This window comes from Xiphophorus hellerii, chromosome 21, assembly GCF_003331165.1.
Source record: "Xiphophorus hellerii strain 12219 chromosome 21, Xiphophorus_hellerii-4.1, whole genome shotgun sequence".
NCBI lineage: Eukaryota > Metazoa > Chordata > Actinopteri > Cyprinodontiformes > Poeciliidae > Xiphophorus > Xiphophorus hellerii.
This window is the reverse complement of record NC_045692.1, coordinates 22,394,159-23,547,591: the sequence shown is the minus strand read 5'-3', so window position 1 is coordinate 23,547,591 and position 1,153,433 is coordinate 22,394,159. Positions and strand designations below refer to the sequence as shown.

Below are 1,153,433 nucleotides of genomic sequence, written 5' to 3'. Positions count from 1 at the left end.
ACTACAAACAGGTTTTCAGAAACAAGACTTTGGTTCAAACCCGGACCAAACCAGGGGGATCAGCTGATTAGCATGTGGCTAAGAAACAACAACTGCTTTGTTTCTATCATCGTTTATTAAATAAACTTGAACTGAACTAAAGTGTTTCGATCAATCAGGGATTAAAATTTGCTTTGCAAAAAGCAGTTTGCTAACACTGCTAACATGCTAAGTACTGTGCTAAATAGCTTAGCATGCTAACTACGCTAAGTACCATAAATATTATGAGCAAATCAAATATTTTGTGTAAAAGTTTAAAGTATGGAACCAGGTAAAATAGAGGCAACATTTAAAACCTTTTATTTGCATTTATTTATGTGTATTCTGTTTAATATACATAAATAAATGCTTTTATGTATATTATATTATAGAATATACTTTATTGATCCCCTAGGGAAAACTGCTTGCTCTAATATTCTATATCAATAATAGAATTATAACAATAAGAGATCAAATTTATAATATTTGTGCCTAAAAGTGATGTAAGTAATTCAATATGACTAAAAAAAGTAAATAAATAAATAAGCAGGCACATGCAAATATGTTAATCTATAAATAACTTCAGAAAACATTTATTTAAGTTACTCAGACTTGAGCATTGTAAAGCTTTAAAGTTTTATGCTTGTAAAAATAAATATATCTTAAGATAAAAATGCCTGTAAATATGTTTTACCCAAATTCACTAAAGGAACGCTATAATTGTGTTTTATGCAATAAAATGTTAATTTTCTTATTTAAACAAGGAATTGAATTTGTTTATTTGATTTAATATATTTCTAATATTTTTAACTATAAGCTTAAGAATGAATGTGAATGACAAATGTGTAGATTGTGCCAATTTAATCGATTAATCAATAGAATAATTGACTATTAAAATAACAGTATACAGCATATTGTTTAATAAACTGACAGGCGGAGCGTCTTCCTGATCCCTCACCTGTCAGAAACATGTCTGTAAAGTTTCTTTCACAAATGAAAACAATCTGTGTGAATATTTTCTCCTTCTGGAATCTTGCGGCCCAGAAAATCAATTTCTTTTGGGCCTCAACATCTGTGTCGGCGCTGGGAAAAAAGCAACACAAACCAGAACCGACACATGTGGGGAGTCCGGGATAAATGAGAGAAACTATCTGGAATGACGCTGAATGTCGTGAGACTTTTTTATTTATGTTGGGAAACGGTTCTCTCCAGAGCAGCTGATTAGAAAATAACTTTTTCAGGTTTAACTTTTTTTTGTTTTACGGGTAAATAATGAGAAACGTTTCTCCGTTGAGCTTATTCTTTGAGAGAATGTAATTTTTCTCAAGCTTTTAATGAACTCCAGGTCTCTGGACGTCACAAAGCAGCGCGTGCTCACTGTCTGGCTCCACATTAGTCATCGGTTTTGACTGATCGAAGTCAGGGGACGCAGCGCTTTGGCTCGTTCTGATGTGAATCATCACAAACTAAAGACGTGAAATGTTCAGGACAAGCCGGCTTTTTGTCTGACAGGCAGGAGGTTTGGACCAATTATTACCAACATCAGCGTTTTATTTAAGACTTAAATGTTTCTTCAGATCCATCTCAGCAGGCGGTGAGTCACCAAAAAACAGATTAATGGTCCACTATTATGCTAGGATAGATGAAAGCTCAGTTCTGCTTGTTTTGAGCTCATTAAGGAATGAGCTGTACAATTACATTATGCAAATGAGCTGCTGCAGCCACGCCCCCTAACTCTGTGTTTACATTATTAGCACCTTGACATGTGAAAATGGCTCCAAATAGAAACACAGAGGGACAAACAAAGAAGAAGTGGAGCCTCCTGACCAACCATCAAACCTTTAACCTCTGAAGGATTAAACAGATCTGATGCACATTTATATCGTCATTAATTAAACTCTGAGGATTCACTTCAGCGCAGTGCGCCATGATGTGAAGACAAGAAGCTGAAATCAGCACAATAATTTGGTAAAAAGAAAAAATTTTCTGCAAATGCAACCTTTTCTTAAAATATGTATTTGAGAGGTTAGAGAACAAACACTTGTCTCAATACGCAAAAATAAACTTCCATTTTGAGCAAGTATTGTGAGTAACGTAGCATCACAGGGTTTCCCTCTGAGTATTATAAGCCTGGCGGGCCACCAGGCTTTCCTTCAGCCCCCACCAGGCTAAGATTGTTTGTTTATATAATTTAGATTTTTTCAAATGTAAGAATTTATAGTTAGTGTTTAGGAATTGTTAATAATGTCTTCCAATAACACAAAAAACCTAGTAATATTTTCAAATTTCCCGTCAACTACAAGCATTTCTTAAAGCAATTTTCCTGGGAGAAAACTTGCATCAGACACAGCGTTAGCAGAGACTAACATTCAGCGTTAGCTTATGCTAACTGATAAATCATGTTGATGCTGAACAACAACAGAAAACACATCATCATGTACTTACATCACCATCATTTGCAGTTTAGAGACAAACAGTAGGAACAAACCCTTCCTTTAGTCCAAGTCTTTTGATAAGTCCTGCCATGTACAGCTAGTAGTTTTCAGAGGAATCCTTCCTAAACTGATCAGCGTAAACTACAAACTACTGCAATGTTTCTTTGGCAACATTGCAGAAACTTTGCAAGTAGAAATAAACTGAAGCCACGCAGCTCTGTTCTCCACGCCTGGAAGTAAATGCATCAACACATACTGTGTACTGCAGCTGATAAGAAAATAATTTCCTTTTCCAGGAGCTATTGAAGAGCGGGAGCTTGTAATGAAGTGGGTGGAGCTCCAAAATCGAAGTACAGAACCATGAAAAAGTGAATTTTGCATGATAGTGGGACCTTTAAGAAGCAGCTGATGCGTGAAATGCAGCGGTACTGCTGCCAAATTAAAAAAGAGGAGTTCACCTTTTTGTAGACGTACTGCAGCAGGGGTTTCCCCCGATCCTCCGCCTCCTCGCCGTTCTCCTCCAGGGAGTGGGTGTGCCTGAAGTACGTCTGGGCGTAGACGTAGTAGAGGCCAGGCTGCGACACCACCAGCTCCCCATCCAGCAGCTGGACGTCCTGCAGGAAGGCCAGGCCCTTCTGACCCTCCCACCAAGAAATCTTCTGGCCCTGAACGCGTCGCCCTGCAGGAACTGCATCTGAAACCAGAAAAAAGTTTCATTTTAAACATGGGGTTGAGAAAAAAATCTGGAATACATTGTCTCTGAACAAATGTGAAATTAAAGCATTAGCATAGCAGGTTTTGTGGTGGCTAAAACTTTTAGCAACTCAACGTTCATTTTACTAAAAGAAAGCAAATAAAAAACATTTTATAACCATTGCAACAATGACATAAATGGAAAATTTTAAAAATTAAATCCACACCTATGCTTCCTGTTACATAGAAGCTAGCATTGCAGTACAGCTAGTTTCTACAGGAATTCAGAAAAACACCACTTTACAATTTGCTTTTTTTGAAATTACGTAAGCTGTTAGCAAGAGTGTGCAATAGAGGAAGACAAAATAAAAACCAGAGCTGAATTCAAATCTAAGCATACTGCTCCTGTTTACATAGAAGCTAGTATTAGCACTGCAGCACAGCAAACCAATACAGAAAGTCAGAAGAGTAGAATTTGAAAATGACCATAAACTATTGCTTTTTTAAAAAACAAGAAACAGACTTTTTTGTCAGATTAATTTAGAAGCTAGCATGAGCGATGAAGCATTGCTCGCTGCTTTTGGAAGCTACACCTGCTTGTATTCACACGGTCACATATCATTAATGTAGTTATTACTATCTCATAATGTAGGCCTGATATAATCAATGTATTTCTTCATTTACACTGATGTATTTATTATCGCAAGCTTTGTTTATGTTGGACGCTTTATCTTCAAGCATTTAGTTTTGTTTGTAAAACTGATTCAGGTCCAATGAAAATACATTTAAAACAGGATTCTTTCTATCAAATTTAGTCAGTAAAGGTTCTCTCACCTCCTCCGTCTCGCTCCAGTTTGGGCACAAAACTTCCCGTGACATGAGCGGCAACTTTGGGGCGAGGTGAAGCCCTGTCCTCCATCACTAGTGAGGGCAAAACACGGGACACTTCATCTGTTACGAAGAGAAAAGATAAGGACAAAACACAGATAAGACATCTCTTTAAATGTTAAATTTCCAATATATTAAGAATCTTCAGGACCTCACTACGTTTTGAAATAAGATAAATAAAACAATCTTTTGTTTTTGTTCATCCCACTACCACACATTGATTCATTTCTTTAGCTCTAGCGGTTTTGTTGCTATTTTTGGGATGATTGTCCTGTTGATGATCCAATTTGGTCAAATATTTATCCAAAACGACTTTACATTTTACTCTGAAATACTTCAAGCAGAGCTGACTGCACATTTCCTCTGGCCATCCTGGTCATCAGTTAGTTAAGGTATTATTTGTTCTTTCCAAACAGGCTTTCAGAGTCTCACATAATCTTGTTTTTTATTCCTGAAATGATTGACAGTTATTGATTATAGTTGATTAGCAGAAACAATACTTTCTCTAAGGTCATTGCTGATGTCTGTCCACCCTGGCATCATGTTAGCAAACACTAAGGATGCAGCTAACGATTTTTTTATAATTAATTATTTGGACAATTAATCGATTAATCATATTTTTAAAAATGACACATTCTGCAGGTTTTCATTTAACCACTTAAGCTCATTTTATGCAATATTAGAAATACCTTTAAAAAAATGCAAATAAAGAAATAATTAAATTCAGTTTAATAAGAAAATAAACAGCCTAAAATGCAATAATTTAGCATTACTTCAGTAAATCTCGATGAGGTGAAGCTAAAAATAGATGTCAAATGCAAAATATATATTTTTTTGTACAGATATTTTTGGTTTCTGTATTCTAATTAACAATTAATTAATTGCTAAATTATCTGACAATTATTTAAATAATTGATTAATCATGATTAATCCCAATTAATCGTTTCAGTCCTACTGTTATATATTCAATCTGCAGCAGTTGACACAATTTTCACTCACTTTGTAATTTAGCTTTGTGTGTAATTTAGATCTTTATTTATGTTATGCTTTTGGGATTATTTAATCTCTTTTAAAACCTCCTAGAGACCAGATTATTTTTCTGTTTTTTCTTGATTTTGCTGTTTTTTATTTTCCCCACCTCTCACGGCTGATGAAATCCGCCTCTGGTAGCGCTGAGACAGAGACTGCAGGAAGAACAGATGCAAACAATTATTCGGAGTCACACAGATGTGTGTTCGGTGCTTTCCTGGTTATTTCAGCACCTTCCCAAACTCAACAGACTTTTCTCTGACACATCTCACTTTAACAAGCCCTGAGGCAACCCATCGTGTTACTCATTGCAGAACAACAACATGAGCTGCAACTTTACGCCTTATCTGCAGCGAAGAACAGTCGGCTCTGCCTGACAGGCGGCTGTTTGACCCTGGAAATGTGCTGACACCACGACCAGGAAGTTTCTTTCGCGGAATAACAAGGAGCTTTCGTGTTCAGACGGGCAAGGAGCTTTCGTGTTCCTGTAAACCGATCGCTCGCTGCTTCCTCGTGTTATACGTTCCTTTGCTCAGCTTATCAGCAGCTGCAACCAAACTGATGAAAAACGAAACTGAATTTAGAAAAAAACGCAAGATTAAATTTAATATTTGAGCTTTTTTGGTCTTGTTTCAATCAATTAAAGTCTTTTATTACATTTTAACATTCTGATATGCATGACTTTATTTGGCGGTATTAATGTAATTTGGGGTTTAATACGAATAAATATAGCAATTAATTCTGTAAAAGCATGTTTGCAAGCATAAAATTGGACTCATTTGGAGAAAAATCTCTGGACAGATTACAAAGAATCAGTCTGAAAAATTAAAATAAAAATCCATCCATCATAACATTTAGAAAAGAAACAGGTTCTTTGTCCCAGAAATGGACGTGTTTTATTGCAAAATGTGTGAATAAAACCCAAAACAGAAGTGAAAAACTTTTTGAAAACACTGGCTGAAGCGCCGCTCAGAAAGGAAGAAGCCATCACTCCAAAAGTGACATAAAAAACTGATCTGCACTTTGCAAAAAGCCAAGTTTGAAAATGTGAAAAAGACCTAAAACATGTAACTAGTACCATCCAACAGTCAATCGAATTTTGAGCAAATTTTTTTAATATTGCAAAAAAAAAAAGAAAAAACAGAGAATTATGATTTATGTTTTGGAGCGAATCAACCGGCAACACAGAGCTTAATTATGTCAGATATCGATGTTAAAATGTAGAGATTGTCAAGTAGAATGGACCACACATCTCAGAGAAATGGGGCGAGTTGGAAGTTTGGACTTTCCTGCCTCTGGTAAGGCACAGACCCAACAATGGATGAGAACATTTTGTAAACATTATTTAAAATTTTCCTATATACTTTAAAAAACTTTTAAAAAGTATTTTATTTTTTTACATATTAGTGTAGATGGTCTCTATGTTGTGACAGTTTGGTATGAAACAGATAATCTGTGAAAAAATCGAGTTTTTCTGCTTTCTCTCAGTGCTAACTAGTAACAACCAATCGGTCTTAGCGCTGCGAATCACAATCTTGTGTGGCGCTGCTCTTTCCCCCCACTCTTTGCTCTTTGCCACTGCTAGCTTTTCTTGTCATGAATGCTAGGCTAGTTAGCATAGCCACCAACAACAGCAGATAAACAGTTTTTCTGTAACGTTTGATTATTTTTCCGCCTTTAGTACATTTAACATGAAATACATGAAAATGATTGACAGCATTAAGACCCTCCTCTTGGCTCTGATTGGTTGTTTTCAGATTATCTGTCTCATATTTAACAAGTATGTAAAAAAACCCACTTTTTTATATAAAAGTACTGCAGCTTCAATGCAATACTTCAAGAAATTTAAACGTGGAAACACGGATCGTGTTGGATTTGTTTTAAGCCTTGGAACACCATCCTTGTATTAGAGTTTTAACTGTGAGTTTTTAGCATTTTTGCAGGATTTCTCGTGAGGAACTGTAATTTTAAGGAATTCTCAATACTTGTAGCTCAAAGTGTCTCAGTACTACGACTGTTTTCTATCATTTATTCAAACTACAACTGATAAAACAACCAACTTAAGTCATTAAAGAAAGCAGCAAAGCCTGAGAAGGAGGAAAATGTACAAATATGAACAGTGAAATGAAGAAACTCAGTGTGTGTGTGTGTGTGTGTGTCGGAGCAGAGCAGGTGAATGCATTCCTGCGCTGATTAGACCGCAGAGGATCACATCACATCTATGAAGGAGCTCATTGTGCGACTGACAGAGATTTGGATCATTTCGGCATTTTTTCTGCCGCCTCTGTTCACAGGAAGCCACTGATAATCATATTAATAAGGATAACTACCTGTTCTCTGCTCTGTTAAAGGAGCTTTCATTGTTCTCAGCTTATCCAAAACCTAAAGAATGAACCAAATTATTGCAACAGTTGGAGTTTGGTTTTTTTTTCATATCAAAAGGTTGACATGAAAGAAGAAATAGCAATGTCGGATAAAAGTAGCTTCTTGGAATCGTAACTTTCAGGGCAGTTTTGAGTTTTGAGTGTGTGGGAAGTTTTGATGCAGAGCAGAGGAGGAAAAATTAACTTGTTGAACCTCAGCAGTTTGCCAAAAAGTGTCAGCATATTCAAACTAATCAGCAGAGGAGGGTTGCAGCTACATTCACTGCAGCAACGTTTTGGAAAAAGTTGTTTTGGGAGTAGTTTTACTACACCGTATTTTTTTACGTTTACTTTAGTAATATTTTTAACTAGGCCTGTCACGATTGTTTAACAATAAAGTGTCCCAGAAGTTATTGCGATAAACAATAATATTGGTGTTTGGAGACCATTTTCAAGCAATATAATGGTAATAAAGGAATAATAATGTAAGAATACATTCTCAATAAACTTCTAATTCTGATAAACTTTTACACACTGCAACTGGAAGGTATTTTAAATATCCAAAACAAAACAAACAGAAACAAAAAAGAAAATGAATTTAAAAATCTCTGTAAACAAAATTGTCTTGCAAAAAAGACTAGTTGAGTCCAAATCTTCAAACTGAAGAGTTTCGTCATCCAGTTTTTTGTAAAAAAAATAGAAAAACAATAAATCATGCAAATGGAAATTATTGAGCTCACCTTAATTTATAATTTAATTTGTTTATTTATTTTGGATATTTAAAATGTCTTCCTGTTCTTGCATTATTATTATTATTATGCCATTATCATTAAATTACATTAAAATATTCTCAAAACAACAATATTATAATTTATCGCAATAACTTCTGGGACAATTTATCAGTCAGAAAAATTCATGGTGACAAACATTCATACATGACATATTTTAACGTATACATCTATTAGTTTTATTCTGGAAAATTTGACTTGAAAAATGTTTCTTCTGCTCAGATTTGTTATTGTGTTTTTGGTTTATTTTTTCAATTTCATCTTTAAAGTGATGAAATTTGTCAATTTTTCGGTCTATCTAATATAAAATGTTATTATCAGTTACTCAGAAGTTTAAAGCATTTCTAAGGAGTACATTTTTACTTTTACTTGAGTAAAAACATGTTGAAGTAATGCTACTCTCACTTGAGAACAATCTGTGGGTAATTTGCTGATCAACAAGCATTGCTGTGTTGCTGCGTTGCCAGATAAGAGCCAGGTGTGATACCTTTTCGATGAGCAGGTGAAGCTGCTGGGTCACCTGCCAGCATGGATCTCCTCGTACAGCAGTGATGCTCTGCAGGTCGGAGCCTGTTAGACAGGAAACGCTGCTCCTGGCGAATGTCTCTTTCATCTGTGCAGACAAAAATAAAAAAGTTTCAAAGCCATTTTCCTGATAATCCACCTCATTCATTGTTTTAAAAGGAGGCAATCTCTGTTTTCCTAAAAGCCTGAGTCATCATAAAATTTTCCTGGCAGGTGTCCCGTTCTTTGCTTCTTATCTGTTTATGTTTCATTTCCCACTTATTGCTGCTCCATTTTATGAGAGTTAATGATTAATTGCTGTAAACACAGACCAGGAGTCTCTCTGGAATAAATCCAGTTTAGCAGGAGAAGCACGCAAGCTCTGCAGAAACCCATAAAAACTGCTGAAGTCTACCTCCAAACTTTCCTGTCACCTCTGCGCATGTGTTTGCAGATTTAACGTGAACATGCATGGTTTAAAACGTCAATCTTATAAAAATAGAAACGTTTGTAGGAAAAAAGTGTAGTTTTTTTATCAGATATCTTGCAAGAGTTTGTAGAAAACGCAGAATTTGTTGCACCAGCATCAGTATGACGCACAACGCGCGCTGTGCGCAAACAAAAACCATCAGCCCGTTTCCTCACCGAGTTTAGAGCCGAGGTGAAGTGCAGCACCGTGATGGTGACGACCACCGTCTGCAGCAGAACCGCCACAAGCAGCAGGACGCCCAGCTTCGGACCGGAGCCCGTCATAACGACAGACCGCCGTCCGGTACCAGCAGCGCAGCAGCCGCTTCCCGACCCGTCTCCAGAGCTCCAGAACTAGAACAATGGCTCAGAGGTGGACTCTTTTTAACTTCTTGCCCTCCCCATTCCTGCACACAGGAGGAAGAGGAGGAGGAGGAGGCGGAGGCGGGACCGGAGAGTAAAAAGCTGCTCCCTGTTTGAGTTTCTCCTGCAAGGAGAGATTATTGTTTCATTTCTGCGCTGAGAAAACACAGATGACTTTCTATAGTTTATTGTGAGGTTCATATCTACACATCTACAAAAAACAACTCCGACACAATAAAACCCAGAAGAATGGCACCTGCATAACTTCTATTTTAACGCCAAATATTTAAGCCCACGGATCACAAGTATAGAATCAGGAGAGGAGAACTTTCTGGGTTCAGCTGGCTACATGAGGCGGGAAATGTCGACCGAAAAACAAAGAAGTGTAACTTTACACAAATACTCACAAAAATATGTAGACTTTCTTTTAGAAAGGTTAAAGTTAAAGAAAAGTTTCGACAAATTATTTTAATAGTGTATTTGCGGTTGCCGTTTACGTAAAAGCTAGCATTAGCATTACTAGCTAGCTGTGCTATGCTAGTGTTAGCTGTGCTGCACAAAATCCAATATGGCAACCGCAACTACGCAGTTAAGTAGTTCAGTTGACCTTTTCATAGTTCTTGGTCACTTACTGAGTTTTTTACAACTTCTGTTAATGAACGTATTCCTTCAGGATTCAAATGAAGTGTAGAAAACTGTCCACGATGATTTAGGTTAAAAAAAAAGAAAGAAAATTTTTTTAGCAAAAAAAATGACAACATTATTTTTGGAAGGTGACAATAAAATATTCAAAAGAAAAATGTCACAGATACAATGCTACATGATTAGCAGCCAATCCTGGCGCTCCATTTTGTTTCCTTATCTCTGATTGGCTGTAGCCTCAAGAGATAAGGAAGGCAGGATGTTAGCTTCTGCAGTAGTGTGCCGCAATGTAAATTAAGTTTTATTTGCTGTTTGACCTGTTAAAATGGGCAGCTGTAAATGGTTTTAGAAAGGGTCGCATCTCATGAATACAATATTACATAATTACATTATTTGCTTGTGTTGCTAGTGCTAGTTAGCCTGGTCACTGAGCAAAAATAATTACCAAATCTATGTTGGTGTGAGGTGTTTCCTGAATAAACTGTAGTTCTGGCTTGAAAAATTGTCATATTTGGTTGCAGCGTCTATAAAAAACTACCAATATCTCCACTAGTAAGCTGTTTATTATTTTGATTGAAATAGAACGCAACGACTTGCCAAGACTGTTTTCAGCATGTGTTGCTAATAATAATTAGCAAAACAAGAAGCAAATCCCAGTACTTTTCAGAGTTAAAACTGGAAAACGGTTCCAAACAAAGTCCTGATTTCAAAGTCCAATACGCCTGCCATGCTTGTAAAATCTGTTTATTTGAACTTCTCATAGTTTGGGTTTCTTAAATTCATCACAAATTTAGTTCTTTACAACATTTTAATGAATGTGATAAATGTGTGTTTAAATGGCAAAAATAAATGAATCCCTCAAGTTTTCAGATTTGAAACTTTGCAGATAAAATCTGAACTAACAACTTCACAACAGTAAAACTTAGCTGTCCAACCTGGAGTGATTTCAGCTTTTCAACACTTTAAATACTGAAACTGCACTGATTTAAGGGAAGACACTGTTTTTCTCTCTGACCTCTTGAAGCAGGGAGTTCCCCAACCCGAGGGGCCCGGACCACATGGGTCACCTTTAAGGCCTGTCGAAGATTTAGAACCACATTAGTGGGGCTCTACCAGATGATCTAGAGCAGTCAGCACTGTGAGTCAGAATATTACAGATACAGGCTGGAGCCAAAACAAAATATACACCATGTGCTAACACTGTTTGAAGGCCAACAGGGGCAGGAATGATGTGCCATCTTTTCAGAGTTTGTCCCATCAGAAAGTCTGGGAGAAAATGGAAACATGGGTGACTTCACTGTATCAAACAGAGCAGACATACTTCCTCGGCCTCTTGAAGACAAACAGAAAACACAGGGTCAGGTTCTGGAATGAAAATAAAAGTTGGGGAAATCCATTAACTCAGTTTATTGAACTGAAACCACAAAAAAACAAACTCAAGTGTTGTTTTCAGGACAGACAGAAGTCAACAAAATACCATGTGCAAAACAAGCTCATCGACAAACAGCAGAGGATTATTAGCACCATCTGGAGTGTCTCCATAATCTAACTAAAGATTTTTTTTTTCCAGAAATCTGCTTCCCTTTGATTCACGTTTAGGAGTTTGTTATTTCTAAAAACTGTTCAAACTGAGTCATTTAATTGTTCCTTACACAGTTTATCACTTATCTAATAGTATCTTGACCTTTCTCTGTACTTTCCCATTTTCATCGTTATTGTTGTCTGCCATATCGGTAGTATTAATATCAGAGAGTTATACTAACCCAAACTTTCACATTGGTGCACCTACCATAATTACTACAATAAATTAAAAACCGTTGTGATTGCTTAAAGGTTGTTGGGGCTCATTTTTTTCATTACTGTTTAGTTTTATTTCGTTGTGATTTTTTTGTTTGTCTAATTCAGTAAGTTTTAGTTTTTAGAGTGCTTTTCTAGTTTTTCTTAGTTATTATTCGTCAGATATTGTTTAGTTAGTCAGTTTAGTGTTCATAATTTCAAAAGGTCAAAGTACTGTGATTATGCATACATCACTTTGGTGATTAATACTCAACAGAAGATGCTATTTTTTTAAAAATAGATTCAAATTGTTGAACAACCAACTGATGCTGATGCAATCTTGTTGTAGCCGCAATTTGCAGACAGCTAAAGTAAACTGCTAACCTATTTCACATCAGTTCAAAAGGCTAATAAATAAATTCATAAACACAAAAATAAAGGATATTATATCCAGAATTTTAGTATAGTTCCAGTTAATTATAGGTTTTCTTAATTAATCAGTGTTTTTATTTATTTAAGCTAACAAAAATGTTTTCTGAATTCCAGTTTTTGTTATTTTGTTAGTTTTAGTTAACTACAATAACCAGAATCCCAAGTCTCTGCTGTTATTTAATGGGTGAGAAAATATCAACTTTGGAACAAACTGTTTTAAACCACATTTGAGTGCAGTAAAACCCCAAAGGCTGCAAATATTTCAGAAATGAGTACAGGCTGTACTGTAAATCCATCCCTCACGTTACGTTTGGCACCCAGAGAAGCTCTGGTTGTTGTTATCAATATATTGTTTTGCAGCAAAGCGGCCTGAGCCTATAAATGGATCGCGGTCCCGCTGGCTGGCTCCTGCGTCTGCAACATCTGGCCTCAATCTGGCTCGTGCGCCCAGCCGTCCCGGGGGAAAGCAGCTCACCACTTAGGTTTCACTCCGCTCCACCCGCAGGGCCTGCTGGGGGTAACGCAGAGAGAAACACAAAGAGCATCATCTCAGAGGCGCTTTGTGTCCCACTTTCAAATAGCCCAAGCATAAGTAATGCAGTTTGGACAGTTTTTGTCCCCGCATTTATATTAATAAAAGCTGAAAAGCAGAGTCAGAGTTGCTGAAAGGCGGCCAAGTTGTGTTGAGGGAGAGCTGACTCCCTCCTACCTCTGTCGCCTCACAAACTCTGCTTCATTCTTTCTTTGTCTGCCGTAACGTTTTTGAATTATCTCTCCATCCCAGGCTGAATTTTTTTCCTGAAATCCTCAGTCTTACTGTCATTGAGCACATTTCAAACCATTTATCACCGGCCCATGCAGTTTATTATGACTTCATTGCTTTTATTGTCCTCCAATTGTGATTTAATAGAGATAAAAATGTATGCCCAGTCTTGTTCAAATGTTGTTGTCAGTTTGGGTCAGGTCATAGAAGGAGTTTCTGTGGTCAGGCACATCTGGACTAAAGACTGCACGTCTTGTTTTTATTTCCTCACAGTTTTAGCAATTATTCAGGAAACAGAAAACCTGATTGCATTTCGTTTGAAGCAATGCAACCAATCAATCAATCAATCAAGTTTATTTTTTTTAAACAAATGTTTTACCCTCCTGTTAATCTAGATTAAAGGTATGTTTTATATTTATGGGAGAGGTGGTGAAGTAATCACAAACAGAAGTCAAACTCTCCGTAGCAGATATAAACGTAATCTTAGTTTAAAGAATTTCAGAGGCATGCTAATGCAAGCAGATTAGCTAACAGCTACAAATGCTAACAGCTAATTATGTTAAAATTCAACTGAGCTAAAAGCTACCAAAGTTAACATCTAATTGAGCTAATAACTACAGACACTAGTAACTTCTCACAGCTAATTGACAGCTAACAGTAATAACTACAGTGGTTATAGCTAATTGGGTAGCTTTTAACTCAGGCAGCTGTTAGCTTTAGTATCAGTTACTTTAATACATGGTTAGGATGACATGCTTAGCTTTAGCATAAGTTAGCTCAACTAGCTATAATATCAAGTAGTTCTTAACTCAAGTAGCTTTGAGCGCCAGTAGCTGTTAACTGGCAGTTAGCTCAATTTTCTGTTAAGTAGCTGTTAGCTTTTATAGCTCTTACCTTGCGATGATGTTCATATCAAAAGCTGTTAATTTAAGTGGCTGTCTTAAAGCAGATGAAACTCAAAATGTCAGCTGTTTGAATAAATATTTTTGCTCAAACAACTGACTCTAATAATACTACTACGCTAATTGCTTGTTCAGTGACTCTAAAAGCCGCTAATGCTAATAGTTCCTCAATCCAATAGCAGAACTACAGTTAAGAATGACTTTGATCGACTAAAACAACTCAAGTTATCTGACACAGTGCAGCATGTAGTGTTGTAACTCCAGCCCCATGTTTTATTAAAAATAATGAGCAAAACTTTTTATGCAGACTTACTTGCACAGTCCACCCTGTATGTTTATCTCACATTAACTATTCTGAAGTGACAGCATAGTAAATACATAAAGTTTGTGAAATGCATAATATTTCTGCAAATTACTTATGAGTGCCTTTGGACTCATTTGCTTTTCACATTATAATACTGGCCACCAAAAAAACATTACGTAAGAGAACATGCCAGAGTTTTGGCAGTTAAATATCACTAAAGACAATCATTTGGCATAATAATGAGTTTCAACAATACCACAAAAATCTAAACCGTTAAAGCTATAATTTAACCCTTTTCAACCTTCAATCACAAACATAAGTCAGAGAAACACCCTATAACCATTAAAATTAAATTTATGTGTGTGAACCTAATTCCAGTGTTTGTTGGTGTAGATTATTAATCTAAACAGGCACATCATTTGTAAAAACAATGACTAAGAGCAGTAAAATTTGCCAAGTTTCCCTCCTTCTCTGTGTCTGAGTGTCTGCCAAGGAAAACACCCTCCCAACACGCACACACGTTTAGGAAAACACACTCTGCTCATTTTGTCCATGCCAGCAGAGCACAGCTCCGAGTGCGGAACAATATTACTGATTTGTGGCTCCAAACACTCCCTCACACGCCTCAGCATTCGAGAGGTGGGAGAACCGAAGCCGCCAATCCTCTTGATGGAAAACCCAAAGTTAGACCAATAAGCACACAGGAAAAAGTTAGGGGACTTTTTCCAAAGTTTCCAAAATTATTCTGGCTCTGTCGTTGTTTTCTCAAGGATTTGTTCTGGTTTCTGTGTTGTAATTTAAGACGTAGAATCTCCATTTCTTTCTGCTTGTGTTTTTAAAATTTAGGTTGTGATGACGTATTACAGGGAGTCGTAACTCAAGGATGGCGGGATATTGAAAACAGTCAAATTTGACTATATTTTTGGGGGTTTTGTAGGTCAGGTCAAAAATCTGAAGGCAACCAACCTCATTTCCCTCCAAATACAAAATTCTATTACAAACTTGAGCCCTATCTTAATAATAACAGCTCATAAACTTCTACATTCATGTTCATATTATTAGTTTTATTGCTGTTTATTCAGCACAAAGAACAACACAAAAAACACACATAGAAGAAAGAAAACAAGCAATTTCTGGGGGCTATGCAGTGTTTATGAACAGTCAGTATCTTACCATAAACAGTAGACAATTTTAGTTGGAAAAATTAGGTAAACATGCTTGCAGTTAGATCAACTTAAGCTAATCAAGCTAAAAACAATTCAGAAAAGATAACTCCTTTTTTAAATAATATTTGGAACTAAAAGTTGCTCATGTTACCTGCTAACTTAGCTAAAAACTTGAATATTAGAATATTTTCTTGCTCAGTCTAATATCTTGCAGCTAACTGCTTCACAAGCTAACAAACATTCAGGCTAATTGCTACTTAAGCTAGGTAATGGTGAACTGTCTACTAGCTCAGCATGTTAATTCAACGCTTATTGTTTTTTTATATATTTGTTGTAATTTCAGAGTGAAAAATACTAAGATGATGCAAATAATAATAGTAATAATAATGTTTTTCTCATAATTATTGTATAAAAATAAAATGTTTGACACAATGGAGGGAACAAAAACAAAAGTGCAAGTTCTTACTTAATTAAAACCTCAAAGGAGAAAAGCTTGACAGCAGTTACTTTACTGTTATTTTTTATTAGTTGTGATTAATTCTTCAGAACTGCAGATAAATTATGACATAACCTTTCGTTTGATTTGTGACCCAAATCATTTCTGAGAGGCACCAGAGGACATATTTTAACTCGGCGTTGACAGCTTCAGTTCTCATTTGATTAAATGTATAAATAGAGTTTTAGTGACATGATTAATATATAACAAGATTTATTTTCTTCTCCTTTTATCGTTAAATAAACACGTCGACAGCAGCTGAGGGTGAACGTATGTTCGGCTTTGTTTGCTCACTTTTAAATTGGGAGAAAAAAAGCGACGATCTCTGTAGCCAGCTCCTAAAATTCCCATGAAATATCTGGGAGAAAGTTATTTCTGCTTTGCATATCTACATGTTTCCTAAAAAAGACTGAAGTAAAAAAGCAGCTCAGTTCAGTCCAATCAGAAAGCATCCGTCATTCAGCAGCTTCTCTGCCAAAACTCAGAGCAAAAACTGGAGTGTTTAAAGTTTTTCAGTAATTTTCCTTAAAAAGCAAATGACTAAAGAATGATTTATAATAGTTTTGTCAGAAAAATAGTGTAACAAAACTGCTAAAAGAGGGGAAAGCCATAACACAAAGAGACGATATTGCTCAACATAAAGGGCTATAAAACTTGTTGCTCAATACAGATTTCTTTTTATTTTGCATATTTTAGCACATAAATGCTTCAGGGAGAACATTTTGTTCTTGTTTAAGTTGTTGAGTTTTTGTCTTAGAAGTTGGAAACACATTGTGATTAACGTCTTTGATTTTTTTTTCCAAATAAACAGAAATATCTTTGTAGTCCTTTTCAGACTGTTAGACGTCAATTAAAAGTGTTGTTTATTAAATATCTTTTATACTACTTCATTTTGTCTCCAGAATTTTCTTTACAGCTGAAACGATTAATCGTGATTGATTATTAAAATAATTGTCAACTAGTTTAGTCATTTAATCATTAATTGGAGTTTGCAGACTCAGAAAAAGGAATATATGCTGAAAGATTAACACATTCAGAGTAATTAAGCTAAAGTTGTACAGTCTGTATACATTTTGAATTTAAGATTTTTTGCCTGTAAATATGTTTTCCTCCACAGTGTCAGTTTTACCTTCGCTTGGTTTTTATTCTATGTTATTGTATTTTTGACAAGAAAATGTTTATATTATTATTTAAGAGAGGAATTGAGTATAAAATGTAATAATTGAATGTAGAAAAATGCCTGAGGTTAAATACAAAATCTGTAGAATGTGCCATTTTTTAACCGACTGATCGATTAATCGTTAGAATAATCGATAAGTTTATATAAGCCTGGTTTTCTTTAAGTTTCAGGTCTGGGTGTGGATAGTGAAGTGAAAATAATTGAAAATGATCACTTTTAAATATAAACAGATTGCACCAATTTTTCACAATAACAAATTTTTTTGCGATAAACGATAATATCGTTAGACCATTTTCAAGTAACATAATGGCAATAATGGCATAATAATGCAAGAAAGATAAATAAACTTTAAATTCTAGTGAATATTTAACACTGGAACCAGAAGATATTTTAAATATCCAAAATAAAAACAACAGAAACCACAAATAAAATGAACTATGAAACACCAGACTAAGAACTTTTGTCATCAAGTTTTTGGTAGAAAGAGAGAAGAAAAACGATTAATCATGCAAATCGAAATTACTGAGCTTGCTTTAATTTATAATGCAAAGAAGACTTTTTGAAAACTTTCATTTTAAGCCTAAATCTGATTTAATTTAAATGGGAGCAAAAAAAGAGTAAAAACCAACTAAAGGTGGTATTTTTGTGTCACCATGCTTCTTGCTTTGTAAACTGAACATGAGCGTTTCTCCTCCTCCCTCCAATCTCTCTCTGTCCTCCCTCTTTCCTTTCCTCCGCCTGTCAGGAAGAGGTGAACAATATGACCTTTAGTCACAGCGATAACATTCCCCCTGGTGAATTCTCCGCCGCCGCGGCTTTCCTTTCACATTCTCTTTGGTTTGTTTTCACTCGCAGCAGCTCTGTTTTCCTTAGAAATGATCTTCTGGGCACCTGTGATTAACGAGCCGTTGGGCCTCTGCAGGGTCCAACACACACATGCGTGAAAAATACACTTCCTGTTAAGTTTTCACCTCTCACGTGTCACGGTCTGATTTGTGATACTTTTTTAAATTAGTGTGAACAGTGGAAAGCTGCATGAAATTCATTAAAACCCCTTTTTGCAATGCCCGCATGTGTTGAAACCGGAAATGAGGGTAAATTAGAGCCAAAATGAGGCCCCTGGGTAAATCACGTGTTGGAGGCTCCATCCCTCCAGACCCCCCAAGTGTTCAGACGGTCGTTTTACAGAACAGAATACACAGCGGAGTGCGCAGAAAGCTTTGTATGGAGCTAAACTGGGGCCATAACGTCTATTTAAAGTAAAATTATGTAGAAACTGAAAAAAAGATTTGAAACAGAAAAATTATTTTGAAACTGAAAAAATAACACTAGTATGATGTAAGCTAACTATTGTTAATGATAACAGATATGTTAAAAACACAACCAAACACACAAAAAGCTTCGTATGGAACTAAATTGGGGCCATAAAGTTTGTTCAAAAGCTAAAAAAAAAACTGAAAATGAAATTTGAAACTGAAAAAACATAACACTGGTACGATGTAAGCTAAATTATGCTAACGATAGCATATGTGTTAAAGATATAGAGTAGCCTACAACGTACACAACCTAGTATACAAAAAGCTTTATATGGAACTAAGTTAGGGCCATAAAATTTGTTCAAAAGTAAAAAATTGAAACTGAAACATTATTTTGAAACTAAAAAAAAGAAACTTTTTTTCAGCAACCTTTTTTGGTACACTTAAATAACTGCATTTGAAAATCCAAACATTATTTTTTAGTTTGCTACTCTTGTAAATTTAAAATCAGTGGCAACAATAACACTGGTACGATGTAAGCTAATTGATGCTAATGATAGCAGGTATGCTAAAAACTAGAGCAGCTTCTGGTGTTGACATGTTGGTATGGGGGTCCCAAGTGAAAATCTGCTAGGGCCAGTGAATTATTTATAGAAATCTTACTTTGTTTTTTATTTTTTTAATTTGTGGTATTTCGTGACCTCGTTGGTGGAACTTATACTCACATTTACAATCCAGTACCATTCAAATACTGAACAATGGGGTTCAGTCTGTAGGTTTGGGTAAACAAAACAATAGAAGAAAAGTCAACATTTATATATTTTTTAGTTGTTTGAAATCAAGATGTTGCAACATTACAGCGCTGGGTCTTACAACGTTAAATCCTCTGAGATGTTTCCTCAGAGAAACTGACATTTCCATCACACACACATACATAGCTCCGTTAAGCATCCAGAGTCTCTGCCTGGTGTGTCTGGAAAACCTCCAGAGAAGGAAAAGGAATCCTGATCAGCAGCATGTCGACTGAACCAAACATGGAGAAGCAGCATTCAGCTTCTATCCTCCACAAATTTGCAACAAACTTCCAGAAAACTGCAAAACAGCCAAAACACTGAGTTCCTTTAACTCAAAGCTAAAAACCCACATGAGTAGAGTTGCTTTTGAACAATAATATGGGGAACACAGACCAACACATTTGATGTGTATTCATGATTTTGATGATTATGTTGCTGGTTTTCTTATTTGCTTTTTATGACTTTGTATTTTTGTGTTTTTATGATCTAAAGCCCTTTGAACTGCCTTGTTGCTGAAATGCGCAATAAAAATAAACTTGAACTATGTAAGAGTGAGTAGAGCCATTTTCCTACCGATTTGATCTTTAAACGTTGCAAAAACCAACAAAGAAGATGTAGCGGCTAAAATCCTATATTTTAGGCTACTGGTTGTTGTGCTTGAATGCGTTGTTCTTACGTGCGTTCAGTAGAGATTTACCATGTCGATCTTTAGTTTGATTTATAAAAGGGTCATTTATTGTACAGAACAATGTCCATTGTTTGCTACTTCAATGTAGTTACACGTAAATTCGACATCAAAACCTAAACCAAACACAGTGGAAAACTGTTGCCTCTTCCCACTAACAACACCTGAACAGAATCACCATTGACCTTAAATACCCATCCCCCATCAGACACACAGAACTCAAAATGAAATTCGCCCCCTGGTGGCAATAAACACAGAAAAGGATAAATGGCTCCTACAGAAGATGTACAGTGTTGATTGACTTGGTAACTGTAACCAGAGTTTATATATTTGCATTATTTTACACCTTGGCAGTGGGTTTGTTATCTATGATGTTGTGTTTTATTGGTAATAAATGTTTGGTCCACAAAACGAAAGTGGTGTAATTTGAATTTCCTTGATTGCACTGTGTGGAAATTGTAAGTCAAACTGAGACTACTGCTGCTATATAAATTAAAAAGAGCCGAGAAAAACAAAATTAAGTGATTGTCGCACTAATTTAAGACAGTTAAGTTGGAAAGTATTGTTTGATAAAATATATCGTTTTTTTGTATAGTTGTTAAGACTGTCACCATGTTGTGAGATCATGACAGATAATCTGTGAAAATTTCAGTCTCCTCCATCTCCTCCCTGAGCTGCTGTTGCTGTCTGAAGAAACCACCTAAAACAACCAATCAGAGCTAGGAGGAGGTTCTTAGAGCTGTCAATCAAGCTCATAAACGTGCTGCTAGATATGCTAATAGGAGGTAGACAACTCATCATTACAGTAAAACCATTTATCTGCCTCTGTCTAACTAGCCTTAGCATTCGGGACAAGTATTGCTGTAATGGGAGGGTGAACAGCACACAAATGGCCATGATGGACAGCACTAAGACCCTCCTTCAAGCTCTGATTGGTTGTTATATTTAGCACTGGAAAACGGTAGAAGAGCTTGATTTGTTGCAGATTATCTGTCTTAAAGCAAACTGTCACCGCATTGTGAGCATGCCTGTCGCAATGAGGCGACAATTATCAATTATTGTCGCCTCATTGCAACAATTGAGGTATCAATTATACGATTAATTGATCGTATAGATTATAGCGAGCTCAATATATTTATCAGTTTTCTCTTTTATTTCTTTCTACCAAAAAGTCTTCAGTCTGGTGTTTTGTTATAATTTAGCTCTTTTTCAGAGAAACTAAATAATTCATTTTACTTGTTGTTCCTGTTTGTTTATTTTAGATATTTAACATTTCTTCCAGTTCCAGTGTTAAAAGTCCATTAGAAGTTAAAGTTTATTGATTCCTGATGTGTTTGCTGCATTATTATGCCGTGATAACTTGAAAATGGTTTCGAAACAACATTAATAACTTCTGGAACTATTTATCTTCCAGCAAAATTTATTATTGTGACAAACCTAATGGTGACAGCTTCAACAAATATGTGATGATTTTTGTTTTTTTTTTAATAATAATGAAATAAAAATAAAAGTTACATAACTTTATGGTCGTATTGCGAAAACCACGGATATGTCTCTCGCTTGGTGGGACATTTCTGCAGGTTTTCTGCAGGTTCACTCACAAGTCAGCACTCAGCCATTATAAGAACGGTTTGTTTTGACTAACATTTCTAAACTGATTAATCAGAAGGGTAAAATACAAAGTCATTTATTACAATTGTCTTGTAATAAAACTTTACAAGACAATTTTACTTAAATGTGACATAAAAAAGACAAACTACTTGGTTGAATAAAAAATATTTAAAATATTAAAGTTTATCTCTGTAACTTTAAAGAAATAAAACCTTTCATTCCGAAATGAAGGTTTAATATATGAAAATGAATAGAAAAAAGCTATCAGCTCAAATTAAAGACGGAAACAAAAATAATGTACATATGTATAAACCATTTCCACATTTTTAATTTCTTAAAGAAAAATAATCCTGAATGTACAATATTCATCATTCCTCCTGTAATCACGGGCATAGTGGATGCACATTAAGGCATCCACTGGTTCGCCGGGGTTCTGTTCAGATCAGAACCAGGACGGTTCGGCTGGTTAGATCCTGTTTTTTAGATTATAAAACATTTGGTAGCTGAACCTCCACATTTGCTGGACTTCCTCATAAAGCTGCCGGTTCCATAAAGAGGCTTTAAGGCAGGGGTGTCAAACTCAATTTCACCGAGGGCCACTTCAGCATATTGGCCACCCTCAATGGGCCACATTGACGGTATAAATCAGGAATGCCCAAGTGCAGTCCTCCAGACTGCAACTTTTAGATGCGTCCCTGCTAAAACATACCCCAGACAAAAAGTTGACTTCCCTCATTAGCAGCAACTCAGTTCTGTAGAGGCCTATGAATGAGTCAATGATCCAGGTGTGTTAGAGAAAGAACGCATCTAAAGTTGCAGAGTGATGGGTCTGGAAAACTAGACTTGGGCAACACTAGCATAAATGTATGAAAATACAATGTTAAAAATAAATTAAACAACACCTCATATTGTTAAATAACTGATTTTATGTATTCAATTTTAAATATTACATTTGAGTTTGCATGGATGTAAAATTACTGCTCAGTTTAAAAATACTGAGCATATTTTTAAACTGCTCAGCTAAACTTCGCTCTTTAGCTTGTTAGCTTGTCGATGTCTCAGTTTTATTTGCTGGGAAAATTAATCTTTGTCTGCTTTAAAGATACGCAGACAAAGAATAAAAACAAGTTTTGATCTTAACTCTCAACTTCATTCACAAAACTTTTTCGTTATTTATTACGCAACGAACATGTATTTCACATAAGAACAAAACAATTAGGTGACGTTGCCTGTCCTTGAACACAAAGCTGATCCTCTTCACCCTGTCACCAACTCACACATCCTCATTGTGTTGTGTTCTGTAAATAAACAAAACACAAGCAAAATCAATAAACTATATGCATATTCCAGTATACTGAGTTTTGGTTTTACATTCATTCTATTTAAATGTAGTTTGTTTGTGCTTACCAATGTTTTCTGGCCGGATGTCAGGCACCGTTTTCCCCTGGTCAGTTCGTCCATGTCTGGTTTTAGTTCTATTCTGTGGCAATCCGCAAAATGGCGTGCAGGTTTTCGTCAGTAATGCGCGATCTGTGCTTGGTCTTGTTTAAAGTCATTATTGAAAACATCTGTTCGCACAGATAGGTGCTTCCAAACGTGGACAAAACACGAGCTGCATGGAGTCGAAGCTGTGGCATCAAATCAGGGCGCAGGAGACGGTAAAAGTCCTGGATTGAAACATCACGGGACTTCGCTCTTTAGCTTGTTAGCTGGTCGATGTTTCAGTTTTATTCGCTAGGAAAATTAATAATCAGCTTGAGGTGACTCTGCTGCACTCTAGTGGCGAGAAGCCGTAATGTTAGCTAGTAAGAATCGGAAGGCATTATGGGATATGTAGTTTGTAGTCAATTCGTGCTCAAAACCTATTTTAAGTCAATCAATGGGGCTGTAAAACGGTGGTGGGGGGGAGAGGGCCACATAAAATGACGCGGGCTTTGAGTTTGACACATGTGCTTTAAGGTGTTTACTAGGCCTGTCGCGATAAACGATAAAGCAATTAATCGTACGATAAATTAAAACTATCGACGTCATTTTAATTATCGCCATTATCGTCTCTTCCGACCTTTTTCTCTTTCAGCTAATGAGACTGAATGAAAAAAAAGGCTCAACTCCGGTGCTCTCCACTGATCCTCCCTTCCTCATTTCCTTAGTGTAAAGCCCAGCGCACACTACACATCTTAGATCTGTCGGCCGATTGTCGGCCCATTTTCAAAACCTGACAGACCACACATTACCCGACAGAAATCCTAGGTATAACGGTTCGATCGGGTTCGTTCCTGCCGTGTGGTGTCCAACAATGGGCACAAAATAATGGCTACAAGTTCAGTGAACTAATTTTAAAACCAGGCATTAATCAATGCTTTACTACAATCTACCTGCAATGCATGTGGCTAGTGTCAGTGTAAAGTCCTGACGGAATGAAAATCATTATAACCTATTTACGTCACGTTAACGAAGAACAGCTGAAAAGTTACCGGGTTTATCAACTGCGGTAGCAATTTCGCTCCAACTCCTCCTCTTGTCATTTCTATATTCTTTGCATGTTGAATAAACATTAATGTTGTTTCCACATATTATCTCCGATGTCTGCTGGACTTCGGGTTGCGCCTTGTCAGCTGTTTGGGATTCCCCGAGGTAATTTCCCCTCAGAAAACATGGAGGAGAATCTGCGCTTTCTGATTGGCTACCTGTCACATTCAACAGGCTGCGTTAAGCTCCCAGTCGGGGAAAATCCCTGATTTAGATCGGAGGACTATCTACCGTAACACACCACACAATCTTAGAAAGACCAACGATCTAAGATTGTTGTAAGGGGAAAAATAGGAGCAAAAATCATGTAGTGTGAACTATTGCATCAGGTCAGGGGCGCAACTCCATATTTTTGAGGTGGATGCGAACATACCTTCGGCGCCCCCCCCCCCCCCCCCCCCCCCCCCCCCGCAACCACTCCGGGGGGGGGGGGGGGGGGGCTGAGAAACCCGTTTCTCAGGTTTCCTCCCTTAGTCATGCACTTAGAACATACATTTTCGCATATTATATCAGGTGAATTTTTCAATCATAAGCAAATAAGAAGTTTATTAGAGTACAAATATTTAACAGCAATTTAACAGCAAGGGCACTCAGTGCTCAACATTTTGTGTTTTGGAAACATGAAATCTTAACAGCCTGAACTCTATGTCAGAGTTTTAACATTTATTAAAGTCACATTCCGTGACTTTGCACTTGCCCATTTGTCAATTATAGCATCAAATGAAATAGACCGTGCCACATTGTTTTCGATAGAGATCACTGCTAACTGGGACAAGCGATCATTGCTCATATTTGAACGGAGGTATGTTTTGATGAGCTTCAGCTTGCTAAATGATCTCTCTGCAGATGCAACTGTGAGAGGCATGGTTAAAAATATTCTAAGGGCTACTGTCAAATTTGGGAATACCAAATCAAGGTTTTCTTGAATAAGGAAATTTAACTTTTCTAGAGCCTTGTAACCCTTCAGTAGACGGCTTGCTGGGTATATTTCTTGAATGATATCTCTGGAAACATCACAGGTGGTCAGGGCATATGTGGTCACTGATTCCTCCAGGTCAGCTTTTGTCATTTGTTCCATTTTAGTGATGAATTTAAATTTCTCAGACACAAGTTGAAAATTGGAAAACCTCTCAGAAAGCTCTTGCAGGAGTGTGTCAACAATAACATTGAAAACCATGCACCTGAAGTGCCTTGTGGGTTCCTTTTCATGATGACCAGGGCATGAATTGTCATCTGGGAACTTCTTTTGCTTCCTAAGTCGTTTCTCTTTGAACTCAGGAGAAGCATCCATTTCAATGGCTATCTTGCCTGCAATGTCGAGTGACTTCTGAAAGCCCTCTTCTCTATACTTGAGCAAAAACTCTTTTAGAGACTCGATTAGCCTAATGGCTGTGTCCATTGACACATCTGCTGCTTGTAGTGCCTTGCTTGCAAAGTTGATCTCACATAATAAGTCATACCAAACTATGAGGCACACAAGGAACTCCATACTAACAATCTCATTAGATAGTGACTTTGCCTCTGACACAATTTTGCTGTCTCCTACCACTTCTTCAAGCTTTTGAAGTGCATCTAAAATTCCCCCCATCTGGAAACGTATAGCTTTGACAGAGTCTATCTTTGCTTCCCACCGGGTGTCACTCAGAGGCTTCAATGTGATGTCGACAAACTCTGTGAGAATGTCCCACCTCTTCACAGAAGATGAAAATATTGTGTACAATCTTTGAACAGTGCCAAAGAAAGTTAGACACTCTCTGCTAGATGAGGCTGCATCACATAACAAAAGGTTCAGGCTGTGGCTACAGCAGGGGATGAATAGGGCCTCTGGACATCTCTGTTGTATTAAAGCTTGAACACCCTTGTTTATTCCCCTCATATTGGAGCCATTGTCGTAACTTTGCCCTCTACAATTAGCCAAATCCAACCCCAGACTCTCCAGTACTTCTGTTAGTGTATGTGTGAGGCCTTTCCCAGTTGTGTCCTTCACAGCAGTGAACCCCACAAAAGACTCTGCAATAGTGACTTTTTTCTTCTCATCTGTATCAATATATCGAATGATGACTGAGGCCTGCTCTTGCTTTGAAATATCAGGTGTGCAGTCCAGTTCCACTGCAAAGTACTTGGAGGACTTGATCTTGGCAGATATTTTACTCAAAACACACTCTGATATTGAATCTAAAAATTCATTCTGAGTGCACCATGTCGGATATCCAGTGGTTTGTTTGGAGGCAGCCTTTCTAAGATGCTCTGCCAGTGTTACATCATATCGCGCTATGAGCTCAAGGATTCCCAGAAAATTTCCATTTTTAGGATTTCCTAACTGAGAATTTTTCCCCCTTAGTGGCAAGTTTCTCTCTGCAAGGAAAAGTATGCAGTCGATAACTCTAGTCAACACACTTCTCCAGTGTGCTTTTTCAGCTGCCATGGTTTTCTGCAGTTCACTATCAATAGTTTTACCTAGGCGTAAGCGAGATGCCATTTCTTTCCACGTCAGATAAGCATTTATGTGAGAACTACTGGTTTCATGGTGCTTCAGTGTTTTTGAAAGACATCGCCAGTTATTATACCCCTCCACAAGGCATGTGTCAAGAACTTTAGCTTCACCAAAAAGCTTACATGCAAAACAATAGACTCTGTTAGTATTTTTAGAATACAGTAACCAATCTCGTTCAACTTTCTCTCCATTAGACAGTAAACGAAAACAGTATGCTTTGGAAAAACACCTCTTATTCTTCTCTGATCTTGGATATGGACCATCAGAAACTTTCTGTGGGCCATTTACAACCATGTACTGCCTAAATGTGTCCCCCATTTTGTGTGGTAAAGGCCATTCAGATGGTTCTTCTGAATAAAGCCTTGTCTCGGCTCTCTCCTCCGCAGCTCTGTGCTTCTCTCTCTCTTCATCATCTAGTCCTCTCTGCTCTTCCTCTCCCTCATCTGCACCTTTCTGTTTCTCATTCTCCTTTCTCGTGGTTGACTCACCATGACTGCCTGCACTAATTTTCCCAAAAAAAGAACACAATCAAAGATGGTCATCAGAAACTCAAACCATCATGGTATATAGGTTTTTGTTGCTTTCCTAATGCCTACCTGATCTCATCACTTGTCTCCTCTATCACTGACCTCATGTCTGTCTCCTTCATCCCTTGTCTGTGGTGTTCTCCACTAAGTCATGTGGTCAAAAAAAGCATTATTAGTTGTAAAAATTACAGATCTTACCATTTTTAAAAAATAATGTTTAAAAATTTGTGCTTGAGATGGACTAGTTGCTCCCTCACTTCCACCTGCATTAGACCAACCTGTTGCCTTCCCCTGTCTGTCCTGATTCTTCCTCTTTCATCATCTTCTCTTCTTTCTCTCCACCACCACAGCTGAATGACATAAATTTTGTGTTAAATAGGCTTAAAAAATACAGCAGTCAAACTACAATAGAAATTAAACTTTAATTTAAATCATCTCCTTGTTGGATAACAGTTACTGATTGGACATTACATCTGATCTGACTTATCAGATACATCACAATACCACTGTAGTGGTATTGAATAAGACATTTAAACTCAAGTGTCTCCCTGCCAAAAAGGTTGGTAAAATAGGTCACCAACCTTTTTGAGTTTAAGGGCTTTAGTGACTCTGATGACTAATTTGTCTGATACACACATGAACTTGAACAACTCATCTTTAATTAAAGAATCCATAATATATATGAGTGAAAAAATGCACCCAGGAGGGCTAAGTGTTGGACCATAGCTGGGCACTGCCGCCACAGCAGCTTTAGCTTTCCTGTGTTAATATTTCCTGAGTTTTATTTCGGTCATTCTTACTTAGTGCGCGGTTATGTGTCTGTGACAGGTTTATGTATCAGATATTCATAGAAATACAAAAACAAATCGCGTCCCTTAATGGTTTAATAGGGGAGGCAACTTTTAACAGCCAAATATGGGACGATTCCGTATTAGGCTAGCTGCTAGCTTTAGCTAACTTGATTATTTACAACCCTCCTGTCCTGCTAACACTGACGGTACTTACCTACTATCTTTCAACCACATTGAAAGGCTTTTTTTCATCCCGCCAACATCTTTATCCTTCTCCCTTTTCCTTTTTCTGTTTTGCGCCCCGGACAGCTTTTTTTTCTGCCGCTCCATTTTGTCAAGTGCACTATGAGTGGTAGTCTAAAATTAAAAAAAAAAAAAACGCGCCTGCGTACTCTTAGGGGCGCGTGCACAGCCACCTGCATGGGAAGGGAGAGCGACAGGAGGGGAGGTGAAGGAGCAGAGGGGCGCCTAATCAGTGCTGTTCCCCTGTTATTGATCATTTCATTCTGTTAATTATAGAAAATGCCAACAAGAAAAAAACATTTTTCGAGATGGGGTTTTGGCGCCCCCTCTAGTGCAGCGCCCCTATGCGTTGCATACCCTGCATACCCACTTTTTGCGCCACTGCATCAGGTAGTCGATGTGCCCATCTTCTCTATTTAAATCTAATTATTACTGAAGGGCAACATAATATACAGACTTCATAATCTGCAGTCTTTTGGTTGAATGCAGTATTTATTTCCACTTTGGCTTTATGCCGTTTAGTTTTTTTTTTCAAGTGTGTTTTTTGTTAATGGACACTGAGAATCCAATTTATTTTTGTTTTTGGTTGTTTTGTTTATTTTGTTTATCAGTTCCAGTGTTAAGTGTTCTTTTGAAAAATAAAGTGTATCTATCTTTGGCAAGAAATTGCATGCATTATTACGTCATTTCCATTAAATTAGTGTAAAAACGTCTTCAAACAATATTATCGTTTATCGCAATAATTTTTGAGACAATTAATCGCTCAGCAAAATTTGCTATCGTGACAGGCCTAGTGTTTACTGCGAATCGTCCACATGCGCAGAATGACGTCACAGCGTCACATGACTTATTACGTGAGATCATCAGACAAGAAAAAAAAACAAAAAAAAAACACGATCACCAGACTGTTGTGCGGGAGGGTTTGATGCCTATGACGTATGAACGGACGTCATACGTCAGGTTGGGTATTTGCTCGTTCTTTTTCTCTAAACGTCACTTTGCACTTGTTTGTTGAAGAACCAGGATCACTCCTAGCGAAAAACTTGAAGATTCGATACATCTAGAGCTATTATGGCAAATAAGATTATTTATAAATCTGAAGAAACCCAGGCTGCCACCTTCAGTACCCTGAGGATGAAGATTAGGGGATTTTTCAACAGGTTCTCTAGGCATTCATCCAAGGTTACGCCAATGAAGACACCGGACAAGCAGGAAACGTCTTCCACGGAGAAGAGCTTTCCTGCTCTGAAGCCTTTCACTTCTCCAGACGTATCGGACATCATACATCTGGAAAACATTGAACTGGAAATCAGGCCAAAAGATTTTCAGATACCGGAATTGGAGTCAACAACATTTATACCAATGGTAACCTTCATTCCTGCAGAGATCCTGTCAACGGAGGCTCTGCAGGAAGAAGAATCAGAAGGAGAGGAAAGGTTTGATGAAACCACTGCAGTGGAGCCCTTCATTCCTCCAGATGAAGAATCTGATATCGAAGCTCTGGAAACCACTGTACCTGAGATCCAGTCCACCAGGGATTTACAGGTACAGGTGTTCGAAAGGAAGACAAAGTTTGGGGTGGGCTTTGTCCTTCCAGGACAGGTATCAGATTTGGAGGTGGAGGAATTAGAGCTGGAGGAAGGGCTCTATATTGTGGCACATCCAGGGGCACAGGAGATTAAAGTGCATCCAGCATACAATAAATCCTCATCTCCACTGACTTCTACAGAGCAGTCTTCTGATTCTTCTGAGGGAGAAACTCCGTCAGACAGAAGGATGTCATCTTCCTCGGAGGAGAAATTGAAATACGCGTCACATTTACAAGGCCAAAAAGATTTGTTGTCTTTGTTGATTCACTTTTTGATTGCCCAGGCCATTCAAACTTCATCCTTTCACTGCTCTCTTCGGGTCTTTCGTACAACTCATAATCGCCTCCTAGAGAAAGTTTGGGCTGAAGTTCAGGGGGAAGAAATCGACCATGACCCAATTACAATCTCAGTTCACAGCCAGAAGATATTTGAAGCTATTTGTAAAACTTTCAGGGGATCCAGCCTGGTTGTATGTAGTTTAATGATGTCAGACAACGCAGCATTGGACAAAATAGTTGTGACATCAGTTATAAAATATCTTAGAAGACCTCGAGAGAAATTATCCATAGTTGAGCGTTTTTTTAAAGTCCTGGGTGAAGCCTTCTGCTATCCCTATATGTAAACTTAGTCCACCCCACCTGTACAGAGTCCAGTCAGCCAAGACGACTTGAAGAGACGACTCCCACTGAGGCTGAATCAGAAGAACGTCTTCCAGAGTCCGGCAGCAAACAGGAGGAAAACCAGGGAGCGACTGAAGAAGAAAAATGGCCGTGAGAATCCTTGTCAGGGATCTGATCAGGAGGACTATTGAAAGATCAGGACTGAGCTACCCTGCAGAAAAATGTCATCTGTGATTGTCAGTTGGAGAAATTGACTCTACATTGAAGGTAGAGTCCTCAGCATGAGCCCAGAGAAGATCACTGGCCAGGGCACGGCCATTTTCAAGGACGTGATGAAGAAGTGGAATAAGGCAGAGAATATTCTCATACTCCTGGATTTAGGGCAGCCAATATCTGAAGAAATTATCCAGTCAATTATCGGAAAGTGTCTTCAGATTCCATCGAAGACGTTGAGTTTGGTTAAAGATGCTTTCAAGGAAAACCTCAGAGACAACCCACACAGGCTTTACATTTGGCTTTAAATGAATTACAGACTCTGCTGTCCTTTAAAAATGCCACAAACTAAGTGAGCTGCAGTCTCATCATCTGGACCTTTGTTTGGGTTTCAGTGTTCTGCTAAGTTATCTACTGGTGAGTGATGAGTGTGTTGTTAGTTTTCTCTCTGGGTTTTTCACAAAAACAAACTACAGTAAAATGACTTCCCACTTGTTCTACGGGTTTTCTCTGGGCACTCCAGTTTCCCCACAAAAAAAAAAGTCCTTTGAACCCACCGTTCATTTTGGGTTTGGTCCCGTCATCTGGACCTTTGTTTGGGTTTCAGTGTTCCGCTAAAATGAATACAGTATCTTTGTAAGGTACTAATACCTTACAACATTTATAATAATTGTGTGTAAGTTTCCTTTGTTTTGTACTTATTGACATTTGAATAGTTACTTCATTTTAAACTTGTTTGTTTAACCAAATTACAGCCCTGCTTCTCTTGAATTTTTTTTATTATGACTTCTGTGTTTGTAGCTTCATTTGGCAGTAATCCGACAGAAATGGGGGAAGAAGTAATTCCTGTCGGATTACAGCCAAATGAAGTCACAAACAACAAGCCACTTGGGCCCCAAGGCGTTCCCAGGTCAGCGGGCCGGGGCCTTCTCCCGGTGGGACCTGCCCTTATCACCTCAACAGGGAGGCGTCCAGGTGGCATCCTGACCAGATGCCTGAGCCACATCAACTGGTTCCTCTCGATGTGAAGCAGCAGTGGCTCTACTCTGAGTCCCTCCAGGATGACTTAAAAAAACATTTCAGATGTACACACCCTTGAACTACCAATCAGTACTTTATATGGCAGATAGCATGTTCAGCCTTGTAGGATAAGTACAGGAAGCTATAAACCATATAAGGCGCACCGGATTATAAGGCGCACTGTCGGCTTTTGAGAAAATTGAAGGTTTTTAGTTGCGCCTTATAGTGCGGAAAATACGGTAATATGATGGGAATGGTACAATAATAATAATAATAATAATAATAATAATAATGCAACAACACATTCTCAAAGATCAATAAACTTTAAATTGTAACGAACATTTAACACTGGAACAGGAGGACATTTTAAACAATCAAAATAAATAAACAAAACAGAAATTGCTAAATGAATAACGGAGTCTCTAAAGAAAATTGTCCATCAATAAAAGGGCTAGTTGAGACCAAGTCACCAAACTGAGGACATTTGTCCTCACATGGGACAAATCATAGCACTTCCACTTTAGTTTTGCTTGCTGCTAAATTGGTAAAGTTTGTTCACAGGCAAGCGAGTTTTAAATGTTAAAATTTAAACATGAGTTTCAGTTATAGATCTTCAAGCCATACCAATACTGATGTTTGACTACGCGTGCTAATTAATATAGTTAGCAACAAGCTTTGTTTTAAAGTTTTCGACTTGACAGAAGAAACTAAAAAGGTTTATTTACCAAATATTTTTGGTTTAATTTCTAGAGAAAATATCTCAGTACACTTGAAATAAAACTAATTTATAGATAACATTTCCGCAAAATATAGGAACTTTTTTTACGTAAATAATTCCTTAACATCAATGAAAAAGTACAAGTTCCTTTGGCAAATTATTTTATTCGTGACTTGGGAAAAATATCTTTTTTAACTCGACAGTTAAGTCACATTCCACGGGCACTGCGGTGTTACCTAGCAACCCAAGCCCCGTTACCTAGCAACCTAAGCTGAGTCCCACTTGAAACAAAACAAAACTAACTCACGAGTAGTTACTCATGACACAGGAGCTTGTTTTAAGTAAATAATTCCTGAATTTTGAGAGCTAAATTCATATATCACATGGTAAAAATGTCATGTTATCAGTGAATTTATCTGCTAATGGAACAAGAATTTTAAATTTCATTTTGTTATCATTTAGCTCTTTTTCAGAGAAACTAAATAATTCATTTTACTTGTTGTTGCTGTTGTTTGTTTATTTTAGATATTTAACATTTCTTCCAGTTCCAGTGTTAAAAGTCCATTAGAAGTTAAAGTTTATTGGTTCCTGATGTGTTTGCTGCATTATTATGCCGTGATAACTTGAAAATGGTTTCGAAACAACATTAATAACTTCTGGAACTATTTATCTTCCAGCAAAATTTATTATTGTGACAAACCTAATGGTGACAGCTTCAACAAATATGTGATGGGTTTTTTTTTAAAATAATAATTAAATAAATAAAAGTTACATAACTTTATGGTCGTATTGCGAAAACCACGGATATGTCTCTCGCTTGGTGGGACATTTCTGCAGGTTTTCTGCAGGTTTTCTGCAGGTTCACTCACAAGTCAGCGCTCAGCCATTATAAGAACGGTTTGTTTTGACTAACATTTCTAAACTGATTAATCAGAAGGGTATTAACAAAACATTACAAAACAATTTTACTTAAATGTGACATAAAAAAGACAAACTACTTGGTTGAACAAAAAATATTTAAAATATTAAAGTTTATCTCTGTAACATTTTCAACTTTTTTTAATCCAGGATTTCATCTTAAATTCGGGATTTTAAAAAACCTGTAAATGTTTTATTGTTGGACTGAATCGGGATTTTTTTCACTTCCAGACTTTAAAGAAATAAAACCTTTCTTTCTGAAATGAAGGTTTAATATATGAAAATGAATAGAAAAAAGCTATCAGCGCAAATTAAACACGGAAACAAAAATAATGTACATATGTATAAACCATTTCCACATTTTTAATTTCTTAAAGAAAAATAATCCTAAATGTACAATATTCATCATTCCTCCTGTAATCACGGGCATAGTGGATGCACATTAAAGCATCCACCGGTTCGCCGGGGTTCTGTTCAGATCAGAACCAGGACGGTTCGGCTGGTTAGATCCTGTTTTTTAGATTATAAAACATTTGGTAGCTGAACCTCCACATTTGCTGGACTTCCTCATAAAGCTGTCAGTTCCATAAAGAGATGTTTAAGGTGTTTACTGCGAATCATCCACATGCGCAGAATGACGTCACAGCGTCACATGACTTATTACGTGAGATCATCAGACAAGAAAAAAAAACAAAAAAAAAAACGATCACCAGACTGTTGTGCGGGAGGGTTTGATGCCTATGACGTATGAACGGACGTCATACGTCAGGTTGGGTATTTGCTCGTTCTTTTTCTCTAAACGTCACTTTGCACTTGTTTGTCGAAGAACCGGGATCACTCCTAGCGAAAAACTTGAAGATTCGATACATCTAGAGCTATTATGGCAAATAAGATTATTTATAAATCTGAAGAAACCCAGGCTGCCACCTTCAGTACCCTGAGGATGAAGATTAGGGGATTTTTCAACAGGTTCTCTAGGCATTCATCCAAGGTTACGCCAATGAAGACACCGGACAAGCAGGAAACGTCTTCCACGGAGAAGAGCTTTCCTGCTCTGAAGCCGTTAATTTCTCCAGACGTATCGGACATCATACATCTGGAAAACATTGAACTGGAAATCAGGCCAAGAGATTTTCAGATACCGGAATTGGAGTCAACAACATTTATACCAATGGTAACCTTCATTCCTGCAGAGATCCTGTCAACGGAGGCTCTGCAGGAAGAAGAATCAGAAGGAGAGGAAAGGTTTGATGAAACCACTGCAGTGGAGCCCTTCATTCCTCCAGATGAAGAATCTGATATCGAAGCTCTGGAAACCACTGTACCTGAGATCCAGTCCACCAGGGATTTACAGGTACAGGTGTTCGAAAGGAAGACAAAGTTTGGGGTGGGCTTTGTCCTTCCAGGACAGGTATCAGATTTGGAGGTGGAGGAATTAGAGCTGGAGGAAGGGCTCTATATTGTGGCACATCCAGGGGCACAGGAGATTAAAGTGCATCCAGCATACAATAAATCCTCATCTCCACTGACTTCTACAGAGCAGTCTTCTGATTCTTCTGAGGGAGAAACTCCGTCAGACAGAAGGATGTCATCTTCCTCGGAGGAGAAATTGAAATACGCGTCACATTTACAAGGCCAAAAAAATTTGTTGTCTTTGTTGATTCACTTTTTGATTGCCCAGGCCATTCAAACTTCATCCTTTCACTGCTCTCTTCGGGTCTTTTGTACAACTCATAATCGCCTCCTAGAGAAAGTTTGGGCTGAAGTTCAGGGGGAAGAAATCGACCATGACCCAATTACAATCTCAGTTCACAGCCAGAAGATATTTGAAGCTATTTGTAAAACTTTCAGGGGATCCAGCCTGGTTGTATGTAGTTTAATGATGTCAGACAACGCAGCATTGGACAAAATAGTTGTGACATCAGTTATAAAATATCTTAGAAGACCTCGAGAGAAATTATCCATAGTTGAGCGTTTTTTTAAAGTCCTGGGTGAAGCATTCTGCTATCCCTATTGTTACGCTTGGGTTGTATTTAAGGGAGGAGAGGAGGCGGCAGCCTCGTCAGGACGGTCAAAAACTCACAACCACACTGGTACTGGGAATTTCCACGGTGTTGTCCTTTAATTAATACGCTCTTCACCAACCTTACAAAGCCGGTTGAACGGCTGCTATAATATCAGACATGTAGATGAGCAGCGTCCAAACAACCCGTAACATTACTAAAGAAAGCTAACATGTCCGTCTAGCACGTTTCTCCCACGCTCTCTACAGAGAAGCCGTGGCGCATACTTGTGACGTCATTAGCAATACTAAAGTATCTTAAAGAGACACTACACAATTACGGCTGTTACACTATATGTAAACTTAGTCCACCCCATCTGTACAGAGTCCAGTCAGCCAAGACGACTTGAAGAGACGACTCCCACTGAGGCTGAATCAGTCTTCCAGAGTCCGGCAGCAAACAGGAGGAAAACCAAATGGCCGTGAGAATCCTTGTCAGGGATCTGATCAGGAGGACTATTGAAAGATCAGGACTGAGCTAAAAAAACATTTCAGATGTACACACCCTTGAACTACCAATCAGTACTTTATATGGCAGATAGCATGTTCAGCCTTGTAGGATAAGTACAGGAAGCTACAATCGGAAGCTAACTTCAGCTTCGTTCCAGATGCAACTCAAAAAAGGGCATTTGGAGCATCATGGGGTTAAGGGCTCAAGCCCTTCCACCTCCCTGTGCACATACCTGCTTCGGAGATCCGACTTCTGATGGGCACCAATCCAACTTCATGGGATTCAGGTAAACAAACTCTGAGATGCCCTCCTCCTTGGGCGGGTCTGGTTAAGCTTTTTGACTGCAGGTGTGCTTGCATTCAGACGAAGACCTGCCTTTTAGCAGCCGGGTTCTAACCGGCAGGTCGCCTCACCTCACTGCCAACTTTCCGTCACGCGATCTGAAATCCCGTTTCCATCCGCCTGACAGCTTTCTGTTTCTCTGCAGGCCTCAACTTGAAGAACAAGTTGCAGAAGAGCGTCTTAGAAACCAATGAAAGGACAAAAAGTCCCTTTTCAACAAACCCCTGATCTGCACAGTGGTTTTATTAGCCTCCATTATTTCTGGCAATATAACTTACAAATAAAAAACACAACTGTGTTCATGAATTTCCAAATAAAAGTGTAAATAAAAGACACATGAGTGGTAAGTTAAGTCTGCGCAACCAGAATTTTAACTGTTGCTCAATAACATCCAGAGAGCGATCTGGCGCCATCGTCTGTTAACTGAAATCAGAATCTGCTTTATTCAGAATGTTATGATTCAAAAATATCAGCAAACTAGGAATAAGAATATTGCTGGTAGAAGAAAAAAAGGAGGAGTAAAGTTACCGAGAAAAAATCTTTCTGAAATTAATCTAAAAATTTCAGATTTTTTTTTTTAGCTATTTTTCAATTTTTTAATCTAAAAAAAATGCAAGTTTTTTTTTTATTTCTGAGATTTATCTCTAAATTTCTGAGTTTTTCTAGAAGTTTTCAACTTTTCAAAATCAGAAATTTCCATGTTTTTTTATAGAAAATGTCTGAAATTAATCTTAAAAGATATCTGAGGTTTTTAGTAGAAATTCACTCCTATTTTTTTCCTCCTTCAGTTCATTGTTCAAACTGGTTATCTTAAGATATGAAGGAATTATTTACATAAAACCAGCTCCTATTTCTTACAGAAAAGTTGCTTGTGAGTTAGTTTAGTCTTATTTCAAATGTACTACAAAATTTGCACTAGAAACCAGACAAAAATACTTGGTTAGACATTGCTTTTTTTGTTTTTGCAATGATTGGTTTTTGATTATCATCAAATACAATAAAAGTTACAATATGTATAAAATGTGCTGTTCAAATAAACTTGACTGTCTGGAATCACTTCTTCCCTCAGAAAAGAAACTCCCATCTCGCTTATTCCTCAAAAACTGGAGAAGTAACGACCACAATCAGGTCATCGTTTCTGCTTCTGGCTGACAGCCAGAGCCGTGTCTGTCAGGCGCTAGCCGACGTCATTTATTTTATTCGTTTTTCGGACAGCAGTGGAGGAGAAAGGAAACATGATAGCCCACCGGGGATCTGCTCTCTCATGGCGGTACAGAAGTCTACTAATAGATTTCACAGCCATCATCTTGGCCCTGCAGTGCAGCGATCTCCACGTTACCGAGTGAGAGGGACACACACACTATTGCACAATGCTGAGTATACACAGCTGTGAACTCTGGCATACTTTTACTACAACACACAGACATAACTCACGCTGACTTCTAGTTACATGTGTCAGCAAACCTCTGCAGTCTCTTAGGGCATTGTTAAGGACTGGGTCGAAGTTCTTCAAACTAGAAGCAGCTTTATTCAAAGTGTAAAGCTTTACTTTTACAAAGTGCATCATCTTCAATCTGCAGACCATTTTTAAACAGTGGAATAATAATTAAAAAGGAAAGCAATGTTCCTTTATTTCAGTATGAATTATTACATTTTGCTTTGGCAAAAAGTCAAATCATGATGTATTCTTTTAAAAAATGCTTTCTGGCTTATTGAACAAAATGAAAGGAATGTCATATTTTATTATGTAAACATTACTTTTTAGTCTTGGAGTTGTTGCCTCATTAAATTTAAAAATATGGTTTTAAGTGTGAGATATACTGAAAATACAGTTTCCAAAGCAACACAGACGAGAAAACAGTGACAAACATAAACAAATGTTTCATATAAAATCAGTAAAGAGTAAAAAAATCAAAAATAAATATAGCCTTATCTTAATCTAGGAGTAGAGTTTGAGTTCTTTCAAATGATGAACTTTTAAACGTTGCTAGGCTTTTAGCATTAATAGCTGTTAGCTTGAGTCACCATCAGCTTAATCAGTCATTATCTTGAACAATTGTTTTCCAGCTGTTAGTTTAAAAATCTGACAGCTTGAGTAGATGCTAATTAGCAGTTAGCCTAAGAAGTAGCTAGCCTAAACAACACCAAGCTTAAGTAGCTCTGAGTAGACGTTAGCTTGAGCAGAATAGCTTAAGTAGATATTAGCTTGAATCACTGTAAGCTTAAGCAGCTAAAAATTTAAGTAACCGTTAGCATTAATACTTTCAAGAATGAGTAGTTATTAGCTTGGGTAGCTATTAATTTATCAACTGTTAGTTTGAGTTGCTATTAGCCTAAATTGCTGCTAGCTAAAATGAAAAGATTGTCCAACAAAGTCCAACTTTGGGGGGCTTTCAAGTTTATTTTTCCAACTCGGAAGTTGAAATTTCCAACTTCCGATGGATCACAGCATTAGCTTCACTACATTTTAGTTTGTTTAGCTGTTAGCTTACCTATCTGTAACCCTGACTAGCAATTCAATTAGTTAGGTATCAGTTTGTGTAGCTTTTAATTAAAATAATATTTAGATGAGTAGTCATTAGCCCAATACGTTACTCCCATGAGTTGTCATTAGCTTTAGTAGTTGTTGGATTATTTAGCTGCAAGCTAAAATAAATGTTAACCTTTAGTTAACATAGCTGATCACTTCAGGGACTTTTACACTGCAAGAAGCGTTAGCTTGGTTACAAGTTAGCTAAAATAGCTAATTGGTATTAGCTATTTGTTTGAGTAGCCTTTGCTTGAATAAGTGTTTACTTGGTTTTACCATAACCATTTTGTTTCTGAACTTTCATTACTTTACCGTCTGGTAAAAGTTTAACAGTAATGATGCGTAAATCCGAACGTTTAAAGTAAAACGTTTTGTTTGAAGTGAACTCTGAACGGTACAAGGCAGCTTAGAAAATGTTTTGTACCATCTTCTAAGCTGGGAGGTGAGATTATAACTCACCTCCCAATTGAGTTATAAATAACAAAAAAATCATGATAAACATGTTTTGTACTTCAATGTTTATGGATTTCAGGAGCCAAAAAGTGGCCATATTTACTGCATTAAATTATATAATTAATTTATGTGTTTGTCTCACATGTAACAAATTTAATTAATTGCAAAAAGTACTTTGAATAAGCTCAGGTGTTGCAAACAGCTGCTTTGTGGCCTGTACGGCACCTTGTTGTGTCCAACTAAAATGTCAATTAATCAAAAACACTAACCCTTTAAATAAAATACATAAATAAATCATAAACATAAATGACCTAATTAACAAATACATCAAATAAAATGTGCCAAAGTACAAATTTATAAATTGTGCAGACTCTAAAGTAAAACACTGATCCATTATGCGTTTTGTCCAGTGGCTGACTTTCTTTTTTATTAAGTATGTGTGAATTCATTTTCTTTTAATCCAGTGTAAAATTAGCTTACATAAAAAAGTGTTCTTTTTCTTTTTTTCTTTTTTTTTTTTTTAAATTTCAAGAAATAAATAAGCCATAAATATATTTCCCCCCCTCAGAATGTTCCCCCATAATAATATTTGCTTTTCATAAATATCTTTTTTTTCTCTATTTTCAATAAAATATTCAGATCCAGTGAGTTTTTTTTAAAGCATTTCTGAAGCAGTAAATCAGATCATCATGTCTGTTTACACTGCAAAAACACAAAATCTGACCAAGTATTTTTGGTCTCGTTTCTAGTTAAATACATTAGTTCACTTAACAAGACAAAACTAAGCTAAAGATAACCTTCCAGGAAGATATAAATATTGTTGAAAAGGTTCTAGTTCTAATATTTCACTTTATCTGCCAATGAAACAAGGACTTTTTCAAGGAATTATTGATTTAAACCAGCTCCTATTTCCTGATGAAAAGTTACTCTCAAGTTAGTGTTATCTTAATTAGTGTGCAATAAGAAATTTGCACTAGAAACTCGACCAAAAATACTTGATAATTGTTTTTTTGCAGTGTAAAGATGTTTACACTGCTGCTTTTGTTTTGGGTTTTCTTTACAACAATTTTTAAAAATTCAACTAAGAGCTCCCATATGTGTGGAGTCCTGCTCATAGGTTCTGGTCCAGCCAGCGAATGTAGTTCCTCATACTTCTCTGTCCAACACTCGACATCATTGGCAGGTTCGCAAACACCATGCAGCCATGGAAACCGTCCTCGTAGTGGTCACTCGTCACCTCAACGCCAGCGTCCCGCAGCCGCCTGCCGTACATCAGTCCGTCGTCCCGCAAAACGTCAAACTCGCACGTCATCACATATGCTTTGGGCGTTTTACCCAGAACCTCCTGCTCCGCCAGCAGTGGCGCCGCCCTCACGTCTATCAGCCCCGGCACCGCGCCCACCACGCCTGGCGATCCCTTCTCCTTAACGACCGGCTTGAAGTTCTTCTTGCGCTCGGCCGGCAGCAGAGCGGTCCAGTTCAGCTTGGAGCGGGTGGCGGCGCTGATGGCCCGCTCGTCCAGAGCGCTGTGGTTGTTCACCAGTAGGACGGGCTCCAGGGAGGAGTCGGCGCCCAGGTACTGCAGCCAGAAGCGGGCCATGTAAGGCCTGTAGAGGATGGGCACGGCCTGGTTCTGCTGGTACGACGGCGTGTGGAAGTCGAGAGCCTGCAGCACTGGGTAGATCAGCGCCTGGGCTTTGAATTTCACCTGCAGAGAGTTATCCAGGCTGAGCTGCAGGGACAAAATTAAATGTACAAGTTTAGAGGAAGATTCCTGACCCAAACTGAAACGGGCCGGTCGCGGTAACAAATGTCACCCAGAAGTTATTGCGATTGTTGTTTGGAGACAATTTCCAAGTAATATGATGGGAATGGTACAATAATAATAATAATAATAATAATGCAACAACACATTCTCAAAGATCAATAAACTTTAAATTATAACCAACATTTAACACTGGAACAGGACATTTTAAATAATCAAAATAAATAAACAAAACAGAAATTGCTAAATGAATAACAGAGTCTCTAAAGAAAATTGTCCATCAATAAAAGGGCTAGTTGAGACCAAGTCACCAAACTGAGGACATTTGTCCTCACATGGGACAAATCATAGCACTTCCACTTTAGTTTTGCTTGCTGCTAAATTGGTCAAGTTTGTTCACCGGCAAGCAAGTGAGTTTTAAATGTTAAAATTTAAACATGAGTTTCAGTTATACATCTTCAAGCCATACCAATACTGATGTTTGACTACGCGTGCTAATTAATATAGTTAGCAACAAGCTTTGTTTTAAAGTTTTTGACTTGACAGAAGAAACTAAAAAGGTTTACTTACCAAATATTTTTGGTTTAATTTCTAGAGAAAATATCTCAGTACACTTGAAATAAAACTAATTTATAGATAACATTTCCGCAAAATACAGGAACTGTTTTTACGTAAATAATTCCTTAACATCAACATCAATGAAAAAGTACAAGTTCCATTGGCAAATTATTTTATTCGTGACATGGGAAAAATATATTTTTTAACTCGACAGTTAAGTCACATTCCACGGGCACTGCGCTGTTACCTAGCAACCCAAGCCCCGTTACCTAGCAACCTAAGCTGAGTCCCACTTGAAACAAAACAAAACTAATTCACGAGTAACTTTTCAGCAAAACACAGGAGCTTATTTTAAGTAAATAATTCCTTAATTTTGAGAGCTAAATTCACATATCACATGGTAAAAATGTCATGTTATCAGTGAATTTATCTGCTAATGGAACAAGAATTTTTAAATCGATATTAAGGAATCAATGACTTAAAACAAGCTCCTATTTCTTGCTGAAACATTACTTGTAAGTTAGTTTTGTCTTATTTCAAGTGTACTAAGAAATTTTCACAAGAAACTAGACAAAAATATTTGTCTAGACATTGTTTATTTGCAGCATTAGTGGAAAGACGGGGTGTAGGACCTTCAGTTATTTCTATTATGAATTAATAAAGAGATAAATTAAAATGTGGATGTGCCTCTTTGTAATATTTGTGGGGTTTTTTACCTCCTGCGCCACAGCAGCAGCCAGGTTTCCTCCAGCGCTGTCTCCAGACACGCAGAGCCGCTCCGGATCGATGCCGTACTGCTGCAAGAGTTCAGCGGACAGGAAGACCCGCGACGCTGCCACGGCGTCGTGGTACTGATCCGGAAACACGGCCTCGGGAGCAAGGCGGTAACTATGACAGGATAAACACAACATGGCAGCATTTAAAGTCTAAATTATATAAATATATAATATTTATATAAATATTCCAGTTTCTGGGCAGAAATCATCTCACTGGTCTCATCAGTTCAACCGTGTCCATGACAACTGAACGAACCCTCTGTTTGTCGGACAGGACACAAACCTACCGTGAAGTTTACATAAAAAACCTCCTGTTTCATGAAAGCCACAGCAGCACTGCCGTTAGCAAGAAAAAGAAAATAAACTGGGTAGGTTTGCTGATTTAACTCCCGACACTCACTCCACAGACATTATGACGGCGTCCAGATCCTCCGCCATTTTCCGACAGAGGAGGTCATAGGAGCGCATCTCTGCAAAACAAAGACGGTAAAATTCATAAATAAGGAACATTGTGGTGTAAATGACAGATGTACTAAGTGCTTTCTATAATAATTTGACATTTCCTGGCATGTAAAGGAACAGCTGATGGATAAAAACAGAAAAATGAGGTAATTTATCAACACTGAGGGAATATTTCATGGAAAATAAGAGTATAAACATCTCTACTTTGTTCCAGAAGAATCATGGAAAAACTACAGCATGTTGTTTCCTACAATGACTATGACTGATCCAAAAGCAATAAATCAAGTAATAAATTAAAACAAGCTCAATAATTTCCATTTGCATAATTTATCTTTTTCTCTTTTCTCTCTTTGTACCAAAACCTGGATGATAAAACTCTTCAGTCTGAAGTTTTGGTCTCAACTGGATCCTTTTTAAGGACTATTCACTTTATTTATTTGTTGTTTTGTTTATTTATTTTGGATATTTCAAATGTCTTCCATCCCTTGTAAAATATTCATTAAACTTTAAAGTTTATTGATCTATGACAATGAGTTCTTGCATTATTATCACCATCATATTACTTGAATATGATCTCAAAACAACAATACTATAATTTATCGCAACAACTTCTGGGACCATTTATCGTCCAACAGAATTTGTTATCATGACAGACATAAAGATGACCACTCTTTAGTTTATTTTAGACAACAAAATAAAAAATAATACGGAGCCCTCTAGGGGACATGGGGATTTTTTTTCTTTTGCGTTCCCTCGCAAAACTGTACTGGTCAGTTATGCAGCATAATTGAATACTGTAAGCCTTTCTTACGGTGGGCGCCGTATTTTATGCTTTAATATAAGGTTATGTAAGGTTTTTCCATGAATGTTAATCTTTTTGTGAAATATCTGAAGTTTTATATCTTTCTTTAGGATAGAAAGGCGCCACAAACCTACGATATAAACAGAAACTTTCCGTAAGTAGGAAAGAAATAAAAACACATTATAATTTGGACTATTTCTGAGTTATTATCGCGGGTAATAAGTCATCTGACAGTTTTGATTGTGTCTCTGTTGTGTTCTAGTCTGAATGGTTTAAAGAGCTGCTTTCAGCTCCATCTTAGCCTTAACAGACATAAACGTGCAGTAAAAAATAAATCGATTTTCAATCAGTGTTTTGCACCAAACAGTTTTTATTATTAAGTTTTTATTATTAAAAACACGACAAACTAATGATGGTAAAGGGCCGCACTGGGTTAACTCTGGAATCTCATCTGTCTGTGTATCAATCAACTCCAAACCTTTTCTTTGTTCTGTCACAATTATTGATTTATTCCATTTTGATGATCAGGCTCCAAACTTTGCCAGGACTGACCGCCCCGCTCACCGCTTCCTAAAACACACAAAGCCAGTATCCTTCCCATTCATACCTGGTGACGTCACTCCCACGTCGACACACCTAAGTGTCAAAGCCTCCTGCTCCTGTCATATCAATAATTACTTATTTCATTCATATGGCTCCTACAGAGCCTCAGTGAAAACTTGTTTATTATTATTAACTGTTTGGTGCAAACAGTCGATTTATTTTTTCCTGCATGTTTATGTCTGTTAAGGCTGAGATGGAGCGGCACTGAAAGCAGCTCTTTAAACCATTCAGACTAGAACAACAGAGACACAATCAAAACTGTCAGATGATTTATTACCCGCGATAATAACTCAGAAATAGTCCAAATTATAATGTATTTTTATTTCTTTCCTACTTACGGAAAGTTTCTGTTTATATCGTAGGTTTGTGGCGCCTTTCTATCCTAAAGAAATATATAAAACTTCAGATATTTCACAAAAAGATACTAACATTCATGGAAAAACCTCACATAACCTTATATTAAAGCATAAAATACGGCGCCCACCGTAAGAAAGGCTTACAGTGTTCAATTATGCTGCATAACTGACCAGTAAAGTTTTGCGAGGGAACGCAAAAGAAAAAAATCCCCCATGTCCTCTAGGGGGCTCCGTAAAATAAAACTCTTTTTTGCCTCAGAATTAAGAAAATAATGTGAGGAAACATGAATTTACATATTGGTCAGCAAGATAACAGAAGGTTGGCATCCGGAAATGTCTTGTATCCTTTATTCTTTTATAGAATCAGATATATTTTTAGACTAATCTAAGATGTTTAGGTCTAAACTTTTAATAAACCATAAAATCTTGAGATGTTTTGTTTTTAAGTGTTATATAAACTGGAGGTATTCCTAAATTAGAGTGAAAATATACTGTAACAAAAACATTAAATCTAGGATTAAACCTACTGCCACTAGCGAGCGCCCAGCCTCCTCCATGGAAATAGATGACTCCTCTTCTCAGCCTGCTTTCTCCGTTTGGCTGAAACACGCGGGTGGGGACGCCTCCCAGGGTGGAGTCAGTCACGTTGACGGTGGGACTGGAGCGAGCCTCGATCACCTCCACCCAGGACACCACCCGGTTCAGCAGGTGAACACGGTGGCACACGCCCAGGGTGTGGGCCGCGTCGCTCTGAAATGCACAAACAACCCGTGTTCACAACAGATCAATGCTAGAGAGTCTGGATTCAATTATATACACTGAAAGTTGAGTGGAAGGAAAAACGGTGGCACAAATAACACCCATTTAAGAGTGGGGAGCTTCAAACTCCGGACTGCAGAGAATAGACTAAACCCCATAAACAGCGTTTTTGTTGTTTTTTAAAGCGTATTCTTAAGTATGGCATTAGATAAAGTTGATGGGAAAATTTCTCAATTTCTTAAAAAAAAATTTCAGCTTTTCCAAAAAAGAGTTGATGCCCAAATGGGGGTATTTGCTGAAGAAGTTCTGACGTAGCCAATTCCACTAGTTAGTCTGTGCCTTACCAGAGGCACAAAACTTGTACAAATGTCTACATTTTTAATTATTCTTTTATTTTTACAGCCAAAATCTGACAAAATTATGCTTTCGATAGCCTGGTTGATTCACTTCAAACCAGAAAATGGTAAAAAAACAAAAAAACAAAAAAAAAAACGCCTAATTTGTTTGGGGGTTTTTTTTTGCGACATTTTAAAAATTGGTTAGAAATATAGCTCCAGATAATCCCAAATAATCACCCTGTTAGAAACAAATCCACAAGTTTCACTTTTTACATTAAATCACTAAAACAAACTAATTTATAACTTAATTAAAACTAAATAAACTTTCAGCGACATTTTAATTTATAGAAACACAATGGATGTGAAACCTGCGTGAAAACGTTCAACCCTCTGTTGAGTAACAGGGTGAAATCACTGAGCAGGCTGCCAAACCTGTCCTCTGAACGCAGGAAAACCTTGTTGCTCTTTGCTTACAAAGGTCTAGACGCAGCATCGTCTGCTGAAGGCCATTAGATTGCCGTCTGTGGAGGCAGGTTACCATCAGTAATGCGGTCAAAGGAGTTTTTCACATTATTGCAGCATTCTGTGCTTTCTGTTTGGACCTCATGGGAATTTTCCCCAATAATACAATAAATCGACAAACATAAAAATGAATAATTATCTGATGCATTAACAACGATTTGAATTGGAGGTTCTTATTTATCATTTTTATTAGGATGCATCACTCAGTTTCTCTTTGACCAGCAGTTTAAACAGTGTGAAATTTGGCTTTTTTGATTATCATGAAATGCATTTAAAGTAAATATTTGCATCTCTGTCAGTTTGTAAAATGCATAATCAGCCAGTCATTTCATGCACTTTCTTATCAACTCAGTAAAAAACGGATTCAGATTAGAGACAGAATTGAAAATTAAGATGATCACAATGTTTCTGTTGGACTCAAGAATCCACAAGCCCACATGTGTTGCATTTAATAAATAGATTTCCACATGGTTCAGTGTTTAAAACACTAAAAGCATTTCTGCAAGATCTAAAAAATTTCAATTCAATCATCTTAATTAAAAATTTACATTTTTCACACGAGAAACTACAAATACCATAATTCTCTAACAACAACACCAGTTGTAACTGTAAAATTAACGGAAATGAAACGTACAGGTGTTTAAGTTTGGTAACCTTAGTGTTGAAATACACGAGTCACTTTTCCACACCGGAAAAAACACCAACCAAAGTAGTATTGAAACACATAAACGGGCCAGAAAAACCAGAGATCCCCATAAGCTTTAATAAGGACAATTTGTGCACAAATATGAAACAACCTCCCCAATTTATGTACTATTTTAGCTGAGGTTTTTTTTGTTGCTCTTATTTTGTATTTTCCGATGCGATTCTATTTTAATCTCTCCAAAACTTGATTTAGACAGCTCAACTTAGTAAAAATCGCATTAGTGATTTATTATTTAAACCCACAAGCAGGTGTTTACTTGACCTGCGCGGCTTTAACCTGTAAAACTTGATCCCGGCTGCGGCGGATCGCTACCTGTGCGCCGGTGTTGCACCGCATTCAGCGCATCTCTCCGCCACTCACCGCCCGCATGAAGCTCCGGAACAGCGCGTCCAGCAGCATCAGCTTCCACGGCTCGCTCACGCCGCTCGGTAGCGGCAGGTACACGTAGTAGGCGGCCGCCGCCAGCAGCACGGCCCCGGCCAAACGGAGCCTCATCGCGCAGAAGACGAAGGAGGAGTGAACCTGCCCGGGAGAATCATACGGCACTGCCCGCTGTCAGGTCGCCAACGGTCGGGGAGGAGGGAGCGGAGCGGGTGGGAGATTCGTCAGGGATCGACGAAACCCGGAGGAATGACCCCGGTTTTAAAATAAAAGCACAAAGTGGCACCGAGAGCGAGATTTTTCACGGAGAGAACGTCTCTAAGTTTTATTTTGAAATGCTCATGTCGGAAGTCGTGTAAGCCTTGCGTAAGGATTTTTGCTCATGGGAGTTGTAGTTCTTCGTGGAAAACGGCCGTTAGTTTAGTCTGTGACTAAGCTAGCTGCAAAAACGAACCACCAAGCTAAGACACAATTCAATCCGATTGGAATGTTTTTAATCATTTAAACAGTCCTGCGTTTGTGACTGATTTAAGCAACCAGAAATTAAAATGTCTGTACCAACAAAAAGTCTCTCAGAATAATATACATGGCACAGTAAAAACAAAAATGTGAATTTCTGCTTGTATGTAATTAAAAACCAGTTGTAACAACCTGGGTTGTTCTTCTGTGAACCTAATTCATTTGTTTATTATTGACTTTTGCTCAATTAAATGTCTTATGTATACATTGCAAATGGTATTTTTATTCTAGTTGATCATGTTTTTTTCATGTTTTTTTATGTCTCCTTATTTCTTTTGTTCCTCCTATAACTGATGGAGATATATAGATATTATTTCTAATTTATAAAAGTATTGTTTATGTCATTTAATTAGCTCTACGTTCATAAGGAAATGAAAAAATATGGTGTTTTATAAGATAATGTATCTTATACGGTGCCAGAAATGGCACCGTATAAGATACGGTAGCACCTGAAATGGCACCTGAATACCACTTTGTGGTATTCAGTTACATTTAGTAATGTAATTAGATTAGTTGTGTTACCACCTCCACGCCACTAGAGGCAGTAGCAGGCCCGAAAAGACGCGACTAAGGAGCAGATTTAGAAGTACACCGAAAGCTACAGAATTTGTTAAAAACTGTGAGCTGCGCTGAAATAAATAAAAGAGAGAAGTTTAAATACATGCTGAGAGTGAAACTCCTTCCTAAAGATGAAGATATATCACAGATTTCAAAAGAAAATAAAAACGGGAGGCCGCGGATAATATAGGAAATAGAGCCCCCTTCACTTCCGGAGTGCAATGGTCCCATTTCCAAATAAGGTATGAGACTGACAGTGGTCCGTCACCGCCCCTTTCTGTTTGCTGCAGCGAGGTCCTTCTCCTCAATACTGACCCCTGGTGGACACTACAAGTAGTGCCCAACCGTTTCAAACAACCTTTTCTTATCCTCACACATTGTTGGCTGTTGATCAAATAAGCTTTGATTGAAACCAGAAATCAGTTATCCCGTGTATTACCAATTTCTGAAGCTATAGATTGGTATTAAATCTTAATATATATATTTTGTTTAGCCATTAAAATCTGTGATTCTGTCCATTGACCCCACAGATGGTGATCTTGATTTAAATCTGTGTAGTCTCTCATTTATATTTCACAATAAATGTATTATGTATGTTAAAGTGACTCTCTAGTGTTCTGGAAAAAAAAATAGACAAATTTCCTGAACCTTTTTTCCACCAAAAAGTCCCTGTATGGTTTCCCCATGCAGGAAACACAAGGCTTGTAAGATGCTTGTAAGATAATTGGCCACACCAGCCTTCAACTACTGACACCTGTTTCCATTTACCAAAACAGAATTGGAGGGAGAGGTATAAAAATTAAGCAGCAGCAGTACACAAGTTACTGCTTCCTGTCAACTTAGGTTGACATTATGGCTTTTCTGTTCAGGTATGTCAAACTGTAGAGTAAGTTGAATGTTTTTGTTCCACATTAAACAGTTTTTTATTATTATTATTTATTCCTAGGCTGGTGGTGGTCTCCTTACTGGCATTGGAGACATGTAAAGTAAAAGGTAAGGTTGACTTGTGTAACTTTCAGTATATATTGAAACAAAGACTTAACTTGAATCTGCTTTTTAACAGCTTCATATGTTCCTTCAATGCCTGTGTCTGGCATTCTAACTTCGGGTCCAAACAAACCACACAAATTGCCAGATGTGCAACGCTATGCCCCATGGTTTCCAAGGAGTTTCCATGGTTTCTTTGCCCCTCAGCAGGAACCGGGCAGTAGTAAACCTCAGTTACCTACTGAGCCGAAGTTCCCAATAGGAGGTCCAGTCCCTCTGTTTAACCCACCACAGTTTCCTAGAAAGCCTCTTTGTCCAGCAGGTTCTTGCAAGTTGCCAATATTCCCTGTTGAGCCAAAGTACCCAATAGGCCATCCAGGCCTGCTGTTCAACCCATTATTGCTTCCTATAGCCCCAGAGTACCCAACAGGACTTCCAAACCCTCCCTTTAACCCACCAATTCTTCCTGTTGAGTCCAAGTACCCAATTGGCAGTCCAGTCCCTCCATCCAACCCACCAGTACTTCCTGTTGAGCCCAAGTACCCATTAGGAGGTACAGTCCCTTCAGTCAAGCCACCACAGTTTCCTAGAAAGCCTCTTTGTTCAAGTGGAAGACAATCAGGTTCTTGCTGGCCACCAGCTTTCCCCATTGAACCCAAGTATCCAATAGGAGGTCCAGTCCTTCCGTCCCACCCACCAGCGCTTCCTGTTGAACCAAAGTACCCAATAAGAGGTCCAGTTCTTCCGAACCACCCACCAGAGCTTCCTGTTGAACCAAAGTACCCAATAAGAGGTCCAGTCCTTCCGTCCCACCCACCAGCGCGTCCTGTTGAACCAAAGTACCCAATAGGAGGTCCAGTTCTTCCGAACCACCCACCAGCACGTCCTGTTGGACCCAAGTACCCAATAGGAGCTCCAGTCCCTCCATCCAACCCACTAATGCTTCCTATTGTGCCAGAGTACTCAATAGGCCATCCAGGCCTGCTGTTCAATCCATTACTGCTTCCTATAGCCCCAGAGTACCCAATAGGATTTCCAATCCCTTCCTTCAACCCACCAGTGCTTCCTGTTGAGCCCAAGTACCCATTTGGAGGGCCAGTCCCTCTGTTTAACCCACCAGTACTTCCTGGTGAACCAATGTATCCAATAGGAGGTCCAGTACCTCAGGTCCAACCACCACAGCTTCCTAGTAAGCCTCCTTGTTCAGTGGCGAGTCCCTTTAGTGTTTGTAGGCCACAAACATTCCCTGTTAAGCCCAAGCACCCTCTAGAGGTTCCAGTCAGCCATGGCCTAATGCCTCTTTTCCAAACTTTGGAGTCTGGCAAGGTTCCTACAGAGCGCTTGAATCATGGATATCCAGGATGCTATAGCAAATGGCCATTTCTGCAATCAAAGCCCTGCTACTAGAGAGCTTCAGAAGGTTAGTAATTTTATGAAGAGAAACTTTGACTTTCTACAGTCTTAACTTATCTATATTTTTCCTTCTAGGTCCAGAAGCAATGAGACTAAATCATTCACCTCTTGCAATAAAGAACTCATTACAACATTTGTGTTTTTGTTTTTTCATAAAGTGGCTCTAATCTTTTCTTTTTTTTTAAATTTAATAAAAGGAAACCTGCCTGCAAAACTCTAAACTCATTTTTAACTAAGCTTTACTGTGCTGAACTGGTTTTAACTTGACTGGAACTTTGCATGTTCCAGGTGTTTCTACAATGTTAAGGGTAAAATGGAGACTACACAACACCAACTTAAGACTATGGAGTTGGTTGTAAACTTGAGTTTGAAACTGGCTGTACTTGCAAGTTCATGCAATGCAGTCCAAACACTTAGATTTTACCCAAGGAGTGAAATGTACCAAAGCAGAAGTATGTTGTCTGTGGCCCAAGAACCTGAGGTGCCCAAACAGCCTCATATCCGAGCTACCCAACATGGCAGCCCAGTATATCAAAACAAGATCAAAGAATCCCCAGCAGACTGGCTAGTGAGGCAGCAGTGAGGGGGAAATAAATTGGCTCCAGAAACACTAGTTCCATCAGTTGACCAAGTCCACAACTAAACAAGATTGTATTGTTGATGCAAATGTAAACATTTGGAGAGTGTTTTAAGTTGCCAAATTTTTTGTGAATTTTTTTTTAATCCCAAGAACAGCGCTGTGAAATAAACTTTACTTCCTGTCCCAAGTTCATGGAAAAATGGCTCGTTGAAATCCAACTCGCTGGTGAGAGGATGAGTGCCCTACTTGAAACAGTTGGTTTCACATTACAGAAAGCAAATATTCTAATGGAGACATTAGAACATTTAAGCATTTTCATTCCCCAAACTTAGGTTTTATGAGGCAAGTTGTAAATAGATTTGGCCATTTGAAAATTGTCTAGAATGTCAACTGGAACATCTAAACATTGAAATTATAACCAGATAGTCTACAGCTCTTCCAAATGTTTATTAATTGAACTGAATTGACTAATTAATTAAAACAATGGAGTCAGTTTTTTGATAAACCTCTGAACCTATAAATGAAACATTTTACTTTGCTGATTTGGTCTAACAAACACAGCTGTGGTGGTGAAACTAACCACCACCACACAAGGAATGTTTACAAAGTTGAGTTTTTAATTTGAAATTACTTTTATTCCTCACAGAGCTTTCTTGTTACTCTTATTTGTGTCTTAATTATTATTTTGTGAGTGACTTGAGAATCAGAAAGAATCGACTTTTAGCCTTCTGTATCTCAGCATCCACATCAGCAAGGCAGCAATCAAGCCCAGGGACCTGAAGGGTCTTGGCACCATCCTGGCTACCTGCAGCAGGTCCCAACTGTCCTGAAGCATCGTGGTTACCCGACCAAGATGCCACAATAATATGGCCTCCTTCCCCAGGATCCTAAGAAGACAACGGGGCAGTATCCCTACTATGGCTACCCTCTGCAGGGTCCAGGCGTGCCGAAGCCTCCCCAGGGTCACAATGTACCAAACCCCTCACAGAAGCTCTACTTGGCTAGGCAGCGTGGTGATTTGGTCAAATGGGGACAGAAACTTTATATCCCAATCAACCGACCAAAGCTGTCCCAGAAGCACCACTAAAGCAGAACCAGTCCTGCAGATGAGTTGCACAATAAAACTAGTTAACTATGCATTGAGTTTTATTTATTTTAATATAAACAAAGAGGTTCACATAAGGGTAGTTTTTCAAATGGCAGTAGTATTTGGATTAACCCTGTCAATCTACCTGAAATTCATGTTTCAAAATTAAGTAGAAACTGTTTTAAAACTATCACTTGCAGTACATGCTAGAAAATGGAGTACATCCAGTGATAAGTTTCATGACTTGTAGGTGTCATTTTTGGTTAAAAATCAGTAGGTTGAGTATCCAGAGATTTTACTGGAGTGTAATGCTCTTTATTTCAGCAAAACATTTTTCTAGATGCTCAAATGTAATTTTTTTTTAATGAGCATTTTTGTTTACAAGTACAGAGAAACAGAACACAATATATTATAAAATGTAACTACATTTCACTTTTGTCAAAGTGCATCCTCCGCTCCGTTAGGGGGCGCACGCTGCTGTGATGTGTAAACATGCTCTTAAAAAGGAGAACGGAGAAGCACGGTTCTACACCAATCATATTACGGAATCTCGGCTCTAAACCAATCGGAACAATGCACATGACTTCAGTGGGCGGGACCAGTGACTGCCGTTAGACGTCATTCATTCGCCAGTTTGTTAGCTAATAGACAGACCTCTGGGTTTTGTAAGTAATTTAACTGGTTTTAAACTGTTGAAGGTGTTGATCGTGTGTCCCGCAGCTCTAGTGAGACTAACTTGGAGGTAGACTAGTTCAGCGGATCGGTTTAGCTTGTATGCTAACCACAGGCCCTAACAGGGCAATTATCCGGCTGTCAAACGCAGCCGAACCGGGACGTTTCTGGGTCTGTTTCTAGGTAAATATGGCGCCGTTCATAAGGAAAGTGTTTGTTGCTGTTCTCCTCCGGTGTTTCAACGTCTCTCTGTCCGCCCTGCACCTCCGTAGCGGGTCACCATGGGCGAGGTGGAGCTCTCCTGTCGGGCTTATGTGAAGATGTACCTGCACTCCTGCCTGTTCCCCCGCTGCAGCATCAATGGACTGCTGCTGTCCTCAAGCTCGGCAGGTGGCGCTGTTTGCGTGACGGACTGCGTGCCGCTGCTTCACTCTCACCTGCCCCTGGCTCCCATCACGCAACTGGCCCTCACGCAGGTGTGGAGTTTGCTGTCGTGGCCCGGTTCTCAAAAAGGTCCAGGATGTGATGTAGATCCAAAATAAGAGAAGTTTTTCAGTAAAAATGAGAATAAAGTTAAAAATGTAATTTCTTTCAGCAATATAAAAACTCCAAATTCAGATGGACATAAAATTGGATTTACGTTGCTACATTTCCTGATTTTTTCCCCCCTCCATCCCCACTTTCAAATTTTATAATTCTCTATTTTTTTTTTAGTTTGGAGTATTAAAAAAATATCTGCTATATATACATGACAGAGTATTTGAAGATGAAAATAATAGTAATGTGGTTAGGAAGGAGTAGATTCCACCAAAAACTTATGATTTAATTTCACTTGTTTATAAGAAAACACTTGGATGTTCTCTGAGGTTAAAAGTCATATTAGAAAAATAAATCAAATTCCCCATAAAGACATACAGTAGCTTGTGGTTAAATGAAAAATCTGCAGAATGTATTTTTATCTGATGAATCGATTTATCATCAAAATAATAAATAACTAAAATAATAGTTGCATGCTTACAAAACCCACTGAAGTTTTCAATAAAGTGTTTATTTTTGTAAACAATCTGCTGATTTAAATAGTTAAATATGTCCTGCAACACGTTTATGAGGCGTTTTCAGCTTTAAAATCCTCCTGAAGCTGAACTTAAATCAGCTAATTTACTCAGAAGTTGTTCAGACATGTTGTCTAAAAGGACTAAACCAGCAGTTTTCTCTCTTCTCTCCTCCCAGGTGGATGTTTGGTGCGCTCAGACTCAGCAGAGGATAGTTGGATATTACCAGGCCAACGCCTGCGCATCAGACTGCAGGTGAGTTTCCTGAAGGGAGAAACTTCTCCGGGACCGAAGCCGATCCAGAAACGGTTTCAGTGGTCTGGTGTCTGTTTGCAGCCCGACGCCGTGCGCTCTGAAGATAGCCGACAAGATCGCCGAGCAGTTTGAGAGTGCCGTCTTATTAATGGTGAGGATGACAGAAAACAAAGGTTTAAAGAAGAGATTAAATGTTTTCTATGTTTATGGGACGGGAGAGTTTGTGGGTTTAATGCAGTCGGTTTGTTTCTGTTTCTTCCTGAAGCTCGACGGCAGCAAGATGTCTCCAGATGATCGGGTTCCTCCGATCGTCATGTACGAGCGCAGAGACTCCAAATGGATTCTGAAGGACAAACACACGTAAGAACCGAGGGGGATGGGAAGTTATAAAGGATAAAACAAGTCAGTTTGGTTTAAATACCAACTTTTTAACTTAGGAAGTCCTGTGGGAAGAGTTTCAATCAACACAGCTTTGAGCCCAGACATCCGTCCAGCCAGTTCATCCTTTATCTATCAAGAAAAAGATGCAGATTCCTTTCAATCATATCTGGAGGATTTTGGAGAAACTGAAATGTAAAATAAAAATCATTTTAAGTGGCTTGAATCTCCAGGAAGCTGCAGAATGTTTTAAATTACATTAACTCATTGTTCCAATTTAGTTCACGATTGGTTCACATGAAACCAGTGAAGGGAGAGAAAATAATCCAGCTTGCAAAGAACTGAAACACCTAGAATGGCCAGCAGAGGGCGCAGGTGAGGTCAGGGATTCCATCCATCCATTTTCCTAGTGGGGTCAGCAGGGGTGCTGGGTTAGGGTTATCTCCAGCGAACGTTTTGGGCGAGAGGTCTGGACAGGTCACCAGTCTGTCTCAGGGCAACCATGCACACTCACACCTAGGGAGAATTTAACCTGACAGTCGTGTTTTTGGACTGTGGGAGGAACCCGGAGAGAACCCACCATTCGCAGGGAGAACATGCAAACTCCATGCAGAAAGACCCCGGGCCGGGAATCAAACCCAGGACCTTCTTGCTGCAAGGCAGCAGTGCTGCCAACTGCACCACTGTGCAGCCTGTCAGGGATTCCTCAGGTAGAAAGGTCAGATCAAGGTCAGCAGAGGCAGACATGGATGTTATTTATGGCAGATCTGAAACTTAAAAGGGATTTTGTATGACAAATAAGAATCTCATCTGAAACAATTTATCAAGTTTCCATTAATAAATGTATAAAATGGCTGATTTAGTTTGGATTTAGACTCCATTGTTTTGAGTAGCAGCAGCTTCCTGTTCGTCAGCCTAACGGACTCGTGTCACTTCCTGTCCAGGATCATGCTGCGGCAGTGGGAGGAGACGCAGGCCATCGCCAGCCAGATGCTGGAGTCGGGCGACCACGCCCTCCTGGTGGACTTCGACGGCCACCTGGATGACATCACCAAGGACTGGACCAATCAGACGCTCAACTCCAAGATCGCCGAGCTTTCCTCGCCGGCCAACGGAAACATCTGACGGCGACCCGGTTCCCCCGACACAAACGCACACCCAGCAGAGTCCTCGGAAACGTTTTATCGACAGAACAAAGACAAACGCGCTTAAATGACAGATTTACATCTCGTGCCAACCCCTAAAAAAACGGATCATTTTTTAACAACTAATCATACTTAATGATTTAAATCATACTTTAAATCATTAAAGTATGATTTAACTCCACCAATCGACTTCCTGGTTTTATTTCTAAACGCTTTTTTTCTTTTTCTTGTGTCACAAAATGTTCATCCAAGTCGGGATGATGGTAGTTTGTTTAAAAGATATCTGTTTTATTTGGTTGATTTCCTCATAATTGCTGCATAGAAATGTTTAATTTGAAAGGATGTACTTTATTATTATTATTATTATACTGATTAATTACATTGGTAACAAGTTTTCAACTTCTACAAACCTTAAATGTTCCAGTTTCAAATATTGGATATAAACTGAGCTCAAAGCTCGTTGTGGTCCAAGAATAAATTTCCTCCTTTAGTTCTGCAGTGTTTTCTTTCCTTGAATTAAATAAAATCAACTTAAAATCGATACTAACTAAATGCTCTAAACTTCAGTACAGTATTCCCATATTTATATTTTACACCAACATCAGATGAGAAAATTTCAGATTCAAATTCAAGAAATTCTCAGATTTAAAAAAAAATTCTGAGAATTTTTTGAATATTATTTACATTTCAGTGTTTGTTATTTTCCGTTTCACAATTCCGGATTTTTCCCCACAATCCAGTTATATAATTCCTTTGTTTTTCTGTCAGTTTAAGTCTTAAAAAAATATAAATAAACATAAATAGTTGGTATAAATATGACAGAGTATCAGGGTTATTATAGATGGAAAAAATAAAAATAATGACGTCACAGAGGAGTTGATTGTCACCAAAATCCTCAGAAATTTATTAATTATTTTCACTCATTTACAAGAAAAAAACTTCTCTGATGTTGAAAAGCTGTAAAATGACAACTTTCCAAAATAAAAGGCATAAATTTACAATATTAAAACTATTATTTGATGTATAAAGTCAGAAATTTGTAAGAAAACTCAAATTTGTCAGGAATTTTCTAAAAAGTTGTACATTTGTGACAAAATGAGACAGAAACGCTCCAGGGTTGAGGCGCTACGTCTACGAGATTCACACCTGGATGCTTCCCAGACTTTAAGGATGAGGTCTGAGCTTTTTTCTGGACCAGAACCGGGTCGTTCTGGTCCAGGAAAACAACCCGGATCTTCCCTTTAACTCTAGAAAACATCCAGATGTTCGTCTCCTAAATTTACCGCCTCAATCTTAGATGACTTCTGCCATTTTCTGTTACAAATGTCCAATTTTTAAACAAAAAATTGATACATTTGAGCGCTTTCTTACAAATTCCTGACATTATAATAAATTTGTTTTAATACTGTAAATTTAAGCCTTTAATCATATTTTGAAAAATTTCAACGGCAGAAAATATCCAAGCTTTCTTCTTGTAAAAATGTGAAATTACTCAAAATCTTTGGGTTTTTCCGCTGAAACTTTCTCCTCCATGGCCTCATTTTTATTTATTTTTTTAATCATTACAGCTATTTTTAAACTTTTATCATCTAAACTGAACAAAAACTAACTTGATACTGCAATCCTTTTTTGAGAAATTATTAAAATAAAAACTTTTAAAACTATTTTTTTCTTTAACAGATGCCCTGAATGTGGCATCATAACACACCCTCCAGCCAGAAATAATCAAATAAAATAAAATCTGAGTGGAGCTTCTTAAACCAGCCTTTAAATAATAATCTACTAAAGTTAGAACTTCCTTAAAATGAAATAAAAATCTGCATGTTTCAGGCTGAAACAGTAGTTTTACCTAAGAAAACAAGAGGGAGAAAAATGGTTGTTATTGTGCTTTACTCCTTAGCGATGGATAATTTAATCCAGTGAATGAGGGAAGATTTAGGAATGGTGAAAAGGAAAATCTGTTGGATGTGATATCTGCTGTAATAATAAAGTTCACAGTGAAAAGTCTTTTATTATTTAATAAAACGAGTGTTTTAAACTAAAACTCAGCTTTAAGACTGTTTCATAATCAGTCTGGAAGATAACATGTAGCTAAAACTATTAATCTATGCTATGATTGGAGTACAGTACGACAAACATGTCTGCTTTTAACTTTATGGCCCCTTTAAAAGAGTGTCTGGGTTCTAAGCACCAACAGAACAATAAAAACTGATTTATGGAGAAACTATTTTTAAATTTCTCTAAAACACACAACCTCTCTTTGTTGGTTTTTCCTGTAGTGTTTCCAACGCACCGATCCCCGCAGGAAATGAAGAAAATCCATTTCTTTAACCCCAAACGTCGCCGTTTCAGCTCCAGGGTTCAACAGATTTTTCTTTTAAGTGCTCCAAAGTCTCCAAAGTGTGCAGAGAAAGTGGAGGCTCTTATTTTGAAAGCTGGGAATGTTTCAGAGTTTGCTCAGTTGGTCTGACAGGCGTCCAGCTCGGAGGACGGCGACGGCACCGTGACGAGGTTCAGCGTGATTTCTCCCAGCGGAGACTGGCTGGCCAAGGTCCGGAAGACCGACAGGGTGTTGAAGACGGAGAGAGCGTTCTCCACCTGCTGCTCCGCCCACGGGAGGGAAACCTGCAGACAGGAGGTACAGGCCACCTTACAAAGGAACAACCTCAACTTTTATGCTTCACAGCAGAAAAACTGGACATAAAAATGTATTTTTTTTAGATTGTAGTTGCTTTATTTTATGAAATCTGATGCTAAACCATCAGAACTGAACTTAATATTAGATTACTGGAGCAAACACAGCAGGAAGTATGAATCAGAAACACAAAATTTAGTTTTAAATACAGATTTTACAAAAGTGATTCTTTAGATTTCAAATTTATTCTTTTAAACTTCAAGGAATAACTTAAAATGTATTCCTTAAATACGATGCTGCATTTGGGCAATACAGGGGTCATTCCAGATGTTAGAAATGGTGTCAGAACAGTAAATTTCCTCCAACATCACTAATACTTTGAGATTAATTTGACATATTTAGGAAATAGATTTTCTCTGATATAGAGAAACTGGGAATTTGTGAGAAAATAATTACATTTACCTTCATCTTAGATGATTTCTGGCACTTTTTTCTCACTAATTTCCAACTTGATATTGTATATTTAATATCTGAAATCTATATTTTCTTCTGCAAATTATCAATTTTCCAAATTGTTTTCTTGAAAATATGTAGCATTAAAACCTCCATGTCCGATTATTTTATCTACGCTGACGGTTCGGAGGGTTTACCTGAGCGATGATCAGTTTTCGAGACGGATCTTCGGTGTTGCTGAACTCTTCTCCAAAACACAGAGTAAAGCTGCACTGAGGAGGCTCGCCGCCGTTGGTTCGGAAAAGGTCCAGTTCTGAGGAAACACCAGACCAGAACCGGGTTGAGTTTTCATTTTTACCTACTAATGAAGTTTTCCAGGTCAGTTTCAGGAAATGGGTAAAAGCAGAGCCTGAAATATTCTTTAAGCGACGCTCCATCTCATGTTTGATATCACCAGAGCTTCTGCAGGTTTCACCAACTCAAATTTAAGACTTTTTAAGACTATAATGGATTAATTTCTTTTAGAATTAATTTAGAACAGAATTAATTTATTATCATATGGGTTTCAGCAAAAGTTATTCAATGGCAGAAACAAACGCTGTCCAACCAAATGGTGATAAATTTCCACTTAAACCATGATAGATGCAAAAAAGGGAGCTAGCTAGTTTATCTTTTAGCTAGCTAGTTTTACTTTTAGCTAGCTAGTTTTTCTTTTAGCTAGCTGGTTTTTCTCCTCCCTCTGTTTCCACTGCAGGTACCAGAACCAATGATTCCTGCTAACATACCTGTTAATATACTTGTGCTAGCTAGCAAGGATATGTTAGCAGCTAGTTAGCAGTAGCTTCAACTGCATCAAGTCACAGAACGGAATGAAGAAGCTCGACAGAAAAAAGACTACATAGAATTTTTTTTTTCTCCGCAAAATTTAAAGGGGACCTGCTATGCAAAATTCATATTTTGAACGTTTTTCTTTTTGTACTTCCATTTGTGTTTCTGCTGCTTCTACAAACAGACCTAGCTCTTAAAAAGACTGCAGTCGGTTTTTGGCAATAAGTTCATGTTTTTTGGTGTCTGGAAAATGAGCCTCTGGAATGTAACGCCACAAATCAGCCGGCACTGAGCCCGTTACCTAGCAACCCAAGTGGAGCTCCAGCACGCTTAGTCAGCTGGTTTTACCTCTGTATGTCTGTACAATGGCTGCTGGAAAAGACAAGTGTTTTGTTGTTGACTTAACGTCCAGAAACCACTTGGCGCTCTCTAGCTGCCGTGCTTTTCAAACAGGTGTGGTTGTTATATTGTCAGCCATTTTGACGTTTGAGTGTTTGACATTTGGGGGCGTGGCCAGCAGCAGCTCATATGGATTTAAAGTGACAGAGGCCCTAAAACATTTCATTCTGAAAGGAGTTTGAATTGATCAGAATGAATTCTCATTATCTAAGAATAATTTTGTGCAAAAAGTGTAATGTTTTTTTGTACACCCAACAGACTTATCCCAAACTGTTCAAGGAAGCATAATAGGTTGCCTTTATAACATGACATTAATGAATTTAAAACCAATTTACAGTTGTTTTTTAAATGAATTTAAGACTTTTTAAGGATGCAGCTAGCTACAACCTGATCATGATTTTAGCCAAACTCGTCGTACCCGGCAGCTCAATGGACTGGAAATAAAAGCCAGACGTTTAGACTCACGTTGCTTGAAGATGTCTTTGCTGAACAGCAACACCGACTCCATGTTCCTCTCCATCCGGTGGAGGCCCGGCGTGGTCGTGTGCGGTCCCGTCCAGAAGATCCGGCCCTGGCAGAACCTCCTGCCGTACACCCCCTGTGCCGTGGATGTCAGCGCGATGCCCTTCGCCATAAAGGGCAGCAGGGTGAACAGCGCCTGCAGCTCCTCGCTCGCCGGCAACGCGGACGGCGGCTCCGGTAGCAGGATGCGAGGGAAGCGGCTCAGGGCAGCAGGAGTCGGGGGGATGGACGAGGAGGGCAGGTACACGATGCGGACATCGGGGCCGCTGATCTGACGTTTGAGAACCTCCTGGCCAAGATAATGAACCGTCACGCTGAAAGAGTCTTGGTCTGTTGGAAACAGAGGAGGCGGAGTTAACCAAGGGGGCGGAGTTAAAGCTGCAGGGTTATGATGGAGACAGCAGCTTTTCTCCTGCTGTAAATGTTTGTTACCTCCTGTGTTGGCGGGGACGCTCTCCTCGATCCGAACGTCCAGCCTGATCTCATCCAGAGCTGCAGAGAGGAAGATGAGAAACAAACCAGTTGCTAAGCAGAAAAAACTCATAATGAGGCTTAAAGGTTATTCTGAAATACTGCAGAGACAAAGCAACAGCTTGATAACAACCTTACTGTGGTTTTTACAAAAAAATGTTCCTTCTGGATAATATTACTTAAAAAATGCATCAAAACAAACAAAAATATTTAGTAAATGAATCTCTGGCATCAGAGTTTAGAAGAAATTAGACCTTCCTCTATAAAGCCCTGTGCTAGTTATTGAGCATGGCGGTGGCAGCATCATGCTGTGGGTCTGATAATAAACCCTCTGGACTCACTGGTGCACTGGACGGGTTCGTCTGACTGGACCGGCTGGCTGTCCTGCTGCTGGTCCTCTTCATGCTGTGAATCAAAGACAGAAGGTTAGTTGTCCACCTGACATCAGCAGGACGGAACCTTGACCTTTGACCTGAGCGTCAGCCTCACCAGCTGAGAGGTGACCTCTTCAGTTTTGATCTTTTTGACCTGGCAGTCCGAGCTGCTGCTCTTTCTCTTCAGCTTCTTGCTGCTCCTCTCTTTGACCTTCGGCTCAGGTAGCAGCACACCTGGAAACCCGGAGGAGGAAGATTAATCTGACGTCCAACAGCGCTAATCCAAGGGATTATATTCCGACTGCCAGCAGCCGAAACTTCTGAGAGATGTCATCTTTTATTAAGCGCAAACTACACAACATGCTGTCATGATCAGGTGGTTGAAGCAAACGACAGAAAAACCTTCAGAAAGGCTAAAGAACAAAAAGGAAGAACGATTCAAGACTTTTGCACAAGACGACACAACACACAGCTCCGTTTCACCTGTAGGTAGCTAGGAAGGAAGGAAGGAAGGAAGGAAGGAAGGAAGGAAGGAGGCAGAAAGGATAAAGAGAAAAAATGATACAGGGAATGAAGGAATGAAACACAAGAAGGAAAGGGAGGGAAAAAGGACACTAGGAAGGAAGGAAAGAAAGATGGAAGGGGAGGCAGAGAGGAAAGACATCAGGAGGAGATTGAGAAAGAAGGACACTAAAGGAAGGTAAAGGTAACTAGGAAGGAGAGACGTAAAAAGGAACGTAAGGCAGAGGACACTAGGAAGGAAGGAAAAAGGAGACATAAGAAGGAAACAGGAAAAACGACACTGGGAAGAAACAAAAAATAATGAAACAAGAGGAAAAGGGAGGAAGGACACTAGGAAATAAGGAAGGGAACACGAAGGAAAGGAAGGGAAGAAGGACTCTAGGAAGGAAAACGAGAAAAAAAGGAACTAGAAAAGGCACAAAGAAAAAATAACTCTGGAAATTAAGTTTTAGATGATAAGAAGTAAAATAAAGGAAATATTTTTCCACTTTTCATTTGATCCAGACGTGAAATTACTTGAATCAAAAGTCAGACTTTCCCAGAGTGCATAGCAACCCTGGATATCGTCACTTTTTCTAATTTAAAATAAAAAAAAACATTTAAAAATCTGCATAAAATCAAAGAATACCTCAAAGTTAAGAACAAAAATGTAATCACACGATCCTTCAAAGTCTGACCTTCCTGGTCAGAAGTGAATCAGAAAGCAGCTGACATGTAAATATTCAAGTTCTGGTTCCCATAATAAAACATAAACAAACTGGAAACTCATTAGCATGAATGATCCCAGACAGAGCAGTTTTATAGAGGAGAGGTAAACGTTTATGTAAATATGGATTGATGATGTTTTCCTGCTTTACAGCCGACATGATAAACATCATAACTTTATTACTGATGAAATATTAACGTTGGATGCGACTCCTGAGGTTAGATCCCAGTTAAGCTCTTCGTTTTACACCGCTGCTGTCATCATCATGTTTAACTGCTTCATACTTCCTCTTTCTAAGGTGGCCTTTGACTAGTTCTCTGTGCAGAACAAAGCTTCTCGAAAGCTCAAATAACACCTGAACCATGACTTAATCTTTTCAGCTTAGAGTTGCAGGGGCTTCATGTAAAATTGATTTTAGACGCACTTCTACTGCTGCTGCTGCGAGGAGCGGCCATATTGGATGTTGATTTTTCCCGACTCAGAAGCCGGAGTTTCCGAGTTGCAAAATGGAACGCAGCATTAAAGAGGAGCGGCAAAAGCAAATGAGGTGGATTAGCAGAGTTAGTTAACAACTGATGGTGTCATGACGGCGATAAAGCAACAGTCTTCAGTCAGAGGCTTCTACAGATTGGAATACTGACTGCTACTGGAGATCCTTCCTACACAAAACATCACTATGATTCTGTTGTTGAATGTTTCTGTTTGTAGCTTTTTTATTGTGACTCCTGACTGGTATTTGAATGAACAGTGGCTTCCTGTCGGGAAAATAGGAAGTAAGTTTGAAATTAAAAGTTTCCAGATATTGAAATCAGGGTAACGTGGAGCATCAGCTCCGTTTCCTCTTGAATCTTCATGCCAGCCGTCGTCTAAACACCCGAAGCCACTTCATCCGCCAACAAATCGCAGTGAAAACCTCAGAGCAATCACGCTCGGTTTCCTGGTTCCTGCTCTAAATAAAACCCGTGCTCTGTCTGCTGAATGTGTGTGAAGGTTCACCGGTGTCATCTGAAGAATCAGCAGCTGGAGTTTTATCTGGACCAGAACCAGAACCAGCTGCTGGACAAACACCAATCGTTCCTGTCAGAGATGAACCGCTGCAGAAACGCTTCCGCTCTAAAAATAGATTGGTTTGTGCAACGTGTTGCTCAATGTTTTCACCAAACCGAGACAGACAGAAAACCTGGACCGGGTCAGAACCGGCGTGCGGGTCTTACCCTGCTCGCTGATGGGGACGAGGCGGTACACCTTGTACGGCTCTGAGATGTCCAGCTGGGCGCGCTCCATCACCTCCTTGAACTCGGGGCTCTTGTTGAGAGCGCAGCGAAGACGCGTCTTCCACGCCGCAGGATTCTTCTCTCCGTTCGCCAGCTTCCCTTTGAACTCGGCCCAGGCCTGCAGAACCAGAGGAACCAACGTTACCATGGACAGAGGGATGGATGGATGGATGAAAAATAGATACATGTTGGATGGATGGACGGACAGATAGATGAAAAAGCTGACAGACGATGGGTGGATGAATAAATGGATGAACAGTATGGATGGATGAATGATTGGATGTTGGGTGGATGGATAGATAGATAACTGGATGGATGAACAGATAGATTGTCTATCCGAGTGGATGAACGGATAGACAGATGGATGAGTGGACGAATGTTGAATGATGTTGGTTGGTTGGTTGGTTGGTTGGTTGGTTGGTTGGTTGGTTGGTTGGTTGGTTGGTTGGTTGGTTGGTTGGATGGTTGGATGGATGGATGGATGGATGGATGTCAGACTTTAAATTCAATCTGAAAACAGAAATATTTTCCAGACTTGGTCCAGTCTGGTCACCGGGTTCTGATCCGGTCCTGCTCATCCTGTAAACTAAAAAGCCACAAAGCATCAGGCGACCTCTGACCTTGAAGAGCGCTGCGTCCTCGTCCTCACGGAAGTCGTGTTTCCCTGCATGTTTCCATGGGATCCTGAACATCGTTTTGGCCTCGTCATCCCACATCACGCCCGGATACTTCCCGCTGCTCACCTGTCACACGACAAACACCAACGTTTGGTTTCCAGCAACGTTCCAACACCAATGTTTGGTTTCCAGCAACGTTCCAACACCAACGTTTGGTTTCCAGCAACGTTCCAACACCAATGTTTGGTTTCCAGCAACAATTAAACACCAACAGGAAGTTCCTCCATTTGGCGAAACCAAACCGCTGCCCAGCGCTAACCCCTGCTAACGGTTCGACAGACGGCAGATCTCCAGCTCAGTCCGGACCAAACAGAATCTGAGCGTCACAATAAACAGAGCTGGAGTTACTCCATCACTGCAATATGTTTTTTTAATATAATAACTAAATATTTCCTGGATTAGACTAAGATTTGGAGGTAAGTCTGTTAATGTTTGAACTGGAATGAGCTTCCAGTTAGCTAGTTTATCCGTTAGACCAGATTTGAAATGTGTTTCAGATCATAATCCTGTTGGAACTGCCCAACAGTTTCAGTTGCATCAACCAATTTAATTTCTCTGGGCTTTTTTAATGCAATTATTTTACAAATTTATCCGATTTTTATCTTGCAGTTTGACAAAACAAAACAAAAAAAAAGTAGCAGGAAGTTTGTTAAACTGGAATAAATTTCTGTCAAAAACTTGGAAATTTTTAGATTAATTTCACGTTTATGGAAAAAAATCCAACAAGAAAAAATTATTAAGAGAATAAATTTATGATATCAGAGCAAATATTTTCTCTGACATTGAAAGTCACAAATTTGCATAAAACAAAATAAAAATAAAAAATGCCAGAATACAACAGAGCATTATAGCTGCGCTAAGAACATTTAAAAAAATAAATACAATTATGAGATTAATAAAATCACAAGAATAAAATTGCAGTATTACAAGATTGAAGTCACAATATTACGACTTCATTCTTGTAATATCAACTTTATTCTCTTATTATTTCAAGTTTATTTTCTTATGACTTTATTGTCATCTTATTTTGACTTTTGTAATGTTATGATTTTATTCTCATAATTTAATTTTTTTAAAAATATTTTTTAGTTTTACCAGAAAACCTCTAACATTGAGGTGGTGAATTAGGAGCATCTGGATGTTTTTCTAAAGGATAGATTGTAAATATTATGTCAAATTATAATGTTTTTCTTGTAAATTTATGACTTTTTGACAGCAGCCATGGAGTCTGAGCTTTTTCTCATAAATTTGTGGAAATAATCTGGAATCTATTTTTGGGTGGAAATTTACAATGAAGTCGCACAAGTTTTGTTTATTTTTTTTGTCTCCTGCAAGAGAAAAATCGTCTAGACTTGTTAAAACAATCCACAGGTATTCATAGATGTCTAATCTGTCTAATCTGGGTCACACAACTTGTTTACAATAACAAATAAACCGACTATACCTCAAACCTAGTTTCTGAGACAGATTTCTGGTTCTAAAAAACAGATTTAGGTCACATAAAAGAATCTCATTAAAGTTTCAGCAGGTGGTATTTTAGTTTAAATCAGTTTTAATAACTTAAGAAGAGAACCAACTTCTGAAAATTAGACTTCCGGTTGATATTTATATGACCTCAGAACCGGGACAGTTATTAGGACTCTATTTGCCCCCCTCCCCCCCCCTTTTGCCCTCTTTATCTCACACACACAGACACACACACACACACACCTGGTCCACTATCCAGGAGCGAAGTCTGCGGGTGGATCTCATCCTTCCTGCTGCCATGATTCCCTTTTAAAGCGACTGAAATACATAAACAACATAAAATAATAAGTGACACATTCATGACATGAGCTAATATCGCTCTACAGGCGCATTTTAATAAATAACTGACTGAAAAAATAAATAAAAGACGAAAACATTTGATTTATGACACAGAAATTAGCCGTGTTAACAACTGATAGTTGTTTTTCTTTTTAAAAATCGGATAACTTTCAAACAGAGCCGAGTTTTGCTGATATAAAATATCAGAAGCGAGAACTCCGCTGCGGTTCTGAGGACTTTATAAAGTCAGAAATAGAAGCTAAAGTGTCAAAATGAAGGAAGTAGGTTTAAGTTTCGTTTACCTCGGTTGTGTTTCCTCAGCGGCGCCTTGCAGACTGAGTGACGGCGCAGCGGAGCAGCGCTGCTCTCAGCCCAGCTGCCAGTTTCCTCGAAATCACGTGACTTTGCAGAAACACGCCGCGTCTCCACCGCCAGGGGGCGACAGAGAACACCGCTCAGTTTGCAGATTACGTAACAAAAACGGAGCCAAACCTTTGATTTTTTTAATCCTAAATGAAACTGCAGCTTGTTTTAATATATATTCGTGCTTTAGTTCAAGTTATGACTAAATAATTAGATTTAATTATCCACACTGCAACACTTTATTCTACATTTCTGAGACTTTTTGTTAGCTAATACAGTTATTTGAGTAGGATACTGTACATCTCCATGCTTGATCCTGCTGTTTTTATCCGACATGAATATTTACATGTTCAGTAAATTCAAATATGCCCCCCAATGAGACTTCGTTGTCATAAAATCTAAACATTTCTGTGTTAAAAAGGTTTATTTTATTAGTCTGCTGTAATTCTCTAATCGTAAAAATGAAAAATAATCATAATAAGCAGCAATAGAAGCTTGAAAACATCAGTTTGTATGTAAATAATCTATTGGATAAACTGTTTAATGTACTGTTTAAAATGATTTCAGCTTCACTTGAGCTCATGTGACTCCACCTAAATGAAGTTATCTCATTCTCTTTCCAATAATCCACACTAATCTGAAATAGTTTTATCAAATGTATCCTATAGGAGCTGTAAGATTTGTGTTCTGGGTCGTTTTGGTCACTTCCTTTGATGGAGAACGCCCAAATGTTTGCAACATGCACAGATCTTCACCAGAACTGCTGCATCATCTGGCAGAAATGCAGGGGGCGGGGAGCCTGTTTACTCATGACTGTACTGTGGTCTGGCTGCACAGCGTTAAGCCTCAGTTACTTTACAGCTTTATTCAGTTAAATACGCCGTTACAGAGCCCAGCATAAAATGACATGTTTCATTTTTATTCACATTTCTGCCCCCCAATAGCAAAGAAAGGAGCAGTAAATAAAAATGAGAATTTCTTCAACTTTTCCATTTTGAACCATTTATTTAAATCTGATGTTATCATGTGAACACCAAAGCAGAAGAAAAATTTAACATCTGCACCAAAATCTAATCAATATAACAATGTTTTCATTTGTTTCCCCACATTTAGCTTCGTTATTCGAGTGTAAGAAATAAAACTGTCAGATTCCTGCAAAACACAGTGAATTACTTCAACTTTTTAATAAAATCCAATTAAAAAGCACAAAGCAAGAGAAAATGTGCAGAAATTTTTAAAATAGATTGTGCTTCAACAAAAAAAAAACAAATATATGGTTCAGTGATTTCTATGGAATAATCAATCAGATTTCAACACTGCAAAAATACAAAATCCCACCAAGTATTTTTATTCTAGTTTCCAGAGCAAATATCTGAGTAATAAGACAAAACTGACTTATAGATAACTAATCAGCAAAATGCAGCAGCTTGTTTTAGGTTAATAATTCCTTAATACTGATAAAAACAAATTCTAGTTCTATATAAGTTATAGGAAAATATTTTGTTATAGGTGAATTGAACCTTTTCATCAATATTAATGAATTCCTGACTGAAAACAGGCTCCTACATGTTAATTTTCTCTGCCACAGAAACCAGATAAAGATTCTTGGTAAGAGCTTTTGCCGGGTAAGGATTTCTTCAGTTTATTTGCTTCGAGGAACTTTTTCTCCAAGAGGAACCTCCATCAGTTTCTGCAAAGCGGAACCAGAACAGTTGGATTAGCAGCGTCTCCGGGTTTATTAGAGCAGATGAGTTTAATCCTGCCTGTCCTCACCTTCAGCAGGCGGGTGCTGAAAGCGTTGTCGTCCTCTCCGTCTCCTTTCTTGAGGTCCCCCAGGTACCTCTGGCAGGCCACAACCAGCTCCTGGGCCTCGTAGAGAACCGCCGGGTCCAGAGAGTGGTCGTTTATCAGGCTCACCAGGTACTCCCTGTAGTGTTTCCTGCAGAAAAAACAACCTGAGACTCAGAGAGTTTCTGTCAGAGCTGCTTCAGCGCTTTAGTGACACCTGGAGAAGATTTATGTGAAAATAAAAACATAATCAATGAGAATGGAAAAAAAAAGATGACATTAATTTAAAACTTTAAAACACTGCAGGTCTCTGATTATAGGATGGGAGGGAGGGAGGGAGGGATGGTTAGTTGGATGTTTTAAACTAACCGGGCCCCATCGGACCGTCAGTTGTTCTTTTTCTTTTTTCGGATTTCTCCGTTTTCTTTCTCCTAAGCATTTTTAGTAAATAACTAAAAAACAAAATCAGTGTCAGGAGGAAGAGCAGCTTCACTTCGCTGCAGAACCTCTGGGCTCGACCCGACAAGCAGGAACCGTCCGGAGGTTCTGTCCGGTTCTGATGACTCACATGCAGAGCCCCGCCTGGCCCGGCTGGGTCTGCAGGCCGCACGGCGAGTCGGCCGGCTGGCCGCCTTCGTCCTTCTGCTCCATCACGCCGCAGAAATCTGCGGCACAGAGACCGGACCGTTAAGACGGGAAAGTCCAGAAGGTCCCAATTATTTCCACAGCAGAACCGGGCGGCACTCACCGGTTTGGGTTTCATTGGAAGGATCCGTGTTGAAGGCCACACCGCTCCTCTGGTGGGAAACAAGACAGGAAATTAATTTACGCCTTAAATTAAACTGAACTGCTTTTAAATCAACTCCTGATGTGAAAAATTTTCTGTTTCGGCTAAAAAATAAAACAGCAGAGAAATAAAGAAAATAAGAAAAAGGAAGAAAAGTTAAAATAAAATGGAAATGAAAAGAAAACAAAGATGAAAAGGAGAACAGGAAAAGTAAAAAGATAAAATATGAAAGGAAAGACGACGACGGTATAAAAAGAGATGCTAAACTGGGATTAGCATCTCCCAGTTTAGCATCTCCATGAACTCGGAGAGGAACTCTGCTTCAAATGTTCAATCTCACATGAACAGTCTAGACGTGTTCTGGAGGAAAGGGTTCTGGTTCCCCTTTCCTCCCAGTTCAGAGCTGGAGAACCAGTTACCTGCAGCAGAGCCTGCAGTCGGTCTGAGTCCCAGTCCCGAAGGTAGAACAGGCAGTCTCTGGGGTGGTGGGCGTGCAGGCCAGGGAATTTACACTGAGGAATCTTACACTCCATCTGCAGGAGGAACAAACACCAGCATAAGAAACATCTACTGGGAACACTGGGACCAGACGCAGCTCAGCAGGGAGCAGAAAGTTTTCTGGAAGGACGAAAACTAAACAAAGAAAACAACTGAAAATTATAAACAAGGAGGAAAGGTCCTACTCAAAACATCCTGGAAGGAAGGAAGAGAGGGAGGCAGGAAGGAAGAGAGATAGGAAGGAATGAAGGAAAGGAGGGAGAGAGGGAGGAAAGAAGGAAGGAAGAGAGAGAGAAGGAGGGAGGAAGGAAGGAAAGAAAGAAAGAAGGAAGGAAGGAAGAAAGGGAGGGAGGGAGGAAGGGAGGAAGGAAGGAAAAGAGGGAGAGAGAGAGGGAGGAAAGAAGGAAGGAAGAGAGAGAGAAGGAGGGAGGAAGGAAGGAAGGAAGGGAGAGAGGAAGGAAGGGGTCAGACGAGCGCCACGCCGCGTTGCTAACTCCACCCAGGCTGCTGCGTCGTCATGGGAACCCACCTTGTAGTACGGGTTGTTGCAGCCGCTGCAGAACTGGTGGCGGCACTGGGAGCAGGTAAAGTGCATGCAGCCGCCTTTGGTCAGCGCGTACTGGAACTTACACTCCGGGCAGGCTGCAAGAAAAACACACACTGGTCAGATCAGAAGGAGAAATGCTTTAACTGGGAACACTGGAAAAACAAAATATCACCAACTAGTTCTGGTTTAGCTGCTAGTTTAAATATCTTAGTTAACTTTAAATAAGACAAAACTAACTTGTTTTTATGGAGCCCTTTGGAGACATGGGGAAATGTTATTCTTAGCTCCTTTGCTAAAGAAGCTGGTTATTCAGAGTACTGTAACCAAGTATATTCCCAGAAAGTTGAGTGGAAGAAAAAGGTATTGGAGGAAAATTTACACTTTTTAAATCCTGGCATTTCTGTTTAAAATACTTTTTTATTGATCTTATGCAATACTCAAATTTTCCGAGGTACACATAATGAGAAAGAAAGAAAATATTTCCCTCCAGGTGAAATAAATCTCTAAAATATGAGTTTTGTGATATTTAAGATTTTTGAGCTGCACCTTTAGATTGAGTTGGTGATTTTCTTGTGACAGCATCATGGGGAAGACACAAAAAATAATTGCTAAAGAAGCTAGTTATTCACAGAGTACAGTATCTATGTATATTCCCAGAAAATTGAGTGGAAGGAAAAAAATTACATTTCTGTAAATCTTTGTTATATGTGAGTTTCGTGATATTTGAAGTTTTTAAGTTGTACCTGTAGACTGAATGAATGTTTTTCTCAGAGATAATTGCTACTTTCTTGCTTACTGATGCCGTTGTCCCTCAGGTAGCCGGCCAGGCCCTGCCTCTGGTACTCCGGGTCGTTCTCCCGCTTCCACAGCTGGAACTGCTCACAGGAAACGTCCTGGTGCTGAGGCTCCCACTGGAACGGAGGCACAGCAGCTGAGCGGGGGCGCTTCCTCAGATATTTATCTGGCTGAAGGAAGACGAGCGACTCCCACACACATTCCTGCAGAGGTCAGACTCACCGGTTTCTTGCACTGAGCGCAGAAACTCTTGCGGCAGGACGGGCAGGTGACCTTCAGCTGGTTCCCATCGTTGATGAAGCCGGAGGTGCACTGAGGGGGAGAAAAATGTTTGGCCTGTCTTCTAGTTTTTCTTTGATTTTATTGTAAGTTTGTTAAAACTGCATCCTGTTTGCTATTTCATTTAGTTTTAGTAACAGAAAACGTCCTTGAACAGGTTAAGAAAGGTCTATGGCCTATACAAAACATGCTCAACACAGTTTTTGCACAAAATGATGAGTTTTTAGTCTGTTCAGTTCTGCCTATTTTGTTTTTATGGCATCTTATCACTTTAAATCCAAATAAGCTGCTGCTGACCACATCTCCCAACTCATCGTTTACACTCGCACTTGAAAATGGATGCGCAACTACACAACCGTACATCTTTGAAAAGCAGAAGTGGAGCCTCATGTGCAACCAACAAGAATGCAGCAAGTGGTTCCTGGATGGTAAGTCAACAACAAAACTCTTGTCTTTTCCAGCAGCCATTGTACAGCACATACAGCAGTAAAATCAGCTGACCAAACGTGCTGACGCTCATATTGGTTGCTAGGTAATGGATGGAATTCCGCTGGGGTTGCTAGGTAACGCCAGTGCCTGCTGATTTCTGATGTTACGTTCCAGAGGCTTTTTAATCGGCTCATTGTCCAGAAACTAAAAACATTAACTTACTATCAAAATAACCGCTGGGTGGTTTGTGTTTTTTAAGCGCAGACTGTAACAAAGGAAGCGGATTACGGCGCAAAGGAATTCTGGGTAAATGCAATCAAACGACGTGCTGCCCTAGCGCTAACGGGAGAAATGTCTTGTGGTCTACTACTAAAGACTAAAGTGAAATCCTCCAGCCACTAAAATATGTTGCCTCTCCTTTTGTTTACATTTCATAAAACAGGAAGCTGCGCTCAGTGTCTTCTTCAGAGGTTTTTGTGTTGTTTCCTTTAGTGCAGCGCCCCCTTAGGTGAGGAGGGGAACAATTTGCTCAAAAGATTTGTTTGGTTTCACTCAGTGCAGTCAGAAAGTGAACTGCAGCAGCCGGAAATGTAATAAATGTTGCAGTTTTAGTCCCAAATCAAACAGAATCTACTGTACTATCACTGTGCTCTTTGTTTTATTACTGATAGTGGACCTAATTACCTCACTTCAAAAACAAAAAACAAAATCTTACTAAGTAATTTTGGTCTAGTTTTTAGTGCAAATATCTGAGTACACTTGAAATAAGACTAACTAGTAACTTTTCAGCATGATATAGAGGCCTGTTTTAAGTAAATAATTTCTTAATATTGATGAAAAAGTTCTAGTTTCATTGGCAGATAAATTATTACACGGGAAAAATGTCTTATTAAAAGTTAAATAATCTGCCAATGGAACTAGAACTAGTAAGATTTTGTGTTTTTCCCCCCTTTCTCTTCATAGAAGGTCATATATATGCTACTTCTGAGTATGTAAATGTAAACTGGAACTAATTAACCTCTGACCTGAACACTTCAGCCCCACACCTGGTATGGACTTTCTTCCCATACCGTTTTCTATATGTTTGTTCCCAGAGTTACATCAGGTCAGGGTAATTTAATTATGCTTATGAAAGGCTGTGAGTTTTATTCATTTTAATTACTTCTGATAATGGTTTTGATCTCAGTAAGGTTAAAGGTCATTATTCAGCATATTACAGAATATTTGGTGTCTGAACTATTAAAATGATCAGCTATGAGCATTTTGGATTCATCATGGATATAAACTATTTGCAGGCGGCTCTGCATAAAGTTTCAACCTGATCTTCCCCTGATTGATAAAGATATTGAAAATGTGATCGTGTAAAAACCATAAAATACATTAGCTGATTAACTGGTATTTTAAAGTCTAACTTTTTATAAAATTTTGTGCACATTGTGAAACGTCATGTCAACGTACAGAAATTATGCAAAAAATGAAAACAAAAAAAAACCAAATGTGAACAGTAGGAAGTTATTCTATGCATCTCAATCAGCAATCTTATTAAAAATGGACAAAATATGCAATTGAACATGAACTTGTTTCGTAACAGGAGGATCCAAGTAGATTTTTATAAAATATTTGTACTGTTTCACCTCCTCGGGGCAAGATGGACCTGCTCTAGCCACACAGTACCACAGCGCCCCCTGGCTTTCACTTTTAGCACCAAGACTGTGTGACAGTTAAGCTAAATTAAGCTAAACTATAATCTCACTGTTGTTTAGTAAACGGGAAGGAATTAGCAACTTTATTTACTCGTGTCAACAAATATGACACGAGTAAATAAAGAAAGCTACACAAACCAACGTAATAAATAAAATAATTTGTTTCTAGAGAAAATATCCTCGTTCACCTGAAATGAGACGAAACTAATGAAGAGATAGGAGCTTGTTTTAATCAGTAATTTCTTAATATTGATAAAAATGTATTGACAGATTATTAATGATAGACATTTTTCTCATGCTATATGTGGAAAAATCTACCAATGGAACAAACATTTTTTTGTCAATATTAAGGAATTATTTACTTAAAACAACTTTATTTTGCTGAAATGTTACTTATGAGTTTGTTTCTCCTTATTTTAAGAGGGCTGAGATATTTGCACAGTGAACTAGACCAAAAATATGTGGTAAGATTTTTTGTTTTTGCCAGACATAATAATTTTTTTTGTATTTTGGAAAATAATTTAAAATAACTTTAAACAAACTGCAGCTGAACAATGTTCATGAACATCAGTAATCTGCAGGGGGAGGAGCAGATCTCAGACCGATAAACACAGAGAGGAAAGATTTGAGCTCTGAATGTTTCTGAACGACTCACATGACAGCACCAGAGGAATTTTGGGTCCTTCATGAGCGCGTGCTCCGTCAGCTTCTTGTGGAACAGCTCGTACACTTCATGCTCCAGGCAGTCGCGCAGCTGCAGAACAAAACCAAAACAATTCAGTTCTCATGTTTCGGTTAAATAAGACTCAGTTACACTCAACCCTGGTTCATTAACCTCTGACCTGTTGACCTGGAGATCGCCAGGTTTTCCTTCCAGAACATTTTCAGAAACATTGTGTTTTCTTTAGACATAATTATGTCGGCATACAGGTGCAGAAAACAGCAAGATGTGATACAAACACGTGAATGATGCAAACTCCAAAACACACCAACACAAAAACTAGTGGTGGAACCAGATTAAAGTTTTTCATCAAGTTAATTAAAGGGTCTGTAATTAATTAATCACAAACTGTATGTCAATAGCATTTCGTCTGATGTTCTGCAGCATTTCGTCTGCCGTTCTGCAGCATTTCGTCTGCCGTTCTGCAGCATTTCGTCTGCCGTTCTGCAGCATTTCGTCTGCCGTTCTGCAGCATTTCGTCTGCCGTTCTGCAGCATTTCGTCTGATGTTCTGCAGCATTTCGTCTGCCGTTCTGCAGCATTTCGTCTGATGTTCTGCAGCATTTCGTCTGCCGTTCTGCAGCATTTTGTCTGCCGTTCTGCAGCACTTCGTCTGATGTTCTGCAGCATTTCGTCTGCCGTTCTGCAGCATTTCGTCTGCCGTTCTGCAGCATTTTGACCCTGATTGAAGCATTTTTCTTTTGCAATGTTTTTCTGTTGGATTTGTTTTTTCTTTGTTGGCCATAATTAAGCTGCTGTAATGATCATATTGTCTGTAAATCTGTGTAAATTAACAGTTACTACTTACTTTGAATCTTTCTCAGGTAAAAACTACCTTAAAAGGTGAAACTAAACCACAGGTTTTTAGTGTGATTGTGTCTCGTTATGCTTCCTTTTCTTCAGATTTTATTTTAGTAATTTTATTGAAAAAGTGAAACCATTAAGACACAGATTGATTATAAACAAATTTTCCTCTCGTTCCCAGTTTACCTGGATGTCCAGGGTGGAGAAGTAGCTGTCCAGCTGCTCAGGGTCGTTGATGTCCGGCTCGCTGCAGGCGGGACACACCATGTCCCGGATGTGTTTGTCTCTGACGGCGATGGTGAAGTGCTGCCGGAAACACTCGTGGCAGACGGAGCACTGGCAGGACGTCAGAGACTGCATCTGCAGCAGCGACATGGAAAAACAAAAAATAAACAAGCTTTAAATGCTGCTGTAGCACACTAATCCCACAGTGAAATTCAAGCACCTTTCACGGTAAGTTCTCAAACTTTTCCAGCGTCACACTTTAGAGATTAAAAAAAATACAAAGAAACTAAAAAAGACAGTTTCAATTTATGATTCTATGATTTATTACTGTTATTAATAAAGTCTTGTGACTGTATTCTACATTTTACAGCAGAGACAAGTTAAACTAAAATATAACATTTTGTTTTGAAATGTCTCTCACACAGACACCCAGTTAGAGGTGGTAAAATACCCAATAGATAGATTTTATTACAGACTCAGAGTCCAAATTACATAGAAAAGAAAACAAAGACGATAAAAGAATAAAAAGTGCAATAAAAAAAAAAAAACAAGAGTTGAACTACGTGAACATATATTCCCTCAAGTAAAGATCAATAGTCCAAGAAAGTAAAAAACGTATTTAGTAAAAAGTCTACTGAAGAAATTTAGGACTTTTAAGGACCAAAATGAAAATATTTCTTTTAAATAACAAAATCAGGCAAAAGAAAAACATTAATGTTGTTCTAAAAATTTGTTTTGAGCCCCACCAAGGTGGCGTTATATCTGAGCGCATAGTGAGACTGATCTCAGCGCATATATCTATGTGAAGGACCAGTTATTGCCGTTCCGACTCCCTGCGACTGACCTTGCTGCGGGGGAAGATGCTCAGACAGACGGGACACTCGGTGTTCAGCAGACGCCGGATGAACTCCCGGTCCTGAGACTCCTTCACGGCCTGCACCACGTCCTCTAGGGAGTAGTTCACGTCCGGCTCCTGGAGCAGCGACAGCGCGAGCTCGCAGCGCCCCCAGCTGGGCAGGTCGTACAGCGCCAGCAGGCGCCTGCACATCCTCTGAAAAGCAGCAGCAGACATCCGGCGGGACGTGAGGGAGGAACGCAAACCTTCCAGAGCAACAAACGTCCCAGGAGACAGACAGTCGCCTGACCTGCTTGTCCGGGTGTTTGGGGTTGATCGGCGGCTCGGGCTGGTCCAGCCAGATGCGCTGGTGGAACGGCTCCATTAGGGGGCGCTGCAGCAGAGACAGAGCGCCCTTGATGTCCCCTCCGCTCTGCCGTAGAGCCTCTTCGCACTGCGACATGTCCTGGAAGCCCAGGGAGTGAAGTTCCCTCATCTGCACACGAAACAGGAAGAGATCTCAAACACAGCTAATCATTATTTCAGTAATCGATTAATCGATTATTCTTACGATTAATCAGATAGAAAATGGCACATTCTACAGTTGTTTCATTTAATCTCAAGCTTTTTTAAAATATAAAATAATAGAATTACATTAGCAAATAAACATTTTATTCTCTCAAAGCAATAATATAAAATTCCTTCAGTGAATGTGAACCGGATCAATCTACAACAGTTGTACATATTTACAGACAAATGTGGTTTTTTTTATCTTAATTGCAAAATCTGCATATATTTTCCAACGTTTTGGATTAATTACGGCTCTGAGTATGTTTTTTTTCAGCATGTTGCCTCTAGTTAGCGATTAATCGATGACTAAATTAGTTGACGATTATTTCCGTAATCGATTAATTGAATTTAATCCAATTAATCGTTTCAGCCCTAGAATCGACTTTTCCTAAACTGAGCTAAACAAGAACTGCCCAGTGGTTCCTGCAGGTCATCTCCATAGCAACCGTTGTCAGGGTCCTACCTTGACCTGTCTGTCCCTCAGCAGCTGTCTCACAGCCTTGTCCTTGTTTCCGCCGGCTGCCAGCCAGGCCAGCTTGGCCTCGGCTCTGGACAGCTTCACGCCGCCGGGCGCGGTGTTCTGCTCCGGCCCGTCCCTCTCCATCGGAAGCGCCGAGCCGCCGTTGCCCGGCCTGCAGGTGAGCTGGACGGAGGCCGCCATGGCGCAGATCTCGTCCAGCAGGTGCGGCAGCTCAGAGGTCAGCCAATCACAGGGGTTGATGCTGCTGCCGCCGCACATGCTCAGAGCGGCGTAGACCTCCTCGGGGCTGACGCCGCGCTTCTCCGCTTCCTGAAGACCAAACAGGATCAGAGTTCAGAAGGACGAAAAGAGGGAGTGAAGGAAGGAAGGAAGGAAGGAAGGAAGGAAGGAAGGAAGGAAGGAAGGAGTGTGTGTCTTACTCTGATCTGGTGGATGAGTACAAGTCCGTCCTCCCTCATCGTTTTCTGCCTCTTCAGATCCAGGTTGACTCGGGGCCTCGGCTGCGGCTTCGCGCCCAAGTCAGGCTGCTCCTTGGTGAAGGAGGGCGGCTGCTGCAACGGTTGCTGCAGTGGCTGCTGCAACGGTTGCTGTAGCGGCTGCGGCGCAGAAACGCCAGACGCGTCTTTGGACGGCAGACTGCACATCTCACACACCACCGAGGGCTTGGAGTTCACGAAGGTGCAGAACTGGCAGGTCCACTGAAAAAACACAAATATATAAAATATAAGAGGAAGTAAACCACCAGGGGGCGCTCCAACAGGAAGCTAGACACAAGATGAGGGACAAAAAGCAAAAATAAAAAAATTGAATCCCATAATTTTGTAAACTTCCATGCTATAAACATTACATTTCCCACAGAGTGGAAAGTGACATTTAAACAGCACCAGGTCTCATAATTATCCATAAAACGTTTAAACACAGAAATATGACATCGTCAGCAGAGACCTTTGACCCAGACTCTGGAGCTGGAGGGACAGGCGGGCGAGTGGCCAGGCGGGGGCGCTCACACACTTCACAGAGGATGCTGCTGCCTTGGTTCACCACCGTGCAGCTCTTGCACTGCCACTCTGAGGGAAAACAAACAAAAATAAATAAAAACGACAAACTCCATAATGAGAACAGATCTTCTCTTGGAGGAATGCTCAAATATATGCAATTCAACTGGAAACCAATTAAATCTGTTTAGTGGGACAGAAAAAAGTCAGAAAAATAAAGAGTCCGGCTGATAAACTAAAAAAATGCTTACATAATTTTTTTTTTATAACTTTCTTCCAACATTTTCTGTTTTTGTTCAGTCAAATTGGATAAACGTCTCAATATTTATGTAAGTAGTGTGTCTACACCAGAGGGGACGAGAGTTTTAGCTGTGAACACAGGTGAACAATTTTTTCCCCATTTCCTTTAGATCGACAAACTTTACAGACAAAATCTTAAAATTACAAGAAAAAAAAAGTTTCTTATTCATTGTCCAGGTTTTTGAACTTGTAATTTTGTAGAACCACAAACATCCAGCAACACTTATTCAGACTTTGGGTCAGAAAAATGTAGAAATTAAACTACATGTTTTGCATTTAAATTTTTTTTAAATCTTACATGTCTTAGTTTATTAAGATTAAATAATGTCAGATTTTTTTACATTTAATAGAAAGTAAAAAAAGAGGCCTGCACTGTAAAAACACAAAATCTTACCAAGTATTTTTGTCTAGTTTCTGGTGTAAATATCTTTGTAAAACTTGAAAGACAAAACTAACTCAAAAGTGGCTTTTTAGCCAGATAAATAAGTTTAAGTAAAAACGTCTTGAATATCAAATTATTTCACCTATAACATGAGAAAAATGTCTTATAATAATCTGCCAGTGGAACTAGAACTTTTTCAACAATATTAAGGAATTATTGACTTAAAACAAGGTCCTATTTCTTGCAGAAAAGTTACTTGTAAATTAGTTTTGTCTTGTTTTGAAGTGTGCTAAGACATTTGCTTGTTGGTAAGACTTTGTGTTTTTGCAGTGTACAGGTGCTTTTAACTTTTTTTGAGGACAAAACGTTTGGACACCACAGAAAGCCTCTGTCCAGTTCGTGACACCTATTGTTTTGGTGCGTTGGAGGTTCGTGTGTGCGAGGCCCACCGGTGTTCTGTGAGGTCGGACCGGAACCCTCCTGGCCAGCGATCGCAGGAGTGGCGAGTCGAGGGCGGTCGCAGGTCGTGCAGAGGACGGCTCGCATCTCGTTCACGGTGGTGCAGTGAGCGCACTCCCAGGTAGACAGAGACGGACTGGGGGAACGAGAGCAACACTTAGCACTGGTTTCCCTTCCAGCGATGGCGTCGAGGCGCGTTCTACTCACCTTGAGGTGCTGGCAGCGGCGGCCAGGTTGGTCCTGCTGTGACCTCTGCGGTCCGGATGGGAGTGGAAGAGCCGGTCGCAGTTCAAACACAGCCTCTGGATGCAGGTGGAGCACTGGATGCTTACAGAAGAAATGCCACAGATGCTGCAATTCTCTGCAAAACAAGACAAAATTCAGAAATCTAAAATCCAAAAGAAGCAATTCTGCATCAGTTCTGTGGAGCAGCGTGACGCACCCGGTTGGGTTTTCTGTATTTTGTCTCGCTTGTGATTGGCTCTGGAGGGGTGGCGGTGATACAGGTCGTCACATGCGTCGCAGAAAGGCTTGTCTTCACAGGACGGACAGACGAGTGTGGACGCTCCGCCGCAGAGATTACACTGACCGACTGCAGGGGGCGCTGAAGACAGCAGAGACAGAATAAGAATAGAGCAGGACAAAAACCTGGACAATGAATGAGAAACTTTTTATTGTGCCAAACGTTTTTGTAAAGAGATTAAGGTTGTTTTACTCTTCTAAATTTAATTTGACCAAGACACCAAGATATAAGGCTTTTAAATTGCAGTAGCAGGTTTTTTTTATCTCAATTTCTTGAGTTTATTTTGCTACAATAATGTTAATTGTCACTATTTTATGTTATTCTAAGCGTGTATCATTTGAAAATAATGTTAAAAATGATCTAAATTTTAAGCTGAATCTGTGTTGTTAACAGCTGTCAGTATCTCCTGGTGTTGTTGCAGTAACTGCAGGAAGATAAAAACACATAAATACAGTTTTATCAGAAGATAATAAAAAATGGGAATTCCAGGGAATTAAAACCAGTAAACAAATGTTTTTTTACGCTTATTTTTGACTTTGCAGACGATAAAAGCTCATTTCAGGCTTTTGAAGCTGCAAAACTTCAACTGAGACGTGAATATTTTCTAATATACTTGATACTCTCCAGAAGAAGCCTCCTTTCATTTTATTCATTGTGCAACACAGACTCACCTGCTGGTGGTTTTGGAGCTTGAGTCTGTCTGGGTAAAGGAGTCGGTTTAACTAAAAGGGGCGGAGCTTGAGGTTTTTCTCCTTGTCCGTCGTCTCCAGGCAGATTTGAGTCGTCAGTCTGCTCCTTCTGCAGAGGAAAGGCAGAACATTTAGGATGTTTCCTGAAGTCTAGCTGACTGGGTTGTGTTTTTCTCCTGACCTGCAGGGTGAGACCCGGGATGATGTCTTTGAAGCATTCTGGGTGAGGATGGACGCCCTGGAGGTTCAAACAACAAAACAAAGTTGTTGGGTTTCTCATCCAGAACAGAAAGAGAAACAAAGAGCGGGTTTCCCCAGGAGCCGGCACTGACTTTCAGAAGCATGTCCACTTCGGTGCGCAGCGTCATCACCTCCAGCGTCACCGCGGCAACAACGTCACAGTCCGGCTCGGTGACTTCGTCGGGGAAGCTGAGGCCGTCGATCTGCTGGTTGGTGTATCCGTACAGAAACAGGACTCTCCGGCCGCCCTGTTGAGCAAAACCAAATACGACGCAGAGGAAACATTTCTCTGATGTTGGTAGAAACTAAAGTCCAGGCAACTAACAATTATTTTAATAATTAATCTGATTTAAAAAAAAACAAAACACAGGCGCATTCTGCAGAATTTTCATGTGACAACTTAAGCTTATTTTATAAAATGTTAGAAATAGATTAAAATGCAAATAAATAATCCTATTCCTTCATAAAATGCAAAAACAGGTGCATCTGCACTTAGTCCTTTCTGCTTGACTTAGCATCAATACAGTGTCGGGTTAATCTGCTGATTAGTTATTGGACTCACCAATTAATAATTTGATATAAAAAAGGTTCTTAATAGGAGATTTTATTTTTGCAGAATTTGAACTGGGTGAAGCTAAACCAGCAACTTGAGGAGTTCTGGGTAGAACATATTTAAAGAGTAATAAGGTTTTTTTCCCCATCTTGAATGCAAAATGTTTTTATTTTTGTAAAGTTTTTGCTTAATTACTGCTCTGAATATGTTTTTCTTGCAGCAAATTGCCTTTTATGACTCCAGTTAATTATTAATGGATTACTAAAGTAGTTTACGATTATTTCAATCATCGATTTATTACAATTAATCAATTCAACCCTCCTCAGGTCTTTATTATTTTTTATAGATTATTTACACACACTTGTTGTAAGTAGTTTTTGATGCACATGTAAATGTTTTTAATTATTCTACTCAGTTACATATTGTTTTGGATTAAAGGACACCATTTTTAATAATTGTACAGTATTTTATGTTGTAATTTTGCCCTTACTGTACAGTTTGTTGCTCTTAATTCAGTTTTTATATGTATTATATTTTTATCTCAGACATCAAAATATATTTCTCTTCTACTTTATTGAGTTGCAGCACTGCCAGAACACGTAATGAGCGAATGTGACATATAAACGCACAAAAGTCTCACTGCAAACCTCTAAAAGTGAAACAATAATTCAGCCTTTATAGAGTTCAGAGTATCAACTATTATATCAACCCGAACTCGCTATCACTGTTACTATAAAAAAGCTATTTAGAATAAATAAACAAACGCCTGGCAGCGCAGCATGATTGTGTTAGTCTGGGGGAAACGTCTGTGGATTTTTCTCACCTTGATGGCGTCCACGGTGGTCCTGAAGACGGGGTTGTTGTGTTTGACGCTCCTCCAGTATCTGGGCCTGGTGGGACTCGTCAGGTTGCAGCCGTATTTCTCCAGGATGCTCAAAGCTTTGACGAGTCGACTCAACGACTCCGACGCCTGGTGAGGAGAAAAGAACCAAAGGAAAAAATATTAACATGATAATCCGTTTACATTCATTCTGTTGACGTTCAACTGCAAACCAGAGGTGGGTAGTAACTAGTTACATTTACTCAATTACATTTACTTGGGAAACTTTTTTTTTTTTAATTTACTTTTACGAGTATTTTTACAATGTTGTACTTTGTACTTTTACTTGAGTAATTTTATTATGACGTATTTCTACTCTTACTTGAGTAAAATTACTGAATTTTCTACCCACTGAATGAAAAACAAACATGTTTTAACCAAAAATCCACCAGACTCAGAAACACAACTGTAGTTTCTGTTAAAGTTTCAGATGTTTTTTTCTCTTACTTGAGGCTTTACTTCAGTAAAACTATGCTGATGTAGTGCTATTCTTACTTGAGTATAATTTCTGGGTTCTCCACCCACCTGTGCTGTAAACTGATAAGAACTACTTAAATGACACACATTTTTCCTAATATTGTGGATCACAAAGCTAAAAATTAACAAGACAAATGCACTGCTGCATAAGGAACAACAGAAATCATCAGCCGCGTTGCAGGAAGAAGTAGGAACAGAAGAGAAACCTCGAGGTTGTTGCGACCGGCCGTGTTTTCCTTCAGCATCTCCTCTGCTGTCAGATGGCGGTACTTTTCTGAAACAGGCAGAGAGATGCTGGCCAGCGTCAGGACTTCGGCCTTCACATCCTGGGCTAAACCCGACGATGACAGCAGGGACTGGGCTCTCTGCCGGACCTCCTCCATCTGGACCGACTCGGCGCTGCCGCTCATCGCTGCCGGGGGAAAAAGATACCAGTTTGATAAACTGTTACAGCTTTCTAAAGGCACAGATAAGTTGTTTTTTGCTGAACATAATTGCACGATTTCACATTTCGAAAAAAAATTCTTACTGGAAACATTTCAATTTAAAGAAACTTGTTTTGTGATTAAATGTGTCGCTGCTAGGATGATTTAGCCGTATCGAATTTGGTTTATTTCAAAAAAACAAAAGAAAACACTTTTCTCACATCTGATGAGTCACATGATCAACAACCGGATGTTAGCCACTGGCAAAAACTACAAAGAAGACGACGAAGAAGTAGCTGGAGAATCATGGGCAGCATGTTTTTTACTGACTTACTGCGTAAACAAACTTATTGACGTATCATTTTAATTTTTTCTTATTTAAAGGAAACACTAATAGCAATTTTTTTATTACATTTTTCGCATAATATCCACAAAGTTTTGCACACATCTGTGATGGAAACGCAGCTAATGTCACTGCTTTCCTCTGACTCCATGTTTGCAGAAACTATAGCTGCAGTTTTATTTGCTAAAAAATTGAAAGTTTGTTCTTTGTCTTCATATTAATTCATACTTACATGAATTATGGTCCTTTTTACAAACTTTCCGTCCTGAATTACTCAAGCATTATTACTGATTACAATTCTACTACAACCTTTAATTTAAATTCATTTTTGTTTAACTCTGTACATGACATAATGGGAAACTCCTACCCGGGCTAACATTAGTTACAGAAATAAACAGCTGAGAAAAGCGAAAGGATCAGTTTCAGTTATGCTTATTTAAACTAAATGAGACATTCTATAACTGTGTTATAACGCTGTTAGATAGATTACAAGTTAAGAAAGCAATGTTAGTTCAGCTGAAAGTGAAACCTGAAATCAAAGTCAACAACAAGCTAGCTGTTTTGCTCGTTTACTCACCGCTGTCGCTCTTTCTACTGATTTTGACAGGTTTTTTTTCCCGCTTCCGCTTAAATGTAGAGTTTTTAATTCTTTATTTTGTCCCAAAAATGTCTTTAACACACCCCATCTTACTCGGACACTTCTGTCCGTGTGTGACCAACTGTTCATGCGGAAATACAAATTTGAGGACTGCAGACTAAAATCTACTTCCGGTTTGGGTTTTATTTTGTTTTTCAAAGTAAAAGCGGATTGTCCGTCTTGCCTTGTTTCCACCTCCCAAAAGCCAATTTAAGTCGGTTTTAAAGTAAAAACGGGAAAATTTTGTGTTTCTATTAACGATAACTACATTTAAAATGGCATAAATACGTTTCCCTGTAGTTTGCTACGTAGTGTTTGTTGATTTTCTTTCCTTTAAATCACCTTTAGGCACTGGGTTTAAGCACTTTGAACTGCCTTCCTGTTGGAAATGTGAAATATTTCCAACACGAAATAAACAAATCTCATATACTTGTAGTTTAGTTTCAGATCATTTTTGTTACGCTAATGGAGGCATATTGACTTCCTGTTTCTACTGCGCATGCTCAATAATAGCCTTCTCAGTGCAGGTCTTTTGGGGACTACTTTCAGCAGAGGAGGGACACAGGCGGTGGGAGGTGCGAGGTTTAATCGAAAGTAAACTGAATGAGGAAATAAAATACCTCACACACGGACGAGACAAGAAGTCCTGAGCTGCAGCCGCGTAGAAAATATATATTTAAAATCCATTCTGTGGGTTTATTTATTTTACATCTTATTGTTTTAAGAGCGGTAAAGTTTCATCATGTCAAAGGCAGCAACCCTGAAAATTAGCAGAGACTACGCAGTCAAGGTGAGTCGATCTGCTCCGATCGGGGCAGGATTTAAAGAGTTGGACTGAAACTTGTTTTTTAAATGAAACTCGGTTTTTGTGCAGGTTTTGTAAATGTCGGCTGTAATTAAATGTAAAAGGAAGTTGTTTTTGAGCGTAAAAGCAGCGGAAAATCCCGTTTCTCAGAGGAAAGCGAAAGTAAACCCAAAAAGCTTTCTGCAAACGTGACTCAGCAGGTCTATTTTCCTTTTTCTCTCTTAACACAGGTGGAAAACTTCCGCCAGTCCATCTATCATGAGGTTTGTGTCCCTCGATTGTCCAGAAAATTGAAATAATCCCCATTTTAATCCTCCTGGGTTTGTTTTGTGATTTTAGGCTGAAAATCTGTTTTCCAGTTTTATACCTGTGAAGATAATTAAGCTGGATGCTCTCCTCAGGGTTCAGTATACAAACTATTTCTGATTTTTTTAATCCATCCCCCCCCCCTGTGGTGACTATTTTAATAAAATTTCTCTTTTTGTTTTTCCCAGGATGATGCTCTCAGCATCACAGACATGTCCTCACTCCAGGCTCCTCTGGATATCCCCGTCCCAGATCCTCCTGCTCCAGAAGACGAGGTGATCCCTTCATTCCTTTGTTCTAGTCATAAATACTTTGAATTAATTTCTATACAGCAAAATGAAACTTCATCCAGATCTAATCATGAATTACTGAGGTATAAAGGGCAATTAAATCAATAATTGTCACATGTTCTTTGCTTCTTTAGTAAAAACTAAGTATATTTTGATTCTTGCAGTTATCTTATGAATTAGTATGCTGGTTTGAGTCACTGAAAACACAATTTCAAGCATTTTAGCTAAAGAAAGAAAATGTTGATTCCAACCCAACAGCTTCTTTAAATTCATATCCAAATTAAAATATAAGCTACTTTATGTCCAATGTGGACAGAACTGTTATATTGTGCAAAAAGGGCGTAGAAAAATTGCTGACATAAAGAGTTAATAACGGCTTCCTCACTTCTCTATTACTGCATATTTTCCAACTGGTTTGTTTAGTTTCTATTTTTCCTTCTAAGCTTCATTCATTGGCATCATTATAAAAACATTTAACCTGTAATTTGTATATTTATTCGGTAGGAACTAATAATCCAGTGGTGAGAAATACTTTATTCCAAAAGAACAGGTGCCTGAATTATTGGCACCCTCTATAATTACTGTGCAATAAATATGTACTAGATGTTCTGCTTTTCTTTATAAGCTGATCTGTGTTTTATTAGTAATACATTCCCAAGCAACAGCTGCGGAAAAGGACGACCCGGTTTCACAAAAACCCAAAAGTCTGAAATTTCTGACGTTTATCTTCCAGGAAATGGAAACAGACAAGAACGAGGAGGAAGAGAAGAAGAAGAAGAAAGGTAAAGCATCCTGGATGATTCTGTTTGTGAAGGTAATATTTCTGTATAGTAGAAGAAAAATCCCTTCAGCTGTTGTTTCTGTGTCCTTCAGCTCCAAAATGTGGCTTCATCAAAGGAAACGAGAAAATCATGTTGCTTCTGGACAGAGTGAAGCCGGAGATCATGGATCTCAGAGAAACCATCCTGGCGGTAAATAAACAGCCAAAAGATTATCAGTGGTTTGGATTTTACTGTAATTACTGTTAATGCTCAGATTTATTTATCTGTTTTACTTCTGCAAAGAAATTATTGCTCAAAATTGTGGGCAAAACCAAGGAATTTCTTTTTAGTTTTTTACTTTAGGCATAAACATATACGGTTTAGAATAAATAATCAAAAAAGCATATCTAGTTCTAACAGCATATAAATTTATAATAATATCTAACTCTTATAACAATTATAGTAGTACAGAATACATTAAGCCCTTTAGATGCCCTGTTTTATTTGCTTTCTGTTAAACTAATTTATGTTTTATTTTCTGTAACCTCTGTTTGTCCTTTTCTGTTTATTTATTTACTTTTGATCCATTTTATTGCAATAGTATTTGCTTTGTTTTATCTTTGTTTTGTTTTTTGTCATTTGCAGTTTTTTGGTTTATTTTTCTAATTACTGTTTCAAGTCTTTACTTGAATGTCTCTATATTGTGTTTCTTGTTAAAAATCAGAAATAAATCATACTTAAAAAATAAATAAATAAAGGAACAGTACGTACATCTATTGGCAGCAGCAACAAGTCTGAACAGTTCATGTCCAGCATATGTGTGGTCTGCATAGATGTTAGCTGCCCTTTTCCTGACCCTCGACCTGGATGATGAAAAAGTCGGCTTCGTCTCTGCAAACCTAAATTTTATCTTAGTAAAGTTTAAATGTATTTCTACCATACTTGAATAAATTTGTATTTAATATCAATAGTTAAAATAAAAAACAACAAAGAAGATTATTAAAATGTTTCCTAAAATGTAAAAAGAAAAAAAAAAGTCCTCTGATAGATGAATGGATGAAAAACCATTGATGTTTCCATTTGATGTCTGCAGGTTTCCTGCTGGATCCAGCACCTCATTCCAAAAATAGAGGATGGAAATGACTTTGGCGTCGCCATCCAGGTACGTCAGTTCTTCTGCGTCGCGTTGATTTTACGAGGTTGGGCTGTTCCTGCAATCTTCCATCTTAACTTGAAATCTCTAATTGAACCACAGGAAAAGATCTTGGAGAGAATCGCTGCAGTTAAGACCAAAGTTGATGGTTTTCAGACCAACATCAACAAGTAAGACGAGGATGAGGTTTTTCTGTAAAGCATGCTGGTAGCTTATGTATTAGCGCTCAGCTGTGGTTGTTTCTGTTTGAACAGGTACTTTTCAGAGAGGGGGGACGCCGTCGCTAAAGCCTCCAAAGATACTCATGTGGTACGAAACTGTTTAATTTGGATAAACATATGGGAATTTATGTAAAATGTTTTCGTCAGTGTGCTAAAATATTAGCTTCTTTCTGCCGTCAGATGGACTACCGCTCACTTGTTCATGAGAAGGACGAAGCAATCTTCTCCGAGATCAGAGTGATCGTCCTGGACATCCGTGGATTTTATGTAAGTAAATAGAAAAAACTTATTAGAATATAAGGAAACTCATAAATAAGCTGTAATGTTGTAGTTTCTTTGCTTAGCTGTGAAACACACATAAGAACTAAACATCTAAATGTCCTAATGATTGTTTCAAGCATCCAGCATGCCGATGTGAGTGAATCCTTTTCAGCGCAAAGGCATGAAATAGCTTGAGATTAAATGTTGTTGTTGCATCATTGCTTTGACACTTGGGCGCAGTTGCGTCAAATATAAAGCAGCAGTACCCACATGATGCATTCCATTTACATGGGAAATCGTAACTGGGAAGTTGGAGGGACGTAATTTCCCACTTTTCCGCGTTCCAGTTATGTTTCCAACTGTTCCCTGCTACAGATGGCCAACACTATTATGGCAATAAATAAAACGTGTGGGTGGGTGTTCCGGTTGAGTTTATTTTTTTTTTCCAACTTGGAAGTCGGACTTTCTGAGTTTTGACTCTAAATAGAAAGTCGATATGGCAGAATTTTGCAATGTGTCCAGAAAATCTGTGGCAACCTGGCTAAGCTGGTGACCAAATTATGTTAATTTTTAAAAATATATACAAAAAACACTTACAGCATGAAGCATAATGTCAAAACTTGTGCTTTACATATTAAAGGGAATGGGTAGAAGTATATACTTATCAATATAACCCTCCTTATACATTTATTAGCTGTATAATCCATACGTATATGTGACAACTAAACCTAAGTAGTTAATATAGTACTTATTTAATTGTAATTATAGTGGATGAACAATCACTATAATTAAAGTTAAATAAATATGATAATGTGCTATATGTATGTATTACAGGGCAATGTTCCACTATTATTAATCTGTTCCATTTTGGTACTTGAAGCAAATGCAGTGTATCATTTATTGTCAAAAATTCTTATTTAATTGTGGATTTATTTGTGATTTATTGCAGCAACAATAACAATGTTTAAAAATCCCCAAAAACTTAGAATATTGTTGCAATTGTTACTGTTACATTGACACATCTAAAACTATTATTATAAATACGTTATTTTATGCTGTTTAGCAGTAAAGATTGCATTTCTTAAATGCAAATGATGTCCTGAAGTCGTCGGTTTCATAATGTATTTATATTTTAACAGCAGTGTTTGGGTTTACTTGGCAAAATTATACAAAGGATTTGTTTATACTTTTTTCTTACCCTTATTTCTGTCATCATGGCAACAAATCCCACAAAACATGATGATTAAAAAATGTATGGAAGCTCCATGCTACAATAATAACACAAAATATAGCAGACGTGTTTAAGTTTAAAATGATACAGAAACCCTCCCAGCCATAACCTGTTCTCCCTGTTTATGCTGCCTGTCAGGAAACTCACAAAACCAATTCACAGCAGTTTTTCCCTCACTGCTGATCCTGGTTTAGAGAGAAACGGTTTGTTGGACCTCATATTAAATTACACCAAATTGAATTTCTGATTTTAATATTTTGAAAAAGTGGCTTTTATTTCAGTCAAACCTTCTGAGAGTTGCATACCGGAGTAAGGCCAAGCTACTAGAATTTTTGTTTAGTTATCATAATGAAGATGCAATTTTACCAGAATATTACCAGAAAAAAAAATTCTTTTAATTAAAAAACAGCTAATTTATCAAGATCTGATGTGAGTGTATAGAGTGTGCTTTTTCAAAATATACAATTGTTTGCACAATTGTTTCAAAGTCCTGATACGGATAATAAATTGATGTTGATGTTTTAAAAGATAAAGTATTTCTACTAAATATAATCTGTCAAATTTATACCAAAGTATAACTTAAGATGCTCAACATTCCTTAAACTATTAATACTTTTTTTTTTTTAATATTACAACTTTGTTTTATTAATATTGCCACTTTATTTTCCTAATTTTACTAACTTAATCTGGTAATATTAGGACTTTTTTCACCTAACATAACTTTGTGGTAATATTATAAATTTATTCTGATAATATTACAACTTTATTATTCTGGCTATATTATGACTTTACTTTCCTAATATTACAAATTAATAATGTTAATGACTTTATTTTCCTAATTTTAAATTTTTCAAGTAATGACTTTTATTAACTTTTTTATTGTAATATTGTGACTTAATATTAATATTCTGTCGTGGAGTTGACCTGAATTCAAAGTCCAAATACAGAGAAGTTGTAAAACAAGATGGCCGCCCTGGGCATGCTGACATCACTGATTTATGGGGAAAACGATCCAGATTCTCCTAAATTTAAACCTCCAAAATCCAAACATTTTATTAACTGAAAATAAATTTATCATCCAGCTTAAATATTCCTCTAAGTAAGAGTAAAAAAGCAGCTTAAATCCATTGAAAAGCCTAAAAAGTGAATTGTGATTTCTCTCATCCGTTTTCCTCAGGCTGAGCTCTATGACATCATCACCAAGAACCTGGAGAAGGTGACCAATCCGAAGGGAGAGGAGAAGTCGTCGATGTACTGATTGTCAACAAATCAATCCATGCTGTGCGACTGAATCCAGTCTGACCGGAGTTTCCTAATTTTCCCTCTACAGTCCTAAAATAATTACCTGGATGTTGGTTTCATTACTTCATTACTTTGCTGCAACACTTCATTTCTGATCCAACATTTGCACTAAATTGAACTTGTCAATAAATAAAGAACTTTTTTTTTATTCCAAGCTGTTGGAAATTCTCTTTTATTTGAAACGAAAACAATCTGACATGATGCATCTTTTATTTACCAAACACACAAAAAAAAGACTCTTAGCAAAAAGCATTTTCCTTTTACAAAATCAGAGAGTATTAGAAAGTGAGGAGCGAACGCAGGCAGCTGGGCGGTCACACCTCGGGTCCTTCTCCTCCGGGGATGAGCTGCAGAGGGGGAAACAGAGTGAATCACTCAGAGAAATGGAACGCAGCCCGACAGAAGGCAAGCAGCGGCCATGTTTGTTACCATGGTGATGTTGTTCCCATTCAGGAGGATCTGATCCAGTTTGGTTATCCTCCTTCCCTCTGGAGTAATCTCACTGCAACGGACCAGAACCAAACCATGAGCAGAACATCCATATAAAGTGAAGAATGGATGAATAGGAATCTGGGCGGATGGATTATGGATAAATGGATGGATGGATGAATACAGATTGAATGGATGAATGATGAATGTATGAATAAATACATTCATATGGATTTGGGTGGTTGGATGAATGGAAGGATGGAAAAATTAATCCATCATCCATTCATATTCATCCTTATTTTTGGATGGATGATGGATAAATGGATGGATGGATGGATGAGTGAATCCATTTATATGGAGCTGGGTGGTTGGATGAACGGATAAATGGATGGGTGGATGATTGAATGAATCCATCCATATATATGGATACATGAATGAATAAATGAATGGATGGTTGAATAGATGGATGATGAATATCAATGGATAAATGGTTGGATGTCAATAGAGGATGGACGATAATTAAATGGATGAACAAACGGATAAATAGGATGGATGAACAGATGGATGGATGGATGGATGGATGTGTAAACATAACTTACAATTCTGTGACATCCTCCAGCACCATGTCTGAAAGTCAAGAGTTAAGGAGCAGAACTGAGGGTTCCCAGGTAAGGGGCGTAGCTACAGGTGTAGCTGCACAGTCCTGTCATCCAGCCCTCACCTACCAAACACCTGGTGGTTTCAGACCAGAACCCATGCGTGAGTCTCAGAAAGGATACTGACGAAGTCGTCGAAGCCGAGCAGCGTGCCGACGATTTCTTTGTCTGTTTTCATCACTATGTGTATCCTGGAGCCGATACATTTATCCACAAGCTCTGTAAAACCGAGTAAAATACGTTACATCTGTTGGAATGCCATTTGCATTTTTTTAAAAACCAAATTGAAGGAGGAGCAGCAAAAGTGCAGGAAGTGGATTAGCAGTGCTAGCTAACACCTGATAGTGTCACCCAGCACCATATTACTGTGAAATATTATCTCTACTGCCTGGATACTGAGCTGCTAGCATATCATGAAAGTCATTTAGCAACAGTCTTTAGTCAGAGGCCTCTTCTGATTCGTTGCAGGACTGACTGCTACTGGAGCAACCATTTTGACAGAAACACAGGTGTCTAATTAGTTAAAGCGACGTTCATCTTAGAAAATTTCTACTTCTATGAATGTACTTTTAGAAATGTAATGCAGCCCAAAACCTTGTATTGTCTAATTTCGTCTTATTTTCAAAACGTGTGTTTGATAAATGGCAGCTTTGCTCTGTTTCATCACATCTGTCCCTCCAACATGAAGCTCGTCGTGGCTGCGCCACATTAAATTTAAAATAAACACATCGCAGACTTTACTATTTCACGGTTTCTGACCTACATCCGGAGGTTCTACTACCTGAATCAGAAAAACACAGAAATTAAGATTATTACGAACCGAGTGGGAGCAACTGTGAAGGATTCGTTGCTGGTGTAGCCGCCATCTTGAATCGAAAGCAGTCAAAAACAATCGACCGAAGATTCAAATTTGAATCAGGCAAAAGCAATCGGACATGCCACAATCAATTGTATAGTGGCTTATATATTTTTGTCTATCAAATATTATGCGCTTAATTAAAAAAAGGGAAACAAAACTCGCATAGTTTTTTAATATATAAAAACATTTTCATTGGGAGATGATACCAGACTCCACATGATGGCGCTGGTTGACACAGTTGATGTATGACGACATTTTCAAAGAGAATGTATCAGAAAGTCAAGATAGTTCTCTACCGAGTCAGGGAAACAAAATGTAGCATTTTATCTTCGTAGCATTTGCGTTTATTTAGTTTTTAGCATTTATTTAGTTTGAGGAGAAAGGCCCATGTAGAAAAAATAAAATGTCTCAATTCAAATAGAGTCGAAGAGAATGAACTTCATTTGCATTTACACAAATACATTGGTGAACAAGTGGTTTGAATCCCTGCATTTTACTCTTTGCAAAAATAAAACATAAACAAAAGTAAAATAGATTAGACACCCTACACCTGCAATGTTACACTATTATAACCAACAGTAACAAAGGGTATATTTACTCTAGGGATGCACTGATTTCTGGCAGATAAATTTGTTCACCCCTAATTTAAAAAACAAACAAACAAAAAAACTTAACCCGAGTTAAGTTCATCGACATCTACACACAAACAATATCACACTTTAACAAAGTTCAAAGAACATTTTTGAACTGAGAGAAATTCCAGTTGGATACTTTCAGTCCAGTTAAGAGATTTAAAACTTTGTCGCTTGAGATTTTCTCTAATTTCTCTAGAACGTTCATCAAGCAATAATAATAACAAATGAATTGACTTGAAATAAACCTATGTAGCTTGGTAGCCCCAATTAGCATATGGGAATCTTAAAACAATTTAGAAGTATTTATCATTATTATACATTTATATTTAGCTACAAGACTTCAAATAAAAACAATCTTAAAGTTTATCAAGATATAGTTACATTAATCGATATATTTTAAAAACAATTTCAAATAAATGTGTCTTAAAAGCTAAAGCTAACTTCGTGCTAACGCTCTTAAAAGGCTTTTAGCGGCAAAGCGAGGGCGGAAGTACGCTGCAGGGAACCCTCTCGTTGATTCCCGCTGTGAGTCGAGCCAGCTCAGGTTTGTGGCTGTTGTTGCTGCTTGTGTGTGACAGATTCGGGGCTAAAACTCGGCTCTGTCTGCTGTTTACACCGGACTCCCGAGGGGAAACCGAACCTGGACTGCCAGAACTGAACACTAACGGTAGAAATGGAGTCTCAGGGCAGAGACGAAATGAAGGGGCCAGTGCTGCACATCGTGGTGGTTGGATTTCACCATAAGAAGGGCTGTCAGGTAGCTACTCAAACCTCCTGCTTCATGCTAACTCCGGCTAACTATCTGTCATTTAAAGTCGCCCTCCTACTAAAATTACCCCCGACGTGTGTAGGAATAATACTCTCACTATGGATACATCTAGATAATATATTGTAAATAATAAGCATGATTTTGGAGTCTTTCATTGGTATGGAGATGAATAATCAGCTGTTTGCTCTTGGATTCACTTACTTTCTATTTCCAACTGAAATATTTTTACAGTTCAGTGTTTCCACCTGATTCCCCCATCCGGTTTACTTTAATCATTTTAAGATTAATTGATTGATTAGCAAGGTGATTGGCTGCCCAGTCTGTTTTTGTTGCAGTGGTTTCAGTTGCATGTTTATCAAAACTGTGACTGTGAAATACTTCCTGAAAAACAAGATTAGTTCCTTTTTGATTTTATGTCTACTGAAACACACATATCTGCACGTTTAATTAAAAACATTGTAGCAATAACACAATCTTAATGAAATTCTCCTAATGGTTTGTTGCTTTGTTGTGTTCAGACTTGGACTTCCACAGCATAATAACTGAATAAAAACACCTCATTATCAATGTTTTGAACAAAGATAAATGCATAATTTGATGCAATTTATTCACTGCATTTAAGAAACAGTAATAAATTGCAGATATTTTGTAACTGAAATATCAGTGTGTGCGTGCAATATGAATTGTTAAATTCCAGGAGTCACAAACTATTGCATTGCATGCAAATAATATATGTTATAGAGTTCCAGGATTATAGGACAAATAAACATTTTATTATTTAATTTTGAGAAAACAATATAAACCGCAAAAAAGCCACATTTCTCACTTCTTTACTATCATCATGGTGATTCTCCTTGAGCATTATCACCTTTGTGACTAAGATCTTTATCAGGTAAAAGTCACTGAAAGACACTGCGACTAATTTTTTATTATGGATTCAAGAAGTTTGAATGTTTGGGACCAGAAATATAATATCCTTATAGCTACTGCGTTAATGTTGTTGTTACACAGTGTGTTCAAAGCTCTTTCTAAAAACACCTAACTCCCTTTAGTAAGCACCCCATGTGAGATTAGGTGCAATTTGGAGGCGTATGCACAGTTTGCAAAGTTGAGATCAGAAACTAACCTAATTACCAAATTCACAGTTATAAAGCATGTGTGTTATATAAATGTCCTCTTGCTTTTTAACTTTGTGGGTCAGAAGCTGAAAACTTCGGAAAGCGCTGCTCCAGAGCGCTTTCTGATGGTGGAAGTTACGGCATTTCCTACCTGACTTTCTTCCTTGTGCTGGTGAAGTCTCTGTAGGTCAACCACCATGTTGCATTAGTTGCTGCCAACTTTAGCAGCACAAGTTGCACAGAGTTTGCACATGGGTGGAAATTAAAACAAGGTCAATAATGTCTATTTGCATAGTTTATTGTTTTTCTCGTTCTACCAAAAACTGGATGACAAAGTCTTCAGTCTGGCTCATTGGTCTCAACTAGGACAATTTTCATAATTCATCTTATTTTTTGTTTCTGTTGTTTTTGTTTGTTTGTTTTGGATACTTAAAATCTCTTCCAGTTCCAGAGTTAAATGTTCATTAAAATTTAGAGTTTGTGTTCTAAGGCCATTACCATTATATTACTTGAAAAATTGTGTCAAAACAACAATACTATCATTTATCACAATAACGTCTGGGAAAATTTATCAACCAGAAAATTTGTCATTGTGACAGGTCAAGGCGGGGTGCAATTTGGAGGTGTGTGCACCCATTTTAGATGGGTTTAAGTTGCTTTTATCTACCCGTTAAATTGTAGTTTTGTGTCAAATTCTGTGACGTAAGGCAACACTTTTCATGGTTCTAAACAGCAGGAATGGGATTGATTTGATCATGTTGGCTACTTTTATAGAGAATTAAGAGTATTTTCTTGAATGTTTCTCAACTGGGAGATTGATTTGGGAATGAGCTAGAAAACTTTTGGCTTCTCTGCTTAACATTCTTCTTAGTAATCCACAAAAGAGCAATCAAAAAGTCAAATATTTCTGAAACTAGACATGACAAAAACCATTTCCTGGATGGCTTTTAGCATAAAGTGCAACACAACCAGCCTTTTAAAAATAAATTCAATGAATGAAACAACTAACATCATGTTTTTGAGCCACATTTTCAGATTAAATTAATTTCTCAGCCCAGACGTTGTGTGTAAAGACATGTTGTGTCTCCTCCGTCTGCTAATCAGTGAAAGTGGACATGCTGAACATGAGGTATCCGTCCTCTAGTTCCCTATTTAAAATGCATGACATGGTGAACGGACGGCCATAAACCAAACAGCTTGCCTCTGTGTTGTCTCCGCTCTCCATCTGTCTGCATCATGTCGCTCTGCAGCCTCAGGAGCAGCTGCTCTTCACCTTGAAAGATTAAAAAAGAGAGAGAGAGAGAGTTTTTATTGCTCACGTAAAGTTGAGAGCGAGGACAAACTGCTCTGGGGTTATCTGATCAGGGTCAGCGGCCTCCTGCTGGGCATCAGACATTTGGGTTTGTGGCCTTCTCTCTCACTGGGTTTGCAGCTAGTGATTATTTTAGTAATCGATTAGTCTGGTGATTAATCAATTAATTGGATAGAAAAAAACAGGCACGTTATGCATATTTTTAATTTAACCACACAAGCATTTTTACAATAATTTTGTAAAACATAAAAAAATATAAATGAACAAATAATATAGTTACTTTTCTTTTTTTGCCTAAAATGCAATAACATAGCATTAATTTAGTGAACACTTGATTATTTGTAGCAAAGGATTTATCTGCAATAAACATTTGTTGATTTTTTTTTTTATTAATAATTGGACAGCAAAAGGTGCTTAAAAGGAAATTTCTTTTACAGAATATCAACCAGGTGAAGCTAACAATGCCACTTGATGAGTTCAGAATATAACAGATTTACAGATAAATAAGGTTTTTCCTTTTAAATGCAAAATTTGCGTATACTTTGTACAGTTTTGGCTTAATTGCTGCTCTGAATTTCTTGGTTCTTTCAGCAAATATCCATTTTTAGAGTCGATATACTCAGTTAACGATTAACCAACTACTAAATTAGTTGATGATTAATTAATGGATTAATCACAATTAATTTGATTAATCGATCAAATTAATTTATTTGCTATTTACTTGATACATTGTCTCTGAAATTATTGCGATGAATGATAGTTTTGTCATTTTGAGACCATTTTCAACCAACATTTGAATAATGGCATTAATGCAAGATTAGCCTTTCAAGGCTCAAAAAAAGACATTTAACACTGTAACTGGAAAATATTTTTAAAAAAGCTAAAATAAATGAACAGAACAACAATAATTATAATGGATTATGAAATCTCTGGAAACAAAATTTAAAAAAACGATTAATTATTCTTCTTTAGACAGGGAAAACAGGCAAAAGGGCCAGGAAAGACTCAAGTAAAAAAAAACATTAAATGCAGAAACTAACTACTTCTTACTGGGAGTCAAATGTTTGCAGCATTTTTCAAAATGCCGGCTTTTCAACAATATTATAGGAAAGCATTTCTTCACAGATTGTTGTCCAAATGAAAATTACCCAGCTCTTTTTAATTTATTATCAAGTGATTAATTGATTTATTGCGTATCGGTCAGGCTCGCGACACCTCAGCCTGGAGGAGTCGCTCCCTGTTTTTCCTGCAGAACTGAGTCATTGTTTGTGGGTGTGTGCTGTGTTCAGGAGCAACAGGTTTTAATTCAGCGCTGCAGCTGCAGAGTGAGAGTTTTCTTTGAGCTCAATGGAAACCAAACAAGTTTTGTGAAACACGAGACGTTTTAAAGAAGAGGTTTAAGCAGCTAAATCATCTCTGTAGCAGGACTTTAGCATACTGGTAGGACTGAAACGATTAATCGATTATTTAAATAATCGTTAACTAACTTGGTAGTTGATTAATCGTTAACTGAAGTATGCAGACTCAAAAAGGGCATTTGCTGAAAAAAAAAAACTGCTCACAGTCGTAATTAAGCCAAGACTATACAAAAATTATATACATTTTGCACTCATGCTTTATCCAAATATGTTTGAGCCAAACTTTGAAAGTTTTAGTTTACTAAAGGAATGTTGTATTATTGCATTTTAGGTAATAAAATGTTTGTTTTCTTATTTAAATAATGAATTTATTTGTATCTTTTAATATATTTGGTTAAATAGAAAATCTGTAGAATATCAAATGGTGATTTAAAAAACCGATTAATCATCAAAATAATTGACTAATCGTCAAAATAATCGATTAATTGTCAGAATAGTCGTAAGTAATCAGCAGAGAGCGGAGCAATTGTTGCTGCCCATCAATCTGGGAAGGGTTAAAAGGTCAGAAAGATGATGTCTATATTTGCTCTCGTACAAACCAATATCATCTGGCTGGATTCAACAAAATGATCTGAAAACTGAAGAAATTAAAACTTTCTTCTTGAATGACTGGAAGTAACCAACTTTTGCTTCCTGTGCGTCCCCAGGTTGAGTTCTCGTACCCCCCGCTGATGCCAAACGAGGGTCATGACAGCAGCTTGCTGCCGGAGGAGTGGAAGTACCTCCCTTTCCTGGCTCTGCCAGATGGAGCCCACAACTACCAGGAAGGTACGGCGCCGCCAGATCCACAGAGATCTCACACAGGCAGTGAAAAAGCATTCAAATATTGGCTTTCTGAATCATTCTCAGTATTTATGGTTGTTTTTAGTGGAGAATTTAGTTTACGGATACTTCATAATTAATTTTATTTGATGTTATTTGTGTTGTTTTGTTTTTTGTTTGTGTTAAATCTTCATCTGAATTTAAAGTTTATTGATCTTTGAGAATATTGCATCATTGTGCCATTATTGCCATTATATTACTTGAAAATTGTATCAAAGCAACAATATTATAATTTATTGCAATAATTTCTGGGACAGTTTATCATCCAGCAAAATTTATTGTGACGGGTCACAACAAAGGCAGGGTGCGATTTGGAGGCGTGTGTGCTCATTTTCGATGAGTTTAAATTGCTTTTATTTACACTTTAAAGTGGAGTTTTGTGCAAAAACTTCACACAGATCAACATAAACACTTAGCATTGTTAGAAATGTATTTTATCCTGCTGGCTGCTTTTTTTAGAGATTCTCTGGAATGGTTCTTAACTGGGAGATTGGGTTGGGATTGAGCTAGAAAAGGTTTGGCTTCTCTGCTTAAGAAAAAGAGCAGTCAAAATTAATTTGATTACTTTACAACTAGATGTGACAAAAACCAAGTTTATTGATTTTTGAGAATGTGTTCTTGTATTATTACGTCATTATATTACTTGAAAATGGCGTCAAGCAACAATATTATCGTTTATAGCAATAATGTCTGGGAAAATATTAGTTTTTCTTGAAAACCTTTTATTTTTAAACCTTTGTCAAAGCTGGCAGAGTGGCTGTCACTTCCAGCTTTTCCTGCCTGTGAAGGCAAACAGCAGGATCTGAGCCAAAGTTAATATTCAGGCTGGAAAACTTCATGGCTTCATCTACCCGAAACCAAACTTCCTGTCTAATATTTAACTCTTATCTCGACATCTTTCTGGATTCTTATCAGCTGGTTTTTCACAGCATAATAAATCTTTTATGCTTGAGCCGCTCATAAACCAGCCGCGTCTCAGGGAGGCTGCTGGTTTTTGGTTACACAGGACAATGGCTGCTGTGAAGAGACAGAAAACTGACGCTGGTCAACCAGTGATCGCCATGGCAACATAGGCTTAAAAAAAATTAATTTGGAATCCTCCATCTTGTTTTCCAAAGGTTTTAAGGTCTGAAAGTTTAGTTCCTGCTTCAAGATCCCAGGTGATCCAGTTCATCCATCCATCCATCCATCCATCCATCCATCCATCCATCCATCCATCCATCCATCCATCCATCCATCCATCCATCCATCCATCCATCCATCCATCCATCCATCCATCCATCCATCCATCCATCCATTATCATCCATCCAACGGGTGAAAATGTACATTTATAAATTTTTTAAGAAATTCAGAGATTTTTTCTCTCCTTTTGCTGCAGATCTTCCTGTTGGTTAAATCTCGTGTTTCTGAGTCTTTCTTCTTCTTCTCCTGAGGATTATTCGTCATTTTGCAGAATCCTGTTTTCTTTAAGAGCAGCGATGTTGCCGCTGGCGCCTCTTCTCTGAAATCTTTAATCTGTGTTGATCAACCTTTAAGACGCTCTGCTGTCGCTCTGAGCCACAGAAAATCTCCACAGAGCTCAGAAACGCTCAGATGGAAATGAGGCTGAACTTTGTGACATTTTGTTTACCAGAGAAGATCTAATGGAAATGTCTTCAGGCAGAACAGGACTCCAAAACCAGTTTATGTTTTTGTTTACAATGTTTACTCCTTATTGATTTACAGTTAAAACCTGATTTGTTCTTAGTTTATAAGGAGAAAATGTTATAAAAAACATAAACTGTGTCATTTTATTAGATTCAAGGTTGAATAAAGACGCTATGGCTGAAAAACATACCACAACATAAGAGTTTCATATCAGTCGATATTAGTAATTGTTGATTAGTTTTTTGTTTTAAATATCTGAAATAGTATCAAACTGTATTGTTTTGTTATTATTATTTTTAATCAGTTATGAAGCACAGTGGCGAAACCTTAAACTGCTGCTGTGTCAGTTACGGCAGGTCGTTGCTAGGTAACCAAAGTTGGGCGGAACTTTCAAACTCCTTCCAGCAGTTTGTTGCTAGGCAACCAAAGAGTGAGTGAGTGAGTTAGTGTTGAGTCCACCAACCTAGCCTACATCTCCCACAATGCTGTGCAGTTCACTGAATAATCTGTGTATTGAATATTTTATTAAATGTTTTATTTATTGATTATGAGCTTGTGCCTATCGTGATATATCCTTTATTGATTTATTGTCCAGTCCTATTATGGCTCTACACCAGGACAATATGGTCTTGGGGCAGCAAAGGCGTTTGAGGTCGGGGGAAATATACAGTTTTGTTTTCACCATGAATAATTTCTCTATTACTTGTTTGCATGTCCAATGAATGGGGAGTGAATGATTCTCCAGTGTTAATTTAAACGTCCATTTACTCATCTTGTCTCGTCAAAAAAAAGACCAAATATGAAAAATATCAAAATATTTAGTAAATTTTATTTATTTTTTTGGCAGACTGAGCTGTGTTCATCGTTTGAAGGAGTCCACCTTAGCTGCTGTTTGCTGCTTTTACTCTCAAACATGATTTTATATCTTCTTACTATTATTGGTTGTCAAATTTTTTACTTTTTTTAAAAAACTAGATTAAGTGGTTTAAAAAAAGTGAATATTGCTGTTATGGTCGATAAGCAATATTTACTGATGCTATTCAAGACCTAACTGTGTCGCTTTGACTGTCATGTGACCAAACAAATACCACATTACCAACCCACTTCCCTCCTAATATACAACAAGATGAAAATAAACTGTGGTTATTAATATCGAACCAGTTTTGCTTATCGAGCTGATATAGTTAAAAAAAAGACTAAAATCAGTCTTTACTTATGTTATTGGTTTCCCAAAAGCAGGAAGTGGACTAAAGAATTCTGGGTAAATACAAGCCAAACAAACGCGCTAGTTTAGCACTAGTGGGAGAAATGGCTAATCGTCAAAATACAAATCCTACAACCTCTAAAATTTGACACTGCCTCATTTTTTGTCTACACTTTGTGAAATAGAAAGTTCTGCTCAGTGCTTTCTTCAGAGGTTTTTGTGTCTTTTCCTTCAGTGGTTCTTGGTGCAGCGCCCCCACAGGCAAGGAGGGGAACAGGTTTTTCAAAGTTTTTGGTTTGTTTGACTCAGTGCAGGAGCTGAAAATGCAACTCTGTTTTAGTTTTTGTCCCCAATCGAACCGTGTTTACCTGACCGTCAGGTGTGAAAACACAGCTTGATTTATTTTCTTCCTGTTTTGCAGACACTGTGTATTTTCACCTGCCGCCTTTCAGTGGAGACATGAAGTGCGTCTATGGAGTGTCCTGTTATCGCCAAATAGAAGCAAAGGTTAGTGAAACTCATTTAAATAAAATACTGTAGAGGATTCTTCAGGCTGAACTTTGACCTCATTTATCTAAATGTTGCATGTTGATGGAAACTGTTGGGTTACCTGCTTGTTTTCTTCTTCATGCCGTTCTTCGATGTGGATGTGATTTCAGGCCCTGAAGGTCCGACAGGCGGACGTTACCAGGGAGACGGTCCAGAAGAGCGTCTGTGTCCTCAGTCGAGTGGTGAGTCGCCGTCAGCTTCAGGTTCAGCTCAACAAACCGCGACTTCGCATCGAATCAGACTGAATTAATCTGTTCAGCAAACCTGATCTGGGGGAATGGACAGAGGAAAACAGGGGTCAGAGGTCATACCAGGTTTGGAACAGAAAAAGATAAATTAATAAGATTAACGGGATTTATTTTTCCGACTTGTCTAAATTAATAAATGAGTTAAAAACTGCATTTCTAAAACAACAAGTTGGACCAACCAGGAAGAGTTTTACTTTAAAGATACATCCATCCATTTAAACATCCAACCGTTCATTTAAACATCCAACCGTTCATTTAAACATCCATCCATCCATTTAAACATCCAACCGTTCATTTAAACATCCAACTGTTCATTTAAACATCCAACCGTTCATTTAAACATCCATCCATCCATTTAAACATCCAACCTTTCATTTAAACATCTATCCTCCTCATCCATCCATCCATCCATCCATCCATCCATCCATTCATTCATTCATTTATTCCTTAGTTATTTTTTGTGGACCTTTAATTAATTTTTTAAAATAAAACAAAAAAAGCAACAATCCTTTGTCAGACTTTTTTTTTACCCTGAACCTGTGGGAATTTTATTGCGTTTATTTTAACTCCTCTGCTGTTCAGGAATAAATCTGGTTTGAATAAAGTCATTTTTTTTCTCTCTGGTTATTCACAGTTTAGCGACGGTTTACTGGCAGCTGCTGCTGATCAGCTGATTACCATCAGTAGATCTCATTAGTCAGCAGGAACCTCAGTGATTTATGGATCTTTGTCCGGGTCGGGGGAAAATCCTCCTCCATGTTTGGGTCATGATGTTTCTGAATCGCTGCTGCCTCTCTCTCTCCAGCCTCTCTACGGTTTGCTCCAAGCTAAGCTGCAGCTCATCACACACGCCTACTTCGAGGAGAAAGATTTCTCCCAGATCTCCATCCTGAAGGTGAATTTAAGATACTATATGAGATTCACTTCCTGTTTCCTGTTGTAACCACCCCTGGCTTCCTGTTTAGGATCTGTATGAGCACATGAACGGCTCCCTGAGGGGCTCCGCTCTGGAGGGGTCACAGGTTTATCTCGGTACGCAGACTCCGACCTCCAGAAACGCTTCAGATTATCCTGGAAAACTCCTCATTCATTTGTTTTTTTTCTCCTCAGGTTTATCACCAAGAGATCTCATCCTGCACTTTCATCACAAGGTTGTAACAAAAACATTCACAAGATGCTAAAATCTAAACTTTTTCTAACATTTTTCATCATTTTGCAGGTTCTCATCCTCTTCAAACTCATTCTGTTGGAGAAGAAGGTGAGAGAAGTAAAATCTTATTCTGTTGTTTTGGTTCTCCACTTGTGATCAAACAGAACTGTCTGTCTGTCTGTCTGCAGGTCCTGTTCTATGTTTCTCCTGTAAACAGGCTGGTTGGAGCGCTGATGACGGTTCTGTCACTTTTTCCGGGTCAGTAACTCCCAGAGGACATCCGAGCCGTTTTCACTCCCTCAGTCCAGATAAATAAAACTCGTTTAGAACCATTAATGTTAAAAAACACAAATTATTCATATTCATGAATATCTACTGAAAGAAATTTGTTCTAATGTTTAAAGAGCCATCATTTTATTCCTATCTATAGGATGTAAAACAGAAGAAAACACGTTTTCTTTTATGGAACCTTAAAAAACAAAAATTATACATTTTCATAAAAATCTACTTTATTTTTATGAAAGAGCATCAATCACAAAAGCCATGGCGTATGTCGCAAGACCTGTGGCAGATGTCTCAGAAGTTGTGGCACCTGCCAGAAAAGCTGCTGCGTCTTTAACAAAAGGTGCAACATTTGTCGCAAAAGCCAGTTCCCACCGAAGCCGGAAGCTGCTGCTACTAAGCTGTAGCAGTTCCTGGCAGGTGTGGCAGCTGACCCCTGCCACGATGTGAGCTTACTGTCTCTCCGTCGATGTTTCTGCAGGTATGATCGAACACGGCCTGGTGGATTCGTCGCACTACAAACCAAAGAGCAGCGTGTCAGACGACCTGAGTCTGGTGGAGTGCGGCTTGGGAGCCGAGGAGTTCGTCTCCGTGTCCGTCACCGACATCGCCCACGCCAACATGGAGGCCACCCAGCCGGCTGCAGAGTCCCTGTCGTCGGGGAACAGCGCGGAGGGCGAAAGCAACCACCTCAAAGCGCCGTCACGCACCTCTCCAGAGTCTTCAGAGAGCGACTGGGAGACGCTGGACCCCAGCGTGTTGGGAGAACCCAAAGAACCTGCAGCTGGCAGCAGCGGGTCGGATATGCTGGACGCCTTCGACTCCAAACCAGGAACTCCGATCACGGTGCAGCCGCTGGGGGTCAGCGGTCAGGGAGGGGTCATCCAGGGTTTGGTGTCGGGTCTGGAGGAGGATCAGTACGGCCTGCCGCTCCCCATCTTCACTAAGGTAAATAAAACCACCTGTCCTGGTTCTAGAGGGACATATTGTGGTTCCGTATGGCAGGAGTGTCCAAAACCAGCAAATTTAAGCCAATGGCAGGCCACAAAATTTATTCAATTAAAAATTAAAAAATAAAATATTTTTGGTTTGAGATTAACCTGCTAAACAAAAAAAAAGCATTTTTATTCAATGTCTTTATAGATCCAAAACATAAAAGTCGGTTCAGACTTCAGCCTCATTACAGAAAAACAGATAATTTCCAATTTTTTCTATTTTGTTGTCCAACTTTCTAGCGTTCTTGACTCGTGATTTGGAGCTGAACAACATAATCCCGAGGATCACAAATTGCCCTCAGGCCACATTTTGATGAGCCCTGGTCTACGGGCTACAAAACATGTCAATTACAGCTTTTTGCATAAAATTATTCATCGATAATGAGATTTCAGTTGGGTCGGTTCATTTCAGAATGAGCTGTTTTAGGGACTACTGTCACTTTAAATCCAAATAAGCCCACCAAACTCAACGTTTACACTCACACGTAAAAATGGCTGCAAACAGATGCGCAACAACTGTTCATCTCTGATAAGCAGAAGTGGAGCCTCCTGCACAACCAACAAGAATGCAGCGTGTGGCTTCTGGAGGGTAATTCAACAACAAAACACTTTTTACGGCGATAAGACCAGCTGACCAAACGGGGTGGGGCTCTGCTTGGGTTGCTAGGTAACCGAATGCGACTTTTCAGACACGAAAAAACATTAACTTGTTGCCAAAACACCCTTGGGTGGGGTATAAAAGCAGTTGAGAGCAAAATGGAAGTTCAAAAACAAACAAAATGGGAATTTTTAATAATAGGTTACTTGCTTTGCGGTTTATTTTCTTTTTGCTTGTGTCGTTGCCAGGGTTACCTGTGCCTGCCTTATATGGCTCTGCAGCAGCATCACCTCTTGTCGGACGTCACAGTTCGAGGCTTCGTTGCCGGGGCGACCAACATCCTTTTCCGCCAGCAGAGGCACCTCAGTGACGCCATCGTTGAAGTGAATCCTGCTCATTTATGCCGCCTCTGTTTAATCAGAAAAGCAGGCGCATTAATCTGAGCGTCTTTGCTTCTGCAGGTGGAGGAAGCTCGGATCCAGATCCAGGACCCAGAACTACGAAAGATCCTGAGCCTGACGACGGCTGACCTGCGCTTCGCAGATTACCTGGTGAAACACGTGACGGAGAACAGAGACGACGTGTTCCTGGACGGGACGGGCTGGGAGGGAGGAGACGAGTGGATCAGAGCCCAGTTCACCCTCTACCTGCACTCCTTACTCTCCTCTGCGCTGCAGCAAGGTGGGAAATCTGGAGAACATCCTGTGATGTCATGATTTCATCCCAGCCTGACTCCTTCTCCTCTTTCTATCAGATAATGAGAGGCTGCTGGCCGATTATGGGGTGCCGTTCATTGGAGCGTGGAAAAACACCCACAACTTCCGGGTTTGGTTCAGTAACAAACATCCCGGCATGACGGCGATCACTCCAGGGTAGGTGGACCGACCCGGCGACCTCATATTGCACCGCAGGAAGAGAAATAAAGATGTTTTAACTAATTGCAAATATGTTTTATAAATTATGGAGGTGCAAATGGAGGGAATTGCTAACTAAGATGTTATTTGTGCTAACCCCAAAGCATGTGCAATAAACGCTAGTTCTGCTAATGCTAAAGTGCTAATAATATACATAGTTTCTGCTAATGCTATTGCACTATCGGTAAACATTTGTTTGGCTAACACTAAAGTTAGCAGAATGAATATTTAGCAGAAGCTAATACTAAAGGAAGTGTTGTGTAAACAATCATTTCAAAATAAGAGCATGAATATAAACATCTAACTACATTATCAATAATTGAAACTTCATCACAGATGCTGAATTTTATTAAACTAAAAGTTTAAAACTCAGCCTTTATTTATCCAAATGAAAAAAAACCCTCAATGGAAGCTAAGTGCGCTAACATCAGTGTTAGCAAAAGCACTAAATGAAAAGTTAGATATGCTATTAGCCAATTAGCAGTAGCCTGTCCACTACTGGAGACATTAAAAGAAACTGAACTGGAATCCTGGAAAACAAGAAAAATCTTTTGGTGTTTTTATTAGAATTATTAGGAAAAAAACATTGACTTGCTGTTATTTTTAATACTAGTTTGATTAAAAATTTAAAAATGTAAATTTTTAGAATATTGCTTCTTGCATTAAAATGATTTTTATTAGATTAGATTATTAATCCCTCAGGAACGTTTCTCTAGTAAATTCAGTTCACCTGCAGTAGCAGCAACAAAAAAACAAGGAACAACTTTGTAGGAAATCTAGGATATGGGAACTTAAATAAAGTACATATATTAGATAAATATAGTATTTCTAAAGTTACTCTCAACGTGTTGCGGTAAGGATGAGGCAGGATGAAGTTAACTGGATGTCGTTCTGTTGCAGCCACCCGTTCCAGGGCCAGTACAGCGTAGGAGACGTGAAACTGCGGCTCTCACAGTGAGTTTAATTTTATTCTCCTGCTTTCAGCGTCTAATGTGGCAAATCTTTAAATTAGACTTTACAAACCCAGCTGTAGATCTGTCTCTAATCTTCAAAAACATTAACTCAAAACTAGGAATCTGCTGCCCTCTAGTGGCCAAAAGAAGAAACAATTCACTGATCCCTCACATCAAGAGGAAGTTTTACATCACGGATCATTTTCAGAAGTTTCTCTGTAACTTTTGCTGCTTCTTTTAACATCAGTGACAACTTGAGGTGATATCTTTGGTGGATGAGGCTCTTTATTTCATGAAAGAGGGAAGCACAATCATTTTTATTGACAGAAAGCCTTTAGTTTCTGTTAATTCTTGGTCCATCCTGCATGAACTATACATTTAACATTTGCCCAAAGTGGCTCAATAATGACGAGATCAGAAGACGGATGATTGGATTTTATTTTCTGTATTTTCTGATAACTTGCTGCATTCACTTTGCGATCACTTTTGACCAACTTTCTTAGTAGCTAAGATATCTCCAAATTAGGTCTGAAATGATTAATTAGATTAATTTAGTAATTGATTAATCATTAACTGGAGCACACAGACTTAAAAGTGTTTAAAATGTATATACAGAAATATTTCTGTAAAAATTTTCCACCCAGAACTCCTCATGTGGCAGTTTTAGCTTCATCTGGTTCAAATTCTGAAATAAAAAACATTCAGCACTTTTTCCTGTACAATTATTAATCGCTCAATCAAATATAATAATTTTTGATTGTTATCATCTCTATGCTGTATAGATAAGCCTGCAAACAATTTATTATTGCATTTTAGACAGCAACATTTAAATTGTTGTTTTCAATATAGCATAATTAAGGCTTAAGTGGTTAAACAAAAAATCTGCAGAATGTAGCACATTTTTTATCTGACTAATCAATTAATCGACAGAATAATCCAGTACTAAAATAATTGTTGGCTACAACAATTATTAAGCTTAAAATGTGTAAAGCATGTCAGTAGATATAAGCAAAACAAAACCAAAAGTCTCCAGTCTCTCCCACCTCCCAGTTTGATTTTCCTTCAACCATTTCTGCCCGTTTGGAAATGGAGATCCAACTCTGTGAAGCTCTTTTAGTTTTATGTGATCGTATAAGGAGTTAAAAACAGAATAAATCAGAAACAGTGAACCTGACGCTGTGAACGCTTGATGAATACTGCATGCAGCCTAATGTCTGTGCAGGTCGGGGGCCGGAGTCATTAATAATGAGCCAGCTTCATTCTGAAAAAACGAGCCGGAGCCTCCGACTCCTTCGGCCCTCGGCTCTGCTTTCATTCCAGGAAGCGTGGCGCGCCGCAGGTAGAGTTACCCTCCAAACGAGGAGGAGCAAGTCAGACTCGACTCGCTGACCGCGGCTCTCGCCTTACCTGCAGGTGTTCGGTGTCACAGCGGCTGTGAAATCTCTCGTAAAGCTTCAGTAAACAAACAAGCTGCAGCGGGTCGGCTCGGCTCACAGCGTCCAGTTAAAGCATCAAGTAAAATAAAACCATGTTTAGGTGCATACAGTCAGAAATACACTGCAAAAACACAAAATCTTACCAACTGTCTGGTTTCTAGTGCAAACATCTTAGTTCACTTGAAGTAATAAAAAGTCCTCAAATGTAGGAGCTTGTTTTAAGTCAATAATTCCTTAATATTGAAGAAAAATTACTGATTTCACTTGCAGAATATTTCACCTATTAGTGGAACTTTAGTTTAATTAATGTTTTTTTATATTAAGAAATTATTTACTTAAAACAAGTTAAAATTATTTACTTAAAATAAATAAGTAAATATTTACTTACATGTATACTTACAATATTACTAACATATTGCCGAAGTTGCAAATTTATTTTGTCTTATTTCAAGTGTCCTAAGATATTTTCACTAGAAACTATATAAAAATACTTGGTGAGACTTTGTGTTTTTGCACTGTAGTGTGTTTCACTTGAGTTTAATGTGATGGACCAAAGTAGTGGGATCAGTAGATTTTATTATCTGAAAATAAATGGTGACATTTTTCAGATTTTCTATTTAAAAATAAACACATTTCCACTTCCTTCTGCTTTGTGTCAGTCGATCAAAATCCTGATAAAGTAGACCGAAGTTTGATGTTGTTGCATGATTTCATTTATGGGAAAAAAACAAATTTAAAGTGTGAATTCATTTGCAAGACGTTGCACTGAAACGAAAAAGGGCTGGAGAACACATCCCTGAGGAACGCCACAGCATGGTTTATATGCAATATGGTAATACTCAATGATGTAAAGTGATTAATTTGTTATTTTTGTATCTAAATGAATATTTCATTCTCTGCTTCCATCAAATATTATTAATTTCCAGTTCCTGTTTTTGAATATTTTCCACACTCGTCCTTTTTCCCTGCCTCAGTAAACGCAGAGTTATTTTCCTGATACCTGAACCTGGATGACAGACGAAGGGGGGAATCGGGGTCGGGGTGATGAATCCCACTGTCAGGAAAGTTAAAAACGCCCGGCGCGTCGCTGGATCTAAAAACTAAAAAATGAGAAAGGAGGCAGAAAGTGGGAAGCTACGGTTGACTTGATGATGGTGTGGAAGCCCTGAGGGCAAAAACAAAGCTTGTTCCTGGACAAAGAGCAGCTGGTGGCAGAGACGTTTTAGGAGGCGAGTCACGTGACGAGCCAAAGTGCTGCCGGCCAATCGCATCTTTCTTTATTGCAGCACATAAGATGTTTATCTGGGTCAGCCCAGGAGACAGAAAGTGGACACAAAAGCATCCTATTTTTCTCCAGAAACACACTTTAGGGCTAAAGGTCGGAATTATGACATCATCCTGCAGTAAAGGAGTTGAGGTGCCGCGTTTAGCCGAAGGTTTGGCTGAGATCAGCTCGCATTTTCAAAAGTGAATCTGTTTCATTGATTTAATTCAAAAAGTCAACATTATTTCACTCAGAGTGAAAGGTGAAGCAGAAAATGTCAATGCTGCCTTTTCAGAGTTCAAGCATATTAATGGAAAGTTGAGTGGAAGGAAGAAGCGTGCTCCTGTTCATTTTAATTCGCTTACTGTTAACAAAAGCACAAAATTCAATTACTCATAACAATTGTAATAATCAAGATAAAAAAACTCTTTTTTTTTAGAATAAGCATTTTAATGGAAGGTTTAGTGGAAGGAAAAAGTATGGCAGATGCATTGCACTTGTTAATTTTAATGATGCTTACAGTTAATGAAAGGTCAAAATTCTACTTCTCTGAAAATGAGAAAAGCAAAAAAAATTTTTTATTAATATAAAGTTGAGTGGAAGGAAAAAGTGTGCTGGTAGGTTACAGCTAATAAAAAATCACACAATTCTGTTTTTCAGAAAATTTGAATATTTCACAACACCAATAAAACTTTTTTTTTAATTAATGTTATTAAAAGAAAGTTTTATGGAAGAAAAAAGTGTGATGCATTTGCAATTGTTAACTTTAATGGTGGCTTACAGCTAATGAAAGCACAAAATCCTGTTTGAATATTTTAGAATACCAATTAAACATTTTTTAATGATCATATTAATGGAAAGCTTAGTGGAAGGAAAAAGTGTGTTTGATGTGTTTGCTTTGGTTCATTTTAATTATGGCTTACAGCTAATGACAGCAGAAGATTTTGTTATTCAGAAACTCTGAATATTCCACAAAACCATTAATTTTTTTAGTTTTATTTACTAATGTAAAGTTAAGCGGAAGGAAAAAGTTCCAAATCTTCAACAGAATAAAGCAGTATTCAGTAGCTGCATTTCTGTCTAGTTTGCTTGGGAAACATGGAAACGTCTCGTCATCCTGAAGACGACAAACTTTTTTGTTTTCTAATTTCTGCTTCTGTTTTTTTCTTTCTGCAGTTCGGTGCAGAACAGCGAGCGAGGGAAAAAAATCGGAAACGCCATGATGACGACCAGCCGCAGCGTCGTCCAAACCGGGAAGGCAGTGGGTAGGAAAACCTCCAAACGTCTCACAAGAAGCTCCACTGAAAGAAAAGCGTTTCTGATGGAATTATTTTTTTTTTATCAGGTCAGTCGGTGGGCGGAGCCTTAACGAGCGCCAAGTCTGCGATGTCGTCCTGGTTCTCCACGCTGGCTCAGCCTTCACCTTTGACCCCATCCTCAGGTCCGGAACCGGCCTCCGAGGTGAAGCCATGACAGTTAGCATCCAAACGTCCCGCAGCGACTCTTTCCGTCTCCTAGCAACGACAGCGAACAAGGCCGCCATGGATAGAAAAAACGAGTAAATCTCCACCAAATTTTTCAGAAATTTTGAGATTAATCTCAGAAATTCTGTAGAAAGAGAAGTGACTTTCAATGGTCAAAAATTTACTAGAAATAAATGTGAAATTTTTAGATTGATATCAGAAATATCTAGTAAAAAGTTTGAAAAGTTTAAACTTTTTTAGAAAACTTAAAATTTGAAATTAATTTCTGAAAAGTTCTAAAAAAAAACAAGAATATTTCTGAGCTCCTAAAGCAAAAGGAAATTGCTGGGGGGAAAAAATCACAAATTTTGAGATTAATCTCAGAATTTTTCTGGAAAGAACTTGAAAATTTCTTTGTTTAAATAAAAGTCAAAAATCTTTTAGAAAAAAAATTCACAACTTTCAGAAATTTCCTAGAAAAATTTCTGGGTTTGAAAAGAAAAGCATTTCCTAGAAAAAACTCAAATTTTGAGATTAATTTCAGAAATGTCCTAGAAAAAACTTGGAAGTTTGAGTTTAAAAAGTGGAAAATTTCTAAGAAAAATATGACATTTTGATACTAATCCCCGAAATGTTCAAAAACAAGGAAATTTCTTAGCTCCAAAAGCAAAAAGGATAGTAGAAAAAAACAGGATATTTCTTTGTTTATAAAGTCAAAAATCTTCTAAAAAAAATTCTTAAAAATTGACATTAGTTTCACAAATTTCCTAGAGAAACTTTTGAAATTTCTGGCTTTCAAAAGAAAAACATTTTCAAGAAAAAATTAAAATTTTGAGATTAGTCTTGAAAATTTCTGAGCTTCAAAAGTAAAAAAATTGCTAGGAAAGATCAAATTTTTAGCTATCTGAGAAATTCTGTAGAAAAAGAATTACATTTCTGCATTTCAAAAGTTAAAAATGTTCTAGAAAAAATTTACATTTTGACATTATTAGAAATTTTTTGGGAAAAACTTTGATATTTATGAGTTTGGAAAATCTAAAATTTCCAAGAGAAAATCACAATTTTTAGATTAATCACAAAGGTTTCTTGAAAATTTCAAAAGTAAAAAATGTTTAACTTTTGGAGCTCAGGAAATTAATCATTTTTTCTAGAAAATTTCTGAGATTAATCAAAAGAATTTCAGGATTTTTTTGGGTGAAAATTCACTCCTTTTTTCTGCCTGCAATGGCCCTGATGCACCGTCTGTGAAGACTTGGCATCAGTGGACGGATTACGGATGTGAGCATAAAAACAATCACTTTTCCTCAAATTCAAATGGGAATCTAAAGGATAAACCTGGATTCTGGGCTTCCTGCAGCCCAGGCGTCAGCTGGATGCGCCTGCAGGCGGTAAATTTACTCTGCAGCCCAAAATCACTGTGAGGTGGAACCTGCTTTCATAAAAACCTGATCATCTAAGAGGCTTTTTGGAGTTTAACAGTCTCAGTGCTGCAGTCCGTGTTGCTGTGTTCACTCTTCGTACTTTACAGTTTGTCAACATTTTGCTGGAAAAGTTATTTAAAATGCCTTGGTCTTGGGATTTTACTCAGTAGCTTGAGCAACTCTTACAAAATTGGAAAAATTCAATTTGAAATTGATTTTTGTTTCATCAATGACTTTGTTGTGACACTGTGGTTGTTTTAATTATGTGAAATTTAATCAACTTTCAGTCACTGAAGTGCAACAGAAACTTGTGTGTTTACAATAAATTGATTATTTTTACTAAATTGGAAGAAAAAGGACAAAAATTCAGGTTTATCAATGGTATGTCAGTAGATTCAAAAAATAAAATGCTTATTTGAACACTAAGATCAGGGTTTATTTTTTGTTTGTTTGATCGTTTGTATAACATAATTAACGAAGGGATTAAACAATTTTTAGCTGTTATGTTGTGTTTAGATTTATACATAATTGCACATATTTACAAAAGAATTACCTCAATTTACTCAGAAACCAGTTCTAATCAGAATTTAACTGGTAAATTCAATGATGTTGATGTTCCTAAAATCATTAGGTCGTAGATTTTGCTAGCATTAGATGCTAGCTAAACTGCTAACTGCTTTAGTATTTTATTATATATTTTTTTTATGTAATAGATTCTCATTATAAACTTCTTAAAAGGGTCTTATTTGCTCAAAATTTATTTTAGCTAACTTGCGGTAAATTTCTACCAAATTTCAGCTCTTTATTTTTTAAACTTTGAAATCAATTATGAAAAAAATTGCACATCAAATACATTTATAAGTGTATTTGTTTCATTAATAAAATTATTAGCTACACATTTGTTTGTAGGTAGTAAAAGCTGTCAGCAAAGCTAACAGTTTTGGTAGGATAAGTAGCTTTATAGATTCTAACTGAACAAACATTTGATTCTTAAAGTATAAAAAATATGCAAAAATGTAAAAGTTGATACTTTTTAGCAATTTAAGCTAATTCAGTTAGGATTAGTCTGCCAGCTAAAATGCTAAATGTCTTAGCTACCTTAACAAAACATTTGAAACATGTGGTAAGTAACTTTCAAACTTTCCACATAATTAGAGCCTAAAAACTTTAATGACAGTCAGTCTAACTCAGAAACTGGTCCTACAGCCAGAGGATCTTTTATTTTATTTTATTTTATTTTATAACACAAAGTTTGTGTTGATGACGATTTGTTTGGCTTTTGGTACTTTATACACACTACACTGTTATCAGCACTACTAATAAGGAAGTGGTTGAAAATAGCTACCATTTATGTTTTAGGGAAGCCTTATGATAAATTTGCTAATTATTATTTTGTAGATTTTTATATTTTCTGTTTTGTTTTTGTTTTTTTTACCTACAATTCCTTTATATATATATTTTTTAGCCAGACTCTTGTATTTAAAGTTGCATTTATATATTTTTGAAACTAAAATATTTTGCAGTTTACAAAGTTTAACCAGTCAGCAGGTCAATAATTTAAACCATATTACCACTCAATAAAATCAAAAACAGTTTAAAACCATGCTAAAATTAAACCTCAGCATTTTTGAGTGTTTCTTGGCATCACAAGCGGATTAAAGGGATTATTTTTATAAATTATGCTGCGTTAATGAGTTAAATAGACTTATTTACAGTGAACATTGATGCTGAAACAACCGCAGTGCTGCTACAGAAATCATTGAGAAAAAAAACATCCTCTGTTGGTAACATTTCCCAGACCCTTTTCTACTTTTAAATGAATATATATTTGGAGAACTATATTTACTAAGACCTAACATAGCCTGAAGACTTATTTATTGATGTGTAGCGTGTTATATCAAAAAGAAATATATCCATTTTGTGTCATTATAACACTGGAACAAGTGGACCACTGTGTTTATTTGCACAAAGCAGCCATTATTCTCTGTCTGTGGATCTTTACCTTGTAACTGTAGGTTTTGAGGTGCGTTCAGGATCGTTTCCCTCCATGCTGCAAACTGTCGTCCAGTGAGCATGATCGACCAGTACGTTGTTTTTCCACATAGTTGTTTGATTTTAAATGTTTTCGATTATTTGTGCTGTTTTTCTTTTTTTAATCTGATATCTTTTCATTTTGTATTTAAACTGAATGAATGTATTGTAAGCTGAAATATTTTTCTGGAAGAGAAGGAAGTGACGAACCATGTTGCTGTATTAAAAATAAATAAAAGTTGCATTTTTATTTTCCTGGCCTTTTGGTCTTGAAATATTAGTCAATAACCTGGTTCATATAGTTAACTAAAACCAACAAAATAATTAAAACTTAAATTGAGAAAACATTATTAAAATCTGTAATTAATGGGAAAAAACTATAATTAACTGGAACTGCAAGGTGAGTTTATAAAACTAAAACATACTGAAATTCTAGATTTAATATCCTTTGTTTTTGTGTTTATAAATCTATTTTTTAGCCTTTTGAACGGATCTCGTTTTATTTTGTTTTCACACACAAGCAGTTTGTCAGCGATCAGCAAATTACAGCACTATATAATCCTGCTGGCAGATATTTTTTAGAAAATTATTTGTATTAATTAAATTATTTTTTTATTTATTTTTAAAATTAATCTATTTGTAGATTCATTTTTTAAAAATTAATCTATAATTAAATTCAAATTTGAGCATTTTTATCACTATAATTTATGAAAATACCTTGTATGTAAGGTATACGAGTTTAAATATGTGGGTCTGAAATGGTTAAAATGTTAAAAATTGAAGCATGAACAAACCAAACACCAGAGGCCATTTGCAGAACGTTTTTGGTATATTTTTTAATAAATTAACGTTCATCCAAAATACAGTGCCAAAGGAAAAATGATGCAGCCAAACATGCTAGTAAGGTTTGTCATGAAGCACCTGTGCTCATGTTTTAAAGATGTTTTAGAAGGAAGACCCCCACCCACCATTTTACCCAGCTCTCTCCTCTCTCAGCCAATCAGCAGCAAGATTTCTCAGTACTCATCCAGAAAAAATGTAATCTGATAAGAAGATGAAGATCTACAGACAATCACACTACAGTAATGTCAGGTATTAAATAATAATAAAAAAGAAAGACACTAATACAAAATAGACCTGGTTATGCCCACCTGTCCCTTTCACACTAAAACAGCCGTTTTAAACATATGAAAAATATAGTTTTTATACATTTATATAATTCAGCAGCTTAGAAATAAAAAAAATGCATGAGCCCAGAACCTGTTTGTTTTTTTTTTTTACTGCGAGTGGAGTTTTGTTTGTTGCAGAGAAAGAAACAGAGACTGAGGTGTGAACTGCTGGTTGTGTGGAAGACCTGTGTGCAGCAGACGTGACGCAATAAGGGGGCGGGGTCAGTTGGAGGGAGAGGGCGGAGCCTCAAGCGGCGGAGGCGGGGCTACGAGTGGCTGTACCTGCAGCCACCCCGTCTTTAATCAAACTTCTTCCACCTGCCGCTCGGTTTTCCCGCTCGGTCCTCCGGAAACGACCCGCTCCGTCTGCGAGGCCTTTTAAGAAAATGCATGATCCCATTTATTTTTAAAGGAATACTCCGCTAAAAATCAAAGTTCAAACATTGAGGGAAGCTTCCAAAAAAGTGAGTTTTCTACGTACATTTTCTTTACTAATTTTTGTTATTCTGTGCTGTTTCCGGCCAAATAAATAATAAAAAAAGGAGGATGATTTATGACTATGCATGAGTTTGTTAGTCTACTGTAGGCAAATGTGGTATTATGACTCCAGTAACTAATACTACCAAAGGCAATTAGCTTATTTTAGCGAATTCAGGCATGTTTACATATGTAGTCAATATGGTTTAATCAGGGTTTATTCATGACACCAAACCAAAGAAAGTGAAAAATTAATCTACGAATAAATGAAATTTTGGGATCTGAGCATGTTTATGAATATAATTAATAAAAAACAAACCTCATATATAAACTAATATGCAATGGTTTAAGGTCGTGGGTATGAAATGGTTGAAAACAGAAGCATGAATGGACAAAATGGCGACGGTTGTTCCTTCAACGACATTTTTCAGGAGTTTTGTTTCGACTTCGGTTCAGTTCGCCGCTATATGGAAAGCTGACGGTTTAAAGTATTTATTTTAAATCCTAGTTTGCTCTATTTTTGCTTTGACCTGTTGTCAAATGACCCAACGACGACGGTTTACTGGTTAGCTTAAGCTAATATTAGCCAAAGGGTTCAAACTGACGTCACCAAAATGAAACAAATTAAATACAGTCTGCAAAACATAAACTAAATTAAATTTTACATCAGATGTGAGTATTCTGGTGACTTTTCTTCACATTTCAAACCGCATTTTGTTGGGATATTTTAGATTTTACGTGTTTAGAGGTTAGAGAAACTGAAATTGCAGCCTGGTTGGTGAAAACTGCGTTGAAGATATCACCTTTTATTAGCACCAGCTACTTTTATAATACAAAATAATCATCAAATGTGGAAACAAACGGCAGTGAAAGTCTATCCAATATTGCATGAAAGCAGTTTTTTTGCAATTCAGTATATTTCGGCTTCCTTCTGGGGATGAATAAAGTTTCCATCTTTATTTAATGTTTAAAACATGAATTGCAAAAAAGGGAATAACTGAAATGAAAAAGGTAAACGTGTGAAATTGTTTCTTTATGAGCACGAAATGAAAGCCGGAGGTTTGATGCATAAATGGGGAATATCTGTTAATTCCTTCCTTTAAAGATGGATCATAAACTATGTTTATAGAAAACCCTGCAGCACATTTTCCTCCTTTATGTGTTCCAGTTCTTAGGGGGAAAAAATTAAACAAATGAGAAGGCAACACGAGGACACGATCCGGCCCAGAGCTGAAATACCACCCAGTTTATTCCCTTTGAGCCCAGATGCTTCACTTTTATCGCTTTCCGAACTTTATTTTATTACAGCTGCATAAATATTTATCAAAACTCAAGTCTTCCAACAAGAAGGCGCTGAAATATCTTCAAATTCAACGTCCAGTTGCAGTGATCTTTGATTTTCTGTGGAGTATTTCTTTAGCAGAAAGAAGAGATTTTGGTACAGTTTCCGTTAACCAGAAGGTTTACCAGTTAAGTGCATCATCATCATCATCATCACAAAATTAGTTTGAGATTATCACATTGTAGAAACAGTATGACCGACATAATATCTAACAGATGTCACCACTGACAAAATAAAACAGAACCAAAAGGAGAATGGGTTTATATTCGAGGGGAATCGAGTCCGGTGGACCCTTCGCACTTTTCACGCTAACGCTACAGAGCCCCCCCCTTCCTCAATGTTCCTCCACTATGTCATGGAGGGGGGGAGGTAGAAGCTATACGTGGGGGAGGGTCACCAGCTCTCCGTCCACCTCGAACTCCTCACCGCCGTCGGGGGAGAAGAGGTACGTCGGCGGTTTCCATGGAGACTCCTCCAAACAGGAAGGGTAAAGTTTCCCTACGGCGCAGCGGAAGTCCTTCCCCAGATCCCAGAGGACGCGTTCGGACACAGGCTGCCGCAGGTACCAGCGGTCCAGCTCCATGTCGTACTGGTAGATGGCGTACTTGGCGCGCTCGTTCATGTGGGTCTCCCTCATGAAGATGCAGAGCGAGTTGAGCAGCACCACGGCGCGCACGCATGGGTCCGAGTAGCGCTTGGCCGGGATGTTGGCGGCCAGGCGCCACTCGTTCTTGTTGACGTCGTAGATCTCCACGGTGACCGAGGAGCCGTCGATGGTGCTGGTCGGCATGCGGATGCCGGAGTTGCTGACCACGTGGAGGCCGCCGATGTAAAAGATGAGGTCGCCGAAGGCGGCGGCAGAGGCGAAGCAGCGGCTGGTTTTGCGCATGGCCATCTCCACCCAGGCGTCGGCGCGGGGGAAGTAGCAGTACATCAGGTCGTGCGTCATCACATAGATGCAATCGTGAGCCACCACCGAGGTGCTCCAGTTCCAGGCGAAGGGCAGCGGGCTCATCATAGTCCACTCGTCCTTCTCGCAGTCGTAGCGCTCCACCGTGCGCTTGTTCAGCTCCCCGCCCACGTTGTCGCCGCCGATTGCATAAATGTAGCCGTCGCAGTAGACCAGCGACGGCTTGATGCGGGCGCACAGCATGGGGGTCTTCGGCACCCAGGCGTTCTGCTGCGCATCCAACCAGAAGAAGCTGTCGACCGAGCGGAACACGGCCTGTAGCTTCCCGCTCCTGCCATGGTTGGCTATTGAGTTTTTGAGGGGGATCTGACCGCCGGCGATGTAGACGTCGTTGTCGGGGGTAACAAGGGTCCCGACTTTCTGCAGGTCTCCCGGCGGGTTACACAGCTTGTACACCTTCTCCGCCTGCGGGCTGTAACACACTATCGTCGTAGGCGCGGACGTCGACGTGACGTAGCTCTCGCCTTGCGTCTCCGACATGGCCTCCATAAAGATCAGCATCTCCTCCTTGGTCATGCCCAGACGAGGCTTGAAGAACTTGGGCATGGACTTGTAGAGGCCCTGCACCACCACCGACTTATCGTTGGGCGGCAGACCCTGGAACCAGGCGCGCTGGGTCACCTCCGACAGCGCGTCGATGCGGATCTGGCTCAGCACGGAGGACAGGTGCTGCGAGCGTGCCTCCATGTTGAACTCTAACCACAACATGGCCGCCTCGCGCACCGTCTCCTCTTTCTCCACGTTGAGGTTGTCACTGCTCAAGATGTCGATGAGCAGCTCATGGGAGAGCTGCAGGAAGGCCTCCTGTCGGTAAACTCTGGGGAACTTGTGCTCCACCATGCGCTTGGCGCTCTGCTTTAGCTCGCTGCAGCTGAAGAGGTCGCCGATGCTCAGCATGCGGACGCAGTTCTCAGCATTGATCTTCTTCACCAGGTAGTCTCTGCACTGCAGCAAGACGTCTTCCACCTGAACGAGACAAACGCATCACAAATCTGTTCAATAAGGTTACATTACACACCCACTGCAAAAACACAAAATCTTACTGAGTATTGTTGGTTTAGTTTCTTGTGTAAATATTTTGAAATAAGATAAAACTAACATACAGATAACCTTTCAGCAGGAGTTTGTTTTATGTCAGTAATTCCTTAATATTGATGAGAAAGAACTAGTACCATTGACAGATTATTTCACTTAAAACATGGGAAAAATGTCTTGTTAAAGTGAAATAATTTGCCCATGGAACTAGTACTTCATTAATATCGGTAAGATACTGTTTTTTGCAGTGCAAGATATTTAATACAAAAAACAATAATTATCACTATATTAAACACTGAAACGTGGTAAGTTTTTTTTCAGCCATATCGTTCAGTCTACAAACCAGGTAAAAGTAAAACGACACATAGCTAGAAATAGCTAGCTAGAAATCTGGACAGTTTCTTCTTAATTCGTCTTCCTCAAGCGCCATAAGACTTAAAGTAGAACATTGATGAACATTAACATCCAGAACTAAACTGGATTTAGCTCTGGATTTTCTCTTGATTGGTAACGTTTATGAAAAATTCCCTCTGGGGTTCCTCAAGGTTGAGTAATCAGTCCCTCGTTGATTATTTTGTTACATGACAGCCAAATTATGGAGTGTTCAAGTTTGTGTTTGTACCTCAACAAAATACTAAGATACTTCAGCGAGGGACTGTGAGACGTACCTGTAGGAAGCAGGCGGTCTCGTAGAGCGGCTCCACCGTGCTGTCGCTGATGGCCAGGTGGCCCGTGTAGGCGTAGGCGATGATGATCTTCAGCGTGGCGGGGTCCACGTTCCTCAGGTGGACGTGGGTCTGCTTGCTCTCGCTGAGGCCGCTCATGAACATCGCTCTGCAGTGGAAACACCAGCAGTGAGCAGTGGTGGGCAACATGGACTTATTATTATAATAGCATCACAAAATATTATAATGTAACAATAAAAGTGACAGTAAGAACCATTTCTTTCTTCTTTTTTAGGTAACTGTATAACTGAGTGCAAGGCACACAAATGCTGCTCTTGAAAAACAATCTCATTTGCAATACATTTCTTCAGGACACAAGTCACAAAAAAGTGTGATTTGTTTTACTAAACTGCACAAAATCACTAAAAACCCAGACATGTCCAGGGAAAAAATACAGCCTGTCCAAAAGAACAAAAAACATAAGACCTGAGTAGACAGGTGGTTGAGGATGCACCTCTTTCGATGAAACAATAAGTTGTGCTAATAGCACTTAGCATTCGTTGAGACTCATTGGTGGAATTGAGAGTGTAGCGCAACTCAAATAATTATCCGTCTGGTACCCAGTGCGCTAAATAGTGCAGCACAATTTAACAAAGCTTCAAGGCAGGTAATTCACCTCTAGGAATTTTAATAATAGAAGGACTAGAATCAGCCACATTTCTACACAACTGCATCAAATTTTACCTGAAGATTTTTCTAATCTTTACTGCCCTCTCTTGGTCATTTTTCTCATATATGTCAAATTAAGTCACAATAAAGTGCAAGAAAATGAGAGACTGGACCAAGTCAGAACAGATGTTTCTGTTTGGGTCTACAAACTGGGTCATTTGGCTGTTTCACAACCCAACGTTGTTCTTTTAAAAACACACAGAGCCTCTTAATGACGTCTGGAAGCTCGCCAACGCTCCCAGCCGGAGCCTGAGTACCTGGAAGTGGCCGCTGCTGGAGTCCAAACACCGCCGCGCTGCCCGTGTTATTCTACACCAGCGTCCACACGGCGAGTTACGTAACCCTAACAACCAGGAAACTACTGAGCCTCGACAGTTTAAAGAAAAACAGCACCTTTCCCAACTACTGGGATGTTTTTGAAGCGAAAGATTCAGCTCTATAACCACTGAAATAATTATTTAGAATTATAAAGGAATGTCGGGATTCACCATCTCCTTTAACATTTCTCAGAAAACAGAAGCATTTTCTGATTTTAGGGGATTCCTGATGCAACTGGTGCACTAACCAAAGCATCTGTGATCAGGTCAAAGAAGAAAATCTATTCCTGATCAGCTATTTTTACCTCAGCTGTGATGTAATCTGGCAACTTTAGCATGTCTGAAACCTATAAATTAGCAAGTTAGCTTCTTCATTTTTATTTTTTGTTGATTTCACAAGTTGCTTTTACCAAAGGAATCCGTCAGAAGCTAGATTAAAACCCAGAATGAGGGATGGACTGGTCGCCATAGAGACAGCTGACGATGTGAGAGATTAAAGGACAAAAGAATGGACAGACTGAGGGACAGATGGAAGGACGAACAGACTGGATGACAAATGGATGGATGGACAGATGGAGACAGATGGATTGATGGTTGAACTTCAACGGATGGATGGACGGACAGTTGGATAAAATGATGAATGAATGGATAAACAGCAGGATGAAGCATTTCCTCCATGTTGAAAGTGAATCCAGCTGTAAATCCGGAATCAAAAATCATTTTCCAGACTTCCTGACCAGAATGCCGCCATATTGAAACCCCAGCAGCCAATCAAAAGGCTCCCGCTGCTCCTCGTCCTCCTCAGGATGAAGAGCAGATAGACCTGCTGTTGGGTTAAAACCATCCGCTTTCTGGTGGGAAGCATGATGTCAACCAGCTGCTGCATGATTGTTCATTTCATTCAGAGAACAGACTCATCTGGAAAACATTTCTGCCTCCAAACTGAACATTTAAGGTTCACCTTTACCAACAGATTAAATAATAATCCAGAAAAACATCAACACACAACTCAAATTATCAGGGATTTCATCGCTTTTTGTTACCAAAATGTAAAAAGAAGAAGAAGAAATGTGCTTTTTGAACAATACAGTGGAGGGTTTTTTTTGGGCGTGTTGGCCTCAGCAGGGGCTAAACCTGCCAGGCTGTATTACGCAACCCTGCGGAATTACCCCTTTTACCCCCTCCATCTCTTAACAAGAGCTACGTGACCAGACTCTCCCTCCCTCCGCCTCCGCTCTGCGGTCCGGCTGCTCCCCCTGAAGCCAGGCGTGGAGGATGGAGAGGAAGCAGGAGGAGTTTGGCGGAAACGCAGCGACACCTCCGCACCCCGAGGGGGAAACACTCTGTTCGCACCAGACAGGCAGCGCGTGGTGGAGGGGGCATGATGCAGCAGATTTCCAGACGAAACGTACAGACTGCTGCATCTCATTATGCAGCAGCATTGCATTATGCAACGCTAAGCGCATGAAAGAGGGAAACGTCTGGTAGCAATTACTTCATTTTTTTCCCTGAATCTACCAGGAACTGGTTGGAGAACAAGAGCTGGAACTCTGGTTCTGCAGCCAAAGCGCGGCCTGGGGGCTCATTGGTGGACCTTGACATGATTTTGTTCGGCCCAGGAGCTCAAGTCGACAGTAGCTGTGTTTCCAATTTACCCAGAACTTTGTTGATATTCATATAAAGTTGAAAACCGCCCCACAATTTAGAAACTGCTGTCTTTCCATTAAAGTGGCAGTATTTTGTGTTTTCCAGGCACAAAGCGCCATTTTATTGCATAAAGTAACTGTGAACTTCAGTTGTTCAGCTGATTTAACGCCTTGAAATTGGGCATCTGTCTCTTTAAAAACTCCTGCTCTTTCTAAACCTCACGCTTCAGGAAGTCATCACAACATGGATCCATTATTAACCTTTTAACAAAGCTTTTACAATGAGCTACCAGGTGTTTGCTAATTGCAGCTGGCTAGTCTGAAGGAGCTGAGTGGGGGAGGGCTGCTGTGTGAGGTGGAAATTTGTCAGCTTGGAAACTCCAGCTTAGAGGAGGAGCTGCGGCTCGAAGGCGGAGCTAGGTCCACCCAGGCGTTTTGCACAGCTGCATGGATGCCATATTGTAACATTCCTGTAGTAAAGTATCCAATCTGTATGATAATGCTCAATGTTGTTTTGAGAAACTGTTTTTTGTTGTTATTTTGGTTTATTCAACTTTTTTGTTTGTTTTTCATTTCTCCAACTTTGAATAGTTGTAGCCCCTAAACTGAGCTTATAGTTTTATGTTGCGGTCATGTAAAAATTATAAATAAACTTTTCCAGATTGATTTTCAAAGTGGATAATCTCCATAAAAATATTGTGATTTCCCCCAGAAATCTGGCTAAGCGCTGTGGTAGGGCAGTGGGGCAGTTCATCATTTGCCCCACTGTGTTTTAGTGTTAAAAAATGTCAAGTTGACAGAAAATTTTGTAAATAAAACATCAACAACAAAGAAAATACAGAAGTGGACAAAATAAAACTACTGTTTCTGTAGGCCTGCCACAGAAACAAACTTTTCTGCATGATAAATTGTCCCAGAACTTATTGCGATAAATGATAAATATTTTTCTTTTCAACTAATATTATGGTAATGGCATAATAACACAAAATCGCATTCTGAAAGATCAACAAACTTTAAATTACAAAGAATATGTAACACTGGATCTGGAAGACATTTTAAATATTAAAAATAAATAAAGAAAACAACAGGAAAAAAGGTCCAGTTTCAAAACGCTTAGCCTGGCAGGAGCAAGTAAAGCCTGGTGGCCCACCAGGCTGATAATACTCTGGAGGAAACCCTGGTAACAGTTAAACAAAGCAGCCTGCTCACCTGAAATAGGAGCTACACGTGGCCAGAACCATCTTGTGACACGGGAACTCCGCGTCCTCCACCAGCAACACCACATCCGTCAGAAGCTTCTGCTCGTAGAAGAACTTGAGCTGCTCCAGCAGCGAGATGGCGTAGTCCGTGTTGACCGGCCTGCGCTCACTCAGACCCGACATGGTTGCATCCCAGGAATCGCGCCCCAGCTTTAAAAACTCGCGTGGCCGGCAGAACCGGACTCAAACCAACCAGGAGAAATTTGAAAAGGGGAAATTTATTCTCTGGTCCTCCACACCTCCACTGGGAACAGGTGGAGGTGTCAGACGGTGGCGGCGGTGCGGGGTGGGGCGGTATCAGGAGTCCACAGGAAGTGGGGGATGCAGGGTGAGGATGGGGTTTCCCCTCCGAGGGTCAGCGGTCATCGGAGGTCATGCGGCGAGGCACGGAGGGCGATCGGAGGTAGAGAGGGCAACTCTGCCGCGGCGCCGTCACATCAAGGGCAACTGGAAAACAACAGTGTTTTTTTATTTTGATCAGGAATTTTTATTATTAAAATTAATACACTGTAAAAACACAAAATCTTACCAAGTACGCTTGGTCTATTTTCTAGTGCAAATATCCCACTACATTTAAAATAAGACAAAGTAACTTATAAGTAACTTTTCAGCAAGATATAGAAGCTCATTGTAAGTCAATAATTTCTTAAAATTTATGAAAAACTGCTTGTTCCACTGGTTTCATTTACATTTCATTCATAACATGACATGGAAAAAATGACTGATTATAAATAAAATAATCTGCCAATGGAACAAGTACAATTTTAAGGACGTACTGACTTAAAACCAGCTCCTTTGTCTTGGACTACACTGGACTCTTTTCTTCCTTTGCACATTTTGTTTTGTTTATGTTCACCTAATCCTAACACTTGCATTTGATTTATTTATATCACAATAAAAAAAAAAGAATAAAAAGGAGGCATGCAAGCAAAAATATACAACTTCCGCTTGTACACTGAAATAAAAGGTAAGGTAATTTTATTTATGTAGCACATTTTCAGCAAAGGCAATTCAAAGTTCTTAAAGAGGAAGTTAGCAGGTCTTTTTTACACCAGGTGGGAAGATGGAGTCGTCCAATACCAAACATTTTGTCCTGGCGATATTCCTTCTAAATAAAATCTCGGACATGATTTTATTCCTTTGATTTCTTGGCTTTAAAAAAATTAAATCAGATATTTTCATACCAGATCCTATTTCTCCCCCACTTTCTTTTCTAGACAGAAATTACAAATGACAGAAAATAGTTTCAAAACGTGACTTCTCTCAATCATCCCTTTTGTGAGTTATACAATGAAATATTAGAGCCAGGCTACAAAATTATTTGTTTAATTACAAGAATATAGTCACAATAATAGCAAAATAAAAACAATTTTACCAGAAAAATGTCTTAAAATTATGAGGGAAAAGTCTTGGATAATTATTTTTTGTGTTGAGTTCTCATAAAATGACCTAATAAAGAAAATAAGTTAATAAATCCCAGAAAACTGTGAAATTGGTATTGGCCAGAAAAAGCATGATTGGTGCAACTCCATGTGTTTTCCATAGTTTATATTCTTTTTTGCGGTTTTAAAAACTATTGTTGGGCTTCAGTTTGAAAATTGCAGTTCATAAATCAAACATAAAATGATGTCAAAAGCAGCATAAACATTTTATATTTAATACAAATCAATTTTGCCCAAATTTGAACAAATTTCTAACTATTCTGGTTTTCATCCTAATCTCTAATATGGAATCACATAAAGAATATTGTTCTCACAAATTACAAAGAGTGTTTTCAAGAATCTGGCTTTAATATTACACAACTTAATGCAGGTTTTGCTAATCTAATTATTACAGGTTTTTAAGCAATCCTATCCAAGTTTATTTCAAACAAAACATCATGCTCTAATACCATTCCTAAGCAAAATCAAGGTTTCATATTATAATCTTCATTAAAATTGTTCGAAATGATGCAGCTGCCAAGGTCAGCGTCACTCCCAGCTAACTAGCCGGTTTATTTTGATCTAGAGGCTGACATTTTGCGAATCTGTCCCGTTAACATGTTCTATTAGCCCAAAGCTAATTAGCTACATTAGCACGTTATCGCCATAGGAACAACCCGTTTGAGAGGCTTCATTCTGGCCTGAACAAAACAAAAAGACGTGATCAGATTGGCCCTCGCTTTATAGCGGAGTTTCTGGTTATCTGAGAGGAAAATAAAACAATCAGAACTGAACCAGCGGCTCTAGCCTGATTCACAGCATGTTAGCTTTAGCATGGTAGCTTTAGCTTTCCCCACTCTGCACAGTTCCGGCCCAGTTTAACGGGGCACCCGCTGGGGCACGCTGTTAGCGAGGAAGGAGTCAGATACCACCACCCAGCTCTGCTGTTGTGACAGAAGATTCTGGTGTCAAAAAACATGAAAGGGAAATCAGACAGCATCAGCTAAGCTAATAACGGCCAGAGCTACACATCGCCTCTTCCGTAATACATCTCCGACAAGGAAAAGAATACTACATGCCTTACTTTGATCGTCGGCGAGCGCCACTCACTGAACCGTCCTGATGTTTTTCCGTCGGTATGAAGAGTAAACTGGAACCTTGAGGCCGAACTGAGACGATAAAGACTGTTATGAGTCGGCGCCGAGCAGCGGACAAACCTCTTAGTGCATCAAAGGCGCCTCTACAGAGCAGAGGCCAACTGAGGATACTGCACTCAAACCCAGTGACCTGCCCTGTTGGAAGGAGAAATAGCGCCCTCTGCTGGACAGATAATAACATAACAACGGTAGAATGGAGACATGGCGCCCTCTGCTGGATAGATTGTGATACCACAGTAGTGAAAGAGTCAAAAGCTCTTCATGACAAAGAAATTGTTTTTTTAAGCTGGACTTCTTCTACAACAAACAATTTGAATTTTAAAAATAAATCTTTAGTGTACAAAAATACACTTTGCGTCATAATTATACGCATAGAAAATAATTTAAGTAGATAAATATTGAAAATCTATTTCCCTCTGTTAAAATTGACTCAAAAAACGAAGCATTAACATCTATTAAAAATTCATCAAATTTAAGGTAGATCAAGTACACACAAAAAAAGTATTATTATTGACAATTAAAAACTAACATAATGTTTTAAGGTGGTGGAAATTTTTAAGAAAAAATAGAAAAATAGAAGGTTCATTAAAATATTTTGAATAGCCTTCCAAAGTTCAACAAACCAAGTATCTGCATTAAATAAATTTTAATTTAGTGTTTTTATTATATATTTACGCAACAATTTCATATATTAACTTACTTATTTTAACATAAGGCTCCCGGTTGACCCCGAAGGCAACGTTCCTGACGGGTCGCAAGCTGTTTGCTATATAACTAATTGGCTGCAGCAGTTCGGCTTTTACTCAGTAGAAATGACGCTTGGGCTTCATAGAGCGACACTTTTCTACTTCTGTTCAAACAGAAATCGTTAAAGTAACTTATTTATTTTTCTGAAACTTGGGGATGTTTATTAATTTTTCATTCCTGGGTGTTTTATTTCCGACAGTCAGCGAGATCGTGAACGAAAATGGAAGGTAAGTCGTTTTTATTTTCAACTTTAAAATTAAGTTCAACTAATGTGTGGTTTGAAGCTATTTGAATCCGTCCTGTAGATCCAAGCAAACAGCCTCCCCCCTTTGGCAGTGGAGCTCAGAGAAGTTCCCATCCCAGACCTTTCTTCTTCGTCCAGCCACCTTCTCAGCCGTATTGTCTCTACCCTCCCTGGCAGCTTACCAACCCATACAGCCACTTCGGACTGCCTGCAGGTATTCAGCCATTCACACATGTAGCTCATGCATTTACATGGTAAATCTCAGAGCATTTTTCTCAAAATCTGTTTATAGGTTTTAACTATGGCCGCCCCAGCCTGCATCCTTACCCCTATATGCCTTACCCTGGCTTTGTTTTACCACATGCCCCGTTATATCCTGTAGATTACAGGCGGATGTTTGAACCTAGATTCCAAGCACCAGCTTGGGGAGATATACCTCGTCAACAGTACCATCCACAACCTCCGGGGCGTCGTGAGACCGCTTGTTCTGGGGCTCAAACCGACCCTAGCGATGCCATAAACAAGATAATCGAGTGCTTGGATAAAATCCGAGCCACAGAGCTTCAGAGCACCAACCGAGAGCTGGACTCTGGCGTTGGTTCTCAATCCTCAGGTATCTTTTCTCCTGTAGAAGAAAAAGCTGAAAAGCAGGGTTGCCCACTGCTGTCAGAGCCAAATCATGGCTCTTTAGAGTCTCCCGGTGTGACTTCAAGTGATTCCACTGTTTATGATGGTGAGTCCAGTCAAGTTATTTTGGACCATTTGAGCCCAGAGGGAGGCTGGACAGGAAGACTGGAGGAGGAGCTGCCTATTGACAGCTCTTCAGTTCATGAAGAACGTCTCCATCAGTTGGCACCAGACAAACACTTTGTCTCACATGAGACGGAGGTCCCAGATATTCAATCAAATATCTCGGTGACTGACTCAAGTGTTCCAATTTGTGATGCTGAGAAGGACCACAAATCTTCACTTCCCTCCAGTCCGCTGGTCTTAACAGAGGCTAAAGTCTCAAAGGTAGAAGATTCAATGACTTCCTGCGATCAAACCAAACCTGATGAAGGCTACCAGATCATCAAGCTACCGTTTGATGGTGTTTTTGCTCCTGGAGCTGTGCAGCTCTCATCCCCAGCTGCGCCTTACTATTACAACTACCTCCCCATGCAGACTACACATGAGCGCATGAGTGTCCTCAGTCCATCTTTGGATGAACTGTCTTCCAGAGATGAAATGTTCTCTACAGATCTGGACGACACGGATCTCTTCCCAAAGCACATGTACGCCGGGAGGAGACTTTCTGCAGTCATTGGAGGATCTCCTCCAGCGGCAGACGATGAAGAGGACGCATGGTCGCCAAAGTCGAAGAGTGTTGTGTGTGCTTGTTGTGGGAAAAACTTGGAAAAGGGAACAAGCAGGAGCAAAATCCATAGCTCCAAAGTGTATCATGATGAAGCTGGAGACTCTGAAGAGGAGGGTGCATACAGGAGAGGGTGCGAGCAGCCAATTAGTGTGGTTGTCAGGAAGCATTCTGCACCAAGGAAAACTCAAACTGTCCAGAGACATTCAGCTAAACCTTGGTATAAGAAAGGCCAGTACAAAGAGCTGCCAGACGCCATGAAACAGGTGGAGAGTCATGAGGCCTGTCAGCAGGAGGTTGCTGAAGCAGAAACCGAGGAGTTAGACAGCAGGGAGCTGCAGTGTAGAACATGTCTGGGTAAGTCCAGAATTGTTTTTTTTTTTTTTTTTTTAACATTCAGGAGAAACGGCTGTGACCCATAAATCTGTTCACAGATGGACTCTGCAGAGCGGATGTGACCACAGCAGGCCAAGGCCGATGGCCGGCTGGAGAAGCAATTCCCCGTAGAAGACATGCCACCCCTCTGCAACGACAAGGTAACGTTTAGCACATCCAAGTTGTCAGTTTCTTTAGTTTTTTTTCAACTAAACAGTCTTTGCCTGACCAATGGTTTAATTTCCTTTTTCATGTTGACGTCCTTCATGCTGGTTTCATTAGAGAACTTGAGGTTTATGTTGAATCTGAAAGAACTGTCATGTTTAAAAGTAAGATGCATGGGACTGAGCACACATTCCTGAGGGACTGATTTACTCAGTTTGATGGGATGTATTTACTTTGTATTTTGTAGGTATTTTAGTCAGTTTTTTTTAGCGGTAATAAGGACCTTCTTAATTCTCTGTTGAATTTTCTCTTAACCCAACTATGTAGAAATGAGCCCTCAGTGGAAAGTGATGTATCACAGGCCTAGAGATGATGATCATGAAGGTGAAGAAGAGGTGCTTCCATTAAGTTGGCAAAGAGGTATTTTTATTTGAGCAGGGGTTTATCTTTTGGTCATTATGTGAAAGTAAAATGTTAATTTGTTTTTCAGGCTCCACAGTGAGAGGAGAACCAAGATGTTGACGTTTTCCTTGACTGAGTTTTGAACAAAACGCATTGAACTGTAGGTGGCAATCATTCCAAATGAACAATAGTCTTAACATCTATTTACATGTTTACCACTTTTTGTTTTTACAGGTCCCCCCTAAAGGTGTAAAGGTTGAGGGATAATGGAGCACCAGGTGTAATGCACTGCACAAGAAGCATAGTTGTAAAAAAGGACAAAAAAAAAAATCTGCAGTGATGCTGCCTTTCACCAAAGATAACATGATCTCACAAATGGGCTAAAAGGTTGTTGAAGATGCCACTGTTTGGGGTCAGTCCAATAAAATATAAATATCTAAACTTGTTCTAAACCAGCCACCATGGCTTGCTCTTTTTAAATGTGAAATCCTAAAGGAGTAGAACTATTAACAACCTGAAATGGATTTGTTTCTCCACATGGGTAGCTTGAATTTTGTAGTTATAATGTGAAAAAGTGTTATTGGTGTGAACCGATTACTTCATTTCCAAAAGTAATCAGTTGCCCAATGGATGCAGTAAGGAAAACTTCTAATAAACAGGCTATTTTTAGTATAATTTGATCAAGTGGGATTTTTCTATTACTAGCCATCCTGACGGTGTATATGCTAGCAGCTATGCTATGCTAGCAGCAACTCCAAAACTCATCTCTGCAAATATATAGATGAAAATATTTGTTCTTCAAACTAAGACAGTTTTGACTATTTGAAGTTCTGCTCCTGAAAACAGCAATTTTTATGCACCTGGTTCTTAGTTTGGGCATCAGCGCAGCACAGCAGGGGGGTTATCAACCTGTGGTTCTGTTGAGGGGTTGAGGAAGTCCAGGTTGCTTTGATAGCTGCCTTCAGGTCACCTTATTGGTCCTGGTGCCATCTTCCTCTTGACAATACTCCATTGATTCTCTGGTTCTGGTCAGACCAGCATGCTGGTGAATCACCCACAGTACCACGGTGGTCACTGGACCAGCTTTTGGTACCTTTGGCTCTGTGGGTTGGTACCAAGTTCTCCTGGCAAATGAATCGGCATTTCCATAAAGCTTGTGGGCAGAAGTAACACAGAAATACTCTAAATGTCCTGGTAGATGGTGGCATTGACTGGACTTCAGAAAACCCAGTGGACCAGAACCAGCAGATGACATGGAGAAACCAATCATTGGAGACTACGCTCTGGACTTCAAGCAACATGGATTCTGTATTTCTCTACTCTTCCACTAGACTCTGAGACCTTCACTTCCAAATAAAACACTAACTTTACCTTTAGCTGAAAACTTTGGACCATAGAGTAATAGTCCAGTTCTGGTTCTCCTGTAGCACAGTGGTTCTTAATGCCTCAGTCTACTCTTTGAAGTGATTCTCTGTTGTTGTTGCACCATTTTCCAGCATATGTTTTCCTTCCAATCAACTTTCTATGACTATGGCTGTGAACATCCAGCTTCTTCAGGATGTCTACAATATGTTACGCTTCAGAGAAATCCTGAATTTGAGTTTTTTTTATTATCTGTAAGTCATAACCAAAAGTACAGGAAATCTATACAATATATGGGTTTCTCTTTCTGAAGTAATTAAAAATTATTTAACTGGACACTCACCAACATATTCTAAATATAGAACACAATTTATTTACATCTTCCAACATTTGAGATGCTGAGTATATTTGTGGTTAAATGTGTTATTTTAGATCTTCTAGTCAGAGAAAATATCTGAGTTTTGAAAGTTGTATTACTAAAACCAACAGTTTGAACATCCTCCCCTGTCTAAATCTGAATCTTTGAGCTAACAGATGCAGAGGAAAAGGTTATCATAATGATACAGATCCCATTTTGATTGATTCGACAAGTTTTTAGTCATACCACAGAAGAAGAATAGCATCATTAGGAGGATTTTCATCATCTAGAAGAGTAACCAAGAGTTTTCACAGAAAATTAAAGAATTGAATATGTTGATTCTTAAAGAACAATTCTTCAATTTCTTGGAAAAATGTTCCTAATCTGCAATTGAGTTTTAAAACAAGTTGTTTTATTCTACAAAGTTTAGGATTAAACAGAAAAATTCCATATAACATTACAAACTGTTTTTTAAATAATTATTATATGCAGAGTTGGGTAGTAACTAGTTACCTTTTTTATTTACTTTTTGGAGTATTTTTGTTAGCATTGCTAATCTTAAGTAAAATTTTTGGATTTTCTTCCCACTGAATGACAAATAATCACGTTTTAACTAAAAAACTCACCAGACACAGACACACCTGCAGTTTTTATTAAAGTTTTATAAGTTTTTTTATTGAAAGAAACTGTTCTGGAACAAAATTTGTCTTGCCTCATTTTATTTATTTCTGTTACTTATATATATTGTCATTTTGCTCCTCAAAATACCAACATTTCCACTTAACTTTATATTTTAGTCTGTCTGATGATGTAATTTTAAAATATTAAATAATTGATAATTTCATCACTTGAGTAATTTCTTGTATGGCTACTTTTAACTTTTACCTGAATAATGTTAATAGTGCTACTTTTATTTGTGTACAATTTTGGGGTATTTTACTCACCTCTGATTGTCCAAAGAGAAACAGATTCTATCAGAGATGTTTAAAAATCAAAAGGATTTGTAAGGCTTTGTGTGTCATTAGACTCAATCGGATTCTTAATTTGGATCACAGCTGTGTTTTCCGGTTCCACACCCACCTCTTCGGAATAAGGCTCTGTGATTGGTTCACACAGCAGCTCATTAAGCTCTAATTGGACGAACATCACCTGGAGCGGAAGGTTCTTTGCAGCTTGTGTGTTTGGTTTCCACTTGATAGCATAAAGGAAAGCTCACCCGGTTTCTCTGCGGATGTTTTCTTCTCCTTTGCATGTAGGTGCAACTTTATCCCCAGGAAATAATCTTAACTCCTAAGTGATACGTGTCTCTCTTTGTTCAGATATGGAAGCAGCCACGCCTAACTTGCAGCATTCCTTCGGGCTGGGCCCTAGAGGTCCAAACTTGAACCCGAAGCTGGGCCCAGAGCCGGCCGCTCCTGGTCCGCCTCGTCCGGAGGAGCAGCACCATAAGCCGTTCTTCTACATCCAGCCTTCGCAGCAGTACCTGCCGATGCAGAGTCTGCAGTGGCCGATAGCCATGCCTATGCCCTACACCCCGTACTACGGCTACCCTGGCTTAGGTGAGTGAGATTCTCTGACTCGGGCTAATGGATTATTAACATTTTTGTCGCAAAAAGTGGGTTTGTACTTTCAGAGACACCTAGGGGCGCTCCGGTACAGGGGGCGCCAAAGAGATGGCAGAAAAAATAAATTCTAGTCGGCATTTTCTGTATTCAACATTCAGAGTTGGGTAGTAACTAGTTACATTTTCTTGAGTAACTTTTTTGAGAAGGTACTTTTAGGTGTATCTTTACTACAATGTACTTTTTATTTTTACTTGAGAGTAATTTTATGAAGTATTTCTTCACTTGAGTAAAATTTACAGATTTTTCTACCCACTGAATGGAGAAAAAAACGTGTTTTAACCAAAAACTCTGCAGAAACAGTGAGTTTCTGGAGTTAAACACCTGCAAGTGTTAACAAAAACAGCTTTTGTTAGTTTCCTAAGTTTAAAAAAAATTTGTTTAAAATAAACTGATTTGGAAAAAATGCTTTTCCCTGATTTTATTTTTGTTACAAATGTGAATTGTCATTTTTGTCCTTTAAAATACCAAAATTTCCACTTGACTTTATATTTTGGTTAGTCTGATGTAATTGTTAAATATTAAATAATTGATCATTTGATCAGTTAGTCAGTACCCTAGTAGACTTTTAACATATATTTTTACTCGTACTTGAGTAATTTCTTGGATGGCTACATTTTACTTTCACTTGAGTAAAAATATGTTTAAGTAGTGCAATTTCTGAGCCCTCTGCCCATCTCTGTCAACACCTGTGCCCATAACTTGTCCGTATTCACCTCAGAAAGTAACTAGTCGCTACCCAGTTTTCATATGTCGACCTGCTTTCACTGATAGTTTGTTTGAGGTCCATTTACCTTAATAGAAAACAAGGAAAGGTAGGTAAAAACAAATGTATCAAATTAAATAATTTAATTTAAATAACAAACAATGCATAAATGAATTGACATTTTGAGAGACTTGGCATAAAACTAGCTCAAAATGTTAACTTTAGTCCAGTATTGCAAGATTTTCTCAACTTCTATGGAAATTTTCCATGCTTGTCACCACGTCACTGCCCTCTGGTGGCCAAAATATGCAGTGCAGGCCAGGAAATACTGGTGTCTAGTTTGAGGTGCTGGGCAGGTACTGGTGTTACTTGGAAATTGTTAATCTCTTCAAAAGTTTTCTTTTCCATCTTCAGAGATGTCAAATTAAAGACTTCATGGTTGAAAATGTGAATAAAAAATCTCAGATAAAGCTGTAAAACTTAGGTTTTGCACCATTGCGTCGTTTCAAATGTACAGTTGTACTACTGTTGGTACTATAGCTTTCTAGTCTTCCCTCCCCAGCCTTGGTTTTGTGTTTAGATGCCCAGAGTGCCACATGTATTATAATCTGTCATTATTCTCTACAAATTTGACTAGCAGGATGATATATTTTCCTTTTTACCAAAGTTAAATATCTCTGTTTTGTTGTGGTCAAGGGCTTGGCCTGCCAATGATGCCCCACTATCAGCCGAACCCCTACATGGAGCCACCTGGCTTTGTTGTTCCCCACACCCACCTCCATCTGATGGACTACAGACGCATGCTGAACCCCCAGTACTACCACACCATGGCCCATCACGCCCGCAGGTTTCGCTACCAACACAACTCTGCGTCGAAAGAAATGACCAGCTCTGAGGTTCAAACTGAGCCGCTTCTCTCAGTTCATAGGACCAGGACCCCAAGGTCCAGCGGCAACTCCACCGACAACGCCACTACTGATCAGCTCCAGTCACCGTCTTTCACTGTACAAACAGAGGAATCCCCTTCAGAGCGCCAAGAGAAGGCGCCCTCTTCCACCACGGGGATACCATCAAACAGCACCTTCGTGATTCAGACTGAGGAGGTGACTATTGAATGTTGCGCCACACCAGTGGGACTCCAACTGCTCCACGCTCAAGAGGCTGCGGAAATGTCCCACAGCTTTCCCCAGGATCTGGTTCAGTGTAGTTCTCCTACCCAGAGTGCTATCCTGCAGGATGAGGGTCTCGACCTGCAAGCAGACCGGTCTGAGCAGGAGCTCAATGTTTGTCCAGACATCCTGTTGGTTGGAAAGCCAAACACTGGGGAGAAGAGCCTTTCTCTAGAGGATCCCATGAACCAAATGGATCCTGTGTCTGTAAACGAATCTGAAGAGACTTCAACTGATGAAGACTTGAGTGTGACCTCAAAAAGCTTTCACCTCAAAGTTGTTCAGGTGCCATTTGATCCAACGTATTTGGATGAACTGAGGAAGATTGAGTCCACAGTCTGGTCAGCTGAGGAATCGTTCATGACTTCCCCTGTCCAAAACGCCTTCATGAAGGCTTCCAATAAAACACTGAATGCTTCAACTGAGGAGTTGGTAATGTCGACACAGGAGGTTCCTACTGAGGAAATCACTGAAACAGAGATGCCTGCACTAGCAAAGGTTGAACTAGAGGAAACTGTCCCCACTGTAGAGATGTCTGAAGCAAATATCTACCCTGTTACAGATGCTTCTCCACTGCCTGAGCTAACAAACACAGCAGAGGAACCTCTTTCAACCAATATCCTTCTACCAGATAATTCCCCTCTGGAATCGGACAGAGAACATCACCAGCTTGAAACTACGATTGACCAGGATCATCAGGACACCTCCTTTGAATCTCTGCCTGTGTACCTTCCCTCTACCAGCTGGATTTCAGACTTTAATCATAGCCATCACTGCAATAATATCCCACTAGCTCCTATGAAGCAGAACAGACCAAGGAATCTCCATAGTCTGGATGTGTCTAAAAGGAGAAGAAAGCTTAACATGGATTACAAAGAACAACCTAATGTTCGGAAACCAAAAGAGAGGTACAAACCCAAAGGCAAGGTGGATCGACAAAGTCTTTCTGACCATGAATGTTGCCTCAGCAGAAATTTCAACGAGAACATGTTGAGCTCTCGCTGGTCCAACAATGAGCGACTCTGTACCAGATGTACGGCAAAACGTAGGATCACAACATCTCCAAGTTCGGTGTGTGAAGGCCGAAGCTTGAAAAGGAAAGCGGTTCCTTTCCAGCAATGGAACGATGTCCTATTACCGACATGTGAAGCCTGCAAATCTCACACAAAGAAGCAACTCATGAGAAAAGATTCCAGTCCGGATCTTTGTTCTCCCCATTATGGTCACAACACAGAGTGTGACTCTTCTGGGAACAGTTCATGTCGGACGGGACAGGACTTCAAGAGGCCGCTGGCACTGAGGCAGATGGCAACTGAAAGTCCTATGACAATCCACACAAGGCTGAGACAGAGCAACTGCTCGCATGACGATCTGCAGGATCAGTCGGTCGGCTGGGAAAGACTCCACCGATGTCCGCATGGGAACACGATCCAAGAGATTGATGAGAACTGTGACGCACCAGTTTCCCACAAGGAAAAATGGAGTAACCTGGACCAGATGTACCTGATGCACAGACGGCAAACTGGTAAGCCAACAACTAACAAATCATAGGGCTACATTTATTTTATGAGTGTCATTGGTCATGGTGACTCAGAGTTTTAAACTAGTATCAGTTGAAGATTTTGCTATCTCCTTTCATGGAGCCATTTGTTTCAGTTCAGTGTTTAAAGCAGTTTTAAGAAGAACAGCAGCGGCTAACGTCTGACCTCACTGTTTTCCAGACGAGAGGTCGTGGAGAGATGCAACGCTCAACACTTACAATGGCCGCTTCTTGAAGGAAGCCACCTCACAACACTTTATTAATCACAAGAAAACACAACAACCACAATCACAAGGTTTGCTTTTGATGTTTCACTTTATCGTTTAAAAAAACAAACCATAGTCTCTATACCCTTAAAGTCAGGCGTATTAGACTTGGAAAGCTGTATAGAACTAAAACAAACACAGATGTTAATGGAAAAGGTGTAAAGGCTAAAATCAAGCAGTTGTCACAATTGGTTTTTCCACTGTCTAGTTTGATCAATATCTATATGAAGCTAATTGGTAAAAATCTGAACTGGCAACAAAAAGCTTCTTGATCAGGTCAAGATTTAAAAGCTGATTGTCAAAACTTGAAGCCATGTTCTTTTAGTTGTATATCTTTGTTTGTAAACTTGGCATAAAAGAAAAAGGAGCTGTTGCATTACTTTTCATCTAAGAATAGGAGAAAAAAAGCAGCTAAAAATGGATTTAACTTGGATTAGATGCATCTCCAGACTCATTTATAGATTATTCTTTTATATATGTGTTTTATATCTAGTCATATTTAAATTATTTGCAATAATGTTCTTATGCATATATATATAATACATTTTATATTGTGGTTATATTTGTATTAATGTTTACACATTAATGATTGTGGTAGCTTTTCAACTACCATAAAGTATATTTTACTCTATTTAAAGCGTTTACTTTGAAAAAGGACACTTGTTCAAGTAATGCAGTCCAGCTAATTTATTTCCTTATTTGTGAGAAGCATATGGTCTAAGTTTTATTGTCTCAATTTTAACATTTTGTCCCGTCTTTTCTTCAGGAATCTGCACCAAAGAAACGAGATGCTGATTTGCACCAGAGCACAACTTAAAGTACAGCCACTGTTTGTTTTAATGATCAGCACTTAAATTAAGTCTTTTACACTTTATTTGGATATGTAAATGATCACAATGTTCACTATTTATTCATATTGAAATAAACACAAATTTAATAGTTTTTGCAAACATCTTGAGTTTTTGTTCCTGAATTTGTCCACCAGAGGGAGCTGTTCCCATGAAAACCATGAATCCCTTAATCGGATGAATAAAAGTCTCTATTTCACTGATTTTTAGAAGCACTAGGAAAACTAGAAAGCATAATTTGTCAGCTGTGAATTTCTTTTTAGTTTAAACCTCTGCAGAAGTGGGCAGAGTTGACAAAAATTGCATTTGAGGAAGAGAAGTGCTCTAAACAAAGTTTGGTGTTGTGAAAGTACAAGCATATTACTTAAATAGTTAAGTCTAAGTAATTACTACCCACCTCTGACACATTTACTCCAGATGTTTAAACGAAAGGTCTTCTGTCGATGCCATTCTGTGAATTCCTGATGTCCTCTTGTGGTCAAACCTACAACATTTTGACAACTTCAGCATTTTGGATCAACTGCAATGGTTTTTCTGTTTTGCCCTAAAGGCAGAAGCTGTGAAGACAGTTGCAGTGTTCAATGCAACTACATATAAAAGCATGGATGAGTTTCTCTAGATCTTACTAAAGCATTAGTCCTTTTAATCCTGGAAATGCTCTGCAGGCGATGAAAGGCCGACTTTAGAACTATCTCTATGTGGCTCTGAAGGTTCAGGTTTGAGTCGATCACACCCAGATGTTGGTTGGGCCTGCTTGTTTTTCTTGTGGATTTTCATTTTTTAATTTAATTGTTCACATTAAGTGCCACATTAAAAGGAAAATGTTTTGAAATTAGTTTTAAGTTTATTAATGTTTCTGAATGTTTTCTTCCATTATTATGCAACTTACTTGAAAATGGTCTCAAGGCAATATAACAGTTTATATTTATCGCAGTAACTTCTGGGACAATTTGTTCAGAAGAAATGCCGTTGTGACTGATCTTGATTTTGGAGATGTCTTACAAATTCTGTCCAAAGTAAAAGTTTAGAAACCAGTTATGTTTTTCTGTTTTAGAGTAAATTTGGGTAAAAGTCTGTACTTCAGATACTCCCACTGGTTGTTTTATCTTTATCACCACATTTTCTACTCAGTCAGCTTTCTAATTTGATTTTTCAGTACTATAACCTTTTCAAACCTCTTACCTAAAATGAGACTAATATTAGACAGATGTGGTCCCACCTTTACTCAGACCTTAAATGACAAGTTGCTAAAATAAACATATTGTTGCCCTTTTAATGATTAGCTCAGCAAAAATGACGAGAACACAAGTTTTTAATGACGTTTGGGGCAAAGGCTTTTTGCCTCTGGGCTGAATTAGTTAAACAAAAAAGAAATAATTATACCAGCAATTTTTCTTATGAAGCTGCTAAAGTGGCTGTGGTGCATGTTATTGATAAAGCACAAAGCGCTTCTCCCCGTGAGCTTAAATACACATTTATTGAATAAACAGTAAATCTCTCCGGAGCAGAACATTGGAGGTTGTGTAGCGCTGCACAACGCTGCGAGACGTTCAGGTAATGAAACCAGCTGTAGCGACGTTGTTCTGGATGAAGCATGTAATGTGTTATAATGGCTTCCTTCTGCAGGGGAGGTGAAACCAGAAGCCATGTTTCTCTCTGTTGGCTTGTGTTGGGAGGTGATGTGACTTTCAGGGCCTTGGACTAGGCCACCACTTACTCGGCTCACTCAATACATCCAGAGTGGGTAGTAACTAGTTACGTTTACCTGAGTAACCTTTTGATTTTTATTAGATTTTTACAAGTATTTGCTCTTTTTACTGTTCAGTAATTTTAATATGAAGTATTTCTACTTTTGAGTAACATTTCTGGATTCTCTACCCACTGAATGAAAAACAAACATGTTTTAACCACAAATTCCTGAAAGAATCTGATTTGGAAACATTTTTCTTTTGCCTGATTTTATTTATTTTTTATATTATGGTCATTTTCATCCTTAAAATACCAAAAAAAATTTCCTTGCAATTATCTAATTTTTAAATATTGTTCAGTCACTCAGAACTTGAGACAAATACTCTTTTACTCAGGAGTAATTTCTTAGATATCTAATATTTGAGTAATTTTATGAAATTTTGACGGCAGAAAAAATTATTTCTAATTGGCATTTTCTGTATTTAACCTCCAGAGTTCAGTAGTAACTAGTTACATTTACTTGAGTATCTTTTTTTGAGAAAACGTACGTTTAGGAGTATTTTTACTACGCTGTACTTGTTACTTTTACTTGAGTAATTTTATTATGAAGTATTTCTACTCTGGAGTAGAAATTTTGGGATTTTCTGCCCACTGAATGAAAAACAAAAATGTTTTAACCAAAAATTCACCAGACACACACCTGCAGTTTCTGTTAAAGTTTCAGAAGCTATTTTTATAGAAAATAAAAAAAAATAAAAAAAATTTCTTTTAATATTTTATTTGAATTATTGTCATTTTTGTCCTTAAAATACTAAAATTTCCACTTAATTTGATATCTTATGATGTATTTTTTTAATATTAAATGGTTGGTTATTTAATCAGTCACTCTGAACTTGAGTAGACTTTTCATCAAACACTTCTTTATTCTTGAGTAATTTCTTTGATGTCTTTTTATTTCTACTTGAGTAAAAGTACCTTGAAGTAGTGCTACTCTTACTTGAGTACAATCTTTGGCTACTTCACCCACCTCTACTTTACTTTCTTCTCTGTGTGCTTTGTTTGAAGCGGAGACAGTGGAGAGGTTTTGGATTTTACAGAAAGCTGCTCTTTAGTGGTTTGCGGTTATCAGCGAGGAATGGTTCTTGGAAGCCAGACGGGATTAGAAAAGCTGGACCGGTGGAGCGCATCGAATGATTTCCCTCCAGATCTGCCCGTTTCAGGGATCGGATCTAAAGCCCAGAGTGGATGGTCTCACAGCTCATATCTCAGACTTGTTTCATTTCGCTGCTCCATCTTTATGACGTCTGCATTATGGGTAAATGTGACGGACTGATTGGCTCTCAGGGGATTTACAGTAGGATGTGATGGCGGCGGGTGAGGTTGTGTTATGAAGCTTAAAAGGGCCCAGGATTAGCATTTTGTACTATAAAATGCAGATTTAAAAACTCAAGTACTCCAAAATATTTGATTCATTCAAAAAATACATAATTAATTCACAATGGAGCAGTTGGTAGCACTGTTGCCTTGCAGCAAGAAGGTTCTGGGTTCGATTCCCGGGGTCTTTCTGCATGGAGTTTGCATGTTCTCCCTGTGCCTGGTGGGATCCATCCGGGTTCTCTGGTCCAAAAACATGACTGTTAGGTTAATTGGTCTCTCTAAATTCTCCCTAGGTGTGTGTGTGTGAGTGTGTGTGTGCATGGTTGTGTGTCCTGTCTGTCTCTGTGTTGCCCTGCGACCGACTGGCGACCCGTCCAGGTGACCCCGCCTCTCGCCCAGAACGTTAGCTGGAGAGGCAGCAGCACTTCCCGACCCCATTGGGGACAAGGGTGTTAGAAGATGGATGAATGGATAATTACAAAATGGCTAACAACCTAAGTTAGCAAAATAAATATCTCAAGCGCATCTAAAAAACTTTGCTTCTAATGTTTATTCTTTACACATCTCAATCTAAAATCCAGTTAAAATGCTTCCAAATATTTCTGCAGCACCATCAACCCGAACATTGAAATTGATCAGACTGATTAGTTTAGCTCAATTCTGTGAGCCTGAAGAATCATTTCTCCTGTTAGCGCTAGACTTTTGTGTTTGTTTTGTTTGTATTTACCCAGGATGCCCTGTCCTGTAGTCCACTTCCTGTATTTGGAGTGTTATGCGGTCCACTTGGCATTCACATATTCATTCAAACACCAGAGTTGATTTTGATCCAGTCTGAGGTTTGTAGGATGCCCAGAGTTCACTTTTTTTGGTTCAGTTAGCGTTCACACCTCCTCAAACAAACCCGACTTTCTGGGTCAACAGACTCGTTTGATTAGAGCTGCAGTATCTAACTATTATAAAAAAATATATTTTTTAACATATTTGTTCAAATTGTTTTTATTTTGTGACGACCAGCTAGAGCCAGGAAGCACAGTTTAGCTTCTCCCTGTCAGCATAGCCTGTCTTGAATGCTAAAGCTACTTAGCATGGCCACCAATGATGATGGAAAAACGGATTTCTGTGTTTCTTCTTGATTAGCACATTTTGCAGCACATTCAGCACAAGGCGGGTCTTGTGCTGATTGACAGCGCTAAGACCCGCCTCCTGGCTCTGATTGGTTATTTTTGGTGCATTTCTTCAGACGGCAACAGTAGCTCAGGGAGAAGGTGGAGGAAATCGATCTTTTTACAGGTAATCTGTCTCATAACAAACTGTCATGACATGGTGAGTGTTAACAAATATATAAAAACATGTCTTTATAAAAGTTACGTACTGCAACTTTAAAGAGCGCTAAACAAGGCTGATGTGAATGCAGCAGCAGCAAATGAGGTGGATTAGCAGAGCTGGAACTTGAGGTGTCTAATTATGTTCAGCGTACAACTGAACAAAATCACTTGAGGTGCTTAAATTAGTGAATATCCAACATCATTTAATGTTTTTAACATTAAAAAATACCTCAAAACTGATATTCTCTGCAGAGAATTGCATTTATTGAATCTGAAAATCCAAATCTTGTTCTACCACGTCAAGCTCTATAAGCTGAAGGTTAAACTGTACTGAGGAAACGCAGCTACTGCTTGGTGTAGGCATCAGGCGAACACGACGCCGGTGTTCAGCTCGGCGTAAGGTCGTGCCTCAGATGCCTGTCGGAGCTGCGGGAGGTTAAGAGCATCCATCGTTTCTCCTTAACTGTTTGCAGGATTCTGTCAAGCTGTCAAGTCGGTTCCACGGTTCAGGCGTTTTGAAATCCTCATCACTAATGCTGCACAGAACACGCGCTTACGCCGAGGACAGTTTCACTTCAAGGGCTCTGCCGTCTTTTACAGTTAAATAGAAAACGATGTAACCCTGAGGGATTATTATCACTTTGGTAAACGCAGCCTGACCACTGGCTGCTGAAAGCTTCATGTACATTTAATGTGAAAAAATAAACCATGAAATATTTGCTGAACGTTTTAATTTCCCTGATTCCTTCCTGGTCACTTATAGAATCAAGATATTTTATTTAAAGTTTAACATAACATCACAAAACCGGAAAAACTTCCCGTAGTGTAGAAAGACAGTAAAATTAAAACTTTGGGCCAATAATGATTGGCTCTGCACTGCAAAAATGGAAAACACCACCAGGTATTGTCTGATTTCTAGAGCCGATATCTTGAAATAAAACAAGACTAACTTAAATTTACTTTTTGCTGCAAGATATAGGAGCTTGTTCCAACTTATTAATAACTTAATGTTGATGAAAAGTTATACTTCAAGATTATTTCATTTTTAACAACATTTTTCCATGTTTTGAGTTAAATAATCTGCAAGGGAAACTAGAACTTTTTAATCTACATTAAAGAATTATTGACTTAAAACAAGCTCTTCCATCTTGCAGAAAAGTTTCTTGTCTTATTTCAAGAGTGCTAAGATATTTTTTACTAGAAACAAGACCAAAATTATTTGGTAAAATTGTGTTTTTTCAGTGTGTCCTTGCTAAAGTTAAGCACTAACTTGTGTGAGAGCTAAAGGTTAGGAATGCAGAGCATTATCGTCATTTCAGCAACGGGTAATTCCTTTAACACAAGTTAAACAAGCAGTTTTGCATAAGACATGGAAGTAAACCTAAAGTGCTTGAACTTGACTATATGTAGACTGCATTACGTTCCAATAAACTGTGCAAATTCAGTTTGTTTTTTGTACATAAATTACAGTCGATTCCTGTTATTTGCGGTTCACTTTTAGCAGATTTTTCTGAGGAAAGTATCTCAACATTATTTGCAAAACATCTGCCTATTTTCACATTTTTGTCACAGTGCATATCCAAAATATTTTAAAGAAAATGGAGCTTGTGAAACTGAGAATCTTATATTTGATGTTTGAACTGATTAAATAGACAGCTATAAGCGTTTCATTAGAGGGGGTTTCAAGTATTCGGATTTTAGCTATTTGCTAAATTCCCATGAATATCAGGCTTCCACTGTATTTAAAAAAATTACAGTACCATTATTTACACTAGTGTTGAGTTATAATTGCATTTTTTAGGGAAATGTAGGCAATTTTATATATTTTTCATAGTGGTGGAACTTGAATCAATTTTTAATTGAAATGCAGGGTTTATAATTAAAATAATCAAACTAAATAAGCAACTTTTTATATTCTACGCCCATTTTCCCTAATAAATCACAGAAAAAATAGACATATAAGCTCACCAACATAGATATTTAGTGTTTTTAATGTTATTCAGGTTCTTCAACCAACACAGAACTTAGACACGTGGACTGTGGATGCTGACATTAGCGTTAGCATTGAGATGCAAATTTAGCTTCGCTTCGCTAATAGGCTAACTCCTTTCAGCACAAAACAATAATAGTATTTTCCAGCATCCAGGTCGTTTTTTAAAGCAGAAATTAATTCCCAGTGGGCCGAGAGAAGCAGCTTTTGTCGACCATCGCTGTTGTTTGTGGATGTGCGTCAGATTTACGTGCGTACCGGAAACGCGCGAATACAAAGGTTCCGGTCGCAATTAATTGCGTTAAAACATTTAAGGAGTTGAAATATATATAAATAAGTAATCAAAATTAACAAGTTAAAGTGCAAATACTAATTAAATTTTTTAAAAAACAATATAACAGAAACTGTATTTATACAAACTAAATAAAAAGCTGATTTTTTCTTTTAAATGAAGAGAAACACTGGAGTCCATCCTGGCTGCCTCCTCCACTGAAGACAAAGCCGTCTGGTCCCTAACCGACATGATGGATCCCTCGTTGAAAGATCCCTTCTGTCATCCAGACTCCCAATTAGAGCGCCTTGCTACGGCTGGCCGGTCCACACCCAGAGGCAGGAGGCCGGCATCAGTCACTCGGCAGACCGCTGTGACTTTTCTGGTGGTTTGATCCATCAGTCATCTGACGCGGCAGCAGCAGCGGCGGCTTGGTGCAGGATGCCGACCTCTCTCAGGTGAGACGCGCCGAGACAGACTGAAACATTTCCTCTTCTCTGAGCTTTTTGGAGAGCTGGAAGTTAAACACTCCCACCCAACTGAACCCTGAGTGTGAGACCGCATATTATGGCCATTATAGTGAAAAAATTAATGACGCCAACACCGCAGATGTTACAAGGAATTTTCTCAGCATAAAAACAAGGACGTTTCTGAGCTCAAGGTCAAACATTTGCACACACAGAACAAACTCAGAAACTTTGAGAGTAATCTAAAAATTGTTTTAGAAAAAAACATGGACATTTTCTTAAACTTTTTTCTAGAAAAACTCTGAGATTAATCTCAGTTTTTTGTGCAAATGTTTGACTTTTGGAGATCAGAAATATTGTTTTATTTTTAGATTGATCTAAAATATTCTGATTTGTTTTCTAGCAAATGTCCAAAGTTTGAAAAATGATTTGAATTTTCCAGAAAAAAAAAAAAAAATTGTGTGTGTGATGATGATTCTATAAAATTCCAGTTTTCTGGACATTTCTGAGTTTAAAAAGTAAAACATTTTTGACCTAACCCTAACCCTCTGAGATTTATCTCAAAGTTAATATATTTTTAACAAATTTTCAGCTCAGACATTTCCACGTTTTTCTAGAAATTTGAGTTTTTTGGCAGACATTTCCTTTTCTACCTGCAGTGGCGTTTGTATGAGTGTGCTGTTTTTGTGTGTGTGCTGGGTATTTTTTACAGTGTAGCCGTGGCTCCATCATCGCCTCCTTGTTTGAGGGTTTGATTTCCGCCGGGGTTTCCGACATTCTGCTCGGTTGAGCAGGAACGCCGTGAAGGTCGTTGATGTTGGCAGCAGAGAGGAAATGTAGCAGTGAAACAAAACACCGACTGGCTTATTGCTTCCACACAACATTTACGGAAGGCAAACATGATTAAATGTGAGTTTGTTTTGTTGTGTGACTGTTTATTTAACCAATAAGAAGGAGTATATCTTAAAAGGAAAAATAATTCAGTGTAAGAATAAGAAATATTTGCATCTTTTAATGTATTTCTACTATTGTATAAAAAAATCTGCTCGGTTTTTTAAAAACTGATTAATCGATTAATCGCTAGTTGCAGACAACAAGAGCGATAAAGTGCTGCCTGGCTGCATATTGACTCAGCGCAGAGTGAAAATGGACATGCTGTAAGGTCATAAGGCGCCGCGTTGAGCCGGAGGGGAGCAGCAGATTTCAGCGGATTCCGCTTGTTTCCTGCAGGGAGGAACAGGTTCATCACGCCGCCGCGGCGCCTCAGATTTCTGAGCTGACGGCAGATAGATCAGCCGCCATGTTAACACCTGGGGCTGGTGCACTTTAACGCCCCTCAGCTGAAAAATGACCTGTGCTTATGAAGTGCGCCTCGTCGGACCGGGTTCAGGTTTTGTTTTTTTGGCAAACGAGAAGGTCAGACTGCAATGAGAAGCATCAATTGGCTCCAAATATTTTAACCAATCAGCTAATTTGAGCTCTACGGAGCCCCCTAGAGGACATGAGGGGAAAATGTTCTTTTGCATTAAACCACAATAAATGGTCTTTTTTTGTACGCATAGAGCAGATCAATTTAAATTTGCACATTTATACACATTTAAAGAGTCTCAGTGAAAACGTGTTTCTACATTCTGGAAGAAAACTGACTGAAAATCGATCTATAACTGCGTGTTTATGTTTATTTATGTACGGTTATGGGACTGCGCGTGAAAACGGCCCTTTATTAACCATTCACACTACTGAAAAAGACACAATCAGATGAGTTTACTACACCAGGAAAACAACTCTAAAATAATCCAAATAGCTTTGTTTCTTTTTACAAAAAGTGTTTGATTATTAGGAGGGATGGAAAGAGATGGGAAGCTGATTTTTGACCTGTTTTCCTTTTGCATTTTTCACACAGGTTTGTGGTGCATTTTATCCTAAAGTCAAAAATAAGTAAAATTTCAGATATCACAAACGAGATATTAACTTCATACAACAAATCTCAAGTAAAAGTAAAAATATGCCTGAAAGTAACTTTTTCCAAAAAGTTATTCAAGTAAATAACTTGAAAAACTTTTCAAATTATTCATTAGCTAATGAATAGATTCATAAAAACAAAAACTACTACATCTTTAATTTCATTATGTTTCAGTTTTATGAGTTATAGTTTTTCCCAATTAATTATGTATTTCACTTAACAAAAATGTTTTCTCTATTTTCAGTTTTAGCTAACTGCTAAAATGACATGAACATTGGACATTGGCAGTAGCCCAGGGCCGTGAGTTTTGGGGCGGCCTAAAAAAATATTCTTATTTTTTTGTGTGTGTGTCGATACTGTGCATGTTTTCCAAACATTACTCTTCTTCTTGAAGGCTTGGGCTCGTTTTGCGTGTAGTAGGAGCTGCAGTGCGAACTGTACCTGCCTCCAGACATGAATATTCAGCAACAGTAATTGGATGAAGTGACAGTTCAGCTGCTGAAAAGGTGCTCAGCAGATTCAGCCTGGCTTTGCCGTGGGAATAATTATCTACATGATTACCATCATAATATTTACTCGTTCAACACATCAGCTCAGGTTCAAACGCTGCAAATAAGCGAGCTCAGTTCCTGGCGGTTGCTGCTGCCACACCCAGAGGTAATCAGCGCCGCGTTCTGGGCGAACGTTTTACCCAAACAAACTCAGCAGGGGGCAATGCCAATTCAGGAAGAGGGAAATTGCAAACATGTGTAGCAAGCAGTCTGCAGAGACCTCAGAGCAATGACTTGTTCCTCTTCCAGAACAATCTAATTGACAGAAACACGTAGCAGATGTGGCGACCAGAGAGTGTTTGCAAGAAATGATTGCAGGAAGTAAACAAAAACGGGCAGGATGGAGGAATGAGCTAATTCTCGTTATGTAACCGAATGGGGCCCAAAGAGGAACCGCCGCAGCTTTACTCTTAGTAGATACAGAATCCACCAGAGACGAACAGAAACTGCTGTCAGAAACTCAGCAGCACAATCAGCTAGCTGGGTTAGCAAGCTAACTAAATACTTAGTAATATTTAGCTTAGCAAACAAATATTAGAGCTAAATATTAACTTGTAAGCGAAATATTTAACTTATTAACTATAAGTAAGTATATTTACTATAAGTAAATATTTGGGTAGTGCTAAATATTTAGCTTACAAGCTAACTATTTTTGTCCAATTAAATATTTAGTTAGCAAGCTAAATTGGTCTCTAGGTAAATATTTAGCCTCATACTAAGTATTTAGCTTGATAACTAAATATTTATGTGGGGAGAAATATTTAGTTTGGTAACTAAATGTTTAGTTTGTAAACCAACTATTTACTTTAAAGATTAAATATTTAGTTAACCCCAAAATATTTGGTTGGAGATAAGTGTTTAACTTGCTAATTAAATATTTAGTTTGCAAGCTAGGTATTTTGCTTGCTAACTACACATTTAGTTTTCAAACTAAACATTCACCTTGTTTACTAAATATTTAGTTTGAAGGCTAAATATTTAAGTTGCTAACTAAATAAGTATCTAGAGCTGAACATTTCATTTGTAAGCTAAATATTTAGCTTGTAAACCAAATATTTAGTGCTAAATATTTTGTTTGTAAGCTAAATATTTTTGCACCAAACTAAATATTGCTTGCAAGCTAAATATTTAGTTAGCTATATCATCTCTGCTGCCTTGATATTGAGTTTTTAGCATGTCAAGACAAAGATGAGACAGCGACAGCCTTCAGTCAGAGGGATCTTCAGACTTGTTGCAGCACTGACTGCTACCAGACTTCCTTCCTGCCCACCAACAACTATCTATAACATCCTTATCGATATTCAGATGAACTGATAATCATTAATGAGTATCTTTGATTGGAACCCGTCAGACAGAAAATGAGCAAAGACTCTGGAATCTGTTCCGACCCAAACAGCAGCTTAAATCACAGAGTTCTGACAGACACCCAAACGCCTCTTCTAGCTGCGCTGCATTTGTGCGTCTCCAGCGATAAGCCGTGTTGCTTTTTCCTCCAGAGACGGAGAAACTGAGGCACAGACGGGATGAAAGCGAGGACCACGCGGTTTACTAACCGAGCTGAAGTTTCTTCTGTGAACTGACAGCTAAAAACGGGAAACAATCGGAGTAGAACAACACAGTCGCTTTTCTTGACCTAATTAAATCTGTGATACAGAAATCCTGAATGATTTACGAAGCACACAAACTAGTTTATCCCTTTAACTGTGATGAATAAACCTTGAGATTTGATCCCCCGCCTGCTTCTCTGGGCCTGTGAAGACAAGATACAGAGTTTTTATTTGAATGTTTAACTTTCTGGAGGCAGGCTGGGATAATCCCTCATGTAGAGGGAAATATCTGACCCAGCCAATGATTTCCGGAGACCCCGCTGTGCCTCCATCATGAATTAGAGGCGCTGAATTGAAATCAAAGGTGGGGAGAAAAGATGCAGCCGATGTGTGGAGGAACCGACCAGGTGTGAAGCCAAGCACGTCTCCTCTAATGGTTTGGTTCATCTCAAAATGCATGAAATGTCATCCCCAGGTATTTCGTCCTAATGAGGTCATTAGATCCGCGGATGCAGCTGGAGCAGAAAAAGTGACCGCTTCTGTACACAAAATCTAAAATATAAATAATATATCCACCCATCTGCTCTTAGAATCAGACCTGAAGGTCAGCTTTCTGAAATAAGAAGCACTCGGCCTCAAAATTCAATTTCTGCTTCATTTCCAGGCTGCGTCACAGACATTAATACAGCCTCCGATTTATTCTGCACACCAGCAGCCGCTGATGTGGAACCAATAAAGACCGTAGCAACGTTTTTAAAGGCTTTTTCAGCGTCTTTGTGGACAAAGTCATTCTGACTCTCGTTGTTTTGCAAGTCTTGGTTTCATATGTGTTCATGTTGCAGCTTCGTTTTGTTCATTTTGAAGAATTATTCATATTTTCTGACTCATTCTCATTTCACTTTGCCAAGATTAGCAGCAAAATCGTGGCAAAGTGAAGTTATTGGAGCCATTTTCACATTTTTATGTGAAAATGGCTCCAAACAGATGCGCAATTATACAACCGTACATCTTTGAAAAGCAGACGTGGAGCTTCCTGCACAATCAACAAGAACGCAGGAAGTGGTTTCTGAATAGCAAGTTAACAACAAAGCAATTGTCTTTTCCAGCAGCCATTGTACAGCGTATATTGGTGATCAAAACGCCGACAATTACAAATCACAACTGAATATATCAAAACCCTATTAAAATCCAGTGTAAATCACTGGTGTCAAATTCAAGGCTCGGAGGCAAAATGTGGCCCCTGTGGCTCTTTCTGTGGCCCTTTAAACTCCAGACTCCAAATTACATCAATCAGTCCCCCCAGTTTTTCACAATTGTGAAAATTCACATAAAATCTACAGATACCCGCATTTATTCGTTGTAATACTTGATTATGAGTTTATTGGATATTTTCCAGTCAAAAACGTCGGGTTTAAGTGATGCTAACTGGTATTATTTTGTACTTTTACGACACTTCTGCCTCAGCTTTACTTGATTTCAAAGTACAGTCCATGATGGATGTGGCTATTAACAAAAAGTCATGTTTAATGTCACACATGAGCATAAGTATTGCTCTTAATCTGTGCCAAAAAAAAATCGCAAAAACAGCCACGACATTCTGGATGGAGTGATCAATATTGTTTATTGTTAGCAAGAACTAATTGTATGCAGAGACAGATGCTTATTAATATTTTATTAATAGTGTGTTAATGGGTTTTAGTGATACATTCTGGCACAACCGGCCCTTTAAGAACATGATTTTCATTTGACCTAAAATGGAAAAGGAAGAAAAATAACAGCTTTAGCTTCCTGAAAACTATTTTTTATTTGTTCTTTTGTTCTTAACATTTTTGTTGTTTTTTCTTATTTCATTAACTCTGAGCTGTTACAGTGTTGAGTCTTTCCTAACGACTTATGGAGTTGGTGCAGTAACCTCTAAAGTCCCCTGCAGGACTGGACGCAGTTTAGCTTCCTGCCTTCTGCGCATTCATCCATCTCCACTTAGGATTGGAAGTGAAGGTCAGCGCTCTGAAATACGAAGCGGTCGAGCTCAAAATTTAATTTCTGCCTCATTTCCAGGCCGCAACACAGATGTTAATAGAGTCTGTTCGTTTTACACACCGCGACCGCTGACATGTAACCGCCGCCCAGAGTCACACGCCGCGTCCAAGGGGAGCTGTACGATCCTCCAAGTAAATTAGTGAGAGATCATTGATCACCCACAGCCTGAGAAAGAGGAGAGAATTAATTGGACAGATCAGAGAGTGAGGAAAGAAAAATGCGAGAAATATTTTGGCTGAGGACTCGCAGCTTTTTAAAAGACGCCCACAGTCGGGCTCTTCGTCGCGTCGCTCCTGCTGCCAGAGGAGCCGACTGAGATCAGCCACTTGTGATCTGCTGTCTGGAGACTCTTACAGAGATTTGAGTTTAATCAGAACTTGTCTTTTATTTAAAGTTGTGTAACATGTAAAGGGCAGAATGTGGATTTTATGAACGGTGACCTTGTGCTTCATTAGGTTATGTCTATATTCAATGCAAAACATGTTTGTTAATGTTTTTTACACAAAACCATCCTTAGATGATTTATCAAACTGGTGGTTCACAAGGTACTGCATGTAAACAACTATTTATTTGCGGTAATATGAGGTCAAAGTTCATGCTTACCAAAAGAAAAACTGAATATGATCGGAGAAATTGGTGTCTGCAGGAATATTTTTCATTTTCTCAGAGTGAATTGCGGAGCTTTTGTTTCTATTACGATAGCAAGAGACTAATATTTTAATTTCAGGTTGTACATATTAAGATTTTGTGTTTTTACAGGAGTAATTTTATGTTAGATGCTTGTTAAATGGGTTAAATAGTCTCCAGCCTGAATAAGTTTGAGAACAAACTGCTTTAAATCCAAATAAGCTGCTGCTGCCCCCGGCCCCCCAACTCAACGTTTACATTTTCACATGAAAATGGCTGCAAACTGATGCGCAATTATACAACTGTACATCTTTGAAAAGCAGAAGTGGAGCTTCCTGCACAATCGACAAGAATGCAGGAAGTGGTCTCTGAATAGCAAGTTAGCAACAAAGCACTTGTTTTTTCCAGCAGCCATTGTGCAGTGCATACCGCTGATCAAACGTACTGGAGTTCTGCTTGGGTTGCTAGGTAACACCGCACTGCCCTCTGTGATTTAACAATCAGGAAGTTATTGAAACGACTCATTTTGCAGACACCAGAAAAATCAAGTTATTGCCAAAAACCGGCAGGGTGTTTTGTTTTTGTTTTTAAGATGATTTTAGAAGTAGTTGAGACTTAAATGAAAGTACAAAATTATGCACAATATGAATTTTGCATAAAACATCCTACTCTACTGTGGTCTTTATCTAATGACTGAATGAATAATCTCATTATTGTGAAATATTTTTCATTCTCTTTTAAAAAATAAAACCTAATTTTATTGTGAATTTTTCCCCACGCAATAATATCAAATATTGTTGTCATTTTTATATAATTCCAGCTGTTTTTATTTCCAAACTCTTGTAGCTATTCATTCAGTTATTTCACAATTATATATTTACCTGTGGTTTATTTGTGTGCATACTCATTATTTTTGTATTAAGTTAATTTTGAGCATTTTGGCATTCCGTAGAATCTTCCAAAAATGTCTTACTGCCATTATTTTGGTGTTTCACGCTGAAACAGAGCAGCTTTACCTGTAAACAATTCCTTCACAGGGGCGAAGGTTAGATGAAGTGGACCTCTGCTGCGTGTTTACCCCTCAGTGGGTTAGCCACCGCAGCTGCAGGTTAAACCGATTGTTATTTTAGAGGCAAGAGGAGCAGCGGCCCCGTCTCTGCCTCTGTAAAGTGATTACCCTCATTCACAACCATCCGTCTCCGAGCAGAACGGATCTCTCCGATGCTTTTTCTCCTTTTTTCTAACCTGGGATAAACTCAATCTCGCATCCGAGTGTATCCAATTATACAGCCCCGGCAGGCTCATTCAGAACCAGGTCACCTTAACTCCTATCTCCTCCTCATCGAGGGGCGACTGAAAGGGGAATTTGATTGGAAGATTTCGTTTTAAGGTGGGTGGAGGAGGAAAAGGCTGGAGGAGAAACCCCAGTCACAAGGTGAAGTCAAAGGCAGCAGATGTTCTGCCACTTTTCACTCACTTTGGGACAATATTTGCAAGCATTTTTCATATTATGCAAAACATAAAGCTGGTTTATTTGTATCCCTGTGCACGCCCTCTTTCAAACTAAGATAATTTAGTCTTCATTAGGTTCTAAAATTGTTAACGTTTTTCTTCAGGTGAAGAAAAATACATTATTTAAATTGAACCTGAAGCCAAAAAGTCCAACTCTACTTTCCAAAACTACATAAGCACAAAATCTTACCAAGAATTTTTGATTTAGTTTCTAGTACAAATATCTTAGTGTACTTGAAATAAAACTAAACTAGTTTACAAGAAACTTTTAGTAAGAAATATGAGTTTGTTTACAGTAAATAATTCCTTAATACTGATTTTATAAAAGGGACTAGTTCCACTGGTTGTTATTTTACACATAACAACACATTTCCCCATGTTTTAAGTTAAATAATCTTCCAGATTTCTTTTTTAAAGAAAATTATTTTAAGGAATTATTGCCCTAAAACAAGTTCCTGTATCTTGCTGAAAAGTTATTTGTAAGTTAGTTTTGTCTTATTTTAAGTGTAATAAAATATTTGTTCTAGAAACAAAACAAAATATGTGATATGTAAAAGTAACTTTTCAGCTTGTTTTAAGTGAATAATTCTTTAATATTGATGAAAAATTAAGATTGTCTCACAGAACCTAAAGAGGAACGAGCTGTGAGCTAACCAGAGCTTATTTCAGCTGGAAACTAGAGATCAGGCTGAAATCTGGGTAATAACAGACTCAGACCCGAACCTTCAGAGACACATAAAGACAGTTACAAAGTCGGCCTTCTATCACCTGAATGAATTAATGACATTTCTGGGACGCCATCTTAAATATTTATCAGTAAATCATCTTTCTGTCTGTTGAAAGAGTTTAGATATTTTGTTTCTTTAAGGTTATTTTCTGATGTTTTTCCAGATTGGTATTGTGTTAAAATACATCTTAAATTTGCAGAAGGAAGTCACTTTTTTTTAATCTCTAATCTTCCATAAATCTGATGATAACAGCATCACTTTGAACAATAAGCTAGTTAGTGTGTTCAGTAAACTCAGCAACATATTCCATTGTGTTAGCACTTTGCTCCAAGGCTGATGCAAACTGTAGGAAATGCATGTTGCAACAAAAAAAACCCTGTTTGCCTCTCCTGGTTCCTGATAAGAGAACACAGCATGAATGTTCCCAGAAGGAACGGTGAAACAAAGAGGACAAGGTCGGCCTCCACACGCTGCCCTGCTAACCATAAATCACTGAAAGTGCCAGACAAATGTTTGCAATCAAGCGTCGTCATTATGGCGGCAGGTCTGCAGGGACGAAACGGATCCCGCGGATGAGACACTCACAGAGTTTTACTGGTTACACAAATATAACAGATGAGTTTTCTATTAGCTTAGCGGGAAAGCTGAGCTTCCAGAGTGAAATAAATCAGTCTTGAGTTTTTTGTTTTTAGGTTTTTACCGCTGAACTTCTCATCAGAGCCACAGTAAAAACGGCTTCTTTTTAAAAATAAAAAATAAAATAAAACATTTAGTTGAGCTAATTTTTTATCAGCTGCATTGAAACAACACATGCTCATAGCAGCAACATGTTGGAGCAGCTCTGTTACTTTAGTTTTGATTTGACATTTAATCATAATTTTTGGTAGTTTGTGCAGCTGGAAAGATTTTTGCTTTCACTTCATTCACTGCAAAAACACAAAAAATAACCAATATTTCTCATGCAAATGTCATATTATACTTGAAATAGGACAAAATTAACTTTCAAGTAACTTTTTGGGAAAATATCAGAGCTTTTTTTTGAAGTTATTAAATCCTTAAAATTGATGGAAAAAGTTTTAATTCCACTGGCAGATTATTTCACTTCTAACATGGGAAAAATGTCTTGCTATATGTGAAATAATCTGCCAGTAGAACAAATAGTTTCTCCATCAATTTTAAGAAATTATTGATTTAAAATAATCTCCTGTATCTTGAAAGTTAGTTTTGTCTTATTTGAAGTCTAGAAACTAGAAGCTAGATCAAAAGTAGTTGGTGAGAGTTTGTGTTTTTGCAGAGTTTACATCTGGACAGTTATTATAATTATAACGAGGCGTTGCGTTTACGACCAGGAGCAGCTAATTATCGCCTCAAAAGCTCAAGTAATACCTGACCTTTGACCCTCAAATCCCAGAGGAGTTGAGAAGAGAGAAGGATCTGTTCCATCCATCATAAAGGCTTGTATCCCCTACTCCAACATCTTTCTAACCTTACAGTCAGACAGAGATTTAAAGAGGAGCGGCAAAAGCAAAGGACCTGGATTAGCAGCGCTAGCTAGCAACTGATGGTGTTATCCAGGACATGTTGATGTGAAATATTCTTTCTGTTGGCTTGATTTTGAGATGCTAGCAAATCATGACAGTCTTCAGTCAGAGGGATTTTCAGCTGCAAGATTGACTGCTGCCAGAAATATTTGTTTTTGAATTAAATTTACCAAGCCAGACTCCGTTTGCTAAATAAGTGGATTTTATTTAAGAATATTATGATATTTATTCAAAAATATCAAAATTAATGTTAATTTTCACAATTTTTTACTAGATTGTGTTCAAATATAACATAAAATCCTAATGAAATGTGTTGAAGTTTGCAATTTTACCTGAACAAAATGTGAAAAAGGGTCAAAGAGTGTGAATACTTTTGCATTATGTGCATTATGTGAGTTCATGCCATGTAATTTCCAGGTAGCAGCAGCAATGATCCCTTGTTTCTATAAGACTCTGTGAGAAAACATGATAAGGTCACCAAACAAGAGGTCATCATGTGAAACCAGTGGGCCAGGAAATTATCCACATGGACTGTGAAAGAAAAGCTCGACCCGGTTTATAAACACGGCCTGATTCCTCTGATTCCATTTCATTTCTGCCGCGGTTCGGACCTGAATATAATGAGACTATTTAATAAAGCCGCGCACCATTTGGAAGACGAAGAGCGGCAGAGAACCGGAGGAGATTTAATGACATCCTATAAAATCTAAAACAACCTATTAGGGATTTTGCAGATAAAAAAACCCCAAAAAAGTAAAAGTCTGCCAAAAAACATACATTTTGAGATTAATCTCAGAAATTTTCTAGTAAAAGCAAGAAAGCAAATTGTTTGAAAAGTCAACAATTTGCTAGAAAAAAACTATTTTTAGATTAATCTCAAAATAAAAAAAACAGGAAAATTTCTGAGCTTGAAAAGTCAAAGATTTGCTAAACATTTTTTTAAAGATTAATCTCAGAATTTTCAAAAACCAACAAATTTTCTGAACTTGAAAAGTTAAAACATTTGCTAGAAAACAAACTCTGAAATTGATCTCAGAAGTTTATTGGAAAAATCCTGGGAATTTCCGAGCTTGAAAAGTTTATTTTCAGACTTGGAAATTTACAAGTTTTTCTAGAAAATTTCTGAGATAAATCTCAAACTTTCTGAAATTTAGAAAAGAAAACTCTGATATTCTTTTTAGAAAAAACATGGGAATATAAAAAAAAAGTTTGAAAATTTTATTTTTTCCCCAGCAAATTTTCAACTCTTCAAACTCAGAAATTTTCTTTTTTCGTTTTTCCAAGAAAAAAATCTGATGTTTTTTGGTGGAAATATATGTATAATTTTTGCTGTCTAAAATGGCCGTTATACGCCGTCGTAGAAATCATTTGGAAAACTTTATTTACAGTTGAAACCAGATATTTTCTTACACTTAATAAAAAGACCAACACATTTCTTTCTCACCGTCTAAATTTAAATATTCTCATCTTTATTTACTCAACATGAATTTAAAAAAGATAACATTTTATGCATAACATTGAGCTTGTGCATAAAGTATGCAAGTACTTTTTGTGCACAAATCACTTTTGTACTTTATGCACAAGTACAGCTTGTGCATAAATTATACACAAGCTTTACTTGTGTATAATTTATGCTGTGTGTAACTTTAAACCTCTGGATTAGAGAAATACCACAAAAAATCCAACTTTGAGTGATAAATGCTTGGATACAAGCGATTTATTTAACCATCCAGCCTGCAGAAATAACTTGCGTTGTAGCCTCAAACAGAAAATAATCACATTCAAAGATTAGTGAATCAAGAAACTGCAGCTCCTATTATCTATTTTACAGTCGGTCTGAATTATTGCTGAATTGTTTCTCTGAGAATAAAACGGCGCCTCCCACGTGATTTTTCCTTCCCAGTTTCCAACTGAAAGAAACGAGAAGATGACTCACCGTCTCTGGAAAGGGGGGCAAAAAGCTTTAAACAAACTTCCCTGAATGGCAGAACAGCAACTTTTCTTGCTCCTGAAGTTGTCTTGGGAACGAGACGTGCACACACACTTCCCACTTGACGTCCATGAGACTAACACTTGACACGCACTTTACATAACAAGAAGGAATAAGGAAGGTGGCGGTGGGTGGGTCTGAGTGGGAGCAAAACCAACCAAAAGCTCACTATTCTGGAAATTGTCACAACAAATCACTCGGATCATCGAGCTGAAAGCACAATAGGCAATTTGAAGTTTATGGAGGAAGAGGAGCAGCCTTTGAAGCTACTGAAGCCGACTTGTGAATGTAATTATCAGGCACGCTCCGACTCTGATAACTCAAACTGTGTCGAGGAGAAACTCCCACTTCACCCTCATTCAGTCGCTTTGTTTCACCTGAAACGGTGGCAGGTGGCTGACGCTTCATGATGTAAAAATCTGGAAAGAGGAGAGCTGCAGAAGTGTGCCAGCTTTGATCTCAGCCCTCGTCCCATTTCTACTGAGGCTGACCTGATTTCTGGGATCTGTGCAAAGAAAACGTGTTGTGATCACTCAGTTAAACGAGCAAAGAAAGAGAGGAAACTGACTAGATTTAAGGTGCATTAACACCAGCCATCTTTGATTCGCTTTAATTAAACTCTAGTTCAAAGTTTGGTTTGTTTGGAGAATGTGAATGAGCATCTAAGGCTGTTTTCTGGACTGAGGCTTGTAGGCAGACCAGAGTTCACACCTCCCCAAACGAACTGGACTTTCTAAACAAACGGACCTGAGTTGGATAGAACCGGGCTGGTCGGAATGAAGCCTACAAACCTCGGTCTCAGTTTGATTAAGATGAACTCTGATGCAGTTCAAATACATATGTGAACGCCAAGTGGACCAGAGACCTCTCAAAAGCAAGAATTGCACCCAAAAGCAGGGCATTCTGGGTAAGTACACCCAAAACAAACGTGCTAAGCTAGCACTAGTTGGAGAAATAACTTGTGGTCTTTTACCAAAGACAAAAGAGTAATCCTACAACCACTAAAAATCTGGCGCCACTCCATTTTGTTCAGGAAACTGAGCTCAGTGTCTTCTTCAGAAGTTTTCATGTTGTTTCCTTTGGTGGTTCTTGGTGCAGCGCCCCCACAGGTGAGGAGGGGAACAGGTTTCTCAAATTTGTTTGGATCATTTGACAGAGTGCAGTGTGAAAGAGAACCGCAGCAGCTAAACATGTAACCAATGTTGCAATTTTGGTCCCCAAATCTCACCAACTCTTTGAAAGGGCTAAATATTACTGATTGCACAAAAATTACTGTTCTGGCTGGACAGAGATTCCCAGAATGCATTGCACCGTCAACAACATTGTAATGTCCTTGGCACAATATTTTATTTAAATTTAGAAAAAGTAAACAGCCAACAGTATTTTTTTACCATCTGTCTAAGTCTATTGGTACAGCTAACTGTGGATTCATTTAAATTAAACAAGCTGTGACCGGTGTCGCCCTCTGATTGGTGGTGTTATAAAAAATGACCTAAAACCTGCGATAACGCTAAAAAAACCTTGCACTCAAGAATTACCTCCTTTATCCCCTGATAACGTCTCCATTAGTTAAGCCATTTATTTCAGTTATTTAAGCTAAAACTTCCTGTCGCCACAACAACACAGATTAGAGAAAAATAATCATCAGATGAACTTTAACAGAGTTATTGACTGAGACAGATGAAGTCAGAAGTTTGCATTCTGCCTGCTGATTCAGTGATCAGGCAGAAGCAGTCTGTCCTCCAAACGCCAATTAAGTCGTTGATGGTCAGATCATTGACATGCTGTGCTGATGACTGACAGGCTCTGCATGTTCTCTCCTTAATTAATTGCCAGCAGCGCGGCCACACGTGAATACGGAGGAGGATTAGGGCCAACAAGAAAAAAAGATTACAATAAATTCCGACTTTAAACTCTGAATTCTAATTCTGTGTGAATCTATGTCAAAATTCTAATCAATAACCAAACATTCAGAGGTGTACGCCAATTATGTTGTTAGTGTGAAAATAATCAAGTTTTTTTTTCCTTCTTGTATGATTTGTAAACCTGCACTTTAGCTTGTCCCAAATTTATTTAGTGAATTTAACGTCTTAAGGCTAGATCTGCTTGATGGGGAATACACAATGTAAACAATTTTGTTTAAAAAAAAAAAAAATCTAAATTCTGAGATTGAAATCAGAATTCTGAGATTAGAATCTGTATTCCGAAAAATGTCAGAATTCTGAGAAAAAAGTTAGAATTTAGAATCAGAATTTAGGAAAAAAGTCAGAATTCTGAAAAAAAAAAAAGAAAGTCAAAATTGAGTTTAATCGGAATTCTGAAAAAATGTCAGGAAAAAAAATTCTGAAAAAAGAAATCAAATTCTGAGATTAAACTCTTAATTCTGAAAAATTCTGGGAAAAAAATTCAGAACGCAGTGATGAAGTCAAAAGTCAGAAACAAAATTCTGAGAAAAAATTTCAGAATTCTGAAATGGTCAAAAATCTGAAAGAAGTCAAAATTTAAGGTTAACCAGAATTCTGAAAAAATGTCAGAATTCTTAGGAAAAAAAAACAGATTTCTGAAATAAAATGTCAGAATTTTCAAGAAAAGCATCAGAATTCTGGAAAAATGTAAAAAAAATTGAGAAAAGTCAGAATTCTGAAAAAAGCAATAATTTGTATAAAATGTCAGAATTTTGAGAAGAAATGTCAGATTTTTTTAAGTAGCACTAATCCGTTTTCGAACATGTAGGGTTTGATCACGCTCAGCTTAAACACAAAAAAATCGATGAAGGACAGAGAGAAACTTGAAAATGACCTCTAGATGCAACTTGTTGGCTCCTGTAAATCAATTTGTCTCTGAATGATTCAGAAAAATCATGTCTGTAAGGTAGAGGCGATAAATCTTTCTAACAAACAGCGTGACGTTCTCTGAAGCAGGTTCCCAGGAGCAGCCGCCACATTTAGGCACCAAAAGTCAACATTAGCATTTCAGAGGCTTATCTATTTTCATTAACTCACTCTTGGAGAAGATTTCCCAAAGTGTCCTGCAGCCTGAAGCAATATCAGACATTTGTCGACTCCTGGGAAAGGCTGCCATATTTGAAGCTTGATGCATGAGAAATTTAAATCCATTATCCTCCTTAATTAAAGCTAATATTTCAAAGAGTGCTTTCGTTGCTACGATATAGTCGGTGAACTCAGGTAGCCTCTAAAACATTAAAGCGCATTGATTTGTACTCACTAGTTCCTGCATGTGTTGTTGCTATTAAGCATAATTGCTTCTGTTTTTAATTACTTTTCAATCACAACATGTAATTCTATTGTTTAATGTGATGATGGTGAAATGGAGCAAATCCAAACCTCCTGCAGTAGCACTGCAGAGGAACACAACGCCGACTGTTATAGTCTTAATCTCCTTGGAGGGATTTCACAATTATAATAATTTCCATACCAAGACTTATTCTTTTTGATATTAAAAGTTAATTTAAAGAGCAGCGGAGTGAAAATACATTACAGAAACTTTTAATATTTCAAATTAAATTAGATTTGCCAACAAAACAAAAAGATAATTTAGCTTCTTATGCTGCAACATTACAGGAAATAAACTATTAAACAGAATTGACTTGTTTCTTAAGCTTTACTTATAATTTAATTTGTTGGATTTTTTAAGTTTCATTCTGTGTTAGTGTCTCGGACACCTGGTTCTAGTTTTTGAATTACCACACCTTCTTTTTGTCAGTTTATTTTTAAGGTAAACACTACCTCAGTTTTCCTTAAAATATATTATTTTCTTACACTAACAGGTTGTTAATAAAGTATTTACACCTTTGCACTGAAGAAATTGTAATCTGTCTGTATTTTTATGTTTTTTAACAAACTGCATTTGTTTATTTCAAAAATCTACATCAAATATGACTGTAATTTAACGCCTTGAAATTGGGCCTCTGTCTCTTTAAGAAGCTCCTGCTCTTTCTGAAACTCTGCCTTCAGGAAGTCATCCCAACATGGCTCCTCCACTGAGCAGCAGCTCCTATAATGAGCTCAGCAGTTCCACCCGGTGTTTGCTAATTGCTCCTGGCTAGTCTGAAGGAGCTGAGCGGGGGAGGAGCTTAATCTTGAAGGCGGGGCTTGGCCCACCCAGATGAATGGTTGCCGTGGAGATTAAAGGATTTCTCAAACATGCATGAAATAATCAAATCAACACTCCAGGAATGTTGTTTGTGAGGGAAGAACATTAGAAAATGATGTAAATTGAAAAAAAGAGTCAATTTTAAATAAAATTTCCCTTTAATTTCACTTGTTTTTGTCTACAAATTTAAAAAAATTAAATATTTCAGTGTATAAAAGATGTACAGTATATGAGCGTCCGGTTTTGGATTGAGCGATCTTTTTGATTATATTGTAATTTGTTTGAATGCACCTGAATCAGTGCTGAAACCAGGTCATTATTCATGGCTGTTTTCAGATGTAAACCTTACATTTGAGCAGCCGGTGGGCAGCGAGACCCGCTCTGAAACATGCAGTACCACAACGCCCCATCAGGATGGACATTTCTTCCTTTTTCATCCAGCCTGCCAGCCTCCGGAGCGCAGCGGTGCAGCAGGGGTCCAGGCTGCCCGCCGGATCCGCTCTCGGCTCCGCCCGCTTCCTGTCTCCGTCCGCAGACGCGTTTTAGCGCATTAAACCCGGCGGCACAAACAGGAGGAGTGGAAGCAGTGGGAGGGCTCTCTGCTGTGTTGTTGTGATTTTTTTCTCCCCTATCCTCTCCTTGTGGGTGGAAAACACTGGTGAGGAGCCACGCCGCCCACTAAACAAGCCCAGACGCGCACCAACTGTTTCCCAACCCGGAGCGGAGCCCCGACACACGGCCGGCTGGACGGACCAGAGGACGGTGAGTGCCCTTGCGTTCACATTTTATCCTTTAATCTCAACAAACAAGTTGTCTCTGCGTTGTTTTGCACCCAACCTGACATTTAGTGGCTTCGCCTGCAGACTTTCGCATGTGCATCCTGTTTATTTGCTGTCACGCAGCGCGATGGTTACACTCCAGATATTAAGATGCATTGAGACGCAGTTTTAATCTCTTTGTTTCGTTGCGCTGTCACCTCCGGGTTGCTGTTTTCAGGTTCCTCATTCTCCTTTGACCACATTTCCACCCTGATTGTGGCTCTGTTAAGCTTCATCTCTCTTCCGCCACTTTGCAGCCGCATTCCACTTCTAAAACAATCAGCTTTTTGTTGTAAAATTGATTTAGATAGGTTATTTCTAATAAGTTTAAGGTTCACGGAATATCTGCGATGCTTATCTTAAGATATAAAAGGTTATTTAATGTAAAATCAGTTCATATCTTGGTTTCTGGATCTTCTTCCTGATGTCCCTTTGACCCCTTTAACAGCTGCCGGACTCCATCCAATATTTAAGACACTTTATTTCTCAGTCAGAGTAATTGGCTGCAGGATTAGTGTGTTCGGATGAGAGTTTGAGCCCATTTCGGTCCTTGTTCTACAAGCTGTAAACCTTTACTGCTTGTAGCGTCCCGGTTGAATAAGATGGTCTCTTAAACTGATGGTTCACAGTCCTTTATTGAACAGCCTTTTATTGTGAACTCACCTTAAGAGCTACAAAATATACAAATAAAATAACATTAGTACTCAAACAGTGTTGTTCTGACCTTAACATATAAATCTTTTACCTTCTATGCTAAAATTATGTTTTACAATAGATGTATTTATTAAAATCCAAAATCCCTGTCACGAAATAAAATGCAACGTATTTCAACTGTTGACGGTTGACCATAGTAAATCAGCACCATCTAGTGGCAAAACACAACCGTCACACCCAATAGAGAAATACACGTTCCGCAGGAAAAATAAACATATATACATGACAACACACTCACCTTGTTCCCTCATCAACCAAGCGCCAACCAACCGATTGTCACCCTGAATCACACCCCAACTATCTCCCCTTCACTCCGACTCGTTCATGTCAACTTTCTCTGCCCCAACGGCCGCGCTACTTCTACCGTTTTGCGTCAGTCACCTTACCGTTCCAAGCCCCTTTCAAAATAAAAGCATCGACTATCATGTCAACAAATACATGACATGAGGAGACACAAAATATTAGAAAAGTCATTTACACTCCCACCAAATCATTAGAGCTTAACTAAACAAATAGAGCGATAATGATTTCCTTCAGAAAAAATGACCTGTAACCTTTAACCTCTATGAAAACACGAGACATAAGAAAGAATGCAACTTAAACTTAAGACTATAGTTAAACAGTTTCTAATAATAGAATCAGTTTCTGCACTGGGCGTTCCACTATAGAAAGTTTACGGGAACTCTGCCCATTCTCCATCTTCCGTTCTCCAAAACGAATCTTTACTTTTCTTACAAGTCCATCTTTATCTGTTACTACGTCCATTACGCGTGCTAATCTCCATTCATTGCGAGGTAAATCATCCATCTTCTCCATGACAACATCTCCAATCTTCAGATTTCTCTTCGGAGTATGCCATTTCTGCCTTGTTGCGATGTTAGATAGATACTCCCTTTTCCAACGTGACCAAAACTGCTCTGATAGGTACTGCACTTGCCGCCATCTTTTCCGTGCATAAATGTCTTCCTTGATGAAGTTACCTGGAGGGGGCAGGGCTGCCTTTGATTTCATGGTGAGTAGATGATTTGGGGTCAATGGCTCTGGGCTGTTTGGATCACTGAGGTTATCCACTGTAAGAGGTCTGCTGTTCACGATCGACATTGCCTCATAAAAGAATGTCCTTAAAGATGAGTCATCCATCCTGCCTGACGAAAGTGAAGCCGTCGAGCGCAGGATGTTTCGAACCGTCCTGATTTGCCTTTCCCACACACCTCCTGTATGGCTTGAATGAGGCGTGTGCATGTTGAAGTCACACTGCTTCTCAGCCAGAAATGTGATAATGCGGTTAGTGTCCACTTGTTGTAAAGCTTCCTGCAGCTCATTTTTAGCTCCGACAAAGTTGCTTCCTTGATCACACTTTATCTCGCTGACTGCTCCTCTTATGGCTATAAAACAACGGAGCGCATTGATAAATGCGTCTGTAGTCATATCATCTAACATTTCTATGTGCACTGCTCTGCAACAAAGACAAGTGAAAAGAAGTCCATAACGCTTGTGCACCTTTCGAGCTTGTTTGGTTAGAAAGGGACCAAAACAGTCCATTCCACAAAATGTGAATGGTGGCAATGGCTCTAAGCGCACCTTTGGTAGATCAGACATTCTTTGTTCCTCTGTTCCTCTTCTGAGTCTGCGACACTTTACACATTGGTGTATAAATTTTGTTACAGCTCTGTTGATGCCAGGAATCCAAATTCCATTTGACCTGATCTCATTGATTGTCATTCCTTTCCCTTGGTGTTGCACCTTACTGTGGAAATGAGCAATTAATAGCTGAGTGACATGGTGACCCTTTGGAACTAATACTGGATGTTTCAGTGAGGAAGAGAAAGAAGCATCCTTTAGCCTTCCTCCCACCTTAAGGAGTCCATCACTATCAAGAAAAGTGTCCATCTGAAACAGCTTGCTTTTGTGAGGAAGTGCCTTTCCATGTTTAAGCATCTTTATCTCCTCTGGATATTCATTTGCTTGAACATCTTTTAGAATAACACATTCAGCGTTTCGTCTTTCTTGTGCTGTGCTGTGACCTGTTGTTTTATCTCTCTTGGCACAGCGAATCAGTCGAGCAACAGCTTGAGTGGATTTGTACCAAGAAGAAAACTTTAACTTGTCTGCCAAACCTTTCTTCTCTGTTTTGAAAGTGTTCAGCGCATGTGCCCTTTTTACTTCTGGATCTCCAAGTGGTAAGTCCATGTTGATCTTTGCAGCTGGAGGGATTTCTTTGTCCCACAGAAACTGTGGCCCTTTGAACCAGTCTGATGAGATGAGTTCACCTGCGCTTGAACCTCTGGAGGCAATATCTGCTGGATTTTGCTCAGAGGAAATGTATCTCCACTGCTGAGGGGTGCTGTTGAGCCTTATTTTTTGAACTCGATTGGAGACAAATGTGTGAAAACGGCGCGCTTCATTATTAATGTAGCCTAAAACTACCTTAGAGTCCGTCCAGAAATACTCATCAATCTGTGTCAACCCAAGCTCATCCTTTAACATGTTGCTTACAATAATGGAAACAACAGCGGCTGTTAGTTCAAGTCTTGGTATTGTTGTTACCTTAATAGGAGCAACTCTGGTCTTTGCTGTAACTAAAGCACAATACACCTTATCATCTTTGTTTACATATCTTAAATACGAACACTGACCATAACCATATGAACTTGCATCAGAAAAATGATGAAGCTCGGTTTTTACTATTTGGCCAAAGTCTTTAGGAACATAACAGCGTGACATTGTAATTTTCTCCAAGTTCTTCAAGTCATCTTTCCAGTTATCCCATACTGGCTTTAGTTCACTGGGAAGGGGATCATCCCAGCCTGTGCCTTGTTTGCATGTCTCTTGAAGCACTCTTTTGCCTGTGAGTACAAAGGGGGAGATGAATCCCAATGGGTCGTACAAAGATGCAACCATAGATAGAATGCCACGCCTTGTAGCAGGTTGGTCATTGGATTGAAAGCGAAACCTCAGTGTGTCTGAGTCAATGTGCCAGTGAATGCCTAGCGCTCTTTCAAGTTTGGAGTCATTAAATGCTAGGTCACATGCTTGCAGTGGAGAGGCACGTTCAGATGATGGAATGCTTTCTAACACTGTTTTGTCATTACTTACAAACTTGTGTAGTCTGAGGCCACCTGAAGCACAAAGTGTTTGAGCCTCCTGGGCGAGCTGAATAGCTTCCTTGACGCTTGCAGTACTTGTTACACCATCGTCGACATAGAAATCCTTCATTATGAACTGAGATGCAAGGGGAAACTGTGTCTCGTTTTCTGTTGCAAGATGTTTTAATCCATAATTGGCACATCCTGGTGAGGATGTGGCACCGAAAAGATGGACTTTCATTCGAAACTCTTGAGGCTCAGTATTCAGGTTGCCATTTTTCCACCACAAAAATCTTAAATAGTCTCTATCTGCTTCATACACATGAAATTGATGGAACATTTTTTCAATGTCACATAATAATGCAACTTGATGCCGTCTGAATCTGATTAGAACACCATTTAGATTGTTCAGCAAATCTGGGCCTGACAGCAAGTGATCATTCAGACTGTTACCTTTATATTTTGCTGAGGCGTCAAAGACTACTCTGAGTTTGTCTGGTTTTTGGGGATGATATATTCCGTGGTGGGGAATATACCACCTTTCTCCTTCTTTTGCTTCGTTTTGAACTTCCTCTGCATCACCCTTCTCTATGACTTCGCCCATAAACTTTACATATTGCTCCTTGTACCTTTGGTCCTTTGACAGTTTGTTTTTGAGGCTTTGAAGTCGCACAGTGGCCATTTGCTTATTGTCTGGTAACAGAGGTCTCTCCTTAAAAGGCAGTGGCATTTCATAATGTCCTTCATTGTTTTTATAAATTCCTTCCTTAAGTGTATTCAGAAAGAGAATGTCATCTTGAGACACTGATTTGTTATCCTTGCTATCATCCTTAAAGTCAGACTCGAGAATCTTGAGTGCATCAGTGGGAGTCATTAAAGGGAGTTCTTTGACTGTAACTCTGTGGCACACAGTAGATATGCTGAAAGAGTCATTGTGAGATGATGTGGGGCCTACAATACTCCAGCCCAATGCTGTGCAGACAGCATAGGGTTCACCTTCTCCTCCTAAGATGACCTGCCTTGGTGCTAATGCCTTGGAACAGTTGTAGCCAATTAAAAGCCCAACTTCACATTCTAGCTGTGGTGGAATCTCATTCACTATTACCTTTAGATGATCCCATTGCCTTGCCGTTTCACAGGAAGGAATGTGAGAGCGGTTGACTGGTATACAGTCTTTAGTGTAAGCAGGAGGGAGTTCTATTATTTCTGAGGAGTTGTAGCCTCTCACTTTGAGACCTGAGACACGCTCGCTTGGCACAACTGCATTTTTACCAAGCATTGTGGTGAGTCTTAATCTTATTGGGGTTGACTTAGCTTTGAGACTGTTAGATACTTCTTGGTTAATGAATACTGTATCACTTTGGGTGTCCAAGAGTGCATAAACAAGCCTTTCTTCATCTGGTTGTTGCTCTGAAGAAACCCATACTGGTACAATCATAGAAGTGCTTACACATTGTTCATTGGTTTCTGCATTGAGAGACAGGGTTGTTGCAGCCTGTTCTGTATTCGTTTGAATTTGGTTTGTCTGTGATTTGTTGCTGTCATAGTTAAAATCGTGCAGACAGGTAGGGTGTTTTTTCTTGCACATTTCACATGCAAGTCGGTAATGACAGTCCTTTGCGCTGTGTCCGGGTTTGAGACAACCGTAACAAAGTCTTTTATCTTTTATGCATTTTCTTCGTTCCTCAAGTGATTTGCCTTTGAACTGAGGACAACTGTGAAGCTTGTGTCCGTTGTCTTGACAGAGCATGCATGGTGGTTTAATATTTGACCTTTGTTTTGTGCTTTCCGTTTCTGTTACCACTTGCGTATGGAGAACACTGGAGGTGGGCCTTTTTTCTTTCTGGTAAACTTTACTGGTGGTTTTGGTGACGTCTGTTGAGTGGAGAGCCTGAAATGACGTGATGGGATTGCACACAATCTCAGCTTCAGAAGACATGAACTCAGTAAAGTGCCTTAAACTTGGAAACTTCCCATTTTCTTTCATGTACTGAGTGGCCTGACGATTCCACCTTGCAGCTGCCCAGTTAGGTAATTTTTGAACAAGTTTTTGGTTCTCCTCACAATCATTGAGAATGCTTAAACCTTCTATGTGTGGCATAGCTTCATGACATGTTTGAATGAAGTCAGCAAATGCTCTAAATCCTGCAGAGTCATTTGTTTGTATCTTTGGCCATTTTGCCAGTCTTTCTCTGTACGCTTTTTGTACAATAAATGGATGTCCATACCTTTGGTTGAGGCGTTCCCATGCATCCTGGTAAGCATCACTGTCATTTCTGTAGAAGATGCCATCAAGTGTTTGTCGAGCTGAACCCCCTACATATTTCTTTAAGTAGTACAGCTTGTCTGCAGGTGATATGTTCCTTTTATCAATGAGTGCAGCAAATGAAGCTTTCCACTCGATGAACTCTATTGGGTCACCTGTGAAAGTGGAAGGCTCGGGCATTGGCAGTCTGTTCATGGTAACACTGTCCTGTAATGCTTGGGCTAAATAAAGAACATCTGCTTGTGGAGGTGAGGTGGACACAATGTTGCTTTTAGGGACTTGAATGGGAGCAGAAACTATGGAAGCCTTCTGAGCTGCTCTGGTACTGTCAACATGAACACTGCTCTCACTCTTTATCTCATGGTCATAAGTTATTAATCTAGCTCGAGCAGCCTTTAACTCTTTTTCAGCTTTTAATCTCTCTAATTCACGTTTTTGAGATTCTAGCTCCTTTCTCTGTCTTTCCTCCAAAAGTTGAATCCTTTCTCTTTGTTTTTCTTCTTCTAATAACACTTCATACTCTGCCTCCTTGGCTGCCAACTCAGCTGCAGCCTCTGCTCTCTTTACAGCTACTACTGACCTTGCAGAGTTTGAATTACTGGCGTCTGAGCGTTTACTTAAGTATGTGATAGAAGAACTGTAAATGGATTGAGCATAGTCTGGATTAAGAAGTTCACGTAGACGAGCCTTCACTTTCCCACTGTCATAGTCATCTATGCCTGAGAGTCTTTCATATGCAACTCTGATAATGTCATTGGTGACTGCTTCGCATGCATCTATAAGTCGCCTTGTGTCACTACAGGGAGTAATGATTTCCCTTATTTCTGTATATAAGTTTATGACGCCATCTCTTTCTTTTTCTAAGATGTCCATGAGTGAAGCAATTTGACTGTTTGTTATGTCTCCTTTTAATTGCTCTCGTGACATACGTACTTGCCTTTTCCATTGATCATAAACTTTGATTAGACGTTTTTCCTTTTTGTGGGCCTCCTCCTCCTGATATGCTCGCATTTTTTCTGTGGGCTTCTTTTGACGAACAGAGCATGGAGGATCCTCTTCCTCGTTGACAGGTAGGTCCTCTGTGTACTCTGTTTCCTTTTCAGATGCTTCCATGCTGAGGACAGGGCTATACCGTTGACCATCAAATCCCAGAAGACCTTACTTGGAGCCGTGAAGCTGGAACCTTAATGTGGCTTTCACTGGGACCTTGGTGCTGAGAATGATTGAACTTCTTCTTAGCTCGGGGTGAAGCTCTTCTCAGCTTGGGTCAAGCTCTTACTGTAGCGTCCCGGTTGAATAAGATGGTCTCTTAAACTGATGGTTCACAGTCCTTTATTGAACAGCCTTTTATTGTGAACTCACCTTAAGAGCTACAAAATATACAAATAAAATAACATTAGTACTCAAACAGTGTTGTTCTGACCTTAACATATAAATCTTTTACCTTCTATGCTAAAATTATGTTTTACAATAGATGTATTTATTAAAATCCAAAATCCCTGTCACGAAATAAAATGCAACGTATTTCAACTGTTGACGGTTGACCATAGTAAATCAGCACCATCTAGTGGCAAAACACAACCGTCACACCCAATAGAGAAATACACGTTCCGCAGGAAAAATAAACATATATACATGACAACACACTCACCTTGTTCCCTCATCAACCAAGCGCCAACCAACCGATTGTCACCCTGAATCACACCCCAACTATCTCCCCTTCACTCCGACTCGTTCATGTCAACTTTCTCTGCCCCAACGGCCGCGCTACTTCTACCGTTTTGCGTCAGTCACCTTACCGTTCCAAGCCCCTTTCAAAATAAAAGCATCGACTATCATGTCAACAAATACATGACATGAGGAGACACAAAATATTAGAAAAGTCATTTACACTGCTTGGTGAGCACTTTTCCTCTTCCCTGGGTTTTCTTTGTGTCCCTCTGTGGAGGCGACAGTCAGCAGGTTGCTCTCTGTCAGATGGAGTAGTTGCTCGGTTGTTTGGACAAGATGTGCTGTTTAAAGATTGAGGTCAGTGGCGCAAAAAGTGCGGATGCGCTATATGAGACGAATAAGGGCGCTATGCTAGAGGGGGCGCCAAAATATAGCAGAATAATTAGTTCTAGTTGGCATTTTCTGTATTTGTTCAATCCAGATAAATAATTTGGCTTCAGATTTACAAATATCTCTTTATCCCTTCAACAGTGGGAATATTATACTTACCTCTTTGGCTTTTATGCCTTTTTTCATAAGTTTGTCTCAAATTTCAAGCTTTGCACAACCACAGAATTGAAGCTGAAGCAAATGTTTCTGCAAAATAGTTAAAATTTAATCAGGTTAGTTGGAGAGCATCTTCCAACAAGATTCTTTAAGTTTTGCCACAGAATTTCCTATTGAATTTTGGTTTATACTTTGACTAGGACATCTAACACATGAATATAATTTGATATGAACCATCTGTTCATCTGCTGTACCTCTGGCTGCATGTTTACTGTGTGTGTGTTGCTGGAAGGTGAATCTCCACCCCAATTTTAAGTCTTCTGCAGCCTGTTAGGGTTAATTCATACGAGGCTGGTTTAGTTTACTTTGCCCAAACTCCAGGCTGTTTTTCTAGAAAGTCCGGTTTGTTTGTGAAGGTGTGAACTCTGGTCCGCCTACAACCGTAGGTCTCGATCTGGTTGTTGTGAACTCTGATGTGGTTTGAATGCATTTGTGAATGCCAGGCGGACCGGATTCTGTTTCAAAAGCAGGAAGTGGACTACAGTGCAGGGCATTCTGGGTAAATACAATCAAAACAAATGCTAGAGTCTAGCCCTAGGAGCAGAAATGGCTTGTGGTTTTTTACCAAACACAAAAGAAGAAATCCTCCAACCACTAAAATCTAGCTCTACTCCATTTTTGTTTACATTTTGTTAAGAAGGAAGATGCACTCAGTGTCTTCTGTAGAGGTTTTCATGTTGTTTCCTTCAGTGGTTCTTGTTGCAGTGCCCCCACAGGCCAGGAGGGGAACAGGTTTTTCAGAGGGTGTTTTTGATTTGACTCAGTGCAGTGAGAAAACAAACTGCAGCATCTGAAATGTAACAAATGTTGCAACTTTGGTCCCAAATCAAACTTAATCTAATTGGCTCCCAGGTGGAAAAAAAAATATTCTTACAGGATATTTTATCTTATCTCAATGTGGGTGTGGTGTATTCAAATTGAGTGGCTGTATTAGTTTTATATGCAGGCTGCAAATTTTCATTCTGGTCTCGTCTGAGCAGACAACGTTTGTTTGCTGTGGCAAATCTTCAATCAGAATTTCATCTGCATTGTGTCTAAGATTAATTTACAAACTTGATTAATTGTCAGAATAATCGATTAATTGTTAGTCATAAGGTGTTTTTGTAAAGAAATGCAACATTTGAGCTCCAACATCAGGCTAATAAAGAAGCTATGTACTGAATTTTCTTTTAAAGTCTTTTGTTGTCTGGCTCTTTGCTGCGTTTCTCTCAGTTGGATCTAATGGATTCCGCGTCACATCAACACCATTTACCTGCTTCAGTACTCTGTTATCGACAATCAATAATCTATAGGAGAAATCTGCTGCTACACACAGAGTCTTTGTTTCCAAATGAACTTCCTAATTTTTCTTAACATCATGATTCTGCTAGAAAACACAAGCAACATGCAGTAGATGTATGTAGATTTTTGCAAACCTCATCCAGGCTCTTCCTTTATTTTTATGTCAGTCTTGGAAACGCTCCTGATTATGCAGATCTATAGGATTCTGAACCCTCCGGAGGAATATGTCACTTAATATCGCCCACACTTAAAGGTATTTGCTTTATCTCACTGCTGCCTGACTTGTGTGAGGAGCCAGAGGATATAAAGGCAAAAATTGCCTTTAAATTTTATTAAGGAGCCGAGTTGAAGATGCATTCGCTGCTTTAAATTTCTCCCACTGAGGTTAACCTGTCCTGGCATCTCACCCACCTGTGTTTCTGTTTTTGTTAGTTTTCTGTCTCTGTTGGATAATGAGGAAGATTCAGTTTTACTGTGGTAGAAAAAAAAACAAGATTTTGGCTTCAGAAATTGTATTACACTGAAAAATATATTACTGTTTAATCAGATTAATCGTCACTAATCGATTATTCAAATAATCGTCAACTAACGATTAATCGCTAACTGAAGTGTTCAGACTCAAAAAATGCTATTTGTTCAACAAACAACATATTCAGAGCAACAGTTAAGCCAAAAATGTACAAAAATACATACATTTAGAGATAAAAAATCATTCTTTGTATGTGAATCTGTTCACATTTAACAAGATAAATAAAAAAATAAGCAGAATGTTGCAATTTTTTACCAGGATTCATCGATTACTCTGACGATTAATTGATTAACGATTAGAATAATAAATTACTAAAATAATCTAAAATAAGCAGCTCTTTTACTGTTTTGTTTTTCATTTTAAGCCCATTTACAATCCATTTGAAGTTGAAGTTTAATGTAATGTTATGAAAATGGTTAGCGTGTAAAGCTAATAACAGTGAATTATTGTTGAAACAGGGATGCATCAGTACAATCCACACAGAAATGACAACAGGCATGTCAGCAAACGTTTTTATCTAACGTTTAGGCCGTCCGTTCACGCGGATGTGGCGTCTTGGGAGACCAGAAGTTATACGTATTAATTGCCATTGAAGATTGAAAAATAAAGGAGCAAATTTCCACCAAAAAAGTCTCAGAAATGTTGTAGAAAAAACTGAACTATTTTGAGCTCGTAAAGTCAAAACATTTTCAACTTTTGGAAATTTGGAACAAAAGCTGCAGGAAGGTTTTCTGATGTCTGATTTCCAGTTGAATTTGTCCGGATTTAGTTTCTGCTGCTTGTTGTGTTAACCTTTCTGGGTCCTTCAGTCCGCTCCTCCTTGCTCGCCATACATCATTTCCTGCTTTATTCTCTCCCTGTTTTACAGAAGTAAAACAGGGACTCCTCCTCCTCCTCCTCCTCCTCCTCCTCCTCCTCCTCCTCCTCCTCCTCCTCCTCCTCCTCCTCCTCCTCCTCCTCCTCCTCCTCCTCCTCCTCCTCCTCCTCCTCCTCCTCCTCCTCCTCCTCCTCCTCCTCCTCCTCCTTCTCCTCCTCAGTCTCCTTCATTAATTTCTCCTCTCCCAGGATGCTGGCAGGTCCACTTCCACCTTCCTCTGGTGATTCATTTGCATCTCAGCTCCACACGGCTGCCCAAGTGTTTTCTGGGAGTCAGGTGACTAATTGGTTCCCATCTGTTGGGAGAAAACGGCCTTTACGGTTTCTTGGGTGATTTCTGTCAAGAGTTTTTAGCATATTGATTGAGTTTGTTTCCTCTCTACCCAGATTTAATCCCAATTCTCCCTGGAGTGTTTATCTTTTTTCCTGTTTCAGTTAAAGGTCTGAACATCTTACACTCTTGTCCCTAGTGGGGTCGGGAAAGGTTTGGACATTTCTTGGCTATTTTACAGCATCTTAAGTCTTTGTTTCTCTTATCTAAGTTGTACTTGTGTGTTTTTATGGTTGTTATGAGCTTACAAAAGCATAAAAGACACGTACCTTCCCTCCGCTGTGTTTAATAATTTCACAATCCTTATCTGCGCTGTGAGTTTCGTTCTGTGTGAAGATAAGGTTGAGAGAAGGAAGTTGTTGAGTCTCGCTCAAACCCAGCAGACCAAAACAGGAAGTGACAGGAAACCCTGAGTCGGTGCATGTGCAGCAGACAGCCAGTCAGACTGACTAGAGACAAATTCTCACGACGGATGTTATATGAGAAAGTCAATATTTACAGTGTTGACTCTTAGCTTTGCAGAACAATTCATGCTTGTTGAAATTTTTATATTTTGCCATGTCACAACATTAACTGTCGGTGTGTGCTATATGCTAGAGTGGTGGAGGATCAATTATTCTGATGATTAATCGATTAATCGGATGAAAAATTGGCCTTTTTAAAAACAATATTAGAAATACATAAAAGTATGCTAATAAACAAATGATTTAATTCTGTATTTAAATAACTTTATTGCCTAAAATGCAATCATGTAGCACTCATTTAGTAAATCTGAACAAGGTGAAGCTTTAACTGCTTTGCAAGGAGATTTGGGTGAAACATATTTACAGACAAAAGTGTTTTTATCTTAAATGTAAAATGTAAATGCTTTCAAATTCTCCCACTGAGGTTAACCTGTCCTGGCATCTCACCCACCTGTGTTTCTGTTTTTGTTAGTTTTCTGTCTCTATTGGATTATGAGGAAGATTCAGTCTTATTGTGGTAGAAGAAAACAAGATTTTGACTTAATCAGATTAATCGTGATTAATAGATTGTTGACGTAATCGTCAACTAATTTAGCTACTGATTAATCGTTAACTGGGATACCCAGACTCAAAAAAGGCAATTTTCTAAAAGACCAACATATTGAAAGCAGTAATTTAGCCAAAATTGCATCAAAATTACAGACATAAAATAAAAATCATTTCTTTGTCTGTAAATCTGTTCTACCCAGAACTCATAAGGCAGGGGTGTCAAACTCCAGTCCTCAAGGGCCGCTGTCCTGCAACTTTTAGATTTGCCTCTGCTGCACCACACCTGAATAGAATAATTAGGTCATTAGCAAGGCTCTGGAGAACTTATCCGCACAAGGAGGAGGTAATTAAGCCATTTCATTTCAGTGTTTTGTACCTGTGGCACATCTAAAAACTGCAGGACAGCGGCCCTTGAGGACTGGAGTTTGACACCTGTGTCATAAGGTGACAGTTTTAGCTTCACCTGGTTCAAATTCTGTAAATGCAAAATGTTTATTTTTCTTTAGAGTTTTGGCTACTGCTCTGACTATGTTGTTTTTTCAGAGTCTGTTAACAATTAATCGATTACTAAATTAGTTGACGATTAATCGTTTCAGTCGTTTCTGCAGGCAGCTTTGCTCACTACCATTCAGCTGGCTTTTAATAACTTTGGTTAAAAAGTTTGGTTTTTTTGTTGCAGTTTTCCAGTTTTTATGGAATAATTGTATTAATTTTCCACAACAGAAGATCTGATAGGAAAAACTGTTTACTTTGTCGTTCAGATTGAAAAAGCAAATTTTTAAATCTGTGTTTAAAATAATAAACACAATAATAATGGAAGAACACATTCTAAAAGATCAATAAATGTTACATTTTAATGAATGTTTAGCCCTGGAACTGGACGATATTTTAAATATCTAGAATAAATAAACAGAGCAAACTAATAAAACTAATAAAATGAATTATAAAGTCTCTGCAAATGAAACTGTTTTGCCTAAAAAAGGCTAGTTGAGACCAAAACACCAGACTGAAGAGTTTTATCATCCAGCTTTTGATTGGGAAAAGAAAAACGATAAATCACACAAATAGAAATGATTGAGTTTGTTTTAATTTATCATTCAATTAATCAATTAATTGATTTATTGTGACAGGCTGAACTGAAACAGACAAAATCAAACTAACAAACCTTACAAATGGAAAGAAAGTGCAATTAGGAATTTTAAATATAATGTAAAACAAATAATAAAACATAGAATCAGACTGTCAATATCAGGACCGATACAGATATTGATTTGATTTTGGATCGGTTCATTTCTAAATTCAAGACATTTGTACTAGAAACTCAAATTACTTAAGATTTTGTGCTTTTGCAGTGTAACGTCTTTGTTCAGCTTTACATTCCCAGCTTCTCTCCTCTAACGGATTGTGAAAGCAAGGTAAATGATTTGCCTCCGACAATACGCCACGCATTAGCCCTCACCATTCGTCACTGTTTACAATCCACCCAGCAAGCGGAAAATAACGGCATCCATCATCAGCAGAGACGCTTCCCTCTAAACAACAGGGCCACCGGGAGCGACGGTGATGGATTCAGATTGGATCCTTTTCAGGAATTCCTCGTCGCAGGTTCCCTGCGTTCATCAGAAACAGAGTCATTAAGGCCCGATAAATGGGGCTCTGCATATTCGCGCGGGACATTTAGGATTACGGAGGCTGGATGGAGAGACGGAGAGCAGTAACGAGAAAACAGCAGCAACAAATCCCCCGTATGAAGACACTGGAAGTGGTAACTGCCTTTCAGAGGCTGTTAGGTGGAGTTTTACAGAAAGTGTCTCAGTTTTTGAGAGTTTTTTTCTGCCACTATAAACCTCGTCTTTACCTTATTGTTCCGCGTTTCTGTCTTTCTCTCTTGGGGAATTAAATTCATCCAAGTAGTAATGCAGCGCTGAGTTTCAGTCTCTCTGTGTGGACCACAGAAGGTCAGCTGGACAGCACAAATATTTCACTTTTTTTTGGCAAATAAAAACCTGAAAAGTGTGGCATGCATTTGAACGAATACTTTGTGGAATCACCTTTCACTGTAGTTGTAACTGCCAGATTTTCGGTGATTTTTAAAAAATCTTACTTTGTTTTTCTATGCAAAAACAGAAAATATTAAATATATATATATATATATATATATATATATATCTAGTGCAAATATCTTCATACTCTTGAAATAAGACAAAACTAACTTACAAGTAACTTTTCAGAAAGATGTAGGAGCTTGTTTTTAGTAAATTATTTCTTAATATTGATACAAAAAATGCTAGTTCCATTGGCAGATTATTTAATGTATGACAATAAATTTCCCCATGTTCTAAGTGAAATAATCTGCCAGTTTAAATCATTTTAAAGGAATTATTTACTTAAGCAAAGAAGGCGATTCTGTTTGCGGTTACCATGGAGTGATTTAATAAGGCATTCATAAACGTTTCCCAAAATGTCTGAGCGAAGGCGGCGCTTCCAGAGTTACAGTCTAATGATCTGGGGATGATTGACGATCGGTTTGAAGGTGTGTGTCGCTAAGCAGCGGGATCAGGTGATGATCCATGGGATTTATATCTGAGCCAGGTCTGAACTCTGATTGATGTTTGGTATTTCAGACTGCGTTAGAAAACCTGTGAAGGTTTTTATCATACAACATGGCCCTGCAGTCGTTCACTTGACCTCTTAACCTTTAATGGTCTGCAGTCAAACACTCACTCAGCTTTGCTTTATAGGTCTCAGCAAATTCTGACCATCTGTTTCATGGTTTAGAGAAAAGTTCATCTTCCTCCTCATGTCGCAGTTTGATCGGGCATCAACTAGACACCTGACCCACTTATCTTTTATTCCAACATCTGGAGCTGTCTGCCTCGCCTCAGCAGCGCACACAGGCCTTCATTATTTATCACGACTTCCCACAGTCGGTTACAGCTGCTCTTCATGAAATCATCAGAGAAAATGACTGCCGCCGCCGTCTCCGCCGCCGCAGCAGCAGCAGCACGTCACGGCTTTTATGGAAGCGTTCAAACACTTTTTCATAATCGTTTGATCCGTATTGGATGATGGCATATTAGGGCCGCTGTAGACGGAAAACAAAACGATGGGGTAAATTTCCATTTAAAAAAATCTTACATTTGAGATTAATCCCAGAGATGTTCAGGAAAAACGTGGAAATTTCAGAGTCTAAAAAATCGGAATTTCCCAAGAAGAAAAAAACCTCAAATTTTGAAATTATCAGTAATTTTCTAGAAAAAACAGGGAAATTCCTGAGAACAAAGTTGGAAATTTGCAAAAACAAATCCTAAATTTAAGGCTTAATCTCAGAAATTTTCTAGAAAAACGTTCTAAGAAAAGATTGGAAGCTGGTTTCGGGGAGAAAATGATTGGATTTGGGTTGCACTTCCCTGTTGTAGCCCAAGTTACATAATCTGACCCATAACTAACAGATCGGATTATTTTGGCGAAAACGGCTCTGGAGTTTCATTCTTGATGCTAGCTAGCTGGCGGCGCTGGAGCTCTCCATTATCCACTCACTATATTAAAAACTTTACTCCTAACAGTGTGTTGCCTGAAAAAACTCTCTTTATGGTTAAAGTTTAGAAAACGGGCTAAAAATACACTCTTTCACATATAGTTTTATTTGATAGATATTACCAATTCTTCCATACCCGTTTGGCTGTTAGCCTGTGAATCCATTACAAAATTGATCCATTTATTTCCAGCAAAAACATGCAACTGCAAATCCCTGTAATGACCTCAGCATTGCAGCATGATAACAATGGTGATCTAGAACAATCCCAACTCTATTAACAACACCGACTTATTTTTTTACGGAACCAATTCCTCTTCTCCTACTCAAAACTGAACATTATGTCCCAGTAAGGAGATTTGCATTAAATTGTGGTTATGTCACAGTGGAAAGAGTGGTGGAAATCATTGGTATATATTTCAGGATGACCTCAGCTTTTCTGAGAGGACGTTTTGTAGAAAAGTATGAGTCACAACACACCTGCTGTCACAGCCGCTGCTTCATTTCCAGCGTTAGAGAGCAGGAACCCAGAGGGGTGTGGTGTGACGGAGGCGAGCAGCAGCAAGGTGGAAGTGAGGATGAGTAATCAGGAAAAGTTTAGACGAAGGGCAGATGAAAGGCAGACAAGCTCTTTGACTTTTATTTATATTTATTTGAAGCACAGCATAAAATCTGAATATCTGGATGCCTTAAAATTTAAAAACATGTCAAGTTTTCTGATGGTTTTGAGATGGTCATCTTTGGTATTTGGAAATGTTATTCTTTGTACAGAATTCTCTATTTTTGCTTTTTTACTTTTGTATTTTGGTTCAATCTGGTCAATAATGTATATATTTTATGTTTGAATATCAGTTATTTTTGTTTTGTATATGTTTTTTATTTGCTAAAAATATTTGGAATATTATGTTTTTGTGTATTTGCTATAAAGCTAGCTAGCTTTATAGCAACTAGCTATAAAGGAACGAATGCCTTGTTTCTATCTAGATAGCTAGTTTGTTACTAGGTAGCTAGCTAGCTGGCTTTGTTGCTAGCTAGATAACTAGTTTTGTTGCTCCGTAGATAGCTAGCTAGTCTTGTTGCTAATTTTGTTGCTAGCTGGATTACTAGATAGCTTTGTTACTAGCTAGCTAGTTTGCTTTGTTTCTGTCTAGATAGCTAGTTTTGCTCCTAGGTAGACAGCTGGGCATGTTGCTAGTTTGTTACTAACTAGATTACTAGTTTTGTTGCTAGCTAACCGGCTAAAAGTAATAGTTCAGATTATTTCACGTATTACAAAATATTTTTCCCATGTTATGAGTGAAATGATCGGCCAGTGGAACTAGTATTTTTTCATCAATATTATGGAATTATTGACTTGAAACAAACTGAATGGCTACTTTTAAGTTAGTTTTTCTTATCTAATATATTTTCACTAGAAACTAGAACAAAAATAGTTTTTTGAAATCTATGTTTTTGTTTTTAACTTTTCTTGTTTGGTATTTTTGTGTTTCTGGTACATCTGTAAATCTGACGCATAAACTACAACCGCTAAGATCAATGGACGACAAAACCACTTTGGCCCTTTGGGGGTTAATTTTTGCTTCAAAAAAGATGTGATTGGATTGGATGCTGGAAAAGACTATTGTTGTGTTCAAGTTGTGCTAAAAGGAGTTAGCTTATCAGGAAAGCTAGTCAAGCCTAAAATAGCATCTCAATGCTACCATGCAGCATCAGCACATACAATATATCTATTTATTCAATAATTTAGTAGGAGAAAGTCTTTTAGAATTGAAAATGTTGCTTATTTTGTCAACATTGTCACAAAATGTGTGATTACTTATAGACACTATTCTTATATTAATGTTTATCAGTGCCATTGTTCTCTTCCCTTTTACCACTTATCTTTTATTTCACCACTTCATATTTCCATCCGGATCTTTGTGAGCTTCGTCCATTTGCACCATAATAAAGACGTAGTGTCTCTGGATTTACTGCCGCTCAGCGCTGCCAGTGATTCTGTCAGATTTATACACTTGGCATTCGTTCCACAGATCATTGCTGGACATAAAACAAGCGATGGGTACCGAGGACGTAAGAGGAGAAGGTGTTAAGATGAATAATTTTTCTTTTTTCTTTTACATTTTCATCCTGTACTTGATTGCTGCATGTATAGCAGATTTAAAAAGCAGTTTTTCCTTCAGTTGTGTGTCTTTTTCAGCACTGATGAGGGTTTTCTGACTTTACCTTTGTTATTTTTGCTCTACTTGGTATTTGGTCTGAATCAGCACACCACCAGGATGACAAACTGGGCCGTGCTGCGTCCCCTTCTGCTACATTAGGCGCTGTCTCGCCAAGCACCTTGCTGGCGGGGAGGTTGAGGGCAGCATGTGGCACCAGTTGACCTCTTTGAGACGCTTTAATTAACCCACACACAAAGAGAAACACACAGATTCAGCTACATGTGGACTGCAGAAAACAAGGATGCGCTGACATGAAAAACTGGGCCGATATCCGATATTCTTTTATTGAGTATTGTAGGGCTGAGCAACATATTGATTTCATAGTTCAGAGTGATGTCAGCGTGACCAGGGAATTCTGATTTTTTTTTTCCAGAAATTTATTCTCAGAATTGAGATTTTTCAGAATTCTGTCTCTTTTCTCAGAATTTTGAGAAAAAAGTCAAAATTCTTTATTTTTTGACCCGAACCCATTCCCATGCATAAAGCTACAATAGTAGAGTAACATGAGAATAAAGGCGTAATATCAGGAGAATGAAGTAGTAATGTTCTGAAAATTTGAACATAAAAAAATTAAAGACTGTTTTAGTTAAAATGACTTTTTTTTCTTGTAATTTTAAGACGTTCTTTTTATGTGTTTCTCTTGATTGAAGTGAACCAACAACTAATCGGATAAAATGTACAGCTAATGTTGACATTCATCAACATTTCCATCTGTTTTTCCACATCCAGACGTCACCGTTTGGTGTTTATCTTCGGTATTTGATGTTCCGCCCCTCCTCGTTCCTGTTTGCAGCTTTTCTCAAACCCCCCCGTTTGTTTGAAGGACTTTTCAGCTGTTTTCTGAGCTCTAATGAATCCATGCAGAGCATAATCCTCAGATCTGGATCTGAGGCACATTTCACATCCACATCAAACCCAGTTGTCTAAGTTAAAGCGCTAAACTTTTCATTGATGTCTCGTAGTGTGCTGTAAACGCCGTCCTGTCCGTCTCTTTGGGAGTTCCTCCACTTCCTCGTTCGTCTTTGTCTTAATGGGACAGCTGATTGTTTTCCTCCTTGTGAGCATGTTTCCACACAATTTGAATTAATTGGATTGTAAATTGATCCCACTTTGGAGCTCAGACCCTGGAAGCCGGAGCATCGGCTGCATACAGCAGTTTAATCTGAATGCTAAATGTTATTAAAAGCCTCCACTGCTTCCTCTGTGTAGGACAATGTGTACCTGGTAATGAGAAAAGAGCCCCACGGGCCTGTTGCACTCATTGTGCGCCAGCATGGTATAATTCAGTAATTAATTGCTTTAGTGCCTGGATGGCGCTGTAATGGTTGGGAGATAAATAACACGACCTGCTGGTTCTGGGTCCATACGAAGATTTCCGAACCTAAAAGGAAAGAAGCGGGACGAGGAGTCAGACTGTAATGTTTTCATAATGAGAAGAAAACCTGCAGGCCAGTGACGCACAAATTCAGTTTGAAATAAATCACTGTCTGAATTTAAGTTCAAAGATTATTTGCGTTGTTGATCAGTTTTTTCTTTTGCCTGAAATCCTTTCGTGCCAACTGGAGAGAAAACCCGGAAAAGAAGAATTGGTAAACACACATATGACGACTCAGCGAAAAATTGGCAATATCTCTATTACAACTGAAACGATTAATCTGATTAATTATGATTAATCGATTATTTAAATAATTGTAAACTACTTTAGTAATCAATTAATTATCAGAATAGTCAATTAAAGACTAAACCAACTTAAAAGTAACATTTTAGCAAGATATAGGAGTTTTTTTAGGTTAATAATTCCTTAATATTGATAAAAAGTTCTAGTTCCACTGGCTGATTATTTCATTGATTAAATGGGAAAAATGTCTTATAAGTAGAAATAGTCTGCCAGTGTTTTTCATCAATATTAAGACATTATTGACTTAAAACAAGCTGATATTTTTTGCTAAAAAGTTGCTTGTAAGTTAGTTGTCTTATTCCAAGTGTACTAAGATATTTGCACTAAACCGAACCAAAGTATTTGGTCAGATTTTGTGTTTTTGCAGTGAAGTGGTAGTGAGTTTCCACCTTCGCTCTCCCAATACGTTGCCTGAGAAAAACAAACAAAGCCAGGAAAGTGAGTCATGACGCCCCTACAGACCGGCCATTCTATCGGACAAAACAACGACCCGTCTTCGGTCATAACAGGATGCAATGATGGCCGACTCCTGTCAGGCCCCAAACCTGGACAGTCTGTGCCAAGAACTCCTGGAAACCTGTTGCTATTGTTCTGCTTCCCAGGCTGATGGATGTCAGTAACTTTTCTCATTTGTTCTACAGAAATGATCAGTTGGGGCTTTTTTAGATCTTTTAACCTGCTTCGTGTTGTCAGACAGGTTCTGTTTGAGGGTTTTCTTGATTTTCCAGATCTGGCACTGGGCTATGGGTGCTGAAATTGAATCAAAAACAGTGTTGAGTACTATTTTTCTACTCACTCGGGTTATCTTTGACTAACGTTAGGGTTTTTTTTTTTTTTAAAAGGGGACCTATTATTTAAAATGTATATTTTGCACATTTTTGTACTTCCCTTGGAGTTTCTATTGTTTCTAAAAATAGCTCAAATACTTAAAAAACGTTTTTTTTGACAAAACTTTTATGCTTTTTGCTGCCATTATCTAGTTACTTCTGCACCGTTACCTAGCAACACCAGCCAAGGACTGCCCTGTTACCTAGCAACCAGAGTTCCAGCACGTTTGGTCAGCTGGTTTTATGTGCTGTGCAATGGCCACTGGAAGAGAAAAGTGTTTCGCTGAAGACTTGGCACCCAGAAACCACTTGCTGCATTTTTGTTGGTTGTGCAGCAGGTTCCACTTCTGCTTTTCAAAGATGTAGGGTTGTATAATTGCGCATCTATTTGCAGCTGTTTTCATGCATAAGTGTAAACATTAAGTTCATTCTGAAATCAACTGACTGAAATCTTATCTAAGGATGACTTTATGCAAATAATGTAAGACATGTTTTGTATAGACCATAGACCAATCCTAAACTGGTCAAGGAAGCACAATAGGTCGCAATTAAATCTAAGACAGTTATCAGCTGGAGTGCGCAGGTGATGTTTTGAATTATTTGCAGGTGTTTCGTTTTTTCTTCTTTCTTTTTTTGTTGCTACTTTGCCGTTTCTCTTTGAGACTCCTGATAACCCTTTAATTTTGTCGCACTGGTACATTTTCAGGTCCGCGCCGTGTCTGAATTTGCTCTGACAGAATTTTAAATGTCACCCATCTGAATCCTGCTCTCCCATTGTGCATCTCTATTCTTCCCCGCCCGCCTGCCGTGCTTCCACAGAGGCGGCTCTGCGGAGCGGCGGACGCTCCTCACAATGGAGATGACAGGATAAAAAGAGAAAGAGAGGGGCGAAGAATGAGTGAAGAGGCAGAGGAGAATGGGAGGAGATGTGAAAAGGCCATGGAAGGAGGATAAGCCGCCGTGTCTCTGTTGTCTTGACATTTCTCTCTGTCTCCCCTGAGAATGAAAACCCAGATATAAATGTTCCAGACTGATGATGGAGTAGGGGAGGAGGAAGAGGCAGAAAGGTGGGACTGCATCAGTTTTAGTTGAAGTTGTCGCTGCACGATCCGTTTTAATACGTAGTTCTCATGTGACGTCACACTTCCAGGAACTTTGTAGCTGACAGCCATCTTGGTAGGTATCTGTAACTGTCATGACAGTTGCTAAGGGGTTGCTATGACAACAATAAATAAGCCACATCCTGGTCTGATAGTTTTGTTGATATAACTTTCTCTTGCACTTCGGTCAAGAGTTTCAATATCAGTTAAATTTTTTTGGTCCCGAAGTCAAGGTTCATCTGCGCTTGCCTACCAAGATGGCGGTTCAACAGTGTGGATCACTTCCTATTAAGACAAAGAATTGAAATACTTCCAGGGAGGGCTATTTTTTTTTATTTTGTGTGTCGTTATTGCAAAAAATAGTGTATGAAAAAGAATAACAAGAAAAAAAGATTAAAACGGTTTTAATGCATTTTGCTAGACTGCTAAATATTTAGATTGTAAACAAAGTATTTAATTTTGAGCTTAATATTTGGTCTCAAACTAGACATTTATATCTAAATGTTCAGATTTCTAACAACATATTTTTATTTGAAGTTAAATATTTAACTCTAAATTAGATATTTATTTTGCTAACTAGATATTTAGTTCCTAACATCAAAATTTCAAACTAAATATTTATTTTACAAAGAATTCAATACAAAAACTAAATATGTAGCTTTCTAACTAAATATTTCATTTTGAAGTAAAATATTTAGTTTACAAACTAAATCTTTAGCTCTAATTTAGATATTTCATTTCCTAGCTTTAGTTCCGAACTAAATGTTAATTTTTGCAAATTAACATTACATTTTCAAACTAAATATTTAGCAATCAAACTAAATATATAGCTTTCTAACTAAATATTTAATTTGAAAGCGAAATATTTCAAATATTTTGCTCCAAATTAAATATTTAGTTTGAAACTGGCATGTATAAATATATGAATAAGATTTTAAAAATATGACTTTAAAAAATAAACACCCACTGTTTTTATGACGGACTGTTTAAAGCAAGTTATTGCTACAAATTGTTTTTTTTTCTGTTTACCTTTATGAACATTATACTTCTGGAGAAGGTCAAGCAGTGACTCAAAAACATGAATATTGAATTATTGAATATTATATTCATGTCTAGCAGTGAAAGATGTAATTAAAGGGTTACGGCGTCAGCGGTTTGCACCGGACTAATTTGTTTAGGAAGCGCTGTATCCGCCGCTGACGTCGTGACTCTGTTGTGGCGGCAGCTGTTGCCGGTCGCCATGGCAACAGGAGGGTCCCACAGGTGTCCGCGTTAATATCCGAGCGCTCCCGGAGCGAACCGCATTTATATTCAGCAGTTTGCAGCAGGTGCTGTTTATCCACACAGCGGAGCGGGACGCTCACCTGCTGGATGGCGCAGGAAGTCGGGCGGCCGTCCGCAGCAGGTGACTTCCTGCTTCGTTTTAAATTACCGCTCTGCTGATGAAGGATGGGGCTGACCTTTACCGCCCGCGGTCCGCCGGGACACAAGTTACTCCGCCTTTTTGTTTTATTTAAAGCTGTGGCCGCGTTTTGAAGAGTTCTTGCGTTCCGGAAAAGTCTGGAAGAAAATTAAAGTTCTGCTCAGGTCGGGATGGGAAGAAGAAAGCAACGAGAGAAAGAAAAATGTTTAGATTTTAACATCCATCCATCCATCCATCCATCCATCCATCCGTCCATCCGTCCATCCATCCATCCATCTATCCGTCCATCCATCCATCCATCCATTCGTCCTCCATCTTTAAATCCATCCTTCCATCTGTCCAGTTATCCGTCCATCCATCTGTCTGTCCATCCATCTTTAAATCCATCCATCCATCCATCCATCCATCCATCCATCCATCCATCCATCCATCCATCCATTCGTCCATCTTTAAATCCCTCCGTCCGTCCATCCCTCTGTCCGTCCATCCCTCCATCCATCCATCCATCCATCCGTCCGTCCGTCCATCTTTAAATCCATCCGTCTATCCATCCATCCATTCGTCCTCCATCTTTAAATCTGTCCATCCATCTTTAAATCGCTCCGTCCGTCCATCCGTCCGTCCGTCCATCCATCCATCCATCCATCCATCCATCCATCCATCCATCCATCCATCCGTCCGTCCATCCATCCATCCATCCATCTTTAAATCCATCCATCCTGATGTTTTATCATTTCTATGTTGAAGACATTCATTTCTCCTCTTCTTTCCATTCAGCTGAATATTGTGAGTTTTCCTCGTTGATGAACTGTTTCGGTGGGTTGAATTAATGTTCCTCTGATTTCAGTCTGAACTGTCGTCCTAACAGCTGAAGCCTTTTGACCTAATTTAGGTTGTAACAGTTTTTTCCTCTTCCTGCCTTTTCAAGCAGCAGATTTATCTTCTTTGCCTTCTTTCTGTCCTAATGTGTGGATTTAAAGTGGACCTAAATGCAGCAGGCAGACGTGTTTTTGTGGATTTTAATAAAAGAATGAAAAATAAATTCATGGAGGTCACAGGGAGCCAGAGCAGAGCAAAACAATCACAGGAAGCAGGGCATTGGGAGCATATACAGCGTAGGGTACTAACTAATTACATTTATGCAACTTTTTTGAAAAAAATTACTTTTAGATGTACAAACATTTTATTTTACCTGATTTTATTTTTTCCCTACTTATATGAATTATTGTAATTTTTGTCCTTAAAATTCCAAAATTTCTACTTAACTGTATATTTTGGTCCATCTGATGATGTAATTTTTAAATCTTAAGTATTTGATCAGTTGCTCAGTAACTGAGTAGACTTTTTACCAAATATATTTTTACTCTTACGGCTAATTTTTGCTTTTACTTGAGTAAAACTTTTAGGTTCTCTGCCCACCTCTGGAATCCAACATTAGAGAATAACTATGGATCATAATTAAACTAGAGGAACAAAAAATAACTAGACACAAGAAATAAACATAATTAAAGCTGCAAGCAGCCTCGGGCGGCCCTCGCAGCAAGCGCCGCTCCGGCCTATTGGCCACCGCGGGGGTTCCAGCCACCGCAGAAGCTCTCGCGCGATTTCCAGAGCCGCAGCCCGCTCCCCACCGCAGAAGCTCTGCCGCAGTTTCCAGCACCGCCGCCCGCTAGCTGCCGCAGAAGCTGTCGTGCATTTTCCCCGCCCGTCCACCGGGCGACACGCGTGAATGCGTTCGGCAGCGCTCCCCGACGACTGTCAAAAAATCTGGTGCAGATCGGTCGATGCGTCGAGGAGATATAGCCGATGTATTAACTTAGGGGGCGCAGTGGAGTCAAATTACATTTCAACCTAGTTGGGCTCTTTAGAGGTGAACAAAGGTCATACATATCCAGTTTGGAGCCAATCGGATGATCCATGCTTGAATTAGAGCCAAACGTATGAATATGGCGAGGGACTGATATTCGCCATTTGGCCACGCCCACACGGTTCAGCCAGCAGCGAGCAATGACAGAGCTCATCATCCGAATCATCTTGATTAGGTCAAGAGAGCCATAAACGGAGCTTTCCAAGGAAAAAAACGACACTTCCGGTTCCGAGGGGGCGGGGCTTAGATGACGTCACCATGTGATGACGTAGGATCGACGGGCAAGCCTCCAGGATCACTCAGGCCAAGTTTGATGCAGCTCGGTCAAAATATGTGGAATGTAGAGGCAAACGTATACGAACGGCGTTGCCGCCATTGAAAACTCTTGGCACTTTAAAGCAAGCGAGACCAACTTCCTATCTGTCATGCAACACAGAATCACCTTGATTAGGTCAAGAGAGCCATAAACAGAGCTTTCCAAGGAAAAAAACGGCACTTCCGGTTCCGAGGGGGCGGGGCTTAGATGACGTCATAATGTGATGACGTAGGATTGACGGGCAAGCCTCCAGGATCACTCAGGCCAAGTTTGATGCAGCTCGGTCAAAATATGTGGAATGTAGAGGCAAACGTATACGAACGGCGTTGCCGCCATTGAAAACTCTTGGCACTTTAAAGCAAGCGAGACCAACTTCCTATCTGTCATCCAACACAGAATCACCTTGATTAGGTCAAGAGAGCCATAGATGAAAGTTTCCAAGGAAAAAAATAGCACTTCCTGTTCTGAGGGGGCGGGGCTTAGATGACGTCATAATCTGATGACATAGAATTTTCAGGTATCACACCAGCATCACTCAAGCCAAATTTGGTGCAGCTCGGTCGAAACATGTGGAATCTAGAAGCAAACGTATGGCATCGGCGTTACAGGTCACTTCGCCATGCCGCCGCACCCAGCTGCTTCATCGCAGCCGGTCAGGGTTGGAAACCTCAACACACCACCATGTCTTCTGTCTCTGGACACAGGTTCATGTTGATTAGGTCAAAGGGCTAAGAGAGCGACCGTTCACAGTAAAACATGACACTTCCTGTTCTCAGGGGGCGTGGCCTACGTGATGTCATCATTTGACCATATGGTATTGTAGGACACCTGATGACGATCAATCACTGAAAGTTTGGAGTCTCTGTGAGTTTTTGTGTTAGAAATACCAATTTTTCATTTTTTCCTGTGTATTACAAAATCGAAGAATTTCATCTGCAGGGCAATGCTGCCCTCTGGTGTCGAATTACTGAAATAATGAAACTATTTCAGTGGCCAGCAGAGGGCAGCATTGCCCTACAAACGACGAACATGTACTGTTTATTATGTAATTACACAGAAGATCTTTCTAATTCATTCTGAGGGGGCGGGGCTTAGATGACGTCATAATATGATGACATAGCATTGTCAGGCATCACAACAGCATCACTGAGGCCAAGTTTGGTGCAGCTCGGTCGAAACATGTGGAATCTAGAAGCAAACGTATGGCATCGGCGTTACAGGTCACTTCGCCACGCCGCCACACCCAGCTGCTTCATCGCAGCCGGTCAGGGCTTGAATCCACAACACACCAACATGTCTTCTGTCTCTGGACACAGTTTCATGTTGATTAGGTCAAAGGGCTAAGATAGCGACCGTTCACAGTAAAACATGACACTTCCTGTTCTCAGGGGGCGTGGCCTAAGCGATGTCATAATTTCACCACAGGGTATTTTAGGACACCTATTGTTGATCAATAACTGAAAATTTGGTGTCTCTGTGAGTTTCTGTGCAGGATATATAAGAGTTTCGTGTTTCATGGCGAGTAGGTGAACTTTGACCCCTGGTAACCCCCCTTCAGCAAGCTCATACAGTCACCAATTTGATAACTTTGAATCAGACATGCCTTATGATCAGACTGACCGAGTTTGAAGCCGATCAATCGAAATCCCTAGGAGGAGTTCGATCAAATACGAATGCTGTGAACGTCAAAATCGAGGTCAAATGAAATTCAATCTAAAATGGCCGACTTCCTGTTGGGTTTAGAGCATGGCTCTAAGAGACTTTTTTGTACGTCCCGACAAGATACACATGTGTACCAAGTTTCGTAATTCTAGGTTTAAGCATGGCTTGGGGCTGTTCATTTAAAATACTCTAGGGGTCGCTATAGAGAAATTAGGCCACGCCCACCAAATTTTGTTATGAATTCTTGTCGGGGGGTGGATAAGGATCCATCCTAGTGAGTTTGGAGCAGCTGGGCCCGAAATTGTGGAATTCAGAGCCAAACGTATGGCAACGGCGTTACAGGTCACTTCGCCACGCCGCCACGCCCACCTGCTATGTCAAAGCCAGTCAGGGTTGGAATCCTCAACACACCAACATGTCTTCTGTCTCTGGACACAGTTTCATGTTGATTAGGTCAAAGGGCTAAGAGAGCGACCGCTCACAGTAAAACATGACACTTCCTGTTCTCAGGGGGCGTGGCTTAAGTGATGTCATCATTTCACCACAGGGTATTTTAGGACATCCGATGCCGATCAATCACTGAAAGTTTGGTCCCTCTATGTGTTTTTTTATAGGAAATATAAGAGTTTCGTGTTTCATGGCGAGTAGGTGAACTTTGACCCCTGCTAACCCCCCTTCAACATACTCCAAAACTCACCAATTTGATAACTTTAAATCAAACATGCCTTATGATCAGACTGACCGAGTTTGAAGTCGATCAATCGAAATCCCTAGGAGGAGTTCGATCAAATACGAAGGCTGTAAACGTCAAAATCGAGGAAAAAAATGGACGTTCAATACAAAATGGCCGACTTCCTGTGATAGTTGGCTAATAACATTAAATGTAAGTTCTGAGTCTTTTGGTGAGCTCTACAAGTGTACCAAATTTCATGTCTCTACGATGAAGTACGTTCATACCATTGTGTCAACAGAAAATTGCTAGTTGCCGCCGTTGAGCAATTTTTTTTGCGATTTTTGCGACAACCTTAAAATTCAAAATTTTGAATTTTTCTAGTCGCGACCGCCAAGTTTGGTGAGTTTTTGAATATGATAAAGCCCCCAAAAAGGCAATTCATTTGGGTGGAAGAATAATAAGAATAATAATTAAAGCTGCGAGCAGCCTCGGGCGGCCCTCGCAGCAAGCGCCGCTCCGGCCTATTGGCCACCGCGGGGGTTCCAGCCACCGCAGAAGCTCTCGCACGATTTCCAGAGCCGCAGCCAACTCCCCACCGCAGAAGCTCTGCCGCAGTTTCCAGCACCGCCGCCCGCCCGCCAGCCGCCGCAGAAGCTGTCGCGCATTTTCCACGCCCGTCCACCGGGCGACACGCGTGAATGCGTTCGGCGGCGCTCCCCGACGACTGTCAAAAAATCTGGTGCAGATCGGTCGATGCGTCGAGGAGATACAGCCGATGTATTAACTTAGGGGGCGCAGTGGAGCCAAATTACATCTCAATCCCGTTGGGCTCTTTAGAGGTGAACAAAGGTCATACATATCCAGTTTGGAGCCAATCGGATGATCCATGCTTGAATTAGAGCCAAACGTATGAATATGGCGAGGGACTGATATTCGCCGTTTGGCCACGCCCACACGGTTCAGCCAGCAGCGAGCAATGACAGAGCTCATCATCCGAATCATCTTGATTAGGTCAAGAGAGCCATAAACGGAGCTTTCCAAGGAAAAAAATGGCACTTCCGGTTCCGAGGGGGCGGGGCTTAGATGACATCATAATGTGATGACGTAGGATCGACGGGCAAGCCTCCAGGATCACTCAGGCCAAGTTTGATGCAGCTCGGTCAAAATATGTGGAATGTAGAGGCAAACGTATACGAACGGCGTTGCCGCCATTGAAAACTCTTGGCACTTTAAAGCAAGCGAGACCAACTTCCTATCTGTCATCCAACACAGAATCACCTTGATTAGGTCAAGAGAGCCATAAACAGAGCTTTCCAAGGAAAAAAACGGCACTTCCGGTTCCGAGGGGGCGGGGCTTAGATGACGTCATAATCTGATGACATAGAATTTTCAGACATCACACCAGCATCACTCAAGCCAAGTTTGGTGCAGCTCGGTCGAAACATGTGGAATCTAGAAGCAAAAGTATGGCATCGGCGTTACAGGTCACTTCACCACGCCGCCACGCCCAGCTGCTATCTCAAAGCCGGTCGGGGTTGGAATGCTCAACACACCAACATGTCTTCTGTCTCTGGACACAGGTTCATGTTGATTAGGTCAAAGGGCTAAGAGAGCGACCGTTCACAGTAAAACATGACACTTCCTGTTCTCAGGGGGCGTGGCCTACGTGATGTCATCATTTGACCATATGGTATTGTAGGCCACCTGATGACGATCAATCACTGAAAGTTTGGAGTCTCTGTGAGTTTTTGTGTTAGAAATACCAATTTTTCATTTTTTCCTGTGTATTACAAAATCGAAGAATTTCATCTGCAGGGCAATGCTGCCCTCTGGTGTCGAATTACTGAAATAATGAAACTATTTCAGTGGCCAGCAGAGGGCAGCATTGCCCTACAAACGACGAACATGTACTGTTTATTATGTAATTACACAGAAGATCTCTCTAATTCATTCTGAGGGGGCGGGGCTTAGATGACGTCATAATATGATGACATAGCATTGTCAGGCATCACAACAGCATCACTGAGGCCAAGTTTGGTGCAGCTCGGTCGAAACATGTGGAATCTAGAAGCAAACGTATGGCATCGGCGTTACAGGTCACTTCGCCACGCCGCCACACCCAGCTGCTTCATCGCAGCCGGTCAGGGCTTGAATCCACAACACACCAACATGTCTTCTGTCTCTGGACACAGTTTCATGTTGATTAGGTCAAAGGGCTAAGATAGCGACCGTTCACAGTAAAACATGACACTTCCTGTTCTCAGGGGGCGTGGCCTAAGCGATGTCATAATTTCACCACAGGGTATTTTAGGACACCTATTGTTGATCAATAACTGAAAATTTGGTGTCTCTGTGAGTTTCTGTGCAGGATATATAAGAGTTTCGTGTTTCATGGCGAGTAGGTGAACTTTGACCCCTGGTAACCCCCCTTCAGCAAGCTCATACAGTCACCAATTTGATAACTTTAAATCAGACATGCCTTATGATCAGACTGACCGAGTTTGAAGCCGATCAATCGAAATCCCTAGGAGGAGTTCGATCAAATACGAATGCTGTAAACGTCAAAATCGAGGTCAAATGAAATTCAATCTAAAATGGCCGACTTCCTGTTGGGTTTAGAGCATGGCTCTAAGAGACTTTTTTGTACGTCCCGACAAGATACACATGTGTACCAAGTTTCGTAATTCTAGGTTTAAGCATGGCTTGGGGCTGTTCATTTAAAATACTCTAGGGGTCGCTATAGAGAAATTAGGCCACGCCCACCAAATTTTGTTATGAATTCCTGTCGGTGGGTGGATAAGGATCCATCCTAGTGAGTTTGGAGCAGCTGGGCCCGAAATTGTGGAATTCAGAGCCAAACGTATGGCAACGGCGTTACAGGTCACTTCGCCACGCCGCCACGCCCACCTGCTATGTCAAAGCCGGTCAGGGTTGGAATCCTCAACACACCAACATGTCTTCTGTCTCTGGACACAGTTTCATGTTGATTAGGTGAAAGGGCTAAGATAGCGACCGTTCACAGTAAAACATGACACTTCCTGTTCTCAGGGGGCGTGGCCTAAGTGATGTCATCATTTGACCACAGGGTATTTTAGGACACCCGATGACGATCAATCAATGAAAGTTTGGTCCCTCTATGTGTTTTTTTATAGGAAATATAAGAGTTTCGTGTTTCATGGCGAGTAGGTGAACTTTGACCCCTGCTAACCCCCCTTCAACATACTCCAAAACTCACCAATTTGATAACTTTAAATCAAACATGCCTTATGATCAGACTGACCGAGTTTGAAGTCGATCAATCGAAATCCCTAGGAGGAGTTCGATCAAATACGAAGGCTGTAAACGTCAAAATCGAGGTAAAAAATGGACGTTCAAGACAAAATGGCCGACTTCCTGTGATAGTTGGCTAATAACATTAAATGTAAGTTCTGAGTCTTTTGGGGAGCTCTACAAGCGTACCAAATTTCATGTCTCTACGATGAAATACGTTCATACCATTGTGTCAACAGAAAATTGCTAGTTGCTGCCGTTCAGCAATTTTTTTTGCGATTTTTGCGACAACCTTAAAATTCAAAATTTTTAAATTTTCTAGTTGCGACCGCCAAGTTTGGTGAGTTTTTGAATATGATAAAGCCCCCAAAAAGGCACACGAAGAGGTGGGAAGAATCGTAATAATAATAAACAGTACAGATACAATAGGCCTTCGCAGCGCTTTGCTGCTCGGGCCTAATAATAAACAGCACAGATACAATAGGCCTTCGCAGCGCTTTGCTGCTCGGGCCTAATAAACTAGAATCACTGCAAAGTAAGAAAATAAACACAGGAGTACTAAATGGACAAACCTCCAACCAACTCCAGAACCGAACACTTTAAGATTTTACTGAAGGTTATCAAACCTCTTTCCAGATCAGTCTAAAAGAAATCTGTCCAATTTACTAAGTGGAAAAACTTCCATTCCTCCCTCTTATTATTTAGCCTCTTTGCAGCGTTTAGCGCAGCAGCTGCGCTGTGTCAGACTGCTGCTTTTGGGATTGGTTTTCTCTGCGTGGCGCTCAATAAGCAGTACAGCTTTATCTGCATCCAGAGGCCAAACCTCAGCGTGTTTTGGGACCGGTCCTGCAGCTCTGCCTCCACCCGGACGGCCGCTGATAATCTCCACTCCTCAGGTGGCCCGGCTGAAGCTGCCGGATCAAAACAAGCCCCCCTCCTCGCTTCCATTCTCACTTTGCTTGCCGAATAAACGATGTTCCGCTTTGATGCTTTAAAAAAGAAACTCCAGATGGTGAGCAGTCGATAACCAGGGAAGGTGGCCACGGATTTTACAATCAATCTATAAATTGTTTTGATCATTTTCCTCAGATTTTTTTTCAGGGTTTTTCAGGGTTTCCAGCCCTGTCGCAATAAATCAGTTAATCACATGATAAATTAAAACAAGCTCAATAATTATTTAAAGGTGACCTGTTATGCTATACAAAACACGTTCAGCACATTTTTTGCACAAAATCATTCATAGATAATGAGATTTTAGTCTATTTTTATCTCCTGTCAGAATTAGCTGTTTTAGAGTCTTAAAAGTGAAAACAAATAAATAAAGTGGATTTAAAGTGACAGTAGTCACTGGCCACACCCACTAACTCGATGTTTACACTCGCATGTGAAAATGGCTGCAAACAGATACGCAATTATACAACCGTACATCTTTGAAAAGCAGAACTGGAACCTCCAAGCAGCAAATGATTTCTTAACTCTTATCTTTTCCAGCAGCCATCGTACAGCGGTAAAACTAGCTGACCAAACATTCTGAAACTCTGCTGGGGTTGCTAGGTAATGGGCGGAACTCTGCTGGGGTTGCTAGGTAACAGGCGGAACTCTCCTGGGGTTGCTTGATAACAGGGAAGTGCCTGCTGATTTGTGACGTAACATTCCGGAGGTTTTAGAAACATCTCGTTTTCCAGACACCAAAAAAACATTTTCTTATTGCCAACTGGGTGTTTTTGGTTGTTGTTTTTTTCAGGGGTTTTTTAAATTCATGGACTGTTTTTAGAAGCAGTAGAGATCAAAATGGAAGTATAAAATGTGCAAAATGTGAATTTTGTATAATGTGTCCCATTTGACTGCTATTATTTTGTTGAAATAAGTTTTAACTTTGAAATAAAAGTGCTTAAAAAAATTTATTTTGAAATTCCCAGTTTCCTCAATCATGATTGATTTCTAAAAGTAATAAAAAGGCTAAATCATCCGATATTGGTGAATACTTTTTACAGGAACAATTTTTAACGAACAGGAGTCTGCTGGTAAACAGTCTCTGGTTTTTATTTTAGCTCTACAGAGCATAAAGTAAATGTGGTTGTGTGTGTCTCCATGTGTTTGCTCCACCTAAAAGCTTGATCCATGTTTTGATGCTGTCGGCTTTATCGCCGCCCTGGTGACTGAAAGCATCTGCTGTCCTGACACTCGATGCCAAGCAGCTGATTTATGACCTCTGTAGCACCGACTCCCCCATCTGTTTGTATTCGAGGAGTTTTTTTTTTACGTGCTCGGATGATTTGCAGGTTTTCGGATCAACCCCAGTAAAACAGCTGATTTCCTGAAGGCGGTTCGCCGCTTGCTTCCCTCCGTGTGCCAGGCGCTCTTCTTCCTTTATCTCTTCCTGGCATTGATTAACTCTGCGGGCGTCTTCGGAGCTTGTTAGTCTGTCAATTTTCTCACCAACTGCTGGAGTCATTAGCATTTAGGGTTACTGTGCAAAAATGCCTCAGCAGGTGTTACTGCTGCTCATTCCTCTCTGCACACCTGTGCTGCTGTCAGATATGGAAGTGTGACGGAAAGATGCAAGAAAAACAAAACAAACCTGGAGCCGGTGCAGCTGCTGGTAGTAAACTCCTAACTTTAAAGTTATGATGGGTAAATAGTTTCCACATCAAGGATGGATAATATGGACTTAAAGTTTTATCACAATATTTTGTGTGAATACTTAACTTGTTTATATACTTGTTTGTATTTCCTTTTAATTCCTGTAAAGCTTTACAGGAATTAAAAGACTCAGCAACAAGGTAACGCTTTGCCTTGTTGCTGAAAATGTGCTATATAAATAAAATTACCTTTACCTTTACTATTATGCCGTTTTTAGGTAACTGTATGGTTCTGACTGCAGTAAACAGAAATAATAGTCATACAAATATAGATACTATGCTGGAAAAAACATTCCTGTTGTTGGTATTTGTTTATTTATGGATACTTTCATTGAAAAAACTGTGGAGAAAATGGTAAAATCTAACAATCCAGACAACATGGACAGATTAGGGGGGTTAATTAAATCATCATTTTAAAAATTTATTGTGACAAAGATAAACATAAAATCTTATCAAGTATTTTTGTCTACTTTCTAGTGCAAATATCTTCATGCACTTGAAATAAGAGAAAACTAACTTACTAGCAAGTTTTCCCCAATACATAGGAGTTTGTTTTCAGTAAATAATTTCTAAGCTGCTTCCCCCGCGACCCGACCCCGGATAAGCGGAAAAAAACGGATGGATGGAATTTCTAAGTAATTGGTTATATTTGTGTTGGTAATATATGTAAACAGTGACTAAATGATGAGTTTGGTTTCCGTGAACCACAAAGTGAATAAAACTCGGTAAAATCTTCCCGTTGTGTGTTCATGTTGCCTGGTGTCTGCGGGCTGCAGGGCGAAGCGTCGTGTTTCCGCTGCAGCTCTGACGCCTCTCAGGGAAGCTTCCTGCAGCGACGCAGCGGCTGGCAGGCTATTGTGAGGCGGTTCCATTAGAGATACCTTGAAAGCATGCGAGCAAATGTAGTGTTTGGCCTCCAGAGACGTTTCTGAAGGTCAGACATGTCACCTGCGTTTGCTCAGTGTTTGTGTGTTTAATGTTTGACATTTCTTTCTTTGTCTGGCTCTCTCGGCGGCGCAGCTCTTGTCTCGTGTGCAAAGAGCTTCAAAGAGAGATGATGCTGCAGGCGGATAATCCCAGGTTCGTCTGGGACGCCGTGCCTCTGGTGTTTGCTCAGGTGGAAGTGGAGGAAGAGAGAGAAACCGGCATACAGCACAAAGATTAGCCAATTAGAAGTCTGGTTTTATGCAATTGATCTTTTTTCACACTACAAATACAAAGTATTTTTGTTAGTTTCTATTGCAAATATCTTAATGCACTTGAAATAAGACAAAACTAACTTAGAAGTAACTTTTCAGAAGGAAATATGAGCTTGTTATAAGTCAGTTATTCCTTAATATTAATGAAAAAGTTCTAGTTCCACTGACAGATTATTTCACCGTATAAAAAAACATTTTTCCTATTATAAGTTAAATAATCTGCCAGGGGAGCTGGAATTTTTTCTTCAACATTTACAATTACTAAATTAGTCGACAATGATTTTAGTAAACATTCAATCACAATTAATCTGATTGTTTCAGCCCTAAAATATATTCACCAGAAAATAAGCAAAGCATCAAGCAGGAAGTGACTGATTTTCACCTTCTGAATCACGATTGATTTCTCTCTTTGAAACTGATGATTAATGCGTTGGGTTCAGCTGCGCTCTGAAGCCATCAGTTACATTTAACTCTAATTAAACGGGTCGTTAGGGAAACTGACAGCGTGAGTAGCTGAGCTTTATTCAGTTTGAAACGTCTCAGGACGTTTCTGTTGTCTTACAGCTCAGGATGTGGAGATGTTGGTGGAAATCAATTGGAAATAACTGATAATTTGGAGGTTTAAGCTCTAAAAGCTGGTCGTTCAATCCTGCCAATTATTCTGAGGATTAGGGCCACAAAAAAAACCTAAATAATAATTCTGACATTAATCTCAGAATTTTGACTTTAACTGCACAATTCTGATGTCAAAATCAAGATTCTGACTTTATTCGCAGAATTTGTACTTTTTTCTCAGAATTCTTACTTTAATTGCGCAATTCTGATCCAAACTCAGATTTCTGTCTTGAATTGCAGAATTCAGACTTTTTTCTGGAATTCTAACTTCTTTGTCCTCAGAATTCGCTCTAATCTCACAACTTTGACTCTTTTTTTTTCAGAAATCAGACATTTTTAGAATTTTAACTTTCTTCAGAATTCTAACTTTTTTCCCCACGATTCTGACTTTTTAGAATTCTGACTTTAATCTCAGAATTCAAAGTTTTTTTTTTAGAATTTTGACTTTTTTCATGGAAGATTAAAGCCAGATTTCAGATAATAAAGTCAAAAATATATCTTAATTTAGGGTCCCTAACCCCCTTCCATGGTTTCCCGTCATAATTCCTAAGTGAAAAGACTCAGACTGCATCCTGTCCTTCTTGGCTTAAGGTGGGATTAAGCGCAGCAGATGTCCTGGACACGCTGACAGAACCAAACGGCCGCCACCCGCAGTAATGAGCAACACCTGATGGTGCGGCATCAGCTCGCCGTCCGGCTTTAATCCTGACAAATCGCCGCCACGGCTCCTCCGCTCAATCCCTCCTTATCTGCCTCACCTGCAGATTCTGCAATCCATATCCTCCGCGGCAGGGCTCATTATCTGAAGCAAGCGTTGATGGGGTGTGCTTGATTTCCCCTCTGCGTGAGCTGGCGGGAGGCGGGCGGGGCGGTTTCTGTGTGACCCGGGTCCCGGAGGTGAGCGGCTTCTGCTTCAGGTGTTCATGCACGTAAGAAAGAGCAGCATGAACACCTGGATGACTGTCAACACAGACAGACCATCAGCAGGAGAGAAAGTATGCAGAAATATGAAAGATGGTCACCATGGCAACGTGTGAGGAACAACAAGCGTTGGTCTAAAAAATGAGACTTTCAGGTTAAAATTATCTTCAGTTTATTCTAAACTTTAGAAAAGATTTATAAGGTTTTAATAAATCCATCCATTTCTGCGTCTTTTCTTCTTTCCCTCCTTCTCTCCTTCCTTCCTTCCTTTCCTAACCAAAATATAACACTAAAACTACCGTTATAAATAATATAAACGAAACATTTAATTAGTAATAAATAATAATAAAAACTGGCAAACACTGTAAAATCTAATTAAAACTGAATTAGACAGACAAAAAGTCACAATGAAATAAAACTTAACTATAATGAAAACACCAAACTAGTATAAACTCTGATATTTATTTGTGTTTTTGTTGGTTTCATCCATGAATGAACGACTGATGTTATTTTAGTTTCCGGTCTGCGGTGAGTCCCGATGGATTCGTCGTGAGTCGGAGCTTCATGCCGATCAGTTTATCGACCCAAATCCGCCTCATCTGTCCCAGTGAAATATTCCTCTGTTTGGGCGACGCTCCCATCTTTGGAGCTGTCGCTCACGCTAACAGAGATAAACGGGGGAAGAGTGATGGCGTGAAAACAGCTGACAGAGAACATGGCAGCCATTTTGTCTGAGTCCGATCTGCACAGGAAGTCCTGAACTCACATAGTTTCCTTCACTTTACTCTGACAAGTTTTCCAGAAGCTTGACGTTCGTTTTAAAACATATTTTATGGATCATTTGACCAGAGTTGGTTCCTTCAGCTGTTTCTGGGTAATTTCTGCTGCTGCTCCGTTCACAAGAAAATTATTTAATTTGTTTAAACTCAAAGCATTTAGGATTGTAAACAAGAGTTGGTCTGAAAAACGAGACTTATTACTGAGAATTTACCTCAGTAATAAGATCAATTTATTCTGAACTGTAGGAAAGTTAGAAAAGATGTTATAAAGCATTAAATACATCCATCATTTATCCATCCATCTGTCTATTCATCCAACCATCCATCATCCAACTGTTGAGTCAGTATCCATCCAACATTAATCCTTTTTATTAGTCCATCATTTTTTTTTCCATCATTCAACCAACCAAAGAAACAAACAACCAACCAACATTCCTCCTAACCAACCAACCATCATTTATTCTGCCTACTAAATCTAATTTAATGCCAAAATATGATTTGTCTATATTTATCCCTTTACTTTGCAGAAAGCCAAGTGAAGAGATATATGTGGATTTGATCAAATAAGAACATTTACTTTACTGATTGGAGGTGTGTGTACTTTATGTGGATGTTTCGTTGAGAAATAAAGATGTAGTAGTTACAGTAATCAACAAGCAATTCATATTTTTTGTAACTGTTGGGTCAAACTATTGAATTTTCAGGCGGAAGTCTTGACAGTTTAATAATCCGTGAGTTTCCAGGTGTCAGACGAATGTTTCTTTACTCCTATAGATTTCTTTTAATCAATTTCCTTCGCACATGACTCTTGGAAACAATGCAGCTTCTGTTTGAAACTACAATTGATTTAAAAGGGAAGACAGAGATGATGGCGGCAGTCACAAAGGGGACGCAAAGACAGGGAGGGAAATTATGAAAAACACAAAAGACGTCGTTGTTAAAGATTGAAAGACGCTTCAGAGACGGAGGAGCGTTACTGTGATCCTGAATAATCACAAAATCAATCAACAGGGCGTAATCTAGAACAACATGACCATGAAATGATTCAGTGACCCCAGAGGGAAAACAGGACAATCAGAGAGACGAAGAGAAAACACAACTTGGCTTGAAATGGATCAAAAACAAAGAAAAAGTTATAAAAAGATTTTTTAAAAAGCGACAAAGGATGAGATGCAAAATCTACATCCATCTATCTAGCCTCTTATCCATCCAACCAACCATTGACCCTTTTATCCATCATTCTTTCTTTTTTACATCATCCATTCATCCTTCTATCAACCATTTTATCTGTCTGTCCATCCAACATCCAATCCTCAACCAATCTGTCAAACTGTTGAGTCAGCATCCATCCATCCTTCTAACCAATCACCATCCATCCATCCAACCATCCTTTTTGTCAGTCCATCATCCTTTTATCCATCCAATCATCCATCCATTGACTGTCTGTCCATCCATCCATTTATCTTTATTCTATCCCTCCATCCGACCATTCTTCTTATCAGTTCATTGTTCTTGTATTCATCCATACAACCATCCAGTCCTCATCCATCCATTTTTCCTTTTTTTCTATCCATCCAACCATCCATCCATCATTTTATTCATCCATCTATCTGTCATTCATCATCCTTCCATTTTTCCTTTTATCCTTTTATCCATCCATCCATATATATACAGTATATACATATATATATATATGAGTTAGACCTTTGGAAGAAAGTAGAAAATATAAAACTGAGACTAAATTGTTATCCCTCTGGTTCCTGTGTTAAGCATTTCTTCTTCTTGACCGAATTTGTGTTTTGTTACTGGTTTCTCTGGTTGTTTTGCTGTTACTGGTTTATCTGGTTGTTTTGCTGTTACTGGTCTCACTGGTTGTTTTTCTGTTACTGGTTTATCTCCAGGTTTCACCAACAGGAAGTGAACTGTTTTGTCAGTATTGGTGATCCTGCAGCGATGCTGACTGTCACTGCGTCTGCTGGTCAATATCTAAACTGTTCCTTCATTGGACTCAGTGTTACCAGGCAACAGCTCACATCCTTGTTGTGGTTCTTGACTCTCCTTGAATCCATTCATGTCATTTTGGAGTAATGTAGTTCTGCTTAATTGGCATTTTAGGTGTTGCATTAAATAGAAAATAGCTGTTCTCCATTAGATTTAGTGGGACTTCAGCAGGATCACGGCTAACGGCAGCGAAACTTATCTCACATTAACTTACAGCAGAGAGGAAATTAATGCATGAAGGTTAAAGTGGTTGTTGAATTATACAGAAGCTGCCAAGGACTTCTTATGCAGTGTAGGGTTGGGACTACATTGTAAGATGCGTAGTCTGAACTTATGTAAAGATTGTTTTTCTGACAGTTTTTTTTATATATTACTTTTTTTGTTGTTTTTTTGCAGAGGGACAAGTGTAAAGTGTAAGCATATTGTCAGAAAATGCTTTTTTGTGCCTGTATCTTATTTTATTAGTGTGACTTGCTGAATTATCCATTTATTTGGTTGTTTATGAGGTTCATTTAATCAGTATTTGGACTGAATTTAATTGTTTTTCTGCTCAAATACAGTTTTCTAGTCCTAAATCATCCTTGATGGAAAAAATCTTTACATAAAATTTTTTTTGGACAAATTTCAACCAAGTTCTGCTTATTTGTCCATCACAGGTTGATAACATGACAACTGTTATGGATTAAGGCACTTTCCAAAACATACAGGCCAAATCTGTATTTAATTGTACAGAATCCAACTGGATCCAGATTAAATTAATTCAATCCAATCAGATTCAGATCGAGGTAAACAGTCACCAAACAATAATACTGTTAAATTTCATACAACACCATGCAAACGCTCTGTCTGCGCTGATGAAGCTTCATTCACTTGGATTGTTGGATGCTTGGAGTTGACAACATGACCTACTTTATGATTGGGTGGGTGAATAATTATGACCTTTTTGTAGGGCTGGGCGACTAACAAATTTTACAAGTAACTTTTCATCAAGAAATAAGAACTTGTTAAATAATTTTTAATATTGTTGAAAATGTTCTATCCTACCTGTCTGTCTATCTATAAAAAAGGAGAAGATTTCTTCCAAAAAAACTCAGAAAGTTTGAGATAAATTCAGAAATTTTGCAGATTTATTTTTTGTAAATTTCTGAGTTTGAGAAGTTGACAATTTGCTAGAAAAAAAACACATTTTTAAATTAATTTGAAGACATTTCTAGAAAAAACTGAAATTACTGAGTTTCCAAAGTCAAATATTGTCAACTTTTGGAAATGTTATGAGTTTCAAGTCAAACGTTTTTAACTTTCAGAGCTCAGATATTTCCTTGTTTTTCTAGAAAATTTTGACTTTTCAAACTCAGAAATTTCTGAGATTTATTCAAGAAAAATCTGAGTTTTGTGTCACAAACTTGCTTCTTACTCTTATTTAATTTAGATTAATCTCAAAATTTAGATTTTTTTTTCTAGCAAATTTTTCAACTTTTGAAACTCATAAATTTACAAGTTTTTCAGCAGAATCTACTCTTTTTTTTTTTTTTTCTATCTACAACACGCTGTCGTACCTGAAACAGTTTGAAGACAGTTCTATAAATGTGCCTTCACCTCAGGGATTTTTCCAACCACTCTGGGTCAAATCTTTGACAAAGGAGCGGCGATGCGCCAGCCTCCGTCCCCCGGCAGCTGGCCTGACGTTCTGTATGCGCGCTTCAAGGTGGAGGTTAAGCAGAAGCCGATACATGTGATGAATATCCAATAAAGTGCGTTAGTTATTTATTTATCTCAACCTGGAACGCTTCCCTGCTGAGTTTCATTTTAAGCTTCTGCAGAGGGAGTGAACACTCACAGCTTGTCTATGAGGGGCCGTTTAGGACAAAATTTACGTTTTGTCTCTCACACACTACCAAAAAGTCTCGCATACTCCAAAAAAGTAGCCACGCACACTCCAAAAAATTACGTTTTGTCTCTCACACACTACCAAAAACTCTCACATACTCCAAAAAAGTAGCCACGCACACTCCAAAAAATTACGTTTTGTCTCTCACACACTACCAAAAAGTCTCGCATACTCCAAAAAAATAGCCTCGCACACTCCAAAAAATTACGTTTTGTCCCTCACACACTACCAAAAACTCACGCATACTCCAAAAAAAATAGCCTCGCATACTCAAAAAAATTACGTTTTGTCTCTCACACACTACCAAAAACTCTCGCATACTCAAAAAAATTACATTTTGTCTCTCACACACTACCAAAAACTCACGCATACTCAAAAAAATAGCCACGCATACTCAAAAATTACTCACGCACATTCAAAAAATACTCAAATTGCGTATACACACACTACTAAAATGTCACACACACACACACAAACGTTAACTTTCTCGCTCACATACACTACTATCAGCTCGCTCACATACACTGTACTAACAGCTCGCACATTCACAAACGTTAACTTTCTCGCTCACATACACTGCTAACAGCTCGCGCACACACACCCAAACGTTAACTTTCTCGCTCACATACACTGCTAACAGCTCGCACACACACAGACGTTTATCTCTCACATACACAAGACTAAAGTTGAACACACACACAGTACTAAGACTCGTTTTATGTATGTGTGAGAGCGAGACTTTTTATGAATGTGTGAGAGCGTCACTCTTTATGAATGTGTGAGAGCGAGACTCTTTTTGAATGTGTGAGAGCGACACTCTTTTTGAATGTGTGAGAGTTGTCACGGAAGAGGCGGGGCATAATTTTTGGATCAAACTGCGCATGCGTAGATCCTAAACTATAAGCTTCGATTGTTGACTCACTGTATGTTCTATTACTTAGTATATTTGTGCTTTTAAATATATATAGAACGTTTAACTTTCTTGTAGATTAAATGTGCTATAGAAATAAATGAATCTGATTGATTGATTAAAAATAGCAAAATTGCTGTAGTACAATCTGTCCACTGGGTGCCAGTATTACAGGAATTATTAACCGGCGCCAACTAGTGCCGAAGAAGAAAGAGTTTGCTATACCGAACATGGCTAACTCTAATTCGAAACGAGAGAGAATTGGTCAGGCAGCTGCCATTTTAAACACCATTCTATCTTCTCCGGAGGCAACCAGCACTTTGACAGGCGCATTAAACGATTCAACGACTGCCCGCAGTGCTACAATCTGGCACCCAGTGGACAGATTGTACTACAGCAATTTTGCTATTTTTAATCAATCAATCAGATTCATTTATTTCTATAGCACATTTAATCTACAAGAAAGTTAAACGTTCTATATATATTTAAAAGCACAAATATACTAAGTAATAGAACATACAGTGAGTCAACAATCGAAACTTATAGTTTAGGATCTACGCATGCGCAGTTTGATCCAAAAATTATGCCCCGCCTCTTCCGTGACAACTCTCACACATTCAAAAAGAGTGTCGCTCTCACACATTCAAAAAGATTCTCGCTCTCACACATTCATAAAAAGTCTCGCTCTCACACATACATAAAACGAGTCTTAGTACTGTGTGTGTGTTCAACTTTAGTCTTGTGTATGTGAGAGATAAACGTCTGTGTGTGTGCGAGCTGTTAGCAGTGTATGTGAGCGAGAAAGTTAACGTTTGTGTGTATGTGCGCGAGCTGGTAATAGTGTATGTGAGCGAGAAAGTTAACGTTTGTGTGTATGTGCGCGAGCTGGTAATAGTGTATGTGAGCGAGAAAGTTAACGTTTGTGAATGTGCGAGCTGTTAGTAGTGTGTATGTGAGCGAGCTGATAGTAGTGTATGTGAGCGAGAAAGTTAACGTTTGTGTGTGTGTGTGTGTGTGACATTTTAGTAGTGTGTGTATACGCAATTTGAGTATTTTTTGAATGTGCGTGAGTAATTTTTGAGTGTGCGTGGCTATTTTTTTGAGTATGCGTGAGTTTTTGGTAGTGTGTGAGAGACAAAATGTAATTTTTTTGAGTATGCGAGAGTTTTTGGTAGTGTGTGAGAGACAAAACGTAATTTTTTTGAGTATGCGAGGCTATTTTTTTGGAGTATGCGTGAGTTTTTGGTAGTGTGTGAGGGACAAAACGTAATTTTTTGGAGTGTGCGAGGCTATTTTTTTGGAGTATGCGTGAGTTTTTGGTAGTGTGTGAGGGACAAAACGTAATTTTTTTGAGTATGCGAGACTTTTTGGTAGTGTGTGAGAGACAAAACGTAAATTTTGTCCTAAACGGCCCCTCATACTTGTCCTGCTGTGCATCTTGATGATGTGGAAAATATTCCCATAGTCACAGGAAGTGAGGTCGTGATGCATTTACTGCCTTCGCAAAAAAATAAATAAAAAAAAGCAGCATTGGGTTTGATTGAAGAGTTTAGTTTCCGACGTGCTGAAGTGTTGGCGCTGCCTGGGAATTTATATAGTTCTCATTTCTGTGGTTGGGTTATGACAGAGTATTAGGGCGATTCCAGATAGAACAGAAAAGGAGTAAATTTGAAAAATCAAACATTTGCTCAAAAAAACATGGAAATTTTGATGTTAATCTCAGAAGTTAAAAAAAACAACTAGGAAATTTCAGAGTTTCAAAGGTCAACAAATTTTTACTTTTTTAAGTTTTTTTCTAGAAAATTTCACATTTTTTTACTTTTGAAACTCAGTTCTCTCTAAAGAAATTCCTAAAATTAATCTCAAAATTTCTGAGTTTTTTTCTAGCAAACGTTTGACTCGACTAAAATATAGAAATTTCCTTTTTTTCCAGGAAATTCTGAAACTAATCTCAAAATTTTTGTTTTTGTTCTATTATTATTATTTTTTTTTTTACTTTTTTAACTGAGAAACTTTTTCTTCTTCAAAATTTTTTTGTTCTGGTAATCTTTTGACTTTTTGAATTCCGAATGTTGTTTTTCTTGGATATTTTTAAGATTAATTTAGAAGTTTCTGACTTTTTTCCTGCAAATTTTTGACTTTTTAAAACTCCAAAAAATTACTTGTGTTTCTAAAAAAAAAAAAAAAAAACCTGCTGGGATTAATCTCAAAATGTTTGAGTTTTTGGCATACGTTTTTTCCTATCTGAATTGACCATCATAATTACTTTACACAGCGTGTTTCGGAAGTGTTCAGATATTGCCATCCCTGCTGGTTAGTCATGTGGACTCCATTAAATCTTCAGCTCTTTATTAAGGGATTTTCACGTGTTGATGTGTAATCTCATCTTCTTCTTCTCTCATAAAGTTACGGCTGTAAGTTTTGTCATTTTGAAACGTTGTAAGAAACAAACCCAAGATGGCCGTCCAGTGTGTTTCTAAGGCGATGAGGCTGAATGCATTTCTGCATTAAGAGGTAGATTTTTGCTCATCGCCGCCACAGCGACGCATCCTGTGTTGGTGTGTCAGAACCGCAGATGGAGCCGCAGAATGAGGCCTGTGCAGCCGACCACTGCAGGACACATTATGGCAATTTCCAGCTTGACAAGCCAACGAGTGTCAGCCCTGACACGATGCGCCTCTCCCCGGTTTCCACCTCCCATGGTGCAACAGGAAACTACATCAACTCCTGGAATACGCGTCTCTTGGCGTGCTTTTCTTACTTCCTACTTGATAAATCAAATATTTGGCAACAAAAAACGTTTTGGGCTTCCAAAGCAAACCATCTCCAACTGGTTTGATTCCAGTTCGTAATATAAATACCTTTTCATTGATGAAAATTGATATTTACTATGACTGCAACAAAACAATTATTTTTATAATTGTAATCTAGTAAAACATTGTGCCAATAAATAAAGATGATTTTGAGGGTGATTGTGAGTTAATGGAGCCAAATTGCAGCATTAATTTAAGACAATTTCTGCATGAACGTCCCTCTGTTTATGCCTTTTATACATTTAGTTCTTTTCATCTTTTATTTTTCTCTTCAAAAATCAGCCTAGGAGCTTACTGTTTTGCTATGTTTTATAAATGGGTCTAATGTGAGAAAATCACATTTTTTTGTTAATTCAGTCAGTAAAATGTTATATTTTTTCTAAGCACAAGTTTTTAATAAGAAATTAAATGTTAGATCAGTCAACTTTAAATTAACTCATTAATTGATATAAACCATGAAATGCAACATTTCTGAAGAACAGTTTGATCTTTTTCCGTGAAACATCCAGTTGATCCGGTTTTATTTTAGGTTCTGCATGGCTGCTTCAGCTGTTAGACACTTTAAAGGAGTTTTATCTCCAGTCCAGATGGAGATATCTGGGTGAGGAGGTCACCACGCCATCTTTGTGCCTCTGTGGAGGAAGCTGTGTTTTGGTTTCCTGACCTATTTATCTTCATGCAAAAATCCCACCAGCTCAACCAAGTCAGGCGGAGACGGGAGAATAAAAGGAAATAAAAGCAAACGGAGATGAATCGCTCACTAAAACCAACTCTTACAGCAGTCAGAATCCATTTATCTGTCATGTGAGCATGAGCTGCTGTAAATCACTTTCAGCTGCTGAGGTTTACGATTCCATTTTGTGAAATATTATTGTGTTTCCTCCGCCGCGGATCAGGTGAGAATAAAGGACGACGGAGGTGAAAAGGAGAAGTGAGCGCTTCTGTCTGTGAATGCAAATCTGGACTCAGTGCAGATAAATCAGCTGGTCAGATAATGTAGAACTGGATGAAATCGGCTTATCGCGGCTGGCATTTATCAATATTTATGCTGGCAGGAGGGTCGCGGCAAGGACAACGTACCGTTTTCTTAGAGAGAAGAGAAAATATACTTTATTCTCTCAGCTTCTGACCTCCAGAAAACTCTCTGGGGATTGTTTGTGCAGGAGTAAAACATTAAATTTCAGTCATAAAATGTGTTTTTTATTGGCAACCCAGTACAAAATCAATCAAGAATAATCTTCTTCTAAAAACTTTAAAAAATCAATTTTATCCAGAGAGACAAAAAATCTCCCTCGCCGACCGATGTGGCGCAAAAAAATTCAAATTTTTTTTTCATACAAGATAAGATTTTTCTCACTTTCTTTAAACGACAAATAGAGGAAATATTTTCCAAAAAGTGGCTTTTATTTCAATCACTCCTTCTATGAGTTGCACTACAGATTTTTATCGAATAGAGTCATAGTGTAAGCAGAAAAACATCTAAAATGATGAGACGAAAGCTTGGTTATCGGGATCTGACATGAGACATAGACTAGTTTAAAAGTCCTGCTACTGATAATAATTTGATGCTGACGTGTTAAGATCAAGTTCATCAAAAAATTCCTTAGTTTTCTAGCAAATTTCAAACTTTTAAAACTCAGAAATGTTCTTGTTTCTAAAAAAAAGTTGAAAGATTAATTTCAAAATTTCTGTTTTTTTTATAGAAAATTTTGGACTTCTCAAACTCAAAGTTTTTTGCTGAAAATGCATGAGATTAATTTTTAAACTTCTAAGGGCTTCTTGCAAACTTTTGGTTTTTGAAACTCAATTGAAAAGTAGAAAATATGCTAGGAATAACAAAAACAATGTTTTTTAGATTATGCAAAGAAATATTCCTGAAAAAACGTTTCTAGTTTCTAAAGTGAGAATTTTTCCACTTTTGGAAGTCTTTTTCTAGAAATTCTGGAGAGTAATCTCAACATTTCAAATATTTTTAGAAGATTTTTTATGTTACTCTCAAAATTTGTGTTTTTTTCTAACAATTATTTGGCTTTTCAAACTCAGAAATGTCCTTGTTTTTGTTTTATGGCAGAAATGTACTCCTCCTTATTTTTCCTACCTATAATGGCCATGATACGCCGTCGTAAGACACACATCCATAACGAAGTTGCACATGTGAAGCTGCATCCCTCTGTGCGTCACCGCCGCTCTGACATTTCACCGGTTCAAACCACCCGAGGGTTCCCGCATGAAAACAATCTTCTGCTTCGTGCTGCTTCCAGCTATGTTATTATGTCAGCCGTGTGGAGTTGGATGTGCGGTTATTTTTACCTCCTGTCCGTGTCCTCAGGTGTGCGGCGCTTCCCGGTGGATCAGACGCGTTACGGCTGCTGCTCGGTCACTCTTCGTCCTCTAGCTACAAAAGCAGAAGCTTTCACACAAACTGCTTGAAAGACTGGAAAACTTTCCCTCAGACGTTTGTTTCTCTGGATATTTCTGTGTTTGTGTCTACAGTTGGTGGGTGTGAGAGAAAGTGGGTCAGCCAGCTCGCCCTGGTTACTGCTCAGTTGAACCGATAAATCATATCATTATGCTGCAGATGGAGTTGGTCCTCGCTGTTGTTTTACGACCTCGGAAATGTTTCTAAAAAAACTAGAAAAAGGAAAAAGGTTTTTCTCCATTTATCTGAACGACGACGTGTAAAAACTGTTGCTAAAATGACCAAATACAGCTAAAACCAACAGAAGATGCTCAAGCCTTGTAGCTTGAGCAGCTTTGTAACCTTGTATTGATTTTTTTTTTACAGAAACTCAGTTCATGAAAAACGTTTTTTAACTAAATTATTTGTAATAGTGGAATTGAATTATTTTCCATTTAATAGTTTAAATGGACAGTTTAATAGTTAGGGGAACTATTGTGCCAAATTCACATTCTTCATCCATCCATTCATTTTCTAACACCCTTGTCCCTAATGGGGTCAGGAGGAGCTGCTGCCTCTCCAGCTAACGTTCCGGGCGAGAGGCGGGGTCACCTGGACAGGTCGCCAGTCTGTCGCAGGGCAACACAGAGACAGACAGAACACACAACCACACACTTGCACCTAGGGAGAATTTAGAAAGACCAATTAACCTAACAGTCATGTTTTTGGACCGTGGAGGAATCCGGAGAACCCAGAGAGAACCCACCATGGACAGGAAGAACATGCAAACTCCATGGACAAACTCCGGGAATCGAACCCAGGACCTTCTTGCTGCAAGGCAACAGTGCTACCAACTGCACCACTATGCAGCCCATTCACCTTCTTCATGTTTTATTATTCCATTTGGGTCTCGGCAACAACACCCAAACGTTTTTAGTAATAACTTAATGTTTTTTGTTGTCTGGAAAATGAGCTGTTTTAAAAACCTCTGGCTTGTTAAGGCACATTCAAAGGGCACAGCCGTTACCCAGCAACCTAAACAGAGTTCCGCCCATTACCTAGCAACCTAAACAGAGTTCCGCCCGTTACCTAGCAACCTAAACAGAGTTCCGCCCGTTACCTAGCAACTCAAGGAGCTCCTGCATCTTTGGTCAGCTGGTTTTACCGCTGTATGTGCCATACAATGGCTTCTGGAGAGGACAAGTGTAGAAACCACTTGCTGCATTCTTGTTGGTTATGCAGGTGGCTCCACTAATGCTTTTCAAAGATATATGGTTGCATAATTACACATTTATTTAAGCTATTATCTACTAAATTTACCTTTGGGATCAATAATCATTAGAGTTTGTTTATTTTTGAATTTATATTTAATCTGTTTTCAGCCATTTTTACCTGGTTGAGTTGGGGGCGTGGCTTATTTGGATTTAAAGTGACAAGATGCCCTTTTAAAGCGTATTCCGAAAGGAGCAGACTAAATTCTCATTATCTAAGAATGATTTTGTGCAAAACTTTGTAATGAACATGTTTTGTATAGACCATAAACCTATCCTGACCTGTTCAGAGAAGCATATGTCATTTTTAACATAATTTACCTCATATTGTTGGTATTGGCGTTCATAAATCAGGTATTTTAGCTTCTGTTTTATCTTTAACGTGTAGAAAACGTGTGGCTGAGGCAGAAAAAGGAAGTAAGTCACTTGAAAAATTATAAGTGTGAAGATTTTGTGTAGAGGAAGAAAGGATTCTTAGTCAAAACGGAGCAGCAGAGTGTATGGGAATACTGGGCCACAAAGCTTTTTAGTCAGATCAAAGCTAATCCATATCTGTGGGGAGAGGACTTGGTAAAACCCTCAACTGTCAGTGGGAATCCTCTGCCTTCCTCTCCATCTGTCCCATCTTCCTCAGTGCTCCGTGAAACCGGACTTTTCAGCACCTTTTCTCTACTTTGAGCCGGTGTGGAGAAACTAGGTCAGCCATGGAGGAAGAAGTGAGCGGTCTGGCCTCCAGACTCGGTTAAGGAGGGAGTGTTTTGCCTCCAGGGAGGCAGAGGATGGAGAGGCTTGAGCAGCTGGAGTCGATGACACTCACGAGGTATTGACCTGGCAAACCTAACGAGGATCCGCTCAACACTTGGTGCTGAAGTAAAGTCTTTACTGGCTGCAGGCATCATGGCTCCTATTTAACACAGAGGTTCATTCCCACCAGCCGTCTTTAGTCCACTTTAATCCGACTCTAGAAGGTCCGGTTTGTTTGTTGAGGTGTGAATGTGCAATCATACCAAAAGATTGAACTCTGGTCTGCCTACGAACTTCATCTTAGTTTGTTTAATGTGAACTCTGGTGCGGTTCGAATGCATATCTGAACGCCAAGCAGACCGGATACCGCTCCAAAAACAGGAAGTGGATTACAGCGCAGGGCATTCTGGGTAAATACGACCAAAACAAACTAGTCTAGCTTTAGCTGGAGAAAAAGACAAACGAGAAATCCTACAAAATCTGAAGTTGCACTCATGTTGGCTTTGGAGGTTTTTGTGTTGTTTCCTTTGGTGGTTCTTGGTACAGCGCCCCCACAGGCAAGGAGGGGAACAGGTTTTTCAAAGGGTTTGGTTTACTGAGCCAGTGTGGGAAAGAAAACCACAGCAGATGAAAATGTAACAAATGGTGCTATTTGTTTTCACCAATGGAACAGAATCTAGGTTTGAAAACACCCTAAAACTGAATCATAAAGTCAAAACTCTCTTTATTTGTCAGCTATATGTCTCAATTTTGGAGCAATATTTAAAAAATATGTTTTCAGAAAACCCAAAAAAGTACATTAAAAGCTACTATGTTATAACATTTAAACACATTGTGAACTACTTCTCAGTTCTTTGCTCCTAAAACAGTTGTAAATGGCATAAGGAGGAGCATTGTTGTGATTACTTCCTAGACGTTTCACACAGAACAGGAGCTTCTTAAAGAGACAAAAACTAATCATGTTTAATTTTTACAGTATTTTTATAATGACTGAAGGTGAAATAGTTACTAGATTGTGATATAAAGTGACCCTCTGTGTCTGGAAAATACATAATGTCGCCCCTTTAAGAGAGAGAGAGACTTAACTAATCTGAAGCAATGTTGGAAAGAAAAGCGGGCTAAAATTCATTATGTCTTCTTGTATCCATGCACAGCTTTTCCATTTTGCTCTTATGTTTGTCTAATAAATTATTATGAAATGTGAGATGGTATACTTTCTTTCTATACTGAAATTCTTTATATTCAGAGAGGATTTGAGTAGATATTTGATGTTTTTTTCTGGTCCTGTTATGTTTTTCCATCCAAGGTCGAGTTTGATCTGCACTTTAATGAACCTCGCCAGCAGGACTGAATGATCTGCTCTGAACATGTTTGATGTGAAACCTCTTCTTATCTCTCTCCTGCTGCATCGGTGTCCCTACGGGGCGCCACGAGAGCTGTAATTACCTGAGATCTTGTTTCTGATAAGGGACACCGACGCTCAGTATTGCGAGACAATCAGTGGTCACCTTTTTCTATTTCTATCATCGTTTCTCTCCATCTCACTTCGTCCTCTCCCGCTTTTTACGCCTGAAGGGACAGCGTCTCTGTCGTGATGGCAGCGTAGAAAAAAAAGAGAGAGGAAAATCTACTCGTTTTCCTTCCTTTTTTTCCTCCTCAGCAGTTTTCATACTTGAAAATTTGGGCAAAGAAACAAAACGTAAAGGCGGCTTGGCCCTGTTTGGTATTCAATGTTTCTACGGTGGTATTTTGACAGGGCTTAATCATCTGTAAAAACAAACTATGGCCGCTTCCGTATGAATTAACGCTGAGGACGTGATTATGCAAGAAGAGTCGGATGTGGACGGAGGGGTTCCTGGAGTGTGTGGCCTAAAGGAGAAAAAGGAAACAGCCACAGTCGAGACAAATACCGAAGGATCGTATGAGTACACTGCTGCTGCAGTCACCTGCTGGATGATACATACAGTACATTGTCTGCATCATTCACAAGAATGCCAGTTGTTTCTCATATCTAAATATAGGGCTGCAACTAACAGTTATTTTAGAAAATAGCTTTTCTATCAATTATTCTAGCGATTAATCGGATACAAATCTGCCATGTTTTTGTGTCTTGGATTAACCAATTAATTGGGTATCAGGAAAGTTCTTAATATGAAATTTCTTTTTACATAATTTGAACCGGGTGAAGCCAAGACTGAAACTTGAGGAGTTTTGTGTAGAACAGATGTACAGGCTTTTTTCTTTCTCTTTTTTTTATTTTTATTTAAATGCAAATTGTATTTATTGTTCAGTTTTGGATTCATTGCTGCTCTAATTGTGTGGTTCTTTCTGCAAATCTTTTACATCTTTTAATCTGCAACTAACAATTATTTTAGTAGTTGATTTTTCTGCCAATTATTTTGGCAATTAATCTATTAATCGGTTATTCTGACAATTAATTGATTAATCGGATACCAATTTGGCACTTTCTGCACATTTTTTGCCTGTTTTATACAATATTAGAAATACATGAGGAGATGCAAAAAAACAAGTAATTGAATTTCTTTTTTAAATGAGAAAATAAACATTTTATTCCATAAATTGCAATAACATTGCATTCTTTTAGCAAACTCTGGATTATTTGTCACAGAAAAATTCATCTGCAGCTAAAAAAACGGTCAAGCATCAGAACAAAAAGCTCAGCCCTTTTTGCTTGACTTAACGGCAGTACAGCGTAGGACTGATCTGTTAATTGTTTTAGATTAACTGGTGTATAATTAAATTGCAGTAAGTGCTTAATAGGAGTTTTTTTTGGGGGGGGGAGGGGGGGTTAAACATAATTTGAAGTTAATTTTAAGGTAAAATTGCCACTTGTAGAGTTTTGAATAGAGCCGATTTACAAAGATTTTTTAAAATCTTAAATTCAAAATGCAAAAACAATAAATCATTCAAATGAAAATTATTGAACTAATTTTAATTCATCATGCGATTAATTGATTTCTTTCTTATTACAACAGGTCTTGTCTTGTGATTGAGAAAGGCTTTCATTTTACATGCAGTTTCTAAAGACTGGTCTTTCTTCTTCTGTTGCAGATGGAACATTTCGCCAACTGAAGGGTTTTGACGACAGTGAAGTTGAGGACAGTGTTGGATTGCAAAACATCACAACCTGCTCTGCATTGAGACTAACCAAGCTACTGGCTGCTGGATGCACCTTTCCAACATGGAGACTCTTTCCCAGGACTCCATTCTGGAATGCCAGATCTGCTTTAACTACTACAGCCCCCGGCGGCGGCCCAAACTCCTGGACTGCAGGCACACCTGCTGCTCCGTGTGCCTGACCCAGATGCGCAGCACCCAGAAGGAGATCCGCTGCCCTTGGTGCCGCGGCGTCACCAAGCTTCCCCCCGGCCTGTCCGTCTCCCAGCTGCCAGACGACCCGGACATCATCACTGTCATCGCTATACCTCATGCCTCGGAGCATACGCCTGTCTTCATCCGCCTCCCTAGCAATGGTTGCTACATGTTGCCGTTGCCGGTCACCAAGGAGCGGGCGCTCGGCCTGCCGGGAGACCTGGGTTGCCGCTTTCTTCCTGGCGGCCAGCAGAAGGGCGTGACGGTGGTGACCGTGGCCGAACAGCAGCCTCTGGGCCTGGCGATGGGCCTGGAGAGCGTCGGGCTGGACGGCAGCGAAGGTGAGAGGAGAGTTCCCGGCCCTGTTGGAGGAGGAAAGGGTTCCACATGGTCCGGCGTTTGCACGGTTATTTTGGTGGCGTGTGTGCTGCTGTTCCTGTTGGGAATCGTGCTGCACAACATGTCCTGCATCTCCAAACGCTTCACTGTTATCTCCTGCGGCTGAGGGAGGTCGATTTCACCTCCTGCGGACCTCCGCCCCTTCCTCAGTGGCCCAAACTCTTCTGAGGAGTGGAGACATTGCTTAACATCACAGGAAAACCCGGCAACGACGGAGCAAAGGGGAGTAGTACTGATGAGGGAACAACGAAAAGGAGATTTACAAACAGTCTGTCAGCATTGTTTTTTGTTTTCAATTATGAAAACTGAAAATGGATATTTTCCACCAGCTGTGTGTTGGTTCTAAAAACTGCTACATCTTTGTGTTTTCTTCAAGAACGTTCTGAAAGTCACCGTGGATCTGTTTTTAGACAGCTGATTGTGTTTTCCTAGAGTGACGTAGACATCCATTACACTCGAAGTGACTGGAACGCCTGTTTGCTCTGTGGTTTGTAAAAGTTCATCAGTTATCTGTGTTTTTATTAGCCATATTGAGGCTTTGAGCGCTGTGTCTTAAAGGTGACCTATAATGCTTGCTTGAACAGGTTAGGATAGGTCTATGGTCTGTACAAAATATGTTTGTTACTTTTGTTTGCACAAAGTCATTCTTAGATGATGAGATTTTAGTCTATTTTGAGCTCCTTTCATAATGAGCTGTTTTAGGGCATCTTGTCACTTTAAATCCAAATAAGCTCCTGCTGGCCACGCCCCCCAACTCAACATTTACAGTCACACAAGAAAATGGCTGCAAACAGATGCGCAATTATACAACCGTACATATTTGAAAAGCAAAAGTGGAGCCTCCTGCACAACCAATAATAATGCAGCAAGTGGTTTCTGGTTGGCAAGTCAACAACTAAACATTGCCTTTTCCAACAGCCATTGTACTGATACAGTGATAAAACCAGCTGACCAAACATCCTGGAGCCCAGCTTGGTTTGTGACGTTAAACATTTCAAAATGGTTAATTTTCCAAACACCAAAAAACATCAACTTGGGATTTTTTAAGCACTTGTGCTGTTTTAGAAGCAATTGAGACCCACATAAAAGAGAAAAGCATGCAAAATGGAAATTTTGCTTAATGGGTCCCCTTTAAACTCCAGAACCTGGACTGTTCTCTGATTCGGTGGGAATCAACATCCACACCTTCCCATTTGATTTTCTTTTTTTTTCCTGTTAAAGACCCTGTATAGGCTGAATTGTTGAGCAGTATATTGTACAGCTGAACTATACACAGCTAGCTCTGACATGCTTTAGGATTGTAAAAGTGTGAAATTTTGTTTAAATCAGCAAATAGAAGTTTTTTATTGCTTTACTTATATTTTAATTAAAAACATTTGTTTGTTCAAGCCTCATAAATCTCAATGTTTTTTGTGTGTATTGAGTTTTGGCTTTTAGGTTGCACCAAACAAGCAGTTTAATCCTTGAGAGCTACTATCCTTCAACCTTTGGATTCTTCTTATCTGTAAAACCTTGCATTCTCTGGCATCAGTCAATTATTTCCAGTTTTTATCTAACAGAAATCCTATTTTTCACAGCTGACTGAACTTAATAACTCACTCCTTTTCTTTGTTTATCCTCAAGAATCTCTTTTTCCTTCAAATCTTTATGGATTTATTGTCACGGAGGTAATTAACATTCCTCAGGGCCAATTGCAGCCAGCTTTTCTGCAGCATGCCACTTCGGTTAACTACAGCCAGCAGCAGCAGCGCTTGTTAATGAAGAGCTCCACATGCTTGGTGTTTATTTCTTTACTCTAAGGATCATTGAAGGGTTTTGTTTATCTCCAAGTGCCTAAAGACTGGACAAAATTTCTAAGATTTTCACTTTGCCTTTCATTTTCATTGTAGATGAATACTTACATCACACTGAAATTATCAAGCAGCTTTTAGTTCTACTTTATAGCCCATTGAGCTAATTTAATGAAAAGTTATAGTTTTTGTTTTACACAAATGTAAAAACTCACACCATCCAAAATGAAGGAGAAATCAGAAAATAATTTATGAAAACAAACTAGCTCACATTCACACTGACAAAAGTTACCGCCTCCAGCTGGTGCTAATCACCGCTAAGCTGGATGTGAAAGCACTGGTTGCCAGACTTAACATTTAAATATGTAAATCTGCATTTTCAGAATGTTGATGGAGGAGTTCCTGGAGTTTCCTGTTGCTTTGGTTTAAGTGACATTATTGATTTTTAGGTTTTTGTTTTTTTTACAGCTGATGTTTGAAAAATCATTTGTGAAAAATGTGAACAGCAAAACAAAGTTGTAGCTTACTTTCATGCTTTACAAGAAGGCAACAAATTCTTTTAGTGTAGGCCATCATTTTGGATGGTATTAGAAACTAAGCCAAATTTAGAGAACAAAGTCATTTGAATATACAGTACACACACAGTATACACACAGTTGTGTCCAAACGTTTGGTCTGTACTGTAGTTGAAACCAGAAGTTTACATACACCAGGGGTTCCCAAACTTCTGCAGGCCATGGCCCAAACAGCATTAGCTTCTGGCCGGGGAACCTCTTACAAGACCCACAAATGCTGCAAAATATGTAAAGAAACAATTTTTTCTCGCTTTTATTCACTATTTTAATCATTTTTGCATTTGTTTAGCATGAATGCTGCCTCATACCGTCTGATTTTAATTGGATATGAGGTCTTTTCCTCACCCATGTTGCACTTGTCCTAGCTTGAGGAGCAAAGTAGCTTAGCAGCCAATCAGAAACATGAGCATGCTAAAAAACATTTAAAGAAATTATTTTAACTTACATTTTGTAATAATAATTGAAGAACAGATTAGAGTTTATGATTTAATTTAATTCAGTTTATCTTTATAGCACCAATACTGAACCAGCTGCTACAAAAAGGCTGGAAGAGAGTCTGGAGGTAATTTTACTTTCTAATATTCTGATTTATTTTCTACCATCCCATCCTCAGAGTCAAATGTAGCTCGCTGCAGTTTCCCAGACCTCACTTTCACTGTAGATCATTTGCATTTCTCCCATATTAGAGCTATAAAATTCTTTTTTTTCCCCCATATCTCTGACACACAGCATTACTGTAAATGCTTTTCAGAGGAGCTGTTTTCCTGTGTCACTGTTATATGAGCTCTGCTGAGGATGTATCCTGGATTTTCCACATAAGCTGAGCAGAGGTTGTCATCCCGTTAAGCCCGGCAGAAGATCAGACTGCTTCCTCGTGCTGCGGAAGGGGAAGAGAGTTAAAAACAGTGATGGTTCCTATTTGTAGGAGGCAGTGTGCAACTGAGTGAATAAATAGGTATATCAATTTTTCAGTGAACAGCCGCACAGTGTTTCTGACAACTTAAAACCTAAATATTTGAAAAGATTAGAGGGAAGCGTTGTGTGTTAACTAGAACTGTGATGTGTCAGGACAGGGAACCTATTTCAAAACTGTTTCAAAGGAGTCTGAACTCGTGACTTAAGCTGCTTTAACAAGAACATTGTGTTTATTAAAGGTTAGTTTCCAGACTCAGGCTAGAGAGTTTCTTTCAAGCCAGGTATATGAGTTTTAAAGGGTATTTGTGAACCTTATTCTGAAAGTACAAGTTAAAAGTTCTTTCGGATGTGTATTAATTCTGAGTACTGCAAAATTATTCTCAGTTACAAGGCAACTATGAAGGAATAACATATAAAAGAATGAAATCAATGCCATAAAGACCACAAATACAGAAAATGTTGAACCACTTGTTGCTTTGGTGATTCCACTATGTTGAGAAGAACAAACAAAACAGACACAAATCAATGTCTCAAACAAACAGTTGCTGTTTGAAAACCAAAAATCATTTTTAAAAAAATCTCAGGCTGTTGTGTGCCGGACCCTCTGGTTGCCATATACAGTCATTTTTACATTTCTTTACCATTTTATAGGTAAACGAAGAATGCTCAATTCCACCTTTGAAAGAAAAATTTTGTGCTGATATGATGGGAGTGAATTGTAGTTTGTGTTAGAGATCTCTGCACTCTGGTGGGATTTGAAAGAAAACAGAATCTGTTAAACCAGAGAGATGTGCACTGGGTGAAAACAGAGAGAAATGCTTACGTTTTGATATGTAAATTGTCTCTGTGGAGGAGAAACTGTGAACATGAAAGTGGTTTAATCAAAAAGGTTTCTGGATATTTCACAGGGTTGAAAACTAGTGTGACAACATCAACTTCTGAGAGAAAAAAAGACAGAAAACCTACAGTGGGATTGTGTAAAAGCAATAAAAGTTATTTAAATACTAGTTTATTCTAGTAAAGTCCAACTTTCTATAACTTTCTAAAACTTTAAATGGTGTTTCCACTTCAAAGTGTGGCTGAGCTATGGATCTTCAAAGAGGGCTGTGTTTTTTTGTCTGCTATTACTAAAAACCCTTTGCAATACATGGGCTAATTCACGTTTATGTTTTAAAATTTCATAAACAATGCAGAATGGATCAATAATGCACATTACAGAGCACCATTTCCTATCGAGCAACATGTTCTGATGGGTTTTGTTGTTTGTTCTCCATTGTTATGAAGAGAAGCAAACCAACAATCAGCATCTAGACGAGGAGTTTGAATTATAAAAATGCCAAAAAGCATCCAAAATAGCTTTTCTGTTGGCCACAGAAATAATTATTTTTCTGTGTTTGTGCAACCATTTCTGTTTCACAAACTGAATGCAATCAAACTGAAAAATTGCAACTTCAGAAAAATGACCCCCAATCTCTGCAGCTGCTAAATGTGAAAGATGTGGAAAAAGCAATTTTGGTGCTTCAGGTGTGGATATAATGACAGGTTAATTAGTCTGCGTGTGTGAGGTTCTTGTATTTGTTCACCTGCAACCCTCAGTAACTGATGGTTGGGGTTGTGGGGTTGGCAGAGTATGAAGGAGCTCGTTTCCATCCTGACAGCATGCCAATCTCTGTTTATGAGAGGTTTGCATGTTCAAAAATTTCCATCAGACCAGAGGAAATTAGAAAATCTTTCCTCCATAACTTGAAGGAAAAATGACAGAAATTTGTTTGGAATAGGTTGAACTGTAGCCTGAACAGTAACACAAAAGCTGTAAGTTATTTCAGCACCTAGCTGGATACTCTCGTGGATTTTAATGTTTTATTTATGGACCCTTGCTAAAGAGGTGTTTAAAAGTCCACACTGCTAAAATGGCAACAGTTTCAAGCATTTATTCAAACACTATTGGGAGCAAGATGACCATTTCTTGAAAAGACATTTCTCCAACTAACCATTCTTTCAGACAACCTACCAACCAACCAACCAATTAGCCAACCAAAACCTAACTAACCTTCTAGACGACCTACTAGCAACTTACCAACCAACCAAATAAAAACCAACCAATCATCTTTCCAGACAACCTACTAACCAACCAACCATCATTCCGCCAACGAATCTTCTTTCTAATCAACCAACTATCAAATGAACCTTCCTTCCAACCATCCTTCAAACCAACCAATCAACTATCCTATAAGCCACCCACCCATACAATCAATTAGCCTTTCAGACAATCAGCCAACCATTCTTCCAACAGACCAACCAACCATCCTTTCTCCCAACCAGCTCAGTTTTAGAATCACCCAACAACTTCTCTGAATCATTTAAAGGCCTTACTGGCAATGTTGACACAGGACGTTCAATGTGTCTTCCACAGTTTAGAGCTGCAAGGTGTAAATCTTTTATGGTGATTTGATTTGCCAAGAGGCTGCCTTGAACCCTTAAACATTTAGAGAATTTTTATATGGAGGAGTGGGTTGACATCCCTGCTGAGATAAGTGCAAAACTGGTAAACAGCTGCAAGAAATGCCTAAAGTTTCTCCACCAAGTTCATTTATTCCACTCAATGAGATGCAAACAGTTTTAAACTCTCATGTAATTTAGTCCATTGAACTCAAACTGTTAATTTCTTTTAGTAAAAGGCCAAACATCCCTCTGCTGTTTGTCAGAAAACATTTGTTTTATCATCTTCCAGAAGCAACAATCACCAATATTCTGTCTCACTTCTTCTGCCCATTGTGGAAACCAACCTGAAAACCAAGTTCGTACACAATATGTACAATATGCTCCAAGACATTTGCCACAACTAATCTTCAGTTTTCTCCATTTCACTGCATAACTTTAGTCCAAAACTCTCTGTGACTTCTGTTAAGTCACTGCAGACCTCACAGGGAGGAAAGCTCAGGCTCTCATCAGGGGATGTTAAATGAATAAAAACCAGGGCTTTTAAATTCGAAAGCACTCATCAGCTCCTGTGCTTTTGTCTCATTTTCTTCACAGAGGATGCCCATGAGGTAACGCCAGGGTGTAAACAACAGATGGTTCAGTATATCAGCAGTAAGCCCTCGCCTCTTCAACTTAAGTCCTTTACTGGAGTATTGTTTAGAGTAAAAGGAGCACAAACTCCTTACAGCCTCCACCTTCTGCTTCGGAAATCTGGATGACACAGCTTGACTTTTTAAACCCTGATTTTTCATAACTCATCAACTGAATTCAGTTTTTTGTGCATCTGTTTCTTCCTATCATTAAGAGGACAAGGGATGGCAATGATATCTATCATACAGACTGGCCCAAGGCTGATTAGGGCCCCCACACCACCAGGGCTCTAAAAAAAGTAAAATTAGTAGTTCAGTTCAGACAGTGAGAGTGTTGCGTATCAAAGATGTAGCGTTTCTCTTTCAGGCCAACTCAAACATTGACTGTATAACGTAGTTATTTCCCGATACATAAACATTAACACAAGTAGTCAACATATGTCGGCTAAAGAACCTCTGAATGACAGATTTTGCTTTAAAATGCTAAAATCAAACATGTAAAAATGATCATCAAACTAATTTTCATATCAAAGCTAACCTTCGCAAACTATAAATTGTAGCCTAATTTTTCAAGAGCGAATACACAGCAAGTTGATTAAGTATATGTCTGCTTCAAATGGCTGCCTTTATATGGTTAAAGTTTGAATTCCTCCTTCTGTCTCTGCTCTCTGTATTTATGAAACTCCTCTGGGATTTGCGATCATATTTGAGGTATTATTTGAGCTTTTGAGGTACTAATTAGATGCTCCCAGTTGTAAAAGCAGTTCCTTGTTGCCATGGGTATGCATTATAACAATTGCCTGAAAGTGAAAAAGTAAGAGCAGGAATTTTTCCTGCTACATAACATCCAAACCAAAGGGAAAAATGGTCCAAACATGCAATACAACTCAACCAAAAACATTTTGAGTAAAAGTAAAATAACAAACTTTTTTCAGTTGGCTTACATATTTTCTTACTTTTTTCTTATAACATGTCACAAAAAGTTGGAATTCTATCAGATGTTTTATGTTGTTTATTTTTTTAATTTGACCTAATTCTCTTCCGTACAAAAACTTTCAGAAGTGATTTAGATATCTAGCGTTGTAAAGTAATTCAAACAACAGGAAGTTTGATCAACCAATCACACCTCGAGTTTCAGCCAATGGGCGTTTCCCGCCGCTGCAGAGAATTCTGGAACGTTCCATTAGCGGTGAAGGGGAGGAGAAGCTAACTCACGTTCAGTAGCTTCCAGGAAGGTTGAAAATATCAACAATTAGATTAAATATCGTTTTTGGGGATTCCACTGTTGGACATTTTGGGCAATTATCTAATAAAAACAATGTCAGTATTTAAAGAGGACGTCCTCCAGCCGAACTTATTGAGTCCAGGCATGGTTTAAGTTGCTAGCTAATTTCAGGTTAGCAGTAGGAGGAATGAGCAGTTGTGTGTAGCGACTGTATGTTTTCGGACACTTGTGGGATTATTTGGCAGTTTAAAGGGAGAAGAAACGTTGTAAATGGATCGGAGTGGTAAATACGCTCAGGACAGTCTGTTCGTCTTTGACCATGGGACGCCTTTCTACTTTACCCAAGACGCCACTCCCACACACATGGCTTTTTAATTTTAGCTACAGAAACTAAAATGCAGCGAACCTATTCTGAAGACCCAAGGACTGGATGTGGAGGAATTTCAACTGCAGTGGTGAGTCAACCCGATTTCTAACCCCCAATTATTTTTGGCTGGTTTTGCAGCAAAACAAGTGCAGCATATGTTACAATACTAACATATTGTATGCGCTTCATTTTAAATATATGGAGCTAAATTGGAGTCATCAAGTTTGATGAAAAAAAATTAAATAAATCAAATTGAAGAATAATTTTCAAGCTGAACAAAAGTTTTTGAAACTGGAAAAACAATTTTAAGATTTTTGTTTTAGTTTTGGATTTATTTTTTCTTTGTTTTTAACTTCCATTGAGACCAGTGTCATGTGCTGAGATAATTTGCTTATATCATTGAGGCATGTTGTTTTAAATAAATGTATAATATGAATGACAATTTCAAGACATTTCCAGTTCACGTGGTTCCTGAGAGCAACAACAGGGAATATTTTGACCAGGTGCTGTGTTGAGTTGTCAGTCATGGTTTTACAACCCCCATCATCTGAGGTCCAACACCACAAAAAAGAGCCAGAACTTTTAATTTTGAAACTGAGAAAAAAAAAACTTATTTCAATTTCAAATCCTTTTTTTTTTTTTTTTTTAGCATCTAACAAATTCCAAATACATCACTTACGGATTTGTTTTCAGATTTTATCCATCCAGCTACATTTTTCTCCACAAATTGGAGCAGGAGCTGGAGCTGGAAACAGTATCAAGTCTCTGATCTCAATGAAAATGTTCTGTTGTCTATTAAGTTTAGCCTAAATCAGATCAGATTTTTTGACAGCTAGCTGTGACACAAGAAGACTTAATGCAGTTGTGACAGGAGCGGGTAGAAATTAATATTTTTTTATACCAGGAAACAGTTTTTTTTTTACCATTACCATTTTACCATTATCGTAAAGTGTTTTAAACAACGTAAAGAAGCAATCTAGTGGAGATGCAAAGCTCCCTTATATTTAGTATCCCTTACATTTTGAAGAGTTGGGTGATGTTTTCCCCTTTGTCTTCCAATTTATTTACGCCCATATTGATTGCGATGGTTCCTAGCGATGCGTGGCCGCAGACAAATGATTGGCCCATACTGGAATATCGACTGTAGAAACCTTTATTGTGCTATCATCACACAAGCCTGCAAGCCGTTTTCTGCAGGCGCTGCATATTTTATGCTCACAATCATAAAAGCAGACAAGCAGAATTATGCACCAACACACACAAACACACACCTGCATCCCTCCATCCTCTGACACACACTCCACACTTGTTTCCTTCGCCCCCTGTTGAAATGAAGCGTTGAGTGAGACTGGCTCTGTGAGAAACGTGCTGCTTTCCCGCACACAGCCTTTGCTTCGGCTTGTCTAATCCATCAGATGTGGTAAAAACGCTGGGCCAGCCGTTTCCACTAAATCCCCTTCCATCAAAGTCATCAGATGAGCGCTGCATCTGTCCCACCAACATTTACTCAGCTCCGGTTTTCTCACCTTTTACAGGCGATGCCTTGGATTATTTAAAAGCAAATCTTTCCCTCCTGCAGGTGAGAATTTCCCAAAGATCTGTCAAATATTACTGACCCAGTTTGGGTGTTTGGACCTGAAAATGCAGATGCCATCAGTAGAAATATATAGACAAGTTTCTCGCTGTTTAGAACTACCATTAGTTTTAGCTGTCAACTTGTCAACATAACATGCTAAATCTTAAATGTGCGTATGATGTATACAAGAAAAAGGATTGAAGTGCTTTGCTAGTCATGTATAGTCTGTCATGTGACGTCAGAATTCTGGGAACTTTGTAGGTGACAGCCATCTTGGTAGGTGCCGTAGCTAACTGTCATGACAGTTGCTATGAAGTTGCTATGACAACAATAAACAAGCCACAAGCTTAGAACTGACTCTTGTCTCATTCCTGTCTAATTTAAAAACAATTTAAGTACATTATAACTATTATTTGAGTACAATGTTTGAGCATTCTACCCACCTCTGTGTAATACTAAGATAAAAAAATATTTACTTTTGCACTTACTTCTGAACTAGCAAAATTAGGTTAGCGGATGTAGCTTTTATCTGCTAGCTAAGACGGCTATGTAGCCTTGTTAGTACATGTACTTACTCAGCCAGTCAGAACCCTGTTATTCACACAAGGAGTTTGTAGTCCTTTACAAAGCTGTTTAAACGTTGATTATATGCATCAGTGGATTTCAGACCTTGAAGCTCCTCCATGGTGTGCGCACTCTTCGTGTTCACTAAGTAGTGAACTATTTCATTGTATGAGGTTGAAGGCAGCTTGTCCACATTCTTAAACATTTTTTCAATATCTGTCTCATACGGGCGATCCTGACAGCCATTTTGTTGATCTATCTTTATTTTGAACATTGGTCAAGAGTGTCAATATACTTTCTTTTTGTTGGTCTCTTAGTCATGGTTCATCTATGCTTTGTGCTTCTTAAATTAATAATACAAACATCTCCAGGCTTTATTTTAACGAGATTGTAAAAAATCGTCTTTTCGTCCTGCAGCATTGTGCACATGCGCAAAACTTCCGGATGTGTCAATGTGTCTGTATGATATCCCTTTGCAGTCCCTCTGTTTGATAATGTTTCTTTTCCAAATTGTTTTCACTTGTTGTTTTCCAAAACTATTGTGGGGACTCCACATTTTTGCAGCTATTAGCATTGTTGCCTGTCTGGACTTCGAATTTCAGTATGGTACCGTAGATTCCTTGCACTGTTGGAAGCAATTTTTCCTTACTCTTTAAATTTTTTCCAAGTGGCTAATAGAATAAATGTCAGTGTCAGGAAATCTTGCATTGGTGACATTAGCTGCCTATTTTCCTCTTTTCTCCGTTTGTCATCTGCTTCCATCACTCTGTGACCTTTAGCAGTTTGGGTAACGTCATTAGTGTCTGGTGTGAACATCTGCCATGAGACTCTGTCCAACTAGCTAAATATTACATTAGCATAAAAATGCAAGTTTTTAACATTTAGAATATGTTAGCTAGCTATTATTTTTGTTCTCCAAAAAGTCTTTGCACCCACTGATTGTGCAGCCTTAATTTAATCACATTTACTTATGTTAAAATGTTATTTTCTATAGAAGTTAGTTTATTGAGCTCTGAAAATATGTTCTTGCATTATTATGCCATTACAGTGATATTACTTGAAAATGGTATCAAAACAGCAATGTTATTAGGCCTGTCGCGATAAACGATAAATCAATAAATCGTACGATAAATTAAAACTATCGACGTCATTTTAATTATCGGCATTATCGTCTCTTCCGGCCTTTTTCTCTTTCTGTTGATGACATGGAATGAAAAAAGGCTCAACTCCGGTGCTCTCCACTGACCCTCCCTTCCTTATATTCTTAGTGTAAAGCCCAGTGCACACGACACGATCTTAGAGCTGTCGGATTGTCGGCCCATTTTCAAAACCTGAGACCACACATTAGCCCACAGAAATCCTAGGTATAACGGTTCGATCGGGTTCGTTCCTGCCCTGTGGTGTCCAACAATGGGCACAAAATAATGGCTTGTAGTCCAGTTAACTAATTTTAAAACCAGGCATTAATCAATGCTTTACTACAATCTACCTGCAATGCATGTGGCTAGTGTCAGTCCTGATTGAATGAAAATCATTATAACCTATTTATGTCGCGTTAACGAAGAACAGCTGAAAAGTTACCGGGTTTATCAACTGCTGTAGCAATTTTGCTCCAACTCCTCCCCTTGTCATTTTTGTATTCTTTGCACAAAATGTTGAATAAACATTAATGTTGTTTCCACATATCCTCTCCAATGTTGCTGGACTTTGAGTTGTCAGCTGTTTGGGATTCCCCTCAGAAAGCACGAGGAGAATCCACGCTTTCTGATTGGCTACCTGTCACATTCAACAGGCTGCTTTAAGGCTCCCAGTCGGGGAAAACCCCTGATTTAGATCGGAGCGGATGATCGGTTATGAAATCGCAAGCGACAATCTTAGAACGTCGGCCGTTCTAAGATTGTCCTAAGGGGAAAATCGGGGCAAAAAAACCCATGTAGTGTGAACTATTGCATCAGGTAGTCGATGTGCCCATTTTCTCTACTTAAATCCAGTTATTCCTGAAGGGCAACATAATATACAGACTTCATAATCTGCACTCTTTTGGTTGTATGCAGTATTTATTTCCACTTTGGCTTTATGTTGTTTAGTTTTTATTCAAGTACATTTTTTGTTAATGGAGACTGAGAATCCATTTTTATTTTAGTTTTTGGTTGTTTTGTTTATTTTGTTTATCAGTTCCAGTGTTTAGTGTTCTTTTGAAAATAAAGTGTATCTATCTTTGGCAGGAAATCGCATGGATTATTACGTCATTTCCATTAAATCAGTGTAAATAGGTCTTCAAATAATATTATTGTTTATCGCAATAATTTTTGAGACAATTAATCGCTCAGCAAAATTTGTTATCGTGACAGGCCTAAATGTTATTGTTTATAGCAATAACTTCTGGGACAATTCATCATTAAGAAAGATTTGTCGTGACAGACCCAGTTGTAGCACATTTATGTTTTATAAATCTCCAAAACTTTACCTTTAAACAAAATGCAGACTTTCTTGTCCTAACCAAAGTGAACTTATATTAAAATGTAAAATTCCCAGAACTAGGAATTGCGATTCCCCAACGAATATATTATTTTTTTCTGCACCTTTTGTCATTAGTATACCCTTGAGCTCAATGTAGCTCATGATGTAAAACGTTCCTACTGGTGCTACAGTATCTCAGCAGTACTGTCAGTAACACCTGATTCACATTTTTGTAGAAGCTGCTACTGCTAGCATCTGAGCCTCCATCTCTGCCTCCCAGAGAGCCATTGATCTGTTTACGCCTGTCCGTCTTAATAAATGCACCATGGAGGCTGGATGGGTGGCGTGGCAGATTAAAGGATGCTACGCTCACAACAAAAATGTGTAATTCTCAGAGCAGGTGTCATGCAGCTCTCTGTTTAGATAAGCAATTTCTGACCCCAAATCCGGCTTTATCCGGACTTCAGTGGATGGACTTATCCATCAGATAGACCTGCATGTTTATCCAGCTGTTACAACTGCTGCTCTGTCTCAGTAGATCCTAGGATGGGAAAGCTGCAAAAGCATAACATTTAGATCAGTTGTTGAGAAGAATAGGGAAGACAAAAAAGATTGTGAGTTATTTTTAATAATTGTAGCTTTTTAGACTGGTTTTCTAAAAAAAAAAAAAAAAGGTCATTTAACAATATTTTATTTTCTTGACATGTTTCAGTTTATCCTTTTGAAGACAAATATCTTTGTTGTTTAGGAATCTTTTGAAACTGAATCTTACCTAACTACTCGTAGAGGTAACAAGAAAAAAATCAGGACATTCAGAGTTAGTCTATTCTAATAAAAAAAATAGCCATATTGCCAGAAAATGTCATATGTAAAATGGGATATTATTGTTATTGTAAATAGAAAAAAGGAGTAAATTTCTATCAAAAAAATCTGAAATTTTTAGATTAATATCAGAAAATTTTCTAGACAAAAACGTGGAACGTTCTCAGCTCCAAAAGTTGAAAATTTTGAGTTTTGAAACTCAGAAAATTAAAGATTCATTACAATTAAAAATTTCTTGATCTCTGAAAATGTGTTCTTGCATTATTATGCCATTATTACCATTAAACTAGTTGAAAATGGTCTCAAAACAACAATATGAAAGTTTATCGCAGTAATATCGCCGACAATTTGTCCAGGAAATTTATCTTAGCAGACCCAGTTGTGTCCCAACATTGAGATTTAATTTCCTAAAGGTCATTGCTTTACCGATCAATTTGGATTCACACTGGAATAAATAATCGGTAAAACTCCACTTTCTGAATGAGGTGAATCAGAAGATAAAGACTTATCTTGGAGAGCAGCTTCATGCAGCTGCTGGTTTTCTGTGAAGTGCTTGGAGGATGCAGAGTGACGTCTGCTGGCAGCTCCCCTGTGAAATCCTGTAATCCCAGACCGATGATGACAGCTCCTGCTCTTCATCCTCCTGTTTGATGGCGTAGCCTGAGGCGAATCCTCCGCCCTCTCCTTCACCCGGCGATGGCGACTGACCTCTGAAGCACTTTATCAGGACTTCTCGCCCCTTAAAGCCTCCTCAGACCTGGCCGCTGCTGACTGCTGAAATGTTTTTCAGTGGAACTAATAGAATTAAGTTCTCATGTAATGAAAGGAAATGGGATTTTAATTTGTGTGAAATAACTGCAGGGCACTGCCTTAGCAGAATATATTCATATTTTCCCCAAACTAAAACACAGGAGTTCAGAGTTTTACAAAAAGGTGCTGGTGCTGCTCAGACATTTATTTCTGTCTCAATATCCTGCTCAGATCAGATGAAGGACAGAGCAGACACGTCAAGGACAAACTCTGAAGAGACTGAAGCCGTTTATAGGAAATCTATATTTGGTTATCTACAGAAGTCAGAGGACTGAAACGGCTGAAATAAAGAAATGTTTCTGTCTATATCTTGACCTGCAACTAACAATATTAGGAAAAACCAAAACCAAAAAGTAAACGAAAAGTATATATATACATATTATTTTTAATTCATAAACTAATCTCAAATACAGCATATTTATATCTCTATAAATATATCGATAGTAAACGTTATTTAAATCTTTTAGTGAGGACCGAAAATGTGTCAGACTATATTTTGAGCTTCCACTGACATTATTTATGGGAAAAAACAAAAGACCTAAGAAACAGAAATCAAACAAACCAAGAAAAAATGACATGTATTTAATTCATTAATTAAATATAATTACAGAATATTTATGTCTCTACAAAGTCACTAATAGTCATAAAGTTGGGCATTTTGGGAGAATACAACCAAAACAAACATGCAAGTTTAGTGCTAGCGGAGGAAAGCCCAAATGGTCTTTTGCCAGAAACAAAGGTGAAATCCTCCAATGACTAAAATCTGATGCCGCTCCATTTTTGTTTACATTTTGTGAAGAAGGAACTTGCAGTCAGTGTCTTCTTCAGAGGTTTTTGTGTTGTTTTCTTAAGTGGTTCTTGATGCAGCGACCCACAGAGGCAAGGAGAGGAACAGCTTTTTCAGTTAGTTTGGTTGGTTTGACTCAGTGCAGTGTGGAAGAGAACTGTTTGGTCCCCCAATTGAACCAAGTCTGTTGGTGAGAAAACATCTCAAGTTGCCTTTGTCCCATGAATACATAATCAGCTCAAATCATCAACTCTCCACCGGCATATTTGACAGTTTGTGTGAGATGTGTGAACTAATACACTGTTTGCTAGAAGGAAGAGAATATTTGGAGGACATGACTGGGTCTTCAAATGTACGTTTCACTCTTCATGTGTCAGATTGGCTTGACCTGCTCTTCTCTCCAGAGCCTGGGAGTTTTCTTTCCATGCCCTAATTTCCAGCAGGGCGAAGTGTTTTTCTATTCGGCATTAGGGGATGATTCAGTGGGTTTGCCGCGGTTTACCCTCAGTAGGATAAGAGCTGCAAGGCTTCTTATTATCGTGAAGCGTTTGAGCTCCATTGTCTGTTAGGGAGAGCAGTGGAGCTTAAGACAAAATTAGCCCCACAGAGCCTTTCGGTGGCAAAGCTCTTTCTTAAAAATGGCCGTGGGAGGCGTCGACAACGGGGCAAACGTGAAGGAGAGGATGCTGTGGTGTTGCATCTGGATGTAAGGGATTAATTTATACTGCTGGATGGTGCAGAGCAGGGCAGTGAGGAGGAAAGAGGCTCTGGGTTGTGAGCTGTATGTGCTGAAAAATGACAAGAGATGTGTGCTGAAGAGATGAGAATACAGTAGAAGGGAGTGCAGATTCTCCTTCTCGTCTTTGACAGTTTGGGAAACTACAAAATGACATTCAAAGAATATGAAACAGTTCAACTTTCTTTTCCACATATTGTCATTGGGGTACAGTAGCAAAAACAAGGAAATTACATCAAAATCCAGACATGTCAGACGTTTAAAGATCAGACCTACTCTGAAAGCATCTCTTGACTAGTACAAAACCAACCAAGTTTTTGGTTACCTCTTAACCCTAATAGGCATTCACACTAGCCCTGTTTGGTCCGCTTTAATCCAACTCCATTGCATTTTATTAAAATGTCTTGTTTGTTTGGGGAAGTCTGAATACGTAATCAACCAAAAAAGCAATCTCTGATCTGCCTACGAACATAGGTTTATGTTTAGTTGAAGTGAATTCTGGTGCAGTTCGGATGCTTATGTGAACGCCAAACAGACTGGAGACCACTCCTAAAGCAGGAAATGAACTACAGCGCTGGGAATTCTGGGTAGATACATCCAAAACAAATGTAAGAGTCTAGCACTAACGGGAAAAATATCTCGTGTTCTTTTACCAACAACAAAAGATAAATCCTACAACCGCTAAAATCTGACGCCACTCCATTTTTGTTTTCATTTCGTGCAGACCACTCATTCATAACAAGGCAAAAGAGTGCTAACCATAAGTCAAGAACTTTTCAAGGAATAATAATTCATACCTCTTTGTTTGTTTGCATAATTAAAGTATTTTTGGACTGGGTACATTTTGAATATCAAATAATTGCCCAGTTGCCCCCTAACACCACTGCTGTTGTCTTTGCTCGTGGTGTGTTTATGGAGGTGCTCACTCTAAACTTTGGCTTAATTATTGTTCAACAACAAACATTTTTTAGAAAAGCTTTTATTAACGAGAATACAAAAAATATCTACATTCACATACCACTTAGTGTAGTATGACTCACCATATTGAATTCAAGTAAATCTGCCCAATTCAATAATGAAAAAGCACTTTTTACATCTTTCTCAGTTTCTAAAATCCTTTTTTCATATTTTGGTGTTTCCGTCTCTCTTGGATTCTTTTTTTTCCTTAAAAGTCTTTTTTGTTCTTTATACATTTGGCACTTATTGCAGGTTGATCAGTGTCCCTGCAGCCCAAACGGTTGGAGGGTTCCACCAGAGAAAAGCAACGTGACGGTTGGAGCCTCTCCGCTGTCGGACTCCGTTTGGCACGGCGGTGGGATCGGAAACGAAAGGCTACTTGGTCGTGTGCTCGTTCAGATTTCTGTCGAGATAAACCTCCACCCGGCCTCATGGCAACATCTTTATGCTTTCAAGAAAACTGGGAATTAATACAAAAGGGTGAAAAATGACAGACAATATCACAATAGACACATCAAAGACCCTTATGAGAATACAGCGTTACCATCGATGTATATTACTGGATTGGACATAATTTATTAGCCGGAATAGGTAGTGTTGCCATTTCTATGCACTGAGTCATGTCCACAAGCCGTACCAGCTGCGTTTCCATTGACCACATAAGTCAAATTACAAAGATAAATTTGGTTAATGGCAATTAACCAAATAAGGCATGGGTTTTGCCATGGCAATTTTGGAAAAAAGAAATACTTTTTTTAAGACGTTTTTGCGTTAGCATCAAGTGAATCTTTTTGTCTGTATTAAAATTAGTTTATTTTGCAAAACTGCAATGGAAACACTTTTTTGCATCACAGGAATCACATGATCAACAATCGGATGTTACTACTGGCAGAAATAAACAAGAAAGAAGTAGTAGGAGTATGATGGCATGGCATATTTTTTCAGGACTTCTCCTGTGAACAAAGTTAGTCATGTGTGATTTTAATTGTGTTAATTGTGTTCGCATTTAATGGAAACACCGCAGCTGCAAAATTGTGGGTTTTTTGACATTAGCAGAACGTTTAGCCCACATTTGAAATGGAAACGGCCTTATTTCTTATCTGATTTTTATGAATGTCTTAATTTAAAGCTGAAAATGTTTTAATATGTACTAGGCCTGTCGCGATAAACGGTAAATCAATTAATCGTACGATAAATTAAAACTATCGACGTCATTTTAATTATCGGCATTATCGTCTCTTCCGGCCTTTTTCTCTTTCTGTTGATGACATGGAATGAAAAAAGGCTCAACTCCGGTGCTCTCCACTGACTCCCCCTTCCTCATTTTACTTAGTGTAAAGCCCAGCGCACACTACACGATCTTATAGCTGTCGGCCGATTGTCGGCCCATTTTCAAACCCTGACAGACCACACATTACCCGACAGAAATCCTAGGTATAACGGTTCGATCGGGTTCGTTCCTGCCGTGTGGTGTCCAACAATGGGCACAAAATAATGGCCACAAGTTCAGTTAACTAATTTTAAAACCAGGCATTAATCAATGCTTTACTACAGTCTACCTGCAATTGATGTTGCTAGTGTCAGCATAAAGTCCTGACTGAATGAAAATCATTATAACCTATTTACGTCATGTTAACGAAGAACAGCTGAAAAGTTACCGGGTTTATCAACTGCGGTAGCAATTTCGCTCCAACTCCTCCTCTTGTCATTTCTATATTCTTTGCATGTTGAATAAACATTAATGTTGTTTCCACATATCATCTCCAATGTCTGCTGGACTTCGGGTTGCGCCTTGTCAGCTGTTTGGGATTCCCTCCGTAATTTCCCCTCAGAGAGCGCGGAGGAGAATCCGCGCTTTCTGATTGGCTACCTGTCACATTCAACAGGCTGCTTTAACGCTCCCAGTCGGGGAAAAACCCTGATTTAGATCGGAGTGGCCACGACGATCTACCGTAACACACCACACAATCTTAGAAAGACCAACGTTCTAATATTGTTGTAAGGGGAAAAATAGCAGCAAAAAATCGTGTAGTGTGAACTATTGCATCAGGTAGTCGATGTGCCCATCTTCTCTATTTAAATCTAATTATTACTGAAGGGCAACATAATATACAGACTTCATAATCTGCACTCTTTTGGTTGAATGCAGTATTTATTTCCACTTTGGCTTTATGTTGTTTAGTTTTTTTATTCAAGTACATTTTTTGTTAATGGAGACTGAGAATCCATTTTATTTTAGTTTTTGGTTGTTTTGTTTATTTTGTTTATCAGCTCCAGTGTTTAGTGTTCTTTTGAAAATAAAGTGTATCTATCTTTGGCAGGAAATCGCATGGATTATTACGTCATTTCCATTAAATCAGTGTAAAAAGGTCTTCAAACAATATTATCGTTTATCGCAATAATTTTTGAGACAATTAATCGTTGAGCAAAATTTGCTATCGTGACAGGCCTAATATGTACAGTATGTATTCTCCCTAGATATACATTTGTAAACAGTTTGGTTTCTCTCTGTTCAGTCAAGATGCAAGAGAGGACTAAACAAATTTCTCCTTTATCTTGGACAATAGTTTAATTTTACATAATTGCTGCTTTACTTTATGAAATATTTAATCCATTTTGATGATTGTTATGAATATTGCGACATTCTACAAACAAACAAGGCATCTAGCTCAGCTTCTGTCGTTTATTGAACTTTTAGAAATTACAGCAGCTGCAGTGCACCAGTGCAGATAACACTGATAAACAACTCTAAATCACTCGTTTTCTTCGTTTCACACCTGCTCTACTGATAATCTGTCAGAATGGTGTGTGGGTTGCCTTATTTTAGCGATAATTGAACCGAAACACATTGGAATGTTACGGTTAACAAAGTCAAGCTAGAATAACTGACCTACTTCCTTCTTTTTAGTGTTGACAATTAATATCAAAACATGGTGTTCTTTTTAAAAATTCTTTGTGATCATGTCATTTTCCCAACTGATATTCGCGACTCATTGCATACAAATTTCACTGACATGATAGTGACGCAATGTCCAGTCCAGTAATTTATACCAAATGGTAATTTATACCAATGAGTGTGACTTTTAGAAGCATTGAAAGCTCCTTTCTAGCAAACCGAAGGTGTCTACTGTCACAACATATGTGATGTTTTTAAAGTTTACGCACAGTGCTAGTTGAAGAACCCAAATAAATTAAAACATAAATACAAAAGTTGAAACAAAGGAGTAAATTAGGACCAAAAACACATCAAAACACTGATTTTCTCTCAGAAGAAAACATCTCTGTGGTGTAGGGAGTTTTTATCTCCAGCTCAAACACTTTGAACCAAAGGGGCGCTGTCTGGGTGTTTCAGACCCGAGAAGGGGGTTAACGTGTGCTTTGAAGCTGTTCCTCTACTGGGCCCCATGAGGCCCAAAAATCCAGCCCATCTTTGAAGAAGATTTAAACCCAGCTCAGACTGCCTCTGCAGGCGTGAAGGCCTTCAAGGCTGCTGATAATCCAGCCTTCGGATGTAGAATACGGGCGTCCCAGCTTTGTCTTCTCATTTGTGTTTTGCCTTTCTTCTCCTTCTACCACATGGGAGGCGTGTTTGTCTCCAGCACTCCGTACATCTCTGCCAGTTTTTTAAAGCGTGGCCCCCAGTCGTTCAGGTAGTCGTACTCATGGTCGGCGTTCGACGTTCCCGACTGCAGCGAGCTGAGCGACTCGGCCACCGAGCCTTCGCCTTCATACGCGTACGTCTGCAGGGAGTCATACGGCGGCGCGCACGGGTCCAGGTCGGCCTCCAGGAGCTTCGCCAGCACATAGCCTTGGACGTTGCTGTCTTCGCCACTGCCCACACCGATCACGCACGGCTGAGGGACATAGCGCGACAGGCTCTCAATCTCCGGCATCATGTCTTGCCGTATCTTGCCTAGAGGATGGTGCACTTCCCTGGGGTTCCACATGGCGGCGATGTCGAAGGCCTCGGTGTCCTCCTCACCGCCGCCTTCGTCGTCATAGCGTACGATGTTCTCGTGCACGTTCTCCTCCTCATCGCAGAGGTAGGGCTTTTTACGATGTGTCCGCAGGGAAAGCATGAGGAGAATCATCACTGGTGAAAAGAAAAAAAAAAATTGGAAATCAGTACAAAACCTTACAAGAATATTTATGTAAAATTTTTTACATTTTTGTACTATACATTTTTTATATTTTTAACAGTTGTACTACCACCTTAGACAGGAATTACAGCTGTCATCCCTTACAAAACTAAAATCTACTGTAGTACAATGGGAAATATTCAAAATTTTGGTGTTTAAAGATTTAATTTTTGAAAATCTGGATTTTTTCAAATTAAATCGTCAAATATGAATAATTGTTGAAATCAATTAATTGCTCAACGTTAATATCTGTATATAAATGTAAAACTGGTTCCTTTTAATATTTAGCTAAGTTATTAAGAGCCATTGGAGAAGGTTTAAGGAGCCACTGGTGACTTTATTCAAGGAAAACCACAAGAAACGACTTGTTCTGGAAGGTTTTTTAGCACAAGTTGCAGCACCAGCTGCTCACTCACCCAGCAGGACGAAGATGCAGGCCAGAATAGCAATGAGCGCTCCTTTGCTGAGACTGGCAGGCAGGCTGTAGGCCTCGGCGTTGCACGACATGACATTTCCCTCCTGGTCGCAGCTGCACACCCGGATGGTCAGAGTACTGGTGCTGGTCTGCATCGGCTGCTCGCCATCGGACACGAAGATGGGCAGGTAGAAGACGGTCTGGTCCTGCTGGGACCAGCCGCCGCGGCGCGTCAGGATCCACGCCGTGTTGTCTGGAGACAGCAGAGATAAGGTTCAGCTCTGACAGCTGACTGTAGGAAAGGTGAAAGTCTTAGTCCATTCGGTGGACATTTTTAAAGTCGTCTTTATCAATAGATCTCTTCTTACTGGAGACCTTCTGAGTTGGATAATTTCTGCACAGTAATGTAGCATAAGAAGCTCAAGAGGCACTGTGAATCTGTTAGGGATGAAACGATTAATCGTGACTAATCAATTATTGAAATCATCGTTGACTAATTTCCCAATCGACAAGACTCAAAAAAAAAAGGCCATTTGCTGTAAAAACAACACAGTTAAAGCAATCATTGAACCAAAACTGTACAATTAATACATACAGTATTCATTTAAGATAAAATAAACCTTTTTATCTGAAAATATGTATCAGATAAAACTTATTTATCTGAAACAGTTCTGGCAGATTCAGATTTAGCTTCACCAGGTTCGAATTACGTAAAAAAAAAAAAATTATTAAGCAGCTTTTGCTTTCAATCAGTCAACCAACTTTATTTGTATAGCACATTTCAGCAACAACGCAGTTTAAAGAGCTTTACATCATAGAAACCATAATAAATGAAATATTGACCAACATATTTGTTGTGCATGAATTTGAGTGATGGAACTCATCAAAATGTAATGTTTGTTCAATTGTTGACTGTATGGTGTTTTCTTTATCACTTTGTAATTTTCTGTTTTCATTATGTACAGTACCTTGAACCACCTTGCTGCTGAAATGTGTTATACAAATAAACTTGATTGATTGATAAAAACACAAAGTTATGAAAGACAACACATTACACACACAGTAAACATTACATTTTATCAAAGGCCATCGTTACGCATCAAACTTTTGGTCAATGTTTCATTTATTATGGTTCTGTCCAATTATTAATCGGTTAATAGATTACAACAAGAAATTACAACTATAATATTGTTGTTTTGAGACCATTTGTAATTAACTTGCATAATAATGCAAGTTTTCCCTCTCAAAGATCAATAAACTTGAATTAATAACACTTAACACGGGGACTATTTAAAAAAAAAGAAAAACAAACAAGACGACCAATTACAACAATTAAAACCAGAAATAAACACAATCAATACAATAAATGAAATAGATTATATCTGTAGATAAAATTGCTGTAAAATATTAATCATTAGGATGGAAATGGTCAAGTTCATTTTTATTTATCATGCAATTAATTTATTTCTTGTTGGACATGGGAAAAATTTCTTGTTATAAGTGAAATAATCTGCCAGTGGAACTAACTTTGTTTTTTTTTTTATTTTAGCAATATTAAGGAATTATTTATTTAAAACAAATTCCTATACCTAATGAAAAGTTAGTTATAAGTTAGTTTTGTCTTATTTCTAATGTACTAAGATATTTGCACTAGAAACTGGACCAAAACTACTTGGTAATATTTTGTTTTTTGCAGTTGCCTTCATACAGTAGACAGTAGGGAGTTCAGGCAGAGCTGCCTGAGCTGCTGCTCCATGTGGGAGCTTCGTTTGTCCTGGCAGCGGCAGGGACAGTTGGGATCGGCTCCGTGCAGCTAACGCCGCCACACTCAGTGTTTCAGATCATCTACCTTGGTTGTCTCTCAGCGTGAAGTTGGGGTTGTTGGCGGCCTCCGGAGCCAAGCTGTAGTAGAAGCGTTGGCCCCCCAGAGGTTCGTCTGGATCCACCGCCGTCACGGTCTGGATCAGCTGGAACACAGCGACAGGTGTGACTACTGCTCTGAACTGCAGAGTTTCACTGGATTTTACTGGATAATTATGGAATAACAGAACATTCTCCAGTAATATAATAGTAACAGTAGCATATTCTAAAAGATCAATAAACTTTAAATTCTAATGGAACTGGAAGACATTTTAAATATCCAAAATAAACAAAAGACAGGACAACAAATAACATGAATTATGAAGTCTCTGTAAACAAAACTTTCCTTAAAAAAAAGCACCAGATTGAAGACTTTTACCATCCAGTTTTTGGCAGAAAGAGAAAGAAAAGAGAAAAACGATAAATCATGCACATGGAAATTATTGAGCTTGTTTTATGATTTGATTTATTGCTTACTGCCTATTAGTGACTAGTGACTTATTATGGACCGTTATAGGTAATGTTAATTTTTAATCTACTCTACTTTTAAATGTAACCAGGACCGCACAGCTTGTTTAAGATCCACTAAAGTGTAAAAAAATTGGTGATTTTATTTTATTGTTTCACTTTTTTTGGACTTCAGCTGATGTCGTCAATAATATCTTCCAATAACACATAATTACAAAGTCATATTTTAAAATTTTCTGTCAACCTTTAACACCAAAAACCTGTTGAGCAGCTGGTGGAAATAGCAAGACTCCTTTCAAACGGCATCCACTGATGTTTTAAGAATCGCATGATGCCGCCCATTCAACACAATTCTCACTTGTGTAAGTGTGAATGAACCAAACCGTTAGATTTCTAACTTTGGTCTCCGTACCTGTCCTGCTTTGGCGTTTTCACACACAAACGTCTCCAAGTAATGCGACAGTGACGGTGGATTGTCGTTGACGTCCAGCACCCTCACAGCCACAGACACGCTCGCGATCTGCTTGGGGTTATCTGCAAAAAACACAAAGATGCTGTAAGGTGTTGAGCTCCCGGTGGGACTTGCTTAATCTTCCCCTCATTTACTACCAACCCGCAGCACATTACCGCTTCTCACGCTCCCATCACAATTCTATTACTCTTCATTACAGTCAGCGATTTGCATACCTTAACCAACTGTGTAATGGGCTATAAAAATACAATTAGAGGGCGGTAACTACTTTCTCAGGTTTTATCACATGATCGCTCAGTCAGCAATGTGACTTTGATTCTGGAGGTCAAAGCTCCACAGGGTCTAATAATGTCCGACCTACAGAGTGGGATTGCTCCGCCCACTTTAAATGTCAACATTTCTTTTATTTACTGATGTCTTCTCAAAGGAAAAAAATCAAGTTGGTTGTCATTTTTTAAATTTTGCTGCTGATACAATTAGATTTTTTTTCTTTTGACTAAAATGCATCTTACATTGGTTTGAAAAAGTATTTTTAAACTTTTCTATACTTTTGTCTTTATAGCTTCAACCTTCAATGTACTTATTTGGGATTTTATGTGATGGACAAACTCAAAGAGGTGCATAACAGTTGGGTCACTGTAAAGGAAAATAATAGATGATTTGAAGTGTTTTGCTTTGTAGCATATTTAAAATCAGCCCCATTTATCAGTATTTTACACCTTTTTTGGATTTTCACCAACTTAGCTCAAGCTCAGTCAGACTGGATTCTCAGTCGAAATGGTCTAGTCAAAGCCCAGAACTAAATCTAACACATTAATATACGTAAAGTTTTTGGTCTATTATATAAATGAAAGCATCCTACCCACCCACCCACCGCATTGTGAGCAAAAAGCGACAGAAGCATTGAGAGTAAAACTGGAGGAAGCGTGTAACTTTATTTTGCCTGTTCTCTAAATCAATCGGCTTCCCTTTGTTCTCCCTGTTGATTCTTGTTCTGCCTTGTCATTGTTTCCTCCTTCCCGCCATGCTCTGCATCACCAGGTCTTCCTACTGTTGCCCTCAACGTCTCATTTTCAATTAGCCGCCACGCGAGAACTTATTTAATCAGCCGGTGAATCCATTACTGCCTCCTTTAAGGTGTGTCGAGCAAACAAAGACTCTTCCAGACAAACAAAGCCAATGGATGAAGGATGAAGGTGACTTGGTACTTCCTTTGGTCATATAAGTAATCCTGGGGTTGTTTTCTTTCTACCAATATCTTCAGTTTTCCCTACTTTTACTTAGTCATTCTTACTTTTAAACACAATCTTTTGCAAGCTAGCTGTGGCATCGGTCTTTGAGCTGACGTCACAACAAATAAACGGTGGTTTATATGCAGTACCTTGCAGACCACTAGGTGGCCACAGTTTTAGAAATACTGTTCCAGATCTTTAGGAAGTATTTCTGCTACAAATTGAGTCACATTCTGATTTTGGTGGAGTTACTTTAGCTTATTTTCTACTCACTCATCTCCATGGCCAGGACTGTGATGTTGTGCCATCCCACCTCCTCTCTGTCCAGCGAACGCACCGTCATCAGCGTCCCGGAAGTGATTTCAATGTAGAAGAATTTTTTGGGGTCGCTGCTCCTGTCGATGGAGTACCTGTAAACCAAAAAATGACACCTCAATCAATGGGTACACTGCAAATAAACTGTCTTATGAAGAGTTTTTAGTCTAGTGCTCATTTCAAGTCAATAACTCATTAATATTGATGAAAAAGTACTTGTTCCATTGGCAGAAAAATTCACTTAATATTGTTTTGTTTTGGGTAGTAACTAGTTACATTTACTGAATTGCATTAACTTTTTTGAAAAAATGTAATGTTAGGAGTATTTTTACTCTGCTGTACTTTTTACTTTTACTTGAGTAATTTTATTATGAATTTTGTTCTATGTCAAGTGTGCTAGGATATTTTTACTAGAAACTAGAAGAAAAATACTTGATAAGATTTGGATTTTGCACAGATATCAACACATCAGCACTGTATAAAGTGCACTTCTGCGTGTTTTATTTTTTTGGTGGTGCTGTAATCCTGTCTGAGGGCCGCCGTGCGTTTGTATCCGATGCTGCGTGTGCATGTGTGTGTGCGGCGGGGAGATAAGGCGTCTGGCAGCTTCTGCAGGCGCAGCGAGGAGACGGCGTTCCTGATCGGAGGCTTAATCAGAGTATCTGCTCCCCGTGCCAAACAGGCGGCAGGAAAACACAAACCTGCAGAGAGCTGCTTTGGCTCATCTTCTGTCACTGTGGGCCGATTTCCAACAACAGCTCCTCTGAGTGAGCCGAGCTCAAGCAAGATACCCAGAGGAAGGAGCAGGTTGCTGACAACTGAATATGACAGATTCTCAAAGTGAGATCATTTCTACAAAGACAAATTTCACTAACTCTTTCCTGTGGAGAATTTTTAAGTATGTACTGTACAAGGGATCCACTTTTTCAATTCCGACATCGTTAACATTATCTGAGGTTTAGTATCGTCCGATACGATCCAATATCAAAAAACAGCGCTGAATTGACTTAAGATGTTTCTCTTTAAACACAGACATAAATCTATTGAATTACAAATGAATTTGATAACTTTGCGCTACTACTGCACACTTAAATGCACAAGGATGCACCGATCCACTTTTTTCACTTTTGATAGCGATACAGATATCTGAGGTTTAATATCGTCCGATACAGAAAAACTGTGCTGAATTTTTTCCTTTTTTCAGCAAACTGACATGAAGAAGCCATGATTAAAGAAGAAAACTTTCTTAATTTAGTCACAAACCTTCAGAAATTATGAAACTGGTGTAATGCTTTTTTAATGTTTAAAAAATTATGGTCCTGTCAATCAGTGATGGAGATTATTGTTAGTATTTCTTTTCTAAAGTTTAAGAGCAAACATTTACAATGTATGTATTAAATTATCAGTGCATCTTTTTAAACTAAATTAAAAGAATCCACAAAGATCAAAAAACTCTAATGCGTTTTAATGTGGCACTAATTTGACATTCCTTAGTAGATGTTTAGATATTTTTTCATTAAGAGCATTGGAAAATTATAAAAATCTTTTTTAAAAGATATTAAATCAACATAACACAAAATACTAGCGCGTGAATTACATAAACTCCATTTTTTGAACAAAAAAAATGTTAGTATATGAACAATAGCTAAAAATCGTTAGTTAAAAAAAATAAATAAAAAAATTTGACTAAAATACTAACCCATTAATTACATTTGGACATAAACATGTTCATGTTACTATACGAACAATAATTAAAAATTGCTACCTTTTCCTCTCTTTAATTAAAACGACGGCAAGTGATGCAAAATGACAGATTTAGGAAAAAAATGTATGATAAATAATTTCATTTAGTTAATCTTAAAGCTAATTGAAGTTTTATAGGGGAGCTGAGATTCCTTCCTATCACTATTAACCTAATTAAGAGATTTATGTCTAATCAGTTTATGAATGGTTCAATCTGAACACCAACATCTGTTTTTACAAAACACAAAAAGTACTGGTTAGGTTTCAAACTGGTCAAACTGGTTATTTTTATCTACTAAAAGCTCATATTGGTCAGTAGTTTTTTCTTTATGGGGCTTCATCTGTGATCAGCTTTAATGTGTGTTATAATTCTGCCCTCTGCTGGTGCAAAGGTAACATTACATATCATTTAAGCACTTGGATACTTTGAAACTGATTGAAAGACTTAGTCTGGTAAATTTGCTTAATTTATAGAGAGATTTAATTCTGACCTTAAAAAAATACTTGTTAGTTTCAATATTTTTCTGTTTTTAAATAGAAATCAGTTGCAATAAGTTTGAAACCGCTTTGTTTATATCTTGTTTTTTCCCCCCTGACATTTGCATTTGAATGCACCTTGAGTGTTTTCTTTATTTGTATTTGCCAAACATAAGAGAATTAAAGATTTTCTTTGGAAAAAACGACCTTTTCTTTTTATTCATATGTTGAGATGAAGTGAAATTACATTTGTTTTAAACTTTATCTGAAAAAAAACCTAAATGAATCCAAAAAACTTTTGTAGTCTTGGGAAACTGACGTAGATCAACCTGAGAAAAATACTGCCTGAAATAATCACAAACAAAAACTGTGAATTTGTAAAAGGAGAAAATAAAAAACTGTTTAGTGTGAATGTGTTTTTTCTTCTTCTTCTCACCTCACTGTGTTGTTGGCAGCGTCAGGATCTCGCGCCGACACCGTCTTCACCACTGTCCCGATCTCGGCGTCTTCCAGAAGCTCGATGTAGTACGACGGCGAGCCGAACAGCGGGGGCTCGTCCACGTCCTCCACGCTCACGTGAACGATGGTGACGTCCTTGAAGGGGCCGCGGTGCCGGAAGGTCGGGTCCAGGTGGGTGTTGGCTCCCTCCACCTTCAGGGTGTAGCTTGGCTTGTTCTCGAAGTTTAACGGCTTGAACAGAGAAGCAGATAATCTGGATTATGGGGCTTGAGTTACATGGAAAGCAAAATGGCCGCATTTCATTCATGCCACTAACTGAGGCGGAAATTAGTTTAAGCCCTTAAGTGGGTCAATAACTTAAAAAGTTATTTTTTATTAAAGGCAAGTATGTTTATTTTTATTATTTATACTGTGTATATTAACTTTTTGGAAAATAATTGAATAATATTTCTTGTTAAACTTATGTTATATTGCTGTTGTTATGTGAATCCTTTTACATTTTTATAAATTAATGGCATGCATAATTCTATAAATTACATACATTTTTCATTAATATTTTCATTAATTTGTCCTAATATATCACTCATATACATATCTAACTAAAAGCTGCAATTTAATATTTTTTAAAAGCTTTATTAGTTAAATAAAAGGTGAAAATACATATAAATGTAGAAACAAAATTAAATTTAAATTGTGACATGTCATGTATATTTTATTTATTTTTACTGGTTTAAATTGTAAAAAATAACTTGTATAAATGCTTCATTTCATGTTATAATAAATAACAATAATTTGTATTAATTATTGCGATTATTAAAGATAATATTAGAAACCTTTAAATACTATATTTTGCTATTAACAATAATATGTCTGTTTATAATTATTCTGCAAAGCAAAAATGTGCTTTTGAATTGGTATTTTACTGAATATACACTGCTCAAAAAAATAAAGGGAACACTTAAACAACACAATATAACTCCAAGTAAATCAAACTTCTGTGAAATCAAACTGTCCACTTAGGAAGCAACACTGATTGACAATCAATTTCACCTGCTGTTGTGCAAATGGAATAGACAACAGGTGGAAATTATTGGCAATTAGCAAGACACACTCAATAAAGGAGTGGTTCTGCAGTTGGGACCACAGACCACTTCTCAGTACCTATGCTGTCTGGCTGATGTTCTGGTCAGTTTTGAATGTTGGTGGTGCTTTCACACTCGTGGTAGCATGAGACGGACTCCACAACCCACACAAGTGGCTCAGGTAGTGCAGCTCATCCAGGATGGCACATCAATGCGAGCTGTGGCAAGAAGGTTTGCTGTGTCTGTCAGCGTAGTGTCCAGAGGCTGGAGGCGCTACCAGGAGACAGGCCAGTACACCAGGAGACGTGGAGGAGGCCGTAGGAGGGCAACAACCCAGCAGCAGGACCGCTACCTCCGCCTTTGTGCAAGAAGGAACAGGAGGAGCACTGCCAGAGCCCTGCAAAATGACCTCCAGCAGGCCACAAATGTGCATGTGTCTGCACAAACGGTTAGAAACCGACTCCACGAGGATGGTATGAGGGCCCGACGTCCACAGATGGGGGTTGTGCTCACAGCCCAACACCGTGCAGGACGCATGGCATTTGCCAGAGAACACCAGGATTGGCAAATTCGCCACTGGCGCCTTGTGCTCTTCACAGATGAAAGCAGGTTCACACTGAGCACATGTGACAGACGTGACAGAGTCTGGAGACGCCTTGGAGAGCGGTCTGCTGCCTGCAACATCCTTCAGCATGACCGGTTTGGCAGTGGGTCAGTAATGGTGTGGGGTGGCATTTCTTTGGAGGGCCGCACAGCCCTCCATGTGCTCACCAGAGGTAGCCTGACTGCCATTAGGTACCGAGATGAGATCCTCAGACCCCTTGTGAGACCATATGCTGGTGCGGTTGGCCCTGGGTTCCTCCTAATGCAGGACAATGCTAGACCTCATGTGGCTGGAGTGTGTCAGCAGTTCCTGCAAGATGAAGGCATTGAAGCTATGGACTGGCCAGCCCGTTCCCCAGACCTGAATCCGATTGAGCACATCTGGGACATCATGTCTCGCTCCATCCACCAACGTCACGTTGCACCACAGACTGTCCAGGAGTTGGCGGATGCTTTAGTCCAGATCTGGGAGGAGATCCTTCAGGAGACCATCCGCCACCTCATCAGGAGCATGCCCAGGCGTTGTAGGGAGGTCATACAGGCACGTGGAGGCCACACACAATACTGAGCCTCATTTTGACTTGTTTTAAGGACATTACATTAAAGTTGGATCGGCGTGTAGTGTTATTTCACTTTAATTTTGTGTGTGGCTCCAAATCCAGGCCTCCATTGGTTAATAAATTTGATTTCCATTGATGATTTTTGTGTGATTTTGTTGTCAGCACATTCAACTTTGTACAGAACAAAGTATTCAATGAGAATATTTCTTTCATTCAGATCTAGGATGTGTTATTTGAGTGTTCCCTTTATTTTTTTGAGCAGTGTATATATATATATGTATATATGTAATAATATTTAAAATATGCAGTAAATTGTGGCACCAATGGCTACCTCTCAGGATTATATATGATTTAGAAATTAGCAAAATAAAAAACACTTTATTTAATCAAATCAATCAATATCTGCGCTGAAACATTTACCTTTTTTACGGTGATGATGCCAAAGAGGTTGGTGGCATCAGTGCTGATGTCAAACGTGTCCCTCCCGTCTCCGTCGATGATGCTGTATTTCATCTCAGCGTTGACGCCAATGTCCCTGTCCTTGGCCCAGATCCGGCCCACCACCGAGCCCACAGGGGCCGACTCCAGCACGCTCATCTGATACAACCCTGACAACACAAACCAGCCACGTTTCACTCATTTGTCCTCTAGAGGGAGCCAGACACCTTCCTTGTATTGGAACTGCAGCTTGACTCCACACCAGAGAAACATAAATGGCTCCATAAACTCCTGATACGCCGCCTTATGGGCCGGCGAGGGCTTCATCTACCGCCTAATGTCAAAGAAAAGGTGACAGCTGCCCAGAGTGGTGTGATCAGGCAGCCGATCAAGCCTATACAAGTGACAGTGCTAATTGGTCAGAGCTAATTAGTTATGATGGAGGTGGAAGTGGGTGGTGAGTTTTTTTTTCTCTTGGGGACTGAAGCCATGAGTCAGCCATCTGAACATGACCAAAGAGAGAGAGACAACCCCGGATTGTAAAGGGGAGTTATCATGAGTTAAACATGGAGCTGGACTGAAGGTCTCACCACCTGGATGCTTTTTGGGAAGGAAATGCATCACTGAATGAAGAATAAAAACACAATCTATTCAGAACATTAGCAGTGAATCATAGGATGTTTTCCCACGACATAATCTGGTAGGCTTGGTTCAATTGTGGACCGAAGTTGCAACATTCGTTACATTTTCAGTTGTTGTTCTCTTTCACACTGCATTGTCAATTAAACCAAGCTAATTCAAAAACCTGTTGCCCTCCTTGCCTGTGGGGGCGCTCCACCAAGAACTAACGAAGGAAATGACACAAAAACCTCTGAAGAAGACACTGAGCTCAACTTCCTTCTTCACTAAATGGAAACAAAAGCGGAGTAGCGTGACATTTTGGCGGTTGTAGTATTTCTCTTTGGTCTTCAGTAAACGACCACAAGCCATTTCTCCTGCTAACGCTAAACTTGTGGGTTTGTTTTGGTAGTATTTACCCAGAATTCCCTGCACCATAGTCTGCTTCCTGTTTTTGGATCGGTCTCTGGTCGGCTTAGCGTTCAAATATACATTCAAGAGTACACTTAAAGAGTACACTTTGCTTTTTTAGTCCAATTGCACATTCACACCTTCCCAAACAAACTGGACTTTCTCGACAAAAAACTGGAGTTGGATTAACACTGGGATGGCTAGGTTTTCGATTTCTCCCCAGACTGGCTGAAACAGGGCCAAAAGACCCTGTCCAAACTGACGACTGATGGCTCAAATTAGCCTCCATTCATCCATTTTTCTATGCTTCTATTCTTCAATTGTAAATGTGGTCGTTGACCGTCAGGCCAGAAGGTAGGAGTCTGAATAGTCCATGTTGGGGATGGGTATCTATGATACCAACAGGAGATCAGATCTCCTGTAGGTAATGCTCTTCAGTCTAGTTTTGAAGCATACATGAAGTGTTGAAATAAAGCTAAGAGGGTATAAAATGACAGTTTAGAAATAAACTAACCAAATTAATTGTGTTGATCCACCTCAAAAAAATCATGCAAAAAGTGTAAGCAAAAGAAATCTGGGAGACTTTGCACATGCAAATTTGCATGCAGCCTTTTGTGCTGTGGAGGATAAATAGGTGACTGCTTCACCTATTTAGTTCACAAGAACTAATGGCATTTATTTCAGTCATAATCTTGTGGGGGGTGACCAAGGTTCTATCACTATGTGACTTCTATTTTACTGTCAGTCCTGCACTTTATATTTTATATTTAGATTTATATTCATATTTTATACTGTATTTTATTTTACTCACAACATTGGAACCTCAAACATTGTCCTGAGCCGTATGCAACGAAATTTCGTTCTGTATACACCCTGTGCATTGAAAATGACAACAAAGTCAGTCTAAGTCGAAGTCGAAGTCTAAGGAACAATTGTGCAACTGTGAGATGCGTTGAGGCCATTACCAGGGTACTTAAGGGTACTTAAGGGTACTTAGGCCATTTGGCCATCTCTAGCCGGAATAGGAGTGTTGTCCACATGGACTACCTTCGGTAGTTCTAGTTCTAGCGGATTAAGCAGGACTGTTGGGATTCCAGCTTTAGATCCTTCTCTTATTTACACATTTCAAGATAAAAAACTTGAAATGTTCACATCTATGCTGATGATACACAGTTTATTATTGTAATTTCTCCTGATGACATGTTGCCAGTTGATGTCTGTTAATCTGGATTGAGGTAGGCAGAAAATAAATCGGATTTCATTGCGCTCACACGCTCCATTTTTTTCTCTGGAAGAAAAGCAGCTAAATAAATCAAAACTGAGGGGTTTGTGAACTCTAAGCGTAATAAGAACTGCCGCTTTCTGCACTTCAGGGAGAATTTGTGATTTTCGTAGAGTGGGGTAAAAGCAAGCAGTGATTATGTTTAACACTCTGCTGTATTCGGCATGATAACACCAATTTCTTCCAATTTTAAGCACTTTTTGACAACTTCTTGCCATTTTTATCATCAAGTTAAAATATTATTTTGTTGTTTTTCCCCCTCATTTCTTGGGTGAATACTTTTATTTTAACAGTCTGCTAGAGTAAGTGGAATGTAAATTATGTGTTTATATTATGGCTCATTTTTGGCTTGCATCTCTTTAAGGCTCAGTCTACTCTGGTCAACAATTTGCAAATCTTGTTTTTTTTTTAACTTGAACTGTTTTTATCTTCTTGAAAATGTTCAACACTTTGTTTGAAGTTATTAATAATAACTATTTATAAAACACTTTCAAAGTGCCACAACCCACTATACAATCATCATGATGTGAATAAGTTGAGGAGTGATGCCAGGAAAAAAAACTGGGCTAAAATTGAGACGTTTTATGTAGTTCTGGATCCTAGGAATATTTTCTAATCGGTCTGAACAGAAAGGAGTGAAGCACATCCCAGATAGAGGTTATTATGTCCCCTTAAAGTGGCAGTATTGTGTATTTTCCAGGAATATAATTCCATTTTATAGCACAATAAAATCACTGTTACTTTTAGTTCTACAAATGCTTTCTATATATATCAAATATGACTTAAAGTTTGACGTACTGTAATTGCTTGAAGTTGGGCCCCTGTCTCTTTAAAAACTCCTGCCCTTCCTGAAACTGCGACTTCAGGAAGTCATCCCAATATGGCTCCTCTATAAACCCTTTAACAATGTTTTTACCAGTGTTTCACTGAAAAGTAGCTCCTATAATGAGCTCAGCAGACGTGCAGTTTCACCGAGTGTTTGCTAATTGCTGCTGGCTAGTCTGAAGGAGCTGAGTCGGGGAGGAGCTATGTTTCGAAGGCGAAGTTAGGTCCACCCAGTCATTTTGCGCAGCTGAATGGTTTCCATGGAGATTATAGGATTTCTTAAACATGAATGAAAGAATCAAAGAAACACTCCAGGAATGTTTTTGGTGAGGGGATAACATTACATCATGATGGAAAGCTGGGAAAATTCAGTTTTACAAAGTACTGCCCCTCTAAACACAATATCTATAAAATAAAATTATTTAAGAATGAGCTTTGTTTTATGTTTTGTAGCACACTCGAAGCATATCTCTCTGTAAAAACAAAGGTTTGTTGCAGCAGCTGCAGATATTCGAAGCTGCAGGCTGTGCATGCAGCCATTTGCTTACAGTAAATGAGCTGTTAAAAACTCGAGGAGAGGTAATAAAGTGTGTCATGGTGGTGAAGATGCATCGTAAACAGACTCTGTGTTTTGCTTACGCTGGTCAAACACGGGCGGGTTGTCGTTGACGTCGCTCAGCGTGATGTTGACGGTGGTGGTCCCCGCCAGCCCCCCCAGCTGTCCGCCCATGTCTTTAGCCTGGATCAGGATGGTGTAGTTCTCTCTGGTCTCTCGATCCATGTCTGCTAAGGACACCCGGACCACACCTGGGAGCAGAAACCAAAGGTCACGGGGTCAATTAAAGCTCATAGAAGGAGAGTTGCTCCAGAGTGTGTCCATGAAATATAGTTCACTTTCATCTTGAAGAATAGATTTTTAAAAATTTTCTGGTTACATTTTTTCCCCATCAGTTAATGACTGAATGTAGTAATGGCACATAAATGGATGTTTGGTGATCCATGTTCATGAATTTTATAGACTTTCACTAGGCAAGGCAACTTTACTTGTACAGCACCTTTCAGCCAGAGACGATTCAAAGTGCTTGTACAAAAAAGATTAAAAACAACATACAACAAGAAGATAAAAAAAAAACAAAGTAAGAAAACCAGAACTTGGACTAAAACAGAAAAAAATTTAACACATGAAAAACCTTAAAAAGAATTTAATCTCCATTGACATTTTCACATTTTGCCAACCAAACCCTGCAATCTTATTTATTGCTATTTTATGAAATAAATCAAAACAAAGTATTTGGCAATAAAAAATTATTAAAACCATAGGATGCGTTTACATTTATCACCACTGATTCTTAGGACCATTCTTGATTTTAATTATCTACAAGCTCTGCACCTCTACAGATTAAAGTTGGCCTTTTTGTCATCAATTTTCAATTAAATTGTCTGAACTTTAACTAGGCCATTCTAACACATTGATATCATTTGATCTATGCTACTTTGTAGCTCTGGTTGCCAGTTTATCTCCATCAACTGACCGCCATACCTGTCCTGTGGGAAGAATAGCATTCTCACAGCATGATTCTGCCACCTCTGTGTTTCACCATGAGGATAGTGTTTTCTGTGTTAGATTCCCTCTAAAAGCAGATTATTGCATGTTTAACTCCAGAGTTACTGTGGTTTTCTGCTTAACTCTGATTAATCCGAAACTTCCTCCCCAACCTTTTCTGTTCACTGCAAAAACACAAGATCTAACCAAGTATTTTGGTCTAGTTTCTAGTGAAAATATTGTGGTAGACTTTAAATAAAACAACAAACTTATTGATAACATTTCATTAAGAAATAGGTTGTTTTCAGCAAATAATTCCTTAATATTGATGAAAAAGGACTGGTTCCATTAGCATAATACTTTGTGTAAATATAACCATGTAACATGGGAAAAATTTCTTGTTATAAGCGAATTTATCTGCCAATGGAATGAGTACTTTATCAATATTAAAAAGTTACTGACTTAAACAAGCTTCTGTTTTTTGCTGAAAAGTTACTTGTAAGTTAGTTTAGTCTTATTTCAAGTGTACTGAGAAATTTTCACTAGAAACTAGACAAAAACTCTTGATAAAATATAGTTTTTGCAGTGCTTTGGTATCTTATTAATGCTAATTGTTCTGTAATGTTCTTTGAAAAAATCCTTTAGGTCTTCACAGAGCAACTGAGATTAAATTCATAATAAAAAAATTACATGAAATAGCAATAAAATATATAAAAGTTGATGGTTGTAACCTTCAAATAGGTGTGGATGCTTTGGCAGAGATCTGTGCTGTTTGTGTGGGATGTATTTGTGAAGTCTCAGGTTTTACAGTAGAAGCAGTTCAGTGCATGTGGCTGGCCTTCACCCTGTGACTCGACACACTTAATTCACCAGTGTAGTCTTCATAAAAACCAACAGCTACGCAGAAAACAAGACGTCTGGGTGAGCTGATGATGTTTTCAGCTCCAGTTTTGAGTTTTATACTGTGTTGACATGAGTAAAAGCCTTAAAGGCAGCACTTACAGTGGAACCCAGGAAGCTGATTCATTGCTCAAGAGCCATGCTGAGTTTTTATTGACAGGGGAGCTGTCGGATGAAATAAAACAGGAAAACTAAAAGGTTTTTGTATGCCAGCATTAAATCATGAAGGTCGTTAAAAGAACAGTTAGTTTTTCAACAAGATGTCTCAGTATGAGTGTTTCCTGAAGATCTGTTGCACAATTTTAGGAATTGGGTTTGTTTGCCAAATTTATGATCGTTTCGAATTTGGCAACAACATGAATTGCATGTTTGGATAATTGTTCCCCCTGGTTCTGGATGATGTGCAACTGGAAGGATTTTTGCTCTTACTTTTTTAAAATTTATTTTAGAAAAGTTGTTGTGCTGCGTAACCATGGCAACAAGGTCAAAAGCTCAAATAACACCTAAACTTTGACCCCAAATCCCAGATGGGTTGAAAAGGAGGAAGTTCAAACTCTGTCTTCCGTTGATCATGATGGGCAATGATTACATCCCGCACTATGGGTGGGCGATAAGGACTTTAGGTTTTATCACAATATTTTGAGGTACTATTGTGGAACTTATGGTACTATCAGAACACCAGTCACTTAAAGAGATGCGATTTGTATCACTAAACTGCACACTGTAACGGCATTTAATCATAATTTGAAATTTATTGGTGTTTATTGATGCACATTGCACAAATAGTGGAGAAAATAGTAAAAATAATCCTGACATCACAGATGGTTTTGGTTTTTTAAAACATAATTAGGAATTTATCATGGCAATGTTAAGTCAAATCTTTTTGAAATTTATCACGATAAATGATACAATAAATGCCCATGAGCTTTAGTATCCTTTGCTCAAAGGTTCTTATTTAATCGATTCAAACAAATTTTTGTCAGGGATTAAAATAAATCTTGCACTCTTGATTAATCGAGTTTGAGAGTCACAATCAAAAGAAAGATTTTATCCCCCACTTATCCTAATTTTAACAGTGTGCATTCATTTAATTTCTTTATTCAATCACGTAATTATCAAATACATAAGCAATTCTACCAATGAAATGGCAGCAACTCGATGCCTTTTGCATCTAGAAGTGTTGAAGAGCTGCTGAAGTTCAAAGCGAGCATCAGAATGGAGAAGAAAAGAGATTTATGAGACTTTGAACTTGGCGTGGTTGTTGCAGCCAGATGGACTGGTGCTCCTAAAGAGAGAAAATATCCAGTGTGTGGATGAAAAGCGGCTTATTGACGTCAGAGGAGAATAGAAAGTAGACACAGGAGCTCAAATATCTACTCGTTTACAAGCAAGATGTGTTGAAAAGCATCTCTGGACACACAACAGGTTGAACATTGATTAAGGTTGTACTGTAGGTGCCTCTTCTGTTAGCTTAACAACAGGAAGCTAAAAACATTGATAAAAACATTGTTTTTATCAATGTTTTTAATGCATATTTACAAGTCCGGCATTAGAAAAGGTTGATGGCAACAGTAAATCCTTTAAAACTACTTTACTCATGAAAATTTTTTTTTTCTGTTAAAATTGTCACCATGTCATGGCAGTTTGGAACGAGACACATAGTCTGTGAAAAAAATCAAACTCCTCCAACTCCTGCCTGTGCTACTGAACCTAGTGGCAAAAATGCGCCGGTTCAAAAACAACCAATCAGAACCAGGAAGTAGGTCTTGGAGCTGTCAGTTCACCCCGTGTACGCGCTGCTCAGTGTTCTAGAGAAACAACTTACGGTTACAGGAAAACTATCCACTGCCATCAGTGGCTATGCTAACTAGCCTGAGGTTTAATAACAGGCTCTGCTGTTAGGAGAAGCTGTAGTGTAGCAGAGAGAAAGGGGGAGGAGGTGAGTAGCACATACACAGTGGTGATTGACAGTGCTAAGACCCTCCTCCTCGCTCTGATTGGTTATTTCTGACCTAGTTGTGCATGAATGTAGTACTGGGAGCACTGGAAGAAGACAGATTTTTTTTAATATAGATTATCAGTCTTATACTATACTGACAATACAAAGTGATGGTTTTAACTAATTTATAAAAAGAATATATTTTTATAAAAGTTAAGTCGCCTGGTTGATTCACTCCAAACCAGTAAATAGAAACACACCTAACTCACATTTCTTTCTCTTTTCGGCAACATTTTGAAAGCTTGCTCATAAATTACATGACAAAAACATTCCTTGTTTGATTAGCCTTGATTCCAGCCACAGCCTTCATTTTGCAGACATTTTTTATGATAATCTGAGCCTCGTTTAAAGGCAGTCAACCTGAGTTTTGTTGTTGACCTTGTCTGTTCCTGGAGACAGGGCAGTTCTGTTGGGAAAAGTGGATCCAACCCAGTATCACCAAGGTGGTAAACTGGAATGTAGATTCACTGGTGAATGACAAGTTTTCTCTTCACCACAGCAAACCAGAACAGCCTTGAGCTTACTGTTAATTGTTGTATTTCCACTTGAGATGCTTCAGCTTCTGTAAGCATTCCCATCTAAAGAGTTTTTAATAACTAATCCAAGGCTGCTGCCCAAAGACTTTATTACTATTTTTCTTTTGTGATATTTTTCCAAGCGCTTGTTTGTTTTGGTCAGATTTCCTCCAATCTTCTATTCTGCAGGTATAATGCGGGTCTGGAGTAAGATTTTTTCTTTGCTTAATATCTTTTCCTCCTGTTTTCTAGTTATTTTGGCAGCCTTTGAGAGTTCTTGGTGAGTCACTGAAAAACAGAGATGTTGTTTTTGCTTTCTTTTGAATCGATCTACGTGTGGATACCTGAAAATAAAACTCACTTTTTTCTGTAAAAAATACCAACAATAATTTGTTTTACATTTGGAAAGATTCACTCTAGATGAAAATACAGTTTCATAAAAATGATCAGATTGACCCTGCAGTAACCAAGACTACAGAATAAGAGCCAAATAACTGAAATCAAACCAATGCAGCTTGGTTAAAAAAAACACATCTAAGAGGCTAGATTTCAATTATAAGCTGAAAGTTTTTTCAAGTAAGCCTCTTTCCACACTACAGACTGCCTTCTGTCCTCATTATCAACAGGAAAGTCGCACTTTTAAGCTTAACACGTCTTCTTTGTCAGCTGCCATGAGCGAGTTTTTATATGTAGCAACAAAAGAAACACGTTGGGTAGTTTCGTAGCAACAACCAGAGCCATGCTGAGCTCCCCACATTTTGAGCTGGTTGGTTTACACAGGGGGCATAAAGCGAGCACTGAAATCACTGCAGCTACATCTTAGAACGGTGACAGAGAGGAGGAAAAAACAGCAGCCACAGGAAGGTTTTTACTTTACCAGTGGCTCCAAAACGTTGACAAACCTGTAAAAATTTAAATGCAAAAGTTATTTTTAAATGATTTTCCCTGTACTGTGGCACATGTTTTGTAAAATCTCCCAAAAAACAGATTCAGGAGTATCAGTCAGGAAACGGGTACAAAACATTTCCACCTTAATGTAAATGTACAAAGTTTAAACAGTCACCAATAAAAGGAAACATGGGACAAGAAGGACATCACAAAAACTGGAAAGTTCTGCAAAACGGATGAAAAGATAAGATGGAAACTGTTCTACCAAGAGGCAAACAGATTACTGAATGACCTGCAGGAATTTCCAGAGTGACAACAATCTCCTCTGTTCTCCATATAGCTCTGCTTTGGGTTACAAGACAGAAAGGACACATGCAGTCCTGGAAAAAATGCGTTGTTCTTCTGCCGGTCGCTTTGGAGTCATAGACCGCGGCCACATTTAATTAGTATGAACGACCATGCAAAAAATAAATAAATAAAAATCTGGTTTCAGCAAAGGATGCTGTGTGAACGTAGTTTTATATGCATCAGTGGTTAAGCTTCTCTTCAGTGGTGTAGCTTAGATTGAAATGAGGCAGGTTGAATAAAGGAAAATATGAAGCTGAATAATTGCTCACTTCTTGGTTTAAATTGAATTTGGATTGATGGTTGAGGTGAAATAAGTAAGGTTTGTTTAAATGAAGCACCTGATGAGCAGGAAATGACTTGATTATCTGCCATCTGACTGGAAAGTTTGATTTAAATCATCACTGTCAAATCATTTCAAGGTGTAAAGATACAGATTGAATGCCTAATTTTAATCTGGGAGTTGGAACATGTCTGGATAGGATTGTTCAAAAAGTTTTCTGATTGGCTTTTAAATAGATACTTAAGATAAAATTATGTATTCTATGCATTTCTTTCATTATTTCAAGTTTTAAATTGAGAAATGATTTTTCTGTACACAAATTTTGCTTTTAATACATAGAAACTTAAATCCTCCAGATCTATTTCTTTAAGTTTGTAGGAAAGCTACACTTGTAACTTTAAATCATATGTAAACATAATTTAAATCATGTGCATATAGGCCTGTCGCAATAAGCAATAAATCAGTTAATTGCATGATAAATTAAAATGATCTCAGTCATTTCAATTTGCATGATTTATTGTTTTTCTCTTTTCTGTTTCTACCAAAAACTGGATAAAGGATAATTCATTTTAGTAGTTCTGTTTTGTACATTTATTTTGGATATTTAAAATGTCTTCCAGTTCCAGTGTTAGATGTTCATTAGAATTTAAAGTTTATTAATCTTTGAGAATGTGTTCTTGAATTATTATGCTATTGCCATTATATTACTTGAAAATGGTCTGAAAAGAACTATATGATCAATTATCGCAATAAGAATCAATAACTTCTGGGACAATTTGCAACCATAATTTACGCATGTAGAAACTTAAATGCTCCAAATTTTTTTCTTTAACTTTGTAGAAAAGCTACATTCCTAACTTTGTAACATATGTAAACCAGAATCTGCAAAAAAAAAAAAAACCCTCCCCAAAAACAACTTCCGTGATGCTGAAAGTCAAACAGGAAGGTGTGCAGCATGTCTGCAGTCGTACCGGTTTTTGCGTCCACAGAGAAGTATGGCTGCCCCTCCAGAATACTGTAGACGACACGAGCGCTGTTTCCATACGTGGGGTCGTCGGCGTCTGTGGCAGTGAGCTGGATCACAGACGTTCCTGAGCAAATTGGAAGAAGAGATGGTTTAATGAGGATTTTTGTTGGTGATACAACTCAAGCTGCCATGATTTTTCCCTTCTGCTTACCTATTCTGGACATTTCTGGAACGGTGGCCTGGTAGGGACCATCCAGGAACTTTGGCTCGTTGTCATTGATGTCCTGGATCTTGACGATGAACTCTGATTCAGGCTCCAGAGGTCGGTCTGTGAGGCGGTTTCGGGCCTGGGCCCGGAGAATGTACTGCGACTTCACTTCCCTGTCCAACCTCTGGATGGCGTGGATGTCCCCTGTGCTATCGTCAATGGTGAAGGTGGTACCTGCCCCCTCACCCGTCAGAATGTACTTGATGGAACCATCGCCTTTGTCCATGTCCGAGTGGAGCTGCAGGAAAACAACACTTTAAGACAATGAAACTCTTCTTATGACCAATCTGATCCCAACAGTCTGCAAGTGAATGCTTCTAAATTCAGCCACAAGCTCAGTATTTTGGGTGGCAATGTGTTTTTTGAGGGCATTCAAATGGGTCACATCTCCCAGTTTTACAACAATAAAGCTGCCTTGCTCTGCTAAACATGAAGATAAGACAACCAAATCACTTTCCAGGCCAAATCAGCCTTATGATCTCTGTCCAAGTTAGCATGTTCCTCAATCCCTGAAGAACAGACCGATTGGAGGAAAAAAATGCCTGCAGAGATCAACATGAGCTGATTTAAACAGAAAATAATCAGCAGTTATTTGTGGAAATGTGGGCTTAACAATATTATCAGCACAAGCTTTCAAATTACAGCTGGCGCTGGACCAGATTGGATGATTGCATGTAGATAAATTCAGATTCAAACTTCATGAAGTTAGTTTCTGGGAAAGTTGTATGAAATCTAACATCCAAGTAAATAATAACTAGCTTGGAAAGAATGTTTGTAAAGACATCACAATGCTATGGAAGGTTTTCATGTTTAGCAAAATTCTCTGATCAGGCAAGACAGCAGAAACTATAAATAACCAGTAGGTGGCGATAAACTCAGATTAATGACAGGTGTGAACAGAAATCAAGAAGTTGGTTGATTATACTAATTTATGCATCAACACTTACAATATGTGCCTAAATTTCATCTGCTTATGACTGAATTTAAAGTTTACAACATATGCAGGTGACCTCCAACTGTTCTTTTAAGGGATATAAATGCATAAAAAATACAGACCAAAGACATTGAACTGTTTCCTTCTGGAGTTCTCGTATAATTTAATTAGCTGCTCATCAGATACCAGAACTGACACTTCATTAACAATTTTAAGAGATAGGAAGCAGGCACCACTGTCAGCCATTTTCACTTTCATGCATTCAGAAAATTCTTTGCTCTCATTCTTTGATACATATACCTACCAGCCAGCTACACTTGTTGGTTAACAAAAGTATTGAATTTTCTAATCACATGATGTTAGACTCATTCAGGATTCTAGCTGTGGTGACGATAACTTGGTGAAGTTCAAAGTGAGCACCAGAACAGGAAAGAAAGTGGATTTCAGCGACTTTCATGTGCTGGTCTGAGTGTTTCAGAAACTGCTGCTCTACTAATATTGTCTAGCACAAAAAAATCTGTTTTACAAAAAGTAGTCCTAGAAAGAGAAAATAACCAGTGGGCGGCAGGTATGTGGTTGAAAAGGTCTTGTTGATGTTAGAGGATAAATGAGCAGACAAAGTAGAAAAAGGAGCTCAAACATCCACTTGCTTACTTGTAAGGTGCGCTGAATAACACATCTGGACACAAAACAGGTTGAGCCTTGAAGCAGAAAATCAAACTGGGTCCCACACCTGTCAGCCAATAACAGGAATCTGAGGCTACAATTCACACAGCCTGCCCAACATTGGGGATAAGTCTCAATTTTAGCTTCAACAGTTCAACAACTCAGTCAGAACTTGGTGTAAACAACAGGAAAACATTGACCCATCCTGTTATCATTAGTTTAGGCTGGTGGTGATATAATGGCATGCTTTAGGCATTTATCATGCCATATAGGATTAAGAAAAAACATTTGGTATAATTGTTTTTCTTGCAAATACGTTATTAAAGCTATTTGAAATTCATTCTTCAGAAGTATCTCCAATATATTTTTCTGTAAAGTGTGCCATGTGAACATAACTACAACTCCTTTAATAAAATAAAACCCAGAGATGTAGGTATTATTTAGTGCAGTTCACCACAGGAAAGAGAAAAAAACGCAGAAAAACGGTTTAACAACTCAAAACCATATGTATTCTAATTTTTTCTCGCTCTCTGTGTCGGTTATGCTATACTCACACTTGTTGCCATAGCAACTGACTGACTACAATGCCACTAATGTATCAGGATGCAACACCAAAAAATATGCAAACATTTCCCACACATAGAACAAAACATTCAGTCCGTTACAGTTTTATGTTTTCAGGTTTGGTGTTTGTTTTGCGATTATTAATCACTGTGTTAGATTAGCCGTGCCTGTGGTAGCTAATTAGCAGCACATTAGCAATGTGGTATCAGATTAGCAGATTAGAAATTTAAACGCCTGCTCTACTGCCGAGCTGTTGGAGTTGCAGTGTGGGGCAAACTGAACTGCACAGCGCATCTACATGTTAAGGTTGTCAAAGTCAAGCTAGCATAACTGGCCTACTTCCGTATCCCTCACTATTTTGATTAAAACCTTTTCCTGACCTTATCTAGTTGTCGTAGTTTTGAGAATTCGTATCGACTCACTGCATCCATTTTTCTTTTATATTATCATGCGTACATTTAAGATTTGATGTTATGTTGACAACTTGACAGCTAAAACCAATGGTAGTCATCGTCTGTCAGACGTTTTTGAATGTGTGAGGTCATTCTGCAACATGTCTGTTGAATCCAAAACTGACAGGTCCTGTGCATGTCCAGTTTGGAAATGAAGATGAGTTAACTAGACCAGAGGGGTGATGTGTGGTCACATGCATAACTTTAATCTGTTAACAGGCAGCAGACCTGTAATCACGGCTCGCTCCCTGTTTGTTGCTATGGACCCAGCGGCGCAATCAGCAGCCTTTTGTGGCCTCTAAGTGCAAATGCCAGCCTGTTGATGTGCAATCAGCCTTTACTTTGTACTAAGAGGGCCTCTCTGTATGATGACGAGTACTTACTGCCATCACGTTGGCAGAGTGAAATTCAATGCCTCCATTGGTATCTGCGCTGTATACAATCAACAGGCGAGCACACATGCTCAGCACTCTATCTGAAAACACACTGCTTTCAAGATGCTGGCTCTGGCCTTTCATCATCTGTGGCCTCTGAAAGAAGAGACCCAGACAGGGTTGTAAAACAGCTCCTTGTTGTTATGCCGCTGATGCTTCACCAGCTCTCTTTGCAACACCTATCATTCCCGTGCGGCGGACAATGCAGTGTTCTCTTTCTGTTTCTGGACCTCATGCTCACCTGCACTCCAACCTGCAAACTCATCAGGCTCAGGCAGAATTTTTAAATCAACAGTGTTGTTGCTTTTAGACTTCTTCTTTATGTTGATGCATCGTAGGCCAAAGCTTTTCCTTCACCTGCACTAATCCCTTTTTACCTCCAAGGGCTTTGAAAACTTAGGGTATTAGTTACCTGCTTCATCTCCCAACCTAAAGGCTTTTAACAATAGCTCAGAGGAGCTTTGAATCGAGGTGAAATATGCTAAAAGATGACACTATGCCATATATTTTTCATGTTTTATACTCCCTCTGTTGGTAACTGATCTGTTTGAACCACTGTTGTCATCCAGATATGAAATATTACTCGGTAAAGCACTGTAAGTGAAATTAAAAAGCTCAGATCAAGATAAAAAATTTACCTGTATAGCAAATGCAACAATAAAATGTTAAAGTGACTAAGTAAATTAAAAAGCGTTTAACACGTAAATCAATCCATGTTAAACACCATTGGAGTTTCTGTCCATTGGTTTTAAAAAGTCATAATTTTCTAGAATATTTTCAAATGAAATTGATCAGGAATAGAAATTTGACAGGTTTTTATAATTCCCATATAAAAGCCATGTTAGCGTTGAAATTTTTTCAAAGCAAAATAATTTTAAGGCTGTACAGTTTAAAATACCAAGATTATTTTAAGAATGTGTCTTTCTCAGTTAATTAGAACATTATTAAAAATTTTAAGCAATTCAATGTAAAAAGAGTAGAAGTGAGTATAGAAAATATTATGTAGGAAAGGAGAAAAACACACGGATTGTTAAATTTCTTTAGGTCAGTTTATCTTACGTGATAATGAAACGTTGCATGTTTAGAAAAAAGCATTGCGTGATTGGAATAGAGCGCTACGTGATAACGAAATGTTATGTGGTTAGAACGGAGCGTTACGTGATCAGAACGGAGCGTTACGTGGCTAGGACAGAATGCTATATAGTTAGAAAGCAGCAGTGCATGATTATGACGAAACATTGCATGATTACAACAGAGGGTTGTGTGATTATAACGAAGCGTTGCACGATTGTAACAGTGTTATGTGGTTAGAACGGAGCAATGTAGTTCCAAGTGGGATGAACAATGAAAACCCCTAAATTGCAACCAGTAAGTCTTTCCTAAAGTTTCACACAGTCTGCTAAAACTTCCCGTTTTACCTGTTTATCCCATCTCAGGTCAAATGAAACCAGATCAGACAATAATCCCCTCACCGTTTCTATTTTGAGCATGTTATTTGCCTGTTTCTTTGGTCGGGGGTATGTCAAAGCTCCAACGACAGCACTGCTGAGGGCCTGAAGACCTCAGGATTAAATCTGGATTTTTTTTTATACCTTTGAAGCCGCCCTTTGCCTCTCGTCTGATCATCCCTCCTCCTTCAGGCTGCTGAGCTCTCTGGAAGATCTGTTACTCTGCTCTGGTTGAAAGTTTGGAAACTTAGCTACTCCTACACTGAGCTTCTCTTCACACCAGCAACACTGACTGAAAAGGTCACACTGAAAAGTTGTTCACCTCGCATTTCCTCAGGTTGTACCTTTATGTTGCCATATATGTATATAAATATATATATACTGTGTGTGTGAGTGTGTGTGTGCAGTCAGCACCGACCTTTCCAATGTAAAGCGGCTCCAGTCCGGTGTACTCCTCCAAGACGAAAAATTGATTCCACACCCATCCTCTTTTCACCCTCTGCAGAAGCGCAGAGCTTCTGGTATTTTCCTCGTCTCCTGATTTACCCAGGATGCCTTGAGCCAGAAGGGTCAAAATGCAAAGGGTCACAGGTAGCAAAAAGCTGCCTACAGTGGCTGGAAGATGCACTTGGACCCCCATTGTGAAACGCAGCGATGCTGAACAGACTTGTGCTGTTCACGTGTTATTTCCTCTTATTTTCTGATTCCTGCAGCAGACTTTCTGAGAAAAGAAAATAAAAGAAAAGGAGAGGACAGATGAGTGTCTCCATCATTTTTATTTTTGGAAACCTGTGGATAAAGCAGCCGTCCTTTTATTCAGCATCAAGATTACTTCTCCACTGCTGAGGTTTTGTTGGGTTGCCTGTGTGTGTTTGAATAGGAAGGGATCCTGTTGAGCCCAGTAAAGTCACACAGAATGGAGGAGAGAACACAAAGAGTCCAGAGCGTTCACCTGCTGCTAGCCAGGAGCCGGCTGATTGGTGTTCACAAAGTTCTACTTCAGGTACGAGAAGGAAAAACGTCAAAAATACAAGTTTATATCAGGACATACATTCATCTATTGATCGATCAGCCATCCATTCAATCATTCAATCATCCATCATCTATTCATCTACCATCCATCCATTGATTATATTTATTTATCCATCCTTCTTTCCATCATCCTCTATTTACTCATCCATCTGTTTGTCTATTCAGTCATTTATTTATCTGCCCATGTATTTATCCATCTGAATTTCTATCCATCTGTCCATTCATTTATTTATCCATCCATCCTCTATTTACTCATTTGTCAGTTTGTTCTTCCATCCATCCATCCAGCCACCCATCCATCCTTTCTTTCTTTCTTGTAAGAACTCGGTAACCTTTCCAGGCAACGTGAAACAAACTTTGACGTTAGAAAAACCGCCACCAGATTTCGTCCATTCTGTGATCAGAAGGTTTTATTTTATCTGAGTTGATCTACGGGAGTGGCAACGTTTGCACGAACAGCAGGGGGGAACGGGCTCCAGTCGGCCTTCAGGACTGTTTTCACCAAACCTTTGACTCTAACATGGCTGCTTGCTTAATTTTTAAATCCTCCCAGTGTTCCTGTTCAAAATTTAAAACAGTTTGCCCAAATTCTTAATGACGCGTACATTAACAGCCGGAGAAATCCCGCCAAGCTGCTGCCGCTTCCCTCCAGCTCTGGACAGTAAGTCTTCACAAGGAGCCACACTCCTTTCCTCCTTCCTCCCCTTCCTGTCATCGGCAGAGGTGCGCTCCTTCACACCTCGTGTAATTGGCCCGGGGTGTGATGTTCTGAGATTGCAGTGTTTCTGTCAACACTCCTGTTCAGCTACACTCGCACCATGTTCTACAAGCTCCCTTCAGTGCTGCACGCTGCTCATTACAAGAATGCTACTTTTTTCTCAAATTTTCCCTCTGTATCTCAGCTGTAAAAAACCCCTATGACTCTGCTTGAGATTTCATGCCTCTGAACGCCATCTCATCCACATTTCTCCTCAAATCAAAGGATTATTTAAGACCAGTGATGTCATCTCCATGGTTTTCTTCCAGAACTTATTGATTGGTACTTTCTCGCTAGAGCTGAAACAATTAATCAGATTAATCACGATTAATTGATAAATCAGATAATCGCCAACATTATACTGACCACATCATTGCACAATTTGATGTTTCGAAAATATATTTGCTTAATGGAAACATGTCATGTTATTGCATTTTGGGCATTAAAGTGTTTGTTTTCTCATTTAAAAGTATAAATAATCCAAATCTTAAGTGGTAAAATGAAAAATCTGTGCAATATGCCATTAAAAAAAATGTGATTAATTGATTAATCATCAGAACAATTGATTAATCGTCCGTATAATCGATTAATCGGGCACTAAAATGATTGGTTGCATCCTGACTTTGTACATTTCCATATGCTTCTTGTTTATATGTATAAGAAGGCAGCCTGCTTCTTGATTTAATGAATTTGAGGGGAAAAATAGATGAATGAAAAAACAGAACAAGGGGCGTGAAAAGGCAGCGAGCGGGGGGCAGAACGGAAAGTTTGGTGCTCCAAAGGAAAGGAATGAAAAGCAGACTGTTTGACTCATGGACCGACTCCATTATGTGTTGTAAAAGAGAGCATTGTGCTTCTGTAGACTCTCTGAATCACCAAACCCAGTTAATCATTGTGGTAGAGGCACAAAAGGCAGCGAATGGTGGGAGGCTTGGCTGCATTGTGAGCGGGCGCCTGGCCAATGTGTGTGTGCGTTGGTGTGTGTTTGTTAAAGAAAACTCAGCTTAGCAGGACGACTGACCCTTGACCCGGCTGCTCCCTTCGTTTTCAGCCCATTCATGCCGCCTGGTCTCCATTATGAAGTCCCCGCTCCTAGCCACGCCCAGTGAAAGATCACGACCTTCACCCAGGCCGTTTTGCTCCGTTTTGTTAAGCTTAATGAGGCGACGTGCAAAGTAAAACATTTCACAGTCCTTTCTCCTGGTAATGTGATGGTATCTCGCTTGTTTAAGGAAGCAGCTGGTTCACAAGCCGCTGACGGATGACAGAAGGGATAAATAGGGTTCCTACGAAGGGCGCATGATGCTAGGAAAACATGCAACACGCTATCAGTTTGGTTAAAGTTGACATCACTTGAGATAAATGAGTAGTTACCTTATTACACTGCAAAAACAGAAAATCCTACCAAGTAATTTTGGTATAGTTTGTAGTGCAAATATCTTAGTACACTTTAAATAAGACAAAACTAGCTTTCAAGTAACTTTTCAGCAAGAAATAGACATTTTCTTTCCATATAACTACCTTTTCATGTCCTTTTCCTCTTACTTCCTTATTTGCTTCTTTCCTTCATTCCTCACTTCCTTCCTTATGATTTCCTAGTTGATGTCATCCCTTTGATCCTTCTTTTTTCCTTCTTTCCTCCCTCCTTCCTTCCTGATGACATCCTTTTTCATATCCTTCCTTCTTCCCTTCTGTCCTATCTTCATTCCTTCCTTTGTTCCTTTATTTCTCACTTCCTTCCGCATGACTTCCTTATCCTTCCTTCCTTATGTCCTTCCTTCTTTCCTCCCTCCTTATGACTTTCTTGCTCATGCCCTCCAGTCTTTCTGTCCTTCCTTCCTTGTGTCCTTTCTCCAGTCCTTCCTTCCTTCTTTCCTCCGTCCCTCATGTCTTTCCATCCTTTTTCATGTCCTTTACCCCTTCTTTCCTTGTAGTCTTAATTTTGTTTACTTCTTGTGTCCTACCTCTGTTTTTCTTCTCTTCCTTTTATCTCTCCTTCTCCCTTCCTTCCTTAACTCCTTTCAGTGTTCCTTTTAAAGTGAACATGAGGAACTGGGAACTCTGGAAGTTGAATCTGGAAAAGTCTTGAACCTCTTCATGTGCAGGAATCCCTGGACAGTCGGTCATATGAAAAAGTTTACAACTAAGAGGAGTTTTTCCCCTCCTGCCTTCTGCATTCTCAAGAAAAAATAACCCAATCTCAAGTTGTTATCTAGAAAATGCTGTAAGAAAAGCCACCGTAGCAAAGGAGGCGCAGAGCCATCCAATTTGTCGTGCGTTTGTTTTGAAATATGAGAAAGCCCTGAAAGGCAGAGGTGTTTATCGAGACGGAGGAAGAGTTTGAGTGACGGTGGAGGAGGCTGTGATTGTCAGGGGGGGAGCAGCTGGCGTGAGAAAATGACGGGCCATATTGTTGTATCATCGTACTCCGAGTCCACCTGCTGCTCCATTAACTGCGATCTGTCAACAGCAGACTACATCAAACCGCTGCGACACCAGGGAGAAAGGTGAGTTCTGCTACTGAGGGAGAAAAACAAACGGCGAGCGAGCGGCACGGTTCAGCTGGATGTGACCCGCTCCACCTGTTGGGAATAATGAGCCGAAACCGGCGCCATCCCTGCGGTTGCACACATGAAACTCGGGTTGATCAGAAATCAAACATTGGCAACGTGAGAGGTCGCCACGACGACCGCTTAGGGATCAGAAGCTCAGATTGTTTTGAATAATTCATGTTTTTCCAACAGAATTATAAAAATAAGGAAGTAGAGATGCGTTTGCAGATTCTGCACTGTAAAAACACAAAAGCTCACCAAGTATTTTTGGTCTAGTTTCTAGTGCAAGTATGTTAGTACACTTGAAATAAGACAAAATTAACTCTGATAACCTTTCAGCAAGATATAGGAGCTTGCTTTAAGTCAGTTTCTTTGGCAGTTTTTCTGTTTTGTTTGTATTTATTTTTAAAACATGTAAAATATGTCAACAAAAACACAAGAAAGCAAACTAGTTAAGTTTCAGAAAGATGAGCAAGGTTAAGATATAAAGTCTTCTTTAAAAATATATGATAAGGTAAAGTTTTGATATTTTAATGGGGAAATCTTTGAAGTTTAATATGTTTTCACATTTAATTTTGTTGGGTTAGTTTAAATGTGAAATAATTAGCTGATTCAAAGTTTAGTGAAGCCTTCAAACTTTGATCTGCCGATCTAGAGGAGCCTCTGTGTGTGGTGCAGGTCTGTTTGGGTCAGTCTGCAGCGTGATGGAGTGTTGATTTCACACCGGCCATGTCTACTTTAACTTAACCTCAGCTTTTAAAGAGAGGCCTCCCAGGGTGGAGAAAAGTGCCCTAAAAAGTGGGCAGGTCCATAAAAACTGGACCCGCCCATCATGGTGGGGTGAGACGTCACGGCCAATTTGTTAACCACAATTGATTTTGCACGGGGGTCAGTGCAGAGACAGCTATACATCTAAAACTAAATGCACAAATTCCCCTTTTTTAAAAATAAATTTAGCTGTTTTGACCATATTTATTAAACCAAATAATATGTAATTATGGTGTGAATGAAAGAAAACTAGAGGTCAACGTTTCCTGTTATAACTGCTGTGATTTAACAGAAAAATGGCTTAATAAGGTGTTAAAGTGTTTCCACTTCGTGTTTTGGAAGAACTCAAGCATTTTGTGCAAAACTAAGGATCTCTAAAAAAAAAAAATGTTTTAGAGTTGAACTTGACACCAAAATAATTACCACATGGAGAAAATGAAAACTATTGAAAGTAAAAGCTTGTTCACACGTCCATAATGATCAGGATCATTGTTTATCTCTGCTGAAGTATTACTTTACCAAAAGTTTGCTTCCTTTTTTTCTTCAACTCTCACTTCTAGTGATTTACTTAAATGTTCAAGAGTTAGCAGACGTAACCAGCTGTGGCTAGCTAGCAGCTAGCTGGCTAGTTTCCTTATGTTTTTGAGGGCCGTCGTATCTTTGCACCTCCAATCAACTGTTTACTTATAAAATGTACGCAAAAGTTTTATCCCGTTTCATAGAACTTTGTGTCACTGAATTTTGCGCTAAGATTCGAGTTACTTATTAATTTTTTGGTGAAGCCGTTGGTGTTTCAGAGAGTTTTTTGCCATGGCTGACCTAAGACATTTTCTAGAAAAAAACTGCCATACAAATGTTGACAGTTCTTTATTTCTGACCAGCAGTGGCTCTCAAAAGTGTGGAAATCCCTGGTTTAAAGCGGAGAAAGTAAAAGATTTTTGACTTGTCAAAGTCAGAAATTTCTTAAATCTGAAATGGCCACAATATGCAATTTGGATTTTAGGTAATTTTGTGAAATTCTGTGTTTTGCTGTGAACTCCTGTTTGTTTTTTTATTTCCGTGATTCCGTCCGATGTTTGTTCTCCATGCAGAAGCATTTCAGCTTTCTAACTGAAACATAAGTAAAGTTTGATTGTGCAGTTGCTTTTCCAGCTTTTAATGAGCAGCACAGCTTGTGGATTAGTCTGGGTAAAGTCATGCAGGTTCTGTGGTTTTTAAAATGAAATGTCCAACCCATCGGCGCCTTGAGGAAGGACCCAGTTTCTTATCTGGCTCTCAGGGCGGGAATGCAGCCTTCAAAGGCAGAGAGCATCCTGACCAGACTCTCCCAACATCACACGCTTGTTTGTGTTGGTCTGAATCAGAGTTCAGAACTTGCCTCGCTCTGTGTGTCGGCCTTCTTATCCTTGCCCCCCCAGGACCGAGGCGCTGGCTTTGAACCGGTCTCTCTTAATTGTGGGGAGCTCCCGGGGTTTTGGGGTCGTGCAGCTGTGCACGCCGCAGCCTCCGTCCCCCTCCCTGTGGTTCGTTTACTGCAAGGTGTTTCTAATTACTCGGCACTCCCTCCTCTTCTCATCTACCCCTTTTCTAATATTTGTGCGCCAGTTGGGTTTCTGAACCGCAAACCTGATGCACATTTTGCCCAATTAAACATCTGTGTTGCTGTTTAAAACATCTGTTTCCTCCTTTCCCTCCTCTTTAGGGTACATTTCCAGTCGATCTAAAATGGGAGACCATGATAAACATTTCTGGAAAGTGTCCTTCAACTTCAGTGAGATATTTAAAGCTACACACCTTAAATTAATACTTTGTAGAATAATCTTTTGGTTGGGTTTAGCCTCCTAAAAGGAACACAAGAAACTGGAGAAATGTCTGTCTGTCTATCTTCCTTTCTATTTCTCTCCATCTCTCTGTCTGTATATATTGATTTGACTCTGTCTAGCTCTCTCTCTCTAGTTATTTATATCTCTCTTTAGCTATCTCTCTCTCTCAAGCTTTATCTATGTATCTGTCTCTCAAGCTATCCGTCTATGTCTACCTCTATGTCTTTCAAGTTATCTCTCTCTCTTGTTATCTCTCTCTCAAGCTATCTATATCTATCTATCTATCTATCTATCTATCTATCTATCTATCTATCTATCTATCTATCTATCTATCTATCTATCTATCTATCTATCTATCTATCTATCTATCTATCTATCTATCTATCTATCTATCTATCTCTATTTCAAGCTATCTCACTCTGCCCAGCGATCAATCTCTCTCTCTCAATCTCAAGTTATCTCTACCTTTATCTATCTCTCTCCCTGCCTTTCTCTCTCTTGTCCTGACTGGTACCTTTGTGCAGTGTAATCCTTTATTATCAATTTAATTTCTAATTAATCAGAACATCTGTAGATAATGAAATCCTCTAGAAAAGTTAAAATTAAACCAAAATCTGTTTTGATGAAGTCTTATGATGTTTTCCCACTTGATAGTCCACTAGAGTCGGTTTGATTAGGGACCAAAGTTGCTACATTTTCAGCTGCTGTGGTTCATTTTCAAACTGCACGGTGTCAAATTAGCCAAACTAATTCAAAAACCTGTTCCTTTCCTCGCCTGTGGGGGCGCTGCACTAAGAACCACTGAAGGAAAAGATACAAAAACCTCTGAAGAAGACTGAGCACAACTACTGTTTTTATAAAATGTAAATAAAAATGGAGTGGATTCATATTTTAGCGGTTGTAGCTATTTCTCCTGCTAGCACTAGCGCATTTATTTTGGTTGTATTTACCCACAATGCCCTGCGCTGTAGTCCACTTCCTGCTTTTGGAGCGGCCTCCAGACCATTCAAACCATACCAGAGTTCACTGCAACTCAGTCGAGACCAATATTTTTAGGGGGACCAGAGCTTGTTTCTTTTGGTCTGATTGTGCATTCACACCTTCCCAAACGAACCGGACTTTCTAGACTAACGGACTGGAATTGGATTCATTAGACTGAACAGAGCTGGTGTGAATGCACCGTTAGTTTTATTGTGCACTCATTTATGTAACTAGGTAGTTGCAGTTTCTAGTTTTCAGCAGTTCAAATATCCATATTAAAGATGGAAAAGTTTATCAATGTTTTATTTTCTGCATTAAACTCTCTTTAAAAGAGGAGTGTCCACAGTTTATAGAGCCTCTGTAGTTCAGAAATAACAAACTGTCATCATTTGTGTATAAATTAAATCACACAAACTGGCATTCATCCCAGCCACTGGTGCATGGAAGTGATGTCACCGTTTATAAGTGTCATCTGGAAAAGTTTGCAATCTGTGTCACTAATTAAACAGCATTACGTTGGATCTCCTTAGAAAGAAAAAGGTCCATGTCCTCTTAAAGCTCTTTGTCAGACGCTGCAAATGTCAGTGAAGATATCTCAACCCGAAGCCCGTCTTTACCGCCTTCCCCTGATATAATATCAAAGAAACGTCTCCATGCTCTGGCTGGGGTACACATGCCAATCTCGTACCTTATTTTCTTCCTTACAAGACAGGCTGTACTTTAATGGGTTTGACAGTAAAATGGAAAAAAAGAGAGTCCTCATTTTGGGAGAGTAGAACCTTGGCTCAGACTGAGGAATGAGGTCTGAATGCCAAACGACGCTCCGTAAAAGGCAGATACCGTCGCTTGTTTGAAGACTCAAAAGTGCAGACGTGTTCAGAATTAAAGCCTCAAACTTTCCAAAGTGCATGCAAACCTCTTACTTATCTGCAGATAGTTAATATCATATAAAGCAAATTCATCAGCATCTGTGAAAAATAAAAAAATGAACACAAAACTCAAATAAGTCAGTGCCTTACCTTTTTTAAAATTTATTTCTGCCTTGTTTGCTTCTCCTCTGCTAATTTTTCTTTCCTCTTCCTTTGCCTGAAGTTTTTCTTAAAGGTATGAAATCTCTCTTAAAGTCACCTTGAGTGCGTGCTCTCCCTTGTTAGCCTCTCGGTAAAGTTTCCCCTCTTCTCCATCTACATATAAATAAACGTGCATTTTCTCATGCTGCCTCTATAGCGGCTTCCTGTGCACTCTCATCTCGGGTGTTGCCAACCTGGGGACCCAATCAGACTAAAGGACCTATTGTCCCTCTCTTTTACAATCAGCGCGACAACCTCTCCCCCTACTCCGGCGTAATCCACCAATCTCCCACCACGAGCAGCGAAAAGAGGAGAGGAGGAGAAAGTAGATGGAGCGGAGGAAGGGGAGTGGGACTGACAGCAGGGCAGAGGTGAAATTACAGAGAGAGGGGAGGGGTGGGGTGAAAAATCAGACGAGGATGGGACGGAGGAATGAGAGGAAAGAAGCTCTAGGTGGTACTCAGGGTTATGATAGTTTCGGGTTTTCATTATAGTTCATTTTTGTTTCTTTATGACTTCTTCTTTGTCTAATCTTGTTTGTTCTTAGCATGTTTAAGGCTGGACAAAAAATCAATAACAATAAATATCAGTAATAAATAATAAATCTGATAATAAATTTCTCATTTCTCTCTCACTCTTCGGTTACCTAGCAACTCACTCTCTCTTTGGTTACCTAGCAACGACCTGTTGAGTAACTTGCGCAGCAGCAGTTTCAAGTTTTGCCATTGTGGGTCATAACTGCTTAAAAATAAAAGAAATAAATAAAAAATGGTGTGGAGTGAAAACTGTGCAAAAGGTCACACCACCAGTTTGTAATTCAGATATTTAAAACCAAAAACAATTCAATTATTATCGGCAGTTATTGATATCGACTGATATGAAATGATTATATCGTGATATGTTTTTCAACCATATTGTCCAGCTCTACCGATGATTGAGATTTGGTTTTGGATTGGGAATTCTTGCCAGTTTGTGTCAAATCATCTGCATAGAACTTTATTTCTAGGGGATATTTGATAACTGTTGCATACAAATGTTGTAGTTTTTTGAAAGTGTGAAATGTCTTCCAGAAAGAACTATGTTCTCGGTTTTGCTTATTGAAGTAAGAAATTAAAAATTCTCTAACCTTTCGGAAACTCTGTTGTCTTCTAGTTTGTTTACTTCTGTTACTGTTAGCTTCAGAGTTTATTAGCTTGAGTATCTTCATGCTTTATACCTGTTGGGTTGGTAACTGTTAGCCTAGGTAGCAGTTAGCTTGAGTAGACATTAGTTTGAATACCTGCTTAATTTAGCTAGTACCTTTTAGCTTGGGTAACTTGAGTTTGAGTTGCATTTAGCTTGAATAGCAATCAACTTCTCTACCTTTGCGTAACTGTTAGCTGAGTTGAAATTACCTTGAATAGCTTCAAGCTTTTATAAGTGTTAGGTTGTGTACCTGTTAGCAATAGTGGTTAGCTTCAATAGTCTTTAATTTGAATACTTGGTATCTTGTGTATCTGTTTCCGGTTTAGATTTTGGCTTGATTAGTTGTTAGCTTAAGTAAGGTTTAGCTTGTGTAAACAATAGTTTGAGTTGCATTTAGTTGAATAGCCATTAACTTCACTAATTGTGATCTTGCATAACAGTTAGCTGGAGTAGAAGTTAGCTTGAATAACATTTATCTTTAGCAATTGTTAGTTTGCATGATTGTTACGTTAAATAACCCTTAAAGGTCATGTTAGCTTGTGTAAGTGTTAGGTTTTAGCAGTAAATTTAAGTGTTTGGTTTAGTTACATTTAACCTGAATACCTATTAGCCGTCTAAATGCTAGTAGCTTAAGTTAATATTAAAATTATTTTTAGATCAGACTTTTCTTCAGATTTTTCCAAGGCTAGAAGAAAAGCTTATATGCTACTTTTAAGTCATGTCTGAATTTGAGAGTAGTTTTTACCTGCATTATTTTTGGCCACTTCACTACTGAAAAAAGCATAATTAGTTTTCCAAATCTGCAGAAAAAGCCTCAAATATTAGGTTCAGACCAGAACACAATACCCACACTGGGAGATTAGTCATGGAGATCTGATTCTTGTTTAGCTCAGAGGGAGAAAATAGCATTTCTGCTTTAAAGTAATCATGGAATTAATGCAGCAAAAAACGGGTTTTCAGAGTCATGTCCTTTGCAAATTTCTCCACAGGAGGAAAAGGATGATGAAATTGAAATCATTTTGGAGATGTACTCAACCATGTTTAAACATAAATGAGATTTTTATTCCACAATTTGTTTCTCAGGCTTCTGTTTTTTTAATTTTTCAGAATTATTTCCTTGACGCCATAAAGTTGCTGCAGACACAAACATGCAAAGTTTCCACACTGGGATGACTTTGCCCTGTTTTTCCACTCGACAGCCCATTGACTCTCCTTAATCTTTCTGACAGAGTAATTTGGTGTGTTGTACAGCTCTAAAAATACAGATGAAGGCTGTTGTCACCCACTGAGGCAGATGGTCAAAAGGTTGAGCTTCTCCATCGGTTCAATATGTTTTTCCTTTCTCCCACTCTGTCCCTTTCAATAAGTCCTCTTTCTCATTTGGCAGGTCATTCTTCTTCACAATCGCCCCACCCTCCCATCATTGCGGCCCACCCTGTTGCCTTTGTCTATTTGAAGACCTGACTGGTTACCAATCTGTTTGTGAATGCTTGACTGGACCTCCCTTTAAAAAAAAAAGAGAAAATAAAGGCAGGGGGCTCCCTCTTTGTCTGGACCGTCCATGCAAAGAGTGGCATTGAAGCTCATTGAACGACACCTCCCATTACTGCGGCGGAGAAGCTGGTAATGATTAGCAGAACAAATTGAACCCATTGGACTCATGGAAGCGCCTCTCTCAGTTAAGTCTTTTATAGTTGCAGGCGTTTGGAAAACAAGTCCCTTCAGGCCTCGGCACAAAAGCTTGGATATGGCGTAGAAATAGATTGGATACACTTGTGTTCTGCATGTTTCTGGACTTTGGTTTGGCAGGATGTTTTAGGGATCCAAATACGCCTCTTCTTAAGTCGGTTTATAAAGGCCAAACTTGTTTCGACACCTACAAGAAGATTTTATCGCAACTCCCGACAATCGAGTGAAAAGCACATTACATGCCTGTTAGACCTACATAGAGGTAATGATTGGTTTACAAGAAGTATTTCATGACATTTGCCTCCACTTTCTCTTATGTATGACATTAGAATAATACTTTATGCACACTGCAAAAACACAAAGACCTACCAAGTATAACTTAGTATACTTCAAGTAAGACAAAACTGACTTTTCTACAAGATATAGGAGCTTGTTTTAAGAAAATAACTTATTTTTGATATAGAAAATTCTAATTCCACTGACAGATGTTTTTCACTTGTTACAAGACGTTTGCCAATTGAACAAGTACTTTTTCATCAATATTGACTTAAAACATGCTCCTGTACATAACTGGACATTGGCTCACTGTGTAGTTTCAAAACTTTAGAAATATATAATCCATTCTGGAGTGATGGATGTCACTAGCTGCATTCCCACCGACAAACTTGACATTTCAAAAATCAGCTGCTTTTCACCAATTCTGAAAAAAAAAAAACACTTGTTCTTCGTTTGTTAAAAAGTTTTGTCGCTAGGATGAGGTGGGTTTTTTTTTGGTTTATTTTGGAAAACTTCAATGGAAACACTTCTTTTTGCATCACACGAGTCACATGATCAACAACCGGATGTTGCCACTGGTGCAAGCCACGAAGAAGAAAACAGGAAGTTGCAAACAAATGTACTTGCGTGTGATTTAATTGCGTGTCTTCTTTAATGGAAACATAGCAATTGCAAATTTTTATTTTTTTTAGGCGTCAATGGAATATTGACAAAAGTTTTGCACAAATTAGTAATGGAAAATAAGCTTTACTTCTCATCTATTTTGGGATATATATCAGGTTTTGAGATATTTTAGCCTGTTTTATGAAGTTATCAAGGTTTTCTTTAAGTGATTTTCTTTGTTGTGCAGTAAGTTGTTCATCAAAATGGGGCAGTTATTTTTTAACATAAGACCAGGTTGTTTTGAGTGATTTTTTTTCCCTCTTAATGAATAAATAGATTATTAGAAAACTGTATTTTCCATTTCTACGTAAAACTGTTGGGTAATCTGAAACATTTCTATGTGACAGAAAGCGAAGACAAAGTAGTCTGTGGATAAAAATCTTTTCACAGCACTATAAAACCTCCCTTTATTGCCAGGACCTGCATAAATTTTTAACATTTCAGAGATGTGGAATAAGGAGCAGTAATTTATTTTCCAAATCATAACTTCTCTTTTCCTGCTGAATAAGCTTCCACCGGCCCTGGGCAATAAAAGAAGAGCTAAGAGTATCAACAGGAGTTAGCAATCACACAATTTACCACAGAAAGGCAACACCCGGCCTCTTCACACCCTGTATCATGTAACAGACTTCAGATGGAATAAGCTAAACAAAAGTTAGCCAGTCTCATTCGCTGTATCTCTTTGCCACCAAACCACCAAGAGGGAAGAGCATAAAAGAGGGTTAGGTTTCAGAAGAGCAAGACGAGAGAGCCCCAGAGAGAGGGAGCAAAGCCTCCATGTCATCTAAGATAAGAGCAGCAGCTCTCTTCCCTTCTGCCCAAGATTAAAAATGGCATGCAGCAGAACAAGCTGGGGTACAAAGAGCTACTCTGTGTCTTTGGGATCCACAGTTCAGGCTTTTTATGTCTGTGTTTTTGGCTGAGAGTCGCAACAAAGGAAAATTAGATTGGGAAGTCATTGCATCTTTGTTGATGGAAAAGCCCAGAAGAAAACAAGTAAAGTTTCCGTAACCTTTACAGTAATTGGTGAAAAGATAAATATAACATGGTTGGCCTTAATTGTGAAACACCAGCAGTGCCACAGGGCACGCATGCTATTGTTTTTTTTTTTTAATTCTCAAGCAATTGAGAGACGCAAACGCATTTGTAATCAGATTGGAGCACTAATGTAAAACAATGCATATAAGCATTGTCTCATTAAAGGTGGGGTTGATGAGATATTTCATCTCCAAAGGTAAAATAAAACTTCAGCATCAGACGATTTGTCAAGAATTTATGTTTCTTCCATGGGGGTAATAACCTTTAAAAACAAATCGGTTGCATCCAAAGGGCAGCCTCATCAACACTGTGCTCTTTATCTGACCATACCTTTAAACAAAAGAAAATGGTTTCATATCATTACAAATAAAAATAAAGTTGTGCTGCTGTTGAATCAGTGCAATAGTTCAGTTTTCTGTTGCAAGAATTGCATTATATGCTGTTAGTTTTTGTTAAAGAAATAAGTATAAAACATACAAATTGCTTCATCTAACTACAAGTGGTTTACTGAGAGAGTTGTTTTAAGTATTTTAACCATCATTACTTTCTTATAAAACTGTTATCTGTGCCATAAAGTTGAACTATATCTGTTGTTCTGGATTGCTGAGCATATACTGCTACCTCTTGGCTATGACTCATTCTGGGCTTGATATAATCTCAAAATATATTTTTCTTGTGTGCAGACAAAGAACCTTCGATTAGAAAAATTGGACAATTTACTTTCGGGCAGCACAATATGTTGCAAATCTGTGGTTAAAGCAGTGGTTATTTCTGGGAGGACTGCCTGGACTGCAGTAAGAGTTGGCTAAGGATGTAAGTAGCATGACTTCAGGTTCTCTGGTTGTGGTGTATTTGGGTACAATTGTTGTTAAATGCAGCGTAAAACAATTTAAAAAGTGGTGATAAGGTGGTCAAGTCATGTGTATTAGTCTGTCAACTTTTAGTGTTAGCAACAGTTAGCTTGAGTAACAATTAGCCGAGGTAGATGTGATTCTGTCAACTCTTAGCATCAGCAACTGTTAGCCTGAGTAACAAGTACATCAAATAGACATTAGCCTGTCGATTTTTTGCGTTAGCAACTGTTAGGTTGAGTAACAACTTCAACTAGAATTTAAATCTTTTAATATATATTTTTTATTAGCTATTGTAGTACTGTTTGTGAGCTTTGTATTTCCTTTATGAATAAATGAATGAGTGAAAGTAGATATTAACCAGTCAATTTTTAGCATTAGCAGCTGTTAGCGTAAGAAACGATAAGTCCAAGTAAATGTAAATCCTGCCAGCTTTCAGCATAAGCAACTGTCAGCTTGAGTAACAATTAGCTTAAATAGATGTTAGCTTGTTAACTTTTAGCTTGAATAACGATGAGGTTGCTCAGTTGTTCACCTAAATCACAGATGGAGTTTAAGTGGAAATTAGCTTCAGTAACAATTAGTTTAGGGAATAGTTAGCTAATTGTATATTTGAGTAGCAGTTAGCTAGTTTTTGACTTAGCCTATGTAGTGGCAAGGAGCGGTTTGCTTAAGTTGTTACTTATTAGCTTAACTCTTTCATACAGAGTTCATCATTTGAACTGAAGTCAGTCTGTTTTCTACAGGAGGTAAGATCCTGGCATGCTGTCACTGAAAATTAATATATAGTTTATGGTTCTTGATCAAATTTGGCTTGTGAGATCTTGGCAACTCTGAGTCAAAGTCCTTTTTATCACAACCCCAAGTTGTGGTGTTTGTTTTTTTTTGTCTTAAAAGAGTGACCTTGGACATTAGCTTGGCTTGGCTTCGTCTGACCCGCCCCCCCAGTTGTGCTTCTGTCTTTGTCAACCTTCAGGATATCATTTACCCTGCCGACCTTTTCACCGTTTCCCCTCTCATGTCTGAGCTCCGCCACCTCAGCAGGGTTATTGACTTTCTCTCCGCTGCGTTAAACTCCGCCATCCGCGTGCGACTGGTGGAGGAGCCGGCGCCGTGACACGAGGCGGCGTTCTGTTTAGGATAAAAGGCTCCCCGGGCTGTTTGATGCGGTATTCCAGCAGGGATCGGCTGGGATGTGGCCTTGATGAGCTGACAGGAGCAGAGGAGACGTGGTGCCTTGAAGCGGCAGGACCACAAACCTAAGGAGCAGCACATCTTGCTCTGATATTTACCCCTCCCTGCTCTGTCGTTTCTTATAACCGCTGCTCCGCTCTGTTCCTGTGACCCCCATCTCTGCAGCTGAATCCCAAATGAAAGACGGGAGTTAACTTCTGAAGCAGCGCAAATGTTGTGACTGATGCAAGCAAGAAACACAGATTAACACGAAACATGTTTGAATTATTAAACTCTTCCGTCTGGTAAATTATGCCCCGTTTCATTATTTAAACGCAACTAACAAAAACAACTAAAGTCTCTGACAATGAAAGCTATCATCCCAAGATGACAGAGCAAAAACTCTACTTTTTCTTCCATTTCATCATTAAAATAAAAGGAAAAAATGATTTTATATTCATAAATAACATAAAAGTAAAAAAAAATGAAAGAAAATAAATGAAATATGAAATAAAAAATAAGCTATAAAATGCTTATAGATCATTTTTTCCTCTTTGCATGCTAGCACTAAATAATTAAACTTTATTTCAAATTGTCTTATTTTTTTCTGGTTTTACTTTTCGTTGTCTCAAAAAAGAAAAAGTTAATAGATCATAAGTCCTGATGACCACTGGGTTGGACATTCAACTTTGAAACAAATCCTATAATTTAGTGATGGAAAATATTTTTAAAATAGCTTCAAATACTGTCTGGAAATATTTAAAATGACAAGAGCAATTTATTATTAGGCTACCAATGAACTTTAATTTATATTTTTGATGGAAAATGGACACTTACGCTTGTCTCTTGTTGGATGACAATGAACTATGTCATTGGTCAATGAGAAACTAATCAATAAAAATAATTCAAATGACAAAATCCCCACTTTTTTTATTGGCGTAAGCCCAGAAATACCAATGTTCCAGTGGATGTGGCATCTGAAAGGGTTAAATCGGCCTTTGATTCGATTATTTTCAAATGCAGAGTCATTTTTCCATCTTGTATTTCTCAGCGAGATGGCTTTTGTTCAGCAGTACGTGCACGTGTCCCATATCATCAGGTCTGACTGAGTCCCTACCCCCACTTCCCTGATTCAATAGAATAACAATTAGGGGGAGTGTTCCCGCTGCGTTGCATGTTTGGTATGCGGTTGGGGTACACGCATCGGCTGCCAGAGTTAACCAGAAACAAACACACCAAGAATAAATGTCTCCTTTGTTTGGTAGTTCAATTCTGATCCGGCGATCAGACGGGGAACTACACGTCCAAATCCAAAACAAGCCTGTCTTATCAGAACCGAGGATTCATTTAGAAGCTGCACGCATGAAAACTTCTCTCTCCAAAACCCTGAATCCAAGCAGCCATTATATTCTTCCTGTGAAACATGTGCTGCACTGGAGATGGAGCTGTCGCCCACAATCTTGGCCAGCTCCTCGTTAACCAGCGGAGCATGAAAAAATCAATTAGGACAGTTATGAGGTCGTCCTTCCACCTGCGGGTCTGCGGCAGCGCGTTCGGTCTGAGAATCATTTTACTCCTCTGTCACCTGGCAACTAAAAGCTTCACAGGACCTGCTCACCTCCAAAGTTCCTGCATTCACAGATCCTGAAAAGTGTGGCTTGACTCACACAACCCGGAGGTAAAACTTATGCAGTGAACCCTTTTACCAAAGAACATGACTTTCTCATTGTTGCACTTTATCTGAAAGGCTACCCTGGTGTTTCCTTTGACAAGGTGCTGCTGATGAATAGAGGGTAGGTGTTTTTGTTTTTCTCAGGTTGTTTCCTGTTTTGGGAGCAATAAGTTAGACACCTTGAATGATAACTGAGAGACGGAGGCAGAAGAAAAGATTGTTTTCCTAAAATGAAGCTCAACACCAAAACACATAACTGCATCCCACCGTGTTGGTTTACACCTGCTACTTGGAACAGAAAACTGTTTAATGTCCTAAAAGAAACATAAAAACTCTGTAATCAATACAATACTGCATTAGACTTCTGTTTTATTGAATTTTGCATGTTTTCTTTACTTTCCGTTGGGTCTCAACTGCTTCTAAAAACAAAGTACTTAAAAGAAACCACTTAACTGGTTTTTGGCAAAAAATTAATGTTTTTGGTGTCTAGAAAATGAGCATTTTCAAAATCATCCAGATTGTTGAGTCACAGCCCGTTACCTAGCAACCCCAGCAGAGTTCGGCCTGTTACCTAGCAACTCAAGGGGAGCCCTAGCCTGTTTGGCCAGCTGGTTTTACAGCTGTGTGCACTGTACAATGGCTGCTGGAAAATACAAGAGTTTTGTTGTTGACTTGCCATCCAGAAACCACTTGCTGCAATTCTTGTTGATTGTGAAGGAGGCTCTACTAATGCTTTTGCCAAAATATTTGGCTGTATAATTGCGCATCTGTTTGCAGCCATTTTCACTTGTGAGTGTAAACGTTGAGTTGAGGTTGTTACCAGCAGCAGCTTATTTGAATTTAAAGTGGCAGGAGGCCCTAAAACAGCTCATTATGACTAAAATCTCATTATCTAAGAATGGTTTTGCACAAATAAAATGTAATGAACATGGTTTGTGTAGCCACAGACAATTATCATACTTGAATAAAGGACCTTCTCATGGATGTGATCACTGATTGCCTCCTGGATAAAATGTCACGTGCTCCATCGTCCACATAAAACATTTTAAATTTATTTACAGAAATGAATTAACTTTTGATGATTTTGTTAATTACTAAGCTGTACGCACAAGATTTTTATTACTACTTGAAAATGAATTAACATAAAAATGAGTCAGGTGTGAAACAAAAGCCCCGATGCAGAACGAGCAAACTTACGAGTAAACTACACGGTTATCCAACAAGCTGGGAGGAGTAACTTTACAAAAACAAGAAATACCAATAAATGTCTTAAAACATGCTTAGCACAATAACAAAGCACGCTGAAACACTTTGAGATTGTGACATTTTCTGAGTAATCCAAGCTCACAAAAAAGCCTGTTCCCGTTCAATAATTTGGATGCTTGTTCAGAAATCATTTAAATTGTTCCATCAGGATGTAACGTATCATTTTCAGCTAACTCTGATTCTCTGTTTCTCCCTTTTTTTTTATCTCAGGAACAAAGTTCAGAAAAGTTATAAAGATAAAGCCTTTATGTTTAAATTACACCTCAGGATGAAAAGGTTTGTTTTCTTTCCACATGTATTGAAGTGCAAACCTTTTATCTCGCATCTCAGTAAATGATAAAATTTTCTTTTTCAAGTGCTGGTAGGGTTTTAACTATGAGAGGAAAAAATATTTGTAAAATTGGAAGAGTGGGATGAAACAAAGGTTTAAGTGGCAGCTTGATTCCCAGTAAAATCTGGCACCTGTTTCTCGCGCTGATTTAATAATGTCCCCATTAATGCAACACTGGGGCGGCATCGCGGGAGCCACTGACAGATTGATCTGAAATCATCTCCCCAACTGCTCTAATGACTCCGCCGCTGCGCTCGGCTCCACGGCAAGGCGGGATTCGAGGCTGCAGAATCCGGAGGCGTTGTTCCCTCAGACGCTGCCACTGCTCGTTTCCAAACGGAGAGCCTTACTTTATTACGCTGGATAGACGGCTTCAGAGAGAAAAGAGGAATTTTAATACCTCATTTAAGAAAGTGACAAAGACTACCCCAACACTCTTGGAAGTGTTTTTGGTAGCGACGAACGCTGAAGAAAGCGGGCTGAAGACGCCTGAAGTTGGGAGTAATTGCCAAAGTGTTTGAAGATGTGACACTTCTGGGACCGATGTGGGCATTATCCGCGGGAAAATTAATCCAGAATCCATCCTCTATGCAGAACCTGGGAATAAGTGACACATCCACATTCACCGAAGTGACATTTGCAAATATAGTAGAGATGCTACAGCCAGAGTGTCGGTTTGGCATTATGTATTAGGAGCAGAATGTGACAGTTTTAAACATCATAATTGGAAGAACTGACCAGGAGGGATATTTTTTACCTGAAGGAGTATTTTTATGCAAAGTGAACCGGATGTTCTCCACCATGGAGTTGGGACTCCAAGACCTGGATTAGTTTGGACAACTTATCTGATGAATTCTTTCTCCTAATTGAAAGAAAATCTTGGAGACAAGCAAGAACCTTAACCTACCGGCGCGTTTGGCGCCTTTAAGCCAATAAAGGCTTAAAGTCAACTGGTGTGGTTGACAGTTAGCATCCTTTAAGTTGCAGTATGCTAGTTTTATAAAACATGTTTTTTAGATATTTGTTAAAACTATCAGCATGTGGAGACCTTTTTGATCAGCTATTACTGCTGTCTGAAGAAATGCAACAAAAACAACCAATCAGAATCTGGAGGTTTCCTTAGCGCTGTCAATCATCCTCGTAAACCTTGTGCTAAATGTGCTAACGGCAGAGAAACAAGTTACAGTTACATGAAAACCGTTTATCCTCCGTGACCATGACACCTAGCCTTAGCATTCATGACAAGCTCTTCTGGGCATGATTGACAGCGCTAAGATCCGCCTACTGGATACAACAAATATGTAAAATGTTGTTTTCACTGGAGTTTTAAAGAGTCTCAACGAAATCTTTAATTCCTGTATCTAAAGTTAAGGCCTTAACATATCTTAAATTCATATGAAAAGTAAGTTGCCATTAAATATGTCTTAAGTTTTGCTGTGGCAGGATTATTTAATCTCGTATATTCTAGGTATTTTTTTCTCACTGGACTTTTCTGACAGACAAATTTTTGAGTCACACTCAAACGACAGTATGTCTGTGCAGAGATGAAACATCTTCATTGTGTTCACTGATTCGAAACGGTTGAGGCTACCGCTCAGTTGTTGCTATTATATATTTACTTGCTAGCTAGCTTTTTGTGTCCATCATGGATAAAAGTAAAATTATCGCCAACTGGTCTTCTGGTTCTGGTTCATGGAGAAGCAGCATTCAGCTTCTATGCACCACAAATCTGGAACAAACTTCCAGAAAACTGCTGAAATATTGAGTTAATTTAAATCAAGACTAGAAACCTACCTGTTCAGAATTATATTTAACCACAACATTGTAAAAAAACAAAATCTCAAAGTATTTTTGGTCCAGTTTGTAATGCAAATTTCTTAGCTTTGTGTTGTTTTAAGTGTACTAACTTACAAGTACATTTTCAGCAAGAAATAGGCGCTCGTTTTAAGTCAGTAGTTCCGGGTTATTGATGAAAAAGTACTTGTTGCATTGCCAGATAAACTCACTTATAACAAGACATTTTTCCAGTGTTATCAGTGAAATGACTTGCCAGCAAACTAGAACGTTTTCATCAATATTAAGGAATTATTGACTTAAAACGAGCTCCTATTTCTTGCTGAAAAGTTATCTATAAGTTAAGTCAAGTGTATGAATATATTTGCACTAGAGACTGGACCAAATACTTAGTAAGACTTTGTGTTTTGAGATTGCAGCATATTTGGTGTATTTTGATGATGGCACTTGACAAAATATGTTTTTTTCTGGTTTCTCAATTGGTGGCTGTACGATGTTTTTATGACTTTATTTTTGTGTTTTTATGAGAAAAAGCACTTTGAATTGCCTTGTTGCAGAAATGTGCTACACAGATAAACTTGATTACTGTGGGGAAGACCATTGGATTGGGTTTGAAACAGCACTGCTAATAACCAGAGAATGAGCAAAATTATAGAGATATGGCTGCAGAAATTCAACATTCTTTACTATTTGAAGCTTCGACGTTGCAGTAATGTTGTTATTCTCCAGCAAACAGTAAAAAAAAAGTCTCCAAACTTTGTAAATGGTATGAAATGTGATCCATCTCAGCTCTCTTTTTGGCTGACCTTTCCCTTCATTGATGAGATTATCTCCCCCTCTGCATCAGCTCTCCCTTTTAAAGAACTCTGCTCACAGGTTGGATTCACGTCCATCAACTGCCACATGTGCTCCAGCAGTGTCCTTGAATAAGAAACTAAATTTCCTCCTGCTCAGTCAGGCGGCATAAATCACTACGAGCTACGAAGGAATTCATTTTCTGCTCCCGTGATATTATTATGAAGCTTAAAACAGAAGAACAGTGCTGTGACTGGAGAGCTTTGTTGCATCAAAAAGATGCTAACTCATATGTAACCTTTCAGGAAGATATAAGAGCCTGTTTTAAGTCAATAATTCCTTAATATTGATAATAAAAAAATGTCTTGTTCCACTGCTAGATTATTTCACTTACAACATGGAAAAAATGTATTTTATAAGTGAATTTATCTGCCAGTGGAACAAGAACATTTTCACCAATATTAAGGAATTACTGACTTACAACAAGCTCCTATTTCTTGCTGAAAAGACGAAACTAACTTACGAGGAACTTTTTTCAAGTGTGCTAAATATTTGAACTAGAAACTAGACAAAAACATTTGTGAAGATATTGTTTCTTTTGCAGCGTTGCTGTTATACTCCTAATTAAATTTATTTTTTACATGTTTGACCAAGAAGCTTGTTACTCAAGCTACTGGTGTATTTAAGTATGTTGTACTGGTGCAGAGTTATCAAATTTGTAATTTAGTACATTTATGAAACATTGCAAGTTAATTAAGCATTGACATTCTGTATCAGTCGATACTAAACCTCAAATATCGGTATTGGCATCGGAAGTGAAAAAAGTGGATCAGTGCATCCCTATTGTCATTATCCGATATTAAAGTTTGCTTGGTGATCTAAAACGTTTACATGTAATAAAACAGCAACGAAGGAAGAAATCTGTAGAGGAACAAATACTAACGTAAGGTTGCTAACTAAGAGTTAGTTTTGTCCTATTTTAAGTGAACTAAGATATTTACACTAGAAACTGGACAAAAATACTTGGTAAGATTTTGTTTTTTGTCCAAACCTAAAATAAATAATAAACTGAAACTGACTAAAACAATGACTTGACTACCTTTGACCTGTAAAAATGAACAACAAAACCCCTTTTTTTAAATGGTTCAGAAAGCGCAATTAATTCTGGATATAATGTAAAATAAATGATAAAGCACAACATCACTCAGAGCACAAAGCATAGAATTACACTGAATAGATCTGCCCTTATGGATCAGGAACATTCGTCAACTGTTTACGACAACTGGCAGTGAGTTTCTATGATCACTGTGACCCACGTTTCCTATATTGTTGAATACCTCAGGACTTTCACACCTCTTTAAAATCATATTAAAGCATCTCTGTTGGATTTAAACATATACTTTGACTGGGCCACTCAGAGAATTAATTTAGATTTTTTCTGAGCTTAATATGAATTTGAGCTTAACATCATTTTTTTCTTTTTTTTTTAGAAAAGAAAGTAGGATTCAAGTTTCCCACACCATCAGTGTTTGAGTGAAGTTTGAGTTTCTGAACAAAAAATATGTGTTTAATTACATATAATTAATGACTTAGCAAGAGGACGATTACTTTTTCATTTAGTATCAAGATTTTTGAATGTTCTCAATTTGTTTGATCCAAACATTCAGCTGCTGAAAACAAAGAACAGAAGAAATACTTTTTCCCAGTTTTGTCAAGCTTCTGATGGCGCTTTTGTTACATTTCTAATTAGCAGCATTGTGTTTGTTTTGTTCAGATGAGCGACCTTCCTTGGGTTTCTGCTCTTGTTTATATTCAAAGTCTGACCTAAACAGCAGAGTCATTCTTCTTAATTAAAAAAGATGTTTATCTTTATGCACTTAAAAAAAAAGTAATTTAAAACAGAATTAAAGGCCAGCAAATTGAATTTAAGGTAGTAAAATGGCCGAATGCTGACCGCTCTCTTCCGTGCGGTTGTGCCTGCCACCAGCAGGTACGGAAACACTGCGGCGGCGGCTGCCACTGAGGTCAGTGTCTCTCAAAGGAGATGATACACGGCTAATATGTGGCCGTCTAATCCTATTATATATAACGGCACGGCTATGATGCTGCATCCCAGGAGATGCACTCCTCCATCTTTGAACCCGGTTTCTACATATGAACTTGACATCAAGCTACAGAGAAATTCAGATTTCTCCTTTAAAGCTGCAGTATGTAATATGTTTTTTTAACATATTTATTAAAACTGTTGCCATGTCACAATATGAGAAAGATAATCTATTTAAAAATAACATCCTCCACTTCCTCCCTGAGCTACTATTGCTGTCGTAATAAATGCACCAAAACAACCAATCAGAGCCAGGAGTCGGGTCTTAGCGCTGTCAATCAACCTTGTGAACACGCAGCTAAATGTGCTAATGGCAGAGAAACAACTCTTTGTTATTGATGGCCATGCTAACTAGCCTTAGCATTCACAACTGGCTATGCTGTTGTGGAAAAAGCTGTATTGTAGCAGAAAGGAAGGGGGAGAGGGTGAACCAGGATGATTGGCAGCGCTAAGATCCGCCTCCTGGCTCTGATTGGTTGTCTCAGCTTGATTTTCTGTCCCATACTGTCATGATAGTTTCACCAAATATGTAGAAAAAATATTTTGTATGAAAGTTACCTACTGTACCTTCAAGGTGAGTCAGTTTACCTAAATTAGGTGGTTTGTATATTTTCATTGCTGCCGTTAATATCAATAATATAGGGTTAATTTAGTGATTAGCACTAATTCTGACCTAATCTTCTTAGAGTATAGTACAAATAATTGAAGGATTATGCATCATAGTGCTTAAAAAGTTGCAATAAGAAGTATTTTAAGATGCAGTATCTTTTTTTAGAGATAAATTATAGGACTATGATTGTATGTGCTTATGTAAAAAGCCTCACAAACACAAATGCAGACCCTAAAATCAAATCTCAAAAACAAGGCACTTTTATATCAAACATTACACAAAAACTGCATTAAAGAACACAAAAATCACCTTTTTTAAAAATAACTACAAAGTGAACATATGAAAGCTTAAACCTGCTTTGAAGACACATCTCCGCATCATGATACTGCCTCCACCTTGTCTCGCCCAATTCTAAACGTTTACCATAAAGAAACTTCTGAACTCTCTTTCAACATCTTTCTTTTTTCCTCTCTTCCATGACGGTCAGGTTTGTTGAGTTAAACCAAAAACTTTCCATTTTCACCTCTATAAAATATCCAAACCTTGAGATATTGTTTTGCTCTTCAAAGACAAACATGCAGCTGTCTAATCTTACTGCATGTAGTGGCAGGCATAGCAAAAGAACCTCTCCATGTTTTAGGTTTGTGTTTATTTATATACAAGGACTTGACAGCAAATGGAGATTTAGTTTTTACCTGGAATATATTAATGAGATGTTGAGTCCATCGACTGTAAACTTGTCAAGATAATGAAAGGTTATTTATTTCAGTGGTTAGCTCATTTAGCTCCCAGGCGGTTGACATGAAACTCTAAAGTTCATAAAATAAGCTACAAATAGATTAAAGATGACATGGTCTGCATGCTCTACAGTTAAAACGATTGGTCTTCAATCACAACTCAAAATTCAGATGGACTTTTTGTTCAAAGACATAAAACTTAAAAAGAGCATAATCAACCAAAACAGATTTAATCTTCCAGAGTGTAAGTGAGCCGCATTGCTTCATTTTATCTCCACATCCCTTTCATTAATGTGATTTTTTGTTGAGAAAACATGTAGAAACTAATATATAATGTCTTGCTATATTAATATTTAGGTTTTTTTTCACTTTGAAATGAGTCTGATTTTTTTTGTGTATTACAAAAGTATCAGAAACACCTGAGACTGAAGCAGAGAGGTAATAGTGTCATGGTTTGGTTTCTTATTGGATATCAGGCTTTTGGGGGAAAAATTGTCAGCTGTAACTGAAAAGGTTGCATGTGGGTCATGTAAAATGGAAACTTTTCCAGTTTTGTTGTCACATAATGAGCCTTTATATTTACGATCAGAAGAAGTCACATAAAAGGCCAGCATTATGTGTTTTCCAGGCACATAGAGCCATTTTATAGCACATTAAAGCAACTATGGTCCTGTCAGTTGTTATGAAAATGACATACATATCGAGTGTGACTTAAAAGAAATGTGATTCTGAGTTAACTCATTGAAATTAGATTTCTGTCTCCTTAAAAACTCCTGCTCTTTCTGAAGCTCCGCCTCTAGGACGTCATCCCAACATGGCTCCTCTATTAACACTGTAACAGCATTTTTACCAGCGTTGCTCTGAGAAGTAGCTCCTATTATAGATGCGCAGTTCCACTAGGTGATTGCTAATTGCTGCTGGCTAGTCTGAAGGAGCTGAGTGGGGGAGGAGCTGCGCCTCGAAGGCGGGGCTAGGTCCATCCAGTTGAATGGTTGCCATGGAGATTAAAGGATTTCTCAAACATTCATGAAAGAATCAAGGAAAATCAAGGGAATAACATTACAACACAATGTAAAACTCATAAAAAGTCAATTTTACACAAAGTCAGACATTAAATTTAAGAGGCAATACTTTGTTTCAAAACTCCAAACTTAAGATGAAAACATGAGTAAACATGTTTTTCTGTTTGTGATCTTTTCTCTCCTTTTCGTCCGTCTATTTGGGTCACCCTTCGTTACGCTGCCTTTCCACTGAGCCGCTTTTAAACCCGAATACGTACAAAGAGCCATCATCAGAAGCCCGTGTAACGCTCTCATCCTTCCTGATGGAGCTGCGTGGAGATCTTGTTACTGAAGTTGTGACCCGTTCTAAACAACCTGTCCTCTGATGTGCCGCTCAGGTAGATTTTCTGCTGCCGCTGACAGATTACTTCTTTTCTTCCTTTGAACACCGAGCTTGCCGCATACTGAGCCTCCAGCCAGGGAGTGTCGCCACACAACAGAGTGTGATGTCGGGGTTCAGGACACGTCTTTAAAGAGAAGCTCTCCAATTTACTGTGCTTCTAAAGGAGCGACATATCAGTGGTGACCCAACTTTTGTTTTATAGAAATCAGCAAGTCAAAGTGCTGAAAACTTTAATTGTGAATATTTTTGCCAGCTCAACAACAAAATAATCTTTCAGATTATTAATTTTACAAATAATGTCAGATTTTTGTGACAGTTCTTTATTTTATGCGCGGCTTGATTGGAGTTAAGAGGAGTCTATTTTAATCAAAACACAAAATCTTACCTTGTTTTCAGTAAATAATTCATTAATTTTGATTAGAAAGTATAATAGTATTGCAGATTATTTAACTTGCAACATGGGGAAAAATGTCTTGTTATAAGTGAAATAATCTGCCAAAGGAAATAGAAAATTTTCATCAATATTAAGGAATTATTGACTTAAAACAAACTCATATTTCTTTCTGAAAAGTTAGCTGTAAGTTAGTTTTGTCTTTTCAGCAAGAAATAGGAACTTGTTTTAAGTCAATAATTTCCTTAATATTGGTGAAAAGGTTCTAGTTCCACTGGCAAATAAATTAACTTATAACAAAACATTTATTCAGTGTTCTAGGTGAAATAATCTACCAGTGGAACTAGAACCTTTTTAACAATACTAAGGAATTATATACTTAAAACAAGTTCCTGTATCTTGCTGAAAGGTTATCTATAAGTTAGTTTTATCTTATTTCAAGTGTACTAGGATATTTCCACTTGACGCTAGACCAAAAACACTTGGCAAGATTTTGTGATTTTATGCAATTTATCATGGTAATAATACTGAATCATGAAAAGAAAAATTTCATGATAAATCTCACAATTTTTACAGTAATAAATGCAACTAAAGATAAACGAATGGATTCGCTTCTCAAGATTTGGTTGGGACATTAATCCTGGAAATGTTCTTCAGGTGATAAAAGGCCGACTTTGTGACCATTTTATGTGACTCTGAATGTTGCAGTCTGAGTCCATCACTACACTGCAAAACCACAATCTTACCAAGTATTTTTGTTCATTTCATGGTCAAATATCTTGGTACACTCCAAATAAGACAAAGCTGAACTGCAAGTAACATTTCAGCAAGATATAAAATGTATAACATTTATAACATTTATAAGCAAAATGTCTAAAATAATCTGCCAGTGGAAGTCATATATATATATATATATATATATATATATATATATATATATAATCAATTGTAAGACTTTTGGAGAATCAAGCAAACAAAAACAATGTCCAAATGTAATTTATCTGCTGTAAATATGTGTGAATTGTGTAAGAGCCACATATAACCAGCGAATGGGAATAAAATGTCCCAGTTTTATTTCCAGGGAACTTTGCCACATCAACGCCAGTTGCTCCTTCTGCCTTTGAAAAGACTGAAACTCTTCCCTTTGCAGATCAGACTTTTTGTTCTTTTACTTACCAACATCACAATGAAGCACATTTGCATAATGTCTGCCTAATGGCTAACTTGGCACACTTCAATCAAATAAACAAGCAGCTGCCTGCACTCCATCACTTTAAGGTAGTAAGAGCAGACCAGGGACTGAGGGAGGAGGGCAAGAACAAAACCCCATCTGGAGGCGCTGCAACACATTTGTTTTACTTAGCACAACAACCCTCTTTTATGGTTCCCCAAAAATATATTAATCAACAAAATGAGCAAATATTGATTCTTCCAACAGTTGGAGGTAATGAAACGGTTTGAGACGGAGTATTTTAAGTCTCAAATATGTTAATAATCATTGACACTTTTAAATTCAGAAATGTTCTTCAGCCTGAATGTTCAATGTTTAGTTTTTCTTTTATGCAGGAGAATAACAAGAAAGCACTTTTTGAGATTCGGATGTAAAATAAAAAAGTGTGAAGTTTCTTCCACGTCGTACATCTTTAATTTCATCACTACATTCACTTTGGGATGCATTTATTATAATCAAAACACTTTATGACTGCTTTTATTTTTTCTGTTCACTCTGAGCTTGACGCGTGACGTATGACAGCATATTAGATAGTAGGTAGAAAAAAAAAAGTAAATTTCGGCCAAAAAATTCAGACATTTTTGAGATTATTCTCAAAAATGTTCTAGAAAAAAAACTTGGCGATATCTGAGTTTAAAAAGTCAAAAATTTGATAGAAAACAACTCAAAAATTTGGTTTGACTTTTGAGACTCAGAAATGTTCTTAAAACTACTTTAAAATTTTCTGAGAATTATCACAAAATTTCTGAATTGTTTGGTGGAAATTTACCAATTTTTCCTTCTATTGATAACAGTCCTAATGCACCATGGTAGTGATACAATATTTAGTTAATTTTAGTTTAGTTTAGGAAAAAGTTTATGCTAAAAAGGAAGTGCGTAAAAAATCTGAGCATTCTCCAGACTGAAAGAAGGAGAAACTTTATTTACCTCTGGTTCAAGCCATAAAGGAAGGTTAAATGATCACTTTTTGCAAACATTTAGCTAGAATGATGTTGATTTCAGTTCCCAACCTTGACACCTTTGCTAGATATTGTCCCAATTCTCTTTCTGATTTTGTTCATCATATTTCAAGCAACAGTTCCCACAAACAAGAAGCATGGAGGATTGCACTAAATCACCATGTTGGACATATTATTATTAAAAGCAATGTAAACCAGAACGTTTTAAAACCAGGAAAACCGTCTTCACTCCAGAGTTTAATCAGAAATCAAACGTGAAAAAGAAACCTTGCAGTTGAAACAAGGTTAAAATGTTGGTTGGAAAAAGAAACTGGACAGTAAAGAGTCGATAAACTTTGCTTTCCCTACTGTACATCATCCAAGTGTCTTACTTTTGTTCCACTTCTCTATATTTAGATTGGATAAAATCACATTTTCACTACCAAGACAGGAAGGAAGTTGAATAGCCGAAGTACAAAAAAAAAAAGCTCCAGCAGAAACAAGAGGCAGTCTTGTATTTAACTAAAGGCTGTTGGATATTTTCTAATTCGTTGGCTTTACTATAATTTAATGTGAGCTCTGAGAGTCATAAGCAATTACTGCGTTTTTTAATTTGTAATTCTTTTTTTCATCCTCCAGACTCGGAGACAGAACTAATCTGCGCTCAACAGCCAAGGCGGGAAATAATGAAATTAATTATGAGCATTAAAGCAACGCAACTGCCGGAGAAAGGTGGTAAAGTAATTATCCACATTTAAACAGAAACCTGCGCTCTTCTCCCCGACTCCACAATATTTCTCACTGCTTGCTTTTATTTTCTTCCAGAGCAAAAATCAGCAGCTGCTGCACAGAAACAGAGCTGAGCTGTATCTCAGGGAAAATCTGTTATTATGAATATTGTTTTTACCATCTAATCTCATTTACGCTCATTAAATAGATTTTAGACACTAAAAAATATTGGATACTCTTAGACTAGATGGATGACAAAAAATTGCAATACATTGCAGCATATTGTATTGAACTGATGCCAAGTCGCATCATTTTTCACTTTAAGATAATGTTAGATGGTAAAAGGAAAACTAAAATCTTGCTCCTTTTTTAATTTCCACTCAATATTGAATGTATTTGTTCATTTGAAGCTTAGATTTGAATCACCTAATCTAATGTGGTCACATTAAATGGCTTTCACTGTTAAATATATTTGATTCTTCAGAACCTTCCACTGATTTCTTTGATTCATTGAAACTTTCTTAAAATCCTTGTTTCCTACCATTTTTCCTACCATTTTTCCTTCCTTCCTTCCTTCCTTCCTTCCTTCCTTCCTTCCTTCCTTCCTTCCTTCCTTCCTTCCTTCCTTCCTTCCTTCCTTCCTTCCTTCCTTCCTTCCTTCCTTCCTTCCTTCCTTCCTTCCTTCCTTCCTTCCTTCCTTCCTCGCCTCGCCTCGCCTCGCCTCGCCTCGCCTCGCCTCGCCTCGCCTCTATTGTGGCCCAAAGCTGCGTTCCCGGTTTTAAATACACCTGATTGTAATGCAATAAGCTTCTCCAACCATCTTCTATATTTACAGTTTTTTGGGTCTTAAATTACATTTGATGCCATTAAAAATGTCTTTAAAAGTCTTAAATTTGAACCTGCAGTTTGACCCTTCAGAGCCCCTGTAGTCACCACTCTGGTTGTTGCAGTAATTTGCTGGATTCTCTGGTGACAGTGATCCACTGGTTACTCTGGGAAGGACAAACCGTTTCCTGTAACACCAGCCGCTCCCTGGAGCGCAACGCCCGGTTGTTATGGGAGACGGAAACACGACTCCGCTCTCGGTAGCCATTGTTCTCATTCCTCACACCGTGCTCCGGTGGGAAACGAGCAGACTTTCAGCGGCGCTCCAGTTCTCAGGGATATACTTCCTTCCACAAATGAGCATGGAGTCTCTCGCTCCAGCGCCTTTTTACCTCCCGTTCTCAAATCACACACTCCTCTGATCTCCGCGCATCGACTTCACAGACAAACAGCTAATTTTTCCCGCCCATATTTCACACCTGCCTGACGAGGAGAAGCCTGATGTTGGCTCGTATTTAGAGTCGGTACATCCTCACTTTGCACTTTCTCCCAGCGTCAAACTCTCTTTCTGCTTGGTTCTGGACATGCTCAGATTTGGAGAAAAAATGGCCGCCGCGGCGTGGATTAACGGTAGAGAAGGCGCACCATAAATATGGCGGCAGCCGTCAGCGGTTCAGTTTCCAAAATGTTTCCATTTCTCTCGTCGTCCTGTTTTTCTTTGACTCCATTCTGCATCTTTGATTGTTATTTTTTTCAATCTTTTTCAATCTTTCCTTCCGCCAATCAAGCCTTTGACCTAGAACAAATGGTCTATCCTTTCTTCCTTCACTCATTTTCTATCCTTCCTTCTTTCCTTCCTTCTTTCTCTTCTTTAGTCATTTTTTTCCCCTTCCTTCCTGCCTGTGTTTTTACAATTCGTCCTTTTTTGGCTCCTTTTCCCAATCTTTCCTTTTTCCTCACTTCTTTCCTTCCCCTTTTCCTTCCTTTTTTATTCCTACTTTCTTTCCTTTCCTCCTTCCTTTCCTTTCTTCCTCCCTGCCTTTCTTCTTTCCTTCCTTCCTTCCTTCCTTCCTTCCTTCCTTCCTTCCTTCCTTCCTTCCTTCCTTCCTTCCTTCCTTCCTTCCTTCCTTCCTTCCTTCCTTCCTTCCTTCCTTCCTTCCTTCCTTCCTTCCTTCCTTCCTTCCTAGGTTCTCTCCTACCTCCCTTCCTTCTTTCCTTCCTTCATTCAATCTATCTTTCTATTCTAACCTTCTTCTTTCCTTCCTTTCTACCTTTCATCCTTTCTTCTTTCCTTCATTCTATCTTTTTTCTTCCTTCCTTCCACTCTTCTTTGTTTCCTTAATTCTGTCTTTCTATTCTTCCTAAGTTTTTTTCCTTCCTTCCTTGTTTTGCTTCCATGGACTCTCGTGGATGTAACTTTGGTTTCTTGGTTGTTAAATTGATTGATTGATCGATATATTGATTGGTTGTTGATGGTCTCTCTCTGAAGCCAGCGGCTGTCCTTTCTCTCTCTCTCCAGTTGTTCATCTCTCCTCCTCTTAATGGCGGCGGCGTCTCAACATGTGGCTCTCCATGACCAGGGCCGGTGCGTTGCGCCTGGCGGCCCTGTTACCTACCGGCCCTTTAATGGCTCCGATCCCCATTGTGATCCCATAGAATCAGACAAGCAGCTGATAAATAACGAGGAAAGGCTTAGAAAGAGAGTGAGCGTCTCTTCCCATTAACTCCCATGTGTGAATGCGTCCGTGCAGGAAGCGCCTCGGTGTGTGGGTGATTGAATTAATTATGTTTTATCACCTTTTAGCTGATTGAAGTCTACTTTACTCCCCTCAGACTGAATGTGTTTGTGTCTTCGCCCGCCAAGCCAAATGGATGAAGCTCCTCACCCGTCGTCGACGCCGTCTCTCTTCTCACACTCGTCTTTCTGCTTTCTCTTTTTTATTATTTTGCTTTTTCTTTTTGCGGCACCCCATTTCTCTTTCTTCTTCTAATTCATCTCCATCAAGACAGAAGCAGAGTGCGGGGCGTGCTGTTTCATTACTCACATAATGATTTGTGGCGACAATTTGAGGTTTTCTATAGCCGCGTACGTCTGTCAGGAGAGCGGCGCTCCACCTGCCATTGTTGCCAGAATTAGATTTCTTTCATTACAGAAACACAACAGGCCTCATGATTACTGCTGCAAATGATGCAGAGTTTCCCCCCAGAAAACCTGCTAAGCCCCGAGTTACGGCATCCAGCACCCTGACATGTTTCAGTCAAAAAATGTAAAAGGTTTTATAGCAAATTTAAAAATATCACTTGATAATTGGAAGACATTATTCACAATACCTAAACACCAACTATAAAGTTTTTACAAAAGACAAATATGTATATAAAAATGCTGAAATTATTAAACAGACAATGCTAATCCCGGAGGGGAGGCAAGTAAAGCCTGGCAGCCCACCAGGCTGATGAAACACTATGATGCTGATTTTCTTTAACTCCTTAAACTTCTGGGTTTTTTCTGAATTATAAATGAGAATTATACAGATTTTACAATATAGTGCATGATGAAAGATGCTTCTGTGTCACATTCAGTGACAATAGTTTATTTTGAACTGATATAAATTAAATTTATTTTAAACATACAGTAACTGAATAAATAAATCTAATGGACTAATTTAAAGTTTTAGCAACAGTTTGTAATGTCATTGCATTGCATATGTAGGGATCATTTCTCCATTCCTTTCCTCCTTTATTAAGTCAATAATTCCCTAAAATTGATGAAATAGGGAGTGTTAAGTAAAAATGTGCCAATATAAAAATTTGGGCCAATACCAATATCCAATATTAATATTGTTTTTATGGCTGATGAGTGATATGTACCTTTATTATATATATTTTACCACTATTTCAACACTTTGAGGAAAGAAGTACCAGAATTAAACAGCAATGAGTTGAAAAGAAATATTGGTTGTTCATTTTTACATCGATACCGATGTTGGTGCCGATAAATCGTGCGACCCCAGTTTTAAGTGAAATAATCAGCCAGTGGAACTAGTTTTTTTTTAATCAATATTAAAGAATTGTTGATTTAAAGAAGCTTATATTTTTTGTAAGTAAGTTTTTCTTATTTTAAGTGTACTAAGGTATTTATACTAGAATTTAGACCAGAAATAGTTGGTGAGATTTTGTTTTTGCAGTTAGTGATGTTGATAGTCATTAGCTTGGTTTCGGTGTTTACACTGTAAAAACACAAAATAGTACCAAGTATTTTTGGTGTATTTTCAAGTGCAAATACTTTCATGCACTTGAAATAAGACAAAATTAACTGAAAGGAAAGAAATAGGAGCTTTTTTTAAGTCAATAATTCCTTAATATTGATTTATAATTTGTCAGTGGAAGCTGTACTTTTTTAAAATCAATATTAAGGAATTATTGACTTAAAACAAGTACAGGTGATAATGCAGTTGTGCAGTTTAAAAAGTATTATTCTATCGAACGCCAATAATTAATTCAGAAAGCAATGTAATTAGAATTGAGAGACAATCTTTGGCTGGAGATGGACTCTTTTTGTTTTATTTTCCAGTCTCTGACCTCAACTCATATTTGTCTGGTAAATTCTCTGCTTACATTTATTATGTGCTGCGGGATTAAAGCACATAAAAGCTGCTATTTGCCTAAGTTCAATGTGCCACAACAAGCAGGCAAATCCTGCGAGTCGCATGCAAAGAGACAAAATGTTCCCGGGTTGTGCAGCGCGCAGACAGCTTCCAGCAGCACTTTGTAAACAATATGTTCCAGAAACCCTGCAAGTCAAACTTCATCCTGCACACAAACTGACAGGCGCTCCGAGGAACGCTCTCGTTCGGGGCCTGCAAAGCGTCATCCTGAGTTACAGATATGCCGTCTCAGAGGGTGGCTTCCTGCTTCGCCTTCACCGTTCACTACACCCGATGCATCTCTGCGGCGTTTCTCTTCCTCCAGCTTCGCCACCGCCCGGCGTCACATTCCCTTAACGAGGACCCGTTCCCGCTCGTAGATCAATCCCCTACCTGTTTAGCTAATTGTCGGCGAGTAATTCATCCCCGGGTGTGATCCATCAGCGGATCGATCGTATTGATGCGTCTCCGCGTCCTGACACGTGTTTATCACGGCACAACGAAGAACACATGCAGAGGAAGCATGATTGATGTTCTTCATTTGATGAATATGAAACTGAGCAGCGAAGCAAAGCAGAAGTCAGCATGACTGTAACTAACAGCATTGCCAACACTGCAGAAACAAAATATTACCAAGTATTTTTGGTCTAGATTCTAGCGCACGTTGTTTAGTGTACTTGAAATAAGACTAAACTAACTTACAAGTAATGTTTCAGACTGAGTAAATAAGTAAACAATTCCTTAATATAGATTTAAAAAGTTTTAGTTTCATTGGTAGATTATTTCACTCATAACAAGGCATTTTTCCTATATTATAAATAAAAAACATTGCCAGTGGAACTATTACTTTATCTATATTAAGGAATATTTAACTTAAAACAAGCTTCTATATCTTGCTGAAATGTAACTTGGAGTTTTGCCTAATTTCAAGTGATACTTCCACTCTAAGCTAGATCAGAAATATTTGGTAATATTTTTGTTTTTTTCAGTATTTCCTCCTGTTTGTGCTCTCAGATCTTTTCATTATGCACTCAGGAACTCGTCACCGCTGTGTAAAAGTCAACCGCCCCCTGAGGTTGTACTTCGCGCCGATTATTTGGCCGCATCAACGCGGTGCTCATATTCGCAGCATAGCCAGCTCTCCCAGGTGTTATTATGAAGATGACATTTGCCAAAAGAAGGGCATGCAATCACAATAGATGTTTCTGTTGCCGTAAAAATGATTTATAGCGACTCTGGCGGACATGATGATCCAGAGAGGGCATGTTACAACTATAACGAAGGAGAATGATGGCATTCGAGTGAGCTGCTTCTCGTGGAAAGCCTTGACTGGCTCGCAAACCCGACTCTCTCTGATGAAGGAGACTCTTGGCCTTCACAAACTGTGTTTCTCCCACAGATAAATGCTGCCATAAATAAGACCACAAAGCCCATCACCTCTGTGTTTAAAGACGTATACCATCCCACACATGAAACGGTTGTTTGATCTCATCTTGTTTGGCCGACTCTGCCCAGGCTGTGGCTGGTTTTGGCCTGGTGAGGAGTTTCTCTGTTGTTAACCAGATGGCCACCAACCTTGTGTTGATCTTGGAGCACTATGCTGCCAAGACCGAGCCTCTCATAGTGGAGTAGGAAGAGCCGAGATGTTAAACACGCTCTTCACTCCAGGCTTCTGGCTTCCTAATAACAGTGAGGAAATATCTCTGAATCTGCCTGGCCAGAACTGGCACTAGCCAAACCAAAGTTTAACCTCAAGGTTTTTTCCTTTTTTCTTAATCTTCATTCAAAATCCTTTGACTAAATCTTAATCATACATTGAACAACTTAAAGTTTAAAGATGTGTAGGTTCAACACTATTTTTGGTACATTTGTCAGGAAGTTACTTGAGATTAATGTTGCATTCTTCAGCCCTTTATGGGGCTGAAATTATTAATCAGGTTAATCCTGAAGAGTTGATTACTCAGATTAACGATTAATCGTCATTAATTGAGAATAATTAAGTAATAGATTAATTGTTAACTAGAGTATCGAGACTCTATTGTGAATTAAAGTTTACTCAAACTTTAATGGAGTAAACTTTGGTAAACTTGAGTAAAGTTTAGTCAAGTTTGAATTAAAGTTTATTTAAACTTAAATTCAAAACTTCATTCACAATCTTTTAGTAAATCTTAAGCATACATTGAAAATTTCAAAGTTTAAAGATTCATGGGTTCATCAGTAATTTTAGTTCATTTGTTAGAAAGTTAATGGGGGACTGAAATGATTGATTTGATTAATCTGTTTAACGATTAATCAGATTAATCGGGATTAATTGATTATTGAAAGTAAAATAAATAGCTACTCAGCATTACAGCTTAAAATTACATAATCTGGCGTCTTTTTAAGATGCCAGCTAGCAAGCTACGAGGGCATTAAGCTAACAGCTATTAAAGCTAACAGATATACTGTATACACTTTACCCAAGCTAACATCTATTTAAACTTATTAGGCTCTGACTTTCTGAACTTTTCAGTCTAACATTTGTCCAGGAAAATATAACAAACTACTTAAGCTAACAGTGATCAAAGCAAACTGCTATAAAAGCTAAGCTTCCTCTGCTAGCATTTTAAGTAGTATTTTATTCCAAAAAGCTCTTAGCTTGAATTTACTCATCGTTAACTGAAGTAAGATTTTGACATAAGATTTTTTATATATAAATATATCTTTTAACAGTGGGATATTGATATAGTCATTGTGTTTATTTATTGGGTCAGTACAGTTCCAATTAAACTGTCTAAACCTTTTTTTAGGGTGAAATTAGGCAGTTGTTCCAGTTTAGTATTTGAATCCTTCAATCTGCACAATAAAGAAGAAAGAAAACACCTTAGATAATTGTAAGTAAGTTGTGTTTTTGTCCTGTAAAGTTGTGTATATATAAAAAGAAACATCCTTATGTCCTCATATGCAGTCCTGTCACTGAGCAAGTTGGTAAACTGACAAGAAGTAAACAAAAAACGTGGCTGAAGTGTTTTGCAGCTGTTCTGTCATCTGCCTCTTCAGCTCCTCCACAGCTGTCGAACCATGATTACATCTTCACTCACGTAGACCTCTGTCCACTCGACCATGCAACAACTGTTGTCTCCACAGGAAAAACTCAACTCTTTTATGTAAAAACTTTGGATTTTGCACACCATTATACTTATTTACTTTTAGTTTTGATCTTTGACCCTAATGTCCTGAGGTTCTCATCCCTAATTTTGAGTAATTCCACATCTGCTGCTTTCAGACCCACTCTAACGATGACCTGTGCCCCTTCTTGCCACGTTTTTCTGATTCCTGAGAGGCTTGTTGTGTCCCTCAGTTGTGGCTATCTATGCTATCTGGTAATTTAAAGTCCATTCTGTTACACAGACTGAATCTTCCATCTCCTAACAGGGCTCTCTACATTTAGACAGCAACGTTAGGAGGTTTGGAATATTGGGACTCAATTCCTCCTGAGCATGACTGAAATTGGGTAAAGCGAAGGGATGTGAATGAGTAAAACCACTAGATCACTAACAGAAAGGACTTGTTTGACATTTTAAAGGAAAAATCCTGCAGTTATGTTAGAAATGTTAATAATATTAATGAAATAAACAGTTTTAATAACAGTTACATTAAGAGATTTAATTGGTTTATGCTAACATAATTTAATCTTTAATGCTTGGTTTAATTGTTAATCATTTCATTTTATTGATGGGTATTAAAATAATTACAGTCAATCAACTGAATACATTACTATAAATAAGATGATAATCCCACATTTTTCATGCCCCTTTCATAGTTTTGGCTTTTTAATTTATTTGACTAAAATTGTCTCAGATCTCCAATAATTCCCTTCACAATTTAGTAGGACTGAAACGATTAATCGTGATTAATTGATTATTGTAATGATCATTAACTAATTTAGTAATTGATTCATCGTTAACTGGCGTATACAAACTCAAAAAATGTCCATTTGCTGAAAGAACAACACACTCAGCAGTAATAAAGTGGAAACTGTACAAAAATAGAAACATTTTAATTTAAAATAAAAAAACAAGAATATATTTAAACCAGAACTAGTTTTAGTATCACCTGGTTCAAATTCTGTAAAAACAAAAGCGCCTTTTGCTGTTTGATTATTAGTCACTAATGCAAAATAAAATCAATGAATCTACAACGATCAGTTGTTCAATAATGGATTTCTGTATTTCTGCATTTTAGGCAATAAAATGTTTTTCTTGTCTGAAGATGGAATCGAATCGTTTATTTGTGTATTTCTAATTTTACATGAAAATGCGTAAATAACTAAATGAAAAATCAGCAGGATGTGCCACTTTTTAAAAATCTGATTAATCGTTAATTGTCCAAATTTTTTTTTTTTAATCACCTATTCATGGTTCAGTATTTGCAGATTTTTCTGAAGAAATGTAACTCTAAATTATTTGCGGAAAAAATCACATAGATTGTTTTGTAGATCATTTCTAAAATATTTGGAACAAAATTGCAGTTTTTAAGCTGAAATGCGAAGTTGACACACGACAGAATGGTGTTTTCAAAGCAGCCAATCCAGGAGCGCCATTCAGTTTCCTTGTTGCTGATTGGCTGAACCACCAAGAGTGAAGAAGAGACTTTAAATTTTAGTCTCTGTGGTACTGTTAAGACAGTTTCCATTGCATGGATTAGTGTATATTAAAGTATATTTGATGTTTACACCATTAAAATATTATACCAGAGTTCCACCGCAGTTGGCAATTGGAGTTATTTTCCATCTGCAATATTTTCCAAACAAAACAAGCGCTTCTTTTGAGATATTTTCAATTTCTCTGCACCTAAACTACCCACCATTCACTGCTGCTGCACACCCTGATGTATGTGAACACCTGCACAGCGTTTCAAGCGCTTGTATTTCTGCTTGTCTTCTGTCAAAGAAAATGATGAAGGGGAGGCAGAGCAGATGTCAGGAGTGATAGTGAGCTTATCCCAACATCATTGATTTTCCAGACATTCCTACTGAGACCAGCATGGGTTTGTTTCCTCATCGAATGCTGAAGCTTTTGACAGAGGAGTCGGGAAGCTTGTCAGGATTGTTAAAGCTGAAATCAAACCCAAATAAATAAAAAGTTGTCCACCTACACCTCTGCAACTTACTAACACACATTCCTGCTCACTTCAGCATGTTTTCAGAAGCTTTTAACAAGAGATGCTCACTTTCTACTTGGATAAAGAACTCATCAGAGTGTTGGATCATGTGAGAAAGATGGAGGGAAAGAGACGGACATGGAGCGGAGAAACGAAATAATTGGCCACACTTGTCGCATGTGCAGCTTTAAACTCAGATACGATGAGACTGCCGCTTCTGTTAAGAGTTAGGACCTCTCCGACCACCAAAGAGGCCCCATCTAGGTACACGAACGCCCACTGAACCGTGACAGCCCTGAGAGAGGGCCTGTTATACAGGAGAGGGGTATGATAACAGAGGAGAGCTGCAAAGGAAACGGTTCAATCCAGCAGTGCTGTGTTCAAACTTTTCTGGAAACGGGAGATAATCCGACACTTGGAGGAAATCTGAACAGCACTTTATGGTTTGAGGATGAAGAAAAGCTGAAAGATGTCATCAATTGGTAGAAAACAACTCACAGTTCTCTCTCTAACGCATGTTTGTCTTGTCTGGTGTAAATATTTAGCGTGGAAATATTTTCAATTCAGTTCATTAATATAGTGCCAATTCACAACACGTCATCTTAAGTCACTTTACAAAAGGAGTCAAAGTTTATATCCAAACTAAAAAATAAATACCAGTAACAGGATCATTAGGTCTGAAGCAAAAAGCAATAAATCAATCAATCCCAAGATAATTTAAAACAAACTCAATAATTTCCATTTGCATGATTTATCATTTTTCTCTTTTCTTTTTACCAAAAACCAGGTGATAAAAGTATTCAGTCTGGTTCTTTGGTCTCAATTATTCCTTTTTGAAAAGAACAATTTTATTTGTCGTTTCTGTTGTTTTATGTATCTTGGATATTTAAAATGTCTTCTAGTTCCAGTGTTAAGTGTTTAATTTAAAGATTATTAATCTTTGAGAATGTGTTATTGCATTATTATGCCATTACCATTAAATTACTCAAAAATAGTTTCAAAACAACAATATTATTGTTTATCACAATAATGTCTGTTGTGACATTATTACAGTTGGGTATATGATATTTCACACCAACATGTTTCTTCTGACTGGAAGTGATATTTTGGAGCAGCTTGTCCTCCTTATGAATGTACTTCAAGTTTTAAATATGCCAAAGATTTTTTTAATTAAAAGTATTATCACTTACATTTTATGGCAAGTCAAAAAAACACTTGACTTTTCCAGCAGCCGTTTAACAGCGCATACATAAAACCAAATGTGCTGGAACTCTGTTTGGGTTGCTAAGTAACGGGCTGAGCTTCCATGTGGTTGCTAGGTAATGGGCTGGGCTTCGGTGGGGTTGCTAGGCAACCGGGCAGTGCCTACTGATTTATGTCGTTACATTTGTACCGTTTTTGAAATGGCTCCTTTTCCAAACAATAAAAACTTATTGCCAAAAACCAGATGTTTTTTAAGCATTTGGGTTGTTTTTAGTAGCAGGAGAAACCCAAATAGAAGTACACAGATTAAAAGAACTTCTAGTTCTGTTTCCCATTTTTCATTTATAAAATGGGAAAAATCTATTTTTACACGTGAAAAGAAATCTGCAAGTGGGATTAGTACTATTGATCAAGATGAAAAAATTGACTTAAAACAAACTCCTATATCTTGCTGAAAATGTGTAAAGTGTATGAAGATATTTGCTCTAGAAACTAGAAAAAATACTTGGTAAGGTTGTGTGTTTTTCACCATGTAGCTAAAACTAAAGTTTTCAATTTGTTGTCCAGAATGGATCAAAAACACTTTTAAACCAGTTAACATTTGGAAAATTAGTTCTCTTATTTGTTACATTTTGAGCAGTTTCATACAAATTTGAGTTGAGACTTGCTTTTCACAGAGTACATAAAGCTTTAAGTTAATGATCCAGAGGATCATTAATGGCTCTTGAGGGATTCTCTATGCTTTGATGCGTTTAGATTAGGCAGACTGGTGCACAGAGTCAATCAGCAGTCATCTGATTCTGCTCTGTTTGGGAAAACCATCAAACCGACCCAGTAACTCATCTGGATAAACCGTCTCCGACCTGTCAGGAGATTTATCAGACGTTGAATTCTGCTGCCGTTGAGACGAGTGCTCCAAGAGAAATGTCAGGGATTGCCGCTGCCGCCTGTTGTGTTTACACTATTCCCATTCTGCGGTTCCAGACGGTTCGTCCGTGCTGCCTCCAGGCGGGAAGGATTTCCGTCTGCCCCCCTGTGACATGTCCCATCTTTAAAGAGCAGCTTTGATGGCGCTTGTTTCCTACAACCTCAGGCAAAAGCATATCTGTCTCTGTACACATTTGTCTGTGTCTGCATGTATAAATGTCTCTACTTTAAAAAAGTGGAATTGTATTTCAGTATTTAGCTGTATTGGAAACACTGCAGGGTGGTTGTTCAAAAATATATGTTGAAATTCAATTTGATTTCAAGTGAAGCTAATTAGCTTCATATCTTTTGTGAATGCAGCCATAGGGGTTTTAAGTATAACAAATGTTCATTTAAACCAGGGGTGTCGAACTCCAGTCCTCAAGGGCCACTGTCCTGCAGTTTTTAGATGTGTCACAGGTACAAAACACTGGAACAAAATGGCTTAATTACCTCCTCCTTGTGTAGATCAATTCTCCAGAGCCTTAATGACCTAATTATTCTATTCAGGTGTGGTGCAGCAGAGGCACAACTAAAAGTTGCAGGACTGCGGCCCTTGAGGACTGGTAGTTTGACACCTGTGATTTAAACACATAGTAAGGATATTATTAGAAGTGCTTTGATACCTACTGTATCTTGTGGCCAAAGTGTGAACTAAAGGATGTTTATCTAAGTGGAAGCGTGCAATTTGCAGATGGATTTTTGCTGATAATCTCTGTAAATAATCATAACTAAGCTGGGTTGTGCAATAAGATAATATATTTCTAAGTACTAATGTCTTCTTGACCACATATGATCAAAATTCTTAAATTATTTTCTAATTTTGGGTCTGAAGCTTTTCAGCGACACTAGGCAGCTAAGGAATGGAAACGAGTAATACTAGTAATAAGAAACATTATGTATAATTATAGAAATAATAGTCATTTGACTTTACAACTTTGAATCAAAGGATTACTGCAGTTTATCAAATATAAATATAGATGATTCAATCATTATTTACATAAGTATATAAGTACCGAAATACAATATTTTTTATAGTGAAATGGGATAAAGCTTCTACGATAGTATAGTAACAAGACTTTTCAGTATTTAGCTGCATTCAAAACACTAATGATGAAAAAGTAATAGTTGTTACAAACATAATATTTTGACTTAATTTTAAAGTTTATTTAACCATTAGTAGCATTCATAAAACAGTCAGCAAACTGAGATTGAGCAGCCTGTTTCATTCCTTCAGTGCCTACTGAATCTAATTAGCATCACACCGTAAATTACACAGGGGGTAGGTGCAATGTTCAAAAATATGTTGAAATTCAATTTGATTTCATATTTAAAATGGGGCTTAGAAGCTTGCGGATGTGTTGCAAATTAATTCTACAGTGTTCGGCTGCATTTAAAACACTGTAAAACTTTGAAAATGTAATAGTTGCAACGAAACATAACATTTTCACTGAATTCATAACGTAGTCAACAGACGGTCGGCATCATTCCTTAAGTGCCTCGTGGATCTAATTAGCATCAAACCATAATTTACTCTAGTGGTGGGTGAAATGTGCAAATTTTCCGATTGTCACCAGAAACACAAGTTATACATTTTTTTGTACAATTGGATGTAAATTCAAGCAAGAAGGAATAGATGTGGTTTTGCATTTTTTAGTTCTTAAATAGTGGAAATAAGGATGGATATTTTATTCTATTATTATATTATATTGATTTGCTCCCTGCTTTATTTGACCAAAAGCTATTTTTATTTGCTTGTCTCCAAATTAGGAGATAAAGGTTTCATTTTTCTGCATCCACTTATTTATTTTCCAAAGATTCAAGTGTTTGTTTCTCTCAAACCTGGAGTAGGCTTGAGCTTCAACCCCAACACAGTGGAAACAAGGGATTTCTTGGAAGAAAAACCTTAAAGTCACATGTTTTCCTCACAAAATTCCCCTCCAAAAAGCACCCAGGACTTGAAATCCATTAGCAGCTATCATCCCCATCTCAGAAAGCAAAGGAGGAGTTAAGCGTTTGAGCAGCTGGGGACACGTAGACGGCTACTTGGGTAAATTTTCTTCTCGCGCTCCACAGAGAAAATCACTCAGCTGCATTGTGGGTACTAAATCAGAACCCAACGCTGCCGCCTCATCTATCTCTGTGAGCTGGCAGCGGCGCTGCTGTTACTCCTGAGACAGATTTAGAAGTGGCCGTTTATACATTTGGCTGCTGTTTTATTATCTGTGGAAGTTAAAGGTCTCAGCAGAAATATCCAGGATGTCTTGATTTGTTTGTTTTCATTCAATCCAAGGACATTTTATTCTGGATTTCCTAAAATTCACGCCGTCATCAAAACTTCAAATTGCTTAAAGGAATTAATTTCTGGGACTAATCTGAGTTTATTAATCTGCTTGCAGAGTTTTGTTGGAACAAAATTCTCTTCCAGTGATTTGGTGCCTGGGTTTAGACAACCTTATTGGATCAAAGGGAACATTTGTTTTACTAAAAACAAGGATCCCAGAACGGCTTCTCGACAGAAAAGCAACAGATTCACCCCAAAATCGAGGAGATACACTTTTGTTTGTGCAAAATAAGAATGACATCATTACTGGGTTTTTTGGTAAAACTTGGTTACAACCAGATGGTTCTAGGAAATGTTGGTGTGCGTTTCCTAGATGCGCACCAACATTGTGGTTGTGGATTAAAAGAGACAGAAACTACAAACTACAATAAATAAAAGCAAATGCAATAAACAATAAGGGGTATTGACGTGTTTGGACTATGTATAATATTATAAATATGTAATTTTATCATCTAAAACCTACCTGTAGCTTTGACTAATTAATGCAACACTTCAAATAAAACAGAACTAACATACAAGTAAATTTTCAACAAAAGTAGAAGTCAATAATTCCTCAATATTTATTAAAAAAATTCGTTTTTTAGTTGCACTAATAGATTATTTCACTTATAATACGACATTTTTATTGTGTTGTAGGTGAAATAGTTTGACACTAGATATTTTTCATCAACATTAAGGAATGATTGACTTAAATCGAGCTCCTACATCTTGCTGAAAATGTACTTATAAGCTAGTTTTATAGTCTTATTTGAATATACCTTGATATCAAATACCTTGGTAATAAAATATTTGCAGTAGAATCTAGACCAGAAATTCTTGGTAAGATTAAGTTTTTGCAGTATTGTCATGCTGAAATCTGCTTTACGTTGTTGCTTACACTGAAAAAACACAAATTTTTACTTGTATATTTGGTTCAGTTTATAGTGCAAATTTCTGATTACTCTCGAAATAAAACAAAACTAACTTTTCAGCTCATAGGAGCTTGTTCTAAATGAATAATTCCTTAATATTGATAAAGTGCTAAGATATTTTCCCACGGTATAAGTGAAATAAATTGGCAGTGGAATTAGTACTTTTCATGAATAGAATTTTTTTTTAATTCTTATAAATTACTGAAACTTTACTTCTCAGTTAGTTTCGTCTTATTTTAAGTGTACTAAGATATTTGCACCAAAAACTAGACCAAATATATTTGGTTAGACTTTGTGTTTTTACAGTGTTGACTCTCATTTCTCACTTCCTGCATCTTACATTGGCTGTTGGAACCTTTTATGTTTTGGAAAGTTTCCCCGGTTGTTCACCTCTATAATCTGCACAGTATTTTATCCTGCTCATAAAAGTCAAATTAATCAAGTAGCACCGGTGTTAGTGAGCTGTACAAGATGATTGGGACAATAACTGGTGCGTATCTTTTGAGAGAAACATGTCATCTAACTCACGTTCCCACCCATTAAACCTTATAGCGCTCTACCTCCATTAGAAGTGTGGATATTATTCATATCAGACTCCCGAACTGCGCCGAGAGCTTCATTCAGCCGTGTGTCAGACTCACATCTCTGATAATTGCCAAGCGGGTCATATATGAAAAAGAGGAGGAAAAATTGCTTCCTCAAAACATGGCAGATTTAATTTGTCAGCTTGGATGAAAATTGGCTTGCGAGGAAAACAAACGACGGTTACAAGGGCCGATGGTAGCAATTCGTCAGGGGAAGATTGAGGAGCTGGTCTAGAGATAGCTCACATCTCCATAAATCATGTTGACAACTGACTTGAACTGCATGAGGAGGAGGTCTCCCATAAAGCCAACCCAAAGAGGCGAAGATATAGGACGTCTCTCTGCTACTGCCCAGAAATAGAAACGACAGCTTGATGCATTGAGGATGACCTGTAATGGCCGACTGAAACACTCGCTGCACGCTCATTTAAAGCAGTAAACTGTGAAATATTTTTCATGCCATCACTTGTTTTGACAAATACTGTTTCTGTTCACAAACTACTCCAAATAATTAATAACAGGTTTCCTCTGAAGTTCTTGTGTTCCCCATTAACTCAGTTTTATCCTCATAGATTTAAAAAATGAGAATATGACAGCTTGAACATCTGCTACAACAATAGTTGTGACAAGATGTCTCTGCACTGTAAATATAAATCTAATTAGTGGGATTTACTCTTTGTTTGTAGCATCTGGTTGCAAATAATCTCCCAGATAGAAAGTGGGTTTGACTTGAGGGCCTTTGTCTCTAATGGATAATAATAAAAGTGGTAAATATGATCAATGATGATTTCTGACATAAAAATCTGTAGATATCTACACTGCAAAAACGCAACATCTAAACAACTGTTTTTTTATCTAGTATTGAGTGCAAATAACTTACACTTCAAATAAGAAAACTAAGATAAAAGTAACTTTTCAGCAAGATATAGGAGGTTGTTTTAAGTCAATAATTCCTTAACATGGCAATAAAACCTACATGTTCTACTTTTAAAATGGAAAAAACTTCTTGTTATAATTCTCTGCCAGTGGAACTTGTATTTTTAGAAAATCAATTTTAAGGAATTTTTGACTTAAAAGAAGCTCCTATATCGTGCGGAGAAGTTACTTGTGAGTTTTATCTTCTTTCAAGTATAATACGATATTTGCACAGGAAACAAAACCAAAACTACTTGGTAAGATTTTGTGTTTTTGCAGTGCAAGTACATCATATCTGGGAAAGTCTATGTTTTTATGTTTTTAAGTTTATTTTAGCTGCACACTGCAAAAACACAAAATCTTGGTATCATCCACATAATAGTCAAAACATAATTTTTTGACTCAATTTTAAAGTTCTTTTGATTATTTGTGGCATTTATGAAATAGTCAGCAGACTGAGATTGAACAGTCTGTTTCGTTCCTTTAGCGTCTAGTGGTTCTAATTAGCATCATACCATAATTTACACTGGTGGTAAGTGAAATGTTGAAATTATTAATCTTTAATTTATAGCTAAAGATTATTCATCTTTAACACATCAATCAGATGTCTGAAACATCTTATTTCTTATTTTGTCTGCTCTTTTTTTCTGTATATCCAAGTGTTTGTTTCTCTCAAAACTTTACCAATTTTGCACCAAGGAGGCTTGAGTTTCAACTCCAAAACATTGGAAACAACTGAAAGTTTATACACAAGCATGAGCCAAGAGCAAGATAAAGATAATTTGGTTTCATTTAAGACTTCCTGAAGCTTTGCAAATGTTTCAAATGTCCATTAACCCAATAAGCAAAGTTAACTCTGATCATAAGGCTGTCGTCTTCCTGATGTACACCAGGAAACGTAAACGAATGAGACCCCAATAGGTATGATCTTCCATGCTTATTTACAATGCTGAGCGCGTAATCCGAGTCATGACCTGTTGATAGGATCAGTAAATGCAGCGTAATGCTAAAAGTTGAACTTTAATATCCAGCATTACTCCATTACAGGAAACATTAATGTGATTACAGCGAGGCACCGGCTCCGTAATGCATTTCTCCCAGCAGAACAGCCGCAATGTGCTGAAAATACATCACCGACGGGGCCGTGTGTGTTGTTCTCCGTCGGCTCCTTACAACTGTGACGCCCAGCTGAGTGTGTAAGCTTCTCACTCGCCCTCGCTGCCTCGCCGTCGGAGGCTCGGGAAGCTGCGTGTTCGCGACTTCACCAGATGTTGATTCAAACGCTGAGCAGATGACAGACTTAGCCAGCAGCTGAAGGGAGAGAAATCCACAGTCCAACACTCAGCAGGCCTTCATCTCACTTTCTCTCCACTTGCTTTGTTTACTTATGTCTGTCTCACTTCTTTCTTTCTCTGCAGAATCTTAAAGATTTGACGGGTTTTGTCTCCAGCCTGTTTAGCAAGTTCACAAGGATTCTGGGTGCAATTACAGTGCTTACTCTGCAAAAATACAAGATATTACCAAGTATTTCTGATCTAGTTTCTAATGCAAATATCATAGTACACTTGAAATAAGAGAAAACTAACATAAGTGAAATAATCTGCCAGGTCTTTTTAAAATCAATTTTGAAGAATTAATTAAGTGAAACAAGCTCTTATGTTGCTGAAGTTACTTGTGAGTTTTGTCTAATTTCAAGTGTACTTGTGGTCAAGTCGATCTAGATCATAAATGCTTGGTAACATTTTGTGTTTTTGCAGTGCAAGTACTTTATCTCTGGGAAAGTTTATATCTTTTAGTTTATTTTAGCTGTACACTGCAAAAACACAAACTCTTAGTGGCTTCAACAGACTAAGATTTAACAGTCTGTTTGTTCCTTAAGTGCCTAGTGGATTTAATTAGCATCATACCATAATTTACACTAGCAGTAGATGTTATGTTCAAAAATATATGTTGAAATTCAGTTGGATTAAGGATTTATTGACTTAGGTTACTTGTAAGTGAGTTTTGTTTTATTTCAAGTCTACTAATAAATTTGCACTAGAAACTAGACCAAAAATACTTGGTGAGATTCTATTTTTTTCAGTGTAAAATATATAATTAAGAAAAGCACCACTCTGACTGCTGTGGCATAATGTGGTAGTGATTGTCTTGAGGTAATTTATTTATGTAATAAACATCAAATTGCCAAGTGTGTAAATCTTTGGATCTGATAAAATGTAACTCTAAAACGTTTTGAGTTGCCTTTAAAATTATGTGTGCATACAATTTTAATTAGAAAACCAACACAGAAGGAAAGGAAAGGTAATTGTTGCTTTTCCCCCGTTTTATTGGCTCAGAAACAAGATACTAAAGGGAGGTACCATCATGCCAACTCTCTCAGCAAATGTTTATAGGATAGCATCTAACTTTTTATTTGCTGAAAATTATTTGATACAAGTTAAATTAAACTGTCCGCTCAGAATGAATTTCAGTGTTAATCTCTCTCTGAAGACCAAATAGAAGTGGCAATCCTCTGAAAATTTATAAAACACTGCAAAAACACAAAATCCTGTCAAGTATTTTGGTCACTGACTCCGTAATGCTGGTGACCAAGTTCAAATGTCTTAGTTCAGTTGAAGCAAAACAAAACAAATTTACAAGTAATTTTTCAGCAAGATAGGAGTTTATTTTAAGTTGATAGTTTCTAGTTCACTGGCAGATTATTTCACATATAACATGGGGAAAATGTCTTGTTATAAGTGAAATGATCAGTTATTTCATCAGTGTAAAGGCATAGACCAAACATAAGATGATTCTTTGCTCAAAAGTTACTTTTAAATATTTGTCTGTCTAATTTGCCTGTTGACATTAAATTCACACCAGAAGTTGGCACCTGCTTCACAAAGAGTTGGTTGTTACCAACATGGCGCGGAATATATTTAGTGAGAAAAGGCTTTTTGAGGTGTTTAATACTTATTCCCTCTTGTGTTCTGGCGTTATCTAAAATGTCTCAAACTAATACATAAGCATGGAGGAACTGAATGTGTGTATAAAAACCATAAACCTGGAATTATCTCCTCCAAACTTATCATTAGATCTGGACCTTGCAATCTTTGCTCAGATGGAAAAATATTGAAAATCACATAACATTCTTTTTGTTTACAGTAAGGAAACTGTGTTTTCTCTCTATGCTTATCTGCCTTGAAATCATTTATAGAAAGAACCAGGTGCATTTAGAGTCATCGGACTCTTATTCACCTAAATATGATTTGCAGGCGTCTCGTCTCTTTGCTCCTAATTCATGCCCGGATCTTCAAATACTTCATGCTGGAACTTCACTGACGTGACGGCAAACACTTGAATAGATAAGAGACGTTGTTGAACCAGACAGTTTTGACATGAAGGAACCTTTTTTCTAATCATTTTATAATATTACTGCACTTAATTTTAGATTAACCAAAGAATAAATTAGGAGGGATGTTGGTGATTACCTGCCACTTCATATAAACTGAACTCATGTTGACTTTACCATCAAATGAAGAAGAACCAATAATTCACATTTCTGCTTTATTTCCTGCTAGCTTAGAACCGCTACCTGTTAGCACAAGGTGACTGTTTGTTGTTTTTTTTCATTTTCGGGTTAATATCTGTGTTTTAATCTGAAATTTGTTGATGCAGCTCAACAAATTTCATACATAAAACAAAAACCAAATCAACCTGAATTAGCAAATCAAACTTTAGCTAATTAGTCATTATTTGGTAAAAACCCAGAAAATGCTGGAACCTCCATTTTATTAAATTATTCAATTCACTAAGGGCCGAACACATGGGCATGTTTTCTTGTATCTTTTCTGTGGAGTGAAGCTTCTTCTCCGCGTCACGTTGGGTTATAAAACTAACAAACTACAAGATGAACATGTGATTCACCATTGTTGTTATGTATGAAATATTTGTGTTTAGAGGTGTTTTCGCTGTCCAAAAGTGTTAAAAAAAATTAAACTTTTAGGGTCTAATTGTTTATTTAAGCTAACAGCATAATCCTGTATTGTGAGACAAAAAGTAAAAGATCAGAGAACTTAAATGTAATTTAAATACTCTATGTTCACACAGCAGAAACATGTGATTCGAATCCATTTTGTTTTTTTTACCCATATTCGCAGTTTGAACGAACCAATTCCAATTTTTTCACCCCCAAAAATCTAATTGTGCTACATTATGTGTTTCTAAGTTGGATCGGTATCCGATGGTTTTCAAAATGTTGGTAGTCAGAGCGGGAATGTCATATTTTATCCGCCTTGCGTCATAATTCTGCAGCAAAACAAACCAGATGTGGTACATTTTCTTGATCTGTTTATGTTTGACAATACTGTCGGCTCCTGTTGCTCAAAAACTTTAAAATTGATCAATAATTGGTTCCATCCATTATTACTTTGGTAACGTCTTTACAGTGTAACGTCTTTCTTTTCTGTTTTGTGGTTGTAAACTGTTCACACAAAAGTCTAATTGTGGTTGCATTAGCGACCACTTCAGAAAAAAATCTAATTTTAACAAAAAAAATGTTTTAACTGAGCATAAAAACCTGCCGTGTTAATGTAGCCTTTGTTGATTTCAAATATTTAAATATTAGTCTTTTTTTGATTTTCTTTACCTGTATGTCGAATTTACCTGTATCTACATGTTTTATTTGTTTTAAATTTAAATGTCAATCATTTCTTTGGTTAGTACTTTGGTCTTTGCTGCTTCGAAAGAGCTTGGCTGTTAAGATAATTAGCGTTTTAGTAGCTTAGCTTTTTGGGAGCGCTAATGTGCTAATCTTGAATTTGAGAAGACGATAAGCTTGGAGTAAAGTAGAAAGAGCATGATTGATGATACAGATAATTCTGTTATCTTGTTTTTCAGAGGCGCTGCATCATCTACTGGTTTCCAGTTTTCAAAATTGGCGGTGAAACTTGAGGATTAGGAAGTGGAGTCAACAAACCAGTTGACGTTATGGACCGTGTTCGTCTTCTTTACAAAGTCTGTCTGTAAGTACCCCAAAACTCGATTAGCACACTATTAGCTGAAATCCAACCAATAATTTGATGAAACCCAAGGACGTCTACTTTAAAACCAATTTAATCCATTAAAATCTCAAACAACTGTGGGAATTTTTAACGACAAGACTTGAAAACTGTTAAGAAGCTCTCCCACCAGTTTGGATAAACCTTCACAGGAGACATTCGATAGTTCAGGGAGAATAACTGATCCGCCCTACCGATTGTAGAGGCAATAACAAACGCCGTAGTTCCTTTTCTACATTTTCTATTCTGTCTCATCTGCTGCTGCAGACTCTTGAGCTCACAGAAAGGACACAGGTAATGTTATTTCAAAGGAGAGAATCGGCTACGGAGAGCGGGGAGGGGGGAGCAGAGACTATGGCTGATGTCTTTTGAACCCTGGGATCAAACGGCTCATCCATGTTAGTGTGTGGAAGTGGGGAGGTGCTCGGCCCCGACGCTCCCACCTATTGCTGCAACAAGGCGCCAGGGATGTCGGCTGCATCAAACAGCAGGAACTCTGATGAATTTGAAGCTGTGTGTACTCTCAAGAGCTCAGCAAAACAAACAACATTTGTAGAGTATTTGTTTGGAAATAGAGCACGGGTTATGTTTAGAGCATCTCTCTTTTAACTGCAGTTATGTGGTTCTGAGTGCTTTACATATACATAGAAAGTAGAGCTGCAACTAACTGTTTTATTAAACGATTAATCAATTATGTTGACGATTAATCGCTTAAGAAAATGTAACATTTCACATTCTTTTAACCACTTAAACCTTTTTATACAGTACTAGAAATACATTAAAATGTGCAAATAAACAAATAATTCAATCTATTTTTGTACATAATAAAATAAACATTTTATTCTCTAAAATGTTTCCTTTAGCATCCCTTTAGTAAATCTGAAATGGGTGAAGCTAAAACTATTTTGCTTGAGGAGTTTTGGATAAGACTTGATTACAGCTGAAGGTGTTTTTATTTTAAGTGGCCTTTTTTTAAAGTCTGTTGCATTTTCTAGTTAAGAATTAATCAATTACTAAATTAGTTGACTTCATTTCAATAATTGGTTAATCATTGCAGATCTAATCTCATTAGTTCAATAGCAAGATTAGCATCTAATCTAATCAGTCATATTTAAAATACGCATTACCTCTGTCTATAATTTATGACTGTATTAAATATTATTTTAATATGTTTTTAGCCGGGGAAGAAGTTTATAAAAATTGATTGTCAAAATTGACATGTTGATGTAGTTTTTGAATTACCACAAGGTGGCGATAATTCACCATTTTGTTTGGCTAGCTATAAGACACTTCTAAGAATGGGAACAACAAAAATCATTGAAAAATGTATAAAAAATTATTATTTTTTTCTCTTTCCTTCCTGCGTTTCCTGTCACAGTAACACATTTTGCAGAACGATGAATTGATCCAGAAACTATTGCGATAATATATTGATAATGGCATGTTAATGCAAATTTGCCATCTTAAAGACTAATAAACTTGCATTATGGAAGGAACATCAAACACTGGAACTCAAAGATGTTTTATGTATCCAAACTAAAACACAACAACCAAAAACAATGAATAAAATGCACATAATAAAAAAACACACACAACCATAAATACAAAGAATTTCAGTGTCTCTATAAGCAAACAAACCCTTTGAAAAATCGTCATAATGGAAACTATTTAATTCATTTTAATTTATCATAGGATTAGTTCATTGTTTAGTTTTTTAATTTGACAGGTTTTAGTAAAGGTCAGCTAACTCTAAAATCTGAAATTGGCTAAATTAAGCCCATAAAATAAACATGAAGAAGCTCTGAGCAGGACTGGAGGTGAGTAAACAATATTTATCTGAACCATATGGACGAACTTTCACAACATTAAACAGGCATTAGCCCAAAGCCATAAAGCCACATCCAGATTTAACACGTTTACATTCACAAATTCAACCTTCTTAGATCTGTCTGGAGCTAGAATCACGTTATAATGACGCATTTTGTGTTTTTTAAACAAATATCAAGGAGTAAATACGTTATGGGTGGCCACTTGTTCTTGTACGGTGCAGTGTGAATATTTCTTAGTTTCGGAAACACCTTTTAGAAACATGGAAATTGATATTCTTCAGATTGTTTTTGAAGATGCCGATGCCACAGAGACCATTTTAATGTATAATTTCCACAGTTATAGGCCAGTTTGTTTACTTTACCACATTAAATCCCAGTAGAATATATTGAAGTTTGCAGTCCTTAGTGGATTTTTCTGTTTTTATGTAAAAAATAGTGATAATAATGAACAAGCGAACGTCTTTGCAGTCCATGAGGGGGCTGTGCAACAAGCTGTTAACAGTACTGGCATTTTTGCAGCTTATTAAATTGAACGTGTCGGCATACAGCTGCTCAACAACACATCTAGCACACAGTTGTGTTTCTGACCATCTGCTCGCTGTTGTTTCTTCTTTTTATCTTTGTTTTCCTTCTCCACCAAGTTCACAGGAAGGCTCTCGCTCTACAAAATGTTCGTTTTACACTCATCATTTAGTTGTTTTCATATCATCCACTGGTACAGGTACAGTTTCAGAATGTACAGCAGGTACAAAGGATGGTAATTTGTGAAAACTGAGGTTGAAAGCATCTTCGTGAGGCAACAACTAAATCCAGTGTTTTATTGCTTCACCTCTTCGCTGTCTCACATAAACAGTATGAGACTTTCTTTGTTTCTGTTTGCTATCGATCGAACGCCTCTGGGTATGAAAGAAAAACGATGACAGGAACCCAGATAGACGTCTTCACACGTTCTTTAAAAAGAGATTCACTTCCTTCGCAGCTGCCGATGAGCCCGGCGATAGCTGCATTATGAGGCCCGCGCTTTCTGCAAACTCTCAAGGTGGATACGCGAGTGTGTTGGTGTGTGCACAGACCCGGATCTTCTCTTTCATCCCCGCATCTGTGGCAGGCTGCCACGGGCCCGTATCATCTACCACAATACACCTGTTGGGGCGAATTTGATATCTGAAGATAATGGATTGGAGTTCAAAGAGGAGAATGTGGACAGGAAACTTTTCCAGAGGTCGCATTTCATGAGCAATCTGCGCTGATGCAAGCACACACACGCAACGGAAAAACGCCCCGACACACACATGTGCTCACAAGTTACGAACACAGACACACACACCAGCAAAGCTGCGCTGTAGAAGCGAGCTTTGCATCAAGTTTTGTTTCTTTTTCTTGCAAATCTGACCAAATAGACCTAAAATCATTTTTCTTTTTCATGTTTAAAATGGCAGTATTTTGTAAGATCAACATTTATAGCTTTACATCATCTTATCATGATATTCCTTCTACACAAGCCTATCTTCTAATCCTTTAATCTCCATGGCAACCTTTCAGATGTGAAAAACTCCTGGGTGGACCTAGCCCCGCCTTCAAGGTGCAACTCCTCCCCCACTCAACTCCTTCAGACTAGCCAGCAGCAATCAGCAAACACCTGCTGTAACTGCACATCAACTGTAGCAGCTACTTCTCAGTACAACACTGGTAAAGCCGTTGTTAAAGGGACAATATAGGAGCCATGTTGTATTGACTACCTAGAGGCGGAGCTTCAGAAAGATGGAGCTTTCTTAAAGAGGCACAGGCCCAATTTCAAGGGGTTAAATTAAAAAGTAAATTTATTTTAAGTCATATTTGACATTTGTAGCATTTTCATAACAATTAAAGGTAACAGTCACTTGATTATGCTCTAAAATAACATAATACTGCCCCTTTAAGAACTAAAACAAGGTTGGGCGAGTCTCTACATGTCACTCATTGGTATGCAGCCCGTAAATCTGCCAGGTGCAGAAAAAAAATGCAGGTACATTAAATTTGTTCTCTGAGGTTACAAACTATATGCACCGGGTTGCAGAACCATCCAAAACAAGCCTGGCATGCAGGCGCGTACACACCCTGTTGGACCATGATTACAGCAGTAGCATGGCAAGTTGGTGTTTGCATTTAATATAATGCAGAATAAATAATAAAACAAGACGTCGCTCAGAGCACAAAACGTAGAATTAGACTGAATAGATCTGCCCTTATGGATCGGGCACATTGTCTCCGAAACCCGATCTACATCTTTTGTTGTTCAGCTGGTTTTCTCGTTGTATGCTCTGTAAAATGGCTGCTGGAAAAGACATTAAAAGAAGTATTTTGTGCAAAAAATGTGCTAAACATGTTTCCTATGGCCCATAGACCGTACAGCTGACAGATGGAGAAATGTGTGCCAGTGAAAAGAAAAATGGCGGAGAATTCTTTTGAATTTCAGGACCAATACAGATATTGATATTGGATCAGCGCATCTCTAATTTTGACCGTTAAAATAAGCGTTAATCATTAACACACAGGAAGCAGTAAACTGTGGCTCTGGCTCACCAGCTGAGAGTCACAAGGATGATTGATAAACTCTGTTGGTACCCAGATGGAAACGGCGGTGTTTCTCCAGCGTTGTGCTGTAACTCAGAAGCTGCTGATGAATGTGCAGGACTCACTGCGTTAGTTATGTTGTTGGATTCAACAAGTGAAATGTTTAATTTGCAGATTGTTTGCATGCTCTCCTCGTCATCAGACTACAGTATAATCAGTGTTTAAATGCACATTGTGCTGCTTCTGATGTTGCGTTCTGTCTCTTTAGTCATTTAAAGCGCTGCCATTTAGAGCTGGAGCCGCTTTTGGATTGAATCTGACTGACTGTCCTTGGATCCTCTTCAGTTTGGGTCATTTCTCTCGGAGAGCAAATTTATGCACAGATTGAAACCAAAACACTTCTCCAAACAGTTAATTAGCTAAACTGGCACACGCAAACACGTTATACGCGGTTAAAAAAACAGCACATTAAAATAAATGGAGAGAGGGACGTCATGCTGAGAGCTGGAGAGTATAGAAACCTAATGGATGTGTGGGTCAGATTTATGGCAGCTCATCCTCTGCTCTGCTATAGGATAGAAAAAAGTTAACTGGAGCACGCCAGCTCCAGACGCTATAACTCATTCCCCGTCTCGCTCCATTTTATCCGCAGGAGTACATTGGTGAGTATTTGGCTCATTTTGGTTGGGAGGAGCAATAAAACATAATCAGTGTCTGCCAGCACCAAGGTCGACCTGTTTTCCTTATTCATGGTGATGATCGTTTTGGCCTCCGCTGAAGGTTGATGAGCTGTTTATTTTTAGCCTGGTCTCAGATAATGGATGAGTTTGGGGAAGTTTAATTTTGAGTTAATTGCGGTTCAAAGATCAGATGAATATTTTATGTGTTTTTTCCTGATGTTTTAATCGACGGAGCGGATGAAGGTTTGAGCAGATCGATGGTGATTTGGGTTGTGGGTGTTTGGGTCGGGACTGTAACTTTCCACTGAAAGGACTTGCATGGTATATGTAGCTGTTTTGTTGTCTGTTACAGTACCAAATTTATTAGGTTTCTCACTCACAAAATACATAAAACAGAGACAAATGGCCATTATAGATTTACGCAAACCTATAACCCAAGAAAATTTTGTCAATTCAAACAGCCAGACAATTCAATTTACCATAGAAAGTAAAATTTTGTTTCAATATTGAGATATTAAGGGTAAATTAACACCAGCCGTGTTTGGTCCGCTTGTGTAGACAGTCCGGTTTGTTTGGTGAGGTGTGAATGTGCCTGAAAACCTTGGCCTCGGTTCGATTGACGTGAACTCGAATGCATATATGAACACGAAGCAGACCAAGATCACTGCACTGTGTGCAGGGCATTCTGGGTAAATACAACCAAAACAAATATGCTAGTCTAGCGCTAGCAGGAGATAAGAGTAGTGATGTTTTACCAAAGACAAAACACAAATTCTACAACCGCTAATATCTGACGTCACTCCATTTTTGTTTTCATTTCGTAAAGACAGAAGTCGCGCTGAGTGTCTTCTACTGCGGCTTTCATGTTGTTACCTTCAGTGGTTCTTGGTGCAGCGCCTCCACAGGCGAGGAAGGGAACAGGTTTTTCAAAGGACTTGATTCGTTTGACACAGTGCAGAGTTAGAGAACTACAGCAGGTGAAAACATAACAAATGTTGCAATTTTGTTCCTAAATCAAGCAGAGTCTACCAGACTATCGGCACCCAAAAACACAGCCTTCCTTTATTCTCATATCCAATTGTATATTGTATTTTGTGCTCCTCCAAACATGGTGTGTGTTGACATTCAGAGAGTTGAGTTTTGGTCTCAAAAATTCCCTGTGTTTCCCTGGCTTGTCCCAATCTTCTGCAGCAAATTTTAAACAAGCTCGAACATGCTTTTTCTTCAGCCGTGGAGTCTTGTGCAGTGAATGTGTGTGAATTCATTCCAGTTGATCACATTACGGGTGGGAAATCTCCCTAAGATGAGACTCTGTAACCAGCGGCAAACGGGTTCCCACTCTTGGGAACAATCTAAAGGTGTCAAAGCTCGCCTTTATTAAAGATGCTAAAGATTAGCTTCAGAAATTGGCAGTGGAGAGGATGGAATAAGTTTCTTGTTCTTATTCCTGAATCTGTGTGCATTTATAATTGATAATATTTAAGTTTTGGGTAGAACGGCCAACACATTTGAGGCTCCTGGATGTCAGCTAGTAGTTTCTATCTACGCAGATTAACAAAATAACTGATTTTTAACCGTGTTTGCTTCTTTGTTGGGTCCCCAGCAGCATTTATAGACCTGTCTCCAATATTTTCTGCTTTTAATTCAGCAGGCTGCCGCAGTTTATTATGAGCAGTATGTATTTTACGAGCCACGCTCGTCATTATCTGCAGTGTTTGGATCTGCTTCACTAATAATCAAATGGATAATAAAGCGCGGCTCCCCAGCAGTTCATTAAAAACCAACAGGCTTACAGTATGTTTCCACGCAGCGCTGTGAAGGACTGCCGAGGGAGAAGGTTCACATGTCAGATCAGCTCAATTTAAAAAAATATATTATTATTATTATTTAATTTTTTTCAAAACATGGCCTCGAATGTTTGGAAGTTGGAAAATAATAAATCCTGTCAGGTAGGAAAGCAGAAAAATATGAATTTGTTTAATTTGTAGAGCCGACGTGTTCCTGTCCGTCTCCCTCTAATAGATCCGTCATCTCTGAGTGCATTTTTCAAACTGGAGTAATTTAATAAGTTAATCAAATGAAAACCTGCATCTTCTTATGTGGGATCAGTTTGGGGATTTAAGAACTTGTTCTCCCACTTCATGCACAGTTTTTACCTTTACTGCAGTGTATTTAGGCTGCAGCAGAAGCCCAGGGGAACCAACTTATTACTTGGAGTTGTATTAGTTGTGTTGGTACTGACAGCTTAAATTAGAGCTGTACTTTCAGCTGTCTCGGTACATTTGTCCACCGGGGCTAAATGGATGCTTCTGGGTTTCAAACTGTGCCTCCAGTGAAGACGTTTATTGTCCAAAACTTCTATAAAAACAAAGCAATTACAGAGACGGTAGCTTCTGTTTATGATAAAGTCTGAGTGTGTCTTCTGTCGCAATATCAGAAGCGAGATGTGAGCCTCGTGTGTAAAGATTTCTTGCTACTTTTTCAATGGGTTTTTCTTTGATTTCAACCAAATGTGACCCAAAGAGCTGAAGAAATCTGGATTCTTTACTATATTCCCCAAACTGTGTAAGTGTTCAGTGCCTTGCAAAAGTATTTTTGCTCCCTGGACTCTTTCACGTTTGATTTAGCCTCAAATCTCAAACCATTTATTTCTTTTTTTTATGAGATCAGCAAACAGAAGTTATGAATAACTATGAAAAGGAAAGAATATTTCACCTGCAACATTTAGAGCATCTATGAAGCTCAATATTCAAGTCTTTATTTTTCGGCTTAACCTTTGGTTGGGGTCCCCCATTGCAAACCTAAAGACAAAGCTAGAAAATATGTAAAGAAACATTAACGTTTAGAATATTTTTTATTCACTATTCAATAATTATTACATTCATTTAGCATAAATGCTTCCATATACCATCAGATTTTAGATTGCCATGAGTTACGAGGCGGAACATTTTATTATCAGATAATATATTATGACTTTATTACCAGAGAATACAATTTCTCAACACAATCCTCTGTTTTGATTATAAAAATATGTAATATTTTATATTAATTCTATCGAATTTTGTTTAATTTCCACAGTTTTTGCAGTAGAGTCCTTTGGTCTTTCTTGTCAGAAACGTTTCCATTTTGTCCTAGCTTGAAGAGCAAAGCAGCTTGGTGAATTTGACTGGCAGCCAATCAGAAAATGAGCATCAGAAATGGCATTTAAGTAAATTATTTTAACCTATATTTTTTAAAATGATTGATAAAATAAAAAATTATGATGAAAAAAAAAATTTGCCGGCATCTTTCCTCCCAACTTTCTGAGGCCCTCACAGCGCCCCCTGGCGTCACCCCAGGTGTCTGCGGCCCCCAATTTGAAAAACACTGGTTGAGGCCATTTTTACATGTGAACATGCTTTACTATAAAATATTCCACTGTGTCCCTGGCTGTATGTTTGGAGTCATTGTACTTCGGGAAGGTGAACTTTCACCCCGGCATTCTTCTAGTCACATACACAGTAGTGTCCAAAGTACCGTTGCCATGACGACAAAGAGCAACATCCTGTATATTTGCGCCGCTAACGCAGGTTGTTTTTACTGACGAGTTGAAATCTTCCTAAAATGGAATAAGAGGAAGGATTTATCTTTTATTAATGATGTTTGTTGATTATTAAAATCAGTACAAATGACCAAAAATATCAGCAACTTTCATAAAATTTGTCTAAAATGATTCTTTTTAAAAAGAAATTCCCAGACTATTTTCATTCTAAATGAAATTTAAAACACATTCGACGACTCTATAAACTGTAGGAAAACCTACAAAACCCTTTGTGTTGGATCTACAATAACTTTAAACTAATTAAAATTCTTGCTTTCAAACTGTTTAAACGTATTGATTTTGGACAGTTTGGACTCCACTTTTTAACATGATTTCTCCCAGGATTGTCCAGTTTCTCAACAACTCAGACCAGCTTCCCTGTTTTAACCTAAAACAACGTAAAGCAAGTTTATATGTTTAGCACATTCCATCGTCAAAGCAGTTCAAAGTGCTTCATTTGATGAAAACATAAAAAACAAACAAGCAAAACACTGAAGTGCCAACATACAGGGAAGTGATGACAGTTAAAACCAGACTTCAGTGAATCAGCGTTCCATTTATTATTAATCAAAAGCAACTCAGAACAAATTACTTCTTCCTTTTAGTATCTATGTAAAGAAACTCTGTTTCTTCCAGAAAATGCTGCTTCTCCATGCTTGAATCTGGTTCTGGGGGTGCAGAGCAGATCAGAACCAGAAATTGATACAACAGCAGCAGATCTGTAATGTTTTGTGGTGCTTTATAAACTCACAGAAGTATTTTAAGGCTATTCTTCCAGTGTAAGTACTTCATACATTCTTTACATATTCTATTTAATGTAAAAGCATGGATGAGTTTCTCTAGATTTTCCAGAGACATTAGTCCTTTAATCCTGGAAATGCTCTTCAGGTGATAGAAGGCCGAGTTTATAACTGTCTTTATGTGGCTCCAGATGTTCAGGTCGGAGTCCATCACCACACTGCAAAAACACAAAATTTTGCCAAGTGTTTTTGTCCAGTTTCTAGTGCAAATATCTTAATGCAGTTGAAATTCAACAAAACTAACTTACAAGTATATTTTCAGCAAGAAATAAGAACTTGATTTAAGTCAGTAATTCCTTAATATTGATTAATATTAAGGAGATTTCCAGATTATTTCATTTCTAACTTGGGAAATAATTTGTCAGTGGAACTTTTTGGTTGGCTTTTCACATAATAGCCCCATAAAATACACTAAGGCTGTAATATGTCACTTTTATAAAAATATTTTTCCACAAAAATATTGAAACTGTCACTATGTTGTGACAGTATTGTATGAGACGAATAATCTGAAAAATCAAGCTCTTCTGTCTAACGAGAAGCAACCAGTCAGAACAAGGAGGCGGGTCTCAGCGCTGTCAATCATGCTCACCTCTCAGTTTTTCTCTGGTATACTACAGCTTCTTCATATGACAGCTGATAAATGGTTTTCCTGTAACGGTGAGTTGTTTCTCTGCCGTTAGCTCACTTGGCATCCCGTTCTCAAAAGTGACTGACAGCGCTCAGACCCGCCGCTGTGCTCTGATTGGTTGTTTTTGACTGGGAGCGGTTTATTTCTTCACAAGGCAATAGCAACTCAGGGTAGAGGTTGAGATCGATCTTTTCACAGATTATCTGTCTCAGACATGAAAACAGTTCCAACAAACATTTAAAAAACATATTTTATAAGGGTTATATTCAGCTTTAAAGCTTACATAAAAGGTATGAGTGCTTTTCTTAGCCACAGTTAACAAGCAGAAGGGTGTTAATATTTTTGTAGTGTTTTGCTGTGAGGCAAATTGCTAATAGTTTGAAATAACTGAAAACATTTTTGTGCTAAAAATCTTCTTAACTCCCTCTCCAAGCAGAAGCACACCGAGAGACGCCACACAGCCATAACATCACATCATTGGATAACTCTTTTCCAATACAGTGTTTAATTCCTCTCTCTGCTGTATTCTGGATCATTGTGGAGGACCATCAGTGCAGGGAGAAAGATTATCTTCACAGATTACAGTGTTTGTCTCATTTTCCCTGCAAATCGATGTCTTAATATCTCCAGTCTGCGTTTAGAGGCTGAAGCAAGCAGCTGTCTCTTTCTGTGAATGCTCATTGCAGTGTGGAAAGTGTCAGATAGCGATATTCTGACATAATAGATGAACAACAGCCATGAATGTGGATTCAGACTTAATTCAGTGAACAGCTTTGGTTTGAGAGGCTCTGCCTGGCGAAACAATAAAAACAAGAGAAACAATGAGCTCATGTTCTGAGCAGCTTCAGTTGTTACAGCTAGAACCTGGAGATCAGGCTGAAATGTGACCTGAACCTTCAGAGCCACATAAAGACAGTTACAAAGTTGGCCTTCTATAACCTGAAGGACATTTCCTGGATTACAGGATTAATGTCACAGCAAGATTTTAACTTTAGTCCTTCCACTGGCTCCCTGTAGCTCAGAGAATAGACTTTAAAATATTTCTGTTAATTTATAAATCACTTAAACGGTTTAGCACCAAAATATATTAAAGATCTGCTGTTGTATCAAATTTTTAGACTCACTCAGGATCTTCTGGTTCGGCTCTGCATCCTCAGAATCAGAACCAAACATGCAGAAGCAGCATTCAGCTTCTATGCACCACAAATCTGGAACAAACTTCCAGAAAACTACAAACAGCCAGTTAGAGTTGCTTTAGAACCATAATAAATAAAACATTGATGGTTTTCACAATTGTTGACTGTGTGATTTATCATGTTTTTATGTTTTCCTAAATAATTTAACTGCATTGCGCAGCCGGTTCAATCATTGTTGAAGATGGTTGCATAATCATTTCACAATGGAAAAATAACATAAATCTACACAGTAAACTTCTCACCCAAAGTCTATAATGATAGTTTATGGTCTGGTAAAGCCATGTCAAAATAAAATGAAAGGTTAATGCCGCAAAACACAAAATACCCACCAAATATTTTGGTGTAGTTTCAAGTGCAAGCACTTGAAATAAGATGAAACAGACTTATGGATACCATTTCAGAAAGATATAGTTGTTTTAAATCAATAATTCTTTAGTATTAATGAAAAAGCACTGAAAAAATTTCTTATGTGAATTTGTCAGCCAGTGAAACTATAGCTTTTTTTAATCAATATTAAGAAATTACTGACTTAAAACAAGCTCCTATTTCTTGCTGGAAAGTTACTTGTTGGTTAGTTTTTCTTATTTCAAGTGTACTAAGATATTTGCACTAGAAATCAGACCAAAGATACAAAAGATATTGTTTTTTTGTAGTGAACTTGTGAGTTTATTGTCCTGTAAGTTTTGTCATTTGGTATCTGATCAGATATTAGTGGAAATATTAGATTTTTCCTGAGGTTTAGAGGAACATTTATATGATACTCATAAACATCACCCCTTCCATTGTCTACTTCCCAACAAAGTAACAGGAGAGATGGTGTATTGTTCGAAAAGGTGTGACATTTCAAACATTTCCACAAACAACATATTGCTGTCTTTTCCTTGTGTTGAAGCAGCAGCAGCATAAGCCCTGAGGTCAGTCACTTCATCAGTAGCTCAGACAGATGACTTACAGCTCAAACAAAAGGATTTGCTCCAATGCACAGTACCGGCGAACGTAGAACAAGTCTCATCGTGTTCCTGCGCTTAAACCCCGAAGCTCCCGCTCCATCTTTCTGACACCTACGACCCGCCTCACAGGTGTCCTCTCTGCTTTATGGTGCCCGGGTTCAGCAGGAAGAAAAGCTAATTGTCAGTAACGTGATCCCCTCTTCGTCTCGTGAAGCATATCTTGGCAGGTGTGCGAACGCTAACGCTACTGTCGCCTGCCACGCAGTCGCTGATTGACGCGCCGTTGTTTCCCAGACCACAACAACGCCAGCAGGGTGCTTGATGCTCTCCGCGCGCTCAAAGGCGCCTTCTGGTAGCCCATAAAGCCCCGTCAGGCTCTGAGCCCTGCAGTCATTCAATTAGGAATTTACTGGGCTATTGATTTCACCACGAGGGTGGTGTCTCACATCTTGGAAACAATAAGGAGCCCATAAAAGCCTGTACCAGTCTTTTTACCTAAAGGGGTGATGACTCCGGCTTTACTGTGAAGAGAGGCATGAAAAGAGTGATGTGTAAAACGAAAACACATAAAGTCCTTTTGAATTCAGCCTTTTCACTGACCTTCACAGTCGTTGCTACCTCTTTAAAAATGTGTTGGCCAGAAGAAAAGGTTCCAATTTATTTGGTTAGAGTCGGTTATGATCTGGAACAAACTTTCTAAATTTCAGCCAAAACGCTGCTGAAATCTCAAAACAGTTTATGTCCAGTTACTATGAAAGTTAAGTAGGGTTGGACAGTATGCCTGAAAAATTTACCATGGTATAAGCGTTTCATATCACTCAATATCCATAAATATTGACTAGTTTTTTGTTTTAAATATCTGGCCTGTCTTACCCACAGTTTTTACTCCACACCGTTTTTTATTTGTTGCTAGGTAACCAAAGAGTGAGTGAGTTAGTTGATACCATCTTGTTTAGAGCGGTTAAAGTGTTTTCTCTGCCTACATCTCCCAGAATGCTGTGTGATTCTAACTTTGGTGAAGTTATTGAACTTATTTCGGACGTAATATCTATTGATACTGATCATGTGTCAATCGTGATGTTCATATTGTTACTGATTTATTGCACAGCTGTAAGTCTAAGGCAGTAAAACAAATGGACATCACCGGTAGTGTTTGCAAGACCAAAGAGATTTAACGCAGACATCATTAGTAACCAGAAAAACACACAGCACAGTCTCAGATTTTTTACATTTGTGAACATGTAAAACAAATCTTTAGCTTCTGTTATGCTATAAAGGTTTCCCTAAAGAGGCTGAATTCCAACTTTCATAAAAAATACATAAGCTAGGAGAGTGTAATAGCATAAAACAACTTGTGCCAACAAATCCAGAATAATTGTGCAATCATTTTAAACAAATTTTGTGAATTAGCTTAGAGCCACCACACCGCCGAGCTAGTGCTATATGCCACTATTGCCGATTGATGCACATTCAACACATACCAATAGTTGTATTGGTAGCTGTCAGACTTATAACCAAATCATGCCTATTTTGCTAAGTTGCATACCAGACAGATACACATCACAATCAGTGATTGTGTAAAATTGCTAACCTAAACAAAGTCCACGCATCTGAGAACCAATCACTTCTCAATAACCACTCAATAGACACTCTGTACGAAGATAAGTGTAGAACAAGAGGCTGGTTTTACCAGGCTAGATTATCAGAGTCCTTAATATTTATTAATGCAGTAATTTGCAGGTCTTACTTTTGTTGACATAATCAATCTTGACAGTTTACACTAATGTAGCCATGCAGTGAGTGTCCCCACCTCTGCATGTTGTTTGGCCAAAAACAGCCAATTCAAATAATGATATACAGTCAGAAAGCAGCTGTAATCAAACACGCTCTCCTTCATTTGACTCAGACACAGTGGAAAGAAAATAAGCTGGTGCTGCTGCTAATTAGCTTGGGTAAACATTATTTATCAAGAGATTCACTTAACAGATACAAAACACTGATATAACAACAACAATCTTGGTAAAACGACACATTTTCAGTGGTCTGGCTGTCGACTTCCTACTTAAATCCATCAGTTTTGCTTGCCCTGTTCTCCCCTTCCTGGTTTGGCTTGTTTATCCCATTGAAGACCCAAGAATTCAATTGTTTTAATGTGTTTTCAAAAAGAAACTGTTTTAAACCCTTTTCAACCAATTTTTCTGCCTAAATCAAACCTGCTTGAATGAACAAAATAAATCATGTTAGTTCTGATTCAGAAACCTATGACTTGTACTATCCAGGGTGTTTTGTTTTTTATTTGGGCCACAAGAGGGCACCTAAAAACGACCTACAAGCATAAAACCGGCATTCACCTTGATTCCTCCAATGTACAGTGAACATATTTGCTCATTTGTAGAAATTCAGGCCAGCTGGAGACAAAACTGTATTCAGTCCAACTGATTCTGCCGTTCTCTTTATTGCTGCAATTTCTGTAGAAAATGGGTGCTTATAAATGAAAACCAAGAAAAAATTTAAAAGAATCGGTTGCGGTTTAAGATTAATTGGAAGAAAAACTTAAACAATTGGATAAGAACCCCTTAAGGGAAGTCAATATTAACAATAAACAATGCAAAATGATTGATTTTTAAACCACAGCTGTACAGCCTTTTGGAAAATACTTCTTAGGTTCTGCATATTTCCCCCCACATTTACTGCTGTATTTGTCCTTAGCCAGCAGGATGTCACTGGAATCCAATTCCCAGAAGCGGCAGCAAACTGGCCAAGTTGCTATAACATAAATTTCCAGTAAGCGGTCATTTGCATTTACAGCGACCCCATGTGGTGTCCTGAGAGTTTCACTGATAAACTTTTTTCGGGGGTAGACACCGTCCCTCCAGGAGCTCTCAGTTGGGTTTTTTCCCGCAGAGCATGGAGAAACTCAACTGTTGCTGCAGCACGGGGTGAACTGACTACGGGGCAAATAGAGAGGTTGGGGGTAGTTAGAGGGGGGAGCTAGGGGTAGATGCTTAATGAATTCGGTCACGGCGGCGCACAATGAAATCTTTATCCGTCGGGGATGAGGCAGGGGACTTGGCAGCGCCCGAACGCATCGCGGCGAGGGTGAAAAATAGAAATCCCAGTGTCCCCTGTTGGCTCTGTCTCGTCTCAGCTGCCTTGGTTACAGAGTCGGCTGCCAGCCGCCTCTCTGTCCCCCAACTCCTCCATCACTCACAGCAACTCTCCTCTCACCGCCAACCGGTGCACCAACTAAACTCCTCAACATTTCCCCTCCAACTTCTTCACCTCCCAATGCCAAAGTCATGACAGACACAGAGCTCACTTACCTCCTCGCAGCTTGTAAATAAGTAAATGAAATCCTACCTCTGAAGAGGAAACCCAGAACTACTTCTTCTTCTTCTTCTCCTCTCGTTGCACTTTTTTCTCCCCAGTCGGGACTCCGATGGCAGCGGTTTCTGTAAGAGAAGTCCGATCGACTCGCCTCTCTGCAGCGCTCTGGGTGAGCAAAGTGTGAGACAAAGTAATCTTCAGGTGAAAAGGCAGACCCTCCTCTCTCCGCCTCTTCCCTGCGCTCGCAGCCAAGTGGACGAGCTCGCTCAGCTGCTCTCCCTCTCTGCTGCTCTCTCCCTCCCATCCCTGCGCCGCGCATCAATGCTCAGCCACAGCGATTGTAGACGAATTAACTCTACAAATCCAACGATTCTTCACTGCATATGTAGCACCCCCACTCTTCCCCTTTACTGATAGTCTATTAACTTTGTGCTCTGCATTGCAAAAACACTCAATCTTATTAAACCTTACTAATTTCTAATGCAAATATTTTAACACACTTTAATGGGACAAAACTCTCTTACAAGCAACTTTTCAGCAAGACCATTTAAGTCAATAATTCCTTAATATCAACAAAAAGGGCTAATTCCACTTGCAGATTATTTTACTGATAATATGAGAAAAATATCTAGTTATAAATGAAATAATCTGCCAGAAGAACTAGCAATATATATTTTAGCAATATTAAAGAGTTATTGACTTAGAACAAGCTCCTATGTCTTGCTGAAAAGCTTGTTTTATCTTAAGATAGTTCTACCAAAAATAATAGGTAAGATTTTCTGTTTTCGCAGTGTACAGCTAAAATATACAAAAAAACAACAACAAAAAAAAACAACACAGGCTTTCCTTGTGAGAAAGTACTTGCACTGTAAAAACACATAATCTTATTGCGTAATTTTGGTCTCGTTACTTGTGCAAATACATTTGTTTTGTCTTATCTCAAGTGTATTAACTTGCAAGTAACTTTTCAACAAAACTAAATGTTACCAAGTATTTACTTAGTTTCTCATGCAGATATCTTTACCCTAAACAAGCTCCTATAATTGCTGAAAATATATTTGTTCAATTTATAAGTTAGTTTTGTCTTATTTCAAATTTACTAAGATATTTTCATTTGAAACTAGAACAAAATACTTGGTAAGATTTTGTGTTTTTGCAGTGCAGGTTGAAGGACTTTCCCTTTATTATTGTGCATTCTTCACACGTGAGCACACACTATAGGAAAATTGGTTTATAAATTAATCATGGCTAAAAGCAATGTGTAAGATTAATGAGTAAATATTTACTGCCCCATTCCCTGGCTTAGTTAATAATTAAATGGTCTTAATTAAAACACTCAGGAGTGTTTCAGACGAGTTAACATGTCACATAGTCTCTTTCTTTAGCCGTTTTATTGGTTATTTTAGAAGTGGCAGGATAGGATAGACACAGGTTGAACAGGAGGTAATGTAGTAAAAAATAATGTTTTGGTATTTTATTCTGAATTTTATTGGGATTTTAAGTAACCTGTGGCTCTTTGGATCTTTAGCGCCTCTTAATAATTTTGCTAAAAAACAGCAAAACCAACAAGTTTTTAAAATATTGATATAACAAAATGCAGATCTTAGCATTTTTTTGCATGAATAAATCTTGTATAAAATTTTCATAACATGACATGTATGACAAGTATCAGTATTTTTCTTCTCATCATTACGTTGAATTGAACTCTGGTGCTGTTCGAATCAGACCGCTCCAAAAGCAGGAAGTGAACTACAACGCAGGGCATTCTGGGTGAAATACAACCAAAACAAACATGCTAGTTTAGCACTGGCTAAAGAGAAATCCTACTACCGATAAAATCTGACGCCACTCCATTTTTGTTTACATTTTGTGAAGAAGAAAGTTGCGCCAATGACTTCGTCAGAGGTTTTTGTGTTGTTTCCATTAGTGATTCTTGGTGCAGCGCCCCCACAGGTGAGGAGGGGAACAGGTTTTTCAAAGGGTTTGATTTATTTGACAGTGTGAAAGTGAGCCACAGCCACTGAAAATGTAACAAATGTTCAAATTTTGGTCCCCAATTGAACTGAATCTGTATGACAATGTACTTTTCTTTGTCTACATCATTTTCCACAAGCATCAGCATCCAATAGATGAAAAATATTTAGTAAATGTTCAATATTTTTCTTTGTTTTAAAACCTAAAGACAAAAATAAGAGAGTGACACTTTAAAAATGACCACATATTTCCTATAGACAATATTTATTAAACATTTTTCAGTTTTTTTCCCCACAAATGTTTATTTAACAAAAACGGCTCTAAACCAACATTTATAAACGTTGCATAACCTTTTTCTATACCTAGAGTGGAAATAAATAGATTTATGGTTTATCAAATATATGGGGAAAAGAAATCACCTTTTCTTTATGTCAACATAAACATGTAACTAGAACTATGTCTCAGACCTAAATCCACCTGGGAAGACCTGAAAATTGGCAAATATTCCAGTCCTTAGATATACAAAGCATATGTAACTCGAGGTAACTCTACAAAGAATTATTTTTTTTCATCCAATTCTTATATATAATAATTTGTGTTGGTGGTAAAATCCCAAGAAGATGCCATGAGGTTTGAGGCGACATGAGGAACAGCTCAAATACTTTTGCGAGTACAGATGTGTAAAAATGCAGCAATAAAAATAGATTAGAGAAACTCGACCTTTAATTCGAGGGCATTAATGCAACTGGTTAACAGCTCCTATAAATTAATCATAATGAAAACCTTTTTTAGTTTTATGCTCTTTTTATTAAATCGATCTGATTTAATAAAAAATCAGATTGCTTTTTGATTCCCTGAGAACGAATATGACACAACACAGAGATATAAATTTAAATAAATCCTCACAGAAAACAAACAAAAAACACACCAAAGATTGTTTTATGAGACATCTGCGTTTCTGCCCTGAAAACCAAAGACAAAACTCTCTTGTCATTTACCTAAGTTATGTGCGCCAGTTTCGCTGCCTCTGTTGCAGCTTGTGTTGCTAAACATCCCAACTCTCTCCCTCTAATTTATATATCAAACATGTTTTTGTTCGTGAGAAAAGAAATTAAAATAATTAAACTTGTAAAGGGAGAAATATTCTTTTTTTTCTAGTTGCTCATCCTTGACTTGTAATATCTGCAATAATCCTGTAGAAATAGTAACATGGTTAAAGCTGTGCAGATTTCCTTTGTGAGGCTTTTTATGGTCTCTTAACAGCAGTTTAATTCAGTTGCAGTTTTTTTTGGGAGATTTCTATCTGGTTTCCTCCTCAGCCAGTACGTAAACACGTCTGGAGATCGACTCAGCCGCTCTGAAACTTTCCACTCCGTTCGCTTGTTTTGGCAGGAACTCTGTGATTCGGTCATTTTCCTGCCACAAAACTCTGGCTCCAAATAATCACAACTATAGCTCTTGAAAACTGGAAATAAAACTTAAAAATATGCTGATCTCTGCTGTCGTTTTCATTCCGTAAGTCCGTATTCAGAAACTGGGTTCATTGGTTTTGTAAATGTCCTAAAATCTGGTTTCCATGCCACAATATGGCAACTACAACCAGATACGCAGGACAAACCTACAATTTTAGTTTTAGCATGAATTAAAGAGATAAACTGCTCAAAAGAGACATATTATTTTATTTTGTGTGTATTTCTTTCAGGTATTTAATGCTACCCTGATTCTCTATTATGATTCTAGCTCTAATGTGGTTAATTTCAGTGAAATTTATGAGGGATTAAGTCTATTTTCTTTTGTTTGTTTTGTTTTTCAAACATATTTTAGAAGGGAAATTATTTTGAAAATATATACAGTATATTCTATGGATAGTGAATGATGCCAAATATGAACAATAATAAAATAATCATTTTGATATGTCAGAGAAAAAAAATTCAAACTGGAAATAAATACAGCATCAACTTATTAAATATAAAAGTATTAATACATAACTTAGTAAAATGCATGGATATCATATTTCAGAGCAGACTAGAGTTTGCATTAAATTAAAACAATTGGTTATTTCTGATACTTTTATTGAAAATATTGACACAAATATCTTACTTTTCAGTTTATTTAATTTAAAACAAGACATTTTTCCGATGTTTTAAATGAAATAATCTGCTAGTGGAAATTGTACTTTTTCATAAATATTAACAAAATATTGATTTAAAACGAGCTGAAAAATTACTTGTAAGTTAGTTTTGTTTTATTTAGTGTATTAAGATATTTGCACTAGAATTTAGACCAAAAATACTTTGTAACATTTTTTTATTTTTGCAGTTTCTGAATACCTATTTGTTTGGTCTTGATCTTATTGCAGCCATGGCAGATGCAAATTGTAATTAAAAAAGAACATTATTTTTAAGAAAAATGATAAAATAGATCCAATAATCCAGGCAGTGTGTGTGTGGGGGGAAATCTAATCAATTGTTTGGGATCAATACAAGCGCAGGTCTGCAGTCGCTTTGTTGTATTTTGCACTGTTTTCTCTAACGATGTTGATTTCCAATAAAAAAACGGATCTTTGAAACAAAGTGACATCAGATGTTTGTGGAAATTATCTGCTCAGCTTTGTGGAAACGTCTCGTCCTCTTGAGGGCTAACACCATTATGCTAACTATGCGGCCATTTGCATTTTGGCATTCATCAGCATTACTGCAGGACAAGACGGCAATCGTCAGTATTTTTCTCATGAATCCTACATTTTAGAGATTTAATTGAGTGTTTAAGAAGAAGAAAAACAGTCTGGTTCATCAGTTTGAAGAGAGAAAACAGCGACCGGCTGGGAGGTTGTGATTGATTTCTGAGGTTTCTCCCTGAGAGATGAGACAATCTGCATGTCTCACTCCGTAAACCGATAAACGGCATCGATCTGCTGGGATAATAAGGCCGTGCCAATACGTCCCCGGAGAGTGAGATGAAGAAACAATTAGAACAGCCTGGCAGAGGCAGAGGCGGAAATGAAGATCTACACAAATAGGTCTATAAAATGTGAGAAACAGTTTCTTTAGGGTTTTAAATCTGTTTTAAATACCAGTTGTTCATATTGGCTTGGTTTCATTTATCTGGCCAATATCGATATGTTAATAAAAATGACTAATACCATCCGATACCGATGTTAGTGCCAATATATTACGCATTTTTAGAAATAAAGCTTGGATCTGAAGGAAAACAAACACAAAACTGCACAAATGTGTAATCATTTTATTATTAAAATTTAATAAATTATTCTAAAATTTGGATTAAGAATGGATCAACACTGAAAGGAAAATTACAAAAATTGGCAAAAGAGTGCATATATTATGAAAATATGTCCAAATTGATATAAAAAAAATTCATTTTAGGAAAACATCTTACTTACCAAATAGGAAAAAAAAAATATATATATATATATATATATATATATACACATATATACAGTGCTGCTCGAAAGTTTGTGAATCACCCAAACATGGTCATTGTTTTCTAAAGAAAAATTATAATATTCATGTGAAATGAACATCCAAATCTCAAATTGTAAAGCAAACCTTCCAAATATTTACAAAGAAAAAAAGATACATATTTTCATTATTTATTCAACAAAAGTATTTTGTCAAAACTGAAAATGCAAAAGTATGTGAACTCTTTCAGTTAGTACCTTGTGTCATCTCCTTTTCAGCCGTTACTTCAACCAAACGTCTTCTGTTGTCACAAACGATTGTCTCACATCTGCTTTTTGGGATTTTGTCCAGAACTCCACCAGTTGAGGGGTTGGAGGGACATCTGGTATGTACCTGTACTGCCCGTTTCAGATCTTGCCACAGCATTTCTATGGGATTGAGATCCAGACTTTGATCTTCCTTCTAGCAACTCTCCCATAAATCCCACGTCTATGGATATTTCGCCTGATTGCAGACACGTACATTTATCCCAGATGCTGACAGAGAGGTCTGCAACTCTCTGGAGGTGATGTGTGGGTTGGACTTTACCTGCATTCTTATTTTTCTGACTCTTCGTTGTGTACGTTTTGACTGCGGTACGTTTTGACGTTTTGCCGTCAAAACGTACCGCAACTTCTGGGCAGAGTTGCGGTGATGCCTAGCGTCCTCCCTTTGTAAATGATTAGTCTTACAGTGGATGGATGAAGCTGTAATCTTTTTGTGATGGTCTTGTAGCTTTCCCCAGCCTGATGGGCGGTCACTACCTTCTTCCTGATGTCCTCAGATGTCTCCTTTCCTCTCGACATTGTTGATCTGTTCTTTATGCCTTGACACAACAGTGGTTCGGTTGGTTTCCTCTCCCTTTAACCAGTGTGCCTCAAAACCTTTCTCAATTATGTCTCAGTTGATTACTTGAGCACTCACAGGTGTTTCACCTGAGTCTTTTACCTAGTTGACTGTAGTGTAGCTTTTGCAGATGCTCTGATTCCATGTTTCATGTAGTCTGCTTGCAACTCACACATTTCCCTCAAAGCAAGTAAATGGAATCGATGAACATAAACCTGACATTTCATTACAAGAACTGGTAATGAGAAAGTAAGAAAATGGAAAGTAACTTACTTTCATATATACAGTATATATGTACTGTATATATCTTTTTTCCAAATGACTTTTTTGTTTTTCATTAATTTGGTGGTGTGTGGTCTGGATTCTGGCTTCCCCCGCCGTTGTCAGAGTTAGTGTGAGGCGGCAGCGATGGAGTCCATGTTTCCAGGCGCGGCGCTCTGCCTCCTCAGGCGTTTTCACCGCTGCTCCTCTGGAAGCCTCCTTCGGCTCCGTTACTTCCCGGCTCTGGGCCAGCTTTGGGGTTTGCAGTGAGGTCATTAAAAACTGCCCACAGGCAAAGCTTCTGCCTCCATCCAGGATCCCATTATGATGAATACATTATTGCTTATCCATATGAAACCCACACACTGCGCCCCGGTGATTAGCCATGCATGGCCGCTGCTCGACTTCTCGCTAAACTGGGATTTTGCAGGCACAGTGACAGACCTGTTTTCCTGGAAAACAAGTTTTAACATTTATGTCATAGTATGTTTTACTTTTTTACTTAAACAGATTCTCGTATTGCATTCAACTCGAGCTCAAGACTTCTTGTTCTCATTTTATTGTGTGACACAGAAGCTGTGTGCCGCTGATTAACATCATATTCACTACGGCGCAGCAGGTGGTAGCACTGCTGCTTTGCAATAAGAAGGTTATGAGTTCAAATCCCAACTTGTATTTGTCTATGGGGGCTTGTTATTTACGAGATGCGGAAAATGTTGAAGTAATGGTGGAATTTAATAAGCAAAACGGAGTCTACGCGATTAACTGATATCTGTCACGGCGTATTAACGCCATTGTAGATAGAAAAGAAAAAGGAGGAGCACATTTCCACCCAAAAAACTTGACATTTTTGGAGTTCCAAAAGTAAAAAATTTGTGAGGAGAAAACAAGAAAAGTGGGTTATCAATTTCAGAAATTGTGTAGAAGAAATGTGAAAAGTTTGCATTTACAAAAGTTGAACATTTGTGAGAAAGAAAAATCAGGAATGTTCTCGTTAAAAGGAGACAAGTTCACAGGATAGGAAATTGTTTTTTTTTTAATTTCAGAAAATTAAGAGAAAAACATAGAAATTTCTGAGCTCACAAATGTTTGACCTTTGGAACTCAGAAACTTCCAAGCTTTTTCTAGAAAGTATGCAAAGTTGATCTCAACTGTTTTGTTTTTGTTTGTTTTTGCAAATTTTTGACTTTTGGAATTTCCATGTTTTTGTAGAAATTTACTCCTTTTTTATTGTGAATTTATTGAGGACTGAAACGTGTTTTGAAAGTCTTTTTGTAACTTTTGAAACTAACATTTCTAGTTTATTTTGAGAAAATATGTCAAATTAAACTAAAAATAAATCTTTTAAATGTTTTTGAGGTTTCTTTTTTTTGAAGTTTTGAACTCTGTAATTTAAAATTTTTTTCTAAAAAATTTGAGGATTTTTTTCCTTGCAAATCTTTCCTAGAAAAACGCTCAACGTTCACGGTTGACAGGTGGCTAAAAGTTTCTGTTAAGCATCAACCGGAGGTAAATAAAGACAGAACAACTGGTTGAAGTCATGCTGGCTGTTTCTGGGGCCGCTGCTCAACATCGCATGTGAGCAATTTGTTGGGGAAAGATGTCGACAGCTTCCTAATTGTCAGGTTTGGTCGTGACAGCAGCCGGTTTTAGCTGGATGTTTGTCCCTGACTTTCGGGCTGCAGCACAGCCGACTGCCATTTGCGATCAGCATTTGCAGTGGCTGCTGGTCCTGTCTGCTGGATTAATGATTTAGGTTCCTGTTACAGTAAAATCCCTCTGCAAGGACAGGACTGAGTGTCCTCTCCGGCGTATTAGGCTTCTAATATAAAGAAATAAAAAGTACAAGTTGTAAAAGTGCATTAATTTTATTAAAAAATGGCAATTACATTGGAAAAAGTTTCAAATTAGAAAGCAATTTGTTGCATGTTTTATAGAAATGCAGCAGAGAACCAGAGCCACATCATTACGTCATCTAAAACGTCTCTTCCAGTAAATGTTTGATTCTCCCTCAAAAGGGATTTGTCTTGTTATTCCAGGAAACAGATGTTGATAAAATCACTGTTTCAAGCAACAGTTTGTGTTTGTGGATGATCTTTACACAGAAATCAAAACAAAAACATGTTTGTTTGTTTTTTGCCACATTTGGAGCATATAAAATTAGCATTGATGGAAAAGTGATAAGAAATAAAGTTTTTCAGTTTAAAAAGCAGTTCCTGCTGATTAATAAATCACATTTATTCCTTCTTAAGCTGTCTGAAATTACATCAGTGTTAGAATATAATTACACAGAATTTTGAAGGGGATTTTTACATGTTTAAACCCTAAAAATAGTGTTTTGTGTCCTTACATTGAAGTGGGTCAAATTGAGGGATTCAAAGTTATGAAAAAAATAAAATGTAAACCAGGATGATGTTAAAAAAAAGTTTGCAACTCCAGAACAACTGAAAAAATATTTAGCTTTGGTTCCCAGTTATTTAGTTGAGGTAAATATTTAGCTTACTTTCTAAATGTTTAGCTACAAGCTAAAAACTGAACTAGCAACTTAAATATTTAGTGAACAAGTTAAGAACCACAATCCATTTCTCCCACTAACCCGATAGTAGTGCGCTTGTTTTGGTTGTATCTACCCAGAATTCCCTGCACTGTAGTCCGCTTCCTAGTTTTGCAACAAACAACCCGTGATGTTGTTGTCACAAACTTTTCAAGTATTTTCACACTAAATCTGACCAAAAACATAAATCATTTGAAGTAAACAAAAAGATGGAGCCATCAAGAGGGCCTTTTCAGCCAATCAGAATTTTTTATTATTATTATTATTAACATTTTCTATAAACTGTAGAGATGAGTAGGAAAATATACGATAACTGTGAATGAAATACTATCTCATCTCAAGGTTTCCAACACTGAATTAGTTCCCTTAATAAAAAGTAAAACCATCTTCAGATGAATTGACAATTTTTATGTAAAGTTAACCAAGCAGCAGTGATTAGAGCAACATAGGATCATTTTACTAAGAAACCGTTTTACATCTATTCACTGGCATTTAGACGAGAGCTTAATGTTTCAGGGTCATAATAACAGTAATGTATTCTAAATATTCAGGGACGCCATCAATGGGATAAGAGCTTATTTTCACTGATCAACGTCCAGGATGTTTTCAAGGTGCAAGTTTTCAAAGTTATTACTACATAATATTATGAGCCTCTGTATCAAAAGCTTTACATATCTAAAAGGGCTACAGAGGGAAACAGAAAAGAAGGCAATTAAAAGATATTAAACCCAAATGATTTAGTTGCTTGGTTAAGTTTTTGCTGCATTTTCTTGTTCATCACACACACACACACACACACACACCCGCACACCCACACACACACACACGTTTCAGATCATTAAACTAGTTTTAATATCAGTTAAAGAGAGCCAGAACGCATCGCTTAGAATTAAAAATAAGGCTTTTTCTTGCAGAATTAGTTTTTCTAGCAAAAACTCCTACAGTCCTACCAATGTTGGGTATGTTGAGAGGAAAAGAACCAATGATAAAATAACAAAAAGTTACATGAGCTACAACTCAGAGTTTATATGGAGGTCAGCAAACCCAGCTTTTATTTTGATATTCTACTTCTGCTAGTTTTCATATTAGTTAAATATTTAGCTTGGACCTAAATATTTTGTTAGCTAGCTAAGTTTTTAGCTCGCTTATTAGTTATTTAATCAAAAACTAAATATTTAGGTTGCTAGCTTAATATTTATCTAGCAACCTAAATATTTAGCTTCCCGACTAAATGATTAACAAGTAAGCAAAATAATTACCCAAATATTTAGCTTGCTTGTTAATTATTTAGCTAGGAAGCTACATATGTTGGTTATGAGCAACATATTTAGCTAGCAACCTAAATATTTAGCAAACATAAGATTTAGCTTGCTTTATAATTTTTTTGATTAGGAAGCTAAATATTTAACTTTCTAAATAAATAAATGAGGAAGCAAGTTAAATATTTAGATCACTTTCTCAATATTTAGTTAGGAAAATACATATTTACTTTGGAGATTATATTTATTTTCCAAACTATATATTTCATTAGAAGTTAAATATTTAGTTAATTAGCCATGCACTTGGCTTTATAAGTCTATATTATTTTTGAAGTATATTTTACTTTTAGTTTGGATTCTTTATAAACCAGACCTGGAGCGTAAAAACACAAAGTGAAGAAAGAACCGAACCGTTACAGGCTGTGCCTTGGTTTGTTTATATTAAATAATGGAACCAGATCGTTTTATTTAGCTAATTTGTTATTAATAAATGACAAAACCAACAGAAAAACCTAAAAAAATAGTTACTTGGGGCATCTAGGAGGGAAGGGGCAGGTGGTCAAGTACTTTCTGCCCCCCCTACTCTGCACCTGCCTTCCTGAACCGGATCAATATTTCACTGCAAACACAACTGTCACATAAAGTTTGTCACTGACTGAAACAGACCGCGGAGGGAGAAACCACAGCCGCTGTAAATTGTTGATGAGATGCGGCTACAAAACAGCAGCGGCACAAATTATTCAAATGATAAACCAAATCTGCCTGAAAAAGGCTGCGAATGCCGTCAACAGCGAATGCAAGATTGATGCTTTTCTTCTCGTTCGCAGCGTTGCGGACCAGCGGGGTACTTGGGGCAAAGAAAGGACTCAACCGGTTTTCTTTTCTTTGACGGTTAGTCGCCGTTCTCCCAGCTTCCAGCTTGCTGTGTACCTGTGTGCTGCTGGCATGATGAATAATTATGACGGACAGCAGCTGAGGTCCGCCGATGACGGCTCGGCGGACTCGGAGGGTCCCGCTTGACGTGATACGAACTGAAGTTGGGTTTTGATCACAACACGACTCTCCATTTTCTCACCTGATGTTCAGCTGTCAGCCTCACAAACCTGGTGTGCAGTAACCTGTCAGTCAGCAACAAATCAAATAAAAAATATGGATTGCCTTTTTTTTTTTTCTTCCTGAGCCATATACTGTCAGTCTGCTCCGAGGTTCTCAGCACGGTTCTGAGCGGATGTGTGTTTGTGAGTATTTATTTATACCACGCTGGTGTGCGGACTGGTGGAAGAAGCTGCTGCCTCTCACTGCGGGGACCGTCTCGCTCCTCCGCAGACGTGAAATGTGTGAAATGCCACGCTTCACACAGAAAAAATGCAAATGAAATCCAGCATCTGAGACTCAGACACATAAAGACTAGCAGCAGAAACGTCAAACATTTACGTCGTCTGTCTAATTTACACATTTGAAACGTAGAGTTGTTGTGCAAGTACACGTTTTTTTTCTCCACTTTGGGACTTTACAGTCGATTATTAGCTGTAATCATTGGATCTCAAGCTAAGAGGCACAGAGATAAACCCAACAGACGGCCTGCAGTTAGCAGGATTACATGCTTAACAAAGTAACTTCAGGTTCACTGGACGTCTAACCTGGACCAATGCAGAGCAGAACTTCCAAGTTCAGTGAGATAAGTCAGCAAATTTCCTTCCATTTAAAGTCAGTAAGATCAAAACTTTACCCATAATTAGGCCTACCACAAAAACAAGCTTAGCTGAATGCTAAATTGTCCTAGAAATGATTGCAATCACTCCAAAGACACAAAATTTTACCAAATATTTTTTTAGGTTCTATTGCAAATATCTTAAATTAAGACTAAATCAATGTACAAGTAACTTTTCAGTAAGATATATGAGGTTGCTTTTAAGTAAATAATTTCTTCACTTTGATAAAAACAAAAGTAGTAGTTCCTTTGGCAGATTATTTAACTTCTAACAATATTTTTCCCCATGTTATGATGCTATGCTATTATAACATAGGGCAACAGGTAGACCTGTAGAGTAAAGCAGACACAAAGAGCAAGAAAAACAGAAGAAGATCGGAGTTGTTCTTTAATATTTTTTCTGTCTTTTTTTTTTTTTTTGATGCAGCGCTCTGCACTAAATTAATAATACTTACATCTCCAGGTTTTATTTAGTTAACAGAAACTTTCTATAGCAGCAGCACAGCTATGGATAGCATGTAAAAGAGTCGTCTTTTTGCCCCCCAGCACTGTGCGCATACGCAAAATGTAAACAGCAACATGCAATAAAAGCACAGTGGAAACTACATCGGATAAGGCAGTGGTTCCCAAAGATTTTCAGGATTACAATAAAATCCCCCCCAACAAAGAAAAACAAATCAACTGGGCACACACATCGTTCAACCAGACATAAACCTATACACATATTTTGTTTTCAAACTCCACTGAAGTTTATTTCACACTTCAAGTTGCAACAAACTAAACTACAAACCGTCTTTACAGTGAAACACTTTTGTGTAACTTTTTTTAGGCAGAGGAAATACTGTAGTTCCTCAATCTCTCAAGACTAGCAAAGCAATGTTGGTGGCTTTGACTGAACTCACTCATTCTTTTGTTACCTAGCAACTCGCTCACTCTTTGGTTACCTAGCAACTCGCTCATTCTTTGGTTACCTAGCAACGACATGCTGAGTAACTTGTGCAGCAGCAGTTTCAGTTTTTGCCAGTGTAGCTGCTTAAAAAAAAAAAAAAAAACGACATGTAAAGAAAATTGTGGATAAAACAGAAAAGATCACACAATATTTTAGATATATAAAGCAAAAACATAAATCAATAATTATCAATATTGACTGATATGAAATGTTAATATCGTGATGTACTTTTTCAGCCGTATTACAACGTGGTTGTAAAGCTTTTCACTTCACATTTAGAGTTTATTAGTTATAAACCAATTCTGATGTCCAGTTAAAACAAGCCCCAGTTCATTCCCAGTCCTCTTCTTCCTCCCACTGTGTTTCGAACTGGTGAGAGCAGATGTTGACCTTTTTAGCAGAACGGTAAAGTTGGGGGAAGAGGCGCCGTCGGTCCTCTCCATCAGTTCACAGATCGTTTCTGGATATTAAGCATAAATAATTTAGAAGCGCAGAACATCTCCTCTGCAGTTATTCATAAAGAACGAATTGAATCCTGCAGTTTTTCCTCATGCCTGGAGGTTAATATGAGCTGTAAGAAGGATTTTATTCCAATCAAGTAAAACTATAATAATTAGTGATTTTTAATTTCAGTCATGCCTCAGCTTTCCGGAAATCTTGCGATAAGTTGACAGTTTAATTGGAAGCGGTCAGTTAGATTCATCAAGAACTGGAAGACTATTTAAGTTTCATTTTAGTGTATTTTATTAACATTTAATCTACGTGCTGCAAAGTTTGGTCAGGATAAGTTTGATTTAACAGAAAAAGAGCTCTGCTGATGATGATTTATTCACATCTCTGTTTGTTTTACAGCCTCTTCTGGCGTCCATGTTTCAAGGCAAACCTCGCAGCATGATTAGTTGCTTTATGGGATTAGTCTGTAAGTGATTGTTGTACTTCCAGGATGCTTCAAGTGATAGAAGAAAATGTCTCGGTTGATTCTGTTTTCACTTGTTTTTTCCACGGCTGATTAGTGTTAGCTGCTAACTGTGTGTGACTTCCTGCTGGTTCCAGGAGGAAATGTGAAGAGTTGGGAGTTTTGGTTCTGCGTTTTCGTCCTAAATGTCATGGAAAACCGTTGCGTCCACCAGGATGAGAACAGAAAACAACAAAACAAGCAAACGGACGCCTTCACCTGATCCGGCTGAGCGGATGTTCTGTGGATTTTCAGACCCAAGAGCCAGTGCTAAACTTGAGCTCCCTTGGGATTGCTCCAGCTTGGCTTTTTTGGCGCAGCATGAAAGGGAAGCCTGCAGAGCTTTGGGGCTGTAGATGTGCTGGGGAGGGCAATAGAGGTTTTATACAGCTGCCACCGTCTCCCAAGGGGGGAAAAGGCCAGAAAGGTTAGCCTAGTTTCAACTTCACCACCTCGCTACAGGAGTCAGGAATTTAATTCTCCTCGGAGGGGAAGGACTAGTTCATGTAATAATCTGATTATTGATTGTTTCTTTTAAGGTATTAGATCCAATCTATGATCCAATCAAGTTTCAACCTTTAACCAATTTTCACCAGTAGCTGCGATTTCATTGACCATATAGCTGCACAATTTGAGATTTCAATCAGTCAAGTTTATTTGTATATCATATTTTAGTAAAAAGTTCCTTGATGCTCATCTTACAGTCAACACATTGTGAAAAACATTAAATTTTGTCTAGTTCCATTGTTGAAATCGCCATTAAACATCAACATGTTGGTCAGTTAATTATGGTTCTAATTTAACTCTCAACATGTAGGGATTTTACCACTAATTTAAAGGAACTAAGTGTTTCGGCAGTTTTTTCGTTTTCTGGAAGTTTGTTCCAGATTTGTGGTCCATAGAAGCTGAATGCTGCTTCTCCGTGTTTGGTTCTGGTTCTGGGGATGCAGACCAGACTAAAACCAGAACCAGAATACTTGAGAGGTATGGAAGGTTGATACAACAATAGCAGATCTTTTTTTTTTTTTAAATCAGATACAAGTTAAAATATTTTATTTAAATGTTATTTCCGATGCTCGTTCTCTGATTAGTCGAATTCATCAAGCTAGCATAACTAATAAATGGAAAAGTTTCTGACAAGAAAAGACCAGAGGAACCATTCAGCAGCAAAAAACCATAAGAACAGTGGGAATAAAGTAAAATTTGATATGATTAATATAAAATATTCCATATTTTCTTATAATCAAAAGATGGGAATTTGATGAAAATCTGTATTATCTGGAATTAAAGTCATAATACATGATCTGATAGTAAAAGAACTCATGGCCATGTAAAACCAGATGGTGTGAGGCAGCATTTATGCTAAATGAATGTAGTAATTACTAAACACTGAATGTAAAACATTATAAAACTTTTTTTCTAAATATTCTGTAGCATTTTTACAAAGTGCGTCCCATACCAAAGATAGATGCTGTTAAATTCAAACATTTAGCCAATTGTCACCAGTAATGGGTGTGCCGTGGTGGCGTAGCGGTTAGCGCGACCCGTATTTGGAGGCCCTGAGTCCTCGATGCGGCCGTCGCGGGTTCGACTCCCGGACCCGATGTCATTTGCCGCATGTCTTCCCCCCTCTCCTTCCCTGTTTACTGTCACATAAGGGACACTAGAGCCCACAAAAGACCCCCTGGAGGGGTAAAAAAAAAAAAAAATTTTCACCAGTAATTCATTAAGAACAGTTTGGACAATTGTACTGTTAATCACTGCTACTAGCTGCGTATTTTGGAAATAAATCTGCTTAATGGAAACATGCCAATTATGAAAAAAACTCTTGTTTTTAGCTTTAAAGGTTTTGGCGCTAGGATGAGGTGGTTCATTGGCTTTGTCAAAATTGGTTCAGTTCGCAAAACTGCAAAGGGAACGTTTTTTTGCATCATGAGTCACATGGTCAACAACAGGATGTTGCTACTAGCAGAAACCACAAAGAAGAACCACAGGAAGTAGTTGGAGGAATGTTTTTAATGACTTAAAGTGTGAACAATTGTGTTTGTTCAACATTGGCCAGATATCAACAAAGTTTTATTAGTTTAATGAAGAGTATTTGGACTAAAATTTGTCCTGGCTGTTGACCAGCCAAGCCAACAGTCTGATATTCCTCGGCTGATTGTTTCCCACTGTTCTCATTTCTGATCCGTAGTGGCAGAAATAAGTTTTAATTTTATTCTATTTGCTGTACAATACTCACTCTCACTTGCTGTGAGGAGTTTTCAGTTTCTTCCAAAGCATCTAGTCTGCAGGTAAGCAGCAGGAGTCTCTCCTTTGCTGTTTTGTGACTGAAGCACCTTTCATTGTAGCTGACGTATTTTCAAACTACAATTGCTGTTCTCTCTGAAGGACAGAACCACCAATCTGTTCAGCCTTTAAAACCTAGAAGAATTTCTGTACCATTTATTTTTGTAGTGCTGAGTGCATTACATTGTCAAGCATGAAACGTCTACTTAACCCTCGAGTGATGGCAGGTCGTTTTGACCTGTTTGTAGCACTGACTGAAAGAAAAATGGCACCAAAGGTGTTTTCTTGGCTCTTGGTCCGTGAAGGACATATTTTCTTTGATTGCTCTGTAAGATGTTTGATGTCTGAGGTCAATTTGACCAGTGAAAGTATGAAAAGACAATTAACTATTTGATTAGTACCTTTATGTGGCACTACGTCTTGATACTCTACCACTCAAAATGTTGTTTACCCACTCATTCACAAAGCTCTTCTCTACAAGCTGCACAGGCTTTTTGCTCTGTAACACACACACACACACGCTCATACACTTCAATAAAATGTGAAAAATTGGAGCAGCTCAAGCAATAAATTTGAGTTTCACACAATTTTTCTCTGTATTTCCTCAAATATAGAAAGAAATACACATTTAGCCGACCAACTGTTGGCTCAAATCTGGACAAAACGCCAATGTTGGGGACCTCTAGCTAAAACAATTATCGTAAACATGCTATTTCTAAAGTGTTAGCAGAAGCTAATGGTAAATTGCTAACTTCAGTTCATTATATCTGCACTTTAAAGGGACAGTATTACGTAAAACTGACTTTCTTGAGCTTTACATCATGTTCTAATGTCATTCCCTCATAAAAAAAACAAACCTGGAGTGTTGCTTTGATTCTTTTAAACATATTTGAGAAATCCTTTAAGCTCCATGGCAACCATTCAGCTGTGCAAAACACCTGGATGGACATAGCTCCGCCTTCGAGGCACAGCTCCTCCTCCACTGAGCTCCTTCAGACTAGCCAGCAGCAATTAGCAAATACCTGGTGGATCTACTGAGCTCCATATATGAGCTTCTTCATTGTGAAACACCGATAAAAACATTGTGAAAGGGTTATTAGCGGAGCCATATTGTGATGACTTCCTGAAGGTGACATTTTAGAAAGAGCAGGAGCTTCTTAAAGAGACAGAGGCCTAATTTCAAGACGTCAAATTACGTAGTAAAATTTCTTTTAAGTCATATCTGATACATGTATAATTTTTACAACTAATTGTAATATAGTTAGTTGGTTATGCTATAAAAATGGTGCTATGTGCCTGAAAAACACAATACTGACATATTTTGACATAAATTACAAATTCTATGTTGCCTTAGATATTGAATTCATGTTTATATCTTGTTCTTTACTGTTTATGTTTTTTCCATTTTGTTCCTTGATGTTTCTTGGTTTTTGGGGGAAAAAAGAGAAATAACATTTGGAGAGAAAATGAAACTCCTGCGTAAACAGCCTACAATCACTTCAAAATAAGAGCATGAATATAAATTTTTTTATTTACATCTGAGTACAAAAATTTTAACGCAGATGTTGAACTTTATTCAACTTTATTCAGTTTACCAAACAGCCAAGCCCTATTCCTAGTTAGCAAAAAAATATCTTTGCTGTTTGAATAAAACAATGATTTCATTTTTTGATACATTTACATAATGATTACAGAGTAAAATGTACTAAAAACAACATTGAATTTAAAACTAAAAGCAAACTGTAATCAGTGTTGCTTACTGTAATTTTAGCAGGATCTAAAGAGCGGCATATGTTTAGTTGTCCGTATATAAATAATGCATAAGGACAACAAATACATCTAAATTCAACCATCTTCCTGCTGGGTTTATGGTTAAACAATAAAATAAATGTTTTAATGAATGAATAGTCATATGTGGAGCAGGAAAACTCTTCTTCACCTCCATTTACCAGGAAAATAGACGTGTATGAACACGGTACGTAAGGGAGAAAGTTCCTGCCTGAAGGCGCCCTGCAGCACAGAGGGACAGAGGTAAAACCGATTAGCATATAAGCAGAATAATACCAGCTTTTCTGGGGATGACATTCACCTTTTCTGATGATCTCTAACCAGGACCCTCGAGGGAATAAACCCAATTAAGAGTCCAGTTTTCCAGGAACCATTTTCTACCTTACATCTGGTTTGTTACTGATTGAGTATTCAAACCTCACTATTTTTTTAGTAATTTGTGTCGTAAACAGGGCAGAGAGAATTTGACCAGCTTTTTGTTTAATTTTCTCAAGGCTCAGAGTTTTAATACCTGCAGCCTGTTGAGATTGCAGCTTCGCTACTGGAGTTCATGTTTCCTGAAAACAGGCAGCAGTTTAAACGGACTCATTGTAGCAACATAAAAAGGCGTTTAGCTGAGACCGTTAAAAAGAAACTCTCTTCTTTACAGAGAACAAAAACGGCATTAATATTTTTCCCCAAATACAGATTCAGAACTATGTTGAATTTAATCTATTTGATTAGAACAGTGCACATTAATCAACATTACCACCATTCATGGCAGTGTAAATATGCAGGAATTAGCACAGCAGCTAAATTTAATCCTATTTCCTAAGAGAAGTAAAAAAAAAAAAAAATCTAAGTACACATATTCATGTTAAAACAAGCAATAGACACAAAAATGTTTCAGTTTCTTTTTAAAAAGTTGTCATTTTTCTCTGACATATGCTGGTAGTTTGTTCCATGAATGTTTGCCTCTAATCGATTTTAATCATTTTTTTGTTTTTAATTTTTGCCGATTTTCTTTTCTAAGGAAATAAATTACAGGAAATATTTTCACAAAGTGAAATTTCAATCATCCCTTCTGTGAGTTGTACGACGAATCCCTAAGGTCAGGCTATGAGTATGTTTGTTGAATTAAAAGAATATATTATTATTAGCAAATAAAATTTTCCCAGAAGAAATGTCTTAAACTATGAGAATAAGTTGTTTTAACGAGTTTGTCAAGATTTATCTTTGAAATAAACACAGTAGTTTGCACAAATTACTGATAATGATTTTCAAATATACCAAAGTATAATTTCACAAGATGTTTAACATTTCTAACTTTAAAGATTTATATTTTTTGTGTTCGAGTTCATAACATTATGGCTTTATTCTCCTAATATTCCAACTTTATTCTGGTAATATTCTGACTTTATTCTCGTATTTACAAATAAACTCTTAGTCTGGTCCTAATTTTCCGCCGTAGAGTTGATCTGAATTAAAATCTGTAAAACAAGATGGCCGCCCACTGCACTATTTAAACCCAAGTAGTGCATTGGTAAAAATTTAAATTTAAATCCAGATTTTCCTAAAGTTAAATCTTCAAAAACCCAAAAGTTTGGTGAATCAATAAAAAAATATTTATCTCCCAGCTGTAATAATATTTGATGTTTTTGAATTAGGCGTCCATTTGCATTTCAACCTGCAAAGTCGCTGCAATGAGATGAATCACTTCTGGAAAGTGTTGCTCCATGTATTCCCACATTTACCATCGTTGTTGCATGCCTTTCATTTAAAAATGGGCAAATAACCGACTTTAGCTCATGATGTGGTTGTTAATTTAGTTTATTTTTGGTTAAACTGGACCAATAAATTCTACTTTCAGTCTGTAAAGAGTTAGAATATAACATGCAGTTTCCATCATAGGCACCTCACTTCTTCTTCTTCTTCTGTTTCTGTTTTGATTTTGCATCAGTTGTCCCGGCGTTTGCAATTATTGTTGCACACATAAATGAAACTCCAGATCTTTCTTGTGAGACGCATAACTTCGTGGCGTGAGGAAAGGTTTGGGCACGCTGGAGGCTGAACATAATCCAAACAGAACAATATACCAACCACTGCTATTTTACTGCACTCTGAGGACGCTTGGTAACGGCTTCGACTTATTCATAATAAAGCGGGGAAATCAGCGTAGAGGCCTGCAGGTAGAAGCCATAAACATTAACGTAGCGCCTTCCTGGGTTCTGATGGGCCATTTGGACTTTTATATACAGTTAGAGTGAGCCATCAGAAACATCCACGCAGAAATTACCACAATATGGTTATTAGAAAAATACTAACACAAGAGAACTATGCAAACTTTAGAAAAACTGTTTATTACTTTTGTCAAACAGTTTTGATAAAATAATGGAAGAAAAGAGAGAGTTTGAAGTATAAAAGCATAATAAAAAGGATTTGGTCGCTACAATGTTCTAAATCTTCTAGATCTTTCACTCTTGTTGTTTTTGATAGATTTTTTTAAAAAGCAGCAGGAAATTCATCTGTAAAACCTCAGTACAAGCTGCGGTTGCTGTTCATCAATCAGAGTTATAGCATCAATTATTTTTTGGTTTCATCTTTATTTAACCGGAAAAGCCTGATGGTGACTCACAATGTCTTTTAAAAACCGTCCTGGTTAATAATCGTCACCCTACTGTTGTCAACTTAGCAAATTTGTCACTACTTTTCAAACAAAACAAAAAAAATCGCCATGGCCCAAATTTTTTAAAATATTTATTTGTTTATTTTATTCATTTACACCTTAAAATGAACATGTAACATGTTGGAAAAACTTACATAGTTTACCTTTTTTCTCAAAAGTAAATTTCCTATACCATAAGCAACTAAAAATCAATAAACACAAAACAGCCAATGTGTATAAATAAAGACAATAACAAAATTTCTATTTGCATTTATAATTTGATCCTCACAAATTATAAATGGTGTCTCTTTCAATCAATCTTTATATTAACAAATGTTCTTGTAAGATACTATTATGTATTTTAAACACAACTTGCAGAAAATATCAGGGAAAGACCAGAAAACTGCAGTCGGTACTTCCATAACTACAAGGCGTCTTTTGACAGGAAATCATATTTACTATTGATTTCTGTGATGCGAACAAAATCTTTTCCACTGATTAAAGCGATCGTTGTTTTACAGCGATAGCCTACGACTTGGCTGAATACACCAATTAAATATTTTATGTGTTGAACTTTTATCTGCAGCTGCTGCTTTTCTGTCTGCAGTGTTTTCATCAGGTTGCATCAAGCACGTATTTATGGTGGCCCTGAAGTGCAAACCACTTCAAGAAATCGCTAAACACAACTACAAACTGAAGAACACAACATTAACTTAGAACAACTGCAAATTAAGAAAACGCAACATTATTGCCCGTTGCCCAAACTGTAAAAAGAATGAAGTTGAAGTTTGTTCCAACTCTAAATATTCTTGGAAAGTACTGGTAATATTCATATTTCTACAAATTAAAGCCAATTCAAATCGTCCAATCAGCGCTTTCTCAGGTTTCCTGCTGTTTTCTTAATGTTGTATTTTTTTAATTTGTAGTTCTTGATGATTTATTGATGTGGTTTGCAGTTCATGGCCGCCGTACAGAGTTTTAGGTTTTTGGTTTTTACCAGCAGTGATTAATGTGATTCCAACACGAATGTGATCCATCCAACATCGAGGCTGCTGTGTTTTCACAAGCAGAGAAGTTCCTTTAAGATATTTTAATGAACTTGAAATACAAAACGGCATGTTTAAGGCTCTTATTGTGAAGGTTTGAAGTTGTGGGAGTGAAGGAACTCAACCACAGTTTTAGTTCATCCTCAGCTGCTTTTTCAAGATTTTAACTGAGCGAAAACGTGAAGGAAGGCCGAGAAATTGAAATCAAAATCTTTTATGGTCGCACTTGAATTCTGCAGTCAAGGATGATGTTGCAGCTCTTGAGAAAAACTCCCAACTCTAAACAAATGAAGCGACGTAAAGAAGACCAGGCTGAACGTTGTTCGTTACAAAAAGAGAAACCAGTGAAGTCAGAGTTATTTCTGCTTAAATCTATCGATTCATCAGTTTTTCACTCACAGCGTTTTCTTTTTGTCTTTGGTTAATAAATAATGACACTGTGGAATCTTTTGTGTTTGTACATTTGAGACTTAAATAATTTATTATAATTTTTCATACAATATTGGAAAGATCAATATGGAAATCCTTAGAAGTCATGATGAGAAGCAAACACTGGACCAGAAACAGAAACACAAGCACTTAAAAGTTCATTAATGAAACACTAACAAGAATTAATTCAGAAAAACTTCCTGAAGTATCGGGATTTTATGGGCATCAGGTGCGAGTGCAGCAAATTTCACCAGAATAACTGCGCTGTGTCAATAATACTCTGTTTAATTACTCCCTGTGAGGAATAAGTGTGTATCTCTTCCGAGGCAGAAAGGGGAAAAATTAATGTTTTTCTTTCAGTGATTATTTATAACCTCCCTCTTGCTTCTCTGTTATATTGTAGAAGACTGACAGGAAAAATAAAGAGTCTGTTATTTGCAATGCCCCACAAAATATTCAGGCAAACTCTGAATCTTTAGCAATTAGGAGGAATATGAGCCGGGGAGGCAAAGGCGGGAGGGAAAAAAGTAGCTAATTGAAAACATGAAAAGATTCTTCAATTATTTCTGGAAGAAAGTGCATGAAACAGGTTGCGAAAGGAAAGGCGTTTTAATAATTTGCATCATTAGGCAAGGGGAAAATTCACGCTGCGCTGTGTTCACTGTCACGGGGTTGCAGCGTAAATCTGCATGACGCTCAGCAGGGAGCTGCGGGAAACACCAATGTATGTTTTGATTTTTCACCGTATCATTGCCTCACTTTTTCTGTAAAGACTTGTACAGCTGGAAGTTAAAGGCTCTCAATGAGGCAAAAGGTGCACAAATAAATAAAATAAAGCACAATTTAAGAAGCTCTACAAAAACAGTAAACAAAAGAGATATGTTTTTATCACACCTACATGTTTCAACTCAAATATAACCCGAGTAGATGAAAAAGGTTGTTTACAAATGTTTTCATTTATAAATACAAAAATAAATAAACTAGGTGAATAAAAAAGGTGAATAAATTTCAACCAGGGCAAGTTACTGTCTGAGCTGTAGTATTAAGAAATCATTTAAATTTAATTCAGGTCAAAAATACGTAATATACAGTATCCCACCCCAAAAAGCTGTTTGCTAACAATAATTAGCCTTAAACTTAGCTGTTAAGTTGTCAATATAGCGTGCTAAATCTTAAATGTATATGTGATGTTTAATGAAGCAGTGAGGCAGTGCTTTTCTACTAATTGTCAACACGACAACAACTAGGTAACAAGGTGAGGGAAAAGTTTTAATTTATAAAAAATTCGCGAAGGAAAGAGAAGCTTGACTTATGTCAGTTATGCTAGCTTGACTATGACAACTTTAACATGTATATGTGCTGTGGGATTCTCTCGTTTGGTTTAGTTAAAAAATAAAAAACCAAAACATAAACACCAACTCTGACAGATCATCAGTACAGCAGGTGTTTAAATTAGCTAATCTGCCACCACAGGATTATTTTAGCTAATAGCAGCGATAGCTAATCAACGACTGCGGTGTTAGCTTAGCTAATAGCAGCGGTAGCTAATCTACCACAGTGATCATTTATTAACAATTGCAAAATAAACATCAAGCCTAAAACCATAAAACTAACAAACTGAATGTTCTGTTCTTTGTGTGGGAAATGTTTGGGTGTTTTTTTATATTGAATCTTGAAACAAAGTGGCGTTGTCAGTTGCTACGGGTCTACATAGCGTAGCCGACACAGAGAGGGAAAAAAAAATCACGAGTGGTTTTGAGTTATTCAACAGTTTTTCTGTGTTATTTTTCCCTTTGCTGTGGTTTCAAAAACTTCCGGAACGTAACTTGACAAATCAGGTGACGCTGCCCCGTTACCTAGCAACACAAACTGAACTCCAGCACAATTGGTCAGCTTGTTTTATCGCAGGGGTGTCAAACTCCAGTCCTCCAGCCGCTGTCCTGCAGGTTTTAGATGTGTCACAGGTACAAAACACTGGAATGAAATGACTTAATTGCCTCCTCCTGCTGTAGATCAGTTCTCCAGAACCTTAATGATCTAATTATTCTATTCAGGTGTGGTGCAGCAGAGGCACATCTAAAAGTTGCAGAACACCGGCCCTTGAGGACTGGAGTTTGACACCTGTGTTTTATCGCCACATGCGCTGTACAATGGCTGCTGGAAAAGACAACTGTTTTCTTGCTGACTTGCCATATAGAAACCACTTGCTGTATTCTTGTTGGTTGTGCAGGAGGCTCCACTTCTGCTTTTCGAAGATGTAAGGTTGTATAATTGCGCATCTGTTTGCACTCATTTACTCTCATGTGTGTAAACGTTGGGATGGGGGTTGTGGCCAGGAGCAGCTTATTTGGATTAAAGTGACAAGATGTCCTAAAACAGCTCACTCTGAAGTGAATTGACCAGACTAAAATTATGATTTGGTGTAAAAAATGTATTGAACATGTTAATAAACTTATCCTAACCTGTTCAGGGAAGCATAATAGGTCACTTTTAAGCTTTTGAGATGCTAATTAGCTGCTCTGAGTTGTAAAATCAACAGGATTAAAGCAAAGTTGATTTCTGGTGTCTTCTGGAAACTTTCTTTTTATAAAATATTTAAAATAATAACATAAACAAAAAAATTTGCAGCACAGACGTTTGACACCAATTTTGTTTAATTTGAAAGTCATTCAGGTGACTGATCACCTGTGGAATCAAAAATAAAGACCATCTGCAGTGTTACGATTTGATCTGAGTGGATGGAAACAGGATTAACTGCATGACTGACACAAAACATTTATATGTTCCTGCAGAAATAATTTCTCTGTATTTTTAGCCCTTCACACAACGTTTCAGAAAAGAACATCATGCCTCCAGTCAAACATGGTGGTGATAATGTCTGACTGCCTTTTTACTGCTGTGAACATTTAGTTTTCTACCATATTATCACCTCTGTTTACCCACAGCGCTGCGTACAGCCTTATTTTAAAGTCACACAATGAGGTAAAACATCTCCAACATGTTTATTCTTAGTGCCGAGCGTCGCCGCCTGCCTGAGGTAAACAAACCTCCCCGGCCGCTCAGAACGCGCTCCATAGAAAGCAGTCTTTATGCACTTTTTCCGTGAGTGTTAGGAGCAAAGCAGTCACCTGTGAAAGAGCACAAAACGACTGCATGTGCACAATCAGCCCGATGGAGACACGAGATTACGAAACGGCGAACAGACAGACTCAACAAAAAGTCCTGAGATGAGCTGCAGCTGCCGGTGAGTGACACAGAGTTTATCAGACCAGAGATTTTATAAACAAATGAAAAACTCTGAGGTCTTTCTTCTGAGCCGGAGCAGAGATGCAGACGAGCAGCTTAGGTTTGGCCGAGCACACCTCATATGTTGCACAAATTTATCTCACATTTCCTAAAACAGTGTCACAGGTGACCTTTCACAGAAAAGAATAATCGGCTTGGTTTTACTTTTGGATTCGGCTGACATTTCCTTATATCAGTCAGATAACTTTTGACAGTAAGCCAGAGGAACATCTGCAGGGACCTTTTCTGGCGTTATACAGAATAAAAATGAATAATAATAAGGAGGGGAAACAGCAAGGCTTTTTAATGTGCAAATGCAAGGAGAGCTGTGACCTGTCTTTGGCGCGTGTTCCCAATTCACAGCAGATACATCATAAAAGCACAAAAACGAAGACACAAGCACACTCGTCTTACTTATTAACACACACACACACACACATCATGTCGCAGCAGCGAGTGGGAAATGAGCAAAAACAACAAACAAATGTTTGTTTTAGCGGCTTGTGGATCTGGGTGAAAGACTTTGTCTCTTTATGTTGTGTGAAACACGGTGAGTAAGCGAGGGAGGGAGGGTTTTCCCAGAGATGGGAGCAGAATGAGAAGTAAAGCAGGGCGACAGAGACAGAAGGCGGTAAAACGCGGTCTGGGTGATTTTTACTGTCCAACAAACAGCAACTGAAAAAAATTCAACAAATGTACATGTGGCTTTTTATTTATCTGGGGCTTGTAAAGCCAAAATAAAGACAATAAATCCCTAAACAAACAGATATGTATCATGAATTGATTGAAATCAGTTATCTTTTTTACCAAGTTCTAAAAGTATTTAATTTTTACATGAACTGTCATTTGTTGCTTAAAGACAAAGCTACTGTGGAAAAACTGTGTGTGAGAAAGTAAGTACACCCTTACTGTGTCCAGAAGATTTCAAAAGAAAAGCAGCTGCCTGGTGCAGCAAATTAAAATACTTGATCAACTGATCGTCGTCATTGTTTTGGTAGCTTGCTGTCAATCGGTGATGATTGGCATTGTGTCTTAATTAGCGATGGGCTCATAGAAGCAAATATTGTCTGCACTTTTAGGGATGACACGTCTGTCTACCTACCTAGCTACCTTACCTAGCTACCTGTCGACATACACACCTACCCAAATGCCATCTTATCTACCTGGCAGCCTAACTACCTCGCTGCCTACTTGCAAACTTACCTACTGACCTGCCAACCTAACTATCGTGCTACCTTCCTACCATCCGAACTACCTACCCAACCTACCTACCTACCAAACAGTGACGTGCGTTGAGGTTCATAGCTGGTGAGGCACTGACTTTATCATAATGAAATTTACAAATATAGACCCCTGCATGTTATTATTTACATGAGGAAATTTCGCGCATGCGGACAACAGCGGAGGGCAAAAAGACAATTCTTTTACATGTCATCCATAGCCGCACTGCTGCCGTAGAATAACTCCGTGAACTCAATCAAACTTGGACAAGTAGATATTATTAATTTCGTGCTGTTCTCCACAGCAAAGGGAAAAAACGTTAAGAAGTCAAAACCACTTCTTTTTCGCTCTCTGCATCAGCGCAGCTACGCGCAGACTCGTTGCCATAGCAACTGACAACAACAGCACAAAAAAACACTCGGATATTTCCCACACAAAGAGCAGAATATTCAGTCTGTTGCAGTTTTATGCTTTTAGGCTTAATGTTTATTTTGTGACTTTTAATACGTGATTGCTGTGGTAAGAGGAGAAAACTAAATATATCGTACTTGACTTTACTGTATGGCTAGCTCCATGGCTAGCTCGCTGTTTCTGTCTCTTACTCTGCAGTTGTGGAGTCACAATGTCTGGGATCATTAGCGCCCCCTGCCATGAGGCCAGAGAACTGCCTGCCTCACCTCGAATCTGTTCTCTGCCGTTTCTGATCGCTCCTCAGCACACGAAACACGTTACACACACAGTTGGTGACAAAAAACACCGTACATTATATACATAAGCTAAATTATGGAAAATCAGTTCATATATTTAATGTTTTTTAACCATTTTATTGACGACGTGCAGACAGGAGGAGCATGCTCTCATGGAATGGCAGCCAGTGCAGTTAGTGAGAGGTTGATCAATCCCAGGTGAGGCTCAGCTCGATGCTGCCTCACCTGCTGCGCTCCCGAGCATTTGAATGGGAAAATGCGGAAATTCAGCGATTTTAAAGAATAAATAATCAGAATTGGTTAAGATAAATGAAAAACAGGTACTTTATAATAGAAACTACAGGGTGAAAAAGCAATATAAATTATTTTATCATTATATATTATTTTTCCATGCCTCTCCTGACCGCACGTCACTGATACCAAACTATCTACCTCCTTACCTATCTACCCACCTACCTACCAAATTACCTTCTTACCTACCTATTTACCTGCCAACCTTCCCACCTACCCACTTTACTGCCTGCCTAACAATATACCTGCTTACCTATTTACATATATCACATGTGTATATTATTAATGGTAATAATTATTTCCATTAATCTTCTACAGAGAGGAAGATTGTTCACAAAGCTGACAATCTTTCCATGAGTGAACAATTGTTTTAATTTGAAACACCTGACACCTGTGTGGGTTTTGTTTAGACTTGCAGATTGCTGGTTATGTTCCCCTGTGCCTGTCTAGCTTTGGTCAGCTGTTCTTTCATCAGGTCATGATTTATTTGGTTTCAATCTTCAGGTTTTATTACAGCAACAGCTCCAGGATTGCATGATTTGCTCTTGTTCTGGGTCCTGCAGTTATTTTCACTGCGATGGATTTGAAACATGACAAATGAGCGAAGATGTTCCACTTAATCATCTCAGACAATGCACTGCAGGGATATTCTCAGAACAAGATCAATAACAGTTTATGATTGAATACAACATAACAAGTGTAACTTTGATCAAGAGTTTGACAGCCAAGGAGATTTATTCATTGTAAGCCACCCTCATCAAATAAGATCATTCTTTTGGCTTCAACTTTGACAGAACAATTTTCCAGACTAGAAGCTGTTTTCTCTAATTACTGGATGCAGAGTGCCGGAGGGTGAGATAAATTGTTGTTTTTATTGTTTTTTAGCTTTTATTTGACAGTTTCTTCAATTTACCAATGCTAAATTACTTACTCACACTTTTTTCTTTTTGATTTTGTTCAGTAAAAACAAGAGGATCCAAAGTCAACATTGTATTTATTTTAACTGTTAGGTTTAAATGAGGAACAGTACACCTTATTTATTGTACTTTTTCATTGTGTTTTTTTTTTTTCATTTTACTGTGACATGTTATCGCAAACTAAAGTATAGATCACATTAAAATTAAAATATAAAGCGAACCTTGAATGCTTGAGCTGGACCAATCAAATTATTTGACGGTTTATCAGTCGGTTTCTAAAAACAATTGATGCTATTTTTTTTAAATTTTGTAACCTAATCTTTTCTATAATGTTTGCTATAAAAGTGCTTGACTTAGCAACACAAAAATATTTCTTTTTCCTGAATCCACATATTACTTCATATTTACAAAGATTTAGTTGACAATATAGCCTACATATAAAGTTCTAAATTGATTATTATTAGCATTTTCTCTCATTTATAATGCTGATAGTCTCTGAATGCAGCCTTCAAATAACTAGTAGCATAGAAGTTAGCTTAGCACCACAAATGTTCTTGGTTTTATCGATGTTACAGACACATATTAAATTATCAACAGGAAAATTATTCACTGTTAAGTTACAGATCAAGATTTGGATTGTTTATTTTTTGTTGCCCTGTCTGTTGTTAACAGCCCCCTTTAGTTGCCTCCAGCTAACCGTTAGCATAGCGGTTAGCTTAGCAACAGATGTTCCTGGTTTTATTGTTATTAAATCATTAACCGAGTAATTCTTCACTTCATATTAGGATTCATATTAGTTTTTGGTGTTGTTGCCATGTAGGATGTTAATAATTGATATTACAAATACATTTTAAAAAAATTATTCTCAGAACTAACCAAACTATTAGTTAGTTTGGTTAGTTCTGACCAAACTATTGAGAAATTTCAATCTTTAACATACCTTAATGGAAAATTTTAAAACTTATTCAGAAATACTACAATTTGTAAAGAACTGTTTTGTTTCTTATTATGTTTCTATCTAATGTAGATGTTTATTTTTTTTTTAATTATAGTTTCTTTATAACATTTAGTTTGTTGAACTTTTCATTTTAAACTTATGCTTAGTCGTGTGGAGGAGTGATGTTGACACAATCTGGTAACCTTGAGTAAAGTTTCACTGTATTTACATAAATAAACATGGTCTAAATGTTTTAACTTAGAACCAAAAACCAACAATTATTCCTAATAATACTAAAAAAGCTTAACTAATTATGTAATATTACTGAAACTGGGTAAAACTATTGAAAAACACACATATTAGCTTCCCAAGTTAAGTGTTAAAATGATGCTCCCTTAAAAGTGACAGTTGATATATCTCTGCTTGTTTTCAAACCAAAACTGTCCATATTTTTTACAACCAGACATATATATATATATATATGTATATATATACATATATTCAGTTTTCTTTCTTATTTGGAAACAAGAAATAAAATATAGTAGCCAACTTTCAGACTAAGTAGTAAATAGGTGACAATGAAGAGATTTAACCTCTTGCATTTTTTATGTCTTTTTATTTAAAGAAATGTAAATTGTTAGAGCACTGTAAAGGGAGTTTTTGAAAGTGTTTTGTTTTAAAACAGTCGTACACCTCGATGCTGGAAATTAGCCTGTTCCAGGTTGTATATTTTGCCGTATTCAGTAACTAAACAGATGTAAACAACTTTTGTTTAAAATATAGCCAGTCAGTAACATAGATAAATCTTTTACCTGCAGAGGGATTTATTTTTTTCACTTTCACTTTGCAAAATGCTTATTGCGCCGTTTTTTACAGCCAACGGTAAATAACCGTAAATCAACTTTATTTACGGTGTAAAAAAACGTGACTCATGCCCCTGCTGTAAATTGAGGAGCCCTTGAAATGGCGAGTGAAGAGATAACGTGAGAGAAGGATCTCGGGAGCGATATCACCTGTTCTGAAGCGATGTGCGTGTCTAACTGACTGATTCAGAGGAGGTGCAGCGTTCGCCTGCAGCTCTGACTCTGCTGATGAAAACTCGCCACATTTGAAGCCGGATTCCCGGAGACTGCAGGCTGGTTGGACACACGCACATCTTTGTGTCTGTGCAGGAGGCCTAATTTGAGACGACGCGATGCCTGCGTGAGAGCAGAGGGGGGGACTGGTGGTATGCACTGTCTGTTTGGTGTTTGGCTCTGTCAGCTTTCTAGGATACCATGTAGAGAACATCCTGCAAGAACCGGCGTTGCACTGATCGGCTTTGACGTCTCCACCTGCTAATAAACCCTGAAGAAGGTAGACTTTGACTGCAGTTGTGAATACGTTGGTTACAAGTAGGGCTGAAACATATAATGAGATTAATCAGTTATTTAAATAATTGTCAGATACTTTAACTGGAGCAGACTCAAAACAGGTCATTTCTGTAAAACTTAGTGATAGCAGTAATTAAGCCAAAACTAGGCAAAATACACATACATTTTGCATTTAAAATAAAATCTGTAAATATTTTCTACCCAGAACTCATCATAGTTTAACTTCACTTGGTTTAAATTCTTCTTTTTATGACTGTGAAGAACCACTTCGAAGGACAACCTTTGGACTCTATTAGCAGTCGTAAACTATGGAGCTCATTACCATCTGATTTTAAGACTGTAACTGACATTAAAATATTATTTTCAAGGCTTAAAAATTGGCTGAAGATGAACCAGAATTGTACTCATTTTTAAATATCAAAATAGTTTTGAATCAGTAGATTTTCTATCTCTTTTTTATAATTTTATTGCATCTAAAGGTCCTTCTGGGGACGAGTGTTCGAATTAACTATGATCTCTCCCTTTCAAATGAAGGGAAAATTAAAAAGTAAATTAACCCTATTAAAGGCAATGTTATGTAAAATTAACTTTTTTGAGATTTGCATCATGTTATATTGTTATTCCCTCATCAAAAACATACCTGACATTTTCCTTTGATTCTTTCATGCTTGTTTGAGAAATCCTTTAGTCTCCGTGGCAACCATTCAAGTGTCCAAAACGTCCAGTTGGACATAGCCCCGCCTTCAAGGTGCAGCTCCTCCCCCACTCGGCTCCTTCAGACTAGTCAACAGCAATTAGCAAACACCTGGTGGAGCTGATGAGCTCATTATAGGAGCTACTACTAAGTGAAACGCTGGTAAAAACGGTGCTAAAGGGTTAAAAGAGGAGCCATGTTGTGATCACATCCTGGAGGCGGAGCTTCAGAAGGAGCAGGAGCTTCTTAAAGAGACATTAAATCAGGAAGTCAATTTTTAAGTGATATTTCATATTTATAGCATTTTTATGAAAACTGATGTAAAGGTACTCACTTGATTATACAGTAAAAAGTCAATTTTGCCCCTTTAAGCATCTTTTGCTATCCCTAATTAGTTTCTAACTGGAATGTTTGCTGCCCTGCACCATGGATCTTAAACTTACTCGTAATATCAACATTTCATTCACTTTTTGATCAAAATCTGAACAGAATGGAGCTCTGTAGAGATTCTGTGCACTTAGAGACAGACAGATGTTACACATATACTTTATTCACACCCCTTCACCTGTGATCCATTTCATCCGGTAGAGACTGGTGCAACACGTCTCTCATCAATATTACAGTCCGTCTGCATCTCTTCTCATGCTTTGAATTCATAATTAATGAAGAAATCTTCTCTAAATTAGGTTTTATATCAGAAACTCAAACCGTTATCTGCAGATGGAGCCCATAATTCAGTGGAAAAGTCTCCATTTAAGACATCAGGTGACCCAAGATGCAGCTTCTCCTCCTCTTTACAGTCAGTCTGACCGCAGCACATTTTCATTAGTTTGCTGCCCTGCCAAAATGCAGATAATTTTCCTTAATTGCGCACAAAGAAAGCTTTGGATCAGCTCAGATTGCTCTCGTCAGTCTAATGACCCCCTCAGTGCAACTCCTCCGTTTACCGGCGGGGTGTTGAGAGGACTGTCACAACCTCTAAGGAGCGAAGAGCATGTGTTGCTCCTCCTGTTTCAGTTTTCTCCAACAAAAGCAAGAATAAAGGCCATCAGACTTGGGTTAAAGTGAAATTTGGCAGAGATGTAATTAAATTATGATGCGACAATATTCAAATTCCTCTTGAAGTTTGTCTGCCAGGAGAGAGTTCTTTCATTTCCCCCGCTTTGAAACCGTAAGCTGGAGCCAGCAACAGCAAATAATTCTGAAAATAAACACTTTTTTTATCCATTCAGTGCAAAAATAGAGCATGTCCAGGAAAGCAAAGAGCAGCGGCTGAGTGTTTCTGTGATTGCCTTGAAGACCCGCCGTGGAGGAATTTGCATACTGAGTGGAGTCCTATTATAAAATCCAATATGTTTCTGATGCTTTGTAGTCACAACATAAGCATAACTAAACAAATTTGACTTTTTTCCCCCCGTTGTGTTACCAAACGCCAGCAGAACTAAACGGGAAGCAAACGCTTTCAAAAGGGGTTTAAGTGTCTTTTAAAGGTGAATCTGGATCAAACATGGCTGCAACTCGGCCACCACAGAAGAAGAAGGAATATTCAAGAACAGGAAGAAGAGGCGTAGATTTGATTAAAATGTCAATAATACTGAGAGAAAGTAGAGTTTATGAATAAGCTAACTAATCAAATCAATTAGAAAATTGACAGCAATGACATTTTTAAATAGATAAAAATATAAAACAAAGATTAAAACAGGTATTTATAATATAGCACGTTTCTGGAAGATTGATTCCAGAGTTACATTTACTAGAGTAAAAATAATAATTTTATTTTTCCCAAATTAACAATTTGGGAAAAATAATTACTTTTAAAGGTATTTTTACTATACTGTATTTATTTTGCTTTTACTTGAGTCATTTTATTATGACAGACACACAGAACTACAAGGTTTTTTTTTAAAGTTTTATATTGAAAAAAAATTTATTTGGAAATGTTTTTATTTTTCCTGATTTTGTTATTTTGTAGTTTATATAAATTTTATTTATTTTGATCTTTAAAATACCAAAATTTCCACTTAACTTTATATTTGGTCCAACTGATTATGTAATTTTTACTACTCAAATGATCAATCATTTAATAAATAAAAACTACATAGTCATAAAATATAAAGTTAAGTGGAAATGTTGGTATCTTAAAGACAAAATGACAATAATTCATTTAAGTAGCAAAAAATGACAAAATCAGGAAAAAGAAAAAAGTTCCAAATCTGTTTTCTTTCCATGAAAAATGTATGAAACTTTAATAAAAACAGCAGGTGTGTGTCTGAGTCTGGTGGATTTTTGGTTAAAACATGTTTGGTTCTCATTCAGTGGGTAGAAAATCCAGACATTTTATTTAAGTAAGAGTAGAAATGCTCTTATGTTACTCAAGTATATGTTTTGAAAAAAGTTACTCAAGTAAATGTAATTGTGTAAATGTAGCTAGTTGCTATCCAACTCTGGTTGTAAGTTAGTTTTGCCTTATTTCTAAGATATTTGTCCTATAAAGTAAGATTTTGTGTTTTTGCGGTTCTCATTTGTAGTTTTTCTTTGTGTACTCTGACTTTCTTCCACTTGAGGTTAATTTGTGTTTCTAAATTTCCTTTAGATCTGAGTGTGTTTGCATTACTTTACCTTGAGATGAACTGGTGACGTTTTTCCATCCATAACTTAAGGTTTCTGGTTGCTCATCATACTTTTCCAGTACTTGTCATGTTTACATCAAAATGATTAACTCTGAGATGCTAAATTACAAATGCAAGAGAACAAAAATAATAATAAAAACATGACAGTAATTCTGGACTGACAGACGGGCTAATTTGGAGTTTGATTAGTGTTTCAAAGGAAGAAATGTTTACCTAATTAGTGCTGTAAGAATGGTGTGTTTGGAATAAAGTCTGCATAAAGCAAACCTGTGACTTCAGTTAGGACGGAGCCTGCAGAAGTGTGATGTTTCTCAGATGCACTGTAGCCAATTTATTGTGAGATAAGTGTTAGCTCGCCATATTATTACTCTATAGGATGTGTTCTTGTGACATGATGTGAGAGCAATTCGCTGCTCCTCATTACTGTCACAAAACAATAAACAAACCAGAAGAATTTCACAATATTCCATCTGCAAATATTAAATTATGAAACCACCGCATAGATTCCACATCTATGCGGAAACAAGTTGTTTTTCTATCACTTTATGATGCTTTACTTTTAGTTTTTTCGACACAAACTTGTCAGCATGAAAAGGAGGAAGTGTTCAAACCAGCAGCACAGTTGATACGTTGTAATGTAAGGGGATAATTCCTCTTTTTGGCTGGTATTGCAACATAACGCTTTGCTTCTCGTGTTTCTGAAGTTACAAGTAATAAAGCTTCTTTTAAGGATTTGTGTAATATCTAAACAATTATGTGTTTTTCCTGTAGATGGTATTACATTTTCTACATAAAGGGATCAAAAGTGCAGTGAAAAAGACTAAATTCAACGTCTTCAATTGTCAGGCTACTTTGCACCGATCCACTTTTTTCACTTCCAATACCAGTACCAATATCTGATGTTTAGTATCGGCCTATCCGATACAGAAAAACAATAATAAATTCACTTGAAATGTTTATTTTTTTAAATATAGACATAAATGTACTGAATTACAAATTTATTTGATAAGTTTGCACCTGTACAGCACATTTTGTTTGGTCAAAAAAGTAAAAAAAAAACATTAATTTGTTCAGTCACTGCAACTAGGAGTTTAACAACCAATAAAAATAAATAATAAAGAAACTGACAAAAACTTTCTGAAAGTCTAAATATAATAATAAATAATAAAGGTTGTTCATAGCACAAAGCCTAGAATTGCATTGAATAGATCTGCCCTTGTGGATCAGCCACATTCTCACTAGAATTTGTTTAAATATCGGACCGATACAGATATTAATATCGGATTGATGCGTCTACAACCTGATTGGTTTGGATGCACTGCAAAACTCAAAATCTTACCAAGTGTTTTTGACCTTGTTTCTTCTACAAACATCTTATTATAGCTTAAATGAAATTAAAAAACAGCTATACAATAAGAAATTGTTTTAAGTAATTAATACCTTGATATTGATGAAAATGTTCTAGTATTAAGTTAAATAACTTTCCAGTTGAACTAGAACTTTTTCATCAATATTAAGGAATAATTTACTTAAAACAAGCTTCTATATCTGTTGCTGAAAGGTTATTTGTAAATTAGTTTTTTCTGATTTCAAACGTGTTAAGATATTTTCACTAGAAACTAAACTAAAAATACTTGGTAAGATTGTGTTTTTTTTTTTAGGTGTGGATGTTTTCTGATAATTATTGAAATCAACATCAGATTATCTTTGACCAAATAAAAAAAGTTTAATTTGAAACTTTAAAGTTTGGGCTAAATAAACAAAGAAAAAATCCTTGTCGTTATACACATTTGCTTGTAAGTCGGGGAAAAGCTGCTGATTAATTAGCTGATTAACTGATTCCCCTTTTTAGCTGCTGCTTTCATATTGGACCCAACTTGCAGACTACATGAGTGCTAATTGTCTGGAGACTAATGGCTCTCACCGAATCGATCCTTTTTCTTCCTCACTGCTTATTTAATCCTGATGGCTGCTTGTTGTTTATCTGAGCATCGACAAACATTTTCATTTAATGAACTGAAAATCTGCATGTATTCCCCTCATTTGAATATGTGAAGGGCTGCAGGCCTTTTCTATGATCCCTATTGTCTCCTAGTTGGCGCTCACCTCTCTAAGAGTATCGTTTTAATGAGGTGAGCGTATTCTCCGTGTCGCTGCGTCTCCTCTTGTATATCTGTGGGGCACGCTGCAAAGAAGCTTAACAAAAATATGCCACTGCAACCAGAGCCACCTCTGGAGTCTCTTTCTCTTCCCTCTCCGCCCCTCCTCCTATGTGTTTTTAAATCTGTTTTTGTGCATCTGAGGCCATTATGAACACAATGGTGGTGCTCAGAACTGGAACAGCGAGAAGCGGGTGAGGAGGAGGAGGAGATGAAGCGCAGCATTAGAAAGGGTGAAATCTGAAGAAAAGGGCAGCAAAGCGGCCCACTTCTGGGTGCCTTTGCCAGATCTAATGCTTCTTTCTTTTGTTTCCAACCAGAAAGAATCCAAGAATTGAGTCTGTTTATTTTTATTTGCAGTTACAGATTTTGGGTTTGGAGATCTTTAACAAGACTATACGGTGCTGCTGAGTTGGTTCCACTGAAAACACATGCAAGCAGTTTGATGTAAACAGTTTTCTTTTTCAGATTGTAAATCTGAAAACATTAAGGATTCATTCACACCAGCCCTGTTTGGTCCACTTTAATCAAACTCCAGTTTGTATAGAAAGTCCAGTTTGGTTGAGGGAAGTGTGAAACTAATCGGACCAAAGTAGGCAGACAGGAGGCAGACAGAAAGGAGGGTGAGGAGAGGGGGAAGACATGCGGCAAAGGTCGTCGGGACCGGGAGTCGAACCCGCGACATCCGCGTCGAGGACTAAGGCCTCCAAACGTGGGGCCACCACAGCATGCCCGAGAACAGGTTTTTTAATTAGTTTGGATTTTTTGACACGGTGCAGTGTGAAAGCGAACTGCAGCGGCTTAAAATGTAGATTGAAAAAGACTTGAAAGATTCAAGTAATGACCATAAACATCCAGCCAGAGCTCACATCAAGGCTTATGCATTTGTTTTAATGGCCCAGTTAAAGTCCAAAATCTGTGCCAAGACGAGAAAAACTGGTGTTCACAGATGGTCTCCATCAAATTTTGCAAAGAATGATAAAACATCTCCGTCTCTAGGTGTAAGACTCTGGCAGAGAAATTCCCGCTTCATAATTATGCACCACTTTTGTCGCTCTGTCACACAAATACTCAGTAATGAAGTTTATGGTTGTAATAAATATGAAAAGTTCAAGGGTTAAAGATTCCTCTACAAAGTACTCGCTATATTTCTGCATTTCTGCAGCTGGATAAACAGCTGCACTTCTGTGCTTATGGCCTGTGGCTCTTTTTACCACATTTTCTTTAATCATCTTGTTTTGTCTGAGCTGCACACTTCATAATAAACACCAGATGGTTGGGAGAACTGCAAAAATGCACTAATACCCCAATTAAAAGAGCTTGTTGGTTAATAAACACCTATGTTTTATAGAATCCTTTTGCAGCTATATAACCGTACCTCTAGTTGGCAAACAAAAAATGCATATTGGAATGCTACAAATTAATTTAAAGGTTATAAAATTAGTCATAAACATCCATTTGTTTGTTTTTTTCTGTCAGGGTGAACAGGGAGTGGTGAAGGATCTGCTCCACACAGAAAACGGCCATGCAGTCCCTTAGCAGCAACTTGTAGGCCTCGTCACAAGAAATATAAAAACAGCAATCACAAGAGTGTTGTTATGGAGCTCAGACTGAATGTAATTACTTTCATTCATGAACTAAAGAGCTTAACCCACCGCCTTCGCTTCAGCTGCTCCAGGGCCCTCAAGGTTTTTCCTCCAACAGCGCAATATAACCTAGAAACATCAGTCCTCCAGACGCCGCTGCTGTAGGCTTTCTGGGGTTTAGCAGCCGCACATAGCATTTGGTCCTTGACATGAAAAATCATTTCTGGCTGACTTTATGTTTACACTGACCAACAACTATACTCTATAGCTATACTAACAACAAGCTGAAAGAACTGTAACATAACGAAACCATTTCAAAGCCAGCTGCCTCGGATAATAATAAGTGGAGAATTTGTAAAACAGCTGAACAGTGCAACAATAACAATGAATTTTAAGAGAAAGCTTGATAATTACTATTTTTTTAAGAGATTTAGTTGTATGATCTATTCATTCAAAAAGATATAAGTGGAGAGAATAGCAATGATTTTTAGCTGATAGCTGAAGCTAATAAGCTACACAAGCTAATTTTATTCAAGCTAAATTTCCACTGACTCAATTAAAAAGTGGTACATTGACAACAAAGATAGCATCAACAGTCAGTATGTTATTTAGCTAATACTTGATTAGCGGCTATTCTAGCTAACTGGTACACAGAAGACAGCCAATAGTGAGTGATTTTTGCAAAATAAAGCTAGTTAGTAGATATCAGTGATATGTATATGATTCATTAGTATCTTAACTGAAGTAGACTCTATTCAGAAAGATATAAGATGTAAATTACTCCCGTTACCCGTTGATTTCATTTGAAATATAGTAGAGGAAAATCAAAGTGATCACTGACGAGTAGGCAAACCTTTTGTGGTGAAAAGAGAGAATATCTGTTCATGACATTTGTGTCGTTTCCTTCAACGGTTCTTGGTGCAGCGCCCCCACAGGTGAGGAGGGGAACAGGTTTTTCAAAGGGTTTGGTTTGTTTGACAGTGCAGTACGAAAGACAACCACAGCAGCTGAAAATGTAACAAATGTTGCAGCTTTGGTTCCCAAATTGTCCCAAAAAGTCCGAAATGAATACAGATTTTTGCTCTGTATAAAAATATTTAATCTTCACTTGAAATTTAGACATGAAACTCACACCAGTATGTTTGACATAAGTTATAGGAAATGCTTAACTCAAAAATAAAGGCTAATGCTAGGGCTAGCATTAGCCATGTCTTAGGTCTTTTACCCAAGACAAAAGAGAAATCCTCCAACCACTAAAGTCTGATGCCTCTCCACTTTAGTTTACATTTTGTGTCTTCTTCAGAGGTTTTTGTTGTTTCCTTCAGTGGTTGTTGGTGCAGCGCCCCCAAAGGAAAGGAGGGGAACAGATTTTTCAAAGGGTTTGCAGATAAATGTAACAAATGTTACAATTTTGGTCTCCGATCTACTGGAAAACAACCTAAAAATATATATGTTTAAAGTTTAAAATTATGCTCAACTTTATGATGGTGTTTCAAATAAAATCCCTAGAAAGTTCAGTGCAAAGAAGTATGTTTTTGTAAAGAGATAAAAGACCAAACAGATTAAGTATATACGTTTTGAAGGTCCTGTTGGAGTTGGGGCTATTGGGTCATTCAAAATATGGGTGTATGGAAACGGGCTGAGCCCAAGGTCTCTATGCACATGTTGCCCTGCATACAGTCAGAATTACATGAGCCTGTTTGGCAGGTTTTTTCACTTTGATGAGACATGGAGGTCTGGCCCTGTGATAATCCCAGTCCAAATGTCTCTCTTTTATGCTAACAAATCCCACCAATAGGGCCAATTCAGAGCCTTATGAAGAACCACAGGCAGCAGATTTCTCTGAGTAAACCCTTATGTGAAGGAGAGGACTGGAGGGACATGAAAGTGTTGGCTGCCATCCTCATTTGGCTTTTCTTCCCTTCGCCTCATCTTTTCCTATTTGCCCCCTCCCGATTTGCAGCCAAATATCATCCAACATTTGGCTGTTTTGTGACCAGTTTCCATTTGCTTAGAAATGCCCCCACAAATGTACATTTAAAAGAAATCTTCTACCTTTAGCAAAACATGTTGGTAAATATCAAACTGCATCTCATCAATCAAAACGCTTGTTTTGAAGCCTTTGTCTGCCTAAATATTCTTGATTTGCCAGTCATGATTGTAATGGGATTCAAAGATTATTTTGTTTGATTTTTACATTCATTCAGGGAAATCTAATTTGCATTCTACAACTGATGATGACTCTCCAGAGAAAATACAACCTCTGAAAAATGGCTCTGATTATGTTAAAAAATGGCAAACTGAGATACAAAATCATTAAACATGTTCCTGTTGACCTTTGTCTGCGTGATCGAGGACAAAAACGCTGTTTTCACAATTTCTTTTAACTATTAATTATTGGTTTGTTTCCAAGGAGTCACGTTTTACTGCTGCAGGTCGACACGAGAAACAGCTCCAATTAGCTACAAATTCATGACCCTTTTATTAAAATGTCACCATGGAAAGTAGATAATGTGGTCTTGGATCAAGAATGAATTTTAATCTGGAGATGAAATGCAGGGTTTTTGTTTGTTTCTTCATCCTGGGTTCTTCTACTGCCAAGTTACCATAATAAAACCCCAGCAGAATAAAAAAATATGAATTTCCAAAGCAAGATTTCACCAAAATATATTTTAAATAGCAGAGCAAGAGGCTAAAATGAGTCTTCAGAAAGCATAAACCGTCACTATTTGACCTTTGGAAGAATGAAATTACATCCCTGTGCTATCGCAACAAATATTTTATGTTCTCTATGGAAAACACGCAGGCCAGGAGTTTTCGAATAATGTTTTCTGGACAGATCAGACATTTGGTGCAAAGTTTCAGTAGGGGATTTAAAAAGTAACCCATCAGTCTGAACAACAAGCTGCAAAAGTTGCTTCATTTCCATTTTTAATAATAAAAATAGACTTTTAAGCAACTGTGCTGTGCTAAAGGTTAGCATTGTGTCAGATCAGCATACTGACGGTAGACAGTGTAGGAGGCACAGCTGTAAGCAGAAATTATACCGACTGTAAAGTCTGGTCTTGTTGCTGTGAGTTTTGTTTTTATTAACCAAACCCACCATGTTGCTCTCGTGTCTGCGGTTTGGTCCTGTTCCAACTTCATCAAACATGACAAGATGATAAACTCTGGAGGATTTTTTGTCACCCAGATTAGCAACTCAGCTGAGATTAGGTTGATTTTGTTTCTCTCTATGCCCCTCTGCAGGCGGATGAGAATAAAGTTGTGATATTATGAGTACTCCAACATGACAAAGCAGGCTTACAACTGCGATAAAATGAAGAATTTGAGCATCTTATGAAGTTATATTGCTTTTACAAATAAGTAAATGCTTAATCTGTTAATACATCAGATTATAAGTAGCAGGCTGTATCCTTATACTGATAATAATCTTTGCACTAGTAATATCATGACTTTATTTTCATAATATTTTTACTTTTTTCTTGTGTTATTTTGGCTTTATTTGCATATTTTTACTACAACTTTATTCCCGAAATATAATAACTTTATTGATATATTACTACTATGGCTTTTTTCTGGTAACATTATGACTACTCTTGAAATATTATGACTTTATTCTTGTATTGTTTTGTTATATTTTGTGTTATTTATGTTATTCTTGCATTACTTCTGTGATTTTATTCTTGTACAACTACAGTATGTTCTCATAATATTTAGACTTTGTTCACGTAATAATACGAGTTTAATCTCAATTTAATTTTCTTATATCAATTTTTTTTTACTTGACCCTAATACTCTGTCATAGCTTTTCTACCACAATTGTTGCCTTGCTTAAGGGCCTTAGATGTTTCTGTGGTTCCATGATGAACCAGCAGCCGTCCTGCTCTCACCTCTAAGCAGTCGCCTGTAATCTGCTGCCTCGCCTGGAGTGTCGAGTCGATTGTGGTTGACGCTGAAAAGTAATTGCGAGGCATCGACTTCTGCAAACAGCCTGGCGGTCTGCTGAGACTGCATCCTCAACGAGCGCTATCGTCTTTCTTTCACTTCTGTGTTCTTAGGTGAAGCTACAAAGCAAAGCCCTCTTGATAATTACAGTCTCTCATTTGTTTGTTGGGCCTCTTGTGATTTATATCCTGAATGCTTTTGATTCATCATCGCTCCGAAACATTAGATTAATTCCCTGCTTTGGCAAGCAGCCTGCCAATTACTTTTAGGGTCAACCGTAATCAGCACGACACTCTTGTGCTTCTGTGTAGATTAGATGAGAAGCATATCATTAAAAACAACAATGGAGACATTTGTTCAATGACCAAATCAGGACAGCTCCCCTCCGGTTAATTGGTTTTGATAAACAGAAGTTGAAATCTGAAAAGCTTCTGCAAGCTGACGAGGTTTCCATGTGTCACTGGATGTTTCATAACTGGAGGAAGGGTTTACCGTAAATCCAGAGCAGCTGAAGTCCAACGACGGTTTTTGTTTGTTTTTTGACAAGCCCATTCTGTCTGGGCTCATGCAGAGTGAGACGGGCCAAGGCTCACAAAGTTCCCAAAGTTTGTTGGGGAAGAAAAGGGGATGAGAGGAAATAGCTGGAAGGAAAGTCAAGAAAGTTTCTAAAGCCGGTTGAGTTGTGAAAGAGTTTTTGGAAATTTCTCTGTTGTCACAGTTTAGTGTCTCAAAAAATAATAAAACCCTGCTAATTTGAGGAATAAAGCTTCCAAGCAAACCCTGAGCAGGAAGATAATTCAACACTGAACAAATAACTGGTTCAATCAATCAATTAATCAATTAATCAATCAAAGTTTATTGTACAGCACATTTCAGCAACAAGGCAGTTCCAAAACTTTCAGGAATTGATGTTAGAGTTTAGCTTCCATTACAAATGTTTGTTCGCAAACCTTCGTCAGTATTCCGACAATGTCGAAAAACCACAATTATGCAACTGCCGTGTTTCCATTAAATGAGAAATGCAATTAAAATCAGACGTGAACAAGTTTCCTCACGTAACAACTGAATAAAAAGCTTGCAGCACCATCATCCTCTTAACACTTTTTGTCGTCGTCTTCGTTGTTTTCGCCAGTAGAAACATTCGGTTGGTGATCTTGTGACTCGTGTGATACAAAAAAAAGGATTTCATTTTCATTTATAATTTTGAGAAATAAACAAATTTCAATTTCATGTTTATTGAAAACATGCTGCAGCCGCTAGTCTGGAGTGTTTAGGCACCCCTGAAATTCATATCAAACCAACATAAGTTTGTTTTGGATGTAAGAATAATAATACAACACGATGTAAAGCTCAAAAAAGTCGATTTGACATAATACTGCCCCTTTAAAGAACCAAAACGTCAAAATTTAGGCTCTAATCAATTCTCAGTGGTTTAATAAACAGATACTGATTTTCAGCCACTGAATGTCGAGTTTTGCAGAGTTTGTTCCCAGTTCTAATGGACACACATCATATAAACAGCACAGTAGTGGTAAAACAGTCGGGAAATCCAAGTGTAGAAATCTCATAATGTGTCCCGTTTTGCTTCCAGTACTAAACCTCCCTGAACTTTATTTTTTATATTTCCCTCACCCCTCGCGCTCATCAGTCTGTGTGTTTTTGCACAGCTTCTGGAGGCTTTTGCATCCAGTCAGAAACAAATCAATGCAGGACTCTGCTGTTCGGATCGGCCGGGTTTCACCTCTCATCAGTATTCCATAATCATCCGGCGAGTCTAGAAGAGAGCATGGGCTGTTTTTAATTGTCCCTCTGCAGGCTAGAGCCTTAAAAGAAGAAAAGCGGCGCATCCACGGAGCTGTCAGGGAAAAGATGAGAGCAGAAGCAGCCAGCCGTCTCACCGTCTCCTCACACACCCCATTATTTATCCGCCTTGCTTCTTTCCAAACTGAACAAAGTCCTGATCCGGTTGGGGTATTTACCGTCAGAACATGCTAACCCGGAGCGGTTCTGGCCAACCCGTCGCCCCCGGTGCTGTAATCAGGGTGTCAGTGGTGCCAGGCAGCTGGTGCCAGAACTGGTCCTTCATCTTGACACACTCAGCATTTGAATACACGGCCTAAGCAAACATCTATCCAGCGCCGTTTTGAAATTCAAATGCAGGAAAACACCTGGTCTTTGGCAGTTGTCAATTATTACCCAGCCAAAGGCTCATTAATAAAATTAGCTCTCTAAAAAGAGATGAAAGAAAATTTTCATAATAAAGCTGTCAGACACATGGTTAGCAGAGCATATCCAACCTGTGTTGAATACTAAGAATAAGCCGCACCAATGGGATGATGCAAGTTGATCTTTTCACAGGAGGTGTGTAAAGCAAATATCTGGTCATCAATGTTGACACTGAGCTTGGAGAGAGTCAAAGTCTTAACGAAGTTTAGCTAATCGAAGGTTTGAACGTGATAAAATAAAAAAAAATTCTGGATGATAAATTGCCTCAGAAGTTATTGCGATAAACGATGATATTCTTCTTTTGAGACCATCTTTGAGAAAACATTTAAGACTAGAACTGGGAGACATTTTAAATGCCCCAAATAAATAAACATAACTACAGAAACAACATATAAAATGAATTGTGGAGTCCCTGTAAACAACATTATCCTTTAAAAAATAGCTTGCTTTAATTTATCATGCAATTAATTGATTTAATGCTTATTGTTAAATGTATGTAACTTTTATAAAAAATCTTTTTTTTACGTTTTTGTTGAAAATGTAATTGTCGTGACAATTTACAAGACAATTACTCTGTGAAAAAAATCAAGCACCTCTGTTTTCTCCCAGTGGTATCGAGAAACAACCAATCAGAGCCAAGAGGCGGGTCTTAGCGCTGCCAATCACCCTCTTGCTGCAGCTAGCATATCCTGTCATGAAGGCCAAGGCTAGCTAGCATGACGGTGTATATACGGTTTTTCTGTCACAGTAACTTGTTTCTCAGCCTTTAGGACATGTAGCAGCACATTCACAAGGGTGATTGACAACGCTAAGACCCGCCTCCTGACTCTTATTGGTTGTTTTTGATGCATTTCTTCAGACGGCGATAACAGCTCAGGGAGGAGTTGAAATCAATCTTTTCATAGATTTTTTGTCTCATAAACTGTCGCATGGTGACAATTCTAACAAATGTAAAAAACATATTTTTTAAATAAAAGTTACATACTGCACCTTTAATTACACTTCCATATTAAACTATTCAAAAGAAATTATGATAATAAAGAAAGACATGAGGGGAATTATGGCGGACATTTCAAAATCTTTTATATATTTTTATTATCTCTGGCATCTTCCTCTCCTTAAACGGTTCCTACTGGAGGTCACCAGAGATTGTTTGTTTTTCTAATTTCATAGGAATAATGTTTGGGTCACTGTTTGTATGGAAAGGTATTTAAATGAAAATTAAATTCTGCATTTCAAGGAAATGACTGGAGTTTAATTGCATTTTTCATTCTCACTTTGCTGAGACCGTCTTTAAAACATTTCTACTACCTATTTTATTCATTTAATCACCAAATATGCATCAGGAAACCATATTAGCACAAAAGCTAACATTCAAGGTCTTCCTTATCTTAGAATAGCCAATCAGTGCCAGTGAAAATGAATGACCTTTCTGGATTGGCTGCTTTGGAAACTCCAACCAGTCGCGTGTCAGCTGTTGGCTGACATCTTATTCTCAGTTTCCAAGGTGAATATTTTAGATATGCTACATGAAAATCCCACAAATAGGATAATTTTTAGTCAGATTCCACTGAAAAAGCCACAAATTAGGTTAAACTGCAAGTTATTGAATTAATTTATTAATACAGCAAAACTCCTATAATATCTACGTTTTAAATTCCCAAACTTTCTTAGACGATGTTTTGAACATATGAGTCAGTTTATCCCACAAACTAGCGGTGAAGGTATATTCAGCACTGAGGTAAAGAGACATTTCAGTGTTTGTTAGGAAACTGAACAAATTTAAACCCATTATGATCTTTAGCTGCGATTCCATTAACCATAAGATTGTGCAAATTAAAATTACAAACATAAATTTGATTAATAGAAATTTTGAAATTAATTTTTTTGCATCACACGGGTCACATGATCAATCTTACTACTGGCGGAAACGACGAAGAAGACGACAGAAAGTAGTAGGAGGAAGATTTTTTTTATTTTTTATAAATTATTAATATATCAAAAATTTGTTTTTTATTTTTTAAATCAGTTGCACATTCCTTGGATCAGAGTATGTTGAGTTGCACAATATTTCAATATAGTCTTTATCTTATTGAACGGTACTTTATTCTTAATTATAGTTTTTATATATTTATATACTTTTATCTTTATGTGAACCTGTTTGCTCTATATTGTCTGTCAATTTACTGTTCAGTAAAGGCCACTTGTGCCAAAAAATCCTTAAAAAATTGTTCTTTAGTGTAGTAGACTGATTTATTTGTTAATAACATAAAAGCTAAAATCATTTAAACCAAAGCTAAACCAAAAATATCTAACTTTAATTCAATCTAAAATGCTTCTTATTCTTTATATATAACATAATGAAGTCTGGAAATTCAAACTTTTTCCATATTATTATTTTTCCCAGTTATCCAGACCTGGAAAATGTCCAAACTGCGTAGAAACTCTGATCCACACGAACTGGAAGAATAGAAATTCACAGCAGATAACAAATCCACCAGAGTCTCCAGGGTGAGGCTTTGCAGCCTGAAGGCTCAGGTTTGTTCAAAGTTTACAGCCCAAGAGGTAATTTATTTCTTTTTGGTGAACCGAAAGAAGAAGCAGAAAAAAAAAGCCAAATAATTAACTGTGAATCTCGCTCTGGAGATGGAGAGAATAAAAGTTTACAGCAGCCGACTGAACACAAATTTACTGTATCTTCATGTTCAGGCCTTGAGGTGGGTCCAGTTTGATCATAAAACACATCAGAACCGGCCTGTTTCTTACTGAAAACTACGTATATAAACTGAGTTATGTGTCATGAATATTCACCAGAAGAGAACAAATTCAGTGCAGCTTCCAGGTTAATGATTAAGAACCTAAAGGCTCGAGTTTGCAGAACAAAAAGGCGATTTTTGTAATGTAATTCCTGGAACTATGTGAGGAATGGCTCTGCATCATTTATCAGTGGGAGAGAAAAGTGTCGGTTCCGAAATTCAAGGGAATATATTCCACCAGCACCAAGAAAACTGTTTGAGAGAACAGTGTGGATTCTGGCCAGGACATGTTATACTTCACAATACAGTTGAGTGCAGGACTCCTCAGTGAGAGAAGAAATTTTAATAACATTTTCACTTCACCAAATTAACCGTGAACACTTCAAATCACCGAACAATCAAATTGGACTTGTAAAACAATTTTAAGCAGGAAAATTCTAATTTTCTATTTTTTTTATTATTAAAATGCAGAGAATTTAGCCAAATTATTAGAAAAGAGAAACAAAAATAAAAATTCACAAAACATGCACTGCACAAACACAAATTGTTGTGATTATTTTCTTGAGGAAAGATTTTAGTACAGCTATAAAAACATTTTTCATGTTTTAATTGAAAGACTTCAACTATTACTTTTTCTTCAATATTAAAGAATCATTGACTTAGAACAAGCACTTATAATTTGCTGAAAGTTACTTCTAAGTTAATTTTGTCTCTTTTCAAGTGCGCTGATGTATTTGCACTAGAAACTAGACCAAAATTACTTGGTAAGGTTTTGTGTTTTTGCAGTGTAAGTCGACCCAGATTCTCTTGAGTGTTCAGGCAGGGATTTGAGAACATGAAAGTTTCAGTTTCTTCCTGATTTAAAGCAGAAATATTACATTTATTTCATATTTACAGCTGAATTGAAAGTGAAAAGTGAAAATTAGTTTAAGTTTAAACAGTTCATGTCCAGCATATGAGGGATCTGCAGGGATGTTAGTAGCCTTTACAACTTAATTGCAAATAACAATAAGATGTTTTATTTTTACCTCTACTCTTTAGAAATAAAAACGTAACCATTTTTTTCAGGTTTTTTTTTTTACGGGACTATCGACAGATTGCTAAAATAGCTAAAACAAAGCAGAGTAGCCAGTTTAGAGGTAGCAGGTGAAACTTGGAACACTATGGGACACATTTGCTCACTTCAACACTCAGACTTTTGTTCTCCTCGTCTCAACTCGAGGAGAAACGAGCCTTTCTGGAATGTGAGAAGAAGACAAGGGGTAATTAGCAAAGATGGAGGAAGGCCCTCCAGGGACAAACATTTCTCGCTGAGCCAATGAAGATCAAACATAACATCTTAGGTGAGCTGGGTGGGATTCTCAGCAAGAGGCTTGATGTCTAATTGGAGCTGAGAGGGTCACACAGCTCCACTGCTGCGATGGAAAGTACTTATGAAAATCTGGATGGTTTTACTCCTTATATCCCCTCTGAGGGAAGAAGAGCTGTCAGGCATAATGCCGCTTCTTCCTTCAGTTCTTTTTACTTTATGTATTTCAGGAGATAATAGTTTTCTACAACTTATATGTTATGCTGATTGATGTGAGCTTCATGTTTTAACCTACAGTCAAGGTTTTCACAACGAGCATAAAAATGTATTAAATTAGACTATTTTTAAAGGTAGTTGATTATAATGGATGTATTATGTAAAATTTAGTTTTTTGCATTTTTTTGTACTTTCATTTCTAGAAACAGTCAAAGCACTAAAAAACATCCAGCTATTTCCTGGCAAACATTTAGGATGCTTTCCCACCTGATAGTGCTGCAGACTCAGTTTGATTAGGGACCAAAATGTAAAATTTTTTTACATTTTCAGCTGCTATGGTTCGCTTTCTCACTGCACTGTGTTGTTTCTCTGTCATTAGCACATTTAGCAGTGCTTTCATGAGTTTGATTGACAGCGCTAAGCCCCTCCTCGTGGCTCTGATTGGTTGTGTTTGGTGCATTTCTTCAAACAGCAATAGTAGCTCAGGGTGGAGGTGGAGAAGATCGATCTTTTCACAGATTATCTCTCTCGTATTAAACTCTCAGGACTGATGGTTTTAACAAATTTTTTTGTAAAAGTTACAAACTGCAGCTTTAAATGTAGTTAATTCTCAACTACGTGTGTTTTATAGAATTGGCCATTTTTCTTGGCGCCCATTTCCCGTTGTGACACTCCTGTTAGTCCTTTCACCCCTGAACAAGAGGAGGAAAAATAAATCATTCCCCCTTCATAATGTGGCATTTTTTCCAGCCCTAAGACGAATATTTCTTAAATTTATTGCAGTGCAAAAACAAGAACTTAACAACTATTTTTGGTTTAGTTTCCAGCCTCGTAGTCTAGTAACTTTTGCTTTAAGTCAATAATTCCCAAATATTAAAGAAAATGTTCTAGCTCCACTGGCAGATTAATTTACTTATGACGAGATTTTTCCCCATGTTATAAGGGAAATAATCTGCCAATGGAACTACAACTTTTTCATCAATATTTGGCAATTATTGACTTAAAACAATCTCCTTTATCTTGCTGAAATGTTATCTATTAGTAAGTTTAGTCTTATTTTAAGTGTTCTAAGATAATTGCACTAGAAACTAGACCAAAAATGCTAGATTTGTTTTTGCAATGTGGCACAGAATAATTTCATAAAACTAACAACATGCAATAACACAGTTATTGTAAAGAAAATGACCAAATTTAACTAGTCCATGTTGTTTAGAACACATTTTCAAGGTGCTGAGATTCATTTTCCTGCAACTACAAACTTACAATCTGTAAACTGATAGTAAGCATAAGCAGGTCTGATGACACTTTTCTTAACAGAGTATAAATGCAAATCATCAGAATGATGTTTTCTGTCCTGCAAGCCAGTCTCCGATTGAACCTCTTCTTCTTCCTTTGAGATAAACTTGTCTCCATCTAAGAAAGTCTGTGATTTTGAGTCCCTTCAGTGCAATTTCAGGCAAAATGGAGCATATTTTCCTGCATGATAATTTTGCTACTTGGCGTCAGAAAGTATTTATGGTGAATATGCTCCAAGGTATTCATTTTGATTCGTGTTTAGATTTGCAGAAATAAAGCACTCCTCCTCCTCCTCCTTTTTCAAATCCAGCATTCGCCGCCATCTCTAAAAAAAAAACATGCTCACTGTGACATTTGACAGAAGGAAAAACACGACTGTCACGCCTTAATTTGTTTTTCATCTCCTAACTCTTTGCTTCTCTGGTTGATTTGCAGATGGGTATAAAGTGAAGTCAGATTATTTTTTGCTAAATGAGGGACTTGGAAAAGAATCAGGTCTTCAATTTGTTCAACATCCCTTTGGTCGCGTCTAATCAGAAGCCAGAACAGAAAATAGTTTTTTACTCTACAAACAAACAGAGAATAAAAAGGGGAAAGTTGAAGGATTTGTTTGCTGTTGAACTTGGGTCATCTTTTAAATCCACTGGTGATATAAAAACACAGAGATGAGAAAAATAAGTCAGCATCCTTGACTCTGAAGACCGGGACCATGGGAAAATGTTTGCACAGCTCTCAAAAGTCCAATTAAAAATGAAAGAAGGTAGTTTGAAATGTTGCTGTTGTCACATTCCTTCACAATGTAGTTATGCAGTGAAAATATAAGTGTTTATAAATCCTCTAGAGAATTTGTCCCTGATTGAAATCAACTGAAATCCTGTTTACAGCAAAACACAAAATATCAACAAGTGTTTTTGTAAAGTTTCTACTGCAAATGTCTTAGTATGCTTGAAATAAGACAAACGTAACTTGTAGATAATCTTTCAGCAAGACATAGAAACTTATTTCAAGTCATTAATTTCTTAATATTGATTAAAAATGTTTTATTTTAAGTGAATTTATCTGTCTGTGGAGCTAGCGCTGAATTTTAAGAAACTATTGACTTAAAATAAGCTCCTAATTCCTTGGTTCATATCTTTATATGTGCTGGGAAATTAAAGATCCATTCCTGCTTTGTTGTAATTAACACTGTGGACAAAAATGCAGCATGAAATTACTGTTTTAGAACAGCTTTATGATTTATTGATGTCATATTCAGATGATGATGACGGTGATCTTATGGAGCACATTTTCAGTTCATAATTTAATTCCCAGCAGACCATGTAATAAAACGGTTAGATTTATTTGTGTAACAATCTCATCTGGCCACAAATAAATGCAATTTGACTGTAAGCTTGAGGCGACCCTTAAAGAAATTAAAATAATGAAACGTCAGTCCTTCCTGCCCTAAATTTCCATTATCAATTTATCTGACGGTCTAAATGGCTTTAGTGCATGTGGAGGGGAAACATTATGAAAAAAACATTAGAATAAACATTTGATTCCTGTTTGTGATTTACAAACATGTTAAATGTTCATTTTTGCTCAAACTTTCCCGAGTTGAACTTTTACCTGTATGTAAATCTCATTTAATTCTTGAATTTTGCACAGCAGTGGTCTGACCTGGAGATGTCCCACTCATCAGGGAGTCTCCGGCTTTTGGAGGAACCTAATTGGCACTAATTCATCTTTTGAATTTAGTCACAGCTAGTTATCGCTCTCATTACCGTTACACTGCGGGTGAAAACATTTCATTATTCACAGAGATGCACATTTCAGCCTAAATGCAATAAAAAAAAATAACGTTGCTATTTTCGTCACCGTCCACACAGACCGAGCGACAAAACATGGTTATATCACATTTTAATATAACTCAAAGTGTCAGAGTAATGATTAAATTCACAGAGAAGGAAATAGTGACATCAACATTAATTTATTTTAGATCGCCTTTGGTGAAGTTTGAAGGTATCACACTCCTTTTTAAATGTCTGTTTTCTGCAGATTACCAGTAGGAAATGGCCAGTAGTTGCAGAAGCCATCTTTATTCATTTCATACAGTAAGTCTCAAGTCTCAGAGCTCAAGTCCAAGTTTTTACGGCAAAGTTGAGGCTGAATGAATCTATCTCTGCCTCATTCATTTAACTTTGCCGGCGCGTTTTAGAGTTGATTTTCCCCTCCGAGCTTCTTCAACCGTACTTGGGTTTATTTTTTATGTTTCAATCACACCAGTCCTGTTTAGTTACCTTTAATCCAACTAAAGTCCGTTTATCTACACAGTCCGGTTCGTTTGTGTGTTGTGTGAATACTTAATAAAACTCTGAAAATCCTAACTCTTGGTCTCGGTTCGATTAAAGTGAACTCTGGTGCTGTTTGAATTCATATGTGAACACCAAGCGGACCAGATGCAGCTCCAAAAGCAGGAAGTGGACTACAGCGTAGGGCATTCTGGGTAAATACAACCAAAACAAACACACTATACCAGCGCTAGCAGGAGAAATGACTCATTGTTTGGTACCAATGACAAAAGAGAAATCGTCCAACCACTAAAATCTGACTCTACTCCAATTTTGTTTACATTTCATTACAAAGGAAGTTGCAATCAGTGTCTTTTTCAGGGCTTTTTGTGTCATTTTGTCTAGTGGTTCTTAGTGCAGCGCCCCCACTGGTGAGGAGGGGTACAAGTTCTTTAAGGTGTTTAGTTTGGTTTAACTCAGTCCAGTGTGAAAGTGAACCGCAGCAGGTGAAAATGTAACAAATGTTGCAACTTTTGTTCCCCATCCAACCGAGCCTACCGGACTATCAGGTGTGAAAATAACCAACTTACTTTTTAGCTTTTAATTCCAGTAAGAATTATTTTGACCTAGTTTGTTTTTTCAGGTGTCATGGTGGTTTTCCTTTGTCGTTTCATGCTACGTTTGTAGCTTGAGGCCTAGTGCAGCACTTTGTTTCATCTGTGGCTGTTTTAAAGATCTTAAATTGGATTGGATTTGTCAAGAAGATTTATTTTTAAACAAAACATAAAAAGGGGGAAAAAAGTTAACGGAAATGGCCTGAAAATATCTTTACCATGTGGATCTTTCACCTGGAGTAACAGACAAAATTAGCTTTATTTTGAAAATGCAACACAGTAAAAAAGTGGAGTCTCTTCCTCTTTCTTCAGCTGCCATCACCTGTCATCTGCACTTTGAAATGCCTTGCTGCTGAAATGTGCTATACAAATAAAATGTGATTGATTGATCTGGACTAAGGATTAATCTGTTTTTACCTCTGCAGTCGTCATGTCAACGCCTCGCCGCTCCGCCGTTTCCCTGCCTCTCGTCAGCCGTGGTGAAAACACACTCATATGATTCACAGAGCAGGTCGATCAAAGTTTCCTCTAATGGCTTTCACTATGCTTCTGTAGGTCACTCTGTCTAGATTACATACTTCTGAGAGAGGCTGGTGGTGTGTTCACGAAACGAGCCACAGTTTCACAAATTACCGTCCTTATGTTGAGTTTAATTCTTATAATTGTCCACACATAATAATGCAGCGCAGCAGTCCCGGGCTTACAATAGAAGATAACAAGGCCTTAATGCCAGATTATGACATTAGAGGAAATTTATGCTTTCAGCGCCACTTATTGTACATGTTGATTACCCTGCAGCTGAATAAAAGCTAATAACAGGTAATGTATAAAATGAGGTTTCTGATGCTTAATGTCCATCATTTGTGCAAAGAATGAGCTTCAAAGTACCTGCTGGAAAAGTATCAGATTTCTTCTGGGTTTTTTTAAATTTTATTTATTACATTTAAATATTTCAGATCATCAAACATCTGTTTTCAGGTGATAGTTGCATTTAATTAGCGGAAAATCCTGCGCCAATATGAAAGAGTCATTTTTTATTTAACGACAACTAGCAGTGTTTCTTGTAGATCACTGTGACTTGAATTGACAGGCTGTTTAGGATAATGCCAACACATTTATTTTAGATTTAAGCCCAGACTTTGACTAGGCCACCCTAAAACTTGAATGTAATTCCTTCTTTAAGCAGTTGCACTGCAAAAAACTGAATCTTACCAAGTATTTTTGGTCTAGTTTCTAGTGTAAATATCTTAGTATACTTGAAATAAGACAAAACTAACTGAAAAGTAACTTTTCTCCAAGAAATAAGAGCTTTTTAAGAGTCAGTAAGAGTTCTAGTTTTGTTGGCTGATAACTTCACTTGTACCAAGATATTTTTCCATGTTATAAGGGAAATAATCTGCCAGTTGAACTAGATCTTTTTCATCAATATTAAGGAATTATTGACTTAAACACACTCTAATATATTGCTGAAAAGTTAGTTTTGTCTTATTTTAAGTGTACTAAGATATTTACTCATTTTGAATTGTTGTTTTTGCTGGATAGCCCAAGTATTTGTGAGCTATTGGTTACCAATTCATGCATTCATGTTCTCCACTCAGGAATTTGTGTTAGAGAGCTGAATTACATCAGATATAACTTTCCACCCACTAAATTTAAAACGTTTAACTTCTGTGACATCATTCCACAGAATATTTTTCCAAAATTCTCGAGCAACATCAAGATGCTGCAACATTAACAGAAAGGACAACACAATTATTTCTTCTGTTCCCCAAAGTATATTCAGTCTACAATTTGGTAAATAAAAAATAAATATAACCTAAAAATACTATGCAGTTATTAGAAATGGGAATATTGGATTCATAAAACTGAGTAGAAAGACGTTTTAAATCCTTTCCAGACTATTAGTTTAACTTTGTTTCTCTCCTTAGGTCAGGTGTTGTTTTTTAGATCTGTTGGTTTACTTCATGATGTCTCACGGGTTCTGTTTAAGTAATTTATTGACTACAAAGATTAGGCAGTAAATAGGCAGAAATGTGTCTAATCACAGTGAATTCATGAATTCACAGGGTGTGTGATTTTTTTTATATCGGCCTACGTCCGTTTGGATAAAAACAAACAACTTTTTATGTTTACTCAGGCCATCTTTGGCTGAAATGAAAAAAAAATATTGGATGATCTGAAACGTTAAAGGGTGACAGAAGTTAAAAAACCCCAGCATGATCTTTCATTCTGCTGTAAACTGGTCAAAAATCAACATTTTTCTCTGGGAAAAATCTTTTTACCATAACCATACAGTCATCACAGGTATGTGGGTTTGTATAAATATTCAAAACTAAAGTAATATATATGCAATTTACTGAAAACTGAAAGCACTTCTCCTCTTTTGAATCCACTTTGTAGGAAGCCATAATAAACATCAGTATGATTTGTCTGCAGGCTGTAACACCTGACTGTTGCAGGTAGCGTGTCAGCCGGAGACGCATGCTTTATTTCACACAGAGTCTTGCTTTACTGCATGTGGATCTGGAGTTGTTGTGGGCGGTTGATGCTGTTTCTCTTTGTCCTGGAGCAAAAGACAAGCATTTTTCCCCCACAGTGACACTCAACAAAGTGGAAAAACTGCATTTTAAACCCGGGTTGTTATGATGTGGAGTATTGTGGAACCATTTTTTTTATTTTTTATTTCTTACATCTTGATGAAAGCTTCCAAATTCTGGAGGAAAATACAAAAACTAACCCAATTTTGGTCATAAATTCTGAGAAACTGCAGAGGCGATAAAATGTTTTGCATAAATCACCATTTTACAGAGAATAATAATTATTAAAAAAATGTTTTACAACCTTTCTCATACAGCACCTTTCTAAAGTATTGATATATATTCATTTTTTAACGATTTGTCACATAATAAACAACAAATTTCATTTTATTAGGATTGTATGTTTTACATTAACACAGAACAATAATAGTAATAATAATAATTTATGTGCAGCACGTTTCTAAGCACTTAAAGATGCTTCGCAATATTCTAAAATTAATGTAGCATAATAGAAAAAAAAGTTAAATTTCAAATTGTTAACATCCACCAAGCACCTGGAGATGATTCCCATAAAGTTTTTATTATCAGTCTAACAATATTTAAACTGATAATTATTACCTCAATATTTTGAGTTGATAACTGTTAGCATTTGGGGCTAGCATGCTAGTTTCCCGCTAGCTAGCAGCTAACTACTAATGTATTTTGGGCTGGTACACAACACATCACCTTATGGCACTTTACAAAATAATGACACATTTTGTCTAATCAAACATACATTTAATTGATCCTAGTTATCAATTTAGTAATTTTTTAATGGCAGTAGTAGCTCGTTTAGAAAAACGGCTAAAACAATTGAACTTTATTTCAACAGCGTTCCTCTTACTGCTTACCTCAATAAAACAATGTTTGATTGTATCTTAGTAACTTATGAAGTATATGAACATTAATCTTCTTACTTTGTAAAAAGCCAGTCTTCATGGTTGACGGCTGCTATCTGTTGCCATCTGCTTTCCTCAGTAAAATGTTTACAATAAAATTATAAGTTTGGTTTGCATCTTTGTCTGTTTTTGCAGCTGACCCTGTGATCATTTTGACAGTGAAATCAACCAAATAAAAGCAAAATAAAGCTACCAACTGTCTGTTTTTTGCTAGCTTTACTAGAGTTTTCACGTCCACCAGGATGGAGTGCGACACTTTCTGAAGAGTGTGACGTCACCTGCAGAGGGTCAGTCTGTTGTTTAAGATTAAAATATAATTCAGCGGTTACACACTGCCATGTTTTTGAGTTTTTCTACTTCAGTACACCTGAATCAGATAAATGACTCATTACCAGCTCCCCGTAGAACCTGCTAACATGTTGAGGAGTTAATAAAGCCATTTGGTTCAGGTGTTGGATCTGATCGGGGAACCCCTCAGTTTTAACTGTAGTACTGAAGATTACTTTCACCCAGGCGTTGTTGGGAAAACAAGCTGTGATGGAGAAAATCCAGAGAAAAGAAATGACTCCTGGGGACACATTTTCACCCGGCTAACAGCCCCTCCTGAGCCAATAACGGGATAATAGGTTGTGTCTGGTTGAGCGCGGTTCTTAGTTAAAAGAAATGGCGCCTCAGTGGGATGTGTTGATTTAGAACAACGTTTTGTGCAGAAGCTGCAGGATGATGAAGTTTGAGTTGATTGTTGCATGGCTGTAATATTTATTTGATTTCTGCACCGCTTAGTCCAACAAGGTCCGCTTCAAAGAGACCATATCATGAAACAGAGGTGTCCAAACTGAGGTCTGAGGGCCGTTTGTGGCCCCTGAACAGACGTTGTGTAATGATGCATAAAAAGATGGAGACTTTTTTTCCAATTAGGACAAAACTATATCCCACACATTAAAATCTCCTCACAGAAATGTCAGAAACAACACAAAGTATTTATCTTTTAATAATTACGTTTTTGAGATCGGAAACGATTTGGACACTAAGGCAGACTTTGATCCACCCAAATCCGCTTCTAATTACATTATTAAAACTTTTTCAAATCATGTTTTTATTCTTGAGAATGGACAAAATTTTTTTTTGTTTTCTATAACCAAGACCAAACTAAATTAGTTAAGTAGTTGCCTTTCTTTCAATATCAGAAAAATGCGAAACTATTCTAAAATGTTGGATCTACAATGATTAACACATTCCTTTACTACAAAAGAAATGATTAAAATATTTCATGCTTAAGTTTGTTGTTGAGCAGGAAAAACAAATTTTCTGTAAATCTTTTTGTGAATTTAGTATTCAAAAAATTTTTTATTTTTCAGACAGTGAGTATTCTTCAGTTAACAATTTTACAAAATGTTTGGACAACTTAATGTCTGTAAACATTTAGTAATATTTTTAAAACGGTAACATTGCAAACAAAAATTTTGATGTTGATATAATTGATTTAAATTATTATTTTTTTAATTTGTCAAGGTTTTATGTATGTTGTTTTTAAAACATCAGCTGACAAAAGCAAGTCACAATAATCACAACATCATTAGTAGAAAAATGATAAAACAAAAAATAAAATTAGGTTTGTGAAAAATAATAATAGACAATTCAAAAATTGGTTGAAAAATCACCAAAAATTAACATGAATAAAAATCAAGACATCCTTAATTTCAGCTGAATCAATTTATTACTAATTTCCCTCTTTTTTTTATTTATATTGCTACATTTTTTAGCACAGTTGATTGACACAAAATGTGTTTGCTTGTTGACCTTTGATGACCTCTGGAAACATTAACTGACATTTTTAAAAACCATAGCGACACAAACAAAAATCTTTGCTCCACAAAACAACATAAACTGAATTTAATTTGAAGAAGCAACATGAAACCAGCTCAACTTTTATCTAATTTATCTCCTTAGATCCTATTTAAATAAAGTAGTTTGTGGTTTCAGTGTGACAGAAAAGCGTCGTTGTTTTATCGGGGTGCGATTAGTTTTGCCTGGCACTGCGCAGGCTGTCATTACTGCTAACAACTAGCCTCCTCTCCTCCAGAATTGCAGCTTTGATGCTAAGTGATTTGCAGAAAACATCCGCCATGCCGTCTCTGTGCAGAACAAACCCGTTTATCCGCCTTGTTCACCTCGGGGTTTGTCCCTCTCTTCCGCCTCATTAGTGATGTCATAGTGTGGATATCACTGTGATTATTCCCGCCTGGCATATCCTAAATGACTCCTGATTGCTGGGATTTAGCCTGAAGGGAACTAAAAGCACATTTCCTGGGTGTGTTTTTTTTTTTTTTTTTATGATTATCATCATGTCAGAGAAGGAAGAGAGCGTCTGATGATCAGGGTCATTCAGACAAAGCATATTTAACCACAAAAAATGGGAGAAAGCAGCCGGGCGAGTAAGGACAGGCTGAAAATTTCTCCTGCCTTGACAGACTTAAGTAGCCTATTACATGATGGTGAGGCTTTCATCTATTACTTCAAGGAGGTAGAGAAGATAATCACCACTGTTATTCTCCATCTGATGCGCCCACAGCCACCTATTACCCTGTGGCCTGCGGCGTCCGGCGCTGCATACAGAAAGCCACCTTCACCTCCCATCCACCTGGATTTCTGTTCACTCGGTTAACGAGAACAGTCGCCGCCGCTGCCATCGCCATCGCCATCGCCGCCCCCCATAAGCCCCTGCAGCATCATCCCAAAGACAGAGATATGAGAGAGGGGATCGCTTCCCGGGTCGTTAGTTCTGCTAATCAGCTCTCTAATCACAGGCCATTACAGCTGGGCGTCTGACGTGGATCCTCTCCGCAGGACGCTGGACATGATGCACTCTGACACGCCTGCTGCCGCCCTGCAGGCTGAATATCAAAGGCGCTCACCTCTGGATGAGGTCTGTTTTTAGACAAATTAATAACAGCGTGCGTCCGCATCAAGCGCGTCTGGAGTGGGCTCCGCTGTTGTTATAGCAGAAACGGATTGCCGCCTTGATTAGGAGCAGGAATAATCAAATGTAGACATTGTGAAAGTCTTACTTCTTGCTTTGGGGAGTTGATTGGAGAAAATACCTTCAGGTATGGAGACGCTAGTCAGAGCAAAAACCAAGGATTTTAATGTTTAGATGAGTTTCAAGGTGTTTTCACACCTGATAGTCCAGAAGATTCTGTTTGAATTGGGACCAAAGTTGCAACATTTGTTACATTTTCAGCTGCTGTGGCTTGTGGTGTCAAACGACTCTTGAAAAGGCCGTTCCCCTCCTCGCCTATGGGGGCGCTGCACCAAGAACCACTGAAGAATTTGGATTGATTTTGAATTTTTTGGAGGGGTTTTACTGACTGCAATTTTAAATGGTGGAGTTGAATTTTTATTTTTTTTAATTGCTTCCAGAAACAATCCCAATGCTAGAAACATGTTTCTGACAATCATTTAGATTTAGGATGTTTCTCCACCTGATAGTCCAGAAGATTCTGTTCGATTCGGGACCAAAGCTGCAACATTTGTTACATTTTCATCTGCGTCACACAACTCTTCAAAATCCTGTTTCCCTCCTGATCACTGAACAATTTGGATTAATTTTCAAATCTTTGTTTTCCTTTCTGACTGTACTTTTTAAGAATGGAGCTGGTTATACAGTATGCATTTTTAAAAAGGGAGACATTATGAAAATTCTACATTTTTTGCACGTTTTTTTTTACTTTGTTTGGGTCTTCTCAACTTCTAGAAGCGATCCAAGTGCTAAAAATAATCCAGCCATTTTCTGGTTATCATTTAGGATGTTTCTCCACTTGATAGTCGGGTAGATTTGGTTCGATTTGATTCGATTTGCCCAGTCGAACCAAATCTAGTCGGGTAGATTTGGTTCGATTTGCAACATTTGTTACATTTTCAGCTGCTGCTCTTTGAAAAACCTGTTCCCCTCCTCGCCTGTGGGGGCGCTCCACCAAGAACCACTGAAGGAAGCAACATGAAAACCTTTAAAGAAAAAACTGAGTGCAACTTCCTTCTTCACAACATAAAAAAACATATATAAAGATGATAAAAAGACATCTTATCATCTCAGGTTTATATTGGAAAAAGAAACTTTCCAAACCATAAAATTTAGTCAACCAAATTTTTCTGTTGCAGAATTTTATAGATTTGATGCATTTTTTGCCCTTTTTCAGTTAAAAACCCAACATCTGACTGTCTCAGGTAAAATCAGTGTAAGAAAATGAGACGTCAGGATTTTTTATCATGTTTTCAAATTACAGTTCATTAATCCTCACATTCAAATCTTTCAAGTGATTTGCAATGAAACTGTGATTACTAAAGAGTCTCTTGTGCCAGCTCATGCAGAGATCTGCAGATTTTTGAGTTTTGAACTTTCAAAGTTTTGTTAAAGAGTTTGTAAAGATCCATCATGCTTACCTGCAGAATAAATGAATCAAATTAATCGGATTCCTGTCGGATACCCCCTGCTGGTAAAACCATCATCACAGAGACCTTTAAACCTCTAAGTTTGTATAAAGTCTGCCTCCGAACTTCTGAGTCAGGTTTTAGTTTTATTGAAACTTTTTGTGGCGAAATTGTCAAGCCAGAAGTAGCTAGATTATTTTTAAACTCAACTGTAAACAAAAGATAAAATTATTAGATTTTTCTGTTGGGGAAACATTTAACTCGTAATGTTTGCAATAATTTCTGACCTTGATGGAAAAACAGAGGAAAAAATGTTGTAAATTTTTAGCAACAAGAGTAAAAGTAAATGGATAGATGAGCTTTTTCTGGTATAAAATAACAGAAAAAGGAAAAAAAATAAGTATTAATATACGAATACTATGTTTGATACTGTTGTTGCGCAACACCCCCCCCCTCCTTTCTGTCTCTACTGTCTCACTCTCTGCTTCCTCTTCTGAGAGGGGAGATGTGCTACCAGCTCTCCTTCTAACGGGTTAATTGAGTTTCCTAAATCTGCCGGGATTTACCCTGTCCAGAACTGAAGTAAACTCTGTTTAAGCTGGTTTTGAGAAACGATTCGCCTGGTTTTCTGACGGCCTACATCCAGGTGTCCCACCCTTCTTCCCCCTGTGAATTAGCCAGACTGAGCAGCCTACAGCCAACTAGTTTCACAGAGCACACCTGTTAACGGTCGCTCGTTCTCTATTTTACAACTTGCATTTGTTATTGAACCAGGTAGGTTTTAGTGACTCAGTGAGTCCCAAGGATGACGTTTTAAATTTGGGCTACCAGCAACCTAAAAACATTTTAAACTTTTTCCTCTCCAGAATCAAACATCACAGCTATTTTACAACCATCAAAGAACTTTAAGGCGACTCATTAACTGAATGTCCACAACATCTTTTAGATTTTCTTTATGCTAAATATTTTATTAGTAAGGCATTTTTGCAAGGGTCAGTACAGCTTAATTCAGTAGCAGAAATAATCAAATAAGTAAAATCAATCATCTAGTCTATCTTTCCCTACTGCTGATACTGAGAACTTAAAAAGGGAACCTTTGAGAGAGACGGACGGAGTTTGACGTTTCGAACCCCAGACCTGGCTTGATGATGAAGAAGGTGCTGCAGCAGGAGGAAGACGCCGATCGATGAAGGCAGGGATCTCTGTAGGTCTGATGATGAAGAAGGTGTTGCAGCAGGAGGAGGAAGCTGATCAGCGAAGGCAGGGATCTCTATAGGTCTGATGAGCCTCCTCTCCGCATGGATGCTGAGGTCACACAGGACTTGGTGCTGGCAGGAAAAAAGGCACCAGTTCTTCTTCTTTGTCTTTGCCTTTGTCTTTGTCTTCATCTTTGTCTTTGGGGTCTGAACCCAGCCGATGAGAGAAGTGCGATTCGAAGCCACAGGTTGTGGGCCTGACGGGTTGGTCCTCATGGCAGGACAGTCTTCGGCTCCGTGGCCCCGGCTCTTCTTCAGCTGCAGAGTTCTTTGTCCATCTCTTGGCTCGAAGCTGCCCGGAGGATCCAACAAAAGGTTCCTCTTTTGCACTCACCTTTTATAGGGTTTCTTTGGCTAGCACTGTTGCTGGGCTTGTTTCATTGGCTGTCTGCTTAGACAGATGATCTCATATCCATCACTGTCTTACAGACATTATGTCCTGATGTCTGTGCTAATGTCTCAGAGTTGCTCAACCTCCTATGTCCGTTGCCTGCACAACCTTTTACCTAAATAAGGCGTTGATCATCTCTGCTCTCCTGTTAGTTCCCCTTTTTCCCTTCCTTTCACCTTTCACCTACCATCTACCTCCAACATATCAGTGATGTTTAATTGCAGTTACACCATTTCAAGTTCAATGTCAAAATCACATTTATATCACATTTATTTTCTTTAGCTTCTCTGATTTATCATTCATTTATGATTTTATAACCATAACTTATTAATTATCCTTATTATAATCCTAATGTGAGTTATTACAGATGTTTTTCTGAAAAGAAACCAAAAGAATAATCCATGATTCTAATTATTTACTACTAAAGTTACAGTTACTTGTTTTCCTTGTAAGTGTTCCCACAAATATAAGTGTAAGTATTATTACAAGTAAACCAATATTAATATAAGTATTTTACTTTGAATCTTATCAAATTACCAAAATGTTTAGATTTAATTCTTTAAACTTTCATGCTTTAAAATAAGAAATAGTCTCAGCTATTTTTATAAATCTGCAGGCTGGAACTTACTTCCTCTTTTTCCAGGAAACCTGCTTTTCCTGTTTAATGACTCTCTCTGACTGACTATGATTTCTTATGATTAGATAGAAAAAAGTAGAATTAAAGCAAAGTTTGCTTTAGACAAAAACAACACACACAACCAGATTTATTTTATTGACACTTAAGTCTACTGCTGGGCCTTGATGTCACTTGAGTGATTCATTTTAAAGATAACTTTATTTATTATTACTGTTAAACTAACTTTATTGACACTTAAGTCTACTGCTGGGCCCTGATGTCACTTGAGTGATTCATTTTAAAGATAACTTTATTTATTATTACTGTTAAACTAAAATCTCCAATTACTAGAACTTCCAATGATTCACTTCCTGCTAAAGAGCCCCCTGGTGGTTGAAGAAAAATCCACAGAAAAGCCGCACCGGTCTTGAAGCCGCATGGTTCAAAGTGTGGGGAAAAAGTAGCGGCTTATAGTCCGAAAAATACGATATTAATCCAGTCATTCATCTATTTAACATCCATCTAACCATCCGTTCGTCCAGCCATTTGTCCAACCATCTAAGTTCTTCATGTCTGTAGATGAACAGACTAGAAAATAACAAGGTTTAAATCAACGCGAGTTCAGAAATCATCCAATCAATGAAAGAGATGTTGATGGTTTTATACTGAATATTTTGTTTAAAAACTTGGCCAAACCAAGACTCAATGTTTGAAAAAAAAAAACATAATTATCTTTACAATAACTGATTCATACTTCACACTTCAGTCAACTCAATCATTAACTGACATTTCAAAAAAGAGCCAAACTTCAGGATTTCACATCCAAATTAGTTTTTCTTTTTTACCGTAAGGAAAATGTTCAAACTCACAATTCAGAAACCAGAAAGTTTTAATTTTAAATTGCATTTTATTCCTAATTTAACTCATCAGACAAGCTGAAAACACTCGGTTACCCCTCATGTTACAGAGAGCAGAAACATAAGCATTACACTGCAAAAACACAAAATATTTCCACTATTTTTGGTCTAATTTTAACTGAAAATATCTTAGTTCACTCAAATGAAGACAAAACGGTTTGCAAATTATTTCAGTTTTAAAAGCGAAAAAGTGTCTTGTTATAAGTGAAATAATATTTGTCATCAATATTAAGGAATTATTGATTTAAAACAAACTTTTATATGTTGCTTAAAAGTCACTTAGTTCTGATCACTCAATATTATTGGATAAATTGAATAAATAAGAAGTTACCCGAAGGACAGATAAAAAGTTCAAAGAAGTTAAAACTTAAACAATCTTTATAGTGAGAATCTAAATCGTCTTTTGCATTTAAAACAATTGAAAATCTTTATGGTGAAGCAATTAATGTTTTATATCCTTTATTTTGTGTGTATTTGAAATGTATCTATGGTAGTATGACGGCATATGAGGAGTGTTGTGGGTAGAAAAAAATGAAGTTGATTTCCGCCAAACAATCAGAGATTATGAACATAATCTCAAAGATTTTCTAGAAAAAAATTTAAATTTTGGATTTTTTAAAGCTGAAAATTAGTTTGAAAAATCAGAAATTTTTAGATTAATCTGAAAAACATGGAAAATTTCTATTCAAATCTTCTCAGTTTTTTCAAGCAAATTTTTTATTTCCCAAACTTTTTTCTTTTTTTTTTCTAGAAAATTTCTGAGATTAATCTCAAAAAATCTGAATTTTTGGTTGAATTTTTGTGGCCATTTTACGTCTTCTGAGCTGATTTTCTTTTTATATGAATATTGGTAGAATATTATAAGTCTATACTTCTTTCTCCTCCTTTTCACTGATGATTCTTTAGTTGTTAATTTAACTATTCTTATTCATGCTTGAGTAAATGACATAAAAATGTAAATGAAATGAAATTTTTGTAGTATTTTAAGTGTTTTGAGATATTTGAGATAGAAACTAGACCAGAAATACTTGGTCGGCTGTTGTGTTTTTGCATATTTAAAACAAAATGAACTGTGGTGCTTGGCTATTAGTCTCCAACAAACACAACAAGGTCACTGGAGTTTCTTTCATTTGTTATTCTAAACAGGCTGTCATGTGGCTGTTTCCAGCCATGATGATGAATAATGAGTTTTTGGATTTTGGTCACAGCTGGAGTGAAGCGAATAAAGAGGCTAATTAAAGAGGACAATAACAGTTAAAGTTTAGATTTTTGGGGGTTGAAAACACTTGAAGGTATTCCCTGGATAAATCCAGCTGAATGTCGCGGCTTTGTCTCCCCACTTAGCCGCGTTTAAACGTCTTCCTGCTGCAGGTGAAGCCCAGATTTTCTGCTTCAGTATTCAGCCGGACTTGGAGCTTTGCAGGAAGCGTTCGATCTCAATCCCGTCTCCTGTCTCTGGTTGATAGGCCCGGTCGGTGCAGTGCGGCGGCGGCGGCTTACCTGGGCGCTGCACTCTGGACCGCCGCCTAATCATCTGGCCTCAAGTCAGGCAGGACAGCTGGGCCCTCAAAGGACCCAGCGCATCTGCACCGCTGCAGGAAGACGAAGAGGAGGATGAAGGAGCAGGAACTAATCGCTCTCCTCGTCTGATGGGATGTGCATAACGATCCGGCATCCTGCTCTGGCAAGGTGAGTGGAGAGCTGAGCGCCACCGGGACGCTCACTTAGAAACAAAGACGGCTTCTCCTCATTTACAAACAAGGTGCAGTTAATGACCGGAGGGACGGAGCGGACTCAGCTCAGGAGAACTTTTAACTCCTGGATTAGGAGTTTAAAGAACAGGAACATTAAAACTATTCATCAGGCCCTAAATGGACCTGATGAATAGTGAGCTGCTATCGCCATGTGAAGAACCAAAACCAACCAATCAGAGCCAGGAGGTGGGGCTTAGCGCTGCCAATCAGTACCCATAGATTATAAATTAACAATCTGGAAGTTTTTGAAACGGCTCATTTTCCAGAAACCAAAAAACATGAAGTTATTGTCAAAAACCAGCTGGATGTTTTCCTTTAAACACATGGCTTGATTTATAAATATTAGACGCAAATGAAAGTAAAAAATTAGCAAAATATTAACTTTTCATAGTAAGTTTCCTTTAAATTCTGGAAATGTACTCTCTAAGTTTTGGGAAAATATCCTAAAAGTTTTGCAACGATACTCTGTAAGCTTTTGATACAAAACACACGAGTTCCAGTTCGCAGCATGATTCAGGAATATATGGTATAAAATTGGTTAAGAAATATTGCTACCCAAGTTTCTTTTCTTTCTCTTATGACATATTTTGCATCTCTGTAGTAAATGTAATTTTTTTTTGTAATTTCTTCTATCTTTGCAGCATCAGACCCAGGTTTAGTTTGGAAAGGCTTCGTAGTGCAGCAGCTTTATCTCTCTGCAGACGGATGCAGCTGCTGCTTCTCTGCTGCTCAGTGGGAGTTTCTGCAGGAAGCGGCTCGGCGGGGGGTCGGGTCGGGCCGAGCGATTAGCTCCGGCACATCCACGGATCCTCCGTGTTCTGAGGATCATTTGCCTTCCCAGATAGTTGATGCTGATGTGCGCCTGGCGAGGCGACGCCTCCTCTGATGGTCACATGGTTTCAGAGCCGCTAATGCTCTGATCAGTCACCAGAAATCCAGCAATCACACTTTAAAGAACATGCAGAGAGAGCGCCTGCGTCTGTTCTCCCATCACTTTCAAATAATAGCTGTGATTTGCATATATTAGCTTTTTTTTATTTTCTAAGCCTGCTCACACATCTGCTCAGAATTAGTCATTATCGTTTTCTCTGTAATTTGGCAGGGGGGCGCCACAAGTTACTCCAAGTGCTCTCCTTAGAAACCAAACAGAACTTCATCTCTGGGAAAATCTGTTTATTTTAGCTCCACACGGCAAAATCACAAAATCTTACCAAGTATTTTTGTTTAGTTTTTGGAAAAATCACTTTTCAGCAAGGTATAGGAGCTTATTTTAAGTCAGTAATTCCTTAATATTGATTTTAAAAAGCATTAGTTCCACTGGCACATTTCGCTAAATGTTTCTTTTTTAATAAGTGAAATAATCTGCCAGTGGAACTAGTACTTTTAAAAATCAATATTAAGGAATTATTGACTGAAAATAAGCTCTTATACCTTGCTGAAAAGTTACTTGCATGAAGGTATTTGCAGGAGAAACTAGACAGAACATGGGGAATGTTTTGTGTTTTTGCAGTGCAGGTACTTTATCTCTGGGAAAGTCTCTGATTATTTTAGTTTCTTTTCGCTGCAGGAGCGGCGGCGATGTTCTGCAGGATTAGAAACGTTGATGTCTGATCGGTAGTGATGACGGCGATGACAACCTGGCGCACGGCGGCGACGCGGGAGAGCAGATGATTCTCACAGATGGTGGAGAAACTTAAAGGTTGGGCTGTTTGTCGTCGTGTTTGTTCTGCTCTCCTCCTGGACCAATCGCGCGGCTCCGGAGCCCCTCTGAGTTGATTAACCGCGCCGGCTTGCCAGCAGCTTCCCTGATTGTGATTACCTTCTGTGTTTTCTAATTTGGACCCGGCTTGAAGTGTTTCTAAGTCTGAGTGCTTGACATTCCCTCGAACGGGCCACAAAATCCGTCATTAGCCGCTGCATGTGCGCGGCTCCTGCTCCTATTGTCTTTGTCTCATTTAATGCTTGTCTCGTGTGAAATGAACTATCAGGCCACCAAGAGCACTTATGATAAAAGATGATGGTGGGAATCCTGAAATATGGAGCTTTATGGGAGCCACAGCCTACTTCTACAAGGTTAATGAACTCTCACTAACTTTAATAGTCTGTTTTCCGACTCATGCATCTTCATAAAAGCGCCCTTCCCCAAAGTCTGCAGGCGAGAGGTGCCATTTCAAACAGCTGTGCCAGGCGAGCCAAATGAAAGGAACCTCATGATGAATCGCATCCTCCTTCCTTCCATTTCTGCGCCGTTCACCTCACCTGGCAAACTGTCGGAGGATTACCTTCATTCCCCCTTGATGCCGAGATGTACGCGAACGAAGAGGATGGGAGGGGGAGCGGCGTTAAGTTCCTAATCACCTGGACCGGATGAGGGCGCGGAGGGGGAGGCGTTGTCCCAGGGGTGGCATTAAAGCGCGAGCAGCCGGGGTTGGAGCTCCAGGCTCGCTCGCAGGTCTGCAGACACACAAAGGCTCACATTTTATCTGCTGTCTTTGTGTGTGGAGGCAGGTTAAAGCTGTGGACCCCCCTGATACAAACATGTAAAACATGAAGTTTGTTCACTTTGTGGTTATTTTTATTCCCTCGTTTGTGTTTAAAAGTTTGATTTTATCTGAAACAGCAGCAGGTAAAATGAGCTATATATCCTAAATGTGACTTAACCAAATACCGTCCTGAAGTAAAAGTACAAACAACCAAACAAAAATGTACTCTAGCAAAAGTACTTGCTTTTAAAAATCCTTAAAGTACTTGTTGAATGTATTCCAGTATAATTAAGTGTGTTTTTCCACCTGATAGTCCGGTAGATTAGTTATTTGGGACCAAAGTTGCAACATTTGTTACATTTCCAGCTGCTATGGGGTTTTTTCACACTGCACTGGGTCAAACCAAGCAAACGCTTTAAAAAGTCTGTTTCCCTCCTCGCCTGTGGGGGCGCTGCACCAAGAACCACTGAAGGAAACAACATGAAAACCTCTGAAGAAGACCCTGAAGTCAATAATTCACAAAACGTAAACGAAAATGGAGTAGCGTCAGATTTTAGCGGTTGTTGGATTTCTGTTTTGTCTTTATTTCTCCTGCTAGCGCTAGCCTCTCATGTTTGTTTTGGTTGTATTTACCCAGAACACCCTGCTGTAGTCCACTTCCTGCTTTGGAGCGGTCTCCAGTCCACTTGGCGTTCACATATGCATTTGCACCAGGGTTCACTTGAACTGAACCGAGACAGAGGATTATACGTAGGCCAGAGTTCACACCTCCCCAAAAGAACCCGACTAACATGCTGGAGTTGGATTGAAGCGAACTAAACAGGGCCGGTATGAATGCACTCTAAGTGTGCTTACCCTCCGTATATTTTCTTTAATACGTCATAATGAACAATGCTCCATTTTTATTTTTCTAACTCTGTGACAGGTTACACTTGGACTTCTGATTCAGCACTGAAAAAAAAAATCTTTTTTTGTATTTTAAGTATTTTGGTCTAGTTTCTGGTGCAAATATCTTAATACTCTCAAAATAAGACAAAACTCACTTACAAGTGATTTTTTCAGCAGGATAGTGGGATCAATAATTCCAATAATAGATGAAAATGTTCTAGTTCAATTGGTAGATTATTTCATTATTACAAAATGTTTTTCCCATTTTGTAAGTGAAATAATCTGCCAGTGAAATTTGTTATTTTCATCAATATTAAGGAATTATTGGCAAGTTTCCTGAACTTTATAATGAAAGAAACTGATTTGGATATTTTTTTATTTAGTCTGATTTTATTTTGTAATTATGTTATTTATTTATTTTAATTCTGGTCTTTAAAATACCCCACATTTAAAAATTTTTTGGTGTAGCTACTTTTTACTTAACTTGAGTAAAAATATGTTCTTGGGAACTTTACCAACCTCTATGTGTAAAAACTCCTCCAAACAAACTACTTATTGAAACATTCAATGTTTGACACATTGCCAAATATGCTTCAGGAAAAATGTAATTATATTGTTTTTGTTTTTTGCAGGTTTGCAGTTTGTTCATTAGGCCTTCGTTATGTTACAAGAAACACAAACACATCCCAGACACAAACCTGCAAAATAAAATATGAAACATTTGAAACCCATACGTCGCCCGGGAGGCGAGGCAGAGATTAATCAGTTTATTTTGGGCGCCGATGTAGAGTTTTATTTATATAGATATATATATATGTAGAATGTGTTTGGTGCTGGCAGCTTGTTCTTATTTTGCCAGGTGCTTTTCTTGCCTGTAGCTCAATGAAGCCATGACATCAGGTGACATTTAAAATATTTGTGACAGCAATAACATTTCAAATATTGCGGTAAAGGCATCTTTGCTGTCAGGAGAGATGAAAGCAGGAGGTGAAGGCGATATGATCGGTTTATATTTTTGGAGCTGATAAACAAAGTCTCAGGAGTCTGTAGGTGGGTTTTGGTTTGGTTGGATGTTTTCCTTTGTTCTGGATCTGGAGGGGAATGAGGTTATTTAAAGTGTCGCTGTGTGTTTGGAGCGGTTTCCTGATGAACACCTACACACAGGTAGGCCATAGCCATGCCAAAAATGACTAACTTAATTGTAGACTAATGTCTGCGTCGCCGCGGTGACGGGAAGGGGGTTAAATGCTCGTGTTGTTTTAGAGCTTTGTGGATAAAAGCAGGACAGTCTTTAAGGGAGAAGAGATTCAGTCCCACAGAGCTGAGTGTGTGTAACACACTGCTGATTTACTTTATTAATAATTTATTATTATTATTATTATCATTATTATTATCAAATGAATGGATGTGAGGATTTCATCTTTGACACAAGCAACTGAAAAAGAGACTGAAACTCACTTTATGTAATTATTTTTTTAAACTTTACACTGAACCATCCAACCAACCAGTCATCCATCCAATAATTCGTCCATTTATCCACCCATCCAATCTTCCATTCATTTGTTCATCCATCCATCCAACCTTAAATCCAACAATTCAATTCATCCTTCCATCCAACTACCGTATTTTCTGGACTATTAGCCGCTGGTATCTCCACCGCTTTGGGTTTTCCACTAGATCGCAGCAGAGGGCGCTATTTAACTTAATAAATCTGCTATTAAGGACGCAGCCCTGCGTCTCCAAAGCCGAACCATAGAAATAGAGCCGAATCAGCGGCTCTATTTCCCTCCTGTACTATTAACCAGACTGATAGCTTTGAACTTAAAAGCTGCATCATATGAACTTCTTTGTGTTGTTTCCATGATGAGGGGGTAAGAGTTTGAAAACATTTCTCCGTTGTGCCTGCTGCTAGCATTGTGCTTGTTTTAAATAAAAATCATCACTTTCTTCTTTGATTTCCAATTTTGACTTCCAATGATTCACTTCCTGCTAAAGAGCCCCCTGGTGGTTGAAGAAAAATCCACAGAAAAGCCGCACCGGGCTTGAAGCCGCATGGTTCAAAGCGTGGGGGGAAAGTAGCGGCTTATAGTCTGAAAAATACGGTAATAATCCAGTCATTCATCTATTTAACCTTACATCCAGCTAACCATCCATTCATCCAACTATCCATCCAACTAACAAAGTTTTCTCCTCTTTTATCAGCTCCTGCAAACTAAAACCTGAACTGGAATATTATCGATTCATTTCCGGTTCATTAAAACTCTGGGTTTCGTTTCAATTTGTGGTGAAAATACACATCAGTGGTCCTGATTTATTTCTGTTCTCCAGCTCTCTTTGGGTTCCAGTTGAACCTGACAGTGAGACGTTTTGTACTGAAGAACTGCGGTGAGCCTTTAATCACTTAGCGTTGGTCACTCCAGCACACCTGCCCTCCTTCCAGTCGCTCTCCCTCCAAACTCTGCCCACAAATAACTGCTGTGGGTTTGGAGACGTGAAGGTCAGCCTCCTGCCCAACACGGCACAGCGAGTTTCACGCTCAGACTCTATTTCTTCGCCGTCTCCATCTCCTTTCCCGTCTCTCCAGTTACCACCTTCCTTAACTCCCATTATGGACTCCGTCTCTTTATTTTCGCTCACCGCCTCTCAATCTCCGCCTCTCTGCTTCTCTTCGCTAGCCCAGGCTTAACATGTCATTGGGAAACCTTGAGGATAAATGAGGTCTTCAGCGAGAGGCAACCATCAACTCAGCATTACAATAGAGTTAGAAACGTTATAACTCACTGAATCTGCTGCAGGATGACAGCACTGTTTGCTTTGGAAAGCCCATAAAGCCTGATGCAATAATCCTTGCAGGAGGAAAGGCAGAAGTTGTCATAAAATCAAACATATGCTCTGCAAGGGCGCTGAAATTGAATAATCTGTGACAGCGCTGTCCCAAAAAACTAATTTGAATCTCCTCTTTCTTGCTTCATAGGTTCCATTTAAATGCACTCAGTGGAAAGTAAGGAAAGAAAACAGCATTTAGGTTGGGGTGAAATATGCTCCTCGTTAGAGTTGTCAGTGGGGAAAGCAGAGACGTTGAAGCTTTAATCGCCTCCCTTTCATGCGCGCAGTAATGGGACTTACAACATCTGTGTCTCAGAGGGTAAGATGGAGGGAGGAAGGGAAGCGGACTGCGTCTTGTGGTCGAGTATCGCAGAGACCCTCTGGAAACGTTCAAGTCGCCACAAAGTGAAAAGTGGATTATTTTAATTCAAGTGGGTTTTAAGGGGGTTGAAGTGGGAGAGAAGAGGCTGCTCCCCTCTGAAGGTTTAAAAATAAATGTCAGCCCTTCTCCCTCCACCCCTGGGTTTTATCTCTGGAGACCCCAAGCAGCCGCTCACTTCTTCATTTCTTTAAGGTTGTAGCTGCAGGTCTGTGGCAGAGCAGCTTTTCCAGCTTAAATTAGCCCCAGTGATCCCAGAGAACGCACAGACTAGTAATAATGAATATAATAAATTTAGTTGCATTTCCTTTAGCGATAAAATTGTGCAAATTGAAATTATGAAAATAAATCCGCTTAATGGAAACAACTCACGCTTTTTGATTTAAAAAAAAGTTTTAGAACTAGGACGAGATGGTTTTAATTTTCACAAAACCATTTCATCAAAGGGTAATGCAAAAAATACTTTTCTTTCATTACATGAGTCATGTGATGAACAGGATGTTACTACTGACAAAAACGACAAAGAAGAAGACAACAGGAAGTGGTTCTGCATGTTTTTTAGTGACGTATAGCATGAACAAACTTCATCATGCATGATTTTAATTGCATTTCTTATTTTATGGAAACACAGCAATCTGTTTGTTTAGACATCAGCAGGATAAAAGTGCAAATTTGTAATGATTTTATTTTTTGTAAAACCGCAGTGGAAACACTTCCATCGCACACAAGTCATGTGATCAACAACAGGATGTTACTACTGATGGAACCGACAAAGAAGATGACAGGAAGTAGCTGGAGGACGAGAGCGCTGCATGTTTTTTTAATGACTTATCATGAGCACAAACTAATTCACATGTAATTTTAATTGCATTTCTCATTTCATGGAAACACCACAAATGGAAAATTGTGTTTTTTCAATGTTAGCAGAATATCAAAAAGTTTTGCGTACATTTATAATGAAAAGTGATCCTAGAGAATGCAAAACTTTCTAGTAATGGACATATTTTATCATATTAAATATGGCCACATCTTATCAACTGATTGAAGTGGCTTGTTTTAGGTAAATAATTCTTTAATATAGATAAATATATATATATATACTAGTTCCACTGGCAGATTATTTCACTTATAACCTGACATTTTTTCCCTTATTATCAGTGAAATAATCTGCCAGTGTAATCAGTACTTTTTCATTCATATTCAGGATTTATTGAGCTAAAATAAGCTCTTCAATGTTGCTAAAAAGTTACTTGTAATATTAAAATATTTGCACTAGAAGCTGCACAAGAACAATAAGTAATATTTTCTGTTTTGAATCAGTTAAAATCCATAAACAGAAATGTTTCCTTTAGTCAGAACCTCAACAAAAATCTAATAATTATTTCCTATAAACTAGTCAGAACTCTTCTTTTTTTATTATTTCAGATTAAAATAAAGCCATTTTTGTATCTTTTTCTCTTAGTATCCACTGAAACACATGCATACATCACTAATCCATCCAGAAATCTTCTCAGCTTGATGTTGTTGTGCAGCAGGTTTGGCTGCAGAGTTACCTCTGCTGTGTGTTTGCATTCCCCGGACCAGCTCTGCTCACCTGAAACAGTAGCAATACTACTGATGTAAAAAGAGAATTTTTTTGTGTTGCTGTGATTTCAAACTTCACCCATCATATTCTGAAACTCAAGTGAATAACTCACAGTTGTCTTTCATCTCTTTTTTTTGGGGGGAGGTGAGGGAATTCATCACGTAAGCACTGCATTGATGTTGCTTCTTGAGAAGTCACAGGACTCTTGTGAAAAAACTGCAGAAGGCTGCAGGGGATGTTGGTAAGAGAAGCCTCCTTCATTGAAACTGTATTATCATTATCCCAAACATGACCAGAGGATGTGTTCGCAGAGACCTTGTGACAGAGAGCTTTTGAAGCTGCTTAAACTCGACAAATCATCGTGTAATCGCTTTGCAACGTGCAAAATCAGGGATTTTACTTCCAGAATGAAAGTTCTAGGAAGAAAACTGGTCATAAGATGATAGGACATTCTACAGCAGGCCTTTGTTGTATGCATACAAAAAATAGAATATGTTATTCATTGCACAGAGTATTGCATACTTTACTCATGTAATGAATGAAAAGTATTCCAAGCTTTTATTTTTTGATGATTAAAAAAATTAAGACTTAAACACTGCAAAAACACAAAATATTACCAAATATTTTTGGTCTAGCTTCTAGTGCAAATATTTTAGTACACTTGAATTAAGACAAAGTAATTAAGTAACTTTTCAACAAGTAGATAATTTATTAATACTAATAAAATATATAGACTTGCTCCTCTGGCTGATTATTTCACTTATAACAAGATATTTTCCATGTAATAAGTGAAATAACTTGATACTTTTTGTCAATATTAAGGAATTATTAACTTAAAACAAGCTCCTGTTTCTTGCTGAAAACTTACTTGTAAGTTAGTTTTCTTATTTTGACATTCTGATGTTTATTCTTTGTTCTTTTTACAATTCAAACCAGATATTTATATATTTTCCAAATAAAATGACAATTTTTTCCTCTTTGTCTGAATTATACTTTTCTTGCTTTAGATCAGTTATAGTTACCAAAATAAATTAAATTTACTAAATGCCAGAAAACTTAGTGAGAATATTTTTTAGTGATTATTTTGTAGCAAATATTAGATAAATACATGAACTTTGTATGGATGAATCATCCACATCTGGTTGAAAATATTATTTAAAAATGCAACAAACATTTTTTAAATGCTTGCCTCATCCAATTTGTTGATTTTAATTATTTTTGTTTATTTATAGTTGTTTGGGGAAAATATGACAGTTTTCTTCCAGATGAACACAAACAGTGGAAAATGTTTGTTTTGTCAGATATTTCTGTTAGTTTTGGACGGTTTTGCAGTCAGAGGAACATCTTACTGCGGCGCTGGAAATTAGTAAACTGAAGAGCCTCTTAATGATGAAAGACTTGAGTGATTAAACGACTAATTCTCCACTTATATCCAAACAAACATTTGACCTTGGGGTCAAGAAGGAAGCCCTCTATCATCATTTCTAAACCCCGCCAGGTTTTATCGCCTCCAGTCACCTCACTGATTTCTACTTGGATCTAAAAGCAAAAAGATTAATTACGATTCAGAATATGTTTGACTTTTTGGGATGAAATAAAAAGCACAATTATTGTGTCTTCAGTGATTTTAAATGAAATTCATCAGCGTCTGTCTAATCCGGAACTCCATTAATGGAGGACGCTGCTCTTCATATTAACGTTCCTCATGCTGTTTGGGATATGAAGCCTCGTTTCACGACCTCCAGGGGAAAAAAGACATTTACTGCCGTTTATTCTTCAGGAATGTGACAAACCAAGTTGGACAGATGAAGATAATCCATAACAGTGACTGAGAATCACTAATTTGTTTGGAAGTTTTCTGTTTGATCATTATTTCATTGTGCCCCAGTTCAGTGTTTTGGTATAACTTGCTTACATGCTCGCTGTCAATCACCTGATGCCCCCTGGAAGAAAGCAGAGAGCCTGCTGGGAAATATTCCCTCAAATTTAAATTGATTTGCAAACTAAACCGTCACATTTTCAACAGCATGGCCTCGTTTTCTGCTGCGCTGATTTAAGACACTTGATTGAAAGAGTTCATTTTATAAAATGCATCTTATATAATTATTCACAAATCAATACAAAACTTTTTGTGTACACTGTGAAAACTACATCTTACTGAGTATTTTTGTCTAATTTCTAGTGCAAATATCTTCAAATAAGACAGAACTAACTTACATGTAACTTTTCATCAAGATATTGGAGCTTGATTTCAATAAATAATTCCTTAATATTGATCAAAAACTACAAGTTCTACCGGCAGATTATTACACTGAAAACATGGGAAAATGTCCTTTTATAAGTAAAACTTCATTAAGCTAGTACTTTTTAAAATCAATATTAGGGTATTATTGACTTACACAAGCTCCTATTTTTGCTGAAACATTACTTATAAGTTAGTTCTGTCTTATTTTAAGTGTACTCACATATTTGCACTACAAACTAAACCAAAGTTCTTGGTCAGATTTTATGTTTTTGCAGTGTACAAGCAGCAAGTTAAACATAAATACAAACATTCACTGAATTTTATTTGATTATGTTATTACATATTATTACATTTTAACATAAGAAAAATATTACTGAATGGTTAAATAAAAATAAAATATTCAGATTAAAAGGAACTAAGTGGGATAATAATAAAAATGAATGCGATATGCGTTATGTGTTATTGTGGATACTGAGCTGCAACAGAGGAAGGATCTATGATGACCCTCCTTTGTGCACCTAGGATGCACAAATTCCACAATTAAATAATAATTTCTTTATTTTGACTAAGAAATCTACTAGTTCCACTTGCAGATTATTGAACTTATAACAACTTGCACTTTTTCATCAATATTGAGGAATTATTGGTGTCCAAACTTTTTCCCACGAAGGCCAAAACAGACAGGCCACAAAAATCATCAGATAAAAATGAAAAATTAGTTTATTGTGATTATTTATTTTTCTATTTGGGTTCATGAATTGTTTTCTCCTTTGTTGGCCAAATTTTCTACTATTCTTGATTTGTGGTCAGCGGCCGAATAAAATCATTACAAGGCCCACAAATGGCCCCCGGGCCACACTTTGAACACCTCTGACTTAAACGAGCTCCATATCTTGCTGAAAGGTTACTCAAATTAATTTTGTCTTATTTCAAGAGCAGAAATATTTGCATTGGAAACTAGATTTTGTGTTTTTGCAGTGAAATAGAAACCACTCATATTTGCGGACCTTGAAGTATCCGAGTCGCTCAGAGAAAGCAGAGCTCTCGTTTTGTCTCATGGACTGTGTTGTCTGCAGATTTGTTGCTGCATGACTTCGTCTCGACCCGTACTGCTGCCACAACTTCCACCATTCCACTCCAGCTGCTTTTGAAGCCCTAATTATTTTGTCTAATGAGCCGCTTACATTACACGGATCAAAAGAACTGGAAAGCTTATAGTACTTTATTGTTTGCTGCAGCATCTAAGAACAATTTCTGAGTCAGACGTTGGTTGAGTCACAAGGTGATGTTTTAATAGAAACTGAGTCATGATCAGACGCTGAAGTAAGATCGATAAAAGGCCCCTTTGATGCAGGGAAATCAAAGAAATTAGCATTTCACTCTGGGGTCTCAGAGATGTGTGCAACATGTTGATTTATGGATTCAAACAGCCTGGAAGTGAAGAGTGTTGAATTTGAACAGCTGAAATAATACATTTCTATCAAGTAAAAAAAAAAAATTAAGTTAAAACAAGGGTCTAATTGTGCAATTTCACATTTTGAAAATAAATTTGCTTAATAGACACAGGCCAATTTACAGAAAACTCATGTTTTTCAAAAGCAAAATTTTTGGCGGTAGGATGCGGTGTTCTTTTTTGAAATTGTTTGGTTTTTCTTTTAGCAAAACTGCAATTGGTTAATTTTTTTCACGTCACACGAGTCATGATTAACCGCAGGATCTTACTACTGGTGGAAACCACTAAGAAGACGACAGGAAGTAGTTGGAGGATGATGGTGCTACATGTTTTTTAGCAACTTAACGTGTGAACAAACTTATTCAACTCGTAATTTTTAAATTGCGCATCTTATTCAATGAAAACAGCAATTGAAAATGTATGTTTTTTCAACATTAGCGGAATATTGACAAAGTTTTGCAGAAATTTGTGATGGAAAAATAGCTAGTGGCTCCAGGTAATTTCTCTAAAAGTAGATATAACAAGTGCAGGTTTGTGATTTTTCTTTCAGTTTCTGATGGAATAATTGCGGTAAATTTCCACAATACTGTAAAACAATCAGTAATTTTTTTATGGTTTAAATTTCTGACTATTTTATTTGTTGGAACAATTTTACATTTTCAGAATCCAACCTTACAGAGCAACATTGTGTTCTCAAACAAAAGTTTTTATTTGGATTTCAAGAGTTCACAGCGTAGAAATATAAAGTATACAGTAAATATAGACTTTAGAGGTAATATAATACAGATTTTTTTGTTGCATTTTCCACAAATAGCATCCCATAGAAAAAGATTTATTGCAAAAATGTTGACTGTCTTAATTTTATAATCTAAAAATGATGGTAAGAACAAATTAAAGCAAAAACACAAAATCTTACCAAGTAATTTTGCTTACTTTCTAATTCAAATATCTTAGTACACTTTAAAAAAGACTAAACTAAACTCCGAAAAACTTTTCAGCAAGATGTTGAAGTAGTTTCTTTTAAGTCAATAATTTCTTACTATTGATTAAAAATACGGGCAGATTATTTAACTTATTAAAAGAAATTTTTCCCCATTTCATAATAATCTGCCAGCACTAAAGAAGCTCCTGTATTTGGCTGAAAAGTTACTTATGAGTTTGTTTTTTCCTGTTTCAGGTGCACTTAGATATTTTCTTTAGAAACTAAAATTCTTGGAAATATTTTGTGCTTTTGAACTGCAGTCTGTTTTCAACAGACCTTGTAACATTTGCAACTATAAACAAGTTTTATTTAGCTGGACTGAGGGCAAAATGGTTCTTTCAATTATAATGGTTGCAGAACATTGTAGAAACATCTGCCTGGGAATAAATTGGGCTGATTCTAAAGTTTGGTCAACTTTTGGAAACATTGTTTTGCAAAATTTTGCGAGTATATTAAGCATTCCACATATCATGTTTTTTTATGCCTAACATCGACCAGTCCAGCCCATTATTCCCCAGATTCCTTTCTGGTTTTCAACACTAACGGCAGCTTTTCTAGCAGCTTCTGTGACGGGGGAATTAGGTTTATCCCTCCATGTATGCAAATGAGGTCCTTCTGCTCTGGGTTGTCAAAGTAGATGGAGAATTGCTGTAAATGCATAAACAAGGGTGAACTAACCTCTTTGAAAACAAAGTGGAAAACTGGCAACTCTGAAGTGGTGCATAAAATTTGCGTTGAAGTGCCAGCAGTGAGGGTTTGGCGGAGGCCTTGGAGGAGCACTTGGACGAGACTCGCTGCAGCTGGTGGGGTCTGAGGTCACCAACAGATGTCCTTCACAGACTCCAGCAGCGGCCTGTTCCTCTTTTTATCCCAGTTTTCATTTTAATCATCCAGAACTCACTCAAATGTAACTCATTTACTCACTGAAAAAGAAGGAAAAACATCCAGAGAGGAAGTGCTTTCTGCGTTTTTTTTTCATATCGCAAACCAACAGTTCATGTTAAGAAATCCAAAACAAATCAGCTGCCTCGTTTCTCACTACTTGTATCTCCCTGTTTTCTTTTCTTATCCCAAACTGTAAAAACGTTGCAACCCCTGGCAAAAGAAGAATGCCTATAATAAACTGATTTCATCAATTAATTTAATTTTCTGATTTTGAAGATTGAATTTTGGAAAAGGCTCGTGTACGCGCTGCTCAATATTGCCGGTTTACTTCAGCTGTAATAGTGGTGTAGAATCAACTTATAATTACAGAAAAACTGTTTATCCGCTGATGAACGGTGGCTATGCTAAAAGCTTCAGCATTCATGCTAGACACGGCTGTGGGGAACGGCCAGTGTGTACACAAGCTTGATTGACAGCACTAAGACCCTCCTCCTGGCTCTGACTGGAAGTGGCATATTTCTACAGATGGTAATAGTACTACCAGGATGAGAAAGAGGAGCTTGATTTTTTAAAAAGATTATCTGTCTCATATTGTACTGTCAGGACACAGTGACCGTTGTAACAGATATGTAAAAAACATTTTATTAAAAATTACCTTTCATGCTGAAGTACATTCTTGGTTAAATTCTCATTCTTGCTTTCAGACACGCGTCTTGTAGCCAAAACCAACAGCCGTGTGAAAAACCATTCGAAGACAGTAGCTGAATTAAAACACAAATTTACCATTTTAAAACCTCCAAAACTGCTTTTCAGAGCATGGGATTATTTCTTTATGGCTTCAACTGATATAGTTTGCAAAAAAAAAAAATTTTTCTTCTTATTCTCTTCTCTTGGCAACTTGTTCCTACTTTTTCCGTGGCCCATAAATATCTAAATATATATATATATATATATATATATATATATATATATATATATATATATATATATATATATATATATATATATATATAAATTTTCATCATATGACTTGTGCTGGTAAAGTTATAGCAAAAACACACATTTATTTATTTTTATCTGATTTTGGAAACTTAGATGTTTTATTTGTACCTCAAACTATTTGTACGTTGTCTAATTGCACAAATGCTGCTGTAGCATGTAGAGTTTAGCTACTTAGCGTGACATAGTGAGCATAATATAGCAGCTAACCAGCTTATTTCCTTGATGTTACTATCATCTTCATTCCAAAATCTAGTAAAAGCATACATTTATAAAATTATATTGTTAGTAGGTAAATGAAGGTTAATGATTTTTCAGAGCTTGAATGGCACTCATAGCTACTTGTGTGTTTTAGTTTTGTAGCTTTGTAAGAAGCTAATTATCCCATTTGCTCTTTATGACATTATCATCTGCCTATAGCAGCTAACTAGCTAACTTTCTTTGCATATTTTTTTTAAATAGAAAGGAAAAGAACCCAAATCAAACAAAAAGCTAAATATTAGCTGCCATAAATATGTTGTTAATGTAAATAGTGTTTGCAAAAGACAAATGCTACAGCAGCCTATAGCTTTAGCTTGTTAATCCTAATGCAGCTGCTAATTCCTTCACTTTGCTTAAAGTAAAGGGTTAGTACAGAACAATTAGCATTAGCAGTGTCTCAAAGTAACAATACATGGTACCAAATTAGTATTGGTGGTATAAACAAATACCTAAATGGCCTAAATAAACATGAACATTTGATATAATGATGGTGGATTTTCATTCAAATAGTCAAAGCCCGAATCTTATTTCTTGACCCTGAACTGCCACCAATTATGAAGAAACTGCTTTTGAAAACCAATTTCCAGTTGTGAATGAGACGGCTGGCAAATCTGACCACGTTTCTCTTTTATTAAAGCCGCCGTGTTCAGACGCACTGCAGCAGCCTGCTATAAAGTGGTCACATTACAGCACCAGTTTATTAAACTCCTTAATAATTCATGCATTACCCCTACTGTTGATATTCTCACATTGATTTATTGCAAGGTTGATAATCAGCTTATCCAGATAAAGGCATAATAATGGCTGAACTTCTGTTCTTGAAGCACATAATCAAGTAGAAAGTCTCCACCATGACCTTATATTGTTATCCCTTGTTCCTAATTGGTGTTTCCTATGATGATGTTTAGAAATTAATTACTTTTATGAGCGGTCCTGCTTCGTTACGTGGCAAAGTGCCCTCTGTGTTTTACAACCATGAGGCAAACCGAACGGTGGCACCGCTGTCAGTCTGATTGATTACCTCTGCAAATGTCTTAAGGTTGAGCCTCTCACCTCTCGACATTTCACTAGTTTCCTTTTCCTTAACTTTGACTCCAAAGTTGACAAAACGAATAACAAGAGCAGGGAAATACCAAACAGTGAAATCAGCCGTAAAAAGGAATAAATGTCAGGGAAAGATTTAGCAGGAAAAAAGGAGCTTTAAATGAGACAGAATTCACATTTTTCACATTTTTGGGTCTCAGCTGCTTCTAAAGTGTTTAAAATAAACATCCTATCGCTTTTTGGGAGCGAGTTAAAGCAGTGTCTGGAAAATGAGTCATTTCAAAAACCTCCCAATTTTTGAGTCACATTTGATGGGCACTGGTTCCCTAGCAACCCAAGTGGAACTCCAGCACGTTTGGTCAGCTGGATTTACTGCTGTATGCGCTGCACAATGGCTGCTGGAAAAGATGAGTGTTTTGTTTTGTACTTACCATGCAGAAACCACTTGCTGCATCCTTGTTGGTTGTGCAGGACGTTCCACTTCTGCCTTTCAAAGCTGTACAGTTTTATAATTGCACATCTGTGAATTTAGGTGACACACTGGGGACTTTTGTGGAATTTAGGGAGTTGTTTTTGAGATATTTTTCTGAAATAGACAAGTTACTTTCCATGAACTTGAAGGGTCCTCTTTCTAAATTCTTGAAATGTACATTCCCCAAAATTAGAGAGCACTTTACTGAAATTTCCAAGTTAATTTCCTGGGAGTAACAGGTTAAGTTCTTGGATCATGAAAGTTTAAGCGTTATATTCCCAGAATTTAAAGGACACATTGATCAAACTTACAGATTCCTTTCCTGAAAACATTTCCTGTTTTTTTTTTTTTTGGTTATGTAGTAGGCTCCAGTTCTGCTTTTCAAACATGTACGGTTGTACAATTGCTCATCTGATGAGTGTAAGTGTTGAGTTGGGGGCGTGGCCAGCAGCAGCCTATTTGGATTTAAAGTAAAAGAGAACCTAAACAAATTAATTCTGACTAAAAACTTATTATCTAAGAAATATTTTGTGCAAAAAATTTAATGAAAATGTTTTGTTTAGACCATAGACCCATTCTAACCAGTTTGAAGAAGCATAGCAGGTCAACTTTAATGTTGATGTTGCAAGATGGCGACAGTGCGCTTCCTGAGATTAGTCCTTCTGTTTTCTTCTAATTTTACCCGCTTTAAGGAGCAAGGCGGTTCTTTTATTCTTTCCAAAAAGGCTTTTAAATTTATTTTCAATACCAAGATTGTTGTTGCATTTTAAATAATTCATAACAATTTATTTTTAATGTACTTACAAGTCTTGGCTTTCCGCATCTGAGGACTGGACTAGCATAAATGTATATATATCCCCGAGCTTCAATGTCGTAATTCATTTGTTGGGGATGGAAGAAGCACAGAGTGGAGGGTATACGTCTTCCTGCTCAGCACAGCCCACTCACCTCCAGCCCGGCGTTTTCCCAGCAGTAAATGTCATGCTCCAGCCGTGGAACAATAACTCTGTGCTGCCTACATGCTGCCTACTATTCAATGTGGATAAGTGATTTGCCTTGCAGCTGTGTTGACCTGTAAAGTATACTCACCAGGCCTTTTGTTATTATGAGCTCTGACAGCGGTTCAGAGGATCTGGAAGCCTAACCTAACCGGAGGATTTTCATATCAACAATTAATGGGTTTTGTTTAAGAATAGCACAATAACACTTTTGTTTTTACAGCTTAAAATGGAAATATCAGTAACAATGTCCTGGTTTTATTAGGTTTATCTCCCAAGCACTGAAATGGGTGGAGCAGGGACATTTAATTATATTAATCACTAGTTCCTATAGTGATTGTTTCACTTATAACAAGATATTTTCCCCATGTTTTAGTGAAATAATCAGCTAGTAATTTTTCAGCACTATTAAGGAATTATTGACTTAAAACAAACTCCTATATCTAAAGTTAATAACTGACCTAATTCAGCAGAGGTCCAACCAATTGGTGCTTGTCGTCTCACAATGAAAGGAATGGAGATTCCATAAAAAATCACAAAATCTAACCAAGTAGTTTTGCTTAGTTTCTAGTACAAGTATTTTAATACACTTGAAATATGACAAACTAACTTAAAAGTAACTTTTCAGCAAGAAACATCTTCCAGCAGAACCAATGCTTTTTCATCAGTATTAACATTAAACAAGCTCTTTTATCATTCTGAAAAGTTACTTGTAAATTAGTTTAGTCTTATTTTAAGTGTACTAAGATATCTGCAGTAGAAATTAAACCAAAATTACTTGGTGAGGTTTGTGTTTTTTAAAGTTTGTTCTAAACACTCATCATGTTGCATCCAATCATCTTTATTTTAAGATTTTTCTTGACTGAGTGATGGTTTGTTTATGCACCAGTGTGGTGTGGAAAAACTTACTTTTTAAAATTCAAGTTGCATTGCTGCAGAATTTCTCAACAAACCTGGAGTCACAAAACAAAAAAATAAAATAAAAAATCTTGATAAACTAGCAGGAGAACAGAAACCCTGCCAAGGCAGAAATCTATGTAATATTTAGCACCAATAATATTGTAATTTCAAATTTTAATTAAAAATTGAGAGCTTTTTTTTTGCAAATGCTCCATATTACTATTAATCTAGGTATTTTGAAAGGATGTCATATTAGCACGCTCCGCTGGAGGTCTAAGAGGAAGCGTTGGTCTCGCAGCAACTGAAACGGTTTTTGGTTTTTGGGGAGCAGAAAAAGCGAGGAAAGCTCTGAAAGATGCTTTGTGTTTCATGCTGCTGGGCTCCCTGCTGTGCTGCTCTTTCATGGGAACAGACTTTCATTTTCATACTTTCAAGAGCATTACTAGAGGAGCTGCAGCAGGTTGACTTTCTGCCTTTCGTCAGTTATTATTAACCGAGTTGGGAGATGAATCCGGTTCCATTTCAGTAAATTAATCTGTGCAAAAAGCAACATTTGATGAGAGATTGGTTTAATTAATTTTCTGGCTTTGAATCAGGATGCTGTGGCTTTCATTTGCGAGGTGGAGGCTTTTCTAAGGGCAGCAGTTATTTATACTTAAGGGTTTTAAGGTTGATTAAAAAGAAAAAAATGAGAAAACCCCGAGGCGGATTCCTGACTCAGTTGAAGAAATTCAGATATACATCTAAAAAAAAACAAAAAACTTCACTCTCCTCATTTCTAATGGCTTAGAGTCGCAGTAATTTGGGAAACAGTAGTTCTCATACAGTCACGTCCAAATCTGAGAGGATTTTCTCCAAAATGGAGGGTGAGCCTTCATCAGCTAAAGGAAGAGTGACTGACACGAAGCAATCCATTTGTGAATGTTTAATAAGTGAATGGAGAGGCAATCTGCACTCCAGAAATTGGAACTGTGCAAATGATTGAGTTTTATTAGATCAATGATTTTATTCTGAAATGTAATAAATGAACTCAGGACAGAGTCTAATAAACTTGTTTCTGAGACGTTGATTTTATTCTGATTGGTGCTAATTTTAGCAAATTACTGGTTGTTGTGATTATATATTAGTAAAATATATTAAAAAGAACACTTGCTTTTAAATATGTACGTTTTTGGCCATAACTTCTCGTATGTTAAAAAACAGCAGATTTTTAACAGCATTAAAGCTGTTCTGATAGCATTAAGATAACTTTAAAACTGTAAATCTATTACATTACAGTGAAATAAATATTCAGCAATTCACAGTTTTTCAAAATAAACATGTTTCTAAAGGTACTTTTGATATGAAATTATTCCCAGGTGTTCATAACAATCTACGGTGGAGTGTTAGAAAAAACATAATTATGATTTTCTCGTAAGTCACACAAGAATAAAATTGGCATAATATGAGATTAAAGTCAAGATTTTGAAAATTGTAACATTATGAAAATAAAGTCATAATTTTTCAAGAATGAGATAATAAAGTAATTTTATGAGAATAGTCATAGTATGACCCTGATCATGACAAATTTACTTTTTTCTTGTATTTTATTATTTTATTCTTATATTATATCGACTTTATTCATGTAATTTTATTTTTTTACTTAGTATTGCCTTAATACTCCTTCATAATTTTGTAATTATGTTCTATATATGAGTTATTTTCATTTTGATCTTCAAGATACCAAAATTTGACATGCGAATCAACACGCTGAGCAGCCAGCCGACGACTTCCAGATGAGCTTTTTGAGGAAAATCCAAAGGTTTCTGACTGTTTTTAGAAATCAGATCATGTCTGGGTGTTTTGGCTTCACCTGGGTGCAACACATCACGTCTATCTGTCCACAGCTTTTCCTCAACATGGTTCACAGCTTGAAGCCACAGGAACATCTTTATTCAGTTTTGACAGATTTAATAAGACTGATTTACCATACCATACCATACCAACTTTATTTATAAAGCACTTTAAAACAACCACAGCTGATACAAAGTGCTGTACATCAAAGCACAACATAACAATAAAAACTTACAGTTTAAAAACAAAAACATACAATTTAAAACTAGATCCCGCTAGAGTTGAAAGCCAAATAAAATAGATGGGTTTTAAGACGAGCTTTAAAAGTGGACAGTAAAGGGGCCTCCCTGACCTGCAAAGGCAAGTTGTTCCATAATTTGGGGCCCATGACAGAGAAAGCCCTGTCCCCTCTGAGCTTCCTTCTTGATCTCGGTACCTCCAAAAGCAGCTGATCTACGGACCTAAGAGACCGATATGGTATGTATGGGTGAAGAAGCTCAGAGAGGTAAGCCGGGGCCAGATTATGTAGTGATTTAAAAACAAACATAAGAATTTTAAAATGAATCCTAAAATATACCGGCAGCCAGTGAAGTGAGGCCAGGACAGGGGTCACGTGTTCCCTCTTTCGAGTTCCTGTCAGCAGTCGTGCAGCAGCATTCTGTACTAGCTGCAGACGTGAGAGCAGCGACTGACTAACTCCCAGATAAAGTGTGTTACAGTAATCCAATCGAGTTGAAATAAAAGCATGGATCACTGTTTCAAAATGCTGCCTGGAAAGAAAAGATTTCACTGACGCCAATCGCCTTAAATGATAAAAGCTGGACTTAACCACGGCTCTGATTTGGCTATCCAATTTAAAATCACTGTCCACCTTAAAACCAAGATCTGTAATAACAGGTTTAAAATAAACCTCCAAGGGTCCCAGGTCAACAGAGGAGGACTCACAGGAGCCACTGGGTCCAAACACCATCACCTCTGTTTTGTTTTCATTAAAATTTAAAAAGTTCAAGGCCAACCAAGCTTTAATATCACCTAGACATGCCAGGAGATGTTTGATAGAATGTACATCCTTTTGCTTCAGGGGCAAATAAATCTGACAATCATCAGCGTAACAATGAAACGAAATCCCATGTTTTCTGAGGACAGAACCCAGAGGCAGTAAATAAAGAGAGAAGCGCAGTGGGCCCAGAATTGAGCCCTGTGGGACGCCATAAGGCATTGAAGCAGCAGATGATTCAGAGTCACCAATCTTGACCGAGATTGTTCTCTCCTCCAGGTAAGACCTGAACCATTTAAGAACAGCTTGAAGATTCAGATGGTAAATATTTAAAGCCTGTCGACTTTTCTGACAGGAATTCACTTGGTCTTATGAATTCCTAGATGACCCAAATCATCGTAGATTAAAAAACAGGGGTACATTTCTGCCAAAGAACTCAGAAATGTAAGATTAATATGAGAAATAAAATAAAAAATTCTGAACTCCAAAAGTTGAAAATTTTTGTGAGAAAAAATTCTAAAGTTTTGGGATTAATCTCAGAAATTTTCTAGAAAAGAAAAAAGTTTGAGATTAAACATGGAAATATTCAAGGAAAAAACAAGAAAATTTCTGAGCTCCAAAAGTTGAACATTTGCAATAAAAAGATCCTAGAAAGTTTTAGGTTAATCTCAGAAATTTCTCACCTTGTTAAGTCAAAAATTTGTGGGGGGAAAAAGGAAGAAAATTTGAGATTTAATCTCAGAAATATTCTTGAAAAAAAACCTGGAAATAGTTGAACATTTGTAAAATAAATAAATAAATACAACTAAGGAATTTTGACATTTAATCTCAAAAATTTTCTAGAAAAAACTTGAAAGTCGAAAATATCAAGTTTCAAAAGTCAAAAATGATCAACTTTGCATCTCATAAATTTCCAAGTTATTTTCTTGAAAATTTCCGAGATTGAGCTCAAATTTTTTTTTCTTGAAAACTTGCAACTTTAGTAGCTCAGAAATTTCCTTGTTTTTTCTTTTGAAGATTAACCTAAAAATTTCTGAAATTTTTGTTGGAAATGTATCTTTCATCTTAGAAGTTCTTTCATTTTCCCTTTCGGAGCAGCGCCGTTCAGACTGACATCTCTTTGGGAGCGGTTTCATCCAGACTTTGACCATACGATAATCTCATTAATCAATAATGTCTCAGCCTCGGCTCACAACATGAAAGCTATTACAATAAGTCACATTCTCTTAATTAAATCCGCCCTGAAGCTTCGACGCGAACATCCACGTTAGAGCCGAAGGCGTGTTGAGGCGTGGAGGGAAACTCCAAAGCTTCTCCCCGGTGTCTCTGCATCAGCAGAGCAATTAAAGCTAGGCGAGTCAACGAGAGACGCAGGAAAACAAAAACACGATGAGCGTGTCGCCGCCCAACTGATGGGTTGGAAGCGTGTTTACGCCGAGCGCAGGCCTTCCGAGGGGCCGCCGCCTCCCAGCCTCCAGCTGCTCATCATAAGACCTAAATCCTTCTAACAAACTTTCCCTCTCAATGTCCCATTTGGTCCGTCAGCGCCGGAGGTCTTTTGATCAGGAAAGGTTTTATCCTGACGGTTGTGTCATCATGTCTACATATCATAAAATCAGCAAATAAGTTGAGTTACTTCAGCAATTCAGTTCTAAAAGTGAAACTCGTTACACTGTTATGCTTTTATTGACAGATTAAGAGTTTTGTCCAAATTAAATTCAAACAGACTTTATTTATCTCAAAGGGATTGTATCTCCAACCAAAGGTGGGCAGTGCCCAAAAATCCCATGTTAGAAGTGAAATAATCTGCCAGTGGAACTAGAATTTATTCATCAGTATAAAAGAATTATTGACTTATTTCTTGCTGAAAAAATAGTTATGTTGGTTTTCTCTTATTTCAAGTGTAGTAAAATATTTGCAGCAGAAACTAGACCAAAAATACTTGCTAGGATATCAAGACATGCTAACACTTCCTGGATGACACCAAGCTCTGCTGATCCACCTCATTTGCTTTTGCTGCTCCTCTTTAAATCTCCATCTGGTTAGAGAGATGTTGGAGTAGGGGATACGATGGATGGAAGAGACGGTGTGAACTTCCTCCTTCTTCTTTCCTTTTCAACTCCTCTGGGATTCTAGGGGTCAAAGTTCAAGCGTTATTCAGGCCGCTGAACTAATCAGCTCCTAGCAGTTGTGAGACCGACACCTTGTTGCCATGGTTACGCTTCATGACAACTCTCTGAAATTGGAAACCGATGAGCTGCACGGCATTAAAAACCAGCGCAACAGAGCCGCTCCAGCTTGTGCTATTTTACAATTTTATCAATTATGGAATTAAAAATGTGTTGGGATGATGTCGTCTTTGAGTGACTTTTTGAAAATCTAGCAAATTGTGTGTGTTCTGGTGTAATGAAGCCTGAGTCGAATTGTTTTCTGAGTGTTGCTGGTCTGTCACGAAGCTGACAGCCGTGTCTGTTCCTCGTCCTGTGAGGACAGCCATGTTCACTGGTTCAGCCCATGTGGCACAAATGAGATTTTTGACATCTTCACTGATTTATTTTGGGATGTTTTCCTGTCTTAAAAACTCAGTTTTGACAGCTAACATGTAATGATGGAGGATTTGCCAGATTTCATAGAAAATGACGCTCGCTGTTGCTGGCAACAAAGGGAGGCCAAAAGTTTCCAGATGATTTATGTGCAAATTAGTACGTTTCTAATAAATAAACAATAAATTAAGAAGTATTAAATTTAGCAGTCGATGACAAATTAATAAATGTGTATTGAAACCTTTTTCAGTCTCAAATCTGTCTATAATCAATAATATTTATTATCAGTCCTCTATTGCATAGTTTATATAAACTGAGCTTTATTCGTAATAAAATATTCTTCACTTATCAATAATAAACCTATTAGATCACTAATATGTATTCAAACTATCATGGTTTTATGAATAAATCAGTAAAGAAAAGAAACATAACACAAAAAAAACATGAATACCAATAACTTTTTAAGAAGACGTTTGAAGGAAATTCAGAATAAATATTTGGAGTTTTATTAAATATCATGTCAGATTTCAAAATTGAGCGTATTGACCGATTTTTGATGTTTGTCATGACAAATTCCTTAATTTCGTACATTTTCAGCATCGTCAAAAATCTAGGAGGAAGACGTCGTTTGTCTTTTAGTTTTAATTCTCTGAAAGTTCCCTCTATTCCCTCGTTGAAGTATGGGAATATAAATAACTTTTTATATTTTCTAATCTGTAAGTAAAGTTGGTGACATTAACTCATTCACTCACTCTTTGGTTGCCTAGCAATACTTTGGTTGCTAGGTAACCATACAAAGTAGCAGTTTCAAGTTGCTCCAACATTCTCAGGCGTACTTCACTCCTTGGAGGTCATATATAGAAGAAAAAAGAGGGTTAAATTTCCGCCAAATTTTTTTTAGATTAATTTCAGAAAATTCCTAGAAAAAAATGTGAAAATTTCTGAGCTCAAAATTTTTTTAATTTGTTAGAAAAATCTCAAATTTTGAGATTAATCTCACATATGCTGTCATAGATAATGCCTAATAACTGCTGAAAAACAAAAAAGACTGAGGAGGCGTGAAAGGAGAAAATGAGTCCAACAGCTCAAAGGGAAAAGAGGAAAGGTCACATCACGTTTAGCAGTATTTTGGATATTTAAAACAAAAAACGGATCAATTATCAATAAATTTGCTGGAACTCTAAAAATTAAAATTATCAAAGTGTTATTTGTTTTTCAGTTCTCTTTTATTCCACACATTTTTTTGCGGGAAATGCACCAGTTTCTCCTGCTGCAAACCCCTTCCGCAGCATGATGCTGCCACCTCCATACTTGACAACTGGTATTGTGTCCTCAGGCTTGAAACCTTTTTCCTCCAAATGAAACGCTGACATTATGGTCGAACAGTCCAACATTAGCTTCATCGACCAACACATGTCTCCAGTAATGAAACTTTTTGTCCCTTCAGGGATTTGCAAACCGTCTTCTGACTTCTGCCGATGCTTTCAGAGTACTGGCTTCTTCACAGAGGGATTTATAAATCATGCAGAAGACTGCTGACCTGACAGTTGTCCAGTTGACAATCATTGACTAGGAGATTAAGCCACTATGTCACTACTGAAGAAGTAGAGTGATCCTTTGTCAATCTGCAGTGTCAAATGGCAACACTCACTGCTGAAGGCAGTTCAGAGACACCAGTTAACCCAGTCTCCATGTGTTACCTTCATACAGGATTTAAACCCAAGGCTGCAAGGAAACATTGCCTACAACTGGACCAACATGTAGCCAAACAAATTCATGGAAAGATGAGTTAAAAGGAAAGGTTTTGTAGAACAAGGTGTAATGGTGCGTTCAAACTAAACGTCTGTGAGGATTAGAGTTTTTCTGTGTTTATTTAGGTTTCTGTGTCAGTTGAGTTTCCGTGTTGTCCTGTTTACCCCTTGATTGTCTCCAGCTGTCACTTGTTTCTCCTGATTGTCTTCCTGTGTATATAAACCCACCTTTGTTCCTTGTCGCATCAGTCTTGTCTATCTGTCCATCTGTCTAGCTGTTTTGCTCATGTCTCATGTTTTGATCAGTTGCTACCAGAATCGAACCTCATCTGTGCTGCCTGAATTTTGGACTTTGGACTTTTGCATTTCTGGATTGATCATTAAATTCACCTTTATTCATCCCACTCTGGGTCCTCAGCGTCTGCCTCACCACCTCACACCGCATTTCATGAAGGCGTCTAAAATGCGTCAAGTTCTGCGCTCTGAATGTAGACGCTTGACATTTTGCTCTACACCTGGCGTTTCAGGCGACTGGTTTATATTCAAAGTCTGCATGGAAGCGCGTCGAGGACACGTCAGACCCGTCGAAATCACTCTAGCACAGGGGTGTCAAACTCAAATGCACAGTGGGCCAAAATTTTAAATTGAACAAAGCCGCGGGCCAAGGTTGAACAAATATGACCCAAACAAATTTTGATTTAACAATAAATATTGAACAAGCAAGGCTTATATAACTTAAAAGTGCAGGCGTGCATAATTGAGTTGCTAAAAATAATAAAACATATAAATGGCATATTAAATAAAATTTAAATAAAAATTGAATGCCTCCTTTCTGAGGTAAATGTCAAAATTTTCTTCGTACACAGGCTAATAAATTTGAAAATAAAATAACATAACAACTATGAATAAATCATTAAATAAACTATGAATAAACCATTCAGGCCTTGGAGTAACAAGAAAAGGTGCATAGAAAACTTATTTATTGCTCATTTTGCGACACACTGATCTACTGTGATGCGGCCAAGTCATCTGCCGATCTTTTCTTGGATGCCAGTTCATCAATGTCGGGGCTCAGAGTTTGAGCTGAGGAAACCTTCATTATCGAACAAAGGTGTTCGTCAGTCAGGCGTCTCCTGTGAGACGTTTACGTCATCTTCACTGAGGAGAAAAGTTGCTCACATACATATGTAAACAGATATTCTGTCTCCCACCTGTCCAGAAAAGTTCTATTTTCTGTCTTTCTTTTTGCCATTTTTTGGTAGGGTAACACAGTGACAGCTGTAGTTTGAGGTCGCAGTGCGGTTTGGGGGAGAGGCACGGGGAGGCGGGGTGCGCCGGGGCTTTCACCCCAAGGAGTGCGCAAGAAGACGGATCACCAACGGATCACCATCCATGTCCGCTACCATAAGTGCTACTGATACAGAGGAGGAGGCGTGTCTGCCTCTGTCCTGATTGACCGTCAAAAAACAGCAGAGCATTATGGGATTTGTAGTATAAGCAGTGAATGGGGCGTCACAGCGTTGCCACCGTATAATACCGGCAAGCCAGCTCTAATATTAATTTGAAATTGCCTCGCGGGCCAAATATAATTACACTGCGGGCCAAATTTGGCCCGCGGGCCAGAGTTTGACACCTATGCTCTAGCGCAGGGGTGGCGAACACGCGGCTCTCGAGCCGCATGCGGCTCTCGACCAATAAGAATGCGGCTCTTTGCCTGTTACCATATTTTCTATATACTGTGGCTCTTTCCTCGTTTCATGTTTCTTTTCTTCTTCTTTTTTTATATCTTAAACACACTTAAATCCATCAGGGGTTATTAAAAACAAATAATAATATTTTAAAATTAATAAATTAATTTGACAGATTGGGTGTTTTTTACGAGACGTAAGACGTAAGAGACGTAAGTGACCGCCAATCATATGCGCGGATTACGTCTCATGCCGGGAAATTAGGTAAACATTTTATATGCATGCAGACCGCAGACTTACCTTCTTTGTAAAAATGGCAAAATGCAAAGCTAAACGAAAATATGACGATGAACACAGGACATTTCTGGAAGAATGGGAAGATGCTTACTTTTTTATTGAACGGAATGGCAAATCGCTCTGTTTATTATGCGATACCACGATATCACATTACAAGGCTTCAAACCTTCAGCGTCATTTTAGCACACTCCATGCTAATATTGACAAGGATTTCCCCAAAGGTACTGAACTACGGAAGCAAAAATTGAGCACATTGAAAAGCCAGGTAAAAAGACAGTCTCAAATGTTTCAGCAATTGACCAAGCGTGGAGAAGCTGTGACACTTGCATCCTATAAAGTGGCATGGAATATTGCCCGTGCTAAAAAACCATACAACGAAGGCGAGTTTTTAAAACAGTGTTTTGTAGATTTAATTGACATTTTGGCTCCAGATAACAAACAACTCAAAGATTCCATCACTGATCTCCAGATGTCACGACACACAGTTGAAACCAGAATATCAGACATAAATAATGCGCTTGAATCTGATCTACATGCAGACCTGAACGCATGTGCTTATTTTAGTGTAGCATTAGACGAGTCATGCGACATACAGGACAAGCCACAGTTGGCAATATTTGTACGAATGATTTCTGAGGACTGCGTGGTGAAAGAAGAGCTTCTCGATATTGTCCCATTAAAAGACAGAACTCGCGGCACTGACGTAAAAGAAGCAATGATGGAAGTATTCAAAACAGCGAATATGTCTTTAGAAAAACTCACCGCAATAGCCACGGATGGAGCGCCATCGATGATTGGTTCTGTGAACGGCCTTGTGGGCCTTTGTAAGGGTGATGACCTCTTCCCCGATTTTTGGAATTTTCACTGCATCATCCACCGGGAGCAACTCGTGTCTAAAACACTGAATTTAGACCACGTCATGAAACCTATGATGGAGATTGTGAACTACATCCGCACGCATGCCCTTACTCACCGACAGTTCAAAAATCTCATTGCTGACCTAGACGGAGACTTGCCAGGTGACTTGCCACTGCACTGCGCTGTAAGATGGCTCTCAAGAGGTAAAGTGGTTTCACGCTTTTTGGAGCTTTTGGAACCAGTAAAATTGTTTATGGCAGAAAAGAACAAAAGTTACCCTCAGCTCTCAGACCCCAAATGGCTTATGGATTTGGCTTTCTTAGTGGACATGCTTTCACACTTGGACAAACTAAACCTGGACCTGCAGGGGAAATTAAAAACTCTTCCTGATCTGACACAAAGTGTATTCTCCTTTGTTAACAAGGTGAAGCTGTTCAAAGTGCACATTCAAAATGGCAATCTGTCCCATTTTCCTTCATTGCGCAGCGCCCAGCAGAAGGCTGGCATTAGAATGAATATGGGTCAGTACGTGAAAATGCTTGCGCAACTGTACGGGAGCATTACTTCGCGTTTTGAGGACCTGCAGCAGAAAAGACCACAGATCGCTCTTCTCATCGACCCTTTTAATGCAGAGGCAGACTGCCTCAAATCCCCGCTTGTCACTGATGAGGCAGCGAGTGAACTGGAGATGATTGAGCTACGTGAGGATGACAGACTGAAATCTCTTTTGAAAGAAGGCCCTGTTGCGTTTTGGAGAGTTGTGCCAACTGAAAAATACCCGTGTGTAAAAAGAGCCGCCCTCAAACTGCTGTCGATGTTCTCCTCAACATATGTCTGCGAATCCCTGTTTTCTACCTTGAAACACGTGAAGTCCAAGCATCGGTCCGTTCTGACTGACACTCACGTAAAGGAACTGCTCCGAGTGGCTACAACTGAATACCAACCTGATTTGCAGAGGATTACTAGAAACAAGAGATGCCAGAAATCCCACTGAGATTATCACCCCATCACCTCCAGCAAGGTAAGAAACTCTGTGATGTAGTTTGAAAAAAATACAATCTGACTAAACATGCCTGTGTGAATATTTCAATATTGATCAATTTACATTATACAGGCCCTATCTATGTATCTGAAGTGTGTTCATTAGTTGCGTGTGTCAGAGCGAGGGATAGAGAGAGCAGTGCCTGTGTGTGTGTGGAGAGGGGGGTGTCTGACCTCCAGGGTAGTTGCTGTATTACCTCTGGCTAAGCTGCATTTGATGTGTGTGTTGAGGGTGGACACTTGAGGGTTATGTTGTAAGAAGAGGAGTGTGTTATTAGAAAAATATATGGTTTTAATTATGTGTGTTTGGGTGCGCATGTGTGTGTGTCTGTCTTGGCAGGTCAGCGCGTGGTGTGGCTCTTGGACTTTCACAGTTAAAGATTTCGGCTCTTTGTGTCTAACTTGTTCGCCACCCCTGATCTAGCGGTTGTTTTCCGTTGCCAGCCTATTTTTGTCGGACGTGTCGGAGGCTCCTAACGGTTCAAATCACGCTGCGCCTGAGATTGTGATATCTAAGTGAAATATATTGAGGTTTCTGGTTGTGGTCATTTGTTGTACTAAGAATAAAGATTTTAGCTCTTGAAATGCAAATCTTTTTACAATCTGGCAAAAGAAACTTCTTCAACATTGGATAGAAACTGTAAAAAACAACAGCTATCTATTTAGAGTAAAATATGAACCGAAACAACTTTTTCAGTTAAAAACAGTGATTTTACAGAATAAGTAAGGAGGATTTTAAATATGTTAGGTAATGTGCAGCTTTTTGACTTTAAGTTAAGAAAAATCTCAGTTTTAAAGAGTTTTTATCTCCTTTCAGATCTTAGATTTAGTCTGATCTCTCGGCGCTTTGGTTCCTCGCAGCCTGAACAACGTATTTACGCTCATCTGAATTTCACTTTGTCCCTCTGCAGGGTGTGTGATTTGATGAGAAACCGCCGTCCTCCTTTGTGGTGAAATCAGAATAATGTTGGACTTCACCAGGCAGAGACAAACCAAATGCAATGCTGCACTGGTTGGTTGGTGTGTGTCTGAAGGCGGGCGTGTGTGTGCGTGTGCGTGTGTGTGTGTGTGTAATGAATACTGAATTACCCTCGGGAGCTGGAAACACTCACACCACTCAGAACCAGAACATGCTTTGTGGGCTCCTAATGGTGGAACAAATACGAGCTCAGATATTTAATTTAAACCGACCGACAGTGACTTGTGTGTGCAGAAGTTTTATAATTTCTTGCTAATAAATTGCACTAAACACATTTTTCTTTTTAATTTGTGTTGATATTAGCAGGTTGCGACTTCAGTAGATTCTCATTTTTCTTGATGGAACGGCTGTTTCGCACTTTATTAGCCCAAACTTATTGGAAATCTTTCTGCTAACCAACCATGTCTGCAGAGAAAAACAGATTCTCTTCTGCCCTCTAGTGGCAGCAGACTGGTAGCGCTGTTAAAAACAAAGGTTTCTTCTATTTTTGCTTTTTATTCCAGGAAATCAAACTAATCTTAATTCCAGACAACAATAAATACAAAAAGCAATGATAAATCTATTATTTCATGTTTATTTATGTACTTCTAACTGCTACTGGTGACAACTGGGAATACATTTTTCCATTGTTGGGAATTTTCAAACTGATAGATGCCACAGTCCAAAAAATTATTTTAGTCTAGTTTCCAGTATGAATATCTTAATATACTTGAATAAGACAAAATGTATTTACAAGTAACTTTTCAGCAAGATATGTGAGCTTTTTTCAAGTCAATAATTCCTTAATATTGATGAAAAAGAACAAGTTGCATTGTGTTTCTGTGTTTGATATGATGTAAAGCACTTTGAAATGCCTTCCTGCTGAAATGTGCAACAATCAATCAAATAAAATTTGATTGATTTGCACTATAAACTAGACAAAAATACTTGCCAAGATTTTGTGTTTTTGCAGTGCAGTAATCGGTTTCTCACCTGTTGTTTGGGGCGTGATGCGGTGGTTTTTCAGGTTCTATTTAGATAACTTTCTTGACTGAATAACATCTGGGTGTTGCTGCTTTTCCAAAAAACGTAGCAAGTTGTAGTTAATTCATAATTTAAGAAAGTAATTTAGATACCATTCCTGTCGTTGTACTTGAAAACAGCTCTTTTTATTTACCCAAGTTACGATGAACTGAGAAAAACATCTGTTTCTGTCACTTTCAGTCTGTTGTGGAAATCTCCTACAGTCTTGTAATTTCCATAAGTGCTTTTCCTACTTAAGATTGATGCGCACGCATGTAGACAGCATGAAACATAGACATGTTCGTTGTTGACAAGATGCAGGACAAGAGAAGGTGATTTCCTTTTCATGTCTACAGCAGGCATGAATCCTGCATGAGGCGCTTTACGGAGTGAGAGCAGAAGAAGACGTAAAAACGTGGCGCTGATCTCAGATTCACTTTGGTGAGTTTCTGATATCGCAGATGGATGTTTTGATTCATCTGCCTGCTGTAGATACAGTAGAAACAGCACAGCTCTACTCTTTTTAGGCTGTTTAGGAATAATAAAGCAGCAGATGCTAAAGTAGTTCCTCCTGAGTGCCATCTTGTTGGAGGAAAAGCAATAAGTGCGGAAGCAGCCCACTCCACTCAATGCCACCTGAATAAGTGATGCTGCAGAAGGACTCTGAAGTGGAAACAGACAGGAAGCTGCCATTCTGTCACCGAAAACAAGCCAGTGAACTCATCATCAATAAGTTGGTGGAAAAACTCTGCTTTTTCACATTTCAGCTGCTCCAGTATGAAATATTTCCAGGAAAGACACTGAGTCAGGGCAAACAGTACCAGATTTATTCTTTTTATTAAAATTGTATAGCTTTTCTGTCCCACACTGCAAAAACACAAAATCTCACCAAGTACTTTTTGATAGTTTCTACTGCAAATATCTCAATACACTTGAAATAAGACAAACTAACTTTTAGATCAACTTTCAACAAGATAAAGGTTCTTAATTTAAGTCAATCATTTATTAATATGGACAAAAAATTGCTAGTTGCATTGGCAGATTGTTTTACTTATAACACATGAAAATTATCTTGTTAGAAATAAATTTATCTGCCAATGGAACTAGAGCAATATTTAAAATCCTGCCAATGTCAACAACACAAAGTGTAAACTTAAAAAAGTGTGGTGGAAGAATGAAAACAGCTCAATCTTTCTTGTATATTTTTTTTAAAACGTGTCTCAAATTAATTAACACAACCTCAATATGCTTCATGTTTAAAAAAGAAACTACATTTACTTGTAAAAGTTGGTTTATTTACAGAAACGGAGCTGTGCAGTTCTGATCTCATCCACCAGATGGAGCTCTATTTCCACATTTGAGTACAGTTTCATCTGAGACCATAACAGATTAACATTTTCACAAATGTTTGACAGAAATCAAATGGAAAGAAGTGAAGAAATGTTTTATTTTCTGTTAAATGTTAAACAAGAATTCAATTAAATTAAAACATTTTACTTTTAGCAACTCAGAGGAAATAGCATTTTACCTTTAAATAGAAAATAGAATTTTTTCTTTGATTGTTTACCTTGAAATATTCATAACTGGTATACTTGAGTGGTGAATAGATTTATTAGGTGAGCTGGGAGAGTTTTTAGCTTCTTATTTCTTTAAAAACCAAGACGTAGATGTTGTGATGATGCCTTCAGAAGCATCCTACGCGCCGCCCGCCCACACGCTGACCGCTGTGGCGTTAACCTGACACACCTCAGGACGGGCTGACGATGGGTTCAGGGACCTCTGCTGTTTGGGATCAGCTCATTAGGCTGCGGGGTTCCTGATTAGTCTTACGGTGTTGTGCTGTTGAAAGGCCTCGTTTTTAACCCTGAAGAATGAGCTGGACTGTAATTAACCTTCTGCTAAATGTCACTGTGGGCGTTTTAAAGCTTTAGGAGGGAAAGTGGCAGCTTTCAGGTAGTCCAGTGAAGAAATGGAGTCTTTCGCTAAGTCCACTTAAATTTATTAAAGGAGACCTGTGACTCAAAATTTACATTTTGCTCGTTTTGTTCTTCCATTTGTGTTTCTGTTGCTTCTAAAAACAAACAAGGCACTTAAAAAACCTACCCAGCTGTTTTTTGCCAATAAGTTCATGTCTTTTGGTGCCTTGAAAATGAGCCAATTTAAAACCTCACAATTTTTAAGACACACTCAATTGGCACTGCCGTTGCCTAGCAACCCCAGTAAAGCCCAGCCACTTTAACTCGGCTTGGGTTGCTAGCTAAAGAATGTTTTGTCAGCTGCACAATGGCTGCTGGAAATGACAAATGTTTTGTTGTTTACTTACCATCCAGAAACCACTTCTTGTTGGTTGTGCAGGAGGCTCCCCGTCTGCTTTTCAAAGATATACTATTGCATAATTACGCATCTGTTTTCAGCCATTTTCACGTGAGTGTAAATGTTACGTTTACACTTACACCAACTCATTGACTATGTGTTCTGTCTGCTTTCAATAAGTCCTTAAAATTAAATAATTTTGAACATATTTCCACATTAATCAGACCTTCCATGATTTCAGGATTGATTTTGTAATGTTTTTCACAATCCATGTCACAAATTTAGAAATATTTGCAAACAATTTAGCAATATTTGTACTTTTGCATGATGGCAAATGTTATTTTTGTAACTCTTCATGTCGATTACAGACGATAACTTGACTTCAAGTACAGCAGTGTAGTAGAAGTAGGAAATACTGCCACCATTTTTGAGGAAGATTTGCACAAAAATTGTAAGAATCTGTTCATTTGAGGTGAATTTCTGCGATTGTGGAATTACAGAAAACTTGACAGACTAATGAGGCAGCAATGTAGTAGAAGTAGGAAATACTGCCACTTGCAGGTGGGAAGCAGCGGAGTTAGCATCACTTAAACTTTACATTTTTGACCATTTTTGTGGAATATTTGCAGGAAAAAATGCGCCGATCTCCTGATTTAACATAAATTTCCTGGATTCATTAAAAACTGGAGGGACTTATAGATGTAACTTGACAGTAAACAAGTAAAATCTGATTTTATTTGATTGATAAAATAATATTAGAGCACACAACTGGGCCACATTAAAAGCTGCGGTGGACCGGATTTGGCCCCTGGGCCTTGAGTTTGACACATATTTAAAGACTGTTGCTATATGACAGCCTCATGACCATCATCGCATGCTAACAGTTCAATATTCGGGTAGCAGATGCAATATTTCACAGTAACATGTCCTGGAAAGCATCATCGGTTGTTGGCAAGCGCTGCTAATCCGCCTCTTTTGCTTTTGCTTTAGCTCTATGTCGATGTTTCAACTTCCTCCTTTTCTCTCCATTCAACTCTGATTTGAGTTCACAGTTAAGGTTTTTTCTAGCTTTTGAGATAATAAACAGCTGCTCCCAGTTTTACAAAAAAAATACGTTGTTACCACGGTTAAACATCATCCAGCACCTGATCTGTCTAAAAGGAAAAATAGAAAAAGGGAAGAACTGCCCAAGCAATTTGAAGAAAAATCTAGAAAACAAATGAATAAGAGTTGCTAAAGTTTGAAATACAAATACTCAAGTAAAATTACAATTTCATAGACTTTTTTTATTTAAAAAATAATAATTTTTCTGTTGCTCCTGCCTCCTTTTTACCATGAATGTCTGTTTTTCTTGGCAATTTAAATGCTCTTTTTTCTCTGTCTCTTTAAAACAAATCGCCTGAGATTTGTAACGTTTGTGATTGTGAACGCACATTTTCTTGGATTTTACTCGACCTTGTGGGGGGAAAAAGTCTTCAGAAAATCTGGCCGTTCGTTCCCGTGGAGGACGCGCCGTGACAACAGCGTCTCGCTGAATTACCCTGGTACCTTGACTGGCTCCTCACGTCGGGTTTCCATGGCAACCCAGGTTGAAGAGTTGATTGAGAACGGGCAGAAGAGAAGCAGATGATGTCTGTCTTCATTGAGTCACTCACCTCAAATTAGAAAATGCCGCATGAGATGGGAAACGTTCTGAGGAGATGAAGATGTTTATGAATGCGACTCAGATTGATGAGACTTTGATTGGACGTTTGTTATGCAGCAAACCGTCCTGCAGCTTCCCCTCCTCCTGCAGCTTCTCACCACTTCCACCTCCCTGCACAAGAAACCAAAGTGGGGGCCGACCTGCCCGAAAACCCTGAAAGTAAAGCCGATAATTCAAAAATAGTCTGGATGTTTATTCTGTCTTTAACTGGGTTAGCTGAGCTGAGCTCTCACATCCCTGTGATTAAAGGATTTGATTTAAAGCGTTGAATAAAAGGAAACAGTTTCATAAGAAGCCAAATTAAACTGAAAAGATGTAAAGATGTTTCTGGATTGTCAAAAGCAGCGATCCACTAAAGATAAAGTTTGTTCATGCTTAGCCTGAATATCAAGATTCCCTTTTCCCTGCTGCTTCACAGAGCCTCAGTGATGATCATGGATTTTATACATCATAATGTTCTGTCTTCGCTGCATGGTGCCAAAGATGTACTAGGGGCATTTTAGAGTGAAAATAGGAGTACATTTCCACCAAAAAGTCTGAAATTTTGAGATTCTCAAAAAATTCAGAGAAAAAAATGTGGAAATTTTGGAGTTTGAAAAGTCAGATTATGCTAAAAAGAAACTCAGATCTCAAAAGTTTCTTTTTAGCATAATCTGACTTTTCAAACTCCAAAATTTCCACATTTTTTTCTCTGAATTTTTTGAGAATCTCAAAATTTCAGACTTTTTGGTGGAAATGTACTCCTATTTTTTACTTTTTTTCTTAAAAAGTAAAACATTTTTAAGAAAAGAAATACTCCGAAATTTTTAGATTACTCTCAGAAATTTTCTAGAAAAGAAACAAAAGAAATTTTGGGGTTTGAAAAGTCAAAAATCGGTAAGAAAAAACTCAGAAATTTTCTACATAAAACATGGTAATTTCTGAGTTTTAAAACAGTCAGAGCTTTAAGAGTCAAGTCTTGAAAATCAAAATATTTTTCTTTTTTTACATTTCTAAATATTTGTCTGGAATTTTATTTTTTTTTTCAAACTCAGAAATTTACTTAAATAATATTACGAGCACTCCAATACAAAACAGCATCTTATGAAATGATATTACAAATATTTGAATACTTAATCTGTGAACACATCATCATCGGATTTCAGTTTTTAAAACCAAACAGGAAGTGCTTGGGAAACCGTTAATTGGTGCATTTCAGTAATAAATACATTCAAATTAAATTTTAATTAAATTAAAGATGATTTTTTTGAACCACTTGGTTCCAAGGAACTGGAAGAACACTCTGCATCACTTTTGCTCTTCTTCTTTCTGAAATCTGGTTTTTAAAAGACGTCGCCAACCACAGAATCAAAGTAAAAGCCGAGTTAGTTTGAATAAAGATCCATTAATGGTTCTTTTTTTTTTTAAAGCACTCTCTGTAAAAGCGTCTCTCAAACATTTCATCAAAATCTGAATCACAAGTGACTGAAGGAGTTTCTTCTAATCTCATGTTGTTCTCATACCGACCCAAAAGACATCCAGGAGTTCTGCTTCTTTTCTTTACGTGTGTGCGTGTGTGTGTGTGTGCGGGTGTGCGTGTGGGTGTGTGTGTGGGTGTGCGGGTGCGTGTGGGTGGGTGTGCGTGTGGGTGTGTGTGGGGGTGTACTGGCGTGTGTGCGCCGGGGTGTGTGTGTGTATGTGCAAATAGAATACCTTGTAAAGAGCTTTTGCTCTTTACATTTAGATTCCTGATATTTCAGGACTTCTGACCTTTTTCGAATGCAAACCGTTGTCACGGCAACCCACCGAGCTGAAAGGTTCGGCTGCACTGGCCACCGTCATGATAAATAAAGCTAAATAAAGCTTTAAACCGTCATAGTTAAGCAGTCACAATATCTGACAATGCAGGAGACTAAAGAAAGGAAATAAAATGTTAAAAATTTCTCAATCTTTTCCTCCTTTGGGCTGCAAACTACAGGCTCTTATTCATATTCCATAAAGATGGAAATTATCAGATAAAACGCATGTTTATGTTTATTGAAATCAAGTTATTGTTTTAGACTAATAGAGCAAAAACATTGTTCCACTTAGACCTTGAATTAAAGTGAACATAAAAGCGAAATTTATTAAGAGCAAAGTCTTTATTTCAGTTGAACATTTTAACAACTTTGTTTGGTAAAACTACTTAAAAAAAAAAAAAGTTGCCTTTTTATTATTTTAAATGACGCATCCTCGATAAAATGGGCGGAGCAAGAACACATCCTGGTACTTTGAGCGTTCTTGCCTGGATGCGTACTTCGAATTGGATCAGTACTTGGGCTGCTGTCGCTGATCTTCCACAAGAACACAAGTACAGACAAGAAGGCATATTGAGAAACGGCCCAGATTGTCCCCCTTTGGACGTCCTTGTGGAAATAACAATGGAATTCTATGCAAAGAAAGTTGTTTTTTAAATTCAGAGTACATATAAATCTGTATAAAAAGGTAACAAACATGAAGTTGAGTCATCTTGTGTTCTTATTTCTCTGCATCGTTGCCAAACAAGGTCAGGTCTTATTAAGGAATATTACCAGCTAATGGCATCCATAGAGTCCAGGATGGAGAAATTATCATTGCAGACACATTTTTCTCATCCAACAGATTACCGACTTATATGGTGAGGAAGGTTCTAATGAGAGACCAGCATGGAGGCAAAGACACGTTCAGTTAATAGCCGGTGCATGTTTCCGTGTTATTTGGTCACTTTGTCCCTCAAATACCAGTTTACCCTGAGCACAAAAATTCAAAAATAATTTATTTGTTCTCAGATGTTGTTGCCTTTAGTTTGTTTTCTGAAGAATATGACCTGATAGGCTGACCAGCAACAAAATATCAGATTGATTTTTAATAATGGACAAAGTAATTGTCATGGTCTGTGCTTTTCCTTGTTTATTTAGAGTGTTCTGTGTCCCTAAGTCTCTTCGTTGTCCTGTCCTCCCCTTGATTGTTCCCAGGTGTGTCTCGTTTCTATGATTACCCTCCCGTGTATTTAACTCCACCTGTGTTCCTTGTTCCTCGTCGGGTCCTCGTCAATGTCTAGTCTATTCGTTGTCAGTGTGTCCTTGTGCCTGCTGCTCGTTGTTTGGACTGTGCTTCGTCATTAAAACCATCATTATTCATCATACCTGGGTCCGCTGCGTCTGCCTCACCATCCCTCACCTCACCTATTCATGACAGTAATATAATACCAGAAAACGCAGAAACAGCAATATTAGCACCATGCAACAAAGTAAAAAACTGCTAGAAGAATTCAGTTTTCCTGTATCCTGAAGTGGCATAGAAAGATCTACAGCGGCCTATCAGGGTTATTGTAGTTCTGTGTTTCTAACATAACGTGTGCAGTTATTTTTATTTTATTCCCTAGTAAAACCAGGAGGCTGAATGTGGAGGCGTTCCCAGTCCAGCCAGGAGACATCCAGCGTGTCCTGGGCCTCCTCCCAGTGGGACGTGCCCAGAACACCTCGCTAAGAACTGAAATTTTCTTGTTTTTTCTTGAAAATTTCTGAGATTCATCTAAAAATTCCTGAGTTTTCTTGGCAGAAATGTTCTTTTCTTTTTTCTACCTACTACAGCTGCTCCACTTCCTGCTTTTGGAGCGGTCTCAGGTCCGCTTGGCGTTCACATATGCATTTGAAGCGCCCCAAAGTTCCCTACAACCGAATCGAGACCGAGGTTTGTTGATCTTTACCTCCTCAACTGAACTGAACTTTCTACACAAACAAATTAGAGTTCAGTTAAACATTTCTGAGTTTGAAAAGTGAAAGATTTTTAAGAAAAGAAACTCAGAAATGTTTAGATTACTCTCAGAAATTTTCTAATAAAACGGAAAGGAAAAGAAAATTAAAACATGGAAATTTCGGAGTTTGAAAAGTAAAAAATCCAGCCTAGAAAACAATTTAGAATAAGATCAGAGAAGGCCATTCCTTCAGTTTGTGTTACTGATGTTTCTTGAGTTTGTATTTTTGTTAGAAAAATGTAAGCTCCTATTTTTTAACCGAGAAAGTTCATGTTTCCAGCACCTCCAGAGCAAACCGTTGTTCCAGGTAGTTTAAGAACCGAACAAACGGTTCAAACGTCTTACAGAACCAACAGCTTTTATCAGTGACTCAACCAATCGCACTGATTGGTGTAACGACTTATAAACCTGAAACTGATGGAAGTTGGTCTAAAAGGTGAAGCAGGAAAACAAACTTATTTCTTCCTTTTAAGTCCATTTCAGACTATTTTTAATAAAATGTAACACAGGAGACTCTCATAACATTCCTTTAAATCAACACCAAAAAGAAACTTCCTTAAAAGCTGTGAACTGCCTTTAATTCCTTCCTTTAGAGCGATAATGTGATCATCTTCTCCACCATTAAAGATTGTTTCTCCAAGCAGCACTCACTGTATCATTACACTGCCGCAGATTGTTGACCTGTCATTGTTCAGGCTTTTTATCCACAATCTGTGAACTGGAGTTACGTAACGACCAAAATGACACCATGAATTTTCTCTTTACCGCTTCGTATGATGAAATAACACCGTCCTGACTCCGTGTTTATTATCTTCACTTTTACATTTACATTCATTCCAGAAGTTTAATTTGGTATTATAGTACTTTTCTTCAGACTTTTCTTTTTCCACTGACGAATGTCTGGTTTGACAAACCACCGCAAAGATCTTCAAAAACAAGAAGTGTGTGCACAACTCTGAGTTTAATTTATCAATAATGTTAAAAATGTCTCACACAGGCTCAAAATTTACTTTTCAAAAACCCTCTAACATGATTTTTTCTGCTACTCTTTCAGGGTTCATACATTTTCCCAATTCAAGCACTTTTCAAGCATTTTCAAGGTAAGTTTTCAAACTTTTCCAACACCATTTTGATAAAAACGAAGTGGTGCTGAACTAAAAAAAGACAGTTTCAATTTACTATTATATAATTTATTGCTGTGATTAATAATGTCTAATAATGGTACAACTAAAACACTAATTTAACAAAAAAGGGAAAAACTATTTCAGTAACTTTATTTAATGTTTAAAATATAAGCAAACTTTTCTTTCAAATACAAAATCAATAAGTCATTTAGGCATGAGTAATAATAACTATTAATTATACTGAATCAACCCAAACAAATATTGTTAAATGCTAAACAGTTTGCAAAAAATGTTACAAAAAATAAAAAATTCTCGCTAAGTTTTCTCACTGCTAAATCATAAAATCCTGCCAAGTATTTTGGTCGAGTTTCAAGTGCAGATTTCTTTGTACAATAAAAACAAAACAAAACTAACTTATAATAAATAGGAGTTTGTGTTAAGTGAATAATTTGCTAGTATTAATATGAAAGTACAAGTTTCTGTGGCAGATTATTTCACTTATAGCGAGATTTTTTTCCTTATAAATAATCTGCCATTGGAACTAGAACTTTCTCATAAATATTAAGTAATTATTGACTTAAAACAAACTCACATTCTACTGGAAGTTACTTTTAAGTTAGTTTTGTGTTTTGCTGGCATTTAGCAACTAGAAATAATTTTGGTGATTTTAATTGACCTAAAACACAGAAAGTGATTTAACTTTAGACAGGAGGAGAAAATGTGTCTGTGTCTTTTACCTGGTTTTAGTCATAAATAATGTTTTCCACATTCCAACTTTTAATCAAACTGTTGATTGCACTTTATTACAAACTTTTGCAGTTTGAATATTAAGCACTTTGTACAGAAATCAAGCTACTTAATTTAAATTCAGCCGTACGAACCCTGCTCTTTAAACATGTGTCTGCATAACTTGCCGTGTTTTTTGCCGTTCCCGCTCTGTGATTCACGCGCAAATTTCTTTGAGGCGGACTGTTGCTAACGGTGGGAATCAAAGCGACAATGGCACAGAATAACCTCTGAAAAATAAAAGAAATTGGCCTCTATTAAAGCTAATTATGGAGCTGAAGCAGCATTGACGTCTGCCTGTGCCATTTGCAGCTTTTATCTCTCTATGAGATGCCATTAACTTTGCAGAAGCTGCACGGAAAGCAGGACATGTTTGGAGTTTGTTTGTGAGCTGAAAGTCAGTAAGTTCTGCCTCGTCAGAGTGCCGACTGTTTGTGTGTGATGTTACTCAGATGTGTTGATTATCGTTTTGTTCCAGTAGTTTTAAGCAGCACCAGCCCTCAGAGTTGGTCCTGTCACATTTATGACACTCCAAAAAAGTAATGGCATCAATCAACCAAAAATAAGTCGGATTAGTCACCTAAACGTGGATCAATTTTCACTGAAAAGTCTCCAATAATTATAATTTTAGCTCATTTTGGACCATTTTCTTTCCCCGTACGTGGTCCTGCGGTGAATAATTTGGGTGATTTTATGAAATTTAAGGCAGCAGCAGAGATGGCGGGATGATTTTTTGAAAGTAGAACCAGAACAAAAGAACAGATCCAACCATTTACCCTTCAACCTTCCACCTGAATTACTTTTTTAAGTGCTTTTCATGCAAAATGTCAGAGGCCATCAGTTTTATCCTCTGACCACAGGAATATTTTAATCAGACACATTCAGACTTTAAAAGTGGAGACATTTCTTCAGATAGATTCTTCTGAACCTCAAACTGTACTCACATAAAAGTAGCACTACTTCAACTTTTGTTTACTCGAGTGAAATTAAAAAGTATTTAATCTGATTAAATGTTTTAATTGAATTATAGATGAAGTTGTTTTGTGTTACCACACTTGGATTTTGTGCTTAAACTCTTAGTTGTAGTGCGTCTTTACTTTTTATTTTGTGTTTTTAAAGGAAATGCAATCAAAACTGTGTCTGTGTTTTGAAATTAATAATAAATGAATGATAAAAATGGATATTAATGAAGGCAGTTCATTATTTCTGGTCTGTTGAAACAAAATCTACCAAAACTTTTTCTCTTTAGAGTTTGAACAGCTTTGCAAGTGTAGACAAGTTTAAAAAAAAAAAAAAAGTTTCTCCAGTAATTTAAAGCTCCATCAATCTGTTAAAGTCATAAAACATTAGCAAACCTATCGGTGTATTTACATGTTAAACATCAGGAGATGCAGCAGAGACTAGAACCTGTTAATGAAATCTCTGAGCTGATTGTTTCCATCCACGTCCTTCAGTGGATCAACGCAGCAGATTAAGGAGTGCAGCTCCAGGGATAATGGAGATCTCTGCAGCCTGTAAGCGTCCATGAACAGCTGCTTGGTTCATTCTCAAATAATCAATTCAGAGTTATTCTCTGGCGGCTCACAAGATGCAGCATCGCCTCCTCGTTTACAGGCTGCTGGAGGAAATGAGTTTCCTGCTCAACGGGAGACGGAATAACGTCCAGCAGCAGGAACAAATAATACAGAATATTTACATGAATATTTATTTAGCGTCTAAAATGACTAAAACTGCTGGATCTTTGATGAAAATATTCATCATCATGTCTGGAAAATATGGACTTCTGGTTATTTTTAAGATCTGATAGAATATGGAAAAATATTTTAATTACTGGAGTTGATCGTCTTTTCTGTTGTATAAAAATTATATCTATTCAATTAAACATGACCTATTTATCAATTAGTTCATCCGTCCATTTATCAGTTCATCCATCCATCCATCCATCCATCCATCCATCCATCCATCCATCCATCCAACCGTCCATCCATCCATCCATCCAACCATCCAACCGTCCGTCCGTCCGTCCGTCCGTCCGTCCGTCTATCTATCCAATCATCCGTTCATCTGTTCAGTTAGTTAAAAGTTTTCACATAATTCAGCAGATTTTAAAGCTTCTGTTCAATAATGTGAACAAAAGTCAAACACCAGATTTATTTTTATGTGACCAAAATCCAAAATTGTATCATCATAATTGGGTTAAACTGAAAACAATAGTCATAACATGAACACAAATTAGTTTTTTCCCTAATTGAAATAAAAAAGCACAATATTGACTTAGAAACACGGTGTAGCAGACTGTTTGTGTTGCCGCAGTGGGGAATCCTTCCTGCCTTTCGCCTGATTTCAGGATGAATTTCTGCTCCTCATCCTCACTCATCTCACAAACGAGAAAACCGGCAAACTCCTGAGTCACTCAGCTCCAAATGAGGAGTCACAAACTAAACTGATAACGAGTCCAAGGTAATTACTTAGAAATGTAATTATTGATGCTTTGTCTCGGCACTAATTGTGTTTTAGCCTTGTTAGAATACTAATGATGCTGCAGTTACACACAAATAATGACAGTCTATCAATCAGGAACACCTTTGATTTCCTGCATGTTGGAAATCAAAAGGTTTAATTATATCCCTGAGTAACAGCCTCTCTTAATATCTACAGAGGAAGATGCTTTAGTTTTAAACAAATGGAACAATATGAGCCCAGTGTTTCCAGGTAGCAGATGTTCAGAAACATAATTTCTTCTGCAGTGTGTTTGTGAGGTCGAAATGACCAGACTCGATTTGCGTTGGTCAGTTTGTTTTTGCAGTCTCGGTTTGAACAACGTCTTCATCAGCGAGACCCGACGTCCTGCTGCTGAGTCAAAGCCGAGTTTAGCTGCAGGAAAAACAAAACAGGAAGGACGAGATCCACTCAGACGGCACCACACTGCTGGAACAATTCAAACGCAGGAAGCAGAAAAGCCTCTAAAAGTTGATCTAAATGCGTTTCCCAGCTGTTTTCTGAAATACTCCGGATTCTGTCTCTTTATCCTCCTCCACAAGGAAAAAATCAAATTTGCTTCAACTTCTAGTTGGTTATGTTTGTTGTTTTATGTCTAGAAAAATTAGGTTTGCTCATTCAAATGTAAAACCTAAATTATTACTTTTGTGACAAACCTTTTTAAAAATAAAGCGTTTTGAAGTAGTTTTTCCAACTATATATTTTTCTTATTTTTATTTATGAAATTGTATTAATGTTCATATCTTGTTTCTTACAAATTAAATTCAATTGTTCTAACGATTAATCAATTAACCTTACGATAAAAGCCTTTTTACGTTAGAAATACGCTAAAAGATGCAAATAAAAGCTAATTTAATACATTTTTTAATAAAAAAAATTTACATTTTACTGTCTAAAATGCAATAACACAACATTAGCTGTGCTTCTTGCAGAGTTTTGGCTAAAACGTATTGATTTTAAAACAAGCTACAATCAAAGACAAATACAAAGGTCAGTTTTAAGAGTCAGTAAATTGTAATTTTGTGTTACACATTAACAAAACTCTTCATCTTGAACATTTTACTTATAAAATGATTTCATTTTCACGGGTTGCTTTGACTTTATTGCTTCAGAATCAGTAGAAAAAAACCCTTATTTCCCTCTATTCCTCTGAATGTTTTTGTTATTTCCGAATCCATTTACTGGTCTAAACAGCGGATGTTGTTTCTCTAACTTTGTCAGTTCAGAGAAACGACGTTTCAATTTGTGTTTCACTCAGCTTGTTTCCTGAGATCGTAGATCAGCAGCCAGCAGCGTAGCGATGATTTCTGACCCGACCTTTCAGGAAGAAGTCGGCGAGGTTTCGCTCTCTGTAATCAGGAGACACTCAGAAACCAAGTGCTGCTTTCTCTCCACCAGCCTGGGAAAGGTCAACGATGTTTCCTTTATTAGGAAATAAAAACATCATCCCTGAATCTACAAGAATGTTTCCTCATATCTCTGCAGCTCCAGTGAAGTGTAATCATTTAGCAAACGTTCAAATTGCTTCTCCTATCAAATTCCACTTGGAATGGTTTCTTTTTTTTCCTGGGGATTTTTTTTATTTTTTTATTGCATTTTGCTGGAAACCTTCATAAATCACAGAGAGGATATTTGAAGAAGCAGAGGGATTAAATCACTAACTTCATTTCATTGTTCTGCTTCTGTTTTGCAAGACAAAGATTAACAGCTTTCATAAACTTAATCTCTTCAAAATCTAAATTAAAATCCGTCAGCATGCTTCGTTATTCAGAACATATTTTACTGCTAAACCTCTATAGCTGGAAAAAAATATTTATATAGTTTATAAATTAACTGTTTTTACTAAATAATCTTCCTTTAGTCATCCCAAATAAGTATATTTAGAAATATTTGCTAACACAACAGGATCGACAAGAGAGCAGATGGAAAATGATCGATTAATTATTTAATCTAAAGTTAATTGATTTGTAGATCTTATTAAGTGGCCATTTTCTTACAAAATTTGAGTTCTCTATTGCTAAATGTTTCGATTATTTTGTCAGCTGTATTAAATACTGACTGAATAAACAGAAAATTTTGGTTTTCTCACATAATTAGACGCATTTATAAAATATAATACAGGATCCTCGCAGGTTGCTCAATTGAAAATTAAAGATTTATACAGAAGTTTTGTCTGGTTGAAGGAATGTTAATACATTAACTCACAATATCTCTCAAATACACTTTGCTTATTGCCATCATGTTTGGAATATCTGCTTCCTTGCAAAGGTAGAAATTGGAGTCTTTCTACGCGACAAATATTTTAATCCCAAATTCCTGTGTTTAAAAGGCAACAATCTGAGGTTGATATTCAGGTGTCAACAATGAATTCAAGGTTTTATTTTCTGCATTTTTTTGCAGGTTTGCCATGGAAACAGATTTAAAAAGGCCTTGCATTAAAACAGAAATAGCCTTGGTTTGGTGCTTGGCTTTTTTGTTTTCAGAAATCATCGTCTATGTTTGGGAATCTGTGAATGGATGAACGTTTGAGCTTCAACCAAATGTAAAGTTCCTTAGTATTTAGTATGTAGTGAGCGATTAAATGACTTTTTTAATTCTGTAACTCTTTCTTTGTAAAATGTAGCTGTGAGTGAATCAGAGTGCTGGAGTTTTTAGCTTCTTTTAAAAGTTTTAAAGTTTTTTTCAATCTCCACAGAACAGGCTTTGAGGGTCTTTTAGATATAAATGGTGTTTGTGAGGATTTTAGAGAATCAGGGTAGTGGTAACCAACTTGAAAGTTGTTTTCAGTATAAATCCCACTTATCAAAATCAACATTATTGGCCAGGATTTTGTGCATAAATTGCATTTTTTCTACACAATCAGCAGCTTATATACATTAAGTATAAATAACCAAGTTTTAGGAGAATTAAAATAAAACATGGAGGGAAAGTCAGTTCTGATAATCAGCAGGATGGATGAGCCAAACCACACAGTAACTGCGTTTCGATTACAAATGTGTGAAAATCTTTTTCTATATTCTAGCGTAAAAAGCACAATTTTGCAATTGTAGAGTGTCCATTACATAAGAAAAATAAATTAAATCACATGTGAATAAAGTCGTTCACGCGATAAGTTATTAAAAATCATGGCAGCGACGAATGTAAACAGTTATATGACATATATTCATCATCCTACTACTTCCTGTCGTCTTCTTCTGCATTTCCAGCAGTAGTAACATCCTGCTGTTGATCATGTGACTCGTCTGATGTGAAAAAACTGTTTTCATTGCAATTTTGCGAAATAAAAATATTTTGAGATGGCCAAAAAGCTTATAAACTTTTTAGCAGAACATTTTAGTTTCCATTAAACAGATTCATTTTTATAATTTTAATGTGCAAAACTCCATTAACTAATGGACCAACACAGACCAGTCTCAGTAATTCAAATTAAATTTAACTTTAAACTACTTTAATGTAAATTAAATGTTATTGTAACTCTTAGTAATTCAAATTCTACAAAGAGTTACTGTAGTTATTGTAACGGCCATGCAGAAGATTATCAGTAGCTGTGGATGAAAGTCTCGTCTTCCTCTTTGCTTTTTGTACATTTAAAATAATTATAATAAAAAACCAAAAGCCACACACTCATGTGTTTAAAAGATACATACAGGAGGAACTGAGAAACTACATAAAAGAAAACACAACAATGCTGTTTTGTTCCAGTTTAAAAGACGTACATCCCAATATGATCAGGATAAAGAAACCAGCAGATGTTTTGAGTTTGTGAAGTGGTTTGTTCTCTCTTTGGAAAAACAGCAGCAGCTAAAAGCCTGAGCAGCTTTAGCAGCTGTTTTGCTTTGATGCATTTATTCTCTTCTCCCGTCTTTGATGATCTGAGTTGTTTCTGAGCAGCAACCCGAGTGTCTTGCAGAGTGGAGGGAGAGCGCTCTGAAACAGGAGCACCACCGGCTGCTGCAGGCCTGACCAGTCGGAAAAATCACATCACAAATGGATCTTCAGTTAGAAGTCATGAACAATATGATCAGTCCAGCATGGTGGGAACGCCCAATCTAAACGTCAGAGTTAAGGTTTATTTGATGAATGTAGCATTCTGTAGGTCCAACAGTACCAGTAGCACACAGTTACACAGAAATATGAGTTGCAGCGCATACAGAGGCTTGTTTTGTCTCCATGGTAACACCTTCACCTTAACAGGGAGATATGATTGATTATGGCAGCGACTTATTGTATTCAGGCATCTAGACCCGCTGAAGACTCAAAATTAGAAAGAGAATTTTAATTACTTTGAATGTATTAAGGTTGTTGTTGCCAGACAGCTTTGTCTGAGTGTTTTAGAAACTTCCTATCAAACTTTCTGTTCCCACTTCTCCTCTTACTTCTGGTGTTCCTCAGAGCTTAGTCCTTGGGCAGCTTGGTTTCATCTTTTGCCATTTCAACCTTCAGTTCCTCTGCTATGCAAATGACATCCTGCTCTAAATAAATCTGCAAACAAGAGTCATCAAAGAGGAATTTAAACACAATGGTGTTTTTTTATCTAGATGGATATTTTTGAACGACACCCAGCTAACCGAATCCATGGAGATATTTTATAATCTCCAGCTATTTGCAAATAAATTTTCCAAATACTTATATTTAAATACATAGATCTGGGAACTTTGTAGTTCACAGCTACCTTGGTAGTTACCATAATTAACTGTCATGGCAGTTGCTATGACAACAATAAATAAGCTACAGGCTTAGAGCTAGCTCTCGGCTCATTCTTATTAACTTATGAACAATATAAGTATGTTACAACTATTACTCAATTACAGTATGTGAGTTCTGTACCCACCTCTGTGTAATACTGAGATAATTATCAGTGATATTTGTACTTAGTAGCAAAATTAGCTTAGCTAATGTAGCTTTTATCTGCTAGCTAAGACGGACATGTAGTCTGTTTGTTACTACATGTACTCTGCCAGTCACCAGAACCTTGTCGTTCACCAGAACCTTGTTGTTACATCCTTTATAAATCCGTTTAAATACTGATCGTTTGCATCCATGGATTTATGTGAAGCTCCTCCATGGTATAAACACTCTTCATGTTCATTAAATAGTGAACTATGTCATAGCAGGAGATCAGAGGCAGATTGTCCACATCGTCTGACATGTTTCCATTCTCTGCCTCATGCGGGTCGATACCAACAGCAGCCATTTTGTTGATATGTCTTTTTCTTGCACATTGGTTAAGAGTCCCCATAAACCTTCTTTTTGTTGGTCTTGAGGCCATGGTTCATCTATACTTTCCACTGACCTTGCCTACCAAGATGGCGCCATTTAGACTTGTAGGAACTATGTATAGTTTTCTACACATAGAAAACGACTTTAATTGTTTCATTGTTGCCAGCTATGATTAGCAGCACTTGCTAATATTGTTTCTCTCTTGCATTTTGAGCACACAAGCATTATGCAAATAGAGGTTATGAGATATTATGTATTACAAGTTTAATTTGAAAAGAACTAGAAGAAAAAAGCATTTACTAGTCTTTATGTGTAAGACTGCCATGTTGGATTTCGAAGTACATTTATGGGCATCTGTTCCCTCCTTTCCTTTCTTTTTTCTTTTTACTTTTTGAAATATAATCAACAATCTTAAAGCAATATTTTGCTATTTGGTTTTGTATTTTTGTGACCAAACAATCAGTTTCCTATTTATTTGCATCAAGATAAACTAAAACCTTCAGGTATTTTAAGCAGGTAAGATAAACTTGAGACATTTTTCTAAATTCAAAGAAAAAAAAAACATCCAGTTTATTATTTGTTCCCTTGTGTAAAATGAGTAACACAGAAACAGGCACATTTTTTGGGAGCTAAATATATTAGGGAACATGTGGTGAATCACAGAGATCTGATTTAGGCAGAAAATAAATGAGATGCCCAGAAGATGAAAAACAAGCTGACATGTCATCAGTGTGCGTCATTGTTCAGTGAAGATGTAAAAAAACAAGTTTTTAAAAAAAATAAATAAAAGTATATTAAGTTGGAGAGAGACGGCTGTGGTTAGGAAAGCAATGAGTATATTTTATTTTTATTCAGAACTAAGAAAATTGCGCTGATTACATGAAGTAATAATAATAAAAATATATCTCAAAATGTTTATTTTATTAATATGACTACAGTAAAATATAGCTTCATATTGAAGATTTTTAATGTTAACTTAGACATTTGATTATCAATTTAAAGTTATTGGGCTTCAAGGCTTCAATTTAGATTTTTTGAAACTATTTGGTAGATTTTATTATTGATACCTGTTGGCATGACTTCCTCCAAAAACCTCATTTTCTCTGGAGCTTTTTAAGCTGGTTTAATTCTGTATTGCACAAAGGCTGACATTTTCCGAGCATTAAAGGCTGGCGCGATCCGGCAGGTTGTTAGTAAAAGCCTTGTCTTTCCAGGAAACCTGTTGCTTTTCACTGCAGTCTGACAGTTTTCTAATTGCTCCTCCAATCTATATACCTTGAGAACATTCAACAGATTTCTTTAGTGTTTTTAAAACACACACACTCATAACACGGCTCTCTGTAGAGCAGATCTTCAATACAAACAGCAGTAAACATAATGAGATCTGATGGAGTTCATCCGCTTTGAGCTAGCTGTCACAACAATCGCAGTCAGGAGAGGATAGCTGTCGGGAAATAAAGCTCCAAAATGATCAATAGTTCATATTTTTTATTTAATCTTGTAAAGGAGCTCAGTAAAAGGAGTAACCTGTGATCCTGTTGTTACCTTTCAGGTAACTCAGTTTGACAAGAGTCAGTTTTTACTGCTGTTCTCCAGACAAAATGGCTGCCTGGAGAAATTATAGTTGTTGGGATTTTCAGCATATAGAATAAAATAAAGAAAAGGAATTTGTGTTGATCTCAGTTCTTGATTCTTCCTCCAACAAAGCATATGTGGGGTCAGACACTAATGTGGGACAAGAAGACCTGGCTAACTAATTGTTTCTGCCAAAATTAGTCTCTGATGTGTCAGGTTGTGGAAACCACTCACAAATGCTTAATTTGTGAATTGTTCCCAGTGTAACAAGTGGAAGAGGAAGTGCTTCCCCACAAAGGACGTAGTTTTAATTAGCTCTTTAAACCTGAATAAGGTTGATTTTGTGATGCTATAAATAAAGAAAAATGCTATTTTGTTGTTACGTTGACTACTCTGTTGAGGGTAAACAGACCGTTGAAATTGAACAAGTTGCTGACCACTTAGCATTAGCTGCTAAGAATCTAGTAGCAGCTGAAATAGAAATCTGTACAGCTGTATTTATTAATAGGTTCTCTTTGTTGCTTTGAAATTAATTCGATATACAGTACAGACCAAAAGTTTGGACACACCTTTTAATTCAATGAGTTTCCTTTATTTTCATGACTATTGACATTGTAGATTCACACTGAAGGCATCAAAACTATGAATAACACATGTGGAAATATGCACTAAACAAAAAAGTGTAAAACAACTGAAAATACCCCTTATATTCTAGTTTCTTCAAAGTAGCAACTGTTGAGAAGTTTACTTCAGACACACACCGTACATGCACGCACACACAACTAAGGATACAAAGATTCTACACAAAAGCCTTTTGTTTCATATGGAAACTTACTGTAGAAACGAAACTTAACTTTAGCTCATCGTCTGACCACTAGGAGGACCTTTAGTTACGTAACACATCTGCAGACCAGGAGGCGGACTTTAGGATATAAGCAATGTGTCTTCCGTGTTTGAGCAGATGCTGTATAATTTCAGTTATATTCACTCCACAACAAATTAGCCTGTGAGGGCAAGCATCTCTCTTTTCTAGCGCTAAAAAAGAATAAAATAAGTAAAGTCTGATTATTTGTGTCGGCTGATTTCCCGCATGTGTGGTCACATGGTTCCGGTCCATCAGTAGACTGTTAAGACAACACAACCTTTTGCTGTGATTACTGCTTTGCACACACTCTGCATTTTCTTGATGAGCTTCAAGAGGTAGTCACCTGAAATGGTTTTCACTTCATAGGTGCCCTGTCAGGTTAATAAGTGGGATTTATTGCCTTTTAAATAGTCATGAAAATAAAGAAAGCCCATTTTAATTAGAAGGTGTGTCCAAACTTTTGGTCTGTACTGTATATCCGAAATTATTCCACAGATCGTTGGATATGGGTCGGATTTATCTGCTGTGAAACATAACCTTTGTTGAGACTCTTCACTGCAAAAACAGAAAGTCTTACCAAGAATTTTTTTAATCTAGTTTCTAGTGCAAATATCTTGGTACACTTGAAATAAGACAAAATTAACTTACATATAGCTTTTAAGTAAGATGTAGGCACTTATTTTTTAGTCAAATATTCCTTAATATCCTTAATATTCCATTGGGAAATTATTTCACTTATAAAATGGAAAAAAGTCTCTTGTTATAAGTGAAATAATCTGCAGATGGAACTAGAACTTTTTCATCAATATTAAGGAATTACTGACTTAAAACAAACTCCTATATTGCTGAAAAGGTACTTGTAAGTTAGTTTTGTCTTATTTCAAGAGTGCTAAGTAATTTGCATTGGCCATACAGTAATGCATGTTAGTGTCTATTTTTTGCTAAGATTAAATTAATAATTCAGATGTATTCACAGAACATAACCCAAGTTTATTCCTCCTGTTAGAACTGATTTTATAATAAGTATAATAAGTGATATAGTAATTAAAAGCAGTGTTGGTTTCTGCACATCACTAATTGAAAATAAGAACAAGCTTCTTCTATAATAATCATCCAGCAGCTGAATGATTATTATTTATTTATTCATAAACCAAATAAAATAAAATAATAGTTTTACTCTCTTCAGTCCGGAAAAGTTTCAAACATTGCAACAAATTCGTTTCAATGACAAAACCTTGAGTAATGCGTCAGCCTAAACTTTGCTCCTCCTACACCTCCCACTTTATCTGTGAGGGTGGGATGGGCTGAGGGTGTGCGTGTGTGTGCGTGTGTGTGTGTGTGGTACATAAGCAGAGGGAGAGAAAGTGAGACCAGGATAAGACCACAGTGGCTGAGAAGTGATGATCGGTCACACAGCCAGCCGCTGCGCTCTGCTGCTCTGGATCCGGCTGATTATTTTTCACCCTTTCACCGTTTCTCCTCCACTTTTCTTCCTCACATCATTTCACTGAAACCAGAGCAACAGGATTGTTTTTGGTGCTTGAGGAGGAGCTGAAAGATGAAAATGGGAAAAAGAAACAGCTGAGATAATCCTGGACCGCTCCAAACATTCCCAAACTGAATCGTTTCCTGCTGCTTTTCATCGGCTTCGTCAGTTTCCTCCTCAGCTTCTTCATGGACAGAGTTTTTATGCGCATGAAGCTGCCAGGATACATCATGGGCTAAGAACATGGACAACAGAAATTTACCAAACAGAATCATAGAATCAGTTATAAATAAAGGTGACACTTATCAAAATCTTAACCCATTCAGGACTTGCTGTAACAAAGAGAAGAAGTAAAGATGAACTCCACGGCTCAGCAAGGCTTGATCCCATGCTACCTGAACCGGACCCTGTGCCTGGGAACTCTGCCAGAGAAAGACGTTTCCGGAGAGGAGAAGGATTCCTCTGCTGGCTGCTACGAGCAGCTGCTGATTTCCACCGAGGTCTTTCTCACTTTGGGCATCATCAGTCTGCTGGAGAACATCCTGGTGGTCGCTGCCATCATCAAGAACAAGAACCTCCATTCCCCGATGTACTTCTTCATCTGTAGCCTGGCGGTCGCCGACATGTTGGTCAGCGTCTCCAACGCCTCGGAGACGATCGTCATAGCGCTGATCAACGGCGGCAGCCTCACCATCCCCGTCACGTTCATCAAAAGCATGGACAACGTGTTCGACTCCATGATCTGCAGCTCTCTGCTCGCCTCCATCTGCAGCTTGCTCGCCATCGCCATCGACCGCTACATCACCATCTTCTACGCCCTGCGGTACCACAACATCGTCACCATCCGGCGGGCGTTGCTGGTCATCGCCGGCATCTGGACGTGCTGCACCGTCTCTGGCATCCTGTTCATCATCTACTCGGAGAGCACCATGGTGCTCATCTGCCTCATCACCATGTTCTTCACCATGCTGGTCCTCATGGCGTCGCTCTACGTTCACATGTTCCTGCTGGCGCGCCTGCACATGAAGCGCATCGCCGCCCTGCCGGGCAACGCGCCCATCCAGCAGCGCGCCAACATGAAGGGCGCCATCACCCTCACCATCCTGCTGGGGGTGTTTGTGGTGTGCTGGGCGCCCTTCTTTCTGCACCTCATCCTGATGATCACCTGCCCCAGGAACCCCTACTGCACCTGCTTCATGTCGCACTTCAACATGTACCTCATCCTCATCATGTGCAACTCCGTCATCGATCCCATCATCTACGCTTTCCGCAGCCAGGAGATGAGGAAGACCTTTAAGGAGATCTTCTGCTGCTCACAGGCTCTCTGGTGTATTAGCTTTCTGTGAGACGCTCCAGGTAGTTCATCTGTAATCAGTGTGCAGTGCAAAGCTGCAGGTCTGCAGGATAAGTGGGGTTGATTAGACGGTTGGCTAACACAGAGGATTTGTCTGCAGTCCACAATGTTGTGAATCTAAAAGGATGAAGAGCCTGAAATGTCAGTTTTGCAGCTGCACAGATTGAAAATGCTTCAGCATATGATGTTTTTAAAGCACATTAGACAGCTAAGAATGAGATAAGAGACTAACTTTGTTACAACTGAGATTACTTTATGTCTCCATTGGTTTTTGAACATGGAACCATTGGGGTAGGACTTTATAGCATCGCCACATAAGGTGATATGACATTACTCTTAACTGTAATCATAATATTTACTTATAAGGTGATCATACCTTATAAGGCAACCACAGTATTGCATTATAAAGCGATCATTACATTATAATTATAACTTACCCTTATAAGGTAATCCTGCAATCACAACTTTGTCTTATAAGGTGAGTTTTTCTCTTTAAATTAATCACACCATTGATTTCTGAGGTAACCATAACTTTGCCTTATGATGTAATCAAGGATAAAAATAATGCCTTAAAAGGTAATCATACCATTGTTTACTGAGGCAACCATGACATTGCCATAAAAGGAGGCCTATTGCTTCATAAGGTTATCATAGCATTACTGTACATAGCTGTCAAAGATATTTTTATTCAATGATAACATTAATGTATATGTCAATGATGAGGCTAAAGAAAGAAAGAGGATTGTAATTCTGTTTACCAAAGGGGTGAATCTGTGTGATGAAGTCTTGCTGCTTTCCAGATGTTTTTGAATAAATTTAAACTCTACAACATTATTCATGAAGTTCATCTTAGAGCTAAACCAACATGGGAGCTAATTCTGAAGCGCTAAAGCTAAAAACAATAAAATACTGCAGAATTACTCAATGCTATATTTAGCGTTTTATCACTGAGTCGACCAATCGCGGATTGTCACATGACACATTGTAAGCCAATAGCGTCCCTTCATCGTCGACCAATCACGCCCTCTCCTGTAATCGCTTTTTTTTTTTTCATTTTTGGTCACCTTTATTGAACTGAAAGTTTACAAAACAGCCAAATAAATTAGTGTTTTAAAACTTAATTCAGTTAAAGGAAGCTAGGTGTGCTAAATGTTTGCAAGTTTAGCAAAGGCGCTAAACGAAGCATTAGCTCTGCTATTTATAGCAGAGCTAATTATAATGTGATTGTGCTAATTGCAATGCGCTAATTAGCACATTAGCAGGTTAGCGGAAGTGTACCCACCGCTTTGATTTCATCACAGCACAAATTTCAAGAACAATATTGGTCTCTTTCCAGCACAAATCAGCTAAACTTTATTATAAAACTATTTTCTTTTATAGCAAACTTTCAGTACAAAATAAGAATTGTTTACTTCAAACCCTCAGGCAAAAAAGTAATGTCATTAAGTTAAAAGTTGTCAAAGAAAATTCAACATTGGACAATGTTGAGCTAAAAAAATAATCTGAAATATTTGATGGCACCATTCACAGGTTCAAACAGGGTAAAAAAAAAATCTGCTTGTTTCTCATCTACGCTCTTGTAAGTTTGTGTAAGTATTTGTGTAAATTTGCACATTTGAGTTATTCACACTGGCACTTTAAGCATGTGGTTATAAGTAAGTCTATTTTTCAGTGTGTTTGTGTGAAAGGGAGGAGTATAATTAATGTAGGTTTTCTCTGTGTGTCTGACCTGCTGCTTTTTTAAATCTTTGCCTTAATGGTGTTGCACTGTGATATAAAAAGAAACCGTATTCTGTATGAAAGTGTCTCAGAAAAAAAAGATTATGTACAGTTTTGATGTTTTAAGTGTTGCCTTTTTAATGTGCACCTCTGTAAACTTGAATTGCATTCAAACGCTCACAAAACGCACAAGAGAACAGATGTAAACAGGGTGTCTTATCAGCTCCGCCTGACATGTGACTCATGCAACTGAAAAACATGTTTTGTATTTTTTTTCCCATCAGTGCGTACTGTGAATCACTGCTGCTGTGACTTGAATAAATCATAATGCAACCTGAGCCGCAGATCTGTATGTAACTTTACTCTGATTTTGCACGAAACTGAGATAAAACTCAACGTTTCCTTCAGTTTGGGAGGAAATCCAACCTTCAGATCGCAAACCGTTAAATTATGGCTTCCAGAAATCCCTGCAGGTGATGAATAATCACTTCGTCTTCAGGAGGATTTTATATACTGCAGCTATTCAATCTGATAAAGGCAATTAATTTGGCTTTATCTTTCTATACAGCCTTGAATGGCACCTGAAAAACCTTCAGTGACGCTTTTAAAGCAGTGGCAGAAGCAAGAAATTGAATTCTTTCCCATGTCAAGACAATTTCAAATTAGTTTTGGTTGATAGGAAATTAAGAATGCAACAGTTTTCTTAGTAGATCAAGAAAAAGAGATTGCAAAAGTCACCCAGAACTGGAAAAGGTTAATAGAATAAAGTCGGGAAAACTGACTTTGTTATATTTCTTTTTCAGCAATAATATAGATGCTAACTAGCTAGCGAGGGTAATGTTTCAGCTAGTCATCAGTACATAATACAGATGTCTGCGTACGACTCAAACTTATGCCTGACAGAAAAGGCATGTGAGGGAAAAAAACATAGATTACGCATGATTACACAATTCTGGCAAAAATGTAATACCTGTGATTATCGTAATCGTATTTAAGGCCAAACTACATTTTTTACCTGGATTTAAGGCATTTTAAGGCCTTAATTTTAGATACTTGAATTTAAGGCTTTTATAAGGTGCTATTGCAGGTCAGGCTGCAAATGACAGCTTTAGCTCCTCTTCCTCATCCCTCTTCCCCAGAAAAGCACTGCTTGGTTAGAAACAACCAATCAGGGCCAGGATGTCTGTCATTGCTCTAGCTGCCAGCATAACCTATCATAAATGCTAGGTCCTATTAGCATGTAGACCAATGACCGCAAATAAACAGTTTAAGTCGTTTCGCTGACACAATCACATTTAACAGCGAGTATGTAAGGTTGATTGGCAGCACTAAGACCCGCCTCCTGGCTCTGATTGGTTGCTTTTGGTGCATTTCTCCAGACGACAATAATACCTCAGGGAAGAGGTGGAGGACATCGATCTTTTCACAGATTAACTGTCTCATAACAAACTGTCACAACAGAGTGACAGTTTTAAGAAATATGTTAAAAACATTATTTTATTCTGATTGTTTTGACAACAACTATAAAGTTTATTTTGTGTGAGATTCATCTGAATTATTTATTTTGATGTATTTTATGTTGAAAATCTTTTGTTAAAAGAGTGTTACATTTATCAAAATATTTTCTACATCCTGTAAATTCCTCCTTCATTTTGATTTTAAGTTTAAATCCCCACAGTAATCTACAATATGGGGGATTTGGAGCAGGAAAGCTTTTATCCATATTAATATATTTTAATAGCTGGATAAGTCGTCTGAAAGCTTTTACTGGTGGGAGGTGTTTTCTCTTTTCTTTGTTAGCTAAGCTGTTTGCATCTGAGGGTCTCTGCTGGGTCACCCAGAACGAAACAAATCCATCAGGAAGACTCCTGGAACATTAGCTGAAAGAAAATACAAAACTTTGCCCATTTAGACTGATAAAAATTTCTTGGAGGGCAGAAGCATAAAAGCACCTCAGGGGGGATAAACAAAACCCTAAGCCTCCACTGCAACGGGTTTCATGGTGAGGATGAAGATTTGAATGTTTGTTTTTATCAGGTGAAAGAAAAATATATTTATTCTTTTTATCTATTACTAAATTTACTCACTTGTTCCCTCTATCACGAACAAAAAAAGACTATCAAAGTTAAAGCACGACAAATAAACACTTCTTCAGAGCACAAATCTGAAAATTTGGCTAAAATTTGGTAAAATTATGACTTATTGGAACCAATAGATGGAAATTTGTGTAAAGTTGAGTTCATTCTTTACTACATTTGGACAGTGTGCTAAAACGTTCAAGTAATATGCATAATTTAAACTACAAAAGTACCTTTAAAGATTTTTTTTTATATAAATTTAGGACTAAATTACAACACCTCCATTTTTATTCCTACTTAAAATAGATTGAATAAAAAATAGACGTAGTCAAAATATTTGTGCCATATAACTGTAAAGTTGGAGAGAAAAAAATCCTATAGGAGCTATGTAATTGTATTTTTTTTCAGTTTACACAAATACAAAATAATATATGACGAAATAATAGTAAATATTTTGTAAGTGATAAGAAAATATTTACATTTATGGTGTCAGAATTTCACAATTGGCTAAAAATGACACTTTTGTTGACATCAATCTTTTTTTTGAGGAACTGATCTTCTATTCTGAGCATAAAACATCCCAGTTTATCTACCTAGTTTTGCACTTTTGTTCTAGAAACAATAAAATAAAACAGAATATTCTTAGATGAATCAGTTAAATATAGTATAAAATATATGAGTCTATAAATTATGTTTTCTATGTATGATAGTGTCAAAATACTCCTGCATTTTGATTCAAAGGTATATTAAAGAATAGTAATAAAGAGTTGAAATTAAAAAAGTAACCTTCTCACTCCTTTTTGGACAGGTACAGTAGCTAAAATGACTGATTCTTATGTGTAAAGCTTTGCTTTTTTATGTGTTTTTACTGATTTGTTAAAAACAATAATAAAGAAATAAAAAAATAACTGTTATGAGAAACGCTCTAGCTGTTGAGCAAATGATGAAATTGATGTGAGAAACAAAACAAAAAACCTGACCGTCTAAAAACGGTCAGATTCTCCCAGCTGTGCAGAAGCAGTGAGCTGCTTCATCTCTGGCTCTTCAGGGTGTCACTTATCAAACAGCATCTTTAAGCCAGGAGTCCTGCTGAATCCTGATGTGCTGGAGAGAAACGCCACAACCAGCGTTATCAGTCAGAGCCTCGCCTCACTGCCTTCCAAACAGCCAATGAACCAGCAGATCGGACCACCGATCGCCACCGCGTTGTGGCTCCGCGTTATTCTTTACGCTTGATTTAAGGCTGAAAAATGTATTATTTTTAGGATATTTCATCGTTTTGTGCTCTGCTGCCTCCGGCTCTTATCAGACGGTGCTTCTGGGGATTTGTACTCGAAGCTGCTTGCATTAAATTAGTCCGTGTTGACTCAGCGCCTGGCATCCCCAGCCACGGCAAATAATGCTGGAATTTATTTCCAAGTCAGGGCCTCAGTTAAGGTCAATTAGTGCTTTCATTTGGATTGCTGAAAGAAAGCACAAGCAGTGTCCTTTGTTAGAAAGTGATAATTCCTTGATACAAACCTGTCAGACTGCAACCGAAAATGCTTTTGTGTAATATTTAAAGACGTAAATAGTAATAATCATGAGGTTTATCTTAACCATTTTTGGTTAAATTAGATTAAATCTTTGTATTACATAAGTGAGTCTTTCACACCGGTCCTGTTTATTTCACTTTAATCAAACTCTAGTTCATTTGTCTAGAACAGGGGTGTCCAAAGTGTGGCCTGGGGGCCATTTGTGGCCCTTGGAACACTTCTGTATGGTCCCCAGACTGCAGTTGCTAAAGACAAAAGGGAAATCCTACAAATGTTGCTCCATTTTTGTTTACATTTTGTAAAGAAGGAAGTTGCACTCAGTTTCTTCTTCAGATGTTTTCATGTCTTTTCCTTCAGTTGTTCTTGGTGCAGCGCCCCCACAGGCGAGGAGGGGAACAGGTTTTACAAAGAGTTTGGTTCATTTGACTCAGTGCAGTGTGAAAGAGAACCACAGCAGCTGAAAATGTAACAAATGTGGAGATTTTGGTATCCGAATTGAGTCTATTAGACTATTGGGTGTAAAAACTTTTAAGATATGTCATACAAACAAAACACAGGGCTAGTAAAATTCATGTTGACTTTTCAAAATGTGGTTTAAAGTGTGGTCTACTGTATATAACCATACAGAGTAGACTCTCACCTATTTGCAGTTTAGTATTTGGAGATTTTTTCATAAAGCATATGTAAAATACAGCTGAAATACCTCAATGCAATGCTACTTGACATGCTACTGGCTATCATTGAAGCAGCCAATCCAGGAATGCCAATTATTTTCCTTGCTGCTTTTTGGCTGAACTTTCAAGAGCGGAGATAAGGAAGAGCGTAGATGTTAGCTAACAGATTTTCATAGCAACTTTCCACAACTACAATGAATCAAGGCAAAATTTTCCAAACTTGGAATCGTAGGTAAAACCTGAGTCTTAAATTATTAAATTTTTCCACATATTCTTACCTATAAACGAAGAGAGGTGCATACAAACAGATTTAGTTTGAACATTTAATCTTTCATGGTTACAATAAGGGATCTCTTACATAAATCACATCCAGACTGTAAAGTATTTCTTCACTCAGAAATGTGAATGTGTGGTGAAAGTCGTTTGGATGTGATATAAACCTCGTTGGAGCAGAACCAGAGTTGGAGCCGTTCTAATCGATGCACCTCTATCAGGGAGGTGGCAGCTGTTGTGTGGAGTGAAAATGCTAAGTCTGCAGGTGGTTAATCACTGTTATATCACAAGTGGCTGAAGCGTTCATTTTCAGTCCTTTCAGTTTTATCTGCCTGTTGTTATAGGAAAAATCAGACACAAATCAACGTAGCAGTAACACGATAAGACTAATTACGGCGCTAACAAGAGACGTTCAAGCAGTGATGGAGTCATTAGCAAGTAACATTTGCACATAAACAGATCAAGACTAAATCACATTGTTTTAAGTTCAAAAACATTAGTCAGTGCCTCTAACAATAAAAATTTAAATTATTGAAGTGGGGAGAATTATGATTTGAAAGACAGAACATGAAAGCTGCAAACATTTGTTGGATGAAATGATTTAAAGCTTTATAAGTGGTGTCTCTAACCTTATAGTCCAGTAGGTTCGGTTCAATTTGGGACCAAAATTGCAACATTTGTTACATTTTCAGCTGCTGCGGTTCTTTTTCACACTGCTCTGAGTCAAACGAATCAAACCCCTTTGCAGCGTCCTCTCCTCACCTGTGGGGGCGCTGCACCAAAAACAACTGATGAACACAACACAAAAACCTCTGAAGAAGACACTTGAGCACAACTTCCATCTTCATAAAATGTAAACAAAAATGGAGTGGTATCAACTTTTAGCAGTTGTAGGATTTCTCTTTTAAAAGACATTTCTCCCATTAGCGCTAAACGAGCATGCTTGTTTTACTTCTATTTACCCAGAATGCCCTGCGTTGAGTACCTAGTTCATTTGGCAGATTATTTCACTTATTACATGGGAAAAATTTCTTGTAATAAGTTAAATAATCTGCCAATGGAGTTAGTACTTTATCATCAATATTAAATAGTTATTGACTTAAAAAATGTCCTATATTGTGCTGAAAAGTTACTGTTAAGTCAGTTTTTTACTAAGATATTTTCACAAGAAACAACAGACAATACTTGTATATGTATTGTTGCTGTGTTTGTATTTTGTATTTTTGTTTCATCTTGGAAACGAGATCTTAGATATCAACAAGACAATAAAGGTCAAACATAATAATAGATATTAAAAATCTTAGAAAAATAATTACTTTATTCCCACATTACAAATTAACTCCATTCCCATTATCAGCCACAACAATGTAGATGAATCAAATTAAATAAAATGACATGATATCCTTGTAATGAATTAATTGGACAAATTCTTAATGGAAAATTTGGACTTTTCTGCCTCTGGTGGATCAAACGTCTGATAACAGGGAGTTTATGGAAGCTTGATGTCATTCATCAGACAGTTTAATGAGTTTGTCCCGGCTGATTCACCGAACATCTCATGAGATTTCCAGACATGAACGGCTGAGCCGGGCGGTTAATACTAATGTGTCCAGCCTTTGATTCTGCCACGCTGTAGCGTCACATATCAAAATCAGCCGAGTCCCGGTAGATTTCAGCTCAACAACTAATGTTACGTTGGAGCTGAAGTGAGCAGTTAAGTACCGGGGCGCTAATAAAAGCCAGCAACCCTTTAGAAATTTCATCTTTGTAGAAGATTCAATCTCTGGTAATTATCTTTTTCTCTTCTGTCCATGGGGTGAAGTGTCTGGAGGAAGAAACATCTGATTTATTATTTTCTCGTAATAGACACCAGCTATTTTCAATTCTCTGGATTCTGCATGAGTTTTGTGTTTATATTAAGATACTAAAAAGCACCAAACTGTTCTGGATAAATGAAATGTATTACTGGATGCTAATTTTGTGACTCCACAGCAAACTTAGAAACATGTCGATTTCCAATTTACATTTTAATTATTCTGAACAATTCACTTTCTCCACGTTTGTATACGTCCATTTGAGTTTCTACCACTTCCAAAAGCAGCCCAATCACTTAAAGAAAAACATCCGCCTGTGTTTTAGCAGTAGGTTAATGTTTTTGTTGCCTGGAAAATGATCTCTTTCAAAAGCCTACAGATTGTTGAGTCACATTCTAGGGGCACTGCACGGTTACCTAGCAACCCCACCCAAGCATAGCCCCGTTACCTAGCAACCCAAGCAGAACTCCAGCACTTTTGGTCGAGTGGTTTGTTTTTTCAATCAAGTCAAGTTTATTTATACAGCACATTTCAGCAACAATGCAGTTAAACAGTACACTTTGTTTTTTTGGCAAAAAACATAATAACATAAGCCATTATTTTTGAAAGGTAGCAATAAGCAAAAATAAGATATTAGTTTTACCTGGTCAACAATAAGCAAATTTTTAATGAAATCTGTAAATCATTGAAGATCCAAAATATAAAAAGGGCTACCGACTTTTGAGTTATTAAAAGAAAAAGACAATTTCCAAATGTTTCGGTCATTCTTGACTTGTGGTCAGATTATTTCATCGGTCACAATTTAGACCCTGATTGAAAGTAGCTCAGTGTTTCGGTTGTTTTTCAGTTTTCTTGAAGTTTGTTCCAGATTAGAAACTGAATGCCATCTCTTTATCAGCGGTTCTGATAAATCAGTCGTTCTCGGTTTATAGAAAGTAAAACTGGTGGTAATAGGAATAAAGAGCCATTTGGGAGCCAGATGAGCCTTAAGGGAGAACCGGGCCAAATGACTCAGAATCTGGAAAAAGAGACTTGACTCCCACCGCTGCTCAGAAACAGCTTGTTGCTATGGTAACAATTTGAATCATTTAATTAGCGGCGTACAAGTAAAGGTGAAACAAACACGTTGAGAAAAGTGTGAATGGCTGTCACTCAGTGTTTATGGTCATAGCAAAAATAATTTTGCATCTTTGACATTTTCACCCTTTAGCTCATCAACATGTTCATCCACTGATTATCAACCTGCTTCACATGAAAGGTCCTAATTAAATCATTACTTACTTTTAGCCATCATTCTTATTAAAAACATTTGAAAAAATGTCTCTGACTGGTTCAACATTTCCACATCTTATCACAACTACAAACTTTAATATATTTTCAGTAATATTTTATGAGAAAAATCAACGCAATGTAGTGTTGCAGGATCAGATGATTTTCAACACTTTTTAACAAATAAAAATTATGAAGTGTGGCATACATTTGTGTTCTGCCACAAAAGGATTTAGATCAATGCATATCTAGGTGTTAGAACGGCCTAGTTAAAGTCTAGACCTAGCTTCAATTTACAATTGTTGCCAAGACTTAGAAACCGCTGGTTTCTAATCTACTGAGTTAGAGCCATTTTGAAGTAAAGAATGGTTTAAAATGTCCATCATAGTTATGTGCAACTTTATATTTGTCTGGCATATAAAATCAATTAAAAACTAAAGTCTGCATTTATTCTGTATCTAACACTGTAGTTTTAAGATATATGCACAGAAACTAACAGCTTATTGTAAATGAATTAAAGACTTAATATGCTTTCGATCAAAGAGCCTGGAAAATAGTGAAAGTAACATGTTTATTTTTGCCAACTGTCCACCAGGAGACTTGGAAATGTTTAATCTTGTACGTCTTATGACAAAAGCAGATATTACTGTGTTCTTATCGCCTTCTAACATTTCAAAAGTGTAACGAAATCAAATCTAGGAGTAGAGCTGGATATTAAGACCTTTATGGAGGAGGAATTGAGTCGAAATCTCCTCGACGTTGGAAAAGTCAAGTATCTCCTAAATGAGTGCAGAAGGCCTCTCCAGCTCAGAGCTCTACTTAGTGTAAATAAAATAATGTTCCCGTGGAGCGCCAGTTTCCTCTCAAAGGTTTGATCAATATTTACTCCAGCAGCAAAGCAGCAAACCTCTGCCAGTCTGCGTGGCGGAGTCGGCTGCGGTGCTCTGAATGCAGATCGGCTTAAAGCTGGACAGACCGCCCTCTGAGGGGTCGCAGGTCAAAGAAAGCACTCTGAGTTGACAGCAGTCAACATGCTTTTCTGTGGTTTTACCGTTCTTGCTTTCGTTTTATGCATGACTGCCAGCAATCTCAATTATCCTCTGGGTATAAAACAAGCCCTGGAAAACGTGAATATTTAATGGAACTGAACAAAAACACTGCCATGTGGCTTTCTGTGTTCCAGCTGAATGAGATACAGAATGAGGAAGATCTCTGATGCATGAAACGATGCTTGTTCTGCTACACAGTAGATCACTAAAGTGATTAAACATGGCAGCAAATGAGGGCTGAGCTCAACAGAACCACCAGGAACCGAAAACTTTCTGCTGTAGTCAGAGTTTTTATTCATAGGCTGTTAAACTACTTTGGATGTTAGATGGTCTTTATTATATTTATTTATTTAAAACATGATAGCAACATAAAATCACACACATGGACAAGGAATGCAAAAGAAATTTTTCTACCACAATAATCTTAACATGCTCGAAACAGTTGACCATATAACAGCACAATTTTACATTTCAAAAATAAATATGTTTATTTGAAACATGAATAATTTCTAAAAACCTCAGGTTTTTGATAAAATGTTTAGACGGTAGGATCAGGCGTTTTTGTGGGGGGAGTTTTTTTGGCCATATTGAAACTGGTTGATTTTGCAAAACTGCAATGGAAACGCTTTTTTTGAAACACCCTAGTCACATGATCAACAACCAGATGGAGCAAACCAAAAAGAAGACAACAGGAAGTAGTTGGAGGATGATGGCATTTTTTAACAAACTATTTAAAATTTTTAAATATACCCCTCCATTCAATAGCTTGTTAGGACAAATAGCAAACCAGCATCAATGATCAAAACTTAATGCCTTTAGCGGTTCGTTCACACCAGCCCTCCTTAGTCCGCTTTAATCAGACTCCAGTCCACTTGCAGAGAAAGGTGGTGCATTTGAAGATGTGTTAATGCGTAATTGGACCAAAAAAGTGACTCTGGTCGGCCTACAAACTTCGGTCTTGGTTTGTAATCCACCTCCTGCCCCAGAAGCAGGACTTGGACTACACCGCATGGCATTGTGGGTAAATACAACCAAAACAAACACAAGAGTCTAGCACTAGCGGGAGAAATGGCTCGTGGTCTTTTACCAAAGACAAAAGAGAAATCCTACAGCCACTAAAGTCTGTTATTACACCATATTTATTCAATTTAGGAAGTTAATATGAAAGCCAGTTTGGTTCTGGTAACTTAATGGGCAACCAGTTGTTGACTTTGAATCTTTCAGCTGGCAGCAGATCTGCATGACAGGCATTTTGCTCTAGGAGGTTAAACTCGGATCATACTTCAGTGTTTCTTAGATTCCTACAGGAGGTGAGGTTTGGTTAAAACCAAGACTTTGATTATACCAGTTTCCTACTCTTTGATATAATATTGGACCTAAACTCATAAAGTCATTGTGGAAAAAATTAAACCAGCCCCTCATGTTGAACATCACTTATTTTTCAGTTTGCATTCAAATAATATGTTGATAAAATCCTCCAACCTTGGTAGAAAGATTTAATTAAACAAAATTCAGACTCCACAGAGATGGATAAAGAGAGATAAATGCAAATCAATGCCTTCTCAATTGATTTTTACTGAATATTTTTCAGCTTTTACACCCTGACACACAGATTAAAGCAATCACAGATGCCAAGATTGTTGATTATTCACATATTTTAAATATAAATGGAGCAAATATGCTGCAGCAGCTGCTTCTATGTACGTGATTACAGTCCCTACCAGACTAATCTCAGACTTTAATCATTAAAGATCAGTGGATTATTACAAACTTCCTCTGAGTTAGAATGGATTCAAACTTAGTTTCAGAAATGAACAATATGAAATTGTCATAAATCTTATGATCTGCACTCTCCTTTTGGTTCTGGGAGTCGAGTTTAGTGCAGTTCATTCTAAATCCATTCTGCTGAACGTTTGATCCCAGTTTGGAGTGGAAATCAGTGGCTTTTCAGGAGATAGAAATCCTGATGATGTTCAGTCTGTACTTAAGTTTTTTTGTAACTGTCTTGTCTTCACATTTGATCGTTGAACAACTGAGGCCCATTTTCTTCTATACTGGACAAGTGGGATTGGCGCAGTACCTTTAAAATCCATTTCTGTGGCCTGGTGTGGCTTCATGCTGGAGGGGATAAGAGCCAGTTGAGTTGAGTTTTTTATTGTTCGAGCTTTTGATTGTTTTCATAACTTGGTTTGTTCGTCCAAACTACATCTTTGCTTGGAAGCATGAAGGGCACCTGCCTCCAACATTGAAACACATTTTTTTCAGATGATCGACATTTAGAGTATAGGATTTCCTTGGATTGTTCCTTGGATTTCTGAGGATTGGATTTGTTCATCCCTGCAGGTTTCCATGACTACAGCGTTGATAGTGAGATAACGGTGGCTCAATGGGAAGTTAATAAAAGAAGCAGTGAATGCCATTCATATGGTTCATATGTTGTTGTATGTGAGTGTTATATAATCACACTGAAGTCAAGTTTATTTCTACAGCACATTTCAGCAACAAAGTAGTTCAAAGTCCCTTCAAAATAAAAGCATAACACAATAAACAAACATAAAACTGCATTACAGTGACAATGTAAAGAGAAGTAACAAGAACTTGTTCCGGTCATTTTCAACCAGAAGCAACTCTGATTTAAATTATCTCAGTGTTTCAGCATCTTTTCAGTTTTCTGGAAGTTTGTTCCAGATAAAAGGATTAAAGATAAACACCTGGATGATTTTCTCTAGATGTTACGGCGACATTAGTCTCTCCAACTCTCCAGTCGTTTCAGTAATATGCCATGAAAAGCTGCACTGAGGTCCAACAGAACCAGTACTGTGGATCTTCCACAGATGGATGTCATTGTACACTTTGACTAGGGCAATTTCATTGCTGTAGTAACCATAGAAACCGGACTGAAAGACGTCAAGTGATCATTGTTAGGAAGCTATTGAAACAGATTTTTCAATCATTTTGCAAATAGATGCAAATATTTTTCTTCTCAAACACTAAGTACCAATGGTAAAATAAAAAATTAAAAGATGTTATTCCTATAAATACACTCTTACTCATAGCTCTTATGGAACATAAATAAAAAGTATCTTAACAACAGAGAGAATGTTGAGCAGCTTTATGTGCTAATTATACCTCTGAGGTTTAAGAAATAACCTGCACTGCTGAAAAAAATAATTTTAGATAACCTTACGAGTTTCTGTCTGAATAACAAGAACATCATTAAATCAGCTGGAAATTGTGACACTTTCACATTTGTTTTTGCACTATAAAAATAATCTTCATGAGTTTATTGTTCTGTTAATTAAAAACAGAACAAAATGGATTTCCTAAAAACCAAGTTAACTCCAAGACTTAACAGCTTGTAAAATCACAATGCGTATTAGTCTTCAGGTTTTTATCACAACACATCGATTGTTTTCATTTTAAGTCATTCGGTTGAATGTTTGTCACTCTGTTTGATGACCCAGTTTGTTCTAAGCTTCAGTTCACACATAGACACCTTCGCATTTGACCTTATATTTATATATACTGTGAAGGTTATCCTGCAATAGTCAGCCCCGCCCACTCCTCACTACTCCCCAGGGCTGCCTACTGACCAGTTCTCCGTCTAACAGGTCCGGAAAATCTCTGAGACCGGGGTATTACCCTAAAAGTACTCTATAAGAGATAATCTATTTAAACTGGTGGCGAAAGTGATTCGTCTAGCTCTAACTACCTCCAATCCAGAAATTATGACCCTTTACAGTTAAGAAACAATCAGCTGAGTAGCCCTCGCAGCTGCATAATTCCAATAACCACTTCTGTTAACGGTAGCCCACTTTCTAAATCATAACTTGCACTTGGAACCGGCTAGATTATGTTTAGTGACTTAGATGTAAGTCCCAGGGTCATTATTTACTCTCACCAAAGGAAATTATGAAGCCTCCTATTTACTGGAATCATGTACATTAGTTTTTCCTTGATTAAAAGAACTGGACAAAGATTAAATGACTCTATTAATTCCAATGTCCACCAACCTCATTAGAATTTTGTAGTATAAATTTATTAAGCAAGCTTAAGCAGGGATATGCGACATACAAATCAATAATCAATCGTATATAATTCAAAAACAGTGTAATAAGATTTACATGCACAATCATACTACCCTATCTCCTTCCCTAATTTAAGTCGCACGTTCTGAAATGGAATTTCAATGAGCAGATTCAACTCATACCCAGACGATGGTGGATCTTTTGGCAACAGGAATTTCTAGCATCCTTGGTTGAGGTCTTTGCCTGGTGTGGGAAAAACCCTCCTTAGAAAGGAAACAAAGCAGAACGGGTCCGAATCCTTTTGCAAAACCCAGTTCCTCATCCCTGAGGGACCTTTGTACTTCCTCCAAGTCTTGTTGCAGAGTTTGAAATTGCTGGGTTGAGACGAGACCAACGGTCGAATAAAGAACCAGAGATGGGGCGATGGGACCCAGTCCTTTCTTAGCGGTGTGAAGTCCGAGCTCCCCCGTGGTTCTGAAGTGCGGTCCGTAGCTCAATCTGCTCCTGCAGGTTGTCTCATCTTCTGCGCCGCTGGACTGGGAACAACTGGTTCCTCTTTTCAGCCCGTTTTATACATTTCTCCACCATGTGTGTGTATGGGGAGGTTTGGTCTACGTGACTTTCTTCACATCTGCTGTCTCTCATGAAAAAGTCCCCACATTTCCCAACCTGTTTTTGCTGACCGTAGTGGAAATTCCCGTACTTCCCCATTCCCCGTTGCCTCAGCCAAACTCACCGCACCACCCATCCCGTGCGCTCTGGCCATCTGTTCAGAACTGCTTGCGACATTTCCTGTTATCAGGGCTGTACTGCATTTCTCTCTGTTCTATAATTCACTATCATTTAATCTGTTGTTAAACCTGTTTGAATTGATTACATAAGATCACAACTTCATATTCATTGACAATAAATCACATCTTTTTCTTATTGTTAATCATTAACATAATCATTACATAGTTAAATCATTACAGAAATCATTACAGATCACATTTCAAAAAATACATTTCAGAAGGTTATTATGTGATTATTTGTAGTCATTTTACTAATTATATTCATTCATATTCAACTCAATTAACTTTTAATCAAACTACAAGATTACTTATTTTCTCTCAGGCCTCTATGCACCTTTTTCTGCATGCACCCGGAAAGATCTCACACCCTATGCCAGTTTTCTTGACAACTGGCATAAAAACCAATGAGTGCAAGCTGCAAACAAAGCCCACATCACCACTCCTCCACTGTCATGCTTGACATTTGCTACAACATTTTTGCTAATATGCTACATTTGGTTTTCTCCAAACATAGTGCTGAGCATATAATTTGGTCTAAAAGAACATTTTTCGAGATGTATTGTTTTAATGTAGCTTTTCAAAAGCTAAAATTGTGAGAAAAGTCTTCCTCCTGGTAACTTTTTCAGTCTTTTTGAGGTCCGTTTTTCAAATTGTCGCATCTTTGTTTTGATATTAGAGTGAATTTGCTGCTACAACAACTCCTGGACAAACTGGTGATTGTCTTATATGTCGTCTGTTTGTAAATAAACTGTCTCAGAATACAACAACAGACTTCACACTGCAAAAATACAAAACGTTAAAACTATTTTCAGGCTAATTTCTAGTCCCAATTTCTTACTATATTTGAAGTACAACAAAACAAATTTTTAAGAAACTTTTCAGCAAGAAATAGGAGCTTGTTGTAAGTCAGTAATTCATTAATATTGATTTAAAAAATTACTAGTTCCATTGGAAGATTTTTTCACTCACAACATGGAAAAATGTCTTGTTATAAGTAAACTTATCTGCTAATGGAACCACAACTTTCTCATCAATATTAAGGAATTATTTACTTAAAATAAGCTTCTAAATATTGCTGAACAGTTACTTAAAAGTTAGTTTTGTCTTATTTAAAGTGCACTAATAGTAGAAATTAGACCAAAATAACTTAAGAGTTTGTGTTTTTGCAATGCAGATTGTAAAGTTTCCCATAACCATCCACACACAAATACATTTCATAATGTTGGGCTCCAGCAGTGAGCCCTGTAGAACACCTATTGTAACTTTTTAATGTGTTGACTTTTCTACAAATTTTTCATGCTATCTCTTTTTTTCTATATATTTTGTTATTTTTTTTACTCAGTAAAAAGTTAGTTTGGTAAAGTCACATGACACAACTTTAACTTTTTGATTGTCTTGATGAATGCCTTTTAACAGAACAAGTATTTAAAATGTGTAAATATAAAAGATTTCCAAAGTTTGGCCACCTCTACCTGAGCAGAGGTTTTAATTTTTAATTTTCTGCTTGGACTGACCCACAGCTTGAGCCATTATCATAGCTAATATCTGAGACATAATGGAGGAAAGCTGTGATTAGCAGATCCGAATGCATAATGTATGGCAGCAAATAGTCAGCTGGGGCAATTTGCTCTTCACTACTTATCTTTTTCCTCCAGTGTTTGACATAATTAAAGGCTGTTTTTTGAACAGAGCTGTCTGCCTCCACTCAAGGTAATCAGCACAAAAAAAAGCTTTACAGGATTTACAAATCCATTATTTTTTAATTTATGTTTAATGTACTGAGAATTACAGCAGGAAAAAAGCACCCTAATGATTTTCCTTTTACACAACATTTTAATTTTGTGTAAATTCTTTTTTCTGTTATTGTTATTGTTTACTCAATATTGATGTTAAATTGATGCTGCTATATTGCCTGAATGGTTCAGTCTTTTCCCAGAGTCATTTAAAAACCGAGTTGGAGATGAGGAAGAGGAAAATTTGAGCCAAAATATTTGGCACTGGTGCAGCAGGTGCTTTGATTCCAAAAAAACCTCTGCTTTCTGTCAGAAGCTGATAAAACAATATATATATAACCTTAAAAGTAAGAAGTAGCTACACAAGTGTCGTTCTTTGAATAGTTGTTATCTTGAGTCGCAGTTAGTCTTTGCAACATTAGCTTAAGTTGACAAATAGCTTAATTCAAAGCAGCTTTTCTTGTTTTCTTGTTAAGTTGTGTATTTATTAGCTTGATATTTCTATTCTAGCTGATTTCTGTCTGATTTTCCAAAATGAGAATCCGCTGACAGTTGTTTAGCAGTAGTAAGATATTGACGATTCACAACTCTGTCACAAAACCCCACCTAAAAGAGCAAGCAAATGTACACTTTCAAAATCTATCTTTATTTCTAATTACCTACAGGGGTTTTGTGGTGGTATAAGTTTAATAACTTCTATTGAAAGTCATTAAAATGTAATGAATTGAGCCATCTGAATAATGAAGTCTTCATCATTATTCAGAAGAGATGAGAGCAGTGGTGCATTTCAACTCCCAACACGTTCTAATAGTATTTTAATTTTGCTACATGTATTACACAACATGGAAAATTAGAGCAGCAGCTAACGCTCCTAAAACATATTTTTAGATTTTAATTTGCCAGAAAGATTGAGTGCATCCTCTCTGCAGGACATTTTATAAATTCAGGCTTCATATTCTGGCTAGACTAGTTACAGCTTCTCGTCTTTTTGTCAGAGTTTCAGAGGAGCTGATTCTGTCCGGACATAACAGACAAATGAAAGAATCAGAAAATCTGTCCAAGAAAAAAAATTTAAGGGGACCTGTTATGCAAATTTTACATTTTGCATGTTTTTGAACTTCCATTTGGGTTTCTACTTCTTCTAAAAACAACCCAAACACTTAAAAAGAAAACTCATCCAGTTTTTGGAAATAAGTTAATGTTTTTTGGTTTCAAAAACCTCCAGAATGTGATGTCACAAATCAGCAGGCACTGTGGCGTTACCTAGCAACCCCTGCCGAACCCAGCCCTGTCACCTAGCAACCCAAGTTGAGCTGCAGGACATTAAGTAAAATGGCTGCTGGAAAAGACAAAAGTTTAGTTGTTGACTTACCGTCCAGAAACCCCTTGTTGAATTCTTGTTGGTTGTGCTGGAGGCTCCACTTCTGCTTTTCAAAGATGTACGGTTGTGTAATTGCACATCTGTTTGCTGCCATTTTCACATGCAAGTGTAAACGTTGAGTTGGGGGCGTGGCCAGCAGCAGCTTATTTGGGTTTAAACTGACAAGACGCACTATAACGGTTCATTCTGACTAAAAATCTCAAAATTTTACAAAAAATGTAATAAACATGTTTTGTACAGACCATAGACCTATCATAACCTGTTTAAGGAACCACAATCTGTAATATTTAAGAATCCACTTAAAGACTTGAGTCCAATTTCACATGTTGGGTTTCTTCTCATACAAGGAAGTGACCTTCCTTCCATTTCATTCAAAATGTCCTCCACAAGCAGCATGTTCCCACAATCCAAGAAGAATTGGTGATGATGTGTGAATCAATCACAATATCACAAAACCAAAATGAAAACAAAGTCACTTAAAATTAAAACTTTGACATTTTGGATCTAAATATGATGATAATGCATCCAGTCAGAGCCTCTCCACTCAAAATAAAACCTGCCCTTTATCAAATATACTGCTTAACTACACCAGTTATATTCCATAAGTTGCAAAACATTACAAATAGATTGCATTTATTTATTATTTGAAACATAAACTACTGTTACTGATGATGTCATTGAACCGACAGTGGAAAATAAACGTGGAAATCTGCGATGCAGACCAATGTGAACTTGAGGCTTCAGAGAATCTAACAATCCTGAGCTTGGATTTATTTAATAAATGCAGAGATGTAAAACCTCTGCTCTCTTTTTCCATGCAGTCTGGGAAATGATCTTTGCTTTTAAACATTTATTGGTAAAACTTCTCTATTACAGGACTAGTTTGTTAAAAGCAAAAATATTCATTGAACTTTACCCCTGAATTAAAGTTAAATGTGGGTTCAGACAGCAATTATTTCCTCTGTTACTTCCTGATCCTCAGTCTGACCTGATGATGAATTATAAGGTCACAAAATCAAATCAGAGGATTCGTGTGGACGGACTCAGACTGCCTATTATTCCCAGCGCGTTTGTTCTTGTGTTGGAAGTTTCCTTCGTGTCGGCTCGACGTTTTGTTTTATTTACAGACAGTGACTCATGAGTTGGGTAACCAAGAAATCGAAGCTTTATTTTCTTTTCTGTTCTCTTGGGAAAGTTTGGCAAAGACCAAAAGTAAAGGAAGCAATAGTATCTCTGATATGTCATTAATATCATTTGATGTGGATTGGATCATCTTTGTGTTAATCTTTTGCACTTTAGTCAACAAACCACCTGAACTTTGCAAACTCCCAAGAGTGGAAGTGGCCAAATCAGAAAATATATTGCAGATGTTTTTTTGTCCAAAGCTCCGGTAATGTGTCATAATCACAAATCCACAAAATCAATGTTACTTGCAATAAAAGTACGAAAATGAATTTGCTTAATGGAAACATACCCATTTTTTTAAAAATTGCTGTTTTCAATCAAAAGTTGCCAGCTATGTTGAAGTAGATATATTTCTCAGAACTGCAATGCAAAAAATTTTTTTGCATTACATGATTTTTTTGCAAAACAGCCGAATGTTACTACTGGCAAAAATGACAAAAAAGACGACAGGAAGTGGTACGATGAAGCTTCCTGTCACTCCATTTTTGCTTTTGTAAAACCGGAAGTTGCGCTCAGTGTTTCCTTAAGAGGTTTTTGTGTTGTTTCCTTCAGTGGTTCTTGGTGCAGCGCCCCCACAGGTGGGGAGAGGAACAGGTTCTTCAAAGTGTTTGGTTTGTTTGACTCAGTGCAGCGTGAAAACAAACCGCACCACCTGAAAATGTAACAAATGTTGCAATTTTGGCCACAAATTGAACCGAGTCTACATGTTAAAAGCATCAGGAGGTAAACTAAATATTTAATGAAGTGTGTGTGTTTATCAGTTTGTATTGCAAAACCAAAATATGAACAGTATGGAGTGTGACTTCATATTTTCTGGTGAGCATACAGACAATAGTCTTCTATAAAAAAGAAAAACAATAACAATGGTTCAGGAGGTACAGCAGCGTCTCTTCTTCCTAATAAACCCGAGGGAAACCATGCTGGTTGAGAACATCCTGTTGTTATTCCATCGCTGCTTCAAAAAAAAAAAATCTCAATATGATTTTCAATAAGAAAGTTCTGTAGGAGGTCGACTCGACAGAACAGCAAAACATTTTGTTCCCAAAGCAGAAATCTGTTGTCTGCAAATCCTCTGAGTGCTTCTTTTCCAGTCAGACACAGAAATCAACACAATGAACCGCAGTCTAACAAAAGCTGCTGGATTGTTAGCAAAACTTTAGAACCCATAAAAGTGAAGGTTACATTTAATAAAATTTCCATTTGCTCTCATTCTGATCTTTGTTCCTGTTATTTCCAAATGAAGGTAAAGTAGACGACAGAAAGCTCTTCCAAACTGAAGAACTGTTTCATGGTAAATGTAACACGGCCTTTTAAAGCTCTAATTAGCCATTAACATTTTCCCCCTGGTTGTAAATTTCTCCGTTTTTAACAAAGTGCCTTTAACATTATAAAGAGTCAAGAGTTTAATTTAGTCATTCTGGTCTGCTTTCCGCCCTTCCTCTCGTCCGTTATCAGGAGACGGATAAGCAGTTTAATAAGAGTGACTGTCTCTGTGTCTGATTTAATGTGATATAGACAAATATCCAAAAGGCAAAATTAAAACAAATGAAGTGTGAAGTGTGCATGTTATGAGTGAGGACAGAGGCTCTCTGGCTTCCAGGGCCACAGTAATGATGAGTTATTTTTAGACATATTGACTTTGTTTGACTCAAAAGTTTTGCTTAAATTGTGTCAACTGTTTTGAAGTTAGAGTTACTTTATGGTATATTTAATGCAAATGCCTTAATGCACTTGAAATAAGACAAAACTAACTTCAAAGTAACTTTCTACTATGTGTAGGAGGTTTTTTTTAAGTCAATAATTCCTTAATATTGATGAGAATTTAGTTTCCCTGGCCGATAATTTCACTTATGTGGGAAAAATTTCATATTGTTTGAAATAATAATAGCACTTTTTCATCAATATTAAGGAATTATTTACTTAAAACAAGCCAATATTCCTGCTGAAAAGTTACTTTTAAGTTAGCTTTGTCTTATTTCAGATGTGCGAAAACCAGAAACTCAAAAAAATACTTGGTAAGATTTTGTGTTTTTGCAGTGTGTGCTCTGGAAAAGTTACATTTGACGTTCTAAACGTTGGCATTAACGCGCAACATGCTGTTTACCCTGTAATGTATTTCAAAATATTCAAATTCAGAATACTTTATTTTCTGACAGGATTTTGTTTAAATGCTGTTTTTTTTTTTTACTCCAGTTCTTACCAGCATTTTTACTCTGATACGCGTCATCCGGACATTTACCATTTTTAATACCAATAACATTTCATGATATATATCGTTACCGCCACTCATGAATTTTATACCACATCCCTCAAATGGAACAAAAAACATGTAAATGTGAATTTTATATAATACGTCACTTTTAAGAAATTTTATTTTATGTTTTATCTGGTTGTTTTTGTTAATATTAAAATTAATTTGACGACCAAAAACATTTAATTGTGGCAAAAAAAAAGAAAACTAAAATACTTTCTCACTGTAGAATCCATCCTGCAAGTTCTGAGTTTTATCTTTTTGCTCTTTCTTCAACACAACAGACCAGAGCTTCCTGTTTGTTGCAAAACAGAGTCCCTGATCATGCATAGATATGAAATATCAGAGGTGTGACCAAGTCACTGTGTTGCAAGTCTCAAGTAAGTCTCAAGTCTCTGTCCTCAAGTCCGAGTCAAGTCTCAAGTAAAGAAGGCAAAAGTCGAGTCAAGTCTCAAGTCAGGAACCTTTAATTTCAAGTCATTTCGAGTCGTTTTTATTTTTTTATAATTTGCAATTATACATAAAATTCAAATAATAGACCATTTGTTATTTTTAAAATATGTATTTGAGGTTCATTTGTGATCCTCTTATTCATCTGGTATTCTTCAAATCTGTCAGAAGTAAACAGATGTCAGAAAATAAATTACAGCCATTCATGAATTACATTTGACTTCAGTTTACTCCTTCTATTCATAAATAAACATCAACACTACAACAATCATAGTTTTCAAAAAATGAAATAAGTATAAATGAAGTTATCACAAGTAAACTCAGGAAGGTCTGGTGCATTTATTTTTCTGCTTTTATTTCTAAGTATGTTAGTTTCAGTCCTCCGTAAATATGGGACAGATATTCTAAACACAAAATTTATTTGGGACAGTCACTGTATTTGGTCTTTTTTTTTTTTTTCCCAGCAAAGCTATACTACTTGGAAATGGGTTCTGTGCGACATGTGACAGTCACGCCGGTCAGTGCATTAAGTCAAAAACAGTTGACTTAATGCACTGACTGCAGTAAACAATATATTGTCAATATAATTTCCCAACGTAGATGTCTTCAAATACACCAACCATCCTTAGATGATACTGGACCCGGCTCATCATCATGATGGGACAGAGAGACTCTGTTCCCTGTGTTCAGGTCCAGAATCTGCTTTCTGTTCCGGAGCCCCGCTCACTATCCACCGGCTTCCTGAGCTAACACGGTGCACATTATTTGTGGAGGCATTTGAAGGACCGGATTTATGGTAAATCATCACCAATTTAACCCGGAGTACACATGCTAATGTAACCCACATAAAGTGGGTATGCCACTTTAAGAGAAGAGGTTAAGGAAGCTGGGTGGTCTGCCTGGCCAATGAGAAGTTTGGTTTCCAGAGCGTCTGGACCAATCAGGGTGCAGGCTGCCATTGTGGATCCCGCCCTTCTCCCCCGGGTCTGCAGTACCGTTGGTTTTGCTCTAGAGATCCGACGCGGTGAGACTGCTGAGCGGGGCAGCGCCAGAGTATGTATCCCGACAGTTAAAAGTATTTTTTACGTGCTGTATTAACTGTATTGTGGATAAACTCTTTTGTAAATAGATTTTATGTTGATTGTCCAGCTTTTGTGCTGGAAATTATTTATTAAATGAATACAAACTGAACTTCAGTTTTTTACCGTTAGAGCCGTTAGGAATCGTTGGCTCTTTCTGGCAGTTATTTCAGCTTGTTCTTCGTAGATAAAAGGTAAAATTTAGGCTTTAACATAATTTTATTTTATTAAGTTTATATTATTTAGATCAAATATGCCTTGTTACATCGTTTAGTGCCCCACGCATCCGGATTGAGACCCACTATACGGTTGTCTGAAGTGTGTCGCACTGAGATCGGTGAGCATATTCGGAGCCTTTTATTTGTGTTTTTGTCGTTTGTTACATTGTTGTTAAAAAAATATCCGTTGTTTTAGTAACTAGGTAATGTTTTGTTACTGTGTTGGAAAGAAGGATTAAAGCTAGAACGGCTTGGTAAAGTCCTGTATTTCTGCTGGTCCTGTCTGTTGACAGGTCAGGTTTTTTATTTATGCTGGATTGTTCCTGAAGTGGATCCTCCTTTGACCTTGATGGCGAGCCTTCCCACCTGGACCTAAAGAGAGAACCAGATTTCGTCTATCCCATTTGGAGTCATGCTGCACCCTGCGGTGTGGTAGGAGAGCAACATACATCTTCACACACGGTTATGTGTGAAACCTACAACTGACATTCTCCATTATTATTGGTTTTTTTTATTTATTGATTTTTGGACAATACTGTTTGGATTGTTTTATTTCGGACATTGTGACGCACAGCTGTGGTGGAAATTCTCCTGTGAATGAAGTTGAATCAAACCAAATTGGGATTAATTTGATTAATCTGCTGACTAATACAATTTGGAGTGCAGATTACCAGGGTGCACCCGGATTATTTGAAATTAAGAATTAGCACTTGGCCAAGTATTATTGTTATTTCTTTTTTTTCATTTTATTGTGTGTAATTTTATTTTCATAATTGTGTGTTTTGTGCAACGGTTAATTGTGTGTTTTCTGTCACTAAAACCAGTTCTTTAAATACACCCAACTGCCCTTGTGTGTCATTTAAACACTCCACTGTGCTCCGATAGCCGAACCTATTGGCCCATTTATCCAAAATATATGTAATACCCTTCTCTACTGTGTTACACTAACACGAAGTTAGCTAAAGTCAACTATCTTACAGCAAAAGAAAAGTGCCACCTACCGATCTTTGTGAAGCTTCAAATGCCGGACAAAGTTGGACGTCGTGGCATCTCCATCCGATATTCTCTTCTTGCATGTTTTACAAGTTGCAGTTCGTTTTTTAGTCGAAAGTTCATAACCTACGTAGCCAAAAGAAATTACTCGCGGAAGCATATTCCAGCGGTTATTTCGTTCCCTGAGCTCTGTAGCTGTGCCGCGTTTTTTTAAACGTCCAAATCCTGTTAATTTGATTGGTTGTGCTGCAGCTACGTACACATACATACATAAGGAGAGAGGAAAAACATAGTGACGGTCTGCGCATATTGATACGGAGTGAGTGAAATTAATTAATGACGCCACTTTATAAATAATGTGTTTTAAATTTTAAGACTTTGAGTAAAAAATATCAAGTCTTTTCAAGTAAACAGCTTCAAGTCGAGTCAAGTCCCAAGTCAATGGCATGAAAGTCAAAGTCAAGTCCGAGTCTTTGAGCATTTTTTCAAGTCAAGTCTCAAGTCGTGATTTTAACGACTCGAGTCTGACTCGAGTCCAAGTCATGTGACTCGAGTCCCCACCTCTGTGAAATATTATCTAATTTCCTAATTATTTTCTCTATGCAGGAGGGCTCTCAGTTTTTATATCTTTGTAGTTTAAACATCAGCAGAATAATGGAGTTTAGGAGCTTCTGGAGGATCATCATCGCGTCAGAAATATTCTGCTCTTTATTCTCTTCAGCTTTCATAAAATCTCAAAAGATGAACTTCAGAAGATGCGCAATGATTTTAAACCCTCAATGTTCTTTCCAGATTTGATTGTTTTTAACAGATGAACATTTTAACCAGTCATTAAAGATTTCTTACACGGCCTTGTGCAATATGTTAACAAGCACTTACAGACATGCAAATTCAGCTGCACTGACTTTTTCCTGACCTTCTTAGTTGATGTATAAAAGATCTGAGGGAGGAAAAATTCAAGAAAATGAAAAGTGTGACGTGAAAATTGTTTTTCAGCATCTCCTGCTAATGTCAGGGTCAGAAATTAACAGAAATTTTCAGCATTGTTTTGTTGCTGGTTTCAGGGTTGCAGTTGCTGATTGAAACACATTCCTGCATTTAAATAACTTTTCTCAGAGATGCTGAAGTTTGTCTTTTTCATTAAAACATCCTGTTTTTTCTGAGCAGTAGATCAGATCAAACTTGGCAAAATTTCAAAAGTTTGTATGTTGAAAACCTGATTTTACTTGGAGTCTCTGCAGGGGTAATTAAAAAAGTTAAATAATAATTAAATGTCATGCATAATCATCTTATAGAACATGCTTTTCAGATGTGGTTTCAGATAAATATGAATTATTAATTAATTATCTCGGTTTGTGTTTTGAAACTAGTAGAAATGTTTCCTTTTGTCAATACTTTCCATTCATAACCAAAATGTTTATGTTTTAATGAAATTAAATTTGAAGTCTTTTAGATTTTTATTTGCTCTAAAGCTTGTGATCTTCTGTTTTCACATCATTTTTATTTTTTAAATTGTCCTTTATTTATTGTTAGAAATTAATTTTGTCAGAAAATAACAAGATATTCAATGACTAACAGGAATTGCTTTGTCCACTGAGTAGAACCGATTAAATTTTCTTTGTGAAAAACAATGAAAGGAAACTGAAAAAAGCAGATGATTAATGAGCCATGAAATAGATGATAAGGTACTTTTATAAGATAATAAACAGTTACATAACTACAGTTTTTTGTAATTAGAGGACAAACTCTTGAAGGCTTTCACTTCACTGCTTTACTGATCCACTTTATACTGAATTATGCTCTAAAAATGTTTAATAATTTAACTCCACCATATGTATGTCTTATTTAAAAATGAACCTGACCTCAGGATGAGTACGGCCTTCAGGCGTTTAGGAATAATATTAATGATAAATGTCCTAGCAAATGAACAGGAGCATTTTGTCCATTTTAATGTTCTTTTTTTCTCTTTATGAGTTCTGCTTGTTGTATTGATCAGGAATGACTAATGCTTTCATTGGTATTTTGTTTCAGTTCACTAGAGGCTGCTTTCTTTTCAGTTTTTCTTATAAAGGGAGTAATTTAGTTTAGTCGTTATGTGAGCATCTCAATATTATTAAAAAGTAACTTTCTTCATTGCATAAAATAGTATTTGAAGCAGCAATTATTAAGTGGAGAAGGCCAGACTAATCTGAGAAAATTTCTAGAAAACTAGGAAATTTCAGAGGATGAAAAGTTTACAATTTGCTAGAAAAAAATCAGAAATGTTGAGAATTTCAAAAGTCTAAAAATGTCAATCTTTGAAACTCATTAATTTCTGTGTTTTTGCAGAAATGTACTCATTTTTTCCCTTTCTACAACAGCCATAATACCCCACTGAGATTTAACACAAATGCACTTCAGTTAAAACAGCAAATTTTCTATTTAGTTTTAAGGTAAAGTTAAATGCACTACAACTGTAAAGCCTGTCTTATTTTAACATAATTCATTATGTTAGACTGAAGTCTACAAAAAATGTTGTAAAACTATACTTTTGCCATTTTTAAGAGCCAATTACAGAATGATAATCACAAACCTGTTTTTGTTTAAATCTGAACTGATTGTTTCCACTTTCTTTTCTTCTTCTCAGTCATATTTTAAACTAGAATTTCAAAAACCATTTGAATAGAAAAATTGGTTTCTGAGTTAAGATTTGTTTCAGAATTGAATCATGACCCTAAAAATTGGAATCGAATCACGAAACATTCACATCTCTTCACTTCAAGACCTTAAATCCAGGATCCAGAACTTACAGAACCAATATTCCCCCAGAAATGACCTTTTCACTTTGTAAATAAACCACTTTCAGTTCTTACTTTGTGTTGCATCTGCATGTAGGTTTGAACCTACAAAAGATAACAGTGCTTTTCTAAAAAGCTGTCAAACCTTCACATTTTTATTCGCAGTGGTTCTTTAATTACAGGAGGAAACAAAATGAGCACTTCCTTTCCTCTGACAGATTCACACAGTGGTAAGAATTTGGCAAAATGTCAAATTTAACTGCTGCAGTTCCAACTTCCAGCTCAGTCTGTGTGAATAAAATCATCTTAAATCCCCCAGAAGGAATTCTGACAATTAGAATTATCATGTTTTTTAGTGCATTTATAAAGGAATTCATCAGGCAAGTCTTATTCCTGATAACTAAATTCTTGTTCAAAAAGCAGATGCTAATTACCAAGTCAGATTAAGTTTATTTGAACCTAAATGGCTGCTCAAAACATGCATATGTAAATATGCTTGAATTCCACCTGCTAATCTGCATTTACACTTGCTCTAACTAAAGCAGATGAAAACACTGGGGAAAAATCTACTTAGTTTTAAAAAGTGGTGTGTTTTGACAAATGTAAGACATTCTTTTAATTAAACCAATGGGATTTTATGGATATTTTATTGAGAATATTTTAACCTTCTGCTGTTTTAGCGATGCTAAAGAGGCTAGGAGAAAATCCTTGAAGCACAGCAGCCACAGTCAGCAAACACATGGGAGCCATGAATGCGGTTTGAATACATATATGAACACCAAGCGGACCAGACACAGGAAGTGGACTACAGCGCAGGGCATTTTGGGTAAATACAACCAAAGCAAACATGTTAGCCTAATGCTAGCAGAAGAAATTACTCCTGTTTTTTTCTAGACAAAAACGAAACGGCTAAAATCTGATGCTACTCCACTTTTGCTGATATAACACAAGAAAAATGCTCTCATCGTCTTCTTCAGAGGTTTTCATGTCATTTCCTTTAGTGGTTCTTGTTGCAGCGCCCCCACAGGCGAGGAGGGGAACAGGTTTTTCAAATAGCTTGTTTGGTTTGATATATTGCAGTGTAAAGAGAAATGTAGCAAGTTGAACTGAGTTTACCAGACTATCAGGTGGGAAAACATACTAAGAACAGTTATTAAAAAATTTATGAAGAAACAGTTAATGAAGATCCCATAATTATTTCATGAAAAAAGAGGAAATGATTTATTCTTTGAAACTAAAATTTACTCTATACCTTTGTTTAATGTTTTTTTTATCTCACATTGGTTAACTTAAAATGTATTTAAATAAACTTTCCTCTCTTCAAAGACTCAACATGCAGCTGAATCTTGCACTTTTTCTGATTTAGACACAATTCACAGAACCTATTTCTGACCTGAAGTCTTACATGAACACAACCTGTTCACATCCATGTGCTGCTTCTTCATCTGCCTGAACGTTTTGAGGAATTACTCATAATCACAGCAGCAACGAGCGCCTCGGCACTTAGGCTGGGAACATCAGAATACACTTGCTGACCGTTGTTTTTCCTCTGAAATTTATTTCCTCTTCTCTGCACCTCGACGCAACATCTTCTGTCTCAAGTGGAAAATGTGTTTTCTGCTCTTTGTGTCACGTGAGGTAATTATGTGTCTCCATGTATGCACAGTGAGCATCAGAAAAAAGAGCTCATTCATGCAGAAAAGCAGCTCTGGAGGAAACAAGTAAGTCCATTAAAGACGTTTTTTTTTTTTTTTGCTTTCACAGTTTTTTCGCTAAAACATTTTTCCAACATTTAACAATTACAGGACATCCTTAATGTGCTTTCATGAGTTGTGACATCTTATGTTCCTGAATTATATAACAACATCCATACTTTTTATTTCATTTTATGTTGCACAGTTATACAACCTTACATCTTTGAAAAACAAAAGTGGAGCCTCCTGCACAACCAACAAGAATGCAGCCAGTGGTTTCTGATAACCTATCATGCTTCCTTGAACAGGTTAGGAAAGACTATGGCCTAAACAAAACATGTTTTTGCACATCTTTAGATTGTGAGGCATTAGTCAGAATGAGTTGTTTTAGGGCCTTTGTCACTGTAAAACCAAATTAGCTGCTTCTAACTCGGTGTTTACAGTTCCATGTGAAAATGGCTGCAAACAGATGCGCAAATATACAAGCATATATCTTTGAAAAGCAGGAGTGGAGCCTCCTGCATAACCAACAAGAATGCAGCAAGTGGTTTCTGGATGGTAAGTAACACGTGGAACTCTGCTGGGGTTGCTAGGTAACGGTGCAACGTCTTTGGAATGTGACTTGATAATAGAGAGGCTTTGTGAAAAGGCTCCTTTTCCAGACACCAAAAAACAGCTGAAAGTTTTTTTTTTAAGTGCTGGACTGTTTTTAGAAGCAGATAATACTCAAATGGAAGAACAAAAACATGGAAAATTGTGAATTTTGCATAACAAATCTCCTCTAACATTTCTTTTCACAGAATAACAGAAGTAAATCAGGAAAAGGTAAGTTGGTTCCTCACACTGAATGCTGGTTTTGTTCATTTAAGGTTCTGAAGAGAAGATGTGATACATTGTGGTGATTTTTTGTCAGAAATTCAAAGCAATCCTGAAGCTTAAAAAGAAAAATGTAGCGAGCAACCAAAGCCGAATTAATGTGGCTGGGCTTTGCTGGGGTTGCTAGGCAACGGCACAGCGCCAATTGAGTGTGTCTTAAAAATTGTGAGGTTTTAAATTGGCTCATTTTCAAGGCACCAAAAGACATGAACTTGTTGGCAAAAAACAGCTGGGTAGGTTTTTTAAGTGCCTTGTTTGTTTTTAGAAGCAACAGAAACACAAATGGAAGAACAAAACAAGCAAAATGTAAATTTTGAGTCACAGGTCTCCTTTAATAAATTTAAGTGGACTTAGCGAAAGACTCCATTTCTTCACTGGACTACCTGAAAGCTGCCACTTTCCCTCCTAAAGCTTTAAAACGCCCACAGTGACATTTAGCAGAAGGTTAATTACAGGCCAGCTCATTCTTCAGGGTTAAAAACGAGGCCTTTCAACAGCACAACACCGTAAGACTAATCAGGAACCCTGCAGCCTAATGAGCTGATCCCAAACAGCAGAGGTCCCTGAACGCATCGTCAGCCCGTCCTGAGGTGTGTCAGGTTAACGCCACAGCGGTCAGCGTGTGGGCGGGCGGCGCGTAGGATGCTTCTGAGGACATCATCACAACATCTACGTCTTGGTTTTTAAAGAAATAAGAAGCTAAAAACTCTCCCAGCTCACCTAATAAATCTATTCACCACTCAAGTATACCAGTTATGAATATTTCAAGGTAAACAATCAAAGAAAAAATTCTATTTTCTAACCTATTTAAAGGTAAAATGCTATTTCCTCTGAGTTGCTAAAAGTAAAATGTTTTAATTTAGTTGAATTCTTGTTCAACATTTAACAGAAAATAAAACATTTCTTCACTTCTTTCCATTTGATTTCTGTCAAACATTTATGAAAATGTTAATCTGTTATGGTCTCAGATGAAACTGTACTCAAATGTGGAAATAGAGCTCCATCTGGTGGATGAGATCAGAACTGCACTGCTCCGTTTCTGTAAATAAACCAACTTTTACAAGTAAATGTAGTTTCTTTTTTAAACATGAAGCATATTGAGGTTGTGTTAATTAATTTGAGACACATTTTTAAAAAATATACAAGAAACATTGAGCTGTTTTCATTCTTCCACCACACTTTTTTAAGTTTACACTTTGTGTTGTTGACATTGGCAGGATTTTAAATATTGCTCTAGTTCCATTGGCAGATAAATTTATTTCTAACAAGATAATTTTCATGTGTTATAAGTAAAACAATCTGCCAAGGCAACTAGTAATTTTTTTGTCAATATAAATAAATCATTGACTTAAATTAAGATCCTTTATCTTGTTGAAAGTTTATCTAAAAGTTAGTTTGTCTTATTTCAAGTGTATTGAGATATTTGCAGTAGAAACCAGTGTTGTATAGTAACGAAGTAAAAATACTTCACTACTTTACTTAAGTATATTTTGGAGTACTTCATACTTTCCTGGAGTATGAAAATTTTTGATGACTTTCACTTTTACTTCACTATATTTCCGAACTTAATTGCGTACTTTTACTCCGATACATTTTCAATGTGTGGTTTAGTTACTCGTTACAAAAAAGCGAGAGAGAGAAACGCAAGTGTTTTGATCCCACCTACTGATTAGCAAGTAGCAAGTAGGCTACCGAACAAAGTCCGTAGCCTGCTTGCCTGGGCTTGTTCATCACCACCAATAGGATACTTCTTCTTCTTCTTCTTTTCTATTATGGCGGATCACAAGCAACTTTAAGGTGCATACCGCCACCTACTGTACATGAGTGTGTAGAAGCATTACTTCATATCTATTAAATTCTACTTTTTAATTTTGTATTCTTAAGATAAATAAACAATGCTTTCCTTAATTTGTGAATATCTGTTATGTTTCCTTCATTTCCTAATATACCTTTAAGATTCCATTCATGCCCCATATTTCTAACTATTCTCTTTAATTCTTCCCTTTCGAGTTCATTTGACTTACAGTTCATCAATATGTGTTCTACATTTTCTTTCTCTCCACATCTCTCACATTTATCATTATTTTTCCTCCCTATTTTATAAAGCATGTCATTTAAGTAGGTATGACCTACTCTTAATCTACTAATTATTATTTCTTCTCTTCTGTTTCGTTCATTAATGCTTCGAATTCAAACTGACTTTTGTACTTCATATAATCTTCTTCCTTTCTTATCTTCATTCCACATTTTTTGCCATTTCTTGATTTCTTTACTTTTAATTAGGATACACCTGTTTCGCTTCTCCCATTAAACACAAAGCAAGTCTCGCAATCAGTAGCAGTCACATGGAAATTCTATCTTACAAAAACTCCCCGTCCAACTTGAAGAAACACATCGAGGTAACGTCTTATAAAATGGTTATAATCCTCCTGTTTCAGTAACTATAGCTTGGTCACTAGGCACTACTGTATTGTGAAATCTTGACCATAAATGAACTTTGTTTGGCATTGTTTCAGTTCCACACGTGGTGTATTTAGCTTAGGCCTAATGTTGACTGTAGCAGGCTACCTAGACTCCTCTGTTCAAGGGGGGACAGAAGCCATAGCAATAGCAATTTAGACTAAATTTAACGAATATAGGAAAGGCATGCAAGTTCAAAACCAGGTTTACAGATGCCAATAAGCTGCATTTCCCTCCCAATTCTTTTTTTCTTTTGCATAATGACCAGTTGTGTGCACCACCTACTGACTGTAGCATTGACTGATTCACTGATTTGTGAAGTAGAGTAATCGTAACAGCTCTTTCTCTTCATGTTGGCCGCATTTTCTGTACTATTTATTTTTCTCATTTTCAGCACTGACCTTACTTGAAGGGAAAACTTAAGGCTTACAAAAACTTTGTATTTTCTGTCCTGGAGGGTTTACTAAGAAGCTGGTTCAGTTGTAAAGCAGGTTAAGTTAACCTTGTGCTATAGGTAAAGCACCTAATTTTCTTAACTAAATGATGCCTGCAGGTATATCTATTAGCAGGTTTAATTTTGCCTGCACTTGGTTGTGTACATTATTTTAAGTGTATTTGACAAGTTTACCAAAATATAAAAAATGTCATTCAAACTGCATTTGCTTTGTTTTACTTTTTACTTGTACTTTTCATTACATTACTTGAGTACATCCATTTTTACAGTAATTTCCATACTTAAGTACAAGAAGTTTCAAATACTTTAAGACTTTAACTCAAGTAACATTTCAGTCAGTGACTTAGACTTTTACCAAAGTCATATTTTGGAGAGGTACTTGTACTTTTACTTGACTCTGAGATTTCAGTACTTTATACAACACTGGTAGAAACTATCAAAAAGTACTTGGTGAGATTTTGTGTTTTTGCAGTGTGGGACAGAAAAGCTATAACATTTTAATAAAAAGAATAAATCTGGTACTGTTTGCCCTGACTTAGTGTCTTTCCTGGAAATATGTCATACTGGAGCAGCTGAAATGTGAAAAAGCAGAGTTTTTCCACCAACTTATTGATGATGAGTTCACTGGCTTGTTTTCGGTGACAGAATGGCAGCTTCCTGTCTGTTTCCACTTCAGAGTCCTTCAGCAGCATCACTTATTCAGGTGGCATTGAGTGGAGTGGGCTGCTTCCGCACTTATTGCTTTTCCTCCAACAAGATGGCACTCAGGAGGAACTACTTTAGCATCTGCTGCTTTATTATTCCTAAACAGCCTAAAAAGAGTAGAGCTGTGCTGTTTCTACTGTATCTACAGCAGGCAGATGAATCAAAACATCCATCTGCGATATCAGAAACTCACCAAAGTGAATCTGAGATCAGCGCCACGTTTTTACGTCTTCTTCTGCTCTCACTCCGTAAAGCGCCTCATGCAGGATTCATGCCTGCTGTAGACATGAAAAGGAAATCACCTTCTCTTGTCCTGCATCTTGTCAACAACGAACACGTCTATGTTTCATGCTGTCTACATGCGTGCACATCAATCTTAAGCAGGAAAAGCACTTATGGAAATTACAAGACTGTAGGAGATTTCCACAACAGACTGAAAGTGACAGAAACAGATGTTTTTCTCAGTTCATCGTAACTTGGGTAAATAAAAAGAGCTGTTTTCAAGTACAAAGACAGGAAAGGTATTTAAATTACTTTCTTAAATTATGAATTAACTACAACTTGCTACGTTTTTTGGAAAAGCAGCAACACCCAGATTTTATTCAGTCAAGAAAGTTATCTAAATAGAACCTGAAAAACCACCGCATCACGCCCCAAACAACAGGTGAGAAACCGATCACTGCACTGCAAAAACACAAAATCTTGCCAAGTATTTTTGTCTAGTTTATAGTGCAAATCAATCAAATTTTATTTGTATAGCATATTTCAGCAGCAAGGCATTTCAAAGTGCTTTACATCATATCAAACACAATGCAACATAGAATCAACTCAAATATTTCAGTACAGTTGAAATATGACATTTTATTTACAAGTAACTTTTCAGCAAGATAAAGAGCTTATTTTACATCAATAATTCCTAAATATTGGTGAAAAAGTTCTAGTTTCACTGGCAGATTATGAAACTTTTGACAAGACGTATTTCCCATATTTTAAATTAAATCATCTGCCAGTGAAACTTGTTCTTTTTCATCAATATTAAGGAATTATTGACTTGAAAAAAGCTCACATATCTTGCTGAAAAGTTACTTGTAAATACATTTTGTCTTATTTCAAGTATATTAAGATATTCATACTGGAAACTAGACAACACATTTTTTTGAACTGTGGCGTCTATCAGTTTAGAAATTCCCAACAATGGAAAAATGTATTCCCAGTTGTCACCAGTAGCAGTTAGAAGTACATAAATAAACATGAAATAATAGATTCATCATTGCTTTTTGTATTTATTGTTGTCTGGTATTAAGATTAGTTTGATTTCCTGGAATAAAAAGCAAAAATAGAAGAAACCTCTGTTTTTAACAGCGCTACCTGTCTGTTGCCACTAGAGGGCAGAAGAGAATCTGTTTTTCTCTGCAGACATGGTTGGTTAGCAGAAAGATTTCCAATAAGTTTGGGCTAATAAAGTGCGAAACAGCCGTTCCATCAAGAAAAATGAGAATCTACTGAAGTCGCAACCTGCTAATATCAACACAAATTAAAAAGAAAAATGTGTTTAGTGCAATTTATTAGCAAGAAATTATAAAACTTCTGCACACACACACACAAGCCCACTTTCTCACTATTCTCCTTACTTCAGTAGGAAACAGCGAGAAAGCAGAAAGTGTTCACACAACTTTTGATGGAAATCTTTTCTGTTCCCGTGGACAAACTCCACCCACACTGAGTGACACTCAGCAGAAATGGAGGAAAACATAAATACTTTCTGTATGACTTATTTATATTGATTTTAATCAGCAGGTCACCCAGAACTGGTGACCCAGAACAGTATGTAAGTATCAAATTCAATTATAAAAATCACCCATTGAAGAAAAAAAAAAGTGTAATATAAAATTTTTTACCAAGGATCAATTTCAAGGAAATTATAGTTTTTTTTTGCCTCTGGTTTTTTTCAGTGGACATTAAAAATGTAAATTCCATTTTTTATGTCCAAATGAATAAATGAGCAGGTTGTCGTCATTGATCCTTAATTTCTGATAAATAAAAAAACATCATTGCACAAATATTGATTGAAATGGTTAGTATTGGAGTTAATAATCAGATACAAAAATGTTTTGGAGGAATCTTTGGGTTTCTGACACTATTGCATGATTAAACACTCCCCGGGTCAAATTGACCCACGAACATTTTTGCTGTACCCTCGAAACGAACATAACAGGAGGGTTAAAGTCAAAAAGCTGCACATTACTTAACATATTTAAAATCCTCCTTACTTATTCTGTAAGATCACCGTTTTTAACTGAAAAAGTTGTTTTGGTTCATATTTTACTCTAAATAGATTTTTTTTTTTTAAGTTTCTACCCAATGTTGAAGCAGTTTTTGTCAGATTGTAAAATGATGTGCATTTCAAGAGCTAAAATCTTTATTCTTAGTACGACTATGAAATGAAATGGCCACAACCAGAAACCTCAATATATTTCACTTGGATATCACAATCTCAGGCGCAGCGCGATTTGAACCGTTAGGAGCCTCCGACGCGTCCGACAAATAAGCCGGCAATGGAAAACCGCTAGAGTGATTTTGACTGGTCTGACGGGTCTGACGTGTCTGACGTGTCCTCGACGCGCTTCCACGTAGACTTTGAATGTAAACCAGTCGCCTGAAACGCTAAGTGTAGAGCAAAATGTCAAGCGTCTACATTCAGAGCGCAAATTCTGGAGGAAAATGCAAAAACTAACCCAATTTTGGTCACAAATTCTGAGAAACTGCAGAGGTGATAAAATGTTATGCATAAATCACCATTTTACAGAGAATAATAGTTATTAAAAAATTTAAAAAACAGATGATTCATCTGTCATGATGGATAACTATGTTCAGACCCACATGCAGAACACAATACAGGAGAGGTATATACGGTAACAATTGGTTTATTGTAACACGGCAAGCGAAGGTAGTGGAAGCTCTGGTCTGGTCCAGGGAGGAAACGGGTTCACGGAGCGATCGGCTCTCTAAAGAGGCAGAGCAGAATGGTGAGTTCAGGGTTGTCGGAAACGGGAAGGTCACAGAACAAAGTAAACGGAGCTTACTTGTGGTTCGAGGGTAGGAGGTCTAGGAGAGTTTACTGAAAGGTTCGGAGTCTTAGTCTCTTGAGGGGTCCAGGTGGTCCGGTGCTTGACGGCTGGTGTCCAGGAGGGAAACAGAGGATTGCGTCGGAGGGCGGACAGGTAGGCTCGGGCTAACTTGTAGTCAGACGGAGGAGGTGAGTCTGGGAACTCGGGCAACCAGTGGGTAAGACCCACGGCGTCACGAGGGGAATCTCGACCAGAGAAACAGACAGGATCTGTAAAGGCTTCTCTGGGCTTCACCAGGAAAAAACCTGAAGGCAAAAACAACAGGGAAAGTTACTAAAGGCTTCAGAACAACGAGGAAAGATCAGAGGCAAGCTCTAGGAGGCTCCGCGGTACCGTTACTGGCTAACACTCGGGCGCTGAAGGACTGGCAGAAGCCTCCTTTAGTACACGCCGCTGATGAGTTGATCAGGTTCAGGTGTGCTTGATGACGGTCTACACACACACTCCAGTCAGGTGAGTATGGCGCCATCTGTCGTAAAAGGTGAGTGTATGCACAGAAAAACCCACAAAGAAGAACCAAAGGACCCCGAACCATAACATCATCCATACAACGTGCATATATTTTTCTAATATTTGCTACAAAATAATCACTAAAAAATATTCTCACTAAGTTTTCTGGCATTAAGTAAATTTAATTTATTTTGGTAACTATAACTGATCTAAAACAAGAAAAGTTTACTTAAGACAAAAAGGAAAAAAATGTATTTTTATTTGGAAAATATATAAATATGTGTCTGAATTGTAAAAAGAACAAAGAATAAACATCAGAATGTCAAAATAAGAAAACTAACTTACAAGTAAGTTTTCAGCAAGAAACAGGAGCTTGCTTTAAGTTAATAATTCCTTAATATTGACAAAAAGTATCAGATTATTTCACTTATTACATGGAAAATATCTTGTTATAAGTGGAATAATCTGACAGAGGAGCAAGTCTATATATTTTATTAGTATTAATAAATTATCTACTTGTTGAAAAGTTACTTGTAAGTTAGTTTTGTCTTAATTCAAGTGTACTAAAATATTTGCACTGGAAGCTAGACCAAAAATACTTGGTAATATTTTGTGTTTTTGCTTTCATTACATGAGTAAAGTACGCAATACTCTGTGCAATGAATAACATATTCTATTTTTTTTAAGCATACAACAAAGGCCTGCTGTAGAATGTCCTATTTTTTTATGACCAGTTTTCTTCCTAGAACTTTTATTCTGGAAATAAAATCCCTGATTTTACACGTTGCAAAGCGATTACACGATGATTTGTCAAGTTTAAGCAGCTTCAATAGCTCTCTGTCACAAGGTCTCTGCGAACACATCCTCTGGTCATGTTTGGGATAATGATAATACAGTTTCAATGAAGGAGGCTTCTCTTACCAACATCCCCTGCAGCCTTCTGCAGTTTTTTCACAAGAGTCCTGTGACTTCTCAAGAAGCAACATCAATGCAGTGCTTACGTGATGAATTCCCTCACCTCCCAAAAAAAGATGAAAAACTTTGAAAGACAACTGTGAGTTATTCACTTGAGTTTCAGAATATGACGGGTGAAGTTTGAAATCACAGCAACACAAAAAAATTCTCTTTTTACATCAGAACTATTGCTACTGTTTCAGGTGAGCAGAGCTGGTCCGGGGAATGCAAACACACAGCAGAGGTAACTCTGCAGCCAAACCTGCTGCACAACAACATCAAGCTGAGAAGATTTCTGGATGGATTAGTGATGTATGCATGTGTTTCAGTGGATACTAAGAGAAAAAGATACAAAAATGGCTTTATTTTAATCTGAAATAATAAAAAAAGAAGAGTTCTGACTAGTTTATAGGAAATAATTATTAGATTTTTGTTGAGGTTCTGACTAAAGGAAACATTTCTGTTTATGGATTTTAACTGATTCAAAACAGAAAATATTACTTATTGTTCTTGTGCAGTTTCTAGTGCAAATATTTTAATATTACAAGTAACTTTTTAGCAACATTGAAGAGCTTATTTTAGCTCAATAAATCCTTAATATTAATGAAAAAGTACTGATTACACTGGCAGATTATTTCACTGATAATAGGGGAAAAATGTCAGGTTATAAGTGAAATTAAAGCTGCGAGCAGCCTCGAGCGGCTCTCGCAGCTCAGTGCCGCTTCGGCCTATTGGCCACCGCCGGGGTTCCAGCCACCGCAGAAGCTCTGCCGCAGTTTCCAGCACCACCGCCTGCCAGGTGCCATTGAAGCTGTCGCGCCTTTTCCCCGCCCGTCCACCGGGCGATACGCATTAATGCGTTCGGCAGCATTCCCTGACGACTGTCAAAAAATCTGGTGCAGATCGGTCGATGCATCGAGGATATATAGCCGATGTATCAACTTAGGGGGCGCAGTGGAGTCAAATTACATCTCAAACCCATTGGGCTCTTTAGAGGTGAACAAAGGTCATACATATCCAGTTTGGCGCCAATTGGATGATTAGGGTGACCATATTTTACTTTGGGAAAACCCGGACGACCTGCAGCGGGGGGGGGGGGTTGGTGAAACCAGAACACCTTGGAGCGGGGGGGAGTGGGGGGGGGGGGGGGGGGGGTGCTGGACAGAAAGTCTAAAAGCAGGAAAACTACATACATTTGCGCTTTCGCATGTTGTTGGCGTACTGACAGCCATCTTCTGATTAAGAACTGCACTGACGCGGCTCAGGGATTACGTGACACGCAGCGCCGTGCGCAGTGCCCTACAATGCACTGTAAGCTTTGTAATGTGTTTTGAGGCAGTTGACCAAAATCCCGGACGATTTTTAAATTCCCCCCGGACATCTTTTTAGGTCTGAAAAGTAGGACATGTCCGGGAAAAAGAGGACGTTTGGTCACCCTACGGATGATCCATGTGTGAATTAGAGCCAAACGTATGAATATGGCGAGGGACTGATATTCGCCATTTGGCCACGCCCACACGGTTCAGCCAGCAGCGAGCATTGACAGAGCTCATCATCTGAATCATCTGCATTAGGTCAAGAGAGCCATAAACGGAGCTTTCCAAGGAAAAATACGGCACTTTCTGTTCTGAGGGGGCGGGGCTTAGGTGACGTCATAATATCATGACGTAGGATCGTCCGGCATCCCACCAGGAACACTCGGGCCAATTTTGGTGCAGCTCGGTCAAAAAATGTGGAATCCAGAGGCAAACGTATACCAACGGCGTTGCCGCCATTGAATACTCTTGGCACTTTAAAGCAAGCGAGACCAACTTCCTGTCTGTCATCCAACACAGAATCACTTTGATTAGGTCAAGAGAGCCATAGATGGAACTTTACAAGTTAAAAAAATAGCACTTCCTGTTCTGAGGGGGCGGGGCTTAGATGACGTCATAATATGATGACATAGAATTTTCAGGCATCCCACCAGGATCACTCATGCCAAGTTTGGTGCAGAAGCTATCGACCGTTCACAGTAAAATATGAAACTTCCTGTTGTCAGGGGGCGTGGCCTAAGTGATGTCATCATTTGACCATTGGATATTATTGGACACCCGATGATGATCAATAACTGAAAGTTTGGTGTCTCTGCGAGTTTTTGTGTTAGAAATACAAATTTTTTATTTTTTCCTGTGTATTACAAAATCGAAGAATTTCATTTGCAGGGCAATGCTGCCCTCTGGTGTCGAATTACTGAAAACGTTTCATTATTTCAGTAATTTGACACCAGAGGGCAGCATTGCCCTACAAATGACGAACATGGACTGTTTATTCTGTTTAACACAGAAGATCTCTCTCATTCGTTCTGAGGGGGCGGGGCTTAGATCACGTCATAATATGATGACATAGAATTTTCAGGCATCACACCAGGATGACTCAGGCCAAGTTTGGTGCAGCTCGGTCGAAACATGTGGAATCTAGAAGCAAACGTATGGCGTCAGCGTTACAGGTCACTTCGCCACGCCGCCACACCCAGCTGCTTCATCGCAGCCGGTCAGGGCTTGAATCCACAACACACCAACATGTCTTCTGTCTCTGGACACAGTTTCATGTTGATTAGGTCAAAGGGCTGAGAAAGAGACCGTTCACAGTAAAACATGACACTTCCTGTTCTCAGGGGGCATGGCCTAAGCGATGTCATAATTTCACCACAGGGTATTTTAGGACACCTAATGATGATCAATAACTGAAAGTTTGGTGTCTCTGTGAGTTTCTGTGCAGGATATATAAGAGTTTTGTGTTTCATGGCGAGTAGGTGAACTTTGACCCCTGGTAACCCCCCTTCAGCAAGCTCATACAGTCACCGTTTTGATAACTTTAAATCAAACATGCCTTATGATCAGACTGACCGAGTTTGAAGCCGATCAATCGAAATCCCTAGGAGGAGTTTGATCAAATACGAAGGCTGTAAACGTCAAAATCGCGGTCAAAATCTGAACTTCAATCTAAAATGGCCGACTTCCTGTTAGGTTTCGACCATGGCTCTAAGAGACTTTTTTGTACATCCTGACAAGATACACATGTGTACCAAGTTTGGTAATTCTATGTTAAAGCATGGCTTGGGGCTGTTCATTTAAAATACTCTAGGGGTCGCTATAGAGAAAGTAGGCCACGCCCACCAAATGTTGTTATGAATTCCTGTTGGTTGGTGGATAAGGATCCATCCTAGTGAGTTTGGAGCAGCTGAGCCCGAAATTGTGGAATTCAGAGCCAAACGTATGGCAACGGCTTTACAGGTCACTTCGCCACGCCGCCACGCCCACCTGCTATCTCAAAGCCGGTCAGGGTTGGAATCCTCAACACACCAACATGTCTTCTGTCTCTGGACACAGTTTCATGTTGATTAGGTCAAAGGGCTAAGATAGCGACCGTTCACAGTAAAACATGACACTTCCTGTTCTCAGGGGGCGTGGCCTACGTAAAAAAACGTGCTTACTGTATTTGTTCCTTGTAGTATTGTTTGTTTATTGTTGCTAAATATAGCTAAATATGTTATGTACTCTTCAATAGATATAGCACTTTAGCAAGTTCCATGCAGTTATTCGCACTGGGAGAAAGAAAGGCGTTTTTGGCGGATTGCCAGGAATAGAAGCACACGAACATTTCCTCCCACCCTTTCTACCCGCTCTCTCTCTCTCTGCTCTACTCTCTCTCTCTCTCTCTCTCTCTCTCTGCTCTACTCTCTCTCTCTCTGCTCTACTCTCTCTCTCTCTCTCTCTCTCTCTCTCTGCTCTCTCTCTCTCTCTCTCTCTCTCTCTCTCTCTCTGCTCTACTCTCTCTCTCTCTGCTCTACCCGCCCTCTCTCTCTCTCTCTGCTCTCTCTCTCTCTTTCTGCTCTCTCTCTCTCTCTCTGCTCTACCCGCCCTCTCTCTCTGTCTCTCGCCCTCTGTTCTACCCGCTCTCTCTCTCTGCTCTACTCTCTCTCTCTCTGCTCTACCCGCCCTCTCTCTCTCTCTCTGCTCTCTTTCTCTCTCTCTGCTCCACCCGCCCTCTCTCTCTGTCTCTCGCCCTCTGCTCTACCCGCTCTCTCTCTCTGCTCTACCCACCCTCTCTCTCTGTCTCTCTCTCTCTCTCTGCTCTACCCGCCCTCTCTCTCTGTCTCTCTCTCTCTCTCCCTCTCCCTGCCTACCCCTCCGTTTCGGTCTCGCCCCCTCCCCCCTTTTCTATTTTTTCTGTCCCTCCCTCTCTTGTTTCAACACACGTCACGGGTCCGGATATTGCGTGATCTGAGACTGTGTACGCCCAGTTGTAGTTCATAGCAGTAAGACAGCCCACCTCCTATTACAACAACCAGCCCCCACCCTTGGGGCATCTCAGACTGCAGCTGAGCAGTGAAGTTTTTCTCTTTTTTCCTCTCTCTTCTATTTTGTTCTAATACAGAAGAAATTTAAAGCATAAGCTTTAAATTAACTCAACTAAAACACAGATTTTAATAAAAATAATCATTGTTCTGTCACACTGAACCATGTTCAACATTACTTAAATGTATATTTTACTGTAAATAGAGTTGAATAACTGCATGGAACTTGCTAAAGTGCTATATCTATTGAAGAGTACATAACATATTTAGCTATATTTAGCAACAATAAACAAACAATACTACAAGGAACAAATACAGTAAGCACAAATAACTAAAATAATCAATTTATTTTGAACTAAATTCAAAAATAAAAAGCTGAATAATAAGGAAACTGCAACTGACAGAAAAACTTAAACTGAATTTCAAAAAGTGAAACAACTGCTTAAACATATAAAATGAGTAACATACCGACAGTGATCGTTGGTTCAAAAAACCCGGAATATGCTGATCAAATTCCTAAAATTTCCAAGAAATGGCAGAAGCGAACAAAAGGACTTCCATCACCGTGGCCGGAGAATGGGAGCTTTGACTTATCCCTTTGCGAACAAATGGAAGCGAGAATCACCGACTACAAAGCAAAAAATAAAAGTAAGAAAAGACAAGCTAAAAGAGAATTAGAATTTAACATTTTACAACTATTCAAGGAGGAAGGTGAAAAATACAGGAAGAACTTAAAGCAGCAGCTCATTGAGCTCAAAAATAATTATGAAAAGCCAAAGGATGATGAAATGATTCCCACAGGGTTGTATCCAGCCCTGAAAGGAGTCCTGAACATTACAGGTGATTTTGGATACAGGACTGATGACCAACTAATAAATTCCAGACAAAGTAATGTTGCATCACCTCAAAATAAAGAGCCGGAAGCTCAATCAGACGCATCATCTACAGTGCATGCAGCACTGCCAACAGTAGTTCAAACACCAGTTCCATCCAGAGGTGCACCACAGACGAGCTTAAGCTCACCGGAAGATGAAGGTCCACCTCAACGAAACTATAGCGTAATTAATGAGCATGCAAAAAGTATGCAACCATCAACATCACATGCTAATGCAGATGGCTACAAGCCAGCTGGCAGACATTCTACATCAATGCCACCAATTCCAAACGGAATTCAAACCACTAATGTTGGATGCTCCACAACGCGGACAGTTGGAAATAATAAAATTCTTGACTGCTACGCTGGTCATGCAGCAAGTCACAGAAGCGGAGATGCTTATTGGTTAAACTTAGACCACAAAGGCATTGATTTGCAAAATGATAACAATCAGACGCTGATACAGGAAGTGGAAATGGAAATTGATGAAAGCCTTGCACGATTAGTTGAACAGGAATATGGATGCAAAAATGACCAAGACGGAGCTGGTCCATGTACGAGCACACCTAATAAAATTCAACACCCAGCCCCAAAACGAAGAGAATACAATTTGAGATCCAGAGCTAACATATGCAAACCTGATCGTTATGACCCCTCAAAACAATTACCAATCATATTAAAGGGAGACGTTGCTCAATACATACCATTTGCCTCGATGGATCTGATCGGGTTAGTCTCGCGGCTGCCAGACATTCATAACGGCGCAGGAAAATGGATAAGAATACTAGAAGAAGAGACAGTTGGCAAAATTTTGGCACTGGGAGACATCAAAGCCATTTTTGCAAAAGTTCTGGGAACTGCTACCATGCAGAACGTTTTAAAAAACCACCCATGGATGCTGCAAGAACGAGCAGATGGAATTGAATTTAATATATGCTGGACGGCAATCTGGGCTGCCTTGAGGGCAGAATTTCCTATTAAATTGGACCCTGCGACCTTGAAAGGGGAACCAATCGGTGACTCAGAGAATCCAGCATCTTATGTCGCCAGACAGTTGAGAAGGTGGAAGGAGGACATGGAGTCTGGTGTTGATGAATCTCCAATGATTGCAGCTGTGTTTCGGCAATCAATAGTGGATGTGATGCCACAACCAGTGCGCACCAAACTTGAAGAAGTGGTGGCGCTGATGTCAATGCCGCACAAGGAATTTCGTGACCATGTGGTGCATGCAATAGAAAAATACAGAAGAGATGAACAAAAACTCGCTGACCAAGAAAAAAACATTCAAAGGAAACTGGCTCAGCTGCAACTTGGAGAACTTCAAAGCAGAAGCAAGACAAAGACTCAAGCTGCAGTGGTGAGGGGGGACCAACATCCTAGCCCGAACGTAGCCAACCTTCCTAACGCAGTGAGTACAACTCCACAGATGTATCCTCCAGCTCCACAAATAACTCAACCTTCTCAACCAGTGGTGAATGTTTACCCACAACCATGGAACTCACTTCCATCTGTGCCCCGAGGAAGACAGCAAAGAAGTCCCTCATGGCCAAACAGAGGACGAGGCGGTCCAACTAGGGCACCCAGAGCATGCTGGACATGTGGTGTTTTCGGACATCGCGCTGACCAATGTCGAAATGGTGACAACTCATTCCAAAGACGGCCGCATGGTAGAGCCAGACCAGGTCCACCGACAGCTCCATACAATCACCAAGCAGTTCCTTATAACCAACAGGGAACTCCATACGACTCACAAGGAGTCCCAATACGATTCACCAGTTCAACAAAATTCACCAACTCAATTCAATCCACCAAATTTTGGATACTAGGGATGCCCAGAGGACCCTAGGGGAGAAAATCAATACCCAATTCTAACCACAGGTGCGGACGACGAACCAATTTTGAAAATTCAAATTGAAAACAGAGAAACACCAATGTTGGTCGATACAGGAGCAGCTTACACTTGTGTGAGTCCAAATTATGCAACGCATCTCCCCATGTCTGATAAATTTGTATCAACAGTAGGGTTCTCGGGAACAAGACAATTAATCCAACTGACAGCTCCTGTTCGACTTGTAACTAATGACAATGAAATAAAAATACCAATTTTGGTATCTGATCAAACACCAATTAATCTGTTGGGAAGAGATGCTCTATGCAAATTAAAAATAAAAATTTGGTGTTCTCCTCAGGGGGTGTATGTTGAAAAAGAAGGTGTGGATCTTCAAATGTACATGCAACAAAATGAAGCTAAAGTTTATTGGTTGGGAGACATAAATAACTCAATTGAAGAAGTAATTTCTAAATGGGGTCAATACATTCAAATACAAATTCCTGAAGCTAAAAAACCATTTTTAGATTATCATTGTACAATGTACTATGACATTTCAAAAAGCACAGAGTTTGAAGAACAATGGGACAAAGAAACGCAAGGTGAATCAGTGAACCTTGCCTCCCAATACATTGTCGTTGGGAGACAAGGAGCAGCTCTCAATGTAGAGATGAATGATTTCATTTCGCAATGGTACAATGTTGTAGAATCTGTACCACACATAACATTGTTTGTAAATAAAAACTTTCATGCAAAAGATCTTGGACCGATGATGAAAACTGCGACACAGATTAAATGGGAACAAACAGAAAACCCATTAATTTTTCAATCAGAGGATGCAACAATGATCAAAATAATAAGTGAAACTTTTATGACAGCAAAACCACAGGTGGTAACTGTACCAATTAATGACACAGAACAAACAGAAGAAAAAGATGAGTTGGATGAAAATCCGTTAATGCATGACATGTTGAGACAAGTTCCTGAACCAATGTGGTCAAAACATGAAACAGATGTAGGCCTGGTAAAATCAGCCAAACCATTTAAAGTAGAACTGAAACCAAATGTTAAACTTCCATTTCGTCTACAATATCCATTAAAAGCTGAAGCAGAAGAAGGAATCAGCAAAACGATTGAAGGATTATTAAAAGCAGGAGTGTTGGTGGAAATTGAAAGTCCATGCAATACTCCAATTTTTCCAGTTCTAAAAGCAGATAAGTCAAAGTATTGCCTGGTACATGATCTTCGCACAATAAACGATGTGGTGGAAGATAGATCTTCGGCAGAAATGCCCAACCCCCACACAATTCCTGCTGAAGCAAAATTTTTCACAGTAATTGATCTGTGTTCAGCATTTTTTACCATCCCTGTAGCGGAACAATCTCAATACCTGTTTGCATTTACTTACAGAGGTAAGAAGTACAGCTACACACGATTACCACAAGGTTTCAAACACAGTCCACATGTGTTCAATCAAGCTCTTCGACAGGACTTAGAAGGATTGGAAATAAAAAGCACATTGCTTCAATTTGTTGACGATATTCTGATAGCGTCACCTACATTGGAGGATTGCCATCACGATTCAATAAAAGTCCTTGAAAGACTGGCTGAAGGGGGATATAAAGCCTCCAAAGAAAAACTACGGTATTGTCAGACACAGGTAGAATACCTGGGCAGACAACTCTCAGAAGGGAGTATCGGCATATCACCTTCTCAATTAGAGGGTGTCAGCAAAGCTCCATGCCCACGAACAGTTGGAGAAATGATGACATTCCTGGGCATGACAGGTTTCAATGCTGATTGGATTGAAAGTTATGCAGAAAAAACAGCACCACTCAGAGAACTCATGAAAGAACCAGGTTATCAAAATCAAAAGACTTTGCTAAAATGGACAACTGAAGCGAAAGTAGCTTTTGAAACTCTAAAATCTGAAATGCAGACTGCCCCAGCACTAGCAGTTCCCAACTATGATAAACCATTTTATCTATATGTTGCAAACAAAAAAGACTTAGATAGATAGATAGATAGATAGATAGATAGATAGATAGATAGATAGATAGATAGATAGATAGATAGATAGATAGATAGATAGATAGATAGATAGATAGATAGATAGATAGATAGATAGCATTTATTGTCATTGAACAGAATTCAACGAAATTTCCATTGCAGCTCCCGTGCAAAAGGTCAAATATATACAGTAAAAATAAGCAAACACACAATAATAATAATAACAATATATACAACTAAATTAACTAAAGGCACTCAACCATCCAAAGAAGTAGCAGCAGGTCCAATTATGGCAAAGTACAGATGATGTGACAGTGCAAAGTGCAGAACAATATGGCTGTGTGGGGGTGGGGGATATGTATGTGTGACTGCGAGGTTATGATATGTGTGGGAGGGGGGGGCGGCAGGGAGTAATGGCTCTGACGGCTGTGGGGAAGAAACTGTTTCTCAGTCTACTTGTTGTAGTCCATATATTCCTGTACCGCTTGCCTGATGGCAGCGGCACAAACAGTCTGTGGCCCAGGTGGCTGGAATCCATGGCTATGGATCCAGCTCTCTTCTTGACCCGGTCTGTGTAAATGGAGTCCAGGTCTGGGAGCGGGCATCCCACAATGCCTTGTGCTGTTCTCACCACCCGTGTCAGTTGTTTCCTCTCCAGTGCTGTGCAGCTACCATACCACACAGTCATGTTGAGGCAGAGGATGTCACAGCAGTTTTGATGCAAGAAACATGTACAGGTCGGAAAAAACAACCAATTGCTTATTACAGCACAAAATTGGACAATGTAGCACAAGGCTGACCACCATGCTATCAAGGGCTAGCAGCAGTCTACCATGCCTATGAAAAAGCTTCAACCATTACAATGGGTTATCCAGTAACTATATTAACTCATCACAAAATCGCAGAGTTGATAAATCTAGGAAAATTTGTTGTAACACAGGCAAGAAGTTTGCAATACATGCTACTTTTGACATATCCAGACATAACAATTCAAAGATGCATCACCAACAATCCAGCAAATGTGATTCCTTTGGATTGTGACGGAGAGCCGCATGAATGTGTAGCAGAAACAATGAAATACACTAGACTCAGACCTGATTTGGAGTCTACACCATTGCCTGACGCAGAAGTCACATACTTTGTCGACGGGTCATGTTTCAGAGACCACCTAGGAAACCACGCAGGTTTTGCAGTGGTACAACAAATAGGTGAAAATTTTGTAACTGTCAAAGCTGAAAAATGTGACCAACCATGTTCTGCACAACTTGCAGAGCTTAAAGCATTAACTGAAGCCTGTAAAATGGCTAAATCAAAGTCCGCAAATGTGTTCACCGATTCTGCTTACGCCAACGGCGTTTGTTTTTTATTTGCGGCAATATGGAAGCAAAGAGGTTTCAAAAGAGCAGATGGAACCCCAGTACAACACAAAGCACAATTGAAAGAATTGATTGCCGCCATTATGCTTCCTTCGAAGCTGGCAGTGATCAAATGTCAAGCACATCGCAAAGGTAATGACATTGTAATAAGAGGTAATAACATGGCAGATGAATCGGCAAAAACGGCATCCAGGAGCCAAATGGCCATCTTGGCACCTGTAGTAGCCTTAGAACCAGCTTTAACACCAGAAGATGTTATTTTGATGCAGCAACAAGCAAGTAGCAGCGAACGCGACCTTTGGGTGCGCAGAGGTGCTACGATGAGTGAAAACGACTTATGGAGGTCTAACCAAGGCCTACTGATGGCACCTGTAGCGTTATTAACATTACTGGTCTCAGAGGCCCACGGTTTAGACCACTGTGCCCGAGCAAAAGTCTTGGAAAATTTGAAAAAACAAGGTTTCTGGTCTCCATACATGCAAGACATGGTGGATGAAATTCTAAGCTAGTGTGAAATATGTGCCGAAAACAATGCTCAAAAAGGCATAGAACCAGGTATTGGACACATTCCAGTTCCAGAAGGACCTTTCAAACACTTGGTGATAGATTATGTAGACATGCTCAAACCAGTTCAAGGTAAAAGGTACATGTTGGTGATAATTGATCGTTTCAGTCGATGGGTCGAAGCAGTACCATCAAAAACCTTAGGAGCAGACACAGTTATCAAATTTCTGACAAGAGAAGTGATTCCAAGATTTGGAATACCATCTGAAATCAGTTCAGACAATGGCTCAGCTTTTGTACAAAAAGTCGTTAAAGGCATTTTGCAAAAGCTACAAATCAAACAGCGTTTTGGCTCAGTCTACCGTCCTCAAAGTCAAGGTTTGGTTGAGCGCATTAATGCTACTTTAAAGGCAAAACTACGAAGGATTTGTGCATCAACTAAACTAAACTGGGTAGATGCTTTGCCACTAGCACTAATGAGCTACCGCATGCAAATGCACAGAAGCACGCATTTAACCCCGCATGAAATGCTAACTGGCAGACCGATGCCTGTGCCGCAATGGAGGTTACCTTTTAAAGGACCTCCCCTTGAGCAGTTGCAAACTGAGTTGAAAGACTATGTTGAACAACTAACTGCTATCCATAGAGCTATCTATTTGCAGGAAAAATCCAGAAGTCCAGAGTCGGCAGTGTTGGAGCCATTGGTGAAGCCAGGTGATTTGGTGTACATCAAGGTGTACAGACGCAGATGGCATGAGGCCCGATGGGAAGGACCTTATGAAGTCAAAAGAGCAACCCCAACGGCTGTCCAAGTAGAAGGAAGTATCACTTGGCATCATTTGACTCATTGCACTAAAGTTCAAAATAAAGACAGAGTTAAACTTGAGTTTGACAAGGAAAATGAGCAGAAGCCTCACAGCAATGAGACTGATACTGATAACTGTCCAACTGTGGATGTTGACAGAGGTGGTGAGCCATGCAATGGCGGCGACAGCAGAGACGAACTCATACAATCTGCAGCCGACACCACGGGACAAACTGACCACGACGAACCAGAATGACAGAACATAATATTTAAACTCCTCTGCCCTATACATTCTTTACTGCTCACTTATTTTACCTTACCTAAGTTACTGTGTGGAAATTTGGGGCAACACTTACAGAACGTTACTACAACCATTATGCACATTACAAAAAAGAGCCATTCGCTTAGTTCATAAGGTTGATTTTTACTGTCATACCCACAATCTATTTATAGATTCTTATTTATTGAAATTCACTGATTTAGTAGAGTTTCAAACTGCACAGATTATGTTTAAAGTCAGAAATAAAATATTGCCAGAAAAGATTCAACAATTATTTTCCGATAGAGTGGGGGGATATGACTATAGAGAAAACCTTAACTTTAGAACTATGAAGGCTCGTACAACAATGAAAACATTGTGCATTTCGGGGGTTGGTGTGAGGATCTGGAATAAACTCTCCAAAGAGCTGAAGCAAAGTCCAAGTATGAGACATTTTAAGAAAGGTCTCAAGGCAGCTATTATTCAAAGTTATAAGGAAGAACAAGGGGGATAATCCTGGTTGGGAACCAAAACTTTAGGTAGGATGTCATCAAGTAGGTGGCATGTCGGCGCAGGCGTGGGTAAATATATAAAGGTATGAAAATAACAGTGTATTTTGTCTATAAGCAGATGGGTGTGTATATGGGTGTATGTACGTATATATGTTTGTATATGTAAATATATATATATGCATGTGTACAGATGTGTATGTGTGTGTATGCACTATTTTCATCTAGCTGAGGAAATCTTAATATACTTATTATTTCCTTTGTCAGAAAGGATATCGGACTTTGAAAATACTGTGATAAATTATAGCTGGAAAAGGGGTATGACTACTGTAAAGGAAAATGATTATTTGTTGGCGTTTAATACAGCTAATATACGACATGTGTAAAGGTACAGCCAACACTCTTATTTGGAACAGTTTTCTGTTGAACATGTGGGAACTGATATAGCAGGGCCCTTTTGCCTCCCCCACACACAGAGCAATAAAGTTACATTCCGATGGGGCAGAAGAGACTTCTTGGCGCCAGGGATCTTCCGTATCAGGCAGAGATGACCACGGGGTAGTCCGCCCTTTGCTTAGATAAAAAACAGACACCTTTGCTATAAATCAGGGAGTCCCGGCTTTCTCTGGGGGCCTGAGGGAGTTCTAATTGGTCGAAGAGCAGAACGCCTTTTTTGCATATATTAAATAGGGAAACGCCTCTTACATTTAAAAATACAGGTCAGCAAGCCAGAAACAGAGTTTTTTACCATCTTTTTCTCTCCACGTGGGCGCCTTTGTCTGTCTCTGTGTTTCGTGTTGTCTGTTTCCCCTTGTCTGTATAAAATGTATATCTCTGTACCTCTGCAGCTCTGTTAACGGATTCATGCGGTGCTTAGTATGAATTAAACTCTGTGATCTGTGACGTCATTGTGCCTCGCCTTGTCTTGCAGCCGTGACGACATCCGCTCGAGACCCGGCTAACAGGAGGAAAAGGAGAGCCATGCTTTTTCCAAAATTTAAGCTAACCTAATAACTTTCCTTCTTAACACTACATAAGTTATACTTCAGCATACTCCTTTTCAGACTCATAATCACCGATGTGATGTGTTGTTTTTGTTTGCTTCTTTTTTTTCTTTTTTAAAAAAGAAATATATTATGTACTTTGTGTCGTTTACACTGTAGGTGAAAGGTTTGTCTGAAATAAACTAAACTAAACTAAACTAAAACATGGACTCAAGAACAGCCTCCAGGGGGGACAAACGGTACTCTTGTGAAAAGATCCATCTCCAATGAGAAAGATAAGTACCACACAACTTATAAAATTCCAGACAAGTACATGCCAGTGTTCTTTCCAGTAAATGTCAACTTAGATGTTTCCAAGAAATTAATTCGTAAAACCAGAAATGTACACTTAGAATGGAAATGGACAGCAAGTTTAACAGAGACTGCATTTCAATCAAAGTTAGAAACAGAGTATGAAACCCATGTGAGCTATGCTAACCGACAATTGTGTAGCAAGGCTATTACAAAACAGAGGAACAACTATATCACGGATCAATGTTCAATCATTATGTACATTAGAGATGACGGATTTGACATAGAAGTAAAAATAGGAAGACAGTGGAGTAAAGACAATGATTTTACACATTATATGTTAATGATAAACCCTGACACGGGGCGTGCTGTGGTGGCGCAGCGGGTTAGCGCGCCCCACGTTTGGAGGCCTTAGTCCTCGACGCGGACGTCGCGGGTTCGACTCCCGGTCCCGACGACCTTTGCCGCATGTCTTCCCCCCTCTCCTCACCCTCCTTCCTGTCTGCCTACTGTAGAAAAAATACGAGCCACTAGCGCCGCAAAAACTCTTCGGAGGAAAAAAAAAAAAAAGATAAACCCTGACACAAATGATTCGGTAACAGGTAAAGGTGATTTAGAACGAGTAAAAGACACAAAGAAAACAGGTACTGTTGAAATGATGAACGGCAAAGTTAAAATACATATTTCTACTGATGATGTGGGTGACAACATGCTAGGAAGGCCAATAATTATCTCAAGAATAGTGTTAGGCAACGATCGTCGCGAGATGTGTAGATCGTTCATGAATTTAGGGAATAATGTATTAATAACGGATCAGAAAGACACAAAATGTGGCTTACAAATCACAAAAACAACTTGCGGATGGACGATTGAAGCAGATGTTTTAGCTTTTCGAGTAGACAAATCATATGAAATAAAAATTGGAACAGCTGCCGATGGTGAAATGGAAGAGACTAGAGTGATCTGGAGTTTACCTAAGGTAGACACAGAGGTAAGTAATTGTTTAACACTCTATAGCTTCACTAACAAACCCATTACTACTATACCAATTACAACTGTTAAGTCAATCATCACTGTTAAAACACATAAATCTGTTACCAGTAAAGCTCATACAACCATAAAACCTAATGCAGAGATTAAAGGCGATGAAGGAAATCCACAAATAAATAAAGCACTTAAAGTTGTCACACCTACGCCTCTTATAGCAACTGTAGAAGAAGCTCAGTTAAAAATAACAACAAAGGTCTTGGCCAACCAAGCACCTACGAAAACCACCCCGATTGAAAAATTAGTTACTAAATTAACAACTTTAATTAACATGATAAAACCCTCTAAAGATCTTACAACACCAAAATACTCGGATAAAAACATAGTTACTAAAGAAGAGCAAATTGTGACACCTACGACTCTAATACAAATTACCACACCAACCACCGCTAACAAAATAATCGAAACTAATGAAATGATCAACAGCAGTGAAGATTTAGAATTTATTCAAACGACACCGGCGCAAAACCAAGCGGCTAATATATCAATTTCAAATAAATATGGATGTTCTGAAAAAGAAGGTTGTCATGAATACCATGGAGGTCTAGATACATTTTATAAGGAAAGACAGGACAACACAGTAATTCCAAGAGCCATGCATAAACTTCACGACTTTCACCGGACCTCTTTTAGACCAAGAGGAGATCCACTTTGGCAAAGAGCAATTCAGAATACATGGTATACCTGGTCCTGGTATACTGCAAGAGAATTAACACAAAATGACTGCATAGTTTGTTCTGTTGCTCCAGGAGCAGCATCAATTGTTATTCCAGAAAAATACATGTCTAGAGAGTGTGCAATTAGACAACGACAAAGCTGTAAGGAAGGTAAATTTATTCCAGTACTTGATGTAGTATCTTTCTTTACAGTACCAATGTGTGGAATGAATTGCAGATTATTATACGGCTCACGTAATTCACACCTTTATATAGATAAATGGGCAGGATGGAGATATGAATCTGTTTGCGCTGACTTTAATATGTCCACGACACAAAGCGATCCTCCAGTGAATTATGAGGTAGATTATGATGCAGAGTATGAATGTTTTGCAAATGGAGGATTTGAACATGATGGAGGAATACACGTAGGAAATACAACAGTTCGATGTAATGTTACTTGGGTTTTATCTTGGTTTAAACATGCTACCGTATCACCACTATTTGTTACAAAACCTGTATGGTATCTGTAATGAAGGTCTTCATTACTGGTCAGGATAACACTTGAATTATGTGTAAATGATAATGAGACGGGTACAAATAGATTGAAGTATTTTATTGGGTGTTTTATGCAGGGCAGCTCAGTGGGTATTGAGGGTGTCCTGGGGGGGAATAATATAAATGAAGTAGGTATGGTAATTATGAAATGTATTACAAATGTTTGTAGATTATGGCTTACCTCTGTCTGTTCCTCTGTAGGGTGTTCAGGCGAAAAGAGTCCCCGGGGGCCTGAACACCTGATAAAGATTCCGGAAGAGACCAAGTGCAGATGGAAGAGGGGGAACAAAGCCTGAGGCATTTTAGAAGTGATGAATAAATTAATATTTATATGAGGGTAGTTTTAGATAGCAAATGAGTATGTAACCATGAAGAATGTTTGTTATTTATGTGTTGAAGATTGGTTGTTTTGTTAAGTTGTTTGGTGTATATGTGGTTTGTTCTACCCTGTCTTTTGGGAAGTGTGTTAATTGGTGCCGCCCAGGATTACAAAGCCTGCATGTTGGCCACATGATAGGAGTAATAGGTGCGGGTGCTGCGACACCTCATGACCATGTAAGCAGGAATGTCATCTTTGTTAAATGTTGGAGATTAAAACACCTGGTTGGTTGCACTACCCCTGCCTCCAGACTCCTATTTCAGCCTCCCGCTAAGGGTCATCCTAACAGTATCAAAATCCAGAATTTACAGAAGAAAACTGTGAAAATGTTACTAGGGCTATTCCCCCACTATTTTTTCTAGGTGATCAGACATTTCCGGTGGCAGACAGCTACTGGATGTGTGGTGATGACATTTTAACCAATATATTGCCCCTAAAATGGGTAGGTCTTTGCAAGTATTTTTGGTCTAGTAGGTTTGAGATGAGGCAAAACTAAATTACAAGTAACTTTTTAGCAAGAAATATGAGCTTGTTTTAAGTCAAGAATTAATATTGATATTTTAAAAAGTACTAGTTTCATTGTTAAATTTTTTTCTCTTATAATAAGACATTTTTCTATGTTATAAGTGAAATAATCTGCCAATAGAACAAATACTTTTATAAATCAATATTAAGCAATTATTGACTTAAAACAAGCTCATGTTTCTTGCTGAAAAGTTACTAAAACTAAGTTAGTTTTGTCTTGTTTTTAGTGTACTGAAATATTTGCACTAGAAACTAGACCAAAGATACTTGGTAAGATGTTGTGTTTTTGCAGCGTTTTATCTTATTTTTGTTTTTTTCTCTGAAAATAAACTGATTTATTGATTGATACAACCTCACCACATCACCCAGCAGATGCAAATTGAGATAATTGCCTTAGCTTTAATTATGGCAAACATATTAAAATCTTCTTACAATAGAGAATGTTGGGTATCAAACATAGTATTAGTATATTAATTTCTTACACTGATTTTACCTGAGACAGTCAGATGTTGGGTTTTTGGCTGAAAAAGGGCAAAAAATGCATCAAATCTATAAAATTCTGCAACAGAAAAATTTGGTTGACTAAATTTTATGGTTTGGAAAGTTTCTTTTTCCAATATAAACCTGAGATGATAAGATGTCTTTTTATCATCTTTATATATGTTTTTTTATGTTGTGAAGAAGGAAGTTGCACTCAGTTTTTTCTTTAAAGGTTTTCATGTTGCTTCCTTCAGTGGTTCTTGGTGGAGCGCCCCCACAGGCGAGGAGGGGAACAGGCTTTTCAAAGGGCAGCAGCTGAAAATGTAACAAATGTTGCAACTTTGGTCCCAATTCAAACCGAATCTTCTGGACTATCAGGTGTGAAAACACCTTGAAACTCATCTAAACATTAAAATCCTTGGTTTTTGCTCTGACTAGCGTCTCCATACCTGAAGGTATTTTCTCCAATCAACTCCCCAAAGCAATAAGTAAGACTTTCACAATGTCTACATTTGATTATTCCTGCTCCTAATCAAGGCGGCAATCCGTTTCTGCTATAACAACAGCGGAGCCCACTCCAGACGCGCTTGATGCGGACGCACGCTGTTATTAATTTGTCTAAAAACAGACCTCATCCAGAGGTGAGCGCCTTTGATATTCAGCCTGCAGGGCGGCAGCAGGCGTGTCAGAGTGCATCATGTCCAGCGTCCTGCGGAGAGGATCCACGTCAGACGCCCAGCTGTAATGGCCTGTGATTAGAGAGCTGATTAGCAGAACTAACGACCCGGGAAGCGATCCCCTCTCTCATATCTCTGTCTTTGGGATGATGCTGCAGGGGCTTATGGGGGGCGGCGATGGCGATGGCGATGGCAGCGGCGGCGACTGTTCTCGTTAACCGAGTGAACAGAAATCCAGGTGGATGGGAGGTGAAGGTGGCTTTCTGTATGCAGCGCCGGACGCCGCAGGCCACAGGGTAATAGGTGGCTGTGGGCGCATCAGATGGAGAATAACAGTGGTGATTATCTTCTCTACCTCCTTGAAGTAATAGATGAAAGCCTCACCATCATGTAATAGGCTACTTAAGTCTGTCAAGGCAGGAGAAATTTTCAGCCTGTCCTTACTCGCCCGGCTGCTTTCTCCCATTTTTTGTGGTTAAATATGCTTTGTCTGAATGACCCTGATCATCAGACGCTCTCTTCCTTCTCTGACATGATGATAATCATAAAAAAAAAAAAAAAACACCCAGGAAATGTGCTTTTAGTTCCCTTCAGACTAAATCCCAGCAATCAGGAGTCATTTAGGATATGCCAGGCGGGAATAATCACAGTGATATCCACACTATGACATCACTAATGAGGCGGAAGAGAGGGACAAACCCCGAGGTGAACAAGGCGGATAAACGGGTTTGTTCTGCACAGAGACGGCATGGCGGATGTTTTCTGCAAATCACTTAGCATCAAAGCTGCAATTCTGGAGGAGAGGAGGCTAGTTGTTAGCAGTAATGACAGCCTGCGCAGTGCCAGGCAAAACTAATCGCACCCCGATAAAACAACGACGCTTTTCTGTCACACTGAAACCACAAACTACTTTATTTAAATAGGATCTAAGGAGATAAATTAGATAAAAGTTGAGCTGGTTTCATGTTGCTTCTTCAAATTAAATTAAATTTTTAAATTAAAGTTTTGCAAAGATTTTTGTTTGTGTCACTATGGTTTTTAAAAATGTCAGTTAATGTTTCCAGAGGTCATCAAAGGTCAACAAGCAAACACATATTGTGTCAATCAACTGTGCTAAAAAAATGTAGCAATATAAATTTAAAAAAGGAGGGAAATTAGTAATAAATTGATTCAGCTGAAATTAAGTATGTCTTAATTTTTATTCATGTTATTTTTTGGTGATTTTTCAACCAATTTTTGAATTGTCTATTATTATTTTTCACAAACCTAATTTTATTTTTTGTTTTATCATTTTTCTACTTATGATGTGATTATTGTGACTTGCTTTTGTCAGCTGATGTTTTAAAAACAACATACATAAAACCTTGACAAATTTAAAAAATAATAATTTAAATCAATTATATCAACATCAAAATTTTTGTTTGCAATGTTACCGTTTTAAAAATATTACTAAATGTTTACAGACATTAAGTTGTCCAAACATTTAGCAAAATTGTTAACTGAAGAATACTCACTGTCCGAAAAATAAAACATTTTTGAATACTAAATTCACAAAAAGATTTACAGAACATTAGTTTTTCCTGCTCAACAACAAACTTAAGCATGAAATATTTAAATTAAACAAATAATTTTTTGTAGTAAAGGAATGTGTTAATCATTGTAGATCCAAAATGTTAGAATAGTTTCACATTTTTCTGATATTGAAAGAAAGGCAACTACTTAACTAATTTAGTTTGGTGTTGATTAAAGAAAACAAAAAAATTTTTGTCCATTCTCAAGAATAAAAACATGATTTGAAAAAGTTTTAATAATGTAATTAGAAGCGGATTTGGGTGGATCAAAGTCTGCCTTAGTGTCCAAATCGTTTCCGATCTCAAAAACGTAATTATTAAAAGATAAATACTTTGTGTTGTTTCTGACATTTCTGTGAGGAGATTTTAATTTGTGGGATATAGTTTTGTCCTAATTGGAAAAAAAGTCTCCATCTTTTTATGCATCATTACACAACGTCTGTTCAGGGGCCACAAACGGCCCTCAGACCTCAGTTTGGACACCTCTGTTTCATGATATGGTCTCTTTGAAGCGGACCTTGTTGGACTAAGCGGTGCAGAAATCAAATAAATATTACAGCCATGCAACAATCAACTCAAACTTCATCATCCTGCAGCTTCTGCACAAAACGTTGTTCTAAATCAACACATCCCACTGAGGCGCCATTTCTTTTAACTAAGAACCGCGCTCAACCAGACACAACCTATTATCCCGTTATTGGCTCAGGAGGGGCTGTTAGCCGGGTGAAAATGTGTCCCCAGGAGTCATTTCTTTTCTCTGGATTTTCTCCATCACAGCTTGTTTTCCCAACAACGCCTGGGTGAAAGTAATCTTCAGTACTACAGTTAAAACTGAGGGGTTCCCCGATCAGATCCAACACCTGAACCAAATGGTTTCATTAACTCCTCAACATGTTAGCAGGTTCTACGGGGAGCTGGTAATGAGTTATTTATCTGATTCAGGTGTACTGAAGTAGAAAAACTCAAAAACATGGCAGTGTGTAACCGCTGAATTATATTTTAATCTTAAACAACAGACTGACCCTCTGCAGGTGACGTCACACTCTTCAGAAAGTGTCGCACTCCATCATGGTGGACGTGAAAACTCTAGTAAAGCTAGCAAAAAACAGACAGTTGGTAGCTTTATTTTGCTTTTATTTGGTTGATTTCACTGTCAAAATGATCACAGGGTCAGCTGCAAAAACAGACAAAGATGCAAACCAAACTTATAATTTTATTGTAAACATTTTACAGAGGAAAGCAGATGGCAACAGATAGCAGCCGTCAACCATGAAGACTGGCTTTTTACAAAGTAAGAACACAGCAAAAAGCCCAGTGTTAATTTAACTCCCACAGAGTTGATTTTAACACTTTTTCAGTGTTTATATAGTCCACACTCTTCAGAGTTAAATTAACACTTTCAATATAGTTAAAATTTTAACACTTTATCAGAGTTACTTATTTAACTCCCAAAACAGGGTTCATTTAACACTGTGGGATATAATGGATAACACTGATCCAAGAACAAAATGTACCACTTTGTTAGTGTTGATTTAACACTTTCAAGTGTTATTTACTCCAAAAAAAGTTACTTTATAATTATGATTAATTATAATAATTAAGAAAAAAAAATTGACACAAGTAAATCAATTTTGAACACTTTATTTTTGCAGCTGTGTTTCCAACATTTTAAATTGTGGTACGATGAACAAGCATTCATTAGAAACGCCATAAGAGTTTTGAATATCAAAAGGCTTGTGAAATTTAAGTTCAGGGATTTTTACTAAATGCCTTTCTTCACTTTGAACAATCCTGAAAGCGTGATGATGATCATCAAATGTTTCTGTGAATAGCTGTTTAGATAACAAAAGAAAGGTATTGTCAACTAAAAGTACATCACTTATCTGACAAAACACTGGCATCTCATCTTGAATTGTGCTGCAAACAGCAAGTCCTGGTCTGTATTCAACACCCTCAACTCTAACCCAGCTGGTTGAGAAAACATCTCCTGATGAAATCATTTGAAGCATTTCTTTGTTGACCACATCTTCATCTTTAAGTGAAAATGGTTTGAGAGGCCCAGGCTCATTTTCTTTAATACTTATTGTTTCCCAATGATAAGCTATGGCCATCTGATGCTTTTTCGCAAGTGATTTGGTTATATTTTTAAAGTTTTTAAAATATTCTTTAAACATTTTGTGTTTAGCCTCAAACCTCATAGACCACATATGTAACAATGGACCTATTTTCCTAATGGAAGATGGATAGTGGATCATAAAATGATGCTTAGGTATCAAATTTCGATGTGGATATAAGAACTTAAAGAGTCTATGGTGTTTGTTAGAGATTTTTTGGTATTATCATTTTATTATTCCTTTAGATTACATTCAGTCTAAAGAACATTGTGATTTTCTTTTAAAGTGATTCTCTTCCTTATGTGTGTATGAACTGACCTGGAAGTCACTACTGTCTGTTTATCTTCATGTGAAACAGTTAACAATGTGTTTCTCAGACCTTTGATTAGTTATCACACCTAGGAACTGGGTTGCTAGTTGATTGTATCAGAAGTTTTACGACCTTTGTTGTTTTTCCTGACTGTCCCCTAGGTAGAAATTCCTTAGTCGTAAAACTGTGTTTGATTGTGTTCGTTTCGGGGGCTCCTAATCTTATCAGCACCAGCCCCCTTTGCTTTTGTTTTGTGTTAATAAAAAGACAAGCTCTACTGCAGAGTTTCAGAACACATGGTGAACTGGTCAGAGGAGCAGTTCTCTGTGTTTTCTCCTTTTGCAAAAGCTTGGCTATAAAATTCATAATACGTTGTCTGTGGTTCTTTCTTTTATTTAGGTTCGAAAGGAAAAATACCTATCAGTGTTCAACAATCAAATGCTTCAAATATATCGTCATACTCATAGTGAGAATAGGAGAAAAGACAATGTTCATTATTTCTAGTAACAACAGTAACAAGTACCAGTTTTTATCTCCTGTAGGAGTAATGTCCCCAAACAAAAGTGGAATGTTTTTGACAAGACACGATGTCTGAACAGAATTCAAGCCTATACTATTTCCAGCACTCTCCAAAATAATTTTTGTGGGACGGTTTTTTCTTTCTAAATACCCATAATCAAAACTATAAATCCTGGAAAGTAAATCTTGTTGTGATATGAAGTTTTGAGTAAGATATTCAAAAAGTAATTTGATCTCATACTGAGCAACACCCTCAAGAAGATCGTGCATTATATCAAAGGAATAATTGTTAGAAACATGAAAATAACTCAATGAATTCAGTGAAGATTTTTTCTTCAAACCATACAAAGACTTTAGCTGTGGGTTTTCTTTAAGAGATTTATAAAGCATTTCAAAATGTGTCTTTTCTCTAAGTACTATCTTAGGATCATCCTCACTGAATACAGTTTGACAGTCACTTTTTTCTATTAAACAAAGTCTACAAAAGTAGTGACTACTAAAAGATTCATTAAAACCAAGAATTGTGTGCATCCCTAAATTATCTCCGGTGATTTGGGATATTGTGCCATATACTGGTTCATCAGAAAATGGAAGACTAAGGCCTTGGCTTTCCAGATTTTTTAGGTCTTTCATTAATGGCTCCAGAATAGAATCAAAACCATATTTGTGAAGATCTTGTGCATGAAATAGCGATATCAAATGAATATTCATTAAAGCTGAATTAAATTTAGGAGGCAGGTTTCTTAGAACAAAGTAGAGACAGCCAATCTTGTGAATTCCATGTTTTGAGCCCAAGGGATTGGCTGGTTCAAAATCATCATAAAATATTTGAATTTGTAATGCAGCTTTTTTTGTTGAAAACAAAGGATGTGTTTTATAATAGCTTCCATCAGAAAAGTCTGTGTAAGTGTTTTTCTCTGATCCATATTCTTTCTTAATTATAGCACAAATGTTTTGATTTCTGCACATGAACTGCAATGTTTCCAATATCGGCACATATACGAACGTATCCTTCACAGGTACCTGATCATATGTACCAGATTTCTGATTCCACCTACTATCATATTCCCAGTGTTATCTCCACAGGCTCAACAACACCCCATTTAAGGTTGAAATATTTGTTTCGCTTCCATTCTGTATTTAGGTTTGTGAATGGGTTTTCAAATTGTTCAAATGACTCATTTATCACAGAAATATTGGGATCACTTTTGGGTAATGCAGATATAGCCGTTTCCTTTGCTTTTAAGTGAATCTTGTTTGTTAGTTCTTCTAAATCCCCCACAACTGACGACACTAGACTGCCAGAGATTCCACTGCCTTGTAATTTAGCCACTATTGATGCACACATCTCTTTAGTTTGATCTTTAGAAATCTGTGAGGAGATGCTCTCATGAGAAGAATCAGAAGAACAGCACTGATTTAAAGGGGTTAACTGGTCATCCAAAACATCTGTTTGACATGTCACAACTGTATTACAGGATGAAGAACTTGGAATAGCTGAACTTTGTGAAATTTGCTGAACAGTGCTATGAACATTATTAAGATGCTTTCGAAAACCTGTGTATGTCAGAAACTGATGCCTGCAGCCACGCTGAGAACATAACAATTTGAATTTTGGTCCAGGACAATAACTATGTTCAAGTCTTAAATGTGAAATCAACTTCTGGCTGCTTGGATACAGTTTTTGACACATAAAACAGGTCAACATTTTTTAGCCTGACTTACTCACAAGAGAGCACAAGGGACTGGTTTAGCAGCCTTGCTCTCACGTCCCTAACTCTGGGAGATTCCTTAATTTTGCCCACGTCAATGTTATACACTGTTGTCTGCAGAAATGTGTAGAAATTCATCAATGCAGCATCATAAGAGACATTAAACACAAAATGTGCTTTGAATAGCTCATCAAATGCTCCAAGAGAACCGTTTGTCTGGCATGGGATGAGGCACTTATCCATGACGATGTAGAAGCTGTCAATCTTGCTCTTCTGACGCCCAACAGCAAGGAGGTATGGCTGCAGACCCCGTTGACCCCGGAGATGCTCCTCTAAACTGCAGCATGACTAAAATTAAAAAAATATACACCAAACATAAGAAACAAAACATACAGCTTTACGATACATGTTACATAAAAAATAAATTGAAGTATGCCCAGACATCTTCAAAGCTGTCATTCAAACATCTGTATTTATGCATGTCTATAAAAGGAAAAAGACAAATAATTTTGCATATTTTAAATTTCAATTACCTTATGAAAGACAACAAGTCTCTCAACTGCATCACTTGCACTGATTTTTGGAGACTTCTGTCCTCCTGGTTGCGGTGGAAGGAGATGTAAGAGAAGTAACAGCGAGGCCATTTCTTGGTCATAGCCTGAGGACAAATTTATAAAAGTTTTCAGATATAATATCAGAACTTTATGAGTACTCTGAACAGTCAACTATCTTTAGATATATCTAGGTACTTACTAGATGTGTTAGCGAGGTCATCACTTTGAAGACTTTCCGCTGACTGCACCAAACTTCTCAACTCAGGTGTAGAAGTGAAACCCTTAGCCTCCTTGATGACATTTGGTTTGAAGAACACATCCCACTTCTGCAGCAGTCTGGATGAGGTTTCTTCATTGAATAGAAGACTGAAGTCTTGATCAATCTTTAATAACATGTAGAAATCAAACCATTATAACAAGGTAAAAATCCACATTTAAAGACTTTAACAACTCACTTGAACACTTACCAATCCTTTTGTGTCCAGGAACCTCTTGAACATTGTCAGAATATCATTTGTTCCACTGGCATCTTTAATAAGCTTGTGACGGTGCTCAAAAGTCTCTCTCATCTTCTGAAAGATCACGGACCTGTCTGTGGTGTGGTTAAGCAGAGATATGGCCTCCTGGCAGGCATTCCCATCAAGCTGATTTTCAACAATCACAGTTCTCTGTATATTTGGGCCTCCAGATGAAATGTAATTGGTGCTACTTAGTGGCACAAGAGATCCTCTTTGAATCTTCCTTTGGACCGTTTTAAGACGCCATGAAATGTATCCAGTGCTGCTTGCTGCGTCATAAAAGTGCTCCTAAAAAAAAGAAAAAAAATTAAATGCAAAATCACAGTTTTGAGTCACAAAATAAAAGAGCATGTTTGATTGTAGAAAAAAACAAACAAAAAAAAACATTACATAGCCTTTTTTGGTGTATGGATCCTTGAGGGATGGGAAGAGTGTCACTATTCCAAAGGCATACTTCTCTCTGATTGCTTTAGCAGGGAGGTGCCTAACAGCAGATTTTAAATTGGTGATTAAACATTTTTTCAATTATTATACATAAATTAAATAGTGTAAAAACAAACATACCCATGTTTATCAATCATGTCAGCCACCAGTATGTTCACCATTTGTCTTCTTGTGGCATCAGTTAGTGTTTCTGTAGTTTCATACTCCTGCAGAATTTCTTCACCACCAGACTTGCTTTGTAGGACACCTTCAACCAGCTATAAAATTAATAATAAAAAAATGAAAAAAAAAACAAGAAATATGCAATATGCAGATTACCAAAATATGACAAAACAGAATTTAGAGGCAGAAAAAAAATATTGTTACATTCTTAGCAGACACTGAGTTATTAGGATTCTCAGTTTTTTGCTTCTTGCGTGGTATCTCATCCATTAGTATTGTTGATGTTGATGCATTTGAGTTGAAGCTCGAGTCAGACTCAGAAGCAGATGACCATTCTGAGAACTCTGAAGGAAGAGACAATAGACATCAGTGACATTCTTTGGTAAAATCTGTATAACAGTTGATTTGATTTGCTTTGTTATCTCACCATCATAGCAGAAAACCGTCAGTACCACATTGCCTTGTCTAAGGAGGTCACTGAATATTTCTTCGTCAACTTCAGTATCTGTTGCATCTTTGTATGTAACTTTGCCATCAGGTGGCAGGCAAAATCGTTCAATGACTGAAAAAACGAGGCAAGATTTAGAGCCCAATTCTGTAATTAGCTGGATTTTTTAAACTAACAGTTACTTGATATTGATCATGTGATTCGTATGAAACATATTAATGAAAATACAATTGATTACTCTTTTTACTTACCACAAATGTGTAAAATATGTGTTAAATAGACATACATTGAAAAGAATAATGCCCATGCCCCACACAGATGTTAAATAAATAACAAACCTTTCTCATGAAACTGATTAAAGTCAAACAGCCCTTCGACCTCCTCCAACTTCACATACTTTTGCAGGTCGCCATACTTTACATGGATCAGCATTTTATTTAAGCATGGGATAAACCTAGACAAAGCAAAATAAGGTATAGGTCAAGAGTTCACCTCACTGTAACGTTCCTCTGCTATTTGTGGCACGTGACTTCGGCTCATTGATGTTCCACGAAAGCTAATAGCCGTTACCTCTTACATTCACAAGCCCAAAATTATCATTTTAAACGGCAAAAAAAATAAAAGTATATTTTTCACGAGTATATGGTCCGACAAAATATGTTTTGTAAGAATTACCATGATAATATCAGGTGTAAGTCCTACTAGCTACCACGTGGGCTACTAGCTAACACGTTGTGTAAAATTGTTGCAAAATGGACATATTCAGCTGCCTTTCAATTATGTGGTAGTTAGTAGAAAAAGTCAAATCACTCACTCTGTCAATGTAATAGTGCTGGACAAAAGAATTAGTAAGTCGGACACTTACCGTGCAGAACAGGAGATGAACAAAATGGAGCCGTGTTCAGATTGAACGCAAACGAAGACTGTGAAGCAGAGGGGAGGAGCTTATTTTCCTCCCAGCAGAGTTGATTCAACACCAACACAATTAACTCTGCGAAATAACTCCAACACTGGGCGTCATTTAAATCGCTAAATGTTAAAAAAAAACACTTAATGAGTTAAAATTAACTCTGACACGTTTAACCCTGAAATTTTAACTCTCTAGTTTTTGCTGTGAAGATTAATGTTCATATACTTCATAAGTTACTAAGATACAATCAAACATTGTTTTATTGAGGTAAGCAGTAAGAGGAACGCTGTTGAAATAAAGTTCAATTGTTTTAGCCGTTTTTCTAAACGAGCTACTACTGCCATTAAAAAATTACTAAATTGATAACTAGGATCAATTAAATGTATGTTTGATTAGACAAAATGTGTCATTATTTTGTAAAGTGCCATAAGGTGATGTGTTGTGTACCAGCCCAAAATACATTAGTAGTTAGCTGCTAGCTAGCGGGAAACTAGCATGCTAGCCCCAAATGCTAACAGTTATCAACTCAAAATATTGAGGTAATAATTATCAGTCTAAATATTGTCAGACTGATAATAAAAACTTTATGGGAATCATCTCCAGGTGCTTGGTGGATGTTAACAATTTGAAATTTAACTATTTTTGTCTATTATGCTACATTAATTTTAGAATATTGCGAAGCATCTTTAAGTGCTGCACATAAATTATTATTATTACTATTATTGTTCTGTGTTAATGTAAAACATACAATCCTAATAAAATGAAATTTGTTTATTATGTGATAAATCGTTAAAAAATGAATATATATCAATACTTTAGAAAGGTGCTGTATGAGAAAGGTTGTAAAACATTTTTTTAATAATTATTATTCTCTGTAAAATGGTGATTTATGCAAAACATTTTATCGCCTCTGCAGTTTCTCAGAATTTATGACCAAAATTGGGTTTGTTTTTGTATTTTCCTCCAGAATTTGGAAGCTTTCATCAAGATGTAAGAAATAAAAAATAAAAAAAATGGTTCCACAATACTCCACATCATAACAACCCGGGTTTAAAATGCAGTTTTTCCACTTTGTTGAGTGTCACAATGCTTGTCTTTTGCTCCAGGACAAAGAGAAACAGCATCAACCGCCCACAACAACTCCAGATCCACATGCAGTAAAGCAAGTCGCTGTGTGAAATAAAGCATGCGTCTCCGGCTGACACGCTACCTGCAACAGTCAGGTGTTACAGCCTGCAGACAAATCATACTGATGTTTATTATGGCTTCCTACAAAGTGGATTCAAAAGAGGCCAGAAGGGACGTGGCGTAATGGTTAGTGCGACCCGTATTTGGAGGCCTTGAGTCCTCGACGCGGCCGTCGCGGGTTCGACTCCCGGACCCGACGACGTTTGCCGCATGTCTTCCCCCCTCTCCTTCCCCGTTTCCTGTCAGCCTACTATCATATAAGGGACACTAGAGCCCATAAAAGACCCCCTGGAGGGGAAAAAAAAAAAAAGGCAAGAAGTGCTTTCAGTTTTCAGTAAATTGTATATATATTACTTTAGTTTTGAATATTTATACGAACCCACATACCTGTGATGACTGTATGGTTATGGTAAAAAGATTTTTCCCAGAGAAAAATGTTGGTTTTGACAAGTTTACAGCAGCATGAAAGATCATGCAGGGGTTTTTTAACTTCTGTCACCCTTTAACGTTTCAGATCATCCAATATTTTTTTTTCATTTCAGCCAAAGATGACCTGAGTAAACATAAAAAGTTGTTTGTTTTTATCCAAACGGACGTAGGCCGATATAAAAACATCACTCACCCTGTGAATTCATGAATTCACTGTGATTAGACACATTTCTGCCTATTTACTGCCTAATCTTTGTAGTCAATAAATTACTTAAACAGAACCCGTGAGACATCATGAAGTAAACCAACAGATCTAAAAAACAACACCTGACCTAAGGAGAGAAACAAAGTTAAACTAATAGTCTGGAAAGGATTTAAAACGTCTTTCTACTCAGTTTTATGAATCCAATATTCCCATTTCTAATAACTGCATAGTATTTTTAGGTTATATTTATTTTTTATTTACTAAATTGTAGACTGAATATACTTTGGGGAACAGAAGAAATAATTGTGTTGTCCTTTCTGTTAATGTTGAAGCATCTTGATGTTGCTCGAGAATTTTGGAAAAATATTCTGTGAATTGATGTCACAGAAGTTAAACGTTTTAAATTTAGTGGGTGGAAAGTTATATCTGATGTAATTCAGCTCTCTAACACAAATTCTTGAGTGGAGAACATAAATGCATGAATTGGTAACCAAAAGCTCACAAATACTTGGACTATCCAGCAAAAACAACAATTCAAAATGAGTAAATATCTTAGTATACTTAAAATAAGACAAAACTAACTTTTCAACAATATATTAGAGTGTGTTTTAAGTCAATAATTCCTTAATATTGATGAAAAAGATCTAGTTCAACTGGCAGATTATTTCCCTTATAACATGGAAAAATATCTTGGTACAAGTGAAGTTATCAGCCAACAAAACTAGAACTCTTACTGACTTTAAAAAAGCTCTTATTTCTTGAAGAAAAGTTACTTTAAAGTTAGTTTTGTCTTATTTCAAGTATACTAAGATATTTACACTAGAAACTAGACCAAAATACTTGGTAAGATTCAGTTTTTTGCAGTGCAACTGCTTAAAAAAGGAATTACATTCAAGTTTTAGGGTGGCCTAGTCAAAGTCTGGGCTTAAATCTAAAATAAATCCTAAACAGCCTGCCAATTCAAGTCACAGCAATCTACTGTACAAGAAACACTGCTAGTTGTCGTTAAATAAAAAATGACTCTTTCATATTGGAGCAGGATTTTCCGCTAATTAAATGCAACTATCACCTGAAAACAGATGTTTGATGATCTGAAATATTTAAATGTAATAAATTAAATTTAAAAAAACCCAGAAGAAATCTGATACTTTTCCAGCAGGTACTTTGAAGCTCATTCTTTGCACAAATGATGCCCATTAAGCATCAGAAACCTCATTTTATACATTACCTGTTATTAGCTTTTATTCAGCTGCAGGGTAATCAACATGTACAATAAGTGGCGCTGAAAGCATAAATTTTCTCTAATGTCATAATCTGGCATTAAGGCCTTGTTATCTTCTATTGTAAGCCCGGGACTGCTGCGCTGCATTATTATGTGTGGACAATTATAAGAATTAAACTCAACATAAGGACGGTAATTTGTGAAACTGCGGCTCGTTTCGTGAACACACCACCAGCCTCTCTCAGAAGTATGTAATCTAGACAGAGTGACCTACAGAAGCATAGTGAAAGCCATTAGAGGAAACTTTGATCGACCTGCTCTGTGAATCATATGAGTGTGTTTTCACCACGGCTGACGAGAGGCAGGGAAACGGCGGAGCGGCAAGGCGTTGACATGACGACTGCAGAGGTAAAAACAGATTAATCCTTAGTCCAGATGACAGGTGATGGCAGCTGAAGAAAGAGGAAGAGACTCCACTTTTTTACTGAGTTGCATTTTCAAAATAAAGCTAATTTTGTCTGTTACTCCAGGTGAAAGATCCACATGGTAAAGATATTTTCAGGCCATTTCCATTAACTTTTTTTCCCCCTTTTTCTGTTTTGTTTAAAAATAAATCTTCTTGACAAATCCAATCCAATTTAAGAGCTTTAAAACAGCCACAGATGAAACAATGTGCTGCACTAGACCTTGTTAAGGAAGAATAATTTATAAATTAACTTTGGAAAAAAGTTTGGCTCTCTCTTCCTCTAGATCCCAGGTCCTCTCAGCGGGCGACGTGCGGCCACAAGGAAAACAACAATGCGTGTTGACGTCACAGAATTACAGAGTTTAATCCCATACAAAGCAACGTATGAATTAACAACAAAACCGCAGAGGAACAGAGATATACATTCATTACCTGAGACAGGAAAAAATAGAGAAAGAAAAAACAAAGAAAAGCAAAGACGCGTCAAAGACAAGACAAAGACAAGACAAAGACAGACAAAGACAGACAAGACAAAGACAGTCTTTGGAGATAGCTGATGCAAAAAAAGCAAAATAGTGGCAGCTTTCTGAATTATTACTCCTGTGCACAAAGTCTTATACTGAAGGTGTGTCTTTCCTTTTTAATATATTCAATTAAGGCGTACCTCTGGTTGACCAACTGGAAGCTACCTTGGACACTCAGAAAAACTTAGAACTCCCCCTAATTTACGCCAAAGATCAAAGGCCATTTGCTCTCTGTTTCAACAAAAGAGCCAACAGCTGCGTCCTGGCCTCCTGGATTCTACGGTCATTTGGGTAAAGAAAAACATAAGATAAGATTTCACAGATACCTGTGGAATCCGGAGTCTCTCCCGTTATCTCTCCTTACATAAATTCTCAGGAGAAACTTAAATCCAGTAATTTGGTTCAAGGAAAGGTTATCTTCACAAAACCCCATTTAGCATAAATCCTGAGCAATTTTCTAATACTAAACAAAACATTTTCATTCAAACAATTTCCATTTGATTCTGATATTGTCACAGATAGTACAATTTTCAAATACATTCATCATTTACTAGATTAGTAGTTCTAAAATTAGATAATACAATCTTCATTAAAAACATGCTATTAGTACTTAGAAAAATGTCTTGGAAATTAAATGTTAGTGGTTTCAACATTCTATGTTGTATTCAGTTTTACACCATCCCAGATGTTGGTTCTGGAAGACTTTTGATCTGCTGTGAACCAAACAGGCTTCTCTCCTCCAGGCTCAAGTGATACTGCCCTGCAGGAGATGCTAATTTTATGGCCTCCTGTCCTTCTGATAACACAGCAGGAGCCTCATTGAGAGATCCCCTTTGATCTGCATTTGGTTCCTGTAGTTTGCATACTTGCCCATCTGGTTTAGTTTTAAATCCTTAACACAAACCTGTTCAAAATTAAGAAATTTGTTCAAAATAAGAATGTTCAATATACCTTTTACACATGCCGTAGGATTAACTGTATTAAGCACTAAAAATAATCATTTTTCCTCAACAACCTCAAGCGACAAACGTAGCATGAAACAACAAAGGATTAACCACCATGACACCTGAAAAAACAAACTAGGTCAAAATAATTCTTACTGGAATTAAAAGCTAAAAAGTACCGTATTTTCCGCACTATAAGGTGCACCTAAAAACCTTCAATTTTCTCAAAAGCCGACAGTGCGCCTTATAATCCGGTGCGCTTTATATATGGACCAATATTGAGCCACAACAGGTCTGGCAACTATGGTAAGCAGCCGCCGACTTCATTTTCCCCGTAGAAGAAGAAACGGGGGAAAGCAGCCGCTGATGCAGCCAGCGGTGCACGCTGGGTTTTGTGTAAAGACCCCAAAATGGCTCCTATTAAGAGACATGCTTACGATGCAGAGTTTAAGCTCAAGGCGATCAGCCACACAGTAGAACACGGGAATGGGCTCTTTGCACCTGCCGCGATGACGTCACAACCGCATGCGCAAATGCAGCTCTCTTTTTTCGCTTTGAGTTACCATGACAGCTAGAAAAGACAAAGTCTTATTTCAGACGCAAATAAAACAATACTATGAACATTGCTGTCTTCCTAATATAATGGGCTTTTAAGTTTTCATGGATTTCCAAGCGATCCTGAATTAAGAAGACGGTGGCTTGTAAATATTCGTTGCTACCAGTTAAAGCTAACGCTGCACAGAAAAGTTTACAGCCTTCACTTCACTCCGGATCAACTTCTTCAGCCTAAAGCAGGAGGTAAAGGAACCTCCTGTGTTATTTCCATGGAATCACTTCTGTATTCAGCCTGAAAGAGTTTATGGGAACCAGAGAGCAGATCAGAGCCAGACAGCCGAGCTACTGATCCGCCTGTACACACTGCTGTAAACACCGTCCTGCTTCACAAGAACATGCAAAACTAATAAAGCAAAATAACACGGAGACCGTAAGGAACACGGCCATATTTTTCTGAAAGCAACAACTTTGAACCTTAACAGTCAGCTGAACTAGAACTCCGACACCAGAGCTGCTCTACTGTTAAGCTATGGGCTTGTTGTGCTTCAGAAACAAAAAGCCTGAAATGTAAAATCACCGTTACTTGGTCTCTGACACTAACAACAATAAACGCACGTAATATACTTGAACATAAGGTAAAAACATTGTCCGTTAATGAATGATGAAAAATGTTTAGATACTTAAATAGCACATTTTTACAAGTGTAACCGCCTGTCTGATTCCTCTCCTGCACGGAACACATCCCACCTTCACACAAACACAACGCAGAGTCCATTGGGTGTCTTCCAGCAGCTGCAGGGTTAAAGAGGGAAAGCCTGGGTTACACAAGAAAAATGTCTAGCATAAGCTAAAGCTAATGTTAGCCACAAAGTTTAAAGAAAGTAAAACTCACCTTCGTATCTGTGTATAACGAGGCGAACATCTTAAAACCTTTCTCCAGCTTATTTGTCAGGGCTTCGGATCCATGTACATCATTAATTGTTACCTTGGACAAGCCCTGCAAATACCCAGTGTAAAGAGCCTTTTTCAATAGATCGGAAACCATTGAGCCGCTTTTCCCCATACGGGGAAGCTGAGGTGCAAAGAGCCCATAGAACAGCAGGGAGAGAATTTAACATGAACAATCAATGGTGCGGAAGTGGAGGAAGCAACAGCTGTTCATTTTGGGAATGAACGGAGTTTTCAGAATGCTGGTTTGTAATCTATTAATAAAGTTTGACTGACCTATCTGACTATTTTGTCACATTCCCTTTATCGCAGTTCCATCTAATGGATGCATAACGTAACCCCAGCCTCTACTGTAGCGTCTTTTCTATGCGCCTTATAATGCCGTGCACCTTATATATGAAAAAAGTTTTAAAATAGGCCATTCATTGAAGGTGCGCCTTATAATGCGGTGCGCCTTATAGTGCGGAAAATACGGTAAGTTTTTTTTTCCCACACCTGATAGTCCGGTAGGCTCGGTTGGATGGGGAACAAAAGTTGCGACATTTGTTACATTTTCACCTGCTGCGGTTCACTTTCACACTGGACTGAGTTAAACCAAACTAAACACCTTAAAGAACCTGTACCCCTCCTCACCAGTGGGGGCGCTGCACTAAGAACCACTAGACAAAATGACACAAAAACCCCTGAAAAAGACACTGATTGCAACTTCCTTTGTAATGAAATGTAAACAAAATTGGAGTAGCGTCAGATTTTAGTGGTTGGACGATTTCTCTTTTGTCATTGGTACCAAACAATGAGTCATTTCTCCTGCTAGCGCTGGTGTAGTGTGTTTGTTTTGGTTGTATTTACCCAGAATGCCCTACGCTGTAGTTCACTTCCTGCTTTTGGAGCTGGATCTGGTCCGCTTGGTGTTCACATATGAATTCAAACAGCACCAGAGTTCACTTTAATCGAACCGAGACCAAGAGTTAGGATTTTCAGAGTTTTATTAAGTATTTACACAACACACAAACGAACCGGACTGTGTAGATAAACGGACTTTAGTTGGATTAAAGGTAACTAAACAGGACTGGTGTGATTGAAACTTAAAAAATAAACCCAAGTACGGCTGAAGAAGCTCGGAGGGGAAAATCAACTCTAAAACGCGCCGGCAAAGTTAAATGAATGAGGCAGAGATAGATTCATTCAGCCTCAACTTTGCCGTAAAAACTTGGACTCGAGCTCTGAGACTTGAGACTTACTGTATGAAATGAATAAAGATGGCTTCTGCAACTACTGGCCATTTTCTACTGGTAATCTGCAGAAAACAGACATTTAAAAAAGGAGTGTGATACCTTCAAACTTCACCAAAAGCGATATAAAATAAATTAATGTTGATGTCACTATTTCCTTCTCTGTGAATTTAATCATTACTCTGACACTTTGAGTTATTTTAAAATGTGATATAACCATGTTTTGTCGCTCGGTCTGTGTGGACGGTGACGAAAATAGCAACGTTATTTTTTTTTAATTGCATTTAGGCTGAAATGTGCATCTCTGTGAATAATGAAATGTTTTCACCTGCAGTGTAACGGTAATGAGAGCGATAACTAGCTGTGACTAAATTCAAAAGATGAATTAGTGCCAATTAGGTTCCTCCAAAAGCCGGAGACTCCCTGATGAGTGGGACATCTCCAGGTCAGACCACTGCTGTGCAAAATTCAAGAATTAAATGAGATTTACATACAGGTAAAAGTTCAACTCGGGAAAGTTTGAGCAAAAATGAACATTTAACATGTTTGTAAATCACAAACAGGAATCAAATGTTTATTCTAATGTTTTTTCATAATGTTTCCCCTCCACATGCACTGAAGCCATTTAGACCGTCAGATAAATTGATAATGGAAATTTAGGGCAGGAAGGACTGACGTTTCATTATTTTAATTTCTTTAAGGGTTGCCTCAAGCTTACAGTCAAATTGCATTTATTTGTGGCCAGATGAGGTTGTTACACAAACAAATAATCTCTTCGGGTCTTTCGTACAACTCATAATCGCCTCCTAGAGAAAGTTTGGGCTGAAGTACATGGGGAAGAAATCGACGACGACCCAATTACGATCTCAGTTCACAGCCAGAAGATATTTGAAGCTATTTGTAAAACTTTCAGGGGATCCAGCCTGGTTGTATGTAGTTTAATGATGTCAGACAACGCAGCATTGGACAAAATAGTTGTGACATCAGTTATAAAATATCTTAGAAGACCTCGAGAGAAATTATCCATAGTTGAGCGTTTTTTTAAAGTCCTGGGTGAAGCATTCTGCTATCCCTATATGTAAACTTAGTCCACCCCACCGGTACAGAGTCCAGTCAGCCAAGACGACTTGAAGAGACGACTCCCACTGAGGCTGAATCAGAAGAACGTCTTCCAGAGTCCGGCAGCAAACAGGAGGAAAACCAGGGAGCGACTGAAGAAGAAAAATGGCCGTGAGAATCCTTGTCAGGGATCTGATCAGGAGGACTATTGAAAGATCAGGACTGAGCTACCCTGCAGAAAAATGTCATCTGTGATTGTCAGTTGGAGAAATTGACTCTACATTGAAGGTAGAGTCCTCAGCATGAGCCCCGAGAAGATCACTGGCCAGGGCACGGCCATTTTCAAAGACGTGATGAAGAAGTGGAATAAGGCAGAGAATATTCTCATACTCCTGGATTTAGGGCAGCCAATATCTGAAGAAATTATCCAGTCAATTATCGGAAAGTGTCTTCAGATTCCATCGAAGACGTCGAGTTTGGTTAAAGAGGCCGTGTTTTCAGTGTTCTCTCACTGAAAACACGGCAGAAACTTTTAATCAAATCTACTCTTCTTCCTCATCCTTAAGCTGTAATGATGTAGATAAGTTGGTAAATGATTTTCAGTCTAAAGTCTCAGATATTATTGATTCCATTGCCCCAATTAAAATGAAGGTTGTGTCTGGTAAAAAGAAATCTCCATGGAGAAATACACAAACAGTTAGATCTGCAAGACAACTCTGCCGTAGGGCAGAACGAAAATGGCGTAAAACTCAACTCCACGTTCATTGTGACATCTATAAAGAAAGACTACGTAACTATCATTTAACACTAAAACATGCAAAAGAGGTTTTCTTTGCAGATGTCATAAACAAAAACATTAACAACGCTCGAGCTTTATTTGCAACAGTTGACAGAATCACAAACCCTCCTGTGACGTTACCGCCTGAATTCCAATGAATTGCCGCCTGCAACCAGTTTTCCAGCTTCTTTTCAGAGAAAATTAAAAAAATCAGAGGATTAATCTGTACATCCACTATAAAGTCGGTACCAATGCTGAGCCCAAATAAAACAAATACAGGAAAAATGACCCAATTTCAACTACTTAATTATAAAACCCTACAGGAAATTATAAGTCAACTAAACTCCAGTTCCTGCTGTCTGGATGTTTTACCCACACATTTCTTTAAGAAAGTCCTGCCTGTTATTGCTGCTGATCTGATCCAAATAGTAAACTCTTCGCTCTCATCAGGCGTTTTCCCCCAGGCTTTGAAAACAGCAGTAATCAAACCACTTATAAAAAAGAACAATCTGGACAAATCACTAATGCAGAATTACAGGCCGATCTCCAACCTCCCATTCATCAGCAAAGTTATTGAAAAAGCTGTGTGTAAACAATTAACTAGCTTCCTAACTATAACCAACCTCTTTGACTCCTTCCAGTCCGGTTTCCATGGTTACCACAGCACAGAGACCGCCCTCGTAAAAGTGTTCAATGACTGGTTTGAATCCTACATAAAGAACAGGGATTTCTTTGTTTCAGTTGAAAACTTTTCATCAAAGAGGTCAAAGGTCACATGTGGGGTACCCCAAGGTTCCATCCTAGGACCCCTTTTATTCAATATTTATATGCTCCCACTAGCTCAGGTTATAACAGGAAATAATATTAGCTACCATAACTATGCAGATGACACACAGCTCTACATTACGATGTCACCAGGTGACCTTTGACCCCATCCAATCACTGAATAGATGCTTAGAACAGATAAATGTGTGGATGTGCCAAAAACTTTCTCCAGCTGAACAGAAGCAAAACTGAAGTTATTATTTTTGGACCTAAAGAGGAACGATCTAGAGTTATAGATCTAGAGTTATAGATCCAGAGTTATAGATCTAGAGTTATAGGTCTAGAGTCAATGCACAGCTTCAGTTATTACAACTAAAAACCAGCGATCAGCCCGAAACCTGGGAGTAGTGATGGACTCTGACCTGAACCTCCAGAGCCACATAAAGACAGTCACAAAGTCGGCCTTCTATCACCTGAAGAACATTTCCAGGATTAAAGGACTAATGTCTCAGCCAGATCTAGAGAAACTCGTCCATGCGTTCATCTTCAGTCATATTGATCATTGCAACAGCGTCTTCACAGGTCTGTCCAACAAATCAATCAAACAGCTGCAGCTGATCCAGAATGCTGCTGCTGGCGTTCTGACTAAAACCAGGAAGATAGAGCACATAACACCAGTTTTAAAGTCCCTCCACTGGCTCCCTGTAGCTCAAAGAATAGACTTTAAAATACTGTTGTTAGTTTATAAATCACTGAACGGCTTAGCACCACAATACATTAAAGATCTGCTGTTGTTGTATCAACCTTCCAGACCTCTCAGGTCTTCCGGTTCTGGTTCTGGTCTGCTCTGCATCCCCAGAACCAGAACCAAACGAGGAGAAGCAGCTTTCAGCATCTATGCACCACAAATTTGGAACAAACTTCCAGAAAACTGTAAAACAGCTGAAACACTGACTTCTTTTAAATCTCAACTGAAAACCCACTTGTTTAGAATTGTATTTGAAACGTAATCAATTACAAATTTAACCTGACTTAATGCTGTGTTTTGATTGTTGATTCTATGTTGCATTGTGTTTATGTGTTTATAATGATGTAAAGCACTTTGAAATGCCTTGCTGCTGAAATGTGCTATACAAATAAAATTTGATTGATTGATTGATTTCAAGGAAAACCTCAGAGACAACCCACACAGGCTTTACATTTGGCTTTAAATGAATTACAGACTCTGCTGTCCTTTAAAAATGCCACAAACTAAGTGAGCTGCAGTCTCATCATCTGGACCTTTGTTTGGGTTTCAGTGTTCTGCTAAGTTATCTACTGGTTAGTGATGAGTGTGTTGTTAGTTTTCTCTCTGGGTTTTTCACAAAAACAAACTACAGTAAAATGACTTCCCACTTGTTCTACGGGTTTTCTCTGGGCACTCCAGTTTCCCCACAAAAAAAAAAAAAAATGTCCGTTGAACCCACCATTCATTTTGGGTTTGGTCCCATCATCTGGACCTTTGTTTGGGTTTCAGTGTTCCGCTAAAATGAATACAGTATCTTTGTAAGGTACTAATACCTTACAACATTTATAATAATTGTGTGTAAGTTTCCTTTGTTTTGTACTTATTGACATTTGAATATTTACTTCATTTTAAACTTGTTTGTTTAACCAAATTACAGCCCTGCTTCTCTTGATTTTTTTTATTATGACTTCTGTGTTTGTAGCTTCATTTGGCAGTAATCCGACAGAAATGGGGGAAGAAGTAATTCCTGTCGGATTACAGCCAAATGAAGTCACAAACAACAAGCCACTTGGGCCCCAAGGCGTTCCCGGGTCAGAGGGTCCGGGGCCTTCTCCCGGTGGGACCTGCCCTTATCACCTCAACAGGGAGGCGTCCAGGTGGCATCCTGACCAGATGCCTGAGCCACATCAACTGGTTCCTCTCGATGTGAAGCAGCAGTGGCTCTACTCTGAGTCCCTCCAGGATGACTTAAAAAAACATTTCAGATGTACACACCCTTGAACTACCAATCAGTACTTTATATGGCAGATAGCATGTTCAGCCTTGTAGGATAAGTACAGGAAGCTACAATCGGAAGCTAACTTCAGCTTCGTTCCAGATGCAACTCAAAAAAGGGCATTTGGAACATCATGGGGTTAAAGGCTCAAGCCCTTCCACCTCCCTGTGCACAAACCTGCTTCGGAGATCCGACTTCTGATGGGCACCAATCCAACTTCATGGGATCCAGGTAAACAAACTCTGAGATGCCCTCCTCCTTGGGCGGGTCTGGTTAAGCTTTTTGACTGCAGGTGTGCTTGCATTCAGACCAAGACCTGCCTTTTAGCAGCCGGGTTCTAACCGGCAGGTCGCCTCACCTCACTGCCAACTTTCCGTCACGCGATCTGAAATCCCGTTTCCATCCGCCTGACAGCTTTCTGTTTCTCTGCAGGCCTCAACTTGAAGAACAAGTTGCAGAAGAGCGTCTTAGAAACCAATGAAAGGACAAAAAGTCCCTTTTCAACAAACCCCTGATCTGCACAGTGGTTTTATTAGCCTCCATTATTTCTGGCAAAATAACTTACAAATGAAAAACACAACTGTGTTCACGAATTTCCAAATAAAAGTGTAAATAAAAGAAACATGAGTGATAAGTTAAGTCTGCGCAACCAGAATTTTAACTGTTGCTCAATAACATCCAGAGAGCGATCTGGCGCCATCGTCTGTTAACTGAAATCAGAATCTACTTTATTCAGAATGTTATGATTCAAAAATATCAGCAAACTAGGAATAGGAATATTGCTGGTAGAAGAAAAAAAAGGAGGAGTAAAGTTACCGAGAAAAAATCTTTAGAAATTTTCTGATTATGATTAATCTCAGAAGTCTTCCAGAAAAAAGTTTTTTAAAAATCCAGAAGTGGAAAATGTTCCTTATTCCTTATTATTGATAGATAATATTATTATTTTTATTTCTCAGATTCAACTCTAAATTTCTGAGTTTTTCTAGCAAGTTTTCAACTTTTCAAAATCAGAAATTTCCAATTTTTTTTATAGAAAATGTCTGAAATTTCAGATCTTTTTTCTTGCGATTTTTTGACTTCTGGAACTCAGAATTTTTCTTCTTTTTTCTAGAGATTTCTGAAATTAATCTCAAGATATCTGAGGTTTCTGGTAGAAATTCTGTCAGGTTTGACACCTATTAAAGACAAGTTGAACAAACACAGAAAAGACAAGAGAGTTAGATTCTTTTGTACTTGCGAGGAGAACGGACAGATATGTGTTTACAGTTACAAATCTCCAACCGCTCTGAAACACATTTGTCTGCTCCTCTCTTTTTATTACTTCCAGAGTCCCTATCACAGAGAACACTGCAACTCTAAGGGGTGGGGACAAAACACTTCATTATTTAGTTGCAGTGCTAATGACAATCACTAACTAAACACGTTATCTTGCATTAAGACACAGAGTAAAACAGAACAAGTCATACATCTTCAAGGCGACAGTTCTACAGCTATTTAACAGTTCAAAGGAAGAAACAGTCCTGCTGAGCAATAAACCCTGTGAGCACGGTTGTCACTGCTTCTCTTCAGGGAGGCCCTTTTGTAAAAAGGAAATAAAGTAAATCAAACAATACAGAAACATTCTTTATGCTGAAGGAAAAGAAAACAATAAAGGCATATAAGACGGAACATCATATAAGTAACACTATTGTTATAAATGAAACAACAAATATATGATAATATATATACATTTCACCTAACAAATTCACTCCTATTTTTTTCCTCCTTCAGTTCATTGTTCAAACTGGTTATCTTCCGATATGATGGAATTATTTACATAAAACCAGCTTCTATTTCTTACTGAAAAGTTGCTTGTGAGTTAGTTTTGTCTTATTTCAAGTGTACTACAAAATATGCACTAGAAACCAGACAAAAATACTTGGTTAGACATTGCTTTTTTTTGTTTTTGCAATGATTGGTTTTTGATTATCATCAAATAAAATAAAAGTTGCAATATGTATAAAATGTGCTGTACAAAAAAACTTGATGGTCTGAAATCACTTCTTCCCTCAGAAAAGAAACTTTTAATTAAAATAATATTTAGATGAGTAGTCATTAGCCCAATACGTTACTCCCATGAGTTGTCATTAGCTTTAGTAGTTGTTGGATTATTTAGCTGCAAGCTAAAATAAATGTTAACCTTTAGTTAACATAGCTGATCACTTCAGGGACTTTTACACTGCAAGAAGCGTTTACCTACATTCCCACAAGTGAACAGTTAGTTAGTAGTAGCTAGGTCATGTAGTTATTAGAGTTAGCTTGGTTACAAGTTAGCTAAAATAGCTAATTGGTATTAGCTATTTGTTTGAGTAGCCTTTACTTGAATAAGTGTTTACTTGGTTTTACCATAACCATTTTGTTTCTGAACTTTCATTACTTTACCATCTGGTAAAAGTTTAACAGTAATAATGTGTAAATCCGAACGTTTAAAGTAAAACGTTTTGTTTGAAGTGAACTCTGAACGGTACAAGGCAGCTTAGAAAATGTTTTGTACCATCTTCTAAGCTGGGAGGTGAGATTATAACTCACCTCCCAATTGAGTTATAAATAAAAATAAATAACAAAAAAATCATGATAAACATGTTTTGTACTTCAATGTTTATGGATTTCAGGCGCCAAAAAGTGGCCATATTTACTGCATTAAATTATATAATTAATTTATGTGTTTGTCTCACATGTAACAAATTTAATTAATTGCAAAAAGTACTTTGAATAAGCTCAGGTGTTGCAAACAGCTGCTTTGTGGCCTGTACGGCACCTTGTTGTGTCCAACTAAAATGTCAATTAATCAAAAACACTAACCCTTTAAATAAAATACATAAATAAATCATAAACATAAATGACCTAATTAACAAATATATCAAATAAAATGTGCCAAAGTACAAATTTATAAATTGTGCAGACTCTAAAGTAAAACACTGATCCATTATGCGTTTTGTCCAGTGGCTGACTTTCTTTTTTATTAAGTATGTGTGAATTCATTTTCTTTTAATCCAGTGTAAAATTAGCTTACATAAAAAAAGTGTTCTTTTTTTTTTTTTTTTAGAAATTTCAAGAAATAAATCAATCAATCAAATCAAATCAAATTTTATTTGTATAGCACATTTCAGCAGCAAGGCATTTCAAAGTGCTTTACATCATTACAAACACAGAAACACAATGCAACATAGAATCAATAATCAAAACACAGCATTAAGTCAAGTTCCATCAATAAATTTGTAGATAGATAGATAGATAGATAGATAGATAGATAGATAGATAGATAGATAGATAGATAGATAGATAGATAGATAGATAGATAGCATTTATTGTCATTGAACAGAATTCAACGAAATTTCCATTGCAGCTCCCGTGCAAAAGGTCAAATATATACAGTAAAAATAAACAAACACACAATAATAATAATAACAATATATACAACTAAATTAACTAAAGGCACTCAACCACACCAAAGAAGTAGCAGCAGGTCCAATTATGGCAAAGTACAGATGATGTGACAGTGCAAAGTGCAGAACAATATGGCTGTGTGGGGGTGGGGGATATGTATGTGTGACTGCGAGGTTATGATATGTGTGGGAGGGGGGGGGCGGCAGGGAGTAATGGCTCTGACGGCTGTGGGGAAGAAACTGTTTCTCAGTCTACTTGTTGTAGTCCATATATTCCTGTACCGCTTGCCTGATGGCAGCGGCACAAACAGTCTGTGGCCCGGGTGGCTGGAATCCATGGCTATGGATCCAGCTCTCTTCTTGACCCGGTCTGTGTAGATGGAGTCCAGGTCTGGGAGGGGGCATCCCACAATGCCTTGTGCTGTTCTCACCACCCGTGTCAGTTGTTTCCTCTCCAGTGCTGTGCAGCTACCATACCACACAGTCATGTTGAGGCAGAGGATGCTCTCGATCATTGCCCTGTAAAAGTTCACGAGCAGCTGTGAGGAAAGTCCAGCCCGTCTCAGTTTCCTGAGGAAGAAGAGCCTTTGTTGTGCTTTCTTCACCAGGTGGGAGGTGTTTGTGTTCCAGGAGAGGTCAGAAGTGATGTGGAGGCCCAGGAACTTGATGTTGTCCACACGTTCCACCACTTCTCCATCTATGAGAAGGGGAGTGTGAGCCGTCCTCCTGGACCTTCTGTAGTCCACAATGACCTCCTTGGTCTTCCCTGTGTTCAGCACCAAGTTGTTGGCTGAACACCACTGAGTGAGCTGCAGAATCTCCTCTCTGTAGTGGGTCTCGTTGTTGTCTGAAATGAGACCCACTACTGTTGTGTCGTCCGCGTACTTCACGACTGTGTTGGTGGGGTGGATGGCCATGCAGTCGTTTGTAAACAGGGTGAAGAGAGCTGGGCTGAGCACACAGCCCTGCGGCGTGCCTGTGTTGAGGACCAGTGGGGACGATGTTGAGCCACTTATTCTCACCACCTGAGGCCTGTTGGTGAGGAAGTCTCTGATCCAGTGGCACAGTGAAGCGGGCAGCCCTACCTCGAGTAGCTTCAGCACCAGCTTGTCTGGGATGACGGTGTTAAATGCTGAGCTGAAGTCTACAAATAGCATCCTGACGTAGGTGTTGGGATGCTGCAGATGGGTCAGGGCTGTGTGCAGAGTGATGGAGACAGCATCCTCTGTTGACCGGTTCGCTCTGTAGGCGAACTGAAGGCTGTCCAGGTTTGCGGGGATGAAGTCTCTGATGTACCTCAGAAGAATCCTCTCAAAGCACTTCATGATCACCGGGGTCAGAGCGACGGGCCGGTAATCGTTCAGGCTGGTGATGGACCTCTTCTTCGGTACAGGGATGATGGTGGAAGACTTGAGGCACTCAGGAACCATGGCGAGCTGCAGGGACAGATTGAAAATGTCCAGAAACACTCCTGCCAGCTGGTCGGCGCAGGTTTTCAGCGTCTGGCCTGACACCTTGTCCGGTCCTGGAGCTTTGTGGGTGTTGATCCTCCTCAGGGTGGACGTCACCTGATGCTTCTGTAATTGATTACATTTCAAATACAATCCTAAACAGGTGGGTTTTTAGTTGAGATTTAAAAGAAGTCAGTGTTTCATCTGTTTTACAGTTTTCTGGGAGTTTGTTCCAAATTTGTGGTGCATAGATGCTGAAAGCTGCTTCTCCTCGTTTGGTTCTGGTTCTGGGGATGCAGAGCAGAACCAGAACCAGAACCTGAGAGGTCTGGAAGGTTGATACAACAACAGCAGATCTTTAATGTATTGTGGTGCTAAGCCGTTCAGTGATTTATAAACTAACAACAGTATTTTAAAGTCTATTCTTTGAGCTACAGGGAGCCAGTGGAGGGACTTTAAAACTGGTGTTATGTGCTCTATCTTCCTGGTTTTAGTCAGAACGCCAGCAGCAGCATTCTGGATCAGCTGCAGCTGTTTGATTAATTTGTTGGACAGACCTGTGAAGACGCTGTTGCAATAATCAATACGACTGAAGATGAACGCATGGATGAGTTTCTCTAGATCTGGCTGAGACATTAGTCCTTTAATCCTGGAAATGTTCTTCAGGTGATAGAAGGCCGACTTTGTGACTGTCTTTATGTGGCTCTGGAGGTTCAGGTCAGAGTCCATCACTACTCCCAGGTTTCGGGCTGATCGCTGGTTTTTAGTTGTAATAACCGAAGCTGTGCATTGACTCTAGATCTATATCTCTAGATCTATAACTCTAGATCTATAACTCTAGATCGTTCCTCTTTAGGTCCAAAAATAATAACTTCAGTTTTGTTTCTGTTCAGCTGGAGAAAGTTTTGGCACATCCACACATTTATCTGTTCTAAGCATCTGTTCAGTGATTGGATGGGGTCAAAGGTCACCTGGTGACATCGTAATGTAGAGCTGTGTGTCATCTGCATAGTTATGGTAGCTAATATTATTTCCTGTTATAACCTGAGCTAGTGGGAGCATATAAATATTGAATAAAAGGGGCCCTAGGATTGAACCTTGGGGTACCCCACATGTGACCTTTGACCTCTTTGATGAGAAGTTTTCAATTGAAACAAAGAAATCCCTGTTCTTTATGTAAGATTCAAACCAGTTAAGCACTGGACCGGAGAGTCCGACCCAACTCTCCAGTCGATTCAGTAATATGTCATGGTCAACACTGAGGTCCAACAGAACCAGCACTGTGGTTCTGCCACAGTCCGTATTTATATGGATGTCATTGAACACTTACGAGGGCGGTCTCTGTGCTGTGGTAACCATGGAAACCAGACTGGAAGGAGTCAAAGCGGTTGGTTATAGTTAGGAAGCTAGTTAATTGTTTACACGCAGCTTTTTCAATAACTTTGCTGATGAATGGGAGGTTGGAGATCGGCCTGTAATTCTGCAGTAGTGATTTGTCCAGACTGTTCTTTTTTATAAGTGGTTTGATTACTGCTGTTTTCAGAGCCTGGGAAAACGCCTGACGAGAGCGAAGAGTTTACTATTTGGATCAGGTCATCAGCAATAACAGGCAGGACTTTCTTAAAGAAATGTTCTAGAGTTATAGATCTAGGACATCCAGACAGCAGGAACTGGAGTTTAGTTGACTTATTTGACTTAATTTAGTTGACTTAATTATAAAACCCTGTAGGGTTTTATAATTAAGTAGTTGAAATTGGGTCATTTTTCCTGTATTTGTTTTGTTTGGGCACAGCATTGGTACTGGCTTTATAGTGGATGTACAGATTAATGCTCTGATTTTTTGAATTTTCTCTGAAAAGAAGCTGGAAAACTGGCTGCAGGCGGCAATACATTGGAATTCAGGCGGTAACGTCACAGGAGGGTTTGTGATTCTGTCAACTGTTGCAAATAAAGCTCGAGCATTATTAATGTTTTTGTTTATGACATCTGCAAAGAAAGCCTCTCTTGCATGTTTTAGTGTTGAGTGATAGTTACGTAGTCTTTCTTTATAGATGTCATAATGAACGTGGAGTTGAGTTTTACGCCATTTTCGTTCTGCCCTACGGCAGAGTTGTCTTGCAGATCTAACTGTTTGTGTATTTCTCCATGGAGATTTCTTTTTACCAGACACAACCTTCATTTTAATTGGGGCAATGGAATCAATAATATCTGAGACTTTAGACTGAAAATCATTTACCAACTTATCTACATCATTACAGCTTAAGGGTGAGGAAGAAGAGTAGATTTGATTAAAAGTTTCTGCTGTGTTTTCAGTGAGAGAACGTTTTGTGATGGTTGCTGTTTGTCCAAGTGGGTTAAAAGATAAAAAACTTTCAAAGATAACAGGAAGTGATGCGACAGGGCGACATCATTTACAGAGACATAGGAAATATTCACACCCTTACTGATAACCAGGTCTAGTGTGTGCCCTTGAGTGTGTGTTGCTTGTTTGACATGTTGTGTTAGACCAAAAGTCTCTAAAATATTAGCGAGCTTTTTTGCCCCTCTGTCTTGGGGGTTGTGAACATGGATGCTGAAATCACCGACAATTATTAAACAATCATAATCAATACATATGAGAGATAGAAGTTCATTCAAGTCAGTAAAGAAATTTTCCACAAAAGTTGGAGTTTTGTATAAAGTTACTGTCAAAGTTCGTTTGCGGCCTTTAACCTCAATTCCAAGATACTCAAAAGAGGTGAAGTGACCCAAAGAGATTTTACTACAATTTAAGGTATTCTTAAATATTGAAGCCACGCCTCCTCCTTTTTTGTGTTTTCTATTCTCACTGAAGAAATTGTAGTTAGGAGGCGCAGATTCAATTAGTACGATCGATTCATTATTATCATTCAACCATGTTTCTGTCAGAAACATAACATCGATGTTATGCTCAGTGATGAAATCATTAATTAATAGAGCCTTAGCACAGAGAGATCTTGTATCTAAAAGAGCGAGTTTAAGTGACTTGGAGGCCAAGAGTTCTTCAGTCTGAGGTTCCTTTAGGCAGGGGAACATTCTGATGTTTGAATTAGGTCCCCTATATTTTATGTTTCTGTTTCTTGTAAATTTTCTTGTAGTGATCCGGACAGGTAATGTCCTGTTCTGCAGTGCCGGGGGGCCAGACACATTCTGGAGCAAGAAGGGTGTAAAGATAAAGTCTGGACCCCGGCCTCAGACCTCAGAAACGCAGAGTGATGGATCCTCTGGGAAGTTAGAGTCAGGTGGCTTAAATGAAGTGAGGTCTGCTACGTGAGCGCTAAGGAGAGACGTCCCAAGTACAACCTGTTGATTCATTCCATCTGTAAATTTAAGAAACTCCGGTCCAGAAGACATTTCTCCATGTGTATCTTGTGAATCCTGTGAATACGTGGGTGAGCAGAGAGGGAGGGGAGAAGGAGGAAGGGAACCAGTCGCTCCGTCTCCAGCCGATGTTGTGTCAGCTTGTTTTGAAACTGTTTGTTCCTGGTAAGCGGAGGGTTCCATCCTAGTCAGAACTCCTTGAGCCTGTTCTTCTGAAGCGATGATCACGTTGCTGTCCTTGTTGATAAAATGAAAAAGATTTGCAGTGAGTAGCTTTATCCCATGTTTATTAAGATTGCGTCCGCTTCTTCCAAAAAGGTGAAAGCGCTGCCAATAGATCCAGAGGTTATCGATGAAGGTCACTGAGCTGGCAAAGCAGGTTTTAATCAGCCATTTGTTTATCATGTCCAGCCTGGAGTGTTTTCGTCTCCCCATTGAGGTGATGGAATTGGACCACTGAGAAATAACTTCATTTTTAACGTTCCCATAGTGTTCAGAAGAATATTAAAGTCCTTTTTCAGAATCTCAGATTTCTACTTTGCCACATCGTTGGCTCCAACATGCACAACTAAGGACTCAATATCTGGCTGATCAGCGGTTAGCGAGAGAACTTTACGAGTTAAATCAGATACAGTGTCACCAGGAAAAGAAATCACTCTCGTTTTCTTGGGATTGCAAACGTGACTGATTCCATTTACTGCCTCATCTCCAACAATAAGCACTTTTGGCATACCTTTCGTTTTCCTGGTAGCCGCTTTGTCCTTTGGAACTTTGGGGGGTGGATGTGATGGTCTTGCCTCATTGCTGATGTTTGAAAGCGAGGTTTCACTCAGAGGCTCAGGCTGGAGTACAGAAAATCTGTTTTTCAGTGGGATTCCCACAGAGTCAGAATGTTTTGAGGCCCGGGCTGGTCGCTCTGTCCTTGGGAGCGGGGTCGGTGGAACCGTTTTGGTTGCAGCTGCTTGTTTGTTTTTCTTTGGTGGAGCAGGTGTTGAGGTTGAAGGTGGGTTTCGGCTCAGAGCCGGCCACGCTGATTCGTCCAGGTGAGGGATTCTCCCTGTCAGTCGCCTCATCGGATCTGCGATGTGAGACTTTTGCTTATATTTATGGCTTTTTAAATAAGCCATAAATATATTTCCCCCCTCAGAATGTTCCCCCATAATAATATTTGCTTTTCATAAATATCTTTTTTTTCTCTATTTTCAATAAAATATTCAGATCCAGTGAGTTTTTTTAAAGCATTTCTGAAGCAGTAAATCAGATTATCATGTCTGTTTACACTGCAAAAACACAAAATCTGACCAAGTATTTTTGGTCTCGTTTCTAGTTAAATACATTAGTTCACTTAATAAGACAAAACTAAGCTAAAGATAACCTTCCAGGAAGATATAAATATTGTTGAAAAGGTTCTAGTTCTAATATTTCACTTTATCTGCCAATGAAACAAGGACTTTTTCAAGGAATTATTGATTTAAACCAGCTCCTATTTCCTGATGAAAAGTTACTCTCAAGTTAGTGTTATCTTATTTAGTGTGCAATAAGAAATTTGCACTAGAAACTCGACCAAAAATACCTGATAATTGTTTTTTTGCAGTGTAAAGATGTTTACACTGCTTGTTTTGTTTTGGGTTTTCTTTACAACAATTTTTAAAAATTCAACTAAGAGCTCCCATATGTGTGGAGTCCTGCTCATAGGTTCTGGTCCAGCCAGCGAATGTAGTTCCTCATACTTCTCTGTCCAACACTCGACATCATTGGCAGGTTCGCAAACACCATGCAGCCATGGAAACCGTCCTCGTAGTGGTCACTCGTCACCTCAACGCCAGCGTCCCTCAGCCGCCTGCCGTACATCAGTCCGTCGTCCCGCAAAACGTCAAACTCGCACGTCATCACATATGCTTTGGGCGTTTTACCCAGAACCTCCTGCTCCGCCAGCAGCGGCGCCGCCCTCACGTCTATCAGCCCCGGCACCGCGCCCACCACGCCTGGCGATCCCTTCTCCTTAACGACCGGCTTGAAGTTCTTCTTGCGCTCGGCCGGCAGCAGAGCGGTCCAGTTCAGCTTGGAGCGGGTGGCGGCGCTGATGGCCCGCTCGTCCAGAGCGCTGTGGTTGTTCACCAGTAGGACGGGCTCCAGGGAGGAGTCGGCGCCCAGGTACTGCAGCCAGAAGCGGGCCAGGTAAGGCCTGTAGAGGATGGGCACGGCCTGGTTCTGCTGGTACGACGGCGTGTGGAAGTCGAGAGCCTGCAGCACTGGGTAGATCAGCGCCTGGGCTTTGAATTTCACCTGCAGAGAGTTATCCAGGCTGAGCTGCAGGGACAAAATTAAATGTACAAGTTTAGAGGAAGATTCCTGACCCAAACTGAAACGGGCCGGTCGCGGTAACAAATGTCACCCAGAAGTTATTGCGATTGTTGTTTGGAGACAATTTCCAAGTAATATGATGGGAATGGTACAATAATAATAATAATAATAATAATAATGCAACAACACATTCTCAAAGATCAATAAACTTTAAATTATAACGAACATTTAACACTGGAACAGGAGGACATTTTAAACAATCAAAATAAATAAACAAAACAGAAATTGCTAAATGAATAACAGAGTCTCTAAAGAAAATTGTCCATCAATAAAAGGGCTAGTTGAGACCAAATCACCAAACTGAGGACATTTGTCCTCACATGGGACAAATCATAGCACTTCCACTTTAGTTTTGCTTGCTGCTAAATTGGTCAAGTTTGTTCACAGGCAAGCAAGTGAGTTTTAAATGTTAAAATTTAAACATGAGTTTCAGTTATAGATCTTCAAGCCATACCAATACTGATGTTTGACTACGCGTGCTAATTAATATAGTTAGCAACAAGCTTTGTTTTAAAGTTTTCGACTTGACAGAAGAAACTAAAAAGGTTTACTTACCAAATATTTTTGTTTTAATTTCTAGAGAAAATATCTCAGTACACTTGAAATAAAACTAATTTATAGATAACATTTCCGCAAAATATAGAAACTGTTTTTACGTAAATAATTCCTTAACATCAATGAAAAAGTACAAGTTCCTTTGGCAACTTATTTTATTCGTGACATGGGAAAAATATATTTTTTAACTCGACAGTTAAGTCACATTCCACGGGCACTGCGGTGTTACCTAGCAACCCAAGCCCCGTTACCTAGCAACCTAAGCTGAGTCCCACTTGAAACAAAACAAAACTAATTCACGAGTAACTTTTCAGCAAAACACAGGAGCTTATTTTAAGTAAATAATTCCTTAATTTTGAGAGCTAAATTCACATATCACATGGTAAAAATGTCATGTTATCAGTGAATTTATCTGCTAATGGAACAAGAATTTTTAAATCGATATTAAGGAATCATTGACTTAAAACAAGCTCCTATTTCTTGCTGAAACATTACTTGTAAGTTAGTTTTGTCTTATTTCAAGTGTACTAAGAAATTTTCACAAGAAACTAGACAAAATATTTGTCTAGACATTGTTTATTTGCAGCGTTAGTGGAAAGACGGGGTGTAGGACCTTCAGTTATTTCTATTATGAATTAATAAAGAGATAAATTAAAATGTGGATATGCCTCTTTGCAATATTTGTGGGGTTTTTTACCTCCTGCGCCACAGCAGCAGCCAGGTTTCCTCCAGCGCTGTCTCCAGACACGCAGAGCCGCTCCGGATCGATGCCGTACTGCTGCAAGAGTTCAGCGGACAGGAAGACCCGCGACGCTGCCACGGCGTCGTGGTACTGATCCGGAAACACGGCCTCGGGAGCAAGGCGGTAACTATGACAGGATAAACACAACATGGCAGCATTTAAAGTCTAAATGATCGGACTTTTCTTGCTCCTGTTTCATGAAAGCCACAGCAGCACTGCCGTTAGCAAGAAAAAGAAAATAAACTGGGTGGGTTTGCTGATTTAACTCCCGACACTCACTCCACAGACATTATGACGGCGTCCAGATCCTCCGCCATTTTCCGACAAAGAAGGTCATAGGAGCGCATCTCTGCAAAACAAAGACGGTAAAATTCATAAATAAGGAACATTGTGGTGTAAATGACAGATGTACTAAGTGCTTTCTATAATAATTTGACATTTCCTGGCATGTAAAGGAACAGCTGATGGATAAAAACAGAAAAATGAGGTAATTTATCAACACTGAGGGAATATTTCATGGAAAATAAGAGTATAAACATCTCTACTTTGTTCCAGAAGAAACGTGGAAAAACTACAGCATGTTGTTTCGTACAATGACTATGACTGATCCAATAGCAATAAATCAATTGATCACATAATAAATTAAAACAAGCTCAATAATTTCCATTTGCATAATTTATCATTTTTTTCTTTCTACCAAAACCTGGATGATAAAACTCTTCAGTCTGAAGTTTTGGTCTCAACTGGATCCTTTTTTTAAGGACTTTTCACTTTATTTATTTGTTGTTTTGTTTATTTATTTTGGATATTTCAAATGTCTTCCATCCCTTGTAAAATATTCATTAAACTTTAAAATTTATTGATCTATGACAATGAGTTCTTGCATTATTATCACCATCATATTACTTGAATATGATCTCAAAACAACAATACTATAATTTATCGCAACAACTTCTGGGACCATTTATCGTCCAACAGAATTTGTTATCATGACAGACATAAAGATGACCACACTTTAATTTATTTTAAACAAAATAAAAAATAAAACTCTTTTTTGCCTCAGAATTAAGAAAATAATGTGAGGAAACATGAATTTACATATTGGTCAGCAAGATAACAGAAGGTTGGTATCCAGAAATGTCTTGCATCCTTTATTCTTTTATAGAATCAGATATATTTTTAGACTAATCTAAGATGTTTAGGTCTAAACTTTTAATAAACCATAAAATCTTGAGATGTTTTGTTTTTAAGTGTTATATAAACTGGAGGTATTCCTAAATTAGAGTGAAAATATACTGTAACAAAAACATTAAATCTAGGATTAAACCTACTGCCACTAGCGAGTGCCCAGCCTCCTCCATGGAAATAGATGACTCCTCTTCTCAGCCTGCTTTCTCCGTTTGGCTGAAACACGCGGGTGGGGACGCCTCCCAGGGTGGAGTCAGTCACGTTGACGGTGGGACTGGAGCGAGCCTCGATCACCTCCACCCAGGACACCACCCGGTTCAGCAGGTGAACACGGTGGCACACGCCCAGGGTGTGGGCCGCGTCGCTCTGAAATGCACAAACAACCCGTGTTCACAACAGATCAATGCTAGAGAGTCTGGATTCAATTATATACACTGAAAGTTGAGTGGAAGGAAAAACGGTGGCACAAATAACACCCATTTAAGAGTGGGGAGCTTCAAACTCCGGACTGCAGAGAATAGACTAAACCCCATAAACAGCGTTTTTGTTGTTTTTTAAAGCGTATTCTTAAGTATGGTATTAGATAAAGTTGATGGGAAAATTTCTCAATTTCATAAAAAAGTGTTTACACTCACTTTTTTGGCTTTTCTGAAAAAGAGTTAATGCCCAAATGGGGGCATTTGCTGAAGAAGTTCTGACGTAGCGAATTCCACTAGTTGGTCTGTGTTTTACCAGAGGCACAAAACTTGTAAAAATTTCAAAATTTTTAATTATTATTTTATTTTTACAGCCAAAATCTGACAAATGATGCTTTACATAGCCTGGTTGATTCACTTCAAACCAGAAAATGGTTTAAAAAAACCCACCTAATTTGTATTTTCTTTTTTGCGACATTTTAAAAATTGGTTAGAAATATAGCTCCAGATAATCCAAAATAATCACCCTGTTAGAAACAAATCCACAAGTTTCACTTTTTACATTAAATCACTAAAATAAACAAATTTATAACTTAATTAAAGCTAAATAAACTTAAAGCGACATTTTAATTTATAGAAACAAAATGGATGTGAAACCTGCGTGAAAACGTTCAACCCTCTGTTGAGTAACAGGGTGAAATCACTGAGCAGGCTGCCAAACCTGTCCTCTGAACGCAGGAAAACCTTGTTGCTCTTTGCTTACAAAGATCTAGACGCAGCATCGTCTGCTGAAGGCCATTAGATTGCCGTCTGTGGAGGCAGGTTACCATCAGTAATGCGGTCAAAGGAGTTTTTCACATTATTGCAGCATTGTGTGCTTTCTGTTTGGACCTCATGGCAATTTTCCCCAATAATACAATAAATCGACAAACATAAAAATGAATAATTATCTGATGCATTAACAACGATTTGAATTTGAGGTTCTTATTTATCATTTTTATTAGGATGCATCACTCAGTTCCTCTTTGACCAGCAGTTTAAACAGTGTGAAATTTGGCTTTTTTGATTATCATAAAATGCATTTAAAGTAAATATTTGCATCTCTGTCAGTTTGTAAAATGCATAATCAGCCAGTCATTTCATGCACTTTCTTATCAGCTCAGTAAAAAACGGATTCAGATTAGAGACAGAATTGAAAATTAAGATGATCACAATGTTTCTGTTGGTCTCAAGAATCCACAAGCCCACATTTAATAAATAGATTTCCACATGATTCAGTGTTTAAAACACTAAAAGCATTTTTGCAAGATCTAAAAAATTTCAATTCAATCATCTTAATTAAAAATTTACATTTTTCACACGAGAAACTACAAATACCATAATTCTCTAACAACAACACCAGTTGTAACTGTAAAATTAACGGAAATGAAACGTACAGGTGTTTAAGTTTGGTAACCTTTGTGTTAAAATACACGAGTCACTTTTCCACACCGGAAAAAACACCAACCAAAGTAGTATTGAAACACATAAACGGGCCAGAAAAACCAGAGATCCCCATAAGCTTTAATAAGGACAATTTGTGCACAAATATGAAACAACCTCCCCAATTTATGTACTATTTTAGCTGAGGTTTTTTTTGTTGCTCTTATTTTGTATTTTCCGATGCGATTCTATTTTAATCTCTCCAAAACTTGATTTAGACAGCTCAACTTAGTAAAAATCGCATTAGTGATTTATTATTTAAACCCACAAGCAGGTGTTTACTTGACCTGCGCGGCTTTAACCTGTAAAACTTGATCCCGGCTGCGGAGGATCGCTACCTGTGCGCCGGTGTTGCACCGCATTCAGCGCATCTCTCCGCCACTCACCGCCCGCATGAAGCTCCGGAACAGCGCGTCCAGCAGCATCAGCTTCCACGGCTCGCTCACGCCGCTCGGTAGCGGCAGGTACACGTAGTAGGCGGCCGCCGCCAGCAGCACGGCCCCGGCCAAACGGAGCCTCATCGCGCAGAAGACGAAGGAGGAGTGAACCTGCCCGGGAGAATCATACGGCACTGCCCGCTGTCAGGTCGCCAACGGTCGGGGAGGAGGGAGCGGAGCGGGTCAAGTACACCTCGCTGCAGCAAACAGAAAGGGGCGGGGACGGACCACTGTCAGTCTCATACCTTATATGGAAATGGGACTATTGCATTCCGGAAATGAAGGGGACTCTAGTGACACTATTTCCTGTACCAACCGTGTTATAATAATTACAATAATAATAACGTATTTTATTTGACAACGCCTTTCAAAAAACCCAAGAACACTTTCAACATTAAAAATACAAATTAAATAGTAAAGAAATGGCTACAAAACGTGATATGTTCCTTTTTTATTTTTAAATCTTTATTAAATCTTTATTTAAAATTATATTAGTAACAAACAATCTAAAATAAGCAACAATAAGGAATCATTATGGAGATGTATTTATCTATCCTTACACCCAATCTATCGCAAACAGAAGTCATAAAACATGAAGCGAATCAATATTTTGGAGACAAATGTACATTACATTAAGAGCACATTTATCCATCCATTAATTGTCATGATTGATCCCTATAGTTGGGTCATGAGGGCTGCTGACCCTGGACAGATCGCCAGTCCATCGCAGATTAAGAAAACAGATATCAAGACGTTCTACAGAAGCACCATAGAGAGCATTCTGACCAGCTGCCTCTCTGTGTGGTGTGGAAGCTGCAGCGCCTCCGACTGGAAGAACGTGAGGAGAGTGGTGCGGACAGCAGAGAGGATCATCGGGGCCCCCCTTCCCTCCATTCAGGACATTTCATCCCAGCGCTGCGTGTCCCGAGGCCGAAACATCATCAGTGACCCCTCACACCCCCACCATGGACTGTTCTCCCTGCTGCCCTCTGGAAAGAGGTTCTGCAGCATCCGGTGCAGGTCCACCAGGTTCCAAAACAGCTTTTTCCCACTTGCCATCAGACTGCTGAACTCTCAACTGGACTGCACTCAAAATCTGGTCTCCACTTTATACCGTGCACATGTACAGAGCTAAGTAACTTCTATTTTACTGTCATTCCTGCACTTTATATTTTATATTTATATTTATATTCATATTTTATACTGTATTTTATTTTATTCTGGAGTAACCTCACAACATTGGAAGCTCAAAACATTGTCCTGAGCCGTATGCAACGAAATTTTGTTCTGTATACACCCTGTGCATGCAAAATGACAATAAAGTCAGTCTAAGTCTAGGTCTAAGTCTAAACAAATACTTGCTGGTGCTGAAGTTCAAATAATATATTTTGATGTTGTGAATGGTACTCTTAAAATAAATAAGTTAAAATATAAAATGTAATAGCCTCTGGCTTATTAAATAAGAACTAGATGGAAAAGAGGTTTGGTCAGCAAAACATTTAGTCAACGATTTTGGCCAACTTAGTACGTCCATTCACAGAGCACTTTTGTTGTTTATTTGCCAAATATTTTTCTTATTATTCACATTGTGAATATAATTTACAAACAAACCAAAGGACTTCTGAACTTCTAACAAGTGCCATTCTGAAAACTAGAATATTTTTGGTTGCAGGTGACCTGGCTCAGCTATTATCATTGTTTACCATAATGTCTCATTGGAAACTTTTGCTATAAGGACTCCAGTTCAACCAGTAAACTGACTGGTGTCCCACTATTCCATTTAGAAATTCCATATCAATTCTATCAATTGCAATCGATTCATAAAATAAAGACCTTAAATATCCAATTGTTGCAAAACCCAAAGGGATTAATTTAAAACTTTAAATGTAGCTTCAGCCTGGAAAGACTCACACAGAGAGAAAGTAGGTTTTAGAAAGTTTATTTGACAAGAAATAATCTTTGGCGCTCGGACCCCGGCAGTAGACACTGCGCTGGTAACTGCCAGAGAGAATGATCTTTTTTCTATATGAAAACCTTTTTGAATAAAGTCACTGGTTACATAAATTAAACCAGTGTGTAAATTCTAACTATAACTGTCTTCATCTCACCTGCTCAGCCAATCACCTGATCATGTGTCTCCATCCCAGCCTAACGGCGCCGGGCTCATCTCTCTTCATAAAGTCCGGCTCAGGATACTTTTAATCTTATGTTTGTATTATGACTTTGTAACTGAACAATATGTTTCTGTATGTGCTTGTTTTATTACAAAAAACCCAACAGTTGATTCTGTCAAAACATAAACAACTTAGCTGTATGTCAGGTTTGTAAAAAAAATTTGTATTGATTCCAGTCATTGTTCAAAAAGTATAGGAAACATTGTATTTACACATATAAAATATTGCAAGTTATTAGCTTCGCTTGCATTTAAAATTTTTAAAACAAGGTTATCCTATTGTTAAACAACGCTGTTACAATATATTTACAACTACTTTATTGGTTCTACTCTCTCCAACAAATTACAGCCACAAAGTAACTTTGTGTGGAAACGGCACCATTTCTATGAAAACTAAATAATGCAAATCAACTGAGCTACAACAAAAGGAACATTCAAAAATGTAAATAATAGTGAAAGAACACATTATTAAAAAGGATGACTGCACACGTCAAAAGGCAAATGTGCTTCAGCAGAAATGATTTAAAATGGCATGTCACAAAAAAAAAACGAACAATGTGTGACAACTGAAATGTGTGAAAGACTGTGGAAAGCAACTAATATTTTCCTTGCATTCAGTATTGACAGTCAGTGCAGTGTCCAGGTCGGCCATCACAGTAGTAACCAGGGTACTCTCCTCGTCTTCCATCGCCGGTGTAGCCCACAGTCTTTATATTGCCGGTGGCAGGAAGAACAGGTTACAACCGCAAAAGGAATCCGTTTTTCTGCCTTGAATGACTCTGAACATTTACCCCAGTTGATCTCACCTGTTAATGAAAAATCGATTTCATGTAGTTAAAATCTAATTTCACATGTTTTAGGTGAAAAAAGTCAAAGGTCCTTATTATCCAGCCAAGCAAAGTGAGTCTTCTTCCTGAAAACTGGCTCAGACACAACGGCTTCAAAACACTTGCAGGTCAATGCCAAGGTGAGGTAAGCTGAGTCTCCCTGTGCCGGTATCACCTCCTGGAGAACAGCTTCAAGAACATTCAGAGGCATCTGAAAATAATTTAAAAAAACACACACAAAAAAAAAACAGGTGCGTTGCAAGACTGTCATACCAGAAGAATGGCTATGACACATATGATTATGACTGAATCTCACCTGTAAGATTGGCGGTATCTTTGTACCTGCATGGTGAAGAGCATTAAACAATAATTAACACTTTATATCTCTCAGTATATTATCCTTTCATCTCTAATGGTATAAAAACACAGTCCAAATAATGAATTTTAATTATTAAAAAAAAAAAAATCATATAGGGTTTTAGTATCATTTGCACATAAAGATATTATTGTCATGAAGTGCGGGTGGTGAGAGTGGTGAGGCAGACGCAGCGGACCCAGGTCAGATGAATACTGATATTTAATGTCGAAGACACAGTCCAAACAACGAACAGCAGGCACATGGAAACACTGACGACGAAGAAGCTAACATTGACGAGGACCCGACGAGGAACAAGGAACACAGGTGGAGTTAAATACACGGGAGGGTAATCACAGAACGAGACACACCTGGGAACAATCAAGGGGAGGACAGGACAACGAAGAGACTCAAGGACACAAAAAACTCTAAATGAACACAGAAAACACAGATCCTGACAGTACCCCCCCCTCAAGGGCGGCTACCAGACGCCCAAAAAAAACAAAAAAACAAAACAGAAAACACAACAAGGGCGGGCGGAGGGGCGCCGGACGGCGGGCCAGAGTCCAAAATAACAAAAAACAACCCACCATTGTGGGCGGAAACACAGGAAGGGCCAAGAGTCCAAAAAGAAACAAAAAACTACCCACAGGGTGGGCGGAGGCAAAGGAGGCGGGAACCACGGAGGTGGTCCGGCGGTCGTCCGCGGCGGCGGGAACCACGGAGGCGGTCCGGCGGCCGTCCGCGGCGCTGGAGGCGGGAACCACGGAGGCGGGAACCACGGAGGCGGTCCGGCGGCCGTCCGCGGCGCTGGAGGCGGGAACCCCGGAGGCGGGACCCCAGGAGGCGGTCCAGCGGCCGTCCGCGGCCCTGGAGGTGGCGATGATGAGCCCCGGGGGCCGCCCACAGACGGCGACGACGAGCCCCCCGAGGCAGGGTCTCTGGTGGAGAACATGGGGTCTCAGTTGGAACACAGGGGGTCTGGGTCTCGGGAGGAACAGATAGGAACTGGGTCTCGGTCGGAGCGCAGGGGGTCTCGGTCGGAGCACAGGGGGTCTCGGTCGGAGCACAGGGGGTCTCGGTCGGAACACTGGGGGTCTCGGTCGGAACACTGGGGGTCTCGGTCGGAACACTGGGGGTCTCGGTCTCGGGTGGAACGCAGAGGGTCAGGGTCTCGGGTGGAACGCAGAGGGTCTCGGGAGTCGGGGTCTCGGAGGGAACGTAGAGGGTCTCGGGAGTCGGGGTCTCGGAAGGAACGTAGAGGGTCTCGGGAGTCGGGGTCTCAGAAGGAACGTAGAGGGTCTCGGGAGTCGGGGTCTCGGAAGGAACGTAGAGGGCCAGGGTCTCAGGAGGAACGCAGAGGGTCAGAGTCGGAACGCAGAGGGTCAGAGTCGGAACGCAGGGAGTCTCTGGAGGAACACAGGGAGTCTGAGTCGGAACGCAGGGAGTCTCGGTAAGAACACAGGGGGTCTCAGTCGGAACGCAGGGAGTCTCGGTCGGAACACTGGGGGTCTGGGTCTCGGAAGGAACACTGGGAGTCTCGGAAGGAGCGCCGGCTGGAACGCCGGCTGATTCGGCCTCGGGTGCGCCGGCTGGAACGCCGGCTGATTCGGCCTCGGGTGCGCCGGAGCGAAGCCTTGGAACCGGCTGCGGGGGCGAGCCGGAGCGAAGCCTTGGAACCGGCTGCGGGGGCGAGCCGGAGCGAAGCCTTGGAACCGGCTGCGGGGACGAGCCGCAGCGAAGCCTTGGAAACGGCTGCGGAGGCGAGCCGCAGCGAAGCCTTGGAAACGGCTGCGGGGGCGAGCCGGAGCGAAGCCTTGGAACCGGCTGCGGAGGCGAGCCGCAGCGAAGCCTTGGAAACGGCTGCGGGGGCGAGCTGCAGCGAAGCCTTGGAACCGGCTGCGGGGGCGAGCCGGAGCGAAGCCTTGGAAACGGCTGCGGAGGCGAGCCGCAGCGAAGCCTGGGAACCGGCTGCGGAGGTGAGCCGGAGCGAAGCCTTGGGACCGGCTGCGGCTCCGGAAGGCGACGAGGGGCCTGGTGCACCGGCGGCTCACGTCGCTGTCTCCGAGCGGGCAGCGGAGGTGGCGGCTCCGGAAAGCGACGAGGGGCCGGGTCTGCCGGCGGCTCACGTCGCCGTCTCCGAGCTGGCAGCGGAGGTGGCGGCTCCGGAAAGCGACGAGGGGCCGGCTCCACCGGCGGCTCATGTCGCTGTCTCCCCCGGCGTAGGTTACGGCGGGGGCCGAATCCGGGGGGCTTTGGGGTGGTGACTGGTGGGATCTGACATTTTCTGATCGCCAGGGTGTAGTCTGAGTCCAGTCCCATTTCTTCCAGCAGCAGCGGAGATGGCAGGATCTCTACGTCCCTGTAGAGATCCCGCTGAGCCAACTCCAACTGCTGCTGGATCCACGCCTCCTGGTCGTGCTGGGCCATAAGCTGCATCACCGATCGGTATGGTCGGGTCCTTCTGTCATGAAGTGCGGGTGGTGAGAGTGGCGAGGCAGACGCAGCGGACCCAGGTCAGATGAATACTGATATTTAATGTCGAAGACACAGTCCAAACAACGAACAGCAGGCACATGGAAACACTGACGACGAAGAAGCTAACATTGACGAGGACCCGACGAGGAACAAGGAACACAGGTGGAGTTAAATACACGGGAGGGTAATCACAGAACGAGACACACCTGGGAACAATCAAGGGGAGGACAGGACAACGAAGAGACTCAAGGACACAAAACACTCTAAATGAACACAGAAAACAAAGATCCTGACAATTATCAGGTTTGAAACCTATTAAAGACAAATTGAACAAACACAGAAAAGACAAGACTTAGATTCTTTTGATCTTGCGAGGAGAACGGACAGAGATGTGTTTACAGTTACAAATCTCCAACCGCTCTGAAACACATTTGTCCACTCCTCTCTTTTTATTACTTTCAGAGTCCCTATCACAGAGAACACTGCAACTCTAAGGGGTGGGGGCAAAACACTTCATTACTTAGTTGCAGTGCTAATGACAATCACTAACTAAACACATGTTATCTTGCATTAGATTATTCGGCTCCAGACACAGAGTAAAACAGAACAAGTCGTACATCTTCAAGGCGACGGTTTTACTGCTATCTAACAGTTCAATCGAAGAAGAAGTTCCTGCTGAGCAATAAACCCTGTGAGCACGGTTGTCACTGCTTCTCTTCAGGGAGGCCCTCTTGTAAAAAGGAAATAAAGTAAATCAAACAATACAGAAACATTCTTTATGCTGAAGGGAAAGAAAACAATAAAGGCATATAAGACAGAACATCATATAAGTAACACTATTGTTATAAATGAAACAACAAATATTTGATAATATATATATACATTTCACCTAACAGATATACAAATCAAAATTACTAGTTATGTGTAAATTTAAACAATGATCCTCCATTTGTACCTCGGCTGCTTTGGTATAGGTGTGGTCATCAGCACACAGAGTCTGTAAAAATACAGATATTTTCTAAGTGAAAGATGAATGCAAATCCAAATAACATCAGAACTGCTTCAACCCTTTTAATTGTTCTATCCTGATTTTCTTTCAGACTTAAAAAAAATAAGCATAGAACAAAAGTGCACTGTGAATGGACATAATACAAATTACATGATTCAAACTACAAAGTGATGAATTTCAGCTGCAGCTTACCTCACATTTTGCCTTCATTAACTTTTTTCTGCTTTCTCTCCTTTTGTAGTTCTTCTCTGGACCTTTTAAAAGGACAAATTGAAGGTTTTCTTAAGAAACTGACTTGTGTAACATGACGTGGTACAGTGCACCATTATTGTTTTTACCTCACAGGGAAGTTTCTCTAGAGAGAGAGAGACACCACCATCTTCGTATTGTCATCATATCATTCTGTGGACATCACAGCTTCACATTTAATGAAATCTCCAACAGAAAGCAGAGACTCTCATCTGTTTCCTTACCTCGCTGAAATCAAATGATGCTCCCATCACAAAGTACAGTGCATACTGTTGAGAAAAATGTGATTATTATGTCTATACAAACCATACAGCAATATGGTGGGTGGAGGCAAATGTTACCATGACTACAAACATCCCACAGTTGTTGAACAGTCCTTGTTTAGGCAATCCCTGTGATGTTTAAGAGAAAATTCAAGAAGGGGGAAGAAAATTAATGTGTCATTACTATAACAATAAAAGTGAGGTAAAGGACAACAGCCTTACCCACAGTATTGATTATAAACATTTAAAGCAGGAATGGTTGGAAATAAGCAGAACCACAAGTGTCCCATCAGAACATCTCACCTGAACATCATTGCCAACAAATTCTGTCCATCTGACATCTGAAGACAGACTTCTCTGATGATACAAAGTTTTTAAGTTAAAAATTATCAAGGGCATACTTCACAACATAAAAATTATAAACATGTATGAGAATGCAAGACAGATGTGAGACAACATCTATATACATTGTAGGTATGTTTAAACAAGACGTGGTTCATTCCCACTCAAAATAGAGCAAGAACACAACATAATAGCTACTAACATAAAAGAAAAAGGTTATTACACATCAGGAAATATACAAATGATTGGTAGAAAAAAAGGCATGTTTGAATTAATCACTGTAGGTTCTCTAACATTATTGTTACTGTTTTGTAGGATTTAACAATTAATTTTCGAGTCACAATGGCTTCCAGATACCAAATACATATTCTGCAAAAAATTAATTGAAATTGTAAAAGTGATATTGCTCAAACAGCCAATGGCAGGTATTAACTAATTAGATTTACTCAATTACTCTGTAACTTTTGACCCCCAAAAATTAATTAAAATTAGGACTATTTTTCCATATGTTATACTCTTGAGGGGCGTGCTGTGGTGGCGCAGCGGGTTAGCATGCCCCACATTTGGAGGCCTTAGACCTGCGGACGTCGCGGGTTCGACTCCCGGTCCCGACGACCTCTGCCACATGTCCTCCTTCAAAAAATGGCGCCGGCTCAGCTGACTGCCTGCAGACGCAGCTCCTGTCGTGTGCTGTAACTGTGAAATAATTTCCCTGCTGGGATGAATAAAGTAAAAATTATTATTATTGAGTAAATTTTGTTGATATGCAACCTAATGCAAGTAACTTAACTGAATGAAGAACATATTTTAATCCATAAAAAAATAAAACACGATACACAGATAAATGTTGTTAGGTTCCTTCTAACCTTAATTTGTTATCTTGTATTAATATTTTTCATTTTGGTTTTAAAATACCCAACAGTGCAGATAACTTCACTTTTATTCATGTCTGCTGAAATAATAATAATAATAATAATAATAGCCATTTCACCAAATACTTTGTTACTCTTACTAGTGTAGTTTATTGCAGTTACTTACTAAAACTATATTGAAGTTGTGCTAATCGTCATTAGAGTATCACATCTGGGTACTACACCCAACTATAATGGCAGCTGTTAGTTTATAAAATATATTAGACTTTCCAGAAATTTAACATTGGTGTACAAAACATATTTAAAAAAGATTGACCTTTAAAAATAAAAGAGAAACACTAGAAAACTGGTAAGTATGTAAAAAATATTTTATATTTTTTAGTGTAGTTATACATACCATTATGTTGAACCATAGCAGTTTGTGCTAAATGGTTCTGTAGCTTGTATGAGCAAAGGGAACAGCAATATTTATGTTCATGTTGAAAATAGAAACGTGGATCTGTATAATGAAAATAAAAATCAAAGTTTGAGAATAAAATACATTTCTCAATTATACATGTTATCTACTTTTCTATTTTTATCTAATGGTGCCCAGCGGGATAATAATTAGCTATGCTACATGCTAACATTAGCCTTCCCCTGTATGAATTACGAATTTCACTAGTTTACAGCTGTTAATTGTATTTTCAACCTAATCTAGAAAAGCGTATTGATTTACTACGTGAAAAAATTTTAAGAAGGTAAAAATACCTTTTGTTGACTTTGTGAGTTTTGCATTGTTGATCGTGCGCCGAACATCAGTGGAAGAACCTCTTTCTTTCTTCTTCCGTTCCTCTTAATCCTGTGTCTTTAAGGTATTTATACTAGTGATTATGAAAATAGCGCCCCCTTCATTTCCGGAATGCAATAGTCCCATTTCCAAATAAGGTATGGGACTGATGGAAAGGTCCGTCCCCTAGTTTGTAGTGACTCTCTATCTGCGTTGACGAGTATCGGAAAGGGACGTACAAAAAATCATCAAAATATTTTATATGAGATTATGGCGGTTCATCATAGGATATGTGAACAAAATAAAAATGTTGTATTATTCTGGACTCCTGCTCATGTAGGTATTATGGGGAATGAAAGAGCGGACAGGCTGGCTAAGGAGACAATTAAAAAAGATGATATCGATATGCAAATAAAGTTATCTAAATCTGAAGGCAAAAGTATAATTTGGAAAGAAAGCAAGAAGATATGGGAAGCTAGGTGGGTAAATGAAATAAATGGAAGACATTTATTTAGAATACAAAAAACAGTCGATGTAGAAAGGATCAGAGGATTAAACAGGAGGGAAGAGATAATTATAAATAGAATACGAACTGGGCATAGTTTCCTAAACGGAACTCTTTTTAAGATGGGGAAACATCTTACTGGTTTATGTAGATGGTGTGATGAAGTAGAAACAGTGGAACATGTTTTGATTAAATGTAGGAAATACGCAAGTCAAAGAAGATTATTAAAAACAGAACTAGGTGTTAGTAGGGAATTGAAATTTGAGAAGGTGATCGATCAGCTGAATAGTATTGAGGGGAAAAAGAAGATTTTTCGTTTTTTAAAAAACACTGGGATTTTTAAGAGAATGTGAGGTGTAGGTGGTAGGAGGCAATAGAGGGCAGTAGTGCAAGCTGCCGTTAAAATCTAAAGAAGAAGAAGAAGAAGATTTTTTTTTATTTTTAGCAAAACATTTATTTCACAATATTTTAACAATAAAAACAGTACATGATCAGGTCAAAGGACACTAAAAAACACAATAAATATTTACACTAGCAGCTTATTATATTTTAGGTCTCCCTGATCGGAAATGGTGCACAATACATTATGAAAACCCCACAGTTCTAAATAACCCCTCAGATTCCTGGTGGCTCTGTAGAAACAAAACTCTAATCTCAACCTGGCCTTAATATTGACCTTCCACAGAGCCACCGCGTCGAGTTGAGGTCCAGCCTGCATTTTGTCTCGTCGAGTTATATAAATAGCCATTTTGGCTTCGGCTATTAAAAAATTTAAGAGACGAGATTTAAAACTTGTGGATCGACTGTGATGTACACCGTTAATAAATAGGGAATTGGTAAAAACCATGCCAAAAAGGCTAAAAATGCTCATTAATAAAAACTAGTTAACCGTACACAATCTGTAAAAACATGAAACACACTCTCAGACAAACTGCAAAATGGACACTCGTTTAAAACCCCGGGACTGATGACCGATAAAAACGAGTTTGTGGCGATGGCGCCGTGCAAAATCCGCCACTGCAGATCACCAGTCCGTTTTTTTATTGGAGGCTTGTATAAAGTCCTCCATTGAGGTTTCTGTCCTCCGAGTCTGTCGCTCCACACGCTGACGGATCGTTTGCAGAGAGTTCTCTTGTGTAGGATCTTTACACAGTATCTGTACAGCACTTTTGCGCTGCTGTTATTTAAGTCTGCCCCTGAGTCCGTAAAATGCAGCAAGGGACCGCTGTCCTCCTCAACATCTGGGACCAGGGACACATCTGGGAACATGTCGTTTGAGTCAGGCAGGCACTCCTTCTTGGCATACAGCTGCAACAGCCGCCTCTCCCCGGCCGTCATCCGCTCCTTTATCAGCTTCAGGAAGCGCTGTGTCAGTCTGGCGGACCGGACCCCAAGCAGCTGGCCGACTTCCTGGATGTTAGTGAAGTCCGGGTCCAGCCACCTCCACCAGCCGCCGCACGGTCACCGTCCCGGACAGCACCTCAGCAAGGCCCGGCACGGTGCTATCCCGGACATCCATTTTTGCTCCACAGACCAACGGTTCCTCTAAAAGCCAATGCAGAGAATTATGCGTTTTCGATCTGTGCAGTTTAAAAAAAGCACAAGATTTAAAAACACTCTGATAAAACTGAGGCAACCCTTTTAACTTTAAACAACTAAAATCAGAGCAGCATCCAACCCCAGAAAATTAACACGTCTGAGGATGCAGCTGGCCACATCTTTCCATACAGGAAATCTTGTAAGAAACTTTTGAAGGAACTGTAAACGCACAGTAGCTGTTCTGCTAGCCAGGTGGACAAGGCCCTGGCCCCCCTCCTCTCTCGGTAAAAATAAAACTGACTGTGGCACCCAGTGCAGACAGTTCCAAAAAAAGTTTACCATCTCTGACTGAATCTTTACAATTAAGCCAGACGGTGGGTCTAAAACAGCGAGCTTGTGCCACAGCTGCGAAGCGACAAGGTTGTTTAACACCAGCACTCTGCCCCGGTAGGACATTTGTGGGTGAAGCCACTTCCATTTTGACAGTTTATTTTTTATTTTTTGCTCAATGTCGTCCCAGTTCTTGTTCACAATATATTTATTGCCTAAAAACACACCAAGATATTTAAAACCATCCTTCTTCCATAAAAGACCCTGAGGGAGAACCGGGAGCCCTGCAGACCACTCGCCGACGGCCAGGGCTGCACTCTTTCCCCAGTTCACCCTCGCAGCAGACAGAGTAAAAAACTTTTCAGTGATCTTGGTTAAAACAGTGACATCTTGCTGATCTTTTACAAAAACAACAACATCGTCAGCGTAAGCAGATAAAACCATATTGTCCTTAAAACCAGGTAAAACCAGACCATAAACACTCAAGCGTATTTTCTGGAGGAGGGGTTCCAGGGAGAGTGCGTAGAGCATCCCCGAGAGCACGCAGCCCTGTCGAACGCCTCTACACACCCTAAAAGGAGCACACAGGCTACCGTTGATCTTCAGCACACTCTCAATGCCACTGTACAGAACCTGGATCTTGGCGATAAGACCCTCGCCGAACCCAAACCTCCTCATGATTTTCCAGAGGAAGCCGTGTTCGACGCGGTCGAATGCCTTTTCTTGATCTAGTGAAATCAAGCCAATTTGCAAACCTAATGAACCGGAGACTTCCAAAACATCCCGAATTAGGTAGATGTTATCTACCATGGACCTGCTGGGGACGCAATATGTCTGATCCCGGTGGATGACTTGCTCCATAGCCTTCCCCAGCCTCGTGGCCAGGGCTTTGGAGAGGATCTTGTAGTCGGTGCAGAGGAGGGACACAGGGCGCCAGTTCTTCATGTCCTGCAAGTTCTCCTTCTTGGGTAGCAGGGTGATGACCGCTCTTCGGCAGGACAAGGGGAGTGAACCAGTGTGCAGACACTCGTTGTAGACGTCGAGCAAATCTTGGGCCAGAAGATCCCAGTAGGCCTTGTAAAACTCAACTGTGAGCCCGTCAATGCCTGGGGACTTCTGGCCCTGCATGCTGAGGAGGGCTGTGTGGAGTTCCTGGATCCCCAGGGGGCGCTCCAGGTCAGTATTGGTCTCTTCGGAGACCTGAGGCAGTTCACAGCAGAACTCCTCCAAACGTTCCTCGTTCTCCTCATATTCGCTGTGGAACAGAGAACGGTAAAACTCCACCGCCCTCCTCCTGATCTGCACTGGTTCACTCAGTTGCTGCCCCGTGTCCGACAGCAGAGAGTGGATCTGCTTCCTCTGCCCGTGCTTCCTCTCCAAGCTGAAAAAGAAGCTAGAGGGAGCATCCATCTCTGTGATGTTCTGGATCCGGGACCTGACCAAAGCGCCTTGGACTTTATTCTCCAGCAGGTTTGCTAATACTAGCCTTTTTGATCTGAGAGCTTCAATATACTCTCGATTTCCTGTGGATTCACTAAGTCGTTCTAATTCCACAATGTTCATCTCCAGATCCCTGATAATGTCACGGGTAACATTGAGAGTGTGCTGCTGACTCAGCAGTTTTATTTGAACTTTGCCATGGTCCCACCACTGTCTCAGACAAGTAAAATCAGACTTTCTTTGTCTAAAACCAGTCCAAAAATAACCTAAAATCTCCTTAAAACCCTGATCATAAGTTAAAGCCGCGTTAAAATGCCAGTAAGCGCTCCCAGGTAAAATGTTTCTGATAAAAACACCACCTAAAAGCAACGAGTGATCGGTAAAAGCCACCGGTAAAATCTGGCATGTTTTAAACACGTTAAAATGGTGTTTAAAACAATAAAACCGGTCAAGTCGAGCTAAAGAGATTCGGTTTTCTTTAATGTGGGACCATGTGTACTGCCTGGAGCCTGCATGCATCCTCCTCCATACGTCCACCAGGCCGTGAGACGAGACCAGCTGCCGCAGAGCATGTTGGGCTGCTGGATGCGGCTCTGCGTGATTACGGTCTAAAAACTCGTTTTCTGTACAATTAAAATCCCCGCCTATAAAAACATAATCCTCAGACCCACAATCACCCAACCTTTCCCCAATTTGTTAAAAAAAACGCTTTTTCTCTGCATTGGTGGTCGGAGCATAGATATTAATAAAAACCAGACTAAAAATATCAAACTTTGCTTTAACTAAAAGACACCTCCCTTGAACGACATGCTCTACTTCTGTGGAGTTCGGGGTGAAAGCCTTAGAGAACAGGAAGCCCACCCCAGCACTCTGGGAGGTGCCGTGGCTTAAAATGACCTCCCCCCTCCACTCTCTGCCCCAGTCTGTCTCAATTAAATGATCGCTATGAGTTTCCTGTAAATAAATAACATCGATTTTCTTTTGGTTCAGTGTTTGGTAAATCAAAGCCCGTTTCTCGGCCTCCCTCGCCCCGTTAAGATTCAAAGTTGCGATTTTAAAAGAATCCATATTGGGTAAGAAGCTAAAACCAACACACAAAAAGACTATAAAAAATAATAATAATAAAAATACTAAAAAATCACTGTGCATCATTTTTACTCAAAAAAAAAGTTCTCGCTTTTGACATTGCTTTCTTTAATCTAAATATTTCTGTCTTTTCAAAACCCGATACCTCATTGTTCCTAATGTGATGTCTCGCAGAGGAGTAAAAGATTCTCAGATCTGGAAAATAACTTTCTATCTTTACTCCTTTCAGTCTTTTAGTTTGTTTTAAAAACGTTCTGTAAGACTCGACAGGGTATCTTGGTTCTTTACTACTTGTTTGAGTCACTGACGCCTCGCTGGCGTCAGAGAACCAGCTCTCAGCGTCGCTGCTGTCCGACACCTCCCTCCTCTCTCCAGCCAGCTTGCTGGCCTGCCTGCTGGCCTGTACAGCAGCCACCACATTCCTCCTTTTGCTTCGCCTCTTTACCGGGGCAGAAGCCTCCACTTCCATCACCTCCTCTATCTCTCCCTCCAATCCAGTTCCCAAAACCGACTCTACACTGTTCCTCCTTTCATTCTGTCCTCCTACCTCCACCTCACCTGTCCCTCCCTGGTCCCCACACACTAAATGCTCCTCACTGTCCTTCACCTCCTCCTCCTGTCCTCCCTGCACACCGACATTCTCTCCCTCCACACTTTCACCATTACCACCACTCACCCTTCACCACACACCACCGTGCCTCCATCCTTTCCCACACACACACTGTCCACTACCGACACCTCCTCAACCAAACCATCTGCAGGCTCTTCCTCAGCGGGCTCTTCTGCATTGGCAGCGGATTCCTCCGCAGCGGCAACGGGCTCCTCCGCAGCGGCAGCGGGCTCCTCCGCAGCGGCAGCGGGCTCTTCCACATTCGCCACCGCGGGTTCCTCCGCCGCTCCAGCCTCACTAGGTGGGTCCCCCACCTGCTTAGCAGCAGCGGGTTGCTGCTTCGCCGAGGCCGGCGGGGCCGGCCCGGCCCTGTCGGGACACATCTTTACAATATGGCCCTCTTTACCGCAACCAAAGCACTTCATGTTAGACGATGTGGCAAACAACATATAATCAAACTCATCTACCTTAACATGAAATCTTAGATTTGCTCCTCGTCTTTACGATTTAAAATCATAAATAATTGTCTTCTATGAGAGACGACGTGTTTTAAAAGAGGTGACTTGCACCCCGTAGGAACTTTTCTTAATGTTGACACCACCTTACCGTGCCTTGACAGTTCTTTAACCAAGAAATCATCGCTGATGAACGGTGGCACATTTGACAGAGTCACTTTAGTCGCTGGCAGTGTTAGTGGCGACACTTGCAGAAACAACCCATTCACAGCAACACCCTCCTCCACCAACTGTTGAGCCTGCTCAACCTTCTCAACAAACAATACCACCGCTCCATTCATCCGTGCTGCCGACCTAATATTCCCGTGCCCAATCACCTCACCCACAGCCAAACAAACATCCTCCACGCTGCACGGAGAACCAGCACCCACCTTGATACCGTTCTTCCGTGTCAGCGTGGAGAAAGACCCACCACCAACACCCACCATGGCGTCCTAAGACGCCGGCCTGACGGCCACACCCGAACCCACAAAAACCCCTTAAAACGTGACGAAAACTAAACGAATTTACAGATAAAACAAATAACACAAATACCCAGTGAAAACAGTAAGAAAAAAACAAAGATAGAAAGTATACAATCACTCGCTCACTCGCTCTTCTTCCGCTCTTCCTCAAACACCCTCCTCTCACACGAAGAAGAAGAAGGTCCGTCCCCGCCCCTTTCTGTTTGCTGCAGCGAGGTCCTTCTCGCTGAGGCAGACGCTGAGGACCCAGACTGGAATGAATAAAGGTGAATTTAATGATCAATCCAGAAATGCAAAAGTCCAAAATTCAGGCAGCACAGATGAGGTTCGATTCTGGTAGCAACTGGTCAAAACATGAGACATGAGCAAAACAGCTAGACAGATGGACAGATAGACAAGACTGATGCACAAGGAACAAAGGTGGGTTTATATACACAGGAAGACAATCAGGAGAAACAAGTGACAGCTGGAGACAATCAAGGGTTAAACAGGACAACACAGAAACTCAACTGACACAGAAACCTAAATAAACACAGAAAAACTCTAATCCTCACAGACGTTTAGTTTGAACGCACCATTACACCTTGTTCTACAAAACCTTTCCTTTTAACTCATCTTTCCATGAATTTGTTTGGCTACATGTTGGTCCAGTTGTAGGCAATGTTTCCTTGCAGCCTTGGGTTTAAATCCTGTATGAAGGTAACACATGGAGACTGGGTTAACTGGTTTCTCTGAACTGCCTTCAGCAGTGAGTGTTGCCATTTGACACTGCAGATTGACAAAGGATCACTCTACTTCTTCAGTAGTAACATTAGTGGCTTAATCTCCTAGTCAATGATTGTCAACTGGACAACTGTCAGGTCAGCAGTCTTCTGCATGATTTATAAATCCCTCTGTGAAGAAGCCAGTACTCTGAAAGCATCGGCAGAAGTCAGAAGACGGTTTGCAAATCCCTGCAGGGATAAAAAGTTTCATTACTGGAGACATGTGTTGGTCGATGAAGCTAATGTTGGACTGTTCGACCATAATGTCAGCGTTTCATTTGGAGGAAAAAGGTTTCAAGCCTGAGGACACAATACCAGTTGTCAAGTATGGAGGTGGCAGCATCATGCTGCGGAAGGGGTTTGCAGCAGGAGAAACTGGTGCATTTCCCGCAAAAGAAAATGTGGAAAAAAAGAGAACTGAAAAACAAATACCACTTTGATACATTTAATTTTTAGAGTTCCAGCAAATTGATTGATAATTGATCCGTTTTTTGTTTTAAATATCCAAAATACTGCTAAACGTGATGTGACCTTTCCTCTTTTCCCTTTGAGCTGTTGGACTCATTTTCTCCTTTCACGCCTCCTCAGTCTTTTTTGTTTTTCAGCAGTTATTAGGCATTATCTATGACAGCATATGTGAGATTAATCTCACAATTTGAGATTTTTCCAACAAATTTTAAAATTTTCGAGCTCAGAAATTTTCAAATTTTTTTTCTAGGAATTTACTGAGATTAATCTAAAAAAATTTTGGCGGAAATTTAACCCTTTTTTTCAAGAATATTTCTGAAATTTTATCTCAGTTTCTTTTCCTTTTTTTCCCCACAAATGTTTGACCCTATGAGGTGAGAAATTTCCTATTTTAAATTTCTGAGATTAACCTAAAACTTTCTAGGATTTTTTTGTTGCAAATGTTCAACTTTTGGAGCTCAGAAATTTTCTTGTTTTTTTCTTGAATATTTCCATGTTTAATCTCAAACTTTTTATTTTCCAGAAAATTTTTGAGATTAATCCCAAAACTTTAGAATTTTTTCTCACAAAAATTTTCAACTTTTGGAGTTCAGATTTTAAATTAATTTTTTTCTCAGATTAATCTAAAATTTCTGAGTTTTTTGGCAGAAATGTACCCCTGGTTTTTAATCTACGATGATTTGGGTCATCTAGGAATTCATAAGACCAAGTGAATTCCTGTCAGAAAAGTCGACAGGCTTTAAATATTTACCATCTGAATCTAAATCAGTCTTATTCAATCTGTCAAAACTGAATAAAGATGTTGTTGACAGATAGACGTGATGTGTTGTACCCAGGTGAAGCCAAAACACCCAGACATGATCTGATTTCTAAAAACAGTCAGAAACTTTTGGATTTTCCTCAAAAAGCTCATCTGGAAGTCGTCGGCTGGCTGCTCAGCGTGTTGATTTGCGTGTCTGAGGCAGAAAACATTTCAGGTAAGACTGTTTAGTTACTTTTCAAGTCTGGATGGTTTCTGCAAATTATGAAGATAAAATCTCAGACAATAAAATGTTTTTCCTTATTCAAACATTTTGATGGAAGGTAGAGAACAAATATTACACCCAAGTAAGAGTAATTCCACTTCAACTTGTTTTAGGCAAGTAAAAGTAAAAAGTACCCATCAAGTAACGTATTTGGTAAAAATGCTACTAGTACTAAGTAACTGATCAAATTATTGATGATTAAATATTAAAAAATTACATCATGAGATGGACCAAAATATAAAATTATGTGGAAATTTTGGTATCTTGAAGATCAAAATGAAAATAACTCATATATAGAACATAATTACAAAATTATGAAGGAGTATTAAGACAATACTAAGTAAAAAAATAAAATTACAAGAATAAAGTTGATATAAGAATAAAATAATAAAATACAAGAAAAAAGTAATTTTGTCATGATCAGGGTCATACTATGACTATTCTCATAAAATTACTTTATTATCTCATTCTTGAAAAATTATGACTTTATTTTCATAATGTTACAATTTTCAAAATCTTGACTTTAATCTCATATTATGTCAATTTTATTCTTGTGTGACTTACAAGGAAATCATAATTTTGTTTTTTCTAACACTCCACCGTAGATTGTTATGAACACCTGGGAATAATTTCATATCAAAAGTACCTTTAGAAACATGTTTATTTTGAAAAACTGTGAATTGCTGAATATTTATTTCACCGTAATGTAATAGATTTACAGTTTTAAAGTTATCTTAATGCTATTAGAACAGCTTTAATGCTGTTAAAAATCTGCTGTTTTTTAACATACGTCAAGTTATGGACAAAAACGTACATATTTAAAAGCAAGTGTTCTTTTTAATATATTTTAGTAATATATAATCACAACAACCAGTAATTTGCTCAAATTAGCACCAATCAGAATAAAATCAATGTCTCATGTAACCCAGGGTAAAAACTGCCCTTAATCCCGCCTTTGGTGCTCCATTGGTTAGAGTGACAGTCAGTCACACAGTGCATTCAGCCAATCACTGCATCTTGAGTGGTTAATCAGGCCTGCTCCAGCTTTCCCAGTCAGCTGTGAGGGGGAGAGCTGGAGACAAAGGAGCCACAGGTTTGTTCTTCCAAACAATTAGTTTATCTCTTTGTTTATTATGCACTTTTAAAACTCACAATATAAAAATCATGTAGATCTGAACATCCAGTGAGTTTGGAGCCATGAAGTTGTCATGCACTGAACTATTTATGGAATTGGTGAGTAGTGAACACAAATGTTTGTTTGGTAGCCAATGCTAATTGTTTGATCATCAATTGTAGCTTCTTAAATTCAATATGTGTTTAAGATAATGAGATGAATGCTGATATCTTTAATTTGTCTGAAAGATTAGATTGTGGATATAATTGCATTTATTTCTGTATATAATAACTGAAACAAGTCTAGTTAACTAGCAGGCTGGTAATTTACTGATCCTGTTTATTCCAATACAGGCCAGGTGACCCAGTTAGGGTTAAAGGATGGTGAGCTTCTGACCACTGGCTGGAGCCAAGAGAACCTGAAATTTACTCCATACTGGTCTGGTAGGAGTCTGATGGTCCATAACATTTCCCCTCCATCTCACTACCTACACACACAATCCATTATTCATCTCTTTTCTGGTGGAAACAAATTGTGCTTGGACATTTTTTCATCTCAAATAACTGGACAATTAAAACATGGACTTTTAAATGTGTGTCGGTCAGACAATGTGCTGACCAGCGGGGAAAGTTAGGACTTTGTGCACATCTATATAGAAGATCTACTGCAGTACTGTATATATATATATATATATTGTATTTATTTATTTATTTTTGGTTTCCATGTATGTTTGTGTCTTGTGGTGTTCATTTATTTTTTTTTCTTTAAAATACATAATATTGAAAGCAGTTATTCTTTTGTATTGTTTTATTGATTACTGACAACAGCTCCAGTAGATGAATCTAGTCTTCTGGTGTTATATGCCATCTAGTCCCTTAACTATATTAAGTAGTGCTACGTTCAGAAACAAGTTTATTAGACTCTGTCCTGCGTTCATTTATTACGTTTCAGAATAAAATCATTGATCTAATAAAACTTAATCATTTGCAATTTCTGGAGTGCAGATTGCCTCTCCATTCATTATTAAACATTCACAAATGGATTGCTACATGTCAGTCACTCTTCCTTTAGCTGATGAAGGCTCACCCTCCATTTTGGAGAAAATCCTCTCAGAATTGGACTGTGTGTATGAGAACTACTGTTTCCCAAATTACTGCGACTCTAAGCCATTAGAAATGAGGAGAGTGATGTGTTTTTTTTTTTATTAAATTTTGCATACATAAATTTTCCATACATTGACATACCTAAATTAACATAACAGATCAAATCCCCACCCGTCCCTTACCTGCACAAAATGGCACATCATAAAATATGTACACTGTCAAGACAACATGGCAAAAACACCACGAATTGATCCAAACCTTTCCACAAGCGTGAAAAAAAAAAAAGACAGTTATACATGGTATTAAGCAGCGAAGGGTCTGTAATAGACACTTTTTCATTGAAGGAATTTTAGTACAGGGTCCCATATTTTCTCAAATACATTGACTTTATCTTCGTTGTAATATCTCAGTCTTTCCAGATGCAGAGTATTTGCTAGTTCTCCCAACCACAAATCAAATGTGGGCACGGAGTCCTTTTTCCAAAATCTCAAAATCAACCTTTTAGCAATCACCGTACCAAACAAAACTGCCATTTTCTCATTTTCAGTGGCTGGTCGCAAAGCACTGGAAACCCCGATGATGGCAATAAGAGGTTCTGGATCCCATTTTTTCCCAAAAGCTGTTGAAAAAAAATAAATTTTCTTCCAGAATGAGTGAAGCTGAACACATGACCAGAAGGAGTGTGTCAAGTTACCAATAGCAGTCCGACAACGATTACAAATTGGAGACACACTAGTAAAAGTGTTCAGCTTCTCCCTCGAATAATGGAACCTATGTATAGTTTTGAACTGTATGAGATTGTGTCTGGCGTTGACGGAACATTCTTGTATACTTTTCAAACCCTCCTCCCACAGTTCTTCAGATAGCTGTTGCCTTAACTCATCCTCCCAGTAATTTCCCTGCTGGGATGAATAAAGTACTTCTATTCTATTCTTCTTAATCCTGGTTGTGTCTACACGTATACCATTAAAGATCCTATAAAACTGTGACACTGCCCCCCGATTGACAGGATCAAATTTATTTATTTCCTCCAGGGTATCATGTTTCAAGTTCCAAAATCTGATACATTTTTCCTAACATAGTCCCGAACCTGCAGGTAACGGAAAAAACTTGACGGAGGAAGATTATACTCAGAACATAACTGTACAAAAGTTCCACTAATATATAGGTCACCAATCACACTGATGCCCTTCATTCTCCACACCCGAAAGACGGCGTCACTGAGACCTGGTGCAAAGGAGTGATTTTCACAGATCGGAGTGTCAAAGTACACCTCTGGAGCTTTTATAAATGTTTGGGTTAGGGTTAGGGTAGGGGAACTGATTCCTCCTTCTGTAGGAGGGAGGTGCACTGGCCCTCCAATCCGGAGAGCCTCCCCGGTCCCAGTCCCTGAAAGGATGGCGTCGTCCTACAATTGTCCACCCGTCTTCCATGTTGTTTGTCCTTTTTTTTGTGTGGTGTCTGTGTTATTTGTAAATATAACAATGTTTGGTGTAAAATATGTTTTGTGCTTTTAATTCAATAAAAAACTAAGGGAGGGTTTCTAGTTGTGGAAAAAATACTTAAAAATAAAAGGAAAAATAAAAAGATAAAAATTAAACAAATAAAATTTTCTTTTCAAAAAAGCAGAAAACTACCAAAAAATAAAATCTATAAATTATTGTTTTTGTGCTTTTCTGTTTTTTAATTTTTTTGTATTTTTTATAGTGTTTTTTATTTTTTTAAATTTGTTTCAAAAGGAAAAATATTTATGAAATTTTTAAGAAAGAAAAATAAGCGCCCTTCGCGACGTTTCGACCCTGAAACGGGTCTTCTTCAGGCTGGGCGCACTAAAAAAGCTAGGAAAAGAAAAAGCCGAGCTCTGAGGGAGATGCTTTCGCTTCGCTGGCTGGAGCAGAAATGAGCTGCAAGCTGCTCTGCAGCCCTATTTATCTCCTCCCCCAGGCGAGGCTCCGCCCCCTCTTTTTTGTGTCTCCCTGTTCTGACCGAATTCGTTTAAACTATTTCCAGGTTTTCTTAAATCTTTTTAATTTGGGGGGGGGGGTTAAATGAATTACAATTTTAATTGGTTAGGGTTAGAATAAATTGAAATATTTTAATTGGTTAGGGTTAGGGTAGGACAGAAGGGTTGAGCCTGTCTTCCAAAGAAGACAGGGGTGGCACGGTCCTTCCTCCTCCATCCCCCATCATTTTCTGTGTAGAAGAAAAAAAGGTCAAAGACCCAGTGCACTGGCCATCCCATCTCAAACACGTGTCCCCCAGCACACCGCCAGCCCCCAACTGGCCCGCGAGTGGCTCCCTTGGACTTATCCTCTTTCTTTTAATCGGTTTGTTTACCCTGTTGCCCCCTGTGTACAACGTTTCAACGTTTCTTTGTCTTCGTCAGGTACATGTGCTTCTTTCCCCTTTGTGTTTTTCTGCAACTGTTAATTTAGTTTAGGCACCCCCATCTTTTACTTTTCCTCTTTCCATCCACAAAAACTTAAATCTTACATTGACTTACAATAAATTAAAAGTAATTCACACATTAGGGTTCGGGGTTAGGGTTAGGGGTAAGGGTTAGGGTTAGGAAAGAAACACCAGGTAGGGACTAAACAGTGCGCCTGACCAGCTGGAGACCGGACAGCACACTGAGAGACAAGATGAAAGGGGTCCTAGGACCATCCGCGTCCCCCCTTCCTGTAACAGCAACAGAGGCGCAGTACACAGGCCATACCACTACCGCGGTCCCCCAGGCCGAAGCGATCGCCGTTGATTCAGTCACAGAGGCGGGCCTGTGTCCAGCCTCGCCGCCCAAACCAAGGCTATCTTTTTTCTTTTTCCCAAGGTCCAGGTTGGGTCATGTTCCAGGACCATGACCCTGAGCGAGGTCCACCCATGTTGGACAAAATGTGCCGTCAGCAGGGCGGCTGGCCCCCTCACCAGCCGTCTGGAAACCTCTCGCTCATACAAAATCAGTCGGGCCAGCATTGTGTTTGCCGTGTGACCCACAAATCTGGTTTTACAAACCTGGCAAGTCATTAAATAAACACAATTTTGTGTTTGTGGGCCCCCGCCGTGCGGGACAAAATAAACTTTGTGGGTCCGGTAATTCAGCAACCATTTCTGGTGTCTGAAGCACCGTCCCTGTCCAATTGCGCTCGGCTCAGTCTGTGATCTGAGTTTCACATGAACGAGATGGTCCTTTAGGTTCCTGTTTCTTCGGAAAGCAGGTAAGACTCTCCTATCGGTCAGCCTTCCACTAACGGTTTGGAACTCTACAAAGGGTCAGTCATGGTCCCAACCAACTGAACGGTCTTAGCCCGACCGTCCACTTCGGAACCCGGGTGGGCTACGTTCAGGGCCGGAACGGTAGTCTGACTTGCTCCCGCAGCCTCTGCCTGTGGCTCTGTTGTGGTCCCAGAACTGATTCGTGAGGGACCAGCCACCGGTTCAGGCCGCGGCAGTCGCTCCTCCAGCCAGACATGAGCTTCGCGCACCGTAGTGTCCTTCAGGCGGCGTCCCAGGTTGCGCCGAGCCCACCTGGTAGCCACAACGAAAGTGGCCTCCCAATCACCTGGACCGGTCTCTGATAAGAGGTCCAGGTTCCTATCCAAACAGGATTTGTAGTGCCGCCTCAGAATCTGGATGGTGTTACCTGTCCACTCCTTTGCATTTTCTTCGATCAGCCCCTTTGTTTCTTCTGTGGGGAATGCCGGCACTATGACCCCCACCAAGTAGTCCCTGAGGCGCCTTATGGACGGCGGGAAGTCCTCTGTGGCGTCCCCGGCAACGTTATGTAGGTGGTGGCTCACTTTGATGATCCGGTGGACAATCCGGACCTTTTTAGCAAAGTCCGGATCGTCCGACCGGCCCCCATCCTCTGTGGACTGCGCCCGGCCCACTCCCCCCTGGTTGGGAAGCCTGAGATCCTCAGCTCGGGATTGCAGACGCTGCGCATAGTTGTTGCGCGCCCGCTGTTGTCTGCGTCGCTGCGATCCGGGTTGTTGGCGTTGTGAAGGTTGTGGACGCGGCACCGAATTTTGCCGTGTCCCAGAGTTCCAACGTGGCACAGGCTGCCCACGTGGTCCCGAATCCCAGCGCCGCGCAGGTGGAGCTTGGAAGCGCGGTGCCGGCTGGAAGCGCTGCGCGGGTTCCCAGCGGGCCCTCGATTGATGGTACGGCGCCTCTTCGTACCAGGGCTCCGGTCGATCACGGGGCATTGGTTGATGGGGCCACGTCGCGATCCACCGCGATCTCGGTGAGAAATCGTGGTGCGGCTCCGGTCGTTGGCGCGGCCAAGATTCGTCGCGCGGCAGTTCGGTGCTGCGGCGTCGCCTGCGCGCACGTGTCCAAGACGTGGCCCGCGGTTCGACCCACCTTTGGCGTACTTGTGGGCTAGGTGGTCGTCGCGTCTCCATTAGGTCACGTCCTGTATCAGCACGGTTGGGACGGCGGCTCCAGTCCCTGCGGACCGCGTCGGCGTAGGTGTTCGTACGCCCACGCGGATCCCGCACCATGAACTCACCTCGGTCAGGTGAGCCAAAATGGCGGTGGTGAGGTGGCGTTCGGGTCTGCGTTCCAAGCGTTACCCGTGTCCACCCCTGGTCCTCGTGGTCTTCAACATAAATTATGGGCATGTTTTTTTGCCCAACGCGGACTCGGAATGGTAACAGCTAATCTATATGAAAGAACTCAAACTATTTACAAAAGAAAAACTACGTCCATTGAACGGACGAAAAACGAAGAATAAACTTTAAACTATCACCAATAATTAGGTCAACGAGAACCTTTAATTATAGGTAGTCAGAGGAAAACACAGCACTTACACACGACGTTTCGGAAAGTATTTTCCTTCCTCAGGTGTATGGAGTGAAAATAGTGTCAAAAAGATTTGTGTGTGCGTAAAAAGATTTGTGCGTGCGTAACAAGATTTGTGCGTGGGTAACAGGATTTGTGCGTGCGTAACAGGATTTGTGCGTACGTAAAAAGATTTGTGCGTGCGTAAAAAGATTTGTGCGTGCGTAACAGGATTTGTGCGTGCGTAACAGGATTTGTGCGTGCGTAACAGGATTTGTGCGTACGTAAAAAGATTTGTGCGTGCGTGAAAAGATTTGTGCGTGCGTGAAAAGATTTGTGCGTGCGTAACAGGATTTGTGCGTGTGTAAAAAGATTTGTGCGTGCGTAACAGGATTTGTGCGTGCGTAAAAAGATTTGTGCGTGCGTAACAGGATTTGTGCGTGCGTAAAAAGATTTGTGCGTGCGTAAAAAGATTTGTGCGTGCGTAACAGGATTTGTGTGTGCGTAACAGGATTTGTGCGTGCGTAAAAAGATTTGTGCGTGCGTAACAGGATTTGTAAACCTTAAAAATAAAATACATGTTGAAAAAGTACACACAAATCACCTGGTACGCACACACAAAACTGCAGTTACACACAAATCCGGTTACGAGTGCACAACTATTTTTGAGACTCATTTCACGCCTCGGTGGAAGCTCCAAAATTTGTGTGTAGATGGTGCGTTTACATGCTAGTAAAAGCTGGGACATCTGAGTTTTCTTCGGAACTGTTTCTTTTTTCCATAGTTCAATATGTATTTCTCTCTTTACTTGTCTCGTGGCTTAGACATATTTTTGTGAGAGAAAAATACATGTCATTACACCCACGTCTACCTTTTAATACTATAAGATTGTTTATATATGAATCCGCATTTGGGACCTATACAACTGTAATTACTTGGGTAAAAAATTCGACCACTAGGTGGTGGAAGTTTATTCCGCTCTGACTGGGAAAAGCCTTCATTCAAACTGAGAGAAGAAACAAGAGAATGGCGGGTCAGCCGAGTGATCGTGTTCGTGGTCTACCTTCCGAAGTTAGTGGATGTTAAAATTTGCACGTTTTACTGACCGTTGTAATGCGTATTTTTTAGATTATTTCAGATTACGTTTTACGTTTCAAGTAGTTCGACCCAAAGTTCTCGCCCTTCTATGTTAGCAATAGCTCATGTCTACGTTAGCTAAGCTACTATTAGTCCTCGATTAGTATCAGCATCGGTCCAGTTTAAAACAGTATCTTCCTGGCCCATTACAGCTATGTCTACGTTTATCACCAGGCTCAGCTATTTTTATGATGCCGACAATAATGTAGGCTTAGGTGACGTCTTTTATTATAATTTATTATAATTATATTTTATTAATTATCTGGCAGATAATTAATAAAATATTCCAAATTTAATTTGTATATGTCCTTTTTCAACTATGCAATTTATAAAGTGAAAAATTTAACACTGACTGAAATGTGGAAAACACATACATTTTTCAATTTACAAGATATTTTTATATTTATGATTCCAAAACTTTTAGCAACTCAGGTGTTGATTGGTCTATATAATTGAGATTTATTTGTTGTCTCAAAAGCAGATAGTTGGAAACATGGCTCATGCCTTGGCTACAGCACTCACAAGGGAACTTGTGGGAAATACAAGCTCTCCCTCAACAAGTTCATGCCCTAATATCGGCAACAATTCTGGCCCTTTGGCTTCAAATTCTTCAACACGGGTCAACCAGGCATTAAAACGGTAAGATTTGAATTTCTTTTTAAAATTGGAAACGAAGTAGATAGCAGTTATGTATTTATTTCATATATGTTTTTTCATTGTTGTTTTTTTTTTAATTTTATGGACTCTGCCTTGACTGGATGTTTTGTCTCAAAATATTATTATTATCTTTATTCTCAAAGGCAATTTCCAAATCTGTTTCAAAAGTCAGACCTGAAAAAAGGCAAACAGAGGATTATCGCCTCAACTCGTTCTACAAAAATCTCCAACATTGGAATATACGTATTGCCAGGCCCCACCAATCTAACCCCCAAAAATTCTGATGAGCTTCCCTTAGCACATGCAGGGTTAGGGAGAAGGGTGCTTTCTTTTTCTGACGACAGCAGGCATGAGGAGGTAATAAATGACAACTAGAAAATTTCTGAAGAAATTTAGCCGGGGCCTGCCAAGGCGTGCCCGTCGGTTTGGGCCCGGCGTTGTCACGCTACAAATTAGCATCGATGCTAAAGAACGCTGCAACGTAATCAATAGCATGCTGAGAATCACAAGAACGTTAAGTAAGGTGGACGTGCACCATTCAGTATGATTTAAAATGTTGTCAAGGCTTTTATTTTGGAAGTTTTGTTAAACTTCATTTGAAAGGGCCAAACTAATCCAATGCGTAATAGTCCTTGGGTTAAAATAGTTATATAATGCTCAAAACACAAGTAGTTGATGTAAAAATATTAAAGGCTTTTATTTTGAAATGTTTGTTAAACTTCATTTCAAAGGGCCAACCTAATCCCATGAATAACAGTCATTGGATAAAATCAGTTATATAATGCTCAAAACAGCAATAATCTCATGTAAAAGTTCTCAAGGCTTTTATTTTGAAATTTTCAGTATGCTTCATTTCAAAGGGCCAAACTAATCCCATGTGTAAGAGTCATTGGATAAAATCAGTTATATAATGCTGAAAACGCAAGTAGTTGATGTAAAAATATTAAAGGCTTTTATTTTGGAATTTTTGTTAAACTTCATTTCAAAGGGCCAACCTAATCCCATGAATAACAGTCATTGGATAAAATCAGTTATATAATGCTCAAAACAGCAATAATCTCATGTAAAAATTCTCAAGGCTTTTATTTTGAAATTTTCAGTATGCTTCATTTCAAAGGGCCAAACTAATACCACGTGTAACAGTGCTTTGGATGAAAAAGTCAAATAAAGCCAAAAAGAGCAATTACATGATGTAAAAATATTCAAGGCTTTTATTTTGAAATTATTATTATGCTTCATTTTAAAGTTCCGAACTAATCCCATGTGTAACAGTTACTGAGTTAAATCAGTTATATACAGCCCATAGCAGCACGTAGTTCTAAAGGCCAGTTCAGTCCTGATCTGTTTCAACTGAGCGTTCCACTATAGATAGAACTACAGTGATGCGTATTTGTAGTCCTAATCAGCAGCCAATAGCCTCTTGAGTTCCGTTGCTATGTTAAATAAGTTTCTCACCAAGGTGTGAACTGTTAGTGAGAGAGGCTGAGAGCCTCAGAAAATCCTGTCGCATGACTTTGCTCTGAAGCACCGTGACAGAAAACCGTACGATCTAGATAAATTTCGAAAACATTTTACCGGAGCAGACATGCGTATCAATGTGAGGACCGATTTTGATACCAATCGTGCGATATTTGTGGGCGTGATGGCGATTTCAAAATTATTTTGGGGTGAAAAATTGTCTTCATTTCTCACTCTAGCCGAGATCTAATGGCCCTGACTCTCACTCTAATTTTAGGAAAAATGAGAAACTTTGGGTCGCTTAGAGACAAATTGTGGACAAACCGTAACTGGTATCGACGAGCCGTCTTCACTTTCGAAGAGATCACAGACGTATCTACAAAATGAAATTTGAATGGCATTTCTACGTGAATTCGTGACGACACAGAAAATCCTCAAAAATAGGGTATTTCTAGGATTTTTCCCATTGACTTATAATGGGGTTTTTTTCGTAGTTTTTTGCGAATTATGTCGCCACGTTAACCCCAAATCCCACCAAAAGTAATAGCTCCAATGGCGTGAATTTTCTGCACGTTTTGATACCTCATTTGTAGGTGTGCACCCAGCGGTATGAGCCGCATTAACGGTTACGGAAGAAAAATAAAGAAGATCAAAGAAACGCTTTCTCCGACAATAGTAATAGGTTCCTGCCATAGGTTCCTGCCATTGCTTTGCATGGCAGGCCCCAATAATGATCATTTACTCATAATATTTCATGTATAATTTATTTTGTATTGGTGTTCTTATAGTAGTATGCACTAGAAAATTTCGGAAGAAATTTAGCCGGGGCCTGCCAAGGCGCGCCCGTGGGGTTTGGGCCCGGCGTCGTCACGCTACAAATTGGCATCGACGCTAAAGAACGCCGTAACGTAATCAGTGGCACGCGGAGAACCGCAAGAACGTTAAGCGAGGCGGACGTGCACCATTCAGTACGATTTAAAATGTTGTCAAGGCTTTTATTTTGGAAGTTTTGTTAAACTTCATTTCAAAGGGCCAAACTAATCCCATGCGTAATAGTCCTTGGGTTAAAATAGTTATATAATGCTCAAAACACAAGTAGCTGATGTAAAAATATTCAAGGCTTTTATTTTGAAATTTTCAGTATGCTTCATTTTAAAGTTCTGAACTAATACCACGTGTAAGAGTGCTTTGGATGAAAAAGTCAAATAAAGCCAAAAAGAGCAATTACATGATGTAAAAAATATTCAAGGCTTTTATTTTGAAATTTTTGTTAAGCTTCATTTCAAAGGGCCAAACTAATACCACGTGTAAGAGTGCTTTGGATGAAAAAGTCAAATAAAGCCAAAAAGAGCAATTACATGATGTAAAAATATTCAAGGCTTTTATTTTGGAATTTTCAGTATGCTTCATTTCAAAGGGCCAAACTAATACCACGTGTAACAGTGCTTTGGATGAAAAAGTCAAATAAAGCCAAAAAGAGCAATTACATGATGTAAAAATATTCAAGGCTTTTATTTTGAAATTTTCAGTATGCTTCATTTTAAAGTTCTGAACTAATACCACGTGTAAGAGTGCTTTGGATGAAAAAGTCAAATAAAGGCAAATAGAGCAATTACGTCATGTAAAAATATTCAAGGCTTTTATTTTGAAATTTTCAGTATGCTTCATTTTAAAGTTCTGAACTAATACCACGTGTAAGAGTGCTTTGGATGAAAAAGTCAAATAAAGGCAAATAGAGCAATTACGTCATGTAAAAATATTCAAGGCTTTTATTTTGAAATTTTCAGTATGCTTCATTTCAAAGGGCCAAACTAATACCATGTGTAACAGTGCTTTGGATGAAAAAGTCAAATAAAGCCAAAAAGAGCAATTACATGATGTAAAAATATTCAAGGCTTTTATTTTGAAATTTTCGTTAAGCTTCATTTCAAAGGGCCAAACTAATACCATGTGTAACAGTGCTTTGGATGAAAAAGTCAAATAAAGCCAAAAACAGCAATTACCTGATGTAAAAATATTCAAGCCTTTTATTTTGAAATTTTCAGTATGCTTCATTTTAAAGTTCTGAACTAATACCACGTGTAAGAGTGCTTTGGATGAAAAAGTCAAATAAAGCCAAAAAGAGCAATTACGTCATGTAAAAATATTCAGGGCTTTTATTGTGAAATTTTCAATATGCTTAATTTTAAAGTTCCAAACTAATCCCATGTGTAACAGTTACTGAGTTAAATCAGTTATATACAGCCCAAAGCAGCAATTAGTTGTAAAGGCCAGTTCAGTCCTGATCTGTTTCAACTGAGTATTCCACTATAGATAGAACTACAGCGATGCGTATTCGTAGTCCTAACCAGCAGCCAATAGCCTCTTGAGTTCCGTTGCTATGGTAAATAATGGTCTCAGCAGGTGTGAGCTTTGAGCTCTGAGCTCTCAAACACACAAGTGTGTTTGAGCAAACACACTTTACTGAAAAAAAGCATTGGAAACAAATCCTTCTTGTTCGGGAACCGTAATACATATTCGAAAAGCGTTTTAAGCGTATGACAGTTCAATGTGTCTTCTGCGATAGTCCCGAGATTCATATCTGTACCTCACTCAGAGCATTTACAGTGATGAGAGAAAGAAATGTTGTGCCCAGATATGAACCGAGATGGGCTGTCACTCTAATTTGAAGAAAAATGAGAAACTTTGGGTCGCTTAGAGGCAAATTGTGGACAAACCGTAACTGGTATCGACGAGCCGTCTTCACTTTCGAAGAGATCACAGACGTATCTACAAAATGAAATTTGAATGGCATTTCTAGGTGAATGTGTGACGACACAGAAAATCCTCAAAAATAGGGTATTTCTAGGATTTTTCCCATTGACTTATAATGGGTTTTTTTTCGCAGTTTTTTGCGAATTATGTCGCCACGTTAAGCCCAAATCCCACCAGAAGTAATAGCTCCAATGGCGTGAATTTTCTGCACGTTTTGATACCTCATTTGTAGGTGTGCACCCAGCGGTATGAGCCGCATTAACGGTTACGGAAGAAAAATAAAGAACTAGAAAATTCCTGAAGAAATTTAACCGGGGCCTGCCAAAGTGTGCCCGTCGGTTTGGACCCAGCGTTCTGATGCTAGAAATTAGCATCAATGCTAAAGAAAGCTGCAATGTAATCAATAGCATGTGGAGATTGACAAGAATGTTTACTAACATGGACTTGCACCATTCAGTATGATAAACTAAGTGTATCAGCTAAAATTAGCAAAAATGCTAATGTTAGCGTGATTGCTGTCAGTAGCATGTGGGACATCACTAGGATGTTGTCTATAATGTACTTACTCCATTCAGTAGACTAAACATGGCTAAAAAGTAAAATAAATAGCTAATAGCTTATTAAAGCTAAAATGCTAATGCTAATGAACTGCCTTGCTGCGCAAGGCAGTTCCCTAGCCTGAGAGAAAAAGATAATGCAGAATAATATTATTGCACCGCCTGCGGCGGTGCACTAACCTCAGGGGCATGTAGAGGCTTTTATTTTGAAATTTTTGTTAAGCTTAATTTCAAAGGTCCAAACTAATCCCATGTCTAATAGTCATTGGGTTAAATCAGTTATATAATGCTCAAAAGAGCAATTATCTGATGTAAAAATTGTCAAGGCTTTTATTTTGAAATTTTTGTTAAGCTTAATTTTAAATTGCCACACTAATCCCATGTGTAACAGTGCTTTGGATGAAAAAGTCAAATAAAGCCAAAAAGAGCAACTACATGATGTAAAAATATTCAAGGCTTTTATTTTGAAATTTTCAGTAAGCTTCATTTTAAATTGCCACACTAATCCCATGTGTAACAATGGTTGGGTAAAATCAGTTATAAAAAGCCCAAAACACAAGTAGTTCTAAAGGCCAGCTCAGTCCTCCTCTGTAGTAACTGACAGTTCCACCATGTTGTAGTTCTGACATTCAGCTCAGACCTCTTTTGTAGGCACTCAGTGTCCGCCATGTTGTAGTTCTAACCTTCAGTCATTGTAGTTCTAAAGAGCAGTTCAGCTGTCTTGTGAGTGAGACAGAGAGGGAGAGACAGAATTGTAACTGTTTGAAGCAGTGGCATATCATTAGAATGTTGTCTGTCATTGACTTACTCCACTCAGTATATTAAACATGGCTAATAAGTAAGAAAATAGCTAATAGAAAGGCTAATGCTAATGAACTGCCTTGCTGCGCAAGGCAGTTCCCTAACCTGAGAGAAAAATATAATGCATGCTAATATTATTGCACCGGCTACGACGGTGCATTAACCTGAGGGGGATATTGAGGCTTTTATTTTGAAAAAAAACATAAGCTTCATATTAAATGATCACACTAATTAAAATGTCTAACAGTGTTTGGGTTAAATCCGTTATTTACTGGCCAAAACAGCCAATAGCTCTAAATGGCAGCTCAGCCCTCTGTTTTAACTGAGTGTTGATTAGAACTACAGTGATGCATATTTGTAGTCCTAACCAGCAGCCAATCCCCTCCTGTGTTCCATTGCTATGGTTATCAATCCTCTGCTAACTGTCATGTGTGTGTGACACAGAGAGGTGGAAAAAGATTTCTATCTTTGTGAGACACCCCATTGGTTTATATGGAAAAAGCAGCCTGAACAACTCCTTGCCGTTCAGGAACCGAGAGACGTATTGGAAAACCGTTTGAAGCATATGAGAGGGCTATTTGTCGTTTCCCATAGTTCCGCGATTCATATTTGTAGCTCACTCACAGTAATTGCAGTGATGAGACAAAAATGGTGCATGCAGAGCTCAGAAATTTTTCAGAAATACATGGAAGTGAATCTGGGAGAGCGTCAGTTATCCTGGCGCATGATTTCGCTCTGAAGCACCTTGACAGAAAACCGTCAGCCCTAGAGAAATTTCGAAAACATTTTACCGGAGCAGGCAGGCGTATCAATGTCATGACCGAGTTTGATACCAATTGGGCGATATTTGTGGGCATGAGGGCGATTTCAAAATTATTTTGTGGTCAAAAATTCTCTTCATTTCTCACTCTAAAAAAGCGGCAGTTGGTGTCAGTTAGGCTCTGCGTTTCGGCAGTTGGAAATTTGGCTCGTTTGACGCTTTTTACGTCGCCATCGTAAGTCCGATTCCTTATAAAAATAATAGCTCCCTTCTCGGCACCGAGCCGCACGTTTTGATACCACTTTTGTGGAGGTGCACGCAGCGGTACGAGCCGCATTAACGGTGATGGAAGAAAAATAAATAAAGATATAAAGAAATAAAGAAATAAACTAGAAAATTCCTGAAGAAATTTAACCGGGGCCTGCCAAAGTGTGCCCGTCGGTTTGGACCCAGCGTTCTGATGCTAGAAATTAGCATCAATGCTAAAAAAAGCCGCAATCATATGAGGACAATGACAAGAATGTTGACTAACATGTACTTGCACCGTTCAGTATGATAAAGTAAGTGTATCAGCTAAAATTAGCAAAAATGCTAATGTTAGCATCATTGCTGTCACTAGCATGTGGGACATCACTAGGATGTTCTCTATAATGGACTTACTCCATTCAGTATACTAAACATGGCTAATAAGTCAAATAAATAGCTAATAGCTTATTTAAGCTAAAATGCTAATGCTAATGAACTGCCTTGCTGCGCAAGGCAGTTCCCTAACCTGGGAGAAGAAGATAATGCAGAATAATATTATTGCACCGCCTGCGGCGGTGCACTAACCTCAGGGGCATGTTGAGGCTTTTATTTTGAAATTTTTGTTAAGCTTAATTTCAAAGGTCCAAACTAATCCCATGTGTAATAGTCATTGGGTTAAATCAGTTATATAATGCTCAAAACACAAGTAGTTGATGTAAAAATATTCAAGGCTTTTATTTTGAAATTTTCTTTATGCTTCATTTCAAAAGGCCAAACTAATCCCATGTGTAACGGTGACTGAGTTAAATCAGTTATATACAGCCCATAGCAGCAAGTAGTTATAAAGGCCAGTTCAGTCCTCCTCTGTTTCAACTGAGTCTTCCACTATAGTTAGAACTACAGTGATGCGTATTTGTAGTCCTAACAAGCAGCCAATAGCCTCCTGAGTTCCGTTGCTATGGTAAATAATTCTCTCTGCCAACTGTCAGCTGTGAGTGAGACATGCAGGGGGAGACAATTCTCTGTTTGAGCCAGCCAGTTTGAACTAAAAAAAGCATTGGAAACAACTCCTTCCCGTTCGGGAACCGTAATACATATTCGAAAAGCGTTTGAAGCGTATGAGAGGGCTATTTGTCGTCTCCGATAGTCCCGCAATTCATATCTCTACGTCACTCACAGTATTAACAGCGATAAGAGAAAGAAATGGTGTGCCCAGATCTGAAATTTTTGAGAAATATATGAAAATACATGGGAGAGAGCCTGAGAGAGCGACAGAAAATCCTGTCGCATGACTTTGCTCTGAAGCACCGTGACAGAAAACCGTACGGTCTAGATAAATTTCGAAAACATTTTACCGGAGCAGACAGGCGTATCAATGTCAGGACCGATTTTGATACTAATCGTGCGATATTTATGGGCGTGACGGCGATTTCAAAATTATTTTGGGGTCAAAAATTCTCTTCATTTCTCACTCTAAAAAAGCGGCAGTTGGTGTCAGTTATGCTCTGCGTTTTGGCAGTTGGAAAATTTGCTCGTTTTTCGCTTTTTACGTCGCCATCGTAAGTCCAATTCCTTATAAAAATAATAGCTCCCTTCTCGGCATCGAGCCGCACGTTTTGATACCACTTTTGTGGGGGTGCACGCAGCGGTACGAGCCGCATTAACGGTGATGGAAGAAAAATAAATCTATAAAGATAGATATAAATAAACTAGAAAATTCCTGAAGAAATTTAACCGGGGCCTGCCAAAGTGTGCCCGTCGGTTTGGACCCAGCGTTCTGATGCTAGAAATTAGCATCAATGCTAGAGAAAGCTGCAATAGTATGAGGAGATTGACAAGACTGTTGACTAACATTCACTTGCACCATTCAGTATGATAAAGTAAGTGCATCAGCTAAAATTAGCAAAAATGCTAATGTTAGCATGATTGCTGTCACTAGCATGTGGGACATCACAAGGATGTTTTCTATAATGGTATTACTCCATTCAGTAGAAAAAACATGGCTAATAAGTCAAATAAATAGCTAATAGCTTATTTAAGCTAAAATGCTAATGCTAATGAACTGCCTTGCTGTGCAAGGCAGTTCCCTAACCTGAGAGAAAAAGATAATGCAGAATAATATTATTGCACCGCCTACGGCGGTGCACTAACCTCAGGGGCATGATGAGGCTTTTATTTTGAAATTTTTGTTAAGCTTAATCTCAAAGGTCCAAACTAATCCCATGTCTAATAGTCATTGGGTTAAATCAGTTATTTATTGCTCAAAAGAGCAATTACCTAATGTAAAATTTCTCAAGGCTTTTATTTTGAAATTTTTGTTAAGCTTCATTTCAAAGTGCCAAACTAATCCCATGTGTAACAATTGCTGGGTTAAATCAGTTATATAATGCTCAAAAGAGCAATTATCTGATGTAAAAATTGTCAAGGCTTTTATTTTGAAATTTTTGTTAAGCTTAATTTTAAATTGCCACACTAATCCCATGTGTAACAGTGCTTTGGATGAAAAAGTCAAATAAAGCCAAAAAGAGCAACTACATGATGTAAAAATATTCAAGGCTTTTATTTTGAAATTTTCAGTAAGCTTCATTTTAAATTGCCACACTAATCCCATGTGTAACAATGGTTGGGTAAAATCAGTTATAAAAAGCCCAAAACACAAGTAGTTCTAAAGGCCAGCTCAGTCCTCCTCTGTAGTAACTGACAGTTCCACCATGTTGTAGTTCTGACATTCAGCTCAGACCTCTTTTGTAGGCACTCAGTGTCCGCCATGTTGTAGTTCTAACCTTCAGTCATTGTAGTTCTAAAGAGCAGTTCAGCTGTCATGTGAGTGAGACAGAGAGGGAGAGACAGAATTGTAACTGTTTGAAGCAGTGGCATATCATTAGAATGTTGTCTGTCATTGACTTACTGCACTCAGTATATTAAACATGGCTAATAAGTAAGAAAATAGTTAATAGCTTATTTAAGGCAAAAGGCTAATGCTAATGAGCTGCCTTGCTGCGCAAGGTAGTTCCCTAACCTGAGAGAAAAATATAATGCATGCTAATATTATTGCACCGCCTACGGCGGTGCATTAACCTGAGGGGAATATTGAGGCTTTTATTTTGAAAAAAAACATAAGCTTCATATTAAATGACCACACTAATTAAAATGTCTAACAGTGTTTGGGTTAAATCCGTTATTTACTGGCCAAAACAGCCAATTGCTCTAAATGGCAGCTCAGCCCTCTGTTTTAACTGAGTGTTGATTAGAACTACAGTGATGCGTATTTGTAGTCCTAACCAGCAGCCAATCCCCTCCTGTGTTCCATTGCTGTGGTTACCAATCCTCTGCTAACTGTCATGTGTGTGTGACACAGAGAGGTGGAAAAAGATTTCTATCTTTGTGAGACACCCCATTGGTTTATATGGAAAAAGCAGTCTGAACAACTCCTTGCCGTTCAGGAACCGAGAGACGTATTGGAAAACCGTTTGAAGCATATGAAAGGGCTATTTGTCTTCTCCCATAGTTCCACGATTCATATTTGTAGCTCACTCACTGTAATTGCAGTGATGAGACAAAAATGGTGCATGCAGAGCTCAGAAATTTTTCAGAAATACATGGAAGTGAATCTGGGAGAGCGTCAGTTATCCTGGCGCTTGATTTCGCTCTGAAGCACCTTGACAGAAAACCGTAAGCCCTAGAGAAATTTCGAAAACATTTTACCGGAGCAGGCAGGCGTATCGATGTCATGACCGAGTTTGATACCAATTGGGCAATATTTGTGGGCGTGAGGGCGATCTCAAAATTAGTTTGGGGTCAAAAATTCTCTTCATTTCTCACTCTAAAAAAGCGGCAGTTGGTGTCAGTTAGGCTCTGCGTTTCGGCAGTTGGAAATTTTGCTCGTTTGACGCTTTTTACGTCGCCATTGTAAGTCCGATTCCTTATAAAAATAATAGCTCCCTTCTCGGCATCGAGCCGCACGTTTTGATACCACTTTTGTGGGGGTGCACGCAGCGGTACGAGCCGCATTAACGGTGATGGAAGAAAAATAAATCTATAAAGATATAAATAAAGAGACATTCTATTGGGTGTAGAATAATAGGTGCCTGCCATGCAATGCATGGAGGCAGTACTGACTTGCTTCGCAAGTCAGTACTGCTCTCCTTATGCATTGCTATGGGCAGGCCCCAATAAAGAGACACCTTGTTGGGTGTAGAGTAATAGGTTCCTGCCATTGCTTTGCATGGCAGGCCCCAACTAGAAAATTTCTGAAGAAATTTAGCAGGGGCCTGCCAAAGCTTGCCCGTCGGTTCGGCCCGGCGTTGTCACGCTACAAATTAGCATCGATGCTAAAGAACGCTTCAATGTAATCAATAACTGGCTTTCACGAAAGCCAGTTAGCAAATTGCTAACATGTGAACAAATTGTGATTCCGGTTTTTGTCGTGGAAAAAATATTCCATCAAGCTAGCAGCTACGCTATCAGAGCCACAACAAAATATCCCACAGCAGTCAAACTTGTAAAATCAATCACATTTCTTAAAGAACACATTACATTTAACAACTGTAAGCAGTTCTAATAATATAGTAATTAAATGAAATAGTATATTTTATGGACAGAACACAAACACTTCTTACCGTTAAGCTTCTTCTGCTTCTTTGTGATTTTAGCGGCGGGTGACATCTAACGTTAATATGTATTATCGCCATCTACTGTGCTGGAGTGTGTACGACAGCATCTCCCCCAATCTAAATTCTTACATATAATCCTGTTACCTTCAAAAATTTAATAACCGCTTTATTTATTTTGTGTTTAATTAATATCTTATTAAGTTTAAATGTCTCTATATCATATTTCCTAATTTATTGTTTTAGCTTCTCTCTACTTGCTTTATATTTTCCACAATTAATTATTACATGTTCTACTGTTTCCATATCCATACCACACTCACATCTACCTGTTGGATGTTTACCAATCAAATTTAAAGTTTTGTTTAATCCAGTATATCCAAGGCACAATCTTTTTTTTTTTCATACTTGCTCTTTTCGCTTTTCAGACTTACAATACTTCATTTGAGCCAGCTGGGGGAGACAATTCTCTGTTTTAGCCAGTAGGGTATTAGGGTGTTTGTAGGATTTTTCCCATTGACTTATAATGGGTTTTTTTTCGTAGTTTTTTGCGAATTATGTCGCCATGTTCATCCCGAATCCCACCAAAAGTAATAGCTGGAATGGCGTGAATTTTCTGCAGGTTTTGATACCTCTTTTGTAGGTGTGCACGCAGCGGTATGAGCCGCATTAACGGTTACGGATGAAAAATAAAGAATTATAATAATAACTAGAAAATTTCGGAAGAAATTTAGCCGGGGCCTGCCAAGGCGCGCCCGTTGGGCTTGGGCCCGGCGTCGTCACGCCACAAATTGGCGTCGACGCTAAAGAACGCCGCAACGTAATCAGTGGCACGCGGAGAACCGCAAGAACGTTAAGCGAGGCGGACGTGCACCATTCAGTATGATTTAAAATGTTGTCAAGGCTTTTATTTTGGAAGTTTTGTTAAACTTCATTTCAAAGGGCCAAACTAATCCCATGCGTAACAGTCATTGGGTTAAAATAGTTATATAATGCTCAAAACACAAGTAGCTGATGTAAAAATATTCAAGGCTTTTATTTTGAAATGTTTGTTAAGCTTCATTTCAAAGCGCCAAACTAATCCCATGTGTAACAGTGCTTTGGATGAAAAAGTCAAATAAAGCCAAAAAGAGCATTACATGATGTAAAAATATTCAAGGCTTTTATTTTGAAATTTTCAGTATGCTTCATTTCAAAGGGACAAACTAATACCATGTGTAACAGTGCTTTAGATGAAAAAGTCAAATAAAGCCAAAAAGAGCAATTACGTCATGTAAAAATATTCAAGGCTTTTATTTTGAAATTTTCAGTATGCTTCATTTCAAAGTTCCGAACTAATACCACGTGTAACAGTGCTTTGGATGAAAAAGTCAAATAAAGCCAAAAAGAGCAATTACATGATGTAAAAATATTCAAGGCTTTTATTTTGAAATTATTATTATGCTCCATTTTAAAGTTCCGAACTAATCCCATGTGTAACAGTGCGTTGGATGAAAAAGTCATACAAAGCCAAAAACAGCAATTACATGATGTAAAAAATATTCAAGGCTTTTATTTTGAAATTATTATTATGCTCCATTTTAAAGTTCCAAACTAATCCCATGTGTAACAGTGCTTTGGATGAAAAAGTCACATACGGCCAAAAAAAGCAATTACATGATGTAAAAATATTCAAGGCTTTTATTTTGAAATTTTCAGTATGCTTCATTTCAGAGGGCCAAACTAATCCCATGTGTAACAGTGCTTTGGATGGAAAAGTCAAATAAAGCCAAAAAGAGCAATTACGTCATGTAAAAATATTCAGGGCTTTTATTTTGAAATTTTCAATATGCTTAATTTTAAAGTTCCAAACTAATCCCATGTGTAACAGTTACTGAGTTAAATCAGTTATATACAGCCCATAGCAGCAATTAGTTCTAAAGGCCAGTTCAGTCCTGATCTGTTTCAACTGAGGATAGATAGAACTACAGCGATGCGTATTTGTAGTCCAAACCAGCAGCCAATAGCCTCTTGAGATCCGTTGCTATGGCAAATAATGGTCTCAGCAGGGTGTGAGCTCTGAGCTCTGAGCTGTCAAACACACAATTGTGTGTTTGAGCAAACACGTTTTACTGACAAAAAGCATTGGAAACAAATCCTTCCTGTTCGGGAACCGTAATACATATTCGAAAAGCGTTTGGAGCGTATGACAGGTCAATGTGTCTTCTGCGATAGTCCCGAGATTCATATCTGTACCTCACTCAGAACATTTACAGCGATGAGAGAAAGAAATGTTGTGCCCAGATCTGAACCGAGATCGGCTCTCACTCTAATTTGAGCAAAAATGAGAAACTTTGGGTCGCTTAGAGGCAAATTGTGGACAAACCGTAACTGGTATCGACGAGCCGTCTTCACTTTCGAAGAGATCACAGACGTATCTACAAAATGAAATTTGAATGGCATTTCTAGGTGAATTTGTGACGACACAGAAAATCCTCAAAAATAGGGTATTTCTAGGATTTTTCCCATTGACTTATAATGGGGTTTTTTTCGTAGTTTTTTGCGAATTATGTCGCCACGTTAAGCCCAAATCTCACCAAAAATAATAGCTCCAATGGCGTGAATTTTCTGCACGTTTTGATACCTCATTTGTAGGTGTGCACCCAGCGGTATGAGCCGCATTAACGGTTACGGAAGAAAAATAAAGAATACTAGAAAATTTCGGAAGAAATTTAGCCGGGGCCTGCCAAGGCGCGCCCGTCGGGCATGGGCCCGGCGTCGTCACGCCACAAATCGGCATCGACGCTAAAGAACGCCGCGACGTAATCAGTGGCACGCGGAGAATCGCAAGAACGTTAAGCGAGGCGGACGTGCACCGTTCAGTATTATAAAGTAAGTATATCAGCTAAAATCAGCAGAAACGCTAATGTTAGCGTCATTCCTTTCATCAGCATGTGGGAAATCACTAGGATATTTTCTGTAATTGATTTACTCCATTCAGTATACTAAACATTGCTAAAAAGTAAAATAAATAGCTAATAGCTTATTGAAGCTAAAATGCTAACGCTAATGAACCTTGCATTGAACTGTTTAGTAACAGTTCAATGCTCATAAACTGCAGGAAGGCAGTTCATTAGCATTTACCTAATGATTGTCACAAATATAAATTTTCAATAACGCACACACACACAACATATCACAGTTTAAAAATATATATTGACCTTATGTTAAAGATTTCTACAAACTTTTTACAGGTAAAGTTTACAATGAACCAAAATTACAACATTTAAAGAATACCATAAATTTAAGAATCTAGTGTCTCTGCAATAAAAAGAAATTGCTATCTTTTTTATTTTTAAACAACACCTCATATTGTTAAATAACTGATTTTATGTATTCAAGTTTTAAATATTACATTTGAGTTTGCATGGATGTAAAATTACTGCTCAGTTTAAAAATTACAGTATTTTTAAACTGAGCAGTTTAAAAATATGCTCAGTATTTTTAAGCTGCTCAGCTAAACTTCGCTCTTTAGCTCGTTAGCTTGTCGATGTTTCAGTTTTATTCGCTGGGAAAATTATTCTTTGTCTGCTTTGAAGATAAGCAGACAAATAATAAAAAACAAGTTTTGATATTAACTCTCAACTTCATTCACAAAACTTTTTCGTTATTTATTACACAACGAACATGCATTTCACATAAGAACAAAACAATGAGGTGACGTTGCCTGTCCTTGAACACAACGCTGATCCCTCTTCACCCTGTCACCAACTCACACACATCCTCATTGTGTTGTGTTCTGTAAATAAACAAAACACAAGCAAAATCAATAAACTATATGCATATTCCAGTATACTGAGTTTTGGTTTTACATTCATTCTATTTAAATGTAGTTTGTTTGTGCTTACCAATGTTTTCTGGCCGGATGTCAGGCACCGTTTCCCCCTGGTCAGTTCGTCGATGTCTGGTTTTTTGTTCTATTCTGTGGCAATCCGCAAAACGGCGTGTAGGTTTTCGTCAGTAATGCGCGATCTGTGCTTGGTCTTGTTTAAAGTCATTATTGAAAACATCTCTTCGCACAGATAGGTGCTTCCAAACGTGGACAAAACACGAGCTGCGTGGAGTCGAAGCTGCGGCATTAAATCAGGGGCAGTAGACGGTAAAAGTAAAAGTCCTCGATTGAAACATCACGGAACTTCGCTCTTTAGCTTCTTAGCTTGTCGATGTTTCAGTTTTATTCGCTGGGAAAATTAATAATCAGCTTGAGGTGACTCTGCTGCACTCTAGTGGCGAGAAGCCATAATGTTGGTTGGTAAGAATCGGAAGGCATTATGGGATATGTAGTTTGTAGTCCATTCGTGCTCAAAACAATTAATAATCAGCTTGAGGTGACTCTGCTGCACTCTAGTGGCGAGAAGCCGTAATGTTGGTTGGTAAGAATCGGAAGGCATTATGGGATATGTAGTTTGTAGTCCATTCGTGCTCAAAACCTATTTTAAGTCAATCAATGGGGCTGTAAAACGGTGGTAGGGGGGAGAGGGCCACATAAAATGACGTAGCGGGCCACATGTGGCCCGCGGGCCTTGAGTTTGACACATGTGCAATAGAGGATCTATCTGCTGCTCATGCAAAACAGTCTATTTTAATCCCATGTGTAATAGTCATTGGGTTAAATCAGTTATATAATGCTGAAAACGCAAGTAGTTGATGTAAAAATATTCAAGGCTTTTATTTTGAAATTTTCAGTATGCTTCATTTCAAAGGGCCAAACTAATACCATGTGCTTTGGATGAAAAAGTCAAATAAAGCCAAAAAGAGCAATTACATGATGTAAAAATATTCAAGGCTTTTATTTTGAAATTTTCAGTATGCTTCATTTCAAAGGGCCAAACTAATACCATGTGTAACAGTGCTTTGGATGAAAAAGTCAAATAAAGCCAAAAAGAGCAATTACATGATGTAAAAATATTCAAGGCTTTTATTTTGAAATTTTTGTTAAGCTTCATTTCAAAGGGCCAAACTAATACCATGTGTAACAGTGCTTTGGATGAAAAAGTCAAATAAAGCCAAAAACAGCAATTACCTGATGTAAAAATATTCAAAGCTTTTATTTTGAAATTTTCATCAAGCTTAATTTTAAATTGCCACACTAATCCCATGTGTAACAATTGCTGGGTTAAATCAGTTATATAAAGCTCAAAAGAGCAATTTTCTGATGTGAAAATATTCAAGGCTTTTATTTTGAAATTTTTGTTAAGCTTCATTTCAAAGGGCCAAACTAATACCATGTGTAACAGTGCTTTGGATGAAAAAGTCAAATAAAGCCAAAAAGAGCAATTACATGATGTAAAAATATTCAAGGCTTTTATTGTGAAATTTTTGTTAAGCTTCATTTTAAAGTTCAAAACTAATCCCATGTGTAACAGTGCTTTGGATGAAAAAGTCATACAAAGCCAAAAACAGCAATTACATGATGTAAAAATATTCAAGGCTTTTATTTTGAAATTTTCAGTATGCTTCATTTCGGCTTTTATTTTGAAATTTTCAATATGCTTAATTTTAAAGTTCCAAACTAATCCCATGTGTAACAGTTACTGAGTTAAATCAGTTATATACAGCCCATAGCAGCACGTAGTTCTAAAGGCCAGTTCTCAGTCCTGATCTGTTTCAACTGAGGATAGATAGAACTACAATGATGCGTATTTGTAGTACAAATCAGCAGCCAATAGCCTCTTGAGTTCCGTTGCTATGGCAAATAATGGTCTCAGCAGGGTGTGAGCTCTGAGCTCTGAGCTGTCAAACACACAATTGTGTGTTTGAGCAAACACGTTTTACTGAAAAGAAGCATTGGAAACAAATCCTTCCTGTTCGGGAACCGTAATACATATTCGAAAAGCGTTTGTAGCGTATGACAGTTCAATGTGTCTTCTGCGATAGTCCCGAGATTCATATCTGTACCTCACTCAGAGCATTTACAGCGATGAGAGAAAGAAATGTTGTGCCCAGATCTGAACCGAGATGGGCTGTCACTCTAATTTGAAGAAAAATGAGAAACTTTGGGTCGCTTAGAGGCAAATTGTGGACAAACCGTAACTGGTATCGACGAGCCGTCTTCACTTTCGAAGAGATCACAGACATATCTACAAAATGAAATTTGAATGGCATTTCTAGGTGAATTTGTGACGACACAGAAAATCCTCAAAAATAGGGTATTTCTAGGATTTTTCCCATTGACTTATAATGGGGTTTTTTTCGTAGTTTTTTGCGAATTATGTCGCCACGTTAAGCCCAAATCCCACCACAAGTAATAGCTCCAATGGCGTGAATTTTCTGCACGTTTTGATACCTCATTTGTAGGTGTGCACCAAGCGGTATGAGCCGCATTAACGGTTACGGAAGAATAAAGAATATTAAAGAGACGCTTCTCTCCGACAATAGTAATAGGTTCCTGCCATTGCTTTGCATGGCAGGCCCCAACTAGAAAAGAAAATTTCGGAAGAAATTTAGCCGGGGCCTGCCAAGGCGCGCCCGTCGGGTTCGGGCCCGGCGTCGTCACGCCACAAATTGGCGTCGACGCTAAAGAACGCCGCAACGTAATCAGTGGCACGCGGAGAACCACAAGAACGTTAAGCAAGGCGGACGTGCACCATTCGGTACAATTTAAAATGTTGTCAAGGCTTTTATTTTGGAAGTTTTGTTAAACTTCATTTCAAAGGGCCAAACTAATCCCATGCGTAATAGTCCTTGGGTTAAAATAGTTATATAATGCTCAAAACACAAGTAGCTGATATAAAAATATTCAAGGCTTTTATTTTGAAATTTTCAGTATGCTTCATTTTAAAGTTCTGAACTAATACCACGTGTAAGAGTGCTTTGGATGAAAAAGTCAAATAAAGCCAAAAAGAGCAATTACATGATGTAAAAATATTCAAGGCTTTTATTTTGGAAGTTTCAGTATGCTTCATTTCAAAGGGCCAAACTAATACCATGTGTAACAGTGCTTTGGATGAAAAAGTCAAAAACAGCAATTACCTGATGTAAAAATATTCAAGGCTTTTATTTTGAAATTATTATTATGCTCCATTTTAAAATTCCGAACGAATCCCATGTGTAACAGTGCTTTGGATGAAAAAGTCATATAAAGCCAAAAACAGCAATTACCTGAGTTAAAAATATTCAAGGCTTTTATTTTGAAATTATTATTATGCTCCATTTTAAAGTTCCGAACCAATCCCATGTGTAACAGTGCTTTGGATGAAAAAGTCAAATAAAGCCAAAAAGAGCAATTACGTCATGTAAAAATATTCAAGGCTTTTGTTTTGAAATTTTCAGTATGCTCCATTTTAAAGTTCCGAACCAATCCCATGTGTAACAGTGCTTTGGATGAAAAAGTCAAATAAAGCCAAAAAGAGCAATTACGTCATGTAAAAATATTCAAGGCTTTTATTTTGAAATTTTCAGTATGCTTCATTTCAAAGAGCTAAACTAATATCATGTGTAACAATGGTTGGGTAAAATCAGTTATAAAAAGCCCAAAACACAAGTAGTTCTAAAGGCCAGCTCAGTCCTCCTCTGTAGTAACTGACAGTTCCACCATGTTGTAGTTCTGACATTCAGCTCAGACCTCTTTTGTAGGCACTCAGTGTCCGCCATGTTGTAGTTCTAACCTTCAGTCATTGTAGTTCTAAAGAGCAGTTCAGAGAGGCAGACTAAATTCTATGTCTATTTTGAGTCTAACTGACACTGTTTTGTGTCAGTTAGACTTTTGTTTTGAGTTAAATTTGGCTCGTTTTTTGTTAATTATGTCGCCACAGTTACTCGAAATGCCAACAAAAGTAATAGCTCCCCTCACGGGATTGAGCCTCACGTTTTGATATATATATTGTGAGGGGGCATGCAGCGGTACGAGCCGCATTAACGGTAGTAGGAAGCGGCAGTTATTTTGAGGTGTAGAACAATAGGTGCCTGCCATGCAATGCATAGGGATTACATCCCTATGCATTGCTATGGGCAGGCCCCAATAAATACTAGAAAAATTCCTGAAGAAATTTAACCGGGGCCTGCCAAAGTGTGCCCGTCGGTTTGGACCCAGCGTTCTGATGCTAGAAATTAGCATCGATGCTAAAGAAAGCTGCAACGTAATCAATAGCATGTGGAGATTGACAAGAATGTTTACTAACATGGACTTGCACCATTCAGTAGGATAAAGTAAGTGTATCAGCTAAAATTAGCAAAAATGCTAATGTTAGCGTGATTGCTGTCAGTAGCATGTGGGACATCACTAGGATGTTTTCTATAATGGTATTACTCCATTCAGTAGACTAAACATGGCTAATAAGTCAAATAAATAGCTAATAGCTTATATAAGCTAAAATGCTAATGCTAATGAACTGCCTTGCTGCGCAAGGCAGTTCCCTAACCTGAGAGAAAAAGATAATGCAGATTAATATTATTGCACCGCCTGCGGCGGTGCACTAACCTCAGGGGCATGTTGAGGCTTTTATTTTGAAATTTTTGTTAAGCTTAATTTCAAAGGTCGAAACTAATCCCATGTCTAATAGTCATTGGGTTAAATCAGTTATTTATTACTCAAAAGTGCAATTACCTAATGTAAGATTTCTCAAGGCTTTTATTTTGAAATTTTTGTTAAGCTTCCTTTCCAAGGTGCAAACTAATACCATGTATAACAGTGATTGGATAAAATCAGTTATATAATGCTCACAAGAACAATTATCTGATGTAAAAATTGGCAAGGCTTTTATTTTGAAATTTTTGTTAAGCTTCATTTCAAAGGGCCAAACTCATCCCATGTGTAACAGTGCTTTGGATTAAAAAGTCACATAAAGTCAAAAAGAGCAATTATCTGATGTAAAAATTGTCAAGGCTTTTATTTTGAAATTTTTGTTAAGCTTCATTCAAAGGGCCAAACTATTCCCATGTGTATCAGTGCTTTGGATAAAAAAGTCACATAAAGCCAAAAAGAGCAATTACATAATGTAAAAATATTCAAGGCTTTTATTTTGAAATTTTCATTAAGCTTAATTTTAAATTGCCACACTAATCCCATGTGTAACAATTGCTGGGTTAAATCAGTTATATAAAGCTCAAAAGAGCAATTTTCTGATGCAAAAATTGTCAAGGCTTTTATTTTGAAATTTTCATTAAGCTTTATTTTAAATTGCCACATTAAATCCATGTGTAACAATGGTTGGGTAAAATCAGTTATAAAAAGCCCAAAACACAAGTAGTTCTAAAGGCCAGCTCAGTCCTCCTCTGTAGTAACTGACAGTTCCACCATGTTGTAGTTCTGACATTCAGCTCAGACCTCTTTTGTAGGCACTCAGTGTCCGCCATGTTGTAGTTCTAACCTTCAGTCATTGTAGTTCTAAAGAGCAGCTAAGCTGTCGTGTGAGTGAGACAGAGAGGGAGAGACAGAATTATAACTGTTTGAAGCAGTTAGTTTTTCTGAACATATCTTTCTCTACATGCTGTCAATAGCATGTGGGATATCATTAGAATGTTGTCTGTAATTGACTTACTCCACTCAGTATATTAAACATGGCTAATAAGTAAGAAAATAGCTAATAGCTTATTTAAGGTAAAAGGCTAATGCTAAAGTTCCCTAACCTGAGAGAAAAATATAATGCATGCTAGTATTATTGCACCGCCTACGGCGGTGCATTAACATGAGGGGGATATTGAGGCTTTTATTTTGAAAAAATACATAAGCTTCATATTAAATGATCACACTAATTAAAATGTCTAACAGTGTTTGGGTTAAATCCGTTATTTACTGGCCACAACAGCCTGTAGCTCTAAATGGCTGCTCAGCCCTCTGTTTTAACTGAGTATTGATTAGAACTACAGTGATGCGTATTTGTAGTCCTGACCAGCAGCCAATCCCCTCCTGTGTTCCATTGCTATGGTTATCAATCCTCTGCTAACTGTCATGTGTGTGTGACACAGAAAGGTGGAAAAAGATTTCTATCTTTGTGAGACACCCCATTGGTTTATATGGAAAAAGCAGTCGAACAACTCCTTGCCGTTCAGGAACCGAGAGACGTATTGGAAAACCGTTTGAAGCATATGAAAGAGCTATTTGTCGTCTTCCATAGTACCGCGATTCATATTTGTAGCTCACTCACAGTAATTGCAGTGATGAGACAAAAATGGTGCATGCAGAGCTCAGACATTTTTCAGAAATACATGGAAGTGAATCTGGGAGAGCGTCAGTTATCCTGGCGCATGATTTCGCTCTGAAGCACCTTGACAGAAAACCGTAAGCCCTAGAGAAATTTCGAAAACATTTTACCGGAGCAGGCAGGCGTATCGATGTCATGACCGAGTTTGATACCAATTGGGCGATATTTGTGGGCGTGAGGGCGATCTCAAAATTAATTTGGGGTCAAAAATTCTCTTCATTTCTCACTCTAAAGGAGCGGCAGTTGGTGTCAGTTAGGCTCTGCGTTTCGGCAGTTGGAAATTTGGCTCGTTTTTCGCTTTTTACGTCGCCATCGTAAGTCCGATTCCTTATAAAAATAATAGCTCCAATGCCGGGAATAAGCCGCACGTTTTGATACCACTTTTGTGGGTGGGCTCGCAGCGGTACGAGCCGCATTAACGGTAACGGAAGAATAATAAATACTAGAAAAATTTCGGAAGAAATTTAGCCGGGGCCTGCCGAGGCGCGCCCGTGGGTCTGGGCCCGGCGTCGTCACGCCACAAATCGGCGTCGACGCTAAAGAACGCCGCAACGTAATCAGTGGCACGCGGAGAATCGCAAGAACGTTAAGCGAGGCGGACGTGCACCATTCAGTATTATAAAGTAAGTATATCAGCTAAAATCAGCAGAAACGCTAATGTTAGCGTCATTGCTTTCATCAGTATGTGGGAAATCACTAGGATATTTTCTGTAATTGATTTACTCCATTCAGTATACTAAACATTGCTAAAAAGTAAAATAAATAGCTAATAGCTTATTGAAGCTAAAATGCTAACGCTAATGAACCTTGCATTGAACTGTTTAGTAACAGTTCAATGCTCATAAACTGCAGGAAGGCAGTTCATTAGCATTTACCTAATGATTTTCACAAATATAAATTTTCAATAACGCACACACACACAACATATTACAGTTTAAAAATATATATTGACCTTATGTTAAAGATTTCTACAAACTTTTTACAGGTAAAGTTTACAATGAACCAAAATTACAACATTTAAAGAATACCATAAATTTAAGAATCTAATGTCTCTGCAATAAAAAGAAATTGCTATCTTTTTTATTTTTAAACAACACCTCTTAAATACAACACCTTTTAAATAACTGATTTTATGTATTCAAGTTTTAAATATTACATTTGAGTTTGCATGGATGTAAAATTACTGCTCAGTTTAAAAATTGCGTTGTGTTCTGTAAATAAACAAAACACAAGCAAAATCAATAAACTATATGCATATTCCAGTATACTGCGTTTTGGTTTTACATTCATTCTATTTAAATGTAGTTTGTTTGTGCTTACCAATGTTTTCTGGCCGGATGTCAGGCACCGTTTTCCCCTGGTCAGTTCGTCGATGTCTGGTTTTAGTTCTATTCTGTGGCAATCCGCAAAACGGCGTGTAGGTTTTCGTCAGTAATGCGCGATCTGTGCTTGGTCTTGTTTAAAGTCATTATTGAAAACATCTGTTCGCACAGATAGGTGCTTCCAAACGTGGACAAAACACGAGCTGCATGGAGTCGAAGCTGTGGCATCAAATCAGGGGGCAGTAGACGGTAAAAGTCCTCGATTGAAACATCACGGGACTTCGCTCTTTAGCTTGTTAGCTTGTCGATCTTTCAGTTTTATTCGCTGGGAAAATTAATCATCAGCTTGAGGTGACTCTGCTGCACTCTAGTGGCGAGAAGCCGTAATGTTGGTTGGTAAGAATCGGAAGGCATTATGGGATATGTAGGTTGTAGTCAATTCGTGCTCAAAACCTATTTTAAGTCAATCAATGGGGCTGTAAAACGGTGGTAGGGGGGAGAGGGCGACATAAAATGACGTAGCCGGCCACATGTGGCCCGCGGGCCTTGAGTTTGACACATGTGCAATAGAGGATCTATCTGCTGCTCATGCAAAACAGTCTATTTTAATCCCATGTGTAATAGTCATTGGGTTAAATCAGTTATATAATGCTGAAAAAGCAAGTAGTTGATGTAAAAATATTCAAGGCTTTTATTTTGAAATGTTCAGTATGCTTCATTTCAGAGGGCCAAACTAATACCACGTGTAACAGTGCTTTGGATGAAAAAGTCACATAAAGCCAAAAACAGCAATTACTTGATGTAAAAATATTCAAGGCTTTTATTTTGAAATTTTCATCAAGCTTAATTTTAAATTGCCACACTAATCACATGTGTAACAATTGCTGGGTTAAATCAGTTATATAAAGCTCAAAAGAGCAATTTCCTGATGTAAAAATATTCAAGGCTTTTATTTTGAAATTTTTGTTAAGCTTCATTTCAAAGGGCCAAACTAATACCATGTGTAACAGTGCTTTGGATGAAAAAGTCAAATAAAGCCAAAAAGAGCAATTACATGATGTAAAAATATTCAAGGCTTTTATTGTGAAATTTTTGTTAAGCTTCATTTTAAAGTTCAAAACTAATCCCATGTGTAACAGTTACTGAGTTAAATCAGTTATATACAGCCCATAGCAGCAGGTAGTTCTAAAGGCCAGTTCAGTCCTGATCTGTTTCAACTGAGGATAGATAGAACTACAGCGATGCGTATTCGTAGTCCAAACCAGCAGCCAATAGCCTCTTGAGATCCGTTGCTATGGCAAATAATGGTCTCAGCAGGGTGTGAGCTCTGAGCTCTGAGCTCTCAAACACACAATTGTGTGTTTGAGCAAACACGTTTTACTGACAAAAAAGCATTGGAAACAAATCCTTCTTGTTCGGGAACCGTAATACATATTCGAAAAGCGTTTGGAGCGTATGAGAGGTCAATGTGTCTTCTGCGATAGTCCCGAGATTCATATCTGTACCTCACTCAGAACATTTACAGCGATGAGAGAAAGAAATGTTGTGCCCAGATCTGAAATTCTATTCAAATACATGGGAGAGAGCCTCAGACAGCCTCAGAAAATCCTGTCGCATGACTTTGCTCTGAAGCACCGTGACAGAAAACCGTACGGTCTAGATAAATTTCGAAAACATTTTACCGGAGCAGACAGGCGTATCAATGTCAGGACCGATTTTGATACTAATCGTGCGATATTTGTGGGCGTGATGGCGATTTCAAAAATGATTTGGGTTGAAAAAGTTGTCTTCATCTCTCACTCTAATCAGCGAGAGAAGCACTGTAATTTTCGGAAAAATGAGAAACTTTGGGTCGCTTAGAGGCAAATTGTGGACAAACCGTAACTGGTATCGACGAGCCGTCTTCACTTTCGAAGAGATCACAGACGTATCTACAAAATGAAATTTGAATGGCATTTCTAGGTGAATTTGTGACGACACAGAAAATCCTCAAAAATAGGGTATTTCCAGGATTTTTTCCATTGACTTATAATGGGGTTTTTTTCGTAGTTTTTTGCGAATTATGTCGCCACGTTAACCCCAAATCCCACCAAAAATAATAGCTCCAATGGCGTGAATTTTCTGCACGTTTTGATACCTCATTTGTAGGTGTGCACCCAGCGGTATGAGCCGCATTAACGGTGACGGAAGAAAAATAAAGAACTAGAAAATTTCGGAAGAAATTTAGCTGGGGCCTGCCAAGGCGCGCCCGTGGCTCTGGGCCCGGCGTCGTCACGCTACAAATCGGCATCGATGCTAAAGAACGCCGCAACGTAATCAGTGGCACGCGGAGAATCGCAAGAACGTTAAGTGAGGCGGACGTGCACCATTCAGTATTATAAAGTAAGTATATCAGCTAAAATCAGCAGAAATGCTAATGTTAGCGTCATTGCTTTCATCAGTATGTGGGAAATCACTAGGATATTTTCTATAATTGATTTACTCCATTCAGTATACTAAACATTGCAAAAAAGTAAAATAAATAGCTAATAGCTTATTGAAGCTAAAATGCTAACGCTAATGAACCTTGCATTGAACTGTTTAGTAACAGTTCAATGCTCATAAACTGCAGGAAGGCAGTTCATTAGCATTTACCTAATGATTGTCACAAATATAAATTTTCAATAACGCACACACACAACATATTACAGTTTAAAAATATATATTGACCTTATGTTAAAGATTTCTACAAACGTTTTACAGGTAAAGTTTACAATGAACCAAAATTACAACATTTAAAGAATACCATAAATTTAAGAATCTAATGTCTCTGCAATAAAAAGAAATTGCTATCTTTTTTATTTTTAAACAACACCTCATATTGTTAAATAACTGATTTTATGTATTCAAGTTTTAAATATTACATTTGAGTTTGCATGGATGTAAAATTACTGCTCAGTTTAAAAATTACAGTATCTTTAAACTGAGCAGTTTAAAAATATGCTCAGTATTTTTAAACTGCTCAGCTAAACTTCGCTCTTTAGCTCGTTAGCTTGTCGATGTTTCAGTTTTATTCGCTGGGAAAATTATTCTTTGTCTGCTTTGAAGATAAGCAGACAAATAATAAAAAACAAGTTTTGATATAAACTCTCAACTTCATTCACAAAACTTTTTCGTTATTTATTACACAACGAACATGCATTTCACATAAGAACAAAACAATGAGGTGACGTTGCCTGTCCTTGAACACAACGCTGATCCCTCTTCACCCTGTCACCAACTCACACACATCCTCATTGTGTTGTGTTCTGTAAATAAACAAAACACAAGCAAAATCAATAAACTATATGCATATTCCAGTATACTGAGTTTTGGTTTTACATCCATTCTATTTAAATGTAGTTTGTTTGTGCTTACCAATGTTTTCTGGCCGGATGTCAGGCACCGTTTTCCCCTGGTCAGTTCGTCGATGTCTGGTTTTAGTTCTATTCTGTGGCAATCCGCAAAACGGCGTGTAGGTTTTCGTCAGTAATGCGCGATCTGTGCTTGGTCTTGTTTAAAGTCATTATTGAAAACATCTGTTCGCACAGATAGGTGCTTCCAAACGTGGACAAAACACGAGCTGCATGGAGTCGAAGCTGTGGCATCAAATCAGGGGGCAGTAGACGGTAAAAGTCCTCGATTGAAACATCACGGGACTTCGCTCTTTAGCTTGTTAGCTTGTCGATGTTTCAGTTTTATTCGCTGGGAAAATTAATAATCAGCTTGAGGTGACTCTGCTGCACTCTAGTGGCGAGAAGCCGTAATGTTGGTTGGTAAGAATCTGAAGGCATTATGGGAGATGTAGTTTGTAGTCAATTCGTGCTCAAAACCTATTTTAAGTCAATCAATGGGGCTGTAAAACGGTGGTAGGGGGGAGAGGGCCACATAAAATGACGTAGCCGGCCACATGTGGCCCGCGGGCCTTGAGTTTGACACATGTGCAATAGAGGATCTATCTGCTGCTCATGCAAAACAGTCTATTTTAATCCCATGTGTAATGGTCATTGGGTTAAATCAGTTATATAATGCTGAAAACGCAAGTAGTTGATGTAAAAATATTCAAGGCTTTTATTTTGAAATTTTTGTTAAGCTTCATTTCAAAGGGCCAAACTAATACCATGTGTAACAGTGCTTTGGATGAAAAAGTCAAATAAAGCCAAAAAGAGCAATTACATGATGTAAAAATATTCAAGGCTTTTATTTTGAAATTTTCAGTATGCTTAATTTCAAAGTTCCGAACGAATCCCATGTGTAACAGTGCTTTGCATGAAAAAGTCAAATAAAGCCAAAAAGAGCAATTACATGATGTAAAAATATTCAAGGCTTTTATTTTGAAATTTTCAGTATGCTTCATTTCAAAGGGCCAAACTAATACCATGTGTAACAGTGCTTTGGATGAAAAAGTCAAATAAAGCCAAAAAGAGCAATTACATGATGTAAAAATATTCAAGGCTTTTATTGTGAAATTTTCAGTATGCTTAATTGTAAAGTTCCAAACTAATCCCATGTGTAACAGTTACTGAGTTAAATCAGTTATATACAGCCCATAGCAGCAGGTAGTTGTAAAGGCCAGTTCTCAGTCCTGATCTGTTTCAACTGAGGATAGATAGAACTACAGCGATGCGTATTTGTAGTCCAAACCAGCAGCCAATAGCCTCTTGAGATCCGTTGCTATGGCAAATAATGGTCTCAGCAGGTGTGAGCTCTGAGCTCTGAGCTGTCAAACACACAATTGTGTGTTTGAGCAAACACGTTTTACTGACAAAAAGCATTGGAAACAAATCCTTCCTGGTCGGGAACCGTAATACATATTCGAAAAGCGTTTGAAGCGTATGACAGGTCAATGTGTCTTCTGCGATAGTCCCGAGATTCATATCTGTACCTCACTCAGAACATTTACAGCGATGAGAGAAAGAAATGTTGTGCCCAGATCTGAAATTCTATTCAAATACATGGGAGAGAGCCTCAGACAGCCTCAGAAAATCCTGTCGCATGACTTTGCTCTGAAGCACCGTGACAGAAAACCGTACGATCTAGATAAATTTCGAAAACATTTTACCGGAGCAGACAGGCGTATCAATGTCAGGACCGATTTTGATACTAATCGTGCGATATTTGTGGGCGTGATGGCGATTTCAAAAATGATTTGGGTTGAAAAAGTTGTCTTGATCTCTCAATCTAATCAGCGAGAGAAGCACTCTAACTTTAGGAAAAATGAGAAACTTTGGGTCGCTTAGAGGCAAATTGTGGACAAACCGTAACTGTTATCGACGAGCCGTCTTCACTTTCGAAGAGATCACAGACGTATCTACAAAATGAAATTTGAATGGCATTTCTACGTGAATTAGTGACGACACAGAAAATCCTCAAAAATAGGGTATTTCCAGGATTTTTCCCATTGACTTATAATGGGGTTTTTTTCGTAGTTTTTTGCAAATTATGTCACCACGTTAAGCCCAAATCCCACCAAAAGTAATAGCAACAATGGCGTGAATTTTCTGCACGTTTTGATACCTCATTTGTAGGTGTGCACCCAGCGGTATGAGCCGCATTAACGGTTACGGAAGAAAAATAAAGAACTATAATAACTAGAACTAGAAAATTTCGGAAGAAATTTAGCCGGGGCCTGCCAAGGCGCGGCCGTGGGGTTCGGGCCCGGCGTCGTCACGCTACAAATCGGCATCGACGCTAAAGAACGCCGCAACGTAACCAATGGCACGCGGAGAACCCCAAGAACATTAAGCAAGACGGACGTGCACCATTCAGTACGATTTAAAATGTTGTCAAGGCATTAATTTTGGAAGTTTTGTTAAACTTCATTTCAAAGGGCCAAACTAATCCCATGCGTAATAGTCCTTGGGTTAAAATAGTTATATAATGCTCAAAACACAAGTAGCTGATGTAAAAATATTCAAGGCTTTTATTTTGAAATTTTCAGTATGCTTCATTTCAAAGGGCCAAACTAATACCATGTGTAACAGTGCTTTGGATGAAAAAGTCAAATAAAGCCAAAAAGAGCAATTACCTGATGTAAAAATATTCAAGGCTTTTATTTTGAAATTATTATTATGCTCCATTTTAAAGTTCCGAACTAATCCCATGTGTAACATTGCTTTGGATGAAAAAGTCATATACGGCCAATAAGAGCAATTACGTCATGTAAAATATTCAAGGCTTTTATTTTGAAATTATTATTATGCTCCATTTTAAAGTTCCGAACTAATCCCATGTGTAACATTGCTTTGGATGAAAAAGTCACATAAAGCCAAAAACAGCAATTACCTGATGTAAAAATATTCAAGGCTTTTATTTTGAAATTTTTGTTAAGCTTCATTTCAAAGGGCCAAACTAATACCACGTGTAAGAGTGCTTTGGATGAAAAAGTCAAATAAAGCCAAAAAGAGCAATTACGTCATGTAAAATATTCAAGGCTTTTATTTTGAAATTTTTGTTAAGCTTCATTTCAAAGGGCCAAACTAATACCACGTGTAAGAGTGCTTTGGATGAAAAAGTCATATACGGCCAAAAAGCGCAATTACCCGATGTAAAAATATGCAAGGCTTTTATTTTGAAATGTTTGTTAAGCTTCATTTCAAAGCGCCAAACTAATCCTATGTTTATCAGTGCTTTGGATGAAAACGTCAAATAAAGCCAAAAAGAGCAGTTACGTCATGTAAAAATATTCAAGGCTTTTATTTTGAAATTTTCAGTATGCTTCATTTCAAAGGGCCAAACTAATACCATGTGTAACAGTGCTTTGGATGAAAAAGTCAAATAAAGCCAAAAAGAGCAATTACGTCATGTAAAAATATTCAAGGCTTTTATTTTGAAATTTTCAGTATGCTTCATTTCAAAGGGCCAAACTAATACCATGTGTAACAGTGCTTTGGATGAAAAAGTCAAATAAAGCCAAAAAGAGCAATTACGTCATGTAAAAATATTCAAGGCTTTTATTTTGAAATTTTCAGTATGCTTCATTTCAAAGGGCCAAACTAATACCATGTGTAACAGTGCTTTGGATGAAAAAGTCAAATAAAGCCAAAAAGAGCAATTACGTCATGTAAAAATATTCAAGGCTTTTATTTTGAAATTTTCAGTATGCTTCATTTCAAAGGGCCAAACTAATACCATGTGTAACAGTGCTTTGGATGAAAAAGTCAAATAAAGCCAAAAAGAGCAATGACCTGATGTAAAAATATTCAAGGCTTTTATTTTGAAATTTTCATCAAGCTTAATTTTAAATTGCCACACTAATCCCATGTGTAACAATTGCTGGGTTAAATCAGTTATATACAGCTCAAAAGAGCAATTTTCTGATGTAAAAATATTCAAGGCTTTTATTTTGAAATTTTTGTTAAGCTTCATTTCAAAGGGCCAAACTAATCCCATGTGTAACAGTTACTGAGTTAAATCAGTTATATACAGCCCATAGCAGCAAGTAGTTATAAAGGCCAGTTAAGTCCTGATCTGTTTCAACTGAGGATAGATAGAACTACAATGATGCGTATTTGTAGTCCAAATCAGCAGCCAATAGCCTCTTGAGATCCGTTGCTATGTTAAATAAGTTTCACACCAAGGTGTGAAGTGTCAGTGAGACAGCCTGAGAGCCTCAGAAAATCCTGTCGCATGACTTTGCTCTGAAGCACCGTGACAGAAAACCGTACGGTCTAGATAAATTTCGAAAACATTTTACCGGAGCAGACAGGCGTATCAATGTCAGGACCGATTTTGATACTAATCGTGCGATATTTGTGGCCGTGATGGCGATTTCAAAAATGATTTGGGTTGAAAAAGTTGTCTTGATCTCTCACTCTAATCAGCGAGAGAAGCCCTCTAACTTTAGGAAAAATGAGAAACTTTGGGTCGCTTAGAGGCAAATTGTGGACAAACCGTAACTGGTATCGACGAGCCGTCTTCACTTTCGAAGAGATCACAGACGTATCTACAAAATGAAATTTGAATGGCATTTCTAGGTGAATTTGTGACGACACAGCAAATCCTCAAAAATAGGGTATTTCTAGGATTTTTCCCATTGAGTTATAATGGGGTTTTTTTCGTAGTTTTTTGCGAATTATGTCGCCACGTTAAGCCCAAATCCCACCAGAAGTAATAGCTCCAATGGCGTGAATTTTCTGCACGTTTTGATACCTCATTTGTAGGTGTGCACCCAGCGGTATGAGCCGCATTAACGGTTACGGAAGAAAAATAAAGAATTATAATAATATTAAAGAGACACTTTGTTGGGTGTAGAGTAATAGGTTCCTGCCATTGCTTTGCATGGCAGGCCCCAAAAACAAAATTTCTGAAGAAATTTAGCCGGGGCCTGCCAAGGCGCGCCCGTCGGGCTTGGGCCCGGCGTCGTCACGCCACAAATTGGCGTCGACGCCAAAGGACGCCGCAACGTAATCAGTGGCACGCGTAGAACCGCAAGAACGTTAAGCGAGGCGGACGTGCACCATTCGGTACGATTTAAAATGTTGTCAAGGCTTTTATTTTGGAAGTTTTGTTAAACTTCATTTCAAAGGGCCAAACTAATCCCATGCGTAATAGTCCTTGGGTTAAAATAGTTATATAATGCTCAAAACACAAGTAGCTGATGTAAAAATATTCAAGGCTTTTATTTTGAAATTTTCAGTATGCTTCATTTTAAAGTTCCGAACTAATACCACGTGTAAGAGTGCTTTGGATGAAAAAGTCAAATAAAGCCAAAAAGAGCAATTACATGATGTAAAAATATTCAAGGCTTTTATTTTGAAATTTTTGTTAAGCTTCATTTCAAAGGGCCAAACTAATACCATGTGTAACAGTGCTTTGGATGAAAAAGTCAAATAAAGCCAAAAAGAGCAATTACATGATGTAAAAATATTCAAGGCTTTTATTTTGAAATTATTATTATGCTCCATTTTAAAGTTCCGAACTAATCCCATGTGTAACAGTGCTTTGGATGAAAAAGTCATATACGGCCAAAAAGAGCAATTACATGACGTAAAAATATTCAAGGCTTTTATTTTGAAATTTTCAGTATGCTTCATTTCAGAGGGCCAAACTATTCCATTGTGTAACAGTGCTTTGGTTAAAAAAGTCACATAAAGCCAAAAAGCGCAATTACCTGATGTAAAAATATTCAAGGCTTTTATTTTGAAATTATTCTTATGCTCCATTTTAAAGTTCCGAACTAATCCCATGTGTAACAGTGCTTTGGATGAAAAAGTCAAATAAAGCCAAAAAGAGCAATTACATGATGTAAAAATATTCAAAGCTTTTATTTTGAAATTTTTGTTAAGCTTCATTTTAAAGTTCCGAACTAATCCCATGTGTAACAGTGCTTTGGATGAAAAAGTCAAATAAAGCCAAAAAGAGCAATTACATGATGTAAAAATATTCAAAGCTTTTATTTTGAAATTTTTGTTAAGCTTCATTTCAAAGGGCCAAACTAATACCATGTGTAACAGTGCTTTGGATGAAAAAGTCAAATAAAGCCAAAAACGGCAATTACCTGATGTAAAAATATTCAAGGCTTTTATTTTGAAATTATTATTATGCTTAATTTTAAATTCCAAACTAATCCCATGTGTAACAGTTCCTGAGTTAAATCAGTTATATACAGCCCATAGCAGCAAATAGTTCTAAAGGCCAGTTCAGTCCTGATCTGTTTCAACTGAGCGGTCCACTATAGATAGAACTACAATGATGCGTATCTGTAGTCCTAATCAGCAGCCAATAGCCTCTTGAGTTCCGTTGCTATGGTAAATAATGGTCTCAGCAGGGTGTGAGCTCTGAGCTGTGAGCTCTCAAACACACAATTGTGTGTTTGAGCAAACACGTTTTACTGAAAAAAAGCATTGGAAACAAATCCTTCCTGTCCGGGAACCGTAATACATATTCGAAAAGCGTTTGGAGCGTATGAGAGGCCTATGTGTCTTCTGCGATAGTCCCGAGATTCATATCTGTACCTCACTCAGAGCATTTACAGTGATGAGAGAAAGAAATGTTGTGCCCAGATCTGAAATTCTATTCAAATACATGGGAGAGAGCCTCAGACAGCCTCAGAAAATCCTGTCGCATGACTTTGCTCTGAAGCACCGTGACAGAAAACCGTACGGTCTAGATAAATTTCGAAAACATTTTACCGGAGCAGACAGGCGTATCAATGTCAGGACCGATTTTGATACAAATCGTGCGATATTTGTGGGCGTGATGGCGATTTCAAAAATGATTTGGGCTGAAAAAGTTGTCTTCATCTCTCACTCTAAGCAGCCAGAGACGCACTCTAACTTTAGGAAAAATGAGAAACTTTGGGTCGCTTAGAGGCAAATTGTGGACAAACCGTAACTGGTATCGACGAGCCGTCTTCACTTTCGAAGAGATCACAGACGTATCTACAAAATGACATTTGAATGGCATTTCTAGGTGAATTTGTGACGACACAGAAAATCCTCAAAAATAGGGTATTTCTAGGATTTTTCCCATTGACTTATAATGGGGTTTTTTTCGTAGTTTTTTGCGAATTATGTCGCCACGTTAAGCCCAAATCCCACCAAAAATAATAGCTCCAATGGCGTGAATTTTCTGCAGGTTTTGATACCTCATTTGTAGGTGTGCACCAAGCGGTATGAGCCGCATTAACGGTTACGGAAGAAAAATAAAGAAGAACTAGAAAATTTCGGAAGAAATTTAGCCGGGGCCTGCCAAGGCGCGCCCGTCGGGCTCGGGCCCGGCGTCGTCACGCCACAAATCGGCGTCGACGCTAAAGGACGCCGCAACATAATCAATGGCACGCGGAGAACCGCAAGAACGTTAAGCAAGGCGGACGTGCACCATTCGGTACGATTTAAAATTTTTGTCAAGGCTTTTATTTTGGAAGTTTTGTTAAACTTCATTTCAAAGGGCCAACCTAATCCCATGAATAACAGTCATTGGATAAAATCAGTTATATAGTGCTCAAAACAGCAATAATCTCATGTAAGAATTCTCAAGGCTTTTATTTTGAAATTTTCAGTATGCTCCATTTTAAAGTTCTGAACGAATCCCATGTGTAACAGTGCTTTGGATAAAAAAGTCACATAAAGCCAAAAAGCGCAATTACCTGATGTAAAAATATGCAAGGCTTTTATTTTGAAATTATTATTATGCTCCATTTTAAAGTTCCGAACTAATCCCATGTGTAACAGTGCTTTGGATGAAAAAGTCATATACGGCCAAAAAGAGCAATTACATGACGTAAAAATATTCAAGGCTTTTATTTTGAAATTATTATTATGCTCCATTTTAAAGTTCCTAACAAATCCCATGTGTAACAGTGCTTTGGATGAAAAAGTCATATACGGCCAAAAAGAGCAATTACATGACGTAAAAATATTCAAGGCTTTTATTTTGAAATTTTCAGTATGCTTCATTTCAGAGGGCCAAACTATTCCATTGTGTAACAGTGCTTTGGATAAAAAAGTCACATAAAGCCAAAAAGCGCAATTACCTGATGTAAAAATATTCAAGGCTTTTATTTTGAAATTATTATTATGCTCCATTTTAAAGTTCCGAACTAATCCCATGTGTAACAGTGCTTTGGATGAAAAAGTCATATAAAGCCAAAAAGAGCAATTACATGATGTAAAAATATTCAAAGCTTTTATTTTGAAATTTTTGTTAAGCTTCATTTCAAAGGGCCAAACTAATACCATGTGTAACAGTGCTTTGGATGAAAAAGTCAAATAAAGCCAAAAACAGCAATTACCTGATGTAAAAATATTCAAGGCTTTTATTTTGAAATTATTATTATGCTTAATTTTAAAGTTCCAAACTAATACCATGTGTAACAGTTCCTGAGTTAAATCAGTTATATACAGCCCATAGCAGCAAATAGTTCTAAAGGCCAGTTCAGTCCTGATCTGTTTCAACTGAGGGTTCCACTATAGATAGAACTACAATGATGCGTATCTGTAGTCCAAACCAGCAGCCAATAGCCTCTTGAGATCCGTTGCTATGGCAAATAATGGTCTCAGCAGGGTGTGAGCTCTGAGCTCTGAGCTGTCAAACACACAATTGTGTGTTTGAGCAAACACATTTTACTGAAAAGAAGCATTGGAAACAAATCCTTCCTGTTCGGGAACCGTAATACATATTCGAAAAGCGTTTGGAGCGTATGACAGGCCTATGTGTCTTCTGCGATAGTCCCGAGATTCATATCTGTACCTCACTCAGAACATTTACAGTGATGAGAGAAAGAAATGTTGTGCCCAGATCTGAAATTCTATTCAAATACATGGGAGAGAGCCTCAGACAGCCTCAGAAAATCCTGTCGCATGACTTTGCTCTGAAGCACCGTGACAGAAAACCGTACGGTCTAGATAAATTTCGAAAACATTTTACCGGAGCAGACAGGCGTATCAATGTCAGGACCGATTTTGATACTAATCGTGCGATATTTGTGGGCGTGATGGCGATTTCAAAAATGATTTGGGTTGAAAAAGTTGTCTTCATCTCTCACTCTAATCAGCGAGAGAAGCACTGTAATTTTCGGAAAAATGAGAAACTTTGGGTCGCTTAGAGGCAAATTGTGGACAAACCGTAACTGGTATCGACGAGCCGTCTTCACTTTCGAAGAGATCACAGACGTATCTACAAAATGAAATTTGAATGGCATTTCTAGGTGAATTTGTGACGACACAGAAAATCCTCAAAAATAGGGTATTTCCAGGATTTTTCCCATTGACTTATAATGGGGTTTTTTTCGTAGTTTTTTGCGAATTATGTCGCCACGTTAACCCCAAATCCCACCAAAAATAATAGCTCCAATGGCGTGAATTTTCTGCACGTTTTGATACCTCATTTGTAGGTGTGCACCCAGCGGTATGAGCCGCATTAACGGTGACGGAAGAAAAATAAAGAATTATAATAAAGAGACGCTTGTTGGGTGTAGAGTAATAGGTTCCTGCCATTGCTTTGCATGGCAGGCCCCAACTAGAAAATTTCGGAAGAAATTTAGCCGGGGCCTGCCAAGGCGCGCCCGTGGCTCTGGGCCCGGCGTTGTCACGCTACAAATCGGCATCGACGCTAAAGAACGCCGCAACGTAATCAGTGGCATGCGGAGAATCGCAAGAACGTTAAGTAAGGCGGACGCGCACCATTCAGTATGATTTAAAATTTTCTCAAGGCTTTTATTTTGGAAGTTTTGTTAAACTTAATTTCAAAGGGCCAAACTAATCCCATGCGTAATAGTCCTTGGGTTAAAATAGTTATATAATGCTCAAAACACAAGTAGCTGATGTAAAAATATTCAAGGCTTTTATTTTGAAATTTTCAGTATGCTTCATTTTAAAGTTCTGAACTAATACCACGTGTAAGAGTGCTTTGGATGAAAAAGTCAAATAAAGCCAAAAAGAGCAATTACGTCATGTAAAAATATTCAAGGCTTTTATTTTGAAATTTTCAGTATGCTTCATTTGAAAGGGCCAAACTAATACCATGTGTAACAGTGCTTTGGATGAAAAAGTCAAATAAAGCCAAAAAGAGCAATTACGTCATGTAAAAATATTCAAGGCTTTTATTTTGAAATTTTCAGTATGCTTCATTTCAAAGTTCCGAACTAATACCACCTGTAACAGTGCTTTGGATGAAAAAGTCAAATAAAGCTAAAAAGAGCAATAACATGATGTAAAAATATTCAAGGCTTTTATTTTGAAATTATTATTATGCTCCATTTTAAAGTTCCGAACTAATCACATGTGTAACAGTGCTTTGGATGAAAAAGTCAAATAAAGCCAAAAAGAGCAATTACCTGATGTAAAAATATTCAAGGCTTTTATTTTGAAATTTTCAGTATGCTTAATTTTAAAGTTCTGAACTAATACCACGTGTAACAGTGCTTTGGATGAAAAAGTCAAATAAAGCCAAAAAGAGCAATTACATCATGTAAAAATATTCAGGGCTTTTATTGTGAAATTTTCAATATGCTTAATTTTAAAGTTCAAAACTAATCCCATGTGTAACAGTTACTGAGTTAAATCAGTTATATACAGCCCATAGCAGCAATTAGTTCTAAAGGCCAGTTCAGTCAACCTCTGTTTCAACTGAGTATTCCACTATAGATAGAACTACAGCGATGCGTATTTGTAGTCCTGACCACCAGCCAATAGCCTCTTGAGTTCCGTTGCCATGGTAAATAATGGTCTCAGCAGGTGTGAGCTGTGAGTCATACATGCTCAAACACACAATTGTGTTTTTGAGCCAACACGTTTTACTGAAAAAAAGCATTGGAAACAAATCCTTCCTGTTCGGGAACCGTAATACATATTCGAAAAGCGTTTAAAGCGTATCAGAGGCCTATGTGTCTTCTGCGACAGTCCCGAGATTCATATCTGTACCTCAGTCAGAGCATTTACAGCGATGAGAGAAAGAAATGTTGTGCCCAGATCTGAAATTCTATTCAAATACATGGGAGAGAGCCTCAGACAGCCTCAGAAAATCCTGTCGCATGACTTTGCTCTGAAGCACCGTGACAGAAAACCGTACGGTCTAGATAAATTTCGAAAACATTTTACCGGAGCAGACAGGCGTATCAATGTCAGGACCGATTTTGATACCAATCGTGCGATATTTGTGGGCGTGATGGCGATTTCAAAAATGATTTGGGCTGAAAAAGTTGTCTTCATCTCTCACTCTAAGCAGCCAGAGACGCACTCTAACTTTAGGAAAAATGAGAAACTTTGGGTCGCTTAGAGGCAAATTGTGGACAAACCGTAACTGGTATCGACGAGCCGTCTTCACTTTCGAAGAGATCACAGACGTATCTACAAAATGAAATTTGAATGGCATTTCTAGGTGAATTTGTGACGACACAGAAAATCCTCAAAAATAGGGTATTTCTAGGATTTTTCCCATTGACTTATAATGGGGTTTTTTTCGTAGTTTTTTGCGAATTATGTTGCCACGTTAAGCCCAAATCCCACCAGAAGTAATAGCTGGAATGGCGTGAATTTTCTGCACGTTTTGATACCTCATTTGTAGGTGTGCACCAAGCGGTATGAGCCGCATTAACGGTTACGGAAGAAAAATAAAGAAGAAGAAAGAAACACTTTCTCCGACAATAGTAATAGGTTCCTGCCATTGCTTTGCATGGCAGGCCCCAAATACTGGGTGCATTAGAGGACAATCCAAGCAATGAAGTACAAGGAGTCACCTGTGCAAAGAAATTAAATTATACATCTAAACTAGAAAATTTCGGAAGAAATTTAGCCGGGGCCTGCCGAGGCGCGCCCGTCGGGCATGGGCCCGGCGTCGTCACGCCACAAATCGGCGTCGACGCTAAAGAACGCCGCAACGTAATCAGTGGCACGCGGAGAATCGCAAGAACGTTAAGGGAGGCGGACGTGCACCATTCAGTATTATAAAGTAAGTATATCAGCTAAAATCAGCAGAAACGCTAATGTTAGCGTCATTGCTTTCATCAGTATGTGGGAAATCACTAGGATATTTTCTGTAATTGATTTACTCCATTCAGTATACTAAACATTGCTAAAAAGTAAAATAAATAGCTAATAGCTTATTGCAGCTAAAATGCTAACGCTAATGAACCTTGCATTGAACTGTTTAGTAACAGTTCAATGCTCATAAACTGCAGGAAGGCAGTTCATTAGCATTTACCTAATGATTGTCACAAATATAAATTTTCAATAATGCACACACACAAAACATATCACAGTTTAAAAATATATATTGACCTTATGTTAAAGATTTCTACAAACTTTTTACAGGTAAAGTTTACAATGAACCAAAATTACAACATTTAAAGAATACCATAAATTTAAGAATCTAATGTCTCTGCAATAAAAAGAAATTGCTATCTTTTTTATTTTTAAACAACACCTCATATTGTTAAATAACTGATTTTATGTATTCAAGTTTTAAATATTACATTTGAGTTTGCATGGATGTAAAATTACTGCTCAGTTTAAAAATTACAGTATTTTTAAACTGAGCAGTTTAAAAATATGCTCAGTATTTTTAAACTGCTCAGCTAAACTTTGCTCTTTAGCTTGTTAGCTTGTCGATGTTTCAGTTTTATTCGCTGGGAAAATTATTCTTTGTCTGCTTTGAAGATAAGCAGACAAATAATAAAAAACAAGTTTTGATATTAACTCTCAACTTCATTCACAAAACTTTTTCGTTATTTATTACACAACGAACATGCATTTCACATAAGAACAAAACAATGAGGTGACGTTGCCTGTCCTTGAACACAACGCTGATCCCTCTTCACCCTGTCACCAACTCACACACATCCTCATTGTGTTGTGTTCTGTAAATAAACAAAACACAAGCAAAATCAATAAACTATATGCATATTCCAGTATACTGAGTTTTGGTTTTACATTCATTCTATTTAAATGTAGTTTGTTTGTGCTTACCAATGTTTTCTGGCCGGATGTCAGGCACCGTTTCCCCCTGGTCAGTTCGTCGATGTCTGGTTTTAGTTCTATTCTGTGGCAATCCGCAAAACGGCGTGTAGGTTTTCATCAGTAATGCGCGATCTGTGCTTGGTCTTGTTTAAAGTCATTATTGAAAACATCTCTTCGCACAGATAGGTGCTTCCAAACGTGGACAAAACACGAGCTGCGTGGAGTCGAAGCTGCGGCATCAAATCAGGGGGCAGTAGACGGTAAAAGTAAAAGTCCTCGATTGAAACATCACGGAACTTCGCTCTTTAGCTTCTTAGCTTGTCGATGTTTCAGTTTTATTCGCTGGGAAAATTAATAATCAGCTTGAGGTGACTCTGCTGCACTCTAGTGGCGAGAAGCCATAATGTTGGTTGGTAAGAATCGGAAGGCATTATGGGATATGTAGTTTGTAGTCCATTCGTGCTCAAAACAATTAATAATCAGCTTGAGGTGACTCTGCTGCACTCTAGTGGCGAGAAGCCGTAATGTTGGTTGGTAAGAATCGGAAGGCATTATGGGATATGTAGTTTGTAGTCCATTCGTGCTCAAAACCTATTTTAAGTCAATCAATGGGGCTGTAAAACGGTGGTAGGGGGGAGAGGGCCACATAAAATGACGTAGCGGGCCACATGTGGCCCGCGGGCCTTGAGTTTGACACATGTGCAATAGAGGATCTATCTGCTGCTCATGCAAAACAGTCTATTTTAATCCCATGTGTAATAGTCATTGGGTTAAATCAGTTATATAATGCTGAAAACGCAAGTAGTTGATGTAAAAATATTCAAGGCTTTTATTTTGAAATTTTCAGTATGCTTCATTTCAAAGGGCCAAACTAATACCATGTGTAACAGTGCTTTGGATGAAAAAGTCAAATAAAATCAAAAACAACAATTACCTGATGTAAAAATATTCAAGGCTTTTATTTTGAAATTTTCATCAAGCTTAATTTTAAATTGCCACACTAATCCCATGTGTAACAATTGCTGGGTTAAATCAGTTATATAAAGCTCAAAAGAGCAATTTTCTGATGTAAAAATATTCAAGGCTTTTATTTTGAAATTTTCAGTATGCTTCATTTCAAAGGGCCAAACTAATACCATGTGTAACAGTGCTTTGGATGAAAAAGTCAAATAAAGCCAAAAAGAGCAATTACATGATGTAAAAATATTCAAGGCTTTTATTTTGAAATTTTCAGTATGCTTCATTTCAAAGGGCCAAACTAATACCATGTGTAACAGTGCTTTGGATGAAAAAGTCAAATAAAGCCAAAAAGAGCAATTACGTCATGTAAAAATATTCAAGGCTTTTATTTTGAAATTTTCAGTATGCTTCATTTCAAAGGGCCAAACTAATACCATGTGTAACAGTGCTTTGGATGAAAAAGTCAAATAAAGCCAAAAACAGCAATTACCTGATGTAAAAATATTCAAGGCTTTTATTTTGAAATTTTCATCAAGCTTAATTTTAAATTGCCACACTAATCCCATGTGTAACAATTGCTGGGTTAAATCAGTTATATAAAGCTCAAAAGAGCAATTTTCTGATGTAAAAATATTCAAGGCTTTTATTTTGAAATTTTTGTTAAGCTTCATTTCAAAGGGCCAAACTAATACCATGTGTAACAGTGCTTTGGATGAAAAAGTCAAATAAAGCCAAAAAGAGCAATTACATGATGTAAAAATATTCAAGGCTTTTATTGTGAAATTTTTGTTAAGCTTCATTTTAAAGTTCAAAACTAATCCCATGTGTAACAGTTACTGAGTTAAATCAGTTATATACAGCCCATAGCAGCAAGTAGTTATAAAGGCCAGTTAAGTCCTGATCTGTTTCAACTGAGGGTTTCACTATAGATAGAACTACAATGATGCGTATTTGTAGTCCAAATCAGCAGCCAATAGCCTCTTGAGTTCCGTTGCTATGTTAAATAAGTTTCACACCAAGGTGTGAAGTGTTAGTGAAAGAGCCTGAGAGCCTCAGAAAATCCTGTCGCATGACTTTGCTCTGAAGCACCGTGACAGAAAACCGTACGGTCTAGATAAATTTCGAAAACATTTTACCGGAGCAGACAGGCGTATCAATGTCAGGACCGATTTTGATACTAATCGTGCGATATTTGTGGGCGTGATGGCGATTTCAAAAATGATTTGGGCTGAAAAAGTTGTCTTCATCTCTCACTCTAAGCAGCCAGAGACGCACTCTAACTTTAGGAAAAATGAGAAACTTTGGGTCGCTTAGAGGCAAATTGTGGACAAACCGTAACTGGTATCGACGAGCCGTCTTCACTTTCGAAGAGATCACAGACGTATCTACAAAATGAAATTTGAATGGCATTTCTAGGTGAATTTGTGACGACACAGCAAATCCTCAAAAATAGGGTATTTCTAGGATTTTTCCCATTGAGTTATAATGGGGTTTTTTTCGTAGTTTTTTGCGAATTATGTCGCCACGTTAAGCCCAAATCCCACCAGAAGTAATAGCTCCAATGGCGTGAATTTTCTGCACGTTTTGATACCTCATTTGTAGGTGTGCACCCAGCGGTATGAGCCGCATTAACGGTTACGGAAGAAAAATAAAGAATTATAAAGAGACACTTTGTTGGGTGTAGAGTAATAGGTTCCTGCCATTGCTTTGCATGGCAGGCCCCAATAAAGAGACATTCTATCGGGTGTAGAATAATAGGTGCCTGCCATGCAATGCATGGAGGCAGTACTGACTTGCTTCGCAAGTCAGTACTGCTCTCCTTATGCATTGCTATGGGCAGGCCCCAACTAGAAAATTCCTGAAGAAATTTAACCGGGGCCTGCCAAAGTGTGCCCGTCGGTTTGGACCCAGCGTTCTGATGCTACAAATTAGCATCGATGCTAAAGAACGCTGCAACGTAATCAATAGCATGTGGAGATTGACAAGAATGTTTACTAACATGGACTTGCACCATTCAGTATGATAAAGTAAGTGTATCAGCTAAAATTAGCAAAAATGCTAATGTTAGCGTGATTGCTGTCAGTAGCATGTGGGACATCACTAGGATGTTTTCTATAATGGACGTACTCCATTCAGTATACTAAACATGGCTAAAAAGTAAAATAAATAGCTAATAGCTTATTAAAGCTAAAATGCTAATGCTAATGAACTGCCTTGCTGCGCAAGGCAGTTCCCTAACCTGAGAGAAAAAGACATTGCAGAATAATATTATTGCACCGCCTGCGGCGGTGCACTGACCTCAGGGGCATGTTGAGGCTTTTATTTTGAAATTTTTGTTAAGCTTCATTTCCAAGGTGCAAACTAATCCCATGTATAACAGTGATTGGGTTGAATCAGTTATATAATGCTCAAAAGAGTAATTATCTGATGTAAAAATTGTCAAGGCTTTTATTTTGAAATGTTTATTAAACGTCATTTCAAAGGGCCAAACTAATCCCATGTATAATAGTCATTGGGTTAAATCAGTTATATAATGCTCAGAAGACAAGTAGTTGATGTAAAAATATGAAGGGCTTTTATTTTGAAATTTTCTTTATGCTTCATTTCAAAAGGCCAAACTAATCCCATGTGTAATAGCCATTGGGTTAAATCAGTTATTTATTGCTCAAAAGAGCAATTACCTAATGTAAGATTTCTCAAGGCTTTTATTTTGAAATTTTGGTTAAGCTTCATTTCAAAGTGCCAAACTAATCCCATGTGTAACAATTGCTGGGTTAAATCAGTTATATAATGCTCAAAAGAGCAATTATCTGATGTAAAAATTGTCAAGGCTTTTATTTTGAAATTTTTGTTAAGCTTAATTTTAAATTGCCACACTAATCCCATGTGTAACAGTGCTTTGGATAAAAAAGTCACATAAAGCCAAAAAGAGCAATTATCTGATGTAAAAATATTCAAGGCTTTTATTTTGAAATTTTCAGTATGCTTCATTTCAAAGAGCTAAACTAATATCATGTGTAACAGTGCTTTGGATGAAAAAGTCAAATAAAGCCAAAATTGGGGAACTACATGATGTAAAAATATTCAAGGCTTTTATTTTGAAATTTTTATTAAGCTTCATTTTAAATTGCCACACTAATCCCATGTGTAACAATGGTTGGATAAAATCAGTTATATAATGCCCAAAACACAAGTAGTTCTAAAGGCCAGCTCAGTCCTCCTCTGTAGTAACTGACAGTTCCACCATGTTGTAGTTCTGACATTCAGCTCAGACCTCTTTTGTAGGCACTCAGTGTCCGCCATGTTGTAGTTCTAACCTTCAGTCATTGTAGTTCTAAAGAGCAGTTCAGCTGTCATGTGAGTGAGACAGAGACGGAGAGACAGAATTGTAACTGTTTGAAGCAGTGGCATATCATTAGAATGTTGTCTGTAATTGACTTACTCCACTCAGTATATTAAACATGGCTAATAAGTAAGAAAATAGCTAATAGCTTATTTAAGGTAAAAGGCTAATGCTAATGAACTGCCTTGCTGCGCAAGGCAGTTCCCTAACCTGAGAGAAAAATATAATGCATGCTAATATTATTGCACCGCCTATGGCGGTGCATTAACCTGAGGGGGATATTGAGGCTTTTATTTTGAAAAAATACATAAGCTTCATATTAAATGATCACACTAATTAAAATGTCTAACAGTGTTTGGGTTAAATCCGTAATTTACTTGCCATAACAGCCTGTAGCTCTAAATGGCAGCTCAGCCCTCTGTTTTAACTGAGTATTGATTAGAACTACAGTGATGCGTATTTGTAGTCCTAACCAGCAGCCAATCCCCTCCTGTGTTCCATTGCTATGGTTATCAATCCTCTGCTAACTGTCATGTGTGTGTGACACAGAGAGGTGGAAAAAGATTTCTATCTTTGTGAGACACCCCATTGGTTTATATGGAAAAAGCAGTCTGAACAACTCCTTGCCGTTCAGGAACCGAGAGACGTATTGGAAAACCGTTTGAAGCATATGAGAGGGCTATTTGTCTTCTCCCATAGTACCGCGATTCATATTTGTAGCTCACTCACAGTAATTGCAGTGATGAGACAAAAATGGTGCATGCAGAGCTCAGAAATTTTTCAGAAATACATGGAAGTGAATCTGGGAGAGCGTCAGTTATCCTGGCGCATGATTTCGCTCTGAAGCACCTTGACAGAAAACCGTAAGCCCTAGAGAAATTTCGAAAACATTTTACCGGAGCAGGCATGCGTATCAATGTCATGACCGAGTTTGATACCAATCGGGCGATATTTGTGGGTGTGATGGCGATTTCAAAATTGTTTTGGGGTCAAAAATTCTCTTCATTTCTCACTCTAAAAAAGCGGCAGTTGGTGTCAGTTAGGCTCTGCGTTTCGGCAGTTGGAAATTTGGTTCGTTTTTCACTTTTTACGTCGCCATCGTAAGTCCGATTCCTTATAAAAATAATAGCTCCCTTCTCGGCATCGAGCCGCACGTTTTGATACCACTTTTGTGGGGGTGCACGCAGCGGTACGAGCCGCATTAACGGTGATGGAAGAAAAATAAAGCTATAAAGATATAAACTAGAAAATTCCTGAAGAAATTTAACCGGGGCCTGCCAAAGTGTGCCCGTCGGTTTGGACCCAGCGTTCTGATGCTACAAATTAGCATCGATGCTAAAGAACGCTGCAACGTAATCAATAGCATGTGGAGATTGACAAGAATGTTTACTAACATGGACTTGCACCATTCAGTATGATAAAGTAAGTGTATCAGCTAAAATTAGCAAAAATGCTAATGTTAGCGTGATTGCTGTCAGTAGCATGTGGGACATCACTAGGATGTTTTCTATAATGGACGTACTCCATTCAGTATACTAAACATGGCTAAAAAGTAAAATAAATAGCTAATAGCTTATTAAAGCTAAAATGCTAATGCTAATGAACTGCCTTGCTGCGCAAGGCAGTTCCCTAACCTGAGAGAAAAAGACATTGCAGAATAATATTATTGCACCGCCTGCGGCGGTGCACTGACCTCAGGGGCATGTTGAGGCTTTTATTTTGAAATTTTTGTTAAGCTTCATTTCCAAGGTGCAAACTAATCCCATGTATAACAGTGATTGGGTTGAATCAGTTATATAATGCTCAAAAGAGTAATTATCTGATGTAAAAATTGTCAAGGCTTTTATTTTGAAATGTTTATTAAACGTCATTTCAAAGGGCCAAACTAATCCCATGTATAATAGTCATTGGGTTAAATCAGTTATATAATGCTCAGAAGACAAGTAGTTGATGTAAAAATATGAAGGGCTTTTATTTTGAAATTTTCTTTATGCTTCATTTCAAAAGGCCAAACTAATCCCATGTGTAATAGCCATTGGGTTAAATCAGTTATTTATTGCTCAAAAGAGCAATTACCTAATGTAAGATTTCTCAAGGCTTTTATTTTGAAATTTTGGTTAAGCTTCATTTCAAAGTGCCAAACTAATCCCATGTGTAACAATTGCTGGGTTAAATCAGTTATATAATGCTCAAAAGAGCAATTATCTGATGTAAAAATTGTCAAGGCTTTTATTTTGAAATTTTTGTTAAGCTTAATTTTAAATTGCCACACTAATCCCATGTGTAACAGTGCTTTGGATAAAAAAGTCACATAAAGCCAAAAAGAGCAATTATCTGATGTAAAAATATTCAAGGCTTTTATTTTGAAATTTTCAGTATGCTTCATTTCAAAGAGCTAAACTAATATCATGTGTAACAGTGCTTTGGATGAAAAAGTCAAATAAAGCCAAAATTGGGGAACTACATGATGTAAAAATATTCAAGGCTTTTATTTTGAAATTTTTATTAAGCTTCATTTTAAATTGCCACACTAATCCCATGTGTAACAATGGTTGGATAAAATCAGTTATATAATGCCCAAAACACAAGTAGTTCTAAAGGCCAGCTCAGTCCTCCTCTGTAGTAACTGACAGTTCCACCATGTTGTAGTTCTGACATTCAGCTCAGACCTCTTTTGTAGGCACTCAGTGTCCGCCATGTTGTAGTTCTAACCTTCAGTCATTGTAGTTCTAAAGAGCAGTTCAGCTGTCATGTGAGTGAGACAGAGACGGAGAGACAGAATTGTAACTGTTTGAAGCAGTGGCATATCATTAGAATGTTGTCTGTAATTGACTTACTCCACTCAGTATATTAAACATGGCTAATAAGTAAGAAAATAGCTAATAGCTTATTTAAGGTAAAAGGCTAATGCTAATGAACTGCCTTGCTGCGCAAGGCAGTTCCCTAACCTGAGAGAAAAATATAATGCATGCTAATATTATTGCACCGCCTATGGCGGTGCATTAACCTGAGGGGGATATTGAGGCTTTTATTTTGAAAAAATACATAAGCTTCATATTAAATGATCACACTAATTAAAATGTCTAACAGTGTTTGGGTTAAATCCGTAATTTACTTGCCATAACAGCCTGTAGCTCTAAATGGCAGCTCAGCCCTCTGTTTTAACTGAGTATTGATTAGAACTACAGTGATGCGTATTTGTAGTCCTAACCAGCAGCCAATCCCCTCCTGTGTTCCATTGCTATGGTTATCAATCCTCTGCTAACTGTCATGTGTGTGTGACACAGAGAGGTGGAAAAAGATTTCTATCTTTGTGAGACACCCCATTGGTTTATATGGAAAAAGCAGTCTGAACAACTCCTTGCCGTTCAGGAACCGAGAGACGTATTGGAAAACCGTTTGAAGCATATGAGAGGGCTATTTGTCTTCTCCCATAGTACCGCGATTCATATTTGTAGCTCACTCACAGTAATTGCAGTGATGAGACAAAAATGGTGCATGCAGAGCTCAGAAATTTTTCAGAAATACATGGAAGTGAATCTGGGAGAGCGTCAGTTATCCTGGCGCATGATTTCGCTCTGAAGCACCTTGACAGAAAACCGTAAGCCCTAGAGAAATTTCGAAAACATTTTACCGGAGCAGGCATGCGTATCAATGTCATGACCGAGTTTGATACCAATCGGGCGATATTTGTGGGTGTGATGGCGATTTCAAAATTGTTTTGGGGTCAAAAATTCTCTTCATTTCTCACTCTAAAAAAGCGGCAGTTGGTGTCAGTTAGGCTCTGCGTTTCGGCAGTTGGAAATTTGGTTCGTTTTTCACTTTTTACGTCGCCATCGTAAGTCCGATTCCTTATAAAAATAATAGCTCCCTTCTCGGCATCGAGCCGCACGTTTTGATACCACTTTTGTGGGGGTGCACGCAGCGGTACGAGCCGCATTAACGGTGATGGAAGAAAAATAAAGCTATAAAGATATAAATAAATAAACTAGAAAATTCCTGAAGAAATTTAACCGGGGCCTGCCAAAGTGTGCCCGTCGGTTTGGACCCAGCGTTCTGATGCTACAAATTAGCATCAATGCTAAAGAAAGCTGCAATGTAATCAATAGCATGTGGAGATTGACAAGAATGTTTACTAACATGGACTTGCACCATTCAGTATGATAAACTAAGTGTATCAGCTAAAATTAGCAAAAATGCTAATGTTAGCGTGATTGCTGTCAGTAGCATGTGGGACATCACTAGGATGTTTTCTATAATGTACTTACTCCATTCAGTAGACTAAACATGGCTAAAAAGTAAAATAAATAGCTAATAGCTTATTAAAGCTAAAATGCTAATGCTAATGAACTGCCTTGCTGCGCAAGGCAGTTCCCTAGCCTGAGAGAAAAAGATAATGCAGAATAATATTATTGCACAGCCTGCGGCGGTGCACTAACCTCAGGGGCATGTTGAGGCTTTTATTTTGAAATTTTTGTTAAGCTTAATTTCAAAGGTCCAAACTAATCCCATGTCTAATAGTCATTGGGTTAAATCAGTTATATAATGCTCAAGAGCAATTACGTAATGTAAAATTTCTCAAGGCTTTTATTTTGAAATTTTTGTTAAGCTTCATTACAAAGTGCCAAACTATTCCCATGTGTAACAATTGCTGGGTTAAATCAGTTATATAATGCTCAAAAGAGCAATTATCTGATGTAAAAATTGTCAAGGCTTTTATTTTGAAATTTTTGTTAAGCTTAATTTTAAATTGCCACACTAATCCCATGTGTAACACTGCTTTGGATAAAAAAGTCACATAAAGCCAAAAAGAGCAATTATCTGATGTAAAAATATTCAAGGCTTTAATTTTGAAATTTTCAGTATGCTTCATTTCAAAGAGCTAAACTAATATCATGTGTAACAGTGCTTTGGATGAAAAAGTCAAATAAAGCCAAAAAGAGCAACTACATTATGTAAAAATATTCAAGGCTTTTATTTTGAAATTTTTATTAAGCTTAATTTTAAATTGGCACACTAATTCCATGTGTAACAATGGTTGGATAAAAGCAGCTATACAAAGTCCAAAACACAAGTAGTTCTAAAGGCCAGCTCAGTCCTCTGTAGTAACTGACAGTTCCACCATGTTTGTAGTTCTGACACTCAGCTCAGACCTCTTTTGTAGGCACTCAGTGTCCGCCATGTTGTAGTTCTAACCTTCAGTCATTGTAGTTCTAAAGAGCAGCTCAGCTGTCATGTGAGTGAGACAGAGAGGGAGAGACAGAATTGTAACTGTTTGAAGCAGTGGCATATCATTAGAATGTTGTCTGTCATTGACTTACTCCACTCAGTATATTAAACATGGCTAATAAGTAAGAAAATAGCTAATAGAAAGGCTAATGCTAATGAACTGCCTTGCTGCGCAAGGCAGTTCCCTAACCTGAGAGAAAAATATAATGCATGCTAATATTATTGCACCGGCTACGACGGTGCATTAACCTGAGGGGGATATTGAGGCTTTTATTTTGAAAAAATACATAAGCTTCATATTAAATGACCACACTAATTAAAATGTCTAACAGTGTTTGGGTTAAATCCGTTATTTACTGGCCAAAACAGCCAATAGCTCTAAATGGCAGCTCAGCCCTCTGTTTTAACTGAGTATTGATTAGAACTACAGTGATGCGTATTTGTAGTCCTAACCAGCAGCCAATCCCCTCCTGTGTTCCATTGCTATGGTTATCAATCCTCTGCTAACTGTCATGTGTGTGTGACACAGAGAGGTGGAAAAAGATTTCTATCTTTGTGAGACACCCCATTGGTTTATATGGAAAAAGCAGTCCGAACAACTCCTTGCCGTTCAGGAACCGAGAGACGTATTGGAAAACCGTTTGAAGCATATGAGAGGGCTATTTGTCGTCTCCCATAGTACCGCAATTCATATTTGTAGCTCACTCACAGTAATTGCAGTGATGAGACAAAAATGGTGCATGCAGAGCTCAAAAATTTTTCAGAAATACATGGAAGTGAATCTGGGAGAGCGTCAGTTATCCTGGCGCATGATTTCGCTCTGAAGCACCTTGACAGAAAACCGTAAGCCCTAGAGAAATTTCGAAAACATTTTACCGGAGCAGGCAGGCGTATCGATGTCATGACCGAGTTTGATACCAATTGGGCAATATTTGTGGGCATGAGGGCGATTTCAAAATTATTTTGGGGTCAAAAATTCTCTTCATTTCTCACTCTAAAAAAGCGGCAGTTGGTGTCAGTTAGGCTCTGCGTTTCGGCAGTTGGAAATTTGGCTCGTTTTTCGCTTTTTACGTCGCCAACGTAAGTCCGATTCCTTATAAAAATAATAGCTCCAATGCCTGGAATAAGCCGCACGTTTTGATACCACTTTTGTGGGTGGGCTCGCAGCGGTACGAGCCGCATTAACGGTAACGGAAGAAGTAATATATAACTAGAAAATTCCTGAAGAAATTTAACCGGGGCCTGCCAAAGTGTGCCCATCGGTTTGGACCCAGCGTTCTGATGCTAGAAATTAGCATCAATGGTAAAGAAAGCTGCAACGTAATCAATAGCATGTGGAGATTGACAAGAATGTTTACTAACATGGACTTGCACCATTCAGTATGATAAAGTAAGTGTATCAGCTAAAATTAACAAAAATGCTAATGTTAGCGTGATTGCTGTCAGTAGCATGTGGGACATCACTAGGATGTTTTCTATAATGGACTTACTCCATTCAGTATACTAAACATGGCTAAAAAGTAAAATAAATAGCTAATAGCTTATTAAAGCTAAAATGCTAATGCTAATGAACTGCCTTGCTGCGCAAGGCAGTTCCCTAACCTCAGAGAAAAAGATAATGCAGAATAATATTATTGCACCGCCTGCGGCGGTGCACTAACCGCAGGGGCATGTTGAGGCTTTTATTTTGAAATTTTTGTTAAGCTTAATTTCAAAGGTCCAAACTAATCCCATGTCTAATAGTCATTGGGTTAACTCAGTTATATAATGCTCAAGAGCAATTACGTAATGTAAAATTTCTCAAGGCTTTTATTTTGAAATTTTTGTTAAGCTTCATTTCAAAGTGCCAAACTAATCCCATGTGTAACAATTGCTGGGTTAAATCAGTTATATAGTGCTCAAAAGAGCAATTATCTGATGTAAAAATTGTCAAGGCTTTTATTTTGAAATTTTTGTTAAGCTTAATTTTAAATTGCCACACTAATCCCATGTGTAACAGTGCTTTGGATAAAAAAGTCACATAAAGCCAAAAAGAGCAATTATCTGATGTAAAAATATTCAAGGCTTTTATTTTGAAATTTTCAGTATGCTTCATTTCAAAGAGCTAAACTAATATCATGTGTAACAATGGTTGGGTAAAATCAGTTATACAAAGCCCAAAACACAAGTAGTTCTAAAGGCCAGCTCAGTCCTCCTCTGTAGTAACTGACAGTTCCTCCATGTTTGTAGTTCTGACATTCAGCTCAGACCTCTTTTGTAGGCACTCAGTGTCCGCCATGTTGTAGTTCTAACCTTCAGTCATTGTAGTTCTAAAGAGCAGTTCAGAGAGGCAGACTAAATTCTATGTCTATTTTGAGTCTAACTGACACTGTTTTGTGTCAGTTAGACTTTTGTTTTGAGTTAAATTTGGCTCATTTTTTGTTAATTATGTCGCCACAGTTACTCGAAATGCCAACAAAAGTAATAGCTCCCCTCACGGGATTGAGCCTCACGTTTTGATATATATATTGTGAGGGGGCATGCAGCGGTACGAGCCGCATTAAAGGTAGTAGGAAGCGGCAGTTATTTTGAGGTGTAGAACAATAGGTGCCTGCCATGCAATGCATAGGGATTACATCCCTATGCATTGCTATGGGCAGGCCCCAATAAAGAGACATTCTATTGGGTGTAGAATAATAGGTGCCTGCCATGCAATGCATGGAGGCAGTACTGACTTGCTTCGCAAGTCAGTACTGCTCTCCTTATGCATTGCTATGGGCAGGCCCCAATAAAGAGACATTCTATTGGGTGTAGAATAATAGGTGCCTGCCATGCAATGCATGGAGGCAGTACTGACTTGCTTCGCAAGTCAGTACTGCTCTCCTTATGCATTGCTATGGGCAGGCCCCAACTAGAAAATTTCGGAAGAAATTTAGCCGGGGCCTGCCAAGGCGCGCCCGTCGGTCTGGGCCCGGCGTCGTCACGCCACAAATCGGCATCGACGCTAAAGAACGCCGCAACGTAACCAGTGGCACGCGGAGAATCGCAAGAACGTTAAGCGAGGCGGACGTGCACCATTCAGTATTATAAAGTAAGTATATCAGCTAAAATCAGCAGAAACGCTAATGTTAGCGTCATTGCTTTCATCAGTATGTGGGAAATCACTAGGATATTTTCTATAATTGATTTACTCCATTCAGTATACTAAACATTGCTAAAAAGTAAAAAATAGCTAATAGCTTATTGAAGCTAAAATGCTAACGCTAATGAACCTTGCATTGAACTGTTTAGTAACAGTTCAATGCTCATAAACTGCAGGAAGGCAGTTCATTAGCATTTGCCTAATGATTGTCACAAATATAAATTTTCAATAACGCACACACACACAACATATTACAGTTTAAAAATATATATTGACCTTATGTTAAAGATTTCTACAAACTTTTTACAGGTAAAGTTTACAATGAACCAAAATTACAACATTTAAAGAATACCATAAATTTAAGAATCTAATGTCTCTGCAATAAAAAGAAATTGCTATCTTTTTTATTTTTAAACAACACCTCATATTGTTAAATAACTGATTTTATGTATTCAAGTTTTAAATATTACATTTGAGTTTGCATGGATGTAAAATTACTGCTCAGTTTAAAAATTACAGTATTTTTAAACTGAGCAGTTTAAAAATATGCTCAGTATTTTTAAACTGCTCAGCTAAACTTTGCTGTTTAGCTCGTTAGCTTGTCGATGTTTCAGTTTTATTCGCTGGGAAAATTATTCTTTGTCTGCTTTGAAGATAAGCAGACAAATAATAAAAAACAAGTTTTGATATTAACTCTCAACTTCATTCACAAAACTTTTTCGTTATTTATTACGCAACGAACTGTCCTTGAACACAACGCTGATCCCTCTTCACCCTGTCACCAACTCACACACATCCTCATTGTGTTGTGTTCTGTAAATAAACTAAACACAAGCAAAATCAATAAACTATATGCATATTCCAGTATACTGAGTTTTGGTTTTACATTCATTCTATTTAAATGTAGTTTGTTTGTGCTTACCAATGTTTTCTGGCCGGATGTCAGGCACCGTTTTCCCCTGGTCAGTTCGTCGATGTCTGGTTTTAGTTCTATTCTGTGGCAATCCGCAAAACGGCGTGTAGGTTATCGTCAGTAATGCGCGATCTGTGCTTGGTCTTGTTTAAAGTCATTATTGAAAACATCTCTTCGCACAGATAGGTGCTTCCAAACGTGGACAAAACACGAGCTGCATGGAGTCGAAGCTGTGGCATCAAATCAGGGGGCAGTAGACGGTAAAAGTCCTCGATTGAAACATCACGGGACTTCACTCTTTAGCTTGTTAGCTTGTCGATGTTTCAGTTTTATTCGCTGGGAAAATTAATAATCAGCTTGAGGTGACTCTGCTGCACTCTAGTGGCGAGAAGCCGTAATGTTGGTTGGTAAGAATCGGAAGGCATTATGGGATATGTAGTTTGTAGTCAATTCGTGCTCAAAACCTATTTTAAGTCAATCAATGGGGCTGTAAAACGGTGGTAGGGGGGAGAGGGCCACATAAAATGACGTAGCGGGCCACATGTGGCCCGCGGGCCTTGAGTTTGACACATGTGCAATAGAGGATCTATCTGCTGCTCATGCAAAACAGTCTATTTTAATCCCATGTGTAATAGTCATTGGGTTAAATCAGTTATATAATGCTGAAAACGCAAGTAGTTGATGTAAAAATATTCAAGGCTTTTATTTTGAAATGTTCAGTATGCTTCATTTCAAAGGGCCAAACTAATACCATGTGTAACAGTGCTTTGGATGAAAAAGTCAAATAAAGCCAAAAAGAGCAATTACGTCATGTAAAAATATTCAAGGCTTTTATTTTGAAATTTTCAGTATGCTTAATTTTAAAGTTCCAAACTAATCCCATGTGTTACAGTGCTTTGGATGAAAAGGTCAAATAAAGCCAAAAAGAGCAATTACATGATGTAAAAATATTCAAGGCTTTGATTTTGAAATTTTTGTTAAACTTCATTTCAATGGGCCAAACTAATCCCATGTGTAAGAGTCATTGGGTTAAATCAGTTATATAATGCTGAAAACGCAAGTAGTTGATGTAAAAATATTAAAGGCTTTTATTTTGGAATTTTTGTTAAACTTCATTTCAAAGGGCCAAACTAATCCCATATGTAAGAGTCATTGGGTTAAATCAGTTATATAATGCTGAAAACGCAAGTAGTTGATGTAAAAATATTAAAGGCTTTTATTTTGGAATTTTTGTTAAACTTCATTTCAAAGGTCCAAACTAATCCCATGTATAACAGTCATTGGGTTAAATCAGTTATATAATGCTCAAAACAGCAATAATCTCATGTAAAAATTTTCAAGGCTTTTATTTTGAAATTTTCAGTATGCTTCATTTCAAAGTTCCAAACTAATACCATGTGTAACAGTTACTGAGTTAAATCCATTATATACAGCCCATAGCAGCACGTAGTTCTAAAGGCCAGTTCAGTAAACCTCTGTTTCAACTGAGTATTCCACTATAGTTAGAACTACAGCGATGCGTATTTGTAGTCCTAATCAGCAGCCAATAGCCTCTTGAGTTCCGTTGCTATGTTAAATAAGTTTCACACCAAGGTGTGAAGTGTTAGTGAAAGAGCCTGAGAGCCTCAGAAAATCCTGTCGCATGACTTTGCTCTGAAGCACCGTGACAGAAAACCGTACGGTCTAGATAAATTTCGAAAACATTTTACCGGAGCAGACATGCGTATCAATGTCAGGACCGATTTTGATACCAATCGTGCGATATTTGTGGCCGTGATGGCGATTTCAAAAATGATTTGGGCTGAAAAAGTTGTCTTCATCTCTCACTCTAATCAATCAGAGAAGCACTGTAATTTTCGGAAAAATGAGAAACTTTGGGTCGCTTAGAAGCAAATTGTGGACAAACCGTAACTGGTATCGACGAGCCGTCTTCACTTTCGAAGAGATCACAGAGGTATCTACAAAATGAAATTTGAATGGCATTTCTAGGTGAATTTGTGACGACACAGAAAATCCTCAAAAATAGGGTATTTCCAGGATTTTTCCCATTGACTTATAATGGGGTTTTTTTCGTAGTTTTTTGCGAATTATGTCACCACGTTAAGCCCAAATCCCACCAAAAGTAATAGCTCCAATGGCGTGAATTTTCTGCACGTTTTGATACCTCATTTGTAGGTGTGCACCCAGCGGTATGAGCCGCATTAACGGTGACGGAAGAAAAATAAAGAAGAAGAATATTAAAGAGACGCTTCTCTCCGACAATAGTAATAGGTTCCTGCCATTGCTTTGCATGGCAGGCCCCAATTAAAGAGACGCTTCTCTCCGACAATAGTAATAGGTTCCTGCCATTGCTTTGCATGGCAGGCCCCAAATATTAAAGAGACGCTTCTCTCCGACAATAGTAATAGGTTCCTGCCATTGCTTTGCATGGCAGGCCCCAATTATATATAACAGATTGTCAGTCAGTTGGAGGATGAGTTTATCAAACTTAAACAACTGAAGGGAAGATGGATGTTCCATAAAGCATCAGGTTAAAATGATTCCTCTTTAATAAGATTGTTCATATTTATTTTGATTTGTAAAATGTTCAGGTTACACCAATAAATGCATATCTTTATTTTATCTCAGGTGGAGGTGGTTAAAGGAAATTGTCAATAATCCCAATGGATGCTGAAGGGTACAGCGGCAAGCTGCTCCGTTCTGCTTCAAATAATGGGAAAATAGTCCTCTTCCTGGTACCCCTCCAGGAAGAACTGGAGACAAGTCCACTTCCATTTGATGCGGAGGAGTTTGCCAAAATGCCTCAGGTGCCCTGTGTCACTTGTGGTATAACAATGCCTCTTCAGATGCTGGCGTTACATGCTGGGTCTTGCAGAAAAAAAAAAAAAGTAAGTTGTCCTCATTTCCTCCATAACTTAATCAATCAACATTACTATGTTGAACTCTTTGGTTTTAATCTCTCTCTCTCTCTCTCTCTCTCTCTCTCTCTCTCTCTCTATATATATATATATATATATATATATATATATATATATATATATATACACAGACACACATGCCTGTGGCAATACATTAATGTTTCCCAATTTAAACAGAATCGAACTGATCAGACTGAACCTATAGAGGTTGATGAGGATGACTGTGACACATTGGAGGAGCCAGAAGACACAATTGAAGATTTGGAAGAAAGAGAGGTAGGATCCTGTTTAAAAAGTTGCACACGAAGTAATTTATTTTTACAAAATAAAGCAAATAACTTCTAATATTCTTGCAAAAAATATATTTTTTAATTTTTATTATTTTGAAAAAATATTTTTCTGTGCAGTGCTGCCCTATCTGCCAGAGGGATTTCTTGAAGTCTGTGCTTCCTTATCATGCCATTGAATGCTGTGACAGGTATTAATTAGTGTATAATTTTTTTTTCTTTAGGAAGGTAGACGGATATGTTTTTATGTGAATAGGGCATGTAATGTAAAAATGGTATGAGTATTCAGACAACATATAAAAAAGAGCTTTACAACTACAGTTAATTTAAAAATTTAGCCCTTATAAAATATTTGAAAACATTTTCTATCACTGATTCTGTAATATAGCTGGATGTCATTTCCTATCGCAAAAATAACATTTTTTTCCTTCAGGAGGGAGGGAGTATTGGAAATACACCCAGATATGCCAGGACCATCATCAACAACTTCAGGAACTTCTTATTCTGCAGAACCTAGAAGTACTGAAGGTATCATACTATAGTAAATAAGTCCGAAAAAAATATTATGTGATCCTGGATGTTGTTGGGTAGGTTTGCTGTATATCTGTTGTATTTTAAAGAAACAAAAAAACATTGCTGTATGTTGTAGGACAAAATTTATGTGTACAGATGTAACATTTTGTTAATTATGAATTTGCCAGAATGGAAAACAGTTGGAGATCCACAGAAGGCTGTTGAGCTGTTTGTCAGACAACTGAAGCAAGTAGGAGTTAACCAGAGGACACTTGTTCTCACTCTGGATGCGATGGACACTGATGAGGAGCGAGATATGTCTCTCATTTCATTTTACAAGCACAAGTGTGAGATAATCCAGTGGGCAGCTCCTTTTCATTGTCTCATTCAAGGTATTACTTCATATCAGCTTAACAGTACTGGAAAACAGCTCTTTCATCTTACCAGGCTCTTTTATTGTAGGTGATGCTGCAGTTGGTAGAGGCGTGACAAGACACATCATCTCGTCTGCCATTTCCAAGCTGAAACAAGGATTTAAAATGAACTTCGGTATGTGCAAAATAGACTTCAGAATTAATTAATAAAGCTATACATTTGGGGTCTCATCTCAGTTGGTACATTTAACAGTAGACTTATTTCTTTTTTTTCATTTTTAGGAAATGCTGCAGTGACTGCAATGTTTGAAGGGGAAACTGATCACCTTGTACCAACTACTTCAGCAGTGCTTGCTGAGAGCGAGCTGTTTGTCATGGCTGGTCGGCTGATTGGCCACTCTTTAATTAATGGAGGTCCAGCCTTGTCGGGCATCAGCTTGGCAGTAGTGCATGCCTTGACAAGTGGTTCAAAGGAGTTGGCGACAACATACCTTTCCCTAGAGGACTGCCCAGATATTGACCACAGAGAGATCATTGGTTTCGTAAGTAAACAAAATTGACTTATCTAAATTTTTAACATGCATCACAAATATGAAATCCAGCTAAATTTGGATGTTTTAATAAATACTAAGTTAATAATGCTTTTTTACCAGCTGCTGAAAGAAGAGATGACTGAGGAAGAGACTTCAAGATTGTCCAATCTGTGTATGGAGTGGTATTTTCCTGTGCCAACCAAGGAGACAAACAAACTTCTCCTCTTAGAGCAGCTCCTCACCCATGCTGTAATAAAAATATTAACTTTTGATTTTTTTAATTATTTGTCTTGACCTAAAGAGTTAAATGTGTTATTTAGGTTTGTTAAACAATGTCCAAGTGTATTTGAGAAATAATTATATTTATTCTGAACATTGATGCCACTAATAAAGTGTAATATTTACAGGCCATCACTCGACTTAGTGTGCAAATGAAGCACCTGAAAAGGGGACTTAAAGAAACGGGTATCTGGCCACTAATTACATCCAGACCTGATGTTGTGCCCCTCCTCTTCCCGAGGGAAAGTGAAGTGGAAATCACACCCCAGGTCAATGTATAATCTGTTTTAACATTATAGAGATGTATCTGAATATATGCTTTTACTCTGAAACCTGGTCTGAATATTACTATTTTAAACTATTTCTGCAATTATAGATGGTCCTGCAGTCAATCGTTTGGCCGCACCTAAAAAAAAGGTATGACAGTGACGACAGCGACGATGACTTGGAGGCGGAAACTGCACTGGTGGCTGGGTTATTCCGTCAGTTTGTCGAAGAAGGTAAAATGTCTGCATGAGCATTTTGACAGTATTTATATGTTATTTTGAAAATGACAAGACATGTGCATTACATACCAGCACATTTCTGCTAATCATGTCTTACAACACAGCACAGATAAATTAGGTACATTAGCAGTATTCATATACAGTAATTATTTGCATTTGGTGGAAAAAGGATGCAAAGCCCTTGTTAGGTTTCCAAACAGTTTTGTATACCAGTTACAAAAAGACTATGTGGCTATAGAACAGACTTAAAGTAAAATGAGAAGGTGTCTGGTGTTTATGCTGCACCAAAAATACGATTCAGTTGTATTTGAGAAGGAATGCAATTCACAAAACACCACATCTTTGAGGACCTTCAACGAATAAATCACATTATATAGATGCCACAGGAAACATGGTGTTTCTCTTAGTCTATGCTTTGACAGGAGGTCAATCAGTTAACAAGGTAAAAGGTATTCAAATGATTTTGATTTTTTAATGATATCACATTTATATGGATCTGTTGCTTATATTTAAAATACTTTTGCCTAAATATCTCAAACGCGACTTTATGAATGATTCAATTATACAGAAAATTCCACATGTATCTAAAACAAATTAATTTATACTTTTCATAGCGTCTTCAGACAAACTGCGCGAGCTCCTGAGGTTTTGGGTTGGCTGGGAGGTCCCTTGCCAAGAGCTGAAGCTTGAAGTTGTCCTGTCAACTGGACCTAACCATATGCCGACGTCTTCAACCTGTAGTGAGCGATTACGGCTACCAAGTCACTACACCACCTACCAGGCCCTGTCAGCCGACATGAATGTGTGTCTGAAATCAGTAGAGACAGGCTTTGGTCTTATTTGATAAATATGTATTGATGTTTCATTTGTTGAAAAATTGCAGTTCGACATGGCAAGTCAGTTAAAATAGAAAGTAATTTTATTATTAGTGTAGCATATCTGTGTAACCAGTATACTATATTTCTAGATAATTAAAAATAGATCATGACCAACAAAGTCAATGGGCTAGTTCTTAGAAGTCTAGGTACGGCTCAGGAAGGAGTAGACAGACTAGAAGTTGCAGATGTGAGTGCCTTGTATTCACAGTGATTAATTATTTACATTACAATAAGAAAGGAAAAAAAAAACATTTAAATGGCCATATTAAAATAAAAGGAAATAGTACACAAAGAAAACAAATTAAATTAACAAAAAAAAAACAAATCAGTTCCACAGTTCCAGTAACAAGCCACACCATTCAGTTCATAAAACTCCTGAAAACTGAACTGAGGCGGTTCAACAGGGTCAGGTGAGTTTAGAGCGCCTGTTACAGTTCATATGCTGACAAAAGTCAGATCAGAGTGGAAACAATTTTGTTCATGGGCTGCAGGAAGCCTCCCACCAGCCTGGTGGGGAAACCAAATCTTAACACCACAGGTGAAATCCTTTAGGCTCTTGGACCTGATTCTTCAGCTCGCCATCGAACCTGGCCTGTACAATAAAGCAGGACCAGTCTCAAATATATATATTGTAACCTGAGTTACATTTTAAGATTATTAAAAAACCCAAATCAACGTCACTCTAAGTGAAAAACTAGGTTCCAGGTTCGTCTACTGGAGGTAGTGGCAAATTGCAAGACACATACAACTGGAGAGTGCAAAATCAATGAGGTGTATTTATATTTACAATATATACAAATTGTTTCACAGCTTTAAAGTCCAGTTCCTTAAACCAAGGAAGTCTCTGTCGGTGACGGAAGGGAAAAAACAAAAATAGTCATTTAGTTCCAGCTGTGAAGTGGTTGGTTGAATTTCCCTTCCGGTTTGGAGATGTTTCCTCAGATTATGGGTGACTTTCTGAATCCGCTATGGTTAGCTCGCCAGTCCGGTCAGTATACAAAAACCAGACAATTCTTAATGTGTCCCAGATCCTTCAGTTACTCCGAGCGGGGGTGGGATCTGGAACACACCTGGCCTGCGAAAACAGGCCCGACAATCAATGTACATGTACATGCATTTCTTAATAATCGAATCTGAGCCTACATAATTACATGCAATTTCAATCCAAATGTGTTTTTATGTAGGTGTGTAATCACAGGCTGGGAGGCTAGCGCTAGCATTCTAGCTCCCGAGCAACACTTACCAGTTCCTCTTTTGACAAACAGAGATCGTTTCAGCGTTCAGATGAGCGACCATATGTCTGTAATTTAACAGAGGTATACGATTGATGTATAATCGACATTCAAAAGCAAAACCGCTTTGGGAACAACACCCAAGCCTACCTGCACGTCAAAGTCCCACAGCGTCTGCTACCCAAGGTGCGATTTAGCAGCAATATAAGCAGTGGCTGTCAATTTAGGACTGATGTGCAGCTGTCATATGACGTTAAACCCTCGCGAGAACAACCCTGCTCTCGCCCGGTTAGTGTCGAAAAAGTAAAACAAAGGAGGATTTTTAAATTAGATCTTTAAATAAAACAAAATAAAATTAGATTTAACAAAATAGAAAATAAAATAACTAAACTACATCTAATATAGAAAAATTATTCTGGTTACAATATAATCAAACATTCCAGTGTGCACACAAAAAATATGATCGGCACTCATTGCACTGTGAATAATCCTAATCAATGCATTTCCAAGTACAAATTTTCTAGATAAATCTTATTCATAAAAAGTCAATAAATATGCTCCATACAAAAAACAATGCAAAAATCATCTAGATAAGCAAATACTTTTAATATTTAAGGCATCTCATTGTTCTCCAATTTGTTTGTTCAGAGTCGCAATAGAGCATCCGAATTGATATCAAGTCTTCATAAAATGACTCACCAATTCCGCAGTTCATAAGGCATACAAGCGGTTTTGTGTTTCTCTTATCCCTCAGCTTACGACCGGAGACTCCTAAAGTTAGTACAATTTTATCAGCATCATACAAGATTAAAGAAAAACAGAATGTTGCGCTTAACCGACCTGCAGCTCTGCTCTCCCAAACTTGTTCTAATCCTCCATGCTTTTTGCTCCAGCTAATATACCCAACAAATGAGCTGACGGTGGTACATGTGACTCAGACGCTCAACAATGATTGGCTGTTTAGTAAATCTCGCGAGAATTGCAGTTATATAATCAACTACCGCGAGATTTTGGAGGGCAATAGTAGCGAACCAAAAAAATGGAACTCAACATTTCACTTGGGTTACATTAGCCTTGCTTTTTTTTTTTTTTTTTTACAAATAATGTCCATCAACACAGTCTTGACATGAAGTTGTTCCTGAGGTAACTACTAAATGTTTGTCAGGCATCCCTGTTCATCATGTGTTTTTTTGCTGAAATATTCCACAAATGTTTGGCATTCAAACATAAAATAATTTTCATGTTTCTGGTGTACATTAAACTTTATAAAGTTAACATTTTTGCCAGCTGGTTCTTTCTCTAGCTTGTACTTGCTTGTATATTTGTACATGTTTGATGGATTTTTTAAATAAATGGTATTGAAAATGCTGTTCATTACAAACATTTAAATTTAAGTGACATCTAATTTGTCACAAGTAAAGTTTCCAAATATTGCAGAGTATCCATGTAAATGTCCATGCCACTAGACTCTGAAGGTTGTAGGGGGTCAATGTTTTCACGGAGAAGCTCCATCTGATCTTCTGTAAGTGGGCTGTCCAACTCTGGTACTCGCAATTCAGCATGTGGATCAGGAACAAGCCCACTTTCCTCCCAGTTTATATGGGGAATCTGCAAAACATACATAGCATTATAGCTGGTGGAAAACATTTGTTGTTTCATTTGAAATAACAAAAAAAGACATTCAAGTACCTCTGGGTCAACCACTGAATGTCCGATCTGTCCCAGTTCCCACAACTGATTTGGAGTGAGGTTTTGTTCAGTTCTCATTGGGTGATTGTCCCATCCTTGTTTAAATATGTCAAGATTCACTTGCAAGCGAGGCAAGAAAACATAATGACAGCAAAACAAGTGCAGAGGATTGCTAAGATCCAAGAGGTTTTCCTCCTCCAGTTGGTGTAGAACATTGTAGAAAACACATGTGACTCCCATCCACAGATCACGCCACAACCTCTCTATCCTGTGTGAAAGCACATAAAATGTTACTTATACACACACATAGTTGTGGAAAAAGTGTTTCACCCCATTCTTATTTTGTAGTTTTACATAACGTTCTTACACTCCAGTGTTAAATAATATCAAAGTAATTTAAAGATTAAAAAGCAAAAACACCCCCAAAAAAATCAGTTCTTAACTGAAGTTGTTGGTTAAAGATGCAAGACAAAAATCCCATTTTATATGTAAAAAAATTGCATGATGTGGGTGCACTCTCCCCTGCACCCACATCATGCAGAGATCAGCGCCCCCAGTCACAACTGAGACGAGGTTGTTCACCTAGGAACACAGCCTCACACATAGGCTAGGATTGCATCTGTGTGACTGTCCCATTTCATCCGATGTCATAGTAACACTGAATTTCATAAGAAGAACCAACAAAGCAGATCATAGCAACAGTAAAAAATGGTGGTGTTAGAGTATTTGTGTAGTTTGATTTGATGAAAGGAACATTTATTTCTGCTGTCCACCAAGACACACTGAAAGGCAACATCTGGCCATCTGTTGGTGACATAAAGCTTAAATCAACTTTGGTTCTCCAGCAATGATCGAAAAGCATCATCAAGTCCACCTATGAATGGCAGAAAAAAAACATCAAAACTTTGTGATAGCCTAGTGAAACTCCGGACTTGAATCCTATAGATATGCTATTGCATCAACTTAAAAAGGAAGTTTACACTGGGATCCTTCCAGTGTGTTTCAATAACAATACTGAAAAAATGGGTATTCAAAATTCCTTCGCAGCTGGAAAACAAAAAGTGAATGCAAGTTATCAAAGGTTCATTGTAGTTGTTGCATCCAATGGTGACCCACACAGTTACTGGTATTAGGGGGCAAGTACTTTTTCACACAGAGCCATGAAAGTACCGATTTCTTTATTAATCTAAATTGTTGTTTAAAAAGGGCATTTGGTGTTTACTTGTATTGACTTTGACAAATACTTCTCTTAAAGATGTCAAGTTCTTGTTGTGGGTTAACCGTTGTGAGAAATCTCTGAACGGTTCACCAACCTTTGGTTGTGCACACTTTTGCCAGCAATAAAGCTTCCATTATCTGGACCCCGCACAGTTAACATCAGACGTGCAACTGCAACATTCTCTCCACCATGATCTGCTCGCACCCTAAAATTAGTCATATTAGTTACTGCTTGCAAGACTTATAAAACTACAAGGTCAAATATAAGGAATATCTCAAGTAGAGAGATATTCTTCTTCCTCAGTTGTTTGTTCAATTTCTAAAAAATTAATACAAATTGCAAAAAGCTTTTTACCGAAGTGGATACCCAAATTCTTCCACAGCATTACAGAAGAAAGCCAATGTTGTCAGAACGATTATTGTTTGCAGCTCCCAGGTACATAATCTTTGGAAAAAAAAGTTTTATTTACAGTTGTAAAAACAAGAATAACAAATGTAAAAATTGGTGAGTATAATGACACACTAAACTATTCAATGATGTTAACAAAAAAACTTATGTGTGGAAGGAAAAAAAGAAACACAATAAACCACAACTAAAGTCTTCTGGACAGTGAAATTGAAAGTGCTGTTAAAGTCAAAATAAGTTGTGAACCTTTTGAAAACCAAGTTTCACAAGTTTGTGTGGTTTTCTGTCCGGAGGACATGTGAATTTTTTATTTTTTTGCATTCGCTCGCAATACGCTAACTGCAACCTTTGCTGGTCTATTTCATATAGTCACAAATATCAATTTAACATTTCAAATATATACACATTTAAAGAGCATCAGTGATTATTATTAACTCTTTGATTGAAAATCGATTTATTCACTGCATGTTTATGTATGTTTAAGGTTGAAATGGAACTGCACATGAAAACGACCCTTTAAACCATTCAGACTATCAACACAAAAGAGATGGACAATAAAAAATGTCAGATGACTGGTTACCCCGTGATAATAACTCAGAAATACTCCTAATAGTTTGGATGTATTTTTTCCTACCTACTTACAACAAGTTTTTGTTTATATCATAGATTTGTGATGCGTTTCTATCCTAAAGAAAAATATATTACTTATATTTCACAGCAAGTTATTTATTTATTTTTTTTACTAAATTCAATAGTTGTATTATTCCATGTGTGCAATATTAACACACATGGAGTAACCTCACAAAAACATTATATTAAAGGTTACTTTCTGCCCATTGTACAGAAAGTACGATGGGCACCGTAAGAAAGGCCAACAATATTCAATTATGCCACATGAACATATTGCAGGAGAACACAAAACCTTTTGCGAAGGAATGCAAATGTTTTGCAAGTGTAACCGGCAATTACTCAGGGAGTTTCTTTTTTGCAGGCCCACTTCCTGTGTTGCCAAAAATTCTGCAAAATTATGTAAAGCACTCCTCCAGGGCGCATTTTGATTGGGGTTTTTTGTTGCCGTCTTCCAAACAAGTTGATCCTAATGTTTGAATCTACTGACTTGACTGCCTAGTGAGTCTGTTGTCTGACAGCAGTATTGCTTTAACATATGAAAGTTCTGCTCAATTGCTCATTGGAAGTAAATTGTTTGGTGCATCAATGATCAATGATTCTGTACATGTTCTGGCACTTTTGTACTGATGCTGAGGCAGTGAAGTTTAAAATGACGGTGAAATAAATTAGAACAGAATATAGCTACACTTAAGTTTTATATTGCGCAGTGTATTAATTTATTTTTTCCACTCTTCTTGAGTATTTGAACATTTTTTAAATCTATTTTTCTTGATTGATATTTTGAAACTGCACTTTAAATTGATTCGTTTTAAATATGACACTTTTTTCTTAATTTAAATTATGGTTAATTTAACCTGATTATTCAAATGTTTAATCATGTCAAAATTATTAGAAATCTAACAATTGCATGTGCATTTCATATGCACAAACCAAATGCCTAAATTACATTTTTATGTATTTGTATGTTTGCACGAGAACTTCTTTTTGGGATAAAAAACTTAATGGGTTGTTCTGAATTTTTAGATGTTTTTTTTTCCTGTTGGAACTCATCCTCATCTGAATATGAATATGGCAAGCTAGGAAAAAGAAAATGGATTTTATAATTTTGGAATGAATTTATTCTGAGTCAATTATATTGTCTCTCATTGTGTTGCTGTAATTGTCAAATGTTTTATGCAAATCACTTAATATACATACAACAAAAACAAAAGCATTACCTCCTGTTTTTCATTCACACCTTAAGCTCATTTTAAAGGACAATCTTATGATGCAGCTTTTGTAGCCGCAGTTAGCTGCCTAGCTCTAAATGTTACACAAGGTAACGCAAAACACAAATTTGGCCACATGTCCCCTAGAGGGTTCCGTATCTGTGCATAGAGTCTGGGTCTGTTATTTTTATATTAAAAATTCATGTAATTACTGGAAATTTTGGGAGTACCTTCTTACCTTGCGAGAATAACCATCAATCCCGCCAAATAATACAATGTTTTACCTATAGGAAAAAAACGGAGAGAACCTATTACATTTCTATGTCCTTTACAATAGTAAATTGTAATGCTCTTATTGTTATTACAATAAGTCATTTCACAGTGTGGTTATTCTATATTAACCTAAAACATTGTCATTAATTAGCATAAAACAAAAACCTCACCTGATGAGCTTGTGATTTGTATCTATGTGCACTAGGTACTTTGGACTGGGCACTGAATATGTTCTCCGGACAACACATCCCAGCTGAGTCATTCGAGACAATATTCCAAAGCTGTCTACTCTGTGCATAGAGGCTTTAACTCTGTCCCATCCAACATTATGCCCTTGTGCCTTCAAGGTCCCTTTTACTAATCTATATCCGGCATGTGGCATTCTGTTTTTGATCTCTGCAACAAGGATATCCAGTTCTGCATCAGTACACTTGCAGTAAAAAGTACTGATTGACAAATTGTTCTCTGTCATCCTTCTAAACAAAGTTGAACGTGACACTCCCCATAACTTTGCAATTGTGTTCACAGAAAGTCCAATTTCAAGTAGATGAACCAATTGTTCAGTGCAGATTATTATTCTTGGACCTCCCCTTGTTGTTAGTCTTTCAAATCTAACAACTTCTTGAGGTTCTTGTCTGCTTTTGTGTTGTTGGATGGCATTATGAAGATCTGTCAGCCTATCGACAACATCCTCAGACAGTTGAATATGTTGGGATAGGCTGTCCATAAAAACCATTTCTTGATTACAAACAAATTCCAAATAGTCTATATCCAGAGGAATATGTTGAAGTGCTTGTGTGACACGTTGATGCAGTCTCTGCAAGATATGCTGTTTCAGCAAGTCCTATGGAAAGAAATATTTGTTAAATTAAAATTTAAAATATTTACAAAATAGCACCAGACACTTAACATATTTTTATTTCACTGAAAATAAGACAAACACACACGCATATATATATATAAACATACATAGATAAGTAGATATACATATATAGATATATCTATGTGTGCGTATGTGTGTAAATGAGCCAGAGAACCCATGGTTTTCATCACTTAAAGTTTTAAAACATTATAAGTTTCCTAAATACTAAAGACTATTTTTATCACAATATTGGCTTAATTATTGCGACTTGAAAAATAAGACCATGGCACTATCAAGCGAAAAATATTTATTTTCAAATTGTTCATATTGTTTAATTACTGTTTAGCAACATACCCACTGATCTTGTTGATCTCTCTCCATTTTCTTAAATGAGCGTGAGCAAGTCCTTCAAAACAGATAAAAATGAATTAAAGAACAGTTTGTTAAAGTTGACCATTAAACTGTCAATACAGTAATTTATCATAAGTTTGACATTATTAGCACTTTTTGGGGACAATAGAAATATAATTTCACTAGATGGCTAGAATTACAATTTAGTTAATGTGAAGCACAACTTAACATATTATCTGTCCAAAAACGTAAGTCATCACATGGAAGTAATGAGAAATGTGGTTTGCTCATAATGAAGTAACAGAAATATTAATATTTTAAAAATTCAGCCGAGTTACTACACTTATATTCAGCTGCTTACAAGTGCTTCAGTGTTGGATGAGGTTATATTTTCAAAATTTGAAATATTGATGATCTGCATGAAACTAATATAACAAAACGGTGCAGATGTATATGTATGGCATAGAATACATTTGTACATTTGTTAAGAGATGTTCTACGTATTTATTTCTGGTACGAAAGCAATGACCATCATATTCCAGGAAGAAATGTAGAGAAGAGTAAATCTTAAGTGATTACAGTAAGATATAAAATATATAGGTGATAGACGAAACATAAGTCTGTAGCAGAACTAAAAAAAAAATTTAAATCAAAAACTACAATTAGTGAGGAGAACTGGGATGAATCCTTCAAATAATAAAAGACGTCACCTAAGCCTACATTATTGTCGGCATCATAAAAATAGCTGAGCCTGGTGATAAACGTAGACATAGCTGTAATGGGCCAGGAAGATACTGTTTTAAACTGTACCGATACTAATCGAGGACTAATAGTAGCTTAGCTAACGTAGACATGAGCTATTGCTAACATAGAAGGGCGAGAACTTTGGGTCGAACTACTTGAAACGTTAAACGTAATCTGAAATAATCTAAAAAATACACATTACAACGGTCAGTAAAACGTGCAAATTTTAACATCCACTAACTTCGGAAGGTAGACCACGAACACGATCACTCGGCTGACCCGCCATTCTCTTGTTTCTTCTCTCAGTTTGAATGAATGCTTTTCCCAGTCAGAGCGGAATAAACTTCCACCACCTAGTGGTCGAATTTTTTACCCAAGTAATTACAGTTGTATAGGTCCCAAATGCGGATTCATATATAAACAATCTTATAGTATTAAAAGGTAGACGTGGGTGTAATGACATGTATTTTTCTCTCACAAAAATATGTCTAAGCCACGAGACAAGTAAAGAGAGAAATACATATTGAACTATGGAAAAAAGAAACAGTTCCGAAGAAAACTCAGATGTCCCAGCTTTTACTAGCATGTAAACGCACCATCTACACACAAATCTTGGAGCTTCCACCGAGGCGTGAAATGAGTCTCAAAAATAGTTGTGCACTCGTAACCGGATTTGTGTGTAACTGCAGTTTTGTGTGTGCGTACCAGGTGATTTGTGTGTACTTTTTCAACATGTATTTTATTTTTAAGGTTTATAAATCCTGTTACGCACGCACAAATCTTTTTACGCACGCACAAATCTTTTTACGCACACACAAATCCTGTTACGCACGCACAAATCTTTTTACGCACGCACAAATCTTTTTACGCACACACAAATCCTGTTACGCACACACAAATCCTGTTACGCACGCACAAATCTTTTTACGCACGCACAAATCCTGTTACGCACGCACAAATCTTTTTACGCACGCACAAATCCTGTTACGCACGCACAAATCCTGTTACGCACTGTTAAGGAAGAATAATTTATAAATTAACTTTGGAAAAAAAGTTTGGCTCTCTCTTCCTCTGGATCCCAGGTCCTCTCAGCGGGCGACGTGCGGCCACAAGGAAAACAACAATGCGTGTTGACGTCACAGAATTACAGAGTTTAATCCCATACAAAGCAACGTATGAATTAACAACAAAACCGCAGAGGAACAGAGATATACATTCATTACCTGAGACAGGAAAAAAGAATAGAGAAAGAAAAGACAAAGAAAAGGCAAAGACGCGTCTTTGGAGAGAGCTGATGCAAAAAAAGCAAAATAGTGGCAGCTATCTAAATTATTACTCTTGTGCACGAACTCTTATACTGAAGGTGTGTCTTTCCTTTTTAATATATTCAATTAAGGCGTACCTCTGGTTGACCAACTGGAAGCTACCTTGGACACTCAGAAAAACTTAGAAACTCCCCCTAATTTACGCCAAAGATCAAAGGCCATTTGCTCTCTGGTTCAACAAAAGAGCCAACAGCTGCGTCCTGGCCTCCTGGGTTCTACGGTCCTTTGGGTAAAGAAAAACATGAGATAAGATTTCACAGATACCTGTGGAATCCGAAGTCTCTCCCGTTATCTCTCCTTACATAAATTCTCAGGAAAAACTTAAATCCAGTAATTTGGTTCAAGGAAAGGTTATCTTTACAAACCCCAGTTTTGCTCCTCTGCACCCAGCACCTCAAAAGATTGAGTCTTGCCAAAAATAACACATAAAATCAACAGAACAAAATGAGGTATAATTCCTTTTCTAACCTATGAAACATAATATTCAATCCTAAGTATACAAGTTAACTGTATACTGTTAACTGTAAAACTGTATTAAGCACTAAAAATAATCATTTTTCCTTAACAACTGTTAGTAAATTGTGTAATAAAGATAGGAAAATATAGCCATAGCTGCTGCCTTGTTTAGAAACTTAAAGCGCACTGGGAGAAAGAAAAGCGTTTTTTGCAGATTGCCAGGAATAGAAGCACACGAACATTCCCTCCCACCCTTTCTACCCCGCCCTCTCTCTCTCTCCCTCTGCTCTACCCTCTCTCTCTCTGCTCTACCCGCCCTCTCTCTCTCTCCCTCTGCTCTACCCGCCCTCGCTCTCTCTCTCTCTCTCTGCTCTACCCTCTCTCTCTCTGCTCTACCCGCCCTCGCTCTCTCTCTCTCTCTCTGCTCTACCCTCTCTCTCTCTGCTCTACCCGCCCTCGCTCTCGCTCCCTACTCTACTCTCTCTCCCTCTCCCTCTCTCTCTCTCTCCCTCTGCTCTACCCTCCCTCTCTCTCTCTCTCTCTGGGAGTGGTGGTGGTGAATCTGCGGGTGGTGAGTTTGGGAGAGTGAAAGTGTCTCAATCGTTTTCTTTTTCGACTTTTTTTCTTTCATGTATTTGTTGTTTTCTAATATTCTTTACTTGCTTTGGTTCTAAGTCTTGGGTTCTGGTTCTGGTTTTTGGTTTCCAGCGCTTGTAGCGCTGTTTGTTTGTGGGGATGGCGTCTCCAGAGCCGCCGCCCCTCTCTTTGAGAAATGGGATTCGGGTCCAACCTGATCTGACAATCCCAGTTGAAACGGTTCTGTTGACAGTTGGTGATCTAGTTGGTCACAGCAATTTAATTTATGCTTCCAGAATGAATAGGGGAGTAGTGATATTTTTAAGAGAAGAGCGCTTTGTGAACCAGTTGATTGTCAGCGGGGTGACAATAGGCGGGGAGTACCTGCAGGTGTCGCCGCTTGCGGTGCCCTCCACCCGGGTTATTGTCTCGGGCGTGCCGCCGTTCATTCCTAATGTTTTGTTGGAGAAGGAGCTCCAGCGCTTTGGGAAACTGGCGAGTGGTTTTAAAACTGTGGGTTTGGGATGTAAACATAATAAGCTGAAACACGTTCAGTCTTTCAGGAGGCAGGTTTTTATGTTCTTAAACTCTGCTACACAGATGCTAGAAGTTTCTTTCAGAGTGAAATATGAAGAAGGATCTTATATGGTTTATGCGAGTTCTGGGAGTATGAAATGCTTTGAGTGTGGGGATGTTGGACATAAGCGGGCTTCTTGCCCGCATAAAAATCAGGAAGCTCAGGTTGAAGTGAGCGGAAGTGCAGAGGAGTCGCGGGTGGTCGGGGCTCCTCCGTCAGCTGAGGGCGGGGCGTTTCCTCCTCCCACTAGCTTTGATGCAGGAGAGGGAAGCAGTGGTTTGAATAAACATATTGTACAGGAGGATACTGAAAAAACTGGAACCGGTGTTCCCAAGGACTCCTCAGAGGGGAGTAATCTGGAGGTAGAAACAGATCAGATGGTTGGTTGTGTTGTTGCAGAGGCTGTAGCGTTGCCTGAAGGTGGCGCTGCAGAGGCTGTAGCGTTGCCTGAAGGTGGCGCTGCAGGGGTCCAGTCTGCTGCGCCACCTGCACAGGTAGAAGACATGGAGTACGACAGCGACTCAGACAGTGTCTCAATCGCGGATTCACAAACATCTAGTGGCGATTTGTACACTCTGGAGGAAATTAATGAATTTTTGGATGAAACATTTGGAAAACAAGTTAAGGTCCTTGACTATTTTCCTGATGCAGAAAAATTTATCAAGAGTGTATTAATGGTTCGGAAAGTGGTTGGTTTTGAAATGTTAGATGAAAAGAAACGTTTCCGGTTAAAAAAACACCTGACAAGCGTCAGGAGACAGGTGTCAGCAAAAACAGCGAAAGGTTCAAAGCGACTGAAGATTCAGAGATAAGATAATGATTAAAGTGCACTGGGTGATTTTCTTTCTACTGTCTCTGTCTGATCTGCCTCTTTTTTCTATCTGTATGAGTAATATCAGGGTGGGAACTTTAAATATCAATGGTGGGAGGGATCCACTTAAAAAGATGGTTGTTCTGGAGACGATTAGGCAAAAGAAACTTGATGTTGTTTTTTTACAAGAGACACATACAGATCATGAAGATGAGGTGGAGTGGGGGTTGAGTTGGAAGGGGAAATATTTTTTGTCTCATGGCACAAGATTATCTGCTGGTGTAGCAGTTTTATTCTCACCAGCTTTGGACATTAATGTTATTTCTCATTCTGAGTTAGTTCCAGGAAGGGTCCTGGTGATTAGAGTGGAAATAAAAAAAAAACCTTTTCTGCTTTATGAATGTTTATGCACCAAATCATGGGGATCAAAGGCTTAAAATTTTTAAAGATATTCATAGTTTTCTGCAGCAGTCTAATCAAAATGAGTGTGTGGTGTTGGGGGGAGACTGGAACTGTACAACGAGTTTTTTAAATGATAGAACAGGGGAAGAACCTCATCCTCCATCGTCTTCTAGATTACTTGAGATGATGGTAGAGGTGGGTTTAGTTGATGCTTGGAGGACCAAACACCCCCAGGATATACAGCACACCTGGGTGAAAATGACGGACGGGATAGTGTGTGGGGCTCGTTTGGATCGTTTTTATATTTTAGATACGGATAGAAATAGATTGTTAAATTGTTTTATTTGTCCGGTTGGTTTTTCGGATCATCATCTAGTCTATCTAGATTTTCTTTGCTCGAGTAACATTAGATGTAAATCGCATTGGCATTTTAATACGAAATTACTTAAAGATAATCTCTTTTGTCAAAACTTTAGTGACTTCTGGTATATTTGGAAAATGAGAAAGTTAGAATTTATGTCATTAACCGAGTGGTGGGAGGTTGGGAAGGCTCAGATAAGAGTTTTTTGTCAACAATATACAAGTTATTCTACATCAAAAATTAAAAAAGTGATTCAGAAATTAGAAAATGAGATAAAAGTGTTGGAAACTAATGTGTCTAATAATGCTGATAGTCAGCTGAGGGTTAAGAGGGATCAGTTAAGTTGTTATTTACATGAAAGGGCAAAAGGGGCTTTGATTCGATCACGGTTTATTTCAGTGACAGAGATGGATGCCCCTACATCTTTCTTCTTTAATTTGGAGAGGAGTACCAACAGGGCGAAACAGATGAGTTGCCTCCAACTTGCTGATGGAACGCTGACTGCTGATCCTTGTGCTATGAAAAACACGCCATGGCTTTTTACGGTGACCTGTACAAGAAACAGACATGTGACGGAGGATCCATGGAAACTTTGTTGGATGGTCTCCCGCAACTTGCCGCTACGGATCGGGAAATTCTGGATGTTGGAGTCTCGATGGAGGAACTGACGGCTGCAGTCGGACAAATGGGTTCTGGAAAGAGTCCAGGAATAGATGGTTTACCTGCGGATTTTTATAAACATTTCTGGAGGTTGCTGGGGGAAGACTTGTGGGAGGTGCTACAAGAGTGCGTGTCAACGGGTTATTTGCCGTCATCCTGTCGGAAAGCTGTTCTTTCCTTGATTCCAAATAAAGGAGATTTGACTTTATTGAAGAACTGGAGGCCGGTCTCTCTCCTGTGTGTGGACTACAAATTATTTTCTAAAGTGCTTTCCAACAGACTGAAAAATGTTCTTGAATTTATTATACATAAAGATCAATCATATTGTGTACCTGACAGATCAATTAAGGATAATCTTTTTCTTTTGAGAGACTTGTTTGATATTTGTAGAATATATGGAATTGATGTAGGAATTATTTCATTGGATCAGGAAAAAGCTTTTGATAGGGTAGATCATGTTTTTCTTTTTTCTACTTTAAGAGCGTTTGGTTTCGGTGAGGGTTTTTTGGAGGGGTTATTATACAATGAAGCAGCTTGTGTTGTTAAAGTGGGGGGTGGTTTAAGTCGTCCTGTGAAACTTCAACGGGGGATTAGACAAGGTTGTCCAATATCTGGTCAACTGTACTCTATTATAGTTGAACCTTTTTTGCATAGGCTTCGTTTTACTCTTAATGGTCTTGTTCTTTCAGGTTTGTCACATAGTTCAGGTTTAGTAGTCTCTGCTTATGCCAATGATATAAATATTTTTATTCGGGATCAGAATGATATTTTGAGTCTTCAGTGCTGTTTGGAGTTATATGAGAAAGCTTCTTCGGCTAAAGTTAACTGGGAGAAGAGTTCTGCAGTTAAAGTTGGGTTATGGGAAAATAAAACTCTCCCTATATTGCCTGGGAATATGCACTGGGTGGATCAGGGTTTTAAGTTTTTGGGGGGTTTTTTGGGAACAGAGACTGTTTTGAATAAAAATTGGGAGGGTGTCATGGAGAGAGTGTGTGCCAGATTATCTAAATGGAAATGGCTGCTACCTCAGTTATCCTATAGGGGAAGAGTGTTGGTGGTCAATAACTTGGTTGCTTTGGCCCTTTGGCATAAATTGACTGCGTTGACGCCGCCAGCCTCTCTTATACAAAGACTCCAAAGGACTATAGTGGATTTTTTCTGGTCCGGATGCCATTGGGTGAGGGCTGCGGCTTTGTATCTACCCGTGGAAGAAGGAGGACAAGGACTCATAGACATCACGTCACGGATTGCGGCCTTCAGGCTGCAAAGTCTGCAGAAGATGCTGTATGGAGTTGGATTGCCATGGCTGGATACGGCACGTCTTTTGCTACAGAAAGCAGGAAGGATGGGGTACGATAAACATCTTTTCTTACTGAAGCAAGGATCTGTGGACTTGACTGGACTTACTCCTTTTTATCAATCAGTGATAAACGCGTGGAAGACTCTCACGTTTGAGAGAGAGACTCAAATATCACCTGGGATGTGGCTTTTTGAAGAGCCTTTGTTTGAAAACATTTTTCTCTCGTCACAACTCCTCTCATCCGTTACGCTACGATCTAGGATGATAGAAGTGGGTTGTGTGAAGTTGGGACATTTATTGAAGCTGTCTGTGGACGTTTTAATGGAGAGGTTGAACATAAGGTCTACCAGACTTGTTTCAAAGTTGAAAGACGAGGCGTGTGCGTCCTTGCCAGAGTTTATTAGAGCGTTTGCTGTTAACGGTACTCTGTCTGACCAATGGGATGATGAATGTGAGTACAGTTTTCCTTCCCTGATCGTCTCTCCTGCGGCAGATCAGTGGCAGAACGATACAAGTTTATTGTTGTCTATCCGAGACACCCCGTTGGGGCGTTTTGAAAATCTGGAAAAGAAGGCGTTGTATTGTACTTGTGTGAAGGTTCTGAATTTACGCTCTCTGGCAGGAGTGAAGGTGTCGAAGTGGACTGAGTTTTTTGACTCCGGCGCTACCATGGGAGGCTGTTGGCGGTCCCTGTACAAACCCCCTGTTGAGAAACGGGTGGGTGACCTCCAGTGGAGGATTGTGCATGGGGCCATAGCTACGAACAGGTATCTGGCGCACCTTGATCCTGGCATTAGTGTTTCTTGTTGTTTTTGTTCTCAAGACAAAACATTGTTTCATTTATTTGTCGAGTGTGTGAGGTTGAAGTCTCTGTTTGTTCTTTTAAGTCAGTTGTTTGATGGTTTTGGGGAATTGTTTTCAACTTGTATTTTTATTTATGGCCCGCGGTATTGTGTGAGAAAGAAGTCCATTCACATTCTTTTGAATTTTCTTTCAGGAACTGCGAAATTGGCAATATGGCTATCAAGGAGGAACAAAAAGAACAGTCAGCAAACGGATGATGCATGTGTATTGTTTAAGAGATTGTTGGTTGCTCGGATTCGTGTAGAATTTGAGTTTTTTAAGTTAACAAAAGACATGGAGGGTTTTCTGTGCAAATGGGGTATTAAGGATGTGCTATGTACATTGGATGAAGAGTTTTTAGTTTTTCCTTTTCTGTTGAGTTGATAATTTTTTTTGGTTTGTTTGTGTTTTTTTGTGTGTGGTTTTGACAATAGGAATGTAAAATAAAGGAATTTTAACCTCCTCTCTCTCCCTTTCCCCGCCTACCCCTCCGTTTCGGTCTCGCCCCCTCCCGCCTTTTCTATTTTTCTGTCCCTCCCTCTCTTGTTTCAACACACGTCACGGGTCCGGATATTACATGATCTGAGACTGTGTACGCCCAGTTGTAGTTCATAGCAGTAAGACAGCCCACTTCCTATTACGTCAACAACCAGCCCCCACCCTTGGGGCATCTCAGACTGCAGCTGAGCAGTGAAGTTTTTCTCTTTTTTTCCTCTCTCTTTTATTTTGATCTAATACAGAAGGAGTTTAAAGCATAAACTTTAAATTAACTCAAATAATACAGACTTTAATACAAATAATCATTGTTTCTGTCACACTGAACCATGTTGAACATTCCTTAAATGTATATTTTACTGTAAATAGAGTTGAATAACTGCATGGAACTTGCTAAAGTGCTATATCTATTGAAGAGTACATAACATATTTAGCTATATTTAGCAACAATAAACAAACAATACTACAAGGAACAAATACAGTAAGCACAAATAACTAAAATAGTCAATTTAATTTCAATTAACTTCAAAAATAAAAAGCTGAATAATAAGGAAACTGCAACTGACAGAAAAACTTAAACTGAATTTCAAAAAGTGAAACAACTGCTTAAACATACAAAATGAGTAACATACCGACAGTGATCGTTGGTTCAAAAAACCCGGAATATGCTGATCAAATTCCTAAAATTTCCAAGAAATGGCAGAAGCGAACAAAAGGACTTTCATCACCGTGGCCGGAAAATGGGAGCTTTGACTTATCCCTTTGCGAACAAATGGAAACGAGAATCACTGACTACAAAGCAAAAAATAAAAGTAAGAAAAGACAAGCTAAAAGAGAATTAGAATTTAACATTTTACAACTATTCAAGGAGGAAGGTGAAAAACACAGGAAGAACTTAAAGCAGCAGCTCATTGAGCTCAAAAATAATTATGAAAAGCCAAAGGATGATGAAATGAATCACGCAGGGTTGTATCCAGCCCTGAAAGGAGTCCTGAACATTACAGGTGATTTTGGATACAGGACTGATGACCAACTAATAAATTCCAGACAAAGTAATGTTGCACCACCTCAAAATAAAGAGCCGGAAGCTCAATCAGGCGCATCATCTACAGTGCATGCAGCACTGCCAACAGTAGTTCAAACACCAGTTCCATCCAGAGGTGCACCACAGACGAGCTTAAGCTCACCGGAAGATGAAGGTCCACCTCAACGAAACTATAGCGTAATTAATGAGCATGCAAAAAGTATGCAACCATCAACATCACATGCTAATGCAGATGGCTACAAGCTAGCTGGCAGACATTCTACATCAATGCCACCAATTCCAAACGGAATTCAAACCACTAATGTTGGATGCTCCACAACGCGGACAGTTGGAAATAATAAAATTCTTGACTGCTACGCTGGTCATGCAGGAAGTCACAGAAGCGGAGATGCTTATTGGTTAAGCTTAGACCACAAAGGCATTGATTTGCAAAATGATAACAATCAGACGCTGGTACAGGAAGTGGAAATGGAAATTGATGAAAGCCTTGCACGATTAGTTGAACAGGAATATGGATGCAAAAATGACCAAGACGGAGCTGGTCCATGTACGAGCACACCTAATAAAATTCAACACCCAGCCCCAAAACGAAGAGAATACAATTTGAGATCCAGAGCTAACATACGCAAACCTGATCGTTATGACCCCTCAAAACAATTACCAATCATATTAAAGGGAGACGTTGCTCAATACATACCATTTGCCTCGATGGATCTGATCGGGTTAGTCTCGCGGCTGCCAGACATTCATAACGGCGCAGGAAAATGGATAAGAATACTAGAAGAAGAGACAGTTGGCAAAATTTTGGCACTGGGAGACATCAAAGCTATTTTTGCAAAAGTTCTGGGAACTGCTACCATGCAGAACGTTTTGAAAAACCACCCATGGATGCTGCAAGAACGAGCAGATGGAATTGAATTTAATATATGCCGGACGGCAATCTGGGCTGCCTTGAGGGCAGAATTTCCTATTAAATTGGACCCTGCGACCTTGAAAGGGGAACCAATCGGTGACTCAGAGAATCCTGCATCTTATGTTGCCAGACAGTTGAGAAGGTGGAAGGAGGACATGGAGTCTGGTGTTGATGAATCTCCAATGATTGCAGCTGTGTTTCGGCAATCAATAGTGGATGTGATGCCACAACCAGTGCGCACCAAACTTGAAGAAGTGGTGGCGCTGATGTCAATGCCGCACAAGGAATTTCGTGACCATGTGGTGCATGCAATAGAAAAATACAGAAGAAATGAACAAAAACTCGCTGACCAAGAAAAAACCATTCAAAGGAAACTGGCTCAGCTGCAACTTGGAGAACTTCAAAGCAGAAGCAAGACAAAGACTCAAGCTGCAGTGGTGAGGGGGGACCAACATCCTAGCCCGAACGTAGCCAACCTTCCTAACGCAGTGAGTACAGCTCCACAGATGTATCCTCCAGCTCCACAAATAACTCAACCTTCTCAACCAGTGGTGAATGTTTACCCACAACCATGGAACTCACTTCCATCTGTGCCCCGAGGAAGACAACAAAGAAGTCCCTCATGGCCAAACAGAGGACGAGGCGGTCCAACTAGGGCACCCAGAGCATGCTGGACATGTGGTGTTTTCGGACATCGCGCTGACCAATGTCGAAATGGTGACAACTCATTCCAAAGACGGCCGCATGGTAGAGCCAGACCAGGTCCACCGACAGCTCCATACAATCACCAAGCAGTTCCTTATAACCAACAGGGAACTCCATACGACTCACAAGGAGTCCAATACAATTCACCAGTTCAACAAAATTCACCAACTCAATTCAATCCACCAAATTTTGGATACTAGGGATGCCCAGAGGACCCTAGGGGAGAGAATCAATACCCAATTCTAACCACAGGTGCGGACGATGAACCAATTTTGAAAATTCAAATTGAAAACAGAGAAACACCAATGTTGGTCGATACAGGAGCAGCTTACACTTGTGTGAGTCCAAATTATGCAACGCATCTCCCCATGTCTGATAACAACATAGCTGACGACTTTTTATTGAAAACAGCAATTAAAAAAAAAAAATTGGTATATTTCCATTAAGCAAATTCATTTTCCTAATTTCATTTTTGTACTTTTATTGCAAGTAACATTGATTTTGTGGATGGGGATTATGACACATTACCGGAGCTTTGGACAAAAAAACATCTGCAATATATTTTCTGATTTGGCCACTTCCACTCTTGGGAGTTTGCAAAGTGCAGGTGGTTTGTTGACTAAAGTGCAAAAGATTAACACAAAGATGATCCAATGAACATCAAATTATATTAATGACATATCAGAGATACTATTGCTTCCTTTACTTTTGGTCTTTGCCAAACTTTCCCAAGAGAACAGAAAAGAAAATAAAGCTTCGATTTCTTGGTTACCCAACTCATGAGTCACTGTCTGTAAATAAAACAAAACGTCGAGCCGACACGAAGGAAACTTCCAACACAAGAACAAACGCGCTGGGAATAATAGGCAGTCTGAGTCCGTCCACACGAATGCTCTGATTTGATTTTGTGACCTTATAATTCATCATCAGGTCAGACTGAGGATCAGGAAGTAACAGAGGAAATAATTGCTGTCTGAACCCACATTTAACTTTAATTCAGGGGTAAAGTTCAATGAATATTTTTGCTTTTAACAAACTAGTCCTGTAATAGAGAGGTTTTACCAATAAATGTTTAAAAGCAAAGATCATTTCCCAGACTGCATGGAAAAAGAGAGCAGAGGTTTTACACCTCTGCATTTATTAAATAAATCCGAGCTCAGGATTGTTATTCTCTGAAGCCTCAAGTTCACATTGGTCTGCATCGCAGATTTTCACGTTTATTTTCCACTGTCGGTTCAATGACATCATCAGTAACAGTAGTTTATGTTTCAAATAATAAATAAATGCAATCTATTTGTAATGTTTTGCAACTTATGGAATATAACTGGTGTAGTTAAGCAGTATATTTGATAAAGGGCAGGTTTTATTTTGAGTGGAGAGGCTCTGACTGGATGCATTATCATCATATTTAGATCCAAAATGTCAAAGTTTTAACTTTAAGTGACTTTGTTTTCATTTTGGTTTTGTGATATTGTGATTCATTCACACATCATCACCAATTCTTCTTGGATTGTGGGAACGCGCTGCTTGTGGAGGACATTTTGAATGAAATGGAAGGAAGGTCACTTCCTTGTATGAGAAGAAACCCAACATGTGAAATTGGACTCAAGTCTTTAAGTGGATTCTTAAATATTACAGATTGCGGTTCCTTAAACAGGTTATGATAGGTCTATGGTCTGTACAAAACATGTTTATTACATGTTTTGTAAAATTTTGAGATTTTTAGTCAGAATGAACCGTTATAGTGCGTCTTGTCAGTTTAAACCCAAATAAGCTGCTGCTGGCCACGCCCCCAACTCAACGTTTACACTTGCATGTGAAAATGGCAGCAAACAGATGTGCAATTACACAACCGTACATCTTTGAAAAGCAGAAGTGGAGCCTCCAGCACAACCAACAAGAATTCAACAAGTGGTTTCTGGACGGTAAGTCAACAACTAAACTTTTGTCTTTTCCAGCAGCCATTTTACTTAATGTCCTGCAGCTCAACTTGGGTTGCTAAGTGACAGGGCTGGGTTCGGCAGGGGTTGCTAGGTAACGCCACAGTGCCTGCTGATTTGTGACATCACATTCTGGAGGTTTTTGAAACCAAAAAACATTAACTTATTTCCAAAAACTGGATGAGTTTTCTTTTTAAGTGTTTGGGTTGTTTTTAGAAGTAGGAACCCAAATGGAAGTTCAAAAACATGCAAAATGTAAAATTTACATAACAGGTCCGCTTAAATTTTTTTTCTTGGACAGACTTTCTGATTCTTTCATTTGTCTGTTATGTCCGGACAGAATCAGCTCCTCTGAAACTCTGACAAAAAGACGAGAAGCTGTAACTAATCTAGCCAGAATATGAAACCTGAATTTATAAAATGTCCTGCAGAGAAGATGCATTCAATCTTTCTGGCAAATTAAAATCTAAAAATATGTTTTAGGAGCGTTAGGTGCTGCTCTAATTTTCTATGTTGTGTAATACATGTAGCAAAATTAAAATACTATTAGAACGTGTTGGGAGTTGAAATGCACCACTGCTCTCATCTCTTCTGAATAATGATGAAGACTTCATTATTCAGATGGCTCAATTCATTACATTTTAATGACTTTCAATAGAAGTTATTAAACTTATACCACCACAAAAGCCCTGTAGGTAATTAGAAATAAAGATAGATTTTGAAAGCTTGCTCTTTTAGGTGGGGTTTTGTGACAGAGTTGTGAATCGTCAATATCTTACTACTGCTAAACAACTGTCAGCGGATTCTCATTTTGGAAAATCAGACAGAAATCAGATAGAATAGAAATATCAAGCTAATAAATACGCAACTTAACAGCTATTCAAGAAAATCTGCTTTGAATCAAGTTATTTGTCAACTTAAGCTAATGTTGCAAAGACTAACTGCGACTCAAGATAACAGCTATTCAAAGAACAACACTTGTGTAGCTACTTTTTACTTTTAAGGTTATATATACTGTATATATACAGTATATATATATATATATATATATATATATATATATATATATATATATATATATATATATATATATATATAGTACAGACCAAAAGTTTGGACATACCTTTTAATTCAATGAGTTTCCTTTATTTTCATGACTATTGACATTGTAGATTCACACTGAAGGCATCAAAACTATGAATAACACATGTGAAAATATGCACTAAACAAAAAAGTGTAAAACAACTGAAAATACCCCTTATATTCTAGTTTCTTCAAAGTAGCAACCTTTTGCTGTGATTACTGCTTTGCACACACTCTGCATTTTCTTGAGGAGCTTCAAGAGGTAGTCACCTGAAATGGTTTTCACTTCATAGGTGTGCCCTGTCAGGTTAATAAGTGGGATTTCTTGCCTTATAAATAGTCATGAAAATAAAGAAAACCCATTGAATTAGAAGGTGTGTCCAAACTTTTGGTCTGTACTGTATATATATATATATATATATATATATATATATATATATATATATATATATATATATATATATATATATATATATACATACACCGCCTGGCCAAAAAAAAAGTTGCCACCAAAAAATGGTCCCACTCTCTAATATTTTGTTGGACCGCCTTTAGCTTTGATTACAGCCCGCATTCGCTGTGGCATTGTTTCAATAAGCTTCTGCAGTGTCACAAGATTTATTTCCATCCAGTGTTGCATTAATCTTTCACCAAGATCTTGTATTGATGATGGGAGAGTTTGACCACTGCGCAAAGCCTTCTCCAGCACATCCCAAAGATTCTCAATGGGGTTAAGGTCTGGACTCTGTGGTGGCCAATCCATGTGTGAAAAAGATGTCTCATGCTCCCTGAACCACTCTTTCACAATGTGAGCCCGATGAATCCTGGCATTGTCATCTTGGAATATGCCCGTTCCATTTGGGAAGACAAAATCCATTGATGGAATAACCTGGTCATTCAGTATATTCAGGTAGTCAGCTGACCTCATTCTTTGGGCACACAATGTTGCTGAACCTAGACCTGACCAACTGCAGCAACCCCAGATCATAGCACTGCCCCCACAGGCTTGTACAGTAGGCACTAGGCATGATGGGTGCATCACTTCACCTGCCTCTCTTCTTACCCTGATGCGCCCATCACTCTGGAACAGGGTAAATCTGGACTCATCAGACCACATGACCCTCTTCCATTCCTCCAGAGTCCAATCTTTATGCTCCCTAGCAAACTGAAGCCTTTTTTTCTGGTTAGCCTTACTGATTAGAGGTTTTCTTACGGCTACACAGCTGTTCAATCCCAACCCCTTGAGTTCCCTTCGCATTGTGCGTGTGGAAATGCTTTTGCGTTCACAATTAAACATACTCCTGAGTTCTGCTGTTGTTTTTCTTCAATTTGATTTGACCAAACGTTTAAGTAATCGCCGATCACGATCATTCAGGATTTTTTTCCGACCACATTTCTTCCTGGAAGACGATGGTTCCCCACCATCCTTCCAGTTTTTAATGATGCGTTGGACAGTTCTTAACTCAATTCTAGTAGTTTCTGCAATCTCCTTAGATGTTTTCTCTGCTTGATGCCTGCCAATGATTTGACCCTTCTTAAACAGACTAACGTCTTTTCCACGACCACAGGATGTGTCTTTTGCCATGGTTGTTTAAGAAATGAGGAGTTACTCATTGCATCAGCTGGGGTTAAATAACTTGTTGCCAGCTGAAAGATAATCGCCTATGCAGTACTTATCCAATAGGAGGCTTGTACCTATTTGCTTAGTTAAATCCAGGTGGCGACTTTTATTTTGGCCAGGCAGTGATTATATATATATATATATATATATATAAAAAAATTCCCTTCTCACCCACCGCGGGTGGTTCTTATCCTCTGAGCTCGGGTCCTCTACCAGAGGCCTGGGAGCTTGAGGGTTCTGCGCAGTATCTTGGCTGCGCAGATACTGTGCCAAGGTGGCTGTGCCAAGGATTGCACATTTCTGGACTGAGATGTCTGATGTTGTTCCTGGGATCTGTTGTAGCCATTGGTCCAGTTTGGGGGTGACTGCCCCGAGGGCCCCGATGACCACAGGCACCACTGTGGTCTTCACCTTCCAGGCCCTCTGATGGTAACATAGTAACTTGATTACACTTTAAAATGTGCATAAAATACACATATATTAGTATTTTCTACTGAAGTGGTCTGGATCAGCGGTTCTCCGGTTTTTTGGCTGTAAATGTTGAACCACCACCATGTTTAAAAGAGGGAAGGAAGTATTTTAAATAATTGTCATCTAACAGATGCAGTCAGGTTCATAACAGGTTAGACACTAACGCCACCGGAGTTGAGAATCCAATATAGAAGATAATAATTTTTGACCTTAACTGATTAAATCTTTTAATTATGCTTTGATTGAATCCATACAACTCAACAATATAAAAGCATAAAATAGAATATTTGGTAAGGTTCTGTGTTTTTGGAGTGTAATCCTTTTTGTCTGTAATTAAGCATTTTAAATGTAGAGATTTAAAGAATAAAACAGATTCAAACTTTTTGAATTAAAATGTCTACGCTGCAAAAACAAATTCTTACCAAGTATTTTTGGTTTAATTTGTACTCTAAATATCTTAGTTTACTTGAAACAAGACAAAACTAACATAAATAACTTTTTAGGAAGATATGAGCTTGTTTTCAGTCAATAATTCCTTAATAAAAGTGAAATAATCTCGATTTTTAAAATCAAAATTAAGAAATTATTGACTTAAAACAAGCTCCTATTTCTTGCTAAAAACTACTTGTAAGTTAGTTTTGTCTTAACTAAAGTGTACTAAGACATTTGCACTAGAAATACTTGGTAGAATTTGTTGTTTTAATAGTAGCGACTTGTGTTGTCAGCAACACAACTCAGCTAATTGAAAGTCGTCACTGACAATTTCTGGCTGTTCAAGTAACATCCCAGTTCCAATTACCAGTGAATCAGCGTCTTAATGAGGCACAAGTATGGAGAAGAGCAGCTCTGTGACAGACAGGAAGGAACGCAGACAATGAGAAAGACGACAGAAACGGAGTGAGGAGGTGAAGAAAGAGGGGAAGAGAAAAGACGGCGTTGTAGTCAGCTTCGATTAGCGCCGGCGTCCATCAAAGAGTCTCACCTGGTGAGGAACTCGACAACAGCGTCGCCCAGGAACTCCAGCCTCTCGTTGTGATTGATCCTGGAGAAAAGGGCGGAGATTTGATCAGGTTCAGTCAGAAGCAATGAGCTCATTTCACCCCCCCTCAGGTACGCCTCCGTCCCACAGCTAGAGTTAATTTTCTTGTCAGCGGGCCTGCCGGGCGTATTAATCACACAAATGGGCGCTCTGATTGCGCCTGTGGTCAGTGATGGTACGAGCAGATACGAGCCAGCAGGCTGCCTACCTGGAAGGAGACGGGTCATCCTGACCCAGACGGGACATGATGTTAATCAGTGTGTTGATTCCTGGAAAGAAACGACCCGCAGGCAGGAATTATTAATCACAGAGGGAAGGAAAAAAAAACATTTACTTACACTATAAAACAGAAAACAAAAAAAAAGATTTTCCCTCTGAATGAATGACATTAAATCTGACTAAACCTTTGACAGTTAGCAGATTACATACATATCCTTTGTGATTTGGTGGAATTAAAAATAACACTGCAAAACACTACATTATAGCTATTTTTGGTTGAGTTTTCAGTATAAATACCTCTAAAATTTCAAACAAGATAAAACTAACTTAAAAGAAATTTTTAAGCAAGATATAGGAGCTTGATTTAAATAATTCCTTACCATTGATGAAAAAACACTACTTTCACTGGCAAAACCTAGAAAAATGTCATATTTAGGCAAAATACTCAGCCAATGGAACTAGTACCCTTTTTAAAGCAATAATAAAGAATTATTGACTTAAAACAAGCTCCTAGTTCTTGCTAAAAAGTGATTTGTAAGTTATTTTTTCTTATTTCAAGTGTATTAAGATATTTGCAATAGAAACTGGACAAAAATACTTGATAAGATTTTGTGTATTTGCAGTGTAAGTACATAGTACTCACCGTGCACTGCAAAAACACAAAATTTTACAAAGCATATTTTGGTCTAGTTTTTAGTATACTTAAAATAAGATCAAACTAACTTACAAGTAACTTTTCAGCAAGATGTAGAAGCTTATTTTATGTAAATAATTCCTCAATATTGATGAAAAAGCATGAGTTCCACTGGCAAATTATTTCACTTTGTCTTGTTATAAGTGAAATAATCTGCAAATGGATCTAGTACTTCTTCATCAATATTAAGAAATAATTTTCTCAAAACAAGTTTCTATATTTTGCTGTATAGTTACTAAGTCTACTAAGATGTTTGCACCAAAAATTAGCCAAAATCCTTGGTAGGATTTTGTGTTTTTGCAGTGTATAATGGTCAATAGAGCCACATTACTTAAACAGTCATATCTAAATTATTTATAATTAAAGTAATTTCACTATATATATATATATATATATTAACTCCCTTCTCACCCACCGCGGGTGGTTCTTATCCTCTGAGCTCGGGTCCTCTACCAGAGGCCTGGGAGCTTGAGGGTTCTGCGCAGTATCTTGGCTGTGCCAAGGACTGCACATTTCTGGACTGAGATGTCTGATGTTGTTCCTGGGATCTGTTGTAGCCATTGGTCCAGTTTGGGGGTGACTGCCCCGAGGGCCCCGATGACCACAGGCACCACTGTGGTCTTCACCTTCCAGGCCCTCTCCAGTTCCTCCCTGAGGCCCTGGTATTTCTCTAGTTTCTCGTGCTCCTTTTTCCTGATGTTGTAGTCGCTTGGTATTGCTACATCTATCACAACGGCTTTCCTCTGTTGTTTATCCACTACGACAATGTCTGGTTGGTTCGCCATTACCATTTTGTCTGTCTGGATCTGGAAGTCCCACAGGATCTTAGCTCTGGCATTCTCCGCCACCTTTGGGGGTGTTTCCCACTTTGATCTCGGGGTTTCCAGTCCATATTCTGCACAGATGTTTCTGTACACTATGCCTGCAACTTGGTTATGTCGTTCCATGTACGCTTTCCCTGCCAGTATCTTGCACCCTGCTGTTATGTGCTGGACTGTCTCAGGGGCCTCCTTGCACAACCTACACCTTGGGTCTTGTCTGGTGTGGTAGATCTGGGCCTCTATTGCTCTGGTGTTTAGGGCCTGTTCCTGGGCGGCCAGGATGAGGGCCTCTGTGCTGTCCTGGAGTCCAGCTTTTTCCAGCCATTGGTAGGATATATATATATATATATATATATATATATATATATATATATATATACATATATAGTTTTATCAGCTTCTGACAGAAAGCAGAGGTTTTTTTAGAATCAAAGCACCTGCTGCAGAAGTGCCAAATATTTTGGCTCAAATTTTCCTCTTCCTCATCTCCAACTCGGTTTTTAAATGACTCTGGGAAAAGACTGAACCATTCAGGCAAGATAGCAGCATCAATTTAACATCAGTATTGAGTAAACAATAACAATAACAGAAAAAAGAATTTACAAAAAATTAAAATGTTGTGTAAAAGGAAAATCATTAGGGTGCTTTTTTTCTTGCTGTAATTCTCAGTACATTAATCATAAATTAAAAAATAATGGGTTTGTAAATCCTGTAAAGCTTCTTTTTGTGCTGATTACCTTGAGTGGAGGCAGACAGCTCTGTTCAAAAAACAGCCTTTAATTATGTCAAACACTGGAGGAAAAAGATAAGTAGTGAAGAGCAAATTGCCCCAGCTGACTATTTGCTGCCATACATTATGCATTCGGATCTGCTAATCACAGCTTTCCTCCATTATGTCTCAGATATTAGCTATGATAATGGCTCAAGCTGTGGGTCAGTCCAAGCAGAAAATTAAAAATTAAAACCTCTGCTCAGGTAGAGGTGGCCAAACTTTGGAAATCTTTTATATTTACACTTTTTAAATACTTGTTCTGTTAAAAGGCATTCATCAAGACAATCAAAAAGTTAAAGTTGTGTCATGTGACTTTACCAAACTAACTTTTTACTGAGTAAAAATAATAACAAAATATATAGAAAAAAAGAGATAGCATGAAAAATCTGTAGAAAAGTCAACACATTAAAAAGTTACATTAGGTGTTCCACAGGGCTCACTGCTGGAGCCCAACATTATGAAATGCATTTGTGTGTGGATGGTTATGGGAAACTTTACAATCTGCATTGCAAAAACACAAACTCTTAAGTTATTTTGGTCTAATTTCTACTATTAGTGCACTTTAAATAAGACAAAACTAGCTTTTAAGTAACTGTTCAGCAATATTTAGGAGCTTATTTTAAGTAAATAATTCCTTAATATTGATGAGAAAGTTGTGGTTCCATTAGCAGATAAGTTTACTCATAACAAGACATTTTCCCATGAAACAATCTGCCAATAGAACTAGTAATTTTTTAAATCAATATTAATGAATTACTGACTTAAAACAAGCTCCTATTTCTTGCTGAAAAGTTTCTTAAAAATTTGTTTTGTTGTACTTCAAATGTAGTAAGAAACTGGGACTAGAAATTAGTCTGAAAATAGTTTTTAACATTTTGTATTTTTGCAGTGTGAAGTCTGTTGTTGTATTCTGGGACAGTTTATTTACAAACAGACGACATATAAGACAATCACCAGTTTGTCCAGGAGTTAATGTAGCAGCAAATTCACTATAATATCAAAACAAAGATGCGACAATTTGAAAAACGGACCTCAAAAAGACTGAAAAAGTTACCAGGAGGAAGACTTTTCTCACAATTTTAGCTTTTGAAAAGCTACATAAAAATAATACATCTCGAAAAATGTTCTTTTAGACCAAATTATATGCTCAGCACTATGTTTGGAGAAAACCAAATGTAGCATATTAGCAAAAATGTTGTAGCAAATGTCAAGCATGACAGTGGAGGAGTGGTGATGTGGGCTTTGTTTGCAGCTTGCACTCATTGGTTTTTATGCCAGTAAATATAAATATAAGGTCAAATGTGAAGGTGTCTATGTGTGAACTGAAGCTTAGAACAAACTGGGTCATCAAACAGAGTGACAAACATTCAACCGAATGACTTAAAATAAAAACAATCGATGTGTTGTGATAAAAACCTGAAGACTAATACGCATCGTGATTTTACAAGCTGTTAAGTCTTGGAGTTAACTTGGTTTTTAGGAAATCCATTTTGTTCTGTTTTTAATTAACAGAACAATAAACTCATGAAGATTATTTTTGTAGAACAAAAACAAATGTGAAAGTGTCACAATTTCCAGCTGATTTAATGATGTTCTTGTTATTCAGACAGAAACTCGTAAGGTTATCTAAAATTATTTTTTCAGCAGTGCAGGTTATTTCTTAAACCTCAGAGGTATAATTAGCACATAAAGCTGCTCAACATTCTCTCTGTTGTTAAGATACTTTTTATTTATGTTCCATAAGAGCTGTGAGTAAGAGTGTATTTATAGGAATAACATCTTTTTTTTTTTTTATTTTACCATTGGTACTTAGTGTTTGAGAAGAAAATTTTTTGCATTTATTTGCAAAATTTTTGAAAAATCTGTTTCAATAGCTTCCTAACAATGATCACTTGACGTATTTCAGTCCGGTTTCCATGGTTACTACAGCAATGAAATTGCCCTAGTCAAAGTGTACAATGACATCCATCTGTGGAAGATCCACAGTACTGGTTCTGTTGGACCTCAGTGCAGCTTTTCATGGCATATTACTGAAACGACTGGAGAGTTGGGTCGGACTCTCCAGTCCAGTCCTCAACGACACATAAATATGGTTACAAAGTCAACCTTCTGTCACCTGAAGACTAATGTCGCCGTAACATCTAGAGAAAATCATCCAGGTGTTTATCTTTAATCCTTTTATCTGGAACAAACTTCCAGAAAACTGAAAAGATGCTGAAACACTGAGATAATTTAAATCAGAGTTGCTTCTGGTTGAAAATGACCGGAACAAGTTCTTGTTACTTCTCTTTACATTGTCACTGTAATGCAGTTTTATGTTTGTTTATTGTGTTATGCTTTTATTTTGAAGGGACTTTGAACTACTTTGTTGCTGAAATGTGCTGTAGAAATAAACTTGACTTCAGTGTGATTATATAACACTCACATACAACAACATATGAACCATAAGAATGGCATTCTCTGCTTCTTTTATTAACTTTCCATTGAGCCACTATTATCTCACTATCAACGCTGTAGTCATGGAAACCTGCAGGGATGAACAAATCCCTCAGAAATCCAAGGAACAATCCAAGGAAATCCTATACTCAAAATCTCAATCATCTGAAAAAATTTATGTTTCAATGTTGGAGGCAGGTGCCCTTCATGCTTCCAAGCAAAGATGCATTTTGGACGAACAAACCAAGTTATGAAAACAATCAAAAGCACGAACAATAAAAAACTCAACTCAACTGGCTCTTATCCCCTCCAGCATGAAGCCACACCAGGCCACAGAAATGGATTTTAAAGGTACTGCGCCAATCCCACTTATCCAGTATAGAAGAAAATGGGCCTCAGTTGTTCAACGATCAAATGTGGAGACAAGACAGTGTTGTTGCGCAACACCCCCCCCCCCCCCTTCTGTCTCTACTGTCTCACTCTCTACTTCCTCTTCTGAGAGGGGAGATGTGCTACCAGCTCTCCTTCTAACGGGTTAATTGAGTTTCCTAAATCTGCCGGGATTTACCCTGTCCAGAACTGAAGTAAACTCTGTTTAAGCTGGTTTCGAGAAACGATTCGCCTGGTTTTCTGACGGCCTACATCCAGGTGTCCCACCCTTCTTCCCCCTGTGAATTAGCCAGACTGAGCAGCCTACAGCCAACTAGTTTCACAGAGCACACCTGTTAACGGTCGCTCGTTCTCTATTTTACAACTTGCATTTGTTATTGAACCAGGTAGGTTTTAGTGACTCGGGCGAGTCCCAAGGATGTTGTTTTACATTTGGGCTACCAGCAACCTAAAAACATTTTAAACTTTTTCCTCTCCAGAATCAAACATCACAGCTATTTTACAACCATCAAAGAACTTTAAGGCGACTCATTAACTGAATGTCCACAACATCTTTTAGATTTTCTTTATGCTAAATATTTTATTAGTAAGGCATTTTTGCAAGGGTCAGTACAGCTTAATTCAGTAGCAGAAATAATCAAATAAGTAAAATCAATCATCTAGTCTATCTTTCCCTACTGCTGATACTAAGAACTAAAAAAAGGGAACCTTTGAGAGAGACGGACGGAGTTTGGCGTTTCGAACCCCAGACCTGGCCTGATGATGAAGAAGGTGCTGCAGCAGGAGGAAGATGCCGATCGATGAAGGCCAGGATCTCCGCAGTCTGATGAGCCTCCTCTCTGCATGGATGGTGAGGTCACACAGGACTTGGTGCTGGCAGGAAAAAAGGCACCAGTTCTTCTTCTTTGTCTTTGCCTTTGTCTTTGTCTTCATCTTTGTCTTTGGGGTCTGAACCCAGCCGATGAGAGAAGTGCGATTCGAAGCCACAGGTTGTGGGCCTGACGGGTTGGTCCTCATGGCAGGACAGTCTTCGGCTCCGTGGCCCCGGCTCTTCTTCAGCTGCAGAGTTCTTTGTCCATCTCTTGGCTCGAAGCTGCCCGGAGGATCCAACAAAAGGTTCCTCTTTTGCACTCACCTTATATAGGGTTTATCCACCTTTTGGTGCGTTTTCATTGGCTGTCTGCTTAGACAGATGACCTCACATCCATCACTGTCCTTCAGACATTATGTCCTGATGTCTGTGCTAATGTCTCAGAGTTGCTCAACCTCCTATGTCCATTGCCTGCACAACCTTTTACCTAAATAAGGCGTTGATCATCTCTGCTCTCCTGTTAGTTCCCCTTTTTCCCTTAACCGTTCACCTTTCACCTACTATCTACCTACAACGTATCAGTGATGTTTAATTGCAGTTACACCTTTTACACCATTTCAAGTTCAATGTCAAAATCACATTTATATCACATTTATTTTCTTTAGCTTCTCTGATTTTAGCATTCATTTATAATTTTATAACCATAACTTATATCACATTTATTTTCTTCAGCTTCTCTGATTTATCATTCATTTATGATTTTATAACCATAACTTATTAATTATACTTATTATAATCCTAATGTGAGTTATTACAGATGTTTTTCTGAAAAGAAACCAAAAGAATAATACATGATTCTAATTATTTGATACCAAAGTTACAGTTACTTGTTTTTCTTGTAAGTGTTCTCACAAATATAACTGTAAGTATTATTACAAGTAAACCTGTATTAATATAAGTATTTTACTTTGAATCTTATCAAATTACTCAAAATGTTTTAGATTTCATTCTTTAAAACTTTCATGCTTTAAAATAAGGAATAGTCTCAGCTATTTTTATAAATCTGCAGGCTGGAAACTTACTTCCTCTTTTTCCAGGAAACCTGCTTTTCCTGTTTAATGACTCTCTCTGACTGACTATGATTTCTTATGATTAAATAGAGAAAAGTAGAATTAAAGCAAAGTTTGCATGAGACAAAAACAACACACACAACCAGATTTATTTTATTGACACCTAAGTCTACTGTTGGGCCTTGATGTCACTTGAGTGATTCATTTTAAAGATAACTTTATTTATTATTACTGTTAAACTAAAATCTCCAGCATGGGGAAGTGGGATGAGCTCGGATTTTCTTGACAACAGTTACAAAAAAACTTAAGTACAGACTGAACATCATCAGGATTTCTATCTCCTGAAAAGCCACTGATTTCCACTCCAAACTGGGATCAAACATTCAGGCAGAATGGATTTAGAATGAACTGCGCTAAACTCGACTCCCAGAACCAAAAGGAGAGTGCAGATCATAAGATTTATGACAATTTCATATTGTTCATTTCTGAAACTAAGTTTGAATCCATTCTAACTCAGAGGAAGTTTGTAATAATCCACTGATCTTTAATGATTAAAGTCTGAGATTAGTCTGGTAGGGACTGTAATCACGTACATAGAAGCAGCTGCTGCAGCATATTTGCTCCATTTATATTTAAAATATGTGAATAATCAACAATCTTGGCATCTGTGATTGCTTTAATCTGTGTGTCAGGGTGTAAAAGGTGAAAAATATTCAGTAAAAATCAATTGAGGAGGCATTGATTTGCATTTATTTCTCTTTATCCATTTCTGTGGAGTCTGAATTTTGTTTAATTAAATCTTTCTACCAAGGTTGGAGGATTTTATCAACATATTATTTGAATGCAAACTGAAAAATAAGTGATGTTCAACGTGAGGGGCTGGTTTAATTTCTTCCACAATGACTTTATGAGTTTAGGTCCAATATTATATCAAAGAGTAGGAAACTGGTATAATCAAAGTCTTGGTTTTAACCAAACCTCACCTCCTGTAGGAATCTAAGAAACACTGAAGTATGATCCGGGTTTAACCTCCTAGAGCAAAATGCCTGTCATGCAGATCTGCTGCCAGCTGAAAGATTCAAAGTCAACAACTGGTTGCCCATTAAGTTACCAGAACCAAACTGGCTTTCATATTAATTTACTAAATTGAATAAATATGGTGTAATAACAGACTTTAGTGGCTGTAGGATTTCTCTTTTGTCTTTGGTAAAAGACCACGAGCCATTTCTCTCGCTAGTGCTAGACTCTTGTGTTTGTTTTGGTTGTATTTACCCAGAATGCCATGGGGGGTAATCCACGTCCTGCTTCTGGGGCAGGAGGTGGATTACAAACCAAGACCGAAGTTTGTAGGCCGACCAGAGTTCACTTTTCTGGTCCAATTACGCATTCACACATCCTCAAATGCACCACCTTTCTCTGCAAGTGGACTGGAGTCTGATTAAAGCGGATTAAGGAGGAACGAACCGCTAAAGGCATTAAGTTTTGATCATTGATGCTGGTTTGCTATTTGTCCCAACAAGCAATTGAATGGAGGGGTATATTTAAAAATTGTAAATAGTTTGTTAAAAAATGCCATCATCCTCCAACTACTTCCTGTTGTCTTCTTTTTGGTTTGCTCCATCTGGTTGTTGATCATGTGACTAGGGTGTTTCAAAAAAAGCGTTTCCATTGCAGTTTTGCAAAATCAACCAATTTCAATATGGCCAAAAAAACTCCCCCCACAAAAACGCCTGATCCTACCGTCTAAACATTTGATCAAAAACCTGAGGTTTTTAGAAATTATTCATGTTTCAAATAAACATATTTATTTTTGAAATGTAAAATTGTGCTGTTATATGGTCAACTGTTTCGAGCATGTTAAGATTATTGTGGTAGAAAAATGTCTTTTGCATTCCTTGTCCATGTGTGTGATTTTATGTTGCTATCATGTTTGAAATAAATAAATAAAATAAAGACCATCTAACATCCAAAGTAGTTTAACAGCCTATGAATGAAAACTCTGACTACAGCAGAAAGTTTTCGGTTCCTGGTGGTTCTGTTGAGCTCAGCCCTCATTTGCTGCCATGTTTAATCACTTTAGTGATCTACTGTGTAGCAGAACAAGCATCGTTTCATGCATCAGAGATCTTCCTCATTCTGTATCTCATTCAGCTGGAACACAGAAAGCCACATGGCAGTGTTTTTGTTCAGTTCCATTAAATATTCACGTTTTCCTGGGCTTGTTTTATACCCAGAGGATAATTGAGATTGCTGGCAGTCATGCATAAAACGAAAGCAAGAACGGTAAAACCACAGAAAATCATGGTGACTGCTGTCAACTCAGAGTGCTTTCTTTGACCTCTGACCCCTCAGAGGGCGGTCTGTCCAGCTTTAAGCCGATCTGCATTCAGAGCACCGCAGCCGACTCCGCCACGCAGACTGGCAGAGGTTTGCTGCTTTGCTGCTGGAGTAAATATTGATCAAACCTTTGAGAGGAAACTGGCGCTCCACGGGAACATTATTTTATTTACACTAAGTAGAGCTCTGAGCTGGAGAGGCCTTCTGCACTCATTTAGGCGATACTTGACTTTTCCAACGTCGAGGAGATTTCGACTCAATTCCTCCTCCATAAAGGTCTTAATATCCAGCTCTACTCCTAGATTTGATTTCGTTACACTTTTGAAATGTTAGAAGGAGATAAGAACACAGTAATATCTGCTTTTGTCATAAGACATACAAGATTAAACATTTCCAAGTCTCCTGGTGGAGAGTTGGCAAAAATAAACATGTTACTTTCACTATTTTCCAGGCTCTTTGATCGAAAGCATATTAAGTCTTTAATTCATTTACAATAAGCTGTTAGTTTCTGTGCATATATCTTAAAACTACAGTGTTAGATACAGAATAAATGCAGACTTTAGTTTTTAATTTATTTTATATGCCAGACAAATATAAAGTTGAACATAATTATGATGGACATTTTAAACCATTCTTTATTTCAAAGTGGCTCTAACTCAGTAGATTAGAAACCAGCGGTTTCTAAGTCTTGGCAACAGTTGTAAATTGAAGTTAGGTCTAGACTTTAACTAGGCCGTTCTAACACCTAGATATGCATTGATCTAAATCCTTTTGTGGCAGAACACAAATGTATGCCACACTTCATAATTTTTATTTGTTAAAAAGTGTTGAAAATCATCTGACCCTGCAACACTACATTGCATTGATTTTTCTCATAAAATATTACTGAAAATATATTAAAGTTTGTAGTTGTGATAAGATGTGGAAATGTTGAACCAGTCAGAGACATTTTTCCAAATGTTTTTAATAAGAATGATGGCTAAAAGTAAGTAATGATTTAATTAGGACCTTTCATGTGAAGCAGGTTGATAATCAGTGGATGAACATGTTGATGAGCTAAAGGGTGAAAATGTCAAAGATGCAAAAGTATTTTTGTTATGACCATAAACACTGAGTGACAGCCATTCACACTTTTCTCAACGTGTTTGTTTCACCTTTACTCGTACGCCGCTAATTAAATGATTCAAATTGTTACCATAGCAACAAGCTGTTTCTGAGCAGCGGTGGGAGTCAAGCCCTCAAGGCTCATCTGGCTCCCAAATGGCTCTTTATTCCTATTACCACCAGTTTTACTTTCTATAAACCAAGAATGACTGATTTATCAGAACCGCTGATAAAGAGATGGCATTCAGTTTCTAATCTGGAACAAACTTCAAGAAAACTGAAAAACAACCGAAACACTGAGCTACTTTCAATCAGGGTCTAAATTGTGACCGATGAAATAATCTGACCACAAGTCAAGAATGACCGAAACATTTGGAAATTGTCTTTTTCTTTTAATAACTCAAAAGTCGGTAGCCCTTTTTATATTTTGGATCTTCAATGATTTACAGATTTCATTAAAAATTTGCTTATTGTTGACCAGGTAAAACTAATATCTTATTTTTGCTTATTGCTACCTTTCAAAAATAATGGCTTATGTTATTATGTTTTTTGCCAAAAAAACAAAATGTACTGTTTAACTGCTGAAATGTGCTGTACAAATAAACTTGACTTGATTGAAAAAACAAACCACTTGACCAAAAGTGCGGGAGTTCTGCTTGGGTTGCTAGGTAACGGGGCTATGCTTGGGTGGGGTTGCTAGGTAACCGTGCAGTGCCCTTAGAATGTGACTCAACAATCTGTAGGCTTTTGAAAGAGATCATTTTCCAGGCAACAAAAACATTAACCTACTGCTAAAACACAGGCGGATGTTTTTCTTTAAGTGATTGGGCTGCTTTTGGAAGCGGTAGAAACTCAAATGGACGTATACAAACGTGGAGAAAGTGAATTGTTCAGAATAATTAAAATGTAAATTGGAAATCGACATGTTTCTAAGTTTGCTGTGGAGTCACAAAATTAGCATCCAGTAATACATTTCATTTATCCAGAACACTTTGGTGCTTTTTAGTATCTTAATATAAACACAAAACTTATGCAGCGTCCAGAGAATTGAAAATAGCTGGTGTCTATTACGAGAAAATAATAAATCAGATGTTTCTTCCTCCAGACATTTCACCCCATGGACAGAAGAGAAAAAGATAATTACCAGAGATTGAATCTTCTACAAAGATGAAATTTCTAAAGGGTCGCTGGCTTTTATTAGCGCCCCGGTACTTAACTGCTCACTTCAGCTCCAACGTAACATTAGTTGTTGAGCTGAAATCTACCGGGACTCGGCTGATTTTGATATGTGACGCTACAGCGTGGCAGAATCAAAGGCTGGACACATTAGTATTAACCGCCCGGCTCAGCCGTTCATGTCTGGAAATCTCATGAGATGTTCGGTGAATCAGCCGGGACAAACTCATTAAACTGTCTGATGAATGACATCAAGCTTCCATAAACTCCCTGTTATCAGACGTTTGATCCACCAGAGGCAGAAAAGTCCAAATTTTCCATGAAGAATTTGTCCAATTAATTCATTACAAGGATATCATGTCATTTTATTTAATTTGATTCATCTACATTGTTGTGGCTGATAATGGGAATGGAGTTAATTTGTAATGTGGCAATAAAGTAATTATTTTTCTAAGATTTTTAATATCTATTATTATGTTTGACCTTTACTGTCTTGTTGATATCTAAGATCTCGTTTCCAAGATGAAACAAAAATACAAAATACAAACACAGCAACAATACATATACAAGTATTGTCTGTTGTTTCTTGTGAAAATATCTTAGTAAAAAACTGACTTAAAAGTAACTTTTCAGCACAATATAGGACATTTTTTAAGTCAATAACTATTTAATATTGATGATAAAGTACTAACTCCATTGGCAGATTATTTAACTTATTACAAGAAAATTTTCCCATGTAATAAGTGAAATAATCTGCCAAATGAACTAAGTACTCAACGCAGGGCATTCTGGGTAAATAGAAGTAAAACAAGCATGCTCGTTTAGCGCTAATGGGAGAAATGTCTTTTAAAAGAGAAATCCTACAACTGCTAAAAGTTGATACCACTCCATTTTTGTTTACATTTTATGAAGATGGAAGTTGTGCTCAAGAGTCTTCTTCAGAGGTTTTTGTGTTCGTCAGTTGTTTTTGGTGCAGCGCCCCCACAGGTGAGGAGAGGACGATGCAAAGGGGTTTGATTCGTTTGACTCAGCGCAGTGTGAAAAAGAACCGCAGCAGCTGAAAATGTAACAAATGTTGCAATTTTGGTCCCAAATTGAACCGAATCTACTGGACTATAAGGTTAGAGACACCACTTGTAAAGCTTTAAATCATTTCATCCAACAAATGTTTGCAGCTTTCATGTTCTGTCTTTCAAATCATAATTCTCCCCACTTCAATAATTTTCATTTTTATCGTTAGAGGCACTGACTAATGTTTTTGAACTTAAAACAATGTGATTTAATCTTGATTTGTGTTTATGTGCAAATGTTACTTGCTAATGACTCCATCACTGCTTGAACGTCTCTTGTTAGCGCTGTAATTAGTCTTATCGTGTTACTGCTACGTTGATTTGTGTCTGATTTTTCCTATAACAACAGGCAGATAAAACTGAAAGGACTGAAAATGAACGCTTCAGTCACTTGTGATATAACAGTGATTAACCACCTGCAGACTTAGCATTTTCACTCCACACAACAGCTGTCACCTCCCTGATAGAGGTGCATCGATTAGAACGGCTCCAACTCTGGTTCTGCTCCAACGAGGTTTATATCACATCCAAACCACGCATTCACATTTCTGAGTGAAGAAATACTCTACAGTCTGGATGTGATTTATGTAAGAGATCCCTTATTGTAACCATGAAAGATTAAATGTTCAAACTAAATCTGTTTATATGCACCTCTCTTCGTTTATAGGTAAGAATATGTGGAAAAATGAAATAATTTAAGACTCAGATTTTATCTACGATTCCAAGTTTGGAAAATTTTGCCTTGATTCATTCTAGTTGTGAAAAGTTGCTATGAAAATCTGTTAGCTAACATCTACGCTCTTCCTTATCTCCGCTCTTGAAAGTTCAGCCAAAAAGCAGCAAGGAAAATAATTGGCATTCCTGGATTGGCTGCTTCAATGATAGCCAGTAGCATGTCAAGTAGCATTGCGTTGAGGTATTTCAGCTGTATTTTACATATGCTTTATGAAAAAATCTCCAAATACTAAACTGTAAATAGGTGAGAGTCTACTCTCTATGGTTATATACAGTAGACCACACTTTAAACCACATTTTGAAAGTCAACATGAATTTTACTAGCCCTGTGTTTTGTTTGTATGACATATCTTAAAAGTTTTTCCACCCAATAGTCTACTAGACTCAATTCGGATACCAAAATCTCCACATTTGTTACATTTTCAGCTGCTGTGGTTCTCTTTCACGCTGCACTGAGTCAAATGACCCAAACTCTTTGAAAAACCTGTTCCCCTCCTCGCCTGTGGGGGCGCTGCACCAAGAACAACTGAAGGAAAAAACATAAAAACATCTGAAGAAGAAACTGAGTGCAACTTCCTTCTTTACAAAATGCAAACAAAAATGGAGCAGCATTTGTAGGATTTCCCTTTTGTCTTTAGCAACTGCAGTCGGAGGACCATACAGAAGTGTTCCAAGGGCCACAAATGGCCCCCAGGCCACACTTTGGACACCCCTGTTCTAGACAAATGAACTAGAGTTTGATTAAAGTGAAATAAACAGGACCGGTGTGACTGAACCCCAAGACTCACTTATGTAATACAAAGATTTAATCTAATTTAACCAAAAATGGTTAAGATTAAGCCTGATGATTATTACTATTTACGTCTTTAAATATTACACAAAAGCATTTTCAGTTGCAGTCTGACAGGTTTGTATCAGGGAATTATCACTTTCTAACAAAGGACACTGCTTGTGCTTTCTTTCAGCAATCCAAATGAAAGCACTAATTGACCTTAACTGAGGCCCTGACTTGGAAATAAATTCCAGCATTATTTGCCGTGGCTGGGGATGCCAGGCGCTGAGTCAACACGGACTAATTTAATGCAAGCAGCTTCGAGTACAAATCCCCAGAAGCGCCGTCTGATAAGAGCCGGAGGCAGCAGAGCACAAAACGATGAAATATCCTAAAAATAATACATTTTTCAGCCTTAAATCAAGCGTAAAGAATAACGCGGAGCCACAACGCGGTGGCGATCGGTGGTCCGATCTGCTGGTTCATTGGCTGTTTGGAAGGCAGTGAGGCGAGGCTCTGACTGATAACGCTGGTTGTGGCGTTTCTCTCCAGCACATCAGGATTCAGCAGGACTCCTGGCTTAAAGATGCTGTTTGATAAGTGACACCCTGAAGAGCCAGAGATGAAGCAGCTCACTGCTTCTGCACAGCTGTGAGAATCTGACCGTTTTTTAGACGGTTTGGTTTGTTTCTCACATCAATTTCATCATTTGCTCAACAGCTAGAGCGTTTCTCATAACAGTTATTTTTTTATTTCTTTATTATTGTTTTTAACAAATCAGTAAAAACACATAAAAAAGCAAAGCTTTACACATAAGAATCAGTCATTTTAGCTACTGTACCTGTCCAAAAAGAAGTGAGAAGGTTACTTTTTTAATTTCAACTCTTTATTACTATTCTTTAATATACCTTTGTATCAAAATGAGTATTTTAACACTATCATACATAGAAAACATAATTTATAGACTCATATATATTTTTTACTATATTTAACTGATTCATCTAAGAATATTCTGTTTTATTTTATTGTTTCTTGAACAAAAGTGCAAAACTAGGTAGATAAACTGGGATGTTTTATGCTCAGAATAGAAGATCAGTTCCTCAAAAAAAAGATTGATGTCAACAAAAGTGTCATTTTTAGCTAATTGTAAAATTCTGATACCATATCGATGAACAAGATCCAAACATTTTGTCACATGGGTAAAAAAGTATCATCTTTAAAGCTAAAAGCACCCAAAATGCAGCTTTTTTTAACCTACTCAACAATAAACTAGCATGACAAGCAACCAGTTTGCTCATTATTTAGAGTTTGACTGAAAATAAAAACAGGATATTTGTTACTCTTCATTTGAAAACACTTTCAGTATTTAGTCAAGTTTTAATACAATTAAAAGCAGATTTGGATGCACGTAGGTGGACTTTAGAGTACAAGTCCATGAGTAAGTGTGGTCCTAGTAACCATGACAACCACAAAGCTTAGAAAAGATGATCAATTGTACATTTTTGTCACAATCTTGTAAGAAGATTTTACTTTAAAAGTAGGTAGTTTTGTCCTAGATTTTTCAAATTTATTCTAGAATTGTGGTCGTGGATGGGGCCAAACAAAATCAGTCCAAGGGCCACAAATGGCCCTCCGTCCCTACTTTGAACACCCTTAATCAAATGGCTTACACACCTTTTTATTACGGCATTTCTCTCTGTTTACTGACCCAAAAAAATGTCTGATCTTGATGAAAACAGATGAACAGAAAACAGATGGAAAATAAATCTGCACACCTATCGAAAAGAAATTACTTGTAAATGTTTTCTTATCACTTACAAAATATTTATTATTATTTCATTGCATATTATTTTGTATTTGTGTAAACTGAAAAAAATACAATTACTTAGCTCCTTTAGGATTTTTTTCTCTCCAACTTTACAGTTAAATGGCACAAATATTTTGACTACGTCTATTTTTTATTCAATCTATTTTAAGTAGGAATAAAAATGGAGGTGTTGTAATTTAGTCCTAAATTTATAAAAAAAAAATCTTTAAAGGTACTTTTGTAGTTTAAATTATGCATATTACTTGAACATTTGAGCACACTGTCCAAATGTAGTAAAGAATTAACTCAACTTTACACAACTTTCCATCTATTGGTTCCAATAAGTCATAATTTTACCAAATTTTAGCCAAATTTTCAGATTTGTGCTCTGAAGAAGTGTTTATTTGTCATGCTTTAACTTTGATAGTCTTTTTTTGTTCGTGATAGAGGGAACAAGTGAGTAAATTTAGTAATAGATAAAAAGAATAAATATATTTTTCTTTCACCTGATAAAAACAAACATGCAAATCTTCATCCTCACCATGAAACCCGTTGCAGTGGAGGCTTAGGGTTTTGTTTATCCCCCCTGAGGTGCTTTTATGCTTCTGCCCTCCAAGAAATTTTTATCAGTCTAAATGAGCAAAGTTTTGTATTTTCTTTCAGCTAAGTCTTCCTGATGGATTTGTTTCGTTCTGGGTGACCCAGCAGAGACCCTCAAATGCAAACAGCTTAGCTAACAAAGAAAAGAGAAAACACCTCTCACAAGTAAAAGCTTTCGGACGACTTATCCAGCTATTAAAATATATTAATATGGATAAAAGCTCTCCTGCTCCAAATCCCCCATATTGTAGATTACTGTGGGGATTTAAACTTAAAATCAAAATGAAGGAGGAATTTACAGGATGTAGAAAATATTTTGATAAATGTAACACTCTTTTAACAAAAGATTTTCAACATAAAATACATCAAAATAAATAATTCAGATGAATCTCACACAAAATAAACTTTATAGTTGTAGTCAAAACAATCAGAATAAAATAATGTTTTTAACATATTTCTTAAAACTGTCACTATGTTGTGACAGTTTGTTATGAGACAGTTAATCTGTGAAAAGATCGATGTCCTCCACCTCTTCCCTGAGGTATTATTGTCGTCTGGAGAAATGCACCAAAAGCAACCAATCAGAGCCAGGAGGCGGGTCTTAGTGCTGCCAATCAATCTCACATACTCGCTGTTAAATGTGATTGTGTCAGAGAAACGACTTAAACTGTTTATTTGCGGTCATTGGTCTACATACTAATAGGACCTAGCATTTATGATAGGTTATGCTGGCAGCTAGAGCAATGACAGACATCCTGGCCCTGATTGGTTGTTTCTAACCAAGCAGTGTTTTTCTGCAGATGGCAGTAGAACCACAGGGATGAGGAAGAGGAGCTAAAGCTGTCATTTGCAGCCTGACCTGCAATAGCACCTTACAAAAGCCTTAAATTCAAGTATCTAAAATTAAGGCCTTAAAATGCCTTAAATCCAGGTAAAAAAATGTAGTTTGGCCTAAAATATGATAATCACAGGTATTACATTTTTGCCAGAATTGTGTAATCATGCGTAATCTATGGTTTTTCCCTCACATGCCTTTTCTGTCAGGCATAAGTTTGAGTCGTACGCAGACATCTGTATTATGTACTGATGACTAGCTGAAACATTACCCTCGCTAGCTAGTTAGCATCTATGTTATTGCTGAAAAAGAAATATAACAAAGTCAGTTTTCCCGACTTTATTCTATTAACCTTTTCCAGTTCTGGGTGACTTTTGCAATCTCTTTTTCTTGATCTACTAAGAAAACTGTTGCATTTTTCATTTCCTATCAACCAAAACTAATTTGAAATTGTCTTGACATGGGAAAGAATTCAATTTCTTGCTTCTGCCGCTGCTTTAAAAGCATCACTGAAGGTTTTTCAGGTGCCATTCAAGGCTGTATAGAAAGATAAAGCCAAATTAATTGCCTTTATCAGATTGAATAGCTGCAGTATATAAAATCCTCCTGAAGACGAAGTGATTATTCATCACCTGCAGGGATTTCTGGAAGTCATAATTTCATGGTTTGTGATCTGAAGGTTGGATTTCCTCCCAAACTGAAGGAAACGTTGAGTTTTATCTCAGTTTTGTGCAAAATCAGAGTAAAGTTACATACAGATCTGCGGCTCAGGTTGCATTATGATTTATTCAAGTCACAGCAGCAGTGATTCACAGTACGCACTGATGGGAAAAAAAATACAAAACATGTTTTTCAGTTGCATGAGTCACATGTCAGGCGGAGCTGATAAGACACCCTGTTTACATCTGTTCTCTTGTGCGTTTTGTGAGCGTTCGAATGCAATTCAAGTTTACAGAGGTGCACATTAAAAAGGCAACACTTAAAACATCAAAACTGTACATAATCTTTTTTTTCTGAGACACTTTCATACAGAATACGGTTTCTTTTTATATCACAGTGCAACACCATTAAGGCAAAGATTTAAAAAAGCAGCAGGTCAAACACACAGAGAAAACCTACATTAATTATACTCCTCCCTTTCACACAAACACACTGAAAAATAGACTTACTTATAACCACATGCTTAAAGTGCCAGTATGAATAACTCAAATGTGCAAATTTACACAAATACTTACACAAACTTACAAGAGCGTAGATGAGAAACAAGCAGATTTTTTTTTTACCCTGTTTGAACCTGCGAATGGTGCCATCAAATATTTCAGATTATGTTTTTAGCTCAACATTGTCCAATGTTGAATTTTCTTTGACAACTTTTAACTTAATGACATTACTTTTTTGCCTGAGGGTTTGAAGTAAACAATTCTTATTTGGTACTGAAAGTCTGCTATAAAAGAAAATAGTTTTATAATAAAGTTTAGCTGATTTGTGCTGGAAAGAGACCAATATTGTTCTTGAAATTTGTGCTGTGATGAAATCAAAGCGGTGGGTACACTTCCGCTAACCTGCTAATGTGCTAACTAGCACATTGCAATTAGCACATTCACATTATAATTAGCTCTGCTATTAATAGCAGAGCTAATGCTTCGTTTAGCGCCTTTGCTAAACTTGCAAACATTTAGCACACCTAGCTTCCTTTAACTGAATTAAGTTTTAAAACACTAATTTATTTGGCTGTTTTGTAAACTTTCAGTTCAATAAAGGTGACCAAAAATGAAAAAAAAAAAAGCGAGTACAGGAGAGGGCGTAATTGGTCGACGATGAAGGGACGCTATTGGCTTACAATGTGTCATGTGACAATCCGTGATTGGTCGACTCAGTGATAAAATGCTAAATATAGCATTGAGTAATTCTGCAGTATTTTATTGTTTTTAGCTTTAGCGCTTCAGAATTAGCTCCCATGTTGGTTTAGCTCTAAGATGAACTTCATGAATAATGTTGTAGAGTTTAAATTTATTCAAAAACATCTGGAAAGCAGCAAGACTTCATCACACAGATTCACCCCTTTGGTAAACAGAATTACAATCCTCTTTCTTTCTTTAGCCTCTTCATTGACATATACATTAATGTTATCATTGAATAAAAATATCTTTGACAGCTATGTACAGTAATGCTATGATAACCTTATGAAGCAATAGGCCTCCTTTTATGGCAATGTCATGGTTGCCTCAGTAAACGATGGTATGATTACCTTTTAAGGCATTATTTTTATCCTTGATTACATCATAAGGCAAAGTTATGGTTACCTCAGAAATCAATGGTGTGATTAATTTAAAGAGAAAAACTCACCTTATAAGACAAAGTTGTGATTGCAGGATTACCTTATAAGGGTAAGTTATAATTATAATGTAATGATTGCTTTATAATGCAATACTGTGGTTGCCTTATAAGGTATGATCACCTTATAAGTAAATATTATGATTACAGTTAAGAGTAATGTCATATCACCTTATGTGGCGATGCTATAAAGTCCTACCCCAATGGTTCCATGTTCAAAAACCAATGGAGACATAAAGTTGTCAGGATCTGTGTTTTTCTGTGTTTATTTAGAGTTTTCTGTGTCCTTAAGTCTCTTCGTTGTCCTGTCCTCCCCTTGATTGTTCCCAGGTGTGTCTCGTTTCTGTGATTACCCTCCCATGTATTTAACTCCACCTGTGTTCCTTGTTCCTCGTCGGGTCCTCGTCAATGTCTAGTCTAGTCGTCGTCGTCAGTGTTTCTATGTGCCTGCTGCTTGTTGTTTTGGACTGTGTTTTCACCATTAAATATCATAATTCATCTTACCTGGGTCCGCTGCGTCTGCCTCACCATCCCTCACCTCACCACTTCATGACAGAAGGACCCGACCAGACCGAGCAGTGAGGCTCGCTCATGATGGACCCAGCTGCATTAAGGAGGTTCCCTCCAAAAGGGCAGAGCGGATCGAGGCGGAGATCCGGCAGGGAGGAGAGGACACTGGCTGAAGCTCTCTCTGACCTGCAGCGGGAGCTTTTCCGGGGAACAAGGCTGGTGTTGGCACCCCCCGGATTCGGCCCCCGTCGATACCTCCATCCGGGAAGTCAGCCACGTGAGCCGCCGGCAGACCCGGCCCCTCGTCGCTTTCCGGAGCCGCCACCTCCGCTGCCAGCCCGGAGACAGCGACGTGAGCCGCCGGCAGACCCGGCCCCTAGTCGCTTTCCGGAGCCGCCACCTCCGCTGTCAGCGTGCAGACAGCGACGTGAGCCGCCGGTGCACCCGGCCCCTTGTCGCTTTCCGGAGCCGCCGCCGGTTCCGAGGCTTCGCGCCGGCTCACCTCCGCAGCCGGTCCCGAGGCTTCGCGCCGGCTCTCCTCCGCAGCCGGTTCCCAGGCTTCGCGCCGGCTCGCCTCCGCAGCCGGTTCCCAGGTTTCGCCCCGGCTCACCTCCGCAGCCGGTTCCGAGGCTTCGCTCCAGCTCACCTCCGCAGCTGGTTCCGAGGCTTCGCTCCGGCTCACCTCCGCAGCCGGTTCCGAGGCTTCGCTCCGGCTCACCTCCGCAGCCGGTTCCCAGGCTTCGCCCTGGCTCTCCTCCGCAGCCGGCCCCGAGGCTCCGCCCCGGCTCTCCTCCGCAGCCGGTTCAGAGGCTTCGCCTTGGACTTCCTCCAGAGACTCCCTGTGTTCCTCCTGAGACCCAGACCCTCTGCGTTCCTACCGAGACCCAGACCCCCTGCGTTCCTACCGAGACCCAGACCCCCTGCGTTCCTACCGAGACCCAGACCCCCTGCGTTCCTTCCGAGACCCTGACCCTCTGCGTTCCTCCCGAGACCCTGACCCTCTGCGTTCCTCCCGAGACCCTGACCCTCTGCGTTCCTCCCGAGACCCTGACCCTCTGCGTTCCTCCCGAGACCCTGACCCTCTGCGTTCCTCCCGAGACCCTGACCCTCAGCGTTCCTCCCGAGACCCAGACCCTATCCGTTCCTCCAGAGACCCAGACCCCCTGCGTTCCGACCCAGACTCTCTGCGCTCCACCCGAGACCCCGACTCTGTGCGAGCTGCCTGTTCCTGGACTCATTCTTTATTAAAATCTTCATATTCATCTGACCTGGGTCCGCTGCGTCTGCCTCACCAACCCTCACCGCAATTCATGACAAAAGTAATCTCAGTTGTAACAAAGTTAGTCTCTTATCTCATTCTTAGCTGCCTAATGTGCTTTAAAAACATCATATGCTGAAGCATTTTCAATCTGTGCTGCTGCAAAACTGACATTTCAGGCTCTTCATCCTTTTAGATTCACAACATTGTGGACTGCAGACAAATCCTCTGTGTTAGCCAACCGTCTAATCAACACCTCTTATCCTGCAGACCTGGAGCTTTGCTCTGCACACGGATTACAGATGAACTACCTGGAGCGTCTCACAGAAAGCTAATACACCAGAGAGCCTGTGAGCAGCAGAAGATCTCCTTAAAGGTCTTCCTCATCTCCTGGCTGCGGAAAGCGTAGATGATGGGGTCGATGATGGAGTTGCACATGATGAGGATCAGGTACATGTTGAAGTGCGACATGAAGCAGGTGCAGTAGGGGTTCCTGGGGCAGGTGATCATCAGGATGAGGTGCAGAAAGAAGGGCGCCCAGCACACCACAAACACCCCCAGCAAGATGGTGAGGGTGATGGCGCCCTTCATGTTGGCGCGCTGCTGGATGGGCGCGTTGCCCGGCAGGGCGGCGATGAGCTTCATGTGCAGGTGCGCCAGCAGGAACATGTGAACGTAGAGTGACGCCATGAGGACCAGCATGGTGAAGAACATGGTGATGAGGCAGATGAGCACCATGGTGCTCTCCGAGTAGATGATGAACAGGATGCCAGAGACGGTACAGCACGTCCAGATGCTGGCGATGACCAGCAACGCCCGCCGGATGGTGACGATGTTGTGGTACCGCAGGGCGTAGAAGATGGTGATGTAGCGGTCGATGGTGATGGCGAGCAAGCTGCAGATGGAGGCGAGCAGAGAGCTGCAGATCATGGAGTCGAACACGTAGTCCATGCTTTTGATGAACGTGACGGGGATGGTGAGGCTGCCGCCGTTGATCAGCGCTATGGCAATCGTCTCCGAGGCGTTGGAGACGCTGACCAGCATGTCGGCGACCGCCAGGCTACAGATGAAGAAGTACATCGGGGAATGGAGGTTCTTGTTCTTGATGATGGCGGCGACCACCAGGATGTTCTCCAGCAGGCTGATGATGCCCAAAGTGAGAAAGACCTCGGTGGAAATCAGCAGCTGCTCGTAGCAGCCAGCAGAGGAATCCTTCTCCTCTCCGGAAACGTCTTTCTCTGGCAGAGTTCCCAGGCACAGGGTCCGGTTCAGGTAGCATGGGATCAAGCCTTGCTGAGCCGTGGAGTTCATCTTTACTTCTTCTCTTTGTTACAGCAAGTCCTGAATGGGTTAAGATTTGGATAAGTGTCACCTTTATTTATAACTGATTCTATGATTCTGTTTGGTAAATTTCTGTTGTCCATGTTCTTAGTCCATGATGTATCCTGGCAGCTTCATGCGCATGAAAACTCTGTCCATGAAGAAGCTGAGGAGGAAACTGACGAAGCCGATGAAAAGCAGCAGGAAACGATTCAGTTTGGGAATGTTTGGAGCATTGGAGTGGTCCGGGATTATCTCAGCTGTTTCTTTTTCCCATTTTCATCTTTCAGCTCCTCCTCAAGCACCAAAAACAATCCTGTTGCTCTGGTTTCAGTGAAACGACGTGAGGAAGAAAAGTGAAGGAGAAACGGTGAAAGGGTGAAAAATAATCAGCCGGATCCAGAGCAGCAGAGCGCAGCGGCTGGCTGTGTGACCGATCATCACTTCTCAGCCACTGTAGTCTTATCCTGGTCTCACTTTCTTTCCCTCTGCTTATGTACCACACACACACACACACACACACACACCCTCAGCCCATCCCACCCTCACAGATAAAGTGGGAGGTGTAGGAGGAGCAAAGTTTAGGCTGACGCATTACTCAAGGTTTTGTCATTGAAACAAATTTGTTGCAATGTTTGAAACTTTTCCGGACTGAAGAGAGTAAAACTATTATTTTATTTTATTTGGTTTATGAATAAATAAATAATAATCATTCAGCTGCTGGATGATTATTATAGAAGAAGCTTGTTCTTATTTTCAATTAGTGATGTGCAGAAACCAACACTGCTTTTAATTACTATATCACTTATTATACTTATTATAAAATCGGTTCTAACAGGAGGAATAAACTTGGGTTATGTTCTCTGAATACATCTGAATTAACTTAATCTTAGCAAAAAATAGACACTAACATGCATTACTGTATGGCCAATGCAAATTACTTAGCACTCTTGAAATACGACAATACTAACTTACAAGCAGTGATGGCATAGTTACTTTGAGGAAGTAACTTTAATCGGATTACTGATTACTCCTTGAAAAAGTAACTTAGTTAGATTACTGACTACTTGATTTGGAAAGTAACTAAGTTACATTAAAATTAACTTTTTCAGTTACTTTCAGCAGCTGCTAACAACAACGCTCTGCCTCCTGTGAAAATTACATTGATCTTTGCCAAAACTTAATTGTAAGCTATTTTATAATGGTAACATCAACAATGTGTCTCCACTTATAAGGTTGAACTGAAGAGGAGATTTTTTTAATGGTTACAACAGTACAAACAAAAAAAGGTAATTTGTTTTCCACTGTTGTCTGGAAAACTCTAAGAAGGATTTTAAAGCCCCCTTATCTCCCCCCAGCCTCCAGGTTCTGCGTTACGGCCCTGCGTTTGGTGTCAAAGCGCAGCGAACAGAGCTCCTCCTGCAGCTGCACAACTCACATGGCTGCACAGATTTGTGACACTTGTCTTAATATTAATAATTATAATGGCGTTAAGTTGCCATTATAATTATTGGCAACTACGGACACGTTTATTCGTGGCTGTTTTCACATTTATTGCGCTGTTCAAATTAGTCTCGATGTTTGCAGTTTTCTGGAGCGCAAAGCGAAGCTCGACGTCATTCAGAGGTAATATATGAACTTGACATTAACAAAGACACAGCGGGGCGGATCATCCGGGAAATGATGGACAGGGAGAGCCTGACTAAAACTACCTTAATGACGGACAAATTCTGGGATTTATTATGAGTCTCTGCTTATTTCCAAGCCCAAATGAGTAACTTCACGTTCAAAAACGAACCCAAAAAGGCTCAACCCGCCACTCATTAAATTTGCAAGCAACTTAAAAGAAAGAAAATCCCAAAGCCGCTTATAATAATCAAACTTGGCAACAGAAACTCAGAATAGTTCCAGTTTTTCCACCAACAAAATGCGCGTCTCCCTCCATTGTTTACATTTCTGTCGCATAGAGACGTCGGTCACTCGACAAGACGCGTAGAGGAAATACGATTAAATAACAAAAGAAAATAGTAACGCAAAATGATTTCGATAAGTAACTGTAGTCTGACTACTGGATATGAAATAGCAACGCGTTAGATTACTCATCACAAAATCGACCTTATTCAGGTTTAAAGAGCTAATTAGAACTACGTCCTTCTTTGTGGGGAAACACTTCGTCTTCCACTTGTTACACTGGCAACAATTCACAAATTAAGCGTTTGTGAGTGGTTTCCACAACCTGACACATCAGAGATTAATTTTGGTGGAAACAATTAGCTAGCCAGGTCTTCTTGTCCCACATTAGTGTCTGACCCCACATATGCTTTGTTGGAGGAAGAATCAAGAACTGAGATCAACACAAATTCCTTTTCTTTATTTTATTCTATATTCTGAAAATCCCAACAACAATAATTTCTCCAGGCAGCCATTTTGTCTGGAGAACAGCAGTAAAAACTGACTCTTGTCAAACTGAGTTACCTGAAAGGTAACAACAGGATCACAGGTTACTCCTTTTACTGAGCTCCTTTACAAGAATAAAATAAAAAATATGAACTATTGATCATTTTGGAGCTTTATTTCCTGACAGCTATCCTCTCCTGACTGCGATTGTTGTGACAGCTAGCTCAAAGCGGATGAACTTCATCAGATCTCATTATGTTTACTGCTGTTTGTATTGAAGATCTGCTCTACAGAGAGCCGTGTTATAAGTGTGTGTGTGTTTTAAAAACACTAAAGAAATCTGTTGAATGTTCTCAAGGTATATATTGGAGGAGCAATTAGAAAACTGTCAGACTGCAGTGAAAAAGCAACAGGTTTCCTGGAAAGACAAGGCTTTTACTAACAACCTGCCGGATCGCGCCAGCCTTTAATGCTCGGAAAATGTCAGCCTTTGTGCAAGACAGAATTAAACCAGCTTAAAAAGCTCCAGAGAAAATGAGGTTTTTGGAGGAAGTCATGCCAACAGGTTTCAATAATAAAATCTACCAAATAGTTTCAAAAAATCTAAATTGAAGCCTTGAAGCCCAATAACTTTAAATTGATAATCAAATGTCTAAGTTAACATTAAAAATCTTTAATATGAAGCTATATTTTACTGTAGTCATATTAATAAAATAAACATTTTGAGATATGTTTTTATTATTATTACTTCATGTAATCAGCGCAATTTTCTTAGTTCTGAATAAAAATAAAATATACTCATTGCTTTCCTAACCACAACCGTTTCTCTCCAACTTAATATACTTTTATTTATTTTTTTTTAAACTTATTTTTTTACATCTTCACTGAACAATGACGCACACTGATGACATGTCAGCTTGTTTTTCCATCTTCTGGGCATCTCATTTATTTTCTGCCTAAATCAGATCTCTGTGATTCACCACATGTTCCCTAATATATTTAGCTCCCAAAAAATGTGCCTGTTTCTGTGTTACTCATTTTACACAAGGGAACAAATAATAAACTGGATGTTTTTTTTTCTTTGAATTTAGAAAAATGTCTCGAGTTTATCTTACCTGCTTAAAATACCTGAAAGTTTTTGTTTATCTTGATGCAAATAAATAGGAAACTGATTGTTTGGTCACAAAAATACAAAACCAAATAGCAAAATATTGCTTTAAGATTGTTGATTATATTTCAAAAAGTAAAAAAAAGAAAGGAAATGAGGGAACAGATGCCCATAAATGTACTTCGAAATCCAACATGGCCGTCTTACACATAAAGACTGTAGTAATTTTTTTTTTTCTTCTAGTTCTTTTCAAATTAAACTTGTAATACATAATATCTCATAACCTCTACTTGCATAATGCTTGTGTGCGTAAAATGCAAGAGAGAAACAATATTAGCAAGTGCTGTTAATCATAGCTGGCAACAATGAAACAATTAAAGTCGTTTTCTATGTGTAGAAAACTATACATAGTTCCTACAAGTCTAAATGGCGCCATCTTGGTAGGCAAGGTCAGTGGAAAGTATAGATGAACCATGGCCTCAAGACCAACAAAAAGAAGGTTTATGGGGACTCTTAACCAATGTGCAAGAAAAAGACATATCAACAAAATGGCTGCTGTTGGTATCGACCCGCATGAGGCAGAGAATGGAAACATGTCAGACGATGTGGACAATCTGCCTCTGATCTCCTGCTATGACATAGTTCACTATTTAATGAACACGAAGAGTGTTTATACCATGGAGGAGCTTCACATAAATCCATGGATGCAAACGATCAGCATTTAAACGGATTTATAAAGGATGTAACAATAAGGTTCTGGTGAACGACAAGGTTCTGGTGACTGGCAGAGTACATGCAGCAACAAACAGACTACATGTCCGTCTTAGCTAGCAGATAAAAGCTACATTAGCTGAGCTAATTTTGCTACTAAGTACAAATATCACTGATAATGATCTCAGTATTACACAGAGGTGGGTAGAGAACTCACATACTGTAATTAAGTAATAGTTGTAACGTACTTATATTGTTCATAAGTTAATAAGAATGAGCCGAGAGCTAGCTCTAAGCTTGTGGCTTATTTATTGTTGCCATAGCAACTGCCATGACAGTTAATTATGGTACCTACCAAGGTGGCTGTGAACTACAAAGTTCCCAGATCTATGTATTTAAATATAAGTATTTGGAAAATTTATTTGCAAATAGCTGGAGATTATAAAATATCTCCATGGATTCGGTTAGCTGGGTGTCGTTCAAAAATATCCATCTAGATAAAAAATACCACCATTGTGTTTAAGTTCTTCTTTGATGACTCTTGTTTGCAGATTTATTTAGAGCAGGATGTCATTTGCATAGAAGAGGAACCGAAGGTTGAAATGGCAAAAGATCAATCAATCAATCAATCAAATTTTATTTGTATAGCACATTTCAGCAGCAAGACATTTCAAAGTGTTTTACATCATTACAAACACAGAAACACAATGCAACATAGAATCAACAATCAAAACAACATTAAGTCAAGTTCCATCAATAAATTTGTAATTGATTACATTTCAAATACAATCCTAAACAGGTGGGTTTTTAGTTGAGATTTAAAAGAAGTCAGTGTTTCAGCTGTTTTAAAGTTTTCTGGAAGTTTGTTCCAAATTTGTGGTGCATAGATGCTGAAAGCTGCTTCTCCTCGTTTGGTTCTGGGGATGCAGAGCAGAACCAGAACCGGAACATGAGAGGTTCTGGAAGGTTGATACAACAACAGCAGATCTTTAATGTATTGTGGTGCTAAGCCGTTCAGTGATTTATAAACTAACAACAGGATTTTAAAGTCTATTCTTTGAGCTACAGGGAGCCAGTGGAGGGACTTTAGAACTGGTGTTATTAAATTAAAAATAAAGAAAAATTTAGTTATTAAAAAATTTTTTGTTCTTTGAAAAATTCCAAATTTATTTTTAATTAGTAAATTAGTAAAAAAAATATTTTGGGGGCTGAAATTCTTTTATGGGGCCAAAATATTTTTTGGGGGCCAGAATAAAATAACACTGTAACTTGCTGTGAGTTCATGGTTTTGTTCTTTGAGCAAAGGTAACGTTCATGCATTGCTCATTTTGTGCACCAGCAAAAAAACATATACCTATGTCTTGAATTTGGAAAAAAAAAATTATTTTATTTATCACTAAAAAAGGGTTTGGTGAATGCGCATATGAAGCTGATGGGTTCGGTACCTCAAAAAAGGTTAGGAACCACTGGTCTAGATCGTTCCTCTTTAGGTCCAAAAATAATAACTTCAGTTTTGTTTCTGTTCAGCTGGAGAAAGTTTTGGCACATCCACACATTTATCTGCTCTAAGCATCTGTTCAGTGATTGGATGGGGTCAAAGGTCACCTGGTGACACCGTAATGTAGAGCTGTGTGTCATCTGCATAGTTATGGTAGCTAATATTATTTCCTGTTATAACCTGAGCTAGTGGGAGCATATAAATATTGAATAAGAGGGGTCCTAGGATTGAACCTTGGGGTACCCCACATGTGACCTTTGACCTCTTTGATGAAAAGTTTTCAATTGAAACAAAGAAATCCCTGTTCTTTATGTAGGATTTAAACCAGTTAAGCACTGGACCGGAGAGTCCGACCCAACTCTCCAGTCGATTCAGTAATATGTCGTGGTCAACACTGAGGTCCAACAGAACCAGCACTGTGGTTCTGCCACAGTCCGAATTTATATGGGTGTCATTAAACACTTTTACGAGGGCAGTCTCTGTGCTGTGGTAACCATGGAAACCAGACTGGAAGGAGTCAAAGAGGTTGGTTATAGTTAGGAAGCTAGTTAATTGTTTACACGCAGCTTTTTCAATAACTTTGCTGATGAATGGGAGGTTGGAGATCGGCCTGTAATTCTGCAGTAGTGATTTGTCCAGACAGTTCTTTTTTATAAGTGGTTTGATTACTGCTGTTTTCAAAGCCTGGGGGAAAACGCCTGATGAGAGCGATGAGTTTACTATCTGGATCAGATCAGCAGCAATAACAGGCAGGACTTTCTTAAAGAAATGTTCTAGAGTTATAGATCTAGGACATCCAGACAGCAGGAACTGGAGTTTAGTTGACTTATAATTTCCTGTAGGGTTTTATAATTAAGTAGTTGAAATTGGGTCATTTTTCCTGTATTTGTTTTGTTTGGGCACAGCATTGGTACTGACTTTATAGTGGATGTGCAGATTAATCCTCTGATTTTTTGAATTTTCTCTGAAAAGAAGCTGAAAAACTGGTTGCAGGCGGCAATACATTGGAAATCAGGCGGTAACGTCACAGGAGGGTTTGTGATTCTGTCAACTGTTGCAAATAAAGCTCGAACATTGTTAATATTTTAGTTTATGACATCTGCAAAGAAAGCCTCTCTTGCATGTTTTAATGTTAAATGATAGTTACGTAGTCTTTCTTTATAGATGTCACAATGAATTTGGAGTTGAGTTTTACGCCATTTTCGTTCTGCCCTACGGCAGAGTTGTCTTGCAGATCTAACTGTTTGTGTATTTCTCCATAGAGATTTCTTTTTACCAGACACAAGATGAAACCAAGCTGCCCAAGGACTAAGCTCTGAGGAACAGCAGAAGTAAGAGGAGAAGTGGGAACAGAAAGTTTGATAGGAAGTTTCTAAAACACTCAGACAAAGCTGTCTGGCAACAACAACCTTAATACATTTAAAGTAATTAAAATTCTCTTTCTAATTTTGAGTCTTCAGCGGGTCTAGATGCCTGAATACGATAAGTCGCTGCCATAATCAACCATATCTTCCTGTTAAGGTGAAGGTGTTACCATGGAGACAAAACAAGCCTCTGTATGCGCTGCAACTCAGTAGTAGCACACAGTAGTAACTGTGTGCTACTGGTACTGTTGGACCTACAGAATGCTACATTCATCAGATAAACCTTAACTCTGACGTTTAGATTGGGCGTTCCCACCATGCTGGACTGATCATATTGTTCATGACTTCTAACTGAAGATCCATTTGTGATGTGATTTTTCCGACTGGTCAGGCCTGCAGCAGCCGGTGGTGCTCCTGTTTCAGAGCGCTCTCCCTCCACTCTGCAAGACACTCGGGTTGCTGCTCAGAAACAACTCAGATCATCAAAGACGGGAGAAGAGAATAAATGCATCAAAGCAAAACAGCTGCTAAAGCTGCTCAGGCTTTTAGCTGCTGCTGTTTTTCCAAAGAGAGAACAAACCACTTCACAAACTCAAAACATCTGCTGGTTTCTTTATCCTGATCATATTGGGATGTACGTCTTTTAAACTGGAACAAAACAGCATTGTTGTGTTTTCTTTTATGTAGTTTCTCAGTTCCTCCTGTATGTATCTTTTGAAACACATGAGTGTGTGGCTTTTGGTTTTTTATTGTAATTATTTTAAATGTACAAAAAGCAAAGAGGAAGACGAGACTTTCATCCACAGCTACTGATAATCTTCTGCATGGCCGTTACAATAACTACAGTAACTCTTCGTAGAATTTGAATTACTAGGAGTTACAATAACATTTAATTTACATTGAATAGTTTTAAGTTAAATTTAATTTGAATTACTGAGTCTGGTCTGTGTTGGTCCATTAACTGCATAGTTTTGCACATTAAAATTATAAAAATGAATCTGTTTAATGGAAACTAAAATGTTCTGCTAAAAAGTTTATACGCTTTTTGGCCATCTCAAAATATTTTTATTTTGCAAAATTGCAATGAAAACAGTTTTCTCGCATCAGACGAGTCACATGATCAACAGCAGGATGTTACTACTGCTGGAAATGCAGAAGAAGACGACAGGAAGTAGTAGGATGATGAATATATGTCATATAACTGTTTACATTCGTCGCTGCCATGATTTTTAATAACTTATCGCATGAACGACCTTATTCACATGTGATTTAATTTATTTTTCTTATGTAATGGACACTCTACAATTGCAAAATTGTGTTTTTTATGCTAGAATATAGAAAAAGATTTTCACACATTTGTAATGGAAACGCAGTTACTGTGTGGTTTGGCTCATCCATCCTGCTGATTATCAGAACTGACTTTCCCTCCATGTTTTATTTTAATTCTCCTAAAACTTTGTTATTTATACTTAATGTATATAAGCTGCTGATTGTGTAGAAAAATGCAATTTATGCACAAAATCCTGGCCAATAATGTTGATTTTGATAAGTGGGATTTATACTGAAAACAACTTTCAAGTTGGTTACCACTACCCTGATTCTCTAAAATCCTCACAAACACCATTTATATCTAAAAGACCCTCAAAACCTGTTCTGTGGAGATTGAAAAAAACTTTAAAACTTTTAAAAGAAGCTAAAAACTCCAGCACTCTGATTCACTCACAGCTACACTTTACAAATAAAGAGTTACAGAATTAAAAAAGTCATTTAATCGCTCACTACATACTAAATACTAAGGAACTTTACATTTGGTTGAAGCTCAAACGTTCATCCATTCACAGATTCCCAAACATAGACGATGATTTCTGAAAACAAAAAAGCCAAGCGCCAAACCAAGGCTATTTCTGTTTTAATGCAAGGCCTTTTTAAATCTGTTTCCATGGCAAACCTGCAAAGACATGCAGAAAATAAAACCTTGAATTCATTGTTGACACCTGAATATCAACCTCAGATTGTTGCCTTTTAAACACAGGAATTTGGGATTAAAATATTTGTCGCGTAGAAAGACTCCAATTTCTACCTTTGCAAGGAAGCAGATATTCCAAACATGATGGCAATAAGCAAAGTGTATTTGAGAGATATTGTGAGTTAATGCATTAACATTCCTTCAACCAGACAAAACTTCTGTATGAATCTTTAATTTTCAATTGAGCAACCTGCGAGGATCCTGTATTATATTTATCACTTTCTAACAAAGGACACTGCTTGTGCTTTCTTTCAGCAATCCAAATAAAAGCACTAATTGACCTTAACTGAGGCCCTGACTTGGAAATAAATTCCAGCATTATTTGCCGTGGCTGGGGATGCCAGGCGCTGAGTCAACACGGACTAATTTAATGCAAGCAGCTTCGAGTACAAATCCCCAGAAGCGCCGTCTGATAAGAGCCGGAGGCAGCAGAGCACAAAACGATGAAATATCCTAAAAATAATACATTTTTCAGCCTTAAATCAAGCGTAAAGAATAACGCGGAGCCACAACGCGGTGGCGATCGGTGGTCCGATCTGCTGGTTCATTGGCTGTTTGGAAGGCAGTGAGGCGAGGCTCTGACTGATAACGCTGGTTGTGGCGTTTCTCTCCAGCACATCAGGATTCAGCAGGACTCCTGGCTTAAAGATGCTGTTTGATAAGTGACACCCTGAAGAGCCAGAGATGAAGCAGCTCACTGCTTCTGCACAGCTGTGAGAATCTGACCGTTTTTTAGACGGTTTGGTTTGTTTCTCACATCAATTTCATCATTTGCTCAACAGCTAGAGCGTTTCTCATAACAGTTATTTTTTTATTTCTTTATTATTGTTTTTAACAAATCAGTAAAAACACATATAAAGGCAAAGCTTTACACATAAGAATCAGTCATTTTAGCTACTGTACCTGTCCAAAAAAGAGTGAGAAGGTTACTTTTTTAATTTCAACTCTTTATTACTATTCTTTAATATACCTTTGTATCAAAATGCAGGAGTATTTTGACACTATCATACATAGAAAACATAATTTATAGACTCATATATATTTTTTACTATATTTAACTGATTCATCTAAGAATATTCTGTTTTATTTTATTGTTTCTAGAACAAAAGTGCAAAACTAGGTAGATAAACTGGGATGTTTTATGCTCAGAATAGAAGATCAGTTCCTCAAAGAAATTGATTGATGTCAACAAAAGTGTCATTTTTAGCTAATTGTAAAATTCTGACACCATATCGATGAACAAGATCCAAACATTTTGTCACATGGGTAAAAAAGTATCATCTTTAAAGCTAAAAGCACCAAAAATGCAGCTTTTTTTAACCTACTCAACAATAAACTAGCATGACAAGCAACCAGTTTGCTCATTATTTAGAGTTTGACTGAAAATAAAAACAGGATATTTGTTACTCTTCATTTGAAAACACTTTCAGTATTTAGTCAAGTTTTAATACAATTAAAAGCAGATTGTGGACTGCAGACAAATCCTCTGTGTTAGCCAACCGTCTAATCAACACCTCTTATCCTGCAGACCTGCAGCTTTGCACTGCACACTGATTACAGATGAACTACCTGGAGCGTCTCACAGAAAGCTAATACACCAGAGAGCCTGTGAGCAGCAGAAGATCTCCTTAAAGGTCTTCCTCATCTCCTGGCTGCGGAAAGCGTAGATGATGGGATCGATGACGGAGTTGCACATGATGAGGATGAGGTACATGTTGAAGTGCGACATGAAGCAGGTGCAGTAGGGGTTCCTGGGGCAGGTGATCATCAGGATGAGGTGCAGAAAGAAGGGCGCCCAGCACACCACAAACACCCCCAGCAGGATGGTGAGGGTGATGGCGCCCTTCATGTTGGCGCACTGCTGGATGGTCGCGTTGCCCGGCAGGGCGGCGATGCGCTTCATGTGCAGGCGCGCCAGCAGGAACATGTGAACGTAGAGCGAAGCCATGAGGACCAGCATGGTGAAGAACATGGTGATGAGGCAGATGAGCACCATGGTGCTCTCCGAGTAGATGATGAACAGGATGCCAGAGACGGTGCAACACGTCCAGATGCCGGCGATGACCAGCAACGCCCGCCGGATGGTGACGATGTTGTGGTACCGCAGGGCGTAGAAGATGGTGATGTAGCGGTCGATGGCGATGGCGAGCAAGCTGCAGATGGAGGAGAGCAGAGAGCTGCAGATCATGGAGTCGAACACGTTGTCCATGCTTTTGATGAACGTGACGGGGATGGTGAGGCTGCCGCCGTTGATCAGCGCTATGACGATTGTCTCCGAGGCGTTGGAGACGCTGACCAGCATGTCGGCGACCGCCAGGCTACAGATGAAGAAGTACATCGGGGAATGGAGGTTCTTGTTCTTGATGATGGCGGCGACCACCAGGATGTTCTCCAGCAGGCTGATGATGCCCAAAGTGAGAAAGACCTCGGTGGAAATCAGCAGCTGCTCGTAGCAGCCAGCAGAGGAATCCTTCTCCTCTCCGGAAACGTCTTTCTCTGGCAGAGTTCCCAGGCACAGGGTCCGGTTCAGGTAGCATGGGATCAAGCCTTGCTGAGCCATGGAATTCATCTTTACTTCTTCTCTTTGTTACAGCAAGTCCTGAATGGGTTAAGATTTGGATAAGTGTCACCTTTATTTATAACTGATTCTATGATTCTGTTTGGTAAATTTCTGTTGTCCATGTTCTTAGTCCATGATGTATCCTGGCAGCTTCATGCGCATAAAAACTCTGTCCATGAAGAAGCTGAGGAGGAAACTGACGAAGTCGATGAAAAGCAGCAGGAAACGATTCAGTTTGGGAATGTTTGGAGCGGTCCAGGATTATCTCAGCTGTTTCTTTTTCCCATTTTCATCTTTCAGCTTCTCCTCAAGCACCAAAAACAATCCTGTTGCTCTGGTTTCAGTGAAATGATGTGAGGAAGAAAAGTGGAGGAGAAACGGTGAAAGGGTGGAAAATAATCAGCCGGATCCAGAGCAGCAGAGCGCAGCGGCTTGCTGTGTGACCGATCATCACTTCTCAGCCACTGTGGTCTTATCCTGGTCTCACTTTCTCTCCCTCTGCTTATGTACCACACACACACGCACGCACACACACACACACACACACACCCTCAGCCCATCCCACCCTCATAGATAAAGTGGGAGGTGTAGGAGGAGCAAAGTTTAGGCTGACGCATTACTCAAGGTTTTGTCATTGAAACAAATTTGTTGCAATGTTTGAAACTTTTCCGGACTGAAGAGAGTAAAACTATTATTTTATTTTATTTGGTTTATGAATGAATAAATAATAATCATTCAGCTGCTGGATGATTATTATAGAAGAAGCTTGTTCTTATTTTCAATTAGTGATGTGCAGAAACCAACACTGCTTTTAATTACTATATCACTTATTATACTTATTATAAAATCGGTTCTAACAGGAGGAATAAACTTGGGTTATGTTCTCTGAATACATCTGAATTATTAATTTAATCTTAGCAAAAAATAGACACTAACATGCATTACTGTATGGCCAATGCAAATTACTTAGCACTCTTGAAATACGACAATACTAACTTACAAGCAGTGATGGCATAGTTACTTTGAGGAAGTAACTTTAATCGGATTACTGATTACTCCTTGAAAAAGTAACTTAGTTAGATTACTGACTACTTGATTTGGAAAGTAACTAAGTTACATTAAAATTAACTTTTTCAGTTACTTTCAGCAGCTGCTAACAACAACGCTCTGCCTCCTGTGAAAATTACATTGATCTTTGCCAAAACTTAATTGTAAGCTATTTTATAATGGTAACATCAACAATGTGTCTCCACTTATAAGGTTGAACTGAAGAGGAGATTTTTTTAATGGTTACAACAGTACAAACAAAAAAAAGTAATTTGTTTTCCACTGTTGTCTGGAAAACTCTAAGAAGGATTTTAAAGCCCCCTTATCTCCCCCCAGCCTCCAGGTTCTGCGTTACGGCCCTGCGTTTGGTGTCAAAGCGCAGCGAACAGAGCTCCTCCTGCAGCTGCACAACTCACATGGCTGCACAGATTTGTGACACTTATCTTAATATTAATAATTATAATGGCGTTAAGTTGCCATTATAATTATTGGCAACTACGGACACGTTTATTCGTGGCTGTTTTCACATTTATTGCGCTGTTCAAATTAGTCTCGATGTTTGCAGTTTTCTGGAGCGCAAAGCGAAGCTCGACGTCATTCAGAGGTAATATATGAACTTGACATTAACAAAGACACAGCGGGGCGGATCATCCGGGAAATGATGGACAGGGAGAGCCTGACTAAAACTACCTTAATGACGGACAAATTCTGGGATTTATTATGAGTCTCTGCTTATTTCCAAGCCCAAATGAGTAACTTCACGTTCAAAAACGAACCCAAAAAGGCTCAACCCGCCACTCATTAAATTTGCAAGCAACTTAAAAGAAAGAAAATCCCAAAGCCGCTTATAATAATCAAACTTGGCAACAGAAACTCAGAATAGTTCCAGTTTTTCCACCAACAAAATGCGCGTCTCCCTCCATTGTTTACATTTCTGTCGCATAGAGACATCGGTCACTCGACAAGACGCGTAGAGGAAATACGATTAAATAACAAAAGAAAATAGTAACGCAAAATGATTTCGATAAGTAACTGTAGTCTGACTACTGGATATGAAATAGCAACGCGTTAGATTACTCATCACAAAATCGACCTTATTCAGGTTTAAAGAGCTAATTAGAACTACGTCCTTCTTTGTGGGGAAACACTTCGTCTTCCACTTGTTACACTGGGAACAATTCACAAATTAAGCATTTGTGAGTGGTTTCCACAACCTGACACATCAGAGATTAATTTTGGTGGAAACAATTAGCTAGCCAGGTCTTCTTGTCCCACATTAGTGTCTGACCCCACATATGCTTTGTTGGAGGAAGAATCAAGAACTGAGATCAACACAAATTCCTTTTCTTTATTTTATTCTATATGCTGAAAATCCCAACAACAATAATTTCTCCAGGCAGCCATTTTGTCTGGAGAACAGCAGTAAAAACTGACTCTTGTCAAACTGAGTTACCTGAAAGGCAACAACAGGATCACAGGTTACTCCTTTTACTGAGCTCCTTTACAAGATTAAATAAAAAATATGAACTATTGATCATTTTGGAGCTTTATTTCCCGACAGCTATCCTCTCCTGACTGCGATTGTTGTGACAGCTAGCTCAAAGCGGATGAACTTCATCAGATCTCATTATGTTTACTGCTGTTTGTATTGAAGATCTGCTCTACAGAGAGCCGTGTTATGATTGTGTGTGTGTTTTAAAAACACTAAAGAAATCTGTTGAATGTTCTCAAGGTATATAGATTGGAGGAGCAATTAGAAACCTGTCAGACTGCAGTGAAAAAGCAACAGGTTTCCTGGAAAGACAAGGCTTTTACTAACAACCTGCCGGATCGCGCCAGCCTTTAATGCTCGGAAAATGTCAGCCTTTGTGCAAGACAGAATTAAACCAGCTTACAAAGCTCCAGAGAAAATGAGGTTTTTGGAGGAAGTCATGCCAACAGGTTTCAATAATAAAATCTACCAAATAGTTTCAAAAAATCTAAATTGAAGCCTTGAAGCCCAATAACTTTAAATTGATAATCAAATGTCTAAGTTAACATTAAAAATCTTTAATATGAAGCTATATTTTACTGTAGTCATATTAATAAAATAAACATTTTGAGATATATTTTTATTATTATTACTTCATGTAATCAGCGCAATTTTCCTAGTTCTGAATAAAAATAAAATATACTCATTGCTTTCCTAACCACAGCCGTCTCTCTCCAACTTAATATACTTTTATTTATTTTTTTTTAAACTTATTTTTTTACATCTTCACTGAACAATGACGCACACTGATGACATGTCAGCTTGTTTTTCCATCTTCTGGGCATCTCATTTATTTTCTGCCTAAATCAGATCTCTGTGATTCACCACATGTTCCCTAATATATTTAGCTCCCAAAAAATGTGCCTGTTTCTGTGTTACTCATTTTACACAAGGGAACAAATAATAAACTGGATGTTTTTTTTTCTTTGAATTTAGAAAAATGTCTCGAGTTTATCTTACCTGCTTAAAATACCTGAAAGTTTTTGTTTATCTTGATGCAAATAAATAGGAAACTGATTGTTTGGTCACAAAAATACAAAACCAAATAGCAAAATATTGCTTTAAGATTGTTGATTATATTTCAAAAAGTAAAAAAAAGAAAGGAAATGAGGGAACAGATGCCCATAAATGTACTTCGAAATCCAACATGGCCGTCTTACACATAAAGACTGTAGTAATTTTTTTTTTCTTCTAGTTCTTTTGAAATTAAACTTGTAATACATAATAACTCATAACCTCTACTTGCATAATGCTTGTGTGCGTAAAATGCAAGAGAGAAACAATATTAGCAAGTGCTGTTAATCATAGCTGGCAACAATGAAACAATTAAAGTCGTTTTCTATGTGTAAAAAACTATACATAGTTCCTACAAGTCTAAATGGCGCCATCTTGGTAGGCAAGGTCAGTGGAAAGTATAGATGAACCATGGCCTCAAGACCAACAAAAAGAAGGTTTATGGGGACTCTTAACCAATGTGCAAGAAAAAGACATATCAACAAAATGGCTGCTGTTGGTATCGACCCGCATGAGGCAGAGAATGGAAACATGTCAGACGATGTGGACAATCTGCCTCTGATCTCCTGCTATGACATAGTTCACTATTTAATGAACATGAAGAGTGTTTATACCATGGAGGAGCTTCACATAAATCCATGGATGCAAACGATCAGCATTTAAACGGATTTATAAAGGATGTAACAACAAGGTTCTGGTGAACGACAAGGTTCTGGTGACTGGCAGAGTACATGTAGTAACAAACAGACTACATGTCCGTCTTAGCTAGCAGATAAAAGCTACATTAGCTAAGCTAATTTTGCTACTAAGTACAAATATCACTGATAATTATCTCAGTATTACACAGAGGTGGGTAGAGAACTCACATACTGTAATTAAGTAATAGTTGTTATATTGTTCATAAGTTAATAAGAATGAGCCGAGAGCTAGCTCTAAGCCTGTAGCTTATTTATTGTTGACATAGCAACTGCCATGACAGTTAATTATGGTACCTACCAAGGTGGCTGTGAACTACAAAGTTCCCAGATCTATGTATTTAAATATAAGTATTTGGAAAATTTATTTGCAAATAGCTGGAGATTATAAAATATCTCCATGGATTCGGTTAGCTGGGTGTCGTTCAAAAATATACATCTAGATAAAAAATACCACCATTGTGTTTAAGTTCTTCTTTGATGACTCTTGTTTGCAGATTTATTTAGAGCAGGATGTCATTTGCATAGAAGAGGAACCGAAGGTTGAAATGGCAAAAGATCAATCAATCAATCAATCAAATTTTATTTGTATAGCACATTTCAGCAGCAAGACATTTCAAAGTGCTTTACATCATTACAAACACAGAATCACAATGCAACATAGAATCAACAATCAAAACAAAGCATTAAGTCAAGTTCCATCAATAAATTTGTAATTGATTACATTTCAAATACAATCCTAAACAGGTGGGTTTTTAGTTGAGATTTAAAAGAAGTCAGTGTTTCAGCTGTTTTACAGTTTTCTGGAAGTTTGTTCCAAATTTGTGGTGCAAAGATGCTGAAAGCTGCTTCTCCTCGTTTGGTTCTGGGGATGCAGAGCAGAACCAGAACCGGAACATGAGAGGTTCTGGAAGGTTGATACAATAAAAGCAGATCTTTAATGTATTGTGGTGCTAAGCCGTTCAGTGATTTATAAACTAACAACAGGATTTTAAAGTCTATTCTCTGAGCTACAGGGAGCCAGTGGAGGGACTTTAAAACTGGTGTTATGTGCTCTATCTTCCTGGTTTTAGTGAGAACGCCAGCAGCAGCATTCTGGATCAGCTGCAGCTGTTTGATTGATTTGTTGGACAGACCTGTGAAGACGCTGTTGCAATAATCAATATGACTGAAGATAAACGCATGAATGAGTTTCTCTAGATCTGGCTGAGACATTAGTCCTTTAATCCTGGAAATGTTCTTCAGGTGATAGAAGGCCGACTTTGTGACTGTCTTTATGTGGCTCTGGAGGTTCAGGTCAGAGTCCATCACTACTCCCAGGTTTCGGGCTGATCGCTGGTTTTTAGTTGTAATAACTGAAGCTGTGCATTGACTCTAAACCAGTGGTTCTTAACCTGTGTTTGATCGAACCCCAGGGGTTCGATGAGTCGGTCTCAGGGGTTCGGCGGAGCCTCTGCCGCGGAGGTAAAGACACACTTGTGTAAAGTCGTGATGACACGCCCCGCTTGGCCATCACTTGCTGCAGAGGATCATGTTACATTGCTCGGCCAATCAGGGCTGCGGGGAATTTAGTGCGCGCAGCATCAGCGGCTGTCGTAGTTGTACGTCGCGTGGTTTCTTTCTTAATATTTTAATCCATACTAAATATGTTGAGCAAAAAAAGAAGAAAATGAACAGACTTTGCTCTGAAGATGCACTTGCCAAGGTGAAGCCACGCCTCTCTGAACTGGTCTCCCAAAGACAACAGCAGAAGTCACACTGGTTTGCAGGTATGCAATTTGTGCAATACTTTATTCTGGCCCCCAAAAAAGTATTTTGTGGATTCAAAATGACAAAAAACTAATTAAATTAAAAATAAAGAAAAATTTAGTTATTAAAAAAATTTTTGTTCTTTGAAAAACTCCAAATTTATTTTTAATTAGTAAATTAGTAAAAAAATATTTTGGGGGCTGAAATTCTTTTATGGGGCCAAAATATTTTTTGGGGGCCAGAATAAAATAACACTGTAACTTGCTGTGAGTTCATGGTTTTGTTCTTTGAGCAAAGGTAACGTTCATGCATTGCTCATTTTGTGCACCAGCAAAAAAACATATACCTATGTTTTGAATTTGGAAAAAAATTTTTATTTTATTTATCACTAAAAAAGGGTTTGGTGAATGCGCATATGAAGCTGATGGGTTCGGTACCTCAAAAAAGGTTAAGAACCACTGCTCTAGATCGTTCCTCTTTAGGTCCAAAAATAATAACTTCAGTTTTGTTTCTGTTCAGCTGGAGAAAGTTTTGGCACATCCACACATTTATCTGTTCTAAGCATCTGTTCAGTGATTGGATGGGGTCAAAGGTCACCTGGTGACACCGTAATGTAGAGCTGTGTGTCATCTGCATAGTTATGATAGCTAATATTATTTCCTGTTATAACCTGAGCTAGTGGGAGCATATAAATATTGAATAAGAGGGGTCCTAGGATTGAACCTTGGGGTACCCCACATGTGACCTATGACCTCTTTGATGAAAAGTTTTCAATTGAAACAAAGAAATCCCTGTTCTTTATGTAGGATTCAAACCAGTTAAGCACTGGACCGGAGAGTCCGACCCAACTCTCCAGTCGATTCAGTAATATGTCATGGTCAGCAGTGTCAAAAGCTGCACTGAGATCCAATAGAACCAGCACTGTGGTTCTCCCACAGTCCGTATTTATATGGATGTCATTAAACACTTTTACGAGGGCGGTCTCTGTGCTGTGGTAACCATGGAAACCAGACTGGAAGGAGTCAAAGAGGTTGGTTATAGTTAGGAAGCTAGTTAATTGTTTACACGCAGCTTTTTCAATAACTTTGCTGATGAATGGGAGGTTGGAGATCGGCCTGTAATTCTGCAGTAGTGATTTGTCCAGACTGTTCTTTTTTATAAGTGGTTTGATTACTGCTGTTTTCAGAGCCTGGGGGAAAACGCCTGACGAGAGCGATGAGTTTACTATTTGGATCAGATCAGCAGCAATAACAGGCAGGACTTTCTTAAAGAAATGTTCTAGAGTTATAGATCTAGGACATCCAGACAGCAGGAACTGGAGCTTAGTTGACTTATAATTTCCTCTAGGGTTTTATAATTAAGTAGTTGAAATTGGGTCATTTTTCCTGTATTTGTTTTGTTTGGGCTCAGCATTGGTACTGACTTTATAGTGGATGTACAGATTAATCCTCTGATTTTTTGAATTTTCTCTGAAAAGAAACTGGAAAACTGGTTGCAGGCGGCAATACATTGGAATTCAGGCGGTAACGTCACAGGAGGGTTTGTGATTCTGTCAACTGTTGCAAATAAAGCTCGAGCATTGTTAATGTTTTAGTTTATGACATCTGCAAAGAAAGCCTCTCTTGCATGTTTTAGTGTTAAATGATAGTTACGTAGTCTTTCTTTATAGATGTCACAATGAATTTGGAGTTGAGTTTTACGCCATTTTCGTTCTGCCCTACGGCAGAGTTGTCTTGCAGATCTAACTGTTTGTGTATTTCTCCATAGAGATTTCTTTTTACCAGACACAAGATGAAACCAAGCTGCCCAAGGACTAAGCTCTGAGGAACAGCAGAAGTAAGAGGAGAAGTGGGAACAGAAAGTTTGATAGGAAGTTTCTAAAACACTCAGACAAAGCTGTCTGGCAACAACAACCTTAATACATTTAAAGTAATTAAAATTCTCTTTCTAATTTTGAGTCTTCAGCGGGTCTAGATGCCTGAATACGATAAGTCGCTGCCATAATCAACCATATCTTCCTGTTAAGGTGAAGGTGTTACCATGGAGACAAAACAAGCCTCTGTACGCGCTGCAACTCATATTTCTGTGTAACTGTGTGCTACTGGTACTGTTGGACCTACAGAATGCTACATTCACCAGATAAACCTTAACTCTGACGTTTAGATTGGGCGTTCCCACCATGCTGGACTGATCATATTGTTCATGACTTCTAACTGAAGATCCATTTGTGATGTGATTTTTCCGACTGGTCAGGCCTGCAGCAGCCGGTGGTGCTCCTGTTTCAGAGCGCTCTCCCTCCACTCTGCAAGACACTCGGGTTGCTGCTCAGAAACAACTCAGATCATCAAAGACGGGAGAAGAGAATAAATGCATCAAAGCAAAACAGCTGCTAAAGCTGCTCAGGCTTTTAGCTGCTGCTGTTTTTCCAAAGAGAGAACAAACCACTTCACAAACTCAAAACATCTGCTGGTTTCTTTATCCTGATCATATTGGGATGTACGTCTTTTAAACTGGAACAAAACAGCATTGTTGTGTTTTCTTTTATGTAGTTTCTCAGTTCCTCCTGTATGTATCTTTTGAAACACATGAGTGTGTGGCTTTTGGTTTTTTATTGTAATTATTTTAAATGTACAAAAAGCAAAGAGGAAGATGAGACTTTCATCCACAGCTACTGATAATCTTCTGCATGGCCGTTACAATAACTACAGTAACTCTTTGTAGAATTTGAATTACTAAGAGTTACAATAACATTTAATTTACATTGAATAGTTTTAAGTTAAATTTAATTTGAATTACTGAGTCTGGTCTGTGTTGGTCCATTAACTGCAGAGTTTTGCACATTAAAATTATAAAAATAAATCTGTTTAATGCAATCTACAATGTTTTGCTAAAAAGTTTATAAGCTTTTTGGCCGTCTCAAAATATTTTTATTTTGCAAAATTGCAATGAAAACAGTTTTCTCGCATCAGACGAGTCACATGATCAACAGCAGGATGTTACTACTGCTGGAAATGCAGAAGAAGACGACAGGAAGTAGTAGGATGATGAATATATGTCATATAACTGTTTACATTCGTCGCTGCCATGATTTTTAATAACTTATCGCATGAACGACCTTATTCACATGTGATTTAATTTATTTTTCTTATGTAATGGACACTCTACAATTGCAAAATTGTGCTTTTTACGCTAGAATATAGAAAAAGATTTTCACACATTTGTAATGGAAACGCAGTTACTGTGTGGTTTGGCTCATCCATCCTGCTGATTATCAGAACTGACTTTCCCTCCATGTTTTATTTCAATTCTCCTAAAACTTTGTTATTTATACTTAATGTATATAAGCTGCTGAATGTGTAGAAAAATGCAATTTATGCACAAAATCCTGGCCAATAATGTTGATTTTGATAAGTGGGATTTATACTGAAAACAACTTTCAAGTTGGTTACCACTACCCTGATTCTCTAAAATCCTCACAAACACCATTTATATCTAAAAGACCCTCAAAACCTGTTCTGTGGAGATTGAAAAAAACTTTAAAACTTTTAAAAGAAGCTAAAAACTCCAGCACTCTGATTCACTCACAGCTACACTTTACAAATAAAGAGTTACAGAATTAAAAAAGTCATTTAATCGCTCACTACATACTAAATACTAAGGAACTTTACATTTGGTTGAAGCTCAAACGTTCATCCATTCACAGATTCCCAAACATAGACGATGATTTCTGAAAACAAAAAAGCCAAGCGCCAAACCAAGGCTATTTCTGTTTTAATGCAAGGCCTTTTTAAATCTGTTTCCATGGCAAACCTGCAAAGACATGCAGAAAATAAAACCTTGAATTCATTATTGACACCTGAATATCAACCTCAGGTTGTTGCCTTTTAAACACAGGAATTTGGGATTAAAATATTTGTCGCGTAGAAAGACTCCAATTTCTACCTTTGCAAGGAAGCAGATATTCCAAACATGATGGCAATAAGCAAAGTGTATTTGAGAGATATTGTGAGTTAATGCATTAACATTCCTTCAACCAGACAAAACTTCTGTATGAATCTTTAATTTTCAATTGAGCAACCTGCGAGGATCCTGTATTATATTTTATAAATGCGTCTAATTATGTGAGAAAACCAAAATTTTCTGTTTATTCAGTCAGTATTTAATACAGCTGACAAAATAATCGAAACATTTAGCAATAGAGAACTCAAGTTTTGTAAGATAATGGCCACTTAATAAGATCTACAAGATCAATTAACTTTAGATTAAATAATTAATCGATCATTTTCCATCTCCTCTCTTGTCGATCCTGTTGTGTTAGCAAATATTTCTAAATATACTTATTTGGGATGAATAAAGGAAGATAATTTAGTAAAAACAGTTAATTTATAAACTATATAAATATTTTTTTTCCAGCTCAAGAGGTTTAGCAGTAAAATATGTTCTGAATAACGAAGCATGCTGACGGATTTTAATTTAGATTTTGAAGAGATTAAGTTTATGAAAGCTGTTAATCTTTGCCTTGCAAAACAGAAGCAGAACAATGAAATGAAGTTAGTGATTTAATCCCTCTGCTTCTTCAAATATCCTCTCTGTGATTTATGAAGGTTTCCAGCAAAATGCAATAAAAAATAAAAAAAAATCCCCAGAAAAAAAAAGAAACCATTCCAAGTGGAATTTGATAGGAGAAGCAATTTGAACGTTTGCTAAATGATTACACTTCACTGGAGCTGCAGAGATAAGAGGAAACATTCTTGTAGATTCAGGGATGATGTTTTTATTTCCTAATAAAGGAAACATCGTTGACCTTTCCCAGGCTGGTGGAGAGAAAGCAGCACTTGGTTTCTGAGTGTCTCCTGATTACAGAGAGCGAAACCTCGCCGACTTCTTCCTGAAAGGTCGGGTCAGAAATCATCGATACGCTGCTGGCTGCTGATCTACGATCTCAGGAAACAAGCTGAGTGAAACACAAATTGAAACGTCGTTTCTCTGAACTGACAAAGTTAGAGAAACAACATCCGCTGTTTAGACCAGTAAATGGATTCGGAAATAACAAAAACATTCAGAGGAATAGAGGGAAATAAGGGTTTTTTCTACTGATTCTGAAGCAATAAAGTCAAAGCAACCTGTGAAAATGAAATCATTTTATAAGTAAAATGTTCAAGATGAAGAGTTTTGTTAATGTGTAACGTAAAATTACCACTTACTGACTCTTAAAACTGACCTTTGTATTTGTCTTTGATTGTAGCTTGTTTTAAAATCAATACGTTTTAGCCAAACGTATTGATTAGCATAGCTACTTGCAGAGTTTTGCAAAAAAAATTGCAGAGTTTTTAAAAATAAAGCTTCAAAACACTTTATTTTTAAAAAGGTTTGTCACAAAAGTAATAATTTAGGTTTTACATTTGAATGAGCAAACCTAATTTTTCTAGACATAAAACAACAAACATAACCAACTAGAAGTTGAAGCAAATTTGATTTTTTCCCTTGTGGAGGAAGATAAAGAGACAGAATCCGGAGTATTTCAGAAAACAGCTGGGAAACGCATTTAGATCAACTTTTAGAGGCTTTTCTGCTTCCTGCGTTTGAATTGTTCCAGCAGTGTGGTGCCGTCTGAGTGGATCTCGTCCTTCCTGTTTTGTTTTTCCTGCAGCTAAACTCGGCTTTGACTCAGCAGCAGGACGTCGGGTCTCGCTGATGAAGACGTTGTTCAAACCGAGACTGCAAAAACAAACTGACCAACGCAAATCGAGTCTGGTCATTTCGACCTCACAAACACACTGCAGAAGAAATTATGTTTCTGAACATCTGCTACCTGGAAACACTGGGCTCATATTGTTCCCTTTGTTTAAAACTAAAGCATCTTCCTCTGTAGATATTAAGAGAGGCTGTTACTCAGGGATATAATTAAACCTTTTGATTTCCAACATGCAGGTGTTCCTGATTGATAGACTGTCATTATTTGTGTGTAACTGCAGCATCATTAGTATTCTAACAAGGCTAAAACACAATTAGAGCCGAGACAAAGCATCAATAATTACATTTCTAAGTAATTACCTTGGACTCGTTATCAGTTTAGTTTGTGACTCCTCATTTGGAGCTGAGTGACTCAGGAGTTTGCCGGTTTTCTCGTTTGTGAGATGAGTGAGGATGAGGAGCAGAAATTCATCCTGAAATCAGGTGAAAGGCAGGAAGGATTCCCCACTGCGGCAACACAAACAGTCTGCTACACCATGTCTCTAAGTCAATATTGTGCTTCTTTATTTCAATTAGGGAAAAAACTAATTTGTGTTCATGTTATGACTATTGTTTTCCGTTTAACCCAATTATGATGATACAATTTTGGATTTTGGTCACATGAAAATAATTCTGGTGTTTGACTTTTGTTCACATTATTCAACAGAAGCTTTAAAATCTGCTGAATTATGTGAAAACTTTTAACTAACTGAACAGATGGATGGTTGGATGGATGGATGGATGGATGGACGGTTGGATGGATGGATGGATGGATGGATGGATGGATGGATGGATGGATGGATGGATGGATGGACGGACGGACGGTTGGATGGTTGGATGGATGGATGGATGGATGGATGAACTGATAAATGGACGGATGAACTAATTGATAAATAGGTCATGTTTAATTGAATAGATATAATTTTTGTACAACAGAAAAGACGATCAACTCCAGTAACTAATATATTTTCCCATATCAGATCTTAAAAATAACCAGAAGTCCATATTTTCCAGACATCATGATGAATATTTTCATCAATGATCCAGCAGTTTTAGTCGTTTTAGACGCTAAATAAATGTTCATGTAAATATTCTGTATTATTTGTTCCTGCTGCTGGACGTTATTCCGTCTCCCGTTGAGCAGGAAACTCATTTCCTCCAGCCAGCCTGTAAACGAGGAGGCGATGCTGCATCTTGTGAGCCGCCAGAGAATAACTCTGAATTGATTATTTGAGAATGAACCAAGCAGCTGTTCATGGACGCTTACAGGCTGCAGAGATCTCCATTATCCCTGGAGCTGCACTCCTTAATCTGCTGCGTTGATCCACTGAAGGACGTGGATGGAAACAATCAGCTCAGAGATTTCATTAACAGGTTCTAGTCTCTGCTGCATCTGTCAGGATCTGTGTTTTTCTGTGTTTATTTAGAGTTTTCTGTGTCCTTAGTCTCTTCGTTGTCCTGTCCTCCCCTTGATTGTTCCCAGGTGTGTCTCGTTTCTGTGATTACCCTCCCGTGTATTTAACTCCACCTGTGTTCCTTGTTCCTCGTCGGGTCCTCGTCATTGTCGTCGTCAATGTTAGCTTCAGTGTCGTCAGTGTTTCCTCGTGCCTGCTGTTCGTTGTTTGGACAAGTTATTTTCATTAAATCATCATATTTTTCATACCTGGGTCCGCTGCCTCTGCCTCACCACCTCACCCGCACCACTTCATGACAGTAGGACCCGACCATACCGATCGGTGAGGCTGCTAACATGGACCCAGCATTCAGGAGGTTACCTCCTAAAGGGCAGAGCGGCCCGAGGCGGAGGTCCGGCAGGGAGGACAGGGAGCTGGCTGAAGCCCTCGCCGACCTGCAGCGGGAGCTATTCCGGGGGACAAGACTGGTGTTGGCACCCCCCGGATATGGCCCCCGTCGATACCTCCGTCCGGGAAGCCAGCGACCTGAGCCGCCGGTGGAGCCGGCCCCTCGTCGCTTTCCGGAGCCGCCACCTCCACGGTCAGCCCGGAGACAGCGACGTGAGCCGCCGGTGGACCCGGCCCCTCGTCGCCTTCCGGATCCGTCACCTCCGCTGCCATATCGGAGACAGCGACGTGAGCCGCCGGTGCACCCGGCCCCTCGTCGCTTTCCGGAGCCGCCACCTCCGCTGCCCGCTCGGAGACAACGACGTGAGCCGCCGGTGCACCCGGCCCCTCGTCGCTTTCCGGACCCGCAGCCGTTTCCCAGGCTTCGCTCCGGCTCACCTCCGCAGCCGTTTCCAAGGCTTCGCTGCGGCTCGCCCCCGCGGCCGGTTCCAAGGCTTCGCTGCGGCTCGCCCCCGCGGCCGGTTCCAAGGCTTCGCTGCGGCTCGCCCCCGCGGCCGGTTCCAAGGCTTCGCTGTGGCTCGCCTCCGCGGCCGATTCCAAGGCTTCGCTGCGGCTCACCTCCGCAGCCGTTTCCAAGGCTTCGCTGCGGCTCGCCCCCGCGGCCGGTTCCAAGGCTTCGCTGCGGCTCGCCCCCGCGGCCGGTTCCAAGGCTTCGCTGCGGCTCGCCCCCGCGGCCGGTTCCAAGGCTTCGCTGCGGCTCGCCTCCGCGGCCGATTCCAAGGCTTCGCTGCGGCTCGCCCCCGCGGCCGGTTCCAAGGCTTCGCTGCGGCTCGCCTCCGCGGCCGGTTCCAAGGCTTCGCTCCGGCGCACCCGAGGCCGAGTCAGCCGGCGTTCCAGCCGGCGCACCCGAGGCCGAATCAGCCGGCGTTCCAGCCGGCGCACCCGAGGCCGAATCAGCCGGCGTTCCAGCCGGCGCACCCGAGGCCGAATCAGCCGGCGTTCCAGCCGGCGTTCCTTCCGAGACTCCCAGTGTTCCTTCCGAGACCCAGACCCCCAGCGCTCCGACTCAGACTCCCTGTGTTCCTCCAGAGACTCCCTGTGTTCCTACCGAGACCCAGACCCTCTACGTTCCTTCCGAGACCCCGACTCCCGAGACCCTCTACGTTCCTTCCGAGACCCAGACTCCCAGTGTTCCTCCAGAGACTCCCTGCGTTCCGACTCTGACTCCCTGCGTTCCGACTCTGACTCCCTGCGTTCCGACTCTGACTCCCTGCGTTCCGACTCTGACTCCCTGCGTTCCGACCCTGACCTTCTGCGTTCCTCCTGAGACCCTGACCTCCTGCGTTCCTCCTGAGACCCTGACCTCCAGCGTTCCTCCTGAGACCCTGACCTCCAGCGTTCCTCCTGAGACCCTGACCTCCAGCGTTCCACCCGAGACCGAGACCCCCTGCGTTCCACCCGAGACCCTGACCCTCTGCGTTCCGACTCTGACCCTCTGCGTTCCACCCGAGACCCTGACCCTCTGCGTTCCGACCGAGACTCCCAGCGTTCCACCAGAGACCCTGCATCGGGGGGCTCGTCGTCGCCGTCTGTGGGCGGCCCCCGGGGCTCATCATCGCCACCTCCAGGGCCGCGGACGGCCGCTGGACCGCCTCCTGGGGTCCCGCCTCCGGGGTTCCCGCCTCCAGCGCCGCGGACGGCCGCCGGACCGCCTCCGTGGTTCCCGCCTCCAGCGCCGCGGACGGCCGCCGGACCGCCTCTGTGGTTCCCGCCTCCAGCGCCGCGGACGGCCGCCGGACCGCCTCCGTGGTTCCCGCCTCCTTTGCCTCCGCCCACCCTGTGGGTAGTTTTTTGTTTCTTTTTGGACTCTTGGCCCTTCCCGTGTTTCCGCCCGCAATGGTGGGTTGTTTTTTGTTATTTTGGACTCTGGCCCGCCGTCCAGCGCCCCTCCGCCCACCCTTGTTGTGTTTTTGTTTTTTGGGCGTCTAGTAGCCGCCCTTGAGGGGGGGGTACTGTCAGGATCTGTGTTTTTCTGTGTTTATTTAGAGTTTTCTGTGTCCTTAGTCTCTTCGTTGTCCTGTCCTCCCCTTGATTGTTCCCAGGTGTGTCTCGTTTCTGTGATTACCCTCCCGTGTATTTAACTCCACCTGTGTTCCTTGTTCCTCGTCGGGTCCTCGTCATTGTCGTCGTCAATGTTAGCTTCAGTGTCGTCAGTGTTTCCTCGTGCCTGCTGTTCGTTGTTTGGACAAGTTATTTTCATTAAATCATCATATTTTTCATACCTGGGTCCGCTGCCTCTGCCTCACCACCTCACCCGCACCACTTCATGACAGCATCTCCTGATGTTTAACATGTAAATACACCGATAGGTTTGCTAATCTTTTATGACTTTAACAGATTGATGGAGCTTTAAATTACTGGAGAAACTTTATTTTTTAAAAACTTGTCTCACGTTAAACTACACTTGCAAAGCTGTTCAAACTCTAAAGAGAAAAAGTTTTAGTACTTTTTGGTATATTTTGTTTCAACAGACCAGAAATAATGAACTGCCTTCATTAATATCCATTTTTATCATTAATTTATTATTAATTTCAAAACACAGACACAGTTTTGATTGCATTTCCGTTAAAAACACAAAATAAAAAGTAAAGACGCACTACAACTAAGTGTTTAAGCACAAAATCCAAGTGTGGTAACACAAAACAACTTCATCTATAATCTTATTTATGTTTTATCGTGGTACAGCCAATCAATTAAAACATTTAATCAGATTAAATACTTTTTACTTTCACTCGAGTAAACAAAAGTTGAAGTAGTGCTACTTTTATGTGAGTACAGTTTGAGGTTCAGAAGAATCGAGCTGAAGAAATGTCTCCACTTTTAAAGTCTGAATGTGTCTGATTAAAATATTCCTGTGGTCAGAGGATAAAACTGATGGCCTCTGACATTTTGCATGAAAAGCACTTAAAAAAGTAATTCAGGTGGAAGGTTGAAGGGTAAATGGTTGGATCTGTTCTTTTGTTCTGGTTCTACTTTCAAAAAATCATCCCGCCATCTCTGCTGCTGCCTTAAATTTCATAAAATCACCCAAATTATTCACCGCAGGACCACGTACGGGGAAAGAAAATGGTCCAAAATGAGCTAAAATTATAATTATTGGAGACTTTTCAGTGAAAATTGATCCACGTTTAGGTGACTAATCCGACTTATTTTTGGTTGATTGATGCCATTACTTTTTTGGAGTGTCATAAATGTGACAGGACCAACTCTGAGGGCTGGTGCTGCTTAAAACTATTGGAACAAAACGATAATCAACACATCTGAGTAACATCACACACAAACAGTCGGCACTCTGACGAGGCAGAACTTACTGACTTTCAGCTCACAAACAAACTCCAAACATGTCCTGCTTTCCGTGCAGCTTCTGCAAAGTTAATGGCATCTCATAGAGAGATAAAAGCTGCAAATGGCACAGGCAGACGTCAACGCTGCTTCAGCTCCATAATTAGCTTTAATAGAGGCCAATTTCTTTTATTTTTCAGAGGTTATTCTGTGCCATTGTTGCTTTGATTCCCACCGTTAGCAACAGTCCACCTCAAAGAAATTTGCGCGTGAATCACAGAGCGGGAACGGCAAAAAACACGGCAAGTTATGTAGACACATGTTTAAAGAGCAGGGTTCGTACGGCTGAATTTAAATTAAGTAGCTTGATTTCTGTACAAAGTGCTTAATATTCAAACTGCAAAAGTTTGTAATAAAGTGCAATCAACGGTTTGATTAAAAGTTGGAATGTGGAAAACATTATTTACGACTAAAACCAGGTACATAAAAAGACACAGACACATTTTCTCCTCCTGTCTAAAGTTAAATCACTTTCTGTGTTTTAGGTCAATTAAAATCACCAAATTTATTTCCATCCATCCATCCATCCATCCATTTTCTGTTCACCCTTTGTCCCTAATGGGGTCGGGAGGGTTGCTGGTGCCCATCTCCAGCTACGTTCCAGGCGGGAGGCGGGGTACACCCTGGACAGGTCACCAGTCTGTCGCAGGGCAACACACAGACATACAGGACAAACAACCATTCACACACACACACACCCCTAGGGAGAATTTAGAGAGACCAATTAACCTAACAGTCATGTTCTTGGACTGTTTGTTAAGCCGGAGTACCCGGAGAGAACCCACGCATGCACAGGGAGAACATGCAAACTCCATGCAGAAAGACCCCGGCCGGGAATCGAACCCAGGACCTTCTTGCTGCAAGGCAACAGTGCTACCAACTGCGCCACTGTGCAGCCAAAATTTGTGCTGCAAATTTATTTCTATTTACTAAATGCCAGCAAACACAAAACTAACTTAAAAGTAACTTTCAGTAGAATGTGAGTTTGTTTTTAGTCAATAATTACTTAATATTTATGAAAAAGTTCTAGTACCAATGGCAGATTATTACACTAATGATAAGGGAAAAATCTCGTTGTAAGTGAAATAATCTGCCACAGAAACTTGTACTTTTATATTAATACTAGCAAATTATCCACTTAACAGAAACTCCTATTTGTTGGGGCCTGCCATGCAAAGCAATGGCAGGAACCTATTACTATTGTCGGCAGAAAGTGTCTCTTTAAGTATTATTTATTTTTATTCCGTAACCGTTAATGCGGCTCATACCGCTGCGTGCACACCTACAAATGAGGTATCAAAACGTGCAGAAAATTCACGCCATTGGAGCTATTACTTTTGGTGGGATTCGGGGTTAACGTGGCGACATAATTCGCAAAAAACTACGAAAAAAAACCCATTCCCAATGGGAAAAATCCTACAAATACCCTATTTTTGAGGATTCTCTGTGTCGTCACGAATTCACGTAGAAATGCCATTCAAATTTCATTTTGTAGATACGTCTGTGATCTCTTCGAAAGTGAAGACGGCTCGTCGATACCAGTTACGGTTTGTCCACAATTTGTCTCTAAGCGACCCAAAGTTTCTCATTTTTCCTAAAATTAGAGTGTGAATCTTCCTGAGTGCCCCTCTGCTAGAGTGAGAAATGAAGACAATTTTTCACCTCAAAATAATTTTGAAATCGCCATCACGCCCACAAATATCGCACGATTGGTATCAAAATCGGTCCTGACATTGATACGCATGTCTGCTCCGGTAAAATGTTTTCGAAATTTATCTAGATCGTACGGTTTTCTGTCACGGTGCTTCAGAGCAAAGTCATGCGACAGGATTTTCTCAGGCTGTCTCCCATGTATTTGACTAGAATTTCAGATCTGGGCAAACCATTTCTTTCTCTTATCACTGTTATTGCTGTGAGGGAGGTAGAGATATGAATCTCGGGACTATCGCAGAAGACACATAGCCCTCTCATACGCTTCAAACGCTTTTCGAATATGTATTACGGTTCCCGAACGGAAAGGATTTGTTTCCAATGCTTTTTTTCAGTAAAACTTGTTGGCTCAAAGAGAGTATTCTCTGCCCCAGCCTCTCTCACTAACAGTTCACACTTTGGTGAGAAAATTATTTACCATAGCAACGGAACTCAAGAGGCTATTGGCTGATGATTAGGACTACAAATACGCATCACTGTAGTTCTATCTATAGTGGAACACTCAGTTGAAACAGAGCAGGACTGAACTGGCCTTTAGAACTACTTGCTGCTATGGGCTGTATATAACTGATTTAACTCAGCAACTGTTACACATGGGATTAGTTTGGAACTTTAAAATTAAGCATAATGAAAATTTCAAAATAAAAGCCTTGAATATTTTTACATGATGTAATTGCTCTTTTTGGCTTTATATGACTTTTTCATCCAAAGCACTGTTACACATGGTATTAGTTTGGCCCTTTGAAATGAAGCATACTGAAAATTTCAAAATAAAAGCCTTGAGAATTTTTACATGAGAGTATTGCTGTTTTGAGCATTATATAATTGATTTTCAGGGACGTGCGGTGAGGTTCATAGCTGGTGAGGCACTGACTTAATCATATTCAGATTTACAAATATAGACCCCCTGCATGTTATTGTTTATGTAAGGAAATTATTACTCGCATGTGGACGACGCTGGAGGGCAAAAAGACTATTTCCGTTCACTCAATCAAACTTGGACATGTAGATATTATTCATTTCGTGCTGTGCTCCACAGCGAAGGGGAAACCCGTTAAAGTACAACTCAAAACCACGTCTTTTGTCGCTCTCGGTATCAGCGCAGCTACGCGCAGACTCGTTGCCATAGCAACTGACAACAACGCCACAATAAAAAACACTCAAATATTTCCCAAGCAAAAAGCAGAACATTCAGTCTGTTGCAGTAGTATTGTTTTAGTATTATTTTGCGATTATTAATTAATTGCTGTGGTAAGAGGAGAAAACTATAAATATATCGCTGCACTTGACTTTACTGTATGGCTAGCTCCATGGCTAGCTCGCTTACAGTATCTTACTCTGCAGTTGTGGAATCACAATGTCTGGGATCATGAGCGCCCCCTGCCATGAGGCAAGAGAACTGCCTGCCTCACCTCGAATCTGTTCTCTGCCGTTTTTGATCGCTCTTCAGCACATGAAACACGTTACACACACAATTGATGAGAAAAAACACTGTACATTATATACATAAGCTAAATTATGGAAACTCAGCTCATACATTAAATGTTTTTTAGCCATTTTATTGGCGACGTACAGACAGGAGGAACATGCTCTCAGAATGGCAGCCAGTGCAGTTAGCGAGAAGTTGCGCAATCCCAGGTGAGGCTCAGCTCGCTGCTGCCTCACCAGCTGAGCTTCCGAGCATTTGAATGGGAAAATGCAGAAATTCAGCGATTTTGAAGAAACAATAATCTGAATTTTTTTTTAAGTTAAATGAAAAATAGGTATAGTACAAACCACAGGGTGAAAATAGCAATATAAATGATTTTATCATTATTATTTTTCCATGATTACAGGTGAGGCAGAGCCTCACCTGCCTCCCCTGACCGCACGTCACTGTTGATTTTATCCAATGACTGTTATTCATGGGATTAGGTTGGCCCTTTGAAATGAAGCTTAACACAAATTTCAAAATAAAAGCCTTGAATATTTTTACATCATGTAATTGCTCTTTTTGGCTTTATTTGACTTTTTCATCCAAAGCACTGTTACACATGGGATTAGTTCGGAACTTTAAAATGGAGCATAATAATAATTTCAAAATAAAAGCCTTTAATATTTTTACATCAGGTAATTGCTCTGTTGAGCATTATATAACTGATTTAACCCAATGACTGTTATACATGGGATGAGTTTGGACCTTTGAAATGAAGCTTAACTAAAATTTTCAAAATAAAAGCCTTTAATATTTTTACATCAACTACTTGCGTTTTCAGCATTATATAACTGATATAACCCAATGACTATTACACATGGGATTAGTTTGGCCCTTTGAAATGAAGTTTAACAACAATTCCAAAATAAAAGCCTTTAATATTTTTACATCAACTACTTGTGTTTTGAGCATTATATAACTGATTTTATCCAATGACTGTTATTCATGGGATTAGGTTGGCCCTTTGAAATGAAGTTTAACAAAAATTCCAAAATAAAAGCCTTGAATATTTTTACATCATGTAATTGCTCTTTTTGGCTTTATTTGACTTTTTCATCCAAAGCACTGTTACACATGGTATTAGTTTGGCCCTTTGAAATGAAGCATACTGAAAATTTCAAATTAAAAGCCTTGACAATTTTACATCAGGTATTTGCTCTTTTGGGCATTATGTGATTTTTTTATCCAAAGCACTGATAAACATGGGATTAGTTTGGCGCTTTGAAATTAAGCTTAACAAACATTTCAAAATTAAAGCCTTTAATATTTTTACATCAACTACTTGTGTTTTGAGCATTATATAACTATTTTAACCCAACGACTATTACACATGGGATTAGTTTGGCCCTTTGAAATGAAGTTTAACAAAACTTCCAAAATAAAAGCCTTGACAAAATTTTAAATCATACTGAATGGTGCACGTCCACCTTACTTAACGTTCTTGTGATTCTCCACATGCTATTGATTACGTTGCAGCATTCTTTAGCTTCGATGCTAATTTGTAGCGTGACAACGCCGGGCCCAAACCGACGGGCACGCCTTGGCAGGCCCCGGCTAAATTTCTTCAGAAATTTTCTAGTTATAAATTAGTTTTGTTTTGTTTCAATTGTGCAAAGAAATCTGCACTTGAAACTCGTCCAAAATACTTGGCAGGATTTTATGATTTAGCAGTGAGAAAACTTAGCGAGAAATTTTTTATTTTTTGTAGCTTTTTTTGCAAACTGTTTAGCATTTAACAATATTTGTTTGGGTTGATTCAGTATAATTAGGCCCGAGCAGCAAAGCGCTGCGAAGGCCTATTGTTTTCATACTGTTTATTAGGCCCGAGCAGCAAAGCGCTGCGAAGTCCTATTGTATCTGTACTATTTTATTATTATTAGGCCCGAGCAGCAAAGCGCTGCGAAGGCCTATTGTATCTGTACTGTTTATTATTAGGCCCGAGCAGCAAAGTGCTGCGAAGGCCTATTGTATCTGTACTGTTTCTTATTATTACGATTCTGCCCCCCTAAAGAGGTGCCTTTTTGGGGGCTTTATCATATTCAAAAACTCACCAAACTTGGCGGTCGCGACTAGAAAATTTAAAAATTTTGAATTTTTAGGTTGTCGCAAAAATCGCAAAAAAAATTGCTCAACGCCGGCAACTAGCAATTTTCTGTTGACACAATGGTATGAACGTACTTCATCGTAGAGACATGAAATTTGGTACACTTGTAGAGCTCACCAAAAGACTCAGAACTTACATTTAATGTTATAAGCCAACTATCACAGAAAGTCGGCCATTTTGTATTGAACGTCCATTTTTTACCTCGATTTTGACGTTTACAGCCTTCGTATTTGATCGAACTCCTCCTAGGGATTTCGATTGATCGGCTTCAAACTCGGTCAGTCTGATCATAAGGCATGTCTGATTTAAAGTTATCAAATTGGTGAGTTTTGGAGCATGTTGAAGGGGGGTTAGCAGGGGTCAAAGTTCACCTACTCGCCATGAAACACGAAACTCTTATATTTCCTATACAAAAACACATAGAGGCACCAAACTTTCAGTGATTGATCGTCATCGGGTGCCCTACAATACACTATGGTCAAATGATGACATCACTTAGGCCACGCCCCCTGAGAACAGGAAGTGTAATGTTTTACTGTGAACGGTCGCTATCTTAGCCCTTTGACCTAATCAACATGAAACTGTGTCCAGAGACAGAAGACATGTTGGTGTGTTGAGGATTCCAACCCCGACCTGCTTTGACATAGCAGGTGGGCGTGGCGGCGCGGCGAAGTGACCTGTAACGCCGTTGCCATACGTTTGGCTCTGAATTTCACAATTTCAGGCCCAGCTGCTCCAAACTCACTAGGATGGATCCTTATCCACCAACCAACAGGAATTCATAACAACATTTGGTGGGCGTGGCCTAATTTCTCTATAGGGCCCCCTAGAATATTTCAAAAAATCAAGTACAAAAAAGTCTATTAGAGCCATGGTCGAAACCCAACAGGAAGTCGGCCATTTTGTATTGAAGGTCCATTTTGGACCTCGATTTTGACGTTTACAGCCTTTGCATTTGATCGAACTCCTCCTAGGGATTGCGATTGATCGGCTTCAAACTCGGTCAGTCTGATCATAAGGCATGTTTGATTTAAAGTTATCAAATTGGTGACTGTATGAGCTTGCTGAAGGGGGGTTACCAGGGGTCAAAGTTCACCTGCTCGCCATGAAACACGAAACTCTTATATATCCTGCACAGAAACTCACAGAGACACCAAACCTTCAGTTATTGATCATCATTAGGTCTCCTAAAAGACCCTGTGGTGAAATTATGACATCGCTTAGGCCACGCCCCCTGAGAACAGGAAGTGTCATGTTTTACTGTGAACGGTCGCTATCTTAGCCCTTTGACCTAATCAACATGAAACTGTGTCCAGAGACAGAAGACATGTTGGTGTGTTGTGGATTCAAGCCCTGACCGGCTGCGATGAAGCAGCTGGGTGTGGCGGCGTGGCGAAGTGACTTGTAACGCCGATGCCATACGTTTGCTTCTAGATTCCACATGTTTCGACCGAGCTGCACCAAACTTGGCCTGAGTGATACTGGTGGGATGCCCGTCGATCCTACGTCATCATATTATGACGTCATCTAAGCCCCGCCCCCTCAGAATGAATTAGAGAGATCTTCTGTGTAATTACATAATAAACAGTCCATGTTCGTCATTTGTAGGGCAATGCTGCCCTCTGCTGCCCACTGAAATAGTTTCATTATTTCAGTAATTCGACACCAGAGGGCAGCATTGCCCTACGGAATGACAGTTCAATGTTGTAATGAAGAGGAAAAAATTAAATAATTTGTAATTCTAACACAAAAACTCACAGAGACACCAAAGTTTCAGTTATTGATCATCATCGGGTGTAGAATAATATCCAATGGTCAAATGATGACATCACGTAGGCCACGCCCCCTGACAACAGGAAGTCTTGTATTTTACTGTGAACGGTCGATAGCTTCTGCACCAAACTTTGCACGAGTGACCCTGGTGGGATCCCTGACGACCCTATGTCATCATATTATGACGTCATCTAAGCCCCGCCCCCTCAGAACAGGAAGTGTCTTTTTTTTCCTTGGAAAGCTCTGTTTATGGCTCTCTTGACCTAATCACGATGATTCGGATGATAAACTCTGTCAATGCTCGCTGCTGGCTGAACCGTGTGGGCGTGGCCAAACGGCGAATATCAGTCCCTCGCCATATACATACGTTTGGCTCTAATTCACACATGGATCATCCGATTGGCGCCAAACTGGATATGTATGACCTTTGTTCACCTCTAAAGAGCCCAACGGGTTTGAGATGTAATTTGACTCCACTGCGCCCCCTAAGTTAATACATCGGCCGTATCTCCTCGACGCATCGACCGATCTGCACCAGATTTTTTGACAGTGTTGGATCAGAAAAGGTCTTAATTATAATTATAGATGAGAAATAACACTCAGAGACGAGTTCTTCAACTGCAGGCCACGGTGGGTGGAGATTTATTACACTGTTCCACAGATCAACTTACAATACAAAGTCAATTCTCAAAATTCTCCCCAAAATCTCATCGTATTCTTAGAGTCAGTCTGTTTTATAGAATCTCATTTTCATTGGTGTAAGTTGGTAAGTTTTGACCAATAGCATTACTGCCCGTGTTTGACGTGTGTCTTTACGTAAGAACTCTATCAGCTTTCAAATGAGTGTGTATTGGAGTTTCTTTGTGTATTGGAATGTTAAGACTTATTGACCTCCAACATCTGCTCCATTTCAAAGGTGCAAAACAAGCCCATTATTATTCTTATCTATCCAAACAGTTTATTTCTCAGACATTCTTTCGGTCTCACTTCGGCTTCGCACACACAAGGAACTGGGAGCCAGGTCAAATCGACCTTCTTTGGCGCCAGATTTCCTTAGCGAAAAACAACCCTATAAGGAATATTTCCGCTCTTACATAATCCCCCTATTCCGCTTTCAAGTGGAATCTAGTTAACCTTAGCAGTTGTTTTTTATTCATTGCTATAGTAAGTGCCATGACTACATGTGAATATAATCCTCAATTATAAACCCTCATAAATGTATATAAAGTTCACTTAAAAGCTGATAGAAATTGGTGACAAGATAATATTGTCTTCATGTGTGAATCAACCAATATAATAATTCCAATACATAGATTAAACATAATTGTCCATTGCTTCCATGATTATCCTTCCATTTGTATAAGATCGAAAAACCCTGTTGGCCCTTTGTCCATGTCTTGTCTCAGGAAAAAAACTACCTTATGGTCCCCGCCGCCTCGGGCAACTGCCAATAACAGATTGTTTTTGGCACAAATGTAATACAATCATGGATCCACAGTGGACTAAAATTAGAGTATTCATGACAATGAGTAATACATCAATTAACACATCAACATTGATACATAATCTTGATGACAGTTATGAAGGAATGTCCAAAACACACGCATAATTCAAAGTGATTGAATAATGAAATAGTGAATCGTAATAACCAAAGTCTTAATAGAAATAACATTGTTGCTTATAGCTTGTGCTCATCCACATATGCTCTCACATTCACACGTGTTCCTAATGTATTAACTATGTGTAGGCCACCCGTGTTGTATCGTATATAATTGCATATAACTGTGTAAAAATATGTGTAATGGTGTATACAAACAGTGTCTTCCCCATGAGTCCATTTTATTCCTCCCCAAGTTCTGGTTCAGTTCCTTGAACTCCTTAGATTATTGAACAAACCATAACGCTTTTAGTTCAGGCATCGAAATGTCCTTGAGCTTAACAGTCCTTCGAATCGGTCATGGGTTCATCGGTCCAGGCGGCCTTGTGCATTAGTCCGTGTGATGTCCGCTGTCCTTGGTCATCCATCTGTATACAGTCCCCACGATCCATTTCCTCATGATAGGGATCACACAACACACAAGCAGAAAAATGGTAATTAGTACTGCCACTATAGTTATTCCTATTTTGGCTGCTAAGGCTCCTCATCCACCTAAAATTTCCTCCAGACTTTTCCATTGCCAGTTGTTCTTTCCCGCATTTTCTTTCATTTCTTCCTTCAGTTTATTCAGTTTGGTCATTGCTACTCTAAATGCACCTTTCGGCGCTGTATTTTTTGGAATAAACGTACAACATTCGTTGCCAAAAAGTTTGCAAACTTCGCCCATTTTGGCCATGAGCCAATCTAATGCTTGTCTATTTTGTCTTGTCATCCTACTTGTTTCATGAAGTTGCTCTCCTAGGGCCATAAATCCTTCAATAGTAAAGTTTATCATTCATTGTTGGTTGTAATAAATATAGTTAATCCATTCAACATTTTTATTAATTCCGATCATGGGAATGATTGATTCAAATCCTGCAGCGACTTCGTGTCGTGCTTTGAATTCATTAGGAATTCCTCTTGGTTGACCTATAAGATCCAAATATACTCCTTCATTTAATCCATAATCCCCCAGGCTTCTACAAAGCCTTGTTTTATTGCGGTGCGTTCCTACTATGTCTGCAACTCCTTCATACACTAAGGTTATTGGCACTTTCATTCGAACAAGGGTGCAAAGACCTACCCATTTTAGGGGCAATATGTTGGTTAAAATGTCATCACCACACATCCAGTAGCTGTCTGCCACCGGAAATGTCTGATCACCTAGAAAAAAATAGTGGGGGAATAGCCCTAGTAACATTTTCACAGTTTTCTTCTGTAAATTCTGGATTTTGATACCATACAGGTTTTGTAACAAATAGTGGTGATACGTTAGCATGTTTAAACCAAGATAAAACCCAAGTAACATTACATCGAACTGTTGTATTTCCTACGTGTATTCCTCCATCATGTTCAAATCCTCCATTTGCAAAACATTCATACTCTGCATCATAATCTACCTCATAATTCACTGGAGGATCGCTTTGTGTCGTGGACATATTAAAGTCAGCGCAAACAGATTCATATCTCCATCCTGCCCATTTATCTATATAAAGGTGTGAATTACGTGAGCCGTATAATAATCTGCAATTCATTCCACACATTGGTACTGTAAAGAATGATACTACATCAAGTACTGGAATAAATTTACCTTCCTTACAGCTTTGTCGTTGTCTAATTGCACACTCTCTAGACATGTATTTTTCTGGAATAACAATTGATGCTGCTCCTGGAGCAACAGAACAAACTATGCAGTCATTTTGTGTTAATTCTCTTGCAGTATACCAGGACCAGGTATACCATGTATTCTGAATTGCTCTTTGCCAAAGTGGATCTCCTCTTGGTCTAAAAGAGGTCCGGTGAAAGTCGTGAAGTTTATGCATGGCTCTTGGAATTACTGTGTTGTCCTGTCTTTCCTTATAAAATGTATCTAGACCTCCATGGTATTCATGACAACCTTCTTTTTCAGAACATCCATATTTATTTGAAATTGATATATTAGCCGCTTGGTTTTGCGCAGGTGTTGTTTGAATAAATTCTAAATCTTCACTGCTGTTGATCATTTCATTAGTTTCGATTATTTTGTTAGCGGTGGTTGGTGTGGTAATTTGTATTAGAGTCGTAGGTGTCACAATTTGCTCTTCTTTAGTAACTATGTTTTTATCCGAGTATTTTGGTGTTGTAAGATCTTTAGAGGGTTTTATCATGTTAATTAAAGTTGTTAATTTAGTAACTAATTTTTCAATCGGGGTGGTTTTCGTAGGTGCTTGGTTGGCCAAGACCTTTGTTGTTATTTTTAACTGAGCTTCTTCTACAGTTGCTATAAGAGGCGTAGGTGTGACAACTTTAAGTGCTTTATTTATTTGTGGATTTCCTTCATCGCCTTTAATCTCTGCATTAGGTTTTATGGTTGTATGAGCTTTACTGGTAACAGATTTATGTGTTTTAACAGTGATGATTGACTTAACAGTTGTAATTGGTATAGTAGTAATGGGTTTGTTAGTGAAGCTATAGAGTGTTAAACAATTACTTACCTCTGTGTCTACCTTAGGTAAACTCCAGATCACTCTAGTCTCTTCCATTTCACCATCAGCAGCTGTTCCAATTTTTATTTCATATGATTTGTCTACTCGAAAAGCTAAAACATCTGCTTCAATCGTCCATCCGCAAGTTGTTTTTGTGATTTGTAAGCCACATTTTGTGTCCTTCTGATCCGTTATTAATACATTATTCCCTGAATTCATGAACCATCTACACATCTCGCGACGATCATTGCCTAACACCATTCTTGAGATAATTATTGGCCTTCCTAGCATGTTGTCACCCACATCATCAGTAGAAATATGTATTTTAACTTTGCCGTTCATCATTTCAACAGTACCTGTTTTCTTTGTGTCTTTTACTCGTTCTAAATCACCTTTACCTGTTACCGAATCATTTGTGTCAGGGTTTATCATTAACATATAATGTGTAAAATCATTGTCTTTACTCCACTGTCTTCCTATTTTTACTTCTATGTCAAATCCATCATCTCTAATGTACATAATGATTGAACATTGATCCGTGATATAGTTGTTCCTCTGTTTTGTAATAGCCTTGCTACACAGTTTTCGGTTAGCATAGCTCACATGGGTTTCATACTCTGCTTCTAACTTTGATTGAAATGCAGTCTCTGTTAAACTTGATGTCCATTTCCATTCTAAGTGTACATTTCTGGTTTTACGAATTAATTTCTTGGAAACATCTAAGTTGACATTTACTGGAAAGAACACTGGCATGTACTTGTCTGGAATTTTATAAGTTGTGTGGTACTTATCTTTCTCATTGGAGATGGATCTTTTCACAAGAGCAGTCGTCTCTAAGTCACCGTTTGTCCCCCTAGAGGCTGTTCTTGAGTCCATGTTCTGTCATTCTGGTTCGTCGTGGTCAGTTTGTCCCGTGGTGTCGGCTGCAGATTGTATGAGTTCGTCTCTGCTGTCGCCGCCATTGCATGGCTCACCACCTCTGTCAACATCCACAGTTGGACAGTTATCAGTATCAGTCTCATTGCTGTGAGGCTTCTGCTCATTTTCCTTGTCAAACTCAAGTTTAACTCTGTCTTTATTTTGAACTTTAGTGCAATGAGTCAAATGATGCCAAGTGATACTTCCTTCTACTTGGACAGCCGTTGGGGTGGCTTTTTTGACTTCATAAGGTCCTTCCCATCGGGCCTCATGCCATCTGCGTCTGTACACCTTGATGTACACCAAATCACCTGGCTTCACCAATGGCTCCAACACTGCCGACTCTGGACTTCTGGATTTTTCCTGCAAATAGATAGCTCTATGGATAGCAGTTAGTTGTTCAACATAGTCTTTCAACTCAGTTTGCAACTGCTCAAGGGGAGGTCCTTTAAAAGGTAACCTCCATTGCGGCACAGGCATCGGTCTGCCAGTTAGCATTTCATGCGGGGTTAAATGCGTGCTTCTGTGCATTTGCATGCGGTAGCTCATTAGTGCTAGTGGCAAAGCATCTACCCAGTTTAGTTTAGTTGATGCACAAATCTTTCGTAGTTTTGCCTTTAAAGTAGCATTAATACGCTCAACCAAACCTTAACTTTGAGGACGGTAGACTGAGCCAAAACGCTGTTTGATTTGTAGCTTTTGCAAAATGCCTTTAACGACTTTTTGTACAAAAGCTGAGCCATTGTCTGAACTGATTTCAGATGGTATTCCAAATCTTGGAATCACTTCTCTTGTCAGAAATTTGATAACTGTGTCTGCTCCTAAGGTTTTTGATGGTACTGCTTCGACCCATCGACTGAAACGATCAATTATCACCAACATGTACCTTTTACCTTGAACTGGTTTGAGCATGTCTACATAATCTATCACCAAGTGTTTGAAAGGTCCTTCTGGAACTGGAATGTGTCCAATACCTGGTTCTATGCCTTTTTGAGCATTGTTTTCGGCACATATTTCACACTGGCTTAGAATTTCATCCACCATGTCTTGCATGTATGGAGACCAGAAACCTTGTTTTTTCAAATTTTCCAAGACTTTTGCTCGGGCACTGTGGTCTAAACCGTGGGCCTCTGAGACCAGTAATGTTAATAACGCTACAGGTGCCATCAGTAGGCCTTGGTTAGACCTCCATAAGCCGTTTTCACTCATCGTAGCACCTCTGCGCACCCAAAGGTCGCGTTCGCTGCTACTTGCTTGTTGCTGCATCAAAATAACATCTTCTGGTGTTAAAGCTGGTTCTAAGGCTACTACAGGTGCCAAGATGGCCATTTGGCTCCTGGATGCCGTTTTTGCCGATTCATCTGCCATGTTATTACCTCTTATTACAATGTCATTACCTTTGCGATGTGCTTGAACTTTTCACTGCCAGCTTCGAAGGAAGCATAATGGCGGCAATCAATTCTTTCAATTGTGCTTTGTGTTGTACTGGGGTTCCATCTGCTCTTTTGAAACCTCTTTGCTTCCATATTGCCGCAAATAAAAAACAAACGCCGTTGGCATAAGCAGAATCGGTGAACACATTTGCGGACTTTGATTTAGCCATTTTACAGGCTTCAGTTAATGCTTTAAGTTCTGCAAGTTGTGCAGAACATGGTTGGTCACATTTTTCAGCTTTGACGGTTACAAAATTTTCACCTATTTGTTGTACCACTGCAAAACCTGCGTGGTTTCCTAGGTGGTCTCTGAAACATGACCCATCGACAAAGTATGTGACTTCTGCGTCAGGCAATGGTGTAGACTCCAAATCAGGTCTGAGTCTAGTGTATTTCATTGTTTCTGCTACACATTCATGCGGCTCTCCGTCACAATCCAAAGGAATCACATTTGCTGGATTGTTGGTGATGCATCTTTGAATTGTTATGTCTGGATATGTCAAAAGTAGCATGTATTGCAAACTTCTTGCCTGTGTTACAACAAATTTTCCTAGATTTATCAACTCTGCGATTTTGTGATGAGTTAATATAGTTACTGGATAACCCATTGTAATGGTTGAAGCTTTTTCATAGGCATGGTAGACTGCTGCTAGCCCTTGATAGCATGGTGGCCAGCCTTGTGCTACATTGTCCAATTTTGTGCTGTAATAAGCAATTGGTTGTTTTTTCCGACCCGTACATGTTTCTTGCATCAAAACTGCTGTGACATACATGTCTTTTTTGTTTGCAACATATAGATAAAATGGTTTATCATAGTTGGGAACTGCTAGTGCTGGGGCAGTCTGCATTTCAGATTTTAGAGTTTCAAAAGCTACTTTCGCTTCAGTTGTCCATTTTAGCAAAGTCTTTTGATTTTGATAACCTGGTTCTTTCATGAGTTCTCTGAGTGGTGCTGTTTTTTCTGCATAACTTTCAATCCAATCAGCATTGAAACCTGTCATGCCCAGGAATGTCATCATTTCTCCAACTGTTCGTGGGCATGGAGCTTTGCTGACACCCTCTAATTGAGAAGGTGATATGCCGATACTCCCTTCTGAGAGTTGTCTGCCCAGGTATTCTACCTGTGTCTGACAATACCGTAGTTTTTCTTTGGAGGCTTTATATCCCCCTTCAGCCAGTCTTTCAAGGACTTTTATTGAATCGTGATGGCAATCCTCCAATGTAGGTGACGCTATCAGAATGTCGTCAACAAATTGAAGCAATGTGCTTTTTATTTCCACTCCTTCTAAGTCCTGTCGAAGAGCTTGATTGAACACATGTGGACTGTGTTTGAAACCTTGTGGTAATCGTGTGTAGCTGTACTTCTTACCTCTGTAAGTAAATGCAAACAGGTATTGAGATTGTTCCGCTACAGGGATGGTAAAAAATGCTGAACACAGATCAATTACTGTGAAAAATTTAGCTTCAGCAGGAATTGCTGTTAAAAGTGTGTGGGGGTTGGGCATTTCTGCCGAAGATCTATCTTCCACCACATCGTTTATTGTGCGAAGATCATGTACCAGACAATACTTTGACTTATCTGCTTTTAGAACTGGAAAAATTGGAGTATTGCATGGACTTTCAATTTCCACCAACACTCCTGCTTTTAATAATCCTTCAATCGTTTTGCTGATTCCTTCTTCTGCTTCAGCTTTTAATGGATATTGTACACGAAATGGAAGTTTAACATTTGGTTTCAGTTCTACTTTAAATGGTTTGGCTGATTTTACCAGGCCTACATCTGTTTCATGTTTTGACCACATTGGTTCAGGAACTTGTCTCAACATGTCATGCATTAACGGATTTTCATCCAACTCATCTTTTTCTTCTGTTTGTTCTGTGTCATTAATTGGTACAGTTACCACCTGTGGTTTTGCTGTCATAAAAGTTTCACTTATTATTTTGATCATTGTTGCATCCTCTGATTGAAAAATTAATGGGTTTTCTGTTTGTTCCCATTTAATCTGTGTCGCAGTTTTCATCATCGGTCCAAGATCTTTTGCATGAAAGTTTTTATTTACAAACAATGTTATGTGTGGTACAGATTCTACAACATTGTACCATTGCGAAATGAAATCATTCATCTCTACATTGAGAGCTGCTCCTTGTCTCCCAACGACAATGTATTGGGAGGCAAGGTTCACTGATTCACCTTGCGTTTCTTTGTCCCATTGTTCTTCAAACTCTGTGCTTTTTGAAATGTCATAGTACATTGTACAATGATAATCTAAAAATGGTTTTTTAGCTTCAGGAATTTGTATTTGAATGTATTGACCCCATTTAGAAATTACTTCTTCAATTGAGTTATTTATGTCTCCCAACCAATAAACTTTAGCTTCATTTTGTTGCATGTACATTTGAAGATCCACACCTTCTTTTTCAACATACACCCCCTGAGGAGAACACCAAATTTTTATTTTTAATTTGCATAGAGCATCTCTTCCCAACAGATTAATTGGTGTTTGATCAGATACCAAAATTGGTATTGTCATGTTGGGTTTTAATCGTCTGACCCACATGCAAGAACACCCACAGAACAAGGGAAATCAGTAAAATGATATTTATTGCAGGGAATGACAGTCAGAGGAAAAGGGGAAAAACTGGTCCGGAGAGGATTCGATGCTTCTGGTTGGAGCTAAGGGTGAGAGAGTATGGTGAGTTCGATGACTGGAGGAAATGGTAAACAGCAAAAAACTTAACGTTCTTACTTCAGCTGAGATGATACGGACCGGGGGGGGGGGGGGGGGAGATCTGAAGGATCCTGGGCGGATTACTTGAGGTTGAGTGTTGCTGCTTCGCTAATGGTGGTGGGGCAGCTCTGGAGGGCGGACGAGATCTGGGCGGGTTTCGTTATGGCCGGAGAGAGGAGGGCAGCGAGCGTGGAGATCTGATCACCAAGGTGGGATTCAGGGACTTGGGCATCCGGTGGGCAATAATCCACCGGCGTCACAAGGAGAGGTTCTACGCTGGATTTCCACTAAGGGGTTCACAGCTTCTGTAGTGAGAGTTCCTATGGAGGCACAAAAAAAAAACAAAGAATCACTAGAAATTCACAAAGTTCGATCACTGGAGAACTTCAGATGGCCTGTAATACCAAAAACTGGCAAAACACTCTGGCACTGGTGTGTGGGCTGCCTCCTCCTCTTATGCTCCTCCAAATGAGATCATGCAGTGCAGGTGATGAATATCAGCTGGTCCACGCCCTCCAGGAATGGCTGCCAGGCGCCCCCTGAAGGATGGACAGGGAAACAGCAACCCCAACCACAGACAGGAAACACCCAGGAACCCAACAGGTATTTTTATTTCATTGTCATTAGTTACAAGTCGAACAGGAGCTGTCAGTTGGATTAATTGTCTTGTTCCCGAGAACCCTACTGTTTATACAAATTTATCAGACATGGGGAGATGCGTTGCATAATTTGGACTCACACAAGTGTAAGCTGCTCCTGTATCGACCAACATTGGTGTTTCTCTGTTTTCAATTTGAATTTTCAATATTGGTTCGTCGTCCGCACCTGTGGTTAGAATTGGGTATTGATTTTCTCCCCTAGGGTCCTCTGGGCATCCCTAGTATCCAAAATTTGGTGGATTGAATTGAGTTGGTGAATTTTGTTGAACTGGTGAATCGTATTGGACTCCTTGTGAGTCGTATGGAGTTCCCTGTTGGTTATAAGGAACTGCTTGGTGATTGTATGGAGCTGTCGGTGGACCTGGTCTGGCTCTACCACGCGGCCGTCTTTGGAATGAGTTGTCACCATTTCGACATTGGTCAGCGCGATGTCCGAAAACACCACATGTCCAGCATGCTCCGGGTGCTCTAGTTGGACCGCCTCGTCCTCTGTTTGGCCATGAGGGACTTCTTTGTTGTCTTCCTCGGGGCACAGATGGAAGTGAGTTCCATGGTTGTGGGTAAACATTCACCACTGGTTGAGAAGGTTGAGTTATTTGTGGAGCTGGAGGGTACATCTGTGGAGCTGTACTCACTGCGTTAGGAAGGTTGGCTACGTTCGGGCTAGGATGTTGGTCCCCCCTCACCACTGCAGCTTGAGTCTTTGTCTTGCTTCTGCTTTGAAGTTCTCCAAGTTGCAGCTGAGCCAGTTTCCTTTGAATGTTTTTTTCTTGGTCAGCGAGTTTTTGTTCATTTCTTCTGTATTTTTCTATTGCATGCACCACATGGTCACGAAATTTCTTGTGCGGCATTGACATCAGCGCCACCACTTCTTCAAGTTTGGTGCGCACTGGTTGTGGCATCACATCCACTATTGATTGCCGAAACACAGCTGCAATCATTGGAGATTCATCAACACCAGACTCCATGTCCTCCTTCCACCTTCTCAACTGTCTGGCGACATAAGATGCTGGATTCTCTGAGTCACCGATTGGTTCCCCTTTCAAGGTCGCGGGGTCCAATTTAATAGGAAATTCTGCCCTCAAGGCAGCCCAGATTGCCGTCCGGCATATATTAAATTCAATTCCATCTGCTCGTTCTTGCAGCATCCATGGGTGGTTTTTCAAAACGTTCTGCATGGTAGCAGTTCCCAGAACTTTTGCAAAAATGGCTTTGATGTCTCCCAGTGCCAAAATTTTGCCAACTGTCTCTTCTTCTAGTATTCTTATCCATTTTCCTGCGCCGTTATGAATGTCTGGCAGCCGCGAGACTAACCCGATCAGATCCATCGAGGCAAATGGTATGTATTGAGCAACGTCTCCCTTTAATATGATTGGTAATTGTTTTGAGGGGTCATAACGGTCAGGTTTGCGTATGTTAGCTCTGGATCTCAAATTGTATTCTCTTCGTTTTGGGGCTGGGTGTTGAATTTTATTAGGTGTGCTCGTACATGGACCAGCTCCGTCTTGGTCATCTTCGCATCCATGCTCCTGTTCAACTAATCGTGCAAGGCTTTCATCAATTTCCATTTCCACTTCCTGTATCAGCGTCTGATTGTTATCATTTTGCAAATCAATGCCTTTGTGGTCTAAGTTTAACCAATAAGCATCTCTGCTTCTGCGACTTTCTGCATGACCAGCGTAGCAGTCAAGAATTTTATTATTTCCAACTGTCCGCGTTGTGGAGCATCCAACATTAGTGGTTTGAATTCCGTTTGGAATTGGTGGCATTGATGTAGAATGTCTGCCAGCTAGCTTGTAGCCATCTGCATTAGCATGTGATGTTGATGGTTGCATACTTTTTGCATGCTCATTAATTATGCTATAATTTCGTTGAGGTGGACCTTCATCTTCCGGTGAGCTTAAGCTCGTCTGTGGTGCACCTCTGGGTGGAACTGGTGTTTGAACTACTGTTGGCAGTGCTGCATGCACTGTAGATGATGCGTCTGATTGAGCTTCCGGCTCTTTATTTTGAGGTGGTGCAACATTACTTTGTCTGGAATGTATTAGTTGGTCATCAGTCCTGTATCCAAAATCACCTGTAATGTTCAGGACTCCTTTCAGGGCTGGATACAATCCTGCGGGAATCATTTCATCATCCTTTGGCTTTTCATAATTATTTTTGAGCTCAATGAGCTGCTGCTTTAAGTTCTTCCTGTATTTTTCACCTTCCTCCTTGAATAGTTGTAAAATGTTAAATTCTAATTCTCTTTTAGCTTGTCTTTTCTTACTTTTATTTTTTGCTTTGTAGTCGGTGATTCTCGCTTCCATTTGTTCGCAAAGGGATAAGTCAAAGCTCCCATTCTCCGGCCACGGTGATGGAAGTCCTTTTGTTCGCTTCTGCCATTTCTTGGAAATTTTAGGAATTTGATCAGCATATTCCGGGTTTTTTGAACCAACGATCACTGTCGGTATGTTACTCATTTTATATGTTTAAGCAGTTGTTTCACTTTTTGAAATTCAGTTTAAGTTTTTCTGTCAGTTGCAGTTTCCTTATTATTCAGCTTTTTATTTTTGAATTTAGTTCAAAATAAATTGATTATTTTAGTTATTTGTGCTTACTGTATTTGTTCCTTGTAGTATTGTTTGTTTATTGTTGCTAAATATAGCTAAATATGTTATGTACTCTTCAATAGATATAGCACTTTAGCAAGTTCCATGCAGTTATTCAACTCTATTTACAGTAAAATATACATTTAAGTAATGTTGAACATGGTTCAGTGTGACAGAAACAATGATTATTTTTATTAAAATCTGTGTTTTAGTTGAGTTAATTTAAAGCTTATGCTTTAAATTTCTTCTGTATTAGAACAAAATAGAAGAGAGAGGAAAAAAGAGAAAAACTTCACTGCTCAGCTGCAGTCTGAGATGCCCCAAAGGTGGGGGCTGGTTGTTGTAATAGGAGGTGGGCTGTCTTACTGCTATGAACTACAACTGGACGTACACAGTCTCAGATCACGCAATATCCGGACCCGTGACGTGTGTTGAAACAAGAGAGGGAGGTACAGAAAAAATAGAAAAGGCGGGAGGGGGCGAGACCGAAACAGAGGGGTAGGCAGGGAGAGGGAGAGAGAGAGAGAGAGAGAGAGGGCGGGTAGAGCAGACAGAGAGAGAGACAGAGAGAGAGGGCGGGTAGAGCAGAGAGAGAGAGACAGAGAGAGAGGGCGGGTAGAGCAGAGAGAGAGAGAGAGAGCAGAGAGAGAGAGAGAGAGAGAGAGAGAGAGAGAGAGAGAGGGCGGGTAGAGCAGAGAGAGAGAGAGAGAGAGTAGAGCAGAGAGAGAGAGAGCGGGTAGAAAGGGTGGGAGGAAATGTTCGTGTGCTTCTATTCCTGGCAATCCGCCAAAAACGCCTTTCTTTCTCCCAGTGCGAATAACTGCATGGAACTTGCTAAAGTGCTATATCTATTGAAGAGTACATAACATATTTAGCTATATTTAGTAACAATAAACAAACAATACTACAAGGAACAAATACAGTAAGCACGTTTTTTTACGTAGGCCACGCCCCCTGAGAACAGGAAGTCTCATATTTTACTGTGAACGGTCGATAGCTTCTGCACCAAACTTGGCATGAGTGATCCTGGTGGGATGCCTGAAAATTCTATGTCATCATATTATGACGTCATCTAAGCCCCGCCCCCTCAGAACAGGAAGTGCTATTTTTTTAACTTGTAAAGTTCCATCTATGGCTCTCTTGACCTAATCAAAGTGATTCTGTGTTGGATGACAGACAGGAAGTTGGTCTCGCTTGCTTTAAAGTGCCAAGAGTTTTCAATGGCGGCAACACCGTTGGTGTACGTTTGCCTCTGGATTCCACATTTTTTGACCGAGCTGCACCAAAATTGGCCTGAGTGTTCCTGGTGGGATGCCGGACGATCCTACGTCATGATATTATGACGTCCCCTAAGCCCCGCCCCCTCAGAACAGGAAGTGCCGTATTTTTCCTTGGAAAGCTCCGTTTATGGCTCTCTTGACCTAATGCACATGATTCGGATGATGAGCTCTGTCAATGCTCGCTGCTGGCAGAACCGTGTGGGCGTGGCCAAATGGCAAATATCAGTCCCTCGCCATATTCATACGTTTGGCTCTAATTCACCCATGGATCATCCGTAGGGTGACCAGACGTCCTCTTTTTCCTGGACATATCCTACTTTTCAGACCTAAAATGATGTCCGGGGGGAATTTAAAAATCATCCGGGATTTTGGTCAACTGCCTCAAAACACATTACAAAGCTTACAGTGCATTGTAGGGCACTGCGCACGGCGCTGCGTGTCACGTAATCCCTGAGCCGCGTCAGTGCAGTTCTTAATCAGAAGATGGCTGTCAGTACCAGTGTTGTATAGTAACGAAGTAAAAATACTTCACTACTTTACTTAAGTATATTTTGGAGTACTTCATACTTTCCTCGAGTATGAAAATTTTTGATGACTTTCACTTTTACTTCACTACATTTCCGAACTTAATTGCGTACTTTTACTCCGATACATTTTCAATGTGTGGTTTAGTTACTCGTTACAAAAAAGCGAGAGAGAGAAACAAAGTGTTTTGACCCCACCTACTGATTAGCAAGTAGGCTACCGAACAAAGTCCGTAGCCTGCTTGCCTGGGCTTGTTCATCACCTCCAATAGGATACACCTGTTTCGCTTCTCCCATTGTTGGGGAAATCAGAAATCAGAACACCGTACAGCGGGTGGGAGGGAGGGACGAACACAGAAGAGTGCTGCCCGCACTGACGCGGCTCAGGGATTACGTGACACGCAGCGCCGTGCCCTATAATGCACTGTAAGCTATGTAATGTGTTTGAGGCAGTTGACCAAAATCCCGGACAATTTTTAAATTCCCCCCGGACATCTTTTTAGGTCTGAAAAGTAGGACATGTCCGGGAAAAAGAGGACGTCTGGTCACCCTAGTTCAATGGGGGACAGAAGCCATAGCGATAGCAATTTAGACTAAATTTAACGAATATAGGAAAGGCATGCAAGTTCAAAACCACAAACCATTAACATGTGCTACTCTTTAAAACTGGAACAATTTATTAGCAGGTTTAATTTTGTCTGCACTTGGTTGGGTACATTATTTTAAGTTTATTTGACAAGTTTACCAAAATATAAGAAATGTCATTCACACTTGCCTTGTTTTACTTTTTACTTGTACTTTTCATTACATTACTTGAGTACATCCATTTTTACAGTAATTTCCATACTTAAGTACAAGACGTTTCAGATACTTTAAGACTTTTACTCAAGTAACATTTCAGTCAGTGACTTCGACTTTTACCAAAGTCGTATTTTGGAGAGGTACTTGTACTTTTACTTGACTCTGAGATTTCAGTACTTTATACAACACTGGTCAGTACGCCAACAACATGCGAAAGCGCAAATGTATGTAGTTTTCCCGCTTTTAGACTTTCTGTCCAGCACCCCCCCGCTCCAAGGGGTGTTCTGGTTTCAACCCCCCCCCCCCCCCCCCCCCCCGCTGCAGGTCGTCCGGGTTTTCCCAAAGTAAAATATGGTCACCCTAATCATCCGATTGGCGCCAAACTGGATATGTATGACCTTTGTTCACCTCTAAAGAGCCCAATGGGTTTGAGATGTAATTTGACTCCACTGCGCCCCCTAAGTTGATACATCGGCTATATCTCCTCGATGCATCGACCGATCTGCACCAGAATTTTTGACAGTCGTCAGGGAATGCTGCCGAACGCATTAATGCGTATCGCCCGGTGGACGGGCGGGGAAAAGGCGCGACAGCTTCAGCGGCGCCTGGCAGGTGGCGGTGCTGGAAACTGCGGCAGAGCTTCTGCGGTGGCGATCGGGCTTCTGCTCTGGAAACCGTGCAAGAGCTTCTGCGGTGGCTGGAACCCCGGCGGTGGCCAATAGGCCGAAGCGGCGCTGAGCTGCGAGAGCCGCTCGAGGCTGCTCGCATCTTTAATTTCACTTATAACCTGACATTTTTTCCCCTATTATCAGTGAAATAATCTGCCAGTGAAATCAGTACTTTTTCATTAATATTAAGGATTTATTGAGCTAAAATAAGCTCTTCAATGTTGCTAAAAAGTTACTTGTAATATTAAAATATTTGCACTAGAAACTGCACAAGAACAATAAGTAATATTTTCTGTTTTGAATCAGTTAAAATCCATAAACAAAAATGTTTCCTTTAGTCAGAACCTCAACAAAAATCTAATAATTATTTCCTATAAACTAGTCAGAACTCTTCTTTTTTTATTTCTGATTAAAATAAAGTCATTTTTGTATCTTTTTCTCCTAGTATCCACTGAAATACATGCATACATCACTAATCCATCCAGAAATCTTCTCAGCCTGATGTTGTTGTGCAGCAGGTTTGGCTGCAGAGTTACCTCTGCTGTGTGTTTGCATTCCCCGGACCAGCTCTGCTCACCTGAAACAGTAGCAATAGTTCTGATGTAAAAAGAGAATTTTTTTGTGTTGCTGTGATTTCAAACTTCACCCGTCATATTCTGAAACTCAAGTGAATAACTCACAGTTGTCTTTCAAAGTTTTTCATCTTTTTTTGGGAGGTGAGGGAATTCATCACGTAAGCACTGCATTGATGTTGCTTCTTGAGAAGTCACAGGACTCTTGTGAAAAAACTGCAGAAGGCTGCAGGGGATGTTGGTAAAAGAAGCCTCCTTCATTGAAACTGTATTATCATTATCCCAAACATGACCAGAGGATGTGTTCGCAGAGACCTTGTGACAGAGAGCTTTTGAAGCTGCTTAAACTTGACAAATCATCGTGTAATCGCTTTGCAACGTGCAAAATCAGGGATTTTATTTCCAGAATAAAAGTTCTAGGAAGAAAACTGGTCATAAGATGATAGGACATTCTACAGCAGGCCTTTGTTGTATGCATACAAAAAATAGAATATGTTATTCATTGCACAGAGTATTGCGTACTTTACTCATGTAATTAAAGCAAAAACACAAAATATTACCAAGTATTTTTGGTCTAGCTTCTAGTGCAAATATTTAGTACACTTGAATTAAGACAAAACTAACTTACAAGTAACTTTTCAACAAGTAGATAATTTATTAATACTAATAAAATATATAGACTTGCTCCTCTGGCAGATTATTCCACTTATAACAAGATATTTTCCATGTAATAAGTGAAATAATCTGATACTTTTTGTCAATATTAAGGAATTATTAACTTAAAACAAGCTCCTGTTTCTTGCTGAAAACTTACTTGTAAGTTAGTTTTCTTATTTTGACATTCTGATGTTTATTCTTTGTTCTTTTTACAATTCAGACCACATATTTATATATTTTCCAAATAAAAATACATTTTTTTCCTTTTTGTCTTAAGTAAACTTTTCTTGTTTTAGATCAGTTATGGTTACCAAAATAAATTAAATTTACTAAATGCCAGAAAACTTAGTGAGAATATTTTTTAGTGATTATTTTGTAGCAAATATTAGAAAAATATATGCACGTTGTATGGATGATGTTATGGTTCGGGGTCCTTTGGTTCTTCTTTGTGGGTTTTTCTGTGCATACACTCACCTTTTACGACAGATGGCGCCATACTCACCTGACTGGAGTGTGTGTGTAGACCGTCATCAAGCACACCTGAACCTGATCAACTCATCAGCGGCGTGTACTAAAGGAGGCTTCTGCCAGTCCTTCAGCGCCCGAGTGTTAGCCAGTAACGGTACCTCTGAGCCTCCTAGAGCTTGCCTCTGATCTTTCCTCGTTGTTCTGAAGCCTTTAGTAACTTTCCCTGTTGTTTTTGCCTTCAGGTTTTTTCTTGGTGAAGCCCAGAGAAGCCTTTACAGATCCTGTCTGTTTCTCTGGTCGAGATTCCCCTCGTGACGCCGTGGGTCTTACCCACTGGTTGCCCGAGTTCCCAGACTCACCTCCTCCGTCTGACTACAAGTTAGCCCGAGCCTACCTGTCCGCCCTCCGACGCAATCCTCTGTTTCCCTCCTGGACACCAGCCGTCAAGCACCGGACCACCTGGACCCCTCAAGAGACTAAGACTCCGAACCTTTCAGTAAACTCTCCTAGACCTCGTACCCTCGAACCACAAGTAAGCTCCGTTTACTTTGTTCTGTGACCTTCCCGTTTCCGACAACCCTGAACTCACCATTCTGCTCTGCCTCTTTAGAGAGCCGATCGCTCCGTGAACCCGTTTCCTCCCTGGACCAGACCAGAGCTTCCACTACCTTCGCTTGCCGTGTTACAATAAACCAATTGTTACCGTATATACCTCTCCTGTATTGTGTTCTGCATGTGGGTCTGAACATAGTTATCCATCATGACAGATGAATCATCTGTTTTTTAAATTTTTTAATAACTATTATTCTCTGTAAAATGGTGATTTATGCATAACATTTTATCACCTCTGCAGTTTCTCAGAATTTATGACCAAAATTGGGTTAGTTTTTGCATTTTCCTCCAGAATTTGCGCTCTGAATGTAGACGCTTGACATTTTGCTCTACACTTAGCGTTTCAGGCGACTGGTTTACATTCAAAGTCTACGTGGAAGCGCGTCGAGGACACGTCAGACCCGTCAGACACGTCAGACCCGTCAGACCAGTCAAAATCACTCTAGCGGTTTTCCATTGCCGGCTTATTTGTCGGACGCGTCGGAGGCTCCTAACGGTTCAAATCGCGCTGCGCCTGAGATTGTGATATCCAAGTGAAATATATTGAGGTTTCTGGTTGTGGTCATTTCATTTCATAGTCGTACTAAGAATAAAGATTTTAGCTCTTGAAATGCACATCATTTTACAATCTGACAAAAGAAATTGCTTCAACATTGGGTAGAAACTTAAAAAAAAAAAATCTATTTAGAGTAAAATATGAACCAAAACAGCTTTTTCAGTTAAAAACGGTGATCTTACAGAATAAGTAAGGAGGATTTTAAATATGTTAAGTAATGTGCAGCTTTTTGACTTTAACCCTCCTGTTATGTTCGTTTCGAGGGTACAGCAAAAATGTTCCTGGGTCAATTTGACCCGGGGAGTGTTTAATCATGCAATAGTGTCAGAAACCCAAAGATTCCTCCAAAACATTTTTGTATCTGATTATTAACTCCAATACTAACCATTTCAATCAATATTTGTGCAATGATTTTTTATTTATCAGAAATTAAGGATCAATGACGACAACCTGCTCATTTATTCATTTGGACATAAAAAATGGAATTTACATTTTTAATGTCCACTGAAAAAAACCAGAGGCAAAAAAAAACTATAATTTCCTTGAAATTGATCCTTGGTAAAAAATTTTATATTACACTTTTTTTTTTTTTCAATGGGTGATTTTTATAATTGAATTTGATACTTACATACTGTTCTGGGTCACCAGTTCTGGGTGACCTGCTGATTAAAATCAATATAAATAAGTCATACAGAAAGTATTTATGTTTTCCTCCATTTCTGCTGAGTGTCACTCAGTGTGGGTGGAGTTTGTCCACGGGAACAGAAAAGATTTCCATCAAAAGTTGTGTGAACACTTTCTGCTTTCTCGCTGTTTCCTACTGAAGTAAGGAGAATAGTGAGAAAGTGGGCTTGTGTGGGTGTGTGTGTGTGTGTGCAGAAGCTTTGTAATTTCTTGCTAATAAATTGCACTAAACACATTTTTCTTTTTAATTTGTGTTGATATTAGCAGGTTGCGACTTCAGCAGATTCTCATTTTTCTTGATGGAACGGCTGTTTCGCACTTTATTAGCCCAAACTTATTGGAAATCTTTCTGCTAACCAACCATGTCTGCAGAGAAAAACAGATTCTCTTCTGCCCTCTAGTGGCAGCAAATAGGTAGCGCTGTTAAAAACAGAGGTTTCTTCTATTTTTGCTTTTTATTCCAGGAAATTAAACTAATCTTAATACCAGACAACAATAAATACAAAAAGCAATGATGAATCTATTATTTCATGTTTATTTATATCCTTCTAACTGCTACTGGTGACAACTGGGAATACATTTTTCCATTGTTGGGAATTTCTAAACTGATAGATGCCACAGTTCAAAAAAATGTGTTGTCTAGTTTCCAGTATGAATATCTTAATATACTTGAAATAAGACAAAATGTATTTACAAGTAACTTTTCAGCAAGATATGTGAGCTTGTTTTAAGTCAATAATTCCTTAATATTGATGAAAAAGAACAAGTTTCACTGGCAGATTATTTAATTTAAAATATGGGAAATACGTCTTGTCAAAAGTTTCATAATCTGCCAGTGAAACTAGAACTTTTTCACCAATATTTAGGAATTATTGATGTAAAATAAGCTCTTTATCTTGCTGAAAAGTTACTTGTAAATAAAATGTTGTCATATTTCAACTGTACTGAAATATTTGAGTTGATTCTATGTTGCATTGTGTTTGATATGATGTAAAGCACTTTGAAATGCCTTGCTGCTGAAATATGCTATACAAATAAAATTTGATTGATTTGCACTGTAAACTTGACAAAAATACTTGGCAAGATTTTGTGTTTTTGCAGTGCAGTAATCGGTTTCTCACCTGTTGTTTGGGGCGTGATGCGGTGGTTTTTCAGGTTCTATTTAGATAACTTTCTTGACTGAATAAAATCTGGGTGTTGCTGCTTTTCCAAAAAACGTAGCAAGTTGTAGTTAATTCATAATTTAAGAAAGTAATTTAAATACCTTTCCTGTCTTTGTACTTGAAAACAGCTCTTTTTATTTACCCAAGTTACGATGAACTGAGAAAAACATCTGTTTCTGTCACTTTCAGTCTGTTGTGGAAATCTCCTACAGTCTTGTAATTTCCATAAGTGCTTTTCCTACTTAAGATTGATGTGCACGCATGTAGACAGCATGAAAAATAGACGCGTTCGTTGTTGACAAGATGCAGGACAAGAGAAGGTGATTTCCTTTTCATGTCTACAGCAGGCATGAATCCTGCATGAGGCGCTTTACGGAGTGAGAGCAGAAGAAGACGTAAAAACATGGCGCTGATCTCAGATTCACTTTGGTGAGTTTCTGATATCGCAGATGGATGTTTTGATTCATCTGCCTGCTGTAGATACAGTAGAAACAGCACAGCTCTACTCTTTTTAGGCTGTTTAGGAATAATAAAGCAGCAGATGCTAAAGTAGTTCCTCCTGAGTGCCATTTTGTTGGAGGAAAAGCAATAAGTGCGGAAGCAGCCCACTCCACTCAATGCCACCTGAATAAGTGATGCTGCAGAAGGACTCTGAAGTGGAAACAGACAGGAAGCTGCCATTCTGTCACCGAAAACAAGCCAGTGAACTCATCATCAATAAGTTGGTGGAAAAACTCTGCTTTTTCACATTTCAGCTGCTCCAGTATGAAATATTTCCAGGAAAGACACTAAGTCAGGGCAAACAGTACCAGATTTATTCTTTTTATTAATTTTTTATAGCTTTTCTGTCCCACACTGCAAAAACACAAAATCTCACCAAGTACTTTTTGATAGTTTCTACTGCAAATATCTCAATACACTTGAAATAAGACAAACTAACTTTTAGATAAACTTTCAACAAGATAAAGGTTCTTAATTTAAGTCAATGATTTATTTATATTGACAAAAAAATTACTAGTTGCCTTGGCAGATTGTTTTACTTATAACACATGAAAATTATCTTGTTAGAAATAAATTTATCTGCCAATGGAACTAGAGCAATATTTAAAATCCTGCCAATGTCAACAACACAAAGTGTAAACTTAAAAAAGTGTGGTGGAAGAATGAAAACAGCTCAATATTTCTTGTATATTTTTTAAAAATGTGTCTCAAATTAATTAACACAACCTCAATATGCTTCATGTTTAAAAAATAAACTACATTTACTTGTAAAAGTTGGTTTATTTACAGAAACGGAGCTGTGCAGTTCTGATCTCATCCACCAGATGGAGCTCTATTTCTACATTTGAGTACAGTTTCATCTGAGACCATAACAGATTAACATTTTCACAAATGTTTGACAGAAATCAAATGGAAAGAAGTGAAGAAATGTTTTATTTTCTGTTAAATGTTGAACAAGAATTCAACTAAATTAAAACATTTTACTTTTAGCAACCCAGAGGAAATAGCATTTTACCTTTAAATAGGTTAGAAAATAGAATTTTTTCTTTGATTGTTTACCTTGAAATATTCATAACTGGTATACTTGAGTGGTGAATAGATTTATTAGGTGAGCTGGGAGAGTTTTTAGCTTCTTATTTCTTTAAAAACCAAGACGTAGATGTTGTGATGATGTCCTCAGAAGCATCCTACGCGCCGCCCGCCCACACTATGACCGCTGTGGCGTTAACCTGACACACCTCAGGACGGGCTGACGATGCGTTCAGGGACCTCTGCTGTTTGGGATCAGCTCATTAGGCTGCAGGGTTCCTGATTAGTCTTACGGTGTTGTGCTGTTGAAAGGCCTCGTTTTTAACCCTGAAGAATGAGCTGGCCTGTAATTAACCTTCTGCTAAATGTCACTGTGGGCGTTTTAAAGCTTTAGGAGGGAAAGTGGCAGCTTTCAGATAGTCCAGTGAAAAAATGGAGTCTTTCGCTAAGTCCACTTAAATTTATTAAAGGAGACCTGTGACTCAAAATTTACATTTTGCTTGTTTTGTTCTTCCATTTGTGTTTCTGTTGCTTCTAAAAACAAACAATGCACTTAAAAAACCTACCCAGCAGTTTTTTGCCAATAAGTTCATGTCTTTTGGTGCCTTGAAAATGAGCCAATTTAAAACCTCACAATTTTTAAGACACACTCAATTGGCACTGTGCCGTTGCCTAGCAACCCCAGCAAAGCCCAGCCACATTAATTCGGCTTTGGTTGCTCGCTACATTTTTCTTTTTAAGCTTCAGGATTGCTTTGAATTTCTGACAAAAAATCACCACAATGTATCACATCTTCTCTTCAGAACCTTAAATGAACAAAACCAGCATTCAGTGTGAGGAACCAACTTACCTTTTCCTGATTTACTTCTGTTATTCTGTGAAAAGAAATGTTAGAGGAGATTTGTTATGCAAAATTCACAATTTTCCATGTTTTTGTTCTTCCATTTGAGTATTATCTGCTTCTAAAAACAGTCCAAAAAAAACTTTCAGCTGTTTTTTGGTGTCTGGAAAAGGAGTCTTTTCACAAAGCCTCTCTATTATCAAGTCACATTCCAAAGACGTTGCACCGTTACCTAGCAACCCCAGCAGAGTTCCACGTGTTACTTACCATCCAGAAACCACTTGCTGCATTCTTGTTGGTTATGCAGGAGGCTCCACTCCTGCTTTTCAAAGATATATGCTTGTATATTTGCGCATCTGTTTGCAGCCATTTTCACATGGAACTGTAAACACCGAGTTAGAAGCAGCTAATTTGGTTTTACAGTGACAAAGGCCCTAAAACAACTCATTCTGACTAATGCCTCACAATCTAAAGATGTGCAAAAACATGTTTTGTTTAGGCCATAGTCTTTCCTAACCTGTTCAAGGAAGCATGATAGGTTATCAGAAACCACTGGCTGCATTCTTGTTGGTTGTGCAGGAGGCTCCACTTTTGCTTTTCAAAGATGTAAGGTTGTATAACTGTGCAACATAAAATGAAATAAAAAGTATGGATGTTGTTATATAATTCAGGAACATAAAATGTCACAACTCATGAAAGCACATTAAGGATGTCCTGTAATTGTTAAATGTTGGAAAAATGTTTTAGCAAAAAAACTGTGAAAGCAACAAAAAAAAAACGTCTTTAATGGACTTACTTGTTTCCTCCAGAGCTGCTTTTCTGCATGAATGAGCTCTTTTTTCTGATGCTCACTGTGCATACATGGAGACACATAATTACCTCAAGTGACACAAAGAGCAGAAAACACATTTTCCACTTGAGACAGAAGATGGTGTGTTGCGTCGAGGTGCAGAGAAGAGGAAATAAATTTCAGAGGAAAAACAACGGTCAGCAAGTGTATTCTGATGTTCCCAGCCTAAGTGCCGAGGCGCTCGTTGCTGCTGTGATTATGAGTAATTCCTCAAAACGTTCAGGCAGATGAAGAAGCAGCACATGGATGTGAACAGGTTGTGTTCATGTAAGACTTCAGGTCAGAAATAGGTTCTGTGAATTGTGTCTAAATCAGAAAAAGTGCAAGATTCAGCTGCATGTTGAGTCTTTGAAGAGAGGAAAGTTTATTTAAATACATTTTAAGTTAACCAATGTGAGATAAAAAAAAAACATTAAACAAAGGTATAGAGTAAATTTTAGATTCAAAGAATAAATCATTTCCTCTTTTTTCATGAAATAATTATGGGATCTTCATTAACTGTTTCTTAATAAATTTTTTCATAACTGTTCTTAGTATGTTGTCCCACCTGATAGTCTGGTAAACTCAGTTCAATTTGCTACATTTCTCTTTGCACTGCAATATATCAAACCAAACAAGCTATTTGAAAAACCTGTTCCCCTCCTCGCCTGTGGGGGCGCTGCAACAAGAACCACTAGAGGAAATGACATGAAAACCACTGAAGAAGACGATGAGAGCATTTTTCTTGTATTTTCTTATGTTATATCAGCAATAGTGGAATAGCATCAGATTTTAGCTGTTTCTCTTTTGTTTAGAAAAAAACAGGAGTAATTTCTTCTGCTAGCATTAGGCTAACATGTTTGCTTTGGTTGTATTTACCCAAAATGCCCTGCGCTGTAGTCCACTTCCTGTGTCTGGTCCGCTTGGTGTTCATATATGTATTCAAACCGCATTCATGGCTCCGATGTGTTTGCTGACTGTGGTAGTTGTGCTTCAAGGATTTTCTCCTAGCCTCTTTAGCATCGCTAAAACAGCAGAAGGTTAAAATATTCTCAATAAAATATCCATAAAATCCCATTGGTTTAATTAAAAGAATGTCTTACATTTGTCAAAACACACCACTTTTTAAAACTAAGTAGATTTTTCCCCAGTGTTTTCATCTGCTTTAGTTAGAGCAAGTGTAAATGCAGATTAGCAGGTGGAATTCAAGCATATTTACATATGCATGTTTTGAGCAGCCATTTAGGTTCAAATAAACTTAATCTGACTTGGTAATTAGCATCTGCTTTTTGAACAAGAATTTAGTTATCAGGAATAAGACTTGCCTGATGAATTCCTTTATAAATGCACTAAAAAACATGATAATTCTAATTGTCAGAATTCCTTCTGGGGGATTTAAAATGATTTTATTCAAACAGACTGAGCTGGAAGTTGGAACTGCAGCAGTTAAATTTGACATTTTGCCAAATTCTTACCGCTGTGTGAATCTGTCAGAGGAAAGGAAGCGCTCATTTTGTTTCCTCCTGTAATTAAAGAACCACTGCAAATAAAAATGTGAAGGTTTGACAGCTTTTTAGAAAAGCACTGTTATCTTTTGTAGGTTCAAACCTACATGCAGATGCAACACAAAGTAAGAACTGAAAGTGGTTTATTTACAAAGTGAAAAGGTAATTTCTGGGGGAATATTGATTCTGTATGTTCTGGATTCTGGATTTAAGGTCTTGAAGTGAAGAGATGTGAATGTTTCGTGATTCGATTCCAATTTTTAGGGTCATGATTCAATTCTAAAGCAATTCTTAACTCAGAAACCAATTTTTCTACTGAAATGGTTTTGAAATTCTAGTTTAAAATATGACTGAGAAGAAGAAAAGAAAGTGGAAACAATCAGTTCAGATTTAAACAAAAACAGGTTTGTGATTATCATTCTGTAATTGGCTCTTAAAAATGGCAAAAGTATAGTTTTACAACATTTTTTGTAGACTTCAGTCTAACATAATGAATTATGTTAAAATAAGACAAACTTTACAGTTGTAGTGCATTTAACGTTACCTTAAAACTAAATAGAAAATTTGCTGTTTTAACTGAAGTGCATTTATGTTAAATCTCGGTGGCGTATTATGGCTGTTGTAGAAAGGGAAAAAATGAGTACATTTCTGCAAAAACACAGAAATTAATGAGTTTCAAAGATTGACATTTTTAGACTTTTGAAATTCTCAACATTTCTGATTTTTTTCTAGCAAATTGTAAACTTTTCATCCTCTGAAATTTCCTAGTTTTCTAGAAATTTTCTCAGATTAGTCTGGCCTTCTCCACTTAATAATTGCTGTTTCAAATACTATTTTATGCAATGAAGAAAGTTACTTTTTAATAATATTGAGATGCTCACATAACGACTAAACTAAATTACTCCCTTTATAAGAAAAACTGAAAAGAAAGCAGCCTCTAGTGAACTGAAACAAAATACCAATGAAAGCATCCACACTGCCCCAAGTTGTTCAAACCATCTACCGGCATTCTCCTGCACACCACCTCTCCTTCAGCCCCCCATCCCCCCCTCCTCCCCCATTTCCACTGCAGACAACAACACCTACCCCCAGCTAACGGTGACTACAGGCCAGGTTAAGAGACAATTGGAGCGATTACACCAGGGGAAGGCTGCAGGACCCGATGGCATAACACCACGGATCCTGAAGACCTGCTCCGGCCAGCTGTCCCCTGTGGAGTGGTCTGAGCAGAATCACCTGAGGCTCAACATTAGTAAGACCAGAGAGATGGTGATTGACTTCAGAAGGAAGAAGACACCTTCACGGCCACTGAAGATCAAAGGGGTGGAGGAGGTGGAGGATTACAAATACCTGGGAGTTGTAATCGGCAACAGACTGGACTGGGCATCTAACACTGACGCTGTGTGCAAGAAGGGGATGAGCAGACTCTATTTTTTAAGGAAGCTGAGATCCTTCAATGTGTGCAGCAAGATGTTGGAGACCTTTTATCACAGTGTTGTTGCCGGCGCCATTTTTTTGCTGCTGTGTGTTGGGGAAGCAGCATCAGAGCCAGCAACTCTAATAGACTGGACAAAATCATCAGGAAAGCTGGCTCTGTACTGGGACTAAGGCTGGAGAGACTGTGGTGGAGAGGAGGACACTGAAGAAGGTTCTGTCTATTATGGACAATAAACAGCACCCTCTCCACCACATAGTGGACAGACAGCGGAGCACCTTCTCACATAGGCTGCTCCAGCTCCGCTGTCGTAGGGACAGATACAGGAAATCCTTCCTGCCACATGCCATCTCACTGTACAATAAAAGCTAAATCATTGTTCTGCACTAATCAGTCCGATTTTGCACAACTGCACTGTGGCACACTTGCTGTACTTATATTTATATATACATATCTGCATTTTTTTAAAATCTTTGTAAGGACTGCTCTTAAGTTGCTTTTTATATTAACAGCATTTTATATTTTTACAATTTATAGCATTTTATATTTTATTTTCTGTTTTTCTATCTTATCTACAACTACTACTTAGTGGTAGTTGTTATTGTGTCTTGTCTCTATGCTGTAACTGCGAAGTAATTTCCCCGCTGGGATGAATAAAGTACTTCTATTCTATTCTATTCTATTCTATTAGTCATTCCTGATCAATACAACAAGCAGAACTCATAAAGAGAAAAAAAGAACATTAAAATTAACAAAATACTCCTGTTCATTTGCTAGGATTATCATTAATAATATTCCTAAACGCCTGAAGGCCGTACGCATCCTGAGGTCAGGTTCATTTTTAAATAAGACATACATATGGTGGAGTTAAATTATTAAACATTTTTAGAGCATAATTCAGTATAAAGTGGATCAGTAAAGCAGTGAAGTGAAAGCCTTCAAGAGTTTGTCCTCTAATTACAAAAAACTGTAGTTATGTAACTGTTTATTATCTTATAAAAGTACCTTATCATCTATTTCATGGCTCATTAATCATCTGCTTTTTTCAGTTTCCTTTCATTGTTTTTCACAAAGAAAATTTAATCGGTTCTACTCAGTGGACAAAGCAATTCCTGTTAGTCATTGAATATCCTGTTATTTTCTGACAAAATTAATTTCTAACAATAAATAAAGGACAATTTAAAAAATAAAAATGATGTGAAAACAGAAGATCATAAGCTTTAGAGCAAATAAAAATCTACAAGACTTCAAATTCAGTTTCATTAAAACATAAACATTTTGGTTATGAATGGAAAGTATTGACAAAAGGAAACATTTCTACTAGTTTCAAAACACAGAGATAATTAATTAATAATTAATATTTATCTGAAACCACATCTGAAAAGCATGTTCTATAAGATGGTTATGCATGACATTTAATTATTATTTAACTTTTTTAATTACCCCTGCAGAGACTCCAAGTAAAATCAGGTTTTCAACATACAAACTTTTGAAATTTTACCAAGTTTGATCTGATCTACTGCTCAGAAAATACAGGATGTTTTAATGAAAAAGACAAACTTCAGCATCTCTGAGAAAAGTTATTTAAATGCAGGAATGTGTTTCAATCAGCAACTGCAACCCTGAAACCAGCAGCAAAACAATGCTGAAAATTTCTGTTAATTTCTGACCCTGACATTAGCAGGAGATGCTGAAAAACAATTTTCACGTCACACTTTTCATTTTCTTGAATTTTTCCTCCCTCAGATCTTTTATACATCAACTAAGAAGGTCAGGAAAAAGTCAGTGCAGCTGAATTTGCGTGTCTGTAAGTGCTTGTTAACATATTGCACACGGCCGTGTAAGAAATCTGTAATGACTGGTTAAAATGTTCATCTGTTAAAAACAATCAAATCTGGAAAAAACATTGAGGGTTTAAAATCATTGCGCATCTTCTGAAGTTCATCTTTTGAGATTTTATGAAAGCTGAAGAGAATAAAAAGCAGAATATTTTTGACGCGATGATGATCCTCCAGAAGCTAAACTCCATTATTCTGTTGATGTTTAAACTACAAAGATATAAAAACTGAGAGCCCTCCTGCATAGAGAAAATAATTAGGAAATTAGATAATATTTCATATCTATGCATGATCAGGGACTCTGTTTTGCAACAAACAGGAAGCTCTGGTCTGTTGTGTTGAAGAAAGAGCAAAAAGATCAAACTCAGAACTTGCAGGATGGATTCTACAGTGAGAAGGTATTTTAGTTTTCTTTTTTTTTGCCACAATTAAATGTTTTTGGTCGTCAAATTAATTTGAATATTAACAAAAACAACCAGAGAAAACATAAAATAAAATTTCTTAAAAGTGACGTATTATATAAAATTCACATTTACATGTTTTTTGTTCCATTTGAGGGATGTGGTATAAAATTCATGAGTGGCGGTAACGATATATATCATGAAATGTTATTGGTATTAAAAATGGTAAATGTCCGGATGACGCGTATCAGAGTAAAAATGCTGGTAAGAACTGGAGTAAAAAAAAAAACAGCATTTTAACAAAATCCTGTCAGAAAATAAAGTATTCTGAATTCGAATATTTTGAAATACATTACAGGGTAAACAGCATGTTGCGTGTTAATGCCAACGTTCAGAACGTCAAATGTAACTTTTCCAGAGCACACACTGCAAAAACACAAAATCTTACCAAGTATTTTTTTTGAGTTTCTGGTTTTCGCACATCTGAAATAAGACAAAGCTAACTTAAAAGTAATTTTTCAGCAGGAATATGAGCTTATTTTAAGTAAATAATTCCTTAACATTGATGAAAAAGTGCTATTATTATTTCAAACAATATGAAATTTTTTCCACATAAGTGAAATTATCGGCCAGTGAAACTAAATTCTCATCAATATTAAGGAATTATTGACTTAAAAAACTCCTACACATAGTAGAAAGTTACTTTTAAGTTAGTTTTGTCTTATTTCAAGTACATTAAGGCATTTGCACCAAATATACCATAAAGTAAACTTCTAACTTCAAAACAGTTGACACAATTTACGCAAAACTTTTGAGTCAAACAAAGTCAATATGTCTAAAAATAACTCATCATTACTGTGACCCTGGAAGCCAGAGAGCCTCTGTCCTCACTCATAACATGCACACTTCACACTTCATTTGTTTTAATTTTGCCTTTTGGATATTTGTCTATATCACATTAAATCAGACACAGAGACAGTCACTCTTATTAAACTGCTTATCCGTCTCCTGATAACGGACGAGAGGAAGGGCGGAAAGCAGACCAGAATGACTAAATTAAACTCTTGACTCTTTATAATGTTAAAGGCACTTTGTTAAAAACGGAGAAATTTACAACCAGGGGGAAAATGTTAATGGCTAATTAGAGCTTTAAAAGGCCGTGTTACTTTTACCATGAAACAGTTCTTCAGTTTTGAAGAGCTTTCTGTCGTCTACTTTACCTTCATTTGGAAATAACAGGAACAAAGATCAGAACTAGAAAAACAAAATTTCTGAAGAAATTTAGCCGGGGCCTGCCAAGGCGCGCCCGTCGGGCTTGGGCCCGGCGTCGTCACGCCACAAATTGGCGTCGACGCTAAAGAACGCCGCAACGTAATCAGTGGCACGCGGAGAACCACAAGAACGTTAAGCGAGGCGGACGTGCACCATTCAGTACGATTTAAAATGTTGTCAAGGCTTTTATTTTGGAAGTTTTGTTAAACTTCATTTCAAAGGGCCAAACTAATCCCATGCGTAATAGTCCTTGGGTTAAAATAGTTATATAATGCTCAAAACACAAGTAGCTGATGTAAAAATATTCAAGGCTTTTATTTTGAAATTTTCAGTATGCTCCATTTTAAAGTTCCGAACTAATCCCATGTGTAACAGTGCTTTGGATGAAAAAGTCATATACGGCCAAAAAAAGCAATTACGTCATGTAAAATATTCAAGGCTTTTATTTTGAAATTTTCAGTATGCTTAATTTTAAAGTTCCAAACTAATCCCATGTGTAACAGTGCTTTGGATGAAAAAGTCACATAAAGCCAAAAACAGCAATGACCTGATGTAAAAATATTCAAGGCTTTTATTTTGAAATTATTATTATGCTCCATTTTAAAGTTCCGAACTAATCCCATGTGTAACATTGCTTTGGATGAAAAAGTCATATACGGCCAAAAAGAGCAATTACGTCATGTAAAATATTCAAGGCTTTTATTTTGAAATTTTCAGTATGCTTAATTTTAAAGTTCCAAAATAATCCCATGTGTAACAGTTACTGAGTTAAATCAGTTATATACAGCCCATAGCAGCGGGTAGTTCTAAAGGCCAGTTCTCAGTCCTGATCTGTTTCAACTGAGGATAGATAGAACTACAGCGATGCGTATTTGTAGTTCAAATCAGCAGCCAACAGCCTCTTGAGTTCCGTTGCCATGGTAAATAATGGTCTCAGCAGGTGTGAGCTGTGAGTCATACATGCTCAAACACACAATTGTGTGTTTGAGCCAACACGGTTTACTGAAAAAAAGCATTGGAAACAAATCCTTCTTGTTCGGGAACCGTAATACATATTCGAAAAGCGTTTCGAGCGTATGAGAGGCCTATGTGTCTTCTGCGATAGTCCCGAGATTCATATCTGTACCTCACTCAGAGCATTTACAGTGATGAGAGAAAGAAATGTTGTGCCCAGATCTGAAATTCTATTCAAATACATGGGAGAGAGCCTCAGACAGCCTCAGAAAATCCTGTCGCATGACTTTGCTCTGAAGCACCGTGACAGAAAACCGTACGGTCTAGATAAATTTCGAAAACATTTTACCGGAGCAGACAGGCGTATCAATGTCAGGACCGATTGTGATACTAATCGTGCGATATTTGTGGGCGTGATGGCGATTTCAAAAATGATTTGGGCTGAAAAAGTTGTCTTCATCTCTCACTCTAAGCAGCCAGAGACGCACTCTAACTTTAGGAAAAATGAGAAACTTTGGGTCGCTTAGAGGCAAATTGTGGACAAACCGTAACTGGTATCGACGAGCCGTCTTCACTTTCGAAGAGATCACAGACGTATCTACAAAATGAAATTTGAATGGCATTTCTAGGTGAATTTGTGACGACACAGAAAATCCTCAAAAATAGGGTATTTCTAGGATTTTTCCCATTGACTTATAATGGGGTTTTTTTCGTAGTTTTTTGCGAATTATGTCGCCACGTTAAGCCCAAATCCCACCAGAAGTAATAGCTGGAATGGCGTGAATTTTCTGCAGGTTTTGATACCTCATTTGTAGGTGTGCACCAAGCGGTATGAGCCGCATTAACGGTTACGGAAGAAAAATAAAGAAGAACTAGAAAATTTCGGAAGAAATTTAGCCGGGGCCTGCCAAGGCGCGCCCGTCGGGCATGGGCCCGGCGTCGTCACGCTACAAATCGGCGTCGACGCTAAAGAACGCCGCAACGTAATCAGTGGCACGCGGAGAATCGCAAGAACGTTAAGCGAGGCGGACGTGCACCATTCAGTATTATAAAGTAAGTATATCAGCTAAAATCAGCAGAAACGCTAATGTTAGCGTCATTGCTTTCATCAGTATGTGGGAAATCACTAGGATATTTTCTGTAATTGATTTACTCCATTCAGTATACTAAACATTGCTAAAAAGTAAAATAAATAGCTAATAGCTTATTGAAGCTAAAATGCTAACGCTAATGAACCTTGCATTGAACTGTTTAGTAACAGTTCAATGCTCATAAACTGCAGGAAGGCAGTTCATTAGCATTTACCTAATGATTGTCACAAATATAAATTTTCAATAACGCACACACACACAACATATTACAGTTTAAAAATATATATTGACCTTATGTTAAAGATTTCTACAAACTTTTTACAGGTAAAGTTTACAATGAACCAAAATTACAACATTTAAAGAATACCATAAATTTAAGAATCTAATGTCTCTGCAATAAAAAGAAATTGCTATCTTTTTTATTTTTAAACAACACCTCATATTGTTAAATAACTGATTTTATGTATTCAAGTTTTAAATATTACATTTGAGTTTGCATGGATGTAAAATTACTGCTCAGTTTAAAAATTGCGTTGTGTTCTGTAAATAAACAAAACACAAGCAAAATCAATAAACTATATGCATATTCCAGTATACTGCGTTTTGGTTTTACATCCATTCTATTTAAATGTAGTTTGTTCGTGCTTACCAATGTTTTCTGGCCGGATGTCTGGCACCGTTTTCCCCTGGTCAGTTCGTCGATGTCTGGTTTTAGTTCTATTCTGTGGCAATCCGCAAAACGGCGTGTAGGTTTTCGTCAGTAATGCGCGATCTGTGCTTGGTCTTGTTTAAAGTCATTATTGAAAACATCTGTTCGCACAGATAGGTGCTTCCAAACGTGGACAAAACACGAGCTGCATGGAGTCGAAGCTGTGGCATCAAATCAGGGGGCAGTAGACGGTAAAAGTCCTCGATTGAAACATCACGGGACTTCGCTCTTTAGCTTGTTAGCTTGTCGATGTTTCAGTTTTATTCGCTGGGAAAATTAATGATCAGCTTGAGGTGACTCTGCTGCACTCTAGTGGCGAGAAGCCGTAATGTTGGTTGGTAAGAATCGGAAGGCATTATGGGATATGTAGGTTGTAGTCAATTCGTGCTCAAAACCTATTTTAAGTCAATCAATGGGGCTGTAAAACGGTGGTAGGGGGGAGAGGGCGACATAAAATGACGTAGCCGGCCACATGTGGCCCGCGGGCCTTGCTAAACTACGCTCGTTAGCTTGTCGATGTTTCAGTTTTATTCGCTGGGAAAATTATTCTTTGTCTGCTTTGAAGATAAGCAGACAAATAATAAAAAACAAGTTTTGATATTAACTCTCAACTTCATTCACAAAAGTTTTTCGTTATTTATTACGCAACGAACATGCATTTCACATAAGAACAAAACAATGAGGTGACGTTGCCTGTCCTTGAACACAACGCTGATCCCTCTTCACCCTGTCACCAACTCACACACATCCTCATTGCGTTGTGTTCTGTAAATAAACAAAACACAAGCAAAATCAATAAACTATATACATATTCCAGTATACTGCGTTTTGGTTTTACATTCATTCTATTTAAATGTAGTTTGTTCGTGCTTACCAATGTTTTCTGGCCGGATGTCAGGCACCGTTTTCCCCTGGTCAGTTCGTCGATGTCTGGTTTTAGTTCTATTCTGTGGCAATCCGCAAAACGGCGTGTAGGTTTTCGTCAGTAATGCGCGATCTGTGCTTGGTCTTGTTTAAAGTCATTATTGAAAACATCTGTTCGCACAGATAGGTGCTTCCAAACGTGGACAAAACACAGGAGCTGCATGGAGTCGAAGCTGTGGCATCAAATCAGGGGGCAGTAGACGGTAAAAGTCCTCGATTGAAACATCACGGGACTTCGCTCTTTAGCTTGTTAGCTTGTCGATCTTTCAGTTTTATTCGCTGGGAAAATTAATCATCAGCTTGAGGTGACTCTGCTGCACTCTAGTGGCGAGAAGCCGTAATGTTGGTTGGTAAGAATCGGAAGGCATTATGGGATATGTAGGTTGTAGTCAATTCGTGCTCAAAACCTATTTTAAGTCAATCAATGGGGCTGTAAAACGGTGGTAGGGGGGAGAGGGCGACATAAAATGACGTAGCCGGCCACATGTGGCCCGCGGGCCTTGAGTTTGACACATGTGCAATAGAGGATCTATCTGCTGCTCATGCAAAACAGTCTATTTTAATCCCATGTGTAATAGTCATTGGGTTAAATCAGTTATATAATGCTGAAAAAGCAAGTAGTTGATGTAAAAATATTCAAGGCTTTTATTTTGAAATGTTCAGTATGCTTCATTTCAGAGGGCCAAACTAATACCACGTGTAACAGTGCTTTGGATGAAAAAGTCACATAAAGCCAAAAACAGCAATTACCTGATGTAAAAATATTCAAGGCTTTTATTTTGAAATTTTCATCAAGCTTAATCTTAAATTGCCACACTAATCACATGTGTAACAATTGCTGGGTTAAATCAGTTATATAAAGCTCAAAAGAGCAATTTCCTGATGTAAAAATATTCAAGGCTTTTATTTTGAAATTTTTGTTGAGCTTCATTTCAAAGGGCCAAACTAATACCATGTGTAACAGTGCTTTGGATGAAAAAGTCAAATAAAGCCAAAAAGAGCAATTACATGATGTAAAAATATTCAAGGCTTTTATTTTGAAATTTTCAGTATGCTTCATTTTAAAGTTTAAAACTAATCCCATGTGTAACAGTTACTGAGTTAAATCAGTTATATACAGCCGATAGCAGCAGGTAGTTCTAAAGGCCAGTTCTCAGTCCTGATCTGTTTCAACTGAGGGTAGATAGAACTACAGTGATGCGTATTCGTAGTCCTAACCAGCAGCCAATAGCCTCTTGAGTTCCGTTGCTATGGTAAATAATGGTCTCAGCAGGTGTGAGCTGTGAGCTCTGAGCTCTCAAACACACAAGTGTGTTTGAGCAAACACACTTTACTGAAAAAAAGCATTGGAAACAAATCCTTCTTGTTCGGGAACCGTAATACATATTGGAAAAGCGTTTTAAGCGTATGACAGTTCAATGTGTCTTCTGCGATAGTCCCGAGATTCATATCTGTACCTCACTCAGAACATTTACAGCGATGAGAGAAAGAAATGTTGTGCCCAGATCTGAACCGAGATCGGCTGTCACTGTAATTTGAGCAAAAATGAGAAAGTTTGGGTCGCTTAGAGGCAAATTGTGGACAAACCGTAACTGGTATCGACGAGCCGTCTTCACTTTCGAAGAGATCACAGACGTATCTACAAAATGAAATTTGAATGGCATTTCTAGGTGAATTTGTGACGACACAGCAAATCCTCAAAAATAGGGTATTTCTAGGATTTTTCCCATTGAGTTATAATGGGGTTTTTTTCGTAGTTTTTTGCGAATTATGTCGCCACGTTAAGCCCAAATCCCACCAGAAGTAATAGCTCCAATGGCGTGAATTTTCTGCACGTTTTGATACCTCATTTGTAGGTGTGCACCCAGCGGTACGAGCCGCATTAACGGTTACGGAAGAAAAATAAAGATTAAAGAGACGCTTCTCTCCGACAATAGTAATAGGTTCCTGCCATTGCTTTGCATGGCAGGCCCCAACTAGAAAATTTCGGAAGAAATTTAGCCGGGGCCTGCCAAGGCGCGCCCGTCGGGCATGGGCCCGGCGTCGTCACGCCACAAATCGGCGTCGACGCTAAAGAACGCCGCGACGTGATCAGTGGCACGCGGAGAACCGCAAGAACGTTAAGCGAGGCGGACGTGCACCGTTCGGTACGATTTAAAATGTTGTCAAGGCTTTTATTTTGGAAGTTTTGTTAAACTTCATTTCAAAGGGCCAAACTAATCCCAAGCGTTTTTTATTTTGGAAGTTTCAGTATGCTTCATTTCAAAGGGCCAAACTAATCCCATGCGTAAGTAGCTGATGTAAAAATATTCAAGGCTTTTATTTTGAAATTTTCAGTATGCTTCTAGATAGAACTACAACGATGCGTATTTGTAGTCCAAACCAGCAGCCAATAGCCTCTTGAGTTCCGTTGCTATGGTAAATAATGGTCTCAGCAGGTGTGAGCTCTGAGCTCTGAGCTCTCAAACACACAAGTGTGTTTGAGCAAACACGTTTTACTGAAAAAAAGCATTGGAAACAAATCCTTCTTGTTCGGGAACCGTAATACATATTTGAAAAGCGTTTGGAGCGTATGACAGGCCTATGTGTCTTCTGCGATAGTCCCGAGATTCATATCTGTACCTCACTCAGAGCATTTACAGTGATGAGAGAAAGAAATGTTGTGCCCAGATCTGAACCGAGATCGGCTCTCACTCTAATTTGAGCAAAAATGAGAAACTTTGGGTCGCTTAGAGGCAAATTGTGGACAAACCGTAACTGGTATCGACGAGCCGTCTTCACTTTCGAAGAGATCACAGACGTATCTACAAAATGAAATTTGAATGGCATTTCTAGGTGAATTTGTGACGACACAGCAAATCCTCAAAAATAGGGTATTTCTAGGATTTTTCCCATTGACTTATAATGGGGTTTTTTTCGTAGTTTTTTGCGAATTATGTCGCCACGTTAAGCCCAAATCCCACCAAAAATAATAGCTCCAATGGCGTGAATTTTCTGCACGTTTTGATACCTCATTTGTAGGTGTGCACCCAGCGGTATGAGCCGCATTAACGGTTACGGAAGAAAAATAAAGAATACTAGAAAATTTCGGAAGAAATTTAGCCGGGGCCTGCCAAGGCGCGCCCGTCGGGCTCGGGCCCGGCGTCGTCACGCCACAAATCGGCGTCGACGCTAAAGGACGCCGCAACATAATCAATGGCACGCGGAGAACCGCAAGAACGTTAAGCAAGGCGGACGTGCACCATTCGGTACGATTTAAAATTTTTGTCAAGGCTTTTATTTTGGAAGTTTTGTTAAACTTCATTTCAAAGGGCCAACCTAATCCCATGAATAACAGTCATTGGATAAAATCAGTTATATAGTGCTCAAAACAGCAATAATCTCATGTAAGAATTCTCAAGGCTTTTATTTTGAAATTTTCAGTATGCTCCATTTTAAAGTTCTGAACGAATCCCATGTGTAACAGTGCTTTGGATAAAAAAGTCACATAAAGCCAAAAAGCGCAATTACCTGATGTAAAAATATGCAAGGCTTTTATTTTGAAATTATTATTATGCTCCATTTTAAAGTTCCGAACTAATCCCATGTGTAACAGTGCTTTGGATGAAAAAGTCATATACGGCCAAAAAGAGCAATTACATGACGTAAAAATATTCAAGGCTTTTATTTTGAAATTATTATTATGCTCCATTTTAAAGTTCCTAACAAATCCCATGTGTAACAGTGCTTTGGATGAAAAAGTCATATACGGCCAAAAAGAGCAATTACATGACGTAAAAATATTCAAGGCTTTTATTTTGAAATTTTCAGTATGCTTCATTTCAGAGGGCCAAACTATTCCATTGTGTAACAGTGCTTTGGATAAAAAAGTCACATAAAGCCAAAAAGCGCAATTACCTGATGTAAAAATATTCAAGGCTTTTATTTTGAAATTATTATTATGCTCCATTTTAAAGTTCCGAACTAATCCCATGTGTAACAGTGCTTTGGATGAAAAAGTCATATAAAGCCAAAAAGAGCAATTACATGATGTAAAAATATTCAAAGCTTTTATTTTGAAATTTTTGTTAAGCTTCATTTCAAAGGGCCAAACTAATACCATGTGTAACAGTGCTTTGGATGAAAAAGTCAAATAAAGCCAAAAACAGCAATTACCTGATGTAAAAATATTCAAGGCTTTTATTTTGAAATTATTATTATGCTTAATTTTAAAGTTCCAAACTAATACCATGTGTAACAGTTCCTGAGTTAAATCAGTTATATACAGCCCATAGCAGCAAATAGTTCTAAAGGCCAGTTCAGTCCTGATCTGTTTCAACTGAGGGTTCCACTATAGATAGAACTACAATGATGCGTATCTGTAGTCCAAACCAGCAGCCAATAGCCTCTTGAGATCCGTTGCTATGGCAAATAATGGTCTCAGCAGGGTGTGAGCTCTGAGCTCTGAGCTGTCAAACACACAATTGTGTGTTTGAGCAAACACATTTTACTGAAAAGAAGCATTGGAAACAAATCCTTCCTGTTCGGGAACCGTAATACATATTCGAAAAGCGTTTGGAGCGTATGACAGGCCTATGTGTCTTCTGCGATAGTCCCGAGATTCATATCTGTACCTCACTCAGAACATTTACAGTGATGAGAGAAAGAAATGTTGTGCCCAGATCTGAAATTCTATTCAAATACATGGGAGAGAGCCTCAGACAGCCTCAGAAAATCCTGTCGCATGACTTTGCTCTGAAGCACCGTGACAGAAAACCGTACGGTCTAGATAAATTTCGAAAACATTTTACCGGAGCAGACAGGCGTATCAATGTCAGGACCGATTTTGATACTAATCGTGCGATATTTGTGGGCGTGATGGCGATTTCAAAAATGATTTGGGTTGAAAAAGTTGTCTTCATCTCTCACTCTAATCAGCGAGAGAAGCACTGTAATTTTCGGAAAAATGAGAAACTTTGGGTCGCTTAGAGGCAAATTGTGGACAAACCGTAACTGGTATCGACGAGCCGTCTTCACTTTCGAAGAGATCACAGACGTATCTACAAAATGAAATTTGAATGGCATTTCTAGGTGAATTTGTGACGACACAGAAAATCCTCAAAAATAGGGTATTTCCAGGATTTTTCCCATTGACTTATAATGGGGTTTTTTTCGTAGTTTTTTGCGAATTATGTCGCCACGTTAACCCCAAATCCCACCAAAAATAATAGCTCCAATGGCGTGAATTTTCTGCACGTTTTGATACCTCATTTGTAGGTGTGCACCCAGCGGTATGAGCCGCATTAACGGTGACGGAAGAAAAATAAAGAATTATAATAAAGAGACGCTTGTTGGGTGTAGAGTAATAGGTTCCTGCCATTGCTTTGCATGGCAGGCCCCAATTTCGGAAGAAATTTAGCCGGGGCCTGCCAAGGCGCGCCCGTCGGGCTCGGGCACGGCGTCGTCGCGCCACAAGTTGGCGTCGACGCTAAAGAACGCCGCGACGTAATCAGTGGCACGCGGAGAACCGCAAGAACGTTAAGCGAGGCGGACGTGCACAATTCGGTACGATTTAAAATGTTGTCAAGGCTTTTATTTTGGAAGTTTTGTTAAACTTCATTTCAAAGGGCCAAACTAATCCCATGCGTAATAGTCCTTGGGTTAAAATAGTTATATAATGCTCAAAACACAAGTAGCTGATGTAAAAATATTCAAGGCTTTTATTTTGAAATTTTCAGTATGCTTCATTTTAAAGTTCTGAACTAATACCACGTGTAAGAGTGCTTTGGATGAAAAAGTCAAATAAAGGCAAAACAGAGCAATTACGTCATGTAAAAATATTCAAGGCTTTTATTTTGAAATTATTATTATGCTCCATTTTAAAGTTCCGAAGTAATCCCATGTGTAACAGTGCTTTGGATGAAAAAGTCATATACGGCCAAAAAGAGCAATTACATGATGTAAAAATATTCAAGGCTTTTATTTTGAAATTTTCAGTATGATTCACTTCAGAGGGCCAAACTATTCCATTGTGTAACAGTGCTTTGGATAAAAAAGTCACATAAAGCCAAAAAGCGCAATTACCTGATGTAAAAATATTCAAGGCTTTTATTTTGAAATTATTATTATGCTCCATTTGAAAGTTCCGAAGTAATCCCATGTGTAACAGTGCTTTGGATGAAAAAGTCAAATAAAGGCAAAACAGAGCAATTACGTCATGTAAAAATATTCAAGGCTTTTATTTTGAAATTATTATTATGCTCCATTTTAAAGTTCCGAAGTAATCCCATGTGTAACATTGCTTTGGATGAAAAAGTCATATACGGCCAAAAAGAGCAATTACGTCATGTAAAATATTCAAGGCTTTTATTTTGAAATTTTCAGTATGCTTAATTTTAAAGTTCCAAACTAATCCCATGTGTAACAGTGCTTTGGATGGAAAAGTCAAATAAAGCCAAAAAGAGCAATTACGTCATGTAAAAATATTCAGGGCTTTTATTTTGAAATTTTCAATATGCTTAATTTTAAAGTTCCAAACTAATCCCATGTGTAACAGTTACTGAGTTAAATCAGTTATATACAGCCCATAGCAGCAATTAGTTCTAAAGGCCAGTTCTCAGTCCTGATCTGTTTCAACTGAGGATAGATAGAACTACAATGATGCGTATTTGTAGTCCAAACCAGCAGCCAATAGCCTCTTGAGATCCGTTGCTATGGCAAATAATGGTCTCAGCAGGGTGTGAGCTCTGAGCTCTGAGCTGTCAAACACACAATTGTGTGTTTGAGCAAACACGTTTTACTGACAAAAAGCATTGGAACCAAATCCTTCCTGTTCGGGTACCGTAATACATATTCGAAAAGCGTTTGGAGCGTATGACAGTTCAATGTGTCTTCTGCGATAGTCCCGAGATTCATATCTGTACCTCACTCAGAGCATTTACAGCGATGAGAGAAAGAAATGTTGTGCCCAGATCTGAACCGAGATCGGCTCTCACTGTAATTTGAGCAAAAATGAGAAACTTTGGGTCGCTTAGAGGCAAATTGTGGACAAACCGTAACTGGTATCGACGAGCCGTCTTCACTTTCGAAGAGATCACAGACGTATCTACAAAATGAAATTTGAATGGCATTTCTAGGTGAATTTGTGACGACACAGAAAATCCTCAAAAATAGGGTATTTCCAGGATTTTTCCCATTGACTTATAATGGGGTTTTTTTCGTAGTTTTTTGCGAATTATGTCGCCACGTTAACCCCAAATCCCACCAAAAATAATAGCTCCAATGGCGTGAATTTTCTGCACGTTTTGATACCTCATTTGTAGGTGTGCACCCAGCGGTATGAGCCGCATTAACGGTGACGGAAGAAAAATAAAGAATTATAATAAAGAGACGCTTGTTGGGTGTAGAGTAATAGGTTCCTGCCATTGCTTTGCATGGCAGGCCCCAACTAGAAAATTTCGGAAGAAATTTAGCCGGGGCCTGCCAAGGCGCGCCCGTGGGGCTTGGGCCCGGCGTCGTCACGCCACAAATCGGCGTCGACGCTAAAGAACGCCGCGACGTAATCAGTGGCACGCGGAGAACCGCAAGAACGTTAAGCGAGGCGGACGTGCACCATTCGGTACGATTTAAAATGTTGTCAAGGCTTTTATTTTGAAATTATTATTATGCTCCATTTTAAAGTTCCGAACTAATCCCATGTGTAACATTGCTTTGGATGCAAAAGTCATATACGGCCAAAAAGAGCAATTACGTCATGTAAAATATTCAAGGCTTTTATTTTGAAATTTTCAGTATGCTTCATTTTAAAGTTCCAAACTAATCCCATGTGTAACAGTGCTTTGGATGAAAAAGTCAAATAAAGCTAAAAAGAGCAATTACATGATGTAAAAATATTCAAGGCTTTTATTTTGAAATTTTCAGTATGCTTCATTTTAAAGTTCTGAACTAATACCACGTGTAAGAGTGCTTTGGATGAAAAAGTCAAATAAAGCCAAAAAGAGCAATTACGTCATGTAAAAATATTCAAGGCTTTTATTTTGAAATTTTCAGTATGCTTCATTTCAAAGGGACAAACTAATACCACGTGTAACAGTGCTTTGGATGAAAAAGTCAAATAAAGCCAAAAAGAGCAATTACATCATGTAAAAATATTCAAGGCTTTTATTTTGAAATTTTCAGTATGCTTCATTTTAAAGTTCTGAACTAATACCACGTGTAACAGTGCTTTGGATGAAAAAGTCAAATAAAGCCAAAAAGAGCAATTACATCATGTAAAAATATTCAAGGCTTTTATTTTGAAATTTTCAGTATGCTTCATTTTAAAGTTCTGAACTAATACCACGTGTAACAGTGCTTTGGATGAAAAAGTAAAATAAAGCCAAAAAGAGCAATTACGTCATGTAAAAATATTCAAGGCTTTTATTTTGAAATTTTCAGTATGCTTCATTTCAGAGGGCCAAACTAATCCCATGTGTAACAGTGCTTTGGATGAAAAAGTCATACAAAGCCAAAAACAGCAATTACATGATTTAAAAATATTCAAGGCTTTTAATTTGAAATTTTCATTACGCTTCATTTTAAAGTTCTGAACTAATCCCATGTGTAACATTGCTTTGGATGAAAAAGTCATATACGGCCAAAAAGAGCAATTACGTCATGTAAAAATATTCAAGGCTTTTATTTTGAAATTTTCAGTATGCTTAATTTTAAAGTTCCAAACTAATCCCATGTGTAACAGTGCTTTGGATGAAAAAGTCACATAGAGCCAAAAACAGCAATTGCCTGATGTAAAAATATTCAAGGCTTTTATTTTGAAATTATTATTATGCTCCATTTTAAAGTTCCGAACTAATCCCATGTGTAACATTGCTTTGGATGAAAAAGTCATATACGGCCAAAAAGAGCAATTACGTCATGTAAAATATTCAAGGCTTTTATTTTGAAATTTTCAGTATGCTTCATTTTAAAGTTCCGAACTAATACCACGTGTAACAGTGCTTTGGATGAAAAAGTCAAATAAAGCCAAAAAGAGCAATTACGTCATGTAAAAATATTCAAGGCTTTTATTTTGAAATTTTCAGTATGCTTCATTTCAGAGTGCCAAACTAATCCCATGTGTAACAGTGCTTTGGATGAAAAAGTCATACAAAGCCAAAAACAGCAATTACATGATTTAAAAATATTCAAGGCTTTTATTTTGAAATTTTCATTACGCTTCATTTTAAAGTTCTGAACTAATACCATGTGTAACAGTGCTTTGGATGAAAAAGTCAAATAAAGCCAAAAAGAGCAATTACATGATGTAAAAATATTCAAGGCTTTTATTTTGAAATTATTATTATGCTCCATTTTAAAGTTCCGAACTAATCCCATGTGTAACATTGCTTTGGATGAAAAAGTCATATACGGCCAAAAAGAGCAATTACGTCATGTAAAATATTCAAGGCTTTTATTTTGAAATTTTCAGTATGCTTCATTTTAAAGTTCCAAACTAATCCCATGTGTAACATTGCTTTGGATGAAAAAGTCATATACGGCCAAAAAGAGCAATTACGTCATGTAAAATATTCAAGGCTTTTATTTTGAAATTTTCAGTATGCTTAATTTTAAAGTTCCAAACTAATCCCATGTGTAACAGTTACTGAGTTAAATCAGTTATATACAGCCCATAGCAGCAGGTAGTTCTAAAGGCCAGTTCTCAGTCCTGATCTGTTTCAACTGAGGATAGATAGAACTACAGCGATGCGTATTTGTAGTACAAATCAGCAGCCAATAGCCTCTTGAGTTCCGTTGCTATGGCAAATAATGGTCTCAGCAGGGTGTGAGCTCTGAGCTCTGAGCTGTCAAACACACAATTGTGTGTTTGAGCAAACACATTTTACTGAAAAGAAGCATTGGAAACAAATCCTTCCTGTTCGGGAACCGTAATACATATTCGAAAAGCGTTTGTAGCGTATGACAGTTCAATGTGTCTTCTGCGATAGTCCCGAGATTCATATCTGTACCTCACTCAGAACATTTACAGCGATGAGAGAAAGAAATGTTGTGCCCAGATCTGAACCGAGATGGGCTGTCACTGTAATTTGAAGAAAAATGAGAAACTTTGGGTCGCTTAGAGGCAAATTGTGGACAAACCGTAACTGGTATCGACGAGCCGTCTTCACTTTCGAAGAGATCACAGACGTATCTACAAAATGAAATTTGAATGGCATTTCTAGGTGAATTTGTGACGACACAGCAAATCCTCAAAAATAGGGTATTTCTAGGATTTTTCCCATTGAGTTATAATGGGGTTTTTTTCGTAGTTTTTTGCGAATTATGTCGCCACGTTAAGCCCAAATCCCACCACAAGTAATAGCTCCAATGGCGTGAATTTTCTGCACGTTTTGATACCTCATTTGTAGGTGTGCACCCAGCGGTATGAGCCGCATTAACGGTTACGGAAGAAAAATAAAGTTCTATAACTAGAAAATTTCGGAAGAAATTTAGCCGGGGCCTGCCAAGGCGCGCCCGTCGGGCTTGGGCCCGGCGTCGTCACGCCACAAATCGGCGTCGACGCTAAAGAACGCCGCGACGTAATCAGTGGCACGCGGAGAACCGCAAGAACGTTAAGCGAGGCGGACGTGCACCATTCAGTACGATTTAAAATGTTGTCAAGGCTTTTATTTTGGAAGTTTTGTTAAACTTCATTTCAAAGGGCCAAACTAATCCTATGTTTATCAGTGCTTTGGATGAAAACGTCAAATAAAGCCAAAAAGAGCAGTTACGTCATGTAAAAATATTCAAGGCTTTTATTTTGAAATTTTCAGTATGCTTCATTTCAAAGGGCCAAACTAATACCATGTGTAACAGTGCTTTGGATGAAAAAGTCAAATAAAGCCAAAAAGAGCAATTACGTCATGTAAAATTATTCAAGGCTTTTATTTTGAAATTTTCAGTATGCTTCATTTCAAAGGGCCAAACTAATACCATGTGTAACAGTGCTTTGGATGAAAAAGTCAAATAAAGCCAAAAAGAGCAATTACGTCATGTAAAAATATTCAAGGCTTTTATTTTGAAATTTTCAGTATGCTTCATTTCAAAGGGCCAAACTAATACCATGTGTAACAGTGCTTTGGATGAAAAAGTCAAATAAAGCCAAAAAGAGCAATTACGTCATGTAAAAATATTCAAGGCTTTTATTTTGAAATTTTCAGTATGCTTCATTTCAAAGGGCCAAACTAATACCATGTGTAACAGTGCTTTGGATGAAAAAGTCAAATAAAGCCAAAAAGAGCAATGACCTGATGTAAAAATATTCAAGGCTTTTATTTTGAAATTTTCATCAAGCTTAATTTTAAATTGCCACACTAATCCCATGTGTAACAATTGCTGGGTTAAATCAGTTATATACAGCTCAAAAGAGCAATTTTCTGATGTAAAAATATTCAAGGCTTTTATTTTGAAATTTTTGTTAAGCTTCATTTCAAAGGGCCAAACTAATCCCATGTGTAACAGTTACTGAGTTAAATCAGTTATATACAGCCCATAGCAGCAAGTAGTTATAAAGGCCAGTTAAGTCCTGATCTGTTTCAACTGAGGATAGATAGAACTACAATGATGCGTATTTGTAGTCCAAATCAGCAGCCAATAGCCTCTTGAGTTCCGTTGCTATGTTAAATAAGTTTCACACCAAGGTGTGAAGTGTCAGTGAGACAGCCTGAGAGCCTCAGAAAATCCTGTCGCATGACTTTGCTCTGAAGCACCGTGACAGAAAACCGTACGGTCTAGATAAATTTCGAAAACATTTTACCGGAGCAGACAGGCGTATCAATGTCAGGACCGATTTTGATACTAATCGTGCGATATTTGTGGCCGTGATGGCGATTTCAAAAATGATTTGGGTTGAAAAAGTTGTCTTGATCTCTCACTCTAATCAGCGAGAGAAGCCCTCTAACTTTAGGAAAAATGAGAAACTTTGGGTCGCTTAGAGGCAAATTGTGGACAAACCGTAACTGGTATCGACGAGCCGTCTTCACTTTCGAAGAGATCACAGACGTATCTACAAAATGAAATTTGAATGGCATTTCTAGGTGAATTTGTGACGACACAGCAAATCCTCAAAAATAGGGTATTTCTAGGATTTTTCCCATTGAGTTATAATGGGGTTTTTTTCGTAGTTTTTTGCGAATTATGTCGCCACGTTAAGCCCAAATCCCACCAGAAGTAATAGCTCCAATGGCGTGAATTTTCTGCACGTTTTGATACCTCATTTGTAGGTGTGCACCCAGCGGTATGAGCCGCATTAACGGTTACGGAAGAAAAATAAAGAATTATAATAATATTAAAGAGACACTTTGTTGGGTGTAGAGTAATAGGTTCCTGCCATTGCTTTGCATGGCAGGCCCCAATAATAATAATAATATTAAAGAGACGCTTCTCTCCGACAATAGTAATAGGTTCCTGCCATTGCTTTGCATGGCAGGCCCCAACTAGAAAACCAAAATTTCTGAAGAAATTTAGCCGGGGCCTGCCAAGGCGCGCCCGTCGGGTTTGGGCCCGGCGTCGTCACGCTACAAATTGGCATCGACGCTAAAGGACGGCGCAACGTGATCAATGGCACGCAGAGAACCACAAGAACGTTAGTAAGGTGGACGTTCACCATTCGGTACGATTTAAAATGTTGTCAAGGCTTTTATTTTGGAAGTTTCAGTATGCTTCATTTCAAAGGGCCAAACTAATCCCATGCGTAATAGTCCTTGGGTTAAAATAGTTATATAATGCTCAAAACACAAGTAGCTGATGTAAAAATATTCAAGGCTTTTATTTTGGAATTTTCATTATGCTTCATTTCAAAAGGGCCAAACTAATACCATGTGTAACAGTGCTTTGGATGAAAAAGTCAAATAAAGCCAAAATGAGCAATTACTTCATTTAAAAAATATTCAAGGCTTTTATTTTGAAATTTTCACTATGCTTCATTTCAAAGGGCCAAACTAATACCATGAATAACAGTCATTGGATAAAATCAGTTATATAGTGCTCAAAACAGCAATAATCTCATGTAAGAATTCTCAAGGCTTTTATTTTGAAATTTTCAGTATGCTCCATTTTAAAGTTCTGAACGAATCCCATGTGTAACAGTGCTTTGGATAAAAAAGTCACATAAAGCCAAAAAGCGCAATTACCTGATGTAAAAATATGCAAGGCTTTTATTTTGAAATTATTATTATGCTCCATTTTAAAGTTCCGAACTAATCCCATGTGTAACAGTGCTTTGGATGAAAAAGTCACATAAAGCCAAAAAGCGCAATTACCTGATGTAAAATATTCAAGGCTTTTATTTTGAAATTATTATTATGCTCCATTTTAAAGTTCCTAACAAATCCCATGTGTAACAGTGCTTTGGATGAAAAAGTCATATACGGCCAAAAAGAGCAATTACATGACGTAAAAATATTCAAGGCTTTTATTTTGAAATTATTATTATGCTCCATTTTAAAGTTCCTAACAAATCCCATGTGTAACAGTGCTTTGGATGAAAAAGTCATATACGGCCAAAAAGAGCAATTACATGACGTAAAAATATTCAAGGCTTTTATTTTGAAATTTTCAGTATGCTTCATTTCAGAGGGCCAAACTATTCCATTGTGTAACAGTGCTTTGGATAAAAAAGTCACATAAAGCCAAAAAGCGCAATTACCTGATGTAAAAATATTCAAGGCTTTTATTTTGAAATTATTATTATGCTCCATTTTAAAGTTCCGAACTAATCCCATGTGTAACAGTGCTTTGGATGAAAAAGTCATATAAAGCCAAAAAGAGCAATTACATGATGTAAAAATATTCAAAGCTTTTATTTTGAAATTTTTGTTAAGCTTCATTTCAAAGGGCCAAACTAATACCATGTGTAACAGTGCTTTGGATGAAAAAGTCAAATAAAGCCAAAAACAGCAATTACCTGATGTAAAAATATTCAAGGCTTTTATTTTGAAATTATTATTATGCTTAATTTTAAAGTTCCAAACTAATACCATGTGTAACAGTTCCTGAGTTAAATCAGTTATATACAGCCCATAGCAGCAAATAGTTCTAAAGGCCAGTTCAGTCCTGATCTGTTTCAACTGAGGGTTCCACTATAGATAGAACTACAATGATGCGTATCTGTAGTCCAAACCAGCAGCCAATAGCCTCTTGAGATCCGTTGCTATGGCAAATAATGGTCTCAGCAGGGTGTGAGCTCTGAGCTCTGAGCTGTCAAACACACAATTGTGTGTTTGAGCAAACACGTTTTACTGACAAAAAGCATTGGAAACAAATCCTTCCTGGTCGGGAACCGTAATACATATTCGAAAAGCGTTTGAAGCGTATGACAGGTCAATGTGTCTTCTGCGATAGTCCCGAGATTCATATCTGTACCTCACTCAGAACATTTACAGCGATGAGAGAAAGAAATGTTGTGCCCAGATCTGAAATTCTATTCAAATACATGGGAGAGAGCCTCAGACAGCCTCAGAAAATCCTGTCGCATGACTTTGCTCTGAAGCACCGTGACAGAAAACCGTACGATCTAGATAAATTTCGAAAAGATTTTACCGGAGCAGACAGGCGTATCAATGTCAGGACCGATTTTGATACTAATCGTGCGATATTTGTGGGCGTGATGGCGATTTCAAAAATGATTTGGGCTGAAAAAGTTGTCTTCATCTCTCACTCTAAGCAGCCAGAGACGCACTCTAACTTTAGGAAAAATGAGAAACTTTGGGTCGCTTAGAGGCAAATTGTGGACAAACCGTAACTGTTATCGACGAGCCGTCTTCACTTTCGAAGAGATCACAGACGTATCTACAAAATGAAATTTGAATGGCATTTCTACGTGAATTAGTGACGACACAGAAAATCCTCAAAAATAGGGTATTTCCAGGATTTTTCCCATTGACTTATAATGGGGTTTTTTTCGTAGTTTTTTGCGAATTATGTCGCCACGTTAAGCCCAAATCCCACCAAAAGTAATAGCAACAATGGCGTGAATTTTCTGCACGTTTTGATACCTCATTTGTAGGTGTGCACCAAGCGGTATGAGCCGCATTAACGGTTACGGAAGAAAAATAAAGAACTATAATAATAAAGAGACGCTTGTTGGGTGTAGAGTAATAGGTTCCTGCCATTGCTTTGCATGGCAGGCCCCAACTAGAAAATTTCGGAAGAAATTTAGCCGGGGCCTGCCAAGGCGCGCCCGTCGGGCTCGGGCCCGGCGTCGTCACGCCACAAATCGGCGTCGACGCTAAAGGACGCCGCAACATAATCAATGGCACGCGGAGAACCGCAAGAACGTTAAGCAAGGCGGACGTGCACCATTCGGTACGATTTAAAATTTTTGTCAAGGCTTTTATTTTGGAAGTTTTGTTAAACTTCATTTCAAAGGGCCAACCTAATCCCATGAATAACAGTCATTGGATAAAATCAGTTATATAGTGCTCAAAACAGCAATAATCTCATGTAAGAATTCTCAAGGCTTTTATTTTGAAATTTTCAGTATGCTCCATTTTAAAGTTCTGAACGAATCCCATGTGTAACAGTGCTTTGGATAAAAAAGTCACATAAAGCCAAAAAGCGCAATTACCTGATGTAAAAATATGCAAGGCTTTTATTTTGAAATTATTATTATGCTCCATTTTAAAGTTCCGAACTAATCCCATGTGTAACAGTGCTTTGGATGAAAAAGTCATATACGGCCAAAAAGAGCAATTACATGACGTAAAAATATTCAAGGCTTTTATTTTGAAATTATTATTATGCTCCATTTTAAAGTTCCTAACAAATCCCATGTGTAACAGTGCTTTGGATGAAAAAGTCATATACGGCCAAAAAGAGCAATTACATGACGTAAAAATATTCAAGGCTTTTATTTTGAAATTTTCAGTATGCTTCATTTCAGAGGGCCAAACTATTCCATTGTGTAACAGTGCTTTGGATAAAAAAGTCACATAAAGCCAAAAAGCGCAATTACCTGATGTAAAAATATTCAAGGCTTTTATTTTGAAATTATTATTATGCTCCATTTTAAAGTTCCGAACTAATCCCATGTGTAACAGTGCTTTGGATGAAAAAGTCATATAAAGCCAAAAAGAGCAATTACATGATGTAAAAATATTCAAAGCTTTTATTTTGAAATTTTTGTTAAGCTTCATTTCAAAGGGCCAAACTAATACCATGTGTAACAGTGCTTTGGATGAAAAAGTCAAATAAAGCCAAAAACAGCAATTACCTGATGTAAAAATATTCAAGGCTTTTATTTTGAAATTATTATTATGCTTAATTTTAAAGTTCCAAACTAATACCATGTGTAACAGTTCCTGAGTTAAATCAGTTATATACAGCCCATAGCAGCAAATAGTTCTAAAGGCCAGTTCAGTCCTGATCTGTTTCAACTGAGGGTTCCACTATAGATAGAACTACAATGATGCGTATCTGTAGTCCAAACCAGCAGCCAATAGCCTCTTGAGATCCGTTGCTATGGCAAATAATGGTCTCAGCAGGGTGTGAGCTCTGAGCTCTGAGCTGTCAAACACACAATTGTGTGTTTGAGCAAACACATTTTACTGAAAAGAAGCATTGGAAACAAATCCTTCCTGTTCGGGAACCGTAATACATATTCGAAAAGCGTTTGGAGCGTATGACAGGCCTATGTGTCTTCTGCGATAGTCCCGAGATTCATATCTGTACCTCACTCAGAACATTTACAGTGATGAGAGAAAGAAATGTTGTGCCCAGATCTGAAATTCTATTCAAATACATGGGAGAGAGCCTCAGACAGCCTCAGAAAATCCTGTCGCATGACTTTGCTCTGAAGCACCGTGACAGAAAACCGTACGGTCTAGATAAATTTCGAAAACATTTTACCGGAGCAGACAGGCGTATCAATGTCAGGACCGATTTTGATACTAATCGTGCGATATTTGTGGGCGTGATGGCGATTTCAAAAATGATTTGGGTTGAAAAAGTTGTCTTCATCTCTCACTCTAATCAGCGAGAGAAGCACTGTAATTTTCGGAAAAATGAGAAACTTTGGGTCGCTTAGAGGCAAATTGTGGACAAACCGTAACTGGTATCGACGAGCCGTCTTCACTTTCGAAGAGATCACAGACGTATCTACAAAATGAAATTTGAATGGCATTTCTAGGTGAATTTGTGACGACACAGAAAATCCTCAAAAATAGGGTATTTCCAGGATTTTTCCCATTGACTTATAATGGGGTTTTTTTCGTAGTTTTTTGCGAATTATGTCGCCACGTTAACCCCAAATCCCACCAAAAATAATAGCTCCAATGGCGTGAATTTTCTGCACGTTTTGATACCTCATTTGTAGGTGTGCACCCAGCGGTATGAGCCGCATTAACGGTGACGGAAGAAAAATAAAGAATTATAACTAGAAAATTTCGGAAGAAATTTAGCCGGGGCCTGCCAAGGCGCGCCCGTCGGGCTTGGGCCCGGCGTCGTCACGCCACAAATCGGCGTCGACGCTAAAGAACGCCGCGACGTAATCAGTGGCACGCGGAGAACCGCAAGAACGTTAAGCGAGGCGGACGTGCACCATTCAGTACGATTTAAAATGTTGTCAAGGCTTTTATTTTGGAAGTTTTGTTAAACTTCATTTCAAAGGGCCAAACTAATCCCATGCGTAACAGTCATTGGGTTAAAATAGTTATATAATGCTCAAAACACAAGTAGCTGATGTAAAAATATTCAAGGCTTTTATTTTGAAATGTTTGTTAAGCTTCATTTCAAAGCGCCAAACTAATCCTATGTTTATCAGTGCTTTGGATGAAAACGTCAAATAAAGCCAAAAAGAGCAGTTACGTCATGTAAAAATATTCAAGGCTTTTATTTTGAAATTTTCAGTATGCTTCATTTCAAAGGGCCAAACTAATACCATGTGTAACAGTGCTTTGGATGAAAAAGTCAAATAAAGCCAAAAAGAGCAATTACGTCATGTAAAAATATTCAAGGCTTTTATTTTGAAATTATTATTATGCTCCATTTTAAAGTTCCGAACTAATCCCATGTGTAACAGTGCTTTGGATGAAAAAGTCATATAAAGCCAAAAAGAGCAATTACATGATGTAAAAATATTCAAAGCTTTTATTTTGAAATTTTTGTTAAGCTTCATTTCAAAGGGCCAAACTAATACCATGTGTAACAGTGCTTTGGATGAAAAAGTCAAATAAAGCCAAAAACAGCAATTACCTGATGTAAAAATATTCAAGGCTTTTATTTTGAAATTATTATTATGCTTAATTTTAAAGTTCCAAACTAATACCATGTGTAACAGTTCCTGAGTTAAATCAGTTATATACAGCCCATAGCAGCAAATAGTTCTAAAGGCCAGTTCAGTCCTGATCTGTTTCAACTGAGGGTTCCACTATAGATAGAACTACAATGATGCGTATCTGTAGTCCAAACCAGCAGCCAATAGCCTCTTGAGATCCGTTGCTATGGCAAATAATGGTCTCAGCAGGGTGTGAGCTCTGAGCTCTGAGCTGTCAAACACACAATTGTGTGTTTGAGCAAACACATTTTACTGAAAAGAAGCATTGGAAACAAATCCTTCCTGTTCGGGAACCGTAATACATATTCGAAAAGCGTTTGGAGCGTATGACAGGCCTATGTGTCTTCTGCGATAGTCCCGAGATTCATATCTGTACCTCACTCAGAACATTTACAGTGATGAGAGAAAGAAATGTTGTGCCCAGATCTGAAATTCTATTCAAATACATGGGAGAGAGCCTCAGACAGCCTCAGAAAATCCTGTCGCATGACTTTGCTCTGAAGCACCGTGACAGAAAACCGTACGGTCTAGATAAATTTCGAAAACATTTTACCGGAGCAGACAGGCGTATCAATGTCAGGACCGATTTTGATACTAATCGTGCGATATTTGTGGGCGTGATGGCGATTTCAAAAATGATTTGGGTTGAAAAAGTTGTCTTCATCTCTCACTCTAATCAGCGAGAGAAGCACTGTAATTTTCGGAAAAATGAGAAACTTTGGGTCGCTTAGAGGCAAATTGTGGACAAACCGTAACTGGTATCGACGAGCCGTCTTCACTTTCGAAGAGATCACAGACGTATCTACAAAATGAAATTTGAATGGCATTTCTAGGTGAATTTGTGACGACACAGAAAATCCTCAAAAATAGGGTATTTCCAGGATTTTTCCCATTGACTTATAATGGGGTTTTTTTCGTAGTTTTTTGCGAATTATGTCGCCACGTTAACCCCAAATCCCACCAAAAATAATAGCTCCAATGGCGTGAATTTTCTGCACGTTTTGATACCTCATTTGTAGGTGTGCACCCAGCGGTATGAGCCGCATTAACGGTGACGGAAGAAAAATAAAGAATTATAATAAAGAGACGCTTGTTGGGTGTAGAGTAATAGGTTCCTGCCATTGCTTTGCATGGCAGGCCCCAATAAAGAGACGCTTGTTGGGTGTAGAGTAATAGGTTCCTGCCATTGCTTTGCATGGCAGGCCCCAATAACAATAGGTTCCTGCCATTGCTTTGCATGGCAGGCCCCAATAAAGAAACACTTTCTCCGACAATAGCAATAGGTTCCTGCCATTGCTTTGCATGGCAGGCCCCAATGAGAGCAAATGTAAATTTTATTGAATGTAACCTTCACTTTTTTGGGTTCTAAAATTTTGCTAACAATCCAGCAGCTTTTGTTAGACTGCGGTTCATTGTGTTGATTTCTGTGTCTGACTGGAAAAAAAAGCACTCAGAGGATTTGCAGACAACAGATTTCTGCTTTGGGAACAAAATGTTTTGCTGTTCTGTCGAGTCGACCTCCTGCAGAACTTTCTTATTGAAAATCATATTGAGATTTTTTTTTGAAGCAGCGATGGAATAACAACAGGATGTTCTCAACCAGCATGGTTTCCCTCGGGTTTATTAGGAAGAAGAGACGCTGCTGTACCTCCTGAACCATTGTTATTAGGCCCGAGCAGCAAAGCGCTGCGAAGGCCTATTGTATCTGTACTGTTTTATATTATTATTCTGCCCCCCTCTTTGAGCGCCCTTTTGGGGACTTTATCATATTCAAAAACTCACCAAAGTTGGCGGAAGCGTCTAGGCCATTGAAAAATTTTGAATTTTAAGGTCGTCGCAAAAATCGCAAAAAAAATTGCTCAACGGCGGCAACTAGCAATTTTCAAAAGACCCATTGCTATTCACTTACTTCATCGTAGAGACTTGAAATTCGGTACAGTTGTAGAGCTCACTAAGACGCTCAGAATTTACAAGTAATGTCATAGTGCAAGTATCGCAGGAAGTCAGCCATGTTGGATTGAAGGTCCATTTTTGACCCTATTTTGGCCGTTTACAGCCTTCGTATTTGATCGAACTCCTCCTAGGGATTTCAATTGATCGGCTTCAAACTTGGTCAGTCTGATCAGAAGGCATGGCCAATCAAAAGTAATCAAATTGGTGAGTTTTGGAGCATGTTGAAGGGGGGTTACCAGGGGTCAAAGTTCACCTACTCGCCATGAAACAAAAACGTCTTATATTTCCTATACAAAAACACATAGAGGGACCAAACTTTCAGTGATTGATCGTCATCGGGTGTCCTAAAATACCCTGTGGTGAAATTTTTTTTTACGTAGGCCACGCCCCCTGAGAGCAGGAAGTGTAATGTTTTACTGTGAACGGTCACTATCTTAGCCCTTTGACCTAATCAACATGAAACTGTGTCCAGAGACAGAAAACATGTTGGTGTGTTGTGGATTCCAACCTCGACCGGCTGCGATGAAGCAGGTGGGCGTGGCGGCGTTGCGAACACCGTCGAAATTCGTTTGGCTCTGAATTCCACAGTTTCGGGCCGGCCTGCTCCAAACTCACTAGGATGGAACCTTATCCACCCGCCAACAGGAATCCATAGCGAAATTTGGTGGGCGTGGCCTAATTTCTCTAATGCACCCCCTAGGAGATTTTAAATGATCAGCCCCAAGCCAAGCTTTAACCTAGAATTACCAAACTTGGTACACATGTGTATCTTGTCAGGACGTACAAAAAAGTCTCCTGGAGCCATGCTCTAAACCCAAAAGGAAGTCGGCCATTTTGGATTGAAGTTCAGATTTTGACCCCGATTTTGACGTTTCTAGCCTTTGCATTTGATCGAACTCCTTCTAGGGATTTCGATTGATCGGCTTCAAACTCGGTCAGTCTGATCATAAGGCATGTCCAATTCAAAGTTATCAAAATGGTGAGTTTTGAGCAGGTTGAAGGGGGGTTAGCAGGGCTCAAAGTTCCCCTGTGATCGACTGTGTAATATGTAATTACAAAGGGGATCCATGTCATTCGTAGGGCAATGCTGCCCTCTGGTGTCGAATTACTGAAATAATGAAACTTTTTCAGTAATTCGACACCAGAGGGCAGCATTGCCCTACAAATGAAATAGTTCCATTTTGTAATGCACAGGAAAAAATGAAAAATTTGTATTTCTAACACAAAAACTCGCAGAGACACCAAACTTTCAGTTATTGATCATCATCGGGTGTCCAATAATATCCAATGGTCAAATGATGACATCATTTAGGCCACGCCCCCTGACAACAGGAAGTCTCATATTTTACTGTGAACAGTCGATAGCTTCTGCACCAAATTTTGCCTGAGTGATCCTGGTGGGATGGCTGATGATCCTATGTCATCATATTATGACGTCATCTAAGCCCCGCCCCCTCACAACAGGAAGTGCTATTTTTTTCCTTGGAAAGTTCCATCTATGGCTCTCTTGACCTAATCAAGGTGATTCTGTGTTGGATGAGAGATAGGAAGTTGGTCTCGCTTGCTTTAAAGTGCCAACAGTTTTCAATGGCGGCAACGCCATTAGCATACGTTTGCCTCTAGATTCCACATATTTTGACTGAGCTGTATCAAACTTGGCATGAGTGATCCTGGTGGGATGCCTGAGGATCCTATGTCATCATATTATGACGTCATCTAAGCCCCGCCCCCTCACAACAGGAAGTGCTTTTTTTTCTTTGGAAAGTTCCGTTTATGGCCCTCTTGACCTAATCAAGATGATTCGGATGATGAGCTCTGTCAATGCTCGCTGCTGGCTGAACCGTGTGGGCGTGGCCAAATGGCGAATATCAGTCCCTCGCCATATTCATACGTTTGGCTCTAATTCACACATAGATCATCCGATTGGCGCCAAACTGGATATGTATGACCTTTGTTCACCTCTAAAGAGCCCAACGGGTTTGGAATGTAATTTGACTCCACTGCGCCCCCTAAGTAAATAAATCGGCTTTATCTCCTCGATGCATCGACCGATCTGCACCAGATTTTTTGACAGTCGTCAGGGAACGCTGCCGAACGCATTCACAAATGTCGCCCGGTGGACTGGCGGGGAAAATGCGCGACAGCTTCTGTGGTGGCTGACGGGCGGCGGTGCTGGAAACTGTGGCAGAGCTTCTGCGGTGGCGAGCGGGCTGCGGCTCTGGAAACTGTGCGAGAGCTTCTGCGGTGGCTGGAACCCCCGCGGTGGCCAATAGGCCGGAGCGGCGCTTGCTGCGAGGGCCGCCCGAGGCTGCTTGCAGCTTTATTGTTTTTCTTTTTTATAGAAGACTATTGTCTGTATGCTCACCAGAAAATATGAAGTCACATTTCAAACTGTTCATATTTTTGTTTTGCAATACAAACTGATAAACACACACACTTCATTAAAAATTTAGTTTACCTCCTGATGCTTTTAACATGTAGACTCGGTTCAATTTGTGGCCAAAATTGCAACATTTGTTACATTTTCAGGTGGTGCGGTCAAACAAACCTAACACTTTGAAGAACCTGTTCCCCTCCCCACCTGTGGGGGCGCTGCACCAGGAACCACTGAAGAAAACAACACGAAAACCTCTTAAGGAAACAATGAGCGCAACTTCCGGTTTCACGAAAGCAAAAATGGAGTGACAGGAAGCTTCGTCGTACCACTTCCTGTCGTCTTTTTTTGTCATTTTTGCCAGTAGTAATGCTATGCAAAAAAATCATGTGATGCAAAAAAATTTTTGCATTGCAGTTCTGAGTAATATATCTATTTCAACATAGCTGACAACTTTTTATTGAAAACAGCAATTTAAAAAAAAAAATTTGATATATTTCCATTAAGCAAATTCATTTTCCTAATTTCATTTTTGTACTTTTATTGCAAGTAACATTGATTTTGTGGATGGTGAGCTTTACATTACCGGAGCTTTGGACAAAAAAACATCTGCAATATATTTTCTGATTTTGCTACTTCCACTCTTGGGAGTTTGCAAAGTTCAGGTGGTTTGTTGACTAAAGTGCAAAAGATTAACACAAAGATGATCCAATGAACATCAAATGATATTAATGACATATCAGATATACTATTGCTTCCTTTACTTTTGGTCTTTGCCAAACTTTCCCAAGAGAACAGAAAAGAAAATAAAGCTTCGATTTCTTGGTTACCCAACTCATGAATCACTGTCTGTAAATAAAACAAAACGTCGAGCCGACACGAAGGAAACTTCCAACACAAGAACAAACGCGCTGGGAATAATAGGCAGTCTGAGTCCGTCCACACGAATGCTCTGATTTGATTTTGTGACCTTATAATTCATCATCAGGTCAGACTGAGGATCAGGAAGTAACAGAGGAAATAATTGCTGTCTGAACCCACATTTAACTTTAATTCAGGGGTAAAGTTCAATGAATATTTTTGCTTTTAACAAACTAGTCCTGTAATAGAGAAGTTTTACCAATAAATGTTTAAAAGCAAAGATCATTTCCCAGACTGCATGGAAAAAGAGAGCAGAGGTTTTACATCTCTGCATTTATTAAATAAATCCGAGCTCAGGATTGTTAGATTCTCTGAAGCCTCAAGTTCACATTGGTCTGCATCGCAGATTTTCACGTTTATTTTCCACTGTCGGTTCAATGACATCATCAGCAACAGTAGTTTATGTTTCAAATAATAAATAAATGCAATCTATTTGTAATGTTTTGCAACTTATGGAATATAACTGGTGTAGTTAAGCAGTATATTTGATAAAGGGCAGGTTTTATTTTGAGTGGAGAGGATCTGACTGGATGCATTATCATCATATTTAGATCCAAAATGTCAAAGTTTTAACTTTAAGTGACTTTGTTTTCATTTTGGTTTTGTGATATTGTGATTCATTCACACATCATCACCAATTCTTCTTGGATTGTGGGAACATGCTGCTTGTGGAGGACATTTTGAATGAAATGGAAGGAAGGTCACTTCCTTGTATGAGAAGAAACCCAACATGTGAAATTGGACTCAAGTCTTTAAGTGGATTCTTAAATATTACAGATTGCGGTTCCTTAAACAGGTTATGATAGGTCTATGGTCTGTACAAAACATGTTTATTACATTTTTTGTAAAGTTTTGAGATTTTTAGTCAGAATGAACCGTTATAGTGCGTCTTGTCAGTTTAAACCCAAATAAGCTGCTGCTGGCCACGCCCCCAACTCAACGTTTACACTTGCATGTGAAAATGGCAGCAAACAGATGTGCAATTACACAACCGTACATCTTTGAAAAGCAAAAGTGGAGCCTCCAGCACAACCAACAAGAATTCAACAAGGGGTTTCTGGACGGTAAGTCAACAACTAAACTTTTGTCTTTTCCAGCAGCCATTTTACTTAATGTCCTGCAGCTCAACTTGGGTTGCTAGGTGACAGGGCTGGGTTCGGCAGGGGTTGCTAGGTAACGCCACAGTGCCTGCTGATTTGTGACATCACATTCTGGAGGTTTTTGAAACCAAAAAACATTAAATTATTTCCAAAAACTGGATGAGTTTTCTTTTTAAGTGTTTGGGTTGTTTTTAGAAGAAGTAGAAACCCAAATGGAAGTTCAAAAACATGTAAAATGTAAAATTTGCATAACTGGTCCCCTTAAATTTTTTTTCTTGGACAGATTTTCTGATTCTTTCATTTGTCTGTTATGTCCGGACAGAATCAGCTCCTCTGAAACTCTGACAAAAAGATGAGAAGCTGTAACTAGTCTAGCCAGAATATGAAGCCTGAATTTATAAAATGTCCTGCAGAGAAGATGCACTCAATCTTTCTGGCAAATTAAAATCTAAATATATGTTTTAGGAGCGTTAGCTGCTGCTCTAATTTTCCATGTTGTGTAATACATGTAGCAAAATTAAAATACTATTAGAACGTGTTGGGAGTTGAAATGCACCACTGCTCTCATCTCTTCTGAATAATGATGAAGACTTCATTATTCAGATGGCTCAATTCATTACATTTTAATGACTTTCAATAGAAGTTATTAAACTTATACCACCACAAAAGCCCTGTAGGTAATTAGAAATAAAGATAGATTTTGAAAGCTTGCTCTTTTAGGTGGGGTTTTGTGACAGAGTTGTGAATCGTCAATATCTTACGACTGCTAAACAACTGTCAGCGGATTCTCATTTTGGAAAATCAGACAGAAATCAGATAGAATAGAAATGTCAAGCTAATAAATACACAACTTAACAGCTATTCAAGAAAAGCTGCTTTGAATCAAGTTATTTGTCAACTTAAGCTAATGTTGCAAAGACTAACTGCGACTCAAGATAACAGCTATTCAAAGAACAACACTTGTGTAGCTACTTCTTACTTTTAAGGTTATATATATATATATATATATATATATAGTACAGACCAAAAGTTTGGACACACCTTTTAATTCAATGAGTTTCCTTTATTTTCATGACTATTGACATTGTAGATTCACACTGAAGGCATCAAAACTATGAATAACACATGTGGAAATATGCACTAAACAAAAAAGTGTAAAACAACTGAAAATACCCCTTATATTCTAGTTTCTTCAAAGTAGCAACCTTTTGCTGTGATTACTGCTTTGCACACACTCTGCATTTTCTTGATGAGCTTCAAGAGGTAGTCACCTGAAATGGTTTTCACTTCATAGGTGTGCCCTGTCAGGTTAATAAGTGGGATTTCTTGCCTTATAAATAGTCATGAAAATAAAGAAAACCCATTGAATTAGAAGGTGTGTCCAAACTTTTGGTCTGTACTGTATATATATATATATATATATATATATATATATATATATATATATATATATATATATATATATACAGCATTACAATCAGAAGTTAGAAATAAAAAATAGTGTAAGACTTAACAGCTGGTATCCACATGTTGTTCTGCAATTAGCCGATGTTCGCTTGTTCCTTTTACCAAGTCATGATTGGAAACTTAAATTCAGCTTCGTTGCTTTTGTCAATTAGATCTAAGTTGGTCTCGCCATAAAGTAAGACATTTTTTCAGTAAATGTCTTACTGAAAAAGACATTTTTCAGTAAGAGGATGGTTATGGGAAACTTTACAATCTGCATTGCAATTATACATAAAAAAACCTTAAGATTTTGTGTTTTTTGCAGTGATAATTTGGTAGCCATGAGTGGTTGTGTCTTAATGAAGGAGGCGATCACTGCCACAGTTCGATATTCGTATGTAGAAAAACTCTCTCTCTCCTGAGTGCGACTGTCCGGCGGCTCAGTCGGACAGTGTATATATATATACACAGTGTGTATATATATATATATATATATATATATATATATATATATACACTGCCTGGCCCAAAAAAAAGTTGCCACCAAAAAATGGTCACACTCTCTAATATTTTGTTGGGCCGCCTTTAGCTTTGATTACAGCCCGCATTCGCTGTGACATTGTTTCAATAAGCTCCTGCAGTGTCACAAGATTTATTTCCATCCAGTGTTGCATTAATCTTTCACCAAGATCTTGTATTGATGATGGGAGAGTCTGACCACTGCGCAAAGCCTTCTCCAGCACATCCCAAAGATTCTCAATGGGGTTAAGGTCTGGACTCTGTGGTGGCCAATCCATGTGTGAAAACGATGTCTCATGCTCCCTGAACCACTCTTTCACAATGTGAGCCCGATGAATCCTGGCATTGTCATCTTGGAATATGCCCGTTCCATTTGGGAAGACAAAATCCATTGATGGAATAACCTGGTCATTCAGTATATTCAGGTAGTCAGCTGACCTCATTCTTTGGGCCACAATGTTGCTGAACCTAGACCTGACCAACTGCAGCAGCCCCAGATCATAGCACTGCCCCCACAGGCTTGTACAGTAGGCACTAGGCATGATGGGTGCATCACTTCACCTGCCTCTCTTCTTACCCTGATGCGCCCATCACTCTGGAACAGGGTAAATCTGTAGAAAAGTCAACACATTAAAAAGTTACATTAGGTGTTCCACAGGGCTCACTGCTGGACCCCAACATTATGAAATGTATTTGTGTGTGGATGGTTATGGGAAACTTTACAATCTGCATTGCAAAAACACAAACTCTTAAGTTATTTTGGTCTAATTTCTACTATTAGTGCACTTTAAATAAGACAAAACTAGCTTTTAAGTAACTGTTCAGCAATATTTAGGAGCTTATTTTAAGTAAATAATTCCTTAATATTGATGAGAAAGTTGTGGTTCCATTAGCAGATAAGTTTACTTATAACAAGACATTTTCCCATGTTATGAGTGAAATAATCTGCTAACTAGTAATTTTTTTTAATCAATATTAATGAATTACTGACTTAAAACAAGCTCCTATTTCTTGCTGAAAAGTTTCTTAAAAATTTGTTTTGTTGTACTTCAAATGTAGTAAGAAACTGGGACTAGAAATTAGCCTGAAAATAGTTTTAACATTTTGTATTTTTGAGGTGTGAAGTCTGTTGTTGTATTCTGAGACAGTTTATTTACAAACAGACGACATATAAGACAATCACCAGTTTGTCCAGGAGTTAATGTAGCAGCAAATTCACTCTAATATCAAAACAAAGATGCGACAATTTGAAAAACGGACCTCAAAAAGACTGAAAAAGTTACCAGGAGGAAGACTTTTCTCACAATTTTAGCTTTTGAAAAGCTACATCAAAATAATACATCTCGAAAAATGTTCTTTTAGACCAAATTATATGCTCAGCACTATGTTTGGAGAAAACCAAATGTAGCATATTAGCAAAAATGTTGTAGCAAATGTCAAGCATGACAGTGGAGGAGTGGTGATGTGGGCTTTGTTTGCAGCTTGCACTCATTGGTTTTTATGCCAGTAAATATAAATATAAGGTCAAATGTGAAGGTGTCTATGTGTGAACTGAAGCTTAGAACAAACTGGGTCATCAAACAGAGTGACAAACATTCAACCGAATGACTTAAAATGAAAACAATCGATGTGTTGTGATAAAAACCTGAAGACTAATACGCATCGTGATTTTACAAGCTGTTAAGTCTTGGAGTTAACTTGGTTTTTAGGAAATCCATTTTGTTCTGTTTTTAATTAACAGAACAATAAACTCATGAAGATTATTTTTGTAGAACAAAAACAAATGTGAAAGTGTCACAATTTCCAGCTGATTTAATGATGTTCTTGTTATTCAGACAGAAACTCGTAAGGTTATCTAAAATTATTTTTTCAGCAGTGCAGGTTATTTCTTAAACCTCAGAGGTATAATTAGTACATAAAGCTGCTCAACATTCTCTCTGTTGTTAAGATACTTTTTATTTATGTTCCATAAGAGCTGTGAGTAAGAGTGTATTTATAGGAATAACATCTTTTAATTTTTTTATTTTACCATTGGTACTTAGTGTTTGAGAAGAAAAATATTTGCATCTATTTGCAAAATTATTGAAAAATCAGTTTCAATAGCTTCCTAACAATGATCACTTGACGTCTTTCAGTCCGGTTTCTATGGTTACTACAGCAATGAAATTGCCCTAGTCAAAGTGTACAATGACATCCATCTGTGGAAGATCCACAGTACTGGTTCTGTTGGACCTCAGTGCAGTTTTTCATGGCATATTACTGAAACGACTGGAGAGTTGGGTCGGACTCTCCAGTCCAGTCCTCAACGACACATAAATATGGTTACAAAGTCAACCTTCTGTCACCTGAAGACTAATGTCGCCGTAACATCTAGAGAAAATCATCCAGGTGTTTATCTTTAATCCTTTTATCTGGAACAAACTTCCAGAAAACTGAAAAGATGCTGAAACACTGAGATAATTTCAATCAGAGTTGCTTCTGGTTGAAAACGACCAGAACAAGTTCTTGTTACTTCTCTTTACATTGTCACTGTAATGCAGTTTTATGTTTGTTTATTATGTTATGCTTTTATTTTGAAGGGACTTTGAACTACTTTGTTGCTGAAATGTGCTGTAGAAATAAACTTGACTTCAGTGTGATTATATAACACTCACATACAACAACATATGAACCATAAGAATGGCATTCTCTGACTTGAGTGAAGTTGGCCCCCCCACCTTCTTCAAATCAGACGAAATGGGTGTCAATCAACTCGGCTATGTTTGTGCTGGTTTGTGCAGCAAAGATTTTCGTTTGTGCAGCTATCATTTTAAAGATATAAAGAAAAATGTTCTCCAGGGGTATTTAAAATATATATATATATATATATTAAATATTTTATGTTTTTGTATAGCAAAAATTGTAATTTGTACTGCTATCATTTTGTAAGTTGCTAACGAATATGAATACTTTAATTTTAACCTGGAAGAAATTCAATTCAAACTTGGTCTTATTTCGAATGAACAGGTTGCTACAATGCCTCCCAAAACAATCTTGGTGACCTGTATCTTAGCTTCTGATCAATAGAGGGTGCTATTAGACAAACTGTACTTTTTAAATACAAAAAATAAGAAAATAACCAAACATGTGCTTGGCATATACTCAGCCCTTTTGAGGTCAATGTTATGATCGACAGCAACACTTCTCTTTGCTACACAAACGTAGCCGAGTTGATTGCCCCCCATTTCGTCTCATTTGAAGAAGGTCGGGGGGCTGGTTGACCTCTGATGACCCCTAGAACTTTTTTCTTAATATCTTTAAAATGATAGCTGCACAAACGAAAATCTTTGCTGCACAAACCAGCACAAACGTAGCTGAGTTAATTGACACCCATTTCGTCTGATTTGAAGAAGGTGGGGGGGCTGGTTGACCTTTGATGACCTCTAAAAACATTTCTTTATATCTTTAAAATGATAACGGCACAAACGAAAATTTTTCCTGCACAAACCAGCACAAACGTAGCACAAACGTTTGACACCAATTTTGTCTGATTTGAAGAAGGTGGGGGGGCCAACTTCACTCAGGTCATTCACTGCTTCTTTTATTAACTTCCCATTGAGCCACTATTATCTCACTATCAACTCTGTAGTCATGGAAACCTGCAGGGATGAACAAATCCCTCAGAAATCCAAGGAACAATCCAAGGAAATCCTATACACAAAATGTCGATCATCTGAAAAAAATGTGTTTCAATGTTGGAGGCAGGTGCCCTTCATGCTTCCAAGCAAAAATGTAGTTTGGACGAACAAACCAAGTTATGAAAACAATCAAAAGCACGAACAATAAAAAACTCAACTCAACTGGCTCTTATCCCCTCCAGCATGAAGCCACACCAGGCCACAGAAATGGATTTTAAAGGTACTGCGCCAATCCCACTTGTCCAGTATAGAAGAAAATGGGCCTCAGTTGTTCAACGATCAAATGTGAAGACAAGACAGTTACAAAAAAACCTTAAGTACAGACTGAACATCATCAGGATTTCTATCTCCTGAAAAGCCACTGATTTCCACTCCAAACTGGGATCAAACGTTCAGGCAGAATGGATTTAGAATGAACTGCACTAAACTCGACTCCCAGAACCAAAAGGAGAGTGCAGATCATAAGATTTATGACAATTTCATATTGTTCATTTCTGAAACTAAGTTTGAATCCATTCTAACTCAGAGGAAGTTTGTAATAATCCACTGATCTTTAATGATTAAAGTCTGAGATTAGTCTGGTAGGGACTGTAATCACGTACATAGAAGCAGCTGCTGCAGCATATTTGCTCCATTTATATTTAAAATATGTGAATAATTAACAATCTTGGCATCTGTGATTGCTTTAATCTGTGTGTCAGGGTGTAAAAGGTGAAAAATATTCAGTAAAAATCAATTGAGGAGGCATTGATTTGCATTTATTTCTCTTTATCCATTTCTGTGGAGTCTGAATTTTGTTTAATTAAATCTTTCTACCAAGGTTGGAGGATTTTATCAACATATTATTTGAATGCAAACTGAAAAATAAGTGATGTTCAACGTGAGGGGCTGGTTTAATTTCTTCCACAATGACTTTATGAGTTTAGGTCCAATATTATATCAAAGAGTAGGAAACTGGTATAATCAAAGTCTTGGTTTTAACCAAACCTCACCTCCTGTAGGAATCTAAGAAACACTGAAGTATGATCCGAGTTTAACCTCCTAGAGCAAAATGCCTGTCATGCAGATCTGCTGCCAGCTGAAAGATTCAAAGTCAACAACTGGTTGCCCATTAAGTTACCAGAACCAAACTGGCTTTCATATTAATTTACTAAATTGAATAAATATGGTGTAATAACAGACTTTAGTGGTTGTAGGATTTCTCTTTTGTCTTTGGTAAAAGACCACGAGCCATTTCTCTCGCTGGTGCTAGACTCTTGTGTTTGTTTTGGTTGTATTTACCCAGAATGCCATGGGGGGTAATCCACGTCCTGCTTCTGGGGCAGGAGGTGGACTACAAACCAAGACCGAAGTTTGTAGGCGGACCAGAGTCACTTTTTTGGTCCAATTACGCATTAACACATCCTCAAATGCACCACCTTTCTCTGCAAGTGGACTGGAGTCTGATTAAAGCGGATTAAGGAGGGCTGGTGTGAACGAACCGCTAAATGCATTAAGTTTTGATCATTGATGCTGGTTTGCTATTTGTCCTAACAAGCTATTGAATGGGTGGGTATATTTAAAAATTTTAAATAGTTTGTTAAAAAATGCCATCATTCTCCAACTACTTCCTGTTGTCTTCTTTTTGGTTTGCGCCATCTGGTTGTTGATCATGTGACTAGGGTGTTTCAAAAAAAGCGTTTCCATTGCAGTTTTGCAAAATCAACCAGTTTCAATATGGCCAAAAAAACTCCCCCCACAAAAACGCCTGATCCTACCGTCTAAACATTTGATCAAAAACCTGAGGTTTTTAGAAATTATTCATGTTTCAAATAAACATATTTATTTTTGAAATGTAAAATTGTGCTGTTATATGGTCAACTGTTTCGAGCATGTTAAGATTATTGTGGTAGAAAAATGTCTTTTGCATTCCTTGTCCATGTGTGTGATTTTATGTTGCTATCATGTTTGAAATAAATAAATAAAATAAAGACCATCTAACATCCGAAGTAGTTTAACAGCCTATGAATGAAAACTCTGACTACAGCAGAAAGTTTTCGGTTCCTGGTGGTTCTGTTGAGCTCAGCCCTCATTTGCTGCCATGTTTAATCACTTTAGTGATCTACTGTGTAACAGAACAAGCATCGTTTCATGCATCAGAGATCTTCCTCATTCTGTATCTCATTCAGCTGGAACACAGAAAGCCACATGGCAGTGTTTTTGTTCAGTTGCATTAAATATTCACGTTTTCCAGGGCTTGTTTTATACCCAGAGGATAATTGAGATTGCTGGCAGTCATGCATAAAACGAAAGCAAGAACGGTAAAACCACAGAAAAGCATGGTGACTGCTGTCAACTCAGAGTGCTTTCTTTGACCTCTGACCCCTCAGAGGGCGGTCTGTCCAGCTTTAAGCCGATCTGCATTCAGAGCACCGCAGCCGACTCCGCCACGCAGCCTGGCAGAGGTTTGCTGCTTTGCTGCTGGAGTAAATATTGATCAAACCTTTGAGGGGAAACTGGCGCTCCACGGGAACATTATTTTATTTACACTAAGTAGAGCTCTGAGCTGGAGAGGCCTTCTGCACTCATTTAGGCGATACTTGACTTTTCCAACGTCGAGGAGATTTCGACTCACTTCCTCCTCCATAAAGGTCTTAATATCCAGCTCTACTCCTAGATTTGATTTCGTTACACTTTTGAAATGTTAGAAGGAGATAAGAACACAGTAATATCTGCTTTTGTCATAAGACATACAAGATTAAACATTTCCAAGTCTCCTGGTGGAGAGTTGGCAAAAATAAACAAGTTACTTTCACTATTTTCCAGGCTCTTTGATCGAAAGCATATTAAGTCTTTAATTCATTTACAATAAGCTGTTAGTTTCTGTGCATATATCTTAAAACTACAGTGTTAGATACAGAATAAATGCAGACTTTAGTTTTTAATTGATTTTATATGCCAGACAAATATAAAGTTGCACATAACTATGATGGACATTTTAAACCATTCTTTATTTCAAAGCGGCTCTAACTCAGTAGATTAGAAACCTGTGGTTTCTAAGTCTTGGCAACAATTGTAAATTGAAGCTAGGTCTAGACTTTAACTGGGCCGTTCTAACACCTGGATATGCATTGATCTAAATCCTTTTGTGGCAGAACACAAATGTATGCCACACTTCATAATTTTTATTTGTTAAAAAGTGTTGAAAATCATCTGACCCTGCAACACTACATTGCGTTGATTTTTCTCATAAAATATTACTGAAAATATATTAAAGTTTGTAGTTGTGATAAGATGTGGAAATATTGAACCAGTCAGAGACATTTTTCCAAATGTTTTTAATAAGAATGATGGCTAAAAGTAAGTAATGATTTAATTAGGACCTTTCATGTGAAGCAGGTTGATAATCAGTGGATGAACATGTTGATGAGCTAAAGGGTGAAAATGTCAAAGATGCAAAAGTATTTTTGTTATGACCATAAACACTGAGTGACAGCCATTCACACTTTTCTCAACGTGTTTGTTTCACCTTTACTCGTACGCCGCTAATTAAATGATTCAAATCGTTACCATAGCAACAAGCTGTTTCTGAGCAGCGGTGGGAGTCAAGTCTCTTTTTCCAGATTCTGAGTCATTTGGCCCGGTTCTCCCTTAAGGCTCATCTGGCTCCCAAATGGCTCTTTACTTTAAATTACCACCAGTTTTACTTTCTATAAACCGAGAACGACTGATTTATCAGAACCGCTGATAAAGAGATGGCATTCAGTTTCTAATCTGGAACAAACTTCAAGAAAACTGAAAAACAACCGAAACACTGAGCTACTTTCAATCAGGGTCTAAATTGTGACCGATGAAATAATCTGACAAGTCAAGAATGACCGAAACATTTGGAAATTGTCTTTATCTTTTAATAACTCAAAAGTCGGTAGCCCTTTTTATATTTTGGATCTTCAATGATTTACAGATTTCATTAAAAATTTGCTTATTGTTGACCAGGTAAAACTAATATCTTATTTTTGAATATCTTATTTTTGCTTATTGCTACCTTTCAAAAATAATGGCTTATGTTATTATGTTTTTTGCCAAAAAAACAAAATGTACTGTTTAACTGCTGAAATGTGCTGTATAAATAAACTTGACTTGATTGAAAAAACAAACCACTTGACCAAAAGTGCGGGAGTTCTGCTTGGGTTGCTAGGTAACGGGGCTATGCTTGGGTGGGGTTGCTAGGTAACCGTGCAGTGCCCTTAGAATGTGACTCAACAATCTGTAGGCTTTTGAAAGAGATCATTTTCCAGGCAACAAAAACATTAACCTACTGCTAAAAAACAGGCGGATGTTTTTCTTTAAGTGATTGGGCTGCTTTTGGAAGTGGTAGAAACTCAAATGGACGTATACAAACGTGGAGAAAGTGAATTGTTCAGAATAATTAAAATGTAAATTAGAAATCGACATGTTTCTAAGTTTGCTGTGGAGTCACAAAATTAGCATCCAGTAATACATTTCATTTATCCAGAACAGTTTGGTGCTTTTTAGTATCTTAATATAAACACAAAACTTATGCAGCGTCCAGAGAATTGAAAATAGCTGGTGTCTATTACGAGAAAATAATAAATCAGATGTTTCTTCCTCCAGACACTTCACCCCATGAACAGAAGAGAAAAAGATAATTACCAGAGATTGAATCTTCTACAAAGATGACATTTCTAAAGGGTCGCTGGCTTTTATTAGCGCCCCGGTACTTAACTGCTCACTTCAGCTCCAACGTAACATTAGTTGTTGAGCTGAAATCTACCGGGACTCGGCTGATTTTGATATGTGACGCTACAGCGTGGCAGAATCAAAGGCTGGACACATTAGTATTAACCGCCCGGCTCAGCCGTTCATGTCTGGAAATCTCATGAGATGTTCTGTGAATCAGCCGGGACAAACTCATTAAACTGTCTGATGAATGACATCAAGCTTCCATAAACTCCCTGTTTTCAGACGTTTGATCCACCAGAGGCAGAAAAGTTCAAATTTTCCATTAAGAATTTGTCCAATTAATTCATTACAAGGATATCATGTCATTTTATTGAATTTGATTCATCTACATTGTTGTGGCTGATAATGGGAATGGAGTTAATTTGTAATGTGGGAATAAAGTAATTATTTTTCTAAGATTTTTAATATCTATTATTATGTTTGACCTTTATTGTCTTGTTGATATCTAAGATCTCGTTTCCAAGATGAAACAAAAATACAAAATACAAACACAGCAACAATACATTAACAAGTATTGTCTGTTGTTTCTTGTGAAAATATCTTAGTACAAAACTGACTTAAAAGTAACTTTTCAGCACAATATAGGACATTTTTTAAGTCAATAACTATTTAATATTGATGATAAAGTACTAACTCCATTGGCAGATTATTTAACTTATTACAAGAAATTTTTCCCATGTAATAAGTGAAATAATCTGCCAAATGAACTAAGTACTCAACGCAGGGCATTCTGGGTAAATAGAAGTAAAACAAGCATGCTAGTTTAGCGCTAATGGGAGAAATGTCTTTTAAAAGAGAAATCCTACAACTGCTAAAAGTTGATACCACTCCATTTTTGTTTACATTTTATGAAGATGGAAGTTGTGCTCAAGTGTCTTCTTCAGAGGTTTTTGTGTTCGTCAGTTGTTTTTGGTGCAGCGCCCCCACAGGTGAGGAGAGGACGCTGCAAAGGGGTTTGATTCGTTTGACTCAGAGCAGTGTGAAAAAGAACCGCAGCAGCTGAAAATGTAACAAATGTTGCAATTTTGGTCCCAAATTGAACCGAATCTACTGGACTATAAGGTTAGAGACACCACTTATAAAGCTTTAAATCATTTCATCCAACAAATGTTTGCAGCTTTCATGTTCTGTCTTTCAAATCATAATTCTCCCCACTTCAATAATTTTCATTTTTATCGTTAGAGGCACTGACTAATGTTTTTGAACTTAAAACAATGTGATTTAATCTTGATTTGTGTTTATGTGCAAATGTTACTTGCTAATGACTCCATCACTGCTTGAACGTCTCTTGTTAGCGCTGTAATTAGTCTTATCGTGTTACTGCTACGTTGATTTGTGTCTGATTTTTCCTATAACAACAGGCAGATAAAACTGAAAGGACTGAAAATGAACGCTTCAGCCACTTGTGATATAACAGTGATTAACCACCTGCAGACTTAGCATTTTCACTCCACACAACAGCTGTCACCTCCCTGATAGAGGTGCATCGATTAGAACGGCTCCAACTCTGGTTCTGCTCCAACGAGGTTTATATCACATCCAAACCACGCATTCACATTTCTGAGTGAAGAAATACTCTACAGTCTGGATGTGATTTATGTAAGAGATCCCTTATTGCAACCATGAAAGATTAAATGTTCAAACTAAATCTGTTTATATGCACCTCTCTTCGTTTATAGGTAAGAATATGTGGAAAAATTAAATAATTTAAGACTCAGATTTTACCTACGATTCCAAGTTTGGAAAATTTTGCCTTGATTACCCCGCAACCTTGGAGGGCTGAGGGTAATGTATGTGATGGTCTTCCCTCAACGTGTGGTGCTGTGGTATAGAAAAGATGAGGCACACACGTTAAGCTTTCGCCAGCATAACAGGAAGATTTATTCTTCTTGTGTGCTCAGTGCTTTCTATACCACCAACGCGACAGCGTCCCTAGCGGCCGCGCGCGGAATTGCACGGACGAAATTAAACAAAACTATCTAACTTATTACAAAACTTAAAAATACAAAATGAAAAATAATGTTGGGGTGCCTATTTTTCTACTTCTTGGTTTTTATTCACTAATAACTTGGTTTTCCACCCCTCTACACTCTCCCTCACTTAAAAAAAATGTCTCCTGACATTAACAATTTCTTGTGTGATGTCTCACTGTATGGGAGTGTACTGCTGATACACATGTGGATGGGAATATGGAATATAGGGGAATGGCAGTAGACCAGGAGTCATTGGGAAGGGTTGGTTGAACAGCAATGGACTAACACCTGCACTCCAACAGCTATATGATGGCTGGCCAAGTGTCTCATATGTTAGTCTTTCTGTTGGTCTCCCTCTTCTCTCTGATCTCCGTATATCATTTTCCACTCTGGTCTCATCCATCTCCATCTGATCCAGGTCTCTTTCACACATTTCAGATCTTTCTCCAGTTTCAGCAGCATTTCTTTTACTGACAGTTGTTTCTCTTTCAGAGGGACAGAACTCTTCAGCCGTTGCACGCAGATTATTTTGATTTTCTGGGTTCTGTCTTGTCACATGTCCTTGTTCAAGATTTTGAGTTTGGTTTGACTGTAGTTGTTGTGGGTTTACAAATCCATAACACGGGATTCTGTTCCGGAGGTTATAATGGTAAGTAAACTCTTCTTCTTCTTCATCAGAGTCATGCATTTCAGGTTCATTCTCACATCTTTCAGTTTGTTGCTTACTTTTCCGTTTTGTCCGTTCTCTCATAGGAAGTTCATCCTCCAGAGGTAGGTCGTTGACAGGCAGCAGTAGGTTTCTGTGAAGCACACGCATGGTTTTGTTACCTCTCTCTGGCTGCACTTTATAGACCAGTCCATCCCCCACTCTTTCAATCACGCGGTACACCGCCTGCTCCCAGTATGAGCGGAGTTTACCTGGACCTCCCCGTTCCGAGAGATTTTTAACCAGGACTCTATCACCTGCCTGGAGAGCGACACCTCTGGCACGTCTGTCATATTGCTTTTTGCCTTTAGCTGAAGACTTTTGACTGTTGTTGGCAGCTATTTGGTATGCCACACACATCCTTTCAGCCCACTTTTTAACAAAGGTTTGATGGTTGCAGTTTTCAGTCTCTCTCCTGGTGCCAAAGAGCAAATCGACTGGTAGACGTGGTGCCCTGCCATACAATAGGAAGAAAGGCGAGTATCCTGTCGCTTCGTGCCTCGTGCAATTATATGCATGCACGATTTGTGGCAGATGATCTTTCCATTCACTCTTTTTCTCCTCTTGTAAGGTGCGCAACATCTGGAGAAGCGTGCGGTTCAGTCGTTCCACTGGATTGCACTGAGGATGATAGGGAGTGGTGCGTGAGTGAGAAATTCCTGAGAGTTGTTGTAATCTTTGGAATAAATTATTCTCAAACTCACGTCCCTGATCATGGTGTATTTTTTCTGGGTACCCAAAACGAGGAATAAAATCTTGAAATATCTTTTCAGCTGCTGTCTTTCCGGATTTGTTTCTCGTTGGGTAAGCTTGTGCAAATCGAGTGAAATGGTCAGCGACAACCAGGATATACTCGTATCCTCCTTTGCTTGGCTCCAAATGCAAATAATCAATGGAGACCAACTCAAATGGCGCACTAGTTGTGATGGATCCCATTGGAGCTCTCTGTGGGACATTGGGATGTTTTTGTTTAATACATTGACATTTCTTGGTCACATAGTCCTCAATGTCATGTTGCATGTTCGGCCAGTAAAAGCGTTCTCGGGCAAGATGAATCACCTTGTCAGGACCGACATGGCCCATATCGTCATGTAAGCTCTTTAACACTAGTGGTTTGAGTCTTTCAGGGAGAACTAGCTGTCTGTTTAGTTCTGTTTTCCGGAAAAGTAGTCCATTTTCCACGACTAACTTGTTCCACTCGTACAACAGTCTCCTTGTTTCTTTGCACATGGTTCTTTTATCCTTTTCATTTGGACTCCAATTTCTTTGTTTCAATGATACAATCTCTTTAATAGCTGTATCTTCTTGTTGTGATGCTCTGATGTCTTCAGGAACAATGGTCATGACACTGTCTGGTAGGTTAGCCTCATCATTTTCAACAGCAAGTTGTAATGCAGCAATCCAGGGAACATCACCGCTTTGTGTTGCTTTGTTGCCTTGCCACACTGCAGACACAACTTCAGGAGACACTGTCTCAGTATGATCTTTCATGTACTGTTCAATGCCTACTGGGTATCTGGACAACATATCTGCATCAGCATTCCTCTTCCCCGGTCTATACTTGATATCAAAGTGGAAGTCGGCTAATTCCCCAACCCACCTATGACCTACAGCATTTAACCTGGCAGAACTCAAAACATAGGTCAGGGGATTGTTGTCTGTATAGACCGTGAACGTTGGTGCGTAATACAGATAGTCTCGAAACTTATCACAAATGGCCCACTTGAGTGCTAGGAACTCAAGTTTACCAGAATGGAGGTGATAGTTTCGTTCAGCAGGTGTTAAGGTCCTAGATCCATAGCCAATAACGCGCAGCTTGTTGTTTTGGGACTGATACAAGACTGCTCCGAGTCCTTCATTTGACGCATCTGTATGCAAAACAAATGGACAATCAAAGTCAGGATAGGCTAAGATGGGAGGATTAATCAGCATCTCCACAAGCTTGGACAGCACAGTTTGATGTTCAGTCGTCCATGTCACAGGTGTGCGAGAGGGAAGCTGACCTGTGTTTTCTTTAATTTTACAACCTCGACCCTTAGAAGTCTGGAGCTTGTTGGTCTTACTTGTGTCGGCTGAACTTTGAAGGAGTTCAAACAGAGGTCTCGCCAGTCGTGAGAAATCTTGGATGAAAGATCGATAATAACTAAGGAAGCCTAGCAATGTCCGAACTTCTCCAACTGTGTGAGGCTTCTTCTCCTTCAGAGCTATTACAGCTTCCAAATCTTTTGGGTCAATCTGGACGCCTTCTCCTGAAACCATCCGTCCAAGATAACGAATTTGTCTCTTGAAAAGCTCGCATTTGGCTGGTCGAAGTTTGATGCCATGTTGTCGCATTCTGTAAAAAACTTGTCTCAGATGGTCCACGTGTTCCTCAAATGTTTTTGAGTAACAGAGGACATCATCTAAATAAGGTACGCAGCACTCATCCCTGATGCCTTCTAATACACCTTCCATACATCTCTGGAATGCAGCTGGAGCATTGGTCAGTCCGAATGGAATCCTTATCCATTCGTAGAGACCCCAAGGTGTGCTAAATGCTGTCAGATGTCTTGACTCCTCACTCACAAACCCTTGGTGATATGCACTTCCTTGGTCCAAAATGGAGAACCAGGAATTTCCTCCAAGACTGTCCAATAGATCTTGAATGCGTGGTAGTGGATGGCGATCAGGAATGGTTTTACGGTTGAGCTCACGAAAGTCAACACAGAGACGCAGACTGTGGTCTTTCTTTCGCACGCAGACAACAGGTGAGGAGTAGGCTGAAACTGACTTTCTGACCCACCCTCTATTCAAAAGGTTGGAAATATAATCTTTGACCTCTTTATACAATGGTCGAGGAATGGAGTTATAATTTTTTTGGACAGGGGTGTTATCTGTCGTTGTAATCTGGAGTTGTAAACCAAGAATGCATCCAATGTCGCCTTCGTCAGATGCAAACACATCTGATTCTTCAAACAACATTTGGCGTACTATGTCCTGTTCATGCTCAGAGAGATGGTTCAGGTTGACATTTGGATGCCATTTCTCTTGTGAATGAACAGGTGTATGGTTTCTCTTTTGAGTAGAGTCCCCATCATTTAATGAGTTCACATGGGTGGTGCACAAGAGTGGATCATCTTGTCCAATGATTCGTTTATGAGACGATGGGGAGATGTTTACAGGTTTGGTTCCATCAATTTCCTCAATGACTCCTAAAGCTACCCTTGGAGGTAAGAAAATGTCATGGTTGGTTGAATTCTGAACTGGAATTCTCACCATTTTTGAAGCGCCAACAGGTACATCAACCAGAGCAGGGAATAATTCCAACCCGTCCGGCACAACGCTCTGTATGTCTGGTTCAAACAACATTACTCCTCCTCCTGGAAAAGTTCTGATACGACATTTCACTTCACAGATTTGGCCACTTTGAACATTAAGACCCTTCTTTCCAACTCTCACTGTTGAACTCTTTGATTCTTTCTGAGATGGCATAGTGCAAACCACAGAGACTAGAGTTTCAACACTATTTTTATGGATTCTCAAAGCCTCTGACAGTAAGTCCACCAAGTTGATGTTGTTTGTCTGGTCAGTGTTTCCCATTATGATTTCTTGTATCACATTAAAGCCTAGCAAAGGGCTGCTTACACTCTCTTGACTTACAAGCAATGGAACATAGAGAGCAACTGAACCATATTTGAGGCTTTTGATCTCAAGCAGGACTTCTATCCACCCATCAAATGGCACCTCTGTTCCATTAGCTGCTGTGACTTTGAGAGGGTGTTCTGGTAGTAGACTCTCAAGTGGTTGGATCGTTACATTTGGTAGAGCTTTCTGCACCCATGACTTCTCCACTATGCTCACTTGTGCCCCACTGTCCAATAGCATCTGCAACTGGACCCCATTTAGTTGGCATGTCACAGTGCATCTACCACCAATCAGCTGTGCAACATGTTTCTTCTTAGTAAAGTTGTTTTGTTTGATGGGCCTGGTGAAAGATGGTGTGTCCTCTTGAAGATGCAGCTTTGGAGTGGGATGGGACTCTGCATTCTCTCTGATCACTGGTGGTCCCGCCCCAGCGACCTCGCCCAGTTTCCCGACGGATTGTTCTTCATCAGACAGCCAACCGCTCTGTGTCCCTCTTTCCCACACTTGAAACAGTGGCTACAGCTATCCTTTTCTTGGGAGACACATTGCTGACATCTTCGTTTAGCTTCTGACTTTGCTGGATGTTTTTGGTGGGGAAAAGGTGTGTGAATGTTTTCAGTCCCTGAACTAACCATAGGTGTTAAAGCTTTCTCTGACCTTTTGGTCAGTGATGAAACCTGTGCTGTTAGCTCTTGTATGGCAGTACGATTAGCTTGGACTTCTGCCTGCATCTGAACTGCATTCTGATTTTTTTATCCATCTGCACTGTACTGACGCTGACTGCTTTTGGTTTGAGAGCCTGACCTAGTCTATTCTGTCTCTCTGTGTCTTCACCTACTGACTTTGTTATCACTTCTAGGATAAAGTCATCTGTGACTTTCTCGTCTGATAGGTGGGGTTTAAGATCTCGTCGGACATATGAATATTTTTCATGTATGCCCTGGTAAAGTGAATGTAGGAACACTCCCTGAACTAATTTCTTGTCATACTGGAAACCTGTGCTTACTTTAGAAGCAAAAAGCACGCGCTGTTTTAACCCCATCAGTCTATACATAAACTGTTGTGGACCTTCTTTATCGTGTTGTCTTGCGTTGCTCAGTTCCTGAAATAATTCAGTTCTGCTCTTATCTTTAAGATGTGCTCTGAGAAAACGCTTCAGCTCAGTTACAGTCAGACTATCTTTTGTAATCAGCATGTCTTTAAATGTACCCGGTTTAATTATTCTGAGAACTGTTCTAATGACCTCAGTCTCAGTGAAACCTTCACTCAATCCTTCATCAATTTGCTTACTCAAACAGTTAAAGCTCACATCTGAGTCAGAATCTGAGATCTGACCAGCATGAATCCGAAATTCTCTTCGTGGGAGTAATGCAGCAACATCTGTCAGCTTTACTAACCCGGTTACCTGATCAGCAACAACTGGTGATGACACTGTCTTACTGGACGCTGATGCTGCTACAGTCTGCTCAGTCTCATACACTGATGCCACTTCCTCTTCATCCACTGAATGATGCAGGTTCTTTGCTTCTTGGGCTGACTGCAGTTCATCAAGGAGGTCACGAAACACCAGCAGGCGCGACATCCCTTGGTCCTCCAGACTCCTCAGTTGTTTACTTCTTAAAAAGTCAACAATGAAGTCAAAGAGTTCCACCTCGGACGACTCCTCCCCTGGTGCGTCTTCTCTCACCTCATCTTGGCATGACACTGCTAGCTGGTGAAGCAAATCTCTTCTGGCGTCATCAATCAGTTGGTGAAGTAGCTGCTGGATCTCCCACTGAAGCTCATGTAGCGTCGTCATCTCTGGATACCTGTAGTCTTGACCTTAGGTCATCAGCTCGTGGAACATGAAGTCAGGATCCCACGGTTCTTTGTTGGATAGCACCAAGCCAGCAGGAGGCGCTATCCCGGACGAGCCCCCAAATTTGTTACCCCGCAACCTTGGAGGGCTGAGGGTAATGTATGTGATGGTCTTCCCTCAACGTGTGGTGCTGTGGTATAGAAAAGATGAGGCACACACGTTAAGCTTTCGCCAGCATAACAGGAAGATTTATTCTTCTTGTGTGCTCAGTGCTTTCTATACCACCAACGCGACAGCGTCCCTAGCGGCCGCGCGCGGAATTGCACGGACGAAATTAAACAAAACTATCTAACTTATTACAAAACTTAAAAATACAAAATGAAAAATAATGTTGGGGTGCCTATTTTTCTACTTCTTGGTTTTTATTCACTAATAACTTGGTTTTCCACCCCTCTACACTTGATTCATTCTAGTTGTGAAAAGTTGCTATGAAAATCTGTTAGCTAACATCTACGCTCTTCCTTATCTCCGCTCTTGAAAGTTCAGCCAAAAAGCAGCAAGGAAAATAATTGGCATTCCTGGATTGGCTGCTTCAATGATAGCCAGTAGCATGTCAAGTAGCATTGCGTTGAGGTATTTCAGCTGTATTTTACATATGCTTTATGAAAAAATCTCCAAATACTAAACTGTAAATAGGTGAGAGTCTACTCTCTATGGTTATATACAGTAGACCACACTTTAAACCACATTTTGAAAGTCAACATGAATTTTACTAGCCCTGTGTTTTGTTTGTATGACATATCTTAAAAGTTTTTCCACCCAGTAGTCTACTAGACTCAATTCGGATACCAAAACCTCCACATTTGTTACATTTTCAGCTGCTGTGGTTCTCTTTCACACTGCACTGAGTCAAATGACCCAAACTCTTTGAAAAACCTGTTCCCCTCCTCGCCTGTGGGGGCGCTGCACCAAGAATAACTGAAGGAAAAGACATAAAAACATCTGAAGAAGAAACTGAGTGCAACTTCCTTCTTTACAAAATGCAAACAAAAATGGAGCAGCATTTGTAGGATTTCCCTTTTGTCTTTAGCAACTGCAGTCGGGGGACCATACAGAAGTGTTCCAAGGGCCACAAATGGCCCCCAGGCCACACTTTGGACACCCCTGTTCTAGACAAATGAACTAGAGTTTGATTAAAGTGAAATAAACAGGACCGGTGTGACTGAACCCCAAGACTCACTTATGTAATACAAAGATTTAATCTAATTTAACCAAAAATGGTTAAGATTAAGCCTGATGATTATTTACTATTTACGTCTTTAAATATTACACAAAAGCATTTTCAGTTGCAGTCTGACAGGTTTGTATCAAGGAATTATCACTTTCTAACAAAGGACACTGCTTGTGCTTTCTTTCAGCAATCCAAATGAAAGCACTAATTGACCTTAACTGAGGCCCTGACTTGGAAATAAATTCCAGCATTATTTGCCGTGGCTGGGGATGCCAGGCGCTGAGTCAACACGGACTAATTTAATGCAAGCAGCTTCGAGTACAAATCCCCAGAAGCGCCGTCTGATAAGAGCCGGAGGCAGCAGAGCACAAAACGATGAAATATCCTAAAAATAATACATTTTTCAGCCTTAAATCAAGCGTAAAGAATAACGCGGAGCCACAACGCGGTGGCGATCGGTGGTCCGATCTGCTGGTTCATTGGCTGTTTGGAAGGCAGTGAGGCGAGGCTCTGACTGATAACGCTGGTTGTGGCGTTTCTCTCCAGCACATCAGGATTCAGCAGGACTCCTGGCTTAAAGATGCTGTTTGATAAGTGACACCCTGAAGAGCCAGAGATGAAGCAGCTCACTGCTTCTGCACAGCTGAGAATCTGACCGTTTTTAGACAGTTTGTTTTGTTTCTCACATCAATTTCATCATTTGCTCAACAGCTAGAGCGTTTCTCATAACAGTTATTTTTTTATTTCTTTATTATTGTTTTTAACAAATCAGTAAAAACACATATAAAAGCAAAGCTTTACACATAAGAATCAGTCATTTTAGCTACTGTACCTGTCCAAAAAGGAGTGAGAAGGTTACTTTTTTAATTTCAACTCTTTATTATTATTCTTTAATATACCTTTGTATCAAAATGAGTATTTTGACACTATCATACATAGAAAACATAATTTATAGAATCATATATATTTTATACTATATTTAACTGATTCATCTAAGAATATTCTGTTTTATTTTATTGTTTCTAGAACAACTAGGTAGATAAACTGGGGTGTTTTATGCTCAGAATAGAAGATCAGTTCCTCAAAGAAATTGATTGATGTCAACAAAAGTGTCATTTTTAGCTAATTGTAAAATTCTGATACCATATCTGTCATGATGGGTGCGTTTTGTCAAGCCCACATGCAGAACACCACACAGGAGAGCAATGTGAAATAAAGATAAATTTATTGAAAAACACTGCTGGCAGGAATAGTTGGCTCGGGTCGGGTCCAGGGAGAGAGGCTGGTTCAGGGAATCAAACAGTTCATTGATCGGCAGGTTAGAGAAGTGGGAGGGTAACTGCAGCGTCCGGGGGTTTGTTCTCAGAGGTTCCAGGTGGTCGTCTTGTCTGACCGCGGGGATCCAGGAGGCAACGGGAGTACGTCGGAGGGCGGACAGGTAGGCTCAGGATCAGCGGACGAAGAGGAGCCAGGAGGAAAACACCGTGACTGGCTAACACTCAGGCGCCGAAGGACTGGCAGTCAGCTCCTCTTGAACCTCACACTGATGAGCCAAACCCGCATCAGGTGTGGGATGACGTCATCCACGCCCTCCGACGGATGGTAAAGGCGCCATCTAGTGGTGGAGGAAAAAGAGTGCAGGAACAAAACTCCACAAAGGAGCTAAAAGACCCCGGAACATGACAGTACCCCCCCCTTAACGGTCGCCACTTGGCGGCCTAGAGGAACTGGAGGGAAGGGAGGAACGGTAGTCCGTAATGAGGGATGGATCTAAGATAAAGGAACCCGGGACCCAGGAGCGTTCCTCCGGACCGTAGCCCTCCCAATCGACAAGGTACTGCCAGCCGCGCCCTCGCCGACGGGAGTCTACGATCCGGCGGACAGAATAAGCGGGATGGCCATCAACGTCACGGGGGGGTGGAGGGGGCTCGGCTGGAGGGCAGAGTGTGCTGGTCTGGACGGGCTTGATTTGAGAAACATGGAAGGTGGGATGGATGCGGAGGGAAGCAGGCAAACGGAGACGGACAGCGGAAGGATTGATGATGGTTTCGATTTCAAATGGACCAATGTAACGAGGAGATAGTTTCTTGGACATGGATTTGAGGGGAATGTCTCGGGAGGATAACCACACTTGCTGACCGGGGGTGTAAGTGGGAGCAGGTCGCCTTCTTCGGTCAGCTTGACGCTTGATTTGAGCTGCAGTTAGGTTGAGGTTGTGGAGAGTTGTGTTCCAGATGCTGTGACAACGGCGGATGTGATGACGGACGGACGTAACAGAAATGTGTTCTTCATCAGAGGGGAGTAATGGAGGTTGATAGCCAATAGATGCTTCAAAGGGAGACAGACCGGTAGCAGCTGAAACATGACTGTTGTGTGCGTACTCTACCCATGGGAGGAATTGGGACCAGTCGGAAGGGTTGGTGGATGTGTAACAGCGGAGCATGGATTCCAGATCTTGATTGAGGCGTTCAGTTTGACCGTTTGACTGTGGATGAAAACCAGATGTGAGTGAAACTTTGGCATTCAAAGCAGAGCAGAAATTTTTCCAAACCTGAGATGTAAATTGTGGTCCTCTGTCCGAAAGGATGTCTTGGGGAATGCCATGGAGACGGAAAACATGTTTCACCAGGAGCTGAGCTGTTTGAAATGCAGTGGGCAGTTTGCGGAGGGGAATGAGATGACAGGCTTTAGAAAAACGGTCTATAATGGAGAGTATAGTGGTCATGCCTTTGGAAAGTGGTAAACCGGTAACAAAATCTAATGCAATATGGGACCAAGGACGTTTTGGAATTGGGAGAGGCTGAAGAAGCCCAGAGGGAGGTTGATGGGATGACTTATTTCGGGAACAGGTGGTGCAGGCTAGAACAAACTCACGGACGTCTTTATGAACAGAGGGCCACCAGAATCTACGGTTTACCAGAGAAATGGTCCGGCTGATGCCAGGATGACCAGAAAATTGTGATGCATGGATCCATTGGAGAAATCGGGCTCGGACAGATAATGGAACAAAAACCTTATTGGGAGGACAGTTCTCTGGTGCGGGCTCGGACTGTTGTGCTTGCTTAATTATGTCTTCTATCTCCCAGGTGACTGCAGCGACAGTGCAGCTGGGAGGGAGGATGGTGGCAGGAACCTTCTCGGAGTCATCGGGAGAGAAAAGACGGGAAAGAGCATCAGGTTTAGTGTTGCGAGAGCCAGGGCGATAGGAGATGGACAGGTTGAAACGAGAGAAAAATAAGGACCAGCGTGACTGTCGCGGATTTAACCTTTTAGCAGATTGAAGGTAGGATAGGTTTTTATGATCAGTCCAGACCAGCACTGGATGTTCTGCCCCCTCCAGCCAGTGTCTCCATTCCTCCAGAGCCAACTTAATAGCTAGGAGTTCCCGGTCTCCGACATCATAATTTCTTTCTGGAGGGGTTAATCTGCGTGAGAAAAAGGCACAAGGGTGAGTTTTATGGTCATGGGGTGAGATTTGTGATAGTATAGCCCCCACACCAGTGTCAGATGCATCTACTTCGACAATAAATTGTTTAGTGGGGTCAGGTTGAACTAATATGGGAGCGTGAGCGAAGAGGTGCTTGAGACGTGTGAATGCAGCGTCGGCCTCCGGGGTCCAGCTGAAAGGGATCTTTGAGGATGTTAAGGCGGTTAGCGGTAGTGCGGTCTGGCTGTAGTTCCGGATGAACCGGCGGTAGAAGTTAGCGAAACCCAGAAAACGTTGGAGCTGCTTGCGGGTTTCGGGTATTGGCCACTCCAGCACCGCCCGGATCTTCTCCTCAGCCGGCCTGACCTGTCCGCCCCCTAATACGAAACCCAGGAAGGAAACAGATGTCTGATGGAATTCACATTTTTCAGCTTTAACATAAAGTTTGTTCTCCAATAGTCGTTGCAACACCAGACGGACATGGTGTTTGTGCTCCTCAGGGGACTTTGAGTAAATCAGGATGTCATCGAGGTACACGAAAACGAAAATGTTTAAGAAATCTCTTAGAACATCGTTAACTAGAGCCTGGAAAAAGGCTGGGGCATTAGATAGTCCGAAAGGCATGACCAGGTACTCGAAGTGGCCGATAGGCGTCTTAAAAGCAGTTTTCCACTCGTCTCCTTTGCGGATACGGAGGAGGTGGTACGCATTTCTCAGGTCGAGCTTGGAAAAGATGGTTGCACCGTGGACGGGTTCGAAGGCTGATGAGAGAAGCGGCAAAGGATACTTGTTTTTAACCGTGATGTTATTTAACCCTCTGTAATCAATGCAGGGCCTCAGAGATCCGTCCTTCTTCCCCACGAAGAAGAAACCCGCCCCCAGTGGCGACGAAGACGGACGGATAATACCGGCTGCTAATGATTCTTTGATGTATTTTTCCATAGTTTCTCTCTCAGGTCGGGATATGTTATATAAGCGGCTAGATGGCAGAGGGGCTCCGGGGAGAAGATCAATGGAACAGTCGTATGGGCGATGAGGTGGTAAAGAGAGAGCTTTAGTTTTACTGAAAACGGCAGAGAGTTCATGATATTCAGCTGGGATGGAGGACAGATCGACAGGGTCCGCCTCCTGCTGCTCCGCCGGCGACGAGCCCGGGGGAACAGCGGAGCGGAGACAGGAGGAGTGGCAAAACGTGGACCAGGACGAGACATGCCTGTCTGACCAGTTTATTTGGGGGTTGTGTTGTTGCAACCATTGATAGCCGAGAATTATGGGAGAGTGGGAAGTGGGAAAAATAAAAAATGAGATCAACTCACTGTGATTGCCGGAAATGACCAGATGGAGTGGCTTGGTCCGGTGAGTGATCTGGGGTAGCATTTTACCGTCAATGGCGGTAACGCGCAGCGGAACTGGCAGAGATTCACATTCAATTGCCATTTGTTTGGCGAGGGTCTCGTCGATTAAGTTCTGCTCACAACCAGAATCTATGAGAGCGGAAAGGGGAAATGACTGATTATTATAGAGGATCGTGGCTGGGAGTAACAAGCGAGGGGAATTATCTCTTGGGAAATGGTCCGCCAGCCCCTCTCGTTCTACTGGCGGACCAGAAGGTTTAAACGGATCGGACACTTGGCGAGATAATGACCTGGAGAACCGCAGTAGATACAAAGACGGGCGGAGATACGCCGCTGGCGCTCCTCGGGAGTGAGACGAGTACGACCCACCTGCATGGGCTCAGGCTCCGGAGGAACACTGGGTGGTGAGACCGCTGGAGCCGAGGCAGCGATCTCCCGATCTTCCCCTGGCGAGCTCCTCCGGTCCCTCTGTTTAGCGCGGGTGCGGAGTCGATTGTCTAGGCGGATGGTTAAACTGATTAATTGTTCCAGTGTTTCTGGTTCGTCTAGAGTCGAGAGCTCATCTTTAAGTGTGTCGTTTAAGGCGTTATAATACGCACTCTTTAAAGCGGCGGCATTCCAGCCTGTGGCAGCCGCCTGTATGCGGAAGTCGATGGCGAAATCCGCTGCAGTTCGTTTACCCTGTTTTAAATTCCATATTTCACGGGAGTGGAACGATTTGTCGGAATCATGACTAAATACTTGTTTAAACTCCTTCAAGAAGTTATCAAAGGAACAGCCGTAATTGGAAGGATCAGGGAAACGGGTTTCTGCCCACATTAATGCTTTCCCAGACAACAGGGAAATGAAATAAGCGATCTTAGCTCCATCTTGTGAAAAACTTTGAGGTGAATGGTTGAAAATGATGGAGCATTGTAATATGAAGCCGTTACACTTATTTCGATCACCTGAGAATCTTTCAGGAGGAGGATGTCGGACGTCCGAAAACACGGGCTGGACTGCTGGAACCGGATCAGGAACGGGGGCTGGAACTGGAGGCTGAGGAAGAGACTGTTGAAGGAGAGTGGTGAGATCTGCTAGACGTTGATTAGTTTCGGCATGGAGAGTGTGAAGTTGCCTTAATGCGGTCTCATGGGTTTGAATTATGGATTGTTGTTCTGACAGTGTTCTCCTGATAGCGTCCGCTGGGCTGATTTGTTGGCCTGAGTGTTCTGTCATGATGGGTGCGTTTTGTCAAGCCCACATGCAGAACACCACACAGGAGAGCAATGTGAAATAAAGATAAATTTATTGAAAAACACTGCTGGCAGGAATAGTTGGCTCGGGTCGGGTCCAGGGAGAGAGGCTGGTTCAGGGAATCAAACAGTTCATTGATCGGCAGGTTAGAGAAGTGGGAGGGTAACTGCAGCGTCCGGGGGTTTGTTCTCAGAGGTTCCAGGTGGTCGTCTTGTCTGACCGCGGGGATCCAGGAGGCAACGGGAGTACGTCGGAGGGCGGACAGGTAGGCTCAGGATCAGCGGACGAAGAGGAGCCAGGAGGAAAACACCGTGACTGGCTAACACTCAGGCGCCGAAGGACTGGCAGTCAGCTCCTCTTGAACCTCACACTGATGAGCCAAACCCGCATCAGGTGTGGGATGACGTCATCCACGCCCTCCGACGGATGGTAAAGGCGCCATCTAGTGGTGGAGGAAAAAGAGTGCAGGAACAAAACTCCACAAAGGAGCTAAAAGACCCCGGAACATGACAATATCGATGAACAAGATCCAAACATTTTGTCACATGGGTAAAAAAGTATCATCTTTAAAGCTAAAAGCACCAAAAATGCAGCTTTTTTTAACCTACTCAACAATAAACTACCATGACAAGCAACCAGTTTGCTCATTATTTAGAGTTTGACTGAAAATAAAAACAGGATATTTGTTACTCTTCATTTGAAAACACTTTCAGTATTTAGTCAAGTTTTAATACAATTAAAAGCAGATTTGGATGCACGTAGGTGGACTTTAGAGTACAAGTCCATGAGTAAGTGTGGTCCTAGTAACCATGACAACCACAAAGCTTAGAAAAGATGATCAATTGTACATTTTTGTCACAATCTTGTAAGAAGATTTTACTTTAAAAGTAGGTAGTTTTGTCCTAGATTTTTCAAATTTATTCTAGAATTGTGGTCGTGGATGGGGCCAAACAAAATCAGTCCAAGGGCCACAAATGGCCCTCCGTCCCTACTTTGAACACCCTTAATCAAATGGCTTACACACCTTTTTATTACGGCATTTCTCTCTGTTTACTGACCCAAAAAAATGTCTGATCTTGATGAAAACAGATGAACAGAAAACAGATGGAAAATAAATCTGCACACCTATCGAAAAGAAATTACTTGTAAATGTTTTCTTATCACTTACAAAATATTTATTATTATTTCATTGCATATTATTTTGTATTTGTGTAAACTGAAAAAAAATACAATTACATAGCTCCTTTAGGATTTTTTTCTCTCCAACTTTACAGTTAAATGGCACAAATATTTTGACTACGTCTATTTTTTATTCAATCTATTTTAAGTAGGAATAAAAATGGAGGTGTTGTAATTTAGTCCTAAATTTATTAAAAAAAAATCTTTAAAGGTACTTTTGTAGTTTAAATTATGCATATTACTTGAACATTTGAGCACACTGTCCAAATGTAGTAAAGAATTAACTCAACTTTACACAACTTTCCATCTATTGGTTCCAATAAGTCATAATTTTACCAAATTTTAGCCAAAAGTTTTCAGATTTGTGCTCTGAAGAAGTGTTTATTTGTCGTGCTTTAACTTTGATAGTCTTTTTTTGTTCGTGATAGAGGGAACAAGTGAGTAAATTTAGTAATAGATAAAAAGAATAAAGATATTTTTCTGATAAAAACAAACATTCAAATCTTCATCCTCACCATGAAACCCGTTGCAGTGGAGGCTTAGGGTTTTGTTTATCCCCCCTGAGGTGCTTTTATGCTTCTGCCCTCCAAGAAATTTTTATCAGTCTAAATGGGCAAAGTTTTGTATTTTCTTTCAGCTAATGTTCCAGGAGTCTTCCTGATGGATTTGTTTCGTTCTGGGTGACCCAGCAGAGACCCTCAGATGCAAACAGCTTAGCTAACAAAGAAAAGAGAAAACACCTCTCACAAGTAAAAGCTTTCGGACGACTTATCCAGCTATTAAAATATATTAATATGGATAAAAGCTCTCCTGCTCCAAATCCCCCATATTGTAGATTACTGTGGGGATTTAAACTTAAAATCAAAATGAAGGAGGAATTTACAGGATGCAGAAAATATTTTGATAAATGTAACACTCTTCTAACAAAAGATTTTCAACATAAAATACATCAAAATAAATAATTCAGATGAATCTCACACAAAATAAACTTTATAGTTGTTGTCAAAACAATCAGAATAAAATAATGTTTTTAACATATTTCTTAAAACTGTCACTATGTTGTGACAGTTTGTTATGAGACAGTTAATCTGTGAAAAGATCGATGTCCTCCACCTCTTCCCTGAGGTATTATTGTCGTCTGGAGAAATGCACCAAAAGCAACCAATCAGAGCCAGGAGGCGGGTCTTAGTGCTGCCAATCAACCTTACATACTCGCTGTTAAATGTGATTGTGTCAGCGAAACGACTTAAACTGTTTATTTGCGGACATTGGTCTACATGCTAATAGGACCTAGCATTTATGATAGGTTATGCTGGCAGCTAGAGCAATGACAGACATCCTGGCCCTGATTGGTTGTTTCTAACCAAGCAGTGCTTTTCTGCAGATGGCAGTAGAACCACAGGGATAAGGAAGAGGAGCTAAAGTTGTCATTTGCAGCTTCACCTGCAATAGCACCTTATAAAAGCCTTAAATTCAAGTATCTAAAATTAAGGCCTTTAAATTGCCTTAAATCCAGGTTAAAAAAAATGTAGTTTGGCCTTAAATACGATAATCACAGGTATTACATTTTTGCCAGAATTGTGTAATCATGCGTAATCTATGTTTTTTTCCCTCACATGCCTTTTCTGTCAGGCATAAGTTTGAGTCGTACGCAGACATCTGTATTATGTACTGATGACTAGCTGAAACATTACCCTCGCTAGCTAGTTAGCATCTATATTATTGCTGAAAAAGAAATATAACAAAGTCAGTTTTCCCGACTTTATTCTATTAACCTTTTCCAGTTCTGGGTGACTTTTGCAATCTCTTTTTCTTGATCTACTAAGAAAACTGTTGCATTCTTAATTTCCTATCAACCAAAACTAATTTGAAATTGTCTTGACATGGGAAAGAATTCAATTTCTTGCTTCTGCCACTGCTTTAAAAGCGTCACTGAAGGTTTTTCAGGTGCCATTCAAGGCTGTATAGAAAGATAAAGCCAAATTAATTGCCTTTATCAGATTGAATAGCTGCAATATATAAAATCTTCCTGAAGACGAAGTGATTATTCATCACCTGCAGGGATTTCTGGAAGCCATAATTTAACGGTTTGCGATCTGAAGGTTGGATTTCCTCCCAAACTGAAGGAAACGTTGAGTTTTATCTCAGTTTTGTGCAAAATCAGAGTAAAGTTACATACAGATCTGCGGCTCAGGTTGCATTATGATTTATTCAAGTCACAGCAGCAGTGATTCACAGTACGCACTGATGGGAAAAAAAATACAAAACATGTTTTTCAGTTGCATGAGTCACATGTCAGGCGGAGCTGATAAGACACCCTGTTTACATCTGTTCTCTTGTGCGTTTTGTGAGCGTTCGAATGCAATTCAAGTTTACAGAGGTGCACGTTAAAAAGGCAACACTTAAAACATCAAAACTGTACATAATCTTTTTTTTCTGAGACACTTTCATACAGAATACGGTTTCTTTTTATATCACAGTGCAACACCATTAAGGCAAAGATTTAAAAAAGCAGCAGGTCAAACACACAGAGAAAACCTACATTAATTATACTCCTCCCTTTCACACAAACACACTGAAAAATAGACTTACTTATAACCACATGCTTAAAGTGCCAGTATGAATAACTCAAATGTGCAAATTTACACAAATACTTACACAAACTTACAAGAGCGTAGATGAGAAACAAGCAGATTTTTTCTTTACCCTGTATAAAGCTGTGAATGGTGCCATCAAATATTTCAGATTATGTTTTTAGCTCAACATTGTCCAATGTTGAATTTTCTTTGACAACTTTTAACTTAATGACATTACTTTTTTGCCTGAGGGTTTGAAGTAAACAATTCTTATTTGGTACTGAAAGTTTGCTATAAAAGAAAATAGTTTTATAATAAAGTTTAGCTGATTTGTGCTGGAAAGAGACCAATATTGTTCTTGAAATTTGTGCTGTGATGAAATCAAAGCAGTGGGTACACTTCTGCTAACCTGCTAATGTGCTAACTAGCGCATTGCAATTAGCACAATCACATTATAATTAGCTCTGATATTAATAGCAGAGCTAATGTTTCGTTTAGCGACTTTGCTAAACTTGCAAACATTTAGCACACCTAGCTTCCTTTAACTGAATTAAGTTTTAAAACACTAATTTATTTGGCTGTTTTGTAAACTTTCAGTTCAATAAAGGTGACCAAAAATGAAAAAAAAAAAAGCGAGTACAGGAGAGGGCGTGATTGGTCGACGATGAAGGGACGCTATTGGCTTACAATATGTCATGTGACAATCCGTGATTGGTCGACTCAGTGATAAAACGCTAAATATAGCATTGAGTAATTCTGCAGTATTTTATTGTTTTTAGCTTTAGCGCTTCAGAATTAGCTTCCATGTTGGTTTAGCTCTAAGATGAACTTCATGAATAATGTTGTAGAGTTTAAATTTATTCAAATACATCAGCAGCAAGACTTCATCACACAGATTCACCCCTTTGGTAAACAGAATTACAATCCTCTTTCTTTCTTTAGCCTCTTCATTGACATATACATTAATGTTATCATTGAATAAAAATGTCTTTGACAGCTATGTACAGTAATGCTATGATAACCTTATGAAGCAATAGGCCTCCTTTTATGGCAATGTCATGGTTGCCTCAGTAAACAATGGTATGATTACCTTTTAAGGCATTATTTTTATCCTTGATTACATCATAAGGCAAAGTTATGGTTACCTCAGAAATCAATGGTGTGATTAATTTAAAGAGAAAAACTCACCTTATAAGACAAAGTTGTGATTGCAGGATTACCTTATAAGGGTAAGTTATAATTATAATGTAATGATTGCTTTATAATGCAATACTGTGGTTGCCTTATAAGGTATGATCACCTTATAAGTAAATGTTATGATTACAGTTAAGAGTAATGTCATATCACCTTATGTGGCGATGCTATAAAGTCCTACCCCAATGGTTCCATGTTCAAAAACCAATGGAGACATAAAGTAATCTCAGTTGTAACAAAGTTAGTCTCTTATCTCATTCTTAGCTGTCTAATGTGCTTTAAAAACATCATATGCTGAAGCATTTTCAATCTGTGCTGTTGCAAAACTGACATTTCAGGCTCTTCATCTTTTTAGATTCACAACATTGTGGGCTGCAGACAAATCCTCTGTGTTAGCCAACTGTCTAATCAACCCCTCTTATCCTGCAGACCTGCAGCTTTGCTCTGCACACTGAGTACAGATGAACTACCTGGAGCGTCTCACAGAAAGCTAATACACCAGAGAGCCTGTGAGCAGCAGAAGATCTCCTTAAAGGTCTTCCTCATCTCCTGGCTGCGGAAAGCGTAGATGATGGGGTCGATGACGGAGTTGCACATGATGAGGATCAGGTACATGTTGAAGTGCGACATGAAGCAGGTGCAGTAGGGGTTCCTGGGGCAGGTGATCATCAGGATGAGGTGCAGAAAGAAGGGCGCCCAGCACACCACAAACACCCCCAGCAAGATGGTGAGGGTGATGGCGCCCTTCATGTTGGCGCGCTGCTGGATGGGCGCGTTGCCCGGCAGGGCGGCGATGCGCTTCATGTGCTGGCGCGCCAGCAGGAACATGTGAACGTAGAGCGACGCCATGAGGACCAGCATGGTGAAGAACATGGTGATAAGGCAGATGAGCACCATGGTGAGTAGATGATGAACAGGATGCCAGAGACGGTGCAGCACGTCCAGATGCCGGCGATGACCAGCAACGCCCGCCGGATGGTGACGATGTTGTGGTACCGCAGGGCGTAGAAGATGGTGATGTAGCGGTCGATGGTGATGGTGAGCAAGCTGCAGATGGAGGCGAGCAGAGAGCTGCAGATCATGGAGTCGAACACGTAGTCCATGCTTTTGATGAACGTGACGGGGATGGTGAGGCTGCCGCCGTTGATCAGCGCTATGACGATCGTCTCCGAGGCGTTGGAGACGCTGACCAGCATGTCAGCGACCGCCAGGCTACAGATGAAGAAGTACATCGGGGAATGGAGGTTCTTGTTCTTGATGATGGCGGCGACCACCAGGATGTTCTCCAGCAGGCTGATGATGCCCAAAGTGAGGAAGACCTCGGTGGAAATCAGCAGCTGCTCGTAGCAGCCAGCAGAGGAATCCTTCTCCTCTCCGGAAACGTCTTTCTCTGGCAGAGTTCCCAGGCACAGGGTCCGGTTCAGGTAGCATGGGATCAAGCCTTGCTGAGCCGTGGAGTTCATCTTTACTTCTTCTCTTTGTTACAGCAAGTCCTGAATGGGTTAAGATTTTGATAAGTGTAACCTTTATTTATAACTGATTCTATGATTCTGTTTGGTAAATTTCTGTTGTCCATGTTCTTAGCCCATGATGTATCCTGGCAGCTTCATGCGCATAAAAACTCTGTCCATGAAGAAGCTGAGGAGGAAACTGACGAAGCCGATGAAAAGCAGCAGGAAATGATTCAGTTTGGGAATGTTTGGAGCATTGGAATGGTCCGGGATTATCTCAGCTGTTTCTTTTTCCCATTTTCATCTTTCAGCTCCTCCTCAAGCACCAAAAACAATCCTGTTGCTCTGGTTTCAGTGAAACGATGTGAGGAAGAAAAGTGGAGGAGAAACGGTGAAAGGGTGAAAAATAATCAGCCGGATCCAGAGCAGCAGAGCGCAGCGGCTGGCTGTGTGACCGATCATCACTTCTCAGCCACTGTGGTCTTATCCTGGTCTCACTTTCTCTCCCTCTACTTATGTACCACACACACACACAAACACACACACACACACCCTCAGCCCATCCCACCCTCACAGATAAAGTGGGAGGTGTAGGAGGAGCAAAGTTTAGGCTGACGCATTACTCAAGGTTTTGTCATTGAAACGAATTTGTTGCAATGTTTGAAACTTTTCCGGACTGAAGAGAGTAAAACTATTATTTTATTTAATTTGGTTTATGAATGTATAAATAATAATCATTCAGCTGCTGGATGATTATTATAGAAGAAGCTTGTTCTTATTTTCAATTAGTGATGTGCAGAAACCAACACTGCTTTTAATTACTATATCACTTATTATACTTATTATAAAATCGGTTCTAACAGGAGGAATAAACTTGGGTTATGTTCTCTGAATACATCTGAATTATTAATTTAATCTTAGCAAAAAATAGACACTAACATGCATTACTGTATGGCCAATGCAAATTACTTGGCACTCTTGAAATACGACAATACTAACTTACAAGCAGTGATGGCATAGTTACTTTGAAGAAGTAACTTTAATCGGATTACTGATTACTCCTTGAAAAAGTAACTTAGTTAGATTACTGACTACTTGATTTGGAAAGTAACTAAGTTACATTACAATTAACTTTTTCAGTTACTTTCAGCAGCTGCTAACAACAACGCTCTGCCTCCTGTGAAAATTACATTGATCTTTGCCAAAACTTAATTGTAAGCTATTTTATAATGGTAACATCAACAATGTGTCTCCACTTATAAGGTTGAACTGAAGAGGAGATTTTTTTAATGGTTACAACAGTACAAACAAAAAAAAGTAATTTGTTTTCCACTGTTGTCTGGAAAACTCTAAGAAGGATTTTAAAGCCCCCTTATCTCCCCCCAGCCTCCAGGTTCTGCGTTACGGCCCTGCGTTTGGTGTCAAAGCGCAGCGAACAGAGCTCCTCCTGCAGCTGCACAACTCACATGGCTGCACAGATTTCTGACACTTATCTTAATATTAATAATTATAATGGCGTTAAGTTGCCATTATAATTATTGGCAACTACGGACACGTTTATTCGTGGCTGTTTTCACATTTATTGCGCTGTTCAAATTAGTCTCGATGTTTGCAGTTTTCTGGAGCGCAAAGCGAAGCTCGATGTCATTCAGAGGTAATATATGAACTTGACATTAACAAAGACACAGCGGGGCGGATCATCCGGGAAATGATGGACAGGGAGAGCCTGACTAAAACTACCTTAATGACGGACAAATTCTGGGATTTATTATGAGTCTCTGCTTATTTCCAAGCCCAAATGAGTAACTTCACGTTCAAAAACGAACCCAAAAAGGCTCAACCCGCCACTCATTAAATTTGCAAGCAACTTAAAAAAAGAAAATCCCAAAGCCGCTTATAATAATCAAACTTGGCAACAGAAACTCAGAATAGTTCCAGTTTTTCCACCAACAAAATGCGCGTCTCCCTCCATTGTTTACATTTCTGTCGCATAGAGACGTCGGTCACTCGACAAGACGCGTAGAGGAAGTACGATTAAATAACAAAAGAAAATAGTAACGCAAAATGATTTCGATAAGTAACTGTAGTCTGACTACTGGATATGAAATAGCAACGCGTTAGATTACTCATCACAAAATCAACCTTATTCAGGTTTAAAGAGCTAATTAGAACTACGTCCTTCTTTGTGGGGAAGCACTTCGTCTTCCACTTGTTACACTGGGAACAATTCACAAATTAAGCGTTTGTGAGTGGTTTCCACAACCTGACACATCAGAGACTAATTTTGGTGGAAACAATTAGCTAGCCAGGTCTTCTTGTCCCACATTAGTGTCTGACCCCACATATGCTTTGTTGGAGGAAGAATCAAGAACTGAGATCAACACAAATTCCTTTTCTTTATTTTATTCTATATTCTGAAAATCTCAACAACTATAATTTCTCCAGGCAGCCATTTTGTCTGGAGAACAGCAGTAAAAACTGACTCTTGTCAAACTGAGTTACCTGAAAGGTAACAACAGGATCACAGGTTACTCCTTTTACTGAGCTCCTTTACAAGATTAAATAAAAAATATGAACTATTGATCATTTTGGAGCTTTATTTCCCGACAGCTATCCTCTCCTGACTGCGATTGTTGTGACAGCTAGCTCAAAGCGGATGAACTCCATCAGATCTCATTATGTTTACTGCTGTTTGTATTGAAGATCTGCTCTACAGAGAGCTGTGTTATGAGTGTGTGTGTTTTAAAAACAGTAAAGAAATCTGTTGAATGTTCTCAAGGTATATAGATTGGAGGAGCAATTAGAAAACTGTCAGACTGCTGTGAAAAAGCAACAGGTTTCCTGGAAAGACAAGGCTTTTACTAACAACCTGCCGGATCGCGCCAGCCTTTAATGCTCGGAAAATGTCAGCCTTTGTGCAATACAGAATTAAACCACCTTAAAAAGCTCCAGAGAAAATGAGGTTTTTGGAGGAAGTCATGCCAACAGGTTTCAATAATAAAATCTACCAAATAGTTTCAAAAAATCTAAATTGAAGCCTTGAAGCCCAATAACTTTAAATTGATAATCAAATGTCTAAGTTAACATTAAAAATCTTCAATATGATGCTATATTTTACTGTAGTCATATTAATAAAATAAACATTTTGAGATATGTTTTTATTATTATTACTTCATGTAATCAGCGCAATTTTCTAGTTCTGAATAAAAATAAAATATACTCATTGCTTTTCTAACCACAACCGTCTCTCTCCAACTTAATATAATTTTATTTTATTTTTTAAAAACTTGTTTTTTTACATCTTCACTGAACAATGATGCACACTGATGACATGTCAGCTTGTTTTTCATCTTCTGGGCATCTCATTTATTTTCTGCCTAAATCAGATCTCTGTGATTCACCACATGTTCCCTAATATATTTAGCTCCCAAAAAATGTGCCTGTTTCTGTGTTACTCATTTTACACAAGGGAACAAATAATAAACTGGATGTTTTTTTTTCTTTGAATTTAGAAAAATGTCTCGAGTTTATCTTACCTGCTTAAAATACCTGAAAGTTTTTGTTTATCTTGATGCAAATAAATAGGAAACTGATTGTTTGGTCACAAAAATACAAAACCAAATAGCAAAATATTGCTTTAAGATTGTTGATTATATTTCAAAAAGTAAAAAAAAAGAAAGGAAATGAGGGAACAGATGCCCATAAATGTACTTCGAAATCCAACATGGCCGTCTTACACATAAAGACTAGTAAATGCTTTTTTCTTCTAGTTCTTTTCAAATTAAACTTGTAATACATAATATCTCATAACCTCTACTTGCATAATGCTTGTGTGCGCAAAATGCAAGAGAGAAACAATATTAGCAATGCTGCTAATCGTAGCTGGCAACAATGAAACAATTAAAGTCGTTTTCTATGTGTAGAAAACTATACATAGTTCCTACAAGTCTAAATGGCGCCATCTTGGTAGGCAAGGTCAGTGGAAAGTATAGATGAACCATGGCCTCAAGACCAACAAAAAGAAGGTTTATGGGGACTCTTAACCAATGTGCAAGAAAAAGACATATCAACAAAATGGCTGCTGTTGGTATCGACCCGCATGAGGCAGAGAATGGAAACATGTCAGACGATGTGGACAATCTGCCTCTGATCTCCTGCTATGACATAGTTCACTATATAATGAACACGAAGAGTGTTTATACCATGGAGGAGCTTCACATAAATCCATGGATGCAAACGATCAGCATTTAAACGGATTTATAAAGGATGTAACAACAAGGTTCTGGTGACTGGCAGAGTACATGTAGTAACAAACAGACTACATGTCCGTCTTAGCTAGCAGATAAAAGCTACATTAGCTAAGCTAATTTTGCTACTAAGTACAAATATCACTGATAATTATCTCAGTATTACACAGAGGTGGGTAGAGAACTCACATACTGTAATTAAGTAATAGTTGTAACGTACTTATATTGTTCATAAGTTAATAAGAATGAGCCGAGAGCTAGCTCTAAGCTTGTGGCTTATTTATTGTTGCCATAGCAACTGCCATGACAGTTAATTATGGTACCTACCAAGGTGGCTGTGAACTACAAAGTTCCCAGATCTATGTATTTAAATATAAGTATTTGGAAAATTTATTTGCAAATAGCTGGAGATTATAAAATATCTCCATGGATTCGGTTAGCTGGGTGTCGTTCAAAAATATCAGTCTAGATAAAAAATACCACCATTGTGTTTAAATTCCTCTTTGATGACTCTTGTTTGCAGATTTATTTAGAGCAGGATGTCATTTGCATAGCAGAGGAACCGAAGGTTGAAATGGCAAAAGATCAATCAATCAATCAATCAAATTTTATTTGTATAGCACATTTCAGCAGCAAGGCATTTCAAAGTGCTTTACATCATTACAAACACAGAAACACAATGCAACATAGAATCAACAATCAAAACAACATTAAGTCAAGTTCCATCAATAAATTTGTAATTGATTACATTTCAAATACAATCCTAAACAGGTGGGTTTTTAGTTGAGATTTAAAAGAAGTCAGTGTTTCAGCTGTTTTACAGTTTTCTGGAAGTTTGTTCCAAATTTGTGGTGCATAGATGCTGAAAGCTGCTTCTCCTCGTTTGGTTCTGGGGATGCAGAGCAGAACCAGAACCGGAACCTGAGAGGTTCTGGAAGGTTGATACAACAACAGCAGATCTTTAATGTATTGTGGTGCTAAGCCGTTCAGTGATTTGTAAACTAACAACAGTATTTTAAAGTCTATTCTTTGAGCTACAGGGAGCCAGTGGAGGGACTTTAAAACTGGTGTTATGTGCTCTATCTTCCTGGTTTTAGTGAGAACGCCAGCAGCAGCATTCTGGATCAGCTGCAGCTGTTTGATTGATTTGTTGGACAGACCTGTGAAGACGCTGTTGCAATAATCAATACGACTGAAGATGAACGCATGGATGAGTTTCTCTAGATCTGGCTGAGACATTAGTCCTTTAATCCTGGAAATGTTCTTCAGGTGATAGAAGGCCGACTTTGTGACTGTCTTTATGTGGCTCTGGAGGTTCAGGTCAGAGTCCATCACTACTCCCAGGTTTCGGGCTGATCGCTGGTTTTTAGTTGTAATAACTGAAGCTGTGCATTGACTCTAAACCAGTGGTTCTTAACCTGTGTTTGATCGAACCCCAGGGGTTCGATGAGTCGGTCTCAGGGGCTCGGCGGAGCCTCTGCTGCGGAGGTAAAGACACACTTGTGTAAAGTCGTGATGACACGCCCCGCTTGGCCATCACTTGCTGCAGAGGATCATGTTACATTGCTCGGCCAATCAGGGCTGCGGGGAATTTAGTGCGCGCAGCATCAGCGGCTGTCGTAGTTGTACGTCGCGTGGTTTCTTTCTTAATATTTTAATCCATACTAAATATGTTGAGCAAAAAAAGAAGAAAATGAACAGACTTTGCCCTGAAGATGTACTTGCCAAGGTGAAGCCACGCCTCTCTGAACTGGTCTCCCAAAGACAACAGCAGAAGTCACACTGGTTTGCAGGTATGCAATTTGTGCAATACTTTATTCTGGCCCCCAAAAAAGTATTTTGTGGATTCAAAATGACAAAAAACTAATTAAATTAAAAATAAAGAAAAATTTAGTTATTAAAAAATTTTTTGTTCTTTGAAAAACTCCAAATTTATTTTTAATTAGTAAATTAGTAAAAAAAATATTTTGGGGGCTGAAATTCTTTTATGGGGCCAAAATATTTTTTGGGGGCCAGAATAAAATAACACTGTAACTTGCTGTGAGTTCATGGTTTTGTTCTTTGAGCAAAGGTAACGTTCATGCATTGCTCATTTTGTGCACCAGCAAAAAAACATATACCTATGTCTTAAAAAAAATTATTTTATTTATCACTAAAAAAGGGTTTGGTGAATGCGCATATGAAGCTGATGGGTTCGGTACCTCAAAAAAGGTTAAGAACCACTGGTCTAGATCGTTCCTCTTTAGGTCCAAAAATAATAACTTCAGTTTTGTTTCTGTTCAGCTGGAGAAAGTTTTGGCACATCCACACATTTATCTGTTCTAAGCATCTGTTCAGTGATTGGATGGGGTCAAAGGTCACCTGGTGACATCGTAATGTAGAGCTGTGTGTCATCTGCATAGTTATGGTAGCTAATATTATTTCCTGTTATAACCTGAGCTAGTGGGAGCATATAAATATTGAATAAAAGGGGTCCTAGGTGATAGGTATTTTCCTTTCGAACCTAAATAAAAGAAAGAACCACAGACAACGTATATGAATTTTACGTGGAGCTTTTGCAAAAGGGAAGGCTCTGCCAATTCTTCCTCCGAACAATCCACAGAGCGTTCTGATCTGCCCTCACAACAGCTCCTGTTTTTATTGTCAAAGAAGAACAGGCAAGGGGGCAGTCAGGGAAACAACAGAGGTCGTAAAGCTTCTAACCCAAACATAACAACTCAGTTCCAGATGTGATATCTGATCAAAGGTCTGAGCCCGGTTCAAATCTTGGTCAGTACTGTCAATAAAACAAAATACGACTGTTCACAGGTAGTTACTAAATTAGGAGGTGCGTAAAGTTGAACCGACAGTAGTGACCTCCATACACACGTAAGGAAGAGAATACTTTAAACAGAAAATCACAATGATCTATAGGCTGAATGTGAACTAAAGTAAGAATAAAATGATAATACCAAAAAATCTCTAACACTAGGATTGAACCTTGGGGTACCCCACATGTGACCTTTGACCTCTTTGATGAAAAGTTTTCAATTGAAACAAAGAAATCCCTGTTCTTTATGTAGGATTCAAACCAGTTTAGCACTGGACCGGAGAGTCCGACCCAACTCTACTGTCGATTCAGTAATATGTCATGGTCAACACTGAGGTCCAACAGAACCAGCACTGTGGTTCTGCCACAGTCCGTATTTATATGGATGTCATTGAACACTTTTACGAGGGCAGTCTCTGTGCTGTGGTAACCATGGAAACCAGCCTGGAAGGAGTCAAAGAGGTTGGTTATAGTTAGGAAGCTAGTTAATTGTTTACACGCAGCTTTTTCAATAACTTTGCTGATGAATGGGAGGTTGGAGATCGGCCTGTAATTCTGCATTAGTGATTTGTCCAGATTGTTCTTTTTTATAAGTGGTTTGATTACTGCTGTTTTCAAAGCCTGGGGGAAAACGCCTGATGAGAGCGAAGAGTTTACTATTTGGATCAGATCAGCAGCAATAACAGGCAGGACTTTCTTAAAGAAATGTTCTAGAGTTATAGATCTAGGACATCCAGACAGCAGGAACTGGAGTTTAGTTGACTTATAATTTCCTGTAGGGTTTTATAATTAAGTAGTTGAAATTGGGTCATTTTTCCTGTATTTGTTTTGTTTGGGCACAGCATTGGTACCGACTTTATAGTGGATGTACAGATTAATCCTCTGATTTTTTGAATTTTCTCAGAAAAGAAGCTGGAAAACTGGTTGCAGGCGGCAATACATTGGAATTCAGGCGGTAACGTCACAGGAGGGTTTGTGATTCTGTCAAATGTTGCAAATAAAGCTCGAGCATTGTTAATGTTTTTGTTTATGACATCTGCAAAGAAAGGCTCTCTTGCATGTTTTAGTGTTAAATGATAGTTACATAGTCTTTCTTTATAGATGTCACAATGAATGTGGAGTTGAGTTTTACGCCATTTTCGTTCTGCCCTACGGCAGAGTTGTCTTGCAGATCTAACTGTTTGTGTATTTCTCCATGGAGATTTCTTTTTACCAGACACAAGATGAAACCAAGCTGCCCAAGGACTAAGCTCTGAGGAACAGCAGAAGTAAGAGGAGAAGTGGGAACAGAAAGTTTGATAGGAAGTTTCTAAAACACTCAGACAAAGCTGTCTGGCAACAACAACCTTAATACATTTAAAGTAATTAAAATTCTCTTTCTAATTTTGAGTCTTCAGCGGGTCTAGATGCCTGAATACGATAAGTCGTTGCCATAATCAATCATATCTCCCTGTTAAGGTGAAGGTGTTACCATGGAGACAAAACAAGCCTCTGTACGCGCTGCAACTCATATTTCTGTGTAACTGTGTGCTACTGGTACTGTTGGAACTACAGAATGCTACATTCATCAGATAAACCTTAACTCTGACGTTTAGATTGGGCGTTCCCACCATGCTGGACTGATCATATTGTTCATGACTTCTAACTGAAGATCCATTTGTGATGTGATTTTTCCGACTGGTCAGGCCTGCAGCAGCCGGTGGTGCTCCTGTTTCAGAGCGCTCTCCCTCCACTCTGCAAGACACTCGGGTTGCTGCTCAGAAACAACTCAGATCATCAAAGACGGGAGAAGAGAATAAATGCATCAAAGCAAAACAGCTGCTAAAGCTGCTCAGGCTTTTAGCTGCTGCTGTTTTTCCAAAGAGAGAACAAACCACTTCACAAACTCAAAACATCTGCTGGTTTCTTTATCCTGATCATATTGGGATGTACGTCTTTTAAACTGGAACAAAACAGCATTGTTGTGTTTTCTTTTATGTAGTTTCTCAGTTCCTCCTGTATGTATCTTTTGAAACACATGAGTGTGTGGCTTTTGGTTTTTTATTATAATTATTTTAAATATACAAAAAGCAAAGAGGAAGACGAGACTTTCATCCACAGCTACTGATAATCTTCTGCATGGCTGTTACAATAACTACAGTAACTCTTCGTAGAATTTGAATTACTAGGAGTTACAATAACATTTAATTTACATTAAAGTAGTTTAAAGTTAAATTTAATTTGAATTACTGAGTCTGGTCTGTGTTGGTCCATTAACTGCATAGTTTTGCACATTAAAATTATAAAAATGAATCTGTTTAATGGAAACTAAAATGTTCTGCTAAAAAGTTTATACGCTTTTTGGCCGTCTCAAAATATTTTTATTTTGCAAAATTGCAATGAAAACAGTTTTCTCGCATCAGACGAGTCACATGATCAACAGCAGGATGTTACTACTGCTGGAAATGCAGAAGAAGACGACAGGAAGTAGTAGGATGATGAATATATGTCATATAACTGTTTACATTCGTCGCTGCCATGATTTTTAATAACTTATCGCATGAACGACCTTATTCACATGTGATTTAATTTATTTTTCTTATGTAATGGACACTCTACAATTGCAAAATTGTGTTTTTTACGCTAGAATATAGAAAAAGATTTTCACACATTTGGAATGGAAACGCAGTTACTGTGTGGTTTGGCTCATCCATCCTGCTGATTATCAGAACTGACTTTCCCTCCATGTTTTATTTTAATTCTCCTAAAACTTTGTTATTTATACTTAATGTATATAAGCTGCTGGATGTGTAGAAAAATGCAATTTATGCACAAAATCCTGGCCAATAATGTTGATTTTGATAAGTGGGATTTATACTGAAAACAACTTTCAAGTTGGTTACCACTACCCTGATTCTCTAAAATCCTCACAAACACCATTTATATCTAAAAGACCCTCAAAGCCTGTTCTGTGGAGATTGAAAAAAACTTTAAAACTTCTAAAAGAAGCTAAAAACTCCAGCACTCTGATTCACTCACAGCTACACTTTACAAATAAAGAGTTACAGAATTAAAAAAGTCATTTAATCGCTCACTACATACTAAATACTAAGGAACTTTACATTTGGTTGAAGCTCAAACGTTCATCCATTCACAGATTCCCAAACATAGACGATGATTTCTGAAAACAAAAAAGCCAAGCACCAAACCAAGGCTATTTCTGTTTTAATGCAAGGCCTTTTTGAATCTGTTTCCATGGCAAACCTGCAAAAAAATGCAGAAAATAAAACCTTGAATTCATTGTTGACACCTGAATATCAACCTCAGATTGTTGCCTTTTAAACACAGGAATTTGGGATTAAAATATTTGTCGCGTAGAAAGACTCAAATTTCTACCTTTGCAAGGAAGCAGATATTCCAAACATGATGGCAATAAGCAAAGTGTATTTGAGAGATATTGTGAGTTAATGCATTAACATTCCTTCAACCAGACAAAACTTCTGTATGAATCTTTAATTTTCAATTGAGCAACCTGCGAGGATCCTGTATTATATTTTATAAATGCATCTAATTATGTGAGAAAACCAAAATTTTCTGTTTATTCAGTCAGTATTTAATACAGCTGACAAAATAATCGAAACATTTAGCAATAGAGAACTCAAGTTTTGTAAGAAAATGGCCACTTAATAAGATCTACAAGATCAATTAACTTTAGATTAAATAATTAATCGATCATTTTCCATCTCCTCTCTTGTCGATCCTGTTGTGTTAGCAAATATTTCTAAATATACTTATTTGGGATGAATAAAGGAAGATTATTTAGTAAAAACAGTTAATTTATAAACTAAATATTTTTTTTCCAGCTCAAGAGGTTTAGCAGTAAAATATGTTCTGAATAACGAAGCATGCTGACGGATTTTAATTTAGATTTTGAAGAGATTAAGTTTATGAAAGCTGTTAATCTTTGTCTTGCAAAACAGAAGCAGAACAATGAAATGAAGTTAGTGATTTAATCCCTCTGCTTCTTCAAATATCCTCTCTGTGATTTATGAAGGTTTCCAGCAAAATGCAATAAAAAAATTAAAAAAATCCCCAGGAAAAAAAAGAAACCATTCCAAGTGGAATTTGATAGGAGAAGCAATTTGAACGTTTGCTAAATGATTACACTTCACTGGAGCTGCAGAGATATGAGGAAACATTCTTGTAGATTCAGGGATGATGTTTTTATTTCCTAATAAAGGAAACATCGTTGACCTTTCCCAGGCTGGTGGAGAGAAAGCAGCACTTGGTTTCTGAGTGTCTCCTGATTACAGAGAGCGAAACCTCGCCGACTTCTTCCTGAAAGGTTGGGTCAGAAATCATCGCTACGCTGCTGGCTGCTGATCTACGATCTCAGGAAACAAGCTGAGTGAAACACAAATTGAAACGTCGTTTCTCTGAACTGACAAAGTTAGAGAAACAACATCCGCTGTTTAGACCAGTAAATGGATTCGGAAATAACAAAAACATTCAGAGGAATAGAGGGAAATAAGGGTTTTTTCTACTGATTCTGAAGCAATAAAGTCAAAGCAACCTGTGCAAATGAAATCATTTTATAAGTAAAATGTTCAAGATGAAGAGTTTTGTTAATGTGTAACGTAAAATTACCATTTACTGACTCTTAAAACTGACCTTTGTATTTGTCTTTGATTGTAGCTTGTTTTAAAATCAATACGTTTTAGCCAAACGTATTGATTAGCATAGCTACTTGCAGAGTTTTGCAAAAGAAAATTGCAGAGTTTTTAAAAATAAAGCTTCAAAACACTTTATTTTTAAAAAGGTTTGTCACAAAAGTAATAATTTAGGTTTTACATTTGAATGAGCAAACCTAATTTTTCTAGACATAAAACAACAAACATAACCAACTAGAAGTTGAAGCAAATTTGATTTTTTCCTTGTGGAGGAGGATAAAGAGACAGAATCCGGAGTATTTCAGAAAACAGCTGGGAAACGCATTTAGATCAACTTTTAGAGGCTTTTCTGCTTCCTGCGTTTGAATTGTTCCAGCAGTGTGGTGCCGTCTGAGTGGATCTCGTCCTTCCTGTTTTGTTTTTCCTGCAGCTAAACTCGGCTTTGACTCAGCAGCAGGACGTCGGGTCTCGCTGATGAAGACGTTGTTCAAACAGAGACTGCAAAAACAAACTGACCAACGCAAATCGAGTCTGGTCATTTCGACCTCACAAACACACTGCAGAAGAAATTATGTTTCTGAACATCTGCTACCTGGAAACACTGGGCTCATATTGTTCCATTTGTTTAAAACTAAAGCATCTTCCTCTGTAGATATTAAGAGAGGCTGTTACTCAGGGATATAATTAAACCTTTTGATTTCCAACATGCAGGAAATCAAAGGTGTTCCTGATTGATAGACTGTCATTATTTGTGTGTAACTGCAGCATCATTAGTATTCTAACAAGGCTAAAACACAATTAGAGCCGAGACAAAGCATCAATAATTACATTTCTAAGTAATTACCTTGGACTCGTTATCAGTTTAGTTTGTGACTCCTCATTTGGAGCTGAGTGACTCAGGAGTTTGCCGGTTTTCTCGTTTGTGAGATGAGTGAGGATGAGGAGCAGAAATTCATCCTGAAATCAGGTGAAAGGCAGGAAGGATTCCCCACTGCGGCAACACAAACAGTCTGCTACACCGTGTTTCTAAGTCAATATTGTGCTTTCTTTTATTTCAATTAGGGAAAAAACTAATTTGTGTTCCTTTTTATGACTATTGTTTTCAGTTTAACCCAAATATGATGATACAATTTTGGATTTTGGTCACATAAAAATAAATCTGGTGTTTGACTTTTGTTCACATTATTCAACAGAAGCTTTAAAATCTGCTGAATTATGTGAAAACTTTTAACTAACTGAACAGATGGATGGTTGGATGGATGGATGGATGGATGGATGGATGATGGATGGATGGATGGATGGATGGATGGATTGATGAACTGATAAATGGACGGATGAACTAATTGATAAATAGGTCATGTTTAATTGAATAGATATAATTTTTATACAACAGAAAAGACGATCAACTCCAGTAATTAAAATATTTTTCCATATTCTATCAGATCTTAAAAATAACCAGAAGTCCATATTTTCCAGACATCATGATGAATATTTTCATCAATGATCCAGCAGTTTTAGTCATTTTAGAAGCTAAATAAATATTCATGTAAATATTCTGTATTATTTGTTCCTGCTGCTGGACATTATTCCGTCTCCCGTTGAGCAGGAAACTCATTTCCTCCAGCAGCCTGTAAACGAGGAGGCGATGCTGCATCTTGTGAGCCGCCAGAGAATAACTCTGAATTGATTATTTGAGAATGAACCAAGCAGCTGTTCATGGACGCTTACAGGCTGCAGAGATCTCCATTATCCCTGGAGCTGCACTCCTTAATCTGCTGCGTTGATCCACTGAAGGACGTGGATGGAAACAATCAGCTCAGAGATTTCATTTACAGGTTGTAGTCTCTGCTGCATCTCCTGATGTTTAACATGTAAATACACCGATAGGTTTACTAATGTTTTATGACTTTAACAGATTGATGGAGCTTTAAATTACTGGAGAAACATTATTTTTTTTAATTGTCTCACATTAAACTACACTTGCAAAGTTGTTCAAACTCTAAAGAGAAAAAGTTTTGGTAGATTTTGTTTCAACAGACCAGAAATAATGAACTGCCTTCATTAATATCCATTTTTATCAGTAATTTATTATTAATTTCAAAACACAGACACAGTTTTGATTGCATTTCCGTTAAAAACACAAAATAAAAAGTAAAGACGCACTACAACTAAGAGTTTAAGCACAAAATCCAAGTGTGGTAACACAAAACAACTTCATCTATAATCTTATTTATGTTTTATCGTAGTGCTGCCAATCAATTAAAACATTTAATCAGATTAAATACTTTTTACTTTCACTCGAGTAAACAAAAGTTGAAGTAGTGCTACTTTTATGTGAGTACAGTTTGAGGTTCAGAAGAATCTATCTGAAGAAATGTCTCCACTTTTAAAGTCTGAATGTGTCTGATTAAAATATTCCTGTGGTCAGAGGATAAAACTGATGGCCTCTGACATTTTGCATGAAAAGCACTTAAAAAAGTAATTCAGGTGGAAGGTTGAAGGGTAAATGGTTGGATCTGTTCTTTTGTTCTGGTTCTACTTTCAAAAAATCATCCCGCCATCTCTGCTGCTGCCTTAAATTTCATAAAATCACCCAAATTATTCACCGCAGGACCACGTACGGGGAAAGAAAATGGTCCAAAATGAGCTAAAATTATAATTATTGGAGACTTTTCAGTGAAAATTGATCCACGTTTAGGTGACTAATCCGACTTATTTTTGGTTGATTGATGCCATTACTTTTTTGGAGTGTCATAAATGTGACAGGACCAACTCTGAGGGCTGGTGCTGCTTAAAACTATTGGAACAAAACGATAATCAACACATCTGAGTAACATCACACACAAACAGTCGGCACTCTGACGAGGCAGAACTTACTGACTTTCAGCTCACAAACAAACTCCAAACATGTCCTGCTTTCCGTGCAGCTTCTGCAAAGTTAATGGCATCTCATCTAGAGATAAAAGCTGCAAATGGCACAGGCAGACGTCAACGCTGCTTCAGCTCCATAATTAGCTTTAATAGAGGCCAATTTCTTTTATTTTTCAGAGGTTATTCTGTGCCATTGTCGCTTTGATTCCCACCGTTAGCAACAGTCCGCCTCAAAGAAATTTGCGCGTGAATCACAGAGCGGGAACGGCAAAAAACACGGCAAGTTATGCAGACACATGTTTAAAGAGCAGAGTTCGTACGGCTGAATTTAAATTAAGTAGCTTGATTTCTGTACAAAGTGCTTAATATTCAAACTGCAAAAGTTTGTAATAAAGTGCAATCAACAGTTTGATTAAAAGTTGGAATGTGGAAAACATTATTTACGACTAAAACCAGGTACATAAAAAGACACAGACACATTTTCTCTTCCTGTCTAAAGTTAAATCACTTTCTGTGTTTTAGGTCAATTAAAATCACCAAAATTATTTCTAGTTGCTAAATGCCAGCAAAACACAAAACTAACTTAAAAGTAACTTCCAGTAGAATGTGAGTTTGTTTTAAGTCAATAATTACTTAATATTTATGAAAAAGTTCTAGTTCCAATGGCAGATTATTTATAAGGAAAAAAATCTCGCTATAAGTGAAATAATCTGCCACAGGAACTTGTACTTTTATATTAATACTAGCAAATTATTCACTTAACACAAACTCCTATTTATTATAAGTTAGTTTTGTTTTGTTTCTATTGTACAAAGAAATCTGCACTTGAAACTCGACCAAAATACTTGGCAGGATTTTATGATTTAGCAGTGAGAAAACTTAGCGAGAAATTTTTTATTTTTTGTAACATTTTTTGCAAACTGTTTAGCATTTAACAATATTTGTTTGGGTTGATTCAGTATAATTAATAGTTATTATTACTCATGCCTAAATGACTTATTGATTTTGAATTTGAAAGAAAAGTTTGCTTATATTTTAAACATTAAACAAAGTTACTGAAATTGTTTTTCCTTTTTTGTTAAATTAGTGTTTTAGTTGTACCATTATTAGACATTATTAATCACAGCAATAAATTATATAATAGTAAATTGAAACTGTCTTTTTTTAGTTCAGCACCACTTCGTTTTTATCAAAATGGTGTTGGAAAAGTTTGAAAACTTACCTTGAAAATGCTTGAAAAGTGCTTGAATTGGGAAAATGTATGAACCCTGAAAGAGTAGCAGAAAAAATCATGTTAGAGGGTTTTTGAAAATTAAATTTTGAGCCTGTGTGAGACATTTTTAACATTATTGATAAATTAAACTCAGAGTTGTGCACACACTTCTTGTTTTTGAAGATCTTTGCGGTGGTTTGTCAAACCAGACATTCGTCAGTGGAAAAAGAAAAGTCTGAAGAAAAGTACTATAATACCAAATTAAACTTCTGGAATGAATGTAAATGTAAAAGTGAAGATAATAAACACGGAGTCAGGACGGTGTTATTTCATCATACGAAGCGGTAAAGAGAAAATTCATGGCATCATTTTGGTCGTTACGTAACTCCAGTTCACAGATTGTGGATAAAAAGCCTGAACAATGACAGGTCAACAATCTGCGGCAGTGTAATGATACAGTGAGTGCTGCTTGGAGAAACAATCTTTAATGCTGGAGAAGATGATCACATTATCGCTCTAAAGGAAGCAATTAAAGGCAGTTCACAGCTTTTAAGGAAGTTTCTTTTTGGTGTTGATTTAAAGGAATGTTATGAGAGTCTCCTGTGTTACATTTTATTAAAAATAGTCTGAAATGGACTTAAAAGGAAGAAATAAGTTTGTTTTCCTGCTTCACCTTTTAGACCAACTTCCATCAGTTTCAGGTTTATAAGTCGTTACACCAATCAGTGCGATTGGTTGAGTCACTGATAAAAGCTGTTGGTTCTGTAAGACGTTTGAACCGTTTGTTCGGTTCTTAAACTACCTGGAACAACGGTTTGCTCTGGAGGTGCTGGAAACATGAACTTTCTCCGGTTAAAAAATAGGAGCTTACATTTTTCTAACAAAAATACAAACTCAAGAAACATCAGTAACACAAACTGAAGGAATGGCCTTCTCTGATCTTATGCTAAATGTAGGAAAATAGATTGTTTTCTAGGCTGGATTTTTTACTTTTCAAACTCCGAAATGTCCATGTTTTAATTTTCTTTTCCTTTCCGTTTTATTAGAAAATTTCTGAGAGTAATCTAAACATTTCTGAGTTTCTTTTCTTAAAAATCTTTCACTTTTCAAACTCAGAAATAGTAGAAAGTTCAGTCCAGTTCAGTTGAGGAGGTAAAGATCAACAAACCTCGGTCTCGATTCGGTTGTAGGGAACTTTGGGGCGCTTCAAATGCATATGTGAACGCCAAGCGGACCTGAGACCGCTCCAAAAGCAGGAAGTGGAGCAGCTGTAGTAGGTAGAAAAAAGAAAAGAACATTTCTGCCAAGAAAACTCAGGAATTTTTAAATGAATCTCAGAAATTTTCAAGAAAAAACAAGAAAATTTCAGTTCTTAGCGAGGTGTTCTGGGCACGTCCCACTGGGAGGAGGCCCAGGACACGCTGGATGTCTCCTGGCTGGACTGGGAACGCCTCCACACTCAGCCTCCTGGTTTTACTAGGGAATAAAATAAAAATAACTGCACACGTTATGTTAGAAACACAGAACTACAATAACCCTGATAGGCCGCCGTAGATCTTTCTATGCCACTTCAGGATACAGGAAAACTGAATTCTTCTAGCGGTTTTTTACTTTGTTGCATGGTGCTAATATTGCTGTTTCTGCGTTTTCTGGTATTATATTACTTTGTCCATTATTAAAAATCAATCTGATATTTTGTTGCTGGTGGGCCTATCAGGTCATTTTCTAATTTGAGGTGAGTGACTCAATGAAGACAGACATCATCTGCTTCTCTTCTGCCCGTTCTCAATCAACTCTTTAACCTGTGTTGCCATGGAAACCCGATGTGAGGAGCCAGTCAAGGTACCAGGGAAATTCAGCGAGTCGCTGTTGTCACGGCGCGTCCTCCACGGGAACGAACGGCCAGATGTTCTGAAGACTTTTTTCCCCCACAAGGTCGAGTAAAATCCAAGAAAATGTGCGTTCACAATCACAAACGTTACAAATCTCAGGCGATTTGTTTTAAAGAGACAGAGAAAAAAGAGCATTTAAATTGCCAAGAAAAACAGACATTCATGGTAAACAGGAGGCAGGAGCAACTGAAAAATTAGAATTTTTTAAATAAAAAAAGTCTATGAAATTGTAATTTTACTTGAGTATTTGTATTTCAAACTTTAGCAACTCTTATTCATTTGTTTTCTAGATTTTTCTTCAAATTGCTTGGGCAGTTCTTCCCTTTTTCTATTTTTCCTTTTAGACAGATCGGTTGCTGGATGATGTTTAACCGTGGTAACAAGGTATTTTTTTTGTAAAACTGGGAGCAGCTGTTTATTATCTCAAAAGCTAGAAAAAACCTTAACTGTGAACTCAAATCACAGAGTTGAATGGAGAGAAAAGGAGGAAGTTGAAACATCGACATAGAGCTAAAGCAAAAGCAAAAGAGGCGGATTAGCAGCGCTTGCCAACAACCGATGATGCTTTCCAGGACATGTTACTGTGAAATATTGCATCTGCTACCCGAATATTGAACTGTTAGCATGCGATGATGGTCATGAGGCTGTCATATAGCAACAGTCTTTAAATATGTGTCAAACTCAAGGCCCAGGGGCCAAATCCGGTCCGCCGCAGCTTTTAATGTGGCCCAGTTGTGTGCTCTAATATTATTTTATCAATCAAATAAAATCAGATTTTACTTGTTTACTGTCAAGTTACATCTATAAGTCCCTCCAGTTTTTAATGAATCCAGGAAATTTATGTTAAATCAGGAGATCGGCGCATTTTTTCCTGCAAATATTCCACAAAAATGGTCAAAAATGTAAAGTTTAAGTGATGCTAACTCCGCTGCTTCCCACCTGCAAGTGGCAGTATTTCCTACTTCTACTACACTGCTGTACTTGAAGTCAAGTTATCGTCTGTAATCGACATGGAGAGTTACAAAAATTACATTTGCCATCTTGCAAAAGTACAAATATTGCTAAATCTTTTGCAAATATTTCTAAATTTGTGACATGGATTGTGAAAAACATTACAAAATCAATCCTGAAATCATGGAAGGTCTGATTAATGTGGAAATATGTTCAAAATTATTTAATTTTAAGGACTTATTGAATGCAGACAGAACGCATAGTCAATGAGTTGGTGTAAGTGTAAACGTAACATTTACACTCGAGTGAAAATGGCTGAAAACAGATGCGTAATTAAATAGTACATCTTCGAAAAGCAGACGGGGAGCCTCCTGCACAACCAACAAGAAGTGGTTTCTGGATGGTAAGTAAACAACAAAACACTTGTCATTTCCAGCAGCCATTGTGCAGCTGACAAAACATTCTTTAGCTTCCGGTTTGTTTATCTGCCCAAACAGCAGCTTGGCAGAGCTGCAGAGTCCATCATGCATCACTGTGTGTTTGGGTCCAGCCTGTCCACTGCTTTCCCACACATTCCTCCGTCTCTTTCACACTCCACACATTTCTGTTCTCCTTTTGTTGCCCTGCAGGCCTCAGCACATTACAAAGAGATGCAGCGAGCTCAGATCTGGCTTTCATGAGTTCTGTAACACAGAACCAGAACTTTGTTAAAAGGCTTGAGCAAGTTTTTTGTCTCCTAACATCAGGAAAATTCTCAGAAAGTTTTAGATCTGATGTGGAATTCACCAGAATTATGAAGCAAAAATGAAGGAAGCAGAGGAAATACATCAGTGCCATTCAGTGTGTTACTGCCTAGCTTTGCTCTCGGCATAAAAATGTGTTTCAACATGTCGGCCAACCAGAAGTCAAAATGTTCAACTATTCTTCCATCTTCATGTCTGTGTAGCGCATTATGTTAGCTAAAACCGTATAATGTAAAGGAGACACAAAATATAAAAAGTAGAACTGGAATAATAGAAAACATCTGGCTTTTAATGATACACAAAAGTTAGAGCATTTTATGTTCTCATTTCCACAGAACCAGAACGAACAGTATTCTGCTTGAATGATTTATAATAAATCTGATATTTGACAAAAAAAAATTCAAAACCTAGAAATATGTAATTGATTTTAAAAATTCCTCAGCCTTTTATGTTTAACCGAAAGTCCAATAATTACGACAAGTATTAGGGCCATACTAAGAAAATATAAAAATCAAAATTAAAATTACAAGAATAAAGTCATAATATTACAAGAACAAAACTCATATGAGAATAACCTCAAAATAATAAAAGAATAAAGTCTTTGTACATGAGAATGAAGTCATATTTTTAGAATATTTGTATGAAAATAGTCGTAATAAAACAAGAATAATTCAAAATTAAAAGAAAAAAGTCACAATATCACAAAAATAGTCATAATATTAAAAGAATAGTTGTAATAATATGAAAATAGTCATAATATTCCCATAATAAATTCACAATATTATGACAATAAAATTGTAATAATAAAAGAATAAAGTCATCATGTTATGAAATTAATCTGGGAATAAAGTCTAAATAGTACAAGAACAAAGTCATAAAAAACTTAAGTCATAATATTCTGATAATAAAGATATAATAATACAAAAATAAAGTAGAAATTCAGAGAATAAAGTCACAAAATTACAATAATAAAGTCAAAATAATACGAGCATATAAGTTATAATTTTACAACAATGAAGTCGTAATATTATCACTTTATTATTGTAAATAATCCAATAATATTTTAAAATATTATCAGTAATATTTTGACAGTAAAGTTGTAATATTATCACTTTATTCTCGTTTTATTTTGACTTGATTCTCATACGACTATTCTGTCGTATGTGATTTTTCTGAATTTTTAAATTTAGCGTAATACTCCGTAGTAAATATCAGATTGTTGAGAGACGAAGATCGAAGCTTGACAGACATTTTCTTGTCAGGCGGTGAGAAGTCATGATTGGGTTTAAATGAAGTGTTTATAAAAACCCGAGGCAGTGTGTCAGGGAGAGTCACAGACAGAAAATCACCTTTGTTTTCTGAGGATGGAAGGACAAAAACAGCAGAAGCCTCAGAATATTGATGCTGCTTGAAGTGACTGGGAGTGAATTGTGATGGGATCCTGCTGCCTGCGGCACGTCAGAGGAGAAAACTAACACGTCTGGTCCAAATCTGTGGATCTTTTTCACAGCATAGATTTAAATATGTGATTTTTGCATTTATGCATAAATATTTTAGTGGAACATGAATACCTGACAGGTTCACATGGGAATAGAAATGGCCTGAGGGGCGGCGCGGCAGGGGCACAACGAACAAAGGCTGCAGGGATTATATTACTACAAAATACACTAAATAATTATTCAACTACTTTCTAAACTATTCATACAGTTCCTTATTTAAATATGATACACTTTTTCTGAATGTTGAGGCTGTGAATGATATGAATAAGCACACTACACAGGAAAGCCCTCCTGAATATTTAAGGAGATAAAAAAATGAAGGTCTATGCAAAATTTGTTGAAGGATAATTCTCTTCCTCTGAGTTTGTGACGGAAATCCTAAAGCAGTTCATCTCAAGAGGGAAGGGAGGCGAGCCGTGTGCTGCAAAATTCAAAACCTTTCTTCAAAATTAAAGATGTTGAAATGTTCCCCCCATGTTTCCATTTACCTCTGCAAAAGGAAGTCACTTAATTCGACTTAAACAGCTGGTCATATACACTGAATAAAAAGAAACAGATTTTTTAGTTTAGTTAGAATTACCAAAATTATTTCTTTTTGCTAAATGCCAGAAAACTTTGCAAAGACATTTGTATTTTTTTTAGAAATTACTTACACAGTACTGTTGATAACTTCTGTTTTCAACTATACATATGAAACCTTGAAAAGTTTAATTTATTCCTGAAGTTTGGGTTTGGAAAGAGAAGAAACAACACGTGGGCAGCGTTCTCCAAGGTTTGAGCATCCTCATACTGTAACTAACCCTCAGTCTATCAGAAAATGTTTCTGCACTTCAATTCCCTTTGATTGTCGATTAGTAATTTGGGAAGAATCCTTCCCCCCAGCAAACTGTGTGGACTCTGACTCCTTAACCTTTTAGACTCATCCACCAACCGTAGGTTCTGGATAACTTCACATAAAAACAGGAGCTGGACAACGAGACTCTGCCTACTTTGGCAAACACCTCAAGAGATGAGATGAGATCAGTTTGGAGCTGAAGTTCAAAATAATAGAGATTACACTGACAAGGGTGAATCTGTTCCCAAGGTGCTGTAGGAACTCTGAAGTTTAGCCGTAAGGCAGAATATTTTGTGTTAGTTTGTATTCTTGCTCATCACTGATGTCCCTTTTGGTCAGAAAACAGGGTTTCCATAGTAATGTTACCCAAGACAGGTTCAACTTTATATGGTAAAAAAACGGAGAGGAAAAAGAAATCCAATCCTCTGCTGCCCTCTAGGGTATTAATGGTAGAAGTGAAAGCATACTTAAATTAAATATATTAAAAAGTATCAGGTAAGATTAATTATATGCTGTATAGATCACAACATTCAAACAAAAAACAGATTTGCTGCCATTATGCGGTTGAAACCATAGGTTTACATTCACCAAAATAAAACACACAAACTTAGTTTACTGTAATTTTAATTCATACCTTCAACTTAATTTAGTTTTGTATAATACAATCAGATTAAATAAGTTCCATTCTAACTAACTGATTTTTATGGACAACAAATACTGTACATTTTGAAACATTTGCTCTTTATTTGCCAAATATTTGTGGGGAATCAGATTATTTCAGACAACTGAAATATTTGGTTCCAATCTTCTCTCTAACTTTGGCACAAAAAAAAGAGAGCAAATGTTAATAAATCTACAGGATTTGTTGTCCATGATGAAAGGAATGAAACAGAACAGAATTTCACGCAAGACCGGCTCCATTTCAGGCTGTTTTCCCCTTCCAATATGGCGGAGTGGTTGACGTCTCCGTGTGACGAGCAGCTTGTCACACATCGGCGACGAACTTCTGATTCGTCATTGTTCGCGACGTTGAATCCGATTGGTCCGCTTGTGTTCCAGCGTTACAGATTCCGAGTAGAAACACGGACTCGCTGTTTTCCATCCGTTATTCGTCCTACATCGCATCCTGTCGTTGTTACAGCAGGTTTTTAATTCACTAATTTGATGCAGCTGACGTTGTTGTAATCGTAAACGCTCGAAGCGACATAAATTCCGTCTGTTTCAGGTAATTTCTACGGCTTTTATTCTGAAATGACTTGCTAGCTAGCTGGCTAACACGAGTTTACATTAGCTAATGCTTTAGCGCTAAAACTCCGTAATTTATTACTTTTTTGTTATTTAAATACAGTATGTGGCCTTTCTTTGACATTTTTAAGCAAATGCCGACTATTCTCTCTTATTGGTCAGGTTTAAACATCGTTTGAAATGCTTTAATTCATCCTACAGTTAAATTGAATATTATGTGTTATTTATTATTGTTTTAATTCCTGTTCAGGTTAAATCTGGTCTCAGTTTGAGTGAAAATATTTAAAATATCATTTAATTCACACAAATGTATAAAAATCAGTCTCCACCTAAACTGATATCTCAACAAATTTCAAATGCCAGTTGTGTAGAAGACTAAATAAAATAAACTATGTATGTTTTTCTGGAGAAGATTTCCATATTAATCTAAAACTGGACAGAGAGCAGGGCCGGTCCAAGATTTATTAAGTCCCTGAGCAGAAATGGGAGTAGCTCCCCCTTCCAGTTAAGGCTACTGGTATAACCACATGTTACATCATTAAAAAGTCTCTGTTTCCTATTAAAATGATTGATTTATCATTAACTGGAGTATAAGACATAAAAAAGGCAACTTGCTAAGCCAAAAGTGCATATAATATACATACATTTTGAATTTAAGAGGAAAACACATTTATGCTTTAGCCGAAACTCTTTAAGTGATGATTCAATTTCACAAAAAGGAAGGCCATGTTATTGAATTTTAGGCAAGAAAATATTTATTTTCTTATTTAAGAAAAGAAAATTTAATTATTCGTTTTGCGTCTTTTAATGTATTTTTTATATTTCATAAAAATGGCTTAAGTAGTTAATTGAAAAATCCATAGAATGTGTCAAATATTTTTATCTGATTAATCGATTCTTAATATAATAGATGTAGTTTTGTAAATACAGTAATAAGTGACTAAAGCTGCTGATAAAAACATTTTGAGAATATTTGGTCAATTTAGTTTTTGTCCCCAGTCATGTCCTTCCAGCCGGACCGTGGGGGTCTGAGGGGACAGATGTCCCCCGGCCAGAACTACCTGAGCCCTCCTGCTCCCCAACCTCCTGCTCCACCGTACCGTTACGACCCACAGACTCCGCCGGGTTCGGGTTACCATGGCAGCGCCGGCTGCATGCCCCACCACCCTGACTTCATGCAGTACCCTCCCCCGGCTCCATCGCAGCAGACCCCCGGCGCTCTGAGGCAGTGCCCGCTGCGCCCGCCTTTCCCCAAACCACCTCCCAATTTCCCGCCTCCCCCTTTGCCCAGCTCAGCAGGGGGTCCTACTCCCGGCTCCCAGGTGTCTGTTCAGACCTCCTACCCCCCCTACATGATGCCTCCGCCCCCACTGCCTCACCCAACCATGCCTCCGCCAATGAGCTACCACCCCCCATACCCCATGAACTACCCTCCTTTCCCTCCTCCGCCCTTCAACCCCGGCTACACCCAGACCGCTGGCTCCTTCCAGCCGGACCACGGCCTGCGACACGGGGGGCCGTACCCGTACGAGAAGTCCGCCGACAGCCGGAGGTCACCGGAAAGAGGGTATCGCTATGACGACCACAGGCAGAAGAGCTACGGCGAGCGACACAGAATGGAGTTCAGCGGAGAGAGGAAGGAGCGCGGGAGGAGTCCAGACCGGCGCGGGAGGCCGGAGGGAGGGCGCTACAAAGCTGACTACGACAGAGGGAGGAGTCCGCCGCGACACCGGAGCCGGGAGAGGAGCAGGTAGGGGTCAAACTGATGGCCCGGGGGCCAAAACCAGCACGCCTCTGCTTTTTATGTGGCCCTCTATCAATCAATTTTATTTGTGTGACATATTTTAACAACAAGGCAGTTCAAGTGCTTTACATAAAATAAATAAATTGAATCAATTAATCACTATACAGACTCTATAAAAGGACATTTGCTGAAATAACAACACAATTAGAGAAATCTTTAAGCAAAACTGTATAAAACCAATAAATATTTTGTATTAAAGGTTTTTTTAAAAATTTCAGTACATATATTTTACCCAGGACTCCTCAGGGTCACCTGGTTCAAATTCAGTGTAAAAAAAAAAAATCATATTTCTTAATCAATAAAAAACTATTCAGTAATAAGGATCTCACTCCTGTCTGCTTCATCACAGGGAGCGGTACCGCCACCGAGATGTTCGTCGATCCCAGTCACCTGATCGGTACAGGAAGAGACCTCGGAGGTACGACTTTCAGGTTCACACAGGGAGGCAGCAGTATGTCACCTTAAAACTCATGATATTGTCATTTTGAGACAATTTTCAACTAATAAAACAATAAGGTTATGATAAAAGTACAGCCTCTCAAAGATCAAACTTTAATTTCCACTTGGAAAAAAACACAAAGTACCAAATATTTTTGTCTAGTTTCTAGTGCAAAAATCTTAGTTCACTTGAAACTTACTAGTAACTTTTCAGCAAGAATCAGGCGCTTGTTTAAGTCAATAATTCCTTAATATTAATGAAAAAGTTCTACTTAGTTCTTACATTTGTCCCATTTTATAACTTGTATTACTACTTGGTACGATTTTGTTTTTGCAGTGGATTAATTGGAATTTATTATGATAGTGATAAATCAAAATGTTATCGTGAAAATATATTTTTCATGACAAATTATGACCAATAAAGTGATCTTTTTCAGCGTTTTTTAGATTTAGGTCAAAAGACTAAACTTGAAATGAGTGGGGAAAAAAGCAACCAGAGTTCAAAAAGATGTGAGCCATTTTTAGAAGACAGAAATCTGAAAGTGTGTTTTTATTTTTGTTTTGTGTAGCCGCTCAACGAGCCGAGAAAGGAAGCGAGGGCGCTGGGAGGAGGAGAAGGAGCGGAGGTCAGACAGCTCCTCGGGGCCGAGCCGGGAGCGGAGCTACTCGTCCCTCCGGAGCCGGGACAACGACGAGGCGTTCGGGGAGCGCGATCGGCAGCGGGACAGAGAGAAGGAGAAGTACGACGAGGAGGAAGAGCAGCTGAAACCCGCCTGGATCCGCTGCACTCACGCCGAGAGCTACTACTCCAACGACCCCATGGACCAAGTGGTACGTTCTGCTCAGCACACTCTGGTTCATGGGCCAAACCCGGCCCGCCTTCCAGATGAACTCAGAACAGTTGTGTGCTTAAATATTATTTTATCAGTCAAATCAAAGGGACATTTATCTGTTCACTGCCAAGTTACATCAATCAGTCCCTCCAGTTTTTTGGCGATTTTGCACAATAAATTTAAATTTTCACACTTCAAAAACACAAAGTCTTACACAATTTTTTTGTCTAGTTTCTGGTTCAAATATCTTATTACACTTGAAATAAGACAAAACTAATTTACAAGTAACTTTTCAGGAAGATATATGAGCTTGTTTTATGTAAATAATTCCTTAATATTGATTTAAAAAAATTCTAGTTCCATTAGCAGATTATTTCTCTTACAATAAGACATTTTTCTCTTTTTCTCTTTCTCAATCTGCCAGGGAATCCAAAACCTTGTCACCCTGACTAATTCCTCTGGGATTTCATGATTGTTTTTGATTTATTTTTTATATCTTTTGCAATTAAGATCACACTTAGATATATCTACAAGAAATTTAGGAATATTTGCACTTATGTATGATGTCAAATGAAACTTTCTGTTATTCTCCACCTCAATAAAGGATAACTTGACATCAACTAAAGCTCAAGCAGCAGTTTAGTAGAATTAAGAAATACTGCCACCTACAGGTGGGAGTTAGCATCACTTAAACCCAAACATTTTCACCATTTTTACAGAAATGTGTAACAAACTCAGAATTATGCATCAGAGTGGAAAAACGTGAAAGCATAATTGCGAGTTTATTGCAAATTTCATGCAAAAATGGTCAAAAACTTTCTGTTTAAGTGATGCTAACTCCCACCTGTAGGTGGCAGTATTTTATTTGCTGCTTCAGTAGCTGCCAAGTTATTGCCATTAAGTGATAAAAGCCGTATTTTGGCCATATATAAGCAAAAATATTGCAAAAATGTCTTGCAAATATTTCTAAATTTGTAATTTAAATTGAAAAAAAAATCACCAAAACAATCAGTGTGAGAAGATGTTCGATATTATTTAATTTTAAGAACTTATTGAATACAGACACAGCTATTTATTCATATTTTAACTGTTTTTTAATGGATTCTGTTAATGCATTCTGGAGCATTCACGGTCTTGATGTGGCTGAAAGTGAAAAAGATTTTGACTCCATGCTGTAGATCGTCAGGCGACGCCTCAGATCACTTCCTGCACGCTAAAAGCCTTCCTGATCCCAGCTCTGTGTTTTTCTCCAACACTGACCTTTACCAGGAGTCGGTGAAAGCTGCAGCAGGAACGCTGGCTGCTCTTCCAGGAACGCCAGAGTGACTGTAAATGTCGGAGTAAACTGATTTATCACGACTGCCTGTGCTTTTTCTGCCGGGACAATGAGGATGTTATCACCGAGTGAAAAAACAGAGGGCGTAGAGTGACTTTGGCGCTCAGGTCGAAGGTTAAATGGAACCGCTTTATGGGAATGAAAGCTTGATAATTTAATGTGCTTCTCGTTCCGGGACAAAATTACGTTTTCACAGTTTTCAAAATGAGCTTTCAGGAGAGTATTTGTTGCATTCTTAAAGCACTCAGTTTGTCTTGATGATCTTTGTTACTTGATCGGCCCACAAAGCGAATTTCAGTCTCTAGAAACCTAATATCTAATGAAGTGATCACATTAAGCCACTCAGACAGCCCACCTTGTCACTTCATACTCTGACATTCCTGTAAATGTCACAGAAAGTTACATTAAAGTGTTCTTCATGTGTAATAATAATTTCTCTGCAGGCGTTGGAGGCAAAAATTGCATTAAATTCACTTCAGTCCTCTTTAACCATTGCTTGGACGTTAGAAACCTTTAGCATGTTTCCATCAACGGATGGTTCCTTCAAACGTTTCAAATCCAACAATAATCATTACAGTCAGACACCACAGGGGAAAAAATCCTTATGCCCGAATACATTTGCAAATTGTAATGGGTTTTTATGCTTAAGAAAAAAAGCAACTGTCGGAGAAACCTTTTTCCAAGTGTCCCAAAAAGTTATAGCGCCGAAACTCAGTAAAGAGAAACTTGAGCCAAAACCTTTGACAGAAGAGTAATGGCTTCTTCCTTAGTGAGCGGCATTCCAGCTGTATTATGGCATGTTTGTGAATTTGCTTTTTTAAATTTTTACCAAGAATTTACACATCATGTTTTAAAGCTTGTGATCTGCTACTTGGCACACGGAGATCCATTTCCTTTCTCTGTTTCAGGGCGACTCCACAGTTGTGGGAACCAGCAAACTGCGCGACCTTTACGAACGCTTCGAGGACGAACTCGTAAAGAGGCAGGAACGAGCCAAAGCCGCTCGACCCAGATGGGAGCCGCCTAAAACCAAACTGGACGAGGATCCAGGTGTGTAGCCCAACGCTTTACTGGTTCTGTTGCAGTTTTCCTTTATAAATTTTATTTGGATTTAGTTTTTTATCCTGATGCAGAAAACATTAAATCAATGTAACTTTATTTGAGTTATCTGATGCCTTAAATAGACCCTTTAATCCCAGTTATAAAGGGAAGAATGTGAAATAAAATATACTAAAATGACAGATTAGGTGTGTTTATTTGTAACTTTTATATTTTTTATTTTGTATGAAGATTTAATCTTGGGTTTAGACATGTTAACTGTTTACGTGGAGAAAAAAAGTGAGCTTTGGAGTGAATTAAATGAAAAGGTTTTTCAATAGGTGGGCTTCATCAGAGCATGAGGTCAACATGCTTCTGTTAAATAACATTAAAAAAAATAAACTGCTATTGTGTGAAACCTTAAAAGTGATGAAAATGCCAGTTAATTATCTGTTTGGAAACTGAAATAAATCATTTAAAAAATCACCATAGAGATATCCTGATTCAGGTTTATTCATTTAAAACATTGATAGTGTATATTAATCATAAATATGCCAGATTGTAGCCCCAGGCTAGTTTCTGTCTGCTTGTCCCTCATTAGGTTGATGTTGGCATAAATACATGAGACTCCAGACATTGGACAAGATTAATGAATATATGTCCATTACTGTTGCACATTCTTTAACTTATGTTACTTCCACTTCTTCTGTTGCTACTTCTTCTGCCACTTCTATTTTTTCTCTTACTTCTACTTCTATTTTTGTTACTTCCACATCTTATACTAATTTTATGTCATCTCCTACTTGTATTTTTTCTTTTACTTTTTATTCTGCTGCTTCTTCCACTTCTACATCCTCTACTTCATCTACTGCTACTTTTTCTCTCACTTCTTTGGCTACTTGTACTTCTTCTGCTTTTACTTTTCTACTTCTTCTGCAGTGATTTGAAGACAATGAATTAAAATATCTATTTATTTATGTTAAAAATATATTCAATGCCTCTCAAATAAATTTTATCCTAAATGTATCTTAAAAAGCATAATCTGGCCAAATTTCCTGCAAGGGCAAAAACACAACTAAAGTTTCATGGAAGGATGCTTTTAAAAAATATCCACCAAAAACCTTTTCTGAAGAACCAGGAGGTTTAGTTCGGATCAGTTTAAGACGTTTGCTCAGGTATTTTGCTGCAGCTCCCAGCGTTGGGTCTTTAAGGCTTTAATGGGGGCGTCCATCTTCTTCTTCTTCTTCTTCGTCTGTCTGTGTAACGTTTTGCTACCAGAAGCCAATTTGTTTACGATGCTATCTGCATCACTCCGTCTGTTTCAGCTCGTATGAATCCCTCCTGCTCAATTTCACTTTGTGAATAAGTGGGTCTGGGCTCTGGTCACATAATAAAGAACTGGCGTTAAAAAGCTGATAAGAATTGAAGAAGCAGTTTAGCTACGAAACGTCTGAACAGTCGTTATAATCCTGCAGTTTGTTTTCTGTTAATGGAGAGGCGATGAAGGAAGTGAGGGCCAGCCTCCGGGCTCAGAGAGGAAACTGGACCTGCTGGTTCCATTAACCACTTCTTAAGTTTCTTCATTCCTTCCTTCCTTCTATCCTTCTCTCTTTTCTTTGCTTCCTTCCTTCCTTTAGTCTACCCTCCTTCCTTTTTCTTCATTCATTCATTCATTCTTTCCCTTCTTTGTCTCCTTCTTTCCTGTTTTCTTCCTTCCTTTGCTTCCTTCCTTCCTTTGCTTCCTTCCTCTATCTCTTTTCTTCCTCCTTTTTTTCCTTCCTTCCTTCCTTTTTTCTTCATTCCTTCCTTTCTTCTATCCTTCTTTCATTTCTTTGCTTCCTTTTGACCTTCAGTCTTCTTTCCTTCCTCTCTTCTTTCCCTCCTTTCTTCCTTTCTTATATTGCTTCCTTTCCTCCTCCCCTTCTTTCTTCTTTCTTTCCTTCATGCATTAATGAATCTGTCTTCCCTTCTCTCCTTTGTCCATTCATTCTTCCTTCCAACTTTACTTTATCAATTCATACATCCTTCCTTCTTTCCTCTGTTCCTTATTTCCTGAATTTTATAATTCTTCTGCTATTCATTTCTTCCTTCCCTCCTTATTTCCTTTCTTCTTTCCTTCCTTCCTTGAACTGTCTCTATAATCATTTATTTGATGCCAGTTTCTTCCTGTTTATGAAGAGTCAGGTGGAAATGAGGGCAGGCCTCACAGTGGAAACTAAAGCTTCTGGTTCCTTTACAGAAGAGTATTTACTTGGTGACGCCTCTGATGTCGGTGACCTTTCAGTGACCTTTAAGAGCAGCCTCTACCTTTACCTTTTCATTGCAGACGACAGCAGCAGCGAGTCGGACTGCGAGTCGGACGGCGACGGCAGCAGCTGCTCCAGCAGCTCCGACTCCGAGGTTTTCGACGTCATCGCTGAGATCAAGCGGAAGAAGGCGCATCCGGACCGTCTGCATGAGGAGCTGTGGTACAACGACCCGGGACAGGTGAGACGAAACCAGATAGTGCCCAGTTCAGACCAGTGAGACTGGGGAGGGTACTGGTGGAGGAGCAGCTGGTCAGGGGGCCAGCAGGAAAAACAACCGGGGAAGTTCCTTTCTTCATTTCTATTCTTTCTTCTTCCATGCTTTCATTTTCTTTCTATCTCTTACCTTTATATTTCTTTCTCTCTCTTTTCTTTCTGTTTTTTCTTTCTTCTTTCGCCCTCATTTCTTTCCTTCTTCCATCCTTACTTCCATAATTCTGTCTTTATTTTTTCCTTCTTTTCTTTCTCTTACTCTTTTCCTTTGCTTTTTTCTCTCCATATTCAAAGTTTCACCACTTCAGAAATATTTGCCATTGATCTACAAATCTATAAATTTACATCTAGAATATGTAAATGTATAGATGTAAAGATCCAGATTCCTTCCGGATCTTTTCCGCTCCTTCCGTCGATCGGGACCGTATTCTTCCAGTGGGAGTAAATCCCAGCAGATTTAACTGTCCGATCCTGCCTTGTTTCTGTGACGCCATCTTGATTTCTTCCTGAACCTATGAAAACCTCGGAGCTAAAGGTCGGCAGCCTGCAGCGTTTCCTCTGGTTCTACCTGGCGCCATCATGGATCACTCTCTTCCTTTCTCTCTCTGTCCAGATGAATGATGGCCCCCTGTGCAAGTGCAGCGCCAAGGCCAGACGAACGGGGATCCGCCACAGCATCTACCCCGGAGAGGAGGTGGGGCGCGCTGTGAATAAATCACCCATCGTGACCTCGACGCTGCGCCACAGCACGGCCAAGGGCAGCATCTCACTCATTCCCACACAAAGGCCATTCTCTCACGGACTACAATAAATGTGACTCCATCACCTGGATAAGAAGATTAAAAAATAGACTCGGGTCCTTGTGACTCACTGATTATGTTTTCATGAGAAGCTTTAGCTTCTGTTAGCCCCTTCAGTGGAAGAATTAAACACATTTTAGCCTTGATATCAGACCTTCTTGCAGCACGAATTGATAAAAATCATGCATTGATTAATAAACCTCCAACCTACAGGAGGTATTTTGGAGTTTGCTCAATTTGCACATCAGTCTTGACAAGATTTGTTGCATATTTTCTACTTGACATGAGATTTTCAATCCACACGGATATAAAACGTTGATTCTCTGCAGTGAAAATGCAAAGTTTTTGTTATCAATAGTTTTTAAATGTATTCCAGTTAGATTTTTACACAAGTAAACCTTTTGACAGACTGAAATGATTAATCAATTATTCAAAAAATTGTCAACTATCAATTAGTCATTGACTGGAGTAAAGAAACTCAAAAAAGCAAGTTTGCTGAAAAACAACAGATTCAGATTAGACATTAGACCAAAACTGTACGAAATATACATTTTGCATTAAAAACAGACCTTCACTCTGTAAATGTTTTAGCTGAAACTAAGATTTGCTACTTGACATGAGATTTTAAATTCAGTTCTTTACCAAGTTTTCCTAATGCAGCGAAATCATCAATCATTTAGGAACTTAATTCACTTTCATTGAGACACATCCTGTATAATTCAACTGAAAAACAAACATTATTGAGATAAAAATCCTGTATGGGTGAAACGATTAATCGATTCTTCAAATAATTATAAACTTATATAGTAACTGGAATATAAAGATGCAAAAAAATACATTTGCTAGAAGAAAATAAAAACATATTCAGAGGAGTAATTCGGGCAAAACTGTACAAAATAAATATGCATTTTACATTTAAGATCAAATAAAAACTGTCTGTAAATATACGTCTTTACCGATTAATTGATTATTGAAATAATCACCAGCTAGCTTAGTCATCAATGAATTGTTTACTGAAATAGCAGTTTTATCTGAAATGTATTTATTTTCTGATTGTAATTCTTGTTTTGCTGCCAGCCTGTGAAGCAGTGCCGTCCCATGAACAACAACGCCGGGAAACTGTTCCACTACAGGATCACGGTGTCTCCCCCCACCAACTTCCTGGTATGATGTCATCAGCGTCTCATTCCTCCATGACAGCAACTCAGATGTCTCACTCCACTGTTTTGATTTCCTTCTTTTCCAGACCGACCGGCCGACAGTGATAGAGTACGATGACCACGAGTATCTGTTCGAAGGATTCTCTCTGTTCTCCCACACTCCTCTCACCAACGTAAGTCTGAGGAAACGATTAATCGATTAACAAGCCGGTCAGACATGTTTACTGACCAGATTTTATGGGTTTTTTTTGTTTTTGCATTCGTTTTTTGGTTTTAACCAGGAGGAGTTGATAGTTTAAAGCTATAATTTCTAATTCCTCCAGATTTTATGAATTAATTTAATTACGAATTGTAAGTTTGTGGGTTTGCAGCATTTCAGCACTGCAAAAATACAAAATCTTACCAAGTATTTTTTCTAGTTTCTAGTGAAAATATCTTAGTCCAACTAAAATAAGAAAAAACTAACTTTTCAGCATTAGATAGGAGCTTGTTTGAATTCCTAGCAGATTATTTAACTTATAATAAGACATTTTTCCCACTTTATAAGTGATTAATTTATTATCATTCAAGTATTGGTGTAAAATAAAACTGACAGTATTATTGGAAATGTTTTGTTCCACATATCTCATTCTTTTTTTAATGTGTGGCATCCTTAAAAAGCTTATTTTAAAAGGGAATATTTCTCAAGAACAGTATTTGTTTGTAGCGTTATGAGTGCAGTGACATGCAGTCACAGCCATACATTTGCCTAAAACAAAAAATAAGTTCTAACTAATTTATCATATTTTTTTATTATCACAGCACCAAGAAATATTGTGATGAAATTCTAATTTCATATTTCCGACGTTTACTCCAAATGTTTACCTATGAACTCATGCAAACACAAGTAAAGAGTTTTCTTAAATTTCCACTTTGATCTGAGTTCTTGTAAAACAAATAATAATTTTTAATGGCATGAAACATTTGTGTGGATGAAAGACCAAGAGGTGTATCTGTTTCTCCAGACATGTCAAACATAATAGATATTTGCTTTTAGCTCAAACAACCATTTTAATCATGAGGAATACACCTGATTTTTACTATTCCCTCTCCCGCCGTCAGCTCTCCTTTGACCCTCCTCCAGTTAACGCGCTGAGCGAAGCCTTCCTCAGCTTTCAGATCCAGTTTCCTCAAACATAACTTCAAAAATCAGCTTCTGGCTGCGGGTCGGCTCCTTTGTAGCCGGGCTGACCTTGCCACCAAGTCGCCGCCGTGCCGTTTGAAGGCCCATCATTGGCTGTCGGCCATTAAAGAGGAACGACTCGATCCGGAGCCGTTTGAGCTCAGCCTGGTTTCTGTCTCTCTTTAGAAAACTTTAACTCTCATTTATGGCCACAGATCTACAAAGTGTTTTATTTTTTTGCACTGCAAGTATTTTTGTCTGGTTTCTAGTGCAAATATTGTAGTACCTAAAACGAGATAAAAGTAACTTTTCACTAAGATCTAGGAATTTGTTTTAAGTAGATAATTCCTTAATATTGATGAAAAAGTTCTGGTTCCACAGGTTGATTATTTCACTTATTATAAAATATCTTTCCCCTGTTTTAAGTGGATAATAGTCAGCGGAACTATTACTTTTCAGGGATGCAACTAATTATTAATTAACTAACTATTTCAGTAATTGATTAATTGGTAAAAGCCATTAAAAATGATTAAGGCAAATTTGGCAAATTTTTCATTTACCGACTTGAGCCTTTTTTATACAATATTAAAAATACATTAAGAGATGCAAATGATTCAGTTCCTTTTATTTAAAAAAAAAAAAGCTTTTTTGTTTTAGTTTAGGCTAAAACATATTTACAGTGTCTAAAACTCAAAATCCACATTTATTTTGCACAGTTTTGTCCTAATCACTGCACTGAGTATGTTTCAGGAAATTACCTTTTTTAGAATCTGTTTTCTCCAGTTAACGATTAATCGATTACTAAGCTAACTCATTATTGCAGTACTTGATTAATTACAATGAATCTGATTAAACATTTCAGCTCTAGTACTTTTTCATAAATTTTAAGAAATTTGTGAATTAAAACAAGCTCCTATAATTTCCTGGAAAGTTACTTGCAAGCTGGTTTTGTCCTATTTCAAGTGTAGTAAGATATTTGCACTAGAAATTTAGACCAAAATACTGCCGTATCTTGTGTTTTTGCAGTGTATCCCACATGTTTGGCTAATGTGATCAATAGCATGAAAGACCCTGGAGGACGCGGCCCGATCTGAGGCGGATAATTTAAGCGGGCCTCGTTAAAAGCCGGAGCGAGGCGGATTAGGAAACCTAAAAGCGCAGCGATATTAGCTCGCTGCTAGTTAGCCGCTGGGACGGGCAGGACTGAGCGCTGCTCCCAGGTTAATCTCTTAAAACGAACCCCTGCGCTCCGACAACAAAGACCGTGTAACTGGGGAGATTAAACACAGAAGAGCTGGCTTATCCTTTTAGCCAGATTTCAGTTGCTTAATTTCCACGAGTCGGGCCTTTTTAATGCATCTGCCTGCGTTTCCGTTTTCCATACATGCTTCCAGTTTTTTAAAAAAAGGAGCTTTTAATGAGTTTTCCTTGAAAAGCTGTAACCTCTGCCTATCGCCGTGGTAATGAGACGCCGTGTCCTTTTCTTCTCCTTGTCCTCTGCTCCTTTCATCATCACAGATTCCATTGTGCCGAGTGATCCGCTTCAACATAGATTACACCATTCACTTCATAGAGGAGATGACACCGGAGGTCAGTAAGACACCACTTTATCTCGCAGCTCCTCTTTCCCCTTTTTCTTCTCCTTCTTCTTTTTGTTTTTATCTCAAACGGCGGAGTCCAGCGGCTAATCCGTTCCAGGAGGAGGAGGAGAAACCTCCGGGTTTGACCTACAAAAGTTGATCGGATCGATCAGTCAGATGAGCTTTCAGGTGTTCTGTGAGAGTGAATGTTTGATGACATTTCTCTGGGTTTTCTTGCTTGTTTCCAGAACTACTGCGTCCGAGGTTTGGAGCTGTTCGCCTCGTACTTGTTCCGGGACATTCTGGAGCTTTACGACTGGAACCTGACGGGTACGAAACAAGAAACGACTGGCTTTAACATCGTCACAAGAAACCGTATTGAAAGGAAAACATTCCCACAGTATGATACTACCGCCACTACACTGCAAAAACACAAAGTCTAGTTTCTAGTGCAAATATCTTAGTACATTTGAATTAGAACAAAACTTTTCAGCAAGATATAGGAGTCTCTTTAAGATAAATAATTCTTTAATATTGTTTAAAAAAAACTATTAGTTCCACTAACAGATTATTTCACTTATAACATGAAAATTTTCCCATGTTATTGCAAATATTAAGGAATTACTACCTTAAAACAATTATCCTATTATCTTGCTGAAAAGTTATTAAAATGCTTGTTTTTTCTTGTTTCAAGTGTACTAGGATATTTGAACTAGAAACTGGACCAAAAATACTTGGTGATATTTTGTTTTTGCAGTATTCAGTTAAAATAAACTAAAAAACACAAACTTTCCCTAAGATATAGTACTTTACCGCAAAACCCCCAAATTTTACCAAGTATTTTTGGACTAGTTTCTAGTGAAAATATCTTAATACACTTCAAACTTAGAAGTAACTTTTCATCAAGGTATAGTAGTTTGTTTTCAGTCAGTATTGATGAAAAAGTACTGGAGTTGAAATGATTAATTGGATTAAACTAGTTTCAGAAAGGTACTTGGTTTAAGTCAATAATTTCTTAACATGGATGAAAAAAACACTAGTTTTATCTGCAGATTATTTCACTTATAACATGGCAAAATGTCTAGTAATAAATAATCTGCTAGTTGAGCAAGCACTTTTTCACCAAAATGAAGGAATTATTGACTTAAAGAAAGCGCCTGTTTGTTGCTGAAAAGTTACTTGTAAGTTAGTTTATCTTATTTCAAGTTTTCTAAGATATTTTCACTAGAAACTAGTCCAAAAATACTTGATAAAATTGTATTTTTGCAGTGTATGTTTAACAATAGACATTGTGTGTTCAAAGTCAGATAAATACCTTTCTTGTGACATTTATGTTCATTCCCCTTGATTTTACCAGCTTGTGAAATATAACCCAAAAAATTTATTTATCCCAGTTAATTTGTGTTTTTATGAAATACCAGTTTGATTTCCAAAACTTCATCCCTGAATGAAACTCATCTAATCTGCTATGGTTTTTAAATTTGTTGATTTTTTTTTCAGTACTTTTTTCAGTATTGTACCCTCAACAAACTCAATATTTTGACTATTGTTGTAAAAACAAACCTGAGTGTGTTAGTTTAAAAAGCAAAACTTTAAAAATGTATTCATTAAAGTGAAGTAAAGCAGAGAAAATGAACCTATTGCATTAATGAAAAACTTAATTAAGTTGTTTTTGTTACAAGAAAAACAAAGATAATATTCATCCCTTGGCTTTAAAGTTGAAATGTTAGCAAGAAACCATTTGCTGCATAGATTCATAAAACATTTTAGATTGAGTCATTTCATTTTATTCATTGAATCTCAGATTATTTGGACTTTTTGAAGCCTGTTTTCTCTCTTTTTCAGGTCCTGACTGCGACTCAGAGTCTTCTGGATGCCAGCGCTTCCATTTCATGCCTCGTTTTGTCAGATTCTTACCGGGTAGGACTCTTTAAAACCTTTACATGACTGAAATACGAAAGCAGCATCTCAGATTTCGCTGCCGTTTGTGCTGCAGTTCTCCTTTCAGCCACCGGGTGGTGCTGTTGCATTGCTACTGCAGTGGCATTTGTCACAGCGACTCCTGCCATCATGCCATCAAAAAACAATTCCTCTCCCAGCTCTCCCAATTTGAAGAAGCAGCAGACAGACACTTATCCTGCTCTTTTACAAAAGCACAGCAAAGGCTAATCAAATGTTTCTGATGGGATCTGTGAGGAGGAACCTTTTTTTATGCAGTCCAGGTAGAAAGAAATGCACCCGCTCTTGTTTCCGTTGTGTTTCATGAATAACAAACCATCGTCTGGCTTTAAAATGACATATAGTCCAAATAGCTCTGCTGCCTTGCAGACAAAACGTTCTGGGTTTGAATCCCAGCTTGGATTAATTTGCATGTTCTTCTTGTACCATTGTGGGTCCAGAAACGTGACCACTTTTTTGGTCCATCTCAGGGTGGCAAAGCCTAATGATAATTTTTAAACATTTTTAAAATGTTTCTAAATCATATTTTGGTATGGTAGCCCTTCCAACGTAACAGCTCATGAAGTTAACACCCTGTTCAGATAATCTCTGGTCCGCCTACAAACCTCAGTCTCTGTTTGGTTGAAGTGAACTCTGATGCTGTTCGAATGCGAATGTGAAGGACAAGTGGACTGGATACCGCTCCAACAGCAGGAAGTGGAGCATTCTGGGTAAATGCAACCAAAAAAAGCTTAGAGCTAAAAGGAGAAATGGTTTGTGGTTTTTAGCTAAAGTCAAAAGAGAAATTCGATAAACCAATAAAATCTGACGCCACTCCATTTTTGTGACATTTTGTGAAGAAGGAAGCTGTGTTCAAGTCTTCTTCAGAGGATTTTCATGTTGTTTCCTTCAGTAGTTCTTGGTGCAACGTCCCCACAGGTGAGGGGGGGAACAGGTTTTTCCAATGGTTTGGTTAGTTAAACCAAACTAATTGATATTAATGAAGGTTTTAAGGTCAAATGGTCAACCAGCCCTCCCAACATTACCCAAATTTAACATCTTTAAAATGATTGCAGCACAAATGAAAACTTATGCTGCAGAAACGTTTGGCCCCAATTTCATTCGATTTGAAGAAGTCACTCGGGTATAAATAGCGCATATTCACATTTTATATGATTCCTGCGTATGTTTTCTGTTGCTGGGTGATCGTAGACGGCGGGAAGGAGGTTCTGTCGATGCACCAGGTGCTGCTGTACCTCCTGCGCAGCAGCAAGGCGCTGGTTCCAGAGGAGGAGATCGCAGACATGCTGCAGTGGGAGCAGCTGGACTGGCAGAAATACGCAGAGGAGTGCAAAGGCATGATCGTCACCAACCCCGGCATGGTAAGGAGTTCTTCTTCTTCTGTCCTGAACTCTGACCCTGCAGGAAGCAGGTTGTGACATGAAGAACTTCCCTTGTCTTCCTCCACACTCAAAGCTTTTAGTCGGATGACATTCTTACTCAGCCTCTGTTTTCAAAGGATAAGCAGTAACTGTGTCCGTGTGAGGGTGAAGATGTCAGAGAATGTGGAAAGTATTCACTCCCTCAGATGTTTTATTGCTTTTATTGATGCTGTAAATCAATCCTCAGTGACAAAATCTGGCTTTTTGACAAAAAATTAATTATTTTAATATCAAAACAAGCTGATTTATACACATTAGCAGTTGAATAAAAGTATAAAACATAAAAGATATTATTTGGGTAAATATTCACACCTTTCAAGTCTCAGTAATTCTGCTCATCTGGACATTTTCAGTTTTTCTCCATTTTCTTGTTAAACGGCCAGCTGTGAACATCATGGATGTAGGTGGATCCATAAATCTGATTTAGCTTCAGAAACTTTTGTTTCCCGCTCCAGTCTGGGTTCTTTTCCAGTCTGGTCTAGGTTTTTTCCCAGTCCAATCCGGTTTATTTTCCCAGTCCAATCTGGGTTGTTTTTCAAATCCGGTCCAGGTTATTTTCCCAGTCTAATCAGGGTTCTTTTCCAAATCCGGTCTGGATTCTTTTACCACTCCGGTTCGGGTCTTTTTCCCAGTCCGGTCTGGGTTCTTTTCCAGGTCTGGTCCAGGTTCTTTTACAGCCCAGTCCGGTGCTTTGATTCCAGATTAATCAAATCATCTGAACTCTGGTTCTGCTGTCAGCGGCAGTGACCTCTGACCCTGGGATGAAACGTTTGGATGATGAGGGAGTCTAGAGGCGAGTCGGTGTCATCCGCTCCCTCTGATCCCCCTAACCGGCCGACAGGCGGCTTGTGATCCGGGTTCTGGTGCAGGACGGGTTGCCTGTCATTCGCTCTATCATTCTGTGACGGATCGCCTCGTGGTTTAGATCATTTATATCACATCCTGTGGCTCGCCGCTGATTGAGCGATGGCTGCCTGGTGGCTAAACATGTTGATACTGTAACATGATTTTTCTCCTCCCTGTCTCTCCAGGGTTCATCCAGGAGCTCGAAACCCTTGAAAATACTTGAAATTCAGTTCAGTGTTTGATATTCAAGCTGCTCAGTTTTGTAATAAAGTGCAATCTAACGTTTGATTAAAAGCTTAAATCTGAAAAATGTTATTTAAAGTTGAAACCAGATATTTTCATACATCTAAATAGGGCAGGAACTAATGCTTATTTTCATAATTGATTAATATATTGATTATTCTGTCAATTAATACATTTTTATGACGATTAATCAATTAATCATATAAAAAAGTGGCATTTCTTCATTTACCCACTTATGTAGGAGAAGTGGGTAACTATGAAAGAGACTTGATAGATATCAAACTGAAACGAACTTAATATAAATTTGGCCTGCAACTTATTATTATTTTATTAATTGATTATTCAAGTCAAATATTTTTGACAATTAATTGATTAATCATATTAAAATTGCATTTATCCTATTTACCCACTTGGGTTGTACAAGTAGGTGACTTTGAAAGGCACTTGGTGGATATCAAACTAAAACAGGGTTAATATAAATTATAGCTGCAACTCTTTATTTTAGTAATCGATTATTTGGTAAATTATTTGAGTGATTAATCGATTAATCATATTAAAATTGCACTTTTTCATTTACCCACTTAGGTGTTAGAAATAAATAAGTAACTTTGAAAGGCCCTTGGTGCAACTAAGTGCCTTTTATGGCTGTAACTAATCAAAATAAAGTTTGCTTTATGTATATTGGGGCTGCAACTAATGAGTATTTTAGTAATCGATTATTCAGTTTAATATTTGAGCGATTAATCGATTTAGTCGCATAAAAAGTGACCCATTCTACAGATTTTCCTTTAAAGCTTTTAATATACAATATTAAAAATACATTAAAAGATGCAAATAAGAAAACCCTTTGGTGCCTAAAATTGTATAAAACTGCATTCTTTTTAGTAAATTAGCTAAAACCTATTTATAGGAAGAGGATTTTTTATCATTAAATCAAAATGTTTATATTGTTTGAACAGTTTTTGCTTAATTAATGCTCTAAATGGTATAATTTTTAAGTTAATTTGTGTTGTTTTTATCTCCAAAGTGGAAAAAGTTTGAAAACGCTCAAAAAGTTCTTGAATTTTTCTGATGGAAACACGAATGCAGCGTCCTTCCCTCCCTGTTTCTCAGAAACCGAGCTCGGTGCGCATCGACCAGCTGGACAGGGAGCAGTTCAACCCAGACGTCATCACCTTCCCCATCATCGTTCACTTCGGCATCCGGCCCGCTCAGCTCAGCTACGCCGGAGACCCCCAGTAAGATCACAGCAGAAAACACAAAACGCGGGCGGCTGCCTCCCTGCGTCGGGGACGGCGACGTTTTCACATGCGTCGTCACGGGTCCCGGGTTTCCGTGGCGGCGCCGCGGATTCGCCGTGCGTCTGGTGAATAGTAATGTAACATCCGGGGGACTCCGGGCGACAGAACTGTACTGTGTTGCTGCATAATTAACAGAAGACGAAGATGAGATGATGTGAGCGTTCTGACAACAAACACACACACCCTGTTTACAGAGGCTAAATTTAAACCTGAGCTGCTGTTTACAAACTTTAATTAAAACTAGACAGCTAACAGACACAAACATTAAATTCATCCACATTTCATCAACTTAGAAATTCAAACTTCAACTGTTTTTTCTGGATCATTGTGAAGAGCATCAATATTTCCAGACTTTATTAACTCAGTTTCTTTATCTTCTTTTTGCTTCTTTGTGTCCTTGTTTTACTGCCTCTGTTTCTGCTTTGTTTCCTTCATGTCTTCATTGTGTCCTTTTCTTCTTTGTCGCTTCATTCCCTCCTTTTTTTCTATCCATCTTATTGGGTTCTTCCTCATCTCTTCATCTCATCTCTTCTTGCTTTCTTCTTTGGTGCTTTCTGTCTTTTTTACTTTCTGGTCTTTTCTTTTTTTGCTTATTTTGTTGTTTTTTTTTTTCTTTCTTTTTTCTTTGTCTTTCTTGCTTTCCTTTGCTTCTCCTGCTAGCTCTGATGAAGGCCTTGCATGTTTATGTTTCCACATACATATAAATATCTAGATGTTTATTTGATTTCTACTCTGTGATTTAAATCAGATAGATGTACGTTTTACAGAAAACCTGGACTATTAATCTAGTTTTGGATGGTTAAGCCGTTCTGATGGCTGTTTATACTTTAACAAACAACGGTGGTGGCTGCATCATGCTGTAGGGAACCTCTTCTCTTGAGCATAAAAAATACAAACTGGTTGATAATTGGGAAATAAACCTGCTAGAGGCTGAGGCGGAAGATAATCAACCTTAAACATACAACCAGATGTGCAAACTGTGTTGGAATGGTCTAGTCTAGTCAAAGCCCATGCTTGAATACATTTGAGAATTTGTGGGAAAAGAATGCCCCAAATAACTAAGAAAGTTGGATCTACAGCTCATTAATCCAGAAACAAATGCACACCGCACTTTTTAGATGTTGATTTATTTTTAAAAAATGGTGTGAAAATTGTGTATTTTTCTTTTTTCAGTTCTCAGTTACACCCTAAATTATGTTGGTTTGTAAAGTTAGAAAATGTAGGAAAGGTTATTGGAAGGAAAACCTTTGCTTTCTCTGTAGGATAAAGAGAAAAACAAGAGAATAATAATCTGAAAATCCATTTTTCTGATGCTGCCTGCCGGATTTCTGATTGCAGCTAATGACGCGCGTAGCGTCAATGGCGGCGGCAATCGTAGCCACAGACACATCAGCAGCAACTTTTATTGACACTTCTTCTTCTTCTCCGCTCCCCGCCCAACGGACACAGAAGCTATGATAATGTCAGAGGTCAGGGGACGTACACAGAGAAGAAATAAATCAGGATGATGGAAGAGGAGTGAAATCACTGCAGAGAATAAATTAAAAATGACAGAAAAAGGTAAACAGAAGATGAAATCTGTGGCTTCGCTTCAACCTGCTGTCTGTTTTCAACTCGGGCCTCCATTTCTTTATTTTTTTTATTTTTCTAAATTCATAAAAGCAGCACCTGACACGAGCTGAAAGTGATTCCTGTCACATTCATTCCTGCAGGAGCAGCTGAGTCTTTCCTGAACTGAGGCAGAGAAACTAATCAGCCTTCTGCGCTGTGATTGGCTGCTTTATGTCCTGATGACGTCTCCAGGCGTCCGTTTGGGACTATTAAATAAAAGCTGTTTACCTTGTTTCATCTTTACATTAATATTCTGAAGTTAGGTGTTAATTTACAGATATTTACCGACATTCAGATGATTTTTACTCTGATTTATGTAAAGAAAACTGCAATTCACATCCATTAAAAGCTACTTTAATAAAATTTAAATAAATGTTTATCATTTATATTTTTAATTTGTGGAATAAATTCAGTCTTAACAAACCAGTTTTTGATATATTCCACTAATATAAACTGAAGCTAGCAGCAGCTATTCATGTTAAATGCTAATGAAGCTAACAGCTACTTAAGCTGGCAGCCATTAAAGCTAGCAGCTATTTGCATCAACAACTAGTTATGCTAACAGTTAATAGATTGGGCTTTGCTTACTAATCCTCCATATTGCATGTCTTTTTTCTTCCGTCCACTAAACTTTCCATTGATATTCTTGTCTGCTGGACAGCTGTAACAGCCTTCCCTAGGACTACATGGGTCATAGCACGACATTTTTATATTTAAATTTTAATCATCAAACTTAACAGAAATTACCACTTATTTCACCGTGTGCCATTAATCTGTTCACTTCTCTAATTTAATGAAATATTGGCCGCTGCGCATGTTACACAGGTTGTTGTTAGGTAACCAAAGACAGAGAGTTAGTTGATGCCACCCACCTTGCTTAGCGGGCTGAGCCTGCACCTCCCAGATTGCACTGCGGTTCTGGATCAGAGTTCAGTAAAATGATCAATTTTCCTTTAGACTTATTTTCTGTTTGTTTTCTGGTTTTTTTATTGCCTCCTTGTTGCTTATCTTTATTTCCTTACTGCATTTTTTCTTTCCACTAAACTTTCTGTTAATGTTTGCATACATCACTCTGTGAACAGCTAGCTCTTTTATGAAATGTTTTTTATTGCTAAAGCTATGGAGGGTGTTGGCGACTAAAATACTGAAAGTTAACAGTCTTTCCTATAATTATGAAGGACATACACTGCAAAAACACAGGATTTTACCAAGTATTTTTGTCTAGATTCTAGTTCACTAAATCTTAGTTCACTTGCAAAAAGACAAACTAATTTACAAGTAACTTTTCAGATAGAAATAGGAATCAATAAGTGCTCATAGTAATGGAAAAAATATTAGTTTATTTACAGATTATTTCACTTATAATATGGGAAAAATGTCTTGTAGTAATAAAATCATTTTTCATTTAATTGATCGACTTAAAACAAGCTTATTTATCTTGCTGAAACAGTTTCTTGAAAGTTTGTTTTGTTTTATTTGAAGTTTAAGATATTTGCACCTAAAACTGGACTAAAGTTATTGCTAAGATTTAGTTTTTGCACTTCTATATTTAAAAATAGTTTTTTTTAAATCATCTTCAAGCGATAATCATCAAACTTAGCAGAAATAACTCCATTATTTCACCGTGTGTAAATAATCTACGGGCGTTTCTATGATTCTGTGAAGCGGTTTGTTCCTCGCCGTGTCTTTGTGGAAGTTTTCAGTGACGGAGATTCAGACGAAAGTGTCTGAGAAGCGTTGGAGAACTGGTGGATAGAGAAGCAGCATACGCTAATGAAAGCTTCCCAGAGAGCCGCGGCGGATCCGCAGAAAGGTCAACGCGGCGGGTTGGGGACCGCCCAGGCTGGACCGGCTCCCTCTTCCCCTCCATCGTTGTGAGCGGCGGCGGTGGCGAGCTGATAATCGGGGCGGTAAAGCCGCCTCAGTCCCTCGCCTCAGCCTCTAAAGAAGTCCCTACTAATAAAGCTCTGAAATTCATCCTCTGCTCTCCTTCCTCATCACTCCACACTGAAAAAACACAAAAACTTGCCAAGAATTTTGTCTAGTTTCAGTAGAGCATGGTACACAGTCGTAAACTTTGCCACAGTTTTTGTCATTTTATAATTTATTTGCGTGTGTAAACATTTGTCACCAGGTGTTCAGATGCTTGATATCTTTGTGTCCTTTGATAGAAATGTACTTGAAAATCTTTATACAGTCTTATTTCCACTTACAAATAACCTTTCAGCAAGAAATAGAAGCTGGATTTAAGCTACAGAGTTTCTCTGGTAGATTGATGCAGTTATAACATGACATTTATTTCCTGATAAGTGGAAAAAAAATCTGCCATTGAAACAGTATTTTTTTTCCGTCAAGTTAAAATGTAACTATTTGTTATTGTATTATGTTTTTATTATACAAGGCACTTTGAACTGCCTCGTTGCACTGCAAAATCACAAAATCTTACCAAGTAATTTTGGTTTAATTTAGTGCAAATATCTTACATTTGAAATAAGACAAACTAACTTACAAGTAACTTTTGAATTTGTTTTATAACTCGGTTAAAAGTTTTTAACACTTGGTAGCAATTTTATAATATGAGAAATTGTCTTGTTTGAAGTGAAATCTGACAGCCAAACTAGTTTTCTGTCACTAATATTGTTGACTTAAAACAAGTTGCTATTTCTTGCTGAAAAGTTACTTTTGAGTTAGTTTGGTCTAATTAGTGTACTAATATATTTGCACTAGAAAGTAGACCAAAAATACTTGGTAACATTTTGTGTTTTTGCTTTGTAAGTACATAGTATTCACAGTGCACTGCAAAACACAACATTTTATAAAGTAATCTTGGTCTAGTATCTTGTACATTTGAAATGAGATAAAAGTAACTTGTCAGCAAAGTATAACAGCTTGTTTTTAGTAAATAATTTCTCAATATTGATGAAAAGTTCTAGTTCCATTGGCAGATAAGTTAATTTATTAGATATTTTAACCATGTTATAAGTGAAATAATGTCAATGAAACTAGTTTTCTGTCAAGAAATTGACTGAAAACAAGCTCCTATATTTTACTGAATAGTTACTTTTAAGTTAGTTTTTTCTCATTCCAAGCAGACTAAGATATTTGCACCAGAAACTAGGCAAAATTACTCTGTAGGATTCTGTGTTTTTGCAGTGCTCTCTGTCCTCAGTAATCATAAGTGAATAATGCCGGCTAAACGAGGAGAAAGTCTCGTGAATGGGAGCAGAACGGCCGCAGTCGGCCCCTGGGTGCATCAATCAGGGCTCTGATTGAAAAGAGAGAGTGGATGGAGGGAAGGGGGAGTTCATGTCACCTTGCCGATAACTCCCGTTTTCCTTTCACATGCAAATCACAGCAAAGACAATGACATTTTATAGAGAAATGAGGCTTGAAACGAGCGTTTGAGACACTTTCTTTTTATCCGCTTGAGCGATAAAACGGAAACAATCGACTCGAACTTCGGAGCTCCACATCAGTTCTTCAGCAGCTGGTAGCGGCGTTCAGTTATGTTGGAAATAAGGCAAAATAAACATGAAAGATGATAAAAAAAAATGTTTTCTGTTTGCAGGTACCAGAAGCTGTGGAAGAGTTATGTGAAACTGCGCCACCTGCTGGCAAACAGCCCAAAGGTCAAGCAGATCGAAAAACAGAAGCTGACGCAGAGAGAGGTGGGTGGAAAGAAAACGGACGAATTTTATCTTCCCAGAACGGTTTTCATTAAGATAAAAGAAAATTATTTAAAGAATTTTTGTCAGCTTTTGTTTAAAATCTGCTGCATCGTCCTTTGAGTTATGAAGCACTCTGTAGCTGCGTCATTAAATACTAAATGGGTTTCAAAATGCATTCATTTCCACTGATCACTCATAATACTGATAATATTGCTACCAAGTGATGAAAACATTAATTTACCAGGGGAACTAGTACATTTTTAAATCAATATCAAAGAATTGTTGACCTCCTATGTTGCAGAAAATTTACTTTTTAGGTTAGTTTTGTCTTATTTCAAGTGTACTAAAATATTTGCACTACAAACTAGACAATATTTTAGTTCAAAGCAAAATACAGAAGCAAATTGTTACATTTTAACCCATAATAAAAGAAAAAATCTTGTTCCACTGGCGGATTATTTCACTTTTAGAGAAATATATTATAAGTGCATCAATCTGCCAGTGGAACTAAAACTTTTTCATCAAAATTGAGGAGTTTTTGACTTAAGACAAGCTTCAATTTCTTGCTAAAAATGTACTTTTTAAGTTAGTTTTGTCTTATTTCAACTAGAGGTAGAAAAACTAGACAAAAAGGCTTAGTAAGATAAAACCATTGACTAAACAAGCTTTCACTTTCTTACAGGATTTTTTAATTTTTACCCAACATTTCTATATTTTTTTCACTTGGAGAGTTTAAAATATTAGGTAACTAAATGTCTGACTCTTTCCCTGTTTACTTTTTGTTCTGGAGGCCTGGAAAAACCCGACTTCCTGTTCTGCAGAAGTCGTGCGGCTCCGTCTGTGCGGCCATTGTTTTAAGTCAGGCATGAAAAATGCGGAGCGCCTTTTTTTGCTGCATAATTGAGATGAATTTGGAGCTGTGAATAAAGCGGCAGTAACTGCCCTCCTGAGCCGGTGTGAAGGTCAGCCCGCCGCTGGGGGAGCGCGGGCGGAAAAGGTTTGGATTTGGTGAAGTAATGACCATGCAGCCGCATGGAATCCCTCGGCTGCACCGCTACGCGTGTGGCCCCGAGAACCGGCTCCTTCCTGCAGATCCGGGATCCTCCCCCGGATCGTTTGATTCACTCTCTACCAATAACGCGCGGCAACTCTGAGCTCAATTAGTTTGTTTCCCAGGTAGCGCCGCAAAGCTCTCCCAGCTAACAGGCCTTGACAATCCCACTGTCAACCTGCAGCAGAGCAATTAGTGAAGCCAAACGCATGCACACTCACACCGCGGGTCCGTCAGGCTCCACCAGGAGCATTAGCCGTGTCAGCGGCGCTGCGGCTTTGCTGCTTATTTAATGCCTTGGGGAGCACTGCGAGACTAAAGCCTCTGATGGGCATCAGGACACAACCTGTCCTAGGTTTTCACACCAGCTGTGTGACGAGAACCGGCCCTCAAACCAAAGCTGCAAACTACCACCCTCTCATTTCGTTAAAGGCCGCCTGTTATGCTTCTGTGAGCAGGTTAGGGTGGGTTTATGGGCGATACAAAACATGTTTGTTACGTTTTCTGCACAAAATCCTCCTTAGATATTGAGATTTTATAGCTGGTTTAGGGCTTCTGGTCACTTTAAATCCATATAAGCTGCAACCCAACATGAAAATGGCTACAAACAGATGCACAATCGTACAACTATACATCTTTGAAAAGCAGAAGTGGAGCCTCCTGCACAACCAACAAGAATGTATGCAGCAAGTGGTTTCTAATACCGCTGTACACAACACAACTTTTACCAAGTATTTTTAGTCTCTTTTCTAGTGTAAGTATCTCAGTACACTTGAAATTAGACAAAACAAACTTTCAAGTAACTTTTTAGCAAAATATTGCAGCTTGATTTAAGTAAATAATGCCTTACTATTGATGAAAAAGTTCTAGTTCAGTTGTTTGGTTATTAGGCCCGAGCAGCAAAGCGCTGCGAAGGCCTATTGTATCTGTACTGTTTATTATTAGGCCCGAGCAGCAAAGCGCTGCGAAGGCCTATTGTATCTGTACTGTTTATTATTAGGCCCGAGCAGCAAAGCGCTGCGAAGGCCTATTGTTTCTGTACTGTTTCTTATTATTATTACGATTCTGCCCCCCCAAAGAGGCGCCTTTTTGGGGGCTTTATCATATTCAAAAACTCACCAAACTTGGCGGTGGCGACTAGAAAATTTAAAAATTTTGAATTTTAAGGTTGTCGCAAAAATCGCAAAAAAAATTGCTGAACGGCGGCAACTAGCAATTTTCTGTTGACACAATGGTATGAACGTACTTCATCGTAGAGACATGAAATTTGGTACACTTGTAGAGCTCACCAAAAGACTCAGAACTTACATTTAATGTTATAAGCCAACTATCACAGGAAGTCGGCCATTTTGTATTGAACGTCCATTTTTTACCTCGATTTTGACGTTTACAGCCTTCGTATTTGATCGAACTCCTCCTAGGGATTTCGATTGATCGACTTCAAACTTGGTCAGTCTGATCATAAGGCATGTTTGATTTAAAGTTATCAAATTGGTGAGTTTTGGAGCATGTTGAAGGGGGGTTAGCAGGGGTCAAAGTTCACCTACTCGCCATGAAACACGAAACTCTTATATTTCCTATACAAAAACAAATAGAGGGACCAAACTTTCAGTGATTGATCGTCATCGGGTGCCCTACAATACCCTATGGTCAAATGATGACATCACTTAGGCCACGCCCCCTGAGAACAGGAAGTGTCATGTTTTACTGTGAACGGTCGCTATCTTAGCCCTTTGACCTCATCAATATGAAACTGTGTCCAGAGACAGAAGACATGTTGGTGTGTTGAGGATTCCAACCCTGACCGGCTTTGACATAGCAGGTGGGCGTGGCGGCGTGGCGAAGTGACCTGTAACGCCGTTGCCATACGTTTGGCTCTGAATTCCACAATTTCGGGCCCAGCTGCTCCAAACTCACTAGGATGGATCCTTATCCACTCACCGACAGGAATTCATAACAAAATTTGGTGGGCGTGGCCTAATTTCTCTATAGCGACCCCTAGAGTATTTTAAATGAACAGCCCCAAGCCATGCTTAAACCTAGAATTACGAAACTTGGTACACATGTGTATTTTGTCGGGACGTACAAAAAAGTCTCTTAGAGCTATGCTCTAAACCCAACAGGAAGTCGGCCATTTTAGATTGAATTTCATTTGACCTCGATTTTGACGTTTACAGCATTCGTATTTGATCGAACTCCTCCTAGGGATTTCGATTGATCGGCTTCAAACTCGGTCAGTCTGATCATAAGGCATGTCTGATTTAAAGTTATCAAATTGGTGACTGTATTGGCTTGCTGAAGGGGGGTTACCAGGGGTCAAAGTTCACCTACTCGCCATGAAACACGAAACTCTTATATATCCTGCACAGAAACTCACAGAGACACCAAATTTTCAGTTATTGATCAACAATAGGTGTCCTAAAATACCCTGTGGTGAAATGATGACATCGCTTAGGCCACGCCCCCTGAGAACAGGAAGTGTCATGTTTTACTGTGAACGGTCGCTATCTTAGCCCTTTGACCTAATCAACATGAACCTGTGTCCAGAGACAGAAGACATGTTGGTGTGTTGAGGTTTCCAACCCTGACCGGCTTTGAGATAGCAGCTGGGCGTGGCGGCGTGGCGAAGTGACCTGTAACGCCGATGCCATACGTTTGCTTCTAGATTCCACATGTTTCGACCGAGCTGCACCAAACTTGGCTTGAGTGATGCTGGTGTGATACCTGAAAATTCTATGTCATCAGATTATGACGTCATCTAAGCCCCGCCCCCTCAGAACAGGAAGTGCTATTTTTTTCCTTGGAAACTTTCATCTATGGCTCTCTTGACCTAATCAAGGTGATTCTGTGTTGGATGACAGATAGGAAGTTGGTGTCGCTTGCTTTAAAGTGCCAAGAGTTTTCAATGGCGGCAACGCCGTTCGTATACGTTTGCCTCTACATTCCACATATTTTGACCGAGCTGCATCAAACTTGGCCTGAGTGATCCTGGAGGCTTGCCCGTCAATCCTACGTCATCACATTATGACGTCATCTAAGCCCCGCCCCCTCGGAACCGGAAGTGCCGTTTTTTTCCTTGGAAAGCTCTGTTTATGGCTCTCTTGACCTAATCAAGGTGATTCTGTGTTGGATGACAGATAGGAAGTTGGTCTCGCTTGCTTTAAAGTGCCAAGAGTTTTCAATGGCGGCAACGCCGTTCGTATACGTTTGCCTCTACATTCCACATATTTTGACCGAGCTGCATCAAACTTGGCCTGAGTGATCCTGGAGGCTTGCCCGTCGATCCTACGTCATCACATTATGACGTCATCTAAGCCCCGCCCCCTCACAACAGGAAGTGCCGTTTTTTTTCCTTGGAAAGCTCTGTTTATGGCTCTCTTGACCTAATCACGATGATTCGGATGATAAACTCTGTCAATGCTCGCTGCTGGCTGAACCGTGTGGGCGTGGCCAAACGGCGAATATCAGTCCCTCGCCATATTCATACGTTTGGCTCTAATTCACACATGGATCATCCGATTGGCGCCAAACTGGATATGTATGACCTTTGTTCACCTCTAAAGAGCCCGACGGGTTTGAGATGTAATTTGACTCCACTGCGCCCCCTAAGTTAATACATCGGCCGTATCTCCTCGACGCATCGACCGATCTGCGCCAGATTTTTTGACAGTCGTCGGGGAGCGCCGCCGAATGCATTCACGCCTGTCGCCCGGTGGACGGGCGGGGAAAATGCGCGACAGCTTCTGCAGCGGCTAGCGGGCGGCAGTGCTGGAAACTGCGGCAGAGCTTCTGCGGTGGGGAGCGGGCTGCGGCTCTGGAAAACGCGCGAGAGCTTCTGCGGTGGCCGGAACCCCCGCGGTGGCCAATAGGCCGGAGCGGCGCTTGCTGCGAGGGCCGCCCGAGGCTGCTCGCAGCTTTAATTATTATTCTTCCCACCTCTTCGTGTGCCTTTTTGGGGGCTTTATCATATTCAAAAACTCACCAAACTTGGCGGTCGCAACTAGAAAAATTAAAAATTTTGAATTTTAAGGTTGTTGCAAAAATCGCAAAAAAAATTGCTCAACGGCGGCAACTAGCAATTTTCTGTTAACACAATGGTATGAACGTACTTCATCGTAGAGACATGAAATTTGGCACACTTGTAGAGCTCACCAAAAGACTCAGAACTTACATTTAATGTTATTAGCCAACTATCACAGGAAGTCAGCCATTTTGTCTTGAACGTCCATTTTTTTCCTCGATTTTGACGTTTACAGCCTTCGTATTTGATCGAACTCCTCCTAGGGATTTCGATTGATCGACTTCAAACTCGGTCAGTCTGATCATAAGGCATGTTTGATTTAAAGTTATCAAATTGGTGAGTTTTGGAGCATGTTGAAGGGGGGTTAGCAGGGGTCAAAGTTCACCTACTCGCCATGAAACACGAAACTCTTATATTTCCTATATAAAAACACATAGAGGGACCAAACTTTCAGTGATTGATCGTCATCGGGTGCCCTACAATACCCTATGGTCAAATGATGACATCACTTAGGCCACGCCCCCTGAGAACAGGAAGTGTCATGTTTTACTGTGAACGGTCGCTATCTTAGCCCTTTGACCTAATCAACATGAAACTGTGTCCAGAGACAGAAGACATGTTGGTGTGTTGTGGATTCCAACCCCGACCGGCTGCGATGAAGCAGGTGGGCGTGGCGGCGTTGCGAACGCCGTCGAATTTCGTTTGGCTCTGAATTCCACAATTTCGGGCCCAGCTGCTCCAAACTCACTAGGATGGATCCTTATCCACCCACCGACAGGAATTCATAACAAAATTTGGTGGGCGTGGCCTAATTTATCTATTGCGCCCCCTAGAGTATTTTAAATGAACAGCCCCAAGCCATGCTTTAACCTAGAATTACGAAACTTGGTACATATGTGTATCTTGTCAGGACGTACAAAAAAGTCTCTTAGAGCCATGGTCGAAACCCAACAGGAAGTCGGCCATTTTGTGTTGAAGGTCCATTTTGGACCTCGAGTTTGACGTTTACAGCCTTCGTATTTGATCGAACTCCTCCTAGGGATTTCGATTGATCGGCTTCAAACTCGGTCAGTCTGATCATAAGGCATGTTTGATTTAAAGTTATCAAATTGGTGACTGTATGAGCTTGCTGAAGGGGGGTTACCAGGGGTCAAAGTTCACCTACTCGCCATGAAACACCAAACTCTTATATATCCTGCACAGAAACTCACAGAGACACCAAACTTTCAGTGATTGGTCGTCATCGGGTGTCCTAAAATACCCTGTGGTGAAATGATGACATCACTTAGGCCACGCCCCCTGAGAACAGGAAGTGTCATGTTTTACTGTGAACGGTCGCTATCTTAGCCCTTTGACCTAATCAACATGAAACTGTGTCCAGAGACAGAAGATATGTTGGTGTGTTGTGGATCCAAGCCCTGACCAGCTGCGATGAAGCAGCTGGGTGTGGCGGCGTGGCGAAGTGACCTGTAACGCCGATGCCATACGTTTGCTTCTAGATTCCACATGTTTCGACCGAGCTGCACCAAACTTGGCCTGACTCATCCTGGTGTCATGCCTGACAATGCTATGTCATCATATTATGACGTCATCTAAGCCCCGCCCCCTCAGAATGAATTAGAGAGATCTTCTGTGTAATTACATAATAAACAGTCCATGTTCGTTGTTTGTAGGGCAATGCTGCCCTCTGCTGCCCACTGAAATAGTTTCATTATTTCAGTAATTCGACACCAGAGGGCAGCATTGCCCTACGGAATGACAGTTCAATGTTGTAATGGAGGAAAAAATTAAATAATTTGTAATTCTAACACAAAAACTCACAGAGACACCAAACGTTCAGTGATTGATCATAATCGAGTGTCCAATAATATCCAATGGTCAAATGATGACATCACTTAGGCCACGCCCCCTGAGAACAGGAAGTGTCATGTTTTACTGTGAACGGTCGCTATCTTAGCCCTTTGACCTAATCAACATGAAACTGTGTCCAGAGACCGAAGACATGTTGGTGTGTTGTGGATCCAAGCCCTGACCGGCTGCGATGAAGCAGCTGGGTGTGGCGGCGTGGCGAAGTGACCTGTAACGCCGATGCCATACGTTTGCTTCTAGATTCCACATGTTTCGACCGAGCTGCACCAAACTTGGCTTGAGTGATGCTGGTGTGATGTCTGAAAATTCTATGTCATCAGATTATGACGTCATCTAAGCCCCGCCCCCTCGGAACCGGAAGTGCCGTTTTTTTCCTTGGAAAGCTCTGTTTATGGCTCTCTTGACCTAATCAAGGTGATTCTGTGTTGGATGACAGATAGGAAGTTGGTCTCGCTTGCTTTAAAGTGCCAAGAGTTTTCAATGGCGGCAACGCCGTTCGTATACGTTTGCCTCTACATTCCACATATTTTGACCGAGCTGCATCAAACTTGGCCTGAGTGATCCTGGAGGCTTGCCCGTCGATCCTACGTCATCACATTATGACGTCATCTAAGCCCCGCCCCCTCGGAACCGGAAGTGCCGTTTTTTTCCTTGGAAAGCTCCGTTTATGGCTCTCTTGACCTAATCAAGATGATTCGGATGATGAGCTCTGTCATTGCTCGCTGCGGGCTGAACCGTGTGGGCGTGGCCAAATGGCGAATATCAGTCCCTCGCCATATTCATACGTTTGGCTCTAATTCAAGCATGGATCATCCGATTGGCTCCAAACTGGATATGTATGACCTTTGTTCACCTCTAAAGAGCCCAACGGGATTGAGATGTAATTTGGCTCCACTGCGCCCCCTAAGTTAATACATCGGCTGTATCTCCTCGACGCATCGACCGATCTGCACCAGATTTTTTGACAGTCGTCGGGGAGCGCCGCCGAACGCATTCACGCGTGTCGCCCGGTGGACGGGCGTGGAAAATGCGCGACAGCTTCTGCGGCGGCTAGCGGGCGGCGGTGCTGGAAACTGCGGCAGAGCTTCTGCGGTGGGGAGCGGGCTGCGGCTCTGGAAATCGTGCGAGAGCTTCTGCGGTGGCTGGAACCCCCGCGGTGGCCAATAGGCCGGAGCGGCGCTTGCTGCGAGGGCCGCCCGAGGCTGCTTGCAGCTTTAATTATTAGGCCCGAGCAGCAAAGCGCTGCGAAGGCCTATTGTATCTGTACTGTTTATTATTATTATTCTTCCCACCTCTTCGTGTGCCTTTTTGGGGGCTTTATCATATTCAAAAACTCACCAAACTTGGCGGTCGCAACTAGAAAAATTAAAAATTTTGAATTTTAAGGTTGTTGCAAAAATCGCAAAAAAAATTGCTCAACGGCGGCAACTAGCAATTTTCTGTTAACACAATGGTATGAACGTACTTCATCGTAGAGACATGAAATTTGGCACACTTGTAGAGCTCACCAAAAGACTCAGAACTTACATTTAATGTTATTAGCCAACTATCACAGGAAGTCAGCCATTTTGTCTTGAACGTCCATTTTTTTCCTCGATTTTGACGTTTACAGCCTTCGTATTTGATCGAACTCCTCCTAGGGATTTCGATTGATCGACTTCAAACTCGGTCAGTCTGATCATAAGGCATGTTTGATTTAAAGTTATCAAATTGGTGAGTTTTGGAGCATGTTGAAGGGGGGTTAGCAGGGGTCAAAGTTCACCTACTCGCCATGAAACACGAAACTCTTATATTTCCTATATAAAAACACATAGAGGGACCAAACTTTCAGTGATTGATCGTCATCGGGTGCCCTACAATACCCTATGGTCAAATGATGACATCACTTAGGCCACGCCCCCTGAGAACAGGAAGTGTCATGTTTTACTGTGAACGGTCGCTATCTTAGCCCTTTGACCTAATCAACATGAAACTGTGTCCAGAGGCAGAAGACATGTTGGTGTGTTGTGGATTCCAACCCCGACCGGCTGCGATGAAGCAGGTGGGCGTGGCGGCGTTGCGAACGCCATCGAATTTCGTTTGGCTCTGAATTCCACAGTTTCGGGGTGAGCTGCTTCAAACTCACTAGGATGGATCCTTATCCATCCCCGAACAGGAATCCATAGCGATATTTGGTGGGCGTGGCCTAATTTTTCTATAGCGACCCCTAGAGTATTTTAAATGAACAGCCCCATGCCATGCTTTATCCTAGAATTACGAAACTTGGTACACATGTGTATCTTGTCAGGACGTACAAAAAAGTCTCTTGGAGCCATGCTCTAAACCCAACAGGAAGTCGGCCATTTTGTATTGAAGGTCCATTTTGGACCTCGAGTGTGACGTTTACAGCCTTTGCATTTGATCGAACTCCTCCTAGGGATTTCGATTGATCGGCTTCAAACTCGGTCAGTCTGATCATAAGGCATGTCTGATTTAAAGTTATCAAATTGGTGACTGTATGATCTTGCTGAAGGGGGGTTACCAGGGGTCAAAGTTCACCTACTCGCCATGAAACACGAAACTCTTATATTTCCTATACAAAAACACATAGAGGGACCAAACTTTCTGGGATTGATCGTCATCGGGTGTCCTAAAATACCCTGTCGTGAAATTATTTTTTTACGTAGGCCACGCCCCCTGAGAACAGGAAGTGTCATGTTTTACTGTGAACGGTCGCTATCTTAGCCCTTTGACCTAATCAACATGAAACTGTGTCCAGAGACAGAAGACATGTTGGTGTGTTGTGGATTCAAGCCCTGACCGGCTGCGATGAAGCAGCTGGGTGTGGCGGCGTGGCGAAGTGACCTGTAACGCCGATGCCATACGTTTGCTTCTAGATTCCACATGTTTCGACCGAGCTGCACCAAACTTGGCCTCAGTGATGCTGTTGTGATGCCTGACAATGCTATGTCATCATATTATGACGTCATCTAAGCCCCGCCCCCTCAGAATGAATTAGAGAGATCTTCTGTGTAATTACATAATAAACAGTACATGTTCGTCGTTTGTAGGGCAATGCTGCCCTCTGCTGGCCACTGAAATAGTTTCATTATTTCAGTAATTCGACACCAGAGGGCAGCATTGCCCTGCAGATGAAATTCTTCGATTTTGTAATACACAGGAAAATTGAAAAATTGGTATTTCTAACACAAAAAGTCACAGAGACTCCAAACTTTCAGTGATTGATCGTCATCAGGTGGCCTACAATACCATATGGTCAAATGATGACATCACGTAGGCCACGCCCCCTGAGAACAGGAAGTGTCATGTTTTACTGTGAACGGTCGCTCTCTTAGCCCTTTGACCTAATCAACATGAACCTGTGTCCAGAGACAGAAGACATGTTGGTGTGTTGAGGTTTCCAACCCTGACCGGCTTTGAGATAGCAGCTGGGCGTGGCGGCGTGGCGAAGTGACCTGTAACGCCGATGCCATACTTTTGCTTCTAGATTCCACATGTTTCGACCGAGCTGCACCAAACTTGGCTTGAGTGATGCTGGTGTGATGTCTGAAAATTCTATGTCATCAGATTATGACGTCATCTAAGCCCCGCCCCCTCAGAACAGGAAGTGCTATTTTTTTCCTTGGAAACTTTCATCTATGGCTCTCTTGACCTAATCAAGGTGATTCTGTGTTGGATGACAGATAGGAAGTTGGTCTCGCTTGCTTTAAAGTGCCAAGAGTTTTCAATGGCGGCAACGCCGTTCGTATACGTTTGCCTCTACATTCCACATATTTTGACCGAGCTGCATCAAACTTGGCCTGAGTGATCCTGGAGGCTTGCCCGTCGATCCTACGTCATCACATTGTGACGTCATCTAAGCCCCGCCCCCTCGGAACCGGAAGTGCCTTTTTTTCCTTGGAAAGCTCTGTTTATGGCTCTCTTGACCTAATCAAGGTGATTCTGTGTTGGATGACAGATAGGAAGTTGGTCTCGCTTGCTTTAAAGTGCCAAGAGTTTTCAATGGCGGCAACGCCGTTCGTATACGTTTGCCTCTACATTCCACATATTTTGACCGAGCTGCATCAAACTTGGCCTGAGTGATCCTGGAGGCTTGCCCGTCGATCCTACGTCATCATATTATGACGTCATCTAAGCCCCGCCCCCTCGGAACAGGAAGTGCCGTTTTTTTCCTTGGAAAGCTCTGTTTATGGCTCTCTTGACCTAATCAAGATGATTCGGATGATAAACTCTGTCAATGCTCACTGCTGGCTGAACCGTGTGGGCGTGGCCAAATGGCGAATATCAGTCCCTCGCCATATACATACGTTTGGCTCTAATTCACACATGGATCATCCGATTGGCGCCAAACTGGATATGTATGACCTTTGTTCTGCTCTAAAGAGCCCAACGGGTTTGAGATGTAATTTGGGGAAAATGCGCGACAGCTTCTGCGGCGGCTAGCGGGCGGCAGTGCTGGAAACTGCGGCAGAGCTTCTGCGGTGGGGAGCGGGCTGCGGCTCTGGAAAACGCGCGAGAGCTTCTGCGGTGGCCGGAACCCCCGCGGTGGCCAATAGGCCGGAGCGGCGCTTGCTGCGAGGGCCGCCCGAGGCTGCTTGCAGCTTTAATTATTATTACGATTCTTCCCACCTCTTCGTGTGCCTTTTTGGGGGCTTTATCATATTCAAAAACTCACCAAACTTGGCGGTCGCGACTAGAAAATTTAAAAATTTTGAATTTTAAGGTTGTTGCAAAAATCGCAAAAAAAATTGCTCAACGGCAGCAACTAGCAATTTTCTGTTGACACAATGGTATGAACGTATTTCATCGTAGAGACATGAAATTTGGTACACTTGTAGAGCTCACCAAAAGACTCAGAACTTACATTTAATGTTATAAGCCAACTATCACAGAAAGTCGGCCATTTTGTATTGAACGTCCATTTTTTACCTCGATTTTGACGTTTACAGCCTTCGTATTTGATCGAACTCCTCCTAGGGATTTCGATTGATCGACTTCAAACTCGGTCAGTCTGATCATAAGGCATGTTTGATTTAAAGTTATCAAATTGGTGAGTTTTGGAGCATGTTGAAGGAGGGTTAGCAGGGGTCAAAGTTCACCTACTCGCCATGAAACACGAAACTCTTATATTTCCTATATAAAAACACATAGAGGGACCAAACTTTCACTGATTGATCGTCATCGGGTGTCCTAAAATACCCTGTGGTGAAATGATGACATCACTTAGGCCACGCCCCCTGAGAACAGGAAGTGTCATGTTTTACTGTGAACGGTCGCTATCTTAGCCCTTTGACCTCATCAACATGAAACTGTGTCCAGAGACAGAAGACATGTTGGTGTGTTGAGCATTCCAACCCCGACCGGCTTTGACAGAGCAGGTGGGTGTGGCGGTGTGGCGAAGTGACCTGTAACGCCGTTGCCATACGTTTGGCTCTGAATTCCACAATTTCGGGCCCAGCTGCTCCAAACTCACTAGGATGGATCCTTATCCACCCACCAACAGGAATTCATAACAAAATTTGGTGGGCGTGGCCTAATTTATCTATAGCGCCCCCTAGAGTATTTTAAATGAACAGCCCCAAGCAATGCTTTAACCTAGAATTGCGAAACTTGGTACATATGTGTATCTTGTCAGGACGTACAAAAAAGTCTATTAGAGCTATGGTCGAAACCCAACAGGAAGTCGGCCATTTTCTATTGAAGGTCCATTTTGGACCTCGAGTTTGACGTTTACAGCCTTCGTATTTGATCGAACTCCTCCTAGGGATTTCGATTGATCGGCTTCAAACTCGGTCAGTCTGATCATAAGGCATGTTTGATTTAAAGTTATCAAATTGGTGACTGTATGAGCTTGCTGAAGGGGGGTTACCAGGGGTCAAAGTTCACCTACTCGCCATGAAACACCAAACTCTTATATATCCTGCACAGAAACTGACAGAGACACCAAACGTTCAGTGATTGATCATAATCGAGTGTCCAATAATATCCAATGGTCAAATGATGACATCACTTAGGCCACGCCCCCTGAGAACAGGAAGTGTCATGTTTTACTGTGAACGGTCGCTATCTTAGCCCTTTGACCTAATCAACATGAAACTGTGTCCAGAGACAGAAGACATGTTGGTGTGTTGTGGATGCAAGCCCTGACCGGCTGCGATGAAGCAGCTGGGTGTGGCGGCGTGGCGAAGTGACCTGTAACGCCGATGCCATACGTTTGCTTCTAGATTCCACATGTTTCGACCGAGCTGCACCAAACTTGGCCTGACTCATCCTGGTCTGATGCCTGACAATGCTATGTCATCATATTATGACGTCATCTAAGCCCCGCCCCCTCAGAATGAATTAGAGAGATCTTCTGTGTAATTACATAATAAACAGTCCATGTTCGTTGTTTGTAGGGCAATGCTGCCCTCTGCTGCCCACTGAAATAGTTTCATTATTTCAGTAATTCGACACCAGAGGGCAGCATTGCCCTACGGAATGAAAGTTCAATGTTGTAATGGAGGAAAAAATTAAATAATTTGTAATTCTAACACAAAAACTGACAGAGACACCAAACGTTCAGTGATTGATCATAATCGAGTGTCCAATAATATCCAATGGTCAAATGATGACATCACTTAGGCCCCGCCCCCTCGGAACAGGAAGTGCTATTTTTTTACTTGGAAAGCTCTGTTTATGGCTCTCTTGACCTAATCAAGATGATTCGGATGATAAACTCTGTCAATGCTCGCTGCTGGCTGAACCGTGTGGCCGTGGCCAAATGGCGAATATCAGTCCCTCGCCATATGCATACGTTTGGCTCTTATTCAGGCATGGATCATCCGATTGGCGCCAAACTGGATATGTATGACCTTTGTTCACCTCTAAAGAGCCCAACGGGTTTGAAATGTAATTTGGCTCCACTGCGCCCCCTAAGTTAATACATGGGTTGTATCTCCTCGACGCATCGACCGATCTGCGCCAGATTTTTCGACAGTCGTCGGGCAGCGCCGCCGAACGCATTCACGCGTGTCGCCCGGTGGACGGGCGGGGAAAACGCGCGACAGCTTCTGCGGCGGCTGGCGTGCGGCGGTGCTGGAAACTGCGGCGGAGCTTCCGCGGTGGGGAGCGGGCTGCGGCTCTGGAAAACGCGCGAGAGCTTCTGCGGTGGCCGGAACCCCCGCGGTGGCCAATAGGCCGGAGCGGCGCTTGCTGCGAGGGCCGCCCGAGGCTGCTTGCAGCTTTAATTTCACTTATTACAGGACTTTTTTTCCCATCTAATAAGTGAAATAATCTGCCAATTAACTAGAACTTTTTTTTATCGATATTAAGGATTTATTTCCTTAAAACAAGCTGACATCTCTTGCTGAAATGTTTTCTTATTTCAAGATATTTGCACCAGAAACTAGAGCAGGAATACTTAAACATTTTGTGATTTTGCATTGTTATCCCTTATTTCCTTACATTTCCTCCAACTCGCCAGGCTTTCCCTGTAGTCTCTTGAAGTGTTTTTGATGAAGAGTTTTATAGCTTTCTGGAAAAGTTTGGCTACTTCTACAATAATTCATTTCAGTTACTGTCATTTTTGATACAAAAAAACATTTGAAATTGGATGTTGATGTTCTCGTTTTAACATCAGGGGGTCACGAAAAGCTTGCTCTTATTTCTTCAGTTAATTCATGAAAACACCAAATATGACAGTTTAATTGATGGAAATGTTGATTTATTACTAGAAAGTTTATAAACTGTTTAATGCACACAAAAAATCCAAATTATTCTATACACAATCCTCATTTTCTAAGAAACTTACACTCCAGATGGAGTCTCCCAAATGATACCAACATTAGTTTGTAATTACAAAGAAAAACAAAATTAAATCTGAGTGTGTCATTTTAAATAAAAAAGCACACTTCCATCCAAGAAATGTTGAGCTAAAAAGATCAAATTATGAAATTCACCAAACATTTCCTTCAAACATTGAACAGCAGCGAGAAAGTCTTCACTCAAAACTTCTGCGGTAGATGAAGTCTTCCAGTTAATCTACCTCGTTTTGACGCAGAAAAGTCAAAACCCTCGACATAAAGTGAGGAGAACGTGCAACAGATGTGCGCTCTCCTTTCGTCAGCCATTGATTTTCAGGAAGCGTTTGGTGTTTGACCTCAGCCTGATCCAAAATATAAACAGTCCTCTCAGCAGAAGGAGATGACGGCAAAAGTCAAATGTGCCGTGACTTTGACCAGCAGAAACACAGCGCATGTACCTCCCTGGTTAATTATTTACTTTTCTTGTTTCCCTCAGTTCTCTGACCCCGCTGCAGCCCCTGCATAATAAACTGTTTACATACGATTCACGCTTCTCTGTGATGACTGCTTTCCATATACAGTGGCTGGCTGTCCACAGGAGGGTTTGCCGTGTGTGGTGGTGCATGCGCGTGGGCGAGCGAGTTTCTTTTTGATGCACAGTTCAAAGTAGGAAGGCATTATTTATTCATGCCTTTGTTGTTCTTATTTCCTCGGCGAGTCAAAAATTCCTGGCATTCCATTTTAGGCAGATCACGGCTAACGCAGAGCATGTCGATGCTGTCTCTGCTGAATGAAAGACACGCGTGAGCACATACATTAAGGAGGCGCAGACTGTCAATATGGCCTCCATCTTGGTTATGTTATATCCAGGACTGCCTTATATCTGACTCAGACATTCTGGTCAGTCTACTGACGTTAAGGTTGGATCTGTGTCCAACCAGCTTTGTGAGATCCTGTTTGAGTTTCAGATGGAATATAAGAGAAACAAGTAGATTTAGGGGGGGGAAGATTGCTTGAATTCATATTTTGATGAAAATAAGAACCACTTTCACACTGCAAAAATACACAATCTTACCAAATATTTGTGTCTAGTTTCTAGTGTCAACAGTTAGCCTGCTCATTGTAGTGGATGTATGTTAACATTTAGCATTAGCCTGCTAATTCTAGCATTATGCCAACAAACTAATGTTTACATACTAACTTTAGTAAGTTAACATACTAATACTACCACAAAAATTAGCTTGCTAAATTTTGTGGTAGTATTAACATTAACATTAGCCTGCTCTTTTTTGGGGTAGTTAATATTTTGTTTAGCTTGCTGAAGTTGGTGTTAGTATTTCAACATTTAGCATTAGCCTACTAACGCTAGCATTAGCTTTAGCTTTGGGGTAGTAAGTTAACATTTTGCTTTAGCTTGCTAAAGTTTGTTAGTATTTCACCATTTAGCATTAGCCTACTAACACTTTGACATTAGTTTTAGCCTGTCAACATTAGCATTAGCCTGCTAATTCTAGCATTGTGCCAACAAACTAATGTTTGCATACTAACTTTAGTAAATTGACATACTAATACTACCACAAAAATTAGCTTGCTAAATTTTTATGGGAGTATTAACATTAACATTAGCCTGCACTTTTTGGGGGTAGTTAATATTTTGCTTTAGCTTGCTAAAGTTTGTTAGTATTTCACCATTTAACATTAGCCTACTAACACTCTGACATTAGTTTTAGTCTGTCAACATTAGCATTAGCTTGCTAATGTAGCATGTTGACATTTTGGGTAGTATCTCTGGTGTAAAATCAGAACATAATTCTAATTCTTTAGCCTGAAACACAGGTTTTATTGCAAACTGCTTGGATGTTAGAAATGTACTCAAACTGTTCTGCTTAATGCAGAGCAACAATTTGTGCTCTTGCTAAAACTGTTGGTGTAGAGTCGATGGCAGATGTGTTACATCATGATTAAACCTCAACGTTCTGCCATGTTTGTATCTCGTACCGTGTAAGGTTGCAGTATGTTGCATGTGGCAGTCTGTCATGGAAACTGGGGGAAAACAAGAGGAGCCTGCGCGGCGACAGGAGTGTGTTTGTGTGGACGGGGAGTCGTCTCAGGAGGCCCGGGTTCAAGCCGATCAATAATTGACTGGCCTGGTTGTTTGGCAGGAAGCTCTTCAGAAGATCCGGCAGAAGAACACGATGCGCCGTGAGGTGACTGTGGAGCTCAGCAGCCAGGGCTTCTGGAAAACCGGCATCCGCTCCGACGTCTGCCAGGTAACATCCAGCAGCAACGCGCTGTCAAACTCCGCAACGTGTAACGCATTAAAGCTCGGATCTCCGAGGAATTCACCTTTTTAACTAAATGATAGGCAATCAAAGCAGGCACCTTTTTAAATCATCCTTTAATCAAAACATAGACGTAAAACCTATGATGATGTCGAAGAATAAAGGCCTCAAAGCTCTAAAGTTGTAACCAGAGTTTGAATTGAGTTTCTGTTCTTAGAATAGTAAAAATCACAAATCGAATAAAAAAGAAATTCAGTGACACATGAAGGCGTTTTGGGACTGAATGAACTATTTCAGTTCTTTTTTCCTTCGGATTGGAGTCATTTATAGTTTCCTACTTGTTGGCTTTTTAAATATATCCTTTGTTTTTGTTTTTTATTAACTCCCTATTGATTATTGAACATAAAAAACTAAAGTTCAGATAAATGTTGATGAGCAAGCCACTCAAGTTAGATTTGTCTTTTTAGCCATTTTTAAAGGTGTTTATACCCCTTTTGTTTCAGGCATGATTTATTGTATTTTATTGTGCTTTTTATTTTATTTATCAAAATTAAATAAAATTTATACTATCAATGCTGCGTAAAATGTAAAAAACTTGAAGCTGTAATTACAGCTTTAAGTCTTTAGAGGGTTTGTCTAAATCATATTTTACATCTAGAGATAAAAGCAAATCCCTTATTTTTCTTTCTAAAAGATCTCAAGCTTGAACTATATTGAACTATGAGCCATTTTAACTCATAACATGCCTCCAAACTCAAGTCCTGCTAATGATTTGATTGAGGTTGAAGCAAAGAAACTCTAAAACTTTTAAGACTGAGTTTTGACAAAGTTGTTCCTCCGTTTTCCCGCTGTAGTCACAACATGATGCTGCCACCACCGTGTTAAACAACAGTGCATCAGGACAAGTCAAGTTTATTTGTATCAATTATGTTTCTATGGTGTAAAGCAACAAGGCGGTTAAAAGTACTTTACCTCATAAACACTTAATACTGTAACCAATTATGAAACAAGCAAAAAACATATTTTGTCAAAGAAACTCAAGGAAATAAACATTAAATATTTTGGTCAATGTTCCAGTTACTACTAATCTAAAGCAAATCTAGCCAGGTGGTTTTTAGCCTTGAAGGAGCTCAGTGTTTCGGCTGTTTTGCAGTTTTCTGGAAGTTTGACTCCCTATAGCTTTTTTTTGTTTGCAGAAATGAAACTGAAGGGAGTTTATTATAAATGCACATTACATGGAGGAACATGGTGGCGGCAGGATGTTGTAGGGACGAACTTGAGAGCCACTTCCTGTCTCAATCATAGTTGGGGAGTAACTAATTACATTTATTCATTTACATTTACTTGAGTAACTTTTTCTTAAAGTAATTTTATTTGTGTTTTTATTGCGCTGAACTTTTTACTTTTACTTGACTCATTGTATTATGAAGTATTTCTACTCTTACTTGATTACATTTCTGGATTTTCCCCCCACTGAATGAAAAGAACCAAAAATTCACCAGACACAGAAACACACCTGCAGTTTCTGTTACTTTTTTATTGAAAGAAACTGATTTGGAAAAATTATCTTTTGTATGATTTTTTATTTTTATATTTTTGTTACCTATATGAATTATTCCCTATCCCAAAATTTCCACTTAACTTTACATTTTGGTTTGTTTGATTATGTAATTTGTAGATATTAAATGATTGATAATTTGATCTTTTTCTCAAGAAATACTCGAGTAATTTCTTGGACAGCTACTTTCTACTTTTATTTGAGTAAACATATGCAAAAGTATCACTACTCTTAAGTACAATTTTTGGATACTTTGCCCACCTCTGGACCCAATAAAGTTAGTAGATAAAATATTTTGACATTATTTGCTTCACATCCAAAAATCAGAGACTTCTAACTTTTGTTTTGTGTAATTTTGTCCGTTTTGCATGAATGCAGCTTTGATTCTTTTCTTAATTTCGCCTGCTGACGTACAGAGTTGCCGATCTGTCTCTGCTAATAAAAAGGTAACTGATGGGAATGAAAGCTGAATTTCAAAGCGAAACAGAAAAAAGGAAAAGCTCTGCGATGCGACGTTGCTTCCAGAACATCCTTGTGTCTGTGGCTCCACTCAGGCATACGCTGTCAGAAACTTTGCCTGTGATCTCTCCTCTATCGCCGCGCCTCGTCTCCGTTCGAGTGTCAGAGTCTGTATGAGCAAAGTGGACCCCCGCAGAGCTGCAGCACTTACACCGTTCATCAAGCAACGACTCCAACCTGACAGTTTATTTACATGCAGCTGCGCCGCCGCGTGCGACAGAAACGAATCAGGGCGGGGGTTTATTTTTATCTGAGTCTTTATCTTTATTTCAGGGGAATATTTAGTTCTTTTACGTACGTATGTCTGTAATTTAGCAGATCTAATGAGGACTGAACTCCACAGCTGCATGTTTTGTGGAGTTCAAACTGCTTAAAAATCCTGCTTCCTTGAAAATCCTTGAATTTCAACTGGGTGATTTCTGTATAAAGTCCTTGGAAGTGTTTTTTTGTTTTATCTGCTCAGTTTTGTAATAAAGTGCAATCTAAAGTTTGATTAGAAGCCTAAATTTGGAAAATGTTTACAATTTAAACCAGATATTTTTACACATTTTATAAAGAAACACTAGATTTGTTTCCATTAATGGTAAAATTGTTCTTATCACATAAACAAACAAAACCCCGCAATTGCAAACTTTTTTTTTCCGACATTAGCGGAATATTGACAAAGTTTTGCTCACATTTCTAAGAAAACGCATCAAATGAAATTTTTTTCTCAATTTCCGAATTTAAATCTAACTAAACTTTTCTTGTTTTAGGTCAGTTAGTTTTACCAAAATTATTTTTATTGGCTAAATTCCTGAAAGCTAAGAATTTTTGTTTTGTAATTTTCTGTGTATATTGTGTTTAAGTGTTTAATATGAGCTGAAATGTAATTTACCTTAACATAATTTATTTGGATTGTTTCGTGGAAATGAAAGTTTTCTCATTCTTAATGGCTCAATTACTGATTAGCCATCAAAAAAACAAAATTTTTGCAGAGGCTGTTTCCATAAAATAAGAAATTAAATTTAAATCACATGTGAATAAGCTTGTACATGTGACAAGTCATTAAAAATGTAAACAGTTACAGGAGATATATTCATAATTCAGCCATCAGAGGAAACGTCAGGCGTTAGCGCGACAAGCCCCGCCTACCTGGGAGTGGCTCCGTACACGGCATTTTGGGGAAATTGTAGTCGGCCATTTTACAGAAGAGTTCTAGATTCAACACGTTGGAATGAGACAACTTTTTATGAACTGCATGACACTGCGAGAGCTCTGATGGAAAAACAAACGGTCATCCTCCAATCACTTTCACTTCCTGTCATCTTCCTTGGCGTTTCCACCAGTAGTAACATCCTGTTGTTGGTCATGTGACTCATATGATGCGAACAAATGTATTCCATTGCAGTTTTATAAATGCATCCATTTATAAAAAACACCTCATTCTAACGCAAAAGCTTATCAAAAACGTGAGTTTTCTTTTTTCAAAGTTTGAGGGAATTTATTTAGCAACTTCAACTTGTCAATTTTATGTTTAAAGGAAATGCAGTTGTTGATCGCCTTATATTTTGTGCTTTAAAAGTTATTAAAATTGCACATTTTGTGTTGAATTAATGTTTGTTTTCGGACCAGTCAGGTGTATATCTATACCTTGTTCCTGCTGTAAATGTAGACATATTACTGTTTTTAACAGTAATCAATGATATCATATAGTAGTGAATTGAAACTATAGATTTTTTTTACTTCGTTTGTGTTGTTTTGTCTCCAAAGTGTGCTGGAAAAGTTTGAAAACTTTCTTTAATTTATCGTCCACTCTGCTAACTCTGGCCTCAGTCGATAACTGGCGGCGGCTCCGCTCTCCGTCTCCGTCCCGGTTACGTCACCGTCCGCGCCGCCGTCGGCCCGCGGCCGATCCTCCCGCTCACGTTCGGCGAGGAATGACAGAAAGTTGTAGCCTCACGAGTCAGACCCCGCTCCCCGCGAGGTCTGCCAGGGAAGAATCCGATCCATAATTGCTGTCCAATTATATTTGCTTCAAGCTGTACCGCCGCGACTAATTGCTTCATGAATAATTTCAGTTGGAGCCGCGGCGCTGCACTCCGAGCACTGCGTGACACGGACGAGCGATGGCCGCTAAAAGTGACCCCTAATTTCTTCATTTTGAAAGCCGTCGGGTCTTTACAGGAGCAGCTCTCAACTACTCCAAGGTTTTTTATTTATTTTTCTTTTTTTAGCTCTAACAGGGTTTATTTTGATTTACTTTAGTAATCTTTGTTTTTTCTATCCATCTCCACGTATTTTTCCAGCCTTTATCACATCAGAGTGAAGGCCATCAAGTGTCCAAAACACATTTTAAAACCAGGCCTTTTATTTCCCCTCCTGCAGCAGTGAATAGGCTGCTTGGCAGGGAATGGCCTTCTTATTCATGTTAAATAAACAAACTTAGTGAATATTCAGAAAAGGCAACAGAATATGAACATAAAATGAGTGAAATTATTAGAGAAAAATTCAGTTATTCTCCAAAGAAACTTCTAATTAATTCTGAAACTTCAAATTATAAATGTTCCTCAGTTTTTGTAGTTTTACTTAAATTTAGAATATAAATTAGGAGAAAAGCATTAGATGCCCTTGTTTTGTCTCATGTAGAGATGAAAAAAGAACCAATAATCTGTTCATTTATATTTAGATAAACTCTTTTATGATTGCATTTAAAAATAAAAGGATTAAAATTGTATAAATATATACAATATACAATAAAAAACATTTATTCGGCCTATTTAACATCAAATCAGACTAAGCTTAGCTTGATTTAAGTTTGTAATATTTACAGAAATTATTTATATTTGCTGTATGTAAACTTTGAAAGTCAAAGTATTATTCATATGAACAATTTAGAAGAACCAAAATGATGATGTTACAGATTAAATTTAATGGGGGGACCCAATTAACAATTTTATTGAGTTAATTGCAGAGTCTGTATTTATCTCAATTACTCCTGGGTGGCTCTAGCTCCGCCTTCTAGGTGCAGCTCCTCCCCCACTTGGCTCCTTCAGACTAGCCAGCAGCAATTAGCAATCACCTGCTGAGCTCATTATAGAAGCTACTTCTCAGAGCAAAACTGGTGAAAATGTTAAAGGGTTAATAGATGACTTCAAGAAGGCGAAGCTTTTGAAAGCGCAGGAGTTTTTAAAGAGACAGAGTCCCAATTTCAAGGTGTTAAATCAGGAAATAAGTTTTATAAATAATAAAACTGCAAAAAATAAATTTGCAAAAAATTTGCATTATAAGTAAATTATTTAATAACAATTCATTATTAAATTAACAATAAAATATTGAATTTATTGTGTTTTAAAATGGCACTATGTGCCTTGAAAACACAATACTTCCCCTTTAAAGGATCCAATTTATGCTTTTCATGTCTAAGCTGCATGAAAACTGTTGCTGGTCTGATGGGTGAAGGTAAATCAGATCTTTTCCCACCTTGTTAATTACCAGAGTGTCAGTTTTAACAAGCCCTCACTACACACACACTCACACACCAACTCACGCTTTGTCCTCAGTCAGTCATCAGAACAGGTCAGGAGCCGCACACACAACCGGGGCCCTGACTTTGTTTAATTGGCTGCTTAACAAGGCCTGGGGACCGTGTCGGGGTGGCCCCTGTATTGGCCCCGGGGCCGCGTCGCCGCTCCCCCCCCCCCAGCAGCTCTAATTAAAACAGCCGGCGCTCCCTCGCCTCCTGCGCAGTGGCGCCGGGGTTAATGTGTGTACACTCGATGAGCCTCCCCGGTAATGACTCCATAAGATCTCGCCCGCCGCTCTTCTTCCTCTCTTCCTTGGCTACTTTTCCCTCCACTTTGTTGAAACTTTTGGCTTTCATATGAGGGTCAGGAAGGCCTGTCAGTGTTTGCTCAAAGCTGAGCGTGTCAGGCTGTCAGCGAGGGCTTCGATTCCACCACTGCCCTGTCCAAATGTGAATTTCCTTTCCCGTCCTCTTGTCATTCCTTCTCACACTCCAGCAATTGGCTTTTTGATTATTTCATCTCTCTGTTGCAGAGCCCCTCTTAATAAATAATGGCCGGCTGATTGATTTCTCCCCTCGCTCTCTTCACTCTCCTTTCATAAGAGACATGATCTCACCTGGGTGTTTTTCTCCCCTGTTTCTGTCATCCCGCAGCACGCCATGATGCTCCCGGTTCTCACCCATCACATCCGATACCACCAGTGCCTGATGCACCTGGACAAGCTAATCGGCTACGTCTTCAAGGACCGCTGCCTCCTGCAGGTGAGATGCAACTCTGTCAGTCACTGCTGCATTATTTAAGGGTCTCCTACAATTAGGGATGTACCGATATGAAAATTTTGACCAATATGTATTTCTCTACCTTTTTGACATCTTTGGAAATAAAAACAACCAGAAACAATGTGGAAATAAATCACTGATTGATTTCAGCCCAGTTTTATTTATCGGGCTGATACCAATATGTTGAAAAAATTACTAATATTGACCGATAGAAATGTTGTTATATTAGGCATCTCTACCTATTATGCTTCCTTGAACTGATTAGGATAGCATTATGGGCTAAACAAAACATGCTTGTTACATTTTTCATTCCTTACAGAGTGAGCTGTTTTAGGGTCGCTGTCACTTTAAATCCAAGTAAGCTGCTGCTGGCCACGTCCCTCAATTCAACATTTACATTCACACATGAAAATGGCTGCAAACAGATGCGCAATTATGCAACCGTACTTCTTTGAAAAGCAGAAGTGGAGCCTCCTACACAGCCAACAAGAATGCAACAAGTGGTTTCTGGATGGCAGGTCAACAACAATACTCTTGTCTTTTTCCAGCAACCATTGTACAGAGCACTCAGCAGTAAAACCAGCTGACCAAACGGGCTGGAACTCAGCTGAGCTTGTTTGTTGAATCACACTGCGCTGTTACCAATCTGGAGGTTTTTGAAACGGCTCATTTTCTAGACACCAAAACCCATTAACTTATTGCCAAAACCTGTCAGGGTGCTGCTGTTGTTTTTTTTAAACACATGGATTGGTTTTAGAATCAGTTCAGACTAAAATGGAAGTACAAAAATGCTCATAAAACGGTAAAACTAGCTGACCAAATGTGCTGGAACTCTGCTGGTGTTGCTAGGTAACGTGTGTAACTCTGCTGGGGTTGCTAGGTGATGAGAAAGTGCCTTCTGATTTGTGCCGCTACCATCTGAACGTTTTTGGAACAGCTCATTTTTCAGACACCAATAAACACAAACTTGCCAAAAAGCTGCTAGTTTTTTGATATAAAGCCTTTGGGCTTTTTTTTAAAGCAGTAGAAACCCAAGTGGAAGCATAAAAACGTGCAATTTGTGCATAAAAGATCCCCTTTAAAGTAGTGCTACTCTTACTTGAGTACAACTTTTAGCGTACTCTACCCACCTCTGCTGATCACTAACATGATGAATAAGGCCTTTTGGGAGGAAAAATCTAGAAACCAGGCTTGTGCTGGAGCTTGTTATGAGGAGCATTCCCTCATTACTGCAGCCTCTGCAGGGATTGTCGAGGAGGAAACGGGGTTTCAGGAGTCAGCTGGGCGAACGCACACCGACACCACCTCACTGTGACTGGCCTGAGTTTGTTTCCCGGCTCCCTGACTAGCAGTGACAGTAGTCAGGAGGACAACAACAAGCCCTCCTCCGTAATGCCAGCTCTCCCCTGTCAGGTGTGTGTACACACACACCAGCCCGGCTCACCTCTCCCCGGCTGCCTGCAGCAGTATTGAAGAGCTGTCATAAGCTGATACATTAGAAATCAATGTGTTGTAGGCTGTACATAGTTAAAGAGGGGGAAGGATGCAATAGGACTCGCTCCGGGCTCGCTACTTCTCCGGCCGCATCGATCAGCGATCGGCTTCTTTGTCGTTGGCATAACGACGACCTGTCTCTTACGAGTGCTGGAAAATAAACAGCGTTGTCCTCTTTTGTAAATGAGTCCCGCCTCCCTTGGTTCTTATTCAGCCAAACAGAAACTAAGAAGCGATCATTTGGACACAGCAGCTCGCGTCGCGGCCTCAGTGCGACGTGAGCTGCCACTTCCTATCACAATGATATCCACAGAGGTGTTAATACCGGCTCACTGGTGTTTGTTTTTGTTTGTGTGTGTTGGCTTGTCAGAAATTCACCTGAAGGTGCGGCTGAAATGACCCGAATAGAGAACCATCATCACCACACACACTGCTGCACACGGCAGGAGCCAGCCTGCTCAGATTACTATTATTATTATTATTGTTACTATAACAAACTCTCATTTAATTATTATAAAACTAGTATTACCTGTTAAATTATTATAAAAATATTATTAAAAATACTAAAAGTAAATTTATTGTAAAAATCATGCAAAAAATATTAAAATACTATTAAATATAACAATAAAATTATAATTTGTTAAATTATTTTTAATAATTTCTAATAATCAAATTATTGTTATAAACACAATGCGAAAATATTATTTTAAAAAATGTGAAAAAATATTAAACATTCATATAAAACATATTATTACTCTAAAAATACTAGTTTCAAATTATTAAAAATAATAATATTATAAATTTAAAATAATAATTATACTATTATTATTAATATATTGATATATATTAATAAATATAATAATAATAATAGTTTTATTATTATTAATTGGTACTATTATTGCTAATATTAGCAATATGTTTTTACTAATATTAATATTTGTATAATATGATTGTTATTAATATTATAAAAAATAGCATTATATTATAAAAATATTAAAAAATACATGGAAAAAATTACATTTTAAAAAAATTATCAAAATAATATGAAAATATAAATAGGATAATGTAGTGCCGTAATTTGCAGACAGCTGATATAAACTGCTTCTGGGAGGTAAAAAATACATTTCACATTATTTCGAAAGGCTAATAAACGAAGGACATTACATCTATAACTTCAGTTTGTTTTAGTTTTATAAATACACCATATAGTTCTAGTTGTAGTTTTCTCCATTAATTACAGTTTTTACTTATTCCAAAAACAAAAATGTTTTTAGTTTTTATTTAGTTAGTTTTATCTAACTAAAAGCTTTTGTGCTTTTAGCTCATGCTATGCCACTGTTGGCTCAGACGAGGCATGTTTGGTTCATTATGAACCAGAATAAGCTGCCAACTTTCCCTGCAGTGTGAAGCAGGAATCTGCACACGTCTTGTCCTTGGAGAGAAACCTTTTGGTCTGACTCGGTCCAGTCGCTCTTTACTTCCACGTAAACACAGAGCCGGGTCCTCTGGGGTCCGCAGGGTTCTGAGGGAATGTTCTCCCAGGGTGAGCTGCTGATGAAAGGTGGCGGAGAGGCTTCACTGCTGCTGCAGGCCTCAGTTCCAGGGATGAATAAAGGGAAGGGGTCACAAGGTCGCCAGAGAACCGGGAGCCGAAGACAGTTGGGGAGAGAAGATGTTGTCTTTTTCCCAGTGGAAAAGAAAGGGAAAAGCAGAAATGTGGATTTATTCCCAGGAGATTGAGATGTGAGGAAGTGGTTTCTCAATAAAGAACCAAATATTTATCAAGCACAAATGATTTTTATGCAATGGTGGAAACAAACCTATCGTCTAGATAGATTCAGACGGAGCGGCGGCGGCGCTCGCTCCCAAACGAGTCAGGTTTCACATCCTCCGTCACTTCTCATTTAGCTCCACTCCGAGGGGCCGACCGCCTTTAATGAGATGGATGTTTTTCACTGACAGTCTACTCATTAAACACGAGGGAATCTAGTACCACTCTTTGATTGCATTACAAATGAATTGTGGTTTGATACGAGCGCTTGTGTGCTTGGAATTAATCTGCCTCCAATGGGCTGTAATGTGCGGGTGGAAACCTTTCAAACTGCTGCTGAATTCCTCCTGAAAACCCTAAAAAGGTATAAAAGTATTCCCTTAAATTCTGCCTTTCAGTCACCAGAAACCTGACAAGTTGCTGTGCTGAGAAACGGATAAATCTCACCGCTTCTTGTACCATATGTTAAGGGAAACCATGATTGTGTAATCGAAATGCAATAGAACAAACTGACGTTTGAAGGTTTTTATTGAATATGTTTCCATACTAAAAATATCCAGTTCTTCCCTGTCGTATCGATACATATACAGTATGTACCAAACAAATACGTGGTGTGTTGGGAAAATTACGTTTTTTTTTACAGCTACAGTGAAGAAAAAGAGCTGAACCGAACCAAAACGTTAGGTCAAAGTTCAGATCATTCAACAGAAAAAGGTATGTAGCTTGTTCTGCTAAACTGAATTAGTCACCTAAAAAATCAAGCTGAATGTAAATGTCACTGGTACCAGAGAAAAAAACCAGTGAAAGTCCAATCCAGGAACATGTAGCACCCATCCAGCCCAAACTCCGCAGTATAAACATATTTTATTTCCAAATATAGACGCAATCTTAATTTAACAATATAATAAAACAACATAAATCATCTATCTTGACCCAAAACTCTTTTTACATCCACAAGAGTCCAGATAATGTAATCCAATAAAATATATGGTTCACAACAACAAGCCAACATAATTTACCAGTGGAAATCTTTGAAATGTTCAAGTTTTTCTCAACAATTTCTGAGATTCATCTCAAAATTTTGGATTTTTTTATAGAGAAATTGTAACTCTTCAAACTCAGAAATTTTCTTATTTTTTCTAGAACATTTCTGAGACTTATCTCAAGAGACTTATCTCTAAAGTCTTTTCTAGAAAAAAAAACTTTTCAAACTCAAAAATGTTCTTGTTTTTTCTAGAAAATTTCTGAGTTCTCAAAATTTCTGAGTTTTTCTGGCAAATGTCCACATTTCAAATTCAGAAATTTTCATTTTTCTGGCAAATTTCTGACTTTAATCTCAAAATTTGAGTTTTTGGTGAAAATTAACTTTTTTGTTTGTTTTCTGTGTTGTTTTATATCTAATGCAGCGTTGCAGTTCCCCCATTGAAAGAACGTTTTCACTCTTCCATTCTGTGGAAATGAAAGATCACGGGGGAAAAACCCGTCGGCTGGATGGGTCTGTCCAGAATCAATCCATGTTCTCTGCAGATTCTCTCTAATGCTGAATAAAAGCTTACCTGTACATCAAGGAGCTGTTATATAATCACTATAACACGCCGGCTGTCTGTGAGCTCATTTACCTCTTCGGGAATCAATACACCTGATGAAGTAGAGAATAACCCAACGATCCTGTAGTGAAATATGCAGCCTGGCATAGTAGGAGCACTCGAAGATTCCCTCCGCCCGGCTGCAGAGCAGCAACACCTCTTTGAAGCTCCTCTTCTGAGAGCCTCCCTGTTAAACATTTAACATTTAAAGCTGGGGAGGGCTGTAGGCTTCTGGAGCTGGAGAGGCACGCATTCATCCCCAAGTCCCTCACATCCACCGAACCATCATAATCCCACCCAACCCCTGTTGCTCTACTGCCATTCTTCACTTTTGACCCATGCTGACAGAATGAGAGGCATCGCAGAGGTCCTCAATTATTTAAGCGTACAAGTCCTCGGCCTGCGCTCTGATGCTGCATGCTTTTGTTTGTGAGCCCCATGCATGTGTGCTCTGTGTACCGCGGCATTTTGTTTGTTTTCTGATCCGTCTGCTGGCATGTGGTAGAAGTGTCCCTGTGTTTGAAGTGCAGCTGCCCTCAACAGCGCTGTCGGCTTTTATTATCTGCTCAAGTTTACGAGCTTCTATCGCGTGGATCTTAATAAACTCCATTGCAAACTCCATTGATTCATTGCAAGTTGAGTTAATTAATTATGTTGTTTTCACACCTGATTGTCCGGTAGACTTTGTTCAATTTGGGACCAAAACTGCAACATTTGCTGCATTTTCAGCTGCAGTGGTTCTTTTTCTCACTGCACTATGTCCAATGAATCAAACACTTTGAAAAACCTGTCCCCCTCCTCGCCTGTGGGGGAGCTACACCAAGAACCTTTGAAGGAAACAACACAAAAACCTCAGAAGACACTGAGTGCAACTTCCTTCTTAAAGAAAAGTAAGCAAAAATGGAGTGGCATCAGATTTTAGCAGTTGTAAGATTTCTCTTTTGTCTTTGGTAAAAATACACAAGCCATTTCTCTTTGACCTTTCCATTTGTTTTGGTTGTGTTTACCCAGAATGCACTGTACTATAGTCCACTTCCTGCTTTTGGAGAGGTTTCCTGTCTGTTTGGTGTTCACATTTAGTCAACGTCATAAAATGTAATTTTTTTTAACCAAAAGTTGATTTATATTTTTCATGTGTCATATACTTTGGTGCACTTTTAAAAATGCCAAATAAATAAACTTCACATTGAAATTTAGGCGTCAAAAAAAAAAAAAAAAAACTTAGGCCATTATTTTAGAAAGGTGACAATTTGAATTTGAACCTTCCAGAGTTCACTTCTTCCAAACAGACGTAGATTTTTGGTGGACAAGATTTTGACAAATGAACCGGACTTTCTAATCAAACAAACTGGAGTTGGATTAAAGCGGACTGAAGGTCGAGCAGCGACAATAAACAGCCAAAACAACCAGTTTGTTTGGTTGTTTGATGGTTGGTGAGTCGAAACCCCAATCTTCTGTCTTTCAGATCCAAAGTCTAATAATAACATGACAAACCAAAGTCGGGCTGATTTGCTTCTGTGTTGTATAAAATAATATTTTACTCTTTAAATAAAGTGAGGTTTGCCTTGAACTTTCTGTTTGAAGTAAAGTTCTACTGCTGGTTTCTGAGAACAGAGTTTTTTCCTGTTTTTGCTGCAGGCATTCGAGCAGCTGCTGATCACTAGACTTAAATCACCGCCACTCCATAAGCGGTCATTACATGCACAGGCATATTTGCCAATATCAATCAGCTAAAAATCTACCATTGTTGTTAGTTGCAATGCTCAAACAGCAGCTGGTTTGTTTACCCAGCTCTGTACTTGAGACTGTGCAGTAGGCAGTCATTGACACGTCTGGCATCTCACAATGGGAGAGGGGAGATTGAAAGACGCAGCTTTAAGTGTAAAACTTTTAACACCGGGCTGGAAATTGGTAGATTTCTGCTTGTGTCACGTCAGACTTGGTTCACAAAAAAAAAAACACAATCGCTTTTAAATTTGTCATTTCTCTGTTTAAACGCTACAAAGCTGAAGGCCTCTTGAGTAACTATAAATATTGAAAGCTCTCTGTTAGAGTTTTACATATATATCTCATTGGAGCCTGAAATTGATTTGAAGTTGGCTGAAAGGAGACAAGCATTTTGAAACGCAAGCCCAGGGGGGGAAAGAAGTCTGAATTTCTTCTATTTTCTCTTTTTTGGGGGATGAGATTAACATTCTCCTAATGTAAGATTGATAAAGGCTCAACATATCCTACTGAGTCCTATCTTTCTCCTTTTTCTTTCCCCCTCGGCGTGTTTGAGATATTCCGCAACGGCAAGTCTTTCTAGGCACAGCAGTTTTTTTCCCCCACCTTCCTCCTCAAACAAAGCTGAAAATTGACTCGTGTGTTACCCTCAGGGATATATTACCTGAAATTCCAGCATTTTTACTGGCTTATGAAAATGTAAGCCATTACTTTTTAGACAAACAGCTTCCAATATTACAAAGAAGAAGCTCTCGCTCCTCATTTCCTTGGAACAGTTGCTGACCCATCATTGCTTGCTCTCTTTGGTACGGCACAAAAGTCCTAGTGTAAGCATTAAATCTAGTTAAAGAAAAGTACAAATGAAAGACATACAGAACTGTGAAGTAACTACATGTTAGGCCTAGCATCGTCTTAGAAGTGTTGGCTTGCAAATTGTTCTGTGAAGGGATGAGTTAAGAGATTTCTGCAGCTGGGAAGAGACTAATCTGTTGGCATTTGATAACTTAAGCTTTGTGTAACCACAAATAAAAATTTCAGCAGTGTGTTCCTACTGACTAGAAAACTGTTTTATTTTTGTTTGTTGGTTTTTTTTTATTTTCAAAGTTGCCATAAAATTGACTTTTATTCATCTATGTCATTGATTCTTGACATTATTGCCTGAAAAACACTTCTAGTGTGTTTGGGTGTCTGATAATTTATTAGGACTTGACTACTTTTTGGTTCTATCCATTCTTTTATGCATCCATCCGTTCATCCATCCGTTAGTCGTCTCCGTTCATCCTTAGTCCGTTTTTTACAGGTTTAATACTTAACACCTGTCGAAATATAGCAGTTTATTTATTTAACTTCAGTTCACAATAAACAAAATAAACTTTACAACAAACTAAGTTAAACTTTTCAAGCCGGGTTATTTCAAAGCATAATAAGCTTTTTCATTTACACTTTGTAAATAGACTCAAAATAGACTCAGAGAAAAGGTATGGCGTTTTTATATTGAAACAAATTATTTATATGTCTGACTTGAGATGAGAATTGATGCATCAAATTCTATTCAATTAAAAAATACTTTGATTCCACAGAGAAATTAAATCCATCCATCCATCCATCTTCTTCCGCTTATCCGAGGTCGGGTCGCGGGGGTAGCAGCTTCAGGAGGGAGGCCCAGACTTCCCTCTCCCCGGCCACTTCTTCTAGCTCTTCCGGGGGAATCCCGAGGCGTTCCCAGGCCAGCCGAGAGACATAGTCCCTCCAGCGTGTCCTGGGTCTTCCCCGGGGCCTCCTCCCGGTGGGACGTGCCCGGAACACCTCACCAGGGAGGCGTCCAGGAGGCATCCTGACCAGATGCCCGAGCCACCTCAACTGGCTCCTCTCGATGTGAAGGAGCAGAGGCTCTACTCTGAGTCCCTCCCGGATGACTGAGCTTCTCACCCTATCTCTAAGGGAGAGCCCAGCCACCCTACGGAGGAAACCCATTTCGGCCGCTTGTATCCGCGATCTCGTTCTTTCGGTCATGACCCAAAGCTCATGACCATAGATGAGGGTGGGAACGTAGATCGACCGGTAAATCGAGAGCTTCGCTTTTTGGCTCAGCTCTCTCTTCACCACGACGGACCGGTACAATGCCCGCTTGACGGCAGACGCTGCGCCAATCCGCCTGTCGACCTCCCGCTCCCTTCTTCCCCCATTCGTGAACAAGATCCCGAGATACTTAAACTCCTCCACTTGGGGCAGGACACCCCCCCTGACCTGGAGAAGGCACTCTACCCTTTTCCGGCTCAAGACCATGGCCTCAGATTTGGAGGCACTGATCCCCATCCCGGCCGCTTCACACTCGGCTGTGAACCGCTCCAGCGAGAGCTGCAGATCACGACCTGATGAAGCCAAAAGGACCACATCGTCTGCAAAAAGCAGAGACGAGATCCTGAGGCCACCAAATCGGATCCCCTCAACACCTTGGCTGCGCCTAGAAATTCTGTCCATGAAAGTGATGAACAGAATCGGTGACAAAGGGCAGCCCTGGCGGAGTCCAACTCTCACCGGAAACGAGCCCGACTTACTGCCGGCAATGCGGACCAGACTCTGACACCGGTCATACAGGGACCTGACAGCCCGTATCAAAGGGCCCGGTACCCCATACTCCCGGAGAACCCCCCACAGGGCTCCCCGAGGGACACGGTCGAACGCCTTCTCCAAGTCCACAAAACACATGTAGACTGGTTGGGCGAACTCCCATGCACCCTCCAGGACCCTGCCGAGGGTGTAGAGCTGGTCCAGTGTTCCACGACCAGGACGAAAACCACACTGCTCTTCCTGAATCCGAGGTTCGACTATCCGACGGACCCTCCTCTCCAGTACCCCGGAATAGACCTTGCCAGGGAGGCTTAAGAGTGTGACCCCTCTATAATTTGAGCACACCCTCCGGTCCCCCTTTTTGAACAGGGGGACCACCACCCCAGGCTGCCAATCCAGGGGAACTGCCCCCGATGTCCATGCGATATTGCAGAGTCGCGTCAGCCAACACAACCCTACAACATCCAGAGCCTTAAGGAACTCCGGGCGGATCTCATCCACCCCCGGGGCCTTGCCACCGAGGAGCTTTTTAACCACCTCGGCGACCTCGTCCCCAGAGATTGGAGAGCCCAACCCAGAGTCCCCAGGCTCCGCTTCCTCAGTGGAAGGCATGTTGGTGGGATTGAGGAGGTCTTCGAAGTACTCTGCCCACCGGCCCACAACGTCCCGAGTAGAGGTCAGCAGCACACCATCCCCACTATAAACAGTGTTGGTGCTGCACCGCTTCCCCCCCCTGAGACGCCGGATGGTGGACCAGAATCGCCTCGAAGCCGTACGGAAGTCTTTCTCCATGGCCTCTCCAAACTCCTCCCACGCCCGAGTTTTTGCCTCAGCAACCGCCCGAGCCGCATGCCGCTTCGCCCGCCGGTACCCATCAGCTGCTTCCGGAGTCCCACAGGCCAAAAAGGCCCGATAGGACTCCTTCTTCAGCCTGACGGCATCCCTCACCGAAGGTGTCCACCAACGGGTTCGAGGGTTGCCGCCGCGACAGGCACCAACAACCTTGCGGCCACAGCTCCGATCGGCCGCCTTGACAATGGAGGCACGGAACATGGTCCACTCAGACTCCATGTCCCCCACCTCCCCCGGGACGTGTTCGAAGTTTTGCCGGAGATGGGAGTTAAAGCTCCGTCTCACAGGGGATTCCGCCAGACGTTCCCAGCAGACCCTCACAACACGTTTGGGCCTGCCAGGTCTGACCGGCTTTCGCCCCCACCACCGGAGCCAACTCACCACCAGGTAGTGGTCAGTGGACAGCTCCGCACCTCTTTTCACCCGAGTGTCCAAGACATTCGGCCGCAGATCCGATGAAACGATGACAAAGTCGATCATCGAACTGCGGCCTAGGGTGTCCTGGTGCCAAGTGCACATATGGACACCCTTATGCTTGAACATGGTGTTCGTTATGGACAATCCATGGCGAGCACAGAAGTCCAGCAACAGAACACCGCTCGAGTTCAGGTCGGGCGGGCCGTTCCTCCCAACCACGCCCCTCCAGGTCTCACTGTCGCTGCCCACGTGAGCGTTGAAGTCCCCCAGCAGAACAAGGGAGTCCCCAGGAGGAGCACTCTCCAGTACCCCCTCTAAGGACTCCAAAAAGGGTGGGTAATCTGAACTGTCGTTCGGCCCGTAAGCACAAACGACAGTCAGAACCTGTCCCCCCACCCGTAGGCGGAGGGATGCTACCCTCTCGTTCACCGGGGTAAACCCCAACGTACAGGCGCCGAGATGGGGAGCAACAAGTATGCCCACTCCTGCCCGACGTCTCTCACCCTGGGCAACTCCAGAGTGGAAGTATGTCCAGCCCCTCTCAAGGAGACTGGTTCCAGAACCAGAGCCATGCGTCGAGGTGAGACCGACTATTTCTAGCCGGAACAAAGCGCAGCCCGAAGACCCCAATGACGAAAGAAAACCTCGGACTTGGTGTTCCCTCGCCCGGACGTGGGTCACCGGGGCCCCACTCTGGAGCCAGGCCTGGAGGGGGGGCACGATGGCGAGCGTCTGGTGGCCGGGCTTTTACCCATGGAGCCCGGCCGGGCTCAGCCCGAAGGGGAAACATGGGCCCCCCCTCCCATGGGCCCACCACCCGTGGGAGGGGCCAAAGGGGTCGGGTGCACTGTGTGATGGGTGGCGGCCAAGGGAGGGGACCCTGGCGGTCCGATCCTCGGTTGCAGAAACTGGCTCTTGGGACGTGGAATGTCACCTCTCTGGTGGGGAAGGAGCCGGAGCTAGTGTGTGAGGTCGAGAGGTTCCGGCTAGAGAAATTAAATGATAAATTATAAATTGTTGGAAAATTCTGTGCAATTGGCAACAAAAAGTGGTCAGACTAGATGATCATCTTTTGAACTTATCAGTTTCATAACCCCAAATGACTTTTTAAACCTTTATATTTTTTATTTTAATATCTAGTATTTAGTAAAACAGAAGATTTCCCAGCCTTGAGCCATGGGACTCCCCTATCCATCCGTTATCTTTTGATATCTTGAGAAAATGTCTAAAGAAATCACTTAAATTAATATTTTCCTGCTTAAGATACTAACTATATTTGACTACATCTTGTATACATGAAGCATTAGTATACTGCTAAAGTATTTGTTATACTGCTTACTTTATTATTTAATAGTTGTGGAGGTTTTGAATGTTGATGCTTTAGAGATTGAGAAAGAACGCACCGTTTATGCGAACCAGTTTGAAAGCTGTCCTTGTCTTGTGATTCATAACTATTAGTCTCATTGGAAGGACAAATTGAAAGATGACCTCAGATTTGCTGTCTTGGAGCTGTAACTGTAATGCATTTTGCAGTTTATAGAATTGGCAAACAGCCTTGAGCTTTCTCCAGCATTTGGCCATCTGTGATAAAGAATTAAAGATGCTTACAGATGGAGCGGGGTAGAGATGCATTTTGTTGAAGGAAGAAAAGAAACAAGCAAATGAAATATAAGTCAGTACAAGACTGGAGGTTTTTTTTATTTCCATCCACCCACCCATCTACCCAACCATTTTTCCTCATAGAAAATTCCCATCTTGATCATGTACCCTTACTTGTCAAATGAAAATTCCCACCCAGCCTTACAACATAAATCCAAAGTGTTATGTTATAAGGTTGTGGGTTGGTTTTACCCAACCCACGAAAAAACAAACCCATCTTCTCAAAAAACTATTTTATTGGTTGGTCTGATCTATGCAACCAAAAAGTAATAGATCAGAAACCAATCTTGTCCACCCAACCAGGCAAAAGCCAATCCCATAAACCTACAAAACCATAAACAGTCAACCAAATACCAACCCCATCCCAACGCCACACAGAAAAACCAAAAACTTCCCACCAAAACAAATTTCATCCCTCCAAAACAAAAAACCGATCTCATTCCACCAAAAACCAATCCCTTCCTACCAAAACCTACTCACATTGCACTAAAAATCAATTCCATTTATTCACAAAACCAAAAACCACAATTGAACAAAAACCTAGCAGATTCTCACACTGATCCAAAAATCTCATCTTTCTAGTCAAAATACAATCTTGAACAAAGATTGGGTCAACCAACATCAAAAACTGAAATACTCCCTTACTCCTCTACAATACTGTAACATCTACACTCTAAAATCAAATCCAAAGCCACCAACCAGGCCACCAAATCAAAAATAAACTCTAAATCCAACCAGTTTGCTTTATTAGTGTACTACTCCTTTCACATAGAGCGTCTTCTTTTCTTAATGTCTAAACACGATACAGGAAAAAAAATGCAAACATGCGTTTTCAGTGTTCCTCTTTCCTGCCACAAAAGCAGACAAGTTATCTACTTTCAGCTTCCACGTCATTATGACTCCCCACAACTTTATTTTCTGCAAAAGACAAGATTTGGGGTCACAATTTAAATTTGAGGAATACTGATGACTGTGAACATCCCTTCAGTTTCTCGATCTTTGACCCGTCTGTCAAGTAGTCAGTGAGTCCGACACCTGTGACTTTATCCGTCAGGTTTCTCTCGGGCTTCTGTTTTACCAATGGTAGGTAAAACACTGGGGAAATAAACTACCAATTCCTTATAGTTGTTGTTATTTTAGATCAGATTGGGATCTCTTTTTCTCGCTCTCCGTGTCGGCTACGCTACACATGGACTGTGTAGCGTAGTCCATGTGTAAAAATTCTTAAAATTAAAGGCAACATTGCGTCTTTTTAGAAGTTAAGCTGACATTGCAGGATGTGAAAGTTGGACTCCATAATGAAGTGCTGCTGATGCCTCATTTCTCAATAGCTTAACCCTGGAATGACCTTTGTTAGAGGCATAACAGTAGCAGGTTTACTCCAACCACCAAATTCGTTTCTGTACTCGCATCACGAGTGCAAAGCACGTTGAGATGCCGTTACCTTAGAGGATGACTGCTGAATGGTTAATGCCAAGAACACTGTAAGGAGAAAACTGGTGAAACAACCTTAGAAGAAAGAAGCAGTGGTGCTGCTCACTGAAAATGGAAAACATAACTTACAGCAAGTGAAAACTTCAATACCTCAAAAGAAAATCACACTGCAAAATCTTAAAGTTATTACAAAGTTCCTCTTCAGAAATTAAAAAATCCAGGGTGGCACCCAGTATCTTAACGTTCCTGATTGGTACATGTGGATGAAGGTGCGTCCAACTCGTTGCAGTAATGTTGGCGTCTCTTCTGGGATTTTGTTTTCAATAAGGGGGACCTCCTTGGATTCTTCTGCCACCCTGGATTGTATATTTTCCGTCTTTAATTTTAATGCCTCAATTTCTTTCTTAAGCTCTCTGTTTTCTGTTTGACGCCAGTGTAGTTGCTTAGATTTTTCATTTAATAAATCGTCAAAATCCTTGTTTAATTCAATCTCTGTCTGTTTCAGTTGTGCATTTCGCTTTGCAATGGCGTCATGTTTCCATCTTAGCTTGTAGATATTCTCTCTTTCCTTGTCCAGGTCCAAGTTCAATGATCTAATCTTGTCCTTGTAGAAGTCATTGACGTTATTAAGAACATTATTCTCAGCCTGGTAGTTGTCTGCATTGTTTGAATTTAGCTGTTCTAGTTTTCTCCTGAGTTTTTCAACTGTCTTTTGAAGCTGCGCCTGTTCTTCCTGCAGCTTCCTGAATCTCTTCTCCAAACTTTTGGTCGACAATAAATTCTTTCCTTCCATTGTAACTTTTCTTTCAAACCTTAAACTGCAAATGAATTTCTCTGTGGAATCTGAGAATACAAAGACAGTCGCCTGTGATGTCACAGACAGGATGAGTGACATCACTGTTTGACATCAAAGCCACAAGAAGTCTGTTGGGTGAGGGGGGGGGGATGTTTTTTTTTAAACTTTATTTGCAGACACACTGTATAACAACAGATTTATACCTCATTTGTTCTGCCTCAAGAAAAAGCAAATGCAGATAAATATATTCAAGAAAAAGACAAAACTAAGGGTTCATTTAAAACAATAGAGATTTCAATTGTTTTAATAGCTATTTTTTGTCTTTGATAGTCTGGATATAAAACTTAACTTCATTGTAAAATGCAGCAAGTTGAGCTTTTAGTGAGGCCAAGTAAGACATCTTCCCATAACAGCATAAATTGTGCTTCTACATTGTTGTGGATAAAGTCACATGTAACTAAACAAATGTTATTACTTCAGTGTAAAAACATTAAATTAAATTATTTCTTTGGCAATGCTGCCTAATGACAATGGCTATTTATAGAACTTGCTCCGCGGGCGACTGACAAGGTCCCCTTGGGCCACCGGGGGCCCACGGGCCCCGTGTTGGTGACCCCTGCTTTATAGTATGCAGACATATTTTTCATTTTTTAATAAGTAGTGATAAAATTAACTGAAACTGAGTTTGAATTTTCACTGTAAGATGACCAGAAATAAATATTTTTTTTGATCTGTCGCATAAATAACAATAAAAAAAATTGTAATTTGGAATTTAATTGAAAACAAAATAAATACAGAGATGTTAAAAACTGGTCTGAAATGAGAGCTTCTGATTTTGTTTCACACCAATTTCTATGTTTGAAATGTCTGGATCAATGTTGAGGTTTCAGATCTGCCTGAAGTGATAAACTTCTCCTGGATACCGGAAAGAAAACTTGTTAATTTGGACAAGTAGACTAAATATTTCTGCTCACGCTCTCTTTCAGCTGGCCATGACTCATCCTAGTCACCACCTCAACTTTGGCATGAATCCCGATCACGCCCGCAACTCGCTGTCCAACTGTGGGATCCGCCAACCGAAATACGGCGACAGGAAGGTCCACCACATGTACATGAGGAAAAAAGGTGGGCTTTACCTAATTTATGGTTGATACCAAATCTACAAAATATGAAAAGATAACATTTTCTCTTTTGTCTGACAATAAATAATTAACTAGATAATTCTTATGCGTTTTAGGTCATTGATAGGCAATAAAATTATCTGTATTATGAGAGAAAACCTTCTTTTAAAGTTCAGATGATTATATATATATATATATATACATACAGCACGGACATTGGGATGTCATTCGGACTAGAGAAGTGTGGTCGGCTGATCACAAAGAGGGGGAAGGTCATCCGCACAGAAGGGGTCTCACTCCCAGAAGGAACAATAGCAGACATAGAGGACAGATACAAGTACCTAGGTATACCACAAGCAAATGGCAACCTCGATGAGGTCGCAAGGAGAGGAGCCACAGCTAAATACCTCCAACGAATAAGGCAAGTCCTGAGAAGCCAGCTCAATGGCAAGAACAAAATCCGTGCGATAAACAGCTATGCCCTGCCAGTAATCAGATACCCTGCTGGAATAATTAGCTGGCCAAAGAAGGAGATAAAAGCCACAGATATTAAGACTAGAAAACTACTAACAATGCATGGAGGGTTCCATCCCAAATCCAGCACCCTGAGACTGTACACGAGCCGCAAGGAAGGAGGCAGAGGACTAGTGAGTGTGAGAACCACAGTCCAGGACGAAACAACTAAGATCCATAAATACATCAGGGACAAAGCCTCAACAGACAATGTGCTCAGTGAATGTCTCAGACAACAGGGAACGGAGGTTGAGGTGCCAGAGATACCATCATGGGAGGACAAGCCCCTACATGGGATGTACCACCAGCAAATAACCCAAGTGGCTGATATCAGTAAATCCTACCAATGGCTGGAAAAAGCTGGACTCAAGGACAGCACAGAGGCCCTCATCCTGGCCGCCCAGGAACAGGCCCTAAACACCAGAGCAATAGAGGCCCAGATCTACCACACCAGACAAGACCCAAGGTGTAGGTTGTGCAAGGAGGCCCCTGAGACAGTCCAGCACATAACAGCAGGGTGCAAGATACTGGCAGGGAAAGCGTACATGGAACGACATAACCAAGTTGCAGGCATAGTGTACAGAAACATCTGTGCAGAATATGGACTGGAAACCCCGAGATCAAAGTGGGAAACACCCCCAAAGGTGGCGGAGAACGCCAGAGCTAAGATCCTGTGGGACTTCCAGATCCAGACAGACAAAATGGTAATGGCGAACCAACCAGACATTGTCGTAGTGGATAAACAACAGAGGAAAGCCGTTGTGGTAGATGTAGCAATACCAAGCGACTGCAACATCAGGAAAAAGGAGCACGAGAAACTAGAGAAATACCAGGGCCTCAGGGAGGAACTGGAAGGTGAAGACCACAGTGGTGCCTGTGGTCATCGGGGCCCTCGGGGCAGTCACCCCCAAACTGGACCAATGGCTACAACAGATCCCAGGAACAACATCAGACATCTCAGTCCAGAAATGTGCAGTCCTTGGCACAGCCAAGATACTGCGCAGAACCCTCAAGCTCCCAGGCCTCTGGTAGAGGACCCGAGCTCAGAGGATAAGAACCACCCGCGGTGGGTGAGAAGGGAGTTAATATATATATATATATATATAGTGAAATTACTTTAATTATAAATAATTTAGATATGACTGTTTAAGTAATGTGGCTCTATTGACCATTATACACTGCAAAAACACAAAATCCTACCAAGGATTTTGGCTAATTTTTGGTGCAAACATCTTAGTAGACTTAGTAACTATACAGCAAAATATAGAAACTTGTTTTGAGAAAATTATTTCTTAATATTGATGAAGAAGTACTAGATCCATTTGCAGATTATTTCACTTATAACAAGACAAAGTGAAATAATTTGCCAGTGGAACTCATGCTTTTTCATCAATATTGAGGAATTATTTACATAAAATAAGCTTCTACATCTTGCTGAAAAGTTACTTGTAAGTTAGTTTGATCTTATTTTAAGTATACTAAAAACTAGACCAAAATATGCTTTGTAAAATTTTGTGTTTTTGCAGTGCACGGTGAGTACTATGTACTTACACTGCAAATACACAAAATCTTATCAAGTATTTTTGTCCAGTTTCTATTGCAAATATCTTAATACACTTGAAATAAGAAAAAATAACTTACAAATCACTTTTTAGCAAGAACTAGGAGCTTGTTTTAAGTCAATAATTCTTTATTATTGCTTTAAAAAGGGTACTAGTTCCATTGGCTGAGTATTTTGCCTAAATATGACATTTTTCTAGGTTTTGCCAGTGAAAGTAGTGCTTTTTCATCAATGGTAAGGAATTATTTAAATCAAGCTCCTATATCTTGCTAAAAAATTTCTTTTAAGTTAGTTTTATCTTGTTTGAAATTTTAGAGGTATTTATACTGAAAACTCAACCAAAAATAGCTATAATGTAGTGTTTTGCAGTGTTATTTTTAATTCCACCAAATCACAAAGGATATGTATGTAATCTGCTAACTGTCAAAGGTTTAGTCAGATTTAATGTCATTCATTCAGAGGGAAAATCTTTTTTTTTGTTTTCTGTTTTATAGTGTAAGTAAATGTTTTTTTTTCCTTCCCTCTGTGATTAATAATTCCTGCCTGCGGGTCGTTTCTTTCCAGGAATCAACACACTGATTAACATCATGTCCCGTCTGGGTCAGGATGACCCGTCTCCTTCCAGGTAGGCAGCCTGCTGGCTCGTATCTGCTCGTACCATCACTGACCACAGGCGCAATCAGAGCGCCCATTTGTGTGATTAATACGCCCGGCAGGCCCGCTGACAAGAAAATTAACTCTAGCTGTGGGACGGAGGCGTACCTGAGGGGGGATGAAATGAGCTCATTGCTTCTGACTGAACCTGATCAAATCTCCGCCCTTTTCTCCAGGATCAATCACAACGAGAGGCTGGAGTTCCTGGGCGACGCTGTTGTCGAGTTCCTCACCAGGTGAGACTCTTTGATGGACGCCGGCGCTAATCGAAGCCGACTACAACGCCATCTTTTCTCTTCCCCTCTTTCTTCACCTCCTCACTCCGTTTCTGTCGTCTTTCTCATTGTCTGCGTTCCTTCCTGTCTGTCACAGAGCTGCTCTTCTCCATACTTGTGCCTCATTAAGACGCTGATTCACTGGTAATTGGAACTGGGATGTTACTTGAACAGCCAGAAATTGTCAGTGACGACTTTCAATTAGCTGAGTTGTGTTGCTGACAACACAAGTCGCTACTATTAAAACAACAAATTCTACCAAGTATTTCTAGTGCAAATGTCTTAGTACACTTTAGTTAAGACAAAACTAACTTACAAGTAGTTTTTAGCAAGAAATAGGAGCTTGTTTTAAGTCAATAATTTCTTAATTTTGATTTTAAAAATCGAGATTATTTCACTTTTATTAAGGAATTATTGACTGAAAACAAGCTCATATCTTCCTAAAAAGTTATTTATGTTAGTTTTGTCTTGTTTCAAGTAAACTAAGATATTTAGAGTACAAATTAAACCAAAAATACTTGGTAAGAATTTGTTTTTGCAGCGTAGACATTTTAATTCAAAAAGTTTGAATCTGTTTTATTGTTTAAATCTCTACATTTAAAATGCTTAATTACAGACAAAAAGGATTACACTCCAAAAACACAGAACCTTACCAAATATTCTATTTTATGCTTTTATATTGTTGAGTTGTATGGATTCAATCAAAGCATAATTAAAAGATTTAATCAGTTAAGGTCAAAAATTATTATCTTCTATATTGGATTCTCAACTCCGGTGGCGTTAGTGTCTAACCTGTTATGAACCTGACTGCATCTGTTAGATGACAATTATTTAAAATACTTCCTTCCCTCTTTTAAACATGGTGGTGGTTCAACATTTACAGCCAAAAAACCGGAGAACCGCTGATCCAGACCACTTCAGTAGAAAATACTAATATATGTGTATTTTATGCACATTTTAAAGTGTAATCAAGTTACTATGTTACCATCAGTTGTTATAAAAAAGCCATATATATCAAATATTGCTTAAAAGATACTTCCTGATTTAAAGTTTTGAAATTGGGTCTCTGTCTCTTTAAAAACTCCTGCTTTTTCTGAAGCTCCGCCTTCAGGAAGTTATCCCAACATGGCTCCTCCATTAATCCCTTAATGACGTTTTTATCAGCGATTCACTGATAAATAGCTTCTATAATGAGCTCAGCAGATCCACCAGGTGTTTGCTAATTGCTGCTGGCTAGTTTGAAGGAGCTATAGAATAGAATAGAATAAAATAGAAGTACTTTATTCATCCCAGCAGGGAAATTACTTCGCAGTTACAGCATAGAGACAAGACACAATAACAACTACCACTGAGTAGTAGTTGTAGATAAAATAAAAATAAAATATAAAATGCTATAAATTGTAAAAATATGAAATGCTGTTAATATAATAAGCAACTTAGAGCAGTCCTTGCAAAGATTTAAAAAAAAATGCAGATATGTATATATAAATATATGTACAGCAAGTGTGCCACAGTGCAGTTGTGCAAAATCGGACTGATTAGTGCAGAACAATGATTTAGCTTTTATTGTACAGTGAGATGGCATGTGGCAGGAAGGATTTCCTGTATCTGTCCCTACGACAGCGGAGCTGGAGCAGCCTATGTGAGAAGGTGCTCCGCTGTCTGTCCACTATGTGGTGGAGAGGGTGCTGTTTATTGAGTGGGGGAGGAGCTTTACCTTTAAGGCGGAGCTAGGTCCACCCAGACATTGTTTGAGAAATTAAAAGATTTCTCAAACATGCATGAAAGAATCAAAGCAACACTCCGGGTTTGTGTTTGATGAAGGAATATCATGAAAAAACTTACATTTTACATGATGCCGCCCCTTTAAAACAAAGTCTTTTTGCCTGGAAGAGAAACAAAGTCTTGGTATTAATTTTCTACATTCTGTATTTCCAACCTGCAGCAACACCAGATGAATTAACTGCTTCAAAAGCAGGTAAAAGCGTTTCTTTTTCCCTCTGCTCCTGGAACGAAAAGAAAAAATGTTTTTATCCAACAAAAACAGCTTCTATCACAAAAATCTAATTTGTAACCCACGTCACCAACACTTCCACATCAGCGAGCGCCGAGGATTAAAGTCTAATAGGAGCTCATTGTGGCACACAGACTGCCGCTCTTTATTCAGCTACAAGCAGGTCAGTTAGTCTCCGTTTCTCAGGATATCTGCGGGCATGTTTCAGCCTCTTCCTCCTCTCCTACCCGTCTTTGATTGTTAGTGTCTGACGAGACATGCTTGGCCTGCGCCCTGGCCCTCTGAATTATTTATCAGCCCCTTGTCCAGTTAAATGGCTACAGCAGATCCAGCCAGCTGCCTCGTGCGCGTTGCCCTTGGAGGGTCCGCGCGCCTCTGCTGTCCAGCCAAAAGAACATTTTGCACATGCGAACAGCCCCAAATGTAGTGAGGGAGTCTGTGCCGACCAGAGAGGACCTACAAGATCGGCAGATGATGTAAAAAAAATAAATCCAAGTGCAATCCTCTGAAAAAAGCTTTTTTATCTCCACATAAAATTCGTTCGTGTTCAGGTAAGATTTTGAATTAGTCATAATTATGAAAGATGAATGTCCTCAGAAGCAAACTTTGTTCATCATTTTCATGTAAAAAAGACACACAAACCTATTTTTAACAAGAATTTTCTAAAAAAGTCCAGATTTATTCAATACACTGCACAAACACAAAATATTACCAACTATTTTTGCTTCATTTCTAATGCAAATATCTTGACGTAATACAAAACTAACAAGTAACTTTTCAGCAAGATATAGAAGCTAAAATCTTCAACAACCAAGAGGGACAGCTAAATGAACATTTTTGCAATTATCACAACCTGCCTATTTTCTTTTTTATGCACTTCAAAAACACAAAATCTTACCTAGTACTTTTGTTTAAAGTGTAAATATCTTAGTACACTTGAAATAAGATAAAATTATGTTACAAGTAATTTTTCAGCAATATTTAAGAGTTTGTTTTAAGTCAAAATTTAAAAAGTCCTAGTTTGACTAGCAGATTTTACAGATAAAAAAATACCCAAATTTTGTTTTTGTCCAAATTTGAGCACTAAAATTTGGATATTTAACTTTTTAACCAGATTAATATAAAAATCAATCAAGTTTATTTGTATAGAACATTTCAGCAAGGCAGTTCAAAGTGCTTTTCATAATAAACACAGAAAATTTATGAAATTATAAAGAAAACACCATACAAAACAATTGAACAAACATATTTTGATAAGTTCCTTCACCCAAAGTCATACAAATCAAATATGTTGGTCAGTGTTGCTCTAACCAGGTGGATTTTTAGTCTAGATCTAAAGGAACTCAGTGTTTCGGCTCTTTTGAAGTTTTCTGGAAGTTTGTTCCAGATTTGTGGTGCATAGAAGCTGAATTCTGCATCTCCATTGGTTCAGGTTATGGATGCAGAGCAGAACCAGAAGGCCTGAGAGATTATGGAAGGTTGATACAACACCACCAGATCTTTATTTTATTTTTTTTAAATGTCCCAATTTACTGCATAAACTACAAAAAATAAAAATCTTACCAAGTATTTTTGTTTTAGTTTCTATGTTGGTGCACTTGAAGTAAGACAGCCTTACTTACAAGCAACTTTTTACCAAGATATAAACTTGTTTTGGGTCAATAATTCCTTAATACTTTTTTAGTACTATTTCCATTGGCTGATTTTTCAGAAAAAAACACATTGCCTTTTTTGAGCCCTAAAGTTGAGATATTTTACTCTTTAACAAGATTAATCTAAAAATTTCCCAATTTATTCCAAATACTGCAAAAACGCAAAGTCTTACCAAGTATGTTTATTTACTTTTTAGCTCAAATATGTTAGTTCACTTGACAAAAGACAAAACTAACTGACAAGTAACTTTTCAGCAAGTAATATTAATAAAGTAAAAGTTCCACTTACATGTTATTTAACTTAAAAATGGCAATAATGTCTTATAAATGGAAATAAAATACCAGTGGAACTAGTACTTTTAAATAAAAAACAATATTAAGAGATTTTTACTAATAACTTTGTGTCTCCAAAGTAATTATTTTCAATTACTCCAAGTGTTTATTCCAGGTTTTCTCCCATCTCCTAACAAATGGAGCTCATGTGGGGTTTGCAAACAACGAAAACAAAAACCAAAAAAAACGGGACGCCACCTGCTTACCTCTCTTGGCGCTGATTGGAAATGACTGAAAGAAATGGCCTGTTTTAATTCAAATGAAATCAAATGACACGCAGTGATTACGGAGAGGCTGGAGCGTAATGAAAATGGAACCTGCTCGCTGTAGAACCCAGCTGTGGAACCGCTCAAGCGTCCTCGGCCGTCTCTTGGACCCAAACCGGGCCTGGAAGGGAGAGGCTGCTAATCTGTGTTGTAGATTTTCATTTGGTTTTCCTGGAGAATGCAGCCGAGGTTTACTTCTTTTTTGTGCATTTTGGAATATCTCAAAAAGATTTCCTTTATGTATTTACTGCGTTTGCAGTTAGTTTGACTAAAAACAGACAGTTTTCCATCATTAAATGTGAATATGCTACAAAAACACAAAATTTTAAATGTTTTTGATCTAGTTTCTAGCTAATTTTCCAGACACTAAAAAACACATTAACTTATTGCCAGAAAAATCGCAGTAGGCCTGTTTTTAGAAGCAGTTGAGACCCAAATGGACGTATAAAACTGTAAAAAATTTCAATTTTTGATAATAGGTCTCCTTTTAAATGAGTTACCGAAACAATTTAGGCTTTTGATGGCTGGTGTAAATCACTTCCTGTGAATGCAAAGGTTTTCGATTTGGGATCCTGGAAAAGAACAGAGATGACCGTTAAAAATGAATTCCTCTTCGTCCGCAGTGTCCACCTCTACTACCTGTTCCCCAGTCTGGAGGAGGGCGGCCTGGCCACCTACAGGACGGCCATCGTTCAGAACCAGCACTTAGCCATGCTGGCCAAGGTGAGCGTCTCTCTGCAGGTGGAAACTGTAACTGTCTCCCATCGTGGTGTTATGACTCAGCTGCTTTCCGAGTGCGCACAAGGCTAAGGAGTAATTTTGTCTTCCTGCCATCCGTACTCGCGCATTTATTTATTTTTTACCCCCTCAGGTTTGTAATTGGAGTTAAAAGGTTGTTGTTTTGGAGACTTGTGCGACCGGGGTCCCTGCAGACCCCCGGAGGTCTTCCTGAATCACTCTTCAGCTCCTGTTATCACTCTTCTTCCACCCCTCCTCCTCCTTCTCTCTCGCTGGCAGCCCAGCTACACTCACTGGCACGGTTTGTAAAGAAACACAACAATAATCGTCCCGTGATGTGGAGAAACCAATTAAAAACTTCAATCTTTCATGTCGCTCCCCGCTGAATACAAAGATGCAGCCGCCCGAATCTGCATTAGCGCTGTGTAGCAGTTTGGCTTGTTTCAATTTGCCGCTCGCGCTAAAGTGAGTGTGATACAGCGTCGAGCGCTGCCAAGTTGTTTACCAGGGCTCCTCTGAAGCCGTCTGCTCAAGAACACTCGCAATTATCTCCCAGAAAGTATCTTCAGCGAGCACCGCCACAATCCGCCACTTCACTCGCAGGGCTTAAAAGTCAGAGCGGGTTCCCTGTGAGTTGGAGTATTTGTGAATTGTGATTTAATTTGTGTGTGTGCAATCACGAGGAGTTTGGGGAGGGGGGGCTGGTACCACCAACAGTTATCAGCCGTAATTAAAAAGCACCCTGGCTGCTTTTTGTCTCTGCAGCGCCGCCAGGAAAGTCAAGTTGGGCTACTTTTCTCTTGGCTGGGAGATGACTTGCAGAAAGTTTGACTGACCTCCGTCGCTCAGCAACACAAACTCATTTAGATTACATACAATCTGTGCAGATCCGGAGCCGCTTTGCTGCTTTTCTTCTGGATTCCAGTTTCACTGCATCAGCGGTGGCTTCACAAGCTGCATTTCCATTACTAATGTGGGAATGGAAACAATTAATTAACTTACGATTGTCAATTAATGGTTTATTACATTAAAATTTGTTCCAGTCGTCCAATTTGACCTTCTTTAAATGTTGTAGTTTGGCCGCCATCCAGCAGAGGGCACCACTAGTCATTGAGCAAGTTGATACAGAAACAAAGATGGCGGGGGCATACCAGAACAGGAAAGAGAAACAGTCCAAACAGAGTCCAGTTTGGGATGTAAGATGCAATATGGTAGTTCCAGGTCCTTCAGTTTAATGTAGGAGCATCAACTTCTCAACCAAATGGTGCCGATGATGGATGAGATGACAAAAATGGAGTGGAAACAGAAAAAATTTAACATAACGGAAAAAAACGTGCTGTACTGTTTGATAAGTGCGTTCAATTACATCCAGACATTTGTTGTCAATTGTCACAATATTTAGATAAAATTTTATATTTTATTCTTTTCATCTTTTATTTTTCTATTTAGCAACCTATGAGTTTTCTGTTTTGTTATTTTTTATAAATATGTCTAATTTTAATAATGTGAGAAAACCACAACTTTTAATTTTTATGCAATGCTGCTTTTTCAAACTGGTGTTAAGCAAAAAAAGAGTTTTTATTTCAGTTTCAGCATGACTGAAAAACCTATCACAAAACTTTTTATTGAAAAACAAGTTTTTTCAAAATTGTCATGTTTCCATTAAGCTAATTTCTTATTGTAATTCATTAAAACGTCTAAAATTCATGTATCTAAAATTAACTACAATTTAATCCATTTTCTCCATTTCTGCATGTGTAGAAAGGCTCTGTCTTTATTGTAACCAAGTTAGACCATGAACATAATCTTATTCTCTTACAACATGGCGTCAGTAGGAGGTCTACTGGCGTTGTGTAAAAGTAACTGACCGCTACGAGAAGCTTTCAGAGTAAATGAACTGTTTCACATTTCATCTGTCGTTTTCCAGTGTCTGTAAGTGAGCGATTTTATTCCTGCTTCATGCCACAGCTGGACAGCACATGAGCACATCTGTCAGTGCCATGAAGTCGAACCTTTTCCAACCAGAGCAATCAACTTTTCATTTCCCTCGAGTTTTTTTTACCCTCTAATGCTCTTTTCCTTCATAAAAATCTGCAATGTTGTTTTTTCCCCCCTCCTTCGTCCTGTGAGCTGCTAATGCTGAGGTGTCAGTGGGCAACTTGCTGTTATGAATGCGTCTCTTTTCCAGAAGCTGGAGTTGGATCGCTTCATGCTCTACGCCCACGGACCCGATCTGTGCCGGGAGTCGGACCTTCGACATGCCATGGCCAACTGCTTTGAAGCGCTCATCGGTGAGACTCTCCTGAGATAAAAACGGAAGAAATGATTGATGACAAAGAAGTAGGGACAGATTTTGAATAAACTAAACGTTCATCTTCACTCCTAGGATTTAGGACTAAGTCTGTTTTCAGACCTGATAGTCCGGTACACTCGGTTCGATTGGAGATCAAAATTGCAACATTTGTTACATTTTCAGCTGCCTTGGTTCACTTTCACCCTGCACTGTTCGCCTCCTCGCCTGTGGGAGCGCTGCACCAAGAACCACTGAAGGAAACAACATGAAAAGTTCTGAAGAAGACAATGAACGCAACTTTCTTCTTTAAAAAATGAAAACAAAAATAAAGTAACCTCAAATTTTAGCGGTTGTATGATTTTATTTTTGGCAAAAGACAATGAGTCATTTCTCCCGCTAGCCGTACCCTTGCATATTTTTATGTTGTATTTACCCAGAATGCCATGCGCTGTAGTCCACTTCCTGCTTTTGGAGTGGACTCCAGAGTGCTTGGTGTTCACACATTCATTCAAAAGGCACCAGAATTCACTTCTACTAAACCAAGACAGAGGTTTGTAGGCAGACCAGAGTTTGATTACACATTCACACTTCCGCAAACAAACCGGACTTTCTAGACAAATGGACTGGAGACCACTCCAAATGCAGGAAAGGACTACATAGCAGGGCATTCTGGGTAAATACAACCAAAACAAACACTTTAGCATTAGCAGGAGAAGTGACTTGTGTTTTTTTTTTTAATCAAAGACACCAGAAATCCTAAAACTGCTCAAATCTGACTTCATTTTTGTTTACATTAAGTGAAGAAGGAAGTTGTGCTCAGTGTCTTCTTCTGTGGTTTTCATGTTGTTTCTTTCAGTGATTCTTGGTGCTTCGCCCCCTGCAGAAGAGGAGGGGAACAGATTTCTTACTTAGTTTGGTTTTTTGACCAAAGCAGCTAAAAATGTAACAAATGTTGCAATTTTAGTCTCAAATCCAACAGAATCTACCAGACTATCAGGTGTGAGAATGTTAAAAAAAAGGATGCAAGAATCCTTCTGCAGGTTCTGTGTACGTCTTCAGTTATCTTTCTGTTAATCCTTGAAAACGTTTACCTAGCTGACCTCTGAAAGGTCCCCAATCTCTGCTCTCCTGTCCCACACACGCCGCTGCCCCCCGCCTCAGTCCTTGCTAAGCCTCGCTTCTGGGGAGCTTCTCTCGTCTTATCGCCATCTCGAGGCAGTTCAGCCGTCTCTCTCGGATGAAAGATGCAGAAAGTGGGTGGCTTTAAAGAGATCATCTCCACAGCGCCTCCCCTCTGCGCTGGGAAAAAAACAGCAGGCGGGGAATGTGCTGACTGGCACCGCGGCCCCCCTGTCATCGGCCCTGGGGTCACACCGTTCCCTTCGCGGGTTCATTATTGGCTCAATCGAAGTGAAGAATAAACAGGGTTCCTGTTCTGAAGGGGAGAACCTCCCTGTGGTGACGCCTTTGGGTTACTAACTCTGAAATATTGCCGCCTTCCTTCCTGGTGTGAACTCAGCCCGACTCCAGACATCTCCTCTCCTCTCTCGCCGTCCCCCTTCTCCCGACCTTTTTTGTTTAGCTCAAACGCCTCTTTTCCATGCCTACACCTCCCTCTGATCTAGACTTTTTGGGCATAATTATTGAGTCACTCCATCATCTTGAAGCTGTTCTCCAACAGAGACGTCGAGCTGCAGCACTGCGGAAACACAAACTCTTACCGAGTATTTTCATCTAGTTTCTTGTGCAAATATCCTAGTACTCTTGAAATAAGACAAAACTAACTCAGAAGTAATATTACAGTAAGATAAAGGAGCTTGTTTTAAGTAATGACAATTAAAGGGGACTTTCAATTCAAAATTCACATTTTGCTCATTTTTGTACTTCCATATGGGTCTCTACTGCTTCTAAAAACAACCAACAAGCCATTTTTATGGTGTCTGGAAAATGAGCCTTTTCAAAAACCTCCCAATTGTTAAGTCACATTCGACAGGCATTCGGCTGCCGTTACCTAGCAACCCAAGCGGAGCTCCAGCACATTTGTTCAGCTGGTTTTATTGCTGTTCGATGGCTGCTGGAAGAGACAAGGGTTTTGTTGTTGACTTGCCATCCAGAAACCTCTTGCTGCATTTTTGTTGGTTGAGCAGGAGGCGCCACTTCTGCTTTTCGAAGATAAACAGTTGTATATTTACACATCTGTTTGGAGGCATTTTCATATGTGGGTGTAAACATAGGGGGTGTGGCCAGCAGCCTATTTGGGTTTAAAGTGACAGGATGCCCTAAAACAGCTCATTCTGACTAAAATCACATTATCTAAGAATGAGTTTGTGCAAAAAATATAAGAGCATGTTTTGTATAGGCCATGGACCTATCATAACCTGGTCAAGGAAACATAATAGATCACCTTTAATATTTAACATGGTAAAAATGCCTGAGTGAAATAATCGGCCAGTTGAACTATAACTTTTTTTAAATAACATTGTTAAGGAATTATTTACTTATAAAAAGCTCCTATATCTTACAGTAAAGTTACTTCTCAGTTAGTTTAGCCTTGTTTCAAATGTACTAAGATATTTGCAGTAGAAACTAGACCAAAATACTTGATAAGATTTTGTGTTTTTGCCTTGAGTAAAGCAGCTGCGCTCACAGATGTGTTGTCGTTTTTGTCGTGCAGAGAATTGACGGGATGCGACAGCCGTAATATTTGCAGATAGCTCCGACTGCCTGGCAAACGTGTTCTCTGACCTTTGTTTTATTTGTTTCCGCGCCGTGGTGACTGTTGAACCCGGACTGTGTTGGAAATGACAGATAATCTCCTGTTTTGCATGGACGAGGCTTCCTCTCCCTCTCCCACCCCGAGGCAGGGCCGTTCTCCTGCTCGAGACGGAGCGAATGAAGAGGGAGAGAAAGGAGTGGAGGAATCTGCAATGCAAATAGCTGCCCTGCAACCCTGAATAATTCAAAGTGTTGAATGGAAATCTTGCTTTTCTGATCCCCTGTCATTAACTTCTGCCGGAGTGGGCCATTCTCATTCGGGCTCTTTTGGCCTCCACTCCTCTGTTTTTCCTTCCTCTACCTCCTTCAGAGCCACTTTCTCGCCTCTCCGGTCCTCCTCGCTGATGACATGGTGCCCACATCCTTAAAACGTCTTAAATTAATGTATTTAAAATTAAGGCCTTAAAATGCCTTTATATACTGTACATTGAAAAAGGTAAATTGGCCTTAAATTTATGGAGGCAGAGCTATTTAATCTCATATATTCTATGTAGTTTTTTTTCTCTGGACTTTGCTGTCAAGCAAACATTTGAGGCAGTTCATGCTACTGGTAACTAGCTGCTAAAATAGCATTGATAGCTAGCAAGGGTATATTAGCAGCCAGTTTAGTAAGGACCATTGGTTCTGACTAGCTAAAAAAACAAGCTAGCTCACTTGTGCACTTAACCTACTTAAACGTCTGTCATGACTTAAGTGTAAATTTATCACAGATTGAGTGAATCATGTTCATCTTCACTGGATCACTTTGGTTGCCAACATGTACAATGATACATTCATTCTGTGCAAAAGCCCTCGGCACTACGAGAGTTAAGACTGTTTCTTTTGTACATTTTCTACATGACTCGGGTCTTAAATTTCATTCATAGCAATCTTGAAATGTGTTCATTTAATGTTTACAAAAGTAAAACCTTAAAATGTTGGTCTTAAGTCACAAGTCTGCCAGGTAGCAAGGGTGCATTAGCAGCTATGTTAGCAGGAACCATTAGTTCTGGTTTGTGTAGGAGAAATGGAGGGAGAAGAGAACTAGGTAACTAACAAAAAAACAATGTAGCTAGGCTATCTAGCTAGCATGCTTGCTTTTTTGAGTCTATCATGGTTTGAATGCCAGTTTATCTCCACTTTATCTTCTCTATTGGATCACCTGTGTGATGCTACATTCATTCTGTGCTAAAAACTTGACACTACATGGATAAAGGTTGTTTCTTATGTTCATTTCTGACATTAAATTTAATTCATAATGGTCTTAAGAGGTCTTAAAAGGTCTTTAATTTGAATTGGTGAAACCTGTAGAATCCCTGCATGAGCGATTCTGTTTGTAAAAACTTGTGGGAAGAGGAAGAGGAGGAGAAGCCGAGAAAGGCCTGCTCTGCTATTTTATTTAATTTTATTTTTTGGCCCTAATTTCCTGGTACAGTTGATGTGTGGATTACGTGCTGCCAGCAGCCGTGGGGGATACAGATGGTGAACCTTTGTGAGGCCCCTCTCTAAGCTCTTCCCTATTAAAAGAACACAGAGGAGGGATTATCTCTCACTTGCTGAATATCAGATTCATACACAATGCACTCGGTGGATCCTCTCAAGCTCTGCTGCTGCCTTTGTTAATTGCTACAGTCTTTCTTTTCTCCTTTGTTTCTGCGTCTCATCCCTACCTCCAGGTCTGATTTTTCACAAGTAAAGATATAAAAATTAAAGGGTTCCTCCTACGCAGGCTGGGAAAGTCTGATGGTTCGCTGTTTTCAGGTGTGGAGAGGTTTGGAAACAGAACAGAGCCTGGAAAACATTACTGTCTCCTTTCTTTCCTCCTTCTTTCTTTCCTTGTTTCCTGTCTGTCAATCCTTACTCTTTCTTGATCCATCTTTCCGTTGCTGTGTTTTTCCTTTTTCCACTCTTCTTTTTGTCCATTCAACAATTTGTCCTTCTACTTTTTGTCTACCTCAGTCCTTTCATTCCTTCTTGTTTCTGTTTTTCTGACTTTCCTAATTCCTCCAGTCTGTCTTTTCTTGTTTACTTGCTTCCTTCCTGTTTTCCCACCTCGACTCACTGTGTCCTTCCTTCAGTCCCGGTCCATCCTTCCTTTTTTCCTGCTTCCTTTTTTTGTCTTTGCTTGTAATTCCTTTCTTCCTTTCCTTGTTTCCTACCTTCTTTTTGTTCTCCCTCCCTTCTTTTCCCTTGCTTCATTGTGTCCTTCCTTCCTTTTTCAACCCTTCCTTCTTCTGATGTCCTTCCTTCACTTTTCTGCCTGTCCTACTTTTCTTTCCTTCCTTTCTTATTTTTTCTACCCATTGTTCCTTCCTGTATCCATTCCTTCCTTCCTTTTCTCTCCTTCTTTCCTCCCTTCCTTCCTACACTCATTCTTCCTTAATTTCTTCCCTTTTCTATCAGCCTGCGTTCCTTCCTTTCCTTCCTTCCTGTTTCCATCCATCCTTCCGTTCCTTCTGCTTTTCCTTCCCATCTTTATCCCTCCTTTATTCTGTCATCCTTCTTTTCTTTCCTTCCATCTGTCCTTCCTTCCTTTCTTTTACTTTCTTTTTCTTTCCTTTTTTCCCCACAGTCCCTTTCTTTTTTGCCTTCCTTTCCTTGTTTCTTTCCTTGCTTCCTTGGATCATTTTTCCTGTCCTTTTTTTTCTCGCCTTCATTCATTCCTTCCAGTTCTTTCCTTTCTTTCTGTCCTCTCCGTCTATCCTTCTTTGTATCCTTCCTTCCTAAACCTTGGTCGTCGTGGTAACATCTGCCATCCGTTAGGTCTTTAAATCTAAAAACTGAGCGCTGAACTTCGAATTTTTACATGAAAATCCTGAAATTAAAACATTTATTTTCATGTTTCCGTTCTTGTTTACTCTTTTTATATTTTCATCCAGGTTGTGTTGGTTTGTGTCTCAGTTTGCTGAGCCGAGCAGCGAGCGGCTTAATGTGTGATTTGATGGATTAGAGCCGGAGCGTTTCTGAATAATTCATCCCGGGTTATTAATGCGACCGTCGGTTTTTATTGGTCACAGGAAAACCCACAAACGTCATTTCTGAACGCAACGTCGCTACAGGCACCGTCCGACTGTTGCTAACATGAGAAAGTTACATTTCCAACTAATTTTTCTCTGTTAAACATTATTTATTGTCATTGTCACACATTAAACCAAACATGCATAAGCAAAAGGGCATGAAACATCTCCAAAAGATACAGTTTAGATATGTTTTATTTTAGTTTTGATGCCAACAGATGTGCGTAGCATCAATTTATCTCTTTTTTTCCCCCAAAAAAAATTATTTATGGTTTAATAGCAGACATTGTAGTGTAATATTAGCGTACAAACCGTCCGTTGCCATACTGTGGTAACGAACAGAAACGGATAAATCAGAAAACTAATATAGTACCTAAGTATGTGTAAATATCGCTCCCGATCTCCACACATAAACACACAATAAAAAAAATGTAAAAAGTAAGGTGCCAGGGGATACATGTCGATATATCAGATTCATGAAGTTCAACTCAGAAAAGAAAAATAAATATTAATAAGAATTATTTCTGATAGTTCTTAACAGAGGGTTCCACGATCTTAAATCTTTAGTACAAGAGCCTTTCAAAGTTCGGCTGCACTGATTGCAATTTTCTGGCCGATCGCCTATTACCGATTAAAAAAAAAAAAAAAGAATCGGTAATAGGTAATCGGAAATAGCTGGCTCCAGCATCCTTGATGGCTGATTTTCAGCGTTTCTATTTTCTTTTTTATCCGAATCACTATGAAAACTAAAAACATACAAACATTAAAATATGAAACATGGGCTTACAATACAGACAAAACGTACCTTGCTGCTTTCACTGGGGGAATCCAAAGCTTTTGTCTTTGTTTATAGAAACGTTTGAATCTCGCTGACAGTTGTTTTCCAGCCATTCATTTTTACAACTGATAGCTGCCAGCTTTTATAAGGCCTGCCCTTATTGGCTACGGCAAGCGATGAGGTACAAAATAAACATTGACCATTAAATCAGAACTAAATATACTGTCAAAACAGACAAACATCTATAAAAAATCTGCACAATTTGGAAACTCTTTTTAAATAATTTACAATCTTAAATAATTTACTGTCTGTTACACTGCCGATTCAGATTTTGGCCGATAGCAATTGTTTTGACTGATATGTTGCTAAAAATATGAAGAAAGTTGCTGAATTGGCAACAGTGGGGTAACTATTGGTAACTGTAATCATGCAGACATGTCCCTGTGGGCCTGTGGTTGATTTTTAGACCTTTGCCAAGGTAGGAAAAAATCGGCTTCACATGTAAAAATTGGCCAATCACCGATCTCCCAAAATAAAAGAAATCAGCACCGATACATCAGCTGGTTGATAATTTGGCGCACCCCTATTTCGTAGTAACATTTTTCTAGTTTAATGAAATACTGTGGTTCTGGAACCAAATGGACGTATGATGGAGGCTGAGGAGATTTCCTTTTCATTATAGTCACTCTCTGTGTCAAAAAAATCAAGAAAGCCAAGGAGGATTTTAGAGGACAGGATGCGATTCCAAACAAAGCAGTCTGACTCGTTCTTATCTCAGGTTTGGTTCTGACGGTTGGTTTGAGTTTTTTGACCTGATCCCACTGCAGGATGAGCTTCGTAATTGCCATGCGAGCCGCTTGGTGCATTCATGTGTATTCAGGGCGTCGGCTGCAGCTTCACAGGCTGATGGGCCGGACTGAGCGGCGGCCCAGATCTGCGTTTAATGATTGCAGCGGGCTGCGCGTTTGATTGGATCGCTTTGGGCTGCACTTTTTTGCACAGGCAGCCGTCTTGTCAGGAGTTTTCTGGCTCTGCACCTCATCTGGGTTTCTCCGCTGATTGACACCAAAAGGTGTTGCTTTTAGATTTCTAATACCTTCTGAATCCTCTGGAGGATGTTTCAGTTTCTCCTCCTGCTTACTTCCACTTTCTGCTTTCAGTCAGAAAAAGTTTTCAAAATCAAATCAGAAACATTTTTGCCAAATTTGCTTCGTCATCAGAACACAAGGAAAACTTGCGCGTCTGTTTCCCTCCAGCCTTTAACGCTCACACACGTCACTTCGTTTTGAGTTGTGAGGGATTCTTGAAGGAAACTTCAGTTCTCCAGCGCAGGAGGGAGAGTTTATTCCTCCCACAGCCGCTCTCCAGTGGAAACATCTGCTGCAGACCGCAGATCTCTGGTGGCCCGTGTGGTCGGCCTCGCTCAGACGGCCACATTGCTTCTGATGCACATCTGCAAGACGTTTGGTGGCTTTCTGTGTTTGTGGACTTAAAGAGAGCTGAAGATTTATCGGCATTGATTTATTTTAGGGCAGGAAATTACTTTATTTGGCTAATAGCCGCACTCCCTCCTGCCATTTCCAAGCTGCACCTTCTTTTAATTTTACTCTTTAGCAGGTTCTGAAGTGGCTTAAAGCTAAAGTTGAGGCTACTCAAGCAAAAAAAAAAAAAAAGCAAGAAAATAACTAAATTTCTGTGTGGGAAAACAAACTACTTCTGTAGGATTAGAGAGGAAATATAGCAGCTAATAAAAGGCTCTTAAAAACTGATTATACCTCAACAAAAACAGAAGTTTTAACAGTTTGCAGCTGAGGATGCAGTCAAGTTTATTTTTTTAGTACATTTCAACAGTTCAGATTGTTTTACACCATAAAAATATAAAAACATTATAAAGTTACCAATTATGAAGCATCAGTAAACATTACATTTCAAATCAAAAGCACATCAAATATGTTGATCAATGTTCCAGTTATTGTGAATATTAACAGGTGAGTTTGTCTTCTTGATGTAAAGGAATTCAGTGTTTCAGCTGTTTTGCAGTTTTCTGAAAGTTTGTTCTAGATTTGTGGTGAATGCTTCTTCTCCATGTTTGGTTCTTGTTCTGGGAATGTAGAGCAGAACCAGAAGATCTGAGGTCAGTGATTAATAAACTAGCAAAAGTATTTTAAAGTATATTCTCAGTAGAAGGACCTTAGAACTGGAGTGATGTGCTTTATCTTCCTGGTTTTAGTCAGAACACCAGCAGCAGCTTTCTGGATCTGATAGATTTTTTTAGGCAGTCCTATGAGGGCACTGTTGCTGTAATCATGCGACTAAAGATAAATGCATGAATGAGTTTCTCTAGATCTTGCTGAGACATTAGTCCTCTAATCCTGGAAATGTTCTTCAGGTGATAGAAGACCGACTTTGTAATCGTCTTTATGTGGCTCTGAAGGGTCAGGTCAAAAAACAAAATCATACCAAGTATTTTTTGTCGAGTTTCTTGTGGAAATATGTTAGAAAACTTGAAATAAGATAAAACTACCTGATAAAAAACTTTTCATCAAGATATATCAAGTCAATACATCAAGTCAATAATTCATTAATATTGATGAAGAAATAGTTTCATTGGCAGATTATTTCACTTATGGAAAAAATTTCTCTAAGAAATAATCTGCCAATGAAAGTAGTACTTTTTTAAAATCAATATTAAGGAATTATCTTAAAACAAGCTGCTATTTCTGGCTGAAAAGTTTCTTGTAAGGTTGTTTTGTTTAATTTCAAGTTTTCTAAAATTTTTACACTAGAAACTTGACTAGTAAGATTTAGATTTTTTGCAGTGTAGACCCAGATATCATACCTGATCTCCATTTTCTATCTGTAATAACTGAAGCTGTTTTCTGACTTTAATAAGATGTTGAACCACGGAGTGCACTTACTTTTTTAAACTGTTTATTTTGGCTTTTTTTTTATCTACTAACTAAAGTCACCCTGGAATCTGTTGCGTTTCCTTACATAGAGTTCAGGTTGAAACCGTTTCTGAAGCTGATAAAGACCAAATCATGGTGGATTCTTCTTGATTTATGAAACTCCCATCAACAGAAAAATTGTAGTTTTTATTTTCATAAAAGGCATTAAAAGTCCCCACACTGACTCGCGGATGAGGGGAAGGAAGTTGTCGCCTTTAATCGAATTTCACCAACATTCCTGCTGTAGCTGTGAGTAATTTCCCATTTTGCTTCGAAGAAAGCAGACAAACACAAACATGCTGCCAGAGTGTTTGTGTTTGTCTTCGTTGGAGGTAGTTTGTTTGTGTTTCTTTATGGTCATGGTGATGCAGGCTGCATCTTCAGCTCCCTCTGTGTGTGTGTGTGTGTGTGTGTGTGTGTGTGTGTGTGTGTGTGTGTGTGTAAAAATGGCCTGTTAGCCATCTGAAAGCAGTCCCCCCTTCCTCCTCCTCAGATGATGAATCCCTCATATGCTTTTGATGTCGGCCATGAAGGCAGTTTGCGCGTTTAGGCCCCCGCGACCGCGCCGCGCCCCATTTCCACTCGCCTCATTTATGCTCATAATAAAAACCAGCGCACGATTGTATACCCAATTTGCCAGGTGGTTATTGCTTTCTAAATTGAATGAGCCACCCTAAGTGTGATGGTTTAGAAGTTGTGTGCAGCTTTAAGGCAGCGTGATGGTTCTACAGATTTCTGCAGGAACACAAGAGGAGCCGAATTACAGAAACCGGCATCGGGATGTGCCAGTGAGGCTGCGGCGTTATTCCCATCTGGAGAGACATTTCACATTCCTTCCTTCATCCCCGTTTTTCTCTTTGTATGCACACTGTGTTCCTTTTCACCTTGCAATTCAAGTTGGATTCAGAGAACATCTGCGCAGATCATTCATGTCCGAGTGTGTAGGCGCGCCACAAAGAGAGGAGCCCTCCGTGTGGGCTTGGATGTTTTATTTCACACAGATTCATGCCTGGACATGCAGTGTAGGCTCAGTTTGTGCCTCTTAATCCAAGCGTCAGGTTTGTGTGACCTCAACCACTTCCACCTCATTGTGGTTGATGCAAACGCCTCCTCCTGCTGGTGGGAGGTAGGCGGTCCGCACAGAAACCCGAGGTCATTCTGCCGCCAAAAAGCAATAAAAATGCACTTCTACTTTTAATAAAGCAATTATAACTCATTGCCGAGTTCAATTAATTTTCTGCTTTTCGTTTAGGAAAGAGCTGAGGAATGTTGAACAGCAGAAATGAAGCGTTTGGGTGGAAATTTGCTCCGTTGGTTCTGTTTTATTGTGTGACAAATTAGCACAATTTAGTGAATGACTGGTTTTATACATTTAAAAATCTGAAAAAATGGAAACAATACATCTTTATACATACAGAGTCCCCTTTTACTCTGATACCCTTACAATAAATCCAAAACGTACTCCTAAAAAAACAAATATAGTCCCCAAAACGTTTTATATATATTATCCACATTTATTCAAGTTTTCAAAAGCCACCCCCCTTGTGATTTCAGTCTAAAAGTTATTACCTTTAAAAAAGTATTATATATCAAATCAATCCTCATTTATTTCTAGTCTTATTAAACCAATTTCAGGTTATGTCGCTTTTTTGCTGTCACCAACACCACTCAAAGTAGATATTTATCTTGTTTTGTAGTTCAAGTCCTTTCAAATTCAGATTTGGGACATTTAGATTGTCCCAAATCTAAATGTTATTTTACTTTAAAGAATGCCTCTAGGACTTTTTGTCCTAGAGGCATTTTATATTTCTAAAATATAGCAGATTTATTTGAGATAGTTTGTCTCAAAAATGCCTACAAAAGAAATTATACCACATATCTTAACTTTGACTGCAAAGTGACTAAAAGTAAAATCAAAGTGTTGGTGTTTGGGGCGCAAACAATTAATCGACTTACGGTTAATGTCATCAGATTAAAATTAGTTTCAATCGATTAACTAACAGCGTCCACTTCTTGCAGTGTTGTAGTTCGGCCGCCGTCCAGCAGGGGGCGCCGTAGGTCGACCTTAAGGGGAGCCGTTGATACAGGATTTAAAGATGGCGGCGGAGCGGTAAAGAAAAATGGTCCAAACAAGAGGCCGGTTCGGCATGTAAAATTGATTTTAAGCGGTTCTGTTTTGAAATATAAACACTTGACAAGCTCCTGAAGTTATCACTTTAACGGCGCTCATTCAGCCGAGACACGAAGGTGGGGATATGATGATAGAAAAGTGGAGGGAAAACGGAAAAAAACGTCAAGATGGCAATAAATACGGTTGATTTTGAGAGACGTGAGTTAATAAACTTCATGGAGAAAAGTTTAAATATTAAATTTAGAGCAACCACGGATGGTGGCGGATTAAAGTCAGAATTCTGACTTTAATCTCAGAATTCTTTTTTTTTTTTTCGGTGGCCCTAATCCTCTTCCGTATGCTTCTGTATAAACATCCTTCTGGTTCAGATATTTTATATTACCTATATATATTTAAAGTAAAAAAATGAAAATAATGCTTTTCATTTTTTACTTTTATTCAGCAACCTAAGAGGCTCCTGTTTTGTTATTTCTGAGTTTAAGACATTTTGTATTTAATACAATGGATACAAAATAATAAGGTTTAATGGGTTTTCTAACAGCATTTTATGGAAAATGTAGTTCTTTGTTATGAAAAGACTGTTGTAAACTCAGGTTTTTAAGAAAATGGCTGTTTAGTAACTTATTAATTAATAATAGCATCCATAGTAGTTGCATCATTATTTGCGTTTTACATTACTGTGTGTAATAAATGTTGGTGCTGTGTGTGTTTCAGGGGCTGTGTATCTAGAGGGAGGCTTGGAGGAGGCCCGGCAGCTTTTCGGACGACTGCTTTTCAACACTGAGGTGAGTGCAGAAACATCCGTAAAGGTTAATTTTGTGACTCTCTGATAGAATAAAGTTTGTCTTAAAAAAAAATTCAGCGCAAACCCAATTTCTTCATATCTTTATTTTTTGAGAAAGCTGTTGTTGAAGACATTACCTCCTCCTAATAATTGGCCAAACCTTCGCACTGCAGGTTCTGGCAAACCTTGAAAGATCTGGACAAAACCTGAGCATTGCTTGGAAAAAAAAAACCAAACACAATTCTGGAACAGAGATAATAATTTTGTTGGACACCTGCTGTCGTTTGCATGTGTGTAAAATCAGCTAGCATGAATAAATGGTGAAGGAAGCGGTGTTTGCGTCCGTCCCGGCCAGAAACGCTATGAATCAATTAGCGGCGTACGGCGCTAACTGGCGGTTCAGGTTGTTTGTGAGCCGCCCACCAACAGGAACCGGCACAACCCAACCAGACCCAGCAGAAAACAAAAGAAGGAATCTGTAAGCAACGCCTTTTTATTCATATTGGTATCAGTGATGCTTATCCCTGTAGTGTGGATTACTTTCATCAGAATTCAGATCAATATTTCAGCATTAGGTTTAGCAGTGGAGCTGATTTATTATTATTTTGTGTGTTTTCCCTGAAGTTGTGAACACATTTGGCCTTGTTTGTCTCTGCTCTTGGCCAAATTTACTGCAAATCTCTTCTGAGTTTGCAGCCAATGTGTTGGAGTGCTGAAACGCCCTTGCTTCTGTTTTTACTGTCGTCGCGCGGCCATGGGAGTCGGCAAGAAAAACGATTTAGTTGAGGGCTGTTTGTATGAAGAGGGATTCGCTTGAACAGATTTTATTTCTTTTTTTATTGAAGAACTGCACAACAGATGTGGATGGGGAGGTAAAAAAAAAGCCCTGAAATTTCTTTTTATTACAGTAAAAAAAACACAGAAACATACAAACATAAAAATATCTTGTGAAAAACTGTATTAATGAACGCCTCGTTGATGGTGGGAGGCATTGTTGTCATAGTTGAGGGAGGATGCTTCCAGATGGACCAGAAAAACCCACAAAAGCAAACACAGAGCGGTTATAAATCAGGTCGTTTTCTGTATTTTATCTAATTTATGAAGATCAAAACTTGTTTTTTTTGGCTTTGCTGAACCCCAAAAAAACAAAACTAGTTCATGATTTTTGCACAGAAGTCTTGTTGGATCCAGATTAATTTCGTTAAAGCAAACAGCTTGACAATCACTAACCACAAAACACTGTGGGCGTTGATGGAGTTTCATCTATTTATAAACCTAACCACACCCTCTGAACAGTTTTCTACATTTTCACAATACAGCCAGAAACAATAGTTGTTTCACTGGTATATAATGGGACAGAAGATGACACATAATTGTGAAGCAGAAGGAAAAATAATGCTATTTTTCTCTGGTTTTTGAAAAAAAAATTGAAAAGTGTGCTGTGCATTTGTTTAGCCTTCCTAAGACTCTTGTTACTGAGTCTCCAGCTAACTTCTAGGAACGTTTTGCATCCTTCAAATTTGTTTCAATTCATATATTTTTAAAAGTCCATCATTGTTAGGTAAATTATTGCCAGTTGGCAGGATGACATTCGTTTTTGCTACTAGCTCACTTCTTTTGCAGACATTGCTACACGCATTCTTGGCAAACAAGCTTGGCACTTGTCTTAAATTTTATTCACAACGGTCTTAAAAAGTCTTAAAAATGAGTTGGTGAAACATGGATAAACCCTGTACTCACTCAGGCTAATGCAAGGTAATGGCTACTTGAAGTCAAGCTAAATAAAACTAAGGGTGAAGCTAGTTTCTAAGCAGGCTAACAGCTACTCAGAATCATGCTAACTCTTATGCTAACTAACTCAGAGGCGAGTCACTTCTAAGAAAGCTAACAGCAACTCAGTCAGGCTTAATGCTATCCAAGCTATGGCTATTCAGGATCAAGCTAACTTCTTTAAATTTTCACATTTTCTCCAATTACTAGTGTGAATTATTGCAACTTTCATTGTAAAGTGGACAGAATTGGTAGTTCTCTAGGGCTTTTCTCAAAAAATATAGTAAATACTTCTAAGAGTTCTGCTTGGTTTAATTCACATACCTAAGTCGGTCCTCATTGCTGAAGTTGTATGACAAAAATCGCATCGTTTTGATGTCAGCCTCATGCCATTGACTGTTCTTGTTGTAAGACTCCTGGTCAAGTCAAAGGTCAAATCAGGAGACTTGGGGCTTGAATAGTTTCTCCTTAAAGAAGGCCTTAAAGAAGAAGTGTTGAGGAGGATCGCTGTATAATCAGTCAACTCCTGAAGTATGACAATAGAAATCAATGATGAGAGGAAGTTTTTTGTCTCTAACTCTAGGTCTTCAGGTTGAGCAATAGTTCCCAAGTTGCATAAATATGCAACCGTGAACCAATCTCTTTCTTTACTTTCGTTTCTCCAATCTTGGTTCTGTATGAAAGACTCTTCAAAAGGGTATTCTGTCATTCTGGACCAAAATCAAAATTTTTGAAAAACAAATTCTTTTTATATTGTTTAGTAATTGCATTTTCCACACCTATAGAGAGTATTTTAAAAAAATCCTACCTGCGCCTCACAGGAAAATTGCATTCAGCGAGTGACTCACTTGTTTGCAACAAATTGAAAAGAAGTTGAGATTGTTTTCAACTCCAGTTGGAGATCCTCAGACATTCAGATGGAGGATTGAAATAGTGTGGCTTGTCAGCCCCCTGCTGAATCCTCCTGATGGCTGTTCTGTCACACAAAGCCGAGAGGAGGCAGATGGACAAAAGACCAAAAAGCCAAACACCAGCCGTGTGGCGGGGTGCGATGGCTACGGGGGTGGGGAACAGAGACGGACAGCCAGGCACTGATACCCACACAAGCCGCTTGGATCCTGTTGCACTTTCACTCCAACTCTGCAGAATGGCTCTTTACACAGCACATTACTGAAACTAATGAGATGAGGTGCGAAACTGAAGCACTTTACATTTTTCTCTATCAAAATGTGGAAAGTTTCACTTCACATCGCCAGAACTTGTTCTGGTGCAGATCGTTAACATAGAGAGAAATAAGGACATTATTTTGAAAAAGACTGACAGTCTGAAAAATTTAAGTAGAATAAGAAAAAGTATAGGATTAGTCCATTGGTCCCTCCAGTTAATCAGTCAATCAAGTTTATTTTTATAGGACATTTCAGCCACACTGCAGCTCAAAGTTTGTTTTTATATCGTGAAAACAAACAAAAGCAACATCATACAATCAACATTTGTAAAAACCAATAACAAGCATTACAATTTTGTCAAGAATCATCAATACACATGAAATATGTTGGTCAGTGTTCATTTATTATGGTTCAAAAGTAAATCTAAGCAGGTGGGTTTTTCAGTGTTTCAGCTGTTCTGTTGCTTTCTGGAAGTTTGTTCCAGATTTGCGGTGCATAGATGCTGAATGCTGCTTCTCCATGTTTGGTTCTGGTTCTGGATGCAGAGCAGAACCAGATCTGAGAGGTTCTGGAAGGTTGAACTGATAATTAATAATTTATTTATTCCTTTCTTCCATCCATCCATTTTACACAGTAAATTCAAAGGGATTTGTGGAACGTATGCGACAAAAGTAACAATAAATCAATGCTTCATCAAAAAAGCTTCAGTATTTTAACCGAAACGACTAATCAGAATAATTGTGATACATTAAGTATTGAAATAACCGTTTAATTCAGTAATCGATTAGTTGTTAACTCCAGTTAGTATACTAACTGGATTATACAGACTTAAGAAGAATACAAAAAATACTGTACAAAAATATATACATTCTGCATTTAAGATGAACAAAGAACAAGAATAGAAAATATGTTGCATACAGAAAACAGTGGCTTCTACTTTCCAATAATTAATTGGTTAATCAAATCAATAATCAACAGATTATTGATTACACTGTATTGATATTAAGTCGATTAGAAAAGGCTGAGATTTTCACATGCTGAAAAAAAAAGTATTTCTTTAGCTGCAGATGCATCATTTGCTACAAAAGTACAGTAAAGAAATGTTGCTACTGCATTCTAGTCAATACAATGCTCTTAATTTTAAAATATCTGTTTAATTGCATCTTTTAATGTATTTCTAAAAGGCTTAATCTTTTTTTTATTCGGTAATCTTAAAAATTACTGTTTTGATATACTCGTGTCAAAGTATTATGTTGCTTTTTAATAAAAAATATAGATATTTTTGTGCCTTACCTCATTATCTTGGCAAAAAAATGTGCACACATTCGATCTAAACACTCAATAACACCAAACATCCATGTTTAATTCTCACCTGGCTCCACTATTCTTGTTTCCCTGCTTCCCCTAATCAGTTTGGCATTCATAGCAGGAGCCAAACCGTCTATTTCCGTCCCCACAATTTTCCCTCCCAACACATCACCTTTCCCAGACTCTGGTTCCCAAAACAACAGGCCTTTATGTCGCCTCAGATGGAATCTAGCCTCATTGCACACAGAAGCCTGGAGGAGACAATACATGCTAATTTGCTAATGACATTACTGTGGAGGTTATTAAAGCATCGACAGAGAGGCAGGAGGCATCATCTTCGGGGGGAAGCTGCTCGATTGCTCCCAACCTGGACTCGACGGCGATATTGCGTCGGAGACGTTAATGCCACCGTTCCGACCTGAGGGAAGTGCCTCTTTCAGGAGCAATCACAATAATGGTCTCTTTGGTCGCCCATGGGCTAATCTGTTGGATTTCATTAACACCGCCTCACAGACACATGCACCTCCAAACACCAAACTCCACAAAGGTTGCTGTGACAACTATGGCGGTCACCATGGTGCTGGGATAATGACTTTTTGGTAATACGGCGTTGCAACGGGCTTCTTTTTTCACAGGTGGGCACAATAAACAAAATGGTTTCCAGCTGGCTTCATTTTCAGCCCTATTCATGCATCCTGGAGATTTTTTTTTTGTTTCTGAAATGGAAAAAAAGCAGTCAGCAAGGCACCGAAAAACAAAGTCTTACCAAGTTTTATTGTATAGTTTCTAGTGCAAATATCTTACTACACTTAAAGTAAAACAAAACTAACTTAAAAGTAACTTTTCAGCTACATATTGGGAAAAAAAGTAAAAAAAACGTTTTAGTTCCAATGCCAAATTATTTTACTTTTAACAAGACATTTTTCCTGTGTTATAGTTGCAATAATCTACCAATGGATCAATATTTTGTCCTGCTGAAAAATTACTAGTTTTGTCTTAATTCAAGTGTACTAATATATTTGCACTAAAACTACAGCAACAATACTTGGTAAGATTTTCTTTTTTCAGTGTACAGCTAAAGTACTGCACTGCACTGCAAAAATACAAAATCTTACCAAGTACTTTTGTCTAGTTTCTAGTGTAAATGAAAACTAACTTGTAAATAACTTTTGAACAAGATATATTAGCTTGTTTTAAATCAATTTCTTAATATTGATAAAGATGCAGGCCTGTCACAATAACAAAATTTTCTGGACATTAAATAGTCGCAGGACCTATTGCGATAAAAGATAATATTATTAATCTGAGACCATTTTCAAGTAATTTAATAATAATAATGCAAGAACACATTCTCAAAGGTCAATACACTTTAAATTCTGATGAACTTTTAAATTTGAAATATCCAAAACAAATGAAAGAAAACAACAGAAACAACAAATGAATTATGAGGTTTCTTTAAACAAAATTATCTTTCAAAAAAAAGGATAGTTTAGACCAAAGCATCAGACTGAAGACTTTATCATTCAGTTTTTGGTAAAGAGCGAAAAAACAACAACAATAAATCAAATATGAAAATTAAGTTTCTTTTAATTTACTATGCAATTAATTAGTTGTTTATGGTGACAGGCCTAAATGGAATTGCACGTTTCAATGGCAGATTATTTCACTTTAAACATGGAAAAATGTCTTGAAATAAATTAAATAATTTACCAGTCTAACAAGTACTTTTTAAAATCCTTATTAATTAATTATGGATTTAGAACAAAATCCTTTATTTTGCTGAAAAGTTCTGTTTAAGTTAATTTTGTCTTATTTCAAGTGTACCAAGACATTTGCACTAGAAACTATGTAAGAAATACTTGGTAAGATTTTGTGTTTTTGCAGTGTGATCGTCATTTTCTCACCTTGAACTCTTCAGACCCAAGATTCATTTCATCCTGAATTGGTAACACAACCATTATTCTATCAATATTCTAATAGAATTGTTTTATTTTTAACTGTGTCCTTGCTCGCTAATATCTTACAAAATAAGTCATTTTCTCGTTTGCTTTCACTGTTTCAAGCACTGGAAATTTCATAATAGGGAAATTTAAAACGGCACCTCGACTGTTCGCTGACAGAAAGCTCTTTGGACTCCTTTTATGTTCGTATTGATCAGCAGTGCCATCTTCTACCGACCTTCCTGCTGCAATACCGCGTTTGATGGATTGATTGGCAGCTTGCAGCAAGAGACCAATTTGTCAGGGAGCATTGGACCTTGTCAGAGGAGAAGTGGTAGATGGCCTTCAGTCCCAGGGGCGGTTCAGTTCGGTAGGGAGGGTAGGTGGGCCGCCGTGGACTGTTCAGGCTGCTTGTGCGGCCCGAGTTTGAGCTAAGTCTGTTTGATTCCTAATTCAAGTCAGGTAAGACTTTAGCTTACTAAACTTTCATGTGTTGTAGACATCACTACTCTTTCTTTTTGTGTTCTTGCATAGTTTGCAAAGTTTGACCAAATATGAATTATTGTTTGAATTTTTTTCCTGAAGGGATATACTGTACTTATTGGTACAAAGAGAAACAAAACCTTCAATAAACTCTCCCCTCACTTCCACTGATTTATTTACATTTTCAAGAGTTAGCATCAGTTGCCTAGCCTAGCAATACTTCTGGATGTATCCTGGCGCCTCAAGTTAGCCGTTTGCTGACAAAACTTACAGGAAATTGGTCCTCCTTATTCATAACCATCGCTAAAATCTTGCCCGTTCACAAGATTAGCTTTTTTTTCTGTAGTTTTTAATTTGAATACATTTAAACTACAACTTACTCGATGATGAAATCTTTAAAAACATTTTTTACCTTTTTTATTGGGTGAAGAAATGTCTAACTTTGCTGTTGATCTACAATTTCAGTAGATGAATTAGAACATTTTTAGTAAACTTGCACCAAAAACAAACCAAAAATAATCAATTTTGAATTGGATTGTCAACATTTTCAATGAATTAATAAAATGAAATAAAAAAATACAAAATCCAATACCAGTAGACTTAGACATTCCATATTTAAAATAAATCTATTTTTACATTTTATTTTGCTCCTAAAAAAACAACCAATATTGACTGTAATTGCTATAAAGTTTCAGCAGCTTGCTAAAACAGTTCAGGAATGCAGGTAGAGCACAAACAGTATCATTAAAGATTATTTTTCTCTAAAATATTTGAATGTGCTTGTACAGGTTATGGGCCACATTAAACATAGAAATGACTTATAATGGTCTCAAAAACATCGACATTTTAACTGCAAACTTTTTATATCCCCTGTAGATGACAGATGATTGCACTGTACCGCTTTTCTTTTTGTCTCTTAATTTTCACTTTTACTATAAACTATGCAGTTGACAGTGAAATAATCATTCGGCTGTTTCCCCCCCTTGTTTGTAACGCTAGAGGTAAATCTTCCAAATGGCTGTGATTCAGCTGCTGCACATGATACTTTGTGGCCCCAGTAATTATGCCTTTCTTCTGCTGGAAGAGAGAGAAAGAAGAAAAGAGTAAAAATATTGTTATTCTGAAATCCCCAACTCGATGCTGGCTTAATCATCGTCTGCCTTGTCTTTAGGATGGCTGTAATTGAAACATTAGCTGTTCAGGTCTATATGCGGAATGTGGGCGGCTCGTGTGCACCCTGTGGATTAGTTTTAATCAAAAACCCCGATCACAAGCCGATTCGCCTCGTGTGTACTTCACTGCATCTATTTGTTTTTCTCCTTTGGTTTCCTTTGCAGTTCCTTCTTGTGTGTATGCACGTTTTAGATTGCATTACAATCGTGTGTGTTTTTTTTAGAACCAATACTGTGACTGAAACAAGGCTGCGATAACATGAGATCCATTAGCCGGTGCTATCGATGGTCTTTAAGTGATCTCCACAGCCAGAGAGTCTTTTGTTCACAAGCAACGCCATGTATCCGGCGCCTTCCACCTCCAGTCCCAATCTTGGATACAGGCAACCAAAAGGAAGCATTCACTCAAACGTATTGACCGCCGTCATGAATTTTTCATTGGCTGCTCAAGGCGATGGGCTGCCAGCTGGGTGTGTTGAGAAAATGAGGCTCCCACTCAATACCAATGGCCACACACACCATCCTGTCCATTGCATTTTAAAGTTTATCTTCTTGAACCTTTTAAACACCTGAGTGATACTGTGCTTTAGAGGACCTGTCCACTTCTCTATACCACTATGAATCACTCAACATTAGAGCATAAAGCTACCTTTTGCTCCTTTCTCCTTGGCAACAGCTTGAGCACTTACTCTCCCCCCTCTCCCTTGGTACTGTATGCTTTTCCAGCCCTCCATCTCTTTTCCATTTAATCTATAAAGTTACCTCAGAGCAACATTGAAGGAACTTGTTGATTTTTGTACACATTTGCCTCCCCAGGAAAGGTAGACAGTGTTTTTCTCCCTAGAGAAAATATACCTCCCAAAGCTACAGACTACCAACCCGCCTGTCAGTAACATGCTGTGTTTTCCACTCAGATACACCTCACAACCTCCCGTTTACCATCTCTGCAGTGCGTTGTCAGTTCTGAGTACTGACAGTATCAGAAAATGAGATGAAATGCATAGTGTGGAGATAAAGATGTCCATTGTACCAGTTGTAGGATGGTTTTTTCTTTTGCCCCACTACTGTTTCAGGGCCTTTTTTGTTTCTAATAACTTAATAAAACTAAAAATATTCAGTAGATTGCATTTTTCTTTACCCACTCATCAATGCTTGGTTGTGGAGGGGCAGGTTCCAGTCTCCATTGGGTGAGAGGTGGGGTACACAGGTTACCAGGGCAACATAGGGAGACCTCCTTTGCTGAGGACAATCTGGAATAACCTGTTAACCCAATGATTATGTTTTTGAACTCTGGGAGGAAGCCGGAGTACCCAGAGAAAACCCACACAGGTACAGAGAGGACATGTTAACTTTGTGAGGAACAAAAACAAACGGAAATTCTCATGGGAATATCAAGCTAACTACTTTATCGGCTAAAAGGCGACCAAGGTAAAGGGCACTCAGCTAAACCTGCTCCCCCTAGACAAAACAGTTGATGGCTTAAATACATCTAAGAATATGGAATTAACTATTAGCTTGAGTAACTGTTAGCATAATGAATGAATGAATATACTTTATTAATCCCCAGAGGGAAAATTGACATCAAGTAGTTTTTGATGCCAATAGTTGGCTTTATTAGCGTTTAGCTTGACTAATATTTAACATAAATAGCCACTTGACTGACTAGTCATTAGCTTCAACATCCATAGAAACCGTTACCATGATAAAAATTGTTAGCTCAAGAAATTGTTAGTGCTAGCAGATCTTAGCTTGTGTGGCTTTTAGCTGGATAAGCTACTGGCAGTAATAGCATTTAGCATGCTCCGGCCAACAGCCAGTATGTTGGTAGGAAAAGTTATTACTTTGAGTAGCATAAATAGTTAATGGTTGATAAAGGTGTTAGCTTCAGAGTAGCTGTTAGCATATTTCTTTTAAGAATTTGCACATTCAACAAACACTCTGAATGTTGTGTACAAACTCTGGAGAAAGACTTTTGAAAAACAGATATTCTTATGAGCCTATCAAGCTAATAGTTACTTTTCCTAACAGCTACTCTTTTAAAAAGGTTACCAAGCCGATGAGCGCTCAGCTAAATCTGCTCCGCTTTTCTAATTACTAGCTTGAGTAACTGTTAGCATAAGTAATTGTTGATGCAAATAATTAGCTCTATTAGCACCTAGCTTGAATAGCATTAAACATGAATAGCTGCTGGCCTGATTAGCTGTTAGCTTCAGCATCCATCAGTGGAAATAACTATTACTGTTTTTAAAAATCCTACTGGAGTAGCTGTTAGCAATAATTTCATTTAGCATACTTAGGCCAACAGCTAAGTAGGAAAGTCATTAGCTTAAGTAGCTGATGGTAGAAATTGCTTTTAGCTTTTTCTAGGTTTCTTCTTTAGCTTTTAAATAATTGTTTGCTAGTATAAAGCTAAGAGCTATTTCTACCAAACAGCATTAAAGTAGCTACTAGCTACTTCAACGCTATTTTGGTTCCTTCAAACTAAGGTCAATCTTAATGCTGGTGTCAAGATAAACATTTGTTTTGCTGACAACTATTCCACACAACCAACCTTCAAATAAAATGTACATCCTTTTTATAATTTTCAATTTGCTTGAAAGATGAACTGAGGTGTTTTAAATTAGTTTTTGAAGAGCAATCAGACTTTTTCACCTTCAGTCTATTTTTTCATTCATAATTTCCTAATTTGTTTACTTTTTTATAACTGTGTTATTTATAATCTCGAACTTGGAAGACCCTCACGCCATGAATTTCTTCTGCCTTACTCTTCATCTTTGTTTCTGTCTTCACAGGACCTGCGGGAGGTCTGGCTCCACTACCCACCTCACCCCCTGCAGGTTGGTCGAGATGCGATTTATTATTGATGTTTATTTGGTTTCTGTAGCCTCTCATTAAAACTCACCTCATCCATTTGGAGAAAATTGTCTCCTGGTTACCCATAGGCTGTTATTTTTTGCAACGGCTGACTTACATTTTATAACTGTCAAAGTGTTTTTCCACCAGCTTTGTTGTGCTGCTTTCCGGTTTTGGTCAAGACCTTAATCCTCTTTCTGATTTACTCTTCTTCAGCAACATTTCACTCTTTGCTTCTCCCTTTCACTCGCTCCGTGTCTTCACCGTCTCTGCTGTGCTTTGAGTGCCACGCTCCGCAAAGAAACACTGAACATGTCAGCAGTGTTTGTTTGAAATTAGAATTTGGAAGACGAGATCAAAGATGCCATAACAGGATTACGATCCCGAATCACATGAGGTCTCCAGGGACCGCCAGGCATCTTTCTCTCTGATGTGTTTGTAGGAAGAAACGTTTCTTTCTCAGAGATTTGTGTTTAAGCTCTGTAAGTGCATGTGCTATAAAGTGTCTCAGTGTTTCCACATGTCTGTTTTTACATGTCTAGCCCAAAATAGCTTTTTTCTGTACATGTGTGCCTCCTCATCCATCTATTTGTCACCTCTAAATGTTAAAGACTCAGAGAGAGAGCCTAGGTGTTTTTGTTGAGCTTGTCAGGGCTCAGGATTAACCGACTGCAGGCAGCACTCTGTTTTCCTAGTGAGCTGCACAGTCCCCAGCAGTGAGTACATGAGCGGGGTGGAGCCCCGTGGGCCCACCCCACGACCCGCCACTGCTCTGTGGTGCGAGGTCTGCTTCCATTAGCCACTTCAGAGCAGGAGCCTCATTACTGCACTGGATGCTGCTGCTGTTTCCTCTGGGTGGTCTCCTGACAATGAGTTGGTAAACTGTTCCAACTGCATGGTAGCTTGACAGCATCCTGCCCTTTAAACTCAGTATTATCAGCATTGTATATAACTTTACATTTTTTTTAGTATTTTTTATTTTTCTGGGACTGCTTTTGATCAATACTTCAACAAGTTTTCTGAAGCTGTTGTTTTTATAGCTTTTTTCTGTCCAGTTCTTGTACATGACCTGAACATAAGTTTTCTCAAATTGAGTGCTAGATCCAAAAGTAGTAAGAACTTTTAACCATTTGAGATTTATTTTAGACAATACAACATTTTCTGAGTAGTTTTTACCATACCTGCTTTTGCTATGGGTAACTATTAGCTGTTTTTATGTTGTGGCTACCTTCCATAACTGTCAGCCTGAGTAGATTTTACTGTAGCTATTTGTTAGCTTGAGTCAGATATGAGTAGCTTTTACTGATTCTTATTTGCTTATATGTAGACTGGGTGTTTGTTAGCTTTCCCTACCATTTATTTGGGTAACTGCTAGGTTATGTTCAGTATCTGTTAGCTCTAATACATGTTAAAATTAGATTTAATTTGATTGGCTATAAGAGTGTGTAGCTCTGACCCTTAATAGCTTTAGATGTAAGCTTAAATGTTTGTTAGCTTGACTTACAGTTAGCTTATCTATATTTTAGCTATACTTACTGCTAACTTGGGTAGCTGTTAGCTTAAGTAGCTATTAGCTTGAGTGACTCTTACCTTGTTTAGTTAATAGCATGAGTAAGTTTTAGCTCTTTTTATCTAGTAGCATGAATGACCTTTAGCTTGAATAGTGGTTAGCATAAGTAACATTTTGCCTATTTAACTAATATCATGAGCTTTAGCTTGTTTAGCTAGTAGCATGGGTGACCTTTAGCTTGAGTAGTAGCTGAACCATAAATAACCTTAAGCTTGTTTGGATGATAGCAAGGTTTGTTTAGCTAGTAGCACGAGTAACCAATAGTGTGAGTAGTAGCTGAACCATAAATAACCTTAAGCTTGTTTAGCTGGTAGCATGAGTAACTTGAGTTCATTATAGCTCAAATAGCTTTTACTGCTGTTTGTTAGGTTATGTTAGTTGTATTTTAGCTTTCACTGACTTTAAACTACAGAAATTGTCTGATTTAATTCCAGAAAGTGAGGAAAAAAAGGTGGATGTACTTTTTTTATTTGTTGTGTGTAAACTTCTTGTTTCAACTGCAGATAATCACCTCAGAAAGCCAAAACTCACTTGTACTTTATTGAAGATTTTGGTGTATGCTTCATTATCATGATGAATTGACCAGTAGCAGTGCAGTGGTTCAATAATAAAATTGTAAAAAATAAAATAAAATCAACCCCAGAAGAAAAGCAAAGGCCTCTGTTTTGCAGAAGCTGTAAAGTGAGCGTCGTTACTCACTCTAATTGTGTGTTTGCTCCAGTAGCTGTTTGCTTAGCTGTTCTCAAAAGCTTTAGCAATGAGATTTTCTGAGTGTGTGTAACTCTAGTTGTTTCCCTGGTGAATAGCTCATCAGCCGCTGGAGAGCTAACAATTTACCTTAATTAGTTAACTAATTTTAGCTTGGTTAGCTGTTAGCTTTGGTTGCGACATTAAACTTTTGGAAACCCCTGCAACTGTTTGTATAACATTGCTCAACCCTGAAGACCCGTGACAGTTGAAACAGATCTATTTTTATAGATTGTATCACTCTCTGACATTAATCAGACCAAATCCTTCTTGTTTTAGGTAAGTTGGTGATTGCCAAAAGTTTTTCTATTTGATGAAGTGTCAAATTTTTAGGCAGGTGTTGGCTTTGACTATATTATCAGTAACTCCAAGCAGTAAAAATGTGAATACTTATTGGGTTTAAACATGTCAGGTGATGTGGATTTGTTTAATGATGGAGGACATGGTCCAAGGAGATCAATACCTTATATTAAGTTGTGCATAATTATTAGGCAGCTTCTCTTCCGCAGGCAAAATGAACTAAAAAACTGACTGACTGAAATGTCAAAAAGTGGGGGAAAAAGGCTTTCATAGGAGTGCTGCAGTCTTATAATTGCTAATATATGGGTGTGTGATCACAGGAACATCAAACATTTTGTTGTAAATACATGCAAAAAAGATGCTAATTAACTGGCAAAGACTTGAGAAGAATGAAACATGAAACCACAAGGAGTCCATTCTCCATCGGCACGTTCATATTCCAGAAATGCAACGTTGCTGCAGTGCTGTGAGGTGTTCAGAGTTTAAGATAAGGCAGAGCGGAAACCTGACCACCACCGAACACGCCGCACCAAGAAATATCTGAAGGCAGATTTTTCAAAAGTTTTATGGACTGATCACGGAAACTCTTGACAGATCAGATGAATGGAGCTCAAAACAGGAAAAAGTTTGCATCATTCATGAAGACCGTGATTTTTAATGCAGGACAAAACTCCATTACATACGTTGAAGTACCCTAGTGCGTGACTCGCCAGCAAAGAGGCTAAAGACGAAAATCTGTAGATTTTTTTTCACCTTATGAATCTGTTTTTTTTTAACAATTTTCTTATAATTGAGCACAAATGGTTTTAAAACCCTGTTTATATGCACCAAATAAAAATACACCTTTTCTCTCCCTCTTCAAAAAACAGTTACAATCACCAAAATCATTTTTATTTTTATTTGGTGTGTGTAAACGTCTGGTTTCAACTGCAGATATGCACCTCAGAAAGCCAAAACTCACTCGTACGTTATTGAAATTTTAGTCCCAAGCTTCATTATCATTGTGAATTGACTAGGAGCCGTGTAGTTGTTCAATAACAAAATTATAAAAGTCAACCCCAGAAGAAAAGCAGAAGACCTTGTAAAGATATTTTGCTGAAGCTGTGAAAGAGTTATTAATTACTTTTTTTTTTTAAATCAAGGCTAAACACACGTTTCTTTTTGAGTTGCCTTCGATTAATAAATGGAACATCATTGATTTAATCCGTATTCCAATTTTTCATTACTTTCTACACTGCAGTGTAATGTTTTGTCTTCATCATGTAAAGGACGTTGGATTGCCTTGGCGAAATGTGCAATACAAAGGTTGCCTGTGTGCATCCAGTGAAATTAGTTCTGTACCATGTTGTGCTGAAACGCCACTCGGAGTGGAAGAAACCAGACAGCAACATAAAAAATCACATTAGAGACAAAAACTTCAATTTTGGAGACATTAAATGTGGTATGAAATAGAAATGATGGTTTTAGGACGACATTGCAATTGTGCAGATGGAAAGAAGAGGAAAGAACATTATGAAGGCATTTTGAATCATTAAAATCAGCGTGAAAAGTGAAGCCACTCCATTGGCCGGTCAAACAGAAGACAAAGAAATGTCCGCCATCTTTTTCTTTTTCTGTTTTTTCCCTGTTGATGATGCATGTTTGGTTTCCAAAACGGATGAAAACAACCAGCAGCTCTCAGCAAAACCCAAACCTGTTCTAGAAACAGTTCTTTCTGTGGAAACACGCTGTTTTAGAGTGCTTTGGAAGGAAATGCCCTAAAAAATTTAGCCAAGTTATAGTTTTAAGGCAATTATACCAAACTACAGGGAAAGTATGTCTCCAGAAAAGTTTCCCATCATTATCCTGACGTGTAGGATGTAGAAGGAATTTGTTTAATCTCAACTGACCTTGGACAGGAAAAGTTTAGTCTGGCTTAATGGGCTTAAGCCAGACTAATTGCATAATTAATGGGCTTAATTATGCAAAATTAACTTTTTGTACGCTTTTCTATTCCATTTGGGTTTCTACAGTTTCTAAAAACAAATGCTTACACAAAACCACCCAGCCGGTTTTTGGGAATAAGTTTATGTTTGTTAGTGTCTTGAAAATGAGTCATTTCAAAAACCTTTGAGTAACAAGAAACGGCCACTGTGCAGTTACCTAGCAACCCTAAAGAAGCCCAGCCTCGTTACCTAGCAACCCAAGCATAGCTCCAGCACCTTTGGTCAGCTGGTTTTACCGCTGGATCAATGGCTGCTGGAAAAGTGACGTGTTTTATTGTTGAATTACCATCTAGAAACCACTTGCTGTATTCTGGTTGTTCAGAAGGCTCCACTTCTGCTTTTCAAAGATGTACGGTTGTATAATTTTGCTTCTGTTTGCACTCATTTTCATGCGAGTGCATCTTATTTGAATTTAAAGTAAAATAGGCCCTAAGACATATGACTTTGACTAAAATATCATTATCTAAGAATGATTTTCTTTAAAAAAATTTAATTAACATGTTTTGTATGTCACGTAGATCTATTCTAACCTGTTCAAGGAAGCATAATAAATCTTTAATGTCACATAAAGTGACAAAGTTTGGTCTTTTTGTGCAGTGGATCTAAAACTAAGGTTTGATCTCTCTTAGTTAAATCAGTTTCATCACTCTTTACCAGTTTACATCCAAACTGGACCAGACTCTCCTGGTTTTCTGGTGTCTGTTGCTCTGTGTGTGCATGAAGAAACATTACATGCTGGAATCTGAAACAATCTAAAGCTGTTCTTCCCTCGTCATTATAAACATATTTTTTCATGAGTGTTGAAAGCTCCCAAAGTTACAACATGAAGCCCAAAAATTGTTGCTGAAGGGTAACAAGGTGTAACCTAATTTCCTTCCCCACCAAGACGGAGAGGAAGAAGTGAAAGAGGAGCTGCCCTAATGAGGTTTGAGCTGACGGCGGTGGCAGCTCGCCACGGCATGTGTAATTACGCGTGCACACATCTTTGGCATGCGCCGGGCTTGCCACCGCCGCGCCCTGCGGAGGGATGTGGGGCGCCTCGCGGTTTACAGGCACTTCCTCGTGTTTCCAGTTGATCCCACCAACACCCAACGCACAGACAAGCTCTCCAGGATAATTTAGCAGAACGTCATTTACGTCGAGTGCAGATTACAAAATTTCTCCTTCGGTTTATCAGGGGGGTACATGAGTGTCGAGCTTGTTGGTGCCTCAGCTCTGATTCCTCCTTCATTTTGGACTCTGAAAGTGATGCTTTGAAGGCGTTTGAAACATTTCTATATTTATTTATTTCTTCATTGCTTCTGTTGATTTCCCCCCCTCTCCTCCTCGTCCTCTCTTTACTTCGTTTGAAGCCTTGCTCCTGGCCATTCCCCCTGAAGGATAGCTAGCTCCTATGAGTGCTGAACTCGTCAGATGTTGTTAGTTGTGATTCATGACATTTAAACGCCTCGCGTTAATTAACAGAGGGAATTTATAAAAAAAAAAAAGAGAGAGACAGGAATGAAATGTTTCTTGGTACGTGCCGGAAGATGGAACCATGACATTACCGGCAGCGCTCCAATTAAAATACTCTGTTTAAAAATACAACTCTGCTCTTCTCGCCGGCTTGCCATGGGAGACTTTGAAAAATGATGCTTTAAGAGCGCAGACAAAAAGAAATGTTGGGAAAATAAAGGATCTTTTGAAGAGCCTTGATCTGGTGTGTTTGGGAGAACAAAGCAGCAGAAGGTCAGATAAATGTGCTTCAGTTATCTTTGAATGTCCTCGAGAAATTGCAAAGATTTCTTCTGGAAAATATGTTTGGTCAAGCTAACAGTTGTTCCACACAGAGACCAATTAGACGATTCCAGCAGCTTAATTTATGCCCCCATAAGAACGTCTGCATACATTTGTTTATTTACATTTTTTGACTATTTAAGCATCACGATTCCTCCTTTAATGAGCTTAGTCATGAGCAAATATTGTGGTGAAAGACTGAGAGGCATTTTATCTTTATTACATCCAAAATAACAATGAAAGTCACACAGTCGCTCGTGGGGCTTAAACGATTAATCGTGATTAATCAATTATTGAAATCAACAAATTTAGTGATTTAATAATTAACTAGAGCACACACTCAAAAAAAGACAATTTTGTTAAAAAAAAAAAAGTATGTCTTAGCCAAAACTCCTTGGTTTCACCCGGCTCAGATTCACTACAGCAACATTATTGCATTTTAATCAATAAAATGTTTCTTTTCTTATTTAACCTTCCTGTAGTTTTAGTGCGACGCTCATGAGGAGTGCGGCGAATGTCACGGTTGGCATTGCCCCGTCAGTCAGTGCCCGAAACCACACAAAGGAAAAACAAATCAAAACCTCAAAACAAGTCAGTGCAACCCCGACTCTTAAGATCACAGGAAGCTTAAGGAAGATAATTTAATTGTTTATTTGCATCTTTCTGATATTATATAATAAAAGGCATGAGTCAATGCATGAAAAATCTGTAGGATACGCCTTTTTTTTCACAATTAATCAATTACTAAAATAATTTTTAGTTGCTCGTCTTTGATAAACAGGTGACTTGCTGTACTTGAGTCACCAGATGAATCGACTGCAAGAAATGCCAGAGAGGTAAAAGGAGCTGATTGACTGAATGACTGAGTGGCTCCATCTGCTGCAGATCATCTCTGTTTGTTTAGAGGTGGGGTAAAAATATGCAAACGGCGCCAAGCACTGCACTGCACTGTACCAGCACTGGGAGGACTGGGAGAACTGGGAGAAAAGGATTTACATGATGAAGACGTTTCTTCTTCATCACCAGCCCGGCGGCCCTCAGGTTGAATTTATCTGAGCGTAAAAACAGTTTCCCTGAGGAACACCTAAAAGGATGTATGGACTCATCCATCCAAGTCCACTGTCAAGGCATCCGTCCATCCATCCATCCATCCATCCATCCAATCAACCATCCATCCAAAAAACCAATCAACCATCCATCATCCAACAAATCAATCATCCATCCATCCATCCATCCATCCAATCAACCATCCATCCAAAAAACCAATCAATCATCCATCCGTCCGTCCGTCCGATTCCACTGTCATCCCATCTCTACCATCCTTTAATCAATTATTATTCATCCATCAGCACCATCTGTCTGACATTGACCCTAAGATTTAACGGGTCCAAAGTAAAACCCGGTCACCTCTGTATCTCCAGAACCTTTCTGGACTCTAGTGATATGTATAGTCCTTCCACAGGTTCAAGATTGACTTTACTTCAGATCAGGAGTGACAGTTGAAGTCTTCTTCATCTCCGACCTCTTTCTGGTTGATGACCTCAGACCTTGAGGATCTAACACTCTTCTTTTTTTCTTAATTAAAAAACTATGTCGTCAGAACAAGTGCTGAAATCTGTATTATGGTGCATTCAGATGGATTTATTTCGTTTTCCAGCTAATCTTCAATAACAAGAGAATAGAAAATGGTTTAAATGCTTTTATGGACATTGTGCAGATTCAGGACCTTTAACCTCGTTTATCGTCTCTGAGCCTCCCCTCTAAATCTGTTGTCTCTCCAACCAGGTGCAGGAGCCGCAGTCGGACCGTCAGCTGATTGAAACGTCTCCAGTTCTTCAGAAACTCACCAGCTTCGAGGATTCGATCGGAGTCTTGTTCACTCATGTCCGCCTGTTGGCCAGAGCGTTCACCTTGAGGACAGTAGGCTTCAACCACCTCACCCTGTGAGTAAACTGCAGCCTACAGATGATCACTTGCTGGTAAAAAACTCCTAAATTCAAAGACCCTCAGAAAGTTTTATCTGACCAGATCACCTTCTGTCTCACAGCGTTTCCTACAAACACAAATACTGTCCTTGAAAAACTTTGTGACATGCTTCTTTAGGCCCCAAGTGTCATAAGAAAATGTGATTTGTATCACTAAGCTGCTCACAGTAACTGCATTTAGTCATATTTTTAAATGTATTGATATTTTCATTGGAAAAATTAGTGAAGAAAATAGTAAAAATAGCAATCCCAACAATGCGGACAGTTTTAGGGGATTTTAGCATAATTAATTGAAATTTAGTTCCCAAAGTTTTACTCAAGGAAGAGTAGCATTACTGAAACATATTTTTACTCAAGTAAAAGTAAAAAGTAGACACTCAAGAAATTACTCAAGTATTTGGTAAAAAGTGAACTCAAGTACTGAGTAACTGATCAAAGCTCACTAATTATATCATCAGTCAAAAATATGAAGTTAAGTAATTCATAAAAGTAACAAAAAATGTCAAAATTGGGCAAAAAAAAGAAATTTTTCCAAATCAGTTTCTTTCAATAAAAAAACCTATAAAATTTAAACAAAAACCGCATTCGTGAATTTTTGTTGTTTGTTTTTCATTCAGTGGTTAGAAAATCCAGAAGTTTCACTCAAGAGTAAAAATACTTCATATTAAAATTATTCAAGTAAAAGTAAAAAGTACAACGTAGTAAAAATATCCCTAAAAGTACGTTTTTTGTTTTAAAAAAAAAAGTTACTTAGGTAAATGTAACTGAGTAAATGTAACTAGTTACTTCCCAGTTCATCTTGAACATCCTGTCAGGTGAAAGATGGCGAAATTTTTTTTTTGTTTGTTTTTTGGCAACAGGCCTGATCCCGTCCAATAGAAGGAAAACCCAGGAGACTTTTAAGCCTCCATATCTGTATTCTGTCTCCTAACTGCGAGGCTGTAACCCCAATGCCCCATGGGAAATGCGGTTTTGATTCACTGGATTGTCCTGGACTGAAGGTTTTCTCTTTCATTTATTTCAGCCACATCTCTCACTCCTGTCTCTCTGTCTCTCTCCCTCGCTGTCGTGCTTCAGTCCACCTACTGATTTCTTGGAGTCTTACTTAAATCATTCTTTTTGATGCAGATTTAATTAAGGCTGGCTTCGCTATACATCCTCGGTGCGTGCTGCGCTCAGAGAGGGAGAGAGCGGCCATGCACATGTGGTTTCTGCTCTGTTTTTCTCTGTTAATTGCGGCGTCTCGCAGCAGTGCTGCAACACCCCAGACTTTGAAAATGTGTGGTTTTTTTGTTTTTTTTCCCTTTCCTGCGCCGTGACGTTTATTCGATAGTCGGAGGGGAAAAAGTTGCAAACTTTCTATAGGGATTGATCTGTAGTTGTTGTGTAGCTGTCCTCATTTATTCATACCATGTAATTTTTTTAAAATTTCAATTTTCATTAACCCGCCTTCCGGCTAATGAGGCTCTCCTCCAGATTTTTATTATTTTTTTCCTCCATTCAGACTTGGAGAGGCTTATTTGCAATAGACGCTCGGCTCACTTCTGAGCTTTCCAACTCTACACAATAGTGGGTTTGACAGCTAAAGCAAATTAGGCTTGGCAGCGTGCGTTTGATATCTTATTGGCAGGTTGCGCTCTGTAATTGCTTGCTTAGGTTGGCCACAAGGACACTTCTCTGTGTGTTAGTGCACACCGTCTGCACACACACACACGCACACACTCCTGAGCATGCTCTAATCCATCACTTAAATGTCAAACCTCTCTCCAGTCGGGGTCAGTCGAGTTGATTAGAGGTCCAGAGCTTTGTCTCCTCCTGAGCTTCACTTTGAGGACTTTCCAACTCAAGGTTGAAAGCGATATTTTCCAACTCGACGGCGGAGGTTTCTACTTGTTTCAGCCGAATCCGATTGCCTGTCCTGCAGCAAAACGAGAGGGGAAAGAGCCGATAAGTTTCCGTTTTAATTTATGTTCATCAGCTCGTTAGTAGCCGAAGGCGAGTTGACCCAAATACAGCCGAGCGACGACTGCCCACCAGGACCAAAGGTCGCAGCGAAGTAGGGCACGGTGTGGAGATGGAGCGCAGAACGAGGTCAGAGAACGGAAAGGAGAGCCAGACGATAAGGAAGGATGTGGAGACTGCGGGCGACCTTTGGCCTTTCTCTTTGAGGACTGGAGGACAAGCTGACCTACATGGTGAAGAAGATGCAAGAAGAAACACAGGAGAAGCGCTGCAAAAACAAAATTTATCAAGTATTTTTGGCAATATCTAGAAGAATGAAGAAAAAAGGTCGACTGCAGACTCAGTTCGTCCTTCTAAGGGATTATTTCTCCAAATTTGTTAGTTTTCAGCCACATTCTGGCTATTTATGGGCACACAGCAAAAATAAAAACTTATTATCTTTGAAACGAGACAAAACCAGCTGAAAAGTAACTTTCCATCAAGAAATAGAAGCTTGTTTAAGTCTTTAATTCCTTAGTAGATAAAAAAAAAATTGAGTTTATTTATGGAGTTATTTTAAAAAGTTAGCACCTTTTTCTGCAAAAACATTAAATATATTATTCAGATCAGCCAAGAACTGAGCAGAAACTATGTAGTTTATGAAAAATATTCACACCCACAGGTAAGTTGTCTTGTTTTTTTAGCATACTCAAATTTTTAAAGTTTAATATAATAGAAACGATAATTTGAATGAATACAATTAGCATTTTTCAAACAACGAATAAGCATAAAAACAATCCAAGCCAATTACCAGGTATGTAAAAAAGTAATTTCCCTCTTAGCATTATAACTCGTCCACTTCTCTTTGCAGAATTTATGAAATTCAGTCCCTCTGCTGCATGAACGGCCTATTTAATATCATATTTAAGTACAGACTTTGACTAGACCACATTTCCAAATTCGTTATTGATTAATGTAATTTTTGGTTTTTAAAGATTACATTTTTGGAAAATTGGGATTTTTGCACTCCATAGTTCACTGGCGGCCATCTTGTTTTACAGCTTCTGTTTATTTGGTCTTTGAATTCATGATATCAGAATAAAGTCTGAATTTTATGAGAATTCCAACAGGAAAAGCAACAAATAGTTCAGATGAGAAATGTTGAGCATCTTGTGAAGATAATACTTAATAGAAAATTGGAATACTTGATCTTTTAACACATCAGTATCAAATTATTATCGGCAGCAGGAATTTGAAACGATTTTGCAAATGACTGATTCTGTTTAAAAGAAAGAATTACAGGAATCGATAACTCCATCAAATCTATTTCTCACTAAAATTACTTTTTTTCTTGCAACTTTAAGATGTTTCTTTCTGGTGAAATATTATGATAGTATCTGGGAATAAAACAGAAATAATCTTAGCCTGGCCCTAAAACTCCTTTGTACAACACAGAGAAGGGATTTTTGAACTGAATGTGACTTTTTAGAAATATTTTCTGTCATTTAAAAAAAAAAAAAAAAAAAAGGCAAACAGAAAAAAGTGTAGATTAAAATGGTATCTGGTATGAAAAATGACATTTTATTTTTAAACCATATAGTGTCAAAAAATGTGACAAAAAGTAAAAACAATAGAAATCTGTAATGGAGGGGTGAATACTTTTTAACTGCACTTCAGATGAAGTCTAGGCATCAGTGTTTATTTATGCGCTGCCCGTTTTCTAAAGAACTCTCAATTCCCAGCCAACAAATTGCCCAAAGTAGTTGCACTTGAATTGAACACAAGTGTCCATACAGAACCAGAACATTATTTCCCTCAGAACCACGAGGAAAATGATTTTAAAGAAAAAAAAAAATGAAGAGGCCTTTTCTCTTTGATTGGGCGGCCTTATTTCTGCCCGCTCAGAAGTGCTGTTAGAGGCATTTTAGATCAAATTCAAAGGTGAATAAAGACCTCGGCTCCACACTTTACCTCAATTTCCTCCAGCTTTTCTGGAGAATTGTCACTGAAGCGAATAAAGGAGGCTCCTTTTGTGCAGCTGCACACATTCCTCTCTGACCCGCTCTATCTCCTCCTTTTTTTGTCCTCCATCGTTTTCCCTTATTCACTTCCTTTCTGGCTGTCACCCCGCTGTTTCCTGCCCGCCTCGACCTCCTGTTGGAAGTGAAATCAGCATCTTTTCGCTCCCCTCTCGTCCTGCAGCTCTGGGTTTTCAGAAATCAGGTGTTTCCGACGTTCAGCCCTGAAAATCTGGGGATGATTTCTCCTGAGTCTCGCTCGTTCTCCGCCTCGACTTTTCACGCTCTCATGAGCCGTGGCGGAGCCTTTTCATTAAGAAGCCCTCTGATTATTTTTAATGTGGACATCAAGCGGTGTCCCTCTCCCCAAACGTCTTGCACCTCAAAGACGCAGTAAAAGGGAAAGAAAAATGGCTCCAACTTAAAGCTTATCCTCCGCTCTTACATAAGCTCCTCTACAGTCTTTAAATTAAAATCAACTTCTTTATTTTTCCGGTTTTAAACATTCAAATTGCATCCGACTTTTATTCCTCTCCAGTTTTTTAAACGGACTAATCCTCCTGCGGTGGTAATGCGGTAAACTCCATATCAAACAGAAAGTTTAAAAGTCAGTTATTTAACAGTTTAATTGTAGCTGGAAATGTTTCAGAGGGACAAAAACACACAGATTCCAGTTTAATTATTCAGTAAGCAAAGATGGAGTGAAAATTTTACAGTATGTTAAGGAAAAACTAAGTACACTCTATTATTTAGAAGTTTGTTGAACCAACATTTAGCAGTTTTGTCTCTTAAACGGGCAGTGTCATGTAAAATATACTTTTTTCTCTCTTTTTTTAGCTTTCCCTCCTGTTGATATTTTTTTCATGCATGTTTGAGAAATTCTTTCACATCCATGGCAACATTCGGCTGTGCAAAACACCTGGGTGGACCTAGCCCCGCCTTCAAGGACGAAACTCCTCCCCCCACCCAGCTCCTTCAAACTAGCTAGCAGCAATTAGCAAACACCTTATAGGACCTACTTTTCTGTGAAATGCTGGTAAAAAGGTTGTTAAAGGATTAATAGAGGAACTATGTTGATGACGTCCTGAGAAATAGTGAAACTTTCTTAAGTAGCTGCTAGCTAGATAAGCCACTTTATTGAGTGGTGATAGTCTAAGCTAGAGTAGCCATTAGCTTGAATTATCCCTTTCCTAAATATAGCCTTAAGGTTGTAAAGGTGTAGTCCAAGTAGCCATTAGCTTAAGTACTTCTAAGTTTGAGTAATTGACAGTTTCAGTAGACATTAGCTTGCATAGCTGCTAGTCTGTTACTTAGCTTATAAGTTACAGCTAGCTAATTTATAGCTTGAGTAGCTTTAGTGAGTATTATTACAATTAGGAATCTGAAAGCTTCATTAGCTGTAGCTTTACTTCATCAGAATGTCTTAATGATTCTCCAAACTATAAATAGTTTGCTCAACCTCTACTGCAGTAGATACGAACTTCTGCTTTAAATCCCAAAGAAACATATCAGACCAAGAGAGAACCTTAAAATCAATGTGTTTGGCTTGAATTAAAAAATAACCACCACACTTTCTGGACTTAGCAACAGAGCAGTACAAAAACAGAAAATAAATAAATTCACAATTTAAGACTAATTTAAATTCATATGGCAAGCACTGTTTTAAAAATGTAATTTCAAACTAGTGTTTCTTTGAAATCTGACACCCTTATTTTTCAGATTTAATTGTATGCTTTGGTCCACATTGAAAACAGTTCGGATTTCTGCCCCAATGCCAATTTTACTCAACAAAATTAAGACAAAAGCACAGGATTGTCAGCAATAAACTACAAAATATTACCATTTTTAAATAATTTAAGGCAAATAAGTATTTTCTTGTCCCCTTCCAGGCTGATTCTCATTGGACACCAATTGAATATTAGCCTGTTTTCATATGTAAAGCCTTTAAGTCAGTTGATTATCATAATTTCTGTTTTGATTAACTAATTGGTTAAGCCCCCCCTGTTAACTGACAGAGGACAACTTGCTGTGAAAAACGAAGGAAAGAACATGGAGAGCTTTACATGTTTTAAAAATAATTATCACTAATAATCTGTCAATAAAACTAGCACTTAATATTAAACTTTATTGCCTTAGAACAAGCTTATACTTCTTGCTGAAATGTTACTCATACATTTTTCTCTTGTTTCAAGTGTACAAAGATAATTGCACTAGATGCTTGGTAAGATGTAGTTTTTACAGTGTTATGTGTTTTTCAGACATAAAGCCATTTTACTGCATATATAAGTAGCTAAGTTACTTTCAGTTTAAAAAATGCAATATAAATCAAATATGACGTAAAACAATTTCTTTTCTGATTTAACGCCTTGAAATTGGGCCTCTGTGTCTTTAAGCTAATGGCTGAAAAATGTAGCAGCTGCTCAAACTAACAGTGGCTCAAGCCTACTTAAGCTAACAGACGATGTAACAGCTACACTAGTTAACAATTATTTAGCTTACAGCTGGATGACGTAACTGCTACACTAAGTGTTATCTAGGCTTACTGTATGGCTTCCCAAGCTAAGCTACAGCAACTCTAGCCAAAATATGTACAAATTTGTAGCTATTTAAGCTAATTGGTACTGAAGACAGTTAATCAAGCTGACACCTTTTTTTTTTTATTTACCATTGTTTTACCACGAGGTCCCTTGAGATTAAATTTCTTTTTCAAGGAAGATTCAGGCTAATGGTTGCTCAGTCTAATAGCTATTAAAGCTAAAATCTACTGGCGCTAACTGCTTTAAAATCCAACGGCTAATCGGTTGTAGTATGTGTTTTTGCAGTCTCCAGATTTCTGAATACAACAAAATGCATGTTGCTAATATAACTTTGGGAACTATGCCTGATAAACTATTCCAGCATTTTTCAGCTGTAACAGAAATTGTCTAATTAGCAAAATAAACATTGTTAATTTGAAATTATAGTAAACAAGAGTTTTACTTATAAGCTACAAGATGATTTTTTAAGTTTGAGTCAGGTATTCATTCTTATTGTCTCCAGGAGGATTCCTTGCTCACAAGACCACTATGACTGCTCTCAGCTTCAGTTAAGATATTGACTACTATTAGCTACTCCACATGAACCCCACGGACAGTAAATATTTTTTTATTAAAGCAATTTAAAGGCAGCTTTGCCAGACTTCTTTGTTTCGCTTCAGTTTTGGGTCCAAGTCTTTGAACTTTCTTTTGTTTCCCCTTTTGTATTTTAATATTGTGTTTACCTCCTTTTTACAGTGGTTGTTTAGAAAAACACTTGAAAAGGAAAAGTACATTTTTCATTCTTACAAATGCTAAATGAGTCAGTCGAAAAAATGTAATTAACACATTAATCAAAAGTCAAAATAACTGGTGGTTGTTCTGAGACTTGGGTCCAGCGTTCTGTGGCTCATTCAAAAATAAAAAACAAAAAACAGAATGACAGACGTTAAAAGTTAGACAATAAACTTTGATCCTTTTGTTGGTGCTCTTCATCCTCTACCTCCGCACCCTCCTCATCTTCAGACGCCGCCTCCTGCCGGGAGCGTGCAGCTATAGATGGATATGCTGAATATACCTCCCGTCTCGCACGGCGTTCCCCTGCAGCCAGCGATCCCTGCCAGCCTGGCCCGACTCCAGCCCACATCTGCAATGCTAATCTATAATTCTGTTTAATTAATGACCATTACAGCAGCAGCAGCAAGCAGCAGTTACTGCAAACCCACCCAACCCCTCTCTAAGCGGGGACTTACAGTACAGAATCACAGCATTTTCTTGGAAATGATGTTGAAAGATGGTTTATAAACCTCTGCACAGAGCCTCTGCTTTTGCTGACAGGCTCTCCTGCAGGTGTTTTTTTTTTTCCCTGCTAAGCACTCTTCTTTTGTACTTCAGTGCTTGAATTGCATTCAGATCCTCCAAGTTGTCACGCCGCCTGTCAGTGCAGCTGTTCCCAGCGGCTGCACATGAAACACACATCAACCAACTCCGTCGTTTTAGTTAGGAGTCTAAAAGCCTGGTAGATCCGCAGAGATGATGTGTATCCAGATGACCTCGCATGCTCTTCCTATTTAATCCCCTTTTCGCCTCCTGTAACCTTCTTTTCTCCTGTTTGTGTTCCTGCTTTTATCCAGAGGCCACAACCAGAGGATGGAGTTCCTCGGAGACTCCATCATGCAGCTGGTCGCCACCGAATATCTCTTCATCCACTTCCCTGACCACCATGAAGGACACTTAACTGTAAGATCGAATCACTCAAATCAAATGTCATCACCCACACTCCTTACAAGGCTTTCATTTCATTTTCCCACCCACAGACATCCATTTTCCCATCTTTACTTTGTGTTTCTGCTGCCTGCTTTCTAAATGAGTTAGTTTTCAGTGATTTTATCTTGTTTTTTTGTTAGGTATGTTTTTATATTTGCACCTCTTTCTGCATTTCGCTCCACAGAAAGTGTGTTTACTGTACTCTGTGTGATGGGTATTGTCACGAGACCAAACTGTTCGTTGCTCTTCAATAACAAACACCCCTTTATCTGCAGCTCCTTTGTCAGACAGGAAAAATAAAGCTGCATCCAGGTGAAAATTTCAAGCTTATTTTGACTCTGCGTCTCGTCAGGATACAAGCACAAAAGAAACACAGTTTCACGTTTTCACATCGCTTCAATCAAGAGCATGAAATAAAGGATGGCCAGTGAAAAACAGACTGGAGATTTTTACTGTTAGTAAAGGTTAATAAAGAATATTAGAAAACTGCTGACTGTGCATGGCTGGAGTGGAAAAGTCTGCATTTTATATCCAAAAACTCGATGAAAGTCACAAAAGTCGATTTGCTTGTTTGGATCATTTTGTTGAGTTGTTGATTTTTAGGCTCTACTTTTAGTCCTGTTTAGTCCATTTTATCACTTAACAGAACTCCATAGTAGAATTTGGTTATTTTTAATACGTTTGTGTACAAAACTATTTAAAATCCTCAAATAGGACTAATAATTACTATTGGTTAATGTCTTAAGATCCTTAACAATTCGACTAAATTGCCATTCACCCATTTATTAACTTTTATGTTGTATTTGACATCTTGCTTGGAGAGACAGTTTCTGTCATTGGTAAGACATTGTATCTAAATATATGGTCAATTTATTCATGTCTTTATTTTTTCTATACATTTTTAAATCAAGTTAATTGTTACACATCGCTTCATCAGCTACTGCTCCCAAACTGTCTTTCAAGGAATCATTTTCATGTCAATCATAGAGCAAAAACCAATCATAACATGTGGGAAACCAACTTTTACATTTAAAACATTGTTGTATAACTCCACCTAATTTAATAAGTAGGAAAAAAATAAGTAAAGAATAAAAAATAAGTTGTTTTTCTTTTGGTTTAACATGATAGCACTAAACATCCATGCATCGCAGCACATGCAGATATTTCTTGTTTGACGTCATTTGTATAAAAGCCTCCAGCAAGCTTTCATGAAGGCTGAAAGCTCGGAGCAATACCCAGGAGTCAACACAGGGCGCATCTGAAATGGATTTTGAATTGGGATAAAAAGTGCCCATTCAACTAGTGTTGGTGTTTGTGTTTTATTTTTTTATTTTTGCCACTTCAGTCGAGGTTGGGTGCGTGCTGTAAAATAAAATTAAATAAAAATGAGGGCATATCACAGCAAGACGAACTCATGCGAGTCTCGTTTCATTCCATTTGCTCCCTTCTGCATCTCGTGGCTATATTTACCATGTTTGTGTGTTTCTTTTAGAGACTTAAATGCACCCTAACAAGTCGAACATGTTGTCATCCGCCCCGCTCCAAGTCACGATGTAATATTTAAGAGACTAAAACATTTTCTCTGCATGAATTATTCCACGTTCCCCTCCATCTTCATGCTTTTTATCGACTTCTTCTTTGGTTTTTTTCTTCTTTCTCCTTGTGTAGTGAGTGATGGTCACCTTGCTACTCGGATACAACATGAGTTCCTGTTTGTTTGTTTTGTTTCCCTGCAGCTTCTCCGCAGCTCGTTGGTGAACAACCGGACTCAGGCCAAAGTGGCAGAAGAGCTGGGCATGCAGGAGTTCGCCATCACCAACGACAAAACGAAACGGCCCGTCGCGCTGCGCACGAAGACTTTGGCTGACCTGTTGGAGTGTACGTTCATTTCTTTAATCTCAGCCTATGTATAGAATACCAATCAGTGCTGCCATTTTGATATTTAGTTGAACTGGACGACTCTTTAATGTTTTTTCCTACAGTTATTGAGCCTTAAATATATTTTAAATGTGAGAAGACCACAAAAAAACCTGCCAAACTGCCCCTAGGTTGATTTTTGTGTGGCCTTCTCTACCCCATTTCAAGAACGGACAAAACAGCTGGTGCAACAATACGTAATTTTCTACTTTCTGCTTTATATGATTCTAAAAACAACCTTTTGTTGAGTCACATTTGAGTGGTAGTGTGCCGTTACCTAGCAACCAAGCTGAGCCTCAGCACGATTGGTCAGCTGGTTTTACTGGTGTACAATGGCTGCTGGAAAAGAGTTGTTGACTTACCATCCAGAAACCACTTTCTGTATCCTTGTTGGTTGTGCAGGATGCTCCACTTCTGCTTTTCAAACATATGGTTGTATAATTGCGCATCTGTTTGCAGCCATTTTCACAAGTGAGTGTAAACTTTGAGTTGTGGGTGTGTTCCCAGTAGCAGCTTATTTGGATTTAAAGTGACAGCTCATTTCGAATCTCATTTTCCAAGAATAAATTTGTGCAAAAAATGTTAGACATATTTTGTATGGCCTATAAACCTATCGTAAACTGCTCAAGGAAGCATAATAGTTCACTTTTAGAAACAATGTTTATTGTGTTTTTCTTGCACTAAAAGCAGTTTGACCTGAAGAAACAGAAGTATTTTATATTTTCAGTTCTTCTGCCAATAACATCGACTAATAGTTGTTTCACCAACGAGTTGAATGTTTCAAACGTCACATCAGCCAAATCAAGCTAATTAAATCCTGGTTCTCATCACCATTTGTGACGTTTTTACCCACAAACTCAGAACCAGACTCTGGTCCGTAACTTCAGAAACCTTCCAGGGGTGAAAAAATAGCAGCAACAACATTAAGGGACATTACGGTTTGTCCTGCAGGCTGCGCTGGACCACAGCTTCTGATAATCACAACTTTCTGGGATCATTAGGCTGCTGTATTATTTTTGATGGGAGTGCCGAGGCCAGCGCCTCACTGCGGGACGTAAACCGAGCTGCCAGCTCCCTCGCAGACAGGTGAAATTAATCAATCACTGCTTTGTTTTTTTCAGTCGTGTTATTTCACTTATAACATGGAGCTGTTGTTGCAAACTCCAGACTTTAATGTAAGATGCAGCAGCAATAGCAGAAAGAAACAGGATTATTTAGGAACATTCAGGAGCTTCAGACTTTGTGACTCGAAGGCCAGAATATCATTTTTAAAAACTAAAATCACCAAATATGTTGTTTGTTATGCTACTAGACAGTAAGCTATTTTAATTAAACAAATATAATAATCCAATTTTATTGTTTTGTAGGAATCTGATCGTAGATCCAACCAGTTTGCTTGTTATTCTGGGCTTGATTGAAGAAATCTGAAACAAATTTCATCCATTATCTTAAGTAAATACATAATTTATTGCTGGTCTTCTTTTGAAAACACTTGCTGTTTTTTTTTTTCTCGAGTTTTATTACACTTCAAAAACACAAAATCTTACCAAATATTTTTGTCTAGTTTTATGTGCAAATATTGTATTAACACATGAAAAAAGGCAAAACTAACATGTAGGTAACTTCAGCAAGTAACAGGAGCTCGTTTAAAGTCAATAGTAGATTATTATTGGTGAATATTTGCTTCAACTGGCAGATTATTTTGCTTATAACATGGAAAAATGTTTTGTAATAACTGAAATAATCTGCTAGTGAAACTAGAACCTTTTATCACTGTTAGTAAATTAGTAACTTAAAATAAGCTCCTATTTCTTGCTAAAAGTTTACAGCAATTAAAAGTAGATTTGTTTGCGCCGATCTGTAGTTTAGCGTACAAGGCAATGAGTATATGTGGTTTCAGTTACCATGACAACAGAAAAAACCCAGAAAACCTGGAAATGTATCATTTTGTGTTGCATTTAACCTTTTAGTACATAAAATTTTATTTAAAAGTTGTAATTTTGTCCTAATTTATTTGCTCTTATGGTCAGCGGGGCCGCAAAAGATCAGTCTAAGGGCCACAAATGGCCCCCGATCCCCACTTTGAACACCATTGTATGCAAACATCAACACTAAATGGTTTGACCTTTAAGATCCAGCCAGTCTACATGTTTCTTAACCTGATATTTTTCCACATTTGAACAAATTGACTGAAATTGATAAATTTTCTCTAATTCTTCTCCAGTAAAAGATGAATTAATTTTAGAGCTTTTCAAGCATCTTTACTGATTGGGCCACATGGAGCTTTATTTACACCAATATCCCAATAAAGACAAAAAGATTTCTTCTCATCTCTGCCAAACCTACACTTGAGTTGAAGCCCAGAGTGAAGACTGTTCGTCTGTCCAGATTAAAAGATGAATAACACAAGTAAATATGTCTCTTATTGGGATCGAGCCGACGCGTCCGCGTTAGGCCAACAGAAAGAGAGCAAACTGGGACGGAGGCATATGGGAAGTTGGGAATAAACACTTCCAGAATGATGAACAACCAAACTGTGATTCATATCATTTGCCTTTCAAATCATCGCTCAGATTTTTAAAAATAAAAAAATATTATTTATTTTTTCTGTGGGCTTGAGCAGAGTTGATGACACGGGAGGAAGTGGAGAGGGCAGCGTTGGAAATGATTTTAGCTCTTCTCTATATGAAGAGTCGGGCCCCGAGGCGGCAGCAGGCCCCTTACTGGCCCCTCTGAAATATTACCTATTATTCGCTCTTCGTGTCCTGCTGTCTTAGCCGCTGAGATGAGTGAATGCGGCGGCGGCAAATGGGAAAACAAAAGGCGCCGCAGAGAGATGAAGATGACACCGCATGACCTCTGCTTACGTTTGAAATCTTTTTCAGCTGGGTTGGAAGCGCTGCAGTTTGACGTACAGTTTCATCTTAAAGAGAGCTGCCTGGGAGTTTAATACCCCCTGAACATTTTCACCTTTTATCATGTTACAGCCGCAAGATTCAGTGTGTTTTAATAGAATTTCATGGGATAGATCAACAGAGGGTAGTCAATAATTGTTGAAGTGAAACAGAGAACCGTCAGAGTTTACAGAAATTCAAGACAAATCACTGAAATCCACGAGTACTTGAGACCCTGTCTAAAACACTTATAGCTGCTTATTTTAACAATTCAAACCACAAATGCATATTAATATGCATTAAAACACAATAATTAGCACTAGACTACAAAAACAAAATTTGACCAAGTATTTCTGTCTATTTACTTAAGGAAATATTTTAGTACAATTAAATTAAAACAAAACTAACTTGCAAGTTAAACTTCCACAAGAAATGGGAGTTTATTTTAGGTCAATAATTCCTTAGTATTAATGGAAAAAGTGATAGTTCCACATGGAGATTATTTCCCTTTCAACCTTTTGTTGCTGAAAAGTTACTTGCAAGTTAGTTTTGTCTTAAAGTGCTCCAGAATATCTGCACTAAAAACTAGACAAAAATACGTAGTAAGATTTTGTTTTTGCAGTGTGATGTTAAATTAAACAAAAAAAAACATTTTCCAGAATAAAAAATCTTAAATGAATGTAAAGTACGTTGAAGGTAAACTGTTTTATCTTGTGTATCTAGTTTTTTTCTTTTCTGTCAGGCAAAAGTTTGAGCCTCCTGTGTGTCGAACCCTTTAAATGCAGATTTATTTGTTCGTATTCCCCTCTGGGTCACTTCCGATGCCAAACTTTTCAACATCCGAGGCTGGATACATTCTGTGCATAAAAACTTTGAACCTTTGCACTACTTTACATGTAAGCCTCTGCTTTATTTATAGTTTTCTTGGGTATTTAATTCGGAGTGGCATTGAAAACGTCCTAAAAAGTCTCAAAAATTGACTGCAGCTACTTTACTAAATTAGGTGGAAATGTGGAAAACATCCTGTGAACAACTGGTTCTCGTTTCAAAATGTTTACATTTAACTCCAGTCTGCTGCTGAACACCTTCTGGCTTTTTAGCTTTTATTTATGTCAAAGTAGAACTAGAAGACTGTTGTTAAGAACAAGTTCTTAACCGTTCACCGGCTACCTTGCTTTCTTTTTTCTTCTTCTATTGCTTTTTTATAAGTGCTCTCTTTGTTGTTGCAGCTTTCATCGCGGCTCTCTACATCGACAAAGACCTGGAGTACGTTCACACCTTCATGAACGTCTGCTTTTTTCCTCGGCTGAAGGTGAGCACCTATCGATGGCCATTCAGCGGCCGCGCCTGATCAATGCGCTGCCGAGCAGGGCACCTTAAGGAGAGAAAAGCGCCGAGGAGATGATGATGATGAGGAGGGAGCTAATGGCCGGGCCCTGATCGATGCAGGGGCCCTGAAGTGGTGCTTGGCTCTCGAATGCCTCTCATAATGGCGGCTCGCGCTGCTATTCCAGTCGACTTTTAATGGAAAGCGCAAACGTTGCAGAGATGCATGCGTCGGGGTGTTGTTGCTGCTCATCAGCGTTTGGCTATTGATCTAAGGACTGCGGCAGAGGAAGTCGAGTGTGTTTCAGAACTCCTGTGGCCAGATCGGCTTTTTATCCTCAAGTGCCCCGAGTCCAAATTTAGAGAGAAAACACCCCAGATTGCACACTTGCTTGCAGAACTATCAGATACACACACATGGCGAGTAACCCGCACAGCCTGGACCTCTCCTTGTGAGGCTGCTGCAGCGGTCTGATATGCCATGCTAATTGCTGTCTTGGTGTGCCTCTCCAGGGAGAATCCTCAGCTCTGGAGGAGCTGAGCTTTGCGTCATGGTCGCTGCAAGAGAGCACCTCATTTCCACATCCAAGAGGAAAAGTTGTGAAACAGCCAGCACGTCTCCTTACACAGCCTTGTGGAAAGACGGCGTCGCACACTGTGCTGCTTCATCCAATTTAGATGGAAATAGAGAGCCAACCTTGCTGTATTTTTTTCCTCCTTTGTGCTGCTCCGTGTGATGATGCATATCGAGGGGCTTGCACAAGTGCATTTTGCAACAGGAGTGGCTTGTTCTGCAGCAGAGGTGGGCTTTGTGCTAATTTCCAAACATCAAAATTCCTCTGCTTCACGCTGAAGGAGTGTGGAAACCTCCCACCACCCAGAAGCACTGCAAAATCACAAAAGCATTTTTAGTCTAGTTTCCACTGCAAATGTCATGTACTCTTGAAAAAGGACAAAACTTACAAGTTACTTTACTGCAAGCTTGCTTTGAGTCAATAAATCCTCAATATTGATAAAGTACTAGTTCCACTGGCAGATTATTTCATGTATAAAATGAGAAAAATGTCTTAACATTATCTGCTAGTGGAACTAGTACTTTATCATCAATATTGAGGAATTATTGACTCAAAACAAGCTTGCTGAAAAGTTACTTGTAAGTTATTTTTGTCTAATTTCAAGTGTTCTGAGATATTAGCAAGATATTTGTTTTAAGCCAATAACTCCTTAATATTTATTTAACATTATCCATTTCTAAAGTGGAAATCTACCAGTGGAACTATAATTTTTTTTATCAATAAAAAATAATTAAAGGGGTCTCATTGTGCAGAATTCACACTTTCCTCATTTTTGTATCTCCATTTGGGTCTCAACTGCTTCTAAAAGCTTTTTTTGGCAAGAAGTTCACGTTTTTTTGGTGTCTGGGAAATGAGCTGTTTCAAAAACTTTCCGAATGTAACGTGACAAATCAGCAGAGTTCTGCCCGCTCCCTAGCAACCCTAGCAAAGTCCAGCCTAGTAAAGTCCATCAACCTCAGCTGAGCTCCAGCACGTCTGGTCAGCTGGTTTGACCTCAGTATGCGCAGTACAATGGCTGCTGGAAAAGACAAGTGTTTTATTGTTGGCTCACCATCCTGAAATCACTTGCTGCATTCTTGTTTTTTGTCCAGGAGGCTCCACTTCTGCTTTTCAAAGATGTACAGTTGTATAATTGTGCATCTGTTTGCAGCCATTTTCACGAGCGAGTGTAATCTTTAAGTTGGGGGGTTGTGCCCAGCAGCATCATTTCCACATGTCAGAGTAAACGTTGAGTTTTTGGGCGTGGCCAGCAGCAGCTCATTTGGATTGAAAAATTCTCGTTCTAACTAAAACTTGATTATCTAAGAATGATTTTGTGCCAAAAAATTTTTTGCATCGCAGACCTATCCTAACCTGTTCACGCAAGCGTACCAGGTCACCTTTAAGGAGTTATTGTCTTACTTCAACTGTACTGAGATATTTTCAGGAAAAACTAGACCAAAAATACTTGGTAAGTTTTTGCGGCGAGAGATGGGGGGAAAGTTGGATGGAGGGAAAAAAAAAGAGAAGCAAAACCAGCAGAGATGTAGAGCGCAGCGAGAGCAAGGGAGCACAACCAGCAGAAGCACTCTTTGTAGAAAATTAATAGGAGCAGACAGTTCTGCATTCAAAGTCTGCCTTTTTATGACAAGGCTGCTTCCCTGTTAATGGAAGGGCTTTTAGAAGTCCCACTTGGATAGGAAAAATGTATCAGGGCTGCACACCTGGGAGACTCCCAGACACTTTTTATTTCTGGCCGGGGATTGGCTTTTGTCTTAAGTAGCTTGTGATTTGTACCCACTGTGAAGACACAGATGGAGAGCCAGTCTGAGAGCGAGCAAATAAGTGAGTCCAAAAGGGGGAGCTTTATAAAAAGCACTGGGATGGTGGGAATGAAATAAAAGCAAGAGCCAAAGGAGAGGGGTCCTAACTTTCAGCACACTGATTCTCTCAAAGAAATGGCTTTTAAAGGAAAAACGGATCGAAATGAAATGAGTGGTTTGTGTGTTGCAGGAGTTTATTTTGAACCAGGACTGGAACGACCCCAAATCTCAGCTGCAGCAGTGCTGTTTGACCCTGAGAACGGAGGGCAAGGAGCCCGACATCCCGCTGTACAAGTAAGAGCTCAGAGAAGTCAGGGCAGCGCCGCGTGCGTACGAGCTGTTCGAGGCAAGCTGTGAAGCTATTCCTAGCCACTTACCGTCAAACTGTTCACAACAACAATGTCTGAACGTGTTACAATTCACTATGGAATAAACACATTAAAAAAAATGCTAGCTGCTAGCAACTCAGAATTTAATTAATTTTATTTTTATGTAGCTGATTTATTGTCATTTTTAATAAAATGACTTTAAATTAAATTGTTTTTAAGAAATTAATAAATTTAAGCCCTGTTTCTCTTTTCCTAAGCCAGTTTCAGCTAAGGTTTTTGGAGACGTTGTGTCCAAATTAGCTGTCAAATCTTTCATATGTTGAATTTTGAACTATTTTTTAATAAGCTATTATCAGAGCTCAAATTAAAACACTTAATATGTTTTTTAAACAGTTTTTAGTGGCATTTCTGAATAAATGCAAATCTAAGCATTAGCATTTCTTAAAGTAATCCTGTCCTTAAAAGGTTTTTTACAATAATATTATTAGTGATGTGACTCATATCAGTCGATGCTAACTAGCTGCTAATGTGACCTTGCTAGTTTTTTTTTGTTGTTTTTTTCTTTACGTCTTTTACAGGTAAGTGCAAATTTATATTATAACTCTAGGCTTAGTGCGAGAGCATCGTAAAATATATAATTTTCGGTTGTGACACAGGTCTTAATTTTGAGCTGGTGAAACCTGCAGAAACTCTGTTTAGTGAGATATAAACTGTTACAAAGTGTTTTCCAATTACGCATCATATCAGCTGTCCAAAAGTAAGAAATAAGTCCAAAAACCCATCATTATGATGTCTGTCATTATAAATGCTTAAATTTATGGGTTTCCCTCTAAAATCAGAGCTTTGCTGTTTAACCTGTTATTTTGCTCACTGTAAATGTTTAGAAAAGGAAAATCTGTTTTCCTGCAGGACTCCTTTCTTTGCTGTTGGTCCCAGAACGTTTCTGACCTCCGGTTTGAAGGTCGCTTTCGTGATAAATAAACATGGCCGCCGAAACCTCTCATTCAACAAGAAGTCGAGCTTTATAAAAGACTTGGGACGGCCGCCGTGATGCTGCGTTTGTTGCCATAGAGACGTAGAAACGGCCTTTATTGGAGTGAAAAGAGGAGGTCAGCATGGAGACAGAAGTTCGTGTTGATGTTCAATCGGCTCCTTCTGTCCCGCTCCGTGTTTATCTCCGTCTTTTCAGCTTTATTTTTCCTCCTGATTCTGTTGGTTCTGACACCGCGCGTTTCTCCAGCCGCAGTCAGCGATCCGCCGCCCGCGGGAACGCCAAGCAGAAACAAACGGAGCGCCGCGGCGGGATGAGTTTCAACGGTTCACCCGGAGCGAACGCCGCTCCCGAGAAACCAGGGGCCGGTCGGGTAATCCTGACTTCCTGCTGAGGCAGCCTGACCTCTGCAGGTCGATATGAAGACGTTCCTTCACTTCCTGGAAAAATATGGAAGTCAAATCAAAAGATTTATGAGGCTTTTTATTTTTCTTTCTTCCTTATTTGCCTTATTTTACTTCATTTATTCCATTTTTCCTAATCTTTATTCCTTCCTTCTTCCACTTAATTCTGTCTTTACTTCAATTTTCTTATTTTACTTCACTCCTTCCATCCTTGTCTTACTTCTTTCCTTTTTTACTTCTATCCTATCCGACCTTCTTCTGTCTTTTTATCATTTTCTTTTTTTCCTTCTTCCTTTCTTTTTTTTCCATTTTTCCTTCTTCCCTCCATCCTCCCTTCCTACCTTGTTTCTTCCTTTTGCTCTCATTTTCTTATTTTCTTCCTGTCCTCCTTTCCTTTCTTCTTTCCTCCCTTCCTTGTTTTTCCTTTCTTCTGTTTTCTCTCATTTTCTTATTTACCTTTCTTCGTTCCTTTCGTCCTTCCTTCCTTCTGTCCTATCCTATCTTCATCTGTCTTATCCTCATTTTCTAATTTTCCTTCCTCTGTTCTTTTGATTCCTCCATCTTTATTTCTTCTTCCCTTCCTATCCTTCCTTCCCTCTTTCCTTCTTGCCTTGTTGTACTTACTTTCTTTCATCTTTCTCTGATTTTCTTTACTTCCTCTTTCCTTTTGTTTTTCTTCCATCATCCTTCCTTCCTTTCCTGTGGTTTATTTAATCTTTTAATCTCTGTAATTTCCTCACTCAGTTTTATAAAAAAATCTCCTGGAAAACTCAGTTCTGCTGATGCTCTCTGACCTCCAGCTGACTCTCTTCTAAGAGGTCAAAGGTCAGGAGTTAGGACCAGAGGAGAGGCTGATCCGCTCCATCGCAGCAGGCCGTCAGTACTTCCTGTTGAACAGAAAGTTCTGGTCCGAACCCGCCTCGCTCTCTCCATTATTGATTCCGCCGTCATAATCGACACACGGCATTAAAAATGAATCGAGCCGCTGAAATAAGTAAACGCTGTGAAAAATTAAGTGGAGTCGCAGCGTGTTTGTGCTGCCGTCCCTGCAGGAATGAAACGGAGTCGCCGTTTCTTTTCTGTTAAACGAGAATCACCATTAATGAGTCACTTCTTTTCTCAGTTTCCCGTCAGCAGCTCAAACCACTTGCTTGTTGGGAAAAGCGAATCTCTCTTTGCTTCAGATGATTTTCCTGGACTCATGGTTGTTTTTGTTTTTTATTCCTGTTTTTCGCAGGACGCTGCAGACGGTCGGGCCGTCGCACGCCCGGACGTACACTGTCGCCGTCTACTTCAAAGGAGAACGCATCGGCTGTGGCAAAGGCCCAAGGTGAGAAAAATCCCTTTCCCCATTCTCAGTTAATAATCCCAGTTTCATCCTGTAAACATTTATTCCTTCTTTTCATGCTCTCTTCCTCCTTTGTATCCTTTTGTCTTTCCTTCTCTCCTTCATTTCTCCGTCCCTCCATGTTCTCTACATCACTTCCTCCCTTGCAATGAGTCCTTTCTTCTTTCCTCTTTTTTCCTGCTGTCACTCCAAACTTGTCTTTCCATTTTTTATGTCTCCCTCTTTCCATATTCTCTTCTTCTCTTTTTTCTTGTATCCTTTCCTTGTTTCCTTCCTTCCCATTCTTACTACCCTCCTTTTTTGTCCTGCTTCCTTTTCCTTTATTCTTTTATTCTACCTTCCTTTTTTACATTCATTCTTCCATCTGTTTGTTTCCTGCCCATATTTTTTCATCCCTCCCTTTTTTCATAATCTCTCCTTCCCTTGTATCCTTTACTTTTTCCTTCTCTCCTTTCTTGTACCTTCCTTTCTTCTTTGTATTTTTTTGTCTTCTTCCTTGTGTTTTTCTTTCCTTTCTTGCTTCTCGTTTTAAGGTTTCACATTTAATCCTTTCACAAGTTTTGAATGTTTATATTTTAAAACAGTCACGAACGTCTGGAAACTCTGGAAAATGAAAATCCGATATTTTTATGTGAAACATGTCGAAACCCTGATCCTTCCATTCTTCCTGTAGACCATAAATATCGTCTTAAACTCGCGGTAAATTTTGGTTTTGATGGTTTGAACTAACAGGTGACAAAAATGTTCAGAAAACTGTGATAAGAATAAAAATATCCAACAACAACCGGCTGCTTTCCTTCTCAGTGCACTACTAATGGGATGAGAATAATGGCTTCGCTGTATTGATGCCGTTTATTATAGCAATTAAGCTCAGCTCTATTGGGAGAGACATTATGCACAATGAAAATGAATCAATTCATTATTGATTTGACATAAATTTTGTTATGAAAATATCACTTTGCTGTTTGGAAGTGAATGCGCCGAGGTGACGCTGCACCTGGGATTCCTGCGGCCGCAGCAGGAGGCGAAGGAAAGCGTTTGTGTTTTTCACCGTCCGTCCACACTGCAATAAATTTTAGTGTTACCAAGAATTTTTGCTCTAGTTTCAAGTGAAAACATATTGGTACACTTGAAATAAAACAAAACTAATTTATAAGTAACAAATGTGGAGCTTGTTTAAATCAATATTTTTTAATATTGATTTTAAAAACATACTTGTTTCACTGGTAGATTACTTCACTGATAGCATGGGGAAAATGTCTTACTATGATAATCTGCAGGATTATAATAAAGGTGAGCTATTCTTCTGTGAACAGGTCAGAATTGGTCTGTGGTCTATACAAAACATGTTCAATATGTTTTTTGCACAAAATCATTCTTGGGTAATAAGATTTCAGTCTGCTCAGTTCATAATGAGCTGTTTTAGGGCGTCTTGGCACTTTAAATCCAAATGATCTCCTGCTGGCCACGCCCAAAAACTCAACATTTACGCTCGCACGTGAAAGTGGCTGCACACAGATACGCAATTATACAATCGTACCTTTTTGAAAAGCATTAGTAGAGCCTCCTCCTCAAAAAACTAGAATGCAGCAAGTGGTTTCTGGATGGTAAGTCAGCAACAAAACACTTGTCTTTTCCAGCAGCCATTGTGCAGCGCATATGTAAAACCAGCTGACCAAATGTGTTGGAACTCAGCTTGGGTTGCTAGGTAACGGCAAACTCGGCTGTGGTTGCTAGGTAACGGTGCATTGCCTGCTGATTTGTGACTCTACTCTCCAGAGTTTTTGAAATGGCTCATTTTCCAGACACCAAAATTACTTGATAATATTAACTTATTGTCAAAAATTGACTTTGTTTTTTAAGTGCCTTGGCTGTTTTTAGAAGCTGTGAATGGAATTGTTAAAACGTGCAAAACGTGAATTTTGCATAATTGGTCCCCTTTAAAAAAAGTTGACTTAAAACAAGTTTCTAGATATTGATGAAAATTTACTTGCAAGGTAGTTTTGTCTTAAGTGTATTAAGATATTTGTTGTAGAAATTAGACCAAAAATACTTGGTAATATTTTGTGTTTTTGCAGTGTGCAACCTGTTTTTTTTTTTTGTTGTTGTTGTTGTGCGTCGCTACTTCCTGTATTCATGCAGAGCAGAGAAAGTGAATCTCCACACGGCGGCCTTTTCAGGGTTGGAGGCGATAAAGCCGCAGCTGAGCCTGCGAGAAATGAAACCTAAATCCATCAAACATCTCATCCTCTCACACACACACACACACACCTCATCCATCCATCCACACTTGAAAGCAGTCTCTGTTGCTCTAAGCTGGCGATAAGTTTGTCCCTTTTGCAGAATCTCAGAGCGCTCACTGTTTTCGTATTTACATGATTTAAGCTTCCAGCCACCTCTGATGCTGAGGCTACGATCAACATAATACACGCAGGACGACGCCGAGTTGCAAACGGCGCCCGGTGTTTCCGAAGTGAGTGTACCTGCGATTGTCAGGCAGAAGGGCGCGCTAAGAATAAAAATAATGCCCTCCTGATAATCCTCTCAGCACCGGGCCTGTTTTTCTTCTCTTTGACAGAATTTCAGAAAGTCCCATTTTGAATATGCTAAAATCCTTCCCTGCCTCTTGTGTCTCTGTCTCCCTCTAATCCAGCATCCAACAGGCTGAAATGGGAGCTGCGATGGATGCGCTTGAAAAATGTGAGTCGTTCAGCAACACAAACACACTTTCCTTTAGATATTTTCTCAATAAGTCTGTCTTGGTTCTCGTGGATCTCATTGCTACATGCTAAAGCTCTTCATCCTTACACATTGATTGATAGACTGGGAATTTTCAAAGTCAAATGATTTTTATTTATCCCAAACAGAAATAATTAAATGTTGCTATAACACATCCCAATATCATCCAAGTATTTAAAAAGAATTGCTTTGGATGGCAGGAAGGATCTCCAGTAGCAGTCAGTTTCACAACGAATCTGAGGAGGCTTCTGACTTCTTTTAATTTGTATTTATAAAAAGAAAAGAACTATTAAAATTTGGATTGATTGTTTTAATGTTTAGTCCACTTTAGTTGAACTCCAGTCTGTTTACCTATAAAGTCCGATTTGTTTGGGAAAGTGTGAATGCAAATCGAACTCTAATAAAGCAAATTCTGTTCCACCTACAAACTTCGGTCTCAGTTTGGTTGAAGTGAACTCTGGTGCGGTTTGAATGTATATGTGAACGCCAAGCAGACTAGGTACTGCTCCAAAAGCAGGAAGCGAACAGCGCAGGGGATTCTGGATAAATACAACTGAATCAAACATGATAGCCTAGCGCTAGTGGGAGAATCTTTCACCAAAACGAAAGAGAAACCCTGCAACCGCTAGGATTGTATAGAGCTCTACTCTATTTTTATTTACATTTTGTAAAGAAGGAAGTTTCGCTCAGTGTCTTTCAGAGGTTTTGTCGTTTCATTTAGTGGTTCTTGGTGCAGCGCCCCCACAGGCGAGGAGGGGAAGAGGATTTTCAAAGGGTTTGGTTTCTTTGACTCAGTGCAGTGTGAAAGAGAACCACAGCAGCTGAAAATGTAACAACTGTTGCAGTTTTGGTCCCCAATCGAACCAGTTCTACCGGACTGTGAGGTGTGACAACAGCCTTAATGTTTATCTGTGTCTCACTTGATTCACTCTGTGTCGACGATGCTGCACTGTCCCTGTTGAGTGTTAGCCTGTTGGCCCAGAGCTCGGGCAAGAGGCCGAGCTAGAAACGGAGAACCGGGAAGCTAACCACCATTGAGCACATCAATCATCCGGCAGGATGTTTCTGTCAGTGATGCACAGTTTGTGTTGTGGGTTTTTCTTTCCTGTGTGATCATGCTTCTTCACACCCTGATGGACTCTCATGTACTCATCGCCGCTCTTCAGATTTGAAGGAGTGCGTCTGATGCGTCCCTGATGAGCCGCTGCCCTCTCTGGCTGTTTTTCATCTTGTTATTGTCTTTTCATCAACCGGCACTTAAGGAGAATAGATGGCGGGTTTGAGGCGTTTACGACATCTCGTTCTCTGCCAAGTAAAACTACAATTACGCGGCGCTCACAAACACATCCACCAGCAATTTCCATCGTGTACCGCCGCCGCCTCATACTCTCCTTGCATATGGATGCAGATGCATGTGTGCAGAATCCAGATTGTGTTTGGGAGGGACATCTTGGACTGGAATCAGTTGCTTTCTGCGACTACTTCATTAATCAAACGTACAATTTGTTCTTCTCTCGACTAATTAGCTGGAGGTGAACACAAATGGCTTGTCGGAGCTGGCCTGTGGAAGTCGCCGAGGGCGCAGAGGTCCGACTTTGATTTCTCTCTGCTCTTAAATGAGGCCTCCAGCCACTTGTGATTGATGCAGTTTGTATTCTCAGGCTTTAGCTTTTTATGAAACATTAGCGTTAGCGTGTCAGGAGCTAAAGCTCCACTCTCCATGCCCTCCGTCTTCCTCCCTCTCCCCAGTGTACTCGTCTGTCACCAAGATTGATAGATGCTCATTGCTAGTAAATGAACACTTCCCCCCCTCATAAATTGCTGTTTCATGTGACTAGATTAGCGATGCCTTTTTAAAAGGTCAGTTAATTTAAAATCATCTCTTGGAGCCCTCCCTTGTTTGGTGCAGAGTGCCTCCAGTTGAAGGGCTTTGTTTGACTTTGTATTCTCACCTAATTTAAGTCTGCTAATTTACAAGTCACCTGTCAGCAGGATGTGCTCTTTTTCACATGATGTTCCCGGTGTGAGCTTTGGGATTTCTAACCTGCTTTAAATTTTGAGCCTCTGTAATTGAGTGCAGACTGTTGGCAGAAGAGATAAAAGTAGGTTTTCATGCATGTGAAGTGGTTGTAATATAAAAATGAGGCTGTTTTGAAAAGGTGAGTTGAAATGTAACAAACAAAACATTAGCCTTGAAGGATGTGTTTGTTTGCTTTTGTATTTTAAGAAGTCCAGGTTTAGCCAAATAAGAATTAATTACAGTTTGCAGCCTAGACTAAAAAATGGTTGCACTCTTATAAAATAAAACTATATGTGTGAAAAAGTGATGACTTGAGCAGTGAAACATAAAAAACTAACAGGATAAAAATACAAATTATTATAGGTAATTCAAAACATGTTTTCATAAATTAACACCGTTACCGACCAATTAATATCGTCACCTTCCTAAAATAGTAAAAATAAATTTAACAAAAATGTTTATGTATGTATGTGTGATATGTTGAGTGTTTCTAGTGACTCACAACACCATAAAATAATACATTAAATTTCAAAATAAAACGTCAAACACAAATCTGACCAGACTAGAAGTGGGTAGTAACTAGTTATATTTACTTGAGTAACTTTCTGGGAAAAATTTCTTTTTACTTCGCCCTTGCCTTTCCCTCTCAGCTCCTAAAGACTAGCGGCAGCAGCAATTAGCAAACACCTGGTGCAACAACTTCTCAGTCCAGCTCTGATAAAAACAGTTGAAACGGCATCATGAAAAAGAGTAGGAGCTTCTTAAAGAGACAGAGACCCAATTTCAAAGCAAATCAAACTTCTTGTTTTTTGATATACAGACTGAAGGTAACAGTTACCTGATGGTGCTATGTGCCTTTAAAATACGTGATGCTCTCTCTTTAAAGTAAAAATATGTTGAAGTAGTGCTACTCGCCTCTGAACTCGATCAATTAATATATCAAGAATTTATTGAAGTCTGTAGTTTTAATTTATGACATACTTGCTTTGTTGAGTTAGCATGCTATTTTTTGCATAGTAATTCTGTAATCAATACCAATTTGAAACAGTCATACTAAGCTGTAAGTTAGCATGCTAGTTAATAGCTTTTTTTGCAAACTTTTTGTGCTGCTTACCCAGTTTTAAACTAGCAAGCACGTTAACTCAGCTGTTAATCATCATGCTATTTTGTAGCATGCTATCTACATCATGAACTAGCTAAGTTAGCTGATAACTTGTATTTATTTAGGAACTATATAAATAGATCATCTTAAATTTTTAAGTATGCTATGTTAATTTTGTTTAAGTTTAGTAGAAGTTTTACCAAATACTTTTTAAGTTTTATTTGAGTAATTTATTTTTCTTGAGTAACAATATGTTGAAGTGGTGTTACTCTTACTTGAGGACATTTTTTGGGGTCCACCTCTGATAAAGACAACCATTCAGGCTAATATTAATGAATATAATCCAACAAAATAATGTGGAATTTGGTTTTATCTATTTTATTAAGAGGCCACATTCTTTGACACAGGATAATCGTAAATTAATGGCTGTTTTTTTATTATTATTATTCATAAATCCTGTCTAGATTCACCATTTTTGAGAAGGAAATGTTCTTCTTTGATTCCATAGGCAAACATGATTCTGTTTATACAAGCCTGCAAGGCCACAATCAGGATTTAAACATGCTTTTGAAGGATTTGTGCGTCTCCTGACCATGAGTTTGTATAATGAGACTTGAGCTCATGTGCTGCAGAACGGCCTAACACATCAACTCCTATTGGAGCCGCATTGTCTCTAGTGTGATTGTCAAGGGCCTCGCTTCATTTGTTCGCATAGCAAGACTAATCAAGGACATTAGCCTCGGTGTCATGTAATTCATCATTGATTGTCTTATTGGCCCTCTGTGCAGTTCTGGCTACACCATTACTCCCGCTGTATAACAGCCCTACCTTGTGTAAGTCTCTGATCGAAAACGCCGCCCTGCATCGTGTCGGGATTCATTTCCATGTTTTATTTAAAGCCTCCCCGAGTATCAGGAGCACTTTGAGAAGAATTGAACTTCTTCTTTTCTGTGTTTCCGCTGCTGATCTTTTCCTGGCTGACAGGATCCCAGGGAGAGGAAGGTGAGGAGACACGACTGCATTCCCTCCGACAGCTCAGAGCTCATTAAAGACACCGAAGCCGGCCGATACTCGGTGCCGACTCTGGCCGATGCGCCGGCGGTTTGGGCTGGTTCCCGCCTTTGATGGCTCGCGTTTTGACAGTCTCCTGCCTGTATCTGTCAGGGCAGGATTAAACGTTAACCAAGGCCCACACTGTCGGGAAACATGAGTGCAAACAAATTGAGCTGAGAGCAGCCAGGTGGGCTGGGGAAGTCATCGGTTCAGAGTTTCTGACGCAGATTTTCAAATATAAATGGAAACGGTTTAACCATTTATCATTCAATTCTCACGGATAGAACTGCTTCTTATCTGGCTCTGAGACTCATCTTCCCTTTGCTTGTTCCTTGAAACTTGCTTGTTTTGATAAACAATATAGTTTGTAATAAACGGAAAAAGAGCCTCTATTTGGCTTCTTTACTATTCCTTACTCCAAAATGTTTTCTTTAGATATTTATTAAAATTATCATTACGTTGTGACTAATAATCTGAAAAACATTTAGCTCCCAGTACTTCAGAAATACACCACTCAGTCAAAAACAACCAATCAGAGCCAAGAGGAGGACCTTATTGCTGTCAATCACTCTTGTGCTCACTCCCTCCACCCTTTGCTCTCCGCTATGTACTGCAACATAGCCTGCCACAAGTGCTAAGGCTAGCTAAGGATAAACGGTTTTCCTCTAAATGTAATTTGTTTTTCCACCATTAGAACATTTAGCAGCGCATTCACATGTATGATTGACAGCACTAAAATCCTCCTCCTGGCTCTAATTGGTTGTTTTGGTTTGGTAGCTCAATTTTTTTATGTTGTTTTTCACAGATTATCTGTCTCATATTAAACCATCACAACTTGATGATAGTTTTATAAAATCTGGGCTTCTCCATGTTCGGTTCTGGTTCTGGACCAGAAGACCTGAGTGGTCTTTAAGGTTAATACAACAGTACAAATGTATTTTAAAGTCTTTTATCTGAGCTACATGGTCATATAAAGTTGCTAGCATGTTAAGCTATTGTAAAACTGAAGAACGGGCTAGCTGTGTAGCATAGTTAGCATGCTAATTCATAGTAGCTTGCTTGTTGCAACACAAAATGAGTGGAAGATCGGAATATAACTCCTAAAAAGTATTATAACGTCAACTGTTATCCTCCCTTGTTGGTTATCCAAATTCTTTGCCGCCTCAGATCATTGTCTAAAAACACGCCGCCTCTCCTTTTTCCCTTTTGCTTCCTTGCAGCTGCTTGTTTTTTAAACAATACAATATCTGTTGACTAGGAGAAAGAGTCTCTATCCAGCTTGTTGCTGTAGGGGAACTACATTCTTTACTCGGTTCCCTCTAAACCTCTTAATCTCTGGATAAAAGCGTCAGGCGGATAAAGAGGAGAGTAAAGAAGAGTATGCAGCGTCTGTGTTCGCTGGCTTCAGGGTTTTATTTGCCCTTTGGCATGGCAGGAAAATCCCTTCATCAGCAGCATTATGCAGCCGCACTGCAGGCCTGTTGACGGATGTGCTGCGCTCGAGGTGATAGACTCAGAGTTGTGGAGTCGTCTCTCGGCCTCCGTTCACGCTGAATGCTAAAACAAAACCATATGCTGTCGAGCTCCTTTAAGAGTCTAAACTTCAACATGTTTTTACTCAAGTAAAGGCAAAAAGTAGCCATCTAGTTTGTTGTTGTTGTTTTGGTTAAAACATGTTTGTTCTTCATTCATTGGGCAGAGAATACAGAAAGTTTACTCAAGTAAGAGTAGAGAAATTTCAAAATAAATTTACTCAAGTACTGAGTAACTGATCAAATTAACATTTAATGTTTAAAAATTACATCAGATGGACCAAACTATAAAGTTAAGTGGAAATGTTATTTTAAGGTCCAAAATGACAGTAGTTCATATAAATGACAAGAGAACATTTTTCCAAATCAGTTTCCTTCAATAAAAAACAGAAACTGCAGGTGTGTGTCTGTGTCCGGTTAAAACATGTTTGTTTTTCATTCAGTGGGCAGAAAATCCAGAAATGTTACTCAAGTAAGAGCTTAGATACTCATGTAACGATAAAAACCAGTACAGCAGGGTAAAAATACTCCTAAAAGTAAATTTTTTTCACATCCTGCTGTTTGACGGAACATTTTTATTCACGTCCAAATCTGCAGTTGGGTTGTGCGAGTTAATGTGTTAACTGTTCAGCATGCAAAGTAAACGCTCCTCAAAGGTGCTTTTTCCTCGGCGCCGGACAGCTGGGAACTCTCAATATGCTCCAACAGGTTCTGAAACCAAAGGCCTTGTGTTTTCTGCCGCTACCTTATTCTTTTGTCGATTGCTCCTGTGCTGCATGTTAAACAATGCAAATGGGCCAAAGCTTCTTTTTTCCCCCTCTTGAGTGGGTTATTCTCAAGTCATCTCCCTGGAAAAAATGCTGGTGATTTCCATATTTTAACTGCAGTGTGTGGCTTTCCTCGCTGACGGAGATTGTGTGTGTTTCAGTGTGAGTTCATGTATGTTTTTATTATTCCCTGGCTCTCCGTTTTTAATGGGATACCGCTGTTATCACACACTTTCTTTCTCTGTTTCTATAATGACAAATTAGAGTGTTGCACCAGAAAGAACACTCATCTTCTTTCCCTCCACAAGTCAAATGCATAATATATGTAAATTGGGCTTTTTGACTGTGTTGCATATATACCATAGGAGGCCCTTGAATTATGAATACATGAACAGGTTGCAGACAAGTGAAGCTCTGTACGGCTGCTTGTTGGAAATCAGTTAAAGATGTTTTCCTCCAGCCAGTTCAGACTGCAGAAAATGGTAAAAACTATTTCATAACTTCAGTCAAGTTTATTTGTGTGGCACATTTTAGCAGCAGAGCAGTTCAAAAATAAAAATACAATAGTGACTAATTATTAAACATTGGATTTTGTCAAAGTACCTAAACAGGAGGGTTTTTAGTCTAAATTTAAAGGACTTGTAGTTTTCTGGAAGTTTGTTCCAGACTTATGGTGCATAGAAGCTGAATGCTGCTTCTCCATGTTTGGTTCTGGTTGGAACCAGAAGACCTGAGAGGTCTGGAAGTTTTAAACAATATGTTGTGATGCTAAGCCGTTTAGTGATTTATGAACTAACAGCAGCCAGTGGAAGGGCTTTACACTGCAAAAACATAAAATCTTACAAAGTAGTTTTTGCTAGTTTCTAGTACAAATATCTTAGCATACTTGAAATAAGAAAAAACTCACTTAAAGATAATCTTTCAGCAAGAAATATGATTAATTGTTGTCAAAAAGTCCTAGTTCCACTGGCAGATTTCCACTTATAATATGGGAAAACAGTCATAAATTTATCCAATTGAACTATCACTTTTTCATCAATATGAAATAATGATTGACTAAAACAAGCTCCTATTTCTTGCTGAAAAGTTTGTTGCAAGTTAGTTTTGTGATTTCAAGTGTACTAATACAATTTGCACTAGAAACTAGACCAAAAATACTTGGTCAGATAGCGTTTTTGCAATGTCTACTTTCTTGATGTATTATATTTTCCTAATTTTAGCCAGCGTTTCGCATCTTATTGACCTTTTAAGCAGATCTGCTGCTGTAATCAGTGCGACTAGAGATAAAGACAGAAAGTTTTAGTCCTTTTAATCTGGAAATCTTCTTCAGGTGATAAAAGGCCGACTTTGTAACTGTCTTTATGTGGCTCTGAAAGTTCAGGTCTGAGTTCATCACTACACCCAGATTTCAAGCTACTTCTTTGACGTGTTGGACAAAATAATTGATGCCTCTAATATAATCCATCTGTCTAAAGATCAGTTTTATTTCATCCATCCTTTTACTAATTAATATATTACATAAATTTCATCTATAAAAACAATTCTCACCTCTTTTTGTTTGTTCATCACATAAAATCACATAAAAAAATTCTTGTAACTTTTTTCACTTGTAATTGTTTTGACAAAAATCCTATTTATAACCAAATAGGATTTTTGAAGGATCCCTGTCGATTTATGATGACAATCGTTTGTAAAAGATTTAAATCTCTGATTTCAAACATCCTTAGTTTTTAAGTTTCTTGGGTTTTGTTGCAGATCGGTCTTTTGCTCCTTTTCCATTTCTTCTCTTTCTCACAGCCAAACTCCGGCTTTGTTAAAAGGCTTTGACGCTCTAATTTACACTTAGTTTGCATGGTCACGAGTTGTGACTGGAAAAACTGCACAGTCAAATGTGATCCTCAGCGAGTCGACACAAACCAGTGGGCAGCCGTCATGCATGACGCCTCGAATCGAGCCGATCTGTGGCGGCGCACAGTAATGTAAACACTCAGTGGAAAACCACCTGAAGTCTATCAACTCCTTCCGTCGCCGGGTTTAAACCGTTTTTAACGACAGGAACGATTCGTAACAATTTCTTAAAGAACTGATGCTAAATTGTGGGCTAAGTTTGATTTCTCTGTCTTAAAAAATATATAAATATAAAGAGAGATTTTGTTTTTAAACTAACGTAATCATGGATTTAAATCTTGTTTTCCACTGTTATCCAAAAATCAGGGTTACATTTATGTTTTTGTACAACAATTTTTTAAATATACAGTTGTACAAAAACAAGTACAATTGTTTTGTACTTGATTTTGTTTGCTCCAAACAATTCATTTTGTTTATGCCAGTGGTTCCCAAAGTGTGGGGCGCGCCCCCTCTGGGGGGGGCGCCGTGCGATTTCAGGGGGGGCGCAGGACGCGGTGTGGAAAAAAATAATTTTAAAACAGTTACACAAAAGTGTTTCACTGTAAAGATGGTTTGTAGTTTGTTTTGTTGCAACCTGAAGTGTGAAATAAACTTCAGTGGAGTTTGAAAACAAAATATGTGTTTAGGTTTATGTCTGGTTGAACGATATGTGTGTCCAGTTGATTTTTTTTTCTTTTTCTTTCTTCGGGGGGATTTTATTGTAATCTATAGGGGAGCCCGGACAATCTTTGGGAACTACTGGTTTAAAGTAAACAAAATAAATGATTTATAGACTTAATTACCACCACACATGCTAACTGCAGAGTTTTCTTTATTCTTAATGTACAACATCCACATTTATCTCTTTTCCCTGTTAGATAAAGGTATACAATTATTTATAAACTGCATAATAATACCACAGCTAGCAAACCTTTTAGTTCAAAGAGACACTTTTTCTTCCACTACTACAAAATGAAATGTCTTGGACCTAAAAAAAAACTTTTTTATTTAATATGTGTAAAATCTAATGTTTTATTTTTAAGGATAAATAAGATTTTAGAACAGTCGTCAAAAAAATTCATAAGTTGGAAAGGGAAACCAATTCAAAATATGAAGCAAAGCTAAAAAAACCCATGAAATTACTTTGAAAAGTCTTTTACCTTTAGTCCTTTTTTGTTGTAAATATTTCAGTACATTAAAGTGTGCAAAAGAGCTAGCTTATCTTATTACCATTTTATGTAAAAATATTTATATTTTGCTTTTATAAAAGCCGCAGGTTGCAGCCTCCTGAGCTAAACTAAAAGGCTTAAGAACCAGTTCTTAATGAATTTGGACCTTTTTTTGTTTGAAATCTGAAAGATTTCAGTCAAATCTGAACTGGAAATATGTGAATTCGCCCAATTATGCAAAATTGGGCATCACCCCGACCACTAGATGGCAGCAAAGTGTTTCTAATATAATTTATGGTTTGTGTAAAATATGCATCGACAGACATTTGTAGGGATTTGTTGTAAATTCATAACAAAAGTTCACAGAATGATTCTGATTGAGTTTAAATATCTCAGCCGACTTGTCTCACATATCGTGCCTCATTTCTAGAGCAGTTTTATGAACCCTGAAGCTAGAATTTACTTCTAGAAGTTGGTAGATTTGGTACTTTCACTTTACCAGTTTTTAGAGGGAATATTTCAACTAACTTTGAAGTTTCACATTGAAAACAAATAATACTGAAACAATGAAACATGTTGCCTATTTTACTCCCAATCTTATTGTCCTTAAACAAAGAGGCAACTACAAAACGGTTGTCGACTTTATACAATCAGGCTTTAGTATTTTTTTTAAGATTAACTTTTAAATTATTGGAAATTTAGCTACATATTGTGAAGTTTGATTCCATTTTCCATCCAAAAAGTCATAAAAATAAACCGAAATAACACTCTAGACGGTTCCCCACACCTTGAACTTTGGTGTGAATGTGCAGAAATGAGAGGAATAATGCTAACTGTCTGGTAGCATATGCTGGAGTGTTACCTCATTCAGCATTAATGGCGCCTTCGCAGATGTGCAAATGGCCCATTTGGTTTAATTCCTGTTAAATATCCGGATGTTCACATCGACCCACATGGTCCCTCTCATCCTCAGCCTGGAGGATGAAACATCCAGACCTTTAAGAGCATTTCACCTTTTTATTTATGCAACCACTTTTTGTTTTTCTACTTAACCTCGGCCCACAACCAAACGTATAGAACTGGAGGTTGGCTCCAGCTTCATCTGTGAAACAGATTATCTCATATTTGAGACATGAATATTTTGTTAGTTTATGATTCGCTCAATGATTTTTGAGATTAGCTAGTTTTGTAGCCCAACTACCATGCCTGACATTTTGGTATGAGGTGTTTGGGTTTGTCCTAAAAAGCATCTTTCTTCCTCTGTCATGTATCTGAACATTTATTCCAAAAGTTTAATTCTGGAGGTTAATTCTGATGTCACCAAAGTCATTGTTGTGGCCATTTATGTTGAATTTTTGTAAATCGTCTATCAATTTAGCTTTTATTTGGACAGTTATAATGTACTTAAGTTAGTTTAGGACCACATGTGGGTAGAGTAACAAAAAGTGCACTCGATTAACGGTAGCACTACTTCTGAAGTAAAAGTATAAAGTAGCCATAAATGAATTTTTTCAAGTACGAGTAAAAACGTAATGAGTAACTGATCAAATTATTAATAACTTAATATTTTAAAATTACGTCATCAGGCAGACAAAAATATAAAGTTAAGTGGAAATTTAACTTCCACTTAACTTTAAGCATTTTAAGGACCAAAATAACAAAATCAGGCAAAAGAAAAATGTTTCCAAATCAGTTTCTTTCTATAAAAAACTTATGAAAGTTTGAAAACTGCAGGTCTGTCTGCAGTTTTTGAACTTGTTACATCAGATTAAGTTAACTTTGGTTTTCATTTAAGTTGTAAGAGAATTTTAGTTATTGCTCATATTTTTGCAAAAAGTAAAGTATATATATTTTGTCAAACAATGAAGTCTGAACTGTGTTCACGAACCAAACTACCTCTTGCCACTCTCGGCCTTTTTTGGAAATTTTTGATTTTGGAACTGAAATCCGGCTACAATCATGCTGATATATTTTTGTCTGAAAGAAAAGCCTTTCTGCTTTGATACTTCTTAAAAAATCCAAACTTGTTGACTCTTTTTCCAAAAACTTAAAGGGTTTTGAGTGCAAAATTTATACTAATTACTTTAAAATAAGGAGGGATCCAAGTAGTGAGCCCTGTGGAACGCCAAAGTTTATTCTCTCAAGCTGTAACTCTTTTTACACTTTGTAAAAAGAGTTACAAGGTGTTAACTTTGTAAAGGTTAACACCTTTGTAACAGTTACTTTTATTAGTAATCTTTTATGGAATATTTCTTATTTACATTTATTTTTTTATCTAAGTAAGTTGGAGTTAGATTTAAAAAAATTTTTTAACCCGATTAAGAGCAGATTAGGTTCTTATAAGTAAAACCTCACAATTAGATGGGTGTACTTTCTTTTCACCATCACTGTGTGTATTTAAATTATATATATTCCCAGGTGTGGATTTATGGGTTTTTTTGCTGTAAACTTTTCTCTCTCTCTCTCTTTTCCCACCCGAACTTAAAATGAGTTATTTATCAGCTTCACCTCTCAGATGATTATCTGAAGTAATGTGAATTCGGCTCACGTTTCGACTCCATGATGAGATGGAACAGGCTGCTTTCAGATGTTACTGAAGCTCCAGCGTTATTAGGACCTTCTGAAAAGCCACTGAACTCTCTAAAAAATGCAAAAAGCAGCTCAGACCAGGCCTGAATCTCCCGTTCATTAAAATGTGACATTTTAAAGCTGATTTCACAGGACAGCGTGGAAGTCTCTTCACCTGCCTGACCGTGACTTCTGTCTTTTTTTTTTTTTCCTGTCCTGATCTGTATTTTTTCTCCTCTTCTTCATCTGATAATTATCATCGCTGCAGTTAGCCCTTTAGCACATCCTCTCGAGAACGCCACCCCCGCGTTTTCTCTGCGCCTAATGAGAACATGTGACAAATCTGCTTGGGGAAACTTTGGTCGAAGTTTTCAGAGTCTGCGATGCGGTTCGGAGCGCGGTACCTTGTCCTTACCCGAAGAGTTTCCTGTTTGTTCTGTTCTCGCAGGCTTAATGTGTCGTATCGGACTTGGAAATGGCTGCGGCCAAGTTGGCAGCAGGAAGGGAACCCAAATCAAAGTTTTCAGTACTTTCCTGTGGAAAACTACGAGTTTGTGTAGCCAAATTTGCAGCCTTTTCTTTCTGCTTTCGGAAGCCAAGATGGAAACATTCGTCAGCTTTGGAAAGGAGCAGCTTTGTGCAAAAATTTAAATGCATCTTTTAAGGATTTGAACATAAAGTTACAGTCAGATCAGTTCATTATGGGTGTAACATCTCACTGTTTCAGGCCTGTCACAATAAATTTTACTGGACAATAAATTGTCTCTGAACTTTTTGTGATAAACAATATTATTGTTCTGAGACCATTTTCAGATAATAATGGCTTAATAATTCAAGAATAAATTATAAAAGTTCAATAAACTTTAAATTCTAATGAACATTTAAACACTGAAACTGAAAGACATTTTAAATATCCAGAATATGTAAATAAAGAAAACAGAAACAACAAATAAAATGAATTATAAAGTCTCTGTAGACAAATTTATCTTTCAAAAAAGGGGATATTGAGACCAAAACACCAGACTGAAGAGTTTTATCATCCAGTATTTGATAAAAAAGGAGAAAAATTATAAATCAAGCAAATGAAAATTGAGTTTCTTTTAATTTATTATGCAGTTAATTGAGTTATTGTTTATTGTGACAGGCTTGGTAGAAGAATGATTCTGGAGAAAAATAATTTTTTGCACTTTTTAAATTTGCTGATTTGCTTTTATCGCCAATGTGTTCATACACAACCATTCATATTTTCTCAACTACATGGTTTTCATTGACACTAATAATTTTCTTATAACTTACATACAACCACAAGGACCAATTTAATTATGCCATCATAATTTACATTTTCCATAATTCCATAATGTAGAAAGTTGCCAGTAAATTACAACAATGTGAAAAATTACGAGACCACTTCAAATGATCAGTTTCTCTGATTTTACTTTTTATAGGTAAATGTTTGAGTAAAATGAAATTTGTTCTTTTATTCTATGAACTACTGACAACGTGACTCTGAAATTAGCAAAAATTTAGCATTTATTTGCAGAAAATGAGAAATGGTCAAAATAACGAAAAAGATGCAAAGAAAACAAGTTCATATTCGTTAAGAAAACAATACGAATGTTTTAAGAGTTCAGAAATCAATATTTGGTGGAATAACCGTGAGGTTTTCAATGGGTTATGTAGACTTTTGTATGATTATATCAGATTTAGCTTTATTGCCTCTAATGTTGTTTTACTGACCTCATTTAGAAGTGTCTACTTGTAATTGAGCCATCAGATCTCGCAGTTATCAGGCTGAAACCAAACAAAACGGATCAATGTAAGGAAATATCAACAAGCGGGTTTAGCCGCAACATTTGACCTAAAACAGCTCATTTAAAAACCGTCACTGCTGTAATCTCTTAATTTGCTGACCTCGTCTCTTCTCTCTCTTTCCAGATAACTTCCCACAAATGGCTCATCAGAAGCGCTTCATCGAGCGGAAGTACCGTCAAGAGCTGAAGGAGATGCGGCGAGAGCGCGAGCGGCAGGAGAAGGAGACGGACGACGGCGCGGAGGCCAGGAAGTGACGGAGAAGCGTCAGCCAGTCAGGCCAGAGCTAGTGAAAGTTGATGGAGTTAGGGTGAGTCAGGAAGCCACAAATGTACAGTTTTGTACTTTTTATGTCTGAAAGGTACATCTAAAGCAACCGCAGGACGCACTGCGTTACCAGAGCAAGCTAACAACTAGAAACAAGAAGTTTTTATAAGATGGGATATGAGATGAGATAAATAAAGCTTTAAAATTCTGCTATAACAATCTGTTGTTTTCTTTCCGATACAGAAAAACTGTTTTGAATTGACTTCAAATGGTTCCTTTTTTTAAGAAAAGACATAAATATACTGAATTACTCATTTGTTTGATAACTCTGCACCAGTACAGCTCACTTTAAATACACCAATAGCTTCACAAGCTAGGTCAAATATGAAAAAAAAAAAAAAAAATTAGTTTAACAACCAATGTAAAATAAATAATAAACTGGCAAAAGTAGGTCAGCTGTCAGTCAAACGTGTAAAAAATAATGTACAACAGATCTTCCTTGAAATAGTTCAGAAAGTTCAATTACACTGCAAAAACACAAAATCTTACCAAGTATTTTTGTCTAGTTTCTACTGCAAATTTCTTAGTAAGTTTTCAGCCAGAAACTGATAATAAATTATTAGTTTTTCATCAATATTAAGGAATTGTTGAGTTAAAACAGGCTAGTTAAAACTAGTTAAAACTAGTTTTGTCTCATTTCAAGTGTACAAAGATATTTGCATCAGAAACTGCACCAAACATACTTGTTGAGATTTAGTTTTTCTGATGTAGGAAATGTAAATATGATATAATAATAAAGGATAAGGTCGCTAAGGGCATAAAGCGTAGAGTTAGACTGAATAGATCTGCCGTTATGGATCGGGCACATTCTCATTTAATACCCAATCTATAATTTTTTCAATATTGGGACCGATACAGATATTGATATCGGATCTGTGCATCTGTAATTCTGAGAGAAATGGCTAAAAATGGTCCATTATGCTAACAATGTCACCATCTGTTCCACATTTGCCACTCCTCCACTAATAATCAAAATATATCTCTCACTTGTGATCCAATTGGCTGTCTCACAGATCTTAATTATAGATTGGTTAATTAACAATTTCCCCAGCTCAGACGCCTCTGGATCCAGCTATTTAACAACGGCAGACATATTAATAACTATCTATGGTGGAGTTGGGTCTCTTCATATTGAGATTCATTGTAGATAAGACGTACATACCTGAGAGGGCCAGAAAGTGTCTGGTGTGTGTTCGCCTGCAGCTGCTGTCACATTTTTCAAATTAAAGTTTCCATCTTTCACAGAAAACCTCGCTGACACGGCCTCATTTTAAACATATTTAATGTCATATAAATATTCAGTACAAAATATCACGGTTTACAAAGCAGAGTGATGAATGGCCGGTCGCGTCGGGCCTCCGCAGACTACCACTAGTTCTCAGATTGTTTCTACATGAACAAAACTCAACCACATTGCCACCGACGGAGTTATAGCATAGAAGAGGCGAGGCCCACCGCGTCTGCACATCAACAACCACAGATCTACTGCATCTGGACTTCAGTGTCGCCAACCGTTAGCCTCACACACCAGGAAAAAGAAAAGAAAAACCCAATAATGGTGACATGATTATACCCCATATGGAAACGGTAATATAAAACACTTCTGTTTACATCCATTTGAGATTTTTAATGGACGCCAGCTAGCTATCTGGCTGATAATTAACTAACTTTGAAAATTTAGCAACCCGCAGTGGTGACAATAACAAGACAACCACTCCACTAGCCTAGGCAAAAAGTTGAATAAGTAACCCAGAAAAAACAAGAGCTTTCTGATGACTGTTACTAGCTAATATAGTTAGCTTTCAAATGCTAGCTGCTAAAGCTAGTTTGTAAAATGAAATGTCATCAGGCTTATATCAAACTTTTTAATCCATCTCATAGTTACTTTACAATGAAATCAAAGTTTATTAGTTTAGCTGCTTTGCAATTCTAATCATTAGCATAAAGAAGTTTATTACAGCTAGTAGCACTAGCATTGTGAAGCTAATGCAGTGATTCTTGAGTCATGTTAGGTTTTCGCTATATTCAGCTGCCTTGCTATGCTAATGATGAACTAGTTGGATTGTCCAACAGCCAGGTAGTAGGAACAGGTAGCAAACTGTAGATTTTTTGTGCTATGTAAGTGTGTAGCTTAATTAGCATCAAAATGCTAGTAACCAAAGTGGAGGATTGGCTAGTTTAGAACTATTAAAATGTTATTTGTCTACTTTTATGAGTTAGTAATGCTAATAATTATCAGGCATATGTTGGTTAAAACTAAATTCTGAATTTTAATGCTAATGATGCTAACTGTTATTACTGTAATCAATCTCCAGCAAGAGATTTGCATATTTATTAGTGCCCCCATGCTAATGATCAATCTACTAGGAAGTTTACTTGATCATAGCATAAATACATGTAGACAGTGGGATGTGGTCGTACAATAACATTTTCTTCTTTAAAGCAGCTAATATTTGAAATGCTAGTAGCCAAAGAAGTGGATGGTTACCAACCTTGGATGGGAATGTAACTTTCTACTTTTATATGTTAAATATAAAAATAACTAGTAGTAACTCAGTTCTATTTATTTTTATTTTTGTTTACCTGACTAAACTCAAGGCAGCAGGAATTAGCATACTGTAGCTTATCTGTGAGAAATGTAAGCAGCTAATTTGGATAGCTTCAAAATGCTACTAGCCAAATGTTAAAATCCTTGTCAACTTCTGTATATTGAATCTTAATCATTTGCATTAATAAATGAAATGTAATCTGCAACATTGGCTTTGCAGTGCTACAGATGCTAATTGTTAGCATTGTTAGCTTGAGTCTAGCAAAGATGTGTGTAACTCTGTGGGTTCTTAATCTGAACATGCTGGTCGAATAATCGGACAGAAGCAACCATTTAGATTTTAGGAGGAGAATAAACCACACAGCTTTCTTCTGAATGTAAGCTAACTGGATCTCTTTACTGAGGATGAGAATTATTGTGTTGCTAACTATGCTAATAGCTAGCATATGCTAATAGCTAGCATAGTTAGCAACACAATAATCTCTTCTCTTGTTCTAGCTGAAGAAACGTAAATCTTTATTGGTTTATTCAGAGTTTGGTAAATCAGCTTGAATGATTTTTAAATAAAAATTTTAGAACTTGGGTTTAAAAAAATAAAACATACTGTTTTCATTTCTGTTATAGTGGTTAAATTAGTCAGGCATAAAACTGGACAGCTAGCTGTTAGACTGGTTTTCAAAGTTGGACCTGAAAATCTTTTATATTTATTAAAGAATTTTGTGATCAGATTTAAAACTTGTGCTAAAAATAAAAGTATGATACCATTATTGGTCTAGCTAGCTGTTGGCTTGGTGTATTCCACTGCTTTATTTCAGTTTGCTGCATGTTTTAGATGATTTCTTTTAGGTTCTAACTCAAGTGGGAAGTTGTCACCTTGTCATTGGTAACCACTGGTTGCTAGGTTATCAAGGTTAGCAATTAGCCAGATTTATGTGATGAATCCTCCTGCTCCAGTTATACTGCCTCTGTTTTGACTTTATCCTGTGCTGATGATTAAATTCTTATCATAGCAACATTGCTTCAGTCTGAAAACTGAAGTTAATAAACAAAACAACATTTTATAGTAACCTCTCAGAGTTTTCCAGCCTCTATAATCAGCCAGCATGTTTAATAGCCGTCACCATTACAGACGGAGAGAAGAAAGTAGCTCTTTGGCAATTATGCCATTGTGTTATTTCTGTTCCAAATGTCTAACAAATGTCAGCCTCTTCACAGGTTGGCCTTTTGTTCCAGCGAGGGCAGAGCATGTTGTAGTTTCTCCCCTCTCAGAAAGAGACACTGGGCTGAACTCAGAGCTGTTTACTCATCTTCAGAAGGTCTTTGACTAATTCTGTTAATACTGCAGCTTAAGGATCGCTCGCCTTTGTTTTCCAAATCACATTTAAAGCGAACCTCTCGTGTGTCCTCGTCGATGTGCTGACCTTCTCTCCGAGCTGAGGACAATCTTCTGGGTTTAAAAGCCTAATTCTGCGCCGCTCAAAGGTCAGGTGCCCCTTCGATAAGCATCTTTATGGAGGAGGCTGGAGGTCCCGCAGGAAATCAGCTGGGTAAAGCCGAGCGTTTGCTCTGGCTCCACAGCGAGGTACAGCGCATGTAATGAGGCGCGAGGAAGGAAAATACTGGTCCTCTTTGCTTTTTGGCACATTTCTGTTGCACAACTGCTGCTTCTTAGTCCAAAATGTCAATACCAGCACTTGATTCGGACGTTCTGGAGGCCGATGAGACTTTATTCCTGGGAAAAACAAAATCTAATCTAAAAAGCTAAAATCTATTTTCATTCATTTTTAAAAGCTCAATCTGCATACACCACTTGTAATATTAAAATTTTCATAACGGCCACAAAACATTGGCATGTTAACAGAAAGTTTAGTGGAAGGATAAAATTATAGAAAATGCCTGGATATGAATTTTTACAAATCAGGATGGTGGAAAATAGTGGTTGATAGTGCTGTAACTCTTTCTACTGTTTCTTCGCAAGCAGTCAATTAGATGTGTATAACCAAAACTTTCTACCTAGATAAAAAGGGAAGTGACTCAGAACTTCTTCCATTTCTGGTAAAGTCAGCAAGAAGTTTTAGCAAGACCAGTATTTTCCTTATTGGATCAGATTAAAACTAAAATAATCTGTGTAGGTAGTTCTTAAACATTCCTCTACTGGGAGGAAATAATCCATCACCTCACAACGAAAACCTCAAAACTGTTTACATTTAACTTTATCTTGGTGTATAGCAGACAGCAGCTGCGTTTCCATTACAAATGTGCGCAAAGAATAGTTGATTTATTTCGCAATTGCTGTGTTTCCATTAAAAAAGAAACGCGTTAAAACCATGCGGCGCCATTAATCTCCATCTACTTCCTGTTGTCTTCTTTGCCGTTTCCGCCAGTGGAGAAACATCAACAACATCCGGTTGTTGATCACATGAATCATTGGATGCGAAAAAAGTGTTTCTATTGCAGTTTCGTCAAATACATAAATTTTGATACAGCTGAAAAACCATATCAGCCATCAAGCAAATTTATTTTCTTAATTCCAATTTGCACAATTTTACATTTAATTAAAACGCAGCTAATGAAGAATGATATTTGAGATAAATTAGTTAAAATATTTAAAAACAATCTCAATCATTTAACAACTTGTAAATTTACAACAAAGCCATTTATTTAATCAATGCCTGTTATTGTACGCAAACCATCGATCGTGTTAGAAGCACTTCACTGCCATCTAGTGGTCGGAGTTCTGACCAATTCTGCATAGCAACTGAAAACCATCTCTTTTAGTTCTTTTAGAAAGTGGCAAATTTATTTTCATAGTCACAATTTGCACAATTTTTACGGTGAATAGAAACGCAGCTACTGCCTGGTGAATTAAGCTCAGACTGAAGAAGTGGGGAGAGAGATAAAAATCCCTAGAAAAGGAAACTGTACAGCGGATTGTGTCATATTACCGTACGTACACAAGCTAAGATAGAACTCACAATATGCAGCATGTTTTAGTCCCAGAAACACTGAAAAATACGTCGGCATATCCGTTGGTCACCAAGCTGCTTGTAGAGTCCGGAAGTCTCAGGCAGCTTCGGGAAAAAAATGTAAAAAACAACTAAATAAAATCTGTTGATATATTCGGGCCTCGTTTGGACCTTGTATACACACACACAGAAAAAAGAAAAAGTCTTCACTGCGTCCCTGCAAAAACGCAACTAACACTGACTGGACACACAAAGCCTACGTCTGGTCACCGGAGGGACGGCTGGACTGCGCAGGAACCCGACGTTCACGCCGGCCGCGCCTCCACAGGCCCAAACCGCCTGAAAGTCCAGATTTCACGTCACGCTTCCGTCCGTGCGTCGGGTTCTTGTTAGGAGTCGCTGTCGTCGCCGCCGTACATGTCCGCCAGCTTCTTGAAGCGCGGCCCCCACTCGCTCAGGTAGTTGTAGTCCTGGTCGCCCTCAGTGGTCACCGACTCCAGCGAGCTGAGCGACTCCACCACCGAGCCGTTGCCCTCGTAGGCGTAGGTGGCCAGCGAGTCGTACGGCGGCGCCGTGGGGTCGCTGTCGTTGTCCTGCAGGCGCTGGTTGATGAAGTCCCTCACGTCGCCGTTATTGTCCCGGCTGGGCGGCGGCGGCACCACAGGCCGTCGGACCGGTGGGTAGAAGGTCTCGGGGATGATGTCCCGCCGCTGCTTGTTCTCCTCGATGGCCTCCGGGTTGCGCAGCGTGCCAATATCAAAGGCCTGCGTGTCCTCCTCTCCTCCGCCCTCGTCGTTGTAGCTGACGACGTTGTCCCTGACGTCCTCCTTGGAGATGATCAGAGGCTCCTTCTTCCTCTGGCGCCTCAGGGCGGCGAACAGAACCACGATCACTGCGGCACAAACAAACACCACCAATCAGAGACTTTGTTTTGAAGGCCGCCGACCCTCCAGAGGGAATCGTCCATGTTTTCCACTGATGTTCATGGACTTTGTTCAGCACAGACTGGTACCACTACATTATGCATTGTGTCCGCTCAGGGCCACCGTCTTTAAGCAACATGAAGGAACCACATATGAAGACATGAAGCTTCAATCAAAGCCTAATTCTCTTACACTGCAAAAACACAAAATCTTACCAAGGATTTTTGTTTAGATTCCAGTTCAAATATTTTAATTCACAAGTAACTTTTCAGCCAATAATTCCTTAATATTGATAAAAAAATGCCAGTTCCACTGGCAGACTGGTAAAATGTGAAATAATCTGCCAATGAAACCGGTATTTTTTATCAATATTAAGGAATTATTGACTTAGAACAAGCTCCTATTTCTTGCTGAAAAGCTACTTACCAGTTATTTTTGGTTTAGTTTCAAGTGCAAATATCTTAATACGCTTTAAATAAGACAAAACTGACTTTTCAGCAAACTATATGAACTTGTTTTACGTCAAGAATTACTTAATATTGATGACAAAGTACTAGTTTCACTTATTTCACTTGTAACAAGACATTTTCCACATAAGTGAAATAATCAGCCAGTGGACCTAGAACATTTTTTAAATTAATATTAAAGAGTTACTGACTTGCTGAAAAGTTACTTTTGAGGTATTTGGGGTAGAAACTATATAAAAATACTTGATTTGTGTTTTTGTAGTCTAAATGTTTCAGTGACATCTGGACTGAGCAGTAGTTCATTTTTACGGTTTGAGATCCTGACAGCCTACTAGAAAATAATATTTCAATTCAGTTTGAGATCAAGGTTCAAATCAGGTTTTCAGGTAATAAGCCGTCACCAGCTGCCTGTCATGATCAATTGTTCCAATAGTTTTGCAATAAATTATAATATAGTTTTGAAACCATTTTCAGGTAATTAATGTAAGTCCGTTCTCTCAAAGACCGGTAAACTATTTTCTAGATAAGATTTTTTGCTTTTGCACTATAGACGTAAACATCCTTCTAAATCTCAGGATTTTAATTAATCTTTTTATTTATTAACGTTTGTCACCCTGAAACTCCAGTGAAACTCTGGCGCCGTTGGTCACAGTCGGCTCAAACTAAATTATGACGGCAGCTGTTGTTCCTGACAATAATCCACCCACCAGAGGAGTCGCTTCAAATTAAGAAGTGAAATATGAAACCGCCTCTGAAACACCTGCCAGGGCTCGGACTCCTCCAAGCAGTGGAGCTCATTAACTCACTGAGCAGGATGACGACGCAGAGCAAGATGGCCACCAGGGCGCCGGTGCTGAGCCCAGCCCTCGCCGTCAGCGCCTCCGGGTTGCACAGCTTCATGTTGCCCTCGCGGTCGCAGGTGCACACCCTGATGGTGAGGGTGTTGGTGCTGCTCTGCACCGGGAACTCCCCGTCCGTGATCACCACCGGGACGTGGTACACGCTCTTCTGGAGGCTGTTGTAGCTGTTCCTCCTGGTCAGGATCCAGGCCGTGTTGTCTGGAGACAAGCAGGTCCACAGGTTCAGAACCGGCATGCAGGCTGCACAGTGTTACACTACTGACACAAATGGTGGGATTTCATGGGACATACCATTATTGTTAGCTAAATAGATCAGCTTGCAAAACATGTCTGCTACATTTTTTTGCCTTTCTACGAGAGCGTATTAGGGCCCAATGTGGAGCAAAAATCTCAAAAAATGTTTAGACAAATTTAGGAAAAATCAAAAACTCGCTACAAGAAATCTAGAAATTTTCTAGAAAAAAATTGGACGTTTCAGAACCTTAAAAGTGGAACATTTTCGACTTTTGTAACTCAGTTATTTCCACGTTTTTTGGCAGAAGTTTATAATCCATCTACAACGGCCATAATACGCCGTCGAACCTTTCCGAATCAGCTGTTTTAGGGTTTTAAATCCAAATAATCTGCTGCTGGTCACACCCACCAACTGAACGTTTACACTCATACGTGAAAATGGCTGCAGACAGATGCACAATTATACAACCATACATCTTTGAAAATCAGAAGTGGAGCCTCCTGCACAACCAACAACAATACAGCAGGTGGTTTCTGGATGGTAAGTCAACAACAAAACACTTGTCTTTTCCAGCAGCCATTGTACAGCAGTAAAACCAGCTGACAAAAATGTGCTGGAGCTCAGCTGGGGTTGCTAGGTAACGGCGCTGTGTCTGTAGAATGTCATTCAACATTTCAGAGGTTTTTGAAACAGCTCATTTTCCAGACACTAAAAAATGTGAACTGACAGAAAACTGTTTTTTAAGTGATTGGACCATTTTTAGAAGCAACACAAATGAAAGCACAAAATTATTACAAAAGGTTCTTTTGCAATGTGTTTTGAGACGACTCTTGTCAACGAACTGTGTAGATCGGCGGTTTTCAAAGTGTGAGGCGCGCCTCCCCTAGGGGGCGCCAGAGCACTTTAGGGGAGGCGCGGTGCGAGGGAAAAAATAAACCGGAAAAGAAGCTATCTGCTTGCTGTCTTGCGCATAGCGTGCGTAATTGTTTTTTCCTCTGTATGCCTCCGCTCTTTCATACAGCACGCTCTTTTAGCTCGAGATAAATTGTTTAGATGAGCCACAAAAAGAGCTCCACGATTTTGCAACTGTTTAGGTTTTTGATTTATTTTTTAATTTCAAGGAAATGTGCTACAGATGTGTTCCAAAGATCTGATCAAAATGTTTTTGTTAAGATGTGAAAACACTGTTGGTATCTCAAACATTAAACTCAGAATCTCAGATGTAACGTTTGTTTGAGAAAACGGTTGAAAAATGAGTTTGGGGTTCTTATCATTAGAAAAATGCCATACAAAAACCCTGATAAAATAATTAAAATGGGAGGAAATGTTTTAAAATGTTCATGTGTTAAATTTCATTCGGATAAAGTGTCATTTTAAAAGATGAGATGGTTCTAAAATAAAAGCAATTAGAAGGTGTTTTGTTTGTGTGTGGGTTGATTATTGGGGGGGGGCAGCAGGCATTGTGCTCCTTGGAGGGGGGGCTCACCCTTTCATACTTTGAAAACCCCTGGTGTAGATGAACTGAATCGAAGGTGTGGGCCTCCACCTCCACATCAGACCCAGAGGTTGTGAACTGACCTTTGTTGTCGCGTACGGAGAAGTTGGCCTTTCCGACGGCCTCCGGAGCCAGACTGAAGATGAAGCGATGTCCTCCGAGCGGCTCGTCTGGATCCGTCGCGCTCACGATTTGTATCCTCTGCAACGAAGGAAACGCAAACGTCAGATGTTACAGTGACCCGTTTCTGAACCCTGAAAATGTTCAAAACATAACAGCTCTGAATTGCAACAATGGATGTGAAATAAATGTGATTTGACTTGGAAAGTATAAAGAAAGCCTCCATGGATGCGTTCCAGCATTACACACCAGAGGATCCTTGGTGGGTTTCCAGGATGGGGTCATTAAAACAAAAGCACATGTGCAGGAACCGATCCAGGACTTTCCCAACAAAGGGAAAGGTGGGGTGTTGATTGGTCGTTTACTGACTCGATTCAGGAGAACCAAACTTTATTTTTATCTCTTTAAAATAAACTGCTGCACTGAGCTTTACTCTAATGTATTTTATGGACTCCAATGTTGCTTTAGTCAACTTTTTTTTCTAGAAGGAATTAGGCTAACGTAAAATCCGGCCCATTATTAAACAGTCAGGAAAGTTGTAGCACAAACATTAAAATAATTTTAGCACAATTTTCCTCCATCAATACAACAGATTCATGATTTGTAAGCAAAAGAAAACAGATTAAATTTATTAACTGTTTTAAAGCTTTAATCCCCGTTTTTTAAATTATGACGTAATTAAAGAATTTTTCTGCTTCAAATTCACAACTTATACTCTGAACTGATTCTTACATGACCTGTAAAGTAAAAAATATATACTTGGTACCTGTAGGTACTATAGTACCTGTCTGACAACATAAAAGAGGCTTAATAATGTCAACAAGCAACACTTTTTGTCCAGATGTGGAACATCCTTCAGTCTTCTTTAAGACTTTAATGTTGTTCTGGTTCCTACAACGATGGATTAGGATCAGCGTAGATAGAAAAAAGGTGAACATTTCTGCCAAAACATTATGCATTTTATAGATTTTATAAATTTATAGATTTCTGAGTTTGAAAGTCAAAGATTTTATAATTTTCAAACTCAAAATTTCCTAAAGCGTTTTTTTTTTTTTTTTTTTCTTTCTAGAACATTTCTGAAATGAACCTCAAGATTTCTGAGATTTTTGGTGGAAATCTACAATGGCCTCAGTACGCCGTCACACGTTCCTGCCTCCTTGGGTAAAAAGAAAATATCTTTCCAATCTTGAGAAGCTTGTACTGGTCTTGAGGAGCAACTCAAATGCTTCAAAATCTGTAAAAAGTTGCTTGTACACCATAAAAAAAAAACTAATCAGTTCTTTGGTGCCTCTTGTGATGTCATCAACCCAAGTAAACCTAAAAGCAGCTCAAGCGATGCTATTTTTGTTCATCTGCTTTTAAAGATGGCTTTCATGTCATCCTACATACTTCCTGACTCAGACATGTCTGACAGTCAGTGTACATTTATTACTAAAAGAAAAATAACACAACATTAAATCCTTTCTTTAAAGATTGGTGACGTCTTATTTTTTTATTGCAGCTTTCATCTTAAAACTAAAGCGTTGATCAGTCCGAGTTTGTCTCTAGTTTTTGGAATGCATTTTTGAACAGCAGGAGTTAAAAAACGAGGTCATTAGAATAAAGTCAGGCCTTCATTTATGCACAGGACAATCCTTCAGCCTACTGGGTCTCCAACAACCCTGACAGAGACCCAGGCTGCTTCCTGATGTTTTTATACATTATCTCCACATTTACAAGGCCGGGTTGTCAACCCTCCCTTTGTTGCAGACTTCCTGTGTTGCAAACATTTCAACATGCATGAATCACACAATAAAACAGCGATTGGACATAAAAACAGATAAAAGACAGTTTCATCCTTGCAGACAATAAGCGGAATTTTTTTTGTTTTTTAAAGCAGCATCAGAAAGACGGGGTTTAGATTTGGCCTTCTAGTGTCCAAACTGGCAAATAAAGCCAACTTCTGTTTTAAACTTTAAACTAAAGCCATTAAACTATGTTTTCTTTTTTTAAAATTTATCGCTGGAGCGGTTCAAATGCCAAACGGACCAGAAACAGCTCCAGAAGCTGGACAGGAAGCAGACAATAGAGCAGGGCATTCTGGGTAAATACAGCCAAAACAAACACGCTAGCCCAGCGCTAGTGGGAGAAATGGTTTGTGGTCTTTTACCAACAACAACTGAGAAATCAGAAAAAACCTGACGCCAATCCACTTTTGTTTACATTTCATGAAGAAGGAAGTGGTGCTCAGTGTCTTCAGGCGTTTTGATGTTGTTTCCTTCAGTGGTTCTCGATGCAGCGCCCCCACAGGTGAGGAGGGGAACATGCTTTTTAAACTGTTTGGTTTGTTTGACACAAAATGTAAGAAATGTTGCAACTTTGGTTCCCAAGCTTAAGTGGGAAAACACTTTAGATTGAGTAAATAATCTGTAGCTGCTGGCTTGAGTAGCTGTTAGCTTCAGTAGCAATAACCCACATCGCCACGCTCAAAGAACTGAAGTTAATAGATATTCCTTTGGCTCTACCTTTGATTTCTTTATTCTATTTGAAAAAGAGAGAGTTTTTTTCAGGACCTGAGATGTGGAACAAGCATCTAGTCCTTTTAAAACACATGTGACAGACTTGCAAATTCTCTCTGAGGTCTGCTAATTGGACACCTAATCCTAGCAGTGAGGTCCGGATGAAACCATGGCGATGGCTTTATGTGCTGTAATAACTGACCTGATTAGCCTTGGCGTTCTCACACACAAACGTCTCGTAATTGGTGGCAAATGTTGGAGCGTTGTCGTTGACGTCCAGCACTCTGATGTATACAGGCACACGGCTTATCTGTCGCGGGTTGTCTGGGAAACACAAAGGTGGACACAGTGACTTCACACGGATAATTATTCCCTCACACAAGTGTGGTGCTGAACATGTGTGAGACTTTGGCTGCGTTTCCAGGCAACCGCTTACATCTAAATCAAATTATGTGTATATAAATAAATAATGGGTTGTTTTGAAAGAAAAACTAACACTATGCAACAACAAATAACAGCTTTTACTGTTTTAATCTGTTAAGATAAGACTAAATGTGAAATCTGTGCAGAAGTTTGAAGCGTTTCAATCACAATAAGTGAAAATGAGACACATTAAGTGAATTTATTATAACTGCAACTTCAAAGTAATTACAGTAATTGAAAAACAGAAAACTGAAGTTTGCTGAAAAATTACTTTTGAAATTTCCAGACTTTAAATGTCAAACTAATGTGAATTTCAGATATGATTACGATTTTATTTATACAAAACATCCTGGTTGATCCAGTGAGTCTCTCTGGAGGAATTTCAGGCCATTCATTTTTGCAGAAACAGTTTTAATTCAGCAAAATTGTTTCACATATCATGAGTCCAGATTTGAAGTTGCTCCACACCATTCGTTTGTTTTCATCTTTGGTTCGGATCAATGTTCTGCTTCCTACACTGATTGATGAACATTTCTCTTTAGGATTGTCCGCGGTTCAATCCAAACATCAAGTTGGAACCACCGCCATGTTTGAGTCTTCTCCTGAGATGCTGTTCAGTTTACAGCAGATGAAATGGGACTCACATCTTCCAGAAAGTTCCTCGTTATTCTCTTCAGTCCACAGAAGATTCTCTCCAAAAGTCTGGCTCCAATGGAGTCCATTTTCTGTGCCGCAGTGCAAAGCGGCAGACGCTGGAGTTGGCAACTTTAGCAGCAACCAATCAGAGACTTGAGTTTTTATCCGGGCACTGATGCGGATCAGCAGGTCATCAAACCGGGCTCAGGTGAGACAAAAATGGTGGTGAAAGTGACCATAAGCCCACAGCTATGTGGTGAAACTCACCAAACTAAAAACACCTCTGAATAATCTGGTCAATCCAGACACCAGATATTAACAGGCGCCCAACGTTCTCTTGCTTCCAGTAATTAAATCCAAGCCACTTTCTCAATTTCACCTGCTGTTAAAGAGACTGTTAAAAGTCCATCCCTTCATTTAACACTACGATACCCATGATGCATCTGCTTGTTTTGGTAGTATCAATTTCGAGTTAGTTTCTGTGCTTTGGTGTGGCTGTGGGGCATAAAGCAGCGCCAACAGATCAGGAGCTGCCATCTGCTATCAGTCATTCATTAATCATGTGTGTATGAGGCCTGTGTGTGTTTTTATTATACAAACACACACACAAACAAATATATCGATATGCATAACTCAGCCTCTGTACCCTCATCTACCATGTAGCTTCTCAGGGTTTCTCCCAGTGTATTATAACTATAATCAAAGTGCAAACATGTCCAACTTGATGCGTCTGACACTTTTTTGACGTGTGGAACAGATTTGGTCTGAACTCGCTCTCAGATGTTCTTCTGTCACCTCCTGGATCATTCGTTGACAGGATCTTGGAGTAATTTTGGTGGACAGTCCAGTCCAGGTAAAGCTCAATGTGGTTCTCTGGAATCCCAACAACTTTCTTTCCCTTCTTTGTTGAATTTCTTTAGCTCAGGGCATGAAAGCTACTTTTTCAGAAACAACCAGGTTGGTTTGGGTAAAGTGAAAACAGAAAAAATCTGTATGCTGCCAAAATTCAAAACCTTACCGAGTATTTTTATTTAATTTCTTGTACAAATATTTTAGTGCACTTGAAATAAGACAAAACTAACTGTCAAGTAACTTTTTAGCAAGATATAGGAGCTTGTTTTAAGTCAACAATTCCTTAATATTGGTAAAAACAAAAAGAACTAGTTCCACTGGCAGATGATTTCAATTGCAACATTGGAATAATGTTACTGGAGCTAGTATTTTTTCAACAATAAGCAATTATTCACTTAAAACAAGCTCCAATTGTTTGTCAGTTTTCTCTTATTTCAGATATTTGCACTTGAAACTAGACCAAAAATACTTGGTAATATTTTGTGTTTTTGCAGTGCAGTGGAGCAAACGCCTCTTCACAGCCCTGCTTCAGGGGTAGACACCAGGTAAATCAGGCCTCTTTATTCAGATTTCTACCATACAAGTGCTACTCACATTTGGATGATGAACAGTATTTACCAGCCAGTGCTTCACTTCAACATCCAAAGATCCAAAAACCCAATTTGGCTGTCAGTATGCAGGGATACAGAACCGTCTGCTGTACTTACTGAACTCTGTGGCGATGACGGAGATGTTGTGCCAGGCGTTCTCCTCTCTGTCCAGCTCCCGGAGGATGAACACAGAGCCGTTTCCTGCATGGACGTTGAACACTCGGTCCATGTCTGTCCGCCGGTCGATGGTGTACCTGCACCAAACACACACAGAGGGATGAAAGTCTGTGGAGACGGTGGTGTGTTTATCTGGAGGGATCACTTTAGAGTAAATAAGGGGAGAGAGATCAGGTATATGTCTGGGTAAGAGACTTTACCGGCCTACCTGTGGTGTAATGCTGGAGTGAGGCGTACTAAAGGCTCCATTCAAGTCTGACGGTGCTTAAAGTATGTTTCTTTGAGCAAGTTAGATGGGTCTGTGGTCTATACAAAACATGCTTAATATATTTTCTTGAATCTAGCAAGTGGTTTCTGGATGGTAAGTCAACAACAAAACTCTTGTATTTTCCATCAGCCATTGTACAGCGCATACAGGGGTAAAACCAGCTGACCAAACGTGCTGGAACTCTGCCTGGGTTGCTAGGTAAAGGGTAAAACTACTGTGGTTGCTAGGTAACGGGCAGTGCCTGCTGATTTGTGACGTTACACGCTGGAAGTTTTTGAAACGGCTCATTTTCCAAACACTAAAAAACATTAACTTAGTGCCAAAATCAAGTTTTTTGTTTAAGTGTTTGGGTTGTTTTTAGAAACCCAAACGGAAGTACAAAAATGTTCAAATGTGAATTTTGCATCATAGGTCCTCTAAACATTTTATTGCTAGGCCTGGGAAATATGGCTTAAAGATAAAAATCTCTGATTTTTTCAGATACAATTTTAATCGATTTGTTTTTCTTGCTTTCTTTTTTCAACAAGGAGTTACAAATGACAAGATATTTGAAAAAAGTGTTTTTTATTTCAATCAGTTATGCAATGGAACATCAGGGCTACCAGAAATTTAGCTTAATTAATTACGAGAATAAAGTTGCAGCATAAAGGTGCAATTTTACCAGAAGGACATTTTAGATTCTAAGAAAAAAATAATAATTTTAATGAGAAAAAAAAAGCTTTGACAGTTATAAAGATCTGATATTACTAGCAATTTGTGAGGTTCTTTCTTTGAAATCCAAAGTCCTGCTACTGGTATTAGTCAGCAGCTTTATTCTTGTAATAAAAAGGAAAAACTGTAACTTGTCCCTGGACTTCAAAGTCTAAATAAATAGAAACTGTCAGACAAAATGGCCGCCCGAGATGCGCCGACGTCACTCTAAACTATGGAAACGCAATAAATCCAAAACTTAAATCTTTAAAAAACAAAAATTGTTATAACTCAGCCCTAATTATTGCATGTAAAGTAAATGATTTAGTTAGAAAATGACACACAACAGTCTGTATCCCGTTATTTAAAGTCCATTTTAAAGGAATATCATAAAGTTTTGACCAACTTTCAACTAGAAAGACCAACGATTCAAACTATAATAAACAGCTCACTACAGTAACACATGTAAATTTACTAAAGGGTAGCATATTTTAGGAGTTTATATTCCTTAATTATGATGATTATGGCTCATGGATAATTAGGAAATCACATCAAATCAATAGAAAATGAGTTTTATCTCCTAAATGTCACATTAAAGCCAACACAGTCATTGACTGCTGACCTAACAGCTGTCCATCTGGCAGTCACTGATGAGCAGCAAAACGTCGCTGCCAAAGCAGCTGCCAGCGACCAACCGCACCCAGGAATGCTTTTAAATGAAGATACAGCAAATTCAGGTCTTATCAATGCTTTTCTGCAATACTTGCATTGAATTTACTCAAAAAATGACACTAAAAGTACCAGTAATGTTTCTACAATTGGTTTTTAGATGGTTTTTTCTTAATAGATTGGAAGCTACACGCAAATTTGTCATTTTTCATCATCAAATCTGTTCTTTTCTTGCAAAAGTTTATATTTATCTTTACTGTAAAACCTCAAAAAAGTCATAAAATGGTGGCTCTTTAAAAATAACGGCAAGTTTTAGAAACCAGACAAAAATCCTTGGTAATATTTTGTGTTTTTGCAGTGTATGCTGTATTTAAATCAGAACATTAACCTGGAAGTTAATCTGTAACAAACGTATGAAGTTAAAGTGAAGAGAATCGGTTGACTTGGTTGTTTTTGCAGCCTTGCCCTGTGGTGAGGAGTCGACTCTTCACACAAACAACACAACAGTGGAGAGTTTTCTCTGCTTGCCGTGATTAATGGAGGAGCGGGCGTCACGAGGGCCGGCGTAAGCGGCAGGAGAACCCCGAGGGGAGACTCTGAACGCATCGCCGCTCCGCTCTCCTCCTTCCACAGATTTGTTTTTTCTCTTCCTCCAACACCGACCGTTTCCTCCTTCCTCTCGGAACGCCTCGCCGGGCCAAGCTGAAACTCTAACCTCGTTAAATCTGTGTCAGATGTGGGCTCTGCTAATTGCTTTTCTAAGAATCGCAATAATTCAGCTGGCTGGGTCAGACTCTGACGCAGAGATAACGGCGGTGGCTCGGCCCGACCGGGGATCCGAAGTGCTGCGGTAAGCAGGCCGCCAGCCGGTCGGATGGATGGGAGGTCGCAGAGGGTCACGGGAATGTTGGCAATCAGCTAATTCTTCTTCAGACGGGGGACGGCGGCCATCTTTACAAATCACCTCCTCTGTGATTATTTACTTCTCCTTCCATCTTTATTCCTAAAACATTTGAAACATTCAGGAAGCCTCTTTAGTATTTTTGCTAAGCTAGCATATTTTATGATTCCTAAATATTTCCAAAATTCCAGACATTTCTAGACCCAAACGTTTAATTTTTGGGTAATCTTTTTAGGGGACATATTATGCAAAATTCAAATTTTTGTACGTATTTATTCTTCCATTCGTTTCTCAACTGCTTTGGAAAAACAGCAAGAGAGTTTAAAACAAAACTACTGAGCCATTTTTGGACAATATCTGCATTTCCATTAGAAAAAAGTGAAAAGCATCACCAGTATTCCGCGACAGACAAAAAAACACAATTTTGCAATTGGAGTGTTTCCATAAAGTAAGAAATGCAATTAAAATCATACATGAAGGCGTTCATGGGATAAGTCATTAAAAAACATCCTCCTGTCGTCCTTTTTGTCGTTTCCACCAGTAGTAACATCTTGTTGTTCATCCCATGACTGATGATGCAAAAAAAAGTGTTTCTCTTGGAGTTTTGTGAAAAACAACATTGAAAAACTTGAATGTATTTTTTAATTGGTGCGTTTCTATTAAGCAAATTTATTTTTGTAATTTGAATTATATGATCAATGGAAACACAGTTAACAAGTCACTTTTTTGGGTGTGTGGAAAATGAGCCATTTCAAAAACTTTGCAAATGTGACAGATGAACAGGCACTGCCCGTTACCTAGCAACCCAAGTGGAGTACAGGCACATTTGGTCAGCTGGTTTTACCACTGCATGTGCTGTACAATGGCTGCTGGAAAAGACAAATGTTTTACTGTTGACTTACCATCCAGAAACCACTTGCTGCATTCTTGTTGGCTGTGTAGGAGGCTCCACTTCTGCTTTTCAAATGTGTACCGTTGTATAATTGTTCATGTTTGCAGTTATTTTCACTGCCAGCAGCAGCTTATTCTGATTTAAAGTGACAAGACGCCCTAAAACAGCTCATTCTAAAAGGAGCTAAAAATAGGCAGAAGTGAGCAGACTGAAATCTCATTCTCTAAGAATAAGTTTGTGGAAAAAACAGAAAAACAGGTTAGACCAATCCTAACCTGTTCAAGGAAACATTAGGTCGCCTTTAATAACATTTAATAAGGCAAATATAAACCACTGGATTTTTAGCCTTGATCTAAAGGATTTTATTGTTCCAGCAGTTTTGAGGTTTTCTGGAAGTTTGTTCCAGGCTAGTGGAGTAAAAACCTGAATATTTCTTCTTCATGTTTGAGATTTTTTTTAGAGGAATAACTTGTTGCTATTTATGCTGATCCAAATCGCAAACTCAAACATGTAGAGTAAACTCCGCTAAACCTGAGTTTTATTTATTAGCAGCAGCAGCTGTCAGATTGCAAATAATAAAACGTCCATTTTTATTTTTTTGAACACCTTCGGGGTCTTTAGTCACATGTCAGGCCGGCCAGCTGGACAAAAACCAAAGCCTGAACTTTTAATGAGGACAACGTCCTCTAAACATATTTTAAAGGCCTGAGTGTAATTAATTAATCATTCGACGACACCGGCTGAATTTCTAACACCTCAGCAACTAAGTGCTCCTCATCTCCATTAAAGCTGCGCCTCCCCATGATCTGTGTTTGCATTCCTGTGAGCACGTGTCTGCGTGTGTCACTAACGCCAATAAATCCAAAAACTTCCTGATCCCAGGCAGCCTGCAGGCCTCCCTCCCTCCTCCGCTTAGGAGCGGCGGTAAATGCCACCGGGAAGCTTCGCCGCTGATGACGGGCGATAAAAGAGAATGATATCATATTTGACACCTGCAGTAAAGCGCTGGAACTTCAACCTTGAGAGCCAACTCCCTCAGAGGGTCGTAAAAATGAAAAAGTCTGCGCCAGAGAGGAGGTGCCGCCTCGCACCTCCCCGCCGTCGTTCCCGTTTATTGGAGTCATTCGGATAATTACGGATCTGCATGAACTGGGGGAACTCTGGACCCGCTGCTGGATGTGCTAACTCTTTGTTTCAAACGCCTGTAGTGATCTAATAAACATTCATTATTCTCAGACGTTTGTTTTGTCCGTTTCTAACATTAAAGCTAAAAGTATTTCATTTCCAGGGCGCTGAGCTTTTATTGACCAAATCCAGAAGTTACTAAAATCTTCAGCAGAATTGATTTTAGTCCATTTTCCTTCATTTTTCAGGTAATGTTGCTTTGAGTCAGGAATATAGTCAAACTGTTAGGAAGGATTTTACTGCAGGTTAGAGGTGAAGTTTTGTTTCTCTAAGCCGAAGCCAACAGGAATCAATTAAATCCAACAATCATCTTTTTCAAGTACATTTATAGAAAATCTGCACAACAGTTTCACTGCAAAAACATAAAATCTTAAAAAGTATTTTGTTATTTTCTGTTGCAAAAATCTTAGTACACTTAAAATAAGACCAAACTAACTATTCAGCAGAAAGAAGCTTGTTTTAAGTAAATAATTTTATAGCACTGATAAAGCATTACTTCCACTGGCAGATTATTTCACTGATAAGAATTTATTCCCATTTTATAAGTCAGATGCATCAAACTTGAGGCCCGTGGGCCAAATCTGACCCACCAAACCTATTAATGTGGCCATCAAGACTCTATTGGGTTTTGTGCTAAAATACAACTTTATTTGTCAAACCAAGTCAGTTCTTTTCTGTAAACAGCCAAATTACATATGTTTATCTAAGTCCAGTTTTAGGGGAGCTATGGCCGTCCACCAGTTGTCCCACTGGGTTTTTTTTTTGTTAAATAATGTTAAAAGTTGACAGGAAATTTTGGAAGTAAAACATCTACAACATAGAAAATACACCAATGGATTAAATAAAACTCATCTTACCGTAGTTTGTGTAAAAACATGCTATTTTGTTAAATAGCTAACTGTCTGAAGATTACAGATTTTTTTATTCTGCATAAACCTAGACTCACCTGTCTTGGCTATTTCTGTTACCTGTGTATTTAAAAATATATATTCAAGTAGCAAGAAGGTCCTGGGTTCGATTCCCGGCCCGGGGTCTTTCTGCATGGAGTTTGCATCTTCTCCCTGTGCATGGTGGGTTCTCTCCGGGTACTCCGGCTTAACAAACAGTCCAAGAACATGACTGTTAGGTTAATTGGTCTCTCTAAATTCTCCCTAGGTGTGTGTGTATGGTTGTGTGTTCTGTCTGTCTCTGTGTTGCCCTGCGACAGACTGGCGACCCGTCCAGGTGACCCCGCCTCTCGCCCAGACGTTAGCTGGAGAGGCAGCAGCACCTCCTGATCCCACTGGGGTCAAGGGTGTTAGAAGATGGATGGATTTAGCCTGGTATTATCAGCCTGGTGGGATGCCAGGCTGATAATACAGTAATAAGCCTGGCTGGCTTATGATACACCGAGAGAAAGCCTGTATTTTAAGTTGAATAGGTGGTTTTATCGATGCATTCTGCATCTTAAACAGCCCTTAGAAAACATTCATGATGTTGATGAAAATGAGTTTGACTCCCCCTGTTATAAGTGAAATAATCTGCCAGTGGAATTAGTACGTTTTTAAAATCAGTATTAAGGAATTATTGACTTGAAACAAGTTTTTATTTCTTGCTAAAAGATTTCTTGTAGGTTCTCTAATTTCATGCGTACTAAGATGTTTTCACTAGAAACTAAACTACTTTTTATGACGTTGTGTTTTTGCAGTGCCAGGACAGAGTCAGGGTCCGGTCGGTTACCTGACCAGGCTGTGTTTGTCGTCCGGATCCGACGCGCTGACCGACCCGATGATGGCGTTCCTCGCCGCGTCCTCCCTCACCTCCATGATGTAGCTGGGGCGCTCGAAGACGGGCGGCTCGTCCACGTCCTCCACCACGACCTTGACGCTGGCCTCGTCCTGGAAGGGCCCCATGGAGTACAAGAGCGGGTTGATGTCGACGTTTTTCACCTGGATGCGGAGGCTGTACTGACGCTTCTTCTCGTAATCCAGAGGCTGAAACAACAGACACGGCGCTCCTCTGAGTTCATTATCTACTCACATCCAAACATCCTGCCACCTTTATTTTAAGGTCAGATTCAGTTTTTATTCATTAAATGTCTCTGGGATCATCTAATGACCTCATGTGAGGGTCTTAGTGTCTTCAGAGACACTAACAAGACCTCTGATGGACACAACTTCCAATAATCCAATAATGTGACTCATGTCGCGTTTCAGTACGGGAGAAAAAAACTAAACATGAAGATAACAAGGCTGCCTTCATTTAAAAAAGGCCAGGATTTATGTCAGGAGTTTTAAGACTCCAGATCTGATTAATTTGAACTGAGCAGAAACAGAAGAAAAAAAAATAAAACAACTTTTCTTCTGTCGACTCTTTTAGATGCTTTTCAGCTTGATTTCCTGATCCTCGCGCTCGGCGGCTCTGTAACAATCAATCAGCGCTGCGGTTTGATCTTCGCAGGGTGACATCTGTTCCTTTTGGTGTGTTTCTTCTTTAAATGAAGAGATCAGCGCGACAGATTAGCGCTCGGCGGCTTCGACGTGATAAAATATGAAATGAAGTGCAGAAATCTCATCTGGTTCTCTGATTAAAAGTGGACCAAGCAGAAAGAACCTCCAGCTCAGATGCTGAAACGCCACAAAATAAGTTCAATAAAACACCTTAAACTGGTTAAAATAGTTGATTATTGACTAAAATCCAAAGATAAATCATTACTGATAGTCTCAGTAAACACAAATACTCAGAAAGTATGGCTGGGAGATACAGATTAGTTATAAAAAATCCATGCCAAATTTGCTAAAAAAAAGAAATTCCTTGCTTTCTTTTTTTAAAAAAAAGAAATGACAAATTACGGAAAATGTTTTCAAAAATTGACTTTCATTTCTGTTTATTTGAGCCTTTCCTTTATCTTTCAGTCTTTTAGAAAGCCCATCTTCTTTCTTTCTGAGTTTGTCTTCTATGTGTTTATCTTTCTTCTGAATTTGTCTCTGTTTTTTTCATCTTGTCCTCTGTTTTCCTGTTGTTCCTCGCATTAGTTTGTCTCTTTCCTTCTTTCTCTCTCCTTGGAGCGTTTTTTTTTTTATAAATTCACCTCTGAACCTTTTAAATTTCTCTCTGATTTCCACTGGAAACATCAGTCTGATGAGCCTTCAGATGATGGAGGCCGACTAACAAGATTATTTCAGGTCATGTGAATATTGAAAATTAAGCTAATGAGGCTTAAACGTTTTTTGTTTGCTTTTTTTCAAAGCATGCAATGCAAAAACACAAAATGTTCCCAAGTATTTTCTACTCTCTAGTGCAAATATCTTGGTAAAATTGAAATAAGACAAAACTACATTACAAGTAGCTTTTCAGCAAGAAATGTGAGCTTGTTATAAGTCAATAATTTCTTAATACTGACAGATTATTTCACTTAGTGACCAATATTAAGGAATTACTGACTTAAAACAAGCTCCTACATCTTTGTGTAAAGTTACTTTTAAGCTAGTTTTGTAGTTTAAAGTGTATTAAGATATTTGTACTAGAAACTAGAACAAAAAAATACTTAGTAAGATTTTGTATTTTTGCAGTGTAATCCTTTTGTCTGTAATTTTGCACCTATGATGTAAATTTCTGAACAATAAAACAGATTGGAAACAAAATCTCACCACAGATTTTTGTCGAGTTTCTACTGCAAAGCTAACATACAAAAACTTTTCATCAGGATATAGGAGCTTGTTTAAAGTCACTAATTCCTCAATATTGATTTTAAAAAGTAATTGTACCAATGGCAGATTATTTCAATTATAACGTGGGAAAAATGTATTTTAATAAGTGAAATAATCTTCCAGGGGAATAAGTTCTTTTTTGTCCAAATTAAGGAATTCTTGACCTAAAAAAATCGCATATTTCTTTTTAAAATGTTACTTGTAAGATAGTTTTGTCTTAATTAAAATATACTAAGATTAGCACTAGAACTAGGCAAAAATACTTGGTTAGATTGAGTGTTTTTGCAGTGTAAACATCCTACTTTAGCATTTTATTTTGCTTAGAACAAAAGGAAACTTCTTTAATGGTCTTTGGTTAATCCTATAGCTGATGTACAGTTGCTAATTTCCCTGTTTTTAGAGTTCTGCTGCTGCTGTTTTCTTATTTTTTTTGACTTGGTTTGTTTCTGAAGCTGCAGCCAGCGAAGGTATCCCCGCATTGATGGGATTAATTGGTGAGTGTTGCATTATAATGAGCGCAGAGCAGGAGCAGCTGGATCAGAGCGAACATCCTCGCAGGCAGCCAACCACACGCATAAAATAAAATAAGAGGAGTCATCGAGGGCCTGAATTATGGAAATGAAATCCAGATGGAAGGAGCCCCTGAATCACGGCATATTAGAAGTGATTGATTTCTGCAGTTTGCCGTTAAGGTGGAGGGGGCCCATGTTCCTTTGAAGGACCAATGGGACGACGAGACTGTTTAATTATCAGGCTCAGAATTAGAGCACGCTCAGTCCGTTCTGCCTCGCCGCGCCGCAGCGCCTACAAAAGGCAATTATGTCATCCGCCGCTTAATGACGCCGTGATGGAGGGGATCGATGGGAGGCTGCAGCCTGATGAGGCAACGACCAGATACAGTTGGATACATCAAACGGACCTCAGCTCCACGCTGCCATCCATATCGGCATCAATACTCCTGCATCAACCTTGAGGAAGAGCGGATCTCGCACGAAACAAATGTACTGGAAGTGAGAGCAAGCGTACGATGAAATCTAATAACGCCGCTGTCCGTCTTCTGCCCGCTGAAGCAGAGAGGAAATACAAAGTTACTCTCTGCTTCTCTTTTTTTCCTGCTATTGATTGGGTCGGTGTGTTTAATGTGAGGCTGTGGGGGAAAGACAAAAATGTACAGTATAGAGTAATGTAATGAGTAAGAATTAAACGTGACCTATTATGCTTCTTTGAACAGGTTATGATAAATCTATGGTCTATACAAAACATGTTCATGACTTTTCACACAAAATCTTTCGTAGATAATGAGATTATAGTGAAAATGAGCTGTTTTAGGGCATCTTGTCTCTTTAAATCCACGCCCCCCCAGCTCAATGTTTGCACTCGCACGTGAAACTGGCTGCAAACAGATGCACAATTATACAACTGTACATCTTTGAAAAGCAAAAGTGGAGCCTCCTGTGCAACTGATAAGAATGCAGCAAGTGGTTTCTGGATGGTAAGTCAACAACAAAACACTTGTCTTTTCCAGCAGCCATTGTACAGCAGTAAAACCAGCTGGGTAGTAAGCAGGCCTGTCACGATAACAAATTTTGCTGGATGATAAATTGTCCCAGAAGTTATTGTGATAAATGATAATATTGTTTGGAGACCATTTTCAAGTAGTATAACAGTATATAATCTTGTATTATATAGTTATAATGCAAGATTACATTCATAAAAATCAATAAACTTTAAATTCTAACAAATAATTAATACTGGAAATGGAAGACATTTTAAATATCCAAAATAAATAAAACAACAGAAACAACAAATTAAATGAATTATGAAGTTTCTGTAAACAAAATTATCTTTCAAACAAGGGACATTTGAGACCAAAACACCAAACTGAAGATTTTTATCATCCATCGTTTTTGGTAGAAAAGGAGAGAGAAAAGAGAGAAACGATAAATCTTGCAAATGAAAATTATTGGGTTTGTCTTCACTCATGTGACTGATTGATTTATTGCTTATTGGGACAACCCTATTGGTAAATCAACAACAAAACACTCGTCTTTTCCGGCAGCCATTGTACAGCGCGTACAGCTGTAAAACCAGCTGACCAAAAGTGCTAGAGTTCTGCTTGGGTTGCTATGTAACGGGACTGGACTTAGATAGAGTTGCTAGGTAACAGCTTATTGCCTGTTGAATGTGGCCCAACATTACTTAGGTTTTCAAAACGGCTCATTTTCCAGACACCAAAAAACATTCACTTATTCCAAAAAACCCCTGTTTGGGTTGTTTTGAGAAGCAGTAGAAATGGAAGAACAAAAACGTTCAAAATGTGAATTCTGTATAGCAGGTTCCTTTTGAAATTATCGAGTTACGTTTATGTTGTTTGTCTTTGTTGATCTGCTGCCCTGAAATTTCTAAAACATCTTTTTACTTCCACATTTCTCCCAGTCTGAGCTTTAGATCTGTGCAGCTGAGCCGCACCGGCGCGGCCCGTTTGGGTTTTAGGCCAGTAAAACAACCAGAAAATAAAGACTGATTGCTGAGATTCACCATTTGAGAGCAATAATACTTCACTCGTTTGACCGCCGTGCCAACCAACTATATGTTTTTATAGCGTTCAACTGTCTTTAGAATATTCACTTTCAGAGCTGAGAGATTTGTAGCTGGTAGCTTCAGAGGAGAATATTTTTATTAATGTTACTTTGCGCTTGTGTGATGTAACAGTCAGAATGATCTAAACTCAGAGAATCAGACAGAAACTCCTGGAGTCAGATTAACAGCCAAGTTCTTACATAAACTCATTATGGTGCTAAACGTATTTCAAACAGATCATCGCACTTTGAGATCATCTAGATTTTTCTCCAGTGGTCAAGACTCAGATTTATTTATGTTTTACGAGAAAAAAGTCTTAATATTACCAGAATTAAATTGCAATACACAGAGAATAAAGTAATTTTATGAGAAGTCCACCATGAAAAATACCAACAAATTAATTCTCCAAGGTTTTTTCTCATTAAAATGACTTTTCTCGTAATTTTAAGACATTATTCTGGCAAAATTGCATATTTATTCTGCCAACAGTATAACTATATTATCGAAATAAAACAAAAATTCCCAGAGCCTGGCAACAAAAATGGATGATTGAAAAAAGCCACTTTTTGAACATAAATTCTGGCTTTTGTAATTTCTTTTTTTAAAAAAAGAAAGCAAAAAATAAATAAACAAATAAAATTCAAAATTGGATCTGGGATGAAAAAATAGAAATTTTATTTTTAAGCCCTAAAAAAAATTATCAAACACATTAATACATTGACAATACTGCAAAGCATCCTAAATTCAGGTTTTTAAATTAAATATGATTTTGTTGGGTTACTGATATATTTACAATCTAACTCACTTAAGAAACTTTTTATCATCGCTCAGCTTTGTGAATAACAATATTTCTGTATTTAGTTTGTGGGCTGTTGTTGATGTTTAGGTATAATTTCCAGCTTTAAATCAAATCCAGTAAAGCAAAGCTTTTCTAAGAGTGGGGCAAAAATAAACAAAGCAACTTCGAACGTGTAGCCAAGTTCAGCTAGCCTATCACCTGTTCAGTCCTCCAGCCACTGAGGGGCGCTGTTATAAAACATAACTTATCAAAAATTTGATATAGAGTTACCAAAATTCAACAGTGAGCTGCTTGACATTGAGATTGTTTGGATCATTTTGTTTTTACTGCTTAAATCTGTTTTTAGTCCCGTTTTGTCTGAACAAAACAGCGGAACAGAACTTCATAATGGAATTTTATTACATTTGCTAAATTTGTGTATAAAACTATTAAAGATCCTAAAAAATGACTACTAATTATTTTCTGTTAATGTTTCAAGGGTCCTTAATAATTTGTCTAGACTGCCATTGACCCATTTATTTACTTTTACTGTGTTTTTGACATATTTTGACATATCACATGCTTGGGGGAATTGCTTCTGTCACTGGCATATTGTCTGTATGGAATTATATAATGTCCATTTACAAGTCAATAAACTCCTAATGATGCCGAATCCTGCATTTGTTGGGTTTTATGTTTTGTTTCACACAGAGTTCAAAGGTTCAGGTTGCCTTTATGAATGCACACATTTAAACTTTACAGTTTGTTAATGCATTTCACAGCTATGCTGTGCACTGCGAGCGTCAAACTGGTATTGAAACGGTAAACAGAACAACACAATGCCGCTGTCCCTGCATGTGATTTCGGCTTGTATACACCAGAGAAAATCAAGCTGTGAACATCCAACAATTTACATCACAAACGCTGAACGTCTTCGCTACAAATATCTTACATTTCCACCGTATGTGGATGATGATCGTCTACTTTAGTTCCATTAAATCACATCAATCATTTAACTTTTTAAAAGGGTATTTACTGTATTTACATCTCAGCCCTGCACTGTGCGGCGTTCAGCCTGGCTTCGGATGCACAACTTTAATCCAGTGATGCTGTTGGTGCATTAATCCCCAGCCGGGCGAGGCAGATGGCTGCCCTCACGGAGTCCGGCTTTTGCTGGAGGTCTCTTCCTGTTAAAGAGGAACCCTCCGCTCCGACTCCCTGTGAATCCTCAGAGGATCCTATTACCCCGAACTGGACTCTGTTAAAACAAACCGGACTGGACCGAATTTATCTGGACTCCTGTAAACTGTTTACTTCCTCTTTAAACAAGGGCAGCAGCAACGCTGTGCAAGATAGAGCCGTTTTAGTTCAGTAACACTTTCCAACCTTGCACTGTAAAAACACAAAATCTTACCAAGTATTTTTGATCTAGTTTCTATTATAATATCTTAGTACATTTAAAATTAGACAAAACTAATTTACAGGTAACTTTTCAGCAAGATATAAAAACTTATTCCAAGTAAAAAATTCCTTAAAATTTCTTAAAGAAAACTTAGAAGTTATACTGGCAGATTATTTCACTTATAACAGTTTTAAGTTAAATAATCTACTAGTGGAACTAGCACGGTTCTAAATTAAGGTTATAGAATTATTGACTTAAGACAAGTTGTTATGTTATTTTGTCTGATTTGAAGTGTACTAAGATATTTGCTGGAGAAATACTTTGTGTTTTTGCAGTGTGCAGCCCTACCTCTAATAAAGACCAACAACAATTCTTCACATAAAAGCCCAAATGGAAAAGTTTTTACTTTGAAGCAGCCAGCCTGTTCTTCATGCAACGCACCAACTAAAACCTAATCCTATTTTAATGTAAATATTCCAGAGTGATGCAAGAAAGCGCTGCGGGTCACAGTTAAACTGCACCCCGCTGATGTGTAGAAACTACTTAATAAAGTAGGCATTAAAACAACATAACCTCTGACTGAGCGCGGCTGCTCTGTAAACACGCGCCAAGCTGCAGAGGTGTGTGTTTGCTGCAGTAATAGACCCCCACCAGAAGCTGCTCACAGTGTAAACAAGCACTGAAAATCTTCAAGATCAAGAGTTTAATATCCTATCTGTGTTTGTCGTTCTTTTAGGAGAAAAAACACAGATTTACACAGAGTCTACGCAGTTTGTAACAGCAGCAACAATCCTCTCTGCCTGGAGTACACAGGATGTTCATGTGCTCTGGAGTTGTTATGCAGCCTGTGTGGCTGGAAAATGGGAACTTATTTGCTCAATTAGAGGCTCCTGAGCCACGTCTTGCTTTGATGAGCTCTGAGTGTTAATAAAAATCTACATTAAATGAGTCTTTTCAGAGAAACATGCAGTTGATGATGGTGGTTTCTGTGTTTTAATCTTGTTGCTGTCTGCAGACGGCCTCTGAGGAGGAATAAACGCTTTCATCAATTAGACTGAAGACAGCCTTACAGACAAGACTGAGGGGGAAACGCTTTCAGCTGCTGGAGATGTGAGTCTCTTTAGGCTAAATGCCGTCATATCTGCAGAACACATCAAACTGAAACAGCGAGAAATGAGGGGTAATGCACAGCGACGCAAATTTAGAGATTATTTTACTTTTTGTCACATATGGAAAACCTAAATGGGTTTAATTCAGATTCTTTCCAATAAATAAGTATCTTATCTTAAGTATTTTTCGTCTAGTTTCCAGTGCAAATCAAGAATTCAATAATTCCTTAATATTGATGAAAAATTACTAGATACAGCGTAGATTATTTCACTTAAAATATGGAAAAAATATCTTGTTATAAATTAAATGATCTGCCAGCAGACCAAAACTGCAAAAATCCAAAATACAAAAGTATTTTTCCTCTAGTTTCAAATAGTAATATCAGTAAATTTGATATAAGCTGGTTTTAGGTCAATAATTCCCTAATACTGGTTAATAAAAATTGTTCCACTGGCAGATTATGGCACTGAAAACATGAGAAAAAGATAAAAATGTCTTGGAATAAGTGAAATAATTTGCCAACAGAAGAAGTATTTTATTTTTAAATAAAATGTTAATTTTTTGCAGAATATTTGTGAAATCTGTCTTTTTTTTCATCATTGCTCTCTTTGAGTTTTCATAGTTCAGGTGATGTCACCACGCCTACGGCGGCCATTTTGTTTCACAATCGTGTTTTACAGTTTCTATTTACTTGGACTTTGATTATATTTCCAATATATTTTTATCACATCTTGCTAACTCTAGAAGCTTTTCTCTCACTAAAATATATATATATTTTTAAATTGTGTGTTTATTCTCTTTATATGATAATTAAATCGTATCATATATCGTAATTAAACAGAAATTCTTGCGTCCTCGTATCTCCATGCTGTTGTACAACTCCCAGAATGGAAGACTGAAATAAGAGCCTCTGAAACTTTTTTCAAATTTTTTGCGTAATTCTTTTCACTACTTTGCGTTGGTCTGTCATCCCAGTAAAATCCAGTAGAGTTTGTGTTTGTAATTTGACAGAAGGTGTAGAGCTGCTGACCTTTTTGATCACGATGACGCCTTCCTGCGTGCTCCTGTTGGCGAAGACGTCGAACACGCCCGGCCCGTCGCTCCCGATGATCTTGTAGTTCATCTCGGCGTTCTGGCCGATGTCGGCGTCTATGGCGTGGATGACTCCCACCGTGGAGCCCAACTCTTTGGACTCAGGCACCCTGAACTCATACAGGCCTGCGAGGAGAGAGGTTTCTGATTGTTACAAGTGATCTACTTGAAAATACTTTATTGATCCAAAAGGGAAATTAAATGTTTATGTTTCCTTGAAAAGGTTAGGATAAATCTATGGTCGATACAAAACATGTTTGTCACATTTTATGTACAAAATCATTCTTACTTTATGAGATCTTAGTCTGGTCAGTTCTGCCTGTTTTGAGCTGCTTTCAGAATGGTCTGCTTTAGGGCCTCTTGTTACTTTACCGTTGCTAGGTAACGGGCTGGGCTTCTCCAGGGTTGCTAGGTAACGGCTGGTGTCTGGGACATTCCGGAGGTTTTATAAAGGGATCATTTTCCAGATACCAAAAAACATCAACTTACTGCCTAAAAAATGTCTGGGTGACTTTAAAAAAAAAAACTTTACTGCAAAAGCACAAAATCTTACTAAGTATACAAAAAAAACTAACTTATGTGTAACTTTAACACGATAAATAAGCTTGTTTACATAAATAACTGTTTAATATTGATAAAAATGAAAGTTTCACTGAAAGAATATTTTACTAGGAAGAACTTTTTCCCATGTTTTAAGTGAAATGATCTACAGTGGAATTGATACTTTTCCATCAATATTATGAATTTATTGACTTAAAACAAACTCCTACATCTTCTTGAAAAGTTACTTGTCAGCTAATTTTGTCTTATTGAGGTAAAATTACAGTTCCACTGGAAGATTATTCTGCTTATAAAAAAGGGAAATGTCTTCCTACAAGTTAAATAATCTGCCAGTGGGACTAGTATTTTTTTTAAACAAGCTTATTTATGTTGCTGAAAGGTTACCTGTAAGTTAGTTTTGCCTTTTTTCAAGCATGATAAGATATTTCCACTAGAAATTAAACAAAAATTCTTGGTATGATTTTGTGTTTTTGAAGTTGGGTTGTTTTTAGAAGAAGTAGAGACCCAAATGAAGTACAAAAACATGAAAAATGTGACATTCAACATTTTTAGCAAATATGAAGAGAAAACAATCAGAGGTGTGTGGTCATGACAACCGAGGTCAAATCTTTTAATCTTTTCAAATGTTGATTTTTAAAAAATAAAAACTGGGTAAAAAAAAAGGTAAAGCTCCTCCCAGAAGGAGCTACTAAGAGAGAAAATGTCTTTTCTGACCTTGTTAATGTGAAAAGCAGCAGCTTTGGTAAGTGGGTGAGTCACAGAGTTCAGGTCGAAGCGAATCGGGAGCGTGTGAATAGATTTATCGCCGTTAGATGTAAAACATCTTTCGCTTCCAAACCGACTCGCTACAAGCCCCGCGCAGCATAAATCCAAGGCCAATTTGCTCAACATAAATTAATTGCCCCTTGTTTTTGGTTTTTCTTTTTTATGCGCCAAATGATTTCCTGGTTCAGGGCGAGGCGACGGATTGATGGCTGCATCCAGTATGCTTAAACGAATCGGCTGTGATGTACGCGCGTGCAGCCCGCGGAGACAAACAGCACACACTCACTAATAAAACATGCTGACAGTGTTTTGGCAACGCCTGAGTCGGCAGGTCTGTGTGACACTTCACTCCAAACACATTCACTGAAAGGGGGAAGCTCTGTGCGAAGGTTTCCCCGAGGCTAACAGGTATTTAGCATCAGGAGCAGAAGAAGAGGCATCACTCCGGCAGACAACAATGATATCGCTCCCTGACACTCTTCCTCCTTTGGGTGTCCCGTTACAATCTCTCTTCCTCTTTCTGCTCTCTCTCTCTATATCGTTTATTTATTTTTTTGTTGTCTGCCTGTCTCTCCATCCTCCCTCGTTCTATCGCCATGGAGATGACAGCGTCTGCCACTGGGCTCGCCGCGCGTGAACGTGGAAATTCAATACGTTTCCAGGCTCAGAGTTACAGATCCCCTCAATCCCTGTTTTGTCAGTTTCTAAGCTATTTATAGAAAAGGTCATAAAGGATTTAGTGGGCAGAGGTCAGACTGCAGCAAAAAACAGATGGATGGATGGATGGATGGGTGGATGGATGGACTGTTCTATGAACGGAGGAATGCAACACCCAGACACCAGGAGAGGAATTCTTCTTCTTCTTCTCCTCACTAACTCACTCCTAAAATTGTCCCACGAACCTCCACTGTTCTCCATCATTCTGTTGGCCCTGGGGCCCCCGGTGAGACCCGCCAACGCTAACTGGAGGCTTTGCCGGGATCCCTGCAGCCCTGTTGTCCTGCCACACCAAACAGAGCGAGGCTGGAGGGATCTAGGAGGACGGTAATCTGTCCATCCGATGTGGACAGATGCACAGAAGAGACGGGAGTGAGAGGAGAAAGGCGGGTCGGCCTGCATGTGGATTGATGGCTGGAAGAGGAACGCACCAAGGCCGGTTGGCGCTCTAAAGTGAGAACAGCAGTTTTATGGAGTAAAAAGCTGAAGCAACGACTTAATAGTCGGAGAGAGGCAAAGAGCGAGGAAGAGGAGTGGAGATAAAACCCAGGGAATGCTCTCTCTCCGTTTAATAGGGATTACAGGCCTGATCTGATGCACTTTGCGGGACCCTTCGCTCCGTCATATGGCTCTATATTTAATTATTCTGTGCCTTTAAGAGCTGCGTCGCAGTTGCACACAACCCAGAGCTCCCTGCAATAATCCAAATTCATTCTGAAACTGACACCAGATGGGGGCTGCCAGCCTGGCACCGACTCCTGCTGTTGACTGGTCACTCTGCGTGTGTGTGTGTGTGGGTGCGTGGGTGGGTGTGTGTGTGTGTGTGTGTCCAGAAGGCCTGTGCTCACTCTTGGAGAAGCGCGGCGGGTTGTCGTTCACGTCCGACAGGGTGATGCTGACCGTGGTGGTTCCTGAGAGCCCGCCCATCTGGCCCGCCATGTCTTTGGCCTGGATCACTACCTGGTAGTCCTGCTTCATCTCCCGGTCCATGCCGGGCAGCGCCGTCTTGATCAGACCTGGGGACGAAAAAAGCAACAAAACAGTGGGATTAAATCCAGATTAATCTCCCAAATTTAAAAAAAAACAAACCCACTGGAAGCAAAAACTGTTTTACAAACTCAAATAAATTGGGAACCAAAATTGCTAATTTTTGCTTTTCGAAGACTTAATTTTCAGAAAATCAGTTTGTCTTTTTTACCAACGTACTCCTTTTCTGTAATTCATCTTAGTATGCCCAGGGCGGCCATCTTGTTTCACAGCTTCTATTAACTCTATGACAAAGTTTTAGGGCAAGACTAAGATTTTTTCTTTTATTTTGGAAATAAAGTCAAAATATTACCAGATTACAGTTGTACAACAATAAATATGAAATAATTCAATAATAACGTTTAAGCTGTAATATTAGAATGGAGTATTATTTTATGAAAACCCCTACATGACAAAAAAGAAAAATTAAATTAAAATGAGGAATCTACAGCATCTTGTAGTTAAACAAAACTTTTTGTAGCATGGCCCTAATACTTTGTAGTACAACTCACAGAAGCCACTTTTTAAAAATATCAAATATTTTAAACAAGATTTTCTCCCAGCACTGATTGCAACATTTTATTACATTTTTAGCTATTTAAAAATGCACTGAGGCAAAAGATCTACAGCCTTTGAAGAAGCTGTTCCCCTCCTCGCCTGTGGTGGCGCTGCACCAAAAACCACAGAATAAGACATTAACTCAACTTCCTTCTTCATAAAATGGAAACAAAAAAGGAGTGGCGTCAAATTTTTGCAATTGTCGGATTTCTCTATTATATTTGGTAAACGTCCATGAGTCATTTCTCTCACTAGCGCTAGGCTAACTCGTTTGTTTTGGTTGTATTTACCCAGAATGCAATGTGCTATAGCCTGCTTTCTTCTTTTGGAGTGGTTTCCAGTCCGCTTGGCTTTCACACATGCATTCAAACCAGAGTTTGCTTTTTCAGAGTTTGATTACACATTCACACCGACCCAAACAAACCAGACATGGAGTTGGACTAAAGTGGACTAAACACGGCTGCTGTGAAGGCAAACTAAGAGTCTCCACTTGTTTATTTGCTGATGTGGTCACTGACTGCTCTTGCACCTGACTTTTGGTTGGACTGGACCATGAAAATTTCTCCCATTTAATTTCCATATGAAAATCTGTAGAAATATACAAATAACCCCTGGTTATGCATGATATATGTTACTGAAGGACATGCAAGAAATACTACCAGTAGGACACAATGTCAGGATATTGTGTCAGAATTACATATATCCCTATTAATGCTGCAAATTTCAATTAGGCCTATTAAAATATTGTACAATTTAGTATATAAAATTAGTACAATTAGCTGTTTGTCTAAGAAGACCAATGGAATTGAGCCAATTGCAAATTATCCAATTGGAATTGAAGTCTAGTCCAGTTTGATTCACACCAAAACATTTCAAAATAACCTCAAAGTGACTCAATGCAACATGATCAGATTACAAACAGTCCAATTCAGCCCAGTTTGTTTCAGTATCAGACTGAGTCATTTTCAATCCAAGTCAATCAAAGTAAATAAAATATAATTTACTAAATGAAAAAAGAATAAAGTTAAATTCAGTTCAGTTTATTCATTACAACCCAGATGTAATTTAGTAAGACGGCTAAAGATTCAGTTTATTAACACAGATGATTATTCACACCTGGTTCAGCTTAATCAGACTTGCACTGATTTGATCGTCTTTATTGATCATGGATAAGCACAAAAAATGATTCAGTTCAATTAAAACAAACTCTGAGTTGATCCCAGAGGGAAATTAAACATTGTTGTAACTTAAACTATACAAGTTTCTTTTTCCTATTTTGTTTGTTTTTCATGACTACTGAGCAGAATTTCGGCTGCATTCGCACAACAAGTGAAGATGAATGCTTTACTCACAACTAGAAACAGAAAACAGCCTAAAATATAAAGTATCAAACATTAAGCACCTTTTACTTCAGTTCACAATAACATTTCTCCCTCTTTTCGACCAGTGTCTTGAAAACAAATAATTCAATCACTGTATGTTTTTTAAGCTAAAAAGCACAATCTTTAATTTTCTAAGAGTTGAAGTAACATCTGAAAGTTTCCAGGATCGTTTATCGTCTCCTCTCTGTTGATGTTTGCAGCATTATTGCGCCGAGGAGTCGCCTGCTCCTTGAAACACCTTCGACTTGGCGTCGGGACAGAGCGAGGTGGTAATTGGCAGCACGCTGAAAAGGTGTGCTCAGGCTCCCATCAGGCCCTAAATCCAGGCTGCTGCTAAACGCTTTCATTTGAAGCAAAGAGGCTGGTGGGAGTTCAAACTCAGAACGATGCAAAATTAATACATTTCACCTTGAATAAAGCAAAACTTTCAGGGATTGAGGCTCGAGGAAGAGAAGAATATGATTTAAAGCGACGAGGGAAGAGATGGATGTTTTGAATCAACTTTTCTTTGGTTTTCAATGGAAAACAATGACAAACAAGCATTTTATCAGGGGGCAGATACCGGTATGATACCAATGCTAAAAACAACTAACATCAACCTACACACATATATTGAAAAATAACTTACAAGGGTCGACACAAATATGTTAAACGACGGGTAACATCAACTCGAACAGCTGTGTTAAAAGTGACTAAAATCGGCCTGTGCCGATATGATTAAAGAAAACTAACAATGGTGACAGCTAACATCGACCAATTCCAACAGTAAAGGATGGCTAACATCGACCAATTTCGATGTTTAAAAATGGCTAACATCAGTCAATAGGTATGTTAAATGACGACTAACATCGACCAATTCCAGTGGCTAAAACAAGGCTAACATCGATCATTTCCAAAATCACCTGATATTAATATGTTAAACATAACCAACATTGGCCAATATCAGTATGTTCAAAAATGGCTAACATCGACTGATAGCAACTCTAAATTACGTTAAATAAATCAATTTCACCTTGAATGAAGCGAAACCATCAGAGGTTCAGCTTCAGTTTGAGCAGAATATCATTTAAAATGACGAGGGAGAAGGTGGAGGATTTCTTTCGTTTTTGTCAGGCGACTTCACTTCCTGCTTCTACCTTTGTCATTCCTTAATGACTACAATACCCAGAGAAGAAGAGGAGGAGTGGGAAACAAATCCTGCTTATAACGCGATGTCCAGGCATGTCTTTGTGTAAGAGGGGATGTCAGCTTACATACCACATGTGGGATAAACCATATTACTGTTAATCCCCTCACTAATCTGCAAATGGCTTTTTTCTCCCTGACTCTTTTGTTTAGATGCGAGCGGGATGTGTTCCAAAGCGCGCAGTAATGATTAAAAGTAGATCTTTAGGACGGCTGATTTGCAGCAAATCCCGTCTCCCCTCCCCGCTCCGCCCGGCGGCGGCTTCAGAGGAGGTGAGGCGGGCGGGTTTCTGGGAAAACCAGGCTGGTTTCTCTGCGTTCTCTTGTCAGGGATTGTTCTAGTTCAGCTTCTCTTCTGAATATTTCTGTTTGCTTGTGTTTTCCTCACAATGGCGCCCTGCAGGCAGCACCCAGTCTGTAGGTGGAGCGGCTCTGGAGCTCAGCTTCTCCACCAGGATTCCACTTTCAGCTTTTACTAAATGTTTAGGTGGATCCAATGAAAGAAACTATGATTTACAAAAGTAATTAATAAAATATTATCAAAATGGCTCATTGCCTGCTGAAGCATCAGTTTTCTCATAGTTATTTGATCCAAATAAGAGAAGTTTATGAATTAAGAAAAGAAAGAAGTAAAAGTAATAAATAATGTAAAAAAACTATACTTAAAAGTTGAAGCAAATTAAAAGAAAATTATAAAAAATAGTTCAAAACTAAATCTTTTAAAATTAAAATTATGAAAAAAAAACAGTGAAATAAAAAAAAATACAAAAATACATTAAAAAAATTCTGGATTTTAGGAGGAAAATCTAAAAGAACAAAAACTAAGCTAAAAAATAAAATAAACCAGGACATTAAATATTAAAGGACAGAAGAAATAACAAATAAACATAGAATGAAACTAAAGAAAATAAAAGTAAAAATGAAGAAAAAAGAGGTGAACGAGTGAATCAGTAGATTTTGCCTCTTTTTCGTCCCTAATAAATGCATAATAAACAGTTATTAATCATTTATAAAGTGTTTATGGTCTTATTGTGAAGTTGTACCTGAAGTTTTATTGTAAATAATCCTTTAAAACTGGCAAACTGAAGTGAAAGGCGTTAAAGTTTGACCTTTGGAGGCGACGCTGACCTGTTTCCGGATCCACGGAGAAGTACGGCTGGCCCTCCAAGATGCTGTACACGACCTTGGCGCTGTTCCCGTAGGTGGCGTCGTCTGCGTCCGTGGCCGTCACCTGGATCACCGAGGTGCCTGCGGCGAGAAAACAGCATCAGGACAATGATTCACATGGCGGCTGAAGAATGAGCCTCTGGATAATCGGTCGGGCCGATGCTCCGTCTGATGAGACGTCCGGTCCTCCTCTGAATGTGAATGATCGTTTCTGTCTCTTTACGTTACCAGAAGCAATCCTTATCACGACGCCGCGTATATCCCCACACATGATTGATCTCAGCGGCTAATCGATTGGCCCTAATGTAAACATATCTCTGCCTGCAAACCCCAAGACGCCATCACCGTTTCCGTGGTTCCAGAGAGTCTGAGAAACAAATACAGAGCCTGGAAAAATTTTCAGCTTCTTCACATTTTGTTGCACTACTGCTGTGAGTTTTAATGTATTTTATTTGGATTTTACTGAATGCAATTTGTTTTAGAGAATCAGATTAAAGGAGGTTGAATGTAAATGCAGGCCACACTATTTAGATTCATATTTGACAATTTGGGCCAATATCGATATCTGATTATCATATTCTTACTTCGGTTGATGCCTGATATTTACTGACAAAAAAATATGGACTGATATCAATGCAAAAAATATATATCGGCCAATACCGATATATTAAAAAACGGGTACAGATTTGTTAAAAAATTATTTAAATTGGGCTATCCTGATAAGATTTTAAAAATAGCTACCATTAGCCAACAGCTAATATTGGCCAATACAGTATGTAAAAAACTACTACAATTGGCTGATCCTGATGTTTAAAAAAATCTAGCGTTGTTACCAATATGCTAAAAAATGACAAAAAATCAGCCAATATTGATATGTTAAGAAATTACTAGGATTAGTTGATACAGTATGTCTAAAAACAGTTATCCTTGGCTAATGTTGAAATATGGCTAACATCGGTTGATAGCGATGTTAAAAAATGGCGAACATCAACAAAAACCAATGTTAAAAAATTGTTAACGTCGGCCGATACTGATATGTTAAAATATGGCTAGCATTGACAGAAAAAATATATTTAAAAAATGGCTAATGTCAGTGATATCAAAGTTAAAAATGGCTAACGTTGACAGAAACCAATGCTAAAATGGCTAACCTCAGTCAAATATGTTAAAGAACAGCTAATATTGGTTGATAACAATGTTAAAAAATGACAAACATCAACAAAGACCAATGTTAACAAATGGCTAACAAAGGTTGGTACCGAAGTTAAAAATTGCTAACATTAGTTGATATTCATATGTTTAAAAAATTGACCAATACCATTGCTAAAAATGGCTAGCATTGACAGAAACCAATGTTAACCTACACTAATGTTAATCCCGATAAATCACGCATCCCTTACACTTTTTTTCTTCATCTCTAGCAGAACCCTAGCAAACATAGTTTTGGATGTTTAATGTGATAAACTGTAGAAAAGTTAAAGCGGAGCGGTGAGTATTTGTGCAGGTGAACATTTGTGATCCAGTTTCTCTTCCAGAAAGAACAAAGGGAGACCGTTAGCCAAGCGCTAGCTCCCAAACGGCGCCTTGCGGGCCAAGTGTTGCCTCATTACATGCAGAGGGAAATTAATTGAGTAGAAATATTTAATGGCAAAGTGCTATAAATACAGAATTGTGCAACAGAAGAAGAGAGCGACCTGATGGAAGTTTGCTAATTTGATGTGAGCCGAGGCGAAGGGAGACGTTAAAACCAGAACCGCCAGACTGAGGCGCAGCTCGGCGGCGGTTCAGGGAGATTCTCCAGGAAGTTCAGCGAACCCTGATCGCTAATACCTCTGACAATGGAATTAGACTCAAAGAGGCTTTTTTCTGTCACAGATCCACATCAGTCACCTTTAAATCTTTAAGTCAGGAGCGATCACATCACAGGATTTTCTTCTTCTGCTGCTGCTTTTTTCTCTGCCTGTAATCGTCCGCGCGCAGAGTTGCCAGGTCTGACAGTTTCCAACCCAAAAAAGACTTAAAACCCCCCAAAACGTTGATAGCGCCAGATATAGTCATTTATATAAAATAAGTCCAAGAACACTGAATTTATTAAAGGTTTTGTGCTTTTCTGCCTGTCACAATACTAATTTGCCCCAGAAATTATTATGATAAACAATAATATTGTTGTTTTGAGACCATTTTCAAGTGGTATAATGGTAATAATGACATAATAATGCAAGAACAGGTTATAAAGAGCAATAAACTTTCAATCCCAATGAACATTTAACACTGAGACTGGAAGAAATGTCCAAAATAAATAAACAAAGCAATAAAAATGACAAATAAAATTAATTATAATGTCTCTGTAAACAAAACTGTTCTTTAAGCACCACACTACAAAAATACAAAATCTTGCCAAGTATTTTTGGCTTAGTGTTTAGCGTACACTTGAAATAAAACAAAACTAACTTATATATAAGCTTTCAGCAACATATAGGCGTATTTTAAGTCGATAATCCCTTATTATTGATGAAAAAGTACTAGTTCCACTGGCAGATTATTTGAGTTATAAAATGGGAAAAAACATCTTGCTATAAGTGAAATGAACTGCCAATGCAACTTATACTTTTTCATCAATATTAAGGAATTATTGACTTAAAACAAGTTCCTATTTGTGGTTATATAGTTATTTAAGAATTAGTTTTGTCTTATTTCAAGTGTAGTAAGAAATTTGCACCAGAAACTAAACCAAAAACACTTGGTAAGATTCAGGCTGAAGACTTTTGTCATCCAGTTTTTGTTAGAAAGAGAAAAACAATAAATCATGCAAACGGAAACAAATTTATCCTGCGATTAACTGATTAATTGCTCATTATTTGGACAGCGCCATCTCCTCCTTTCTAAACAAAAAAGGAGCCCAGGTTTGATCAACCTGTGTTCATTGTGGCAACGCTGTCCGCAGCAATAAAAGCGAAAGCGAGTGTCACTTTAGTCTCAACGCAGTCACTCGTGAACACATGCTCTGCCATGCGCTGACATCACACCTCGCCTGTTGCCATGGGCACCCGTGCTGCCCTCAGATAAGTGCCGGCCCTCTCTCACTCGGGGTCGCTGAACCGAGTGACAACTGTGTCACATGTCTGACCGCAGTCGCCCCGAGACACTCTTCTTATGTTTTTCATGCTGCTATCGATTGGGAGCCTTTCTGTGTTGTTTATCTATATTCATGAGCCGCTTTTAGAGCCAGAATTAAACTTTCATTCAGAGGAGAGTGACGGTGCAAATGGTGCGGCTTCAGGAGCCGCAAGGATTAAAATCCACACTTCTCTGCAGTGACACAGCCGACAGTGCTGCTAATTAAATTCAATTAAATTCTGCTTTAATAGACTACAATACTGTGTTTAAAAGATTATCTGCTGCAGCGGCTGTTTAGTCTGGTCTCCTCGACGCTCGTTTAATTAGACGTGCTCTCTTTGTTGAGTTGGCGTCATTATGATGATTGATCAAATCCCACTGATCCGCAGTTTTATAACATCTGAATCATAATCCTGTTAATGCAGCTCAACCTTCACCTGAGTAAATGTTGATCAATTTAGGTTTTTACCAGTCGGTCGCAGCAAAAGCTTCTGCACAGACAAAAAGACTTGCAGGATATCATGAAATATTAAGGAATAGGACTCATATATGCAATCTGTTTGTTTTGGTAGAGACTATGCTAAAATATATTAATTTATTCCCACAAATTCAAGTTCATTTCCATGAAAATTTCTAATACCGTCCGCAAGACTCGGTTTCATTTGGGACCAAAGTTGCAACATTTGTTACATTTTTAGCTGCTGCTGGTCTCTTTCACACTGTGCTGAGTCAAACAATTTAAAGTCTTTGAAAAACCTGTTCCCCTCCTCACCTGTGGGGGCGCTGCACAGAGAACCACTGAAGAAGGTGACATGAAACGTAACTTCTTGCAACTTCTTTAGCATCAGATTTTAGTCTATAGCTAAAGACCATGAGTCATTTCTCTGTAGTTCACTTCCTGCTTTGGAGCGGTATCTGGCCCACTTGGTGTTCACATACGCATTCAAACAGCACCAGAGTTCACTTCAACCAAACCGAGTTCAAGGTTTGTAGGTGGACAAGAGTTTACATTTTTGGTTCACATCCTGAACGACAGCTCATCGTTAGGGCTGGGTTTCCTGCAGGAATTGTACTACAGAGCAGGGCATTCTGGGTAAATGCAACCAAAATAAACAAATGTCTAGCATTGGTGCGAAAAAATGTGTTGTGGTCTTTAGCCAAAGACTAAAGAGAAATCCTACCGCCACTAAAATCTGATCCTACTTAATTTTTGTGTACATTTTCTGAAGAAGTAGGTTGAGATCAGTGTCTTCTTCAGAGGTTTTTGTGGTGCTTCCTTTAATGGTTTGTGGTGCAGTGCCCCCACAGGCGAGGAGGGGAACAGGTTTTTCAAAGGTTTTGGATCATTCAAAAGTAGCTGAAAATAGAACAAATGTTTCAGCTTTGGTCCCAAATCAAACCGAATCTGCCAAACTGTGAAACCATCTAAACCAGAGGTGTCACACTTTTTTTTTTTTAATTTCTTGAAAAAACAAGAAAATTAATAAGTTTGAGAAAATAGAAATTTGCTAGATTAATCCCAAAAATTCTCTACAAAAGAATTGGAAATTTCTGAGGTCAAACTCAAAAATTGTAAGCCTCAAGTCTCAGAAATTTTCTAGAACAAACTTTGACATTTCTGAATTTGGAAAGTTGAACATTTGATACCGAAAAAAAAATAAAAAAAATTTGAGATTAATCTCAGAAATCTTCTAGAAAAAAACTGAAAAGTTTGACGGAAGTTTTGACTGTTGGATTTTTTTTTTACTTTTGAACTCAGAAATGTCCAAGTTTTTCCTACAAAATTTCAGAAGTTAATCTAAATACTTCCGAGTTTATCTGGCAATTTTTTTTAACTTTTCAAACTCAGGAATGTCCTTGATTTTTCTAGAAATGTACTCCTCCCTGTTTTTTCCCCATCTACACCGGCCCTAATCCCCCGCCAGACGAACCCGAGGCCCCGGGGGTTTGAGAAACGTACCGACGTCGGACATCTCGGCCACCTGGGCGATGTACGGGTCCTTGGTGAAGCGCGGCTCGTTGTCGTTGATGTCGTGGATCTTGATGATGAACTCGGACTCGCCCTCCAGCGCCTCGTTGGTCAGCCGGTTGACGGCCTTGGCGTGCAGGATGTAGTAGGCCTTCTCCTCGCGGTCCAGCCTCTTGGTGGCGTGGATGTCGCCGGACTTCTCGTCGATCTTGAACAGCGTCCCGGCGCCCTCGCCGGTGAGGACGTAACGCACGCTGCCGTCTCCTCTGTCGCCGTCCGAGTGGAGCTACAAAACAAAGCAAAAGCATTTCAAATCGGCAACAGCACACTGCAAAAACACTAAATCTCACCAAGTAGTCTTGGTTTTCTTGGAGATACAGTGGTTCAAAATGTTATCAAATTTTAATGTATTTTATATCAAAAACCAACACAAAGTAGCACATAAATGAGAAATGAAAAGAAAAGGAAAACAAAACAGATAACCAATATAGAATTCAGAGCAAATTATTTCATTTTGAAGACACCTAATTAATAAATAGATTAAATTATTGTCATTACAAATAGAGCTGTTGCACAGTGGTGCTCAGAAATGATGGCCAAAGGGGGCCAAGGCCCGTTTGGAAACTTATTTATTGTTGTCTAGTTTCTAAACCTGTTATAATGAAAAAATACTGAAATAATCTAATAATAAATTAAAATGAGCTTAACTATGATTCTGATTATGTGTGGCTTTTATTTACGTTTTCTTTTTTAAAATTGTGTTTTATTTTGGATATTTAAAATATCTTCTAGTTCTAGTTATGTTCTTTACAAAATTAAAGTTTAATAGTCTTTGTGAGATAAAACTTGCATTTATTATGCCATTATTAAAATATTACTTGAAAACAGTGTTAAAACAACATTATACTATTTTGTCCTGTAATATTTGTTATCATGACAGGCTGACTAGTTTCTAGTGCAAATATGTAATAACTAATAACAGAGTAAATTTTCAGAATGATATAGGAGGTTGGTTTAAGTAGATAATTTCTCAATATTAATAAAAAAAATACTTGATCCTTTGGCCGGTTATTTCACTTATAACAAGACATTTTTCCCTTATTATAGGTAGAACTACAACTTTTTCATCAATATTAAGGTATTATTGTCTTAAACTGAAAAGTTACTTGTAAGTTTTTATCAAGTGTACTAAGACAGAATCTAGATCAAAAATACTTTTGTGTTTTTGCAGTGCAGCAGTTTGTGTAATGCTCATTTTAATAAATTTCCACTTTGCCACTTTCTGCTGCTAATTGTTTCAAACTCAGCTTCGTGAGAGCTTTCACATTTGCTTAATTTGCTTTTATGAACACCAAGCTGCAGCTTTTTGAGAAGGAAAATAAAATTATCACCAGCTGCAAAAGGAAAATAAAAAATAAAAATAACAGTGAGAGAACTGGTTGACTGCTTGACTGACAGGGAATCTCTGTCAAAAACACATCCCTGCGATGAACACTTTGTACCAGAAACTGTCAGCAGAAAGCACTTTTCAAAGCAGAGTCGCACTTTTCAACGCGGCGCACACAAACATCAGCGGTCCGACCAATCTGGGCCTTGGCAAATAAACGCTGACAGCTTTGATCGAGCGTGTTTGGTGTCATTTAACAGATTCGTATCATCTTTAGTAAACTGTCACCGTGTTATGATGACACACGCTTCGTGGCTTCACCTCGCCTCTGTGAAAAATCTGCCACAAGAGAAGCTGCGTTCGCTGCCGCTGCGACTGTTGCACTCTTGTCGTCACGATCTCGGTCGTGGAGATTTTCACAACGCCGCCGTCGCTGAAAAAGCAGCCTACGCAAACCCAAAACTGGAAAGTAAATGCACTCTGATGGTTGAAAAACTTAAATAGCTCATTATAAAACAATAAATATATGTTGTTGAGCTCATACACTGCAAAAACAGAAACTCTTACCAAGTATTTATGTCTGGTGTCTAACACAAATATCTGAATAAACTTTAAAAAAGACAAAACTAACTAAAAAGTAGCTTTTCAGCAATTTATAGGAGCTTGTTTTATGTCAATAATTCCTTAATATTAGTGAAAAGGTGCAGATTATTGCACCTGTTACAATACATTTTTACTTTAAATTAAATAATCTACCAGTGGAACTAGTACATTTTAATATTAAGGAATTATTGACATAAAACGTGCTCCTATATTTTGCTGAAAAGTTACTTCTAAGTTAGTTTCATTTTATTTCAACTGTACTAATATACGTTCCAAAGCAGGGCAAGTTTATTTGCATAGCGCCGTTCATACAAGGTAATTTAAAACCATGTTTTCTTTTACAGGTAAAACAAAAACTAGCAGGTATTTAAACACAGCTATAGAAACACCATTCCAATAATCCAAACAGAAAAGAAACATTCTCATTATTCTGGTGTAGGCCCGGATTATATGGCTGAAAAATGTATCAGGATAAAATTGTTTACATTACAACGACATATGTAATGTTGTTTTGCTCAGATTTGACAAAGTTTTAAATGATTTAGGTCACCAATGTTTATTGAACAAGGCCACAGCAACAATGTATGAAAACCCAATAAATGCTCCTGTGCTAAAAAAAATAAAATAAAATATTGAAAAACTGATTACATTAAACAACTCTTGAGTTACGTTCACATTGGAGCCTGAAGTGACTCAGTTCCATTTCTTTCTTTGCCTTTATTTGACCTGAATCTGATCTTTTCATGAGTCTGAACAACACAGGTCGGATTTTTTCAAATATGACCCGGAGCAGGAACCCAGGAAATGTGGTTATAAATTTGACATCTGATCTTTTTATTTATTTATTTTTAGTTTATTTGGCAGGGACAGACACACATCGACATAGACAAACTGAACAAAACAGCAGTCCCATGTTTGCGTCATAGTGCTAATTCGCAGCACTTGTCCCTAGATGGGCTTTTAAAAAGTACTTCTAAAAGTTAAAATGATAATCATTTAAAATAGCACAGCATAACGTTGACGACATCTACAAACAGTGAAACATCAAAAATGGGTGCAGTTCTGTTTTTCACATAACCAGAGTTTTGTTTGTTTCTTGAACGTACTAAAACTGGTTACAGACTTTAAATCAACAGGAAGTGAGTTAAAACTGCAAATCCTCTCAAGGACAGGAGAGCACTTTGAGCAAAAGCGGTTCTTCGAAAGGGGACCTTACAATTTCCATCTGAAGCTGCTCTAGTAGATCTGCTATTGCCCTGCAGTCTCTGTATGCAATTGAAGAGGGAAGAGGGAAGTCTGGGCCTCCCTTCTAAAGCTGCTACCCCCGCAACCCGACCTCGGATAAGCGGAAGAAGATGGATGGATGGATGGATGGATGGATGGATGGATGGATGGATGTACTACAGTACAGACCAAAAGTTTGGACACACCTTCTAATTCAATGGGTTTTCTTTATTTTCATGACTATTTATAAGGCAAGAAATCCCACTTATTAACCTGACAGGGCACCTATGAAGTGAAAACCATTTCAGGTGACTACCTCTTGAAGCTCATCAAGAAAATGCAGAGTGTGTGCAAAGCAGTAATCACAGCAAAAGGTTGCTACTTTGAAGAAACTAGAATATAAGGGCTATTTTCAGTTGTTTTACACTTTTTTGTTTAGTGCATATTTCCACATGTGTTATTCATAGTTTTGATGCCTTCAGTGTGAATCTACAATGTCAATAGTCATGAAAATAAAGGAAACTCATTGAATTAAAAGGTGTGTCCAAACTTTTGGTCTGTACTGTATGTACATTAGATACTACACAAAAATACTTGGTAAGATTTTGTTTTTGCAGTGCAATTAAGTTCTATTAATTACAGTCCCACCACTACCATAGACATTATTATTATTTTTGTGTATTTATTTATTACATTTTACTTGGTTGAAGAAGTATTTTTGTCTCGTTTTTAGTACAAATATCTCAGTAAAGTCGAAATAAGACAAGTATATATAGACATAGCAGCTTGTTTTAAGTCAATATGCCTAAATATTGATAAAAATGACAGTTCATTACATGGGTAAAATATCTTGTTATAAGTGAAATAATCTGTCAGTATTTTTTATCTATATCAAATAATTATTGATTTAAAACAATTTATATTTTGCTGATAAGTAACTTGTAAGTTTGTTTTGTCCAATTTTAAGTGTAATAAGATGTTTAAACTAGATTTGACAAAAATAAAACAATTTCCCAGGAGGGCCATGGCCCCCCTAACCCACCATTTAAGGGCACCACTGCCTTTAAAGCCAGAAATAAAACAGCTGCATTAATAATGAGATTAAATTACAAATTCTTGACTTTTTAAATGAAATTACTTTATTTTTCAGTTGTTTTGATTTCCATTTCACATTTTTTGTGTCGGTTTATCCCAATAAAACACGATAAAGTACCGTGATAAAACGATGAACCACTGCTTCTCCCTCTCCACATGAACACCAGCTTAGCATGCGCTGACATTTTAATTCCTCCACCAAATCCCCCTTAACATATTTATCTCAGAGAACTCATCAAAAGCTCGTCCAGCCCCCTTTTCCTCCTCCTTCACCCCGCTTCAATAATCATGAATATGATAATTATAACTTCACGGAGGGTCAAAATGTTTGCAGACACAATAAACTAAAGAGACGGTTCGATTCTGGCATCTCTTCCCGGTTTTCAGTGTGACTTTCTGCCGCCTTTGGCCCAAACCGAGGACAGATCGAGGGTGGAGATACTTGCGTCGCGTTTGGGTCACGTGGGAATCAAAGTCTCCCCGTCTCATCATATATTAAAAAGCTTTTCATCGCAGGTGCTGGGAGGCTTTACTAATTCATGGAGTTTTATCGGGCCTGGCACACGCGAGGCCAACAGCTTTCTGGATTAGAGTATTTAACACTGTTTTGTTCGGCTGCCTAACCGTCCTCAGCCGAGCGCGTCGCAGAGTTTCACCACGTTTGGATTAGGATCTCGACTGTTTCATTCACCGTCGCTTTGAATCCTGGCCAGAGAGACTCTTCTCTGCAAAAACACACAATCCTATGGGTCGAGTTTCTAGTGGAAGAAGGCAAAACTGACTTATAGATAACCTTTCAGCAAGAAATAAATATTTTACATTGACGTGATTTATTGTTTTTCTGTTTTCTCTCTCTCTTTCTACCCAAACTGCTCTTCCGTTTGGTGCTTTTTTCTTTCCAGAGACTTCATGATTCATTTTATTTGTCGTTTTGTTGATTTATTTTGGATATTTGAGATGTCTTCCAGCTCCAGTTGTTAAATGTTCATTAGAGTTTACTGATCTTTGAAAATGTATTCATGCTATATTACCGTTATATTAATTGAAAATTGTCTCAAAACGACTATATTATGATTTTTGGCGATAACTTCTGGAATAATTTATCATCGAAAATACAGTTTTCTGGAATAAACTTCCAGAAAACTGGAAAACGACTGAAACACTGAGTTCCTTTAAATCTAAGAACTCACCTGTTTAGAGCTGAAACACAATCAATGAAACATTAATCAACAATCTGATTTGTAACGACAGTTAGAAAATGTAATGACTTTTTATTTTGTGTTTTTATGATGTAAAGCCCTTTGAGCTGTCTCGTGGTTGAAATTTGATTAATTTAACTGATTGATTGATCCAGCAAAATGTCTTATGCGACAGGCCTAAACTTGGGAGCTTGTTTTGGGTCAATAACTCCTTACTATGGATGAAAATAAGCGGTTCCACTGGCAGATTATTTCACTTATAACATGGGAAAAATCTCTTGTTATAAGTGAATTAAACTACCATATTAACTAGCACTTTTTCATCAATATTATTGAATTAGTGACTTAAAATGAGCTCGTATAAGTCACTTGTAAGTTAGTTTTATGTTATTTGAAGTGGAATAATAAATTTGCACTAAAACTGGACCAAAAATACTTGGTAGGATTTAATTTCCTTTGCAGTGCTCTGCAGCGGGAGAATATTCTGCTTCCAAACACAGACTGGGTTGGCTGAAAACAATCCACTTCAACTTTATTATCTTCCTCCCTCTGTTATAGCTGCAATGTCCTTTTCTATGATTGTCTATCAAGCTGCCTATCTCTGCCTGCACGACTGTTCAGTTAATAACCATCGAGTCGTCTCCTTTGGGCTGAGATGCGAGGTAGACAGTGTTACACGCGCCGTGTCGGCTGTCATTTCTATGGAAACAGAGAGATCTTGAGGTTTTGAAGAGTTCCTCCTCATTCTCTGTGAAAGATATTACAAGACAGTTCAGAGGATCCAACTCCAACGCCTGCTGCTGTGACCCCGTCCCTCCCAGCTGCCCACCTTGCTGGTGAGAAAAAAGTACCGCTGGCCTTCTCCTCAAATTAAGAGGAGGAAGAAGAAAAGAAACTTATGTGGAAATCAATGTGGCAGCCCAATGTGCATTCACAATGGCCCTTTGATCAATTTATATTGAAAATACAATTAAACTGTCACAGGGGGAGAAAAGAAAGTCACATGTGCTTTCAGTGTGGTCACCAAAAGGTCCCGGCACATCAATAGCCTGCTTTTTCTCCTTTGCCCCCCAATGGTCCCAAATTGTTGTAAAAAAAGGCAGAGAACATGACGCTATATCCATTAGCACTGTGGGTCTTAGTCTTTTCAAGACAGAGAGACAGTAAAAAGAAAGCACCATCTCATTAGGTCACCGTGTCGATAATAAAACTTCAATTTTATAAGAAAGGAAAGTATGAGGAGAAGACTGCAGCTAACGGGTTGCTAGCATACGTTAGCGCATCTTAGCTTAGAAAAATGAAATAAATAAACACAAACTAAGAGCGCATTAGTTTCCTTGGAGCATTATAGCTTAGAAAATATTCACTAATCAACGTTTTATTAGTTCACCTTAGAATAAAAAGTTTTCTAGCTAGCATATTTTCACAGTATTAGCTAGAAGCTGTTTAGGTTTGCTAGCTGTGCAAAATCTAATATTGACGACGGCATATTTGGCGCAGTGGTAGATATTTTAAAAAAGGAGTAAATGAACAAGATTAGTTTCAGAAATTTTCTAGAAAGAAAGTTGAGTCTGACAGTTTGAAAATTTTCTAGAAAGATCTCAGAAATTTTCTCAAAAAATTTCCTAAAGTCAAAAACTTAGAAATGTTCATGTCTTTTCCAGTAAATGTCTGAGATTAAATCTCAAAATTTTTGAGTTTTTTGGCTACACTGCCCATAATACGCTGTCGTAAATATTAGAGTAAAAAGTGAAACATGGAGAAAACTTAACAACTACTTAGCTTTACACGTTTAATGCATACTAACCTGGCACACAGTCCACTGGCTTACCAAATAAAAAGACTGAATCTAGTGAATGGCTAGCTTAGCTTTGTGTATATTAACTTAAGTAAAAAGAGGCTAGCAGCTAGTTAGCATACTTAAAGTTTGAACATTTTAGATTGAAGATAAAGAACGTTCAATAAAACTACTTGCTGCTGGCTAGCTTTGCAAATTCTTAGCATATCTAACATTACAGTAAAAAGTTCATTATGTAGCGTAATTTTACAGTATTACCTTAGAAATTAAGATAGGGAGAATTAAAGTTAGCTTTACTAACTTTGTAAAGTCTAATATTAGAGTAAAAAGTAAACTTTGGAAACAACTTTAAATGTTTAATGCATCCTAACTTGTCAAATTGCTAATTAGCTTAGCACAGAAAGAAGGAAAAGCTAGTTAGCATATTTTAAGGTACAGTAAGAAAGGTCAATAATGCTACCTGATGCTGGCTAGCTTAGCATATTCTTAGCCTATGTAACTACAGTAAAAATTGCATTCAGTAGCATAATTTTACAGAATTAGCTTAGAGGCTCAATAATCCTTAATATTGAAGAGAAAGTGATATTTCCACTGGCAGATTACTTCACTTATAACAAGACAGTTTTCCTATGTGAAATATTATGTCATTTGTACTAGTACTTTTTTAAAATCAATATTCAAGAATTATTTACTTAAAATAAGCTCCTGTATTCTGCTTTATAGTTACTTGAAAGTTAGTTTTGTCTAATTTCAAGTGTACTAAGATATTTAATAGACTAAAGATTTTGTGTTTTTGCAGTGTAGGAATATATAATATTAATACTGTTTCTTTTTGTACTCATCTAAAAATGCAATTACCAAAACCACCCATAATTTAATAGGTGCTGATTCAACTTCTATAAGTAAAGTGACCATTTTTGGGGAATAAATTTTTAATAATTTTATGTTTTTAACTCAAAAGTTGAGGTCAGAGGATTTGCTCGAGTTGTATCAATTAAAATTTATGTCACGAATCGTGAACCGTCGTTCTTTTTAGAGAATACTTGGAGCATTTGCAATTGCAAACAGGTGTTTACCTTCTGAGAAAATGAGAGGTATTATTTCCCCTGGTTTGCATTTCTTTCACAGCAAAAACATTCGTATCTCTTCCCACATGCTTCATCCTCCAGTCTGAAGAGGGCTGAAGAGTGAAGTGGTGCTCATCAGACATCTGTGCGTGAGAACTTATCAGGGAGCCGTCTTTGTTTGTGAAATTAATCAGCTCTGAGTGCAGCAAATGTTAGCGCAGGCTCGATCTGGCCACCATTTGTGCTTCACTCGAGTTCGGCCAAAAGAGATGGCACTGGAAACGGCCTGCTTAGGGCAATTAGCCAGTTAGCCTTTAAGGCCACGTGTCAAGAACTGGCTGCCTTTGTCGTAGCCAGATGGTAGCCTCAGACCGAGCACAAAAATAGCCCCCGTCGAATAACGACTGCTGACGTGGAAACAACTCCAGGTCGAAGGTGAAATGTCAGTTAGCACATATTTGTCTCCCCCAGGAGGTTTAGCATCTTTTGTTTTTGTGTCACGTCTGAACGTAGAAGCAGTTTGAGCGCGGTCCTGCACCAAAGCATATGCAAACTGCAGAAGGTCCTCCAGTCACACAAGGAGCTACAAGAGCTTTTGATGCAAATGAAGCGATCCCATCGCGATGCGCGGGTCACGTTAAGCGGTTATGTTGCTTTAGTTTGAAGTTTCACAACATCAAAGTCTGAACAACAGCAGCTGGTTAGCGTTTGTGGGAAGCTGCATTTATTAAAGGTGCCCCATCACTCTTCCTTGAACAGGCTACAATAGAATGATGGTCTATACAAAACATTTTTTACACAAAATCATTCTTAGTCAGAATGAGCTGCTTATTTAAATCAGAATAAGCTGCTGCTGGTGCTGGCCACGCCCTCCAACTCAATTTTTACACTCCCATGTGAAAATGGCTGCAACAGATGAGCAATTATACAACCGTACATCTTTGAAAAGAATTAGTAGAGCCTCCTGCACAACCAACAAGAATACAGCAAGTGGTTTCTGGATGGTAAGTCAACAACAAAACACCTGTATTTTCCAGCAGTCATTGTAAAATCAGCCAACCAAACGAGCTAGAGCTAAGCTCGTTGCTAGGTAGCGAGCTGGGCTTGGCTGGGGTTGCTAGGTAACAGAGCAGTGTCCGTAGAATGTGACTCAACATTCAGAAAGTATTTAAAACGGATCGTTTTCCATAACTTTTTACCAAAAAATGACTGTGAGTCGTTTTTAGCACTTGGACTGTTCAGACGCAGTAGAAACCCAAATGGACGAACAAAAACAAACAAAATGTGAATTTTAAAGGAGTGATTCTCACTCCTTTAAAGAGAGAACCTCGAATCCAGAAGTGCTGTAGCTTTGCTCGAGTCTCGTTTTCCAGATATCAAAAAACATTAACCTACTGGAAAAAAGAAGTCGGGTGTTTTTTTTTTAAGCACTTGGACTGTTTTCAGAATCAGAAGAAACCTAAATGTAGGTTCAAACAAAGCAAAACCAATAATAAGAACTGAACTACAACCTAGAGGAGATTTGCCTACATCTACATAAACCTACCATCAACCTCTGTTTACATTTATCAGGCAAAACATCCTGTAATGAATTAGCTAAATACAACTCCACTTAGTTATTAGTTACTAATTGCATTTACGCAGACGCTGTTGGTTTCTGTCAGAGAAAAAGTTACATCCACACTGTTGATCACACTGAAAAAACGCAAAATCTTACCAGATATTTTGGTCTAGTTTATATGCAAATATCTTAGTGCACTTGAAATAAGACAAAACTAACTAATATAGTTTGTTTTACGCCCATAATTCTTTAATATTGATAGAAAAATTATGAGTTTCAAAGGCAGATTATTCACTTCACTAAAACTTTTTCATGAAAATCAAGGAATTATTGACAAAAACAATCTCCTGTAAAATTACTTCTAAGTTAGTTTTGTCTTATTTCAAGCGTACCAAGATATTTGCACTAGAAACTAAACCAAAAATACTTGGTAAGATTTTGTTTTTGCAGTGTAGTAATTAAAATGAATGAAAATGGAATAAGTTCAAATTATAATATTAAAATATGAAGAGTTAAAATAGATCGACGGAGTATTAGAGGAATACTAATAAAAAATAAAAAAGTAAAATTATGAGAATAAAGTCATAATATGAAGAGATCAAAGTTATGAAATTAAATTTATGACTTTATTCTAACAGTTTTATTTTCTGTTTTCTTAGCATGGCCCTAATTCTCTGTCGTAAAAATGTTTATTTTTTTGACAAAAAAGTCAAAAAAGTTTTGTAACTTAGTGAGATTTTCTTCATTTGTTGTTGTTTTTTTCACTACATTTCACAGAAAATGCTAAACTTATTTTCCTTTGTTTTTAATTGTCATTTTAAAAAAAAATTGTTCAGACACGTGTTAGCGGAAACCTCAAGCGAACCGTGAATAAACGCGCCTCAGAAACAGGTGAAATCACGGCGAAAATTACCGGATGTGTTGCCGTTTCTCGCTCCACACCCAAACTCCTCCTCAGACAGACGTCACCGTGGAAACCGCCCAGCTCAGAAACATATCGGCTAATCAACAATCACCGCCAGGGCGCCGCCGCCGCAGGGCGCCATGTTGCATCGCGTCGCAAACTCCTTGCCTCTCTGCAAGGTGAGCAGCTGATAATGAGGGACGCATGAACACAAAACAACAACAAAAATCACAAACAAGCCCCTTCCCTCAGGTTTCCTGAGTCACGCAGGACGGGGAGGCGCACCGCGTCTGCGCTCATCAACCTCTCTTTGTCTTTCCTGTGAGTTGTAAGCGGTAGCTGCAGGCGGCTGTTTGCATGTTGCACCGGTGTTTGTTTGTTTGCATGCAGAGCGCGCAGCTCTCTTTGCAAGGGACTGTGTAGAGCAGTCTACCCAGCAGGCCCAGAACCACTGGGGCCTATCAGAGGCTGTAAATACTTTATGAGATATGATAGTGCAGCACAAACACTCCTCAACCACAGGCCATTAACCGTTTTCAGTGGATATGTGCCCTTTGGTAAAGTAAGAAATAATGAAATAAACAAACACTCCCTTCCCCCGGTGACAGCGCAGCTCCTCTGAGAACGCCGCGCGGCTCGACTGCTAATGAGAGCCGCAGTTCGCTTCCTCTACTTCACCAAAATTAAATAAAAAAACTCATCAGCTAATAAAGCAAGATTACCAGCAACTAACTCCTAAAATTACTCAGAGTCTCTTTAAATCCTGCGGGCAGGGCCGTGTCTAGGTTCTCTTCTACGGGGGCCAAGAAGGGGAACTGCAGTCTTAGATTGGATCAAAATTTGAACAACTAGTAACACTGGAAAACAGTTTTTGTCCAGTTTCCAGTGCAAATATCTTAGTACACTTGAAATAAGACAAAACAAGATTACAAGTAACTTTTCAGAAATATGTAGGAGATTGATTTAGCTAAATAATCTCTTAATATTGATAACTGGAATTAGAATTTTTTTCATCAATATTTATGTAATATAAGCTCCTAAATCTTCTGAAAAGTTGTTTGTAAGTTAGTTTTGTCTTATATTAAGAGTACTGAGATATTTGTACTTGAAACTAGACACAAATACTTGGCAAGATTTTGTATTTTTTGCATTGCATCTATTTTCATGTATTTTCTATTGTCACATTCTTATGAAATAAAAAAGAAACAATAATAATAAAAAAACGGAATAATTGCAGTTGTAAAAGGACAAAAGGAGCATTTCAAACTGCTCGATAAATTGTTCTGCAGGCTGAAGCCACGCCTCTTCCTGCAAGTCCTGATCGAATTGTCCAAATTCCTTCTTTCTTTCCCAACTGTCTTTGTTAAGATTGTTCAGAACAAGATTGAAATTTCATCTGTTAGCACTTCACAACTCTATAAAGAAACGGCAAAAAGAAGGGAGAGGCCGCAAACAACAAGAGGCAGGATGCTGTAATTCAAGTGTGGTTTCTTCATTCAGTCTAACTCAAAGTATCAAGAGCTGCCCTCTTGTTCATAATAACCTGCCATTGTGTTGTTTCCAGTTCATTTTTGGGCACAAACAAAGCCCGTTTTTGTCCCGCGCCGCGCTCCCCTCGTTGATGTGATGTCACTCATCATGACAAAAGCCGTTTTCTTTTGTGCTTCTCCAGATTTTCCTCCCGGAAAGCGTCGGCCTCCCTCTACCTGAGGACGCAGATGCGCCCAAGTCGAAAGCCGCTCTCCCTCTTTAAGAGCTCCCCGCCCGTACTTCATCTGGCAATTAACGAACTGTAATTGCAATCAGAAAAGATGCAATCCTGCGGTAAAACTGGATACTGGAGCAGACAATGAGGGAAAGCATCCAGCTGCACGTACTCAGAGAAAAACGCAAGTGCCGGGGTCTTGATTAAGTATGCGGCTGGAAGGTTGGTGCTTAAGTGGAGATGGCCTCTCAGGCCGCGGCCTCTGGCTCTCTAAATGTACACCACACTCTGATAATCCATTCTTCTTCTGCTATTAGTCGCTTTACGAGCTCAAAGGACGAGTGGCACATCAATCACCGGCCTCTAAAGACAAAGTGGTTTGATCAAGCTTTGTATTTACATTTGATCTCCACTCACTCAATTTCTTTTTTTTGTGGCTGTAATCCTTTTTGTCCAGGACTGAAAGTCAACCTTTAGCCGGGGAGGACGTATGTTGCAGAATCTCATTTGGTTGGATGACTCTATCCTCAGCAGAGACGCGATTGGAATGCAAAGCGCCGAGTCCATTCAACTCCCAGCACAAAACCGCCTTTCTTCCCCCCCGCTCCGTCTCCCTGACCTTGCCACAACGCTCCACAATCGCCTCAATTACAGTAGATTGGAAGAGGAGGCCGATAGCTTGACTTCCGCTCTGCTGCATGTAAAGCAAGCATTATATCGCCCAATTTCTTGTACACAACCCAAATCCCCCCCCCAAAGCTTCCCTGCCAATGATATCTGGGTCGACAGCGAGTTTTCATGAGGCCGGACCGGATAATACCTTCAGAGGAAGTTATTTTTGACTTGATGTGAGCAGAAATGACACGAAGCAAGCAGCCAGTGGAAAGCGACTTGGACAAGAAACGGCAAACAAAGCCTCAGGATGGATTGAAGGACTGAACGACAGCATCGCGTCACGTCAGCCACCAGAAGACGGGCCGATCCCTGAAGTCTCAGGCACAAAATGGAGCCTTCGTTTGGCAGAGACTCTCCTCGGTCGACTTGGTAAAGCTCATTTAGTAGACTTGGTTCGATCCGGGACTTAAAATAAGACATTTGTTACATTTTCAGCTGCTGCGGTTTCTCCTTCACGCTACATTGTGTTGAACCTGAAAAACCTGTTCCCTTCCTGGCCTGTGGGGGCGCTGCACCAAGAGCTACCGAAGGAAACAACATGAAAACTTCAGAATAATGCACTGTAAACAATGTAAACAAAAAAGGAGAAGAGTCAGATTTGAGCATTTGTAGGGTTTCTCTTTTCTTGGGTGAAAAACAACGAGCAATTTCTCCTGCTAACGCTAGGCTAGCACGTTTGTTTTGGTTATATTTACCCAGAATGCCCTGTGCTGTAGTCCACTTCCTGCTTTTGGAGCGGTTTTCGGTCTAACTATTACGAGAAAGTGAAAATAGTACAAGAATAAAGTCTCAATATTACCAGAATGAAGTAGTAAATTTGTAGTAACTGCTACAGGAAAAGTAATTTTACCACTTCATTAAAATGAGAAAAATAAGAAAATAATTAACTTTTTAACACAACAGCATCAAATTCTTATCAGTATCAGGACTTTGTGAATCTATTTTGAAGAAAGAAAGGCACGTTTTCTGCTTCTTTATTCTGCTGATATTATGACTTTATTCTCTTAGTCTGGCCCTAATGATCTGTCTTACCCCTCTACACACAATATTGGGAATTTTTCCTAAATTAATAGAAAAAAGTGCCGCATTTCCACATATTTATCGAATTACTCAGATACTATTTTCTGAATAACCCAAAGTTAAAAGAAGAAATAGGTAGAAAAATGTCTCAGCTGAACCCTATAGGACAAAAACCACAGACTATTACAGCCAATACGTTGCTTGTTTTTTGCATTTTGAAACTAAAACCAACAGTTGTAAATATGCAAACTGTTTCAAAATTTAAAACGAAGCGCTTGCAGACAAAACGCGCTGCTGCAGCTGCTTTACTGACGGGAAGTTTGGCCTCCAACAAAAGAGCTGTCAGCTGAAATAATGGTACGGATTATAAAACTCCAGAAAGCAATTCAACCGCGTGAGGCGAAAAAATCTTAGTTGTTCCCACTCAGCTGTGTCTGAAGTTTGGAGCCGACAAAAATAAAATACAAGAAATAAATAAAAGGGATTGTAGAAATATGGAGTAAGGAAGACGTCAAAGTGTTGAGGCACGTCCACATTAGCTGACACAACATAGAGTTAAAACCAGATATTTACATTGACTGAATAGAAGACAACACTGCAAAAACACATTTCTGCAGAGTATTTTTGTGTAGTTTCTAGTGCAAATACTGTAGTTCACTTAAAATAAGACAAAAATAACTTTTAAGTAACTTTTCAGCCAGAAGTAACAGCTTTTCAAAGTCAATAATTTCTCAATATTGATGAAAAAAATACTAATTCCACTAAGTGTAAAACATTTTCCCATGTTTTAAGTGAAATAATCACTCAGCATGAAAATGGCTGCAAACAGATGCACAATTATACAAACGTACATCTTTGAACAGCATTAGTAGAGCCTCCTGCACAGTCAACAAGAATGCAGCAGGTGATTTCTGGATGGTAGGTCAAGAACAAAACTCTCTTCTTTTCCAGCAGCCATTGTAAAGCGCATACAGCAGTGAAACCAGATGACCAAACATGCTGGGGCTCAGCTTCGGTTGCTAGGCAACAGCACAGTATACATGGAGTGTGACATAACAATCAGGAGATTTTTTTAATGCTTTAACAAAAACATGTAGTTATTGCCAAAAAAAAGGTTAGGTGGGTTTTTTAGATTGTTTTTGGAAGCATTAGAGAACGAATTAGAAGCATAAAAAAGTACAAAATTTAACATTTGCATAATCGGTCCACTTTAAAACATACCAATTTATATTTTACTTTTTAAATTCAGTTTAAAAATAACAAAAAATAAATAAATAAAAAGCTGTGTTAAGGGAAACATGCAGAGATTTACCTTTCCCACGTACTGCATGTCTGTCCCAGTATACTCCTCCAGCAGAAAGAACTGGTTCCACATCCAGCCCCGTTTGGAGCGCCGGAGCGGGACTCCGTTGGCGTCCTGACCCGTCAGCCCTCTCCGCCCCCCTGTAGTCCTTCGCAGCGCCCTGAGGCTGCAGCCCGGACAGCTGAGCTGGACCACGGCCCACAGCATCATAAGAGCGCAGAGTCTCCTCCGATCCATAACCACAGCAGCAGCAAGCCTCAAACCGCCCCACTGGTTCGCATCCACCACTTCCTGGTCAGAGGATCAGCTCGCCTCTCATGCTGTGATCTGCTGAGGCAGGATGAGGCAGGACTCACGTTGGGCGGCAGTCAGTCAGCGCCTGGAACGAAAACACAGGCAAACAGGCTGTTAACGCAAGACGGGGAAGAAGCTTAAACTCAACTCTGATGGTTTTAAAGATGAAATTAAACAAAAATCAAGTTGAAAAGACCAAAATGTATCAGCTTTTCTTAAAAAATAAAAAAGAGATTAAGTATTTTGGTTAGTTTCTAGTGCAAATATCTAAGTACAATCACAATAAGAGAAAACTAACTTACAAGTAACTTTCCATCAACAAACAGAAGCTTGTTTTAAGTCAATAATTCCTTAAAACTGATGAAAAAGCATCAATTCTAGTGGCAGATTATGTCACAAAACGTCTTGTTATGAGGTGAAAAATTCCCCAAACTCAATTTTTACATTCATACATTCAATGGCTGCAGATAGATGCTCAATTATACAACTGTACGTTTTTGAAAACCGTTAGTAGAGCCTCCTGCACAACCAACAAGAATGCAGCAAGTGGTTCCGCAAAACATTTGTCTTTTCCAGCAGCCATTATACAGCAGTAAAACTAGCTGACCAAACATGCTGGAGCTCAGTATGTGTTGCTACAGTAGATAACAGCACAATTCCTAATGGGAGGTTTTTGAAATGGCTCATTTTCCACACACCAAAAAACATGAACTTGTTGCCAAAAAAGTTTTGACCTTAAATATCAAAATGTTTGAAATGTGAATTTTCATAATATTTTCTCTTTAAGGAATAACTAACCAGCTCTCATTTCTTGCTGAAAACTTCCTCATAAGTTAGTTAGTTTAGTTGTATCTCAAGGGTGCTAAGATAAGAAACTAGACCAAAAAAAATGGGTAAAATTTTGTGTTTTTCCACTGTGGATTTAGAAATTCTTCAGATTTTCTGTTTGCCACTGAAAAATCCCATGATTCCACATTTAGTGCGATCAATTCCAACAGTATTTCTCAAAGCATTTCCGTTATGTTCGGCCGTCTACTCTCTCTTTATTTATCATGAAATATTAAATATTTAACTCAAGGCTAAAGGGAAACCTGGGACAGAAATGCTGAATCCCATCCAGAAGCTCCGTTATAGATCCAGGTTCTCAACTGACTGACGGCCGACTGAGAGCCGCATAGCTGGATAAATATCAGATTAGACGTTTTTCCTGTCAGCGTGTTGGACTTGCATCCTGTACAGCTGAATTAAACCCTGAACCCAAACCTTCTGCAGCGAACGGCTTGATGTGGAGCCCAGCGCTCCGTCTTTGTGCTTCTGACATGTTTCACCAACAGAATACAATAAAAACAACCAGAACTAATGCGGGTCTTCATAAGATGAATCTAAAGATGTAAATGCTTGAGACCAGATGGTAAATCCAGAACTAAAATATGCATTTCTAGGTAGCAATCCGGTAGCAACTGAAGTAGCATCTGGCTGTTTTCACACGTGACAGTCCGGTAGATTTGGTTTTATTTGGGAGAAAAACTGCAGCATATGTTGCATTTTTAGCTGCTGTGGTTCTGTTTCTCACTGCACTGAGTCAAATGAACCAATTCAGAAACCTGTTCCCCTCCTCGCCTGTGGGGGAGCTGCACCAAGAACCACTGAAGGAAACGGCATAAAAACCTCTGGAAACACTGAGTGTGACTTCCTTCTTTACAAAATGTAAACTGAAATAAACTGGTGTCAGATTTTAGTGGTTGGAGGATTTTCCAAAGACTTGTGGTCCATTTCTCTCACTAGTGCTAGATTCACGCGTTTGTTTTGGTTGTATTTACCCAGAATGCCCTGCGCTGTAATCCACTTCCTGCTTTTGGAGCGGTCTCCGGTCCGCTTGGCGTTCACATTTGAACTGCACCAGAGTTCACTTCAACAGCACCGAACCGAGGTTTGTAGGCGGAACAGAGTTCGTACAAGTTCAGTTATTAGATTATTTCACTTATAACATGACATTTTCCTACAACAGAGATTTAGGGCCATACTAAAAAAAAATAAGAATAAAACTTAAATTTATAAAATTAGGAGAAAAAACTTGTATAAAAATAAAGTACAAAAAAATACAAAAATAAACTTGTATGGAAATAAAGTTAGAATGGTGAGAATAAAGTCTTCATATTATGACTTTATTTTTGTAAAATAAACTTTACTTTATATTACAAAGTAAACAGTTTACTTGTTTATTTTAGAAGTAAATCTAAGAAAACTTAGATTTACTTACAATACTAGTGACTAGTAATACTAGTGATTACTATTACCATGATTTCTAAAGGTAATATTGCCATTACTAGTAAAACTAGTAAAAATTACTATTCTTGTATAAGTTTATTCTCGTAATTTTTATTTTTGTTTTTTTTATTAGAGTGGCACTAACATTAAACTGAAATAATTTGCCTCTGGAACTAAAACTTTTTCATTAATATTAAAGAATTATTCATGTAATATCTTGCTAAAAAGTTACTCTTAAGTTAGGTTTGTTTTATTTCAGGTGTACTAAAGTATTTGCAGTAGAAACTAGATGAAGATACTTGGTAATATTTTGTGTTTTTGCAGTGTAACTCTTTTCTTCTCCTCTCCTCTTCAGTCTGTCTGGCTCCGCTCCTGCATGCAGGTCAGGGTACTTAATTCATGTCCGGAGACATCCTTCCTACATGCCCAACACGGCGCGCCCGGACTGAACAGGCGCGATACGGCAGAGCGTTGGAAACGCGTTGGAAACGCGTTGGAAACGCTCCCCAGCCGACCAGCTGATAACCCTCCTCCCAAGCCGCAGCGGAGGAACGCTGGCTGCCTGGAAACCGCCCAACGTCCAGGAATAACGAGAACAAAACGAAACCCATGGCCGCTCCCCCCACTCCGTCCAGCATTATCCATCTTGTTCCACGTCCTTCTTCCACCTGCCAACAACTGGCCTCAAACAGTCATTACTTCCCTTATCCGCGCATGAATCCCACGGCTAACGCAGCCAGTTGTGCAGCTTCTCAGTTTGATTTTTGGGCCATTCAGGATTTCCTCTGCAGAGCTGCAGCTCGCCGTGAAAACAGGGAACTGGTTACCAGGACAAACATGTTTTGTACAAGTCTGTATTTTAATGAAATTGCAGCAATTTGCATCATATCCTGATGAAGTGGCAACAGAGACGACAAAGAGAAACCTCAGCAGCAGCAGCAGAAGAAATCCTTTAAAGAAAAACCATTTGCTGTTTTTCAGTTCTTCACTCGACCGCGATATTTATTCTACAATATGAGAAACACGGCTTTGATCACTGCAAAAACACAAAATATCACCAAGTATTTTAGTCTAGTTCCAATGCAAATATCTTAATTCATTTGAATTGAGACAAAACTAAATTACATCTTTTCAATACTGATAAATACTTATTACATGGCGAAAATAAATATTAGGGTATAGAAAATAAAAATAAATTATTCTTGGAATTATTAAAGTGCAAAAATAAACAAGCACGTATAATAATACAAGAAAAAAGTCATATTTTGATTTAATTCTTGTGTTATTTCAACTATTCTCTATTTTTTTAAACTTTTTCTTGCATGACTTTCTTCTTGTATTTTCTCAAATTGCCATTTATTTTTTTTTTACTTAATTCTCATAATTTTACAACTTCATGTTTTTTTTTATCTTACATTATTCTTGCATGACTTTATTCTCGTATTTTTTGTACTTTATTCTTGTGGATTTTCAACTATTCTTATATGAATTTATTCTCATAATTTTTCAACTTCACTTAATTCTTTTTTACTTTATTCTCATATTTCTTAGACTTTAATCTTATGTTATTTCAAATATTCTCTTACATTTTTATTTACGTAATTGTACAACTTTATTCTTGCACTTTCTGCTTTCTTGTTCTCAAACCTATTTCATGTATTTATAGTTTTTCTTTTTATGGCACTAATATCTCATTGGAGGAAAATATCTTAAGTGAAATAATCTGCCAGCAGAATTAATAATTTGTTGTTGTCCAAATGTTGACTTAGAACAAGTTTCTATTTCCAGCTGAAAAGTTTCTTGCAATTTAGTTTTGTCTTATTTAAAGTGCACTAAGATATTTGCACAGGAAACTAGACAAAGTATGTTTTTGCAGTGCGGTGCCGCTCGTCACATCTCCACAACAGTTTGTTCTCGTATCTAAAGAAATCTGTTAGCGCCGAGAAGAAAAACCAACAAGCAATCTCACACAGGACAACCGCTGAGATTTAAACTCGCAGACGCCTCGCCACGCCGACTGGGACGGCTTTGTACCAACTTCTGTTCAGGGAGGGGGGGGTTTGATGTCGGCGTCTTTGTAGGCCGTTAAACAAAACAAGCTGCATATTTCACCGCCGTGCCAGTCTGTCAAGCTGTTTACAGAGGTTCAAAACATAATGGAGAGTTTGATACACTTGAGCGTTTTCAGCTGTTATTATGGCTCTCGTTTGTTCCTCCAGCAGTGATTTTGAAAGACATTTTGACTGTCTTTGTTTACTTCACACCCACAAGCCCCATCGCAGAGTTTACCAGGGGCGCAAAGTCCAACGGCACCTAAAGATGCTCGAGTCGGGTTGTTGTTTGTTTTTTTTTCTTCTGTTGCTACTCTAACACGCCCACTTAAAGCAGAGTGGACCTTCAGAAAAACTGCAACACGAGATATAAAAGAGAGAATAAAAGAAACTCAGAACAGTCACTGGTGGCAGTGGGTTCAGTTTTCTTTTTGTAACCTTTATAGCAGCTGTGCTGTAGCATCTGACAAGTGTTTTTCAATGCTAAAGCACAGCTGCTAACTGGTGGTATTGTGCAGCACATTACTGAACAAATCTTCCAAGTGAAGAGACAGACCAAAAAACAAAAACAATGCATGCTCAAACCTCAGAGTTTTACCCCCTGACTCAATATCTTCATTCATGTAAAAATGACTGCCAACGGATGTGGTATTATACAACCGTACATATTTGAAAAGCAGAAGTGGAACCTCCTGCCCAACCAACGAAACTGCAGCAAGTGATGTCTGGATGGTAAGTCAACAACAAAACTTTTGTCTCTTCCAGCAGCCATTGTACAGCGCATACTGTGGTAAAACCAGCAGACCAAACATGCTGGCGCTCAGCGTGGGTTGCTAGGTAACAGTGCAGTGTTCGTAGAATGTGACTTAACATTTGGTAGGTTTATGAAACAACATGTTTCCTGACACCAAAAAACATGAACTTATTACCAAAAAGAGTCTGGATTGATGTTTTTAAGCTCTTGGGGTGTTTTTAGAAGCAGTAGAAACCAAAATGGAAATACAGAAACACACAAAATGTGAATTTTGCATAATAGGTCTCCTTTTAAATGAGAACCTCGACAGACCAGTCAAATCGTGGCGAGGCGGACATTAACCACCGTCACAAGGTCTGATGCCTTCTTGATGAAGAAGTGGTAGTTCCTCTAACAGAGTATTTCACTTATACTTTTTTTATTCAATATTGAGGAATTAGTTACTATTTATTGCTAAAAAGGTACATGTAAGTTAGCAGTGTTTTATTTTAAGTGTACTAAGATTTTTCCACTAGAAATTAGACAAGAAATACTTTTGTGTTTTTGCAGTGTAAAAGTTGCTGGTGGAATTTCTGATTCCCATCTCCGGCTCCTCTGCAGACTTTGCTAACTCCTGTTCCCGGCGCTTTGCCCTCCAGATGCAGAAACAGGAACTTCAGCATTCAGGTGCTTAAAGTCAGACCATCAGATGTAGTTACCGTGACAACGCTAAAGGGGGAGAGGAGCCGGTTTGAAGGAGAGTTAAAAGCGTCCCGTCAGAGCAGCGTCAGCAGCAGCGGCCCCATCCATTACCCGCCCTGTCTTCCACAGGCAGTTACGGCTCGGCCCGCTTTCCCCTTAGGAGGCAGATTGAAGCCGGGGTGAGGTCCGCCGCCTCTCTTTTCCCCCTGCGCTGCAGTTTAAAGCTCCTCCCTCATATGCATTATTGCTGCTTGCTGAAAGCCAGTCACTTTGCATGTGTCCTCTGCCTGAATCAGCACAGCCAGGGGAAAAAACACGGACTGCCAGGCCCATCCGGAGTGGAAAGTTAGTTATTGTTTTAAAAATATCTTTATTAGAGCTAATCAAACAAATAACCAGAAACAAGGAGGAAGATTAGCACTACTTCAACATGTTTTTACTGAAGTGAAAGTAAAAAGTAGCCGTCCAAAAGATTACTAAAAAAGTATTTGGTAAAAATTCTATGAAATTACTGGGTAACTGATCAAAATATCATTTAAAATAAAAAAACTTACATCATCAGATGGACCAGAATGACAAAAACTCATATAAGTAACCAAAAATAACAAAGAAAATGTTTCCAAATCAGTTTCTTTCAATAAAAAATATTATGAAACTAACGGAAACTGCAGGTATGTGTCTGTGTCTGGTAAATTTGTGGTTAAAACATGTTTGTTTTTCATTAAGTGGGTAGAAAATCCAGAGATTTTACTCAAGCAAGAGTAAAAATACTTCATAATAAAATTACTCAAGTAAAAGAAAAAAAGTACAGCGTAGTAAAAATACTCCTAAAAGTACATTTTCTCTAAAAAAGTCACTCAAGTAAATTAAGTAGTTACCACCTAACTCTCCAAATTACAATATATAATTCTTGTTGCTGCAAAAAACACAAACAAAATCTTACCAAGTATTTTTGATCAAGTGTCTAGTGCAAATGAAATAAAACAAAACTAAGTTATAAGTAACTTTTCAGCAAGAAATATGATTTTATTTTAAATCAATAATTTTTTAATATTAAGGAATTATTGATTAAAACAAACTACTATATCTTGTTGAAAAGCTACGTGTAATTTAGTTTTGTGTTATTTCAATTGTACTAAGATATTTGCACTAAAAACTACTTTGTAAGATTCTGATTTTTGTAGTGTTCACACTGGAACTGGAAGACAATTTAGATATAAAAAAAACAACAACAAACAAGCAACAAATAAAATTAATTATGAAGTCTCTGTAAACAAAACTGACCTTCAAAATAAGAGCCAGTTGAGACCAAAACACCAAACTGAGCACTTTCATCATCCAGTTTTCTTACTTCTATGCTAGTTTTTCTCATCTTTAGTTCTTATTTAAAACTAGACCAAAATACTCGGTAAGATTTGTTTTTTTGCAGTGTGTGTGTCATTTTTCCGCCAGTATTTTAAACCTAATCAAGTTTTTTTTTTTTAGCTCCACTTCTTCCGGGTTCTGCTCTGGTCCCACAAACTAAACATCAACATTTTGTATTTAATTTTGTCAAGATTTATAAAAAGCACCATGTCTTTAACTCAGAGGGATACTGAGGGACAGGAAGATGTAAAAGGAAAAAGCAGAATTTATTGCTAGAGAATAGTTGAGGATACCAGATATAGCAGCAACAAGGTTGCAGCTTTTTATCCAAATTTTCTGGATGGATTCTCCACTTTTGGCTTTTTTTTCCTCCTCCAGCTCCCAGCACACTCGACTTTATGAATTTAGTTAATTGACGCTGCTGAGGAGCGTGTGGGACTCTGAGCTATCGATTAGCTGTAGGGCTGGTTGGAAATACCAGCCGGTCTCTGGGGCCGACCCAGGAAGCTTTCCACCGCCGGTCCCTCCGCTCCGCCGGCCCGGTTCTTTTCCCACAGACTTCTTCATAATATCACAGTGGAAAAGCCGAGGCTGCTCGGCGAGGAGACGTCGACCTTTGACCGCAGCTGTAAAAACGGCCGAAAGCGACAGAAAGCAACGACGTACGGCGAGTCAGCGGAAGCTTTCGTTCTGCAACGTCACAAAATGTCGGAGCTGGTTAAGAGCGAGCGCCATGTTTGCTGGTGGCCGAGAAAAAAATGTTTCTGCTTCACGTTGGTGAGCAGAAGAAGCTGGCAGAGGATTTTCTTTTGACTCAAATGGAGACGATGCAATTTATCAGGAAGGACAAAGATCAAAAAACTGCAAAAATGCAAAACTTGCAAGTAATTTTGGTCTAGTTTCTACTGAAAATATCTTAAAACATTTGAAATAAGACAAAATTAACTTTTCAGCAAGAAATGGGAGTTTGTTTTCATTTAAGATTGATTAAAAAATACTATTTACAATAATCACAATAAGCAATAAATCAATTAATCGCAGGACAAATTAAAACAAATTTTATGATTTCTGTTTGCATAATTTATTGTTTTTTTTCTCTTTCTACCAAAAACTGGATGATAAAACTCTTCAGTCTGGAACTTTAGCCTCAACTAGGACAATTTTATTTACGCAGACTCCGTAATTCATTTGATTTGTTGTTTCTGTTTTTTGTTTGTTTAGTTTGGATATTTAAAATGTCTTCTGGTTCCAGTGTTAAATGTTCATCGGAATTTAAAGTTTACTGATCTTTCAGAGTGTGTTCTTGCATTATTATGCCATTATTACCCTTTATTACTTGAAAATAATCTCAAAAGTACTATGGTTTATTGAGATAACTTCTGGGACAAGTTATTGTCCAGCAAAACTTATTGTGACTGACTTAGGGATTAGTGAAATAATCTGCCAAACAGTTCAAGTTAAAATATGAGAAAAATGTCTTACAAGGTGAAAAATGCCCCCAATTCAACGTTTACACTCACGTGTGAAAATGGCTGCAAACAGATGAGCAATTATACAACCCTACATGTCTGAAAAGCAGAAGTGGAGCCTCCTGCGCAGCCAACTATAAAGCAGCAAGTGGTTTCTGGATGGTAAGTCAACAACAAAACACTCATCTTTTCCAGCAGCCATTGTACAGAGCATAGAGTGGTAACACCAGCTGAATAAACGTGCTGGACCTCGGCTTCGGTTACTAGGTAACTGGACGGAACTCTGTGAAGGTTGCCAGGACAACTAACGATTAATCGCTTATTAAATGAGTTAAATTTATTAATCATGATTAATCCGATCAATAGTTTCAGCCCTATGTCAGTGTATTAATGTATTCGCATAAAAGGAAGTTTTTCATGTTGTTTCCTTTAGTGGTTCTTGCTGCAGCGCCCCCACAGGCCAGGAGGGGAACAGGTTTTTAAATTAGTTTGGTTTGTTTGACAGCAAAACGCAGCCACTGAAAATGTTACAAATGTTGCAGTTTTTGTCCCACAATCAAAACGAATCCACATTACCATTAAATGGGAATATATCCTTTCGTATTATTTATTTTTAAACATAATTTTGTTCAAACATCAACACCAAATACAAGAAAACATATCCAAACATAAAAATACAAATAAAATGGTGGTTCTGTAACATTTTCCTCCAGCAGATATGGATTAAAAATATAAGTATCTCAACATAAAATTACTAATATTAAATTACGAGTACTTCGCTGGACTGAGGTGAAGGATGTTTTTTATATGTGTGCATAGTAAAGGCTGCAGTAAATTTTGTATTTTTTAAATAAAATGGTATCTTTCATTCTTTATGATTAACCTAAATTTGACTAAACTATATTTTCTTTATTTTCTAATTCCTTTTTGTTTGTTTCTTTTCTTTTAATGTAGCTTATCTGTGTTTTTTCACTTTTCAGATATATATTTAATTTCTGTATTTTATGTGAATTTTCTTTCAACTTTTTTCCCATTTTATGTTTTTTTTAAAAACTTTTTTTTACAGTTAAATTTTTAATTCTTACAAGATTGTTTTTTGTAACTTTTTATATTATTCTTTATATAAAAAAAATTCATCAATGTTGCCTTAGAGTCCAATGATGTTTCTCCGTTAACTGTAGTTTGAATAAAAGATAAAGATAAAAATTAATCCAACTTTTTAGACATTTTTCCACATTTAATATGAATATAATAATTTGGAAACAACTTAAAAATTATCTGTACAGTTTCATTAAACGCCTCTGATATGGATATTTGTGTTTCTCCATGTCGAACAGCGATTTTCCATGACCAGGATTTGTTTTATGCGCGAAACAAAGAGTGACGAGCGTTTTGAAGAGTCTGGATCCAAACCGCCTCTGTAACCATGACGATCCCGTTGAAACGGAGAGGATGGCGTCTTCCTCGTCTCCTAGTGGCTCCAGGCGAGTTTTTTAAAAACAGCCTTAGGTCTCATCTTCCCGCGCCGGCGTCATAATGAAGGTGTGTAATAGAACATGACACCATAATTATATTCTCTCAGTTAAGAGCCAGTGTTTACAACCAGGCGAGGCTGCCTGTGTTTTCTCCCTCTTTGTCTCGCCGTCGCTACATATCATGTGCCGTTTGATTGCATAAAAAAAAGCTTGATGAAAAATTGAAAGAAAAAAAAAAAGTAAATTACTTTAAATTGCCTGTCACAGATTGTGTTGAGTTGGCACGGAGCAATAAGACTCATGCAATGCGGAGATTAATGTGTCTGCTGCCAGTTTCTGAATGAGTCCTGGCTGGAAAACAAAATGGATAACGTCTCGGAATCAGAGCGGTTATTTATTAAATGTATCTATCGGTCGCATCGAACCGCGACGCGTCAGGATAGAGACGGGGACGATACGCCGCGCACAAATGCGTTCGTCAATACATATTGGATCTGGGCGGCTAATGGCCTTCCTGTTGCAGGTCTGAATGAAACTGCACTGCAAAAACACAACGGGAGGGTAAAAACAACGATGTGTTAGGAGAGAAAAACAGGAGTACGTTCACGCCAAAAACATTTAGAACTTTGGGATTAAATTTTAGTTTGAAAAGTTGAACATTTGCTGGATTTTCTTAATTTTTTAGATTAATTTAGAATTTTCTAGAATACATTTGAAAATTTCAAAGTTTTAAAAGTAAAAAATGCTTCCAGAAAAAAATTTGAAATTTTGAGATTAATCTCAGAAAGTTTCTAGAAAAAACTTGGAAACTTCTGAGTTTGAAATGTCAAAAATTCACTAGAAGAATCTCAGAAATTTTTAGATTTCAGAAATTTTCTAGAAAAAAAAGAGAGAAAATGTCACATTTAAAAGTAAAAAACAAAATTCCAGAAATCTTGAGATTAATCTAAAAAGAATTCTTAGTTTGAAGTCCCCAAATTTGTTAGAAAAATCTCACATTTTTAGAATAATCTACGAATTTTTCTAGAACAAATTTGGAAATTTTTGAATTTTAGAAATGTTCTTAAAGTCAAAACATTTTTGAATTGAAACTTTTCAAGAAAATTTCTGAAATTTATCTGAAAATTTCTAATTTTTTTCTAGCAAATTTTACATAAGAGTTTCAAAACGTTTCACTTTTCAGTCGACACTTTGTGTCGATAGAAATTTAAACATCATCTCTCTTCTGCTTTTGCATTTTGTTTCAGACTTGGATGTTTTTTTTCTTTTTTGATTTGTATAAAGAAAGGCTAAAAATACCAGAAAAATAAACAAAAATATAAACTCTTTCATCAATATTAAGGAATTACTAAAAAGCTCCTATATCTTACAGAAAACTTACTTTTTACGTTTTATTTCAAGTGTACTAAGATATTTTCAGAAGAAACTAGACAAAAAGTATTTCGTAGAATTGTATATTTTTGCAGAGTTGTTCTACAATTTATTACTGTATAATGTTTTTTATGCTGTAAAGCACTTTGAAATGCATTGTTACACTGCAAAAACACAAAATAACATGGGAAAAATGTCTTGTTAAAAATGAAAACGTAATCTACCAGTAGAACTAGAACATTTTCATCAATATTAGGGAATTATTTACTTAAAAACAAGCTCTTACTTCTTGCTGAAAGGTTGTTTGTAAGTTAGTTTAATGCTGGTTCAACAGTACCAAGATATTAGCACTAGAAACTAAAAAAAATATGTGGTAAGATGTTGTGTTTTGCAGTGTGTGTGTGTGTCATTCCCACCAGTATTTTAATCCTAATCAGGTTTTTTTTAGCTTCACTTCTCCCAGGTTCTGCTCCGGTCCCACACCGCCAAGCGAACCCCCCGCTAACGAGCAACACGGCAAAAAGCGCCCCGGCGCGCCTGTTGAGCCGGAGACTTCCACAGCAACCCGCAGAAACCCCCTTGGGTGCAATTAAAAGTGAGAAAGGAGAATGTCAGCCAGGGGTCGAGCGAGGGAAGAGACGGGGGAGGAAGTGAAGCCACAGGTAACATCGCAATCCGCAGAGGAGGCCCTTACAGGCGGCTAACGTCCGGAGGAGTCTGCAGCAGGTTGCTCGTCCCGCCGGTTTGATTCCGACTCTGTGTCGTTTCATGCAGCTCCGACCCAAATCCGGGGCTTCCCATTTGTCTCGTTGCCCATGTGGGTTAGTGGTTCACAACGAGGCTCCCTGCTGAATACCGCCCAAAACTCAGCAGCTGGATGAACTTTTGCTCCACAAATCTAACAGGAATCTGTGCAAAAACTGGATCAGAAAGCTAATAAAATATAAAAATATACCTAAAGGGTTTCCTTTTTCTGGGAACAAATTTTGCTGGGCAATAAATTGTACCAGAAGTTGTTGCTATAAACGATAATATTGTTGTTTTGAGACAATTTTCAGGTAATATAATGATAATAATGGCATAATGATGCAAGAACATGCAATCATAGACCAATAAACTTTATTTTCTAACAAACATTTCACTGCAAGAACTTTGGCCTATTTTTATTAAAATGTTTAGTTTCCTTTGAAAAAAAAAAAGCAACAAAAATGTTTGTTTGAATTTTTTAGACGTATTTTCTTTATAATAGGCGACAGGTGTGTGACACAAACTCCAAAACACACAAACACAAAAACAAGTGCAAACAAGAAATGCTGCAATCACAAGAAAAAGGAGCAAAAAACTGCAAACTTGCTCCACAAAACGGAAGTGCTGCTCCAGACCACTAGGGGGAGTCAAGCAAAGAACAAATCATATCAGATCCTCAGTAAAATCAGGAAGTGCAAGCGTTGAATACAGGTTAATTTGTCACAAAAAAATGTTTTTAAGTGAGAAACTAGAACTCACAGCTTCATATATCCTAGCGATATGAAGTATTTTGATACATGTTTCAAAATATAATATTCTTCCCTGGAGATTTTGATACTCCTGATGTTATCATTAGTATTTCCTAAACTTTGCCACTGTTCCCACCGCCGCCAATATAAATTACTTATATTTTCTTCCTTGGAATTTTTTAGTCTGAAAATTTGTAGTAAGAAAAATATTTGAAGATATTTGTAAAGGAAACACTGTTAATGCTGGTCAGAACTGGAGCAATTTTGTTTCTTATTACAGCTTTTACCACAACAGACGATCTGGAGACAAACAACGCTTTTAAAATCCTGAGCTGGGTGTCAGTTTATTAGGTCTCATCACTATTATCAACTTTTGGCTGCTTTATTACCATCCTTGGATTCAGTTTGTTTTTCTCAATTTCTGACATAAAATGACTCATTGTGTGAACAATCTTATTCAAGTGTGATTTTAGTTGCTTTTCTGATTCAATGGAAACACAGCAATTGCAAAATTGAGTTTTTTCATCATGTTCACAAAGTTTTGCACTCATTTTTAATTGGAAAAGCAGTTAATGCTGGTCAGGACAGAAGCAAAACTAATAAAATCATTGAATACAGCCAGAATGATAGAGTTTCTGGTGACAGACTGCGCTTTTAAATCCCTGGACTGTGTGTCATTATACTAGATCTTCAAATTACTGCTTGTATCATTGTTAAGCAACCTTTGGCTAATTTCTTAGCTTTCTTTGTTCTAATTTGTTACCTTTCACTTTCCTTTTCACAATTTCTTATAGTAAATAAATAATTCTGCCTGTACACAGATAAGGTCAATTATGATTTATGCCCTTTGACCTTTGTCTGTCTTAGCTTAAAGGCGACACATTATTAACAGGTTTGCTGATGTACTTACATCTCATTCTGAAAAACGTTATGTATCAAACGCAGGATATTTACCCGCCTGTTTGGTGCATCATGTAGAAAACCCATTTTTCTTTGTTGTTGTTTCTCCAAAATATGCCTTCAAAACTGATCAATACATTAATATTGATCTTTTGTTTTGCTGTGTCTAGACACAGCGTCGCATTGTGTTGGAAATGACTCCCCCCCCCCAAGTAAACAAAAGGGACTTCTCTGGAAATATAACAAAATTCAGCGAAAACAAGCCTCATCATCATCATAAAACTCTGAAAATCTGTGATGAAATTGGAACGGATCGGAGGAAAAACACCAGAGGATTCTTAGTCCAAATTAGGATTCAACGCAACAACACTGGAATTTGGTTACTGGTGCAACAAGTCCCCCTTCTCTGCTTCTAAATTACACATTAAGATTCCCAGAAAGACACGAACACCGAAATGATTCCAGTTAACGGATGTTATTGCATGTTCAGGCACAAACGAATACCACACCTGAGGACAGAAGGAGGAATAATTTGAATTGTTTTTCGTTAAAACTGTAGCAAAACAACAACGAGGGACAAACCAAAAGCTACTTTAAACATGCTAACGGGTAAGCACGCAGAATGTGGAGTAATTTTTACCATCATGGGAATAAAATGAGGTTCTACAGTTAGCAACGTGAGCCGGCAGCTTGGGAAAAAAAACACCTTCAGCAACAATTATTCTCAGCAGTTGTTTCTGTTTCAGTTTCTCACAACATTAAGGAGGAATATTATTCCAATCCTACTCCAAACAAGCCGATTTCATCACAAATCTAAAATATTACCAAGGATTTGTGGTTTAGTTTCTAGTGCAAATGTCTTAGTACACTAGAAATAAGAGAAAAGTAACTTAAAATAACTTTTCAGCAAGATACACGACTTTGTTTTAAGTCAGTAATTCCTTAACATTGATGAAAAGTACAAGCAGATTATTTTTGTTAAAACATGACATTTTTAAGGACTTTTCCCTTCAATATTAAGAAATTATTGACCAAAAACAAATTCGCACTACTTCCTAAAAATTTACTTTTAAGTTACTTTTGTCTTATTTCATTAAATACTAAGATATTTGCAGACCAAAAATATTTGTAAAGTGCATAAAGATGGCATTTATTAACACTTGCACTGCAAAAACGCAAAATCTTACCAAGCATTTAGTTTCTATTGCAAATATCTTAGTACAATTTAAATAAGATAAAACTAATTTACAAGTAGCTCTTCAAAAATAAATATCAGTCAATAATTCCTTATAGTGATGAAAAAATATTAGTTTCATTGGCAGATTATTTCACTTAGGACAATTTTGTTGTTTTAAGCAAAATTATCTGCCACTTTTTCATCATTATTATGAAATTCTTGACTTTAAACAAACTCATATTTCCTTCTGAAAAATACTTATAAGTTAGTTTAGTCTTTTTTAAAGTGTACTAAGATATTTGCACTAGTAATTAGACCAAAATGATTTGATAAGATGTTGTATTTTTGCACTGAAGTCCATAAATCCCAGTTTCTCTCCATCCATTTGGATCAACAACTTTGTCCCGGATTAAACCGCCTCCTGGGAATCCTGCAGGACGGAAACACGAGCCTGTCCCTTTAAACAGGCGACGGTATTCCAATAAATTATCTCATACTGTCCCTGTCAGATGTCCTGCTCCAGAGCTCACTGCAAACACATTAGCTCGCCTCGCTGCCCAAATGCATAGCAAATAACCCATATAAATCACACAATCTAGGCCAAGTCAATGGGAGCCATTTTGCCTGTTTTCTAGTTATTTCCTCAGCAGGGCTTGCATCACTCAGCTCTTACAGCCATCGACGGAGTGGCCTACTTTAGGAGCCACAGAGGGTTCCTGAAGTAACCATTCCTCTTGCGCGCTTGATTTTATGTCTGCTCAGTCTGGACTAAATTGCAGGCTGCCAGCTTTCAGCTCTCAGCTCTGTCTTCACGGTTTCCCCTCGCCTTCTCCCGGCTGTCAGTTTGACAAAAACAAAGATGGGGCCTCTATAAGCTCCGGTGTTTACAAGGGAGTAACAGGCCAGGTGAAGAGGAGGCTCTTAGCTCATTTTGAAAAAAGGCCTCCCTCAATCCGCTCTAGTGCCGAAGCAGAAGTGTTTCTCTACATTAAAACAACAGAATTCAATGGATTTTATTGAGATGAGACCAAAAATCTTTACATTTTTTAGAAGAGCTACGAAGACGTTATTGTTCCACCAGCACAAAAAGAAGCAACTTTTACATTCAGAAGCCATAAAGCTAAATAACTTTTCATTTTCCTCAATGGATCGCTCAATATTTATTGAAAAACATTAACAACACTTTATGGGACTCTTATCTATGTAGATAAACATAACATTTAAGCTAACATGAGCATTTTAGCTAATTTTGTTTTAAAAGTTAAAAGTTAACTTGTTAAATAAATTTAGTTAATGTTACCCAAGTTAATGTTACCCTACATTAACTTAATGTTAATGTTGCTACAGTAATGCTATCATTATGCTAGAACATAATAGCATTTAAGCTAACATGACCTTTTAAGCTAATTTTGTCTTAAACGTTAAAGTTAACTTGCTAAATGGATTATATTAATGCTACCTAACATGCATTGTAGCTAACATTAATGTTTTAAGCTAATGTATAAAAAGATAAAGACTGCTCCCAGAAAGGATTAAGTTAATGCTACCCAACATGTTATTATAATCCAACATGATAATATTATTTAAGCTAGCATTAGCTATTCAGATAATTTTGCCTTAAAAGTTAAAACTGTTAAGTTAATGTTACCCAGCATGTCAGTGTAAAGCCAACATGATAATAATGGTTATTAAGCTAACATGAGTTTTTTTGGCTAATTAAAGGTGGCTCAGTGAATGGATTAAGTTCATATTACCAACCATGTTGGCATAAACAAATATAATGGCAGCTAATTTGAGCTAATTCTGTCTTAAAAGCTAAAGATGACATGCTAAACGAATTAAGTTAATATTACCCAACATGCTAGTAACAACAAACATAATGACAGTAATAAAGCTAACATTACCTTTTTATCTAATTTTGTCGTAAAAGCTCAAGTCGACATACAGAATGGATTAAGTTAATGTCACCCTCCATCTGATTGGCTGATGTAGTTCTAGCTTTGCGCTACACTGCCCCCTACAGGTTTGGAGTGTTTAAACCAACTCTTAGTGGCCAATTTATGCAGGTTCATGTTAATGAAAAGTTTTCTGAAACCGATCCTGCGTGTAAGACGTTATACTTTTTAAACAATTTACCTCACCAAAATCGGAATCGGTCGATATTAGCTATTTTTTAACATATTGGTATCGGTCCGATAAATACAATTGGGCTGATATTAGTAACAGATATTTACTTCCATCTTGGTAGCAAAGGATTGTAGTTTTTTTTTTTTTTTACGTTTCAAAAGTGTAATGAAATAACAACAGCAATAGTAATATCAGCTTTTGATATCGGCCCAGATATTCAAATCGGTGCATTCAAAGTAGAGAAACAAACAGATGCTCCTGACTGTCTGGGCTTTTGCTCTTGGTAAAAATGGTGGAGCAGAGGCTCATTTTCTCCATGCAGGCTTGGATTGGGCCATATTTTAGGCGGGTGATGTCTTTGTTTCAGCTGCATTATGCGTCGACGTGTGACAGTCGTGTTTGTTGCCGTCTGACCCGTTGATACAGTCGATAAAGCGCCTGAGTGGAAACGCGGCTCGGCGTCGCTCCTCCTTCGTGTAATTGTCACAACGGGGACGCCGAGGCGGACGTGGCGGCACAACTCCTCTGCTGATTTTCAATTCTCCGCGCCGACTTTGACCTTTCACGCTCCCCCAATCAATGCATCTGCTTCCACAGACGCACGACTCGTTTAAAAAGCAAACGATGCGGCTATCCAGGCGATGGGGAAGGGGGAGGCAATATTATTAACTGATATACAGAAATAACAACCTTTAATTAGAAGGCTCAGAGTGGATGTTATTCCAGCTCCGGCCTTTTGGCTCCAGATTGAAAAAAGAAAAAAACTCACACGCCTGACTGCACTCGGGAAGCAAACACTGATTTGCATGAAGTCGGAGGCTCCCATCGCCACCAGTGTTCCCACAAAGGCCGCAGTGGGGGAAAGCAGAGCTGTCATTCAGCCTCCTTCTCTCTCTCTCCCTGCGTTTGTGTTTGACCAAACGGCTGTTGGTGACCAAACATGTGCTCCAGCGATCGCACAGCAGAGCAAACAGGCGACGGCTCGTGTGCAAACGGCCGATTGAGCCGTCTCCGCTGCCACGACCACATCTGCGCGCCACCAGGGTACCAGGCGTTATTAATCATTACACGGGGGACATTTAGCGAAATCGGACCTCCATTTATTAGCCGTGAGTGCAGGATTGAAGAACTGGCAAGAGGAGATAATGACTTTAAGCTCCCATTTAGACAATTAATTCCCAGAAGTGGAGTGAAGCAGAAGTCTGCTGTTCGTTGTGTTTATGTTGACACAATTTGAAACCATAATTCAGGACTGAAGGTTCATTATTCGGCACAAGAGCCGGAACAAGATGTTTCCGTAAGGGAAAGTAATAACATTGTGCGTGTGATGACAACAAATTACTGGTTTTTATTTGGGTTGTGCTTGAGAAAGCAACAGAAAGCAGATATTGACAAGTAGATTATACTGCAAATATCTTATAAAACTTGAAATAAGAGAAAACTAACTTACAAGTAACTTTTCAGCAAGATATACAGTAGGAGCTTGTTTTAAGCCAATGATTCCTTAGTATTGATGGAAACGTTCTGGTTTCACTGGTAGATTATTTCACTTTTTCTCTTATAGTACGTAAAATTATCTGCCAGTGAAACTAAGACTTTTTTAAATCAGTGCTTAGAAATTATTGACTTAAAACAAGATTCTATTTCTTGCTGTAAAGTTATTTGTAAGTTAGTTTTGTCTTTTTAAAGTGAACTCAGATATTTGCTGTAGAAACTAAACATAAATTCTTCGTATGACTTCGTGTTTTTGCAGTAAAGTTCTAAATAAACTTCTGTTTCGCTGCTGGTTTCTGTTCCAAACAGGTAAACTTTAGTAAAGTTGCACCTTGTCTTAATGACAAACACGATCTAAACTCTGAGCTTTCTCTTCCTCAATTTATTATTCCTGACGGTAAACGCAGAATGAAGCTCAGGTTGTTTTTCTATCCCTGTAATGAGGAAGAGAACCCTGATTGATTTACGTTAGCGTCCGAATCCCGAGCCGCTCCACGGCCTCTGAACTTTGCAGTGCACACATCTTTAATCACGCTCGCTCTTCCCCCCGGATTCCAGATTGTTTGTAATTACCAGTCTCCTCTGGGGGTGGGGCTGTTAGTTCAACAATAGCCGCAACCTTTTAGGTTAAAGAGCGGCGCTGTAGTCGGCCATATGGGTTGCGGGCGCGGAGGACCCTCACTGTCACAGCAGCCACCTTATCAAGCGGAAGCCACATTGCTGAGACGTTTCCACCTCCAGTTTCTGTTTCCATTTCACACCTGGACTGTTGCCAGCTAGTTGAGCCGGCGTTGCTTTCCGCCCGCAGATCGTCGATCAGCAGCGACCGGTCAAAAACAGGGTGTTGCTTCCTTCGCTATCTGCCGCCGCCTCACGCTGGTCCAGCTGAAGCAGCACAGATAAACAATTGATACCGCATTAAGGCGTTCGCAGAGGCCAGCCAAAGTTAAACGGCGGCAACCTGGAGGGGAGTAATCCCACTCCGACGTAAACATACGGTTCTATGTGAAACGTTCCCGCTGCTCTCCTCCTTGAACCTCTGCTGCACTAAAGGTGACATATTGCACTTCCTTCAACAGGTTAGGATAAATCTCTGGCCTACACAAAACATGACAATTACCTTTTTACACTTGCATGTGAAAATGGCTGCAAACAGAAGCACAATTATACAGCCGTACAACTTGGAGAAGCAGAAGTGGATCCTCCTGCACAATCAACAAGAATGCAAAAAGTGGCTCCTGGGTGTTAAGTCAACAAGTAAACTTGTCTTTTCCAGCAGTGGTGATCCTAACAGACATGGCGGCCTGGGAAGATTGGTAAATTAAATCTTATTTTGGGTTTAGTTTCTATCGCAGTACGTGTGAAATCAGACAAAACTAACAGGAAACCTTTCTGCAAATATTAGGAGCTTGTTTTAAGAAAATAAATCCTTAATATTGATGAAAAAGTTGCAGTTCTATTGGGAGATTATTTAACTTATAACAAGGAAAATAATGTCTTGTAACAAGTGAAATAATTTACCAATGGAACAGGTATTCCTTTTCCAATTTTAAGGAATTATTTAAATATAACAAGCTCCTCTGTCCTGCTGAAAAGTTACTTTGTTACTTTTGTCCTGTTTCAAGTATATTAAGATATTTGCATTAGAAACTAGATCCAAAATTCTTGGTAAGATTTTGTGTTTTTGCAGTGCTCTGCTATATAAATGAACCGAAATGGATTGCTTACTGACTGATGATACATGAGAGAAGAAAAAAAAACACAAATATTTCTTTCTCTACATGCATCCAGACCTGAAAAACGCTGAAATCAAATTCTGTGTCTTTGCAGACTGAACAGGAACTCTGCTTTATTCGGGGAACGGGGGGGCATTATGTTTCCTGCCATGGATGCTTGATTGATTCCTTTGCACAGCTTGTATGCTGCACATTTGCATTTACATTCCCAGAGCTGCCTCTGACAGAAAAGGGAAGGCTTTTGTCCCAAACTCCCGCAGAAAACAAAGGCATTCTTATGAGGCGGCCCGGAGAACAGTCCCTGATTCTCCGTCTCCCAGCCCGGACTTAAATACTCCTCATTCCTTTCTCATTCATTAACAGCCCCCCCTTCAACCTCAGCGCCATGCGAGGTGAAGAAATACCTCGCAAACAAAAAATAAAGGAGTCAGACCAGGCATAATGATTGCTGAAACTGTTTACTAATACTGCTCGGCTTTATTACAGAGTGCCAGGGTTTCCATTACTGCAAACAGAGAGAGGCGAGGAAGAAGAAGAAGCAGCAGAGGAGGAGGAGGACAGAACAGAAGGGAGGGAAACTGCCAGCATCAGATTAAAAGAAGAAGAAGAAGAAGAAGAAAAAAGGAGAGAGACAGGCTCAGTTGATTTACGCCTTCATTACTCTACCCTAACTCTGCTTATTGCAAATCATGATGCTGCTTTATGAGCTGAATCCTCTATTACGACAAGGCCGGGAAGACGGCGCTTTAGTCTATAAAGCAAGCATACAGGAACCGCCAACCCACTCATCCAAACTGGGAAAAATGAGAAGAAGAAGAAGAAGAAGAACCAGACGGGCTGCAGACGGGAAGGACATGTTTGTGGTTTCTCTCACCAAAACCTCAAACATGGAGCTTCACGTCAAGCTAACGTCCGTTAAAAGACGCACATCAGTTTTAATAAAACATCTTTTGAGAAACATGTAAGAACAACACAGTGAAATACAGTAGGCTGTTTAGTTTCTATACATTTAAATAAAAAAATGTCACACAGACAACGCCATATTGTTTATGCTCTATGCTAGATGCTACAGCGCCGACTAGCCTGAACTGTAATTTTTGACAATCGACTTTCAATTTAAACTGTCGAAAGCTGCAATTGTGATAGTAAAAGTCTGAATTTTGAGGAAAAAAAGCCAAAATTTTGGGAGTAAAAGTCAGAATTTTGAGAAAAAAAATTGGAAATTTGAGGAAAAAGTTAATTTTGAGTGAAACACAGTAAGTTGTTTGGTTATTATAAATTGCAATAAAAACGTGTCACGCAGACGAAGCCATATTGTTTACACTGTATATGTCATATGCTAGGTAACATTCAGAGGAAATGACAAGAGAAAATGAATGTGAGGAGGAAGAGGAAAGAAAAGGTCGGTGTTTGTGTGGCTGGAAATGTTGATCCGACAGAACGCTACAAAGAGCTATTCACGATTAGCATCAGGAATGTTTCCTCAAGTATGTTAGAATGGTTCATTACAAACACTTAAAGATGATTCATTGTAACTTTTATTAACAATGAATCATCTTTCAATTAGATTTGACTTCGCATTAGCCTCTGCTAACGGTATTAGCTCTAGCTAATGCCATTAGCTTTAGCTATTAGAGCAAACAGTAGATTACAAGCCAGTATTTTTTCATAAATACTAAGGTATTATTGACTTAAAACAAGCTTGTAAATCTTGCTGAAAAGTTATCTGTAAGTTAGTTTTGTCTTATTTCAAGTGTACAAAGATATTTGCACAAGAAACTAGACGGAAATACTTGGTAAGATTTTGTGTTTTTGAAATAAAATCCTGAATTAGTCGTGTAGTGGACTTCACTGGAATGTAAAGTCTAATTAATAACTTAGATACAGACCATGTGTGGAAGCTGGGCGTAAATGTAAACACCTGAGGGAAACTCACCACCTTTCCTCAGACCTCTTGTTTGTGCATTTGAGTCAGAAAGTGGACATATGTATTCAACTACTGGCTCATCGCCCCGCGCAGAGAACGATGTCAGAACCCGACCTGCAGCGTGGTTCTCCTCATTCTCATAAATAATGGACGTCAGTGAGGCATCTGTCAACTTTTCCTGTCAGCCCCGTTCCACACGCGTGTCAGACAGCGCCGGGTTGCATCCTCCTTCCCCCGCGGCCCGGTTCCCACCCACACCACCTCGGTCCCGTCTGCTGATTTATGGGTCGGCGTACCAACCGCCACCTCCTTCAGAAGCGCTCGCCGCACATGTAGACACAAACTCAATCACCAGGAGAAAAAAGCAACCCGCACACCGAAGACCTCCCTGTGGTTCAATAAATAAATTAAAGTGGAAAAAATAATCCATCCTGCTCTCCATGTAAACACACACACTTTTTTTTTTAGTCAAAATTTAGAGATAAAAAAGTCAAAATTTTGAGAGTAGAAGACAGAATTTTGAGAGTAGAAGGCGGAATATCGAGAGAAAAAGTCACAATTTTGAAAAAAGTCAGAAATTATAAGATTAGTCAGAATTTTGAAAGAAATTTGGACTTTTGACAGTAAAAGTCAGAATTTTGAGAGAAAAAGTCAGAATATTGAGAAAAAAAATCACAATTTTGAGAAAAAGTCTAAATTTTGAGACGTCGGAATTCAGAGAAAAAAAGCTGAAATTTTTGAAAAAAGTCTGAATTGTAAGATGAGTCAGAATATTGAAAACAATTTGGACTTTTAACGGTAAAAGTCGGAATTTTGAGAAAAAAGTCACAAATTTGAAAAGTCAGAATTCTAAGAAAAAAGTTGGAATTTAGGAGAAAAGTACAGCAGAAATTTTAGAAAAAAAGTCAGTTTTCTGAGATTACTTCAGAACTGAGAGGAACAGCCCTCACCGTCCCGTCTGCTGATTTATGGGTCGGTGTACCAACCGCCACCTCCTTCAGACGCGCTCGCCGCACATGTAGACACAAACTCAATCACCAGGAGAAAAAAGCAACCCGCACACCGAAGACCTCCCTGTGGTTCAATAAATAAAAGTGGAAAAAATAATCCGTCCTGCTCTCCATGTAAACACACACAGACACACACAGCTCCTCACAAGGTGGCAGGGAGCAGTAAACACACACCTCCGCCGCCTTAACGTGTTTGTTGACTTAAATCTGTCAGCGCTCTCTCAACATTAAACACTCGCTGGGAGTTCCTGCTAAACATAACCTGGGAGGTTCCTCACTACGGCTGACTGTCCAACCCGTCCACATGCACTGAAAAAACTAAATATCACCAAGTATTTCTACAGTTTCTATCGCAAATATCTTAATACACCTGAAACAAGACAAAACTAGCTAACAGATAACCTATCAGTAAGAGAGAGGAGCTTGTTTTAAGTTAATATTGATGAGAATATTCTGGTTCCACTGGCAGATTATTTCACTTAGAACATGAAGAAAATGAAAATTGTTAGCAATAAAAACAAATCTCAGCCGTTGTTTACGTCCAGATTGCTGCGTCCATCTTCATCCGGTGTAGAATCATGACGCAAATCTCACATCAATGACGTAAAATCATCGTTCAGACTGCAGACGAATCCGAATTAATATCTGATTTCTTGGTGGGTGAAAACGTTGGATTTGGGTCGGATTTGGCTTTTAACAATACCAAATACTGCTGGACGATAAAATAACCCAGAATTTATCGCGATAAACGATAACACTGTTGCTTGGCGACCATTTTCAAGCAATAAAATGGTGATAATGCAAGAACACATTCTCAAAGATCAATAAACTTTAAAATGCAACAAACATTCAACACTGGAAGTGGAAGGCATTTGAAATATAAAAAAATGAACAAAAACAACAGAAATAAAACGAATTATGGAATCTCTAAACAAAACTGTACGAGTTGAGACCAAAGACTTTTATCACCCCAGGTAGAAAGAGGAAAACGATAAATCTTTCAAAAGAAAATTATTGAGCTGGGTCTGAATACTTCTGGTTTTTCACATAAATAGTTAGGGTTAGTATGGAACAGCTGGAAGGTCTGACATTGAAAGAAGATCCGGTTGCACGTTGCAGCTGGGCGGCCCAACCATCAGACTGAATTAAAGCGTCAATCGATTGAACGTTGAGTGACTGAAGCCTCGTAGGACCAAAGCTTCAGACTCAGCTGGTATTCAGGCGATCTGCCTCGGGTTTGGATGGTTGCCCCTGATATTGCCGCTCCGAGGAGCCGCCATGCTAATGAGCGTTGCAATGTAATTAATACAAATGGAATGTTTAATGCAGTTTTCCCATTTCAAAGAAACTCTCCCGGCATCTTTCCCCTCCAACAATAGATTGAATTCTGTTGCGTTGCCCTGAGGCGAACAATAACCCGAGTTTGACGTTGCCTTCATTCGATCAAACTAAATTAAAGACGAGCGCTCGCAGCCACTCCAACTACGGCAGACCGCGAGGCTCAACTCGGAGGTCTCCTGCCCCGTTTGTCTCTGACAGACAGCGGCATCAAGCAGTAATTGGAGGCCTTGCAGACCCAAACCACGTCCGTTTGTCAGTTTGTCGTGTCAGAGCTCAGCGTTACGCTGCTGGGGGTCGGCGGCGGCGACCTTTCCACAAAGGGGACGGGTTCCTCCTGCTGGCGGAGAGACGCCCGCCTGAAACACAAGCCTGATGTTATTATTGCTTTGTGTCCTTCCCAGAGGAATACGCAGTCCCACCGCGGCGCGCTCGCTTTGATTCGACAGGTAGCGTGCGTATCGGTTTTCTGTTTGCCTGGCTCACAATGAACCGTCCTGATGTTCTGAGAGGCAGCAGAACAACAGCAGAACCTCTCCTTTCTTTGGCTCCGGGGACCGACAGCAACAGGACCTCTGCTTACTGTTCGCCTGCTCATTTGGAGCAACTAGCAATACGACTAGCACAAAAAATAAAATAAAGACGAGGCATTGTGCAGCACAATGTGAACAATAGAGACCAGATATCCTCCACAGCACAGACAGCAGACTGGATCCACAGAGGGAGGGACACCGACCCTACTTGCACAAAACCCAAAGACCGAAAGCTACGTGATTTCACAGCAAAACCCTGGCCGGTCCAGACACCAGGAAGAATCAGTTAGGAGATTATTTCTATACTTTGAGAAAAGAATCCGGATTTTTAAGAAAAAAGTTAAAATTTTAAGAAAAAGTCAAAATTTTGAGAAATAAAATGGCAGGACTTTGAACTAAGGTCAAAATTGAGAGAAAAAGAAAGAATTCTGAGAAAAAATGTCTAAATTCATGGATAAAAATCATAATTTTGAGAGAAAAGTTGGAATTTTGAGAAAAAAGTATTCTGAGAAAAACGTCAAAATTCTAAGATTAAAATTGAAATGTTGAGAAAAAGATCGGAAATCTGAAAAAAGTGAATTTTAAGTGAAAAACAAAAGCTGTTTAGTTTTTATAAATTTAAATGAAAATGTTTCTAAGAGTCTTAAGATTAAAATCAGAACTTCGACAAAATAAAGTCAGAATTTGAGGCAAAAGAGATTTTAGGAAAAAATATTAATAATTAGAATAAAAAGACAATTATGAGAATCAAAATTCCAACAGCAGATAGCTCAGGTAGCTCAAGTAGCTCAGGTAGCTCTGATAGCTCAGGTAGCTCAGGTAGCTCTGGTAGCTCAGGTAGCTCTGATAGCTCAGGTAGCTCTGATAGCTCAGGTAGCTCTGATAGCTCAGGTAACTCTGGTAGCTCTGGTAGCTCAGGAAGCTCTGATAGCTCAGGTAGCTCTGATAGCTCAGGTAACTCTGGTAGCTCTGGTAGCTCAGGAAGCTCTGATAGCTCAGGTAGCTCTGATAGCTCAGGTAACTCTGGTAGCTCTGGTAGCTCAGGAAGCTCTGATAGCTCAGGTAGCTCTGATAGCTCAGGTAACTCTGGTAGCTCTGGTAGCTCAGGTAACTCTGGTAGCTCTGGTAGCTCAGGTAACTCTGGTAGCTCAGGCAACTCTGGTAGCTCTGGGGACTGACAGTAAACAGGATCTCTGCTGGTGTGTCTCCCTGCTCATTTGTAGCAACTAGCAATACGGCTAGCCCAGAAAAATAAAGACGAGGCATTGTGCAGCACATAGAGTCCAGATATCATTCACAGCACAGACAGCAGGCTATCATCCACAGAGGAAGGGACTGCGCGCGCAGTGGCGCCACCACACACCGTCTCCCTGGAGCTGCCGGGCCGGTTTGTGGCGATCCGATGGCCGGCGGGTTGAGGTGTTCCACGTCATCCCAGATAACCTGGATCATTACTCCTGGAGGCTGTTAGAGGGAAAATCACATCACTCTGCTCTCACTGCTGCCAAGAAAAACTGACACTCCGAGTCACACTCCAGCGCACACACACACACACACGCAATTATGGGCTGTTGCCAGAGTGTGAGGGGTTAAAGTCGCAAGGCGTCTTATAGAGAGTCCCAGCAGCCGGCGCTGCCTGAAGTTGACAGCTCTTGAAGCAAAGCAAGCATCATTACCGCCTTCTCCCCGTTTCTAAACTCTACCTCCGTTTTTATCCCTTCTTCTCTTCCTGATCGACCTCTACCCTCCAACCAACCAACAACCAATATTATGCCACTAACCTCACCAACTGATTTACTGAGAAAAGTCCCAATATTCAGACAGTCATGTCTGGGCACCGGTTTCAAGATATACACTACAAAACCAGAAAGTATTACCAAGTATTTTGGTCTAGATTCAAGTGCAAATAAATCAGTACACTTGAAATGAGACAAACTAATTTACAAGCAACTTTTCAGTAAAAAATAGGAGTTTGTTTTAAGTCAATAATTCATTAAGAGAGTCCTATTATGCAAAATTAATATTTTGCATGTTTTTATGCTTCCATAAAAAAAACAGCTTTTCGAAATTAATGTTTTTTGGTGTCTGGAAAATGAGCCACTTCAAAAACGTCCCAATTGTTTAGTCAGATTTGTTAAAATAAGCTCCTATATCTTGAGTTTATGACATGTATCGGTCCATTGTAGTTAGAAAAAACAGGAGGAGTAAATTTCTACAGAAAAATGTAAACATTTTTGACATTAATATAAAATTCTTCAGGAAAAACAAGTAAATTTTGGGGCTCGAAAAGTTCAGAATTTTCTTGAAAAAATGTGAAAAAACGTGGAAATGTCTGCATTGGAAAAGTCAAAAACGTGTTTAAAAAAACACCGAAATTTGAAGATTATTGTCAGAAATTTTCAAAAAAAAATCTCAGAAGTTTTTTAATCAACCCACAAATTGACAATTTCAGAATCTGAAAAGTCACAAGCTTGCTAGAAAAAAAACTGAGATTTCGAGATTAATCTCTAAAATTTCCCAGGAATAAAACAAAAAACATTCATAGTTCCAAAAGTCACAAATTTTCTAGAAAAAACTCAAAAATTTTTAAATAAATTTTCTGGGAAAAATATTTGGAAATTTCTTAATTTCAAAAGTTTTCTTTTGATTAAACAAGAAAAATTAAACAAGAAAATATAAATGCACACATTAGAGGCGAATAAAATTTCAGTATTACACTTTTGATCTAAAAGATGCTTAAAATTGACTTTAGTTGTTTCTTCATTTCACATAAAAATACACAAATTGGAATTACAAAAATAAATTTGCTTAAAAGAAACACGGCAATTAAAAAAAACTCAGGAAATGGTGAGATGATGAATGTTTTTTAATGACAAACTTATTTAATCATGTTTCTTATTTAATGGAAACAGCGGCAATTGCAAAATTGCGTTTTTTTGACATTGGCGGAATATTGACAAAGTACAGAAACCGAAGGTTTAATTTCAACTCAAAAATCAGCAAACATCTAAGAATCAAATCGCCGATGCTAAAGAAATGCAAAGCAACACATTTCAGGGCTGGAACCATAAAACCGTGATATTTTTCCATGATTGCGTACCGTCCTCTCACTCCTCCTTCATGCCTGCACCGAGTCTTTTCTCCTCCTTTCTCTTCTTCCATACTCTTATTAACTGGCTGTCATGTTCAGCAGCCTCCCCCAGATAGTGTTTAGCGTTCCTCAGTCCACTTACTGCAGCCAGAGTTAAGCCTCTGGGCTTTGCTCAGACAGGAATCCAACTAGAGAAGAGTAAAGGAGTAGAGGGGGGGGTAGGACCGGCGGACATGATCTGTCTGCTGCACTCACTCAAACTCTTCCTACCTGAAGGCAACAGCGCCAAAACATTCGAGAAATGACTTCCGAATGGGATTTCCAGCTCCGCTTTTCCTGATTTAGTGAAAAAGGAAAGAAATGTTGAGCTCCTTCTGGACTGCAGCCGGAAATCTGGACGAAATGCAAACACATTAGGGTGTGCGTTACATTTTTACCTCTGCAGGAAGTTGTATTTTCACCTCCGTCACGTAATCTGAGTGTCTGCGTGGCGTCTGCGGAAACCCGCGAACAAATTTCCATGAAATTGGGCGGCGAGCTCAGCCTGCAGCCAGGAACAGCTGATGAGATTTTGATACTGATCTCGACTTGTGATTTCTACCATTAGGTGATTATTGTTGCCCCCGCCGCCACCGCCTCGCCCAAACCTCACATTGGATACAGAGATTTAATTCCAAATCCAATCCGGAGTCTTAACAGGGCCCAGAAATCGATTACACCTCGATTTTAACACACAGGTGGATGTTTGGTGTCCTTGGACGTTCAGGGTTGTTCTGGCTCGCGTCAAAGTTTTATCACAATATTTTATGGTACTGAAAAGTATTTATTATTTCTTTTTGAAAGACACCCATTTCTAATACGCTTCAAAAACACAATCTTAATCAATTATTGACTCAAAACCAGCTTCTATATGTTGTTGAAAAGTTACTTGTAGGTTTTTGTTTTGTCTTATTTCAAGTTTACTAATAAAACCAATAATACTTGGTAAGAATTCGTGTTTTTGAAGTGTAACAAGGGACTCCAAAGTGATTTTCACGATAAAAACCCAATAGAGTAACAAATTATAAAACAACACTTCAAAAACACAAAATCTTACTAACGTATAAGTAATTGTTCAGCAACATATTCAGCTTGATTTAAGTCAAAAGTACAAGTTTTACTGGAAGATTATTTCACTTACAAAAGGCATTTTCCAAAATACTTTCTTACAGCTTATCTGTTATTATTGTTTTATTGTCTTTTTAACACTTTTTATATATTTGATTTGATATATGATTTATATTTGATACATTTCATTGCTCCACTTTCCATTTTACTTAACCTTGTTTGCATTTAACTTTGTGAAGTTCAAGCTGTTGGAAATGTGACATAAAATTTTATTGTTACACTTTGAAGAAAAGGCAAAAAAATCGAAGTCATCACAAAGAAAGAACATTGTCTGACCAGATGCCCGAGCCTCAACTGGCTCCTCTGGATGTGAAGGAGCAGCGGCTCTACTCTGAGTCCCTCCCGGATGACTGAGCTTCTCACCCTATCTCTAAGGGAGAGCCCAGCCACCCTACGGAGAAAACCCATTTCGGCTGCTTGTATCCGCGATCTCGTTCTTTCGGTCATGACCCAAAGCTCATGACCATAGATGAAGATGGGAACGTAGATAGACCGGTAAATCGAGAGCTTCGCTTTTTGGCTCAGCTCTCTCTTCACCACGACGGACCGGTACAGCGCCCGCTTGACGGCAGACACTGCGCCAATCCGCCTGTCGATCTCCCGCTCCCTTCTTCCCCCATTCGTGAACAAGATCCCGAGATACTTAAACTCCTCCACTTGGGGCAGGACACCCCCTGACCCGGAGAAGGTACTCTACCCTTTTCCGGCTCAAGACCATGGCCTCGGATTTGGAGGCACTGATCCCCATCCCGGCCGCTTCACACTCGGCTGCGAACCGCTCCAGCGAGAGCTGCAGATCACGACCTGATGAAGCCAAAAGGACCACATCATCTGCAAAAAGCAGAGATGAGATCCTAAGGCCACCAAATCGGATCCCCTCAACACCTTGGCTGCGCCTAGAAATTCTGTCCATGAAAGTGATGAACAGAATCGGTGACAAAGGGCAGCCCTGGCGGAGTCCAACTCGCACCGGAAACGAGCCCGACTTACTGCCGGCAATGCGGACCAGACTCTGACACCAGTCATACAGGGACCTGACAGCCTGTATCAAAGGGCCCGGTACCCCATACTCCCGGAGAACCCCCCACAGGGCTCCCCGAGGGACACGGTCGAACGCCTTCTCCAAGTCCACAAAACACATGTAGACTGGTTGGGCGAACTCCCATGCACCCTCCAGGACCCTGCCGAGGGTGTAGAGCTGGTCCAGCGTTCCACGACCAGGACGAAAACCACACTGCTCTTCCTGAATCCGAGGTTCGACTATCCGACGGACCCTCCTCTCCAGGACCCCTGAATAGACCTTGCCAGGGAGGCTTAAGAGTGTGACCCCTCTATAATTGGAGCACACCCTCCGGTCTCCCTTTTTGTACAGGGGGACCACCACCCCAGTCTGCCAATCCAGGGGAACTGCCCCCGATGTCCATGCGATATTGCAGAGTCGCGTCAGCCAACACAACCCTACAACATCCAGAGGGTTAAGGAACTCTGGGCGGATCTCATCCACCCCTGGGGCCTTGCCACCGAGGAGCTTTTTTGTTTTTTTTAATCGCCCTGCAAGGGGTCTTTTTGTGGGCTCTAGTGTCCCTTTTTCAAAGTAGACTCACAGGAAAGGGGGAAGAAGAGGGGGGAAGACATGCGGTAAACGTCATCGGGTCCGGGAGTCGAACCCGCGACAGCCGCGTCGAGGCCACGTTGCCTCTGAATGTGGGTCGTGCTAACCCCTCCGCCACCATGGCATCCCCCCGAGGAGCTTTTTAACCACCTCGGCGACCTCGTCCCCAGAGATTGGAGAGCCCAACCCAGAGTCCCCAGGCTCAGCTTCCTCAATGGAAGGCATGTTGGTGGGATTGAGGAGGTCTTCGAAGTACTCTGCCCACCGGCCCACAACGTCCCAAGTAGAGGTCAGCAGCACACCATCCCTACTATAAACAGTGTTGGTGCTGTACTGCTTCCCCCTCCCGAGACGCCGGATGGTGGGCCAGAATCGCCTCAAAGCCGTAGGGAAGTCTTTCTCCATGGCCTCTCCAAACTCCTCCCACGCCCGAGTTTTTGCCTCAGCAATCGCCCGAGCCGCAGTAAAATGTTTCCACCAGAAACTCAATCTAAAATACTTGGTAAGATTTTGTGTTTTTGCAGTGTAGAACTCCAGTCACATAAAAAAAAAACCATGATTTACATTTTTAAACTGTAAATCAAAACCGCATTTCAAATTTTAAAATGTATTAATGCTCTTTAGAAAAAAAAAAAGTTAAAACTAACAACACAGAGAGTTTTTAAACAGCCTTAATTTTAATTTATCTTGAGAAACGATGATTCAGGACAAGAAATTCATTGCGATAAATGATAAACGATACGATAATGTCCTCAGGTGAAATAAGGTAAGAAATGGCTTCCCTGGCCTGCTTCAGGAGTGTCATTTCCGCGACTCTGGAATTGTGCCACGGTCCAGGGGGCTTTGTTGTAAATCACTATCTGCCCCTGTCAGACTGCAGCCCACTGCTGGCTCTCCGCTGCCTCCTGGCTCAATAATATATCTTGTTAAATTGTGTTGAGAAGCGCGCGGAGTACCAAACACCTTTCTTCTTTTGTACGTCGTTTGTTTGCCTCCCTCTGAATGTGTGCATCCTCCAGTTTAAAGGGAACGCAGGAATGTGTTTGCCCAATAAAAATAAATTTTTTAAAAATAAAAAAAGCTTGCTAACCTCTGTCTGTCAGGGTTTTGTTGGTGATGCAGTTCGACTGCTTGCTGGCTTACTGGTTGTGAAGCAATTTCTCAGACACTTCGTAATTAGAAAAGCTGTGGAGCCAAGCCAAAGTTTAAGAGGAGGGAGGATAAAAATAAAAAAATAAAAAATAAATATGCTGGCAGCTTGTATTATTCAACATTGGCAGCCATCTATTCCGTCTCACATCCAAATAACAGCAATCTAAGTGATTTCATAACGAAACTCTGGATTCCCAGGACCAGATCCTGAGCCGCTGCTCATCAGTTTTACCTAAAACGTAGCATCTCTGTCTGGTCATTTAGTAAATCAATGTATGAGTTTAATTATGTGTAATTGGAGTTTACCTACACAAAGCAGGAAGAGATAATTATCTGTCGTTTAGCAAGGTGTAAACTACAAAATCCATCTTCACGTCTCATTGAAGGAGAAATAGCTACAGTTGGAATTACAAAAATTAATTAGCTTAATTAATGGAAACATAAAATTTAAAAACAAATCATATTTTTCGAGGAAAGGCTTTAAGGGAGGATGAGGTGGGTTTTTTCGGCCACATCAAAATTAGTGCATGGCGCAAATCAGCAACGGAAACACCTTTTTCACATCATACGAGTCACATGATCGATATGGAAGAGGATATTTTTCTCATCAAGTTTCTGCACCATCAAGTAAATCTACTCTTAAACTACTCTACTACTACGACTCTGAAATCTACTGTGGTAAATTCATCTGGGCTAGACTTTCTGTGTGGATAAAGTGAAAATCCTATCACATGGAAGAAACAGTTAAGTGATTATTTTTATTTGCTAACGACATAATTGACGTCGACACATATGAATGTTTGGCTGTTTGGATTTTGGCATAAATTGACAAAATTATAACTCTGACTTTAAAATCAGAATTAATGTGAGAATTTTGAGAAAAAGTAAAAAAATTTTAAAAATTGATTTTTGACGAAAAAGTCAGAATTCTAAAAAGAAATTTCAAAATGTTTGTAAAAAGTCAAAATTCTGAAAAACATTTTATTATGAAGAGAAAAACGGATTTCTGAGAAAAGTCGAAATTCTGAAAAAATAATTAAAAATCCTGAGAAAAATTTTCAAAATTCTGAGAAAGTAGCCAAAATTTTGAGAAAAAAAAAAAAAATCAGAATTCTGTTGTTTTTTTTCCCAGATCTTGTTGTTGATCTACAGAGGATGTTACTACTGGTGGAAATGACAAAGAAGACAACAGGAAGTGGTTGGACAATGATTTTTGATGACTTGTTGCGCAATCAAAGTTCTTCATTTGTAATTTTAATCACGTTCTTAGTTAGTTGGAAACTCTGTAAGGTACAAATTGTGTTTTTCTGACATCAGCGGAATATCGACGAAGTTTAGCAAACACATTTGTAATGAAAACGCAGCTACTGACCTAAATCTCTCTCCACATTGTGGAGTCCGTTGCCCATAGCAACAGTAATGTTATCGTTTCATGTCACGCATCAGAAGTCGAATATCATCTCTTCCCTTTAGGTTGCTTTCCCTCCAATTACAGTTCCAACCGCGCCATAAATAGACGTCTCTGAAGGGAATCCGTCTCATTAGGCAAAGACCGAGTTATGAAGTTCCCACTCTGCCTGCGAGGAAATTTGTTCCAACGGACAAACGAATGATCAACGCAACAAAGCAACTTCTCATTGCATGAAGGAAATGTTGACCAATGCCCTCAAACGGGCAACCGCGTCTCCGAGGGATTCTTTCTTTCCAGCTCACATGTTCACCTAATGACCCAGATAAATAGACATTAATTAAATGGTGAAAACTACAACTAACTGGAACTATATTGTGTATTATTCAAGCTAACTAAAACATAGCGTTCTTTATTTTCGTGTTTATGAATCTATTTATTAGCTTTTCAGACTGATGTGAAATTGATTCTTTCCTCCTGGCGACACTTACGCTTTTCCACAAAATGGCGGATGACAGAAGTTGGGATGAAACAGCAAAGTCAGTCAGTCGTTTAACAATAACTGGAAACATTTTTTTGAAAATGAAAACTTTTGAACCACAATCAATGGAAGATTGACCAACATATTTGACGTGAGTTTATGACTTTGACGATGGAACTCATCAAAATGTTTGTGACTGGTTTCTCAAACGGTGACTGTATGTTGTTGTTTTACGTTTTTATGATTGAACTGCCTTGTTGCTGAAATGTACTTTGCTAATTATCTTGATTGATTAATTGAAAATGGTTTCTTCTATTGAGTATTTATTATCCTACTGATGTAAACATAATCAAAACACTTTGACCCATTTTTAATTCTGCACCTGATTCTGACCAAAGTATGAAAATACTACGTAAATCTACTACTGTAACTTATAAAAACAAAACTAATCAATATTTAACTAATAATGCTTAACAAAAAATTAGCAAACAAAAAATTAAGTAAAAACAAAAGGTACAACAAAATCAAACTAAACTGTAACAGAAAACCCAAAATTATTAAAACCCTGTCTGAACAAAATAATTTAAAAATAAACAATAAATCAATTGATCGCATGATAAACTAATACGAGCTCAATAATTTCCAATTACCTGAAAACAATATTACTGTTTATTGCAATAACTTCTGGAACAACTTATTGTCTATTAGGAATCCTCGAATCTTTGCAGTAACATCGACAGACTTGATTTACTGCATCCTAATTTTCTTTTCCGTATTGTTTGGTTCTAAAAACCTCAAACATTCAACCCACATCCTTAGTTGTTCACTCAAAAACCCACTGAAGTAACCAAATACGGCCCAGAAGGCCGTGATATTGATTGCTCCATGAACTCACGTCGGAGTTTCTGCTTCCTGTTTGAATTCGTATTAAAAGGCGAGACGTACTGTACATCTATACATGCGACACTTTTTAGAGTCCTTACTGTTGCACAAACAGACGTCTCTGCAGGGAATCTGTCTCATCGGGAGTCATGAAGTTGCTACTCTAATTGTGAGGAAACCCAAACATTAACTAGAGAAACTTCCTGAACTTATGAGGAAAACAAGCAATGAACACGAGAATCATGGGTTGTTGTCACATGAAGGAAAAGTCTTATGCCCAACATACAACCACAAGGATTTCTTTCTACTTGATGTTTAAGCCACATGTCAGCAAACACAAAATCTTACCAAGGATTTTTGTCTAATTTACACTTGAATGAGGATTAAACTAACTTACAAGGAACTCTTAAGCTTGTTTTAAATAAATAATTTCTTAATATTGATGAAAATGTTCTTGTTCCACTGGCAGATTACAACAGAAAACAGTGGAACTGAAACGTTTTCATCAATTTTAGCAAATTATTGACTCCAAACAAGCTCTTATTTCTAGCTGAAAAGTTACATTTAAGTCAGTTTTGTCTTATTCCAAGTGAACTAAGACACTTTTACTATTAACTAGACCAAAAATACTTGGTAAGATTAATTTTTGCAGCTTAGACATTTTAATCCAAGATGTCTAAGTTAGTTTTATTGTGAAAATCTCTGCTAAATTAGAGACACAAGGATTACACTGCAAAAACACAAAAGCTCACCAAGTATTTTTGGTGTAATTTCTAGTGCAAATATCTTGAAATAAGACAAAATTAACTCATAAGTAACTTTTCAGCTAAATATAGGAGTTTGTTTTAAGTCAGTAATTCATTAATATTGATGAAAAAATGGCAGATTATTTAACTTAAAACAAGACATTCTTTCTATGTTATAAGTGAAATAATCTGCCAGTAAACTTTGTACTTTTTAAATCAAAATTAAGGAATTTTTTTGACTTGCCACAAGCTGAAAAGGTACTTGTGGGTTAGTTTTGTTTTATTTCAAGGGTACTAAGATATTTGCAATAGCACTAGACCAAAAATACTTGAAGTAACATGTTGTGTTTTTGCAGTGAAACTCTGATCTATGAATCATTCAGACATAAAAACACACTTGCCTAAAGTTAGCTCCAAATAAGCAAACATGAACATTATTGGACTGTAAAAGGAAACCAAACAGTTTGAAGAATCAATAGAGACAATATTTAATTTGGTTTAATATGTGCTACGGTTGTTAGCTTTGGTTAGAGTGACTTTCAATGGATTCCTTTGTGTTAAATAAAGATGTTTGTGAATCTAATTTTCTGGCTAAAATAGGTAAAACACCTGAACTGAAATAGAAGATTTTGGTAACATTTTGTGTGACTCAGATTTAGACTCATTTAATCTACAAGCCCAGAACCAAACATTCAGCTTCTATGAGGAAACAAATCTGGAAGAAACGGCAGAAAAATGGCAAAACAACCGAAACACTGAGCTCCTTTAAGCCAACAGTAATTAACAGTAGATGGAAAATTCAACATATTTTATGTGTTTTTATGATTTTGACGATGACAGTTGACAAAATGTAATATCTGTCCCAACTGTTCTTGTCTGCGTGGTTAAAGAAAAGCGGACCTGAAGTGTGTCTGTCCACCCTGCTCTCTGCTAGGAATCCATCTCATTATGGAGCATTTCACTTTATTTTAGTCACAAAAACTTTGGACATTACATGAAACGCAACTCCAGTATCCTGATTTCAATCAAGACAGTTCAAAGAGCTCTAGTCATAAAAACAACAATACAAAGTCATAAAAGACACCATGCGGTCAACAATTGAGAAAACCAGAAACAAATGTTACATTTCCATGAATGGCATCAAATAACTTCAGTTGATTTGTCACCAAATGGAGGAAATGTTGACTAAACGACCCAAACACGACCCTGGAAACCCGGTTCGACACCCAGAGGGCCGGAGACGGAACCACAGAGGGAACCGGATCATTTTTAGGATCCACAGTGGCTGACGGGACTCCATTAGCTCCAGATGTTGCTGTGCAGACGACTAGAAATGCTCGATATGAGGTCCATCTGGAGCACAAATAATGCAATCAGCTCGGGTCACCGGTCATAGTCGCCTGGCCGAGGGGTAAACCCATCATCCTGTGACGTCAGAGCAACGACTAACCCTTCATCTTGAGTCGGAAAATCCCACAAAAACACTCCGGGAGAAGATAGATGGGAGAAAGAGAGATGCTCCCCACGGTTAACCTGTTCGTACTGGTGGAAAACACACACCCCCACACCCCCACCCACACACACACCCGCAGGTTTAAATATGCAGCGCCGCCCATGTTCCTCTGCTTGACTTTGATCAGCCAGATTCCACCTCTGTCCCTTTCATCTCTGAACTTCAAACCTGGACCGTCTGCTCCAGTCGGACCGGCTTTGCCTTTCACAGAGCAGCTCAGAAGTTCTTCATCCAAAAACAAAAAGACCCAGAAAAAAAAAATCCCTCTTCCTTTTCAAATGTAAACTCCGTCCGTTCAAAGCAGAAACTCATCCAACTTCTTGGCTGCGATCAGACACATTACCTCAGTTTTTTACAAAAAGGTCGAGCAATCTGGAGGCAACTTTTCCCTGGGTTGCACACATCGCCCCATCACTCAGGCTTAAGTAAAACAGCCTTTTATAGCCGCGCTGCATTATTCAGGCAGGACATTAAACATTCACAGACAGGTCGTGGTTTTCAATAACCCTGGAGGACGCGGTGTTTTTAGACAACTTGACTAAACTCCACATCATCTGAAGTCTGTCCGCGGCGTGGATCCGCCACCAGCGGGTACAAACCAGCAGGAAAGATGCGCATCTGATCGGCGCAGGACGCGCAACGCTTCCCCGCAGAAATACGCATCGGAAAAGTTAAAGAAACCTGGATGCGCATTGAAAATATTTTGATTTAACAACGCAGTCATTGCTGCTCCGTTTGAGGCTTAAAGACGTGCGGACCTCTCGCTAAAATCCGGACACTGTCATTTCGCGGAGCAGGTTTGGTATTTAAGCTGAAGGGATGTACAATAATAATAATAATAATTAATCTGCGTTTTGGAAGTTAAAAGCGAAGCAAATCCGCGCTTACCTGATTCTTGAAGTTTATTCCAGCGGAGAGAGATTTTCCCACGACGCACAAAATAGTAAGAAAAAGAAAAACCGCAAAAGAGAAAACCCCGCACGCCGGATCGCGGAGTATCCGCTCGCTGCGGCTTTTGTTGCCCGTTGTTCCGCCCCGACTGCGCGTCTCAGCGGCGCTGCATCACTTCTCGCTGTGTGGATGTCAGAGAGGCTGAGGGGACTCTACCCTCCCATTGGCTGCCATTCACAAGTCCCCCCAGCAGAACAGGCAGAGGAGAGGGAAAAAAAGGAAAAAACACGCACACCCACGCACACACACCCCGATATGGACCGAGAAAAACAAAGGGTAGATAGTGAGAGGCTGCGTAAACACGATGCTTAACTTTAACGTCTGATTTCTGATTAACAGTCAGAGGTTGATGGCGCGTCGTGATTATTCAATAAATGATCAATTTCCGTGGAGAGCAAACAAAGGGCTGTTATACCGGAGAGCAAAATCAGCGAAAAGTTGATTTAATTCAAAAAGTTCAACTGATTTCTCTACACTGTAAAACGTCACACCTAACTTTTCCCATTTTAGGTTGCAATATCCAATTCATTTCCGTTTGCTAAATACCAGAAAATTAGTTTAAACTCAGAAATTTACATACAATATTATTAAAACGCATATAGGAAGAGTGAGGGGAAAGCTTTGTAATGTTTTATACATCTGTGAAATGAATTTACAGATTTTAAATAAAAAGAAAATCTGAAAAACACCCGAATGCGTCAAAAAGAAAACAAGTCTGGTTCAACTTTGGCTACAATTTCTAGATGCCTAAAGGTGAAAAACGTAAATAACCTCATTAAGAATCTAGATAATTTTGTCATCATCAGTAGAGATTAATGAATAAAATCTACAAAACTCAGGAACAAAAAACAGAGAATCCCAATGTTCAAAAGTGAAAAATTAAAGAGGAAGTTTTGCAGTGTCAGGTGTTTTGCAGTCACATACTGTCATTGTATATCATAATCAAGTAACTATGTTCAGTTGTTATAAAAATGCTATGTATATCTAATACGACTTTGTAATATAACACCTTAAAATTAGGACTCTGTCCCTTTAAGAGGCTCCTGCTCTTTCCGAAGCTCCGCCTCCAGGAAGTCATCACAACATGGCTCCTCTATTAACCCTTTAGCAACGTTTTTACCAGCGTTTCACTAAAAAGTAGCTCCTATAATGACGTCAGCAGTTCCACCAGGTGTTTGCTAATTGCCACTAGTCTGAAGGAGCTGTGTTCACTCAGCTGATTGGTTGCCATGGAGATTAAAAGATTTCTCATACAAGCATGAAAGAATCAAGGCAACACTTCAGGTTTGTTTTTCATCTGGAAATGACATTATAGCATGATTGTAGATAATATGTAATTCAAACATGTTTGAACCAGAAGTGATCCGCCATCTTGGTAGGCACTCTTGACCAGTGTGCAAGAGAAAGATGCATCAACCAAATGGCTGCTGTCAGGATTGACTCGTATGAGATGGAGAAGGAAACATGTCCAACAATGTGGACAAGCTGCCTCCTCTTTGACATAGTTCACTAGGTGGTGAACAGGAAGCGTTCGTACAACATGGAGGAGCTTCACTTGGAATCAATGGATGCATACAATCAATGTTTTGGATTTGTAAAGGACACAGGAGCTCTTCACTTGAATAACAAAGTTCTGGTGACTGGCAGAGTACATGTAGTAACAAACACGTAGGCTACATGTCCGTCTTAGCAAGCAGATAAAAGCTACATTAGCTAAGCTAATTGAGCTAGTTTGGCAGTAAGTACTACAGTAAATATCCCTGATATTTGTCTCAGTATTACACAGAGATGGGTAGAGAACTCAAAAACTGTAATCCAGCAATAACTGTAATGTATTCAGATTATTTTTAAGTTATAGCTAGGAGGCGAGAGATAGTCCTAAGCTTGTGGCTTGTTTATTGTTGTCTTAGTAACTGCCTACCAAAATGGCTGACAGTTACAAAGGCCCTGGAAGTGAGACATCGCCTGAGTACAATGTATACTGCCCCTTTAAGAGCCTATATGAGCGGCAAAGTAGGTGAATAATGGGAAATATGAGACAGACTAGAGGAACTAAAGGACAAAACAAAAATAAAAACAAAAAAGGCTAAAGGTAAACTGTTTTAAGACTTTACAAAATGAAGCAATTTAAGTGTCTGTAGCTAATTTCATTCATCTACTTTGCTAATCAGGTGATTGTATGCAGGATGCTGGGGCCAGTGGTAGGCGCAGACAGATAATGAAAGGTTATCAGGCTCCTGATTGTATTTAAATCCAGGAGTTGGTGTGACGGGTCAGCCTCTCCTCCTCCTCCTCTTCCTCCGGTCCTGAACCAATCAGCTGGGATCTGTTTGAGCCTGTAAACTCCTCTGTTTCAGTGTAATCAAACTAAAGCGGCTCATAAATGCTTCGTCCAGAGCTCTGCTTTGACCAGATTAGCCTGTAATCTTTGTTTTCTGCCTCTGATTGTTGATGCACAGAGTGGCCTCATAAGCTTCTGGGATGGCAAACAAAAACAAAACAGGGGCTACATTAACATTTTAATACACTGTTTGGGCTGAAAACAGAAGGTACTGCTCATTCATAAAAACAAATGTGTGATTCGTAAAAGAGGTAGATCAGGTTATAAACAAAAAAAAACCTCGACATGAAGGTTTAAAGAAGAGCAGTGCACTAAAAAGATTCAGGGAAGCATCATGTGGCGTTAAGACGTGGCCGACGTGTCACTCTGTGTTCACATGCTGACGGCGCAGAAGGCGTTCACAAAGCTTTTATACAATTCATATTTCTCTAAAAGGTTAAACATGGAAGCGGAACAAGAGTAGAAGAAGAAGAAGAAGAAGCTTCAGGTACACATGAAAGATTTTGAGTTTATTTCATGACGGATTAAGATCATGCTGAGGAGGAACCCAGAAGAAATGCTGAGTCACTGGTTGCCATGGTGATTCCTGATTTTTTTTCTTCTAGTGGGGGAAATGGGGAAGAGAAGCAGTGAGAAGAGTTTAAACCTCGAATAAACATTCTGTTATTTAACGGGTCTGCGGTGTTTTATGTGGAAGATAAGAAAACCTAAAGAGACAATTTAGTCGCAGGTTTGAAACAAAAAGATTAGAAATGAAACTTAATGGGATTAAACTGCAGTTCGAGTTCGAGGATTTTGGGGCGACTGAGAAGAAAAAACATCCATGACAGACGGAGACAGCAGAGGTAAAACAGATTTTTAAAAAAGCCTAAGAACTGTAAGGTAAAAAATTTGAGTAGATAAAATCAAGATGTTTTGGAGAATCTAACAGAAACTATGAATGGATAAAATAATAGAGACGGAAAAACTGATTAATATGGATGGATGGATGGATGGATGGATGGATGGATGGATGGAAGGATGGACGGATGGATGGATGGAAGGATGGATGGATGGATGGATGGACGGATGGATGGATGGATGGATGGATGGATGAACGGACAGATGGATGGATGGACAGACGGATGGATGGACAGATGGATGGATAGACAGATGGATGGATGGATGGATGGATGGATAGATGGATGGAAGGATGAACGGACGGATGGATGGATGGATGGATGGAAGGATGGATGAACGGACGGATGGATGGATAGATGGATGGAAGGATGGATGAACGGACGGATGGATGGACAGATGGATGGATAGACAGATGGATGGATGGATGGATGGATAGATGGATGGAAGGATGAACGGACGGATGGATGGATGGATGGAAGGAAGGATGGATGGATGGATGGATGGATGGAAGGATGGATGAACGGACGGATGGATGGACAGATGGATGGATAGACAGATGGATGGATGGATGGATGGATAGATGGATGGAAGGATGAACGGACGGATGGATGGATGGATGGATGGAAGGATGGATGAACGGACGGATGGATGGATAGATGGATGGAAGGATGGATGAACGGACGGATGGATGGACAGATGGATGGATAGACAGATGGATGGATGGATGGATGGATAGATGGATGGAAGGATGAACGGACGGATGGAAGGAAGGATGGATGGATGGATGGATGGAAGGAAGGATGGATGGATGGAAGGATGGACAGAGGGACAGGCGGAGGGATGAATGGATGGATGAATGGATGGATTCATGCATTCATAATCAAACTAATAAACAGGTGAATGATAAATAACTGAATAAACAAACTGATGGATAGAAACATTTTCTTCCTCTAAAACTGAACTGACGTCATTTCCAGCCTGATTTGGTGAAAACTGGGAAAACTTCCCTCCATCCAGGCGGTCAGTGGATCCGGCTGCCTGTCCAGCTTAAGGATTTACTGCCTTTATGGTCTGAAAACAGCAGACTCTGCAAACATAAACCGTCTCATAATTAAGCCAAGATGTTGCAAAAGCAGCTCAGCACACATGACAAGATAATAAAATCAGAGTCTAAAGTAAATCCAAGTAATTTTCTCAGACAGGGGGATAATGAGGTCATGATTATCTGCTATAAAATCCTCAAATATACAAACATCCTGCAGACAAAAAGTCCCTAATGTCATGGAAATAAAACCCCAAATACACCAATCTTTTATTCATCATTTGAGCCACATTCTTCTTCAAAACACTTAGCGGAGCCACGGAGCGACACGAGCCACAAAGCATGTGTCATCTCTAATAAAAATGTAGCACCCATCAAATGTGCAGCATCAAGATGGAAGGGCGCTCTGCAGGCGTTTATGGCTTTCCCTCGTTCCCTCCCCGCTTCCCCAAATCCGCAGCAGCGCCGCGCTACGCCGCAGCGCTGCTGCACGCACGTTCCCACCCATGCACTGTTTGTGTCACGATGACCACTGGCTGCTGTTAGATTCATGAGTTTAATCCCTGGAAGCTCTCCAAGCATCCACTTTGCTGCTGTCCTGTCCTCTCCAGCGAACATCAAGCTCTTTGCCTTTAGCGCAAAACGCACCGAGCCAAAGGGACGTCTGCATTTGGCATCACGTTCTATCAGGAGATCAGGCTGAGATGAGTAACCGCTGCCCTTGACTGCACCACTGCTGCTGAATCGCCTCCGTATTATTATTATTTTTTATCTCTCTGCAGGTTATTTAACAGCCTGTCGCCATTAAATGACAGTAAAAAACAGCCTGCGAGGGATAACCTGTTCCCCTCCTTGCCTGTGGGGGCGCTGCACCAAGAACCACTGAAGGAAACAACAAAAAAGACACTGAGCGCAACTTCCTTCTTTAGGAAATGTAAACAAAAATAGAGTAGCTCAGATTTGAGCTATTGTTGGATTTCTCTTTTATGTTTGGTAAAAGACCTCAAGCCATTTCTTCCGCTAGTGCTAGGCTAGCATGTTTGTTTTTGTTGCATTTACCCAGAATACCCTGCGATTTAGTCCACTTCCTGCTTTTAGAGCGGTCTCCGATCCGCTTGATGTTCACATATGCATTGGAGCTGTACCAGAATTCAACTTCAATCGAGGGTTTTAGCCAGACCAGAGTTGTCTTTTTTAGAGTTCGATTCCCCAAACAAACCGCACTTTCTAGACAAATGAACTGGAGTTTGATCCAAGTGAACCAACAGAGCTGGTGTGAATGCAGCCTCAAGTGTTTGATGCTTCCTTTACAGATAAGAAAACCTTACAGAGCTGTTCATCCTGCGTTTCACTTAAGGAGAAAACGACGTTTACGGGGAGCCGGGTTGAGACAGGAGACGTGAAGGGCGACCTCGGTAAAAACACCTGACAGTGGTGATACTTCAGGATCGGTTTGAAAATAATAATAAAAGAAAGCAGAGAGAGGCAGGGAGAGAAAGAGCTGCCAGGACTGTGGGTCTCTGTGTTTACAGGCATCCATATTTCATTAATGTGTCTCTCACCTTGCCAGAGTCTGTGTGAACCTGACAGTAACAACGGAGGACACGATGAGCTACGATCGCTCTGCCAATCCAGAGGGAAGGAAGCTAATCCAGGCCTACGATTGGCTCATTCTACACTATAAACATCGTCTTTATCACCTGTTCTCCTTAAACTGATGATGAGGCTGCTGGGTCAGTCTGATGCTTCCTTTACAGATAAGAAAACCTCAAAGAGCTGTTCATCCAGCGTCTTATTCAAGGAGAAAACAACGTTTATGCAGAGCCGGGTTGAGACAGGAGACGTGAAGGGCGACCTCGGTAAAAACACCCGACAGTGGTGATACTTGGAGTTTGATCAGGATTGGTTTGATTAACAATGTTTTCAGTTTAAATTCATGAACTAAACATCTGGAACAAAGGAAAACATGTTAATAGAACCGAACTGACAACACGAAGTGGGACAGACCAGATGGACGAAAAGACAGGATGATGGATGGATGAATGGATGAAGAGAAATCTCCTGCTTTTGCCACTGAAACGTTCAGAAGTGGAAAACGCTTATTTATTGATCCGAGTCAAAAATAACTAATCGCTTTTCTTTAAACAAACCACCAAAAAACCTAAAACTATTTTAAAACTATAATTTCCTAAGCTTTGTGTTTAAGCCCAAATCTCTTGTTTGATAGGTGGGATTTTGAGTCCTGCTGAGGCAGAACCCCTAAAAAAAGAGAAATCAATAATTCTCCTTTTAGACACACGGAGTCCTATAAACAATCCCAGAAAAAGATCAATACGCTACAGCAAAGTGAACAAGGCAGCAGAGAGGAGTCAGGCGCCTCGGCATCGCACATATCACAGCCTTCCTTAAAGACAACCAGATACTGCGCTGTTCTTTGGGGCAAAGATAAGTTTTTATCAACTTAGTTTCTCAGCTCCCAGGAGAAATAAACACACAGGAAAACATTTGGATCTTTCTACTCTGAGGAAAGAAAAAAATATGACTATGCAGCAAATAAAGCAGCGCATTTACAGTCGCCTGCCTGAGTCATCCGCATTCCTTCAGTCATTGCAGCTCAGATAAAGCGACACTTAACATAATGAATTAATTCAGGCCCAGGCTTGTTTACAGCTCAGATGTTACACGTTGTGTAATTATCTTTGAATCGGCTCACTGTTTTCATGCATTCGCAGCTGAAACAGATGATGGTCACAAGTTTTCAACGACTCGGCGGATTGTTTCTCCAAAGCCTCGGGCTTCGGGGCTCAAATGCGGTTTGACGTTGCTGAATGGTTTGCATTTGTTTTGACTGCTGACCAAGCTGCCCACGTAAGAAAAGGTAGAAATAAAAATAAAAGAGAGACGTTGTCCCCCTGAGAATGGAGGGAAGAAACAGGTTCCTCCACATTTGGTATGTAAAATTACATACATTTATTATCAGAGGGATCAGAGAGTTTATTATAAGAGGGAGAACGGATGGTTGGATGGATGGATAAACTGATGGATGGATACAATCCAACCATTCATCCATTATTATTATTATATCTAATAAAAGATGTTCTATGTTAAGTTATTTCAAATTTTATCGTTTTCATGAACATTTGTAAGGCAATGTTTCAAAATGTGCATAAATAAGTTGATGCAAACCTGGCTCATAATGTTCCTGACACTACGTTTCACTGCAGACATGCTAGGTTAGCTTTAAACGTAAACGAACACATCGCTAGGTTAGCTTTGCACGAGACATAAACGAACACAATACTACGTCAACTTTATACTAGACGTACACAAACACAACGCTAGGTTAGCTTTACGCGAGACATAAACGAACACAATACTACGTCAACTTTATGCTAGACGTACATGAACACAACGCTAGGTTAGCTTTACGCTAGAAGCAAACAAACACAACGCTAGATTAGCTTTACGCTAGAAGTAAACGAAAACAATGCTAGGTCAACTTTATGCTACACGTAAATGAACACAACGCTAAGTTAGCTTTACGCGAGACATAAACAAACACAATGCTAGGTCATCTTTATGCTAGACGTACATGAACCCATCACTAGGTTAGCTTTGCGCGAGACATAAATGAACACATTGCTAGGTGAACTTTATACTACACGTAAACGAACACAACGCTAGGTTAGTTTTGCGCAAGACAAACGTACACAATGCTAGGTCAACTTTATGCTAGACATACACGAACACAATGCTAGGTTAGCTTTAAGCTAGATGTAAACAAACACAAAGCTAGATCAGCTTTACGCTAGATGTAAACGAACACAAAGCTAGGTCAACTTTACGCTAGACGTAAACGAACACAACGCTAGGTTAGCTTTACGCGAGACGTACACGAACACAACGCTAGGTTAGCTTTACGCGAGACGTAAACAAACAAAAAGCTAGGTCAGCTTTATGCTAGACGTACACGAACACAACGCTAGGTTAGCTGTAAGCTAGACGTAAACGTACACAATGCTATGTTAGCTTTACGCTAGACGTAAACAAGCATGTCTAGTTTGTTTGTTAGCGTTATGCTAAACGTAAACAAACACAAACCTTCTGTAAAGGTTTGGTAAAGATGAGTCTGGTGTTTGCTTAGATTTAGTCTGTATGCAGCTTTAGAAATGAAACCGAAGTGATAAATTACAATTCATGATTTACTAAAAGGTACGATTACATTTCCCACATAGGTTCAGGTTAGTTTGGGTAGCTCTCTTCCCTTATTTTTTAATTTACGTTGATCTGAAGCTTTTACGCTTGACAAACAATAGAAAATAGAAGAAATCTGTAATGGGGCACATCAGGATAGCGATGAGTTTTCACATAATTAGCCCAGTTTATGATTTCTGGCAGGACCAGTGAGGGCATCCCCACACAGCGGGGCTAAGCGAGGAGCCAGCTGTCCAACCGACATGGATCATCACTCAGTCCTGTCTCTTTTAGTCCATGCAGTCGATTTCTGAGTGCCCGTTTGAGACTTAATAGTTGATAAACTTGTGTAAAAGTGGGCAGAAATAAAAGTTAGAATGGAAATGAAGCTCCTTTAAGATCTAAGGAAAAAGTTTCTTAGTTTTTTAGAAGTGGAACCCTGGTTCCATGTTCGGGGAGTTTAAGTTTCTCTGTATTTTTGTGAACCTGACAGTAACAACATAGGACATGATGAGCTCCGATCGCTGCGCCAGTCCAGAGGGAAGGAAGCTAATCCAGGCCTACGATTGGCTCATTCTAAACTCCAAACATCGTCTTTATCACCTGTTGTCCTTAAACTGATGATGAGGCTGCTGGGTCTGTCTCATGGGCCTGAATAGAACCAAACCCAATCAGGATTGGTTTGATTAACAAGATTTTGGGTTTAAATTCATGAACTAAACATCTGGAAAAAGAAAACATGTTAATAGAACCGAACTGACAACACGAAGTAGGATAGACCACATGGACGAAAAGACAGGATGATGGACGGACGGACAAAAGGATGGATGGATTGACGGATGAACTGATATATGGATGGATGGATTTATGAACGGATGGATGGATGAATGTTTCTATTCTCTAATCTGAAACAAACTCCCAGAAAACTGCAAAACTGCTGAAACACTGATCCCATCTTCCATCATTTTCAATCAAGGCTAAAAGAAGCACCTGATTGATCTGCCTTTGATTAATAATAACCGGATCATTGATTATTATATCTGATGTGTATTTGCCCAACGTTTCTGTAAGAAGAAACACTAAATCAACATCCGGTCTGGTTCAGAACTTCCCCATAGGTAGAGGTTCTGGTTTTACAATCAGGTCAATTAAAGTGCAGATTTACATGCTAATGCGTATTTACTTTAAGCAGATATTACCATCGCTTCCCTGGTCTGCATGTGTACATGTTGAACACGGCGCTATGAGCAGTTCCCAATTATCGGACGACCTTTTTGCCGTTTCCAATGAGCACTTTTCAGCATCAGCAGAAAATCACTTGTGAATGGTGTTGCAATTTTTCTTCCCTTTTGAGAAAAAGCTCACAGTGCAGGGATTAGGATCCATCTTTGGACAGTTTATTTTCTCACATCCCCGCAACAAATTGTTGTGACTACTCTCCGCTTAGTGGAGTCTGAGGGAAGCAGAGCAAACAGCCGTTTCTGCGGATCCATGTGACCTTGCACAGAGACTCTCCTGACGGGACGCGATAATCAAACATAATTCTCTCCTGACAGATCGGCAGCCACGCCTCACGCTGATCAGCAGATTAGTCAATGAGGATGATTTAAGGCACTCGCAGTAACTCGAAGAGCCACAAATCTAATTCATCCCAGATCACCAACTCTCTGCTGGCAAACATAGCGTTTTCCTAATAAAAAAATACTGCAAAGATGTGACTTTTCTTCTTAAATGAGTCACAGTCTGTGGCGAGTCATCTGACTTTAATAGACGTGTTTATTGAGGAGCATAAAAATGTCATGACTCTGCAGCCGGAGCGCCCCGCGAGTGTTGGTTTCAACCGAGGTTGGCACTCCGAGCCACTTCGGGTTACGCTGCAAAATAAATCACAGCCGAGCGTCTGAAAAGGAATTTAAGCTCCAGTTTTCAGGACCTCCTGCTTCACAGGACATCAAACGTTAAATGTCACTTTGAATCCAGATAAGCTGCTGCTAACTCAACGTTTACACTCGCCCGAGAAAATGGCTGCAAACAGATGCAAAATTATACAACTCTACATGTTTGGAAAGCAGAAATGTTTCCTGCTGCACAATCAACGAGAATTCAGCAAGTGGTTTCTGGATGGTAACGCAACAACACTTGTCTTTTCCAGCAGTCATTGTACAGCGCATACAGTGGGAAAACCAGCTAAAAAACATGCTGGAACTCAGTTTGGGTTGCTAGGTAACGGACAGGGATTCATTGGGGTTGCTAGGTAATTTGTGACGTTACATTCTGGAGTATTTGAAACAGCTCTTTCTCTAGATATTAAAAACATTAACTTACTGCGATAAAAAACCTGAGTGGGTTTGTTTAAACATTGGGCTGTTTTTAGAAGCTGTAGAGACCCAGATGGAAGCACAAAGACATGTAAAATATGAATTTTGCATAATGCGGCCCCTTCAAGACTATTGAAGGATGCTTGGTTACAGATGACCTTGAGATGGGGTGGGTCTCTTGATACTTTAAATCCAAATAAGGTGCTGGTCCCAACCCCTAACTCAACGCATGTGAAAAATGGCTGCCAACAAATGCGCAATTATACAACTGCACATGTTTGAAAAGCAGAAGTGGAGCCTTCTGCACAACCAACAAAAATGCAGCAAGTGGTTTCTGGATGGTAAGTTAATAACAAACCACTCGTCTTTTCCAGCAGCCATTGTACACTGTTACAGCAGTAAAATCATGCTGGAGCTCAGCTTGGGTTGCCAGGTAATTTATAACATTACACACTGGTTCCTGGAACGGTTTTCTCTCCTGCAATATTGGGACGAGTAAATTCCTGTGATGAACTGCTGTTTTGGAAAGTACTGACAAGTGATTACTTCTGTTTACTGTGGTTGTTTCTGCTAACATCGAGGATATTTGTATATGCCAATTTTTTATTTTTTAGTGAAACTTATTGATTAGATATGCGCTGACCTGGTGGTTGTGTTTTGTTTCTATTTGTGTTTTTTATTTTTTGGGGGGGGGGTGGGGAGGGTTGGGAGAGGTTGTATACATGTGTGTTCTAAAATAATAAAAACTTTAATAACAAAAACATTACACACTGGAAGTTTTTGAAATGGCTAATTTTCTAGACACCAAAACAAATAAATAAAAAAATAAAACCTTAACTCATTGCCAAAAGATGTTGGGTGTTGTTTTTGTAAGTGCATGGGTTGTTTTAAGAAGCAGTAGAAACACTAACAGAAGTGCAAAAATCTACAAAAGGTGAATTTTGCAAACTACATCCCCTTTCAAACTTTGGAAGGATGTGCGAACGCCCTGATTTGATAAAAAAATCAAATTAAAATAAAATAAAGTTGGAGGCTGGGAGTCCGAGCCTCTCTGCATTATGCTGTAAAATAAATCACAGCCGAGCGTCTAAAAAGGATTTTAATCGGCAGTTTTCGGGACCTCCCGCTCCACGGGACCTCGGATGTTAAATCTGTAGCCGCGGTTCAGGCGACCTCCGCCACAGGCGAAACGCAGCGGCACGGGGGGATTGTATCAAATGTGCAGCAATATTCGCCGGGGGTGGGGGAGTTTATATCTGCATGACACCCCATGTTTGGAAGCGGGCACTCATTAACCGACCCCTCCCCGACCGGAGCCGATGCCTCTCCGCCTCTCAACGGCAGGGCCTCTGCTTCTGGGCATGCTCAGTGAGCGCGGCTAATCGAGCCGAGCCGAGCCCTTTGACGGGGACAAATCCGTCTCCCCTCCATCAGAGGATGAACTGGCGGTGCTCCGGTTGGGAGGAGGCGGCGGCGGTTTGGATGAGTGTTATAAAAAGATTTCGTCACGTTCACTTCTCCAGACCGGGTCCTGCTAAACGATGATGATTCTTCTAGAGCCTTGCAAAGACTGAGGGAGTTCTTTCCCCACCGCTGCAGAGTTTTCAATAGCGTCGCTTCATGCATATGTAAGGGGGATGAATTCAGCAGCTTGCAATTTAAGGTGATATTCAAAGCCTTGCAGTCCTTCCTGTGTAGATATACGGCTTTGCAGGTTCCTCTGGTAATTGGTGCTAACATCTAAAGACTATGTAGGCACACTGCATCTAAGATAGCGCTCCTTTTCTGCAACAAAGGGAGAAAACGACTTCCATCACAGCTTCCAGGAATGAAACAGAATATTAAAAATTCAAGATTTGCATTTTAACATCGTATTCAGCCACAGCAGATAAATGGACACAGACTGCCGGAGACACAGCACCTTGTGGGAGCTCCTCAAACTTCTTCATTTTCCACAAACTTCAACGGCTTTCATTGGGATTTCATATGAGAGACCAACACAAAGTAGAACATGAATATAAAGCATATTAAAAAAGGCTAATATGTTTAGACAATTTTACTAAAAAGAAGAAAAGGAAGCGTGGTGTGTGGCTCATACTGGCTCATACTATCAATACAACCAGAAGACACAAAAGTCAGGGTTTGGTGGTCCTAGTGCTAATATGTTTCCACGGTTTGTATTAATACATATTCATGTATTTTTGATGTGTAAGCTATTAAAATATGCAGTTAGAAGTGTTTAAGAGGCGGTCAACTGGGCGTTCAACTTGACATCGTTTCAATTGAAGGAAATTAGTTGGTGCATGAAAAACGTCAGTCCCAAACAGCAGGATTTAGTGGTAGCCGGGATTCCTCTCGGTTTGGTTTCAGGGTGGATTCACATCAATCCTGTTGATTGATGTGAATCAATCCGATTTAATCCAACTGTAGTTTGTTTATTTAGAAAGTCCGGTTCGTTTGGGGAGGTGGGAACTCTGGTTCGGTTCCACTGTGAACACCAAGTGGACAGGAGATTGCACCAAAAGCAGGAAGTGGACTGTACCGCAGGGAATTTTGGGTAAATACAACCAAAGCAAACAAGCTAGGCTAGCGCCAGCAGGAGAGATGGTTGTTTACTAAATACAAAAGAGAAATCCCCCAAACACTAAACTCTGACGCCACTCCATTTTTGTTTACATTTCATGAAGAAGAAAGTTGCACTCTGGGTCTACAGAGGGTTTTATTGTTTCCTTCAGTGGTTCTTGGTGCAGCGCCCCAACAGGCGAGGAGGGGAACAGGTTTTTCAATTGGTTTGATTGATTGATTTTTTAAATTATTATTTCTTTAAAATGTGACTCTAAGGTCGATAGGTCGATAGTTGCCCTGTGCTCTTGGTTGTGTACAGAAACATCCTGCATGTGTTCAGGTATAAAACAACATACTGGATAGCATTACACTCCTATTAAGCAGTAAATAGAGCAGCTTGTAGGAACTTTGAAAGGTCAGAGGTCAATGGAAGATGGATGAAGCTACATCTGACCAGAGCTATTAGTAATTAGGCGACTTGTGAAGACAATTTAATCAGGGGTGAATACATATGAACCCCTCTAGGTTTCATGTTTACTTCACTTCGCAATTATGCACTACTTTAATTATCCCATCCCATAAAATCCCAATAAAACAAATGAAGATTTTCTGGTTCTAACATGACAAAAGCCACTGTAAGTCATCCCTGTTTCGGTTCAGAGAGCGTCCCGGCACCCTGGGAGATGGCGGCATCTAAGACAACACAGTGACCCTTGGTGAAGTAAAAGAAAAAAAAAAACACGGTGTTCATTTTGATGGCATCATAAATCATGAGGCCCATGGCAGGCAGCCCAATTGTGCTGTGAGGGCAGGTTGAAGCTCCCATCATCCCTCCTCCCGTGTCCCCTGGCTGCGTCTGGAGAGAGAAGTGGAACGACAGGAACACGCCCTGCTCTCCTCTTTTATCAGCAATGATGGAATAAAAAAAAAAAGAAAAAAAGATGGACAATTGGAGGCATTCTGGTAGATTCCTATCCAGAGCTTTTTGATACAAATCTGACAAAGTCAGGAACAGCAGAGTAAAACGAGCTTTAACACGACTCAGATGAGGTCGCTGAGGAAGTCTTTCAGATCCAGCAAGAGAACATGGAGCTGGTGAAAGTGAGAGACACGAAGGAGGAGGCAGGAACTGTCAAATCCAAGACTTTTTAAGACCTTTTCAATCAACTCCAATGAAGTCTAAGACTATAAAAAAACTAGAAATATAAGAAATTATATGGGTCGAGCCAGTGGTGAAAACAAACAAATATAAGACTTTTTAAGACCATTTTGAATGGAATTTAAGATCTTTATCTCTACAGAAATGGATGAAATTCACCTACGTTACTTGTGATGAATTTAAGACTTTTCAAGACTATTTTGAATGAAGTTAAGACATATACCTCTACAGAAATGTACAAACTTCATCCAGCCATCTGGCAGTAAACTTCATAGAGTAAAGCTGGCTAGCTAGTTAGCAATGTTATATTAGCAGCTAGTTAGCGGTACATGTTCGTTACATTTTCTGCACAAAATCATTCCTAGATAATAAGATTTTATTCAGAATTAATAGTTTTGTGGTGTCTTGTCTCTTTAAATCCAACATCCCACCTCCCCCAACTCAACGCTTGCACTTGAAAATGGCAGCAAACAGATGCACAAGTATACAACTGTATGTGTTTGAAAAGCAGAAGTGGAGCCTCCTGCACAACCAACAAGAATGCAGAAAGTGATTTCCGGATGGTAAGTCAACAACAAAACACTTTTCTTTTCCAGCAGTCACTGTACAGCCCATACAGCAGTAAAACCAGCTGACCAAACATGCTGGGGTTCAGCTTGGGTTCCTAGGTAACAGGTGGAATTCTGCGGGGTTGCTAGGGAACGGCCCAATGCCCGTAGAACATGGGGAGGTTTTTGAAACAGCTAATTTTCTAGACACCAAAAAATATTAACTTATTGCCTAAAACCTGCTGGGTGTTTTTTTTTAAGCGTTTGTGTTGTTTTTAAAAGCAGTCGAGACCCAAATGGAAGTACAAAAAACATGCAAAATGTAAATGTAAAGAGTTCTGAAGGATGTGCGGACACCCTGGCTTGTGAAAAGGGAAAACTTTGGACTGTGTGTGTGTGTGTGTGTGTGTGTGGCTTCTGGACAGGGTCGGCAGAAAGACGGGGAAATGTTTTGGCTTTCAGCTCTCGTTTTGGCGTTTCGGTTAAGATGGCTCCAGGGATCGGCGGCGGTGGGAGGAGGCAGCTTTTCCTTCTCTTCCTCGCGCTGCTCATCCTCCCCGCCCACTCCAAGAGCCGCTGACACGAGCTATCATGGGGAATTTCTACAGTCTCATTCAGTGAGAGGGAAGGATTAGGCCTGAGCTCAACCACAGATGGACTCAGTCTGCCCCCTATTAATAAAACCTCCTGTGATGTTGTGTTTTTTTTTTTTGACTCCTCTTCCAAGCAGCCAGTGGACACGAACACAGCGCCATGCTAATCTGCCTGTTATAAAAGTTCTCCAGAACGAGAGAGAGAGAGAGAAACTGATGTGACAAATTGAAAGAGTGCAGGGAGGGAAAAAATGGGAAAAAAAAGGAAATAGTGCCCCTCTTCCTTTTTTTGCATAATTTGGTTCCTATTAGCGACATCATTCAAAGGGCTTTTTCCGATGATAATTTGGAAATCTGGGGTTGCGGCGCTAATCCAGCAGCATTACACTTTACCGAGGGATTACTGAGTGACAACTTCAAGTGAAACGAAAGATGTAAGGGCCTCTTAAGCCGTGTTCCTATTAAAAGCCACAGTGCGGCGTGACACTATGGCAGGCTTCACTGCACACTTGCCAACTAGTCTGGGATACATATCCCCTGATAAACGCTCCAACGCTCAGAGGGATTTCTGCATGTTTTCCCCCTCTTTATTTCTTCAACTTCCACATTTAGGCGCTTTAAAACACTTCTTTTTCAGAAGGGATTTTTTTATTTTTGTTGTTTTTAGATCCTGCGGGGTAAAAATTGTCGACTTCTCTGCGGCGGCGTTGCCATTGAAGTCCAGGTGATGACTGTACAAAGTTTAATGAGTTTTGCTTTCCTCCATCAGCCCTGAATTCTCTCAGGTGTTCATGGAAATTAAAGCACATTAAATCCTAAATCCAATTAATTGCAATCAAGGTTTTGTTTTCAGAGCTTCACCGTAATATTAGCTTTATAATTACACTCTGCTCAGGAAAGCAATTGCAACTTTGCAACAACAAAATCCGGGTTATCATAAACCTTTTTAATCAGGGATGAAAGGAGAAGAGAAATCTCACTTTACTCTACGAGCTGCAGGGGAAAAATGTTTATTTTATTTTAAAAAACAGTTTCTTCTCCTTTGTATTTCTGTTATGTCCAGTAATATTGTTATGGTAAAATGACAGAGTGATAAATCAAGAAATAAGTGTTTTTTGTAGCTGGATACAAAAAAAAAATGTTTTTCACATTTTTGGCTTTCATAAAAATACAAAATGGGCCAAGTTTGATTTGAATATTTCTTTGGTAAAGTTTGTTACCCGTAAATTGTTTTGCGTGCAAAAGTGCAAGTTATCTAGTACCTGTAACCACACACTAATTTAATTACAAAGTTATTCAACATCAGTATTAAACATGAGGAAATTTCTTGCAGCATAAAAACATCCTACCGTGCATCAGAAGATCTGAAGAAACAAAAATAACTGAGAAGGTTTGGCTGAAGTAAATTTATATGCAGATTTATTTTTGCATAACAGACAGGAACAGAAGTTCGATTACTCAGCAAATGAATAATTTGCTGAGTAATCATTCATACTAATTAAATGTAACCAAATTTCAAACTTCATGCATGACGTAAAAGTTGGATAAAAAGAAATATGAATGCTTTGAAAACTATGGAGTTTACTTTAATTGGATATTTTGGGGTTGAAATGATCGGAATTGAGCCGTTCAGACTGCCATGAGAAAGTTAGATATAGGTCGTGCACGGGGAAAAGAAAAATCAGACTTGTGTCGTATCTGCTTGACGACATGAACGCAGACTATGTGTCCTTTTCCCCATCTCTGAGGCTGGCAAAAATGTCCGGTAGTCTCGGTTAGATTGAGGAGTAAAGTTGCAACATTTTCAGCTGCTGTGGTTTTCTTTCACACTACACCTGTTCTTCTGCTCGCCTGTGGGGGCGCTGCACTGAGAACCACTGAAAAAAACAACACAAAAACCTCTGAAGACGACACTGAACGCAACTTCCTTCTTTACAAAATGTAAACAAAAATGGAGCGGCGTCAGATTTTAGTGGTTGTAGGATTTCAAGCCATTTCTGATGCTAGCGCTAGATTCTTGCATTTGTTTTGGTTTTATTTACCCAGAATGCCCTGCGTTGTAGTCAACTTCCTGCTTTTGGAGCGGTCTCCAGTCCCCTTGGCGTTCACATTGAAACTGCACCAGAGTTCACTTCATGTGAGCCGGGTTGGAGGTTTGTAGGCGGACCAGAGTTCACTTTTTTGGTTTGTTTACGCATTCACACCTCCCAAACTGAACCGGACGTTCTACACAAACAAACTGGAGTTCAATTAAACATGGCTGGTGTGAACTCACACTTAAAGTCCCACTTATCAGCCTAGCGCTCCCTCTGCTGGTTCTCTTTTACCAACGTAGTTTACTCTGGTGTTGACGTCTGAATGGGCAGAAGTGTTTACTTTTCTCAAAGTTTTTATTTTGGGGATACATGAGTAACTAAATGGTACAACAACAAATATTTTCTTAGCCATGCGATGACATCCAGAACAAACAAATAAGAACTAAATGTGGAGAGAAAATATCTTCCACAGCGACCTGAATATACGGCCAGTTCAGGACTCATCGCTTTTCTCTCCTGCCGGCTGACTGGATCCCAGGAGAAGCGACAAAGTAACTGTTCAATCCCAGGTAATTAACTTCACCGCGACCCAGGGTACACTCGCACCAGACACTACAATCCTTTAAGCACAACACCACATTAGTCATATCCCACAAGGCCTCGCAAATGGCAGAAAAAACAAAACAAAACAAAAGCAATCTGGGAATTCATCCAACCCATATAATCACTAACAAACACAGGCAAACTATATCTATTAGGCTGTATAATAACAATAAAAAGGGGGAGTGGATGAAAGATGAAAGAAAAAGAAAAGAAAAGGGGTAATTTGCTTCAGGGGTAAATTTTCCAGATATATCTGTAGTATAAGAGCGATAGTCAGCACCAAAACATTATGGAGATGTAGCTACGCAGCAGAAGGCAGGCAGTGCTGAATCAGGTCCTCGGTGTAAAACAGACAGGTGTTGTTTGGTTGGAGGGAACATCTAAACCAACACCTGAAAAACCCTCATTATTCCTCACCTAAATGAAAATATGTCAGTACAAAAGTACTGAAACATATTTTACATTTTTATCACATTTTTTTTCCCCTTTCTGATTTTGCAAATGTGATCAAATCATGAGAATTTTACATAAAATGCAAAGTGAGTCTTAAGGCGTGAGATGCAAATGATCCACTTTACATTCAGTTCTTGTGTGAAGAACTCCCTATGTGGCGAGCTCACACCCAGAATCGTGTGGCTTTTTCCATCTTCCGTTAAAGCTTTTCCTATCAGATGAATTCATGTAAAGATAAGAACGAAACCGCATATCCGTACGAGTGATTCCCCCGTCGTTCCAGGGATAACAACCCGGATCATGATGTCTATTTAACAAGCCAACTTCGGGATAGATTGCTTCACTGAAACAATCATTTTCTTCAACGTAAAACTCTGGAAAAGTCAGATTTATGCTGCTTCATGTTTACTTTGTGAAGTACACTTTGGAGTTAAAACTAGGGCTGGAAGATACAGCTGAAAAACTTATCAAAATCAGTGGGTATGGATAATTATTGATTAGTTTTTTGTTTTAAACATCTAAAATACAGCCAACCTAATGCTTTTCTCCACTAGAGAAGTAAAATATTTGATTTTCCAGTTTTATTCTTACTGAATTTTTCACATTATTATAAAAGCAGCTCTTGTAACATCAGTGCAAATTATAATTGTGTTTAAACACCAATTTATCTCTAATTGTTTGCTAATTTACAGTGTATTTTGACTAAATTTCAATGTTTTGTATCAGCAAAAGCAGCATCAATAAAATAATCAGCATACTGAGGTTAAAAATATTGTTTTATTCCTTAAGTGCCTAGAGTGTCAAATTTGCATCATACTGAAATTTGCATTATTTACATAAATGAATGTCTATTTGACAGTAAAAATAAGTCATATTTACTCACATACACATAAACTCCACCATCATGGGTCTAATTTAAGTTTTGGTTCTGTAAATTGATAAATGCAGAGAGAAAAATACGGCAAAACACATTCAGACTGAGCATAAAAATAATACCTTACCTTGTGCGCCAAGAATACGTGTTTAATAAGTGAAAGGTGTCTGAATGTGTGAAACAGTGAGAAAAGACAAACATGTTAATTAGCCCTGTGATTTACTAATTACAGGGAAATATCACATTTCCAGCATTTTTTCCACACGTCTCTTCATAGAAAAACATTTTGTCTTAATAAACAACGTCTATTTTGTCTCAAGGTGCTCTACTTTGAGACAGCGAGTTACGCATTTACATTTAGGTTAATTTTCTTGAAATTTTTTCAGCTTTTAAAACAAACAGAGCATTTATCTGCTGAATTATGAATGCAAAAAGCACTGGGACTTTCTAACCTAAAGTATAAACAACTATTAAAGCGATGTTTACAATGCCTTCCAAATCAATTACAGGCATTTTGATCAAAACCGCTCTGCCCATTGAAAGCGTTGGTGGATTAAAGTGCTTAGTTTTATACAGTTAAACCAACCAAAGTGGTAAAAAACCCCATATTTATCGTGAAACATACATGCTGCTCAAACCGTGTGAACAAACCGTTCCCAGCATGTTTGATCCTCCGCCTCACATGTGTTTTTTTGTCATACAAGTCGAGCCGATGAAATATAAATACAGCGTCTGCATTCAGTCGATGTAATATCTCGCAAATGTCAAAGCGGTTGGAATCAAACGGCTTATTGAAATTTCAACGCGGCTGTATGGGTGTCTCTAATGAGGTAAGAAAAGAACAGTGTTGCTCTGACTGTGCAGCAGTCCAAGCAATTATCAGCCTTCCCTGCTGCTGAACCATGGGAGAAAGTCCATAGGTGATGGGTTGGTGGTGGTGGTGGTGGTGGGGGGGGGGGGGGCACCTTGTTTAAGTGAGAGGGAGCAGATAATGGACTTCTCTTTCTCACTTCCCCCGCGACACTTTGAACAAGCAGCAGAGCCGGCCAGCGCTTCTAGCCTACAGCCATCAGGAGAGCCGGGGATGTGATTTGACTGTACGTGTCAAACAGAGTTTGATTGTCTTCAGAAATGTTTTATTCATCAGGCGGCTTCAGAAGCTGCTTACCTCCAACTCTGATTTGCTGGCAAAACAGACAACATCGTCCAGAATGAGCAGTTACTGCGACGTTTTGTGGGGGAAGAAAAGAAACGACTTTGAGTAAAGATTCTCACATTACAAATGTCTATATTCTGCTGTGGTGTTTCCATTAAATAACAAATGACATTAAAATTACATGTGGATAACACTGCAAGTTATTAAAAGTCATATATTTATAATTCAGTCATCATTGGACGTTGGATGTTTCTACCTACGTGTAGATCTGTCATAATAAACAATAAATCAATTAATCGCATGATAAATGAAAACAAACTCAATCATTTCCATTTCTACAAGTTATCGTATCTCTTTTTCTACCAAAAACTGGATTAAAAAAAGACTTGAGTTTAGTGTTTTGGTCTCAACTATCCCTTTTTCTGAAGGACAATTTCGTTTACAGAGACTTCATAATTGATTTTATTTGTTGTTTTGTTTATTTGTTTATTTAAAATGTCTTACATTCCCAGTGTTAAATGTTCATTGGAAATTAAAGTTTATTGATTTTTTAAAATGTGTTTATTACCATTATATTACTTGAAAAGTGATCTCAAAACAACAATTATTGTATTATCGTTTATCGGAATAACTTCTGGGACAATTTATTGATTAGCAAAATTAGTTATTGTGACAGACCTGCGTATGTGGGAATTCGGGGAATTATATATTCACTTTCCACTAATTTTCAGCAACTTAGAAGGTTCATCCTGGAAGTTAAGTAAGGATATATATTGGCATCGGTATCGGCATATGTTAGTCATTTTTTAGCATGTCAATCTTGGTCCGATGAGTAAATCTGATCCGATATTAAATGGGACCTATTGGGCAAAATTCCCATTTTTCACGTTTTTGTACTTACATTTTGGTCTCTACTGCTTCCATGCACTTAAAAAGAACATCTAGACATTTTTTTATAGCAATACGTTGATGTATATTGGTGTCTGGAAAATGAGCCATTTCAAAAACCTTCTGATTGTTAAGTCACAATCCACAGGCACAGCGTCGTCACCTAGCAACCCAATCTGAGCTCCAGCACATTTGGTCAGCTGGTTTTACCACTGTATGTGCTGTACAATGCCTGCTGGAAAAGACCAGAGTTTTGTTGTTGACCTACCATTCAGAAACAACTTCCTGAATTATTGCTGGTTGTGCAGGAGGCTCCACTTCTGCTTTTCAAAGAAGTGGTGTTGTATAATTGCGCATCTGTTTGCAGCCATTTTCAAGTGAGAGTGTAAACGTTGAGTTGGGGGATGTGGGATGTTGGATTTAAAGAGACAAGACACCACAAAACTATTAATTCTGACTAAAATCTCATTATCTAAGAATGATTTTTGTGCAAAACATGTAATGAACATGTTTTGTGTTGCTCATAAACCTATCCTAACCTGAAATATAATATGTCACCTTTAAAATTTTGCTCACTTTAACGAGTCATCACAGTGACTCAGCATTTTCTGTCAGTACCTCTCAAAGTACTCAGTAGCATCATTTTCTTACAAGAATAATTTTTAGGTAAGTTTCATAAATGTAATAGACTTAGCAGAAAGAAATATGTTTAGATTTCCTGTCCACATTTCTAAAGAAATACTTTAAGTTTTAAGTGCTGGAAGACCTTTTCTCCACTTCCTTATCTGGAAGAAAAGAAAGTGGAGGAACACAAACAAACCGCAACCACGCTAATTTATTGGAAGACGAGCCAGATATTGGCATGTGTTTTCCTGCAGAAAGAGACAAACTGACGGCAACATTAATAATCATCTGCTTTTCTGTAACTTCCTGCAAACAAATCAATAATAATCAGCTGCAGGGACACTACAGGGCATCAAATCAGAGGTGTTTGCATAGCCACCTACCTCTACCCCCTGCAGCATCTTTAAAACATCTAACCTGGCAACATGACAGGTTAGCTAAAGTTGTCCAATTAACCGGCCACATGCGACTCTGTGACTTTGTTTACGATGCTTGGTTGGCTGATAATTGGCCACCTTAAAATGAGCCAAATGCAAAGAAAAAAAAAGCACTGAGGTTGACGAAGTAAACAAACCAGCACACTGGTACTTACACTACTGATGGGCTTGAAGGGTTGAATGAAAATGGAGGTCAGATAGCGTTCGTCTTTCAAATGCATCAAAAGTGTTACTAACTGTGTTTCAATTAGCCATAAAATTGTGCAAACTGGAATTATGAAAACAAATTAGCTCAAGGGAGCCGAGCCAATTTTGAAAAAATGCACATTTTCTGATAAAAAGTTTTTGCACTATGATTTTTCGGCCTCGTTGAAATTAGTATATTTTGCAAAACTGCAGTTAGAAATACTTTTTTTGCATCACACGAGTCATGTGATTTACAGCCAGATGTACTGGTGGAAACGCCGAGGAAGACGACAGGAAGTGGTAGAGGGATGATGTTTTGATTTAGATTTTTTCCAGACATTGTGCAGTTCATAAAAACTTGTGTTATTCCAACGTGTTGAATCCATAACCCTTTTACAGACCAGTTGCAGCGTGATGTCATGTGTGCAAGCTCCCGCCCGATCTCCCAGGTGGAGGGCAAAACGCTGTTCGCTAACGACGGCTAGCATTGATTTAAGGTGTCAATATAACGAGCAAAATCTTAAATGACATAAAAAAGAACAATTACTAATTATTAACACTACAACAACTAGATATCAAGGTCAGGAAAAAGTTTTATTATGAAATAAATAGGGAGGGAGAGGAAAGTAGTTCAGTTATGCTAGCTTGACTATGACAACTTTAACATGTAGATGTGATGTGGAATTCAGTGTGTTGGTTAAGTTACAAAATAAAAACACGCAATCCACTCGCCATCTCTGATAGATCATCTGTAGAGCAGGTGTGTAAATTACTTAATCAACCACCGCTGTGTTAGATGAGCTAATAGCTCTAATAGCAGAGGAAGCTAATTAACCAAAGCGATGACTTACTAATAATCACAAAAAGAACATCAAGCCTGAAAACATAAAACTGTAATGGTTTGAATGTTTCATTCTTTGTGTGGGAAATGTGTTTTGTTTGGTGCTGAATCCTGAAACATAAAGTGACGTTGTTGCCAGTTGCTATGGCAACAAGACTGTGTGTAGCACAGCCGATTGATTTTTAATAACAAACTTATTCACGTGATTTTAATTTCTTAACGAAAACACAGGAGTTACGAAATGTAGTTTTTTGACATTAACAGAACACAGACAGTGCACATTTGTAACAGAAACCAGGCAGAGGAAAATTAACCTATAGACTGATTCGTACCTGCAGGTCACACAGGAATCAAAGAGCGGATACTCCAAACGGACAGGAAGGCTGTTGGGCTGTGACAGGATGGCCTGCTGCTTTTATCAGTCAGGCAACGAACAGTGGTGAGACTGAGGTCGCAGAAGAGCAGGAGATGACTGATTCATGGGCTGACTCGCCGGCTGTGTGTGGAAATGTGTGTGTTTGTTCTGCGAGCCTGCAGGACACACAGCGGATGACAGATTGGCAAGGCCGAGGATGGGCCCAACTCCATCAGCACCGCAGGCTGCTCTGATGCGTCTGTCCTCCCTTCATTCAACACAGCCAACTAGAACAAAGCTGTGATTGCTCGAGTTTCTCCCTGTTCTGGTTACGTTGTTTCAAAGTCCAAACCACAATTATTTTATTTGCCAAGTACAATAATGGTAGAAGTTTGTCTTGGCGTTGCGGAAGGAGAATAGTGTCTGGATGAAGCAGCTGGTTGTGTTGGTGCATCTCCATCTTCTTCACTTTGCCCTTACAAAATCTAAGGGTGATTTCACACCTCACAGTCCAGTAGACTCGGTTCGATTGGGGACCAAAGTCGCAACATCTGTTACATTTCCAGCTGCTGTGGTTCTCTTTCACACTGTTCTACGTCAAACAAACCAAATCCTTTGAAAAACCTGTTCCCCTCCTCGCCTGCGGGGGCGCTGCACCAAAAACCACTGAAGGAAACGGTATGAAAACCCAAGAAGACACTGAGCACAACTTCCGTCTTCATGAAATGTAAACGTCAGGTTTTAGCAGTTCTAGGTTGTCTCAGGATCCATTTCGGTTGCTAGCGCTAGCTTAGAACGTTTATTTTGGTTGTATTTACCCATAATGCCTTGTTGTGTAGTCCACTTCCTGCTGTTGTTCTGGTCTGTTAAACAGTTTTTCAACTGGAAATGAGTCTTACAAGTTGTTGGGTTTTGGTTCAGAGGAAATTCGAATCATCTTCTCGGTTTTTTGTATTATTACAAAATGAGTTCTCAATAAATCATTTCAAATATTTTCCCAAAGCACAACCAACAAGAATGCAGCAAGTGGTTTTAGGATGGAAAGTCAACAATACAACTCTTGTATTTTCCAGCAGCCATTGTGCAGCGCATACGGCAGTAAATCCAGCTGACCAAACTTGTGGGAGCTCAGCTGAAGTTGCTGGAAAACGGCTAATTGTCCAGACACCAAAACATATTAACCTATTGCCAAAAAACATCTGGGTATTTTTCAGAAGCAGCAGAAATGTAAAAGAAATCACCAAAGCATACAAAATGTGAATTTTACATTATAAATCTCTGTTAAAAACAAACTAATTTTCTAGAAATTTCATGATCTGGTCCAAAGGATGCGAAACTATTCCAAAGACTATCATATTTTTGTAACTTGACTCAAAAGCAAAAAATAATTTAAATGGTTTCAAAGGTTTAATAATTTAAGGAGATCTGTGTCTGATCCATGTTTCTAACTATTTTATGACCAAGTCATTCAGATGGTTTTTGGTCTTCCTAACCTCATCTTGTCTTCACTTGGTAAACATTACCTGGAGATGTTTTGCTGAACTCCATTTTCAGAGCTCTAGGTATTTGTTTAGTGGAGTCAATGGCTGCTGTTTGTTGGAAAAGGTTTGAAGAGTCGAACTAATTAATGCCTGGGACTCAATTCGCACAGCTTTTCCTCACAGTGATCAGCAGGTTTCACTGCTTGGAAAACAAAAGTTCAGGTGGAAGTTTGAAATGATTCCGATTTTTTATGTCATGGTGTTTTTAGTGCTGCTGTACACTGCAAAAAACAAAATCTTACCAAGTATTTTTGGTCCAGTCTAATGCAAATCTCTTAGTACACTTGAAGTTAAGATAAAACTAACTTACAAGTAACTTTTCAGCAACATGTTTTAAGTCAATAATTCCTTAATAATGATGAAAACTTGATATTTTTATTGGCAGATTATTTCACTTATGAATGGAAAAAATGTTTAAATTAAAAAACCTGCCAGTTTAAGTAGTACTTTTACATCAATGTCAAGGAATCACTGACTTAAAACATGTTGCTGAAAAGTTACTTGTAAGTTAGTTTCGTTTTCTTTCAAATGTACAAAGATATTTACACTAGAAACTAGATGAAAAATACTTGGTAAGATGGTATTTTCTTTGGACTTTGGCAACTTTCTATTGATTCAAACTCACTCATTGTGGTTTAGGCTTAAAAAAGGCTCCAAAATCCAAGGAAGGACCAAAAAACAAACAGAAAATGTGATAAAGAACAATTAAAAAATCTCTCTGTGTCGTTTTACTACATTTCCACTGAGCTGTTGGTGTTTGGAACCATATTTTCTCTGTTTTCATTGTAAAAGCAGTCCATAAAACCAACCCATTCCAAACTTCTGCAGTAGATTTTCCACAAATATGAAGGTATATTTGCTGTTTGACGTAGTAAAATGGGCAGATAGAAGTTTAAAGGGGTTTCATATGGAGGTAGGATGCATTTATATAGGAACCAGCCTGTTTTCCTGGCCTTTAGTATTCAGCTCATCTCCTCTGTTTTATCCTGTTCTCTGTTTTTCCAGCTGACTCATTTCTTTGATAACAGTAAATGAATTGAGACATTTGTCCTCTATTGATGTTAAAACTGGATCTGGAGAAGCTTTATGAAACAATCAGAGAAGTAAAGCTGCTGATGACTGAAGGCTTACCTTCAGCACACACTGGGCTGAACTTAGCGATTCCTCTGCTGTGCATTGTTTAACAGAAGATGATTAAATATTTACACAACGGCTATGGATCTAATCGCCTTCAAAGCTGAGCAACAAGAGCTTATTTGAAGTTCAGATGACCTGTTATGGTTCCTTGGTCAGGTTTGGATAGGCTATTCAAGACATGGTTATTATTTTTTTTTTGCATAAAATCATTCTTAGTCTGAGTGAGCTGTTTTAGAGCCTTCTGTCGCTATAAATCCAAATGAGCTGCTGCTGCTCAACTTTTACACTCACACGTAAAAATGACTGCAAACAGATTCAAAATTATACAACCTTACATCTTCGAAAAGCAAAAGTGGAGCCTCCTGCACAATCAACAAGAATGCAGCAAGTCGTTCCTGGATGGTAAATCAACAACAAAACACTTGTCTTTTCCAGCAGCCATTGTACAGCGCATACAGTGGTAAAACCAGCTGACCAAACATGCTGGAGCTCCATTTGGGTTGCTAGGTAACGGGCAGAACTCTGCAGGGGTTGCTAGGTAACGGTGAAGTGCTTGAAGAATGTGACTTAACAATTCTGAAGTGTTTGAAAGGGCTCGCTTTAAAGACACCCAAAAACATCAACTCATTGCCAAAAACCAGCTGCATTGTTTTTAGAACCAGTAGAGACCCAACTGGAAGTACAAAGAAGTGAAAAATATGAATTTTACAAAAATACTTACACTTTAAGGCTTTTGAAGGATGGGTGGGCACACTAGTTTGTCAAAAGAAACAAAAATAAAACTTTTTATATTGTGTTCGGGTTCTGAAAAGGCTCGGTAGAAAGAGGGGAAATGTTTGTGCTCACCATCGGACCAAAGGTTCAGAAACTTCGCTTTGGTTGCTAAGTAACAGACTGGGCTCGGCTGGGGTTGCTAAGTAACGAGCACAGTGCCAATGAAAAGTGACTCAATAATCGGGAAGTTTTTGGTGCAATTAAATTTCCAGACACCAAAAAAAAAACATAAAATTATTGCCAAAAAATGGGTTGGTAATTTGTTTTAAACAGATTTTAGAAGCAGCTGAGACCAAAATGAAAGTATAAAAAACATAAAAATGTGAATTTTGAATGACAGATCCCCTGTAATTCTTCACATCAGTTTGTGACTGAAGAAGCGAAGCCCCTACCTGTCGTCGTCAGGTAGCCATTTCCCCACTGCCACCCTCAATTACTCCAGACACCGCTAATGATTATACATTGTTCATGAATGTGAAATTTTGTGATATAAAGCTGGGGTTAGCTGTAGCATGACTAATGATTTTCTAAATGAAGGGTGGACTTCAACGAGCGCCTTAAAGAGCAGCAGAGATTTTAATTACTCTGCTGTCTGGCTGCCGGAGCGACCTTCAGTCAGGACCTGGACAGAAGTCAATTACAGGGACGGCGTGTTAAGTCCATACCGGCCGCGGGAACGAGCCAGCATTCGAAATGGCAAACTGTCAAAGGTCATTATGATATTAATCCAGAAAAAAGAAGAAAAAAAAGTTAAGAAAAGAGCTCAGAAACTGTGGACTTAGTGGTACTCTGTTGATTTATTACCCTAATTTGAGCTGATGTGTAAAACAAGTCAGAAAATGGCTGAAATGAAGCTGTAAACTGTACAGTTGTGTCATCTTTCCGCATTGGTTTTCAAAGCAGCCACCTGAAATGTAATTATCTCAGTACTCGGAGTGCGTAGCTGCAGAAACAAACATGCTGACTCTTGGTGCCGTCGCCACCCACAGCTGCACACGCGCCCAGCCGAGCCGTTCCGCTCAGGAAGTCAGACGCTTCGAGTCTATTTGTCTTTCGTAATTACCATTCAATAAGGGAAAACCCTTGGTAATTATCCTCGGCGTGCCGTGAAACCAATCGTTGAGACTTAGCATAAACACAGAGTCTGATTCGAGCGAACCTGCCGAAATCAGATGTTGGGAGGGCGAGGTCGTGACCCTGGAGTTCAAGGTAAGAGGGGACGTTCATCACTGATGGCACAGAGGCACCATGTGGCTTCAATTTGACTGATTGCGGGAGAAGAAAAACTCAAATCAGCCTCACCTTGGATGAATTATTATTTTATTATTTGTTAAATCATCTAAAAATGTTATCTGGGACGCGACGGGTCAATTCAACTGCTGCTCCCGCTGTCAGGTAATCTGGCTCCAATTTAGGCTTTTATAACTCTTCCTCACCTACAGGTGCATTTCACTAAATTGGGATACTGAGAAATTATTCTGTTTATAACTGTTTATTGTGGTTACGTTTGATGATTATGGTTTATTATGTTTATAATGTTAAGAGTAACAAAACAGGCACATTATGCACTAGGTACTTGTTTTGGACTCCTTTTGTGTAAATTAGTGAGAGCCAAAAGAAAGACCCAGGACACAGACGGACTGTGTTTTTGGGCTGACCTGGGAAGACGGATGGACAGACGCACTAAAGACCAAAGAAATGAAACAAGAAAGACAACAGAAACAACTGACTGGAAAAACGACGCACAAACGACCAGAGAAAAGAAACCTGCTTGCAAAATGTTTGGAGAATGACCGGAGAAACTGATGGACACAAGACAGCAGAAACAACATACCTACACACAAACGACCAGAGAAATGATGGACGGATGCACAAAGGTCCTGAGAAATGACCTTTCACACAAACTAAGGGAGAAACAATGAACAAATGCACAAAAGATTGGAGAAATTACGTAAGGACACCAAAATCACCATACAAACGATGGACGGACGCACAAATGACTGTAGAAGAGACGCAAGGATGGACGAAAGACTCTAGACATGATTAATTGACACACAAGATCGTAGAACCAACATCCCAACAAACAAATGACTGTAGAAATGATGGACTGATGCATAACTGGTAGATGCATGAGACCACAGAAACGACTAGCGGATGTCCAAATGTCAGTAGAAAGCACATATGTGTGCACGAAAGAAGGGAGAACCGATGTATGGATGCACGAGACTCCAGAAGTAACATACGGATGCTCAAATAAAAATGGACTTACACACAAAAGAATGCGAAAACGCTGAGCTGACGCATGACCGATGGACACATGAGACTGTAGAAACGACAAACAGGAGAAACGACATATGGACACACAAAAGACCAAAGACACGACTGATGGACGTACAAGATTGTAGAAACAACAAACGGACAGACGGATGACCATAGAAACGACAAACGGATGCTAAAAGGATCGTAGAAGCAGTGTACCACCGCACGAATGACCGGAGAAACAACAGACTCACAAAAGACTGGAGACACAACGCCAGAATTGAAGGGTGCCTGATATAATCGACAGATGAATGGATGAACTCTTTTCTTTCCTCCATATTGGACAACCTGAAAGCTTCAGGTGTTGGAACTTTTAAACCGGCTCAGTCCATTAGAAACCGAAGACAGCCAAAAAGCAGGATAGCCGAATGTTAGATTGCTACTTACAAAGACATGTCAATCTCACACGGTGACGCTTCAGCTCATAGTGTGCAGCATCCATCAATACCTCACCCTGACGCACACATGCCCCTCTCCTCCCCCTACACCACTGATGGGACTCCCATATCTGGCCTTTTATCTTCCCGACACGCCTCTCCCACTGATATTTACATGAAAGCTATAGGCCTGGCTGGAAATAATCCGCACTGATAGTGAACATCTTGTATAGCTGCAGGAGAAAAAGCAGTTTGGAGTGCAGGCATCCTCTGCAGTCTGAAGCCGGGCGCATCACAGAGCCGCCGCAATCTGTGAGAGGGAATGCCTGCATACAGCAACCAGATACAATCACAGATACCGAGCTGTTCGCAGCGGGGGGCACAGATGAACAATATACAGCGCAAAAACATTCCTGTACACACGAGAAATAGAATCCATTTCCCTCCAGTCAATTTTTTAACATCTTCCTGCACACACACCACGGCGTTTCACATGCAGCATCATCTGAATCTGCAGTAATTCTTCAGCAGTCGAACATGGCGGAGAATCAAGCGACAAATAGACTTTTAGAGATCCATTAGGTTCAGTTGGGTTGCCAATTAGGAGGTTCCTAAATACAGAGATTGGAGGCACTCAGCAGTCAGATGACAGGAAAGACAGTAAACTGTTATTACTGTGAGGGACAAGCGTCTTAAAGTATCTGTCTGCAACATGGCTTCCATCACACATCAGGAAACACAGGGGAGAAAAGCAGCACAATGCTAACAATAAAGTAAACTACAGAGTATTTTATTAAAGTTTTAATGTCTTTCAAACAAAAGGAGCAAAATGTAAAGTTGCAACAACAAGGATAAATGATTTTCTTCATGATTTAACTATAAAAATGTGAAATATGAGTGACATCTCTATCATTTCTTTGTAAAACAAACCAAGCTCTCCGTGTTGTGAAAAAGTTTCCCTCTGCCTGATTTCATTTTTTTGTTTGGTTTTTTGGATGTTATATTTTGCATGTAAACCAAAACACAGTTTTTAACATTAGGTGTTAAATACTAAGTCAGAGGCCTCTGCAGATTTGTTGGAATACTGACTGCTACTGGAGTAGCATATCATGCTATGAAAATATTGAAAATATTTGAACCTGAGTTAAAGCAACATTAAATGTTCCTTTTTTTCCTTTGAGATAAATACAATGAAATATTTATAAAGTATTAATAAATTATATGCATGTTCAATATTCCATGTTTAGTGACACTTTACAGCATTAGTGTGAAAATTTTGGGCCAAAAATGTCAAGTAGAACAAAATTATTTGTATTTTTCTTCTTAATTATAAAAGCAAAAATTATTAAACTTTTTTGTTTACCTGCTAGATAAACAATAAACTAAACAGAACATTTTAATAAAAAATAAACAGATCTCTGTAGATAATGGATCAGTAAATTTTTGTAAATTCAAAGAAAAAACAACCAGCAAACCGTCGAAAACGTTTCATCTTTTTACAGATATTTTGGGGTTTTTTTTAGCAACAATAATAGGATATTAGGTTCGTTGCAGATAGAAAAAATAGAGAATTAAAAGTAAAAACAAATTAGACTTAAAATTCAGAAAGTTTCTAAATTTAGACTTTTAAAACTCTGAAATGTCCATTTGTTTAGATTAAAATTGTGATATGTCAAAGTTTTTAAGTTTTGAAACTCAGAAATTTTAAAGTTTTTTACTAAACATTTTCTGAGATTAATCTAAAAATTTCTGAGGTTTTTGGTGAAAATTTACTCCTTCCTTTTAATTTTTCCAAGTTTATTATATGGGATGTTTTTTTGTCCCTGTTGCTGATAAATTAAATTAAAACAAAACCCCGGATGAATACTTTGTGTTGCACCTTATATTTTAGATTTAATTGAACAGCCTGCAATTAAGAAAAATTTCACCCCAACATTGTTTGCATCAAACCAAACTTAGACTATTCTTTAATTGTGATATAAACCTGTGCATTTATACAGAAATCAAATTAAACACAGGTGTTTTGCTATTAAGGTGACTGGTTGTGTAATTATGCTTACTGTCTGTAGGTCTACCACATGAAAATGGCAATAAAATCCATGTAGTTTTGTGGTTTTAACGTGACAAAATGTGCAGAAGTTGAAAAAGGGGAGAAGCTGCTGAGAGGTGGGGGAGTTTTTAAGCTGCAGCCGACATCAATGCAGAGAAATTCAACAGCGAGGACTTAAGAAGCGGGGCTGCTGGGTCATGTAGCAGCTCAGAAACCTTTATTAAACCATCAGAACGGCGTGAAGAGACATAAACAACACCGCTAAGGGCCGGCAGAGAGAAAATAAAAATCCCAACAGACGGATAAATCCGAGCTTGACATTCTGAGTTCATTAGCTAGCTTCCACTTAACTCTACCTCGTTTGCAGAAATCTCTCCTTACATCACTTTTAATTATTTTCTATGTGTTATTTCTATCTCTGTTTCCAGAGCAAGATGTAAAATATATGGTAAAAGACTTGACAAGCTGTTTACCAGCGAATAAAAAAGAAAACAAAATAGCAACATGTTGCTAATTAACTTCCTGGTCAACACAGAAGCCACACTTAATGGAAAATATCAGCATGGATGAAGCGCCTGTTTGACAAATTACAGCGTGTGGTGGTCTGTGTGGCCGGCGCGTGGAAACGCGTTCACACCGCAAAGAGATCAGAAATTTGTTTTTTTATAGAACCAGTGCATTTTAAACGGCTTTAAAAGGAGCCGGCGGGGCGGAGAGCTGCTTTGCGGTTAATCAACGGACACGTTTTTCCTAAAAGAAGCCAACGAAAGAGATGCACAAAACAAATGTTTATGAATGATGAATGAGAGAGCTTTTAGAATCAGAAGTGGTGCTTAATAAGAAAGCTCTCTCTGTGCATTCATCTGCACACGTACTGACAAAACTTTTGTTCACCTCATTTATCTTGAACAAAACCACCCAACCTCCAAACTCGCAAAAATAATCATAACTCTTCAAAATTGGGAGAAAATTAATCTGGCAACACGTCTGTGTGAATAAAATCTGCCATTATTAGCTAATAAGGGAGCTGAGAGAAATTTAAGCTGCAGCGTAACCCAATCAGCTCATTAAATCTTACAAATATCTTTTTATTGCCTTGTTGCGGCAGGAACACGTGCGGCTGAATCAATCACTCAGCCGACGCTTAATGTTGCTCACATTAACATCCACAGTGACTTGAATGCATGTCTAATGAACATAAAACTCTAAACTAACAAAACATCTTTTTAATGAGTCGCTTAGTCTTCATTTAAAAAGGTCAAGATTTACATTTTTAACCGTTTAAAGACAGAAAAGACTACGTTTTTCTAACTCATTGTTAAAGTTTCTTCAGTTTCTCCGGTAGCAGTCTGTATAACATTAATTCAGTGAAGCCTCTGACTAAAGACATTAAGAAAGTTTATTTTTGGGGGGGCAAGTTTTTAAATTTTATGAAGAATTCTTCTTAAGACGCTCATTTTGTGGCCATTTTTGTTGAATTTTTTGATGTTATAGCCATTATTATTTAATATTAATGTAATTAACTTTATACTAGGAAAAGTTGTGAGCAGTTTTCTGTTTTTCTCACTCAAAGGTGTGATCTTATATTCTGTATTATTATCTAAACTTTTCCCTCTTCTCTTTTCTTTTTCCCTTCCTTGTCTGTGACATTTTGAACAAACCCTAGCTGCGTTTCTATTGACCATAAACTTGTGCAAATTGGAATTTAAAAAATTTATTTGCTAAATGAAAACATGGCAATTCAAAAATAAATGTTTTTTGATAAAAATAAATGTTTTTGTGTTAGGTAGAGCTAGTTTTCTTGGCTTTGTAAAAAATTTTATATTTTGCAAAACTGCAATGGAAACACTTGTTCACATTACAAATCATGTGATCAACAACCGGATGTTTCTACTGACAGTAAGAGAAACGAGACACAAAGATAAAAACTCTCAAATATGAATATTTTTCCAGTTAAAACTCATGTTTGCTAAGTCATAAAACTCCATTAAATGCCACTTTGCATGTAATTACATTTCTTACGGTCTGCATACAAAAGATGAGTGTATTATTTTTAAGGATTTTTTGAAAAATGCAGCTGTGTTTAGGGTTTATTTAAAAAATGAATGACTTTTTATTAAATCCACACTGAAAGCTTAAAAATCACATGAAATTCTCAAGTCCCAATTAGGTACCAAACATGTAATTGATTAACAAAGCCCACAGGTGACCTTTTGACCTCCAAACTAACTGTAAAATGAGAAAAATAGAAAAATCAAGCAATGAACATTCATTAAAAATTTGATCAAAATTGTGTTGATCTTCTGCTGGGGTCACAAAGCCAGAAGATGAAAGCTGATTTTTCTCGTTCTGTATGGTGGAACAGTGAAGGCAATCAGATCCAATTACTTTATCTTTCTCTGGAAATATTTTATACCGTTTCAGATCCTTTTGATTTGTGTGCAGACGGACTGTGGGAAAATTGGTGCATCTCAGAAGGTTGTGACACAAAATTCTTCAGATCTTACATAAAGGGCTTTTCTTCCACAACAATGGATGCAAGTGTTGAGCTTATAGTCACTTCCCATAAAAAGACTTTCTAATCACGGTTTTTCTTTTCTACATGTTGACTTGGAGATAATTGGACGGATCATTCAGTCCTTTTAGATACAAAAGGTCAAACTTCTCAACTCCACACATATTTTAATTTTTGCTGCATTTTGGTGCGTTTCCAACATCGTCAGAGATGATATGATGCCACTACTTTCAACATCAGTTCACATGTAACATCAGTGTTACATCAGTTCACCGCTACCTGAGGAAAGCGTTTGTCAAACGCCATGAAATGTTGGCAATGCTGCCTTACATGCTCACAGTTTGCCACAATATTGTAAAAAAAAACAAAAACAAACACCAAATAGTAATGTACTTGCTTGCTTGTAGACGTTAACCTTTTATCCCAAACAGTAGCAATTCTGCGTAGCACTTAGCTCAAGTAAAGGTTAGCTTATGTAGCTTTTAGTCCAAGTAGCAGTTAGCAAATGTAACTTTAAGTCCAAGGAACAGGTTGCTTATTAAGCTTATAGTTTATGTATCAGTTAGCATATGTAGCTTTTAGTTCAAGTATCAGTTAGCATATGTAGCTTTTAGTTCAAGTATCATTTAGCATATGTAGCTTTTACTTCAAGTATCATTTAGCGTATGTAGCTTTTACTTCAAGTATCAGTTAGCATATGTAGCTCTTACTTCAAGTATCATTTAGCATATGTAGCTTTTACTTCAAGTATCAGTTAGCATATGTAGCTTTTACTTCAAGTATCAGTTAGCATATGTAGCTTTTACTTCAAGTATCATTTAGCGTATGTAGCTTTTACTTCAAGTATCAGTTAGCATATGTAGCTTTTACTTCAAGTATCATTTAGCATATGTAGCTTTTACTTCAAGTATCAGTTAGCAGATGTAGCTTTTACTTCAAGTATCAGTTAGCATATGTAGCTTTTACTTCAAGTATCATTTAGCATATGTAGCTTTTACTTCAAGTATCAGTTAGCATATGTAGCTTTTACTTCAAGTATCATTTAGCGTATGTAGCTTTTACTTCAAGTATCAGTTAGCATATGTAACTACTAGTTACATATGCCCAAATAGCAGTAAGACAATATAGTGTTTAGCTTTATAACAGTTAGGCCATTTAGCCTTTAGCTCAAGTAGTAGTTAGCCGATGTATAGTTCCAGTAATAGTTAGCCTATGTAGCTGTTAGCTCCAGTGACATTTAGCCTACGTAGGCTTTGGCTCAGTTAGCCTATTTAACTTTTAGCTCCAGTAACAGTAAAGCAATATAGGTTCCAGTCCAAATAGCAGTTAGCCTATGTTGTTTTTACCCCAATACGCTGCCAGCATATTTAGCTACTACGTAAAAAACTGGTTAGTTTAACAAAGGGAAATATTTGGAGAATTAAAAACAGAAGTTTGACACAGGAGCTAAGAGATGTTTTATCCTTCCATTTACCACCCGCTGTATGCTAAGTGTGCATCTAAAAGATGTTTGGTAATCACCTCCTGGTGATAAAATCCCTTTTCCTTTGAAACTGTGAAATAGTTTCAAAGGAAACTATTGTGAGTTTCACACTCACAACATTGTGAGTGTTGGTAAATCCAAATTATTAGTGCTTATTAACCACTTTGTCTTATTTACAGAGAAAAAAACATGTCTAAACGCTTTCTACGTTAGATACCAATTAGCTTTGGTAAGAGGAATGTTTTTATTTCATATCTAAAGATTTAAAAAGCCTGAAAGATTGCAGGAATGGTCTAAAAAAATTCATATTTAAGACATTTTAAAGAAAATCTTTCCTGCATCTGGAGAACATTTTACCCCTCCTGTAACTAAGAACGTCTGAACTAATGGAGACACATAATGTCTGCAGAGTCACTATGGATTTAAGTCCTTACAAACTGAGAAAACCATACATGCAGACTGATTTATGAAAGCGGTTGATGCTAAGTGCTTTTCGAGGAGCGAAAACGCGCACAGACAAAAGAGTAGGAGTGTTTAGACTGCAACAGGAACAAGAGCAATTAGTTCGTAAGATGTTGCCTTTTCCAACAAAGATCCTAATGACAGACCGGAGGAAACAAAATAATCATAAAGAGCAATAAATCGGTGTGGGAGGAAGCAGCACGCACTGTAAAAACACAAAATCCTATCAAGTATTAAGACAAAACTTAATATGTAGGTAACTTTTCAGGAAGATAAAGAAGTTTGTCATGAGAAAGTATTTCCATTGGCAAATTATTTAACTAAAAACACGGAAAAAATGTCTCAGTAGTGAAATAAGTGGAACTAGAACTTTTTCATCAATATTAAGGAATTATTGACTTAAAACAAGCTGCTATTTCTTGCTGAAAAATTAAGTGTAAATCTATTTTGTCTGATTTCAATTGTACTAAGATACTTGCGTTAGATTTTGTGTTTTTGCAGTGCTCAGAGAAAGAGAAATCTAAAACATAAGGGCAAAGATAGCAGAAGTTTATGTACTGAACATTTTGTGTGTCAGTGAAAATGAAAAGCACATAACGGCTGTAGTAATAGAGCGATGTGTGTGTGTGTGCGTGTGTGTGTGTGTGCTTTTAATAAAAACCTTTACAATGCTGCAAGGACAGGCCGACTCAGTCAGTTTCAGTTGCATTCATGTAAATAAAACGAAGCTGCAGCCTATTAAATCTCAAGGCCTCGCCGTGCCAAACATCCTCGGATGTCACCGTCAATCTGAAGCTGCAGAAGAAACTTCAGAAGTCGAAGCGCTGGCTGCTGGAAAACGGGCCGCGGGACTCTGCTGTAAACACAGTGAGGATAAGCAGACACCGCTGCGGCTTCATCAGCATCTATAAATCAATATTTGCTGTCGCCATGAGCAAAACAGGCCTATTTTCATTGCATTGAAATTACACATTCAATGAGAATGGCGCCGAATAAATCCGATGCGTACAGGCGGGATGTAAAGAGGGATGTATTCATTTCAGCGCCGCTGCGTAATGAATCAAGCCTGTTTTTCACGCCACCTGTCAGCGATTTATGGCCTAAACCAAACCGGCGTTTTCCTGTCATCTCCTCAATTAGCTCGACCGCCAGGCTTTGTTAAAACACATCCCAGCCTTCCCGCCTCACTTTTATTGTCTAGGTGAAGATTCCCACAGAGACGCCGTCAAATGCGGGAGCGCTGACCCCGATGCTCCAATTTCCTGCTGATCTAATTTCCACACAAGAGAAAGAGAAGCAGAAGAAGAAGAAGAAGAAGAAGAGGAGCGGTGAATGGAAACGGCCACTTTCAAAGCTGGAAAATGGGCCGGGCCCTCGGTGTGGTTTCACCGGGAACGGGGGCATCAAAAGAGCGCTCCGCTTCGATAGCAGAGGATACTAATGATCCCATGACGCGGGGAGGAAAGGGGTGCGGGAGCGCTAACCTCGCTCCAGACAACCCGTCCTATGTAGGTCAGAGCGAACAGGTTCTGCCTCGACACCTCTACCTGCAAATGACAGATCCTGTCCTCATTTTCAGCTGATATATCGCAACATGACGAATGTGGCCCTTCGGTAATACATCTGTTACACTGCAGCTTTTTAATCATCTTTAAACCAGATGAGATCATTTCTACTTTTTATTTCTTGGAGCATTTTAAAACCAGTTTTCACTGTGGCGTTATTTAATAAATAAAAACCGCAAAAACATCAAATCTTACCAAGTATTTTTGGTCTTATTTCTACTCCAAATATCTTAAATAAGACAAAACTAACCTAAAAGTAACTTTTCGGCAAGGTGTAGGTGTTAAAGCCGTTCGCTAACGATGACTAGCATTGATTTTAGATGTCAAGTAATCAATATAGCGCGCTAAATCATAGATGTACGCCTGATATATAAAAGATAAATGGAAGCAGCGATTTGCTATTTATTGTCAACACTACGACAACTAAATAACAAGGTTTGGAAAAAGTTTTACTAAGAAAAAAATGGCGAGGGAGAGGGAAGTAGGTCAGTTATGCTAGCTTTATGCTAGCTCACAAAACAGACATCAAACCTAAAACTATAAAACTGTAACGGACTGACTGTTCTGTTCCTTGTGTGGGAAAAGTTTTGAGTTTTTTTTTTGGTGTTGAAACCTGAAACAAAGTTGTATTGTTGTTGGTTGCTATGGCAACGTGTGTAGCGTAGCCGACACAGAGCGAGAAAAAAAGTGGTTTTGAGTTGTCGTCCGACGGTTTTTCTGCAATATTTTCCCTTTGCTGTGGCGCAATAAATGAATAACACCTACATCTCCAGGTTTCATTTTGTTAGTGCCATCGTTTCAACCGCAGCAGCGCTGTGCGCAAATTTCCGAATGTAAACAACAACATGCAAGGGGTCCATAGTATGGCAAAAAATGTCTTGTTAAAAGTAAAATAATCTGCCATCATTATAAAAAAAATTATTGACTTAAAATAAACTCATATCTTGCTCTAAAGTTACCCATAAGTTTGTTTTGTCTTCTTTCAAGATATTTTCACAAGAAACTAGACAAAAATACTTGGTAAGATTTTGTGTTTTTGCAATAAATTTGACTTGGAAATCAAGATAGGCCAAAATATTTATTTAGTTTTTAGTAAATAAAGTCAGTGTTGGCAATAATTCAACATTTCCAGATAGAAACGTTTATTTCTAAACAAAGCTTTACCCTCCGGATGCTCCAGCTGCTTTACAGACTTTCCCTCTTATCAGGTGATAAAAATAAAATCAAAGCGTTTGATATTTGAAGTGGTACCGCAAACATAATCTGGGATTCTGCTCAGTCATATTTTGTTATTAAATGATTAAGCAGGAGATAAGCGCTTTCAGCAGCGGCCAGGTTTGGTGGGTTGCGTTTGGCTAGCGGTTCTGTTGAAACGGATCAAATCTGTCTGGGAACTGAAAACTAACAAAGGAAAGAGCAGCTCTAAGAAAAAATTGGATCTCAGCTCGGTTAGAATCAGATAACATATCTCAGTTTGACTGACAGATGCAGAAGCTCTCCCTTTTAGAAGCGAATTTAATCCCTGACATACTATATTTAACTATTTTAATCCCCATCTAATCTGCCTCTTGTAGCTAATCAGCGGCAGGAACTTCCTGTTTGTTCTGCTCAGAAGAAACACGATTAGGAAGACGAGTTGAGAGGAAAAGTGTCATGGCCGCCGCTCAGGCCTCATTCCCCGTCCTGCCACCGTTGTCATGACGCTCGGCTTCCATTAAAGACACATCACAGCTTCTGCCAAGCGAGTCACCGAGGAGGAAATGACTGCTGACCCCGACGGAGCCGCCGCGACCTTCAGGAAGACGGACAGATGGACGGAGGACATGTTTCAGCGAGGGATGGAAAAAATATGGATTCAGTTCAGAAGGATGGAAGTAAGGAAGGGAGGAAGGAAGGAAGGAAAGAAGGAAGGATGGATGGATTAACAGATGGATGAATGGATGGATGAACAGATGGATGGATGGATGGATGAACTGATGGATGGATGAACAGATGGATGGATGGATGAACAGATGGATGGATGAACAGATGGATGAATGGATGGATGGATGAACAGATGGATGGATGGATGAACAGATGGATGGATGAACAGATGGATGGATGGATGAACAGACGGATGGATGAACAGATGGATGGATAGATGAACATATGGATGAATGGATGAACAGATGGATGAACGGTTGGATGGATGAATGAATGAATGGAAAGAAAGAATAAAGGACGAGACACTGGAAAAAGCAAAAAATCCAGATTTAGAAGTAAAATTTTTCCAGACAAATAATCGATTTAAAATCCAAACAGTTACCCAGAACCGAACCAGAACCTCTGGTCCCACCCAGAACCAAACCAGATCCTCTGGTCCCACCCAGAACCAAACCAGAACCTCTGGTCCCACCCAGCAGACCAGTCAGAAGCAGCTTCAGCTCCTCTCATCCTGATTCTTTCTGTATTCTGTCTCCTTCCTGAAGCTTCAGAAATAACAGAGCCGAACCGTTTGTGAATTCCTGCCGCAGTCGGATGGAAGGAGCCCCGCTGCATTATGGGTAACCCGCTCAATCACAGGAAAGGAACCATCTCTGAACTTCCTGCGCAGCAGCTGAGCTCTCTGAACGGGATTTGATTTGCCGTTAATTTGCCTATTTCTCTTCTCCTTGCACCTGACTCCTTGGACAACGGCGAGCGCCTCGTTACCGACGGCTGCAGCTGTTTCCACATCCCATAATAACAAACAACTCAGCTGCACGGCGTTATCTCCACATAAACTATTGTTTATTGACAAAAAAAAATACATCATTGTGTTGGAAACACAAGGAGGATGTTTCCAATTGTTTCCAACAATGATTCTTTTTAATAAAACAGTTTGCAGCACCAAAAAAAAATAAAAAATTGCAAAAAATGAACATTTTTATCTGGTTTCTGGTGAAAAAGAAGACAAAACTAACTTACAAGGTAGTTTATATCAGGTTGTTTTATGTCAATGATTCATTAATATTGATAAAAATATTATTTCTCTTATTCCAAGGGTGTCCTAACTTTCAGTCATGAAAGTGTTGAGTCAAGAACACTCAAAACATAAAAAACTAAAATAAGCAAATTATAACGCAGTATTATATTAGAGCCACACTAAAAAAATAATTTAAAAAGTGATATTACAATTTTATTCTCTTAATATTAGAACTTTATTTTCGTAATAGTACGATTTCAATATCACGAAATGTCACAACTTTATTCTCATAATATTAAAAATTTTATCTCATAATACTCCGACTTATCCCGTTAAACTACGATTTTATTCTCAAATTACCACAATGTTACTTTTGTAATGTATTTTTTTGTTTTTGGCCCTAATACTTCATCGTAACAAAATAAAGACGGATCATTTATTATTTTTTAAATAGGAAAAAAAAAATTTCTTGTTAAAAACCCTAAAAAACATTTTTCCACGCTGGTTGTATTAAACAAAAGCCGCTAATTTTTCAAATTCTTTTAGGTTTGGTTGAACAAATTTATTCTAGACAATAGAAACTGTATTCCTGTGAAAAAGCTTCCTGTATTCATCCAAGGATAATAAATTCAGTAAAAGATTTTTTTTTTCTCTTTCCAGTAAAAGTCTCTGGATAAACAAAGTTCTACTTAATATAAAAGTTTAGTTATAAAAAGATACTTTTTGTTGTACTTGACATTTTTCAAGAAAATTCTGAATAATTTTACCTTAATTAAAGAAATAAAAAGTTAATAATAAACAAATTTGTATCATTCTGGAACTGCAGCTTTGGGTCACAAAAAATCAATCCGAAGTGCCACAAATGGCCCCCGGGCCGCACTTTGGACACCGCTAAGTTAAACAAGACCTTTTTCCTTTATTATAAGTTAAACAACATAGAAACTAGGTTTTTTTTAATCAATATTAATGAATTATTGATATAAAACAATAAATCAATAATTATATGTTGCTGAAAAGTTACTTTTACGTTATTTCAGTTCCCTCACTTTAAGTGTGTTAAGATATTTGAACTAGAAATTAGACAAAAATACTTGGCAATATTTCGTTTTTTCTAAAATTCCCAGTTAGAACCAGCTGGTAGAAACTATCTGACATCTGGGCTCCCGACTTTCTCTTCCTCTTTGTCTCAGACTGAGTCGTCCCTCCGTCTCCGGTTTGTTCTGCCGCTTTGATGAAACTGAGAAATTAGAGGTCATTTTGGAAAGCTCCAAAAATAGAAGGCAATCCAAGTCTTTTTTCTTCTCAGTCACCAAGTCTCAGAGGAGTCTGGTGAAATCAGACTTGTTAGAGTGTAATAGTGGAACAATGTGAGACGCCCTGCCAGATAACACTTCATTAGATCCACGGAAAGGAACAGACACTTTTATTCAGGAAATACAGCCAAACCTGTCATCTGCTTTCTTAGTAAAAGGTTTCAAAATGTCTAAAAGAATAAATTACCGACTGGTTTAAAGAAAAGATCCCAAAAATGGTGCAAATTATTCTGTTTTCTGTAATGATGATTTTAAATTACCACAAGATAAACGTCACAATTCTGAGATTCAAGTCAGAAGTCAGAGAAAAAAATGATTCTGGGAGAAAAAAAGTTGTAATTCTGATTTTAATCTTTGAATTTTGACTTTTGTACTCTAATTTTGTAAATTAGAATTTCAACATTCTGAAAAATAAAAATCCTGGTGGAAAAAAATCCATCAGAATTCAGATTAGAAAAAGAATCACAATTCTGAGAACAAGTACAAATTTTGAGAAAATGTGTTTGAGATTTTATACAGTAATTATTTTATTTCCTTATAAATCTGACACACAACTTTATGTAACTCTATTTAAAGTTTACTATAATGTCAATGTGAACAAAAAACCTTGGTCTGTATAGTTAAGTAATTGCAAATAATGATGTATAAAAATCTATTTGATGATGTACCTTCAAACCGGAGACTTGATTTAGTGGGAAATTTAGAAGTCAGGATTCTAAATTTCTTAGAATTTTGATTTCTAAGAAAAAAGTCAAAATTCAGAGAAATACAAATTCTGGGGGGAAAAAGTCATAATTCTGAGAAAATGTAAAAATTCTAAGGAAAAGTCAAAATTCTGAGACAAAGTCAGAATTCCGAGAAAAAGTTACAATTTTGGGTGTGCCGTGGTGGCGTAGTGGTTAGCGTGACTCGTATTTGGAGGCCTTGAGTCCTCGACGCGGCCGTCGCGGGTTCGACTCCCGGACCCGACGATATTTGCCGCATGTCTTCCCCCCTCTCCTTCCCAGTTTCCCGTCAGCCTACTGTCATATAAGTGACACTAGAGCCCACAAAAGACCCCCTGGAGGGGTAAAAAAAAAAAAAGTTACAATTTTGAAAAAGTTCTAAGAAAATAGACAAAATTCTGAGAAATAAGAATTCTTGGGGAAAAAAGTCAAAAGTATGACAAAAAGTTAAAATTCTCAGAAAATGTGAAAATTCTAAGAAAAAAGTCAGAATTCTGTGCAATAAATCAATATTCAATATGGGTTTTAATTTCTGAAATGAGTAAAATACGGACCTTTTTTAGGATATTCTGTTTTGACATGTTCTTCCTTTCATCTTTAAAGCTCGAGTGGAATAAATATTTCTGACCTGACCCACACTGAATATTCTTATTTACACCTAAAAAAAAAAAGAAGCAGAAATTATTGCCCAGAAATTGTCAGAATTTGGCTTCATTTCTCCTGCAAATGTAAAGTTATTCATTCCTCCACATTAAAAAATGCTCAGGATGTCTTTTTCACAGTCAATTCTTTAAGCAAACAGAAAATACGAGAGAAAAGCTCGATTGATTCCTTTCAGCTGCCTTTTAATTGTCCTGTTCTTCACTCATTTAGCAACATGCAGCCTTGAGCCTACAAAGAGCTTCTCTGACTGCTGCGTTCGCAGGCATCCGCACACAAAAGCCTCAGCGCCGGCGCCATTCAGCAGATAATTGAGAGGAGAGATTGGAGGCAGCATTTCAATCTGGGTTCATCTGATAGACTTTGATATTGCTGCATCCTTGTTTCAGCACGACTGCCAATGAAACCTCTTATCTGTTGGGCCAATAACATCTAAAAAGCAGACAGAGGTCCAAAGGTTGCATCGGGACGGGAAAATGATGTAGAGGCGGATTGTTTGTTTTTTTTTTTCTTTAGGAATCCATCAGCAAACAAGACGTGCACTGCAAAAACACAAAATCTTATTTTGTCTAGTTTCTACTGAAAATATCTTTGTAACTTTTCTACACCAAGGCCCCCCAAACAGTCAGACGCTACTAAATATATGGAGAAACATCAACTTTTTGAATGTTTTCCATCATTTTTAATCAATATTTAACACTTATTTCATTTAGTAGCATAGATTCTGCCTCATTCATTCAAATTTTAGTCGGCCAAATTTTAGGAGCTATTAGTTTTTTTTTTTCCTTTGGTCATTTTAGTGCCAAAAACTTTAGTGTCAGTTTGTTCTGCTAGTTATGCTAGCAAACAAGAACTACACTGTTCTCATTTGCATGACAAATAACATTTCCATGCATTATTTTAGCTTTTATTTTATAATAAAGATAAAAAATCTGATTTGATTCTTTTTTTTAAAAAAAAAGGTAAAACTAATTTACAAGAAAATTTTCAGCAAGATACAGGAGTTTGTTTTAAGTAAGTAAATTTTTAATATTAATAAGACAAAAATACTACTTCCACTGGCAGATTATTTCACTTTTAACGACATTTTTCCCATTTTATAAAGGAAATTATCTGGCATTGTAACTAATAATGGGGATGTATTATGCAAAATTGTCATTTTGCACATTTTTGTACTTTCATTTGGGTTTCCACTGCTTCTAAGAAACATTTTCTTTTTGCAATAAGTTTCTGTTTTTTATCTAGATAACGAAACCCTTCAGAAACCGTCAGAATGTAAAAAACCTTCAGAATGTAAAAAACCTTCAGAATGTAAAAAACCTTCAGAATGTAACGTCACAAATCAGCAGGAACTGCCCCTCACCTAGTAACCCCAGCAAAGCCCACTTCGTCACCTAGCAACCCCAGCGGAATTCCGCCCGTAACCTAGCAACCCCAGCGGAATTCCAGCATGGTTGGCCACCTGCAGCTCATTTACATTTAAAGTGGCAGAGACCCTAAAAAAGCGCATTCTGACTAAACACTCATTACCTAAAATATTGAGTGCAAAAAAAGTGAACATGTTTTGTATAGACCATGTCAGGATAAAACTTTTTTGTTGGATGATAAATTGTCCTAAACAATGCTGTTGTTGTTTTTAGACCATTTTCAAGTAATATAATGGTAATAATGGCGTAATGATGAAAGAACACAATATGAAATATTAATACATTTTAAATCTTAATGGTCATTTCACATTGGAACTGTGGAGAAGCAGCATTCAGCTTCTACACCACAAATCTGGAATGTAGACTAAAAACCCAGCTGGTTAGAGTTGATTTTTTTTATCATAGTAAATGAAACATTGACCAACATTTTGAGGTGTAACGACAACACTTGACAAAATGTAAAGTTTCTTGATTTACTTTGTGGTTTTATGTCTTTGTATTTCTCTGTTTTTATCCTGTAAAGGACATTGAACTGACTGTTGCTAAAATAAAACAGAAAGAACAAATAAAATAAATTATGAAGTCTCTGTAAACAAAATTGTCCTTCAAAAAAAGAGCTAATTGAAGACCGTCATTCAATTTTTGATAGAAAACGATAAATCATGCAAATGGAAATTTTTGAGTTTGTTTTACTTTATCGTGATACCTATCCCACCTGTTCAAGCAAACATGTCACCTTTAAGCAATTATAACTCAAAACAAGCTCCTATATCTTGCTGAAAAGTGACTTTTGATGTATTTTCGTTTTATTTTGAGTGTACTAAGACATTTGCAGTAGAAACTGGACCAAAGATTCTTGGTAAGATTTTGTTTTTGCAGGACAAACTCACCAATTCCTGAGTGAGATTACTGGGTTAGCTCCCTCACTCCCACACAGGAGCGTCGGGAAATGACACACAGAATCAGCGGAGTTAATCTCGGCCAGAATCACCCGGGGAATAACGCTCCCTCAGCTCATCAGAGTCACAGGGAAAGTTGAGGAAGACACCTCCAGCAAACCCCACCATAACATATCCAATATCCCTGACATGTTGTGCTCTCCGCCCGGGTGTCCTCTACCGGGGGAGGGGAAACCGGAGATTAGATCATATTAGATAACAGGGCGCATGACCCGCTAGCTGGGATTTGGTGGCGTGTTTTCAACCTTTTTCCCATCACCGACGGGATTCGGCGATTCTTTTTTCCGAGCCTGCTTGTATCTTGTCAGGGCTTCTTCCGGAAACGGACGGATCAAAGAGTGTTTTCCGACTCCTCGCTACAGATTTTCTGCATTTGCTGACAATGGATTCCCAGGCCACACTGCTGGTTAATTATCATCCCTTTATAGATTTGAAAAAACAGCTGAGCCCTGTCTTTTTTTTTTAATCCACAGACAATATTCCCAAAGACTGTATGCTCAAGCAAAAATCTAACAAAAAGGGAATGTAGGAAGGCAGCCAGCAGCAGACTGAGGGCTTGCTGCTTTCCTTAAAACAATAAAACTGTTTAACCTGTGAGGATAATGAATAGAAACAGCAGCTTTTAATTTAGAACATCTGAATCAGACACACAGGGCCGTCTCTAGGTTTGTGGGGGCCCTGAGCGGCCCCCGAATTTATCAAACTAAAATGAAGAGATTGCAAACTGTTTTAATTTCGGGCAAAACATAAAGATTGTAAATGTCTTTAAAGGGCCGGCTGTGCCAGAATGTATTGGTAAAATCCATTAACACACTGTTAAAATGTCAATACACTGTAAAAACACAAAATATTACCAGGTGCTTTTGGTCTAGTTTCCAGTGAAAATATCTTAGTACACTTGAAATAAGACTAAACTGACTTACAAGTAACTATTCAGCAACAAATATGACCTTGTAAATAATTCCTTAATACTGATTCTAAATACTGAGAAAAAGTAAAAATTGAGAAAGTCAAATCTCTGAGAAAAAAAGCCAGAATTCTAAAATCAAATCAGATTTCGGAGTCTGAAGTTCCAAAAGTCAAAAATTTTCTACTTTTGAACCTCTGAAAATTGTTTGGGTTTTTTTTTGTTAGAGAATTACTCAGATTATTCTCACATTTTTCAAGCACATTTTTAACTTTTTCTGTCAAGAAAATTACTCAAATTAATCTAAAGATTTCAGAAGGTTTTTTCTAGCAAATTTTTCACTTTTCATCTGACATTTCTGAGCATAATCTCAATATTTGTGTCTTTTTTGTCAGAATTGTACACTTTTTAAAATAACTTTTTGAATCTAAAAAGGTCCTAACGCAATGTCGTACAACCGATGGCCAGCTCTACCTGGCTGTGATTATTTCTGCCAGTTGATCTGAAACCTGGACGCCCCAGGAGGGAACGTCCCTGTCAGGGAAAATGAAGAAACTGATTGAAAGTTCACCTTTGCGAGAGCTGAGTCATGAGAAAACCCAGGAAGGTGACACGGCGCATAAGCAGGAAGATAATTAACCTCCAGTTTGGTCATATTTGTAATTCAAAGGGCTGCTGAATAACACGGCGGCAGCAGCTTCTCGTTTTGCTTTTTTTCCTCTCATTTGGCCCATTTCAGTTCATCCTGTACTTCCCAGTTATTGGCGAACACAAGCCAGCTTGTTAGCTGGACGGCGTTTTGGCCGCTTGTCTCCCTGCCAGGTGCCGACTGGAACCGATCCGCTGGACCTGCTGCTGGGATAACGCAGGGGAAAGTCTCTGGGGTCTGAGTGGAGGGGTCGCTGCGGTCCGCTTCAGCTGCTACAGACAAAACCCAACAGCTCCCTGCAGCTTTGAAGCAGACATCCCTCAAGGACGGCTGGCATTATTTTTTATCTCTGTAACATAATCAGCCTGCATGTATGGAAGAAGATTAGAGCCACAAAAAAAAAAATCTGAATTTTGAGTATAACTCAATTCTGTGTTAATCTATGTCAAAATAACTACACATTCTTTATGTTGTTGGCATATGGAAAAAATCACAGCTGTTTTCTAATTGTAATGGGATTTGTAAACCTGCACTGAAAACGTGTCCCAAAATTTATTGGTAAGATTTGAGTTTTAAAACTAGAAATGACTGAAGAAACTAAACAATTCTTATTGTGAGATTAATGGCAGGAATCTGAGAAAAAAGTCTGAATTTTGAAAAGCTAAAAAACAAACAGTTCTGAGATTAACATCAGAGTTTTAAAAAAAAGTGAGAATTTCTAAAAACAACAAAAAAGAAAACTGGATTTAGAGGAAAAAAAATAAGAATTTCGGGAAAAATGTCAGAATTCTGAGGAAAAGTGAGTGTTTTTGGGAAAAAAAAGATTAGCATAAAAATTTGGAGAAAAAATTTTGAATTTTTTTCCACTTTTTTTCTTTCATTATTTTAAACTTTCGTCACATTGTGTGTTAAATCTCACACAAAAAGTGAGATTTTTTTTAAAAAAGTGAAAATACTAAAGAGAAATGTCAAAATTTTGAGAATAAAATCATATTTCTGAAAAAAAAAACAGAATTCTGAGACAAAATTTCAGAATTCTGAGAAAAGTGAAAATTTTGTGAAAAATGTCGAAATTCTGGGAAAAAAATTTGTGTTCTGAAACTTTTCTGAGATCGAAGGTCTGAGATTAAAAGTCTGAGATTAAAATCAAATTTGTGAAAGAAAAGAAAATTCTGCAAAAAAAGAGTCAGAATTTTGAGAAAAAAACTCAGAATTCTGAGATTAAAGTCAAAACTTTATTTTATTTTCTTGGTTCTAACCCTCTTCCATACGCATGCTCTCTGTATGCTCTTTTAACTAAAAACGCAGCTATGTAATATTCCAGACACTACATGCGAAATTGGAGGTGAAAGATCGCTTACTGTATTTAATATGAATGACTTATTAGGGGTCTACAGTCAGTGTCTGCAGCATGTCAGTCTGTTGCCTCACCTCAGTTTATCCTGACATCACACAACTCATTACGAGTGGCTGAGTCACGCAGCTTCTTTTAAATGTTGATTTCACTGTTTTCTTTTTAAAGCTTTCGTTTCTACGAGAAGCTGCTTAACTTGGGTCAGAACGCCAAGAATCTCTCTCACTTAGGAGGCGAAGGTAGAAGGAGGAGAAAGTCGATCCGCCTGCAGCTTTTTCATAGAGATAAAGCACACTTGATATTAAAATCCTTCCCCAAATTAGAGGCGGATGTATAATTCAGTAGGTGGTGAACATCAGCTGGGCTAAAAGCAGCACTAATGAGAAGTGGGCTCGGTGCCTCCGAGGTAACGGCCCTCCTGTGTCCGTCTGCTTTAATGTCCGGCCCAAAACACAATGGCTGCACCCACAAACAGGAGTGTGTGTTGGCAGAGTAAACCCCCAGTCTTCCTGTTTTATGATAAAACCATGAAAAACTGTTCCCTCTTCTTGGTTAGACACTCAGTTCATTTTCCTATTGCTGTCGAACTCTGATGGGAAAGACGAAGATCCGACACATTTACCACATCCTAACACCAAACTATCTCTGCCTAGCTGGGATGGAGGGATGGAAGATTGATAAATACATGGCTGAACAGATGGATGGAAGGTTAGTAGATGGTAGGATGGATGGATGGATGGATGGATGGATGGATGGATGGATGGATGGATGGATGGATGGATGGATGGATGGATGGATGGATGGATGGATGGACAGACGGTTGATTAGGTGGATGGATGAATGAATGTATGTGTCTGTCAGTACAGCAGTGGTTACTGGTTGTTTGTTGGTTGCCATGGTGACCCTCCACTCCAGCAGCGGTTATCTCTGCCGCCCCAGCCGCCCCTGAAGCATAAATGATTTAAAGTGAAGGAAAAACAAAGCGGGCTGTCATCCATCGCTCCCAGAAATCCTGACATGCGTCTGCATCGGATCAGTCTGAATACGGTTTGAGCTACAGTGACTGACGTGATGAAGATGATGGTGCGACTCAGCAGAGGTTCTGAGACTTTATTGGTTAAAAGCTTTCTGATGGCTTTTCGGGCATCTGCAATGTTTCAAACGGCTTCTTCAACTTTTGTGATAAAACCATGAAACGACTCTTCCTTCATGTTGGGCGTCACACTGTTCATTTTCCTATTGCTGTCAAACTCTGATGGGAAAGACGAGGTTCATTTATCACATCCTAACACCAAACTATCTCTGCTTAGCTGACATCACAGACAGATGAACGGACGGATGAATGGACGGATGAATTGCAAACATGTGAATGGTCCCATGGACGGGTGGATGAATAGATAATTTTATGGACAGATAGATAGATGGATGGATGGACTGATGGATAGATGCAGTCCTCCTCTCTGACTCTGAGACTCCATGTTGGATCCTCCACAGGTTACTGGTCCCAGTAGACCAGAACCAGTCTAAAGATCCCAGCAGAGTCGAGGTAGCTAATATTCCCACAAAGGAACAAAAAAACTGGTTTCACTGCCAACAGCCAAGCCTGGGGACCAGCTGGCCAAGTCCTGGCTCCTGGGACTGTACCAGGCCGCCACATGGGCCCACCAGAACCAGCTGGGTTCTATCTTCACCCAAACCCCAATACAGGAAGATAAAATAAACTCCAACACATTTTTCAGAACATCTAAGAACAGTTCACCAAAATTCTGAGATTTTTAATTTTCCACTGCAAAATTTATTTTTAATTCTTTCCAGAGATGTGTGATTATTTTTAATTTTTATTATTTTTTGCCACAGCCCTGACAGCTGTGGCAAAAACTTTCAGCTGCATTTAGGATCATTCCACGGAACCATTCAGATTTATTTTCTAACTTTTTATTTATTTGTTTTTGTTCACTTCAGAGGGAAGTTTTTCCTGTCCTACAAAACAAGCACAAACCATTCAGCTCCCTGGCCTCAACAAAATGATCGGATTCTAACTTCTAAATGGTTTTCATGAGTTTGGATGCTGACTTTCCTTTTTCACTAACTAAAAATAAAGACTTTTTAAGACCACAGTGAATAGAATTTAAGACCTACAGTATATCTCCAGAGAAATGTGCAAACTTCACCAACGTAACTGGCGACATATTTAAGACTTTTTAACACCTTTATGAATGAAGTTAAAGACCCAACTTTATTCATAATGGTCTTATAAATAAAGATCTGGCAAAAAAGCTAGCTAGCAAGGGCATGTCAACAGTGAATCACCGGTAGTCTCAACTATTTCAAGACATTTTAAAACCATTATGAATGGAATTAAAGACCACATAAATGTATGAACTTCACATTTTAAAACCTTAGTGTTAGATACAGGAAGTCAAGACATAAGGATTTCTGCCCTCAACAGGAAATCTGTTGAATACAGCAGAGTACTTTACAGAGTACAGCAGAATACAGTGTGTCCGAAAAGAACTTGAAATTCTTCAAGAAGTATACACTGGATCACTGGAACAAGGTTATTTTCTCTGATAAATCTCGTGGTTGTAACATTTGGGGAATAAATTGCCAGAGCTGCCATTAGTCCTGTGTAGTTTCCAAAACTTATGCATCCTGAGCCAATGCATGTGTGGGGGTTGCTTACCATCCAAAGGAGTGGGCTCCACCATAACTGTCCAGGAACACCGCCATGGATACAAGGACAACTTCTACAGCATGGGATGTGCCATGGGAACACAATTTCCTCTGACTGTAACATAAAAGTTTTGGATCTGTGGTCAGTAAACTCCTCACATGTTAAATAAGAACCAGAAATGGACATTTCAGGCAAAAATACTGTTCCAAAGTCACTTCTCACTCATTGCTTTCTACCTACCTTATCATAACTCAAACTGTGTCATAACAACAAACGGCTTGATTTTTATTAATTGCTGTCTGAATGATGCCATTGTAAATAAAGCACGTTTTTGAAACCATTCCCTATCTTATTTTAGAATGAAAAACTAACCATCTGTTGCAAACTGATAATTTGAGGCCGTCATCTGTACAGCAAGCCCTACGAACCGCAGGGTTATGGAAGCGAGGAGACAGATCTGCTGACTTTTTGTCCATTTTTCATATTTAGGGTCACTACATGAGGGCAACCGTAGGCTGTTTTCACACCTGACAGTCCGGTAGACTTGGTTCAATTGGGGACCAAACTGGTAACACTTATTACATTTTCAGCTGCTATGGTTCTCTTTCACACTGCCCTGAGTCGAACAAACCAAACTAATTGAAAAACCTGCTCCCCTCCTCTCCTGTGGGGGCGCTGCCCCAAGAACCACTGAAGGAAACAACCCAAAAACCCCTGAAGAAGGCAGCGCAACTTCCTGTTTCACAAAATGGAAACAAAAATGGAGTAGCATCGGATTTTAGCGCTAGCTATTTCTCTAGATAGCGAAAGACAGAAAGTGCGTTTATTTTGGCTTTGCTGACCCAGAATTCCTTGCTCTTTAGTCCACTTCCTGATGCGGTCTCCAGTCCGCTTGGGGTTCACATATGCATTTGAACCATAACAAAGTTCACTTCAGCCAAATCAAAACCTAGGTTTGTAGGCGGACCAGAGATTGATTTTTTTGTTTCAATTTTGTATTCAGATCTCTTCAAACAAACCGAACTTTCTAGACCAACAAACAAAAGTTTGATTAAAGCAGATTAAACAGAGCTGGTGTGAATCCACTCCAGTGGTTTGTTTGCAAACTTAAATTTCTGCACATATTTCAGGATGTTGTGCATCCCTCCAAACAATAAGAGAAAGTGTAAACATAACTATTTTGATAATATAGCATATTCGTATTGTTTCATGGCTCAACTTACCCAGAGTATGAGGTAAGTTGAGCCGTATCCCCAAATTTACCCCCAAGCTGTTTAGTAAACAAAATGTTTCTTTAGTGTGATTAAGAAATTAACAACATTTGGAAAGAAAGCGCTAAAACAGGGACTCCATCTTACTCCAAAGCTAGCATTTCGACTTTATTAGTACCCACAGCTAAAATGCAACACTTATTTTCAGTTTGTGAGCTCATGTTGTGGCTCATACAAAACAAAATGGATATATAAAACAAATTTAAAAATATCTATTAAGATCTAAGCACAATTCTTATGAAGCTTATGATATACTAAAAACATTTTTTTAGGAAATAAAAGTCCACCGACTTAATCCACAATATATATATATATATTTTTTAAAAAGCCTTCCTCCAACTATTTGCCCCCATGATCAGTGTTTGTTACCGTAGCAACAAGGGCTGGCTCAGTCTCCTCTGTGGGAGCGTTAAGAAGGCAACAATGGCCGCCATCGGTAGAATTTGGTCCAGAAGTTGATTTATAACAAACTAGAGAGAAAAAGCAAACTTTTTAAAGCATAATAACCAAGACTGGAAACAACAACAAAAAGAAAAACATTTTTCACCTTACATTACCAACTACCCTTCCATTCCTGTTGGATCTCACAATGGAATTTGTCAAAATACATTTTAAAAAAAATCTCTTATTAACTTTGCCATCGTTAAAGGTCATGACACAAAACAACCCCTTCAGGGAAGCAGAGGACAGCATTTTAGCTGCTTGTTGACGTCCACTTAGTGAGAAAACTCTCCTCTCTCCAGGCCCTCGTGGACAACAAGCTCGTTGACTGTCCACAAACGGGCCAGAGGTCTCTGGTGTCCTGGTTCTGTAGGATGGGTTGTTCAGAACCAAAATCACAAGGACTGACCTCAGAAAGAGCCACTTCAGGATGTGAATTATTTTATGTTTTTACACATTCAATAAGAGCCACTATGAACAATCACTCAAAAAAAGAAAAAAACAAGTATTGAGCAAATTTTATACTGTCAAAGGAAAATACATTTTTGAACACTATTACATTATAACACGATACTTATATTGGATAAATGTGATATTACATTGTATAAATGTCAAATATAGTACAAATGGGATAATTATATTGCATAATGATATATTGTATGATATTAAGCTGTATAAATATGACATATGTTGTATAAATGTAATATGTTGTAACTGTAATATTTATATAGTATAAACTAGATTTTGTATAAACATGAAGAACTGTACGAAAGTAATAATTATAATGAATAAACATGATTATATTTTATAAACCTGTTCTTATATTGTATTAATGTGATAATTATAATCACTTCTGACCTGTCTGAATGATCTCTTTTAGGGCGTCTTGTCACTTCAAATCCAAATAAGTTGCAGCTGGCCATGCCAGTTTGACTTTGGTTGCTAGGCAACGGGCTGGGCTCGGCTGACGTTGCTAGGTAACGGCACAGAGTGACCCGAAAAAAGAAACATTTTTGAAACAGCTTGTTTTCCATATAGCAAAAAACATAAAGTTATTGCCAAAAACAGACTGGGTGTTTTTTTGTGTGCGTTCTTTTTTAAGTGGTTGAGAGTCAAATGGGAGCATTAAAATGTAAACGAATGTCATAAATAAATGTAAAATAAACCTTGCTTGGTCACATTTAGGTTTGTGGTTGCAAGATCACAAAAAGTTTAAAGAGAATAAATGCTTTCTGAGGTAAGAAAACCTCTAATAACAGGCCCAAAATGTGCATTACCAGAGTTTTTCCCTCACCTCAGGGTGAATATTAACTTCTGATTTCAGCGTCTGTTGCAGAAATTGTCACCTTAAGGGAACCTGCAGCTAAAAGCGTTAACTCAAGCGTTAACTCAAGTCACACTACTCAGATAAATATTTCAATACTCTGTTCTATGATTTCCAGATTCAGCAACTGTTTAATACAGGAAGACCCCAGAGGAGTCAGCAGATCTGTGCAGATATAACATCAGATTCAGGTGCAGGGAGACGCTTAATGCAAGCGGTGCCGTTTCTGGTCCAGAATGAAGAAACAGAACCAAACACTTAGCAGGACTAGCCGCCATGTTCTGCTGGGTCAAACAGCCAGCAGAGTACAGCTGATCTTCAGGCGAAATCCATTTTACTTCTGTCCAGCGCTGAGGCTTTGAATGTCGCAGCTCTTCATCAAGAGCTGCGACATTCAACTTTGGAGTGAGAAAAGAGAAACCACATCAAAGCCTGAGCTGCGGTGATGTTACACAGATCTACATTTCTCTGACAGAGTCGCGTCCCTGCAGGGCGAAAGGAGGTCATCATCCGCCTGGAACATCCAGAGCTGGATACAACTCTAAAACATCTCAGCCCGGCATCAAATTACACATTGTTGCATATGGAGGGTTTTTTCTTACACTTTTACGCTGCAAAAACACAAAATTACCAAATTCTGGTTTATTTTCCAGTCCAAATATCTTAGTATATCTGAAATAAGGCGAAACTAACTTACAAGTAACTTTTTGAAAGCTTGTTTAAAGTCAATAATTCCTCCTGAGATTATTTCACTTATTACAAGACATTTGTTAGCACGTTATATGTGAATTAATCTGCTAGTTGAACTAGAACTTTTTCATCAATATTAAGGAATTATTGACTTAGAACAAACTTTTATATCTTTCTGAAAGTTACTTCTAAGTTAGTTTTGTCTCATTTCAAGTGTTTTAAGGTATTTTCAGAAGAAACTAGACAAAAATAACTGCAGTGTTAGCTACACCACAACCTCTGCTAACACTGAGTCACTCATGTTTTAGTCCGATTTAATCCAACTCCAGCTTGTCTAGAAAGTCCGGTTTGTTTGGGGAGGCGTGAATGCTAATCGAACTCTGGTCCGCCTAAAACTTCAGTCTGGGTTCCGTTGAAGTGAACTCTGGTTCAGTTTGAATGCCTATGTAAACGCCAAGCGGACCAGAGACCAGAAAGGGGACTATAGCGCAGGGGATTCTGGGTAAATACAATCAAAACGAACACACTAGTCTAGCAGTAGCAGGAGAAATGGTTTGAGGTCTTTTATAAACGACAAAAGAGAATCGTTACAACCGCTAAAATCTGATGCTGACACATTTTTGTGAAGAAGGAAGTTTCATTCAGTGTCTTCTTCTGAGGTTTATGTGTCGTTTCCTTCAGTGATTCTTGGTGCAGCGCCCCCGCAGGCAAGGATGGGAACAGCTTTTTCATTTAGTTTGCCTTGTTTGACCGCAGCAGCTGAAAATGTCAATGTTGCAACATTCGTCCTCAATCGAACCGAGTCTACCAGACTCGGTGTAAAACAGCCTTATAGAAGTTACATTTAGAGCTCTAGATAAATATTAAAGAAGAGTTTGAAAAATTGCGTATCATTTCTTCTTGAAGGTTAATACTGAAAAGCATAAAGCTGTGAAAGTAACAAAGCTTCTTTTTCAATGTTTGATTGCAAAGAAATAAAAACCTTTTAGATTTTTTATGCTTAAAAAAAGTTTTCAAGCCATTTATACTTCTGCTTCACTTTTTGTTGGTTTAAGGGAAGCTGTGACAAAACATGAATAAGTTCAATAAAATTTGAAAGGAAATTATTATTTTCTCCCTTTTATTGCACCAAAATTCACACAAAAAGTAGCAATTAATGTGATAATAAAATGCTGAGAGCTTTTCATTATCTATGACAATAAATTTCAGCCCTATTTCATTTTTTTTACTCTCTCATATGTTTAACAATTTGAACAGTAGATAAAGCCTCTAATTGCACCGTGTTTTGATATAAAACAAGTCAGATAAACCAGGAACGTGGAAGCGCCCGGCTGAGTGCTCCGGCTTATTAGACCAGAGGACTGCCTGCTTGGTTTATTGCAACGCGCTCCCCCGTCATCCATCACCTTTTAGCACTGCTGATTATCCCAGCAAACGATAATTACACGGCGCAGCACTGTGGAGTGGAACGCTAACGGTTATCTGACCAGCTGAACAAGGAGAGAGCAGAACAAGAACGCCGGCCTGACCTTAATCGTACCGCAGGGCGGCCGCCGCAGCGCGTGAGCGACCACGTGACCACGCTGCGATTGTGTAGATGAGTGGCTGGGTTCGGGTTCAACTGTGCCGCCCATGACCTTTTCCTCCTTTTCTTTCCTTCACACGCTGCTCTTCAAGGTGGGTTTTATAATTCAGCTGTTTCTACAAACAAGGATTGAAAGACAAAAATCTTATTATTTTGGCTTCTTGCTGCAGAAAAGATACCTAGCAATCTAAAGGATGTACAATGAAACCAGATGTTTACATACACTGAATACATTATTTTTTTTTCTCACCATCTGAAGATAAATCAAAACAAAATTATCTTAATTTCTATTTGCTAAATGCCAGAAAACTTGACAAGAACGTGTATTTTTTTGAGATTTTTTGTAACTCTTTAATTCAAATACAATTGGTCAAACCTTACACAAACTTATGATACAAACAGACGCATTTGAGTTAATTGGAGTCACACCTAAGGATTTATTTTAAGGTTACACTGCTTTCTTGTTTGACACAAAGGGAAATTCAAATGAAATCAGGAAGAGAACTGAACAGCTGCTCCAGTCTGGTTCATCTTTGGGAACAATTTACCAACACTTGAAGGCACCAAGTTCAAAGGTTAAACTGATTATAACAAGTATAGACACCGTAGCGCTCAGGAAGGAGGCGAGTTCTGGTCCAAAACATCCAGATTGACCCTAGAAACTGGTAGGATAGTGTCACTATCCATATGGGCTGAATGGCCGCTCAGCGAGGAAGAAGCCATTACTTCAGAAGAAACATAAAAAAGCCAGATTAGACTTTCCAAATGGTCAAAGATCTTCGTTTTTGCAAACATGATTTGTAGTCATGTGGAACTGTTTGACCATAACGACTGTAGCTAAATTTGGAGTAAAAAATGGGGACAGTTGTACCATCCTAAATGTAAATTTTGGTGGTGGCAGCATCATGTTGTGAGGCTGTTTTGCTGCAGGAGGAACTGGTGCACTGGTACTGGAACTGGTACATAAAACAGATGGCATCACGAGGAACAAACATTATGTGGAAATATTGAAGCAGGAAGTAAAATATTAGAAGCAGATTAGTCTTCCAGATTACACAGTAACCAAAGGAAAAAGTCAAAGTTTTAGAATGGCCTAGACAAAGTCCTGATCTTATGGAGAAGTTGTGGGAAGATCTGAAAAAGCATTTTCAGGAGAAATGGACCAGAAACCTGACCAAATGTATGCAAACATCTGAAGACAAATCTCTAAAAAATGGTCTCACTATATTTTCTTAACCTAAATCAAGTGAATTTTGCTCAGATTTAACTTCAGACTGAGGAAAAACTGCATTCATTGTATGTAAATGTCTGGTTTATACTGTGTTCTTGCAGTAAATCTTACATTTTAGGGATTGGAAGTAGAGTTGGGTTTGAAGACATGAAGGCGTGTAAAGGTAATAGAGGTTGAAAGGGCGTAAAGGAGCCCGGACATGGAGGGATTTGAAGGTGAGAAAAAATCGTAGGCAGATGCCAGTGAAGGTGAATTTAGGTTTGAGAGATGTACTGCCATGGATTTATGAAGGTGAGATTCCTGGAAGCCTCGTTTTATGATGGACTAGAGTCCAAACAGGACTTCATTACCCAGATAGAAGGTTAAAAAGTGTTTCTGCCTCACTCAGAAAGTGACAAAAGAAGAAAAAAAAAGTGATTATTTTGAACTTTGGATGATTATTGGGCCTTGCTGGTGAAGACGACAACATTTTATTTAAATAGAGTTTTGAACACAGCTACATCCACAAAAACAAGCCAGGCAGATCCATTGTAAGCTCCTATTGTGTACTCTCAGTGCAGATGCCCCAAATATATACAGTAATTAACATCGACTCTCCAAGGAAAACCTTTGTAATAAAGACAAAAAAAAAAGATAACTCAACGTTTTGTAATCTAACAAGAAATATAAATGTTGCTGACACAGACAACAGTCCTGAGAACCCCCAGGAATACCAGCAAAAATTAGATTTTTCCAAATTATGACAGTCATGCTAACAGCTACTCATGTAAGCAGCTATATGCTACTACATCAGATAAAAAAAATCTACTTGTGCTAATTGCCACTCAAGCTAACTGAAGTTTGAAACTTCTGAGGCCAACTTCTATTCAAGCTAGCTACTGCTTATTAAATTGTTGGGCTAAAAGCTTTTCAGGCTAACTGCAACTTAAGCCCACGCTAATTGCTACACTGCCTAACTGTCGTTCAAGCTAGCTAGAGAAAAGCAACACAGTCATTCAAGGTAAAAAGTATTTAGGATAGAAGCTACTTAACTACCACAACAGAGACAATGACAGAGTTGATTCTATGAAAAAGATCAACACTGTTTCATCGGAAGAAATTGTTGCTAGCTGCAACACTGACTGTCTCTTAACCTAGCTATACAATTAGTAGCTAGTAAGAAAGGCAACACAATCATTCAAGCTAAAAGTTTAGTCTAAATATTACTTTTTGAGCAGGATGGACATGGTGTCAGACTTGTTTCTGTGAAATGGTTAGCATAATTTCACAGAAAGCTTACGCTAACAGCTATACCGACTGTCCCTCGAGCTAGCTACTAAGAAGGGCATTACAAGATTTTAAGCTTAAAATGTATAGATATTACTTAACAGCATAGAGAAGGCTTGGATTCTGTGAAAAAGATTAACACTGTGAAAAAGAAAGAAACTGTACTTAGCTTAAGATAACCTTTACACTAACTGCCCTTCAAGCTAGCTACAAAGAAAAGCAACAAACATTCAAGCTAAAAGGTATTTAGGCTAAATGTTACTTAACTAGCAGGACAGGATTTATTCACCAAAAGAAATTGTAATTAGCCTATGCTAATTGCTATGCTGATTAACTCACTCATCAAGCTAGCCACTAAGAAACTCAACACTATCATTCAACCTAAAATACATTTAGGCTAAATAACCAGCAGGACAAAGATGGTGAGATGTTTGTTTCTGTGATGTATTTACCTAAAGCTTATGCTAACCACTACACTGACTAACTGCACTTCAAGCTAGTTGATAAGATCACACAATCATTCAAGTTAAAAGATATTTAGGCTAAATGTTACTTAAATACCAAGGTAGAGACAGTGTCCAGCTTGATCTTGTGAAAAAGATTAACACAGTTTAGCTTAAGCTAAGTAACTGTACTTAGCTCAAGCGAACCGGTACAGTAACTGCCCTTCAAGCTAGCTACGAAGGAAGGCAACAAACATTCAAGCTAAAAGGTATTTAGGCTAAATGTTACTTAACTAGCAGGATAGAGATAGTGTCTGGCTTGATCTTGTGAAAAACAGTTTTACCAAAAGGAAATAGGATTTTATCACCAATAAGCTAGGAAAAGCCACAGGCACAGTGTCAACTCTTATTTCTTGGAAGGAAAATATAAAACTAGTAGCTTTTGTTTAAAACTTTTTCCCACGCCATAGTTATGACCTTTCAGAAATAATACTGTATTATTTTGATGGATTTCACTGGTTGAAGAGACAGCAGAGAAGTTAAAGTTGCTCTGACCGCATTCAGAAGTTTAGCCAGCAGCAGCTAAACTCTGTTTGCTCAACCTTTACAAAGCTTAGCAAGAAACTGAGACCACAGCCAAGAAACAATCACTTTACAAATTCAGCAGGTCACAGCAGTGTTTCAAACTTTGAGAATAAATAGCCAGTGTGAGCTATAATTTGAGGCTGCTGCATGCGTGTGGCAGTGAGCAGGTATATTTGTGTGTAATTATCTCCTCTGCCTCGGCGGTGGTGGGCTTGTCTCATTACCGGCATGGTGGGGTGTCTGTGCTTTCACCGAACAGTGTGGCGTCCCCAGAGGACACGAGGGTGTCCAGTCCTAAGCTACCTGAAAACCCGCTGCTAATGCCTGCAAAAAAGGCCCCTATTTCACCTCTGCTACGGAGAATGATGCGCTTACTTGGCTTGACCCATTATTCTGTGTAATTCCCTCTCTCATTGAACGTTGTTTTCCCCCCCCGTCGCTGTGCATGTCACGGCCCTCCTCTCCTTATTCAGAGGAGATAATGATAGCGCCAATCTCGAGGAGACTTTTTGTGCCTCGTAAAAACGAGAATGCGCCCGTCTCAGGTTGTCAAAGACGTGCTTCAGGGGAGCGATGTTGCATCAGGGATCTGGAACGCTGCCCTCGGGTGTATTTCAGGGACCCCGAGTTCACATCTGGTACCTCCGGCTGCATCTAGAGGTGTCTGTACTTGCTCAGTGGTAATTGCTAATGGTAATTACCAACCTTTTCAGCGAACCAGGAGGCTTATATAAATAAATGAGTGTCGAGCCGGGTATGGCAGTTTCCCAGCAGCGCCTTGTGTCTCCAACGTCGTCCTTCACCCTAATTCCACCACTGGGACCTTGACTGGATCTCCAGCTCTGTGGCACCTATTATGTTCAACTGCAGAGGCTATTAGCCAGTGCACTCAAGCTGGATGGCAACTCTGTCTTTCTTTCTTTCTTCCCATCATCACTTATTCCAAAGCCTTGTGTAGGCTGATACGTCCTGACCCCTCTTTGAATCTTTTTCAGAAGCCTCTCAAGTTGCTTTCTTTGAGATTCAATATTGCACTCCCACCTCCACCACTGATAGTCCTGAGACGATCCCCCCCTCCGATCTATCGCCAGCTGCATTCCCCAGGCAGAAAATGGCTGAGATGGCTGGAAGGGGATTGGCCTAGGGTGCAATCCCCCCGTACAAATCCACATTTGAGGCAATTTTTAAGTCTTGGACAGGGGGATGATGCTGAGAAAAGTAGACTGGTTGCTCAGAACTCATCCCTAATTAGGCTGTGAGCCTTCATTCAGCACATTTATAGTCTAATAAGGCATGGAGAGTGTGTGGCACACCGTGATTTAACAGACGTTTGCCTTAATACGTCAGCTGTAACAAACAGCACCAGGGGACGGGATAGACCCCCCTCTGTTCGTCTTTTCCACTAATTATCCCAAATGTTCCCGTCTTTGTGGTGGGTCCGGTTCTCAGAAAGCGGCCAAAACAAGGCAGGGCCGCATCAGAAATACTCAAAAACCATTTAATCCACCTCCGGGGCATGCTAATGTAATTGCTTTTTGATTAATTGCGCCGGTAGAACGAAGACAAATACGATCTTCTTGTTGTTTTCAAATTAAAGTTCAACGAGACTTGGCCATGAAACCTATCTCTTCATTTCGGGTTTTAATGAAGGGTTCATGAAATGTTAATTTCAATAACCGTCCTCCAAAGGTTCATGCAAACGTTGCTGGTTTTGACCTGCTTTCTTTGAGAAAACTCAACATTTCTGTCGATGAAGCATCATTTATCTGTCAATTTCTCTTCAAAGCAATTTTCAGCGTTTAGAGGGGATTAGTTCTCTGCAGAAAATGGACTCCTGTCAGTTAGACTGCACTGACAGAACTAAGCTAAAACCTTCTTCTTCTTTTTTTTTTTTTTTTTACAAGAGGCAGCAAGAATCATCTCAACAGAGGGAAAAATGATATGAAATAAACTTCTGCTTATGTGGCCTCTGCTCTCAGGGTCTTGGTGTCACAGTTACAGCGTATTAGCTTATTCCCAATAAGCTAATATGTTAATTTGATGCTATTAGTGATTCTGTGTTTTCCCCTCACAAAGCGGGTCACAGTGTTCTGCTGGTTTTCACCCTTTCAACAAAAATCACATAATATTTTTTAAAAAGCAGCTGTTTTCCAACTCTGCATACTTTTGGTTTCTATTATCTAAGCCTTCCTCTATCAGGATATTTAGTGATTTACATACATTTAGCAAGTCTTGCACTGGATATACTCTGATATTTATGGGTTCAGGATCAAATTTAATTGTGCTTTAAACATGGTCTGTGTGATTTAATGATAAAAAGACAAAATTCACAAAATAATTAAGTAATAAATTGTTATTTAATTACAAATTAACCCCACATTACTGAGTTAACCATTAAAGCAATTCACTTTGTCACTTAAGCTTGGAGCATGCTGAGGTGAGTCATTGTAGGCAACCAGAAAAACCTGGACTGGACGGGTATTTTATCAATCAAGCGGAATGGATTTTTTTTTTTTTAACAAAGCGAAACAAACAGCACTAGAGTAAGTATTTTTTATTTTAAATATTAGGGGGTGAAATCTTTAATAGTTTTACTTTGTCATTGGAAAATTACAAAGTAATTTTGGTTTAGTTTTAGTGCAAATATCTTAATGCACTTGAAATAAGACAAAATTAACTTACAAGTAACTTTTCTATCAGATACAGAAACTTGTTTTAAATAAACAATTTCTTAATATTGAAAAAAGACATCTTTTACATGTTATGAGTGAAATCTGCCATTGGACTTTATTGACTTAAAACAAGCGGCTATATCTTAAGATAAACCTTTCTGCCAAAATTAGCTATAATTAGCAGTAGCAAGTATGGAATTAGTGTTTATTAAATAAAATAAAGTATAATGGTGTGATATCAGGTTCTATGTATTTGTATATATTTACAGAATTTAGCTTTATTAAATGTGGCGTCCCTCAGGGTGCATTTGTTGGCCTTTTTCCCTTCTAGTTGTTTTTCCTTGGTTGAAACATTCTATGCTGATGATATTCAGCCATTTCTGCATGTTCACTCTATAACCATAAAAACTGAAGCTGCTTTGGTTGTGATTTGTAAACTGGGATTGTTAAACAAGGCATTTTTGACTCTGAAGCCCAAACATAAAATAATTGAAAAAGCCTCAAATCTAAAAAGGAAATGTTCGAAGACATCGGATAACTGTTGATCAGAACTTAAAAGATTATAGACAAGTGGAATCCATGTTTTTTAGTAAGTTATGAATAAATTCGGATTGGATTGGTAGATTTATCTTGGCACGCTGCAAAAATTTCGTTGTTCTTGTGACAATGACAATAAAGATTTATCTATCTATCTATCTTATCTACAAACACAAAACCTTATCAAGTATTTTTGGTAGAGTTTCTGGTGCAAATATCTTTGTATATTTTAAATAAGAAAACTAGCTTACAAGGAACTTTTCAGAAATATAAATATGCTTGTTTAAAAAACTGGCAGATTTCTTCACTTATGGGAAAAATGCAAAGTAGAACAAAAACTTTTTTAAATTTTTATTAATGTTCAGGAATTGATGACTTAAAACAAACTCTTATATCTTACTAACAAGTTAGTTTTGTCTTATTGCAAGTTTACAAAAAGATTTTCACTAGAAACTAAACCAAAAATACTTTTTTGTGTTTTTGCAGTGCAAATATATTTAAAAAGAAAAATGACTAAACCTCCGTCATAGTGGCTTAATTTAAGCTCTGTATCCACTGATATTGTTAGTCAAAAGTTCAGTATGTACTACTGCCATCTAAACTACTGCTTTTTATCACAGTCCGACTCCTTATGCTTTATTGTTACGAAAATTAATGCCAAAAGCTCCTAATTGCCAGCCTTTATGCTTTCCTTCAGGAGTGTCTATCATTAATAATTACTGATATAAGTGAAACCGCATGCAGAGCTTTCTCATTACGTAGGCAAAAGTGAACTACTTAGCAAACGCCCTCGGTGGCGCGCTAAGGAGGCGCTCCGATGACCGCAGGTTCTTCCACGGCGAAGTGCGACGACAGCTGCAGTCTTCTGAGGGTTTAAAGCGGAGATTTTCTGCAGTATCTGTAAGCATTTATGCAAGCAGGAGGAGGAAAGACGAAGCGGGAGGGGAGGGACTGCACACAGAGCCACTGCGCTGCTGACAGACACAGCAGAGCCTCATCTCTGCTCCTCAAAGCTTTCCGTCTGACGTGCAGCGGAGAGCGAGACAGGGCAGAGGAGAGAGGACAGCGATGCGATGTGGTAAGGGTCCATTAGCATTCCTGCTCTCAACCTGACACTGACAGCTGACACCGACCTGGTGTCCAAGGTGAGCAGGAGACAAGCACAGGAAGCAGAAATCCCCCAGAGGCCGCGCTGTCGTGTGTTTTCATGCTGTTCTTGGTTTCCTGTGAGCTTGTAGCAGAGAGGATTCTAAATATCACGGTTCTGTGACACATGTCGACGGTTCTGACCCTGCTGCTCCCCAGCCGGGCCGTCACCATATCATCTAACAGCCCACAATGAGGCTTCACCTTATCTGACTGATGCCCTGCATATTTATTCGGTTTTATTCCACATCTGCTCCGGGTGACCTCTTCGCTCGCTTCCAGACATGGGGGCATTTTAAAACTGTGTGGGAGAAGGTAAACCAGTAATGGTTTTCACATAAAAAATATAGTTTTCCCAATGTTATGTAGGAACCTTGCACATGCTTGATCCCAACACACATGCTCTATTCAGACACGTTTACTTCAGAATTTTATCATGTTTGATACCCATTAGGATGGGGCTGTGGTCTATACAAAACATGTTTGTTATGTTTGTATTTCCTCTGGGTCTTTCTAGCATCTTTGTTTCTCAGCTCTTAATTGGTACTGATTGGAAATGGAGGCAGCTGGCAAGTGTCTCCAGAACAACTTGAGATCCAGCTTAAGATGCACCACTGTCTCTCACTCAACCTGCCCGTTCTCTCTCCGTTTATCACTCTCTCCACCCTTTCTCCCTCTCCTTTCCCTCTTTTCTCCAGCCAGTCATGAGTTTTGTTAAATAAATATAATTTAAAGTTATTCCATGCATTGCTTCCCTTCATTTGTTATGGTTCCAGAGCCAGACTTGGGGGCTCGTCCAGGATTAAATTTTTTGAAGAAGATTATTCTTAGACGATGTGATTTTAATCAGAATGAGCTGTTTTATGGTGTCTTGTCACTTTAAATCCAAATGAGCTGCTGCTGGCCACACCCCCAACTTAACGTTTAAATGGCTGTAAACAGACGCACAATTATACAACCATACATCTTTGAAAAGCAGAAGTGAAGCCTCCTGCGCAACCAACAAGAATGTAGCAAGTGGTTTCTGGATGGTAAGTCAACAACAAAATACTTGTCTTTTCTGGCAGCCATTGTATAACATTAAAACCAGCTGACCAAACATGCTGGAGCTCTGCTTGGGTTGCTAGGTAACGTGCTGGGATTGTGGTTCCTGCTGATTTGTGACTCATCAGGAAGTTTCTGATACAGCTCATTTTCCAGACACCAACAAACAACTTACTGTCAAAAACAGCTGGGCGTTCTTTTTAAGCATATAAGGTCTAAATGGAGGTACAGAAATGTGCAAAATGTAAGTTTTATCAAAATAAATACCCTTTAAACTGCAATAACAGTTTTTTATATATGTAGCCATCAAATGTTCATAGTCCAAAATGTATTGGAACCATATAAATTAAGGCCTTTAAAAAATATCTTGATGCATGTTCTGCTGAGAAGATGAAGTCAATGGCGGCTTCATTCAGAATATGCACAGATTAATTAGTTTTTTGATTGTAGAGTAGGTATTTTTACATTTAGATCATAACAGTAAATTTGACCTGTTGCTCAATACAAACACAACAATGATTGTTTGGAACAAAAATGCATTTTGCCATAAAATCTGGAGTCTTTTCTGACATTGTAATTATGTTGTAATATAGCATTCTCCCAGCTGTAAGTAGATTTACGTCTCTGCCGCTCTACATTTGAGCTATTCCCCCTTAAGTTAAACTCCGTCTGACTGTTGCGCAGAGAAACACGGTTGGCAGATGTTGTGAGGTCGAACGCGAGTCTCAAAGAGCACTCCCCGCAGTAATTTTCCCAACCACTCTCGAGAAGTCTGTTATGTTGAAATCAAGGTTCTTTTCTGCAATTCGGAGCTGCAATCAATCACATTTTAGATGCCATATGTGTCAGAGATGCAATTAAGAGTTTGTTCTGAGAAACGGCAATTTGCCATATCAACAGATGACTTCCAAACGTCTCTGATGATCGGGTTTTTCAGGGGAGTCTGCTTCTCCTGTTCAATTAGAGAAATGTTTTTCTTTTAAGGGAGGAAGAGCGAGTTATTGAAGACATTTTAGAGGGTGTTGGATGTTGGAAACTGGCTGGATTTAGAAGCTCATTAGGAAAACAGAACCAGCCTGACTTTGTCCGTCTCTCACATTGTTACGTTCATTCCTGGGAATATTGAGCATCTTACTGAGAAATTATAATTTCAACCATCAGCAGATTTTCCACTTTCAGTGCAAACATCACTTATATTCAGAATAAGTAGGGGTCCAACTGTGAGCCCTGTGGAACACCAAAAATTATCATTGTGTGATGAAAATCTCTGTTATAATCCACCTTATTATCATTTAAGTTTTAATCAAAAGTTATCTACAGGATTCTCCTTTACGGTTATCGGCAGTGCTGGGAACACTTGTGCTAATTTGTTAATGTGCTAATAGCATAGCTGACTTTTTTGCTCAGCCTTTTAGCGCTTTTGCTAACTTTGAAAATGCCTAGCACACTTAGCAATCCCCAGATTAGTTTTCTAGATAAATTCTAAAGTTTATTCTGTTAACATGACGACTTCATTCTTGAATTACTACAACTTTGTTTTTGTGATATTATGACTTCATTCTCAAAATACAACAACTTTATTCTTGTAATATTACAAATTTTCTCATAATATTAAGATTCTCGTAATATTTTAACGTTTTCTTGTTATATAAAAAATTTTCTCGTAAAATTACAACTTTATTCTCGTGACATGAATATTCTTGCTTTACTATGGTTTTATTCTTGTGATATTGCAACTTTATTCTCGTAATATTACAACTTTACTGTCATTATTTCTATTTTCAGGGTTTTTTTTCTCAGCCTGGCCCTAATATTCAGTGGTAAAATCTAAATGTTTTTGCTAGATTTCCCATGTAGGCAACACAGATTCAAATCAGGTGTTTCGTCCATGTGAGCTTTTATCTTGCTGGTATTTTCTTGTCTATTTCTCATGACTTCTCTTTCCAATTATTGCCGGTTTCGTAGCAGGGCATCAAAGGATGATGGGTGCTGAAATAATAAGGTTATAAAAAGGAGAGTGAGCGTCGATAAGGAGCCATCGTGGCCTCTCCGGTACGTCTCAGTCACTCTATCATGGCTGTAATCTCACCTTTTGAAAAGTACCAGACTTTCACTTTGCTTTATTATCAGGGAACCGCTGCGTGTTTGAGATGATCTGATAGCAGGGAAGAAGAAAAAGAATGTAGACAGGACTGAAACAAAGTGGTTTTGCAGAGATTTCTGCTCACCTCCTCATTAGACCACTTAGCGCCCTCCTGGTGCATAAACCCACGTAAAGACATCGGGGGAATCTGACCCCGACTGGTCCTGATTTCAAAGCACATTTGCATGATATCCCCTCTGAGTCCGAATGTACAAAGATTATTTGATGGAACATGTGTGGTATATGATGTCTTGTCTGCTCACATCAGCTCGGGCATTACTCTTCTGCACCCCCGCGGTCTGAACATTACAATATTTTCTGCATGTTCCTCCTTTGTGATCAAATGGTGTTGTCAAAGGATCGGACAGGTGACCCCTGGGCAACGAGCTCGCGTCCAAGTCTCTTTCAGACCGGCTTGATTTTACCTAGCAAGCCCCGTCTCTCTGCATTAGCCGCACTACCAATCAAGGGTAACTCAAAAATATTACTGCCAGGCCTAAGAGGCTTTTGGAAAAGACATGACTATTAGCACAAAAAGCATGTTAGTTGTTTCTCCCTTTGATTTCCTTAAGTTGCAATAGAAATAATGTATCACCACTCAAGTTATTAGTTATGATCAGGACAGTTGAGTGCTTGGACATGAAAAATAGGAGAGTTTTGCATTTAAAAAAACAAGCAACATTAAATTAGCCAGGCAGGAATAAACAAAAGGAATATTTTACAAAGCTAAGAGCAAGTTTCATTTGTGAGTTGAGAGCATGTTGGGAGTGTAGCAACATGCTTGTTAACAAAATAACAAAAAACTGAAATTGAGAAAACATTTTTATTAGCAGTAATTATCAGGAAAGTACTTTAACTAACTGGGAAATATATTATGCGCTTATAAAACTAACTGAAATGTGTTTTTGTGTTTGTTAAAGCATTTATTAGCCTTTCGAACTGCGGGGAAAACCAGCTGACCGAAGGTTCTTAGGTTGCTAGGTGACAAGGCTGGACTTCGCTGAGGTTGCTAGGTAACGTGCTGGGGTTGCTAGGTGAGGGGCACTTCCTGCTGATTTGTGGGATGTTTTAGATGCGGCTCATTTTCTAGTCAGTCTCTTGTTCAACAATAACTGAATACATTTGTTGCTATTCATTTATTTCCCATAATAAATGGAAAATTCAGCAACATATTTGATTTTGACGATGGCACATAATAAAATATAATTTCTGTTACTGGTTTCTCAACTGGTGACTAAATTAAGTTTATATGAGTTTTGATTTTGTGTTTTTATGATTGAACTGCCTTGTTGATGAAATGTGCTATACTAATAATCTTGATTGGTTTATTGGAAATAGTATCTTCTGCTGAGTTTTTTGATTTAATCACATAATCACAACACAATTCTTGGACCTTTTCGAATTCTGCATCTAAAAATGAACCAAAGTATAAAAAAGTTAAAACTGCCACTACAACTAAACTGAAACTGAACAATATTTAACCAATAATAACTAATAAAAACTAGCAAACACACTTTAAAAAACTAACCGAATAAGACAAACAAAAAGTCACAATGAAATAAAACTAAAATAAAAAACCCTTTTTAATTAATCTGCAGCGTTTCACCACTCCATCTGTTTGTTCTGCCTGCATGTGTGAGTTTTTCCTCACTCTGCTTATCTCTTCAGTAAGTGTGACCTCCCTCTGTTCACCTGTTCCCCTCCATTTCCTTCGGTCGCGCTCGCTGTTAGTGATTGCTCACCGAACACTTCCTCGACTTTGAGGCGACAAGAGTGAGGCGCTTTCAACGCCGTCGGATCGCATCATTATTCACGCTGGGCGCGCCGCGTTCGAGGGCTTTCTCTGGGTCTCGTTTCAGCAGTTACTGTGAAAAGAAAAAACACCCTGGATTTGCTGGATTTGGTAAATTCAGGATGTGAGGAACATTATTTAGTCATCAACAGCAAGAACAAAACATATTACCAAGTATTTTTGGTCTGGCTTCACATGAAATAAGTCAAAACTAACTACAAGTACCTTTTTTTAAAAATTAAAAAAAATAGCAGCTTGTTTTAAATCAGAAAGTTATACTTCCATTGGCAGATTATTTTACTTCAGACATTTTTCCCATGTTATAAGTGAAATCTGTCAGTGTAACTATAATTTTTCATCAATATTAAGAATTATGACTTTAAACAAGTTTATATTTTTCTGAAAAGTTATTGTAAGTTAGTTTTGTCTTATTTCTAGAGCACTAAGATATTTGCACTAGAAACTAAACCAAAAAATACTTGGTAAGATTGTGTGTTTTTTGCAGTGTAGACATTTTAATTTGATAAGTTTGAATCTGTTTTACTGTACAAATCTCTACATTTAAAATGCAAGTGCAAATATATTTAAATGAACTAAGACAAAACCTACTTACATGTAACTTTTAAGCAAGATGTAGGAGCTTCTTTAAGTCAACAATTACTTAACATTAATTAATAAATATTGCAGATTAGTTCACTTATATCATGGGAAAAATTTATTGTCATCTGTGAATTAATCTACCAGTGTAATTAGTATTTTTTCATCAATATTAAGGAATTATTGAATTAAAACAAGCTTCTGTTTTTTGCCAAAAAGTTACCTTTGAATTAGTTTTGTCTTATTTCAAGTGCAAAAATATTTGCGCAACAAGCTAGAAAAAAAAAAAACGTTGGTAGGATTTTGTGTTTTTGCAGTGTAGACCAAAGTGAAAGCACTCAATGGAAACAGAAATCTTTTTTTTATTATGAAAAATAATGCAGAAATAAATTAAAATTTGTTTTGTTGTGCCTATAAAAGGGGCCAGCAGCTGTTAAAGATTAAATATTGAGGTAGTTTTGTTTCAGCTCCCACTAAAAGCATGTAGAGCCACATATTGGAAAAAATTAAAGCCTTACAAACTTTTATACTTAAATAACAATGTGTATATTTCATTAAGGTTGTTAAAAAAATGCTTCTTTGGATTTCAGTCCAAAAAAATATTTAAACTTTTAAAATGATATAAAATCAACGTGAGTCATTTATTTCCATGTTTTGGTGTAATGAACAAAAACTGGTTTTATCGCTGTACAATGGCTGCTGGAAAAGACAAGTCGACTTACCATTCAGAAACAACTTGCTGCATCTTTGCTGATTGTGCAGGAGGCTCCACTTCTGCTTTTCAAAGATACACAGTTGTATAACTGTGCTTCTGTGTGCAGCCATTTTTACGTGCGAGTCCAAAAGTATGGGGGGCTAGAAGCAGCATATTTGGATTTAAAGTGACAAAACGCCCTGAAACAAAATGAAACAACTAAAATCCCCTCATCTAAGAATAATTTAATTTAATAAATTGTTCAACTGGATAATATTTAATATTGATCATCATTCTGTATATTCTGAGATGATTCAAATGCTTCCAGCCAGTAACAGCTGCCTCACTTATCCAAATTTAAAAGACTGGGAGTCATTTTTGTGATTGCTAAGCAACTTCTGCAAGTCAACACTCCCAGCAGGTGTGACTGTTGACTCAAGTTCTTCTAAAACTAGCTGTAAACAACAAAAAAGTCAGTCAGAAAATCTGCAGACAGTCTTGTGTTAACACGACTCACGCGGTATTAAGGGCTGCCGCCTCTGATTTGACAAACCTCCTTCCTGCCAGCTGAGCCAATGTGAGAATGAGACCGAGTGCTGGGTTTAACGAGGGGCATGTGACCAGAATTTATTTAGTGATTTCATCTTTAAGTTTGTCAAAGATTTACACATATCTTTCACTCTGCAAAAAAAAGAAGAAAAAACAAAAGAAATTGAAACCCAGAAATTAGTGCTATGGGTTATAAAAAAAACAAATAAGTTCATTACATTTTTTCCACAAAATCCCTCACTGAGATTTTAGCCTGGTCAGTTCTGCCTATTTTACAACCACATTACTTTGAAAAGCATTAGTAGAGCCTCCTGCACAACCAACAAGGACGCAGCAAGTGGTTTCTGGATGGTAAGTCAACAACAAAACACTTTTCTTTTCCAGCAGCCATTGTACAAACAGTGGTAAAACCAGCTGACCAAACATGATGGACCTTTCCCGGGGTTGCTAGGTAACGGGCTGCGCTTTGCTGATTTGTGATGTTACATTCAGAAAGGCTTTTGGAACGTCTCATTTTCCAGATACCAAAAAACAAACCTATTTCCAAAAACAGAGGCCAGATGCTTTTATTTTGGAAATAATCTCTGTTATCTCTCATCCCGTTTCCCCATTATTATCTAAATTTCATGGGAACATCTGCCAACATACTGGGAAGAACCAGATGGACCGATGACTGTATAAGAAACTAGAAGAAGAGATCAACTGAATGATTTTGGCTTTTATATTCTCCCTGAACTCAACAGTCATCGCAAGTCAACTAAACTAAACACAAAGTTCTTTGTTTAGGTAGAAACATTTTCTAAGACGAGAAAATTACAGAAATTTCAGAAATCATCAAAGCCTTAAATGTGGAAAAGTTAAAAACCGCAGCGTGTTTCCGTTTCATGCAGAAGTTACCCATCAGAATGGCAACAACAGAGTCGGTTACGGCAATTAGGAAAACAAGAGGAATGCTGTACATTAGCACAAAAGAAAGCAACTAGAGTTAGCAGAGCAAATTAAATATGAAAAAAAGCAGTTTCAGATTTGTTCACAGAACCATGATGGGCTTTTTACAGCCGTTTTAAACCAAGGTCAAACACCTTTAGCTCAAACAGATGGCTTCTGCCACAAGCACCCCACATGATACAGTCTAATTGGCATTACCACATTATTTATTGACCATTTACTGATGGTCAATTAGGCTACCTCACTGTTTGCTTTCATTTGCTAACCTGCAACTCAGGAGAACCTGTCGAATTCCAACTAATTACAATCACATATCATATGGGTAGTTACACAACATATTCACATCTCCACTTGAAACCCCTTATGCTTTTCAACATGCTGTTTTATTCATTGTGCTATGCACTAATTAAAAGACAATTATAATTTTTTAAGCTCTTCCTCTTGAAATGAGACTTTCTCGTTTTCTGTAGACTCTAAACTTTCTGTTTATTTATTTTCAGTAAAGTTTTTGCTTTGACCAAATAGAGTAGATGAAAGTTACGTTGATTTTATCTTTACTACCTGTTAGCTCTAATAATGAGGGTTAATTTTTCAAAGTCGGATTCAAAATAAATATTTAGCTAGCAAGCTCAATATTTAGCATTATGAAGGTAAGAATGAAATACTTAGTATGCAAATTATCTCGCCAATAAGCGAAAGTTGGCTATATCTTAAGAAATAGTCAACTTTATCTCAGTTTAACTAGCCGTTACCTTTTTAGCTTAAGTAGCATTTAGATTGAGTGACTTTTAGCTTGAGTAATAGTTACCTTAAGTAGCTGTTATTTCGAGTAATAGCTGTTAAGTAAAAGTTGTTCATTTGAGTTAGCATAAGCAGAAATTTGTTGAAATAGATTTTAAGTTCAGTAGCAGTTAGCCTGTCTATCCTTTAGCTTAAATAGCAGCTCGTCTAATTAGATACAGGTTTAATATGCAGTTAGCTTGCAAAGCTGTTAGCCTAACTGTCCTATAGCTAGAGAACTTGTTAAGAGTAGCTGATAGCTTGAGTAATAGTTAACTTAAGTAGCTGACTTAGGTAGCTGTAATTTTAAATTAAATAAAAGTTATTTCCTTGAGTTAGCGTAAGTAGCAATTTCCCAAAGTAGTTTTTAACTTTAGTAGCAGCTAGCCTGACTAACATTTAGCTTACATAGCAGGCTTAAGATGCATCTAGCTTGCATAGCTACTAGCCTAACCACCCTTTAGCTTGAGCACTTGTTAGAGTGGCTGTTAGTTTGAATACTAGTTTAAAAAAAATGTTGAGTTTCAGTTATATTTTTGTCTTTGTGACATACTGCTAGTAATAAAAAGAATATCTCATTTAAAATTAGTTTTTTGATGAGTTCTTTGTGTTGCATTATGTTTAAATGACTCCACGCCCTTTCGCACGCCCCTCAACTCAACGTTTACATTTACAAGTGAAAATGGCTGCAAACAGATGTGAAACCATACAACAGTACATCTTTGAAAAGCAGAAATGCAACCTACTGCACCACCAACAAAAAAGCAGCAAGTTATTTCTGGATGGTAAGGCAACAACAAAACACTTGTCTTTTCCAGCAGCCATTGTACAGCGCATACAGCGGTAAAACCAGCTGACCAAACATGCAGGAGCTCAGCTTGGGGTTGCTAGGTAACGGGCTGGGCTTTCTAATTTTTGATGTTACATTTGGAAGATTTTTATTTTTGAAACAACAAATTTTTCAGACACCAAAAAACTTTAACTTATTGCCAGATACTTCCAGGGTGTCTTTTTTCTAAGCACTTGCGCTGCTTTTAGAGGCAGTAGAAACCCAAACGGAAGTCCAAAAATGTGTACAATGTGAATTTTTGCGCAATCAGTCCCCTTAAAACTCGTCAATGGTTTTTAATTTCAAAGCTCAGCCCCCTTTTTTACACACATTTTGCTTTGTTAATTAAACTTTTACTCTCCTTTTTAAATGCCAAACTTCACCAAACTTCTGAAAATGCTCGACAGCTAAAGGCTAACGGCTAGCCCTGTGTGACACACAGAGCCAGGTGAGATGCAGGGACCCCACCTGGTGCTGAACGCAGCACGACACCGGGCGACGTTCGCTTAATGAGCCTCGCTAGCTGTCACCACGCACCTCACTTTCCATTTCATTTGTTTATTTATTCATTATTATCTCCTGCTTCTCCAATTAGGTTGGTTTTGCATCAGAGAGACAGAGGTGTTAGCAAGATCAGAATGACGGCAATGTCTTGGGCAACTAAAGAGTTGGCATTGAAGGGTAATGGTCCCACCCACAGGCAGGCAGATCTAAGAGGGTGATTAACGAACTCCCCGGGGAGAAACCCAGCAGGGGGTCGGCATGTAAGCGAATGCCTTCATACTTTTTCATAAGCTTTATTCCCATTTAACTTTCTTTTATCTCATGTTTTCTATTGCAGAGTAATCTCACATCTGCCCCTGATGTTCGTCGAAAACAAGCAAACACGTCTTCCTGCTTTCCATAATAATCGGAAACATTTTGCTCACGATATGCTGACAGAGCGAGCGGCTTCCATCAATCTAAATGGGACTCAACGATCCAGCCCGTAGATTTCCGCCTGTAGATGTCCCCAGGAGAGACGGGATTCACAAAAGCAGCTCAGATGGTCGGATAAGTCGAGCTCAATCTCCAACAAAACATAGAGGCCTATTTTATCGAGCTATATAAAGGCCAGGTTGATGGGGTTCTAAAAATATGGTGGTCTTAAATTTCTAGACATTCTCGCTCTGATAAAAAGGATACAGCAACTCACTGTTCTACTTTTTCCTTTTCTTTTTTCCCTGAGATGTGCTCCGTATGTCTGCCCTGAATTTCAATGAGAAAATCCGTCTCTTTATCACTTTGTGCGACACTTTCACTCTCCTAATCTCCTAACCTCTGTTTTATTGCCACGCTGTCATCAAAGTCTTCAACGCCTGCCATTTGTCACGATTTCCTACTACCAGCAGGCCATGCGGTTCTTTAGACCCAGAGATTTCGCAATTACAATCACAATGAGCGCATCGTTTATACCGCCTCTGATTGGGATCATGCTTGGGTTGCGTCTTTTTCCTTGGCTAGAATATTTATGTGTTTGACACCAGATGCACGGATCTATAAAATGTGGTGAAGATGATGAATGGTGGTGATGATGATGTCTAGGCTGTTGGAGGTTTTTATAAGCTTTAAAAGATGCTGGAGAAGGTTAAAGGAAAATAATCCAAACAAACCGAGAAGAGACGGTTAAAGTTGACCCAGGATTGGATCCGATGTTTAAGACGATGAGGCCAAACAAAAATCTGACTTTGGTCTCTGCAAAAGTCAAACATTGCAGATCAGAGTTCCCAGATTGGGCAGGTTGGCTGGAAAGCACAAAAGTTTTAATAGAATGTAAGTATCTTATTGGTTAATTTACTTTAAAATCTCCAAAATTTGTCAAACGTGACATCAAGAGCTAATTTAGGGGCAACAAACTCAATTTGGTTTTGGGCCAAATCTAAATCATAAATACTCTTAAGGGCCGGTTGTGCCAGAATGCATTGACAAAACCTGTTCACAAACTGTTAAAATATCAATTAATTCTTAAATTAAATAATACTATTGGACATTTTCAGTCCCTCCAGGATTTTGTGATTCTTTTTGTGATTTTTTGTAATAAAAATCAAAGTGCTTGTGGTACTAATTTGGAAATATTTGCGATATTTATGACGATAAATGCGACTTTTTATGGACTATAATCTGACATCAAGGCAGCTGTTTAGTACAAGTAAGAAAGTTTTTGACAAATTTTGAGAAAAATCTGCAATAAACTCCCAATTATAAATACAAAAAGTGCAGGAATTTGTTGATTTTGTGTGAATTTCCAAGATAATTCTCAAGAAACTGGAGGCACTGATTGATATAATTTGGCAATAAACAGATAAAAACTGCACTGAGTTGATTGAAAGCAATATTTAAGCACACTTAGTGTTTAGAGGGCCACATAAAAAGCTATGGCGGACCGGATTTGGCCCACGGGCCTTGAGTTTGACACGTGCGTTAAGTCCACTGGGATTTGTTTCTGGTCAAAATATAACTAAATAAAACCAAAAATGTTGTGAAATGTCACAAGTCTGAATGCAGTCGATGACATATTGGACATTTTATTAGAGATTGAGATTTTTGGGCGGATTTTACTTTGTTTTTGGGCTGGAAACAGTCAGTATAAGTTGTTTTAGGCTGGAAAAGGGTTAGTCAGAGGTCAGTGGGTCTGTCACACAAAACAACCACAGACGACTAAATCATCTCAGAAGCAGAGATTTCTTCTCCCCAGAAGGCTTTTCTCCAAAACGGCCCAAAATCAAAGGGTGAACCCGGTGTTTACGGGCTGTACTGCTTTGTTTTATTGTTTTTTATCCAAGTCAGACGTAATGTTTGTAAGAGTGACTGGAAGTTCTGCTCTTTTCATATGTCACGGCTAACAGTTAGCTATTGGTTAATAGGGTATAATATATTCAAGCCACATTCAGATGCTGCTTTGTGGTTATGTTTATTTTGTAAAATTACAGTTTAAGCAAAGCTAACATGTTAGCTATCCAAGCTAATAACCAGTCAAGGTAAGAGATGCTCAGAACAACTGAACATCTCTAATGTTCATAATAATAATCAGGCTAACTAGTACTCATTCTAATCTATCTAAGCTAATAGTGATCAATGCTAACAGCCACTCAAGCTAAATACTACTTCAAATAATACCTTTTAAAGCCAGTAGGTACTCAAAGAACAAATCAAAGTAATAACTAGTTAATCAATGAATTTCTACTTGCTTAGCTAATAGCTAATGAAGTATATAGTGAGCTAATCTAAGGCAGCATTCAGACTAAAATAATTTCAATCTAACGGCTACAAAAAGCGACACCTACAAAACAACTAATCAAGCTAATAACTAATCTAGGAGCTACTCAAGATAATTTTAAGCTAACACACTTAGCTAACATCAAATCAAGTTTACGCCAAGCTACTCTAAACAGCATTAAACCAAAGGTTTCAAGCTAACAGCTACTTGGCTAATAATTAATTAGATTTGTAGCAAGCTAATGTAAACAGCATTCAAACTAAAAACTTTTCAAGCTAACACTTAAATAAAGCAGCAGCTACAAAACAATTAATTAAGCTAATAACTAATTTGGGAGATACTCAAGATCATTTTAAGCTAAAACCTCCTTAGCTAACAGTGAATCAGGTTTGCAGGAAGCTACTCTAAACAGCATTCAAGCTAAAAATAATTCAAGCTAACAGCTACAAAACAACAAATAATGATAATAAATGGTTAATCTAGGAGATACTCAGGATAAAGTATTTTAAGCTAACACATACTTAGCTAACAACTATTTAGGTTAATAGCGAGTTAATCTAACTTCTAAGAAAGCTTTTCAAGTTAATACCTACATAAAGCAACAGCTACAAACAACTAATTAAGCTAATAACTAAATAGGAGTAGGAGCTTCTCAAGATAAATTTAAGCTAACTGCTACTTAGCTAACAGCAAGCTAATCTAAACACCATTAAAACCCAAAGTGTCAAGCTAACAGCTATGTAAAGCAGCAGCTACAAAGACTAACAGCTTTAGTGAATGGAACAATACTTCTAGCTTTAAAAGTGCTACTTGCCTCTTTGCATTGCTATGCTAACCATGTGCAATTCCACAAATAAGCTGTTTTTATTTGAGAAAACACAGCCAACGAAACAACTGCCAAAACAGAGCAATTAAAAAAATCATAATAGTGTGTTTGCTCCTACTAGAGCTGGTGGGAACCTCCTCTCACAAGCTGTTATCTTGATTCCTTCATGATAATTTCTCTCCGATTCTTCAGACTGAGATCTCAGACAGCTGTCTACTGCAAGGCAAAAAATAATAACTACTTTCAACATCTCCACATATCTTTTCTTCAAAAGAAAAATAAAGAATACCAGAACTGTCCCTTTAAGGAGTGATAGCAGCATGGTTCCTTCAGTTAATCTGCCTGATTTGCTTTACACTCGTTATCTTGCCTCGGTTTTTACACTTGCAGTAAATCATCCTCTTTCTGTCACATCCATCTGCTGGTCATTAGCTGTTTTCTGTCACCGAGGAATTAGGGAGGGGGACTCTAAGAGCTGAAGTGACTCCGCCGCAATCTCAGTAGCAACAACCGAGGTGGCTTGTTTTCATATCGCTGACCTTCTTCACACATACGCTGTGATGTATGCGTGATGCTAAGAGCGAGGCCGACGAGCATATGCAGATATTTGACACTTAACTGCTCTGCATCCCAGGCATCTGTCGCAGCCACTAGCTCATGTTTCCCGTGGGGAGTTGCCATGCGGGTGCTTTGAGTTCAATCTGAGCGGGTTGCCAGATCTGTAGTGCGAATGCTGCCGTGTTATGACAATACTTTCCCCCGTTTTTGCATCTCGTTTGTTTACACCTAGCTTTGCGCTGTCATGCTAACGCAAGGTTGGACAGGTTGGTGTTGCAAAGCAGCAAATACTTTACAGTCAAACTCAATTTTATTTACATCAACATGATGAATGTCCTCTAACGGCCGATTGCAGTTACATTTACTCAGACATTTATTCAATGACAGATTGGAAGTGAAAAATTACATAATCAAATCAAAATATAAAGTGGAAATTTTGGCATTTTAAGGAAAAAAATGACAACCAAACTTAACAAAATCGACCAAAAGAAAATGTTTCCATATCAGTTTCTTTCAATGAAAAACTCTTGTAACTTTAACAAAAACTGCAGGTGTGTGTCTGTGTCGGGTGAGTTTTTGGTTAAAACATGTTTGTTGTTCATTATGTGGGTAGAAAATCCAGAAATTTTACTCAAGTAAGAGTAGAAATACTTCATAATAAAATTACTCAAGTAAAAGTAAAAAGTACAGTGTAGTAAAATCCCATTTTTTCAAAAAACTAAATGTAACTGAATAAATTTAACTAGTTCTGGTTTCAACCAAAATTAACCAGACTCACACCTGCAATGTTTCTGTTAAAATTTCAGAAGTTTTAATATTGAAAGAAACTGATTTAGAAATGTTTTGGGCTTTATTGTCATTTTTGTCCTTAAAATGCTAACATTTCCACTTAACTTTATATTTTGTTCCATCTGATGATGTAATTTTTAAACATTAAATGATTGATAATTTGATAAGTTGCTCAATACTTGAGTAGAATTTTTTACCAAATACTTCAATCCTTACTGGAATTATAAGACTGACGGGCCGCCAGGCTTATAATACCAGTTTTCTTTTATTTTAAATAATATTTGAATACAACAATAGCAGCAATAGCAAAGATAGGTTAAGCTAGGTTTATATATAATAAAAATCAGTAGTCTTCAGCAGATATTCATAAATATAAAACATTTTTATTACACATGCAAAACCTACAGAAAGACGAATTTTATTTAATTCGCTTCTTTGTTGTTGATGTTTTATGTACAAAATTTCCTGTCAACTTTTAACATTTTTTAACTAAACATAAAACTGGGCTGAAATATTACAGCTTTTTGAGTACTTCTTCCTAAAAGTACTATTTTGCACTATACAGATGAAACTGATTTGATTTGACTAATAAAATTATATTTCAGCACTAAACTGTATTTATGTGAGTCTTGAGGGCCACATAAGCAGCTCTGGAGGGCCAGATTGGCCCACGGGCCTTGAGTTTGACACCTGCTTTAGAGGAAAACGTCTATTCAGTTTGTAGGAGAAAAGAAATTCAATTTGTACAGTGAAAATTGGTCATTGTCTCCAGGAAGATTGTTCCATTCAAATTATGACATTGAAACGGCTCTGGTATGAATCTGCAGGCGGCGCAAGGACGAAGCAGAAAAACTCATGAATACAGACTTTTTTTCCCCACTCGATCATGGCCAAAAAAATAAAAATAAGCCGATGGAAAACGAGCATGAAACTGACAACAAATTGAACGTGTGGAACTCTGGTTGTCGTATTTTAAACAGGACTTCCTGCTGATCGGCTGCAGTCTGGTTTTCATGCTGATAAACAAAAGGCTTTCTGAGGGGCAGTTTTCGCTCCGGCCGGCCATAAACCGTTTGAATCTTTGCACATTTTCATGATGTGCTCATTGACATTTGGATTTCCCAGAGTGAGTCGAGGCAGGATGCCAGCTTTTCTTTTTTTTTTTTTTTTTTGTCACTTCCCTCTGAGCATGAATTTATAAATTGAAAAACTAGACAAAAATGACCTTAATCCGCTCTCCGCCATTCTGCAGGAAATGTTCGTGCTCTGCAGGGACCGGGTTTACTGCCACCATCTGTTGCATTTTTCATTAACAGAATCTATTTCTTCATTTACCCGTGCATGCTCAGGCAACGCCGCGGATCCCAGGGCGACATTAAGTCCCGGATCGGAAAAAGAATGAAAACACCAACTTCCGGCGGAGAAAACGCGTTCCCAGATTAGGGCTGTAATTGCAAGTGTGGATATTAATCACGGATTACGCCGATGACATTTTGTGTTTTTCAGGTAAAGTCGGGGTTAGAAAAAAAAGAAAAAGGAAAAAAAAATCACCTAGTAAAGCTGACTCAGAATAAACTCATTCTGTTGCTACACTGTAAAAACACAACATCTTACCAAGTATTTTTGTCTAATTTTAGTGGAAATATCTTAGTACACTTGAAATAAGGCAAAACTAACTTACAAGTAACTTTTCATCAAGATATACCAGGTTGGTTTAAGTCAATAATTTAAATATCGGCAGATTATAGAACTTGTAAGAAGACATTTTCCCCATGTTATATGTTAAATCTGCCAATGGTACTAGTACTTTTCCTGATTAAATTATTCGTAAGTTAGTTTTGTCTTATTTCAAGTGTACTAAAATATTTCCACTACAACCTAGACAAAAATACTTGGTAATATTTTGTGTTTTTGCAGTGTAGACCAAACTGAAAGTACTCCATGGCCACAAAAATGAGATTTTTTAAATAATTTAAATTAAAATTAGTTTTGTTTTGCCTGCAATGGAGATCACCAATCATTAGGAATTAAATAATTGGGGCGTACTAAAGAGAGTGTGTAGAGGCACCAAAACTAAACCAAAATACTTGGTAGGATTTTCTGTTTTTGCAGTGTATTTGTATTTGCTGTCGGACAGCTGATGTAAACTTTTCTAGCAGTAAAAATCTACTTTCTGTCCCAGATTTAGAGGTTCCAACAACGGTAAATCTTACCTTTTTTTGCAATAAATAGCCGTCTAAAACAACCACTGATAGAGCTTTGTTTTTACCGTGCGCACTTTATGATGTTTTAAGCAGCACATATTCATCTTTTCTGGGCTCTGCCAAGTTCTGCGGCTCGCGCCGAGAGGCCGCCCGGCCGGCATATATCATGTCGCCGTTCTCGGATAGGTTTATTGATTTTGCACTCCCCTCAGCACCATCTCTCAAACTTTTCTACACCAGAACTAACTGAGACAAATATTTTCCAACTGCTTGAAATAGATCATTAGCCAATTGGAAAAGATGGACCTTAAGCCCTGCAGATCCATAGAAGGGATTAGGAGGAAGGGGAAGAGGAGACATCTGGACAAGTTTGCTGTAAACCTTCAATGTAGGGTGAAGGGATTTACTTTTCGCTTTTTGAACTGGTTGTAAATACAATGGAGGTTTGTTATTGATACTTGAGGCTAATATCTTGTTTGGCTATTAATAATATGCTGGCATATTTGATGTGCCTTGATAATCCCATATATTTAGGAGCACATGACATTCAGATTATGCATTTGTTTAGGTTTTTATATCAGAACAACAGATTCTGAGGGGGAAATTAAAATTTTTTTGGTCACCATACACACTGAGTTAATAAAAAACTTTTTTTTTTTTTGCGTTTCTGAAGCTCAATGTTTGTGGTTTTATTGCAGTAACATTTTAAAATCCTCTAAATACCCAAAATATAGAAACAGTTCCATGGTAACATACAAAATCTTAGTGAAATTTTACCATTTATTTGCACAAAACTGCCTACATTACACTCCTAAAATCTATCGAGTCCACTTTAAAATTATTGTTAAAATGTTGTATTTTTAATGGCTATAGCACTATTTTTTTGTTTTTGTTTTAAACAATTATAAAACTAATTCTACTTTTATTTTGTCATTGACTATATTTATGAATTTTCATAAAGTTGTGTATGGACATAGTGGGAAAAAAACTAATTTTTAAAAGGAGATATATTTATAATATCAGCAAAAACATCATCATATATGAGCTGACGTAAAACATAACAGTAAAATTTTCACCAGGGGTAAGTGCCAGTGTCATGTTCATCCAAGCAGATTATATCCCACAATGGATAATTAACCTTCTAGAATGTTGTTTTAATGCCAGGTTTTCTGATCATTAGCGGTTAGCTTTAGCTGTTAGCATGTGACATAGCAATTTACATTGGGCAGAAACTTCAATAGAAAAAGAAAAAATTACATTATGTGGTCTTTATGGTCAGTGGAAAGGTCCAAATGTTAGAAAAAAGACACCAGAGAGACGCTGTTAGCTAATGTCTGTCAGGCATCTTTTAGTCACAAAGTAGCGTAGCTAGCTGCAACAGGAAGTTAGAATATTTATGGTAAGTTATCTTGTACTGAGTTAGTAAAAACTAATAAAAGTGGGCTGAGAAGGGAGCCTTGAGGAATACAATCTTTGACAAAAAGTAGTCCTGGTCTGTCAGGCGTCTTTTAATCACAAGGCAGCATAGCTAGCTGCAACAGGACTTTAGAAAAGCATATTTATGGCAAGATATCTTGTAATTCTTTCTAATCTGAGCTATTACGAACCTATAAGCGTTGGCTGAGAAGGGACCCTTGAGGAACCCCATGTGTGATGGTCTTTGACAAAAAGTAGTCCTGGTCTGTCAGGCGTCTTTTAATCACAAGGCAGCATAGCTAGCTGCAACAGGACTTTAGAAAAGCATATTTATGGCAAGATATCTTGTAATTCTTTCTTTTTTTTTTTTTTTTTTTTCTTTTTTTTTTTTGTAACCCCTCCAGGGGGTCTTTTTGTGGGCTCTAGTGTCCCTTTTTATGAAGTAGGCTGACAGGAAAGGGGGAGGGAGAGGGGGGAAGACATGCGGTAAATGTCGCCGGGTCCGGGAGTCGAACCCGCGACCGCCGCGTCGAGGACTTGAGGCCTCCAAATGTGGGTCGCGCTAACCCCTACGCCACCACGGCACGCCCCTCTTGTAATTCTTTCTAATCTGAGCTATTACGAACCTATAAGCGTTGGCTGAGAAGGGACCCTTGAGGAACCCCACGTGTGATGGTCTTTGACAAAAAGTAGTCCTGCTCTGTCAGGCATCTTGGTTGCAAGGCAGCATAGCTAGCTGCAACAGTAAGTTAGAAAAGCAGCAACATTAACATTTGTTAATGTTTTAGTTGTTAAATGTCTCGGAAATCCTTTTCAGCTAATTAGCTAAAAATGAGTTGGTTAAGCTTCTACATTTTCATATCTAGATTAGCACATGTACCCAATTAAGCTAACATTACACGCTAACGTCTCCGTACTTGTATACTTCCACCAAGCAGGTAAGCACAAGACAATGAAAGATGCAAAAACAAAGAGGATTTTTTCAGTGTGCTCTGTTGTCTCTGATGCAATTACAGTGTGAATCATTCTGTGCTTTATCTTCCCGTCTCCATGGATTCTGGTCAAACTCTTTCTCTCTAAAAAAAAAAAAAAAAAAAAAAAACAGACCCGAGGAGCATGTGCGCCATAAAACAAATAAAAACAAGCAGAAGTCAAAGTGTCATGTTCAATTTTAATTTGTTTCTTGTTATAGTACAAACGTGCGCAAAAATGTTTTGCAAGATGAGAGTGGGGAAAAAAAAGGAAAGTACCGACACCTTGAGCCAAATAAATTATGATAGCACATTCCCAGATCACTTCCCCGAGAGTAATCTACGAGGATTTGAAATTAGGCTGCTCTCTGTGCATACTAATTGCAGACAGCCTGGGATAAACATATGATTTCAAATTTTTTTAACACAGTTAGTCACTGCCATAAAATGTTTTTATTTTTTTTTGCGACTCTGCTCCAACTTCAGGCAAGGTCTTTTCTGATCAAGTTAATTACTTTGAGGAGAGCAGACAGAGAGGCTAATTAAGAAATATGTCTAACTGAACTGTGGTCAATGACAGCCCTACTCCTACCACTGGGTTCTGACCTAGATCACTAATGCCTCCTATTTAGGAATTACCACATGACAAATATCCAATCAAACGTCCAGAAATCGCCTTCCATGATGGTGGGAGGAGCCGCCGCCGCCGCCGCCTGGTTTCCTGGGTGGCACAGGAAGTCACCAGCAATCAGAGGAGTTCACGCCAAGTTGTTGATTGCTTCAAATTAAGAGTTTAAAGAGAACCGACTGTGTCACGGATGTGGCTCAAACGGAGGAGGACAATAAGACACTTAAATTATAATCAGTGCTTTTGCTGGACAGCGAGACGAGTTTTAATAATCGGTGGAGCAGCTTTAACGACGCTGGGCGTTGTTGTTAGAAAAGTTTCTTTTTATGATGAGCTTTTTAGCCAGAAGATAGAGTTTACCCTTACAAGTGGAGAATATGATGGAGAATTAGGGCAGTACTAAAACAAATAATAAGAAAAATAAAATTGAGAATAAAGTCAGACTTATTTTGATAATATTTGTTAATATTTTGACTTTATTCAATAATTTCAGTTTGCATGATTTATTGGGTTTTTTCTCGGTTTTTACTGAAATGTGGATTTAAAAGTCTTCAGTCTGTTGCTTTTTGAAGGGCAATTTTGGTTACAGAGACTCCATAATTCATTTTATTTATTGTTTTTGTTGTTTTGTTTATTAGTTTTATTAGATATTCCAGTGTTGAACGTTTATTTGAATTTAAAGTTTACCTTTGAGAATATGTTCTTGCATAATTACCATTATATTACTTGAAAATGGTCTCAAAACAGCAAAATTATCGTTTATCGCGATAACTTCTGGGGCAACTTATCGTCCAGCAAAATTTGTTATTGTGACAGGCCTGCGCAGTTATGTTTACAGCCGTGATTGGACTGAGATTGGGCTATTTTAAACTAAACATTTGTAGCAAAACGTTACTATTCGCCGCTTTGTGTTGGTCACTTAAAATCCCAATAAAATCCATTTAAAATTGAGGCCGTAATGTGACAAAATGTGAAAAACGTGAAGCGGTACGAATACTTTTGTAACTTTTGCAGGAAAAAACAAAACAATAGTTTGCTGTGAAAACTTTAGAGGCTCGCCCATTGCCATGGCTGAATGTTCTACAAACTTATTCACATGTGGTTTTAATTTAATTTCTTAATCAGTAGAAGTTGTGTTTTTCCACATTAGCAGAACACAGACAAAGTCCATGAAAACACAGGTTTAGAGATGCCGACGGCCACTGAATTATTTATGAGCAACGTTTCTGAAAGGTGCATTTGAGAATTTGTGAGTGGGCCGATGCATGTCCGGTGGCCTTATTCCATGGCAGTCCTCTAATGCTTTGATAAATGGCTGTTATCTGCAGCCTTTTGGTGTATGACGGCCATCTGCTATGAGCTCCTTCAGGACCAGTTGGGAGGCGTTGAGGAATCTGGGTCAGCTCAGGTGGCTGCATTAGGAGGAGAAGGTTGCTGACCGTGAGAAGTCCGCCAATCTCCCCGCGTGTCGCGGCGCGGCGGCGGCTGTGACCTTCTTATCGGCGCAGACAGAATTTGGTTTTTCAGTTTGCGCTCGGAGGCTCGCCTCGGAGGGATTGGCTCTAAATCAGGATGGATTCACCCGCCGCACCGGCGATTCTGCACACTCATCTCCCCAAGAGCACACTGCAAAAACAGACTCTAGCTTTAATTAGAGTTAATGCAGTTACTTTATTAACTTTGTGGATATTCCTGACGGAATAAGCAAAATAATTAATCAGAAGCTCACCAATATCCATTTAAATGATTTGTTGTTTTTGTTAACAGCGACTTCATAATTAACTTTATTTACTGATTTATTTGGTTTGTTTATTTTCCGACATTAAACATTTATTAGAATTTAAACAGTACTGATCTTAGAGAATGTTTTCTTGCATTATTATGCCATTATCATTAATATTATATTACTCTAAAACTTTGTTGTTTAAAAAAAGAAACCAGACTTAAAACTGGTGATTGGTGATTTATTTTTTCTGAAAAAAGAATCATCTTTTGTTTCCAAAAGTCGATTTAGGCACAAAAAAAAATCACTTTTGGCAAAAAAAAAAAGAAAAAAGACAAAAATAGTGGTGATATGATGCTTGCTAATTTAAAACAATTCAATTATAAAATTTAACCTGCAGAAATGACAGATTCTTCTTGAAGTCTTTAAAAATGTTACGGTTTTTAGAAAATAATTGTTACATTTTCTAGAGGGGATTTAAATACATATGACTTCAATAAAATTCTTTTTTATGATTATAATTTAAATAAATTTTAAAGATTGTATTTTTTCTGACTGGATTTGTTCAAATTAATATTTTCTATTTGAATATACTTAAAATACTAAATATCATGATTAATATTGGTTATCAATTAAGTTTATCAGCTTTACAAAGACACGTAAAAATCATAAAAACAAAAAATATAAAATCATAAAAGATACAAACTAGTAAACTTTACATTTTGAGCGCCAGACTAAAAAATCATCAGTCAATTATGTTGGTCAATGTTTCATTTATTCTGATTGTAAATCAACTCTAAATAGGTGTAGATTTAAAGGAACTCAGTGTTTCAGCTGTTTTTCAGTTTTCTGGAAGTTTGTTCCAGATTTGTGGTGCATAGAAGCTGAAAGCGTTAATTTCATGGAGTAGATTTGAGTTGTTTTTTTGTTTTTGCAGTGCGTCTCTGAAACGGTAGACTTCACTTTCGTGAGCTCACACCTGCGTACGTTCAGCTTACCAACGGCAGGAAGTGATTAATTGGATTTCTTTAAAGCTGCCGTCTGGAGATGATTTCTGTTTCTGTGTATCTGTGCGGAGATGCAGAATGATTAAAAGTGCGGCGTAGGAGAAGCCGCGGCTCCCCGGCGACCGGAGCGTTTCCAGGTGGATGGATTGAGTGGTAACCGGAGGCAGAGAAAGCACTAAATGGTTAAGTAGGTTTGTTTGTTCCTCAGGGGTTCGGAGCCTTTCCTGGACCAACAGATGAGACCAGCCGGGCAATTAATCATCCAGGTATTGGCACAAAGGATCCAGAACCAGTCAAGGACAGCTTAGAGACGCATTAGGCCGAGTCCTGCGGTCCCAAAGCGCAGCCGACCCTCCTGAGATCTGGGCAAACCAGGAGCGTCCAAAGTGAAGCCCCACAATGATACAACTAGCCAGTCCTGCAGAGTTTTGTTTAGATTTAATCAGGGTGAAAATTATCAGACAAAAATTTTAATCTTACAATTAGCTATGCACTTTTCAGTAAAGGTGACCTAAATCTTGCTTTTTTTGCTCAGAATTGACAAATTTGCAGTCGAGGCCTTTGAAATTTGGAAAAACTGGGCTCCTTTCTTTTAATGATGCAACCCTGCAAAACTCTACAATTTGGATCTATAATAAATAACCCTTCAACAAAAAATAATGCAACTTTACTCATCTGAAGGTGACCTATTACGCTTCCTTGAACAGTTTAGGATAGATCGTTGGTCATTACATTTTCTGCACTAAATCATTCTTAGATAATAGGATTTTAACCTTCTCAGTGAACGTTTACAATCGCGTGTGAAAATGGCTGCAAACAGATGCACAATTATACAACTGCACGTCCTTGAAAAGCATTAGTAGAGCCTCCTACACAACCAACAAGAATGCAGGAAGTGGTTTCTGGATGGCAAGTCAACAACAAAGCACTTGTCTCTTCCAGCAGCCATTGTACAGCGCATAAAACCAGCTGACCAAACGTGCTGGAGAACCGGCTGGGTTGCTAGGTTACAACGGAACTCTGTTATGGTTGCTAGGTAACACGGCAGCACCTGCTAATTTGGGATTTTACATTACGGAGGTTTTTGAGAGGGCTCATTTTCCAGACAGCTTAAACTTTTTCGCAAAATAAATAAATAAACAACGGTTTGGTAAGCGCTTGGATTGTTTTTAGAAGCAGTTAAAACCCAAATAGAAGTACAAAAACATGCAAAAATGTGAATTTTTATTTTCCTCCCTTATTATTTTTTTTTGGCTTGCAAGTCCCTTTGCCTCATGTTAAACCTTGAATCTCCCTGACCAGACTTTGGAAGCTCCTCTAGTGACTCTGTCAACCATCAACCCTCCTTTGTCAGTAAACAGGAAGTTGATGCGTGTTCCCTCATATCGACAGCGGCTGCCATGGCTTTAATCATCCTGCGCAATAAATCTCAATCAATTCAACTCCGAGGATGCGGGACACGTGCAGATGGTACGGGCTGATAGTCCTGACACGTTGTGACTGAATCAAACGTCGACACAATCAGCCTCCCTCCCACCCGGCCGCCCTCCTTTTTTTCTTCTACGACAAGGATCCATGAAGCGGCACTCTCACTAATCTGCGCCATCAGAGTGCCATGTAATCAGAGCAAGAATCATGCGCCTCCATTTTCCAATGTCAGGCCTTGACAGTGATATGAGGACTTATTAGTTTAACAGGAAACATAAACAAATCACAACCACTTAGCGGAGCGATCATTTCAGCAGCACTCAGTGGACATCTTACGCAAGATACCAAAATTGAGACCGCGTCCGGGTGGGGATTGGATTGTGCAGCGACGGCGGTGAACAGGTGGCTCTGTCGGCCATTTGCCAACACACGCGGCACCAAATGGAATAAAATGACGAAACAGATGTTCTGCTGTGCTGCGCCTTGATTTGAGTGGTGCTTATGCTGTTAAAGCCTACTGGAGTGCGGTTCCGGTGAGAAGTTTACGTACACTCATCATGGCCATGAATGTCATTAACTTTGGCCTCTTCAGAAATTATTTAAGCATCTTTTTCTCCAGAGTGGAATGATTATACAGCCCACAACTAAAATGAGTTTAAAAAACAAGAATTTATTATGATTATCTCTTATCAGCACAGCCAAAAATTTACATATATACCCACGAATAAAGGGGTGTCCAAAGTGAATTAAAAATGATACATATTTGGCCCTTAGATGCAGATAGACTTTTAAACATAATTTTCTTTAAAAAATTAATTTATAAAGTACAAAACTAATTTTTCGTCTTTTCAGAACCGAGTTTAGACAAAAGGTAAAACCAAGTTTATCCAGAATCTGCAGAAAGGTTTTAGGGATTGGACAGTGACTGAAAGGAGAGGCTTCACATCTAAGAATGGATTAGCAAGATTGGTTGGAACTTGGACCAAACTGGGTGAATAGGACAATGATCTGATTCAAACATCAGGTCTTGTTTTGGAAATAATAAAGAAGACTAACTTTAAAAGGTCTGGAATGGTATCGTCCACTCTTTTAAAGTTACGCAGATTATGCTTCAGAGTTGGAACCTGAAATCAATTCTGCTGCAAAAATCTGATGCTGGATCAAACTACCATTATGCAAGAAACTTGTCATTTATGCTGTTGAGGTCCAACTTGATAAACAAATGTTAAACAAACTCAGATGTTGAGTATTTGTACTTGTCTCAAAGCGTGTTCTCACTCTTGGACTGTTTGGTTGGGGGGCAAAATGCAAAATTTGTTAAATTTTCAGCTGGTACGGTTCTCTTTCACACTCCACTGAGTCAAACAAATCAAACCCCTTTCAGAAAACCTGTTGCCCTCCTGACCTGTGGGGGCGTTGCACCAATTACCACTGCAGGAAACAACATAAAAACCTCAGAAGAAGACACTGAGCGCAACAACCTTCGTTTTCATGAAATGTAAACAAAAATGGATTGCTGACAGAGCTTAGCGGTTGTCTTACTATCCATTTCGCTTGCTAGCGCTAGAATAGCCTAGATTTTAGTGGTTGTAGGATTTCTCTTTTGTCTTTGGTATAAACCTCGTGGCATTTCTCTTGCTAATATTAGAGACTTTATTTCGGTTGTATTTACCCAGAATGCCACGCTCTGTAGTCTGCTTCCTGCTTTTGGAGCGGCCTCCGGTCTGCTTGGCGTTCACATATGCATTTAAACTGCACCGGAGTTCACTTCAACTGAACCGAGACCGAGGTTTGTAGGCGGACCAGATTTAGCTTTTTTGGTCGATTTTGCATTCATCTCTCCCCAACTGAACTGGACTTTTCAAGCAAATGGACTGGAGTTGGAATAAAGCGGACTGAACAGGGCTGGTGTGAATGAATCCTAAGACTTTGACCCTCTGTGGATTAAAGAAAACGTATGACAAACTGAAATTTCTGCACACGGTCTTTG

At 38.6% G+C, this 1,153,433-nt stretch overlaps 22 protein-coding genes, 11 long non-coding RNA genes and 1 pseudogene across 42 annotated transcripts in view; 14 read left to right on the top strand and 20 right to left on the bottom strand.

Moving 5' to 3' along the window:
* Positions 1–10,480, bottom strand: part of tnfsf10 (TNF superfamily member 10) — an 11,786-nt gene extending 1,306 nt beyond the window's left edge. The window contains exons 1-5 of the mRNA XM_032550789.1: positions 9,364–10,480; positions 8,702–8,827; positions 5,173–5,218; positions 3,981–4,097; positions 2,912–3,147 (exon numbers count right to left, since the gene is read on the bottom strand). Coding sequence (XP_032406680.1) covers positions 2,912–3,147; positions 3,981–4,097; positions 5,173–5,218; positions 8,702–8,827; positions 9,364–9,471 — 633 coding nt within the window. The 5' untranslated portion in view covers positions 9,472–10,480. The remainder of the gene's footprint in view (positions 1–2,911; positions 3,148–3,980; positions 4,098–5,172; positions 5,219–8,701; positions 8,828–9,363) is intronic.
* A 27,097-nt stretch (positions 10,481–37,577) lies between these two features.
* LOC116711462 (neutral cholesterol ester hydrolase 1-like) lies at positions 37,578–47,480 on the bottom strand. 2 transcript variants are annotated; one of them, XM_032550781.1, is made up of 5 exons: positions 47,064–47,480; positions 44,906–45,128; positions 42,556–42,625; positions 42,096–42,267; positions 37,578–40,788 (listed from the first exon to the last, which is right to left on the bottom strand). In XM_032550781.1, the coding sequence occupies exons 1-5, from the start codon at positions 47,196–47,198 to the stop codon at positions 40,168–40,170; spliced, it is 1,221 nt and encodes a 406-aa protein (XP_032406672.1). In that variant the 5' UTR covers positions 47,199–47,480; the 3' UTR covers positions 37,578–40,167. The 2 variants fall into 2 exon arrangements, with proteins under 2 accessions (XP_032406672.1, XP_032406673.1); XM_032550782.1 differs by having other exon boundaries at positions 47,016–47,130.
* A 1,013-nt stretch (positions 47,481–48,493) lies between these two features.
* On the top strand, positions 48,494–50,692 carry LOC116711459 (adhesive plaque matrix protein-like). Its single transcript, XM_032550779.1, has 4 exons — positions 48,494–49,030; positions 49,108–49,154; positions 49,225–50,568; positions 50,637–50,692. Exons 1-3 carry the CDS (start codon positions 49,014–49,016, stop codon positions 50,553–50,555), a joined length of 1,395 nt encoding a protein of 464 aa, XP_032406670.1. The 5' UTR covers positions 48,494–49,013; the 3' UTR covers positions 50,556–50,568; positions 50,637–50,692.
* A 2,123-nt stretch (positions 50,693–52,815) lies between these two features.
* Positions 52,816–55,826, top strand: emc9 (ER membrane protein complex subunit 9). The gene is made up of 6 exons (XM_032550795.1): positions 52,816–53,083; positions 53,173–53,376; positions 54,131–54,207; positions 54,289–54,358; positions 54,473–54,567; positions 55,530–55,826. The coding sequence occupies exons 2-6, from the start codon at positions 53,182–53,184 to the stop codon at positions 55,708–55,710; spliced, it is 618 nt and encodes a 205-aa protein (XP_032406686.1). The 5' UTR covers positions 52,816–53,083; positions 53,173–53,181; the 3' UTR covers positions 55,711–55,826.
* A 231-nt stretch (positions 55,827–56,057) lies between these two features.
* Positions 56,058–66,801, bottom strand: irf9 (interferon regulatory factor 9). The gene is made up of 10 exons (XM_032550780.1): positions 66,700–66,801; positions 66,302–66,376; positions 64,535–64,657; positions 63,855–64,032; positions 61,528–61,646; positions 61,380–61,443; positions 61,000–61,059; positions 60,511–60,897; positions 59,016–59,131; positions 56,058–58,355 (listed from the first exon to the last, which is right to left on the bottom strand). The coding sequence occupies exons 2-10, from the start codon at positions 66,356–66,358 to the stop codon at positions 58,188–58,190; spliced, it is 1,272 nt and encodes a 423-aa protein (XP_032406671.1). The 5' UTR covers positions 66,359–66,376; positions 66,700–66,801; the 3' UTR covers positions 56,058–58,187.
* Positions 66,802–67,739: 938 nt separating this feature from the next.
* rnf31 (ring finger protein 31) lies at positions 67,740–84,250 on the bottom strand. Its single transcript, XM_032550767.1, has 24 exons — positions 84,065–84,250; positions 82,926–83,131; positions 82,186–82,332; positions 80,902–81,057; positions 80,751–80,807; positions 80,552–80,678; positions 79,800–79,961; positions 79,565–79,718; positions 79,348–79,493; positions 78,167–78,288; positions 77,641–77,919; positions 77,204–77,530; positions 76,481–76,666; positions 76,180–76,386; positions 75,297–75,470; positions 74,242–74,340; positions 71,398–71,487; positions 71,177–71,291; positions 70,363–70,475; positions 69,755–69,868; positions 69,297–69,345; positions 69,117–69,213; positions 68,534–68,699; positions 67,740–68,450 (listed from the first exon to the last, which is right to left on the bottom strand). Exons 2-24 carry the CDS (start codon positions 83,127–83,129, stop codon positions 68,403–68,405), a joined length of 3,339 nt encoding a protein of 1,112 aa, XP_032406658.1. The 5' UTR covers positions 83,130–83,131; positions 84,065–84,250; the 3' UTR covers positions 67,740–68,402.
* A 399-nt stretch (positions 84,251–84,649) lies between these two features.
* On the top strand, positions 84,650–90,608 carry psme2 (proteasome activator subunit 2). The gene is made up of 11 exons (XM_032550790.1): positions 84,650–84,914; positions 85,160–85,192; positions 85,269–85,331; positions 85,424–85,510; positions 86,259–86,307; positions 86,399–86,496; positions 87,380–87,448; positions 87,542–87,609; positions 87,694–87,748; positions 87,841–87,927; positions 90,330–90,608. The coding sequence occupies exons 1-11, from the start codon at positions 84,867–84,869 to the stop codon at positions 90,408–90,410; spliced, it is 738 nt and encodes a 245-aa protein (XP_032406681.1). The 5' UTR covers positions 84,650–84,866; the 3' UTR covers positions 90,411–90,608.
* Positions 90,609–90,610: 2 nt separating this feature from the next.
* Positions 90,611–92,493, bottom strand: lsm5 (LSM5 homolog, U6 small nuclear RNA and mRNA degradation associated). The gene is made up of 5 exons (XM_032550797.1): positions 92,360–92,493; positions 91,663–91,758; positions 91,483–91,510; positions 90,884–90,956; positions 90,611–90,801 (listed from the first exon to the last, which is right to left on the bottom strand). Exons 1-5 carry the CDS (start codon positions 92,403–92,405, stop codon positions 90,769–90,771), a joined length of 276 nt encoding a protein of 91 aa, XP_032406688.1. The 5' UTR covers positions 92,406–92,493; the 3' UTR covers positions 90,611–90,768.
* A 1,053-nt stretch (positions 92,494–93,546) lies between these two features.
* avl9 (AVL9 homolog (S. cerevisiase)) lies at positions 93,547–111,322 on the top strand. The gene is made up of 16 exons (XM_032550774.1): positions 93,547–93,790; positions 98,298–98,418; positions 101,746–101,831; positions 101,984–102,055; positions 102,927–103,016; positions 103,087–103,153; positions 103,232–103,272; positions 103,341–103,379; positions 103,460–103,529; positions 104,035–104,501; positions 105,395–105,529; positions 105,608–105,827; positions 105,901–106,018; positions 106,961–107,014; positions 110,890–110,978; positions 111,059–111,322. Exons 1-16 carry the CDS (start codon positions 93,707–93,709, stop codon positions 111,184–111,186), a joined length of 1,881 nt encoding a protein of 626 aa, XP_032406665.1. The 5' UTR covers positions 93,547–93,706; the 3' UTR covers positions 111,187–111,322.
* A 4,116-nt stretch (positions 111,323–115,438) lies between these two features.
* On the bottom strand, positions 115,439–126,923 carry kbtbd2 (kelch repeat and BTB (POZ) domain containing 2). The gene is made up of 4 exons (XM_032550773.1): positions 126,743–126,923; positions 124,188–124,684; positions 120,290–120,455; positions 115,439–119,552 (listed from the first exon to the last, which is right to left on the bottom strand). Exons 2-4 carry the CDS (start codon positions 124,358–124,360, stop codon positions 117,993–117,995), a joined length of 1,899 nt encoding a protein of 632 aa, XP_032406664.1. The 5' UTR covers positions 124,361–124,684; positions 126,743–126,923; the 3' UTR covers positions 115,439–117,992.
* Positions 126,924–127,618: 695 nt separating this feature from the next.
* Positions 127,619–130,538, top strand: LOC116711456 (uncharacterized). Its single transcript, XM_032550776.1, has 7 exons — positions 127,619–127,789; positions 127,868–128,020; positions 128,099–129,517; positions 129,595–129,696; positions 130,028–130,120; positions 130,191–130,262; positions 130,337–130,538. The coding sequence occupies exons 1-6, from the start codon at positions 127,783–127,785 to the stop codon at positions 130,220–130,222; spliced, it is 1,806 nt and encodes a 601-aa protein (XP_032406667.1). The 5' UTR covers positions 127,619–127,782; the 3' UTR covers positions 130,223–130,262; positions 130,337–130,538.
* Positions 130,539–131,355: 817 nt separating this feature from the next.
* Positions 131,356–138,075, top strand: LOC116712276 (uncharacterized). Its single transcript, XM_032552157.1, has 5 exons — positions 131,356–131,410; positions 133,142–133,381; positions 134,847–136,844; positions 137,041–137,154; positions 137,892–138,075. Exons 1-5 carry the CDS (start codon positions 131,356–131,358, stop codon positions 137,918–137,920), a joined length of 2,436 nt encoding a protein of 811 aa, XP_032408048.1. The 3' UTR covers positions 137,921–138,075.
* Positions 138,076–162,021: 23,946 nt separating this feature from the next.
* Positions 162,022–216,772, top strand: rnf152 (ring finger protein 152). 2 transcript variants are annotated; one of them, XM_032550794.1, is made up of 3 exons: positions 162,022–162,466; positions 209,563–209,688; positions 214,719–216,772. In XM_032550794.1, exon 3 carries the CDS (start codon positions 214,834–214,836, stop codon positions 215,482–215,484), a length of 651 nt encoding a protein of 216 aa, XP_032406685.1. In that variant the 5' UTR covers positions 162,022–162,466; positions 209,563–209,688; positions 214,719–214,833; the 3' UTR covers positions 215,485–216,772. The 2 variants fall into 2 exon arrangements, with proteins under 2 accessions (XP_032406685.1, XP_032406684.1); XM_032550793.1 differs by lacking the exon at positions 209,563–209,688 and having other exon boundaries at positions 162,023–162,466.
* A 17,745-nt stretch (positions 216,773–234,517) lies between these two features.
* LOC116711450 (cadherin-20) lies at positions 234,518–328,873 on the bottom strand. 3 transcript variants are annotated; one of them, XM_032550768.1, is made up of 12 exons: positions 328,648–328,873; positions 262,057–262,359; positions 257,084–257,378; positions 256,877–256,996; positions 250,072–250,239; positions 246,279–246,466; positions 243,591–243,844; positions 240,893–241,029; positions 239,328–239,449; positions 238,437–238,554; positions 236,589–236,840; positions 234,518–236,126 (listed from the first exon to the last, which is right to left on the bottom strand). In XM_032550768.1, the coding sequence occupies exons 2-12, from the start codon at positions 262,276–262,278 to the stop codon at positions 235,603–235,605; spliced, it is 2,400 nt and encodes a 799-aa protein (XP_032406659.1). In that variant the 5' UTR covers positions 262,279–262,359; positions 328,648–328,873; the 3' UTR covers positions 234,518–235,602. The 3 variants fall into 3 exon arrangements, with proteins under 3 accessions (XP_032406659.1, XP_032406660.1, XP_032406661.1); XM_032550769.1 differs by lacking the exon at positions 328,648–328,873 and adding an exon at positions 270,571–270,904; XM_032550770.1 differs by lacking the exon at positions 328,648–328,873 and adding an exon at positions 269,394–269,406.
* A 92,585-nt stretch (positions 328,874–421,458) lies between these two features.
* On the top strand, positions 421,459–423,878 carry LOC116711455 (general transcription factor II-I repeat domain-containing protein 2-like). The gene is made up of 2 exons (XM_032550775.1): positions 421,459–423,437; positions 423,798–423,878. The coding sequence occupies exon 1, from the start codon at positions 421,539–421,541 to the stop codon at positions 423,408–423,410; it is 1,872 nt and encodes a 623-aa protein (XP_032406666.1). The 5' UTR covers positions 421,459–421,538; the 3' UTR covers positions 423,411–423,437; positions 423,798–423,878.
* Positions 423,879–432,661: 8,783 nt separating this feature from the next.
* On the top strand, positions 432,662–965,778 carry drosha (drosha ribonuclease III). 3 transcript variants are annotated; one of them, XM_032550765.1, is made up of 36 exons: positions 432,664–433,146; positions 434,265–434,310; positions 476,097–476,242; positions 477,083–477,137; positions 477,911–477,935; positions 825,541–826,291; positions 826,695–826,763; positions 827,353–827,614; positions 829,861–830,002; positions 832,317–832,477; positions 833,123–833,203; positions 834,387–834,473; positions 834,556–834,642; positions 837,150–837,221; positions 837,460–837,541; positions 839,057–839,131; positions 840,362–840,531; positions 842,794–842,918; positions 848,161–848,260; positions 865,148–865,255; positions 871,504–871,611; positions 886,921–887,059; positions 889,694–889,754; positions 889,960–890,019; positions 894,947–895,046; positions 897,250–897,352; positions 909,697–909,767; positions 920,398–920,442; positions 928,622–928,779; positions 936,928–937,033; positions 938,797–938,938; positions 943,101–943,183; positions 945,765–945,868; positions 948,536–948,628; positions 951,300–951,346; positions 965,419–965,778. In XM_032550765.1, exons 3-36 carry the CDS (start codon positions 476,169–476,171, stop codon positions 965,547–965,549), a joined length of 4,077 nt encoding a protein of 1,358 aa, XP_032406656.1. In that variant the 5' UTR covers positions 432,664–433,146; positions 434,265–434,310; positions 476,097–476,168; the 3' UTR covers positions 965,550–965,778. The 3 variants fall into 3 exon arrangements, 2 of the variants coding, with proteins under 2 accessions (XP_032406656.1, XP_032406657.1); XR_004337233.1 differs by lacking the exons at positions 945,765–945,868; positions 948,536–948,628; positions 951,300–951,346; positions 965,419–965,778 and adding an exon at positions 939,929–940,063 and having other exon boundaries at positions 432,662–433,146; XM_032550766.1 differs by lacking the exons at positions 432,664–433,146; positions 434,265–434,310; positions 476,097–476,242; positions 477,083–477,137; positions 477,911–477,935 and adding an exon at positions 823,122–824,521 and having other exon boundaries at positions 965,419–965,654.
* On the top strand, positions 446,640–450,176 carry LOC116711465 (melanocortin receptor 4-like). The gene has a single exon (XM_032550787.1). The coding sequence runs from the start codon at positions 447,122–447,124 to the stop codon at positions 448,109–448,111; it is 990 nt and encodes a 329-aa protein (XP_032406678.1). The 5' UTR covers positions 446,640–447,121; the 3' UTR covers positions 448,112–450,176.
* Positions 484,514–485,405, bottom strand: LOC116711471 (uncharacterized). The gene is made up of 3 exons (XM_032550791.1): positions 485,067–485,405; positions 484,689–484,978; positions 484,514–484,610 (listed from the first exon to the last, which is right to left on the bottom strand). The coding sequence occupies exons 1-3, from the start codon at positions 485,353–485,355 to the stop codon at positions 484,530–484,532; spliced, it is 660 nt and encodes a 219-aa protein (XP_032406682.1). The 5' UTR covers positions 485,356–485,405; the 3' UTR covers positions 484,514–484,529.
* Positions 535,523–541,420, bottom strand: LOC116711463 (neutral cholesterol ester hydrolase 1-like). Of its 2 annotated transcripts, none has more exons than XM_032550783.1 (5): positions 541,187–541,420; positions 539,046–539,268; positions 537,994–538,063; positions 537,670–537,841; positions 535,523–536,363 (listed from the first exon to the last, which is right to left on the bottom strand). In XM_032550783.1, exons 1-5 carry the CDS (start codon positions 541,319–541,321, stop codon positions 535,743–535,745), a joined length of 1,221 nt encoding a protein of 406 aa, XP_032406674.1. In that variant the 5' UTR covers positions 541,322–541,420; the 3' UTR covers positions 535,523–535,742. The 2 variants fall into 2 exon arrangements, with proteins under 2 accessions (XP_032406674.1, XP_032406676.1); XM_032550785.1 differs by having other exon boundaries at positions 541,139–541,253.
* On the top strand, positions 566,831–624,836 carry LOC116711480 (uncharacterized). Of its 3 annotated transcripts, XR_004337240.1 has the most exons (9): positions 566,831–567,387; positions 567,932–568,092; positions 568,254–568,467; positions 623,235–623,310; positions 623,409–623,668; positions 623,876–623,974; positions 624,106–624,176; positions 624,419–624,513; positions 624,687–624,836. It is a non-coding gene; the product is annotated as an uncharacterized LOC116711480 (long non-coding RNA). The 3 variants fall into 3 exon arrangements; XR_004337239.1 differs by lacking the exon at positions 566,831–567,387 and having other exon boundaries at positions 567,833–568,092; positions 624,422–624,513; XR_004337238.1 differs by lacking the exon at positions 566,831–567,387 and having other exon boundaries at positions 567,833–568,092.
* On the bottom strand, positions 617,722–637,747 carry LOC116711486 (uncharacterized). Its single transcript, XR_004337246.1, has 3 exons — positions 637,699–637,747; positions 630,922–630,928; positions 617,722–617,734 (listed from the first exon to the last, which is right to left on the bottom strand). It is a non-coding gene; the product is annotated as an uncharacterized LOC116711486 (long non-coding RNA).
* LOC116711479 (uncharacterized) lies at positions 625,635–627,113 on the top strand. Its single transcript, XR_004337237.1, has 4 exons — positions 625,635–625,654; positions 625,813–625,953; positions 626,061–626,184; positions 626,805–627,113. It is a non-coding gene; the product is annotated as an uncharacterized LOC116711479 (long non-coding RNA).
* Positions 627,112–629,382, bottom strand: LOC116711483 (uncharacterized). Its single transcript, XR_004337243.1, has 3 exons — positions 629,141–629,382; positions 629,000–629,071; positions 627,112–627,660 (listed from the first exon to the last, which is right to left on the bottom strand). It is a non-coding gene; the product is annotated as an uncharacterized LOC116711483 (long non-coding RNA).
* Positions 627,822–628,525, bottom strand: LOC116711475 (uncharacterized). The gene is made up of 3 exons (XR_004337234.1): positions 628,451–628,525; positions 628,312–628,368; positions 627,822–628,143 (listed from the first exon to the last, which is right to left on the bottom strand). It is a non-coding gene; the product is annotated as an uncharacterized LOC116711475 (long non-coding RNA).
* On the bottom strand, positions 667,433–688,036 carry LOC116711464 (melanocortin receptor 4-like). The gene is made up of 2 exons (XM_032550786.1): positions 685,450–688,036; positions 667,433–667,619 (listed from the first exon to the last, which is right to left on the bottom strand). The coding sequence occupies exon 1, from the start codon at positions 687,046–687,048 to the stop codon at positions 686,059–686,061; it is 990 nt and encodes a 329-aa protein (XP_032406677.1). The 5' UTR covers positions 687,049–688,036; the 3' UTR covers positions 667,433–667,619; positions 685,450–686,058.
* On the bottom strand, positions 674,121–675,599 carry LOC116711466 (melanocortin receptor 4-like). Its single transcript, XM_032550788.1, has one exon. The coding sequence runs from the start codon at positions 675,364–675,366 to the stop codon at positions 674,377–674,379; it is 990 nt and encodes a 329-aa protein (XP_032406679.1). The 5' UTR covers positions 675,367–675,599; the 3' UTR covers positions 674,121–674,376.
* Positions 720,110–720,309, bottom strand: LOC116711485 (uncharacterized). Its single transcript, XR_004337245.1, has 2 exons — positions 720,273–720,309; positions 720,110–720,199 (listed from the first exon to the last, which is right to left on the bottom strand). It is a non-coding gene; the product is annotated as an uncharacterized LOC116711485 (long non-coding RNA).
* LOC116711481 (uncharacterized) lies at positions 728,295–729,181 on the top strand. The gene is made up of 2 exons (XR_004337241.1): positions 728,295–729,006; positions 729,085–729,181. It is a non-coding gene; the product is annotated as an uncharacterized LOC116711481 (long non-coding RNA).
* Positions 732,751–820,031, bottom strand: LOC116711484 (uncharacterized). The gene is made up of 5 exons (XR_004337244.1): positions 818,545–820,031; positions 817,386–817,431; positions 735,569–735,714; positions 734,657–734,711; positions 732,751–733,894 (listed from the first exon to the last, which is right to left on the bottom strand). It is a non-coding gene; the product is annotated as an uncharacterized LOC116711484 (long non-coding RNA).
* On the bottom strand, positions 780,975–788,650 carry LOC116711476 (uncharacterized). The gene is made up of 2 exons (XR_004337235.1): positions 788,398–788,650; positions 780,975–781,590 (listed from the first exon to the last, which is right to left on the bottom strand). It is a non-coding gene; the product is annotated as an uncharacterized LOC116711476 (long non-coding RNA).
* Positions 800,568–801,668, bottom strand: LOC116711467 (melanocortin receptor 4-like; annotated as a pseudogene).
* A 1,106-nt stretch (positions 965,779–966,884) lies between the features above and the next one.
* Positions 966,885–1,062,286, bottom strand: LOC116711452 (cadherin-6-like). Its single transcript, XM_032550771.1, has 12 exons — positions 1,062,060–1,062,286; positions 1,023,663–1,024,032; positions 1,008,104–1,008,398; positions 1,002,988–1,003,107; positions 998,557–998,724; positions 995,604–995,791; positions 986,734–986,987; positions 980,350–980,486; positions 977,934–978,055; positions 975,197–975,314; positions 973,330–973,581; positions 966,885–972,025 (listed from the first exon to the last, which is right to left on the bottom strand). Exons 2-12 carry the CDS (start codon positions 1,023,888–1,023,890, stop codon positions 971,523–971,525), a joined length of 2,385 nt encoding a protein of 794 aa, XP_032406662.1. The 5' UTR covers positions 1,023,891–1,024,032; positions 1,062,060–1,062,286; the 3' UTR covers positions 966,885–971,522.
* On the top strand, positions 1,043,342–1,049,118 carry LOC116711477 (uncharacterized). Its single transcript, XR_004337236.1, has 3 exons — positions 1,043,342–1,043,817; positions 1,047,777–1,047,781; positions 1,049,106–1,049,118. It is a non-coding gene; the product is annotated as an uncharacterized LOC116711477 (long non-coding RNA).
* Positions 1,062,287–1,106,272: 43,986 nt separating the features above from the next.
* On the bottom strand, positions 1,106,273–1,108,605 carry LOC116711522 (uncharacterized). The gene is made up of 2 exons (XR_004337261.1): positions 1,108,418–1,108,605; positions 1,106,273–1,106,532 (listed from the first exon to the last, which is right to left on the bottom strand). It is a non-coding gene; the product is annotated as an uncharacterized LOC116711522 (long non-coding RNA).
* Positions 1,108,606–1,153,433: the final 44,828 nt, after the last annotated feature.

Bases quoted from the DNA above. Each gene is read 5' to 3' on its own strand.
- LOC116711462 (XM_032550781.1), bottom strand. From the start codon at position 47,198: ATGAGGCTCCGTTTGGCCGGGGCCGTGCTGCTGGCGGCGGCCGCCTAC. The intron at 45,129-47,063 runs GTGAGTGGCGGA...TGTGCATTTCAG, and splicing joins TCCGGAGCTTCATGCGGGCG to AGCGACGCGGCCCACACCCT. The intron at 40,789-42,095 runs GTAAAAAACCCC...TTGTCCCTGCAG, and splicing joins CTGCTGCTGTGGCGCAGGAG to CTCAGCCTGGATAACTCTCT.
- LOC116711459 (XM_032550779.1), top strand. The intron at 49,155-49,224 runs GTAAGGTTGACT...GCTTTTTAACAG, and splicing joins GGAGACATGTAAAGTAAAAG to CTTCATATGTTCCTTCAATG.
- emc9 (XM_032550795.1), top strand. From the start codon at position 53,182: ATGGGCGAGGTGGAGCTCTCCTGTCGGGCTTATGTGAAGATGTACCTG. The intron at 53,377-54,130 runs GTGTGGAGTTTG...CTCTCCTCCCAG, and splicing joins CGCAACTGGCCCTCACGCAG to GTGGATGTTTGGTGCGCTCA. The intron at 54,359-54,472 runs GTGAGGATGACA...TTCTTCCTGAAG, and splicing joins AGAGTGCCGTCTTATTAATG to CTCGACGGCAGCAAGATGTC.
- irf9 (XM_032550780.1), bottom strand. From the start codon at position 66,358: ATGGCAGCAGGAAGGATGAGATCCACCCGCAGACTTCGCTCCTGGATA. The intron at 61,444-61,527 runs GTGAGGCTGACG...TTTGATTCACAG, and splicing joins AAGAGGTCACCTCTCAGCTG to CATGAAGAGGACCAGCAGCA. The intron at 58,356-59,015 runs GTAAACCCTCCG...TCCTGTCTGCAG, and splicing joins GAAAACTGATCATCGCTCAG to GTTTCCCTCCCGTGGGCGGA.
- rnf31 (XM_032550767.1), bottom strand. From the start codon at position 83,129: ATGAGCGGCAGCGCCGAGTCGGTCCAGATGGAGGAGGTCCGGCAGAGA. The intron at 79,719-79,799 runs GTGCGTCACGCT...CTTGTTTTGCAG, and splicing joins AATACAGAAAACCCAACCGG to AGAATTGCAGCATCTGTGGC. The intron at 74,341-75,296 runs GTAAACTGGGAA...TTTGTTCTGCAG, and splicing joins TCTCCACCCTGGACATCCAG to CTGCGCGACTGCCTGGAGCA.
- psme2 (XM_032550790.1), top strand. From the start codon at position 84,867: ATGTCAAAGGCAGCAACCCTGAAAATTAGCAGAGACTACGCAGTCAAG. The intron at 84,915-85,159 runs GTGAGTCGATCT...CTCTTAACACAG, and splicing joins GCAGAGACTACGCAGTCAAG to GTGGAAAACTTCCGCCAGTC. The intron at 87,610-87,693 runs GTAAGACGAGGA...CTGTTTGAACAG, and splicing joins TTTCAGACCAACATCAACAA to GTACTTTTCAGAGAGGGGGG.
- lsm5 (XM_032550797.1), bottom strand. From the start codon at position 92,405: ATGGCGGCTACACCAGCAACGAATCCTTCACAGTTGCTCCCACTCG. The intron at 91,511-91,662 runs GTATCCTTTCTG...CTTGACTTTCAG, and splicing joins CGGCTTCGACGACTTCGTCA to ACATGGTGCTGGAGGATGTC. The intron at 90,802-90,883 runs GTAACAAACATG...CCCCCTCTGCAG, and splicing joins ATGGGAACAACATCACCATG to CTCATCCCCGGAGGAGAAGG.
- avl9 (XM_032550774.1), top strand. From the start codon at position 93,707: ATGGAGTCTCAGGGCAGAGACGAAATGAAGGGGCCAGTGCTGCACATC. The intron at 103,154-103,231 runs GTACGCAGACTC...TTTTCTCCTCAG, and splicing joins GGGGTCACAGGTTTATCTCG to GTTTATCACCAAGAGATCTC. The intron at 103,530-104,034 runs GTCAGTAACTCC...ATGTTTCTGCAG, and splicing joins GGTTCTGTCACTTTTTCCGG to GTATGATCGAACACGGCCTG.
- kbtbd2 (XM_032550773.1), bottom strand. From the start codon at position 124,360: ATGTCGGGTCTGAGTGAGCGCAGGCCGGTCAACACGGACTACGCCATC. The intron at 120,456-124,187 runs GTGAGCAGGCTG...TTTCCACTGCAG, and splicing joins ACGTGTAGCTCCTATTTCAG to AGCGATGTTCATGAGCGGCC. The intron at 119,553-120,289 runs GTACGTCTCACA...TGTCTCGTTCAG, and splicing joins AGACCGCCTGCTTCCTACAG to GTGGAAGACGTCTTGCTGCA.
- LOC116711456 (XM_032550776.1), top strand. The intron at 128,021-128,098 runs GTATTCAGCCAT...ATCTGTTTATAG, and splicing joins CCACTTCGGACTGCCTGCAG to GTTTTAACTATGGCCGCCCC. The intron at 129,518-129,594 runs GTAAGTCCAGAA...ATCTGTTCACAG, and splicing joins GCAGTGTAGAACATGTCTGG to ATGGACTCTGCAGAGCGGAT.
- LOC116712276 (XM_032552157.1), top strand. From the start codon at position 131,356: ATGGAGAAACCAATCATTGGAGACTACGCTCTGGACTTCAAGCAACAT. The intron at 131,411-133,141 runs GTATTTCTCTAC...CTCTTTGTTCAG, and splicing joins CTTCAAGCAACATGGATTCT to ATATGGAAGCAGCCACGCCT. The intron at 136,845-137,040 runs GTAAGCCAACAA...ACTGTTTTCCAG, and splicing joins GATGCACAGACGGCAAACTG to ACGAGAGGTCGTGGAGAGAT.
- rnf152 (XM_032550794.1), top strand. From the start codon at position 214,834: ATGCACCTTTCCAACATGGAGACTCTTTCCCAGGACTCCATTCTGGAA.
- LOC116711450 (XM_032550768.1), bottom strand. From the start codon at position 262,278: ATGGGGGTCCAAGTGCATCTTCCAGCCACTGTAGGCAGCTTTTTGCTA. The intron at 250,240-256,876 runs GTACGACTGCAG...TTCTGCTCCCAG, and splicing joins CTCTGTGGACGCAAAAACCG to GTGTGGTCCGGGTGTCCTTA. The intron at 238,555-239,327 runs GTACGGAGACCA...GCTGTGTTCCAG, and splicing joins AAAACGCCAAAGCAGGACAG to CTGATCCAGACCGTGACGGC.
- LOC116711455 (XM_032550775.1), top strand. From the start codon at position 421,539: ATGCATGCAGACCGCAGACTTACCTTCTTTGTAAAAATGGCAAAATGC.
- LOC116711465 (XM_032550787.1), top strand. From the start codon at position 447,122: ATGAACTCCACGGCTCAGCAAGGCTTGATCCCATGCTACCTGAACCGG.
- drosha (XM_032550765.1), top strand. From the start codon at position 476,169: ATGCGGTTTGAATACATATATGAACACCAAGCGGACCAGACACAGGAA. The intron at 839,132-840,361 runs GTAGGACTCTTT...GGGTGATCGTAG, and splicing joins TTTTGTCAGATTCTTACCGG to ACGGCGGGAAGGAGGTTCTG. The intron at 848,261-865,147 runs GTGGGTGGAAAG...GTTGTTTGGCAG, and splicing joins AGAAGCTGACGCAGAGAGAG to GAAGCTCTTCAGAAGATCCG.
- LOC116711471 (XM_032550791.1), bottom strand. From the start codon at position 485,355: ATGCCAGAAAACTTAGTGAGAATATTTTTTAGTGATTATTTTGTAGCA. The intron at 484,979-485,066 runs GTACCGCGGAGC...TTTTGCCTTCAG, and splicing joins CCGAGTGTTAGCCAGTAACG to GTTTTTTCCTGGTGAAGCCC. The intron at 484,611-484,688 runs GTAAGCTCCGTT...CTGCCTCTTTAG, and splicing joins CTCCTACCCTCGAACCACAA to AGAGCCGATCGCTCCGTGAA.
- LOC116711463 (XM_032550783.1), bottom strand. From the start codon at position 541,321: ATGAGGCTCCGTTTGGCCGGGGCCGTGCTGCTGGCGGCGGCCGCCTAC. The intron at 537,842-537,993 runs GTGAGTGTCGGG...ATCCTGTCATAG, and splicing joins GCCGTCATAATGTCTGTGGA to TTACCGCCTTGCTCCCGAGG. The intron at 536,364-537,669 runs GTAAAAAACCCC...TTGTCCCTGCAG, and splicing joins CTGCTGCTGTGGCGCAGGAG to CTCAGCCTGGATAACTCTCT.
- LOC116711466 (XM_032550788.1), bottom strand. From the start codon at position 675,366: ATGAACTCCACGGCTCAGCAAGGCTTGATCCCATGCTACCTGAACCGG.
- LOC116711464 (XM_032550786.1), bottom strand. From the start codon at position 687,048: ATGAATTCCATGGCTCAGCAAGGCTTGATCCCATGCTACCTGAACCGG.
- LOC116711452 (XM_032550771.1), bottom strand. From the start codon at position 1,023,890: ATGGATCGGAGGAGACTCTGCGCTCTTATGATGCTGTGGGCCGTGGTC. The intron at 1,003,108-1,008,103 runs GTACGTTTCTCA...TTCTCGCCGCAG, and splicing joins GGCCGAGATGTCCGACGTCG to GCACCTCGGTGATCCAGGTG. The intron at 986,988-995,603 runs GTCAGCAGCTCT...CTGTTGTTTCAG, and splicing joins GCGTCATCGTGATCAAAAAG to CCTCTGGATTACGAGAAGAA.